General features: G+C 40.8%; 10 protein-coding genes across 23 annotated transcripts; 7 read left to right on the top strand and 3 right to left on the bottom strand.

The window, feature by feature from the left end:
* Window positions 1-63,139: 63,139 nt before the first annotated feature.
* On the top strand, window positions 63,140-127,163 carry slain2 (SLAIN motif family, member 2). Of its 2 annotated transcripts, XM_060824378.1 has the most exons (8): window positions 63,140-63,715; window positions 88,574-88,722; window positions 98,344-98,514; window positions 106,350-106,511; window positions 107,906-108,271; window positions 114,023-114,166; window positions 119,450-119,747; window positions 124,132-127,163. In XM_060824378.1, exons 1-8 carry the CDS (start codon window positions 63,333-63,335, stop codon window positions 124,196-124,198), a joined length of 1,740 nt encoding a protein of 579 aa, XP_060680361.1. In that variant the 5' UTR covers window positions 63,140-63,332; the 3' UTR covers window positions 124,199-127,163. The 2 variants fall into 2 exon arrangements, with proteins under 2 accessions (XP_060680361.1, XP_060680371.1); XM_060824388.1 differs by lacking the exon at window positions 114,023-114,166.
* A 32,571-nt stretch (window positions 127,164-159,734) lies between these two features.
* Window positions 159,735-174,207, top strand: slc10a4 (solute carrier family 10 member 4). The gene is made up of 3 exons (XM_060830920.1): window positions 159,735-159,991; window positions 160,802-161,012; window positions 173,670-174,207. The coding sequence occupies exons 1-3, from the start codon at window positions 159,750-159,752 to the stop codon at window positions 174,192-174,194; spliced, it is 978 nt and encodes a 325-aa protein (XP_060686903.1). The 5' UTR covers window positions 159,735-159,749; the 3' UTR covers window positions 174,195-174,207.
* Window positions 174,208-174,709: 502 nt separating this feature from the next.
* zar1 (zygote arrest 1) lies at window positions 174,710-176,340 on the top strand. The gene is made up of 4 exons (XM_060830906.1): window positions 174,710-175,420; window positions 175,869-175,961; window positions 176,040-176,114; window positions 176,195-176,340. The coding sequence occupies exons 1-4, from the start codon at window positions 174,710-174,712 to the stop codon at window positions 176,336-176,338; spliced, it is 1,023 nt and encodes a 340-aa protein (XP_060686889.1). The 3' UTR covers window positions 176,339-176,340.
* A 2,146-nt stretch (window positions 176,341-178,486) lies between these two features.
* On the bottom strand, window positions 178,487-640,652 carry fryl (furry homolog, like). Of its 8 annotated transcripts, none has more exons than XM_060824340.1 (65): window positions 640,485-640,652; window positions 625,682-625,772; window positions 599,552-599,671; window positions 577,960-578,035; window positions 491,041-491,240; window positions 476,729-476,782; window positions 462,814-462,953; window positions 457,383-457,479; window positions 448,175-448,254; window positions 437,738-437,818; window positions 435,780-435,948; window positions 429,507-429,599; window positions 427,787-427,885; window positions 421,117-421,218; window positions 420,022-420,066; window positions 413,510-413,613; window positions 408,137-408,245; window positions 404,984-405,070; window positions 397,127-397,298; window positions 390,909-391,041; window positions 384,928-385,035; window positions 379,682-379,919; window positions 379,387-379,572; window positions 373,296-373,382; window positions 366,224-366,492; window positions 362,838-363,027; window positions 354,909-355,033; window positions 353,996-354,053; window positions 351,063-351,154; window positions 348,461-348,633; window positions 346,378-346,538; window positions 342,883-342,993; window positions 342,184-342,338; window positions 333,837-333,936; window positions 326,918-327,086; window positions 324,671-324,930; window positions 323,656-323,796; window positions 311,919-312,087; window positions 307,037-307,124; window positions 298,187-298,299; window positions 297,613-297,763; window positions 294,215-294,318; window positions 292,261-292,446; window positions 289,573-289,777; window positions 287,900-288,021; window positions 287,598-287,785; window positions 286,887-286,981; window positions 284,969-285,576; window positions 276,822-276,919; window positions 269,244-269,414; window positions 267,636-267,776; window positions 261,391-261,594; window positions 260,869-261,030; window positions 259,964-260,038; window positions 257,333-257,509; window positions 255,229-255,429; window positions 240,982-241,152; window positions 235,953-236,161; window positions 224,332-224,539; window positions 220,978-221,127; window positions 219,977-220,075; window positions 209,873-209,941; window positions 192,051-192,161; window positions 182,099-182,283; window positions 178,487-180,358 (listed from the first exon to the last, which is right to left on the bottom strand). In XM_060824340.1, the coding sequence occupies exons 4-65, from the start codon at window positions 578,030-578,032 to the stop codon at window positions 180,103-180,105; spliced, it is 9,177 nt and encodes a 3,058-aa protein (XP_060680323.1). In that variant the 5' UTR covers window positions 578,033-578,035; window positions 599,552-599,671; window positions 625,682-625,772; window positions 640,485-640,652; the 3' UTR covers window positions 178,487-180,102. The 8 variants fall into 8 exon arrangements, with proteins under 8 accessions (XP_060680323.1, XP_060680331.1, XP_060680340.1 ...); XM_060824348.1 differs by having other exon boundaries at window positions 640,535-640,652; XM_060824357.1 differs by lacking the exon at window positions 577,960-578,035.
* A 202-nt stretch (window positions 640,653-640,854) lies between these two features.
* On the top strand, window positions 640,855-671,896 carry ociad1 (OCIA domain containing 1). The gene is made up of 8 exons (XM_060830895.1): window positions 640,855-641,320; window positions 654,041-654,125; window positions 655,622-655,675; window positions 655,765-655,812; window positions 656,225-656,354; window positions 662,254-662,438; window positions 666,545-666,703; window positions 670,957-671,896. Exons 1-8 carry the CDS (start codon window positions 641,228-641,230, stop codon window positions 670,995-670,997), a joined length of 795 nt encoding a protein of 264 aa, XP_060686878.1. The 5' UTR covers window positions 640,855-641,227; the 3' UTR covers window positions 670,998-671,896.
* Window positions 671,897-684,348: 12,452 nt separating this feature from the next.
* Window positions 684,349-729,766, bottom strand: ociad2 (OCIA domain containing 2). Of its 3 annotated transcripts, none has more exons than XM_060824282.1 (7): window positions 729,623-729,766; window positions 716,639-716,720; window positions 713,989-714,042; window positions 713,001-713,048; window positions 709,173-709,302; window positions 705,586-705,696; window positions 684,349-689,422 (listed from the first exon to the last, which is right to left on the bottom strand). In XM_060824282.1, exons 1-7 carry the CDS (start codon window positions 729,677-729,679, stop codon window positions 689,407-689,409), a joined length of 498 nt encoding a protein of 165 aa, XP_060680265.1. In that variant the 5' UTR covers window positions 729,680-729,766; the 3' UTR covers window positions 684,349-689,406. The 3 variants fall into 3 exon arrangements, with proteins under 3 accessions (XP_060680265.1, XP_060680260.1, XP_060680273.1); XM_060824277.1 differs by having other exon boundaries at window positions 705,586-705,699; window positions 729,623-729,764; XM_060824290.1 differs by having other exon boundaries at window positions 705,586-705,699; window positions 729,550-729,636.
* Window positions 729,767-755,733: 25,967 nt separating this feature from the next.
* LOC132819390 (PGAP2-interacting protein-like) lies at window positions 755,734-871,763 on the top strand. Of its 2 annotated transcripts, XM_060830876.1 has the most exons (16): window positions 755,734-755,883; window positions 779,153-779,344; window positions 788,352-788,472; window positions 797,536-797,690; window positions 803,345-803,552; window positions 813,209-813,294; window positions 819,330-819,584; window positions 826,917-827,033; window positions 833,345-833,424; window positions 835,323-835,428; window positions 837,194-837,329; window positions 844,760-844,909; window positions 848,344-848,488; window positions 849,555-849,616; window positions 855,195-855,350; window positions 870,408-871,763. In XM_060830876.1, exons 1-16 carry the CDS (start codon window positions 755,841-755,843, stop codon window positions 870,508-870,510), a joined length of 2,115 nt encoding a protein of 704 aa, XP_060686859.1. In that variant the 5' UTR covers window positions 755,734-755,840; the 3' UTR covers window positions 870,511-871,763. The 2 variants fall into 2 exon arrangements, with proteins under 2 accessions (XP_060686859.1, XP_060686867.1); XM_060830884.1 differs by lacking the exon at window positions 779,153-779,344.
* A 13,835-nt stretch (window positions 871,764-885,598) lies between these two features.
* On the top strand, window positions 885,599-955,562 carry dcun1d4 (DCN1, defective in cullin neddylation 1, domain containing 4 (S. cerevisiae)). Of its 2 annotated transcripts, XM_060830858.1 has the most exons (11): window positions 885,599-885,683; window positions 896,000-896,070; window positions 908,620-908,659; window positions 911,644-911,761; window positions 919,718-919,812; window positions 930,070-930,140; window positions 933,804-933,895; window positions 935,298-935,406; window positions 940,879-940,983; window positions 941,711-941,813; window positions 952,063-955,562. In XM_060830858.1, the coding sequence occupies exons 1-11, from the start codon at window positions 885,665-885,667 to the stop codon at window positions 952,116-952,118; spliced, it is 879 nt and encodes a 292-aa protein (XP_060686841.1). In that variant the 5' UTR covers window positions 885,599-885,664; the 3' UTR covers window positions 952,119-955,562. The 2 variants fall into 2 exon arrangements, with proteins under 2 accessions (XP_060686841.1, XP_060686849.1); XM_060830866.1 differs by lacking the exons at window positions 885,599-885,683; window positions 896,000-896,070; window positions 908,620-908,659 and adding an exon at window positions 918,308-918,454 and having other exon boundaries at window positions 911,684-911,761.
* Window positions 955,563-955,973: 411 nt separating this feature from the next.
* Window positions 955,974-988,835, bottom strand: sgcb (sarcoglycan, beta (dystrophin-associated glycoprotein)). Of its 2 annotated transcripts, none has more exons than XM_060824260.1 (6): window positions 988,805-988,835; window positions 987,642-987,848; window positions 974,124-974,309; window positions 966,561-966,752; window positions 960,559-960,690; window positions 955,974-959,703 (listed from the first exon to the last, which is right to left on the bottom strand). In XM_060824260.1, the coding sequence occupies exons 1-6, from the start codon at window positions 988,817-988,819 to the stop codon at window positions 959,500-959,502; spliced, it is 936 nt and encodes a 311-aa protein (XP_060680243.1). In that variant the 5' UTR covers window positions 988,820-988,835; the 3' UTR covers window positions 955,974-959,499. The 2 variants fall into 2 exon arrangements, with proteins under 2 accessions (XP_060680243.1, XP_060680247.1); XM_060824264.1 differs by lacking the exon at window positions 988,805-988,835 and adding an exon at window positions 988,723-988,781.
* A 2,667-nt stretch (window positions 988,836-991,502) lies between these two features.
* spata18 (spermatogenesis associated 18) lies at window positions 991,503-1,053,059 on the top strand. The gene is made up of 14 exons (XM_060824458.1): window positions 991,503-991,590; window positions 997,854-997,959; window positions 1,003,354-1,003,469; window positions 1,007,800-1,007,918; window positions 1,013,233-1,013,328; window positions 1,028,585-1,028,724; window positions 1,029,213-1,029,221; window positions 1,034,523-1,034,725; window positions 1,040,125-1,040,283; window positions 1,042,108-1,042,283; window positions 1,046,723-1,046,846; window positions 1,050,743-1,050,817; window positions 1,052,738-1,052,786; window positions 1,052,935-1,053,059. Exons 1-14 carry the CDS (start codon window positions 991,504-991,506, stop codon window positions 1,053,057-1,053,059), a joined length of 1,584 nt encoding a protein of 527 aa, XP_060680441.1. The 5' UTR covers window position 991,503.
* Window positions 1,053,060-1,061,166: the final 8,107 nt, after the last annotated feature.

The raw sequence follows: 1,061,166 nt of genomic DNA, 5'->3' as shown, positions 1-1,061,166 counted from the left end.
GCCACACTTGGAGTAATGCATACAATTCTGGTCACTGCATTATTGAAAGGATGTGGAAGCTTTGGAAATGGTTCAGAGGAGATTTACTCAGATGTTGAGGACTTGAGGATGTTTTCATTAGAGAGAAGAAGATTGAGAGGTGAGTTAATTGAGACATATAAGATAATCAGAGGGTTAGATAGGTGGACAGTGAGAGCCATTTTCCTCGGATGGCGATGGTTAGCACAACGGGACATAGCTTTAAATTGAGGAGTGATAGATTTGGACAGATGTCAGAGGTAGTTTCTTTACTCAGAGAATAATAGGAGTGAGAGTGACAGCCCTTGACATCAAATTTCCCAAATTAAACTAGTCTCATTTGCCTGCATTTGGTCCTCGAAATCCCTCTAAATCTTTCCTATACCTATCCCAATGTCTTTTAAGTGTTAAAGTTAAAGTTCTAAATTGGAATAAGGCCAATTTCAATGGTATGAAACAGAAACCTTCAAAAGTTGTTTGGGGTAGACCAGTTGCACCTAAAGGCAAGTGGGAGGTATTTAGAGGTGAGATGACAAGAATTCAGAAGCAGTATGCTCCTATTAAAGGGTAAGGCCAGTAGGAGTAGAGAGTACTGGATGAATAGAAATAATGATACTATAGTCAAGAACAGGAAAGAGGCATATGTCAGGTATTGACCACTAGGATCAAGTGAATCTCTTGAAAAGTATAAAGGGAGTTGGGGCATTCTTGACAGGAAGGGCAAAAAAGGAGTTATGAGGTAACCTTGACAGATAAGATTCAGGATAATCCAAAGAGATTCTCAAAGTATATTAAGGGCAAAAGAACAACTAGGAAAAGAATAGGGCTCCTCGAAGGTCAACAAAATCATCTTTGTGTGGAAGCACAACAGATGGGAGTGATACTAAATGAATATTTTGCTTCAATATTTACTGTGGAGAAAGACATGGAAGCTAGGGAACTCAGGGAAATATATACATTAATGACTTGAAAGCAGTCCACATTACAGAAGAGGAGGTCTTAAAATGCATCAAAGTAGATAAATCTCTGGGACCTGATCAAATGTATCGGAAGACATTTTGAGAAGCTATGGAAGAAATTTGGTAACCCCCCAGCAGAGATATTTGTCCCATCTACAGCTGATGCTGCTTGATAACACTATTGATGACATCTTCCATAACTTTACTGCTGACCAAAAGTAGACTGATGGGATGGTAATTGGCTCAGTTGGATATGTCCTGATTTTTTGCAGAGGACATACCTGGGCATTTTCTATATTGTCAGATAGGTGCCAGTGTTGTAACTGTACTAGAAGAGCTTGGCTAAGGGAGTGGCAAGTTCTGGAGCATAAGTCTTCAGTACTTTCACTGGAATGTTGTCAGGGCCTATAGAGTTTGTAGTATCCAGTGCCTCCAACCATTTATTGATATCACGTGGTGTGAACTGAATTGGTTGAAGACTGGTATCTTTAATGCTGGGAACCAACTTGAGGGGGTCGAGATGGATTATCAACTCGGCAGTTCTGGGTAAAGTTTCTTGCAAATGCTTCAGCCTTATCTTTTGCACTGATGTGTTGAGCTTTTCCATCATTGAGGATGGGATATTTGTGGAGCAACTTCCTGCACTTATTTAATTGGTGGTGGGATCATTTATCTATGTCTATCACTTGTTGCTAATGCTGTTTGGCATGCAAGTAGTTCTGTTTGGTACCTTCACCAGGCTGACACCTCATTTTTAGGTATATCTGATGCTGTTCATGGCACATCCTTCTGCACTCTCCATTGAACCAGGGTTGATCACCCGGTTTGATGGTAATGGTTGAGTGGGGGGTATATGCCTGGCCATGAGGTTACAGATCGTGCTGCAGTGCAGTTGTGCTATTTCTGATGACTCACTGCACCTCGTGGATGCTCAGCAAGATAACTCCTCTGCTCTGCCTATTGTTTTTCTCTCTTTACTTTTTTTCTCTCATCTCTATGACTATGACTCTATGACTTTGACGCTCTTTTCAGCACTCCTGGAGCAGTGTGCAGGGAAGCAGTCACTGAGCAGCATAAGGGAGAACCAGTGTCCCGGAACAGCGCAAAGGGGAAGCAAGTCCCAGAATAGCACAACTCTAGGTGCAGCTGAGTGTTGGTGCAGAATGGGCTGGAGCAAATGGAGCAGTTGTTGGACTGGGGCCTGGTGCAGGCAATCAGACATGTTCTCACTGAGCTGCTGCAATGCTGCTGCAACATAATATCTGTTTGAAATTCTTTACCGGACTGTAATGTCACTCCTTTAGCTATGTTATAGCTATCTTATTTCTAACTTATTTTTTAGACACTGTGAGTAATGGTAATACTTTTCCTTTTATTCCTCTTTTGTATCCAAGATTCGTATCTCGGTACTTGTACCTAAGATGGTGCCATTAGAAGGCAGTTATAATAAAAACTTTTCGCTGTTCTTCTGTACTGGAGTACATGTGACAGTAAAGGATATTCTCTTCTTTAGTTGCTAGATCTGTTCAAAGTTTGTCCCATTTAGCATGGTGATCGTGGTCTGCTTTCTCTGGTTTTAGCAAACCATCACTATTTTTATACGCCACTTCATTTGAAATAAAAGCCAACATTTCATTTGCTTCTCCTGTCACCTGCTGAACTTGAAACCTAGTTTGTGTAATTTATACATGAGGACTCCAAATCATTCTGTGCTATAGATTTTTGCAATCTTTCTTCATTTAAATAATAATCGGCTCCTCTAGAATTCCTGCCAAAGTGCATAACCTCACATTGTCCCACATTATATTCTAACTGCCAATTTTTTCCACTTGACCAGATTGTGTATTTCTTAATGTTCTGCTATTACATCTTTTATAAAAGACCCTAGCATTTTCCCAATCACAGATATTAACCTAACTGGCGTATCATCTCTCTTTTTTCTGTCCTTCCCTTTTTGATGAAAGGTGAAAGGGAGGAGGAGCAAGTGCAACAGATTGTGAGAGTGCCCTGACCAGAAGACAAAGGTAAGGATACTGTTGGTAAAGGGCATAGAAGTGCCGGTGTTTGACTAAGGTGGACAAAGTCAGAAGTCACCAGGTCATACTCCAACAGGTTTATTTGAAATCACAAACCTTTGGAGCACTGCTCCTTTGTCAGGTGACATCAGGTGGTAAAGAAGAGATTGATATTTAAAATAGGTGGAAATGTTAGCTACAAAAGGGGAAAAAATGTCCAAAAAATTTAAAGAACTGCAGATGCTGGAAATCTTAAATAAAAATGTGTCCGACCTGTTGACAGCAAAGGCAATAACACATAAAGAAGACATTCAAAGGATGGTGGCTCTTTCTGTTAGTGTACTGGTCTGCATTCTGCACAGAGGCCCTGGTTGTAATATGCATGCATTTGACTGAATCTTGCACCTTGGGAAAGTCAGCTATGAAGGGAAACTTGTTGTGCTTGTATCTCAGTTACTCTGTTGGTTCAAAAGAGATGAAAGTGACCACCCTGGTGAAAAGGCATTGGTAACTATATATATGCATCAGTGTTCTGCTCACCTTCGTTCTCCACAGACTTCATTAGCAGGGTCTTGGATTTAAACACTAGCAAAGTACTTAAGGACAATTCAGTACTGCTGCCAGTATTATCCTCTGGCATTGCCTTGAAGAAGGCAAAGCTCAGCCATAACCACTTGAGATCGATGCTTCTTCCTCATGTCTCTTCCTCATGTCTAAGTTCTCCTGTTACTACAGATCCTTTCTTTGGTCGTTAATGCTTCGCTCTCAGAGACCTCATTCTTGACAAAATTTAGGAACCTGGTCTTTTTGCCCTTGGACCGATCCAGGTGGCACATAAAACAGTTCAGGCTACTTTTGCAAATGCCTCTAAATATTGGAAGCAGGCTAGTGGTGCACACATGAGAATTCAAAGGACTCATTGATAGTCTCAGGCTTTGATGCTGAACAAGAGCCCTGTTGTTGGCAGGTCTGTAGCTGGACAGGGGGTGTGGTCAGTTGACACTCCCCTCTCCGTGGCCAAGAAATACTTTGATGGCAGACAAGAACTGGCTTTTGAAAGATGCTGCACAACTTCACTGCATACTTCCTAACTTGGCAGAAGTTGCTACAACTCAGGAAAGGTGATGTATCTTTTTAAGATTTGCAACAAAAGTTACAGTAGATGAAAACAGCATATAAGAGGGAATACAAAATTGCTGCATCTTTTCTGATGGTGAAGCTGATGCCAGCAGACCCGAATGCAGTGTCAGGTTACAGCGGCAGTGACAGAGTGGAGACAATATTGTCTGAGGGTCAGATCATAGATTGTGATGGTAACTGGCTGTTTTATGTTGTTCACTTGAGTCACTGGCTGACAAACTTTAATCCCTCTCCCTAGTTGCCCTTGAGATGGTGAGATGAGCTGCCTTCTTGAACCACTGCAGTCCACATGCTGCAGACAGATTGCAATGCCTTTACGGAGAGAATTCCAGGATTTTGATCAAGCAACAGCAAAGCAATAGTGATATATTTCCAAGACAGGATGTGCAAGTGGCAGTGTTCCCATATATTTGCTGCCCTTGTCCTTTTAGATGCAAGTGGTCATGGGGTTAGAAGGTGCTGTCCAAGGATTTTTGGTAAATTTCTGCAGTGCATCTTGTAGATAATACATACTGAAGCTGCTGAGCATCACTGGTGAAGGGAGTGGTTGCCTGTGGATGGGGCACGAATCAGGTGAGCTGCTTTATTCCAGATGGTGGAAAGTTTCTTGAGTATTGTTGGAGATGCACCCACCCAGGCAAGTCAGGGGGCATTCTATCACACTCCTGACTTGTGCCTTACAGATTGTGGAGAGGCTTTGAGGAGACAGGTGTTGAGTAAGGTGCTGCAGAATTCCTGCTCTTATAGATATTGTATTTATAGCCCCAAGGATCTTGACCATGCTTTTCCAGCACCACTCTAATTTTGACTTCAAACCCATGGTCTTCAGAATGTAATTACTCTTTTTGTGATATTTTGTCACTGCCTCCACCTACTCATCTACATTTGTTCATTTATTCTGTGACTTCAGTTTTCCTTTAGGCTGATTTCAATAATGATAGAGTATGTTTAGTCATTTCTGAGCCAGATGAGAAATGTGCTGAGTTGTGATTGTTCTATGACTTACAGAATGGGAACATTTTTGCAGTGCTTGTTACTGAGGTATAGTGTTAAGATTTTCGCACTCAAATCAACTGATTCCATGTATCAAAGCAAAGCAGAAATTCACCAAAACTCCCTAAGCAGCACCTTCCCAAGCCACAACCAGTGCTGTCTCAAAGGGCAAGGTTCAGATATTGCTCAGATATAGGCAATAAATACTGGCCTAGCCAGTAAAACCCATGTTTCATGGATTAAATAAAACATAAATAATCTATCACTCTTCATTTATGCCCATAATGTGGATAAATTTGGATTGTCTGCAAGTCTGTCAATGTGAATGATGGAATGATTAGGTTTTATGTTGAAAAGTCAAAAAACTTTAAACATTTGGAAAAATACACAAAGGCAAGTAAGGTACAGCATAAAATTGGAAATGATTAACTAATTAACCTTTATCCAAACAAAAATTTCCACAATCTAATACTTCCCATTGAACAACACAACAGAGCCATTCAAAGTGTGCCCTCCTCAACACTATTGTTACTTGTTTAATCAGAGAATTTTGGCCATAACAGGAACACATAGAGGTTAATTATGTATATTCATTCATAAATCATTTAATGACTAAACTTTTTTAGTAAATTTTCAATGGAACTTGAAACTATTAATGAGGAAGTAAATACATTGAATAATAATGCCTTTGAAACCAGAAGTCCCTTTTACTCCTGCCCACCCAATTTAAATGAGGCAAGAGGAAGGCTAAAACAATAGTTTCATTTTTATTGTAGGATTTTTGACTACCTTCTGCTCATCATCATTTTAACCACATAGTTTTCAGAGACACCTATGTTGGCACCACAGGTTAAGATATTATAAATATTATTAAACTACTGTCCTTTAATTCTATTAGGATATCTTCTCCATTTAGATGAAAAAAATTTGCAGAAGTCTTACAGAGTGCTGAGTTTAATTGTGTAACACAACAGAATGACTCAGAGTTAGCCAAACATTATGTAATGATGTTCTCAACTGTACCTTATTTATTCACAGGAGAATTTCTACCTTACATACTGATGGAGCTGGATTTTTGATGGTGGTGGAAGGTGGAAATGAGGTCAGGAAAATCTTAATTTTCAACATTTTCACATCAAATTTGAAACTCCAGCCCCTTCCTGACTCATGCTGTTGTGTGTGTAGCCCATTTTGCAAGTCAGAAAGGTCTTGGATCATATGAAGCACAGATTATAGTGAAGAAGATTACAGTGAATGGGCCATTGTACCTGCAATAGCTCTGTTACCTAGTGCCAATCTCCAAATCCCTGCACCCCATTACTATCTGAGTAACTATTCAGTGCCTTCTCGGATGCCAGAATGTCTGTATTGAAACTGTCTCTGCCCCATTTCCCAGGATAACTTTGCTTTGAGTTCAGAAATTACCTTTACCCAAGAAATTCTAAGCTCAAAACTAAATATTTATAAAATAAATTCTGCCAGATAAACATGGCTAGTTATTTTAAACAGTGAACCAAACTAAGGATAAATTCATCGCATCAGCCAGAAGACACTGAGAAAGAGAGTAACAGAGAGACAGAGAACTCCTGTCAGATCTTGCACACTGCATGCTGGGTAATACCCAAGTTTCTCTTGTCATGCTGCCCTCCACTTTACCATTAGACCATATTGTTAACAGACTACCTCTCCTCAGATTTCACTTCCAACTTGCATCAGTTCTCAGCATTAAAGTTCATTTGTCATGTGTCCATTTGACTTAACTGCCTAAGTCCTCCTGAAATCTGCTACCATTCTCTTTGCTTTTTGCTGTGAAGTTATGTCCTGTAAACTCAAATCCACCTCATGAAGTCAAATATGAATGGTAAAAAGAGACCAATCCTCAATCCATCCATTAGACCACACCAGTGTGAACCCTTCTCCAATCTGGTAAGTGTCAAATAAAATTTACACCAAATAAATGCCAGGCAATGACGTTTTCCAATAGGACACCATCTAACCACACCCATGACATTCAAAGGGGTTACCATCACTGAATTCCCCAGAAATCAGAGACCTCTGACACTTGTCTGCCCTTCCTGGACCTCTCCATTTCCATCAATGATGTCCAACTCAACACTGACATTTTTTACAAACCCACCAACTCCCACAGCTACCTAGATTACACCTCTTTCCACCCTACCTCCTGCAAAAATGCTATCCCATATTCCCAATTCCTCCACCTCCACCATATCTGCTCCCAGGAGGACCAGTTCCACCACAGAACACACCAGATGGCCGTAAATTCCCCTCCCACATGGTTGATGATGTCCTTCGATGCATCTCATCCACGTCTCACATCTCTGCCCTCAAACCCCACCCCTCCAACCGCAACAAGGACAGAACACCCCTGGTCCTCACCTTCCACCCCACCAACCTCTGCATAAACACATCATCTGCTGACATTTCCGTCACCTACAAACAGACCCCACTACCAGGGATACATTTCCCTCCCCACCCCTATCCACTTTTCACAAAGACCATTCCCTCCGTGACTACCTGGTCAGGTCCATGCTCCCCAACAACCCACCCTCCCCTCCTGGCACCTGCCCCTGCCACCGTAGGAATTGCAAAACCTGTGCCCACACCTGCCCTCTCACCTCCATCCAAGGCCTCAAAGGAGCCTTCCACATCCATCAAAGTTTCACCTGCACATTCACAAATGTCATTTATTGTATCCATTGCTCCCGATGCAATCTCCTCTACATTGGGGAAACTGGACGCCTCCTCACAGAGTGCTTCAGGGAACACCCGCACCAATCAACCCCACTGCCCTGTGACTGAATATTTCAACTCCCCCTCCCACTCTGCCGATGACATGCAGGTCCTGGGCCTCTTCCACTGCCATTCCCTGACCACCCGACGCCTGGAAGAAGAACGCCTCGTCTTCTGCCTCGCAATACTTTAACTCCAGGGCATAATGTGGACTTCACCAGTTTCCTAATTTCCCTTCTCCCCACCTTACCCCAGTTCCAACCTGCCAGCTCAGCACAATCCGCATGACCTGTCCTACTTGCCAATCTTCCTTCCCACCTATCCACTAACACTCCTCTCTGACCTATCACCTTCATCTCCACCTCCACCCAAGTATTGTACTCTTGGCTACCTTTTCCCCTGCCCTACCCCTCTCCCATTTATCTCTCTACCCCAGAAGCTCCCTGCCTCATTCCTAATGAAGGGCTTTTGCCCAAATGTCAAGTTTCCTGCTCCTCGGATGCTGCCTCGCCTGCTGTGTTTTTCCAGCACCACTTTAATCTTGATTTGGAGATGCTGGTGTTGGATTGGGGTGTATAAAGTGAAAAATCACACAACACCAGGTTATAGTCCAACAGGTTTAATTGGAAGCACACTAGCGTTCGGAGCAACGCTCCTTCATCAGGTGATTGTGGAGGGCTCGATCGTAACCTTAAGATCGAGCCCTCCATAATCACTTGAAGGAACGTCGCTCCGAAAGCTAGTGTGCTTCCAATTAAACCTGTTGGACTATAACCTGGTGTTGTGTGATTTTTAACTTTGTACACTAATTTTGACTCTGAAATCCAGCAATGGGAGTCCCCAAGTTCACCATGGGTTTGAATCCTACCATAGCAGATGTTGAAATTTAATTTCAATAAAAATTCTGGAATTAAAAAAAGTAGCCCTAATGACAATTGTCATAAAAACTCATGTTATCTCATGTTCGCTTATGTCCTTCTATAAGGGAACTCTGCCATTCTTACATGGCTTGGCCTCCATGTGACCCCAGGTCCATAGCAATGTGTTTAACTCTAGGCCATTACAGATGGGCAATAAATGCTAGCTTAACCAACAGTATCCACAGCACATGAGTAAATTTTAAAAATGCACACTTTACGAAAAATTTTCAAAAATCTTATTCAACAATGCCAATAATTTGTTAAAGGTTTGCAGAGTTACATTTTGCTACAGGCTATTCTTTCTATCTTCATGTAATTTTTTCTTGATTTTAAACATAGAACATAGAACTTTACAGCGCAGTACAGGCCTTCTGGCCCTCGATGTTGCGCCGCCCTGTCATTCTAATCTAAAATCCATCCCACCTACACTATTCCATGTACGTCCATATACCTGTCAAATGACGACTTAAATGCAGTTAAATTTGGCGAATCTACTACCGTTGTAGGCAAAGCATTCCATACCCTTACTACTCTCTGAGTAAAGAAACTACCTCTGACATCTGTCTTAAACCTATCTCCCCTCACTTTATAGTTGTGTCCCCTCATGTTTGCTGTTCCCATACTTGGAAAAAGGCTCTCCCTGTCCACCTTATCTAACCCTCTGATTATCTTGTAAATCTCTATTAAGTTGCCTCTCAACCTTCTTCTCTCGCACAAAAGCAGCCTCAAGGCCCTCAGCCTTTCCTCGTAAGACATTCCTTCCATACCAGGCAACACTCTAGTAAATCCCCTCTGCACCCTTTCCATAGCTTCCACATTCTTCTTATAATGCGGTGACCAGAACTGTACACATACTCCAAGTGCCCATACCAGAGCTTTGTCCAGCTGCAGCATAACCTCTTGGTTCCAGACCTCAATGCCTCTATTAATAAAAGCCAAAACACTGTATGCCTTCTTAACAACCCTGTCAATCTGGGTGGCAACTTTCAGGGATCTGTGTATAAGGACTCCGAGATCTCTCTGCTCATCTGCACTCTCAAGAATCTTACCATTAGCCCAGTACTTTGCATTCCAATTACCCCGTCCAAAGTGTATCACTCACACTTGTCCACATTAAACTCCATTTGCCACCTCTCAGCCCAGCTCTGCATCCTATCCATGTCTCTCTGCAACCTACTACTTCCTTCGTCACTATCCACAACTCCAACAACCTTAGTGTCGTCCTCAAATTTACTAACCCACCCTTCTAAGCCCTCATCCAGGTCATTTATAAAAATGACAAACAGCAGTGGACACAACACCGACCCTTGCAGTACGCCGCTAGTAACTGGACACCAAGATGAACATGTTCCATCAACTACAACCCTCTGTTTTCTTTCAGCAAGCCAATTACTGATCCAAACTGCTATGTCTCCCACAATCCCATTCCTCCACAATTTGTACACAAGCTACTGTGGGGAACCTTATCGAATGCCTTGCTGAAATCCATATACAGCACAGCAACCGGTTTACTCTCATCTACCTGTTTGGTCACTTTGTCAAAAAAGTCAATAAGATTTGTTAGGCATGACCTACCCTTCACAAAACCGTGCTGACTGTCCATGATCTTTTCTAGATGGTTATAAATCCTATCTCTTATACGAAGGGTATAATTGATAAAAATGCACAGATTATAATTGAATAGTTTTTTGGGGATCATATTTCAAATCAGCAGTGATGAGTTATATTCCATCTGACAACCTTCTGGCATTTTCCCACATAAATGTTGTTTCGGAAAAGTGGTTGAAATCTAGCAGGTGCTTCAAGTTGTTGCAGATCGCTGTTCCTTGTCCCAGTATCCAGACATTCATCCCATCATCAAAAAACAGAGGGGCTGTTTTCACTTTGATTGCAACTCGTTTAGGAGAAGGGCCTTGGAAACTTTCTTTGAAAAAAAATCATAAGAAAGAAAGCACAAATTTACCTCAGATTGTCTCACACTGTAGATGGTTCAAGATTCTTCCATGCAAGATGTGAATTAGGACCTATTGAAAGAACAAAATAGTCACTGCATAATGCTTATGATTAAATATTTTCATAGCATTTCTTCATACCTATGCACCATAATCAAGTTCTCTCTTTTTTTGCTGAAAATGTGTTGCTGAAAAAGCGCAGCAGGTCAGGCAGCATCCAGGTAACAGGAGATTCGGCGTTTCGGGCATAAGCCCTTCTTCAGAAATCTCCTGTTTCCTGGTTGCTGCCTGACCTGCTGCGTTTTTTCAGCAACACATTTTCAGCTCTGATCTCCAGCATCTGCAGACCTCACTTCCTTCTCTCTTTTTTTGCCCACTTTAAATATTGAAGAGTTTGAGCTTTAAATATTTTTCATGGCTCAATTCCTGGGTGTAAGGGGCCACCTAAGCAAAGGAGAGAAGTTAAGTTGGAAAACTCCCAAAAGGAGATTGCTAGTTACAACAATCTGTCACTTTTCAAGATTGTGGTTCCACAATAAGCAGGAGCACTTGTTTTAAATAAATGTTCAGAAAATGAAGGACTGCATAAAAGCCATAGGAAACCTATTTCGGAAATAAGATTAATTTGCATAATTTTACTTTCCCCAATGAATCCCTTACATGCTTGAAAAATAACCTCAGATAATGAAAATTATTTCTTTCTCACAGAATCAAGAGCTGAGTGTTGAGTTCAGTATTGATCAACTACTTTGAACAGGAACCATTTCAAGTAGAAAATTAACTATTAATTGGAACTTTTGGAAACAGCATCTATGATTTTGCATCTATAGTGCATAATGGAAATAACCCCTTAAGCTACCTATAGAGGTAATCTACTTTTAGTGCCTCAATTACTTTCTGGTAATATATCCAATTCAATTAGCATTTACACTTACATTTTATTACTAATGAGCTCTAAGAACTCAACATACTAAAGAAAACAAAGGTTTGATGTATAATCCAGTATTAAAAATTGAGGAATGGAAATTAGATTTTCAAGTTCTTAGCTCCAACATCACTGTTTACTTTAAATATAATCGTTATATTTACACATAATAATATTAAACTTTGTTATGGAGCAAAAACAGACCAGGTCTGCACTAGCTCTCTGAGCATTGTAATTTGATGCCAAACTTCTGTGTTTTTCCATCATCATCCGATGTCCTCTTGAATATTCAATTGAACCTGCCTCCACTACATTTTCAGATGAAACAATCCAAACCTTAGCTACACACTGCATGAAAAGGTTTTCTCTCACCTCATGTGGGCTTCTTTTGCAAAATCCTTTGAAAGTGTGCCTCTGTTTTCTGCCCATTTACAAATGGGAACAGTTTCTCCCTGTCCTCTCTGTCCAGATCTTTCATGATTCTGAAAACTTGTATCAAATCTCCTCTTAGCCTTCTCCACATTGCAGCAGAGTTCAATTTTGTAGTTAAGGTGTTGTAGAGGTCTAAAGCACAGAAATGGCCCTTCAGCCCATTGAGTCTGCCCATCAAAAACAACCACTGAACTATTTTCCAGGAAGAGTTTGTGACCTATTTACACATAGGCTGGAACCAGTTTTCTGTTTGAAGTTTTAGTGCCCTTTGCAGATAAATCGAGCAGATACTGTAGAGAGAAAAAAACTCAGCACAGAGGGAGAAGGAGAAAGAGTCACCATAGAAAGCCTGACCAAGAAAGAGGTATTAGGGAGCACATCTCCTGTTTCCACCTCACCCAGAAGCAATGCCTGAGGTTCCTGAAAGAAGTGATCATTGTGATTCCCTCTCACAGTAATTCCAAAGAAACGTCATATTGGATGAAAAATGTTAACACTGTTTCTCCACAGATGCTGCAAGAGCTGCTGAATTTCTCCAGCACTTTACATTACAATAGGGTGTGGAATGAATTGTACATCTATGTAACTGAATTCATCCAGCGCAGGAGTAGGCAACTTTGCAAACATATCCTAGTTCGCCACTCATTGCTATAACAGAGAGATATGCAAGGAAGAGTGAGTTTGTCATTCTTTCTATGACAGGGTGAGCAAGTATGTTCTTTTTATCTGACTAGCAGGTTTCTCAATATAGCAGGAAGATATTGAGTACAATCACATGGTTCTACAGATCTCATGTTTCAACTGAGAAATTTAAAAGGACTGTAAATGGTTCCAATCAATTCCTGTGCACTTGTTGTGAGGCCATGTACAAGCCATTATGTCTGACCAGCAGCAGTCATGAAGCCTTCATTCTGAGGCAACCTACCATTCCTACTGTCTTTGGGCCACAGTGCAGAACCAGAAGCAATTAGATGCTGGAATGAAGATGCAGTGGTTTGCTCTGAGTAAATAAACAGAGACATTTCTTAAATATATCTATTTAATGGAGATTTTTAAAAAATTTACAAGCAAAGAATGTTACATTTAGTAAATTACCAAAATTATTGTTCTAAACAAAACAAGAAGGTCACGCTGTTATTAAATAGGGTTAGAGTTAGGAGGAAGATATCAGACATATCAACAGAAATTCTAGTTATAAATTCTGTCTCGAGGAACATTTTTGGCCATAGGAGCATAAAAATAAAACAACCTACGATAGACAAAGTCATTGCATACTCTGGTTCTTGTGTGTTAATAATCACACTTTAAATGTGGAAAGAAGCTTTTTGGATTGGTGCCTTGTGAAAGTTGCTCTAGGTCTGTACCTTCTTACACGTCATGTGACCCTGCATTACAGTTATGAAAGTAACCCCCAGAACTCACCTCCCAGAGCATAACAACCCAGAGCATAGTTCCTAACACAATAATATACACAATGTTCTTTCAGTGTTTATTGGTAAAGTGTTACATCATACTGCACTTTGTCTGCTGCCTTCTTGATTATTGTAGCTAAACCTTCAGTTATTTTGCAATTCTGTTGTTAGTTTGTCATGGTGGCTCCACTTCCCACTGCAACCAGTTTGTTTCAGCTCCCTATCTGCTAATACTGGTGGACTATTCCATCTCCATATAACATATTAAACAGGTTTAATTGAAAATTGAATCAGCACAAATCTATTTAAGTCAGTGTGTCATGCTTTAACTGTATTCAATTCCAGGATTGTTTTGGAATACAGCAATAACCCTTAATTTCTCTTCTGTCATGCAAGCGCCTTTTTAAACTCCTCTCCGCTCTATTCTTATCTATAACAATAAGTGCAAGGAACTCACAGACTGTCACACATACTAAGACCTTTTTCTGTATTCCATTCACCAGCCTACCCCCACACCCATGGTCCTCACTAATTCTATTGCAGTTTATAAAATGCATTGTGAATCCCAGTCATGTGTAAAGAAATAAGTCCCAGTCAAAGTCACACAAATGATTGGTGTGTATTTTGAAAAGCACAAGGGTGCACAAGTCAGGTTTTCCCAAGACCGCAAGAAAACCAGCATTGGACATCACTCTTTACTCAGTTATGGATTTATTTATCAGCCAAGCCAAAACAACCTATCATCATGTCAATGGAACTTGAAATCTTAGCTGTCTAGCCCTCAGATAAGGACACTACCACTGCACCGCAAGACCCCCCCAGCAATCTTACTTTATACTTGCACATGTATGAGTGCTCCAATTTGTAACCACTTAACCAGAATTTATACAATTTACAAATGATCTTTCTTTTTAAATAAAGCTTTAAAACTAATATTGATAAATAATATTTCAAAACAAATCTAAGGAAATTAATAATAGATTTTCCTCTATAAAACAGTAAAAGATGTTTTTATTCCAGCTTCCCCAATAATCTTTTGTTGTATGCATTCCTTTTCAAGAAGCAAGCAGAATAATTTATGATTTGATCTCCAATTGATCATGGAGATTTCCTTTTTCCTATATTTTTTTTCCTTATGAATCCTATTGTTCTTCAATTCTATGGTGCAACCCAAAAGAATTGGAAATGCTTGTCCATTTCCAATTTGAAACCAATGAACATATGCAATCTGCTTTTATTGAGATCTGAAGTATTTTGAACAAAACTGACCCCTCTAAAAAGATCCACATCCTTGAAGAGTCATTCAGACCATAACTGTATTTGTTTAGTATCCAAAGTTTCTTTCTTGTTTCACTTGTCTGTGTAGGTGGCATTGTGAATACTTCTCTCTGAAAATGTTAACCCTGCAGAAATGAGCTTCTTTTTTACATCAGTCATAGAAACTGAGGAAAATTACCCTCTAATGGTGTAGTGGTAGTGTCCCTACCCATGGACCAGGAGGCCCAGAATCAAGTCCCGCCTGCTCGAATGATAATGTCTCTGAATAGATTGACTAGAAAAATAGATGAATAAAAAATGTAGAAAGATAGAAAAATGAAGCATGAGTAGGCCATTCAGCCCTTTGAGCTTATTCATCAACTCATTATGATCATGGTTGATCAATCAACTCAACAGTCTGTTCTCACTTCTCCCCAGTATCCTTTGATCGCTTTTACCTCAAGTACTATATCCAAATCCTCTTTGAAATTGTACAAGGTTTTGAACTTGTCTCAGGATCTGCAATGCCTCGTGTAGATGCTACACACTGCTGCTAGTAAGCAACAGTGATAGATGGACTGATGGTTGTGAATGTGGTGCCAATCAAGCAGACTGCTTTGTCTTAGATGGTATTAAGCTTCTTCAGAAGAGTCTTTCATCAACCTCCTGCTTTGTGCCTTGTGGACAGACTTTGAGGAGACAGGAGGTGAGTTACTTACTGCAGTATTCCTCGCATCTGACTTGCTCTTGCAGCCACTGTGTTTAGGCAGTGAGTCCAGTTCAGCTTTTGGTCAATGGTAACCCCAAGAATGTTGTTAGTGGGAGATTCAGTTAGGGTAACACCATTGAATGTCAAGGAGTGGTGGTTTTATTGTCTATTACCAGAGAAGGAAAGAATGGTCTCTCACAGTGTCATGGTGAAGCAGTAGGTATCATGGTGAAGACCCAGTCAGGGTCACAGGTAATGGTGATGCAGTTGGGGTCACAGTGAAGCAGTCTGGGAAGGTAAAGAGACTCACTGGAGCGAGTGAAGGACAGCACCAGCAGCCAAAGCGACATTACAGGAATGCTGTGCTCCTCATTCTGAGGAAGGGTCACTCAACCCAAAGGGTTAACTCTGATTTCTCTACACAAATGCTGCCAGACCTGCCGAGTTTTTCTAGCAATTTCTGTTCTTGTTTCTGATTCAAACATCTGCAGTTCCTTCGGTTTTTAGTAAGCTGCGCTCTGATTGGCTGCCAAGGAACGTACATTAGAGACTAGCTTTAAATAGATGTAGATTCAGAAAAGAGTACAATAAATTAGGGACTACCTGAGAATAATACTTTTTAATAATAAATGAATCCTAATAATTAACTAAATTAGAACTGGCAGTTCAGACTATGTGTTGTTTTTGCTAATGTTTGAGTTGGTGGATCTCATTGTGAGCCACAGTGACCACATCTGCAGTACTTGTCTGCAGTTTGAGGAACTTTGGCTCAGAATTGATGAGCTGGATTCTGAGCTTCAGACGCAGCAATGCAGTTCGAAGGGAGAGAGTTAATTTGACACTGTGTTCTGGGACTCTGCAACTTGTAGTTAAAATATTTGAAATTTGGCCACTGTGCAGGGACCGAGGGGTGTGACAACAAGTGACGCAGTAGAGGAATCCTAAACATAGCATCGGAGGAGACTCAGCTTTTGACTTTGTCCAAAGGGGTAGGCCATACTTGCTCCCTGTGTGGACAAGGTAAGAGTCTGCAGAGAGGATTGTCAAACTGACTACTGTACCATTGAAGCAGGATCAGTGCAAAGAAGAGTGAGAGTGGTGGAGGATTCTATAACTAGGGGAACAGATAACAGTCTATGTGAGCAGGATTGAAAGTTCCACATGGTGTTTTGCCTACTGGTGCAAAGGTAAAGGAGGGGAGGGAGAGGTGGAGGGAGAGGTTCTAGTTGTCATGGTCCATATTGGAGCGAATGACATAGACAAGACGTCCTGTTTGGGAAATATCAAGAATTAGGAACAAAATTTTAAAATTAAGACCTCAAGATTATAATCTCTGGATTATTATCTGAGCAATTTGGAAACTGGCAATAAGATAAGAAGATTAGGGAAGTAAACATGTGGGTAAAGGAGTGGTGTGGGAAAGACAGGTTCTATTTCATGCAAAACTGTCAGAATTGTGACAGGAGGGAACTGTACCATCAGGATGGGCACCACTTAAACCAATCTGGGACCTGAAACCCAGCAAAAAGGCAAATAGGATGATCATATGGACTGCAAACTATTTAAAGGAGGAGATGATTCTGCAGAGATTATTAAAGTTGCCAGGACAAATAATAGGACAGCAAGTCATAAGAGTCATAGATTCATGCAACCCAGAAACAGATTCTTTGATTCAACTTGTTTGTGCTGACTGGATATCCCAATCTGATCTAGTCCCATTTGCCAACTTTTGGCTCATATCCTTTTAAATTTTTCTTAATTAATACACCATCCAATTCCTTTTAAATGTTGTAATTGTATCCATCACTTCCTCTAGCAAATCATTCTATACATGCACCACCCTCTATGTGAAAAAGTTACCTCTCAGGTCATCTTTCCCCTTTCACCTTAAACCTTAAAAGGGGTGACACGGTGGCTCATTGGTTAGCACTGCTGCCTCACAGCACCAGGGTCCCAGGTTCAATTCCAGCCTCAGGTAACTGTCTGTGTGGAATTTGCACATTCTCCCCATGTCTGCGTGGGTTTTCTCCGGGTGCTCCAGTTTCCTCCCACAGTCCAGAGATTTGCAGGTCAGGTGAATTGGCCATGCTAAATTATCCATAGCATTAGGTGAATTAGTCTGAGGGAAATGGGTCTGGATGGGTTACTCTTCGGAGGGTTGGTGTGGACTGGTTGGGCTGAAGGGCCTGTTTCCACACTATCGGGAATCTAATCTTAAACCCATGTCCTCTAACTTTGGGCTCCCGCAGCCTGGGAAAAAGACCTTGATGTTGAAAACTCCCACAGCAATACCTTTCTGACTGACTACCATTGTGTCACTGCCACTTTTGATGTGTCTCGTCTGCTGGGGGGACTGAACATCGCAGAATTGTTGTGGCAGTGCCTGAAGCATTGTCTGTAAATAATGATTCTGTGAGTATGGCAATGTCAGACCTTGCCTGAATTGTTTAAAGGACATGTCTCCCAGTTTTGGCATGAGCAGCAGATGGCAATAGTGAGAATATTGTAGGGTCGATAAGGCTGCTGATTGAGCAATTTTGGTTGATACCAAGTGATCCACCTGGTGTGATTCCTTTGAAGATCAAGACCACATTGTTCTTGATCTGTGTATTATATTTGTTTCAGCATTAGACTGTTACCAAGGAAGAGGTTAGAATCAATGGCCGGGGATTGGAGTTTGTTACAATTAAACAGTTCAAGCCTTTCCGTAAATCATGACTTTGGGAAGACATGGATTATAACCTACTCCTTGCATTGCTGTTGACTATGTGTACTATATGAAAAATTTAAAAGTTTGCTTTCCAAAGCCTTATGGATCATGTTGACATTTTTCCCACATAAAACTCCTTGTCTGCTGTTCGATATCTTAGTGCACTTAATACAACAAACAGTGCAAAGGTGAAAAGTGAAACAATATGAAAATCAAGTTGGGTGGATGCTGGAAACGTGAAACCAAATGGAAATTCGTTCATGAATTCATCGACCTGAAATGTTAACACGGCACCTATGAACAGAGAAATTGTCTCACTTCTGTTTTCTGTTTTTATTTAAGAACACCCTAGTTTGTTTTCATGGGTTTGTAATGTATTTATGCAACTTAAATTATATGTGGTTTTATGAAAGAGGATGATGAAGTATTATATAAAGAATCTTGACATTTTTTAAAAAGAGATTGAAAAAAATCTTTCATTTTTTTTCTAGAAGAGCAGATTGGCAAAAGATAAACAAAATTATATTTTGCATCAATCCTGGATACTTGAATAGCAAGTCAACATAGAGTCATAGAGTCATAGAGATGTACAGTATGGAAACAGACCCTTCAGTCCAACTCATCCATGCTGACCAGATATCCCAACCTAATCTCGTCCCCACCTGCCAGCACTCGCCCCATATCCCTCCAAACCCTTCCTATTCATATACCCATCTAAATACCTCTTAAATGTTGCAATTGTACCAGCCTCCATCACATCCTGTGGCAGCTCATTCTATACACATACCACCCTCTGCGTGAAAAAGTTGCCCCTTAGGTCTCTTTTATGTCTTTCACCTCTCACCCTAAACCTATGCCCTCTAGTTCTGGACTCCCCGACACCAGGCAAAAGACTTTGTCTATTTATCCTACCCATGCCCCTTATAATTTTCCAACAGTGGCCTAACCAATGTCCTGTACAGCTGCAACATGACCTCCTCACTCCTGTACTCAATACTCTGACCAATAAAGGCACGCATCCCAAACGCCTTCTTCACTATCCGATCTACTTGTGACTCCACTTTCAAGGAGCTATGAACCTGCACTCCAAGGTCTCTTTGTTCAGCAGCACTCCCTAGGACCTTACCATTAAGTGTATATGTCCTGCTAAGATTGCTTTCCCAAAATGCAGCACCTCGTACTTATCTAAACTCCATCTGCTACTTCTTAGCCCATTGGCCCAGATCCTGTTGTAATCTGAGGTTAACCCTCTTCACTGTCTGCTACACCTTCAATTTTGGTGTCATCTGCAAACTTACTAACTGTACCTCTTATGCTCGCATCCAAATCATTTATGTAAATGACAAAAAGTAGTGGGCCACCAATGACAAAAGATAAACAAAATGACAAAAAGTAGTGCCACCAATCCTTGTGGCACTCCACTGGTCACAGGCCTCCAGTCTGAAAAATAACCCTCCACCACCACCCTCTGTCTTCTACCTTTGAGCCAGTTCTGTATCCAAATGGCTAGTTCTCCCTGTATTCTATGAGATCTAATCTTGCTAATCAGTCTCCTATGGGGAATCTTGTTGAACGCCCTACTGAAGTCCTTATTGATCACATCTACTACTCTGCCCTCATCAATCTTCTTTGTTACTTCTTCAAAAAATTCAATCAAGTTTTTGGTTTAAATATGAAGACCTGTAGAGAAGGATTCATTTTTCAGATTATTTCAGGTACAGTAGGCCCTTCTGCTCACTGGTGAGACACAACGAGGAGTATGGAAACGCTTACGAATTTAACCTCAGACTCAGCAGGTAAGAAGACAACCATGAAAAGGGTGCGATCAACCCAGCACTGAGAGTGTTGTACTGAAATCACGCAGCACACAGAACAATATAAATGAACTTGTAGCACAGTTTGAAATTGGCGGGTATGATGTTGTGGCTGCAAGGGGATCAGAGTTGGGAACTGAATACTCAAGCATACACATACAGGTGGGCAGAGGAGGCAGAGTTGCCTTGTTGGTAAGGAATTAAATTAAATCAATAGGAAGAAGCAATGTAGCATTGGAAAATATAGAATCAGTGTGAGTAGAATTGAGGAACTGCAAAGGAAAAAGAGATCCTGATGGAAGTTCTGTAGAGGCCTCAAGCAGTAGTCAGGATATGGGGAAGAAAATAATTCAAGAGTTAGAAAAGACACGTAAGAAAGCCACTATTACAGTAATCATGGGGGACTTCAATATGCAGGTGACAGACAGCTGACGATCCACAACCTCATCAGATCTGTGACCCAGACCATCCACAATCTCATCATCCCTGGGGCCCAGACTATCCACAATCTCATCATCCCTGGGGCCCAGACCATCCACAATCTCATCATCCCTGGGGCCCAGACCATCTGCAACCTCATCAGCTCTGGGGCCCAGACCATCCACAACCTCATTACCTCTGGGGATCTTCCATCCACAGCCTCCAACCTCATCTTCCGTTGACCCCACACCATCCGATTCTGCCTTTTACCGAAGATTCACAAATCAGATGCCCCGGTTGACCCATTGTCTCTGCTTGATCCAGTCCCACTGAACTCATCTCTGCATACCTTGACACTGTCTTGTCCCACTTAGTCCAGGAACTCCCCACCTACATTTGGGACACCCACGCCCTTCACCTCCTCCAAGACTTTTGTTTCCCTGGCCCCTTGTACCTTACCTTCGCCATGGACATCCAGTCTCTCTACACATCTATCCACCATAACGAAGGCTTCCAAGCCCTCCTTTTTTCCCCTCTCTTGCCATCTCAAACAGTATCCTTCCACTGACACCCTCATCCGCCTGGCTGAATTGGTCCTCACCCTTAACAAGTTCTCCTTCCAATCCTCCTACTTCCTCGAAACCAAAGGGGTAGTCATGAGCACCCGCATGGGTCCCAGCTATGCCTGCCTCTTTGTCAGGTACACAGAACAGCCCATCTTCCGCAGCTACACCGGCACCATTCCCCACCTTTTCCTCCACTACATCAATGACTGTATCGGTGCTACCTCATGCTCCCACAATGAGGTTGGACAGATCATCAACTTCACTAACACCTTTCACCCCAACCTCAAATTCACCTGGACCATCTCAGGCATCTCCCTCCCCTTCCTGGACCTTGCCATCTCCATCTCCAGCATCTGACTAACCATGGACATCTATTACAAGCTCATGGACTCCCACAGCTACCTGGATTATACTGCCTCCCACTCTGCCTCCTGGAAAAAAGCCATCTCTTATTCCCATTTCCTCTGCCTCCGCCACATCTGTTCTCAGGATGATCAAGTCCACCATAGAAAATCGAGATGGCCTCCTTCTTCAAAGACCGCAAATGGTCAACAATGTCCTCCAGCACATCTCCTCCATTTCATGCTCTGCTGCCCTAGAACCCCACCTCTCCCAATGCAATGAGGACAGAACACCCCGGTCCTCATCTTCTACCCCCACCAAACTCTGTATACATCGCAACATCCTCTGCCACTTTCACCATCTACAAACACAGTCCACCACTAGGAATATATTTCCCTCCCTACCTTTATCATCGTTAAGGAGAGACAATTCCTCTGCAACTCCCTTGTCAGATCTATGCTCCCACCAGCCCTCACCCCACTCCTGGCACCTTCCTCTGTCACCGCAGGAAGTGCAAAACCCGTGCCCATACATCGGGGAGACACGTTGCCAACTTGTGGATCGTTTCAGAGAACAGCTCTGGGACACCCGCACCAACCAACCTCACCACCCATGGCTGAACACTTCAACTCCCCCTACCACTCCACCAAGTTCATACAGATCCTGGGCCTCTTCCATCACCCAACATTAACCTCCGACGCCTGGATGAAGAATGCCTCATCTTCCACTTTGGGACCCTGCAACCACACAGGATCAATGTGGATTTCACCAGTTTCCTCAATTCCCCTCCATCCCACCTTATCCCAGTCCCAAGCCTCCAACTCAGCACCACCCTCTTGACATGTCCATCGTCTTTCCCATCTATCCATTCCACCCTCCTGTCTTACCTATCACCTTCTCGTCCACCTTTATATATCTATTGCATTCTCAGCTACCTTCCCCCTCCCGTTTATCTCTCAGCCCACCAGCCTCAGTCCTGATGAAGAGCTTATGCCTGAAACATTGATTCTCCTTCTCCTCAGATGCTGCCTGATCTGCTGTGCTTTTCCACTACCACACTCTTGACTCTGATCTCCAGTATCTGCAATCCTCACTTTCTCGTCACCTAGGTGACAGGGAAAATCAAGAAAAGGAATTCACAGAATGGAGCAGATTGTGGTATACCCCTTAATGGAACAGGCAATTCTGGTTTTGGTGACTTTTGATAATGCAGACTTGAGTAAGGAGCTGAAGATGAAGGAACAACAGAAATTCATCCCAAGGAAGAAGAAACATACTAGTGGGAGGATGAGGCAACTATGGCTGATGAGAAGTGAGAGACAGCATAAAAGCAAAAGACAAAGCCTCCAATGTGTGAAGATTAGTGGGATGCCAGAGGTTTGAGAAACCTTTAATGGACAGCAAAGGACAAATAAAAATGCAAAAGTTGGAAGAAGATAACAAATGAGAGCAATCTAGCAAGTAGACGAAAGAAGATTGCAAGTTTTTTTCAGATGTATAAAAGGGAAGATAGAGGCAAGAGTGGACATTGAGTTGCTGGTAAATGAGGCTGGAGAAGTAGTAATAGAAACAAAAAATTGCAGAGGAACTGAATCAAGAACTTTGCATCAGTCACCACTAGAAAACACCAGTAGCATATCAGACCTTCAAGAGTGTGGGGGGCAGAGATGAGTGTACTGTACATCATGAAGGAGAAGGTGCTGGGGAAGGTAGATAAATCACTCAGACTGCAGAAATTACACCCTAGTGATCTGAAGGAGACAGCTGAGGAGATTGTGAAGGCATTGGTGGTGATCTTTCAGGAATCACTGGATTCAGGGAGGGTCACAGAGGACTGGAAATAGTTAATGTAACACTCTTGTTTAAGAAGGCAGGGAGGCAGAAGATGAGAAATTATAGGCCAGTTAGCCTGAACTTGGTCATTGATAAAAATTTATAGTCTCTTATAGAGGATAAAATTGTGGAGTAGTTGGAAATGCACAGTAAAATACGGAAGAGTCAGCACGGCTTCATCAAGGGAAGTTTAAAATAATTCAATATATCCTGTCATAGAGTCACCTTGTATTTACACATAAGCAGTCCTTGAATTTAGTACTGGCTCAGTCAGTATCAGCTAACAGAGTGGCAGTATCTCTAACACTCACTCTTTTGTCTGTCAGCCAGGGTCCCTAATTGATCCAGACATTATAGTCCCAACTCATATTCTGTGAGGCTCTGCTGGCTGATCTCAATACAATCACTACAGAGATCATTCCTGACAAATCTATTAGAATTTTTTGAGGAGGTACCAAAAAAGTTAGACAAAGGAGAGCCAATGAATGTGATTAATTTGGATTTCCAGAAGGCCTTTGACAAAGTGCCATACAGGGGGTTGCTCAATAAGAACTCATGGTGTTAGGGGCAAGGTCCTGGCATGGATAGAGGATTGGCTAGCAGGAAGAAGGCAGAGAGTGTGAATAAAGAGGCCTTTTTCAGGATGGAAGCCACTGAGTAGTGGGGTTCCACAGGGGTCATTGTTGGAGCCACAACTATTCATGCTGTACACTAACAATCTGGACAAAGATACAGAGGGCTTTGTTGTTAATGTTTTGCAGATGATACAAAGATGGTTGGAAACAGATAGTATCAAGGAAGTGTGGAGGCTCAGAAGAATTTGAACAGGCTAGGGGATTGGGTAAAGAAGAGGCAGCTAGAATAGAGTATGGGAAAGTGTGAGTTTTGAGGAATGTAGGCAAAGACTATTTTCTAAAATGGGAAGGCTTCAGAAATTTGAAGCACAAGGGGACATTGAAATCCTAGCTCAGAATTCTCTTAAGGTCAACATGCAAGTTCATCTGGCAGTTAGGAAGGCCAATGCAATGTTAGCAATCATTTCAAGAGGACTAAAATACAAGAGCAGAAACGTACTACTGAGGCTGTATCACATTTTGAATATTGTGAGCAGTTTTGGGCCCGTATCTCAGGAAGAATGTGCGGTCCTTGGAGGGGATACAGAGGAGGTTTTTAAGAATGATCCTAGTGATGAACGGCTTATTATATGAGAAGCAGTTGAGGACTTTAGGTCTGTACGCAATGGAGTTTAAAAAGTGTGGGGGGGGGGGGGTGTCATTGAAACTTACAGAATACTGATACAGGAGTTGGGAGGTCATGTTGCAGCTGTGCAAGACATTGGTTCGGCCACTGTTGGAATATTCTGTGCAATTCTGGTCTCCTTCCTATCAGGAAGATGTTGTGAAACTTGAAAGGTTCAGAAGAGATTTACAAGTATGTTGCCAGGGTTGGAGGATCTGAGTTACAGGGAGAGGCTGAACAGGCTGGGGATGTTTTCCCTGGAGTGTTGGAGGCTGAGGGGTGACCTCATAGAGGTTTACAAAATTATGAGGGGCATGGATAGGATAAATAGGCAAAGTCTTTTCCCTGGGGTTGGGGAGTCCAGAACTAGAGGACAAAGATTTAGGGTGAGAGGGGAAAGATATAAAAGAGACCTAAGGGGCAACTTTTTCACGCAGAGGGTGGTACGTGTATGGAATGAGCTGCCAGAGAAAATGGTGGAGACTGGTACAACTGCAATATTTAAGAGTCATTTGGATGGGTATATGAATAGGAAGGGTTTGGAGAGATATGGGCCGGGTGCTGGCAGGTGGGACTAGATTGGGTTGGGATATCTGGTCGGCATGGATGGGTTGGACCGAAGAGTCTGTTTCCATGCTAGACATCTCTCTGACTCTATGCCTAGATGTAGAAAAGATGTTTTCTTTTAAAGGAGACTAGGACCGAAGGGCACAACTTCAGAGTGACAAAATAACCCTTTAGAACTAAAATGAGGAGTGTTGTGAAGATGTGGGTGTACTTTAACAGAGTTCAAAGCAGCAGAACAACCGGACCCAGCACCAAGTGTTCTCAATAAGGCAACAATGTAACACTTGGTCGAACAACTTGATTTAGTTCATTGTCTGGAGACAAAAAAAAAATCTAATTCAGCCAATCAGTTTAAGTTATACCCTGTAAAATATCAAGCTCCAATTCAGTTTGAATTGAGTATATTGACAATCTTAAAAGCCAATGACATAATCCAATGCTTTGGGGGTAAAAGACCGGGCAAAATTGAACAGTTGAGAGGAGAACTGACAAGTCCAGCATGTAAACAGATTGCCTGAAAACTAGCTCTCTTAAAAAGGTACCTTTTTGATCAGTAACCTGTGCCACAGAAATTCCTAAAAAGATGTAAAGGAGACACAGGAAGATCCGAATAGAAGAACGAAAGCTGCCTGGTTTTGAGATAAGAAGTCTTGTTTTGTAAATCTTAATTGTGAGTTTTATCAGACTAGTATTATAGAAGGAAATGTAACAGATAGGTTAGAGTAAGGAGTGGTAAATCGTTGTTAGTTAATTATTCCCTTTTATACTTTAACAAATAAAGTTGTTAATTTTTATTTTAAATAGTCCTTGGCCACTCGAAGTTTTACAGATTACTGCACGGGATAAATCTGTTCTGTGTTGATGGTTTTAAATTAAACAGGAGGGTTTACCCCATGTCGTAACAGGAGGAATTTCTTCAGCTAGAGCATGGCAAATCTGTGGAACCGATTGCTAAAGGAAACTGTTGAGGCCAAATCATTGATTGTATTTAAGACAGGGATAGAAAGGTTCTTGATGAGTAAGAGGATCAAAAGATATGGGGAGAAGGCAGAAGAATGGGGTTGAAAAACATATCAGCCATCATCGAATGGCAAGAGCAGACCCATTGGCCGAATTCTGGATTGGTGGTGCTGGAAGAGCACAGCAGTTGAGGCAGCATCCAAGGAGCATCTTTGATTTCGCTGCTCCTCGGATGCTGCCTGAACTGCTGTGCTCTTCCAGCACCACCAATCCAGAATCTGGTTTCCAGCATCTGCAGTCATTGTTTTTACCCCATTGGCCGAATGGCCTAATTCCATTGTAGTTGATCTTGCTATGCACCTTCTCTAACTGTAACACTACATCCTGCATTCTGTTACATTACCCTGATGTACTTCTGAAAGATATGATTTGCCTGGATAGCACACAATGCAACACTTTGCACTGTATCTCAGTATATATGGCAACAATAAATCAAACCAAATCTCTTATCGTCTTATGGTCAGTGTCTTTTCACTGATTAGTGTGGGCAGAACCTCAGAGTAACTTCAGAGCGACTTTACAGCCACTCAATTTAAATAGGGTATTGGTCAGATCCCAAGGATAAAGGGGGATTGCATCGCTGGGTGGAAATGGGGTTTGGATCCCAAGGGGAAAGGCCCGACTGTGGTCTGCAGCAGGTGCAGGGGGTTTGAATCCAGTGCAAGCAAAGGGCATTTGTGTCCTGGGATGGGAGCAGTGGGGATGTGTCGTGCAGGGTTTAGGATCCAGAGCAGATGGAGTGTTGGGACCTGAGCAATGAAGTCGGGTTGGGTAATCCTTGACTTTTATACTTATTATCAGATTAAGGTTTCTTGTGATGAGTGCTGTTGTTTCAGACTGATCATTAACTTAAGTCTCTGAATTATCTATGTCATGTGTCACTCCAACAATCCTTATGTTCTGTTTTGGGCACTCATTCCATTATTGTTTGAGTCACACCTGAAGCTCCTGTTCACTGCTCCACAGACATTCTTGGGGCTTTTTCGCCTATTATTGTTGCATCATCTGTGGCATCCAAATATGTGAGAAGTGATTTCATCTTCATTCCATCTGTCTGTAACTCTTCCTTTCTGTGCCTGTTTTAAGTATCTGGTTGATGTTAAAGTGCCACAATGATTGAGTACCTGTCGAAACTAGAACATCTCAGTTGTACCATCAATGCTGATGGAAAGACTGATTCCCCAGAAGGTTTATTCAAGGCAGCAGGCAAGAGGAATTTTTTTCTACAAACCAAATGCCAGTTTAAGACCAGGAGCCTATTATTACATAGCACCTTAGCACAATTTAGTAATTAAGAAGTGAGCACTGAACAAGGCACCATTCTTTTCACTTTGTTAAAGTCCATTGTGTATTCTTCATGGAACGTCAATAGGGTTTAGGGGTTCATTTTAACTATAATTGTAAGTCTTAAGTCAATCACACAGGCGTCTCGACTTAGATGAGTGAACACTACCAATGTGCCACAAGAACTCCTCAAGTACAATTATAGTCTCAGTTTCAGAAAGTCAATCTAAAAGTTCTACTCATGCTGTTAAGTTACAAGACCATTCCAAACAAAATAATGTTTTTACAAGTAATGGGCTAGGCCTGTATCCTCTGGAGCTTAGAAGAGTTAGAGGTTACTAAATTAAAACATGTATCTCCTGAGGGCACTTGAGCAGGTGAATGTCAAAAGGATGTCTCCTTATGGGAGAATCACAAACTAGGGGTCATAGTTTAAAAATAAGGAGTCACCATTTAAGACAGAGATGAGGAAACTATTTATTTCCTCTCAAATGGTTGAGAGTCTTTGGAATTCCCTTCATTGAAAGGCAGTGGATACAGAATCTTTAAATATTTTTAAGGCAGATGTAGGTAGATTTTTCATTGCCAAGGGAATGAAAGATTATTGGAGATATGCAGCAACATACAGTTGAGATTGAAATTATGTCAGCCACAATCTCAACTGAACTCCTTTATTAACTCACATTTATCCATAGGACCATCAATTCCACACCAAATTATTGTTTCAAGAATTTCCCTATAACCAAAGTCAAACTGATCATTTCCCTAAATTCCCACATTGTCAATCCAATAAGATTCTTCACTCGTTGCTGCCACATAAGTTATGAAAGACTTCTGATCCTCAATTAGCGAGAATGTAGGTGCCCTTGGAGGATGACTTTGAGCAGCTTTGGGCCCGACATTAAAATGCATCATCACCTGAGTACAATGTCATAAAGTTAACCATTAGCCTCCAAAAATAAAGCTCTTAGTTGGCAATCTAGTTGTAACTGAAGCTGGTGGTGTTGTGATAAGCTCTTCCATTGCCTATCCGACAGTTGGTTGATAGAGGTGACCACTTATTCCAGAATGCAAAAATTGGGTACCAAGGTCTCTGCAAAACCCTGTTCAAAGTTGGAACTGACCACCTCCATGATCTTTGATATTGTTCATAGACCTTTCTGAAAGGTTTTCCAGTTCAACAGGGATTTCTCATATATTTATTGTCAGGCCTTCATCTGACTCCTTTGCCGAATAACTCGTTAGTGACTTCTCCTCCACAGAATTGAAATTTTCATCATTTTTTCACGCTCTATCCTAGCTCTTGTGCATTTGTACCCAATGTCTCACTATCTATAGCTTTGTCCTTTATAGTAGCTTCTAAGTTATATGCTGTAGCAATCTCCGAGCTGATGGAAGATCAAGTCACATTCTCTCTTCATTTTCACTGCATTCTTCCCTTTCTGATTGAGTGTGTTCCAGTTTTTGGGTATCTGAAAGGAAAGAGACAAAGGTTAGGTTATACTTAATGTAGAGCAGGAAATAAGTCGTGTGTGCTTCCACCCTCAGAAGAGAATTTGAGAGATGAAGGAGAAATGAGAAACGAAAAGGAAAATCAGGGATGCAGCTATCCTTATTAATCCTTCCAGTCCTATCAGTGGCCATGCTCTTGATGATGTTTCTTCATACAATTACCACCACACTGTCTCCTCCTGGGAGTTAAAACAGGTATCTCACAAGCTCCTCCAATTCTTTCCTGTTGCACTCTGTTACATTGCAAGGCAGTTTCTCCTCCAAGAGAAAGGGAAGTGTGTCAGCAATTGTCTTGTGAAATGTTTGGATCATGTGATTGTTGTCACTGAATATCAGCCAGTCTGTGAGCTGAGAGCTATGGACATGAAGCTTGCAACAATCCTAAGTGTGGAAGGGTGAGGTAAAGCATGTGAATTGAAAAACTGAGGACTAATTAATCAAGATCAAAATCAGAAATTGCTGGAAAATCTCAGCAGGTCTGGCAGCATCTCTGGAGAGAAATCAGAGTTCATGTTTCAGGTCCAGTGACCTTTCCCCAGAACTTCATTTGATTTTTTATTTACTAATTTATCAAAATTGTTTGTAGGAGAGTGATGGGGACATAATGAACTGAGCTCTCATGCCATAGTTGATTGTGAAACAACTAAGTGACGAGGGATGAATTGACTCACCCTGTTTTCAATCACTTTGATAGACCACAACAACTGATAAAAAATATTTTGTAGCATAAGTCTGTGTCTCTCTAATAAAGAGGGAGTTACTCGATGTCTACTGTATCAGTATGAAACAAATTACATGGTTTCCTTGAGTGAAGGAAAGAGCACTTTTATTATCTGTCAACCTCGAGAAAAATATTAGATTAGATTACTTACAGTGTGGAAACAGGCCCTTCAGCCCAACAAGTCCACACCGACCCGCCGAAGCGCAACCCACCCATTCCCCTACATTTACCCCTTTACCTAACACTAAGTAAAGACACACATCAAGCATTAATGCACAGACACAAAAATTTAAAAAGTTCAAAATGAATATACAGTTTAAAAGCTGTTCTTGAGGCTGGTTCTTGAGTTTTGTATCCTTAGCAGTGGCAAATATTTTACTTGTTCCTTGTGTTCTCAATCTTCAGATATCTCTTGTTAATCAGTTATGTAATTGTGCACTTCTCCTTTTTGAGAGGCTGAGACACTTTCTCTGACTGGTTCCAGTTATGGTCAAAAATCCATTTGTCTACTCTGCCAAAAGCACTTCCCTGAAATACAGGCTGGTATATTTTACAACTGGCTGGAGACAGGACTTCTGTCCCTTACACAGGGGAAGTCCTGAAGAGATGTGCAACTTGTTCCAGCAGCACCAATGCCAGCAGTAACTAGGACTGTGACTACAAGCAGTCTCCAGAGTCCAGAACCAATTATGGACAAAGGAATTACACAGTAGTGAGGACGGTGTGGAGGTGGGGGTGGTGGTGGGGAGGGGGGGGTTTGGGCACGGTGGCTGGCTTTGATGGTGAGGTGGGGGTGAGGAGATGTAGCACCCACAAGTTAATGGAGTGTAACTAGTTTGGAAATTGAACCATTGAGGAGGCACCATGACGCCATCACCCTCTGGCAGAAGGCTGAAGCAGAGTGATTAGTCACATTTTCTGCCTGCCTCTGAATTCCCAATCAACCTCAACATTGAATTATTGGCCACTTAAGAGCAGCATTCAGTCTAATTTACTTTCCGCTGCACTGGCCTCTAAGGTCTCTGTGTGCAGCAGCAACTTCCAGAACTGGAAGTCAATACCACAAGTGCCATGCCAATGTTGATCACCATTCATGGGATGTTGGAGCAGATGAACTTGTGTGCAGCTTAAAACAAATATTACTTATGGGCTTTAGTTGGGGGAAGGACAGGTGGGCTGCAGTAGGACATGCTCACCTCAATTAAAATGTTGCTAAGTCTAAGAGGGATGGGGTCAATGAGCATGATTCATTGGACCTGACTTGAATTGGTTCTTGCTCTACAGGGAAAGTAGGTAGAAAAGCAGTCAAGATCATTGTTTTTATTTTTAAATTTGAACATATTGCACAAAGTGGTGTTAAAAAGTTGATAAAATATATGAAAATAAATGAATAATATAATTAAAACTCACTTAAGGATGGCATGCCAGATGATGAGTCAAGGCTGCACGTGTAAAAGCTTTTGGATCCTGGGCAAATACATCTGCAATACTTATCTGAATTTCGAGTAGATTTGACTGAATTTGAGATCTGAAATTTAGACATTATGGTGCATCAGGGAGGAGAAAGGTTACTTGAATCCTTTGTACCAGGAAAATGTCACACCACTTATGTCAGGATCTTCTGAATTAGCCAGTGATCAGTGATAGGATAATGTGATAGTGAGTGACCAGGTAAGGGCATCCAGAGAGTGGGAGTGTAGGAGTTTTAACTTCTACAACTGTCCAATACCTTTGAGGTTCTTTCTCACCTGTTTGTATAAGAGTGAGGAACTACGTTCCCTCGGAGTTTCCTGCTACTGCACAGACCTCCGTGGTTTGTACACGGCAGCAGTTTCTGGTATGGGAAGTCAATGCGCCTGTTTGCCAAGTGGTGTGTATGAACCCTCCAAGCAGCTTAGAGAGAAAGTTGATGGGGCTGCAGAGTGGATATGCAAACTGACCATGGCAATGTAGTACAAGAAGCCATTCAAGCGGGAGTAGGGTATCAACAAGGAATGTAGTGCACACTAGGGAATAGTATCATGAGAGAAATTTGGCAAAGTGACTCTTTAAGAAACCAGATTTCTGTATTTCTAGCTGGGTGTCAGTATTCAAGACACCTGCTCAGGATTACAAGGAAACTTCCAGTGAGAGGGAGAAGAATCCAATGCTTCTGGTCCATGTGGATACCAGTGGTATAGGTAGAACTAGGAACGAGGTTCTGCATAGACAGTTTGAGAAGCTAGGCACAAAATTTGAAAAATAGATCCTCAAAGGTTATAATCCCTGGATGACTACCATTATGTACAAATGTGCATAGGATACATTAAATTAGAGAAGTGAATACATGGCTCAGAGCCTGGTATGGGAAAAGTGGGTTCTAGTTTGTGGGTCACTGATATTGTACTGTGGAAAGTGATCGCTGGACAACTAGGACAATCTATACCTGAAACATGCTGCGCCCAGGTTTCTTATGAACTGTATGAGTCAGGAAATAGAGGGGGTTTTAAACTAGAGTGGAAGTAATGTAGAAAGATGTGGTATAGCAACATGTAGAGAACAATGAGAGGAAAGTAATAATATGGGAAATGAGGACGAGAGTATGGCAGGAGGAGCAGAAAGAAAATCAATCAAGGAAAAGGCCAACAATTAAGGCTAGATGTTATAAAGATAATTTAAAAAAACTTAATGGCTCTGCTTCTCAATGCATGTTGCATTCATAACAAAAGAAACGGAGTGGTAGTGCACATTGAAATAGATAAATATTATCTGATACCCATTATGGAAATATAGCTTCAAGATGACAAGGAATGCAGTGCACACTAGAGAATAGTATCATGAGAGGAATTTGTCAAAGTGTCTCTGTAAGAATCCAGATTGCTGTATTTCTGGCTTGGTGTCAGTATTCTGGATATTGAGGGTATATAACATCCAGAAAAATTGGAATCTGGATAAATTCGGAGGAGTAGCATTTTTAATCTAGGCATTTTTTTCAATAGTTAAAGATAATATTGGTTCAAGAGGTTAGGAAATGGAAGAGATTGGGTGACTGGTGGGAGTGGTCTACAATCCCCCAAACAGTAAATACAATGTGAGACAAAGTATATTTGGGGAAATATTGGACATTTGTCATGGATAACTTTAATCTACATGTAACTTGGAAAAACTAAAATTGGCAAAAGTAGCCTGGATGAAAACTTCATAGAAGTCTTTCAAGATAATCTTTTTAGAAAAGCATGATCTGTAACCAACCAAAGTGCAGGTTATTTTAGACTTTTTATTGTATAATGTGACAGCAGTAACTAATGATGTTAGAGTAAAGACACCCTACGAGCAGTGACTATGTTTGAATTTTATACCCAGTTCAGAAGGGAGAAGAATGGGTCGAAGACTAGTGTGTTAAACCTAGATGAAAGACAATTGTGATAGATGATTTGATTGAAATGTATCAGATCCTGAAGAGTTTTCACAAGGATGTAGAAAGGATTTATCTTCTAGTCCAGATTTTAAAATTAACAGTCACCCTTTTAGACAGTAATTAAGAGAGTTTGTTTCTCTCAGAGGGTTGTATGACTTTGGAACTTACTGAATCAGAAAGTGCTGAAGATGGGGACATTGAATATTTTTAAGACAGAGGTGAGTAGGTTCTTGTTAGACCAGGGAATCAAAGGTTATTATGGTAGGTCAGAATGTGGAATGCAAAACACAAACAGAACAGCCCTGATCTTATCACATATCCAAGCAGACTTAAAAGGTCTACTTCTGATCCTATTTCCTATGTCTGTATGTTCACCCAGGGAATCTTTTGTATCCTCAACCAGGCAAACATGTCAGTGGGGGAACCATAAAATTATGCACCGTGTTCTTGCAGCTATATTTTTGATATTGCATACTATTGCTAATTCTTTCTACTGTCTCCTCAGCTTATTCCTTGAAGGCCTTGTCCCCACCCTACAGGACTTTTCCCTTCTCTGCTTATCTTGCACCATGCATCTTCTGCAAAGCTTTAATTTTTTTACAATTTAGGTTCAGCCCACAAAGGATTTCATTCAATTCATGCAACCAAATTAACCTCCCATTTACAAGATGCAGTCGTCCTTTAAGAAACCTTCGCCACCTGTGATATTGGGCTCCTCAAGCAGAATGAGCCACCTTTAAGAAGATGAATAATCTATCTGTTCCACAGCCATTGGGCTAATGTGTTTCTATAGGTTGCCAATAATTTTTGGCACATTGAGGGCAGTCGAAGCTTTTGACTTGCTCTAGTTGAACTAAGTGGCTGTTGTTCACTGTCTCTGATCTGGAATTCCTGATCTTCGTTCATGTTATTTCAGTGGGTTTACAGAGAAATCAACCCTCTCAATACAAGTATGCTGCCATCATTTTACCTCAACCTGACTGAGTTACCATGCTGAACTGCTTTACACAGACAGGTCAGTGAAGATCATGATGTTGCATGATGAACCAGTGCCTATCTGACACTTTATGGAAGATTTTCATCTTCTGCAATCATCATTCCAATAGCCACATTACCATGTCTGACCTACCAACTTGACTGAACCAACCCACTATTTTATTTTGAGTGATTTGCAGCATGTTCAGCTGATACTCTCCAGTGGCCGTCTGTTCCTGCTTGGTGTCCTGCTTTACCATTAGACACTTGTGCACAAAATGATTTGGTTTCTTACAGTGAGAACACTGCTATCCTGTTCTCTACAATGTCCTCCACAGTGTTTGCATACCATCCTTCGTCCATGATTGTTCTGCTCTTTAGGTCTGGAGTATCTACCTGTGAAATGAAAGACTTTGTCTGTTCTGCCATGAATGTGCTCTCACTGCTAGTTTGCAACCTTTGTTTCTGCACATGTCAATTGCTTTCCTGAGAGTAAGTTTCTCCTCAGTAGATGTCCTCTCACTGCAAAAATCTCTTATGTCTCCTACTGTCTTTTAGTTGCACAAACTCATAAAATTATGTGAGCTGAGTGAATGTGCCAAATATTGATCAATGGATGATTTCAGCATGACTCTAATATTGAACATTCACTTGGAGTTCAACATATGCCTTCAAGGCTCACAAGGCTGTAATCTGTTTCTTTTTTCTGTTGTTCAGAGAGATTTAGAGTGGAATATGCTCTGAGACAGTCATTTCCTGACAGTGATGTGCACAGCTATTCATAACTGCACTGGCCTGTGAAGCTGATCTGACGTTGGTTAGTCAATTTGCCATTGCATGTGGAAAAACTGCAAGTTTTATTTCAGATCACTTCTCAGTTTGACCAGAGAGAAGATGTTGCACTCATTGTCTGTTACCCAGTGTTTCTGGTGCAGCCTGTTCTTTGTTCTTTTTCAGTTTCTTTCAGTTGCTTGTAACAGTTGCTTTCATAATTCTGAACATTCTGTGACTCTGTCAGATATTGTTCAGTTTTACAGTTCTTCAACACCCAAGCTCAGCTTCATTTCTGACACCATGTTCTGTGTTCACAAAGCAGCAGTCAAATCTGTACTGTATCTTTATTGAAGCCCTTGCAAGAAGGCTTCTCCGGTGTGTGTATACCTCACAATAGAGGTCATATGCCTGGCAAGTGAAGAGGCTCATTAGTGCAGATTGCTTTTTTATCCCAAACATCTTTAATCTAGGAAAACATAGCAACCAAATTTCATAATAAGCTTTCACAAAGAGCAATGGGATCAACGACTAATCAATCTGTTTGGTGAGTTTTGTTTGAGAGAAAACTGGTGGCATGGACATGAGGTGAACTCTCCTGCACTTCTTCAAATAGTACCCGGGACACTTTTATACCAACGTTGTCAGCTGTGGCTCAGTTAGAAGAACTCTTACTTCTGAGGTTCAAAAGGTTTGGGTTCAACACCTACTTTAGGACATAAGCCTAAAAGTCCAGGTTGACACTCCACTGAAATTCTGAGACAAAGCTGAGCTGTCCTTCAGATGAGTTATAATACTATTCCATCTGACTGCTCTGATGGATTTAAAAGATCCCATAGTACTGTTTCATCAAAGATCAGGGGAGTTCTTCCTAGTGTCTGAGCCAATACTTATCCCTTAATTACTACTACATAAGCAAATAATTTGCTCGTTGTCACATTGCTGTTTCTGGGAGCTTGCTGTGTACGAAGTTGGCTCTACCTTTCCTATTTCATAGCAAGGAAAATGCTCAATGAGCTATGAAGGTCTTTGAGACTTTTGAGTTAAACTATTATATAAAAGCCGAGTTTTCTTTACCTGACAGAGGTATGGTTCTACATCACATCCAAAAAACATCTTCCTTGAAGGAACAGTGCTGAAGTTTCAGGCAAGGTGATGTGTTCTGATTTCTGTACTGATATTTAAACCTCTAACCTTTAAGTCAATTCTCTGCCATTTAATGCCCTAGGAAGAGCAAATAAGCTACTAGTTGTGGGAGGATAGTTAGGGGCCCCAGTGCACCTACAATCTGAAAAGCTAATTCAATTCAATTCAAAATTTCCATCGCATGTTAAATTGCAGCAAATAGCACCATCTACTGGTCTAGCTCTGAGGAAAATTAAGCACCTGGTTGTATTTTTAATTCAAAAGAAATGCTATGGGGATCAATGTTCCACATGATAGTTTTTAGGTTCCTCTTATAGGTGGTCCTCAATAGACATAGTAATCATGGTCCTGAAAATCACCACATTAAGCAAAACCAAGTTATTGGAAGCAAGTATTCTGACTGAAACCTTTGTAACAGCAAATATTTGGATTACATTCTGCAACATCGAACAATACGGAATACAAGCACCAAGTTAATATAAAACACAAAAATTGGCATGAAAAGGTTTTTTAAAAGAATGTGTTTTAATATTTATTGCCTCACAAGCAAGTTTCCTTATCTGGAGATGGGAAACTGTGGGTCATCTGACTATCTGCAGATCTGGAACTTGAAGGTTGAGGATCATCAAACTGCTGTTCTGCTGGAGGCGAGCATTGAGTGTTCTTGGGGACAGTTTGTAAAAACTTATTCATCCTACTTGAGGCAAGCAACAGCAAAGATTAGCTGAATAAACAAGAATGTGTGTAGGAATGCTACTTTTCGGCAAGTATTACACCCCTGAACTGCAGGGAGTTCAGTAATAATTTATGTTTTACATTTTCTGAATAGATATAATCTCAGCACGTAATGGAAATGAGTTTATGATTTTGTTCACAGGGCTCTTACCACAATTTCCTCAATCTACAGTGCACCCACTTTCAGAGCTTCCCCAAACTATACTTTGCACAACAGCTTCCTGCCAGAATACTATATCTCATGAAACCAGAATCATAAAGTGGGTCTGAAAATAATTGAGTCTTTCTTTACCAAGAGAATCTTTGGGCCTTAAGAATTTAAGTCTCCAACTTAATTGCAGAAAACATACTCAGAACCGTACTAGAGAAGCAGATGTGCCTTCAATGCACTCCACCTATCCTCTGAATGAGCAAGGATAGAGGAATATTGGGCCAGTAGAGTTCAATGCTCCACTTCTGCATCTTGTCAAAACTTTAGCCTGGCAGCAGGTAGCTTTACTTTATGTTTGAAAGATCCTCATGCTAGACCATTAAGTATTCAATTGCGTATATAAGCCAAACAAAAGTTGTTCCTTGCATAACAGCTTGTATATTATTTTAATTGATGGGCAAAAACCAATCACTTTAGCTAAGAGTTTCCAATCCATGTGACTCATAAATCTATGTAAGTACAATTTTCTGAAAAAGCATCTCCATAAGTACAGCTTTATAATACAAAAAAACCCAGAAATTCTGGATATTTGCTTTCTTCTTCAATGCCTATGGAACATCACAAACCTGCTGAGTGCATTGATGTGGGCCTCATCAATAACCTGGATGAAGCATTCGCATCTACCTAACAATTTGGGAAATTGCCCATGTGTGTCCTCTCCAAAATAGCAATATCAAATCTAATCTGGTCAATTCTACTCAATCCGTGATGAATGCCAAATGTACCAGGAATACTATAGCTGATGAATTGTTTTAAAAAATGCATATTCACACAGTAAGTGTGGATGCCTCTGGTACAAATAGATTTTCTTGTCCCATTTTAAAATATGCTTGAAAAAGTGGCAAGAAGTTTTAAATTGTATTTATAAACCTCTTTGCTGTCTGGAAATTGTTGCCTTCACAGATTGGTTTCTTCTTCAGGATATAACCAATCTTATAACTATTGTTAAAGTAGGCATGAATGAGTTTGTTGCTTTAATTGCAGGTCATTTCTCTCTGATTTGGTGACATCACATGATTTATCACTGGAAGGTACTTCCCGACTTAAATCCTAAAAGGATCCAAACAGTCAGTTCAGATGCATGTAGAATGGAATATCATTTGAAGATATACCGATGAAAGATCTCAGAAACAAAGTCTGATGCTTCACAAGGCTTTGTTGTAGCAATGTAAGTGCCAATTCTTTTGCACTCATTTGGGATGGTCACTACTGACCATCGCTTTGATCTTTGCTGCATTTCCATTCAGCTGATGTTGCTTCTTCAAAGTTTGTGAGAAGATTTGTAGCTCGGGTGCTCGTTGTTGTGGTTCTGTTCGCCAAGCTGTTCGCAATACAAATTCCCAGCTCGGCGAACAGAACCACAACAATGATGTTGCTTCTTTTAAAACCACAACTGAAATGGGCTTCTCTCTTTCTCTCTCTCGATATTTTTCAATCATGTAGCCCAGTTTCAGGAATATCTTTAATGAAGCTGTCATGATCATAACTTAATCCTATGTTGCTGGTCAATGATACTTGGAGGGGTATGACCTGAAATTTAAGAATGGTATGATATTAATTACAGGAGCCCAGGTGGCCACTTGCAGCCCATTCAGCCCTCACATCTAGAGATTGGTAACTATAACAATCCAATATTTATTTCTGATTACCAGTTGGCAAAGACCAAGAGCCATCCACTTAGGTGGCTTTGGAATCAAATTGGCCACCTCATTTACTCCACGTGACTAGAAAATATCTCAAAAGTAATTCATCAGAATATAAATCGTTGAGATATCCTGAGGATGTAATGAAGCAATATATAAATGAATATAAATATATGTTTTCTACACATATCCCAAACAATGCTATGTCTTCTGCATTCTCCTTTGCTTATCTTCACAGTTTCAAATTCATAAATTTGTTATTGTCAGAAAATTCTGGAATTTTTTTTATTCACTTCTTCAAGTCATGTATGGATATGGGGAATAACAATGATTGCACAAATCTTAGCAACTGACACAAGCTTCAATTTGCTACATAACTAACTTATACCACCACCTTTCTGTGTTTCAGTTCTCACACTGCTGTTGTTTGACAGTAGAGAACTTGAGTGTTGCTGGAAAAAAAGACACATTTTGTTGATCTTTTTCATCTTTCACTCATCAGGACATTTGCAAGAGTGTCAATCTAAGATTTTATACCGTGTGAGAAAAAAGTGCTGATTGATTGGCAAGTGAACTCTGAACTGTAGAAGCACAAACAAGCAGAATGCTCCAGTTCCATGATGACTGACACTGAAATGTTGTTCTTCTTTAAATGGATATTCTTGTGAATGTCCCTGATCATTGCAAGAAGAAAGGATTTCACAAAATGTGTCTTTCTATAGCAAAACATAATGGTATTAGAAAATGTAATGGCTAAGTTTCAACTGCAGTGCCATCTATTTCCTGCCTTAAAACTAAGAGCCCATCCACTGAAAGTCCTGTTGTGTGTGCTTGGAATGCAAGCTCAGCCATTCCTATGTCTAAAGCCTGCCTTTATATGGTACTGTGTAGCATTCTTGCTTTAAATAACAAAGTTGTGTTTTCAAGTTCAAACGCAGAGACAAAAGCCAATATCGAGGCTGGCATTTCAGGCATCCCTGCTTAACAACACAACCTACCATTAACTGTGTAAGTCCTGCCCTGGTTTGTCTTACCCAAATGCAACACCTCGCCTTTATTCAAATTAAACTCCAGCTGCCACTCCTCAGTCCAGTGTCTGAAGTGGTAGCAAGTTGATGGCAGGTTGATCCAGAGTTTAAAAAGTGGCACAAACTGCTCAAACTGAAGCTAATGTTGAAGGATTTCCAGAATGCTGTTGTTAAACTGTGGTTTTGATCAAGTTGTGGAGACCTCCTCAGATACCTGCAGATGAAGAGTAGAAGGTGGTTAACCAGCTGGTATCCAGGAAACATTGATAAAATTCCCATGGCTGGGAATCCAGAAAACATTACAGGAATACTTAATGCTTGTAGCTGGTTCTAGCATCCTGATCTGTAGTGTGTCTTGAGGTTCTGTCCTTTTTCAGCCTTTCAGTGTCCCCTTTTGGATTTGGCAGAACCTAAATAGGCTAATTTTCAAGCTGAGAATTTTTCCCCCTTTCTCCAGATGGCCAGCGGTCCAGTCTGGGAGAGGAATCCTAAACAATTTAACCTAAGTATTATATCAAGTCGGTTTGCGAGGTGCATTTTTTTTCCCCATCTGAGGCACTTGCGTGTATCCTGCTATCATAATCGGTCGTGTTCTTCACAACATTTCCCTCTGATAGCAACATAGACAAATTAACATCAGCGGTGATTCCTAACCTACATGTTCCCTGCCATCTTGTGGTGTTTCTGTCTGATTCCTTTGCTGAGTTAATTAGTCCCCTGACAGTTTGGGTTTCCAGATTCACCTGTTTTCTTGTCTTAGTGTAGATTCTACATACTCCTGAGCTATCTGGGCCATACTTTGCATATACCTATTCGCATCATTTTGTCCAGTATGCGGTCTGTGAAAGGACACTGAACAGAAGGTATTCACTGCCCTCCCGGGTAGATAGAAGTTTCCCATCGTGAAGGAGTGGGTGACTTGAATGCAGAAGCTGCCGTTACACATACACACCAACTGACCAAATGTAAATTGTTTCTCATTTCGTATAAAACACCATTGAGTCTGGGGTAACCTGAAACGCCTTAAATTGCTCCTCTGTCGTCAGGACCGGAAACAATATGTGCTATCATTTTTCCATGGCCTTCGAGTTTGGGCGGAACAAGCAATGTAATTTATTGATTCTGAACAACAAGCCCGTGTCCTTAAAAAACAATACTGTTAATTGTGACCCTTCTCGATATACTCGTCTCTCCTTGTATACAGGGCCTGCAGCTGCTGGGGATCAAGAATCGAGAGTGGGGTGCTCAGCAGGTCAGGCAGCATCCGAGGAGCAGGAGAGTCGATGTTTCGGGCAAGAGCCTTTCCTCAGGAATTGAAGGACTGAGAAGGGATCTTAAGGCCTGATGAAGGGCATTTGACCGAAAGGTCGATTCTCCTGCTCCTCGGACGCTGCCTCTCGTTATATAGACCCAGCGCTTCAAACCGGGAGTGGCAAGACAGATAGAATAATTATCAAGAATCCGATTCTCCCTGTCCTACCAGCTCCTGGGCTTCGGTTGCTTCTTGCCGTTCTTCATGTAGTTTTGGGCTTCAACTATAGACCGAAAAAAAATCTGTTCTGGAATTGTTCCAAATCGGATGTCCTTGATATTGGGCCTCACACTTTCGATTAAGTCTCGGGCTAACATGTTGCAAGCCCGGCCTTAGTTTAACACCCTAACGGTCCCTTTTCATTGTACATCTTTAAAAATCACACAACACCAGGTTTGTGTGATTTTTAACTTTGTACACCACAGTCCAACACCGGCATCTCCAAATCATTGCACATCTATTAGCGTTAACACAGATACTGTCCCCTTGCTTCCAAACTGCACTCCCCGAGCTGTCTCGATGGCCACACAGAATACCTCGTTTCTGACAGATGGCATATTCTACGGATCTTTAGCGAATTGGCGTTGCCAAACAACGAAGCGAAATCTCCAGTGGGGTTCCCCTTTCCCTGCGCATCACTCCATGGTGCCTACTTATCCCTGGGGCAACTCTGAACTTTCTCTTGTGTTTCTTCCTAGCTGTTGCTCGGCCCACCCACCGCACGGTCCTTGGAGAGGTATTACATGTAGCATCTAAGATAGGTATCTATCCTGACACATGATGTTACTTCAAAAGTGACCATAGTAACACCATACAATAATGGCTGAGTTTCCCTATCCTCACCATCCCATCTAGCGGACTCGCAGCGTGGAGTTTTGATATCCGCTAAGTATTTAAGGCCATTTTACAGCCTTATACTTGGCAATACGGTCTATCCAGTCATATTTCCAATCATATTGTTACGGAGCATCACAGATGAATTTAGACTGATATTAACCTCAGACACATCTTATCATATGCTCAGTACAATGTCCTTCCATGGATCCCTCCCAAATTCAAATTACTGGCTGAAAATGTAGTTTCGAGATTCCCAGGAGTATATAGAGGAATATTCCACTCCCTATTTAAATCATATATCCACTAATTCTTCTGGTTTTCTGTTTGTATTATTAAAGACAGCCTTCCCACTCCACTCATATCCTGAGTTAATAAATTGGTATCCTCGGTTTAAAAATAATTTAATCCATCTATTATGTCCATGTTACCGCCTGAGTCCAGTGACTAACAGGAGTGATTCAGTCTGATTCCTAAGTACTGGGTTTACTAACCCATTCTCCGGTCCCTCCTCATGGTAAATAGACATACTGTCCCAGATGAAGGCGTTTATTGCGGTTTATATAAATCATCGGGGCTTCGCACTATCTCTCCAATAGTGAGCATTACATTCCAAATTTTTTTTTTAAATAAAGTCGACTTCCGATGTCCAGGTTGCTAAGTGGGAGTTTTTTTTTAGATTAGATTAGACTTACAGTGTGGAAACAGGCCCTTCGGCCCAACAAGTCCACACCGACCCGCCACCCACCCATACATTTACCCCTTACCTAACACTACGGGCAATTTCAATTCACCTGACCCGCACATCTTTGTGACTGTGGGAGGAAACCGGAGCAGCCGGAGGAAACCCACGCAGACACGGGGAGAACGTGCAAACTCCACACAGTCAGTCGCCTGAGTCGGGAATTGAACCCGGGTCTACAGGCGCTATGAGGCAGCAGTGCTAACCACTGTGCCACCGTGCCGCCCACTAAGTTCTCCATATACTTTTAATTGGACTAATGTTTTCTTTCAAATCTGCAAGTGCGCACGTATCACCTGTCATAATTACTTCACATGGTGCGTCTAACTGGGGGAAAGTCCAACTCTGTCGGAGTTAATGTTGACTATTATCCTGTTCCGCACTTGAGGCATTTGTTGTGGCTCCTTTGTTCTGTCCGTTTCTACAGCACTAATTTTTTGTTAGCTTCATTTTGTGCAATTGCTTGTTCATCATCTCTTACGTAATCTATATTTGTTTATTGAGGGGAATCCATCATGCTACGACATCCTTGGGCCACCACATCGCCCTCATTAATTAGAACGGGGTGTACCCTGTCGTTCAGTTTGGGATGGTACTAGGATACTGGTACCTACTACCTGAATCGCTTTGGCTAACGAGGCCTTTAAATTTCTCTTCACCCGCTCCATTATGCAAAGTTTTGAGGGTGGAACGGAATGTGGAATTTCTACCTTTTCCTAAATGTTTACATGTGTCATTGGTGGTAAAATAGGTGCCTAGGTCAGAATCTATTAACGTTATGGACACCCTCTTTTATGGTTGTGTTACCGCCCCGGCAGAGCAGTCTCTAGAAGAGGGATTTGGCTCCACCTATCGGGTACATTGGAGACAGTGAGGACTGCAGATGCTGGAAGTCAATAGATGTGAAACTGGTGAGACACGGCAGGTCAGATAGCATCCGAGCGGCAGGAAAGTCAACGTTTCTGGACAAAACCCTTCGTCAGAGTGAATTGGTTGATTGTAACTGGACAATACTGCTTTCCTCAACACACAGGGATGGCTCCGTTAACGTCAATTTGTATTTGTTGGGACGTGGTTGATGCTGTCGTCAGATCTGATTTTTCAGGGTTGCGTTGGGTGCAAATTATACATCTGACAATTTAGGGCCACCTCCCACCTGACTCCTATCCACTACCTGCAATGAGTTAATTCATCTTTCAGATTATTTCATCCTGTACTCTGACTTCCGTGGTAAATTTTGGGGAGCTATAACATTTCCAATTTTTCTCCATGCTCCATCTGATTCATTCTGTGCTCCCCTTTCTCCCACTCTGGTCACTTGGCGTTGGTCTGTACTTACAGATTACTTACAGTGTGGAAACAGGCCCTTCGGCCCAACAAGTCCACACCAACCCGCAACCCACCCCTACATTTACCCCTTATCTAACACTACAGGCAATTTAGCATGGCCAATTCACATCTTTGGACTGTGGGAGGAAACCGGAGCACCCAGAGGAAACGGGGAGAACGTGCAAACTCCACAGTCAGTCGCCTGAGTCGGGAATTGAACCCGGGTCTCAGGCGCTGTGAGGCAGCAGTGCTAACCACTGTGCCACCGTGCCACCCACAGCGTACCTCAGCACCTCACATACATACCGCCCCCCAACAACCACCCCCACCCCCCATCCCCTGGTCAAATGAACCTCAGGGATGTCTTTTTTGGGCATTGGTCTCTTAATGCTGCCATAAAATAGTCATAGCCATAGAGTCAAATATTCACACTGCATGGAAACAGACCTTTCAATCCAACCAGTCCATACAGAACATAACCCAAAATAAACTAGTCCCACCTGCCTGCTACTGGCCCATGTACCTCCAACCCTTTCTTATTCATGGCCTTACCCAAATGTCTTTTAAACGTTGTAATTGTACCCACATCCACCACTTCCTCAGGAAGTTCATTGCACACACAAACCATCCTCTGTGTAAAAAAATTTCCCCTCATGTCTTTTAAAAATCTTTTTCCTCACACATTAAAAATGTGGTCCATAGTCTTGAAATTCCCCATCTGAAGGAAAAGACAACTGCCATTAATGCTATCAATACCTCTCATTATTTTATAGACTTCTATAAGGTCACCTCTCAACCTCTTAGATTCCAGTGAAAGAAATTCCAGTCTAACCAGCCCTTTCTTTTTAACTCAAACCTTCCAAACCTGGCAACATCCTGGGAAATCTCTTCTGAACCCTCTCCAGCTTAATAATATCCTTCATATAACTGTATGACACTATTCCAAAAGAGGACTCAACAAATACCCTATTCAACCACAACATAATTTTCCAACTCCTATACTTGAAGGACTGAGCAATGAAGACAAGCGTGCCAAATGCCCTTCTAACCATCCTGTCTATATGCAATGCAAACATCGATGAATTATGTACTTGCACCCCTGAATCCCTCTGATCTACAACACTACACAAGACCCTACCATTAATTGTACAAGCCCTACCCTTATTTCTTGTACCAAATGCAATTACTCACATTTATCCAGATTGAACTCCACCGGCCATTTTTCAGCCCATTGACCCAATTGATCAAAATCCCTTTGTAATCTTAGAAAACTTCCTTCACTGTCTACTGTGCCACCAATTTTGGAGCCATCTGCAAACTAATTAACCAAGCCTTCAAATTCTCACCCAAATCATTTATATAGATGACAAATAAAACAGGACCCAAAACTGATCCCTGTGAAACATCGTGGTGACAGATCTCCAGTCCCAAAAGCAACATTCCACCACCACTCTCTATCTCCTGCCTAAGCCACCATGATTCCCATGTGATCTAACTTTACTAATTTGTCTACCATGCAGCATCTTGTAGAAGACTTTACTAAAGTCCAAGTTAACAAAGTCTATTGCTCTGACCTCACCAATCTTTTTGGTAACTTCCTCATTGTCTCCTTCATAGTCCATCATGTCATAGAGTCATAGAGATGTACAGCATGGAAACAGACCCTTCGGTCCAACCTGTCCTCACCGACCAGATATCCCAACCCAATCTAGACCCACCTGCCAGCACCCGACCCATATCCCTCCAAACCCTTCCTATTCATATACCCATCCAAATGCCTTTTAAATGTTGCAATTGTACTAGCCTCCACCACATGTTCTGATAGCTCATTACATACACGTACCACCTTCTGCGTGAAAAGGTTGCCCCTTAGCTCTCTTTTATATCTTTCCCCTCTCACCCTAAACCTATGGCTTCTAGTTCTGGATTCCCCGAACCCAGCAAAAAGACTTTGTCTATTTATCCTATCCATACCTCTCATAATTTTGTAAACCTCTATAAGGTCACCCCTCAGGCTCCGACGCTTCAGGGAAAACAGCCCCAACCTGTTCAGCCTTTCCCTATAGCTCAGATCCTCCAACCCTGGCAACATCCTTATAAATCTTTTCTGAACCCTTTCAAGTTTCACAACATCTTTCCAATAGGAAGGAGACCAGAATTGCACACAATATTCCAACAGTGGCCTAACCAATGTCCTGTACAACTGCACCATAACCTCCCAACTCATGTACTCAATACTCTGACCAATAAGAGGAAAATATACCAAATGCCTTCTTCACTATCCTATCTACCTGCAACTCCATTTTCAAGGAGCTTTGAACCTGCAATCCAAGGTCTCTTTGTTTAGCAACACTCCCTAGGACCTTACCATTAAGTGTATAAGTCCTGCTAAGATTTGCTTTCCCAAAATCCAGCTTTATCTACTCGTGGGCCGAAGGGCCTGTTTCTATTCTGACTATTCCCAAACCGTGTTGATGTGCCTATTTTCCAATGAGTTTTAATTTTGGTTACTGCTACGTCTTAGGTTTTTGTACATCCTCCAATAAACTCTCACTAAGTGTCACATATCGCCTTTCCTCCCCCCTCACATGAATCAGCTAAGTCATCGACCATCCCTAATACGTACCGACTGACAGTTTAGGTCAGTCCTCTGCTGACTTCAAAGACTCAGTTAGTGCGATGAACTCTGTCGCCTGAATCTCCCACTGATAAGCATCCCTGGCTCAGTAGTCTCCCTCCATCTTCTACTACTATATTCACCCAGAGAGGGAAATTCTCTGCCACAGAAAACAGTTAAGACCAAAGTATTGAATATGTTCAAGAACAGGTTACAAATAATTCTTTGTGTTAAAGGGTCGGGGGAGGGAAAGCGGGTGAGGTCAATTGAGTTGTGGTATCAGCTATGATCACACTGAATGACGGAATTAGCTCGAGGGGCCGAATGGTCAACTCCTGCTACAACTTTTATATGTTCCTATGTTACTGCCCTAATATTTGGGCGGGGGCGGTAGAATTCCTTTCACAATTTTCCAGGATCCATCTACACATAATACTACATGGGCTCCCTCACCTGTCCACTTCTGTGTATATCACAGACAGGCTTTGTGCTTTCAATTTTCTTTAACTCGGCAGAGCTGATAACCCTGTCCCTGACTGTCGAAATTAGTTTTCGGAAGTAAGAGACATTCCCATTGTGCCCTTCTTACATCTGAGACCAATGTCCATATTTAACAGCTGAATGAATGCGTGTGGTGTTTATGTGTTCATTACCATCTCTGCCTGTGTTATATAATGGGATCAGTAACTTTCACCGCCCAAACTGTGCGATCTCGTTAAGCCGCTTTCACAGACTTGCTGCATACTAGAATGGTAGGCTAATAGACACAATGTAGGAGCATATTGAGGTAGATACTGAAATCTGTACTGACAAAAGTGTTTAATATCGCAATGGATCAGACAGAATCTGTGCAGTGCCCTCAGAATTGATGTGAGCATAATTCAAAACTCCTGCAGTATTTGACTAGCCCCAAAATTTGTGACACTTCCCGCAATGTCCTCGGTCGTGGTAACAATAAAATGGTCGTCTCCTTTCTGGGTTCGAGGTTCCTGTCTCCTTTTGATATCAAGTATCCTAAATAAACTACAGATTCTCGTTCTAACTGGGTTTCATTGGAGATAATTTTCAGCCCTGATTTCCCCAGGATCTCAAACAGTTGCAGGTATTCCTGTGCATGGTTCGGCTACACTAGCGGGGACGAAGTAGATATTCCAGACATTGTACCCTCCGGTAATGGAAGGGTCAAAACCTTCTATTTTATGCATCAGGTGGTGACGGAATATATTCTGTGGAATCCCTGTGACACTCTTGTCCAAGTGTATTGGATTTCGCTCAGAGTGAAAGCAAACTGTGGATTGTGAGTACTTCATGGAGTGGAATTATTCAGGACCTGTTGGATATGTCAAGCACTGTGAAGATCCGATGACCTGTGCTTTCCATTCAGAATGGTCTTCCGATTGGGTGTGATCGTGGCGTTAGTGAATTTAAGGCCATTGTCTTTGACTGTAAATCATTGTGCCCCATCCGGGTTCTTCAGGGGCCAATTAGGAGAGTTACTGATAGAAAGCCGACTCTATAGCTGCCCCCTGCCATTTTCACTCGCGATTATCCCAGTTGCCGCTTCGAATACCTCCCGCTTTAATCAGGGGCTGTTTACAGGTGTGTCTACTGGCTGTGGAATCACTCTGGGGGTTCACCCTCAAGTTGGTCACAATCCCATTTCTGTTCGGCTTAAATCATCAGAAGCAGTTTCCATGTTCATGTCAAATTCTCCCTTTATTTTCCAATTTACCTGTGTAGCTTTCACTTCCCCCCTCCATCGACACGCAGTGGTGGGATCACTGAGTCAGGAATGTATCTGTTTCTCTTCTCCCCATGGCATTATATGCTCTTGAAGAAATATAACCGCTCTTGATATCCCTAGAGTTTCCATTCTCAGAAATGTTCCCTCTCCATTTGAATATACCCAAAATTGAACTGGAATTTCAATCCCCTCTATTTCCAATTCTACCCAGTGGCTGTGTTCCACTTCTGTTTTCCCGTTATTATTAATCTCTCCTCCGTGGTTGGAATATTTTAATTTGGCTACCAACAATCAACAATGGCCACCCCTTAACTGACAAACATTCAAGGAGTACTGATTCCCCCCTACCTATATTTGATGCAATTGTTTTATCAAGTCTGCTAAACCCTGTTGAGTTAGAGACAAAAAAATGCAGATGCTGGAATCCAAGGTAGACCATCAGGAGGCTGGAAGAACACAGCAAGCCAGGCAGCATCAGGAGGTGGGGAGGTCAACATTCAGACTTCAGGACTGGGCATGAGTGTAAGGGGAGCTGCAGATAAAGGAGGGGTGGTGGTTTGGGAAGGGTTTTGGGTGGGGGTGGGGGTGGGGGAGGGGGGCGGAGTGGTGAGGTAGGGATAGGTGAACACAGGTAGAGGGTACGACCTGGTTGGTTGATGGGAGGAATGAATGCAGTTGGTAGCTGCAAGGAAGGGTTGATCGGAGGAATGGAAGGGAGGGGGAGGGAGGGACTGGGAAGGGAGTTGGGGGACGGGAAGGGATTTGAAAGTGGAGAACTCAATATTAAGTCCTCTGGGTTGTAAATTGTCCAGACGGAGGATGAGGTGTTGTCCCTCCAATGTGCAGTGTGATTCGCTGTGGCAAAGGAGGGGGCCAAGAATGGTCATATCAGAAAGGGAGTGGAAAAGGGAATTAAAATGGACGGTTACTGGGAGATCAGTTTTTTGGGATGGCAATACTAGTAAGGTGTTTGGGTGGTATTTGGGGTGGTAACGAAATGTGCAATTCACCATGGAGTCATAGAGATGTATAGCATGAAAATAGACCCTTCGGTCCAACTCGTCCATGCCGACCAGATATCCCAACCCATTCTAGTCCCGTTTGTCAGCACCCGGCCGGCCCATATCCTTCCAAACCCTTCTTATTCATATACACATCCAGATGCCTTTTAAATGCTGTAATGGTACCAGCCTCCACCACTTCCTCTGGCAGCTCATTCCATTACACGTACCACCCTCTGTGTGAAAAAGTTGCCCCTTAGATCTCTTTTATATCTTTCCCCTCTCACCCTAAACCTATGCCCTCTAGCTCTGGACTTGCCCAACCCAGGGAAAATACCTTGTCTATTTACCCTATCCATGCCCCTCATGATTTTATAAACCTCTATAAGGTCACCCCTCAGCCTCCGACACTGCAGGAAAAACAGCCCTAGTCTATTCAACCTCTCCCTATAGTTCAAATCCTCCAACCCTGGAAACATCCTTGTAAATATTTTCTGCACCCTTTCAAGTTTCGCAACTTCCTTCCAATGGGTAGGAGACCAGAATTGCACGCAATATTCCAAAAGTGGCCTAACTAATGTCCTGTACAGCCACAACATAACCTCCTAACTCCTCTAGTCAATGCTCTGACCAATAAAGGAAAGCATGCCAAATGCCTTCTGCACTCTCATATCCTCTTGCAACTCTATTTTCAAGGAACTATAAACCTGTACTCCAGTGTCTCTTTGTTCAGCAACACTCCCTAGGATCTTATCATTAAATGTGTGGGTCCTGTTCTGATTTGCTTTTCCCAAATGCAGCATTTGTGATTAGATTAGTTAATTTATAGTATGGAAACAGGCCCTTCGACCCAACAAGTCCACACCGACCCTCCGAAGAGCAACGCACCCAGACCCATTCCCCTACATTTACCCCTTCACCTAACACTACAGGCAATTTAGCATGGCCAATTCGCCTAACCTTGCATTTATCTAAATTAAACTCCAACTGTCACTCCTCAGCCCATTGGCTGATCTGATCAAGGTTCCATTGTACTCTGAGGTAACCTTCCTTGCTGGTTGTTAAACCTCCAATTTTGGTCTCATCTGCAAAGTTACTAATTATACCTCCCATGTCCATATCTAAATCATTTATATAAATAACAAAAAGCAATGGACCCAGCACCAATCCTTGTGGCACACCACTAGTCGCAGGCCTCCAGTGTGAAAAGCAACCCTCTACCACCATCCTTTGTCTTCTACCTTCGAGTCAGTTCTGTATACAAACAGCTAATTTACCCTGTATTCCATGAGACCTAACATTGCTAACCAGTCTCCCATGGAGAACCTTGTTGAACACCTCATTGAAGTCCATTTACATCTCATCTATCACTCTGCCCTTATCATTCCTCTTTGATACTTCTTCAAAAAACTCAATCAAGTCTGTGAGACATGATTTCCCACGCACAAAGCCATGCTGACTATTCCTAATCAGTCCTTGCCTTTCTAAATACATGTAAATCCTGTCCCTCAGGATTCTCTCCAATACCTTGCCCACCACCGATGTCAGGCTCACTGGTCTGTAGTTCCCTGACTTGTCCTTACCACCCTTCTTAAACAGTGGCACCATGTTAGCCAACCTCTAGTTTTCAACACCTCACCTGTGACGATCGATGATACAAATATCGCAGCAGGAGGCTCAGCAATTACTTCCTGATCTTCCCACAGAGTTCTAGGGTTTACCTGATCAGATCCTGGGGAGTTACCACTTTTATGCACCTCCTCCTCTGTGATATGTCACCATCTATTTCCCCACATTCTATATCTTCCACGTCCTTCTCCATAGTAAACACTGATGCAAAATACTCATTTAGTACCTCTTCCATCTCCTGTGATTCTGCACATAGGCTGCCTTGCTGGTCTATGAGGGGTCCTATTCTCTCCCTAGTTACCCTTTTGCCCTAAGTATTTATAAAATTAATATAAATTTATAAAATTCTAATTTGGATTCTCCTTAACCCTATTTGCCATAGCTATCTCATGTCCCCTTTTTGCCCTCCTGATTTCCCTCTTAAGTATACTCCTACTTCCTTTATACTCTTTTAAGGATTCACTCGATCTCTCCTGTCTGATCCTGACATACGCTTCCTTCTGTTTCTTAACCAAAACCTCAATTTCTCTCGTCATCCAGCTTTCCCTACACCTACCAGCCTTTTATTTCGCCCTAACAGGATTATATTGTCTCTGGACACTCTCTCTATTTTGAAGGCTTCCCGCTTTCCAGCTGTCCTTTTACTTGTGAACATCTGCCCCCAATCAGCTTTTGATAGTTCTTGCCTAATACCATCAAAATTAGCCTTCTTCCAATTTAGAATTTCAAATTTTAGATCCGGTCTAAAATTTTCCATCCCTATTTTAAAACTAATAGAATTATGGTTGTTGGCCCCAAAGTACACCCCCGCTGACACCTCAGTCGCCTGTCGTGACTTATTTCCCAAGTGTAGGTCAGGTTTTACACCTTCTCTAGTAGGTACATCCACATACTGAATCAGAAAATTGTCTTGTACACATTAGCAAATTCCTCTCCACCTCAACCCTTAACACTACGGCAGTCCCAATCCATCTTTGGAAAGTTAAAATTCCCTTCTATAACACCCTACTATTCTTACAGATAACTGAAATCTCCTTACAAATTTGTTTCTCAATTTCCCGCTGACTATTAGGGGGTCTATAATACAATCCCCATAAGGTGATCCTTCCTTTCTTATTTCTCCGTTCCACACAAATAACTTCCCTGGATGTATTCTCAGGAATACCTCCCCAAGTACAGCTATAATCCTATCTCTTATCAAAAACGCCACTCCCCCCTCTTCTCTTGCCTCCCTTTCTATCCTTTCAATATTATTTGTCTCCTGGAACATTAAGCTGCCAGTCCTGTCCATCCCTGAGCCACATTTCTGTAATTGCTATGATATCCCAGTCCCATGTTCCTAACCATGCCCTGAGTTCACCTGCCTTCCCTGTTTAGCTTCTTGCATTGAAGAAAATGCAGTTTAATTTATCAATCCTAACTTGTTCTCTGCTTTGTTCCTGCCTGCCCTGACTTTGACTCGCTCCTTTTCCCAACTGTGCCAGTCTCAAACTGATCTCTTTCCTCATTATTTCGCTGGGCCCAAAAATGTGAATCTTTTTCCCCTGCACTAGCTCCTCAGCCACACATTCATCTGCTCTATTCTCCTATTCCTACCCTCACTTACTCGCAGCACTGGGAGTAATCCAGATATTACTACTCTCGAGGATCTCTCTTTTAAATTCCTGCCTAACTCTCTATATTCCCCCTTCAGAATCTCATCCTTTTCCTTTCCTATGTCATTAGTTCCAATGTGTACAATGACCTCCTGCTGGTCCCTCTCCCCTCTGTGAACATGCTGCACCTTCTCTGAGATAGCCTTGATCCTGGCACCAGGGAGGAAACATGCCTTTCTGATTTCTCACTGCTGGCTGCAGAAACATCTGTCTATGCCTCTGACTAGAGAGTTCCTTATCACAATCGTAGCTTGGAACCCAATGTGCCCCTCATTACATTAGAGCCAGTCTCAATACCAGAAACTTGGCTGTTCATGCTATATTTCCCTGAGAATCCATCACCCCCTACATTTTCCAAAACTGCATACTTGTTTGAAAATGGGGATAACCACAGAAAACTCCTGCACCAACTGCCTACCTCTCTTACCTTTCCTGGAGTTAACCCATCTACCTGACCATGTCTGCTGCTTTTCTCCCTTCCTATAAATACTATCCATCACACCCCCTAGCTCTTGTAAGTTCCTTATTGCCTCTAACTGCTGCTCTAACTGATCCATGTGAACTGATAGGATTTGCAACCAAAGACATTTCCAGCAACAGTAACATGGAAACTCTCCCTAAACTTCCAAATCTGACAGGAAGAGCATATCACTCTACTCAAAGCCATCTTTACTCCTTCACAATCTACAGATCCAGAAACTAGCACCACCTTTTTGCTCTAAGAAACAGGTTAACTTAGTATTTATGGTTTCTATTTTTGAAATTTAATTAAGAGATAGATCCCAATAAAACAGATAATCAAGAAAGAACCCACTCTACCCACTACAGACCCATAGCAAGGTTACACTTAAAAACTATGCACTTGTCTGTTCCTGTGCTGTGAGCTCTCCCACACAGGTTCCTCCACAGTCAGCTATGAATTTAGCTGTTTGTTAATTTTTCCTAGGCGCACTCTGATATCCAGAGATGCATGAACTCAAACAGCAAAGGCAGTAACTGTGCAGATTTATTGCTGTGTCAGTTATCAGTGTCGGTTTCTTTCTCTCTCTCCCTTACTGACCACGTGGCTGCTGCCTTTGTCTGTCTTTCTTCTTTTAGATTAGATTAGATTCCCTACTGTGTGGAAACAGGCCCTTCGGCCCAACAAGTCCAAACCGACCCTCCGAAGAGCAACCGCCCAGGGCAATTCCCTGACATTCACCCTTGATTAATATACCTAACACTATGGGCAATTTAGCATGGCCAATTCACCTAAGCTGCACATCTTTGAACTGTGGGAGGAAATCAAAGCACCTGGAGAAAACCCACGCAGACATGGGGAGAATGTGCAAATTCCATACAGACAGTTGCCCAAGGCGGGAATTGAACCCAGGTCCCTGGCTCTGTGAGGCTGCAGTGCTAACCACTGAGCCACCGTGCCACCCCAAAAGTGCCATTGTTTTGATCTTTTTCCCCAAAGTTCCAAAACAATGCAACAGCATGTAAAACATTAATTGCTGTTCCTGGAATTCGAAGAAATCACCTCCATCACCTGAAATGGCTCAAAAAAGGAGCAGCTCTTACAACCACAATGTTTTCCTGTCCTCCATCTTGGATTACCCAGAATCCATAGAAGAGGTGATCATTCATCAAGGTAAAGAAAAGACACTGGGTTTCTTATTAAAAACCAGAATTATTTTGATAGTTGCTGAGACTTCTCTGAAGATCAATGATCTATCTTCTTGTTGAAAAATAAATTCATGGACACAAGTTCAATACAAGAAAGGGTTGCTTGACAAAGAGTACAATCAAGAGCTCCTTGGATGCTGCCTGACCGGCTGTGCTTTTCCAGCACCACACCTTTTGACCAAGACTACAACAGACAAAGCTGCAACTAACTGCAGTTGTCAGGGCAGATCCAAACTCTGCTATGCGTGTGGGTGTTGGTGAAAAAGATATCTAAGGGTTACAAGAGGTTCTTGTCAAAAGGAAAAGTATGTCCTTATTTCTCAAATAAAGCAGTTAAACCTGTCATAATACTGAAGGATACAAGAGTCACTTGAACTGATTTTGCTGGATTTTGATGAGCAAGTAGAGACCTCGTTATGGATGTGCAGCCAAAGAATGGATGGTGTTTCCCTGGATCGTGGCACTGCCCAAATATCTCATGTTTTTTGAGGATAGCCAATGAAATTCCTTCGACAAGGTAAGTAGGAATCTGGAAGGCTCAGGCAAGTATAAGCTCACATCTTTACTGGCCAAGTCTTTCCAGGGACATTGTGCAGTTTTGTGAAATATGCCAAATGTGTCGGACTGTAGGAAAACCACAACCTACATTCAAACCAGCCCTTCTCAAACACCTCTGGGACACCCGGACCAACCAACCCAACCACCCTGTGGCTCAACACTTCAACTCCCCCTCCCACTCCACCAAGGACATGCAGGTCCTTGGACTCCTCCATCGCCAGAACATAACAACACGACGGTTGGAGGAAGAGCACCTCATCTTCCGCCTGGGAACCCTCCAACCACAAGGGATGAACTCAGATTTCTCCAGTTTCCTCATTTCCCCTCCCCCCACCTTGTCTCAGTCAAATTCCTCAAACTCAGCACTGCCTTCCTAGCCTGCAATCTTCTTCCTGACCTCTCTGCGCCCACCCCCACTCCGGCCTATCACCCTCACCTTAACCTCCTTCCACCTATCGCATTTCCAATGCCCCTCCCCCAAGTCCCTCCTCCCTACCTTTTATCTTAGCCTGCTGGACATAATTTCCTCAATCTTGAAGAAGGGCTCATGCCCGGAACGTCGATTCTCCTGCTCCTTGGATGCTGCCTGACCTGCTGTGCCTTTCCAGCAACACATTTTCAGCACTTCTCATTCCCATACCAATTTTTGAGGAATCAGTTCATCAGGGGTTTATGGATTTATTGGGATATGTTTTTATTTTGTTGATTTCAAGTAGACTCATGATCACATTTGCAAATTTAGGCAGTCAACAATTTCTTGAGATTTTCAGATAGTTTATTAAGTTTATGAAGAAGCAACAGTTTAGACATGATACATTCTTTATATAACCATGACCACTGGGGATATTTCATTTATGCCAGAGGACAAACAGGTTGTTTGCCTGGAATGTTTCAGTCTTGTTAAATTGATGGGGCCAGCATCCTGCTGTCTAGCTGAGGTATTCGGGAGCACTTTCCTTGGTCTTCCTCTTCTTCTTCTGTCCATCTTCCATCTGCCTGGTTAAGACTGTTGTGTAGGGACCTTTGAATGAGAACTGCTGTCTACCAAGTGTGCTTGATGAAACCGCCTCTGAGAAACTCTGCTCTGCTCGTGGGTCTATTGTATTCTTGGTCCCTGTACAGATCCTCCAGTGTGCATCTTACCTAGCCCCAGCATGGTTACTCCAGCACAGATTCTGGCTGCTCATGCCTCCTATCTTGGATCTCTGTTTTGGAATTGTGTTTTCTGGGAAATGGTTTTTGGCTGCTGCTGATACAGCATGAAGATTTGAAAGCTCTCTGCTGAACACAACTGCTTCTGAAGCACAAGAGTAGAAAGCTGACTGAGAAGCATTGTTGCCTTTGCCTGGGTGAAGTGAGGGAGATGCTGATCAATGTTTTAGAGTCATCGAGTCATAGAGATGTACAGCACAGAAACAGACCCTTCATTCCAAATCATCCATGCCGACCAGCTATCCCAACCCAATCTAGTCCCATTTGCCCACTTGGCCTATATCCCTCCAAACCCTTCCTATTCATATACCCATCCAGATGCCTTTTGAATGTTGCAATTGTACCAGCCTCCACCACATCCTCTGGTAGCTCATTCCATGCATGCACCAACCTTGCGTGAAAAAGTTGCCCCTTGGGTCCTTTGTATATCTATACCCGCTCACCCACCCTCCCATCCTGGCACTTTCCACTGCCACTGCAGGAACTGTAAAACCTGCGCCCACACCTCCTCCCTCACCTCTATGCAAGGCTCTAAAGGAGCCTTTCACATCCATCAAAGTTTAACCAGCACATCCACTAATATCATTTATTGTATCCGTTGCTCCCAATGCGGTCTCCTCTACATTGGGGAGACTGGGCGCCTCCTAGCAGAGCGCTTTAGGGAACATCTCCGGGACTCCTGCACCAATCAACCACACCGCCCCATGGCCCAACATTTTAACTCCCCCTCACACTCTGACGAGGACATGGAGGTCCTGGACCTCCTTCACCGCCGCTCCCTCACCACCAGACGCCTGGAGGAAGAACGCCTCATCTTCCACCTTAGAATACTTCAACCCCAGGGCATCAATGTGGACTTCAACAGTTTCCTCATTTCCTCTTACCCCACCTCGCCCTAGTTCCAAACTTCCAGCTCAGCACTCTCCCCATGACTTGTCCGGACTTGTCCTACCTGCCTATTTCCTTTTCCACCTACCCACTCTTAGAATATTTATTAAATACACAATACCTTCAGCAGAGCAAATATAAAACAACAAGGTATTTAATAAATATTCTAACAGTGGGGCAGGGGGACAGTGAAGAGATTTTTCACGATTTTCACCAACCTTTCCTAGAATCTAGGAGATTTTGAGAAACACTTTAACCAATGTCTCTATGACCTCTGCAGATACTTCTTTCAATTCCTTCAGATCTGGCCTGCCAGTTATATGTATACCTTATCTTTAAGAGCGCTCACCTTAAAGCATCCTGTGCGTTGCATGTATATGATGTTGCAACTCTCCCGAGCAGTTTGGTTGACGTGAGTTTGCAAGCTACAAAAACATTCAGTAATCATTTGGTAATATGTGTTTTATTGTTGTAAGTAAACTAACTCGTGGAATTAATCAATCTCTGTTATTATTCATTTAAAAATTATTATAATTAGAATAACAGGGACTTTATAAGCTTTTTGACTAATTGTTTTCTCAATACTTCCATGGTGGTGATGATTGTTTTAAGTTCATCCCACTCTTCAGAGATTTTCAATTATGTTCAGGTAATGTTCTAAGTTTTCTATAGTGAAGGCAGTTCCAAAATATTTGTTCAAAAAATTCCATGATTTTCTTGCTTTTCATTATTAACTCCTCAGACTCAATCTTTAGAAGTCGAACACTCACCTTAGTTACCCTTTTCTTATTTAAATACTTGCAGAAACTCAAATTATCTATTTTATATTTCTAGCTAGCTTTATTTCACCGTATTACGATTCCAGCTGATGTTATTAGCAGACAAGTCAGATCCCACACTGAAACTTGGCTTCAACGATCATATTTTGATTTGTTTTGGTTTTAACAAAGTGGTCTCTCACTGAAAAAGAATGATACATGCTGCAAATTTTGTTTAATAATAAAATAGAAGTTTATTAATAAAAAAAGAAGATATAATGAAGTATAAACTGAATTATCTACCTATAATACAAATTCAAAAAAATTTAAACAGCAAGTAAAAGTATAACTCCATTGTTCTCAAAACACTTATTTGGAAATTGAAACAACAAAAACACAACTTTTGACTACAGTTCAGCCTTCAACACTATTACCCCCTTGAGACTGATTACTAAACTTAGTAATCTTGGCATAAGCCCCACTCTCTGCAACTGGATCCTCAGTTTCCTGACCCACAGGCCACAATCAGTGAAGATTGGGGACAATATTTCATCCTCACCAACACTCAACACTGGAGCACACACAGGGGTGCGTATTCAGCCGCTACTGTACTCACTGTATACCCATGACTGCAGCCAAATGCCAGATTAATGCCATTTACAAGTTCGCTGATGACACCACCAATAGCAGGTTGAATCTCAAATGGGGACAAAACAGACTACAGATGGAAGGTGGAAGACCTGGAAAAATGGTGCACTGAGAACAACCTAGCTCTCAATGCCAGCAAAACCAAAGAACTCATTATTGACTTTCAGCAAGATATTACTTATGCTCCCCTTCACATCATCAGCACAGAGGTGGAACGAGTAGAGAGTGACAAGCTCCTGGAAGAGGTCATCCACAACAAGCTTTCTTGGACTCCTCATGTGGATGCTGATTACAAAGGCTCAACAACATCTCTTCTTCCTCAGGCAGCTGAAGAAATTTGACATGACAGCAAATACTCTTGCCAACTTTTATAGGTGCATCATCAAGAGCATTCTGTCTGGATGTGTCACTACCTGGTATGGCAAATACCGTTCAAGATCAAAGACAATAACAGAGAGTGGTGAACTCGGCCCAGACAATCACAAATGCCAGCCTCCCATCTATAGAATCCATCTACCAGGCTCGCTGTCAAGGAAAGGCTGCCAGCATTCTCAAAGATCCATCTCACCCTGGCAATGTTTTTCTACAACCTCTACCATCAGGGAGAAGGTACAGAAGCCCAAACACATGCACCAGCTGGTTTCGAAACAGTTTCTACTCTACTGTTGTTAGAATACTGAATGGACTCGCAAACTCTTAGCAATCGCCTATATCTGTGTTTTGATTTTTGCCACTTTTTACCCTATTTAATTATCTATGCTACTTAACCATGTGAGCTGCATGTATTGCTCACAAGACAAATCTTTTCACTGTGCCTCGATACATGTGACAATAAATTCAATTCAATTCAATCAAGTTGTTGGAGGGCTTTATGCATGGGAAATCGTGTTTCACAACTTGATTGAGATTTTTGAAGAAGTAACAAAGAGGATTGATAAGGGCAGAGCAGTAGATGTGATGTAAATGGACTTCAATTAGATGTTCGATAAGGTTCCCCTTGGTGAGCAAGGTTGGATCTCATGAAATACAGGGAGAACTCACCATTTGGATACAGAACTGGCTCAAAGGTAGAAGACAGAGAGTGGTGGTGGACGGTTGTTTTTCAGACAGGAGGACTGTGACCAGTGGAGTGCCACAAGGATCGGTACTGGGTCATCTTCTCTTTGTCATTTACATAAATGATTTGGATACAAGCATAAGAGGTATAAGTTAGTAAGTTTGTAAGTGACACCAAAATTATACGTGTAGTAGACAGCGAAGAAGGTTACCTCAGATTAACAATGGGATCTTGCTCAGGTGGGCCAATGGGCTGAGAAGTGGCAGATGGAGTTTAATTCAGATAAATGTGAAGTGCTGCATTTTGGGAAATCAAATCCTAGCAGGACTTACTTACTTATACACTTAATGGTAAGGTCCTAGGGAGTGTTGCTGAACAAAGAGACCTTGGAGTGTAAGTTCATAGCTCCTTGAAAGTGGAGTTACAAGTAGATCGGATAGTGAAGAAGGCGTTTGGTATGCATTCCTTCATTGTCAGAGTATTGAGTACAGGAGTTGGGAGGTTATGGTACGGCTGTACAGGACGTTGATTAGGCCACTGTTGGAATATTGCGTGCAATTCTGGTCTCCTTCCTATCGGAAAGATGTTGTGAAACTTGAAAGGGTTCAGAAAAGATTTACAAGGATGTTGCCAGGGTTGGAGGATTTGAGCTATAGGGAGAGGTTGAAAAGGCTGGGGCTGTTTTCCCTGGAGCGTTGGAGTCTGAGGGGTGATCTTATAGAGGTTTATAAAATCATGAGGGGCATGGATAGGGTAAATATACAAGGTCTTTTCCATGGGGTGGGGGATTCCAGAACTAGAGGGCATAGGTTTAGGATGAGAGGGGAAAGATATAAAAGAGATCTAAGGGGCAACTTTTTCACATAGAGGGTGGTACGTGTAATGGAATGAGCTGCCAGAGGAAGTGGTGGAGGCTGGTACAATTGCAACATTTAAAAGGCATCTGGACGGGTATATGAATAGGAAGGGTTTGGGGGCCACGAGCTGGCAGGTGGGACTAGAATGGGTTGGGATATCTGGTCGGCATGGACGAGTTGGACCGAAGGGTCTATTTCTGTGCTGTACATCTCTATGACTCTATCTCATTACCCATTTTCCAGCAACAGTATGAATTAACTCGGTATTCATCAACTAGTACGAGCAAAGTAGATTCACTTGTCATTGGGAGAGCTAGCGGTACTCAACATCGCTTCCACATTTGTGAACAATAAAATAGTGATCAGGTGTTAAAACAGCATTTTTTTTCTTTATTTCATGGGGTGTGACTATTATTGTTGTGGTGAGAATTTACCGCCATCCTTGGTTGCCTTGAACTAAATGGGTTACTGGGCCACATTAGGACAGTTATAGTGGGTCTAGCGTTACATTAAGTCATACCAAGTACAATTGTTAGTTTTCCTTTCCTTCAGGGACATTCTTTTTATTATAGTGGTATTTTACAGTCACTATTTTAAATGAATTTAAATTCCACCAGCCACCATGGTGGGATTTAAACTACATCTGCAGCGATTTAGATTACTAGACTGCACTGGCTGAGGTCACCATGAAGGCCCTGCCTTCTCAATCTCACTCCTCGTCTTAAAACTCCTCACCACCGGTAGTGTCTCTCTCTCTCTCTAATGATTGAATGTGGACTACTTAGGTTGGTCCTAATAACATGAGAAGGTGATCATTAATGCAAGCTTCTGTTTCCACCAGGTGTTGTAGTGCCCACCTCACATTACAAAGGCAAGACAAAAAAGCATGTGTGTTTTTAAAAAAAGGAATCAGGTGTGGTCTGTGATTCTTATGAAGTGTTTGAATATGATGGTAAAAATCCCACAACACTAGGTTACAGTCCAACAGGTTTATTTGGAAGCACTAGCTTTCAGAGCGCTACTCCTTCAAGTGGTTATGGAGTATAACATCGTAAGACACAGAATTTATAGCAGAAGATTACAGTGTCATACAGTGATATATTGAACAAACCTGGATTGTTAAGTCTTTCATCTTTTAGAATGGGTTGCAAGTTTCAGTTTATTAATATGTAAATCTCAGAACTTCTTTTAAGTCACCTTCTCGAGATAACTTAAAGTTTCATAACAAAAGGTGACATTTCAGCTCAGACAACCCATTAAAGGTGTGCAACCCAATCTTGAGTCAAACTGGTTCTATTTCCAAAGTGAAATTTACAAAATATTACATGTATTGACTGCCTGCAGATTGTGCATTTTTTGAGCAAATTAGAATTTATCTGCAAATATAATTCTGCAAATACAAATTCACTCCATAGACTTGTGTGTGAGCGTGCATGAGGGAGAGAGTGAGTGTGTGCTTGTATGAATATGAGCGCACATGCTCAAAAAGTGCACAATAGAACCAGTCTGACTCAAGATTGGGTTGCAGACTCTGGCCTCACACCTGAGCTGTCACCTTTTGTTATGAAACCTTAACTTATCTTGAGAAGGTGACTTAAAAGGCGTTCTGGGATTTACATATTAATGAACCAAAACTTGCAACTTGGGGTGGCATGGTTGTTCAGTGGCTAGCACTGCTGCCTCACAGCACCAGGGTCCCAGGTTCAATTCAGGCCTCTAGTGACTGGCTGTGTGGATTTTGCAAATACCCCTGTGTCTGTGTGGGTTTGCTTCAGTCTCCTCCCACAGTCCAAAGCAGGGTGACCTTATAGAGGTTTACAAAATTATGAGGGGCATGAATAAGATAAATAGACAAAGTCTTTTCCCTGGGGTCGGGGAGTCCAGAACGAGAGGGCATAGGTTTAGGGTGAGAGGTGAAAGATATAAAAGAGACCTAAGGGGCAACGTTTTCACGCAGAGGGTGGTACATGTATGGAATGAGCTGCCAGAGGATGTGGTGGAGGCTGGTACAATTGCAACACTTAAGAGGCTTTTGGATGGGTTTATGAATAGGAAGGGTTTGGAGGGATATGGGCTGGGCACAGGCAGATGGGACTTAGATTGGGTTGGGATATCTGGTCGGCATGGACGGGTTGGACCGAAGGGTCTGCTTCCATGCTGTACATCTCTCTGACTTTATGTACAGGTCAGGTGAATTGGCCATGTTAAAATAACCATAGTGTTAGGTGCATTAGTCAGAGGGAAATGGGCCTGGGTGGATTACTCTTCAGAGGGTTGGTGTGGACTTGTTGGGCCAAAGGACCTGTTTCTACACTGTAGGGAATCTAATCTAATCATTATAAATGATGTTACAAATCACACAACACCAGGTCATAATCCAACAGGTTTAATTGGAAGCACTAGCTTTCGGAGCGCCACGACCACCTGATGAAGGAGCAGTGCTCTGAAAGCTAGTGCTTCCAATTAAACCTGTTTGACTATAACCAGGTGTAATGTGATTGTAACTTTGTACACCCCAGTCCAACACCGGCACCTCCAAATCATTCGAAATGATGAAAGACTTAATAATCTAGGTTTGTTCATTATATCACTGTATATTCCTGATGAAGGGCTTTTGCCTGAAACGTCGATTTCGCTGCTCGTTGGATGCTGCCTGAACTGCTGTGCTCTTCCAGCACCACTGATCCAGAATCTGGTTTCCAGCATCTGCAGTCACTGTTTTTACCTACTGTATATATCTGTATGACACTGTAATCTTCTGGTATAAATTCTGTGTCTTACGTTCTTACTCCACAACCACCAGATGAAGGAGCAGCGCTCAGAAAGCTAGTGCTTCCAAATAAGCCTGTTGGACTGTCATCTGGTGTTGTGTGATTTTTAGCTGAAAATGTGTTGCTGGAAAAGCGCAGCAGGTCAGGCAGCATCCAAGGAGCAGGAAATTCGACGTTTCGGGCATAAGCCCTTCATCAGGATTCCTGATTTTTAACCTGGTCAAGCTCAGTCCAACATGAATACGATGTAACATCTCGAAGGCGCATTGTTGGCAGTGAGCGCGTGTTCACAATGTTGCAAGTTGCGCTCGTGACAGAGACTGGAGCCGGGCGCCACGCGTCAGCTGTCTGGTTGAGGGGGGCGTGGCCGGCGCGGTAACGTCATGAATCGAGACGTGTCGGAACCCGGTGACGTCTTGGTCCCCCCCACGGGAGGCAGGAACCCGGTGACGTCACGCGACGGGGTGGAGACCGGCGGCAGGAAGATGGCGGCCGGCAAATGACGGCCGAGCCCGGAGTTGGGCGTGGGAACCCGGCTGCGCCTGTCATGTCGCGGTAGGTGAGGACGACGAAGGGGTCGAGAGTAGATAAAAGATCGGGAGAGAGAGGGGGAAACGCTCGAGAGACGCGTCAGGATGGAGGACGTTAACTCCAACGTCAGCGCCGACCTGGAAGTACGGAAGCTGCAGGAGTTGGTTCGCAAACTCGAGAAACAAAACGAACAACTGAGGACCCGGTCCACCCTCCTGAGCCCCAAGCAGCCGCCTGCCCTCCCCGGGGCCTGCGGCAACGCTTGGCCGTCCGTCAGCGGCTCTAACCCCGGCCCGGCGCTCGCTCAGGATGGGGAGGCTGCGTCCCAGCTGGCGGCCCGGGGCGGAGCCGTGCCTCAGACGCAGGGCTCTGTGTCGGGGGACAGGGAGAGCCCGGTGCTGGGGGAGCGGACGGTGCTGGATGAGGTGGCGGCGCTGGATCTGGAGACAATGGCTTCGGAGGATAAGGAGGCGGAGGAGGACAGCTGGTGAGTGAGGGAGGGAGGGAGGGAGGGCGGGGACAGCGTGATAAATGGCACTCCCCCTGTGTCTGACTCTGGAAACATGTCTGAGCTGACGAATGGTGGCGGCTGCTCCCTCTCCCATAGTCTCTTCCGGTTTGCTGGCGTGATATTTAAAGTTGGTATTTTAATATAGTCAGGTTCCTGGTGCTTTTTTTTGAAAGCTGTAACTTTTTAAAATAAACCTAAGGTACTGTTTAGAGCATGTTATATGTTGTTGCCTCGGGAATTTATTTTCATCTGTCAAATCTGCATGTTAAGATGCAGTAAGTACTTTTTGTTTCGAGGTAAATGACCACCGACCCAATTTGCTTTGTCCCAAGCCACAAAAATGGTGCGGTGGCCAAATAAACACTAAGGCTTTCATATAAATATGAAAAACCCACGTGCAGGTGACGAGCGTTCTTTTAAAAAGATAAGCATGCAAGTAATATTGATACTTGTGGCTGATGTCTAAAGCAATTATAGTGTAAGCCAGTGTGCTCCTTTGCCCCAAACCTGTGAAGATGGTAGAGCCAGTTTTAATAATTGCTGATAAACTGTATGGGATGGATCCAAATATAAAAAACCTTAAGATCATCCTTGCAGTTTGGATTACAGAACCAGGCTGTATTTCATGAGCATTATTTATCATTTGAAGTCTTGTTCCTTGGTCATAGGTTCATTAAGTAATTGTGATGCATTTGGCCTCTGTAGCCCAAATCAACAGCTAATTTTCCAGCAACGTAATCAGTCCTTTTTAATACAATGTGAAGCCAGATGCCTTGGGGGTTGGCAAATGACCTAATATCTGGGTCCCTGGATTATTATCAGTGGTTTATGTTGAATACCACTTGGTGAACACACTGAGTATGACCAGAGTACAGAATGTACTGAGTGAGGTCAATATTCAAAACCAGTGTAGGTCTGAAGCTGCACTACTGATTGGTTGAGTCAATCACTGAAAGACATTGCTGCTATATTGCTTTATGGTAGGTGGTGAGGGAAGAATGTACTTGGCCTCTGTCTCTCACTATCATGGACAGATTAATCTGTATTGGTAAGAGTGATCATCACTCAGTCATTATGGAAACAAAGTCACACCTTCACGTGGAGAATACCTTTTATCATGTTGTGCGGCACTATCATTATGCTAAATGTATTAGACTTTGAAAAGATCTAGCAGTTAAAGTTTGGGCATAGGTAAAGTGAATAGCTGATGTCTTTTCTCTAGAGTGGGGGAGGGTGGTTCAAAACTGGAGGGCATAATTTTAACATGAGATTTAAAAGTGGCCTGAGGAGCAATATTTCCACAGAAGGCGGTTCGTATGTGGAAAGAACTGCCAGAGGAGGTGTTAGGTATGGCTACAGTTAAAACATTTAAAAGATGTTTAGATAGGTACAGGAAAGAGGAAAGGTTTAGAGGGATACTCCTAAACACAGTCAAATGGGACTAGTTTAGTCTGGGAAATTTAGTCTGTATGGGCATGGTGCACCGAAGGGTCAGCTTCTGTGCTCTGATGGTGTAACACATATGCTCCAAAACTTGCCTCACCTCTAGCAAGGCTGTTTTAGTACTGCTACAATACCTGCATCCACCCAGCAATGGGGACAATTTCTCACATATGTCCTGTACAGGGCAAATTCAATCCAATCACAAATTGCATTGTCAATTACTCAGTCAAGTTAGTCGTGATCATCATTTGTTTGATGAAAAATGTAACACCTTATCAACCCCCAGTTTGGGTTCCACTGGGGCCACTCAACTCTTGACCTCATCATAGTTTTGGTTCAAACATGGACAGAAGAGCTGAATTTTAAGTGGTGAGAATGACTGCCCTTGACTTGAAGGTCATGTTTTGGCCAAGTGTGGCATCAAGAAGCCTGAGCAAGACTGGAGATCTAGATAGTATCCAGGCTTGAGTTGACAACTAGCAAATAACATTCGTACCACATAAATACCAGGCAATGACGAAGTCCATCCTGAGAGTATGGAACCATCATCCTTGGACATTCAGTTGCATTACCATGAGTGGATCCCCCTCTGTCAACATCCTAAGGGTTACCGTTTTCTAGAAACAGAACTGTACTAGCCATATAAATACAGTAGCTATAAGGGCAGGTCAGAGGCAATCCGGTGATTAACTCGTGCTGACTCCCAAAATCTATCCATCATCTCAAAGACAAGTCAAGAGTTTGGAATACACTCCAATTGCTGGATGAATAGAGATCCAATAATCAAGCTTGACTGCAGACGCAGCAGTGTGTACTAACTCTACAATGCACTGCAGAAATTCATTAAGGCTTCTTCGACAGCACTTTTCAAACCTGGGACCAATACAGTCTGGAGGGATGAGGGCAACATCACCACCTGTAAGTTCCATTCCAAGCCATGCACCATCCTGACTTGGAACTATATCACCATTCCTTCATGGTTGAATCTAAATGCTGGAACTCCTATCCTCGTGGCATTGTTGGTCTACCTAGACTACATGGATTGCATCGGTTCAGGAAGGTAGCTTATCACTACTGCCACTCCAAGGGCAATTAGGGATGCCAAAAAACCTAGCCCAGCCACTTACACCCACATTCCATAAGTGAATTTAAGAAAAAATAGATTTCTGAATAAAAGGCAACATTTCAAATTACTGCCTCCTTCCTGACGACACACTGTTTTGACGGAAATATCTCTTTTTGAAGTACAAGAAATATTGCCATTAAGTAACAGTTTCACAAAAACAAACTTTCCTGGGAACACCAAATTATTTTGAGGGCTGGGTGCACTCAAGGTTTGGAGAAACAATCATTACTGAAGGTCTCGTGTATCAGTGGACACTGCGTGCACCTTCTGCAGAGACACTGGAGTGTACACATAACCATGGAAGAGTTGTAGACAGTTAGGTCAAATTACTTCTAAGCACCTGCTGTTCATTTGATTATGACCAGAGCCATGACAAGACCTTCCCATATGCTCCGAGCCCAAATGATAATTTTTCAATTTTTCATTTGTCATTTTTCTAATGTTATTACACACGTCTGGAGCAGCTGGGACTAGGGGTAGGATCACTATCACTGTACCACTAGATGGTCCCAAGTGTCTCATTAAACTGAGTGCCTATTAACAATGAACTAATGAAGCAAATGATCTCTTTTAAAGTATAAAGTCTGTCCCTATATTTAATTTAAGCAATTGATTTTTCCGGTGCATCCTTCATTTGAATACATTTCACGTATCATGAGCAGCCCTCCTGCTCTAGTTCCCCCACGCTATCCCCTTACCATTTTAAAAAATATTAATCTTGGCTGCCATCCATCCACTTAAACTGCTCAGATTTTTACACGTGAACTAAATCCTCTTTGCTCCTTGGAGAACACCTTCAGCTTGGGTAACGTAACTATGGAGAAAAAAAATCACTTGTCCCTGGAACCTTCTGGTTCATCCTTTCAAATATGCAGTGACCAAAATTAATTTGATACTCTGAAACTCTGATTAGGACAACTCTAGGGAATGTTTTTGAACAAAGAGATCTTGGAGTGCAGGTTCATAACTCCTTGAACCAAAGGATCTGTTTCCATGCTGTCCATCTCTGTGACTCTTAAGTCAATTTTTAATCCAAGCTGATACTATCTCTCCTAATCCACAAGCCTCAATTTTGTTGATGAGACTTTTAAATAATACTTTATTAAACACTTGCTTAAAATCCATATTGGATCCAATGAATTTCCTTCTTCAAGCTCCTTTTGGTCAAATGTGGATTTTAAATCAATGCTTACCTAACCTCTTGAATTCAGATTTTTTTGTAAGTGATTGGCCAAACTGTACGAGGTTAGGAGCTCTGTGGCTGTGATAGAACCCAAACTGAGCAGTTGTTGCTGAGTGTTCAATAGCACTGTTAATAAACCCTTCCATTGCTTTGCTTATTCTTGTAAAGGTGTTAACACAAAGATCTCTGGCCACCAGATGTCTTTAGAGCAGGGAGATCATTATGTTATATGAGATTCAATTCTGATTTGACTCCACTAATGTCAACCTCTTAAGCTAAATTAGCTAAACAAATAAGTGCAAATAACAATTAAACGGATCATTATCTGCTTAAAATGATCAACTAGCAAAAAAAAATGCTGTGGACGCAATGTACAAGAGTACATCATGTGTCTTATGGCACAACAGTCCCCACCTATGAGTCAGAAGGCCTCAGATCAAAACCCACGTTTCAGAAGTGTGTTGTAATATGCCTGAGTGTTTATTAAAAAATAACAATAGTGTATAGTGTTTTCCAGGGTTTTTAAAGTTGCAAGATTCTAAGGGAGTGCTGTGGCCAGATGAAAGAATCTTGCATTTTGGCAGCATTTTTAAATTTGAAAATATTTTACAGCCATTGAAGTAATTTACAAGTGTTGCTGTTGTAATGTAGAAAAATTGCCATCTTGTTTATAGCAAACTCTACCAGAAACATGATGATGGCCACACAGTCTATTTTTTTAAATGGTTTTTTTTAGGGAAAATATGTTGGCCAGGGCATAAAGAATAATTGACTGGCTCTTCAGAACTATCATGGAATTTTGTATATGTACCTGAAAAGGCAAGTAGGACGTTTGTCTTTCAGAAAGAAGATGAAACCATGTACTACTTTGAAGTGTCAATGCACAAAAGTGAAACTGTTTCTGGTTGGCCTCTGCTTTGGAAAACAACATTCATGAGTGAATGAGGAGATACCACAAACAGCAAGACAAGCTTCTGGAGAAATGGTCTGAGCTGAAGCTTTTTTGATCCGGATACTGTGGAGCAATCCTCTTGAATCGCTTACTCAGGTTCAGGATATTTTATCTGAATTAGAGGAATTTGGTTTGCTGATCCAGTTGTTGGCAACCTCAAGGACTACAATGATGCAGGTAGAAAGAGCAAACAGGCTCTTCTGAGGAAACATTCACTGCAAGAGGATAAATTAAAAAGCAGAGCCAAAAACATGGTCCCTGGATTACTACCTGATCCACAATAAAATTGGCACAGAGTTAACAAGATTAAGGAGGAAAACACATGGCTCAAAAATTGAGAGAAGTGAAACAATTCCTGGGACATGGCATCCGTACTGAGGAAGAAAGGAGTTGTTTCAATGGGACATGCTCCACCTGGATCATGCTGGGACCACAGTCTTTGCGAATTGTGTAACCTAAGGCTGTGGATAGGGTTTTAAACTAAATAGCGGAGGGTCAAGCCCAGCAGGTAAGGGATAACTGAGAAGAGGTGGCAGTCGACACAGGACTGACGGTGTCGTACTTAAATGCACGCCATATAAAAAAAACATGGTAAATGAGCTTGTAGCGCTAATTGAAATTGGCAGTAAAGATGAGTATCACAGCAACATGGTTGCAAGGGGATCAGAGCCGGGAGTTAAATATCTAAGGATGCATGTCCTATTGAAAGGACAGGCAGGTGAGAAAAGGAGGTGGATTGTGTTGTAAGTAAGAAATGAAATTAAATTGATAGCAAGCAGTGATATAGAATCAAAAGTTTGGGTAGAGTTGAGGAACTGCAAAGAAGAAAACAAAAACTTCGGAGTTGTGTATAAGCAATATATAGCAGTAGTCAAGGATGTGGAGAAGAGAATAAATCAGGAGATCGAAAAGGCATGTAGGAACGGTACTTCTATAGTAATCATGGGAAATTTCATAATGCAGGTGGTCTGGGAAAATCAGGTTGGTTGCCACCAAATCCCAAGAAAAGGAATTCATGGAATTTTTTTTAGCAGCTTGCAGTAGAGACCACAAGAGAACAGGCAATTGTGGATTTAGTAATGTGTATGAGGCAGGCTTAATTAGGGAGCTGAAGGTGAATGAACCCAAGGGGAAAGTGACCACAATAAGATAGAATTCACCCTGCACTTTGAGAGGGAGAAGATTGAATCCGATGTCTTGCAACTGAGTAAAAGTAACAACAAAAACATGAGGGAGGAGCTGGCCAGAGTTAACTGTGTAATCTGACTGGGAAGGCAGTGGAGCAGCGATGGCAGAAGTTTCTACTATGCCTTCAAAATTACTCCCAGAAAGTCATTCCAAGGAAGAAGAAACCTACTTAAGGGGAGGACGAGGCTGCAATGACTGAAGGGAAGTCAGGGATAGTATGAAAGCAAAAGTATACAATGTAGTGAAGATTAGTGGGAAGTCGAGGAATTGCGAAACCATTTTTTAAAAAACCAGGCGATTACTGCAAAAGTAATGAAGGGGAGAAGATGAAATATGAGAATGCTGAAAGAAGAAAGCAAGAGGAAGATATCTAAAAGGTAAGAGAGGCAAGAGTGGACATTGGACTGCTGGAAAATAAGTTTGACAAAGTAGTAAAGGGGGAGGAATGCAACGGGTACTTCAATTTTCCCAAGAGCAGCATACCAAACTTCAAGTGTGGACAGAGGTGAGTGTAGTGGCCATCACTAAGGAGAAGATGCTGGGGAAACTGAATCAATCTGAAGGTGGATAAATTATCCAGACTAGATGGACTACACCCCAGGGTTCTGAAGGAGATAGCTGAGGAAATTGTAGAGGCGTTGGTGATCATTCAGGAATCATTGGAATCAGAATGGATCCCAGAGGACTGGAAAATTAAAATCTAACAAACCCTATTTAAGAGGAGAGGGAGGCAGAGGACAGGAAACTATAGGCCAATTAGTCTGATCTTGGTAATTGAGAAGATTTTAGAGTCCATTACTAAGGATGAAATGGAGAGTACTTAGAAGTGCATAGTAAAATAGGGTGAAATTCACATGGCTTAATCAAAGGGAAGTTATACCCGACAAATCTATTACAATTCTTTTGAGGAAGTAACAAGCAAGTTAGACAAAGGAGAGCCAGTGGATGTGATCTTTTTGAATTTGCAGAAGGCCTTCGACAAAGGATTGCACAGGATGCTGATAAATAGATATGAGCTCACTGTTAGGGGCAAGGTACTGGCATGGAGAATTGGCTGGCAACTATCCATGTTAGTTATTAACAATCTGGCCCAAGGAACTGAGGGCATTGTTAAGTTTGCAGATGACAAAGATCAGTTGAAGGGTAGTAGTGTTGCGGAATCAGAGGAGTTGCAGGGCTTGAACAATGAAGGCAAATGTGAGATTATACAGTTTGGTAGGGAGTATAGAGATGTAGACTATTTTCTAAATGGGGAAACCAGAAGCACAAAGTGACTTGGCAGTCCTGGTTCAGGATTCTATTAATCTTAACATGCAGGTTCAGTTGGTAGTTAGGAAGTCCAATGCAATGAAGCATTCATTTCGAGAAGGCTAGAATATAAGAGCAGAGATGTACTACTGAGGCTGTATAAAGCTCTGGTCAGATCATATTTGGAATATTGCGAGCACATTATCTAAGGAAGGCTGCACTGGCATTGGAGCGGGTCTAGGAGGTTTATAAAAATCTTGGAACTGAAGGGCTTATGAGGAATAGTTGGGGAATTTAGGTGTACTTAATGGAGTTTAGAAGAGTGAGGTTGTGTTGGGGGTGGTGTGGTGATCTGATTGAAATTTACAGAATACTAAGAGACCTATGTAAAATTGACATGGAGAAAATGTTTCCATTTTGAGGAGAGACAAGAGCCTGAGGGCATGCCCTCACTGAAGGGGCATCCCTTTAGAACTGAGAAAAGGAGGAATTTCTTCTGCCAGTAAGTTTCAAAAAAATCTGTGGAACTCATTGCGGCAGCATGTTGTGGAGGCCAAATCTAGTATCAATAAGACAGATCTTGATTGGTAGGAGGATTGAGAGTTGAAGGTTGGAGAATAGGGTTGAGAAACATATCAGCCATGATCAAATGGCAGAGCAAACTCAATGGGCTGAATGCCTAATTGTGCTGCTATATCTTGTGGTCTTATGAACTAGTGGGAGAAATGTCTTTATTTAACTGAAGATGATCTCATTGAAATCTGCTGTTTGAGCTAAGTTTCCAACTTTTTCAAAATAAAGACTTTGTTGCCATTAGGAACTTGTCTGCATCTGGCTTCTTCTAGGCTTGAGATGTTAACAACATTTGGTAGCTTGTTATTTCTTGTTTCATAAAACAACTTGCTGAAGCAAAAGTTAATGCTTCATTCCCTTTCCAAAAACTAGCACAAGTGAACTCCAAAGTATTCAGCCTTCCAGCATAAGTTATCATTGACTGGATGGATGTCATATTGTCACATTGTACATCAACATTGCCGTGTACCTGAATTGAAAGGCATTTCACTGCCTCACCATCCAGCTGGTGTGTGACCATAGGAAGCATGTCAAGCAAGCTAGTGCCCACGTCCCTGGCAGCAGTCATAATACTTTCATTCTGTAGTTGCCCATTGGGCCAGTTGCTTTTCAGCCACTGCGTCAAACCAAAGTAGAGCTACTGGACAAAAAGATGGGCCATAACCCTGGTTTACAACCCATGCATATGCGCATGGCATTTATGAAATGACCGCCAGATAAATGTGTTAGGACACACTATTGGTGTACAATGATTCTACCATATTGGACGATTCTGGAGGAAGCCTGTTTAGTTTAAAACAAAAAAAAATCTGTAATTTGCGGTGGCCTACTCAGCAGTGCACGCACTCATTGTGAGCGAATAAACCTTTTAAGCCAGCTGTGAGAAACTATGTGAAGAGGAGGGGAAATGGAACAGACAACCTGCAAATGATTTTTCAGCCTGAGTTGGGATGCAGTAGCAGTAACTGGAATTCCCTGCGGTCTGGCAACTTGACTTGTGTGACTGAGTAATCCATCTTTCTCTTGACTCCAGTGAAAAAATAAATTCCCCCAAAAACTAAGTTTGAAAGTAATTTAAAAATTAAATCACTCCTCAATGCAAATGCAGGTAAACAAATTACCCTTCTGCATCAAAAATAAAGAATTGTGGATCATGGAAATCAGGAACAAAAACAGAAACAGCTGAAGAAACACAGGTCTAGCAGCATCTATGATGAGAATGCAGAGTCAATGTTTCTGGTCCAGTAATCCTCCTTTAGAACTGATTGCTAGGTAAAGATTGTATATATGCTAAAAACCAGGTTTGGGGGAGAGAAGAGTAAACAATATGTGGAGATGGAGCCCAGAGAGAGAACAGCAGTTGGGCAGACAAAGGAATGGACAGTAGTGAGCCAGGGAGCTAATGCTAATGAGAATTGTTAAAGGGTGAAAGTGGGTTGGCTGAGATTAGAGCAGCCCATGTGATGACAAAGCCTAGGGTTTACTGAGGGTAAAGGACATGGAAGAAGGTGCTTAGGCCTAAACGATTTAACTCTAGTATTAAGTCCTGAAAGTCACAGAGTCTGTAAATGAAAAATGAGACGTTCTTCCAACTTGTGCTGAGCCTTCCTTGAGCACTGCAGCAGTCCCAAGATACAGATGTTGAACTTGGTGTGTTAAAGTAGCAGTTAACCAGAGCTGGGGGTCATTTTTGCAGGCAGAATGTGGATGTTCTACAAAGTGGCCACCCAGTTGATATTTCAGCTCCCTGGTGTGGAGGGGACCATGTTGGGAGGAGCAAATGCAGTGGACTAGATTGAAATTGTGCAAGTAAATTGCCTTTTCACCTGAAAGACCTGCTGCCTTGGATAGTGAGGAGAGCGCGAATAATTGGGCAGGTGTTAGACTTTCTACGATTGCTTGGGAATGTGCCATGGGATGCAGAGTAGATTAGGTTGTCCCAAAGGTCCCTGATCAAGGTTCCCTATAGAAAGCTGATAAAGGAAAGGGGCATCTGTGTCTGATCACTGATCCCTGTCAGTGTAAGAGAAAGGTAGAGTGCAGGTAATAGACTGAGTGCAGCTGAAGGCGCTGTCGACCATGGAGGAGGGAAATCCTCTGCTGAGGAAAAAAGTGGACATTTGAGTTCCTTGCAGAAAGTGACATCAGATGTGACAGACAGACTGGGAAAATGGGGTGGAGTCTTGCAGGAATTTGGGTATGAGGGTGTATAGTTGAGGTAACTGTGCAAGTCAGTGGGTTTGTAGTAGATATCAGTAGCCAACATATCCCCAGAAATGGAAACAGATGTTGAGCAGGGGATGAGTCAGAGATGAACCAGGTGAGGGCAGGGTAGAAATTGGAAGAGGAGTTGATTTTTTTTTAGTTTTACAATTCCAACCAAGTGAAGGAAGCAGCGCTGGTGTGCCAGAGCTGGAGTTTTGGAGAGGAACAGGAAATGTTCCACATAGCCCACAAAGAGCCAGGCATAATAGGGAGCAATGTGAATACGTACAGCTACACCTTGGATCTGAAGAAAGGAAAGGAGCTAAAGATGTTCCAAGTGAGGGTGAGCTTAGCCAAGTGGAGGAACGTGGTGGTTGGGGATGGGTTCAGGCTTTTTTCCCAGGAACAAGCGGAGACCCCTAGGATTATCCTGATGGCATTGAATGTGTAAAGGGATTGCTCATCCATGGTGATGTTGCAATTGCTGGTGTCTGCGAGCTAGAAATTTTGAAATTGAGTGTGTCATTAGAATCTCTGGTATAAGTGGCAAAGCACTTGAAGGGGAGCAAAAATAGAGCGAGTAAAAGGAGATGAGCTAGCCGAAACAGTAGGTCTGCCTGGGCAATCCTGTTTCTTCTAAATTTTGGTATGAAGGTAGGAGTGCTTTTACGGGTGGAAGTCATTTGTCTTGGACACAATCACCTGATGTTCACTGGTGAGGTCATGGCCCGGGGAGGCAGGAGGCGGTATTCGTGAGAACCGGTTCTCAGCCTGAGCATTGTAGAAGTCGATAGACCAGACAATGGCACCACCCTTGCTGGCAGGCTTGATTACAAAGTTGAAGTTGGATCTGAGAGCCTGGAGTGCAGTTCGTTCAGAGAGAGATTTGAATAATTGAAGCGGGAACAGAAATTTAAATGACCAATGTCAATTAACTGTTCTTCAGTGAACAGGTGAAGTGCAGGTAAAAGGTCAGAGGAAGGGATCTAGATGGAGGGAGAGTGTTGAAGGGGTCTGTGGGATGGTGAGAGGGCCCTTAAAGAAATGGGCACAGAGGTGAAGAAGATGGAAGAAATGTTTAATGCCATGTGCCTGAAATTCATTGAGGTGTAGGCATTCCTTTTATGCCTATCTTCTGTGTGCTTTACCTGTTGTAATGCTGCAGTGCAGTTTTATTCCAGTGACTGCACTATAGCTAATGAAGATTGCATTTGGCTTTGGAAAGTGATTTTGATCAACTCTGGTGTTGAAGGCTATTTACAATCTCCATGCACCTTCAACATGGATGGCAGAAGCTTTTATTAACTGTCTGAGATTACAGTAAAAACTCAGTCAAGTGGCAAATGTGCCATCCTCCTGTGACATGGCAACAGGTTTGTATTCTGAGCCACTGCTAGCCCACTGGGTTGCTGCCATTACATGCAGAGGCAGAAAACAGGTTGCAATGGCAGAAAGCTACAAATGTATTGTAGCTGATCTTAAATTGTTTCCAGTGTAATTCTTGTCACAGTCCAGATTACCTAATGTGATCTTACAGTTGGAAACAATTTGATTGTGGCTTTACCTTTTTTGAGATTTGCAAGCACGGGCCAGTTGAGTACCATTTGACATAGTGTCCACTGCAGTGGTTGATGGTTCATCGGTCATTAGAATGTACAGTCTATATAACCAGGAACACACTCAGCACAGAAAAGAGGGGAAGGAGTGGCTCAGTGATATTATCACTGGGCTGTTATCCAGTGACCCAGGTAATGTACCTGGACTTGGTTTCAAATCCCTTCACTGTAAATGGTGGAATTTTGAATTCAGTAAAAATATGGAATTAAGAATCTAATGATTCAGTCATCTAATTATGACCATTAATCCATCATCGAATGTTGGGAAAAACAAAGTCTGGTTCACTATTCCCTTTTTGGGAAGGAAACTGCATTACTTGAAGTGGTTGACTCTGAACTGCTCTCTGGGCAATTAGAGATGTGCAATTAATGCTGGCCCAGCCAGTGACACCCTCATTCTGTGAATGAATGAAAAGAACACTTGTTGCATTACTCAGTTGGTAGTCAAAATGTCTTTTTGGCTTGACAGCATCCTGTTTGTGAACTAAATCATTTGTGGTTTTCCTATAAAGTAACATTGTGAGCCAGCAAGCTCTCTACTGGGTTGGAGTGAGTACCGCTCACAAATTTTGGGGACTTAAGCTTCTTCTGAGTTTTTGCCCTGTACAGCAGGCGATTGATTTGATTTGGGCAGCTAGTATTGTGTCTGACATTTTAACACACACACCTTCTCAGCATTAAGCATAAATGGTAAGCAAATGGTTGTGGCTATATTCACAGGTTAGCCAATATGATTGAACTTGTAGCATGATGAACTGTACGAATCAGAAACCATGTCCTGAGCAGTGAACATAGACTTTTAGTCGAGTGTAGAAAACCATTAGCAAATGTTTCAACTAATACCATGAGGAAAAGGAGCTTTCGACCATCTACAAAAGCAAAGCCAGAGATATAATGGAATATTCCCTATGCGTGGACCTTCCAATAACATTTAAACTCGACACTATCCAAGAGAAAGCAGTCTCCTTGATTGGCACTTCATCTACCATTTTAAGCATTCACTCTTCCCACCATCTGCACACAAAGCAAGGCATTCTACAGAATAAAACCAAGAATGTGGATGCTAGAGATCTGAAACAGAAATAGAAATTGCTGGCAAATCAGATCTGGCAGCATCTGTTGGAAAAAGCAGAGTTAATGTTTCATGTCTGGTGACTCTTCTTCAGAACTTAGAGTCATAGAGATGTACAGCACAGAAACAGAACCTTTGGTCCAACTTGTCCATGCCGACCAGATGTTCTAAACTAATCAAGTCCCATTTGCCAGCACTTGACCCATATCCATCTAAGCCCTTCCTATTCACATATTCATCCTGGATGCCTTTTTAAATGTTTTAATTGTACCAGCCACTCCCACTTCCTCTGGTAGCCCATTCCATACATGCATCGCCCTTTGTGAAAATGTCCCTGAGGTCCGTTTTAAATCTATGCCCTCTAGTTCTGCACTTTCCTAACCCAGGGAAAAAATCTTGTCTATTTACCCTATCCATGCACCTCATGATTTTTATAAACTCTAAGGTCAATCCTCAGCCTCCAATGCTGTGGGGAAAGCAACCCCAGCTTATTCAGCCTCTCCCTATAGCGTAAACTCTCCAACCCTGGCAACTTCAAGGTTTCTTTGATAGCACCTTCCAGATTTGACTTCTTAACTCCTTGGATTAAGGCTACAGGTGGAAAGAAGCCACATCATGCAAATTCGCTTCCAAGTCTCTCTCTCGAGTTGGAACTGCATTGCCATTCTCTCGCCATTACTGGCTCCAATTCCTGGAATTACTGAACAGTACTCTGGATGTGGCTATACTAACTGGACTGTATGGTTCAATTGCTCCCATTTCTTGAGGGCAATTTGATATAAACATATCAACAATGCTGGCCTTGATAGCAACATACAACATTGAAACATCTGTTTCAGCTGCAGTGTAACTTTTTTTAAGCCATGTAGGCAAGCTTTAATTGAATTGAATTTATTGTCACATGTACTGAGGCACCGTGAAAAGCTTTGTCTTGTGAGCAATACGGGCAAATCACATAGCTAAATAGCGTAGATAAGTTTTAAAAAATAGGTAAACAGTGGCAAAAACCAAAGCCATAGGTACAGGTGAATGCGAAGAGTTTGAGTCCATTCAGTATTCTAACAACAGTAGGGTAGAAACTGTTTCAAAACCAACTGGTGTGTGTTTCAGGCTTCTGTACCTTCTCCCCGATGGTACAGTTTTTTTTAAGTATTAGTAACCAGTTACCGTCTTGGATCCCTTATTGTTGCATGCAGTATGGAAAATAGAGGATGAAAGCATGGGAAGGGTTAAAGCATGAAAAGCACTGGTGATCTCTGGTCTGTGGAAGGCAGGATGGGATAAAAGTAGTGGAATGCACTTTCAGCCTTAACCCTATTCTGCTAATTGGTGTAAGGTCACTATGGCGAGATGAGAGAACACCAAGTAATAAAGCAAGTTTTTCTGTTAAGTGTTATTATGACAGGATTGGGACCATAAATATTTGGGACATGACATTAAAATATCTAATTAATAATAGAGTCAGCTTGAGACAGGAGACTATTGTAATAGATGGAATAGCTAAATAGCTATCGTGACCAGTTAGTCTGGAATGGAAGATCACTATAGCAGAGTTAGCAATACATATCTAACCGTGACATTAGAATAACATTTAAGTTAAATGTACAACTAAAGAGATAATGGGAACTAACATCACTGGTTTATTGTGTAGCTAGAGTGAGGTACTTTGATTAATATAGTTGGACATGCTGATAAGCTAACAGAGACATGATTTTTTAAAAAATGTAAAAATCCACAGACTGAGGTTCATGGGCATTTGAGAATCTGCTTTCTCAGTGTCACAGTTTTTTAATTGTAAATAAAAGACCTACTTCTTGAAGAACTCTGTCTCCTGGTGATTCTCTATATTATTTCCACAACAGCAGCTAGTGAACAGCATGGTAAGTTTTAGCTGTGCAATGCATTGTGGTAGTGAGCAGGCACTATGAAAAGAAATGTTGTTTGTAATTTGTTCAAAGTACAGTTAACCTGTGCCCACTGAATTATGCCCTGAGAAATGAACAGATTAGCTAGTTTGTTTATTTGGAACAGGTGCAATGCACCTGTATGTTCTTTGTCTGTTCATAAAAGAATGTATTTTAACATACGCCGCTTCCAGTATACTCAAGTGGACAGAGTCCAAAGACTATCCTACATTAGTACAAAAACAATATGTTGGAGAAAACACAACTGTACTGGCAGCTTCTGTGGAGAAAAATGAGTTAGTTATGAGTCTGATATGACACTTTTTTCACAACTGTCTTGCTGAGTTTCTCCAGCACTTGTTTTTATTTTAGATGTGCAGCATGTGCATTATATTAGTTTCACTTGAATCCTAAATGGTTGACAGTGCAATTTTTCACTCATTACCTTGTGCTGGATAATCCTTAAACAATTTATAGAATTGCTTCTAATGCTAGACTTTGTTGGAATTTTCCAAGTACAGGCAGGTTTGGTACGTTCATTATCTTGTTTAAAAACCGACAGCGACAGACATTCTATTTAATACAATCTGCTGGTATTTTAAAATAAAGGGATTCCATACTGACTTGACTTCTACGCTACTTCAGATACTGAAATACTTATTTGTTTAATAGGCTGTATGTCTCAGTGTTATGTTTTGACTAATCATTGTCAAGCTGACAGGTTTAAAGGTTATGGTCTAACGGTTAACTGTGAATCACATTAATAGATGTCTCCTTCTTGGTAACACCCGTACCAATCTCAGTTCATGAAACAGCACTCTCCTCGTGCAGTGTAAGTATTGGTTTTACCCTTTAATTTAATACTCTAGCTATAATCTTGTTCCAAAATATGGTAAACTTTGGAATTTCTTTGATATGTGATTTATCTAACTGAAATCCATGCAAGTTTTTAATCAGGCTAATTCCACGTCTTCCAATGATTTCACATAATTTGCAACATTGAGAGAAACTCTTACAAGTTAGACATCCTGTGCAGTTGGACCTAAGATTTTATGGAAATAATATTTGGGTTATTCAACAGTTTAAGATACGTGACTTCTTATATAAATCAAAGAACAAAAATTCATCTTGAGTTTCTCATACTTCAAATATTGCTTTTTAAATTGCTAGTTTTATCTGTCTTCTGAATTCTTAAATTTACAATTTATAGAAAATATGATGGAACCAATTGAGCAATTTCTTTGTATGCAGAGCTTGAACATCCAACTGAAATATTCAACAATGGTCAAAAGTAAATGCCATTAAGTAAATGTATATTTATCCTCACTTGGCATGTAACTTTTGTGTGCTGTATGTACAGTTTATTAATGTACATGCTTACTCAATGTATCCTGACTTCCATCAACATAAAGAAACACAGTACGTGCCAGCAATTTCTCGAAACATATTAACATGTTGTCCATTCGACCTTCTCAGAAATTGCTTTCCTACTTGACTAACCCAGGAATATTTCACAAAAGGGTCTCGATTTGACGGTCTCTAGATTGGAATAATAAATGCTTTCATTTTACTGTTTTTTTTTATTTCTGCTGTAGTGCTTCAGCATGAAACTGACGAAGGTATCCTAATCAAATATAGGAGCTAGGTCATGTTGCAGCTGTACAGGACATTGGTTAGGTCACTTTTGGAATATTGCATGCAATTCTGGTCCTTGTCCTATTGGAATGATGTGAAACAAGAAAGGGTTCAGAAAAGGTTTACAAGATGTTGCCAGGGTTGGGGAATTTGAGGCATAGGGAGAGGCTGAATAGGCTGGGGCTCTTTTCTCAGCCTCTGATGCTCCAGAGGAGTAACCTTTTTATAAAGGTCTATAAAATCATGAGGGGTGTGGATAAGGTAAATACACAAAGTCTTTTCTCTGAGGTGGGGGAGTCCAGAACTATACGGCATAGATTTAGGGTGAGAGGGGAAAGATATAAAAGAGACCTATGGGGCAACTTTTTCACACAGAGGATGGTACTTGAATAGAATGAGCTGCCAGAGGAAGTAGTGGAGGCTGGGACAATTGCAGCATTTAAGAGGCATTTGGATGGGTATATGAATAGGAAGGGTTGAGAAGGATATGGGCCAAGTGCAGGCAAATGGAACTAGATAAGGTTGGGATATCTGGTCGGTATGAATGAGTTGGACTGAAGGGTCTGTTTCCGTGCTGTACATCTGACTCTAAGTGCACCTCTTCAAACTGATGAATTTGCCTTGATTTGACTGCACTAATATTTGATGAGATGAGTTTGGTTAAATAATATCACCCACCATGTTAGCAGATTTGTACTTAGGGCAAAGTTAATCATTACTCATAAATTGCAGGATCTCTTTATATTATGTCCTGAAATTCCTGCATTTGAAGGAAGTTCTACAATAAGCCATCCCTGTATTTCCTATCTACCTGAGGAGCATTGCTTTTAACTGTGTATGTCATTCAAAGTTAAACTATGAAATTCTGTTAATTTTTTTCTCCCAAATTAATTCGGTTTATCATGTTAAAGGAGTATTATAATTATATTTTACAATTGCCAATATTACTTTTCTGTGCCATTATAATAACAATTATTTCCTCTTTTCTGTTAATATGCTAACACTTATTTTCAGGTTACAACAGACTGTGTTGCACAATAGATGGTTTTAAACGAGATGCATTGATGGGAGGTATGCATCCAGAAGAGAATCTTTTATGAATTGACTTTGCCCAGTAATCATAATAATTACTAGGCAATCAGTTGGATGTTGAATTGAATTCAGTGGTCACGCTTCCAAATCCACCTTTGGGCTTTTGGTGCATAGTGGTGGTGTCCGTGTCTCTTAACCAGGAGGCCAAAGTTCAAATCTCACTTGTTCCAGAGCTGTGTTCTAACATGTCTGAATATGTTTAGAAAATATCCTGTTGTCATAAAGGCACAGGCTGAAACTGTGCATACAAGAATGTATGCCTCTGCAAGTAACAGTTTGTAAGTATTTCAGACTTAGGTCTAATCATCTAATTTTACAACCTGGTGTTCTAAAGTCATTTAATATTGACAATGTGATGCATTTATTTAAGTATTTCGTAAATGCTGTTTTTGTGAAGAACAGTCTTTTTTTTTCTGCTTCATATTGCAGTAATGATTTTATAACTGCAACTGCCTCACTTTACCCAAACCATGTAACACATAGGCCATTAATTACTACTTTTTAAAAAATATTTTTATTGCAAGAGATTTTTTGCAATAAACCAACAACAGCACAACTTAAAAACAAAATGCCAACTGAACAAGATTACACCCAAGTGCATGTTGTTTTGTATGTACAAGGTAAATGAACATAAAAGAAAAACAAATAATGCTCAGCGTAATAACACACAGTAGCTCTTAATCTTTGAGAGTATTAATGCATATACATTCGTATGTTTTGTAATTCTTCCTTTCAGGGTATTAGATTCATTCGACAAGATCATCATGGCTATATAGAAGCCCTTATTAGAATGGTAGATATGTCTGTATCTAGGTAATTCAAAAAAGGCTGCCAAGTCTTAAAATCTTCAGTTATTTGGTGCACCATACTAGTGAGAAAGTCTAAAACGATATGCTACATGACTAGCTCACACCAACCTGATAGACCTAGGGGGTTTTCGGACACCCAACACAACAGAATATTTTTACTCGCAAGAAGTAAAGATATTAAGGACATCCCCGTGAATGTCTAAGTAAGGTACCCTGAGCACAGAAACCATAAGGTCCATCTCCAATTCACTCCCTAAGATCCTCTTCCACATGCCTAATACAGCACTCCAATATGTATGAAGCTACAAGCAGTGAGTAAGGGTGCCCATAGTCATTCTGCATTTGGGGCATATACGCTCACTCTGAATTTTGAGAGACGATCTGTGGCAGAATGGGCCCTATGCATAATCTTCAGCTGTATGGCATGTGTCCTACTACAGATTAAAATCCTTGTATTTTGACAAATGTCCTCCCATATCTCCGAGGGGATCTCAATCCCCAGCACTCTGAAAGTCGCCCAACCTAGTCTGAGGGGCCACTCTCCAACAGATGATAAAGGGTGCTTCTGGAGAGTGTGTTCTTAGCACTGGGCACCCTCTTCACTATATCAGCTCTGTAAGGATCTGTTAAAAGGTTAGTTCTGTTTTGAATAAAGTCCTTGATCTGAAAAAACATGGAAGAGATCTCTACTAAGTAGTCCGTTCTTGAGTTATTTGGTCAAAGGATAGCATAGCTTCTCCCTCCAATAAGTCACCCAAGCAAGACACAGTTTAAACCCAGAATCCATTATCCCCAGTTGGAAACCCGGCATACCAATTATACGGCTAAGAAATTAGGTTTTGGCTATATTACCCTTGATGTGACGCATCGCCTTCAATGCCTTAACAGCATTGATAATTATTGGGTTCAGACAATACTCTGTAACTGCCCTTTTCTTGTCTTAGAACAGCAGCCTAATAAGGGCGACACCTTTCCTGGGAAGCTTCAATATCTATCCATGTTGACACCAAGTCCTCTCGGGCTGAGTCACTAACATAGGATAAAAGAGAACTTCATTGATAGTTTTTAATATCAGGGAGGTCTGCTCTCTCCCCTCCCCCCCCCCCCCCCCCCCCCCCCCCCCCAAATCTATGAGACAGTTGCAATTTGTTTAAGTTGATAAGGGGTCGTTTGTGGTAGATGGAAGAGCTAAACCAGTCATTTAAGTTTCCTGTCTGTCTGTCTGTCTAGTCAAGATCATAGGAAGAATTTGCATGGGTTATAGCAAATGAGGGAGGATGTTCACTTTAGTAAGAGCTATTTGACCTAGCTGGGATAGTGGATGTAACTCCCATATTTGAAGGTCTTGTTTAATTATGTCAACCAAATGAACAAAGTTAGCCCTAACTAAGTGATCCAAGAAAGGAGTAAGGAATATACCTAAAATAAGGCCCCCCCCCCCCCCTCCCAAGCCATTTAAAGGGAAATCAGGATTCACCCTTGACGTTAGATATTTCCCTAAGACTTCCCATAAGCATGGCCTCTGACTTTGTAAAATTGATCTTATGGCCCCAGAAAGGTGTTAAATGAATTGATAAAATGTATCAGGTGAGGTCCCAAAACTGCTGGATTGGACAAAAACGTAAGAACATCATCCACATACAATGTAATCTTATGCGACTTCAAATCTACCCCAAAATTAAGATTATTCAGGACCCTATAGATGGCCTCTGCTCAATCATCAACATAAATAACAATGGCAAAAGGGGGCAGCCTTGTCGACTACCCCTAGAAATATTACAATTACTGGATCGCACACCATTGGTGAGAGCCGAGGCCAGAGGATTGCGATAAAGGACCCTCACGCACTTAATAAAAAGTTCACCTAGACCAAATCGTTCTGAAGTATAGAAGAGGTATGGCTATTCAACCCAAACAAATGACTTTTCTGCATCTAAGGAGATTACTAGTCGCTGAACAGATTGTTGTTGACACAACATATTGAGTAATCTCCTAACATTAGGGGAAGTTCTGTGGCCCTTTATAAAGCCTGTCTGGTCCTCTTTGACAATGGAAGGCAGCACAGTTTCCAGCCTTGATGTAAGGATTTGGACAGGATTTTGAAATCAACATTTAAAGGTGAGATGGGCCGATAAGAAGCATAATCTTCCAAATCTTCCCTTTCCTAAGAATAAGAGAGATACTAGTCTCTCCAGGATGGTGGAAGGCAGTTGTGACTGTACAAGTGGTTGAATATGTTAAGCATGGGCCCTGACAGTATGTTTACAAATTCTTCACAAAATTCACTAGGAAGGCCATCAAGATCGGGCACTTTCTGCTCTGAAGCTGCTTCAGAGCCTCCTGCACTGTCGAGGGGCACTAAGGCAAGACACTTGTTCAGGGGTTATCCCTGGAAGATCCAAGTTCTTGAAAAAAGCCTCTATCTTAACCCATTTATCCTCACAACACTCAGCCTGATATAATTTCGTGTAAAATTTCTGGAATGCTGCATTAATCTTTTTGGAATTGCAGGTAAAAGTCCCAGTCACTTCCCTAATTGAGGTAATGGTTTTGTGGAGTGGGGGCTCTTTTTCCAGGCAGAATATGCTAAATATTTACCCGACTTATCACCATGCTGAAACAGCCTTTGTGGGCCAAAGTGCTGTGATTCTCTGCAGCTTAGCCACCGAAGGTTATCAAAGTATATCCTCTCAGCTGCCCTCAACCATGTCTCGAGTAAGTGTTGCTGTTTTCCTTTCTGCCACTTCCTACTGGCAGAGTAAGAAATAATTATCCCCCTGGCATAAGCCTTAGCAGTTTCCCAAGTAATGGATGGGTTCCTGGCTGAATCTGAATTAATGGCTAAGGAAGATATGAATGCCTTAGAGAAATAATCAATCAACTTACTATCCTTAAGAATAAAGGGATCTATTTACCAGTGTCTCGAACACGTTATAGTGCCCTTAATCTTAACCAGTAAGTACACTGCTGCATGATCAGAAATGGTAATATTCCCAATTGTGCAGGATGCCACCAAATCTAAGGGTATTGTAGGAATAAGGAAAAGGTCCATCCTTGTGTGGCAGTTTTACGGGTTAGAGAAGAAAGTTAAAATCCCTACATAGGGTGGAGCGGCCTCCAGACATCCACCAACCCTAGTTTCATGCACACATATATCCACTAATTGCTTAGATTGCAAAGAAGGCATGGGGGGGCCTTTGTGCATTCTGTATACCGTGGGATCCATAAGACAATTAAAATCTCCCCCTATGATAACGTGTCGTGATGCAAGATTGCTCCATTTGGAAGATGTATCTACCAGGAATTTAAGGGGGTGTGCGGGGGGCACTAAACATTCAAAATACCATATTCTTCCCCCTGTATCAAAGCTGTGAGGATTATGAACCCCTGTGAGAGTCTTTAGTACAATCTAGTAATTTAAATGGAAGATTCTTCCTTACCAGTATGGCCTGTCCCTTACTGCTCATATTAAAAGACGAAAAATCGACCTGATCAAACCCACCTTGCTATAATTTCAAATGTTCCTTGTCATCAAGGTGCATCTCCTGCAATAGGGCAATATTCACCCCCTCCTTTTTTTCATATGGGAAAGTACCTTTTCCTCTTGACTGGTGAGTGGTTCCCTTTAATGTTCCAGGTGCACCATTTAATAACATCATAAACCATAAGATTTGAACTCCAGAGAGGAAGAACTTGAATTGCAAATTGCTGAGTATCAATGAAAAGAGACTCCATGCCTAAAAACTACACTAAATAAAACTGCTACAAATAATCCGTTCTCAAACTTTACAAAACTACATTCATACAAAACCAAAAAACACAATGTCAATGGCGCTCAATAGGGGAATTAACCCCCCACCCACTGGGGGCACTTAGACATCCCAAAATCTTATCTTCTGTCCCACCACCAATATGGCTTCTAGGGCAATTAACTATAAAACCGGGCTTGAACTGTCCTTAGACAGACACTTAGCCATCACAACCATCTTCATAACTCTCTCCAGTTTGAGACGCACCCTTGTCCCAGAAAAGTGAGAAAATAGCAATGTTAATGAAGAAATTAAAAGTGAGTACTCTACCCAACCCTGACTAATTTAACACTGGTTAATATCAGAAAAATCCAACAAACTTTGTTTAAGAAAACAAAGAAACATGGTTATCTATATCCATTAAAACATCCAGCCTACTTTAACGTGTCCACAATGTTTTTTGCTTTCTCTGAAGAGTCAAATGAGTGCATGGATCCATTGAAAGAAATATGGAGCACTGCTGGGTATTTTAACTTATACTGAATCCAGAGTTTCCTTAGTCATCTGATATCATCAAAAGACTTCCTTTTCCAAATCACCACTGCTGAAAAGTCCCAAAAGAATATAATCCTGGAGCCTTCACGAATTCAAGCTGTTGGGTCTATCCCCTGGGTTCTGGAAACTTCCATCATTCTTTTTGTCCTCAACTATGAAATCGCACAAGGACCGGGTGAGTGTGCTGGTTCAAACTTGACCCGTGCGCCTGTAACCCGATGAACTCCTTCAATCTTCTCCCGCCCTACATGAGCTTCTTTGTGAAGGAATCGCGGCAGCCAGTTCTTGGGGGGGGGGGGGAAAAAAACTTCCTAGCTGACCGTCTTCCATTTCCTCCGGCAGATCAATGATAACGAAAATTCTTCCTCTTGCCCCTATTCTCGAGGTCGTCAGCTTGTTCAGTTAAAATACAGACCTGTTTCTCAAGGGCTTGGTTCCACTCCTTAGAAGAATCGATCAGTCTCTGCCATTGCGGTTCAGCACGCAACCTTGTCCATTCTCTTTTCAAGACTTTCAAGTTGCTGCTCATGTTTTTAGAGCACAGCTGAGAGCAGGTCCCAACCTACTGTGAGCCTTTCTTCAATCGTGGCTTCAATTGTTTTTTGCAACTTTGCAAACTCTGCGACCAGAGCCTGGTAAGTGACCGGGTCCATTGAACTAGCAGAGGAGTTCGCAGCTGCAGCTGCGGGTGTACTCTCTTCTTCTGATGAGTGCCCCGCGTGTTTGGACTTAATCCTTTCCCATGTTTTGTCATTTCTACTTGATAAAACAGGATTAGTAAATATTGTATAGCTCTCTTGGTGTTGAATTTTAAATAAATGGCTTAAGTGGGGTGGGTTAGTACACCGCTTTGCCTGTGCTATGATGCAGAGCCACCAAAGCAGATCCTTCGGATCTCTACCATCTTGGATCCCCGACTTTTGCTTTTACGAGTGTTTTGCATAGTATTCCATCATATGCTCAGTTTATTATTTTTTACAGAATGCAAGTATTTTGAAATAAATGACCAGTTGACTCTGAGGGGGAGAAACGTTGAGGTCGTGAAAAAATTACCGCTATTCTGCTTTGCTTTGACAAATTTCATCCGGAGGAGAACACGTGTAATAATGTTGATTTTCTTAAATATGGGATCATCAATTCAGATTATATGCTTAAACTAAGCATTTCTGATCCAGGGCATGACCAGTTTTGACAAACTGACCCTCAAGCTACTTGATGCTGTAATCATGTACTTTTTTTTTGTTTTTCTTCAGTCATTTAAAATACTTGAAAATATTAAGAACATCAATAAGTGAGATCTGCCTAAATGTTCGCAGATGATTTTGAAATTTTTAATTTGTCAAGAAAGCAGTTAATCCTCAGTGTCCCCCAAGCATGTGGCCTGAATGGAGAATCATTCAGGCCTTTTCCAGTCTGCACCAGGATATCCTTTATACACAAATATCAACTCCACATCACTGCCCTTCCTTAATGCTAATCTGATGTCATGCTCAGAATGTGGTTGATTTTAGTTTTGTACTTCTAATAATATCCTTTTTATTAAATGACTGCCACTTTTGTCAGATTGGAAGTTGCATGTCAATATTATGATCCCTTTTTTGTCTGCACAAATGTGCATGCTGCTGAAATAGTAAAATTGCCCTTGTATGGTTCTAGTTCTGCTGCTTGTCTTGATTACTGATCCCTTGATATTGTGATTTTATTCATTACTTCAAAGTTGTTTTTCAAAGCAGTTTAAGAATGGATATCTCAGAACATATGCCATCTAAGAGAATGGGTTTGCAATTGTTGACAAAATATGTTAATGAGCAGTTTGCTTTTGCCTTCTGAGAGATGTCTTCAAATTGCCTCTGTTAAATTGCTGGACAGGTCTGTGTCGAATTGAGAAAGCAGTGATATTTTGTAAGGATGTTTCGCTTTAGCTTTGGTCTGAAGGATAGTGTGGAAACATGCATTTTGACATCATTTCATATCTTTTTAGGCTTCACATCTGGTAGAATTTTTATTTTTTATTTTTTATTTTCTGTTTTGAGTTTTCATTGCAGTGTAGAGGAACTATCCTTATTTTTGGAGAGGGGGAAAAAGGGTTGGAGCATAATATTAACTGCATTTATGCCAATTTAAAACAGTCCATGACGAAGAAATAATGTAGAGTTTTATTTTTTGAAAAAAATATCAGAACAAGCCAATTCACTTCACAGGTTACGAAGTACTTTTCAAATAGTCACTTTTGTAATGTCGCAAAATGCAGCAATCCATTTGTGCATTGAAGAGGAGAGAAGTATTGGATAAGCCCAGTAACTCAAAGGCAACAATTGGGATGTAAGGTTTATTGATTTATCCATCATAGTTGTTTTTAAAATGTTTGAGGGAAAGTAATGAGAAAGATAGTAAAACCAGTGGACCTGATATTATATTAAGTGATTAAGAATAATTCCTAGTCATATAATTAACCCAGGAAATGTTGTTTCTTTTCAACCGTAGGTTGTACACATCACCAAAGAGGTTGCCAACCCCAGTTCAAAAAGCTTTTAGTCCATTGCAATGGTGCAGACAAGTACTGGATCATCCAAATTCAGAAATGGAATCAGCAAAAAAGTCATTGATACATAGGCTTGATCAAACATTAGCAGGTAACTAATCAAGTTCCTTCACTGCTTTAGTGGAAATTTAAATTTGATTGTCTGAAATAATTCTTGATATTATATTAGCAATTTTTTATTCAAATTGGTACTTATCGTTTTTGTCTTTTCAAGTATTTGATTGCTTTCACGTGTGGGTAAAAATGTACATTGCCTAATAATTTCCAATTGGGGAATGTTGAGTTCTAGCCATGTGCAATATAATGGTCAAAACATTTTTCTCAAACGCTTCTCGAGACACTCTGAGGCTACTATTTTGCTTTTTAGAGATGCATTTTTAATTCTCATGATTGCCTTTATTAGGTGATCAGTCATGTAGTAACAATTATTTTTTGTACACGTGTGGAGGCATGGGGTATTTGAATTCTCCGAATTAGAGGAAATTCACAATATCAGTCGTCATCACTGTTTTGCTAAACTTGAAGTCACACTCGCAAGGAAAGCAGAATTTTGAGCCGTAGTATTTAAGTTGGCATTAAGAAACACGTATACATTATTAACAAATGCAACTTTAGAAAAGTAATTGACCGACTAGTTGACCACAGTCATTATCTTAAACAAGCTTCATATGGACAAGTCAGGTTATAGCTAAACAGTTGGATGTTTGTCTCTCACAGTCAGTGCACCTCAAGTCATTAACAACTTGAGGTGCTTTGAGGTGTGGTAATGAAAAATACAAATCCTTATGGGGAATAAACTGTTCAATATTAAATTACCGAGTTGACATGTTCATTACAGTAGTAATGCGCATACAAAGTGCTATTCCTGTGACAGGAGAGAGAGCAGTTTGAAACCTATGCTGCTGCTGCTGTTCCCTCCAATTTGTCCCCATGATTTGACTTTCCTGGATCATTTTGTCACTTCCAAGGGTAATATCCCCCTGCTCCTGTATATTTTGATCATTTGATGCAGTATTTATTCTGTGTCATTACAGCATACAAGGAATATTAACTTGCATGTCACCTCCATTGAAGGATTTGATATTGCATATTCATGCTGCAGTAATCTTCTTTTGATCAGCTTTAAACCTATTTACTACAGTGCAGATTTAGTCCATTATACTTCTAGATCTTGCTGATAACGTGATTGTTGCTAGGAGTTCGTGGGTACAGCATGGCTGTATGCTGTAGATTGGCAAGTAACATTTGCACCACACGAATCCCAGAAAATGGTCATCTCCAATAAAAGGGAATCTATCTATAGTCCACTGGTGTTCAGTTGCATTGATATTGCTCAGTACCCCTCGAGCAACATACTGGGGGTTACTATTGACAAAAAACTGAAATGGGCTAGCCATACAAGTACTGTGACATCAAGAACAGGCCATATGTAACTTCACAATTTGGTTTTTATTATAGGTGCAGATGATGTTGGTGATGTGAAATGAAAACAGTGCGAGAGAAGGTTTAGCGGTGTCTTTGCAGAGGGGTCCAATTGGACTTAATATTAATTCTCTCCACAGATGATATGTTTCTGTAGCACTAGACTGTTTTGATTGTTTTCCTACCTATCCTTGTGTCTTTGCAAATTTGGCAGTCATGCTTATGATCCCTTCATCCGTGTAAATTGTAAAGATTTGAGGTCCAGCATTGTAACATACCACTTGTCTCATCCTGCCAAGAATAAAAAGACTCATTTTTGCCTACTCTGGCTGGCAAGTAGGAAGCGATGCAAATATGCAACCACCTGCAGAGGACCTTTTTTACTTTTTGCAGTACCTTTGATGTGGCACTTCTTCAATGGCTTAAGAAAATCCAACTATAGTACATCCACCAGTTTCCTTTTATCTAAAGCATGTTACTTTCTCAGAGTTGCCCATGATTTCTCATTCACAAAATGATGTTGACTTTGCCTGTATGCATTGACTTTATCCAAGTGCCCTGCTGTAACTCCCTTTTAAAAAATTTCCTCACATAAATGTTACGTTAACTGGCTATATACCTTCCTGCTTTCTGTCTCCCTCACTTTTTGAATAAAGAAATGGCTTGCTAACTTCTGATCTAATGAGACCTTCTTGGAATTTGGGGAATTTTGGAAAACCAAAACCAATCCATCAGCAATGTCACTGGCCACTTACCTTAAAACCCCAGAATGTACTCCATCAGAAACCAGGTATTTGTTAACCTGCAACTCCAGCAATTTACTTAATACCATTTTGCTAGTGACTTGTGATTTTTGAGTTTCTCCCACCCATCCATTTCCTAAATGGTACAAGTAACATCCCATTTCCTGGGATGTTATTTGTATTCTGACACACAATGGTCTGATTTTATACTTAGAAGCTCAGTGTTTTTGGCAAGTGATACACTGGTGTAACAATTTTCAATAATAACTGTTGTACCGTAGCACTGTACATCATATTTGCCTTTTTATTTGACACGTTTAAATAAAACTAAAACTTCAGTAAAGGTGTTGTTACAATGTTATGTTCGACCATCAAATATCATTTACCCCGCCAAACAGTTTTGAGTTCAGTGCTGAATTGAGTGAGCAACATAACATTTATACTTTGGGATATGTGCCAGGTATGTTGCAAGGTTACTATCTTCATATCTATTTCTGATGATCAGTGTAATCAGCCTGTTTTAGGTAATGGTATTCTGACTTTGCATTAAGCAGTGTTCCAAAATAACTGCACATGACTATTTTTCCGTGATTACTGGATCTCATCTTAAGAAAATAAATTTTAGTCATCGAACAATACCGTAGTGCCAGAAGTAGTTAGGTTGGCATCTTCAAAGTGAACTAAGTCATGTCTTTTTCGAGAATGGGCATAAATTTAATTGAAGCTGTGTGTATGTCTCTAAGTTGCACAATTCTGTATTTTGGTCACTATGAATAGGAGAAAGTGGATTTTACCCTACTAGTTGTAGGGCAGCAGGCATGTATTTGTCCTCAAGATGAAAAGGTAATCTGGGTGATGTAGGGTGGGACTTTTTATATGCATACAAGATTTAATGACTAATTAGCCTGGAATTCAGCTTCTGAAAGTGATAACTAGGATCCTCTGTGTATTTGCAGTTTTTGTCCTTAAGGAGGGCCCTAATTAAATTGACACAACTCTTTGTGCTGATGTTTGTGATACCCAAGGTGGTTTGTTTACTTGTTGTGACCAGCATTTTGAAAGCTCTTAAATGTTAGTTTAATTTTAAAAGTAGTTGAATTTTTGTTCTCACTACTGTGTAGCACAGATGTAACCTCGTGGAAATGTATAGAACATTCTTATGTTGGTAGAAGTATATCTGTGCTGCTTCCTGCATACTTTACAAATCCAACATTCAATCTGATACCTATTATTAGCCTCAAAATGAAGTTTAACTCTGGGAGGCTGCAATAAGCAAGTTTTAACTCTAGTCCTATGTTGTAGCAAGAAGGAGGCCTATCATTGCTGTGACAGTTGTTTGATGTCTGTCCAAATAGTTTCATAACCCAGTAAATGATTCATTATCCAGTATTTATTCAAGAATCTGCTGACACCTCCCAAAAAGCTGTCTGTACTTGTGTAAAAGTCACCTGCGCAGTACCCCTTCCAGCACCGTCAGTGACATCATTCTGTCCTGTTTGCTCATATCATCTGTTGTAACTTTTTTTGGGGGGGGGGGGGGGCTGCCTTTTTTTAACTAGTGTTTCACAATGTGAATCTGCTGGGGGTGTCATCAGAGACCCAGCCCTATTCGGTTCCCTTTTCCAAGTTGTTATTGCCATTTGTTTCCAACATTCTTTTGAGACAATGCGTTCACATACCAACACTCGTATTTTATTTCCCCTTTTATTGGTCCAATGACTATATGGTCCTTTGACAATCATTTAATTTTGTCACTCTTGTTACTGTCCCTTCTGAAAGGTTTATCCTTTCAGCTGGATCAAGACGATTTCAATCTTTTGAACTCCTCTTTCAAATCTCTCCTTTAACACTGTACTTTACAGAATATAACCCAGGTTCTCTCATCTCTCTCTGTATAGTTTTCACTGTGGTGTCACTGGAGTAGTTCTCCCCACAGTCTCTGTACAGAACTGGCTGTAATACTCCAGGTGGGTTAAACAGTCTTGCATAAAGATTTAGCTCAACTTCCTTGCTTTTGAAGTCATCCCTGTCTTTGTGAAGCTAAAGTTCCTATATGACTTGTAATAATTGTCTCCGCTTGTCTACATCGAAGGCTTTTGTACTTCATTCCCAGCAATAATAAATTATACTCTATTTCATATTGCCATTCCACACTTTGTATTAAATTGACCTTGGGTAAAACTTTTCTATATTTTATCTAATATATATTTGCTGATTTTGCTATTCTGTTTGTCCTGCAGGAGTCTTACTATTCTGCTAAATAAAAACTGAAAGAGCTGTAAATGATGAACATCAGTAACAAAAACAGAAATTGCTGGAAAAGCTCAGCAGGTCAGGCAGCATATGTGAAGAGAAATCAGAGTTGACGTTTTGGGTTGAGTGACCCTTCCTCAACTGAACTCTGAATAGTTCTGAGGAAGGGTCACTCAACCTAAAATGTTAACTCTGATTTCTCTGCACGTAGCTGCCAGACCTGCTGAGCTTTTCCAGCAACGTGTGTTTTGTTACTATCCTGCTTACTGTTTACTGCATTTCAAAACGAAGTTGTCTGAAAATTTGAAATTGTACTCTAATCATGGTTCTGGACATTGTTTATTTTTGAATCGATCATATCTGCTAATATGTAAATAGCAGCAGCCCCAACACTGACCCTTGGGAGCACCACTGCACACTTCTATATAATTTGTAACCAACAACATAGGAGTTGGTGCAGACCGTTTGGCCCTTTTTTGAGTTTATTCCACCATCCAGTAAGATTGTGGCTGCTCTGTTTGTATTTGATTTCCACATTCCTGTCTACTAAGATAACCCTTGATTCTCCTGCCAGGGTTCTATCCACCTCCATCTTAAAAATATTCAATGATCATTCCAAAATTCTAAATAACCATGGGGACAAAATGCAATTATCACTGGAGAAAAAGTCAAGGAAAAGTAAAGGTGTACAAGACTGAGAGATTTCCTAGATCTGATGTGATACATCTAAGACATTAAAATATGTAGCTAGAGATGGTGGATGCATTCGCAGTTATCATCCAAGAATCCTTAGTTTGTGGACATGTCCCAGAGGGTTGGAAAGCTGCCAGTGTAACAAAGGGCAAGCCTAAGAGGAAGCAAAGCTGCTAACTAGGAGCATGACTAAGTGGAAATGGGTTGGCTGTGCTGAAAGCAGCCCCATGGTGTGACAGGGCCAGGGGTTTGAAGATGGGTTAAGATCAAGTTCTGAAGAATATTAATTCTGCTTTCTCTCCATAAATGTGGCCAATCTCCATGTTGTATCCACCCATGGTCTCTCTGATATACAGCACTCTTTAGACATTTGTTCTCGCTGCATCACTGAGATCCATATTCATTGCCATTCCCTGCCATATGCACACTGTCAACCTCTCTCCAACAGTACCACCACAAACTATCTCAGAGCCCTCCAGTTTCACTTTGTTCTCTGGCTTATGTGATGTTCCAACATGAAACTTCTCTACCTTTTCAAGCATTAAGCAATGCAAGCTGCTAAAACTCATGCCATGCTGAAACCTTCTACCCGACTCTTCCCTCTGTCTTCATCCCTTCTCCTAACCCCACCTCATGTCAAGTGTTTATGATCCCTTCTGATTTTGCAGTGTATGTTGAAGATTTAAGGAGTCAATATTATTTATCTGTGACCCCACCTTGAATGTTGGGTGTCTTCCATTGTTTTTACCTCTGTGTCCACTTCTTTGAATAACAGTCTTCTCCCTGGCCTTTTAAGTATACTTGACCCGTTAGCTGAGAACTGTGACGTGACATTGGTCACCTCAGTTACTCTGCACCTGCCTCCCATTTGAACCAATCTTCCCTCTGAGCTAATTGCCCTCTGTGCTCTCAGATCCAACTTTGACTTTGTAACCAAGCCTGCTGACAAGGGTGGTGCTATTGTTGTCTGGCATACTGACCTCAATTTTGTGGAGGATGACCATCTGCTCTCAGACATGACCACCTGACTTCCCCAAACCATAACTCCACCATCGAATATTAGGCTATTGTATCGACGATTATCTGAGGGTTGTCCTCCCCTGCCCCACAGCCTCCAAGCCTGCAATCCAATATAGCGTAATTCTACCTTCTTCTAAAAATCCACAAACCGGATTGCCCAGGCTGATTCGTTATTCCTGCCTGCTCTTGCCACATGGAACTTTATTTCTTTCTACCTTGACTGGATTTTCTTTCTCTCCTTGACCAGTCCCTCCCCACTTAGATCTGCAATTCTTCTAATGCTTTGTTAGTTTGAAAACTTTCTGTTTGCGGACACCAGCTGCCGACTCTTTGTTATGGATGTGTAGTCCCTGTACACGTCCATCCACAATCAGGATGGTTTTAGGGTCTCCGTTGACTCCCACACCACTTTAAACTCTACACCCTCATATCCTGCTTCCTTTCAGAGCTTCATTTCATTCTCTGTTACCCTGTCTCCATCACATCTGTTCTGATGATGCCACCTTCTCCAAGCGTGCTGCCATCGATGACACCACCAAACACATTCCCATCCTCTCCAGGGCAGTCTTGTCCACTCCTTTACTCCCCATAACAGGTCCACCTGATCCCAACCTTATCACTTTTCTGTGCATTTGCAGCATGTGCAATATCTGTCCATTTACCACCTCACTCCTTGCTACCCAAGTCTCGAGATACACATTCCAGGTGAAGCAGCGATTTACCTGCACCACTCACTCTAGACTGTTGTATTTGCTGCTTGTAATCTGGGCTCTTCTGCACTGGGGAGATGAAACGTAGAGTGGGTGACCATTTTGTGGAAAACCCATTTTCTGTCCATAAAATTTATCCTGCGTTTCCAGTTGTCTGCCACTTCGGACTTTTTTTGTCTTAGTCTGCAGCAGTGCCCTTGTGAGACTCAGCATAAACTCTGGTTCTGAGGCCTTCAGGACTCAATATTAAGTTCAGTAATTTTAGAGACTGAACACCTACCTTCTGTGTTCTTTACCCACTTCTACCATGACATGCGTTGCTCTGTGTAACCAACCTATTTTCATCTATTCATGGTCTCCGATGGTCGCATTTCTTCCTCCTTGGCTTACTAGCTACCATCCTTTTGTTTGTCTAACTTCAGTTCAGAAGAAGGGGCTCAAAATGTTAACTTTTCTTTCTATCACAGATGCTGACAAATTGGCTGAGTTTCCCTAGCAATTTCTGCTTTTGCACAAGGCATTTGTGAGACTTCACCTGCAGTATTACATTCAATTTTCCTCCCTTTACTTAAGGAGGGATGTAGTCGTATTAGAGGCAGTTCAGAGAAGTTTCACTAGATTGATTCCAGAGATGGGAGGTTTGCCTTTTGAAGAGAGATTGAAAGTTCAGGCCTATATTCTCTGGAGTTCAGAAGTGTTAGAGGGGTTCTAATTGCAGTATGTAAGATGCTAAAGAGGATTGACAAAGTTAGACGTAGGCTGTTTCCTCGTGGAGCAATCTAAAACAAGCTATCATCCTTTTAGTATAAGGGGGTGGCAGATTTAAAACAAATAAGGAACAATTATTTTGCTCAAAGGGTTGTGAATCAATAGAATTCATTACCTCCGAGTATGGTGGAGGCTGGGATGTTGGGTAAATTCAAGAGAAGATAAACACATTTTTAATTAGTCGTTGGTTGAAGAATTATGGAGAACAGGCAAGAAAGTGGAGTTTAGGCCAAGATGAGATCAAGCATGAAATGGCAGAACAGGCTCAAGGGGCTGAATTGCCTACTCCTGCTCCTAGGTATATTCTCTTGCTATAATTATCATATTAAATTCCTCTCCCCCTTTTACCCTTGATGAATAACATTTCTAAATGACTTCTATTGTGAAAACTGATGCAAATTTTTTGTTCAACTCCCCTGTCATATCCTAGTTCCTCATTATTAATTCAGCAGTCGGATTCTGAGTCTTATGTTCTTCACTTTGGCCTCTCCCCTCCTCTTTGTGTTTAAAGAGGCTCCTCTTATCAGTTTTTGTCTAGTACTTCAAGCACATCATTGAGTGAAGCCAATCTGTTGCTGGGGACTTGACTGACTCCAGTTTACTCAGCCTGCTTCCCTCACCATTATAATTATTTAAAGTTTGCTCTTTATTTGCTTTGTGGTGGTCTGAAACCTGTTTTCATGTTTTGTTTCAGGGAACGGCTGTTTTATAATCTGCCATTCATGCTGTGAACAAATGTTTTTTGTTTTTTTTTACCATAATCATTACTATTGCCTTTCATTTTTGTTCAATGACATTTTTGTTATTTAATTTCACTTCCCTTCTACCTAGTCCCAGAAGTTGTATTGTCCCTTTTAAAAAGTGTAAAACCTATCCTCACTACCTCCCTAGGATTCTGAAGAAGATTCATTTTGAAACTCCAACACTTTCTCTTTCCACTGATGTCAGGCCTGATGAATATTTCCAACACTTATTAGATTTCTAACATCCACAACATTTTACTTTTGTTTTAGGTGAGGATTCATAAGTGGTCACTTCAAATCTCTGAATTCACAGTGCTCACAATTGCAAAGCCCCACCTCCACCAGTCCAGTCCCAGTTGCCTGTGGGGTACCATAAGACATAGGAGTGGAAGTAAGGCCATTCAGCCTATCGAGTCCACTCCGCCATTCAATCATGGCTGATGGGCATTTCAACTCCACTTACCAGTGTTCTCCCCGTAGCACTTAATTCCTCGAGACAACAAGAATCTATCAATCTCTGCCTTGAAGACATTTAGCGTCCCGGCCTCCACTGCACTCCGTGACAATGAATGCCATAGGCCCACCACCCTCTGGCTGAAGAAATGTCTCCGCATTTCTGTTCTGAATTGACCCCCTCTAATTCTAAGGCTGTGTCCACGGGTCCTAGTCTCCTTGCCTAATGGAAACAATTTCCGAGCGCCCACCCTTTCCAAGCCATGTATTATCTTGTACATCTCTATTAAATCTCCCCTTAATCTTCTAAACTCCAATGAATACAATCCCAGGATCCTCAGCCGTTCCTCGTATGTTAGACCTACCATTCCAGGGATCATCCGTGTGAATCTCCGCTGGACATGTTCCAGTGCCAGTATGTCTTTCCTGAGGTGTGGGGACCAAAATTGGACACAGTACTCCAAATGGGTCCTGTTACTCATTGAACTACGAATGAGGTCCAGTTACTGGCCTCCTACATGTTGAAGTGTATCCTGATTATAAACTACTGTGTAGGAAAACAAGTTTACATGCATCTGTTTAACTTCCCAAATTCTGCTCATCGTGATGCTTTTCCTAATTTCCGTTCTAAAAACTACTTTGCTTCTAACCCACTTTGACTTAATTCCTCATCACACTGAGTTTCATTTGGTGGACTTTGTGAATAGTGATTTGCTTAGGATCCATTATCCATACTGGTTACAAAACTAATTGACATGTTTTCAAATGTTGTCAATATTAATGTTGAATATGCTCTAATGATGCAAGCAAGTAGACATTGTCACAAAATATTTTAGCTAATTTCAGATGTGTTACAGTTTTACCATGTATCACTTTTGGCCAGCGTCACTTCTTTTCCATCTTTCAGAGAGCAAAAGGAGGAGTCTTTTAAGCGGTTCTTATTATCCTACTGCCTACCCAAGTTCATTCACCCCAAGTGGAGGAAGTAGTCCATATGGCAGTGGTTTCAGTTCCCCGTCCTCTACGCCAATCCGATCTACACCACTTGTGAAACAGTTGATCACACCTGGAAGTGCAGGTACAAAGACCTTCAGATGTCACTGATTGTCAAATTGTTTCATTATTGCACACATGCTATTATGTACTAACTTTGCTTAACAAAGGCAACACAAAATTTGAGGTCCTTGCAGGTAAATTTGATTTTAATAATTAGTTACATAAAATCTTTAATATTGTTTACCTGAATGTGCTAGACCTTAGTTTCCATACATCTGCCTCACGTAATTTTACTAATCGCAATAGTAAGATCAAATGAGCAGTATTACAATGTTAGGTGTGCATTTTCCTGTAGAGAAAATGTAATATTTTGCTAATCCCTTCAAATACTAAAAGTAGATTACTGTGGTAACATTAATCTGAGGGGAAAAACATATTTCATAACTGTTGGAAAAGAGGGAAAAAATAATTCCGAATGTTGAAAATATCATAACTCAAGTTGTGTGCCCAGTATGTTTGATCTGGTCACACAACTTGAACTTTATTCTAGTGAGGGAGAGTGAAGAGACTTCTGGACTGCAAACTTCAGTTCCATAGGACTCATAGTTGCTTAGCTACTGGAGATAGTTGACTTTAAGAAGAAGAGGGTTGGTGGGGCTTCATTGCACAATTCTAGGGCAATGAGAGTTGATAGCCATTTGTGACATTGTGATGCTTTGATCTGCATCAGTCTGCTGTTCTAGCCACTTTCAAGTCATCACTTTGAATCAAAGTCTTTCTGCCAAACAGTTACCATTATCTGCTATGCACATAACTAATGACCTGTATCTACACCTCGACCACATGTGGTCAGTGCTTCAATAATCAAAGCTGTATTACAAAAAATATCAGAGCAGATAATTTGCATATTAAAGTAACAGTTCCAAACTATTCAAGGGTCAGATAGTGCTCCAGCACTCCATGATTTGTGATGGTTGGATACCTCAGACCCGTAAAATTAGAAATAAAGAAAAATAGCCTTTGAAACAGGAGGAAGATTTTGAAATTCAATTATCAGATACAATTTTTGAAAAGTTGACTAAGATGAGCAAAGAATAAGGCTGATGTGTTTAGTCTATCTTCAATAGAAATGTGACAAACATATTTTGTATTGAAACAGCTATATTAAATAGAATGCTCAAAGGGAATCTAAAGCAATACTCGAAGGTTTTAAAAAACAAAATATTAATGATACAGTGACAACCTCAAATACCAACTGATGAGACATCTGTAGTGGTCCATCAGCTGTAGTATTATAATGATATTTGACCATGTCACAAAATACCAATGGCAGATCGTGAGTATAAGGGGAACTCGGTTTAAAATATTAAGCCATTTTTATTGGCCAGGCTTAAAAATGGAGTCAAATTCTCTTTCACGTCATACGTATCAGATTTTGGGAAAACACCAACTCTTAATTAAACCTGTAACTTTAATTCCATTGTCAACTTTTAAAGAAGTTCATCAGACTTAACAGATTGTGTAAGGACTTTGCCTAAACGGGCATCTGTTTCTTTTTACGGTTATGAATGTTTCCACAAGATTTCCTGAAACAGTGCATTGAGGAAAACTAGTTCAATTTTTTAAACAAGATATGGATTACTATATGGTTTATATCAGTTTGGCAGGTGGTGAGGGCACAGTGTTAGTTTAATAGGAACACAGTATACTTAAGCGAAGGAACCAAGGCTGAAGGAGTTCAGCAGATTGAGTTGCGAGGGAGTATGGTGAGGCTGGATGGCCTCTAGTTTAATACTAGGAGTATTATAGGTATGACAGATGAGTGAAGGATGTGGATTGACATGGAATTGTGGTGTTACCATCACGGATGTAATTGAGAGAAGGGGAAGACATCAACTCAGTAGTCCGGGTGTAGGATCTTCAGGCAGGATAGGGGAGGGTATGAGAGAAAATGTGGTATTGCATTGCTGGTTAAGTCAGTTATTCCAATAAAATGGGATGATATCTTGAAAGATATCAACTGAGGCTTTGTGGGTAGAGTTTAGTAATAACAGAAAAGGCGATACATTGCAAGGGGTCTATTATAAACCCCCAAAAAGTCAGCGGGGAAGAGAAGAGCAATTATTTGGACAACTTATGTAAAAATATTAATAAGGAATTATTTTGAGGATTTCCACTTGCTAGGCAAATTGAAATGGTCATAATGTAAAGAATTTGGAGGAGGTATATTTCTTCAAATCTATTCAGAAGAGATTTTTGAATTGACGTCTGGAAGATCCTGGGAGGGACAGTGGAGTACTGGACTAATTCAGGGGAATGAAACTGGACAGGTGTTCAAGGTGGCAATGGGGAAGCATTTTAGCGATATTAACCACAACACCGTGTACATTTTACACTTTGTAGTTGAAAAGGGAAAATAAATGTCTGCAAAACAGGACTTTGAATTAGGGAAGATAGTTTCTTTAAAATGAGACAGAATCTGACCAAAGTAGACTGGGAACAGCTAGTTGTGTGTAAATCTACAACAGAACAGTGTAGGGGCAGAGCATGCAAAAAGAAATTAATGTTCAGGCCCAGCATGTTCTCTTTTATAATGAAGTGTGTAAACAACAAACCCAAAGAATCCTGGATCTCGACTATACAGGACTGGACAGGAAGGAAAAGAGATGCTTTTAACAGGTGCAAACGGAGCAAGTCAATATAAACCCGAGACGAGTATTGAAAGTGCAGGGAGGAAGCTCCCAAATAATTGGGGGAGAAAGACAAAATACTGATAAGTAAGACTGGGGAGAATCTCGAGATATTCTGTAAGTATAGCAAGAGAAAGAAGTTAACCAGGGGAAAAGTAGTATCCATTAGGAACCAAGGGAGCATTTTGTTTTTGGAGTCGGAGAACGTTGATAGGGTGTTAAGTACACCTGTCTTCACTTGGGAGGAGGAGGAGGATGTTGGTATGATATTTGGGAAGAGAGCCCTGTGAGATTCTTGAGCCATTTGACATAGAGTGAGAAGGTATTGGAGGTTTGGTGGGTCTTTTGTAGTTTGTATCACATACAGACAAGGGTGATTTTAAATGAAGTGTTTCACACTCTTGCCTTCGTTGCACAATCCTTTTTGAGTATAGATTTGGGAAATTATGTTGAGGTTATACAGGACATTAGTGAGGCATGTTCTGGAGAATTGTCTCCAGTTCTAGTCGCCCATTTATAGGAAGGATGTTATTAAGCTGGTGAGGGTTCAGAGGAGATGTTGTCATGTATGAAATGTTTGATTTATAAAGAGACTCGATAGGCTGAGACCTTATTTACTGCAATGTAAGTATATGAGAGGTGATCTTCTAGAGGTTTATAAAATCCTGAGAGGTATAGATAGGTGTCTTTTCCCTAGCTTGGTGGCACATTTTTAAGGTGAAAGAAGAGACATTTAAAGAAGACGTGAGGGGCAATTTTTTTTAACACAACGGTGGTTCGCATGTGGAATGAACTTGCTCAGGAAGTGATGGATGTGGGCACAATTGCAACATTTAAAAGACATTTGAGCAAGTACATGAATGGGCAAGTTTTGGATGGATATGGACCAGGTGGGGCTTTATTGGTCAGTGTTGAGTACAGGAATTGAGAGGTCATGTTGTGGTTGTACAGGACATTGGTTAGGCCACTGTTGGAATATTGCGTGCAGTTCTGGTCTCCCTCCTATCAGAAGGATGTTGTGAAATTTGAAAGGATTCAGAAAAGATTTTCATGGACGTTGCCAAGGTTGGAGAATTTGAGCTATAGGGAGAGGTTGAATAGGCTAGGGCTGTTTTCCCTGGAATATCAGAGGCTGAGGGGTGACCTTTATAGAGGTTTATAAGATCATGTGGGGCATGGATAGGATAAATAGACAGGATCTTTTCCCTGGGTGGGGGGAACCCAGAACTAGAGGGCATAGGTTTAGGTGAGAGGGGAAAGATATAAAAGGGGGAGGGGGGGGCAAACTTCTCATGCAGAGGATGGTGCATGTGTGGAATGGGCTGCCAGAGGAAGTTGTGGAGGCTAGTACAATTGCAACATTTAAAAAGGCATCTGGATGGGTATATGAATAGGAAGGGTTTGGAGGGATATTGGCTGGGTGCTGGCAGGTGGGACTAGATTGGGTTGGGATATCTGGTCGGCATGGACGAGTTGGACCGAAGGGTCTGTGTCTGTGCTGTACAGCTCTATGACTCTATGGTTCTGACTAATTTAGTTTGAGGTTACATTCATCATGGACTGGTTGGACTGAAGGGTCTGTTTCCATGCTGTATGACTCTTAGGAATAAATCTCAGATCTGGATGACCCCAGGTTGCTGTGGAAGATGAGGAAGGAAATTACAAGGACTGTGACCCACATTTTAAGTTCCAGTCTGGTCACAGGGGAAGTGCCAGGGCACTGGAATACAGCTAATGTTCCACTTTTTTTTAAGGATGCTGGAGATAAACCAGGAAATTGCAGACTAGTGAGTCTTATTGTTGTGGTTCTGTTCGCCGAGCTGGGAATTTGTGTTGCAGACGTTTCGCCCCCTGTCTAGGTGACATCCTCCGTGCTTGGGAGCCTCCTGTGAAGCGCTTCTGTGATATTTCCTCCGGCATTTATAGTGGCTTGAATCTGCCGCTTCCGGTTGTCAGTTCCAGCTGTCTGTTGCAGTGGTCGGTATATTGGGTCCACGTCGATGTGCCTATTGATTGAATCTGTGGATGAGTGCCATGCCTCTAGGAATTCCCTGGCTCTTCTCTGTTTGGCTTGTCCTATAATAGTCGTGTTGTCCCAATCAAATTGATTTTGCTTGTCATCTGCGGGTGTGGCTACTGAGGATAATTGGTCGTGTCGTTTTGTGGCTAGTTGGTGTTCATGGATGCGGGTTGTTAGCTGTCTTCCTGTTTGTCCTATGTAGTGTTTTGTGCAGTCCTTGCATGGGATTTTGCACACTACATTGGTTTTGCTCATGCTGGGAATCGGGTCCTTCGTTCTGGTGAGTTGTTGTCTGAGAGTGGCTGTTGGTTTGTGTGCTGTTATGAGTCCTAGTGGTCGCAGTAGTCTGGCTGTCAGTTCGGAAATGCTCTTGATGTATGGTAGTGTGGCTAGTCCTTTGGGTTGCGGCATGTCCTCGTTCCGTTGTCTTTCCCTTAGGCATCTGTTGATGAAATTGCACGGGTTTCCGTTTTTGGCGAATACATTGTATAGGTGTTCTTCTTCCTCTTCTTGCAGTTCTGGTGTACTGCAGTGTGTTGTGGCCCATCTGAATAGTGTCTTGATGCAACTTCTTTTGTGTGTGTTGGGGTGGTTACTTTCATAGTTTAGGACTTGGTCTGTGTGTGTGTGGCTTTCCTGTATACCTTTGTGCTGAATTCTCCATTCGGTGTACTCTGTACCATCACATCTAGGAATGGGAGTTGGTTGTCCTTTTCTTCCTCTCTCATGAATCGGATTCCTATGAGTGTGGCGTTGATGATCTGGTGTGTGCTCTCTATTTAAAAACATTAAAAACACAGAAATAGAGAAAATGAAATTATGATGGAGATGATAGTCAAAAGGAAAGTGCTCTTGTAATAGTGAAAGAATTGGGACCAAAATAGGAACTGACTAATTGGAGAACAAATCTGAAATAGAAAATTGCAAAGTTAATCTTCCAAAAAGCAATGAAAACATGCATGTCTTAAAAAGTAGCACCATGGTTTACCCTACTGAAAAATAGCACGTTATCTTAAAAAGACTACTGTGGAATTATAAACCAGTTTGTGGAAAATGCCAGGAGAGATGTTTTTAGCTGTTCATGACTTTGTTGAATGGAATGCATTACCTATAAAGAAACACAAGACGTTAGCTCAGATGAGAGAAGAAATGAAGTTTGTGATGGACAGTGATATTATTGAACCAATTCAAAGTAACTGGTGTCCACTTATCAATGTGTTGAAACAGGTTGGGCCAAATATCTAGTTAGTTAATTATCACTAAAGTCAACATGGTAATGCAGGCAATCTCGTTCTATAGCAGGACTTTATTGAATGAATTATACATCCCAGATGTATGTCTCGAGTCAACTTGCTGAAGTGGTATATTGGCGAGCACCTTTAACTGAGAGAATTAAAATAAATTTCAGCTTTTGTAACACTGGGTGAGCTTTCTCAGTGCAAATTCATGCCTTTTGGAATAAAATATGCACCAGCAAAGTTTCAACCAATAAAGTACAGGTGAACTTATGGAAAGATGATTGCTGTGTAACTCGTGCATTTAATGTTAGCATGTCCTTATTGTTTAGCTGACTTAGAATTGGTACTAAGATCATGTCTAATGAACATAATTCCTCTTTAAAGTATATTTTCACTCTCTTTTTTTTGTGGGGAAGTAATTTATATTAATATTCATTCTAATGTTGTACTTTGAATTTTGGTTTAGTAACATAGGTATTTTCCGTGTAGCCATGGTGATCTCTCTTTTAAAAAGTTTGAGGTGGGTACTTTGGCAGTATAATAAGTTTTTGTTTACTTCAGGGTTTTAAGACCTAGCAAGCTTGCTGCTGGAATCTTTAGACGGAGTTTTTTAAACTTCAGGGAAGCATCCATAACTAAGGAGATGTTTGTTGTTTGTTTTACTCTTACTCTGAAATCCTTGCATAGAGATACGCTGGTAAAGCAGTCCTCCCAAGAAGGAGAGATTATTATAAAACCAGATTAATTTAAAATAAGAAATTTGGGATACTCACGGAAGTATTGGGATAAAACCCTGAAGAGGACTTTAAAAGTTGAGTTTAATTTAAACTTAGCTATCAAAATTCCAGTTTGAGTTTAAGTAGCAGTCACTGTAAACGTATTGAGATGTTAGAGAAACAGAATCTGGTGAGTACTGAACAAGTTTCTCTACTATTCCTCACTTCCAGAGCTCTGTCTCATTCTGCTCTTCTATTGAGTGAGCTGCAATCCACTTAACTGTTGTAATAAGGTCTGGTTGGTCTCATTAGGCATAAATGTCAAACCGGCAATGTGTCTTCACATCTTTATGACTCATCAATTGACTTCTCAAATTGCCACAAAGTGTGTAAAGAGCTGGAGATCTGGGCACATTTTAGAATACACTCAATGAAGACTTTATTAAAAACAGATTTTTAAAAAATAGAGAAAATAGAAGTAAACTCATGAGAAATTAGTATTTTTTAAAAATATACTAGAGGAATTAACAGGACTGGCCTTGATTAATCCTCTTGAACCAATGATCAGTATCCCAGAAAGTAGAAGTAATAATGCTTTGCTGATTGATTGTCTTCCTAAACTTTATAGATTGTGGATCAATTCGTGCAAATAGCAAAGTAACAAATGTAATCGTACTATTTTTCAAAAACGGAAAGAGGAAACAGGCCTTGACGTCAGTAGCAGGGGCAATGCTAGAATCTGTTATTATGAATGTGATATTTCAGAAATTAATGCTAGGACTAAGGAAAGTCTATATGGATTTATGAAAGGAAATTATATTTGACAAACCTACATGGTGGAGAAAGCCTGAGGGCCAAATTGCCGACCCATGCTACAACTGGCAGAGCAGCAGAATACTGCACTTGCTGTGTATGTAGTTCATAATCATGTACACTTCATTTGATGCATGGCTAAATGGTCGCAGAGCTTAGGAAGTGGGAACTTGTCCCTTAACCTTCTGTAATCCATGGAATACAGATTTGATTTATTTGATCTCTCCTCATTATCTAACACACTGTGCAGAATTGTAGAAAGGTTATTAGACATTGCTAATTATGTAAGCCTCTTCCTTGCCTGTTTCTGCATTGAATAGTATCATTCCTTCATTGTCGTTAGCAAAAACATTGTAAATATTATCAGCTATAGCAAATATTAAGAATCACAACTATATAGCAAAATCAAATTGGCAACTTCATCCTCTTATCCATATTAGGTCATTTTAAAGGCTCTGCAGACCAGAATCCTCCCATTAGCCCTCCATCATCTGTGGATAGTGAACTAAGTGCTTCAGAAGTAGATGAAGATTCATTGGGATCTGGTTACAAGCTTGCTGATGTCACCGATGTACAAATCCTAGCTCGGATGCAGGAAGAAAGTAAGTATTGAACTAATATTAAATGTAAATTCTGCAAAATTTAAGTTGGTTTAAAAACATTAAATATAACTATGGACTCTATGATGAATATCTTCTAGCACTTTTAATGTAATGAAATCACTCAAAAGATGCTTTTTGTGTAGACATTATATGTAAGAAATGTTAAGGGTAGTTAGAGGTCTGCAGCCTGGAAAAGGCCTATGACTCTGACAAGTGCCTTTGCTTAAAACCTATCTCAGGTTAAATTTAACAGCTGATCCACCATCCATTCGAGAGAATTCCAAACCTCTACCTTTGTGTGAAGAAGTGCTTCCTAACATCTTTGTGAACAGTCCAGGCCTAATTCTCAGACTGCCCTCTAGTTCTGGAATCCCCAACCAGTGGCAATAGTTTCTTTTATCTATCCTGTATTTCCTAATATCTTGAAGACTTTGATCAAATCGCCCCTTAGCCTTCTAAGTTCGAAAGAAAACTGGCCTAATTTGGAGAATCTTTCCTCATGACTAAACCCCTTAAGTCCAGATCTCATTCTTGCAAACTTATGTTGTACTTTCTCCAAGGCCAATATATCCTTCCTGAGGTGTGATGTCCAGATCTGCTCTCAGTACTCCAAACAGGGTCTAACCAGAGTTTTGTATAACTGCAGAATAACTTCTGTGTCCTTTATACTCCAGTCTTCTAGATATGTGGGTGGCACGGTGGCACCGCAGTGGTTAGCACTGCTGCCCCACAGCGCCAGAGACCCGGGTTCAATTCCCACCTCAGGCAACTGTCTGTGTGGAGTTTGCACATTCTCCCCATGTCTACGTGGGTTTCCTCCGGGTGCTCCGGTTTCCTCCCTCAATCCAAAGATGTGCATGTTAGGTGAATTGGCCTGTAGTGAGATGCAGGGGTAAATGGGTCTGGGTGGGTTGCTCTTCGGAGGGTCAGTGTGGAATTGTTGGGCTGAAGGGCCGGTTTCCACACTAAGTAATCTAGTCTAAGAAAATATAAAGGCTAGCATTCCATCAGCTTTCTTGATTATTTTCTGGGCCTGTTCATGGCATTTTTTTTAAAAGGTCTACTCACTTTAATCCTGAAGTCTCTTTGAACATCCACTGTATTTAACTTCATACCATCTAGCAAGTACTCTGATCTATCCTTTATTGGTCGTAAATGGATAACCTCGCACTTGCTGATGTTGAACTCCATCTGTCACAATTTTGCTCGTTCACCTTAGCTACGAATAATGAATTTGAAATAGTGTGTTCTCGTATATTTAAGCAGCGCTTGTATCCTTGCATACCGTTTCATTCTAATTTTCAATTTTCAGAAACATCCAATTAGATGAAGTTTTAGTTTTATTTAATCCTCCTCATGCAATAACTGTTATTCTCTACTTCTGTCATTCTGAGGTCTCAGACAGGAATATGAAGCCAGTACCTCAAGACGTAGTTCAGGTTCTTCCTGCCATTCCCTGAGACGAGGCACATTCAGTGATCAAGAGTTTGACGTTCAAAGTTTAGAAGATGAAGAAGAATGTGTTCCTCACCCACAACAACCTCCCTTGACCCGATTCACTCCATCTCCACGACACACCCCTCGAGCTTCACCAAGACACTCTCCTCGGAATTCGCCACGTTCACGTTCTCCTGCTCGAAGCCTAGATTATGGGAGAGCATCTGTTTCTCCACAGCCTATGATTAGTCGTCTACAGCAGCCTCGTCTTTCCTTGCAAGGCCATGCGACAGACCTTCAGTGTAATATTGTAAAAAATGAAGGTAAGTGACTGGCAGTAGAGTGATACTGAAATTAATCATAAATACCACATAATTTGATATACTTGTATTGATGTATGTTACATCAATAAAATTGAAATTGCATGGTTTTGTTTGGAGATGCACTCAGTTTATTGGCTTTCCATATTCATGTACAATTATAGATAGGTTGATTGTTTTTCTTTTGTGAGATGAATGTTTCACTGGACTGACAAAACCAGCATTTACTGCCAATTTCTAGTTACCCTTGAACTTAGTGAGTAGTTTACTCTGTCATTTCAGAGAACATTTGAGTGTCAATGATATCTTTGCAGTGCAGTCATAAGTAGGCCAGACTAGTTAAGAATTCCTTCTGTGAACCATATTAGTGAGCCAGATAGATTTTTGCAGCAATTAATGACTGTTGTTCTAGGATCATCATAGTACCACTGAAACTTGCTGAATACTCCAAATTTATTAATTGAAGTTGACATGAAGGAACTGAGGGCATTCTGGCTAAGTTTGCGGATGTTACAAGGTGGAGGGGCAAGTAGTATCGAGGAGGCGGGCAGGCTGCAGAAAGATTTTAGACAAGTTAGGAGGGTGGGCAAAAAAGTGGCAGATGAAGTACAACATTGGAAAGTGTGAGGACATGCACTTTAATCGAAAGAATAGCAGGATAGGCTGTTTTATAATTGAGGAGAAAATTCAGAAATCTGAAGTGCAAATGAATTTGGGATGCCTAGTCCAGAATTCTCTTGGGGTAGACTTGAGGGTTGTGTTGGTAGTTGGGAATGCAAATATAATGTTGTCATTCATCTCGAGTACTGCAATATAAAAGCAGGGATGCACTTAGGCTTTATATGGCTCTGGTCAGACCACGTTTAGAGTATTGTGAGCAATTTTGGGCCCCATACCTCAGGAAAGATGTGTTAGCCCTGGAGTGGATCCAGAAGAAGTTCATGAGAATGATCCCAGGAATGAAAGTGTTAGCATATGAAGAACGTTTGAGGGCTCTGGGACCAAACCCGATGGAGTTTAGAAGGATGAGGGGAAATCTGATTGAAATTTATAGAATACTGAACAACCTAGACCAAGTGGACATTGGGAAGATGTCTCCATTGGCAGAACAGACGAGGACCCGAGGGCAAACCTTCAAGTAAAGAGAAGACCCTTTAGAACGGATGTGAGGAGAACCTTCTTCAGCCAGAGAGTGGGGAATCTGTGGAATTCATTGCTACAGAAGGCTGTGGAGTCAAGGTTATTGAGTATATTTAAAACAGCAACAAATAAGTTATTGATTGCCTTGGGGATCAAAGATTACAGGGAGAAAGCCAGAAAATGAGAGAGTTTTCTCAATCAGCCATGATTGAATGGCAGAGCAGACGCGCTGGGTCTCATTTCTGCTCCTGTGTCTTATGGTCTTATAGTCTTAAATACCAGTTACCATGGTAGAATTTGAATTCATGCTCTCAGATCCATTAGCCTGGGCTTCTAATTTATTAGTTCAATGACATTGCCCCTACTAATATAACTTAAATGTCCTGCATTTCAGTACAAAAATGTTGTAGTGGAAACACTAGCCTTTTGTTTCTCAATACTTGCAAAAATCATGAAAAACAACATTTCCTAATACGAGGTTTGACCTTTCCAGGGAAAAAAGATAGTCCATTTAGTCTGTTAAATAGGTTTCTCATTTGCTGAGTGAAATACTCCATCTGATGGAAAGTTGTGGACTATAGTGACAGAGGAAGACTGTTCAGCTCTGTGAGCATGTTCTTCTGGTCAGTTAGGTGATGACTAATCCATATCCCTACTTTCACTTATCTACTTTGGCTCCATTCATCGAAATAGCTCACAAAAGCATCAATTTCACTTTTGCCATCTTCTCAAGTCAACTGAAAAGATCTACATAATGACTTAATCAGTATAATATGACAGTTCTAGCTTTCCCAATATCCTGTATTACAGATACCATTTGATTATTGATTATTTATCATTTAGTCTGCATCTTGGAAAATCAGCTCCCTGGTGAGACCACTATGGTCATTTAATTTGATAGCTATTTAGAACTAGTTGCCTTCCCAGCAATGCCTCGGCTCACTTTAATTTCCGCTGGTAGAAATACAAGAAGTTTTACCACACCAAGCAAGCAAGCATGAAGTCCAACTCAAGACTGTAGCAAGGTGAGGTGCTGAACTCAGAATTTGCATTAATGAGGAAATTTGGTGCTGTGAGGATGGTTATACTGTTCTGATAATATAAGGAGAGGCCTTCAAGAGAAAGCCTAAGATCATGCTTCATGTAAGCTGAAGTATGGAGGCATTAATTAGGTGAGCAGGTAGGTAATTTGCTCCTGAGTTTCAAATTTTTTTATTCTTTTTAAACTCTGCGGTAGTTTAAACTCATTGGAGAGCTGTAAGAGTTGTAATAAATTTATATTATGCAGCTTAGCAATTATATAATTACAAAGAATTATACAAAGAATAGTTTGTTGAGTAATATTTCTAAACTTAACCTAATTAGCTGAATAAACTAGTCAAGGCAACAGACAGGAAGATATGTTGAAGCTGTAGCATGTGGAGACCTATGTAATCTTGAACAATAATGTTTCCATTAAGTCATTGCAGCTGAAGGAGCATCAGCTCTGAGTTGTTGAGCTGAGTTTTAAACTTCAGACACTATGATCCATAAGAATGCAAGAATGTTATCTTGACAATTTACTGTTAAAGACAGTCATATCAGTTGGGTTGGGTAGTTCAGATTAATTCTCGAGTTGCTACAGAGTGATTTGGTATGGGGATCCAGAAGGCAACAATATAGGAACCTTTGCAATTGTCTAAGTGTCTCAGTGTTCTGACAGCTTCTGACAGTTTAGCCAAAAAGGTGTAGAGAGAATGAGCAAATTGACCACAGCACCATGCCACAGGGGGCTGTTCAAATAAGGTTAGTAAATAAATGCAGCTCTAATCTGTAATAGCATAGTCAATAGGAGACCAGAGTAGACTAGAGTATATGTCTGTCACAGAGGTTTAAGGGCATTATACTGAGAGTGGGAGCAACAGCCTGCAGTTTGGTATTCATGTGGACCATGACAATGATAAAGGCAGGAAAAGGAAAGGAATTGTACTCCATGCAATAGGGCAGTTAGAAGCTAAATTTAAAATCAGACCCTCAAAGTTAATAGTCTCTGGATTACTACCCAAGCCATGAACGAATTGGCATTGATTTAAAAAAAGGTCAGTTGCGTTGTGGCTAATACTGGTATGGGAAAAATTCAGTTTTAATTTGTAGGGCACTAGTAACAGTACTGCAGTAAGAGTAAGAGGAAACTGCAAGTTTGGAATGGCATCACCAGAACCTTGTATAATTGGATCCAAGGATAGGGTTTTGAATCTAGTGGCCATGGGAGTTTAGATTAAATTAGATTACTTAAGAGTGTGGAAACACTCAAGTCCTTCGGCCCAACAAGTCCACACCGACCCGCTGAAGCGCAACCCACCCAGACCCATTTCCCCTACATTTACCCCTTCACCTAATACTACGGGCAATTTAGCATGGCCAATTCACCTAACCCGCACATTTTTGGACTGTGGGAGGAAACCGGAGCACCCAGAGGAAACCCACGCAGACACTGGGAGAATGTGCAAACTCCATACAGTCAGTCACCTGAGGTGGAACTGAACCTGGGTCTCTGGCGCTGTGATGCAGCAGTGCGAACCACTGTGGTGCCGCCCACAGAGATTTGGAAAGTTGTAAAGCAAGGATGTAGCAATAGTGCAGGGTAGAAATTAGACTAATAAAAGCCAGTAAGTGACAGGAAAGAAGAGCACACAGGTATAAGAGTGCCCCAACAAATAATGAGGGGGGGTTGAAATGGTAAAAGACAAAACTAAAAATGTTTTGCCTGAATACTTTTTTTTTCTCTTGCTTCAATTTGTTCATGGGCTATGGGTGTCTTGGGCTAGGCCAGCACTTTTATTGACTATCCCCAGTTGTCCTGAAGACAGTCTAGTGAGAAGCAATCCCTCTAGGGACACCCAGAGTGCTGTTAGGAAGGGAGTTCCTGGAGTTTGGCCCAGTGACCGCAAAAAAACAGCACTACAGTTCCAAGTCAAGCTGGACGTATGACTTGGAGGAGAACTTGAAGGCAGTGGTGTTCCCATTTCTCTGCTGTCCTTGTCCATCTCGGAAGAGGACACTGGTTTGCCAAGTGCTGGCCAAGGAACCTCGAGTTATTGAAGCGCATCTGGCAGATGGTACATTACTGAGAGTCAGTAGCAAAAGGAATAATAGTTGAAGGTCATGACCAGGAAACCAACCAAGCAAAATGATTTGCCTTAGGTGGTGTCAAGCCTGTTAAGTGTTGTTGGAACTGCACTATCCAGACTATTGGGGAATTTTCCAGCAAACTCCTGTTTTGCACCTTGTGGATGATGAGCAGGTGCTGGGGAGACAGGGGATGACTGGACACAGAATATTTAGCCTCTAATCTGCTGTTGTTACCACAGTATTGATATGGCTAGTCCAGTTCATTTCTGATTAACACAGTTGTTAATGTAAAGCTGAAATTGAAACCTTAAGTTAAAGGTAACTACAAGGGTACAAAGTCAGAATTGGCTGAAGTTGAATGGTAAAATAAGTTTGAAGTGAGACATTTGAGGAGCAATGACACACATTTAAGATATTCCAACACACAAATGTATATTCCATTGAGAGTGCACCCTTCTCAGTATATTTGTGGCTAACAAGGGAAGTTAAGAATTATATTAAATAGAAAGAAAATACAAACAATGCTATAGAAATTAGATGTAATCCAGAATGAAAATCCACATCAATGACAAACGCAGTGCTCATGTTGTCTAGAGAACGTGTACAGTTTTCATCTCCTTTCTTGAGCATGCTTGCATTGAGAGGAGTTTAGAGAAGGTTCATTAGGTTAATTCTTGGGATGAAAGGATTGTCAAGAAGGAAATGTTCAGCAGGGTCAGCATAAACTCATTGGAGCGTGGAAGAATTGGAGGTGATCGTGAAACATACAGGATTCTAAAAATGCTTGACAGAGTAGGTGATTAGTTGTGTAGAAATCTCTAACTGGAACCACAATTTGAGAATAATGTGTTTCTCATTCAAGCTGGAGATGGGGAATTTCTTCTGTGTCATTTGTCTTTGCTTTCTGTGGCAAAAAATACCAGAAGAGTGTTGTAGATTTATTTTCAAAATTGAGGTATGCTAAAGTCTCCAGGTACTATTTTTATCTGTAATAAATTAATATCGCATTGATTTTTTTTTTGCTAGAACATTGTTCCAAATAGCCACTATGCTAAAGAAGAAAAATTTTTCAACTTGAGTTTATTGTAAATGCTTACTGTTGTTTGGTATCAGTAGTCAGCTTTTAATCAGTTTTGACCCTCTTTCCATTCGTTAACATCCTAAGGTTTGGATTTTGTTCAAGTTTTCTTCTGTAGGAGAAATTTGATCCATGAAATAACAATAAACTTACATTGATAGTGTTTATAGTATGACTGACATTATTTGCTCAATGAAAATTTAGGATAAAAAGATTTGGTGTTTCTTCGCCGTTTTCCACACAATGGAATTACCATTGTTTTATGTTTTTTAAAGTGAGTGCATCTTCTGTGAGCCTTTGGATTACAGATTTTTTTAATTGGTATATTTTTTAAAAAATTCAGTTTCTTTGACATGTTTAGTTTGCAGGATCACTTATACTATAGGTGACTAACCTGTGTCATTTTATCTTTCTTTCTATTGTAGAAAAGTTGAGACGTAGTCTTCCAAATCTATTCAGGACATCTAATATACAGTCAGCAGAGTCTGTTAAAAACAGTAGAAGTTGTGACTCTAATTTACAAGTGCCAAATGGGGGAATACCCCGAATTCAGCAACAAGCATCAGCGAGTAAGTCTAAATTAAAGTCTAAACAAGTTCATGCATGGAGTTTAACAAAGTTCAATAAAGTAAAATCAAATCTTGTAAAATCAAGCAACAAGCAGCTATAAAAGTAAACTGACTAGAATATAGAAAATAGAGACTGGCATTAAAGAGAGACCAGCAGAAAATAGTGATTGATACTACTTTTCATTCATTAAATTGTGGAGTCATCACTGGATAGTCTCTATTGTCTGGAAGCAGTTGAGATGTAACTTTTAGAGCATTTGTTGTTTATTTCTAATTGCCCTTGAACCAACTTACAAGACTGTTAAGCTATTTCAGAGGGCAGTTAAAAGTCAATAACATTGCTAGGGTATGGAGTCATATAGGGTCAGACTGGGTAAGGGCAGCATATTTCCTTCTCCAGCAGATACTAGTGAATATTTTTTGACAGTTGGCAATGGTTACATAGTCACCACAAGGCTAACTACTACTTCAGTTTTTTATATATTAAATTAAAATTTCACATTGGCCGTGGTAGGATTTAAATCCGTGCCCTCAGAACATTAGTCTGGGGTTTTGCATTGCTAGCCTATTGATATTACCACTATGCCATCACCTCCCCACTTGCTGTAATCATTATTGTCACTTCCTAAATTTAGCAAAGGACCACCAATGACCAAGAAATTGATGGAGAATAAACAGTATTAGAGTAAACGAGGAACATAAATGTACACTAAGAGCTTTTCTAACTAAATGAAAAATAAATTAATGAAGATAAATGTGGAATACTTACAGTCAGAAATGGGAGAATTGATCATGGAGAACAAGGAAATGACAAGGCAGCTAAACAAATACTTTAGAACTTTAATTTTGTCTTTGCCTAAGAAAACAAATAATTTCTCAAATGTTAGGAAAACAAGGGTCTATTAAGAAGGAAGAATTGGCTGAAAGTATTTTTTTTTAAATGACGCTGGAGAAATTAAAGGGGCTGAAAGTGATAATTTGATAATCTAAAACCAGGGATACCAGAGCAGACTGTTTGGAGGTAGTAGATGCATTGCTGGCATGTTCCAAAATTCTGGAAGAGTCTTGTCAGATTGCAAAGTGGAAGATCTACTGAATGTTTTGAATAGAAGAAATCAATAAGGGAGCACTGGCAAATGTGTCTTTTGATATTCAGAAAACTTTGATTAAGTCCCATAAAAGTGGTTATTATGCAAAGTCAAAGGACGGGATTAGGGTGATGTACTGGAAAGGATTGAGAATTGGTTAGTAGACAGGAAACAGTAGCAATAAATGGATGTTTTTTAAGAATGGAATGACGACTGGAGGTTTGTTTCAGGGGTCAGTGCTTCGGCCCCAGCTATTCATTATATATACCAACAATTTGGTTGAGGGAATCTGAAATAATATTTCAAAGTTTACTGACAAGGTGGGATTGTGAATGGTGATGAGGCAGTAATGTAGATAAGTTGAGTGAATGGGCAGGTACAGTATGGAGAATTACGGAGTTATCTACTTCAGTAGGAAGAACGGAATGGTAGAACATTATTTAAATGGTGATGGGTTAGGAAAACTTGATGCACAAAGGAACGTGGGTGTTTTTGCACATGTCACAACAATCATGCAGGTGCAACAAACTCTTTGGAAGGCAAATGTTATGTATGTTGTCATTCACAAGAAAATTTGTGTATAGGCGCGAGTGTGACTTTCTGCAGCACGATAAAACATATGTGAGGCCATACCTATGGTGTTGTGTTCTGTTTAAATCAACATGCCTAAGAAAATATATTGTGAACTTTTTATAAACCAGAACGAGTCGAACCAGGGGTGCTGGTTGATCAAATATTCCAAAGGTCCCCATAATTGATGTAAAAACGCACATTAAGTAATAGAAATGTTTTTATATATATCACTGTCATACATTTTTTTAATATCATAAATCGCTTAAATAACTTTGTTTTGAAGTAAAACTTATAGTAAAGAGTCTCCTCACTTGCACTCTAAAATGACTACTTGGATATTGGGAAGATCATGATAGTATAGTAAACCTCACAGTATTTGAAGTATATCATTTTTGCGGGTTTATTGAAAATGCCAGTTCATAATGTGCTGGCTCAAATAAAGTTTACTGTATTGCCATATATGGATGATGCAAAGGTTCACCAGACTGATTCCTGTAATGGCAGGTTTGTCATGTTAGGGGTGATTGGATCATCTGGACTGTACTCGCTAGAGTTTAGAAGAATAAGAGGGGGATCTCACTAAAACAAATAAAATCAGACTTTAGACTGGATGCAGGGACTGTTTCCCCAGCCATGTGATCCAGAACAAGAGGGTCAAGATCTTGGAATACAAAGTGTGCCATTTCAGACTGAGATAGGAGGAACTTCCTCAGTGAAAGTGGTAGACCTACGAAAGTCTCTACTGCAGAAAACTGTGGAGACTATACCACTGTATACGTTTACAAATGAAATCCTTTCCTTCCTGGAAAGGAGGGAGCAGGAATATAGCAGAAGATGAAAGATCAGCTGTGAACTTGTTGAATGGCGGTGAGCTTTATGGGCTGAATGGCCTTCTCATGTTTCCTATGATTATAAATGATTGGGACTCAAGAATCAGAGGACAATATCAAAAGTTGCAGGTGAGGCAAATTGTGGGATATAGTCAATACTGAAGAAAACTGCAATCAGGTACAAAATGATATTAGCTACTTGCAAAATGGGTGTGTAAATGGTAAATTAATTTCAGTATGGTAATGAGAGAATGCGTTTTGGTAAGAAGAGTGAGGCAGCCATCTGCTCCTTTGAAGGTGAGTCTGAAAGAGGCCAAAGTATAAAGTCCAGGGATCTAGATTCACAAGCTGTTCCAACTTGCAGCCAGGTTATCAAAGCCATGATATATTCACAGCCGCAGAAGAATATGTTTCAAAAGCAGGGAAATTGGATTTAATTAAAAAGACTTGGTTATCCACATCACTTTTAGTCTCCATATTATGAAAGAAGTATATAAGCCCAAAGAAGTGCACAAAAAGACTTAGCAGGTTGAAACCAAAACAGACATGGCACATGTATCTGTAGTTAATACTCAGTTTCTTTTCAGTAGAAGAGAGAAGTCTGTGAGGTAACTAATAGTGTTTAAAATTCAAAGTTGTTTGATTAGATGGACAGAGAACCCAAAATTCAGGACCATAAATGTAAGGTAGCTAGAAATACAAACTGCAAATAATTCAAGAGAAATTGCATTATTCAGGAGTAGCGAGAATGTAAACTTTGCAATCATATTAATAAGTTGAGAATAACATCTAACTAAGGGTAGAATAAACAAGAGAGAGAAAAGAACTGAAGGATGTGTGGATGGGATGTGAAGAAGTAGACTGGCAAGACTTGTGTGGAGCAGAAGCATCACCATAGACTTGTTGAGCTAAATGGCCTATTTCTCTGTTAAAATCTATGTAATTGTACTAACAAGGTAATATTCAAGTCTCCTTTTGAGTAATTTAGTGGAAAGTTCTAATTCCTGTTTTCTTTTTAACCTATTCCATTTTAGTTGTATGCATAAGTTTTTCAGTGACTTTGGAAAAAACTTGTTCAAACTAATAACTGACAAGACTGTTTAGTCCTGACATTTAATGACAAGAAGGAAATCTTCCAAATGTACAAGTGCTAAAGGGAGCCATACTGGTAGAAAAGATGAGGCAGTGGAGGGATTATAATCGTAAAGTTTTATAGTACAGAAGGAAGCCATTTGACGCATGGTGACTGTTGCCAAAAGAGGTACCCAGTTAGTCCCATTCTCCAGTCATATCTCTGTAGTCCTCTAAGTTCATAGCTTACCAGTATATATCCTGCTGTCTTTTGAAATCTCCTATGGAATCCACCTTTGCCACTCTCCCAGGCAGCGCCTTCCAAATCCTAACAACCCTGAGTAATTTCTTCTCAACTCACTCCTGGCGCTCTTGCTGACAAGCTTGAAATTGTGACCCTTAGTTGAAAGCCACGTCAATAATTTTTTTCATTGAATGGAGAGTTATCCATGATCTTGTTTGACATTTCTATGGCACAACGATCAATGTAAAGGGAGGCAAGTAAATTCGCCCTTAAGTCCCCAAAACATTCAAGAAATTCAATCATCGAGGCAGCTAAGCCGGGAAAACTCACTTCCACTGATAGAATGGATAGAATCCTTGATGTAGCTTTTCCAATCACAGGCTGCTTATGTCCCACTTATGCTGTGGTTGAAGCAGCATGAAGTACATAAATGGTGACTGGGAGTATGGCTGGAGTCAGTGAGATACTGAGGTCAGAAGCCGTGGGGGATGAGGAAGTGAGGTGGTTGGGTTGTGATGGGGAGGATGGCAGAAGCAATGCAGGTTACTAGCATGAGACCTGAGGGCTAACAAAAAATAGGTTGCAAAAGGGAGGAACAGCTCTCCATTTAGCTTTCAGCCTAATACAATAATTTTCTTGTTCGTGCTTCCCTGAGTTTGCATTCTCACTTAGTCCATGCACACTCCCTCTGTCCAGCACGTTCTGTCCCCGGTGGCCAGCTGGGGCTCCCACTCTGTCCCTGCTGTAAACTGGCTCTGAGGTTTACAAATAGTAAATTAATGAATTCCATTTTCATTTCTGGTTTTGTCTCAACTGAATCTACTCTTTGGTCTCTGATCTCCTGCCAAATTATGGTTGCCTCGTGTTAATTTTTGGTGGTAGAATGTAAAATGGATATTGCTTGTTAATTTGTTTTCACTCTGCTTACTGGATTCTTGAGTATAAAATAGATACTGTGGGCTATTTTGCTTTTTCAACTAAGTTAAAGTTGATGCTTGGTTGTTCAAACCAGTGGAATCTTTTGGCTTTATTCTGTTAATAAGAATTTGGTGTTCCCAGCTGTCTTTTATTTTAGAGAGAAGGGTTCTGGTCCCTGATTTGGAGGGCTGCTTCAGGATACTGTCTGCTCCCCACCCCTCTGGGTCATTTGCTTCAAATTTTTAACTAGAAGTATATCCTAATAGTAGGTCAGTTATTACGCTTGACCACTTTTACCTCTGAATACAGTTACTACAAATGACTTATGGAAACCCACATTGCTATCAGTGCTTCATTTCTGCACTTACACAAGTTGTGGAAGAATTCTGTGGTTGAAAATGTGTGGGTTTGATAAGGTTGTTTTTTCACAAATTTAGGTCTCAAATCCAGAGTGGTAATATAAAATTACATTTAGAAATTTACTGCATCAAAATTGTTGTAGAGTGAATAGTCAAGGAAAATTATCTTCTTCTCTTTAATTTTTTATTTTCTTTTGCAGTACCTTCTCCAAGTAAGCTCAGACTCCCTACAACACCGTCTCCATTAGCACTCCGTCAGCCACTGAAAGCAATGGCTAATCCAGGGCCTGTCTCCACAAATTCTGTATCTAGTCACAACAGTTCTGCATCAGGGCCCTCTGTTCAGAACCTCAGTTCACCAGTTCACACTGCTGCAGGTGGTGTCAATTCTAATAAAGGACAAGTTGCAGGGAGTCGGAGTGGCTTGCCTCGACCTAGTGCCTCTACTGGAGGGGGGATACCAGTGCCTCGGAGTAAGCTAGCACAGCCTGTTCGAAGGTAAGAGTTTAACAACAACAGAATCCTTACATTACATGAAGCAGAATCTTTTACTCTGCTAATCAAGAAACTAGAAGAACTGCTTCAAATAATTATGTAAAAACCAAAAGGTTATAACTTCAAAGAAAATAACTGAATTAATTTTCCTTTAACTTTTGTCTTTTTTTTTGCAGCATCTAAGAGATTTTGGGCTGCTATAGAAATGTAGCTCACTGACACTTAGTTTTTTTTAAAGCCTACTTTTTTTGGAATGAATCTTTATAGATAGTAGGTGCTTTCTGTTGCTATTTTTCAGCTAAACTGTTTTCCTCATTTTCACTTAGTTTAATTGACACCGAATGTACAACTGAGCCACACGGGCCATAAGTTTTCCAGCTTGTGTTTAAGAGACAGCTGAGATGCAGTAATTAGCTCCTCTGTCCTTTTTCTAGAAAAAGTAGAATCTGGCAGGGTTCTGGTTCCTGTTTGTGATTTCTAGTCAAAAGAGACAGTTATCATATCCTAATTGTCAAGTAGCTTAACTATAGTATTGTCTGTCTTCACATGGAAAATTCCCACTTGGTTTGTAACCCCACACAAGAGAAGGTGATCCTTGTAATGTGGATGAAGTTAAAGCAACCTCACAACAATTGTAGATGTTTGGAATTTACCAAGTGATACAAGGTCAAAGCTGCTTACATTTTGCAAAGAATAGACTTTTATTGCATGGGTTTCATTGCACCATTGCTCTGGTGGAGGCAAGATTTGTGTTTGGGTTCCAAGAGACAATAAGTAACTCCTTGACCAACGTAGTGCCTGTTTCCTCTTTAAATTAAGTGTTATTTGTGCATAGAGCTTATTTCATTGAAAATTGCATTCTTGAAGGTTTTCACCTCATTACCCAAGTGCAAAACAAGCTAGAGTTGAGAGGTTCTAAATATCAGAAAAGAGTGAACTGATTGACTTTTGTAATTGAAAGAAAGCAGGGTGAGCCATGACTTTATAGTGGTCTTTTTCAATTATGAAGCATTTTTCTAGGTCTGTGTGTATAGGCAGGAAATTGGAACTTGCTTGTGTAAGGAAGATTACATTGGTGCAAACTAAATTACTACTTAATTAAGAAAGAAAAGAATTACATTCGAAGCAGTGCAGTGAAGATTCATTCATCTGATTCCTAGTTTGAAAGCTTGGCCTTAAAGGAAAAGAATAACAAGTTGAGCTTGTACCATTTGGAGTTGAGAAGAATGAGAAGTGATCGTATTGAGAGACACAAGATCCTGAAAGAATTTGACAGTGTGCTGGAAGGATGTTTCCACTTGTGGGCGAGACTATAACTAAGTGACACGATTTAAAGTTAAGTGGCTTCCCATTTAAGATGGGGGGGGGGGGGGGGGGGGGGGGGGAAAAGAGAGAGAGAGAGAGAGAGAGAGAGAGAATCAGCTTTTTCCCTGAGGGTCGTGAGTCTGGAATTCCTTGTCCGAGAGAGTGGTGGAGGGTGTTGGTTTCATTGAATAGTTTTAAGGCAATGTTGTCAACAAGTACAACGGGCTAGCAGGAAAGTCGAGGTGGGGGCACAGTAGATCAGCCAAAATCTTATTGAATAGAGGAGTGAGTGTGAGGGGCTGAATTTATTTTGCTGTTAATTCATGAGATGTAAGCATCACAGGCTAGACCAAAATTTATTGGCCATCCCTAAGTAAGAGCTGAAAAATGTGTTGCTGGAAAAGTGCAGAAGAAGGGTTTATGCCAGCAACATCAATTCTCCTGCTCCTTGGATGCTGCCTGACCTGCTGCGCTTTTCCAGCAACACATTTTTCAGCTCTGATCTCCAGCATCTGCAGTCCTCACTTTCTCCCATCCCTAAATAAGAACAGAAGAGTTAGCAACCAGGATTAAATTAGTGTATATTGTTCTGTACAATATTAACTTGTATGTTTGATTTTTTTTTGCCCCCTGACTAGCAAGGTCCTACAAAGCCTAATTACAGCTTAAACTCTATTATTGTCACATTGATTTTAATGGGGAAAGCTGACTTGCTTGAAATTTTCACGAATTTGCATGTTACTGGAAGATAAGTGTGTTAAATGAGGAGTTATTGTTTTAGAAAGTTGCATTGCAGAGGATAATTAGGAGACTAGCTAGAGTTGCTTGGGCTGGTGAATTTTAGTTTGAGGAATTAGGAAATACGAATAGGAGTATGCCATTTTGCCCTTCGAGCCTGATAGTCTCAGGTTATTTTCTTTAGACTAGAGAATGTGAGGGGCAACCCTTATCTGAGAGGTCGAAACAAGAGTGAATAAGTTTCCAGTTCCCTTTGATTAAAGAATCCATAGCTGAGGAGTGTTGATCTAGGGTGAAATCTAGAATATTTAGAAGGGGTACAAGGAGAAATTCTTTCAAGATGGTGTAAGATGGTGGGAATTTGGAACTCACGCCTGAATGGGTAATAGAAGCAAAAATTCCTAACACTTGAGAAAGAATTGGTTGTGTATTTGAAGTGCTGGAACTAATAGGCTGATGACCCAACTGTTGGAAAGGGGTTACACTGTCTATTGGCTGGCACAGACATGATGAGCTAAAGTTTCTGATGCTGTAAGTTTCTGATTTTCTAGTTGATATAATGTCTCCATAATCCTACTGGACCATTGGACTGCTCTCTCATTAGAGATAGACAACTGGTGATTATTAAACCAGAATAGCTAGTTGCTTAGTAAATTTTTGAAGCCATGATCAGTTGAGTCTTTCTACTCAAAGTAACAGCTTAATTTTATGAACCTCCTCATAGGTCGAGAAACAGGTGGAAATTGGCACTTGTCGTCATAAGAGTGTTCATTCTTATATAAGAACATGGGAATTAAGAACTGGAGTAGGCAATTCAGCCCTTCAAGCCTGCTCTGTCATTTTAACATGATCATGCCTAATCTTATCCTGGTCTCAGCTCCACTTTCCTGCCTGCTCCCCATAGCCCTTTATCCTGCTTTTCATCAGAAACTTTATCTGTTGGTTGATTTTTCTGCCTCTGCTGCACTCTGGGACAGTGAGTTCCATAGATTCACAGTCCTCTGTTAGAAGTAGTTTGTCCTCTTCTCAATATCGAATGTACCTCCTCACTGTCTATACCTTATTCAACACTTCCACAGGGGGTACATCTGTTCAACATCCACCTTCGCAACCCCTGTGATATTTTATTTCGGACAGATTCCCCCCTCATTCTTCTGAGCTTTAGTGAGTACAAGCCCATGCTATTCAACCACTCCTCCATACTACGGCCTTTACAATCTGGTTCTAGTTGTTCCTTGATGCTTTTTCCCTTTTCTATCTTCAAAGCTTAAAAATTATGTATTTCTATTAAGAGCTTCTATCTTCCCACAGAAGCATCAATCAATCCAACTGCTCTCTGTGGCAAATGTTATCACTGTATCTGAGAGGATCAGCAACCACATCAATTTGCTGTACCTCTTCACATAGTCATAGAGATGTACAGCATGGAAGCAGACCCTTCGGTCCAACCCATCCATGCCGACCAGATATCCCAACCCAATCTAGTCCCACCTGCATGAATGGATTTTTTTTTAAAATGTCCAGAATCACCACTTCAAAAGCATATCAGTTTTTTTTTGGACTCAGTCCTATTTATGCACCACATTTTGGTGAAATCTGCCCACCAATTTTGGGATAGTGTTTGCTAGCAAGCCGTCCAATTGACAAAAACATTATCTTCTGTGGTGCAGATTGTGAATACTAAGTGTTGATTGATTCAATTTGAAACCATTGCCAGGCTATAACAATTTTTTTTAAACTAGTGCAAAAACTCAAATTGCAGTTGAAGGTCCAGAATATTGTGTGCTAATTTGCTCAATTTGGGTCAAAGTGTGCTGGAAGTAACCTGAGGAAACTGTACCTTTGTGTATTCTTTGTATTTCACTTTGAGTAAATGTTACTAATGTAGTTTCCAATTCATTCAGAGCAGTAGATTAACATTTAAACATTTCAGAAGATTTGCAGAGATCTCAAGTTTGACAATTTAGCTCATTGTATTAGACATTAGACAATTTATATTTCTGATGTATTCGTTTGCTTTGAATTTTTTTGGCTGTGGGATTTGTAAAGAGACATTTGCAGTGATATTATCTTAGTATTAAGATCTCTTTGTCAGAAACTAAAACTATATCATGAGTCAAAATAAGAATTTAATCTTAATATATATCAACCAAAGATTTTTTTTAAATCCCTGCTTTACAAGAAGGTTTAAAGCCTTATGCTGTATCGGTTTCCTGTTCTCGATGTCTATTGTGTAACAAAATCAAATGATGTAAAGCTGTCTAACTTTCCTGTTAACTTATATTCAAAGTGCAATTTTGAATTGTCAGTTGTAATTATTCCTCTTCCTATAATTGATTTCCAGGTCATTGCCAACTCCGAAGACATACAGCAGCATTAGAGATGAAAGCTGGAAAGATGGCTGCTATTGATCTGAGTGCGCATGAGTCTGAAGCTTGCTCTGCTACTTTTCCTGAATCAAAAGGACATTTTAATTAGACTGTTCAAAGAGATTTAGTAGGATTTGAGACAATCCAGTTCTCTGCCAGAAATCAGCACAAGTTGGTGGAGATCATGGAGTAGCACTTTACTGACATTAAATATCAAACATTTTGTTACATGTACAATCAGATTTTTTTTCATGACTGTCCATTATTTTAATGCTTTTGAGCAACTTGTCATTCAAAGAATAAAGCAAAGTCTGGACACAATCCCAAAAATGCCAAAGAAAAATCTTACAATAACCATTGGTAGGGGGAAATGGATGACTAATGTTGTTGAAACTTGAATGGTCAACAAAAGACTAGTAGTGAAATCTGTTTTGTACAAATCAGATATTGCTTCAGTTACAAATTTGATGTTCTGTAAGTAAAGCAAGGCACAATTCCATTATCATCAGATAGCAATTATAGCAGTCTGCTGCCCTTTGCTATCTGATTTATTTCAATACAGAAATGAGTAGCATCCCAGCTGTTATATTTATAAATACCTTAAGTGGCAAAAAACAAATTACACATTTTTTTTGAATCTTACTTTTGAAGCTGTCAGGGTTGAGCATAATGGGAGAGGAGGAATATTATTTTAATTCATAGCAATTTATGTTATTACTCCACTTATTATAATCTCTGAAATTTTAGCTTCATTTTAAAACTTTTTAAAAATGTTAATATTGCACCAGTAGTATTCATTATAGAAGCTGAAATATATTTTGAACAAGTTTGACATAATGTTTGACACTTTGCTGGGGATCTCCGGAGTTGTGTCCTGTTGTACTTTGTAACTGACTGAAAGCTTAGTGAGAAAAGGCAAGTTGCAACTTAAATGGTGCTTTGTGCAGACCCATTTCTTTGTGGATAAATGGCTTAAGTTGAAAGTTGCTTGTATATTGTAAGTGAGACACTTTGTTTAACTTGTTGCCCGCACTAAGAAGAAGAAGTTTGGAGGGAAAACCCTTCAGTATCATTTTTTTCTCCAGTTGACTTTTTTTTGTTTAATTGCCAAAGGGCTTAGTGTCAAGTGTGTTTTACACAACTACTTTTGTCAAATTGTAAAGCACTGGCTCAGGAAAGAGTGGCTTTAATGTACATCCAAGTTTTCAATACACCGAGTATAATAGGACACATTTGTTTTGGTTACATAGGTTCCTTTAAAAGTATAAAATGAAAACTTGGTCCATTCAAGTTGTAATCGGATCACACCACAGTGCTTACAAAATATAATGCAACATCATTCTGTCTAAACTATGCACTCGTATCCTGTTATAAAAACACACTTGCTTGGAGCTGTTCAATACATTCTGCAGCCTTGTAGGTACTATATTCAGTAATTACAGTGTTCAGAGATCACTACACTTGTCTATATTCTTATGAACGATTGAGTTTACATTTAAATATATTTGTATACTACAGAAAGTAGTATATTTTAAGTTTTGTTTTGCAATTAATTCCAAAAATAGTTTGAATTGACATTAATGTAGTTAATAACCAGAGGCTAATTGTTTTTAATAAAAAAAATTTTGGATTTGTTTACAGGAATGTACCTTGCAAATTTTAGAACAAAGCCTTCTTTCCAAATGACCTTAATATTAAAGTGCGGGAGCCAATAATTTATGGGGAGATAGGCATGCCAGAAATTATGGGGTAAAGATGGAAGTAGACACAGAGTGAATGAGCTGGATGTGAGAGCTAAGTGAGCAGATAGTAAATAGGGTGACTGTTAAGTGCACAGTGAAGGGAGTGGGTGTGAGTTACAGTTGATTAGGTTTGCAGTTGAAGCATAGAGTAGACATAGTCACCATGTGAACAATTAGTGAATGAGTTGAATGTGATTTTCATTTTTGTTAGATTACCAATCTGAATGGCCAACCGAAGTAAAGTGTCAAGTCATATCTCAATCATGTAAGTTGGATAAATTTGAAAAACGCTGATTCATGAGAGGATAATTGTACGTTGCAAGGAAAGAATTTGTTCAAATGTAATCCTGCACATCCAACTGTTTATTGTCAATATCTTTTATATTTACACCCTTTATGAGTCATTTGTCCAATGTTGAAGCATTGTCTGAGCAAGGAATTTGTATTTATTTTATATTTTACAAATTGTCTTTTGTTACAAAGTAGAACAATGAGCTGTGTAATTCTTCCAATTAAGAATTTGCTTTCATTACAAGTTACAGTATTTGTGGATGTATTTTGTGGAGTTAAGTCTTTTCATAAACTGGAGGTTCAGATTAGTCCTTTCTGCGGGAGGGATATTATGTTTAAGGATGATTCAGAAAGAAGGCAAGAAAAAGCTGTAAACCAGCAAGTTGTGGAAGTGAAGCCCACTCCAAGTTACGAATTCATTTTAGAAATGACTACAAACAATGACTATACCAATAGATGAGATTCTCTCTTGTGTTATTATGGGAAAACTTCATTTTAACTGCATTCATATGTGTATACTTGCACTGCAGTACCAGAAGACGCAATTGGGCAAAACTGAAACCCTATCATAAAAATAAATTGATCCCTAAAGTTAAAAGCATGTTACGTTACAGTGTTTTAATTAACTGCAGAGGTATAAATGACAAATGACACTCAACCAACACTGAACTTAAAATGTGGGCAAAATAAACTTGCTTTCACCCTGACAAGTGTGGAATTCTTAATTTTATATAATAAAAAATAGTGCCTATAATTTAACTTTTAAGGTTTCAATTTTTTGTTGAATGTGAGTTCCTTTTTGTGCGAATAGATTGGAGTAAATGATACTCAATGTAAATAAATGGTCATATTGCTTTCAATATTTATTTTTTTTGCTCTGCTATGTAACTTTTGTAATGTTCATGAACTTGTTTTAATGAAAAGCAGGAATCATCTTAGGGGAAAAATAAACAGTTCTTGACATTGTAAAACTATTTATTTAATATTGTGTTAATGACATTCTCTATTGAACAGAGAAGCATTTTGACTAACTGATTGGAACAGTTCACTAGCATCTAACCAGAGGTATGAGTGATGGAAAAGTGACAGCCAAGCAATATGTTCTTGATCAGCACCATTCGAGATTATTTTATCCACAATTCCTTAGTTGTTCATTATAACTTGATCTGTTTGAAATCTACTTTTTGCCACTTACAAATTAACTGGGAATATTGGACCAATAATCAGACCAGACAAACTGTCCCTGTTGTGTAAATGTTTAATATAAACAATGAAGATGATCAGATGCCTTAACTGTTATTCAGACTAAAAGCAATTCATGCTAAGTTACATCACTAACAGAAAAAAAAACTATTGTAACCAGCTTATTCCTCCCTGCCACGCGTTAAAGAATACAAGATGTAATGTGGTACTGCGACTTAAACTGTATCCATTCAAAACCCGAAGCATGCACACCCATATGCAAATAGACAAACAATTTGACATTAGTTGGTTAAAGGAAAATAAACACTGGAAAAAGAAAATTTTAATGGTCAAATTTCCAAACCTCAAATTGGAAATTTAAATCTATCCATTTTTTAAAACTTTTAGCAGTGATCTGTGGAGCGACTTTCTTTGACTTGGTTTGTTATTTGGATAGACCTAAGTTTTGTCTTGTGTTATAGTTCTTTACCTTGCGTTCTGTCTTTTCATTCATAGGGACAGAGTTGTTTTCTGTTTGCTGTCTCTGGGTATTTCTGGCTGCAATGCTCATAAATGTTTGTAGCCTACTGACTCTCAGCTCCTGAGGGTCTGTCATGCAGTCTTTTTTTTCCTTAAAGACTCCTGGTGTCTCTGTATCTCAATGTAACACACTGCTTCAAAAGCAGCAGAGGCACACACATTTGAAAATGTGTATCACTTAATTTTTCAAGTAGTAAAACTTTCCTATAGGCTAGTTTTTTGTTCCAGAAAGGAAAAGTACATGGTCTTCTACAACTGCTTGTAAAAAAAATTTTTGATGTTTATGCAACAGAAACAATGGGCAAGGGAGGTGGGCGGAAGTTTAAAAGATCAGGCAACTGTTTTCTTTAACTTTCATGTGAGATGGAAGATTTCTCTGTATCATTATGATGAATGTCACTCTAATTTGACTTGCTGTTTCCACCATTACCTCATCTTCTAGCTCAACAACATCTCATCCTCTGCCTAGGAATCTTATAGCTTTCATGACTCAACATGGAGTTTAACAGTTTCAGAATGTGAACTTCTCCAGGTCCCTTACCTATCCCTACATCCCAAGTCCTGTTTTGAAAAGGTTGCTCACAACGCAACCAATCCAACCACCCCACTAAGCACTTCTCTCGTGCTCTCTTTCATATGCAGGTTCTCTGGGCACCATTTCCATGCACACTCCTTCCACCCCCACTGCACCCATATCCTTTCTCCCATTCCACCATCAGTGTAGATACCACCTTTCCCAGCTATTTTCAGTTCTGCCTTAATGATGTTGCCAGACCTGCCAAGTTTCTCCATCATTTTCCATTGATCATTCTGTGTTTAGGTTAAAGTTCAGCGCTCCAAGCCACTAACTGCATTGAAATCCATCCATCGTGGTGTCCTGTAGTAGTAAGTTGAGTTCTCTGATTTCTCGTGAACTGAATTCCAATGTTTTCTAATCGTCTCAAATAAGATTACAACTCCCATTTAGGAATGGAAAATGCATCTGTTCATAATTCCGTTTAATTGAAATAGTTTCTATTTTCCTTCCCACCCGTCTCAGGGAGGGTAAGATAAGACAATGTGGAGGTAGACATTTGACAGCAACAAGTTTAATAACACTGAAAGCCATAATTGTAGATTGACACACAAATAGTCTCGAACCTTGATGCTCAGTGCTGGACTCTTAGGTTTTACAGGATGCTAAAGTCTTAACAGGCTTATTTGGATTTTGAACAGTTTCTCCTCAAAATGTTTCTCATCTAAACTAGGTCAACTTAATTGCCATTGGTAAGCCATCCTAAAAGGAAAAACACCACTCTTTGATAAGTACAACATTAAAAAAAATTATTAAAAGGTGTATTGGAAACACTACAATTGACTAACCATAACTTCACTGCCCTGAGCAGAACTGTGCGAGCTGGAAAGAGTTACTTGATGGAATGTTCCATCTTGATAGCCAAGTAGATGAGGTGCATATTGTTGCTTGAATAGGATTTGCAATGGTATCAGTCTGGAGTTGTATGGTCTTACAGCTGGTATTTAAATGTTGTTGATAGACAACCAGTATTCAGTCATTGCTGTTTATGCATCAATAATAACAAACAAGTGAAATAGAATGATGTAGTTGCTTTAAATCAAAGATTTTAACTAAGTTGGCTCAAACGTTTTTCAGCATTTGCTGATGTAAGCAATCCTTGAAAAATCCATTTTATTGTCCTATTTCATACCTTGAACTCTGCAGTCTTTGGTTTAGGTACACCCAAAGCTGTTGGAGATAATTTTCCTGATTTTGACTAGACAACAGTAATATATTTACAAAATCAAATTGAAGATGTTCTCATGTGCTTACTGTTCTTGGTCATATGTTATAGATTTGGAAGCTGGCTTAACTGTTTTGGAAAGAACATAACACCAGTAGGTAGAAGTAGACCAACATGGCAGTTCTGCTAATTAATCTTACCTACATACCCTTTGATACACTAAGGCCCCAAAGCTATTTATGTAAATTAAAATTTGCTTGCTGACACAGCGTCCATAATCATTTTGCGTTAGAGAATTCCAAGGGTTTACAGCCATTCAAAGAATTATTTTATCATATCAGTACTAAATGATTGACCCCTTATTCCAAGCTAAGGAAACAACCCCTGGTTCTACCCTGTCAAACCTTTCAGAAACTTGTATGTTTCAATGAGTTCACCCCTTAATCTAAACCCAGACAGTGTCAGCCCACTTTACTCAACTTCATCATCAGACAAGCTTCTCCACCCAGGAACTAGACTCGTAAACCTTTGAAGTACCACCTCCAGTGCAAGTATATGTTTCACAATATAAAAAGATGAGAACTGTGCACACTGTTCCAGATCTAATCAAATCCCTGTCCAGTAATTGTAAGGTTTATTTGTTCATGTACCCCAATGCTTAGTGCACAAAAGGCTGACATACCATTTACCTTGCTGTTATTCTTTGTTAATGGTATTCCATCTATACATACACACAAGTCTGTATGAGCATCAATATTTCAAGGATGCAATGGTTTCTTGTGGAGAAAATGTATTCTGCACAAGTTGGTCCATCATTGGATTCTTTGTCTAGACCTACATTAAAATATACTGAATGCATTCTTGATCCAAGGTTGAGTATCTGATTAAGTAATCTAACAACCTAACTTCTATCTACCGTGTGAACTGTAGAATGAGAGCCGTCCGTGCAATGAATAGAGCAGAAGGCTGGAACAATTGCAAGATTGTATATCCCAGGAAATTATACGTAACTTGAGCAAAGAGGGTTTTGCCAGATCTTCAGCATTGAGTGATTAAGTTTAAACAACTGAGGAGGACTGCTTAAGATTGACTAACTAGTAACTTTCTCTAACAGTGACATGCTATATGTACTGTAGTTGAAGCCGAGTCTTTGGCTTGTTTGCTGATGCTTCATCCTGAGCTATTATCTTTTTCGCCCTATCTTGATTTTCCATTGCTTTATACTTATTGCAGCAGTAAAGAATGTAGAACTTAGTGAACCAGAATAACTTAGAATAAAGCCAACAATATGAATTCAAAACCATACAAAAGCTGACTGACTGACTCCAATAATTAACGAGTAATCTTCAAAGAATCTGGTTAGGGAGAAGGGAATTGGAAACCTGGGTTAGGGTTGGTGAGTAGCTGTTGAGTTATTTTTGGTCCTGTTAAGGGAATTACATTTTTTTTTTAGTCATTACTAGCTAAACTTTGATATTATACATGTAGTAAACAGAAACATAGCAGGGTACCTCTGTTCCAAGGCATGTACACCCTGTGGCATTTGGAAACTCCAACATGCATCTTGTTCTCGAGACTGTCACAGGTTTATATGTGGCCTCCTGGAGAAGGTCAAGAGCTCAAAACTTAGTGTTGGAACTTGATCAGCTGGAGTCATCACTATGCATCCACAATGCTGAGAGCTGCATGAATAACATGTTTTTGGAGATAGTTGATCCATAGCTTGTGTGTTTGAACAGATAGGGAATATATGATGGTCACTTGACATGGAGGACTGGGTCAATACTGCCAAAGTTCCTGAGTGCATCTCACTAATCATGGCTTGTTGGGGAAGGAGCTGAAAATGTGTTGCTGGAAAAGCACAGCAGGTCAGGCAGCATCCAAGAAACAGGAGATTCGCTGTTTCGGTCATAAGCCATTCTTCAGGAATGAGGAAAGTGTGTCCAGCAGGCTAAGATAAAAGGTAGGGAGGAGGGACTTGGGGGAGGGGTGTTGGAGATGCGATAGGTGGAAGGAGGTCAAGGTGAGGGTGATAGGCCAGAGTGGGGTGGGGGTGGAGAGGTCAGGAAGAAAATTACAGGTTAGGAAGGTGGTGCTGAGTTCAAGGGATTTGACTGAGACAAGGTGGGGGAGGGGAAATGAGGAAACTGGAGAAATCTAAGTTCATCCCTGTGGTTGGAGGGTTCCTAGGCGGAAGATGAGGCGCTCTTCCTCCAACTGTCGTGTTGTTATAGTCTGGCGATGGAGGAGTCCAAGGACTTGCATGTCCTTGGTGGAGTGGGAGGGGGAGTTAAAGTGTTGAGGCACAGGGTGCTTGGGTTGGTTGGTCCAGGCGTCCCAGAGGTGTTCTCTGAAACGTTCCACAAGTAGGCGGCCTGTCTCCTCAATATAGAGGAGGCCCCATCGGGTGGAGTGGATGCAATAGATGATGTGTATGGAGGTGCAGGTGAATTTGTGGCGGATATGGAAGGATCCCTTGGGGCCTTGGAGAGAAGTAAGGGAGGAGGTGTGGGCGTAAGTTTTGCATTTCTTGTGGTTGCAGGATAAGGTGCCAGGAGTGGAGGTTGGGTTGGTGGGGGGTGTGGTCCTGACGAGGGAGTCACGGAGGGAGTGGTCTTTTCGGAACGCTGATAGGGGAGGGGAGGGAAATATATCCCTGGTGGTGGGGTCAGTTTGGAGGTGGCGGAAATGACGGTGGATGATACGCTGTATGTGGAGGTTGGTGGGGTGGTAGGTGAGAACTAGTGGGGTTCTGTCCTGGTGGTGGTTGGAGGGGCGGGGCTCAAGGGCGGAGGAGCGGGAAGCAGAGGAGATGCAGTGGAGGGCAATGTCAATGACGTCTGGGTGGAAACTGCGGCCCTTGAAGAAGGAGGCCAACTGCGCTGTACGGTATTACAACCGCAAGAAATGCAAAACGTGCGTCCACACCTCCTCCCTTACTTCTCTCTAAGGCCCCAAGGGATGAACTCAGATTTCTCCAGTTTCCTCATTTCCCCTCCCCCCACCTTGTATCAGTCAAATCCCTCGAACTCAGCACCACCTTCCTAACCTGCAATCTTCTTCCTGACCTCTCTGCCCCACCCCACTGCGGCCTATCACCCTCACCTTGACCTCCTTCCACCTATCACATCTCTATTGCCCCTCCCCCAACTCCCTCCTCCTCCCTACCTTTTATCTTAGCCTGCTGGACACACTTTCCTCATTCCTGAAGAAGGGCTTATGCCTGAAATGTCGATTCTCCTGCTCTTTGGATGCTGCCTGACCTGCTGCGCTTTTCCAGCAACACACTTTCAGCTCTGATCTCCAGCATCTGCAGTCCTCACTTTCTCCTCGTTGGGGAAGGAGACTATTACATCCCTCTTTAGCAGCTTTTGATACTGTTGACTGCTACAACTGGCAGTAATTATTTCTGAAAGTAATTTAGTGGGTCAGGAGGATTGGTTTTAACATGGCTTTTCTGGCAAACCTCTGGGTTAGCCAAGTTTGTTAATTATACTGTCATTCAGGTTGGAAAAGGATGATGTGAAAAAGCCAAGACTAGAGAGCAGCAGCTGCAGACAGAAGGAGGGCATCTTGCAGGGAGTTCTGCTTCCACAACCATAAGTGTGCAAAATGAGCCTTCCCTGCTCTGTGAAAAGCTGCTACTCAAATAGAAAGCTCTCCTGGTGCTCAATCTATCACAGTCAGCTGCAGTCCAGCACAAGGTGGCATCCTTGCTCATAGTTATTCCTTATCTCAACAACTGCAGGAAACAGTTGAGCATATGTGCCCATGGGCCTTTGATTTGGGTGGGGGGTGAAGGGGGGTAAATGATTGCTGCTCCACCAGCTTGGGTATTCTGCTGAAAGGAAGTAACTTTGGAGGTGGTAAAGAAAGTGGTGGGTGCATCCTCATTGCAAAGATTATGTACAGAAACCCTCTCCTGAAACTAATTAAGGTGTATGCCCCAGTGATAACGAGTGAGTGGCTGGCCATCCAACAGCAGCTCCCACTGCTGCTGGTAACATCCAGGCTGCTCTGTCTGGTCAGACTTCAACTGCACCATCGATGTGGATGGATGATCTGGAGGGGCCGCCAGCAAACTGGACTTCATGCCCAGATTCCTGACAGAAACTGCTAAAGACACCAAGCTGTGTGATGTCTTTAGCATCCCTACAGACATCGCTGTGTAGATACACCTGGTCGCATCCACATGGGTCTACCTCAAGGATAGATTTCCTGTTTGTGTCCTGAGTGTTAAGATTAGATTCCCGACCATGTGGAAACAGGCCCTTCAGCCCAACAAGTCCACACTGACCTTCCGAAGAGTAACCCACCCAGATCCATTTCCCTCTGATTAATGCACCTAACACTATGGGCAATTTAGAATGGCCAATACACCTAACCTGCACATCTTTGGATTGTGGGAGGAAACCTACGCAGACACCGGGAGAATGTGCAAACTCCACACAGACAGTTGCCTGAGGTGGGAATTGAACCCAGGTCCCTGGCACTGTGAGGCAGCAATGCTAGCCACTGTGCCATCTAAGTCAGGTGTTCTCAGTCAGGTCCACTGATGTCAAGGTGGTATTTTCTCTTGCCACCTACAGGGCGACTAGCTGGTCGGCAAGGGAACAAGGAAGCTTAGTGTGAAACTTTTGACTCCAGAAAAGATTGAGCAACTCGAAAGGCTCTACAAAAGTTGGAGAACTGTGAGAACCCTTTTTGAGTCTGGTGGACTGGTGGGAAACAGTCAAGGGGAACAATAAGGTTCTTTATTCTCAAAGGTGTTCAGAAGGCAAGAGAGAGATGGATAAAATTGCCTAAAGTCCAGAAAAAAATGCACAGCCCATTCTTGCTGCAGCTGATGAGGGTCAATGTCACAGAGGATCTCTGAGGTGAAGAACCAGCAAGCCTCTTGCCTTGGAGGCCTCCAAGATGATGTTTCAGGCTAGGGTCTGCACAGTTGAGCAGGATGAGACGTGCTCACATTTCTTCTTCCAGAAGTTGCACAAGAAGAGCTTCATGGTCAGCAGCCTGAAGGAAGAAGACAGCTCAGTCACATAGACTCAGTCAATCCTTTTATGCCAGACTGTATGGCATGAAGCCGACAGATAGCACAGCCTTCCAGCCATTCCCGACCTCTATCTTGACTGGCTGAGATAACAGCTTGCAGGAGCGGTTGGACTAGCTGTTATCTCTGGATAAGCTGACCAACGCCCTCTTGTCCTTAGAAAGTAATAGCAATTCTGCAGGTGACACCTTCCTGGCCAAATTGTAATCAGCTCTGAGAGATCTGATTGGTCAGGATCTTCTGGATGTATATGACAGTATGCTTCTGGCAGGTAGCATGTGCAAATCCATGAGGAAAGGTATAATAAAATTAGAGCTAGGAGCAGGAGTAGGCCATCTGGCCCCTTGTGCCAACTCTGTCATTCAATAAGATCATGGCTGATGTTTTTGTGGCCTCAGTTCCACTTACCCGCCCTTAGCCAGAAGGAGAAAGGGAGAGTAAATTAGAAATTGGAGACCAATCTCACCGCTGAATACAGATTACAAAAATTCTGTCTTATGTCATTACCAATTGTGGGTTCAATTACAACCTGGGTTTAGAGGGGTATGGTCCAACGCAGGTAAGTCGGATTATTTAGATTGGACTACCTGGTTGTCTTGAACCAGTTGGACCAAAGGACATGTTTCTATGCTGTATGATTCTATAACTCTAGTGTTGTACCAAAGATCTACGCACACTTAATGGGCTGAACTTCTATCTGTCCCCAATATTGCAAAGGATTAGAGTGACCTCATTGCTGCAGAATGCTCTGAATTGTGACTGGTGAAGAAACTGTCACTCATCTCCTACTGGAATATGCCTGAGCAAAGAAGATCTGAAAAGGGATGCAGTGGTTTTTGTTGAGGTTTGTTCTGAGAGAGTCCTGCATCATGAGTCAATGTTCTATGGTCTGTTCCCTGGGACACTCACCGAGACAAATGTTGACTGCGCCTGGAAGACCATCACCTCAGTGAAAGATGCTCTTTCGTCAGCCTGAAACATGTTGGCTTTCCTATGTAAAGAGTTGATCTTGACCAAGTGTTGCAGATTGGCACTAAAGCTTGGGACAGCTACCACCAAGGCTCAGTGGGGAAAACCCCTACCGTCTAGAATTTTTCTGCCAATGTATAACTCTTTTGGCGCCTCAAAATGAACATAAATAGTTTTCTGTACAAGTAGTTTCTGTCTTTGTGTTTTGCAACTATAGAGAAGCTCTGAGAAATATCAACATTTCAACATTTTATTTGTTTTATTCTCCTTGCAAAGACTATACAGAGCTGATTTTGAAACTTTATATGTACTTATAGATTATTTGAATGAATAAAATATATTTTTGAAATACAAAAAAATTAGTTCTGAATTCTTGGCCTGAGTATCTCTGTAGGCTGTATCAAATAGCATTCATAATAATAGCCAATCAGATGTAATGATCTGCTAGGTGGAGTTGTTAACAAAGCCAATGATTAATGTATTCAATACCATGGACAGTGGAGAGAGACAGACTGGGAACTTAGATAAAAACAAAAACTCTAGGAAGACTCAGGAAGTTGGGTAGGTTCTAAAATTGGTGGAAGGTAGATTTAAGGGTGTAGGGTAAATGATCATTTGTCACAATCTGGAGATGGAACATAGTTCAGATCAGCAATTTAGAAGGTGGAATAGAGTGAAGGGAACAGATATGAGGTGGTGAAAGAATGCTCTTTGCTTTGGTGGAGGGAAGGAAGATGATTAATAATGATTTAAGAAAATAGCATGGCGTATTGAGAGAAATTGAAGAAATAATGGCAATAAAATTCTGTGTGTGCCAGTCCCATATTGGAAAACTGCAATAGGCTTCAATATTTCCTCTGTTACATCAGTTGTATCTGGCTACATCTCTAACACAGATGCTTCATATCTCTGTCCATGTTAGAAATCCTGCCATGTAGACTATAACATACTTTTGTTTGATTCTCAAAAGCTGTATGCAACACTCTTGTACAAGTGTGAGGAACAGTTTTGAATAAAATCCCGCACAGGATTTGATAGAGAGAAGATAAGATGTAGAAGTAGAAGTAAGGCCATTCAGGCCATTTCAACTCCACTGACCCCCACTCTCCCCATAGCCCTTAATTCCTTGCAAGGTGAAGAATTTATCAATCTCTGCCTTGAAGACATTTAACGTCCTGGTCTCCACTGCACTCCGTGGCAATGAATTCCACAGGCCCACCACTCTCTGGCTGAAGAAATGTCTCCTCATTTCTGTTCTAAATTTTCTCCCTCCAATTCTAAGGCTGTGCCTCGGTCCTAGACTCCCTGCCTAACGGAAACAACTTCCCAGCATTCATCCTTTCTAAGCCATGCATTATCTTGTAAGTTTCTATTAGATCTCCCCTCAACTTTCTAAACTCTAATGAATACAATCCCAGGATCTTCAGCCATTCATCATATGTTAGGCCTACCATTCCAGGGATCATCCACATGAATCTCCGCTGGACATGCTCCAGTGCCAGTATGTCCATTCTGAGGTGTGGGGCCAAAATTTGGACACAGTATTGTAAATGGGGCCTAACTAGAGCTTTATAAAGTCTCAGAATCATATCGCTGCTTTTATAGTCCAACCCTCTTGAGATAAATGACAACATTACATTTACTTTCTTAATCACAGATTTAACCTGCAAATCAACCATTAGAGAACCCTGGACTAGCACTCCCAGATCCCTTTGTACTTTGGCTTCATGAATTTTCTCACCATTTAAAAAATAGTCCACGTCTGTTTTTTTTCCAAAATGCAAGACTTCGCATTTGCTCACATTGAATTTCATCAACCATTTCCTGGACCACTCTCCTAAACTGTCTAAATCTTTCTGTAGCCTCCCCCCTCCTCAGTACTACCTGCCTGTCCACCTAACTTCGTATCATCGGCGAACTTCGCCAGAATGCCCCCAGTCCCTTCATCCAGATCATTAATATATAAAGTGAACAGCTGCGGCCCCAACACTGAACCCTGCAGGACCCCACTTGTCACCGGCTGCCATTCCAAAAAAGAACCTTTTATCCCAACTCTCTGCCTTCTGTCAGACAGCCGATCCCCAATCAATGCCAGTAACTCACCTCAAACACTATGGGCCCTCACCTTACTCAGCAGCCTCCTGTGATGCACATTATCAAAGGCCTTTTGGAAGTCTAGATTGATAACATCCAATGGTTTCCCTGGTTTAACCTACTTGTTACCTCTTCAAAGTATTCTAACAGGTTTGTCAGGCATGACCTCCCTTTACTAAATCAATGCTGACTTGTTCTAATCCGACCATGCACTTCCAAGAATACAGAAATCTCATCCTAATTGAGGTTAGGCTAAATCGGCCTATAATTTTCCATCCTTTGTCTTGATTCTTTCTTGAACAAGGGGAGTTACAACAGTGATTTCCAGTCATCTGGGACTTTCCTTGATTCCAGTGACTTTTGAAAGATCACAGTCAGCACCTCTGGCTATTTCCTCAGCCACCTTCCTCAGAACTCTAGGATGTAGCCCATCGGGGCCAGGAGATTTATCGATTTTTAGACCTTTTAGCTTTTCTAGCACTTTCTATCTTGTAATGCCTCCCATACTAAACTCTGTCCCCTGACTCTCCTCAATTTTTATGATATTACTCATGTCCTCCACTGTGAAGGCTGACACAAAATACTTAAGTTCCTCAGATATTTCCTTATCTCCCAGCACTAGCCTTCTAGCATCAGTTTGGAGTGACCCAATGTCTATTTCTGTCTCTCGTTTGTTTCTTGTGTATTGAAAGAAACTTTTACTATCATTTCTAATATTACTGCCTAGTTTACCTTCATATTTGATCTTCTTCTTCCTTATTTCTCTCTTTGTTATCCTCTGTTTGTTTTTGTAGTCTTCCCAATCTTCTGATTTCCCAGTGCTCTTGGCACTTTATAGGCTCTCTCTTTTTCTGTGATACATTTCCTGACTTCCTTTGTCACCCATGGCTGTCTAACTCCTCCCCAGATAATCTTTTCTTTGGGATGAACCTCTGTACTGTGTCCTCAATCACATCCAGGAACGCCTGCCATTGTTGCTCTAATGTCTTCCCTGCTAAGCTCTGCTTCCAGTCGATATTCATCAGTTCCTCTCTCATGTCCCTGTAATTACCTTTATTTAACTGTAACACCATTACATCCGATTTTGCATTCTGTCTTTTTAAACTGCAGACTGAACTCTACCATATTATGATGACTGCCTCCTAAGTGTTTCCTTACTTTAAGATCTTTTATAAAATCTGACTCATAACATAGCACTAATTCTAGAATCGCCTGCTCCCTTGTGGGCTCCATCACAAGTTGTTCCAAAAAGCCATCCTGTAAGCATTCCTTGGATTACCTTTCTTTGGATCCCCCGACAACATTATTCACCCAGTCCACCTGATATTGAAGTCCCTCATGATCACCGTGACCTTGCCTTTCTGACATGTCCTGTCTATTTGCTGGTACTTCTTGCGTGCCTGAACCTGACCACTCCTGGGAGATCTGTACCTGATTCCCACTATGGTTCTTTTGCCTTTGTGGTTCCTCAACTCCACCCACACCAATTCCACATCATCTGGCCCTTTGTCATTCAGTGCCATAGATTTAATTTCATTCTTAAATAACAAGGCGACCCCTCTCCCTTTGTCATCTGATGATATTCTTGTCAGAATTTACAATTGAATCAAGAAATAATGGGCTCACACATACTGAAAGGTTTGAGCGTATATCCTTTGACCAGAAATTTAAAGTTTGGTGCCTCTATTTACAAATCCTTGATGGTATAACCCCATTCAATCCAGCAGGCCTTCCAGGCATACACTATATATTCATATCAAAACTTACCAAAGTCACAATAATTTTAGAGACAAAAAAATTGCTGGTGTTGGAATCCAAGGCAGCCAAGCAGAAGGCTGGAAGAACACAGCAAGCCAGGCAGCATTAGGAGGTGGAGATGTTTTGGGTGGAGTCCTTTGAGTTACATGGTGATTTCTCCAACTCCTAATGCTCCCAGGCTTGTTGTGTTCTTCCAGTCTTCTGCTTGTCTACCTCACAATAATTTTAGGCACAGATATAAATTTCATTCTTAACTAACAAGGTGACCCTGCCCCCTCTGCCCAAATGTTGATATTTTTGTCAGAATTTACAATTGAATCAAGAAATAATCAGATTTTCAGATAAATTTATTGTCCTCTCTGGGGCAATAAGTTGCAGAGTATAATAGGATTACATTTGATGCAAGCCAATGTACTACCAGTATATAGAAAGAACTCATATCAAATTTGCCAACTACTACTCATGCTGGCTCGATCTCAAGAATAGAAAAAAACTTAAGAGCTTGGCAAAGCATTGACAATTAATATGAGCATAAGATGTTAAATGAATATAGAAATCTTGTGTTATTTTATGCCAGCTACATAAAATGCTGAAATCCTTTAAAAATCAAAAAAGAGCAGCAATGCAGGTTTTTTATAAGCAGGAAATTATGCATGAATGAAAATCATTAGTTCCATCACGGCCTTTGTTTAATGACTTCATAGAGTGCGTCTCCAGGACATGTAGTTTGTCCCAATTGCCTGTGTCCCTTCAAAGTGTAATTGGATGCCAAAGAGCCTTTCAACAAAGAACACTGAATCAGACTCAGGGCAGCTGTCTGTGCTTTGCTGTTTGGTGTCGTAGCTGCAACAAATCAGAAATTTTATTATACAATCCAACAAGTTTAAAAACAATTGAATTAAATCAGAAATTATATTGAAATTATTTAAAATTATTTAAGTTTGCTGAACTACAAGACAGAACCTTACTGGTCCTCCAGACTTCATGTAATGCCCTTGCTTGACAGATGATAGCAAGTCATGACTCTCCATATAATCGATCTCTATCAGTCCTGATGCAATATCCCTGATGGGCACAAAGAAGCCCTGAAGAACTACCTCAGCCAGGATGGAGATTGAACATATGCTAATAGCATTATTAAATCCATCACCCATCAAAGGTTAGGGGGATAAAGGAAACCAGAATCATCAGATTAGTCATTCAATTAGATCGTGGCTAATCTGATAATCATGAACTCCTCTGTCCTCATAACCCTTGATTTTCTTATTGAGTAAAAATCTGTCTAACTCAGCTATGAATGTACTTAACAACCCAGCCTTGACAGCCCTTTGCAGTAAAGAATTTCACAGATTTAGTACCTTCTAAGAAATTCCTCCTCATCTCTTTTTTAACTGGGCAGTCCCTCTTTTGAATAAACCCCATGTTCTGACTATCTGAACTATCAGCTTCTACTGGTTCACACTGATAGCATTAAAGAAAAAAACGTGTGTGGCATAACACATATTCTATTGAATGGGGTGTTAATTTGGTTATGTAAGATGGAATCTCATAGTTACGCCAATGGATCTTACACATTTTGTGATTATGCATCATCCCTGACACAATCTAAGGCACGCATTTGGCCCTCAGCACAAACATGTTAGAATTCCTGTCCAATAAATAGCAATATTTTATCATTATATTAACTGCAGATTTTGAAACATTAGTGATGAAATACTTAATCACTTTTCTGCTGATATCAAATGAATGGTTGCATTTAAACCAATTTTCTGCAGCAATTTTTGTTGTAAACACACTTTAAGTTGATAAATGAACATTTATCATGTAGGTTGTGATGTATGAGGATATTCAGAATGAGTTCATGAAATGCTGACATTTGCGAGGAGAAAGAAGCTTTTTCATTAGAACTAATCATGTTTTAGTAAGTTCATTGATATAACACAAATAGTTTGGAAGGTAACCAGTCATATTCACTCACTCATAAAGTTTCCTATGATGTTAATCCCAAGACTGACTTTGTTGAATCCTAATGTGTGGTCTCTGACTTTGGTCCATACCTGGCCTTCGTAAATTTTTCCATCTTCACCAATAATGAAACTAATGAGAGGGAAATAAGTTATTTTAAAGAGGCATTTTTTAAAAACAATTCTCTATATATCTAACTTTATAAATTAGAATAATATATAATTGTAGATTTATAAAACATTAGTCACTTTATTCTGCAAATCAACAATATTACGTAACTAAAGTAAGTAAGAGCATAAGAAATAGGAGCAGGAGTAGGCCATCTGGCCCATTGAGCCTGCTCTGCCATTCAATAAGAAAATGGCTGATCTTTTCATGGATTCAGCTCACTTATCCACCTGTTGACCATTCCCTTAATTCATTTACTGTTCGAAAATCTACCCATCTTTGCCTTAAAAACATTCAACAAGGCAGCCCCAACTGTTTTACTGGTCAGAGCAGATGCAATGGAGACAGAGGAATTGTGCAAATGGCATGGAGGTTTTGCAGAATATAGGGTGGGGGGAGGTGTAGTCCAGGTAGCTATGGGAGTCTGTGGGTTTATAGTAAATATTGATCTGTAAACTGTCGCCAGAGATGGAAACGGAGAGGTCAAAAAAGGGGAGGAAGGTGTCCGAGATGATCCAAGTGACTTTGAAGGCGGGGTGGAAGTTGTGGGCAAAGTTAATGAACTGCTCCTGTTCAGCCTGGGTGCAGGATGCAGCACCAATGCAGGCATTGCTGTAATGGCTGATGAGGTGGCGAACAGGTTAGAGCTAATTACGTACTGTTGGACATAACTGACAAAGAGGCAGGCGTAGCTAGGGCCCAAGTGAGTGCCCATGGCTACCCTCTGGATTTGGATAGCAGTCTGACTATTTAGAGCCAGTGGTGGAGTTGGGAGAGTGGTGGTGAGGTAGAGCTTGGTGTCATCATCTTACATATGGAGAGCGTATACTTAGATGATGTTGTTAAGGCAGTCTGAGAGGACAAATAGGAGGAGACCATAGAAAGATCCTGAAAGGACATCAGAGGTATCAGTGCAGAAAGAAATGCTGTAGAAGCAGGAGCATCAATCACATTATTTATAAAATAATGTAAGACATAAACAGCGGTGAAGAAATTGAGAATGAAATTTGTAAATATTTTTGAGTGTTATCAATGGATTTATAATTCCAGATTTTGTAATGAAAGGGGCTGAGCTTTTAAATAATATTCAGAATCGTGTTGTCATTCAAAATGTTGCTATTCTGATAAGAATAGAAATTTGACTAACTTCTATGTAATATTGCAAATAAAACTGTCATCTAAAAGTAAGGGTACATTTGTGAAATAATTACAGTCCATCATTAAGGTCAGAAGAGAGAAAGAGCAATTAGGACAAAGATATTATACACATTATAATGAGATAAAGAGGGATCTTATGCAGATTAAATTGAAAGAAAAATAGCAACTAGAACTGCAGATCAAGGAATTAGAAAGGGTGCCAATGAAATAAATTCCATTAAGTAATTGAAGAATCTGTTTCCAACAGCACTTCAGGCAGTGCAGTCCAGATCCTAATTTTGCCAGCCTCATTTATTTATGCATGTATACTCAAAGGGCATGTGTACCTACATCTCCTTCATCCCCTTGCAGTGTTTGGTTTTTACTGCGTCTCCTCATGCATTTTACCAGAATATGTCACTTAAACTTCTACCTCACCCACAAAGTTTGAAATTTTGCCTGTTACCCAAATCCAGGTAATTAATACTCATCAAAACGAACAACAGTCCTAACACCAATTGCAGGGAAGACACATAGAAAAAAAGTGGAAGCAGGAATAGGCCATTCAGCCCTGAAACCTTCTCCACCATTTTATATAATCATGGCTGATCATCAAATTAATTTCTGCTTTCTCCCCATACCCTTTGATTCCTTTGTCCCTAAGAACTACATCTCACTTCTTCTTGAAAACATTAAATGCTTTGGCCTCAACCATTTTATGTAACAGAGAATTTCAGACTTACCACTCCATGGATGACGAAGTTTCTCCTCAGGTCAGTCCTGAACGGCCTACGCTGTATCCTTAAGCTGTGACTCCTCCGTCATGGGAAAAGCGTTCCTGCATTTATCTGGTCTAGTTCGATTATAATTTTAGAGGTTTCTCTGGGATCACCCCTCTTTCTTATAAATTCCAATGGATGTAATCCTGGTCAATCCAGTTTGTCTTAAATGACAGTCTTGGCATCCCAGGAATCAGTCTGTTAAACCTCAGAGCCAAAACATCCTTCCTTAGATAGGGAGACTGAACACAAATACTGCAAGCCCTGTGTAATTGTAGCAAGACATCCCTGCTCCTGTACTCACACCTCTCACTATGAAGGTCAACATACCAGTTACTTATTCACCAACTGCATTCTTTCAGTGACTGGTATACAAGAACAGCTAGGTTACATTGCATTTGCCCCTTTCCCAATATACCATTATTCATGTTGTGATCTACCTTCTTGTTTATGTTACTGAAATAGATAACCTCACGTTTATCCATATTGCATTTCATCTGTCATGCCTTTGCCTACTCTCAAATTTTCCAAATCACACTGAATCACACATCCTCCTCATAAATCACCCTCACACGCACAACTTGGTATCATCTGCAAACATTTAGTTCCTCATTTAAATCATTATTATATATTGCCAATAGATGGGACCCAAGCACTGATTCCTACGTTACTGCACTAGTCATTGCCTGCCACTCAGAAAAAGGCCCATTTATTGCTACTCTTTGTTTACTGTCTGCCAACCAGTGCTCCATCCATGGAGGCACATAATTCCCAATCCCATACACTTTAATTTTACTTGCTAATCTCTTAAGTGGAATCTTATCAAAAGCCTTCTAAAAGTCCAAGTAAACTGCATCCATTGGTTCCCCTTATCAACTCTGCTGGTTAGATCTTAAGAAGTTCTGTAGATTTATCAAGCATGTTTTCCCTTTCACAAATCCCTGCTGATTCTGTCCAATCCTGCCAATATTTTCCAGGTGCTCAGCCATTTTTTTTCTGTACTCATTCATGGTATGAGGGCATTTCTGGCCAGGCCAGCATTTATTGCCCCTGCAAAACAAGTACACCATTTTGGATACTGTTGGGGCGTTACTTATTAGGGCTATGCAATGGGGTGCAGGTCTCTGGCACAAAGTCTGTCCTGGTTGCATAGAAGGGAAGAAGCGAAAGGAGGAGAGTGTTAGTCACTGGGGACACAATAGTCAGAGGGTCGGATAGAAGGTTTGTTGGGAATGAACGAGACTCACGGTTGGTGTGTTGCCTTCCAGGTGCCAGGGTCCGTGATGTCTTGGATCATGTCTTAGGCATCCTGAAAGGAGAGGGTGACCAGCCCCAAGTCGTGATCCACGTAGGTACCAACGACATAGGTAGAGAGAGGGATAGGGATGTAAGGCAGGATTTCAGGGAGCTGGGGTGGAATCTGAGAGCTAGAACAAACAGAGTTGTTATCTCTGGTTTATTACCCGTGCCATATGATAGCGAGGCAAGGAATAGGGAGAGCTATCAGCTGAACACGTGGCTGCAGGGATGGTGCAGGAGGGAGGGCTTCAGGTACTTGGATAATTGGGACTCATTCTGGGGAAGGTGGGACCTCTACAAACAGGATGGTCTTCACTTGAACCAGAGGGGTACTAATATCCTGGGTGGGAAATTTACTGGTGCTATATGGATGGATTTAAACTAGCTCAGGAGGGGGGATGAGAACCTGAGATGTAGTTCCAGTGCACAGGAGGATGAGAGTAGGGAGGACATGGACAGGATTTCATGGTCACAGAAATGTGCTGGCAGACAGCAAGTTGTATTGAAGTATGTCTACTTCAACGCCAGAAGTATCCGAAATAAGGTAAGTGAGCTTGCAGCCTGGATCGATACCTGGGGCTTTGATGTTGTGGCCATTTTGGAGACATGGATAGAGCAGAGTGAGGAATGGATGTTGCAGGTTCCAGGATTTAGATCTTTCATTAAGAACAGGCAAGGTAGTAAAAGAGGGGGAGGTGTGGCCTTGTTAGTCAAGGACAGTATAATGCTGGCTGAAAGAGCTTTTGACGAGGACTTGTCTACTAAGATAGTATGGGCTGAGGTTAGAAGCAGGAGAGCAGAGGTCACAGCTGGGAGTTTTTTATAGGCCTCCACAGAGTTCCAGGGATATAGACGAGAGGATCGGCAAAACGATTCTGGGTAGGAGTGAAAGGAACAAGGTGGTCATTATGGTGGACTTTAATTTCCCCAACATTGATTGAAAATGTTATAGCTCAATTATGTTGAATGGATCAGTTTTTGTCCAATGTGTACAGGAGGGTTTCCTGAAACAGTATGTCGAAGGGCCGACAAGAGGGGAGGCTACACTGGATCTGGTACTTGGTAATGAACCAGACAGGTGTTTGACTTAGTGATAGGTGAGCACATTGGAGAGAGTGACCATAATTCAGTTATGTTATGTTTAGCAATAGGAACAGCTAGTCACAGGACAAGAGTTATCGATGGGGCAAGGGCAATTATAATGCAAGATTTAGGATGCATAGAATGGGGTAGCAAAATGCAGGGGTTGGTGACAATCAAAATGTGGAGCTGGTTTAAGGAAAAGATTTGCGTGTCCTTGATAGGTATGTCCCTGTCAGGCAGGGAGGAAGTGATATGGTAAGGGAACTGCAGATTATTACAGAAATTGCATCTCTTGTTAAGCAGAAGAAGGAGGCTTATGTGACGATGAGACAGGATGGTTCAGATGAGGCTATGGAGAGTTGCAGATCAGCTAGGAAGGATTTAAAGAAAGAATAAAGAAAAGCAAAGCGAGGACATGAGCAGTCTTTAGCAGGTAGAAAAAGGAGAACCCTAAAACCTTCTATAGGTATGTGATGAACAAAAGGATGACTAGGGAAGGAATAGGGCCACTCAAAGACAGAAGTAGGAAGTTGTGTATGGACTCTGTGGAAATTGGAGAGTTGCTAAATGAATATTTCTCGTTGGTTTTCACTTAGGAAAGGGAAAATACAGTTAAGGAGAAGAATGAGATATGAGATGTTAGACTAGAAAGGATTGAGGTTAGTAAGGAAGAGGTATTATCAATTCTAGAGGGAGGGAAAGTAGACAAGTCCCCTGGGCCAGATGGGATTTATCCAAAGATTCTGTGGGAAGCTAGGAAGGAGGTGTTGGAGATGATCTTTGAGTCATCATGGTCTACAGGTTTAATACCAGAGGACTAGAGGATTGCAAATGTTGTGTCTTTGTTCAAGAAGGGCAGTAGATATGACCCAGGTAATTATAGACCAGTGAGCCTTATATCTGTTGTTGGAAAAGTTTTCGAAAGGATTATAAGAGATAGGTTTTATAATCATCTAGCAAGCAACAATTTGATTTCAGGTAGTCAACATGGTTTTGACAAGGGCAGGTCATGTCTCACAAACCTCACTGAGTTTTTTGAGAAGGTGACCAAGCATGTGGATGAGGGTAGGGCAGTTGATGTGATGTAGATGGAATTCAGTAAAGCCTTTGATAAGGTTCCACATGGTAGGCTGCTGGAGAAAATGCAGAGGCATGGGTTTGAGGGTGATTTAGCAGTTTGGATTAGAAACTGGATATATTGCAGAATTGGGCTGAGAGGTGACAAATGGAGTTCAATGCAAATAAACGTGAGGTGATTCACTTTGGGAAGAATAACAGAGAGTTTGAATACTGGGTCAATGGAAAGATTCTTGGTAGTGTGGATGTGTAGAGAGACCTTGGAGTCCATGTACATAGATCCTTGAAAGTTGCCACCCAGGTTGAGAGTGCTGTTAAGAAGGCATACAATGTGTTAGGTATTATTGGTAGAGGGATTGCGTTCTGGAGCCGTAACATCATGCTGCAACTATACAAAACGCTAGTGATGCTGCACTTGGAATAGTGTGTACAGTTCTGGTCGCCCCTTTACAGGAAGGATGTGGAAGCATTGGAAAAGGTGCAGAGGAGATTTGCCAGGATATTGCTGATCTGGAATGAAGCTCTTATAAGGAAAGGCTGAGAGACTTGGGTCTGTTCTCATTAGAAAGAAGGTGGCTAAGAGGGGATTTGTTAGAGACATACAAGATGATCAGAGGATTGGATAGGGTAGACAGTGAAAGTCTTTTTCCTAGGATGATGATGTCAGCTTGTACAAGGGGGCATAACTACAAATTGAGGGATGATAGATTTAAGACAGATGTCAGAGGCAGGTTCTTTACTCAGAGAGCGGTAAGGGTATGGAATGCCCTGCCTGTCATTGTAGTTAACTCAGCCACATGAGGGAGATTTAAACAATCCTTGGATAAGCACATGGATGATTTGGGATAGTGTAGGGGGATGAGCTTAGATAAGTTCACAGGTCGGTGCAACAGAGGGTCAAAGGGCCTGTTCTGCACTGTATTGTTCTATGTTCTATGAATCACATGTAGCCCAGACCAGGTAAGGGTAGCAGCTTCCTTCCCTCAACAACATTCATGAACCTGATGGGTTTTTCTGACAATCAGCAATGGATTCATAGTCATCATTAGACTTTTAATTCAAAATATTTATACAATACAAATTCCACTGTAGAACATAGAACATAGAACATTACAGCACAGTACAAGCCCTTTGGCCCTCGATGTTGCGCCGACCTGTCATACCAATCTGAAGCCTACACTACATCTAACCTACACTATTCCATGTATGTCCATATGCTAATCGAATGATGACTTAAATGCACTTAAACTTGGCGAATCTACTACCCTTGCAGGCAAAGCATTCCATACCCTTACTACTCTCTGAGTAAAAAACCTACCTCTGACATCTGTCCTATATCTATCACCCCTCAATTTAAAGCTATGCCCCCTCGTGCTCGCCATCACCATACTTGGAAAAAGGCTTTCCCTGTCCACCCTATCTAACCCTCTGATTATCTTGTATGTCTCTATTAAGTCACCTCTCAACCTTCTTCTCTCTAACGAAAACAGCCTCAAGTCCTTCAGCATTTCCTCATATACCTTCCCTCCATACCAGGCAACATCCTAGTAAATCTCCTCTGCACCCTTTCCAAAGCTTCCACATCCTTCTTATAATGCGGTGACCAGAACTGTACACAATACTCCAAGTGCGGCCGCACCAGATTTTTGTACAGCTGTAGCATAACGTCATGGTTCCAGAACTTGATCTCTCTATTAATAAAAGCTAAAACACTGTATGCCTTCTTAATAACCCTGCCAACCTGGGTGGCAACTTTCAATGATCTGTGTACCTGGACACCGAGATCTCTCTGCTCATCTACACTAACAAGAATCTTACCATTAGCCCAGTACTTTGCATTCCGGTTACTCCAATCAAAGTGAATCATCTCACACTTCTCCGATTAAACTCCATTTGCCACCTCTCAGCCCAGCTCTGCAGCTTATCTATGTCTCTCTGTAACCTACAACATCCTTCGTCACTATCCACAACTCCACCGATCTTAGTGTCGTCTGCAAATTTATTAACCCACCCTTCTAAGCCCTCATCCAGGTCATTTATAAAAATGACGAACAGCAGTGGACCCAACACCGACCCTTGCGGTACACCGCTAATAACTGGACTCCAGGATGAACATTTCCCATCAACCACTACCCTCTGTCTTCTTTCAGCAAGACAATTACTGATCCAAACTGCTATGTTTCCCACAATTCCATTCTTCCGCATTTTGTACAATAGCTAACTGTGGGGAATCTTATCGAATGCTTTGGGAAATCCATATACACCACATCAACCGGTTTACTCTCATCTACCTGTTTGGTCACCTTCTCAAAGAACTCAATAAGGTTTGTGAGGCACGACCTACCCTTCACAAAACCGTGCTGACTATCCCTAATCAAATTATTCTTTTCTAGATGATGATAAATCCTATCCCTTATAAACTTTTCCAACACTTTACCAACAACTGAAGTAAGGCTCACTGGTCTATAATTACCAGGATTATATCTACTCCCCTTCTTGAACAGGGGAACCACATTTGCTATCCTCCAGTCTTCTGGCACTATTCCTGTAGACAATGACGATTTAAAGATCAATGCCAAAGGCTCGGCAATCTCCTTCCTGGCTTCCCAGAGGATCCTAGGATAAATCCCATCCAGCCCAGCAGACTTATCTATTTTCACACTCTGCAGGATGTCTAATACCGCTTTCTTGTGAACCTCAATCATACCTCGTCTAGCAGCCTGTATCTCAGTATTCTCCTCAACAACATTGTCGTTTTCTAAAGTGAATACTGTCAAAAAATATTCATTAAGTGCTTCCCCTATCTACTCTGACTCCACACACATCTTCCCACTACTATCCTTGATTGGCCCTAATCTTACTCTCGTCATTTTTTTATTCCTTAAATACCTATGGAAAGCCTTAGGGTTTACCCTGATCCTATCTGCCAACAACTTCTCATGTCTCCTCCTGGCTCTTCTGAGCTCTCTCTTTAGGTCTTTCCTGGCTACCTTGTAACCCTCAAGCACCCTAACTGAGCCTTCACATCTCATCCTAACATAAGCCTTCTTCTTCCTCTTGACCAGAGATTCCACTTCCTTCGTAAACCACGGCTCCCGCGCTCTACAGCTTCCTCTCTGCCTGACAGGTCATACTTAGCTAGGACACACAGGAGCTTTTCCTTGAATAAGCTCACATTTCTAATGTGCCCAGCCCATGCAGTTTCCTTCCCCATCCTATGCTTCCTAAATCTTGCCTAATCGCATTGTAATTGCCTTTCCCCCAGCTGTAACTCTTGCCCAGTGGTATACACCTATCCCTTTATATCACTAAAGTAAACATAACAGAATTGTGATCGCTATCACCAAAGTGCTCACCTACTTCCAAGTCTAACACCTGGCCGGGCTCATTACCCAGTACCAAATCTAATGTGGCTTCGCCCCTTGTTGACCATCTGCCATGGAGAGTATCAAACCCGGCTTCCCAGAACATTATTTAGGTCACTTGGTTAACAGTCCAGCGATAATACCACTAGTCCATTACCTCCTCTAAATTTTTTATAATACCCTCTTGCATTTTCCCCACTATTGATAACCAGTCTCCAAATCCCTGTTTTCTCTCCACCTCCTGCTCTAAATAGAGGGGTTACATTAGTTACCCTCCACTCCAAGGAACTGTTTGAGAGCCAAAAAACTTGAAAAATGACCATCAATGCATTTACTATTTCAAATGCCACTTCCTTAAACACGCTGGGATGTAGATTATTAGAACCTGTGGCTTTATCTGTCTTTAATTCTGTCAATCTTCCCAAAAATATTTTCATACTATTACTGATTTCCTTCAGTTCCTCCCTCCTACTAGATTCTGTGTTCCCTGACTTATTTGGGATGTTATTTGTGTCCTTTGTGAAGATGGAACCAAAAATACAGCTGTACGGGGTGCTGGTGAGGGCGGTGTATTGGCCCTGGAGGGGCTGCAGAGGAGGTTCACTCAGTTGATTCTGGAGTTGAAGGGTTGGCTTATGAGGGGAGACTGAGATTGTATTCATTGGAATTCATAAGAATGAGGGGGGATCTTATAGAAACATATAAAATTATGAAGAGAATCGATAAGATAGAAGTAGAGAGGATGTTTCCACTGGTGGGTAGGACAAGAGGACATAACCTCAAGAATAGAGGGAGCAGATTTAGGACTGAATTATGAAGGCACTTTTTCACCCAGAGGGTTGTAAGTCTTTGGAATTTCCTGCCCAGTGAAGTAGTTGACGGCACTTCAGTCAATGTTTTTAAAACTAAGATAGATTTTTGTTTGAATAATAATGGAATTAAGGGAAACAGTGAGAGGGTGTGTAAGTGGAGCTGAGTCCACAAAAAGATCAGCCACAATCTTATTGAATGGCAGAGCAAGCTTGAAGGGTCAGTTGGCCAACTCCTGCTCCTAGTTATTATGTTTTATGTTCTTTTGTATATTTAATTCGTCTATCATTCCTTTGCTCCCCATTATAACTTCCCCTCTTTCGTCTGTAAGAGACCTTTATTTGTCTTCACTAATCATTTTCTCTTTACATATCTATGGAAGCTTTTACAATTAGTTTGTGTGTTCCCTTGCAATCATACTTCATTTTCTCCCCATCTTAATCATTCAATTTGCCTTCCTTTGCTGAAATCAAAGCTCCCAAATCTCAGGTCTCCTGGTTTTTCTGAACAATTTGTTTGTGCCTTCCTTGGTTCAAAACTATCCTTAATTTCCCTTGTTAGCCAGAGTCAGCCACCTTTCCCATTTTATATTTGAACAGGAATGAACAATTGTTGCAGTTCACCCATGAACTAAGGATCATAGAACCACAGAATCCCTGTGGAAACAGGCCATTCAGCCCGGTGAGTCTACACCAACTTTCTGAACAGCATCCCACCCAGAAACACCACCTTACCCTATCCCTGTAACCCTACATTTCCCATGGCTAATCCACCTAGACTGCACATCCCTGGACACTATAGATAATTTAGCAAGGCCAGTTCTTTAAACGTTTGCCATTGCCTGTCCACCGTTATCCCTTTAAGTAACATTCCCCAATTTATTGTACATGCCTCATATCATTGTAGTTTCTTTTATTTAGATTAGTTAATCATTATATTGTTTCTGTGGGAAATTTACTGTCTCGTGTATATATGGTTTCTTTTGTGGGAGAGGTATAATACTTTCATTATTGGCTTTGCAATGTCAGGAACCTGTTCTGTGATTCCTAGAGAATTCAGGCAAGAATCACGCATTGGATTTTATTCAACAAAGGAAAGCATCGGTATATTCCTTTTCAACATGGACCAATATGGAGATAAATGAAGAGCTCCCAATTTGATTGCATTTTATTAAATGTAATAAACACAGGATACTATTGGGTCATTAATAATTATTTCATTGCACCTAAGCCTTTCTCATAGCTAGATTTAAATGACTCCTTGAATTATGACTCCCAGAGAAAACATTTTTTTCCCCGGCACCTTAGGAATTCCCTTTGACCGATATAGTAAGTGAGCATCCTCTGTAACATGTCAATACAATTAAGCTTCTGAATGTGGATGATAAATTGTATCTGCTTACCTTGGACTACAAGAATGATACCAAAGGAAAAAAAAGAGGACCTTCATTCTCTAAACTAAAAAAAACAAACTCAATGATTAGCCTTATAAAATAAATATTTTTGCCTCTTAAAAACATGACAGTCATAGATTATTTTCCAGGGTTCAGTGTTTTATCGAGTGAAGTTCTTCAGTATCTCATCATAATTCATAAGAATTAATTTAAACTTTGTGTACTAACTCACTGTTTTGTTTCTGTTTGAACCATTTCTTGCACATATTAACACAGATGGCACAGTGGTTAGCACTGCTGCCTCACAGTGCCAGAGACCCAGGTTCAATTCCCACCTCAGGCAACTGACTGTGGAGTTTGCACACTCTGTGTGGGTTTCCTCCAGGTGCTCCGGTCTCCTCCCACAGCCCAAAAAATGTGCAGGTTAGGTGAATTGGCCATGCTCAATTGCCTGTAGTGTTAGGTATAGGGGAATGGGTCTGGGTGGGTTGCGCTTTGGTGGGTTATTGTGGACTTGTTGGACTGAAGGGCCTGTTTCCACACTGTAAGTAATCTAATCTAATAACATACACAAAGGAATTCATGGCTACAATCATTACCTCATGTTGTTAGATGACCGGGAATTGAAAGCATGTTGTTTTTCATATCTTCATGGAATGCAGGTGTCATTTCCTGGCTTTACATTTATTGCCTGTCGCTAACAAAGCACCTTCTTGTGACTCATAATACAGCTACATTAATGTCAGCGTCACTCCAACGATGAAGAAAAAGGAAATGTATTCAATTCCTGTTTACTGTCTTTTTATAGAATTTTACATTTTTATAGAATTTTAATTTTTTCAGTCAATATAAACAAACAATTCAGTGAATATCGTATACATCATGATTTAAACACATGGATACAAATGAGGAAAAACTCATCTTCTTGCTATTCATTTTGTCTACATGTAGTCACTTTGGGGAAATCCCTTAAATAAATCTTGGTATCACTATATGGCACACGCATTGAGTTGACGATAGTCACTATGACACTAAATAAGTCAAACCTAATACACTGAGGACAGTAAGAGGTAAGGAAACTCTCATGTCTACTACTTGTTCTGCTATGTATCTTAGTCATTAAACCGGTTCTGGGGAGTTGCTGTTTGTTCATCAGTAGATATTCAAAATGAATTTGCATCAATGTGAGACGATGTTTAAAAGCTAATGTGTTCAGAAATAAATTTGGAAAATGTTTTGCATCATTGTGATAGTATCAAGTAATAAGGCCTCCGTGACATATGAACTCTGAGCTATCATTATTCTCTTGGAACAGACTTGTTATTTAATATTTGACATCATTTCTAACATATGTGCAAAACACCAATATTCAGCTAGCAGGTAATCAATTAACACAATCTTTATTCGCAAGAAAAAAAACAAGAAGATTGAAATGAAAATAAGAGAAATAAAGAGGGATTATGATAAATGATCAGCAGCTGACACAAAAGTATATATCAAAGTATTATCAGCACTAAAATAGTAAAGTAGATTAGATTCTCTGCAGTGTAGAAACAGGCCATTTTATGGTATTTCAAGTGCTCATCCAAGTCCTTTTTAAAGGCTGTGAAGTTTTCCACCTCAGCTACTGTCCCAGTGCATTTTAGTTTCACCATCCTCTGAGTGAATTTTGTTTTCTTCAAATCCCCTCTAAACCTCTTTCGCCTTTCACCTCAAAATGATGTCCTTTTGTTTTGAGGGGAATAACCAACCAGTCAGTCTAACTTCAGTCGTGGGGAAACTTCTAGAATAAATCATTTTTGATAGAATTTGTTTTATTCACTCGTGAGACATGAGAATCACTGCTGAACGAACATTTATTGCCTGTCCCTCGTTGTCCTTGAGAAGGTGGTGGTACATTGTCTTCTTGAACTGCTACACTCCAGATGCTGTGGGTAGTCCCATAATGCAATTAGGAAGGGAATCCCAGGATTTTCACCCAGCGATAGTTAAGGAATGGCAACATGTTTCCTCGATGGTGAGTGGTTTGGATGAGAATTTGCAGGTGGTGGTGTTCTCATATATGGGTGCCCGTGTTCTTCTAGATGGAAGTGGTCATGGCCTTGAAAGACGGTGCCTAAAGATTTCTGGTTAATTTCTGCAGTGTATTTTATTGTCATATGTGGGATAATTAGGGACAGCCAGCATGGACTTCCAAAAGGGACATCATTTTTGCAGAAATAAGAGAGTGTGTGGATGAAGGTAATGATGTTGATGTGGCATAAAATACATTTGTCATAGTATTATACAACAGATTTGTGGGGAAAGTTATAAGCTATGGAATAATTAGTACAGTAGCAACGTGAAAAATTGGTGGAGTGATAGGAAACAGAGGATAATGGGTAATGCATCTTTTTCAAGTTGGAGGAAGGTTTGTAGTAGAATTGCCCAGGGGTTGATACTGTGAACCCTGCTTTTCCTGACACATATTAATGGTCTTGATGTGTAGGGGCCAATTTTAAAATTTATGGATGATACAAAACTCAGTCGTATTATAAGGTGGACAGTACAGAACTCCAAAAGGACATAGACAAGTTGGAGGAATGGGCAGACTGTTAAAAGATGAAGTTCAATATGGAGAAAGATGAGGTAATGCATTTTAGTAGAAAGAACATGAATAGACAATATAAAAGAAAAGGCATGATTCTAAAGGGAGTGTATGAGCAGAGATGTGTATGTGCACAGGTCATCAAATGAGGCAGGGCACGTGGAGAGATCCTGGGCTTCATTAACAGGGACAAGAGCAAGGAGGTGATGCTGAACTCCCACAAATCACTTGTTAGACCTCAGCTGGAGCAGTGTATACAGTTCTGGGCAAATAAGAAGATGTGAATGCATTGGACAGAATACAGAATGAATTTGCAAAAATGGAGGACAGATAGAAGACGTTGAGGTTATTTAACTTGAAGAATGGTCTGAGGGGACATTAGTTTTCAAAATCACAAAGGGTCTGGATAGATTGGATTGAAGAACTTATTTCCATTTGTAAAAGAATGGTGAATGAGAGGAGACATATTTAAAGTCATTTATAAAATAGCAAATAGAATTAAGGAGGGTTTTTACAAATATATTAAGGACAAAAGGGTAACTAGGGAGAGAATAGGGTCCCTCAAAGATCAGCAAGGCGGCCTTTGTGTGGAGCCACAGAAAATGGGGGAGATACTAAATGAATATTTTGCATCAGCATTTACTGTGGAAAAGGATGTGGAAGATATAGACTGTAGGGAAATAGATGGTGACATCTTGCAAAATGTCAAAATTACAGAGGAGGAAGTGCTGGATGTCTTGAAACGGGTAAAGGTGGATAAATCCCCAGGACCTGATCAGGTGTACCCAAGAACTCTGTGGGAAGCTAGAGAAGTGATTGCTGGGCCTCTTGCTGAGATATTTGTATCATCGATAGTCACAGGTGAGGTGCCGGAAGACTGGAGGTTGGCAAACGTGGTGCTACTGTTTAAGAAGGGCGGTAAAGACAATCCAGGGAACTACAGACCGGTGAACCTGACATCAGTGGTGGGCAAGTTGTTGGAGGGAATCCTGAGGGACAGGATGTACATGTATTTGGAAAGGCAAGGGCTGATTAGGGATAGTCAACATGGCTTTGTGCGTGGGAAGTCATGTCTCAAAAACTTGATTGAGTTTTTTGAAGAAGTAACAAAGAGGATTAATGAGGGCAGAGCAGTAGGTGTGATCTATATGGACTTCAGTAAGGCGTTCAACAAGGTTCCCCATGGGAGTCTGATTAGCAAGGTTAGGTTTCATGGAATACCGGGAGAACTAGCCATTTGTTTACATAACTGGCTCTAAGGTTGAAGACAAAGGGTGGTGGTGGAGGGTTGTTTTTCAGACTGTAGGCCTCATAAGAGGTCCAGTTAGTAAGTTTGCAGATGACACCAAAATTGGAGGTGTAGTGGACAGTGAAGAGGGTTACCTCAGATTACAACAGAATCTGGACCAGATTGGCCAATGGGCTGAGATGTGGCAGATTGAGTTTAATTCAGATAAATGCGAAGTGCCGCATTTTGGGAAAGCAAATCTTAGCAGGATTTATACACTTAATGGTAAGGTCCTAGGGAGTGTTGCTGAACAAAGAGACCTTGGAGTGTGGGTTCATAGGTCCTTGAAAGTGGAGTCGCAGGTAGATAGGATAGTGAAGAAGGTGTTTGGTATGCTTTCCTTTATTGGTCAGAGTATTGAGTACTAGAGTTGGGAGGTCATGTTGCGGCTGTACAGGGCGTTGGTTAGGACACTGTTGGAATATTGCATGCAATTCTGGTCTCCTTCCTATTGGAAAGATGTTGTGAAACTTGAAAGGGTTCAGAGAAGATTTACAAGGTGGCCGGGGTTGGAGGATTTTAGCTATAGGGAGAGGCTGAACAGGCTAGGGCTGTTTTCCCTGGAGCATCGGAGGCTGAGGGGTGACCTTATAGAGGTTTACAAAATTATGAGGGGCATAGATAGGATAAATAGACAAAGTCTTTTCCCTGGAGTCGGGGAGTCCAGAACTAGAGGGCATAGGTTTAGAGTGAGAGGGAAAAGATATAAAAGAGACCTAAGGGGCAACTTTTTCACGCCAAGGGTGGTGCATGTATGGAATGAGTTGCCAGAGGAAGTGGTGGAGGCTGGTACAATTGCAACATTTAAGAGGCATTTGGATGGATACATGAATAGGAAGGGTTTGGAGGGATATGGGGTGGGTGCTGGCAGGTAGGACTAGATTGGGTTGGGATATCTGGTTGGCATGGATGGGTTGGACTGAAGGGTCTGTTACAATGCTGTACATCTCTATGATTCTATGACTCTCTATGATTCAAAAACAACTTTTTTCACACAGCGAGTGGTTCAGAGCTGGAATACGCTACCTGGAAGTGTGGTGGAGGCAGGTTCAATTGGGACATTCAAGAGGGCATTAGATGATGAGCTGAGTAGAAACAATGTGCAAGAGCCCAGGGAAAGATCACCAGGTTATAGTGCTCATTAGGGAGTCAGTACAGATGTTGTGGGCTGAATGGCCTCCACTGTGCTGTGCTTCTGTGACAGTTTTCTGGTTGGGACAGTTTGCTGAAGCGATGTGAACAGAAACTGGAAAGGATTGTTGGGCTGAGGGTCAGGTTTGTGACTTGAGACGCCTGGGTTCACAACTGCCTGACTCGGTGCCAGTGTTAGTGCTGGAACTGAACTGGAGGAAAGGCAGAGTCCCATTCAGACAACGTCCTGGGATGATAGGGGTAGTGCAGAGATAAGTACCATCCAGAGTCCTGGACCCAAGATTCCTCATGGACAAGTGCTCACTGCTACTCCTGGGCTTGACAAGAAGCTGGGTGAGAGGAATTGGAATTGTAACATTTCAACTTGGCATCCTGTAGGGTGCCTTCACTCAGCTGGGGCGAAAACATTCAAGTTGGGACAGAGTACAAGATGGTTTTACATTGTTTTATTGCAAAAATATACTTTATTCACAAAAAAATGTACTTGTATATTTACAATTGTGTACGGTCTTGGCATAAAAGGAAGAACAGAGACTGGAATTTGACATTTAATGGAGTTGTAAAACCAAAGGCATTTCCCACACTTGCAGCACACTCATTACATAGATTGGAGGCAACGTCTTCCTAATCTTCTGTTCAAAGAGGATTCCACATGAATGCACTCTACAGTGGGATCGGACTGTGCCTGCCCTGTTACCAGGGCCTGAGAAGTGAAAGAATATTCTCGCTGTCATTTTAATGAAAGCGCATGATGGCATTTTCTTAAATTTCTGATTCTACCAAACATTTGAATGAAAGTTTTAAATACTGATGTTATTATTTCGGAAGTGAATTTGTATTAATCGAGATAATGACAAGTGTTCCTTGGCTAGACAGGGTCTGTCCTGACGTTAGGATTATTGCCAGGAACTGTCAACACGTGATATTTAAAATAGGATTAAAACTTACCGACATTACAATTTAAAATTTACCAACACTACCATTTAGAAACAGATTTGGAGCTAATCGGAGTCCCTCGCGGTTTTGGAATTGAGGGAGTTTTTGCCTTTTTTTATGGTGTTTCACTCATTCCTGATTTTTACATCCAAAGCAACTACCTTTCTGATGCTTCCGGGGATATGGACAGAGCCTCCAGCAACTTAATTTCGTTCCCTTCAATCCGTGAACCGGGAGACATTGATTTTCCGCACAGTACCTTCCCTCAGAACGAGCGGGGAAATGGAATCTCTCTGTCTCTCTCTCCCTCCCTCCCTCTCTCTGCTGTCCCTCCCTGTTCTGGGGTTTAGGATGAAAGAGCCGGAGAACAAAACGGTTGGCGAATACAATTAAATCAGGACAGTAAAGAATAACTCTCGGGTGAAGGATTCTGTGACTGCTCGGTGTTTGAGTGAGTTGGTGTCCCCTCGGGCAGACTGACACAGTCAGTGGTTAGTGGGGCACACAGAGCATGGGAACATGGCACTGAGAGACTTGTCAAACTCAGCTTCCCCCAATCTGTCCCAGGCGTTCACATCTCAGCGCATATCCTCCCTGTCTTTGTTCAAGACAGAACTTGGTACCAAATCTAATACCTGAGACTCGGTGGCAATTTTGTTGGCTTGTTTTATTTTGCGAAATGAAGCAGAGTAACTCGGGAGCAGCAGGAGGCAGGAGTTGTTGGGCCAGAGGGAGCCTTTTTTTCCCCCCCAAGAAGATGCTAATCACCTTTCTTGGTCCTCACTCCAATTTGATGGAGAGCTCTCGGCTCACCAATAAAATCCCACTGGAAGAAACCATTGCCTGCAGCTTTGCCGGGAGAGGAGATGTGGACTGTGCTCCTATAAATACTGCCGGGAGAGGAGCTGGGAGTGTGTGCACCCTCAGTGAGATGGACAACTACACTTCAGCGGGAAATGTCACCTGGGAAGCTGCAACTTCCTCGGCGGAGTTGAATCTCAGTGACTGGGAGAACAGCACTGCTGGAGACTTCAGTAATGTGACTGGTCTGGAGGTGACCATCGCTTGGAGCCATGCGGCTGCAATCCCGGGTGAGGCTGACGCCGCTCCGGGCTCCCGGGCTGCCTGGGAGCCGCTGCTCAGCCAAGGCATCAATGTGCTGGTGGCGGGGCTCCTGAGCATCACCATGTTGGGGCTGGGTTGTACTGTGCAGCCCTGCCAGCTCGGGCAGCACCTCCGCAGCCCAGTGGCCGTGCTGCTCGGCGCCACCTCCCAGTTTGTGGTCATGCCCTTGCTCGCTTTCCTCTTGGCCTTGGTGTTCTCTCTGGGAGAGGTGGCTGCCACCGCCGTGCTGCTGTGTGGCTGCTGTCCCGGGGGAACCCTCTCCAACATCCTGTCTCTGCTGGTCCACGGAGACATGAACCTCAGGTGAGCAGCCAGGCCCTCCAGCTCACCCTCCCCCCACCCTCACTCCCTCCATCTGCTCAGATCGCCCGGAGCAACGGGAGCTAAAAGCAGGAAAGCTTTCAAACATTCCCAAGTGGCTTGGGATTGGGAGCGGCAATGTCCCCAGTTAGGGCTCACAGCCCGTCAGGAACGGACCACACCGTCTCCCTGTTACTGGGACTGGGTCTCCAGGGCAAAAGAGTGAAATCAGTGGAATTATCAATGAGGAGTGAAGGTGAGGGAGTGGAGGGGAGGGAGAATGACGGAGAGGATGAGTGGAGCTGAGGGAGAATGAGGGAGGGGATGAGTGGAGCTGAGAGAGAATGAGGGAGGGGAGGGAGAATGACGGAGGGGATGAGTGGAGCTGAGGGAGAATGAGGGAGGGGATGAGTGGAGCTGAGAGAGAATGAGGGAGGGGAGGGAGAATGACGGAGGGGATGAGTAGGGCTGAGGGAGAATGAGGGTAGAAATCGGGGAGAGTGAGGGGTGGGAGTGAGGAGAATGAGAAGTGCAGGGGAGAGCGAGCGAGGGACGGGAGTAAGGGGAGATGCAGAACTGAAGGAGCGTGGAGGGATGTGCAGACTGGAAAGGAGGTTAACCAGATGTTGGAGATGAGTTACAGTACAAGGTCTCCTTTGTGACTGAGGCAGTGCTGCTTGGCTCCAGTTGCTGTGAGTGGAGAATGATAGTGCAGACCAAGTGAATAAACTGTGGTGCTGCACACTGACCTGATGCTGTACTCCTAACTGCATTGTTCAGTCTAATTAGTTTTGTCATTTCCCTTTATTTTAGCATAATCATGACTATCTCCTCCACACTTCTGGCCCTGCTGCTGATGCCCTTGTGTCTATGGATTTACAGCCGAGCCTGGATTAATACCCCTGTCGTTCAGCTCATGCCTTTCGGGGCAATAATTCTTACTCTCTGTGGCACTTTAATTCCGATTGGATTGGGGGTCTTCATCAGATACAGATACAATAGAGCAGCAGACTTCCTCCTAAAGGTACAGTGACTGGAAAGGTGTAACCTTCTTGAGATTGTTTGAAACCATCCTTTTTTTATTCATACTGTGCTAAATCTGGTCAAAGATTTTGGCTTCTTCTGAATAACACAGGCGTTGCAGTAAATTGTATGAAATCCAAAAAATGGATCAGAGTCATTAAAGATAATTTGATTATGAACATTGACAAAAACAATAAAATATATATATTTTTAATAAATGCAATTAGTAATGACATTTAAAATTTTGACTTGCAACAGAATTGATGTCACATTGACAATCTCATGCCGAGCAGACTCGATATTCATCCAGTCAGCACAATTACACAGTAATTTTTATACAGGTGTTTTAACTGAATATGTAAATGGTTTTTCTAGGGTTTGTTCACATTTTAAATAATTTTTCTTTTCAAAATATTGCCAGTCAAAATGCACATCATAAGGCTCCAGTCTCTCACAACGTCATTTACAAAACACAAGACAAACAGATCTGACAATAATCGGACTCTTACAGGTCTATAAAAAAAAACTGGGCTTGTGTTGAACAATGAGAATAAAAATGACAAATTAACAGACAATTGATATCAGAAATAAAAATCAAAACCACTATAAACTCCGAGCAGATCATACAGTAAATGCAGATAGAACATGCCAATTTATGTTTAGGGTGTGAACCCTTCAAAAGCAGGTTTGGCCAGTTGCACTCTCAGTCTGCTTGTCTTACTGGGAGGGAATTACACTTGTACATTTGGATAAAAGTGAAATGTTTAACTCAACAGCTGATGTTTAATTTTGGAAAGAGTATACCATATAATTTGTTTTGTAATAAAATTAAAGTATTCTTGTTTTGTAAGGTGTCCAGAGATCGAAAAGACCATTTCAGACATGTCTTCACATTTAACTAGGGGTTTGTACTCACCTTATGTAAAGATTAATTCGTGTGAGAAAGTACTTTAGCAATATTTCTATGACTATAACTATAGTCCTCTATTAACCTCCTTCAAATGAGTGCCATGTAGGGTCTCAATCACAGTTTTCTAATGCAAAAGTCTAATATTTTAAATGAAAATAAAGATTTAAAGATAATAGACAATAGGTGCAGGAGTAGGCCATTCTGCCCTTCGAGCCAGCAGCACCATTCAATATGATCATGGCTGATCATCCTCAATCAGTATCCTGTTCCTGCCTTATCCCCATAACCCTTGATTCCACTATCTTTAAGAGCTCTATCTAACTCTTTCTTGAAAGTATCCAGAGACTTGGCCTCCACAGCCTTCTGGGGCAAAGCATTCCATACACCCACCACTCTCTGGGTGAAGTAGTTTCTCCTCAACTCTGTTCTAAGTGGCTTATCCCTTATTTTTAAACTGTGTCCTCTGGTTCAGGACTCACCCATCAGCGGAAACATGCTTCTTGTCTCCAGAGTGTCCAATCCTTTAATGATTTTATATGTCTCAATCAGATTCCCTCTCAGTCTTCTAAACTCAAGCATATACAAGCCCAGTCACTCCAATCTTTCAGCGTAAGATAGTCCCGCCATTCCGGGGATTGACCTTGTGAACCTACGCTGCACTCCCTCAATAGCCAGAATGTCTTTCCTCAAATTTGGAGATCAAAACTTCACACAATATTCCAGGTGCAGTCTCACCAGGGCCCTGTACATCTGCAGAAGGACCTCTTTGCTTCTATACTCAATTCCTCTTGTTATGAAGGCCAGCATGCTATTAGCTTTCTTCACTGCCTGCTGTACCTGCATGCTTGCTTTCATTGACTGGTGTACAAGAACACCTAGATCTCGTTGTATTGTCCCTTTACCTAACTTGACTCCATTTAGGTAGTAATTTGCCTTCCTGTTCTTGCCATCAAAGTGGATAACCACACATTTATCTACATTAAACTGCACCTGCCATGCATCCGTCCACTCACCTAGCCTGTCCAGGTCACCCTGTATTCTCCTAACATCCTCCTCACATTTCACCCTGCCATCCAGCTTTGAGTCATCAGCAAATTTGCTAATATTACTTTTAATACATTCATCTATATCATTAATGTACATTGTAAAAAGCTGCGGTCCCAGCACTGATCCCTGCGGTACCCCACTGGTCACTGCCTGCCGTTCCAAAATGGAACTACTCTTTGTTTTCTGTCAGCCAACCAATTTTCTCTCCATGTCAGTATTTTGCCCCTAATACCATGTGCCCTAATTTTGCTCACTAACCTCCTATGTGGGACTTTATCAAAGGCTTTCTGAAAGTCTAGGTATACTACTGGATATCCCTTGTCCATCTTCAGAGTTACATCCTCAAAAAATTCCAGATGATTTTTCAAGCGTGATTTCCCTTCATAAATCCATGCTGACTCTGACCTGTCCAGTTACTGCTATAATGTTATTACTTTTCTCACTGCTATGAAATACCAAGAAAACCAATCAATTTTCTGCTAATGAACAGAGTTCCAGTACAGTTGTTACTCTGGCCTCTGACTCAGCTGGCTGTGGGTTCGTAAACAATGATCAGATTGTCTATATAATCTATGCTGACCCTTCAATGCAGTTTTTGCTGTCCTTTAGATTGATTTAGAGAGATATAGTCTATTTCTGTGATTCAAGTGAATTTTAAAATCTCACAACACTTTACTATCTTAATTATTAAGATATATAATTATTGTAAAAGAAAAATATGCACCACAACTCACATGTCTTTGAGGCATGTTCTTTTAGTCTGAGCTTATTGAACGTAAATGGCAAGATATATATTCAAATCAATGCAGTAAAACGGTGGCACAAAACTGCATGTTCTCTTCCTGTGATTGAGAATACTCGGTTGAAATCTTGGTTGGAGATTTCTTTATTTTATTTCCATATAGGATAAACTGAATTTCCACCTTCTGTAAAATATTTCAAATGCAGATTTCAGTTGCATGTTCTGGATGATATTATGAAATGTTTGCTTCATTACATCATTTGTTTTTTTTGATAATTGTCATTCTCTCTTTTTCTATTATATCAAAAGGTTTATGATTTGCCTCAATTTAGTATTGAAAAGTCTGGTAAATGTTGCCATTTGCTTGTTGTGAGTATAAGTTTAAAGAGCAAAAATTAAATGTGGTCCAAGTAAATATTTTACAGACCACAGGATAGAAGCTCTCAAATTTCATTTGGCAATAGAAGTAAAGATTTGTAGATTCAAATTACTTTTAATTAATGATTCTGTCTCCTTGATCAAGGAAGATTATATAGAACCATAGTGAGATCACACCTGGAACACTGTGTGTAGGTTAGTCTTCAGACCTCAGGAAAGATGTACATAATGTGGAGTGAATATATGGTTACAATTCATGAGGTGGATTCCTAAAATGTCCTCTGGGAAGGGGTTTAGTAGATGAGGCCAATATCTTCTAGAATTTAGAAGATTGAGAGAGGATCCCATTGAAACATACAGTATAACATTATTACGAGCCTGACGGGGAAGATTCTGAGAGGTGTTTTCCCTGGTAGGAGAGTCTAGACTGAGGATCACTTTCCCAGAATAAGGGGTCAGTCCCTTATTTGTTTAAGTATTTCACTCATTCTCTTGGAGTCAAAATAGCAGTCATGGTTGTGGGTCTTTAGCATTAATACGGAATCCTATTGAACATTATACTCTGGAGTTTATAAGATCGATCAATATTTTTGTTGTTTGGGAAATGCATTGTTTGGGTCGCCAATCATTGCCAATGTGCCAATGTTCACTTGAATCAGTCCTACACGTTGTCTTCTAACTTGAATTTTGAAGTAAGTTTTATTTGATTGATTCAAGTCTCGCATTAAACAAAGCTTTTCTTCTTTTCACATATTTGTATTACTTTTCAAATAAACGCTGAAAATGTGTTGCTGGAAAAGTGCAGCAGGTCAGGCAGCATCCAAAGAACAGGAAATTCGACGTTTCGGGCATAAGCCCTTCATCAAGAATTTTGCTCCCAATTCTGACCTGATAGGCTTTCACTCATTTCTGAAGTTAGCTTTATCTCATCAGAACAGACTGACGTATGACTTTCTCGTTAGGTTGGATTATGTAATTAATCGCTGAGGTGATTGTTTCACATGTAAACTTTTGCTCAGATTTCTAGCTTTTTCTAAAATAGCGTAAACATCTGATCTTCTGAAATCCAATCCTCTACAATATACCTATATGTTATAATTTTAGATCCACATTCTGAAAGTGCACCCATACAACCACATTTACCATCTCAAACAAATAACTACAGCTAACATTTCTACAGTGTGTTCTGGTTTCACAGATGATAAGGAACATCCCCATAAGGAATATTACCATTTTACAACCAAAATGTATGTGCTACTAATGTCTGTACCTTCACACAACCTCCTTTCTAAGCATTGTGGTAAACCTACATCAAGTTCAAAGGCTAAAATTTGTCATTTTCAGTATTTAAGACCAGGAGTGGACATTTACCCCTCCAGCCTATTCCAACATTCAGTGAGATTGCAGCTGACCTGTGAACTAACTCCATGCCTTTGTCTATATTTGCTAATACCTTTGTTTATATCAATCTCAGATTTAAAATGAACAATTGATCAAACATTAATTTCCATTTGTGAAAGAAAATTCCAAATGTCTGGAACAAGGTTTTCCTCATTTCACTCTTTAAAGGAATGGCTGCCGTTTTAGATTATGTCCCCCTCACTTTCTTTGATTCATTTAATATCTTGAAAACTTCAACTAAGAATGTCTTAATGTAGTAAATTCCAGATATCTTTTCTTTTCATGGGACGTGGATGTCACTGGCTTGGCCAGTTTCTGCTACTTGTCCATCAGAATCATAGAAACACTATAGTGTGGAAGTAGGCTCATCAAGTACACACTGCAACTCTGAAGGGTATCCTAACCAGACCCAACCACCTACCCTATTCCTGTAACCCTGCATTTTCCATGGCCAATCCACTGAACCTGTACATCTTTGGACTGTGAGAGGAAAGCCATGCAGACATGGGGAGAATATACAATCTCCACATACAAGGGTGGAATTAAACCTGGGGTCCCTCCGACTGTGAGGCAAGCAGTGCTAACCACTGAGTCACCATGCCACCCAGAAAGTTGGAGATGAATCACCTTTTTGAACTGTTGCAGTCTATATGCTATTATGAAGGGAGTTCTAAGATTTTAACCCAGCTATGGTAAAGAAATGGTGATATATTTCCAGGTCGTGATGCTGTGTGGCTATGAAGAAAACATCCAATTCCAAGTTTCTGTTGTCCTTGTCCTTCTAGCTAGTAGAGGTCTTGCTTTTGAATGTGTCAATGAAAGGGGCTTGTGTAGATGCTACACATTGCTGCAATTTTACACCAAAGTAGAGAAAATGAATACATAAGATGATGAATGAGGTGTTGATCAAACAGTTGCTTTATTTTTGATTATGTCAAGCCTGATAAGTGTTGTTGGAGCCAGGCAAGTGGAGAATATTCTATCAAACACCTAAATTATGACTTATGGACAGGTTTTGGAGAGTAAGGAAGTGAGTTACTTGCAGAGAATTCCTGTCTTTGACCTACTCTTGCAGCTACAATATTAGTGACTAGTCCAGTTAAGTTTCTGGTCAATAGATGTTAATTGCAGAGGATTCAGCAATGATAACATAATAGCAAGTTAGATTCTTTCTTACTGGAGATGGTAGTTTATTGACTCTTGTGAGTGACAAGTGTGACTTATTAGCTAACCCTAAATGTTTCTGGATCTCATTACATATTGACACAAGCATCTTCAATATATAAAGAACCATGAATGATACTGAACACTGTACATTGACAGAAAATTTTCCCAATTCTGATCTGATGGTGAAGGAAAGGTGAAGCACCTGAAGTTGGTTAAGCTGAGGATATTATGCTGAGAACTTCCTGCAGAGCTATCCTGTAATTCAGTTGATTAGTCTTAAACATTCACAAAGATTTTCTTTGTACCAGGTATTAATCCAACCAGTGGAGTAATACCTGCATTGATTCACTGTCACACTTAGTCAAAAACTGCTTTAATGTCATCACTTTGCTGATTATCAAGAGAAAACTGACTGGGATATGAATGGGCTAGATTGGATTTGACCCATCTCTTACAGACAGGATATACTTGGGTAATTTTTATACATTATCACACATAAATGGTAATGTTGAAGTTTTACTGGAACAGTTTGATAAAGGGTATGGAGTTATGGAGCATAAGTCTTAAGTACTTCAGTTAGGGTATTGTCAGATCCTATAGCCAATGCAGCACCAATGCCTTTTGCTGTGTTTTTGAGATCACATGGAATGAACAGAGTTGGGTGAAGACTGGAACAAACTCAGCGAATACTGAGAAACTCAGGAAATTTGGTACCATCTGCTGAGAGAGAAACAAAGTGAAGACTTTGAGTCTGGTATAAATCTTAGTCATATCAGACTTGAAATGTTTACTGTTTTTCTCTCCACAGCTACTGTCGGATCTGCTGAGTTTCTCCAACAATTTTCATGCTTGTTTCAGATTTCCCGCATCTGCAGTGTTTTGCTTTTATTCTGGGTGAAGCTGAGCATTTGTGATGACTTTTACTTCAGGAGGAAGTCACAAAAGATCAACTGCTTGGCATTTCCAGCTGAAAATCATTGCAAATAATTTGGCCTGGTCTTTTCCCTTTTGCACTTCAATGAGGATGGGGTTACTTGTGAACTCTCCTGGTTAGTTGTTTAACTATCCATTAAACTCATGATTGAATGTTGTAGGATCGTTTTGCTCTATGCATTACATGATACTTTCCCTGTTTAGTATACCTCATTGTGTTGTAGCTTCACCAGTTTGACACCACATTTTTAGGTATGCCTGGTGCATCCTCTAGTTTGCTATCCTATATTCCTCATTGAACTGGAATTGATTCCCTGGTTTTATGGTAATGGCAACATGCTGTTCACAGTGGACCATACGATTATGGATTCTTGACCAACAGTACCTCATTGATGTCCAGTTTTCAGCGACTAGACCTATCCTGAATTTATCCCAATTAGCACAGTGCTAATGCCCCACAGCACAATGGATAGTATCCTCAACATGATGGTGAAATTTTGTCACCACAAAGTACCTCAGGAGGACGCAGAGTTTGATCATCCACTTCCATCATTACTGTCATGAACAGACACATCTGCAACAGGCAGATTGGTGAAGCTGAAGCCAAGTAAGCTTTTTCTTCATTTGGATCCCTCACCAACTACCAAACGCCCAGTGTAGCAGATATGTCACACAGACATAGTGTACAGCTTGGAAACAGATCCTTTGGTTCAACTTGTCCATGCTGACCAGATATCCTAAATTAATCTCGCACCATTAGCCAGCATTTGGCCCATATCCCTCGAAACTCTTTCTATTCATGTACCCATCCAGATGCCTTTTAAATATTGTAATTATTCCAATTTCCACCATTTCCTCTTGCAGCACGTTCCATACACGCACCACTCTCTGCGTGAAAAAGTTGCCCCTTAAATCCTTTTCAAATCTTTCCCCTCTCACCTTGAATCTAAGTCCTCTACGTTTGGACTCCCCTACACTGGGAAAAAGACCTTGACTATTCACCCTATCCATGCCCTTCATGATTTTATAAACCTCTATAAGGTCAGCCCTCAGCCTCCAACACTCCAGGGAAAACATCCAAGCCTATTCAGTCTCTCCCAGAGCACAAAACCTACAATCTAGGCAATATCTTGTAAATCTCTTCTGGAGGCTTTCAAGTTTAACATCTTTCCGAGAGCAGGGAGACCAGAATTGAACATAATGGTCCAAAACTGGACTAACCAGTGTCCTGTACAACTGCAACATGACATCCCAATTCATATACTCAATGCACTGAACAATAAAGGCAAGTGTACTGAATGCATTCTTCACTACTTTGTCTACCTGTGATTCCATCTTCAACGAACCCCTTCAGTCAGTAGTTGTGCTACTGAGCCACTATTAGTAATAGGCAATGGTCTGATGGAACTATATCGCTAATGGGGGTCAGCATTAATTGTCTAACACTAATGTGGCTTGCTGTTGCCACATCAGATGGCAATTATGAGTAAATGTGTTGCTGTGGGTCTGGAGTCACATGTTGACGAGATTGGGAAAGGATGGTAGAGTTTCTTCCTCTAAAGGGCATTTGTGAACCTGATAGATTTTCACTACAATGTTACTTTCATCATCCCATCACTGAGATGGTTTTCGATTCAGATTTATTAAGAGAATTTATATTCCAGCAGCAACAACTTGAAATGACATTGACCAGTTCTGACATTATCACCACATCCCCATCTCTGCTACTTGTGCTCTGGTCAGCTGGTATGTAGGCATTGCTCCATAAAGCTTTGTTGGTTTTATTTTATACCTGTTTCACATTTTAATGATCTGTGTACAAAACTTCAAAATCACATTAAACTCCCACTATTTCTAGCTTTGTACCATTTAGAATGTCTTTCTTCTTTTTAAGTCCAAAGCAGCTGATATCACATTTAGCAAATGGCTGCCTCTCAGTCCCTTTTAAATCATTCCCCTCTCACCTTAAACCTATGGCCTCTCGTTTAGAACTCCCCGATCCTGGGAAAATAACCTTGACTATTCACCCTATCCATGTCCCTCGTGGATTTTATAAACCTCTATAAGATCACCTCTGCCTCTGACGCTCCAGGGAAAACAGCCCCCAACTGTTCAGCCACTCCCTATAGCTCAAATCCTTCAATCCCAGCAATATCCTTATAAATCTTTTCTGTAACCCTTCAAGTTTCACAACATCCTTTTTAATGCAGGAAGACCAGAATTGAACACAATATTCCAAAAGTGGCTTAACCAATGTCCTGTACAGCTGCAAAATGACATCCCAACTCCGAAACTCAATGCACTGACCAATAAAGGCAAGCGTACCAAACACCTTCTTCACTACCCTGTCTACCTGTGATGCCACCATCCAGGAGCCACTTCAGGACTCAGTCAGTAGTTGTGCTACTGAGCCGCGGTTAGTTATAGGCAATGAAGTCCCAACCAGTACTTCTTCCAAGTGGTTTCAACATGGAAGAGAGCACTTACAGAAGGTGTTAGTCAGCAGGAAACTTCTTTGCTCATTACATGGGGTCTCCTCACCCAAATGAATACACTGCCCTGTAACCTTTATCTTTCAGTCCCAATGACAGGGATGGTGATTTGTGGGACAGTGCTTGTGAGTGGAACTATGTCAGGCCATTGCTTGACTAATTTACAGAAAAAGACACACTTTTCCCACATACCCTGAGAGGTTAATAAGGAGGACTTTTGCAGGGTCACCTGGGTAAGGTGTCCTCTTTTAATTTCTGGTGTCTAGGTCAACGCGCAGTGGTTTTATTCTGACTTGATTGTCTATCATGGTTTGACAGAACTATGTGGCTTTGCCAGGCTCAGTCATTTGAAAGAGCAATTAAGGGTCAAGCATAATTTGTACTGCTAGAGTCGGATTTGGGTAGACCAGATAAAACAGTTTGAACTATATTCATGGCAGTTTAGATGAATGAGGGGAATTTGATAGAAATGTATAAAATGCTAAGAGGACCAGGCAAGAAGGACATTTTTGATAACTGAGGAGGCCATAATCAGCAGTCACAGTCTAAGGACATGGGGTAGGCCATTTAGGACTGAGATGTGGAGAGGTGTCTTCACCAGAGAGTGATGAGTCTGTGGAATTCTCTGTCACAGAAGGCGGTTGAGGACAAAACATTGGATGTTTTCAAGAAGGAGCTAGACATAGTTCTTACGGGTGAAGGGATCAAAGGTTATGGGGAGAACAAGATCAGCAGGGTATTGTTGGATGATCAGCCATGATCATATTGAATGCCTGAGGAGACTTGAATTGAATTGAATCGAATTTATTGTCACGTGTAGCGAGGCACAGTGAAAAGCTTTGTCTTGTGAGCAATACAAGCAGCTCTCATGGTTAAGTAGCATAGAAAGGTAAATAAAAGGTAAACAGTGGCAAAATCAAAAATGTAGGTACAGGCAAATGTTAAGAGTTTGTGAGTCCATTCAGTATTCTAACAACAGTAGGTTGGAAACTGTTATAAAACTGGCTGGTGCGTGTGTTCAGGCTTCCGTAACTTCTCCCCGATGACAGAGGTTGTAGAAAAACATTGCCAGGGTGAGATGGATCTTTGAGAATGCTGGCGGTCTTTCCTTGACAGCAGGCCTGGTAGATGGATTCTATAGATGGGAGGTTGGCCTTTGTGATTGTCCAGGCCAAGTTCACCACTCTCTGTAACCATCTCCGATCTTGAATGGTACAGTTGCCATACCAGGTAGTGATACATCCAGACAGAATGCTCTCGATGGCACACTTATAAAAGTTAACAAGGGTATTCACTGTCATCCAAATTTCCTCAGCTGCCTGAGGAAGAAGAAACCTTGTTGGGCCTTTGTAACCAGTGTGTCCACATGAAGAGTCCAAGAAAGCTTGTTGTTGATGACCACGACCAGGAGGTTGACACTCTCCACTTGTTCCACGTCTGTGCTGATTATATGTAGTGGGGTAGAAGTAACAACCTGCCGAAAGCCAATAATGAGTTCTTTGGTTTTGCCAGCATTGAGAGCTAGGTTGTTCGCAGTGCACCATCTTTCCAGGTCTTCCACTTTCCATCTGTAATCTGTTTCGACACTATCTGAGATTCGACTGACTATGTTGGGCGTCATCAGCAAACTTGTAAATGGCATTAGTCTGGTATTTGGCTGCAGTCATGAGTATACAGTGAACGCAGTAGTGGGCTGAATACGCACCCCATGTGGGGGGCTCCAGTATTGAGTGTTAGTGAGGATGAAATATTGTCCCCAATCTTCACTGATTGTAGCCTGTGGGTCAGGAAACTGAGGATCCAGTTGTAGAGAGTGGGGCTTAGTCCAAGATCACTAAGTTTAGTAATCAGTCTCGAGGGGATAATAGTGTTGAAAGCTGCACTGTAGTCAATGAGTAGGCTTGATGGGCTGAATGGCCTTCTTCTACTTTCTAAAAGAGCATCAGTAAACTGGATTGTTTTTCACAATAATCTGATAATTTTGTGGTAACCATTACTAACCAGCTTTAAACTCCAGATTTACGAATTAATTTAAACTTTATCATTTACCACATGCTCCATTAGGCCAGGCCTCTAGATATCTAGTCAAGTAAAACTACCAATATGCCACCCAACATAATAAACCACCCTCAATATAATATCCAGAATCAGTATAGTGCCCCAGTTCAGGTCTGTACAGGGCTAGGCATAGCTGAAACTACTTTTTTCTCTTTTAATCTGTCATGGAATGCAGGCATTGCTGGCTGGGTCAGCATTAATTGCCTCACACTAATGTGGCTTGCTGTTGCCACATCATATGGCAATTATGAGTCAACTGTGTTGCTGTGGGTCTGGAGTCACATGTTGATGAGGTTGGGAAAGGATGGTAGAGTTTCTTCCTCTAAAGGGCATTTGTGAACCTGATAGATTTTCACAACAATGTTACTTTCACCATCCCATCAGAGATGGTTTTCGATTTCAGATTTATTAAGAGAATTTATATTCCAGCAGCAACAACTTGAAATGACATTGACCAGTTCTGACATTATCACCACATCCCCATCTCTGCTACTTGTGCTCTGGTCAGCTGGTATGAAGGCATTGCTCCATAAAGCTTTGTTGGTTTTATTTTATACCTGTTTCACATTTTAATGATCTGTGTACAAAACTTCAAAATCACATTAAACTCCCACTATTTCTAGCTTTGTACCATTTAGAATGTCTTTCTTCTTTTTAAGTCCAAAGCAGCTGATATCACATTTAGCAAATGGCTGCCCCTTAGGTCCCTTTTAAATCATTCCCCTCTCACCTTAAACCCATGGCCTCTCGTTTAGAACTCCCCGACTCTGGGAAAAAGACCTTGACTGTTCACCCCATCCATGCCGCTCATGATTGTATAAACCTCTAAGGTCCCCCTCTGCCTCTGACGCTCCAGGGAAAATGGCCCCAGCCTATTCAGCCTCTCCCTATAGCTCAAACCCTCCAATCGTTCTTGTAAATGTTTTGTGTTTCACAGCATCTTTCCCAAAGCAGGGAGACCAGAGCTGAATGCAATATTCCAAAAGTGGCCTAACCAATGTCCTGTACAGCTGCAACATGACATCCTGACTCCTATACTCAATGCACTAACCGAAAAAAGGCAAGCATGCTGAATGCCTTCTTCGCAACCCTGTCTACCAGTGATTCCACCTTCAAGAAACTTCTTCAGGACTCAGTCAGTAGTTGTGCTACTGAGCCATTGTTAATAACAGGTAATGAAGTCCCAACCAGTGCTTCTTCCAAATGCTTTCAACACGGAGGAGAGCACTTGGGGAGGATGGTAATCAGCAGGAGGCTTCCCTTCTCAATACATGAGCAACCATGGCTCTTCTCACCCACATGAGTATCACTGCCCTGTAACCTCTATCTTTCAGTCCCAATGACAAGACAGACCTAGGCTTCCAAGTCACTTTGAAATCCCATTATTTCTAGGTTTGGACCATTTAGAAAGTCTTTTCTTTTAAAGTGGCTGATATCACGTTTAGAAAACAGCTGTAAAAATGTTTAAATTAATAAGGGATGTAGAATTTGTATAGGGTGCACTTATTTATTTAACTATTCCTTGTCTAGGTTTCTCTATGGTCCTTGATGGTCACTCTGATAATCCTCTTCGTCCTCACTGGCACCTTACTGGGACCTGACCTGCTCGCCACAATCCCGGCTTCTGTGTATTATGTAGCTGTCCTGATGCCCTTCGCTGGCTACGTCGCCGGTTATGGTTTGGGTGCTCTCTTCAACTTGCCTCCTAACTGTAAAAGGACCGTTTCTTTGGGGACTGGTTGTCAAAATGTCCAACTCTGCACAGCCATCCTGAAATTAGCTTTCCCTCCCCAGGTAATTGGCGGTATCTACATGTTCCCGCTACTCTATGCCTTATTCCAAGCGACAGAAGCTGGCCTTTTTGTTCTGGGATATAAAATCTACACAAGGAACGTGACGCCCAGGGAGAAGCCAGCAGAGCTAGATGATGACACGGACATTTCCTACAAGAAACTCAAAGAGGAAGAGGTTATTGACTCATCTTACGGAGCTGTTAGTGAGAGTGAACAACACGCTGTTGTAATGGAACCTACTATCAGCGAGTCGCGAATGTGAAAGGGGACTGAAAGAAAGCGAATAGGAATGGTTGCTGTTTGCTAATCCCTTCAATTGATCGTTAGCTCCAACACTTTCACCTGCTCTGTGCAATCTCGTTTTCCTGTCTTGGGGGAAAATGAGAATAAATTGCTTTAATTTTTAAATTCATTCAATGAGTGCAAATGTCAATTATTTTATTAACTAACTTTAGAGAAACAGTGACATTCTAGGACAACATGTATCCAAATATTTAGCGGGTAAATTCAAACCTGTTGGTGTTTAAATTAAAAACTGTAAGGAGACTCGCAAAGTAATTTGCATTCCCGCTCCAGTAATTGAAGCCACATGAAATTACATTGTTTCTTTCAGATCGCCATGTGTTGTTCGCTCATTGCTAATAAAAGTCCCCGAAAGCCATGCGTGAAGCGTGTTAAATTGATTTAATAAACTCAACTAGTGGGTTTCTTTTTAAATATTCTGACTGGGTGGACCATATAAATAAAGCCACGGGGATATAGCCTAGGCCGAACATTATGGCTACATTGGGTGAAGATGCGTTTGATTATATTTACTCACCATACAATCCATATTCTTACCAATACCTGAGCAGCCGACCGAAAGCTTCCAGCTGGAGACCGAGGGGTTACTTGAACAACTACGGTGACCCTGGGGAATATTTTGATAACTATCAGCGGGCTCAGCTCAAAGCGATATTATCCCAGGTGAACCCAAACCTAACACCGCGAGTGAGAAAGGCCAACACGAAAGATGTTGGAGTGCAGGTTAACCCCAAGGTTGATGCGTCTGTGCAATGTTCCCTGGGCCCCAGGACCCTGCTGACGGTGACCATGAGACCAAGGCGCCGGCCCTCCCAGGCCCAAGTGCAGGGCAGCCCGGCCAGCATGCCCAGGAATGTGCGCTTCCGCAGGACCATGGCCATTTACTCCCCGATTGTCTCCCCCAATCTCAACAGCTTCGTGTCCAGGGGAGAGCCGCGGCAGGCTGCCCGAGAAACCCCCGGGAAGCCAGGGCAGCAAGAGGAAGGCGAGCCTGAGGCAGTGAAACAGGAGGTGCCGGCCCCAGAGCAGGATGTCGGAGCTGGGGAGAGAGGAGGTGAACCCGCGGACAGTCCGGGCCTTTCAGCCGGAGAGCTGCCTGAAACTCCAGCGGAAAATGGCAACAAGCCGGAGGATGCAGACACAGTCCCGAAAACCGGCACAAGCGAGAAACGCCTGAGATTTCAGGTGAGGTTCCCTTTCCCCGGGTTCCAGTCGTTAAGTTAGAGAGCTCTCCTGCAAATACCCACCAGGCCGGGTAGTATCTGCAGGGAACCAGCTCAGCAGCCGAGTAAGGATTCTCTCAGGTCAGGTCACTGTCTAAACCAACACAACCGTCAACTTGGCACAATTAAGAATGACATCTGAAAGATAACTTTTTATTTAAATCGCCAATAGAGTTTGCCTGCATTTTGTAGTGCCCTTTTTAGTAGTAAAATGTCACCAATCGCAAAACCTGTGGGAGATATTGGGACGTTAAGCGATTGTCTTTTTCTCTTTTGGTTGAGGTGAATTTAGCGGGCGCTGAGTTAAATGTATTTCTGGGAAATGTGTTGGTAATTAGCTCGGTACATTGGCTTGCAGTTCTCGGCCTGGTATGTGGTATGCTGATAACTGAATCCTAAACTTTCACTAGTTCCTGGAGCAGAAATACGGATATTTCCACTGCAAAGACTGCAGCGCCCGCTGGGAGAGTGCATACGTGTGGTGTGTACAAGGTACTAACAAGGTAAGGGGTCTTTCGCCAATACTTTATTACATATGGTCTCTTAGATTTCTCTAAATCACCAATCTCTTGGACCGCCAGGTCTACTTTAAGCAATTTTGCAGAACCTGCGAGAAGGCCTACAACCCTTACCGGGTCGAGGACATCACCTGTCAAGTAAGTAGCCCAGGAGGAGCACAGCCTGTGTAGACGCTTTAATGAAGAGTGTCCCAGACTTGTTTTTTCCTGCCCATCAGACCTGCAAACAGACCAGATGCACATGTCCCATCAAAATGCGCCACGTTGACCCGAAGAGACCCCACCGTCAGGATCTCTGTGGGAGATGCAAGGGCAAGCGGCTCTCCTGTGATAGCACTTTCAGCTTCAAATACATCATTTGATTTGGATGGTAGCGTTAATTCCTGCGGGGACTCGAGTTACAGGAACGCAGGAAACTTTATTTTTGTGTTTTTTTGGTTTCGAACATCGCTTAAGAAAATAAAGTGTACAAAAAGCACGCCGGTTTCTCTTGCCTTCACTTCAAATCGAATATTTACTTGTGGTTGATATATTTGAAGATTTAAAATCTCTTCCCCACGGCCTTCCTCTTCCCCCTCCCCCACCACCTTCTGTAAGCCAGTGTTAAAATGCTCTACGGAAACATTCTGGTTTGTGACTGAAGTTTGAATTTTAGGTACTCTTTACTAGTTACTCCAGTGGTAAACCATAGACTGGGACGTCTGGGTTGAGATTTTCTGGAGGACTTCACACGTTAATTAGCAGTTGTCTCAAATTAGGATTCCTCCTCTTTGCCATCTGTTTTGAATATTTCATTTTTGACTTCACCCCAATGCTAAAATGGATTAGAAGCAGGTGTCACTGTACGAACAATAGTGGTGAGTCCACATTAAACCTCTAAATATCACCAGTTAGCACTAAACTAATTTAAATTATACCATAACATCTGGAGTTGGTGCACTGAAACACTACAGTATTTCCAGTTATTAATCCTTTCATATTTACAGCTAGCTGGATTTTAAGTATTTGAATAGTAGGCAAACCTAATCTGAACTTGCAATCTAGACTTTTAGGAACAATAGTTTTGGGTTGTAGCAGCTATGCCTCAAGGCTAGCGTACACTCTTGTCCATTCTAAAAGGAAATCAAGCAGAGTTTGAATTTTTCACTCCATTTTAATGGAATGTATAAGCTTGTGATCCAAACTTGTCAGGATAAATAGTCTTTTACATACTCACCCAGCGTAGTGAGTGTATGGAATGAGCTGCCAGAGGAAGTGGTGGAGGCTAATATAATTGCAACATTTAGTGTTTGGAGGGTTATGGGCTAGGTGCTGGTAAGTAGGACTCAAGTTGGATATCTGGTCAGCACAGATGAGTTGGACTAAAGGGTCTATGCTGTACATTTGACTGTGTTGATTTCAAATGCTAGTTTAGTTTTGTAAGCTAGTTGTTGAGAACTAGAAAATTGTTGGGAATTCCAAGCTAACACTTGAACTGTTTTTGACCAAGACTGGCTCCTGATGCTGCTTTCCCTGTAATGTCAACTGCCTAAACATAATTGCAGCTCTCCCTGCATAGGCTGAGTAGATTTGTCACGAGAAGCTTTTTAAAATTTGTTTTACAAGTTTGACACCGAACTAAATATAGTGAAACATTTTAAAAGATTGCAGGGAAACCTGCTGAACTAATGTGGTAAATTTGACTGCTTTAGTCTGACAAGACAACTGCTTCAGAAGGGGTTAGTGTTGATGTTCAAAAATAGTTTAAAGTTAAGAAACAGCTGGTTACTTTAAAAAAGATGCAATGGGTTGAATTTTAGGTACTCTCTTTACTAGTTACTCCAGTGGTAAACCATAGACTGGGACGTCTGGGTTGAGATTTTCTGGAGGACTTCACACGTTAATTAGCAGTTGTCTCAAATTAGGATTCCTCCTCTTTGCCATCTGTTTTGAATATTTCCCCTAACCATTTTAACTGAAGTTGATTTGTGGTACAGAAACACTAGTCATCAATATAGAGATAGCAAAGACCTTAGTACTTTTCTAGATCAAATGTATAACATTATCCCATTCTTCACATACAAATGCACTTTTGGTAGGGTGGCTTGTTAATCCTTTTGTATAACTGAAGGTTGACACTGGTACAGTTGACTTGTCAAATATAGTGTAGGAATGGGGGATATTAAAACTCAATTTACAATCCATGTAAGAAAGGGAATACATATTAGGGAAAGGACAAAAACAATTTTATTGGAATAAGGGAAAAGGTGGTTTGGAATGAAAAAAGATATACTATAATCTATGAAGTGGAGGTAAAACAAATGTTGAACTAGCTGTCCCTATTTGGAAGGGAAGTCATTATCTATAAAAGGAGATCAGATAAAGGTAACTGTGGTACAGTTGTGCCAAGCTTTAGCTAAAGCTTGGCAAATGTCCCTTGATTATAAACAACATACTTGGATAAACATGTTAAAATATTACCTTTTTCTCCAGTATGTTCACTAAATATTTAAACAGCCAAAATACCAAACTACCAACAAAATAATTTATCATTGAAGAATGATTACAGTGATTTGTTAATTTGCTACGACTGGTTACAGAGCCTTAAATTATGAACTACTGTTTGCAGTCTGATAGCATGCACAGTGCCTTAAACTCATACAATTCATCACAATTATTTCTGGTCTATAATTCACTTTTTCTCAAAAGGCAGATGCTAATAATTAAACAGTACATTCTATGCTCCATGGTATAGAGCCCAAGAAAAATCACAGTGGATAGGACAGATGCATATTATAAGCAGGGTCATTCCCAGCAAACAGAGGCAGGTACACCACCAATGGGTGATTTTACATTCAATTTCTTTCTCCAAAGAAAGCCACTGCTGCAAATAGAATCACAATTATGAAAGCTGGAGGTTTTCAGCATTTCAGTCCTTTTGAGTATATTGAAGGTTGCAGATTCATCCTTGACTTTCTTTCCCAATAATGCGGAAAAAATGGTCCCAAAGTTCACGTGAGTAGACAGAACAGTATCTGCTTTTCAGAATTATCTGTAAATTCACAGACTAGAGAGACAGCAGATAAAGACTCATTACCAGTACTTAGTTTTTGTTTTGTTTTGCATTAGTTTTATACACCTATTCTCACAACAGTGCATTGCACAAATTTACAAGAAAAACAATACTGATTTTACACTATACAGGTCTAAAATATTTACAGAGTAAAATAAGTTAGGTGAGTTGTCCTAAAATTGCTAGGATGAAGTACTTTTTATTTCTGCTGCTGTTCAGTTTGGAGTACCTACAGGCATATTTTTGGTTAAATATCACTGGTATGTATAATGATCACTGATCAAACAGCATCTGATGTACACTGAACAGTAAGCAAAAATAACGTAGAATTACTTTACATTACTGAGTAAAACTCAGTTAAATTTACCTGTCAAGTATCCTAACCTTATGTAAGATTTTCTACAGCATATTATGGATCATATTAGTTCTAATACAAAATAAATTTCCTTAAATTTTTTTTTCAGGCATGCGTTGAGACACTATGAACTATTAACATTTTTATACGCTAAAGCCTGCAGTCAGTCTGTCCTAAATCAAGTCTTACAAATAATATTTTTACCACATGGGAAGTGGTATTAAATGGTTTATGTAAGAGTTTGTCCATAGACACTGTGAAAACAAAGCTGAAATATTCTTGTTTGCCTTGAAGCCTTGCAGGTTATTCAGCCTAAAGCCATTTCCCAGATGAGTTTAGCATCATTCCACCTGCTACAGAGAGCCTGAGTGTCACTACTATACATTATTACAAGGAAGCAGGGTTGTCTTCAGAAAATGAAGAATAACACTTCTTTCTTCATTCCATGCCCTTTACCAGAAAACGGTTACACAGTCAATCCTATATACTTTGTGCACATGGAATGTTTTGCTGTTTAGTTCCATACAGCTATTACCCAGTCAATTTGTTTTAAAATGTCTAACATCGGGTTTCTTCATGTGCGTGACTATATTTCTATAAATAGATACAAGCTAGAGCATGTTCAAAAAACTGAAGCCAATGTGGGGGATGTGATTAATATACATGATGCACCTTCTTCTCAACACTGAAAGGGATGAAATTGGAGCAACAAGTGTATCTTAAAATCCAGCACTTTGAACATCTGAAGCTGATGTCTTTGCCAAAAGCTGGTATGACTGCACTGTTCGAAGAGACTCACGAATCTGCAGATTCAGCTCCATCAGTTTAGAGCAGACTTTGGATAAGTCCTGGTTAGATCCCACTACTGCAAAGCTGCCGGTTTGACCCAATGTCTGATGACGGAAATAAATATGCAGGAGGGTTTGTACTGGATCATCATCACAGTTTCCAAAAATGTCATTGGGCCATATAGATCTGTAGAGGGTAGGGGGTTGGGAAGGGTCCAAATAAAGGAAAATAATGCATTAAGAATTAATTTACAAAAGCGAGGTCTATGCAATCAAATATAAACTATATCAAATCTATACAATGCATTAAACTGATTAATTTTACTTTTTAACCAATCAATAAGATTAGATTAGATTACAGTGTGGAAACAGGCCCTTCGGCCCAACAAGTCCACACCGACCCACAACCCACCCATACCCCTACATTTACCCCTTACCTAACACTATGGGCAATTTAGCATAGCCAATTCACCTGACCCACACATCTTTGGACTGTGGGAGGAAACCGGAGCACCCGGAGGAAACCCACGCAGACACAGGGAGAATGTGCAAACTCCACACAGTCAGTCACCTGAGGTGGGAATTGAACCCAGGTCTCTGGCGCTGTGAGGCAGCAGTGCTAACCACTGTGCCACCCCTAATATTTTCCCTTCCTTAATAATTTATCTAGCATACAAGCCACCCCCATTAACTAACGGGTCTGTAAAGTCTTGGAAGCTGGTACAAATGATAGGAATTCCAGATTGGACACTTTGAACAAACATTTTTCCATGTACCGTATTATAATTATGATGACAATAAAACTGACTCGAACATTTTAAATTTGTGTCTTTACAAGACAGTGAAATGTGCCGAGGCACCCGACAAGAGCATCATCAAACGTCTTTTCACAGCTAAATGAGATGATATAGGGAAATTAACGGAATGTTTGGTCAAAGAAGAAGATTTTAAGGACTGTCCGGAAAGAGGCTGACAAGGGAGGGAAATGCATTTGCTGCTGAAGGCATAGGAACCCAAGAGTAGAGCATTGTGATGTTTAGGAAAATTGCAGTGTAGACATCCTTGAAGATTTTACAGTGAAAGCGATTATAGAGATAGGCAATGTCAAGACAACAGGGATGCAAAAACAAGATTTAATATTTTTAAATTTAGGCATTATTTACCTGGGAGCTAATGTCGATCAGTAAGAGCACAGGGTAATAGGTGTGAATGGAAGTTAATGTGGATAACCTCGAGCTTATGGAGAATCCACTTGGGAGGCTGAATATGAATGCACTGGAGTAGTTCATTCTATACATGTCAAAGGTATAGATAACAATCTTAGAAGCGGATGACATGGTGATCTTGATGAAGGTGTGGATATCTAGTTAGAAGCTTATCTTGAGAATCAAATATAACACCAAAGTTCCTACTAGCTAGTTCAGCTTCAGCATCTTGCTCAGGAAAGGGATGGAGACAGTAGTCAGTAATACAATTTGTATTTGAAACAGGGGAATGACTTTAGTTTTCCCACTATTTAGTTGATGGATTCTTTTGCTCATTCAGGATTGGATGCCTCTCTGCTTGATGATTGATATTAGCTCCTGATTATACAATGCCTCAATTCTTTAATTCTCAACCTGATTTACAAAACCCTTCATGATCTTTCCTGTTCCATTTAGCTGCCAAACATGCATCATAAATACTGCTGCAGTTACTTGGAACAAAACAGTGCAAACTAGACAGCAAATACATTTTAAAAGTTCTTTTTTTAAAGAAAGGAAATAATATGCTTTAGAATAAATTATGCTATTTGTTCAAAAGTACCAGTAAAATGATCCTGCATGTCATCAGAAATGTTTAGAAACAATCCAAATTGCTTAATATGGTCCATTTCTGTTGATATCATTGTTTCATTAAATGACCATTGATTAGTTACATGAATTACCTGAATGCTTTGACCTGAGAAAGTGCAGATGGAAATTCCTTGTTTCTTAAAGTTTCAATGAGAGAGTGAATAGCAGTCTCTGTGCATGTCTGCAGGGCTTCAGAAACTTCAACTTCATTACTGAAACCTTCTGCCTCTTTCAGGCTGGCTTCCAACTGAGCCAGTTCCTCTGACAGATTTATAACCTGAAAATGAATTAAAAATGTGAATTATTAATCCTGAGACCGTTTTAAAATTATTACTACTAGCCTCCCATATGTTACTTAGATTACTCTGTAAACAACTAAAAAATAACACCAACTTACTGTCCCAAATATGGTGTTTCTAATTTCTTACCAGGGATAACCAAATGATCGAGGGAAACTGCATGCATAACTTGTAAATTGGAAATGAAATGTAGATATCCCACCACTGTAATAATTTAGTGAACATTTGCCATTGGACCCGTTGTTAATCTATTCTTTGTCATCTGAATGTTGACTGCCAGGTCAGGAGCATAACCAGCAATTGATACATACTATTCATGTCAGCAGGCAAAAATTAGCTTCTTTCTGATTGATCAGGAAATGGCACTAAATTAGTATCCATTGTATAAAAGAGAAGTTATCAACTGCAAGGAGAAAATTGGGTTTATAAATACCTCTATGTCCTGTTCAAACACCAAGAGTCTGTGTTTCCAGATTTCTTTCAACAGTAGTTATTGCACTGCAATAACTATTTTGACATAGGGACTGCCTATGTCAAAAAAGGGCAGTATCCTAGGACAATGGGGTAAAGTAGCCAAGTGATGGTGGTTACTGGGCTAGCAAGCCAGAAACCATGAGTTTAAACCCCATTTGGCCAAACTGAATTTGTGAACTGCAACGATAAAAGCTGCTGAACTGCTGTAAAAACACAAGTGACACATCACGTCTTTCAGGGAGCGTTGTTTGATATCCTTGTGTGGAATGGCTTACATGTAGCTCCAGTACCACACACCACCCTTCACTCAATGTCCCTTGAATTCATTAAGCAAGCAGTCAGTTGTAAATAATAGCTCTGCAAGTTCAATAACAAATATAGTGATGATTGTGTCATTCTATCAGTGTAAGTTTAAGGGCTCAATCCAGTCAACCTCACAAAGTCTTTCTCCCTAATGTTTGAGGATTGGTGCCCATGTCAGGATAGCCTGACAAAGACATACTGACAAAATTTTATGAATGAAGACCCTATAATGGATTGTGAGGACAGCTGCGGGGAGCATAGAACATAGAACAATACAGCGCAGAACAGACCCTTCAGCCCTCGATGTTGCACCGACCTGTGAACTATTCTCAGCTCGTCCCCCTATACTATCCCAAAATCATCCATGTATTTATCTAAGGATTGTTTAAATCTCCCTAATGTGGCTGAGTTGACTACCTTAGCAGGTAGAGCATTCCACACCCTTACCACACTGAATAAAAAACTTGCCTCTGACATCTGTCTTAAATCTATCACCCCTCAATTTGTAGTTATGCCCCCTCGTACAACTGACGTCATAATCCTAGGAAAAAGTCTTTCTCTGTCTACCCTATCTAATCCTCTGATTATCTTGTATGTCTCTATCAAATCCCCCTTTAGCCGCCTTCTTTCCAATAAGAACAGACCCAAGTCTCTCAGCCTTTCCTCATAAGACCTTCCATCCAGACCAGGCAACATCCTGGTAAATTTACTCTGCACCTTTTCCAATACTTCCACATCCTTCCTGTAATGGGGCGACCAGAACTGTACACAATATTCTAAGTGTGGCCGAACCAGCATTTTGTACAGTTGCAGCATGATATTGCGGTTCCAGAACTCAATCCCTCTACCAATGAAACCTAACACACCGTATGCCTTCTCAATAGCACTATCCACCTGGGTGGCAACTTTCATTGATCTATGCATATGGACTCCAAGATCCCTCTGCACATCCACACTACCAAGAATCTTTCCATTGACCAAGTACTCTGCCATCCTCTTATTCTTCCCAAAGTGCATCACCTCACATTTAGCTGCATTGAACTCCATTTGCCACCTCTCAGCCCAATTCTACAGTTTATCCAAGTCCCCCTGCAACCTGTAACATTCTTCCAAACTGTCCACTACTCCTCCGACTTTATGTCGTCTGCAAATTTACTAATCCATCCTCCTATGCCTGCGCCTGAGAAATTTATAAAAATGACAAACAGCAGTGGTCCCAAGACAGATCCTTGTGGCACACTACTAGTAACTGGACTCCAGACTGAATATTTTCCATCAACTACCACTCATTGCCTTCTTTCAGAAAGCCAGTTTCTAATCCAAACTGCTAAATCACCCTCAATTCCATGCCTCTGCATTTTCTCCATTAGCTTCATCTACATGCTTGGCCATCTTCTCAAAAACCTCTGAGGTTTGAGAGAGACAACCTGCCCTTAACGAAACCATGTTGACTATCTGAAATCAAATTGTTGCTTGCTAGATGATTATAAATCTTATCTCTCATAATCTTTTCCAAAACCTAAACTATAACAGGCTCACTGATCTATAATTTCCTGGGTCATCTCTGCTGCTGTTCTTGAACAAGGGCAAAACATTTGCATTCCTCCAGCCCTCAGGTACTAAACCTGTAGACAATGACGACTCAAATATCAAAGCCAAAGGCTCCTCCCTAGCTCGTCAGAGAATCCTCTGATAAATCCCATCAGGCCCTGGGGACTTGTCTACTTTCACTCCTTCCAGAATTGATAACACCTGTGCGTAACTAACCTCGATCCTTTCTAGACTAATATCTCATACCTCATTCTTCTCCTCTATAATATTCCCCTTTCCCTCAGTGAAAACTGATGAGAAATGTTCATCTAGCACCTCTCCGATCTCTACAGGGTCTACACTCAACTTCCCACTTCTGTCTTTGACTGGCCCTATTTCTACCCTAATCATCCTTTTATTCCTCACATACCTATAGAAAACTTTAGGGTTCTCCTTTATTCTATTTGCTAAAGACTGCTCGTGTCCTCTCTTTGCTCTTCTTAACTCTCTTTTTAAATCCTTCCTAGCTGATCTGTAACTCTCCATCGCCTCATCTGAACCATCTTGCCTCATCAACATATAAGCCTCTTTCTTCTTCGTAACAAGAGATACAATTTCTGTAGTAAACCACGGTTCCCATACCTTGTCACTTCCTCCCTGCCTGCCAGGGACATACCTATCAAGGACACGCAGTATCTGTTCCTTAAACCAACTCCACATTTCCATTGTCTGCATCCCCTGCATTTTGCTACCCCATTCTAAGCATCCTAATTCTTGCTTAATCGCATCATAATTGCCCATGCCCCATCGATAACTCTTGACCTGTGGCATGTACCTATCCTTTTCCATCGCTAAACTAAATATAACTGAATTATGGTCACTCTCTCCAAAGTGCTCACCTACGACTAAATCAAACACCTGGCCTGGTTCATTACCAAGCACCAGATCCCATGTGACCTCCCCACTTGTCGGCCCTTCGACACACTGTCAGGAAACCCTCCTGTACACTATTGGACAAAAATTGATCGATCTGACGTACTCGAGCTATAACATTTCCAATCAATGTTGGGGAAGTTAAAGTCCCCCTTAATGACCACCCTGTTCCTTTCACCCCTACACAGAATAATGTTGCTAATCCTCTCTTCCACCTCCCTGGAACTCTGCTGAGGCCTATAAAAAATTCCAAGTAATGTGACCTCTGCTCTCCTGTTTCTAACCTCAGCCCACACTACATCAGTAGACAAGTCCTCATCAAAAGTTCTTTCAGCCACCATTATACTGTCTTTGACTAACAATCCCACACCTTCCCCTCTTTTACTACCTTGCCGGTTTTTAATGAAAGATCTAAACCCTGGAACCTGCAACATCCATTCCTCACCTTGCTCTATCCATGTCTCCGAAATGGCCACAATATCGAAGTCTCAGGTACTATCCAAAATGCAAGCTCACTTACCTTATTTCGGATACTTCTGGTGATGAAGTAGACACACTTCAAACCACTTCGCTGTCTGCCAGCACATTCCTGTGACCCTGCAATCCTATCCATGTCCTTCCTACTCTTATCCTCCTGTGCACTGCAGCTATACCTCTGTTCCCATCCCCCCTGCTGAGCTAGTTTAAACCCACCCAAATAGCACCAGCAAATTTCCCACCCAGGATATTAATGCCCCTCTGGTTCAAGTGAAGACCGTCCTGTTTGTACAAGTCCCACCTTCCCCAGAATGAGCCCGAATTATCCAAAAACCTGAAACCCTCCCTCCTGCACCATCCTTGCAGCCATGTGTTTAGCTGATATCTCTCCCTATTCCTTGCCTCGCTATCACGTGGCACGGGTAACAATCCAGAGATAACAACTCTGTTTGTTCTAGCTCTCAGCTTCCACCCTGAAATCCTGCCTTACATCCCTATCCCTCTTTCTACCTATGTCGTTGGTACCTACATGGACAACGACTTGAGGCTGGTCACCCTCTCCCTTCAGGACCCCAAAGATATGATTCGAGACATCACGGACCCTGGTACCTGGGAGGCAACACACCAAGTGTGAGTCTCGTTCGTTCCCTACAAGTCTTCTATCTGAGCCTCAAACTACTGACTCCCTGACTAACATCATCGTGGTCTCTCTTCCCTCCATTACAGACATTTACACCACACACTGCTTCCGAAAGACTAACAGCATTGTGGAAGACCTCACACACTTCTCACTCAAACTCTTCTCCCTCCTACAATCTGGCAGAAAATAGCAAAGGACTTGGTCTCTCACAGCCAGACTGTGCAACAGTTTCTTCCCCTGTGCCATCAGGCTCCTGAACACTATGATCAGGAACTCTTTGCACAACTTCAAATTGTTCCTAGAAGCATATTTTATTTATCATCATTCTTTTATTACACTGTAATTTGTACACCACTGTGCCTATTGTCTTGATGTGTCAGGAACTACTGTGCTGCCTTGCACGTTTTGCACTTATGTACTTTATACCACCCTGTGTATGATCATGTAGTTTGTGCTGTCCATGTAGCACCTTGGTCCTGGAGGAATGTTGTTCCATTTACATTGTAGCTTTAACAGTTGTATGTGGTAGAAATGACAAAGCTACTCTTGACTTGACTTAGCTGTTGAATCACCCAAACTTCCACATGTCCTCATCACGTTTCATAAGTACGTCCCATGATACTTGCAGACAGATGGACCAGAAGTTAAAATCCAGGGATAGTCAATATTATCTCAAGTACATCATCTAGGGCAATGAAATCTCACATGCAATTCCACCCAACTGTTGGACTTTTATTCTGTGTTAATTATCACTTCAAAATTCAAAGGTACAGAATGCATGATTGGCAAAGACCATGACTGAACGTGCTGAAATTGTTCTTATCACTTACAAACATTAGCTGAAGATCACAAATGTCAGACTGGAACCGTACCATGTAAAATCAACAGGAGGAAACTTGTTGAATTTGTTGTCACTAATCAACGTGCCACAGATGTATCTGTTCATCATAGCATTGGTAGAAGGACTAACCAGTTCTTGTCAAGTCAAAAACACAACTCCACGAGGATATCCTACATTGTTCAATGTGTCACCACAACAACTCAGTGACATAGAACAAGAACTGATCTAGCAACCCGAAACCGATTCTCTAAAAGGGTATTGGGTATATTAACAAATGTAGTTTTTTACAATTAGAATCTGCACCTTTACTGCCTAACACATGCCATACACTCTGATCATCAAGACAGGAAATAAATTTTGCCTCACTTTACATGTAGAAGGTTGTACTAGAAGTGGTTTCAGGCTACCTGGTAAGAAACATCACAGGTTTACATGCGTGTGAAACACTAACATTGACCAAAGGCAGAGTTTATTTAGTTCAATGGATCAGTAAAATTGTCTGGATTGATATCAGTCAGTCAAGAATGTTGGTTATCATTCAGACAATTGATGGGAAAGCTGGCCTGACAAATAACCAACCATATCCTCAACCAGAGTGGAGCTCAGGATTCTTGCAAATGACAAGGTTGAAGTGTCCACAAGAATCATGAGACAAAATAAATTGGGTGAATATTACACTCTGCCTCTTCTCAAGGATGCCACCATCATAGATGGGTTTTTAATTTTGTTCGTCAATGCAAGGAATAAATGAATGAACTGGAAACATCAAAGATTATGGAACTTGACAACATTCCACATGTTGTGTTGAAAACCTGCCTTACTGGCAGTTCTCCCTAGCCAAGATGTTCTTGGGTCAGCTAGATTTGAGTGTAATAGGTGTAATGTGGAAGATTACCTATATTTTCTTTTGTTTCTATGAAACATATTAATCTCACCCAGTCAATCTCCTGCCAATTCTCAAGTGATAAAGAATCATTACTGTTACCACACAATAATGTAATTCACCAGAACCTGCTCACTGACCCTTAGTATTTGGCCAACTTGAACCTTCGACATAATAAACTTTTAACAGAACCTTGATGGAGACATGCATACAAAAACAAAATATCAATGGCCAGGTGAGCAAAGCTGCTTGGTTATCGAGGTAACACTATCTAACTATGGCACAATTGAGTTCTTACAAAGCTAAATAAGTGAGTCTCAGATTAAAGATCTTCAGCAGCCCCACTGTGATTTAATCATAAGACCAAGTATTAGGATTTGCTGATGATTCTGCAGTATTTACCTCTATTCACAACTATTTCCATAATGATGCTGATGGTAGCAAACGACAGTCTACAAGTAAATTCGGATAACATCAAACTACAGGTTGACAAGCAGCAGAAAATCTTTCCACTATTTAAGTGCTGGGTAATTAGAAATTTCAAACAAAAGGAATCCTGCGATATTTTAATTTACAAAGATAGTACAGTGGGTTTACAAGATTGGTTCCTGAGTTCAGAAGCTGAGTAAATTGGTTCAATAAGTTTAATAAATTTAGAAGAATGAAACATAACCTAATTTAAACGAAACAGGTTCTGAAGAGACATTATAGGGAAGATAGAGAGGTTATTTCCTCTGGCTGGGCAATCTAAAACATGTGGGCACAGTTTCAAGATAAGGGCTGATCATTTAGGATTAAGATGAAAATAATTCTTCATTTAAGGGTTGTGAATCTTTTGAATTATGTGCTCAGAGTTGTTGATGCTCTATTGCTGGATATACTTAAGGCAGAAATAGACAGAATGTTTACAGGGAGGAGGCAGGAAAATTGAGCTGTGATCAAAGATATTATTGAATGGTGGAGTGGGCTTGTAAACTATGCAAGTTACCGTCAACAGCAGCACTACATCCAAGTTGCACTACATCCAAGTTGCACACCATTCACATTTTGGAGGTGACCACTAACTACAAAATGAACTGGACTAGCTATAAAAACATCATGTCTATAAGAACAGGTCAAAGGCTACATATGCTTTCTGATGGATGTTTTCCCCTCTAGTTGTATACTCTATCAGGCAGATATGGCTTCCTTTGAGCTATGCTTCTCTGCTTGACTATTCTCTCTCCATAGAGCAGTAGGCCTGTAAGGAACGGGCAGTTACTGCTCCTGCTGGTGCTGTCGATCCTCTGGTCATCTTGGTCCTCATCCATACTCATGATGGTCACTGTTCCAAAGTGGAGATCAAGCAGACCAGGTTCAAAAGTGATGAAAATAATCTCTCAACATAAACAGCGTCAAACAAGAAATCACCTGAAAGATTTTAGTAATTTTTTTCCAATAATCTGTTGTGTTCATTCCCTCAATTGTTTCTATTTTAACCTTAGTTCCATTAGCAGTCTTGACATTCAAGGTCCAATAGATGATCCACCTCTCTCAAGGTGTATGCTTAGTTGCAGTTACACGCTGCAGGTAAATGCAGAAGTCATACAGTGACAGCTTCATAGAGATGTACACCATGAAAACAGACACTTCGGTCCAACTCATCCATGCCGACCAAATATCCCAACCTAATCTAGTCCCATTTGCCAGCACTTGGCCCATATCCCCCAAACCCTTCCAAATCATATAGCTATCCAGATGCCTTTTAAAAGTTGCAATTGTAACAGCCTTCACCACTTCCTCTGGAAGCTCATTCCACACATGCACCACCATCTGTGTGAAAACGTTGCCCCTTAGGTCCCTTTTGTATCTTTCCCCTCTCACCCTAAACCTATGCACTCTAGTTCTGGACTCAACGACCCCAGGGAAAAGACTTTGTCTATTTACCCTATCCATGCCCTTCATGATTTTATAAACCTCTTTTAGGTCACCCCTCAGCCTCCGACGCTCCAGGGAAAACAGCCCCAGCCTTTTCATCCTCTCCTGTAGCTCAAATCCCCCAACACTGGCAACATCCTTGTAAATCTTTTCTGAACCCTTTCAAGTTTCACATCCTTCCGATAGGAAGGAGACCAGATCGCACACAATATTCCAAAATTGGCCTATCCAATGTCCTGTACAGCTGCAACATGACATCCCAATTCCTGTACTCAATACTATGACCAATAAAAGCAAAGCATACCAAACGCCTTCTTCACTATCCTATCTGTCTACGACTCTACTTTCAATAAGCTATGAACCTGCACTCCAAGGTCTCTTTGTTCAGCAACACTCCCTAGGACCTTACCATTATGTCAGTGGGTTGAAACTGACTACCTAATGCGCTGTCAATTGTCATGATTTTAATCTTAAACCCACATAGCCCTACAAGCTAACACCCTGTTCTGTTACTATTTTGAACAGAGAAGCACTGCTCCATTTAGTTCTGGGCAATTAAGTAGAAAAATAACTGGTATACAAGTATAAAAACTGAGAAATAGCAACCATAATACCAGTAAAGGTGTGAAAAACTGAAAGAAAGGACACATCTTTAAGGATACTGAAATCAAAAAGACAAAATGTTGTGAGATAGAGAAGAGATCCAGTCAATGAAACGGAGCAAAAACATTAGTAAACGGTGCAGCAGTGACAAATATATAAACAGGAGTGAGCACAGTGAAACTAGGATGCATCAAAAAACAGAAATCCACAGATAAACCAAGAAATTAAACTACCTGAAAGGTAATTGGGAGATGAGATCAATCTCAGGCTTACTAAAGATAATCAAGAAGCAGATAAATATAAAAAAGGAAATTAATGCCACCAATTTTGTCAGCATAGATCCATTTGACAAGGTCTGAGATGGGTAAGTATAGCTGAGGGTTGAAATGAGAGATCAGAGATTTGAAAGAGAATGAAGAAAAGGATACCAGATGATTTAAAAGACAATTCTAAGTTATTTTTAAAAACGTCTGAATAAAACAATAATTCCAGAGAAGGTAGGAAGACTCAGGAATAAAAGAATGAATGAAGAGAATGAAATTTATGATATTTTCCACATTAAGATGTAATCAATTATTTTAAATTCTAATAGAAGTCTAAACAAAGGTTTCTTGAGAGGTGGCTGTGGAATAATTAGAGATAGCTGTTGTAAACAAATTGGTTTTCAATGAAATACTGGGCCAGATAGTATTTTACAGACTGGATTATGTGTGATTCCCAAAGCAGCTAAAACCAAGAGAATTTTCCAAGAATTTGAAAATTCCAGGAGTTTCTATTCACCTTGGCCTAATAGTAACCTAGGAAAGGTTAGAAGATTAAAAACCTGTTCTAATTCAAACCGAAACTTCGATTCGCCACTGACCTCTGATTACAGCCCACCCCTAGATCCAGACACTACGCGATAAATGTGGCCCCATCACTTGATCCAATGATATCACCACACATAATGAAACAGGGTTCAGTGCAAAAGTTATTTAAAAGTAAGTGAGACAGAACTCCCAACTCTAACTGGAATTTAGGGGTTACTATTTTTATCAAAATCCAAGGTGGATAAGTCACCAAGTAATGACATTACAGAGAAAAGGGCTTGACACCCAACAGAAAACAGAATACAATTTGTGCTAGAAACAACATTTCAAGTTACCTCAACCTTTTGCTTGATGGTGTCTACTTGACTGATAAGTTTACAGTAGGCTTGATATAACAGCAGGAGTTGAAAATGCAGTTTATACAGTCTTCGACACAGCTCCAACTCCTAAAAAGAGTCAATATAGGTGAATTAGCAAATGCACTAACTTGGAGATTAATTACAGCCAGGTTTCTGCAATCAAATGTTAAAGATGGTTACTTAATATTTGCACAGAGGAAATGCCTGCTTGAAATGAGCTGATACAATGTAAAGCTACAAAAGGTACATGAAAGCTGACCTTTGCACCACAGTCACAATTACAGCTTCAGCGTAGAAAGCAAAAAATCAGCCCAATGGCACATTTGATACAAAGAAGCCAACATTGCTGTGACAGACTGTTATCTAACAGTTAGTGAAAAAAAAATTAAATCAATGTCATTCAGAAATCACAGATAAATCACAGACTCTCTCTCTCAAAAGTGTAACATTTTACCCTGGATTGAGACCTACACCTACATGTTACATTTCTTATGCATGAGACCTTGAAGTCACGATTAGATTAGATTACTTACAGTGTGGAAACAGGCCCTTCGGCCCAACAAGTCCACACCGACCCGTCGAAGCGCAACTCACCCATACCCCTACATTTACCCCTTACCTAACACTACAGGCATTTTGGCATGGCCAATTCACCTGAACTGCACATTTTTGGTCTGTGGGAAGAAACCGGAGCACCCGGAGGAAACCCACGCAGACATGGGGAGAACGTGCAAACTCCACACAGTCAGTCGCCTGAGTCGGGAATTGAACCCGGGTCTCAGGCGCTGTGAGACAGCAGTGCTAACCACTGTGCCACCGTGCCGCCCAAGTCATCTGAAACACAAAGCTAAATCAAATTTATGCGCTTTATTTGGTACTATGATTTCTACATATAACAGAATAATCTGAATGTACTCAATCACTGCCATTATTAACTGTTCCCTTCTCCATGGCAATAGCTCTACCAACTGGCATTTACTTGCCAACCAATCAGTATTCTCTTCTCACACAGTATACATGTTGTTTTTTTTTCTTTATTGGTATTTTTGTGATTTGTCCCATTTAGTGCAAGGCCAAGAGCTTTGACAAAATGTGTTTTTCTTTCAGCAATACTCAAGATTATCAGGTGATGAGAATAATCTGGCTATTGCAGAAACAGTGAAGTACTATTTCTAAACAGCCAATTTGATTCTGAACATGTCAAGTTCAAAATCTAGGCTTATGACTCTCAGCCTTTTGTCAAAATTACTTTCTCACAATATTCTGAGTTTCCAAATTACATACCTCACTGATTTTACAAGTATTTCCACAATCGCTTTGTCCAATCATGTGACAACAATATCTATTCTAAGCCAATGAGATTAATAATTGTGTAGTATTGAGAAAACAGTGTTCTTCAATGTCTTAATGGTCATCCAGTTTAGAACTTTCGTGGTTGATACATCTTCCTCTTATAAACAGAAAGAAAATTGGAACAGGCGGCTCCTTTGCTGTAAAATACTTTTGGTTTAGGCAAAAGGGTATTTTTTCAATACGTTACTAAATTCTAAATAATATTTTAATCAGAGTCAGACATTCCTTAGAATCCTCACTGATCTTTTATTATCTTTATTTCATTCTTTTATTAATTTTGAATTATGAGCTGGAAATCACTGGACTCTGGATCAGAAAACAAATAACTGACCAGGCAAGTTTTGTTTGTTGAGGCAGCCTGTGGGCTACTTGCAGGCTAAGCCTTGATTAAAAAACAGGCAGAGCAATCCCTGGGGAAAAGCATTGTGTTTAAACAGATAGAATTTGGCTATTAAAGACATCAGTACCTTGGAGTTGGTTCACATAGGTCTGGAGGAGATGCTATCTTCAAACACATGGCAATTGTTTAACAGTGACAGGTCTTGGGGAGAGTTGATCGATTTATTAGCACAGAACCAAAATTAAAGTTTTTTAAAACTATTTTTCCGAGAGATGATTCTGGACTACTGCCAAAGCATGAAGATTTGAAAGTTTCCTGCCTAATCTGATACACTAGCTTCCAGAAGCCCAAAAAGAGAAAAGATACATTAGAAATATTGCTGTTTTTGCTAGGGTGAACAGAGAAGGTGACCCTAAACAATGCATTTTGTAGGACATTCAAATAATTTGGCCAGTTTTGTTATGTTCTTTTAGTTATCCCATAACTGTTTGTTTGTTTACCTGTCTTGTGTGTAACTGGAGCTGAAAATAGATATATTGAGTTTAAAGCACAGACATTACTCAGCTTTCTGTGCTGTTTAATTTTCTCCCAGTTAATGTTAGTTTACTTTTAATACATTAAGTCTTTTTATTTAAGATACAATATCAGTGTTTCAAAATTAATTATCCCATGGTTATTCAAATGTCTGGTTAGAAACAATTGAAGTGACTATCTGGGGGTCTTCTACAGTTTAATTTTTACTGTGGTGCAAATCCAGAGGTAGAAAGACTGCCTTGATTCAACTATCTGTCTCTGGGTCCATAACATAAAGAAGCTATTTGGCACATCTCTGTACTGGGTGTTTTGAAAGAACAATTCAATTTGCTGCACTCTCTTACTCTTTCCCCCTTTTTGAAGTACATTACTAATATTAATCTTAACAAATAAGTTATTTGCTATAAACAGTTTTTGCATATATATAAAATCTTGTTCTAGGGGGTTATAATAGATTCAGATAAAATTCAAAGATGAATTAACCACACATTCCAAACAGGTTCCAATGTTATTCCTTCCCCAGTTGTAGATCCTACAGTACCAAGAATTGAGCTCCCTCTATTTTGAAAAATCTCTGAATTTTTCATTACTACGGAAGAAAGTCTAAATGTACTCCTGAAGAGTCTGAAGATTTAATTAAATACATCACCACTTCCATTTGAAAAGTGAAACAGCTGAAAAGAAACATGATTTCAGTCTTCCATTACTGCTAATTTACTTGCACATTGTTTTAAGAAAATGAAGAACTGGCAGACTTGGGCTTGTTATTCGATCCGTACAATTTTGGTCCCCTTTCCATGTTATGGCCATGTGAACAATATAAGGAGCGGCACAGTGGCTAGCACTGCTGCCTCACAGTGGCAGAGACCCGGGTTCAATTCCTACCTCAGACAACTGTCTGTGTGGAGTTTGCACGTTCTCCCTGTGTCTGCGTGGGTTTCCTCCGGGTTCTCCGATTTCCTCCCACAGTCCAAAAAAAATGTGAAGGTTAGGTGAATTGGCCATGCTAAACTGCCCATAGTGTTAGGTGAAGGGGTAAATGTAGAGGAATGGGTCTGAGTGGGTTTCTCTTCGGAGGGTCGGTGTGGACTTGTAGGGTCGAAGGCCCTGTTTCCACACTGTAGGTAATCTAAAATAATTTGTCCATACTTGCTTGAAACATTCAGGAATCAACAGAAATAGAAAGAATGGAGAGCTAGAGCGTTTAGAATTCACTGTCCACTTTGGTGACTGAGACCGATATCCTCAACTCATTTAAAAGGAATCTGAATTTTCCCCTGAAGTGCTATAAATGCGATTGAATAAAAAAAGTAGTAGTTAATTCAGATGGCAGAGATGTGATGGGCAAAATGGCCTCCTTCTCTTTTCTGTGTAACTTTTCAATGTTCCTAATACTGAAAATAAGCTTTCCAGCAAATATAAAAGCAAATAAAGCAGGTAAGATTTCTTGCAGAAAAGCACAGGTAACAAAATTACACCTAAAAAAGAATCCCATCATTCAGTAAAACATGCAACAACACTTTGAAGATTAGTTTTTATAATTTTATATCCATTATATCCATTTGTACTTATAATCTTAAATACATTCTTTCCTTTATTACACAATAAGAACCTGTCCACCAAATTATCATTTGAATATCTTCTCAGAGTGAACTCTACAATTTCTTAAATTAATCTCAAAAAATCTAAGTAGACAAACATAAGAACAAAGCAATTATATTATAATCAATAAGGTTAATAGAGGCATTACACTCCAGGCACTTCATGGAACCAGAGTTACAGCATTTCTTATGTTGAAAATATTTAAAATGTATTTAAGCCTGTGAATAAGTTGACTTTTAACTCATCACTGATGCTGAATGTTTAGCTGTCAACACCCTATTAATTTATTATGAAGTATATATACTTGTTACATTATATCTTCATGATAGGAATTATCTTGTGCAAAAATACATTCATGAGAATCACCAGTTCTCTGATTATACTAGACATTTTAAAAATGTTTTAATAATAAATGGTGTTAATAAATGTGATATTAATTGTTATGCAATAGTTAAACCATTTAATCAACAATAGTTTAATTATAACTTTGAAAAATGTAGAGAAAAACTAACTTTATGATACACTGGCACAACACACTTTCCAGATCAGTCTGCTGTTCAATTGTTACCATGTTTACAAAAAACAGTGCCCAGCCAGGAACAAAAGCTTCCATTTATACAGTATATTTAATGATTTAAAACATACACATGTGTATCAACAAAAAAAACTTGACAAACAGCATGGAAAATGATATCAATTACAAAAGGGATGAATTATTTGAGAAGAATTATGCATTCAGAATTGGGGTAATAGGAGACAGGAAATATTGTGAAGATGTAAAAATCAAAATCACATTAAAATTTAACATTCATAAACATACTAAAAACAATTATTGTATATATTCTTGACTTTACTTGCTAAAATGTTAAGTGTCTACTTAACATCTACTTAAGTGTCTACTTAAAAAAAGATAAAATGACGAAACAGAACTCCGAAGGCTTTGGCTACTGCATTCTTATAATGATATAAGTATTTGGTTTGGTTTCATACCCATTTAATCTGTTATATTTTATTATAAAATTTAAAACCAGAAATATAATAGTTCTTCAGCGAGAATTACTATTTCAACAAAATAATTAAAAGGAATGAATTAAGTACAAAGTTCAAGAACAAGCAGTTGTACATATCTAATGTTACAATATAATTTGTTCACATGGAAGAATTTCCTTTAATGGGTAGGAAACTTCATAAATATTTATTGGCACATAAACCACTGCATGATATAAATTGAAAAAAGATTTTCAACAATAGGATGACTCACTAAATACACTCTACTCAAGATTTTAAAAATTAATATAAAGATTTTATGAAGTTTTACATACTAGAAAATAATCCAGTGTCTAAGATTTTAAAAGATTCATTTCATTGTAAATTTAGAGTAATTATTGCACAGATAAGAGTCTAGCATTCTATATTTTAAAAAAAGAAAAGAATGTTGCTATCTTTCTGCTATGTTAATCAAATCTAAATCAGATTAGATTCCCTACAGTGCGGAAACAGGCCATTCGGCCCAACAAGTCCACACTGACCCTCTGAAGAGTATCCCACCCAGACCCATTTCCCTAACCTATTACCCTACATTCACCCTTGACTAATGGACCGAACACTATGGGCAATTTAGCATGGCCAATTCATCTGATCTGCACATCTTTGGACTATGGGAGGAAACCCGTGCAGACACAGCGAGAATGTGCAACCTCCACACAGACAATGGCTCGAGGCAGGAATTGAACCTGGATCCCTGGTGCCGCCTGAATTATCTAATTATCTTTGATTTTCCATTTCAAATTAAGAATTCCTAAATCTGATGACAGAACACAAATCATGATTCAAATGTGCTTTCCTTTGGACTCGGAATTCCCCATATTTTCAATATATTACTGATTAAAATGAAAAGGGAGTACTTCATATATCTCAGTTATACTACACCTAAATTTGAAACTAAGTAACAAATGTTTATGGCCTGAAGTGGTTGATAGAAAAGGCCTATTTTAAATTATATGTATATTTTACAATCTTTTAGAATATTTAATAGTACAGCATAAACTACAATTTAAGTATCCTAAAAGGACTTTCTCCAAAACAGTGATGGTAAAAATTTTTAAATATCCAGGTTAACATTTCATTTGAGTCATCAAATTTAATTTTTAATGTATGCTGTCAGTACCACTTATGTCTTAATCCTCTGTGCATTAATCAATTTTAACATACTGGTTGTGATTATACATATCATCTGTAGAACCAAAATTTGATACTTACAATGTAATTCAGTACTTTATTATAGTTGGTCAATGAAAGAAAATTATCCTTTTTGTAATTAATTTTGTGGTAGGCTACAAACATGTTGTATAACTGTCAGAAAGGTAGCATGGAAGCAACGCATAGCATTCTTTGGCAGCTGCACAATATCTACACAGATATATGAATGACATCAGACACATTGCAGGGTTACAAATGTAAATGCAGCAAACAAAGGTAAGTTTGCGATTCCAACACTGTTAATATGTCTAGAAGACAAGAACCATCACTTACTGCTAGAACTTCCATTTGCTAAGCAAGAAGATGAAGTCACAAAACAAAGAAAGAGAAAGAGATCAAGAATTAGTGACAGTTAAACCTCACACAAGGTCAAAGATCTCCCAGTATTATCAGAACCAATTACAAACTAACCTATGCTACAGATTGAACCCAAAGCCCTAACAGTGGTTAAACAATGCATTTTCACACGAAAATTTGTAATGGCCAAGTCATTTCATTAAACCTGCTTTTAACTTAAATGCAATTTTAAATGTTTCACATGAAATAGTTTGCAACAGGGTTATGAATTAGTTTAGCAGGGATTTATCTTGCTTGATAGAAAACCCTGTTGTTGCCAAGTTCGTAAAATCTTACATTATCTTAGGTTTTTTCACACTTAGCTTTATTTCCTAAAACCAGTAAATGCCCTTTCTCTTGTTGAGCTTGCTACAAACTGGCCGAGAAGATTCTCCTGAACGCGTTATGTATTTTGCTTCCTCTATGCTTTTGATCCACAGATACCCTAACTACGAGAAGACAAACAGGAAATACTCCATAACTTAAAATGAAAACGCATTCACATTCCCAATTGTGAAGAGTGCAAACTGTAGTCTTTCAAGATGTGAAAATACAACAGCAATATGCCAATTCCAATTTAAACACTGAACACCTCACCAAGGAAACTTTAAACGATATCTCTGGCAATATATAGTTTACAGTGAAATACTGGACTTTTCAACAAATATTGCCTATAAAAAGAAATTAGCTTGTATTCTCTGAAGGCTGCAGTCAGCTCCGGATATATCAGTACACTACAAAAATATCCTCGTCTCAAGATCTGGCTATATGGTTTTCGCTTTCCAGTAAACAAGTTATTTACTCTTTATTAAAGTTTAATAGATGACATAATTAGTTTAAAACTTAACATTGAAGTAATTTAAATGATAGCTTTTACAATTGGTTTTCAATTCATGAACTCCTTGCGTCAAATGTTATTCTGAAGGAAAATGGCACTAAAATCTTTTGCTATTACATTCTCAGTAATCATTTTCTATTGTCACAACTGCCACCAAAAGTAGAAGCAATAATGACATTGATTAGAGCTCTGTATACTCATTATTTCTGAATAGTCATCTTCAGTTTCCTACAAACAATCCATGATTCCCTTTAATTCGAATCATAGATATGTACACAGCATGGAAACAGACCCTTCAGTCCAACTTGTCCACATCAACCGGATATCCTAACCTAATCTAGTCCCATTTGCCTGCACCCAGCCCACATCCCTCCAAACCCTCCCTATTCAAATACCTCTCCAGATGCCTTTTAAATGTTGCAATTGTACCAGCCTCCACCACTTCCTCTGGCAGCTCATTCCATACACATACCATCCTGTGCGCAAAAAGTTGCCCTAAGATTTCTTTTATATCTTTCCCCTCTCACCCTAAACCTATGCCCTCTAGTTGTGGACTCCCCCACCCCAGTGAAGAGAGTTTTTCTATTTATCATATTCATTCCTCTCAAGATTTTATAAACCTGTATAAAGTCACCCCTCAGCTCCCAACGCTCCAAGGAAAACAGCCCCAGCTTATTCAGTCTCTCTCTATAGCTCCAATCCTCCAACTCTGGCAACATCCTTGTAAATGTCTTCTGAACCCTTTCAAGTTTCACAACATCCTTCGGATAGGAAGGAGGCCAGAACTGCACGCAATATTCCAAAAGTGGCCTAACCAATGTCCTGTGCAGGTGCAACATTACTTCCCAACTCCTGTACTCAACAGTCTGACCAAGGAAAGCATACAAAACACCTTCTTCACTATCCTGTTTACCTGCGACTCCACTTTCAAGGAGCTATGAACCCGCACTCCAAGGTCTCTTTGTTCAGCAACACTCCATGGAACCTTACCATTAAATGGGTAAGTCCTGCTAAGATTTGCTTTTCCAAAATACAGCACCTCGCACTTACCTAAATTAAACTCCATCTGTCACTCCTCAGCCCAATGGCCCATCTGATCCCGAGCCCATTGTAATCTGAGGTAACCTTCTTTGCTGTCCACTATACCTTCAATTTTGGTGTCATCTGCAAACTTACTAATTATCCCTCTTATGCTCACATCCAAATCATTTGTAGAAATGACTCTGTTGATGTCAGTCAGTCTGGCCTACAAGTAACTCTCTTTACACAAGCTTATTCTTCACTATTTTTTACAACTCTGAAATGGTTGAAAAAGACAACTGATGGGACTGTGAAGCCATTAACTAACAAGATAAGCTTTACCATAGTGTGAAATAAGAGAGATTTGCATGGCATCATTAGTAGAAATAACATTAACAGTACAATATTCGCACACAAACAAAGTAACAAACTTATCTAATACAAAACACTTTATAGAAAAATAAAAGGTGTGCCAGAAACCAGTGTTCATTCTCATATTGGTATTTTAAAAATTGCACATTACTTTGTGAAAAACTAATTTACTTTCAATCAAATTTAATGGACATTTTCGAAGTAAAATTTTTTAAAATGCTGATCTTTACATTTTATTTATTCACTTATTAAATAAGAATAATTCAATAATAAGTAAATGGAATACCAAATCTATCATAAAGCTGACATTGCTACGATAGTGGTAAACACCGACAATGGAATTTTATCTTTTGTCTTTGGATTGTTAAACTGGAGTTCATTCATGGACTGAAATGTGTTTTGTTTTTACAAAGGAAGGCATAGACTGGAGTGGTCACCTGGTTATAAGGCACGCTTTGAGAAGACCCATGTGGCATACAGAAATTCATTTGCAGTGAAATTATACAGGCAAATCAGACAAATGAGTTGGCTCAAGAAATGTGCATTTTCATTTGAATTCATACATGTAAGATAATGGTCACATAATAGGTAATGAAAGGTCCGCCTGCGGCTTCATCAGCTTTTAGAGACAATGAAGGACTTCAGAGTACACACACAACTAAATTTCAACAAAACTCCTTTACTTTCAAACAAAAAAAACCTTTGATAATGGGCTCATTCATTTTCCAGTGAGTTACAGTTAGTTCTGCTGTAACACATGTTTCTTCAACATGAATTGGCTTTAACGTGATTGAAGAATTTAGACCCTTATCTCAAACGCGAATTTTCCTTGCCTGTATTGGCTATAACACGATTTTCGGGGCCCATTAGTCTAAATGGTGCAGTTATTGCGTGATTTTCTCATAATGCAGGATTGCATGAGAATGGAACTATCGTGTTATATCAGAATCGATGGTATATTTTAAGTAAAATATGTTAACTTTGTGCTAGAAAGGGAAAGAACTTGCTATAACTGACAAAGAAGGGATATTTGTAAACAAGATATTTTTCTCTCAACAATCAATGCTTACACAGTTTTCATTAGTTTTATTTGTCATTCATGGAGACTTCATCCCAGATTTGTACTGAATTCAAATTTCACCAGCTGTATAGTAAGATTTGACTCCACATGGACAGAACATTAGCCTGCGATTCTGGATTACTTGCCTTGTGACATTATCACTACCTCACTGCCTCTTCCAAAGATTCTGCCTTTATTCACTCTTATGAAAGCATTGGTAAAGGCAGGGATTAGATTGAAATCTCTCAGAATTATAATGGAGAAGAACTGGAGTTCAGCTCCTTCAGTCATCTCATTCAGTAGAGTTGACCATATCAAATTACACTTTTCAGGTGGTGTTAGATTTATATTGACTAAAACCTTAAGAAATTTCACATATGCCAAATAAAAATGGCAAGAGGATATAAGGAGTTTTCATTGCATTCAGAATTTCTTTCTTTTCACTGGATAAGATGACTATCAAGAGATAGTCAGTACTGCAACTAATAATGGGAAATGAATCAGAGCAACTAAGAACCTGGGCCTGATGAATGTTGCCTAGGATATTAGAGTCATTGCATCATACAGCACGGAAACAGACCCTTCAGTCCAACTCATCTATGCCGACCAGATTTCCTAAAGTGATCAAGTCCCATTCACCAGCATTCAGACCGTATCCCTCTATACCTTTCTATTCATGTACCCATCTAGATGCCTTTTAAAATGGAAGTATCTACAGTGGTTGCAATAGATTAGATTAGATTCCCTACAGTGTGGAAACAGGCCCTTCAGCCCAACCAGTCCACACCGACCCTCCGAAGAGTAACCTTATCCAGACCCATTTCCCTCCGACTAATTGACCTAACGCTATGGGGTAATTTGGCATGGCCAATTCACCTAACCTGCACATTTTGGACCATGGAATGAAACCGGAGCACCCGGAGGAAACCCACGCAGACACAGGGAGAATGTGCAAACTCCACCCAGTCAGTCACCCAAGGTTGGAATTGAACCTGGGACCCTGGTGCTGTGAGGCAGCAGTACTAACCACTGAGCCTTAGATTCTGAAAAGTCCCAGAAGATTGGAAAACAGCTGATGTAACACTTTTATTCAAAAGAGGGAAGAGACAAAAAAGTGGTAACTAAAATCTTTAACGTAGGTTGCTCTGATGAAGAGTCACTAGACTCAAAACATTAATTCTTTCTTCCCACAGATGCTGCCAGACCTGCTGAATTTTTCCAGCAATTTCTGATCTTGTTTCAGATGACTAGCATCTGTAGTCCTTTTTAAAATTATAATTGGAGGCTAGTTAATGTAAACCCTGTTATTGGGAAAATCTTAGAGTCTATTCTAAAGACTGTGATAACACAGCATTTAGAAATAGATGATATCATCAAGCAGATTCAGCATGGCTTCATGAAGGGGAAATAATGCATGATAAATTTACTACAATTATTTGAGTAAGAAACAGGATAGATAAAAGGGGAAGCAGTTGGTGTAATGTATTTGAATTTTCAAAAAGGCATTTGATAAGATACCACACATTAGGCAGTTAAATAAGACAGAACCACATTGTTGGGGGTAGTATATTAGCATGAATAGAGGACTGGCTAACAAAAAGAAAACAGAGTTGGGACAAGGGGAGAATTTTCAGGATAGCGATGTGTAACTAGAACTAGTGGAGTGACATAGGGATTATATATTTACAACATATATTTATGACCCAGATGAGGAAAGAGAGTGTACATAGCCAAGTTAGCAGATTACATAAAAATAGATGGGCATGGAAATGGTGAGGATGATATAAAAAGTCTGTAGAGAGATATACATAGTTGGGCTTGTGGAAAAAGCTTGGCAAATGGAATATAATCTGGGTTAATATGAGATTGTGCACTTTGGCAGGAAGATTAAAGGAGCTGAGTTTTACTTAAATGGGGAAAGACTATAGAAAGCTACGGAACAGAGGGTTTCGGGAGTCCTTGTTCATGAATCACAAAAAGCTAACAGGCAAGTTCAGCAGTTAATAGGATAGGCCAATAGAATGTTAGTCTTTATTTCAAAGGAAATGGTAGATAAAAGGAGGGAGGTTTATTACAACTGTCTAAGACACTACTAAGACAACATCTGGAATACAGTGGAAAGTTTTAAGTCCCTTTCTTAAGGAAAGATATTGGAAGCATCTGGAGGAGATTCATTCGGCTTCTACCAGGTACAAAGGGACTACCTTATAAGGAAAGGTTGAGTAGACTGGGCCTACATGAGAGGAATTTAGAAGAACAAGAGGTGGCCATGTTGAAACATGCGAGATTCTTAAGTGCTGTGACAGCGTAGTTTGTGGAAAGGTTGTTTCCCCTTGTGGGAAAGTCTAGACCAGAGGGTATAATCTCAGAATAAGGAGTCACACACTTAAAACAGAGATAAGGAGGAATTTCTTCTTTCAAAGGGTAGTGGACCTGTGGAATTCTTTTAATTCTGTTGAGGCTGGATCATTAAATATATATTCAAGACTAAGATAAATAAATTTTTAATTAAGGGAATTAAGGGTTCAAGGACAAGCAGCAGCAAGGTGGAGTTGATTAGCCATAATCTCATTGAATGGCAGAGCAAACTCGATAGGCTAATGATTTACTTCTGCTCCTAAGTATTATGGTTTTCAAAGAAACAGTGATCGATGGATCATGACACAACAAAGTTTAATTTGGATGAGGCTGGGCATGCGGACAGAAGAGATTCATTTTGATGGGGCTGAGAATGTAATTAAGGATGAAATGTTACAAAAATTATGTAAAAGAAAATGGCATTATGAAATACTTAAAATAACTACCAAGAGCTCAGGAGAAATATAATCCACTAAAAACAGGATCACACTTGTCAATAATACGTCATGAATGAGTAAAGAGATTAAACTAAAACAAAAGAAAAACATATCTGTTAAGTACACAGACAAAGGGAAAAAAAGGGAGACAAGAGAGACAATTTATTATGCAAATAAATTTGCAACAGATAAAACACTGGTCTAGATAGACTGCACTCTCACAATTTAAAACAACTTAGTGAAGAGAAAGAGGCACCTAAATATTTCTGATAGTTAAATTTAAAACACGTAATAAATCAAGACCCAGGAATTATTATCTAATTAGTTTAACATATGAGAATGGAATAATAAAAAAGTAGTGAGTGCAGATGTTCTAAAGGAAGGATAAGCTTGGCTAACCTTACTAAATTCTTGAGAAAAATACAGAGAAAAAAGATAACTGCGTGGATATATTTGTATTTAGGTTTTCAAAGAAGCTTCGATAAGGTACGCATAACTAAGGCGGAGGATGAGGAAATTGGGGATAGCAGCAGAATGTAAGTTGTTCACATTACAAAAAAGGACAATGGGTTAATGGTAGATAATCAAATTGACAAAAAGTAGTAAATGGTGCCTTTTGGGGTTTAGGATGGGGAGACTGTTGTCAACATGAATGATTTTGACTTAAGAAAAAACAGAAGTAATAATTTGAAAAGTAGCAGACAACATCAAATTGAGGTCTAATTAATAGGTAGGAAAGACAATTCAAAATCAAAGGCAATTTTAATAACCTTGCAGAATAGGTGTCTAATTGGCAAATTAATTATAAATAAACACGTATGAAGAGATCTATACATGCAGCCACAAAGGCTATAAAAAGGCTGGGTACATTCAAAGTTGGTAAGTCACCAGTACTAGATGGGACTATCTGAAAAAGCTGAAGCAAGTTAGGATGGAAATTCTGGAGAACCAGCCATATTCAGTCTTCCATGCTTTCTTAGATAAAGGGCTGGAGAATTATTCAAAAACAGGAGAAGACTAGCAACTCAAGTCAATTTACCCTCAGTGGTAGAAGATCTTTTAGAAATGATATTCTGGGACAACATTAACAGTCATTTTCGATAAGATTTTGCATTTTGTGTTGGGACCCTGCCATCAAAGTCAAATGGAGTCCCTGACCTGTACTGTGCCCGGACCAGTATTGGCTGTGATTTTCCATGAATGTACAATGAGCTGCCAGAGGACTAGCTGCCTTTCAGTTAAGAATGGCAGATAAGTCAAGGTGAGAATGTCGAATGAGTTTTCAAGCACAAGGAAGAGGCTGCTTCCATCTTAACACATGCCCTAAACAGTTTTGAAAAGTCTAAAGAACTGACCACGGCCATCAGCTCATCTTTATGGAAGGGGAACTCATCAACAAGGTAGCCTGTGACTGCAACTGAGATCATACAGGCAAGAGGGGTATTTCAGGGTGTGCTGGAGTGGAGACTCCAGGTTTTATGCTAGGAAACAAATGGAGGTAGTTGGAATGCTTCCAATGGTGCAGCTACTCACAAACTGAGCGGAAATTTCTAGTTAAGGTCTGGTAATTGGCCTTAGTTGTGTTTTAACTTACCTTAATTAGATTGCACTGCCCTTCTGCCCCTGATCCCACCTCCATGACAATTCTGTTCATGGCCAAGTGTAGATTAATTAAGGAAATGCACCAGGGATTCATAAAATGCAAATCATATCCAGCTGACTTGATTGAACTTTTGACAGATAATAAAGAAGAGTGATGAGGCTAACGCATTTGGCATATTAAATGTGTATTTCCAAATGTCATCCAAACAAGTGGCTTGGTAGTTTCAGCTCATGGAGTAAAAGGCATGGATACATAGGTAGCAGAGTGACACGAAACTAAGTATTCATAAATAGTTGCTTTTTGGACTGAAGTCAAGTATAGAATAAGGTTCCCCCAGAGCCTGATGCTGAGATCACTGCTTTACTGAATTTGTGTATATGTACATAATTATATATACATGTATTAACAAAACTAAATTAAATCTGCAAAAGTCCTCTTTACCAATGCTAAGGATGCAGACTATATTGAGTGGAGGTTAGATTCTCTTTTGTTGGAGATAGTTGCATGATGCCAGTGTTACTTGCCACGGATCAGCCCAAATCTGAATGTTGTCCATGTCTCGCTCCAGTACTGGAGATGTCACAAATGGTGCTGTACGCTATGCAACCAATAAAAAATACTGCCATTTCTCACTTTATGATGGAGTGATGGCTATTGATGAAACACTTGAAGATGGTTGGGCCTAGGATACCACATTGAAAAACTCCTACAGTGATGTCCTCGGGCTGGGATGATCTGCAAAGACTACAACCATCGAGAGTCATAACTGGATTCAAAACTATTTCCTTCTCCACAGGTGTACACCTGCTGGGTTTCTCTCATACTTTCCGTTCTTATTTCAGATTACCAGCATCTGTGATATTCTGCTTTTGCTACAAGGGTCCTTGATGCCACACACAGTCAAATGTCTTGTGGCAAGGACAATCACTCTCACTTCATCGCTAGAGTTCAGCTCATTAGTCCAGATTTGAATGAAGGCTGTATTGCTGTGAGGAACTGTGTGGCCTTAGCAGAAGGACTGGGCCAAATGTAGTGAGCAAGTTATTGCTGAGTAAGTGCCATTTCACAGAACATTTCATAGACATCTTGCAGCATTCACTGATGATTGTGAGTGGTCTGATGGGGCAAGGGAATTGGGGACTGTTTGCAGATGTTACATCTGTGTAATTTTTCACATTGCTGTCTAGATGTCAGTATTGTAGCTGTATTGCAAGTCAAACTTATGGCATGACTAATTCTGCCATATCTTCAACACTATTGCTGGAGTGGTGAAAGGAGCTATAAGCTTTTATTTCAATTCATTCATGGGAATGGACTTTACTGGCCAGACCAGTAATTACCAACCAGCCCTCATTACCCTGGAGAATGCAGCGGCAGACTACCTTCTTGAATCACTGCAGCCCTTAGGGCAAAGGAACACCCAAAGTGCTGTTAGGAAGGGAGATTAAGAATTTTGACCCTGTGATGGTGTTACGGATTCAAATTAAGATGCTTTGTGACTTGAAGGGGAACAAGTAGGTGGTATTTCCATGCACCCACTGCTCTTGTCCTTCTGGATGGTCTTGGATTTGGAAGATACTGTTAAAAGATCATTGGCAAGTTGTTGCAGTGCGCCCTGAGCTCATGCACATTGCTACTATCCACCTTTGGAGAAGGGAGTGATTCTGGAAGGTGGGGTATAGTGTTCTGGATGGTGTCAAGTCTCTTGAGTATTGATTGAGATCCACACATCCAGACAAATGGAGAGTATTCCTTCTCACTTTTGCCTTATAGATGGATAGGCTTTGCAGATGTGAGATATTTGCTGCAGGATGTTTAGTTTCTGACTTTCTTTTGTACCTGCAGTATGGATATGACTGGTACGTTTTAATTTCTGGTCAAGGATAATGCTCAGGAAGCTGATAGTGGGTGATTGTGTAATGATGATGCTCTTAAATGTCAAAGAGCATTAGATTAACTTTCATTGGAGATGTTCACTGCCTGGCTTATGTGGAGTGAAACCTACTTGCCATTGCCAGCCCAAACCTGGATATCCTTTTGAATGTGAACTGCTTTCATATCAAAGGAGTTGTGAATAGTGTTGAAAATTTGCATGAATGACATTGAAATGGTTAATGCAGGTGACTGATGAAGTGATCAACAGCATTTGCATCTTACTACATTGTGAGATCATCCAATTTAGTTCTCAGACTTTGTTGGCAAACGTTCATGTGATAAAGAAAAAGATGATTTGAAGGATGGAAGAGTGTGATGCTCTAAATTGCTAAATAGCTTTTAAATTTGTTACAGTAATGCCAAATTTTAAAAAAAGTAGGAATGGATATTCTTCACAAATTGTTCTGAATGAGCCTAATTATCAACAGACTAACTACTCATTGGTTCTGTGAAACCTGCTTCTCACACAATTCACATCCTGGTAGCCCTCCAGTTTCAGAACATAAGGTGCACATTTCAGCAGGAATAAAAGCATTGCATTCACCCTACAATATCCCCTCCCAGCTCAGCTTCATCATAACAGTCTGAACTCCATTCAGAATTTTTTGTACAAATTCGTGTACAATTCTTCTCCTTCACTTGCCTCAGAAAGTACTTCCATGAACTTCAGATCAGAAATATTTTGGTTAATTCATGTGGAAGAAATGTCAGAGTTGGAGTGAAGTTCATCTGATATAATAAAATACTATTTTCATATTCAATATTTAGAAACCATTTTGGAAATATCTGTTAGCACTAAACAAATCCAAATACTTTAACTTTTTATCCTACTTTGTTTCTAACTGGAGCACTGACATTTTTCTTAAAATTTCAGGTACTTATTGATCAATGCAGGCACACTGCATGATTTACCCTTCATCAAAACTGATAGCGTGTGTAAATGGGAATTCCCGTCTGGAAGTGCTGAACCTGTCCAATATGTAGTTAAAAAATTAATGTGCAATTGTCATCCTGATCACAGCAAAGCAAGGATAAATAGAATATTGTTTACAACCTAATTTTCTAATGGTTGTTTCTTTATTTATACAATGGTAGAAAGTGAAAGAATAACTGAATCAGTTTGTTTTGTTAACTAGTTAGATGACAGACAAACAGATCATTCAGAACATTCACTGGAAGAATGACCTAACTGACCATTGATACCTATTTATTTTAGAATACAAAATAACCCAAGACTGTTCACATGGAGCCTCTTTTGTTTTACTAACATGACCTCAAAAGCAAATTAATTACTCACATGAATATGGAGCAAAGTTAAAGGGCGATAAATAATCTGAAAGCAGGCAAACATAAATATTCTAAAGTTTAGTTTAATTCAAAGATAGTATAGACTACTAGTTACAAATCACGGGATTGCAGGATTCAAGCCTCACATTTAAGATTTTCTGTATATAGTTTCGTTAGGGTAGTCCAATGTTTGTTTTCCATGCTCTCCATAAAGAAAGTGGTAAAGGTTTTGAATTTACAGGAGAACTTCTAGTGCAATTAGCTGGATGTGTCAACATCATGCTCAACGGAGAGAACATTTTTGCATTATTCAGTCCCCAAAATATTACATAAATTGCCAAAATGGGAATTATGTTTTCAAAACAATTAGGTACATTAATGATCCTTCCTCCACTTTCTCCTAAGGCTTTCTCTATACAAGCAAAGTGAAAAAATGAAAAAATAGAAACAAAGAGATCACTCACTTGTGCTTCTCTATTTGTTCTTTGGAGACCATCAACTGTGCCAAATGTTCGTTTACAATTCTCCAACCACTGCATAGAAAGAATAATCAATCATATTTGTAAGTAAGTACTTTAATTGACATAAAAACAATGACAATGACAATCTCATATATATGGAAAGTTATTCATAAATCGCAGATAACCGTTCCCAGATCTTATTCTTACAGCAAAAATATTGCACTACGTAAGTAGTAGCTTTCCATTTTGGGTACCATTTACTGCACACCTTGAGATTTACAGCCACTTTCTTTGTCATTGTGTCAAAGGAGCGGAAATAAGTGGGATAAGGGATAAATACGAGAGGATTTATCTTAACAGAAGACTTATGGGGAGGCAACCAAAGAACTTACAATATAGTTCTAAAAAGTGCACTGGGTCATAAGGACAATGGGTGCACGTGCATTGATCTTTGCAAGTGTCAAGATATTTGAGAACATAACCAATAAAGCATATAAAGTACAGGAGTTGGGAGGTCATGTTGCAGCTGTACTGAACATTGGTGAGGCAACTTTTGGAAAAGTGTGTTCAATTCTGGTCTCCCTCCTATAGGAAGGATGCTGTGAAACTTAAAAAGGTTCAGAAAAGATTTACAAAGATGTTGCCAGGCTTGGAGGATTTGAGCTATAGGGAAAGGCTGAATAGGCTGGGACTGTTTTTCCTGGAGGATCGGAGGCTGAGGGGGGGGGCAGGGGGTGGGTGGGTAGAGGATTATAAAATCATGAGGGGTATGGATTGGGTAAATAGATAAGATCTTTCACCTGGGGTGGGTTAAGTCCAGAATTAGAGGGCATAGGTTTAGGGTGAGAGGGGAAAAATTTAAAAGGAACCTAAGGGGCAACATTTTCACGCAGAGGGTGATGCATGTAAGGAATGAGCTGCAAAAGGTAGTAGTGGAGGCTGGTACAATTTCAGCATTTAAAAAGGTATCTGGATGGGTATATGAATTGGAAGGATTTGGAAGATTATGGGCCGAGAGCTGGCAAATGGGAGTAGGTTAATTTAGGATATCTGGTCAGCATGGATGAGTTGGACCAAAAGGTCTGTTTCCCTGCTGTACATCTCTGTGATTCTGACTCCATATGGGATTTGGACCAGAAGGTCCAGAGAAGATTGAGCTCAACGGATGAGCGGCCTACTCCTGCTCCTAATTTATGTGTTTGTATGTAACTCCACCTTCAATACATATTTTTCAAAGCCTTTGCACAATTAAAAACTGTCCATATTAGTTTTGAAAATTTGAAACCGCGTCTGCAAAGTTTGGGGCAGGAAATTGCTGAATTTCCATTACCCATATTGTGTAGAAATACATCCTGATATATTGCTTGAATTGACCAAGGTTCAGTTTTAAGGTTGTGTCCTTAGATTCTGAATTAACTACTCCCCCCCCCCCCCACACACACACACACAAAGAGGATAGCTCCTCTGTTTCCATTCCCTTTATCACTTTAAACAACTCAATTAGATTAACAGTGTATCTAAGTTCCCAGAGGAAGTCAGATCAGGAGACAACACTTTCCATTTACGCTTCTAAATTAATTTCCTCTTCAATATCTTTACCTAAAACCCAATCTACTTTTAAATTTCCAGAATCCAAAATTACTCTCAACATTTTAAAATCTTGACTTCTGGGCTGCTTGGAAATCTCCTGAAGAAGGTTCACTTTTGAACCATGATTCACTAAAATATAAATTACTTAGCAGACACAAATTAAAGAGAGGTGATACATTTTACAAATATAGGTTTACAGAACATGTATAGTGTGTTCTTGTTAACCACAGATGGTTATTTTGCCCGTTAGAAAACAACATTGTGCACATAAAGGCAGTGAAGGCCACTTCCCAAAATATCTCATTCCAAAGGTCTGTATAACTCTAGTAACAAAGCAGAAAGGCAATTTTTCATTTAATCAATTTAAAAAGAATCACTAAATCAAATTTGATGGCTTATTCAATAATGGATAGAATACTCCAGAGGCTGCAGCATCTGATTCAATCAGTGAATGGATTACAAGTTCCATTTGTAAATCATATTATGCTCATACGTGACCCAATTTAATTGTATTTATAACACAGAGTTTACAATAGAAGATACTTGCAAAACCAAGTAGATCCTCTTGTTCCCATCATTGAAATAGTCAAATATTGAAACAAACGTTTAAAAAGCTGAATATAGCACCATAATAAGGAGAAAGTGAGGACTGCAGATGCTGGAGATCAGAGTCAAAAAGTGTGGTGCTGGAAAACCCAGCAGGTCAGGCAGCATCCAAGGAGCAAGAAAGTCGACGTATAAGCGCTTCATCCTGATGCTCGAATGCTGCCTGACCAGCCATGCTTTTTCATCACCACGCTTTTCGATACTGTACCATTATACACTAAAGTGAGCTTTTGTCTTGGTGTTTTGGGCCAGCTTTTTTTTTTGTGGGGGGTGGGGAGGAAGAATGTGGCTTTCATGATCATGTATACATCTTAATCAAGCTCTTTGCTCACAATTTCTTGCTGCTAAATGTAAGCGGCAAACATAATAGGTGCCTCATCGAGTAGCCTGAATACTTTATATGGAAATAATTATTATAGTTGCGTATGCTTGACCAAACAACTGCATAACAAATAATCTCACTTGCCATGCATAGCCTGGGTTAGAGTGATTGTGTCAAACATTGAGGTCTCATGCTCCTCTGGTGCTGCCTGATCTGCTGTGCTTTTCCAACACCACACTTTTGACTCTAATCTCCAGCATCTGCAGTCCTCACTTTCTCCTTAGAGTAATTGTACGTATGCAGAACACATATGCAAAGGCACATAGAGGATCTGCCTTTCTTTACATCTGTACCCCAAGTGTACTAATGAAGCTTGCAATAAATATTTGATAGAGCATTCATAGTTACTTATTCACTGACAGCACACAAATTCAGTAGCTCCAAATAAAAACAGCTACCCAATTTTATTTCAGTTTGACTGGACATCAACTGGAACTTCAACGTAAATCTCAGACATTCAAAACTCTAGGTCAGTTTTTACTAAATGCACCAGGCGCGCTCTCTCTCAGAATGTTTTATGACCTCAAACAGTTATATTCAAAAAAGACACCTCAAAGAACTCCCTAAGGAAATTGCTGATCATATCACAAGAATATTTAATTCTCCCTGTCTGTGACAGATATGAAGCATTTTATATATTGTGCTTTACAGTAATAACAAAAAATTCTTAAATAGCATCTTCACAAACAATAATCATAACAGTACAAGAATTGAAATTCTATGGCAGATTTAAATTTGTAAATGGCATTTTGGGAAATGACCATAATTCTGAAAGTTTTAAATTACTTATGAATAAGTGTAAGAGTAGTCTGCAGACGAGTACTAAACTGGGGGGGGGGGCGCGCAGGGGAGAGAGTTTACTATCACAATATCAGGTGGGGAATGTAGATTGGGAGGTGGCTGTTTGAGGGTTAATTCACACCAGATATGAGTGTGTCTTTTAAAGCCAGATCAGAGTTCAGGAGCAACATGTTCACGACAATATGAAAGATAAGGATGGCAGGATTTAGGAACCTGGGATGACAAGAAATATTGAGAGTTCAGTCAAAAAGGAAATGGAGGCTTACGCAAGGTTTATGAAATTGCAGACAGAAAGTCTTTGATGAATGCAAAGATGACAGGAAAGAATTCAAACAATGAATTAGGAGGACTAAAAGAAGCCATGTCTTTTGGCAAACAGGATTAAGCAAAATCCTAATGGGTTTCATACATATATAAGGAGCAAGAAGGTAGCTAAGGAAAAGTTAGGTACGCTCAAGGACAAAGGAGGAAGTGGTTGAGGTCCTGAATGAATTCTTTGTTGTGATATTCACAAAGGGGAAGGACATGGTAGATAGTGTTTCTTGGGAGGGATATGGTGATATTCTAGGGTAGGTCAATATAAAAAAAGGTATTGGCTGTTTTGAGAAGTATTAAGGCTGACAAGTCCCAAGGACCCAATGGGATGCATCCCAGATTACCGAGGGAGGCAGGTGTGAAAACTGCTGGGGCCTTGTATGAAATCTTCATATCCTCTTTGGATACAGTAGGTCTTAGGACTGTTCCTTTGTTTAAGAAGGGCAAAAGGGATAATATGGGAAACAAAAGGCTGATGAGCATTAAATCAGTGGTAGGTAAATTACTGAAGATGAATCTTCGGGAATGGATTTACTCTCATTTGAAAAAAATATGGACTTACTAGTGAAAGACAGCATCACTTTATACAGGGATGTCACAAATTTGATTTGAGTTTTTTGAGGAAGTGACAAAGATGGTCGATAAAAGCAAAGCAGAAGATGTTGTCCAAAGGTCTTTGACAAGGTCCCCCTATGGGAGGTGGATACAGAAGGTGAAGTCACATGAGATTTGTATTAAGCTGGTAAGATTGATATAGAACTCTGACCAATAAAGGAAAGCATACCAAACGCCTTCTTCACTATCCGAGCTACCTGCAATTCCACTTTCAAGGAGCTATGAACCTGCACCCCAAGGTTTCTTTGTTCAGCAACACTCCCTAGGACCTTACCATTAAGTCCTATTAAGATTTGCTTTCCTAAAATGCAGCACCTTGCATTTATCTGAATTAAATTCCATCTGCCACTTCTCAGCCCATTCACCCATCTCGTCAAGATCCTGTTGTAATCTGAGGTAACCTTCTTCGTTGTCCACTACACCTCCAATTTTAGTGTCATCCACAAACTTACTAACTGTACCTCTTATGCTCACATCCAAATAATTTCTGTAAATGACAAAAAGTAGAGGACCCAGCACTGATCCTTGTGCCACAAGGAACGGTGCTGGGTCCTCTACTTTTTGTCATTTACATAAATGATTTGGATGTGAGCATAAGAGGTACAGTTAGTAAGTTTGCAAATGACACCAAAATTGGAGGTGTAGTGGACAGCGAAGAGGGTTACCACAGACTACAACAGGATCTTGACCAGTTGGGCCAATGGGCTGAGATGTGGCAGATGGAGTTTAATTCAGATAAATGCGAAGTGCTGCATTTTGGGAAAGCAAATCCTAGCAGGAGTTATACATTTAATGGTAAGGTCCTAGGGAGTGTTGCTGAACAAAGAGACCTTGGAGTGCAGGTTCAAAGTGGAGTCACAGGTAGATTGGATAGTGAAGGTAGTGTTTGGTATGCTTTCCTTTATTGGTCAGAGTATTGAGTACAGGAGTTGGGAGGTCATGTTGCGGCTGTACAGGACATTGGTTAGGCCACTGTTGGAATATTTTGCGCAGTTTTAGTCTCCTTCCTATCGGAAAGATGTTGTGAAACTTGAAAGGGTTCAGAAAAGATTTACAAGGATGTTGCCAGGGTTGGAGGATTTGAGCTACAGGGAGAGGCTTAACAGGCTGGAGCTGTTTTCCCTGGAGTGTCGGAGGCTGAGGGACGACCTTATAGAGGTTTACAAAATTATGAGGGTCATGGTTAGGGTAAATAGGCAAAGTCATTTTCCTGGGGTTGGGGAGTCCAGAACTATAGGGCATATGTTTAGGATGAGAGGGGAAGATATAAAAAAAGAGACCTACGGGGCAACTTTTTCACACACAGTGGTACATGTATGGAATGAGCTGCCATAAGAAGTGGTGGAGTCTGGTACAATTGCAACATTTAAGAGGCATTTGGATGGGGATATGAATAGGAAGGGTTTGGAGGGGTATGGGCCGGGTGCTGGCAGGTGGGACTAGATTGGGTTGGGATATCTGGTCGGCATGGACGGGTTGGACTGAAGGGTCTGTTTCCATGCTGTACATCTCTATGAGGTCGGCAGCAACTGTGGAGAGAAATCAGAGTTAATGTTTCAGGTCAAGTGACCCTCTCTCTGAACAGTTCTGATGCTCCCAGACCTGCTGAGTTTTTCCAGCAATCTCTGTGGTTGTTCCAATGCCTCGGTAATTTGGTGTGCCCAGGCGGCTTAGATGGAATGTTGCTGAATACTGCCATCTCTAAGGCTGGGGACCACATGAGAAGGTTGCATTACTGTTTCTGCCTGAAATTCTTGCAAATGCTTCAGACTTGACTTGCAGTGGGCTCCCAATCCATTTGATTGTTTAACTGACCGTCACCACTGTCACCTGGGGCATAGGCCCTTCCCTTTAGAAGAAATTCCAAAGTCTGTGTAGATAATACAGGAGCGATGGCTTCCTATACTTGATGAGCTCAGGTTGCAGATCGTCATACATAGATCTGCCTAATGCAAATGTTAAGTTACTTTACAGTGGATTGATATCAAACTCTGCCAAGACAGGCAAGTTTTTGAGGATGTCTAGAGTTTTCACAATGCATGTACTTCCTGGAGAACAACTCAAATTGAGTTCCATCGATCTCTCCAACTGTTTATTGGAATTTGTGATGTGTTCACTACCTTTGATTTCGATTGAATTGTTTTCTTTCATGGATTGCTTACCCTTTTGATCCCTCCATCCAAGCCACTAGCATTTCCTGTGTAAAAGGGTACCTGGGATATTCTGACAATACTACAACCAGTCATTGGTGCACTGCCTAGCAATTTATTGGACTTTTGACTTTAACTAGTTCTCGGAGTATTCAAAGTCTTTTTGCTTGGATCTTCCATGTAATTAAGCTTGGCTTTAATCAGAAATTCCATTACAGCACTAGTATTCTCAAACCAATCAGGAATTTTCTGTTGTCACTTCGCACATGTTCAGTATGAAGCTGTTAGATTTAAATCAATGAGTATGAACCAACAGACCTAATCGACCTTCCCAGCTCACTACCTTCCTCTGGAGAAAATGCAATAGAAACTGCCTGGTCATAGTGGGACTCCTGAATCTCAACAGGCAATACCTAATGCAGAGTTGACCACCATGTTGGAAATCATCATCGTATGAGATGCAAGGAAGTTCTGGTGGGACAGTGGCAGGGTATCTAGCTTTGAGACAGGGGGCCTGGGTTCAAATTTCACTTGCTCCAGAGATGTGTAAGAATGTCTCTGAACAGGTTGGTTAGAAAATATTTTTTAAAAATAGGTTGGAAGGCTGTCACAATCAAGGTGCCAGTTGAGGTGCATAGCTTGGAAACCTTACAGAATTTGAGGTGATGGAAAGCTAAGAAAGATGCATTTATAGGGGGATTACCAGATTCACTGCAGAGCCGTCAGCAGTTCTCTCCTTTTTTACATAACTCATTATGTGTCAAGGTTTTCTTCAAAGTACTGAAACAATTTCCTTTCACCAAACCCTGGCAGCTCTGCAAAGAAATATCCCCTGGCAGCTCACTGAACACTTTGCATACAGGTTTTATCGGAGGAACGACCTTGAATTCCATCATCCCTGTCCACTTGAAATAATGCAACAAGAAAGGATTGGATGCAATCCAGTTATCATTTAAATCTCAGTTCGTGTGCCCTCTAGGCACACCATTCTCTGAATTAACTTACTAAGCTTTGGAGCCATCCTGATTGCTGATAAATATAGATTTTGATATTTCACTTGGACCCTCTTTAGAGCCTGGATTTTCTTCAGCTAAACTGAAGCAACGACACAAACAGCAGATGTCCAAGAGCTTTGAATATTCTAAATTATTGGGTTCCTTATTTTATGCTTAATGGTTGCCGTTCCTTCATACTGTTGATGTAGTTTTAATAGATCAGCCACTTGCTGCAGACCTCTTTCCTGATGTACATATGTCAATTGGTTCTCCTGTATAAATGCAATGAATTCAGGCCTGCTCCAGATAGGGTGGCACAGTGGCGAGCACTGCTGCCTCACAGCACCAGGGATGTAGGTTTGATTTCAGCCATTGGAGACTGTGTGGAGTTTGGACCTTATGTCAGTACCTAAATGGTTTTTCTCTGGGTGCTCTGGATTCCTCCCACAGTCCAAAGACATGCAGATTAGGTCAATTGGCCATGCTAAAAATTGTCCAGCAGTGTCCAGGGATGTGCAGATTAGGTGCATTAGTTATAGTAAAAAGCCTATATGGGGTTATGGGATGGGATGCACTTTGCATGCTCCATGGGCCAAATGACCTCTCCCTGCCTGTAGGAATTCTCTATATTCTTAGATTCAGTAATACCAGTATCTTCAGAAACAAAGATGTTCAGACTTCTTGCAAAAGTGCATCTTCAATGCTCTCTATCTATTGTGCATCAGCAGGACACAAGAACATAACACTGAAATATATAATACTAAAATCAGGTTATAATCAAAGTCAAGGACAGTTCGGTTGTGCTCCAAGGAGCCAGTGCCACTCCCCTGGCTGCTGGTGGAAGGATCACTGAATTGCTGTGACAATGCAAGCTCCTTTGCACACTAATTCACATACGGTTATAAATTGTCTAAAATCCCCCTACAACATAAGCGACTGTGTTTGTGCTGCAATGGAGATAGCAAAAGTAGCTTCAGCATGAATGGGTCCACAAACATGTGAATGTAATTAGCACCATAACTTCCATAGAGGCAGGTGCACAAGTCCCCTTCAGCATTGCTTTTGCTGCACAATCTACTTGGATGATGTAGTTTTTGTGATTGAATTATTGGTAGTGTATGCAAGCTGGGAGATGTGGGTGTCAGGTAAGTAGCAGAGTGAATGATGGTAAGGTTGAGTCCTGTCCCCGGCAGACATGGGACAGTGAGTGGTGACTAAAGCTGATGGTTCAGTCATTGATTGACTATGACATTTTAAGACATATTCACTGACCTTGACTACTTGCAGGAGGAGATTTTTAAACTTTCAGCATCACAGTCAAGTGCTTGGGGCTTGCTGCCTCATCATGACTTCCACCTTGGCCATCTGCTCTAATTACCTTTTGACCAATATCTGGAGGACCTCTTAATCCCTGCAGATCACTCCCCCTCTATTAAGAACTTCAATGGAATATCCAAAAGCATTGGAAGCTACTGCCTCCCACATGCTGTGAATTCTCACTGTTTCTGAGAGCTGATTAAATTCATGCACAATTTCCAGCACCTGCTTTGACAACAATGGATCTCCTTTTTAAAAGGTGCAGGCTAGTTTTATGTGAGATTTCGAAATTTTAGATCTGCAGATGTGAGCTGTTAATGAACAGGAAGTAGCAAGCCTGTACATCTTTCTACAGGAGCACTGAATCTTACACAGTTATTCACACACCTGTTTTTATGCATTATCCAACACAGTCACTGTGATACATAAAATGCTACAGAATATTGCACTTGATAAGGACAGCACACTTCCTTCCCTAAAGGACAACAATGAATCAGATCAGTTTTTAACGACAATTGTCAATAGTTACATGGTTGTCATTAAGTTAGCTGTTAATCCAAACTAGTTTTCATTGAAATTAATTTTCACAATCTGTCACAATGGCATTCAAACTCTCGTCACCAGAACAATAGCTAGGTGTTCTAGCTAAGTAGGTTAGTGACACTGCCACTGCATCACTATCTCCCCAGGGTCCTGATCTAAATCTTATTTACCACACTTTTGAGCATGTTAATTATTTTTCCAGCATTTACTTTCACTCAGGACAAATGCTTTGACTCTTTACAATAGTCACCATACACTTTTTCTTTTGATGCATGACAATAGCGTTAATTCTGAACTCCTGTGATCCTAAAGAGGAACTGCACTATCAGGGCAAAAGATATTTGCACCATTTTCAATTGACACTTCCTTTGGATTGGGATTACGAAACAATTGAAACATTAGCTAAGTTTTTCTTTAGTTAGTACAGGCAGAACAAATTTTTATAAATAAAACCAAGACTACTGCTTCTCAAATTTTACATCATTCTAAGTTTTCATTCCACTGCATATTCCCAATAATTTGCATTCTAAAAAGTAGAGAAATTCTTTACAATGATATGATAAACGTACATTGCATTTAGCAATTCCAAGGTGTTCTGGAACATATTTACTAGGTTAACAGTAGAAAGAGATGTGAAAGGAAACTGCTGTATTACGTTTTCTTTTACTTTCAACGTTCCACACTTTTTAAATGTTTCATCTCAACATCAGAGCAAGTGTGACCTCTGTAAAGATCGCCACAATTGCCACTTTGTTTTGACTGATTTAAGCAAAGGATGGTTTCTACAGCTTACCTGCTCAGCTCCCTCTCTTTTGGCATTGTAGGTATCCAAGTGTTCTTGTAGCTCCAATACACTAAACTTTAAAGTCTCTAACAATCCACATGAAACAAGCTGTATGAAACAAACAAAAATTGTTAACTTTATACATTTTGAATATAAATTAAAATTTATATTAAATATATATTAAAATCTAAAATGTACATTTATGCTGGAGAGACTGATAAACAGAATTGCTCAGTGAGTTAACACTGTAATTCTGTGTTTGTAATTTTGGTTCCTTTATTTGTGCTCATAATCAAGAAGAGAGGTAGATTATCTTAGGCAACTCTCCTTGACCAATTCAATGACACTGGTGGTAGACTGGAGGCTGATGTGTGGACTTTCCTATGTTGAGTAATGCATGGACATAATCCTGTCACATTTCTGGATGAGATTAGGGAGAGATAGGGAAGAAAGATTTTTTAAAAATTAAAATAACAAAACAAAGAAACATAAGTGGGATTTTAAAAACAGAATTTGATTTTGCAGATTGCCAGCATTATAATCAAAATGTTACTTTTGCTACCGTAAACAGGCTCCAGCTAACTTTTGGTGGTTTCCAAGGTATACAGTTGCAAAGCATTCTTGTATTTAAACATTATCTGTAGTCATCACTTGATTTAGTGTAAGTGCTAGATTTTCACATCATCATTGGTCAGTTTGATGTTTCCCAATACACGGCCAACCGGTGAAGAGTTAAAGATAAAGAAAGTAACTTGAGAATATTACGTTTGATTTTAGAATTTATGAAATATCAGAAGGCTGCTCATAAAAATGAATAGCAAACTACTTTGAAGCATTACTTTTAAGAATCGCATCATGCATTTCTGGAATACAGCTATATTAATGAATGTGATTAAGTTGTAACTATTCTATAATAAAAATAGCATAGTATTACATGCATAAAATTAGTTTAAACCTTGTTTTTACAATTGTTATTAATCTTATTACAGAAAAAGTCTAAAAAAACTTACAGTTTCGGCATCCACAAATACAGTAGGACAATCTGAACACATCATCATTACTTCTAATGAACTCTTGAACTTTGACCCAATCCTCTGCAGGCTGTCCCCCAGATGACTGACTGAATCATGAGTTATGGCACAGAATTTTTTCTGAATGTTCTGTAGAAAAAAAGAATTAGCTTTCAACAACATTATCACCCAGTGTCAGTCATATTATATTGGAAACACTTTTAGATTTAGGGTTATATATATTGAAGAAAATGTGTGTTTGGCTTCAAAGCAATGTCCGAGTTTAGTAATAAATTTGTTGGTACACAAATCAGACATGTATTAAAAAACTATCAGGTGCTTTTGTACCTCATTCAATGCTAAAAATACTCACTGCTCCAGAATAATCCTGAAGAACAAAGGCAACCTCTCACTTCTACTTTGAACTACCTATTCTTTTCATTAAGTTTCTTACCTTCCACCTTCAACATCAGGAATAATTTGGCACATTCAATTTATTGCCTCTAAGGGAATTCTCCTCCCCATGTTTTCAAATTTCCCCAAATCCTCTGCAGTCTCTGATATGGTCAACACCATCCTTCTCAAATAATATTCTCCCAATGTTCAATGTAACTTGGCTGCCTTCTCTTGGTCCCACTCAAACCTACTGAACATTGTCAGAATATTTCTAGCAAGGGCCCAATTATCTCATCCCACATCTTTTCCAGTGATGTACTGTTGCCCCTCCACATACTGCTCCAAAACAGCCAAAGCATTGTGATCAGCTTACATATGTGCTAATGACATGAGTACTAATTCTTCACCAGTCTTCAAACACTGCCAAGATCCTCATCATCATGACTCTATAGCTCAATTTTCATTAATTGCCTGTCTAAGATTCAGTCTTGTATGTGGCAAACTTGCCTCAATGACATATGATGCACCAGGGAGTGGGAGGTTACCTGGACACTTTCTTCCAGTAGAGTTACACCTCTTAGACTCGTGATAAGGGACAGGAAGGGATGACCGTGTAACACATGTGTAGAGATCCAGAAGGCACCAGAGAAAGAATTTTAACTTCAATAATTGTCTCACAGGTTTGAGGTTCTTGCAGCTAGTGTGGTCTGCAAAGGTGAGCTAACTGAACATGGTGCAGGGAATGTAACAGAAGCAGAATACAGTATAGTTAGAGGGATAGATACTGCTTTCTGCATCAGAAAGTTTAAATCTCAAAAGGTTGTTTTGCTGTCATAGTGTCGGGTAGAATATCCCTTTGTGCGAGGGAACAACTTGGATCCAGTTGTCAAGGTGCAAGTGGGTACCATGTTATAGATAGGAAAAGAAAGAACTTCTGCTGAGGGAGTATGAGCATCTGGAGGTTAAATTAGAAAGAAGACCCACAGAGGTAATCATCTCTGAATTATTACCCGAGTCACAAGAAATTGGCACTTGTTAATACAAATGAAAGCATTAAGTATGTGGCTTAAAGCTGGTGTAGAGAAATGACAATCCATTCATAGGGGAGCAGCACCAATAATTGGAAAGCAGTTATTCCCACTATGATCATAGTTTATTTAAAAACATTGCTGATTATCCCGCCTATGCTTTGAAGGGACCAACGTTCACCTACTCTCTTGTTTTATAAACTTGTAAAAACTCTTAGAATATCTTATTTTACTGGCTCGTTTACTTTCATAACCTTTCTCTCCCCTTGTAATCAATGTTTTGGTGTTCCTTTGCTGATTTCTAAAATACTTATACAACTCAATTTTGTTAGTAATACTTGCATCATTATATGCTTTTTTATTCAATATAATACTATCTGTAACTTCCTTGAAATTGGATCTATCTTCTCTAGAGTTAAGCAGAATAGAGGTGATCACATTGAACGATTCAAGATTAGAAAGGGGGATTGTCAGGATAGACACTAAGAGTTTGTTTCCCTGATTGGCGAATCTAGAAGAGAGGGGCACAGCTTTAGGTCAAGGGGCCAACAATTTGGGAGCGAGGGGTTCAGAAATTTATTGACTTAAACAATATGAATCTTTGAAATTCTTCCCTTCAGAGACTGTGGACTGACAATCAATGAAGTCACTTAAGGCTGAGATAGATATATTTTTGTCTATGAGGGAGTCAAGGGATGTGGGGAACAGATGAGAAATTGGAGCTGAAGCCCAATCACCCATAATTATAGTGAATGATGGAGTAAGGATTCACATTGTTTCTATCTATGTTCCAAAATCACTACCTCTAGCCTTCTATCAATTTCCTCTCATTCACTGTCCGGGGTCTAAGGTTGAACCAGTGTTTTTGCAATCTTGACATCAAAATGACACAAGCTGACTTCCTGACTACATAGATCCTCTTTATGGTGGAGAAATTATGTCCACCTTCAGGACATGACCCTCTTTGCTGCTGAAATCCATAGTGTGCTATTGCCAAATTCAGACTCAACCACACAATGCATTCCTAATTAGACTACGTTCTCTATTCTCCAAACATTTAGCTCATTGCGTAGCGCAGATTACCTATAATTCATAACCTACATTAGCTCTTGATACACCTTTTATTTAATATTCTCACCATCAAGTTTAAATAATTTCATGGTTTAATCTCTCTTTCAAGCCTCCAATTGTATAACTTCTCAGAATACACTACTGCAGCCTTCTGCATATCTCACTCTTTTACCAGCCGTGGTCAGGCCACCCCAAGAATCCTCCCTGTAAGCTTCTTCTTCTTTAAAGTCTTTAAAGCTACCTATGTGCACAAGCTTTTACCATCTCTCCTAATGTCTCCTGATTGGCCTCATTATCCAGATTTTACTTAATTATGATTCAGTGAAGCACCATGGGGCATTGTCCCATATTAAAGGTGCCATATAAATGTAAGTTGCATTAATGTGGGATATTACAAAAGGATCAATGAATACCACACACTGGACTTGCTGCACATGGGTAATCCTGATGAAATTGGCAAGGATATATTGCAACAAGCATACAGTACCGCTGCCACAGAATGAAGAAACAATTTTTTTTTCCACTTATTGTGCAACACATATGTAATGGTGCCTTCTGGCGTTTTCCAAAAATACTGCTCAAAAAGACAGTATTTTATTTTGAAAACAAACAGTTAATTAAATTATATTTGTTCAAGAGGTTCTGACATCCTCAGGTGCATAAATAGTAAAATCCGTTCTCCTGTCAGTAAGATCTTTAAATCACTTTTAGTAATGGAGGACTTAAATGATTTCAGTTAGTGCCTTCCAACTGACAGATTCAGTTTCAACAACTTTGGAACTTTAAAGCAAACAACTTGCTGTGAATCCACCACAACTGTCCTCAAAAAATACTTATCATCTGGCAATAGATCACTGACCTGAAACAGTCTAGAGAACACATGAAAAGTATGGACTGCACAAGATCCATCTGTGTCTGACAGCATTTGGTTGACGTGGCAACGCCAGGCTTCTTCCTCATCCTCATAAGCCACTGGTTGAAAAGCAGACAAGATTGCAGAAAGGAAAGGTGATGGTGGTGGTGAGGCTTGAATCTCAGGAAACTCTTCCTGGTCTCCTTCATCTTGACTGAAAATAGATACAAAGCAGATGCTCAAATCTATTCAGTTTATTAGACAGGTCATTGGGTGTCTAGAAAAAACAATCTCTATGATGCTTTTTTTTATAATCCTGCAATATGCTTTTGTGATCACACAGAAGAACAGTGATGTAATGTTTGATTATATTTTTCAATAGCTCATTTTTGTAATTGATACATTTTCCCTCATTTATATTAAAAGCATGCAGAAGTATACAATGTTTTCTTTACAAATTGCAAAAAGGTTCATATTATTTAAGAGAACATTTTGCTAAAGTTACTACATCGAAATTCAGCACTTGCTGTCCTGATCCTTTGGCTGTTTCTTCAGGATATAAAGTGCACTGCGAGTTTAACTCAAGAAAGGCATACTTTATATTATTCTTGGCAGCTGGTAACTGGATTATCAAATTAAAAGGGGTAATCTATGTGAAACTTGACCTCCGACTGACATTTTAACACAGGAAAAAGGACAGAACTCATTTCATTATTCTGCACATGCCAGGTAGGTTATATTGAGACAGGAAAGGAGTAGTCAGTGTTCTAGGCCTTCTCACTTGTTTGTTTGAAAGATAACAACGCTGTGATTCAGGGCAGCAAGGAGCTGTAAAAAGGATTGAGGAACGAATATATGCAGGATACATTGCTTAAACGATGACAGCGATGTTGCAATTTGCAGAATAGTTAAAAAGGTGATTTTGGATTTTCTTTTGTAACTATTCAATAGGTACACAAAGAATTCCTGTAAAATCATGCTAATTTTACATATTTTACATAAGTAATCATTTAAGATGTGAGAACCACCACTGTCACATGAGAGCATTCTCTGAAAGATTAACATTTTTTGTTTTTGCAGTAATATCCCGGAAATCCTGAAAGACATAGTAGAAAGTGACAATAAAGCTGCAGGCTTAGACAATGTATTTTGACATCGGCTCTTATTAGATGCAACTTTCCTCTATCAGAATAAAGTATTTATATATCAGTTCACAGAACCTTTTCCTTCATACAAAAATCAATACACTGATTAAATTATTTTTTTAAATTCAAATTCACCATTAGGAAGATTTTATGTGAATTTAAAAGACATGAATAAATTTTTTAACCCAATGTGGTTTTTATTCCAGAAAAAGCAAGAAACTGTAGGAAATCTACCCATGATAAAAAAAATTCAGAAATTAAAAAAATACTCACTGTTCAAGTTTACTGAAAATTCTTACAAAACATGCAGAGTAAATATATCTGAGACTGTTCCTACTTAATGCAGGTAACATTTCTATAAATGCACTTTGTTTCAAGTGCAGTCAAACAACATCGGTGCCTTAGCTGGCAGATCAGCTGCATATAGACGCAGTTGAAAGCTGTATTGCACTATTTCAAATATTTTCTTCTGCAAAAGGCACAAGACCTTTTGCTGTTGTAGACAGTATTCTTAATTATCTTAAGTAGGGTCTATTTCAAGAGGTTGATGCATCAAAGGATGTCAATTTACAAGCACAATCAATTTAATGGGTTTCACATTTGTGAAGTTCCTTCACATATCTTGGCCATCTATCTTTTACTGTTAATTGATATATCAATCACTTATTTCCATTATACTCAGAATGAGTTGTTTCACTACACCTGCTCTATGTATGAAGGTCAATCACTTGTTCATTATCTTTCACATTGCATAGACACAATGATGGGATTAAATATTTGGACAGAATAGAAACAATGAATGATCTTAGAACAAAGCAATAAAACTATCAGTTTCTATTGTTTCAGTGACTGCAGAGCTGAATAACTGCTGCATTGAGGAACGGGCAGTTTTGTTTTGGCTTAAACTGGCTGGTTTTTCTATTGAATGTCACAACAAGGAGGCTGACATATGCTGGATGCCAAATTTCAAGATCTTTTAGCGAGCAGTTGCAGAAATTTTTATAATAAATCTTAGTGATACCAAAGTGCAAGACATCAAGGTTGAAAAGGAGGATGCTGAGACAAATCAAGCAGCAGTGTTTAGGTTCAGGCAAGCCAGGGCCTAAAAGTGTAGGAGGAAAGGAATGCTGAGGGAGAGAACTGGTTCCATAGTTTAAGAGTCCTAACAAAATATGCAGTGGAAGAGCAGCAGAGAGTTTGTTTTTTTTTGCAGAGACATTACAGGAATTATAAAAATTTAGATTAGATTACTTACAGTGTGGAAACAGGCCCTTCGGCCAACAAGTCCACACCAACTCTCCGAGCAGCAACCAGACCCTCCACCTAACACTATGGGTAATTTAGCATGGCCAATTCACGTAACCTGCACATTTTTTTTTGGATTGTGGGAGGAAACCAGAGCACCTGGGAGAAACCCACGCAGACACAGGGAGAATGTGCAAACTCCACACAGACAGTTGCCTGGGGTGGGAATTGAACCTGGGTCTCTGGCACTGTGAGGCAACAGTGCTAACTGCTGTGCCACCATGCCACCCTTGCAATTGCTACCTTTGCTATTAGTTTGACTATCCTTAGCTACATGTTACCTGGCACATAGTCCCTCTTTGTGAAAAACTATGGACTCCACAGGAGAGATAGGCCTTTTGTTCAAATGTTCAATAAAGTTGATGAATTAGCAACAAGGAGAGTAAGTAGCAGTCTATCAATAGTATTGTTTTCTATCCTGACCAATCAGGAGTGGAATGCATTCTGAATTTTGTTTTTGCAGTTTCTTAAGAAAGACCAAGAAGTAACTCTAAAAACAGAGGATAAAAGAAAGCCCTTGATATCTTTGACAAAGTTTACAGTGAGACGCTAAAGTTTAGTGCAATTCAGGACCACGTAGATGTGGGGAAGACTTTCTTTACACACAAGTGATGATTACTTTGTAGCTGCTGGGTATGATCATGTTGGTTGTGGAGATGAAGAATAACAAAAAGGACCAATGTTGGAATATGGGAATGGAGCAAGATAATGGGTTTGTTTCCCATGCCTTTCAAGCACTGGTATAGATCCAATGAGTCAAATGACTTTCTCTGTGCTATAATCAAGGGTATCCAAAAATATATTTTTGAGGTTGTAAATGTTCTCAATTTCACAGAGACCAAAGAGATGTTCATTGCATGCTTCTTCAACCAACTCATTTCAAAATGGAAAGTATGGAAATATGTTGAATCCAAAAGACAAACAAATGGAACAAAACCAATTTTCTGTACACTGCAAAAGCTATGCTAATACAAATACAATAATATATGATGAAAGTTTCTACATCATTTTAGTCACTAACTCGAAAAGCAGACTATATCATCTGAAGGAGAAAGTGAGGACAGCAGATTCTGGAGATCAGAGCTAAAATTGTGTTGCTCGAAAAGCGCAGCAGGTCAGGCAGCATCCAAGGAGGAGAATAGATGTTTCGGGCATGAGCGCTTCTTCAGGAATGAGGAAAGTGTGCCAAGCAGGCTAAGATAAAAGGTAGGGAGGAGGGAGTTGGGGGAGGGGCGTTGGAAATGTGATAGGTGAAAGGAGATTAAGGTGAGGGTAATAGGCCGGAGTAGGGGTGGGGGCGGAGAGGTCAGGAAGAAGATTGCAGGTTAGGAAGGTGGTGCTGAGTTGGAGGGTTGGGACTGAGACAAGGTTCCTCTCCCCCCACCTTGTCTCAGTCCCAACCCTGGAACTCAGCACCACCTTCCTAACCTGCAATCTTCTTCCTGACCTCTCCGCCCCACCCCCACTCCGGTCTATCACCCTCACCTTAACCTCCTTCCACCTATCGCATTTCCAACGCCACTCCTCCCTACCTTTTATCTTAGCCTGCTTGGCACACTTTCCTCATTCCTGAAGAAGGGCTCATGCCCGAAACGTCGATTCTACTGCTCCTTGGATGCTGCCTGTCCTGCTGCGCTTTTCCAGCAACACATTTTCAGTATATGATGTCAACCATAGCTAATGCAGGAATACAACTGAGGGTAATATCAACCCAACCAGCAGTGCCCTTGTGCCACAAGTGAACATCAAAAAAAAAGTTTTCAAAAAATCTTTTGGGGTTTAGTCATGGTGGAAATAAGGTAAGTTGGCATCAGGAAGGACAGAGGATAATTGATAGGGGGTTTCAGGAACGCAATATCAGGAGTAAGCCATCTGACCAGTTTAGCATACTAGAACATTTTGAAATTAAAAACCTTTGTCTCTATGCAATCTTTATCTCTCTATTCACTTCCTCTAAAATGGTGCTATTGTATTTGAGTCTTCACGTTCACCTCAGTATAAAAAAAACTTGCCTCCGACATCTCCTGTAAACCTTCCCCCCCTTTTACCATTCAATTAGATCATCACCGATTATCAACCTCAGTGCAAGAAAATGGTATCACCTCCATACTCTTTGATGCCATTAGTCTCCAGCAATCTGTCAACTTTTGTCTTGACATGTTTAACGCTCCAGCTTTCACAGCTCTTTGGAATAGAGAATTCCAAATAGTTACCACCTGCTGAGTGAAGAAATCCCTCAATTCAGCCTTAAATGGCCGGCCCCTCATCCAGTGAATATGTCCATTAATTTTAGCCGAATAAGATACCTTTCCTGCATCTACCCTGTCATGTTCTGTAAAAAAAATTCAACAAGGTGACCCATCAATCTTGAAACTGTGGAATGCAGAGTTGAAAATATGGGGCTGGAAAAGCACAGTAGCTCAGGCAGCATCCGAGGAGCAGGAGAGTCGACATTTCGGGTATAAGCCTTTCATCAGACAACTGAAGCATTCAATTGAGCATTGTATGGATTTTTCGAAGTAGATGTTGAATGCACAAACATATGAGAAAAGATAGGAGAATGGCACTAAGTCATGAAGCTCATTTGAAGAACTGGTGACCACAGTAGCCCAAATGCCACTTCTGTACTGTCACATTTCTGTAATTGTATGTAAAGTTCTTCAGGGGAGATTGAACAGCCAGGGATTGTGGTCCACATCATACTAATATCCTGGTAAAAATCACACACCAGGTTATAGTCCAACAGGTTTAACTGGAAGCACACTAGCTTTCGGAGCAACGCTCCTTCATCACGTGGTAGTGGAGGGCTCAATCCTAACACAGAATTTATAGCAAACATTTACAGAGTGATGTAACTGAAATTATACATTGAAAGTCTGTTAGGCCTTTCATCTGTTAGAATGGAGTGATAGTTTCACTTCTTTCATGTGTAAATCACAAAACCTTTTTTAAAAAGGTGCATTCTCGGGTTAGCTGTTAACAATGATGATAGCTAGACAATATGTTGAAGGTGTTGGCCCCGTGTTCTCTGTCTATGCCATGATGTTTAGATTGATTCTAATCTAAAAAGTGAGATAACAGAGTTTTATGTAAATTCATGCAGTTTTTGAGCAAAGTACAATGTAACTCAGCAAGTACAAATTCACCCCCCAAAATATGTGTGCGTGCATGTGGATCTTTGTCTGTCCGTGTGTCTGTCTGGGTTGGGGGTTGTGAGTGAGAGAAAGTGTGTGTGTGCGCGCGCGTGTGCGTGCGTGCGCATACGCAGTGAGTGCAGAGTGTCTTAAGTCTGTGAGGGGGTGCATGTGAGAGTGTGGGAGTGTGTGTGTCTGTAAGGGTGTGTGTGTGTCTGTGTGCGTGTCAGTGTGTATGTGTCCGTGTGCATAGGAGTGCCTGTGTGTGTGTGTGTAGGTAGGAGTATCTGTGTACGTGTGTATAGTGCAATGATGGTCACCTGTAATGTGGCATGAACCCAAGGTCCCGGTTGAGGCCCTCCCTATGGGTACTGAACTTAGCTATCAGCCTCTGCTCGGCCACTTTTCTCTGCTGCCTGTCCCGAAGTCCACCTTGGAGGATGGTCACCCAAAGGTCCAAGGCTGAATGTCCTGAACCACTGAAGTGTTCCCCAATTGTGAGGGAACCCTCCTGTCTGTTCATTGTTGTGCGGTGCCCAATGGGATATGTTGGTTTAGGTTCTTTAATATGTAAATCCCAAAATTACATTCTCAAGGTGTCATCAGCTTATCTTATAATATGTGTCATCTCAGCTCAGACAATGCATTAAATGTGTGAAGGTAAAGTCTGTACCAATGTTGAGTCAATGCTGTCTCTAAAGTGGCGCTGACAGAATCTTACAGAATTTATACAGTTTTTTGAGCAAAATAAAATGTAATTCTGCAAGTACAAATTCACCCATAAACTTAGATGTATGCACGTGCATGAGAGACAGAGTGTGCAAGTATGTAGGCGTGTGTGTGTGTGGTTTGTCCCAAAATCCTTCTTGGATGATGGTCACCCAGAGGTCTGAGGCTGAATGTCCTGGAATGATGAAGTGTTTCCCGACTGGGAGGGAACAGTCCTGCCTGGTGATGTTGTGTGGTGTCCATTCATCCATTGTCATTGCGTCTGTTCAGGCAACATTGGCCGAGTCACACGAGTACCTATTGCGTATGTGGAGGAAAGTGTCTCCACATGTAATGGTGATACCCAGTGTCCACACTGGACACCTCCAACCATATGCGCGGCAGGTACTCATGTGACTCGGGCAACGTTGCCTATCCCATACGCTGCAGGCAGGGATGTCGTGAGGCTTGGTACATTGGCAGCTGATAAATGGACACCGCGCAATGATCGGTGACAGGACAGTTCTCTCCCAGTCGGGAAACACTTCAGCGCTCCAGGACATTTGGCCTCGGACCTCCGGGTGACCAGCCTTCAAATTGGATTTTGGGACAAGCAACAACGCAAAGTGGCCGAGTAGAGGCTGATAGCCAAGTTGGATACTCATGGGAAAGGCCCCAACCAGGACTTTGGGTTCATGTCACACTACAGATCACCCCACTGCACTATACTCACACACATTCCTACATACTCGCACACTCATGCAAACTCTCTCTCAAACTCTCTCTCATGTGCACCCACCGCGCACACGGTCTCACAGGCTTATAGCCCATCACACTCATACTTGACCAAGCTTACACACACTCATACACACACATTTTCACATGCACTCACACCCAACTGCACATACTGCTGCACGCACATACATCTAAGTTTATGGGGTGAATTTACATTTGCAGAATTACATCTTATTTTGCTCAAAAACTGCATCAATCCATGTAAGATTCTGTAAGCCCCACTTTAGAAATAGAATTGACTCAACATTGGTATAGACTTTACCCTTCACACACTTAATGCATTGTTTGAGCTGAGGTGACACCTATTATTAGATAAGCTGACAATTTACATATTAAAGAATCTAAACCACCTTATCCATTCTAAAAGACAAAAGACTTGATCTGAATTTGTCTAACAACTATAACCTGGTGTTGTGTGATTTTAACTCAAGTTGTTTAATATATCATTACAACTCCATGACACTGTAAACCTTTTGCAATAAATTCTGTGTCATATGGTCATGTTCAGCAACCACCTGAGGTCAGTGCCTTGAAAGCTAGTGATTCCAAATAAACCTGTTGGTCTATAACCTGGCGTTGTGTGACTTTTAACTAACACCATTTATCAGTGTGGCTTCCATTGAATCTGAATTCCATTTTTGGTTCCCTTCCAATACAGTTCACACCTTCCCCAAAAAAACACTAAAACAATTTCCTGTGAGGTTGTTACTCCTAATATACAGCCAGTTCATCTTGTAATATGTCCCAGCTTGCACAAGTGCAGTCTTAGTGAGTCAGAAATCTGATGGCCATCCCTGTACACCAGTTCTGTCAACTCTCTTATTCACCATGAAGAGAGACTGTAAACAATTGTTAAATTACTGCTTTAGAGATCCTGCTTTTCAATTTCCTTCCCAGCATCCTTAAATCTGCTTTCAGGTCTCATCTGCATCCTACTAAGATATTGGTACTGATGTGGACCACAATCTCTGGCTATTCAATCTCCCCTGAAGAACTTTATGTACAATTACAGAAATGTGACACTATAGAGGTGGCATTCGGGCTACTGTGGTCACCAGCTCTTCAAATGAGCTTCATGACTTTTCCCCGTATGCTTGCACATTCAACGTCTACTTGAAAAAAAATCATTGCTCTCTTGAATGCTTCAATGGTCTCTGGTTCACCACACTTTCACGCAATGTATTTCAGTTGTGAAATTGTACAAAATGTTTTATTTCACATTTGGTTCCTTTACAAATCTTTACTCTTTGCCTTTGTTCTTGACTATTTTATGAGCAGGAACAGTTTCTTCTTATCTCTTCTATTCAGCTGTCTCATGATTTTGAAAGCTTCTATTCAATCTCCTTTCAGCCTTTTTCTAAGGAGATCTTTTACCAATAAGGGCAAAATTCCTAACACTAATCTTAGTGGAATTCCACTAAATCCAGCCTGAAAAATATCCTTGGCTATCAACATTCCATTTAATTTTTCTTCATTCCTGTGCGTTGGTCAAGATCCGTGCACTGCACTGGCTACAGAAGTGGGACGCACAAGTCATGCAGCAGCCTGACTATCAAGCTGGTTTCCCAGCTGCTGCACAGGTTAAAGAGAATATTGCTGACCATTACTCACTGTTTCTTATCACTCAGATAAATTTGTATCCATATTTCTGCCATTCTTTTTATTGCATGAGCAATAATTTTCCTCAAAAGTCGATGAGTGATACCATAGTGTAAACCATCTGGAAATCTATGTACGCATCAACAGTGTTACCATCATTAAGCCTGTTACCTCTTCAAAGAATCCAAGCAAGTTAGCTAAATAAGACTTAGAAATCCATTCCGATTCTTCCTAATTAACTTATCTTTTTCCCATGATTACGAATTCTATCTTTAATAACTGTTGAGAAGTTTCCATTCCATTACAGTTAAACTGACTGCTCTGCAGTCAATACCAGAATTTTTTCTCAACAAAGCTGTGATGTTTGTAATTCTCCAGTGGCACCTGCCCTGAATCCAGAGAAGACTAAAAGATTATGGCTAGTTTCCTTGCTCTTTCCATTCTCACTTCCTTTAATACCTTTGAATGCAACTCATCCCAGTCCTTGTCAAGTTCAAGACTACTTAGTCATCAGTTTTGAACCCTTGTAGTGTCAAAGCTTCCTCCTTGGCCATCACAGCCTGGAGAGGATCTACTTCCTTTGTGAAGTTATGTGCAAAGTTTCCATTTAAAACCTCAGACTTGCCACTTGTCTTTGTGCATAAATCCTTATCTCTGGTCCTAATTAACCTTATTCTTTCTTTAACTTCTGTTTTCCTGTTGATATGCCAACTGAAGATTTTGGGTGACCCCTTCATATCATAATTTTTCATAATTCCTGTTTACTTTTCCAGCTGTCCTCTGAAGTTTCAGCATTCCTCTTGATTCTCAATTGTATTTTCTCCACGGCACTCATCATTAACTACTTTTGCTTCTTTCTCATTATTTCTGTCTCCTTTGTCATACAGAGATCTCTGGATTTAGCTTATTCTACTTTTCCTTTTTGAGGAAACACACCTTGACTATACCTGAACCATCTACTCTTTGAAGGTATCCCCATTGCTCAATTAGTTTTTCCAGCCAACCTTTCACTCAAGTCCAACTGCCCAACTCCATTCTCGCCCCACTCAAGTTGACTCTCTGCCAATGGATTTTTTTGTATTCGGAACTGATGACTATTACACTCCACCATCAACTTAAACTATCAGTGTCCTGAATGTACCCCCATTGACACCTGATCTACTTGGCTCATCTCATTTCCAAGAACCAGGGCCTACAGTATACTATTCCTGATGGATTTCATGCATACTGCTGCAGAACATTCTCCTAAATACAATTTAGGAACTAGAGCCTCTTGCAGCCATTTCCAGTACTGAAGTGCCAGTTTAAACTTGAATAATTCATATTCTCATTATAACAATTCTATACTGTTAGCATTTCTCTAAGTACTGTGCAGATTTGTTCTTCCACAACTTTTCCATTAGTTAGTGGTTTCCTGACAATACAAAGCAATGTAGCTACACTAGGACAGTCAAGAGTGTGGTGCTGGAAAAGCACAGCTGGTCAGGCAGCACCTGAGGAGCAGGAAAATTGACATTTCGGGTGTAAGTCCTTCATCAGGAATGTAGCTACACTGTTTTTATTCCTTACCTCCAACTAACTTAATTCTCTTTTTGAACACGGAGACTTCCTCTTTCTCCAGCAATGCTCTCCTTCACCAATACTGCCAACCCGCTTCCTTTCTCTACTTTTCTAGCTTTTCTAAGCACCTTACACCCAGGAATATTTAATCCCCAACTCACCCTTCCATAAGCCAGGTCTTTGTTATTGCCAGAACATCATATTTCCACACAACAGTTTAACTTCCCAATTTATTTACTATGTTGCTGCATTCACATTCATGCTCAGTAACCACAATTTAAATTTAATTCTTTCTTACACTGGTTTCATCTTCTAATTATTGTCTATGCTAATGCTATTTGGTTCTCCAAGTAGTCTGGTATTTTTTAAAACCATTCTTCTGTTCTCACAGCTTTAGTTTAAATTCCTCGAACTACACTAGCAAAACACCCTGCAAGAACTACAAACTTACTATTACTAATCTACCTAACCTGCACATCTCTGGACACTGCGGAGCAATTCAGCATGCCCAAATCGGCTTAGTCTACATGTCTTTGCACTATGGCATGAACTGGAGCATCCACATAGACACAGGGAGAATGTGCAAATGTCACACAGACAGTTACCCAAGATTGGAATTGAATCAAAGTCTCTGGTGCTGTGAGGCAACCATGAACTGCCACTGAACTGCCATGCTGGCAAAAATAAAAGCATCAGCGTTCATCATTTTCACTGTTTGGAACTCTCAGCATTCTCGGGTCCTGTACATGTGTTAGACACAAACTTAGAAGTTGCTGTCAAGCAGTAAGCTTCTCAACCAAGCATGTATGCCTTTTGCATGTAATCAACAGATGCCATGAACTGATGTTAATTTCAACTTTTCATGCAGTGCTCATGTTGTAAAGATAAATCCCTATGTTATATTTTGTTGAATAAGATGCTACTGAACTTTTAAATGACAAATTAAGTCATAATTAATGCTGAACAACCTTCTGACTCTGAAAGACTAATTTTAGATGTTCTACATGTCATTCATTCAATATTTGCAGTTTCATTACTTTTAAAGTGATCTTCAGTTTAATCATATATGTATAAGCTGGTTTACTGTCTGTGAGAATTTTTCAACCTGATTGGCAGATCACCAGGATGCCATAGATTTCTTATTGATGACATCAGATTCAAAATTAAAATGGAATGAGCAAAATTAACACTTAAGAGCCCATTAACATTTTTGTGGTTACCTTTCTCTGTGATAACTGCAAAATCGGGGTTTGTAAGGATGTGGCTGTTATTCTTTCAATTCGAGGCAGCATAAAACATTCCAGCAGAAAGTAGTGCAACAGGTGGGAAAAAGTAACTATAGCTCTATCTTGTCTTTGCTGGTTAATACCGAATTAACTACCTTGAATGCCCTGACAGATCTGCCTCCTCCTCTTCACATCTTTCATCAAGTTCTTTGAGAGCAAGGGTTACATCCTCATCACAGATGGACTCTGGGTAACTCCCAGGAATAAAAGACTCTTCAAACTTTTGGGAATCTTGGTTGGTATCTGAACCAGTATCTTCACCAACAGTGATAATCAGTTCATCCTTCATAACTGCACTGGCATCCTGTAATCAAATGAAGAACTAGAAATATAATGCAAGACACGATATGTTACCGAGGCTTTCATATTTGCATACATCACTTCAACATGAAATATCTTAACATTTTAACATTAGTAATTGGACTTTTGCTATGACTTAGAAATCACGTAATTTCACACTTTCACGGAAAAGCAGTAGTAAAATTTGCTATCAAAATGTTATCTTCATAAATGCTAATTGCCCCACGATTTTAGAAATGTAAATAGGTTCCAACTGATAGCAACCAAAACAAATCACACGTGGCCACTGAGAACCTGAAGACGAGTTGGCCTTTTTACAATTTGAACACAAAAGAAATGAAGATCCATTCAACCAGATGTGGGAGCTTGGCAATGTTCATAATCCCCACTAAACAGGTTAAATGGCATGTTGCAATAGAGATGTACTGAATAAAGGAGGGCTGTGTCTCCAACAAAAAAGCAACAAAGATTGAAAGGACAGTCATCTGAAGAAAACCCTTGTGTATCTTCTTGATTCTGTGACATTAGAGAGAATTGATCATCTCTCAATGACAGAGCATGCATCATCCACAAATAAAACAAATGCTTTCTTTAAAGCTCTATAACAATTCAAAAGTTTTACAAACAAGTGCATATTCTTTTGTAAAGTTATTTCTTTAATATTGTTTATTTTATACGTAGCTTACACTTGTAATGGAATGAAGATTCATAAAATGTTCTTGGGGTTTGGATGCCAGCCTTTATTATCCATCCCGAGTTGCTCTCAAGACAATGATGGTGAGGGCCTTCTTGAGAGACTGCAGTCCATTTGGTGAAGATAACCCTATCATGCTGTTGGGCTGTAAAGTGGGTGTGTGGGTGTAGGTTGTGCATGGAATATTAACTTTTCAGTTAAGGCTTATTTTAGAAGGATGAAGAGTCATTTTGAATATTGAGTTCAAAACAGCATTTATAGAAAGTTGTGATTCCAACTGAATGACCAGCAAACCAGCTGGGAGTTAATTTATTAGGTCTGAGTTGATTTGAGTTTTACAACCATGAGAGAGAGGAGCCAAAGGCAGGCTAATGCAGGGTGAAAGAGGCCCATAGCGGCAAAGATGCTACTATCAATTGTCTACACTCATTTGCTGCTTTGATGAGAAGTTCTGAGATACTTGGAAGCCAAGCTCCAGAAGCAGAAAGCTCTGGAGATATCAGAAAGGAAGACATTGTGTAAGGTTGTTGAAGTCATGAGTTCAGGGAATTTATGTTATGTACTAGTGAGCGAATTAGCAGTTTCTTTTAAGCATCTTGGGAAGAGACATAAACTGAAGAAAACAGCATCTAGTGAATGTGCAGCAATCTGCTGAAAGAAAACTAATTAAAAGCCTTGCAAGTTAAGCAAGAGCTTTAGTGTTGACTCTCTCACTGACTCTTCATTGAGATTTAAATGTCTGTAAGAGACTCTGCGGTAAAAGGGTTAAATCTTCAAAGTTTGGGAGGAGATTTGTAGCTTGGGTGCTCGTTTTTGTGGTTCGCCGAGCTGGGAATTTGTGTTGCAGACGTTTCGTCCCCTGTCTAGGTGACATCCTCAGTGCTTGGGAGCCTCCTGTGAAGCGCTTGTGATGTTTTCTCTGGCATTTATAGTGATTTGTATCTGCTGCTTCCGGTTGTCAGTTCCAGCTGTCCGCTGCAGTGGCCGGTATATTGGGTCCAGGTCGATGTGCTTATTGATTGAATCTGCGGATGAGTGCCATGCCTCTAGGAATTCCCTGGCTGTTCTCTGTTTGGCTTGTCCTATAATAGTAGTGTTGTCCCAGTCATGTTGCTTGTCATTGGAGTGTGTGGCTACTAAGAATAGCTAGTCATGTCGTTTCGTGGCTAGTTGGTGTTCATGGATGCGGATCGTTAGCTGTCTTCCTGTTTGTCCTATGCAGTGTTTTGTGGAGTCCTTGGCATGGGATTTTGTACACTACATTGGTTTTGCTCATGCTGGGTATCGGGTCCTTTGTTCTGGTGAGTTGTTGTCTGAGAGTGGCTGTTGGTTTGTGTGCTGTTATGAGTCCTAGTGATTGCAGTAGTCTGGCTGTCAGTTCAGAAATGTTTTTGATGTATGGTAGTGTGGCTAGTTCTTTGGGTTGCAGAATGTCCTCGTTCCGTTGTCTTTCCCTTAGGCATCTGCTGATGAAATTGCACGGGTATCCGTTTTTGGCGAATACATTGTATAGTGTTCTTAGTCCTCTTTTTGCAGTTCTGGGGTGCTGCAGTGTGTTGTGGCTCTTTTGAATAGTGTCTTGATGCAATAGATGGATGGAGGTGGAGGGAAAGGTGATGGATCAGAGAGGAGGGTGGAGCGGATATGTGGGAGGGAAGATTGACAGGTGGGACAGATCATGAGGACAGTGCTGAGTTGGCAGGTTGGAACTGGGGTAAGATGGGGTGAGGGGAAATGAGGAAACTGGTGAAGTCCACATTGATGCCCTGGGGTTGAAGTGTTCCAAGGAGGAAGATGAGGCATTCTTCCTCCAGGCATCAGGGTGATAAGGGAGTGACGATGGAGGAGGCCCATGGCCTGCAGAGTCGGAGGGGGAGTTGAAATGTTCGGCCACAGGGCAGTGGGTTTGATTGGAATGGGTATTCTGGAGATGTACTCTGAAGCGCTCTGCGAGAAGGCATCCAGTATCCCCAATGTAGAGGAGACCGCACTGGGAGCAACGGGTACAATAAATGACATGTGTGGAAGTGCAGGTGAAACTTTCATGGATGTGGAAGGTTCCTTTGGGCCCTTGGACAGAGATGAGGGGGGAGGTTGTGGATGCAGGTTTTGCAATTCCTGCAGTGGCAGGGGAAGGTGCCAAGAGGAGACAGTTGGTTGCTAGGGGGCATGGACCTGACTAGGTAGTCGCAGAGGGAACTGTCTTTGTGGAAAGTGGATAGGGGTGAGGAGGGAAATATATCCCTAGTGGTGGGATCCGTTTGTAGGTGGTGGAAATGTTGGCGGATGACACGATTTATGTGGAGGTTGGTGGGGTGGAAGTGAGGACCGGGGGGTTCTGTTCCTGTTGGGGTTGGAGGGGTACGGTTCGAGGGCAGAGGGGCGGAACATGAATGAGATGCGTTGGAGAGTATCTTCAACCACGTGGGAGAGGAAATTGCAATCTTTAAAGAAGGAGGTCATCTGGCGTTCTGTGGTGGAACTGGTCCTCCTGGGAGCAGATGTGGCAGAGGCAGAAGAGTTGAGAATACAGGATAGCATTTCTGCAGGAGGTAGGGTGGGAGGAGGTGTAATCCAGGTAGGTGTAGGAGTCAGGGGGTTTGTAGAAAATGTCCGTGTTGGGTCGGTCATCGTTGACTGAGATGCAGAGGTCCAGGAAGGGAGGGAGGTGTCAGCGATGGCCCAGGTGAATTTGAGGTTGGGGTGGAATGTGTTGGTGAAGCTGACGAACTGTTCAACCTCCTTGTGGGCGCCGATGCAGTCATCAATGTAGAGGAGGGAAAGATGGGGAGTGGTGCCAGTGCAACTCCGGAAGATGGACTGTTCTATGTAGCTGACAAAGTGACAGGCATAGCTGGGACCCATGCGGGTGCCCATGGCTACCCCTTTCATCTGGATGAAGTGGGAGGATTTGAAGGATAAATTGTTGAGGGTGAGGACCAGTTTAGCCAAACGAATAAGAGTGTCAGTGGAAGGGTACTGGTGGGGACGTCAGGAGAGGAAGAAACAGAGGGCTAGAGTGGTGCTGGAAAAACACAGCAGGTCAGGTAGCATTCAAGGAGCAGAAAAGTCAATGTTTCGGGCAAAAGCCCTTCATTAGGGATGAGGCTGGGAGCCTCGGGATGGGATGAAGAGGTAAATAAAAAGTCTGGCTGGGTTTTATCCTAAACCACTAGTCTGTTCAAGATCTGAAATAGAAAGAGACTATTCTCCTGCCCCAAACACTACAATGTAGACTTGTTGTGGTATCAGCTCTGCTCCAAATCTCAATGCTCCTCATCAGTTAAGCTATAAAACATGCCATTTTGTTATCCAGTGGATAAAAGTCCATTGATTTAAGTCAATAGAAGCAAAACTGAAAAATATTTAAACATCTCCATTACCTTCTCTCATTTTGAAAATACACCTTCCTTCATAAAAACAGAAAGGTAATCAGTAATTTTAGGTCCAATTCCAAATGCTTAAATAACAGCAATAATTTTGTAACAATTTCAGGTACAGAATTTTTCCACCAAATATAAGCAATTTTAAGTTGTTAGACACGGTTATCAAATTTGTATTAGTATAAGTAGTATATAATTTAAATGTAGTATAAAAGGAATGTTATAATACTTACAAATCAGGTTTAGCCCCCAAAGCTGACACAGGTCTAGACATTATCAGATGATATGCTAACACAGCAAGCCTGAGGTTATCACCCACAATCTCAACCCATAATCATAATGCAATATGCAAAGCCAAGAAAAGATCAACACTGTCAAGCTCATAATTAGATTTCCCAAAATTAGTTGCTTAGGAAAAGCACAAGCACCCTTAAAGACCACACGATTGTAAAGAATGAAAGGTTCTTCATCAAACTGTATCTCTGCAAAGGTCTATTAGGCAAAAGGAAGACTTTTAACCTGTGCAAACAATTTATACATCTAAAGACAACTTTTTGGAGATCTTACAACAGACACATCTTGTTTAAATACCATCACAGGTTAAAATGATTAAACTTCCATATTGTTCAGTGAATTTGCAATGTTTGATCAGCTTCCAGTGCAGAAATGGAAAAGAAATAAACAGCATTAGAAAGATCCCAAATCAGCCATGCACCAACCCATATTTCGACCCATATTGTTTCCCACCTCAGGCAGCTGGTTGTTAGTGCTATCTGGAAGCAGTGTCTCTAAATTTGGGGTCTCAGCTCTGGGCAGTTGTCCTTCTTCGGACAGTTCATTGGTCATTGTTTCTCTTGACTGTTGCAAGGACTCCACATGGTTCGAAGCAGCATCATCTATCATTGAATCACTGTTTAGCTAAGAGAAGGATACAGAAAATTATATGCAGGAGTAAATCCACAAGATTCTTATGATTAGACTATAACAAGGGAAAAAAACCCTCAATATTAACATAATTATGTGAAAATATAAAAATCTAGAAAATAACATGATAAACCAGATAAAAATTTGATGCTCAGTATCTGAGCAGTGTATAACAACAGGGCCTATGATCTAGGCACTTGGGGAAACAGTTGGTTTCCTCTGTCTAAAAATGATATACTATTGCATGCACATATAAATGTGCTAAATGCGAGGAGTTTAAAAGTTCTTATGTCTGAAATCTTTGTTCTACCTGTTCTGATGCAAAAACTCTCACACTGCCTGTATGCAATATGAAAATAGACAGCAAACTATCACAATTAAAAAGTCAGCGAGGCAGTGAGAAACAGCACAGTATAAATTATTCAGAAGCAGCCAGAGATTTTCATAATTTCTGATATTTAATTCAACTTAAGTCTGTGCTCTTATTTGATATTCAATAAAATCAAAATGTAATTTTGCTGCATCATACCAGGTGATAGCTCAACAGGCAATTTGTCAAACTGAAGTTTTTATAAGTAGATCCAGAGGGGAAATAGCATGAATCTTAAGGAGTTCAGGTGAATTACAGAATGTTGTGAGTGAGGGTGTCAAGGAAGACGGTTAAATAATATAAAGTGACATTAGCACAAGGGAATGTGCTGACTGTTGTGTAGCTGGTGAATGTATTTTCTTAGATAGCCTTTAATGATGTTCAATTTATTTCTGCAAACTTGAGTTTGTCTAATAAACAGAAGAATGGCAGGGCACCAGGTCCCTGAGAGATGCACATCTTTCATTACAGAACGGCCAGAAACTTCAGGACACCTGCATGGGTTTTGAAGATTCGGCAGCAGCTGACATTACTGTATGCATTTGGAAGGTTGATAGCTACATAGATTTTAGAGGGGGTCATGAGACAGATTCAGGGGTCCTGGCAGACGGGGAATGGGTGACTCCAAAAAAATGTCAAGTTGGGCCACGCTGTTAGCGCAGGAGACACTTGAATAAACTTTGCTCTGCACTCAATATTTAATTCAGAATTTAGGGAAAGGCAACAGTTTCTCTGGGGAATACAATCAGGCTATGGAGAAGATATTGAAATATATATATGCCAAAAGTGGACCAGAAACAGCTACATAATGCTGCGTAATACCACTGCAAAAGGAAAACAGGGGTAGTGGCACAGGATTCAGAACAAATTATGTTCCCATAAAGAAAAAGAATGAAAACCAAGTTTAAATTCCCCGAATGTTGAAAAGCATACACACTGTTGGATTGTGAAAAACGCTAATGTCAGATGCAACAAGGTTCAGTGATATTACAAATTAAATGATGAAAATAAAGACAGGTCAAGACAAAATACTGGCAAGGAAAATCAGGCAAACTCAAATTAGATTATAAACCCAACGATATTTTAAAAATAAAACAAGAGGATAACGAAGAAAAGGCATTTAAAGGTGAAAAGCTAACTTTTATGTTTAGACAAACGGGAGACCCAGCAACTATGGCAAGGACTGAATGACATCACAGGTTCTAAAAAGAGATAGTGCAAGATAGCAGACAATGACGTATCCCTCCCAAATTGTCTCAACGCCTTTTACGCTCGCTTTGAGCAGAATTTCAGTGGAGAGGCAACACCAATTCTGACAAGTCCTGACGAACCTATCCCAACAGTCACTGCATCAGAGGTCAGATCAGTTTTCCTTCATGTGAATCCAAGAAAAGCAATGGGAACAGACGGAGTACCAGGCCGTGCACTCAGAGCATACGCAGATCAATCGGCAGAGGTCTTCTCAGATATTTTTTTTTTTTTTTTAGATTAGACTTACAGTGTGGAAACAGGCCCTTCGGCCCAACAAGTCCACACCGACCCGCCGAAGCGCAACCCACCCATACCCCTAACCTAACACTACGGGCAATTTAGCTTGGCCAATTCACCTGACCCGCACATCTTTGTGACTGTGGGAGGAAACCGGAGCACCCGGAGGAAACCCACGCAGACACGGGGAGAACGTGCAAACTCCACACAGTCAGTCGCCTGAGTCGGGAATTGAACCCAGGTCTACAGGCGCTGTGAGGCAGCAGTGCTAACCACTGTGCCACCGTGCCGCCTTTTCAATCTCTCCCTGCAGCAGGCCACTTGAAATAGGCAGGGACAGAGGGCCAGCATCACCCCTGTGCCTAAGGCGGCTCATGCAGCAGGTCTGAATGACTACCGCCCAGTGGCCCGAACTCCGGTGGTCATGAAGTGCTTCAAAAGGCTAGTCAGGGCTTCTTCCTTTCCTGCTGTACCAACCAGTATCCTTCCACTGACACCCTCCTTTGACTGACTGAACTGGTCCTCACCCTGAACAACTTCTCTTTCCAATCCCCCCACTTCCTCCAAACCAAAGGAGTACCCCTGGGCACCCAGCTATGCTGCCTCTTCGTAGGATATGTGGAACAGTCCATCTTCCGCAGCTACACTGGCACCACCCCCCACCTCTTCCTCCGCTACATCGATCACTGTATCGGCGCTGCCTCGTGCTCCCACGAGGAGATTGAACAGTTCATCCACTTTACCAACACCTTTCACCCCGACCTCAAATTTACCTGGACCATCTCAGACTCCTCTCTCCCCTTCCTAGACCTTTCCATTTCTATCTCGGGTGACCGAATCAACACGGACATTGACTATAAACCGACTGACTCCCATAGCTACCTAGACTACACCTCCTCCCACCCTGCCCCCTGTAAAAACGCCAATCCATATTCCCAATTCCTTCATCTCTGCCGCATTCTGATCCTCGGAGGACCAGTTCCAATACCGTACAACCCAAATGGCCTCTTTCTTCAAAGGCCGCAATTTCCCCCCAGACGTGATCGACGATGCCCTCCACCGCATCTCCTCCACTTCCCGCTCCTCTGCCCTTGAGCCCCACCCCTCCAACCGCCACCAGGACAGAACCCCACTGGTCCTCACCTACCACCCCACCAACCTCCACATACATTGTATCATCCGTCGTCTTTTCCGCCACCTCCAAATGGACCCCACCACCAGGGATATATTTCCCTCCCCTCCCCTATCAGCATTTCGAAAAGACCACTCTCTCCGTGACTCCCTCGTCAGGTCCACACCCACCACCAACGCAACATCACTCCTGGCACCTTCCCCTGCAACCGCAAGAAATGCAAAACTTGCACCCACACCTCCCCCTTTACTTCCCTCCAAGGCCCCAAGGGATCCTTCCATATCCACCACAAATTCACTTGCACCTCCACACACATCATTTACTGCATCCGCTGCACCCGATGTGGCCTCCTCTGTATTGGGGAGACAGGCCGCCTACTTGCGGAACGTTTCAGGGAACACCTCTGGGACACCCGGACCAACCAACCCAACCACCCAGTGGCTCAATACTTCAACTCCCCCTCCCACTCCACCAAGGACATGCAGGTCCTTGGACTCCTCCATCGCCAGACTATAGCAACATGACGGCTGGAGGAAGAGCGCCTCATCTTCCGCCTAGGAACCCTCCAACCACAAGGGATGAACTTAGATTTCTCCAGTTTCCTCATTTCTCCTCCCCCCACCTTGTCTCAGTCAAATCCCTCGCACTCAGCACCGCCCTCCTAACCTGCAATCTTCTTCCTGACCTCTCCGCCCCCACCCCCACTCCGGCCTATCACCTTCACCTTGACCTCCTTCCACCTATCGCATTTCCAATGCCCCTCCCCCAAGTCCCTCCTCCCTACCTTTCACCTGAGCCTGCTGGACACACTCTCCTCATTCCTGAAGAAGTGCTCACGCCCGAAACATCGACTTTCCTGCTCCTTGGATGCTGCCTGACCTGCTGCGCTTTTCCAGCAACACATTTTCAGCTCTGATATCCAGCATCTGCAGTCCTCACTTTCTCCTAGTCAGGGAATTAATCAACTCCAGTCTTCCCACTACTTTCAACCCACTCCAATTTGCCTATCGGACCAACAGATCCATGTCAGATACTATATCACTTGCCCATCACACCTCCCTCGAACATCTTGACACCAAGAACAACTACGTAAGAATCCTACTCATTGACTACAGTGCAGCCTTCAACTCCATTATCCCCTCGAGCCTGATTACTAAACTTAGTGATCTCAGGCTAAGCTCCATTCTCTGCAACTGGTTCCTCAGTTTTCCGACCCACAGGTTAGAATCAGTGAAGATTGGGAACAACATCTTATCTTCACTAACACTCAACACTGGAGTCCCCTCCTCCGGGGTGCGTATTCAGCCCCTAACTGTACTCACTGTATACCCATGACTGGGTCACCAAATACCAGACTAATGCCATTTACAAGTTTGCTGATGACACCCAACATAGTCAGTCGAATCTCAGATGGCGACGAAACAGACTACAGGTGGAAGACCTGGAAAAATGGTGCACTGAACAACCTAGCTCTCAATGCTGGCAAAACCAAGGAACTCATTATTGACTTTCGGCGGGATGTTACTCATGCCCCCCCGACCCCTTACACATCATCAGCACAGACGTGGAATGAATGGAGTGTCTCTCTATTATGAAAACATGCATAAAGAATTAGTGATTACAAGGGATTTTCTTGAAGTGAATTGAATTTATTGTCACGTGTACTGAGACACCAGTGGTCATCCACAACAAGCTTTCTTGGACTCTTCATGTAGACACACTGGTTTCAAAGGCCCAACAAAGTCTCTTCTGAGGAAATTTGGCATGATGGTGAATATCCTTGCCAACTGTTATAGGTGCACCATCCAGAGCAGCTGTCTAGATGTATCACTACTTGTATGGCAACTGTACCATTCAAAATCGGTGACTGTTACAGAGAGTGGTGAACTCGGCCCGGACAATCACAAAGGCCAAACTCCCATCTATAGAATCCATCTACCAGGCCCGTTGTCAAGGAAAGGCTGCCAGCATTTTCAAAGATCCATCCCACCCTGGCAATGTTTTTCTACAACTTCTACCATCGGGGAGAAGGTACAGAAGCCTGAACACACACCCGCTGGTTTCGAAACAGTTTCTATCCTACTGTTGTTAGAATGCTGAATGGACTTTCAAACCCTTAACATTCGCTTGTACATGTGTTTTTGTTTTTGCTGCTGTTTATCTATTATTTACTTATCTGTGCTACTTAATCATGTGATCTGCCTGTACTGCTCGCAAGACAAAGCTTTTCACTGGTGTCTCAGTACACGTGACAATAAATTCAATTCACTTCAAGAAAATCCCTTGTAATCACTAATTCTTTATGCATGTTTTCATAATAGAGAGGATTGAGGTACAGAAGATATTTAAGGACGGTAAGCATGAAATATTGCATGAGATTAATAGTGAGGTAAGAAATATTAATCTGTTTAATCTCTTGAAAGAAGAGAGATCAGACCCAAATGAAGCATACCCCAGGGAATAAAGTAACATGAAGAAGTAGCAGAAGCGTTGATCATTAGTTCTAGTCAGAGTACTAGAGGCAGTTTGTAATTGCGCTAAAAATCTGTTACCAAGAATAAAGAATTTTGGCTATGAGGAATAATTAGAATATGGTTGTCTTCTACAGAACAGGAGTAGCTGCATGGAGATTTTATTCATGTGTATAAAATTATGAGAGATCTAGATAAGGTCGACGAGAAAGACAAATCCATTATCAAAAAGCTGAATGGCCAAGGAGCATGGATTTAAAATAATTAGGAAGTTGAAGATAATTCTTTCACTCAGAGTGTTGGAGCTCTGAATTCACTGCATGAAAAAGGTAGAAGAGGCGGAAGCCTGCACTGCATTAAAAAAAAACTTGTATGTGCAATTGAGGTGTTGAAGGCTACAGACTAGTGGAATTAGGGTGGAAGGCTCTTTTTGAGCTGGCAGTCAAAATAGGCCAAATAGCCTCCTTCCCTGCTATAAATCTTTTTATGTTAGATACATTTTAGGGAAATCTAGTTGATCAGCTTGTTTGTTGAGACACTGGTTTCTTTCGAATGAGCCTTCAACATCATTCAAGCCTTTTGGACACTGTGCCAAGGAGATTTAACTGGTGCCTGAATAGGGGAATGAATACAAATAAAAACTCTATATAAATAAATTAGTTTCCTTAATTTTTAATAGTAGCTAGTTTTGGTAATCCTGAGCGAAGATCATGAAGAAACACTCCTCGTCTTCTTGCTCAAGCAATATTTCTTTATCATCTTTTGATACTTCGACTGCAAAATTGATCTCTGTGGAGATTTATGTATAAATGTCATGCAAATTTGAAGTGATCACAAATCTGAAATAATGTGAGGAAATGCTTTTTCATGCAATGCACTGTTACAAATTAGGACGATGTGGAAGCAAGTTTGTTATTAAAATTCAAGGGAGAACTTGAGAGAAAGGGGAAAAATAGGGAGAGAGTTGGGATAGATTAACTATTTGGCAGTACCAACTGACTAGCACAAACACCAGGGGCCAAATGCCTCCCTTTGTGATGCCCCCCAATTTATAATTCCGTAAAATCCATTTCGTACTGAGATTCAGAAAATCCAAAGCATTGCAAAACTGTTACATTGACTTCTACATTCTATTATCAAATTCTCCAAATTATCCCCAATCTAAAGAACCACGTCAGACTCAAAATGTTAACTTTATTTTCCTCCACAGAGGCTGCTGGACCTGCTGAGATTCTGCAGTATTCTCTGTTTGTTATTGCTTTTATTCCCTAAATTATATGCTGAGTGTAATCTTTTTTTTTTAGATTAGATTAGATTACTTACAGTGTGGAAACAGGCCCTTCAGCCCAACAAGTCCACACCGACCCGCCGAAGCGCAACCCACCCATACCCCAATATATACCCTTTACCTAACACTACGGGCAATTTAGCATGGCCAATTCACCTGACCCGCACATCTTTGGACTGTGGGAGGAAACCGGAGCACCCGGAGGAAACCCACGCAGACACGGGGAGAACGTGCAAACTCCACACAATCAGTTGCCTGAGGCGGGAATTGAACCCAGGTCCCTGGCGCTGTGAGGCAGCAGTGCTAACCACTGTGCCACCGTGCCGCCCTATTGTAACTTCAGAACTTTGGTGCTGATCAAGTACTCAGCTAATCAAATTTTATGTTTTTTTTTCAGTGTGTAATAATGGAGTAATTCTAACATTGTATCAAGAATGTTACCAGCACAGATGTAACTTTTAATACTTTGATAATTAGAGAATTAAAGTACCTTGGTCCCTGACAGAACAGTAATCAAAGCTCAAGAGAAGAAAATACATTAATTGTTGTCAAAGGAAAGTTACCTGTTAGGTGTAGGCTGATTCTTATAGCTTCTAAGATTACATTACCTTCTTGTGAGATCAGAAACCCAGCTCTGATCTCAAGTGTCAACACAAAACTCTGAATTTAACATATTCTTTTATGAAAGGGTTATTAAACTTGGATAAAGACAATCAAATTGAACAGAGTGAAAATCTAAAGCGATCAACATTACTTTGTATATTGCAATTTGGATTGCTGAAACCATATTTAAGAGATGAACAGGAGAGAAAGGATAAAGAAACGGTGTTAGTTCTAGTACAATGATTGTTCTGAACAACTGAAGAATGCAAATTACTCCACAGGTTTCCAGAAAAATTTGACTGATCTGTATCCAAGGAAAAAATAATTTGTGTTAACAATATTTTAGGTATGAACCTGTGATTTACTTTTTATCCTTATTAATCATTTCCTTTGTGATCCATCCTATAATAATGATTTCTGCCCAAGATTTAAATTAATCCTAGAAGAAAATATGTTAACTCCAGGGTGCTTGATCAGTAGTTGTTGGGTGGGAATTTAACATGAGTTTATTTCTCTTAATTTAGTAAATAGTCTAATAAGTACGATGACAGCAGAGTATCTCAGTGATGGAATACACATCCTGTACCATGAGGGAACTTCATGTTTCTTCTTGTGCCCTGAGCAACCATGTGTATAGGAAGTATCATCAGGTGGAAAAGTTCAATCTCCAGGCTTTCAGTTTTTTTCAGTGCATCTGAGAGATTGAGCGCTACTACGTTTCCCACTTTCAGTAGCGGGAAAACAACAATACATCAGGACAAAATCAATAACTGGAACTACAATGGCAGAGACATGGATTGCACAGGGGCAGGAATGGTTGCTAGATGTTCTCGGCTTTAGATCGATTAAAAAAAACCTAGGAGAGGGGTGAAAAGAGGAATGGGAGTAGCATCGTTAATTAGAGAGTGCATCAAGCTGCAGGAAAGAAGGTTGCTGAGGAGGGTTTGTCTACTGAGTTAGAATGGGTGCAAGTCAGTAACAGGAAAGAAGCAGTCACTTTGCTGGGTGTTTTCTATAGAACCCCCAATAACAGCAGACAGGTGGAAGAACAGATTGGACAGATGATCTTGGAAAGGTGCAGATGTAAGAGTTGTTGTTATGGATGACTTCAACTTCCCCAATATTGATTGGAATTGCCTTAGTGCAGATGGTCCAGATGGAGCCAATTTTTGTCAGGTGGGTCTAAGAGGGATTCCTGACTCAATATGTAGATAGACTGACTTGGACAGGGTGCCATATTGGACTTGGTGCTAGGCAACAAGCCAGGCCAGGTGTCAGATCTCTTGGTGGGAGAGCATTTTGGTGACAGTGGCCACAACTGCCTCACTTTTACCATAGTCAGGGAGAGGGATAGGTGCAGACAGTATGGGAAGGTATTTAATTAGGGGAGGGGAAAATTACATTGCTATTAAACAGAAGTTGTGGAGTATAATTTGGGAGCAATTGTTCTACAGGAAAGGCATAACAAATGTGGAAGCTGTTTAAGGAGCACTTGTCGTGAGTGTTGGATAACTTTGTCCCACTGAGACAGGCAAGGAATGGTAAGGTGGAGGAGCCTTGGATGACAAGAGCAGAGAAGCTGCTCATCAAAAGGAAGAAGGAAGAGTACTTAAGGTTGAGGAGGCAGGTATCTGGCACAACTTTAGAGGATTACAGGGCAGATAGGAAAGAACTCAAAAATGGACTGAGGAGAGCTAGGAGGGGGCACGTAAAAGCCTCGGCAGGAAGGATTAGGGAAAACCCAAAGGCATTCTACATGTACGTGAGGAATAAGAGAATGATCAGAGAGAGTGTAGGGCTGATCAGAGATAGTGGAGGGAACTTGTGCCTGGAGTCTGAACAGGAAAGAGATCCTAAAAGAGTTTTTTTGCTTCAGTATTCATTAGAGAGGGGGACCTTGTTGAAAGTGAGCACACCGTGGACCAGGTTAATAGGCTTGAACAGACTGATATTAAGGATGAAGGAAGCATCAAGATGGATAGGTCTCCAGATGTATCCAAGGTTACTATAGGAAGCGAGGAATGAGATTGCTGCACCTCTGGCGATAATCTTTGCATCCTCATTCTCCACAGGTGTAGTACCAGATGTTTGGAGGGAGACAAATGTTGTTCCTCTGTTCAAGAAAGGGAATAGGGAAATGCTTAAGAATTACAGATCAGTCAGTCTTAGGTCTGTGGTAAGCAAGGTACTAGAAAGGATTCTGAGAGATAGGATTATGACTATTTGGAAAAACGTAGTTTGATTAAAGATAGTCAGCATGGCTTTGTGAGGGGCAGGTCATGCCTCACAAGCCTTAGTCGAGCAGTGGTTGTGGTGTATATGGATTTCAGCAAGGCATCTGATAAGGTTCCCCACAGTAGGCTTGTTCAGGAAGTTAGGAGGTAGGGGATACAGGGAAATCTGGCTGGGCAAAAGACGACAGCAAGTGGTAGTGGATGGAAAGTATTCCGTCTGGAGGTTGGTGACCAGTGGTGTCCGGCAGGGATCTGTTCTTGGGCTTCTGCTCTTTGTAGTTTTCATAAATGACTTGGATGAAGAAGTGGAAGAGTGAGTGAGTTACATTCACTCACTTGATTTGAATAAACAAAGGTCAGTGGTGCTGTAGATACTGTCAAGGGCGGTTGCAGGCTACAACACAATATTGACAGGATGTAGAGCAGGGCTGAGAAGTAGCAAATGGAGTTCAAACTGGATAAATGAGAAGTGATTCATTTTGGAAGGGTGCATGTGAATGCAGAATACAGAGCTAAAGATTCTTAGCAGTGTGGAGGATCTTGGGATCCATGTACAGAGATCCCTCAAAGTTGCCACTTAAGTTGACAAGGTTGTTAAGGCTGCGTATGGTGTTTTGACTTTCATTAACAGGGGTACTGAGTTTAAGAGCTGCGAGGTTTTGCTGCAGTTCTATAAAACCCTAGTTAGACCATACTTGGAATATTGTGCCCCGTTCAGGTCGCATGATTATAGGAAGGATATAGATGCTTTGCTTTAAAGAGGGTGCAGAGGAGATTTACCATGATGCTGCCTGGATTAGAGGGCTTGTCTTATGAAGAGAGGTTGAGTGAGCTTGAACTTTTCACACTGAAGAGAAGGAGGAACAGAGGTGACTTGATTGAGGTGTACAAGGTAAATGAGAGACATAGATACAGTAGATAGCCAGAGACATTTCTCCCCACCCCAGGTCAGAAATGGCTGTCACCAGGGGGCATAATTTTAAGGTGATTGGAAGAAGGTATAGGGGAGATGTCAGAAGTAGGTTCTTTATGGAGAGAGTGATGGGTGTGTGGAATGCACTGCCAGCGTTGGTAGTAGAGACAGAGACATAAGGAACATCTAAGCAAATGCTGGACAAGCATATAGTCAGAAGTAAATCGAGGGGTGTGTAGGTTAGGTTGATCTTAGATTAAGATAAATGCTTGGCACAACATTGTCGGTCTAAGGGCCTATATTGTTCTGTTCTAAAACTAACAGACACTTAGTCAAAACATGCTTTCAGAAAGAAAACCCAGTATGGATTATTTAAAGAAAAATTATGTTCGAGGATTACATTTTTGGTTAGGTAACAAAAGGGAGCAGGAGTTGGCAATTCAGCTCATTCAACCTGGTTCCACCATTCAATAAGATTATGGCTAATCTGGTTGTGGTCTCACCTCCATTTTCTTGTCTTGGGTAAGTTCCTGACTACTTTATGAAGAGGAGAATTCCACATACTCTCTACCTTTTGAATGAAAGAAATTTTTTATCTTCAACTTAAAAAAGGTTTCTTACTTTTAAAATTTCATCCCCTATTTGTGGTCTCCCCATTAAAGGAAATACCCTCCTAGTATCCAACCGATCAAGCCTCAGAATATCTTGTATGTGTGTTTTACCACAGTTGGCTGGATGGCTGGTTTGCATTGCAGAGTAATGCCTATAGCACAGATTCAATTCCCACTCCAGCTGTGATCACCATGAAGGACACTCCCTTTCAACATTTCCCTTCATCTGAGATTTGGCGACCCATAGATTAAAGCACCACCAGTTGTCTCTCTCTCTCCCTGCTAAGGAGAGAGCAAATCTATGACCCTCTGGAAGTTTGGCAACTTTACCTTTTTATTCCACTCAATTCCCTTAGCAATAAATGAAAGCAGTCCGTGGAACTGTCTTCCTCATCACTTGGTCACCAGACTCTAAATGTTAACTAATTTCTTTCCGTAGAAGCTGTCAGTCATGCTGTGTTTCTCCAGCAATTTCAGCTTTTTGTGTTCCTCGCCACTTACTGCATTTGCAGAACGAACTCTGTGATTCATGTAACATAACAGTCAAATCCTTCTGTGCCACCAGGTTCTACCACTTCTCATTTACATCATACTCTGCTTCTCTTCTTTCTCTCAACATGGACAAGTTCACATTCAACCACATTATGCTCCATCTGTCAAATTTTGCCTCTATCCCTATATCTATCTCCTCTGGACAACTTACTTTCTTACTTATCTTGGTGTTAATGATAAACTTAGAGATCAAATTTCGGGTCCCTTCAACCAGGTAATTGATGTAAACTGTAAAAAGATGAGGCCCAACCACTGATTTCTGGTTGGCATTCCTCTAGTTACACCTTGCTAACCTGGAAAAGAATGATTTATCTTTACTCTTTGTTTCCATTAGCTACTTGATCTTTTATCAGTGTTGCTCCGCAATTACCTCGTGTAGTAATGCTTAACGTGGCACCTTACCCAATTTTTTATTTTAGAAATACAAATACAATCCTTTATCTAATTTGATTGTTAGTTGTTCAACAACTATAACAGGAGAAAGTGAGGACTGCAGATGCTGGAGGATCAGAGCTGAAAATGTGTTGCTGGAAAAGTGCAGCAGGTTAGGCAGCTTCCAAAGAGCAGGAGAATCGACGTTTCGGGCATGAGCCCTTCTTCAGGAATTCCTGAAGAAGGGCTCATGCCCTTAACGTCGATTCTCCTGCTCTTTGGATGCTGCCTGACCTGCTGCGCTTTCCAGCAACACATTTTCAGCAACAACTATAACACATTAGGTTTGAACAAAATTTCCCTTTCATAAAGCCATTTTGGTCAGCCTAATTATATTATGACCTCCTGAATAATGGATTCCAACAATTTCCCCATGGCAAATGTTTGACGAGTTTCCTGCTTTTTGTCTTCCTCCTTTCTTGAATAAAGGGTATAAGTAAAATATGGTTCATGTGACATCTATGGGCTACCGGAATATGCTTATAATTGGCATGTCAGCAAAGTTGAAGCCAAGCAATAAAATGGATAACGGCAGCTTGTTATTTGAGTGTGTGTGCCAGGAAACAGGTAAGGATCAAAAGCTATTTTTCAGACTAGAGGAAGGTACACAGGAGGTAGAACGATACACATTTGGCTGTACAGGACACAATTTCAAAATTCGTAAATGACAAAATTTGGAAGCATGAGAACTGCAAGCTAATATACTTCAAATTTTCATGTAGGAAAAATGACATCACAAAATTTGGTAGGAAGAGAAGAGGCAATAATACGCTAATAGGTACAAAAGGGCATGTGCACAGAAGTTTGAAGGTGGCAGGGCTGGGTGAGAAATTGGCTCAAAAGCCATAGAGGATCCTGAGTTTTATAATTAGTAGAATAGAGTATAAAAGCAAAAAAAGCCAAGATAATGCTCTGTTATACTGATTTGGTCTCAATTGGAGTAGTGTGTAAATTTCTAGACATAAGAGTTTGGGAAGAATGTGAATATTAGTGAGGACTCAGGAAAGCTTTATTAGGATGGGTCCAGGATAAGCAACTTCGGGTAAAAGGAAATTTAAGCAACTGAGTTATTTATCTTAAATAGAAGGTTGAGAGGAGATTTGATGGAGGTATTCAAAATGATGAGGGGTCTAGGTATTGAGAACTAGAGTTTTAAGGTAAATGACAGAAGAAGTAAAAGTAACAAGGAAAATCTTTTTTATTCAGTAAGTGGTTAGGATTCAGAATGCACTGTCTAGGAGGGTAGTGGAAGGTGGTGGAGGCAGATTCAATTGTGGCTTTCAAAACGAATTGGAGAGGAGACTAGATTTGTGCAAACTGTTAAGCTGCTATTGCAGAAAGCCAGCATCAACTCGACAAGTTGTGATCTTCCATGTTATGCATATTCTACTGTACATTGATGGTAGTTCTAGACAAATCTCACTCCTAATTAAGCCTAAATGTGAAATAGTCAAGGCATCACTGGGGATTTGAGAGGGGAAAAATACTGCTTGTAAAAAACAAAAGGTAGTTTCCAAATAAACCAATAAGGTGACATCAATTTGTTCAAAAAGGGAGAAAAGGACATAGATTTTTCATTATTATTTAAGCTAATCAATGAGATTTGGGCGTGTACATATTCTTGGGTGTTATTTATTAAACAAAGATTCTGAAACAGACTTTAAACTGTATATTTCATGTCATGTCTTGTGCCAATTGCATAATTCATTTAATTGCTTTTTCAATCCTATTGATGAGGTTAAGAACGTAGATTGCATTCTAAGAAACAAATTTAAAATTGCTTACAATATGAATTATGATCCATGAATAGATAGATTTTGATACAGTAAGATACTTCAGGAAGTCAAAAAAAGCATTGGAATTGACATTAAATCTTGGGAGATTCACAGCCTCCTAAAGTTCAATCGACATATCCATTAACAGAACTTCTGAAATAAAAATATAAATACAAATGAATTGTATAAATAATTACTTACTATCTGCGACTGGGTTAACATCTGACCGTCAGCCAGTACCTCCTCCTCAGATGATTCGTCAGTGTCTTCCTGATTGGTTAAGGTTAAACTGGGTGTGCTTCCTGAATACTGGAACTCCTGGAGCGAGGGTGTATCTCCCTTCTCAATGCTGTCCAATGAACGTCTCCGCACACCCCAATTAAAGTTGTCCATGCTTTCACCCTGCAACAATTTTATTTTTAATGTATTATTTCTTAACAACACAATTTTCTTAAAAACTGCAATTCGAAGAATCACATGAAATGCTGCCAGAGCATTATGGGATTGTACATTACAGATGTGTTGAAAATAGCTTATTATGGGTATGTTGAAAGTAGCTTATTCCATGAACACACTGCAAAATACAGCTCTAAATCCCTAGTGGCTTACTGAAATACCCAGAAGTAATTCAGTTTGCAGCAATACATGAAACATGCAGGCGACCACATTAATAAACATAGTTCATTATCTATAATAGCACTTTCTGCAAGTACGTAACAAATTTACAAAAGTTAAACATATTTTACATTCATTAACTTTAAAAACTACCTTAAGAACATAAGTTAGCTGATGTGTTACATCATTGTGTTGCTTGTTAATTTTGTTTTTAACATTTATTTACAGGCATGTCCTGAAAGGGCCAAACTTTGCACACAAATATAAACACAACAGTATGGCCCTACACAGTAATGCTATTCCATTAACTAACATTCAACATTTATCACACACAAGACTCAACAAAACACCGCACCAGGCTGCAACTTACCTGCAGCTCCTGGTTAGCAATGAGGAAAAGAGATGACCAGCATTAAAAAGTAAGAAAAGAGAAATATTTGGCACGATGTAAGAAACAGGAGTATGCCTTAAACTGAACAAACAGCAATTACATTGAATTACCAGGTGGTTTAGTTAGGGTGTGAAAATTCAAGTAACAAAACACATGCAGGACATACAGATCATCTTTTCAACATTTCACTAGCTGTGTATGCTATTTAAAGATATTACCCAAGTCTCTCAGAGCCACCTGTGACTTTTGAATTCCCTGCCTATCCTCTTCTTTCTAGGGAAATCCTGCTATTTTAAATTTGTTTCATAACAGGAAGCCTGAAGTATATTGGGACAGTATGGGAGCCACGGCAATTCTCTGGCACAGTTTATTTGTACACGATGGCAGTGTACCATACAGACCAATTCTGTTTTTAGTAAGAAAGGCAGGGCAAATGTCAGAAAATAGATTGCAGATAAACATTGACTATAGGTTGTATGGTATAACAATCATTGACATTCTCTGACAGATATAACGTAGGCTAATATGGAAGATAACAATTGCATAAAACTCCAAATTAACACAAGTTAAATGGGCAGTTAATCTATTTTAACAGTGCCGGTTAAGAGCTTTTCCCATCTTCTCTAAATAGAATCATGGTGTTTTTACAACCATTTGATTAAATAGTTGGGGTCTTGGATTATAATCTTAATCAAAAGGAGAAACCTCTAAAAATGAGGTGGTTTCTTGGCACAGACTAAGTATCAACATAATTAAATGCTCAAACTTTGCAGTGTGGCTTAAATCAACACCACTTTGAGTTAGAAGCATCCCCACTATATACCAACTTAACACTTAACTCTTAAAATTCAATCGAAGTATATTAAAAGTGAATCCAGAAAAAGTTCTGCATGCAAAGTGCTGTGACAAATTGCCTTCTGGCACAATCAGCACATTCAAAGCAAAATTAATTGGGAAGTAGATTATTAGTTTATTTATTTTCCCAAACTACAAGAGGATTTAAGTGAAATAAGCTCACCTTTAAAAAACTGCAAGTTTACAAACATTCATTTTACTAAATCTCAAAAAGGAAACCAGAATAATTTACAACTGTCTTCAAAATTGTAGTCTAGAGTAACTCACATTTTATGGACAATGTTTTTCTTGAAGGTAGCACTTGAATAAAGTGGAATTTGAATATAACATTATAATTTCCCTTTTCTGATACTTAACTTTGTTATCATGTCCATGGTGCAATAAAATGTAAAAAAAACGTGCAATTTTAGTTTGCCAACTCAAACCATTGCAGAAGTTTCTTACCTCTGCATCTTCCAATTCAACATCTAAGAAATCAAAATCCTTCAACACTCCAAATTGCTGTTCAGTATTGGCATCCTCTATTGGTACTTCCTCTTCTCTGATCGGCTCTTCAGTTGTGGAGATTAAACTTGTCTGCTGCTCTGTAATATCTAGGTCTTCACTGGATGAAAATACAACCTAAAAAATGTTTTGCAATTATACACAGGTATAACATGCCTTTGAAAAAACACATTTTGAAGTGATGTTTTTTATTCTCCCCATCTTTAAGCCACCTTGTGACACTCCTTGTGTCTGAGGTTGAATATGTGGCCAGCTCCAAGTCTGTGCCAAATATATCTGATACCTGGGTACCAGGAAATAATACCCTTGGGAATAGCATAAGTTGTGTTCCAATTCTTCATGCTTGCTGACCTACAAGTGAATGGAATTGAGGAATATCTTGATTTTAAAATTTTCACTCATGTTTTCAAATCTCTGCTTGATGCAGTCCAAGTTCAAATGCAGCAAGACCTGGGCAATAACCAAGTTTGGGCTGACAAGCAGCAAGTAACATTCGTGCCACACAAGACCCAGGCAATGGCCATCTCCAACAAGAGCAAGATTAACCATCCTCCCTCAACATATAATTGCAATACCATCACGGAATCCCCCATTATCAACTTCCAGGGTGTCACCACTGACCAGAAACTAAGCATTTAAATACCGTAACTGCAAGACTAAGTCAGAGGCTAAGGATGTACATGTCTTTGGAAAGGCAAGGACTGATTAGGGATAGTCAACATGGCTCTGTGTGTGGGAAATCATGTCCCACAAACTTGATTGAGTTTTTTGAAGAAGTAACAAAGAGGACTGATGAGGGCAGAGCGGTGGACATGATCTATATGGACTTCAGTAAGGCTTTCGACAAGGTCCCCCATGGGAGACTGGTTAGCAAGGTTAGATTTCATGGTATACAGGGAGAACTAACCATTTGGATACAGAACTGGCTCAAAAGGTAGAAGCCAGAGGGTGGTGGTGGAGGGTTGTTTTTCGGACTGGAGGCCTGTGACCAGTGGAGTACCACACGGATCAGTGCTGGGTCCTCTACTTTTTGTTATTTACATAAATGATTTGGATGTGAGCATAAGAGGTACAGTTAGTAAGTTTGCAGATGACACCAAAATTGGAGGTGTAGTGGACAGCGAAGAGGGTTACCACAGACTACAACAGGATCTTGACCAGTTGGGCCAATGGGCTGAGACGTGGCAGATGGAGTTTAATTCAGATAAATGCGAGGTGCTGCATTTTGGGAAAGCAAATCTTAGCAGGAGTTATACATTTAATGGTAAGGTCCTAGGGAGTGTTGCTGAACAAAGAGGCCTTGGAGTGCAGCTTCAAAGTGGAGTCACAGGTAAATAAGATAGTGAAGGTAGTGTTTGGTATGCTTTCCTTTATTGGTCAGAGTACAGGAGTTGGGAGGTCATGTTGCAGCTGTACAGGACATTGGTTAGGCCACTGTTGGAATATTTTGAGCAATTTTGGTCTCCTTCCTATCGGAAAGAGTGCCACACGGATCAGTGCTGGGTCCTCTACTTTTTGTTATTTACATAAATGATTTGGATGTGAGCATAAGAGGTACAGTTAGTAAATTTGCAAATGACACTAAAATTGGAGGTGCAGTGGACAATGAAGAGGGTTACATCAGAATACAACAGGATCTTGAGTATATGGGCCAATAGGCTGAGAAGTGGCTGATGGAGTTTAATTCAGATAAATGCAAGGTGCCGCATTTTGGGAAAGCAAATGTTAGCAGGACTTATACACTTAATGGTAAGGACCTAGGGAGTGTTGATGAACAAAGAGACCTTGGAGTGCAGGTAGATAAAATCATGAAAACGGCGTTTGGTATGCTTTTCTTTATTGGTCAGAATATTGTTTATAGCAGTTGAGAGGACATGTTGCGGCTGTACAGGATTGGTTAGGCCACTGTTGGAATAGTGTGTGCAAATCTCGTCTCCTTCCTATTGGAAAGATGTTGTGAAACTTGAAATGGGTTCAGGAAAGATTTATAAGGATGTTGACAGGGTTGGAGGATTTGAGCTATAGGGGGATGTTGAACAGATTAGGGCTGTTTTCACTGGAGCGTCGGAGGCTGAGGGGTGACCTTATGGAGGTTTACAAAATCACAAGGGGCATGGATAGAATAAACAGACAAAGTCATAGGTTTAGGGTGAGAGGGGAAAGATATGAAAGGGACCTAAGGGGCAACGTTTTCACGCAGAGGGTGGTACGTGTATGGAATAAGCTGACAGAGGAAGTGGTGGAGGCTGGTACAATTGCAACATTTGCTTCTGGATAGGTATTCGAATAGGAAGGGTTTGGAGGGATATGGGTCAGGTACTGGCAAGTAGGACTAGATTGGGTTGGGATATCTGGTCGGCACGGACAAGTTGGACCGAAGGTTCTGTCTCCGTGCTGTATGTCTCTGAGTCTATGACTCTAAATACCTATTCAATGCCCACCAAAGACAGAAGACATCACTTTTTAAAGAAGCATGGTAAAGCTATATTAAAATGCAAGGGTTTTCATTTTAAAATAATGTATAATGCTGAAAGTTGAAAATAAACTTTAGACAGAAAACGTTTAACTTACTGATGGGTTCTTTGGGAGACCAACTTCTTGGCCACAAAGTGACAGCACATTCATTAATTTCTCTCTTGTTCTTCTCTAAAATAAAACAACCAAAGGTTTCAAGAAAATAAAAGATTCAGAATATTTTCCAAAAAGCTATTCAATCAAACTAAGCACCATAAGACGTGAATATGAACAGGCTACCTCACAACCTACACTTTAATTATACTTCTGCAAGAAAGTAAAGCCGAGATCAAAGTGTCACATCCTCTAAAAATAACTTTGCATTGTTTCCATCATGGCTCTCTTGAACACAGTGCTATATAGCAATATCAGTTTCTAAGGTTTCCCTTACAGCATTGTAACAAAATACCTTTTGGTTCCATGAAGAAATTGTTTAATACTTCATGAAAATGTTGGATGTGATAAACAGCGTATCACTGAAGTAGTACTGTGGGCTGTTTTTGTACATTATTGCATTGCAGCCAGGTCCAAATAATTTGGAGCACAATATAAACCTGTTTTTGTAATTTTGACTAATATTAACAACTTTCATTGATTCTATGCATTAAAGGTGTGAAAGGTCAAGGAAATATTATTCATATCTGGTGTCAACATCAAACAACTGTGGGGTCAGTTAGGTTGAATGAAAAGTGATGTTCTACCAACTACATGACAATCCCTGAACAGCATTCCACCTACAGCAGCATGACATTCCAGATTTCACATCAGCTTTGAATAAGATTATCAATTAGTGCTGAACTTCAGTGGAATAGAGGTGGTCTGAGTCTTCATTTTCAACGCACTTTATTTGGGAAGACACGATTTATGGGAAGACGTGATTTATTGGAAGACGTGATTTATTGGAAGACGTGATTTATTGGAAGACGTGATTTTGACTTTGGTTTGAATGGAACTCACTGTACCTGGGATAGCTGCGGCCTTTTCCAGCTGACGGGTACTAAGGCGTTTGAGTTGGACCCTGAAGATGTAGAAGAGGTACTGCGAGTGACAGCAATAACTTTTGGCTTTCCATTTCGGCATGCAGCACTATGCTGATCACCGTACTTCTGTCCTATAATTGGCGTCTACATATTCCAAAATAGGATTAAAATAAAATTAGCCAGGTATACTTACAAAAATGGATTCAGTGAAATTTCTTTGCTGTACACACAATACAGACATTCACATGCCCAAGGTAAGCTCTGTAACAGTAGACCAGTAGAATAAAAGGATAAAAGCTTCATCCAGGTTCTTCAATAGCAGCAACATATGTATGACTACAAATCTAAAATACTATAATTGTAACACACAAACAAAACAATAAAAAAACTCAACAAAGGATTTAATTGATCCTTTCCAGAATGTTGACAAATTGTTGCCAATAGGATCACTATTAATGAATTTATTTTCTAAAGGTACAGTTATTTTGAACACCTGACACATACCTCAGAGATATCAAAATGGAAATCTAAAGTCTTTCCAGGCAATTCTTTTGACGCATTGTTCCAAATTTTTGTGAAGGAAATTTCAGGAGATGTACAGGACTCGCCTCCGTAATTTGATCTATGCACTTCATCAGGCACAACAAGGCTGGCTGACCGAGATACCACTAACTTCAAAATATTAAGTGCTTCCTTCCAGTATGGACTCTAAGTAAAATAAATGAAACAATGATTTTACTGCTCAACATATGTTTATTGTACAAAATACCATTGGAGAACTGCAAAGTATGTTGTAATCTGATTATAACATACCATTGCAATGAGACAAGATTATAATCTAAGGGATGCATGACAGAGTCAGCTTTGTGAATTTAAAGCCAAGTAAGGATAAAGAGAACAGATTTATACAAAAGCAGAAAACTGCACTTGGGAATGACAACTTTTCCATTAACTCCCACATCCTATGAACGAATAAAACAGCAGTTAGGATGCCCTCCCTTTAGAAAAATAGCATTTTACTGATTTTTCCTTTGATATGTCATACATTATTAACAGTCTTATTTCTAAATACTGGACAAAACATTTTAAAATCAGCTGATAGTCGGTATTATGAGGGTTACATGGGAATAGCTAATCCTCTGCTTCTCTCAATTCATCCAATGAAAATAGTAGTCCCCTTTGATTCAGCATGACTCCAAGTTAAAGATTCCCTAAACATTGATTTTTAAGCTGCCTGGTTGGGTACTAAGTTGTTCTGATTACTTAATAAACAACCCAACCCATACTCGAATCGATAAACTCCACCCAAGCCATAATCTTAAAAATCAAACACACTCACAAATTTAAGCACAGCTATTTATTATGCTTTTGCTACTGCAACAATGAGTGAGAGTGAATGAATCAAATATGGTCAAGAGCTGAAATCAGTGCGTACTTTCTCTTCTCTTTTCAAAATGAATCATTATTCCAAATTGGTAATTTATATTTTATTTTGTTGAATAACTAAAACTTAAATAAAACACAATGTTCACAATACAAATCAAATGCAACTGATGAAATTATTGCAAGATAATTATGAAACATTTATTAAATCGAAAAAGCAAAGTGAGTGCAACTGAGGGAATCTGATGAATTAATAAAAAATAAGCAATGACAAATGAACTGAACAGCACTGAGAAAATGCAAATAACATCCAAAATATAACCGTGAATCAGAAGGAAAAGCAAGACAGGAACTTAAAACATATACAATCATTAGGAAAATGAAGTAACTTCATAGAGGCCATCACTAAATCACCCTTTATTTACACATGGAAATTCCTTGACACTGACCCAGCTCTCTGAGTCAGCTTTCAGAATGAACAGACACTCCTGTTTATTCTTTTTTTCTCTCTTTTTTTTTACAGTGAAGGGGAGGGCAGGGACTAAATCAAAATAGAGTTGGAGGGGGAAATAATGCACTCCACTCCCTGCGGCGCCCACCTCTCCCTGAACAACTCCAAGGTGTTGGTGGATACTGCGTGCTCCTTCTCCAAGGACACCGGGCTCTAACGTAACATCTCCTGGTTATTTTTTTTTTATTAACCCCCACACTACCACTTAACTGCGGTAGTGCTTATTTTTTTCCTCAGCACCCATGGTGTGTGTGCAAGTGTGAGACGCAGTGAGAGACTTGATCTGTTGGTCAGAGCTCCCTGACTGGATCAGATTAACAGCCCCTATCAGGAAACTAATTTCATGAGGTACACGTGGCTGACGGTGTGATAATTACTGCAGGAAAAGGTACTGAGAAGGTCATTAGAACCAACAGCAGACAATTCCCTGGCCTAACCTAGGGCATTAAAACAAATGAGATAGTAGATGTACCGAATTTCATTTAAAAATTTTTCTAAGTCGTGTCATATTGGAAAAATAGCAAATGTGATTCCTTTTTTCAGAAAGGAGGGAGACAGAACACAAGTAACTACAAGTGGATTAATGTAAAGTTTGTTATAAGGAAAATGCTACTACTTATTATTGAAAAGATTACTGTAGGGCAATAACAAAACCTTAATGCAATCAGGTCATCAGCTTGGTTTTGTGAAAATTAAATCATGATTGACGAACTTGTTAAGAATTTTTCAGAAAGTAACAAGCCGCATTGATAAAGGCAAACCATTGGATCTAGTGTACTTAGATAACCAGAGTTAAAAATCACAACACCAGGTTATAGTCCAATAGGTTTATTTGGAAGCACTACTTCCAATAACCTGATGTTGTGTGATTTTTAACTCTGTACACCTAGTCCACTACCAGCACCTCTAAATCACAGATGTCCAGACGTATTTGTCAAAATGCCTCATCAAAGGTAAATGCATAAAATAAAATCTCATGGTGTCGGGATAAAATATTAACACATGAAGGTTTTCATTAGTTAAGTTAAACTTTTAGTCTGAAATTTTGTCAATAATAATAAATTGGAACTACAAATATGCAAAGGCAGGATAAAGAATGGAAACATGCAGTTGGGCAAGGTCAGGAAAGCAGGAAGTGATAGACAAGAAAGTAGAGGCTACATAATCAGCGAAGATAACGGAGGTCTTCAGTGAAAGAACAGCCAAAGTCTGTTAACTATTGGAAAATCCACATTAGAAAATGAGGTCAATGTATGATGAGAATTGACTGGAAAAGGTATTCGATATGTGACTTGCGCACAAAACCTGAAGACGTGTAAAACTTTCCAGAGTTAGTCTTACACTGATAGATCAGAGTCTCCTTGCTTACATATGAATAAACAGTCGTTGTCCTAAAGCTGTACCTCCTGGCAGATTGTTAGATTGAATGGCAACATACGGGTAAAGAAATTGTTGGCTAATAGGTACCACAGGGTTGGTGCAAATGGGTTGTGTTCAGGTTGGCAGGATGTGACGAGTAGTGTATCACAGAGATCAATGTTGAGGTCTCAGTTATTTGTAAGTTATATTAATAACATGGATGAAAAGACCGAATCTATGGTTGCTAAACTTGTGGAGGTACAAAGATTGGTGGGAACATAAGTTACGAAGAGGATTGTAATGAGTCCGTAAAGGGATATAAATAGATTGATTGAGCGAAGCAAATTTTGACAGATGTAATAAACGAAAATGTAACCTTGTTGACTTTGGCAGGAAGAATAGAAAAGTAACATATTATTTAAATGGCAGGATTGTAGAAAATTGATGCTACAAAGGGATTTGGGTGCTCTAGTACATGAATCACAAAATTAGTCTGCAGCCACAGCGAGTGAATTGACAGACAACTGTAATGTTGTCATTTATTCTAACGGCAATGCAATATAAAAGTAGGCAAGTTTTGCTGTAGTTGCAAATAGCATTGGTGTGGGCACATCTTGAGTGTATGTGCAGTTTTGGTCCCATTATTTCAGAGAGGATGCAAGTGTGTTAGAGTCAATTCAGAGAAGGTTCACTCAACTGAACCTGGGCTAGTAGTTAGTAAAGGGAATAGGTAAGGATCAGAGGAAATAATTCATGCATGAAAAAAGATTGGACAGGCTTGACCTATACCCACTGGAGTTGACAGGAAGTTATCCTGTTGAAACGTACACGATCCTGAGGGGGGAAATGAGTGTGAAATCTGAAAAAGACGTTTGCTTTGTGAGACAGTTTTGGCTTTAGGGCAACAGTTTTAAAGTCAGGAATTCCATTTTTAAGACTGAGACCAGGATTTTTTTTTCTCAGGCGGTTGAAAGTCTTTGGAGCTCTTTTCCCTTTAAAGCAATAAAAATGGAAAAATTTAAGATTTTTAAAGCAGGTGAAGATTGACTTTAGACTAAGAGAGTCAATGGTTATTTTAGTTAGGTGGGAATGTAGAGTTGAGGTTACAATTAGATTAGACATAAGTTTAATCAATGCTGCAGCAGGTTAGAATGGCTGAAGGGCCTATTCCTGCTCCTAATTCATCTCTTCATAAGGATGATAAGATCAGGATAAATAGCACTATTTCTTTAAAACAAAAAAATGTAAAAATGTAACTCTTCGAGTAAAAAGTGAGGTCTGCAGACGCTGGAGATCAGAGCTGAAAATGTGTTGCTGGTTGAAGCACAGCAGGTTAGGCAGCATCCAAGGAACAAGAAATTCGACGTTTCGGGCCAAAGCCTGATGAAGGGCTCTGGCCCGAAACGTCGAATTTCCTGTTCCTTGGATGCTGCCTAACCTGCTGTGCTTTAACCAGCAACACATTTTCAGCTAAAAATGTAACTCCCCAACCTTATGCTCCAGTTCTAAAAGCAGAGCTTGTTTTCTGCATCATCCGTACAGAATATTCCACAAAAATATATTTCCTTCTATGTACGACATACCGTTATCAGGAATATCAAATTCTGCTTCCTCACCCAATCCATTGCATCCAACCAATCTATTACTCACTTTAACAATTGTACATACTCAACTGACAATTGAAATTCCATCAAAACCCTTTCAGAGTTAAATGGTCATGGAGGATAACAGCAAGTCCAAACATTGTCAGCCCAAAATTTATAGCAATCACTGAATTCACAAGATTCTCCATATATCAGATAAATAACTAAGTGCCTTGTTATTAAAATCACTGTCTTAAACATCTGACTTCTCAATCTAATTATTAATTGGGTCTTTTAATAACAATCTAGATATTCGCTTAGTTTTTTGTGTGAGGATCTATTCTAGTGAGGTAAATAAATATAGTTGAAATGGCAAAACATTTCATGAAAAGCTCCTACACTGCACTTCTTGTGGCAGTGCATTCCAAAGGATAACTCTAAAAACAAATCAAAGAAAAAAAAACTTAAATTCCCTTTGAGGTATAGCTTTAATGTTAAAATGCTTGTTGCTTTACACAGTTCCTCAACAGCCATTCATGCTGAATTGAAATCTTCCTGAGGCAATATAATTTGGAGATGCCGGTGTTGGACTGGGGTGTACAAAGTTAAAAATCACAACACCAGGTTATAGTCCAACAGGTTTAATTGGAAGCACACTAGCTTTCGGAGCACTGCTTCTTCATCAGGTGATTGTGACCTGATGAAGGAACGGCGCTCCGAAAGCTAGGAGGCAACATAGGAATTGCGAAAAGCCCTTTACATAATTTAAAAAGTTGTCTTGTTTCATTTTCCAGATATTTTAATCTAGTGTTTTAAGTGCTCACAGGTTAATTTGAAATGTAACAAACCGTGTCTCAAATTTTAAAATTTCTTTGCAACAGAAGATGGCACAAGAGGTTAAATCATTCCATGCATGGCCAATCAATTAAGAATTTCACCTAGGTCTGTGATGAAGTACTCATGTTTTGAATTGCTTCGTTAATGACAGAATGAAGTTGAACATTCCCTGTTTCCTCAGACTATTCTTTTTCCTGGATATAATCATAAAATCTAATTGAAGCTCAGATTTGAATTAACACAATAATTTAAATGATCTCAAAACATTTGCACTTAGATACCAGTGTGAAACTGTACATAATTCACTTGACAAAACTGCAAAGCTTACTGACATTATTTTTAAATGTGTGTCTCACTCAAATCTCATGTCCTCAACATCTAACACTGCACCAGTAAACCTCAGTATAAGCTTAAAGTATATCAGCTTACCTCTTGATTGACCATATAGACTCAACATAGAATACAAACACATAGGATTATTTTCAGATTTCATTACAGATTTGTAGCATCTGCAGGAAAGATTATGGGGTTTTGCGTCTATCCCATGTCATCAACCGCAGGGCCCTGTTCAAACCCCTCAGCACTCGCACAGACAAACGAGATTGCACATTGCTAAGGTTCATACCCTCTACAGACTAAGCAGCAGGCTAATCACCTTAAGTTCAACAAATGAGAAGTCTAGTGCTAGCTCTGGGGATTTGTATTAATTAAATAATAAAATGAAAAACTGCTAATACTGTTGCAAGATGCTTCCCACAGGTGCCAAGTCAACCTGATATAATGTATTTAAATGACTCAATCTCTATGTACAAACTAAAAGTTTTATTCTTCTGGTTTGAACTGTACGTTTGTGTAACAAAGATTGAACTAGATATTGCAGAGATGTTTTATTTGTACAACAGACTGCAGAGACAAATCAAAATATTTATTTTTCAAATATTTCAGTTGGAAGACACTTTCACACCCACCTTAATGAATTAAAACGCAAGAACTTCAAAATATAATTTGCTCCAAGTAATTGTACTGCAGCTCAAAAATGAGATAAGCTTTAGCACAAGAATTATTTTATGACTAACCTGCACATACTTCCCAATGATCTTCATGATTTCCAAATTGAACTGTTTTACTGGAGCTCCAGACAAATCTATATGACTCAGAAGGCTATAGATAATCTGTAGCAATGACTGCTGCATACTAGTTAGGCCCTTTTCTAATAGCTGTTGAGAAAAATAGCACAGAGGTAATACCTATACAGGCATTTCAGTGTAATTTCAAACAAAAAAAAACATGGCATTTTAAAAATGCAACTTGCATTCATTGCTACCAGCAATGCACAAGCAAAGGTGACGTCATAAACATACTGTGGTTTGCTAAATTCTACCCTTGTGTATTTTGCAATTAAAGTTTCAAGGAAATTTACTGGCTCTCCTATGGCCTTGCTCATATCTCATTATGGGAAAACAAATTTCCTTCTGCTTGCATCACAGGTATAAGTATCTGGACTTTCAGAATCTGGAGTTTATGATGTTCCATCCATTGGTAGTGACATACAGTTGTAGATGTAAATATGCGATGACAAAATAGGAGTTTAGGAGATGCATGGCAAATGTAATGTACTACAGACAGCCATTTTTTTTTAAAGTCCAATGCTTCAGTACTCTAATTGGAAAAGTGGAAAGCTTAAGTCAATTGAATTGAAAGAAACAAATATTAAAACTAGGATGATTCAGCCATTGTGATGAAAATTACAAATACCAAGAACGTAAGATCTGAAGGAAATTCTTAAATATAGAATAAAATCATCAGCACAAGACTGTATTGGTGCTGTGTGTTAAATGGAGAAAATAACTGACAAGTTGAGAACCTGGAATGGACACTAAGGTCGGGGAGGAAGCCAGAGAATTAACTCAGAGTGACATGATGAATTCTTCATTTCAATAAAAATGAGGTTAAGTAGTCTTGGTTCTTGTATAACACCGGTCAACAAGAAAAAAATGCAGGTTAATATTTCTTCTATGCTTTTCGCAAGGTTTGTGAAGTTTTGTAGCTCAGGTTGAGGTTTAGGGTGTAGGTTTGCTCGCTGAGCTGTAGGTTTGATATCCAGACGTTTCATTACCTGGCTAGGTAACATCATCAGTGGCGACCTCCAAGTGAAACGAAGCTGGTGTCTCCTGCTTTCTATTTATATCTTTCTCCTGGATGGGGTTCCTGGGGTTTGTGGTGATGTCATTTCCTGTTCATTTTCTGAGGGGTTGATAGATGGCATCTAGATCTATGCACTTGTTTATGGCGATGTGTTGTCCCAGTCGACATCTATCCTGAGACAGGCGAAGCAAAGACATGCCAGAGAATACCTAGAGGCCTGGCACTCCAACCACAACGCCATAAACAAGCACATAGATCTACAGGCCATGTATCAACCCCTCAGAAAACGAACAGGAAATGACATCACCACAAACCCCAGGAACCCCATCCAGGAGAAAGACACAAATAGAAAGCAGGAGACAACAGCTTCGCTTCACTTGGAGGTCGCCACTGATGATGTTCCCAAGCCAGGAAATGAAACGTCTGGTTATCAAACCTACAGCTCAGCGAGCAAACCTACACCCTCTTCTATGCTTTAACACAGACAAACTCTACAAAGAGACATGTTGACTAGATAAACCAAAAAAAAGGAAAATTACCTCAGCTAAGTAAGTGACCAGGTTCAAAGTGATGTCCGAGAATGCATCATGTAGGTATCGACAAACCACATTAATCCAATTTGCACTGTCCCGTGAATAACTGTGTGTGCTATAAAGGCTCATCATGTGAGCCAGGTTCGAAAGCGTGACGGTTTTTTCTTCTGCACAGACCTAAGACAAAAACATGACCGGTACAGACGTTAAAACCTTGAAAACTTTGTTACCTGAATACAATGCCAAGAGTGTCCACGATTTCAGCCTCTGTTTCTTTTTCAGTGGCAATGTGATAAATGGAAATGCCACTTCAAAGATCCTTTAAAAAACTTAGCAACTAGAATGATCTGTGGAGAGAGAATTAGACATTTTTGAGTTGAAAATTACTGTTCTTTGGAACTGGTTCACCTTTTTTCTCTTTGAAAAAAAGCATTGCTTGACTGAATGGGTTTTTCCCATAATAATATTCCAGGGTGGCGGCGGCATAGGGCTCCTCAGTCCATGTCTCATCCACTCCATCTGCTTTCCTTTTCGTTTCTTTTCTTGTTTTCCTTTTTTTTCTTGTACTTACCTCCTGTGAAGACTTAGATCACGGTGACTGAAACCAGGACATACTCGAGTGGGTCCAGGGTGAACTTGTGGCAGAAGATTCTATTAAGACCATGGCAGAGCAGTTGGTGGAAGAGTAAACACAAGACCCGGTGGCTGCGACATTTGTGCTGGTGATGTCGGTGTGATGGGCCCAGCAGCGAAAGATAGTGTCTGATGATTGGTAACTTTGATATTAATTGGGCAGCATCTGCGGTCAGCATCATCTTCAGAGGTATTGGGCTTCAGTCACCATGTGGAAGGTCTGAATTGGTACTGCAGGAATGGGTTGTAATGCAGGGGCACTGGTGGGTCCAGAGCACTTTATGGAGACCCCTCACCCAATGTTGAGCAAAGCTCAAGGTGGGAGGAAGATGACTCTGTTTTTACTTATATTTAAATCTTATATTTTAATTTCAGTTTAATACCTTAATATCTTCTCTAAGTCAAAATGACGGCGGAGCAGAGCGACATATTACACTTTTCACTATTTGATAAATACAAGTGACAATAAATCATTCAATTCAATAATTTATTTTTATTTCAGATTTCCAGTATCCACAACTACGTTGTTTCTACATTAAAAATTCTGTTCTAAGATTATTACTAATAATCCTAAGGTATTTGATTTCCAAAAGGGTATGTGGAGCTTGTAAAAAAATTAAGATTTAGATTTAGACCATAAGACCAAGGAGAAGATGCAGGCCATTCAGCTCATCAAGTCAGCTCCATCTTTCAATTCGATCATGGTTTATTAATACTTAGCTCCACTTTCCAGCCTTTTCCCCATTACCCTCCCTTTCTTTCCTGATTAAAAATCTGTATAACCTACCCTTAAATAAACTCAATCGCTACCTGTGCGGTGAAGAAATCCACAAGTTCGCCACCCTAGAGTAGACATTCCTCCTAGTTTCTGATTTAAAAGGGTGACCTTTTATTCTGAGATTATACTCGCTGGTCCTGGACATTTCCATGAGAAGAACAAGCTTTCCACACCTAACCTGTAAGGTCCTCAAACGGTTTTCTATGTCTCGATGAGATCGCTTGTCAATCTTCTAAACTCCAGTGAGTATAGACTCAATCTCTCCTCATAATACAGTCCCTCCATACCCAGAATTAGCCTATGAAGCTTCTTTGGATTGCCTCCAACACCAGCATATTTATCTTTAGATAAGGGGCCCAAAACTTTGAGCAGTATTCCAAATAAGGTCTGACAAATGCCTTGCATGGTTTTATTAAGACTGCCCTATTTTACACTCCATTCTCTTTGAATTCACGACCAATACTTCTTTTGCCGTTTTTGTTACCTGCTGAATTTATATGCTAGCTTTTTGATATTTCTACATGAGGATTCCAAGATTCTGTAAGATCTGTGCTGTAACTTTCTGCAGTCTTTCTTCAGTTAAATACTATTCAGCTCAACTCTTCCTGCCAGTGTAAAAGTACCATTTTCCCAAGTTAAATTCCATCTGCCACATTTATACACACTTGTTTAACTCATCTATAACCCTGGTAGATGCTTCGTGTCATCTTCACCACTTGTCTTCCCATCTGTTTTTGTGCCACATGCAAACATGGCTACCAAACGTTCTCTTTCCTGATCCAAATCATGAACATTTATTGTAAATAACTGCAGTCACAGCAGTGAACCCTGGGGTATTCCGCAATTACAGACTGCACTCATGAAAATGACCTCTTAGCCCATTACTTGATCTTCAATTAGTTAGGTAATCATCTATCCATGCTAATATATGGTGTGGAGGTGCTGGTGTTGGACTGGGGTGGACAAAGTTAAAAGTCAAACAACACCAGGTTTAAGTCCAACAGCTTTATTTGGAAGTACGATTTCAGTTTAATATCTTAATATCTTCTCTAAGTCAAAATGACTATTTCGGAGTGCTGTTCCTTAGTCAGGTAGCTTGTGCTAATATACTCTAACATCATGGGCTCTTATTTTATTAGACGTACAGTAACTTATCAAATCCGACTGAAACATCAAACACATTGCATCCACTGCTTCCCCTTCATCTAGCTTGCTTGTTACTTCCTCAAAGAACTCTAATAAATTTGTCAGGCATGATTCCCTCTTCTTGAAGCCATGCTGATTGTGGTTGATCATACTACGAATTTCCAATTGCTCTGCTATTACATCCTTTATAATGGACTCTAACATTTTCACACAGGAACAAATATTCTTCTTATTTATTCGTTTGTGGGAGATGGGCATCACTTGCTGGCCAGCATTTATTGCCTGTCCCTATTTGCCCTTGAGAAGGTGGTGCTGGTGAACTGCCTTCTTGAACTGCTGCAGTTGACCCACAATGCCATTAGGGAGGGAATTCCAAGATTTTGACTCGCTGTTCCTTCCCAAGTCAGGATGCTGAGTGGTTTGTAGGGGAACGTGAAGACGGTGGTGTTCCCATGTATCTGCTGCCCTTATCCTTCTAGATGGAAGTGGTCGTGGGTTTGGAAGGTGCTTTCTGAGGATCTTGGGTGCATTCCTGCAGTATATGTTGTAGATAATACACACTGCTGCTACTGAGCATCAGTGGTAGAGGAAGTGGATGCTTGTGAATATAGTGCCAATCAAGCAGGCTGCTTTGTCCTGAATGTTGCTAAGCTGGTGTGCTGTTGGGCTGCACTCAACCAGGCAAGTGCAGAATATTCCATCACACTCCTGACCTGTGCCTTGTAGATCGTGGATAGACTTTGGGGAGTCAAGAGGTGTGCTATGCGCTGTTGTATTCCTAGCCTCTGGCCCGCTCTTGGAGCCACTGTTTTTATGTGGTGAGTCCCTGGTCAATTCCTGATAACTCCTAGGATGTTGACAGTGGGAAATGGAAACATCATAGAATGTCAAGGGGCGGTAGTTAGATTATCTCTATGATGATGGTCATAGCCTGGCATTTGTGTGGTGTAAAGATTAATTGCCACTTGTCAGCCCAAACCTGGATATTGTCCAGATCTTGCTGCATCTGGTCATGGATTGCTTCAGTATCAGAGTTGTAAACAGTACTGAACATGGTGCAATCACTAGTAAATATCCTACTTCTGACCTTATGATGGAGGGGAAGATCATTGATGAAGCAGCTGAAGTTGGTTCAGCCTAGGTCATTATCCTGAGGAACTCCTGCAGAGATGTCCTGGAACTGAGATGACTGACCACCAACTATCACAACCATCTTCCTGTGTGTCAGGTATGACTCGAACCACCAGACAGCTTGCTCCCAGACTCCCAATGATTCCTGTTTTACCAGGGCACTCTGATGCCACATGTAGTTGAATGCAGCCTTGATGTTAAGTAGGTTGTCACTCTCATCTCAGGAATCCCGCTCTTTTGTCCATGCTGGAACCAAGCTCAGGAGCTGAATGACACTGGCAGAACCCAAATTGGGCATCACTAAACAGGTTATTGCTGAGCAGCTGTAGCTTGACACCACTGTTGATGACACTTTCCATCGCTTTACTGATGTGGCAGTAATTGGCAGAGTTGAAGTGGCAAATTCTGGAGCAGAAATCTTCAGTACTGTTGCTGGAATGATGTCAAGGCTTGTAGTCTTGCAGTATCCAGTGCCTTCAACCATTCCTTAATATTAAATGAAGTGAATTAAATTGGCTGAAGATTGGTATCTGTAATGCTGGGGACCACTGGAGGAAGCCGAGATGAATCCACTTGGCACCTCTGGCTGAAGATTGATACAAATGATGCTTCAGCCTTATCTTTTGCACAGATGTGCTGGGCTCTTCCATCATTGAGAACCGGGATATTTGTGGAGCCTCCTCCACCTATGAGTTGTTTAATTGTTCACCATCATTCAGAACTGGATGTGGCAGGATTGCAGAGTTTAGATCTGATCAGTTGGTTGTGGGATTGTTTAGCACCATCACTTGCTGCTTTTGTTGTTTGGCATGCAAGCTATCCTGTTTGGTGGCTTCCCAAGGTTGATACTTCATTCAGGTATGCCAGGTGCTTGCTAGGCCATTTCAGAGGGCAATTGAGAGTCAACCACATTGCTGTGGGTCAGGAGTCACACGTAGGCCAGACCAGATGAAGATGGCAGATTTCCATCCCTGAAGGATATTAATGAACTAGATGGGAAAGTTTCAGCTATTTCATGATCATCAATCAATTCTTAATTCCAGGTTTTTTTAAATTAAATTCCAATTCCACCATCTGCTGCGGCAGGATTTGAACTCAGGTCCGCAGAACACTACCTGGGTCTCTGGATTAATAGTCATCGCCTTCCCTGGTTACCAGCTATTCACAATCTATATCAATCATTTGGATCCAGGATTTAAAATGTACCATTTCCACGTTTGTATATGACATAACACGAGGTGGGAGTGAGAATTATGAGGAAGGTATAAAGACACTTCAAGGGAATTTGGAGACACTAAGTGATAGTATAAAAAGCTGACAGATAAGAATACAGACAGAATTATTAGTGACCTTACAGCATCCTTTGGTAATAGTGATCATATCATTGAATTTCACATTCAGTTTGAGGGTGAGAAAAGTTATTTCAAGACTAGTATTTCAACATTAAAAAACAAGCAATAAAAGGCACGAAAAGGAGAACTAGCTAAAGTGAAATGCCATATTAGGTAAGGGATAGGCCTGCTGAGAGAGGGTTGAGAATCTTTTGAACATTCTTCTTCCAATGGCAGCAGAAGCAGAGTCTAAATATTTTTAACGTAAAGATGGTGGTTCTTGATAAGTCAAGGGGTGAATTGACATAGTTAGTAGGTGGCAATATAAAAGTAATTAGATCAACCATGATGAAAATGACAGAGTAGGGATCAAGGGTCTACTTCTGCTCCCAGTTCATAGGTTTGTATGCTGGAGAGTGAGGTCATCGCTTTGTTGTGGTTCTGTTCGCCGAGCTGGGAATTTGTGTTGCAAACGTTTCGTCCCCTGTCTAGGGAACATCCTCAGTGCTTGGGAGCCTCCAGTGAAGAGCTTCTATGATGTTTCCTCTGGCATTTATAGTGGTTTGTTTCTGCCGCTTCCGGTTGTCAGTTCCAGCTGTCCGCCGCAGTGGCCGGTATATTGGGTCCAGGTCGACGTGTTTGTTGATAGAATCGGTGGGTGAGTGCCATGCCTCTGGGAATTCCGTGGCTGTTCTCTGTTTGGCTTGTCCTATAATAGTAGTGTTGTCCCAATTGAATTCATGTTGCTTGTCATCTGCGTGTGTGGCTATTAAGGATAGCTGGTCATGTCGTTTCATGGATAGTTGGTGTTCATGGATGCGGATCGTTAGCTGTCTTCCTGTTTGTCCTATGTAGTGTTTTGTGCAGTCCTTGCATGGGATTTTGTACACTACATTACCCAGCATGAGCAAAACCAATGTAGTGTACAAAATCCCATGCAAGGACTGCACAAAACACTACATAGGACAAACAGGAAGACAGCTAACGATCCGCATCCATGAACACCAACTATCCATGAAACGACACGACCAGCTATCCTTAGTAGCCACACACTCCGATGACAAGCAACATGAATTCGACTGGGACAACACTACTAATATAGGGCAAGCCAAACAGAGAACAGCCAGGGAATTCCTAGAAGCATGGCACTCATCCACAGATTCTATCAACAAACACGTACCTGGACCCAATATACCAGCCACTGCAATGGACAGCTGGAACTGACAACCGGAAGAGGCAGAGACAAACCACTATAAATGTCGGAGGAAACATCATAGAAGCACTTCACAGGAGGCTCCCAAGCACTAAGGATGTCACCTAGACAGGGGACGAAACGTTTGCAACACAAATTCCCAGCTCGGCAAACAGAACCACAACAAAGAGCACCCGAGCTACAAATCTTCTCCCAAACTTTGAAGGTTATCGCTTTGTTAAGAAAAAAAACAAAAACACAATATCTATCTTAAATAATAAAAGGGCAGGAAATGTTGGACTTGAAAGGAACCTGGAAATCCTTGTTCATGAGTAAGGGAATCTTATAATACAGTTACAGCAAACAATTAAGTTAGCTAATGATATACTAGCCTTAATATAAGAGAATTTGAGTGCAGCCCACAGGAAAGATGTCTTATTGCAACTGAATACAGCCTTGATAAGACCATATCTGAAGCAGTGTGTCCAATTTTGGTCTATTTACCTAAGAAAGGATATACAGAGGAACCGCGATTATCCGTATATTGATTACCCAAATTTCGGAATACCAGATGATTTCGAGGTCCCAAAAAAACGTTACATCAAAGAGGTAAGTGTAATCGATTTACCTGTACTGAAGAACATGTGAAAACGCTGGCAAAAACAAAGAAACACAAGCAGCTCAAGCATCAGCAACTGGATATCTTTTAGGTAAGGGTTGTTACACAGCCCTTTGCAAAAGTAAGTGTTTTACAGTACAGGGTATTCTCGTCACGTTTTTTTTAATAAAGGCAGCGAACATACATGCATGCGTGAGGCGATGCTTCTATCTTTGTATCCAGACTGAATTCCCAGAAACTGACAAGTGCTCGTGCAATCGTGGAAGCGGTTCAGGACCTTGCTTAATGTTGGGATTTGATATACAGTATTTATGTGATGGCAAGTCCTTCTCATTTTAACCTGTAACTTGCAGACTGCAAGTATTAATTGGTTTAAATGGCAGACTCATTAAAATCGTAAATTTAAACAAATTCTCCAATACAGCACAGTGTTAGATTAGTGTGGCTTCCCATGTTTAAGGTAAAATTGATTATCCAAATTATTGGTTATCCCAATGAATAGTGCCCGTCCACCTTGTTTGGATAATCGAGGTTCTCTCTGTATTTGCCATAGATGGAATAAAAAAGGCCTTCAGAAATAGGAACAGGAGTATGAAAGTGTTCCATGAGGGGAAAACATCCTCTCAGCATGTATTCTGTCAAGCCGTTAAGGAGAGAATGTTTAAATTCTCTGCCCTAGAGAGCTGTGGAGGCTCAATTTTCGAATATTTTCAAGATGGATTTATTTTCAGCCTTCCAATATTTATGTACATACCTTTGCTATTCTGTCAGCGGTTTCCTTGCAGAATTGGGTAGGGTTATCAAAATGTTGAACTAAATGAGGTAGCAGGCACAGAATATTTAATGGGAACCCTGAAAAATAAATATAAGTCTGGTCAAATACAGATCATGTCATAATCAGGAATAATAAATAAATGCACATAAATTAAACCACATAGAGGTTAACACTCCACCTATAGAAAATATTAACAAAGTAATTCACATTACTAAATGAACTGAGATTTAAATTGCAACTTGATTGGTGAAACTGGAATTCTTATTTAGATAGATTCTTTTCGAGCTAAGGCAACAAAGCTAGAAAATTCCTCTCCAAAAGTGTATTTACTACTTTTCTTGTAATTATTGAAATTGCCATTAATTCTAATCAGTTTGCAGTGAATCAAATGTTCATGAATCAAGTTACATTAAATTCCTACCAGTATTGTAAAGTGAAGATTGTTGGATAGAAATCAAAGATGTCCATTCAAGTTAGATCGTTTGATTTTGGTCAGAAACTTAAAATTATATTGTTTTAACAAAGCTAGAAGCAGGCATGAACATAACAAATGTAAGATTTCAGGAGCTGGTGATATAGTGGTAACATCACCAGGCCAATAATCCAGACACTCAGGTATTTGCTAGACTCAGTAATGATGATCATGACAACCACAATCGATTATTGGATCAACCTGCATGGTTCACTAAGTTACTTTAGGGAAGGTCTGGCCTACATGTGACTCCAACCGACAGTAATGTGGCTAATCCTCAATTGCCCTTTGACAAGGTCTAACAAGCCACACAGTTCAAAAGGAATAAGGGGTGAGTAGAAATGGTGGCCTTACTGGAAATGCTCAAATCCCATGGAAGAAACTTTAATAAAATAAATATTTTGAACTGTTTTTGCAAATCCTCAACAGAATATATCAAACTATTCTTACAAGGTCTGCTCTATTAATATTTTATGATTAGCTTTCTGTGCAGCTGTTATTGTTCCCAGGCCTATTTATGAATCATGGAACATAAAACGACAGCACCTGACCATCTTTGGCCCACAAGACTTAAGACTACTTCTTCAGCTTGGTTTTGAATCAAAACCAAGCATCCTGCATTTTCTCAATGCTTTTCAAAAATAATTTCAATATTATCCGATTCAGTTGTAAGCAATAACCACATGTGGAAAAGCGTGCATGTTCTAACAGAAACTCATTGCAAAAAATTGAATCATACTTGCCTGTTCGGTGCTGCCGTAATAATCCTGATCCTACAATCTCCAGTAAACTTATTTTATCTTCTCAAGTTTTCCAATTTTTAAAAAGTTTATTCAACCTCTTCTTAATTTCTATCTTAAATCACATAACATCTGTTTCTAAACAAAATTTTCAGCCTTTTCTCACAATCTCTGACTTCTTGTATAATTCTAGTGCTTCCTCACTGCTATTTCCAACGTTCTAATATCTACAATAGGATATTCAAATCAGCAAGCAATATGCCAACAATGGTTAATTGATTAACCAAACTTAAGCATCAATTTAATATTTTTATAACCATTAAATGTGTTTAAGTATAAAACCAGAATACAATTTTCTTTTTTATGGCCTTGCATAACCCCATTACTAGATCCCAATGTCAGATCTCTCTTACAGAACTGAATTTGGAAATGTAGTGTGTAAACGTGGAGTCAGGTTTTCTGAAGACCGGAAATCTCAAATTGCTACTCTGCTTCGTTTTTATGCTATAAGAGAGCTCCACATTTCCAAGTGGAGATTGTGATTTGAGCACCTTCAGAAATGCAGAGCCATACTTCTATTCTGACAGTCCACACAGAGCAGACAGGAAATAATAACTATGCTCACTTTTGCAAAGCTGCTGTATTCCAAAATTTAAAGCTCCAGAATCAAGCTGCTGTCAAGTGAAAAGTATGCAAGATAAATGTGGGCTTAGGGTGCTGGGTGGATATTGTGCCGTGGCTATGGAGTAAGGTGCTAGGTGACAATGGGGCCCTGTAAGTGATGGAATGTTAGTTACATCAGTGTTGGTGGAGGAATCAGGTCACTGAGGACTCTGCAAGGGGCACTGGATCCAGCAGCGGAGGAAAGTGAGGGTGAGATCCCAGCACAGGGGGCGCTGGCATATCGGGTCTGGAGAGAGAGAGGTGGTTGGGGAAGGGGGTTGAGTCCGGGTGAGCTACGTTATAGGAGGTTAGTTGAATACTTTCTCAGGAGTTGGACTGTGTATTTAATAGTCTAACGGTTCTTGGGTAACTATTTAATATCAGTAGAACATTTCAAATTGTCTGATTTAAATGGATATTTTCAGAAAGTCCAATGCATAGCGGAATTGGCCAATGGAATCTTTAAATTTCCCAAGCAATTACATTACAGCTTGCTATGATGGTGGAACTCCATCTGAAATAATTATCAGACCACTGGAGAATCAGATAGTTTTTAAAGCATTTTACAGTACAGAGGCAAAAAAGGCGAGTAACAACATAAATGTCCATATTTTTATTGTGAAAGATTAAGGGTAATAATGGGCTAATCTGTGTATGGTTTTAAAATGGTTACATTTTGAAATAGCTCTTCATCATAGATCACAGCTAAGTATAAAGGAAGGTTCCAAGCTATCCTCATGCATTTTTTTCTTGGATGCAGAGCTAACAAAGATCCCATTATGACCGAGTAGGGAAACACAAAGTTTCGTCTTGTTTTTTTTAAAAATTCGCTCATGGCATGTGGGTGTCCCTGGCTAAGCCAGAATTTATAGCTGTCCCAAGTTGCTCTTAAAAAGTTGGTGGCGAGCTGCCTTCTTGAACTGGTGCAGTCCATGTGCTGTAGGTAGACCGACAATGCTATTTAGGGAGCTAATTCCAGGATTTTGACCCATCAGCACAGAAGGAACACATTATATTTCCAAGTCAGGAAGGTGAGTGGTACTCCCCCAACGTCAACATCCTCACAGTTTTCATTATCTAGACACTGAACTGGACTAGCCATATAAATACAGTGACTACAAGAGCATGACACTGACTAGGAAGAACTGGTCAGTGCAGCAAGTAACTCACCTTCTGACTCCTCATAGCCTGTCCATCATCCACAAGGTACAAGTCAAGAACATGATGGTGAGTGGCTTGGAGGGGAATTTGCAGGTAATGGGATTCCCATGTGTCTGTTGCCCTTGTCCTTCTAGATAGAAGTGGCTATGGATTTCGAAGGATTTTGGTCAATTTCTTCGATGAATATCTGCAGTGCATCTTGTAGATAGTACACAATGCTGTGACTGAGCATTAGAGGTGGAGTGACTGTATCTTTGTGGATGCGGTGCCAATCAAACGGTGTTTTGTTCTGGGTGATGTCAAGCTTTTCGATGCTGTTGGAGCTGCAACTATCCAGGCAAGTGAAGAGTATGCCATCACACTCTTAACTCTTGCCTCTAGATGATGGGCAGGATACATGTAATTAGGAGATAAGTTGCTTGCTGTAAGACTCCTAGCCTCTGACTTATTCTTGTAGCTACTGTATGTATGTGGCGAGTCCAGTTCAGCTTCTAGTCAATGGTAACACCCAAGATGTTGACAACAGGGGAATTACACAAATTACTGAGAAAGCATCCCACTATCAGGAATACATTTCAGGACAAACTGCAAACTGTTTATTGAAAATATGAAATATACCAAAAAGCAAGTTAAGCCAGCATGCAAAAAAGCAATACAGTACTTAACTCTCACTTTAATACTTTAAGCCGAGTCTTTTGATGAGCTTTTTATATTTACTTCTGGACTTTGAGTTCTGACTCACCAAAATCACCTGTAAATACAGTTGCACCGAGTGAACCAAAGAAAAGGAGCAGTTATAACTTTTATGTCAAAGGAGCCTTCCACATCAAGGATGCTAATGTCTTTATTAAGAGGACACCTAATATGCCATTTCAAACAAAGTATCTGTCTCTTGTACTGACGATCATGCAAACTTTGAATAATTAATCAATCCAGTTCTATCCTGATGAGGATCTGTCTAAAATGAATGACGTACAAAATTGGGATGTTCTTTGTTGTTAATATCTAAATTCCTAAGTATATATCTCATGTAAGACGTAGACACGTCTCTTACAAAGTAGTCAATATATGCCAGTTTAAATTTGGCACTAATCTGTCACATCTCCCAATAGTTTTATAATTAACCTGATTACAAGTTATCACAACTAAAAAAAATTCAATGGGAATAGTAGCTGGTCTATGTTTGAAAAGAAAGGAAACAAACTACAAATGTTAGAATTTGTAAAAAGGATTCAATCTCATTCCTTTACAACCACTAAGGCACATGTAATATAAAGACCATTTCACATCTCAAGAATAGGCAGCTTTATTGTACTTTGTTTTTATCAGACCTGTGCTCAACTGTTTAGGCAAGAAAGCTCATCATTCTATTTGCTTTGCTTGCTGCTCTGCAATGATTGAACATGGTTAAAGTGGAGTTAACACTCATTGCTAGGTTTCCTCCAACATTTTCTCCACTGTTTGAAACAATGATCAATACCCTGACTTTATTCTCTCTTGCAACTATTGAGTTGCATTGAAATTCTTTCACTTGACTAGTTGCAACTGTTTCTGCTCGCTTCACCTTCACATTTTATTGGTGGTTTCTTAGCTACTTTAAACTCAACTTGTCATTCTACTTAAACATCTTGTGAATTTGACCAATTTACATTGAATTTCTGAATCAGGTAAATGAGAGCAGGAAAATATAATCTAGTGCATACCACAAAGCACATCTGCTCGGCCTATCATAGAGCTTCACAGTACAGGAGGCCCCTCAGTCCATCACAACAATGCAGGAAATATAAACAGGAATGGACTTACGGTGCATCAAGCCTGCTCCATCAATTAACATACATATTGTTGATTTTAGGCTTCGAATTCAACTTCATGCTGAGTTCCCAGTTCCATTGATTTTGTAAGCGAGCAAAATCTGTTTATTCCAGCCTTAAATATATTCAAAGGAGGAGAACCACACTCCTTGGGATAGGAATCCATATATTTGCAACTCTCATTAAGTTGTTCACACTTCAGTGAATCAGTTCTTTATCCTAAGGCTGTGCTCTTGTGTTTTATAGTCCTCCAACCAACAGAAGTAATCTTTCAGCATCTTCTCTACTAAGCACCACAACCACCTGAAGGAGGAGTGGCACTCCAAAAGCTAGTGTGCTTCCACTTAAACCTGTTGGACTATAACCTGGTGTAGTGTGATTTTTAACCTTCAGAATCTGATATGCCTAAATGAGATCACCTGTTATTCTTCTACATTTTTGAGAATTTAGGCCTAATTTATTCAGCCTCACTTCAGGGAGGTATGTCTTCATCTCAGGTAGCATTTTAGTGAACCTTTACTGCTATGTTTCCAATGCAAACTCAGTCCTTTCTTATATAACACAATAGATCCATTTTGGTGCAATCTTGTGTTCTAAGAAAAATCGCACAATAGCTGCACCATTTAAACTAATGGGGTCAGAATTGCGTTGTGGTGAATACAGGTAAGGAAAGTTCATGTTCTGCAAATAGTGGTCTAAATTTTTCAATCGCATTACAGCCAATTAGCGTTGAAGAGACATATGTTACAGCAGAACGGACTATACATCCTTTCATAAATATAGGAACTAAAATGACACACACCATATTATACAGTTTTTTAAAGTTTTCCTTACTCCTGTAGTCCAAACCCTGGCAATAAAGACCAATATGGCTTTTGCTATGCTTTATTTATTCTTCTGTCAAAAATGAACAACTTCACATTTTACTACATTATACTTTATCTACCATCTTGGTGTATGCTCATTAACCTGCCTATAACTCTTTGCATACTCTGTCCTTGACACAACTTTTCATTCTACCTAATTTTGTATTATCCAGCAAACTCAAATATATTATTCTCCTTGTTTCTACATCCAAATTATTCATAAGAATTGTAAACAGCTGAGGCCCCAGTACTTCAAGCACTCTATTATTCACCATGTGCTGCAAGGATCCACTGTTGTTTGTCATTTATATAAAAGGTTTGGATGAGAATAAAGGGAGGCATGGTGAGTAAGTTTGCAGATGACACAAAATTGTTGGTATAGTGGATAGTGAAGAAGAATATCGAAGAGTAAAACGGGACCTTGATCAGATGGATACTGGGCTGAGGAATGCAGGTGAAGTTTAATTCAGATAAATGTTAGATGTTGCATCTTGGAAAGACAAATCAGGACAAGACTTGCACAGTTAATGGTAGAGCCCCGGGAGTGTTGTTGAACAGAGAGACTTAGGGGTACAAGTACATATTTCCTTGAAAGTGATGTCACAGGTAGACGTGGTGGTGCAAACAGCATTTGGCAAGCTTGCTTTCATCAATCAGATGTAAAAAAAAATCACAATAACAGGTTATAGACCAACAGGTTGATTTGGAAGCTTGTACTTGCAAATAAACCTATTGGACTATTACCTGGGGTTGTGTGATTTTTAACTGTGTCCACTCGGTCCAACATCTGCACCTCCACTTCATCAGTCAGAGCATCGAGTAGAGTTGTTGCTTTATTACAACTGTACAAGATAATGAAATGGTCACATTTGGAGTACTATGTACAATTTTGCCCAATTACAGGAAGGATACTATAAAATTGGCAAGGGTGTAAATAAGATTTACAAGGATGTTACCAAAAGTAGAAGGTTTGAATTTTAAGGAGAGGTTGGATAGACTGAGACTTTTTTCCCCTGGAGTGTCAGAGGCTGAGGTGACCTTATAAAGGTTTATAAAATCGTGAAGGACACAGAAAGGTAAAGATCCAAGGTCTTTTCCCCAGGGTAGGGGAGTCCACGACTAGAGGTCGTAGGTTTAAGGTGAGACGGGAAAGATTTAAAAGGGACCCAAGAGACAATTTTTCACACAGAGGGTGGTATGTATGTGGAACGAGCTGTCAGAGAAAGTGATTGAGGAGGATGCAATGACAACATTTAAAAGATATTTGGACAAGTACATGGATTGGAAGGGTTTAGTGGGATGAGAGACATATGCAGACAAATGGTTCAGTTTAGGAGACCTGGTCAGCATGGGCAAGTTGGATGAAAGGGTCTGTTTCCATGCTGTATGATTCTATGTCTGCCCAATCTCTCATCCAATCCTCTAATACCCAACTCATGAGCACCTTTTAACCAGGAGAAAAAGTGAGGACTACAGATGCTGGAGACCAGAGTTGAAAAATGTGGTGCTGGAAAAACACAGCCAGCCGGCCAGGCAGCATCCGAAGAGTAGGAAAATCGACGTTTCGGGCATAAGCCCTTCTTCAGGAATCCTGAAGAAGGACTTATGCCCGAAACGTCAATTCTTCTACTCCTCGGATGCTGCCTGGCCTGCTGTGTTTTTCCAGCACCACATTTTTCAACACCTTTTAACCGGTTGTACAGCACCTATATGGTGCCTTTTGATAATTCAGGTATAGCACATTTACAGATTCCCTTTATCTACCCAAATAACACTTACAAATTTGTCAAACAGGATTGTTTTTTAGTAGAACCCAAGTTGTCTTAATCATATCATGCTTGTCTAAGCATGTTCTTGAGATGTCCACAGTAACAGATTCTAGCATTTTTCCAATGACTGATATCATGCTAACTGCCCTGTATTTCACTGTTTTGTCACCCTCCTTTCTTGAAAATGAAAGAAACATTTTCAAATTGCCAAGTTGGTGGGATTGCCCTTTTTCAAATATTCATTTCTCTTTTATAAAAGATTATGGATTTTGCTTTGCTCCGCATTCCTATTTCATGCCCACAGAGTTACTCCTCTTATAAAACTGAAGACCTACTATTGTACAGCTTTTATGCCCACCCATTAAAAGGAGTTAAGCATCTGACTATTAGAGATATTAGTGTTTGGAACTGGCTAAGTGAAAAATGTTTATTTTCTAGTCAGCACTATTCATTTAGTTGTGAAAGTCGTGCATGGCTTTTTGCCACGCTGGTCCGGATCTCAGTTTTACAGGAGAAAAAGATGAATAGTTCCTTTACCATTCCCAAACTTTTATTTTAATGTATTAAGGTCTTTTTTTTAGAAATAATTAATGGCAAAGTAAGAATGATGTGAAAAGAAACTTGAAAGTGAAAATAAAACATACCTGCCACCTGAGCTGGATCCACCAGAGTGTGTCTCGAGATGGAAATTAGTTTACTCAGGAGATGAACAGTCATATCCTGAGTGGAAGATGAGGTAAAGCCCTTAAGGAATAACTGCTGGAGGCCAGGAAAACTGTTCCACTTTAGTTTGCTTTGTACTTTTTCAATCTTCTCCCGACTCTCTGCTTTATCCAGAGGCAACTGTGTGAGCAGTTTGTTGAGCAGTTTTAGTGCCAAAAGGTATTCATATTCATAGTCTGACTCTAGTAGGGCTGTAGCTATCCAGAAAATGGTAGCCATCAGGCTACTTGGATCAGTAGTTGGCTGCTGGTCTGGCATTTCTCCCTCTCTAAGAGAGGACAGGCTTCGAGTCCTTGCTAGGTTACCATAGTTCATCCTCCCATCCAAAATATCCAGTGTATTACTTCGACGTCTGTCACACCGTCTGTCTCCCAGTAGACTGGCTCGTAAAGAGTTACTTCTCGTGTGACAACTATGATGAGTCAGGAAACTACTGGTACTGAGTGGGCTTGTGCTTAAGTTTAGTTGTCCAGTGCTTTTCCTGTTAGCTGCCAACTTAGTGCCCATTAAAGAATCAGTTAAATGTGTCCTATAATAAAATGAAGAAAAAATACAAATGCAAACATCAGTTTTTATGTTTAAGGTACATGCAAATTAATATTACTCTGCGTAAATAAAACTCATGTAGAATTTAACAACTTGCTTTCTGTACACTAATTATTTCTTTACGATTTTTGTTTAGTTTCAGCCAGGACTATTATTAAAATCTTAGGGTAATCAATTCATCTTCCGATTACCATCATGCTTAAATTTCTTTGACCAAATCTTAACTTTCCCTTAACAAAGTGTGACATATTACAAAAATTAATTTCTGCCAATGACAAATACAGGATCACATTTATATGCAGAGTGAACTCAGTCATTAGTAGGCTATTATATTCTGAATATATTTGTTCACAGGTTTATCAAAATAGAAGCATATGCAAACTGCTGGCAGTTGATCAGTAAGTTCGAACCTTTTTTTTTGTCTTTCCTGTTTATGGCTCAGTTAAGACCTTTACTTCCTCACAAAGACTCAAGGCCAACAACTAATGCAGCCAATGGTTAGTCACCCATAGCCAAAGTGGTTGCCATAAACAGTTAGTAATAAACAAGCCATGCTATGCCTGGAACAATTTTACATTCTTCTAGCATTTCCCTACACTAAGTGGGTGATCAGAAGCTCAGCTGGGTGTGAGGAGGATTAAAATCACTTCTTTACTCATGTTATTGAAGTGAATTGTACCCTAGTTATCTCATGACATTGCCTAGTTCCCTCTTCCTGGTGAGAGGATTGGCCATCAACAATTACTTGGAACATCAAAGTCTGCTAATGGGGCATTATAATTCACGTTTTTACTGACAATTGCATTTTCAAAACCAAATAGAACCATAAACTTGCAGATAATTTCAAGTGATCTTTTAAAAATAAAAGTGCATTCAAATAGAACTCCTTCGCGTTACTAAAAACATGTACAGATTACAAGAATCTGTTCAGAACAGTGATTTCCTGCATCATGATTCTTTTCATCTCTTGCATTTTACCGAACAATATGCTTGTAAACAAATAACTTAAATTGTCAACTTATATAAAGATATAAACTTCTGGAATTACAAAGATCATGAGTGGATCAATATTATCCCAGGATACAGAAAACCCACATAATCTGTTTGCTTGCTATGTGCTGGAGAACGTTTTGAAGCAAATAGCTAAAGTCTTTTGTTATAGGTAAAAGAATATATAAAAAGAATATATGTTTAGATTAAACTATATAACATTTAAACACAGACACAAAATAAAATAGATAACAACATATTGTCAAATGATCAAAGACCATATATAAAGCCAAAGATACTTACTGAGAAAGTGCAGAAAGCAGATCATACTGTTTTATTGTGTCTGCTAATGTGTCAATGGCAGACTCAAGAGTGAGCAGTAGTTCTATAACAAAACCCTGTTAATGGAAATACTTAGATATAATTTCACAATTCAAAGAATGCAAACACAACAATGTACAAGGTGAACTAATTTTTATGAAGAGGCTGAATGACTGAAAATTAATGAGAATGAATGTTTTCTTCTGTAATGAACTTTCCAGCAAAATCAGCAGCAGTTTGAAATAGCAACTTCAGCTGACTTTCCTCTGATGAGACTGAATTTGCGGAAATCAATTGTTCTACTTCAAACGTGGGTCTAGCTGAAGTAAACAAACTCAGCATACAGATGAAAGCTGGATCCCTCTAAAATACAAACTTAAAGCTAGATGTAGTAGATAGTTCAAATTAATGTCAGATGTACGCTGCAATAGACCAGTTTCATTCACATAATTCAAAAAGCATTATCATTTTTTGTTTATGAATTTATTACTTGAATTGTATTGAAGTAGATATGTAAATGAATCAAACCTGACTAAGGCTTTCAATAATTAATAGTTAGATATCTGTGCCGTCTGGTTCAGAATGTTTTCTTGATTCTGAATATAATAAAGCACTGGCATACAGTCTCAAATGTGACAATAATAGTGATCAGCACAATCATTTTGTAACTTTATTAAAAGTCTTATCACATACCTGAGCCTCTTCCCCTGCATCTCCAACTGTTTCAACCAGTCTTGATAATACATCAGACAGTGTAGTTACAGTCAGTGGCTGTTTTAGGGCTCTGAAGATCTGGAATGATCTTCCAGCATAATGTCTATTAGAACATGAAAGTGCTGTCTGCAAGGCCACTTCACTGAGAAGTTGCTCTAACTGAAAACCTAGTTTAGTTGGAAATAAAAATGTCAGGAAAGAAAACACTGGATTAAAATGTAATGAGTTCAGACTGTAAGATATATACTTGTGAATTTGTAATAACTAGGCATTCCAATTACCTGATCTTTGTTGCTTGAATATAGATATTACATGCTTTAAAAACACAGTTAACTGTTCAGCAGTTTTAATGTTTGGATTCTTAGGAGAGACATCTTCATGGTTCCATAGTGGCCCTCGTTTTCTTTAAGAAAATAAAAGTAGTCTATAAGTCTTGCAATATAAAGAGTTAGTAATTTTCCATTATTTAAAACAAATATAATTAAACATAGATCAGGGTAATCTCCTGTGGGACTGTAATAAGCAAGTTACCTTCAAATTTCTACCCTTTCAGCTAGTGCCCATTGATGCTGAAATACCCTGAGACTCTCACTTACTACAATGGAGTACAAGACAGAATATAAAAGGTAAATGTGACTTGAACAATAGGTGAATGTAACCAATTGGACCACAAAGTATTATGGAGGGATCACGACAAATCCAAGTGTTTTTTTCCCTTTCAGAGTAAGGATGCAAAGTAACTTGCAGAAAGATTTCTGGCCCGAAAGATATTTCAGTAATTGAGCTAGATTACTCGGCTAAGAGATCAAGACTACAACCTGATCAGATGGGCCAATGGGCAGATGGAGTTTAATTTAGATGAATGTGAGGTGCTGCATTTTGGAAAAGCAAATCAGAGCAGGAATTATACACCTAATGGTAAGGTCCTAGGGAGAATTGCTGAACAAAGAGACCTTGGAGTGCAGGTTCATAGCTCCTTGAAAGTGGAGTTGCTCGTAGTTAGGATAGTGAAAGCGGCGTTTGGTATGCTTCCCTTTATTGGTCAGAGCGCCAAGTATAGGACTTGGGAGGTCACATTGCGGCTGTACAGGACATTGGTTAGATCACTTTTGGAATATTGTGCACATTTCTGGTCTCCTTCCTATTGGAAGGATGTTATGAAACTTGAAAGGGTTCAGAAAAGATTTACAAGGATGTTGCCAGGGTTGGAGGATTTGAGCTACAGGGAGAAGCTGAGTAGGTTGAAGATGTTTTCCTTGGATCGATGGAGGCTGAGGAGTAGCCTTACAGACGTTTATACAACATTGAGGGATATGAATACGATAAATAGACAAAGTCTTTTCCCTGGAGTGGGGGAGTCCAGATCTAGAGGGCATAGGTTTAGGGTAAGGGTGGAAAGATATAAAAGGGACCTGAGGGGCAACTTTTTCACACAGAGGGTGCTGTGTGCATGGAATGAGCTGCCAGAGGAAGTGGTGAAAGCTGGTAATATCGCAACATTTAAAAGGCATCTGGATGGCTATATGAATAGGAAGGGTTTAGAGGATATGTGCTAAGTATTGGAGAAATAGAACAAGATTAGGTTGGGTTATCTGGTTGGCATGGACTAGTTGGACCAAAGGGTCTGTTTCCATGCTGTACATCTCTAAGACTGTATATCAGTTAATACTGCCACAAAGGTGGTTTGCTATTTTGTGAATGGCAACATACAATAAAGGGGGAGGTGATATGAACATTTACTTAACTCCTTCTATACCTCAGCCTTCCTACACAGATAGGAGGATGATCCCCAGAAAAATAACAAAATGCCAAATGTTTTTAATGGTCTGAAAAGGAAAGAAGATAAGATACACATAATACTCTCCTTTTCTTACTCAACCATTACACCCTCCTTGAGACTTAAATTGATTGGGTGAAACACTTGAGTGAGTGGTACAATTTTAAATTAACTTACCTTGTAGTTATAAATTCAATGAGTGTTTTCACCTTCTCATCCTGGTCTGCATTAATATCCACCTCACTCAAAATGGTGGGAGTGAGCTGAGGAATGGCAGCACTGGTAGTTCCTAAGCTGATGCTAGAAGAGGTAGAGCTTGAGCTGAGTCCTGAGTCAGTCATTGGCGAGGGCTGGTAATCTGGCACAAATTCATTGCTCCCTGCTAGAAGAATATTTTCAAAATATTAAACGTACAATATCGGCTGCAATTACTTTAAGGCTGTTTATACAATGACAATACAAATCTTAGCCAAAATAGAAGTGATCAGTTAATGACTTCATCAATGATTCCTGATAGCTACGCTGTTGTAAGTGGGATGCATCAAGACGCAGGCAACATTTGGGACTGCGTTAATATGGACAAGTAGCATTTTCACCACTCAAATGTCAGGTAATGGGCATCTCCAATGAAAGAGAATGTAACTGTTATCTCTTGATATTCAGTCTTTATCAACATTCCCACAAATTATATTTTCATCTGCAGGGCACTTCTGAGGTCTGGGCCTAACAATGACTTTCAGAACTTGAAGTCAATGTTGCAAACAGCGTCAGAACATTAATTGCGTGTATGGACCCTTGGAGTGGCTGTTTTGCCAAGTAGCTTAGACAAAACATTGCTCACTATTACTGCTGAATCTTTTACCAACATCATTGAGAGGATTACCATTGGCCAGAAATTGAATTTTATGGTCAAGTCATATAAATACAGCAGATACAAGAGCAGATCAAACACTTTGAATGCTCTGGAAAGTTACTCACCTCCTGAATCCCTAAAGTCTTTCCACTACCAACAGTCAGGACTATGATAGAATACTCCCTGTTGGCCTGGATAAGTGCAGGTCCACCAATACTCATGAAGCTAAAGCCATCTATTTTCCCTCTCAGAAACATACCTCTTCCAAGTGTCCTGGTTTCAGTTAAGAAATAACTTATTTATACCTTCTATGCAGGCTCTGTTTCTTCCTTTATCTTAAACATTCCAATTTAAAACAAATATCAGAGGTGTGCACTTGTGGATAATAAATGCACAGAAAATGACATCACTTATCAGTAACAAAGCTGGGTATAAACAATGTAATGCATGCCATTTCAAACAAAGTAGAGCCATGTGCCAATTAGCAAGGAGCAAATAAGATCAGAGAAAGTAATGTGTGCTTCAAAGACTGAAAGAAATGGATTCCAGTTCCTGGGAGACTGGCAGCAGTACTAGGGAAATTAGAATCTATAATGCTCACATAGTATACCTTAAAAGAAACTAGGACTGGTGTTCTAGCAAGTTGCAAACTAGGGAAGTAGAAATGGTTTTAAAATAAATGAGGGGTAGGGAAATTTATCAAGGGGTAATGTTGAGACAGGGGAAGAAAATATTAATCTGGAAAATTAAGGTGGTAATTGTAGGAATAAGTGGAAAGACAAACAAACCATAAGAGTAAACCTAGCAAAGGCTACATCTTACAAAGGGAACAAAACTACACACAAAAGTCTCTGTACCTGAATATATGCAGCATTCATAACAAAGTAAATTAATTGACAGTGAACATTTAAATAAATAAACTCAATCTGCTAGCCATAGCAGAGTTCATGGCTGCAGGAGGAAAAGGATTGGGTCCTGAATTTGAGGTGTATGTGACAAACAAGAGGAACAGAAAGTTAAGTAAAGATGGAAGGAAGAAGAATAAAAAAGCAGAGTATTACTTCAATGGATAGGGACTCAAGAATTCCCAAGTGCAGAGGGACTTAGACGTTCTTATGCAAAAGTCACAATATGTTACTATGCAGGTATGGAAAGCAATTAAAGTGGCTAATGGGATAGTACACCTGATTTCAAGAAGAAGTGAACATAACAGGAAAAATGTTTTGCTACACATTCACAGGGTATAGGTGAGACGTTTGAATACTGCATGCAGTTTTGGTCCCTTATTTAGGGAAACACATTGGAGATGGTTTACTACAGTGGCAACTGGATTGAACAGATTGTTGTATGAATGAATGTTGGACAAACTGGGCTTGTTTTCAATGGAGTTTAAAGTTGAAGGGTGACTTGATTGAAATATACCATATTCTGAATGCCCTGACAGGATGGACAGAGAGAGGATATTATCTCTTGTCCATGAGTCCAAAATTAGGTGTTGCTGTTTTAGGTAAGAAATTTTGTTTTTCTCACTGAGGGTTGTGTAACTTTGGAACTCTCTGCCTCAGAAAACAATGCAAGTGGTGTCATTGAGATGGAGCAGATTGTTTCCCTTGCCATAGAAGAATCCAAGGTTATTGGGGTAGATAGGAATATGCTATGTGAAAAATACACAGGTTAGTTCTGATTTTACTGAATGGCAGAGCAGGTTTGAGGGTCCAAAAGGGCAACAGCAGCTCCTAATTCGTATGGGATGTGAACATTTTATTTCCCCAAAGCATTATGGCACCTTACATTAGCGTTCATCAAATGCAATCAGCTTCTGTGAATCAGCTTCTGCAAAGTGTCAAAATAGTTGCTATTTAGTTACACTTTACAAAATACTTCAATTTTTAGAAATGTAACACTGTACTTGACTTCTACACTCATCAGCAAGTGGCACCACCTGCTGGAATAAAAAGAAGCAACAAGACCTTTCAAACTTCCATGGAGAAGACATTTAAATAGTCACTAACCTGTAAAACTATATTCCACATGAGTGGCTGGTTTGACAGTAAGCACCTTCGGCTCAGTAAACTCCCTGTTCCTGAGGAGAATGGAGGCCATAGGCTGAACATTGCTGTTATAGGCCATTACTATAAGCAAATGCAACAGTAGTCGCTTACAATGTTCATACACTTCAGGATGCTGGTGATCAAATCCTGTCAAAACAAAAGATAAAGTGGAATATATTTCAATTTATCAATTCATACAATTCGATTTTTTAAAAAGTATATACATTTGAAAAGTATTTTATTTTACCTTAAACTCTAAAACATTTTTGGACCAGTACAATTATATATAAAATTAAAAACAATTATTTGCTGGAGTGTAGGTATCTTTCTCGCATTTTGCTTACAACAACGGCGCAGCTGCAATTCTTGCTCCAGTTTTGGGAATTGCATCCTTAAACTTCCCCTAAAGTGGAAAGCATTGGCAATCCACCGAAAACTACCAAGAAAACAGCTCAGCATGAAGCATCAGTAGGTAATGACATGCATTAAGAGCAAGCATAAATAACTGAATAAATGATTTATTAAATTTGTGAATTTTCAAACCCAAACACAACAGTCTACAATTATGAAAAGGGTTACAGTTTTTGATAGACAGAATCAACCAAAACATATTAAAAATGCAGGAGTAGTGGAACCTGGTATAGTCAGGAAACCACATAACATTTAAGGTGGTAATGGAACAGGTGTTGGAAAATAGGATTAGAATTGTTAGCCATTTGTTTTTGACAGGTATAGACTATATGGGTCCAAGAGCCTTTTGCTGTGCTTGAGATTCTTCGACTCTGTAACCTGGAACTAAGTGCTTAAATTATTGAAGGCGGTAGGGCAGTTGCAACAGGATCTTCCTAGGCTTTATTGATTACTGTACAGAATATTAAAGCAAAGAGTTATGTTAAACTCTTGGGCCCCAACTGGAGCATTCTGTCCAGTTCTAGGTATAACATTTCAAAAGCATTAGAGAGAATGCAGAAAAAGATTGATGAGAATGGTTCCAGGGATGAAGAGTTTCAGTTGTGCAGATAGACCGGAGAAGGTGGGATTGTTTTTCTTGGAGAACTAGAGATTTGATGTAACTATTCAAAATCAGGATGGACCTATACACAGTAGATGAGGAGAAACTGTTCATGCTAAAAGGAAGGATTGAGAATCAGAGGGCACTGATTTGAGGTAATTGGCAAAAGAAACAGCAGGGATATTAGCAATAATATTTTCAAACAGTGAGTTGGTCATGTCAAGTATACACAGCATGACAGTGTGTTGGACTGTTAATCAAAGGAATGAATGGAAAATTGGATTGCCTGAGAAGCAAGAATGCCCAGGTGAGGGGAAGAGTGGGAAAATGGCATTAGCAGAACAGCTCTCTCAGAGAACTGGCATAGACTTAGTGATCTAAATAGCCCGGCTTTGATTATTTTGTGAAAATCTTAACATTGCAGCAATAGCCAGAATGGAAAAATTGTATGTACTGTTTTCACATTATTTGGCTTGTTTCCTCTTCCTTTTACAGAACGCATTAGTAGAAATCGGAGAAAATGAGGACTGCCGTTGTTGGAGATCAGTGGTGAGAGTGGTGCTGGAAAAGCATAGGTCAGGCAGCATCCAAAGAGCAGAGAATCAACATTTCGGGCAAAATCCCTTCAAGAATTTCTGGATGAAGGGCTTTTGTCCGAAATGTCGATTCTTCTGCTCCTTAGTAGAAATAGTATTTGTTATACTTGCATTGAAGGCTTTCCCTGAAGTACTGAACAGATAACATCATCTTACGATTTTTGACTCAAGTCATATGCTCTTTGATGGCCTGTCTGAAATTAGCATGTATTGTAGGGAACAATTGTCCCTTATTGTCTCACTCTGCCACATCAGTCAACAACATTACCCTATGCCGACAATTAAAACATTTTTATTTTCTAATTACCTATAAATATTGCATGAAGCAAAAGATGCATGTAGTTCCCCCATTCCACCTTTACACTGTGATCAACTATTAGATCTGTAAGAAGGATGACTGCAATGTTACACCTAAGAATAAAACAAAATAATTGAATTGTTAGAACTACATGAATGAAATGTAATAAAAAATTAATATTAGCAATAGACTTTGAAAATTGAAACAATTCACCTGAAGTTTTACAGCATATATCTGTTAGAACATAGAACATAGAAGGATACAGCGCAGTACAGGCCCTTCGGCCCTCGATGTTGTGCCGACCGAATCCTACCTAACCTATACTAGCCCAATAACTTCCAAATGCCTATCCAATGCCCGCTTAAATGACCATAAAGAAGGAGAGTTCACCACTGATACAGGCAGGGCATTCCATGAACTCACAACCCGCTGTGTGAAGAATCTACCCCTAACATCTGTCCTATACCTACCACCCCTTAATTTAAAGCTATGTCCCCTAGTAACACCTGACTCCATTAGCGGTAAAAGGTTCTTAGTATCTACCCTATCTAAACCCCTAATCATCTTATACACTTCTATCAGATCTCCCCTAAACCTTCTCTTCTCCAATGAGAACAGCCCCAAGTGCCTCAGCCTTTCCTCATAAGATTTTCCTACCATTCCAGGCAACATCCTGGTAAACCTCCTCTGCACTCGTTCTAAAGCTTCCACATCCTTCCTATAGTATGGCGACCAAAACTGCACACAATACTCCAGATGAGGCCTCACCAGAGTCTTATACAACTGCAACATGACCTCAGGACTCCGGAACTCAATTCCTCTGCCAATAAAGCCCAGTACACCATATGCCTTCCTCACAGCACTATTTACCTGGGTGGCAACTTTCAGAGATCTGTGTACATGGACACCAAGATCCCTCTGCTCATCCACACTACCAAGCAGCCTACCATTAGCCCAGTAATCCATCATCTTGTTATTCCTACCGAAGTGAACGACTTCGCACTTAGCTACATTGAATTCCATTTGCCACATTTCCGCCCAGTTCTGCAACTTATCTATATCCCGCTGTAACCTACCACTTCCTTCCTCACTATCCACAACTCCACCGACTTTTGTGTCATCCGCAAACTTGCTTACCCAGCTTTCAAGTCCTTCCTCTAGATCATTTATAAAGATAACAAAAAGCAATGGTCCCAAAACAGATCCTTGTGGTACACCGCTAGTAACTGCGCTCCAAGATGAACATAATCCATCAACTACTACTCTCTGTCTCCTTCCAGCCAGCCAATTCCTAATCCAAACCTCTAATGTATCCTCAATGCCATACCTCCGAAGTTTTAGCATTAGCCTACCATGGGGAACCTTATTGAACGCCTTACTAAAATCCATATACACAACATCTACTGCTTTACCCTCGTCCACTTCCTTAGTCACCTTCTCAAAGAACTCAATAAGGTTTGTGAGGCACGACCTGCCCTTCACAAAACCATGCTGGCTATCCCTGATCACGTTATTCCTACCCAGATGTTCATAAATCTTATCCCTTACCATTCTCTCTAAGACTTTGCCCACCACTGAAGTCAGACTCACTGGCCTATAGTTACTAGGGCTATCCCTACTCCCTTTCTTGAACAATGGGACCACATTCGCTATCCTCCAGTCCTCTGGTACTATTCCCGTTGACAATGACGACATAAAAATCCAGGCCAATGGCTCTGTTATCTCCTCCCTAGCTTCCCATAGGATCCTGGGGTAAATGCCATCAGGCCCAGGAGACTTATCTATATTCATCCTTTCCAATATTCCCAAAACCTCTTCCCTGCATATTTCCAGGGCATCCATTCTAATTATTTGTGATTCCATATTCACATCAGCAACAGTGTCCTGTTCCTGAGTGAATACTGATGAAAAGTACTGATTTAATGTCTCTCCAATCTCCTCCGCCTCCACACACAACTTCCCACTACTATCCTTGACTGGACCGATACCTACCCTAGTCATCCTTTTATTCTTGACATACCTATAGAAAGCTTTTGGGTTTTCCCTAATCCTACCAGCTAAAGACTTTTCATGTCCCCTTCTCCCTTCTCTTAGCTCCCTCTTTAGCTCCTTCCTGGCTACCTTATAACTCTCAATCGCCCCTACTGAACCTTCACGCCTCATCTTTACATATGCCGCCTTCTTCCCTTTCACAAGGGACTCCAATTCCTTACTGAACCACGGCTGCCTCACAAGGCCCTTTACACCATGCCTGACTGGTACATACCTATCGAGGACACGCAGTAGCTGCTCCTTGAACAATCCCCACATCTCATTAGTGTTCTTCTCTTGAAGCCTGTTTTTCCAATCCACACATCCTAAGTCATGCCTCACTGCATCATAATTTCCCTGCCCCCAGCTATAGCTCTTGCCCTGCGGCGCACGATTATCCCTCTCCATCACTAGAGTAAAAGTCACCGAGTTGTGGTCACTGTCCCCGAAGTGCTCACCTACCTCCAAGTCTAACACCTGGCCTGGTTCATTACCTAGAACCAAATCCAATATAGCCTCCCCTCTTGTTGGCCTGTCGACATATTGTGTCAGGAAACCCTCCTGCACACATTGTACAAATACCGACCCATCTAATGAACTCGAGCTATAGCTCTCCCAGTCAATATCTGGGAGTTGAATGGCAAGACCAGCCTTTATATTACCCGAGTAATTAGGAGTGACATATTAACATGGATTAAGGCAAGCTTACACATAAAGAAAACATGCACTAACTTAAACAAAACATCTTCAACATTTTACCCAGTGGTTCTACAGACAAGTCCAAAATGTCTGTTTTACTCCTTTACAAATTCTTAGAGTCACTGACATGCATCAGTTGTAATCAATGGAACTTCGACAGCTTTGTGAAGTTAGAAGTTAGCTATTATTCAGTCATGATGAAAGTGTAGTTTTCCCATCCCCAGTGCATGAGATTTTAAAAAAAAATTTAACAGATTATTGCACATAATTTAAATAAAATGCTTTGAAGCACATGAACATTACACCAACCAAGGAGAAAGGATGCACTCTACTATTTTACAACAATGTTTACATCAACAGAAATAAAGCACGTGTTATTAAATACACAGAGATATGCAGTACAGAAATAGACTTTTTCTCTCTCATGCATGTGCGTGCACACACAAGTCCATGGTAATGAATTTGTATTTGCAGAAATCCAGCATGGAATATATGGAAACAAGTTGGTTTTCATTCATTCTAGGAATATAACATGTTGCTGAATTCCTCCAAACTAGTCAATCAGCAGTTCAAATGTCATGAATTTTGTTGAACATGTACAGTGTTGGTAAATTTGCATATAGGATTTTGCAGTCATTTTTTAACAGTTTGTAGAAATCATCGATATATTCTCTAACCTCTGCAGGGGTATCCCTGGTGTACCAGTCTCTGGCAAGTAATCAGCCAGTGGTGACCAGCTTCCACCATTGGGAGGAAATGGCAATGGTTCTGCTTTGTTGAGTTCCATCACTTTCAGCCTCCAGTTTGCATAAATTGGCATAGAATCACCTATTTAATATAAAGTATACAATCGATGAATTAGTAAAGGCAGGTGAGATTGATGACTGAATTTTATTTCCAGACACTAAAACAAGTGTCAGCCCTTTGCAGACTGCAAATGTTTCTTGCAGATTATAAATTAGAATTTTTCCTCAGATTTAGACACACAATAGAGAAATAGTAATAACAGATCAGACAGATTGTGCCTGCAGTGTCATAAAGATGTGCTTGCTAACCCATATAATTCTGAAAGTATACCATTTATATAACTTTTTATATTGAAAATTTAATATTTAATCAAATGTTTTAACAAAGCAATTTTCTAGTGGATTTGCAATTCAAATAACACGTAACAAGTAAGTTTGAAAACTTTAAGGGGATACACTAATGTATAAAAAGGTTTACAATATATTTTGTAATTATACTACGCACTCTTCTCCTCTTCGTAGGATCCTCCAGAACTGCTGCTGTAACGAGATTCTAACCGGTGATGCTGCCGGTTCAAGTTACTATTTAGTCCAGCGTAGATATCGAGATGTCCATAACTGCTCAGAGAAAACAAGTAATTAAACTTTTCATTTCTTACAATTTGCTTTGCAAATTATTTTGGGAGTAAGGTTGAGATACCAGTCCATCAATCTATCCTTGAACATCAACCAAGTAAAGGAAAGTGTCATTTACAGTGCCATTAAGTGGCACTTGCTGAGTCACAAGTTGCTCAGCGATGATCAGTTTAGTTTTAACTAGGACACTCATTTCCTGACCTCACTCCAGCTTTGATTGAGCATGGATAACAGAGCTAAACTCAGAAGATGATGCGAGACAGACTGCCCCTGACATCAAAGCAGTACTTGACTGAGTTTAGCATGAAGGAATCCTGGCAAATTGGAAGTCAATGGAAATCAAAGGAATACGATCTATGGTTGGGATCTTCCTCGTGCAAAGCAAGAGGTTTTACCTAGACCAAGATGACATTGCTGTGGGAGTTGCTGAAGATAAGATCCAATACTTAGCCTTGTTTAACTGCTTTAATCGTTAAGGTAAAAATGGAGCTGTCTGCTAAAGATTACAGTACAATGACCAGTCAATATTCATAGAGTCATAAAGCATAGAAACAGCCCTGAGCCCACCACGTCTCTCCCGACATCAAACACCAAATTACACCAATTCCATTCACATGCAATGGGTCCGCAGCCTTTTATTCCCTGGCATTTCAAGTGCTCATCCAGATGCTTCTTAAAATATTGTAAATATATGTGTTCCATCCTCTGAGGGAAAATACTTTCCTCAGATTTTCTGTTTCATCACTTACTCCTCACGTTATACTTAAAGGCGTTTGGTCTTAAATGAGTCTGCCACAGTGAAAAGATTCTCATGATCTATTCTGCCTATGCTTCTCATAATTTTGTATATCTCAATCAAATCCTCTCAGCCTCTGAAAACAAACGCAGCCTATCCAGTCTTTCCTCACAACTGAGACCTTTTGTCCCAGTCAACATTCTGTTCAATCTCAAACTCGAGGGGGTGCTGCCAAAGTACCACCAACACATCTCCTGGTCCACCAGAGGACCGAATATTCTGGACCACTGCTACACAACCATCAAAGACACTAACCCCTGCCCAGACTTCGGAAAATCAGATCAAAACACTGTGCTCCACCTCACAGCTTACCAACAGAAGCTGTAACGGAAGGATCCTTCGCAAAAGTGAGAACAATGCTGGTCTGAGGTTGCGGAAGAGCGTCTCCAGGACTGCTTGTAATCAGTGGACTGGACCATGTTCAAGAACTCAGCAGAAAATCTAGACAGTAACGACTGCAGACGTGGAAGCAAGAGTTAATAAGTATGAAGCTGGAAAAGCACAGCAGGTCAGATAGCATCCCAGCAGCAGGAAAGACATTGTTTTGGGCCAAAACCCTTCGTCATGGCAAACTAGACAAGTACATCACCACTGTACATAGAACACTGCAGTGCAGTACAGTCCCTTCAGCCCTCGATGTTGCGCCGACCTGTGAAACCAATCTAAAGCCCATCTAACCTAGACTATTCCATTATTGTCCATGTGACTATCCAATGACCATTTAAATGCCCCTAATGTTGGCGAGTCTACTACTGTTGTAGGCAGGGCATTCCACACCCTTACTACTCTGAGTAAAGAACCAACCTCTGACATCTATCCTGTATCTATCACTCTACAATTTAAAGCTGTGCCCTTGTGCTAGCCATCACCAGAGGAAAAAGGCTCTCACTGTCCACCCTATCTAATCCTCTGATCATCTTAATTTTCATCTAACGAAAAGAGCCTCAAGTCCCTCAGCCTTTCCTCATAAGACCTTCCCTCCATATCAGGCAACATCCTGCTAAATCCCCTCCACACCCTTTCCAATTCTTCTACATCCTTCCTATAATGTGGCAACCAGAACTGTATGCAATACTCTAAGTGCAGCTGCACCAGAGCTTTGCACTGCTGCAACATGACATCATGGCCCTCCAACTCAATCCCTCTACCAATAAAAGCTAACATACTGTACGCCTTCTTACGAACCCTATCAACCTGGGTGACAACTTTCAGGGATCTAGGCACATGGACACAGATCTCTCTGCTCATCCACACTACCAAGAATCTTACCATGAGCCTAGTACTCAGTATTCCTGTTGCTCCTTCGAAAGTGAATCACCTCACGTTTCTGCATTAAACTCCAATGCCACTTCTCAGCCAAGCTCTGCAGCTTATTTACGTCCCTCAGTAACCTGCAACATCCTTCCGTACTGTCCACAACTCCACCGACACGAGTGTCTTCCGCAAATTTACTAACCCATCCTTCTATGCCCTCATCCAGGTAATTTTTAAAAATGAAAAACAGCAGTGGCACCAAAACAGATCCTTGCAGTACACCATTAGTAAATGAGCTCCATGATGAATTCTTCCCATCAATCACTCCCCCCTCCCCACCCATCTTCTTACAGCTAGCCAATTTCTGATCCAAACCGCAAAACCACCTCCAATTCCATGGTTCTGTATTTTGTGCAATAACCTATTATGGGCAACCTTATCAAACACTTTACTGAAATCCATATACACCACATCAATCACTTTAGCCGTATCCAACTGTTTGGTCACCTTCTCAAAGAACTCAATAAGGTTAGTGAGGCACGACCTACCTAGTCAACAAAACTGTGTTGACTATCCTTAGTCAAATTATACCTTTCTGGATGATTATAAATCCTCTCTCTTATAATCCTTTGCAAAACTTTGTCCACAACAGAAATAAGGCTCACTAGGCTATAATTAACAGGGTTGTCTCTACTCCCCTTCTTGAACAAGGGGACAATATTTGCTATCTTCCAGTCTTCTGGCACTATTCCTGTAGACAATAACAACATAAGATCAAAATCAAAGGCTCTACAATCTCCTACAATTTATCCTAGCTTCCCAGAGAATCCTAGGATAAATTTAATCAGGCCAAGGGACTTACCTACTTTCACACTTTCTAGAATTGCTAACATCTCCTCATTATGAACCTCAATCCTGTCTAGTCTAGTAGCCTGTATCTCAGTATTCTCTTCCATAACACTGGCTTTTTCCCATGTGAATACTAACGAAAAATATTTATTTAGCACCTCTCCTATTTCTTCGGCCTCCATGCACAACTTCCCACTACTGTCCTTGACAGGCCTAATCTTACCGTAGTCATTTTTTTATTTCTGAAATACCTATAGGAAGCTTTAGGATTTTCCTTGATCCTCCCTACCAAATACTTCTCATGTCCCCTCCTGGCTCTTCTTAGCTCTCTCTTAGGTCCTTCCTGGCAAACCTGTAACTCCCAAGTGCCCTAACTGAGCCATCATGTCTCATCTTTAGAGAGAGAAGCCTTTATTTGTCATTTCTACCCTATACCAGCGATACAGTAAAAATCATAGACAGTATTCCTCCAGGACCGAGGGTGGTCCATGGACAGTACTAACAACATAATCGCATAAAGTGCATAACACGCAAGTTACAGTGTAATACAGGAATTATAAATAATAGACATTTTCCTAGCAGCAATTTGAGGTTGTGCAAAGAATTTCAGATGGGAAAGAGTCAGATCATACTGTGGTAAGGAACATGATGGCTTGGGGGAAGAAACTTGCACAGTCTGGCCGTGAGCGACCGAATGCTCCAGTACCTTCTACCAGATAGCAGGAGGGAGAAGAGTCTGAGTGAGGGGTGTGTGGGGTTCCACAATGCTCTTAGCCTTTCAGCTGCAGCATGTGGTGTAAATATCTTCAATGGAGGGAAGAGAGATCCCGATAATCTTCTCAGCTGCCTTCACAATCCATTGTGGGATCTTACGATCAGAGACGTTGCAATTCCCGAACCAGGCAGTGATGCAGCAGCTCGGAGTATTCTCAATGAACCCTCTGTGGAATGTGGTGAGGACGGGGGTGTGGGAGGTGGTTTTTCCTCAGCCTGCACAAAGTAGAGACGCTGCTGGGCTTTCTTGGCTGTGGAGCTGGTGTTGAGGATCCAGGTGAGATTCTCCGCCAGACGTACGCCAAGAAATTTGGTGTTCTTCACAATCTCCACAGGAGAGCCGTCAATGTCCAGTGGAAAATGAGTGCTCTGTGCCCTCCCGAAGGCAACAACCATGTCTTTTGTCTTGTCCATGTTCAGGGACAGGTTCTTGGCTCTGCACCAGACCATGAGCTGCTACACCTAGTCTCTGTACGCAGACTCGTCATTCGTGCTGATGAGGCCCATTACAGTAGTATCATCAGTGAAGTTGATGATGTGATTCGACCTGTGTATTGCTGCACAGTCGTGTGTCAGCAGGGTGAACAGTAGTGGACTGAGCGCACAGCCCTGGGGGGCCCCTGTGCTTAGTGTGATGGTGTTGGGAGATGCTGTTTCCAATCCAGACTGACTAAGATCTCCCAGTCAGGAAGTCCAGGATCCAGTTACAAAGGGAGGGATTCAGGCCCAGCAGTCTCAGCTTTCAAATCAGGTGTTGAGGAACAAATGCAAAACTGAGTCGTCTGACTTAGATGCCCTTCTTCTCCAGGTGGGCGAGGGCCAGATGGTGGGTGGTGGTAATGGCATAATCTGTTGAGCGATTACGTCGATACATGAACTGCAGGGTGTCCAGTGAGGAGAGCAGCAGGGTCTTAATATGCCTCATCACAAGCCTCTCAAAACACTTCATGATGATGGGTATAAGCGCAACACTGTGGTAATCATGAAGGCAGAATGCTGAAGACTTCTTCGGCATGGGGGCGATGGTAGCCGCCTTGAAGCACGTTGCAACTATGGTGCAGCTCAGGGGGATGTTGAAGATGTCCGTGAGAACATCCATCAGTACAACAGAACATTCTCTGAGCACTCTGCCAGAGATTTTATCTGGTCCAACAGCCTTACATTTCTTCCCCTTGACAAGAAATTCAACTTCTTTAGTAAACCACAGCTCCCTCACTCAATCACTTCCTCCCTGCCTGACAGGGACATACTTATCAAGGACACGCAGCAGCTGTTCCTTGAACAAGCTCCACAACTAAATTGAGTCCATCCCCTGCAGTCTCCTTCCCCATCCTATGCATACTAAATCTTGCCTAATTGTATCATAATTGCCTTTCCCCCAGCTATAACTCTTGCCCTGCAGTATATACCTATCCCTTTCCATTACTAAAGTAAACACAATCAAATTGTGGTCACCATTACCAAAGTGCTCACCGACCTCAAACCTAACACCTGACCAGGTTCATTACCGAGTACCAAATCCAATGTGGCCTCACCTCTCATTGGCTTATCTATATACTGTATCAGGAAACCCTGCTGAACACATTGGACAAAAACAAACCCATCTAAGTATTCAAACTATAGCGTTTCCAGCCAATATTTGCAAAGTTAAAGACCCCCATAACAACTACTCTGTCATGGAATTCATTAGTAAATGCGTAGAGGACTCTGTACCAGAGAAGTCAACCCGAAATCCACTCCCTATCAAATCGGATGACCCATACCATTACAGGAAAGCTATCAAGGATGCTAAGAGACAGTACCGGACCAAGTTAGAGGCCCAAACCTACTAAACAGACTCCCGCTGACTATGGAGAGGCCTAAACAACATTACAGGATACAAAATGTAGCAGAGCAAGATAGAAGACAAAGACACATCCCCACCCCGACGTGCTCAATGCTCTCTATGCTCCGTTTGAGCAGAATGCCAGCAGCATGGCGATGCCTGCCTCAACAGTCCCAGACACACCTGTTCCCTTGGTCACTGCTGCAAACATCAGATCAGTCTTCCTGGGAGTCAACCCAAAGAAAGCGACAGGTCTAGACAGTGTTCTTGGCCAGGCACCTAGATGCTGTGCAAACCAACTGGTGGAAGTTGTCACTGACATCTTCAACCTCTCCCTCCTATAGGCCGAAGTCCCTACGTGCTTCAAGAAGACCACCATCATCCTCGTACCAAAGAAAGCATGTGCAAAGTGCCTTAATGACTAGTGCCCAGTGGTTTTGACCTCAATAATCATGAAGTACTTAGAGAGGCTAGTCATGGCCCACATCAACTCCAGTCTCCCAGCCTGCCTTGATCCCCTACACTTTGCACACTGCCATAACAGATCTACAGCAGATGTCACATCCTTAGCTTTACATTAATCCCTAGAACATCTGGACATCAAGGACCCCCAAGGCAGATTTCAGCTCATTGACTAAGCTTTATCTTCAACACCATTATGGTCTCCAGACTGATCTTGAAACACCATGACCTTGGTCTCAGCACCACCCTCTGAAACTGGATCCTCAGTTTTCTGACCAACAGATTGCTACCAATGAAGATACACAACTGCACCTCCTCTACAATAACATTCACCTCTAGAGACCCTCAAGAAGGCGTCCTCAGCACCCTACTGTACACCCTGTACATCTATGACTGTGTCATCAAATTCTAAACAAAGGCCATCGACATGTTCACTAACGACACCACCATAGTGGGACAAATATCTAACAATGAAAAATTAAAATACAGAAGGGAGATAGAGGGCTTGGTGGTGTGGTGCAAAGAGAACAACCTCTCTTTCAAAGTTGACAGAACTAAAGAATGATCATTGACTTTAGAAAGAAAGGAGGAGAACACACCTCCATCTACATCAACAGAACTGTGGTTGAGAAAGGGGAGAGCGTCAAGTTCCTCGGAGTGACAATAACCACCAACCTGTTCTGGACTAGTCACATGGACGTGATGGTCAATGCAGCACAATAACACTCTTTGTCCTCAGGTGGCTTGGGAAATTTGGCATATCCATAAGGACCCTCACGAACTTTTATAGATGCACCACTGAGACCATACTGTCCAAGTACACAATGGACTGGTACAACAACTGCTCTGACCAGGACTACAAGAAACTACATTAGATGGTGCACAGCTCAGACTATCATGGAAGCCAACCTTCCATTTACATGGCTCGCTGCAGTGGGAAGGCTGCCAACATCAAAGACCCAACACACTCCAGTAATGAACGAATACAACCTCTTCCATCAGGCGAAGGTACAAAAGCCTGGACACACACACACCAGCAGACTCAGGAACAGCTGCTTCCCAGCCATTATTAGGCTGATGAATGGACACTCTACCCTCAAATAATGCTAATCTTGATCTTGTCTAGTGCACTCACTGTGAAATGTAACCTGTATGCCTCTAAGTCTTTTTTGACTATACATCCTTGCTTATGTGATCTGCTTGAACTGCTCATCAATCGCCCCTGCACACTCTGTAATGTAGTTGCATCCTTCCAATAGTGTGGTGATCAGAACTGCTGGTTAGAAATTTATTTATTTACTGAGATGTGTATATCTTTACTGAATCACCTAGACAGATATTAAAGGAAGTGGGAAACGTTAAAAAAAAATTAAGTTCCTGGGGAACTAAAGACTGTTATTTATACAGCATTTTTTACAAGCTCAGGTTTTCTCAAAGATGTTCATTAGTCAATGAAGAACCATGGCATTGTAGTTGCTGTCATAACACAGGAAATTAATTTGTCAAATTTGCACAGATTATTATGAAGGTGTAGGGGTACTGTAGCTTTGAGAGAGTTGAAAAACAAGCAAGGACTTACAGAAGCAGAGAGTCTGGAACAAGGTAACAATGTAATATTTGGTTGAAACAGCTGCAGGAGCTGGGTTGCCATGAAACAAAAACTCAAATTTGGCCAATCAATTTAAATTATGCCCCAAGATACCAAACCCCAATTAAGTTTGAATTTAGTATTTTGACAATATTAAAACTTAGGAAACGAGCCAATATTTTGGGGTATAAAACCAAATATTTTTGAACAGTTGAGAGAGAACTGCCAAAAGGCCGACAGATGGTGGCTGCTAGTTTAAGAGGTCTCTGAGAGGTATTTGTCTGTGGAAGAAGTCTGCACAACAGAACACCGACGCCAATCTGGAGAGAGAATCTACAGAGGAAAATATACAGAGGAAACACGGCAAAGCTGACTGGTTTTGAAATGTTATTATTTTTCTGGAAATTGTAATCGGGATTTTTAAAAAATCGGACTAGTATTGTAAAGGAGGGAGGTAAAAGATAGGTTTAAGAGAAAGGAGTTGTAAGTAGTTGTTATTTAATATTCTCTGTTAGACTTAAAATAAAGTTGTTAGTTTTTACTTTAAATAGCGACTTTTGCGATAGTTCTTTGCCTCTCGTTTTTTAACAGATTACAGCATGGGGTGAATCTTATCTGTGTTGCTGGTTAAATTAACAGAGGGGTTTACACCGTGTCATAACACAGTTCAAGCTCTCAAAAACAACAATCAAGTAAATGGCCAGATCATCTAGTTTAGCTAAGTAAAAGCAAAATATTGAAAATGCTGAAAATCTGAAATGAACACAAAGAATGCTGGAGAAACACAGCAGGTCTAGTAGCATCTGTGGAGAGGGGAAGATAGGCAATATTTTGAATCCAGTATGATTTCTTCAGAACTTCCAAAGAAGTCAGATTGGACTTAAAATGCTGCCCCTCTTTCTCGCTCTGAAGATGCTGCCAGACCTACTGAACGTTTTCTTTGTATTTGCATCTATTTTAGGAGTTGGTTGACAAATAAATGTTGATCAGAATGCCAGGTACTGCTTCAAAGACAGAGAGAGAAACAGAAGATGAAAATCTACGAAAAACAGCTTTACAGAGCTATCAAATAAAACAGAAACATAATCAAACATCAGCACCATATATCAGAAACACTACAACCATTTAAAGAAATTATGATATAGTTTTGTTTCGAAACACAAGTACATACTTATCATCAATAGTAGAGTCCTTTGCTGACTTAGTGTCCTGATGACCATCATGTCCTGCTACCATTGTATTGCTGCTGGAAGTGGTACCTATACACAATAGGAATTGATAAGAAATTGATGGAGTCAAATTGCAAATGTGTAACTAAACTATAAAATAAAGAATTACAACTTGAAGAAAAACTTGTCAAGCGTGCAAAACGTCAACCCATTATCGGCAAAATACTTGCTTCTGTCTATAAACAACTTTACAATCAAGTAATCTTCTCAACTTTCCTTTATTCCCTTTGCCTGTTCATTGTTGGAGAATTTCAGCTCACACTTGTATCTTCAGCCATTACACTATCTGCTTTTCCTTGAAACAATTAAAATTAATCTTAAACTGATTTAAATTTACCAGAAGCAGACCTTCTCAATGCTAATATTCAAGCATATATAAAATTTAGATTAACTTAACTTTGATGCGAACCAGTAAAACAGTGGAAGTATACAGCGAATTATAAATGAGATAGAGATACGGACATTGTGAAAAGGCAGAATACTGATTCTTATAACTGAAAGAGATAATTATAAGAAAGAGAACCAGTTTTCAACTGAAGGATCAAGAAACTTGAAGGTACCAATTTAAGATGGTCAATGAAAGAAATGAAATTATACATGTAATGAGGAAACTTTGTAAAAAAAGATGCACTGAGTGGTTAGGATTTGGAATGCCGTCTTCAAAAAGGTAATGGGCGAAATAAAAGTGCAGTGATATGGGGAAAGAGCAGGGGATTGGAACTCCGATCATTCTTCCCAACAGTTGGCACTACAGCAATTCTATGAATTGCTTTTGAAGTCTAATTACTGTTACTTATAAATTAGCTATTAGTTTATGTGCAGCATTGTCCCAGAAGCAGAACATGAATAACTTGTCATTTTGGAGGTGCTGACTGACAGATAAAAGTTGACTAAGGTACTAGGAGAAAACTCCTGTTCTTCTTTGAACATTATTGGACCTTTTTGATCCTACATGCAGAGAGTCAGGAAACATCTTGATTCAAAAGATAATACCCCTTAGATTAGAATCCCTACAGTGTGGAAACAAGCCCTTTGCCCAACAAATCCACACTGACCCTTCGAAGTGTAACCCACCCGGACCCATTCCCGACCCTATATTTACCCCTGACTAATGCACCTAACCTACACATCTCTGAACACTATGGACAATTTAGTGTGGCCAATTCACCTTGACGATGCATTGTTCTCTCAGTAATGTGAAGTATCATCTAGGTTACATATTCAATACCAGCCTTCTGAATTAGAGGCAAGAGTACTACCAACTGAACTAACTGACGCAAAGTATGTCCAGGGCCGAATCATCTGAAAGTTTTGAGGTTAACAGCTACTGATGGATATAAATACAAATACTTAGGCCTTAATCTTAAAAGGACAGTTATCTAGCTTGCATTGTTTGGAAGTGCTAGATCACAATGCTTGTCTTCCCTTCATTCTTCTGAATCAATAGTCTTTAATGTTTCAGATGTTAACCACATAAACACCACCATAGTGCCGCAAGCAACAATTTATTTGACTTTAGATAAATGAGTTGCTACAATTAAAATCCACACATTAGGGCATCAGGTGAGAACAAAGCTTTTTATGTTACATTCAATCATGAAAATATTTTATTTTGTAAACAAAAATGCATCTGTCTTCAAGTTCTTCTAAGCTAACAGCTCCCTAAGCTCTACTTTAAATCAATATGAAAAAGTGAACACAACACCACATTCTGATAATGTAGTAACTCATTCCAGCTACATTAGCTGGATTATACAGCTCAAAAGCTTTGCTCAAACATTCAATGGGAATTGGTGCTTCAACAGAATCAGGGGCAGAGGTGAGTATATTGGTCACCAGTACAGAGGTGCTGTGGAAGGTGAACGGTCTGAAGGTGGAACAGATGGATACCCCAGAGTTCTGTAGAGGCACTGGTGGTGATCTTTCATGGATCATTGCAGTCAGGAAGGGTTCCGGAGGTCTGTAAAATGGCCAATGTAACCGTAAGTCTTAGGAGCAGATATTAGGCCATTAAGCCCATTAAGTCTGCTCCACCATTCAATTATGGCTGATAAATTTCTCAACCCCACTCTCCCACTTGCTCCCTGTAATCCTTGATCCTCAAGGTCCTATCTATCTCTGTCTTAAAATATACTCAACCACCTGGCCTCAACAGCCTTCTGTGGCAATGAATTTCATAGATTCACCACTCTCTGGTTGAACAAGTTTCTCTTTATTTCCGTGCTAAAAGATCTTCCCTTTACTGTAAGGTTATGCCCTTGGGTCTTAAACTCCTCTATTCAAGGAGAGAGGGAGGCAAAACATAGGAAATGATAGGCTGGTAAGCCTGACATTAGTTGTTGGTAAGATTTTGGAGTCTATTATTAAGTATGAGATTGCAGAGTACTTGTCAATACTCCGCAAAATACTAGAGTCAGCACAGCCTTATCAAGGGGATGTTTGACAAATCTGTTGGAATTGAGGAGTTACCAAGCAGCTTAGACAAAGGAGAGTCAATGGATGTGATCCACTTGGATTTCCGAAGGCTTTTGACAAGGTGCCACTTGGAACACTGCTAAATAAAAGAGTCCAGGGTGTTCTGGCAAGGTAATGGAATGGATAGAGGATTGGCTGACTGGCTAAAGGCAGGGTGTAGGAGTAAATGAGTCTTTGTCAGTATGGTAGCTGGTGCCTACTGGAGTTCACAGGAGTCTGTGTTGGAACCACAACTATTCACCTTACACATTAATAATCTAGAAGAAGGAACTGAGGCATTGTTACTAAGCTTGTAGATGACAAAGACGGGTGGAGGGACATATAGTGTTGAAGAAGCAGGGAAGCTGCAGAAGGACTTGGAGAATGGACAAAGAAGTGGCAGATGAAATACAATGTGATAGGAAGAATAATGGCACACACTATTTTCTAAATAAGAAAAGGCTTTGGAAATCTGAAACATGAATTACCTGGGACTCCTAGTTCAAGTTTCTGTTAAGTTTAAAATGCAAGTTAGGAAGACAAATGTAACGTTTGCATTTATTTCAAGAGAGCTAGAATACAAAAGCATTAATGTAATGCTTAGGCTGTTTAAGACTCTAGTCAGAACTGCATTTCAAATATCGTGAACAGTTCTGGGTCCTGTATCTAAAGGATATGCTGGTATTGGAAGGGGTCCAGTGGAGGTTCACAAGAACGATCCCGATCATGAAGGGTTTGTCATATGAGGAGCAGTTGAGCACTCTGCGTCTGTACTTTTATTTATTTTAGAAAGATAAGAGGGGATCTGATTGAAACTTACAGAATACTAAGAGGCCTGGATAGAGTGGCCACAGAGATGTTGTTTCCACTAACAGGTGGGACTGGGACCCCAGGGCACACCCGCAGTGAAAAGACAATCCTTCAGAAAGAAGAATTTTTTTCAGCTAGAATTAGATTAGATTAGATTACTTACAGTGTGGAAACAGGCCCTTCGGCCCAACACGTCCACACTGACCCGCCGAAGCTCAACCCACCCATACCTCTACCTTTACCCCTTCACCTAACACTATGGGCAATTTAGCATGGCCAATTCACCTAACCTGCACATTTTTGGACTGTGGGAGGAAACTGGAGCAGCCGGAGGAAACCCACGCAGACACAGGGAGAATGTGCAAACTCCACACAGTCAATTGCCTGAGTCAGGAATTGAACCCAGGTCTCTGGCGCTGTGAGGCTGCAGTGCTAACCACTGTGCCACCGTGCCATCCACTACGTAGGCAATGTGGTGAATCTGTGGAACCCATTGCCACAGAGGGCTGTAAAGGCCAAGTCATTGAGTGTATTTAAGACAAAATAGATAGGGATCTTGATTGGTAAAGGGATCAAGGATTACAGGAGAAGGCAGGAGAATGGAGTTGAGAAACACATCAGCCATGACCGAACAGTGGAGCAATTTGATGAGCCAAATGATCCAATTTTGCTCCTGTATCTTTTGACCTTTATGGTGCAACTGCAGGCCGGAAGTGAAAGATTCATGTACAAGTACCCGTCTTCCTGATCAAAGGTCCTAATTCTTGATGCACTTTTTCTAACAGGCTGTAGAAAAGACTGGTCATGTTCCACAGCATGACTTGACTAACGTTTTATAAGTATCCTCCTAAAGAGATATATTTCTGAACACAACTGTTTTAAATAAGTGGCTTGAAATACAGAAGTTATTGTATTGAATTGAATTCCAAATTTAACTCATTTTCTCCCCAACCTTGAAGAAAAATGCTACTCATCAAGGTTTGAATCAAACAGCCCTACTGAAGAAAATGGGTTCAGTGAAAAAGAGGGTGCAGGTTTAAGATGAGAGAGGAAAGATGTTAAAGGGTCCTAAGGGACAACTTTTTCCATGCAGAGCGAGATGTGTGTATGGAATGAGCTGTCAGAGGAAGTGGAGGAGGCTAGTACAATCAACTACATTTAAAAGAATAGGAAGAGTTGAGGGGGATATGGGCCAAATGCTGGCAAATGGGATGAGGTTTATTTAGAATATCTGATTGGCATGGACAACTTGGACCAAAGGGTCTGTTTCTGTGCTGTACATCTCTATGATGTCATAAAAAAATTTAAAACTTTTGTTGTATACAAAAAGTGTTCCTTTGCTTATGGTACGGTATTTGGTAACGAAACTGAGAATGTTCATGTAAATTCAGATAGTATAAAAATTCCTGCTTCCTTAACTTTTCCGTACCTGAACTACAGACTCAAAAATAGCTTTGTATGGACTAAACAAGGAAGAAATTATTTATTCGTTTGTATAAGTGATAAAGGCTTGCGACGTAAACAATACGAACTTTGGTATTCTGCTAAATAAACAGTTACCTGAGGTGATGGAGGGGATTTTGTAACTAGAGGTGATACGGTAGTAGGGTGGGTTGTCCATGTGAATGACAGCTGAGCTAACTGGATCAGTCAGTTGCAGTTCTGCTACCAGTTCTTCCAACAACTGCATAGTTTTATCTCTGCCCAGGTATACAACCACTTTTTTGATCTGTATAGGATAAACATAAATTCTTTCAGATTTTCAAATAGGTTTGTCCTATGATTTCTGCAGACTTAAATTTTCCCCTCCTCAATGAATTAATTATTGAAGCCAAGAGGTTATTTTGTAGCAATAACATACACAGTCCGATATGAAATTCTTTTGCATTATTATTCCATATAATCACAATCGATGTAATCATATTGCTGTAAACAGCAATTAAAAATGTTTAAAAACTGAACATTAAATATTTCTGAAAAGGGCATTTGTCAAAGCTTTTCCTTACGCACCATCAGGACAATTCACATTTAATATCAAAATAAAGGGGAACGATATTTTTATATTGCATGAGAAAAGCTATGATTGGTTGGCAAGTCGATTCTGATTGGTAGAGGCAGGCATTGCCATGGAAAATGCACTATTTAGCTGATAAACAAAGTTAGGCAGTTAACTGTCAGTTAAGTTTAAAGAAGGCAATTCAATTCAAATTGTCAAGGCACTGCACTGAGACACAACAGACATGGCCCTGTTCTTTGTCGTCAGTTAGAACATGTGCACTCACCTCTCCCTGTTTCAAATAAGCAAGACAGGTGATAGCCTTTTCTGGTTCATTTGTTGAACAAAGCACTATACAGCCAATAAAGTCTTTTTTTTAGTGCAGTCAACATTGCAATGTGGAAAATGCAGCAGCTAATTTGCATTGATGGTTTCAACATCAGCAATGAGATAATGAGCAGACAATCTGCTTTGGTGATAAATGGTCAACGGGTTATATATTGGTGAGGCTACCAGAATAATGTCCCTATTTTTCTGTTAAAATGTTGAGAGATCTTTTACCTGACAGGGCCTCATTATTACATTCAAATTAAAAAAACAGCACTTCCAACAATGGCACACTGCTTCAGCAATGCACTGAGAATGTTGGTTAGATTCTGTGAATGATTCTCAAAAAGTAAAGAAGAATCATACAAACATGAGTTAGGAGTAGGAGTATTTAGTACTCAATCAGCCGGCATAGCCTGTTCTGCCATTTAATAAGATCATAATCTCAAATCTGTATTCCTGCTGACCCTGATAGCCTATCATCCCCTTGCTTAACAAGAATCGATCTACTTTTGCGTCAACGATATTCAAGGACTCTACTTCCACCACCTTTTCAGGAAGACAGTTCCAAACAGCCCGACCTTCATGACAGAAAGACTGAAATCATTACTTATTTTGAAAGGGGCAATCTCTTTGTTGATCCAGTTCTTCTACAAGAGGTAACACTCTCTCCACATCTACCCTATCAATGGCTTTCAGGATCTTGTATGTTGCAATCAAATCACATCTTACTCTTCTAAACTCCAACAGATATGACCCTAGCCGGTCCAAACTTTCCTCATAATACAAAATCCTTTCATTTCTAATAGTATTCTCTTAAGTCTGCTCTCTGCTGCTTGCAGTACATTTACATCCTTCCTTAAAATAAGGTGACCAATACAGTGTATAGTATTCCAGGTGAAGTCTCAGGAGAGTTCTGTATAACTCAAGCCTAATTTCCCTACTTTTGTACAATTTTCGTGATAAATGATAACATTTTATTCGCTTTCCTAAAGACTTGCATTTTAACCTTTTACGATTCATGCACAAGGATGCCTATATTCCTCTGTATCTCAAAGCTCCCCATTTCTCACCATTTAGATATCTTAGTTTTTATTTTATTACGGAAAATTTCACAATTTCCCACATTATACTCCATTTGCCACATCTGTCGCTCACTTAAAAATTATATATATCTTTTTGGAGCTTACTTGTGTCCTCTGCACAACTTACTAGCCTACCTATCTTTGTCATTGGAAACCATACCAACAGTCTCTTCATTGAAATAGAATATATACATTTTGAACGGTTATCACTGCATTACCAATCCCTGTAACACACTACTCACTGCAAAGAAGCAGCCAAATGCTCTCCTACACCATCATGCAGCTGATTTTAAAGCATCACTGCTAAAAATCTGGGATCGTCAGCCTTCTAAGGAAAATCAAGACACCTGAAACAAGAAAATGACTGCAAGGATATAATTCAAGACGGAGGACGGGAAAAATTTCTGGCTGTAAGAGCTGCTCCTTTTTTTGAAGGTATTTTAGGTGTTGGAGGTGATTTCCTCAAATTCCAGGAGCAGCAGTTACTGTTTTATATGCTGTTGCATTGTTTTGGAACTTTGGAAAAAAAAGTCAAAACAACAGCAGTTTTAAAAGGGAGAAGAGCAGACAAAGGAAGCACATGGTGAGGACAGTGCAGGAGAGAAAGAGAGAACCTGCATAGCTACTGCCTTTGCTGTTTGAAGTCATGTATCGCTGGACATCGGAGTGCATCGTGGAAAATTAACAAACAGAGAAATTCACAACTAATCTTGGAGGAATTGTTGGGCCAAGTTCACAGCACAGAATCAGATAAGTCAATTGTTGTTTTAAGTCTGTTGGAGAGAAAGGCTGTATTAGTGAGTACAGTGGGTTCTTTCTTGATTATATGGTTTTGGAGATAAGTCTCTTGATTAAACTTAAAATATAAGCCATAGCTATTAATTTAACCTGGGGCAGCGTTTGTAGAGGAATAAGACGGTGTTATTTTCTGGGTCTGGAGATTGTGAAGGAGCAAAAATGGCCTTTGCAGTGATATGTACTTCTTGTCAGATGTGGAGGTTTAAAGATAGTTTAAGGATTACTGCAGATTACACCTGCCATATGTGCTGTTGGATGCGAATCTTATCAGAGTGAGTGGATCGGTTGGAGAGACAGAAGCAATGAGGAATTTGCAACAGCGACAGTATGTGATGGATGGCAGTTATAGGAAGGGGGAAAGTCTCAGATACAATCGTATAGATGGGTTAACTCCATGAAGGGTAAGAGAGGTAAGGCAGCTAGTTCAGGAGTCTTTTGTGGATGTACCCATTTCAAAAAAGTATGCTGTTTTTGGAAACATAGGGGATGATGGATTCTCAGGGAAATGTAGCCAAGTTTCTGGTATTGAGACTGGCTCTAATGCAGTGAGGGGTACGTTGGCTTCCAAGAGGTCAATTGTGTTAGGGGATTCCATAGTCCGAGGTAAAGACAGACGTTTCTGTGGCCAGCAGAGAAAAAGCAGAATGGTGTGTTGTTTCCCTGGTGCCAGGATCAAGGATGTCTCAGAGAGGGTGCAGAATGTTCTCACGGGGAAGAGGGGCCAGCAGGAGGTCATTGCACACACTAGAACCAACAACATAGGAAGGGAAAAGGTTGAGATTCTGAAGGGAGATTACAGAGAGTTAGGTAGAAATTTAAAAAGGAGGTCCTCAAGGGTAGTAATATCTGGATTACTCCCAGTGCTATGAGTTAGTGAGGGCAGGAATAGGAGAATAGAGCAGATGAATGCATGGCTGAGGAGCTGGTGTATGGGAGAAGGATTCACATTTTCGGATCATTGGAATCTCATTCGGGGTAGATGTGACCTGTACAAGAAGGATGGATTGCACGTAATTGGAAGGGGACTAATATACTGGCAGGGAAATTTGCTAGAACTGCTTGGGAGGATTTAAACTAGTAAGGTGGAGGGGTGTGACCCAGGGAGATAGTGAGGAAAGAGATCAATCTGAGACGGGTACAGCTGAGAACAGAAGTGAGTCAAACAGTCAGGGCAGGCAGGGACAAGGTACGACTAATAAATTAAACTGCATTTATTTCAGTGCAAGGAGTCTAACAGTGAAGGCAGATGAACTCAGGGCATAGTTAGGAACATGGGACTGGGATATCATAGCAATTACAGAAACATGGCTCAGGGATGGGCAGGACTGGCAGCTTAATGTTTCAGAATACGAGGATAGAAAGAGAGGCAAGAGAGGAGGGGGAGTGGCATTTTTGAAAAGGGATAGCATTATAGCTGTGCTGAGGCAGGATATTCCCGGAAATACATCCAGGGAAGCAATTTGGGTGGAACTGAGAAATAAGAAAGGGATGATCACCTTACTGGGATTGTATTATAGACCCCCCAATAGTTAGAGGCAAATTGAGAAACAAACTTGTAAGGAGATCTCAGCTATCTGTAAGAATAATAGGGTAGTTATGGTAGGGGATTTTAACTTTCCAATCATTGACTGGGACTGCCATAATGTTAAAGGTTTAGATGAAGAGGAATTTCTTAAGAATGTACAAGACAATTTTCTGATTCAGTATGTGGACATAACTACTAGAGAAGGTGCAAAACTTGACCTACTCTTGGAAAATAAGGCAGGACAGGTGACAGAGGTGTCAGTGGGGGAGCATTTTGGGGCCAGCGACCATAATTCTATTCATTTTAAAATAGTGATGGAAAAGGATAGACCAGATCTAAAAGTTAAAGTTCTAAATTGGAGAAAGGCCAATTTTTACAGAATGAGGCAAGAACTTTCGAAAGCTGATTGGAGGCAGATGTTCGCAGGTAAAGGGATGGCTGGAAAATGGGAAGCCTTCAGAATCCAGAGAAAGTATATTCCTGTCAGGGTGAAAGGGAAGGCTGGTAGGTATAGAGAATGCTGGATGACTAAAGAAATTGAGGGTTTGGTTAAGAAAAAGAAGGAAGCATATGTCAGGTATAGAGAGATTGAGTGAATCCTTAGAAGAGTATAAAGGAAGTAAGATTAGATTAGATTAGATTACTTACAGTGTCGAAACAGGCCTTTCGGCCCAACAAGTCCACACCGACCCGCCGAAGCGCAACCCACCCATACCCCTACATATACCCCTTACCGAACACTACAGGCAATTTAGCATGGCCAATTCACCTGACCCGCACATCTTTGGACTGTGGGAGGAAACCGAAGCACCCAGAGGAAACCCACGCAGACACAGGGAGAACGTGCAAACTCCACACAGTCAGTCGCCTGAGGTGGGAATTGAACCCAGGTCCCTGGTGCTGTGAGGCAGCATGCTAACCACTATGCCACCGTGCCGCCCTTTTTTTTTAATACTAAAGAGGGAAATCAGTAGGGCAAAACGGGAACATATGATAGCTTTGGCAAATAGAATTAAGGAGAATCCAAAAGGTGTTTAGAAATATATTAAGGACAAAAGGGTAACTAGGGAGAGAATAGGGCCCCCTCAAAAGATCAGCAAGGCGGCCTTTGTGTGGACCCACAGAAAATGAATGAATATTTTGCATCAGTATTTACTGTGGAAAAGGATATGGAAGACATAGACTGTAGGGAAATAGATGGTGACATCTTGCAAAATGTCCAGATTACAGAGGAGGAAGTGCTGAATGTCTTGAAATGGTTAAAGGTGGATAAATCCCCAGGACCTGATCAGATGTACCCGAGAACTCTGTGGGAAGCTAGAGAAGTGGTTGCTGGGCCTCTTGCTGAGATATTTGTATCATCGATAGTCACAGGTGAGGTGCCGGAAGACTGGAGGTTGGCAAACGTGGTGCCACTGTTGAAGAAGGGCGGTAAAGACAAGCCAGGGAACTACAGACCAGTGAGCCTGACACCAGTGGTGGGCAAGTTGTTGGAGGGAATCCCGAGGGACAGGATGTACATGTATGTGGAAAGGCAAGGACTGATTACGGATGGTCAACACAGCATTGTGCGTGGGAAATCATGTCTCACAAACTTGACTGAATTTTTTGAAGAAGTAACAAAGAAGATTCATGAGGGGCAGAGAGGTAAATGTGATCTATATGGACTTCAGTAAGGCGTTCGACAAGTTTCCCCATGGGAGACTGATTAGCAAGGTTAGATCTCATGGAACACAGGGAGAACTAGCCATTTGGATACAGAACTGGCTCAAAAGGTAGAAGACAGGGGGTGGTGGTGGAAGGTTGTTTTTCAGATTGGAGGCCAATGGAGTGCCACAAGGAGCGGTGCTGGGTCCTCTACTTTTTGGTATGTACATAAATGATTTGGATGCGAGCATAAGAGGTACAGTTAGTACATCAAAATTGGAGGTGCAGTGGACAGCGAAAAGGGTTACCTCAGATTACAACAGGATCTGGACTAGATGGGCCAATGGGCTGAGATGTGGCAGATAGAGTTTAATTCAGATAAATGCGAGGTGCTGCATTTTGGGAAAGCAAATCTTAGCAGGACTTATACACTTAATGGTAAGATCCTAGGGAGTGTTGCTGAACAAAGAGACCTTGGAGTGCAGGTTCATAGCTCGTTAAAGGTTGAGTCACAGGTAGATAGGATAGTGAGGAAGGCGTTTGGTATGCTTTCCAATTGGTCAGAGTATTGTTAACAGGAGTTAGGAGGTCATGTTGTGGCTGTACAGGACATTGGTTAGGCCACTGTTGGAATATTGCGTGCAATTCTGGTCTCCTTCCTATCGGAAAGATGGTGTGAAACTTGAAAGGGTTCAGAAAAGATTTACAAGGATGTTGCCAGGGTTGGAGGATTTGAGTTACAGTGAGAGGCTGAACAGGCTGGAACTGTTTTCCCTGTAGTGTCGGAAGCTGAGGGGTGACCCTATAGAGGTTTACAAAATTATGAGAGGCATGGATAGGATAAATAGACAAAGTGTTTTCCCAGGGGCCGGCGAGTTCAGAACTACAGGGCATAGGTTTAGGGTGAGAGAGGAAAGATATAAAGAGACCGAAGGGGCAACTTTTTCACGTAGAGGGTGGTACGTGTATGGAATGAGCTGCCAGAGCATGTGGTGGAGGCTGGTACAATTGCAACATTTAAAAGGCATCTGGATGGGTATATGAATAGGAAGGGTTTGGAGGGATATGGGCCGGATGCTGGCAGGTAGGACTAGATTGGGTTGGGATATCTGGTGGCATGGATGGGTTGGACCGAAGGGTCTGTTTCCATGCTGTACATCTCCTTGACTCTATGACTCTAAATCAAAGAGACATCGGAGTAGTCAACATCTTGTCCATGATGTACTAAACTTCAAAAAGACAAACATGATAATGGAAATTGATCTTCAAAAAAGGACGAGGTGTTGGACCTAAAGGGCTCCTTCTATTACTGACAATTCTTAATATATTTCTACCAGAATTACCAGCAGATGTTATGTCTGTCGTGATGAAACGAATAAATGAAAACCAGACTTAAAAATGCACAAGGATTTTCCAGATTTTCCACTAGTCAGTTCTTATTCCAGTGTAGAGGCAGGTTGCACAGCGGAACTTCCCAAAACATTTCAATTCTTCTATGTCTGGTGCTGTCAAAAAGACATTATCTAAATTTCTTTTTCAAAATTCACCCACAGGTTGAGGGTATCGCCGGCTGGGCTCGAATTTATTGCCCACCCCAAATTGGAAACTCTGGAGGGTTCTGATGAAATTAAGTAAAAAAACTTACAGTTGAAAAGTTAGCAAAACTGCAGCAGATGGATGTCAATATAAGTGTGAGGTTATTCATTCTGGACTGAAAAAGGATAAATCAGGTTACTTTTTAGATGGCATGAAGTTAAATATGGTGGATGCCCAAAACGACTTGGGGGTTCAGATGCGTAGATTTTTGAAGTGGCACAAACAGACCGGAAAATAATCTAGGCAACTAATGGAATGCTGTCCTTTATATCTAGAGGAGAATTAACGTAGAATAGTACAGGGAGATAGTGAGGACTGCAGATGCTGGAGAGTCAGAGTCAAAAAGGTTGATGCTGGAAAAGCACAGCAGGTCAGGCCGTCTGAATGCTGCCTGACCTGCTGTGCTTTTCCAGGGTCAACCTTTCTGACACAGAATAGTACTGCAGAGGAATGGGCCCATCAGCACACAATGTTATGCTGAACATTATGCCAAATTAAATTAATCCCTTTTGCCTGCCCTTGGTCCATATCACTCCATTTCCTTCCTTAAATGCCTCTATTGTATCTGCCTCCACCACCACCCCTGTTCCATATTCCTACCACTCTCTGTGTTTAAAAAACACTTGTCCCTCATATCCTCACTGAACTTTTCCTCTCTCACCTTAAATGCATTTCCCCTAGTATTACACATTTCAACTACGGGAAAAGGATTTTTACTATCAACGCTATCTGTGCAACTCATCATTTTATAGACTTCTATCAAGTCTCCAATCAGCTTCTACTGCTCCTGAGTTTTTCTAGTCTCTCTTTATAGCTAAATACCCTCTAATCCAGGCAGCACCTTGAAAAACTTGTTCTGCACCCTATGCAAAGCCTTCACATCCTTCCTGTAATGCGCTGACCAGAACTGAATACAATACTCTAAATGTGCCCTAACCAAAGTCTTATAATAAAGCTGCACAGTTCAAGGCCACAGAAGTTATGCTGCAGCCATACGGAAACCCAGCTCGATCTCACTTGGGAGTACTGCGAGGAGATCTGGGCACCACTCTAGCAAAGGTACACTGCCTTGGAATGAGTACTATGTAGGTTTACAAGAATAATACCTGGAATTCAATGAAATTATCCAATGTAGACCAATGTTCTCTTGAATATAGCAGGTTAAATGGCAATCTAATCGAAGTCTTCAAGATATTAACAGGAAAAGACAGGATAGATAAACCATTTCCACTGGTTGGAGATTCTCGATCTAGGGGGTACAGTCTAAACATTAGAGCTAGACCATTCAGGAACAATATTAGTAAACATCTCTACAAAGAGTAGTAGAGGTTTGGAAGTCTCTTCCACAACAGCAGCTCGTGGTAAGTCAATTGTTAATTATAAATTTGAGTTAAGACAAATTTTTGTTAAGCAAAAAATATCAAGTGATATGGGCCAAAGGAAGGTATATGGAGGTAGACTACAAGTCTGCCACAAATGATGGAATAATCGAGGGGCTGAATGGCATACTTCCGTTCTTATTAAATATAAAGTCAACTCCCAACTAACTATTAAATTGACCCATATTTCACATACACACTCCAACCACACCATCCCAAGATCACTCCTGACCCAAACCATCTTACACCACGCCGCCGGACCAATTTCATCCAACTCCAACCTAGCCCAAACAGTACATCGCTTACTTTGCCACATTGCACCCAACCCCCCCTATTCATTTGGCATTCTACCCACATGTCATTCTATCCCTCGCGAACTGCCACCTGACCCAGCAGCCTAACATCCTGCTTAGCTGATGCATTTATGGTTTGACAGCAGCCGTCAACGTGACTGAGAGGACCTTTAATTTCAGAATATGGCTGACTACTGTCAAAAGGAGCTTTGGTTTGCCTTTATCTGACAATCTGCACTACGAAAGAACTATCAGAATGGAATAATGGTGCTGCATTTCTGAAAGAGGCCTGAGTGGAATCTTCTGAGGAAAGTGGAGCTTCCTTCTTTTATAAAAAAGTTCAACCGTAGCAGCAATCTGCATGAGCTTTCCATCCCTCAGAAAACCTGGCTCTCTATTCCCCAATCTGTAATAATAATGTATATTCTCTACTAATATTTCCAGCCTTCTATTTCTCACTTTCCCTTTCATAGAGTCATAGACATGTACAGCACGGGAACAGACCCTTTGTTGCAACTTGTCCACGCCGACCAGATATCCCAACCCAATTTAGTCCCACCTGCCAGCACCCGACCCACGTCCCAAAGCCTTCTTATTCATATACCCATCCAAATGCCTCTTAAATGTTGCAATTGTACCAGCCTCCACCACTTTCTCTGGCAGCTCATTCCATGAAAAGGTTGCCCCTTAGGTCTCTTTTATATCTTTCCCCCTCACCTTAAACCTATGCCCTATAGTTCTGGATTCACCCACTCCAGGGAAGAGACTTGGTCTATTTATCCTATCCATTCACTACATGATTTTATAAACCTCTATAAGGTCACCACTCAGCCTCCGACGCTCCAGGGAAAACAACCCTAGCCTAATCAACCTCTCCCTGGCAAATCCACCAACCCTGGCAACATCTTTGTAAGTCTTTTCTGAACCCTTTCAAGTCTGATAGGAAGGAGACCAGAATTGCATGCAATTTTCCAAAAGTGGCCTAACCAATGTCCTGTACAGCTGCAACATGACCTCCCAACTCCTGTACTCAATACTCTAACCAATAAAGGAAGTCATACCAAGTGCTTTTTCACTGTTTTATCTACCTGCGACTCCACTTTCAGGGAGCTATGAACCTGTACATCAAGAGCTCTTTGCTCAGCATTTTTAAGGAGCTATGAACCTGCATTCCAAAATCCCTTTGCTCAGCAACACTCCCCAGGACCTTACCATTAAGCGTATAAGTCCTGCTAAGATTTGCTTTCCCAACATGCAGCACCTCACATTTATCTAAATTAAACTCCATCTGCCATTTCTCAGTCCATTGGACCATCTGATCGAGATCACGTTGTAATCTGAGGTAACCTCTTTCGCTGTCCACTGCACCTCCCATTTTGGTGTCATCTGCAAACTTATTAACTATACCTATGATGCTCACATCCAAATCATTTATATAAATGATGAAAAGTAGTGGACCCAGCACTGGTCCTTGTGGCACTCTATTGGTCACAGGCTTCCAGTCTGAAAAACAACCCTCCACCACCACCCTCTGTCTTCTACCTTTGAGCCAGTTCTGTATCCAAATGGCTAGTTCTCCCTGTATTCCGAGAGATCTAACCTTGCTAACCAGTCTCCCATGGGGAACCTTGTCAGATATCCATATAGATCACGTCCACTGCTTTGTCCTCTTTGTTACTTCTTCAAAAACCTCAATCAAATTTGTGAGACGTGATTTCTCACTCAAAGCCGTGCAGACTATCCCTAATCAGCTCTTGCCTTTCCAAATCCATTTACATCCTGCCCCTCAGGATTCCTTCCAACAACTTGCCCACCACTGACGTCAGGCTCACTGGTCTATAGTTCCCTGGCTTGTCCTTATCACCCTTCTTAAACAGTAGCATCACATTAGCCAACTTCCAGTCTTCCTGCACCTCACCTGTGACTAGCGATGATACAAATATCTCAGCAAGAGGCCCAGCAATCATTTCCCTAGCGTCCCACAGAGTTCTAGGGTACACTTGATCAGGTCCTGGGGATTTACCCACTTCTATGTGTTTCAAGACATCCAGCACTTCCTCCTCTGTAATATGGACGTTTTTCAAGATGTCACCATCTATTTCCCTATATTCTACACCTTCCATGTCCTTTAACACAGTAAACACTGATGTAAAATACTTGTGTATTTAGTATTTCCCCCATCTCTTCCACACAAAGGCCGTCTTGCTGATCTTTGAGGGACCCTATTCTCTCCCTAGTTACCCTTTTGTTATTAATGGGTTCTCTTTAACCCTATTTGCCAAAGCTATCTCATGACCTCTTTTTACCTTCCTGATTTCCCTTTTAAGTATACTCCTACTTCCTTTATACTTTTCTAAGGTTTCATTTGATTCATCTTGTCTATACCTGACATATGCTTCCTTCTTTTTCTTAACCAAACCCTCAATTTCTTTAGTCATCCAGCATTCCCGACAGCTACCAGCCTTTTCAGTTTCATGCAGACACAAAACTGAAATAGCTTTAAAATCTGTTTTAGCCTATGGGGAAAAACGTAAAGCAGCATTTATTGTTAATCAGCTTCTAACTACATATTTTCAAGTCAGCAAATCAATTACTTTCTATTTATATCTTCAGAAGTGCATAATATGTAAAAGTGAGTAATATTTACTTACATATGGCAGGAGACTAGGCTCACTTGTCACACCACACATACTGATAAGGAAATGCAGAATTATTTTTAGGTTTTTGGGCCAGCTGTCTGCTAGCGTTGTCCATACGTTTTCTATCTCCGACCATGCTAACTCATCGCCATACTGCACAGGGGAAAAAAAACAAACTTCAAGCAGCTTAATGACACGAATTTCTCAACACCTCATTATCTTGAATATTAACTTTGGAAAGATTACCTTCTTTGATTCTGGGAATCAAATGCATTTTCTTTCTTACTCTCAAAACTAGGATTCATTAAAAGGTTTGTATCACAGTGTCAGTTTTTCTTATATCTCAAGAAAATTGCAATGTCAAAAGCCTTCCAGTCATAGAAACATGTCTCATTTAAAATTATGGCCTTTAATTTCAGTTAACAACATGCATTAAAATATTATTTCATGCAAAATCTCTACTGTAGTTTTTAGCATATTTTAATATTCTTACAATTTAAAGAAACTCAAATTCAGCCAGACCTATCCCCTAATATCCATTCTCCAGACTGACAGTTCTAGGTTGACTTCAATGCATTAAAACTTTAAGTGCTTTTACTCTGCGGGACACCTCAGCAAGTGGAATATTTTAAGGGAGTATGAACCACTGTACAATACGCTGATTGCAGGATACCCCCATTGCTGTGTTGGGGATCATATACCATTTTTATTGAAACATAACTGACTTGAAAGTTAACTATTCTGTTCTCTACAGATACCCCCCCTGAATTGGTGAATCTTTCCAGTTTTCCTGTTAATTCAGCTTTGTATTTAACTTTCATATGAAATGGAACTCGGTGATGAAAATTCAAAACTCAGTTTGTAATGTTAGTGAAAACTAGGAATTTTAAAAAAAGAAATGCAGTAAAACTTTGAGAGTACATTTATCTGCTTACAAACTGATTTCCTAATGTGCTATGAAACATTTTTCATGATAACTGCAGAGTTGCTTTGGAGTGAGATCAGATTTGTATGAGAGAACACTTACTTTTGCTGTCATATACATCAGGTTATTTAGCACCATGATAGTAGCCTGTGGAGATCCCCAACCTTCCCCCCTCAGCCAACGTCTGCTGTTTGTCATCATCTCCCTGTCCTTCATATATACTTCATCAGATTCATCCACAGTCTTTGAAGATGACAAGGGTTTGAAATCTACCAATTCAATGTTATTCATCCAGGGCAGAAGGTAGTGCAGCATCACTTGCCGACCAGCAGGGTGAGCTGTTTGGATTCTGTGACTTACTTCTGTAAAGGTTAAAAATGCAATATTATAATATACAGCTACAGGCTCCAAGGTTTCTCTTTGGCTGAAAATTATTTTATGAGGTTTTTTAGAAACAAGTCCAACATTACATTAAAAGGACAAAAAAATACAAGGTGCAGGTTTAAGCATCTGTTTCTGGAGAGACAGTCAATGTTTCAAGTCAAATATGACTTTACTTCAGAACTAAAAGGGGATAAAAAATGGTGGTTTTGAAACTTTGACAGAGGTAGAGTTGTCGTCAGTGGAAGAGATTGTACCTGTGGCCCAATGCAAAGGATAAAAGTGTTGTTTGTTGGGGTGAAAGAAAAAAAACAGATGTAAAATGGATGTAAATTCACGGGTCAAAATGGATCCTCTTGGCTAAGAGCAAAGAAAACAAGGCAGGCCTATGTTTTGTTTTCTGGTGCGGGAAGAGACAGAAGGATGCAAAAAGAAAATGGAGAAGAAATGTCTTGGGACAGGCTGTGAAGTTGTGCAATTCAACATGGTCTCTGGCAGCCCCTACAGCATTTCAACTGTTTCTGTCCTGGCCTGCTGCAATGTTCCAACAAAGCACAACACTTCTCAAGGAACACCAAATTTTCCTCTTGGGTGTTTTACATATTGAATTCCACAACTTCAAAGCTTAACCTCACCCTTCATTTTCCTTATGCTCTTCTCAAGTGCACTCCAAAATGAGCTTGTCCGTTTTTTTAGAAACTGTCAGCTGAGAGGATCTGCTTCCAGCCTTCCACATTTTAATTTCTATATCTAATTTATCTCTCTTTCACCCCAATTAGTAACCCCTTTGACTTTTGTATTGGCCTCCACATGATCTACTTCTATGGCTCCTTATCCATCTCTGTCCAAAGTTTCAAAACCACCCATTTTCCAACCTCTTTCAACCTCTGAAGTCAAATCGGGCTCGAAATATTAACTGTTTCTTTCTCCACAGATGCTCTCCAGACTTGCAAAATTTCTCCAACATTTTGTTTGTTTTAGATTTCCAGAATCCACAGTAATTTGCTTTTGCTACATTTAAAGAGATTGAGTGCAAATAAAATCATATAACAAATAATTAGAAAGTATGATCAGGAAAGAAATTAAGTCACACTTTTTCTGGACAAATAGTACAATAGGTCATAACTCCAAAATCAACCATGTTATATTCATTATCCAGCACAGGCAAAGCAATTGCTTGGTCAGAAGAACAGGTGAAAGAGTGGACTATAGGTGGTGCTGGGAAAGCACAGCAGGTCAGGCAGCATCTCAGGAGCAGGAAAATCGGCATTTTGGGCAAAAGCCTGACAAAGTGCTTTCGCCCGAAACGCCGATTTTCCTGCTCCTCAGATGCTGCCTGACCTGCTATGCTTTCCTAGCACCACTCTGATCAGAACAGTCAAAGCACACTACAGCTGAAATGCACAGAAAACTGTACTTAACAAGAAAGATAACTGCTAAGTACAGTTATAAATCCTTATTTACTTTGCAAATCTATCGAGTAACATGATTCCCTGAAGCCATTGAGACTCCAGTTAGTGCCATTGTAAAACAGACCTTATCAGAGATGTACACCAATTCTTGCAAAGTTAATTAAGAGAAATATCCAAGTCCAAATCAGACTTTGGAGTACACTTTGTATTTGGTCTCTCCTTGATTATCTATGAACATTTAATGATCCAGTTTTTGCCATACTACATATAAGATTAAAATAAGGAAAACAATTCACAACCTAATGAACTCAAACTATTGTTGATGGCTTTTAAGTAAATAGAAGGCCTAATGAAAATAATAGACAGGTCTTCAACTTTTTTAAAAAGTTGTTTTCAAATACTGTATACAACAAAAGGAAAATGAACTACATTATCTTTCAAATGCAACATAAATCACAAAAGGTTTTCTCAGACATACATTATCACATCAATTTGAATGCTTATGTCTACAGAAAATACAACAAAAAGTATCACCCATGAAAATAATGAAATATACCTGAGAAGATTGGGATTGTAAGTTCTGGGTAAGTTCTTGCCAATTCCTCTGACAATTGATAGTAGGAAACAGAATAAAGATGTGGCAGTGGAGAAGGGTGATTTAGTATTCCATCAGTTCGCTGCACTTCCAGCTTGTGCGCATAACGAAATAGCTTGGGCTCCAAGATCTGCAATAAGTAAAACCAACAAACAAAATCTTTCAAGCAGGGAATTTCAAACAGGAGGTTTAAGGTGCCAATGGAGGATTTATCCCAAATGCTTATTGCAAGTACAGGTCGCTCTGCCACACATATTTTGTTAACACAAATTCGCTATAACACAATTGATAAACTGGGAACACCGTTACATTGCCAACAATAAGCACTGTTTCTAAAGCGCAATTTTTCTACAACATGGGATTGCCCAAGAATGCAACCATCGCGTTATAGAAGAGCTACCAGTATGTCAAACAAGCATTATTTCTATAATTTTGCATAAGTTCCATCATTCAGAAATATTATGAAACCACTTTCGTAAAACAAATGTTACAAGATAGAACATAGAACAGGCCCTTTGGTCCACAATGTTGTGCTGAGATTTAATCCTAATGTAAAATATAGTAACAATCTATGCACCCCTCAAATCACTGCTATCCATGTGCATGTCCAGAAGTTGCTTAAATGTCCCCAATGACTCTGCTTCCACCACCACAGCTGGTAACGCATTCCATGCATTCACAACTCTGTGTAAATAACCTACCTCTGACGTCTCCTTTATACCTTCCTCCTAATATCTTCAAACTATGACTCCTCATACCAGTCAATCCTGCCCTGGGGAAAAGTCACTGGCTATTGACTCTATCTATTCCTCTCATTATTTTGTTGACCTCGATCAGGTCTGCTCTCTTCCTCCTTCTCTCCAGAGAGAAAAGTCTGAGCCTATTCAAACTTTCTACATAAGGCGAGCCCTCCAGTCCAGGCAGCATCCTGGTAAACCTTCTTTGCACCCTCTCCAAAGCCTCTGTATCTTTCCTATATTAGGGCAACCAGAACTGGACACAATATTCCAAGTGTGGCCTCACCAGGGACTTGTAGAGCTGCAGCAAAACCTCACGGCTCTTAAACTCTATCCCCCTGTTCATGAAAGCCAAAACACCATATGCTTTCTGAACAACCCTATCCACTTGGGTGACAACTTTGAGGGATCTATGTACTTGCATACCCAGATGCCTCTGTTACTCCACACTGCCAAGAATCCTGTCTTTAATCCAATATTCAGATTCGAGTTCGACTTTCCAAAATGCATCACTTCGCATTTATCCAGGTTGAACTCCACCTGCCATTTCTCATCCCAGCTCTGCATTCTGTCTATGCTGCGCTGCAACCTGCAGTAGCCCTTTATACTATTGACGACACCTCCAACCTTTGTGTCATTTGCAAATTTACTAATCCACCCCTCAACCTCCTCATCCAAGTAATTTATAAAAACTACAAAGAGCAGAGGCCCAAGTACAGAGCCCTGTGGGACCCACTCAACACTGTCCTCCAGGCAGAATACAACCACTCTGTGCCTTCTGTCAGCCAGCCAATTCTGAATCTAGATAGCCACATCTCTCTGTATCCCATACTTTCTGACTTTATGGATGAACCTACCATGGGGAACCCTATCAAATACCTTGCTGAAATCCATTCACACCACATCCAATGCTCGACCGCCGTCGACCTGTCTTGACACCTCCTCAAAGAACTCAATACGATTTGTGAGGCATGATCTGCCGCTCAAAGCCATGCTGACTGCCTTTAATCACGCTATGCTTTGCCAAATAGTCATAAAAAAATGTCACTGCAAACTTCAAGGTTATCATTTCTAACAAGTGCAAGTACAAAACTTATTGCAATCATCAAGCTTATTTTATGATGATTTAGTCAATGCCACCATTTGCTTTTAGCGTCAATATCAATTAATGTTTTTCCAAACTACCTTAAATGTTCTCTTTTTCCCCCTGTTCACAACTCATTTATTACATTTTTATGAAGCTGAAGAAAATTCCTAATTAGTGTGTTGACATTACAGGAGCTTCATAAAGTATGCTGAGTGAAGAGACAATTGATAATTCATTTTTTTTTTCAATTCAGCAATGAAATTTCAGTTTAGATACTGTTCTGGATTTTGCGAAGGCATTTGAAGACAAGCCATCAATGCCTTGTCATTGTCACTTCAAAACTGACTGCAATTTCAGAAATTAAACCATAGGCAAATGAATACAAAAATTCTGACATTACAGTCTGTTACTCACTGACCCAAAAGAATCATACAGTGCCCATCAAATCTGCACTAACAAAACACTACTCTAAATCTACATTAGTCCCACTTTATAACACTTAGCCCATAGCCTGGACTGTTACGACATTTCAGGAGTTCATCCAAGTACTTTTAAAGGTCATGAAGTTTCCAACCTTAACTGTCCTATTCAGCAGTGTATTTCCACGAGCCTCTGGGGGAAAATGTTTCGCATCAAATCTTCTTTCAATCTCCCACCTTCCACATTCAAATTATGCCCCTTTGCTATTGAACCTTCAGCTAAGGAAACAGCTGCTTTCTGTCCACCTTGTCCATGCTCTCTTAATCTTACAGACCTCTATCAGGTCCCCTCACTGCCTTCGCTGCTCCAGAGAAAACACTCTGAATTTATCCAGCCTTCCGTCATTGCTCAACTGCTATATGATATGGAGCAGCCTAGTCAGTCTCCTCTACATCTATTGTAGTCCAGTCAGATCCTTCTGATAGTGCAGTGACTGTAACCGCACACAGCACTCCAGCTGGATCCCAACCATAGTTTCGTACTGCTCCATAATCAATGCCATGGTGGATAAAGCCAACTGTCCTGTGTAGTTTCCCAACTACTCTATTAACTGCTGCCTTCAGGAATCTGTGAAATTGCACATCAAGATGCCATAAATTGAGTATTTCTTTGTCTTGTACATCTTTCAAAGTGTATCATCTCACCCTTATCAGAGTTAAATTCCATCTTCCAATCTGACCAGTCCATCAATTGGAAGGTACCTAATGTAACTTCACTATTTAAAAAGGGAAGGAGAGAGAATTATAGACCAGTGAGACTGACACCAATTGCAAGGAACACGCTGGAATCCATTATCAAGAATTTTCATAGCAAAGCACTTCGGAAACAGTGGTAAAATCAGTCTCAGTCAGCAAGTATTTACAAAATGGAAATCATGCTCAAAAGATCTATTGAAATTCTTCAAGGCTGCAACTAGTAAAAATTGATCAGGGGAGTCAGTGATTATTGTTTCTTTAGACTTTTAAAAGGTCTCTGGTATAGACCCATATAAGAGATGAATGCGTAACACTTAAGTGAATTGAGTTGAGGTATTGTTGAGGTGGATAGAAAATTGGTTAGCAGAATGGAAACAAAGAGCAAAAATAAATAGGTCTTTTTGGGAATGGCAGGCAGTGAACAGTGGGCATCGGTATTAGGACCCCAGCCTTTCACAATACATGTTAATGATTTTAGAGGAGGGAACTAAATGCAGTATCTCTAAATACGTAGACGACACAAAGCTGGATGGAAGGGTGGGCTGTGAGGAGGATGTAAAAATGCGACAATGCAACTTCGAGTGAGTGAGCAAATGCATGGAAGATGCAATATAATGTGGATAGATGGGAGGTTATCAATTTTGGTGTTGTGGTTCTGTTCGCCGAGCTGGGAATTTGTGTTGCAGACGTTTCGTCCCCTGTCTAGGCGACATCCTCAGTACTTGGGAGCCTCCAGTGAAGCCCTTCTGTGATGTTTCCTCCAGCATTTATAGTGATTTGTATCTGCCGCAGAGACATCACAGAAGCGCTACACAAGAGGCTCCCAAGCACTGAGGATGTCACCTAGACAGGGGACGAAACGTCTGCAACACAAATTCCCAGCTCGGCGAACAGAACCACAACAACGAGCACCCGAGCTACAAATCTTCTCACAAACTTTATCAATTTTGGTAGCAAAATTAGAAAGGCAGATTATTGTTTGAATGGTTGTAAATTGACAGTGGAGAATCTTCAATGGGGTCTGGGTGTCCTCATGCACTAGTCAATGAAAGTAAGCATGCAGCTTCAGTAGACAGTAAAGGCCAACTGTATGTTGGCATTCATGAAGATCTCTCATTATGATTGTAGAGACATTGGTGAGACCATGTCCAGATGATTATGTTTCTGCCTCCTTTACTTTAGAGGGAGTGAAGCAAAGGTTTAACTCAGAGAGGAGAATTGACATGAGGAGAGGATGAAGGCCTAAAACTGGAGTTTGGAAGAATGAGGGGTGGGGATCTCATCAAAGTCTATAAAATTATAAAAAACCTGAACAGATTAGCTGCAGTAAATATGTTCCCAATGACCATAAGCTGGGGGTCACCATTTAAGGTTAAGGAGTAAACCTTTTAGGACTGAGATGAGGAGGAACTTCTTCACCCAGAGAGTGGTGAGCCTGTGGATTTCACTAACACAGAAAGTGGTTGAGGCCAAAACATTGATATAGTTTGAAGGAGCTGGCAGATATAGCTTGTGTGGTTAAGGGCATCAAGGGATATTGGGGGAGAGATAGAGAAGGTGAGCGAGATTAGGTTATTGAGTGAATGATCCAGGGTCAAATGGCCTATTCCTGCTCCTTTCTTCAACGTTTAGGTCTAGATGTATGTTTATATCCTGCTGTAACCTAGGTCTTTTTCCTCACATCAACCACCTACACAATTATGTCAAATAATCTTCTCCCTTTCACAGCTCCCCCACCTGCCACACACACACACACACACACACACACACTTCTAGATTATTTACATATCTATTATGAACTATAAAGGACCAGCACTGATCCTTGTGGTATAGCACTGGACACTGGCCTCCATCAATACAAATAGCTTATCACCACCATTCACTGTCCCCAACCATTAAGGCGATTTTGGGTCCACCTTGCCAAATTATGCTGGACCTCATTTCCTTCTACCTTCTTTATCAGTGTCTCATGTAGAACCTCCTCAAAGGCTTCACTGAAATGCATATTTAACCACATCAACTCCACTACTCTCATCCCCACAGCTGATCACCTTAAAAAATACAATTAATTTGCTAGATATGGACTTCCTCTGACAAAGCCAAACGACTATCCTTGATCAAACCTTGCTTCTCCAAATGGAGACTAACTCTCTCCTTCGGAATTTTCTCCAATACTTTCCCAACCACTGATGACAGATTCACTGGCCTGTAATTCCCTGGTTTATCCCAACTAACCTGCTTGATAATATAGCTAGCCTTAATGGTTTCATGAGAGCCACGCAGCTCCTGGCCTCATTACAGCCTTGATTCAAATATGGACAAAAGAGTTGAATTGCATAGGTGAAGTGAGAGTGACAGCCCTTGACATCAAGATCAAATTCAAGTGAAGTGGCATCAAGGATGCCTAGCAAAACTGGAATCAATGGGAATCATACCTGGCACACAGGGTATGCCCTAGGCTCAACATCTTCAGCTGCTTCATCAACGACTTTCCCTCCATCATAAGGTAGATGTTTGCTGATAATTACAAATTGCTCAGCACCGTTCGCTCAGATACTCCTCAGATGCTGAAGCAGTCCACATTCAAATGCAACAAGATCTGGACAATATTCAGGTTTAGGCTGAGAAGTGGCAACTAACAATTACACTAGGCTCTTATCATCTCACATAAGAGAGATCTATCCATCACCCCATGACATTCAATGGTGTTTCCATCATTAAATCCCCCACTATCAACATCTTAGGGGCTATCATTGACTAAGAACTCAACTGGACTCACCACATAAACACAGTGGCTATAAGAGCAGGTCACAGGCTGGACATACTGCAGTGATTAACTCATCTCCTGACTCTCCAAAGCCTGTCCCACCATCGACAAGGTACAAATCAGGAGTGTGATGGAATTCTCCCCACTTGTCTGATTGAGTGCAGTCCCAACAACACTCAAGAAGCTTGACACCATCCAGGACAAAGCAGCCCACTTGACTGGCACTACATGCACAAGCATTCACTCGCTCCGCCACAAACGCTCAGTAGCAGCAGTGTACATTATCCACAAGAGGCACTGCAGAAATTCATCCGAGATCTTTAAACAACACCTTCCAAACCCAGGACCACTTCCATTTAGAAGGACATGGGCAGGGAACCCCATCACCTGCAAGTTCCCCTCCAAGCCAGTCATCATCCTGACTTGGAAATACATCAGTGTTTCTTCACTGGTCAAAAACCTGGGAACTCCTTGCCCAATTGCAATGTTGGCACAGCTACACCAAATGAACTGTTGTGGCTTAGGAAAGTCACTCTTTAACATCTTCTCAAGGGTTAATAGGGAGGGGCAATAAATTTCATACCTCAGGAATGAATGAAACAAAAATTTTGCCAAGATAAAACTCAACTCCCCAGTAGTTTCCCAACCGTTCAATGGGAAACCTAAAAACTAGCATTCTCTCCTTTCTTGAGGGCAGCTTGTAGAACTAGTTAGGGCCATTACTATCTCCAGAGCTGCTGGATCAACAGAACTGCAAGATAATCAGTTTGGCCCACAGCTAGCCTGGGTGTCCCCAAGTGTCATGCTACAAGACTGACCCCAGAGTGGTATTGCTGTGGGCCACCCGTCAGTGAAGTAACTAACACTTTTTGCTTTCTTTTTTGCCTGGGGAAAGAGAGGAGAATAATTCATCCTCCTGTAAAGTCTGTCTCCTTCAGTTGGGAGCAGAATAATTATAACTTTCTATTTCTCCTGTTAAAATATTTTAATTTACAATTAAGTGATTTTCTGCTAGTGTTTAATGGAAAATAAAAGTACATGAAACATTATACAAGACATTCAAATATTCAATTGGTCAAAACATCACTGCTGTCATTTCAAATCATTCACAAACCTGTAGCAGTTGCATGGCAATCTCATAGATATCTCTTGATGAATCGGCTGCTTTGAAAAGTATCAGGTTCAGAAGAGTTACAGTGTCAAACTGGTAATCCCTGTGAGAAAGTTTCAGAAGAAAATATATTATTAATAAAATTACAGTGATAAACTTTTATTTAGTCTTGACTAAAATGCACGGAGTTGCCAGGTTGCGAACAGGTTCTGTTTGGAGTCTGTTCACAAGTCATTTTGCGCAACGTAGGATAGTATAAAATGGCCTTAAGTATGAGGAAGTGTCAGATCTTTGACATTAATACATTGTGCATGAATGCGCATTCGTAAGTACATGTGTTCTTAAATTGGATGTTCAAAAATCAGGAACTCCCTGTACACAACTCAAAAGAAAAAACAAATACCAAATCAAACAGCTTGAAATTAAGAAATACTGTGGCAATGTGTTCACACGCTATATGTACACATTAATTACAGGAGATTAACTTCTGAAGCAACTAAAGATGTTAGCTAACATTACAACTCCTCAGAAGGTTTAATATTTCGCGAGTATACATTTGAGAATTTTGTGAAATTGGGCTTCAGTTAACTGAAAATCACAGGGGTGAACTCAATTCAATAACTCAGCACAACCCAATGGAATTTGAAAGAAAAATTTAAATATCCAACAACTTGACCCATCAAGCCAATTTTACTATTCCGTAAGATCAAGGGTGAGCTAACTATTCCACATTTATGCCTACTCCTGTAAACATTTCACCTTTTGTTCATCAAGAATCTGTCTACCTCCACCATGAAACATTCAAAGACTGCTTCCGCCATCTTTCCACCAAGAGAGTTCCAAAGGCTCCTGACCACAGAGAAATAAAAATTCTCATCTCTGCTTCAAATAGCTGATAAATTATTCTTAACAGCACAATGGGCTCAATAGTTAGCACTGCTGCCTCACAGCAGCAGGGATCCAGGTGCAATTCCAGCCTTGCAGAGTGTCTGCATGGAATTTACACATTCTCCCCGTGTCTGCGTGGGTTTCTGCTCAGTGCTCCCACAGTCCAAAGATGTGCAGGTTAGGTGGATTGGCCATGGCAATTTAGCCCATACAGTGCAGAGATGTGCAGGCTAGATGGGAGAGCCACATAAATGTGGACAAAGTTAAAAATCACACAACAGCAGGTTATAGTCCAATAGTAAGTACTAGCTTTCGGAGCATTGCTCCTTCATCCAGTAGCTGTGGAACAGGATCATAAGTATAGAATGTATATAAAAAAATCAGTGCCATACAACTGAAAAGATATATTGAACAAACCTAGATTGCTGTTAAGTATTTTATCTTTTAGAATGGGTTGCAGGTTTCAGTTCATTGATATGTAAATCCCAGAACTACATTCCCCACACTCACACCCATGCACCTACCCTCTCACAGGCTTATACTCGATTGCACACACACACACAGACACAGACACACACACACACACATTTAGGTCTATGGGTGAATTTGCATTTGCAGATACATTCTAATTTACTCAAAAACCACACAATCTGCAGGCAGTCACTCCATGCAATATTTTATAAATTCCTATTTTGGAAATAGAACCAGTCTGACTCAAGATTGGGATACAGACAGACTCTAACGTCACACCTTTGAATCACTGTCTGAGCTGAGATGGTACTTTTTTTTAATACAACCTTAAGTTACCTTGAGAATGTGACTTAAAAGTAGTTCTGGGATTTAGATATTAATGAACTAAAACCGGCAAGACATTCTAAAAGACAAGAGTCATAACAGCAGTCTAGGTTTGTTCAATATATTGTTTCAGTTGCATGACACTATTCATTTGCGATAAATTTAGTGTCTTATGATCCTGCTCCACAGCTACCTGAAGTAGTAGCAGAGTTCTGAAAGCTAGTACTTACAAATAAACCTGTTGGACTATAATCTGGGGTTGTGTGATTTTTAACTTTGTTCATCCCAGTCCATCACCTTCACATCATATGGGATTGTGGGGACAGAGTAGTGTTTGGCACTGGAAACAGGATGCTCATCTGAGAGGATGAGCATCCTGTAAATCTTTACAGGATTTTATTCATTCTTTATGATTCTAAACCATGATCCTTAATTCTAGATTCTCGCCCAAAAAGACATCTTTCCCACATCTACCCTGTCAAGAACCCCTCTTAAATATCTTACTCTTCCAAACTTCATGGATACAAGCCTAATCTGTCCAAACATTCCTCAGATTCAAAAACACCAGCAACAGTTCTCCTTCAAGATTGTCCGCTCCACGCTTGCAGCAATGCGCCGGCACCTAACCTCTCTACAGTCAGCCCTGCCTCAGCTGAGGGCCAGACTCTCTCAGAATTGCAAAGGACCCACTCTATACTACATCCTCAGGAGAATTCATACTCTCGACAAACAGTATTTCAACTCCATCTCAAACATCAAAAACTCTAAGTACAACAAACTTTTATTTACCCACCTCCATAACCAGCGCTCCTCAAACAATCCAGAAGATTCCCCCGGCCTCTGGAACTGCTTGGATGCCATTAGCCATGCAACTGGTGCAGCTGCCACCCCCACGCTGATTGATGATGTCACTTCTGCCCTCATCATGGCCACTCCCACAACCATTTCCACCCCTCACAATTCCTCATGCGTCACATGTGACATCACTTCCGCCCCCACATCATCACTGATGTCATACGCTCAGTGACTTCCGCCATCCCTACTGCCGTGTCTGCCACCACATCCGCCCCCACCAATGCCACTCACTTGGATTCTGCTGACACGCCCCCCACATATCCCACTGTCACCATTCCCAGCCCCCAGAACCCTGAGGGGAATACCACCTCTTCTCATGACTCCACCCCCATTACCCCCACCATCACACCCCTCCAGTTACTGGCTCCGCCCCCACTCCCAGCTCCACACCCACACCAGATACCAGCTCCCAGCCCTGCAGCAAAGGACTCACCTTCATCCCCCTCCGTCCACACATCAATGAATTTAATACATGCCGTGACGTCGAACACTTCTCCCGCCGCCTCCGCCTCCGAGGTTACTTTCACAATCAGGATTCCCGCCCACCTTCCGAGGATCCCTTCGCCCACCTCCAACACACTGCATCCACCTGGACACCCCGCGCTGGCCTATTACCTGCCCTCGACCTCTTCATTTCCAACTGCCGCCGGGACATTAACCGCATCAACCTGTATCCTCCTCCCCCACTCCAACCTCTCACCCTTACAACGCGCAGTCCGCCAATATCTCTGCTCCAATCCCAACCTCACCATCAAGCCAGCAGATAAAGGGGGTGCATTGGTAGTTTGGAGCACTGACCTCTATACCGCTGAAGCCAAACGTCAACTCGAGAACACCTCTTCCTACTGCCCCTTGACTATGACCCCACCCCCCCATCACCAAACCATCATCTCCCAGACCATACAGAACCTCATCACCTCAGGAGATCTCCCACCCACAGCTTCCAACCTCATAGTCCGGGAACCCCGCACTGCCTGGTTCTACCTCCTTCCCAAGATCCACAAGCCTGACCATCCTGGCCGACCCATTGTCTCAGCATGCTCCTGCCCCACTGAACTCATCTCTACCTACCTCGAGACTGTCCTATCCCCCCAGTCCAGGAACCCCCACATACATTCGAGACACCACCCACGCCCTCCATCTTCTCCAAGACTTACGTTTCCCCGGCCCCTAAAGCCTCATCTTCATCATGGATATCCAATCCCTCTACAGCTCCATCCGCCATGACCAGGGCCTCCAAGCCCTCCGTTTTTTTCCTCTCTCGACGTCCCCAACAGTACCCTTCCACCGACACTTTAATTCGTTTGACCGAACTGGTCCTCACCTTTAACAATTTCTTCTTTGAATCCTCCCACTTCCTCCAGACCAAAGGGGTAGCCAAGGGCACACGGATGGGCCCCAGCTATGCCTGCCTCTTTGTAGAACAGTCGATCTTCCGTAATTACAGTGGGCGGCACGGTGGCACAGTGGTTAGCACTGCTGCCTCACAGCGGCAGAGACCCGGATTCAATTCCTGACTCAGGCGACTGACTGTATGGAGTTTGCACATTCTCCCCGTGTCTGCGTGGGTTTCCTCTGGGTGCTTCGGTTTCCTCCCACAGTCCAAAGATGTGCAGGTTAGGTGAATTGGCCATGCTAAATTGCCCGTAGTGTTAGGTAAAAGGGTAAACGTAGGGGAATGGGTGGGTTGCGCTTCGGCGGATCGGTGTGGACTTGTTGGGCCGAAGGGCCTGTTTCCACACTGTAAGTAATCTAATCTAATCTAATCTAATCTACACCGGCACCACTCCCCACCTCTTCCTCGGCTACATTGATGACTGCATGGGCGCCACCTCGTGCTCCCGCGAGGAGCTTGAGCAATTCATCAACTTCAACACATTCCACCCTGACCTTAAATTTACCTGGACCATCTCTGACACCTCCCTCTCCTTCCTGGATCTCTCCATCTCCATTAATGACGACTGACTTGACACTGACATTTTTTAAAAACTCACCGACTCCCACAGCTACCTGGATTACACCTCTTCCCACCCTACCTCTTGCAAAAATGCCATCCTGTATTTCCAATTCCTCTGCCTCTGCCGTTTCTGCTCCCAGGAGGACCAGTTCCACCACAGAACACACCAGATGGCCTCTTTCTTTAGAGACCGCAATTTCCCTTCCCACGTGGTTAAAGATGAACTCCAATGCATCTCGTCCACATCCCACACCTCCACCCTCAGACCCCACCCCACCAACTGTAACAAGTACAGAACGCCCCGGTGCTCACCTTCCACCCTACCAACCTTCGCATAAACCAAATCATCCGCCGACATTTCCACCACCTCCAAGAAGACCCCACCACCAGGAATATATTTCCCTCCCAACCCCTTTCCGCCTTCCGCAAAGACCGTTCCCTCCGTGACTACCTGGTCAGGTCCACGGCTCCCTACAACCCACCCTCCCATCCTGGCACTTTCCCCTGCCACCGCAGGAACTGCAAAACCTGTGCCCACACCTCTTCCCTCACGTCCATCCAAGGCCCTAACGGAGCCTTCCACATCCAAAGTTTTACCTGCACGTCCACTAATATCATTTATTGTATCCGTTGCTCCAGATGCGGTCTCCTCTACATTGGGGAGACTGGGCACCTCCTAGCAGAGTGCTTTAGGGAACATCTCCAGGACACCCGCACCAATCAACCACACCGCCCTGTGGCCCAACATTTTAACTCACCCTCCCACTCTGCCGCCAACATGGAGGTCCTGGGCCTCCTTCACTGCCTCTCCCGCACCACCAGACGCCTGGAGGAAGAACGCCTCATCTTCCGCCTCGGAACACTTCAACCCCAGGGTATCAATGTGGACTTCACCAGTTTCCTCATTTCCCCTTCCCCCACCTCACCCTAATTCCAAACTTCCAGCTCAGCACTGTCCCCATGACTTGTTCTACCTGCCTATTTTCTTTTCCACCTATCCACTTCATCCTCCTCTCTGACCTATCACCTTCATCCCATCCCCCACTCACCTATTGTACTCTATGCTACTTTCTCCCCACCCCCACCCTCCTCTCATTTATCTCTCCACCCTTCAGGCACTCTGCCTGTATTCCTGATGAAGGGCTTTTGCCCGAAACGTCGATTTTACTGCTCTTTGGATGCTGCCTGAACTGCTGTGCTCTTCCAGCACCACTAATCCAGAATCTGGTTTCCAGCATCTGCAGTCATTGGTTTTACCTCATAAAATAACCTGCCATTCCAGGTATTAATCCAGTAAACCTTCTCTGTATTGTTTCCACTGCATTTATATTGTTCACTAAATAAGGAGAACAATGTACTCCAGATGTGGTCTCACCAAGGCCCAGTATAACCGAACTATAACCTCCCTACCTTTGGACTCAATTCGCCTTTCAATACACAATAACATTCAATTAGCTTTACGAATTACTTGTTGCCTTCATTCTAAACTTGCTTGATTCATGTACTATACACTCAGATGCCTCTGCAAAAGCTTCCTGCCAAAATGGAAACTTCATACTTTCCTACATTATACTCTATTCTGCAGGTTTTTTGCCCACTCACATCTATTGTTATGCCTTTAGAGCGTCATGTCCTCTTTACAACTTATTATCTTTCCTGTCACTGTGTCAGTAGTAAGTTTAACAACCATAGCTCTGTCCCTTCATCTAAGTCATTTTTATTAATTGTAAATAGTTCAAGTTCTAACACTATTCCTGTGGCTCACCACTTGTTACATCTTGCCTCCCCTTCAGAGCAGAGAGGAGTAAGATGTGCTTTATTTGGATTTTCAGAATGCTTTTGACACAAGTGTCAGAGAGCAGGTTAATATGTATCATTAAAACGCTGGAATTAGGGATAGAATACTTCAGATGGATAGAAAACTGGACTGCAAGACAGGGAAACAAGTGGGAATAAGTGGCTTTTTTTTCCCCAAGTGACACGCAGTGACTAGCGGGGTATCACAGGAATCAATACTAGGACCCTAAAGATTCATCATGTATGTTAACGATTTAGATCAGGGAACTAAATTTACCATCTTCAAATTTGTACATGACACAATGTTGGATGTGAAGGATGAGGACATGCTTTGTTTTGATTTAGACTAAAAGAATGGGTGGGCAAATGCATGGCGGATATAGTATAACATTATACATGTGAGGTTATCCACTTTGAGAGCAAAAGTAGGAAGGCATATTATCTGAACGGCTATAAATTGAGGCAGGGAAATTTGTAACAAGACCTGGGTGCCCTGATACACTAGTGACGAAGATAAATGGTATATTGGCCTTTATAGTGAAAAGATTTGAGTACAGCAGCAGGGATGTCTTGCTGCAATCGCACAGAGACCTAGTGAGACTACTACTATAATATTGCATGTAGTTTTACTTACATTATCTGAGGAAGGCTGTTCTTACTAGAGGGATTGCAACAAAGGTTTATTAGACTGATGTATGAGGACAGGCTGTATCAGTAAGAGTTATATTAGTTGGAGTTCAGAAGAATGGGGTTGGGGGGGATTTCACACAAACCTACAACAGGATGAGACAGGGTAGACGCAGGAGGGATGTTGTCAATGACTGTTTGCCGTCTGAAAGGGGCGTTATGATCCCAGACGATGGTACTACTGGCAAGTCAGATTCAAGAATGAAACCTGGCTTCTTAGATTTTGTTTACTTTAACTTGGTAGTCATTCACATGAGACTGGAGTTACTTTGACAACAGAACAGAACATATCACACAAAAGGACTAAAAAAAATTATCGAGTTAAGAACACAGTTGGAAAGATCGTAAAATATGGCAAATCAAAGACTCATCCCGTTTTCCAACATTACCAGTTACACAGCCTCAAATTTGGCGATGTTACTCCTTTATATCAGATCTTTAAGTTCAAATTAATTGATTTTCTCCAGTTCATTCCTGTGAATTGTCTTAAAATAATAGTCTCTAAACGGAGAGATTAGCCTTCCTCAGTTTTTAATATCCTGCAAAATTCCAAACAAAAACTCTTCATTTGGAAGTTTCACAAAACTGCTTTATTTAAAAAAGAAGAGTTAACTGTGCTTTCCCTGAGGCAAAAGCAGAAATTGCTAGAAAAACGCAGCAGCTCTGGCAGCATCTATGGAGAGAATGCAGAGGTAATGTTTAGGGTCTCGTGACCCCACTTCTGAAGAAGGGACACTGGACTTGAAATATTAACTCTGCTTTCTCTTTACAGATGCTTCCAGACCTTAGTTTTTCCAGCAATGTTTGTTTTGTTTCTGATTTCCAATATTCACAATTTTTTGGGGGGGGTTTTTGATTTATGCTTTCCCCGAATTGCCCTAGGATGCCTTCTAAGATATAAATCACTTTTTTTTTAACCTCACTCAGGTCTCTTCCAAACTTCCAAAAAACTTTCTCTTTCTGAACTTTCTAAGCTAAAATCAACTTTTGATTATTTTGAACCAAAAACACGTTAATGGCCTTCAATGTTTACCCCAGCAGTCACAAACCAGGACAGCAAAATCAATTCTTCATTCACATTTCAGGGGTCCTTATTATCTGACACATTCTGAATAAGGTCACTGTTCTGGAAAGACTGTTTGACCTAGTTACTTTTAAACCCTTCAAAAAGTATCCCATAATCCCACTATTTTGAAATCTCAAATCTAAACATGATTTCTTCTGCCAATTTTTATAACATTTTGTGGTTAGCTGAATCAGTAATATGTTAATAATGTGCAATGCTTCTAAAATGTAACTAAGCTACCTCAGTTATAGTTAATTGTATCCATCATTGCCGAACTATCAACATGAGAACAACTTAATCCATACCTGTTTTGAAAAACATTGGCTATCGCCTTGAAACATCCGGCTGCTACTCGTCTTGAACCTGTATAGCATCGATCTACAGCCCAATACATTAGATTACTTTGGTCTGGATTCAACTCTAATAAAAGCATTACAGCTTCACAGCCTAACTGATGAACCTGAATGAAATGTGCAAAATACAAAGTTAATCTTAAAACAACAAGAATAAATTATTTCAAATTAATTGCTGCAGTTAACAATATGATTTTAACGTGAGAACAGATTTAAATCAATTTTACCAAGAAACAAAATTAGTATAATATTAGAAGGTCTTCAAAACAGGAGATGACTAGCTCAGTTGGCTACATAGTTGGTTTGTGATGCAGAATAGTGCAAGTTTCATTCCTGCACTGGTTAAAATCACCACGAAGATCCTGTCTTCTCAATCTGGCCACTTATAACAGACATGATGACTTCAAGTTAAACTTATCACTCAATGTCTCTTTCTAATCAGAGATTATAATAACAGCTCTATGGTTTTCTTGGACTATGACGACTTTACTTACATCAGAATAATGTTGCGAAGGCTGCTATTTTATGTGTTATGCTTTCAAAACACAAAGCCTTCATTCAAGTATATTTTTTAAAACTACTGCTCAAATTACTTTTATACCTGTGACTTTTTGTGTACAGTTATGATTTATTATTCCAGATATTTCTTACCTTTTTTTCTTGGGAATCCAGGATGTTATCCAACCACTTGTACAGATAACCATCTGATGACAAACCTACATTATCAGACACAGGCCCACAACATAACACAGCTGACATAGCCTATGGTGAAAAGGAACAAGATTGATATATAAGCCTTCAGAAAATAATTATGACAATTATCATATGCCAAATCAACAGATTTAATAATAACAATGTTACATTTAGAACAATGTTTGGCATTGGATTATTATTGGTAAAACCTACGGCTCATTCTTATATCAAATATATAAAGGTATTAGTAAAGTCAACTGGCAACACTTATTTGTACCTATCCATAATGCTTATCGCAAAAATCCAATTATTCACCCCCACCTTTCCAAACATGAAGCTCAACTCTTCAACGATGACTATAAATACATATCAACTTAAGCATCAACTTGCATCAAAACTGTAAAAATTTACAATACCTGTTAAAATCAGCACTGATATACAAATTATATGATTGTACATAATTATCACTAAACTTCTTTGACTATTACACAAGGTAGCAATTTCCATGCAAGTCTATGAAAAATACGAAACAGGTGGCTGGAGGAACTGGGACTTGCTGTGCACCAAGAGCAACATGTTCTGGACAGGGATTGCACTTTAACTGCATTGATTTGATTTAGATTGATTTATTGCTGTCACATGAACTGAGACAGTGAAAAAGTGTTTTGTTTGCTATACAGGCAAATCATAACATACAAAGTGCATCAGTAGCAGCACAGAGTGCAGAATACAGTGTGACAGCTGCAGAGAAGGTGTAGGGAGAGAGCGCAGTATTAACATTTGAGAGGTCCAATCAAAAGTCTGATAACAGCAGGGAAGCAGCTATTCTTGAATCTGTTTGTACGTATTCAAACTTTTATATCTTCTATCCGATGGAAGATGGTGGAACAGTATATGACCAGGGTGAGAGGTGTCTACGATTATACTGCTTACTTTCCTGAGGCATCAGGCAGCATAGATGAAGTTAAGGCGGCACAGTGGCTCAGTGATTAGCACTGCTGCCTCGCAGCACCGGTGATCTGGGTTCGATTCCAGCCTCAGGTGACTGACTGTGGGGTTTGCACATTTTCCCCGTGTCTGCATAGGCTTCCTCTGGGTGCTCTGGTTTCCTCCCACAGTCACAAAGATGTGTGGGCCAGGTGAATTGGCCATGCTAAATTGCCCATAGTGATAGGTGCATTAGTAGGGAGTAGGTGAAAGGGTCTGGGTGGGTTGCTCTTCGGAAGGTCAGTGTGGACTTGTTGGGCCGAAGGGCCTACTTTCGCACCGCAGGGAATCTAATCAATGGATGGAAGGTTGATTTGGGAGATCGACTGGGCTGTGCTCACAACTCTCTATCGTTGGTCACTGATTTCAAGAAGCAGAATGGAGGGTATGCCTGTCTGGCATCAATGGTGCTGAGTGGAGATGGTTGAGAGCGTCAAATACCTGGGAGTGATGATTACCAATCTGTCCTGGACCACCCACACTGACAGAATGGTCAGGAAAGCACAAAAATGTCTCTACTTCCTCAACAGGTGAAAGGAAACTCAGCACATCCACAAAGACTCCTACCAATTTTTATAGATGCACCATAGAAAGCATCCTATCCAGATGCATCACAGTGTGGTATGGCAACTACTTTTCCCTTTGGAGGTTAAATAGTGCTGTGGTAGAGGTTTTTAAACAATGTGACAGGGGAATGGGAATCAGAATAAAACATCAGAGATAATAGAAACAATGCAGACAACTGGGAAAGTCAAATAGGGAGAAACTGAAAAAGCTAGCATTCCCTTCCATAAAGCAAACAGGTTTAAGAAAAGATTTAAAAGTTCTCAAACATCTTGAATGGTTTTGAGGTTTAAATAAAGAAACTGTTTCTGGTGGACCAAGTATCAAGAATAAGAGGATAGGTATTTTTGATTGGCATAAGAACTGGAGGAAGAGATCCACCTTTTTTTAAAACGGAGAGTGTTCTTATGATCTGGAATGCACTACTTAAATTTCCATCTACAATGAAGGAAAAAATCTACCATGGAACCAGAGTGTTGTTGGCAAAGCTAGCATCCCTAATTGCCCTTGAACTGAATGACTGGTGAGGGCAATTTAGAGGACAGTTACAAGTCACTCACATTGCTGTGTATTTGGAGTTAAGTAATAACATTTGCCTTCTCAAAAGGCATTAGGGAACCAGATGGATCTTTATCAATCAACAACTGCGTCACGGTCACCATGAGACTAGTTTTATTATTTGAATTCTAGATTTATTAATTGAATTCAAATATATCAGCTGCCATGATGGACTTTGATTCATGTGCCCAAATAATTATGGCATTTAAGATGTGTTTCCAGACACATCTTTAAATGAAAGGAGGGTTTCTGTCTTTGCTACCTTTTCTGGCAGACAGTTCCAAACCAATACTATCATCTCGGCGAGAAATGCCTTTTGCGTCTCGACCTACAATCTTTCTACCAATTCCTTTAAATCTATATCCTCGAAACACTAACCTCTCCATTAAATAGGCTCTTTCTATGCATTCTATCCAGGTCATTCTATCCTCTCACTTCTGTAAAACTCAATCTGTAGACTCCTCTGTTTCAAGGGGAAGAATCCCAGATTATCCATTTTTTTTTCACTGTTGCATTTTTTCACTCGTTATCTCACTTGTACAACCACATGCTGTGACCAGATGTACACACAGTATCCAAGTTGTGGCCTAATTGATGATTTATACAATTCCAGCATAACCTCCATGGACTTATATCCTATACTTCAGCTAATAAAGATCAGGATCCCACAAGCTTCTTAACCACCTTAAATGATCCATCCTGCTACCTTCAGGGATCTATGGACATGCAGCCCAAGGTACCTCACTTACTCTGTACCCCTCCATATTATCACTCTTATTGTGTATTCCTTTGCCTTGTTTGACCTTCCTAAATGCATTACGTCACACTACTCGGTGTTAAATTCCATTTGGCACTTGATGCCTACTTAACCAATCCATTGATAGCTTTCTGCACTGTGTAGCTATCTTCTTCAATATTAGCTATGCAGGAAACGTTTTCAGGCAAAGTTCTTGATTGTGCACCCCATAATTTACATCCAAAATGTTAACGTCTGCAACAAAAAGAAAGGGGGACCTGCAGAGCCCCACTGGAAACAGCCTTCTAATAAAAAAAGTCCATCAACAAATACTTTTTGATTGATATCATTGTACTGTAAATAATGTGCACATACAGTTTCATACAGTGCCAGTCAATGATGCTCATACAATAGAACCAAATAATTGCTTTTCTTCCACTGGTACAAAATTAAATTTGACCTTGCATCCAGAAAACATTAATCAATAATATTTGCCACATGACAGGACACAACTAGTAGGACACAACATAACACTATCACATATAGAATTAGATTTCATAAAATTCTTGGGATATTGTCACAATGAATGAGAAGATCAGTGCTTATACCTTTAATGCAGAATACTGATGCCGGTTAATTTGCATGTTCCTGTCACTGTATCTATCCAGAGGAGTAAACATTATGCTAAATGGGCCAGCCCAGTGACTGAACAACATAAATAGACTGTGGCGTAAACTCTGCTGTGGAAAGATAGCCCTCCGTTGGTGAACTGTAAGGAAAGGCAAACAAGACAAAATGAGTTTCAAAATGTTTTTAATTAGATTAAGCCCTGTAGATTTTATCTCCAGAAGAATTTCAACACAAGTCATTGCACAAGTGTTAGACAATGATATGAGTACTGCTCATTTTATTTGTGGGGTCAGATGGTGGGTCTAGTTAACTCAAGCATCTTGGATGAAGAGTGATCTAGAATATATTCATTTTAAAGTTGCATTACATCTCTTAGCAAAACATATATTGCAACTTTCTGAAGAAAGGTTCTAAATAAATCATAATGGATTCAAAACTTCAACTGTGTTTCTCTCCACAGACGCTGCCAGACCAGACAGCATTCTCAGGGTTTGTTACACACAACTCTGAGACTCACACAAACAATCCTTCCAGAGCACATTTGAGGACATTCAGCAATAAACATTCTGCCTTTATGATTTCAAATCTACAGAATCTTCAGACAATGTTAAGGTAAACCAGTGACAGTTTCATCACAAGCCAATTCTGTAATATATACCTTAAAATAAAGTACAGAGAGGGCAAAATAGTGCAAGATAAGAAATTGGACAATTTACTAGTCAAGACTCTGAAATGGAGTTTCTTTAAATGGGGGAATAAAGACAATACATTAAATTACCTGGATATTATATCAATTGTGGCCTTTGTTGGTGGGATCTAACCAGAAATGAATATTAAACATCAAAATATGCTCATTTTTTGCTCAATTTCCATGGTTTTCTTTTTAACTGTTTTCTATGCTATTGACTATGATCTATTTTGCAGTTGAAATTTTGCATATCACATGTTCCAGTTCATTTAGATTTTGAAAAATTCCTTCCAATCAACTACACCCAACAGTTCTCATACAAGTAAAAACTAGAAAATGATAAAGTATGCTAAGGGTAAATTACTACCAGAGAACTTAGCTCAATTAATCAGAGATCACAAACACACAGATCGGACGGAGAACTGACAAAGATTTATTTAACATACAGCAATATCATGGAAGAGACTTGATACCACAAACAGTCACTGACAAGCCGTTCAGAAGGAGACACAGCTTCTTCCCCAGACAGAGAATTTAGTGGAGTTTCATACCATTGCAACAATGAAGTGTGAGTTATGAGACAATGATGTGAGTTGTATAACAAAGAGAAATAAAGTTCATTCATTGAAAAGATTCAAGGGTCCACAATGAGTTTCTTAACTGACTCAGGAGATTCTGATCCTTGGTTGCAGGTGGTGTTAGTGGGTTTCATGCTGGTATCAATGGGTTTGTATTGTTGAGGGGGCAAACGAAGTACCTTTGGTGCCTCCTTGTCTGGGTACCATTTGTGAAGGCTGGATTCCTAGTGTGAACAGCTGTGTCCTAAGGACATCAGAGGTGCGGGGCTGTTGTGAAGTGGGAGGCTTATTATCACTTAATCAGAAGTATATTGGTCTGGGGCTGGATGATTCATGTCCAGAGGTATGCGTGATGTCTGGAGCAGCTGGTTTGGCCAATTTGAGGCATTGAAGGTAGGCTCAGTAGCTAAGTGCAGACATTTTGTGTTGTCTGTTTTGTGGCCATGTCATGAGGAGCTGGGACCCGTATTTTCTCCCACAATTACACTAAAGAAATTTAATTAAACTCGTCCAGTGTAACTGTAGAGTTAAGGCTTGACATAACATCGGACTAATAGGATTTATATTACTAGTACAATAGTAAAGTAGTTGTTAGATAAATGCACCCTAAAACTGAACTAGGTCATAATAAACTGACCTCTTTTTCTTGTAAATATTCTAAATCAATAAACACTCCTGGCCCCAATTAATTATAAGTTAGATTATGCACTTGTTAGACACATTTACACTTTCAATACATATTAGATTTTTTAAAAAATCATCACAGTAACTAAATGCTTACGGAATTATGCATACCTGGGACATTTTGAATGATATTTGCCACCAAGGCACTGAAATGGCATCGGATATCCTTTAACGTGTCAGAATCCTTGTCATTCTCAGCTTCAAGCAGCTGCCTTGTTAGATCAACATACTCCAACAAAGTGTTATTGAGGGAATGTGTTTCATTATCAAGGCCTCCACTTCCACTAGTATTTGAAAACAAACAATAGGTAAGAAAACCAAAACACAAAAAACCAAATCAACATCAAATAAAATCTATGCACTTGTTATAACAGGATATTTGCGATTAATTTATGACACGAAATTAGACTAAAATTTCAAGTAATGAACAGATAAATTGCACTTCAATTTCATTTGTTCTTTCTCAAATCAGAAACACCAATTAGAATGTTCAATAGCAGAATGGCATGTTGTCTCCAGGTCAGAATAAGATTAGCATTCCATCTCCAAAGCCGTGCACACCTTTCATGCCACAATGTGAATTGAATTTACACTATCTCCTTATTTTCAGTACAAGTTTTCCCAAACTTCCTGAAAGCCCATCAGATGTCAGAACAGAAGTAGGTCTTTTCAGCCAAACAAGTCTGCTCTGCTTTCTAATGATTTTATGGTTGATCAGAAAGTTCTCAACTCTACTTTCCTGCCTTTTCCTAAAAAATCTTCATTCCCCTACTGATAATAAATCTGTCTCAGCCTTGAACATATTTAATGACACAGCCTTAACAGCTTTCTGCAGTAAAGAATTCCACAAATTCACTATTCTGAGACAAAATTTCTCATCTGCCTTAAATAGATGACCTCTGAAATTATGCATTCTGGTCTTTGACTCTCCCACAAGGGAAATCAATCTTTCCACATCAATCCTGTCAAGACCCCAAGGAATTCCGTAGGTTTCCACAAGATTACCTCTCATTCTTTTATACAATAACGAGCATGAGCACAACTGACTCAACCTCTGATTGTAAGACAGTCTCTCCATACCCGAGATAACCCTAGTTCTTTCGACTGCCTCCAATGCCAGTACATATATAACTTTAGATAAATTGAGACAGAACATAGGAGGCAAGGCTACTGAGTCTGCGAAAGACAGTAAAATTGGTGATATAGTGGACACTGAAAAAGGTTATCTAAGAATACAACGGGATATCGAACAGCTGGGCCAAGGAGTGGCAAACGGAGTTTAATTTAAAGAGATATGAGATGTTGCATTTTGGCAAGGTCAAACTAGGGCAGTATGTACAATTAAAGGTCGGGCCCTGAGGAGCATGTACAAAGAATGAGCCTTAGAGGTTCAGGTACACAGTTCCTCGAAAGTTGCGTCACAGATAGACAGGATGACATTTGGTGTGGTTGACCTCATTGGTCAGAGCATCGAGTATAGGAGTTGGGATGTCATGTTGCGGCTGTACAAGATATTGGTGAGGCCACTCCTGGAGTACTGCATACAGTACTGGTCACCCTGTTATAGGAAGGATATCATTAAACTGGATAGAGTCCAAAAAAGATTTACAAGAAATATTACCAAGACTGGGGAGTTTGAGATATAGGGAGAAACTGGATAGGCTGGGACGTTTTTCCTTGGATCATTGGAGGCAGAGGGGTGAACTTAGAGGTTTATAAAAATCATGCGAAGCATAGCTAAGATGAAATGGCAACATGCACAACTTAAGGGGAGTGTGGAAAAAAATTTAAAATGGACCTGACGGGCAACTTTTTCCACACAAAAGGTGGTGCATATGTGGAACAAACTACCAGAAGACGTGGTAGAGATGAGAGCAATTACAACATTTAAAAGACATTTGGACAGGCACATGAATAGGAAAGGTTTAGACGGATATGGGACAAAAGCAGACAAATGGGACTAGTTTGGTTTAGGAAACCTGTTGCGACATGGATGAGCTGGATTGAAGGGTTTGTTTCTATGCTGTCTGACTCTCTGACTCATATGTAGACTTGAGGATCCTAAAAGAGGTCCAAAACGGTTAACAGTATTCCAGATATGGTCCGACTAACACCTTGTACAGTTTTAGAAAAGCTTCTCTACTTTTACACTCCATTGAAATAAAGGCCAACATTCTACTTGCCTTCCATATCACCTGAGTGTGAATGCTAAACTTGTGAGATTAATAAACGAGTATTCCCAAATCTGTAGCATTTTGCAGTCTTCCTCACTTAAATAATATTCAACTCCTGCCAAGGTGCCTAACTTTACAATTGTCCACATTATATTCAATCTGACAAGGTTTTGTCCAGTTGCTTAACCTGTCTACATCCCTCTATAGATTGCTCATGTCATTCTTATCATTTACCGTCTCATCAATTTTTGGGTCGTCAGCAAACTTGGTGACATTACATTCACTTTCCTCATCCAAGTCATGAATATTTTTTGTAAATAATTGCGGCCCCAGCACTGATCCATCTGATACTCGACTATTTACAGCTGGCCATCCTAAAAGTACTTTCCTAACCCAACTCTGACTTCTACTGATTAGCCCCAAACCTTTAACCATGCTAAAATAATACCTCCAACACCATGGACTTTTATTTTTAAGTTCATAACTTTTCAGTTGCAATTCGTTGAGAGTTGAAACCTAATTTCATGTTTGTTATTTACCTGTGACTAATTACACCAGCATCTGCTAGTAGCTCAAAGATCCTCACGAGTTGTACCCGCAAAATATCTCGACGCCTGCGTCGTTTCATATTCTGCATTACAGATGCAAATATCACTTATTTCCTGCATTTTGAATTTCCACAATGCATCCAAACTGATAAAAATCAAACCACTTAAGTAACAATTGCAAATACAAATTATAGTAATTGTGTAAATATAGCCATTAAATTTCCAAAGTTGCAGATAGTATAGCTAGTCAAATTATTATATTAATGATACCATACAAAAGCACATTTTAAACCATTTGCATATAAACAATACTTAGCAGCTTTCAAAATATATCAATATCATATAATCTTGAAGAAATGGTGTCTCTAAATTTTCAAATTATTGGAATTAGCAATTGACAAATCAAACATTTGGCTGTACAGTAGTTTACTATTGTTTTTCACTAGCTTATTTCTGATTGCACAGCCACACTTCAGCTCTCATGGGCTGGGTTTGGTTACAAAATACCATACATGTTGATGAAACAATAAAACATAACCGTTCCCATACAAAAGCAAAGTCAAATATGTGGAATCACTGAAAAGTGGCAAATACTACATGCTCCAAAATCTCCAAATATAATGAGTGACCCATAATCTTTCACTGAAATAATGAATGGAGCTGCAAAGTTCTTCCATGATGCCATATATTAAGATGGGTCTACAGTTTAGCATTTCCTTTGTGTACAAAAGGAACGTCTTTTAAACTACAGCTGTCAATTGTATTGAGTAAATATAAATAAAACAAGAATTATATAATAAAACAAAAGATTGTGGAAGAAGGGTATTTTCTGGCTGGAGGTCTGTGACTCGTGGTGTTCTGCAGCGATCTGTACGGGGACTTCTGCTGTTTGTGATATACATAAACAACTTGGATGAAAACATAAATGCGTGGGTTAGTAAACTTGCAGACAATACAAAGATCGGTAGAAGGTTCTCAAAGGATACAGCCAGATATAAATCAGTTGCAGATATGGGCAGAGAAATGGCAGAGTTAATCCGGACAAGTGTGAGGTGCTGCACTTTGGGAGGTCAAATGTTAAGGAAAAGTATTGAGTTAATGGCAGGACCGTGAACAGCCTTGATGTACAGAGGGATCTTGGGGTTCAATCCACAGCTCCCTGAAAGTGGCCACGTAAGTAGATAGGGTACTAAAGAAGGCATTTGGCATTCTTGTCTTTACTGGTCCAGGAATGGAGTACGAAAGTCAGGATGTCATGTTGCAGCTTTATAAGACTTGAGTTAGGCCACACATACAGTATTGCATTCAATTCTGGTCACCACTTTACAGAAAGGATGTGGTGGCTTTCGAGAGGGTGAAGAAGAGGTTTACCAGGATGCTGTCTGGATTAGACCGTATGACCTATAAGGGGAGGCTACAAATACTTGGGCAGTTTTCGCTGGAGTAGCAGAGGCTAAGGAGAGACTTAATAGAAGTCTATAAAACTATGAGATGCATAGATAGGGTTCACACTTGGAATCTTCTTCCCAAAATTGAAATGTTTAATACTAGGAGGCATGCATTTAAGGTGAGGAGAGAAAGTTGAAAGGTGATGTGAGGGGCAAGAGTTTTACACAGAGTAGGAGGAGTCTGGAGTACAATGCAAGGGATGGTGGAAGCAGATACAATAGGGGTGTTTAGGGAAAGCTTCTGTGGCAACAATAATAATGGTATCAGGCAAGTGCAGTCCCATCCATAGAAAGACAGTGTGAATGATCACTTCAAACAAAGCAGACAAGTGAAGAGTCACAGGAAGGGTTTGTTTTACACAGGATTTCATTTGAAACTTTGAGAAGAGCTGTTTTGCTATTTGGTCAAGGATGAAATCCTGAATGGAAGAACACAGAGCACTCCAGAGAAAATGGACACAAATTCAGGTAGCAACCACATGTTGAAGAATTTTTGAGAAGAAAGGATGGTTGGTAATAACATGATAATTTACAAGGATAAAGGGGTCAGTGTTGTGATGAATTCAATAGGAGGGCAACAGTATCAGAGTTGAAAACAAACATTAATAGGATGAGCATGGAAAAAGCTACTTTGCTGCAAACAGGCTGAGGGATCAAGAGCTGGGTCTTGCAGGTAAGATGAGCTTGAAAAAGGTATGCATCAGAAAAAGGGGAGTGACTTGACAAAGATGAGGGCTTGGAATCGGACAGAGGAGAATCTTAGAAGAAAACTGGTCTGGTATAAGAGAGTAGTAGTGGAGGCAGCTTATTGGATGATTGAAATCTTACTAACAAAAATCTTTCTGCATTTTTATTGGCGACAAGGATATAAAAAAAAGGAGTAGAAGGGTTTGAAAAGGACAAATTTAGCACAGAAATCAGAGGTTATCTTTGCATTCCAGAACATTCCTGGAATAGTGAGCAATTTCAACAGACAACATCATGCTTTATGTGATCCAACCAGATCTTATGGTGAATAGTTTAGCAAGTTACTTGCTCTATCCTTTGAATTCTATACCCTTCCCACTTAAGGAAGTAGAATGAGGAATGTATCTGGCAAACGGGATGAGAGACAGTAATAGTTTTCAGGAGGACTAGGGCATGGAGGGTGTGAATGTTGAGCAAATCAGGAGCTGCACCAACATCATTGAGATGGATGGTCAAAAGCTAAAAAGAGTTAGGAACCTGAAAAAGCAGTTGATAGTGAATTGGGCACTGACTTTATATGAAACATTCTTTGCTCAAATTCAGTTTTCAAGCTGAAGAAAAAAAACTTCAGAATTTCTAAGTTAGACACCTGACTGCCAGTTTCTTTTAACTTTTGAAAATCTGATATAGAAAACCCTTCACAACAGATCCACACACATACAATTAAACATTCTAATGCAGATCACCTTATGCTTTTTCATTAAGAGTCCAGTTTCAATTTTTGTTTACCTCTGGCCTTCTTTCAAGTGCTTCTTTTATAATGGGATGAAGTTCTTCTATCAACTCTCTGCAAAAAAAAAGCGACTGAAAATGAGCTGCTTACCATTTAGCTTTCATTGGCCAGAAGGACATGGATGCTTTGGAGAGGGTTGCAGAGAAAGTTAAGCAGATGTTACCTGGTCTTAAGGGTTTTAATTATGAGCAGAGGTTTGATAAACTCAAGATTGTTTTCACTGAAAAGACAGAGGCTGAGAGGCACCCAAATAAAGGACGACAAAATTATGAAAGGCACAAATAGGGTGAATTGTCATAAACTTTTTCCCAGAGTGGAAAGATCAACTATTACAACAGAGCACAGGTTCAAGGTGAGAGGGAAAATGTTTAATGGAGAACTGTGGGGAACATCTCTTACACAGAAAATGACAGGTGCCTGGATTGCATTGCCAGTGGAGGTGATGGGAGCAGGCATGTTAGCAATTAATAAGACAAATTTTGATAGACAAAATATTTACTATATTTAATTTGCAAATTGAGCACAAAATCTTTGTTCAATGTGTAAAAAACATAGCTGTTAGATAAAGTTTATTTTTTTGTTGAAAAAATTGCAAAATGAATTTTCTTCAATCCAGTTTGAAACTAAGCTCAGCTTTCTAATTCTACTTTTGAGTCAAAAAGCATCGAGTGAACAATGTGATTTGAAGCACAAAGCAATCCAATCTCTTTTGGAGGACAAAAGCAGCTAAAGTTGTGAATAAATACAACTAACTGGCTCTCAAAAATTGTAGATATTTGGGCAATCCTGGAGGGAACATCTTGCTCTTCAAATATCTTAAAGAGAAATTCAAATTAAATACATCTTAACATGCTTTGCTGGTTCAGACATAAAAAAAAGGTAAAACTTGTGCAATGAAATGCCTTTTACCTAAATGCTACAGGATTGGTCCTGCCAAGCCCCAGCACCAGAGATTCTGTAATTTCCATGCTCTCAGAGCGCATCATTGGAACTATAAACTTGAATAGCGAAGAGGGGGATGGAATGCCAATTATCTGAAATTACAAAGTATTCACCTTAACATAAAATTCATATCTTCATAATCTCATGTCACCTATTCTGGTTATTACTGTAAATGTCAAATTGATTAGTAGTTGGTAGCATTTTTGATTGAGAAAAACATATTATGTCTTCACACTTTACTATGATCATAATTTCAGCTGACATTTAATAACAGTATGAAAGAATACTCTTGTTAAAGGTGGTGTCTTCTAGATTAGATGTTAAACTAAGTCCCCAAATGCCTGTTTCATTAAGCATAAAAAGACACAAGCACATCAAAGATGACCACTGCACTTTTCTGATGTTCAAGCTAACATTCCTCTAAAAATGCAGACAGAGAGAAGTCACATGACACCTGGTTATGGTCCAACAGGTTTATTTGAAATCATACGCTTTCACAGCACTGCTCCTTCAAATGAAGTGGCTTCACTTGAAAGCTTGTGATTTCAAATAAGCCTGTTGGATCTTAACGAGCTGTCATGTAACTTTTGACTTAGTCCATCACAATCCAACATCGGCACCTCACATCATTAAAAATACATATTTATTGTCTCTAGGATCACCTTGTACCTAAATCAACTGCTATGTTTCATAAGATAATTATGGATAAGGAAAAGCCTTGTCGATTTTAATTCAGCTTTCTAGAAGGAAGCCAGATCTCTCAAACCTGCTTTTCTTCAATAAAGTACAGAACTTTTGCTAGCACGATTCTACACAGAAGACAATGCCAGATTACGACTACCCTGATTGCTGTCCTAAATGTATGTTAAATATGCGGTTCCTTGTCCTATCCACAGTTTGAATCTTCTGGATTTAACTGCTCATTTTTTGTAGCTGACATAACCAAAGCTGCACTTGAAATAATGACAATTAAATTTCTTATTTGTCTATAAATATGGCCCAGTGGGTCAATATCCAAAGTCAGAAAACCATCCTTCGCATTTGAAGGGAAAAAAAATTATATTTGCTTGCTTTTTAGGTTCATTGTTTGCGAGGTCTGTTTAATAGAATAAATTGAACCCAGAATGGGGAGTCCTGCATAAAACAGAGTAACATCCAGGAAAATCTCAAAGTTCATTGGTTAGTAATACAGGTCGCTCTGTGAGAATGCACGATTTGTTGATGTGAATTCGCTGTAACACGACTGATGAAATGTTTCGAAAGCGCATTGGCTGGAATGCAATTATATTGCCAAATTTTAGAAACAGCGCTTAAAGTTGTGATTTTTATATAATGCCTGCTTACACAAGAACACAACCACCAGGTTATCGAAGAACTACCTGTAACTGCTAATTTATTAATAATATTTTAGTATTTATTTTATCTATTATACATTTCTTTAAGTTCAAGAGAAAAGTAGAGAAATATATCTAGATTAAAAACTAAAAAAAAGGGGTAATTTAAAAAACAAATGAAGAACTAAACAAATAAAATAGGAGGTGCAGGGTCACACGATGTGTTGAAACTGCATAATATGGGAGCTGGTGGACTCCATTATAGTTCATAGTGAACACATTTGTGGCAAATATTGGTGTTCAGGTGCATAGAAAATGATAAAATCAAAAGGTAAAGGAGAATATAGGATTGCAGGTTAGTGATGGTGCTCATTCTTACCAAAAAAAAGGGAAAGGCAGGACATATGAATGCCATATTATTCCAAGGAACCATAAAAGTGAAAAGATCCCCTGGAATGTAGTGATCATAAATTTAATGTTCAGTTCAAGTGAGAAACTTCAGTCAGAAGTACCTGTGCTTAACTTAAAAAAATTACAATGAACTGAGGATAGAGTTAGCTAAAGTGAACTCGACGGACAGATTAGCAGGAAAGTTAGTAAGGAAGCAGTGGCAGGCATTGCAGGAGGTATTTTAATGACCCACAGCAAAACTGCACCCCAATAAGGAGGAGACATTCTAAGGAGGGATAAGCTAACCATGGTTAATCGAGTTCAAAGTAAAAACATGTAAGGAGACCAAAGTTCATGAAGCCTCAAATACAGAGATAAATTCAGAATCCAGCAAAAGAGGCTGCAAAGATAACAAAATCAGAAAATAAATGAGGGCAAATTAGCTAGGAATATAAAAACAGACAATAAGAACTTCTTTAAATATATAAATGGAAAGAGCGAGATCAAAGTGAACATCGACTCCTTAGAAAATCAATCTGGAGAGATGGTGTTAGGAAATAAGGGAATTGCAGAGAAATTAAATGGATATTTTGCATCAGTCTTTGTAGTGGAAGAAACTTCAAACATCCCTTTAATACTAAGGAGCATGGAGGGAAAAATTAAGTACCATCACTAAAGTAGTAGTAATCAACAAACTAATGGATCTAAAGATAAAGTTCCCTGGTCTGGATGGTTTGCATCCACGGAACTTAAAGGAGGTGGCTACAGAGATATTAATGGTAATTTTCCAAAAGCCATTGGATTCCGAAGAATCACAGAACCCCTACAGTACAGATACAGGCCACTTGGCCCATGGATCGGCACCATCACATCCTCTCTACATAACCCTGCATTAACTATTGCTAATCCCCCTGCACACATCCCTGGACACTATGAGGCAACTTAGCACAGCAAATCCATTTTGCCTACACATCTTTGGAGCGTCAGAGAAAACCAGAGCAGCCCGAGGAAGCCCACACAGGCACAGGAAGAATGTCTGTGTGGAGTGTGCACAGTCACCTGAGGCTGGAATTAAACTCAGATCCCTGGTGCCATGAAGCAGTAGTGCTAGCCATGGTGCCGCCCATTAGAGATGTGCGAAGCATTAGACTGGAATGGAAAACTGCTAATGTGGCACCTTTATTCAAAGATTGATTAACCTAATATCTACTGTTGGAAAAATATTGGTATTAAGGTTAAGTAAGTAATTGCAGAACATTTAGAAAATCAAAATTTAATCAAACTGATTCTTGGAAGGGAAAGAGTGTCTGGCTAATGTATTACACTTTTTCAAGGAAGCCTCAACCAGACTGGACAAAGAAAAAAGTAGATGTGTTGTATTTGGACTTCCAGAACATGTTTGACAAAGTACCTCTCAAAATTTGGCAATGCCGGTGTTGGACTGGGGTGTACAAAGTTAACAATCACATAACACCAGGTTATAGTCCAACAGGTTTAATTGGAAGCACACTAACTTTCAGAGCAACGCTCCTTCACAATCACCTGATGAAGGAGCGTCGCTCCGAAAGCTAGTGTGCTTCCAATTAAACCTGTTGGATTATAACCTGATTTGTGTGATTTTTACATCTCAAAAGGTTAAGTCATTAGATAAGAGCTCACCTGTTGGGGATAATATATTGTCATGGATAGAGAATAGGTTAATGGGCAGGAAGCAGTGAATGAGGATAACAGGTTCTTTCTCAAACTGGCGACTGATGACCTGTGGGATTTCACAAGGATTGATGCAGGGATGGCACCATTTACAATACACATTAATGACTTGGAGGAAAGGAATTAATGTACTGCAGCCAAATGTATAGAACCCACAAAAATAGGTAAAAAGGAAGGTTGTGAGGGGGATACAGTTAATAGACATGGTTAGATTTAGTGAATAGGCCATGAGTTAGAAAATGGAGTATAATGTGTGAAAATGCAAAGATATTCATTTGGGAAGAAAGAACAAAAGATCAGAATATTATTTAAATGGAGAGAAACTGAGAAAGGTGCAAATCAAATGAACTTGGGGATAATAGTGCAGTTAGCAAACAGCTGCACTAAGTAATCAAGAAGACTAATGACATGTTGGCCCCTATTTCAAGGAGAGTTGGAATACAGGAGTAAGGAAATCTTTCTGCAACTGTCCAAGGTGTTGGTGGGACCATATCTAGAGTGCTGTTTGGTCCCGTTATTTAAGGAAAAATATAATTTTATTGGAGGCGGTTCAGAGAAGGTTCACAAAGATGATCCCTGGCATGGAGGGATTACCTTATGAGCAAAGGCTCATTAGGTTAGTAGTTGATTCATTGGACTTTAGAAGACTGAGAAGTGATCTCATTGAAACATATAGTATTCTTAAGGAGTAAATGCTGAGAGGATGTTTCCCCTCATGGGACAGTTTAGGTCTGAGAGTCAGAATAAAGGGGCACCAATTTAAGACTCAGATGAGGAGTAATTTCTTCTTTCAGAGAGCTGAGTGTGTTTAGAACTCCTTGCCATAGAGAGCTGTGAGAGCTGAGATCTTGTGCATATTTAAGGCTGAGATAGAATGATTCTTGATCAGCAGGGGAATGAAGAGTTACTGAGAAAAGGCAGGAGAGTGGGCCTGAGGCATGTCGAATTAGCCATGATCTTATTGAATGGTGGGGCAGGCTCAAAGGCCCAAATGGCCTTCTGGGATAAACGGGCCATCTTAATGGAGAAGCTCAGAATACCAATTTCAAAGGAAAAAAAACACAATGTGGCAATAATTATTGGTAAATCAGAGGACAGGGTAAGTTTTAAAGCAACAAAAAGATGACCAAATAAATAACAAAATGGGAGAAAATAAACTGAGGGTAACCTAGTAAGTAACAAAAGTATACAGCAAGAATTTGTGTGAACATTTAAAAGCAGAGAGAAGCAACAGGGAGTATTTGCATCTTAAACACTGAAGCGGGGAAATTATGTGGAACCAAGAAATGTCAGAGATGGTGAATATAAATACTTTGTATCGCTCTTCACAACAGAAGACACGAAAAGCATCCAGAAAAGAATGAAAGGATTGTGGTGGTGGTGGTTGCAAAGAGACAGAGCGAGAGAGAGTACGAGCGAGAGTGAAATAAACGTAACTATCAAAATAGAAAAAAAATTTTGAAATTAATGGGGCTAAAGGCTGGTAAGACTCCTGGACCTGATGGTTTGCATCCTAGGGTTTTAAATAAAGTACCAGAGATATGGATGCACTGGTCATTACCTTCCAAGAATGCTCAGGTATTGGAAACACCTCAGAGGATTGGAAAAATGCTCATTTTAACAACCTTGTTCAAAAAGGGATAGAAACAAAAAATAGGTAACTATACCTAGAGGAGTGCCACTGGCAATCACAATCGTTTGCAATATGTATTAATGACTTAGATGACGGAAGTGAATGTACTATTACCAAGTTTGCAGACAACACAAAAATAGGTGGGAAGGTAAGTGATGAGGATGACAAAGCAATCTACAAAGAAACAAACAGGTTGAGTAAGTGGGCAAAAACGTGAGAGATGCAAGGTCGGATTGAAAATGTGAGGTTATGCACTTTGGCAGGAAGAGAGAAGGTGAGTGCTATTTAATTCGGAACAGACTGCAGGAATAGACGGATTTAGGAATACTAGCACATGAATCACTAAAAGCTCGCATTCAAGTTTGGTGGTTCACAGGGAAGACAACTGGAATGGCTTCCTTTAGTTTAGAAGGAAAGGATTTAAATTATGTTAAATGTATCCAAGACAATAGTCAAATCACAGCTGGAATACTGTGAACTGTTTTGGTCCCTTATCTGAGGTACGTTGTACTGATATTGGAGGCAATCTAGAGAAGGTTCCCGAGGCTTTTTTGGATCGATTGATTTATTTGTTGTCATGTGTACAGAAGTACAGTGGAAAAACTTGGTTTATGAGCAGTACAGTCAGGTCATAGTAAGCAAGGATGTACAGAACAAAAGATTTAAACAGGAGTCACAGGTAACATTGTGCAGGAGAGATCAACGTTAGCAAGATCAGCATTATTTGAGCCGAGAGTCCATTCAATAGGCCAATAACAATTGGGAAGCTGCCCCTGAACCTACTGGTGTGCATGCATTCAGGCCTCTAAATCTTCTCTCTGACAGAAGAGGTTATAGGAGATCATTACTGGGGTGCAAAGAGTCTTTGATGATGTTGGCAGCCTTTCTGTGGCAGCGAGCTGTGTAAATGGAGTCCATGGATGGAAGCTGATGGAAGGAAGGCTCATGCCCGAAATGTCGATTTTCCTGCTCCTTGGATGCTGCCTGACCTGCTGCACTTTTCCAGCAACACATTTTCAGCTCTGATCTCTAGCATCTGCAGTCCTCACTTTCTCCATGGATGGAATGTTGGCCTCCAGTGATGGGCTGGGTTGTGCACACCACCCTTTGTAGCTTCTGGGCAGAGCAGTTTCCATATCAGGCTGTTACGCACTCAGACAATGTGCTTTCAATTGTGCATCTGTAAGAAGTTGGTAAGGGTGTTTATGGACATGCATATCCTTGGTGTGTGGTGGCACCGTGGCTCAGTGGTTAGCACTGCTGCCTCATAGTGCCACTGACCTTGGTTTGATTCCAGCCTTGGGTGACTGTGCGGAGTTTGCACATTCCCGCCGTGTCTGCGTGGGTTTCCTCTGGGTGCTCCAGTTTCCTCCCACAATCCAAAGATATGCAGGTTAGCTGAATTGGCTATGCTAAATTGCCCACAATGTTTCAGGAATGTGTATCGGTCGGGGTAAATATAGGATAATTTGGTAGGGAAATGGGTCTAGGCAGGTTACTCTTCGGAGGGTCCGTGTGGACTTGTTAAGCCAAAGGGCCTGTTTCCACACTGTAGGGATTCTATGATTCTATGACTTTTTTTCCTTCTCATTGGCTCTATGGAACTATTTACTACGGAAGTCTGATGAAGCTGGTTCATGAAATATTCAAGGCTGAGACAAATTTTTAATCAATGAGGAAGTCAATAGTTAATGGGAAAAGCAGGAAAGTGAAATTGAAAATTACAAGATCAGCCACAATCTCATTGAGTATGTTCCACCGTTCGAAGGACCAAATGGCCTCATTCTGCTCCTAACTTTCGTGACAGACCTGAATTTACACGGATCTAGTTAACCACATTTAAGCCTAAATTTGGATCTATCAGATACTGAACACCGACATTATTTTAGTGAATTCAAACTGCATGCATTGTGGTGATGACAACGCTGATACAAACAGTAATGATTTGCTGACAGCTGGCAAAGCAGTCAGTCTGATGGAATTTAGAACAATTTTAGAGAATTCACAATGGAAACAATATTCAAACGTGGCTTGCTTATGAGAGAGAAAAAAATTGGGTAAGGTTAAAGTAAACATTCTGTAATGGCTTTTAGATATTTAGTACATAAATACCTAACAATTGCATAAATGCCTAACAATCACACAATGCTGGTTCTGACAAGGATGTACAACAAAGCCTTACAGGTGGATGTGGGAGCAATTTTGACTACACATACAAAAGAATGATCAAGTTAAATGAATACAACTTCACAAAAGTACCTTAATTAGTACCTCAGGAAGTTGTCTAAATGCCTCATGGGACGGCAAAAGGATAAAATGCTCCAGAAGCCATGCACAGAAACCAAACATTTCTATCACCTTCACCACTTTGAAGCATGAACCTGACAAGGCGTCCACATTATCAATTACTTTTACAGACAGGTAAGGCACAATCTCAGAATTAATTTCCTTATCTATTCAAGCATATCCTATTTTTACCAATTATTGAATAATACACACAAGAAACAGGAACAGAAATAGACCAAAAGACATTTCAAACCTGTTTTGCCATTCAAAAGACCATGCTTAATCTTAGACTTCAATCAGCTTTCAAGCCTGCTCTCTGGACCTTTGGAGTCTCTAAGTAATGTAAAATTTCTGTGTTCAACAACAGAGGCGCTAAGATGTTTTGAGAATTCCAAAGATTCATAACCCTTTCTCCTCATTTCGTTCTTAAATGATTGGACCCTTATCCAAAGTCTGTGATCCTGCATGTTAAATTCTGTGACTAGCAGAAACAATCTCAACATCCACCTTATCAAGTTGATAGAAATTTCAAGAAGTACCTACCTTAGAATCCAGACTATATCCACTATCAGGAGTAGACGCCAGCGTCTCTGGAGGTGAGCACCTTAGTGACCCTGAAGGAGCCGTACTACATGTTGCTGCACTGCAGCAAAGGATAAGGTAGTTTCTCCAAAGCCCGATGTAGGAATCATTGCCGATTGTGGTGCTCACTTTTTTGGCATTTATAGGACTACTATTTGGAAAAGAGGATTAGAATAAAATACATCAATTTGAAAAACTATTCAAAACTATAGTGCTAAAATGTTTGGCAATGTTTGTTATTGAATCACAGAATAATTACCTTTATTAGGTTCACTGTGACACGACCAGTTCGCTACACGAACAACTCTGCCATTTCTATACACTTACTCTTTCCTGTCTTGTATTCCATACACCTGTTAGTGAAACCTGGGATACTGCATGTTCTATTGATATCTAATCTGTCATAAATAATGACATCTGCACATACACAATAGGTTTCTATGCTTCTGCATATCCTTTAAAATAATACCCTGTATTTTATACTGTTTCTCAATGATTTTCTTACCAAAATGCATCACCTCACACTTCTTAAAAGTCATCGGTCACCTACCTGCTCAGTCTATCAACTTCAGTGTCCTTTTAAGGTTCCAGGCAGTTTTCACAGTTTACAACGTTGCCTTGCCGTGTCTCATTTACAAACTTTGAAATTGTCTCCACAATACACATCAGGAAAAGCATAATCCTAATACCTACCCTGGGAAATGAATTCCAATATAAATATTCCTCTACCTTTAAAATACCAGTGAATTATTACTCTGTTTTCTGTCCCTCACAGAGTTTTGAATCCACATTACTACCAAACCTTTTATTCTGAGAGCTACAACTTTTCTCACAAGTCTACTGTGTGGCACTGTATTGAATGCCTTTTAGAAGTCCATGTACACTGAATACACATTGCCCTTTGGCACCTCTTCAAAAAATAACTCCAGCAAGTTACACATCATTCTTCCTTAACAAATCCAAGTTGGCTTTTCCAAACTAACGTACTTTTCCAAGCGTCTATTCATCTTTCCACAAATAATTATTTCGACATATTTCCCCACCAAAGTTAAACTGACTGATCGGTAAAAGATAGGCTTACATCAACAACTGTTTTGAACAACAGCATAACATTTTCAATTCTCTAGTCCTCTGGTACCACACTGGATCCCAGGGAAGACTGGTTATCATTAGTGCCTCAAGAATTTCCACTCTCACCTCCCTCAATGTCCTCGGATGCATCTCATCTGGTTCCAGTGCCTCATCTGCTTAGTATGACGGGTCATCCAAAACCAATTCCTGATCAACATTAAACCCCTCTGGTGACCAAACATTGTCCTCTATCACTATAGCTTCAGCAGCGTCCATCTTGGGAGGTGAAGACAAATGTCAAGTATGCATTTAACCCCTTTGTCATACCTCTTGCCTCCTGGGTCCAAAGAGGCTCTACTCCTCCTTTTACCACACATATACTACTAATGAGCTTACAGAAGACTTTGGAATTTAATATAGTCCTTCGCCACTTCTCACTTTCTTTTTTACCACCCTCTGAACCTTTTGTTCTACCTGACACTTTTATAGACACACTTCTTCAATATTTTAATTTCCATTCTTCCGTGATTTGTTTGTCCTACATTTTCCTGCTGAGGGAACATACTTTGACAGTGTGTGATCCATCTCCACTTTGAAGCTGTTTTCTGCCATCAACCTTTAGTTTCAGTCTGTAGATCTGGGCTAGCTCTGATCTTGTCTCATTCAAGTCAACTCTCTGTCAGTTCATATTCTTCCTTCAGATTATTCATAGTTATTTTCCAATGATACAACAATCAGTTTCAATTAACTGCATCAGAGTCTTGGGTTCGATTCCAGCCTTAGGTGACCACGTGTGGAATCTGCACCTTTTCACAGTGTCTGTACAGGGTTTCCGCCAGGTGCTCCAGTTTCCTCCTCCAGTCCAAAGATGCGCAGGTTAGATGGATTGCCCATAATGTCCAGGGCTGTGCAGACTAGGTGGGTTAACCATGGTAAATGTGGGGTTATGGATAGAGTCTGGGTAAGATGCACTTCAGAGAGTTGGTGCAGCCGACCCCTGAAAGTCCAACATCTATAAGGTACAAATTAGGAGTGTAATAGAATACTCTCCACCTGTCTGGATGAGTGCAACTCCAGTAACACTCAAGAACACTCAACATCACAATCCAGGACTAAGCAGCTTGATTAGTATCTCATTCACCACAATAAATTCACCCATTTTTCTACCACCAATGCACAGTTGCAAAAGTTGCAGTCCGTAAGATGTATATTTTTGACTCACCCAAAACTCCTTCAACAGCACCCCTCCAAGTCACGCAACTTCCTGACTTAGAACAATAGCATCATTCATTCACTATCAAATAAGCTAAAGTCCTGGAAATCCATTCTAAAAGCACCTAGGGTACACTCAAGCCAGAAAACAGTTCGAGGGTAAGGACCAGCGGGTAACTCACCCTCTGATTTCTTCAAGTTTGTCCACAATCGCAAGGTACCAGAGGTATGACGGAATAGTCTCCATTTGTTTGTGCAGTATACCTCTACGGCTCGGAGTGCAGAACACTCAAGAAGCATCATCCAGGACAATCAGCCTGCTTGATTGGCAGCTTATCCAGCACTTTCAACATGCACTGTATACTATCTATAAGATGGCCTGCAATGACTCAGATCAAGGCTTCCAATTCAACACTTACCAGTGACCTCGATCATCTAGAACAAGAGCAGCAGATACATGAGAATACCATTACATTCGCCTTCAAGCCCAAAGCATCTTGAGTTCAAACGTTCACTGTTTCTTTAGTGTCTTTGGGTCAAAGTGCTGGAACTCCCTTACCCAAGACACTATGGATACACCTATCCCATGTACTGCAGCAATTCAAGAAGGCAACTTACCACCTTTTTAAAGGCAGTTAGGGGTGAACAATAAATGCTGGTTTAGCCACCAATACTCCAGTCTTGTGAATAAAAATAAAATGTATACCACTTCATCTTTCTCTACTTTTAATTTAATTTGCCATGTTTACTGATTTCACCAGATTTCATTGATTTACTTAAATTCTGCACTATCCTTATCTCAGTTTTCAAAAACTTCTAAGTTGTGCTATCACCCAAAATTTTTGACATTTTGCCTTACACTCCTAAATCTAGGTTAAAATAAATCTAATTAACATAATTTAACATGTTTATAATCAACATTGGTCATCAAAATTCACCTTTTTACAATCGAATTCTAAATTAACCAATTAATGAACCGAAAAGTGGAGAAAGGGGATCATTTGTGTACATGACCGATAGCAAAGGCAAGCAATAGGCTTGAAAAAAAGTTCAGGAAGACTTACTTTATGTCCACTTGTGGAGAAAGCATCTGTAGGCGAGTGTATGAAAACATCCAAGCATAACTCACTGCTGATGGACAGTGTTTGGGCAAATTTTCTTGCTTGAGGAAGCTTGATAAACTAATTACCCAAGGGTCCAGGCCCTGTGTCACATGTGCAAATATCCAAATGTGTGAAGGACTGACCACATCAAATTGATGGCTGATGGGAGAGGAACTCCATTCTGCAAGCGTCTGGAGGTCTATCCCAGTGGGGCAATACAGCAAGTTCGTCTATTTAAAGGCAAAAAGAAAACAATCTTAGTTTTGTTCTTAATATGCACTATAAGAAGTTATGTTCAACAAAAGGCAGTCCCAAAGACTGGTAGATAGGACAGTAATGTCCCAGCTGATGGTACTAGCCAAGTCAGATCCCAGAATGAAATACAAACCAAGCTCTATCAATGAGCATGAGCTTAATTAAACCATGAAAACAAAGTTTCAAACTGTTTCTCAATACCCTCCATTACAAACTCCAATCCACAGAAACACTCCATCTCAACTGTTTGTTTTATGAAGAGTTTAGTTAAGTAGAAAACTTGTCAGTTCCAAGAACTTGCAGATTTCTAACCAAATTTTACTGACATGGAAGATGCACAAACCAGAACACTTCTGTTGGAGTATCTAGCTTTCTTTGAACTGAAGTAAACATTTCTAGCTTTGAGTAAAATTCAACTTGCTTCTGCACTCAACTCTGAAGTTATCTGAACTGAAAAACATGTTTCATCCCTTCTGAACTGAAAGCACAAGATCTTAAATGTTTATCCAACCTCTTCTACATTCAATAGGGTATTCATCTTCCCATTATTACCATATAGGTTTGCAGTTATCTGCTTTCTGACACATGCTGGATTTAGGTCACTGTCCAGACTGACTTGCTGACAATTGTTTTTTAAGAAGTATAGTAATAGGTCCACAGCCAGCTTCTTTTAGTAACAACCCAAATTCCTAAAATGACTCATCACATACTTCTCATTATAGGGCTTTAAACTAACTAGTTGAGAAGTGGGTTCAGTTGCAAGGAAACTACAAAATCAAAACGTAAAGGAGAAGTGATGGGATTGATTACCAGAAAATAAGAGGAAGGGACAGAATGTACAAACACCATATTGTACCAACAACCATAAAGTGTAGGGAAACTCAATAATAGAGCAAATTTAAACGCTTTGTATCCTAATGCACAAAGCATTCAGCCTCAGGTAAATGAACTGAAGACCCAAGTCGAGGTATTTGAATATGATCTCACAGCCATTATGGAAACATGGTTACAAGGAGATCAAAACTGAGAACTTAATACTCAGGGCTATGTGATTTTTCAGACAGACACAAGGGATGGAAAAGGCGGCAGCTGAGCACTGTTAGTAAGAAATGAAATGAGCACAGTTGTGAGAGATGACCTAGGCGCTGATGATGTTGAGTCTATTTGGGCAGAGACAAAAAAAACAGCAAAAGAAGGAAGACATTAGTAGGATTAATGTACAGATCTCAAACAGTAGCCACTGTCTGCAAAATGCTATAAATCAACAAATAAAGGTGCATGTAAAAAGAACAGAGCAATAATAAATAGATGACTTTAACCATTATATTTTTTGGGTTAATCAAATTGGAAAACTATGACAATAAATTCATAGACTGCATTAGGGACCATGTCCCAGAGCAAAGTGTTTCGGAGCCAACTATGGAGCAGGTTATCTGGTAATTGGTAATGAGGCAGGTTTAATAAACAAGTAAAAGGTTCCCTCGGAAGTAGCGATCACAATGTGTTAAGTCTGAGACTAAGAAACTAGGGTTTGAAGCAATGGTGATTAACTTAAAAAAAGGAATTACAATGAAATGAGAATAGAACTAGCTAAAGTGAACTGAGCAGAAAAATAAGACAGTAAGCAAGCAGTGGCAGACATTTCAGGAGGTAATTCATGACCCACAGCAAAAGTGCATCCCAGTAAGGAGGAAGGATTCTGAGAGAGGGATAAACCAACCAAAATTTGTAGATGAGTTAGTAAATTTGTGGATGACACCAAGGTTGGTGGAGTTGTGGACAATGCGGAAGGATGTTCCAGGTTATAGAGGGACATAGATAAGCTGCAGAACTGGACTGAGAGGTGGCAAATGGAGTTTAATGTAGAAAAGTGTGAGGTTATTCACTTTTGAAGGAGTAACAGGAATACAGAGTACTGGGCTAATGGTAAGATTCTTGGTACAGTGGATGAGCAGTGAGATCTCAGTGTCCATGTACATAGATCCTTGAAAGTTGCCACACAGTTTGAACGAGTTGTCAAGAAGAATGCCATGTGTTAGCTTTTATTGGTACAAGGAGTGAGTTTTGGAGCTGCAAATTCATCTTGTAGCTGTACAAAACTCTGGTGCAGCTGCACTTGGAGTATTGCACACAGTTCTGGTCGCCACATCACAGGAAGAATGTGGAAGCTTTGGAAGGGATGCAGAGGAGATTTACGAAGATGCTGCCTGGTATGGAGGGAAGGTCTTATGAGGCAAAGTTGGAGACTTGAGGATGTTTTCATTAGAGAGGTGACTTCATTGAGACTCACAAGATGATCAGAGGATTAGACAGGGTGGACAGCGAGAGCCTTTTTTCCCTCAAATGGTGATGGTTAGCACGAGAGGGCATAGCTTTAAATTGAGGGATGATAGATGTAGACAGATGTCAGAGGTAGGTTCTTTACCCAAAGAGTAATAAAGATGTGGAATGCCCTGCTTGTAATAGTAGTAGACTCACCAGCATTAATGGCATTTAAATGGTCATTGGATAGTCATATGGATGATAAAGGGATAGTCCAGGTTAGATGGGCTTCAGATTGGTTTCACAGGTCAGCACAACAGAGGGCCAAAGGGCCTGTACTGCACTGAAATGTTCTGTGTTCTACGTAACCATGGCTAACCAGGATGTTAAGAAGAGTATGAAGTTGAAAGAAAAAGCATATACAGGAGACCAAAGGCAGTGAAATCTCAAAAACAGAGATAAATTCAAAATATAGCATATACAGGACTGAAAAGAAAACAAACAAACAATAATCTATAATGGTAAATTAGCGAGGAACATAAAAACTGTCAAAAAGGAGGACAGGAGACAAAGTTAACACAGTCTCCATAGAAAATGAATCAGGGAGACAGTTTTGGCAAATATTTTTCATTAGTCTTTAGGGTGGAAGTTACTTCAAATGGTCCATTAATACTAAGGCATATGGGGGAACAATTAAGTACCATCGCCATCACTAAACAAGTAACATTAAGCAAATTAATGGGAGTGAGTTTCGAGAAGATTTGTAGCTCAGGTTGAGGTTCTGGGTATAGGTTTGCTCGCTGAGCTGGAAGGTTTGTTTTCAATCTCTTGTTGAAAACAAACTTCCAGCAGTGAGCCAACCTGCCTCTAAACTCATGGAACTAAAGGCAGATAAGTGCCTGGTCCTGATGGCTTACATTCTAGAATCCTAAGAGAGGCAACTGGAGAGAGCGGATAATTTTCAAAAAGTTGTTGGATTGTAGAGAAATATTACAGGATTGGAAAACAGTTATTGTGACACTAGCAGAAAGTGAGGACTGCAGATGCTGGAGATCAGAGCTGAAAAATATGTTGCTGGAAAAGCGCAGCAGATCAGGCAGCATCAAAGGAATTCCTGAAGGGCTTATGCCCGAAACGTCGATTCTCCTGCTCCTTTGATGCTGCCTGACCTGCTGCGCTTTTCCAGCAACACATTTTTTAGCTATTGCGACACCCCTATTCAAAAAGGAAAGGAGGAAAAAAGCAGGTAACTGTAGGTCGATAAGCTTAATGCCTATTGTTGGAAAAATATTGGCATTAGTTGTCAAGGATGTAAAAGCAGGATATTTGGAAAATCATAATCTAATAAAGCAGAGTCAACGTGAATTCAAAGGGAAATTGTGTCTATTGAGTTTTTTGAGGGAAAACAAGAGTGGAAAGAGGGGAACCAGTATATGTGCTACATTTGAACTTTCAGAAAGTGTTTGACAAGGTATCTATCAGAAGTTTAAGTAATAAGATAAGATCCCACAGTGTTGGAGATAATATATTGGCATGAACAGAAAACTGGTACATGGACAGGAAGCAGTGACGAGGTATATTGGCTTCTTCTTCAGGTTGGCACTCTATGACCAGTGGGGTTCCATAGGGAAAAGTGGTCCACAACTGTTAACAATATATATTAATGACAAGGAGGAAGTAAATAAATATGTTTCAGCCAGAGGTGCAGATGTCACAGAAATTGGTAGAAAGGCAGGTCACAAGAGGGACACAAATAGTTGACAGAGACATCATGATAATTTAAGTAAACAGTCAAATATTTGGAAAATGGAATACAATTTGGGAAAATGCACATTTACAAAATTTAGAAGGGAGAAAAAAATCCAGGATATTGTCTAAATGGAGAGAAACTGCAGAAAGCTGCAACACAAACAGTCTTGGGGGTACTTGTACATGAAACACAGAAAGCTAACACATAGATGCAGCAAGTAATCAGGATGGCTAAAGGAATGTTAGCTCTTATTTCCAAGGTGTTTTGAGTATCAGTGTAGGGAAGTCTCACTACAACCATATAAGAGACCACATTTGGAATAGAGTGAACAATTTTGGACCCCTTATTCCAGAAATTATATAACTTCACTGGATGCAGTTCAGCGAAGGTTCACTAAAATGATTCTTGGTATGTTTTATGGAGGGATTGTCTTATAAGCAAAAGCTGAACAGGTTGAGACTCTACTAAACAGAATTTAGAAGAATAAGAGATCGCATTGAAACGCGTTTCATTCTTCAGGATATGCTGATAATTTCCCTTGGAGAATTTCTGGGACCAGAAGGCATAATCTCAGAATAAAGCTGTGCTAATTTAATGGCTGCGATGAGGAGGATTTCTTTTTCCAGAAGGTTGAGTTTATTTGAAATTCCTTTTACAGACAGCTGTGAAGACAGAGTCCTTGTGTATTTTAATTCTTGCTATTTAGGTGAATAGAGGGTTACAGGAAAAGGCCAAGAAAGCGGACATGGGTAAAGTCGATCAGCCATGACCCTACTGAATCATGAAGCAAGTTTTAGGGACGAATGGCCTGCTCCTGTTCCTGTACCTTATGTCAGCATCAAACAACATGCCTCTTCAGCTGTTCGCAACACAGTTAGGGATTGTACCAAACAAGGCCTTGCTTGTAAACTTAGAACATACTGAACATAATATCTAATGCTAAGTGTGATATAATATTTGTAATATCAATAATAAATATAATCTAAGTGTAATAAATGTGACAGTGTGTGAGAGAAGAATTACACCAATGATCAATTTTGGATTGACAGTTGGACTTGCAGTATGGCGCACTTATAAATACTGTAATAACAAAAGTTACAGACAGGAAGAGTACATGCACTCTCTGTGCCTGTTTCAACACAAAATATGTTACCGCCACTCTTTGATTCACTTCTCAGGACAATGCCTTCAAGTAATCAGTCAACGAGCCTGCTGTGAAATTAAAGCAAAGCTTGGCAGTTAACTGTCCTTCATTACTTAATGGTTCATTCCCCATGACTGTGTTTCTATCAGAGTCCATTTGCCAAACAACCAGTACTCTTCTGTTATACAACACCAATACTGCTTTCCCTTTCATTTGGTATCCCTTGTAAATTGCCCAGATGTGTACAAAACAAAAAGCTTTGCCAAAATGGGTCATTTTGAAAAATACTCAAGTTCTGTGCTAGTAGATACACCTGTAATTAAGTTCAGGAGAGTTATCGAAGTCAATTATTAACAGATGATGGAGGCATTCAGAGGAGAAATTTGTTATGTTTGAATTAGGGCTCAGGAAATGACCTGGAACCTGAAAGACTCAGAAGGTGTGCAATTGTGAGTGAATGAAGCCCATAAGCAATGTTCATTTTATGCAGCTCACCAAGATTACAAAAATATAGATGCACTATTAGCGTGGTGAAGTTAGCTGTCTGTGAAACGCTAAAATCATACTTCTGAGTAGGTGCTGGAGTACAGTTTCCATAATTCAAGGGTACCCAATTTCTAATCAGGAGATTGGACTCTAAGAATGTGAGCAGTCGCTGAGACTGTATGTGACAGAGCAAGTTTTGAGGAAGTTCTGTTGTCAAGATGTGAAGGGGTTTTTTGGGGGGGGGGGGGGGGGGGGGGGGAAGTTTGATTTCTGAGAAACCCATGGGATTTCTCAACTGCATCTGCTTTTTATGCATACTGTGGGTTGTTTGACCACAGTGTGCCATTTACCTACATTTTCCTCAGTCTAACTTTCACCGCTGCTCCCTCACCACCAGACGCCTGGAGGAAGAACGCCCCACAACACTTCAACCCCAGGGCATCAATGTGGACTTCAACAGTTTCCTCATTTCCCCTTCCCCCACCTCACCCTAGTTCCAAACTTCCAGCTCAGCACTGTCACCATGACTTGTCCGACCTGCCTATCTTCTTTTCCACTCCACCCTCTCCTCCCTGACCTATCACCTTCATCCCCTCCCCCACTTACCTATTGTACTCTATGCTACTTTCTCCCCATCCCCACCCTCCTCTAGCTTATCGCTCCATGCTTCAGGCTCTCTGCCTTTATTCCTGATGAAGGGCTGTTGCCCGAAACGTTGATTTCGCTGCTCCTTGGATGCTGCCTGAACTGCTGTGCTCTTCTAGCACCACTAATCCAGAATCTGGTTTCCAGCATCTGCAGTCATTGTTTTTACCTTGTTAAACATCCAAGTTTGACATGTACTGCAGATTGTATTACTGTTCTGACTTTGATGATCCTGCTCCACAGCTATCTGATGAAGAAACAGCTCTGAAAACTAGTACTTCAAATAAACCTGTTAGACTATAACCTGGTGTTGTGTGATTTTTAACCTTGTTCTAACTTTGTCTAATAAAGATTATTACTTCTTTTTTCAACAGAACCGATGTTGAGATGCCTGGACAAAAAAAAATTGAATACATAAGTGAAATTCACAAAATGTCTGTTAATATTTCAAAATTATGAAGTATCAAACAATTTCCAGCTCACTGGTCTACCTGGTCTGCTCCAGTAAGGTGTATGAAGCTTTCCAAGATTGAAGGGCTTAATCGATCCATGACATCGATCGCCAGCTCTTCATCTCCCTGAAACAGAAGAGAAGTTCTAAGCTGTACTATTTTGCTGATTAATGTTTTTGAACTACAGCATGACAAAAACAATAGGTATACATTGCTGTCTATTAGGCAAATTGGCAGGAACATCACCAATGTAAGTGGTTGGAATTCTGACAAAATACAGTCAACATTTCCACCTGACATGATGGCGGGCATCCTAAAGATTTCAGATGCATTGATTTAGGAGGCAGAGGGATGCATTGGTTGAGATCTTCTCAAATTCTTTACATTCTAAAGTGTCTTAATGGGTTAGAAGGCAGAATATTTAAGCCAATAATCAAAAAAGTTCCTAGACATAGGAAAACATGCAGGCAATTCAATGAGATCATGACTGATCTGATAACCCTCAACTCCACTTTGCTACCTTTTACCCACAACCCTTAATTCCCTTACTGATTAAAAATCTGCCTATCTTAGCCTTGAATACAGAGTGATCCAGCCTCAACAGCCCTCTGCGGTAAAGAATTCCATTAGGTAGACTACCCTCAGCCCAGCGACAAAGATGTTGCCGGAGGATAGGCAACTTGGTTATTAGATGGGACTGGTGTAGATGGTGGTGGCGGAGGGATGGCAACACAGGTGTCATTGACTGTGATGAACAGGTTCAGGACTGATGGGCTTTCTTCAAACTATATCTTTTTTTCTTATTCTTAAATTATTCAAACAGGCACTGTTTCCTGGTGACAAATGAAAGCTTTTCACTGTATTTTACAGTAAGAATACAAATACATGTGACAATAAAATCTAAATCATCCTCAAAGAACGAATTCCTCCTTCTTCTTAAACGTGTGACCCCTTATTCTGAAATAATAGTCACAGTCCTTGATGCTCCCACAAGGGGAAACAACTTTTGCACATCTGCCCTGTCAATTCTCCAAATAATCTTTTATGTTTTGATATGAGAAAGAGAGAACAATGAACTATATGCCACTTAGTCTGACATTAGTGTTTGGGAAATGTTAGAATCTATTATGGGATATAGCAGCAGAGCAATGGATAAGCATAGAATGATTATAGAGAGTCAAGATCGACATACAACAGGCAAATCATGTTTGACAAATTTATTATGAGGACTTAATTCAAAGGGAAATTAGTTGATTAGTGTTGTGCTAAGACAGCTGGTTTGAAGATGACCTTGTTTTCCTGGGTTTTTAGTGAAAGGCATTTCACATGTTTGGAGAAGGAATCGATAATGACCTGGACCTTGGGTTCTCAATACACACACATCTCAGTGTCATTTGCACACTTAAGACTGAGGTTGAAGTGACCTAGTTTTGGATTGAAGGTGGCGTAGAGTTAACAGATTCCTGTTTGTTTTGTTATTTGTCTGCATGCCTGTAGGTATTTTGCTGCAGTTGCGTTTTCTTTCCTTTGTTCTTCATGGGAAGTAGGGATTATTGCTAAGGCCAACATTTATTGCCCATCCCAATTGGTCCTGAATAAGATCAGTTAACAGTAACGACGTTATTCTGGGACTGTAGTCACACGCAGACCAGACAGATTTCTTTCCCTAAGGGACATTAGGGAACCAGATTTTTTTAAAATCAAAAACAGAGAGGAATTTTCAGTTTAATTCACTGAATTTAAATTCCAACAAGTGCAATATTAGGATACAAATTTACATCTCCAGCCTGTTCCGCTGGATTACTGGTCTAGTGAGATCACATCTATGCCGCCATCTCATTTGTGTGTAGCAAGTGAAATGCAGACAAATGTTGCTACGATGACACAACATTGTTTAACCCTTGTTTTCAAATAACTGGCCTCTGTGGCAGTTCTGTGCATGATGATTACAGCTTGCAATCCATTGGACGAGATGAAGGAGTGTAACAATTTCTGAAGGGCAACCAAAGTTGCGGAGGATACTTGGTAAGACTGTGATCAACTGAGTCAAAGGCTTTACACGGTCGGTGTTCCTTGCATGGGTCCCCTCAGGAAGATATGGGCTCATGGTGTTAGAGGCAAGGTGCTAGCATGGATAGAAGCTTGGCTGTCTGACAGAAAGCAGAGAGTGGGGATAAAAAGGTCCTTCTCAGGATGGCAGCCGTTGACAAGTGGTGTTCCGAAAAGCTCAGTGTTGGGACCACAACTTTTCACTTCAGACATTCGTAATCTAGATGAAGGAACAGAGGGCAATCTAGCTACATTTGCAGACAACATAAAGATAGGTAAGTGGACAGGTAGCATTGAGGAGGCTGGCAAGTTACAGAAGGATTTGACAGTTTAGGAGAGTGGGCAATAATGTGGCAGATGGAGTACAATGTGGGAAAGTGTCAGGTCATGCACTTTGGTAGGAAGAATAGGGGCACAGACTATTTTCTAAATGGGGAGAAAGGTAGAAGTTTGAAGTGCAATGAGACCTGGGAGTTCTAGTCCAGGATTCTCTCAAAATAAACTTGTAGGTTGACTCAGTAATTAGGAAGGCAAATGCAATGATGGCATTTACTTTTGAGACGACTTGAATATAAAAGCAGGGATGTACTTCTGAGGCTATATAATGCTTTGGTCAGACCAGATTTGGAGTATTGTGTGCAGCTTTGGGCTTCATATCTGGAAAAATGTACTGGCCTTGGAGCATGTTCAAAGGAGGTTCATGAGAATGGGCACAGGAATGAAAAGCTTAACCTATGAGGAACATTTGAGGATGTTTAGAAGGATGAAGGGGAGGATCTAATTGAAACATACAGAATACTGAATGGCCTGGACAGAGTAGATGTTGGGAAGACGTTTCCATTGGTACGAGAGACTAGAACCTGAGGGCATAGCCTTAGAGTAAAGGGAAGACCTTTTCGCACAGAGATAAGGAGAAACATTTTCAGCTAGAGAGTGGTGAATCTATGGAATTCACTGTCACAGAAGGCTGTGGAGGCCAGGTCATTGAGTATATTTAAGACTAAGATAGATAGATTGTTCAGTATCAAAGGGCTAAAGGGTTACCTGGAGAGAAAGCGGGAGAATGGGGTTGAGAAACTTATCAGCCATGATTGAATGGCAGAGAAGACTCAACGGGCTGAATGACCTAATTTCTGCTCCACTGCCTTATGGTCTTAAAAACAACATGGAATAATGAGGATCAGGTTGATGGTGGCACAGTAGGTAGTGTTTGAGCTAGTCAGAGCCCTTCTGCTCCAGGCCAGCGACATCCTTTTATATACTTTTATTTTCTTTTCTTCCTTCATCTTCATAGCTGGATGGAGGCAGGGCAGTGACTGCAGCATCAGCAGTATAGATTGGGACTTCTGCCAGCGACAGCGGTACCTGAAGCAGGTTCTTCTGGTGGTAGTAGACCTGGACTCTGGACAGAGTTGGAAGGCAGCAGAGCCAGGATCTCCTGGGGCACCAGTGTCATCATTGCCCTTCCCAGAGCGGGACTTCTTGATGACCGGAATACCTTCCGGAGACCTTGCAGAAGTCTTATGACCCAATTTGAACAGAAGATTACTTAAATAAGAGTTAATTTCATTTTATTCTTTTTATAGAACATAGAAAGCAAAGCACAAAACAGGCTGTTTGGCCCTCTATGTTGTGTCATGGATCACTCCTAATCTAAAATAAAATAACCTAACCTATTCACCCCTCAATTCACTGCTGTCCACATGCATGTCTGGAAGTCACTTAAATGTCCTGAATGACTCTGCTACCACCATCACCGCTGGCAACGTATTCCATGCATTCGCAACACTCTGCGTCAAGAACACTGACAGATCTTAAAACTATGACCTCTCGTGCCAGTCAATCCTGCCCTGGGGAAGAGTCTCTGACTCTATCCATGTCTCTATTATTTTATAGCTCAAAATGGCACCGGATTGTGGCAACAAAACACTTTTCACATACATCTTGAAGATACAGTCAATAAAATCACTAATTCATTTTCCTTAACATGGAAGCCTCATCTTAATGACCGTGGACAATGATGGTATAATTCTCCACTGTCCAAATTTTACTAGTCAGCCTTTGACCTGATGAGAAAAAGAATATTTGAGAACTGGGATCTGAAGTTCAATTTATGTCTGTTTTATCTGATATTTTGAATCCTATCCTCTGCATTATACTTGCTCACCCTTAATGCAGAACCATCATACTATTCATTCAAACTCACATCAGTCAGCTATGTTTTTTAGACTGCTGAAAGTGGTGAGACTGAGAAGTTTTTATAGAATGAAGAGTGAAAACTATTTAGAAGGTTTATTAGAAATGCTCCTTCGTGAGAAAAAGGATTAGGAAAACACTTTTATCGGTCACATTTTGGGAAGGGGAGACACTTTTGCCCAAGGAATGATTGCTGAAGAAACCACTGCTTTTATTTGAAATGCAGTCAATTCATTTTGATGAGGACGTGCCGGCGTTAGACTGGGATGGACGAAGTTAAAACCATACACCACCAGGTTGTAGCCCAACAGGTTTATTTGGAAGTATTAGCTTTCAGAGTACTGCTCCTTCGTCAGGTAGCTAATGGGATAGGATCATAAGACACAGATTTGTAGCAAAAGATCTCAGTGTCATGCAACTGGAATGAAATATCAAACAAATCTAGATTCTTCTTAAGTTTTTCATCTTTTAGAATGGGTTGCACGTTTCAGTTCATTGATATGTAAATCCTAGAACTACTTTCCAGTCACATTCTCATGGTAACTTAAGGTTTTATTAAAAAAAAGGTGTCATCTCAGCTCAGACAATGCATTAAAAGTGTGAGGTGAGAGTCTGTCTGTATCCCAATCTTGAGTCAGACTGTTCTGTTTCCAAAGTAGGAATTTATAAAATGTCACATGGACTGACTGCTTGCACTGACGGCTTTTCGAAAAAAATAGAATGTATTTGCAATTACAATTCTGCAAATGCAAATTACACACACACAAATCTATGTGGTGGTGTGTCTGCATATGAAGGAGAGAGAGCGCGCGCACACACACACACACAAATCTATGTCGTGAATTCGCATTTGCAGAATTGTAATTGCAAATACATTCTATTTTTTTCGAAAAGCCATCAGTGCAAGCAGTCAGTCCATGTGACATTTTATAAATTCCTATTTTGGAAATAGAACCAGTCTGACTCAAGATTGGGATAGAGACAGACTCTCACCTCACACTTTTAATGCATTGTCTGAACTGAGATGTCACCTTTTTTTTTTAAAAAGAAAACCTTAAGTTACTTCAAGAATGTGACTGGAAAGAAGTTCTGGGGTTTACATATCAATGAACCGAAAAGTGTAACTCATTTTAAAATGTAACAATCTAGGTTTGTTTGATACATTACAGTCGCATAACTCAAGAGATCTTTTGCTACAAACTCTGCGTCTTAAGATCCTGCTCCACAGCTATCTGAAAGAGAAGCGCTCCGAAAGCCAGTACTTCCAAAATAAAACAGTTGGATCACAACCTCGCATTGTGTGATTTGTAACTAAATACATTTTGAATATGCTCAAGGCCACATTGGACAGATTTCTGGTCTACATTGGAGTCAAGGGTTATGGAGAGCAAGCAATTAAGTATAGCTTAGTTACCCCTGACCTTAGTAAATGGTAGTGTAAGTTTGAGGAACCAAATGGTATACCCTGCTCCTATTTTGTATGATCTTGTACCGAGGAACAGATGAGTAAATATTTGAAGTAAAGGAAGACAGTAGTATGGCCAGACCAATCGATTTAGCTTTGGACAAACAGGTTGGGACACATATTTTTATGCCATTTTGATTTGCAAACTTCTATAGTTCTAACTGAATACAATACTAAGCTACGATCCCAAGTAACAACACAAGTATTTTCAGTTAAACAATTTCTGAAATAACAATCCACGGATGATCTATGTTATAAATGCTGCTGGTCAAAATAATCTTCATAATCAAATGTTCCTGATATTGGAAATACAGATCAATTTTTTCTTTGAAACAGTTAACACTGAGCAATAAATAGTAACAAAAATTAGTCTGCATTACAACTGTTAATAATCTACAGAAATCTATAGGTAGCACTGACCTTTGAAACACCCAAAGCTGTAAACAAAGTTCTAATCTCTCTTAGAATGTTGACAGCAAGCCTCCTGGTGGCTGGCCGACAGCTGCAGAGAACCACTAAGGCAAAACCTTCTGCTGCATGGAAGACTGATGAATAAGGGCTCCGTTCCACTGGTAGTGTGTGGGCAGCTCCATTTGGAACTCCACGCTGTGGATTGTAAATCAGTTACCAAATAGGAAATGTTAGGTCACAAAACAAATTAGTGGCTGAACTGTGTAATAAAGTAGTGCAAGCTCAATGTAAATTTCATCATTACCTGGAAATCATGACCTTTCATTTGAGACTGAACTGCTTGTTTCCAATGGTTTATTAATTGGACTAACATCTTGACAGAGTTATCTAGAAGTGTTGGATGCACATCGTTCACTTCTCTGACAATGAATGACACAAACCCTGACAAAACATCCTCCCTCCAGTCTGGAAAGTCAACCATCAAAGCTTGGAGAGTAGTGAATGCCAAACCACGAAGCTCTTCATCCATGTGAATAGTGAGTCTGTAAAGCAAAGTAAATATTATGTCTAATTACTACAAATACAAATTCATTATATATTCCTCTCCTGAGCTATAAAGCCATACGTTATTAACAGTCGTAAATTAAAACAAAGGAAAATCCAAAAGCATTTGTGGAGAAGGAAACGGAGTTAATGCTTCAACTCATCAACTTTTTGTCTAAGGCTTATGCAGGAAGTCATTTTCCAACATTAAGTCGTTTCCTTCTTTGAAAATAAAGTTCTGCTCTCAATTTCAAGAACAGCAATTTTACAAAGGTGTCCTGGCAGCACAGGAGTTCATTATTGCTAAATATTTTTTTCTTGCGCTCATCTGGATAAATACAAAATTGTCAATTTTCTAATGATCACAATATAAACAAATGGGAGCCTATTGATTGCCGAATCAAAAGATTCCTGAAGAAGGGCTCATGCCCGAAATGTCGATTCTCCTGCTCCTTGGATGCTGCCTGACCTGCTGCGCTTTTCCAGCAACACATTATCAGCGCGAATCAACTCTGACCAAGCATTGCCATGTAAACACAGCACTGGGACTACAGGCTCCCCAAACTCCTGCGCAATCCAGGTTATGGTGCAACGCTTGAGTCCATACCTTTTATACAAAATTTGTAGCTCAGGTTGAGGTTTAGGGTGCAGGTTTGCTCGCTGAGCTGTAGGTTTGATATCCAGATGTTTTGTTACCTGGCTAGGTAACATCATCAGTGGCGACCTCCAAGTGAGGCGAAGCTGTTGTCTCCTGCTTTCTATTTATATCTTTCTCCTGGATGGGGTTCCTGGGGTTTGTGGTGATGTCATTTCCTGTTCGTTTTCTGAGGGGTTGATAGATGGCATTTAGATCTAGTGTTGGTTTATGGCGTTATGGTTGGAGTGCCAGGCCTCTAAGAATTCTCTGGCATGTCTTTGCTTAGCCTGTCCCAGGATAGATGTGTTGTCCCAGTCGAGATGGGGATTTTTTTCATCCATGTGTAGGGCTATGAGGGAGAGAAGGTTGTGTCTTTTTGTGGCTAGCTGGTGTTCGTGTATCCTGGTAGCTAACTTTCTTCCTGTTTCTCCTACGTAGTGTTTGTGGCAGTCCTTGCATGGAATTTTGTAGAGGACGTTGGTTTTGTCCATGGGTTGTACTGGGTCTTTTAAGTTTGTTATTTTTTGTTTGAGAGTATTGGTGGGTTTGTGTGCTACTAGGATTCAGAGGGGCCTTAGTAGTCTGGCTGTTATTTCTGAAACTTCTTTGATGTATGGTAAGGTGGTTAGGGTTTCTGGCTGTGTTTGGTCTGCTTGTCATGGTTTGTTCTTCAGGAATCTGCGCACGGTATTTTTTGAGTATCCGTTCTTCTTGAATACGTTGTATAGGTGGCTCTCCTCTGTTTTCCGAAGTTCATCTGTGCTGCAGTGTGTGGTGACTCATTGCAATAGCGTTCTGATACAGCTTCGTCTGTGTGTGTTGGGATGGTTGCTGGTGTAGTTAAGTATTTGGTCAGTGTTTGTCGGTTTTCTGTATATGCAGGTTTGTAGTTCTCCGTTGTCCTTTCTTTCGACTGTGACGTCCAGGAATGTGAGTTTATTGTTGGTTTCTTCCTCCTTGGTGAACTTTATGCCTGTGAGGGTGTTGTTGATGTTAAATGTGTCATCTACGTCGCGGACCCAGATTTTTGGTTTGATGGTTGGTAGGGCTGTTTGTTCTAGTCTTTGCATTGCCGCGTCTGCTATGAATCCTGATAGCCAAGATCCCATGAGTGTGCCGTTGGTTTGTTTGTAGATTATGTTGTTGAAGGTGAAGTGGGTGGTGAGGCACAGGTCCACTCACATTCCTGGACGTCACAGTCGAAAGAAGAACGGATACTCAAAAAAATACAGTGCACGGATTCCTTAAGAACAAACCAGAACAAGCAGACCAAGCACAGCCAGAAACCCTAACCACCTTACCATACATCAAAGAAGTTTCAGAAATGACAGCCAGACTACTGAGACCCCTCTGAATCCTAGTAGCACACAAACCCACAAACCCACCAACACTGTCAAAACAAAAACTAACAAACTTAAAAGACCCAGTACAAGCCATGGTCAAAACAATGTCGTCTACAAAATTCCATGCAAGGACTGCCACAAATACTACGTAGGACAAACACGAAGAAAGTTAGCCACCAGGATACACGAATACCAGCTAGCCACAAAAAGACACGACCCTCTCTCCCTCGTAGCCCTACACACGGATGAAAAAAAAAACCATTTCGACTGGGACAACACATCTATCCTGGGACAGACTAAGTAAAGACATGCCAGAGAATTCCTAGAGGCCTGGCACTCCAACCACAACGCCATAAACCAACACTAGATCTCGATGCCATCTATCAACCCCTCCAAAAACGAACAGGAAATAACATCACCACAAACCCCAGGAACCCCATCCAGGAGAAAGATATAAATAGAAAGCAGGAGACAACAGCTTTGCTTCACTTGGAGGTCGCCACTGATGATGTTATCGTGCCAGGTAATGAAACATCTGGATATCAAACCTACAGCTCAGTGAGCAAACCTACACCCTTTACCTTTTATATACAGCGAATGGGTCCCTGCTTACGAACATAGGTCACTAGCAGCAAAATGTAAAGTAGCCATAGTATGAGCTCAGGTAGTATGAGCTCAACTGATCTTAAATGGTTTGTTAGTGTAGCTATTGTGTATATAGTATAGCAATGGTGCCGCAGTTGCATCACACCATTCCCCACATTTTCTTCTGCTACATCGATGACTGTATCGTCGCCACCTCATGCTCTTACGAGGAGGTTGAACAGTTCATCAACTTCACTAACATATTCCACCTCCCAACCTTAAGTCCACCTGGACCATCTCGGACACCTCCCTTCCCTTCCTGGACCTCACTACCTCTATTTCCGGTGACCAACTCAACACTACTACAAACCCACCAACTCCTACAGCTCCCTGGATGAGACCTCCTCCCATTCTGCCTCCTGTAACTACGTTACCCCTTATTCCCAATTTCTCAGCCTCCGCCGCATTGGTTCCCAGGAGGACTAATTCCAACATAACATACCAGATGGCCTCCTCTTTCAAGGATCACAATTTCCCTCCCACGTGATCGATGACCCCCTGCAGCGCACCTTATCCACTTCTTGCACCTCCGCCCTTGAACTCCAGCCCTCCAACCATAACAAGGACAGAATTCCCCTGGTCCTCACCATCCACCCACCAACCTCCGGATACATTGCATTATTTTCTGGCATTTCCATCACCTACAAACAGACCCCACCCCATTAGGGATATATTTCCCTCCCCACCCCTATCGGCGTTCCGTAAAGACCATTCCCTCTGCAATCCCCTTGTCAGATCCACGCTCCTCCACCAACCCACCATCTCCTCCCTGCACCTTCCTCTGCCATGCAAAAACTGCAAAACCTGCACCCATACCTCCCCCCTTACCTCTGTCCAAGATGCCAAAGGAACCTTCCACAGAGCTTTACCTGCACCTTCAAACAGACTGTACTGCAACTACACTGGGGAGACAGGACGCCTACTTCCGGAATGTTTCAGAGAACATCTCCGGGACACACACACACGATACAACCTGTGGCCAAACAGTTTAACTCCCCCTCTCACTTCACCAAGGAGATGCAGGTCCTGGGTTGCCTCCAGTGCCAAACCCTTACCATCTGACGCCAGGAGGAAGAGTCTTCCACCTCGGGACCCTCCAACCACACTGAATCAATGTGGATTTCACCAGTTTCCTCATTTCCCCTCCCCTCAACTTATCCTATATTCAGCCTTCCAACTTGGCACCATCCTCTTGACCTGTCCATTTTCCTTCCCACCTATCTGCTCCAGCCTCCTCTCGACCTATCACCTTCACCCCAATCTTCATCTACCTATCACATCCTCAGCTACCTTCCCCCCAGCAGTGCCCTCCCCCCTCCCATTTATCTCCCAGCTCTCTCGGGGCAACCCCTCACTTCTGATGAAGAGCTTATGCTCAAAATGCTTTCGGATGCTGCCTGACTGGCTGTGCTTTTCCAGCACCACACTCTTCCACTCTGATCTCCAGCATCTGCAGTCCTCACTTTCTCCTAGTGTAGCTATTTGCATTTTCAAGATAGTTTAGCAAGTCCTGCCCAATCTTAGAATCATATCTAAGAGTAAACTTATTGTTTTATTTTTTGGTGTTCATTATGAACAAATAAAAAGGAACCTACTGATTAAATCAAATCAATCAGCTAATCATTGGGAAGAGTTAAGAGTTAAGAGTGTGGTGCTGGAAAAGCACAGCAGGTCAGGCAGCAGCTGAAGAACAGGAAAATTGACATTTCAGGCAAAAAAACCATTCCTGATGAAGGGCTTTTGCCCCAAAGGTTGATTTTCCTGCTCCTCAGATGCTGCCTGATCTGCTGTGCTTTTCCAGCACCACACTCTTGTCTCTAATCTCCAGCATCTGCAGTCCTCACTTTTGCCTAAATCATTGGGAAACACAGTCCATGTGCCTGATATTCCTCTAGCAGTGAAATTAATACACAACATTGTACAATTTAGGATAAACATATGTCTGTTTGGACCAACAACAGCATTTTGTTAATGGAAAATACTATGAGCACAATCACTAAATAGTGGCAACATACATGACTTACTTCACTTGTTTATTAACAGTGTAATTGGAGGTACAGAAGACAATTCTCGGGTCTGAAAGTGTTTGGGCATTTGCAAGTTTGAACAATACACAGTGAATAATCATCTGATCAGGCAAGCTCATAATGTGACTTATTTCTGCTTGTTATTTAGCAACATGCATTCGTAGGCAACTCATTCTCTGCGAGTAAAAACGTTGGTTCAAACCTTGCTTTTTTTTGAATGACCTGGGATTTCTGTTTTTGTCCCTCACACCTTGCTATTCTAAAGAAATCTTAAGATTCAATTGCTGTGCAATTCAGCACGTAAAATCTAACATGCATTATCAGTAATTTTTTTCTAATAAAGTAAGTGCATCACCTTGCCAAGAGTTCAACAAGTTCTGCCCTACTCATGCCATCAGGAATCAACCTAGGAATAGCAGCCACACACGTCCGGAAGAGATCAATCTTAGGTTTTCGTTCACCCCTATTAAAAACATGAAAATAATAAACACATTAAACATACAAACAGAGAAATTAGCAGTGTTAACACATTCAGTGTCTTGCGACTGCGCCAACATTGACAAAATCACGCCTAATCTGATTGTGGGCTCAAATCCACTTTTCTGCCTACACCCATACCCTTAACCGCTTTGTTAATCAGGAAGCTATCACTGCCTTGAAAGTATCCAGAAGTCACACGACACCAGGTTATAGTTCAGCAGGTTTATTTGAAATCATAAGCTTTAGAGCTGAGCCCCTACTCCAATTCAACACTGGCACCTCAACATCATGGCTTAAAAATATTCAATGAAAAGCTCCAGAGATTCACAAACCTCTTTTTGTATTCATTCATTCATGGGATGTGGGTGTTGCTGGTTAGTCCATCATTTACCAGCCATCTCTAATTGCTCAGAGAGCAGTTGAAAGTCAACCACAGTGCTGAGGGTCTGGAGTCACATGTAAGCCCGACGATGTAAGGATGCAGTTTCCTTCCCTCAAAGACATTAATGAAGCAGATGGGCTTCTGCCGCATCAAATCGACAATAGTTTCATGGTCATCATTAGACTTTCAATTCCAGATGTGTATTTAATTCAAATTGTACCATCTGCCATTGTGGGACTCGAACTGCTTGGGCGCCTGGATTAATAGTCTAAAGATTAACAACATTAGGCCACCGCCTCTCCCTTAGAGCAAAGCTATGTCCTCACCACCATCTTAAATGAGAGAGGCCTTATTTTGAAAATTTTTCCTCCACTTCCTGTCTCTTCCACGAGGGGAAACAAGCATCCACAACAACAAATACCACAGATGCTGGAAACCTGAAACAAAAACAGAAATTGCTGGAGAAACTCAACAGGTCTAAAACTGAGTCACTGCACCTAAAACATTCACTCTGCTTTTTCTCCACAGATGTTGCTAGACCTGCTGTGTTTCTCCAGTAATTTGCATTTTTGTTTCAGCATCCAGTATTATTTCAAGGACTGTCACTGATCTCCCCTGGAGAGCTCCCCTCCGCAGCCTCTTCCCTGCAGTCTCTCAATTTCGCACAGCCTGCTTCTACCTCCTTTCCAAAATGCACTAGCAGATGCCTGAGCAGACCTATCTTTTCAGCAAATTCCTACTTCAATGGTCTTATTTCTTCCTGTCTTAGCTATATTTTTATATGTTGCTCAGTTGTCATTATTCTGATGTTTTATGTTGGGTCCACAACTTTCAGCCACCTCCACTTCACTTCACCATGGATGTGTAATCCTTCAATATGTCCATTTCCCACCAGGACAGTCTGAAGACAGTCTGCTTTTTCCATGAAGAGAGGCCTACGTAGTCCTCCATTCACCACCACCTTCCTTTGCTTGGCTGAGCTTGTTCACCTAACCCGCACATCTTTGGACTGTGGGAGGAAACCGGAGCACCCGGAGGAAACCCACGCAGACACGGGGAGAACGTGCAAACTCCACACAGTCAGTCGCCTGAGTCGGGAATTGAACCCGGGTCTCAGGTGCTGTGAGACAGCAGTGCTAACCACTGTGCCACCGTGCCGCCCATCTACTGGGTGTTCTGGTTTCCCCCCACAGTCCAATGATGTGTAGGTTAGATGGATTAGCCATGGGAAATGCAGGGTTACAGAAATAGAGTAGAGGGATGAGTCTGGGTGGGATGCTTGTGGACTTGTTAGGTTGACTGGCCTGTTTCCACACTAGGGATTCAATGAAATTCTTGCTAACTTTCTCTCATACACCACTTCCACCCTCACTTTTCTTCGTCATTCTTTTCTGATTTTCAAAGGAAGTTGCTGAAATTATTTTTTTTCATATATTGGTCTGCTAATAGTAAGATATGCTCACCTGGCTTTACACTGGAATATTTAACTGCCTTTTGAAAGTTTGCTCCGTCTATTGCTATCACACGTACAGGGTATACAGTCCAGGCCATAAAACAACTGCTCATTCCACCCACCCTGGACATTTTTTGTGCCAATTATCTTTATTCTATTTCCTCTGGTCATGTTCCTTGTGGCAACAGTTCCTCCTATCTATTTTTTAAAATCTTTTGAATACCTCCATCAAATTTCTCCTGAACCTATCTGCCATAAGGAAACAATGTCAAGATTAGAGTAGTGCTGAAGAAGAATAGCAGGTCAGGCAGCATCCGAGGAGCAGGAAAATCGATGTTTCGGGCAAAAGCCCTTCATCACAGAATGCTTTATGCTCAGTCTTCTTTCATAAAATCATGAACTCGAACAAATTAGGTACAATATAAAAGCCTGATGAAGGGCTTTAACCTGAAACGTCGATTTTCCTGCTCCTCGGATGTTGCCTGACCTACTGTGCTTTTCCAGCACTACTCTAATCTTGACTCTAATCTCCAGCACCTCCTTCTGCTCTGTAAGGAAACAATCCCAGCCTTATATTGCCACATAAGTGAAGCTTTTGTGTTATGATGGCAAATTTCATCTGCAGTAGCCTATAATCATAAATACTTACAATACATTTACATGACATTTGCAGTTCACAACTGAACACAATGTAACTTACTTACAATACAACTCAGCTTATGACTGCAACAGGTTAAAAATTAAAGACTTAAATTTTATTTAGCAGATATTCCTCAAAGAACTTAGAGCCAACAGTTCAACTCCAGCTGAACTGAAACAAAGGTGGAAGCATTCACTAAGCCACGCTATAATTCTTCATTAAATAGAAGCAAATCAAACATACAGCTTAAGACAGCAAAGGATATTGGGAATTTCAGTGGCCTAGAATAAATACATTGCTGAAGGTTTCCTAACTGAAGACAGACATGGAAGCTTTGAAGGCAACAGAATGCTTTATGATTAGCCTTCTTTCATAGAAGCATGGAAGAACAATCAACTCAAACAAATTAGATACAATCTAAAAACCTGATTCTGCACACACTGATGCAAAAGGCATTCTTGATCATATCAAATTGCCTCAACTTATACACCTGGCTGCAAACAAAAACCAATCTGCATTAGACCCTTCAGTGAACATGGAAAATAACTCAAAGTTATCATGGATTGTTAAAAGAAAACTGTGTGTTTGGCTCTTCTTGGATTGAATTAGTTGATGAAATAGACTTTCAACAGGCTTTTAATTAAGTACCACATAAGAAAGTTGTTGACAAAATTCAAGTACATGGAGTTAAAGGCACACTGTCAAGGTGATATAAAGTTAACAAACGGACAGAAAACCTGAGTAGTGAATGTGGCTTTGCAGACTGAAAGGAAGTATAATGCCCTGGTAATACCAGATTGTGACAACCCTCCCCACCCCCAGGGAGGAACAGATCAGCTATCTCACTTCTGCGAAGGTAGTTGCCTATACCATGGGCTGCAGGAACACCGCCCAGTGACAAGACTGCAGGAAAACTGATATTGGACAAAGTGATAATCTTAAAGATGGTCAAAAATGGGTTTGAAAATTGCCAGTGACAATGTGTGTAGCATAACACCCACTACATGATGTCATAGAAAAACTCCGAATCACTCTTGACTGAGCTTTCCAACATCAAAGCAGTCTCTTTACAGTCAGCCCTGCCCCAGCTCAGGGCCTGCCTCTCCGAGACCTGCAACAGACCTCTACTATTCTTCACCCACAACCAATGCTTTTTCCTCAAGCTTATCAGACATCAAGGAACATAAATAAGCTAAACTCGTTCGCACTTATCTCCAAACCCGGACCTCCTCAACTACTCCAGAATCCATTGGACACCATTAACCATGCAGCTGCTTCAGCTGCCACTACGGCCACAGTCAATGATGCCACTCCAGTGGTCAGTGCAGATCATGCCACTCTTGTGGCCGCCGCCAATGTCAAATTGACATTGTTGCCACCACCGCCAATCCCACCCCTGCTGCCACCGCCGGTGTCAATTCCGCCTCCGCTGCCGTCACCAACATTCAGTCCATCCCTGCTGCCGGTGTCAAGTCCACCCCTGCCACCAACGCCATCACTTCTGTTGATGCCATCATCCATGATGCATCCATGGACACTGCCGGTCGCGTGATTGCTGATGTCACCACCGATTACAAGACCGCTCCCATGCATTCCCACTCCAGTGACAGTCTCCATCCCACTCCAGCTCAACACCCGACCCCAGCCCCAAGTCTGCTGGGTATTTACCACCTCCTCATACCTCCTCCTCACTGAGGGCAAACATCTGTCCTCAGCGAAGGACTTAGCTTCATTCCTCTAGTCCCCATGTCAATGAATTCTGCACATGCAATGTTGAACTCTTTTTTTTTTCTCCCCATCGCCTGCATGCTTGACTCCCACCCACCTTTCTCCCTACTCCAACAAACTCCATCTTCTTGGACACCCTATACTGGCCTCTTCCTCTCCCTCGACCACTTCAGCTCCAACTGCCACTGTGACATTAACTGCCTCAATCTCTCTACCCTTCTCACCCACTCCAACGTCCACCCCCACTCGCAATACGCAACACTCCATTCCCTTTGTTCTAACCCCAACCTCACCATCAAGCCAGCTGACAAGTGAGGCACAGTAATAATATGGAGCACTGACCTCTACATCACTGAGGCCAGACACCAACTCACTGACATCTCCAACTACAGCCCCCTCAAACAAGCCATTACATCCAAGACCAGACCATCCACAACCTCATCACCTCAGGTGATCTCCCACCTATAGCCTCCAACCACCATGGTCCCCAACCCCACATTGCCCAGTTCAATCTTTTACCCAAAAATTCACAAACCTGACCATCCCAAATTGATGGTTTCCACCTGCTCCGACCGCACCAAACGTATTTCCACTTATCATGACTCCAACCTGTCACCCTCGGTCCAGGAACTCCCCACATATGTTTGACACTCCACCTACACCCTCTACCTCCTGCATGACTTTTGATTCCCCAGCCCCCAGCACTTCATCTTCATTCAGTCTCTCTACACCTGTATCTCCCATGAGGAAGGCCTAAAAGCCCTGTTTTTTCTTCTCCTGCCAACAAAAACAGTTCGCCTTCACCAACACTCTCAATTGGTGGAAGTGGTGCTCACCCTTAAGAACTTCTCCTTTGAATCTTCCCACTTCCTACCTGCATGGGTCCCCACTCATCTTTCTTTTTGTAGGAACATGGAACAGTCCCTCTTCCACCGCTACACTGGCACCATCTCCCACCTTTTCCTTTGCTGCATGGATGACTGTATTGGCAATGCCTCATGCTCCCACGAGGAGCTGAAACAGTTCATCAACTGCACCAACACCTTCCACCCTGACCTCAAATTCACCTGAACTATCTCTGACACCAACCTCTCCTTCCTGGACCCCTCTGTCTCCAGCGACCGACTCAACACCGACATTTATTTCAAACCCACAGACTCCCACAGCTACCTTGATGAAACCTCCCCTCTCCCCATCTCATCCCAGATCCAATCCTCTGATTCTTGAGCAGACCTACCTGTGCATCTTCCTTCCCACCTATCTGCTCCAACCTTCCCACCAACCTGTCACATTCACCACCTACCTGCATCACACCCATCTTTTCCCCATCCTCACCTCCTCCTCCCCCTATTTATTTCTCAGCCCTCTTCCCGCTCCCCAGTCGTGATGAAGGGTCCTGCCTGAAACATCGAATCTCTTGCTTTGTCCAGCGCATCACTTTATCAACTCTGACTCTTCAGCATCTGCAATCCTCACTATTTCCACTATGTTGTATTATTCCATGATTCCACATGAAAGCATTTCATCAAAAAGATTTCTGGCCATGCTAAAACTATAACTGAAAGTATGTTAGTTGCTATTACTGTTCACATTTCCAAAAATGTTTAACCTATGGAATTTCTTTAAAAACGAGTTCATGTTTCCAGTCCTTACGTGATCATATCTTCAGGCTCTTTGTTGGACATTTGTACATTAGTCATACTCATCGATCTTCCCACCTCCTTGTCCAAATGTCTGAGAATGCAATCAAGAGCCTTTCTCACTTGTGGATAGTAAAGTGACATCCCTATGGAGAAAGATGATTTAGCACTGTTACTATAGTACTTTGTTCAAATTTTTAACAACAAAAAGCATGAAGCAAAGGAGAAATGTTTCGAAGGAAATCTGCTTGAAACTATATTACAAGTGACAGATAGAGCAGATAGCATTTAAACTGAAAATAAAAAAGTGACTTTTTGAAGATGGATGTATCGGTAATTATTAAAAACGTTATATGTATGAGAAATTACTTAAAAATATGTTACTCTGGCTTCTACACTTGAAAAATATAAAGGTCTGAATTTTGCAGTAGTAATTACGGACTGTCTGCATTCCACAGACACCAATAGCAACTTTGGTACTCTGCAAATTCACAGCTTAAAAATGAAAACTTTGTCAGTAATTCTGTTAAAGACACACACAGCATACAATAAATTTGCTGATTTCTAATGGGGGTTTTCTATAGACATCCCACTAGCAACAGAGACACAGAGGAGCAGATTGGGAGACAGATTTTGGAAAGGTGCAAAAGCAACAGAGTTGTTGTCATGGGTGACTTCAACTTTCCTAATATTGACTGGAACCTCCTTAGTGTAAATTGGATGGAGCAGATTTTATCAGGTTTGTCCAGGAAGGATTCCTAGTTCAATATGTAGATAGGTTGACTAGAGGGGAGAGCATGGTGGATTTGGTGCTTGGCAATGAAACAGGTCAGGTGTTAGTTCTCTTGGTGGGAGAGCATTTCAGTGATAGTGATCACAACTCCCTGACCTTTGCTACATTCATGGTTAGGGATTGGAGCAGACGGTGTGGGAAAGTATTTAATTTAGGGAGTGGGAATTACAACACCATTAGGCAGGAACTGAGGAGGATAAATTGGGAACAGATATTCTCAGGGAAATGCACAAAACAAATGTGGAGGTTGTTCAGGGAGCACTTGCTCTGAATGTTGGATAGGTTTGTCCCACTGAGGCAAGGAAGGGATGGTAGGGTGAAGGAACCTTAGATAACAAGAGATGTGGAACATCTAGTCAAGAGGAAGAAGGAAGCAAGGATCAGACAAGGCTCTAGAGGTTTACAAGGGAGCCAGGAACAAACTGAAGAATAGATTTAGGAGAGCCAGAACGGGGCATGAAAAAGCCTTGGTGGGTAGGATTAAGGAAAAACCCAAGGCATTCTACCTTTATGTGAGGAACAAGAGGACGGCTAGAGTGAGAGTAGGGCTGATCAGGGATAATAGAGGGAACTTGAGCCTGAAGTCAGTGGAGGTAGGGGAGGTGCTTAATGAATACTTTGCTTCAGTATTCACAACTGAGAGGGACCTTGTCATTTGTGAGGATTGTGTGAAACAGCTGATACACTCAAAGAGGAAGATGTGCTGGAAACTTTGAAAAAAATTTGAGGATAGATAAGTGCCCAGGCCAAATGGGATATATCCAAGGTTACTACAGGAAGCGAGGGAAGAGATTGTTGCGCCTTTGTTGATGATCTTTGTGTCCTCACTGTCCACTGGTGTAGGACCAGATGATTGGAGGGTGGCAAATGTTATTCCTTGGTTCAAGAAAGGGAATAGGGATGACCCTGGGAATTACAGAACAGTCAGTCTTACATCGGTGGTGACAAATTATTGGAGAAGATTCTGAGATACAGGATTTATGATTATTTGCAAAAGCATAGTTTGATTAGAGATAGTTAGCATGGCTTTGTGAGAGGCAGGTTATGCCTCACAAACCTTACTGAATTCTTTGAGGATCTGACAAAACACATTGATGAAGGTAAAGCAGTGGATGTATATGGATTTTAGCAAGGTGTTTGATAAGGTTCCCCATGGTAAGCTCATACACAAAGTAAGGAGGCATTAGATACAGGGAAATTTGGTTGTCTGGATACAGAATTGGCTGGCCCATAGGAGACACAGGGTGGTAGCAGATGGGAAGTATTAAGCCTGGAGCTCAGTGACTAGTGCTTTTCTGCAGGGAACTGTTCCAGGACCTCTGCTCTTTGTGATTTTTATAAATAACTTTGATGACGAAGTGGAAGGGTAGGTAAGTTTGCCGATGACATGAAGGTTGGTGGAATAGTGTGGAGGGCTGTTATAGGTTGCAATGGGACATTGACAGAATGCAGAGCTGGGCTGAGAAGTGGCGGATGAAATTCAACCTGGAAAACTGTAAAGTGATTCATTGTGGAAGGTCAAATTTGAATGCAGATTACAGGATTAAAGGCAGGATTCTTGGTAGTATGGAGGAACAGGAGGATCTTGAGGTACATGTCCACAGATCCCCCAAAGTTGCCACCCAAGTTGATAGGTTTGTTAAGAATGTGTATGATGTGTTGACTTTCATTAGCAAGGGGACTGAGTTTAATAGCAACGAGGTTATACTGCAGCTCTATAAAGCCCTGGTTACACCACAGTTGGAATATGGTGATCAGTTCTAGTTACCTTATTGTAGAATGTGGAAGCTTTAGAGAGGATTCAGAGCGGATTTACCAGGATGCTGTTTGGATTGGAGGGCATGTCTTATGAAGAAAGGTTGAGGGAGCTAAGGCTTTTCTCATTGGAGTGAAGAAAGATGAGAGGTGACTTCATAGAGGTATACAAGATGATGAGAAGCATAGTTTAAGAGGATAGCCAAATATGTTTTCCCAGGGCACAGATGGCTATCACGACAGGGCATAATTTTAAGGCAATTGGAGAAAGGTTTAGGGGAAATATCAGAGATAGGTTCTTTACACAAAGTGGTGAGTGTGTGGAATGCACAGCCAGCAGCGGCAGTTTTGGGTCCAGTGATCCTTCTTCAAAATTGTTCTGACCTGCTGACATTTTCCAGAAATTTCTTTTGTTTTCATTGAAGGAACTGTAAGATAGTTTATAATGACATACTAACTTTGTCATGACAGCTGACATAATGAATGGCTTTGAAATGCTATCCTTATATTTGTAGAACTTGGGCTTTAGAGGCATAGTGATAATGTCCTTAACTCAGAAGGCCTGAGGTTCAAGGCCCACCTGCTCCAGGAGGTGTGTCATAACACATGTAAACAGGTTGATTAAAATACATGTATTCATGTAATATCAAATTTCTCCATGATTAAAAATCCACAAATGTCAGAAATTATTGTTTACAAAATCTTAGCTTCAATCTTAAATCTAATTTGCTGCCCGAAAACTTCAATAAAGAGCGAATAATTCAGTGTTTTAGCTTGCTGGTTTGCTGTAAAGATGCTTCAGTTTGATAACCTGGTTTGCTGACTTCATTGCTATACACACAAAGCAATCCTCTTGAATTGATGCCAGATGTAAACAATGTCAGAAAATGGAAAGCCTCTGCTAAAAGTATTATAAGATTTTATTGGAGGAGAAAGTGAGGTCTGCAGATGCTGGAGATCAGAGCTGAAAATGTGTTGCTGGAAAAGCGCAACAGGTCAGGCAGCATCCAAGGAACAGGAGATTCGACGTTTCGGGCATAAGCCCTGAAGAAGAAGGGCTTATGCCCGAAACGTCCAATCTCCTGTTTTCTTGAAGAAGGGCTTATGCCCGAAACATCAAATCTCCTGTTCCTTGGATGCTGCCTGACCTGCTGCGCTTTTCCAGCAACACATTTTGAGCGTATAAGATTTTATTGGGCAACTTTTTGCAAAGTCAGAAATGTTCCAGGTATAATGATGAAAACTGATATGCAGGTCAAAATTTGTTTCTAGTCAAGCTATTCCAATGCAGCTACAACACTAGCACATGTCTCACCATGTAAAAAAATTGCTGAGGTAGTTCACAAAAAGCAAAATCTGGTCAATTGCTGCCTTATTGGTCGATATCCTCAAAGGGACAGAAGATATCAATGGCACTTATTCACCAGCCCTCAAGCTGTGTTCCAACAGGACCGCTCAGCTCTAACCCAAATTCCAACCATTCTCTAAATATGAGGAAAATAACTGAATTTCAGAGGTGAAGTGAAATTGACTGTCTTTGACATAAAGACAGCCTGACGAGGTGCAGTATCAAGGAGCCCTCGTAAAATTGAAAGGAAAACCCTCCACTGACAGGAGTCTTATGCAGTATGTAGCCATCAGATTGCAAAACAAAAGGAAAAACTTGCATTTACATAGTACTGTTCATAACTGCCCAAATGTCAAAAAATACTTTATAGCTAATGAAGCCTTGTTCTGCTCGTTTTGCTGTGTAATCATGAAGAATTAGGAATTATCACGATAATTCATTTTGGCTAATTTATGGTTTAATGATTATCCGAGTTCTGCTGGATGTACTGTGTTCAATTTGCATATGCATGCAGTTTTTTTTCACTGTCACTGCTGGTTGCCTGATCATTCCCATGTAACTCCCACGTTGGGCCTGAGGGAACTTCAGTGGAGTGCAAGGAGTCTTGGAAGGGAGTTTAGATTAGATTAGATTACTTACAGTGTGGAAACAGGCCCTTCGGCCTAACAAGTCCACACCGACCCGCCGAAGCGCAACCCACCCATACCTCTACATTTACCCCTTTACCTAACACTACAGGCAATTTATCCTGGCCAATTCACCTAACCTGCACAACTTTGGACTGTGGGAGGAAACCGGAGCACCCGGAGGAAACCCATGCAGACACGAGGAGAACGTGCAAACTCCACACAGTCAGTCGCCTGAGTCGGGAATTGAACCCGGGTCTCCGGTGCTGTGAGGCAGCAGTGCTAACCACTGTGCCACCGTGCCGCCCACCAGCTAAAACCCACTATTTAGCATTACACCATTAATTGGTTCCTGAAAACCTGATGTTAAGTAAGGTCATCCTGCACTATGAAAGGGAGGAAGGGAAAGTAGCATGGCAGAAGGGAATGAAGAGGGGTGGGAGGGAAGAGTTTGACAGCAGAAAAGACCTCCAAGAATGGTGAAGGAGGGATACTTCTCCCTTTCTTGTCCCCACTTTGTACTCGTGCCTGGCTATCTCCCCAACTCAACCTCATAACCCTCCTCCTGATCAGAAAAAGAGCTGATTATCTGGTTGTTATCATATTTCTATTTGTGGATTACACACAGGTTACCATGTTTCCTACAGGACAAAAGTGACTGCTCATCAAAAGATTTCATTTATTCAACAAGCATCTCCCTGCAGCTTGCCACACGTGTTCCTTGGTGTCAGCAAAAACAGCCATAAGAGCCAGGACATTGGAGTTAGATCATCCACTTATGTCCAAAAGTGTCATGCTATCTTTTGCACCCACAAGTGCAGGTAATTGGAGCCTGATGTTGAAACCTGCCTAAAAGTGGTCAGCACTTCCGTCATTGCAGACCTCTCATCACTTTGCACTGGTATGTCACATTTGTTCTCAAGTTCAGAAGTGCAAATGAACAAGATAAACAAATACAATTGATTACAGGAAATCCATGATTAACACCATCTTGGAATCTTGTTTGAATTGTAAACTAACAAAATAAGTAAAAAACCAAAACAAATGTTGATGCTGTAAATCAGAAACAAAAGCAAAAATTGCTGGAAAAACTCAAAATCTGTCGAGAGAAATCAGGGAGTTAATGTTTTGGTGCTGGTGACCCTTCCTCAGAACAAGTAATTGGTCAAATGTTCTTACACCAGCACAAATGGCGCAATACCACCAATTTCATCTCGTAACTAGTTTTACAAGAGATGACTATTTTGAATGAAGTGATTGGTGTCTTAGCACAACAGTTCAGTGAAACATATGCTTAACTAGATATTGGAATACCTCACACTTTAAATTTCAGTCTGAATACCTTCAGACAACTCTGCCCAGGTCATTAAAGTAACCAATGGACACTTGGCCCTGTTGTTGTGTTTTTGGTGCTGTTTACTTATCAATTAATTACTTTAATCCATATGGTAGAAGCAGTACTGTTTCAGGGATTAACTACATCTTCATACAAGACATCTCGACCAGCAAATCCTGTTCAAGCTACAGCTCATTATTTCAGAACTGGGCAATTAAAATACATGCAGTGATAGACCAACAGCTCATTTACGACAATTGCGTGCACATGAAACAGAGGAGCATATTTCAAACAAAAATACAAAAAAAGTCTTCACCCAGACAAAAAGAAAGACGAACATACACAAAACATATGTCCAAGTATATAAACCAACCTATCACTTTAGCTTCTTCATCTGTGAGGGTTTTGTTCAGGAAGATTTTCTTTACTCGCAATGTACTTCCTGATGGAAGGACAACTCCTGTTGTTGGCATTGGAGGCTCTCCATCCTTTTGTTGCAAACTATCTGCAATTACTAGAAATGCTCTCAAACCTATGTTCATTCTCTGCAACAGAAATATGTAACAAGGAGAAATGGTCAGTTCTTTCAAATTTAATCATAGTCAAACCTGACTCAACTTGTGGCAGAATTGAATTGGATCTTTTATCATATGAACAAAATGATTGCTTCAAATAGTAGTACACGCATAGAGCCATAGAGATGTGCAGCACAGAAACAAACCCTTTGGTCCAACCTGTCCATGCCGGCCAGATACCCTAAATCATCTAGTCTTGTTTGGCAGTACTTAGTCTATATCCTTCGAAATTCTCCTTTTCATCTACCCATCCAGATGCCTTTAAATGCTGTATCTTCAATTTATTGAACAACATACACCAAATCACCACTATGCCTAATATTCCTCGAAAAAAACGGGACTTCGTTACAACATTTCATGTGAAATCTGACAGAAGACTTCACTAGTTTTGAATGAATAGTTTAAAAACTATTTCAATCAAATAACAATGAAAGAGTGTTAAACTACTGACTGGACAGTTCAATAAAATCAAGATAGCAGCTTTGCTCCAGTTTCGAGATTATTTCCTTGCCCAAAGAGCAAGTGTTCATGAATGAAAGATTCAAATTTTCCAGTTTTGTTTTTATTTCATCTTTTAACTAAATATCAACACAATATCACTGCACTTCTGGGAATATAACTATGGCACACAATTGATTCTTCTATATAAAAGCATTTGATAAAAACAGGTTTGCACCTACAATTAGTGTGCAGACGTGTATCGTGGCATGGAAAAACATTTGATTTAAACAAAGTTTTCGATGACACATGTTTCACTAATTTATTCCTCTAATTGGTTTACACTCACTATATTTCCATAGGCAACACTCAATGTGCCAGCTGAGGCAAAAACAACAAATGTGTAATGCCTGAAATTACTCTGCAACAATCATTGTTGACAACAGTGATCTAGAAGCAAACAATGCAAACGGTTTATGCTCGGACATAGAAAGGTAGCAAAATAGTAAAATTAAAGGTGCCTTATCTGAATATATATATGGGGTGTATAATAAAATGGCAAATTAATGGCACAATGAGAGAGGAATTACTTTGATGTAAAAGCCAAGGTTGGGATCTAAATATTCCACAGTATTTGACATTTTGAAAAGACAAAGTGGGAACGTATTGGGGCAAACGGGTGAGGTTAGATTGCCAAATGCACAGCAGCAAGCAAAGATGAACGTAAAGTACTGTGGATACTGGATATCTGGATACTGTATTTTAAAACTAAGTGCTACATAAAGCATGCAGGTCTGGGCCACATCTGTGGTGAGAGAAAGAATTTTGAGCCCAAAAGACAATCATTGGGAAGAATATGTTAAACAATGGATGAAAACTTGTACCAGGCCTGGTGGCAAGTTTGGTAGTGGAGAGTCATTTAATCAGATGGAAAGGTGAAGGGTGAGGATTTGGTTAGCCTAGCACCCACTTAAGAACCTCGTCCCACCATGCAGTCCCACCACAGTGGCAAGCAGAAAGCTCACCATGCAGGGGGCACAATAAGCAAACAACATATTTACCATAGAGGTATTGTAGAGAGTTCACTCAGCTGATACTTGGCATGACCAATAAGGAGAAATTAGTTCAACAGGGCCTGTATTCACTGGAGTTGAGAAGGAATGACAGAGAACCAGATTGAAGCATATAAAATTCTATCAAGGCTGGACAGACAAGATGCAGGGAAGACAATTTCTGTGATTTGGGAACCGAGAATCAGGGGACAGAGTCTCAGGATGAGGAAAAGATTCTTTACTCAAAAATAGTGCACCTGTGGATCTCTCTATCACGGAAAGTTGCAAAGGCTAAGTCACCGAACATATTCAAGAAAGAGATAAAGTTTTAGATTTTAATGGAATCAAGGGGTATGAGAAGAAAGTGGGCATATGGCAATGAGATAGAAAATCAACCATGATCCTAATGAATGTCACAGCCGGCTGAAAGGCCTATTTCTAGTTTTTATGTCTCGAGCTAACTGTTCAAGTTACTTTCGAGGCTTGCTGGGGCTGTTTTCAACAGTGAATGTCTTATGTAAGTTCTTGTTTTATGTAGCTCAGTTGGAGGATAGTTTGTTTAGAACTAACGAAGTTGGAGCTAGGTGTGCCTAGAACAAATTGCCCATCTGATCTCTCCCATCACAGACAAAAGAAAACCCTTGTGTGGTTTAGGATGATACTTGTTTTTTTTTGCAAGTGTGATTGAAGGAACATCTCAAGGTTGTATTTCCTGAGAAAGCTGTGTCTCTAAGACTTTAGAGACAGCAGTGCATGACCACAAGTGCAGAACATCAGAGCTGCTGACTCTGGAACATTCTAGATTTGATCCTTCTAACTTTGAGAATAACCTGTTTAAGTGCTTTTGTTCAGGAAGCAAATCTCTGTCAAGAAATCTTTCCTTTTCTATTCCTGAAGAACCTGCACTTTTGTCTTTGCGATATTTAGAGGGATAAGTATTCCATCTTCTTCCATCGTCTTCAAATCCATGCCCATTTCTTTGGGCAAGAGTCCTCTCCCCGTCCCACAGATTCCTTCGCCCAGTTCCAACATTTTCCCTTCATTTGGACCCCTTCCTCTGGCCTTTTAGAACATAGAACATTACAGCGCAGTACAGGTCCTTTGGCCCTTGATGTTGCGCCGACTTGTGAAAATAATCTGATGCCCATCTAACTTACACCATTCCACTATTATCCATATGTATGTCCAATGCCCATTTAAATGCCCTTAACATCAGCGAGTCTACTTCTGTTGCAGTCAGGCCATTCCACGCCCCTACTGAGTGAAGAAACTACTCCTAATATTTGTCCTAAATGTAACACCCACCAATTTAAAGCTATGTCCCCTCGTTAGCCTTCACTATCCAAGGAAAAAGGCTCTCACTGTCCACTCTATCTAACCCTCTGATTTATCTTATACATCTCGATTAAGTCGCCTCTCAACCTTCTTCTCTCCAAAGAAAACAGCCTCAGTTCCTTCAAACTTTCCTCCTAAGACCTCCCATCCATACCAGGCAACATCCTAGCAAATCTCCTCTGAACCATTTCCAAAGCTTCCACATCATTCCTATAACACAGTGACTAGAACAGTATGCAATATTCTAGGTGCGGCTTCAGCAATATTTGTACAGCTGAAGCATGACCTCATGGCTCCGAACCTCAATCCCCCTAACAATAAACGCCAGCACACCATATGCCTTCTTAACAACCCTATCAACCTGGTTGGCAACTTTCAGGGATTTATGCACCCGGACACAGATCTCGGTGTTCATCTACACTGCCAAGAATTTGCCTAGTACTCTGCATTCCTGTTATTTCTTCTGAAGTGAACTACCTCACATTTTTCCGCGTTAAACTCCATTTGCTATCTCTCAGCCCAACTCTGCAGCTTATCTACGTCCCTCTGCAATCCACATCAACCTTCGGCACTATCCACAACTCTGCCTATCTTCATGCCATCCACAAATTTACTGACCCATCCTTCTACGCCCACATCCAGATGATTTATAAAAAAAACGACTAACAGCAGTGGCCCCACTGGTAACTGAACTCCAGGATGAACACTTCCTATCAACCAACAAACTTTGTCTTCTTTCAGCGAGCAATTTCTGATTCAAACTGCTAATTCACCTTCAATCCCGAAACTTCATATTTTGTGCAATAGCCTACTGTGTAGAACCTGATCAAATGCCTAACTGAAATCCATATGCACCACATCAACCGCTTTATCTTCATCCAGCTGTTTGGTCACCTTCTCAAAGAACTCAATAAAGGTTAGTGAGGCACAATCTATCCTTCACAAAACTGTGTTGACTATCTCTAATCAAATTATTCCTCTCCAGATGATTATGAATCCTCTCTCTTTTAACCTTTCCAACACCTTACCCACAACCAAAGTAAGGTTCACTGGCCTATAATTACCAGGGTTGACCCAATTCCCTTTCTTAAACAAGGGAACAACATTTGTTACCCCCCCAGTCTTCTGGCACTACTCCTGTCGACGAGGACGACATAAAGATCAAAGCCAAAGGCTATGTAATCTCCTCCTTGGTTTTGCAGAGCAACCGAAGATAAATCCCATCCAGCCCAGGGGTCTTATTTCTTTTTATGTCCTCCAGAATTTTTAAAACCGCCTCTTTGTCAACCTCAATCCCATCTAGTCTTGTAGCATGGATCTCCACTTTCTCACTAACATTGCCCTTTTCCAATGTGAACACTGATGAAAAGTATTCATTAAGCGCTTTCCCATGACCTCAGATTCCACACACAACTTCTCACTACTATCTTTGATTGGCCCTAATCTTACGCTAGCCATTCTTTTATTTCTGAAATACCTAGTGAAGGCCTTGGGGTTTTCCATGATCCTTTCCGCCAACAACCTCACATGTCCCCTTCTGGCTCTTCTTAGCCCTCTCTTTTGATCTTTTCTGGCAAACTTAGAGCACTCAAGCCCACTATCTGAGTGTTCACACCTCATCCTCGCATAAGCCTTCTTCCTCTTGACAAGAGCTTCAACTTCTTTAGTAAATCATGGCTCCTTCTCTCAACACTACCTCCCTGCCTGATAAGTATATAATTGTTCCTTGAATGAGCTGCACATTTCAAGTGTGTCCATCCCTGCAGTTTTCTTCCTATGCATCCTAAATCTTGCTGAATTGCATCATAATTGCCTTTCCCCCATTACTCTTGTAAACGTAACTAATTATGGTCACTACCACCAAAGTGCTCACATTTTACCTGCCTCCATCTGTTCAATGAGAATTGTTGACCTAACATCGGTCGCCGCAATTTCTCTGGCCCCAACCCAATCCACCTTATCTCCGTCTGAACTGACTGCATGCAGTGTGCTTAGATTGAACCCCAACTTTGTTATTAAACCTGCCAATAGGGGTGGTGCTGTCATAATTTGGTGGAATGACCTCTACATTGCAGAGGAGAAAGTGAGGACTGCAGATGCTGGAGATTAGAGCTGAAAATGTGTTGCTGGAAAAGCGCAGCAGGTCAGGCAGCATCCAAGGAGCAGGAGAATCGACGTATCGGGCATGAGCCCTTCCTGAAGAGGATGAGTGCCAGCACTCAGATACCTCCTCCTCTCTCCTCTGGACCATGACCTCACCATGGCACATCAGTCTGTTGTATCAACCATGGTCACTGACTTCATTTCATTTGGCGATGTCCACCCACCCCTCACCCACTGCCTCCAAACTGATAGCCCCCCAAGGCTGTCACAGCTCGCTTCTACCTCCTTCTGGAAATCCACAAACAGGACCCATTGTTTCAGCATGCTCGTGCCCCACACAACTCATCTTTTCTTACCCACATACAGTGATTCCTCAGATGCTTAACGCCAGTTCTGGAATTTCCTGTTTGCGGGTTCCAGCTGCCTTCTCTTTACTGTGGAAATGCAATCCCTTTGTATGTCCATCCCACCAGGACAGTCTCTGGGCTCTCTGCTTCTTTCCAGAGCAAAGGCCTAAACTATCTCCACCCCCATCCTCCTCTGCTTGGATGAGTTTGTTCTCGTGCTCAAAAACTCCTCTGTTTCTTCAGGTCAGATGGGGTAGCAATGGACACTCGTGTGGGCCCCAGTTATGCCAGCCTCTTTGTGGGTATGTGGTACATTCTGGCCCTCACATACAACTCTTTCTCCAATACATTGGTGATATCACTTCGCCCCCCCCACCCCCGCCCAATCTGGATTTGCAAAAATTCATTGATTTTGCTTCCAATTTCCACAACAACCTCAACTTTGCCTCATCTATCTCCGACTCTTTCTTTCCCTTCCCCAACATTTCTGTATCTATTTCTGGGGATAGACTGGCCACTAATATCCACGATAAATCCAGCAACTCCAACAGCTACCTTGTACTTGGTTTCCTGTAAAGGCTCCATTCCATTCTCCCAGTTCCTGTGACTCTGTCATGTGTGTTCCAATGAGGCCAACTTTCACAAGGGAGCCTCCAAAATGTCCACCTTCTTCCTCAACCAAGGATTCCCCAGCATCATTGTTGAAAGGGCCCTCAACCAGGTCCTACCCATCTCCCGCATTTCCGTCTTCATTCCCTCCCTTCTGTCCCGCAACAGTGATGGGTTCCCCTTGTCCTTACCTACTATCCTACCAGTATTCACATGCAGAGGACCATCAGCTACCATTTCCACCACTTTCAGTGAGATGCCACCACCGGACACATATTCCTCTCACTACTCTTGTCTGCCTTCTGCAGGGAGTGCTGTTTCTGGGACACCCTGGTCAACTTTTCCTTCACTCCCAACATCACCCCCCCCAACTTCTCAAGGCACCTTCCCCTGCAACCACCAAAAGCGCAACACCTGCCCATTTACCTCCTCCTGCCTCAGTATCCAAGGGCCCAAACATACCTTCCAAGTAAAGCAGCACTTTACGTGCACTTCTCACAATTCATCTACTATATTCACTGCTCATAATGTGGTCCCCTCTACATCGGGAAACAAAGTGTAGACTGGGTGGCCACTACACAGAACATCTACGATTGTCCGCAAAAAAGATCCTGAACTTCCAGTTGGCTTGCGCTTCCTGATGAAGGGCTTTTGCCCGAAACGTCGATTTCGCTGCACTTTGGATGCTGCCTGAACTGCTGTGCTCTTCCAGAATCTGGTTTCCAGCATCTGCAGTCATTGTTTTTAACTTGCACTTCAATACACCACCCTGTTCCCTGGCCAACATCTGTGTCTCAGGTTTGCTGCAGTGCTCCAACAAAGCTCAGCATAAGCCAAAAGAACAACACCTCACTTTCCGCTTCGGCACCCTGTAGCCCTATAAACGAACATTTTCCTAGCTACCATCAGTTCTGAGCAAGGGTCACCGGATTAACTCTGATTTCTCTCCACAGATGCTGCCATACCTGCTGAGCTTCTGTTTTTGTTTCCGAATTACAACATCCTCAGTTCTTTTGGTTTTTTAATAAGCATTTATACTTTGATATTACTGTCATTCTGTAAACTAACTGTTAAATTTTCATTGAATGAACTTAGTTTTGATAATAATAATTGTGCTTGTTAAGAAACCTGGTTGATAGATTTTGTTGTTTATAATCTGATATGGAGAAGGCATTTAATTGATCACCTTGGTAACTGGAAAAAGCATTTTTAATTTATGTTGTGATACAAGTAATAGTGGGGCTTGAGCAACAATGTATTGTTCCAGCATTGGTCACAGCATCTACCAGTTGGATTTTCATTTCATTGGGAAGATGTCACAAAACGTTAGTACAATTTATCGTAACACAATGGCCCATAATTGGCGGCACGGTGGCACAGTGGTTAGCACTGCTGCCTCACAGCGCCAGAGACCCGGGTTCAGTTCCAGCCTCAGACAACTGACTGCGTGGAGTTTGCACATTCTCCCCGTGTCTGTGTGGGTTTTCTCCGGGTGCTCCGGTTCCCTCCCACAGTCCAAAAATGTGCAGGTTAGGTGAATTGGCCATGCTAAATTGCCCGTAGTGTGAGGTGCAGGGGTAAATATAGGGGAATGGGTCTGAATGGGTGCGCTTCGGCTGGTCGGTGTGGACTTGTTGGGCCGAAGGGCTTGTTTCCACACTGTAAGTAATCTAATAATATCCCAAACAACTATGTGTTCTCTCAACTGATATACTTATATCTTCATTTGCCAAACGTCATTGGAAAAATCCAAAGTATATCGTAGTCTTACCTCTGGATTAATAGCAAATGTTTTTGATGGCTTTCCGACACAAAGTAGATCAAATATGATTTCTTTCATTGCAAAATCGAGCCGTTCCTGTTGTTAAAACAAAAACAATGTAGCTGAACCTCTAAGTATTTGTATACAATACAATTCAGTTTTAAGGTTTATTGTTATATGGTTGTATCGTATTTATGTCACTGAAACTAGCTACACAATCAATATGCCCACACCAGCATTTAAACTCCAAGTGAGGTTCCTACTTCAAATAACTGGCAAAATAGCCACCTGCGCTTTATTTCTTCAGATTGTTTTTAGCTTCCCGTGAAAAAGATCAAAATTGGTTGCCTAATCTATACCTTGGGGTAGCAAAATTCCACGTTCAGCTCACTCTCTCGGTAAAGACATTCCTTCTGATTTCTTGGTGACCATTGTACATTGATGACCATCATACATACGATGACCATCACAGCCATTAGTGCAACTCTTCCCTATAAAAGGTCACACTGTCTCTTTAGATCCGCCAGCAAAACTTTTTTTTACTTTTAAAGATCTTCCCTCAGTTTTATTTTTTCCAAGAAAAAAAAGAGATCCAGTTTATTAACCCATCAGTGACATGCATATCCACACGTTTCTTGTAAGATCTGTGGGCCATCTTCAGTTCCTCTATATACTCTAGTATGCACAGTATTCTAAAGGTGGTCTAAAAATAGTTCAATACAGATTTAGCGTAACTTGGTCATTTTTCAATTCTGTCCCATTAAAACTAAAGCCCAAATGATTGTTTTGCATGTTATGTCCTTAATGCTAAACTGAGGTTAACCAAAAGATTCCTTTCTTCTTCTAACCTCACTAGACTTGCACCTTCCAAAAAAAAGTTCCGTATTCTTCCTATCAAATATAGTAGCTCACATTTGTGTTCTGAACTTGATTTGCCATTTATAAACCTTTTCTGCAAGTTTACTAATATTCTCCTGTAATGAAATATAGTCACCCTCAATACTGATTATCCATTCAATTTGGCTTATACTCAATTTGAAGGATGTATTTTTGTTTCCTACGTCCAAACTGTAAATCCAAATTTTGAACTTATCCTTGTCCTAATATTAGTGGAACATAATTTCCCATTGCTGCCACTCTGAATTTGACACCCAGTTAGTTCCCCCTTCAATTTGAAGCCAGAAACAAATCAATTTTGCCACCTCTAATCTTTATGATTCATCAGTCTATCATGTGGCACTTCGAGGCATTTGAAAATATGATGAATTGTATCCATTGCATCCTCTCTACTCTTTCCACTATAAAATTCTCAAACTTCAATGCGATTGGTTAAGCAAGATGCTGCCTTTAGAAGGATATACATTATTATATTTTGTGTTTATATGTTCTCTTACTTAGTAAATACAGGAATTACATGAGTTGTTTTCCAGCCATCTGGCAGTTATGCCTTTTATATTAAATTAAATTGTCAACATTGTCTTCGCTGTCACTTCCCGGGACCCTTTTCCATACAGCATTACTTATTCTCCACTGCCCCCTGTGGGTTAGTTATCCTAATACTTGCACTGCTGACTTACATCTGAGGGAGTGCCTGTGGATAGTTTGAGGCAGAAGCTGGAAATAACTCTTGAAAGTTTGTTCCAAAGAATCCTGACCTCATTAGGTCTATATGCCCAAACAATCAACATGTAAACAAATCTCCTAAACTCAAACAATGAAGTTAACATAGATCCTTTCAACTAGAAAATGCACCACGCAGAGTTAGTTAAGAAAATATACTGAAAGCATAAACAAAAGGATTTATTTTTATGGGACTTTCAAAGCATGCATAGAACATTAGTGAAGGAGGGAGCGCAGGTAACAGGGAGAAATAAAAGGGTGAAACAGATGCATATGAAGACACAGGAAAGCACTGAAGACTACAGTCTGCAACGTAGGGACATGCAGAGTTTGCAGTAATACATAAAGAGGAAGGAATGATTTAATAATCGAGACAGACAGACAGATTGGGTGGGGGTGGTAGCAGGAAAACTATGGAAAGAGCGAGAGAGAAAGAAAAGACTGTGTGTGTGGAGTGAGAGAGAGAGCGTGCACACACGAGAGAGACAGACAAACAGTGTGAGACAGACAGAGAGCACATATGAGAGAGAGACAGACAGACAGAGAACACATGCGAGAGTGATACAGAAAAGAGAGATTCAGAAAAGAGAGTGAGAGACTGACAGAGACAGAAAGCCCATTAATTCTGAAAGTCATCATCCTACGCTTTAAAAGGACTGGCTGCTGTGTTTGTAAACACACCTATTTTAAAAGCAGCCCATGATAAACAAAGTGGTTCCAAAAATCAAAACATAGCCCTTTAAAGAATATTCTGACAAATTTCAGTGTGCTATATACAAACTATACAAGAACAGGTATTCCACTAAAAACTGTGGTCAATTAGCCGGCTGTTTCCAATAAACTCAAATTTGTTAATACAGGTAGTTCTCCTATAATGCAGTTGTTGAGTTTCCATGTGACACCGCATTATAGAAAGCCATGCAAGATAAATGATGAGGCTGATGGGAAAAACCGGTTTGCGGTGCACCACCAAAAATATCAATAAAAATCAAAACAAAAATACTAGCTGTCTAACACAAACGATAGCACAGTCTGAGTAAATCTTTATATCATAAATTTTCGTGAAATAATACAGTAAACTTAACAGTTTTAACACTCAAATCACTAACTACAGCATTGTAACTTTCACGAATCTCTTCACCAGAAAGTGCGCAAGCCAACTGGCCACGCGATGTTAACGTGGAAATCCAGTCCTTCTCAAGATTCTCCTCCGGTTTAAAATAAAAATTCCTTCTGAAAGTAGACTACAATTCCCAATTTCAAGCTAAGTTTCAAGGCCTGCGGAGCTGATTGCTTTCCTGTTTTAGCTGAACACACTAAATTTGCATTTTGCGGACAGAGGATCCTGAAGCCAGGTTTTGGTGTTCAGCTAGTGCTGGGGATGGAATTGTGCAACAGCAAATAGGAGTTTGCTTTATCAAAAGTAAATCCACAATTCACAAATCACTTTACAACCAAATAGTGTTTAACAAACACGTGTTAAAGAAGAACTACCTTTAATAAAACATAACTACACCGAAAATATTACTACTTAATTCATACCTGAGCAATAAATTGGATAATCTTCACAAATATGTTCAGAGGTGTGTCACGGGGAACCACACTGCGGGAGCCTTTGGGGAAAAGTGCTGATACAATGCTTAAAAGGCGACTGTTTAAAGAATCAGAATAGAAAAAAGGTAGATTAAAACGGGATCAGTATAGACAAAATGTATGAAATCCCTGATTTACAACAGATTAAAAACACAGCAAAACTCAAGGTATTACTGAAATTTTTCATAATTCAAAGCTTAATTTATGTACAAAGAATGCCAAGACAATCTATCAGATATCCAATGATGTCTAAGAATATTGCAAGGAGAAAGTGAGGGCTGCAGATTCTGGAGATCAGAGCTGAAAATGTGTTGCTGGAAAAGCGCAGCAGGTCAGGCAGCATCCAAGGAACAGGAAATTCGACGTTTCGGGCATAAGCGTGATGAAGGGCTTATGCCCAAAACGTCGAATTTCCTATTCCTTGGATGCTGCCTGGCCTGCTGCGCTTTTCCAGCAACACATTTTCAGCTAAGAATATTGCAATCAAGGCAATTTGAGATATCATAACTTCACAATCAAAAAATTGATTAGGGATAGTTCACACGGTTGTGTGTGAGGAAAATCATGCCTCACAAACTGGATTGAGTTTTTTTGAGAATTGACAAGGGCAGAGCCATAGACATTGTTTATTTGGACTTTAATAAAGCCTTCTCCAAGGTTCTACATAGTCAACTAACTAGTAAAGTTAGATCATGTGGGATTCAGGATGAACTTGCCAATTGGATACATAATTGACCTAACAGGAGACAGAGCGGTGGTGAAGAGTTTATTTTTGGACTGGAGTCCTGTCACCAGTAGCGTTCCATAGGGATCAATTCTGGATCCTCTTTTCTTTATCATTTATATAAATGATTTGGATGAAAATATAGAAGGCTGAGTTAGTAAGTTTGCTGACATCACAAAAATTGGTGGAATAGTCGACAGTGAAGGTTTTCTAATATTACAAGGAGATCTTGATCAAATAGGTCGATGGAAAATGGCATATGGAATTCAATCTGGATAAATGTGAGATGTTGCATTTTGGTACAATAAGCAAGGGTAGGACTTGTACAATTAATGCTAAGGACTTGGGTAGTGTTGTAGAGCAGAGGGATCGAAGGGTTCAGGTATATAATTCTTTGAAGTTCGCGTCACATGTAGACAGGACAGTTAAAAAGGCATTTAGCAAAGAAGGCAAATAGGAGATGGGAAGTCATGTTGAAGTGTACAGAACATTGGTGACATTGCTGGATATGCTAAGTTTGAGTTATAAAGAAAAGGTGGATAATCTGGGAGTTTATTCATTGAGGTATAGGAGGTGAGAGGTGATCAGAAATAAGTTCATAAATAATGAAGGGTAAAGATAGAAGTAATGGTAGTTGTCTTTTCCCTAGAAGTGCGGATTTCAGGATTAGGGGCCACATTCTTAAGGCGAGGGGAAAAAGATTTTTTAAAAAAAGGGCAAATTTTTCAAGGGTGGCTCAAATGAGAGTGTGGAATGAACTTCCTGAGGAAGTTGTGTACGTGGGTACAATTATAAGGCTTAAAAGACATTTGGATAAGTACATGAATAGGAAACATGAGGAGGGATATGGGCCAGGAGCAGGCAGGTGAGACTAATTTAGTTTGGGATGATGTTCAGCATGGACCTGTTAAACCAAAAGGGTCTGTTTCCGTGCTGTACGACTCTATGATTCTATGACTTTATAAAGAAAAATTGATAAACAATCTTCTTTAAAAATATGGAACTGATTTTTATGTGACTGAATTAGATAGAAGGGGTTACTATAGTATTTCATCTTTCGTCACTACGCATAACCCCGCCCCCACGCCATCTCCCGTCGCTTCACGTAACCCCGCCCCCACGCTTATTTCCGTCACGACGCATGACCCCGCCCCCACGTCGAGCAACGTCACCACGTCTAACTCCACCCCTACTTCGATCTCTGTCCCCGCCCCTAACCCCGCCCCCAGCTCCAGCTCCAGCTCCAGTCCCACACCAGGTCCTAGCTCCCAGCCTTGCCGGATTTTCACTATCCCTCCAGATCTCCCCCTCTCTGAGGATGAAAGATCAGTCCTCAGCAGGGGCCTCACCTTCGTTCCCCTACGCCCTCGGATTAATGAGTTCAACACGCGGCGAGATATTGAACAATTCTTCCGCCGCCTTCGCCTCCGTGCCTACTTTCACAACCAAGACTCCCGCCCACCCTCTGACGACCCCTTCTCCCGCCTCCAACACACCCCATCCACCTGGACACCCCGTGCTGGCCTCCTACCCGCCCTCGACCTCTTTATAGCCAACTGCCGCCGTGACATCAACCGACTCAACCTGTCCACCCCTCTCACCCACTCCAACCTCTCACCCTCAGAACGTGCAGCCCTCCACTCCCTCCGCTCCAATCCCAACCTCACCATCAAACCCGCAGACAAGGGAGGCGCGGTGGTAGTTTGGCGCACTGACCTGTACACCGCTGAAGCCAAACGCCAGCTCGCGGACGCCTCCTCTTATCGCCCCCTTGACCACGACCCCACCTCCCACCACCAAACCATCATCTCCCAGACCATCCAGGACCTCATCACCTCAGGGGATCTCCCATCCACCGCCTCCAACCTCATAGTCCCACAACCCCGCACCGCCCATTTCTACCTCCTGCCCAAAATCCACAAACCTGCCTGCCCCGGCCGACCCATTGTCTCAGCCTGCTCCTGCCCCACCGAACTCATCTCCCAATACCTCGACACGGTCCTGTCCCCTTTAGTCCAAGAACTCCCCACCTACGTTCGGGACACCACCCACGCCCTCCACCTCCTCCAGGATTTTCACTTCCCCGGTCCCCAACGCCTTATTTTCACTATGGACATCCAGTCCCTGTACACCTCCATCCCCCATCACGAAGGACTCAAAGCCCTCCGCTTCTTCCTTTCCCGCCGCACCAACCAGTACCCTTCCACTGACACCCTCCTTCGACTGACTGAACTGGTCCTCACCCTGAATAACTTCTCTTTTCAATCCTCCCACTTCCTCCAAACTAAAGGAGTTGCCATGGGCACCCGCATGGGCCCCAGCTATGCCTGCCTCTTCGTAGGATATGTGGAACAGTCCATCTTCCGCAAGTACACTGGCACCACCCCCCACCTTTTCCTCCGCTACATCGATGACTGTATCGGCGCTGCCTCGTGCTCCCATGAGGAGGTTGAACAGTTCATCAACTTTACTAACACCTTCCATCCCGACCTGAAATTCACCTGGACTGTCTCAGACTCCTCCCTCCCCTTCCTAGACCTTTCCATTTCTATCTCGGGCGACCGACTCAACACAGACATCTATTATAAACCGACTGACTCCCACAGCTACCTGGACTACACCTCCTCCCACCCTGCCCCCTGTAAAAACGCCATCCCATATTCCCAATTCCTTCGTCTCCGCCGCATCTACTCCCAGGGGGACCAATTCCAACACCGCACAGCCCAGATGGCCTCCTTCTTCAAGGACCGCAGATTCCCCCCAGACGTGATCGACGATGCCCTCCACCGCATCTCCTCCACTTCCCGCTCCTCCGCCCTTGAGCCCCGCTCCTCCAACCGCCACCAAGACAGAACCCCACTGGTTCTCACCTACCACCCCACCAACCTGCGCATACAACGTATTATCCGCCGCCATTTCCGCCACCTCCAAACGGACCCCACCACCAAGGATATATTTCCCTCCCCTCCCCTATCAGCGTTCCGCAAGGACCACTCCCTTCGTGACTCCCTTGTCAGATCCACACCCCCCACCAACCCAACCTCCACCCCCGGCACCTTCCCCTGCAACCGCAGGAAATGTAAAACTTGCGCCCACACCTCCACACTCACTTCCCTCCAAGGCCCCAAGGGATCCTTCCATATCCGCCACAAGTTCACCTGTACCTCCACACACATCATCTATTGCATCCGCTGCACCCGATGTGGCCTCCTCTATATTGGTGAGACAGGCCGCTTACTTGCGGAACGCTTCAGAGAACACCTCTGGGCCGCCCGAACCAACCAACCCAATCACCCCGTGGCTCAACACTTTAACTCCCCCTCCCACTCCACCGAGGACATGCAGGTCCTTGGACTCCTCCACCGGCAGAACACAACTACACGACGGCTGGAGGAGGAGCGCCTCATCTTCCGCCTGGGAACCCTCCAACCACAAGGTATGAATTCAGATTTCTCCAGCTTCCTCATTTCCCCTCCCCCCACCTTGTCTCAGTCAGTTCCCTCAACTCAGCACCGCCCTCCTAACCTGCAATCCTCTTCCTGACCTCTCCGCCCCCACCCCACTCCGGCCTATCACCCTCACCTTGACCTCCTTCCACCTATCCCACCTCCATCGCCCCTCCCCCTAGTCCCTCCTCCCTACCTTTTATCTCAGCCTGCTTGGCTCTCTCTCTTATTCCTGATGAAGGGCTTATGCTCGAAACGTCGAATTCTCTATTCCTGAGATGCTGCCTAACCTGCTGTGCTTTGACCAGCAACACATTTGCAGCTGTGATCTCCAGCATCTGCAGACCTCATTTGTTACTATAGTATGTACAACATTTTTAAGCAAGTGTTGCTGTTTTCAAAAATATTATCTTTTGACTGTCACTAGCTTTGATTAATAAGCAAAACAAAACTCAAAACTTGTACTGTTTCAAAATGTACAGAGTAAAATATTGATTGTCCTAGTGTACACTAACTCTTAAATATGTGGCAACAACTGATGTTTTGCAAGAAGCAGAGCAGATTGTTTAGGTCAAGTGCCTGTAGCATTTCCATGATGGACATAACCAAAGTGTTTGAAGTAAGTTTGTGCACCATGATCTTCAAAACGTAGTTGCACTTGAAAATTCTCCTGTTTTTACATTTGGTTGGCATAAATCTAAACAAAGGATAGTCTGATATTAAACGTACCACCCTTTGTTTAGATTTATGCCAACCAAATGTAAAAACAGGAGACTTTTCAAGTGCAACTACGTTTTGAAGATCAGGATGCACAAACTTACTTCAAACATTTTGGTTATGTCCATCATGGAAATGTTACAGGCACTTGACCTAAACAATCTGCTCTGTGGAAATATTTCAAGCATGAGCTAAAATCACTGGCCTGTTTTAAAAAGGACATTACATTTATTTTAATGAAATGTTTTAGTCAAGCAAATGCTTTATAAATGGGAGAATATTTCAAGGACCACTGCTGCTTTAAATATTTTGTTTTAATGAGGATAATCTTTGTCATACCTAATACTAACTATTGTTATGATGGCATCTGCAATATTTCATTATGCTTACCAATTGATTGATGTGTGTAAAATATACATAAATTTTTGTACTCACCTTTGTGTTACAGTGTTGCTTTCACATTTTATTCTGATTACATAAACCCATAGCAATCTATACAGCGATTCCAGTGCAACCCGCGACATTTTGGGGTCTTTGTTCTATAAAGAAATAAAAAGGAAATGTTCCAATAGTTAAAAGACTATAAATAACTAGGACCACAAATATGCACTTTCCATTCAAAAATACAACTAACACCAGTGCAGAAAAAGGACAGATATACAAAATATATCAAATAAATATATGAGGAAGTGTTTACATTATATGGGAAGCAATCCGCTTCTCTGCAATTGATCGATTCTAAATCAAAATTTTGATCCCAATACTGATATTTGTGGAATACCATTGCCTACTGCCACCACTCTGAATTTGACACCCAGATCGCCCCCCCCTCCACACCGCCTTTAATTTTAAGCCAGAAAGAAATGCATTTGTCACCTGTTTTCTGACTCCACGTTCTCTAATTTTTATGATTCATCAATCTATCATGTGGCACTTTATTGAGGCATTTCAAAATCCAGATAAATTGTATCTACTGCATTGCTGTCTACTCTTCCCAGTATAAAGACCTCAAAATTCAATATGACCGGTTAAGTAAGAGTCTGTCTTTAGAAGGCTATACATTATATGTTGTGTTTATATGTTATTCTACTTTGTAAATACAGGAATTACATGAGTTGTTTTCCAGCCATCTGGCAGTATGTCTTTTATACTAAATTAAGTGTGTGCAACATTGCCTTCACTGCTCTTTCCCCAAATTCTTTTTCATATGATGTTACTTATTCACCACTGTCCCCTGTGAACATTATTATAGTTACCATTGTCTGTTCTATTACTCAAAAATTGATTCCCTGACAATCAGGACGTTATTTATATATTCAACTCTAAAGTATTTGTTTCCATGCTTACAAGTGACAGCATGGCAAGCATGAAGTAATTATTTGACAGTCAGCAACAACTTGCGCTTATACTGCACATATAACATAATATAATTGGCCTAAGACAGTGATAATCGAATACCTAGAATCTGAATGGACAACAACTGAGCAGGTGCCGCATCCTTTTGAAGGCAATCACTGTTTCTTTTCAGCACATGTGAAGAAGGGAACAGGAAACAATCTTATGCATTCTTTTTCCTAGGTCCAAGTGTTAAACTGAAGTTTTTTATAAGCAACTGAACAGCAAAGTGCAGGTTGAGAGGCGTGGAGAATTAAACAGAAGACTGGCCTTAGACAGACTACTGCTGCTTCACAGCAACACTATACAATACATTTTGACATGGAGCCACAAAAGAGGTTCAAAGAGGTAATTTTTAAGGGACAAGGTAAGAAAGAAATTAAAGATACAGAGGCAGAGAGATTTAGAGTGGAAACTTTAGAGCACTTTACAGCCTTGGTAGCTGAAAGAATGGCAACCAATTGTGGACCAATTAAGATTGGGATGTTCAAGAGTGCAGATTTCTTAGAGAATTCTATAGTAAGAGGAGATTACAGAGATATGAAGGGCTGAGAACATGCAGGATTTGAAAATAAGGATTAAAATGTTAAGAGATGCTCTGCTTAACCAGAAGCTAATGCAAACCAATGCGATGACAGTTATGACACAGGTAACAAACTTCTAGATGACCTGCCAAAAACAGAACAGATTGCTTTCAAATAAACTGTGTTTAGGGATAAGGAAATTCAAGATTGCAGAGTAACAAGGAAAGGTCATGGACTCAGTGTGCTTGTTTGGCAAGTTTAATTGAAAAGCTTATTAGAGCAAAGTAGAGTTCAATTCACCCTTGGAAGAAGGGTCAGCAGGTGTAATTGAGCACTAAATGGGCTTGACCCAAAACTGATGCCAGCAGCACTTTCATTTCTATAGACTGTTCATGATTATGCGCAGATTGCCTACTGTGGTACAGGAGAAATATCAGGGTTCACATAATTCAAAGACAGTTATTGCCTGTGAAGTTCATATCTTCCAGAGCCACTCTTTCTCTAATGGTATCATGGAGGCCTTGAGGAGAAGTGGACCAGAATGAAAATGGTCCTCTTTGCCTAAGAGGGATGCAGAGTTAGCCAACAGTAAGCAGACCCTGCCAAATATTTAATGCTGTGAGCATTGCACCAAGCAATGTCAGGTATAAAGATATGACCAGAACTGCAAAGACACAAATTTGACTTGATAGAAGTTTATAAAATCATGAAGGACATGGGTAGGATAAACAGACAATGTCTTCTGCCTGGGATGAAGGGGTCCAGAACTAGAGGGCATAATTTAGAGTGAGAGGAAAGATATTTCGGGACCTACGGGGCAATTTTTTCACATGCATGTGGTGCATGCATGGAATGAGCTGCAGAGGAAGTGGTGGAGGCTGGTACAATTATAGCATTTAAAAGGCATCTGGATGGGTATATGAATAGGAATGGTTTAGGGGGATATGGACCAAGTGCTGGCAAAAGGGACTGGATTAGATTAGGATATCTGGTCAGCATGGATGAGTTTGACCAAAGGACCTGTTTCCGCGCTGTACATCTCTATGACTCCAAGCTGCACAATCCTGCATGCACTAATGCAGCCTGAGCATTAGTGAAATTTGTCTCTTTTCTAATCACAATTAATTCATAGATTTTTGATTATTAACAGGATCAAGGATAATGGGGAGAAAACAGAAGAATGGGATGAGAAACAGATCAGCCATGATTGAATGGCCAAGCAGACTCAATGGGCTGAATGACCTAATTCTACTCTAATATCTTATTGTCTAATGGAATCCTTGATTGAGTTGTCATCTTCTGAGGAAAGATTGGGATGAAATCATTAGAATTTAAAAGACTGAGAGCTGATCTTATTGAGGCGGCTGGAAGGAGTGGATGCTGTGAACAGAGAACCCAGAACTATCATCATAGAATCCCAATAGCGTGTGTGGGAGAAAATACAGGTCCCAGCCTTCCCATGACATGGCCACAAAACAGACAACACAAAATGTCTGCACTTAGCCACTGAGCCTACCCATATAGGCCAAACCAGCCGCCCCAGACATCACACATGCCTTATCCAGGCCAAGAGAATATACTTCTTCTGATTAAGTGATAATGAGCCTCCTACTTCACAACAGCCCAGCACCTGTGATGTCCTTAGGGCACAGCTGCTCCCAATAGGAGTCAAGCCTTCACAAAGGATACCCACACAACGAGGCACCAAAGGTATTTTGCTTGCCCCCTCAACAATACGAACACATTGATACCAGAATGAAACCCACTAACACTACTCCAGCCAAGGATCAGAATCTCCTGAGTCAATTCAGAAACTCAGTGTCAGACAACAGACACTTGAATCTTTTCAATGCATCAACGTTATTCCTCTTTGTCTCATAACTCACACTTCATTTTTGTAAGAGTATAAAACTCTCCTGTTTTCTCTGTTCGGGGAAGAAGCTGTATTTCCTTCTGAACAGCCTGTCAGTGACTGTCTCAGTGGGGTCAAGTGTCTTCCATAATATCGCTGTTTGTTAAATAAATCCTTATCAGTTCTCAGTTTGATCTGCGTGGTTGTAATCTCTGATTAATTGAGCTAAATTCTCCGACAGTGTGGAAGGATGTCTTTTGGCCCATCGGGTCCACACCGACCTTCCCAAGAACATTCCACACAGACCCACCCCCTACCCTATCCCTGTAACCCTGCATTTCCCATGGATAATCCAGCTGACCTGCACATTACTGGACACAATGGGCAATTTAGCATGGCTAACTCACCTAACCTGCACATCTTTGGACCGTGGGAGGAAATCCACGCAGACACCGAGAGAATGTAAAAACTCCACACAGTCGCCAGACAGTGAAATTGAACCCAGGTCCTTAAACCACCATGCCACCTTGGGGGTCTGGTTTCAAAATATTTAATCTACCACTGAAGAGTGAAATTACAAGGTAGGTGTTCTCTCAGAGGGTCATGAATGCACAGAATTCTGTACTGCAGAGAGGAATATGGGTTCGGTATTGGATGTATTCAAGGATGAGTCCAATTGATTTTTAGTCTACAGGGGACTCAAAGATTTGGGTAAGTGAAGTTAAGGCCACAATCAGATTCACTCATGCTTTTCATGAATGGTGGGGTGAACTTGATGGATCAAATAGGCCTATCCCTTTTTTTTGTTGTTCAGTGATTCAATGTATCTACTTCTACTTCCAGTTTATAATCTATTCCTTTTATATTTAGCAGTCTCCTAAATATTGTAGCTTCAATTCTCAGGGAATTCTGCAGCAGGTGACTCATTTCCTGGCCCCCAAAAGTCTGTCGACTATCTTTAGGCACAAGTCAGAAGTCTGATGGAATATTCCTCATGTGCCAGGATGAATGCAGCTTCAAAACACTTAAAGCTTGACTCCATCCAAGATGGAAGTAACTTGGTTGATGAACATCTCATTCATTCCTTCAAACACTGCTGCTGAAGAAAGCAGTATATACCATCCACAGAATGCAAAAGCTTCCTCAACAAGCACTTTGCTGTAATCCTTCTTAGCTGGAAGGAGGACAACAGCTGGACTGAAACACCTCCATTTGCAAGTTTCCCTCCAAGACTCAGGGTAGCTGGACTGTGAACTATTATCGCCATTTTCACTGCTGCTAGACCAAAATCTTGGAATTCCCTTCCTAACTGCACGACTTAAGAAATCAATGAGGATAGAGCTTTTACTTTTTTCTTTACTCTCAAAATATGAGCATTGATGGTAGGCAAGCATTTACTACCATCCTCAAATGTTCATAAATCAGCTACACAACATAGTTGTAGGATATGACAGAAGGCCAGGTTTAAAATGTTATAATATATCTACTAAAAATAATCAAGCTCAAGTGTTTTAGTTCTTTCATGGGTTGTCATACCATCATCAAAAAGACAGACGGCATTGTAGAGTGTAGATTACATCATAAGATTACAAAGGGATGTTGAGAAGACTAAGTGAATGAGCAAAACTGTGGCAGAAGGAGTTCAAAGTAAAGTGTGAGGTTATCCATTTTGAACTGAAAAAAATACAAAAGGATACTTTCTAGATGGTTTGGAGTTAAATACAGTGGATATCCAAAGAAAATTGCTGCTCAGATGCATTGATCTTTAAAATGTCACAAACAGGTACAGAAGTTAATCAAGAAAGCTAATGAATGCTGACCCTTATATCTAGAGGATTGGTACACAAGGATAAAGAGGTTAGGCTACAGATAAACAGAACTGCTATAGGAAAGATGTTGTGAAACTTGAAAGGTTTTAGAAAAGATTTAGAAAGGATATTACCAGGGTTGGAGGGTTTGAGCCATAGGGAGATGCTGAATAGGATGGGGCTGTTTTCCCTGGAGCATTGGAGGCTGAGGGGCGGCCTTAGAGGTTTACAAAATCATGAGGGACATAGAGAGGCTGAACAGCCAGCGTCTTTTCCCCAGAGTAGGGGAGCTCAAAACTAGAGAGCATTTGTTGAAGGTGAGAGGGTAAAAAGTTAAAAGGGACTTAAGGGGCAGGGGGTGGTGCATGCATGGAATGAGCTGCCAGAGGTGGAGGTGGAGGCTAGTACAATTACAACATTTAAAAGGCATCTAGATGGGTACATAAAAAAAGAGTTTAGAGGGATATGGGCAAATGCTGGCAAATGGGACTGGATTAATCTGGCCAGCTTGGACAGGTTGGACCAAAGTGTCTGTTTCCAAGCTGTACATCTCTAAGACTCTATGACTCGAACCATGGCTAGATCCCACTTGAAGTACTATTTGCATCCCCCTTGGAGGGAGTACAATGTAAGTTAACAAGAATTATAACTGGACTTCAGGCCCGCTTTCCCTAGAATTAGAAGGTTAAAGGATGATCTGATTAAAGTATAGAAGGAATCAAAAGGAAAAAAACAGGGTATATAAGAATTTCCACTGGTTGGAAATTCTAGGGGCATAATCTGAAAATTGAAGCCAGAACATTCAAAAGAAATGTTAGGAAGCACTTCTTCACATAATGGTGGTAAATGGTTGGAACTCTCTTCCATAAAATGGCATTGGATGGTGATTCAGTTGTTAATTTTTAATCTGAGATAGATAAATTTGTCTCAAGCAATTAAGGGATATGGGCCAAAGGCAGGTGTATGGACTTAAAACACAGATCATCCAAGATCTCACAATGGTGGAATAGGCTTGAGGGGCAAAATGGCCTACTCCTGTTCCCATGTAAACTGGTTCACTCCAGTTTATCAAAAATCTTTGTTTTAAATGACATATGATTGAACCACTGATGCCATTTTATTCAATATCACTAATTTTTGCCAGTGATTGTTGAAATGAAGAGTTTAGTCAGGTCACTGCACAGCATTATATATAAAGCTATACTCATTGACGGATTAACAAGTGTAATGCAACAACTACAATTTACTGACTGCTATGCTTCAGGTGAGCACTGAAAGTGCCACCTATATAAAAGACTCATTTTAGATCACCTACTTGTCATTAAATTTCTAGATTATATACATATTTTAAGAACTTGGCACACATACCTGCAAAGTTTCTATTTGCTTTCTGATACTGTTGTTAGATGGCATCTGAATAAAGCAATGTAAGACAGCAAAACATGAACAAGCATGAGAATGGGATGTCCATGCATGTTAGATGGGGAACAAAGCACAAACTTAAAATTCTTAAAAAGCATTTGATGAACAACAGCACATACAACAAACAGCAGTATGAAGAGCTTTTGTTAGATGTAACAAAAACGCTGCAATGCACTTAACTTGGAGTTAAACTGAATGTTTAAAATAATATTTTTGGAAAATGACAAACAATAAAACATGCCATTATATCATAAGCATTTGTCTCTGCCACGAGGGTTTTGAGATGCTGTATACAGAGTTAAACTAACATAAAACTGAGTTAGTAGTGAGTTCAACAAGACAAAACAAGACAACATACACACATACAGCCACGTGGAACAATATGAATAAATGAAATGATAAGCATGCAGAAAAACATTTTCCTAGGAAAGAAATGCTTGGAATTCAAGATAAAAGTCATTTCTCGCCATCCAAAGTGCAGAGATAATTATTATTGAAGGCAACTAACACTTAAATCCAAATCATGTTTATTTGTTCTATTGCCACTAAAATAAAGATGATATATCAAGGTGGAACTAAACATTACTGACAGAGGCCAAAATTCAGCCTAATTGCTTATCTATCGGTGATACTTCTTTCTGTGAGCAGTTCAACGTGAGACGGATAAACAGCAAATCGAAGGTGGGGAAATTACCTCAGTTCTTTTTCCCTGTTATTTGCACTTCATTCGACAAGTAAATTAAGAGTTGGACTGCAAAACTACCATGTTTAGGTAAACAAAGCAAAAAGACAAACAAAATCAAGGTAGGAAACAGGTTCTGACAATACAACTGTGTGAAAAATTACACATTCCTTATTTCACTATTTGGACCAGACACATATAGCCAAAGAGCAGACTATATATGTGAGCACTCTTCCATCAATCCAAATAACATTGCGCTGTTAATGAAATAATTTTATTTTACAAATAACTTGTGCAGGAATCAACACTTGGCATAATTTTTTTAATCCAATTATTTTTGTTCATTGTGCATTACTTACCTTTAAATGAGACAGACAATTCTGAAGGAATATATGCCAGTTATTGAGAAAGAACTGTTTTTGACTGACGCACAGAAGGCAGGTAACCAATGGGTACAGGGCCTGAGAAGGCAAACAGAAATTAGAAACACCAGTTAGCAGTAGCATCAACAGTTAAAAAATAATCCCAGCAGAAAACCAGTTGTGTTCTAAAGAAATAGAAATGTGTAGCTTTGGTAGTGAATTACAATGTATTTGGCTATGCCAACTTTCACAAATTGATCAGAAAACTCAAAATATCTGGATAAAGTTGTGCCTCTCTGGCAACTTTGTGAGATGTCTCCAAAATGTGATGCTTCTGCTGGACACCATCATTGAAAGGTCAGGAGGTACACAAGCAAGATGGGAAGTTGTTTGTAGCTGTGTACAACAGCTTGCAACTGCAGGTAAGAAAGAGCATGCACATAGGCAAGAAAAAGTGAGCACAGAGGTCAGTAACAACTGATAAGCAGTTTTGTATTTTTTGGGGTGGAGAGAGAATTGGCTGTGTCTCTGCTTTCTATCTATTCTGAGTTCACTTCTTCCTCTTTAGATGACAATGCTCCACTCGATAATGAGTTTGAGTGCTGGCATATTTCTGACATCGTGCCCAAGAGTGCATGCTACTTGTGTCAGCTATATATCGAGTATAACTGGACACTTGATATGATGTCCATCATAACAAAGTTGTGTGGTTTTAATCAACAGATGCAGTCAGAAGAGTCAGAGAGATAAACAGTACGGAAACAGACCCTTTGGTCGAACACATCCATGCCGACCTAATCTAGGTATCCCAACCTAATCTAGCCCCATTTGCTAGCACTTGGCCCACATCCATCTAAACCTTTCCTATTCATTCACCCTTCCAGATGGCTTTTAAATGCAATAATTGTACCATCCTCCACCATTTCCTCTGGCAGATAATTCCATACACACACCACACTCTAGGTGAAAAGGTTTCCCCTTAGGTCTCTTTATATCTTTCTCTAAACCTAGGCCGTCTAGTTTCCAGAGAAAAGATTTTGTCTATTTACCCTATCCATGCCCCTCAGAATCATAGCGATGTACAGCATGGAAACAGATCCTTCGGTCCAACCCATCCATGCCACCAGATATCCCAACCCAATCTAGTCCCACCTGCCAGCACCTGGCCCATATCCCTCCAAACCCTTCCTATTCATAGACACATCCAAATGCTTCTTAAATGTTGCAATTGTACCAGCCTCCACCACTTCTTCTGGCAGCTCATTCCATACACGTACCACCCTTTGCGTGAAAAAGTTGCCCCTTAGGTCTCTTTTATATCTTTCCCCTCTCACCCTAAACCTATGCCCTCTCGTTCTGGACTCCCGGACCCCAGGGAATAGACTTTGTCTATTTATCCTATCCATGCTCCTCAATTTTGTAAACCTCGATAAGGTCACCCCTCAGCTTCCGACGCTCCAGGGAAAACAGCCCAAGGCTGTTCAGCCTCTCCCTATAGCTCAAATCCTCCAACCCTGGCAACATCCTTGTAAATCTTTTCTGAACCCTTTCAAGTTTCACAACATATTTCCGATAGAAAGGAGACCAGAATTGCACACAATATTCCAACAGTGGCCTAACCAATGTCCTGTACAGCCGCAACATGACCTCCCAACTCCTGTACTCAATACTCTGACCAATAAAGGAAAGCATAACAAATGCCCTTCTTCACTGTCCTATCTACCTGCACTCCACTGCACTCCATGGTCTCTTTGTTCAGCAACGCTCCTTAGGACTTTACCATTAAATGTATAAGTCCTGACCTGATTTGCCTTTCCAAAGTGCAACATTTCTCTAAATTAAGCTCCATCTGCCACTTTTCGGCCCATTGGCCCATCTGATCAAGATCCCATTGTGCTTTGAGGTAACCTTCTTCGCTGTCCACTTCATTTCCAACTTTGGTGTCATCTGCAAACTTACTAACTATACCTCTTGTGCTCACATCCAAATCATTTATATAAAATGATGAAAAGCAGTGGACCTCGCACTGATCCTTGTAGCTTTCTACTGGTCAATGGTTTCCAGTCTGAAAAGCAACCCTTCACTATCACCCTGTCTTCTACCTTCAAGCCAGTTCTGTATCCAAATGGCTAGTTCTCCCTGTATTCCATGAGATCTAACCTTGCTATCCAGTGTCCCATGAGGAACCTTGTTGAACGCCTTACTGAAGTCCACATGTATCGTGTCCACCACTCTGCCCTCATCAATCTTCTTTGTTACTTCTTCAAAAACCTCAATCAAGTTTGTGATACATGATTTCCCACACACAAAGCCATGTTCACTATCCCTAATCAGTCCTGCCTTTCCAAATACATGTACATCCTGTCTCTCAGGATTCCCTCCAAAAACTTGCCCACCACCACCAACGGGCTCACTGGTCTATAGTTCTCTGGCTTGTCCTTATCACCCTTCTTAAACAGTGGCACCACATTAGCCAACCTCCAGTCTTCTGGCACCTCACCTATCAATGATACAAATATTTCAGTAAGAGGCCCAGCAATCACTTCCCTAGCTTCCCACAGAGTTCTAGGGTACACCCAATCAGGCCCTGGGGATTTATTCACCTTTGCACATTTCAAGACATCCAACACTTCCTCCTCTTTAATTTGGATATTTTTCAAGATGTCACCATCTATTTCCCTATATTCTATATCGCCCATTTCCTTCTCCACAGCAAGCACTGATGCAAAATACTTGTTTAGTATCTCCATCTCCTATGGTTCCATACAAAGGCTGCCTTGCTGATCTTTGAGAGGCCATATTCTCTCCCTAGTTATCCTTTTGTCCTTAATGAATTTATAAAATTCCCTTGGATTCTCCTTAACCCGATTTGCCAAAATATTTTCATGTCCTCTTTTTGCCCTCCTGATTTCTGTCTTAAGTACAGTATACTCCTACTACCTTTATACTCGAAGGATTCATTCGATTTCTCCTGTCTATAACTGACATATACTTCCTTCTTTTTCTTAACCAAACCCTCAATTTCTTTTGTCATCCAGCATTCCCAACACCTACCAGCCTTTCCTTTCATCCTAACAGGAATATACTGTCGCTGGACTCTCATCATCTCATTTCTGAAGGCTTCCCATTTTCCAGCCATCTGTTTATCTGCAAACAGCTGCCACAGTCAGCTTTTCAAAGTTCTTGCTTAATACCGTCAAAATTAGCCTTCCTCTAATTTAGAACTTCAACGTTTAGATCTGGTCTATCCTTTCCCATCACTATTTTAAAGTTAATAGAATTATGGTCGTTGGCCCCAAAGTGCTCCCCCACTAACACTTATTTTGAGAGATGTAGTTATGGGGTAACACTTTGCAACCATGGGACAAAGTGAAGCAAATAATCTCTTCGAACTATTACCAAACCAGTTTAGTTTGGTGCTCTAACTGCTTTGGACCAAGGTGACAATCCCTAGACTTGGGATTTTTACGACCAGCATTTACAACATTGAGATTTTGAATTTCTACAAATGCATTTTTTATAAGGCCTGTAACATCAGTGCAAGTCCTCTACAGTGGTGGGGAAAGGTCAAGAAAGCAGAAAGAAATGAAGGTATCAGCCACAAGGTAATGTGTGTCAAGGGAGATGACCAAAAGTTTCATTAAATACCCTAATTTCAAAACAGTGCCCTTTTGTTCTGGACAGGCCCACAGGTTGTACGGAATGTTAGTTAGGCTACTTTTGGAATATTGCGTACAATTCTGGTCTCCTTCCTACTGGAACAATGTTGTGAAATTTGAAAGGGTTCAGAAAAGATTTACAAGGACGTTGCTAGGGTTGAAGGATTTGAGATAAAGGGACGGGCTGGATAAGCCGGGGCTGTTTTCCCTGGACCTTCGGAGGCTGAGAGGTGACCTTATAGAAGTTTGTATAATCATGAGGGATAGGGGAGTCTAGAACTAGAGCGCATAGGTTTAGGGTGAAAGGGGAAAGATATAAAAGGGACCTAATGGGCAGCTTTATCTCACAGAGGGTGGCGTGTGGATGCAATGAGCTGCCAGAGGATATGGTGGAGGCTAGTACAATTACAATATTAAAAAGGCATCTGGTTGGGTATATGAATAGGAAGTGTTCAGAGGGATATGGGCCAAACGCTGGCAAATGGGACGAGATTAGGTTAGGATATCTGGTTGGCATGATGAGTTGTTTCTGTGCTGTACGTCTCTATGACTCTATAAGAGGAAATATTCCTTCCGTATCCACCTTTGAAAAGCATGGTGCTGGAAAAGCAAAGCAGGTCAGGCAGCATCTGAGGAAGAAAAGCAACGTTTTGGACATTAGCCCTTCATCAGCAGTGTTCCCTATCGACCTTGTCAGGATCTTATACATTTCCTAGCAAATGACTCCTACTCTTCTCAATTCCAGTAGAAACAAGATATGAGCAAGGGACAAGAGTAGGCTACTCAGCCATTCGAGCCTGCTCTGCCTTTCAACAAGATCATTGCTGATCTGATTTTAACCTTAACTCTATTTCTGCATTCCCTAATAATCTTTCATCCCCTTGGAAATCAAGAATCTATTCACCTATGCCATAAAAATTATGTAAAGATTCTGCACCCATTGCCTTTTGAGGAAGGGAATTCAAAAGACACAACCTTCAAAACAAAAAAAATCCATCTGGCGTACCCTTACTTTTAAACCATAACTCCTAGTCTGAAATCCTCCCCCAAGAGAAAACACTCTTCCAACATCCATCCAGCCAAGTCTAGTCAGAATCTTATATGTTTCAATTAAGTCATCTGACTCTTCTAAACTCCAGAGGGATACAGGCCTAGCCTCTCTAGCTTTTCTTCATAAAGCAATCCATTCTTCCAGGATTGGTCGAGTAAACCTTCTCTTAACTGCTTCCAATGCATTTACCTCCTTCTGTAAGTACAATGACCAGTACTGCCCACAGAACTTCAGATGTAGTCTCACCACTACCCTATATAACTAAAGTATAACTTCCCTATTCTTCCATTTAATTCCCCTCACAATAAACTTTAATGTTCCATTGGCTTTCCTGATTCCATGCTGCGCATTCATATTGATCTTCTGCAATTCATGCACTAAGATACCCAGATCTCTCTCTGTCTCCATCTCAGAGCTCAGCAGCCTTTCACCATTTAGATAGTGTGCCTTTTTTATTCTTGCTGCCAAAATGGACAATTTCACACTGTTTCACATTGTACTCCAGGTCTTTGCCCATTCACTTAACCCATCAATATCCCTTCACAGGTTCCTTATGTCCTCCTCACAACTCACTTTCCTACCTATTTTTGTGTCATCAACAAATTTAACTACCACGCCTTAAATTCCTCCATCTAAATTATTTATAAACATTGCAAAAAAACTGAGGCCCTGTCACTTGTGGCACACCATTCATGACATAGTGCCAGCCTGAAAAGAATCCACTCATTCCAAATCTGTTTCCTGTTAGTCAGCCAGCCAATCTTTTACACATATCAATATGTTACCCTTGCAATCATGAGTTTTTTCCACAATAGTCTTTAATGTGGCACCTTATCAAATGCCTCTTGGAAAATTAAACACATCCATGGCTTCCCTTTATCTACAGCATACTCATTTAGAGTCATAGAGATGTACAGCATGGAAACAGACCCTTCGGTCCAACCCGTCCATGCCGACCAGATATCCGAACACAATCTAGTCCCATCTGCCAGCACCCGGCCCATATCCCTCCAAACCCTTCCTCTTCAATAAATTAATTAAGTATGATTTTGCTTTGACAAAACCATGTTGGCTCTGTCTCATTACCTTGAACTTATCCAATTGCTCTGTTATAACATTCCTTATAATTGATTCAAACATTTTCCTTAAAAACAGGTGTTAAGCTAAGTGCATGGTACCCTGCTTTCTGCCTCCCTCCCTTCTGAATGATTGGAAACGAATGTCGCACAATCTAAAGGAATCTTCCCCTGAATGTAAAGAGTTTTGGGAATTAAAACAACATCAACTATCTCCCTGGCTACTCCTTTTAAAACCTTAACATGAAGTTCATCTGGACCTAGATGCTCGTTAGCCACAGCCTCATTATTTGATTAGTACCCCTGTCTTCCTGAATATAATTTTATTTGGTTGCTCTCAAACTTCTACCTCTTAAGAGACTTAGAGTTAAAGTTGAACAGCACAGAAACAGACCCTTCGGTCCAACTCATCCATGCCAAGTAGATATCCTAAATTAATCTAGTGCCATTTGCCAGCATTTCACCAAATCCCACAAAACCCTTCCTATTCATATACCTATCCAGGTGTTTTTTAAATGTTGTAACTGCTGAGTGGCAGAAGCTGGCAGCTCATTCCATACATATACCACCAACTGCGTGAAAATGTTGTCCCTTAGATCTCTGAAGTCTTTAAATCAGAGCAAATAGTTTATTTAATTTAAAATGCGAACTAAGGCCCAAGTAATATTATTGAATGTTTATCAAATTTAGCCATCCAGCAGTTCCACCTAGTGAGGTTCGGATTTAGCCTGTGCTGAGGTACCTTTTATTCGAGTTGCCACATTTTGTTCATAAAATAAAATTCCAAGATATACTTTGAAATAAGGAGGGTAAAACTAATGGAACAATGCAAAAATGCAAGATTCACATTGACCACAAACCGAACTATTTTACAAACTTACCAATGAATGTTTCTTCCTTGATGAAAGGTCAAAGGTGGTCTGATAGAGCATCTCTACAAAATTCTTCAGACATGGCACATTCACTTCATTTTTAACAGCCTGAAAAACCAAGTTTGGTACGATTAGTGCAATCTCCAAATACAAGATTCAATGAAAACAAAAGCTATTCTTCCCTTTTTATTCTTTATTGGGATGCAGTTATCACTAGCAAGGCCAGCATTTGTTGCCCATCCTAACTGCCCTTGAGAAAGTGATGAGCTGTTTTCTTTCCCTTATATTACATTGAAGATCCTTTTCAACATCTGAATGCGTGTAAAAACTTCCACATTACAACTTCCTAGTGTGCTGTCCTAGAAATCCATGGTGATTCAGTAACTGATGTCAAGCAGCAAAAGGTGTAACATTACCAGCACTTTAAGCAGATTCATCCCATCACTGCTGTTTTTCATATCTACCAGTTTTGTTCATACCACATCTGCACACACTCAGAATATAGAAAGTTGTGGGATTAAAATAAGTCCAGATATTTTATATTCTGCTTGCAACTGCAGCTTTTCAAAAGTGTAGTTCTCAGGATGTAGTCAACTTTGGGAAAGCTAAGTTGAATGGTGATTCCTAGTTTCTCATAAAAGGTGCTGCTGCGCATTCTGTTTGAAACTTCATAATAATTGTTGTGGAGGCAAGAATCTATTTAAGCTTTTCATGCTGCATCAATCTCTGGATATAGAGACAACTGGCTGTAGTGGAAGCCCAAAGTAGAGGTGGTGACAACATAATTGGCAAGTCAGTCTTAGGTTGACAGGTCAGATTGAACAACAGGAAGTAACCCAAACTTTGTATTTACTTGCTAATAAAGATGTCACACTACATTTAATTGTCAAAGCCAATGCTTTACAAACAAAAATAGTTCTTTAAATCAACTTTTATAAAAAGTAAAATTTTAAGATCTGTAATTTTCTGATGATAACAAAATAGTAATATTCAGAGAATGTACAGTTACTGCACTGAATGATTATTCCCTATCCAGTTTAAGTGAATTTCACTTCATAAGTGAAAATTTCTGTTATTTTTGAACAAAGTGGCACCAATTCTTTACTGATAAGCTGCAGTAATTTTATCATGGGTTTTTAACTCTGCTGTTGAACTTTGCAGAATGACAGATTTCTTACAGTCCACTAATATCAGCTCTCTCCCTCAAAAATATTTTCCAAAATTTACTTGTGTGCTTGGTTTCCAATCATGCCCATTCTTTATATCCAGTTACAATGAACAAGTTCTTTAATTACACTGTAGACAAGTTGGCATCTCCTTATTTATTTATTATTCAATTATCACTGACAGTAGAATGACACTCTTTAAAGGATTTGAATACTACCGATTAAATTATTGCATACAAATCATATACTATCTTGTAAATTGGCAATTACAACTACAGCAACAGATTATGTCTGATACAATTGAAAATGGAGTTAGCAGTAGTTAGCTGTGTTGAGGTTGAGAGTATGAGAGCCAGGAAACTACAACTGGTTAAACAGAGTTTGAAGTTAATCATTTATATGTCAATTCCATGTCACTATTTTCACACTTTTGCCTCAAAAATTACCAAAGCTCTTTACTACAAGTAAAAAGAGGAATGTAGCCAAAGATTAACTTTTAGAAAAACTGTGCAGAACAATTATAGTTGTTCATGCGTTTCTCTAGCAGAATAGAAAATACTTACAGCAGCCACAGGAATCAGAATTTCCACAAAGAGTCCAGCAAGTGCATGTTTTATGTCTTTATCTTTCACTTCATGGAAATATTGTGCACATTCCTAGAAAAAATAAAATCCAGTTAAATATTTCTGATTCCCCTATTAAAAATCAAAAATTAAAAGAAGTGTAACTTTCAAAAGAGCTTTAAACCAGAAGTCCCATGTAATGACCCATCGCAGTATCCTAGAGACCCTTGACATCACAGATGCCAGTACTCAGCCAATTCATTTCACTGCATGGTATCATGAGCTGGCTGAAGGCACTGAACACATTATCAGCCAAGCTGCTTCAGCATTGTTACAAAGTAGGAATCTACCATCCAATGTGCTCTATTGCCAATTTATGTTTTGCCCACAAAGAGAGGACAAATTTAAATTCAATTAATTCTCCATTAGCACACTAATGATCAAAAAATGATCATCATGAGTGTCATTAGTGTAATAGAGCAGCACTTACACAATAATAACCAGCTCACTACTACTCCGCTTGATTCTGCCAGAGCCATTCAGCTCCTGGCCTCATTCCAGGCTTGGTCAAAAAATGGACAAAACAGCTAAACTCCAGAGGTGAAGACTCTGCCCTTGACATCAAGGCAACATTTGACAAGAATAGCATGCCACAGAGCTTGAGCAGAACTCAAGTAAAAAGTAATCTCCATTGATTAGAGTTATACTTAACACAAAGGAATATGGCTGTGGCTGGTGGTGGTCAATCATCTAATCCAGAGGACATTGACGCAGAAGTTTCTCAGGGGTAGGTACTTCATCAATGATCTGCCCACAATCACAAGGTCAGAAGTAAGGAAGATAATTGATGATTGCACAACATTTAGCACCACTCAAGACTCCTCAGATACTGAAGCAGTCTTTGTCCAAATGCAGCAAGATCTAGGATTGGGATGACAAATGGCAAGTAACATTTGTGGCACATAAGTGCCAGACAATGGCAATCTCCAATAAGAGAGTAAACCATCAACCCTCTACCAACATCCCAGAACTGCCATTGAAAGCAACTGAACTGGACTTGCCATTTAAATATATGACCACAAGAACAAGTCAGAGAGTAGGAATACTGCATACTAATTTCCTGACACCCAAAGCCTGCTCACTATCAAGAGTTTGGTGGAATACACTGAATAGGTGCAGTTGGATGGGTATAATTCCAAAAATACTCAAAATACTTGACATCATCCAGGACAAAGAAGCCCACTTGATTTGTATCTCTTTCACCACCTTCAGTCAATCCCTTCATCAGTAAACAAGTGGTACCAACATGTACCATCTACAATTTGCAGTAATTCACCAAGACTTCTTTACAAACACTTTCTAAACCTGTGATCTCTACCACCTAGCAGGTCAAGGGCAGCAAATACTTACAAACACCATCTGCAGGTTCCCCTCCAAGCTGACATGGAACTATATTGTTATAACCACATTTGCTGGGATAAAACCCTGAATCTGCCTTGTTACTGTTGGTTTACTAAGGAGCTAGCTCACTACTATCTTGGAGGCGTGATGAAGGTAGGGATGTGCACCTAGTGATCGATGAACAAATTCATTCCATGAATGAATGCCAAAAAATCAATCAAGAGCCCTACTAGAGTAAAATGCATTACTGTGCCATGTGTAATGTGGTCATGAAACTTTATATAGCTTAACAGTACAATGTACAAATGCATTTGTTTTAGATGGACAAGAAACCGAAGCTTGGAAGGCTGTGAAATCGTGAACAGAAATAAAGTTACAGAATTTCAAAATGTCACCAGGTAGCAAATCTTGGTACAGTTTCAATATGCATTGCCAAAGTAACTAGAAAGCAAGTTATTTTTCCAACCTGGATTACGTTAGCCACACTGTGTGGGGCTCTTTATCATGAGCACAGAAAAATGACAGGGTGCAACATCATTATCTTGAATGCCTGGTATATTACAGTACAGAAAATAAGCCCTTCATCTGAGTTTATTTCACACTTTTTTTTTCATGAATGACATTACCTAATCCTACTTTGTAAAGAAAAACCCACACCCAAATCCTTAAGCATTTCTCTTTTTGTCAGCAACTACGGACTTTTGTTTGAAACATACTTTGCAATCTGCTTCCACAATGCCAAGTGAAGGAGAATTCCATGCCCTAAATACCACTCAAATATAATTAGGTTAATTTATATTCTCTCAGTTTTTTCCGATTTAATATGGGCAGTTTCGTTACTGCATGGCTTAATATCTGGATCACTGTTTCAAGAAGTCACACGGAGTGGCAATCCTAGTCAGATTTACGCTTGGTTAACAATTTTTTTAAAAAAATCATGAAGCTTCACACTTCTAGCCAGGAAATCAGATCTTGACTCCTTCAGAAATGAGGAAACTATCTAAAAGCAACACAGTTCTCCCTTAGCAAAAGATGGTCAGAATCAAGCTATACAACCCCTTTTGCATCAGTGTGCTATGTTCCAAGATTTAAATTTACACCAGCACAGACAGCACTTTGACAGCTACAAGGAAGGGGTAAATCTGTAATCTGAGAGGTTATGGGGAGCATTCTATTAAGGAATTAGGATACCAGGTAGGTAAGGTGTTTGCATGCAGTTATGTGTCTTTGCTGGGATGGCAAATCTGAAGCAGGGAACTGTGCAACAGAATCTCCAACATTAGGTAATGATGGTGAATAATGGTGCTAGAGCAATTGGATGTTCCTCACTAGAGAGGGATGGCTATCTCTGGTATAAAGAGGCCTCAGGGACAGTCGGATTAGACTACAGAATTTTCTCAACCAAGTGTAAAACATAAACTTAATACCATATTCTTCCTTGTTTTACCTTAATTTTCCTGTAAGGTTGTAGTGATCTGATTCAATGGAATAACAATTATGCAATTCATGATCTCTGGGCTGTCTGTGTGTTGAAATCTACATTAATTTCAGGGGACCTGGGGTAGAATTGCTTTGCGTTGGAAATGGAAGTCTGATGGTGCAAAAGGTTAGGGGAGGTGTAATTGTAGGTGTGTTGGGTAAGTTGAGAATTCAGCCAGAAGTTAGACTAGGTATTTTTATTGTCTAACTTTCCTGGTTGGCTATTAACTTGACAGAAGCAAAACCCTTCAAGTTCTCTGATGTTGAGGTTTTCTTTATTCAGAGGATTCCAGATGCCGAGGAATTGCTTATCATTTCCAGGGCAATTCCCAAAAAGTGTGCTGCATCTTGAATTCCACAGCATCCTGAATCTCAAATCCATTCTGCACTGCTCTAAAAACTATCTTGGGATATTTGAATATCCGCACCAATATACCACCTACTTATTTGATTGGTTTGAAGATTTTTGTGGGCTGGTGAACCTTGATGTTATGTGTCAAACGCAATGCATTGAAGTTCAGCAGCTGGCTAAACTGCAAAGAGGGAGTCACACGTGCAAATCTCTCCCACCAGAAAACTGTAGCTATGGGTCAGAATATTATGTCTGTCAGCCATCAGACTCAGCAACAAACCACAGGAAGCAATCAGTAAATTGGATCTAATGTCAAGTGTTACGGAGCAAACCAGACCCTCTCAAAACATTTCAAGTAGACTGGGCCCTAACTTTGCTAGTTATTTTAAGCTGGTGTCGAGTGGATATTCCAGGAGTGATGCAGTGGCCCAACCACTTCGTATTAAACAAAACAGAATTTATTTGCAAGATTACCAAATGAGACAAGAACAAAAGAGAACAGAATACAGAATAACTTAACCAATCTGAAAACCCAACAGACTATCCCAAAATGGCAAAGAGATTCAACATGGAACACCTTCTTACATGTAGCTGCTTCTTGGACCAGCAGCCTCCAAACTGACTGCTTGCTAAAACCAAAACAAACAAGAGAAAAGCTGAGCTGGGAGAACTGGCTGCTCTCCTTTCATTGAACAAGTGTTGTTTTTAAAACTTGAAAGCTTTTTGCCTGAGGCAGTATCTGGTAGCTGTAATCAAACTGGCCTTAAACCCCTTGCGTCTTCACAACTGCTCTGAAAACAAAACCAAGGACAATATAACCTTGTTAAAGGGAGCATCATCATCACACAAGGCATAGATGCCTATATTCAAGAACAATACACGTATTGACCAGACAGTCACTACTTCTGGCAAGCTAACATAACAACCATGAGACATAAAAAAATCACCTACAGAAGCAGTTGTTTACTTACAAATTGAGCATTCCCAACACATGCTCAGGTAATAAAGATGGGAAAACATAAACCTACCAGTAACAGAGGCTCAATGAATTCCACCTGCAAAATCTGTGATGAATCTTTAGCATCACATGGAAAAATGTCACCAATATGGCAGTTATTTTAAAAAAAAGGATAAATATCCTAGAATTAATCAAGCAAAGGTAGCTTTGTTTGCTGGGCACAGGCACAGGACAGAATATTGCCATATACACATGGACATGTGACATTGGCAGAGAACCTGCACTATGAGACCAGTAAGGCATCCATACCTCCAATTCAAGGCTGCTGTAAAGAGGCATGAAAGCCTCAGCATCAATCATGACAAGGGGGAAATGCCACCTGATGATGAATGCAAATATTGATAAGGACTGAGAGCAAGTGTTCACCACCATGACATGTGGTTCCAGATCAGATGCCAGTCCTGCTAACAAGTGCCAGCAGAGAGCATCCTGCACCACTAGCAAGATACAATTTCACATTTGACACTTGTGATAGTCTCTGCCTTTCAAAATCAGCTGTGTAGCCACCAAGAGCAGCGCAGAACTGAACCCAACTGACTTGAAGTGCTTATACTGCATTCCTACAATGTCTCCTAAGTGGGAGAAGTGAAGATTGTGACCTGTGTAGTCATTCTAATTTAATAAGGAAAATACTAATTTCTCAAATTTTATCCGAGCTTTTCAATGATAAAAAAAACACACGTAACAACATGACTGTCATTACAGGGTGTTCAAATCTGTAAAGTATTCCTGCTGTGGCCAAAACTGATCTACAGTTTCAATTATCCTAATTACGCTTTAAATTTATCTAACCTGACCACTGGAAATGGCTGAGGTGATGACCCATTATTTTGGGCACATGTGAGTACATACCATTAAATTAAGTAAATAATGTTCAAGTTGTTTTTAAAATTTGTTTCTCAATATAAAAGCTTTGCAAAACTAACCTCTCTTCCTTTTTATATCTTTGCTTCATTTTGTTCTCTTCAATGGCATATTTTTATTCCCCAACATTTTCTTTCAGCATATTGGCATGGTGGCTCAGTGGTTAGCACTGCTGCCTCACAGTGCCAAGGACCCAGGTTTGATTCCGCCCTCAGGTGACTGTCTGTGTGGAGTTTACACATGCGCCCTGTGTGTGCATGGGTTCCTTCTGGGTGCTCCAGTTTCCTCTCTCAGTCCAAAGATGTGCAGGTTAAGTAAAGTGTAGATCAGAATGGTGCTGGAAAAGCACAGCAGGTCAGGCAGCATCCAAGGAGCAGGAAAATCGATGTTTTGGGAAAAGCCCTTCATCAGGATTCCTAATGAAGGGCTTTTGCCTGAAACGTCGATTTTCCTGCTCTGCGAATGCTGCCTGACCTGCTGTGCATTTCCAGCACCACTATGATCTAAACTCTGGTTTCCAGAATCTGCAGTCCTCACTTTTGCCTAAGTTAAGTAAAGTGGCCATGTTAAAATGTCCATAATCCAGGGATGTGCAGGCTGGATGGATTAGCCATTGGAAATGTAGGATTAGTGTGGACTCGATGAATTGAATGACCTGCTTCCACACTGCACGGATTCCTTGCTTCTGTACTGGCTACATTCTGCTCTTCTTTAGCTCCTTTCATTTTTTAACAGGTTTTGATTCTCTAGCATTAGACAAAATGTTTACTGGTCAAAGCAAGGCAAATGAACTTTTCTTGGTCTGTAGTGATATTCTTCAGTTGGATACAGTAATATATGCAAGTCCAAACTCAGGGTCAATGATTTATCAACTTTCTTGCCCCCAAAGAAGGGCAAGTCCATCTTGATATACTTTATGCCTCTACATATTCCAGAATAGCAAGAATCACCCAGAGTTATTTTCTAAGTCTCCAAGGTTGTGTACAATACACCATGTTACAGCAACATGTTGTGTACCCTCACTACATTTTCTTCATTTGTAACATACGTAGCTTGGAAAAATGCAGATATTCTTGAAGTTTGAGGCATGAAGAAATAACAAATTTTAAAGTCAATTAAAAACTTATGCAAATTGCTAAAGTAAAAATGTCCACATTACCTGCATAAACTGAAATGAAGCTTCAAAATCCTCCACAGGATACATTTTGACCCTGAAGAACTTCATTCCCATAATTAAACTGATAATACTTTGCACAACATGAGGGCTCTGCTCCTTCTGACGTAGTTCCTTCAGTTCAGTCATAAACTTCTTTCTTACTGCCTGAAATCTAAAAATAAATGAATTTATGCTTGCAACTCATTAGAATTGAAAATATACAAGTCTGCCCTGTGGAAGTTAATTACTTCTCACACAACATACTCCAGTATAAAAAACAAATTATGTAAAAGACTCAAATAAAACCACCTTGCAATTTATTTCGGTCATATTGCAAATAAAAGTTTCTCAATTACTTCTGCTTTCATTTGTTCCAGAAACACACCGTAATAACTTCACAGATGAATAAAAAACAAAAAAAAATGTCAGCAGCAATCCAAAAACTAACTCAGGTAAAACTCAGAGATAGTATGTACATACAGCAGGAGAAGAACACATTCAAATATTAAAAGAAAAAAAATGAAGTAAATAAGCATCTGGCTTTCTATTCTCGATTTTTATTGAATCAAATATACGATTTGGCACGTTGTCAACAGAACACTAACTTGGGCCTCTGCATCATTACTCCAGTTACTACATTACCATTACAATACAGACAGTCTTCCTAACTTAGTGTTACCATCAACATTCTGGGGATTATTGTTGACAAGAAATGTAACTGTACAAATCAAACAACCACTATGACTACTACAAAAGTAGTAAGTAACTCACTTCCTAACTCTTCAAAACTTGTCCACCATCTACACCAACTTCCCTGGAAGGGTACAATTCCAACGATAAGCAAGAAGCTAGCAACATCTAGAACAAACCACCTGTTTAATTCAGCACTCATCCGCTACCTTATGTTTCCTCCATCAATGGTACAGTGACAGTAGTGTGCACCATTGACAAAATACACAGCAGCAACTTGCCTCGCCTCTTTTGATCACCCCTTTCGACACTGCAAACTCTGTCTAAGGGGAAAAGGACACCAATACATTCCTTCTCCTTTACTATCGTTGGTTCAAAACTGGAAAAGTGGCTCATAAGGCATATAGGATCTGAGGTTTTACACAGCATAGAATGTAAAAACAAACAAACAGATTAAAATGAACCTTTATACAATACTGACTCTACTTCAAAAGGAGCAGGAGAAAATGAGGACTGCAGATGCTGGAGATCAGAGTCGAGAGTGGGGCGCTGGAAAAGCACAGCAGGTTAGGCAGCATCCGAGGAGCAGGAGAATCGACGTTTCGGGCATAAGCTCTTCATCAGGACTTATGCTGCCTGACCTGCTGTGCTTTTCCATCACCACACTCTCGACTTCAACAGGAGCACCTTGCCCAATTCTGGGTCCTACACTTTAGGATAGGAAGCACATTAGTGCATCAGACAGGATGCAGAAACAATTCCCAAGAATGATTCCAGGGATAAGGAATTTCAGTTACATGGACAGATCAGAGAAACTTAGGATATTCTCCTTCAGAGAAAGAATGTTGAGAGGAGATTTGATAGTTATCCAAACTCTTTACAGCATGAATGCAGATGGGGAAAAAACTGTTCTTACTCGGGGAAACGTCAGGACTGTACAGCACCAAATTAAGGTGAATGGTAAGAAAAAAACTACAGATGTCATGAGGAAAAATGTTTTTGCACAACTGGTTAGAATCTGAAAATGTACAGAAAGCAGGTTAATTAGTTGTTTTGAAAGGAATGGAATAGAAAAAAAACCTGCAGACTGAAAAGGAAAACGAAGGGAAATGAAATAAGCTGTGCTGTGCTCTTGTATTGTGCTGAATAGCCTCTTTCTGTCCTGCAACAATTCTGTGATTCTGCTGGAGAGTTATCTTGGAGAATTTGAGATTAGTACCTGGAAAAGTGCAAAAGAAATTACATATTGACAAAATAATTAATCTCCTTACTTTGATTGTGCAAGAACACCAATCACCTCTGCATATAAATCTGCAATAATGTGCATATTCCCAGTGTTGGGTCCTGAATACCTGCAAAAAAAAAGGGAGACAAAAAAAAAATCAGAGAAAATTATTTTTAAAAAAGCATCAGATGTCAAATTTAAACCTCAACAAAATTAATCCACATCGGAATCTTATAAAGTGAACTGAAAATACGATAATACGATGCACTTGCATTGGATAAGAATATGCTACTTGAATTGAGCAAGTCACTTAAACAGTGCTGCTGCACCCAGCAAAGTGAGAATTGTAGCTGTACATGATGCAATTCAATTATCTTATCCAATGCAAAGCAAAATTTTGTTAGAAAACGATAATCCAATTTTTATTGGGTTTTATGCAGAAATTTAACTGAGCAAAATATATCACCAGTCCAAATTTCATGAGTAGTTTTTGTTAAAGGAAGCAAAGCAGAAAATCATAACTCTGAAACAAAGTAGTCACTTGTTTTTGTTTTTAAACCATAAATACACTTCCTTCACGTGAACTGAAGAAAAATATCCAAAACATTACAGTACTGTTACAGTCATGAGCTTAGCATGACTATAACACAACTAATTTGCATGATATTCATAAATTTTGTTCTTTTACTTTTTTTTAAACTAAACAGATGGACAAATCTGAAATCTCAATGCCCTTGTTACAATCCCTACATTCAATGGTGCACTGCAAGCTTCGAATCACCTTAGCAGGACTGACATTTTAAAAAGTTATTTTGGGTTCTCTTCTCTTACCAAAATTATTAGGTTGAATGTATTTTGGTGCAATATGTTCCATACAATTACATTTCATTGCTTGTGGAATACAGCCAAGCTTCTACAATACATTAGATATAGTACAACAGATATAAAGAACAACATCCAATATGAATTTGCAAAATGTCTCTGCCAACACACCCTTCAATTCCTTTTCTGATTTTGTTGACTTTGTGACCTTTCATTACAATTCCACAGCCCAATTAAAGTCTACTCCTGTTAACACATCAAAAAATTTCCCATCTTCCTGAAAAATTCAGTAATTTTTCAAATTCATAATTGCTTTGCCTCATATCTGGCAAGTTAAAACCTCACCACTTATTTTATCTCACCAGTATTTGCTTTTTAAATCTTTTAGGAACAGAGGATTTACGAGAAATCTGTCATTTGAACCTCTGAGCCAGTCGGTTCCACCATTCAATAAGGTCACTGAAATCCAGTAGCAACAATGGTGTACAAGGTGTTCTGCAGCTTAATAATAAATATGCCCCAGAGAAATTTACTTTGTGCCCCGGCTTTATTTGTCTTTTTAAATCATCCCTGTAAGCAAAGTATTCTTTTCTCAATTTCAACTTTGACATAGTCTAAATTAAATTAGACTAAATATTAACAGAACTACAGCTTTCAGTACATTCCCTTTTTTACTTCATGAGAAAGTTGATTTATACCTTTTTCCATTGCTGAGCTATAACTCTACTTTTAACTTTCTAATCTGGTCTTACCAACTTGCTCTATGTGCATCTTTCAAATAAAGTACTTACCCTCGATTTGTATTTTTCTTTACTAAGCTTAAACTGAAATTTGTTGTGGTCATTGCTTTCCAAATGTCTCCCAATTTTTCAGGTGTGATCTACTCCATAGCTGAACTAAAAACCGGTAAAGCAATGCTACTTTGTTGGAGCAACAACATATTGACTGAAAAAACGCTGATCATCATACAAAATTGAACTCCATTTTCTTGATTTCCTACTCCAGTGCATCAATTGTCCATGTGGTAGATTGCCTGAGGCCCCAGCAGTGGCCACTGCTCTGATAAGTCCCCCACTTTCAATGCCTTGCAGGACAGCATTAGCCAGAAACTGAACTGGTCCAGCTCCAGGACTCAGGCTGCGTTACACCACTCACGTCACATTGCTACCTCAATCACAGACTAATTCCCCTTCAACATTCACTGCTGGTGAGCTTCCCAGCAGCAAATGCGGGAGAGAAATGGCCGCTGATTGAGATGCAGCTCCTGTGAAATTGTCCAGTCTGAATTTTCAACAATGGCTTAAGGGCCACACAGAACCTCTCAACAAGCCTGAATACCTGTAACTTAACATTAATAAATTTAGATGAGAAAATTACTTTATGTCTCTGGCTTTCTTCATTTTTTTAATCACCCCTGCAAGCACCAACTTTTTTTCATCTTTGAGATAATCTAATTTAGTTTCCTTAATTATCAACAGAATTGCATCATTTAGTAAACTCACTCTCTTGCCTGCTGACAAATTGTTAACATAAGAAAAACAAAGCAGAGCTAGGGAGCTGCTGGTCGCCTGCTTGGTCAGTTGTCAGAGGGAGAACCTGTTCCGAGTTACAGTGAACTCTGCTCTGAGCCATTTAGCGGGCAAAATCCATAAAATCAGCTCAGATCAACCCAGTCAAGCAGGTCACAAGCATGTCTACTTCCTCAGGAGGCGAAGAATATTCAGCATGTCCACAAGGACTCTTAGCAATTTTTAGTGATGCACCATACAAAGCATGCTACCTGGATGCCTCATAGCTTGACATGGCGACTGTCCTTCCCAAGACTAAGAAATTACATAGTCGTGAACAAAACCACAGTCCATCATGCAAACCAGCCTTCCATCCACTGACTTGCTCTAGGATTCCAGCTGCCTCAGGAAAACAACCAATATAATTAGAGACTCTTCCCACCCATTATGTTCTCTTTCACCCTCTTCTGTCAGGCAAAAGATAGAATAGTTTGAATGCATATGTGAATAGATTCAAGAACAGCTTCTTCTCTGCTGTTATCAAAACAGATCTCTCAAATGTTAATTCTGATCTCTCTCTCTCTCCCTCTCTGCAGGTGGAACACCGTACTCTGCACTCTGTTGTGCTACCCTGATGAACTTTGGTATGATTTCCCTGTGTAGCATACAAAACCAAGCTTTTCACTGTATCTTGCTACAGGTAACACAATAAATTAATTTTAACAAAGTTCTATTTTAATCAATCAGCCTAATGCCACTTTTTATTTTCTCAAATTCTGTGCAGAGTCAGAGTTGTACAGCATGGAAACAGACCCTTCAGTCCAACTCATTCCTACCGACCACATATTCCAAGTTAATCTAGTCCCAACATGCCAGCGTTCGGCCTATATCCTTCTAAGTCCTCCCAATTCATGTACCCAGCTAGATGCCTTTTAAAAGTCATTACTGTACCAGTTTCTACCATTTCCTCTGGCAACTCATTCCATACACGCACCATTCTCTGTATGCCCCTTAGGTCTCATTTAAATCTTTCTCTTCTCACCTTAAACTATGCCCTTTAATTTGGACTCCCATACCCTGAGGAAAAGCCCTTGGCTCTTAACCCTAGTCATGCCCCCATCATTTCATAAATTTCTATAAAAATCACCTCTTCTACTCCAATGCACCAGGGAAAACAACCCCAGCCTATTCAGCCTCTCCCAATAGCTCAGACCCTCCAAGATGCTTGTAAATCTTTTCTGCACCCTTTCAGGTTTCACAACATCTTTTATATTTTATCGAGACCAGAACTGCATGCAGTACTCTAAAGTGGCCTCACCAATGTCCCATACAGCCACAACATGTCACAACCCTTACGCTCAATATGCTGACCAATAAAAGTGTACCAAAATGCCTTCTTCACTAGCTTGTCTACCTGTGACTTCACCTTCAAGGGTCTCTGAACTTGCACCCCAAGCTCTCTGTTCGGTTACACTCCCCAAGACTTTACCATTACAGGTACAAGTCCTCCATGATTTGCCTTACCAAAATGCAACAACTCATATCTATCGGGATTAAACTCCATCCACGACTCCTCAGTCCATCGGTTCACCTGATCAAGGTCCCGCTGCACTGAGAACCTCCTTCATTGTCCACTACGCTACTATTTTGGTGTCATCTGCAAGCTTACTAACCATTCCTCCGATATTCACATCCAAATCATTTATATAATTGACAAACAGCAGCAGACCCAGCACGATCCTTATGGCACACAGCTGGTCACAGGCTTCCAGTCCCAAAAATAACCCTCCACCACCACCCTCTGTCTCCTACCTTCAAGCCAATTTTATATCAAAATGACTAGTTCTCCCTGGATTCCATGTGATTTCACGTTACTAACCAGTTTCCTATGCAAAATCGAGTCAAATGTCTTGCTGAATTCCATAAAGACAACATCTACTGCTCTGCTTTCATCAATTTTTTTCACCACTTATTTAAAAAACTCAATTAAGTTAGTGAGACATGATTTCCCAAGCACAAAACCATTCTGCCCATCCCTAATCAGTCTTGCTTTTCCAAATACATGTAAATCCTGTTCCTCAGAATCCTGTCCAACAACATATCCAACACTGATATCAATTTCATTGCTTTATAGCCTTGGTTTTTCCCTTACCATCTTTCTTGAATTATGGCACATTAGCCACCCCCCGGTCTTCAGATACCTTGCATATGGCTATTAATGATATAGCTATGTCAGCAGTCATTTCCTTAGCTTCCCACAAAGTTCTGGGATACACCTGAAGAGATGCTGGGGAATTATCCATCTTTATCTGCTTCAGGACGTCCAGTACAGCTTCTTCTGAAATATAGACAGACTTCAAGATAACGAGTCGAAGAGTGTGGTGCCGGAAAAGCACAGCCGACCAGGCAACATCTGAGGAGCAGGAGAATCAATGTTTCGAACATAACCTTCAAGATATTGCTGTTTATTCCTCCAAGTTCTATAGCTTCCATATCCTTCTCCACAGAAAATTCTGTTGGGATATACTCTAATATCTCATGCATCTTCTGCAGTTACACACATATGTGGCCTTGTTAATCTTTAAGGGTCTTTATTCTCTCCCCAGTTACTCCTTTGCCCTTAAAGTGTTTGTAGAATCACTTCAAATTCTTCCTAACCCTATTTGTCAAAGCCTAGGTATTTTAGTTTGGTTACTCTTGAGGCACTTATGGCCATCCTTAGGGCAACTAAGAGTCAACCACATTACTGTGGGTCTGCAGTCCCACGTAGCCTGGACTAGATAAGGATGATAATTTCTTTACCTAAAGAGCATTAGCGAACCAGATGTAATTTTCTGACAATGGACAACGGCTTCATGGTTATCATTCTACCTTTAATTCCAGATTTTATTTGATTTACTGAATTCAGGATTTGAACCCAGATACCCAGAACATTAGCTGGGCTTCTGGATAAACAGCCCAGTAATAATATCACATCGCCATTCACTACCCTTTTCATTCCTTTTGTTCCTTTTTTTTCTTTCCACATATGATGGGATAAATTTGACAAAAAAAAACCTTTATCATCTATGTTATTCTTACTTTCATTTAATGTGTATTCTATCTTATCATGAATCTAGCACAACAGTTCCAGTTAACTTCCCCATAATGCAATCTGTCCCAGTCATCAGTCAGGGTAAATTGCAGCACTAATATAGCTTGCTCCTCCGCAGAGAAAGGTTTATAGATTTGAGGATTCATTATTTGCAGTTAACTTTTTATAAATACGCACTAGAAGCCTGGAGTTTGTTGCCCTCAAGAAGCTAGAGATTAGCCTTTCACATAAACAATTATGGAGTCCATTTGCCAACTGAGTTCATGTTCAGAACCAGTTCCTCTTGCGTAAGACCAAAAGACATAGGAGCAGAAGGAGGTCATTTAGCCCATCAAGTCTGCACCATCATTCAATGATATAACTATTAATCTGATAAGGGTTATGGGGAAAACATAGGAATTTAAAGTTGGGGCTTAAAACTCTGTCTGTGCCTTGAATATGCTTTGTGACACAGCCCTAACACCCCCTTCTGAAGAAGGGTAACTGTACTCAAAGTATAAACTCTGCTTTCTCTTCAGAGATTCTGACTGACCAGCTAAATTTCTCCAGCATCCACATTATTCTTTGTTTTAATTTGCTTCTAAGAAGCCTGTTTGTTTATATAAGGTTGCCTCTAATTTGTCTGTATTCCAACAAGTACAGCCCAATCTACTCAAACACTTCTCATTAGTCAGCCCCTACCATACCTGGCATGAGCCCACTGAATCTTTTCTGAACTGCATCCAATGCCATTATATCTTTCCTTAGATAACGGGACCAAAACTGTTTACAGTAGTCGTCTGACTACTGCCTTGTATACTTTTAACAAACCTCCCTATTCTACTCCATTCCTTTGATAAATAAGCCAAAATTCCATGTGTCTTCCCTAATCTTGCTGAATGTGGATGGATGGCTTTTTGTGATTCAAGGACAAGGACTCCCAAACCATTATGTTCCATAGCTTTCTACAGTTTTTCTCCACCTAAATAATACACATCTCCTCTAACATTTCTGTCAAAGTGCACAGCCTCTCATTTTCTCACATTGTATTAAATCTGCCAAAGGTTTTACCCACTCACTTAACTTATCTTTATTTCTCTGCAGATCCTCACCACTTGCCTTCCTACTTATCTTTGTGTCATTGGTAAACTTAGCGATAATACATTCGTGTTTCTCATCTAAGTCATTAAAATATTTTTGTAATTAATTGTCGCACTCAGTATCATTCCCCATGTCGCACCACTGGTTACCCGTTGCCAAACTGAAAATTTAGTTGCCTAGCTCTCCGCCTTTCATTAGTTAAGCATGTCTTTAATCATAAGGTTATCTCCGTAGTGGCTTCAGGGTAGTGTCTTTTGTGTAATGACTGGATTTACTGCACTGCCTTATACTCCTTTCAGAAATGTTACCATAAAAACTTTGAGAAATAGGAACAGGAGTAGGCTGCTCACCTACTCAAGCCTGGTCTGCCATTCAATAGGATTACGGCTGATCCTACATCCTCACATCCTGTTCCTCACATCCACTCTCCTGCCCTTTTCAAAAAAAAATCCATCTCAGCCTTAAAAAAACACACAAAATTTCTGCCGCCATAGCTTTCTATGGAAAGGAGTTCAAAATACTCAATGCTGGGAGAAGAAATACCTCCTCATGTCAGTATTAAATTGCCTCCCTTTATGCTGTGATTGTGCCCTCTGGTTCGAGACCCTCCCATGACAGGAAACATCCTCACACCATTTAATTGTCTCAAGCCCTTTTCAGAATCCCAAAATGTTTCAATTAGATCACTTCTCGTTCTTCTAAACTTCAGTGAGTAGAGCCGCAAACTCTTCCACATCAGGGATCTTCTTAGCAAACCTCTGAACTGCTGCCAATGAAATGACATTTTTCCTGAAATAAGGGAACCAAAACTGCTCACAGTACTCCAGATATGGTTTCACCAGCACCTTGTATATTTGCAGTAAGAATCCCCTACTCTTACATTCCATTCTGAAGTCTGCAATTGCCACAGCATTTAACAAATACAGTAGAATCCAAGCTGAAAGTCATTGTAATTTGGGTGGTCAATTAGCAACCAAAAAGGTTCGGGTGGGTTAGTTGCTTGCAAAGCGCAAATATCAGTATTGCATTATGCAGAACAACCTTCTTTGACTCTTTAGCATGAGCTGGTCGAGAGATTTCAGAGTCTTGAATTCACCAATTCTAGGGCCAGACTCAGTCACTCTAACAGACAGAGAACAAACCTCACCCTGCTAAATATAGCTTCTGTAGCTCTGAATGTCTTTTATTTAACTTAAGAGAAAACACAAACAAGGTGACCAGCAGCTATGTAGAAAATAAGATTCGCTGGCAGTGTGCGCCAAATGAGCACTGCTGTCCAAGCTGATAGTGGATTGATTGACTGACAGGAAGCAAAGAATGGGGATATATGAGTGCTATTCTGGTTGTGGTGTCCCTCAGGGATCAATGTTGGGACCACAATTATTTACAATTTATAAAATTGATTTGGAGTTGGGGACCATGAGCACGGTGTCACAATTTAACCGATGACACTAAGATGATGGCAGAGTAAAGTTTGTAGAGGACCACAGATACATTGAGTAAGTGGGCAAAGGTCTGGCAGATGGAATACAATGTTAGCGAATGTGATGTCATACATTTTGGTAGGAGTAACAGCAAAATAGATTATTACTTGAACTGTAAAAAGTTTGAGCATTCTGATTTGCAGAGGGACCTGGGTATCCTTATGCATGAATCACCGAAGATTGGTCTGCACGTACAACAACTAATTAGGAAGGGGTTGAGTTTCAAAGCAGAGAGGTAATGTTACAGCTGTACAAGATGCTAGTGAGGCCACACCTGTCGCACTGTGTGCAGATTTAAGAAAGGACATACTGGCACTGGAAGGGATGCAGAGGAGGTTCACGAGGTTGTTTCTGGAGTTGAGGGGGTTAGCTTATGAGAGGCTGAGTAGATTGGGATTATATTAATTAGACTTCAGAATAATGAGGAGAGGGTCTTGTAGAGACATATAAAATTATGAAAGGAATCTATAAAATAGAAAATAGATAGGATGTTTCCACTGGTTGGTGAGACTAGGACTAGAAGGATGGCCTCAAGATTAGAGGAAGCAGGTTTGGAACTGAACTGAGAAGGAACTTCTTCACCGAGAGGGTTGTTAATTTGTAGAATTCCTTGCCCAGGAAAGTAGTTAACACTACTTCAGTAATTGCTTTCAGAGCAAAGGTAGATACTTTTTTGAAAAATAAGGGAGATGGTGAAAACGTGGGTGAGTGGAGCTGAGTCGACGAAAAGATTAGCCATGATCCTATTGAGTGGTGGAGCAGGCTTGAAGGGCCGGACAGCATACTCCTGCTCCTAATTCTTATGTGCTTACGTCCAGACTGTAGAAATGAGGACAGCGTGCATGGTGCTTCATTTTCACAGATTTCAAAGTGCAAATGTGTAGCTCAGTTATACCCAACAGAACAGGTACAATAGTTTTCAGATGTAAAATTGCACTGGGTTAACCAATATCAGAATAGATCCTTAATGTATTTTTGAAATATTACTGTTTGATAATAAGAACAAGTCCTTTAATCATGATCTGGCAACCTTACAACCTTCAAATGCTTCAACAGTAGTATCAAAAGCTAATAACCTAGAGGAAAGTCTTACTTCATCATTAGCCACAAAAGACTCTTCATGCAAAATTATAGGCACATAGAGTATAACCAATTGGCAAGACAAACCGAGGTAGCATTTCAGGTCAAATGACCTTGCATCAGTATATTGGGATGACAGGTCAACTTGAAACATTAACTTAATTTTCTCACCACAGATGTTGTTGCACAGATGAGTAATTAAATAGAAAAAATAAGTAATGTTTTACGGGGAAAAAGCAAGAGATTGAGACCAAGTTAAAATGGTCAGAGTAATTACAGACAAAATGGACTGAAAGCTCTGAGAGTTTCTCAGGGTTTTTAAACAACAGCTTTTAATTTCAAATTCTCAACACCTACAGAATTTTGCTTTTGAAGAAAATAGGTCACAAAGATTCATCAATGAATTACAATTGCAGCAGGAGAAATCTGCTCTTGCTGATGTCATGGACCAGACCAGACCTCATCAAAATATTTGAAAGTAGCCTAGCAATCGTAACCCCAAATTCTATCATCACTATATTAAGAAAAGTGAGATTAACTGATAATGAAATTTTTTTTTTAGATTAGACTTACAGTGTGGAAACAGGCCCTTCGGCCCAACAAGTCCACACCGACCCGCCGAAGCGCAACCCACCCATACCCCTACATTTACCCCTTACCTAACACTACGGGCAATTTAGCTTGGCCAATTCACCTGACCCGCACATCTTTGGACTGTGGGAAGAAACCGGAGCACCCGGAGGAAACCCATGCAGACACGGGGAGAACGTGCAAACTCCACACAGTCAGTCGCCTGAGTCGGGAACTGAACCCGGGTCTACAGGCCCTGTGAGGCAGCAGTGCTAACCACTGTGCCACCGTGCCGCCCACTATGTTCGTGGATGATACTGCATAAAAATAGGATTCACATCACACTGTTCAACACTTGACTGAAAAATGGAACTTTTGCTCTTGACACGAAAATTTCGTTACTGCTGATCTCATACACTTTTCCCAGTTTCTTTCCATATCGTGCGGTGCTGAGGGTGATTCTGCTCCCTGTTTCTTCTATAATTGGCCCCTTTCTTTGAACGGCTAGGAAACAGTAAATGCCATTAAACAAACAAGGGCTTCTTCAAAGCAATATGTTTAGATGTGTATTTACAAATCTCCTTGTCCATCACATTCTGAAGTGGACTTTAAACTAGACCTACTGACACAGAGGTAGAGGCACTACTGCTGTGCCACAATATCTTGGGGAATATTCTTCACTGCTGAATTCCACAGCTCAATTAAAGAATAACTAACCTTGTTTCGGTGACATGTTTCAGAAAACATAGACAAAGGATTTCATTTCAGCAAGCAACCACAAAATTACATGTATGCATAAAGCACTTCATGAAGGAATGCATGAAAAAGGCAAAGAGCCGACTTACCCTTCCCGGTGTTTAAAGTGCTTAAAAGCCAAGTTCAGAACATCGTGAACTGAAGCATCTGGCACTGGATGAAGAGGAATCTGTAAAGCAATTAACACATAAGCATAGTCATAGATGATATATTTTACAAGTACAGGTAATCTTGGCAGTGGTATTCTGTTCTAAGCAATTGGCAAAAATGTGCATTCCCCATACAAATCATTATGTCTAATTTCAATGAGTTTGAGATTAAGATTACAGAACAAAAAAGTACTCCTTAAGTCTGCCAGGAACAGGTAACAGGATATATTTTCCACCCCTTCTGAACATCAGCATTTTATTCCTTTCTATTGCAAATGCACAAAGTGAAGGTCACTTCTGTCTGCAAAACATATTGAACTAAGGGGTTCAGGATTAAAACACTGTGCACATTTTTGGAAAATATGAGATATCAATACTCTGAGAAACACATGACTGGAAAGGATGCATCTCATTTTCATAACCGTAAGCTTCCTTTGCAATGTGACATCAAAAGTGCTCACATTAAATTGACTAGGTCATTTACCATTTTGATTAGTAACAGTATTTTTAAAAAAGATTTTCATATTAATAACATCAAAATTATTTGAATAAAAAATTAAAACAGCCGTACTAATTCCTTAGGTTGGTAGCCATTTCTAATCTTGTTAAAATAAAATGCCATAAGTTTTACAAGAAACAAGACTAAATATGTTTAGCAAGATTAATATAATTACATAATACCTTTATGACAGAAATAACAAAATTCTTCAGAGAAACAAAAATGATATCAACAAAACATATTCTGAGTGTTAATTAAATTCTTCAGTGATTTGAAACAGTCTTAGAGGAGGGGATGAAAATGGTAAAGCAGAGTTTTAGGAAGTAAATTCCAGCATTTAGAACCAAGACAGAAGATGGAGTAGGATTTAGTGCAAGATATAAGCAACTGAATTATGGATAAATGGAAGAGTATTAGGGATAATGGAAAATCATCAGGGAAATATTATCACATTCAATCTAAGCAATTCCAAAAGGCGCAGATAACACATTTGGTAGGAAATCATCCTAGTTGGGACAAAGGGGTTGGTTTTACAGAGCAGGTTGTCCTTGTGAAGGGCTAAGTGGTCAACTGGACAGAATGTTGCCTTTGTATCAAGAAAGGAAGAAAGAAATTGATTTATAAAGCAATTTTCACAATGACTAGAGGTCTTGAAGCACTTGAGAGATGATGAACTAATTCTGAAGTACAGTCACTGTTGTAATGTTGTAAAGTTTTACATCTACTGTTTAACTCGGTTTTTCTACCCATTCTTTGAGCTACAATTAGAGCTGAAGGAAGTGGAGAATTGATTTAAGAATTGGTGAATGCACAAAACAAATTCTTCATCATTTGAATGTTGGTTGATGGTGTGGTCATGAAAATGAACATACATCAATAGGGGTTTTCATATTGGTTGGTAGATCGCAGCAATTGTATTGTAACAATTTGGTTAGAAGCATGGCCAGTTCTTTATTTGTTCATGGGATGTGGGCATGATTGACAAGTCAGGATTTATTAGTCATCCTTAATTAACCTGGAGGTGGTTGTTGTGACTTTACTATAGAACCATTGCAGTGCCATGGGTATGGAAAGACTCAAAATGCTGTTAGGAGGGGAGTTCCAAGATCTTGAGCCAGTGGCAGTGAAAGAATGGCAATATTTTTCTAAGTCAGGATAGTGATGGCTTACAGTTGGTGGCATTCTCAAGCATCACCACCATTTTCTCAAGGCCAAGTAGGGAAGGGAAATAAATGTTTACCAATCCACAAAACTCTCATCCCCAAATGAGTTTTTAACAAGTTACAATGGTATGCAAGTCGATGGGGAACTTGCCAGTGTTAGTGTTTTCAAGATCTACAGGCTTAAACCTTCCAATGGGCAAGATCCCCTTTGATCTACTCTGCTGGTTATATCCTCAAAGAACTTGAGGTTTTAGTTAAAAAAAATGAGGAAGCATGGGTCAGGTATAGACAGCAGAGATTGAGTGAATCCTCAGAAAAATATAAATGCAGGAGGAGTATACTTTAAAAGGGAAATCAAGAGACCAAAAAGAGGACATGAGATAGCTTTGGCAATTAATTTTAAGGAGAATCAAAAGGGCAAAAGGGTATCTAGGGAAAGAATAGGACCCTCAAAGATCAGCAAGGCAGACTATGTGTGGAACCGCAGGAGATGGGGGAAGATACTAAATGTGTAGTCTGCATCAGTGTTTACTATGGAGGAGGACATTGAAGATATAGAATGTGGGGAAATAGATGGTGATGCCTTGAAAAATGTCCATATTGCAGAGGAGGAAGTGTTGCATGTCTTCAAATGCATAAAGGTGGATAAATCCCCGCAACCTGATCAGGTGTATCTTAGGACTCTGTGGGAAGCTTGGGAAGTAATTGCTGAGCCAATTGCTGAGATATATAGAGCATCAATAGTCGCAGGTGAGGTGCCTGAAGACTGGAGATTGGCTAACATGGTGCCACCATTTATGAAAGGTGGTATGGAAAAGCAAGGGAACTGTAGACTGTGGAACCTGACATCGGCGGTGGGCAAGTTGTTACAAGAAATCGTGAGGGACAGGATTTACATGTAATGGATAGGCAGGGTGTCACAAAACTGGTCCTTTTTTTAAAATCTGTTCCTTTTCTCAAGGATGTTGTGACATTGATTTTTTTTCAGAGGGGTCCTTAAAAAATTTGGGCTCTGAATCAGGTGGATTGTAATAGAGATGAACAGGGCATTGGGAGGCCTTTTTGTTTATACGTAAACAGATGAGACTTTAGGCCCCAGCCTTCCTATTTAGAAGTAACCTGTATAATGAAAGGGGAGTGGTCAGTCCTGGAAGCTGAATTCTTGTTGTTAGTCAGTTCAGTTCAGCAGTGGGCTGTGTGGAGACAGGCTGCTAGACACACTCTCCTTCTGCTCTTCTAACTTCGACCTGTAAGCTTTTGTTTCAGTTTTACTCTATGTTTAAGGAGTTTGTTTCTTGGGACTGTTGTGTATTTTCAGAACAGCATAATTAAGTCTAGCTTGGGTAGACTGAGTTGGGTATTCTATATTCTGTTCTTTATGTTTCATTCCATAATTTTTGTCTGTTATAAAACCTGGTAGTCAACCTAGCTAACTCAATCCAGGTAATTTTCACTGTACACTTACTAAAACAAATAGCAAAATTCTGGTCTCAGCTGCCTGCTTAAGAATGTTTTGAGGGGGCTGGCCTAGTCCATAACAAAGGACTGATTAGGGATAGTCAACATGGCTTTGTGCATGGGAAATCACATCTAACTAACTTGGTTTGAGCTTTATGAAGAAGTAATGAAGAGGATTGACAAGGGCAGAGCGGTAAATGTGATCTGTGAACTTCAGTAATGCATTTGACAAGGTTCCTCATGGTAGACTGGTTAGCAATGTTAGATCACATGGACTACTGGGAAAACTAGTCATTTAGATACAAAACTAGCTCGAAGGTAGAAGACAGAGGGTGATGGAGAGTTGCTTTTCAGACGAGAGTCCTCTGACTAGCGGTGATTGGGGCTGGGTCCACTACTTTTCATCAGTTATATGTAATGATTTGGATGTGAACATATGAGGTATAGTTAGTAAGTTTGCAGATGACCCCAAAATTGGAGATGAGGTAGTCAGCGAAGGTTACCTCACAGCACAATGGAATCTTGGTCAGATGGGCCAAAACGTAGCAGATGCAGCTTAATTTAGAGTAATGTGAGATGCTGCATTTTGGAAAGGCAAATCAAGTCAGGGCTTATACACTTAATGGAAAGCTCCTGGTGAGTGTTGCTGAACAAAGAGACCTTGGAGTGCAGGTTCATAGCTCCTTGAAAGTGGAGTTGCAGGTAGATAGGACAGTGAAGATGGTGTTTGGTATGCTTTCCTTTATTGGTCAGAGCATTGCGTATAGGAGGTGAGAGGTCATGTTTTGGTTGTACAGGACATTGGTTAGGCCACTTAAGAGTCAGAGATGTACAGCATGGAAACAGACCCTTGGGTCCAACCCATCCATGCTGACCAGATATCCCAACCCAATCTAGTTCCACCTGCCAACATCTGGCCCAGATCCCTCCAAACCCTTCCTATTCATGTACCCATCCAAATGCCTCTTAAATGTTGCAATTCTACAGCCTCCACCATATCCTCTGGCAGCTCATTCCATACACGTACCAGCCTCTGCATGAAAACGTTGCCCTTAGGTCTCTTTCATATCTTTCCCCTCTCACCCTAAACCTATGCCCTCTAGTTCTGGACTCCCCAACCCTAGGGAAAAGATTTATCTATTTATCCTATCCATGCCCCTCATAATTTTGTAAACCTCTATAAGGTCACCCCTCAGCCTCCGACGCTCCAGGGAAAACAGTCCCAGCCTGTTCAGACTCTCCCTGTAGCTCAAATCCTCCAACCCTAGCAACATCTTTGTAAATCTTTTCTGAACCTTTTCATGTTTCACAACATCTTTCCGATAGAAATGAGACCAGAATTGCACACAATGTTCCAACAGTGGCCTAACCAATGTCCTGTACATCCGCAACATGACCTCCCAACTCCTGTACTCAATACTCTGACTAATGAAGGAAAGCATACCAAACGCCTTCTTCACTATCCTATCTACCTGCGACTCCACTTTCAAGGAGCTATGAACCTGCACCTCAAGGTCTCTTTGTTCAGCAACACTCCCTAGGACCTTACCATTAAGTCTATAAGTCCTGCTAAGATTTGCTTTCTCAAAATGCAGCACCTCGCATTTGTCTGAATTAAACTCCATCTGCCACTTCTCAGCCCATTGGCCCATCTGGTCAAGATCCTGTCATAATCTGAGGTAACCCTCTTCACTGTTCACTACACCTCCAATTTTGATATAACCTGCAAACTTACTAACTGTGGCTCTTATGATCACATCCAAATCATTTATGTAAATGACAAAAAGTAGAGGGCCCAGCACCGATCATTTTGGCACTCCACTGGTCACAGGCCTCCAGTCTGAAAAACAACCCTGCACCACCACCCTCTGTCTTCTACCTTTGAGCCAGTTCTGTATCCAAATGGCTAGTTCTCTCTGTACTCCACGAGATCTAACTTTGCTAATCAGTCTTCCATGGGGAACCTTGTCAAACATCTTACTGAAATCCATATAGATCACATCTACTGCGCTGCCCTCATCAATCTTCATTGTTACTTCTTCAAAAAACTCAATCAAGTTTGTGGGACATGATTTCCCACGCAGAAAGCCATGTTAACTATCCCGAATCAGTCCTTGCCTTTCCAAATACATGTACATCCTGTCCCTCGGGATTCCCTCCAACAACTTGCCCACCACTGAGGTCAGGCTCACTGGTCTATAGCTCCCTGGCTTGTCTTTACTGCCCTTCTTAAACAGTGGCATCACGATTGCCAACCTCCAGTCTTCTGGCATCTCACCTGTGACTATCGATGATACAAATATCTCAGCAAGAGGCCCAGCAATCACTTCTCTAGCTTCCCACAGAGTTCTCGGGTACACCTGCTTAGGTCCTGGGGATTTATCCACCTTTAACCGTTTCAAGACATCCAGCACTTCCTCTTCTGTAATCTGGACATTTTGCAAGATGTCACCATCTATTTCCCTACAGTCTATATCTTCCATATCCTTTTCCAGAGTAAATACTAATGCAAAACATTCATTTGGTATCTCTCCCATTTTCTGTGACTCCACACAAAGACCGTCTTGCTGATCTTTGAGGGGACCTATTCTCTCCCTCGTAACCCTTTTGTCCTTAATATATTTGTAAAACCCCTTTGGATTCTCCTTAATTCTATTTGCCAAAGCTATCACATGTCCCCGTTTTGCCCTCCTGATTTCCTTCTTAAGTATACTCCTACTTCCTTTATACTCTTCTAAGGATTCACTCGATCTATACTATCTGTACCTGACATATGCTTCCTTCTTTTTCTTAACCAAACCCTCAATTTCTTTAGTCATCCAGCCTTCCCTATACCTATCAGCCTTCCCTTTCACCCTGACAGGAATATACTTTCTCTGGATTCTTGTTATCTCATTTCTGAAGGCTTCCCATTTTCCAGCCGTCCCTTTACTTGCAAACATCTGCCTCCAATCAGCTTTTGAAAATTCTTGCCTAATACCCTCAAAATTGGGCCTTTCTCCAATTTAGAACTTTAACTTTTAGATCTGGTCTATCCTTTTCCATCACAATTTTAAAATGAATAGAATTATGGTCGCTGGCCCCAAAGTGCTCCCCCACTGACACCTCAGTCACCTGCCCTGCCTTATTTCCCAAGAGTAGGTTAAGTTTTGCACCTTCTCTAGTAGGTACATCCACATACTGAATCAGAAAATTGTCTTGTACACACTTAACAAATTCCTCCCCATCTAAACCTTTAACACTATGGCAGTCCCAGTCGATGACTGGAAAGTTAAAATCCCCGACCATAACCACCTTATTATTCTTACAGATAGCTGAAATCTCCTTACAAGTTTGTTTCTCAATTTCCCTCCTGACTATTGGGGGGGGGGGGGGGGGGTCTATAATACAATTCCAATAAGGTGATCATCCCTTTCTTATTTCTCAGTTCCACCCAAATAACTTCCCTGGATGCATTTCCGGGAATATCCTCCCTCAGCACAGCTGTAATGCTATCCCTTTTCAAAAATGCCACTCCCCCTCCTCTCTTGCCTCCCTTTCTATCCTTCCTGTAGCATTTGTATCAGCTGCCAATCCTGCCCATCCCTGAGCCATGTTTCCGTAATTGCTATGATATCCCAATCCCATGTTCCGAACCATGCCCTGAGTTCATCTGCCTTCCGTTAGGCCCCTTGCATTGAAATAACTGCAGTTTAATTTATTAGTCCTACCTTGTCCCTGCCTGTTTGACTCACTTCTGTTCTCAACTGTACCCATCTCAGATTGATCTCTTTCCTCACTATCTCCCTGGGTCACACCCCTCCACCTTACTAGTTTACATCCTCCCAAGCAGTTCTCGCAAATTTCCCTGCCAGTATATTAGTCCCCTTCCAATTTAGGTGCAGTCCGTCCTTCTTGTACAGGTCACTTCTACCCCAAACGAGATTCCAATGATCCGAAAATGTGAATCCTTCTCCCATATACCAGCTCCTTAGCCATGCATTCATCTGCTCTATCCTTCTATTCCTGCTCTCACTATCTCGTAGCATGGAGTAATCCAGATATTACTACCCTTGAGGACCTCCTTTTTAAATGTCTGCCTAACTCTCCGTAATCTCCCTTCAGGGTCTCAACCTTTTCCATTCCAATGTCATTGGTTCCAATGTGGACAATGACCTCCTGCTGGCCCCTCTCCTCAGTGAGAACATTCTACACCCTCTCTGAGACATCCTTGATCCTGGCACTTTTGGAATACTGTGCGCAATTCTGGTCTCCCTGTTACAGGAAGGATGCTGTGAAACTTGAAAGGGTTCAGAAAAGGCTAACAAGGAGGTTGCAGGGGTTTGAGCTATAGAGAGGCTGATACGCTGGAGCTGTTTTCCCTGGAGCATCGTAGGCGAAGGGGTGACCTTATACAGGTTTATAAAATCATGAGGGGCATGGATAGGATAAATAGACAAAGACTTTTTCCCTGGGGTGGAGGAGTCCAGAACTAAAGGGTATAGGTTTAGGGTGATGGGGAAAGATTTAAAAGGGACCTAAGGGGCTACGTTTTCACAAAGAGTGATGCATGTATGAAATGCGCTGCCAGAGGAAGTGGTGGAAGCTGGTATAATTACAACATTTTCAAGGTCTGGATGGGGCTATGGACACGAAGAGTTCAGAGGGATATGGGCCAAGTGCTGGTAAATGGGACGAGATTAGGTTAAGATATCTGGTTGGCATGGAAGAATTGGAACAAAGGGTCTATTTCTATGCTGTACATCTCTATCACTCTATAACTCAAGCAAATTGTCAAACATGATTTCCCTTTTGCAAAACCATATTGACTGTCTATTTGTGTTAAGCTTTTCTAAATATCCTCATTCTTACTTAATAATGGACCCTAGTATTTTCCCAACAAAAAATGTTAGGCTAACTGGTCTATTGCAATCTTCTTTCTGTATTGAACAGGGATGCCTCATGAGCAGCATGCTCCCCAATGAACCATGACTGCTCAATACTCTAGATGAAAATGGAGGGTTAAGGATGTGCTGGGCCATGTGATTAGAACAGGGGAAAGCAATTCCATTGTTGTGATACATCATACTAGCTGGATACCCAGTTTGAAGCTACTCTTAATTTATCCTGGCAAGAATAGTAGCAAGGTTATTCAGCTAAACGTTTAAAAGCACAGATGTCAATGAATGGGGAAAGAGTTTATTTCAGGATGGACAAAGGAATTGGAGTGAGAAAGTAATACAGGATGTGGAAGATGCAATTAAGTGGGTAAACATTTTTATACGAATTGGTTATGGAATCTGGATTTTTTTTTACAAGACCAGAATTTACTTGTTTTCCCCACATTCCTGTAAGATGTCAATGGTGATCTGGTGACAACTGGCAGTTTAACCAGAGTGCTACCACACCTTGAGCAATGGGACACGTTGAGAAGGACAGTCCCTCATAGTAACTTCATGTGATGTGGGAATGGTAAATTAATTTGAGTCAAAACAACCTTGTGCATCTGTAACTTTCTACGTCAGGTATACTGGAGTTCTTAAGTTGCTGGTTTTGAAACACCTCAAGATCAGAGAATCAGAAGCTAAGCATGTGCAAGATCATGTGATCAGACAGAGTAACTAATATGATAATAAAATTAGATTCAGTAAAGATAAGTATTGAAAATAATTTTGCAAAAAATACAAATGCAAAATATACAATAGTAAATTGATGAAATGGAAGTTGCTACTAAAAGTTCATTACTTAAAATACATCTTACTCCTTTGAATTCTGTAGCAGTGGAAGCTTTTAAAAATATCTATTTAAAGTATGTGGCCATTCATGACTAGTATTTATTTGAATACTATCTTGCACACTCAATGGTACAGGAAGTTACTTTGCCCACTGCTTTTGTGCACAGCAGATTGTGCTCTAAATTATTTTCATGTCTAAGACTCTTTTTACTCTTTTGATTGGCTTAAGTGACCTAAGGTGAGGTGAAGGCAGGAACAAGAATACTTAATCCACTATAAATATCAGCTGGGTGTGCAAAACAAAGCTAGCTCACCTGTTTTAAAACTTCTATTAAAACTAAACAGAAAATGAAATCGATAGCTAAATCTCTTCGTTCAAGCAGATAATCTCTATCACGATGTTGTTCATCCCTGAAAAAGAGAACAAATTGGTAGCAGTTTATCATTTTTCAGTATCTAGCTTTATGGAACTTGAAAGTAACACTGCACTTAGTATTTCTCACGATTTTGCATACGGAATTAACTAACCATTTCCAATTTAATCTCAATGAATAAGGAAAAGTAAGCTACTATTAGTAAAAAGCGTAGCAGAAATGCTTTGATAGTTTGGCAGACACAGCCTAAGGTCAGCAGCACGTGCATACATTCTCCTTCCCAGCCTGGCTTCCTGCTGTGCACATCACTTTGGAAAATAAAAATCAACCCATAAATATCACTTTCAAAAACCCAATTATATATTATTCTTTCTACATTATCATCTCCACCTTTGATCATATTCTCTCTGACAAACCATTATTCAGACTCATTTTGACATGGCCATCCATTTGTCAATTCCATCAGCATGGTCCAAGTTCAGCAGGTAATAGGGAAGGCAAATGGAATGTTAGCTTTTATTTCAAAGGGACCGGAATATAAAAGAAGAGAGTCTTTACTAAAATTATACAAGGTACAAGTCAGACTACAACTGCAATACTGCGAACAATTCTGGGACACTTATCTAAGCAAAGGAGTACTGGTATTGCAGGCAGTCCAGAGAAGCTTCACTTGGTTGGTACCAGGGATGAGTGGACTGTATTATTACAAGATGCTGAGTAGATTAAACATATACTCTTTGTTATGAATAATAAGGGAGCAATCTTATTGAAACAGAGACATTCTTTGGGAGCTTGACAGTGTTGATGCAGGAAGGTTGCTTTCCCCTGTGAGAATGCCTCAGATACAATTCAGAGTCGCATATTTAAGACAGAGATGAGGGTGAAATTCCTCTCATGGATAGTAGTGAATGTGGAATTTTTTTACCACAAAAAGTTGTAGAATCTGGGTAGTTGAATTTTTCAAGTCTGAGACAGACAGAATCTTCATCAGTAAGGGAATCAAGGATTATGGGAGAAATGCAGTCTTGTATAATTTTAGCACTATTTTTATGCTTCATTCCCTTTGAAATGAAGGCCAACACTATTTCATTCTTTATTACTGTACCTTGTATGCAAAAAACAAAAACAAAATTCACTTTGTTCCTGGTGTATGTTTGTACATCATGTAGTAATGAGTTAAGATAGTTTTCTGTTGAGTGTCTAGTTAGTTGAGTGCCAAATGCCACATTACTTGGCGGAGAAAACAATAAGTTCAGAAATAAATTGATATCCTTGAGAGTTTGTCTACATTGAACAATTAGTAATGGTCTGATACTATTTTCAGAATACACCTCCTAATCACAGCTTCCCCAACCAGTGGAAATAGCTTATCTTCATCTACTTGTCTTTTGAGACATGCTACACAATCTGGTTATCAGAACCCCTTCTCAATTTTCAGTGTTCTTTTGATATAATTTTTAGTTTGGAGCTGTGAACTGAGAGCTCAGAGCTATAGGTCACCTTTGAACTGAGAGGAGCTGCTAGTTTCTCTTTAAAAGAGAGCAAACAAACTAATATTTGCTTATCAGGCTAAGGCTGGAAGTTGGAAGTTAGTTGCAGTTTGATTCTTGTTCAAAGAGTACTCCAGATGTTTCAGTTCTGAAGATGCATTATGGTCAAACTGATGACACATGTTTGAAAGTTGACAGGGAGGCAACTAATTTGAGAGAGAGAAACCACAGCTTGAACTAGTTTTTGAACTTCAATTAAATCAGTCATGACTGTGCCTGTTGAAAGCTACAGGATAGAGGATTTGATTGCTGTATGGTTATCAGTACCAATACCAATATCAATAACAATGTATTAAAACCTTGGAGAATAGAACCTTAATTATCAGTGAATCATCCTCAGAAATTATCAGAAGCTATTTGCATACATTGGTGTCATCACAAACCAAGCCAGATATAATCCCATGTGCCTGTGATGTTACAAATCATGGAGTCTGCCAAAGTGAACTGGCCAGTTACAGCTCATTTACTTTTTATAGAGTCATACAGCACAGAAACAGATACCTTGGTTCAGTTAATGCCGAATATAATTGCGAACTAAACTAATCCCACCTGCCTGTTCTCCTGGCCCATAACCCTCCAAACGTTTCTGACTCATGTACTTTCAAGAAGCACCTGGATGAATACATGAATAGGAAGGGAATAGAGGGATACAGACCCTGTAAATGAAGAGTGTATTAGCATGGAAAGGCAAAATGTGTCAGTGCAGGCTGGGAGGGCCGAAGAGCTTGTTCCTGTGCTGCATTGTTCTTTGTTCCACTTATCGAAGTTCATTTTAAACAGTGTACCTGCATCCATCACTTCTTCGATGTTCATTCCACATGCAAACCAGCCTCTCCATACAAAATTTGTCCCGCATACCTCTTTCAAATTTCTCCCCTCTCACCTTAAACATGTGGCCCCTACTCTTGAAAACCCTCATCCTAGGAAAAAGACAATGACCACTAATTTTACCTATACCCTTCATGATTTTATAAACCTCTGTCAGGTTAACTCTCAACCTCCTATGCTTCAGTGAATAAAGCTCTAGTGTATCTTTATAATGCAAACCTTCCATACCCAGCAATATCCTGGTAATTCTCTGCTGAACCCTCTCCAACTAAATGATATCTCTCTTGTAACAGGGCAACCAAGACTGGACAGAATACTCCTCACCAATGTCCTGTAAAATCTCATCATGATTTCCCAACTCTTATACTCAAAAAGGACTAAGCAATGAAGGCAAGTGTGCTTAAGAAAGCGAATGCAATGTTGTCACTTATCTCAAGAGGGTTGGAATATAAAAGCACCATTGTGCTACTGAGACTTTATAAAGCTCTGGTTAGGCCCCATTTGGAGTACTGTGTCCAGTTTTGGTCCCCACACCTCAGGAAGGACATGCTGGCACTGGAACGTGTCCAGCGGAGATTCACACAGAGGATCCCTGGAATGGTTGGTCTAACATACGAGGAACGGCTGAGGATCCTGGGATTGTATTTATTGGAGTTTAGAAGATTAAAAGGAGACTTAATAGAAACTTACAAGATAATACATGGCTTGGAAAGGGTGGACGCTAGGAAATATTTTCCATTAGGTGAGGAGACTAGGACCCGTGGACACAGCCTTAAAATTAGAGGGGGTCAATTCAGAACAGAAATGCGGAGACATTTCTTCAGCCAGAGAATGGTGGGCCTCTAGAATTCATTGCCGCAGAGTGCAGTGGAGGCCGGGACGCTAAATGTCTTCAAGGCAGAGATTGATAATTCCTCGAAACATCAAGAACCTAAGGGCTACGGGGAGAATGCGAGTAAGTGGAGTTGAAATGCCCATCAGCCATGATTGAATGGCGGAGTGGACTCGATGGGCCAAATGGCCTTACTTCCACTCCTATGTCTTATGGTCTTAAATGACTTTTTAATTACCTTGACTATGTGTGATGCAAACTTCAAAGAATTATGTACCTGAACCCCAAGATCCAATTGTAATCTTAGAAAACTAAGATTCACTGTCTACTATGCCAGCAATTTTGGTGTCATTGCAAATTTACAAACCATGCTTTTTATATTCTCATCTCAATCATTCATATAAATGTTGAACAACAGTGGACCCAGAGCCGATCCCTATGCAACACTGTTGGTGACAGGCCTCCAGTTTATAAAACAACACATATCATCACTCTGTTTCCTGCTGCTAAACCAATTATGTATTCATTTGACAAGCTCACCCTGAATCCCAGATGATCTAACTTTACTAATTAGTCTACCATGTGGAATCTTGGCTTTGCTAAAATCCAAATAAACAACATCTACTGCTCTGCACCCTCTTGGTACCCTTAAATGTGTGTTTATCTGTCTTTGAAAGAGTGGGAGGCTAAAATCAAAAAAGATTGGGTTTAAATCCTAGATCTGAATAGATTACCTTGTAGTTTAACTTGCCCTGTCAAACCATTAACAATAAATTATTAACTGCTTTGTTTAAGCTACAAGCATGATACCTGATATTGACTGTTCACAAAGTTTAGTGCTCGTTGTTCAAAAAGTCTGGTAAGGAATCATTAGGGTGAATTTTGGAAGTCACTGAATGCTTTAATTTTACTGTTGCAGGGATAGGGAGGCTGATTTGATTTAGCTGTCTGCCTGTGTGGCATAGGAAGCAGAAATTCAAACAGAAATCCTAATGAATTCAACTGACAGTTCTCACACTTTTAAACAATCATTGAAAGGGGAAGGTGCATTTTGAGTCAGAAAGAGAGAGATAGTTGCTCTGCTGAAGGAGGAGAAGAACATTGTCCTGTAAATAACTAGGTAGACTGCTTTAGATAGTTGGTTTTCTATTTGAAAGGATTGGAATAGAACTACCGAGATGTTTGGAGATTGATGCAACAAAATGGACCTCAGATTTGGTGGAAATCAGATCAGGACTGGAATGACCTATGAAATTCTTTATCACAGAAGGTTGTTGAATGGGTCATTACATATGTCCAAGGCTGAGACTGATATATTTTTAAACAGTAAGGGAAGAGGAAAAGGAAGAAAAATGAAGTTGAGGACTATCAAATCCACTATTGATCTAATTGAAAGTCGAAAAAGACTTCATATGCTGATTTGCTCCTATGTTTTATGGTCTTATCAGTTTTTGAAGAACATTAGAAATTTTGAGTTGCTTTAGATTTGTTATTGATTAACCTCTGCATTGTAGACTCTGATTGGTCGAGGCCATGAGAATGTACCAGTTATTCATCGTTGACAGTTAATCTGTTTAAATTTTACACCAGGCAGATTGACTTTAATTGGTCAACACATGGCCCCGCAAAATGAACGAGAGAGAATGGCCGTCCATCTTTTGAGTTGAGTTGAAACGGGTACAGAATATATACTTGTTCTTTCTGTCCGAAAGGAATAGGGTCCTGTTTAGCTTACAGTACACACAATGACCCATACTGACAATCTTAAATCGGTTACCATTGTAACTCTTCAAGATCATTTAGAAAATATTGTCCAATCACAGAATCACATCGAAAGTTGGACACAGTATTCAGAGTTTTGCAAGTCCAGATTTAAGTTGGGTATAGTCAGCACCTTGCTTCATGCAAACAGCTGAAAGGATAGCTGTTTACTATAATCCACTGATTTTCAGGATGTATGGCCTACAAGCCTAGTATCATACTGACACTGACTCATTTGTGAGATAAGCAGAACACCTTCTATGCTTAACAATAGCATCCTGTTAGTGGAGAATACCATTTGTGTTGTTACAACACTGTACATGCTTCACCCTAAATTTCAGTAGCAATGAGCTTTTATAAAATGTTTGCTAGTTATTGAAAAGAAAGAAGATTAAGTTACCCCTTTGATTTTGTACTTGACCGTGGCCTATATTCATAGGATTCATCTTCTGTTCCATTCTGTCGTCTGTACCAGTCAAACAAGGTGCGAAGTAGGGAGGGAAGGCAGTGTTCTGCTACTGAGCTCATCGAGCTAATCACCTGTAAAACACAAAACAGCACAGAAATAAACCAACTCTTAGCATGGAAAGTACCCTAATGTTTATTCATATAATGCTTATGCATACTTCAACCGAGCAAACCCTGCCACAAACCCATCACTGCTGCTTATGAGGCTGGTACCCAGAAATCTTCACACTGTCCATGCTCCCTCACACAAAATGTTTTAACACACTAAAATCCAACTGGCTCATCAATGTCCTTTAGGAAAGGGAAGCTGCAGTTCTTTTGCAATCAGGCTTGTATGTCATTCTAATTCAATGCCAACACTGTTGACTGTAAACTGTCTTCCAAGGTGGCTTACTAAATCTTGAATTTATTAGGGATAGGAAATAGATATCTTTATTTAGCAATAAATCTCTCTAAAGTGTCAATGTCAATTACTTTCAGCGTACAATAAGAACACGATAAAGGAGAAGAATTAGGCTATTTGGCCCATCAAGTCTGCTCCACCATTTGATCATGGCTGATACATGTCTCAACTTCATTCTCCTACCTTCTCACTGTACAGTGCGATTTTCGAATATATCCCAACCTAAAAAGTGACATTTATATGGTGAGACTGAATAAAATAAATACATGAATGACTTTGGAAAATAAGTCTTCTTGCAGTACATACTGATTCTACATCAGCTGTAAGCTACACAGGGGTCAGTGTTGGACCCCCAAATTTTTTTATAATTTATATCAATGACTTAGGTGAGGGTTTCAAAGGCATGTCATCTTCAAATTTAGTTCTGAGTTTTTAATGAAGTAGATACAATAAGAATACAATTTCAAAGACGAGTTAAGCAAGTCTGGAAGATGGACTATAATATGGGAAAACGTGAACTTGTTCACTTTGGCAGGAAAAATAAAAAGGTGGAGTATTATTATTGGTTAATAACTCCTGAATTCCCAGGTACAGAAGAAGTTAAGTGCTCAAATGTATGAGTCATAAAAAAGTTACTATTTATGTGCAGCAAGTGACTAAGGTGGTTAATGGAATGCTATCCTTTATTATTGTTTCGCTTCAAATACGCAATGCACCTCAAAAACTTTGTTCTATTTTGATCTCCTTATTGAAGGCAGGACGTAAATGTTTTGGATGTAGCCCAGAGGAGGTTTACTAGATTGGTGCCTGGAATGAACAGGTTGTGTTATGAGGAAAACTTGGACAGGTTGGGCTGGTTTTCTATCACGTTATCATGAGGGGTGATTTATTTGAACTTTGTAAGATTCTTAAAGGACTTGACAAAGTGGACACAGAAAGGATGTTTCCTCTTGTGGGTCACTCCAGAACTGGATGACACGGTTTCAAAATTAGGGATAGCCATTTTAGGACGAAGATGAGACTAATTCCTTCATTCTTGAATAAAGTTAAAAATCACACAATACCATGTTGTAGTCCAACAGGTTTAATTGGAAGTACTAGCTGTCTGTGTAAGGCACAGAATTTATAGCAAAAGTTTACAGCATGATGTAATTCTGTGTCTTACAATCTTATACTCCACAACCTCCTGATGAAGGAGCAGCACTCCGAAGGCTAGTGCTTCCAATTAAACCTGTTGGACTACGACCTGATGTTGTGTGATTTTTAAACTTCATACACCCCAGCATCTCCAAATCATTCCTTCTTGGAAGTTTGCACCACTCTGGACCTCTGCCTCAGAAAGAGTGGAAGTGGGGTAACTAAATATTTTCAAAACAGAGATGAATAACTTTTTGTTAAGCAAGGGAACTGAAGGTGATCAGGGGAGATATGATTGTGGAATTCACAATCCAAGTAGTTCAGGCATGATGTTATTGAAGGCACAGCAGGTTTGGAAGACCTTCTGCTCAGAATTCTTATGTACTTACATCAATTGGGTGGGTTATGGTAATATACACCAATGCCAAGTTTTTTTGTCCAGTTTTTTTAAAAAAATCGACTTTAAACCTTCAAATCCCACAGCAGGATTTACATTGTCAAATACTAGAGCAGGTCTCTTGATGATGAGCATTGTCACACAATCATTAGTAGTGCAAATCAAAAGCGAATAACTTCAAGTGGGTGAAGTTAAATAGGGCAAAAAAGTACTACAAAACAAAGTATAATTCAGAATCCTCATATAGTCTATGTGATCTGCTGATCTCTCCATCAAAATTTGAGAGATATATATGTCAAGAGTTTAAATTTTAATTTGCATTGTAAGCAAACACATGTTGAACTACGCAATCCTCCATTTGACACCCTTTTCTATACATTGCACCATTAGGGGTTTGCAAACACAACAGATGCTAATAAATCCAGCAATTTTTAAGGTTCTTGATCAAGGGAAATAGAGAAAAAAAGAACATTTTTAACAAGTGCTACATTTCTGTCAGAAATGTTGGGAGACTTTGCATTCAATTAATTTTGTAGACCTGCATAAACTTGAATCCAGGCAGTTCAAATCTCTTTACTGATACAAATTGACATTTCAAACAGCGCAAAAAGAATCAGAAAAATAACAGGGGGAACAGAAACTTGTCATACTCAACAATCAATGCAATGTTTTACTTTGTTTGATCAGTTCCTCTGGATTTCAACATATGGTGATCAGTCAGTGGAATGAAAACGTCAACTCTGCTATCTCCACATAGATGCTGTCAGACTTGCTGAGTTTGACTAGAAATTTCTGTTTTTGTTTCAAATCTCCAACATCCGCAGTTATTTGCTTTATTCCAACATAGGTAGAACTGTTTGCACTTATCTCTGAAGTAGTACGATTGTATTTTGAAGGTGGGCAAAAATTTACACTTCAGTCTCTCGGAAGACTTCGCGACGGCTGGTGGGTAAGTTTGGTCGTTTATTTAATAGTTAAAAATTTAAAGTTTTCTTTCAAAAAAAGCGGTAGCAGACCCGGAAGGCGCGCTAGGTTACTTGGGTAAGGTTCTTTTTTCTCCCCTTATTTAAACGCGGGCTCCGAGTTTTAGGCCTCAGTCTCTCGGAAGACTTCGCGACGGCTGGTGGGTAAGTTTGGTCGTTTATTTAATAGTTAAAAATTTAAAGTTTTCTTTCAAAAAAAGCGGTAGCAGACCCGGAAGGCGCGCTAGGTTACTTGCGTAAGGTTCTTTTTTCTCCCCTTATTTAAACGCGTAGGCGAGTCACCCGAGGCACTACACGAGTAGTGCCTCCCACCCTTCCACCTCCTCTAACCTAATAATAAGACCAATTGTGACTAGCGGGTAAGTGCTGCATTTTCCTTGTTTGTTTCTTTAGATTTAGTTGGTTTTGTTGTTGTTTTTTAAGGAAAGCTTACTTTTAGAGGGATGGCAGTGCAGAGGGCGCAATGTTCCTCTTGCAACATGTATGAGGTGAGGGAAGCCATTAGCGTCCCTGCTGAGTACACTTGCAAGAAGTGCACCCATCTCCAGCTCCTCCAAACCCGTGTTAGGGAACTGGAGCTGGAGTTGGATGAACTGCGGATCATTCGGGAGGCAGAGGAGGTCATAGATCGGAGCTTTAGGCAAGTAGTTACTCCGAAAGTTCAAGATAGATGGGTGACAGTGAGGGGGAGTGGGAGGAAGCAGCCAGTGCAGGGACCCCCTGCGGTCATTCCCCTCAAGAACAAGTATACCGTTTTGGATACTTGTGGGGGGGATGACTTACCAGGGGCAAGCAACGAGGTTCAGGCCTCTGGCACGGAGTCTGGCCCCGTTGCTCAGAAGGGTAGGGTGGAGAAAGGTAGAGCAATAGTTCTTGGGGACTCGATAGTGAGGGGTACAGACAGACGGTTTTGTGGGGGCGACAGGGACTCACGTTTGGTATGTTGCCTCCCAGGTGCAAGGGTACGTGATGTCGCTGATCGTGTTTTCCGGGTCCTTAAGGGGGAGGGGGAGCAGCCCCAGATCGTGGTCCACGTTGGCACCAACGATATAGGTAGGAAGAAGGGTGAGGATGTCAGACAGGCTTTCAGGGAGCTAGGTTGGAAGCTCAGAGTTAGAACAAACAGAGTTGTAGTCTCTGGTTTGTTACCCGTGCCACGTGATAGAGAGTCGAGGAATAGGGAGAGAGAGCAGTTAAATGCGTGGCTACAGGGATGGTGCAGGAGGGAGGGATTCCGGTTTCTGGACAACTGGGGTCCTTTCTGGGGAAGGTGGGACCTCTATAAAAAGGATGGGCTACACCTGAACCTGAGGGGCACCAGTATCCTTGGGGGGAGGTTTGCTAGTGCTCTTTGGGAGGGTTTAAACTAACTCCGCGGGGGCATGGGAACCAGGACTGTAGCTTTAGGGTACAGGACCTTGAGTGTAGGGAGGTTAGGAATAATGCAGCGATCTCTAAGGAGGGTGCCTGTAACCAGAAGGGTGGATTGAAGTGTGTATACTTCAATGCCAGAAGTATGAGGAATAAGGTAGGTGAACTTGCAGCGTGGGTTGGTACCTGGGACTTCGATGTTGTGGCCATTACAGAGACGTGGGTAGAACAGGGACAAGAATGGCTGTTGCACGTTCCAGGGTTCAAATGTTTTAGTAGGATCAGACATGGGGGTAAAAAAGGGGGAGGCGTGGCATTACTTGTCAAAGATAGTATCACAGCAGTGGAATGGACGATGGAAGAGGACTTGCCATCTGAGGTAGTTTGGGCTGAGGTTAGAAATAGGAAAGGTGAGGTCACCCTGTTAGGTGTTTTCTACAGGCCTCCTAATAGTCCTAGAGAAGTACAGGATAATATTGCGAGGATGATTCAGGAAAAGAGTGAAGGTAGCAGGGTGGTTGTTATGGGGGACTTTAACTTCCCAGATATTGACTGGGAGAGCTATAGCTCGAGTTCATTAGATGGGTCGGTGTTTGTACAATGTGTGCAGGAGGGTTTCCTGACACAATATGTCGACAGGCCAACAAGAGGGGAGGCTATATTGGATTTGGTTCTAGGTAATGAACCAGGCCAGGTGTTAGACTTGGAGGTAGATGAGCACTTCGGGGACAGTGACCACAACTCGGTGACTTTTACTTTAGTGATGGAGAGGGATAATCGTGCGCCGCAGGGCAAGAGCTATAGCTGGGGGCAGGGAAATTATGATGTAGTGAGGCATGACTTAGGATGTGTGGATTGGAAAAACAGGCTTCAAGAGAAGAACACTAATGAGATGTGGGGATTGTTCAAGGAGCAGCTACTGCGTGTCCTCGATAGGTATGTACCAGTCAGGCATGGTGTAAAGGGCCTTGTGAGGCAGCTGTGGTTTAGTAAGGAATTGGAGTCCCTTGTGAAAGGGAAGAAGGCGGCATATGTAAAGATGAGGCGTGAAGGTTCAGTAGGCACGATTGAGAGTTATAAGGTAGCCAGGAAGGAGCTAAAGAGGGAGCTAAGAGAAGCGAGAAGGGGACATGAAAAGTCTTTAGCTGGTAGGATTAGGGAAAACCCAAAGGCTTTCTATAGGTATGTCAAGAATAAAAGGATGACTAGGGTAGGTATCGGTCCAGTCAAGGATAGTAGTGGGAAGTTGTGTGTGGAGGCGGAGGAGATTGGAGAGACATTAAATCAGTACTTTTCATCAGTATTCACTCAGGAACAGGACACTGTTGCTGATGTGAATATGGAATCACAAATAATTAGAATGGATGCCCTGGAAATATGCAGGGAAGAGGTTTTGGGAATATTGGAAAGGATGAATATAGATAAGTCTTCTGGGCCTGATGGCATTTACCCCAGGATCCTATGGGAAGCTAGGGAGGAGATAACAGAGCCATTGGCCTGGATTTTTATGTCGTCATTGTCAACGGGAATAGTACCAGAGGACTGGAGGATAGCGAATGTGGTCCCATTGTTCAAGAAAGGGAGTAGGGATAGCCCTAGTAACTATAGGCCAGTGAGTCTGACTTCAGTGGTGGGCAAAGTCTTAGAGAGAATGGTAAGGGATAAGATTTATGAACATCTGGGTAGGAATAACGTGATCAGGGATAGCCAGCATGGTTTTGTGAAGGGCAGGTCGTGCCTCACAAACCTTATTGAGTTCTTTGAGAAGGTGACTAAGGAAGTGGACGAGGGTAAAGCAGTAGATTTTGTGTATATGGATTTTAGTAAGGCGTTCAATAAGGTTCCCCATGGTAGGCTAATGCTAAAACTACGGAGGTATGGCATTGAGGATACATTAGAGGTTTGGATTAGGAATTGGCTGGCTGGAAGGAGACAGAGGGTAGTAGTTGATGGATTATGTTCATCTTGGAGCGCAGTTACTAGCAGTGTACCACAAGGATCTGTTTTGGGACCATTGCTTTTTGTTATCTTTATAAATGATCTAGAGGAAGGACTTGAAAGCTGGGTAAGCAAGTTTGCGGATGACACAAAAGTCGGTGGAGTTGTGGATAGTGAGGAAGGAAGTGGTAGGTTACAGAGGGATATAGATAAGTTGCAGAGCTGGGCGGAAATGTGGCAAATGGAATTCAATGTAGCTAAGTGCGAAGTCGTTCACTTTGGTAGGAATAACAAGATGATGGATTACTGGGCTAATGGTAGGCTACTTGGTAGCGTGGATGAGCAGAGGGATCTTGGCGTCCATGTACACAGATCTCTGAAAGTTGCCACCCAGGTAAATAGTGCTGTGAGGAAGGCATATGGTGTACTGGGCTTTATTGGCAGAGGAATTGAGTTCCGGAGTCCTGAGGTCATGTTGCAGTTGTATAAGACTCTGGTGAGGCCTCATCTGGAGTATTGTGTGCAGTTTTGGTCGCCATACTATAGGAAGGATGTGGAAGCTTTAGAACGAGTGCAGAGGAGGTTTACCAGGATGTTGCCTGGAATGGTAGGAAAATCTTATGAGGAAAGGCTGAGGCACTTGGGGCTGTTCTCATTGGAGAAGAGAAGGTTTAGGGGAGATCTGATAGAAGTGTATAAGATGATTAGGGGTTTAGATAGGGTAGATACTAAGAACCTTTTACCGCTAATGGAGTCAGGTGTTACTAGGGGACATAGCTTTAAATTAAGGGGAGGTAGGTATAGGACAGATGTTAGGGGTAGATTCTTCACACAGCGGGTTGTGAGTTCATGGAATGCCCTGCCCGTATCAGTGGTGAACTCTCCTTCTTTATGGTCATTTAAGCGGGCATTGGATAGGCATTTGGAAGTTATTGGGCTAGTATAGGTTATGTAGGATTCGGTCGGCGCAACATCGAGGGCCGAAGGGCCTGTACTGCGCTGTATCCTTCTATGTTCTATGTATGTTCTAAAATGCGAGCTGGTGTTTTCACTCTTCTGTGGTCACGTTCATTCACTTCAAAATTGATCATTGACTCAATTTCCAAACCCTGGCCATAGCCACCTCCTGCCTTAATCTTCAACCCAGTCTTGACCATCTAGAAGTTCTTTGTAGTTTGACAATTAATACTAAGTCTGGCAGCAATCCTCACACGACTTTGTGTCAATTTTTATCACAGAGAATTTATCTATAATTGCTTAATTATTGTCAAGCTGTTTGAGAAAACCCATAGTCGGGAAACATAAATGCAAGCTCTTGCTTTCTGAAGATATTTTCCAATCATTGGGAAAAGGCCATGTAAAATGAGCATTCAGCCTTATTTTGAATTGTTCAGGTTTGCTAAGTCACCATTCAGTGAATAATTTTAAAAACCCCTCTTGCACCATCCGAGTGGCAGTCCAGTTACACCCTGAACAATAATGTGTGCCTTATTCTACCCTCTGTTCTTTCTCCTCCTGCTGCAACATGCATTCCTTCTACACTGTTTTTTCATTGTGTTTCAATTTGTCTGGGCATCCATCTTGTGAAATCTCCCATGAGAATATTGCAAACAAATATGAACAGCAAGTTAATATTCTCTTTACAAAATTGCTCAGATTATGTTTTGTCCACAAATCCAAATTGATCATAGAAGCCTACAGTGTAGAAGCAGGCCATTTGGCTCATTAAGTCCACACGAACCCTCAGAAGAGCTCCACACCCAGACACACTCACCTCTCCCCACACCCACAATTCCCACTGCTGACCCACATAGCCTGAACATCCCTGGACACGACTGGACTAGCTAAATGACCCATCCATCTAACCTGCACATCTTTGGACCATGGGAGGAAACTGAGACATATGGAGGAACCCATATCCACACCAGAAGAATGTACCAATTTCAACCAGACGGTTGCCCAAGGCTGGAATTGAACCCGGGTCCCTGCAGCTGCGAGGCAGGAGTGTTGACCATTGAGCTACCATACCACCTGTGGCCGATTATCATCCCAGTAATTTATGCTCAATCATCAAAAGAGTAAAAGGAGGTGTCATCGACAGTGCTTTCAAGTGGCAGGTACATGATAAACACCTGTTCACTGATTTCCAGGTTTGAGTGCCACTAAGATTACTCAGCTCCTGATCTCATTACAGCCTTGGTCTAAACATGGACACCGGGGCTGAATTCCAGAGGTGGTAGTGACCTCAGTAAGTTTCAAACCAAGTGCAACAGTGGGCCAATGCCAACCACCTTCAGCTGCTTTCTCAACGACTTTCTTCCAACCCAAGATCAGAATTAGAATGTGTTCTAATGACTAGTGTTCTAAACCATATGCAACTCTACAGCTACTGAAGCAGTACAAACTCATGGACAGCAACTCCTGGATAGCATTCATGCTGGGGCTAATAAGTGGCCTGTTTCATTCACACCACACAATTTCGAAGAAATTACCATCTCCACCAAGACAGTATTTAACCCATCTCACCTTGACATTCAATAGGTGATTGCTGAATAACCTACCAACAACACTTCATGGATTACTAATGATGAGAAACTTAACTGGATCAACCTTTTGGAACTAACTTATCTTTCAACTTTCTAAAACAAGCCTTTCAAATGATCTACAAAAACATGTCAGAAGTATAATGGCACTGCACGTAGCCAAACATGTTCAAATGACCATTAAAATGCTTGACACGTTATGAAACAAAGTAGGTTACTTGAGCGAGACATCATCAAACAATGTTAACATTGAGTCCTTCTATCAGTGAGATACAGCAGCAGTTGTATCTTCTACAAGATGAACTACAACAAACTGCCAGGGCTTCTTTTACAACACCTTTCAAATTGATACACTTAAATATTGGTTTAGAGGTTAAATACAAGTTAAAAGTAGAAAAGTTAAAAATCCACCAATATCACTCCCCCCAATGCATGCATATCCTAACACTTCCAAATATTCCACGGTTTTACCGACAGTATCTAATTTCCATGTTTTTCAATGTTTCCTCCAATGCAAGTGCCTAATTTACCATGTGTAATATTTATGGGTAATAATTTGTTCTTATAAACAACGATTACAATTGTAGCTCCGTAGTAGATCACCAGACTGCTTTGGATGCAGTACGTTTGTCACCAATGAAGGAAAATGTTCTCGAGATATGACTATTGCTGACTAGATCACATTTCTTGGCCATTGCTCATTGTCTGCGATTGTGATGTGGGCCTTTTGCTTGAACTATTGCATTTCTTGAAATGCTACATTCAATGTTCATTAATGTGTACAGTTCTGCGCACCACAATTTAGAAAGGACAGTCCACATTGGAGTAAGTGCAGAAGAGGTTTATGAGAATGGTTCCAGGAATAAAGGGAGACTGACAAAATTTGGACTGTTTTTCTTGAAGAGAAGATGATTAAGAGGAGATTTGACAAAGGTGTTAAGGGAGGGTTGGCTTAGCTGCCAAGGTAACAAAGGTAGTTGAATGGGTTATCTTAAAACAAAAATGTCTAAAAGCTCCTTGTCTGCTTCAAAACAACAGGATACAAGAATCAAATGCTTGATTATAGTGTAATAAGAATTTAAGGAGGAGTTAGAATCGAGCATGGAAAACATTTTGCGAAGACTTAAGGAGACCATTGCAGTGCTAAAGTGTGTCTGGGGCTGAGGGTTTGCCTACCAGAGTGAGACTGAAGCAGTGGGTGGTTTTGGTAGAAAACAGTGGCCCAATATTATGGCCTTGTGCTTCCTACAGGTGTGCCAAAAGAAAGAACGGATAATATCAAAGTTGTTGAGCTTGCTTGCTTCAAAGTAACAGGATTCAAGAAGCACCAAATGTTTGATTATGGTGTAAGAAGAATTTAAGGATAAGCTTCAACAACAAATTCTTATCTGAAACATTAATGTATTATTCAAACATAATCTAATTCTAGAAGTTACATATATTAATATTCTATGAAGCAATCTGAATGAATGGGTTGTGTAATACCTCTTATCTTTGTCAATTTCTTTCAGTTGGCTACTTTATACTGTCAAGCTTTTAAATATTTCAAGGCAATAATACAATTTTCCAAATTCTGTGTGTTGAAAGCTTTCAAGTTTGCTTGAACAAATAAAAGAGTATTAAGATAAACCCTTGGTTTATAATTAAAAATTCCTATCGGGATGGCTTCAGGTCAGTTCTTTTCTACACTGAGTTAATAACTCTCAGTTGAGTGATAATAAATGGTTTCAGCATTTCTGAAATACAAAGGAATGGAAGACGACATCAGTCAACTCCTGTTTCGAAACATCTCAGTGATTTCACGTGATCATAAAAAGCAAGTGATGCTTTTCAGCCAATGATAATGAACAAATGAAATCAGAATAAGTTACAGCACAAAACTAAGTCTGGGAGAAAGACACACAAAACACAAAAGCACATTTAAATTAAAATTCCTCCCTAAACACACAAGACCTCAGTGCATGCTGACACATTCCCTTTCCACTCCACATTAGTTATTGGAGCAATATGCAGATATAACTGTGACATTTCCTATATACTACACAGAAGACTGCATCATTCTCATTCAAGTCAATATACTACTATAACTGCAGCTTGAATACAGATTGGATTTAAAGAGAAAAATAATTTTGGGCAGTAATGCAACTATCAGAATTAATTGCAAAAGTAAGTATGCATATATGATCATACATAATAAACAATAACAAATTGTGGGCTCTGACAGAATGAATATTATGTCATAAAACATAGTAGCTGAAAATGTGTTGCTGGAAAAACGCAGCAGGTCAGGCAGCCTCCAAGGAGCAGGAGAATCAACGTTTCGGGCATGAGCCCTTCTTCAGGAATGAGGAAAGTGTGTCAAGCAGGCTAAGATAAAAGGTAGGGAGGAGGGACTTGGGAGAGGGGCGTTGGAAAAGCGATAGATGGGAGGAGGTTAAGGTGAGGGTGATAGGCCAGAGTGGGGGTGGGGGCGGAGAGGTCTGGAAGAAGATTGCAAGTTAGGAAGGTGGTGCTGAGTTCAAGGGTTTGGACTGAGACCAGGTGGGGGAGGGGAAGTGAGGAAACTGGAGAAATCTGAGTTCATCCCTTGTGGTTGGGGGGTTCCTAGGAGGAAGATGTAGCACTCTTCCACCAGCTGTCGTGTTGCTATGGTCTGGCGATGGTGGAGTCCAAGGACCTGCATGTCCTTGGTGGAGTGGGAGGGGGAGTTGAAGTGTTGAGCCACAGGGCGGTTGGGTTGGTTGGTCCAGGTGTCCCAGCGGTGTTTGCTGAAACGTTCCGCAAGTAGACAACCTGTCTCCCCAATATAGAGGAGGCCACATTGGTGCAGCGGATGCAGTAAATGATGTGTGTGGAGGTGCAGGTGGATTTGTGGCAGATATGGAAGGATCCCTTGGCGCCTTGGAGGGAAGTAAGGGAGGAGGTGTGGGCGCAACTTTTGCATTTCTTGCAGTTGCAGGGGAAGGTGCCGGGAGTGGAGGTTGGGTTGGTGGGGGGTGTGGACCCGATGAGGGAGTGACGGAGAGAGTAGTCCTTTCGGAACACTGATAGGGGAGAGGACAGAAATATATCCCTGGTGGTGGGGTCCGTTTGGAGGTGGCGGAAATGACGGCGGATGATACGATGTATATAGAGGTTGGTGGGGTGATAGGTGAGGACCAGTGGGGTTCTGTCCTGGTGGTGATTGGAGGGGCGGGGCTCAAGGGCAGAGGAGCGGGAAGTGGAGGAGATGCGGTCGAGAGTGTCGTCAATCACGTCGGGGGGGAAATTGCGGTCTTTGAAGGAGGCCATCTGGGTTGTACAGTATTGGAACTGGTCCTTCTGGGAGCAGATGCAGCCGAGACGAAGGAGTTAGGAATATGGGATGGCGTTTTTACAGGGCGCAGGGTGGTAGGAGGTGTAGTCCAGGTAGCTGTGGGAGTCAGTCGGTTTACAGTAAATGTCTGTGTTGATTCGGTCACCCGAGATAGAAATAGAAAGGTCTAGGAAGGGGAGGGAGGAGTCTGAGACGGTCCAGATAAATTTGAGGTCGGGGTAGAAGGTGTTAGTAAAGTGGATGAACCGTTCAACCTCCTCGAGGAAGCACGAGGCAGCGCCGATACAGTCATCGATGTCGTGGAGAAAAAGGTGAGGGGTGGTGCCAGTGTAGCTGCAGAAGATGGACTGTTCCACATATCCTACAAAGAGGCAGGCACAGCTGGGGCCCATGCGGGTGCCCATGGCTACTCCTTTGGTTTGGAGGAAGTGGGAGGATTGGAAAGAGAAGTTGTTCAGAGTGAGGACCAGTTCAGTCAGTCGAAGGAGGGTGTCAGTGGAAGGGTACTGGTTGATGCGGCGGGAAAGGAAGAAGTGGAGGGTATTGAGTCCTTCGTGATGGGGGATGAAGGTGTACAGGAACTGGATATCCATGGTGAAGATAAGGCATTGGGGAGCGGGGAAGTAAATCATGGAGGTGGTGGAGGGCGTGGGTGGTGTCCCGAACGTAGGTGGGGAGGTCTTGGGCTAAGGGGGACAGGACCGTGTCAAGGTATGCAGAGATGAGTTCGGTGGGGCAGGAGCAGGCTGAGACAATGGGTCGGCCAGGGCAATCAGGTTTGTGGATTTTGGACAGGAGGTAGAAACAGTCTCATCTACCATCCCACCAACCTCCATGTATATCGTATCATCCGTCGTCATTTCCGCCACCTCCAAACAGACATCACCTCCAGGGATATATTTCCCTCCCCTCCCCTATCAGCATTCCGAAAAGACCACTCCCTCCGTGACTCCCTTTTCAGGTCCACACCCCCCAGCAACCCAACCTCCATTTCCAGCACCTTCGCCTGCAATCGCAAGAAATGCAAAACGTGCGCCCACACCTTCCCCCCTTACTTCCTTCCATATCCGCCACAAGTTCACCTGCATCTCCACACACATCATTTACTGCATCCGCTGCACCCAATGTGGCCTCCTCTATATTGGGGAGACAGGTCGCCTACCTGCGGAACATTTCAGAGAACACCTCTGGGACACCCGGACCAACCAACCCAACCACTTCGTGGCTCAACACTTCAACTCCCCCTCCCACTCCACCAGGGACATGCAGGTCCTTGGACTCCTCCATCGCCAGACCATAGCAACACGACTGCTGGAGGAAGAGTGCCTCATCTTCCGCCTGGGAACCCTCCAACCACAAGGGATGAACTCAGCTTTCTCCAGTTTCCTCATTTTCCCACCCCCCACCTGGTCTCAGTCCCAACCCTCGAACTCAGCACAACCTTCCTAACCTGCAATCTTCTTCCTGACCTCTCTGCTCCCCCCACCCCACTTCGGCCTATCACCCTCACCTTAACCTCCTTCCACCTATCACATTTCCAACGCCCCTCCCCCAAGACCCTCCTCCCTACCTTTTATCTTAGCCTGCTTGGCACACTTTCCTCATTCCTGAAGAAGGGCTCATGCCGGAAACGTCAATTCTCCTGTTCCTTGGTTGCTGCCTGACCTGCTGCGCTTTTCCAGCAACACATTTTCTGCTCTGATCTCCAGCATCTGCAGTCCTCACTTTCTCATAAAACATAGCAGGCCAATTTTCTTACCTGATCAAACTGTAAATCTTCACCTCTTTGCAATGACCTGGACAATGGTTTCTCCTAAAACATAAATAATTAGAAAAAGAAAATTGTGACTAACATCATCATTCAAATAGTATAGATAATTCTCAACCAACAGTAGTTAAAACTGTAAGCTTAAACTACAAACCTGGAGCCATTCACTGCAGATATTGGAAGCTGTACTGAAAACAACAAATCCTAGGTCAGGCAGTATCCATGCTGAGAATGAGAGCAAGCTAACATTATGAATTCAGATGACTCTTCATCTGAGCTGATGTGGGGCTGGTGCCTGTGTGCACATGCACATGCGGGAAGGAGAAGGGAGATTAATAGTTCAAATTAACTGATCGGAATGTGACAATGACAGAACAATGGTGTGTCTAACTGCCAGACTGGAAAGAACAGATCATGACCTCACATCCGAATATCGAGGCATTGTTGCCAGGACTGTCACCAACTTTTTTACCTCATATCTTCCTGACTCCTCACTGCCTCCAACCTTACAGTCTTAATTCTAGACTGCCCACTTCTACCTCCTTTCCAAAATGCACAAACTGAACAAGGAGGACTTGATCACACAGTTGTGAGCAAAGAGAAGGGGCAAGGGCAAAAGCATGGTTGATAACTCTGATACAGTTGAGGGCCCTATCAACCACAGTAGGACGGGAAACCACAGTTATGGAAGAAGGAAGCCACCTCAGCAGCGCTGTTTTGGAAAGTGGCATCAGTCAACCAGACACGACATAGGCGAAAGAATGGAAGAATGGGATGAATTCTTACAGGATATGGAGTGTGAAGAGCTGTAGTGAAGGTAGCTATGGGAGTCAGTGATTTTGTAGTGGATGGCAGTGGACAGTTTATTCCTTGAAATGGAGACAGAGAGGTGAAGGAAGGGAAGGGGAGGGTTGGAAATGGATAATTTGAAAGTTATAGAGGGGTAGAAATTGGAGGCAAATGAACAAATTTTTCAAGTTCCAGGTGGGAGCATGGAACTGCACTGAAACAGACATCAATGTACTGAAAAGGAGAGTTGAGAGAGGGCTGCAAATGTGTTGCTGGTCAAAGCACAGCAGGCCAGGCAGCATCTCAGGAATAGAGAATTCGACGTTTCGAGCATAAGCCCTTCATCAGGATGCTGCCTGGCCTGCTGTGCTTTGACCAGCAACACATTTGCAGCGGTGATCTCCAGCATCTGCAGACCTCATTTTTTACACTTAGTTGAGAGAGGGGGCCAGTATAGGACTAGAACAAGGATTGTTCCATGTTCCTCATAACGATGCAGGCAAAACTGGGACCCATGTGGGTGCCCATAGTTACTCCTTTGACTTGGCAGAGGTGAGATGAATTAAAGAAATTGTTCAGTGACAGAACAAGTTCAGCCAAGCAGAGGAGAACGGTGGTGGAGGGGGATTATTCAAGCCTCTGGTCGAGAAAGAAACCAAGAGCTGTCAGCTTCATTCCTCAACAGGATGGTATGAGAGGATTTTGACAACCACAGTGAACAGGAGGCAGTTAGAGTCAGGGAACTGGAAATTGTAAATATGGCAGAGGGCATCAGAGGAATTGTGGATGTAGGTGGGCAGGGTCTGGACAAGCAGAAAGATGATGGAATCAAGATAGGACGAATGAGCTTGGTGGGTCAGGAACTGGCTGAGTCTATCAGGGCAGTCTAGTTTGTGAACTTTGAGAAGGACGTGGAAGTGGGCTATCCAGGGATGGCAAACTATAAGGTTGGAGGCAGTGTGGGGTTGGGAAGATCTCTAGAGGTAATGAGGTCGGTGACACCCCTGACACAGCTCGATGTTTACATGTTGCGTCATACTTAGTTCTTTCCAATCCGGCAGCTAAAAACAGCATTGTTCTGCCATTCTCACATTCCAATCACTTAATCTTAACTATCAACATCCTTTCTCCCAAGCACTCCAGCCCCCTCTCTCCATTATTGCATAAATGATGCCACCTCCACACTTCAGGTCAGCTCCAGCTCAACTCAAAACATCAGCTTGTTTTCTCTCCATGGATGCTGCCTCACTGCTTGATCATCAGCACTTTTTGTTTTCAAAACTGGAAGTCATCCCACGCTGCTCATCATTAGCAGTTCTCACAAAGGTTATTCAAGACATAATATCCATAAGCTTTTAAAAGACATAATGAGGAAATGCAGTCGAGGAAGATACAACAGATAAATTTTTGGGTCAATGACCTTTCATTAGGACTGAAAAAAGTTAGAAGTTTACGAGATTTTAAATATATGTAAGTGGAAAAAGTGGAAAGAGAGTGATCAAGCTCTTCCACCATTCACCCTCTCTCAGACTCTTTCTTTTGCTCTCTCCCCCCATCATCTCACCTTGGTAAAACCTATCAAATTTCTAACTTTTCCAAATTCTGATAAAAGGGTCATTAACCATGGCAGTGCAAAGCCAGGAGGACACTGCTTTTTTTTCCTCATATTCTGTTGTTCTGCCTTACAGAACTGGGAAAATGGTGTGCTTAGCTGACACTACACTGGCTGAACTACCAATTATATATCTCCTAATCGAAAGATCAATCAAATGGAAACAAATGAATTCCCAATCAGGATGTGTTTACAATGATATCCAATAGATTTTGTTCAATAACCTGGGAGGTGTGGCAAATTGTGGAGCAAACTTAGTGCAAAAGGGCAAAAGATGGATTGGCAGTATAGGCAGTCAAGTGACAGATGGATTTTAGTGCAAACAACTCTGGATGATGAATTTTTTGCAGAAGAATGAGGTGAATATAAAATAAACAATGTAGCTGTAAAAGTAGAGGGATATCGAGAAAGTAGGCAGCACAGCAAATAGAAGACTGATGAAAGGTGTTATGTACAAAAGCAGGGAAGTTATGTCAAACATTTACGAAGTTCTAGTTAGAAGACCGCATTACATTCAACATGGCTATCAGGAAGCATGTGAGGGTCCTTAAGAGGGTGCACAGATTAGGAAATTTAGCTATAAAGTTAAATTAAAGATGCTGGGATGATCTCCTTTGAGAAAAGGAGACTGAAACAATTTTCAAAACAATATAACGTAGAAGCAAAAGTAGGCCATTCAGGTTCTGTTTTGCCATTCAATGAGATCATGGCTGATCTGATAATCCTCAACTCTATTGCGTTTCCCCAAGACCCCCGATTTCCTTACTGATTGAAATTCTGTCCCTCTCAGCCTTGAATATAAATAATGACCCAACCTCTTCACACCTCTGTGGTAAAGATATCCACAGATTCAGCTAGCTCAGTTGGCTGGACAGTTGGGGTTGCTATGTAGTGAGATGCCAACAATTCTCACAATAGTTGCTGTTACCACGAGTATCCCCCTTTCTCAACCTCACCTTTCACCTGAGCAATGGTGATCCTCACATTAAACCATTAGTCACTCATCTCTCTACAAAACAGCCCTACTGTTCTCTAAGGCCTAACCAACGTCTTGTACAGTCGCAACATGACCTCCCAATTCCTATATTCAATGCACTGACCAATAAAGGCAAGTAAAATAAATGCCTTCTTCACTATCCTGTCTACCTGTGACTCTGCTTTGAACAAACTATAGACCTGGACCTTGTGGTCTCTTTGTTCGGCAACACTGTTGAAGACCTTAGCATTAAGTTTCTCAGTCCTACCCTGATTCGCCTTACCAAAACTCAGCACCTCAAATTTATCTAAATTAAACCCATCTGTCACTCCTTCACCCATTTGCCCATCTGATCAAAGACCCGTTGTACTGAGGTAGTCTTTGTTGCTGTCCACTATACCACTAACTTTGGTGTTATCTGTAAACCTACGAACCACACCTTCTGTACTCACATCCAAATCATTTATATAAATGATTAAAAGCAGTGGATCCACCACTAATCCTTGTGGCACACTGCTGGTCACAGGACTCCAGTCCAAAAAGCAACCTTCCATCACCACCCTCTGTCTGTTTAATTGAAACAAAGAATATAGAAGCATACAAGTGTATTACACAAAATGAAAAACACAAACTGTATCACACTATATAAGAACTACCTCAGCAAATTTCATTACAAACATCACAAAGATGGATGCCCTTTAGCCCAACGATACCCATAAAGACACACAAACCTCTGGAGGAGTTACCCTTATCTCCACATTAAAACAAATCAATTCTCAGCTTACTATTATTTAACATGGGCTACCCAAACATTCGTCTTGTTCTCAGGCAGTCCCAAATGTTTTGTTATTTTCTCACAGATTTCCAAGCATAAATTTCTAAGCTGGGGACTTCTACCAAGTGCTGATTTCATGGCAACTGCACCAATAGCACCCTCCATTGTTATGGCTATTCCCACAATATGAACCTGCTGCTCTCCCTCTCCCTGCCCCCTCAACTAATTCAACGTTCAAAATTACTACCTGATCTTCAAGGTTAGATTTGCCCAGAACTGAAAACCAAAATCCATTTTCCAACATATATTATATTATGTATTATATTTATATTATATATTATAATTCTTCACTACAAAGAGGTGGGGGCCAGGAGTCTGTGAACTGACTGAATTTTAGAAAATGCAACGAGGGGTACGTTGGGTTCCAAGCGATCAATTGTGTCAGGTGATTCTCTAGTTCAAGGTACAGATAGACATTTCTGTGGCCAGCAGCGAAAAAGCAGAATGGTGTGTGGCTTCCCTGGTGCCAGGATCAAGGATGTGGGCGGCACGGTGGCACAGTGGTTAGCACTACTGCCTCACAGCGCCTGAGACCCGGGTTCAATTCCTGCCTCAGGCGACTGCGTGGAGTTTGCACGTTCTCCCCGTGTCTGCGTGGGTTTCCTCCAAAGATGTGAACTGGCCATGCTAAATTGCCCGTAGTGTTAGGTAAGGGGTAAATGTAGGGGTATGGGTGGGTTGCGCTTCGGCGGGTCGGTGTGGACTTGTTGGGCCGAAGGGCCTGTTACCACACTGTAATGTAATGTAATCTAATCTAATCTACATGCTCCTGATGTCTCAGAGATGGTGCAGAATGTTCCCACGGGGGAGAAAGGCCAGCAAGAAGTCACTGTCCACATTGGAACCAATGACGTAGGAAGGGAAAAGATTGAGATTCTGAAGGGAGATTACAGAGTGTAGGTAGAAATTTAAAATTTAAAAAGGAGGTCCTCAAGAGTAATAATATCTGGATTACTCCCAGTGCTACAAGCTAGTGAGGGCAGGAATAGGAGGATAGAGCAGATGAATGCATGGCTGAGGAGCTGACATATGGCGGAAGAATTCACATTCTTGGATCATTGGAATCTCTTTTGGGGTAGAAGTGACCTGTACAAGAAGGACGGATTGCACTTAAATTGGAAGGAGACTAATATACTGGCAGGAAGATTTGCTAGAGTTGCTCAGGAAGATTTAAACTAGTAAGGTTGGGGGGCGGGGGAAAGAGAGGTGGGACCCAGGGAGATAGTGAGGAAAGAGATCAATCTGAGACTGGTACAGCTGAGAACAGAGGCAAGTCAAACAGTCTGGACCGGCAAGGACAAGGTGGGACTAATAAGTTAAACTGCAGTTATTTCAATGCAAGGGGCCTAACAGGGAAGGCAGATGAACTCAGGGCATGGGTAGGAACATGGGACCGGGATATCATAGCAATAACAGAAACATGGCTCAGGAATGGGCAGGACAGGCAGCTTAATGTTGCAGGATACAAATACTACAGGAAGAATAGAAAGTGAGGCGTGGGTGGGGGGTGGCATTTTTGATAAGTGATAGCACTACAGCTGTGCTGAGGGAGGATATTCCGGAAATACATCCAAGGAAGTTACTTGGGTGGAACTGAGAAATAGGAAAGGGATGATCACCTCACTGGGATTGTATTATAGGCCCCCTAACAGTTAGAGGGAAATTGAGAAACAAACTTGTAAGGAGATCTCAGCTATCTGTAAGAAAAAAAATGGGGGTTATGATAGGGGATTTTAACTTTCCAAACGTAGACTGGGACTGCCACAGTCTTAACGGTTGAGATAGAGAGAAATTTGATTCAGTAAGTGGATGTACCTACTAGAGAAGGTGCAAAACTTGACTTACTCTTGGGAAAGAAGGCAGGGCAGGTGAATGAGATGTCAGTGGGGAAGCACTTTGGGGCCAGCAACCATTACTCTATGAGATTTAAAATAGTGATGGAAAAGGATAGTCCAGATCTAAAAATTGAAGTTCTAAACTGGAGAAAGGCAAATTTTGATGGAATTAGGCAAGAACTTCGGAAAGCTGATTGGGGGCAAATGTTCGCAGGTAAAGGGATGGCTGGAAAATGGAAAGCCTTCAGAAATGAGATAATGAGAATCCAGAGAAAGTATATTGCTGCCAGGGTGAAAGGAAAGGCTGAGAGGTATAGGGAATGCTGGATGATTAAAGAAATTGAGGGTTTGGTTAAGAAAAAGAAGGAAGCATATGTAAGGTATAGACAAGATAGATCGAGTGAATCCTTCAAAGAGTACAAAGGAAATAGGAGTATACTTAAGAGGGAAATCAGGAGGGCAAAACGGGGACATGAGATAGCTTTGGCAAATAGAATTAAGGAGAATCCAAAGACTGTTTACAAATACATTAAGGACAAATGGGTAACAATGGAGAGAACAGGGCCCCTCAAAAATCACCAAGGTGGCCTTTGTGTGGAGCCACAGAAAATGGGGGTGATGCTAAATGAGTATTTTGCATCAGCATTTACTATGGAAAGGGATATGGAAGATATAGACTGTAGGGAAATAGATGGTGACATCTTGCAAAATGTCCATATTACAGAGGAGGAAGTACTGGATGTTTTGAAATGCATAAAAGTGGATAAATCCCCAGGACCTGATCAGGTGTACCTGAGAACTCTGTGGGAAGCTAGAGAAGTGATTGCTGGGCCTCTTGCTGAGATATTTGTATCATCGATAATCACAAGGGAGGTAACGGAAGACTGGAGGTAAGGTAACATGGTGCCACTGTTTAAGAAGGGTGGTAAGGACAAGCCAGGCAACTATAGACCGGTGAGCCTGACATTGGTGGTGGGCAAGGTGTTGGAGGGAATCCTGAGGGACAGGATGTACATGTATTTGGAAAGTCAAGGACTGATTAGGAATAGTCAGCATGGCTTTGTGCGTGGAAAGTCATGTCTCACAAAATTGAGTTTTTTTGAGGAATAACAAAGAGGACTGATGACGGCACATCGGTAGATGTGATCTATATGGATTTCAGTAAGGCGTTCAACAACGTTCCCCATGGGAGACTGATTAGCAAGGTTAGATCTCTCGGGATATAGGGAGAACCAGCCATTTGAATACAGAACTAGCTCAAAGGTAGAAGACAGAGGGTAGTGGTGGAGGGCTGTTTTTCAGATTGGAGGCCTGTGACCAGTGGAGTGCCACAAGGATCGGTGCTGGCAGGTGGGGCTAGATTCCGTTGGGATATCTGGTTGGCATGGACGGGTTGGACTGAAGGGTCTTTCACCATGCTGAACATCTCTATGACTCTAAGATCAGAAAGCAAGTAATTGGTTCATGAGCATTCTCCTTGTTTATCTGTTGACACTTGAGTAATTTGCTAGTGTGTATTCTCAAAGTAAGCTTAAAGCATGGCAGGGCAGCTTGACCGAGTGGAATTCTCATCCAGTAGCATGTAGCGAACTATGGATGCTTCATATGGACTAAACAAATATACAACCTGAAAGCACCACGAGCTGCAGAAACTTGAGCTCTGGGTTTCAGAACTTGGCTAATGTCAGGAGTTGTTGTCATGCTGAACTGAGAACTATATTCCGGGGCAGATGGGAAATGTCCAAGGAGGACTGCTTGCATCTTAATAGGAGCATTAATTATATCTCCAATGGGAGACTGGCTAGTGCTATTGGGAAGGGTTTAAACTCACGTGGCAGAGAATGAAAATCTGAGAGGGATTTCAGATAGGATAAACAAATGCTTGAAGCACTTGTAAAGTCATGGCACAAAACAGAAATAAACAGGTATGATATAATTGCTATCACAGGAGTTTTGGTGCAAAATGTCCAACTAAAGCAAAATCTGAACAATATCCAGATTTGGGTTGACTATCTCCAATAGTGGAGAATGTAAACAATCACCCCCTGACATTTAAAGGCATTACAATTGTGAAGTACCTTCTCAACATCCTGAGGGTTACCATTCATTAGAAACTAACTGGATTAGCCATATTAATACTGAGGCTACAAGAAACAGAAATAATTATAATGGGGTAGAGGGAAATATCAGGCAAGGTAAATAATGACTTTGCATCAGTATTAAGTTAAAACAAACAAGCAAATTCATGGTGGGGAAAGTTTCCAGATCTTCAGGCTCAATAATTTACATTGTTGGTAGATGTCGATAAGTGTGTAACTAAGTGTTAATAGGGTGGGAGAGCCTCGGTATTAGCCTGGGGAACCTTTGTGCACATCTTTGGTGACATCAATATCCTTTCGTAGCTCGTGAAACTAAAACTTTATGCAATACTGCAGATGTCATCTCACCAAGACTGTATTATGAGTGCAGTAAGATATCCCTTCTTCTAAACATTTTCTGAAAGTCAATGATTTCATGGTCATCTATAAATTCCCTATTCCAGACTTCTTTTAGTGAATTCAATGCTACCATCTGCCATAGCAGGATTTGACCCCAGGTTCCCAGAACAATAACTCAGTTCCTGGATTAATAATCTAGTGATAATAGACTACCGTAGGCCATTTTCCACCACCACCACCACCATCTCCAAACAACCCTCCCCCCACCCTCTCCAATACTGCATTTGGAACGTTGTATTTGACACCTATCATCCAATCAGTTTAAAAATACCCTGAATAACTAGGGCCCACACACACATTTTTGCAATCTCCCATTTGTCACTGCCTGCCACTTAGTAAAAGATCCATTTATTCCCATTCAGTTTCCTGTTGATGGAGGAGTAGAACAGGATCACAGAGGAATTCATCCCTTCAGAATGTTAAGATGGGAACAGATGGTGTGTTTAGGTGGCATCACTCTAGAGATAGCAGAATTAGCAAAGGACAATACTTTAAATATAGAAGCTGGTGGGGTGGAAAGGGAGGACAAACAAACCCATCTGAGAGGGAGGGAACGAATGGAATAGAATAGAATCATGAGCAATGGGTCAGTCACAGTTGAGCGCTCTGTCAGTTATAGTCAAGAGGGAATATTCAGTCGAAGGAAAAGGAAGACATACGAGAAGTGCTGTTGTATTCTGAAAAAGTCTTATGTTGAACTTGAAATATTTTTTCTCTCTCTCTTTCTCTCTACATTGATGCTGCCATACTGATGAGTTTCTTCAGCACTGTGTTTTTACTTCAAGTCTCCAGCATCTTACTTTGCCTTTAACCTTATTTTACACGACATGTGGCCTAGCAAGGATATGGAATACCACAACATCTCAGGCTTAGCGTCAGATACACTTGTTTAGGCAGTTTTTACAGAACTTTGAAAAGAACTGTTTCCAGTTCAGAAAATACTGAACATACATTGTACTTACCCTGCAAGCATATGAAATTGTTACACATTAAGGCAATACAACTCAAGTAGTGCCCTAAGCTAGCATTCTAAATACTTTCTTCGACAAACTATTATTGAACATTAAATGTAAATTTAATGTAAGTGGTTAATGAAAATGATTGTAGGTCAGTGAAAAATGCTGCTTATTATTTGTGCTGCAGGAATATTACATGTCTAATATATAAGCTATTTTAAGCAGTTCCTTGTTTAAGTCATAGGGATGTACAGCATGGAAACAGACCCTTCGGTCCAACTCGTCCATGCTGACCAGATATCCCAACCCAATCTAGTTCCTGCACCTGGCCCATATCTCTCCAAGCTCCTCCTATTCATATACCCATCCAGGTACCTTCTTGAAATAAATTTTCAAAACATCTTCAAAAAAGTGATCTGCTGCTATGACAGCTCTATATACACCAACCTGTCCATTGAGATTGAAGCCCAACCTCTCAGCTCAAATGTCCTGACACCAAAACATTTCTTTTTCTTTCTTTACAATCCCAAAGCACATTGTCTATCAGACAATGAATCATTAATTTCTTTGTGAAGAAGCAGTGTACACAGGATTGAGACACATTTTAGGGTATATTTAACAAAAGGAATTCACGTAAAGTTACAAAGAAATGACAAAGGTTGAACTAGCAGATGCAGTCAGTGGCCAGTCTTTTCATAATCTGCTTCCCAATTTCTAAATTAACAAAATAAAACAAGAGCAAATTGGTAAGCAACTGAGATGGGAACAGATATGAATAGTAATTCTAACATGGATAAACAAAGATTTGACCATTGGAATTAGGATTTAATGAAATGTAGAAGTATTATAGTACTTAATTAATAGACAATAGGTGAAGGAGTAGGCCATTCAGCTTTTCGAGCCTGCACCGCCATTCAACACGATCATGGCTGATCATTCCTAATCAGTATCCGCTTCCTGCCTTATCTCCATAACCCTTGATTCCACTATCTTTGAGGGCTCTATCCAACTCTTTCTTAAATGAATCCAGAGACTGGGCCTCCACTGCCCTCTGGGGCAGAGCATTCCACACAGCCACCACTCTCTGGGTGAAGAAGTTTCTCCTCATCTCTGTCCTAAATGGTCTATCCCGTATTTTTAAGCTGTGTCCTCTGGTTCGGCACTTACCCATCAGCGGAAACATGTTTCCTGATGCCAGAGTGTCCAATCCTTTCATAATCTTATATGTCTCAATCATATCCCCTCTCAGTCTTCTAAACTCAAGGGTATACAAGCCCGGTCACTTCAGTCTTTCAGTGTAAGGTAATCCCTCCATTCCAGGAATTGACCTCGTGAACCTACGCTGCACTCCCTCAATAGCCAGAATGTCTTTCCTCAAATATAGTCAATTCCAGTCGATCCAGCCCAGCTCCATTCTTACACCATTGAAGTCAGCTTTTCCTGGATTATTTTTCCTTTTTAACCACTTTTTATCATTGTAAATTTTATGATAATGATCACTTTGGCTAAATGCTCCCTCATTGAGGGTCAGTTTATTTGGCCTGAACCATTCCAAAGAAAATACCTAGTAATGTCTCTTTTCTTGTTGGAGTGGACACATGGAGCCGTACAAAATTCCTGAACACATCTAGCCGTGCTTGTTCCTCATTGCTCTTTACACTACTGTCTTAATTTCTATTCAGGTATTTAAAGTTCCTCATTATAACAATTCTGTGATGCTTGTACCTCTCTGTAATTTCCTTGCAAAATTGTTCTTCCACATTCTTCCCACTGGCTGGTAGGCTACAACAAGATGTATAATTGCACTCTTTTCATTTTGTAGTCGAGTAATATTGACTGTCCTTGATCCTTCTGATACATCCTTGTTCTGTAGAACTATACATTTTTCTTAACTATTATTGTCCCCTCTCCTCCAGTTCTGCCTTTCCTATCTTTTCTGAACACATTATAACCAGTATTACGCAACATCCTTCATTGAGCCATGTCTCTGTTATAGCCACAATATCATAATCCCACATGAAAATCTGCACCTATAACTCTCAGTCTTATTGGCTAAACTCCACGCATTCATGCACATGCAATTAACCCTAATTTATACTCCAGTTCTTTTACCTTCTGCAAGTTCACCAATTAACTTACTTTCTTCTATGTTAATGTTATCTGTCCCTCTCAGTATTTTGTATATGTTCATCTTAATCATTAATATAGTCTCCTGGTTCCTATAACCCAGCCAAGTTAGTTTGGACAGAGTAGATGGGGTGAAACTGTGTACACTTGTGAAGGGCTCAAGAACAAAAGAGCACAGGTTTGAAGTATTTCATAAAGAAGGAATAAATAAAAGAAAAAATACCTACTACACTAGTAGTTAAGAGCTGGAATGCACTGTGTTTGAAGGTAGATTCAATTGAAACATGCAAAAGGAAATTAGACAGTTATCTGAAAAGAAACAATGTGCAGTGGTATGGAGAGAAGGGCAGAAGAAAGATCACAAGGAACTGTTCAGTTGGAGAGCTGGTCCAGACATGGATGGCTGAATGGCCTCATTCTGAACTGTAGCATTGTGTGCCATGTTTTTGGAAAAGTGATGTTAGTTCATAAGTAGCAGCAAGTCATTTAGAATATTATTATATAATCAAGTAGAATCAACATGGCTTCATGAAAAATAAATTGCACTTAAAGTTGGTAATGTTGAGGATTTAACAAGCAGAGTGGAAAGAGGAAACCAATAGATGTAACGTGTTTCGGTATCCAAAAGGTATTCAATAAAGGTACTATAAGAAAGGTTACTGGTCAAAACGGGAGTTCAGTGTCAGTTGTCTTATATTAGTATCGATAAGGGATTAGCTACACAAGAGACAAAGAGTTGGGATAAAAGGCTCATTTTCAGGTTAGCAAACTAAAATCAGTAAGTCACCACAGATGGAAGTGCTGGAGACTCAATATGTACAATCTACTTTTATGCTTTGGATGATAAGACAAGGGAAGGTATGAAAGCTTGTTATGAGAACACAACTTATGCAGGCTTCAGGCAGCATAGCAGTGACCAATTACTTCTCGTCACTGGTGAATTGAAAGAGAAGGTGCAAATTTAGAATCACCTACATTTCTAGATTTTTATGTAAATACTTTGTCAAGGTCGGAAACACTAGGAGACCTTATCCAAGTCCAAGGTAAATATAGCTAAATCCAGAGCTAAATGGAAAACTTTGTCACAGTGCTACATCGTATTGAAGTGTAGTGCATGTCACCACTTGATCTTGTTTTCAGCAGATAACATAGATGTATCACTTATTAGAAAACACATTTGGTTATAAACTAACACATGCATGTTGTAAACTACTTAAATAATTGTCGAATATTAAACCAAGTAAATGAAAACATAAAAGTAGTTAAACACACACACATACTTATGAAACCATAGCCTTTTACAATGACATGCACATGCAATATCAGAGATTATTTGATCCAGCTATTCGTTTCTACAGGGTTCATAAATTCCTTGAAAATGGAAGTTAATGCTTGCCCGAAAAATGACAATGGCAAAGGCATAATGCAGAAAGCAGAAGAATAAGATCGGATTAAGTGGATAAAATGTAGAAAACCAGCTTCTACACTTTGATAATTTGCTTTACTGGAATGAAGTTCAAGATTCAGCAAGAGTCCTAAAGTAATCCTTCCTTAAAATATTCAGTAGTGAATACTCTGTATTGCTATGAAAACAATTGTTGCAGGTTAAGGACTTGATGTTAACTACATGTGGTTAGTGTGTGTGCGTGTGTGTGTGCGTGCATGCGCGCGTGTGTGTGCGTGCGTGCGCGTGCGAGTGTGCGTGCGTGCGCGTGCGAGTGAGAGAGAGAGAATACAAGAATATAGAATCCCTACAGTATGGAAACAGGCCCTTCGGCCCAACAAGTCTACACCAACCTTCCAAACAGTCACCCACCTAGGCCTATTTTCCTACCCTATCACTCCACATTTACCCCTGATTTGCGCACCCCACCTACACATCCCTGAATACTATGGGCAATTCATCTATCCTGCATACCTTTGGACTGTGGAAGGAAACTGGAGCTCCAGGAGAAAACCAATGCAGACATGGAGAGAATGTGCAAACCCCACACAGACAGTTGTCTGAGGCTGGAATTTGGCCCAGGTCTTTGGCATTGAGAGACAACAATGCTAACCACAGAGCCACTGTGTCACCCCTTTTACTTGACCATTTACTTCCTTTCTTCTCAGTATCCAAGGGTCCAGACACATCTTCCAGGTTTAAAAAAAAGCACTTTATCTGCACTTTATACAATCTAGTCAACTGCATTTGCAACTCACAATGTGGTCTCCTCTACATTGGGGAAACAAAGTGTAGACTGGGTGACCATTTCGCAGAACATCTATGTTCTGTCTGCAAAAAGAAAAAGAAAGACCCTGAGTTTCCAGTTGCCTGCCACTAACACACCACCTTGTTCCCTAACCAAGATCTATCTCAGGCTTGCTGCAATGCTCCAGCGAAGCTCAGCATAAGATTAAAGACATGGCATTGAAAAAGTTTTAAGAGCAATGCCTGCAGTTGGCCAGCAGAGATGGGAAGGGTAATAAGCAACAGGATCAGCTGCCCAAGGGCACTCCAACATAATCAGACATAGAGTAGTGTTAATGGCGAGATTTCTACAACGATAATTCATGGTCAGGAAGGGTACAAGATGACTGCTCAAAGTGCAGTTTGACAAGAGGATGGTAGTGAACATGATAGGAAGCCAACCCTCTTCTTTTAAGTTTTTTCTTAAAAGCAAAATTATACATACCAATGGTTCAGCCATTACAACTTCAATCTTTTTTTCAGCCTGAACTGTGAATTCAGCGAAGAGGCTCTTAATAACATATTCCCCAGGTTTGATGTCCGGGTCAATGGCAATGTTTGACATTGTGACACTCTTCTTCTCCCAGGTGGGATTGCTGCCTGGAGAAATACGCCGCCTGGTTACGGTGCTAACAGGTGCTGATGCTGCATGAAAACATTTAAGAACATAAATATTAATGATGGTTGGTTAGCTTGAAACATGAAATGCAGAATTGTAAACAGCTTAAACCAGAATTATAAAAGATTATACCAAATTAACAAAATAACAATTTACATTTTGACAGCATTCCTAACAAGAAACAACAAGGAACAACATCTCAGAGAAATTTAAAAGAAAAGAAAAAGGTAGATATTTCAATCCAAGTATGGACTTGTCTAGTAATAACATCAGCTGGGATAATAACAATTCATACAAGATAAAAAAAAGCATTTAGCAGCATAGGGTATGAAGGCACAATTAAACAAAATACAATTTTTAGGCGCATTTCACAGCACAAAGTGAATAGATCTTGAAAATAAATTCCAGAAATAAATACAAAGTGCCTTTGGGAACAGCATAGATAGTGGAATGCAAGGGACAGGGGATCAAAATGGTGGTGAGTAGGATGCTCCAACCAGAGCTCCTCTGCTCCTTCTGCTTATTTCATGTCTCTTTCTCCTCTTGGAGTTCTCTCATGAGATGGAGAGGAGCGGGGACAGCCAGCGGGCAGGAGGCTTACACAGAGCAGGGACAGCCAGCGGGCTGGAGGCTCATGCAGAGCGGGGACAGCCAGCAGGCTTAAGGCTTACACAGAGTGGGGATAGCCAGCAGGCTGGAGGCATATGCAGAGCAGGGACAGCCAGCGGGCTGGAGGTGTACGCAGAGCGGGGGGACAGCCAGCGGACTGAAGGCCTGAGCAATGTGGAGCTGGAAGCTTGAGCAGAGTGGGAATGGCCAGTAGGCTGGAAGCTTGAGTGGAATGGTACAGCTGTACTAATGGGGACCAATGTGAGCAGTAAACAGTTTGCAAGCCTGGCAGACCATTTGTGGAAGCCCCCTGATCTACTGAAAGGCTTACCTTTTCAATGTTGTTCTCATTTTACTAACTTATTAGGAGCAACCATAACTAAAGTAGCTTTGCTTTCCTTTCTTTTTCCCTTTATTTCCATATTTTGCATTGAAGATCTGTACCTAGGTACTTTGTACCTAAGTTGGCACCATATGGGGTGACACTCAACTTTTCATTGTACTCCTGTACTTGATATAGAATCCGACAACAAGGATAGAGGCTGTTTTGGCCCAAACTGGCCCATGCTGACCAAATGTCCATCCACGCTGACCTCATTTCCCTGCACTTGGCCCATACCCTTCTAAACCTTTCCCACCCATGTATTTGTCCAAATGCCTTTTAAATGTTGGTATTGTACTCACCTCAACCACTTCCGCTGGCAACTCATTCCATATGCATACTACCCTGTGTGTAAAACGTTGCCCCTCAAGTCCCCTTTTATTCTTCCCTCTCTCACCTTAAACTTGATTCCCCAGCCCTGGGAAAACGACAGAGTGCATTCACCCTATCCATGCGTCTCATGATCAACAATAGGGTAAAAAAACAAATTAATAGTCCAACGTGAATGGAGTGGTAAAATGCAGAATTGATGTTTATCAATTAGGCAAAAGACAGAATAAGTTGAACAGATTTTATGAACATGAAGGTCTTAAATAATTTGCTGAGTAAGGCTGATAGTTAAGGATAGAAGTCACTTGTGTGCAAGTCTTTATAGGGAGAATATAGGCTGCTGAATGCTGACCAAGTTGCATTGGTGGAGTCAGGGATGACAGAAAGGAGATAATTAAAAATAGTCAAGGTTTGACATATTAGACAAACTGCATTTGACAGTGACAGACAGTGAAGGCAGAAAATGTTCCAGAGATGAAAAAAGCAATCTTGATAAAAGATTAACATGAGAAAAGAAGCTCAACTTGGATTATATAAAACAAAGTTAATTAAACCAAGAATTACCATTATCATGGAGAAAATACCAGATGAGATCATGGCATCTTAGGTGGGTGGTTTCAGTTTGGATAGAAACAAATTCAGAATGTTTCTCATTTTGCACTAACAGTGGGAAGAAAGGATGTGGAAGCATACGTTCAGGACAAACAGTGTGAATTGGAGGAAACAAATTTTGTTGTTATTTGTGCCCTCTAGAGCAAAGTTGTAGTAGTGTGAAGAACGTATGGGGCAATCTAACTATTCAAAGTTAAACCTCGCATGAGTTAAGCTGGTTATGGAAAGCTTATATTCTACAATTTCATGAACTTGTCCCTAATCGCACCATATTGACAATCAGCGAGCAACAAGAATCAGGTAAGAATAAGGGAGTAGAAAATGAAAAAAAAATCAGCAGTTCAACAGTTAACATTGCAACATCGATACAGGGACAGGAGAATAAGAAAATTTGCGGAAGCAAAAGAAAATAACAGGAGAAAAACATGCAGGTTATCAGAAGAATGTGTCAAAGGAGGACACGGGAGAATATCCGACCTATCAGAGATCTTCAAAGAAAGGTTGGGAAAGACAAGAATGTTAAGGAAATAAAGTATAAGAGGATGATTTGATGCCAAATTTATAAATGCCAAGGATGGCAGCTGGTTAGGGCAAAAACTGAGGAAAGGCAGGAGAACCAGGAAATGCAAGTTCAGTATCCAAAAATATACATTAAAAAATAAATTCGAAGTGAGTTGCACCCACAATATATTTACTATTGCTGCTACCTTCTTTTCCACTTCTCTATTTTACACATCATAACATCCACATCCATCCCAGCTATTAGTGTTTCATTTAATACTGAAGTACCTGAAGTCAGGAATGCATCAAAAGAACCTATGATAAGTCTCACTAATTAACTGTTGGAGAAGTACAGTCTTTGGCCATGAAGTGGCTAACAGCTGTGCCCATAGAATGACTTCAGGGGGCCAAACCAACATCCTGACTATGCTCAAATTACTAGGTAAATTTCTCATTCATTAAACAGCATTCTGCTACTCTAGTAAAAAAAATTCACAGAAGCTTGTTTTAAGACATTTAATAGTATGGTAGATTGTCAATTCAAATTATTTTAGAAATAACTATTCTCTTGAGAAACAAGTGCCTCAGCAATACATCCATCATGGTGGAAAGACAGCTAACAGGATTAAATACATTTTCCACCACCCAAATTGTGAGATTTCATTGTTACTTCTATTGCAACGAGGTTGTCAGCACGCACTTTTACTGGTGTGAAACGGACAGAAATTAAAAGTAACTGAAGATGCACATTTAAACTGTAAAATCAAAAGACCATCAGGGACACTGTGCTCTCCTAGAAATTTTGCTACAACAATATTTAATCAAAATAGCCAACATTAAAATACATGCAAAGAGATTAAGCTAGCGTTCTTACTTGATAGTTACACATTAAATACACCCACATAAAGTTAGGCTTTATCCATCCCACTCTAAGCTAATCTTTATCATTGCAGTAAATCTTTATTACTGCCAAAAGACCTCCATAGCACTAAAAATTGACTTTTCTTAATGTGTAATGTTATTCCTTCAGGTTTAAATTATTATTGCAAATTTTAAAAATTAAGCACTTTGTCTAAAACTTATTTCTAGCTTTAAGTTCATCTTGAGCTGTTTTACTTTCTCTGCATGATTTGACATCAAATAAATTATTCTAACTTCCATTTCCTGGTTCAGACGAGATGCCTTTATTAAGATCATTTGATCTGATCAAGTAGAAAATCAGTGATTTTGCCTGTTCACAAATTCCCTCATTCCATCTGGAGGGCACTACGCTGTTTTGGACTACAAGGTATAGTACAAATGTCTTCAGGCAACTGTAACAAATGGAAGAGGAGCAGGACTAAATAATAGGGCCCACCACGACTGTGCCCCCATTCATTGCAGTATTTGCTGATGCCGAGTTTCAACTCCTCTTTCCTGTCAGTTCCCCATGTACCTGAATCCAGAGGTATCAAAAATCTACCCATCCCAGTCTGAAGTGCATTCCATTCACATTCTGAAAGGAAGCATCATTCATTCACTGTCAACCATTAACTCTGCCAGCTGTAAAGGTCTTGTGCTCCTCACTTCCAGGTATTCATCACTCAAGACATGATAGAGCTGTAAAGCACAAGTGTATTAAATGTCCACTACTTAGACGGTAAATTGGTTTAGCATCAATGCACTATAGTGAGTGGTGGAAATTACATTTTTAAAACATTTAAAGACAATTGATTCCTTTAAAATATTACACTTTCGTGTAAAAATATGCAGTTAACTTTGGTTTATTCATTTTATATTTCATTTTACAGTTAATCATAAAAGTCACCATCATGACACAAGAGGAGATTGTTCAGCCATTCTAGCACATGCCAGATTTCACATGGAAGCCCCACCAATCATATTTCCCTGGTCTCCTCCCATAGCCCTCCAACCTCTTTTAAAAGTCACCAGTTGTCACCAATTCTAACACCTTGTCTAAGATCACTACCACTCAAAAAATTAAAAAGAAAATTCTTCCTCACATCCCCAGCATTAAAATGTAGTCTTTTAACATCAGCTTTACTTTGTCTACTAGTATTATAAACTTGTATACCTGTTGAATCTTCCCTTGACCTCTTTTGCTCCAAGGAGAACCATCCTAATTTCAACAATATAAAAATAAATTCATGCATTCCTAGAAAAGTGCCATACAGTGCACAATTTAAAATGTTCAAGATTAAGGGAAATTTGAGTCTACTTCTCTTTGTTCATGCATTAAGCTTGCTAAATTACCCGAAATTAGTTTTTCAAATTCACTATTGAAAAGAAAAGTACAAAAGAAAACTGGCACCTGACTAACATACAAAACTGTGAGACAATTTTCAATCATAAATTTAGTGCAGCAGGAAATGTGTGCCCAGTGATTAGATTGTTGCTAGGAGCAGCATAATGTTTTGGCAAATTAATGGAATGGTAAAACAACATAACTGGCTCATCAGCAGTTCAGGAGTTCAAAAGGCAATGCTTTCAGTACCACAGGAGGTTAACAGATTCTCACACCCTCAGGCGGTACCAGGCTACTCATTACGCAGTGTGTTAACCCTTTCTTCCCAAAGCAAACTCAACAATAGTTAGAAATCTTACATAGATCTTGTCATTTAAATTCTACCATTTTCACATGGTCGCACAGAATTTCATTAGCAGCTATCCAATATATAGACACATTTAATATAAAATGCAAGAAAATGAAGGAGAAAGGAAGAGAAGGTTATGCTGATAGGAAATGTTGTTGTAAGATGGGAAGAGAGTCATATGCAACAAACACGTGAATGATGAGTTGGGCTAAATGGCCTGTTTGTGTGCTGTCATTTCTATTCAATTTTGAAGATTGCTTTCAACTTTTCCAAATTGTCTTGGAGTCTGCAGGAATGGATATGCTAGAAATCCAGAAAAAAATACTTTACAGCTGTAGGTCATGCCTGTGTACCGATATATTAAGTTCTCATGCTACAGCATCCTGTGCCCTGTCTTCCAAGAACTCCAGCCTTCGCAGATACAACTGTCCATGTTTTCTTGGCAAACACAAAGTCTGTCTTCAATTTCAACATACAACACAAAAGTTCCTCATCCATGGTTCCACCTAGCTATTGTAACATTTGCAAAGGCACCTCTTGTTACTTTGGAGGAGATGGTTGTATTCATAACACGATTCAGTTTAATACTGAATTTGATAGTGAGGTGAACTTATTCAATTTTAAGATGGCATCAAATTAGAGCTCCCAAACCAGAGCTCGTCTGCTCTGACAGGTTTTTTTTTGTTGTTTTTCCTCTCTCTATACTTTTATCTGCCTCTTGCCCTGAACTCAAATGGTATTGACTGTGTCCAGCGCAGACATCACTGCAGATCTAGAGTGGGCCCAGCACGGAGGATTGCAAGCCCAGCACGGAAAAGAATTGGCCCTCACTTTTCTGCACAGGACGTGGCACGATAATTGGCAGCTGCTACATCATCCGAAATTGCAGTCAACAAGGTAACGTCAGCAGTGAAAGATGGTGTCCAAGGATGGTCCAATTTGTCCTCTGTTGGGTCTAGTGCTGGTAGCAGTGAAGTGGTAGCAGAAAGGTATCACAGCAACGTTGACAGCGTGGGTTCAGTGCCGAGACACAGAACTCCTACATTGGTTGGACCGGTGGTGAAGTATCAGCCCAGCAGGAAAAGATGGTGTGCAAACATTGGGACTTTGATATTGTAGATGGCGGTGAAGCCAAGGAGGGTGATGGCAGCATCAGTGTCGTAAATGGTGATAAGCTGGTTCAGGACTGATGGAGTCTCGGTGCTTTTTTTTTTCGCCCTTTTTCTAAAATTATTCAACATAGCATCATATTGTGGCAACAAATAAAAGTTTTCACTGTATTTATTGTATGCTTACTGTAAAATACACACAATAAAAATCATTTATTTATTCATTACAGACATTTCCAAAATCATGTGGGACACAGATAAGGAGGAAATAGTAGAGGCAGGTACACTTACAACATTCAAAAGACATTTAAAAGACAAAGGCATATGAAGAGGAAGAGTTCAGAGAGATATGGGCCAAACGCAGGCAAATTGGACTAGTTTAATTTGGGAAACTTGGTCAACATGGACGAGTTGGAGCAAAGGGTCTGCTTCCATGCTGTGTGACTCTTACTCTCTGCTAGTAACATCACTGGACTGGCAATCGAAAGGCTGAGGATAATGCTGTTTCAAATCCACCAATTGTAGCTAGTAGAATTTAAATTTAATTCATAAAATCTGGAATTGAAAGTTTGTCTTCAAAATGGTGACCATGATCATTACAGTCACTTGCTGTAATAACTCATCTGGTTCACAGGGAAGGAAATCCGTCATCTTCACCTGTATGACTACATGTAACCCCAAAATTACAGCAATGAGGTTCTCTGAAATGGCACAGCAAACATTTGTCTGCATTTGGCCCTTTTCCCTCTAAACCTTTCTGATTTATGCACCTGTCCAAATGCCTTTTGAATGTTCTAACTGTACCGACATCTATCACTCAACCACAATTAGAGGATGAGCAATAAATGTTGGTCTTGCCAGCGATGCCAACATGCCATGATAAAGAAAACATTTAACAGCCACTATTCAACAGATGGAGCAACACCAGCAAATTCCAGACTTAATACATCAAGAATTTTAATTGTTTAATCAAACGTGGATGATATAAAACTGACAAAGTATGGATGTTTTCTTATTTGATGTCACTATTGGTTTTCTTGTCAAAAAAAAAGCTGCATTCCAAATTAATGCATCCAATAAGTAATACATATTGACTGGCTGTGTTATAACTGCAACAGTTTTAAGCAGGGCAAGTCTGGAGAGGAGAAAACTACAAAAGGAAAGATTATGACAAAAGAAATGGCGCAAAACAAAAGGAGATGGTGCAGTGGAGTAAATAAAGGATGTTCTTATGGGAATATTCATGGATCCGACCTGTGCCTGCCTTTTGAGATATAATTTTTATTCCAATTATAGTTAGGTAGCCTCCCTCACCTCTTTTGTTTATAGTACGTAGATGGCCACATCAGTGATGTTTCCTGCTCTTATCCAGCTCAAAAATGTCATAGACTTTGCTTTCCATTTCCCCCTCATGCTTAGCCTCAGATTCTCCCCTTGCGCAACCTCCCTCTCTCCATTTCTATTCAGCAATATCCAACTCAAACTACTGAATGCACTTCCACGCTCCCCCTGTTTAATGTAACAATTCTAGTCCATTATTCCCATTTGTCTAACTCAGACAATAGATTCAATAGTTAAAGGAACAGACAGGACTCCCGGAAAGTATATTGCCTCCCAGGTACCAGGGTCCAGGATGTCTCTGATCGAATCTACAAGATCCTGAAGGGGGGGGGGGGGGGGGGGGGGGGAAAGAGATGAGCAGCTAGAAGTCGTGATGCTCATTGGCACCAATGACATAGCCTGGAAAAGGAAGTCTAAAAATTGATTTTAGGGAGGTGGTTGGAAGCTAAAAAGCAGGACGAGCAGAGTAGTAATCTCAGGTTTACTACTGGTACCACGTGCTATTGAGGTGCGGAACAGGGAACAAATGCAGCTGAACATATGGCTACAGGGCTGGTGCAGGAAAAAGGGCTTCAAATACGTAGATGATTGGGGTGTCTTCTGGGTAAGGTGGGACCTGTACAAGATTGGGTTACACTTCAACTGGAGGAACACCAATCTCCTGGGTGGGAGATTTTCTAGAGCACTTCAGGAGGGTTTAAACTAGTTTGGCAGGGGAATGAGAACAAGAACGACAGATCAGAGGAGAGGGTAACTGTTGAACAGGCAGAAATGCAATGCAGAGGGGCTGTCAGGAAGGATACACAGTTGATAGGGCAAAGGAATGGATTAAAATGTGTCTGGTTCAATGCAAGGAGTGTCAGGAATAAGAGAGATGAACTTAGAGCATGGATCAGTACTTGGAATTACGATGCTATGGCCATAACAGAAACATGGATTGTTAAGATCTTTTTAAAAGAACAGGGAGAAGGGTAAAAAAGGAGGGGGAGTAACATTGTTAATTAGAGAGTGCACCACAGGTGCAGAAAAGAAGGTTGTTGAGGAGGGTTTGTCTACTGAGTCAGTATGGGTGGAAGTCAGTAACAGGAAAGCAGCCACCCACTTTATTGGGTGGTTTCTAAAGACCCCGTAATAGCAGCAGATAGAACAGATTGGACAGCAGATCTTGGAAAGGTGCAGATGTAACAGAGTTGTTGTTATGGGTGACTTCAAATTCCCCAGTACTGATTGGAACCTCCTTAGTATAGATGGTCTGGACGGAGCCAATTTGGTCAGGTGTGTCCAGAAGGGATTCCTGACTCAACACATAGTTGGGTGGAATGGGGGAGGCCATATTGGATTTGGTATTAAGCAACAAGCCAGGCCAGCTATCAGATCTCTTGGTGGGAGAGCATGTCATTGACAGTGGCCGCAACTGCCTCACCTTTCCCATAGCCATGGAGAGGGGAAGGAACAGATAATATGGGAAGGTATTTAATCAGGGGAGGGGAATTTATACTGCTATTAGACAGGAGCTGTTGAGTGTAAATTGGGAACAGTTGTTCTACGGGAAAGGCACAACAGAATTGTGGAGGCTGTTGAAGGAGCACTTGTTGGGAGAGTCCCACTGAGACAGGCAAGGAATGCTAAGGTGAAGGAGCCTTGGATGACAAGAGCAGAGGAGCTTCTCATCAAACAGAAGGAGGAAGCTTACTTAAGGTTGAGGAAGCAAGTATCTGGCACAGCTTTAGAGGATTACAGGGTAGCTTGGAAAGAACTCAAAAATGAACGCAGGAGGGCTAGGAAGGGGCACAAAAAAGCCTTTGTGGGAAGGATTTGGGAAAACCCAAAGGTGTTCTACACGGACGTGAGAAACTAGAGAATGATTAAAGAGAAGGTAGGGCCGATCAGGGATAGTGGAGGGAACTTACGCCTGGAATTTGAAGATGGAGAGAAGGCCCTAAATGGTTTTTTTGCTTCAGTATTCACTAGAGAGAGGGACCTTGTTGAAACAGAGAACGTTGTTTATAGGTTTGAACAGATTGATATTAAGGAAGTGGATGTGCTTGAAATTCTGGGAAGCACCAGGGTAGATATATCGCCAAACTGGACCAGATATATCCAAAGTTACTACGGGAAGCGAGGAATGAGATTGCTGTGCTCCTGGTGATGATTTTTGCATCCTCACTCTCCACGGGAGTAGTACCGGATGATTGGAGGGAGGCAAATGTTGTTCCTCTGGTCAAGAAAGGGAACAGGGAAATCCCTGGGAATTACAGACCAGTCAGTCTTACATCTGTACTAAGCAAGGTATTGGAAAGGATTCTGAGAGATAAGATTCATGACAATTTGGAAAAAATAGTTTTATTAAAGATAGTCAGCATGGCTTTGTGAGGGACAGGTCATGCCTCACAAGCTTACTAAGTTCTCGGAGGATGTGACGATACAAGTTGACAAAGTTCGAGCAGTGGATGTAATGTATATGGATTTCAGTAAGGCATTTGACAAGGATCCCCCGGAAGGCTCAGGAAGTTAGGAAGTACGGGATACAGGGAAATCTGGCTGTCTGGATACAGAATTTGCTCGCAAAAGAAGTCAGCGGGTACTGGATGGAAAGTATTCGCTTGGAGGTCGGTGACCAGTGGTGTCCCACAGGATCGGTTGTTGGATCGCTGCTCTTTGTACTTTTTATAAATAACTTGGATGAAAACGTGGAAGGGCGGGTTAGTAAGTTTGCCGATGACACAAAGGTTAGTGGTGCTGCAGATAGTGTTGAGAACTGTTGCAAGCTTCAACATGACAATTGACAAGATACAGAGCTGGGCTGAGAAATGGCAGATGGAGTTCAACCTGTACGAACGTGAAGTGATTTATCTTGGAAGATTAAATTTGAATTTAAAGACAGGATTCCTGTAGAGGAACAGCGGGATATTGGGGTCCCCATGTACACAGATCCCTCAAAGTTGCCACCCAAGTCGATAGGGTTGTTAAAACGCATATGGTGTTTTGGTTTTCATTAACAGGGGGATCGAGTTTAAGAGCCGCGAGGTTTTGCTGCAGCTCTATAAAGCCCTGGTTAGAACACACTTGGAATACTGCATCCAGTTCTTCTTGTCTCATTACAGGAAGGATGTAGATGCTTCAGAGAAGGTACAGAAGCATGATGCAGAGCTTCTGATCTCATTCTTTCAATGCATATTCTCACTCTGACCTCCCATTTTTTCTACATGATTCCAACAAAACTCAGCAGAAGCTTAAAGAACATCACATGAGTTGAACAATGTCATATCACAACTAGTGCCATTTTTTCCTATCACACAACAATGGTTCATAACAATTCAGTCATTCACATGAAACCATCTTTTGGACAGCTTGTGACACAATGTCCCAACATCTGGGTCAGAGGTCTGAGTTCAAGCTCGACCTGTTTCAGACATGTGTCATAATATATCTGACCAGGTGACTAAAAATATCTACACAAATCTTTTGTTTCTTTACTTGAGTAATTACCCTCCCTTTTGCTTTGCCTCATTATCACTTTTTTTCCCAGTTAATTTGACTTGCCTTCTGCACTATCAAAGATGTTTACTTTGCTCTCCTCCCCCGTTTCCTACCATATCTTACTTAAAGCCTGTTACATCTATTTGTCCTGGTTATCAACCTGCAACATTAGCTTTGCTTTCTTTGCCACAGATACTGCATAAGTAGTTCCATTATTTTCTGTTTAAAAACATTCGCAGAAACTATTTTTTGAGAATGTGCAACTACAAATCAACAAGTATACAAAGTAGCTCTCTGTAGTTTATGCAAATTTATAGTTGCGTATGGATTGATTACCACATACTGTGTCCTGGAACAACACAAATCTACAAAATGAGTCAAAACATTACTGTCCAAGTTTGGCATCTAATTTCAAAAACATTCTTGGGGACTATGACTTAGCTATACAAAATGCTTGTACTAAAGACACTTCACGGAGGTAAACAGAATAAAATTTACAAACATTGGATAAACATCATGCGATGAAACTTTAAGAAGAAAAAACAAAACCGTGTCTGATCTGAGTAGCCATTTTGAATGTGAGCCAGGACAGTAAATGTCGTAGGTTGTAGACTGAGGATGCAGCACAGCTTCATCAAATACTACATTCATCTGACAACTATCATGTACAAATCTAGAGATCTACAGATCTACATTAGTATTCACTACCCAAGCTGCACGTACTTCTTGCAGACCTATGAAATATATTTTCTGTCAAGTCAGCACTGGAATTGGTTCCAAGTCCCATGACACTAATATGAATGCTTTTATTGCAAGTCGTGATTTGAGATATGTGACTGAAGGAAATGAGTGACTGAAACTATAGGACTGCTTAACAGTGCCTGCAAAATGCATATGAAAAAACCATGGCTCCTCACTCCCTCAACTCAACTCTTTCCTCATTTCTCACCCACCCAAAGGAAGGAAATTTACTTAACTAGGGACAAGAGCATAATGCATCTCTAAGCAGGAATTTGAAGAGATATTCATAGATTCATCAACTGGCATCAGGGACCAAGGGCAATGTTGCTAAGTTTGTGGATGATCCAAAGATAGGTGGAGGGGCAGGTGGTGTGGAGGATGTGGGGAGGCTGCAAAAAGACTTGGATAGACTAGGAGTACAAGTAAAGTAGCAGCAGATAGAATACAATGTAGGAAAGTGTGATGTTATGCACTTTTAAAGGAAGAATACAGAAGTAGACTATTTTCTAAATGGGAAATCTGAAACATAAAGGAACTTGGGAAACTTAGTTCAGGGGATGAAAGGATTATGACATGAGGAGCAGTTGAGAATGCTGGGTTGGTACTTGGAGTTTAGGGGAAAATCTTATTATTCACTTTATTCTGTAAGTTATATAGAGAATATGTTTCCACCAGCAGGAGACATTAGGACCCACAGGCACAGCCTCAAAGAGAAGGGACGATTCTTTAGAATCGAGATGAGGAGGTATTTCTTCAGTCAGAAAGTGGTTAATATTTGCAACTCAACATTATTGTACTGCTTCTCCTGGAGCAGATGCGGCAGAGGCAGAGGAATTGGGAGCAAGAAATCTCATCTCTTACGGTGGAGGGGGATGGGGAGGAACCTGTGGGAGTCGGCAGGTTTGAAATAGATGGCAGTGTTGAGTCAATTGCTGGAGCTGGAGAAGGAGAGGCCCAGGAAGGGTAGGGAGGTGATGGTCCAGGTGAACTTGAGGTCAGGGTGGAAGGTGTTAGTGAAGGTGGTGAACTGTTCAACCTCCTCATGGGAGCATGAGGAAGCACTGATATAGTCATCAACATAGCAGAGGAAGAGGTTGAAGATGAACTGTTCCACGCATCCTATAAAAAGGCAGGTATAGCTGAGGCCCATGCAGGTGCTCACGGCTACCACTTTGGTCCGAAAGAAGTGGGAGGATTCGAAGAAGTTCTTGAGGTTGAAGACCAGTTCCGCCCATCAAATTAGTGTGACACTAGAGGGGTATTGGTTCAGCCGGTGGGCACAAAAGAAACGGACGACTTGGAGACCTTTGCCATGGTAGATGGACGTGTATAGGGACCGGATGTCATGGTGAAGATGAGGCATTGGGGACCGGGGAAACAAAAGTCATAGAGGTGGCGGAGGGCATGGGTGGTTTCCTGAATGTGTGTAAGGAGCTCCTAGACCAAGGGGGACAGGACAGTGTCGAGGTGCGAGGAGATAAGTTCGGTGGGGCAGGAGCAGGTGAAGACAACAGGTCGACCGAAGTAGTCAAGTTGTGGATTTTGGGTAAGAGGTAGAACTGGATGGTGCAGGGTTGAAGTTCGAGGCCGTATATGGGAGATCCCTGAGGTGATGAGGATGTGGATGTGGATGGCCTGGGAGATGATGGTTTGGTGATGGGAGGTGAGGCTGTGGTCGAGGGAGCACTCAGAGGAGGTGCCCAGCAATGTAGATTAGATTAGATTCCCTACAGTGTGGAAACAGGCCCTCCGGCCCAACAAGTCCACACCGACCCTCCGAAGAGCAACCCACCCAGACCCATTCCCCTACATTTACCCCTGACTAATCCACCTAACACTACGGGCAATTTAGCATGGCCAACTCACCTAATCTGCACATTTTTGGACTGAGAGGGGAAACCATAGCAGCCGGAGGAAACCCACGCAGACATGGGGAGAATGTGCAAACTGCACACAGACAGTTGCCCAAGGCGGGAATTGAACCCGGTCAGTGCGCCAAGTTACTATTGCGCCCCCTTGTCCACTGGCATAATGGAGTGGGGGGCGAGGGTGGAGGGCTGTGCTTTGCAAGGGTGAGAGGTTGGAGTGGGTGAAGGGGAGAACAGGTTGAGGTGGTCCATGTCATGGCAGCCAATGTCACACTGGCAGTTGGAGATGAAGAGACCAGGACAGGATATCCAAGAGGATGGAGGAGGAAAAAGTGGCCCTCGCAATGTGGGTGGGCATTACGACTGAAAAAGCGAGCACGGAAGCAGCAAAAGGAAAAAGTTTGATGTCACAACATGTATGGAATTCATTGACTTGGAAGCGCAGTGGGATGAAGACGAGGCCTCCACGAGGATCTCAGTGAGTCTCTCTCCCACTGCACCCCCCAGGTCATCTCCTCTGAAAAACCACCCTCCCCACTGACCTATCACAATCACTCCCCACCTACATTCACCTATCGCCTTCCCAGATACCTACCCCCCAGCCCCACATCCATCTTCCTATTTATCTCTCAGCCCCCTCCTTCCAACAGTCCTGATGGAGGACTTTTGCCCAAAACGTCAACTCTCCTTCTCAGTGGATGCTGCCTGACCAGCTGTCCTTTTCCAGCGTCACACATTTCAATTGACACTCCAGGATCTGCAGTCCTCATCTTCTCCTACGTGTCTTACACAAGTTCAGCCTCAGCTCCTTGTTCCTATTCTCCATGTCCCTGTGAATTAATTAATTACAATTCATCCCATTTGCTTCATTAACTGCTCTCTCCAACTGTCCTGCTACCTTCAATGATCACTAATGAACACAGTCTTCTAAACGGAGTGCAGGAATAGAAAGAATCCTATCATTTATTTTATATTGTCTATGTTCTTTGTATTAAAATGCATTCCTTCAGACTTTTGCCACCTATCTTTCTGCTCCAGCAATCAATCTATGTCCTAAAGGGGTCGTATTATCCTTAAGTTTTGCATCATAAAGCAAAATTTGAAATTATTTCCTCATCTGCATTTAGATACAGATTTTTTATATTATGTCAGGAAAAACAAAGGTCATAAAACGAACATCTAAGACACGTATAATTAAATATTCATCTTTCATCCAATGTATTCAACACCATTCAGAGTATAGTTTGACCACTGCCCCAATAGTTTATATTATGTACAGACATAATCTACAAACTTACACCACCACTAGATAACCATCCACACCAAACTCACCCTAACCTGACCTGTATATAATTGCTGCTTTTCCTGCATCATAATAATGCTGGAAATCCCCATGCACCATTGCACATAAAAGCATTCTAAGGGCAAGGCAAAAGAGTAAGATGGGAAACGTGACAGCCAGCGATCAAGAAACAGCATAAAAGTACAAACCAGATTTGCAGTAACCAAAATCATATCATAGTGATTGGCCAGAATTCAAAATTGTGCGCATCTTTACCGATACAATTAGCCAGAATATTGGTGGATAAATTTACATCCATATTTAAAATGGCAGCTTTCAGCACATCATCATATTTTGGTTTTTTTTTTAAAGATTTAATTTATTTCACAAAACAAAGAAGAACCACATAAAATTTAAATGTAATCATATCAAATGATACACAGGTAAGTGACAATTTCAAATAACCGTTCATTATATTATGAAGTAAACTTATGTCTAAATCTTTGGCACTTTCAACACTATCATATCTTGGGATGCTTTAAATTGGCTAATGTTCAACAGTAAATAAATTAGGAGCACTTTCCACTGATTTTTATTCAGTAACACAAGATTCTCATTTCAGCAAAATCAAACAAATACAAAGGTTCCATTTTAAACTTTCACTTCTGAAAGCATTTCCAATAATATTCATATTCATTTCCTATAGTTAAAAGTGTGAATATAAAACGGAAATATCACGTCTCCACCCTTGTAACAGGGAAATGCAGTGTCATCATTTGTGTATTATATTGTGAATCTGTACCATACAGTTGACAAGCAGAATTCACAAAGTAATCTTGAACCAAATTTGAGTTTATATTTTAATATTTCATTAATATTTTATATACAGTAATTTAGATTAGCCCAGACTTTACACATATTCTTTTGTACTCATTTATGTATCTGGGTCCAACTGGTGAGGCCAACATTTAATGACTGCCAGCTTTGACAAAGGGTCAGTTAGACTCGAAACGTCAGCTCTTTTCTCTCCTTAGATGTAGCCAGACCTGCTGAGACTTTCCAGCATTTTCTCTTTTGGTTTCAGATTCCAGCATCCGCAGTAATTTGCTTTTATTTAATGACTGTCCCTGATTAAAATTGAGCTGGTGGTGATGAGTTGCCTTCTTGAAATGCTGTAGTCCATTTGGTGTAGGATCCACAATTTAAGATTTTGACCCTGCAACAGTGAAGGGATGGCAATTTGTTTCCAAGTCAGGATAGTGTGTAGCTTGGGGAGGAGCTTGCAGATGCCCTTGGCCTTCGAGATGGCAGTGGTTGTGGGTTTGGAAGGTGCTGTCTAAGAAGTTCTGATGTATTTCTGTTGGGCATCACATAGATACTATAAGCTGCTGCTACTAAGTAGCAGTAGTGGATGGAGTGAATGTTGGTATAATGCCGCCATTAAGTAGGCTGTTTTATACTGGATTGTGTCAAGCTCCTGGAGTTTGGAACGCATCTGCAAGCAGAAGTATTCCATCACACTCATGACTAGTATCTTGTCGATGGTGCACAGGCCTTAGGGAGTCAGCAGGTGAGTTACTGACTGTTGGATCCCCAGCTTCTAACCGGTTATTGTAGCCAAAATAATTTTATGACTAGTCCAGTTCAATTTCAGGTAATTGGTAACTCCCAGGAAGTTGAGTGTGAGATATTCAGCATTGGTAATGCAAGTGAATATCAAGGCATCATGGTTAGATTTTCTCTTCTTAGAAATGACATTGCCTGACACATGTGTGGCATAAATGTTACATACCTCTTCACTGAGATCTGAGTGCATTTTACAATGTACTAAATGATGATAGAATTCTTAGTGTGGAAATTAATTATAATGAAGGCTATTTGACTTTGATAATTTCAGTTGAAATTTCAGTTTTAATCCAAAGTAATTAATACTTTATATTAATAATACTACCGATTTCACAAACGATCCTTTATGTTTGATGAGGTCTTCAAATTTACCACAATTATGCACTTATACAGCTCATATAATATATGCAATGGGCTTCATTAGAACATTGTGGTCTCCTTTACATTTGTGAGAGAAAACGCAAACTGAGTAACTATTTTGCAGAACACCTCCTTTCTGTCCATACGAAACACCCTAACCCAAGTTGCTAGCAATTTCAATAAACCACCTTGCTCTCATGATAACAAAAAACAAAGAATTGCAGATATTGGAAATCAGAAACAAAATCAGAAATTGCTGGAAAAACTCAGCAGATTTGAACAGATCTGCGAAGAGAAAGAAAGCAGAGTTAATGTTTCACGTCCAAAGACCCTTCTTTAGAACACACTGCGAAGAAGGGTCACTGGACCTGAAATGTTAAATCTCTTTTTTCTTACAGACGGCGCCGAACCTGCTAAGTTTCTCCAGCAATTTCTGATTGTTTGCTCTCCTGATACCATTTCCGTCCTAGGTCTGCTGCAATGTTCCAGTGAAGCAAACGCAGGATCAAGGAACACCACCTCGTTTTCTGCGAAACGTTGCAGTTTTAAGATACCAACATTAAATTCAATGACTTCAGAAACTAATGGCTTTGCATCACTGTCCATTCTTCTTACATCCCTTCTCTCACAGCTGTGCCATGTTTACTTGCACTTAGTAGCAAGGACCAACTCTCTCCCTTTCACACCCAATGTACATCTGTTTCTTTCTCTACCATTAACAATCCATTTATCTGTTGAATTGTGCCTCTAAACTGTCTCCCCATTTGCTCCACTTGTGCCTGTCAAAAGTATTAAAAAAAACCTAGCTTCCAACACCGTTCAGCTCTGAACGGTCTCCTAACAGAAGAGTACTTCCACATTCGGGAAACCTTGTCCAATAGACAAGTCAAAGATAGTCATACTCAGACATCGTATCTTAATGTCCCATTACCAGCATCGCACTCCAGATGGACGTGTGCGCGCGCGCGTGGCCATGAATGACTCACGAGTATCACTGCTGAGCATCCAACCTTGAACAAGGTGCTCAGATTGGAACACAATACTCTACATATTATCTGAACAATAGTGTGCAAATGTTTAGCTTCATTTCCTTGCTTTTACACTCCATACCTCCATTTATAAACCGACAGATCCTATTAATCCTAACAGCTGTATCAATTTTTGCCTGACCACTTTCAGAGAATCATACACATAAACCCAGCGTGTCTCTCTGCTTGTGTATTCTCCACAAAAGGTGTAGCATTGAGCCTGCATAATCTCTCCATGGCCAGCATTCTATTGCCCATCTCTAGTTACCCTTCAGAAGGTGGTGGCGAGCTGCTTTCTTGAACTGCCACAGTTCACCTGCTGAGGGTTGACCCATAATGGCATTAGGGAGGAAATTCAAGGATTTTGAACAAGCGACAATGAAATAGCAGTGATATATTTTCAAATGAGGACGGTGAGTGGTTTGAAGAGAAACTTACAGTTGGTAATATTCCCATGTGCTTGTTAGCCTTCTTCTTCTAGATGGAAGAGGTTGTAGGTTGGGAATGTGCAGTCTGAGGATCTTTGTTGAATTTCTGTAGAATATCTTGTATCCGCCACTGAGAATCAATGGAGAAGGGAGCAGGTGTTTGTAGATATGGTGCCAATCAAGCAGGCTGCTTTGTCCTGGATGGCATCTAGCTTCAAGTGTTGTTGGGAGTTGCACCTATCCAGGCAACTGTGGAGAAATTCCATCACTTTGCCTTACAGACAAAAGACGGGCTCTGGAGTCAGGAGGTGAGTTACTTGCACATTATTCCTAGCCTCAGACTTGCTTTTGTAACCAGTATTTATGTGGAGAGTCCAGTTGCGTTTTAGGTCAATGGTGAGCCCCAGGACTTTGCTACTGGGGGATTCAGCAATGATATCACCACTGAATTTCAAGAGGCAGTGGTTAGATGGTCTCTTACTGGTAATGGTCATAGCCTAGTATTTGTCTGGCATGAGTGTAACTTGCCACTTATCAGCCCAAGCCAGGACATTGGACAGATCTTGTTGCATTTGAACATTGAATGCTTCAGTATCTGAGGAGTCGCTAATGGTGCTGAGTGTTGATCAATCAGGAGACAATGAATGCCCCTACCAACAATACAGTTTGCACCTTTGCCAACTTCAGTACTCCTCCCATTGTTGTTCCACATGGAGCAGAGTTGATTTACCAGCTAAGGGAGGGCAGTACTAAACAGTTGTTCATGTTTAACCTGAAGCCATGAGATTTCAAGGAGTCCAGAGTCAACGTTGACTTTCAGGGCAACTCCTTCCTGACTATATATCACATGCCGCCAACTCTGCTGAGTCTGATCTGCCAGTGGGACAGGACATATCCAAGGATAGTGAGAGTGGTGTCTGGGACATTGTCAGTAAGGTATGATTGTGAGAGCATAATTATGTCAGGCTATTGCTTGACTGTTTGTGAGACAACTCTCCCAATTTGCCCAACTTAATTTCTGAGCAATGACAATCTCCAACAAAGAGGGAAATCTAACTTCTGATCCTTGACATTTAATGCTATTACCATCATACCATCACCAACATCCTAGTATTTATCATTGACCATGAACTCAATTGGACTCACCATATAAATAGAGTGGCTATAAGAGCAGGTGAGAGACGATGAATCCTACCACAAGTAAATCACTTGACTCTCCAAAGCTTGCCCACCATAACAATGCACAACTTAGAAATGTGATGGAATATTTCCCACTTGAATCGAAGAGCTTCTTGCAGTTTCAGAAACAGTCAAAAAGCTCGACTACAACCAAAACAAAGCATTAGCACCAGATCCAACATTCACCCTCTATACCACCTAACACTGTGTGGCAGCAGTGTACTATATACAAGATGGCCTACAGAAATTCATCCTAGGTTACATTACCGAATACATGCCAAACAATGACTATTACCATCTGAAAATTGAGAACAGCAGATAACCACCTACAACCTCCCCGCCAAGGTGCTCAGCATCTTAACTTACAAATATATAGTCAATACTAATAAATGTGGGCAATAAATTCTGAGGCCCACATACAATTAAAAATAACTCAGCTTTCCAGCATCCCTTGTATTTTGCTTTTGTATGGTATCTAAATATTAGATTGACAACAGATGCATCATATATTAGCTCAATCTTAACTGAGTTAGAAAGGCCTGATGCTAGACAACAAAACTAAGCAGAAATCAGGACTGGGTCTGAATGGAGAATAAAAGATTGATATTGACAACCATAGTTATTGTTTGGGAGTTTATAGACCTGAACTGAAATTAACAGAACCAAACTAAAATGCAGAATTAATTCTTCAGCTTATATCCATCTCTATCATTCCCCCATCTCGTGATTGAGTTTTTATGTTAACCTCTCCCACGTCAGCACAAAAAAGTTGGGTACACAGAAGAGGGGATCCAGACGAGGTTTACAAGAATTATCGTGGGAATGAAGGGCTTATCACATGAGGAGCGGCTGAGAATTCAGGTCTGTACTCAATAGAGTTTAGAAGGATGAGGAGGGGTCTGTTTGAACCTTACAAAATACTGACTGTCCCGGTCAGAGTTAGCATGGAAGAGACCTTCCCTCTAGTAGGACAAACTAGGACCTAGTGTAAAATCTCCAAGTGAAGAGATGACCCATTATAATTAAGATGAGAAGGAATCTCTTCAGCCAGAGGGTGATGTGTCGAACTCATTGCTGCGGACGGCTGTGGAGGCCAAGCCACTTATTTAATTTGATTTTTATTCTCACATATGCCAAGCTACAGTAAAAAGTATTGTTTTGCATGCTATCTGGACAAATCATATCTTACTTAAGTACATCAGGGTAGCAGAACAGATTGCAAACTATAGTGTTACAACTACAGAGAAGGTGCATAGAAAGATCACCTTCGATACGAGAGGTCTGTTTATAAGTCTGATAATAGCAGGGAAGAGACTGTTCTTAAATCTGTTGGCACGTCATCAAACCTTTGTATCTCCTCCCCGATGGAAGAGAGAGTACAAGAGACCAGTACCAGAGTGCAAGGAGTCTATGATAATGTTGGCTGCTTTCCCGAGGCAGCAGCCGAGTGTAGAAGTAAGAATCAGTGGAAGGAGGGCTGGTTTTCATGATGAATTTGGTTGCGTTCATAATTCTTTGTAATGTCTTGCAGTCTTGGTCACAGCAGTTACCATACCAAGCTGTAATACATCTGGATAGGATGCTATGATTCATATAAAAATTGGTAAGAGTCCTTGTGGATATGCCGAATTTCCTTAGCCTTCTGAGGAAGTAGAGGCATTGCTGTGCTTTCTTGACTGTAGCATCCACATGAATGGACTAGGATAGATTGTTGGTTTATTTACTCCGAGGCTCTCAACCACATCCACCTCAGCACCAGAAACAGACAAGGACGTGTCCTTCACTCTGCTTCCTGAAGTCGATGCTTGGTCCTTTGTTTTGTTGACATTGAGGGACAAATTGTTGTCTTTACATTATGCCACTAAACTGTCTTTCCTGTACTCTGTCTCATTGTTGTTTGAGATCCAACTCACCATGGTGGTATCATCAGCAAATTTGTGAATGGAGTTAGAGCTGAATTTGGCCACAGAGTCACGAGTGTAAAAAGGAGTATAGGCAAACGCTGAGTACGCAGCCTTTCGGGTCACTGGTGTTGAGGATTATGGTAGAGGTGCGATCGCATATCGTTACTGATAACAGACTGCGGGTTAGGAAGTCAAGGATCCAGTTGCGGAGGGCGGGGGGGGGGGGGGGAGCAGAGTCTTACATCTCAGAGTTTGGAGATGTGTTTTGTTGGAATTATGGTGTTGAAGGCAGAGCTAAAGTCAATAAATAGGAATCTGATGTAGCTGTATTGTTACCCAGATGTTCCCAGGGATGAGCGTACAGCCAGGGAAATGGACCTATTCCTTGGACCTATTCCAACAGTAGGCATTTGTAAATCAAGGCAATCTGAGAGGCTGGAACTATGTGCCATTGTTGACCTTTCGAAGCATTTTGTAACAATGGATATTGGAGCCACTGGCAGTAGTCATTAAGGCACGTTGCTTGATTTTTCTTTTGCAGCGGGATGTTAGCAGTCTTCTCGGAGGAGTTGAATAACCTCTCCTTACTACATTATGAGGTTAAAACACCTGTCAACACTCCTGCCAAACAGTTCGTTCAGGATCTGAGTGCACGGCCAAAAAGTCTATCCGGGTTAGCTGCTTTCTAAGGGTTCACCCTCAGAAGGCATCTGCGGTGGTGACCGTGAGTACAGATCCACGGTCACGAGGCTGGCCATACATTGAGCTCATCATGCAGGGATGCATTATTGGTGGTGAGTCTACGAGACTTTGTAATAGGAGTGGCATAAACGTTTAGGTTGGCCACTGAATTCTTGAGTATGGACCAGTCTGCTAATCATGAGTCATTAGCCACTTCAGACCAGCACTATACAATTTTCTATACCGGATCCTCATGCTTCAGTTACTACTTGTAAGCTGGGAGAACAGAATAGAATACCTACGGTGTGGAAACAGGCCATTTGGCCCAACAACTACACACCGACCCTCCAAACAGTATTCCAACCAGACCATCACGTTATGCGATAACCCTTCATTTTCCCATGACTAATACACCTAATGTACACATCCCAGAACACTACTGACAATTTAGCATGGCCAATTCATCTAACCTGCACATAGAGTCATAGAGATGTATAGCATGGAAACAGACCCTTCGGTCCAACCCATCCATGCCAACCAGATATCCCAACCCAATCTAGTCCCACCTGCCAGCACCCATATCCCTCCAAACCCTTCCTATTCATATACACATCCAAATGCCTCTTAAATGTTGCAATTTTACCAGCCTCCACCACATCTTCCGGCAGCTCATTCAATACACGTACCAACCTTTGCGTGAAAGAGTTGCCCCTTAGGTCTCTTTTATATCTTTCCCCTCTCACCCTAAACCTATGCCCTCTAGTTCTGAACTCCCCGACCCCAGGGAAAAGACTTTGCCTATTTATCCTATCCATGCCCCTCATAATTTTGTAAACCTCTACAAGGTCACCCCTCAGCCTCCGATGCTCCAGGGAAAACAGCCCCAGCCTGTTCAGCCTCTCCCTGTAGCTAAAATCCTCCAACCCTGGCCACCTTATAAATCTTTTCTGAACCCTTTCAAGTTTCACAACATCTTTCCGATAGGAAGGAGACCAGAATTGCATGCATTATTCCAACAGTGGCCTAACCAATGCCTTGTACAGCTGCAACATGACCTCCCAACTCCTGTACTCAATACTCTGGCCAATAAAGGAAAGCATACCAAATGCCTTCTTCACTATCCTATCTACCTGTGACTCCACTTTCAAGGAGCTATGAACCCACATTCCAAGGTCTCTTTGTTCAGCAACACTCCCTAAGACCTTACCATTAAGTGTATAAGTCCTGCTAAGATTTGCTTTCCCAAAATGCAGCACTTCGCATTTATCTGAATTAAACTCCATCTACCACCTCTCAGCTCATTGGCCCATCTGATCAAGATCCTGTTGTAATCTGAGGTAATCCTCTCTGCTGCCCACTACACCTCCAATTTTGGTGTCATCTGCAAACTTACTAACTGTACCTCTTATGCTCACATCCAAATCATTTATGTAAATGACAAAAAGTAGAGGGCCTAGCACTGACCCTTGTGGCATTCCACTGGTCATAGGCCTCTAGTCTGAAAAACAACCTTCCACCACCACTCTGTCTTCTACCTTTGAGCCAGTTCTGTATCCAAATGGCTAGTTCTCCCTGTATTCCATGAGATCTAAACTTGCTAATCAGTCTCCCATGGGGAACCTTGTCGAATGTCTAACTGAAGTCCATATAGATCACATCTACTGCGCTGCCCTCATCAATCTTCATGGTTACTTCTTCAAAAAACTCAATCAAGTTGGTGAGACATGATTTCCCACACACAAAGCCATGTTGACTATCCCGAATCAGTCCTTGCCTTTCCAAATACATGTACATCCTGTTCCTCAGGATTTCCTCCAACAACTTGCCCACCACTAAGTTCAGGCTCACCGGTCTATAGTTCCCTGGATTGTCTTTACCGCCCTTGTTAAACAGTGGCACCACGCTTGCCAACCGTGAGATGTCTTCCGGCACTTCACCTGTGATTATCGATGATACAAATATCTCAGCAAGAGGCCCAGCAATCACTTCTCTAGCTTCCCACAGAGTTCTCGGTACCTGATTAGGTCATGGGGATTTATCCACTTTTAACCATGTCAAGACCTCCAGCACTTCCTCCTCTGTAATCTGGATGTTTTGCAAGATGTCACCATCTATTTCCCTATAGCCTATATCTTCCATATCCTTTTCCAGAGTAAATACTGATGCAAAATATTCATTTAGTATCTCCCCCATTTTCTGTGGCTCCACACAAAAGGTCGCCTTGCTGATCTTTGAGGGGCCCTATTCTCTCCCTAGTTACCCTTTTGTTCTTAATATATTTGTAAAACCCTTTGGATTCTCCTTAATTCTATTTGCCAAAGCTATCTCATGTCCACTTTTGCACTCCTGATTTCCCTCTTAAGTATACTCCTACTTCCTTTAAACTCCAAGGATTCACTCAATCTATCCTGTTCACACCTGACATATGCTTCCTTCTTTTTATTAACCAAACTCTCAATTTCTTTAGTCATCCAGCATTCCCGAAACCTACCAGCCTTCCCTTTCACCCTGGTGTGTGGGAGGAAACAGGAGAAGCCACAAGAAACCCACGCAGACACAGACAGAACGTGGAAACTCCATACAGACAGTTCATGCGAGGCGCAGCCTTACGGTCTGATTTACTAAAATGCAGGTGGGGAAAGGAGCAGTAGGCACCTTTGATGGTGGCGTAGCAATGAATGCATTTAAGACAGAGGTAGACAGGTAATTGATTGGTAAATGGGAAAACAGGTGAATGCAGTTGAAAAACATATCAGCCATGATCAAGTGATGCCGCAGTCAGAATCAATGGGCTGAATGGCCTAATCCAGCTCCATTTCTTATGATCTATGATCTTACATGGAGTATCAGTGGTCACTGAGCCACCGATTTATAAAAACTGTTTCACCAATACTTCCCGTAAAGTGACTGCACAATATTTGCATAAAATGCTGAATAATTTAACCACCTCAGGAAAAAAAATTTACCTCAATATTACAGCAAAACTGCTTCCTTACATTTTATACGTATACAAATTTTATAATCTTCAACTCAATGGGCTTGAAAAACAGCAATATAAAAGTGATTGGGAACAAATAGTGTGCATGTCTTATACATTACAGTGAGATATCTGTTGTGCAAGACACTTCAAATCAATTATGCATTTTTAACTTAAAAACATTTGTAGAATTTGTTCTGAATATTAGTTTTAATTACAATAATGCATATCAAGGTTTTAACATAACAATAAAGATAAAAGTGCCAGAAAATAGCTGTATTAGTACATAATAAAGTATTTCTAGCAACTGGTAGTTTATTCAACTGTTAAACTGCAGGCCATGGGCTTGCCAGTTATATTGCGTAACAGTCCACAGGGAATTTCTACTGCTTCCTGTAATTCATCAGAAAACTAACATCACGATGCCTTCGCTTTTAAGATATAGTATTTGTCCTGTACTCAATTTACAGGATTGAATGGCCTCTGCTGACATCTCTCATGTAACCACAACTACAGCAATTAATAGAATAATTACAAACAGAATGCTTAGTACTCACCTCAAAAATTTAAAACTGCTTCATATAAGCTGCTTTTGAAACAGTAACTAATGTTCAAAGGTAGCCATTCTCTGCCAGTTCTCTTCGGAACTGCACCTTGTATAATGCAAAACCTTTAGCACCGCAGATGCACATTAGGCTAGGTTAAATGTTCAGCAACAGGTGAAAGGCCCAAACAAAGACCTTAGCACAAAGACAGTGTTACTCACTGAGCTAAGTGACAAACTTTTAAAGATTTAACTGCAATTAAAGTAAAGGTTACTAATGCTTCTTACTGGCTCTAAACTGCCCTTGATCTAATGCAAATAATTTAAGAAAATAAAAATTAATTATAGTCAAGAACTGACTTAAAACATCCCATCAATTCATATTAGCCTAAATCTCTGCTCCCTAAAACAACTTTATTTCTATATAGTTTTATATATGAACTATACTCAAGTAAACTCAGTAGCCTATTAAAAAATGTTCAAGGATTATATCATCCTAACATTGTTTTATTTCTCTCCCTCCTTATGTTTTATTTGAACATTTTGCTTAAAGAGTTCCCCAGACTTAACTGAACTGCTGGTCAACAACTATTAAATCAGATAATAAAAGTACAGTCATACCCAAAAATGCTTCAAGACTTGCTTTTAAATAAATTGATCCTTTTTCATTGTGCAGTTGGACTCCACAGTTTTCAATATTCGTTACCCAAAAGAGGTAACCAATCCATTTCCAGAATGATTCAATTCTAAGTTCACATTGAGTAATGGAGTCATTTGCAACAGGTATGTTCCAGAATCATACACTTCACTGAGCTGAAGACCACCCATCATGTTAATTTCCTTATTTAAAACGAAGAGGCTATGGGCTATATCTATCAGCCTAAGACACATGGGTGTCAGTTTTAGATGCAGCAAACAAATCAGTTCAGCCAATTACATGTCAGAGCTTCATGTAGAGGGACTGGTATAAAGCGGTATTGCTAAATTGGACAGGGTTTAATTACTGGAGTTTAGAAGGATGAGAATTGATCTCATTGAATAACCTAAAGTTCTGAAGGGGCTTGATTGCACAGAAGCTGAGAAATTATTTCCACTTGTCAGTAAATCTAAAATACAAGGGTACAATTTTAGGATAAAAGATCAATCATTTACAGTTGAGGTGACGTGAACTTACTTAGTTTTGAATCAATGGAATTCTCTACCCTAAAAAGGATAAGGATACTCCATTGTTGAATATATTTTAGAAATGAAATAATGTTTCTATACAATTTTTAAGGGGATCAAAGGATGAGAGACATGAGCAGAAGGTGGAATGAAAACTCAAAAATCAGCAATGATCATATTAAATGACAAAGCATATTCAATGACCAAATGGTGCAGCTCCTATTTTTTGTGTTATTGCATATTCCACCTTTAATTAGGAAAATATTAGAAACTATTTTAAGAAATGTAGTAACAGAACATTTAGAAATACATAATGATCAAGCAGAGTCAGCATGGTTTTATGAAGTAGTAGTCATGGCAATAAATTTACTTGAATTCTTTGATTGAGAAAAAGCAGATTAAGTAAATGGGAAGCAGTGGATGTAATATTTAGATTTTCAGAAAATGTTCGATAAGATACCAGACATTAGGCTCCTTAAGACAGGAACCCATGTTGTTGTAGGCAATACATTAGCACGGATAGAAAACTGGCTAACTAATAGAAGACAAATGTGGGATAAGGTGATCTTTTCAGTTTGGAGAAAGTGAGGATTGCAGATGCTGGAGATCAGAGCTGAAAATGTGTTGCTGGAAAAGCGCAGCAGGTCAGGCAGCATCCAAGGAGCAGGAGAATCGATGTTTCAGACATGAGCCCTTCTTCAGGAATCTTTTCAGTTTGGCAATCTGTAATTAGCGGATTGCTGCATGGATCAATGCTGGGGCTGAGTATACATGAATGCCTTGGGTGAGGCAAGTGAATGCAATGTAGCCAAGTTTGCGGATGACATAAAAATAGTTGGAAAGGTAAGTGGTGAGGGTGACACAGAGTTTGTACAGGGATAAGTGAAGGGCAAAAAAAACGTATACAGGTTGTTCTGCTATAACGCATGTTTCATTAGCCCAAATTCACTAATGCAACTTACGATTTGGGGACACGGTTTCTAAAGGTGAACTTTTAAAATGTATGTTGGCTGTAATGCGATTACATCGTCAATAAATTAAGCACTGTTTTTAAAATGTGATTTTTTTATAATGTAGGGTAGCACAAAAATGTAACAAAAGTGCTACAGAAGAACTACCTGTATAAGACACCATGGGAAAATGTGAGATTACATACTTTGGTAGGAAAAAAAGAGCTGAACATTAATTATTTAGAGAAAGACTGCAGATAGGTGCAGAACAGAGGGATTTAGAAGTCCACATCCATGAATTACAAGTAGTTAGTATCCAAGATCGCTGGGTAATACAGAAGCCAACTTAGGACATTGGCTTTTATTTTAACGAGAATGAAGTATAACGGTAGGGGATTTTGCTAAAACTATACAAGGCACTAGTCAGACCACAGTTGAATACTCCAAACAGTTTTGGCACTCTTATCTGAGGAACGATACACTGATTTTTGAAGCAGTCCGGAGAAAATTTGCGAATCTTAAACAAGGTTTGGAAAGAATGCCCTATAAGGAGAGATCAAGTTCCTTGGGGCCTGTATTCACTAGAGATTAAATGAATGTGAGGCGATCTTATTCAAACATATAAGATCCTTAGGGTACATGATAGGATAGATGCAGAAATGTTGTTCCCCTTGAGAATACATAAAGGGTATAAGCAGGTAGGGAAAATTCTGAGTTTTGTGAAACAAGAAGTTCAGCTGAGCATGACTCAGATCAGATAAGAACTTACAGTTAACAATGGGGTGCTGGAGGCAAGGGTAATGGGTTAACAAGATGGAAAAGCAGTCATTATGTAGAGCCATTTAACAATATTGGAAGCATTCAGTATGCAAGGTCAGCTAATAAGGGGAAGTATCTATTGCATGAATCCATATAACAAGGTTAAGAACATTCATTATATAACAGTAAAGGGCTTGGTCTCTGCTATTGACACTTGCTAATTGTAACAGTCACCCAATCAATATGTATATTGCCTTATCTGGATGCTCCTCCCTGTAAATAACTATATAATTAATTAAGAAATTAATTAAGAGAAGACCATGAGCTCATGTCTCTGTGCACATGGGCAATCATTCACTCTCCCTTGAGGGCCCAGAATAAAAACGGAGGTGGTAAAACTATACTGTGTTGCTGAGCATTTTGCTTCAAATGAGATGGGGTAGCGGGACGACACCCTTGTAAAAGTGTCTAGGATAGATGACAATCTCAGAAGTAGTTGCAAATTCAAGAACGCGATGAGGTGGAATTTCTTCTCTCAGAGTAGTGAAAGAGGGCTGTTGAAGCTGTGTTGTTCAGTACATTCATGGTCAAAGGAAACAAATTTTTAATCAATAAGGGAACCAAAGGTTATGGGAAATAGACAAAAAAGTGAAACTGTGAATCAGATCAGCCATGATCTTAGTGGATGGTGGAACGGACTCAAAAGGGCTAAATGGCCCACTTCTGCTCCTGTCTTATGTGTATATTTCCATTTTTAAAAAATTTCTTCATGGAATGTAGACACCACTGGTAAGGACGGCATTTCCTGTCCAAGCCAAATTGCCCATGAGCTGCATGGCTTACCATGCCATTTGAGAGATCAGGTAAAAGTCCTTCACATTGTTGGGCACATTGAAGACAGACCTGGTATCGCAGATCATCTTCTCTAAAGAACATTAATGAACAAGATTTTTGTTTCATAACAGTCAAAGGTGGCTTCATGGTCACCATTATACAGACCAACTGAAAACTTACCAGCGGCATTTAAATTGCATCAACTGCTATGATGGGATTTGAACTCATGTCCCCATGGCTTTAGCTTGGGCCTCTGGATTACTGGGCCATTAATAATTCAGAACCATCTGTCCTGTTTCAGTCAATTTATATTAATACAACTATTTGTTTGTGCACCACATGCTGCTTACATTTGTATGGAGTGTCATTTAAAACAAAGATCAAGGGGACCAACAGCAGAGTCATAGAAAGGAGGGAGCTGAAGTAACTATGGGAGTAGAAACATAAATAATGGGATCTTTAACCTCCAATTACATTGTAAAGAAGAAGGGATCAACACACTATTAAATACAAGTCAACATTACCATCATGGAGTGGTTGGATCAAATAATGTTTTCCTATTCCTTTATATACAATGCACAAACGAGATTTCTATTCTATATGGCCCATTTTGGATTGATAGCTCGGAAAGTTCTTGGGAATGTACCCTCAAACAGTGACACTAAACCAAACCAAAGACAATGGCTTCAAATTTATATATTAAACTGAAAATAAAGGACAGTTCCACAAGCACCCCTCCTGAGAAGTAAACTTTAACAGACTGGCCAGATTTACAACCCTTGGAGGGACAAAAACAAGTTCTTCCTCATCTCTGTCCCAACAGGCAACCCTTACTCTTGAGGTTGTTCCCTCTTTCTGTATATATGCTGTCAAGTCCCCTTAACTTTGTATGTTTCAATAAAACCATCGCTCACTTTTCTAAGCTCCAATGAGTCATGCCAGGCCAGCCAAAAAATTTGCTTACTTTCAAATATGAATTCAGAATTCAACAAAAATCTAAGGCAGTCACATCCATCAAAAATATAATTTTCAAGTTCCACAGCAACAAGTTTAAATTCTAATCTTACTTCTTTAAATGTTAGTCTAAGTTTACACTAATCTCAGGAAAAATTACTACACGGAGTGGTAATTTGGATATTACAAGGTAAGAAAAATATACATTTACAGTTTAGCGTTCTGAGTTGTTCTTGTACAGCCACTGTAATTTTGCCAAAAACGTAGTGGAAACTCCATTTAGAAACAGAACAGGTTTTCATCACATATTTGATAAGGGCAGGACAGCAAAGCTGCAGTAACAGAAAGGAAACCCAGCCCATCATCAAGACACTCCGTGACAGAGCATAAAACTTAATGTCCTGAACTGGGAGAAAATTGAATGGAGAAGTGCGGGGAAAATAGTTCACACAGAGGGTGGTGGTGCCTGGAACACACTGCCAGTGGTGGTGGTGAGGAAGCAGGCACATTAGCAACATATAAGGCACATTTCGATAAGACACATGAATATGAGATGAACAGATGGATCGACAACTTATGGGCAATATGTAGTGGGTCTAAATAAGGAATAGAAATCAGTGCAGTCTTGGTGGGCCTGTTCCCATACTGTACTATACAGTGTTGTATTGTAAAGTATGGATTTTTCTGTGAAAAATAACACTTAATAAAGGAAACTAGCCTTCAATAATTTAATAGTGTAGCGTTTGTTTTGAAGTATAGTAGTGTACAATGTCAGTTATTAACTTCAACACATTTTGTTGTGAGAAGCACGAACTGAACAACTTGGGAAACAAAAGGTCAGCATTCTTCATTTGACAGCACAACAAGATATTGTACACTTTTTGGCAGTAACATTCTAAGACCACATGCAAGTCTATTTTTGTAGTAAACATGTCTGCAACAATAGGTAATTGTAATGAAGTACCACAAAGTGAAATGATATCTGACTCTAATCCATTGGACATATACTGATTTCAACAGTAATTTATTATTCCTGCTAAAGACCACCTGATAACCTCATGTCCTGCATCCTCAGATCCAGCTTAACACTGAAAATAACATTAATCCACCTTACTGGATAGTGTATAATGCATTTTCTCTTCTTGTGTACACAGTATTTTGCTATCCATTTTTTTCCTGACTTTGATGACAATACTGAAGGAAGTAGGAACTGCGTACAGAGTTGGATGACCAACCATGATCATTTTGAAAGGCGGAAAGGCTCGAAGGGCGGAATGGCTGACACCTGTTCTTATTTCCTATATTTCTAGCCGTCTTGCTGCAAGTTCCCCATGATAGTTCTGGAAAAATAATTTAATCGCAAACTGATAATCAATGCTAAAGAATGTTACACCTTTTTATGACAGAACTAAAGCACAATATTGTCAATAACACAGAGAAAGGGTCCACAAGTATGGATGTAACTTATTTATTTGTGGGTTGTGGCACATCCTTGGCTGGCCAGCATTTATTGCTCATCCTCAGTCACTTTTGACAGGGTGGCAGTGAACTGTTTTCTTGAATTGCTGCAGTCCACGGGCTGTGGGTTCACCGACAATGCCATTAGGGAGGGAATTCCAGGATTTTGACCTGAGTGTGAACAAATGGTGATATATTTCCAAGTCAGGATGGTGTGTGACTTGCACAGGGCAGTGTTTCCATGTATCCACTGCCATTGTCCCTGTAGATGGAAGTGGGTTTGGAAAGTACTCAGGATTTTTGCAGAAACTCACCAGTGCATCTTGTAAATAGTACACACTGCTGCGACATAGCATCAATAGTCAAAGGAGTGGATGCTTGTGGATATGCTACCAATCAAGCATGCTCCTTGGTCTTGGACGGTGTCAAGCTTCTGGATTTGTTGAAGCTGCACTCATTCTGACTTTTGCCTTGTAGATGGTGGACAGGCATTGGGGAGTCTGGAGGTCAGTTATTCACTGCAGTATTCCCAGCCACTGACTTGCTCTTGTAGCCAGTATGTTAATGCAGCAAATCTAGTTGGGTTTGTGGTCAATGGTAACCCCAAAGATGTTGGTCGGGGGGAATTCAGTTATGGTAATACCACTGAGAGTCAAGAGGCAGTATTAGATTGTCTCTTATTGGAGATAGCCATTGCCTGGCATTTGAGTGGTGCAAATGTTACAAATTTGCATATAGCAAAGCTAGGTAGGAAAGTAAGTTGTCAGACACAAGTGGTTAAAGCAGCAAATGGAATATTGTGCCTTAAGTCAATGGGTATGAACCATAAAAGGAGGAAATGGTGAGACAGCTATACAGGGGCTTGGTGAGATCAGACTGCATCGAGAGTATCGTGTAGTTTTGGTCTCTTTTGTTAAAGGAGGATATAACTGCATTTCGGAAGATTCATTTCACTAATTCTTGAAATTAAGCAGTGATCATACAGCCTGAGTGGTTTGTGGCCAATGCCAACCGGAATCTTAAAAAACACAAATTTGGGTGACATGGTGACTCAGTGTTTAGCATAGCTGCCTCACAACACCTAGGAGAAAGCGAGGACTGCAGATGCTGGAGATCAGTTTTTTTTTGCAGAGGCTGAAGGGCTTATGCCCGAAACGTCGATTCTCCTGCTCCTTGGATGCTGCCTGACCTGCTGCGCTTTTCCAGCAAAACATTTTTCAGCTCACAACACCTGGGACCCAGTTTTAATTCCACCCTTGAGCGACATTCTCCCCATGTCTGCGTGGGTTTGCTCCCACAGTCCAATATGCAGGTTAGCTGAATTGGCCATGCTAAATTGCTCATAGTGTGCAGGCTATGTGGATTGGCCATGGGAAATGCAGGGTTACATGGTGGTACAGGTTAGGTCTGCGTCTGAGTGGGATTCTCTTCAGAGGGTCAGTGGAGACTCATTGGACCAAATGACCTGCTTTCACGTGGAGAGGATTCTATTTTAGTCAAACATACAAAATCCTGAGTGAACTTGAATGGTGGAGACCAAGAAGATGATTCCCTTTGTGAGGAAATCTAAAACTAGTGGACAGTGTTTAAAAATTAGGCGTCTCTAAGACAGAGATGATGTGGAATTTACTTCCTCAGTGAGTTAGTCTGGAATTTTTTTTTCAGGAGAATAGGGGAGTCTGGGTCACAGATTAGATTTCATATGTAGTATATACTTACATAGATTTTTGATTGATCAAAACCAAAGAAGTGCAGAATTGGCCATGCTGAACTGCCAACAGAGTCCAGGCTATGTGGATTACCCATGGGAACTGCAGGGTTACAGAGATGGGGTGGGCCTGCTGGGATGCTGTTCAGAGGATCAGTATGGACTCGGAGTTGAATGGCCTGCTTCCACACTATGATTCCCGTTCTATGAAATCTATAAAGGTTTCAGGGGGCAGATGGGACAGAAGAATTCATATCTGTCAGTTCAGCCATGACCTTCGCAAATGATAAAACATATTCAAGTTTCAATCTCCCACTTTTGGGTTTGCAAATTTTCATATGTACATGAAGTGAAGAAAAATCTCATTTTATTTAACGATTTCTACAAAACAAGTTATATCATTAATGTAAAGTTCCTGTTTACGATGTTGAAATTCAGCATAATGTTTTATGTCCATGAATCATAAGAATACCGGGTTCCTTGAGCCTGCTCCATCATTTGGAAATCATGGCTGATCTGATTACAATCTCAAACCTCTCACCTACCTCTGATATCCTTTCACCCACTTCCTGAATCCATCCACCTATGACTTAAACATATTCAAGGACTCTGCTTCTCATGCCTGCTCAGCTCTCCAATTCAGCCTTATCCCTGCTTTAAATGGGCAACCTTTTATGGTGAACAATTACCCCTTATTCTGGACTCTCGCATAAGAGGTAACACCCTCTCCACATCCACTCTGTCAACACCACTCAGAATAAATATGTTCTGATCAAGTCACCTCATACCCTTCCAACAATCAGTGAATACAAGCCAAATCTGTTCGAACTTTCTTCATAACACAAACCACCCATTCAATGCCCACATCTAAATTTTTTTTTCTGAACTACTCCCGAAACAATTACAGTCTTAAATAAGGTAACCAATACTGTACAGTGCTCCAGATGTGGCCTTGTAAGTGCCATATGTAAATGAAACATTACCTCCATACTTTTGCATTCAACTTTCCTCAAAATAATTAATTAAATTCTATTAACTTGCTAAAGTATTTGTTAATACATACTAGCCTTTTGAAGTCATGCTGTCACTCAGATCTTTTTGCATCTGAACTCTGCAATCTCTCATCAATACTTTTGCCCTTCCTCCTGCGGAAATGGACAATTTGACATTTTGACCATGTTATACTCTGTTTGTCAGATTGCTGCCCATTCATTTAATGGATCTAACTTTTTGCAGCCTTTCCATATCCACTTCACAACTTACTCCCCTGCATATCTATCTGCCATCAGCCAATATATAACCATTTATTGTTCCTTCATCCACATCATGTTTATAAACCTAAATACAGGACATCCTTTGGTCCCTCTATCCACAGTATATGCCATTTCCTCAAAGACCTCAATAGATCAGTTAAACATGACCTTTCTTATACCAAATTATGCTGACTCTGCCCAATTATGTTGAAATGATCTATAACTTCTTTAATAATATGTTCTAACATTTTCCCTAGATATTTAGGTAAAAAATGAGGTCTGCAGATGCTGGAGATCACAGCTGAAAATGTGTTGCTGGTTAAAGCACAGCAGGTTAGGCAGCATCCAAGGAACAGGAAATTCGACGTTTCGGGCACAAGCCCTTCATAAGGGCTTGTGCCCGAAACGTCGAATTTCCTGTTCCTTGGATGCTGCCTAACCTGCTGTGCTTTAACCAGCAACACATTTTCAGCTCCCTAGGTATTTAACTGACTCACTTGTGAGTTACATTTGTTCTCTTCCATGCTAATACAACATTCCAATTCAACCTTGCATTGAATCTAAGATTCTGGGAAATTAAAATTACTCTATCAACCATCTCAGTGGCCACATTTATTAAAACACTAAGATGAAACCCATTAGGTTTGTTAGTCCACTTGTTAGTCCACAATCCAACAATTTACTCTGGACCACTTCTCTGGGTGATTCTAGTTTTCCAGGTTCCTTCTTCCATTCCAGTTCCCAATCCAGAGGTGCATCTGGGAATGTATTTGCATCCTTGATATTGAAGATTGATGCAAAATACTTGTTCAATCATCTGCCATCTCTACATTTTGTATATCAGTTGATCATATTCACCTTCTTTCACATCAAAGCTCACAGCTAAACATTTAAAAAACACAACGGTAACAGAAATTCTTACTATCTTGTGTTCTATTTCTGGCTAGCTTTCTCTCTCATTCCAATTTTTTCCACTGTACCAATTTTTAAGAAATTTTGTGCAGCATATTTGGTCCAATCTTCTGACCTACCAGGCGGAAGCGAGTACTGCAAATGCTGGAGATTAGAGTCAAGATTAGACTGGTGCTGAAAAAGCACAACAGGTCAAGCAGCATCCGAGGAGCAGGAAAATCAATGTTTCGGGCAAGAGCCCTTCATCAGGAGATCTAACATACCACCTGACTGCATAACTGTACTCTAAATTCATTACTTGGTGTTTGCCTTTTACAATTAAACTCAGATAGTTATCTTGCCCTTATGGTTTCTTCCTCACTGGAATGCATTTATTTTGTGCATTCTGAAATACACAATTCAATACCTGCCGCTGCTTCTCTGCTGACATAGCCTTTAAGTTTTCCAATTTACATTTACCAGCTCTGCTTTCATGTCTTCACAACTGTCTTTAAGTTTTCAAAATACGTGTGGAGTGGGACTGAGACCGACTCCTCTCTCCTTCAAACAATGTAAAATTCAATCATGTGATGGTCATTGCTGCCCAGGGGCACCTTCACCATGAGATCATGAACTATTACCAGTACAGTCTATTCTCTAGTCAGCTCCAAAACTTGCTGTTCCAATAAATTATCTGAAAACATTTCATAAACTCGTTTGAGATTACATTTGCCCATCTGACTCTCCCAGTTTATATGTTCGTTATAATCATCCACGAATACGGTTGTACTTTTCTGACAAGCTCCCATTATTTCTTCAATTTGGTCCACCCTATTGTGCAGTTACTGTGAGGGAGTTTATACATCATTTCTTACTTCTAACGAAACTATTTCCTGAATTTATGTCATCCCTTTCTATTGATTTCATACAATTATTATCTAAGAAAGCCATCACCTCAACTTTTCCTGAATTCTTGTCCTTCTTGAATGTTACGTACCTTCATTATTCAATTCATGTCATCTTGAAACCATGTCTCTGCAATGGCTACCAGATTATTTGTACTCTTAATTCATCAGTTTTGTTTGAATGCTACATGCATTCAAATATAATTTCTTTTAAAAATAATTTTTGTAACCTTATCTGTCGATTTAAACTTAGATTTGCAATCTCTATCCCTTTCCACCCTGATCTACTTATTTCCAAGGCTAATACATTTCTCCTTTGCCTCACTATGGTTATGGCTCACTACATCTTTCCCTTGACATCAAGGCTGCTTTTGATCAAAGTTAAAAATCACACAACACCAGGTTATAGTCCAACAGGTAAAATTGGAAGCACACTAGCTTTCAGAGCGACGCTCCTTCATCAGGTCACTCCGAAAGCTAGGGCTTCCAATTAAACCTGTTGGACTATAACCTGGTGTTGTGCGATTTTTAACTCTGTACACCCCAGTCCAACACCGGCATCTCCAAATCATGACTGCTTTTGATCAAGAGTAACACTCAGGTACCTTAGTAAAACAGGAGTCAATGAGAATCGGGGCAAAAACTCTCCACTGGTTGAAGGCATTTTTGTCACATAGAAAGGTGGTTGCAGTTATCGGAGGTCAGTCACTTCAGCTTCAGAACAGGGGCTACTGGGCTTTTTCAATGACCTTCCCTCCACCAGGAAATCAGAAGTAGGGATGCGCTAACAATAGCAGTGTTCAGTGCCATTCACAACTCCTCAGATACTAAAGATACTCCTCAGACAATATCCAGGCTTAGGCTGAAAAGTGGAAAGTAACATTCAAGCCACACAAATATCAGGCAATAATTATCCCCAGTAGAAAACAATCAAAACATTGCCCCTTGTCACCAACAAGAAAATCTAACTACCTCTTACTGAAATTCAACATCAATACCATCAGTGAATACCCCATAATCGACGATCTACAGCCATTTTAAGATGGAAATAACAGTTGATCAGTGACTGGGAATTCTGCAGTAATTCACCTCTTTACCAGAATCGCTTGCTCTCCCATTCTTAAGTCTGCTCACAATTTACAAGTCAGATGTAATGTGAGGTAATGTAGTGGTAAAGTATGCCCTATTTGCCAGAATGATTCCCACAGCTACCTGGACTACACCTCCTCCCACCCAGCCCCCTGTAAAAACTCCATCCCATATTCCCAATTCCTTCGTCTCCGCCGCATCTGCTCCGAGGAGGACCAATTCCAATACCGTACAGCCCAGATGGCCTCCTTCTTCAAGGACCGCAGATTCCCCCCAGACGTGATCGATGATGCCCTCCACCGCATCTCCTCCACTTCCCGCTCCTCCGCCCTTGAGCCCCACCCCTCCAACTGCCACCAAGACAGAACCCCTACCACCCCACCAACCTCCGTATACAGCGTATCATCCGCCGTCATTTCCGCCAACTCCAAACCGACCCCACCACCAGGGATATATTTCCCTCCCCTCCCCTATCAGCGTTCCGCAAAGACCACTCCCTTCGTGACTCCCTCATCAGGTCCACACCCCCCACCAACCCAACCTCCACTCCCGGCACCTTCCCCTGCAACCGCAGGAAATGCAAAACTTGCGCCCACACCTCCTCCCTTACTTCTCTCCAAGGCCCCAAGGGATCCTTCCATATCCGCCACAACTTCACCTGCACCTCCACACACATCATCTATTGCATCCGCTGCACCCAATGTGGCCTCCTCTATATTGGGGAGACGGGCCGCCTACTTGCAGAACGCTTCAGGGAACACCTCTGGGACGCCCGGACCAACCAACCCAACCACCCCATGGCTCAACACTTTAACTCTCCCTCCCACTCCACCGAGGACATGCAGGTCCTTGGACTCCTCCATCGCCAGAACATAACAACACGACGGTTGGAGGAAGAGCGCCTCATCTTCCGCCTGGGAACCCTCCAACCACAAGGGTTGAACTCAGCTTTCTCCAGTTTCCTCATTTCCCCTCCCCCCACTTCAGTCGATTCCCTTAAACTCAGCACCGCCCTCCTAACCTGCAATCCTCTTCCTGACCTCTCCGCCCCACCCCACTCCGGCCTATCACCCTCACCTTGACCTCCTTCCACCTATCACATCTCCATCGCCCCTCCCCCAAGTCCCTCCTCCCTACCTTTTATCTTAGCCTGCCTGGCACCCTCTCCTCATTCCTGATGAAGGGCTCTGGCCCGAAACGTCAAATTTCCTGTTCCTTGGATGCTGCCTAACCTGCTGTGCTTTAACCAGCAACACATTTTCAGCTCTGATCTCCAGCATCTGCAGACCTCACTTTTTACTGAATGACTTCAGGTCCAACAAAACTCTAGAAGCTTGACACCATCCAGGACAAACTGGCTCTCCTGATCCAATGACTATGTTAAATATTCAATCCCAAAACAAATAACAGAGAGGTAGCCTCAAATACCATCACGAGATGTATGCAGCAGGTTGCCAAAAGGTCCTACAACAGCACCTTCCAACCCTAAAACCTCAATTACCTAGAAGGACAAAAACAGTGGATGCATAGGAACACCATCACCTGTAAGGTTTCCCTCCAAGTTACCCACCTTAGAACTAAACCACTTTCTTCAGTCATTGTCAAATTTTAAATCCTTTTTATTCAAGGATCCATTGTTGAAAATGTTTTCAATTCCACTGCACGACACCCAGTTAGAGACAAGCTAAGAATACCAACAAGAGCTCTGGAGATAATAAAAGCAATCACATAATGAAGAACGCAACAGCCATAGGAAGTGCTGGAATCCAAAGAACTTTTCTGAAATGGTTCACAACACGAACAGCTACTCCCTAAATCTCAATGTGAATTCAGACTATTAAGAGGCACAATTGACATGATTTTCAGTTTGCCAACTCCACAAAAAGTGTCATAATTAACTCAATACACAGCAATCTTTTGACGAAAACCTTCAAATCTATAAATCACAGAAGTATTCTAGAACATTTGGCTGAACTATCAACGATCTCAAAAAAAATCACCATGATGATATGCATATTAAACAACAGACCTATTAGACACATTTGAGACAAAGACAGAAATCAAAAGGAGATTGCGCACATCACTCCAACTCGGACAGCACAATGGCTCAGTACTACTGTCTTACAGCTTCAGGGAGCAGAGTTCAATTTCAGTCTTGAAAGACCGTCTGTGGAGTTTGCGCATTCTTCCCATGTGTGCATGGGTTTTCTCTGGGTGCTCCGGTTTCCTCCCACAGACAAAGGGTCTGCAGGTTAGGTGGATTGGCAATGCTAAATTGACCATATTGTCCAGGGATGTGCAGGCTGGTGGGTTAGCCATCAGGAGTGCAGGGTAACAGGGGGTTGGTCTGGCTGGGAAGCTCCTCAGAGGGTCGATATAGATTGAAGGGCTGTAGGAATTCTATGATTCCTAGCTGCATGCTCCATTTGGCTCAAACTAAATCAATATGAACAGACATCAAATGGTGCAATTTTGAAGCAGTTCAGGACAAAGGTATTTGATATGTGAATATGTCAAGACAATGTAAAGACTATTTAAAAATGCACATGAAATTCTGGGCTTTGCATAATAAATGCACTGAACAAAATCAAAAAAAGTAATGCCCGTCTTTAAAAAGATAATATACCACATTATCTTTAGGTATAATGTGCCCAATTCTAGGCAGCATGCTATAGGAATGATGTAAAGGAGGAGGCTTATTAGAGTGAGGTACAAGAATATGTAAAGAGAAGACAGACGACAGGATTGTTCTTTTCAAAGCTAAAAATGTTTGAGCTAATAAAAAATGTCACAAAATTAAGGGTGTAATGGAGTTGATGGGGGAAGAACTGATTCCAATGGCAGGCGGATTAAAAATCAGAAAATACACATTTAAAATAAATAGTAAAAGAACTAATTGTGTAAATAATCTTTGTGATGCAGCAAGTAAAGATTTGGAATGCACCATCTGAAAAGATGATGGAAACAGTTTTAATAATAATTTCCTAAAGGGAATTAGACATGTGCTTTATGATCCAGGTTGATGTTAATTCTGGACAAGAGAGATTCCAGAGTGAAACCCAGCTGGATAGACCCTAGATTTTATTTTGGCACTTTTGTTATCGTGCTGGTCAGTCACTGAACATATCCATACAAGGCTGTCAATATACTTTTAAACAAAAATATTAATTTATTGTACAAAAGGAAACTAAGCAATTTGACAACTTGGAAAGATTTTATTTTGAATTTCAAGGTTTTTTTGTAAAAAAAAAATCATTTGCCGACACTCATTCCAGTGAAATTCCACTCCTTACTCTTTAATTTCATACTCAAAATGCTTGCAACCTCATTGGTTTTCAGTTTTTCTGCTTATTCACCTCATGATTCCCTTCGTTAAAATCTCTCCCTGAGATACACAGAGACTGGATAATTCAGGGATTATTTCAGACTGAACTTTGAGAAAAGTCCTGTCTGCTCAAATTTCGAAAACAGTTGGGCACTGCCTTCTAGATTGGAGGCAAGTACCATGGTGGTATTGAAGGGTAAGTACCAAAAATAGCTTTGAAAGAGAAACCAAGATATGAGGATAGAATAGAAGACTACCTACATGCTCAGCATCAAATGCAGCAGATTTCACATCAACAAATTAATGTGAAGATTTTGAGATCCATCACTTTCAGTGCAGAACGTTAGCGGACAGCAGAGCAGTCAACAAGAACTGCAGTTCAAGAAATAACAACTTTGCATGTTAACTTGGAATAGACAACAAATGCAGCTTTGTCAGTGTGGCACATATCTTATGAGCCTCATATTTTTAAAACTGACAAGCAATACCACAGAACAAGGACAAACGTGCGATGCCAAAGAGTTAAACAGAAGGATTGTAGATGCTCTTGTTTGAGAATTCTCCCTCCCACCCCGTTCCTTTTTAGATACAAAATGAAAATAGTTGGCTCAGCTGCTTTTTGCCATCTTTTACTTTTATCCTATTACTAGCTACAATAATGTGCGCAAGTCCAACCACTATTTATTCTGTGTTGAGTACCTAACCTCTGCTTATTATTCAGTCTCTCTGTCCCAGCAGATTAGAAAGTTGCTGCATGAATAAATAAAATCCTATTTTCTACTAGTGTCTGAATTCTCCTAGGAAAGCCAAAATCGTTTGGAAAATAAAGGAAAGGTGAGAAGTTTTACTAACTCCCTCAGTAACACCATATATATTAACTAAGGAAATTATTAAAACACCTGCTGAGATTTTCAACCACAGCAGACTCCTAATCAAAGTATAAGTGAACTCATGTAATATACAAACTTAGCCAAAATTGAAATTTGCAATTTTACTTTCATGTCCATAAAATACTAATTAAAAGTTGAGGTAGGAAACCTCACAACTATGAAAAGCTACTTAGGTGAGCACTTGAGTGTCATAACATGCAATGCTATGGGTCTAGTGCAGCAAAGCGAGACTAATGCAGCTAGTATATTTTTGGTTGTACAGACTCAATGGGCCACATGGCCATTTCTGTGTTGTATGATTCTAAGAACATGCAAACATGAATTAAGCAGCAGCCATTTGGCTCCTAAAGCCCTTTTCCTACCTATACCCAATACCCTTTCACTACCTCCTTAGTCAAATAATCTACCTCTGCATTAAATATATTCAATTGCTCCGTCTCCAATGCACACTGGGAAAGGGTGTTCCACAGACTGATGAATCAAGTTCTCTCATGAACATTCATGATCACCTTCCGTACCACCACTCAGCCAAGAGTTAAATTTGCAGCATAATAAATCTATAATTATTCCATAATTTGACTTAAGGAACTTATGCACACTAAATTTCTACTAAAATGCTTAGATCGGGCCTACTTTTTTTTGAGTGCAGCACTGAAGTATTAACCACTGGTAAAGGTTTAAATTTTAAATACTTTCTGTAGATAAGACCAAATGGTTAAGATTAAGTTTCCAAATGGAAAAGGTAGCTTCCATTAAGGGTGGCAGATCATTAATCATACAACTTTCATTGATAACTTTTTTTGGAGAGGTGGTCAGCATGTTGCTAATTTAATTTCCTGTTGCCAAATCTAGTCCCTAAGTTGTTCCTGGCTGGGTGCTGTTAGCTATTTCTGATGTCTGAACACTACAGAACTCAGGCCTCAACATGGAGTTGCCTTGCAGTTTCACATAAATTCCAGGCAGGGGATAGGGGCGTAAACTTTTGAGAGTGGGATTTTTTTTTAGAAAAACTCTTTGAAAATACAAGAGCAAGACAGCTGTTTCACATAATGTGCCTGGCAAAAATATGAACTATCAGCAATCAAAATGTTGGCAGAAAGTGTGCGTGCCAAAAGCCAGCCATATTAACGTCATATCATTGTTGCTACTGAATACAGAAAGCTACAGTACAGTCAAACAGCAGCTTGTTATTTACATTCTGTACACTAAACCAGCACATAACATTGTAATGATACAGCTCTGTAATGGATTGTGAAAGAGAACTTAGCGGTACAAAATGATATGTAAACATTTCATAAGATAGCCTACTGGTGAGTAAGCTATGCTGCATCATCTTAATAACACTAATAAGAAGCATTTTCCCTGAAAAAAAATTAGTCGGTACACGAATATCTACTGATTACTATGAGACTGTTTAAAATTTAAGGTTGCATTCTAAATCAGGTCAATATGATTGTCATAGAAACAGAACCAAATCACTGCCCACATATTGTTCAGAGTAGCAACATAACGAAAACAATGTATTTGATACAAGTAAGAAATGAATGCAGTGACTCTGTAGACCTAATCATATTAGCTTATCTAAAGCAAAAAGGGAATGACACAGAAGATCCAGCATGAATACAAAAGGGAACTGAAAGGTTTCACGTGAAGGATAAGCTCCAGTCATTTTCACACAGCTCTTAATGCACTCAAACATCAAAACCTTACATGATACGATCACATATTATTTGCATATATAGATAATTAATTTTTACTTACAGCTACTACTCCAAGACTTCAGCAGAGACTTGATGCTGATTTCAAAAAACACAGAATCCTGCAGGCTTAACATTATGCCTTTCGATGAGCAACAGCAGCTAGCGAATTTATTAAAACAGTTTGCCAGGCTGCGTATTTATTTTGTCTCAAATTGTTGTCCTCGACTCCTATCAAAGAGCAGTTCTGGTCTCAAGTGTCCCTTTCTCATTATCATGCAGTCTTTTTATGTGACGCACATTTTGAGTTCCAGCAATGCTGAATGCAGATGAACTCGCCAGTCAGAAAAACTTACTCTACATTCAGTGTAGTTTGAAGGGCAATTTCACCTTTCACGGAGCATAATAACATACATCTTCCGCAAAGACTGAACCGTATGATTTACACAAAGGGTAGTCTGTAATAGCTATGTCGAACAACTGTTACCAGCTGCTTCCTATGGTGTTGGTAAATACAGTACAGAAGGGTGGAGCTCAGAACTATTGAAAACAAGTGCTTAGTTCTAGCTTCCAGAGAAATACATCAGCACAGAGTGAAACCACCACAGCACCTCTCCTCGCATTGCCTTGCACAATGGACATTTCACAAAATCACCAATGATGTACATTCTTTGCTGCGGCTGGCTGCTGAAATGCCTAGCTCGAGTGTCTCTTCACAGCAGCACATTACTTCCTACAGCACTGCCCACCCAGTCAATAAACAGCGACTTCTCAGCATGCTTGTGATGACGCATGATACAGCGTCCCACTTAATCCACCAAAGTAATGCGAGTGCCTGGTTTTTATTTGGGGGGAGGGGAGGACGATGGTGATGGGTGATGCAATCAATACTGTGGTTTTCCAGCCTATCGTGCAGCTTTTCGGCTTACCTCGAATTTTTCTTCTTCCCTAACAGCTTATACAAAAATTCTCACTTCATAGTTTCAGAAGAACAGAAAAGGTTACAATGTTAAATCCATCTTAAAAACATTTTCACTTCGACAATTATACAAGTCAAACACTACTTAATTATTTATGACTCAACAATTAAATCTTAAATAAACATTTCACTTATTCAACACAGAGGTAGTTTATTTTTAACCAAATATTGTCCAAATAAGAAGCAGATAGTCCCCACCCTAACAAAGTACATTACTGGAGGAAAACATCCTAAGGCACTTCCTTCACAGGGCCATGGTAGGACACAAAGTGACACCAAGACAAGTAAGGAGATAATAGGACAGTGGCCAAAAGTGTGGTCAAATAGCTGGATTTTCAGGAGGGATTTAAAGGCAGAGACAGCAGTAGAAAGGCAAGGGAAGCAATGATTCAGCAAAGGCAATTTCAGAATGTGGGCCTAGATGGCTAAATGTAAAGGTGTCAACGGCGCAGCAAAGTGATTTGGAAAAGCATAAAGTCATCGGATGGTCTGAGGACTGGATGACATTACTGAGACAAGAACATAAGAAATAAGAGTAAACCATGTGCTCATCAGACCTACACTGTCATTCAATACAGTCATGGCTGATCTTCACTTTTAATGTACTTTCTGCCTGTTCTACATCCAATGAGTCCCTGCAAAAGCAAAGACCTAACTATCTCAGCCTGAAACACCGTCAACAATGGTGCATCGCCAACTCTCGGGTAGACAAATTCCAAAATTCACATTCCTTTGGGCTAAAAAAATTTTGCTCACGTTAGTCCTAAATGTAACATCAAATCCCAAATTTGTGATGCCTTGTTCTATAGCCCTCAAACACAGAAAATAAAAGTTCTATCAAAGCCTTGCAAATCTTCAATATTTAACTGAGATCACCTGCCATTCTTACAGTCATAGAGTCAAAGAGTCCTACAGCACAGAGACAGGCTCTTTGACACAAACTGACCAAAATGTCCATCCATGCTTATCCCATCTCCCAGCAGTTGGTCCATGTCCTTCTAAACATTTCTTATCTATGTATTTGTCCAAACGTCTTTTAATTGTTGTTAATTTACCCGCCTCATCTACTTCTGCTGGCAGCTCATTCCATATGCGTACTAGCCTCTGTGTAAATAAAAATGTTGCCCCTCAGGTTCGCATGGATAGGGTGAATGCACTCAGTTTTTTTTCCCAGGTTTGGGTGATATATTTCAAAAGCTATAAGCTTAATTTCCTCATCTTTTGGAAAAGAACAACCCACAGAGCCCAATGCAGTGAACATACATGGTCTTTCTTAAAGAGAACAAAACCACACACCCTTTTCCAGATGAGATCTCACCAAGTTCTGTACACATACAGCAAGACTTTATTAGCATACTCATTGTGATAAAGGTCAACATGCTTTCCTATATGCTTGCTTTTGCTGCATGTCAACATTGTGTTTCTTGTATAAAAACAAAGTTCCTATGAACATTAGCATTAAACAAGTTTCATACCTTTGGGAAAAAGAAAAGACTTTTGGTTCTGACCAGCCAAGTGAATAATTCCACACATACCCACTTTAAAGTCACGTGCTACCTTCTTGAATGTATGCTAAACTGGTCTGTCAGGACACTTCTATTATGCAGTCAGGACTATTAGGGAGGGAACTCCAGGATTTTCACCCAGCAATATGAATGAACAGCAATATCTTTCCAAATTAGGATGATGTGTGACTTGGAAATAAACTTGCATTATTGTGGTGTTCCAGCTTATCCACTCCCTATCTTTCTACATGGTAGCGACCATGGGGTTGATAGCTGTCTAAGGACCTTTGGTGAATTTCAGTAATGCATCCTGCATATAGAACACATTGCTAATGCTGAGCATTGGTGATGGAGGAAGTAGCTGTTTGGGGATGTGGTTTCGATCAAGGGGCCTGCTTTGTCCTGAATGCTGTAAAGTTTCTTGAATGTTGTTAGAGCTGCATGCTTCCAGGCAAGTGAGGAGTGTCCCCACTCCTGAGTTGTGCCTTGTAGATACTGGACAGGCTTTGGAGAGTCAGAAGTTATCCATTTCTAGTGAGAAATATTTCTAGCTTTACTCAGAATCCCAGAGAGTATTTCCTGCTTTTGTAGCCAGTGTTCATTTGGCAAGCCCAGTTGAGTTTCTGGTCAATGGTAACCCCCCCAAGAGTGTTAATAGGAGAGGATTCAGTGATGGTAACACAATTGAATGTCAAGGGGTAGTGGTTTGATTGTCTCTTACTGAAGATGGTCTTGGAGGTGATTGATTTCTGCCAAACATAGTCAGTTTCCGGTCTGTTTAACAAGTCTTGCACCAGTGGAATGTTTCCTCCTGATTCCCACCCACTTCAGATTTGATAGCATTCTGAATCAAGGCCACAATGAGGTCAGGAGCCCCACAGGAAACCAAACGGAGTGTGAACAAGCAGTTTACTGCTGATTAAGTGCAGCTTGATATCTTTGTCAATGACACCTTCCATCACTTCAGTGATGCTCAAGTACACTGGTAGTAATTGCCTGGATTGGATTTGCCCATCTTGTTGAGAACAAGATTACTCAGGAAAGGACGCAAGAACAGCCAGGGAACTACATTCTGTTGAGCCTAATGTCAGTAGTTAGCAAGTTGTTGAAGGGGATTCTGAGACACAGGATCTACATGCATTTGGAAAGACAAAGACTGATTAGGCATAGTCAGCATATCTGTGGTGGGAAATCATGTCTCATAAATTTGATTGTGCTTTTTAGAGAAGGACCAAAAAGATAGATGAAGGCAGAGCAGTAGATGCTGTCTACATGGATTTTAGCAAGGCCTTCAACCAGGTTCCGCATGGTAGGCTGGTTAGTAAGGTTACATCACAAGATCCAAGGACAGTTCACCAAATGGATAATAAATTGGCTTGACGATAGGAGATTTTCAAATAAGGAATGTGATGATGCTGTGGCTTTAGGTGTATTTTTGTCATGGTTTCTTTTGAGAGAGATTAAATGTGAGGCGCTGAGCAGATTGCAATAAAGTAAACAGCTTGGGAGGCCTTGAATTTTTATTTTATAAAGGTGGAACAAGAAAAACAGCCTGAATGGGAATAGCCAGGTCTCACAGCCCTCAATTATCTAGGTTTTTAAGTATGGCTTTTAGATTTAGCTTTAAGCAGTTGCTGGTGCAAGCTTGAAGAAGTGGAAGCTATTTCTCTGTCTCTCGATTACAACCAAAAGCGGTTGGATTGCATGAGACAAAATCAGTTTTCTGAATTTTGCCTTTTGCCAAAGAATCTGTTTGTAGAATGTTGTTATATTTAACAGTTAATAATAATGACTGTATTTATTATTACATTAAGTTTTCTAAATTCCTCCGTCTTTGGTTGTATTTTAACTGTAGTGTTTACATAAATTGTGTTTAGCTTAACGCAGAGTAGTTTGACCAATCCAAAAGCATCTGAAACACAGCATGTTACATTCACCTTGAAAATAAGAAAAAAGTTAGGGTGCAGGCCAATTTAAAATATGGTCTAATCCATAACAGGGAGTCAAAACCTGCACTCCAGATGTCATCTAACCAAGGCCCTGTACGACTGTGGTTAAACCTTCCTTTACTGAATATTCTATTCCTTTGGACACAGTGAATGGAATACTGTCATTTATTGCAAAGTTAAAAATAACATCAGATTATAGTCCAACAAGTTTATTTGGAAGCACTAGCTTTCGGAGTATATGAGAGAGAGCTACATGAAAAAAGAGGGTCCTGCATGAGTGTATGGGTCTGTCGAAGAGAGAGAGGGGTAGGGGGAGAGATGGAGTGTGTGTGAGTGAGAGTGAGAGAGTGAGTCAGACAGACAGTGTAGTGTCACATGAACCGAAGGTCCCAGTTGAGGCCATCCCCATGAGTACCGAACTTGGCTGTCAGCCTCTACTCGGCCACTTTGCGTTGATGCTTGTCCTGAGGTCTGCCTTGGAAGATTGTCCGAAGTCAAATGTCCCGGACCGAACTGTTCTCTGACTGGGAGGGAACACTCCTGTCTGTTGATAGTTGTGCTGTGTCTATTCATTCGTTACCCTAGCCTTTGCTCATCGATCTACCATGCCTCAGGGATTCTTTGCCGCAGCGAGATAGACAACGTTGTCCAAGTCACATGAGTACCTGCCACGTACATGGTGGGAGGTGGTCCACATGTAATGGTGGTACCAGTGTCAACACTGACACGTCTTGCAGCGTCTACAGTGAAAAGGTCGTATGGTGTTGTCCTGAAAGCCGGGCAGTTTGCTGCAAACAATGATCTGTTTGAGGTTTGGTCGTTGTTTAAAGGCGAGAAGTGGAGGCTTGTGGAAGGTCTTGGAGAAAAGGTCTTCTTGTTCATCCTCATTGATAATGTGTTGCAGGCTGCAAAGAACATAGCGTAGTTTTCGGCTCCTGTCTCCTCAGGAGACAGACACAAGCTGCAACCAACAGGGTGTCCTTCATTGTCCAGTACTTCCCAGGATCTGAAAAACTACACCAAGTTCTTCACAGATTGCAACACATGATCAATTGAGGATGTGCACCTCGCCAAGACCTTCCCCACGTCTCCACTTCTCGCATTTAAAACAACCACCAAACCTCAAACAGATCATTGTTAGCAGCAAGCTGTCCACCTTTCAGGATACCATACAACCTTGTCACGGTAAACATTGCAAGACGCGTCAGAGTGTAGACACCTCCCACCATATACATGGCAGGTACTCATGTGATTCAGCTAACATGGTCTATTTCATACACTGCAGGCAAGGATGCCGTGAGGCATGGTAGTTTGGTGAGACCAAGCAGAGACTATGGCAACGGATGAATGAACACCGCACAACAATCAACAGATAGCAATGTTCCCTCCCAGTCAGAGAACACTTTGGTGTTCTGGGACATTCGGCCTTGGATGGTCAGGTGGTCAGCCTCCAAAACGGACTTCAGGCCAGGCAACAATGTAAAGTGGCCGAGCAGAGTCATGGAGGCATAGAGTCACAGAGATGTACAGCATGAAAACAGATCCTTCGGTCCAACTTGTCCATGCCGATCAGATATCCCAATCCAATGTAGTCCCACCTGCCAGGACCCAGTCCTTATCCCTTAAAAGGGGGTTGAGAGTGTGGTGCTGGAAAAACACATCAGGTCAGGCGGCATCAGAAGAGCAGGAAAATCGACATTTCAGGCTGGAGCCCTTCATCATGTTGGTGCATGCCTCCAAACCTTTCCTACCTATATATCCATCCAGATGGCTTTTAAATGTTGTAATTGTACCAGTCTCCGCCACTTCCTCTGGCAACTCATTCCATATGTGCACCACCCTCTGCGTGAAAATGTTGCCCCTTAGGTCCCTTTTATATCTTTCCCCTCTCACCCTAAACCTATGCCCACTAATTCTCCCACCCCAGGGAAAAGACTATCTATTTATCCTATCATGATTTTATAAACCTCTATAAAGGACACCCCTCAGCCTCTAACGCTCCAGCCTACTGAGAGATTAAAGGTATTCAAAAGCATAATAAGTCCAGACAATATAGATACTGAAAAATAATTCCCTTTGCTGGAGGAGTCAAGGAAGACATGGCACAGATTTCAGGTGAATGGAAATCCACTCAAAGACGACAGGAATAAATGTGTTTATTTGTATCGAGTGGTTCAGATTTGGAATATATTGCCTGAAAGTATGTTGCAGGCATCAATTGTTGCTTTCATAAAGGGATTGGTTAAGTGTTTATTCAATTTTTTTTAATGGGATACAGGCATCATTATATAGGCCAGTATTTATTATCCATCCTCAATTACCATGAAGGAGTTGACGGAGAGCTACCTTCATGAACCACAACCATCCTTGAAATGCAGGGACAGAAGGGCCCAGTGTCATTGCAGTTTCAATGCAGGATGGTGTGCAGCTTAAAGGAGAGCTTGCAGACCATAGGTGGTAGACCATAGGATAATACAGCACAGAAGAGGTCTGTGTGGTCTGTCCAGTCCTTGTGAATCCAAAGACACCCAATGTTGTCATGCACCTGAAAATAAATTTGCAGAGTAGGGAAATGGGTCTGGCTGACTTGCTGCTTGATATGTTAAATAGCTTCCATTCTGAGCCTATAACTCATACACTGTCATATCCAGCAGTAGTTGGGTTTAGACCTATGCACTCTGCTGGATTTAAGATGTCTAGCACATCTTTTTGGAAAGGTGATAAATTGTCCAATAATATCCCATCCACATTAAAAAGCAGAAAAAAATCTAACCTAATCTGACCAATCACCATCCCACTGTCTGTTCTGAGTCAACTGCAAAGGGATATCAGTAGTCATAAACAGTGATTTCAATTTTTCAACTGCATTTATTTGCTGATAGATATTTTCTAATCAACCTATTTAGGAATGGCAGAATACATCTCTGGAGCAAGTGGGACTTAAACCAGAGCGTCCTAGATGAGGTAGGGAAACTACGACTGCACCTCAAGCGTCCTATGTTTATTGCAATTGCGTTTTCTGCCAGAATCATTAAAGATCATAGAACTGGTAAGCACAGAAGAAAGCCATTCAGCCATCTTGACAACTGATTCTATTATCTAAAGCCAGTCTCCTGCCTTTTCCCCATATACTTGCAACACTTGGTTCTATACTTCATTCGACCCTTGACTCAAATATGAATACATAAGCTGATTTCTAGATGCATGGTAAGACTGAGTGCTCTTGACATCAAGAGAAAATTTGACCTGAGTATGGCAGCAAGGAACCCCCACAAAAAACTGATCAGTGGAGATTGGAGGAAATTCCTTTCAGCAGCTACAGTTACAACTGGCATGAAAAGAATTAGGCCATTTTCTCCAGGTTGCCTTAGTGTTTGTACTCCATCCAACTCTCCTCTTGTGTTATCTTTCTCAATTCAACATTTCAGCTCTTAAATCCCTTTGTCTCTACTTATCAGGTTTTCTTCAGAAAACATCTAAGCTTTAACCACTTCCTATAGTGGTTAAATAGTAACCAGTGAGTAAAGATTTTTTCCTGTATTTCTGTAACCAATTATTAAGGAACTGCTTTGTATTTATGGACCCTTGCTTTGCACTCTCCTTCAAGTGAAAACATTGTCTCCTGAACTATGCTAATCAATCCATTGAAAAGTTTAAAGATGGTCAAAGTACCTTCAAGTTTAGATTAGATTACTTACAGTGTGGAAACAGGCCCTTCGGCCTAACAAGTCCACACCGACCCGCCGAAGCGCAACCCATCCATACCCCTACATATACCCCTTACCTAACACTACGGGCAATTTAGCATGGCCAATTCACCTGACCCGCACATCTTTGGACTATGGGAGGAAACCGGAGCACCCGGAGGAAACCCACGCAGACACGGGGAGAACGTGCAAACTCCACACAGTCAGTCGCCTGAGGCGGGAATTGAACCAAGGTCCCTGGCGCTGTGAGGCAGCAGTGCTAACCACTGTGCCACCGTGCCGCCCCTATTTTTTTCCTATTTTTCCTATTTTAAAATGAAGATCCACCTTGACCAATCTTGCACATGAGCTATATTCTCTGTTCTTTTGTCATCTTTGATACACATTCTCTAGAGCTTCTATATCTTTTTTTCTGGGAGTGGAGGGAACTATTAATTTTACATAGTACACAAGTAGCTGTGTCCTTACAAGAGCCCCTAATATAATGCAAGAGTCTCATTCATGTGCAATCTCGTGTTTTAAGAAAATTGCACAATAGCAACATCATTCAAACTAACTGAGCTGGAGTTGCATTTAATCAATACAGGTAAGGAAGGTTCACATTTTACAACTACTGGTCTAACTTCTTCAATCGCGTTAAAACCAATTTGCATTGAAGAAACATGTGTTACAGCAGAAGTGACTGTACAGTCATTAGGAAGCATGGAATCAAACCCTTCAGTCCAATTAGTTTGTGCCAAAAAGGCATCCCAATCTGACCTAGACCCATGTGCCTGCATTTGGCCTCTATTCCCCTAAACTCTTCCTCTAAGCATGTCAACTATCCCTAATGAGTCCTTGCCTTTCCAACTACATGTAGATCCTCTCAGGATCCCCTCTTACCCAACACCGATGTTAGATTCACTGGTCTGTAGTTCCTTGGCTTTTCCTTGCAGTAATGGTAAAATATTAGCCACCCTCCAGTTTCCGACACCTTAGCCACAGTGGTCAATGATACAAATAATTCTGCTAAGGGCTTCTCAATTTCATCCCTAGATTTGTGTCATATCCTGGGATGCATCTGATTAGGTCCCATGGATTTTACTACCTTGAAACATTTTAAGACCTACAACACCACCTTTTTCTGCAATGTGCAACTCTTTTCAAGAATCACTATTTATTTCCCTGATTTTTCTAGCTTCCATGTCCTTTTCCACGGTAAATACAGACAATAAATATTCTTTTAGTATCTCATCCATCAGGTGAACAAACAATTCCAGAGATTTCTTTGCTACCCTGTTTATCCATACCTTTTCTGCATAGGTCATACATCAAGTCATATATTAGGTTTTCCTCTCACACTGCAAAATCACAGATTTTTCCATTTACTCTGCTATATGTTATTAAACGGAAGTGATTCATTTACTATTTTACACGATTGTAATGTCATAATGAACCTAAAATAATCTTGTTTCAACATTGTTTTTACTTGCAAGTCTTAACCCAGTCATCTCGGTGTTTCAAGATGTTGTACATACGATGCATTGCTTTGAGGCTATTAATTCTGAACATGTAGGATAAAAATGCCAGCCATTTTTGCATATAATAGATTAACTCTTGAGAGAGAATTGTGTAGTGTAACACTCAGGTAAATCTGAATAATGTGGGATTTTTAACATCTCTCTGAAATACTGGAACAGGAAACATAATGCTAAAGCATAAAGTGAAACAGAGGGAAATTCAGCACTTAAGTCCCGTTGTGGGCTTGAAGCTGCAACTTAATAAGCTCAAAGCAAAAATGCTATCAATGCCAAGGTGAATACCTGTGGTTCTCTGAATTTGAAATTTAAATCACTGTACATGCTTATTTATGCTTATTTCCTGTGAACTAATGGTCAGGGCATTGGACTTCGAACTTGCTGAGCCACATGGTGAAAGGCTATGGGATTGCAGCCTCAATTCATGCATGATTGGTGATAGATTGTATTTTTGGGATATGCTCCTGACTGGTAGTGATCCTCTGAAATAAGAGGAGTAAATAAATACAAAGAGTCTTTCCATTCCTCACTGCTATCATTCTTTATTTTTTTATTTAATTGTTCTATTCAAAGAGGTAGTGGTGAAATTGTATATGTTGCTCTTTCCTTTTTGTTATTTGAAACAATCTATCCTTACAGGCATTGTTAGTGTTATCTGTGAACACAAGCACAGTGAATTTAGAAAAATATGTGTGGAGTATCTTTCAACACTTTCTGTTGCTTATATATCTGCTTCTAAGCACCATTTAATTCGCAAGAACAAAAAGCCTTTACTGACAATTTCTTGCAGACAAAATAAAGTTTAGCTTTTAGTTATATATGCAATATGGTGCTCTGAAATCATTTCTGCCTGTATCATCCCGCACCATTATTGCAAATAGCATTCTTTACTTGCCCAGGGAAGAAAAGATACAACCAATAAATTATAATGTACATTGTAATATTTTAAATTTCAAATATATGGTTTTCACGAACGAGGAACTATGAATTTATTCAGTATGTTAAATCATCTCAATATGAAGATAGTTATACTCAGAATGTGTATTAGGTATGAGGAGGTAGAGAAAGAGTTAGGTTTTGAGTTTTGTGAAACAAAGGTTCAGCTAAGCATGACTCAGGTCAGATAAGAACTTGCAGGAAACAATGAAGTAATAGAAGCAAGAGTAGTGGCTTAACAAGGTGAAAAAGCATTCATTATGGGTAGAGCCATTTAACAAGATGAAGGTGCATTCAATATATAATGTCAGTTAACAAGGTGAAAAACATTCATTATGTGAAGCCACTTATTCATTGTATAACAGTAGATAGCTTAATTTTTTTACTATTGACACTCACTGATTGTAACCGTCACCCAACCAATATATATGTTACCTTATCTGGTTGCTCCTCCCTGTAAATGACTATATAATTCATTAAGAAACTGCTTTTCAAGAGAAGACCGAGAACTCGTGTCTCTGTGCACATGGGCGATCGCTCTCTCTCCCTCCAGGGCCCGGAATAAAGATGAAGGAGAGAAAACCATATTGTGTCTCTGAGCATTTTGCTCTGACTGATAGGGGGATAGGGAAGTGGAATGACAATACTTCCTTCCTGAAATAGTGACCTGTTTAGTTCAGAGTATCTTCATCTGGTATTTAGATATTTTAAAATTACAGACATGGAACCAGGAGGCAGTGAATCTACAAACTGTTAACTTTAATCTTCTTCATGAAGTTTGATTTTGCTTAACTTGTTTGTTTTATTTATTCACTATTTACAGTAATAGATTTTTTTTGGGTTTGAAATTCAAATCACCTCTTTTTATATCTTTTTTCTTCAGGTTGTAGTGAATCGGAGATTTTAGCAGTTGCTGCATAACATACAGCATATCGGAATGTGTCAGTGACTGGCAGACTGTGACTCAGCTATATTTAAGACCCAAATACAACACAGTGTATTTGTGCATCAGCTGCTGTCATTATGCGTTACTACTGTTTCAGAAAGTTGCTTTAGTACTTGGGCATCACTCTATACAAAACTAAGAGTGTAGAACTCAGGATGTTTACATAACCGTGACTGAAGGCTAAATTAATGGAAAACCATTTTTGTTGCAAAGCCTATACTGTTCCTTTTTGCATGATTATGTTGTCATTTTGTTTTGATAATAGCTAAAGCTCTACATTTTTTACAGATCAGAATTATTATTTCAATTGTTGTCTTTTTAAAAAACATTCTTCAAGATGCTTATGGTGCCGCACTAATTGTTTTCAGTTGGCTGGAATTTGGCATCAATCTTGCCAAACATTCCTACTCAGCAGAATGCACGTGAGTGCTATTAACCGATTCACCTATCTGGATATGGATGCTACCAGTTCTTGCATTTGCCAGAAACAGTTATAAAGATAAATTAATACGAAAGAAGAAACAGAGTAGTAAACAAGCAATGTGGAAGAAAAATGTTAAATATAAATGCATACATTTTTCGTTACCATGAAACAAGCTTTCATGATATTAAACTTAAAATACATTCAAAATCATAAGAAATAAAATGCCAGAATTTAATAGATGACAATTTTACACAATCTATTTCAACAGAAACTTTGAATATATTTGAACCAAATTGAACATTTATTATTCTTAGCTGCTGCTGAATTTCCTAAGTGTTGTTTGTTAGGCTTCTGGTCTTCCTCATGTCCCTGATCGAGCCACTCTGATTAACTTTGCCTCCCATTCTGGCACTCCCTTTTATCACCTCAGATCTATTGAATTTCCTGTGATGTAATGTTCCTGTCATTTCTTTTGCTTTATAAAAAAGTAGTGTGTTTATCAGTAATAGAAGGTGGGACTGTACACTGATTTGTTTTATTTCCTTTCGAGGTCTCACAGGTAGCTCCTCTCCAGCTAAAAGTTACCTGGTCATGCAAACACAATACTGTGCAATCTGCAAATCAAAGAGAGAACTTGAAAATCATCTGTGTAAAAACAAATAAATGCTTCATTATTGAAATAAATGAATAAGAGAACATTTAACTCTTTTTTTTTCTCTCTTCTGCTTCAATAGCAAACACACAAGAATTTTATATAGCAAGAAGAGACTTGTGTCTGTGTGTGGTGGGGTTGGGGGGTGGAATAGATACAATTTATCAAGGTTTTGTTCCTCTCTTCTTGAACTCTGGCTGCAAAGCGCAATTCTCAATACTGGGAGAAATATCTGCAGCTGCTTAAAATGTGTTGCTGGAAAAGCGCAGCAGGTCAGGCAGCATCCAAACAGCAGGAGAATCGACGTTTCGGGCATGAGCCCTTCTTCAGGAAGAAGGGCTCATGCCCGAAACAGCGATTCTCCTTCTCTTTGGATGCTGCCTGACCTGCTGCGCTTTACAAGCAACACATTTTCAGCTCTGATCTCCAGCATCTGCAGTCCTCACTTTCTCCTCGAAAAAATATCTGCAGATATTAATCACCTGAATGCTTACAAAGAAGGAACACTTGGTAAGATAACCATTACCATATTCTAACATACACCAAGTATAGAGAGGGACTGCAGAGATTAGTACAGAAATTAATCAAGTAGTTTGATCAAACTATACCAGATTTTACTTCTCTTGACTAGAAAAATTGGAGGGACAAGTTATATGACTTTTCACAACTATGAAACATTTAGATCATTTGAATTAAAGTAAGTTTTATAGCAGTACAAAACTTAAGCACTTGGGGTCATATTTATAAACGAAAGGCAAGCAGAAAAAAAAAGGATATTTTGAACTGAAAAGACAGCAAATGCGTAAGCATAATAATGAAACCAGTACTAGATCGGAGAAACTTTAAATGGGTTCCATGAAGTAACTAGATAAGGTTAACCAACAATGGGATCCTGAGTTATTGAAAATGCAATAAAAAACTTTCCATTTGTATAAAAGTAAAATACTGTTGATGCTGGAGGTCTGAGACAAGAACAGGAAATACTGGAGAAGCTTAACAGGTATGGCAGCTTTTATGGAAAGAGAAACAAGATTAACTTTTCAAGTCCAACGATTCTTCTTTGGAACACAAAGAAATTATATTGGACTTAAGGTTAACCCTGTTTTTGTCTCTCCATAGCTACTGAGTTTCAAAAGCATTTTGTTTTTATTCTATTTATATTGCATAATAAAACACCCCCAATGGATATGAAACACATTCAAGTGATTAGAGGATTAGATAGGGTAGACAGTGAAAGACTTTTTCCTAGGATGATGACGTCAGCCTTTACAAGAGGGCATAACTACAAATTGAGGGGTGATAGATTTAAGACAGATTTCAGAGGCATGTTCTTTATGCAGAGAGGGGTAAAGGCGTGGAATGCCCTACCTACTAATGTAGTCAACTCAGCCACATTAGGAAGATTTAAGCAATCCTTAGACAAGCACATGGATGATTTTGGGATAGTGTAGGGGGACGAGCTGAGAATAGCTCACAGGTTGGCGCAACATCGAGGGCCAAAGGGCCTGTTCTGTGCTGTATTGTTCTATGTCCTATGTCCTAATAGAAGATTCTTACAGGGCTCAAAAGAGTAGGATGCAGGAATGAGGTTTCCTCTGGCTGGGGATTGTGGAATTAGGGGACAGCGTCTCAAAATAAGGTGTGAGGCATTTAGGGCAAAGAGGAGGAGGAGGAGGTTTTTCATTCAGCTGGTGGCAGCTTTTCAGAATTCTCTACTCGAGGGAACTGAGGAGACTCAATCAATGGAGTACATTAAAGACAAGATTGAAGATTTAAATACATTAAGCAGCTTGAAGATAGATCAGGCATCTAGTTAAATGGTGAAGCAGACTTAAAGGACCAAAGGCCTTCTCCAGGTCTTATTTCAAAGGTTGCAAACAGTTTGGTTTTATCTCAAACAGTTCACAAGGAGATGAGTGAAATCAAGAGCTGGGGAATCAAGTTTAGAAAATGAACTACAAACAATGGTTTCTGTCTTCCCAGAATTTAATTGGAGGAAGTTACTGCTCACCAAATAAACAGCTTAATAAGTTAGCACCATGGAAGATTCAAAGAGTTTTAAAGCAGAATCCGGTGTTGTCAGCATACACTATTATAGTTCAACAGAGCTCAAGTTGGAAGTTTAATTGTTGTGTGTATATGGGTCTCATGTACTGCTTTGAACTTGGGGAAGTAAAAATATTTGTCATTCAGTTGTTTTCTTAATTTAGGCAAGCAAACGTGATACTCAAAGAATCACACTGGGGATTAATGTTTTCTGCACTTGGAAGATCCAAAAGCTTTTGTTATGTTGGAGCTTTAGAAAAACTTATCTGGATATTTTGTGAATTTTCTTCATTATCTCCATTCTCTTCTGAACCTAGAAACGGTCACTATCAGGACAGAACTTTGATCTATCTAACCCATCTCCTCCTAGTTTAAGCGGTCCTCTCTATTGTGACTGGAACGAGGTCAACTGGATAGGACCTCACTGAATGAGTTCCCTGATTGGACTAGGTTAACAGCCTGAATCACGGAGCCCAGGCTGATAGATATAAACATGAGTGTCAGGGTTCTGCTCACTCTACGAGTTAGTACAGTGCTAGCTGGACCAGTACTATATCAAGTACTCTGCATGTGTACATGAAGAGAGACTTGGTGACAGGATACCGGCCTTTGTGGAGTTATTTCACTCTCTCATTCTTGTTTACGTATAAGTCCAAGGCCTCACTCCTCAACCCTCCGAGATATTGGTGCTCCTGCAATGTGAGCTCTTGACCATCCCTGATCTTAATCACTCCACCACTGATGGCCATACCTTCAGCTGTCAGTGTCCAAGCTCTGGAGTTCTCTCCCTAAACATATCTAATGTTCTCTCCTTCTTTGAGACCATAAGATACAACAGCAAAATTAGGCCATTCGACCCATCGAGTCTGCTCTGACATTCGATCATGACTGAAATATTTCTCAATCCCATTCTTTGGCCTGACCTTCTGTAACCCTTGATCTCCTCATCAATCAAGACCCTATCGCTGTCTTAAATATACTTAATGATTTGGCCTCCAAAACCTCCTGCGGCAAAGAATTTCACAGTTTAAGCACCCTCTGGCTTAAGAATTTCCTTCTCATCTGAGTTGTCAAGAGTCATCTCTTCACATTGAGGCTCTCCCCTTGGGTCCCATCTCTCCTAGTGGGAGGAAACATCTTCCCCATGCCCACTCTTGAAATGAATCCTAACATTGGATTTGCCTAACTACCAAGTGAACCTTCACATTAACCTTAAGAGAATCCTGAACTAAGACTCACTAGTCAGTCTGTGGCTCAGATTTCCAAACCCTTTCCCATTTAGAAAATAGCCAACACCTCTATTCTTCCAATCAAAGTGCCTAATATCACAATTTTCCACATTGGATTCCTTCTGCCACTTCTTTTCCAACTCCAACACGTAGTGAGTTGAATCTCAAACAATGATGTGACAAATTACAAAAAGGAGATGGACAGCTTCGTGCATGGTGCAAAGACAACAATCACTCCCTCTATGTCAGCAAAACAAAGGAGCTAGTCATCAACTTCAGAAAGCAGAGTGGAGGATACACACCTGTCTGTCAATGGTGCTGAGGTGGAGGTAATTAAGAGCTTCAAGTTCTGAGGAGTAAATATCACCAACAATCTAGCCTGGTCCATCCACGTCAACACTACAGTCAAGAAACCACACCAACATCTCTGTTTCCTTGGAAGGCTAGGGAAATGTGGCATTTCCAACTTTCATAGATGCACCATAGAAAACTATCTGGATGCATCACAGCTTAGTGTGGCAACTGCTGTGTCCAAGAATGCAAGAAATCAGAGTTGTGAACCCAGACCTATCCTTCCATTGACTCTGCACTTTCCACTGCCTCGGGTAATTAGCCAACACAATCAAAGATGCTTCCCATTCCAATTATACTCTCTTCCATCATGCAGAAGATAAACATTTGAAAACACATATCAATAGATTTGAGAGCAACTTCTTCCCCACTTTGATCAGACATTTGAATGTACCTCTCATTAATGTAGATCTTTCTCTGCACCTTCTCCAGAGCTCTAACACTATATTCTGCATTCTGTTACATAAGTACATCAAGGTACTGCAAGGTAGGATTAGTCTGGAGAGCACACAAAACAATACTTTTCACTATATCTCAGTCCATGTGACTATAATAAATCAAATCAAGTCTATCCAAGTCTTTCTGCGACCTTCGCACTTCCTGTTCACTACCTATCCTTCAGCATATCTTTGTATTGCCTGCAAACTTGTCCTCAGTCCCTTTGTCCAAATTGTTAAAGTATAACTTGAATAGTTATAATCCCAACACGGACCCCTGCAGAATTCTACTAGTCACTGGCTACCATCCTGAAAAAGACACCTTGATTTCTGCCAGTTGGCCTCTATCCATGCCAATACCTTGCCCTCAACACTATAGATGTTATTTTTTAATTAGCAGCCTCCTGTGCAACAGCTTGTCAAAGGCCTTCTCAAAATCCAAACACGCTATGTTCACTGGCTTTCCTTTGCTTAACCTGCTCATTAATTTCTCAACAATGCTAACAACTTTGTCAGGCATGATCTCTCCTTGACATTGCATGCTGACTCAGCCTTCTTTTACCATGCACTTATGGGTATTCTGCAATCTCATCCTTAACAATGGAGTTAACAATGGCCTATAGTTTCCTGTCTTCTGCCTCCCTCCCTTCTTAAACAAGGGTGTTACATTAGCCATTTTCCAGTCCTCCTTGACTCCAGTGATACTGGAAAGATCACCATCATAGCCTCTACAATCTCCTCCACTATATCCCTCAGAACTCTGTAGTGTAGTCCATTTAATTCGAGTGATTTATCCATGTTCAGATCTTTCAGCTTTCCCAGCACCTTCTCCTTTGTGATGGTCACGACACCTGCCTCTGCTCGGATTCTTTTCTTTTATTACGAACAAGGTAATCCCACTTGCGTCCTTGGATATTTAGTTCCCAATCCTGATCCCCTTGCAGCCACACCCTTGTGGTACCCAAGACACCTGACACAGCTGGTGCCTTCTGCTGTGAAAATTGATACCAATTGCTTGTTTAGTTCCTCCACCAGTTCTTTGCTCTCAATTACTACTTCTTAGCCTCATTTTCCAGTGATTCAACGTACACTCTTCCCTCTCTCTTACCACTTAGATATCTAAAAAATAGTGCAATTTTCTTTTATGTTACCAGCCAGTGTACTCTTACTTTCATCTTCTCCCTATCATGTTTTTAAACTTTCCTGTGATGGTTTTTAAAAGACTTCCTAAACCTCTGACTTGCCTCTAATTTTCACCACATAATGCTTGTCCTTTGGTTTTTATGCTGTCCCTGACTTCCTTGTCAGCTACGGTTGCCTCATTGTCTCCTTAGTATGTTGCTTCTTTCATGGGATGAATTTCTATTCGGCTTTCCAAATTAACTCCAGAAACTCCTGCAATTGTTGCTCCCCTGTCTTGCCTATCAGGCTCCACTTCCAATCAACTCCAGCCAGCTCCTCCCTTATGCCTTTGTAGTTAACTTTACGCAACGTAATACCATTAGATCTGATTCAATCTTCTCCCTCTCAAACTGCAGGGTGTATTTTATCATATTATAATCACTTACTTTAAGGGGCTCCTTCACCTTAAGCTCACTAAATCAAGCCGACTTCATACCACTAATTGCCTGTTCCCACAAGCTGCTCCAAACATAATCTTGCACATATTCCACAAATTCCTTTTCTTGAAATCCATTACTAAAACTAATTTTCCCAGTCCACCTACATATTGGAGAGCCCCATGATTACTGTATTTCTTACATGCCTTTTCTGTCCGATTTATTTTATTCCCACGTCCTGACTACCATTAGAAGACCTGTACACAACTCCCATCAGGGTCTTCCTTCCTTTGCAGTTTCCCAACTCTACCTTACAGGTTCTATGCCTTCCAATTCTATATCACTTGCTTTTGATTTAACTTCATTTCTTACTAATAAGGTAAGCCCGTTATGTGTCCTTGAATATTCAGTTCCCAGCCCGGATCCCCTTGCAGCCACATCCTTGTGATACCCACATCAACCCTGTCAATTTCAATATGCACACCACTAGCTCCTTTACTTTGTTTTATAGGTTATAAAATGTAACTATTTTATCTCATTGATAAAAATGGAACAAAATAGTATGGGTACCATTTCACATGACACTATACACAGTATATTGGCTAAGACTAAAACTATTTTCATGAAATACTTCAGGGTCAACATCTTTGCAAATATTTATCCTGGAAGATATTTGTCAATGATGAGCAGTGTACAGTTTTCTCTCCCTTCCTTAGCCAACATTCAAATAATTGCCAAACTGACCATTTTATTTGCTGTACCTGTCAGATGGTTCTTCCCAGAAACTATAATGAAATAACATCCAATGCATTTTATAGTTTAAATACATCAAATGATGTTACATATGAAGTTGAAATTTAGTTGGAATTAACTTGTTCGAGACAGACTCCCAACCATTTGTAATAGCTTATGTTAACTTAACAGGAGAGGTAGTACCAGAATGGCAATGTCACTCTTCTGGTAGCCATGATGCAGGGGTGCCAGTGTTGAATGGGAGTAGACAAAGTTAAGCACTCTGAAAGCTAGTACTTCCAAATAAACCTGTTGGATTATAACCTGGGGTTATGCGATTTTTAACACAGATCTGTTAATCCAGAGCACTAGGCAATTACCCTGGAAACGTAACCCAAACCCCACTATCATAGATGGTGAAATTTAAATTCAATATACTCTGGCTACTTTTAAAAAAAGATATAATGGTGTCTACGTAACCACTGGTGAACCAGATAGCCTTTTGCTGAAACATACATTTTATTGAAACAAACAAGATTCTTAGAGGAATGACAAGCTAAATGGGAAAAGGTCGTTTTCCTCATGGGACAGACTAGGACCAGATGGCATCATCTCGGAATAAGGGGTTGCACACTATGACACAGCTGAGGAGGAATTTCTGGTCTGTGAATTGGTAGAATTGTTTAGCATAGAAAGCTTTTGAGATTGAATAATTAAAAATATTCAAGATTGAGTACATTTTTAATCAGTAAGGGAATCGCAGGTTGTGGGGAAAAGGCAGAAATGTGGAGCTCAGATTTATCAGATTACCCATTATTTCACTGAATGGCAGAGAAGACAAGATGGACTGTATGACCCATTTCTAGTCCTATGTCAGATGGTCTTATTTACACAATCGACAATGTCTTTTAGGTGGGATATTTGCCATCCTAACCCACCCTGGCCTATTTGTGATTGGAGACCCACAAAATGCGACTAACTCTGAACTGCCACCCAAAATAACCCAACCAGAGCCAGACTCGCTGCTCACAACACCCATCTTCAAGACTCATGGCATGGAATCCAAGGGATGATCCTTTGTCTCAAGAACGTCATACTAGCAGCAGCACCATCTCTCTTGTGGTCCGACTGTTCATTAGAGCTGGTGACCTTTATTTAGCCAGCAGCTCTCAGAGTAAAGGACAGCTCATCCAAAAAAAATCAGTTAGGACAGACCTGTCCCTATCTAGTTAATTCTGCAGGCTTCTCCAGAAAGACATGACAAGGGGATCTTGCCAATCGTCCAACTAGCACACTACTCAACCCCTCTCCCTCGCCCAAAATACTGCCCACAATCCTAAACCAGTTTCTGAGTAAGGCATCTGAGTAAAACTCAGCTGCTTTGTTTCATTACTGCAATTATGCTATTTTACTGGCACAAAGAAAATGTTGATTTCATTTTACAAGAACATGAAAGCTCAGATTGTACGTATCCGCACCTTCAAAATTATCACAATTCATCTGCGAAAGTAGTAAGGCCAACTCTTCTTTGTCCTGTTCCTCACATTACTACTGGACGGTAACTGCTTAGTTTGTAGTTAAATGAATAAATATTTCATACCATTGCTCAAATACTAAAATAGACACAAGCAGATCATTTTAAAGAAAGAGGATTCAGTTGTCATTTGCTCTTGCAATTGCTTTCTCCCATGGAACTTATTCTGAGCCACAGTTTTTCAACATTACGTGTAGCAAACAGTATACAAAAATAATGGTTACTTTTTGGTAATGTTTTTAACAAATATATCTCTAACAATCATTAGTGGTCACGGTAAACATTAATTTGCATTTGTGATATATTATTGCCATGACTAGTATCCAATTTAAATTCTAATTATTTATCTAGAGTGTATGATCTCATACCTCCTGACAGTAAACACAACAGTTCGGTCCACTTACTGAGTCAATATGCCTTTTAAAAAAAACGCTTCACCCATCCTCACAGCATACTACGTCTCCTAATGGGGAGCAATTTGCAAACTTGGGATATATAACTGAAGACAGGGTTGTGCCCAATCTGAAGAGGCTGCAGCATTGTTCATGTGTGTCAGAAATAATTTAATACCATCGAGTTTAAGAATACGATCATTCGTTGGGGCATGGTGGCATAGTGGTTAGCACTGCCACCTCACAGCACCAGGGACCCAAGTCCAGCCTCAGGCTCCTGTCTGTGTAGAGGTTGCACATTCTCCCCATGTCTGCATGGGTTTCCTCCAGGTGTTCCGCTTTCTTCCCACAGTCCAAAGATGTGCAGGTTAAGAGGATTAGCCATACTAAATTGTTCATAATTTCCAGGCATGTGCAGGCTAGGTGGGTTAGCCACGGGAATTGCAGGGTTACAGAGACAGGGCGAGTCTAAAATGTGGAATGCTCTTTGGTGGGTCAGCATGAACTCAATGGGTTACACATCTTGCTTCCACACTGCAGGGATTCTATTTAAATAATTCTATATTCCTCAAAACTGAATGGCAAAGTCACCTTAAAAGCGCCAAATAGCCTTCTTCTGGTCTCATTGTATCAAAACAGAGTAGAAGAAATATTTAACCAGACTGTCAGAAATAGGTGGTGCTGTGTTTGCTGTGGCTACTGCTGTACACAATTTTCAAAACAAATCTGGACTCAGACTTATATATTAAATCAAATTAGGGGTTTAAGAACGCGGAAAAAGACTTCAACAAAACATGACTACCTCAGTATTTTGGGTAAAAGTAACTGGTTTGAGAATAAACCTGTCTAGTTTAATTTTCTCAAGGGTTACTTTTTGATCATCAAATGACCCTTTTTATTTTTACTGTCACCTTTATTAGGCATTTTAGGATGTTGTTTCCTCAAGTGGAATGGTGAAGCGGAGATGAAGAAGGGAATAAATTTACAGTTATTCAACTGCTAATTGGAAAAGAATCTAACCCAAAAACATCACACCCTAATCTACTTTTAAACAGATGATGTAGTAAAGGAGAGAGCACCTACCCGCAAACAGAGGAAAAACTCTGAAGACTGAAGCAGCCTATGCCAGGACGCCCAGTTTTTTTATGTTTGTTCTAGGGTAGCCCAAATCCATTTCCAAAATGAAAAAATAGACAGGGATATGAAAAGGTCATACCTTAAACATCGCACTGAGAATAAAATTGGAAGGCAAAGGAAGTAAGGTAACCCACTCTGGACAGTACCATATGCCCTCCTCTTCCCCTTTGAAAAATTGTGACAACCTCCACTAAAGTAAAAGTGAAGTACTGTGGATATTTGAAATCCAAAATAAAACAAACTTAGCAGGTTTACCAGCATCCGTGAAGATAGAAACAAAATTAACTTATCAAATCCAGTATGATTCTTCTTTGGAACTTCGGATTGTTCCAAAGAATCATATCAGACTCAAAACGTCAACACTACCAGCACATGTGAAGAGAGAAACAAAGTTACTGAATTTCTCCAGCAATTTCTGTTTTTATTTCCCCTCTACTGAGCTAGTTCTACCTTTCCTCTTCTTGTTCCCACTGTCATTCTCTCCCTTTCTTCTCCATTCACATCCATTCCCTAATACAACTTGCCCACTCTTTGAGAAGGCCATAAGACACAGGAGCAAAAGTAGGCCATTCAGCCTATTGAGTCTGCTCTGCCATTCTGATAACCCACAATGCCACATTCCTGTCCTTTGCCCATAATCTTTGATTTTCTTACTGATGAATAATTTGTATGTTCAAAACGGAGATAGACAGACAGAATGATCCAGCAGCCTCCTTTGGTAAAAGCAATTCCACAAAATCACAGCTCTCAGAAGAAATTTCCCACCTTTGGCATAACCATGTGACCACTTATTCTGAGGTTATGTCCTCTGGTCCTAGACTGTCCCACAAGAAGAAACAATCTCTCCACATCTACCCTGTCAAGCTCTCTAAGAATCTTGTGTGTTGCAACAGGTCGCTTCTCATTCTTCAAGTCCAATGAGTACAAGCTGAATCTAATCTACATCTCCTCAAGAAAATCCCTCTACACCTGAACCCTCACCAAACTGTCTCCAATGCCAGTATAACATTCCCAAAGTGCAAGGCCCAAAGCTGTTGGTTCATTCTTCCTTTCTATTCCTCTTGTTTCTCATGTGTGTTTCCTCACTGTTTCTTTAGTCCAGAGATTCCCCTACCTGTAACAGCAGAGTCTGGCCTTGTATGCAAGTTATAATGAAGAACAAGTAGCGTGTTAGATCACAAGTGGAAATGATAGAACCAAGATAGTTTTGAATGTGGATAAAATCAGATGGAGCTACAGAAGACAGATGAAGTACATAACCTGACCTGATCTGTACTCTGCAACTCATGGCTAGGTTTCCAACTGCTTCCTCTCGTCATCCAGTGGTTAATTGATGTGGCAGTTGAGAGTATCCTGTATGGCAGCAACACAACTGTCCAAAATAACTACTCCTCGACCTCCACTCATAGGTCCCCTCTCTCCTGTGTTGCTGCTTCTCCAATCATTGATTCTGAAGGAGCAATGACGGAGGAAGGGAGAGAATCTGACTCTGGAAGAACGGAAGCAGAGAACATGGAAGAGTCAGAATCTGAGACTGGAGAAGCCACTCCTCAGGTATTTTGTCACTCCCATGCTTGCTACTCTTCTAAATTGAAATTTATGGGGATGACCTTTCCTTTGGTACTGTGAAATTTTTGCCACCATCTTTAACTCTGTACTGGCTAATTGAGAGGTCAACAGAAAGTTTACTCAGTGATGCCTTGGATTTTGAAATTTGGTTGAATAAACCTGGCTGAATAGCAAAATAATTGAGAGGTGGGTGTGCTTGACAGGATGAAGAGAAAATATAATATTCCTTGGAAAAGAGGGGTCTAAATGTGGAGAGGAAACAATCTGGAACTCCTTCCTAACAATACTGTTAATTTGCCTATAGCACATAGTCTATAATGATTTAAGAGGGTGGTTTGCCACCACCTTATGAAATTTATTCAGGAACGGGCAATCCAATCTTATTGAGCCAAAAACACCCACACTAAATGAACATACAAATTTGAAAAATAAAATTAGGTCTAGAAGTGCATAATCAAAGATCAATAAAGGCTGCACAGATTGCACAAGACAATAATAAATTCAGAGTGCACAAGTTCATTTTAAAGGAATAGAACTGAGCAGTAGAGAAGCCATAATAAATTTATATGGAACATTGTGGTCATTGATGCACTGTAACCGAAGTTCTCATCTCATCTCAAATAGGATAGAGGCACTGGAAAAGGTGCAAAAAATGAATGATAATACCAGAACCGAGATGGCACAACTATCAGAAATTGAGGTGAAATATAGGAGCAGAGCAGTGGTGCCACTAATCTAAAGGCATGGATTAATGATCCAAAGACTCAAGCTCCAGTCCCATTACAGCAGCTTGGCAATTTAAAACCAGCTTTTGAAATACATTGACTGAAAGTAATGCTGATCATGAAACCACCTGTTTACCACAAAAACACATTTGGTCCTCTAATACTCTAAAGGGAAGGAAATCTGCTCTTCGATTAAAATTTGTGTTATTGGTGGCTGCAAATCCAAAGCAATATGGTTGACTCTTAATTGCTTTTGAAATGACATAGCAAACTATTGAGTTGTACCAAATGACTACAAAATGTAAGAACAAAATAGGATTGACCATTAGGCATTGACAGGTGAGAATAAGTCATACAGTCACAATGAAAAGACTTTGTCAGAGTGAGGCAGAGGTAGAGGCAGAGACAGAACCTGGGAATTCTGGGCAAACAGGGGAAAAAAAATGTTTTAATTGAGGCTTACTCCAAGACACAAAATCTCTACAGCAAGAGGTGAGCAGGAAAGGATCAAGAGGCTTATCTGTACTAAGACCAATGGCAGCATATCATCACGATTGCAGGGGAAACAGCTGGTTGGTGAGTAGACTTGGTCAGTATTGCCAATCTTTAAAGCAAAAGCTGGATGTTGTGTTTTGTGTTCAACTGTATGGCTTATTCTCATCTGTCAATGCCTGATGGTCAATCCTGTTTTGTTCTTATATTTTGTAGTTATTTGCTTCCACTGAGTAGCTTGCTGTCATTTTAAATGCAATTATGAGGCAACCATTTTGCTTTGAATTTGCAGCAAATACAATCCAGAAGAGGAGTAGATTTCCTTTCCTTTAGGACGTTAAAGGACCAAATGGGTTCTTCTACTCTTTTCCGGAGGGTCATTGCAAGTCCACACATATTAAAAGAGTAGCAGTTACTTTTTTTTTTAAGAAAGGACCAAACGGGGTGTACACCTTGTGTTACATGCGAAGTCATGGACATACTACTTGCCCCAGACAAACACATCTTGAAATAGCATTACTGGCTGCAGAAATTTGAGGTCCAGATCTTGAGCCAAAGCTGGAGATACTGTATTCATCCGTGAGGCAGAGAAGTACGTGTAACACAGATGATCATACCAGAGTTTGGAAGTGTGCAGTTAGAGAGAGAAAATAGGTGTCTAACAGGTGGTTAGTGCAGGAGCCTCCTGAGACTTCATGCTTGCTAATCAGAATTCTATTTTGGAAAATGGCAAGGGTGATGATTTCTCAGCCAAATGCAGACAGATCCAAGCATTACAGTCAAATCAGTTAGACGGGGGGAGGGGGGGGTTAAACCAATGGAAAGCAATATTTATAGAGGACTCTATAGTCAGGGGATGAGATGGTCGTTTATGTAGCAGTAAACATGACCCCAAGCTAGTGTGGCAGCCAGTGACTAATGGAGTACTGCAGGGAACACTACTTGGGCCCTAACTATACACAATATATATTTATGATTTATATTTAATTCCCTCATCTAATATTTAGTTTGCAGATAACACAAAGCTGGATGGAAGGGTGAACTGTGAGGAAGATGCAGAGATGCTTCAGTGAGATTTGGAAAAATAGTGAATGGGAAAATGCAGATAGATGAAGTATAATCAGGATAAATGTGAGGCTATTCACTTGGGTACAAATGAATGGTGATAGATTATTTCCCAAACAGCAAGGGTAAAGAAGAAGAATGGTTCACTGGCTTTCACAGCAAGAGGATTTGAGCAGAGGAACAGGGATACAATATGCAAGGCCTTAGTGAGACCACATTTGGAATACGGAGAGCAGTTTTGGTCTCCTTATCCAAGGAAGAATGTTCTAGCTTTGGAGGGAGTGCAACAAAGGTTTGCCAGACTAATTCCTGGGATAATAGGAGTAAATATGAAGAGAGAATGGATAAGTTAAGATTATATTCACTAGGTGTTTAGAAGAATGGGGGGAATGCATAGAAAGCTATAAAATTCTAACATCACTAGACAGGGAAAATGTAAGAAAGATGGTACTGATGACCAGGGAGTGCAGAACCAGGGATCACAGTTAAAGGATACAGTGTAGGCCAATCAGGACTGAGATGAGGAAGAATTTCTATACCCAGAGAGTGGTGAGCCAGTGGAATTCTGTTACAGGAAGTGGCTTAGGCCAAAATATTGAATGTTTTCAAGGAGATGTAGTTCTTAGAGCTAAAGGTATCAAAGGATATGGGGTGAACGCAGAAATGGCAGAACAAGCTTGAGGGACAACTGTTCCTGTTTTCTGTGATTCTATGTGTTGTCGTCTCTCGGTGCTAAAGTCAAGGAGTGGCTGCAGGGCACCCTTCTCAGGAAGGGTATCAATCAGAAGTCACGCTCCACTTCAGCACCAATGAGTTAGGAAGGAAGGGGGATGGGATCTTGAAAGCAAATTTTAGACAGTTAGTAAGGAAAGTAAAAAGCAGGGCCTCAAGCAGTATCTTCAGGATTACTCCAACTTTCACATGGTAGTGAGAATAAGAACGGAAGGACTGATTGATTGAAAACATTATAGGAGAATGGGTCTAGGAGGACATCAGATCTCTGAGGAATTGGGTCTGACTTGGGGGAAGGTGGAACCTGCATAAATTGGAGGGTTACACCTCATGGGACTGGAACCATTCTGCTTGCAGGGAGATTTATTGGTGGTTTTAAACTAGCTTGTCAAGGGGACTGGAACCTGAGGGGTAACCCAAAACTGGAAGGAGGTAAAGTTCATCAAGTTGAAAAGATGCTCAAGACACTAAAAGAAACAAAAAACAAAATCAATCACCAAGTATGCCTCAAAAGTGGAATACTGTTAAAAAGGTATTATACCTAAATGCTGTAGTGACAAGGACTGGGAACAGAACATTTAAGGATATTCAACCTTTAGCGAGGACAGACAAGAAGGAAAAGGAGATGGAGTTGTGGTGATAATAAAAAATGGAATAGTGCATTAGTATGGAAGGATCTTACAGTGGAGAAACAATGCGTGCCATCCATTTGGGTGGAACTAAGAAACAGCAAGGGACACCAGTTATTTATATGCCAGCAAACTGCAGTGGTAATATGGGGGCATGGCATTAATCAGGAAATGAGAGAAGCACATAGGACGAGCAACACAGTTATCATTGGTGATTTCAATCTGCAAACAGACTGAGTAAACGAACAGCACACCAAAGCCACAGAGGACGGGTTGCTAGAGGTGGTTTCTATTGGAGCATATTAAGGAGCCAAGAGGAGGACATGCTATTTTAGATCTAAGTATCATGCAGTGATTAGGGGTTAATTTACACTCTTGCTATTAAAAAATCTTTAAGATAATTGACCACAGTATGCTAGAACTCTAGATTAATGTTTTAAAGTGAGATAGTTTATTTGAAAACAAAGCAATTAAATTTGAATAGTGGAAATTCCAAAGGCCTGAAGCAGATTGGGAAAATACATTAAATGATAATACTGTACATAAACAGTGGATTGCCTTTAAAAGAACCATGGCATGACTTAGAGCAACTATACATTCCTTCAAGGTTCAAAAGTTCAAAAAAGTTAGTCAACTGTGGCAAATGAAGCAAATTCAGGATTGCATAAGATTTTAAAAAGGCCTATAAAGTTGGCAGAAATTATAGTAATGCTGACGATTAAGTGGTTTATAAAAACAAAGAAAGATCACAAAATGATGAGGGAAGGGAGAACTGAATATGAATTCTATCTAGGAAACAAAATGAACTATAAAAGCTTCAATAGGTACATAAAAGGAAAGTATAGAAATAAATGGGTCATTCTTGCATTGACAAACTGTGACAAGTGCAAGGTTGGTACTTGGACCCCAAAAATGTAATATTTTTCAAATCTTAATCAATCCCTTTCTCCTCCTTTGCTGAACTCGAAACTGTCCCCAATCCTCAGGTCTGTTGTTTTTTTTTTGGCCAATTTGAATGCCCCTTCCTTGGATCTAAAACTATCAATAATTTCCCTTGTTAGCTACAGTTGGGCCACCTTTCCTATTTTTGTGCCAGACAGAAATAAACAATTATTGCATTTCTTCCGTGCACTCTTTAAATATTTGCTCTTGCCTATCCACTGACATCCCTTTAAATAACATTGCCCAATTAATCTCAGCCAGCTCAAGTCTCACATGATCCTAGTTTTCTTTATTTAGATTCAGGACCCAAATCTCAATGAAGTGAAAAATTATTATGTTATGTTATGGTGACTCTTTTACCAAATATTCCTTTCTCATTACACAATGCCCAGCATAGGATGGTGTGTTCTCTTGTTAGTTCCTCAACATATGGATCCAAAAAAAGCCATTTCATATATTCCAGGATTTACTGATTTCGTTTACCCAACCTAAATACGGATTAAAAGTTGCCCTCAATTACAGTTAATTTCTTGTGTTTCTAATTTCATAATTAATGCGTTCCCCAACTTTACGACTACAGCTTGGGGGTTTATTTACAACCCCCACTATCTTTTCTGCCCCACGACATTTCTATGCTCTACCCATACAAATTCCGCTTCACCAGAGCTAATATCCTTCCTCACTAGTGCACTAATGTCCACCTTAACCAGCAGTGCCACGCCACCTCCTTTTCCTCTTTGACTTCCAAGGAACTGAATCCTCATGGATATTCAGTTCTCATCAGTCACCTTGCAGCCATGCCTCCATAATCCTAAGTACATAATACCTATTTATATCTATTTACATGATGAATTCATCTACTTTATTGCAAATGATCCATATATTAAAACATAAGGCTTGAAGACCAATCTTAACATTATTAATTAACATTTTTAGCCATGTTCACATTATTTTGCACAGTAGCCCAGCTTAATTCTTGAATTCTGTAATTTTTCTGATTTCTTATTCTTTTATTTTTGCCCTTGCTTCTCCTGCCATTTTAGTTGAAACTCCCAATTGCACTAGCAAATACATAGTGTCTACTGCTGACACAGTAAGAAATAGGAGCAGTAGGCCATTTTGCCCATCAATCCAACTGCATCATTCAATAAGATCATGGTTAATCGGGCAAATGCCTGAAGTGTGCCTTCCTACCAATTGAATTATCCTTGACTCACTTGTAGACCAAAAATATGTCTAAATCAACCGTGAATGCATTCAATAACTCAACCTCCACTGCTCTCTGCAGTGGAGAATTCCAAAATGTAATAACCCTTAGAGTTCTCTACTGCCTCAACCAAGGCATCGTTTGCCATGTGTAAACAGTTAAAACTTAGATTATTTAATCATGGAGTATATGATGATTAAGGGCAGTCACATTCTCATCCAATATCACCAAACTTACATGAAAGCAAAAGTACTACAGATACGAGGAAGTTGAAATAAAAACAGAAAATGATGGAAATACCGTATCACATTATATGTACGGAAATATAAACAGAATTAACCTTTTTGATCTGTGACCTTATATCAACACAGTAAAGCTAAAAATGTAAAAAGGCAACTTGCAAGGCACCTTAAACTGAAAATCTTCCTTTCACCTAATTAATCGGTCAATTCAAAAAAAATTCAAAACGTTCAGACAACTTTTCCAAAAAAAAATCTATGTTGCCTTGCCCTTGATCAATACATGCATTTTAATGAAGGTTGTAATGTTGCTGACTCCAGTGCTATGGAATCTAACCCACAATATAAATAGGACAGTTTCCATTGCAATAGGACGGAAGACAGACCACATCGACTTGAATTAGTTGCGTCTAGCAGAAATTCCCACCTACCATGAGGATCAATCATAATCTGCAACCTTTCAAAATTTTACAAATGAGCATTAAAAGCAAAATATATGTCAGGAAACATGAAGAAATCACACTTTGATTCAATTGTGACTACACATTCACAAATCTCTTATTTAGCATTATGGTATGGAAACACTAGACCTTCTAAATGTATCACCTATTTTGCCCAAAAACTATTAATTCATTCTCAGGATCGAGATGTTGCTGACAAAATAGGCACTTATGATCCATTCATTGTTGCCCTATAATGTGACAATGGATTTTTTTCAGGACACACTTGAGGAGCTTGCTATAAAATTTCAGAATGTAGTTAACAACCAACAGAATTGGCTTAGGACTGGAGCCTCAAAGGATAAACTGCATGAAAGCAGATTGCTCTTCCTGAATGGAGACAAGTCAACCAGTTTGATTTTTCTAACACTCCAACAGATTCATGGGCAAAAACTGAAACCTTTTAATCTGCAAACACTATAAAATTCACTGAGCGCCATGGCAGGATTTTAAATTATTTTCTTTGAATAATTAATCCAATTCTCTTCCAGTTCAGTAGAATTATATGTTCACACATCAGTGAAACACAGTCAAACTTTTATCCAGGCATGGACAAAATTCTAATCATAAAAACGTAGATGGTCAAAAGTTAGCTTTACTTTTGCAGACTGCATCCAACAAAAGAAATAGTAAACCACTTCAACGCAGTCAATCTTTAATTTTATAAAATGCTCAGTAATAGTAGCGAGTGTTTTATTTCCCCTTTATTAAAACATCTAAGTGCCTTCAAGATTGTGGATGTTCAACTCATTCACTATATTATTGGAGTACAGTCTTGCAACTGAAAATAAATAACGAATTATAGAACTGCCTGCCAACTGTTGTCTGGAAAATTACTGGGAGACTATAATTAACCTAAGTTTATCTAACGTATTATTGTAATTTAACCATTGGAATCCAAGATCATTCATGCAAATCTACACTGCCCAGTCCCTCCAAGATCAATACATTCAACCTAAGTTATGGAGTCATGGTAATCAGATGACTAGACATTTTAAAAATTTTCAGTAGAGCAGGGAGCCAGAATGGATTTACAATCGTGCTTGATGAACCCAAATAAATTTTTAAATCAATGATTGAAAACGGGGAATTTCTATGGATGTTATTTAAATCAATCTGGAAGTTAATAAAATTGTCCAAATGGGACTGTTAGCCGAAGTTCAATTTTCCGGGATTCAAAGTAAACTATTGACCTGATTGGGAAACGGCTGAGTGGCAGGAGGCAGAGTCGGGTAATTTGCAGGAGATAACCGATGATGCTCACTCAGGTCTGTGTTGGAGTCTTAATTATTCATTGTGTGTACTAATGACTTAGGTGATGGATACCAAGCCACATTTAAAGTTTGCTGACAACACAAATGCAGACATCATTATACACAATACTAATGGAAGTGTAAATGACAAAAGAATTAGTTAAATAAGTAAGTGAGAAGAATTGTGGCAAAGAGACGATTTCACTTTTGCCTGCAGTTATCAACTTTGGGCACAAAAAAAACAGTACTTGTCATATCACAACATGCTACAAGCAATGGAGGTGCAAAGACGCTGGTGTCCTGTTGCACATATCGCCAAAATATAATTGTAAAACAGGAAATCAAAAGGTAAATGGAAAGCATATCTTTATATCTGGAACACAGGGTGGTAGAAGTCATGTTTCAGCTATATAATGCCTAGTTGGAATTGTTCAGCAGTCTGTGCAGCACAGCTCAGGAAGAATCTATTCATCTTGGACAGAACGTAGAATATATTTTTTAGAATAATATCCAGAATCCAAGGGGGAAATTACAAGGACAGATTGCACAGATGATGAATACATTTCCTATAATTTAGATAGCTAAGATGCGATTTAATCCAAATTTCAAGATGCTGAGGTGAACATATAAAGGAGTTAGAAAGAAAGCTTTTCCGCTAGGGAGTTGACACTAGAACGTCAGAGCTTAAAAATTAAAGCCAAGACTTATAAAACTGATGTTAAGAAATAATTCCATACACAAATAAAAAAGCTTGGAACTCCACTCCACAAATAGTTTACCTTCAAACTGAAATGAATAAATTTTCTTAACCAAAAGTATAAAGGATATAGGGCACAGATCAGCCATGACTTTGCTAAATGGAAGAATGGTCTAGAGAGTCGAAATCGATTTTTCCTGCTCCCACATTCTTATGGGACAACATGCACAGAATCATTTCTATAGATCGGATCAATTTGCACCATTTTATAAAACAAACTCATCTTTAAATGTTGCTCAAATGAAAAAGGACTTGCAGTCAAACAATAAATCAGACAACAGCAGACAAGGGTCACAATGCGGGAGGAAATGCAAAGATACTTTCAGCAGCTAACATCATCTGTAGAGTTTCTCCACACAGGTAAAGCACGCCTTCGGAACACCACCCACCCCTCCACAACCTGATCTAACAGATTCAATCAGCTCCCAGTCACAAGCACAAAGCGGGAAGTAGTTAACAGTGAAGAGGAGGTCGGTATGCTTTTTGTCAGTGGCCTTCCTACGGCCATTGTCTTTCGAGCAAGGGATACGAAGGTTCAGTGATCAAGCTAACACCACAACAGCCAGTTGGCTTTGTTACATTTGACAGCGGAGTGGGAGCAGAAGCAGCAAAGAATGCTGCATTCACCTAGCCTGCATTTGCAGCTGCTGTACTTCACACTCACGATGCACTGGTACCCTTCACCTGAAGCATCTCCAGAAGGATGGAAGTCTCGTCAGTTTTGTTAAGTGTTTAACTGCCATTATCCAAAATTTCAGATTTCTCCACGGAGTGACACACAAGGACAAACTGAATATTGTTTTCAGGTTGGACTTTACTGAAGGAAAGTTTGGAGAACTGGCTCATTTCCATTTGATTTTGAGGGGATGGAGTGGTCACTAAAGACTGTGGACTTAAGAACATCAATGGTTAATTTTTTTTTCAAATGGGAGGATCCTTCAAATTCTATTTACTGTAATAGACTACTAATACTTTATATGCTGTGCATCAATACCTTGCTTAAATACTAGCTGTCAGAGTCTTACGAAAGCTGGTAGTGCCATCTTGGTGGTTATCATGAAATGATAAAAGGAGCGAATGAGAATGTGTAAAGGGTATGAGCAGGTAGGGAAAGAGTTGAATTCTGAGTTTTGAGAAACAAGAGGTTCAGCTAAGCGTGACTCAGATCAGATAAGAACGTACAGTTAACAATGGAGTGCTGGAGACAAGGGTAATGGGTTAACAAGGTAGAAAAACACTCATCATGTCGAGCCATTTAACAATATTGCAAGGAGAAAGTGAGGACTGCAGATGCTGGAGATCATAGCTGAAAACGTGTTGCTGGAAAAGCGCAGGTCAGGCAGCACCCAACGAGCAGGAGAATCGACGTTTCGGGTATGAGCCCTTCTACAGGAATGAGGAAAGTGTGCCAAGCAGGCTAAGATAAAAGATGGGGAGGAGGGACTTGGGGAGGGGCGTTGGAAATGCAATAGGTGGAAGGAGGTCAAGGTGAGGGTGATAGGCCGGAGTGGTGGTGGAGGCGGAGAGGTCAGGAAGAAGATTGCAGGTTAGGAAGGCGGTGCTGAGTTCGAGGGTTGGGACTGAGACAAGGTGGGGGGAGGGGAAATGAGGAAACTGGAGAAATCTGAGTTCATCCCTTGTGGTTGGAGGGTTCCTAGGCGGAAGATGAGGCGCGCTTCCTCCAGCCGTCATGTTGCTATGGTCTGGCGATGGAGGAGTCCAAGGACCGGCTCCATCTTTTATCTTAGCCTACTTGGCACACTTTCCTCATTCCTGAAGAAGGGTTCATGCCCGAAACGTCAATTCTCCTGCTCGTTGGATGCTACCTGACCTGCTGTGCTTTTCCAGCAACACATTTTCAACAATATTGCAAGATCAACTAACAAGGGAAAAAGTATCCAATGTACAAATCCAGTTAACAAGGTTAAGAACATTCAATGTATAACAGCAAAGAGGCTTGGTCTCTGCTATTGACACTCGCTGATTGTAACAGTCACCCAATCAATATGTATGTTGTCTTATCTGGATGATTCTCCCTGTAAAATGACTATGTAATTAATTATGAAACTGCTACTCCAGAGAAGACCATGAACTCATGTCCCTGTACACACGGGTGATCATTCTCACTTCCTCCAAGACCTGGAATAAAGATGAAGGAGGTAAAACAATACTGTCTCTCTGAGTGTTTTGCTTTGACTGAGGGGGGAAATGGAATGACAATACAAGCAATGACATAAATTTAAATCAATTATTGCATATTTTCTACTTGCCTGGACATGTGCAAATCCAACATTCATGAAGCTTGACACCAAACAGGATAAAGAAGTCTGCTTGATTTGGTACCAGATCCAGACATTCACTCTCTCCACCATTTCTAAGTGGCAGCAAGATGCACTGCAGAAATATCCCTAGGCTCCTTACAAATTCACAATCACTGCCATCTAAAAGGACAAGGCAGTAGATACAGGGGAACACCTCTGCGTACAAGTTCCTCTTCAAGCAACTCATCATTTGAACTTGAAAATATATCACTGTTCCTTCAGTGTCACTGGGTCAAATCCTGGAACTCAGCTTTGTGATGATTCTACACCACATGGACTGCAACAGTTCAAGGCGGCAGCTCACTACCTCCTTCTCAAGGGCAACCAGGGACAGGTGATAGATGCTGGCCAGCAAGCAAAGTTCACATTGATGAATTAATTTTAAAAAGTGACAATGACTCTATTGATAAGCTTGTATAAATTGATAAAAGTCAACAAAAATTAGGTAACCATACCTTCTAATACAAGACGTATAAAGAGAAACAAATTTTAGCAACACTGTGATGCTGGACGGTAGGTCAATTGAGCTAGGTTTATAGCATGAAGATGCATCATTATAATGTGAAGAAATATTTGCTTAATTTTTCCATCTCGCAGTCATCAATTAAACATCCAATTATCCTAGAGTACAGGGGAGGAATCACATACCATTGCCTCTGCCAGAGAAATAGTATTACACAAAATAATGAGGCCAAAGACAGATGTGCCTTCTAGCCCTGATGGCTTGCATCTTAGGATCTGAAAAGTGGCAGCTACAGAGATAGTGGATGCATTGGTTATAATTTGCCAAAACTCCTTGGATTCTGCACAAGTACCTGAGGTTTGAAAAGGGAAAGAAGGACATGGACAACTATAGTTTTAACCTGTTCAACCTTTCCTCGTAACACCCTCATCCCAGGTATCACTTAACTGAACCTCTTCTGGTCTACTTCTAACATAATCATATTATTTCTTTAATAAGGAGACCAAAACTGGACAGCAACACTCCAGATATAATCTCAGTGAACTGCACAATACTGGCAAAACATCTCAGGTGATGGTGTGTACAATTACAACATTTAAAAAGCATCTGGATGGGTATATGAATAAGAAGGATTTAAAGGAATGTGGGCCAAATTCTGACAAATGGGACTAGATCAGATGGAGATGGCTGGTCAACGTGGACGAGTTGGACAATGCTATGTGTCTCTATCTTAACTTTTATAATCCATTTCCCATGCAAAAACCAACAATCTTCCAATTCCTTGACTAATCACTTGCTGGGTTTGCATAACATCTCTATGTGATTCATACATAATGAGAGATTGGTCCTTCTGTTCATAAATTTTGAAATCTCTCCCCATTTAAATAATATTCAACTTTTCTATTTTTCATGTTAAATTGGTTCACACTTGCCTACTACCTTTCCTATTATGAGTAAGAGTGCATGATCAGCATGAGGAAATCTGTGCCGGAGTGAGACAGATGCTGAGAGATTATATCCAAGAATTTGACACAGAGGGGGGTCAGTACTGCTTTAAATAGGTTTTAAAGCAATTAGCAAAGTGGCTAAGTGGGGAGCTTGATAAAAGAGGCAAGAGGTACTTTTTTCTCCTTCTTTCACATTACGTTCATTGGTTGGTAAATAATCTGCTATCAGGGACCATCTTTAAATTGCCATTAAATAGAAAAAATAATGCCCTTCTAAGAAGTAGTTATACTTGGATTTAATGGAGGAACACCAGATCATATATTAGCATAAGCAATCCAAAGCAGAATTAAGTTAACATAGGAGGAGGAAATTTAAAGAGAGTAAAATGTATGGCCTGTATAATGAGAGAAGTTATGGGCACAACTGGTTTCCTAGGCAACCATATTTGTAGAAAGTGCTGACAGTTGCAGAAATTTGAACTCTGAGTTCCAGAGCTCGAGTGGCAGCAGGGATCACTGTGGCACATCCATTAGGCTCTGAATTATATGGATAGCATGTTCAGAGAGGTTGTCTCACTGTAGCCGGAGAGCCTTGAGGCAGAAAGGAAATGGGTTACCACCCAAAAGAAACAGGCAGATGGTGCAGGAGTCTTCTGGGATCTTGCTCACAAATCGTTTTTCCATCGTCAAAGCTGATGCGAGCACTCGCTCCTCAAGGGAGTGCAGTCAAAAGCCACATTTGTGGCACAACAAGCAATTTCATTGTACAGAAGGGGAGCAAGAAGAAAAAACAGCAATGCTGACAGAGGATTCATTAGTTAGGGGTAGAGAGGGGTTTCTGTGGCCATATATGTGACTCCATGATGATGTTACAAGGGTTAGGCTTGGGAAGGATACCACAGAGCAGCTGCAGGACATTCCTCTGAGGGAGCATGAACAGCCAAAGTCATGGCCCCTGTTTGTACCAGAGACATGTGATCCTAAGAATTTAGAGAGCAAGATAGAAAATTAGTAAACAGGACCTCAATTGTAATCCCTGGTACTCCTAGTACCACTTGCAAATGAGAACCGCAATAGAAGGATAAGGCACATAAATGAGTGTTTGGGAAGAGGATGCAGGAGGGAGGGCAAGAGATTCCTGGGAAACAGATTGGCTCTGGTGAAGATGGCACCTATACAAACTAGATGGATTGCATCTGAACTGTGCAAATTAAGGAAAAAGCAATCAAGTCTAAATCAAAGTCACTGACCACGTAAATGCATGGTATATCGTAAAGATGGGGAAACCACAGGCAAAATTGTTATATTGAAATATGATATTGTAGCAATAACAGAAACCTGGTTCAAGGAGGGTAGGATTGGGTGTTAAATGTTCCTGGGCTTCAGGTGTTCAGAAAAGTAAGGGAAGGAGGAGGGGTTAACTGCAGACTGTATACCTCAGAACATCCATTGACAAAATCAGTACAAATAGAGTGCATTTACAATACTCAGTGTAGTGTATAGGCCACCAAGTGGGAAGGATGTGGAAGAACAAATCTGCAGTGAAATTACAGAATGATATCAACATTAAGTTGCAGTTATAATGGGGGATCTTACCAAAATGCAAACTGGAAAGTATCAGGGGTTGCAAGGAGAAAGTGATTCTAAATTGTGTTCAGGAGAATTTCCCACACAGAAGAGTCCAGCCCACAAGAAAAGATGAACTACTGGAGTTTTTTTCGTGAAAATGAATTAAGTGTCAGTCAGAAAACGTTTTGGAGATAGTGTTCATTGTATCATTAAAATTTAGGGGTGATGGTGGAGAAAGACAATGGTCAATCCATAGAAAGAAAAATCAATTGGTGGGGAGTTGATTTCAAATGGGTCAAGGATGGAGCAGGGCAGAATAGACTGGAGCAAAAGATTGGTGGAAAAAACTGTCATTGAGCAACGAGCTCCCTTAAAAGAGGAGATGGTTTGGGTACAGTCACAGTGTACTTCCTCAAAAGGGAAGATAGGACAAATAAATCCAGAGTTCCCTGGATGACAAAGATATAAATTAAGAGAAAGAAAAAGTGGGTATCAGGTAGTGAATAACTGAGAACCAAAAAGGATATTGAGATTCAGAGGGGAAGATGAGAAACTATATCCAAAAAAGATAAAGGAATTAAGATAAAAGAGTGGTAGCCAACATAAAAGGATATGACAAAGTGTTCATAGGCATTTAAATAGTAACAGTGGTAAAAGGAGCCATAGGGCTGATTAAAGAACATAGAAAAACGGATTTACGTATGGAATATGTTACTTCAAAAGACTTGTTAATCAAAGATATTGGAGGCAGAGGATGTCAGGAAAAGTTATTTGGTACTATCCCCTTCTCTGCAAATCTTGTATTCCTTTGTCCCTGCAAACAAATCACAATACCACCATTTCCTAAAACTCTCAACCTAATATATAGAACCCTACAGTGTGGAAACAGGCCCTTTGGCCCAACAAGTCAATACTGACTCTCCAAAAAGTAACCCGCCCAGACCCATTCCCCTATCCTGTTACTCTACATTTACCCTTACTAATGCATGTAACCAATACATCCCTGAATACTATGGACAATTTAGCTTGGCCAATTCACCTAACCTGCACATCTTTGGTTTGTGGGAGAAAACCAGAGCACCCGGAGGAAGCCCTCGCAGACAGGGGGAGAACGTGCAAACTCCACACAGACATTTACCAGAGGCTGAAATCAAACCTGGGAGGCAGCAGTGCTTACCACTAACCACCGTGCTGCACATAAATGCAAATAAATGCCATCTCAGTTTTTCCCACTTATCCATTACACCTATATTTTTGTTTTGTGTGTCTATGGCATGTAGGAGGAGTTTTATGAGGATGAGACTTTTAACTAGAAGAGCTGTATGTTGACAGTCCATAATTGCTTAATTATTAATAAAAACTGCTTGTCTGTAATAAATAGCAATTCCCATCAAGTGCAGAAACCTGGTCTGTGCTTTCTGTCAACCTGGATCGAATGGACAACTAAATTGGGATATTTTGTTTACTTTAACTTCTGTAATGGCTCTGAGAAAAGTGAGACTCAATTTCTAATGGGGCATGTCAGATTTCTACCCTGCCACAGCATTGAAGTAACCTTTATCAAAGTTCCAAGTGGCATCCTATTTGATAGTGATCATGATGCTCTGTGAAAACATGGTCGCAGACACCGTTCCCCTCTAACGCCTCACTGTTGCTCAGCTGAGTGAAGTTCCTTTTATTTGTTCCACCATTATTTATCGAGTTATAATTTTTTTAGTTCCTGCAAAAGTTCTTCTTCTCTCCAGAGTTCTTTAAGGACCTGTACTAGACACTCAGCAATAACATTCAAGAAGCAAACTACCTTTACCTTACAATAACCACCAGTTCCTTTGCTATCTCCAATTTGTCTGACATCTAGTATTGTATGAACATAACCCTCCTCCAACTCAGCATATGGAGACTAAAATCATGATTTTCAGTCCCGTCACAAATTCTGTAAAAGACTACTATCTCCCACCACATCAACTATCCAAAATTAAACCAATTTGCTCATAATCTTATATTCTGATCTGACCTTCCATCCTTATATCCTGTCCATCACAGCGACTGCTAATTGCTTTTCTTCTCACCAATCACTCCACTCCCTCAATCTGTTCTCACAAATATGCAATAATTCCTAATCCAACAACTCCGCAATTTTAGAATTTCCATCCATTCTAAGTAGAATATTGTCCTTCATTGTTAGGGGTGTTTAGAAACAAGGAAGTTATGCTGCAGCTGTTTAAGGTCCTGGTGAGGTCACACCTGAAGTACCGTGTATAGCTTTGGTCTCCATACCAGACGCTGAGTTGGAGGAGGGTTATGTTCATGCAATACTAAATGTCAGATAAATTGGAGATAGCAAAGGAAGTGGTGGTTATTGTAAGGTAAAGGTAGTTTGCTTCTTGAATGTTATTGCTGAGTGTCTAGTATCACTACCAGTGTGGTGCGTGGTGAGCGTGTGGAGGAGGTTCATTCAGTTGATTCAGAGTTAAGAGGGTTGTCTTATGAGGAGAGATTGATTATACTGGGACTAACTCACAGGAATTTAGAAGAATAGGGGAGGGATTGCCTTACAAAAACAAATAAAATTATGAAGGGAATAAATAGGATAGAAGCAGAGAGGTTGTTTCCACTGGCAGGTGAAACTAGAACGAGGGACCAAAGCCTCAAAATAAGGAGGAGCAAATTTAAGAGGAACTTCTTCACTCAAAAGGGTTGTGAATCTGTGATATTCTCTGCCCAGTGAGGCATTTAAGGCAATTTCATTCAATGTTTTTAAGGCAAAGATGGTTAGATGTTTGAACAGTAAAGGAATTAAGGGTATGGTAAATGGGGGTGTAAGTGGAGCTGTGAGATATCAAAGAGTTAATTTGCTCTGCTGATCTATAGGAAACTGGATATCTGAGGCTAGGGTAGCATGCCTTTGACTTACAGGTAGACTGTAAGGAATTTACATTCCCATTCTTTTTTTTCAGAGCCATTTGCATAGCCACTTACTAGTTATTCAGAATAAAAGAATTGCATCATCATCCTATTCAAAAATCAATAAGAACATTGCAGTTGGAATTTTGACTACTCTTTGCAGTTAAAAAAAGAATCACAACAGATTTGACTATTAAGGGATGATTTACACTGTATTGTTTTTAGATTAGATTAGATTAGATTAGATTACTTACAGTGTAGAAACAGGACCTTCAGCCCAACAAGTCTACGCCAACCCTCCAAACAGCAACCCACCCAGACCCATTCTCCTACATTTACCCCTTCACCTAACACTACGGGCAATTTAGCATGGCCAATTCACCTCACCTGCACATTTTTGGACTGTGGGAGGAAACCAGAGCACCCGGAGGAAACCCGGGTTTCCTCACAGACACGGGGAGAAGGTCATATCACTGCAGTGTGCGTTGTGTCTGCTGTCTCTTTGTTCAGAGAGACCCCTTGACATGGCTTTGCAAGCATTGCAAAGCACATGAATAAAGGGTTCCTCCAGAAAGCTTGTTCTGTACTTTGGTGAACAACAACATTTTATTAGGCAAAGTAGACATTTGCAGTTGCATCAAGTGCGTAAGAATTCCAAGAAAGAGGAACGTAACAGCTGAATCCACAAAAAGATCAGCCATGACCTTATGGAATGACAGAGCAGATTTGAGAGGCTAGATGCTATTTCTTACGTTCTTCATGTTCTTATTTTTCCAACTACCTGCAAGACATCACTCCTGTAATCCCTTCCAATGCTACAACCATTCAAAAACAGTGTGCCTCCAATACCACCCTCATATGTATCCCTATTTTCTTTCACTCTACCACAGTTGGCTTGCCTACAGATGTCTAGGTCCGAATGTTAAAAACTCAAATCCTAACCTTCTGCACCTTTTCATCTCCTTTAAGATGATCCTTTGATCCTTGTCTTAGATCAAGCTTTTGATCACCTTACTTGGCTTAGTGTTACATTTTATCAGATATCTCTCCTTTGAACATGCATTGGGGCATGCGATCACATTAAAGGCAAAGGATGAATGCAAATTATTGTTGTTAATAGAAGGATGGAGGTGCCTTGTTAAAGGCTCCTGATACAAGCTCACAGGGCACCTTAATCAAAATTCTCCAAATTTCTATTTGAGTGATTTCTCAGAGATCAACACCACACACCTGGATATTTAGACAGTTACTACTGTGATCCCACATCCTACTGACTCCATCTGATTTATAGTGACAAGAATGTTTTTTTTCTGAGCTTAAAGCTTCAGGTTGTGGAATCCAGACATCCTCATTGTCGAAGTGAACTGTAAGTTCAAGTTTGAAACAAGACTCATTCACAGAAGAGGAGGAAAAAGCAAAAAAAAAAAATCAGGAAGGATCACACCTATGGAATGCAAATAATAAAGCCAGAAACTAGAATCTACTAGCATGTTGAGAACTAAATTATATTACACAGGTAAACTTAAAAATACCTCGCAAGATTATTTAGCAGGAAACTTTAATGGGTGATACTATCATAAAATCAGTATCAAAGTCCTTGAATACAATTCGCTTTTCCTGACTTGATAATATTTGACTCTTCATTTAAAAAACACAATTGTTTACAACAAGCCGAGAAACCCAATATCCCTGCTATTTCTGTCTGTACTTACATCAGGGAGGCAGGTCGCTCTGTTGCTGGACTGCTGGTTTGTGATACAGAGTAATACCATCACTATGGGTTCAATTCCTACACCAACTGAGGTTACCATGAAGGACTCTCCTTCTCAATATTATCCCTTATATGAGGCATGGTGGCACTCAGGTAAAACCACCATCTAATTGGAGAACAACCTTTGGTCCATTAAGGCTATGGCAACATTACTTTGAGAGGAGAGGCTGTTCGGTTGGCTGGATTGGTGGTTTGAGATGCAGAGAGGCAGCATCAGCATGATTCAATTCCCAGGCCAGTTGAGGTTACCAAGATTCTCCCTTGACAACCTCTCTTCTTGCCAGAGGCATGTTGACCTTTATCACCAGTCATATAGCTCTGATGAAAGCTCTATGGTCTGTTAAGACAATGGCAACTTTACTTTTACTTACAACATAGAAAGTGGTTCAGGCCAAAACATTATGCGGTTTCAAGGAACTAGGTGCAGCTCTTGCAATAGGGATCAAAGGATATGGGTGGAGGGTGAGATTAGGGCAACGAACTCTATGATCAGGCATGATCACACTGAATGGCAGAGCAGGTGTGAGGTGTCAAGTGACCTCCTCCTGCTCCTATATTTTAAATTTCTATGTTTCTCCAAGTCAAATAAAAGTCTATGCAATCCTTACTAAACATCCTGGCCAACACCTGTTTTAAATCATAAGACTAACGAAAAAGCAAACATACCCCTCCCATTCTTGTGTACGAAAGTAATTAACTCAGATTATGAGCTTATACACACCTATGCGTAACACAGGAAAATCAATTTTTTTAAAGATTTCTTAATCAACAATCCGGATCATTGTCAAATTTCTAGCTGTAAAATGTACATTTAAAATCCTACATTTCTCAATTCCTTTGCCTTGTGTAATTATTGCTGCAGAAATGCTTGATCAGTTTCGGGGGCAGGGGTTGGGGGGGGGCGCGGGGAGGAGTCTTGCTACTCCTCTTGATATTACAAAATCAAATAGTTCTTCCAGGTCAATTCATTTCATCAAGTTGTTAAAAATTCTTTTGGAAAATAAGTGCAGAAGGAGGACTGCACAGAAGTCTCTACAATTGGCAACAGCAAACATACAATTATCTAAATTCTGAACATTCTAGGACATATTACACTGCTGCCACCCTGATTACATAACCACTTACAAGTAGACCACCCACACTTTCAAGTGACAAAGAAATCAACTCTTAGGTACCTTTTGATGGTTCCAGTTCACATGGTTGAATTCCAGGATTCAACCAAACATTTTCATCAAGTTCTTCTTCCATTGTCTGTCCTATAGAAAGCAAACTCAAACGTCTCATTTTTAAAAGTTTGGGGACGCTGTCACAATCAGCAGCCCCAACATCCAAAACAACATCCCCTGTTATTACAGCAGGTACCACTCGCTTCAGAAAATCCATGTTTCAACTTTTAAAGAAAGCAGCAACCATAAAATAAAGCAGCTTAGCTGCATTAACACACACAAAAGCATTCATGCAAACTTCCTTAATACATAAAGGTGGAATATTTGCTGTGGATTTCAGTGATGTCATGCAAAAATTGGGTGGTGCCTTAAAGTTGCAGGTCAACTTGCTATCATCAAACAACTTTTGGGATCCGCGCCTTCCCTGACAAGCTGATAAACATGCAGAATGCAGGGGCGACAAAGGTCTCAAGCTACAAGATATAACTGTTAATGAGTGCAGCAGTATCTACATTAGCTGCAGATCAATAGCTGTGAAATTTCTTTAAATATCAGGTATTAAAGCTTTTACAGAAACACGAATGGTTTCTATTTACGAAATTGCTTTATTCTGTCATTCAAACTTATTCATAGTGGGTGGAACCTCATATCTCCAACAGTAAAAGCTGTTTTCCAAAGATAATATGTATAATTTTAAAACTATGTAAACACAGTACATCTAAATTTACAGTCCTAACTACACACTTTCATACAAAATTAGAACATTTTATCCAACATAAAATAATATCAAAACAAGTTCAAGCCACAATTAAGATTTCTTAAAACACTCCTTTGGTGACAATTATATTTTTAAAAACTGTACTGTTCGGCTACAATGACTTTATCAAATACCTTTAATTCAGTAACAGCGTGTGCTTCAGAGGAGAAACTGATGAACAAAGAAATAGAAATGATTAAAAAGTATAGTTAAAAAGGGTTTGATGAACCTTTATAAATGAAGAAAAGCAATATGGCGGAGGCGAAAGTGTAGATGGTCAAAAGAACAGAAATGCAGTATCAAAAGAACATTATAACTTGCTTGTTTGATTGTTCATGTATCTATTAGGAGATTAACTGAGGTGTGTTTTTTTTAAAAAGTCATTCACGTGAGATACAATTAAATTTCATTATATTTATCATATAAATGTTATGACCTATAATAGGCGGCACAGTGGCTCAGTGGTTAGCACTGCTGCCTCACAGACCCAGGTTCAATTCTAGCCTCGGGCGAATGTCTGTGTGGAGTTTGCACATTCTCCCATGTCTGTGTGGGTTTCCTCCAGACGCGTCAGATTCCTCCCACAGTCCAAAGACGTGCAGGTTAGGTGAATTGGCCAAGTTTTCGGGGATGTCTAGGTTAGGAATAAATGTAGAAAATGGGGAACAGGTTTGGGTGGGGTACTCTTCGGAGAGTCAGTGTGGACTTGTAGGGCCAAAGGACTGTAAGGATTCTACGATTCTAATGCAACACAGACCTCCCTCCAACGGTATCTAAATCCGACTGCAAACCTATTTTCTTGTTCAACATTTAATACCAGCACAATTTGGCAAATGGATTTAAAACCAGAGATCAGAGAGGCGATGAACTTCGTGAGGCCAAGTGCAAGTCAAAATAAACAATAAATAGGAAAATACCAAGAGGAAGTGAATATTCACAGCTCCGTAAAGGTAGCATGACAGTTAATAAGATAATTAAGAACCTATATGGAATTGTTTCCTTTACGAGCCAAGATAAGGACTATAAGAGCGGGGAGGTTATGTGGGAACTGTATAAATCATTAGTTGGAAAAATACTTGAATACTATGTGCAATTTTGGCCACCTCATAACAGAAAGCAAACAAGTACACTATAAGTTACAAAGCAGATTTATGAGGATGTTGTCAGGACTAGAAAAAGCACATATGTGGACAGGTTAGAGTTGTTCTCCTTAGAACAGAGGAGGCGGAGGAGAAATTTGATCAAGATACCAAAATTTTGGTAGCCTGGATAAAGTCGATGGGAAGGGCACATTTCGCTTAGCTGTCAGATCATGATCTGCGACGTAAAGTGTGGCGCTGGAAAAGCACAGCAGGTCAGGCAGCATCCAAGGAGAAGGGGAAATCGACATTTCGGACATAAGCCCTGGCTCCTCAATGCTCTTTGACCTGCTGTGCTTTTCCAGTGCCACACTTTTCGAGTCTGATCTCCAGCATCTGCAGTTCTCACTTTCTCCTAGATCAGTAACTGGGTGGGTATGTTTAAAAAATTATTTGTAGAAGCATAAGAGGAAGACAGCAAAAATGGTTTCACTCAAGTGGTAGGAGTCTGGTACTAAGTACATGAAAGGGTCTTACAGGCAGAAACCCTCATCTCATTTGGAACGATGTGGAGGTGCCAATGTTGGACTAGGATAGACAAAGTCAGAAGTTACACAACACCAAGTTATACTCCAACACAAGCTTTCAGAATGTAGCCCTTTGTCAGGTGAAGTGAGACAGAAGCACACAGGCACAGAATTTATAAGCAGAGAGATCAAGGACAGACAGATCAAAAGATCGTACAAACGGTGTGAGTTTAGTGTTAAACAGTAACTCTCTGGAGGTGATCAAAAGTGTCAGATGGTGTGAGTAAAAAGTGTCAGCAGCTCAATAATATGCAAAGGGATGACCTATACTTTGTAATTGCCCCATTTCCTCATTTAATCAAAAAAACTAAAATAAGGTGGTGCTGGAGGCAAACCAAATGACTGGAATAACATGAAAGCGACTCTTTGACTCTATATGAGAGCTGTATGCCAACAGTCTAATCAAAGTAATAAGTAATCCAAAACTGTAAAACTAATTAAGGTGAGAGTGTCAAAACAGGACAATAACAAAGATTTTACAGAAACAGAAGTATGCTGGGGGTCCCATGTAGCACAACATAAATCCAAGATCACAGTTGAGGCAGTCTTCACGGGTACGGCACTTGACTATCAGTTTCCGCTCAGCGATTCTGCATTGTTGTGCATCTCAAAGACCTCCTTGGAGGATGCTTACCCAAAGATCAGAGGCGAATGCCCTTGACCGCTGAAGTTTTCCCCAACTGGGAGGTAACATTCCTGTCTGGTGATTGTTGTGTGGTGTCCACATTCTACACCATGTTCTTCGTACCCTTCAACATGTCATCAATAGCCATGAGCATTTAACCATGATCATCCTTACACCTCCAATTCTCACCTTTAAACAGCCACCAAACCTTAAATAGACCGTCGTTCACAGCAAACTACCCAGCCTTCAGTACAACATCGACCACAACTCTGCCATGGCAACCTCTGCAAGACTCATCAGATCACCGACATAGATATTACCATCACATGGGGAACACCACCCACCATGTACACAGCAGATACTATACCTTTGAGACTCGGCCAACATTGTCTGTCTCATACGTTACAGGCAAGGATGCCCAAAGGCATAGTGTATTGGCGAGACCATGCAGACATACAACAACGGATGAAGGGACACCACGCAATAATTGCCAGACAGGAGTGTACCCTACTAGTCTGAAAGCTTGTGATGTCAAATAAACCTACTGGACTATAACCTGGCGTTGTGCGATTTCTGACTTCATTTCGCAGCAAAAAATTAGGACAAAGCTATTGAGCACCTCAAGCGTGTTCTGTGTTCAGTGAGATCATGGCAGAACTGTTGCCCATCTCCATATAAGTGTCTTTAGTCCGTATTACTTCATACCATTGCTTAACAAAAATTTATCTCAGATTTAAAGTCAGCAACTGATATAGCATCAACTGCCGATTGTACAAGAGTGTTCCAAATATTTACCACTTTTTGTCTAGAAACTCTTGCTAATTTGTCTCCTGAATTTGTTTCCTAATTCTAGAATTTCCAATCAATGGAAATAGTTTATTTTTATCTGCCCTGTCTTTTCCTTTCAACAACTTGAATATATCAATCAGATCACTCCTTAACTTTCTAAATTCTAGAGAAACAGGCCTAATTTGTACAAGTGCTTCTCATTACTTAAAACCTGAAATCCAGGTATATTTCTTGTAAACCTACACTTTACTCCTGCCACATCAATACATTCTTCCTGAAATGTGATGCCCAGCTTGGCTCTCAGACCTTCAAGTGGGGTTGAGCCAAATTTTATATAATTTTAGCAAACCTTCTCTGTCCTTACAGCCCAGACTTCTTAGAAATAAAGGCAACCATTAGCTTCCCTGATTATTTTCTGTAGCTGTTTGCGGCATTTTAAAAAGATCTATGCATCTGCGCCCCAGAGTCTCTTTGGACATCCAGAGCTTCTAATTTCATGCTATCCATAAAGCATCATGAATTATCCTTTAATCAATCCAAAATGGATAACCTCATTCTTGCTCATGTTAAAATCCACCTGCCACAGATTTGGCCATTCATCTAGTCGTTCAATATTTCTTTATAATTTAGCACAAACCTCTACACAGTCTACAATGCTACCTAACTCAATGTCATCAGCAAATTTGGATGTATGACTTTCTATGCCATTATCCAAGTCATTAATACATGTGAATAATTGAGATTGCAACACAGATCCTTGGGGAACATCACCGGTCATTTTCTGCCATTGAGTAAATAACAATGATCCCAACTTTGTCATCTGCCACTCAACCAATTTGCCAGCCATGTCAGTAATTTTCTCTAGGTCTTAGTCAACAGTCTCTTATGCAGGACTTGATAAAATGCCTTCTGAAAATCTCTACAAACAACATCTGCCCACTATCCAGGTCACCACTTCAAAGAATTCAATGAGGTTTGTCAGGCAGGATCTACCTATCATGAATTCATGATGTTGCAACCTGATAAATTGAATACTTGAGGTGTTAGTTACACCGTGCTTGATTGTAGACTCCAACAATTTTCCCACCAAAGATGTAGGCTAATTTTAGTACATATCTGGATATGCACCTCAAGTGGGACAATCTGCAAGGCCTCAGACCAGATGTTGTAAAGTGGGATGAGACTGAAGGGCCTGCCATTTGGCTGGCACAAATACAATGAGCCAAGTAGCCTTTATCTACACTGCAAACGCTTTATAATCACAGCAAGTAATGGAAGATGAGAAGGTTGTTGCTTGCCCAATGCAAGATTTCAGGAGGTATGTCCAGGGCTTGAGAGAACTTTACAATTGAAGGAGTGAGGAACCAGGTAGTATGACGCACGTACAAAATGCATAGGCAAGACAATGAAAGGAGCCTTGCACATTAAGAAACAGGAGCTAGGCACCAAATTAAGCAGATGCTCAAAGGTAATTGTCTTGGGTGGCAGTGGTGGTAGAGAGGTTAAAAACTAAATAGTGGAGCGAGGGGACCAAATTTAGGAAAATATGGTAGATCAAAGAATAGAGACAAGGCAAGGGAGGAAGCCTTTTAATAGGAAATGATAAACAGACTGAGACAGAAAGGAAACATGAGTACAGATCTAGGAGTAAATCAACAAATAAGGCGAGAGATTACAAAAATAAGAAAAAGGACAAAACTAAAGGCTATGATTCAGAACACAGTGTAAGAAACAAAACAGATGAATTGATCATGCAAGTTAGAATAAATACGATCAAACTGATAGCCATTTACAGGTAGGATGAAATAGGCTGGAAGTTGAATACTGAACGGTACATGGTACTTACATGAACAAGAAGCTAGGAAAAGATTAATAGTGGATCAGTTCTCAATTATGATATTGGCACATGGAGGAGAACACAAAGTTCAAGAAACCAGATCATAAAAACAACTTGGGTGAAAATTAAAATTTAAAAAGACAAGTTAACGTCTCTTCTTCCTCAGGCAGCTGAGGAAATTTGGCAGGATGGTGAATACCCTTGCCAACTTTGAGAGGTGAGTCATCAAGAGCATTCTGTCTGGATGTATCGCTACCTGGTATGGCAACTGTACCATTCAAGATTGGAGACAGTTACAGAGAGTGGTGAACTCTGCCCAGACAATCACAAAGGCCAACCTCCCAACTATAGAATACATTTACCACCCCTGTTGTCAAGGAAAGGATGCCAGCATTCTCAAAGGTCTATCCCACCCTGGCAATGTTTTTCTACAACCACTACTGTTGGGGAGAAGATACAGAAGCCTGAACATACGCACCAGCCGATTTCGAAACAGCTTCTACCCTATTGTTAGAATACTGAATGGACTCTCAAACTCTTAGCATTCGCCTGTAGCTGTGTTTTTGTTTTTGCTGCTGTTTACCTATTATTTATTCATCTATGCTACTTAACTCTGATCTGCATGTATTGCTCGCAGTGCCTTGGTACACCTGACAATAAATTCAATTCAGTGACCACATATCAGGACTAAGAGTAAAGAAAAAATAATGGGAGATTATCAGAAAAGATACAGCCAAAATCAAGTGGCATTTTAATCTATATAGACTGACAAGAAGATCACAAAATGTAGAACAGATGTCAGCCTTCAGTCAAGTGAGCCTCCCTACCATTCCCTCAGCCTCAATTCCTTTAATGATCAGAGATCTTTCTGTCTGAGCTGTGAATACAGGTTGTTCTGCCTTAATGCAACAGTTGCGTTCCTCTGCAGCCTCGTGCAATAGGAAATCACGCTATGGAAAACCACTATAGAAGATCACGCTATGAAAGATCACTAATAGAAAATCACTATACCCATTTAGTAGAAACTTCGCATTATCCAAATAATGTCCACAATTCGTCAATCGCGTTACAGCTAATTCACGCTGACAAAATGCACATTCTAGCAGAGCAACCTGTATACTTAATGAATTAGCCTTAACAGTTCTCTGCAGCAAAGAATTCCACAAATGTACTACTCTCAGAGAAAGAACACCTCATTTGTGTGTCAAATGGGCAAATCTTTATTCTGAAAGTTTGCCCTCTGGTCCTAGATTTTCTGACAAGAGGAAATTATCTTTCAACATTTGCCTTGTCAGTCTTCCATTCTTGTGCACCCTCAAGTAACAGAAAAATCACGCTTTAGAAACAGTGCTTAAAGTGCTGCCAATGTAATCGCATTACAGCCACGACACGTTTTAAAAGTTTGTGTTTTCAGAAACAACGTCCCCAATTCCTCAAGCATGTTACAGCGAATTTGCATTGATGAAACGTGTATTACAGCAGAACAAGTTGTACCAAAAGAATCTTAGAATGTTACAATATTATCTCCTCTAATTATTCTAACCACCAATGAGTACAAGCCCAACCCACTCAACTCCTCCTGGTAAGAAAATCCCCCCCAAACCCAGCGTCAATATAGTGAATGGTGGAGAGATCAGATAGGTAAAAGTAACCTGAATGAGTTGTTCAGAGAATGTTTCTTAGAACAGCATATTCCTGAGACAACCAAAAAGCAGATCATAATAGGCCAGATATCATGTAACAAAATGTAACAAGATTGGTCTCATTGTGAATGCACCCCTACCAGTAATCAGGTTATGATGAAATTTTACATGTAGTTTGAGGGATCCAAGATTTGCATTTTAAACTTTAATAAAGGCACAGTGGCTAGCACTGCAGCCTCACAGCGCCAGGGACCTGGGTTTGATTCTCGCCTCGGGTGACTGTGTGGAGTTTGCACATTCTCCCCATGTCTGCGTGGGTTTCCTCAGAGTGCTCCAGTTTCCTCCCACAATCCAAAGATGTGCAGGTTAGGTGAATTGGCCATGCTAAATTACCCATAGTCAGGGGTAAATATAGGGTAAGGGAATGGGTCTGGATGGGTTATTCTTTGGAGGGTCAGTATGGATTTGTTGAGCCGAAGGACCAGTTTCCATACTGTAGTGAATCTAATCTAATCTAAAATTACAAGAACATGAAAGCAAAGCTAGCCAATGTGAACTGGCAAAATTAGGTTAAGGCTAAGCCAAGAGATAATGTAGTAGCCTGATACAAAGTGGATCTCTATGAAAAACTGCTACCATTAAGAACAAATCCCACTATCTTCAAAAATAAATCCCTTCTACATCTTAGATCTGGTCTCTAGTTTTCATAGCCTACTGGATGACACCTCAAAAAAAAAGGATTTTTTTAAAATTCCAAAATGTACTACATAAAGTAGACTACTTTTGTTCAGCAACCTAACAACCTCAAAAAAATTCAACCATGTTATTCAGTTATTAGATCACAACAGTTACTAAACAAAAGAAAGAAAACTCTTCCAGTTCACCTTTGTGGCAGCTACATATTAATAATATAATCGTTGGTTATTCATGGCAATGAACTGTTATCAATTAGGCTGGAACAGACCCAAACATAAAATGAGAAATGCTCTAGTCATGAGAAGGTTTGAAACTATTGGTCAAAAGTACTGATTCTGAATTACCAGAAGTAGGCGGAATGCTATATAACACAAGTCATGTCAAATTATTTACATGCAGTAAAAATATAAATCGACTAAATGCTTGGTCAAAATAAAGTGAATTTAAAGAACACCTTAAAGGATACAAATATACACCTGCACTGGCAACCTCAGGACTTACCTTGTGCCGAACATTGGATATTGCTAGGAAAGACAGAGTCAGATAAAGGATCATTTGGATCACTCAAAGCAATGAAAACGTCAGGCACAAAAACACCGTAACTAACCACATGCCACCACACCAATACCTCACTCGACAAGCTGTTAGATTAATTTGAAAAACGAATAATTATTCAAATTCATGCTCAACTTAAAAAACTCATCACTGAGTAAAGACCCATCTCTTAAATTACTTATCTTACCCTTGCAAATTTTTAGTTTGGGTTTCATGACAAATGAAAATGCCCAAGGTTATTGGGGGACATCGCAATATTCTCTTTTTCAGAGAAAAGATCCTTAATCTACTGTATACAATTTATATAGTAGATTAAAAGTATATGTAGGCCCTTTATGCGTTTTGCAGACGTGCTTTGAATATAGATATTTCAGGCAGAGGTTGTGTCCTCTAACTCTACTATTCTGGACAAAGTGAAATATCTTATTCTGCAGAAGTCACATTAAAAAATGTTAATACCTGCACATCTAGACACAGAGCATCTTTAACAATCTTTTCTCATTTCAAACAGAAATTGAAGTACTGGGATTGTAACTCAATAAATCTCTGAAACATAATGTCAGTCCTTGGAATATTAAAAGCGGTCAGAAAGAGAGAGTCCTTTGCTATGTTTTTTACAATTTTCATTCATCTGCAAACAATGATACCTGACTAGCAATTAGTTTAAAAAAAAGCCTTTGTTCAAGACAAATAAACTAGTTAAGTATAACTTAGTTAATTCAACACCATAGTTGAGCAAAATTTTAAATTCTGAGTTAGAATTAAAGAATTAGAAATGCATAGTTTAAGCAAGAGTCCCAGCAAGGAATGATTAAATGAAGACTGTGCAGTGCATATCAATTTTCTAGTGATAAGCAGTGAGGTGTCTTTTTAGAAATACATATTTATTTGATGGAAAAGAAAATGCAACAAAGATTTGAAAGCCAAATAGCACTAAATTGGGTTGAATTGAAGTGGACTGGAACCAATACCATACATATTGTATATGTGGAAAAATCTGTCAAATTGACTTTAAAAAAACATTTTTGATTGGTAAAATGCATATAAAAGCAAATTACAGGAGGTGCTATAAGACTGAAATAAAACTTGATACCATTCTGACAAAAGAGGTCACCAACCTGAAAGATAAACTCTTGTCTCTACACACGCTGCTTATTCTAGTGAGGATTTCCTATATTTTTCATTTTTAAAAGCAATGCATAATCATACACAAAATTGGTGATCCAGGCACCACATTTATTTTAAAAATCCCCAAACTAAAACCCTCCTCTTAATTTAAGAAAATTGATATTCATAAGCTAAAATTTAGGTCAACCAATTGTACTTAAAATTCATACTATTGTCCCTTATTTTCTCAATGGACATTTTCTTTTAAAAGGGGCATTCTGAACAGTTGTACCACACTTCAGAGACACAAATACTATTTCAACACTCAGACAACCTTTAAATCTAGTTTGCAAAATCCACTGCAGCTGACAAAGGTTCCAGCTGCTAAGTTTAATTTAAACATTCATAAATTCAATAGGTCAGTGGTCAGCTTATTCCTAAACTTTAATTTGTCAAGGGCGGCTGCATTTTTTTTCTATTACACCCTCAGTGTTTGAGCTATGACAAACAGTACATCAGGCAATGATTGAATTCAATAAAATACTGTACCTTCCCGAACAGTCTGGAGACTATTTTCACAACCACCACTAGATGGCAATTTAAAACGTGATTTATTCCAAATCTCCAAGCATCAATTTTTTGAAAGTACATGGAACAATACAGTGCAGAATAGGCCTTTCGGCTCTCGATGTTGCGCTGGCCTGTGAACTATTCTCAGCTCGTCCCGCTACACTATCCCAAAATCACCCATGTGCTTATCGAAGGATTGTTTAAATCTCCCTAATGTGGCTGCGAAAGTATGGGAAAAAAAGTTTCGATTAATACATGGAGGTTCACTATAAAGTTATAATGGTACAGAGGAACATTGATTATCCTTGAATATCAATTATCCGAATTTCAGATTATCCAAAGAAGATCTCAAGGTCCCGCAAAAACGTGACATCAAAGAAGTAAGTGCACTAGATTTATCTGTACTGAAGAACATGTGAAAATGCTGACAAAAGCAAAGAAACACAAGCACCTCAAGCATCAACGTTTGGATACTTTTTTTAGGTAAGGGTTACTACACAGCCCTTTGCCAAACTAAGCGTTTTACAGTATTCCTGTCACTTTATGGGGCCGTTCGTGACAAAAAGTGCAAAGAACATAAACGCATGCGCAAGTTTGTGCTTCTGTCTTTCTATTACTACACCGAGTTCCTGGAAACTGACATACGGTCTTGTGTTCGTAGAAGTTGTTCGGGATCTTGTTTAATGCTGGGATTTCATATACCAGTATTTAATATGATGGTAAGGGTTTAGTCCTTCTCGTAATTTGCAGAATGCAAAGATTAGTCTTTTTATAGCAGACTCATTAAACAAATTCTCTGGTAGAGCATAGTGTTAGATCAGTATAGCTTCCCTTGTTTAAAATAAAATCGATTATCCAAACAAAATAGTGTCCACCCAGCTCATTTGGATAATCAAGGTTCCTCTGTATTTGGAAAATTTCCTGAGGTGTGCAAATTTTTTTTTTTAAAAGTCTTGCACCGTAAATACTAATAGCGTTGATTAGTCAGCTCTTTACTGCTAAAAAAAAAGATTACTGTGCAAAGTATAGCAGGCACTAAACATTATTCCCAATGGAAGTGATGACATCATGATTCACAATGTTTAGAATCCTCGACCCTAGGGACTACGGATGCTCAGTTATTGAGCATATTCAAGGCAGACATTGACAGATATTGCAACTCTAAGGGAATCCGGGGACTTGAGGATCAGGCAGAAAAGTAAAACTGAAACGAAAGATTAGACACAATCGTAATGACAGGTATGGTAAACTAGACTATTCCTGCATCTCCTGCCCTTGTATAATGAAGAAAAACAGTAGTTAGATCTATAATGTCAGTCTCTTCCTATTTATGTACATTCAATGCTTATATGAACACCTGGCAGTTGTTTGGCATCAGAGGCACTAATTTTTTTTATTATTTATTCACCCGTAGCATGTGGGTATTGCTGACAAAGCAAGTATTTATTGTCCGAGGAGGATGATCTCCTCCTTGAACCCAGTAGTCCTTGTTATATAGCTACACCCATAGTGCTGTCAGATACAGACTTCCACAATTCTGGTGCAACAATGAAAAAAACCGCAATGTATTTCTAAGAAATGACCCTTGTTCAACTTGGATAGGAATTTGCAGACATCAACTTTCACATGCATCTGTCACAGTTATTCATCTGGGTAATCTAGGTTATGACATTTGGAGGATTCTGTCAAAGTCCACTCATGAATACTGCAGTGGTGTCCTCACATGGTGGTAAGACCACTGTTTTGAGACATAAATGCAGTGAACATTGGAATACAGTGGAACATTTCCCAATTTGCTTGGAGATGTAGCAAGAAACAAAAAAAACTAATCAACAGCAACAGGATATGTAAAGACTAGTAGAACAGGTCGACAAGTGACAGATGAAATTTAATACAAAGGAGTGCAAAGTGATGCATTTTAACAGAAGGATCAAAAAGAGTAGTTACGATCAGGACCTGGACATCATAAATAAGTTGGTGCATGTAGGGAAGTATTTTGTACTTTTATAAACTTCTGGGTATGTGATAGCAAAAGAATGCAACATACAGCACGAAAGAGCGGGAGAGAGAGCATGAGAGGAGAACAGAAAGTACGCACCAGGAAGCAAAAAAGGCAATCTCACTTATTTTCCTGGAAGACTGGAACCAACAAACAAATCCATTCATTCCCAACAGTGGACAAAAAGAAAAAAAATTCTTTTATTGATAACAAAAGGACTAGAGGACACAAATTAAAGCTCTTAGGATATGAGGATGTGAAGAAGATCGTTTTTATATAGCAAGCAACAGTGAGCTAGAGCATGCTGCCTTCAAAGATGATTGCAAAACAAGTAGATAGACACTTGAATGACTATGGGAATGAAGCAGGAAAATGTCACAAATTGAATTGTTCCACAGAAAACTTGCATAAATATGTCGGAGAGGAGGAATTCTTGTGTCAATTGCAATTTTGTGACTTTAGTATTTGTTAAAATCATTTATACTAGAGTCATAGATATGTACAGCACGGAAACAGACTCTTCGGTCCAATTCATCCATGCCGACCAGATATCCAAACCCAATCTAGTCCCAACTGCCAGCACTTGCCCCAAATTCCTTCAAACCATATACCGATCCAGATGCCGCTTAAATGTTGCAAATGTACCAGCCTCCACCACTTCCTCTGGCAGCTCATTCCATACACATACCACCCTCTAAGTGAAAAAGTTGCCCCTTAGGTCTCTTTTATATCTTTCCCCCTCGCACTCTAAACCGATGCCCTCTAGTTTACTCATCCCAGGGAAAAATCTTTGTCTATTTATCTTATCCATGCCCCTCATGATTTTGTAAACCTCTATAAGGTCACCCTTCAGCCTCCAACATTCCAGGGAAAACAGCCTCAGCCTATTCAGCCTCTCCCTATAGCTCAAATCCTCCAACCCTGGCAACATCCTTGTAAATCTTTTATGAACCCTTTCAACCCTTCTACTTTTCAACCCTTTATGGGCAGCACGGTGGCACAATGGTTAGCACTACTGCCTCACAGCGCCAGAAACCCAGGTTCAATTCCTGCTTCAGGCAGCTGACTGTGTGGAGTTTGTACATTCTCCCCGTGTCTGTGTGAGTTTCCTCAGGGTGCTCCGGTTTCCTCCCACACTCCAAAGATGTGCGGGTTAGGTAAACTGGCTGTGCTAAATTCTCCGTAGTGTTAGGTAAAGGGGTACATGTAGGGGAATGGGTCTGGGTGGGTTATGCTTTGGCGGGTCGGTGTGAACTTGTTGGGCCAAAGGGCCTGTTTCCACACTAAGTAATCTAATCTAATCAAGTTTCACAACATTTTTCCAATAGGAAGGAGACCAGAGTGCACAAAAAACTGCATCTGCTGGAATCCAAGGTAGACAAGCAGGAGGCTGGAAGAGCAAAGCAAGCCAGGCAGTAGCATGAGGTAGAGAAATCAACTGCTGAGTCCTGAAGAAAGGTTACACCTGAAACGCTGACTTCTCTATCTCTTGATGCTGCCTGGTTTGCTGTGTTCTTCCAGCCTCCTCCTTGTTTACCTTTTGAGTAACAAGGACTCACTGATAGCAACTCCTGAATTTTCTTATTATTCTGTGGTATGTTCAAACTTTAAAAGGCATGACAACTTCATAGGCGTGACCACCACAAAGCCCAGATGAACATTTAAATTTGGATCTGTTCCCAAGTTTTCCTGAGAAAATTACAATTACATTTTTTAAGGAGCCATGTTTTTAACTCTAGAAGCTCATTGGGTGATGTTCCAAAATGTTTTATAAACGTACAGAGGACTACAAACTACTTTCTGTCATAGAATCTTTCATATAACAGGTCACAACGATATGCTCCATTCTAGAATGTTCTTTGGCTTTTTCTTTTCTTAGCAAACAAACCTATTTTTAAGATTCAGAATAAAAAACCTTGGCCAGAAAATTGTGCTGCCAGCTATAACAAAAAAAGCCCCAAAATAGCCTCAAAAACAAAACAGTTTCCAGGTTTTTAAATCCAAAAAAAAACTTTATATGCTGGTAATTTCTCTCTTGATTACAAAGGGTGGAGCTTACAAACAGTAAATGCTAGATGCCAACGTCCATTTGATGTAAAAGAGAACTTTCTCAAACCGAGATGATGCCATGCCTGACGCAGACTGCCCAGTCATTTACAAAAGTAGTGAAAAAAAACACAAGTAATTCAAATTTACCCGTCTTGGTTAATCATCTGGAAAAATAATAAATCAGCAGATATATTTGACCATTTCATTCATATTCTGTATAAGCAGTCAAGCTAGATTTGAAATTAAACAATTTGTCAACCTGTCTACATTTCTCCAAAGTAAATGTAAGCAGGTTAAAACAAAGTAAATAATTGAAAATCAATAATTGTCTTGAACCATTTTAAAAGTAATTTGAACTCACTAAGATTCATAAATGTAGGGAAAAAAAACAAAATCAATAAATCCTGTTACTAGAAGAGAATATAGAGGAAGTGGTAGAGGCAGATGCAATTACAATGTTTAAAAGACATTTGGACAGATACATGGGTATGAAAGGTTTAGAGAGATATGGACCAAATGTAGACAAATGGAACTAATTCAATTCAGGAAACCTGATTGGCCTGAATTCTGTGCTGTATGACTCTATATGGCATTCTACTGAGAGAATCTCAAGATGCATACTTGAAAATTATGCTCAATGTAAATACCATAAAATTTTCAGCAAGAATAAGTGTGACAAGGAGCAAATGCACACAATCACAGAATGGTTAAAGCGCAAAAGGCAACCATCCAATCTGGGAAACTGCCAAAGCCTATGCCGGGGTTAGTTATCTCCTACTCTGCCAGTAGAACCGGCAGAAGGGCAAGCAGCAACGTCTCCTCTGAGCACGGTTGAAGGCAGCCAAGAAGGCTCACTCTGACAGGCCCTCGTTGGTCAAGCTACAGAGGATTACAGTCTGCATTGAATTCCGTGCTCACACAGATGGCAAAGAAGGAGCTTACTTTTGCAAAACAAAGGTTGCATGAGCATGGTGACAAACCAGGCAAGTACCTAGCGTATCTTGCCAGGAAAAGGAGTGCCTCTCAAACCATTACGTCGATTGGGGAATGATCTGGGAACCTAACATGTGATTCCAAAAAGATTAACGTGGTATTCCAGACATTTTACTCTGAATTATACCAATCTGAGGGTTGAGAGGAGGGAGATGGAGTCCTTTTTCAAGGATCTGGAGCTCCCGGGTGTGACCCCCAAACAGGAGCCTTTTCTCAATGCCCCCTTATCAGAGCAAGAGGTGCAGGAGGCTGTGAAGCAGCTTCAGATTAGAAAGGCGCCTGGTCCTGATGGACTTCACAGTGAATTCTATAAGGACTTCCATAAGCAGATTGTCAGGCCTGATGCTCAACATGTTCAATGACTCGCATAGTCATTATTTTCTCCTGCCATCTCTAAGAGAGGCCAATATTTTGCTTATACTTTGAAAAGGGACAGTCCTGGCGGACTGTGCTTCTTGCAGGCCCATTTCACTCTTAAATACGGACTTTAAAATCCTCTCTAAGACTCGTGCGTTAAGGCTGGAAACTGTTACCTTCTATTGTTAAAGAGAACAAGACAGGCTTCATAAAGGGCTACAGATCCTCCAATAATGTTGTGAGGCTGTTTAATATAATTCAAACGTATTGACAACAGTCAATACAGAGATTGGTGATTTCTCTAGATGCAGACAAGGCATTTGACAGAGTTTGAGTAGCCGTACCTTTTGTATACTCTTCAGCAGTTTGGTGTGGGCAAAGCCTTTATAAGATGGGTAAAGGCTCTCTACAGTGACCCTCTCACTGCGATCATCACCAGTGGGGTACGATCAAACAATTTTAGTATTCTTAGGGGCAGCCGACAGGGCTGTCCCGTTTCGCCATTGTTTCTTACACTGGCGATTGAACTGTTGGCAGAGGCCATTTGTAGGGACCCCAATATATCAGCTCCAGAAGTGGGGTCAAAACTACACAAGATTTCATTTTATATAGATGGTGTCTTCGTTTCTTTGTCAAATCCAGCAGTTTTGATGCCTTGCCTGATACAATGCATCAGCTCATTAAGCACCTTTTCATGGTACAAGATGAATTTTGCCAAGTGATAGGCTATGTCTATCGGTGGTCTCATGAAGGTGCTACGTCTTGAGGGTGAATCTCAATTCCCATTTAAGTGGTCACAGGGGGATTTTATGATCAGTTGTTTAAAACTGATTTTCGTCATTTATTCAACGAAAGCAAACAAGACTTTCAAAGATGGGATGCGCTTCCAGTCTCATGGTTAGGTCGGATCGTTCTGATTAAAAGATGAATATTCTCCCCTGTTTGTTGTACCTGATAAGGATGCTCCCCATGATTTTCGATAAGCAAAGGTTCAGGAGACTGAATGGGTGGTTTAGCTCTTTAATTTGGCATTGTAAGTGGCCCCTTATTAAATTAGTTAAATTGCAATTGTCTCATAGACTGGGGGGAGGTGGATCTCCCGGACATTAAAAACGATCAACTAAGCTCGCTTTTATCTTATGTGAGTGAATGGGCTTGTGGGGACCCTTTTTCAAAATAGTTAGATATCGAAACCTCTCAGGCAAAGTGCCCCTTTATTAGTTTGCTGTTTTTGAACAAAATGAGGACACTTAAGGAATATTGCCATAACCCAATAGTTATCAATACTGTTAAAGCATGGAGGGCAATTCGACAGAGGGAAGGCAATATTGACAAAACATCTTTTCTTACACCTATAGTGGGTATGCTGGGTTTTCAACCAGAGAAGATGGATTCAAACATTGGACAGCTAGGGGTGATTTATTTGAGGGAGACACAATGACATCTTTTGATCAGTTAGCTCGGAAGTAGGAGCTAGTTAGGGATTTTATTATAAAAAAAACTTTTGACTGATCCCCATAACTCTGACCTAGAGAGGAGGAGGGTGCTCAGTGCTAAGAGTGCACTTTCTGTCAGTATCCTGTATCATCAGCTGGGGGCCACTCAGATGAAGTTGATCAACTCTGCAGTGTGTGGGAGAGAGAGCTAGGCATTGAGGTCTCCTCAGAGGCCTGGAAAGGTATTTGGGAAAACATAAAGATATCAATGTGCAATAGTACCCATGCTTTGCAGTTGAAGATTCTCCTCAGGATCCACTTGGCTTCGGATCGTTCGTCAAAATTTAAACCAGGGATATCTTCAACATGCAGTAAAAAGTGAAGTCTGCAGATGCTGGAGATCAGAGCTGAAAATGTGTTGCTGGTTAAAGCACAGCAGGTCAGGCAGCATCCAAGGAATAGGAAATTCGACGTTTCGGGCCAGAGCCCTTCATCAGGAGTTTCCTGATGAAGGGCTCTGGCCCGAAACATTGAATTTCCTGTTCTTTGGATGCTGCCTGACGTGCTGTGCTTTAACCAGCAACACATTTTCATATCTTCAACATGCCCCAAGTGTAAAGTTAGTACGGGCACTCTTACCCATTGTCTCTGGTCCTGTGGTACACTTCAAACATACTGGAGCACTGTGGCAGGTGCAATGGAGGGGACTTTGGGTGTAAGGGTGGAGAAGGACTAGATTTCTCTTCTTCTTGGCCTGCCCAGTGTAATCCCTGTAAATGTGCATACGAAAAAAACTTTTCAACATCCTCACTTTCTGTGCAAGAAGGAATATCATGTTAGGTTGGGTGTCCGAAAACCTCCCCCCCCCAGGCCTGTCGGGTTGGGGAAGGTTGTTATGGAGCATATCCCCATGGATGTTCTCAAGTATGGTACACCTCAAAACTGAGAATTTCTATAAGACATGGCGGCCCTTTTTTGGAATACCTGGACCACAGATTTATCTGCACACTAATAATGGCTTTTATATTGTGCTTTACGAGTTCAATATCCAGACGGGGGAACTGCAAACATATGAATATGAGAACAGTGATGCTCTCGATATTCAAGAAATATGTTTTATTTTGCTGAGCTGTATTATTATTGCTTATTAGTTTGTTGTTAATTATTATTTATTTAGGTATAGAGTCATAGAGATGTACAGCATGGAAGCAGACCCTTTGGTCCCACCTGTCCATGCTGACCTGATATCCCAACTCAATCTAGTCCCACCTGTCAGGACCTGGCCCATATCCCTCCAAACCCTTCCTATTTATATACACATCCAAATGCCTCTTACATGTTGCAATTGTACCAGCCTCCAGCACTTCCCCGGCAGCTCATTCCATACACATACCACCCTCTGTGTGAAAACGTTGCTCCATTGGTCTCTTTTATATCTTTCCCCTCTCACCCCTTCAGCCTGCGACGCTCCAGGGAAAACAGCCACAGCCTGTTCAGCCTTTCCCTGTAGCTCAAATCCTCCAACGCTGGCAACGTCCTTGTAAATCTTCTCTGAACCCTTTCAAGTTTCACATCTTTCCGATAGGCAGGAGACCAGAATTGCACGCAATATTCCAATAGTGGCCTAACCAATGTCCTGTACAGCATCAACATGACCTCCCAACTTCTGTACTCAATACTCTGACCAATAAAGGAAAGCAACCAAATACCTTCTTCACTATCCTATCTACCTGCGACTCCACTTTCAAGGAGCTTTGAACCTGCACTCCAAGAGCTCTTTGTTCAGCAACACTCCCGATGACCTTACTACTATTAAGTGTATAAGTCCTGCTAAGATTTGTTTTCCCAAAATACAGCACCTCGCATTTATCTGGATTAGACTCCACCTGACACTTCTCAGCCCATTGGCCCATCTGGTCAAGGAAATAGTTAGTTGGGGGATTTTCTTCTATACATATTTATACATTTGTACATGAGGGCAGTCTGTGTTTTTAAATTTTTTTTGGTGTTCTTTCTTTGTATTGTTTTGTACTTGTTGTAATATTAAAAATCTATTTGTTAATAAAAAATGTATTTAAAAATATATTTTTTTAAAAAGGGACTATACAGGTAAATGTTTCACGCAGAGGGCGGTGCATGTATGGAACAAACTGCCAGAGGGAGTGCTGGGGATGGGAACAATTAATTACAACATTTTGAAGACATCTGGGTGGGAACATGAATAGTGAGGGTTTAGAGGGATATGGGCCAACTGCTGGTAAATGGGACTAGATCACTTTACAATATCTAGATGACATGATTAGATTAGATTCCCTACAGCGTGGAAACAGGCCCTCCGGCCCAACAAGTCCAAGCCGAACCTCCGAAGAGTAACCCACCCCCCCCTCTGACTAATGCTCCTAACAGCTATGGACAGTTTAGCATGGCCAATTCACCTGACCAGCACAGCTTTGGACTGGGGGAGGAAACTGGAGTACCTTGCGGAAACCCACGCAGACACAGGGAGAATGTGCAACCTCCACACAGGCAGTCGCCAGAGGGTGGAATCGAACCTGGGACCCTGGCACTGTGAGGCAGCAGTGCTAACCACTGAGCCACTGTGCTGCCAATGTACAATTGCAGCAAGATATACCTGCTCCCGTCACTCCAGCATACTCCCATGATCAAAGTTGGAGGGGCAGGTAATGTGAGAAAGTGGGGAGGCTTAGAGAGTGGGCAAAGAAGTAGCTGATGGAATACAATGTGGGAAAGCGTGAAGTTACACACTTTGGTGGGAAGAGTAGAGGCATAAATCATTTTCTAAATAGGGAAAGGCTTTCAAAATCTGAAGCACAAAGGGACTTGGGAATACTAGTTCAGGATTCTGTTAAGGTTAACATGCAGGCTCAGTTGACAGTTAGGAAGGCAAATGCATGAGTGCTAGAATACAAGAGCAAGGGTGTACTACTGAGGCTGTACAAGGTTCATCAGACGACATTTGGAACATTCTGAGCAGTTTCAGGCCCCATATATGAATATAGATATGCTGGCATTGGAGTCCAGAAGAGGTTTACAAGAACAGTTCTGGAGAAGGAGTCAAGAGATGTGGGGAAATCTAGTTGAAATGTAATGAATTGAGATGCCTGGATAGAGTAGGTAGAGAAGATGTTTCCACAAGTAGGAAGGATCAGGACCCAAAACGCACAGCCTCAGAGTGGATGGCACACCAGTTAGAAGTGGGATTGTGAAGAAATTGCTCAGCCAGAGGGTTTCAATTCATGAACTCATTGCCACAGACAGCTGTGGGGGCCAAATCATTGAGTATTTAAGACAGAAATAGATAGGTTCTTGATTGGCGAGGGGAATCAAGGGCTTTGGGAAAAGGCAGGAGAATGAGGTTTAGAAACATATCAGCCACAATCAAATGGTTGAGCAAATGTGATGGGACAAATGGCTTAATTCTGCTGCTATGTCCATGGTCTGATGATGGGCAACATGCTTTCTGCAGCACCTGCTGCACCTGCATGCTTACTTTCAGCAATAGGTATACTCAGTCTTTCTTGGCTACTGCCTTCCTTTGATTTAGAAAACCCAGGAACAATCAGTCTCGACTCCTGCATCGAACTTTGTACATTTTGTTTTATTCTGTCTTTCTTCATTCTCACTATCAAAATATATCACTTTGTATTGCTCTGCATTTCATCCAGCATTCAGTTGTGCAATGCATCAACCTATATGTAGTCTCTCAAAGTCTATCAGCATCTTTCTTGCGTTTCATGATATTTGCATATTTTATGTCGTCATCTGCAAGTTTTTTTTTTAAACTGTGCCCTGTACACCCAAAGCAGAGTCATTCATACAGATCAATAAAAGCAGTCATCCACATACTGACTAGTGGGAGCACAACTGTACATCTTCCTCAGTTCTGTAGAATAACCATTCCCCAGTACTGTGCGCTTCACGCTCAATGTCACTGCTGTCTCTTTTATTCTACATGCCTTAAATTTGTTTTCAAACATTATGTGGAAATGATCTTTGAGAAACCCATATGCAAACAACTAACTTACTGTCATCAACCTTATGTTAAGGTAACATAAAATGCAGTCTCAATCAAGTTAGTTAAAGCTATTTGTCTTTAACAAATCTGAAACGGCTTTCCATAATTAAGCGTAAAGAAAACTAACAAATGTGTTATTGCCAGGGTTATCATAATGTTCTTTTTTGAAAGTAGAGTGTTAAATTACCAATACATCAGTCCTCTTGGACTATTCCTAACCACATGGGGATTCAAAGATGATGGCAAGGACAACCACAAATTTTAAGTTGACTTTCCTCAATATCCTTAATGCAACTCGACTGATCCAGGGGACTTAGCATTCCCAGTACAATGAGCCATTCCATCAAATTCTAGACCATCTTAATTATTTCCTCCTTCACTCCGACTATGGCAATAGATTATTTTTAAACAGTGTGACCTCCTTTTGTACTGTAGTTTCATGAGGTCTTCTTACGTAAAGGATGATGATTTGATTTTTGTACCTACCTAAATACTTTGCAAAGACCAGTTTCACCTAAATTCCATCTGAAGACGAGTTTCGCTTAAATTCCATAGAGAGGGGCAGTGTCTTCCTCAAATGGCAAAATCACAAAGGGAGAAGAAAATCTGCAACAAAATAATTATTGTAATTACTTAGGGTTAAATTTTTAAAAAAACATTTAATAGGGCTGATGCATCTGAGTGATCAGACATTCGATGAAAATGGATTTTCTCACTTGAAGTTATGAGTTTTAAGAAATATCACCAGCACCCTAGTGTGCACATTTACAGGGTCTTCAGTTTTTTTCATCTATCAATCTGCATCAAAACTTTTGATTTGGGTCAGCAGACAGCATCCTTACAGGAAAAATGAGCAGCATGAAAAGTATTCAACCCGTGTAAACTTCTCAGCCATTTAGAATCATAGATTCTTCGAGATACACAGCACAGAAACTTATGTCCAACTCATCCATGCCGACCAGGTATCCTAATTAAATCTAGTCCCATTTGCCAGCATTTGGCCCATAGCACTCTAAACCCTTCCAAATCATACACCCATCCATATGCCTTGTCAATGTTGTAATTGTACCATTTCCTCTGGCAGCTTATTCCATACATGCACCATCCTCTGCGTGAAAATGGTGTCCCTTAGGTCCCTTTTAAATCTTTCCCTTCTCATCTTAAATCTATGCCTTCTGGTTTGGGACGCCCACACCCCAAGGGTGCCCCTCGTGATTTTATAAACCTCAATAAGGTCACTCCTCAGCCTCCAATGGTGGCTGAATACTGTGCTAGGGAAAATAGCACAGTCTATTCAGCTTCTCCCTACAATTCAAATCCTCCAACCCCGGCAACATCCTTGTAAATCCTTTCTGATCCCTCTCAAGTTTCACAACACCTTTCTAAAGTAGGGAGACCAGAATTGCACACTGTATTCCAAAAGTGGCCTAGCCAATGTCTTGTACAGTCACAACATGACTTCCCAAAGCATTGTACTCAATGCTCTGACCAATAAAGGCAAGTATATCAAACGCTGCCTTCACTATCCTATCTACCTGCGACCCCACTTTCATGGAACTATGAACCTAACCCCTAAGGTCCCTTTGTTCAGCAACACTCCCCAGGAGCTTACCATTAAGTGTATAAGTCCTGCTCCAATTTGCCAGTCTAAAATGCAGAAACTCACATTTATCAGTTAAACACCATCTGCCACTCCTCAATCCATTGGCCCATCTGATCAAGATCCCATTGTACTCTAAGGTAATCTTATTTGCTGTCCACAACACCTCCAACTTTGGTGTCCTCTGCAGACTTACTAACTATACCTCATAGATTCACATCCAAACCATTTATAAAAGTTACAAAAAGCACTGCTGGTCACAGGCCTCCAGTTTGAAAAGCAACCCACCTGTCTTCTATCTTCTAGCCAGTTGTGTATCCAAATAGCTAATTCTCCCAGTATTCCATGTGATCTAACATTGCTAATCAGTCTACCAAGAGGAACCTTGTCAAATGAATTACTGAAGTCCATATAGATCACATCCACCGCACTGCCCACATCAATCCTCTTTATTACTCATCTAAAAAACTCTCTTGATTGGAGATTCAAACATAGTGCTCAGTTTCTACACATACCAAGATAATAACAAAAGCACATTGGCGCATAGATCAGAAATCTCACATGAACATTCCCTCACGGACTTAAAAAGTGACATAATCAAATTTAAAAAAAAGATTAAGCTGTGTTCTCTAACAAATCACAGGTTCATACAGTTCAGAAGAGGCTATTCAGCCCATCAGGTCTGCACTGATAAAATTACTCTAAATCCACACAAATTTTGAACACTTAGCCTACAACCTTGAATGTTATGAAATTTCAAGTGCTCATCCAAATAAGTTTTAAATATTAAGAGATTCTCCACCTCAACTAATCACCCAGACAATGCATTCCAGATTCCCACCCTGTAGATTTAAATCTTTTTCTTCAAATCCTCTCTTGACCACCTACTTTCACTATAAAACTATGACCCATAAGTATGATCATTCAACTAGGGGGAATGGTTGCTCTTTGTTCATGCCCCTCAGCTTCTTAAAACACAGCCTTCTTTCAGCCTTCTCTTCTCCAAAGAAAATAACCTGAGCGCATCCAGGCTCTCTTCATAGCTAACCTGCTCCCACCCAGGCAACATCCAGGTGAATGTTCTCTGCACCCTCTTCAGTGCAATCGTATCTTTCCTATAGTGCAGTGACCAGAACTCCACACAGTACTCCTGTTGTGACCTAAATCAAGTCCTGTCCACCTCCAACATAACTTCCCTGCTCTTGTACGCTGTACCATGACTGATAAAGGCAAGTCTCCTAGCCTTATCTACCCCATTAATCTGCCCTATTACTTTCAGGGATCTGTGGACAAGCACCTCAAGATCCTTCTGTTTCTGAGGTCCCTAATGTCCTTATATTCATTCAGCAATCCCTTGACTCACTATTTCTTCCAAAGGTGCATCACCTCAAACTTATCAGGGTTAAATTCCATCTGTTACTATTCTGCGCATCTGACCAAGCTACCTATATTGTTCTGTAATTTAAGTTCTTCTTCTTCACTGTCAACTTCCTGTCATCTTAAAATTCGCTTATCATCTCCCCCATACTCTCACCTACATTGTTTATATACATCACAAACAATAAAAGGACTCAGCACTGGTATGCCACTGGCTATAGGCTGCCAATCACTACCCCCGGTCTCCTGTCATTAAGCCAATTTTGGAGCCAACTAGTAAAGTTACCAAAGATCCCATGTGCTTTAACCTTCTTTATGTGGGACTTTATCAAAGGTTTTACAGAAATCTATATAAACTACATCAACTGTGTTAACCTCATTTACACACCTGATCACCTCTTCAAACAATAATCAATAAAATTGGTCAGGTATGACCTCTCTCTGGAAATGCCATGCTGACTATCCCATAAAACCTTACCTCTCTAAGTGGATACTAATTCTCTCTAGAATTTTTTCCAATTGTTTCCTTACTGTTGGTGTGAGACTCACTAGTTCATAGTTCCCTGATGTATCTCTACCACCCTCGGTGAAAAGTGGAACCATACTAGCAGCCGCCAGTCCTCTGACACCTCCCCTGTGGGCAGAGTGAAATTAAATATTTTAGGTCACAGCTGCTGAACTCCCTCCCACATCTCTCACAGCAGCAGGATACAACTTATTCCAATCTAGAGATCTGTCTAATTTTAAAACCCCTAATACCTCTTCACTCTTAAACTGCTCAAGAACCTCACAGTACCCCCTTCCTGAATTCTATGCCTATATCCTCCTATTCCAAAAAGTGATACCAGCTGTGAAGTTCTGGTTTGACACCCTACCAACGTTTTAGGCTCCATGCACAGACTGCAGTTAATGAACAGTCATCTGTACCACCTGGACAGAAATAAAAAAAACCTGGAGAAGAGAGGTTGAAGAACAGAAAATCCTATCAAGAAAAAGAATCCTGTGGACTGGATCAGTGAACTGCTTTCACAGCTATCTTTTCTCCCTTCTCCCATTTGAGGGAACAGCACTTCTTTTTTCAGGGGGGGGGGGGGGGGGGGTGCGCCAGGGATAGGAAGCACTGTTTATAAACGGGTTAGACTTTTAACTCGTGAAGTTATGCATCATCATTATTTTTAGGCTCCATGTATTTTATTTGTAATAAATTCTTTGTTCTTATTAAGCACAGGAACTGCCTGTATTTTTCCCTATTAGCCTGGGTCTATCTGACAAATGCACTGGGAACCTTGCATCCCTTGAAAACATTTTTAATTTCTGTGATGACTCCATGATTTTTCAGCTTGCTATTCCCATGAGACATGATACCACCAAATAACCATTCTCTATTCCTGCTGTTACCTCCCAAATACTTCCCAAAATATTTGACACTATCTAGGACAATCCACATCAGTAGCAGTGTTGCATCAAAGATGCTTTTTTTTGAAGAAATGCTGAAAAATAAATACAAGCTGCCTACTTGGGTGAATATAAAAGACTCGATGGCACTATTTTGAGGAACAACAGGAAAGATATTCTGGAGTTCTGACCAATATCTATTCTTCAAGTACCTTTTCTCAAAGATCAGCAAGGCAGCCTGTGTGGAACCGCAGAAGATGGGGAGACACTAAACGAGTATTTGCATCAGTGTTTACTCTGAAGGACATGGAAGATACAGAATGTGGGGAAATAGGTGGCAACATCTTGAAAAATGCCCATATTAAAGAGGTGGTGGTGCTGGATGTCTTAAAATGTATAAAGGTGGATAAATCCGCAGGACCTGATCAGGTATACCCTCAATCTCTGTGGGAATCTAGAGAAGTGATTGCTGGGCCCCTTGCTGAGATTTGGATCATCGATAGTCACAGGCAAGGTGCCGGAAGACTATTGTTTAGAGGGAGTATATTAGCATGGATAAAGAATTGGTTAGCTAACATAAGACTGATGCAATTTTGATCTTAACCAACTGGCCAAGTGGGCTGGTGATTGGCAGATGGAGTTCAGTGCTGATAAATACAAGGTGTTTCAGTTTGGTAAGACAAACCAGAGCAGAACTTTTATACATAGGGCCCTGCAGTCTGTTGTCAAGCAAAGAGACCTAAGGATTCAGGCAAATAACTTCTTAAAAGTGGTGTCACAGGTAGACAAGGCAGTGAAGGCAGCATTTGGCAAGCTTGTCTTCACCAATCAGAACATTGAGTACAAGAATTGAAACATCACGTTACAGCTGTACAAGACATTGGTGAGGCCACATTTGGATTACTCAGTACAATTCTACTCATCCTGCTATAAGAAAGATGTTATTAAACTGGAAAGGGTGCAAAAAATATTTATAAGGACTGGAAGGTTTGAACTACAGAGAGAGGTTGGATGAGGTAGGAATGTAGGAGGCCAAAGGGTGACCTTACAGAGGTTTACAACATCATGAAAGGCACAGATAAGGTGGAACAGCTAAAATCTTTCCCCAGGGGCAGGGGAGTCAAAAACCGGAGGGCATAGGTGAGAGGGAAAAGATTTGAAAGGGATCTGAGGAGTAACTTTTTCCACACAGAGGGTGGTGCATATAAGTCAAGGATGAGATAGGCAGATTTTTAAACAGTAAGTGAATCAAGACTTCGATGGATCTGGCAAGAAAGTTGACGATTATCATGGTCTCATTGAAGGCAGAGTTGACTTGATGGGCTGAATACTCATACATCTAATGGTACTTCACAGGCTGTCAACTGCTTTGACCAAAAGTGGTGACAATCAGCATTACAGATGGAAACTTTTCATTTTTTCCCCTTTCCCCACTTTTTGCATCCATCAGCTCACAGTCCCTTTAAATCCCAAGACCTTTGGTTCTGCAAATCCTATGGTATTTTAGTATGCAATCCAATATCGACGTCCTCTCTCAGACCAATATCACCTGCAGTGAGGCACTAGTTACTGTCAAATCGGTTACATTGAGTCACATTGTCCACATTCCTGACATGAATCTGCAGACAAGCTCTCCACTCTCAACTCCATCACAATAAGCGATTATAAAGCGGGCAGAGAAAATCCTCTCAGGCTATCCTGAAAGCTTCTCTGAAAAAGTATATTAACTCCAGACTTGTGGAAATCTCTTACCCAAAATGGAGAGAAAATATCTGCAAAGTTGCCAAGTAACTCAAGCATCTCTAATAGGCCAAGCACAAAAAGCAGAAGAATGTGAAAACCTGAGTATCCTATCCACCTGCCTAAACAACACTACATGTCCCATTTATGGCAGTGTGTGTGGATCCAGAATTAAATGGTTCCGTCACCGCAGGACCAAAAACTACAAAGTAGAAGAAAGTCATCCTAAGTCATGAGGGACTACCAAAGAAGAAAAACTTAATCAAGTGCTTTTTTAAAAGGTCCATATGTACAACATCAGTGACACTTGTTAAAAGCTTGATATAGGTATCCACAGTTAAGATTTACAGAAGAAATCTGTATACCCAGTAATTAACTGACTGAACATTTTAAAACAATAACAAAGCAAACACCATTAACACAAGTTTATATTTATTTAGGCTATGAATTCAAGTCTAATTTTTATTTCCTCACCAACAATACATTACAACAAACTTGAAGATGCATTCACTTCTCTAGAGCTCAACCCAAATATGCCACAATCCTCCAGAATTTACTTTAATTCTGCAGTGTGTTTCAGTTTTCTCCCAGGTGCAACATTTATTGCATTAGCTTTTGGCTAGTCTAACCTACAATTTTATTTAAATGCATGTTACTGTACTCTCTGCAGCTCCTTGCCCTGGCTTTAGACTTAGGCAGACTACACTTGCCTACACTTTCTGTCCAGCTCTTTTCAAGCCAAGTATTTAAGCTGTCTGCTTTCTACCACAAAGTTCTGCAAGGGCCATGATAGAGTCCTTCTTCTAATTTTAAACTACGCAAATTATTCCAATTACTTTGCCACAAACTCCAAACTAAGCTTCAACATTACACCCACATTCTTCAAAGAACAATAAAGGCAATATTTTTTCTCTCACAATCAGGTCTGACTAACATTCACCTCTTTCGGGTCCCTCCACTCACCGAGTTGTACACAGGACCATTGCCATTGTATCTCTGTTCTCTCCGTTGCATACTTGATTCAGAGAGCAAGTATACAGATAAATTAAGGAAAACAAACTTTCTAGTCCAGATTATATAGGATCACTTAATTTGTCACAATACAATATATTTTGCAATGATTCAAACAAAATGCAAACAAATTTTTACCCCCAACACAACTGGAGAGAAAGAAAACTGCAGGTTACATGTTGCCGTCTAATTTACATTAACATTGAACTTGGTCAATAATTTTGAAAAGCCAATGAACAGAAATTGAAGTAAAGAGATTCTCCTACTGAATGACAGTGATGCTTGCAGTAAAATTGAGTATATTGCAGTCTCACTGCTCAATTTGAAATAAATTACTAGCATCACAGTACCAGAAAAAAAACACAAACTTTTGGAAAGGCTAATGTTTATTACTAGATGCTTTGGTGAAGACATTAAGTGACAAAGACAAATCAACTGTTAAATGCAATCACATATTTTGAAATTTATAAATTGTTTTAATTTACTTTAATAAAACTCTTACATTGGAAAACTTCAGCAACTAAAGAGAAAAATTTGTTTTTTTTGAGAAAACCTTGTGCAAATTGTGGCGTAAAATAGGAGAATAGTGACAGCTAGTGGACATAGCTTAGACTCACATAGAGACAAGAGTGATTTGGCCTCCCATATTCTATCCTCCAAGACCTATAGTCATCCAATATTTTGCCCCTCACCTTCTTAATCATGGTAAATCATTTTCATTCCATCATTCCAGGGCTTAATGACCTATGTTGGCTCTCAGTTAAACAACATCTCAATTTTTAAAAATTATTATTTTCAAATGTTTCTGTAGCCAGCTTGCCTATCTTGACACCCTCCTTCAAGCTCTATCACAGTTGAAATATCTGCAATAATTTCATTCTGGCCTCTGGTCATCCCAGATTTTAATTCATAGTAAACAAAATAAAATGTATTCAAGTTTTGTGTCTTTATTGAATTACTCGGGACTCCACAGTTCCCTGTTGCTTCCTCCATGGCAATAAATCAGCTAATCAGTATCGTTCTCTCCTACAACATAGGCTGAGATAGTTTGACATTTGGCACTCGTGTTTGTCCCATTGAATGCAAAAGAAAAACTTAAGAGTTGCATTTCTTTACAGCAATATTCAGATTACAATTGCTCGATTGTCAATGGCCTTGAGCTACCCGGACCACAGCTATAGAATACACTCCAATAGTCCATGCCCTTTCTGCACTCCTGATCTTCTCTTTGACCATGCTTTTAACCATTTCCCTAACATTTCTCTTGTTGCTAAACGTCAAATGTACTAGATAACACTCTCATGACAACTGTATTACATTAACAATGTTGTAGAGATACAAGTCATTAAATGACATAAAATCAGAAGTTGGAAAGTGCAAAGCTCCTATTCTGTCCCGGGAATGAAGGAAGGAAAAATACCTATTTTTTGTACTGTTAATGAATTTGCCAGTGTAAACAATCTAAAAAAGCAGAAATGACCTGAAACTTTTCACTTTATTTTCAAGCCAATGAAATAACAATCCCAGTTTGCATATAAATATATTCTTACAAGGATCATCTGTCTAAACAGTTCATGACTTTCATAAGAATAGTTCTTTTCAGTTATTGCTCCTTCAAATAATGCTTTGATCATTAAATCTGATTTTTAAAAAAAAAATCACCACTAAAAGTGAAAACTCTTTGAAATCCATACAGGAGGAGTGTACAAACATTTCTATCATCAAGCTCTGACATATAATGGAAATTTCTATCAATGACACAGATACACAATGTTGAGAAATCGTTCAAACTCTACATGCTTAAAATCTCTCAGTTGTGATTTGAAGCGATCTCAAAATTTTGAGTTGAAAATATCCTCAACTTCTCTTAAAGGGGCAGGATTCTGAGATAGGCTGATGTCCTGAACTTAAAATTTCAATTCAGGAAAAGCTTTGGAGTGAAGGGTGAGAGGGTGTCTCAGGGGACAGGTGATATAAATGTTGATGGGGGCTTAAAGAACAGTGGGTTCTGGAACTCAAAGACTTTAAGGAAGCTATACTTGAAGGATTTTATCAATTGGCTGAAAGAGCAGTACATAATGACTAGGAATGCCAGATGACAAGGTCATACATTTCACAAAAGGAACAACAGTCTGGAACTCCTTTGTGTTCAACTGATAGTGGTCTTTAAAGTTTGAGAGAGCAGGCAAGACCAATGTTTCCACTTATATCAAAGACCGAAACTAGAGGCAATCAATAAAGGATAGTCACCATGAAATCAAAACAGGGAATTCAGAAGAAACTTGCTATCACATGAACAAATTTTTGTGGCAAATGAAATACAAGAAATTAGAGCAGGAGAAGGGCAAACAGCCCTTCAAAAGCACTTTGCCATTCAAAGTGACATTTTTTTTGTCAGTAATACAGTTTTTTAACAATCAATATCTTTTAGAATAGAGTGTTTGGTCTCTTGGTTCTGAAACATGGTTTGTGCTGTTGGTGCTAAATTGTGTGTGGGAGAGTGAACTTGACTTTGAAATTATGGAGCTGCTTAATTGCAGGTTGACGACACTTGCTTGATGCAGTTTCCTCTATTTTAAAAATCTGAATAGAATAAGCATCAGTATGATAGCGAGCTCCCATATCACGGTACCATTGAGTAACAGTGAGAATGTGTATAAGGTATAAGCAGGCAGGGAAAACGTTAGTTTCTGAGTTTCGTGAAACAAGACATTCAGCTGATTGAGAGTCCGATCAGATAAGAACTTCCAGTTAACAATGGGGTGCTGGAGGCAAAGGTAATAGGTTAACATGGTTAAAAATCAATCATTACGTAGAGCCATTTAACAATATTGAAAGCATTCAGTAGGCAAGGTCAGCTAACAGGGGGAAAAAGTTTCCATTGTAGGAGTCCAGTTAACAAGGTTAAGAACACCCATTGTATAACAATAAAAGAGTTTGGCCTCTGCTATCAATACTCGTTGATTGTAATGGTCACCCACAATAGCATCAGCCGTGGTCAGGTCTGCATACTCCCTGTTCATATTATGGGTTCTACTGGGGCAGTGTAAATGTAACCAGATGCCAATATTCTTGACTTCTGATGATAATTTCTCATAAACCAGTCCACAATAGACAATTTCACCAACAGACCTCTTCAGCTTGTTCATCAGTCAAATCAAATACAAGAATCTAGGTTTGATTTTGTGCATCAACTCCACTTAGCCCTCAACATCCTGAGCAAACAAACATGAATCTCAGTCTCAAGTATATTCAAAAATGGTGCACTTAAAATCTCTGGAATAGAGAATTACAATGACTCAACCTTTGAGTAAAGATATTTCTAATCTCAGTCCGAAGTGATCAATCCCTTATTATAAAATCACTTGTTTTGATTCCCCTGACAGCAGAATCAACATCTCAGTATCTACCCTGTCAAATCCATTCATAATCTTGGTAATTTCAATGGGAGCACCTCTCTTTCTTCTAAATTCCTGGGAATACAAATCTAATTTACTCAGCCTCCCATAAGAGAATCTTCTCTTCCCAGGGGCCAACCAAGTGAACATCTACTGCACTGCTTCCAATGAAAATATGCTCTTCCCCAAATAGAGAGATCAAAATTGCACAGAATATTCCAGGTCCTGTCTCACCAAAAGTCTCATTCAACTGTAAGACAAATGCCTTGCTCTTGTACTCCAAGCATCTTTCAATATCGGCTAATATGCCATTGTTCTCTTAATTGCCTACTTAATTACAGTCAGGCTAACCACCCTATAGTTTCCTGTCTTTTGCCTTCCTCCCTTCTTAAATATAAGTGTTACATTAGCCATTTTCCAGTCCTTTGGGACTCTCCCTAACTCCAGTAATTCCTGAAAGATCTTCACCAATGCCCCTATAATCTCCTCAGCTATTTCCTTCACAACTCTGGGGTGTAGTCCATCTGGTCCAAGTGAGTTATTCACCTTCAGACTTTTCAGCTTCCCCAGGATCATCACCTTATTGATGGTCACTTCATTCAACTCTGCCCCCAGACTCTCACAGAGTTCTGTTCTGCCACCATGAAAACTGATGCAAAGTATCTATTCAGTTCCTCTGCCATTTCTTTGTTCCCCTTTACTACTTGTCCAGCCTCATCTTACACCAGTCTAATGTACATTCTTGCTTCTCTCTTACTTTGTAGATATCGAAAAAGTCTTTTTTCATATTATGAGCAAGGTTAAACTCATATTTCATCTTCTCTTTCCTTATCTGTTAGTTCTTAAAAAGCTTCCTAGCTCTAGCTTCCCATTAATTTTCACCACATTATATGCTTTTCCTTTTGCTTTTATGTTAACCTTGTGGGCGGCACGGTGGCACAGTGGTTAGCATTGCTGCCTCACAGCGCCTGAGACCCGGGTTCAATTCCCGACTCAGGTGACTGACTGTGTGGAGTTTGCACGTTCTCCCCGTGTCTGCGTGGGTTTCCTCCAGGTGCTCCGGTTTCCTCCCACAGTCCAAATGTGTGTGGGTCAGGTAAATTGGCCATGCTAAATTTCCCGTAGTGTGAGGTAAGGGGTAAGTGTAGGGGTATGGGTGGGTTGCGCTTCGGCGGGTCAGTGTGGACTTGTTGGGCCGAAGGGCCTGTTTCCACACTGTAAGTAACCTAATCTAATCTAATCTTCCTGGTCAGCTCTGGTTGCCTTAATATGTTTCTTCTTCCTTGGGATGACTTTCTGCTGTGCCTAATAACCCCCAGAAACTCCTGCCAGTGCTGCTTCACTGTCTTCCCTGCCCAGCTCCACTTCCAATCAACTCTGGCCAGTTCCTGCCTCATGTCTTTGTAATTATCTTTACTCAATAGCAATATCATTACATCTGATTTAATCTTCTCCCTCTCAAACTGCATTCTTAAATGTTATGGTTACTGCCCTTAGGGACTCCTTCAAGTCTGCCTCAATACCAAATCCAGAATTGCTTCTTAAGTGGCTCTACCACAAGCTGTACAAAACTAGCCATCTCTTGGACATTTCATGAATTCCTTTTCTTGAGATTCACTCCCAAGCTGATATTCTCAGTCCACCTGCATTTTGAAGTCATCTGTGATTACTGTAATAGCAAAAACACTACCTCCAGATTTTTTTCATATTCTGACTACTGGGAGGCCTGTACCCAACTTCCATCACATGTAGTTTCTCAACCCTACCCATACAGATTCAGTGCCTTCTGACTCTATATCACTTCTTGCTATCAACTTAATTTCATTTTTTTTACTAACAAGGCAACCCTGTTCCCTCTGCCTATCTGCTTGTCTTTTCAATGGATATTTCGTTCACAGCCTTGATGCCATTGCAGCCATCTGTGAAACCCACAACATAAGAAGCAAGAGGGTAACTACAGAAAGGGTTGGTCCACTAAAGTATAAGGAATAAGGTTGTGTGTCAAACCTGAGAAAATGGGCGAGATTCTCAATGATTACTTTGTGCCAGTGTGCACTGAGGAGATAAATGTGATGAATGCTGAGATTAGAGATAGAAGTTTGTTTACTCTGGATCATGTTGACAAAAGGAGGGAAGATGTGTTGCGTAGGCTAAAGGATATTAAGGTGGACAAATCCCCAGGACCGGATGGGATCTATCCCAGGTTGCTGAGGGAGGCGAGAGAGGAAATAGCTAGGGCCCTGACAGATATCTTTGTAGCATCTTTAAACACAGGTGGTGAAGTGCCGGAGGACTGGAGGGTTGGTCATGTTGTCTCCCTGTACAAGAAGGGTAGTGGAGATATTTCAGGTAACTACAGACCAATGAGCCTGGTGTCAGTGGTGGGAAGGTTGGTGGAAAAGGTATCGAGGGATAATATCTATTTATATTTGCAAATGAATGGGCTTATTTGTGAAAGGCAACATGGTTTCGTGTGGAGGAGATCGTGCCTTACCAGAGTTCTTTGAGGAAATGACCAAGTTGATAGATGAAGGAAGGGCTGTAGATGTTATTTACATTGACTTTAGTAAGGCATTTGATAAGGCTCCCCATGCAGAACATGAAGTCACATGGTGTGCAGGGTGTTCTAGCTAGGTGGATAAAGAACTGGTTGAGCAACAGGAGACAGAGAGCAGTCGTTGAAGGGAGTTTCTCGAAATGGAGAAAGGTGACCAGTGGTCAGTATTGGGACCACTGTTGTTTGTGATATACATAATATACATATACATAAATGATCTGGAAGAGGGCATTGTTGGTCTGATCAGTAAGTTTGCAGGTGACACAAAGATTGGTGGAGTATCAGAAAGCATAGGGCACTGTCGGAGAATACATTTAAACTGGAGAGTTGAGCAGAGAAGTGACAGATAGAGTTCAACCCAGGCAAATATGAGGTGATGCATTTTAGGAGGTCTAATTCTAGAGCAAACTATATTGTCAACAGATTGGGAAAAGCTGATGAGCAGAAAGATCTGGGAATGGAGATCCACTGTACCTTGAAAGTGGCTGCACAGGAGGATAGAGTAGTCAAGGTGGCATATGGTATGGCTTACCTTCATTGGACGGGGTATTGAGTATAAGAGCTGGCAGCTCATGTTAAAATTGTACAAGACTTTGGTTCAGCTGCATTTAGAATAGTATGTTCAGTTCTGGTCACCACATTACCAAAAGGATGGAAAGGGTGCAGAGAAGGTTTACGAGGAAGCTGCTAGCTATGAAGAGAGGTTGAGTAGGTTAGGACTGTTTTCATTAGAAGAAAAAAAGGAGATTGAGGGGGGAATCTGACTGAGGTTTACAAAATCATGAAGGGTATAGACAGGGTGGATAGCGATAAGCTTTTTCCCAGGGTGAGGGATTCAATAACAAGAGATCACATGTTCAAGGTGATGGGTGAAAAGTTTAAGGGGGATACACGTGGAAAATACTTTACACAGAGGGTGGCGTGTGCCTGGAATGCATTGCCAGCAGAGGTAGTAGAGGCAGGCACAATAGATTCATTTAAGGTGCATCTGGACAGATGCATGAGTAGGTGGGGAGCAGAGGGATACAGATCCTTAGGAATTGGGTGACAGATTTAGACAGTGGATTTGGATCGGCTCAGGCTTGGAGGGCTGAAGGGCCTATTCCTGTGATATAAATTTCCTTTGTTCTAACATCCTATCTGCTTTACAAACTCATTTACCTTGTATTCATTCATGCATTCTGATCCTTTCTACACTGTCACATGACTTATCCCCCCATTCCCTCCCTTCAGACTTTTAAGGGACATTCATGAAAACACGGAATAGCATCAACTTTTTTTTTTGAAAAGCATACTATCGTGCAAAAATGGCTGGTAGGTCAAAAGATGGCATAAAATTTTTAAAAAGACAAAAAAAGGCTAAAAAAGGTGAATAAAAATTAGATTACGAGAAAGTATATATTTTTATATTTCTGGTAAGCGAAGAGGTTTTAATGAATGTTTTAAGACATGTTAAAGTGAGTATTGTTCCTATAGAAAAATTATGAAAAATAAGGAGATTACAGATGAACTCGTCATTATATAGGAAACTGGTAGCATCCCAGAAATAATTAAAAATCAGGAGGTGAAAGGGAGGGAAGGTAGAATTCAAGAAAATTACAACACCTCAGATCCAAAATTATTTTCATCCTAAGACCTTCAAAAGAAGTGGCTCGTGACATCATTGATATGTTGACTTTAATTCTCTCAAATTGCCTAATTTCGGGTATTTTCCCCCCAATTGGAAAATAATGAATGTCAAAAAGGGAAGAAAAGGGAAATTCTTTCAGAAAGAAGTTGTGAGCAACTATTATGAAAGACTTTACAGCGATGCTTTGAACGTTTCTACATGCAATCAGGCAGAAAGGGGAATCATATTTTACCAAATCTGTTGAAGTTCCCGTGGAAATAAATGTTGTGAATGGAAGTAACCAAATCAATATAATGTACTTAGATTTCCAGACGACACAAAGATTATTGCTGAAAGTAAAAAGCTCAAATTGTAGGGGGTAACATACTGGCATGGATAAAAGATTAGCTAGCTAACTCGAAACAATGTATAAATGGCTCTTTTTCTCGTTGGCAAGATACAGTGAGTGGTTTGCCACACGGATCAGTGCTAAGGCCTCATTTTATTTTACAATTTGAATGTAACAGTATGGTTGGTAAATTTACTGTTGACTCTAAGATAGATAACAAAGATAGTTGTGAAGACATATAAAGAAGCTACAAAAATATATAGCTTCAGTGAGCAGGTAAAAGATCTGGCAAATAGAGGAAAATTTAAGAAAAATGTGAAATTGTCCATTTTGGCAGGAAGAATGAAAAAATACATTATCCAAATGGTGAAAAACTACAGAGCTCCAAGATGTAGAGGGATCAGGATGTCCTATGCAATGAATTGCAAGAAGTCAGTATCCAGGTACAGCAATTAAGAGAGCTAATAGAATGTTATTCATATAGAGCATTGTTAAGACCATATCTGGACTACCATCTACAAGGCTGGTCTTGTTATTTAAGGATATCATTGTTTCAACAGTTCAGAAAATGTTTACCAGACCAATCACAGAAATAAGTGGAATATTTTGAGGAAAGGTTCAGTAGACTAGGCTTAGGGGTTGTCCATTTAAGGCAATGAGGTGATTTGTTTTCACTCAGACTCCTCTGAACTCTTCCTCAAAAGGCATTGGAAGAGGAATCTTTGAATTTTTTTTAATGACAGAGATGTCATGAGGCAAGAAGTTAAAATGTTATCAGCAAAGTATAATGTGGAGTTGCAGTAACAATCTGATAAGCCACGACTTTTTAAATGACGTAGCAGGCTCAAGAAACTAAATGGTCAACTACTATCCCCAGACCTTCATGTATAATTTATAATATAAAATAAAAACAAAGTGCTAGAAATGCTCAGCAGATCTAACAATATCTGTGGAGAGATAAACTAAGTTAATATTCAGTCTGATATGACTGCCAAATATCTCTTTCCCTGATACTGTTGCCAAAGCTCTTTGAATCAAAACCCATTTTCCTAATCCAATCTTCGCGCAATACATTCAACTCTGATTTTATTTGCTCAATTCCAAGTTGCTTGTGACTCATAGTAATCCAGCTATTATTACCTTCGTTACTCTGGTTTTTTAAATTAGCCTAATGAATGTCATTCATTCATTCATTCAAAAGGACCTCTTTCTTGGTCACATCAATGTCTCTGGATTAAAGTCTCAAATGACAACAGGACCCTCCCTTCCTGTTCAAATTTTTTCTGCAGCCCCCAGGAGACATTATTAACCCTGCTATCAAAAGAACTTTCTTGAATGTAGAGAACAATGCTCATCTTCCTCACTGTACTGTCCCTTTCAACAACTACATTTCTGTTTCATACCATCACTTGGACCCTAACACACAGTCAAAATTTAGAAATATCTGTTGCCAAGTACCAAGTGAAATTAACATCCCCAAGTTTATATATTTTAAAATCTTTAATGCAATTAGCTAATGCAAATACAAACCCAGTATCAAAAACATACACACACTATAGCAAAATATCACGCTAATACCAGATACTGTCTATTAAAATGTCAGTATGCTAGTCTATGATAATTTCCTTTGGTCTCAGTCATGCTGAAAGTGGAGACAGAAAAGGGAACATTGTGTCAGGCTTGGATCCAAACTTTTTTTGTGCTTATAAGCTTGCTCCACACACAAAATACTTAAATCATAATATTCAGCCAAGTCCAACAAATAGAATAGTTTTGATTAGGTATCACAGTAATTGTCTAAACATAAAGTACATCATCCACCATTTTGTAAAAGGTTGAACATGCAAGATAAGCTCTGATATGATGACCATAAATCCCATTGTTTTCATTAAAAATTAGTTGCCCACCTAATAAGTCTTTGCATCTTCTAGCAGATTCATGCCAACACTAAGCCAGAGTCTGAACGAACAAATTACACATTACCAGAAGTATGTATCAAAAATCAAAGACAAAAGTGGTGCACGAGGGAATCTGATGAGGTAGTCACTGCACAAAAGAGAAGGGCACAGATATTGAAGAACAGCTTAGCTTTAATCCTGGCATTATGTTATTATTATATTTAAACTATTCACCATAAAAAATTTTTGTTGCTTCAGATCTCAGAGGATTAGCAGAGTCATGTGTCATTAAACTATGTCAATATTTTCAGTGACATCAAAACAACCTATATTTGTGGTTCTTGGAATAGATGGGGTAGTCAAACTGCAATTATCCAAAAAGTAATACTTACCAATCTGAACCTCTTAAGAAATCCCCCCAAATCCAGTGACAAACAGTTATGTCCAATATTGTAAATGCTTAATAATAACATAAATAGGAGCAAGGGTCAGCCATCTGGCCCTTTGAGCCTGCTCCACCATTCAGTAAGATCATGGCTAATCTTCTGGTGGACTCAGCTCCACTTACCCATCCACTCTCCATAACCCTTAATTCCTTTACTGTTCACAAAATGTGTATCTTAACTTTAAAAACATTTACTGAGGAAACCTCAACCACTTTTCTGGGCAAGGAATTCCATAGATTCACAAACCTCTCGGTGAAGAAGTTCTTTCTCAATTCAATCCTAAATCTGCTTCGCCCTAATTTTGAAACAATGCCCTCTTGTCCTCATTTCTCCTGCCAGTGGAAACATCCCCTTCATAATTTTATCATATTTCTAAGATCCCCACCTCATCCTTCAAAATTCCAAAAACTATAATCCCAGTCTACTCAGTCTCTCCACATAAGCCAACCCCCTCAACTCCAGAATCAATCTGGTGAACCTTCTCTGCACCTCTTCTAGCACTAATACATCCTTTCTCAAGTAAGGAGACCAAATGTGCACGCAGTATTCCAGGTATGGCCTCATCAGCACCCTGTTCAGCTGCAACATACCAGTTTTTAAAAATTTAATCCCTTAAGCAATGAAGGACAAAATTCTATTTGCCTTTGTAAACCTGTGGCACCTGCAGACCAATCTCCTGTGATTAACACACAAGGACACCCAGGTCCTCGACACAGCCGTGTACTGCAAAGTTCTTACCATTCAATTAATAGTCCTTTTTCCTGTTATTCCTACCAAAATGGATGACTTCACATTCATTTAAAAATCACACAACACCAGGTTATAATCCAAAAGGTTTCACATTTATTAACATTGTACTCCATCTGCCAGACCTTCGCCCACTAACTTAAAACTATCTAGTCCCTTTGCAATGTTTCACAGTCCTTTGCACACTTTGCTTTACCATTCATCTTAAGTGTCATCCACACTACACGTGGTCCCCAATTCTCAATCATCTATGTAAATTGTGAATAATTGCTGTCCCAACATAGATGCCTGAGGCATACCACTTGTCACTGATTGTCAACCAGAATAGCACTCCTTTACTCCCACACTTTGCTTCCTGTTGGTTAACCAATCCTCTATTCATGTTAATATATTGCCCATAACGCCTTGCAACTTTATCTTAACCAGCAGCCTTCTGTGCGGTACCTTGTTGAATGCCTTTTGGAAGTCTATATACACTACATCTATTGGGTCCCCATTTTCCAAGTTCATAATGTCTTCATAGAATTCCAAAAGATTAGCTATGCTTGACCTGCCCTTCATGAACTCATGTTGTATCTGCCCAAGGGGACAATTTCTATCTAGATGCCTTGCTGTTTCTTCCTTGATAAGAGACTCAAGCATTTTCTCCACCACAGAAGTTAAGCTAACCGGTCTATAATTCTTCATCTTTTGTCTCCCTCCCTTTTTAATCTGTGGCGTCACATTGGATGCTTTCCAATCTGTTGCAACTGGCCCAGAGTCCAGTAAATTTTGGAAAATTACCACACATGCATTTGACATTTCTCCTGCCATCTCTTTTAGTGCCCTGGCACACATTCCATCTGGGCCAGGAGACTTAGCTACCCTTAGCTCCATGAGCTTACTCATCACTACCTCTCATGATAATGATCATTTCCAGGTCCTCACCTACCTTCATCTTTTGTCAATTGCGGGCATGTTGTTAGCATCCTCCACTATGAAGACCGATAAAATGATTCAATGCCTCAGCCATTTCCTCATAACTAATTACTAAATCCCCCTTCTCATCCTCTAAAGGGGCTGTTTACTTTAGCCACACTTTTGTTTTATAAATTTATAGGAACTTTTGCAGGCCATAATGTGTAGCCAACATCTTAGCATTATTCTTTTATGACTGTTGTTTAGCTACTCACTGTCAGGAAGTGGTTGAGATAGATTCTAAAATTAATTCTAATTATTAGAATTTTTTAGCTCGCAGCTGGTAATTCCCTTCCATGTTATCTCTATCGTCTCTTCAGGAAGGCCCAAAGTATAAAAGATGATCATGAATTTACAGACATTTGAAATTGCTTGAAACATCAAATTGCAGCTGATCAAAGTTTAACTTTCACATTCATACTGATAGATCATCCATTAATATTGTTTGTGTTCCACGGATTCTGACAGTGATGCCGTCAGAGTTCTCAACTACTCGCTTCAGGACCACCCTTGGAGGGGAGGAACCAGACAGACAAAGTCAATCTAAAGCAAGTACTCAAATGGCAATCGAGGCAGAAGATACTCATGCATCATTTTTTCAACAGCAGAGAGATCCCCAGTCAATAAGGTTTCCTTGCCACTGGAACCGGATCTAGCTTCTGTCGAAGACCATGTGTCTGATGTGCAACAGCACTCCCACGTTCAAAGATGTCTGACACAAGATGTCTACCTTGAGGAATTTACGACCCACAAACACAACACAAACCCTGTGGCAATCGACAAGAGGTGACAGAGGTCTCAAAGTCCCGAGCTTCAGACTGCAGGTAGAGGGGTGGAGTTGGCTCAGTTGATTTGCTCTTAGAAGAGGAACAGGAGTGTGGTTCAGCAACTTTCTCCATATTTTAGCAGGCCTCACTCTGCTCATGTTATGTGGGGAAGGGGAGAGTAAAGTTGCTCTAAACATACGTGCGCTTCATTGTCAACCTGGCTAGAAAACCACATTCAGTGGGCGCTTCTCCCTGCATTCTGAAAACCAATCTTGGAAACTGGAATATACAAACCACATAGATAACACACAAACAATTATCCAGAACAAAGAATTGTCTTTGTTACATGTGAATTTTAGGCACTTCAACACTGATTTCATTGGCCTGCAAAAGACTTGAAAAGCAGGCGACAGGCAGCTGAGGGAAGGTGGTGTGGTTGCACCTTCTTCTCATGCAAAAAATCCAAGGATCAACCCAGGATGCATGGAATTGGATTCACTATCAAGAGCACACTTGCCAACTGACTCTCCCAGTTCCCTATTGGCATTATCAATCACCTCATGACTCTCTATCTACAACTTGCAATAGTCGTGATTGCCTATGCGCCAATCCTTGATGCCACCAATGAGACCAAGGCGGCTTTTACGCCATCCGAGACACCAACTCACAAACATCTCCAGGAAATATAAAATTAATCTCCTTGGAGACTTGAAAGCCAGGGTTAGAAAGGGGCCTGACTCTGGAAAGGAACCATTGGGAAGGATCTTCCTGCTCACCAATTGTATGCAACACCAATTGTGCATCATCAACACACTATTTTGCCAAAAACATTAATTCACATCCACAATCAAAACACTGGTACATAACCAATTATATCATCATCTGAGACCTATAGGATGTCTTCAGTACCAAAGCAATGACCATTGCAGATGGATTGCTGGACAGGCCACTGTCTCATCTGTACCTCAATGCCCATCACGCTATCAGAAGCAGCTGAAGACAAATAAACATTTCAGAAAAATGTTCAACATTGAGTGGTTTGAAGAGCCAAGCAGACCAGTGAATATACAAAGTCTTCATCAAAATTTCCAAAAAGTAGTAATTTTATTCAAGTAGAGGGAACCTAAAAGGAGATGAAGACACCCTCATCTCAATGTGAAGAAACCATTGGTTACAAGGCCAGGAAACAATAAAAGATTTGTTTAAAGAGAATAATCATATCATTCAAGACCTTACCCATAGGAAGAGGAAAGCTCTCCATGCCTGGCAAAACAATATCGCCAGTGAGGTGAAGAGAACTCAAACAGCAGAGTTAAAGAACAACTAGAGAAATCAAGAACCAATGGTGGATTGAGAAAGCTAAGGAGCTGCAACCCCTTGCTGCCACGCACCACATCTGGAGTTTCTTCAGTGTCACCAAGGTAACATACAGACCCAATACCCTTGGTCTCAAATTGGTGTACAGTAAGGATGGCACCTAACGTGACAGAGAGAACATCAATCTCCAATGGAGGGAACACTTTAAAGAACTCCTAAAACATGAGACAATCATTGATGAGGACATATCTGAGGAAATCCCCCAACTTCTCAAAGAATATCTTAAATTCCCATCGACTGTGGCCAAAGTTGATGCCTCTATTATACATGTGAAGAGTGGGAAAAGCAGACAGGATTCCAGGAGAGATTTACAGAAGAGCAGAGCTTAGTCATGTCCAACTGTTTCTGGGAACCTAGTACAAAGAAGAAGAAGTCCCTGCCAATCTCAGGGATGCTGCAATCACCACAATCTTCAAGAAAGGAGACAAAATGGATTGCCGGATACTCAGAAATCCTCCTACTCTCCATCACTGGGAATATTCCTAGACATTCATGGTTCACCGGGCTCGTTGCTCCTATATTTCTCCCGAAAGTTCACAGGTTGGGCCTGTACTCCCACCCAGTAACTTTTTGAATGACTCTGACTGTCGGGCTGTAGATTTACCCTCAAGTAGCTTTTCCCAGTCTATTTTGATAAAATATTTTTTTCCTACCTTATTTTAATAAAATCTGCCTTACTCGAATCTGCCCCATCCAAACCCTTTATACTAAGACTATTCCAAAAGATATTGAGGTAGTCAAAATCCCCTAATCCCCTATTCGTATTTTATCAATGTATAATTACATCAATTAAAGCCAAAATGTTGGCAAATGGGATAGGTAGAGAATATGTTTTGGTTTCAGATATAGCTGAGAAGCATAGCAATGGTAGGAGTGACCATAAAAAGTCCTTCTGAAGCCAAATTCAAATATTTATATTAAAAATACTCTATCATATTATGTGGCACTACAAAATGCAGAAAGGCATTTGAGAAGTTGCCACAAAGGCTGTGAAAGATAAAAGCTAGTAGTGTACGTAGGGTACGTTGCTACAAGCAACTTCTGTGTGCCTAGATTCTTTGCCAGGCCAAGTACCCTTTACTGAAATCAGACATAGGCATATTCTCTGCTCAGAGCTGAAAATGTGTTGCTGGTTAAAGCGCAGCAGGTCAGGCAGCATCCAAGGAACAGGAAATTCGATGTTTCGGGCAAAAGCCCTTCATCAGGAATATTCTCTGCTCAGGCTGCCAAGGACCACATTAGCAGAGCTTCTTCAACTACAGGATTCTCATCCTGTTCCTTGCGAGAGAAAATATTTGCTTGTTGAACAGTTCACTGTGTTGTAATGTTAGACAACCTCACCAATGGAATCTCCCACTGCCTTGCAATTCCCAATGATTTGCAATGCCCACTTTCTACTTCACACCAATTCTCCACTCAATGCATTAACTTCATATTCTCGCTGATTGACAGCATTTCAAATTTCTCAAAGGTTTAGTCATAATTGAAGGCTTTAAATGTCTTTACATACAAGGGTGTTAACGTCAAATGACGGTTTATGAAACACTGATTTTGTACTCCTTTCCGGTCTAGCCTCACTCTGATTGGCAAATTAAATGATGAAGGGCTTTTGCCCGAAATGTCGATTTTGCTGCTCCTCGGATACTGCCTGACCTGCTGTGATCTTCCAGCACCACCAATCCAAAAACTCAAATGACAAGCTTGGTCAAGTCCAGCTCATCTGGAGTTACCACGTGAAAATTCAGTTTACTACAGATATCGTTCTGAAATTTGCTATTCTGCTGGACTAAAATTTTCCATCGTCACAAATTTCACGTTTTGTAAAACAGAATTAAAGACAATAGCAATAAATTTACTTTTGTTTTTACAGTGGTCCTTTTTTGTTGCTGAGCTGTGTAAAACATTGAGAGAGTGAACTGTTAATCTTTTCACTAAAAAAAATGTACAGCTTAGACCACTATCATGAAATAAATAATCAATAAGTAGAGCATTTCATCAGTTGGCCCTATTTCAAATATTAGCCTATAGAAAGACAGTAGCATACAAATGTCCTTGAGAAATGATTTTGAGTGTATGATACTCAGAAACATTCCAATTCAAATGACTCCAAGTTCTGAACTGTCAAGAAACTGTTTTCAGTTGAAATTTACCAATGCTAATTGCAAGGAAACAAGTAAAAAGGACATTATCCATTCAGAAAAGTGTACAGTTTAAATGAAGACTGCAACAAGTGGATGCTGCAGCTGGGGCTATTCCATAGCAATGACAAAAGGAGACAGTCAGTCAATATAAAAAGAATGAGTTCCAGTGAATCTTCCACAGAAGAAAAATCACAGTTCACGTAGGTCCCAAGGCAAAGATAATAACAGTATCCTGCATCAATCCAATGATTTGCAATGCCCACTTTCTACTTCACACCAAATCTTCACTCAATGTATTAACTTCAAATTCCCTCGGATTGACAGCATTTTAAATTTCTCAAACGTTTAGTCATAATTGAAGGCTTTAAATATCTTTACACATGAGGATGTTAACGTCAAATGACGGTTTATGAAACACTGATTTTGTACTCCTCTCCGGTCTAGCTTCACTCTGATTGGCAATCAAATGACAAGCTTGGTCAAGTTCGGCTAATCTGGAGTTACCACGTGGAAATTCAGTTTTCTACAGATATCGTTCTGAAATTTGCTCTTCTGCTGGACTAAAATTTTCCGTCATCATAAATTTCACGTTTTATAAAACAGAATTAAAGACAATAGCAATAAATTTACTTTTGTTTTTACAGAGGTGAGAGCTGTGTAAAACATTGAGAGGTGGCTATATAGTGCAGTGTTCTCTGTTATAGATCAGGTCAGACTCACTCAAACTATTTCATGAAAGTAGCCTGGACCCTAACTTTTCTCGCTGTTTTAAGCAGGTGTAATGTGGCTATTCCAGGAGTGATGCAGCTAGCCCACCCACTGAGTTCTAAACAAAACAGAACGTATTTGCAAGATTATCAAATACAACACAAACAAAAGAGAACAGAATATAGAAGAAGTTAACCTATCCGAAAACTAGATTATTCCAATTTAATGATGCTGTTTCAAATTCTTGCAACAACCCCCATAAATACCCCTGGGCAAAAAAGGTAAAATCAAGCACAGGATCTTACAGGAGAGAGCGAGAGCGAGAGATTAGAGATTCAGCATGGAACACCTTCGTCCATATAGCTGTTTAGAGTCATAGAGATGTATAGCATGGATCTATGCCGACAAGATACCCAAACGCAATCTAGTCCCACCTGCCAAGCACCTGACCCATATCCCTCCAAACCCTTCCTATTCATATACCCATCCAAATGCCTCTTAAATGTTGCAATTGTACCAGCCTTCACCACTTCCTCTGGCACCTCATTCCATACACGCACCACCCTGTGTGTGTGAAAATGTTGCCCTTGGGTCTCTTTTACATCTTTCTCCTCTCACCCTAAACCTATGCCCTCTAGTTCTGGATTCCCCAACCCCAGGGAAAGGACTTTGTCTATTTATCCTATCCATGCCCCCATAATTTTGTAAACCTCTATAAGGTCACCCCTCAGCATCCGACTCTCTCCAGGGAAAACAGCCCCAGCTATTCAACCTCTCCCTATAGCTCAAATCATCCAACCCTGGCAACATCCTTGTAAATCTTTTCTGAACCCTTTCAAGTTTCACAACATCTTTCCGATATGAAGGAGACCAGAACTACACGCAATATTCCAACAGTGGCCTAACCTGTGTCCTGTACAGCTGCAACATGACCTCCTAACTCCTGTACTCAATACTCTGACCAATAAAGGAAAGCATACCAAACGCCTCCTTCACTATCCTATCTACCTGTGACCCCACTTTCAAGGAGCTATGAACCTGCACTCCAAGGTCTCTTTGATCAGCAACATTCCCTAGGATATTACCATTAAGTGTATATGTTCAGCTAAAATATCGATTTCCCATAATGCAGCACCTCACATTTATCTAAATTAAACTCCATCTGCCACTTCTCAGTCCATTGGCCCATCTGATCAAGATCCTGTTGTAATCTGAGGTAATCTTCTTCACTGCCCACTACACCTCCAATTTTGGTGTCATCTGCAAACTTACTAACTGTACCTCTTATGCTCACATCCAAATCATTTATATGAAATGATGAAAAGTAGTGGACCTAGTACCGATCTTTATGGCACTTTACCGGTCACAGGCGTCCAGTCTGAAAAACAACCCTCCACCACCACCCTCTGTCTTCTACCTTTGAGCCAGTTCTGTGTCCAAATGGCGAGTTCTCCCTGTATTCTGAGAGATCTAACCTTGCTAAGTATCCCATGGGGAACCTTGTCAAACGCCTTACTGAAGTCCATATAGATCACGTCTACCACTCCAAACTCATCAATCCTCTTTGTTACCTCTTCAAAAATCTCAAGCAAGTTTGTGAGACATGATTTCCCACGCATAAAACCATGCTGACTATCCCTCATCAGTCTTTGCCTTTCCAAATACATGTACATCCTGTCCCTCAGGATTCCCTCCAACAACTTGCTCACCACCGACGTCAGGCTCACTGGTCTACAGTTCCCTAGCTTGTCCTTACCACCTTTCCAAAACAGTGGCACCACGTTAGCCAACCTCCAGTCTTCCGGCAACTCACCTGTGACTATTGATAATATAAATATCTCAGTAAGAAACCCAACAATCACATAAGTAGATTCCCACAGAGTTCTAGGGTACTCCTGATCTTTGATCAGTGGCCTCAAAATCTGACTAACTGCTTTCTTTGAACAGCCAGATTGTTAAAGTGCAAACCAAACCAGAGGAAAACTGAGCTGGGAGAACTGGCCACTACCCTTTCATGAGACAGGTGCATTTTATAAAATGTGAAAGCCTTTTGTCGGAGGCAATATCTGTTAGCTATAATCAAATTGGCCCTAACCCCCATCAAACTAGACTTCCCAGAGTTTCTGCATTTATGACCTCACTGGGGAAAAAAAACAAGGACAACATAACCTTGATAAAGGAGCAGCATAGTCACAGCTCCCACTCCAGTGCCTTTGCTGGAACTTCAAGACTATAATAAATTAAGATTAAATTGATTTTCTCAAAGAAATGTATATTTAAATTAGAGCAAATGTTTTAACTGGCATCTTATGAACTGGCCATCTTTATAAGCTGGCAAAAGTGATATACTTCAAATACCGTAAGGTTTACTGTATTATCACGTAATCAGTTAAGGGCGCAAATGAGAAGGCTCTTTGCCAGTAAGTTTTATTTAGGCAAAGTTGCATTATTATTTAAATGATTTGTTCTGTAATTAAAGTAGAACAGTGATGTGCATTCCCTTGCATTATGTTTCTATTACTGTAATATATGTTCGTACCTTGATTATGTGGATCTCTCGATTCTCCAGAATATTTGATCAACCAGCACAGTCCTGGTCCAACTTGGGTTCCGAGCGATTATCAGGTTTGCTGTATATATTTAGAAATTTGGTATATATCACTTAACCAACATAAGGGAATGAATATATCATTGATCTAAACATGGTTATGGTTTGAAAATAGTCTCAACTTTAAACCATACAGACTTGTAATTGTGGCTCTTTTATGGAATAAAACACATAGTAATCATGAAATGATACAGCAACTTTGATCAAAGCTGATTACATCTAATAATTGATGTATCAAAATGAGATTCCAAGTAACACTGCTTCATTCAGTGAAACATGGTTTTATGGAATTCACTTCCATGGTTCCTAGTCGAGGCAAAACCATGTCTGCATTCAAGATTACATAAGTTACATAATATTTAAAAGGCATTTGCATGGGTATATGAATAGTAAGGGTTGAGAAGAATATGGACCAAGTGCTGGCAAATGGGACTAGACTAAGTAAATATCTGGTCAGTATGAAGGAATTGGACCGAAGGGTCTGTTGCCATGTTGTGAATCTCTATGACTCTATACCATAAACAAAGGGAAGGGAACTAAAAGATATGGAAACAAATGAAGTAAATGAAATTGAAACCATTTGCTTGCATGGAAAGTAAATACTAACAGTGGTTGAACAGAGCATGCTTCCATGTTGCAACCTCTGTATAGATTCAGAACAGTAAATCCTGAGTTTTCCAAGTAACAACGAGATATTAATTTCCAGTTATTGCTCTTGCATGGTGACATTTCAAACTATTACAATGTGAAATAGTTTGGTATTTATTTTTTGGTCATGCTTCCAACAGCATTAGACTAAGACTGGGGAGCAGAACTATTTAAGAAAGTTGGTAAGGAAAAGCAAAGGAGCTATAGACCGTGGAGCCTGACATCAATGAGAGGCAAATTGTTGGACGGAATCTAGAGGGACAGGATTTACATGTATTTGGAAAGGCAAGGACTGATTAGGGATAGTCAGCATGGCTTTATGCATGGGAAATCATTTCTCACAAACTTTATTGAGTTTTTTGAAGTAGTAATGAATTGATGAGGGCAAAGGAGTAGATGTGATCCATATGAACTTCAGTAAGGCGTTCAACAAAGTTCCCCATGGGAGACTGGTGAGCAAGGTTAGGTCTCATGGAATACAGGGCGAACTAGCCATTTGGATACAGACTGGCTCAAAGGTAGAAGACAGAGAGTGGTGGTGGAGGGTTAGCAAGATTAAATCACATGGAAGAGAGGGAGAACTAGTTACTTGGATACAGAACTGGCTTGATGGTAGAAGACAAAGGGTGGTGATGCAGGGTGGCTTTTCAGACTGTAAACCAGCAGAGTGCAAAGAGGATCAGTGGTGGATCCACTGTTTATGTAAAGGATTTGCATGTGAACATAGGAGCTTTGGTAAGTAAGTTTGCATATGACACCAAAATTGAAGGTGTGGTGGACAGCAAAGAAGGTTACCTCTGATTACAATGGGGTCTTGATCAGATGAGCCAATGGATCAAGAGCGGCAGATGGAGTTTAATTTAGACAAATGTGAGTTGCTGCATTTTAGAAAGGCAAATCAGAACATGACTTACACACTTAACAGTAAAGTCCTGAGGAGTGTTGTTAAACAAAGAAACCTTAGAATGCAGGTCATAGTTCCTTGAAAGTGGAGTCGTAGGTACGACAGGGTGGTGAAGATGGTGTTTGGTATGCTTGCCTTTATTGGTCAGTGCATTCAGTACAGGAGTAGGGAGGTCATGTTGCTGCACAGGATATTGGTTAGGTCACTTTTGGAATACTGTGTGCAATTCTGGTCTCCCTCCTACTGGAAGAATGTTGTGAAACTTGAAAGAGTTCAGAGAAGATCGACAAGGATGTTGGCAGAATTGGAGAGTTTGAGCTTTGGGGAAAGGCTGAATAGGCTGGGGTTATCTTCCCGAGAGCATCGGAGGCTGAGGGGTATGGATAGGGTAAAGAGACAAAATCATTTCCCCAGGGTAGCGAAGTCCAAAACATAAGTGTATAGGTTTAAGGTGAGAGGGGAAAGATTTAAAAAGGGACCATAGGGGCAACATTTTCATGCAAAGGTGTGCGTGTATGAAATGAGTTGCCAGAGGAAATGGTGGAGGCTGATATAATTACAACATTTAAAAGACATTTGGATGTCTATATAAATAGGGAGGGTTCAGAGGGGATATGGGTCAAATGCTGGCAAATGGGTCTAGACTAATTTAGGTTATCATGGCCGAATTGGACTGAAGGCTCTGTTTCCACACCGTATAATTCTATGACACTAAGTCAGCCATTCCATCCACTGAGTCTGTTCTACCATTCAAAGTCGGATCTGATAATCCTCAACTTCACTTTCCTGAGTTACCCCAATTATTGGTTATGTTGCTGATTAAAAAATTGTCTCTCACAGCCTTGTATATGTTTAATGATCTAGCCTCGACAGCTCTCTGCAGTCAAGAAGTCGACAGATTCACCACAGGTTTAAAAAAGTATTCCTCCTCATCTTGGTCTTTAAATGGGTGACCCCTTACTGAGTTACACCCTCTGGCCCGAGACTCTTTCACAAAGGAAAACAACCTTTCCCAAATCAAGCCCCCAAAGAATCTTATACATTTCAAGTTGCTAAAGGTCCACATTCTCACATTTGAACACACATGGGTCAAGCACTCAGTCTGTGCTTTACATAGTTATGAAGCACTTTACAACTTCTGCCAGTAATGATCTCAAGCACTACGTGGGATGAGTGTCCTGTCAAATTAAATAAGTTAAAGACTTAACTTTAAGCTAAATGGGAGGGAAGGAGAGCTTGGGAGAAGGGAAACAAAGTGAGGATATAACAGCATTACAGATCAGCTCTTTAAATAACTAGTCCCAGAGTGAGAAAGGAAGACACAGAGTGCGCAACATAGAAAAACAACAGTGCTGAGATGGTATGGGGGGGGGGGGGGGGGGGAATATGCTAACAAGCAAAATGAATGGCTCTTTACTTGAATAACAAAATAAATTAATGGCATAAATATATATAATTGGTTATGGTCTAATAGCAAATACAGAGATTCGGTTACAAAGAGATCTAAAGAGAGCTCAATATTCAGGGACATATGACCTTTGGAAAAAACAAACAGGGAAAAATGGGAGATGGAGTGGTATTGTTAAGAACGGATGAAGGATGAAATAGAGCCAGAAAATATTTGAATCAGAACACTAGAACCCATATGCGTGGAGTTTAAAAAGTAACAAGTGGATGGCAACACAGGAAAGTGTGTTCTATAGGTCCTTTCACAATAACCGTTCTGTTAGAATTAGTATAAATCAAGAGCTAACAAAGGAATGTGAAAATAATGTAGTGCATTATTCACATGTGACTTCAATCTTCATGTTGATTGGGGCAGCTAGATTGACAGAGGTAGGCACAAGGAAGAATTAGGGTCAGTTTCCAAGAACAATAACAAAGCAAGTTACAGCACAGGAACAGGCCCTATGGCTCTCCAGCTTCCACCAATTCAGATCCTCGATCTAAACGTGTCACCTATTTTCTAAGGATCAATATCCCTCTGCTCACTGCTCATTCATGTATTTGTCTATAAACATCTGAAATGACAGTATCGTTCTTGCCTCTACCACCTCCGCTGGCAACGCGGTCCAGGCACCCACCACCCTCTGTGTAAAGAACTTTCCACGCATATCGCCTTTAAACTTTTCCCTCTCACCTTTAACTCATGACTTCTCGTAATTGAGTCCGCCACTCTGGGAAAAAGCTTCTAGCTATCCACCCTGTCTATACCTCTCATGATTTTGTTGACCCCTATCAGGTCCCCCTCAATCTCTGTCTTTGGAAAGAAAATAATCCTAATCTACTCAACCTCTCTTCATAGCTAGTGCCCTCCATACCAGGCAACATCTTGGTGAACCTCCTCTGCACCCTCTCCAAAGAGTCCACATCCTTTGGTAATGTGGCAACCAGAACTGTATGCAGTATTCCAAACGTGGCCGAACCAAAGTCCGATACAATTGTAACAAGACCTGCAAACTCTTGTACTCAATACCACGTCCAATGAAGGAAAGCATGCCGTATGTCATCCTGACCACTCTTTCAACTTGCGTTGCCACCTTCAGGGTGCAGTCGGTCTGAACACCCTGATCTCTCTGTATATCAATTTTCCCTTGGGCTTTTCCATTTACCATACAGTCCGCTTTGAATTGGATCTTCCAAAATGCATCACTTCACATTTGACCAGACTGAACTCCATCTGCCATTTTTCCACCCAACTCTCCAGTCTATATTCTGCTGCATTCTCCAACAGGCCTCTTCACTATTTGCTTCTCCACCAATCTTAGCGTCACCTGCAAACTTGTAATCAGACCACCTATACCTTCTTCCACATCATTTATGTATATCACAAAATGACAGTGATCCCAACACAGATCCCTGTGAAACACCACTGGTCACAGTTCTCCATTTCGAGAAACTCTCTTCCACTACTATTCTCTATTTCCTGCTGCCCAGCCAGTTCTCTAACCACCTAGCTAGTACACCCAGAACCCAATGCAACTTCACTTTCTCCATCAGCCTACCACGGGGAGCTTTATCAAAAGCCTTGTTGAAGTCCATGTATATGACATCTACAGCCCTTCCCCCAATCAATCAACTTGGTCACTTAGAGTCATAGAGATGTACAACATGGAAACAGACCCTTCGATCCAACCTGTCCATGCCGACCAGATTTCCCAACCCAATCTAGTCCCACCTGCCAGCACCCAGCCCATATCCCTCCAAACCCTTCCTATTCATATACCTGTCCAAATGCCTCTTAAAATGTTGCAATTGTACCAGCCTTCACCACTTCCTCTGGTAGCTCATTCCATACACGTACCACCCTCTGCGTGAAAAAGTTGCCACAAGGTCTCTTTTATATCTTTCTCACCCTAAACCTATGCCCTCTAGTTCTGGATTCCCCAACCCCAGGGAAAGGACTTTGCCTATTTACCCTATTCAACCTCTTATAATTTTGTAAACCTCTAAGGTCACCCCTCAACCTCCGACACTCCGGGGAAAACAGCCCCAGCCTGTTCAGCCTCTCCCTAAAGCTCAAATCCTCCAACCCTGGCCAGATCCTTGAAAATCTTTTCTGAACCCTTTCAAGTTTCACAACATCTTTCCGATAGGAAGGAGACCAGAATTGCACATAATATTCCAACAGTGGCCTAACCAATGCCCTGTACAGCCGCAACATGACCTCCCAACTCCTGTACTCAATACTCTGACCAATAAAGGAAAGCCTACCAAACGCCTTCTTCACTATCATATCTACCTGCAACTCCACTTTCAAGGAGCTATGAACCTGCACTCCAAGGTCTCTTTGTTCAGCTACACTCCCTAGGATATTACCATTAAGTGTATGAGTCCTAAGGTTTGCTTTCCCAAAATGCAGCACCTCACATTTATCTGAATTAAATTCCATCTGCCACTTCTCAGCCCATAGGCCCATCTGGTCAAGATCCTGTTGTAATCTGAGGTAACCCTTTTCGCTGTCCACTAAACCTCCAATTTTGGTGTCATCTGCAATCTTACTAACTGTACCTCTTATGCTCGCATCCAAATCATTTATGTAAATGACAAAAAGTAATGGACCCAGCACCAAGCCTTGTGGCACTCCATGGGTCACAGGCCTCCAGTCTCAAAAACAACCCTCCACCACCACCCCCTGTTTTCTACCTTTGAGCCAGTTCTGTATCCAAATGGCTAGTTCTCCCTGTATTCCACGAGATCTAAACTTGCTAACCAGTCTCCCATGGGAACCTTGTCCAACGCCTTACTGAAGTCCATATAGATCACATCTACCTCTCTGCCCTCATCAATCCTCTTTGTTACCACTTCAAAAAACTCAAATCAAGTTTGTGCGACATGATTTCCCATGCACAAAGCCATGTTGACTCTCCCTAATCAATCCTTGCCTTTCCAAATACATGTACATCCTGTCCCTCAGGAATCCCGCCAACAACTTGCCCACCACCGAGGTCAGGCTCACTGGTCTATAGTTCCTTGGCTTGTCCTTACCACCCTTCTTAAACAGTGGCACCACGTTTGCCAACCTCCAGTCTTCTGACACCTCACCTGTGACTATTGATGATATAAATATCTCAGCAAGAGGCCCAGCAATCACTTCCCTAGCTTCCCACAGAGTTCTTGGGTACACCTGATTAGGTCTGGGGATTTATCCACCTTTACCCATTTCAAGACATCCAGCACTTCCCCCTCTGTAATCTGGACATTTTGCAAGAAGTCACCATCTATTTCCCTACAGTCTATATCTTCCATATCCTTTTCCACAGTAAATACTGATGCAAAATATTCATTTAGTATCTCCCCTGTTTTCTGTGGCTCCACACAAAGGCCGCCTTGCTGATCTGTGAGGGGCCTATTCTCTCCCTAGTTACCCTTTTGTCCTTAATGTATTTGTAAAAACCCTTTGGATTCTCCTTAATTCTATTTGCCAAAGCTATCTCATGTCCCCGTTTTGCCCTCCTGATTTCCCTCTTAAGTATACTCCTATTTCCTTTATACTCTTCTGAGGATTCACTCGATCTAACTGTCTATATCTGACATATGCTTCCTTCTTTTCTTAACCAAACCCTCAATTTCTTTAGTCATCCAGCATTCTCTATACCTCTCAGCCTTTCCTTTCACCCTGACAGGAATATACTTTCTCTGGATTCTCGTTATCTCATTTCTGAAGGCTTCCCATTTTCAGTTGTCAATTTACCTGCGAACATCTGCCCCCAATCAGTTTTCAAAAGTTCTTGCCAAATACTATCAAAATTGGCCTTTCTCCAATTTAGAACTTCAACTTTTAGATCTGTTCTATCCTTTTCCATCACTATTTTAAATCTAATCAAATTATGGTCGCTGGCCCCAAAGTGCTCCCCTACTGACACCTCAGTCACCTGCCCTGCCTTATTTCCAAAGAGTAGGTCGAGACACTACCCATGCCCTCCACCTCCTCCAAGACTTCCCTTTCCCTCGGCCCCAATGCCTCATCTTCACCATGGATATCCAATCCCTCTACACCTCCATCCGCCATGACCAGGGCATCCAAGCCCTCCGTTTCTTCCTCTCCCGACGGCCCCAACAGTACCCTTCCACCAACACACTCAGTCATTTGGCTGAACTGGTCCTCACCCTCAACAATTTCTCCTTCAAATCTTCCCACTTCCTCCAGACCAAAGGGGTAGCCATGGGCACCAGTATGGGTCCCAGCTATGCCTGTCTCTTTGTCAGCTACGTAGAACAGTCCATCTTCCATCATTACACTAGCACCACTCCCACCTCTTCCTCCGCTACACTGATGACTGCACTGGTGCCACCTCGTGCTTCCACGAGGAGGTTGAGCAATTCATCAATTTCACTGACACCGGTGCTCACCTTCCACCCTACCAACCTTCACATAAACCAAGTCATCCGACTACATTTCCACCACTTCCGAATGGATCCCACCACCAGGGACATGTTTCCCTCCCCACCCATTTCCACCTTCCGCAAAGACCATCCCTCCGTGACTACCTAGTCAGGTCCACGCTCCCCAACAACCCACTCTCCCATCCTGGCACCTTCTCCTGCCACCACAGGAATTGCAAAACCTGCGCCCACACCTCCTCCCTCACCTCCATCCAAGGCCCCAAAGGAGCCTTCCACATCCAAAGTTTTACCTGCACATCCACCAATATCATTTATTGTATCCGTTGCTCCCGATGCAGTCTCCTCTACATTGGGGAGACTGGATGTCTCCTAGCAGAGCACTTTAGGGACACACTCTGGGATACCCGCACCAATCAACCACACCGCCCTGTGGCCCAATATTTCAACTCCCCCTCCCACTCAACGAGAACAAAAGGTCCTGGACCTCCTTCACCGCCACTCCCTCACCAGACGCCTGGAGGAAGAACGCCTCATCTTCCGCCTCGGAACACTTCAAGCCCTGGGCATTAATGTGGACTTCACCAGTTTCCTCATCCCCCCTGCCCCCCACCTCACCTCAGTTCCAAACTTCCAGCTCAGCACTGTCCCCAGGACTTGTCCTACCTGCCTATTTTCCTTTCCAACTATCCACTCCTCCCTGACCTATTACCTCCATCCTCACCCCCACTCATCTATTGTACTCTATGCTACTTTCGCCCCCGCCCCCACCCTCTTCACATTTATCTCTCCACCCTGCAGGCACTCTGCCTCTATTCTTGATGAAGGGCTTTTGCCCGAAACGTCGATTTTCCTGCTCCTTGGATGCTGCCTGAACTGCTGTGCTTTTCCAGCACCACTCCAATCTAGAATCTGGTTTCCAGCATCTGCAGTCCTTGTTTTTACCTATTTCTCAGTTCCACCCAAATAATTTCCCTGGATGTACTTCCAGGAACATCTTCCCACAGCACAGCTGTAATGCTATCCCTTATCAAAAGTGCCACTCCCCCTCCTCTCTTGCCTCCCTTTCTATCCTTCCTGCAGCATTTGTATCCTGGAACATTAAGCTGCCAGTCCTACCCATCCCTGAGCCATGTTTCTGTAATTGCTATGATATCCTAGTCCCATGTCCCTAACCATGCCCTGAGTTCATCTGCCTTCCCTGTTAGGCCCCTTGTATTAAAATAAGTGCAATTTAATTTATTAGTCCTACCTTGTCCCTGCTTGCCCTGTCTGTTTGACTCGCTTCTGTTCTCAACTGTACCAGTCTCAAATTAATCTCTTTCCTCACTATCTCCTTGGGTCCCACCACCCCTCCCCCACCACCCCCCAAACCCCATCTTACTCGTTTAAATCTTCCTGAGCAGCTCTAGAAAATCTCCCTCCCACTACAATAGTCCCCTTCCAATTTAGGTGCAATCCATCCTTCTTGTACAGGTCACTTCTACCCCAAAAAAGAGATTCAAATAATCCAAAAATGTGAATCCTTCTCCCATACACCAGCTCCTCAGCAATACATTCATCTGCTCTATCCTCCTATTCCTGCCCTCATTAGCACTTTGCAGAGGGAGTAATCCAGATATTACTACTCTCGAGGATCACCTTTTTAAATTTCAGCCTAACTCTCTGTCATCTCCCTTCAGAATCTCAACCTTTTCCCTTCCAATGTCATTGGTTTCAATGTAGACAATGACCTCTTGCTGGCCCCTCTCTCCCATGAGAACATTCTGCACCCTCCCCAAGACATCCTTGATCCTGGTACCAGGGAAGCAACACATCATTCTGCTTTTTCTCTGCTGACCACAGAAACTTCTGTCTGTACCGCAGACTACAGAATCCCCTAACCCAATTGATCTCTTGGAAGCCGACGTACCCCTCATTGCATTAGAGCCAGTCTCAATACCAGAAACTTGGCTGCTCGGGCTACCTTCCCCTGAGAATCCATCACCCCCTACATTTTCCAAAACAGCAAACCTATTTGAAATGGGTATATCCACAAAAGATTCCTGCCCTAGGTGCCAACCTCACTCACCCTTCCTGGAGTTAACCCATCTATGTGACTGTATCTGAGACTTCCCTCCTTCCTTTCTATAACTGCCATCCATCACATACTATTGCTGTTGCAAATTCCTCATTGCTTCTAACTATCTCTCCAACCGATCCATCCAATCTAATAAGATTTGCAATCTACTGCATTTATGGCAGATATAATCCACAGTAACCCTTAAATTCTCTTTAAACTCCCACATCTGACAAGAAGTACATATCACTGTACTGAAGGCCACTTTCGCTCCTTCACAATCTACAGACCCAGAAATTCCTCTACAAAACACTGCCCCAGGTTAAATTAATAATTATGGCTTAAAATTAAGTTTAATCAAGAGACATATCTCCAAAAACATATAATCAAGAAAGAACCCACTCTAAATCACTACTGCAACCTTTCTCTTGAACACACTGAAAACAACGATTAACTTGGCTGATTCTGTGCTGTGAACTTCACCCAAACAGGTTCCTCCCAAGATCAGTTGCGAATTTCACCGTTTGTTAATTTTCCCAGATGCACTCTGATATCCAATGATACATGAATTCAAACAGCAAAGGCAGTAGTTGTGCAGGTTCTCTCTCTCTCTCTTGCACTGACTTCACCATGTGCTTCCTTTGTCTGTTCTTTTCCCTTTTAAAACTGCTGTTGTTTTGACTTTTTTCCCCAAAGTTCCAAAACAATGCAACAGCATATAAAACAGTAATTACTTCCTCAAAGAATTCTATTAAGTTGGTAAGACATAACCTTCCCTGCACAAAACCGTGTTACCTATCACTGATAAGCTCATTTCTTCCAAACATACATAGATCCTATCCCTCAGTATCTTCTACAGCAGCTTCCCTACAACTGACGTCAGGCTCACCGGTCAAATATTACCTGGATTATCCCTGCTACCTTCCTTAAACAAGAGGACAACATTAGCATTTCTCCAGTCCTCCGAAACCTCACCCTTGTTCATTTATGCTGCAAATATATCTGTTAAGGCCTCAACTATTTCCTCTCTCGCTTCCCTCAATAACCTGGGATAGATCCCATCCGGACCTGGGATAGATCCCATCCGGACATAGCGACTTGTCCATCTTAATGCCTTTTAGAATACTCAACATGTCCTCCCTCTTTATGCTGACTTGATTTAGCATAATCAAACATCTATCCCTAACCTCAACATCTATTGTGCCCCTCTCCTTGGTAAATACCGACTGATAGAATCGCACCCATTTTCTCTGACTCCACGCATAGCTTTCCTTCTTTGTCCCTGAGTGGGCCAACCCTTTCTCTGGTTACCCTCCTGTTCCTTATATACAAATAAAAGACTTTGGGATTTTCCTTCACAGTGTTTACTAAAGATATGTCATGACCCCTTTTAGCCCTCTAAAGTCTTTTCAGATTGATCCTACTTTCCTAATATTCATCCAAAGCTTAGCCTGTTTTCAGTTGCCTAGACCTTATGTATGCTTCCTTTATCCTCTTAGCTAGTCTCACAATTTCATCGGTGATCCATGGTTCCCTAATCTTGCCATTTTTATCCCTCATTTTCACAGGGACATGTCTGCTTTGCACTCTAATCAACTTCTCTTTAAAAGCCTCAGACATATTAATGCTGATTACCTTCAATCACCTGCTCCCAATCCACATTCCCCAGCTCCTGCTGAGTTTTGCTATTGTTGGCCTTTCCTCAATTTAGCACTCTTCCTTTAGGACCACCCGTCTTTGTCCATGAGTATTCTAAAACTTAGGGAATTGTGAACACTATTCCCAAAGTTACCCCCGACTGAAACTTCAACCACCTGGCCAGGCTCATTCTTCAACACCAGGCCCAGTATAGACCCTTCAGAGTTGGACTATTTACATACTACTCGAAAAAACCCTCCTAACATGCTGTGGATCTAACTAGAAAATCAGGCCAACTTTGGATCTGATGATATGTAGTGAGACAGGTTTAATCAATAATGTCAGATTAAAAGAACATCTAGGGAACAGTGACCATAACAAAAGACGAAAGAAGTGTGGCTGCTATAAATAAGGAATAAAATAGAAATTGTTGGAAAAGCCTCAGCAAGTGTGGCAGCATCTGTGGAGAGAAATCAGAGTTAACGTTTTAAGTCAAGTGACCCTTCCTCAGAACTGGTCATAATAAAGTAGAATTTAGCATTCAATTTGAGGGAGAAAAACAACTGTGCTAACTTGAATAAGAGTAATTACAAAGCAATGAGGGTTGAATTAGCTGGATAGGACTCAAAAGGATTTTGGCAAAAAAAATGTGCAGGTTAGTTGAATCGGCCATGCTAAATTGCCCGTAGTGTTAGGTGAAGGGGTAAATGTAGGGGAATGGGTCTGGGTGGGTTGTGCTTCGGCGGGTCGGTGTGGACTTGTTGGGCCGAAGGGCCTGTTTCCACACTGTAAGTAATCTAATCTAATTTAAAAAAAGGTTGAGGAACAACAGCAGAAGTTTAAGAAACTATTTTAGTGGCGCACAGCAAAGACAAAGAAAGAAAGGTTATGAGAAGGTGAGAAGCCAACCATGGTGAACCAGCGAGGTTAAGGCTAGTGTCAAATTGAAAGAAAAACACGCAATGTGCTGAAGATTAGTAGCTGGTAAAATGATTGGGAAAGTTCTAAAACCAACTAAAGACAATCTAAAAGATAATGATGCGGCAAAATATAAACTTTGAACGTGAACTGCCAATAGTTTTGGAAAGATACACTGGCCTTGGAGGCAGTCCACAGAAGGTTCATTAGGCTGAACTCTTGTTTGGAAGAACTGCTTTCTGAAGAGAGGTTGAATACATTGGGCCTGTACTCACTTGAATTGAGAAGAACAAAGTACAACCTTATTGGAACAGATTCAAGTCTTGGGAATTTGACAGGTTAGATACAGAACATATTTCTAGGAACAGAGCGGATAATCTCAGACTAAGGGATCACCCTTTTAAGATAGGGATGAGGGAGATTTTTTCCTCTCAGAGAATGGTAATTTGTATGATTCTTTACCACAGATGACTGTGAGGCTATGCCATTAAGTATATTCAAGGCTGAAACAGACAATTTTTTTAATCAGTAAGGGAATCAAAGGTTTTGAGAATTAAAGCAGGAAAGTGGAGTTGAGGATTTTAACATCAGTTATGATCAAAGAAGCTTCTGCTTCTTTGCATAACGGGGGTCAATGTACATATAACCATTAAAGTAAACAAAATTTTCATATTCAAGTTGCTCTGTCCTACAAGCTGCACCCTATTGTATAAATTAGACATATTCAGCAATAAGGGAACTGAATAACTTTTGAACTGCTTTCAACACAATACAGCATTTCTCTGAAACACAGTAGAAAGCCACGTCATTAGGACGCATATCAGACTCGAGATGAGTGCAAACTGTAACATACAATGCCAACATATTTAAAATGCGTAAATGTTGATTTTCACATCCAATACAACTAAAAAAAACTGATTTTAAAAAAGAGAGTGATTATTATGATCCTAGAAAGTTCTCAAAGCATTTTGCAACCAATTAAATAGTTTTGAAGTGCAGCTGTATAAAAATGTAGGAAATGTAAACCTGGAACTCAGACTGTTTATATTAAAGGAGCTATTTCCAACAGTTGCACAATACAAATCAAATCAAATTGTCGAATATACCTCTTATTTCAAAGGCTGATCATTCAAACATTTTAGCACAAAATTTCTACTTTTGCAATTTATTTGCGTAAGCTGGTAAAAATTATTTGGTGGTTAAAATTTTTAATTCTAAAAATATCTGAGTTATCAGGGCTATGTACTATGGATTTTTCTTTTCTTTGAGGGTGTCTCAGTGGCATTAAACCAAAGTACAAAGCCAACATGCTCCTTTCAGAAGGATACAAATAAAAGGAACTCAGATCATGAAGGGCAAAGAAAACTTAGCAAATTCTATCAAAAACTAAAATGCCATATCACCTTTAACCCCTGAAGTCCCAATAGTCACAGAAAGCCTCAAGTATACAATTATGGCTGACTGAGAGGGGATATGATTGAAATGTATAAAATTATAAGAAGCACAGATAAGCATATGAAGAAACTTTTTCTGCTTGATGGAGAATCAATGACCTGGGGCATGGATTTAAGACAGAAGCTTTAAAGGAAATGACGAAAAACTTTATTACTGACAGCACAGTGGGAATCTGGAACTCAATGCTTGAGGGGGCTATTTAAGAAATATTCAGGTATGCATTTGCGATGGATCAAGTGCTGGGATAAGAATAGTTAGGCGGATGGGCCGAAGAGCCTTTCTCTGTGCTGTAGATCTCTTTGACTCTACAATAATTGACTCAACATCCCTTTCTCCTGGGCGACCTGAATACGGAGGATGTCAGTAGAATGCACTTTTGACGAACAAATTTTATTGTCAATGGATCACGCAATTGCTAAAAGGGAGAACAATAGAAAAGTGGAAACTGAAACTAAAAAAGGCAACAGTGCCTCCAAACTACAACTGTCTCACCATTTCTCTCCAATAGTAAAACACAAATAAAAGCAAAACATGCCGGAAACACGCAGGATTTGTATGCGAAAAGTAGAGTTAATATTTTAAGTCCACAACCATTTGTTATACCACGTTGTATTTCCGATATTATCTTACCATAACATAAAACCGTCTCATACACAATCAGACCGAGGACAGTAAATTCTTGAGACTCACAAATCAACCAAGTATTCAGAATCACACGTACCACAATCAGGAACAGAGCAACCCAAGGACCTGCCGGCAGTCAGGACGGCAATTATTTGCATTTACATGGCAAGAAATCGTCTCAAGTTAGTTCACAGGGCTTTATCAGTCAAGATATGACGGCAGAAATTTGACTTAAAGAAGTCGGTTTAAAGCGCGATTAGAGAAGACGAGAAAGGTTGAGGAGGGGGAATCCAGAGTTGAGATTCGCACACTCCCATCAAAGCCAGATGAACTCTCCCACTCACTTCCCATAAACGGTTTAACCTATGGTCAGGCAATCTTTCTCACACACGCAGACGCACAGAGAGAGAGAGAGTGAACCACACGTTCAGCATTCACAACGAGTAGCTTTGTTCACTCCGGGCCCCAGCACAATCCAGCTCGGCCTCACGCTCACTCTCACGCTCACTCTCACTCTCAGGCGCTTTGTTCACCCTCTTTCCAATAGCGCCTGTGGAGTTCCTCTATGAAGCCAATGGGCAAGACCCGGCCTGCCGCAGACTCTCCCTGGGAACCAACTGAAGTCGGATCCCCGCCTCCCCTACCTGTGGAGCCGCGGTGCTGGTGTCTATCCGAAAGAATGGTACCTGCTCACTCTCTCGAGCTAATCTCTGTGCGACTCTCACTCTGAATCCGCAAGCCCCTGACCGCTGCGTCGCCGCCCGTTTACCCGCCGCTCGCGTTTTTTTTTCCTCCGTGACAACCGGACTCGCTCTCCCGTTAGTCCCGCCCCGGCCTCACGGGATTGGTGCAATGACGTTAAGTCGAACGGCTCGTTGCCGTGAGACCGGCCGCCTATTGGTCAATAATGTTGTCAATAACTCAACGTCACGGAGCCAGCCTGCCATATTCATTTCCGGTCTGTCATTAGTTTACAGGCAAACGAGGAAGTATAGATATAAAACTGAAATAAAAGTGTGAGGTGGAGTCTTTATTTTATAAATAGTTTCTTATTTTCACCTCTGCTGCGTTGTTTGATATGTATTTCCTGATTCTGGCTGTGGTACGAAAGTGTGCAATTCAAAGTGGTTCCATATCTGATCAGATAAATCAGTCGGTGAGAGCATCATCACCTCGGAGCCAGTGTGAATGAGGAGGACTGTGGTCGGCTTAGATATTTCTTCCGACTTGACGGTGCGGACATGTGACCTCAGGTTCTGTCCCCGCTTTTCGTTTCCGGGATCATGGTCGATTTCACAGAAATGTTTCCGGGCCCTGCGCGCGGGGCGATTGTTCGGTAGAAGGTGGCATCGTGCTGTGACCGTTAACGGCGCGAGCTCCCGCGGGGATGGAGGAGGAGGAGGAGGAGCAGCAGCAGCCGCCGCCCGGCCCTGGACACGGACAAGACCCCGGTCCCACAACCCGGCTCGGCTCAATTCAGGTATTCGCTAAAGGACGGGGGGTGGGGGGTGACATTGTGAATCAGTGGAGGCCGTCTGCAGACCGAGATCGGAGAGTCACGTTGTTACTGCCGAGAGCGATCAGCTGCTTCCTCCTGGACGGTGGTGTTTCTCCTGTTCCACCCCCAACACACCGGGGCAAGAGGAGAGGCCCAACCTGATCAGCCGCTGCTGGTACCCCAGTCCTCAGCACCCTGGCATGGCCACCCTCTGTCACCCTGCATGAGGCGCTGGATGTCTCGTCAAACCTCCTACCACTGTTCCAGGCTTCATTCCCCAGAGAGCAGGCCTTTGCTTGTAGTTTCCGCTGCTAATTATTTAGAAACTGGATGGCGATAGAAGTGTGAAGGGAGAGGGGGATCCCCAGCCACTAGCACCCGCTGCGCTAGGGAGGCACCAAAATACTGCTTTTTCTTCTCTTTCTGCCGAAATGGGCAACTACAATATACTACTGACACCAAGTGTTTTTTTTCTTTCGCTTAACCTGCCTTGACAGTGATCCTGCCTTACCTTCCTTCTGATTTAACCTGATCAAGTTTCCCATCTATACGTTCTGTCTCTTTTCATTCAAGTCATTAGGTTTCAGATGAGCTTAGAGCCTGAATCAGTACGTGGGACTATGATGTTGTGTCCATAACAGAGAGTTGGCTGAGAGGGCGACCGCACTGGCTGTTGACATTCCAGGATTTCATTATTTTAAGCAAGACAGAGGGGAAAGTAGAAGAGGTGGAGTTGCATTACTAGTTAGGGAGAATGTTATACTGTCAGAGATCTACAACATGGGGACACACCCTTCAGTCCAACTTGTCCATGCTGACCAGATGTCCTAAATTAATCTAGTCCCATTTGCCGGCACTTGACCCATATCCCTCTCAATCCTTCCTATTCATATACCCATCCAGATGCCTTTTAAATGGTCAATTGTACCAGCCTCCACCATTTCCTCTGGCAGCTCACTCAATCCGTGCACCACCCTTTGCATGACAAAGTTGCCCCTATGGTCCCTTTTAGTTCTTTCCCCTCTCATCGTAAACCTATGCCCTCTAGTTCTGGCCTTCCCCACCACAGGGAAAAGACCTTGTGTATGTACCCAATCCATTGCCTCTCAAGATTTTCTAAACCTCTATAAGGTCACCCCTCAGCCTCTACTGCAGGGAAAACAGCCACCAGCCTGTCCAGCCTCTTCCTGTAGGTCAAACCCTTCAACCCTGGCAACATATTTGTAAATCTTTTCTAACTGTTTTAAATTTCACAACGTCCCTACGAGGGAGGGAAACCAGAATTGCACACAATATTCAAAAGTGGCCTAACCAATGTTAGATGCAACAGCTGTACTCTGACAGGACATACTGGAGGCCCCATCCACTGAGACGATATGGGTGTAGCTCAAAAATAAGATGGTTCAATCACTCTGATAGAATTATGCTACAAAGGAACCTTGATTATCCAGCATTTGGTTATCTGAATGTCGTATTGTCTAGACAAGATTGCAAGATCCCAATGCTTGGCTAAACTGTGTTATCTGGTATTCAATTATCCAAACATTCAATTATCCAAAATACTCCCCGCCCGAGGCATTTGGATAATCGAGGCTCCTCTGTATAGGTTTCCCCCCCCCCCCCCCAACAGCCAACGCGACATTGAGGAACATGGAATGATGCAATAAAAACAGAGTTGTCATTGTGGGTGACTTTAAGTTCCCCAATATTGACTGGGCCTCTCTTACAACAAGAGGCTTAGAAGGGGCAGAAATTAAATGTACCCAAGTGGGTTACTTGGAACATTATGTGAATAGTCCAACTAGATGAGGACCATACCAGACCTTGTACTGGCTAATACGTCTGGCCAGATGACTGGTCTTTCAGTGGGAGAGCATTTTGGAAACGGTGATCACAACTTCCATAAGTTTTAAAATAGCTATGAATAAGGATAAGTCAGGAGTTTGTGGCAAGGTAATAATTTGGGTGAGGGGCAAGTTCCATGAGTATTGGGAAGGAGCTGGGTAGTGTTAATGGGAGGAGTTGTTAACAAGTCCATATTTGACAGGTGGGAATTGTTTAAAGATCTGCTGATGAGTTCAGGACCAGCATATCCTAGTATGGAAGGACAAGGATGGCTAAGTAAGGGACCCTTTGATAATGAGGGTGATTATGAATTTAGTCAAAAGGGAAAAAAGCATATGTAAGATTTAAGTTAAAATCGGACAGGGCCCATGAGGAATATAAAGAAAGCAGGAAGGAACTCGATCAGGGAATTAGGAGAGCAAGAAGAGACATGAAATGACCTTGGCAAGTAGAATTAAAAATAAGGTAAGACCACTCAAGGATAAAGGAGGGAACTTGTGTTTGGAGGCAGAGGATGTGGGCAAGATCCTAAATGAGTACTTTGGATATGGTGGATAGTGAGATTTGTGTGGAGCATGCTAAAATGCTGGGGCATTGTGAGATCCAGAAAGAAATGGTGTTGGGTTTCTTGAAGAGCATTAAGTTGGATAGGTCCCAGGGCCAGATGGTATCTACCTCAGGTTGTTGATTTAGGCAAGAGAAGAGATTGCTGGGGCCTTGACCAAGATCTTTCAATCATCTTTTGCCACTGGAGAGGTCCCAGAGGGCTGGCGAGTAGCTAATGTTGTTCCTCTGTTTAAGAAGGGAAATAGGGATAATTCAGTCATCTACAAACCTGTGAGTCTCACATCAGTGGTTGGGTAGCTATTAGAGAGAATTCTTGTAATAGGATTTACTCGTATTTGAAAAAGAATGGCCTAATTAGGGACCGTCAGCATGGTTCAGTGCAGGGCCTGTCATATCTTAATTGATCATCTTTGTCACCTTGAACTTCAATCAGTGTAGAGCAGTGGATGTTATCTACGTGGATTTTAGTAAGGTTTTTGACAAGGTCCCTCATGGAGGCTCATCCAGAAGATTAAGATGTGTGGGATCCACGGTGACTTGGCTATGTGAATTCAGAATTGGCTTGCCCTTAGAAGGCAGAAGGTAGTGGTGGACAGTTGTTTTCAGCCTGGCAGTCTGTGACTAGTGGTGTTCTGCAGGGATTCATAGCAGGCCCTCTGCTGTTTAAGCAGTTTGAGTTCAAATGTTAAGGAAAAGTATACAGTTAATGACATATCCCTGAACAGCATTGTTGTACAGGGGGAGCTTGGGGTTCAAGTCCATAGTGGCCATGTAAGTAGATAGGATGCTAAAGAAGGCGTATAGCATGATTGCCTTTAATGGTTGGGGAATTGAGTACAATAGTCAGGATATCATGTTGTAGTTTTATAAGATTTTGGTTAGGCCATACTTGGAGAATTGTGTTCTGTTCTGGTCGCCACTTTACAGAAAGGACGTGGAGGCTTTGGAAAGGGCGCAGAAGAGGTTCACCAGGATCTGCCTAGATTAGAGGGTATGAACTATAAAGAGAGGCTAGAAAACCTTGGGTTGATTTCTCTGGAGCGGTGGAAGCTGAGAGGAGACCTGAAATCTGTAAAATGATGAGATGCATAGATAGGGTTGAAGGTCAGAACTTTTTTCCCAGAGGTGAAATGCCTAAAACTAGGAGCCATGCTTTTAAAGTTGGGGGAGGGAGGCGGGGGGAAAAGAGTTCAAAGGAGATGTGAAGGACGTCTTTTTTTTCCCACAGAGTGGTAGGAGTGTGGACCAGGGGTAGTGGTGAAGGCAGATAAGATAGGGCGTTCAAGGGACTTCTTGGCTAAGCAAATGAATATTCAAGGAATGGGGTGATGTCAACAGATGGCACTAGTTTAATATGGTGTCATGTTCGGCACAACATCATGGACTGAAGAGTCTGTTCCTATGCTGTTCTGTTGTGTGTTTAACAAAAACTACATTAGTCCACTTTCCAGCACTTTGCCCATAGCTTTGAATGTTACGTTATTTGGAATGCTCGTCAATAGTCTTTTTAAAGATTGTGAAATTTCCCACCTCAACTGCCCTTTAAAGGCAGTATTCTGGTGGTTACAGTGGTTACAGCTTGCCAACCTGAAATAACCCATTTATCCATATTCTCCACTTCCTGTTAGTTAAACAACCTTTTATTAGTGCTAATGTTTCTTCACATGCCATGTGATCTTTTCTTGTTTAGTAACCTTTTGATATGACACCTTATCAAATGTCTTTTGGAAATTGAAGTGTACCAGAACTACAGGATACTCTTTTATCTGTCTTACTTGTTACTTGCACTCAAAATATAGTCAGTCTAATTACGTAGTTAAACACAATTTGTGTTTTTTTTAACAAAACCTGCCTCTGCCTGATTACATTGTTTTTCTCTGTATCCTTCCATAATCTCCTTAATAATGGATTCTGGCAACATTCCCATGTTACAAATAGCGTATAGTTTATCACTTTCTACCTTCTTTCTTGCATGGAGAAGTTAGATAATTTCTCAAACTGCTGAGGCCTCCAAAATCTAAAGTTTCAGAAGACCATAGCCAATGCATCCACTGTCTGTAACCCCGCATCGTTTCTCATTGGCAATAGTGAAAGATCCTCCCTCCTGTTGACCTCATGATCTTCAAATACTTTTGGTAAGTTTTCAGTAGTGAAGGCAGGCCCATAACATTTGTTTGTTTCCATGTTTACCATCATCAATTCCCCACAATCTCTCAGACGAATGCTAACTATAGCTCCTGTTTTCTTATTAAATACTTGCCGGGGCTCTGTCTGTTTCTGCATTGCTGGTTAGCTTTCTCTCATACTCTGCTTTCACCTTCAGTTTTAAGTCATTCTTTGCTTGTTCTTATAATCTGACTAATTTTTTGACCTGCCACTATTCCTTGTCAGGCTTTCTTTCCATTTGAAGTGATCTTATATCCTCCTCATTCAGCTGTGGATGATGAATATTTCTCAAACAATCCTTCTTATTGGAATAGAAGGTTTTTTTTAAAGGAGTTATTAAATATATCTTTAAAGTTCTGCCACGCACTGTCCTGCCTTTTAACTTAGTCTCTCAGTAGTATAGCTAGCACTAGAATCATAACCTTGTCCTACTCGCTAAACCTTTAGTCAGGTTTAGGACAAGTGTGTTGACCCCACACTTAACCTTTCAAACTAACATAAAATTCTATCATGTTGTGATCGCTGTCATCTAGTGGCTCCTTTCCTTTGAGATTACTGATTAATCTTGTCTTAGACTTCTTTACCAGGCCGAGAATTGTCTGCTCACTGTTCTAGAATGTACTGCTTTCAGCTTGTCCCAAATACACTGTACAAGCACATTTTCTTGACTACGTTTTGCCAGTCTGATTTGCATTATGTGTGGATTCTGGTCACGTGATTATTACAGTACCTTTCTGAAATATTCCATTTTATTTATTTCTGCATAGATTGTAATGCAATGTTACTATGTTAAGAGCTTATAAACTAATCTAACAAGTAATATCCTATTTTTCCTTTTTTTAATCTTCAACCAAACTCATTTGATATCTTGCTCTTTTGACCTAAGGTCATCTCTCAATACTGTATTAATGACATTCTTGATTAACAAAGCTACCCCACCACCTTTTTAAATAGGAATATACAACAGTAGAAGGCATTCAGCTGCACAAGCCTGCTCTACCATTCAGTGAGATTGTGGCTGATCTGTGGCCTAACATGAGGAAAAAGATGATTATGTCAAGGTTTATATATACCTATTACAAAATATCTAGTATTCAGTCAGTTACTACGTGTAGTAATGTGGTACTTAAGTTGCTGGGCTCATCATTCAGAAGCCTCCATTAGTAATTCTGTTCTGATCAGGCAAGGAGGAGAATCAGCTTCCCTCTTTTTAGCACACTCTTTGTCAGTTTTCACAACATTTCTTATTTCAATTGCCATATATCATCACACAATTAAATGTAGTTACTAGACCAGAATGAAGGAAATGATTTTAAGGATTTTTTGAAAGAGGAATTTTACTTGTATTAACCTTGAGGCAAAAACAGCAACATCAAGCAATGCAAAATGGGTAATCCACCTGTCTATTACAGAAGAGGAGTAAAGATTGTGTAGTTTAAAAGTCCTTGGAGACTTTGAAGTGTTATAACTGACGAGGACAATTGTTTAATTGTTGGAAGTAATCTTAGCAGTGGCAAAAAATGTAGATATTCTTGAATTCTTAGTACATGACCATTTCCCCGGTTTACTCGTTGACCAGGTGCTTTCTTCCTCGATGATGAGAGAAGCAGGCAGAGTGAGCCTTCCAGTTCTTATAAATCTATTTTCTTATTCTTTTGCTTCTTAAATGTAACTTTTGAAATGTGACTGTCAGCGTGACTTCAGGATGATATGTTGCCTCTCTGGTGCCAAGATCGAGAATGTCACAGGCACCTGCAAAATGTTTTAGGGAAAGGTGAACAGCCAGATGTCATGGTCCATGTTGTTACCAATGATTTGGGTAGGTGGGGGCTGCTGCTGAAATCCTAATTTAGGGAGCTACATAGGAAGTTAGCAAGTAGGACCTCAAATGTAATAATCTCTAGATTACTGCAAGTGCCACATTTGAATACAGAAATTGGTGGATAAAAGTTCATAAGTACGTGGCTGGAAAAATGGCATAGGAGGTAGGGCTTTCTCGGACACTGGCTTTTGGGAAACTGGCAACTGTTTCAGCCAAATGTGTTGCAGCTAAACATTGGGACTGAATTCCTTGTGAAGCATTTTGCTGATGCTGTTGGCAGGACCTTAAACAAATTTTAAACTTGGCAGCAATGTGGGAATCAAGTGAGAATAGGAGGCCAATACTGTATTCACAAAGTGCTTAAGAGATGCACTGACAGAAGGATAGAGAATAGCAATTCAGTTGGTGTAAGGGATAAAGAAATGAAATCTAAATCAGTGTTTAAAAACAAAATCCTAGAAATCTGAAACAAGTGCAATGCTAGAATAACTCTGGTCTGACAGTTTGAGAAGAGAAATAAAATTAATATTTTAAGTATGGTAAGTCTCCTGTTCAGAAGTTACAAGGTTTAACTCTGGCGGATAGATATTTGGTACCTAAAGTTGACACGGCACTGGGATCAGATGAGATGCACCTAAGGATTTTGAATGGAAATTGCAAAGGCACTGGCCATAATCTTTCAGTCTTTCGAAAGTTGGGAGAGGTGCGAGGAGACTGAACAATTGCAAATGTTACAGCCTTGTTCAAGAAAGGTAAGAATAAGCCCACTAATTACAGACTAGTCAGTTTAACTTCAGCATAGGGAGACTTTGAGGCAATTTATTTGGAAAGAATTTGTAGCCAAATGGAAAAAGATGATTGATTGTGCAGAGTCAGCATGAACCTCTAAAGGAGAAATCATGTTTAACTTGCTGGAGAATTTTGAAGAGGTGACTGATTCAGTGAGGGTAATGCTGTTGTGGTGGATATGGACTTTCAGAAGATGTTTGATACAATACAATAAAACACACTTGTGGCAAGTGTTTTATGCTCCTGGAATATAAGGGTTAATTGTAACATGGATACAAAATTTTGAATGATACAAAACAGTCATCAGTGGATGTTTTCTAGGGTGGAGGAAAGTTTATAGTGGCGTTCCCCAGGAATCAGTATTGAGACTCTTGCTTTTACTATATATGTAATATATAAATGATCTTGATCTTTATGCAGGGGATAATTTCAAACTATGCAGATGACATGAAACTTGAAGATTTGTAAAAAGGAGAGGATAGCCAAATGAACATAGCCAAATTGGTTGAGGAGATGGATAGTTATAGGGCGGCACTGTGGCTCAGTGGTTAGCACTGCTGTCTTACAGTGCCAGGGACCCGGGTTCGATTCCAGTCTTGCGGTCTGTCTGTGCGGAGTTTGTAAATTCTCTCCGGATCTGCTTGGGTTACCTCCCACAGTCCAAAGATGTGCAGGTTAGGTGAATTAGACATGCTAAATTGCTCATAGTGTTCAGGGATGTGTAGGTTAGGTGCATTACTCAGGGGTAAATATTGTGTAATAGGGTAGAGGAATGCCTCTGGGTGGGTTACTCTTCAGAGGGTCAGTGTGGGCTTGTTAGCTGAAGGGCCTGTTTCCACGCTAAAGGGATTCTATAACAGTTATCAGATGAGCTTCAGTACAGAGAAGTGAGATGGTGCATTTTGGTAAGAGATTTGAAAGACAATATAAAATAGGTGTGGGGGAATATAATTCTGAAGGGGATGCAGAAGCTGAGGGACTTTGGTGTATATGAGCACAGATTGTAGAAGGGCAGGACAGAGCAGTAAATAAAGCACATAGTATTCTGCTTTAATACATAGAGAGAGAGAGGAATTCCTTCTGAGGTTAGCAAACTTGTGGAGTTCTTTCCCATGGATGGCTTTCAGAGTTAGGTTGTGAAGTATATTGCAGGTTGAGATAGAGTTTTAATCAATAAGGGAATCAAATGAAGAGGCAGGTAAGTAGAGTTGAGATTTATTGCATCAGCACACTCAATGGGCTGCATGGCTTCTGTCTCCTTCTAGGTCTTATGATCTTCATAAGGGTGTAGAGTACAAGAATAAGGAGGTGATGTTGAACTTTAGTAAGACACTTGTTAGACCTTGGAGAAAGTGAGGACTGCAGATGCTGGAGATCAGAGCTGAAAAACGTGTTGCTGGAAAAGCGCAGCAGCACCCAAGGAGCAGGAGGATCAACGTTTCGGGCATAAGCCCTTCTTCAGGAATGAGGAGGGTGTGCCAAGCAGGCTAAGATAAAAGGTGGGGAGGAGGGACTTGGGGGAGGAACGTTGGAAATGCGATAGGTGGAGGGAGGTTAAGGTGACGAAGAAGGGCTTATGCCCGAAACGTCAATACACTTGTTAGACCTTAGCTGGAATATTGTGTACAGTTCTGTGCATCATGTTTTAGGAAGGATATGCATGCATAGGAAAGACTGGAGAATTGATCTAAAAGAATATTGTGGATGTTCATAATCTGACACCCTGGTCTACTTTTCCATCACTCCTAACATTTCCTCAGTCATGACCCCTTCCCGTCCAATCTCAGTGTAACACGTGGCCATTAAACTCCTCCTCACTGTCTGAGGTACCAAACGTACCTTACACTTCCAGCAGCATTTAACTTGTACTGCTTCAATCTCATCCTGCATTTGTGAGACCAAATGCTTTACGGAACACCATCACTCTGTCATTAGGAACGATTCCGACCTTTCAGCTGCTATCCACTTCAATGAACCCCATTCCACTTACGTTAACGTTTCTGTTTTGGACTTGCTGCATTAGATTAGATTACTTACAGTGCGGAAACAGGCCCTTCGGCCCAACAAGTCCACACCAACCCGCCAAAGCGCAACCTACCCAGACCTGTTCTCCTACATTTGTCCCTTCACCTAACACTACAGGCAATTTAGCATTGAGGATCGACGTTTCGGGCATAAGCCCTTCTTCAGGAACAGCTTATGCCCGAAATATCGATTCTCCCACTCCTCGGATGCTGCCTGGCCTGCTGTGTTTTTCCAGCACCACATTTTTCAACTCTGGTCTCCAGCATCTGCAGTCCTCACTTTCTCCCGGGCAATTTAGCATGGCCAATTCACCTGGCCTGCACATTTTTGGACTGTGGGAGGAAACCGGAGCATCCAGAGGAAACCCACGCAGACACTGGGAGAATGTGCAAACTCCACACAGTCGCCTGAGGCGGGAATTGAACCGGGGGCTCTGGCGCTGTGAGACAGCAGTGCTAACCACTGTGCCACCGTGCTGCCCATTTGACTGAATACAATAGCATGTATTTTTGATAAATGATATTTTAAGCTTTTTTGAGTGCTACAACTTTAAAGAACACACGCATGCCAGTTTTATTCTGTTAAACCGAAAGAAAAAATCAAATCCATATATAAATATAAAAATGCCTACTCCCCACCTACATGCATGTGCATAAGATATATTCTAAAGGTGTGAAATGCACAGAGTTTACTAGAAAGATGAAACAGCAAAAAGGGCATTTTACACAATCCTTAAGTGGCAATTGGAGTTGCAAGCCCAATGTCCGTTCCTAAGGACAAATGGAAGTTGGAAGTTTCGAGCTTCTTAGTTGAAATTGTGGCCAGGCCTCTTTAGTGAAGAGATTTAATGTTGCAAGTACAAATATTGCCTCTTTGCTGCCTGTGAAGATTTTCTGTTCAAGACCGGAGTCTCCCCTTTTGCTGAGTGAATTCTCTCCATCGCAATTCCTGGTGCCAGACTTCCACTGAGCCGCTAATGTGGATTAGTAAGGTGTTAGTTCTCTTCCCCAGCCAGTTTCAATCATACATTATCAATTTACTTCACTTTCCACATAGTAGTACAATTAGTAATACTAACACTAAGGCAATTACCATCAACCTGCTGATCATGGCATTGAGACCTGGTTCCAGAAACTACTGCCATGCATGGACTTTTAGAGACCCATGCAACTAGAAAGAAAATTAGAGGGAATGTTGCTTGCAGGGCTATGGTGAGTGGACTTGAATAGGACTGACTTCATCATTTCGTAGAGAGCTGGCATGTAGACTCCTGATGGTAGAAGTGACCTTCCTCTGTACAATCTCTCATTTGCAGAATTTTGATCTGACATAATCTCTTAATTGTGTCTATAGGAATTGGTTCTATTCGTTATCATGCACATAGACTTTGTAGTTTCACCAGGTTAGTCCCTTATTTTCAGGTACCTCTTGCTTCTAGCATGCTCTTCTACACTCATTTAACCAATGCTGGTTCCTTGGCCTAATAGGAATGGTGGAAAGCAGATAATGCCAGATCATTTAGTTACAGATTGTGGTTGAATACAATTCTGCTGCTAATGATCCCCAGTGTCTCATTCTTGAATGCACTTCTGTTCTGAAATTGTTCTATTTTGCAGGTTGGTAATGCAACATAACACTAGAGGGTGTCCTCGGCAAATAACAATGGAGCTTGAACTTGTATCATGGTCAGTTCTATTAGTTCTGTCATGGTGGATAGACTAATGAGAATGAAGGCATCTATATTCTTTCCCTTGTTTTGGTTCTTGCACCACTAGATGAAAGCCTGTTCTGGCAGCCTTCAAGACCTGATGCTGCTGCTCTTCATACCAAGATGTTGAAGTTCCCTATTCTGTGCATTTTGTGTCCTCACTGTCCTTGGCCTTTCTTACAAATAGTGTTTAGCATAGGAGCATTGCCCCATCAACTGAGGGAATATAGTTGGTTGGAGTCAGTGGATGATTTTCTTGGTCAAGTTTAATTTTGTACCACGTTGGTATGGTGGTCACGCTGTTTCCCATTTATTGGACTGGTCTCCCAATTTTGGCATAAGTTCCCAGACATTAGTATGAAAGATTTTGCAGGTTGAATTGAGCTAGGTCTGCCTTTGCATTGCAAGGTAGTCCAACTGTGGTTCATTCCTTTACTGTTGTAGTGATTCAGTTGACTGATTGGCTTGTCAGGCTGTTTCAGAGCCCAGTTACAAGTTAACCATGTTACTGATTCCCTGCCCCTTTACTCTTTTTTTTCTCTCTCCTGAAGGACAGGTGAAGTTTTTTAAGATGTATGGCATAATTACTGACATTAGCTGCTGATGCCATGTTTTCGTTGAATTAACTGAATTTAAACTCAGCTGCATGATAATCTTAGAACTCATGTCTCTAAGTCGTTAGTCCATGCCTTTGGACTAGCTGTGCTGTGAGCATCAGCTATACTATCATATACTTGGCAGAACTGTCAAAGAGCGCTTATTGCCAATGGATACAAGTACAACAGAACAACGTATTGAAATCAGATCAAAGGACAGATGTCAGGAATATAATTGAATTCATTTCCCTAAATCCCATAAATTTAAATGTTCAGTGAAAAACACTGGGAGAGAAGTAGGGACCAGTATGGTGCACAAATTGCTTGATTCGATATTGGACTCTAAACCATTCATCTATTAACAACTGGGATGACATGGTCGAAAACCAAAAACATGAGTTTCCCCATGATTCTGGAATTATTGCAAACTATACAAAACTACAAATAAGTATTTAATAGTGAATGAATGGGCATAACTGCAACCAATGAATTTTAATGAAGGTCATACATTTGGGCCTAAGAATAGAGCAATGAAATAGAAACATCCCACAGTATGTAAAGTCCTGGTTGGGCTGCATCTAGAATACTGAGTGGTTTTATGCACCGTACCTTCTAAAAAAGGAATGAGTAAAATGTAGATTTATCCAAATGATGTCTACACCCTGTATTCTTAATCTTTAATCCAGTACTCCATTTATCTTGATTATTACCAGTTCGTGATCTATGTACAGTAACAGCAACTCCTACCAACTAAATCTTTTCACACCTTTATTTGTAGCTTTTCACCATTGAGAAAGTAGTTTTCCTTAACAAGCTTCAGAAGTAATTATATTTAAGCCTGCCTGTCTGTGAAGATTTTATTTTATTGAACTGTATTTACAGGATGATTGAGTCCCCTCTATTTTAGATCTTTTAGTCTGTTGAATAGATTAGAAATTTTATAACCTCCAACTGGATTCCATGTTTTAGCTGAATTATGTCAGATATTTCCTCCTCAAGCTTGTTTACAGGGAAGTGGCCTCACATTACTGATAATTAGGTACACAGATTCTTAATTGATCCTGTGACATACTTGGTATGAACACTTAGTTGCACACTCAGCAGTGCATTTAAAAAAATAAATTTGGTTGTTAAATTTTACTTAGTTGGATGAAGAATTAATCCTAACTTTTCTCACTATCTAGAGTCCATTGGGTACTTCATACATCCCTACAGAAGATGAAAGAAGGGTCTTCAGGGAATGCAATCAGGAAAGCTTCTATTATAGATGTACGTATACCTTTTTGGTCAATTGCTAATCACTTGCAGCTGGTCTGACATTTCAAATTTTTTATTTTAGTAGAATTTTATTTATTTCTGTAAAAGCAATGCCAAATTTAGATGTGTTATTGAAACATTTTATTCCAATTTAAAATAACTTCAAGGTGTACTGAATTATGCTTTGGGAGTATTTCTCTGCAGTGACTAGATGAGAGATGCTTTGTAGGTATAAAATATTCCTCGAAGTATAAAAGGTTTGCAGGTACGCATGATTGATATTCAACATATATGTTTTTGCTTCCATCGTGACACTATTGTTAATTAAAACAATTTAACAATGCATTTATCACCAATATTGAATGTTATCATGTACAATTATTCCATCACACCATATCTTTACTGTTTAATTTCAAGGCAACCGAAGATTTTTTTAAAAAACTGTTTTCAGTCTAAACCCTTAAACTGTAATTAACTCTGCTCAATTTACGGTATTCATTTTTCATCCACTTTCTCCTCTTCCGTCCTCTACCTATTTGAATTTAAAGTTAGGTAATAATTTCTGTACTAATTAATAGGAATTGGGAAAAGTTCAATCTGCAAACTGGTGAATCCATGTCTACCCCTCAGTAGTATTTCAGTTTTGGAGGACAAATGTCAGTTTTTGCACAATGATTGTTACACAGCTTTTGAATCAGGTTCTAGGTTTCTGCCCCATACCAGAACCTACAGGACAAGTTGAGAGTGACAATGTAGCACCATACTGAGGAAGCACTCTTGAATACAATCAAAGCTGTGTTGTTCAGAAGAGGTGCTAAACCTAACCCATATTTTCCCTTTCAGAAAACTGTAAAAGACGCGATGACAGTGGATTTCTTCCTGCTGTTCTCGTTCCTTTCTTCACCTCCCCTCTTTTTCCCACCTCCAACCACCAGAGCACATACTCTCGCCATTCCTCATACTGCCCCTCAACCTATATCCTGAGAAAAGTTTATCATGTCATTATTTGTGAAATTTTGCTGCGTATAAATTAGCTACCACACTTTCCTTCATTACAGCAGTGGCTACAATACATCTTAAAAGTTGTCTGTGACGCATTTTGGAACATGTAGAACTTGAGAGACACACTGTACATTTTTTTCTTTCTTTTTGAATCATCTTTTATTAACTTTTCACCTCAAGCTATCCCTAGAACTTTAATGTTTAAAAACAACAGATTCAGACAATACAGTACAAGGGGAAGAATTTCATTTCATTTTAAGATGATCAAGACCAAGTGAACTTTGAACAAATCTTGGTTGCCCAAAACTTTACACTTTTTTTAAAAGCCGTCCTCGAGAAGTAACATTTTCTTTAAATTAATTCATCCAGCCTTGTGTAGAAATGTCTTTAGAAATTTTATTACAGATTTTTTTCATCACTAGAAAGATTTGTAATGTTTCAGAATCACTATTTAATAGTCCTGTAATTCAGATCATTTACTGATTTTGTTCAAATGGTCTTTACAGCATTGCCTTTTTCTGGGATGAGTATGCTAGTAACTCAAGTCCTAATCTCCAGAGGTAACCTTCTAAAGTAATTAATTTTTTTTTTTGATTAGCATTACTGTATTCATTTTATAAGTTACGTAGTTTCTGTACTTCTCTTTTAGGAATCCTTTCGACTTCAACTAGATTTGGATCAATACCTAAGGTTGCATGTAAGTGAATTATTCATTCCTCGAGGAGCAGATAAAAGTAATTTTGAAGTTAATTCGTGTTATTGACTTTTTAATTTCCCTAGTAAAGGCATTTTTCCAACTCTGGTAGAAATAGTTTCTCAGAATGAATCTGTACCCAGTGCTGGAAAGTCTTCAAATATTTGATTTCAGTTTTGCATATATGAATATCAAGCAGTTTCAAATTAAGCATGGACATTGAATTGGCAATGTGACAAAATAAAATGCCTGATACTCCAATAATTAGCTTATGTAATTCTAACTCTATAACACTACAGCCAGTCTAAGTCCATGGTTGTGTAGTGGATACATTATTTGAAATGCTTTTCTCATTTTGGGAACTAAAATAATTAAATTGGAAATCTTCTGTGACTTTTTGGCCCTTCTTTCTCAGTTGCTGGTTTTTGTGGTTACCTGATTGGAAAGATTTCCTACATGAGGACATGCCAAGAGAAGTTCATGAGATTAGAGAATTCGCCACTCGGAGATGCTCTACGGCAAGGACATAGAAGATTCCCACATCCGTCAGTTGCCATTTTAAAATTTTTTCTGCATTTTAGTGAAACTTATTTGTTAGAAAAATATTGCAATTTCTCTCCAGAAAAAGTAGAGATGTACATTAGTATTTTTAGATCACTATTGAATTCCATTGCAAAGTAATGCAAGACAGCTTCTTTATTCGTGGGTAAGAGCATACTGCTTGTTATTTCTGATAACGGCAAGGTACTTCAGTTGCATACAGCCAAACCTTTCTATAATAGGAGCTGACTTTTCCATTTATAGAGTCATAGAGATGTACAGCATGGAAACAGACCCTTCGGTCCAACCCGTCCATGCCAACCAGATATCCCAACCCAGCCTAGTCTCACCTGCCAGCACCTGGCCCAAATCCCTCCAAACCCTTCCTATTCATATACCCATCCAAATGCCTCTTGCATGTTGCAATTGTATCAGCCTCCACCACATCCTCTGGCAGCTTATTCCATACATGTACCACCTTCTGCGTGAAAACGTTGCCCCTTAGGTCCCTTTTAAATCTTTCCCCTCTCACCCTAAACCTATGCCCTCTAGTTCTGGACTCCCCAACCCCAGGGAGGTCCACTTATCCTATCCATGCCCCTCATAATTATGTAAACCTCTATAAGGTTACCCCTCTGCCTCTGGCGCTCCAGGGAAAACAGCCCCAGCACGTTCAGCCTCTGCCCATAGTTCAAATTCTCCAACTCTGGCAACATCCTTGTAAATCTTTTCTGAACCCTTTCAAGTTTCACAACATCTTTCCGATGAAGGAGACCAGAATTGCACATAATATTCCAACAGTGGCCTAACCAATGACCTGTACATCCGCAACATGACCTCCCAACTCCTGTACTCAATACTCTGACCAATAAAAGAAAGCATGCCATACGCCGCCTTTACTATCCTATCTACCTGCGACTCCGCTTTCAGGGAGCTATTAACCTTCACTCCGAGATCTCTTTGTTCAGCAGCACTCCCGAGGACCTTACCATTAAGTTTATAAGTCCTGCTAAGATTTGCTTTCCCAAAATGCAGCACCTCTCATTTATCTGAATTAAACTCCATCTGCCACTTCTCGGCCCATTGGCCCTTCTGATCAAGATCCTGTTGTAATCTGAGATAACTTTCTTCACTGTCCACTACACCTCCAATTTTGGTGTCATCTGCAAACTTACTAACTGTACCTCTTATGCTCGCATCCAAATCATTTATGTAAATGACAAAAAGTAGAAGACCCAGCACCGATCCTTGTGGCACCCCACTGATCACAGGCCTCCAGCCTGAAAAACAACCCTCCACCACCACCCTCTGTCTTCTACCTTTGAGCCAGTTCTGTATCCAAATGGTTAGTTCTCCCTGTATTCCGTGAGATCTAAATTTGCTAACCTTGTTGAATGCCTAACTGAAGTCCATATAGATCACATCTACTGCTCCGACCTCATCAGTCCTCTTTGTTACTTCTTCAGAAAACTCAATCAAGTTTGTGAGACATGATTTCCCGCACACAAAGCCATGTTGACTATCCCTAATTAGCCCTTGCCTTTCCAAATACATGTACATCCTGTCCCTCAGGATACCCTCCAACAATTTGCCCACCACCGAAGTCAGGCTCACTGGTCTATAGTTCCCTGGCTTGTCCTTGCCACCCTTCTTAAACAGTGGCACCACATTAGCCAAACTCCAGTCTTCCGGCACCTCGCCTGTGACTATCAATGATACAAATATCTCAGCAAGAGGCCCAGCAATCACTGCTCTAGCTTCCCACAGAGTTCTCGGATACACCTGATCAGGTCCTGGGGATTTATCCACCTTTATGCATTTCAAGATATCCAGCACTTCCTCCTCTGTAATTTGGACATTTTGCAAGGCGTCACCATCTATGTCGCTACTTACTATATCTTCCATATCCTTTACTGTGACATCTTGCAAAATGTCCATATTACAGAGGAGGAAGTGCTGGATGTCTTGAAACGCATAAAGGTGGATAAATCCCCAGGTCCTGATCAGGTGTACCCCAGAACTCTGTGGGAAGCTAAAGATTGCTGGGCCTCTTGCTGAGATATTTGTTCAATTGGGATGAAAATAGGATAACCTGTAACTACATAGCAATTAGAATATCTAAATTCTGCTTGGTTAAGGATACATGTTTACACTGTTGACAAGTGTTTCTGAGGGTTAATGTGAAACAAAAGTGAAAATTAAGTTTGCATGGTGCCCATACAAGTTCAAGTGATGGGCCACATAAAATCATTAATAAACAGCAAATAACCAATTCATCCAAAGGAAATAATAACATGCATCTTAGAATGGAGACTGTTACTGTACAGTATCCATATCTAGGTTGGATGTAGAACTGATGTAATATTTGTAGATCCAATTAACCTTTACTACCTAATTCTTTTTAGCACTTAATGTATGTGACATCCAATGTATTTACAAAGAAACCATACATAAATTAGCTCATGTATAAAAACTATGCTGTACAATGATCTTAAATGAGAACAATGCCCAAATAGTTTCAATCCTATGAGGGCAATTACGCTGTGCATTTGCATTTCCCTAAACGTGTTCCTGGCTTTACACTATTGCCAATTATATAAAACATTCAAGCCAAACCAACAGCCATAACTTTGGTATTTGATTCACTTTTGGGAAACTTCTGTCAACTGCAGTGTGAGATTTTTAACAACTGTCATGAATGAGCTGAATGCATAATTCTTCACTAATAAATTCCATTACTTATCAATTTTATTCAATTGTACATGTATAGAGATCTCTTTCAACCTCTGAAAACATGGGTGAGAATTTTCTGCCTTGTGCTAGAATTCTGATTTTTCTATTATCCTGCCCTTGGCACCATTGGTCTGACCTCTATATCCTGTTCTCCTTAGTGCTTTGATTTGCTTCACATGTATACAATCCAGCATAGTTTAAATTAAGATTAAAAAATTTCTGGACTTTGATGTGATAGATTTGTTACCTACCTGAGTAGGAATGTGGTGAGTACTTATTTACCCCATAAAAAGAAACATATGTTAATACTTTCAAAGTTTGAGCATTCCTCACTTGCCATGCGTCTATTTAATTTTCTTCTTCATCTTTCTTAAAACCAACCTCTATCTTTTTTAAAACCAAGCAAACTTGTAATCATTTCTTGCTTTGCATTGGTGTCAGTTTTTGTCTGTGCATCCATACAGCACATTTTTCCACATTAGAAGACTAGATGGAAGTTATATCTTCACCCCTGTGTATCACCTTTTACTGTTTTCATCCTGCTCTTAAACTGTGCACCCTCGAAATGTCGTCTACTTGTTAGCCAAAAAATGAAGACTAGTTTAAAGTGAAACCTTCTTGACCCACTTTTGACCATGGAGGTTCAAGTAAAATGATCGCAATCCTCATTTGTAAGATTAGCTTAATCTGACGACCCAACTTCATGACAGAAGTGCCAAGCAGTGACCTTCTCTAATAAGAGACAAGTCTGACCATCATCCCTTGATGGTATTGCCATCATTGAATCTCCCACTAGCAACATAATGGGGTGGGGGGGGGAACCAGAAACTCAATTTGACATAAGTTTTGCTGCTAAAATCGAGGTGGATTATTAGGAAATACAAGAATAAAGTTGGAATTAAATGTTGCTGCTGAATTAATTTACATTTTGAATATTAAAATGTGTTTTTTCATTGTGTCATTGAGTCTAATTCCGTGGATACAATATGACATACAATCATGCAAGTGAAGAAGAACTACTTCACCTTTTAAATTGAATTATGCTGTTGAATGTAGGCCAGACCACTCAAAACATTCTTAAGCAGGCAGCCCATACCATAACTTTGCAATTTGTTTCAGTAAGTGTACAGTGAAAATTACCTGGATTAAGTTAGCGAGGTTGGCTACCAGATTTAAAACAGACAGAAAATTTATTCCCTTAATTACACAATGAAACACAAAGAACAGAATAAAGAACCCCTGCAGAGGGTGGCATGGTGGCTCAGTGGTTAGCACTGCTGTCTCTCAGCACCAGGGTCCCAGGTTGGATTCCAGCCTTGGGCGACTGTCTGTGTAGAGTTTGTACATTCTCCCCGTATCTGTGTGGGTTTCCTCCGGGTGCTCCGTTTTCCTCCCATAGTCCAAAGATGTGCAGGTCAGGTGAATTGGCTATGCTAAATTGCCCATAGTGTTATGTGCATCAGTCAGAGGGAAATGGGTCTGGGTGGGTTACTCTTCAGTGGGTTGGTGTGGACTTGTTGGGCCAAAGGGCCTGTTTTCACACTGTAAGGAATCTAATCTAATCTGAACTCAACCTATCCGGATTAGACTTAAGTATGCTGTTCTGAATATACACAACGGTCCCAATAAGCAAATTCCCTTTAAAAATCTGTAGAAATGGAACAGATGCTTACAGGTTGAAGTTGAGGGCCGGAAAGAGAGAGAGAGAGTTTCTGCACAGCTCACTGTTGAACTTCTCACCAGTTCAGGACTGAACTAAACTGCTCAGCTAGAGATCTGACCACTCCCATTTCATTATACAGATCCTTGCAAGGTTTGTAGCTCAGGTTGAGGTTCAGGATGTAGGTTTGCTCGCTGAGCTGTAGGTTTGATTTCCAGACGTTTCATTACCTGGCTTGGTAACATCATCAGTGGCGACCTCCAAGTAAAGTGAAGCGAAGCTGTTGTCTCCTGCTTTCTATTTATATCTTTCTCCTGGATGGGGTTCCTGGGTTTTGTGGTGATGTCATTTCCTGTTCGTTTTCTGAGGGGTTGATAGATGGCATCTAGATCTATGTGCTTGTTTATGGCGTTGTGGTTGGAGTGCCAGGCCTCTAGGAAATCTCTGACATGTCTTTGCTTAGCCTGTCCCAGGATAGATGTGTTGTCCCAGTCGAAATGATTTTTTTTCATCCGTGTGTAGGGCTACGAGGGAGAGAGGGTCGTGTCTTTTTGTGGCTAGCTGGTGTTTGTGTATCCTGGTGGCTAACTTTCTTCCTGTTTGTCCTACGTAATGTTTGTGGCAGTCCTTGCATGGAATTTTGTAGATGACGTTGGTTTTGTCCATGGGTTGTACTGGGTCATCTACAAAATTCCATGCAAGGACTGCCACAAACACTACGCAGGACAAACAGGAAGAAAGTTAGCCACCAGGATACACGAACACCAGCTAGCCACAAAAAAACACGACCCTCTCTCCCTCGTAGCCCTACACACGGATGAAAAAAAAACCATTTCGACTGGGACAACACATCTATCCTGGGACAGGCTAAGCAAAGACATGTCAGAGAATTCCTAGAGGCCTGGCACTCCAACCACAATGCCATTAACCAACACATAGATCTAGATGCCATCTATCAACCCCTCAGAAAACAAACAGGAAATAACATCACCACAAACTCTAGGAACCCCATCCAGGAGAAAGGTATAAATAGAAAGCAGGAGACAACAGCTTCGCTTCACTTGGAGGTCGCCACTGATGATGTTACCTAGCCAGGTAATGAAACGTCTGGATATCAAACCTACAGCTCAGCGAGCAAACCTACACCCTATTATACAGGTCACTGTTTCATCTGTTTACAAAAGGCCTCTCAAAATCCTTTTCATCTCTGTACCAAACCAGACTGATCGGAGCCCGGCCCGGTTTATTACCCCTCTGAAAAAAAAATCAGGAACAGTGTATCCTTGAGCCAAGGAACAACTTTTAGAGAAAGAAATGGGGCTAGCTTTGAAAAGGGTTTAAAGGAGAATTATCAATCCTGTGATGGTAAGTAAATATATGATTGCAAGTTATGTCATGACAATATATATGTTATTTCTTAATATTGCCATCTTGCAACTTTGTTTCTCTACATCCCACTCCTTCGTCAACCTTAACCACCTAGAGGTAATATTGCTAATTTTGTATTGCAGACATTCGTATCAAAAGTCTGAATTTTCTGACAGTACTGTAGAACATCTACAACCCGAAGTGAACAGCCCTAGCACCTACTCCGATGATTATAGCTCCAGTGTCTCTGATTCAAATTATGAGCCTGTTCCATTCAGTTCTACACTCAGCGAATCAGCTCCTACAGGGGTTGTTGACACTACAGAAGGTATTTTGTGTCCTTTTGTGCTTTGTAACAGTTTAATTACAGTAAGTAACACAATTATATTTAATAAACAGTATCAATTATATGCATTCTTTTGAAGAAAATTGCAATGGATTGTTAAAGACAGATAGGTTTAACAGTAGTTCAGATTTTTTTTTGTCAACTATTTAAGTCCTTGTGCAGTATTAACCTTTGAAACATTGTTATCCATCTTATGGTTGTTTTGTACTGAAGAATTATACGGGCATCAGTGCCAGTGTTTAAATTACAAAAGGTTAAAATCTTAAAATAAAAAGCTGACCAAAAATAAAAGGCAATCATTGCAAAGTAAATAAGAAATTGAGAACATAAGAACCAAAAGAACTGTGGACACTGTAAATCAGAGACAAAATGGAAATTGCTGGAAAAGCTCGGCAGGTCTGGCAGCATCTAAGGAGAGAAATCTGAGTTCACATTTTGGATCAAGTGACCTTCCTCAGAGTTCCTCAGAACTCAGTTAACCTGCTGAGCTTTTCCAGCAAATTCTATTTTAGTCCATGAGAACATAAGAAATGGGAGCACAAGGAGACAGCTAAACCTGCTTTGCCATTCAATGGAATGGTGGCTGATCCTAGGTATCAGTTCCACTTGCCCATCTGCTCTTCATGTTCTTTAATTTCCTGAGAAACAAAACATCTGCCTTTTTTACCTTGAATATGTTCCTCATTAGAGCATCAACAATCCTCTGGGACAGAGAATTCCAAAGATTATCAGTTCTTTGAGTGGAATAAAGGTTCTTTCCATCTCAGTTTTTTGAGATCCTGTCCCCATATTCTAGAAACATGTTAACTTTTTTAAAATGTCTTTACAGTGATCATTTCTCATTCTAATTCCAAGAATATAGACCGAATTTTCTAAGCCTGTTATCATAGGCCAGCCCCATTCCGTAAATATATAGTGAACCTTCACTTCCCCTGTGTTTGAGAGTGGGGTCTGCAAAGAGGAATGACTGTGGTACAGGGAGCTATAGAATTGGTGTAGGGGAGATAGAAGTGTAGGAAATAGTATGTTTAGGAGAATAAATACTTTTGTTCCTAGCCATGAACACAAGTCCAGTGGTGCCTTTGTGGTGCTATGGTTAAGGGTATCTCCTTGGGCTGGAGAAGAACTTGGAGTGGAAGAGGAGGAAGTCAGTTGCTGTCATCTGTGCCAATGACATTTGTTAGGACTGGATAGGGGGTTCTGCTGAACAGTGAGCTAAAGAAATTAGCAGGTTATAATCTTTGGATTGCTACCTGAGCCACGGGTGAACTTGCAGAGAGTAAATACAGTCAAGGACTTAAATGTGTGGCTTAAAGATTGTTGCGGAAGCAATGGCTTTCATTTCATGGGGCCCTAGCAGCACTATTAGGCTAGAAGGGAGCTCTTTCAGTGCAACGGATTTCACTTAAACTGTGCTGGGACCAGTTTGAATAATTGGGGCTGCAGAGAGGGCTTTCAACTAAACTGGAAAGGGGCAGGGTTCAAGAGAGGGAATATGTAGACTTGCAAAGCAATAAGATAATGGCAGCACTGCAGGTAACTATATTGTTGGTAATACCCAGAGTAGGACAAGAGGTGACAAGGTGAAATTATGTTTGGGCCATGCAAGTGCGAGGCAGTGACTTTCTCCAATAAGAGCTAAGTCTGACCATCATCCCTTGATGGTATTGCCATCATTGAATCTCCCACTATCAACATACTGGGGGGTTACCACTGACCAGAAACTCAATTTGCCATATGAATACAGTGGCTACAAGAACAGGTTAGAGGCTGGAAATACTGTAATGACTCACTCACCTCAACTCTCCAAAGCCTGTTCTTCATTTACAAGGCGCAAATCAGGAGTAATGTAGAATATTCCCTGCTTGCCTGGTTTGGTGCAGCTCCAACAATACTCAAGAAACTTGCCACCATCCAGGAAAAAGCATCCTGCTTTATTAACATCACAACGATTCTCTCCATCACTGATGCTCAGTAGCAGCAGCATGTGCCGTCTACAAGATGCACTACAAAAATTCACCAAAGATCCTTAGACAGCACCTTCCCAACTCATGGCTACTTCCATCTAGAAGAACAAAGGCAGCAGGTACATGGTACATATACCAAACACCACCAACTTCATCAGCAAGGACAGTATCATCAAGCTAGTGGACCTATGCCTTACCACACACTTCATCTTCAACAACAAAACCTACAGACAAACCAATGGAACACCTTTGGGATCTCCAACATCTGGATTCTCAGCAGAAACAGTAATGCAGAGACTCAAACAAATAGCTCTGCCAACCATCCAACCTAAGTTTTGGGTCCGCTATGTGAATGACACCTTTGTCATTACTAAATGAAACAAATTAGAGGAAACCTTCAAGACCATCAATAATACCCTTACTGGCATAAAATTCAGTAAAGAGGAGGAAAACAACAACCAACTGCCATTCCTAGATGTCACAGTAGAGCGAACAGCCAATGGGGAACTTCAAACCAGCGTCTACAGGAAAACAACACATATGGACCAAACATTGAACTACAGAAGCAATCATCCCAACATCCACAAAACGAAGCTGCATCAGAACATTATTTCAATGAGCCATCGCCCACTGCAGCACAGAGGAACTACACAGAGCAGACGAAAATCACCTAGTACAGGGTATTTTGAAAGAATGGGTACCCAATGGACACAGTCCGCCGATTTCTCAGCAACAAACTCAAACAAGTAGACAAAACATGTCCAGAAACCCTAGCCATTCTCCCTACATCAGAGACATCTCGGAAATGACTGCCAGAGTACTCAGACCCCTTGGCATCATGGTAGCCCACAAACACACTAAAACAGCAATTAATGAATTTGAAAGACCCTATACAGACAAGCAAACTAATGTAGTTTACAAAATGCTGTGTAAGAATTGCAACAAACACTACATTGGACAAACAGGCAGAAAACTAGCCACGAGGATACATGAACATCAACTACAAAACAACATGACCCCTCTCATTAGTATCTTTACATGCAGATAAGGAAGGAAACCACTTTGATTGGGACAACACATCCATCCTAGGACAAGCCAAACAGAGACATGCACGAGAATTCCTAAAAGCATGGCATTTCAACTGGAACACTATCAAATAACACGTTGACTTGGACCCCATTTACCACTCCCTGAGAAAAAGAACAGGAAATTACATCACCACTGGAAATGACATCACCGACCCAAGGAAACCCAAACATAGAAAGCAGGAAACACCAGCAGTGCTTCGTCCGGAGGCTCACTGAAGATGTTACCGCGTATGGTGATGAAATGTCTGAAAATGAATCTTGCAGCTCCGCGAGCAAACCTACATCCGGAATCTCCCCGAGCTACAAATCTTCTCAAAATTTGCTAGAAAAATATTCACCTTGAATATGATTGAATGCAGCTTTTACATGGTTCATTTTATTTTTACAGTTAATATAATCTATTTTCATCAGAATGAAAGTCTTTGTGCTTTGTTTAGGGCAGAATTTTAGTCTTGGCTTTAAAAAAAATTGTTTGAATGTAAATAAGATTACAGATTTAAGTAAACTTCAAATCATTTTTCATCTTATCTAAAACAGAATGGCTGTTGTACCCACTAAAGATTTAACCATGTAATTTTATTTTCTGTTAACCTTGGAAACCTTTTTGGGAATTTCTCTTCCTAAATCAACAGTGGAGACTGAATTGTTTCACCAATGTTTGTGTGTAATAGCATTTTTTTTTCAAATCTAATCTATTATCTGATTGTCAGCACTGTTATAGAATGTGCAAATTGCAGTGACAATACTAAAGCTTATTTAATTTGAGACCTGCATCATTCTTGGAACAGAGTTGCAATTTTAGGAGCACAGTGCAAGGATGTCTGATTGACAGAAGCAGTCTAGACCAGGTCGACCCAGGTTCTCTTCAGCCTTCATTCAATCAACACTGCCAGACCCAAGCTTTTTGCAAAATTTTGTCACCTTCTGTAAAATAGCACTTGTCTGTTTTGAATTGTATTTGTATCTCAATCACTATACCATGCAGAGGTTTTATAATCTCTTCTAAAATAAGTTTATTTGCTTCTGACCACAGCACCTAGTCCAGAGATAGAAGAATCAAAGCCTCAAAGGAAATCAATGACATATGACGAACTAAGAAACAAAAATAGGGAACTATACGAAGTGACAGTGGCACAAAAGGCAGATTCGCTTCACAAACCAACTCCACAGCGATTACCTGACAACAAAGGAGGTCAAATATGGATTTTATTTTTAATTAATGTTCTTGAACTGCTGCAGTTATTCTGGTGGTGTCACCATAATGTTAGATTAGGAATGATAGAATTCTCAGTGAAAGGCATATGTAAGAAATGCAATTATTTATCTAATTTGGAAGAGAGGCTTGCCAAAGTTTGTGAATTCAGCTTTTTTTAAACTGATATTAAATCATTTCAGGCTGAATTCTATTTTTCTGATGTTGCGTCGGCCACATGGTGTATTTTAACTCATATCTAGCGAAGAAACCACGAGTCGAGTCTTTAATAGTAATAAATGATATTTATTTAACGCAATAATATAATAACAAAATACACTACAAACTAATAATTTACACTATAAGTCTAATCAATTATTTTGTGCTTTAACTTAACTCTGGATGATCAAATACCACCAGACTAGATCTTGGCCTTGGTCCACGTGGCGATTATTGTCTGTAGCTGCAGTCTGTCTGGAATTTGCAGCTTGTTTATTTCAGAGTTGATGAGTACAGTCACTTGGACCAAGGCTTGTCTCAATTTTCCAGCATGCCTCATTTACTGTCCCTTTTTTGATACGTCTTCTAGATGTTGTAACTCTACTTGCATCCACCGTTTCCTCTGCAAGTTCATTCCGCGCATGAACTACTCGGTGTAAACAAGTCGTCCCTTGTGTCTTTTGCCTCTCACCTTAAAAACATGCCCTGTAGTCTTGAAATGCCCCACCCAATGGAAAAGATACCTGCCATTCACCGTATCTGTATCCTTCATGATTTTTATAAACCTCTATGTGGTCACCCTTCAACCTCCTAGGTTCTTGTCTAATACCATTAAAATTTGTCTTACTCCTATTTAAAAACTTTAATTTTTATGGAAATCACCCTTTCTAGTACAGGTGAAAGCCATCCTTTTTCTACAAGTCTTTTCTGACCCAAAAGAGGTCCCAATGATCCACAAACTTGAATCCCTGAACAGTACACCACCTCCTCAGCCATTGAATGATCTACTTTATCTTTTTATTCTTTCCCTCATTTGAATTTGGCACGAGAAGTAAACCAGAGATTACTACTTTTAAGGTTCTGTTTTTTCATCTTCTACCTAACCTCTTATGTTCACTCTGTAAAGCCTTAATCTTTTCCTTATGTTATTTCTACCAATGTATACAATAAGTTCCAGTTTTCCATGCTCCCCTGTAACAATATGCTTTAAAAATTTTGAGACATCCTTAATCCTGGCACTAGAAAAGCAACATATTATTCAAGATTCACGCTCACTGCTGCAAAATCTCCTGTCTGTGCCCTTGACAGGAGAGTCCCCTATAACAATTTTCTCTTAAATGTTGTTGAACCCCACATAACATCGGATTCATTCTTTGTTTGTTGAATGTTGTACACTTTGAAATTCTGCCTCCATATTTAACAGCCATACCTTTAACTAGTTCTGAAAAGCCCTTAAAAAAATTCTTATTTTGATCTTGACCTACTTCTCAAAATGTATGTATTGAATCAAATTTTCACTACAATGTTTAATCAAATTTGTTACTGAAGTGTTGATTTTTATCTAATTAGTCCCACTGCTGTTTGCACAGGTGTATGTTTCAACATGAACATGCTTTATAAATGTAAATAATTTTTAATAGGATGAATAAATGCCAGTTTGTTCCTCTGCTGGAGTAGTCCATGATGAAGTTATTGATAAAATTCTCATTTTAAGTAAGAGGAGGGATCAGGAGAAATTTATTTAATTGGTTGTTGTATCATGAATCAGTTGAGGAATTTTCTCAAGAGGACAGTAGATCATTATTTGATGTTATGGGAATAGTGACGCAATTCAATTCCGCCTGGATTGTTAATGCAAAGAACTAGCCTTGGCATGATATGACCTCCTCCTACAGTTTTTAGTTACTGTATAGAAACATTTAAGTTAGATATTTCATGGACATAGGTTTGTTTGTACATCTGTAGTAGTACATCTGTACATCTAGTAGTAAACATTTTAGAATGAAAATGAAATGTACATTTTTATTTTAACCCATTGTCTATTTTCAAGCTAAAAAGTGCATGCATCTATGGTTTCACTCCAGCCTGAACAGCTGCAAATGTGTTGCTGGTCAAAGCACAGCAGGTTAGGCAGCATCTCAGGAATAGAGAATTCGACGTTTCGAGCATAAGCCCTTCATCAGGAATAAGAGAGAGAGAGCCAAGCCGGCTAAGATAAAAGGTAGGGAGGAGGGACTAGGGGGAGGGGCGATGGAGGTGGGATAGGTGGAAGGAGGTCAAGGTGAGGGTGATAGGCCGGAGTGGGGTGGGGGCGGAGAGGTCAGGAAGAGGATTGCAGGTTAGGAGGGCGGTGCTGAGTTGAGGGAACCGACTGAGACAAGGTGGGGGGAGGGGAAATGAGGAAGCTGGAGAAATCTGAATTCATACCTTGTGGTTGGAGGGTTCCCAGGCGGAAGATGAGGCGCTCCTCCTCCAGCCGTCGTGTAGTTGTGTTCTGCCGGTGGAGGAGTCCAAGGACCTGCATGTCCTCGGTGGAGTGGGAGGGGGAGTTAAAGTGTTGAGCCACGGGGTGATTGGGTTGGTTGGTTCGGGCGGCCCAGAGGTGTTCTCTGAAGCGTTCCGCAAGTAAGCGGCCTGTCTCACCAATATAGAGGAGGCCACATCGGGTGCAGCGGATGCAATAGATGATGTGTGTGGAGGTACAGGTGAACTTGTGGCGGATATGGAAGGATCCCTTGGGGCCTTGGAGGGAAGTGAGTGTGGAGGTGTGGGCGCAAGTTTTACATTTCCTGCGGTTGCAGGGGAAGGTGCCGGGGGTGGAGGTTGGGTTGGTGGGGGGTGTGGATCTGACAAGGGAGTCACGAAGGGAGTGGTCCTTGCGGAACGCTGATAGGGGAGGGGAGGGAAATATATCCTTGGTGGTGGGGTCCGTTTGGAGGTGGCGGAAATGGCGGCGGATAATACGTTGTATGCGCAGGTTGGTGGGGTGGTAGGTGAGAACCAGTGGGGTTCTGTCTTGGTGGCGGTTGGAGGAGCGGGGCTCAAGGGCGGAGGAGCGGGAAGTGGAGGAGATGCGGTGGAGGGCATCGTCGATCACGTCTGGGGGGAATCTGCGGTCCTTGAAGAAGGAGGCCATCTGGGTTGTGCGGTGTTGGAATTGGTCCTCCTGGGAGCAGATGCGGTTGGAATTGGTCCTCCTGGGAGCAGATGCGGTTGGAATCCAGCCTGAACAGTACAACACAGGCCTTGTTCCATGATAATTGAGGGACCACATATAGAAAGAGTTAGCTATGCATAAAGTTGCATTTTGAAGGATTCATTGCTGAGAATATATTTAAAAATCAGTGAGTAAGAACAAATGAATACATATTGATCTGGATTTTTCAGCCTTCGTCTGCAGGAAAATTGGTTTATTTCAAAGAAAGTTAAGGAAATTTTTGAATAGATTATTTTTTTAACGTATCCTTTTGACACTATTAGGGTCTCATTTGTTCATTAGTGTACAGTGGATGAATTGACATGGAAAGAGCATAAGCAGGGCCTCCTGAACTTAATTTGCAAAGGTTTGACATGCAGATTATGGCCCATGACAACTCTGAGACATTGCAAACAACCACTACTTGTAAAGCTGGGCTGACTCCATTGAAAACAAGAAAGGACTAGGACATACCTATCTGTGCAATGGAGCTGGTCTGCTCATGATCCAGGATGCTGGCTTGCAACCTGAAGCAGCTTGAATCCTTAAAAGATGCTGTTGAAAATTGGAAGCCACAGAAATAATATCAAGACCTTCCCACGATTTTTAAGAGTTTCCATGATGGAAATCTAGGCCAATTTATCATAATGTAAAAATAAAGTGTTGCAGATGGAATCTGAAAAGTAAAATGGAAAATACTAAAAATACTCAAGTTCTGGCAGCATCTACGGAACGATTAAGAGAGCTGATGTTTCAGGCTGATGACCCAGCAGCAGTTTTGAAAGGTTATAAACCTGTAACATTGGTACTGTCAGAGCTTCAGACTGTTTTCAGAATTTTTTTTGTTTTTACCAAAATATTGTATGATTTTTCTGTTCTGAAGAAGGGTCACTACACCTGAAACGTTGGTTCTGCTTTATCTACAAAGATGCTCCCAGACCTGCTGAGTTTCTGTAGTTGCTTCTGCTTTTGTTATAGTTTGGTTTTGTTTTACATTTATTGAGCTAATGCTTCCCACATGTTAACACTATCTCTCCTGGTCTAATTATTTTTCCAGTTGCAAAAACAAACAAGTATGGAGATACCTGGGAAGAATAAGGATACTCGTGGACAAGTAGATGGATCCAGAACGTTAGAGCTATTCATATATAATATCCTTCACAGAAATATTTAATCTGAAAGCCTGAAGAATTTTTTTTAAAGTTGATCCCAATCTGATTATACCATAAAGATTTATGATCTACTTTTTAATGGAATCCAATTGACTTGTTTACATTCCTTTCCATCAAAGACTTGTTTGTTCCATTTCTTAGCATAAAAATTATGATTGATTCAAAAACACTGCAGAAGGTTTCTTGCTGGTACTTGTATTCCTTTCTAAATGTAACGATTTATGACAGGGAAGGTATGCAAAGTAAAATATTACTTTAGTTTAAAGCTGTATTAGACAGCCTCAACATGGATGATTGTGTATTCTTAATTCTGAGCTGTGTTTTTGCTGTTAATCAAATTTAAACCAAAGTGATGGATGGACTGTATTTAAGTAATACCATGTATATTCACTTTTCAACCATGAAGCTATTGATGCAAGTATAAATTTGAAAATGAACATTACTAGATGTAAATTGTATTATTATTACATTTTTATAAAAGCTAGCCCATAATTTGCTTACTGAACAATTTTTTAAAAATCTTTTTGAACAGTTTCAATGCTTGGGGAATCCAGTTATTGGGAACTCTCAAATTTGCATAAATGTAAATCAAATTATGTTGATTGGGTGGCACCAAAGGACTTTGTAATCCTAGCAGGATGAGTCACTAGTTTGGTAACGGTGAGCTATTTTTCTAGTTTTATGTTTTACTTTTAGCCAATCAAAATTTTCAGTCGTATTACCAATTCAACAAAACCAATTCAAATGTTTTATTTCAGTACTTCGTGTTTTCCACCAATTCTTTCCCTGCAACATTGATAATAAAGTGTATAAACATGAACCAAATAGGTGGTTGGTCTTGCATAAATGGGTGTTGGGGTGAACCATGAATTGATTTGAATGTGAGAATAAGAATTTAAAATGCGTGATTTATCAGAATCCGTTGAATTGAGTGGATGAGCAAGTGTCCAGAAAAGGACTGGTTGAATCAAAAGCTGGCAAAGGTATGGTTTAAGAAGTTGACAATTTGAGGATTTCGTGCAGGAATAAGGAAGTCGGTGTCACGGGTGAAATTATAATCCCCAACATAAAGACTATGATTAGACACACTGATCAAAGTCTAGTAGTATGCAAAGGTTGTAAACATTCAGTCTGTCACATACTGAGACAGTGGGCGGTAAGGATATAATTGCAATGTTGAACTGGAGGAAATTGTGGCAATGTACAGTTTTGGTATAATGGCAGCTATTCTAATCAGCACAAAGAGACTAGTGGTGATCCTTAAGAGCTGAATTGGGGCTCAACTATTCAGCATGTTTGTTTATGACAAATAATGAGATAGCAAGTCACAGATTTGAACTTGCTGGTGGATACAAAGTTCCATCATGATGGAAACAAAATGTTACAGGAGGATTGAGTGAACAGGGAAAAACAACTTCATTTCAAAGTAACCAAATATGAGAACATTCTCTGTGGAGTAAAAAGGGATAGAACACCTTAATGGTGAGAAGTGAGAAACTGTGGAAGTCCAAAGAAGCTTGAGTGTTTATATGTAATTCATTAAAATGATCAGGTACAGAAAATAAAAGACTAGTGGAATCTTTGCCTTTTAGAATGTGAGGGGGCAAAGTCATACTTCAAATATCAAAGCTTTCCTTAGTCTATGTTCAGTAAACCATGTATAGTCTGAGGCACCATTTCTTAGGAAATATATATATGGATTGCGCACAAAATACAGTGTAGATTTATGAAAATGACACCTCGACTCAGTGTTAAAATATGAGGAGAGATTGCCACAATTTCCTGGAATTTGAAAGTTCACTGAATTGACATTTTCAAGGTACAACCTTGAACCTCTTCTTTCTCATTTTCCTGTTTAATTCCCTTCCTGTCTACCCTTCACCAAAAGTAAAATTCTCCCCATTCCAACTATATGTGCTTGTCCTCACCAAATCATTGGTAGTTCATGTTCATTAGTGTAGACAACATGCCCCTGAGTTATCTACATCAACACATTTGCCACTCCCTTTTCTTCTGTCTCCCTTCAAGTCCTTAAAAGTGAGCTCTTTGGCCAAGCTCTTTGCTCAAGCTAATGATCATAATTCTTCATCTGTCCAATGGTGTGTCTATTCTGCGTTTGTATCTCTGTGAAATATCTTAGATTTTCTTTACATTGAAAATATGTAAATGTAAGATGCTTGCTTTTATATCTACAGTCTTTGTTTTAAGCTGAAGAGTAATGGGCTAATTAGATTTTTATGGTTCTTCCAACTAATCCCAGTAATTAGCCTTTTTACTTTCTGATAAAAGGACAATTTAAGGATTTCTTCAGGGGAATTTTAGTTTTATTTAAAATTGCTTTCATTTATTTGTATCTCAGAGCAAAATTGATTCTCTTTTTGTTACATGAATACGTTGGTATAATCTGCACCAAGATCTCTATCATCATCAGATGTGAGTTGATCTTGCATAGATTTAAAACCAAGTCATTACAAAACTCACTTGTAAGCTCTATAGGGAACATATTGTAATTTGGTTCTGTGATAGAATAACTTATGACTTTAAAATACAGTATTTGTAGCTATATAATGGAAAATCTAATTTATGCTACTATTTGCTTCTTCCGCCAAAACATAAGCTTGTGAGCAATATGTAAACATGAAACAAAAGGGGTAGCAGCAGAAACATAAAATTGATGAAAAGATGGAGCAAGATTATGGTGAATTTTTGTTTTGGACTGGAACTACAAGAAGAGCTGAATAGATTGGGACTATTTTTCCCTGAAACATAGGAGGCAGAGGGGTGACCTTTTATAGAGATTTGTAAAAACATGAGGGGTGTGGATAGGGTAAATATGAGGTATTTTCCCCAGGGAGGGGGATGTCCAAAACTAGAGGGCATAAGTTTAAGGTCAAAGGGGAAAGATTTAAAAGGGACCTAAGGGGCAATGTTTCCATGCAGAGAGTGGTGCAGGTGTCTGAGAAATGAGCTGCCAGAGGAGGTGGTGGAGACTGGTATAATTACGACATTTAACAGGCATCTGGATGGGTATACAAGGGATTTAGAGGAAAATGGGCCAAGTGCTGGCAAATGGAAATAGATATATTTAGGATATCTGTTTAGCCTGAAGGAGTTGGATCAAAAGGTCTGTTTTCGTGCTGTAAAGGTCTGCTTTCAACTGGAGAAATGTGAACAGTGCTGTTCACCAGGGTTCGGTACTAGAACTACTATTTTTATATGTGCTTTTAAATTTTGGGACTTGGAGATACAGGGAGCAATTTTAAAATTTGTATTGATGTAAAACTGGAAAGTATAATGAACAGTAAGGAAAATAGTAATTGCTATGTAAATACTGTAGCAACAAAAGCAGGCCAGAGCTGGTGAAGTCTGCATTGAGTAACCCCTCACCTGACTCTTCAAAGCATGTTTACCATTTACAAAGCACAAGTAGTGTGATGAAATACTTCTCACTTTCCTGTATAAGTACAACTTCAATAATACTCAAGAAGCTTGACTCCATCCAGGGCAAAGCAGCCTGGTTGATTTGAGCACCATCTATTCTCACTACCACTGATACACAGTGTTGTCAATGTGTTGCCTACAAAATGCACTGAAATAACCCACATATGTTCCTTTGATAATGTTGTCTAACCCTGTGACCTCTAACACAAATAGGGTCAAGAGCTGTAAATGCATAGGAGTACAAAAAGCTATAGGTTCCTCCCCTCAACTGCACAACATCCTGACTTGGAATATAAAGCCATCGTGGGCACACAATCCTGGCAGCTGTTCCTAATAGTACTGTGAGTGGATCTATACTGTGTGACTGTAGCAGTTCATGAAGGTAGCTTGCCACCATCATCTCAAGCAATGAAGCTTACATTCTGTACACTATTAAGAAACCACCAATGCCATTTTCTCATGAAGAGAATATTAAAAGGAGATTAGATCATGGTGTTCACAGTGCCAAGTCTGGCCAGACTGGTTAGGGAGAAACATCAGCTTGGTAGAGGTATCTGAAGTTGGGAACACTGCTCTAAACTGAAAATGCGTTGCTGGAAAAGCGCAGCAGGTCAGGCAGCATCCAAGGAACAGGAGAATCGATGTTTCGGGCATGAGCCTTTCTTCAGGCTCATGCCCGAAACATTGATTCTCCTGTTCCTTGGATGCTGCCTGACCTGCTGCACTTTTCCAATAACACATTTTCAGCTCTGATCTCCAGCATCTGCAGTCTTCACTTTCTCCTAGAAGACACTGCTTTAAGGTAATATTCAACAATTGATTCATGAGATGTGTGTGACACTGGTTGAGCCAGCATTAATTGCCCATTTTTAATTGTCCCTGAGAAGATGGTGGTGAGCTACCTTATTGAACCAGTGCAGTCAAATTTGCTGTTAGGGAGCAAGTCGCAGGATTTTGAAACAATAACACAGTAGAAAATGCAATATATTTCCAAATCTGGATCTTGGTGGGGAACTTGCAGGTGATGGTGGTGTTCCCATCTATCTGCTGCCCTTGTCCTAGATGGTAGAGTTCATGCCTTTAGAAGGTGGTGTCTCAGGAATCTTGGTGAATTTCTGCAGTGTCTCTTGTAGGTGGTACACATTGCTGCTACTGAGTGTTGGTGTTAAAGGGAGTGGATGTTTGTGGATATGGTGCTAATCAAGTGGATTGTTTTTTTTCCCTGGATAGTGTCAAGTTTCTTGAGAGCTGTCAGAGCTGCACTCCTATGCAAGTGAGAATTGCTCCACCACACTCCTGACTTGTGCCTTGAAGAGGTGAACAGGCTTTTAGAATCAGGAGATGAGTCACTCTGCTGCAGGATTGTTTGTCCCTGACCTGTTCTTGTAGTCACAGTATTTATATGACTAGTCCAGTTCAGATTATGGCCAATGACAACTGATAGAGATGGCCACTAATACTTGTGTACCATGATAGACAAAAGAAATGATGCCATGAGAAAAACCTTTTTTGACAGTGAATTGCTACAATCTGGAATATAGTTTTTGCGAGGTGGTGGGAGCAGTTTCAGTTCTGGCTTGGAAAATGAATTGGAGTGCCATGAGAAGACGGCATTGAGTGGGACTAAGTGAATTGGACAGATATAGCTCATAGACCTGTTCTTTGTGTTTCATAGTGTAATTTTGTCAATAAATTTTTCTCTGTTTTAAAATCTAGTAGTGAACTGAATCTGGGTAATTTTCACTGTACACTTACCAAAACAAATTTCAAAGTTATAGTCTGGGGCTGCCTGCTTAAGAATGTTTTGAGTGGTCTGGCATAGTCCATAACAGATTAGGACTCTTTGCAGGATTTTAAATAGCAAGTGGTAGGTGCTAGTGTCTTTATTTCAGGTGTTGGTTTGGTTGGGTAGATAAAGCTTGGGATAGTAATACCCAAAAGTTTTCTGGATGTGGATGCGGTGACTTTGGTTAAAGTTTCGCAAGAAGTGAATAAGACCAAGTTGCAAGAATTAGCATAGAAGCTGGAATTGGACCTGCCTACTTCTGTGAGGAAAGATAATTACAGCAGTAGCTCAGCATTTAAACTTGCTGGAGTAACCATCAGAACCTAGAGATGTCAAGAATTCATTTGCAAGTGAAGCAGCAAGAGATAAGGAAAGAGCAGCAGAAATTAAACCCTTTGAGTTACGATTAAAAGCAGAAGAGAGAAAAAGAGCAGCAAAACAGAGAGGAAAAAGAGAGAGCTTTTTGAACTTCAAAACTGACGCTTAAAAAGGGACATCAGCTTAAAAGGCTGGAGATAAAGGCTGAGGGTAGGCTTAGTGAGGAAGAGCAAGCCCCTGGTAGTCAGAAGCCTACTGAGAAACTGTTTAAGTATGTTCAAGCATTGCCAAAATTTGGTGAGAAGAATGTGGAAGCCTTTTTATCTTATTTGAATAGGTAGCTAAACAAATGCAGTGCTCATTGGCAATGAGAGTTTTATTGATCCAAAAGAAACTTATAGGTAGGGCTAGTGAGGTATTCGCATCCCAATCAGAGGAGGTATCTGGGAAGTATGAGGAGGTGAAAACAACCATTTTAAGTGCATATGAGTTTGTATCTAAGGAAGGACCCAGGTCAAACCTATAATGATTTGAAAGGATCAAACAAAGTAATTTCGATAGATGAATAAGAGCTTTAAAAATTGAGTAAACCTGTGATGCCCTTAGAGAGGTAATTATTTTGGAGGAATTCAAAGATTCAGTACCTGAAGTTGTGCGAATACATGTGGAAGAGCAGAGAGTTAAAACAGCAAGGTTAGCAGCTAAAGTGACTGATGACTATGAGCTGGTCCATAAAACATGGTTTGGCTTCCAGAGTCCATTTCAGTCCATGGGGGATAGAAACTAGGGCAAAGAGAAATCCTCACATGAAAAGGAAAGGGTAGGTCTCAGTGAAGATCATAAGGATAACTTATCACAGGGTAAAAAAGAAACCCTTGAGAGGGACAAAGAAGTTAAAAAGCTCCAGTGTTTTCATTGTAATAAAGTGGGCCACACAAAATCACAGTGTTGGTGGGCTAGAAGAAAGCTTAATGTGGGAAAACTGGGCAAACCTGGGAGTTTTGTTGGACTGCTAACAAAAAGCACAAGGGAAGTTAGACAACTGCCTCAGAGTGTACAAGATGATCAGAGGTTGATTAAGGAGGAAGTGCCAGACCTGCTTAAAATATATACATCCAAGGATAAAGTTTATTCGCATAGGGCAGGAGTAATAATTCAGGAGGTTACAATATTAGGGGACACAGGATCCTCTCCGTCTGTAATACTGAGTGATGAGGAGACATGCACTCCTAAGGAATTATTGCCCGAAAAGGTACTGGTAACAGGAATTCATGGTAAGACAAAAAGTGCTCAATTATGTAAAGTGAGGATAGAGAGCCCAGAGCAGAGTGGAGAATTTGTAGGAGTACTGGATAAACTCTCAGCTCCAGGAATGCAATGTCTTCTTGCAAATGATATGGCTAATTCACCAGTAGGCATGCTGCCAGTCTAGTTGGAAAGCCACTGGAGACATGGAGAATGTTTAACCAGGAATTTTCCTTGATTGTGTGATCACAGAGGCACAAGTTGAAGCAGGAGAGATCAAAAGGCACAGATAAGGAAGCTGACATAGAGTTATCCAAAACTTAATTTGATCATATAAGTGGAGCAGAGAAGGAGCAAATAGGTAAATACCAGTATTTTTAGCTCTACTAAGCTGATTGAATTACAGCAGAAAGATAAGGAGTTAAAACAGTTATGTCAAAAGACATTTACTGAGAAAGAAAGTGAATGCATTCCTGTGTTATTACTTAACAAATGATGTCTTAATGAGGAAATGGAGACCATCATACATTCAAGTAGACGAGAAATGGGCAGAGATCCATCAAATTGTTTTGCCAGTAGGGTTTGAAAGGAGGTGCTGTGAGTGGCACATGAGCTATCACTTGGAGGTCATTTAGCAGTGAGGAAAACACAGGCTAAAATACAAAGACATTTTTACTGGCCTGGACTACACAAAGATGTGGTTGAATTTTGCCAGACATGTCAGCCAATTGGAAAACCAGTAGTAATAAAACCTGCACCTTTACTATCTATTTCAGCATTTGGGGTACCTTTCACAAGAGTCTTAATTGATTGTGTAGGTCTCCTACCTCAAACAAAAAGTGGGAATAAGTATTTGTTAACAATAATGTATGTGTGGACTAGATTTTCAGAGGCAATCTCATTACTCAACAGCACAGCTAAAAGGATTGTAAAAGAGCTATTCAAATTTTTTATTAGATACGGACTACCAATAGAGATCCAGTCAGGCCTAGAATCAAACTTCAAATCCAAACTATTTAAGGAGGTTATGGATAACTTGGGAATAAAGCAATTCAAATTACTGCATGCCATGCAAAATCGCAGTGAGCACTAGAAAGATGGCATCAAACACTGAAGACAATTGAGGGCTTATGGTCAGGATATGCAGATGATTGGGATAAGGGAGTTCTGTTTGTACTTTTTGCGATCAGTGATGCACCAAATGAATTGACCAAATTCAGTCCATTTTTGGGCATGAAATAAAAGGACCGTTAAAACTGATTAAGGAGAAGTTAATAAGTCAGGATTCAGAGAACATCCATTTGGTCTATTTGTCAAATTTTAGAGAATGATTAAATAGAGCTGCAGAGTTGGCTAGACAGCATTTAAAATTTTACAGCATACAATGAAACAGGAAGTGGATAAGAAATCACAAATACTCAATTTTGCAACTGGGGATATGGTATTGGTGTTATTTCTGGAAACAGGTGAGCCTTTAAAAGCAAGGTTTAGTGGAACGTATCAAATTGAGATGAAATTGAGTGAGGTGAATTACTTGATAAGGACTCCAGACAGGAATAAATCTCACATAATGTGTCATGTGAATATGCTGAAAAGGTATTTTGATAGGGAAGGAAAGCAAGAGGAGGTGCTGTTCCGATTAAGCAACATCCTTATAGGCATAGCTCTCTAAAGTTGGCACAGGTTCAGAAGGAGATAGAATGCATGCTCCAAGATGGCATAATCGAAGTGAGTTACAGTGACTGAGCTCACCATTGTCACGGTGCCAAAACCAGGTGGTACCCAACAGTTATGTGTGGACTATCACGAAGTCAACACTATTACAAAGACTGATGCATATCCAATTCCACGGTTGGAGGACTGTGTCGAAAAAGAGGGACAAACAACTTACATTTCTAAGTTGGACTTACTCGGAGGCTACTGTCAAGTACCTCTGTCGAGAGCAAAGGCAATTTCAGCTTTCATAACGCCAAATGGACTATATCAGTTCAAAGTCATGCCATTTGGTATGAAAAATGCTCCAGCCACATTTCAGAGAGTGACTAATAAGGTCATTGCCGGATTCCCCAACTGTGTGGTGTATATTGATGACCTGGTGATTTTTAGTCACTCATGGAAGGAACATTTACAGCATTTATTGCACTTGTTCGATCAACTTGGTGGTAAACCTAGCTGAAACTGAATTTGCCAAAGCCCAAGTCACCTTCCTGGGACATGAACAAATGGCCCCATGGGATGTGAAAATGAAAATAATTTGGGGATTTCCCATACCATCAATGACAAAAGCAGTACTATGGCTCTGGAGTTGAGTGGACTTTACTGAAAGTTTGTGCCAAACTTTAGCAGTTTTATTGTTTCACTCACCAAATTGTTTAAAAAGGACAAGAAGTTTCAGTGGACAGTGGACTGTCAAAAGGCATTTGACAGCCTAAAAACTGTGTTAACCACTGCCCCAATATTAACCACACTGGATTACATGAAGCCTTTCAAGGTGGCTATCGATGCCTGTGATGTGGGTGTTGGTGGGGTGCTCCCGCAGAAGGATGCTGAAGGGAAAGAAAGACCCATCGAGTATTTTTCCAGGAAGTTGAGCATTCATCAACAGAAATATTCAACGGTGAAGAAAGAGACTTTAAGCTTGGTGTTGGCATTACAACATTTCAGTATTTATATTACCAGCAACGCATCAGAGACAATCGTATACACTGATCACAACCCATTGACATTTGTGGAAAGATTTAAGGACAAAAATGCCAGAGTGTTTAGATGGAGCTTGTTGTTGCAGCCATTCACTTTGACAATTGTGCATGTGGCAGGTCGCAAAAACGTGATTGCTGATGGGTTATCAATGAGATACGGAGGTGTCCGGTGGTGGCCTGAATTTGCATGTGGTTGTGCATGTTTGCGTGTGTATAGTTAGTATAGTGTATGTGTGTTTAGACAACTAACTGAGTTTTGAAGGGTTAAAAATGAAGCCATCTTTTGGTATTGATGGGTTTTTTTTAAAAGGGGGGAGATGTCACAAAGCTGGTCCCTTTTATTTAAAAGCTGTTCTTTGCCTCAAGGAGACTCTGTCCTTGATTTTCTTTTCAGAGGGGCAATAAACCAGGCTGGGCTCCGATCAGTCTGGTTTGGTACAGAGATGAAAAGGATTTTGAGAGGCCTGTTGTTTATATGTAAACAGATGAGACTTCAGGCCTAAGTGGTCATGTCTTAGAAGTGACCTGAATGATGAAAGGGAAGTGGTCAGCTCTTTAGCTGAGTTGAAAAATGTGTTGCTGGTTAAAGCACAGCAGGCTGAGCTGAGCAGTTTTAGTTCAGTCTTGAACTGAAATGTTCAACACGGAATTGTGTGGAAACTCTCTCTCTTTTCTGCCCTTCAACTTCAATTGTAAGTATCTGTTCTATTTATACTGAGTTTTAAAGAGAGTTTGCTTATTGGGACTATTGTGTATATTCGGAACAGCATAATCAAGTCTATCTGGTTGAGTCTGTAGGGATTCTTTTTTCTGTTCTTTGTGTTTCATTGTGTAATTTTGTGAATAATTTTTTGACTCTTTTAAAATCTAGTAATCAACCTAACTAATTGAATCCGAGTAATTTTCACTGTACACTTATCAAAACAAATTGCAAAGTTATGCTCAGGGGCTGCCTGCTTAAGAATATTTTGAGAGTGGTCTGGCTTAGTCCATAACAACATTTGCAAAGAGTCACTATAGTCATAAGTTGGCATTCTCTCTTCCAACTTTGGGTAGTAACCACACACAGATATATTTTCTCTATTTTCTACACTTCTGTTCAAATGTCTGTATTGTTGAATTCAAGTGTTAGAATACATCTTGCAATCCCCAATTTATTCTGACGAAAACAAGGATGGGTTGGACTGAAGAATCTGTTTCTGTGCTGTATATATCTATGACTCCATAACTGTCTAACTTCATACTTTTCACCTGCTTCTCAGGGTTCAAAGATTTTATATCTCCTTTCAAAAACTTGTTTAAGACAAGCAAGCTAATACAGTAAAACTTTTAACACTTAATGAAAAAAATACATGCGCTGATCCAACAAATTGAGTTACATGGATCAACTTGAAGACAGAATTGAACTAAACAGATTGATCTTAGAAACATAAATGTGACATTGGGTGTGTGATTTATATAATTTGAATATTTAACTAATTTAAAATCCAAACTCTAAAATAGCAGTACAATAGGTTTAGGTCTGTGTCTATCAAGGGTTTAATGGTTAACTTATAAGTATTTTTGTAGCCATGGTGATTTTCAGAACATAGTGTAAGAGACAGACTTCCTGAAGAGTAAATGGAGTTTTGTTGTCCTTGATGAGTTTTATTGGTGAACAAAATAAACAGTTGTATACTAAATTTAAGGTAGAAAATCCAGAATTTTTTTGGCTTAGGGGAAACATCCACATCTTGAAGGATGTCTTTTGATTTCAGTTTGCTAAGATCTTAGCAGAAACTGGATTTGTTATACAGTTGTTCCTGAAGAAGGGAGATAATTAAGAACTCATTTTAAAAATGGATTAGGTACATAGGAATTAGAAATGGAAGTAGGCAATTCCACACTTTGAGTCTGCTCCACCATTTAAAGTGATCATGGCTGATCTTATCCTGGGAGAAAGTGAGGACTGCAGATGCTGGAGATCAGAGCTGAAACGCTCCCGGATTAACGATTTCAACACGCGGTGAGATATCGAACAATTCTTCTGCTGCTTTCGTCTCCGCACCTACTTCTTCAGCCAGGATTCTCACCCACCCTCTGACGACCCCTTCTCCCGCCTCCAATACACCCCATCCACTTGGACACCCCGTGCTGGCCTCTTACCCGCCCTCGATCTCTTCATAGCCAACTGCCGCCACGACATTAACCGCCCTCAACCTGTCCACCCTTCTTACCCACTCCAACCTCTCACCCTCGCAATGTGCAGCCCTCCCTCCGCTCCAACCCCAACCTCACTATCTAACCGGCAGACAAGGGAGGCACGGTGGTAGTTTGGCGCACCGATCTTTATATTGCTGAGGCTAAACGCCAGCTCGCAGACACCTCCTCCTACTGCCCCCTTGACCATGACCCCACCTTTCACCACCAAACTATCATCTCCCAGACCATCCATAACCTCATCACCTCAGGGGATCTCCCATTCACCGCATCCAACCTCATCGTCCCACAACCCCGCACCGCCCGTTTCTACCTCCTGCCCAAAATCCACAAACCGGACTCCCCGGCCAAAAAAAGATTCTCCTGCTCCTTGGATGCTGCCAAAAAATTTCAGCTCTGATCTTATCCTGGTCTCAACTCTATTTTCCTGCCTGCTCCCCATCATCCTTTATCCTGCTTTTCATCAGAAACATGCCTATTTCTTTCTTGAATATGTTGATTTGATTCTTCCTTCACTGCACTGTGGGACAGTGAGTTCCACAGATTCACAACCCTCTGAGAGAAGTCTTTTCTCCTCATCTCAGTTTTGAATTTACCTCTCTTCACTTTATATCTATGACCTCTTGTTTGAGAAAGTCCCACAAGTGGGAACATCTGCTCAATGTCTACCTTATCAAGTCCCTGTAGCATTTTATATATCTCCATCAGATAGCCCCCTCATTCTTCTGAACTCCAGTGAGTACAAGCTCAAGTTATTCAACCGCTTCTCATATGACAGCTCTTTCATCCCTGGAGTCAACCTGGTGAACCTCCTCTTAACAGCTTCCAGTACCACCATATCCTTTCTCAAGTAAGGAGACCAAAAGTGGACACAGTATTTACAGATGTGGTCTCACCGATGCCTTTTATAATTGTAACAACACTTCGTTTATAGTCCAGCCCTTTTTCACTAAATGCCAGGATTCCATTTGCCTTTCTAATTCTATGCTACACCTGCATACCACTTTCTGTGATTCGTACACAAAAATGTCATCTATACTGAATCAATTTGAGACTGCTTCCCATTTAAATAAAAATTTGCCTTCAATGTCAGTAGTTTGAAAGTTTCAGACCAGAAGATTTGTTTAAAATTCTGGCGAGGTTATTTGAAACTGAGATAGTCTAACCTCAGTTGGATTAAAATTCAAGGAAGAAACTATCAGATTTTCAAGGCTGGGAATTGAAGCTATGATTAGGTCAAGCCTTACAGATGTGGGAGAGAAGGAAATCCTCTCTGGTGAGCATATAAAGTGTTTGAAATTATTACATTTATATTTATATGTAAATATTTTGGTTTATTCCATCTAATCTTCATTTCTTATGTGTAATAAACTTGTTTTATTGTTGAAACTGAATCTGCAGGATTGTGTGTTGAGTTTCAGTGAAAGACCACTTCATTAATACCAATAAAACAAAATATGATTTATCAAACCAGATTTTAGTCTGGGATCTGACTTTTCCAGTAATAATACCAACCATGACCCAAATACAAAACACCAAATTGTACAACAATTCATGTCAAAATTAAATCTGATAGATAACAAAAATGCTTAAAATAATAATACGTTATTTCTGTTTTATTTATACAATAAAACGTCATTTCTTAAAGCCAAGAGTCAAAATACGCCAGACTGTAAAACATTTCCCAAATGCTAAAACCAAACTGTTTGCACACTGCCTGAGTTCAGTAGATGATGATTCTTAACCATGGTCTTTCACTAAGTCTTTGTGTGTCTCATTAAACCAGGAATCTGTCACTTCACCAAACCCATACTAATGTTAATAGTGGCATATTATTAAAAATTTGAAGTTATTATTTAAAACCTGTGCAAACCTGCATGCTGGAAGGCAGGTGGAAAATTTTGTCTAGTATGAATATAATTATTAATTCCAGAAACCAAGTACAATGAGTCATTGTGTTTAAATGCAAAGAAACAATCAGCCTGTTCAAAACCAACCAGAGTCTACATCATCTGTAACAGCATGTCCTGCATTCTTAAAAAATGGCACAAGTACAAGAGGTTGATTCATGGACTCCCCTCCACCCAAAAAACCTTTCCATGATACTTTCCAAAGCTCAGATGCTTTTCCTTAACTTTAACTTTTATGGTCACAAAATCACCATTGACTATTCAAGCATTGAGATATCATATATGTTATTCTACGCAAGATGGATAAATACATAAACCTGGAAGTTTTAAAATTGTAAAATTTGAGGTTTTATGTTCCAATGCACACAATTGACAGGCCTTTTCAAGTGTTTTAGTGCAATCTTCTCATTTTTCCAACCTTTTTAGCCTCTATACGAAGCCATTGTTCTGTAAGTGCTATGTAACTGGTAACTATTTCCACAGTAGCATCATCAACGCAATTACTGCCACTCTGAAGTAGGGGAGGGTGTAAAAGATATATCAGAAAAAGCATGATTCACAAGTGAGGAAAAGTTAGTGAAAGGGAGCAGGAGGTGAATGCAGTAACTACCAGACCACATCATATTCCAATAACGTGGCTGACCTTTAAAGGTCTCCAGTGAATAATGGAAGCAGACTTTTGCATAATAGTGCAACTTGTCACTTTGACAGCCACTGGGATAGGATGGCCACCTACCCCTTTGGATACAAGTACTATTCCAACAGATGACACCATCTGGTGGTGGTGACCTGGGACAGTCTCAGTGTGTGGTGCCAAGGCCCCTTAATCATCTGGAGGAAATGACAATAGACTGTGGGCTAGGTGAACCTTCTTTGCATCATGAAGGGGAGTTTCTGTTGCGGCTTCTCCATGTAGAGACAGTTTAGCAGGCACTAGATGTTGTTGCAGGATTCAGTGATGTAGATACAATTACTTCAGCCCATAAAATGTTTAGTGCCTGATAATTGCCCATTGAAGGTCCTCCCTTCACTCACAAGTAGATCCTGGTCCCTCAGACAGAAAAAAGACACCTATTCCACCCATTCAAGATTTGGTGACAGTCGCTTCTCATTTCCATTGCATACTTGCAATTCAGATAAAGATGGAAGATATCATGGGGGAATCTCAGACTCAACTTCTCAATCTTGGTGACCCTTGTGTTCCTTGCATTTCCTGTCAACGTCATCAAATCTGAGTTTCCATACGTTCCCACTCATCTCTTTTATTTAAGATTTAATCTCTCCAATTTATCCCCGAGACCAGATTTACATTTTAGTTATATCAATTTTCATGATGCAATAAGGCCCCTATCAAAACCAATAGTGACCCTCAATGATTCCCTCCTATCAGGCTCTTTTGAAGGGTCACAGGACTCGAAATGTTAACTCTTGTGTGTCTCTCAATAGATGCGGCCAATCCTGCTGAGTTTCTCCAGCACTTTCTGTTTTGGATTAAGAATAGTAAGCAGGCTACTAGCTGGCCAGGAAACCAAAGATTATTTTCAAAAGGAAAGTATTTCGAACATGAGTATGCAACATTTATAACAGTTCCAATACTGACCAGTATTGCAGAAATATGGATCAGCATTTCAGCTGAGAAACAGCTCATTATTCACACATCCCAGTTGTGTATTTTGGTATCACAGAATCCAGAGCCTTTGTTGTGCCATTTTTGGCCACTGCTGCTCTGCTTTAGAGCAATAATTTGGAATCCTACCCTTCATAAACATACTGGTTTCCTAACTCATGATAATTCCTATCCTCCCATCATTTGTGTTCACTTACCACATCTTGATTTTACAATTCTCACTTTGTTTTCAATTCCTTTGATGACCTTGTCCTATTTTTTTGTGTTCAAATTCTTCCTGTCCCAGAATGTTACAAGCTACTTGTGTTTCTCCATTTCTTGTCTCTTGTGCATTAAGTCTAATTATACAAGTGATTGTAATCAAGTTTTTAAAAAATCAAATACTCTGCTAGTTTACAAGACATTGGTGAAACCACTCTGAATTACTGTGCCTGGTATTGGTCTTCTATTTAGAGTATTAAGGAGAAGATGTCAGTGTCTTGCAAGCAATTCAGAGAAAGGTCTACTAGACTAATACCCAGAATGGACAAGTTGTATTGTGAGGAAAAGGTGGACAGGCTAGGCTTCTGTCTACTGGAGTTTATAAGTGTAAAGCAACTTGACTGAAACATCCAAGATCCTGAGGGGATGTGGGGCGAACATCAAAAGGAAGTTTCCTTTGATGGAAGACTGCAAAACTGGTGGTCACTGTCTTAAGTTAGGGGTCATCCACTTAAGTCAGAGTTAAGTTTCTTTCAGAGGGTTGAAAGTCTTTGGAGTTCTTTTCAAAAGGCAGAGAAGGCAGAGGGGGATAGATTCTTGATTAGCAAACGAGTGAAAGGTTATCAGGAATATCAAGGAGTGTAGAATTAAGGTCAAAATCAGATTAGCTGTGACTCCATTATCTTCTCAAATATGGAGTGGGCTCAAACAGATGAGTAACTGACTAATTTCTGTGTTTGTTCATATCTCCAATTTCAATCAGTCATCACTGGCAGTCATGTTTTCCACTGCTAGTGTTATAGGCTTTGAAATTCACTCGGAGCCACTCCTTTCTCTCTTACTTATTTAGGAAAGGTCTTAAGATGAATTTGGTCACCTCTTGTTATCTTCAATATGTCCAGTATTAAATTTTGTTAATGCTCATGTGAAAAGACTTGGGATGTTTTACTACATTAAAGGAGCTATATGAATCTAAGTTGTTGTTAAAGCCTGAGAGTCATGAATATCCTACTGTGCCTTCAAATAGTGGATGAAATGAAGACAGCTGAAGAATGAAGGAATCACAGATGACCTGAACAGCATACAATCAAATTCAGGATGATTTGTGCTTGTGATCTGATACCATTTCACAACCGATGAAAGTTCTTCCTACAATTTGCTGATTTAGTTGTGATACGCAAATCAGTTGTTCAGCTTTGAATCCCTGAATTATTGTGAAAACATCTTCCACCTTGTTGCTGATGTTTCCTTTTCATTGGAAAAGAGCATAGGATTCTCATGTACAGACGTAAGATTTTCTTTGATGCACACAATAACTTTACACTGTGGCAGCTTTTCACAGCAGACACAAGGAAATATTCATATAAACATCCACACCCTGAAGCCCAAGAAAAGCATTGTCAATCCATAAATCAGCCAACCAATTATGACTGGTTTTTGTCACACCGCCTCCACATCAGAGGGCTCAGCTGATAAAATGACTGACATGGTGTTTAGCTTGAAGGCTGGGGCTAACCATAACTTGATCGTCCTCATTCGGATACATTAGGAAAGGAGTTGGTCGGACCAGTCCATTCTTCAGTGTTCCTAGGTGCCACTTCCCCACCAGCTGTTCGAAAAGCATAGATTTTTAGACTCTAAGGGTTAAATTATCCTTCTGTACTAGAAGTAGAAGGCAGATTTCAACTTTGTCTGGAGTGGTGCTTATGCACCTGAAAGTCCATAGGCTTCTGTATAAACAGGAGACAATGTTAAGAATAGCTTTGGAGAAAACAGTCTCGGACAGGGGACAACATCCAGAACCAGACTGATTGTTTACTCCCTGGTTGCATGATGGAAAATTTAATACATTAACCTTTGACATTATTTGCTGTGTGTGCAGGAACACTGAAATGTGAATGAGAGGATGGAAGAGTATGATGCTTTTTAGAACTTTGCTTCAGCACAGTAATTAAGGCAAATCTCTCCTCGCACTACTGAGATAAAACAAGTCTAAAAAACTATACTCAGTTTCCAACCATCGATTATTTAAAACAAGACAACACAGCTGCACAAAGAAATGAAAATACTGAGTAGTGGAGGGGTAGAAATTTGAAATGAAATTCATTTCAGTAACTTTCAAGTGATTTTGAGAATTTCCAAACAGGTAAGTGTTGCTTCTACCTATCCACGTTGCAGCTGTTACCATAGTTTGTTTGGGGCTGGATGGCAGTATCTTGGACATCACAGGAAATCCCAAATATCATGTCTTCCTTGTTATAAACAGGTGTGTACATTACAAATAGGTAGTCACCAAATTCCCAAATGATCATAGGGTTGCTCTCTCCTTAAAGAGAGAAGACTGGTGGTGATTTTATACTGAGGGTCACCCCATCCAACTGAGTTAACCAATCCCCTGACATTGCAGACACAGAAACACCATTGGTGCCATTGTTAAGAAGGGCCCAGGGTTGACAATTTTGATATAGTTTAACCAACAATAGCTGTTTGATATTTGCAACCACCTTTAACCTGACTGATGAATATATTAACATAAACAGGTAGCATTCCGACTACAACATTTCTTAATTAATACATGAGAACACCAAGGACTGGCCCCCTTCAAAGACAAGATAATGGATAAAAAGTCCCAGTTTATTATGGGAAACTGTAAAGAGCATTAGAAATACAAATTAGCCCATTGATTACTGTACATGGAAAAGTAAAATAGCTAATGAATTCAAATCACACTTTTTATAGCATTTGTAGTTTGTAAATCACCATGAAGAAAACATGCAACACATTATTTATACCCATTATTTAGAGTAATGCAACATTTTAAATGCTAAAAGCAGGATAGTTTAGAATATAGGAGAGCTACACCACAGAATTTCTCCACCAAGTTGCAGGCACGACGATGTATTAATTCTTTATGAATCCTGTGAACTGTAAAAAAAAAGCATTTTTCAAAAGTCAAATACTTAATAATTCTGCAGTTCATAGAAACCAAACAGGCTGATATACACATAATTAACTGTGTTCGTAGATACCAAACAGTATGATATACCCACAATTAAATGTAAAAAAAAATCCATACAAAGCAACAATGGAGATGAAGTGATAGCTTTATTTTAAAGACCATAAGAAATATAGCAGAATTGTAAGGCTACTGGAGTTCTTTCTGCCATTCAATATGATAGTTATCTTTCCAGCTCTATTTTTCCACCTTCTGCTCATGTTCTTTGATTCTCTGAATGTCCTAATATCTATCAGTCTCAGCCTAAAGTTGAAGCATCCATAGCTCTCTTGGGCAGACAATTTCCAAAGATTCAGTCATTTGAGTGAATAAATTTGTCATCTGAATACTTTATCCCGAGTCCATACCCTTATGTTCTCTATTTCATTCAGGAAAAACCTCATCAATCACTGCAGAATCTTGTATGCTTCAAAGAAATACTTCTAAACTCCAGAGAGCATAGGCAGAATTTCATCATAGCACAACCCTCTTATCCATGATTTGGAGATGCCGGTGTTGGACTGGGAGTACAAAGTTAAAAATCACACAACACCAGGTTTTAGTCCAACAGGTTTATTTGGAAGCACTAGCTTTCATAGCGCTGCTCCTTCATCAGGTGGTTGTGGAGTATAAGATTGTAAGACACAGAATTTATCACAAAAGTTTACAGTGTGATGCAACCAAAGTGATATATTGAAAAAGTCCTGGGTTATTTGTTAAGTCTCTCATCTTTTAGAATGACCATGTTGGTTTCAGTTCTTTCATATGTAAATGTCAGAACTTTTTTTGAAGTTACATTCTCAAGTGAACTTTAACAATAGGTGCCATGTTGGCTAGATAATGCACTGAAGGTGTGAGGTTAAAATCTGTCTGTCTGTGCCCCAGTGTTGAAACTGATTCAATTTCTAATAAAGGAATTCACAGAATCTGACATGAATTCATGCAGTTTTTGAGCAAAATAAAAAGTAATTTGCAAGTGCAAATTTACCCCACAAGCTTGTGTGTGTGTGTGTGTGTGTGCGCGCAGGGTGGGGGGGTTGCAAGTGTCTGTGAGAGAGTATGTTTATGTATGTGAGTGTAAAAGGGTATAGGTCTGTGAAGGGTTCATGTATGGGTGTGAGTGTGGGGGCAGTTTGTATGTGTGAGCCTATAAAAGAGAGTTTGTGTATGAGAGAGGGTCTGTATGGATGTATGTGTCTGAGAGTATATGGGTCTGTAGTGGGTGCGTGCGCATGTGTGTGACACAGTGTTTAGTGCAGTGGGGTCACCTGTAGTGTGATATGAACCCAAGGTCCCAAGGTCCCAGTTGAGGCCATCACCATACTTGACTATCAGCCTCTGCTAGGCCACTTTATGTTGTTGCCCGTCACGATCTCCGCCATGGAGGATGGTCACCCAAAGGTCCAAGGCTGAATGTCACAGACCGCTGAAGCGATCCCCAGATGGGAGGGAATACTCCTGGCTGGTGATTGTTGTGCTGTGTCCATTCATCCAGTGTTGGACCTCTGCTCAGTCTCACCGAGGTACCATACCTTAGAGCATCCTTGCCTTCACCCTATACACTGCAGGCAAGTATGCTCTGAGGTATGGTACATTGGCGAGACTGAGCAGAGGCTATCCCAACTAAACTGGCCTACGTGACCCACACCCATAGCAATGTGGTTGATTCTTAACAGCCCTCTGGGCCATTAGGGAGAAGCAATAAATGTTGGTCTACCCACTGACACCCATAACTATGAACAAATAAACAAAACTGCATATTAATTTCTTGTGTTTCTACACAATATTTACAAGTTTTACACTTTTCAAAAAATTTTTTTCTATTTATATTAACAAAATGGATAACTTCATATTTTCAAACATTATACTGCTTTTGCTATTTTGTTGTTAATTCAGTGAATATGTCTTCATATTTTTGATGCCTCTTTGTATCCTCATCACAGCTGGGAGCAGGTTTGAACTTGTGTGGAGTCGCTTTGATGGGTAAGGCACAATTTTGGTTACAGTCCCAGAACACCTTTGGAGGAGCTCAAGTGCCCTTCACATAGATACGAATATGTGCACAAAATGTATAAACTTACGGACACCATCAAACTGATTGAAATTATGAAGAAAGTACTCAATAAGTTACACCAAAATTGTTAAAGGAAACTGTCAAAAGGAACTGTTAATGGTAACTGCAAAAGCATTTGAAAATTGCTATTTAAGTATTTTTAAAACTGTCTTGGATATTAAAAATGCTTGTTTTCTCACTCTATCTTGTGCTTTCTCATGTTATATGAGAGTTGCTTGACTGATTTAACAAAACTTTCATTATTACAGCAGTTTGCCTGTCACTTCATAGTTTGATTGACAGTTAGAAGTGGTGAATAGGAATTCCAAAGCTTGTTTTCATAAAGGATCGAATAAAGTTAAAGGTAGTAAATAACTTTTTTTAATCAATGAGAGGTTTTTGTTGATATTGTGAATTCGTCAATAAAATAATTTTATTTCATCTCAGCATGGGTACTGAGGTTTGACCATGGAAGATACTGGATAAGTTGGCATGTTAATTTTGTATTAATAAGTTGGCATAAGGGCCATAAAGGTCTTTGGGTGTTAGTGAAGAAACACTGGTTTGCATAGAGGATATGATGAAACATGGGCAATGGGGAGAAGGAAATTGTTAACGTGGATTGGCATGGAAGGGATTTTTGAATGTATTAAGGTGAGGGGATGGGGAGGATGAGTTTTTTTTCTGTTCTTTTATTGCTTTGTAAAAAAATCTGACATTAAGAACCTTCTACTGCGTCTGCCTCCACACCCAGCAGAAGACGCCCTGTTTTCAAAGTTACCCACCATGCCTTAGTTCTCTCCTCCCACCATACAGGACCAGAATTTTAATGTTCTTGGGAAACACAATTTTTTCCCAGACTGGATTTGTAGTGCTGCAAAATAAAAAATCCCAGGACTGAAAAGTCAAGCATTTGTCTGTTAAATTATTTCAAAACCCTTTCTCTGTCAATACTAATTTCCCTAAATTCCTCAACCTTAACCCCAGGTTATCACTTATTGCTAGCATATAATTTATGGTATGCAACTTTGAAGGATGACATAAAATATTTTTAATTTCTCCACATTTCCACAATCCTCTTAATTTGACCGATAAATGCCTGTAAAGGACAAACCTTTGCTTTAGCTATTCACTTTTATAGATAATTGTAACATTTATATAATTTGTTTTCATGCTCCAGCCTAATTTAATCACATTCTATTTTTCCCCTCTATCAACTTTTTGGTCACCCTTTGACATTTTCAAAAATGCCTCAAATTCTTAGGATTACCATTTTTGTTTCTAATGCATAAAGGTTTTACTTTTAATCTAATACTATCCTTGATTTCTCTTGTAAAACATTAATGATCGTTCCAATTATTGTTTATTTAGAGTCATAGAGATGTACAGCATGGAAACAGACCCTTCTGTCCAACCTGTCCATGTCGACCAGATATCCCAACCCAATCTAGTCCCACCTGCCAACACCTGGCCTATATCCCTCCAAACCCTCCCTATTCATATACCCATCCAAATGCCTCTTAAGTGTTGCAATTGTACCAGCCTCCACCACTTCCTCTGGCAACTCATGTCATATATGTACCACCCTCTGTGTGAAAAAGTTGCCCCGTAGGTCTCTTTTATATCTTTTCCCTCTCACCCTAAACCTATGCCCTCTAGTTCTGGACTTCCCCCATCCCAGGAAAAGACTTTGTCTATTCACCCTATCCATGCCCCTCATAATTATGTAAACCTCTATAAGGTCACCCCTCAGCCTACGACACTCCAGGAAAACAGCACCAGCCTGTTCAGCCTCTCTGTACAGCTCAAATCCTCAAACCTGGCAACAACCTTGTAAATCTTTTCTGAACCCTTCAAGTTTCACAACATCTTTCCGATAGGAAGGAGACCAGAATTGCACGCAATAATCCAAAAGTGGCCTAACCAATGTCCTGTACAGCTGCAATATGACATCCCAACACTCTGACCAATAAAGGAAAACATACCAAATGCCTTCTTCACTATCCTATCTACCTGCGACTCCACTTTCAAGCTATGAACCTGCACGCCAAGGTCTCTTTGTTCAGCAACACTCCCTAGGACCTTATCATGAAGTGTATAAGTCCTGCTAAGATTTGTTTTCCCAAAATGCAGCACCTCGCATTGAGCTGAATTAATCTCCATCTGACAGTTCTCAGCCCATTGGTCCATCTGGTCAAGATCGTCTTGTAATCTGCAGTATCCCTCTTCGTTGTCCACTACACCTCCAATTTTGGTGTCATCTGCAAACTTACTAACTGTGCATCTTATGCTCACATCCAAATCATTTATGTAAATGACAAAAAGTAGAGGACCCAGCACTGATCCGTGTGGCACTCCACTGGTCACAGGTCTCCAGTCTGAAAAACAACCCTCCACCACCACCCTCTGTCTTCTATCTTTGAGCCAGTTCTGTATCCAAATGTCCAGTTCTCCCTGTATTCCATGAGATCTAACCTTGCTAATCAGTCTCCCATGGGGAACCTTGTCGAATGCCTTATTGAAGTCCATATAGATCACATCTACTGCTCTGCCCTCATCAATCCTCTTTGTTACTTCAAAAAACTCAATCAAGTTTGTGAGACATGATTTCCCACACACGAAGCCATGTTGACTATCCCTAATCAGTCCTTGTCTTTCCAAATACATGTACATCCTATCCATCAGGATTCCCTCCAACATCTTATCCACCACCGACGTCCCAGTTAAACAAATGCCCTAGTTAAGAAAACTGACAAATCTGTTTCCAAATAACTCAAGTAGGGCTGCCATGTATTATAAAAAAGGTCTGTTGCGTGGTGCACCGTGTTTGTAAAAAAGTCCAATGCTCCATAATTAATTTCTGCTATCCCAGCAAGCCCAGCGGGTTCTCAGACCGCCCAATTCATCAGAATATTCTTCTGTGCACAGTACGCAAGAATATTAAATAGTTTCTTCCCCTGCCCATCTAAAGATGGTAAATTGGGTAGACCTAAGAGGAGAGATATCGGGTCGACTTTGACTTCAGTCCTCAATACCCTCCCTGTCTCTCCCACCACAGCGCTCCAATAAACACGGAGCCTGTGGCATGTCCAGAAGCAATGGGTCAGAGTACCTACACTTATTTTACATTTGGGGCACACTGAAAATGCCCCTTTTTCAAACTTCACCAGACGGTCTGGTGCCAGATGAGCCCTGTGCAGAACGTTTAACTGCGTAGTGCATGTCCTATTACAGATTGAGATCTTTTGAGTATTCTCCCATATGTTCTCCCATGTTTCAGAAGAGATCTCCACCCCTAGCTCTTGCTCCCAGACCTCACATAACCGGTTAATATCCTGCCAGGCCCTGCAACCCAGCAGGCGATAGAGGGCACTAACCGAAATGGTGCTTGTGGAACATAGTAATAACCTCTCTGTATCGGGTTTATAGGGCTCAGTGAGAAGGGTCGTCTTCTTCTGGATGAAATCCCTAACCTGAAAAAAACCGAAAAGATCTCTACTGGCCAACCCGTATTTGCTGCTCAGTTGCTCAAAAGACATAATAACCTCTCCCACAAACAAGTCTGCCAAACTAGAAACTCCTCTCTCTGCCCTTAGTTTGAACCCTGAGTCCATCATCCCTGGTCTGAACCCTGGCATGCCAACTATAGGTGTAAGTGGCGAAGTCTTGGATAAACAACCCTCACTCTGACACATCGCCCTCCAAGCCCTGACTGTACTCATGCCAATGGGGTTCCGGCAATGGTCCATAACTGTTCTCATCTTATCCATGAACAACAGGTTAATAAGAGGGCACTTTGCTTGGGAGGCGTCAATATCCAGCCGTATGGAGTTTGGATTGTTACCTACCCAATTGCAGACAAAGGGCAGCAGGGAACTCAATTGATATCTCTTGATGTCTGGGAAATCAGCTCCTCCCCCTCTTTGAGGCAACTGCAATTTACTAAGTTTGATGAGGGGCCGCTTACGATGCCAGACAAAGGAACCAAACCATCCCATAAGCTTTCGCAGTATTGACCTGGGAAACATTATAGGGAGCATACGTATGGGATAAAGCAAACAAGGAAGAACATTCATGTTAATGACAGATATTCGGCCCAGCCATGAAATTGGAAGAGCCTCCCACCTCTGGAGATCTCGCTTAATTTTGTCAAGCAAGTGAGCAAAGTTAGTCCGAAATAACAGAGCTGAAAATATGTTGCTGGAAAGGCGCAGCAGGTGAGGCAGCACCCAAGGAGCAGGAGAATTGATGTTTCGGGCATGGGCCCTTATTCAGGAAAGTTTCATGCCCGAAACGTCGATTCTCCTGCTCCTTGGATGCTGCCTGACCTGCTGCGCCTTTCCAGCAACACATTTTCAGCTCTGATCTCCAGCATCTGCAGTCCTCACTTTCTCCCCGAAATAACAGATCAAACTTGGGGGTAATAAAAATGCCAAGGTACCGGAACCCTGCCCGTGACCACTTAAAAGGGAACTTAGAGCCACCTTCAACTTCTGGCCACATCCTTAAGGTTCCCCAAAGGCATAGCCTCCGATTCTGCAAAGTTAATGTTATATCTTGAAATAGCCCCAAATGAATTGATACATTGTATCAAATGGGATACAGAGGACATCAGGTTCGATAAAAACAGAAGGACATCATCTACATACAGTGTAATCTTGTGTGCCCTCGATCTCACTTCCGGAGTGGTTATGTGGACGTCCTGACGAATGGCCTCTGCCTGCGTCTCTATCACCAACGTGAACAACAATGGTGAGCAGGGACAGCCTTGCCGACGAACCCTACCAATCCTAAAATTCACAGACTTCACCCCGTTGGTGATGACTGCAGCCAGAGGGTGGCAATATAAAACCTCACCCACTTAGCAAAAACCCCGTCCAACCCAAACTGTTCTAAGACATAAAAAAGATACGGCCATTCCACCCAGTCAAATGTTTTCTCTGCATCTAAGGAAACCATCAACCCCTGAATCGATCATTGCTGACAAATGTGGACCACATTCAGCCACCTTCTAATATTATTAGAGGACCCACAGCCCCTTATAAAGCCTATCTGGTCCTCTTTAACAATATGGGACAACATCCTTTCCAATCTCAGCGCCGGGATCTTGGACAGAATCTTGAAATCTGAATTTAATAGAGAGATGGGCCTGTATGAGCATAATCCTCAGGAACCTTCCCCTTCTTAAGAATTAGGGAAATATTAGCTTCTCTCCAAGATGGTGGTAGGCATTTATGCAAATAGGAGTGATTGTACATCTCCAACATCAGCCCTGACAGAATCCCGATAAACTCCATATAAAACTCACCCGGGAGACCATCAGGGCCAGGTGCTTTCCCACTCTGAAGTTGCCTAGCTGCCTCCTGTATTTCCTGAACTGTCAAGGGGACGTTAAGGAGAAAGGCCTGTTCCAAGGTTACCCCTGGAAGGTCAAGGTTCTTAAAAAAGGTCTCCATTTAAGCCCTCTTGTCTTCACAACCTTCAGACCAATACAGAGTAAAAGTTCCGAAAAGCCTCATTAATCTTTTTAGCATCGTATGTAAGGACCCCGGCGCTGATTGCAGTAATGGATTGGGGAGCATGCTTTTCCTAGTCAGGTACGCTAAATACTTCCCTGGCCTATCCCCATATTCGAACAACCTCTGTCTTGCAAAAGCAAGCTCTTTCCTTGCGTTTTATGTCAGTATTGAATTCAAGTAGCCCGGAAGGCCGTGATCCGCTGTAGCTTAGTCACTGAAAGCTCCGCAAAATGTGGCGTCTCAAGTAGACGCTGCTGTTCCTCCTTCTGTCGTTTCCGGCTAGCCGAATAGCTAATCCCCTAACAAAGGCCTTAGTGGTCTCCCATAGCATAGATGGACTACTAGCCATGCCTGAGTTGATAGTCAAGAATTCCTGAAACTCCTTCAAAACGTATTCCACAAATTTGGAACCCTTAAGAAGAAAAGGATCCAAACGCCAGTGCTGCAAACCTAGCCCTTCACTCTTGGCCTTAGCCTCCAAATTTACTGCCGCGTGATCAGAGATAGCTATATTCCCAACTTTATAACCCATACTCGAATCCAGAAGGGCCGAGGGAGCCAGAAAGAGGTCAATCCTCATGTGACATTTATGTAGATTTGAAAAAAAGGTGAAGTCCCTGCCGGTAGGGTGAAGACATTTCCAAATATCCACCAGCCCCAACTCCTCACAAAAGTCAGCCACCTGCTTGGCCTGTGAAGAAATAGTTGGGGGCCCACAAGGCATCCTGTCCACTGTCAGATCCAAAAGACAATTAAAATCCCCCCCCCGCCCCACCATAATAATGCGCTGTGTTCCAAAAGCACTCAACTTAGAGAAAGCACTAATCAAAAATTTAAGGGGATGCGCCGGAGGACAGTAGACGTTTAAGATGCCATATTCCTCCCCATGTATCAGGGCTTTAAATATCACAAACCGTCCCTGCTCAAATAATGTGAACAGAAGATTTTTCTGAATAAGTACCGCCACTCCCCTGCTTTTAGTAGTAAAGGATGAAAAGAATACCCGGTCATAACCCCCCTGTTGGAATTGTAGGTGTTCCCCATCATCAAGATGAGTTTCCTGCAACAAAGCGATATCAAACCTTTCCCTCTTTAGGCTAGAAAGCATTTTTTTCCTTTTAACAGGCGAATGGCTTCCCTCAATGTTCCAGGTGCACCATTTAATAAGACACTTAGCCATATCCTCTTTCTGAGACCCTTGAACCCCTCAGAGGGAGAACCCTGCTTACAAAGTGCTGAGCATAAGTAAATAAAGACTCATAGCATCGAAAAACTATATATACAAAAACTACTCAATCATAACTGTAAACAAACTATTACTACCAAAAAACTACAAAGAAAACCAACTACAGAACCTTGAATAGAAGACTCTTCCCCCTGCCCATAGGGGGCACTCACCCTATCCATCCCCTCCTTCACAGCTCCTTCAATCCAGACTGTGCCCCAGCCTTAGGCCAGAAAAAAAAACAAGGAGATGATCCTTAACTCAACAGAAAAAAAAAGACAAAGTCCGGATGAGCGCTCCATCCATCCTTGGCTTCATGTCACCCCTACTTGTGACTAAAAGAGAAGCAGAACAAACAAGAGAAAAGGGGGAGAGACAACAAAGAACATTCACAAAATTTCCCATCAGGAAATCCAGTTCTTAAAAGAAAGGAACAACTTATTCCAAAGTCTTTCCTCCCCTTTCCAAAAAGGAAATTATTAGGGAGAAAGAAAGGAATTTAAAAAAGGAAGGGAAAACATGGGGAAAGATAGAAAAGAGCACAAACATTAATCATACTCTACGGGCCAATCCGTCTATTTTAAAGTGTCCACAAAGCTTTTAGCCTTATCCGCCAAGGCAAATGTATAAACTGAATCCTCGGGGCTAAAATGGAGCACTGCGGGGTATCTCATGGAGTGCTGGATACTCAGATTCCTCAGCCTCTTTTTAATTTCATTGAAGGACTTCCTCTTTTGAATTACAGCTGCTGAAAAATCATGGAAAAACATGATTTTTGACCCCTTGTACAGCAGTGCCAGTGGATCTTTTCGCAGGGATCTGGAAACTTCTATGACTCTTTGCTGTTCCTTATATGAATGGAAGTGCACTAGGACTGAGTGGGGGTGCTACACTGGGCCTGACCTGTGCACTGTAAACCGATAAAGCCCTTTCAATCTGCAGCCTGCTGGACTCGATGTGAAGACCCAAAAACTTCGGCAGCCAGCTTTCAAAGAAGCTGACTGGCTGCTCACCTTCCTTACCTTCAGGGAGCCCGACAATTCGGAGATTTATCCTCTGATCTCAATTTTCGAGGTCATCGATATAGTCTCGCAAGGCCCGCACCTCTCGCTCCAGCACCTGGATCTGACTGGATGAGGACTCCATCGCAGCTTACGAGACCTTAGTTCGACCCTTCACCTTCTCCAGCCTCTCCCCGAGGCCCTGGATCTACTTCTCATGCTTCTGCAGCATGGATGCAATAGGTTGGACCTGGCCATGAATCTCCCCACGGATCTCCTCAATCACAGCCGCAACTTTCAAGGTAAGTCTCTTCATTGCCGCAGCCAATTCCTGTGAGTCTGTCGGGTCCCCAGGGGCTTCAGGAGAGGCTACTGCTGCTGTCTCTGGTGTGGAAGGTGCGGAGGGGAGTGTCCTGCTGTTTGCTCGCTGGTTTTCCCTTTGGCATCCTTACCACTCCCAAATATTAGCAAATATGTGTTCTGTAAGGTTTTAAACTAATAATTCCACAACATAAGTTGGCCAGGGATGGCAAAAAAACACCAGTATGCCTTGGCTGTTAGGCAGAGCTGTTCACAGCAGTTCTACAGAATCGCCGCCATCTTGCCAATTCCCCTTCTTGAACACACTTAACAAATTCCTCTCCATCTCAACCCTTAACACTATGGCAGTCCCAGTCTATGTTTGGAAAGTTAAAATCCCCTACCCTAACCACCCTATTATTCTTACAGATAGCTGAGATCACCTTACAAGTTTGTTTCTCAATTTCCCTCTGACTATTAGGAGGTCTATAATACAATCCCAATACGATGATCATCCCTTTCTTATTTCTCAGTTCTACCCAAATAATTTCCCTGGATGTATTTCCAGGAATATTCTCCCTCACCACAGCTGTAATGTTATCCCTTATCAAGAACGCCACTTCCACTCCTCACTTGCCTCCCTTTCTATCCTTCCTGTAGCATTTGTATCCTGGAACATTAAGCTGCCTGTCCTGCTCAATCCTGAGCCATGTTTCTGTAATTGCTATGATTTCCCAGTCACATGTTCCTAACCATGTCCTGAGTTCATCTGCCTTCCCCGTTAGGCCCCTTGCATTGAAATAATTTATTAGTCCTACCTTGTCTCTGCCTGCCCTGACTGTTTGACTCGCTTCTGTTCTCAACTGTACCAGTCTCAGATTGATCTCTTTCCTCACTATCTCCCTGGGTCATTACGCCCACACCCCTCCACCCCCACCTGACTAGTTTACATCCTCCTGAGCAGCTCCAGCAAATTTCCCTGCCAGTATATTAGTCCCCTTCCAATTTAGGTGCAATCTGTCCTTCTTGTACAGGTCACTTCTACCCCAAAAGAGATTTCAATGATCCAAAAATGTGAATCCTTCTCCCATTCATCTGCTCTATCCTCCTATTCCTGCCTTCACTAGCACATCGCACCAGGAATAATCCAGATATTACTACTCTCGAGGACCTCCTTTTTAAATTCCTGCCTAACTCTCTGTATTTTCCATTCAGAATCTCAACCTTTTCCCTTCCTATGTCATTGGTTCCAATGTGAACAATGACCTTTTGCTGGCCCGTCTCCCTGTGAGAACATTCTACACCCTCTCTGAGACATCCTTGATCCTGGCACCAGGGAAGCAACGCACCATTCTGATTTTTCGCTGTTGCCACAGAAACGTCTGTCTGTACCTCGGACTAGAGAATCCCCTAACACAATTGATTGCTTGGAAACCGATGTACCTCTCGTTGTATTAGAGCCAGTCCCAATACCAGAAACTTGGCTGTTTGTGCTACACTCCCCTGAGAATCCATAACCCCTACATTTTCCAAAACAGCATACCTGTTTGAAATGGGTATAGCCACAAAAGACTCCTGCATTAGCTGCCTATCTCTCTTACCTTTCCTGAAGTTAACCCATCCATGTGACTGTATCTGAGACTTCCCCCCTTCCTGTAACTGCCATCCATCACATACTGTTGCTGTTGCAAATTCCTCATTGCTTCTAACTGTCTGTCCAACCAATCCACTCAATCTGATAAGATTCGCGAACAACAGCATTTATGACAGATATAATCCGCAGTAACCCTTAAACTCTCTTTATACTCCTATAAGAAGCACATATCAGTCTACTAAATGCCACGTTTGCTCCTTCACAATCTACAGACCCAGAAAATATCACCGTCTTATTCCTCAACAAACACTGCCCCAGGTTAAATTCATAGTTATGGCTTATATTTTAAGTTTAATCAAGAGACATATCTTCAAAAACATATAATCAAGAAAAATCCCACTCTATTCACTACTGCAGACTTTCTGTAGTCCACTTAAAACAATTAACTTATCTGATTCTGTGCTGTGAACTTCACCCAAACAGGTTCCTCCAAGATCAATTGCGAATTTCACTGTTTGTTAATTTTCCCAGATGTACTCTGATGTCCAGCGATACATGAATTCAAACAGCAAAGGCAGTAACTGTGCAGTTTCACTGCTGTGTCAGTTTGTTTGTTTGTTTGTTTCTTTCTTTCTTTCTTTCTCTCTCTCTCTCTCTCTCTCCTGCACTGACCTCACCATGTACTTCCTTTGTCTGTTCTTCTCCCTTTTAAACTGCTGTTGTTCTGACTTTTTTTTCCCAAAGTTCCAAAACAATGCAACAGCATATAAAACAGTAATTGCTGCTTCTGGAATTCAAGGAAATCACCTTCAGCACCTAAATTACCTCAAAAAAAGGAGCAGCTGTTACAGCCAGAAATTTTTCCATCCTCCATCTTGGATTACCCAGACTCCATTTAATGCAATATATTTTGTTTGAACATTTTAAATTACTTCTTTCAACATTTCCCACCCTTTTCTGCTACTTTTTTAGTCAAGGTGATAAATCACTCTTAAACAGCCTCCCCCTTATATCTGTGAAATTAGCATTGCTCAAGCTTAGCTTTGTGCTTGCAAGTGCAGTTTGATGCTCTTAACCTTGGAATGGAATTCGTATTGTATTATGGTTGCTTTTTCCCAGTGGGTCTCTTACTGTGAGTTTATTAAATAAAGGTGCTTTATTAACCAATATTACACGTAAAATCGTAGTGCCTGTTTGGTTCAACGATATATTGTTCTAGGAAACTGCTGTAAAAGATTCTATTAAGGTTTCTTTGATTGATCTAGTCCAAGCAAAGATTAAACTTTACTTTGTTACAAGTTCAAATTATTTGTCACATACTACTCTGTGTAATGGTGAAACTACTGTTAGCAGATCTATTAATATCGCCCATCAACGTTTTCTGACTCCTGCTATTCCTAATCTCCACCTTTATTCGTCCTCTTTCTCACAACCATCTTATGGCATAATTTATTATCAGGGCTGCTCTTATTTCTTGTCCATTCTGCCCATTATTTGAAATGTTGTGTATGGTCAAATAATATTTTCCAGCATTGGTCACCTTGGAACCATGATCCACAATAACTGAATTAACACAGATTAGATAGAAGTACACAATCATAAATCAATGTATTTTCAACACAAAAAAAACAATAAAATAAAGTCAGATTTTGTTGCAAGTTAATTTGTCTTCTATTAATATAGCAAGCTTTAACCAAGCCACATTACCAGTAGGGTGTGGAGGCTTTGGAAAACCAGGATGTTGTCTGGCTTGGAGGGTATTAGCTATGAGGAGAGATTGGACAAACTTGGATTGTTTTCACTTGAATGTCAGAGTCTGAGTGTCGACCTCATTGAGGTTTACAACATTATGAGAGGCATAAATAGGATGGATAGTCAGAGTCTTTTTCCCAGGGTAGAAATGTCAATTACTAGGGGACAGACGTTAAAGGTCAAGTTGGGGGATTGGGGAGGGGGTTAAGTTTAAAGGAGATATTTTTTCACATAAAGGGTGGTAACTGTCTGGATGCACTGCCAGAAGAGGTGGTCCAAGCAAATACTATAGCAACACTTCAGAGGCAACTTGACAGATACATGAATAGGCAGGGAATAGACAGATATTGACTATGAAGAGGCAATACATTTTTTGTTTAGAAAGGTGTCATGTGTCAGCTTAGGTTTGGTGGGCCTGGGCTATATTGGACTCAGTTCTTAAGTTACACTAGGAAATTCAAATAATGAAGGAAAACACAGGAGAATGGAGGAAATAATCAACAAAACTTCTTATTTGTTTCAAACTTTGACCATTTCTAATGCATCTGGGTACTTTTTACTTTACACAGTGCCCAAAATTAGTAGCTAGCTCAACCCTCGAATGCACTTTGATTTTCAGTTGTTGAAGAAACAGCTCACTGAACTTGTGTCCCTCAGGTTCTCCGTTAGAACACCAAACAGTGGGCTGGTCTGTTTTCAAACATGATAGAGAGAAACTTTGGAATTTGGAACAAATGTTAGTGTGCTTCTTGGAATGATCAAGGCCAGAAAGCATACGTGGTATTGATTCTGTGGGCTTTGGAATCTCACAGAAAGGTGAAAGCAGCCCCATGCAAATTCATTTACAAACCACATCTACTCTGACACAGTCAAAGTAGACACCAGTAGATCAAGTCCGTAGACACATGATACCAGGTTATAGTCCAACAGATAGCTCCTTCGTCAGGTGAAGTCAGTTGGCATTGTGTGACTTCTGACTTTGTCCACCCTAGTCCAACCCAGTAGATTAAGCATCCTTTCTCACCAAAACAATCCAGTACAAGCTTAATTCCTGGACAGGATGGAAAGTCAATTCCTGGAAATTTCTTGCAACTGTTTATAGCCTGGTTCAACCAATTTTAGTAACAAATTTAGATTTGTTTTTAGAGCCACATTTTTTATGTGTAGTGTTATCAATGTTGACCAAAATAAAATGCACAATCTCATTCATTTTGTTTTAATCCATTCAGGGGCTGTGGCTTCGTGGACTGGGCCAGCATCTATTGCCCATCCCTTTGAGGTGGTGGTGGTGAGCTGTCTTCTTGAACCACTGTATTCCGTTAAGTGTCGGTCGACCCATAATGCCATTATGAAGGAAGTTCCAGGATTTTGATCCGGCAATGCATGAAGGAAACGTGACATATTTCCAACTCAGAATGGTTGAGTAATTTGAAAGGAAACTTACAGGTATGCTATTCTCATGTATCTGCTGCCCTTGTCCTCTAGATGGCAGTGGCTGTGGGTTCAGAAGGTGCTATCCAAGAAGCTGTGGTGAATACCTATTGTGCATCTTGTAGGTGATACACACTGCTATTACTGCGTGCTGCTGGTGGAAGGAGTGAATGCAAATCAAGCTGGCTGTTTTATCCCAGATGGTGTTGAAGAGGGTTAAGTTAGTTAAGAGTTAACATTTTGGCTATATAGTTAGAAATAAGTGAAACTAGAACTCAGAAAAAAGGCATTAAACTGTCAAATTTAGTAGCCATCAAACGCTTTGGTTGAGGAACAGATGATGCCTACAAAAACTGTGGGAAAAAATTGATAATATGGGACAACACATGGATGTTCAAGTGTAGGAATTATAATTGCAAAATGCATCCTGTAATCGGCATAATGTGTAAAGGTGTTCTGTAAGTCAGTGAGCTTTGATCTCTTTTAAAGTTCTCTATGCATGCACAAAATAAATGATCTTTATCTGTTCTTGTGGAGTCATCTATCAATTTGTCCAATGCCCCTACTGCAGTCAAGCTTATGTTGGAGCTGCATTCATTCAGGGAAGTGAGGAGTATTCCAGCATTCTCCTGTTTGGTGTCTTGGAGGTAGTGAACAGTTTGGGGAATTCAGGAGGTGAGCAACTCAACTGAAGTTTCCTAGCATTTGTCTTGGTAATGAAGCCACAGTTTGACTATTCCAATTCAGTTTCTGGGTCAAAATCCTGGAATTCCTTCCCTAATTGCATTGTGGGTCAACCCACAGCATATGGACTGCAGCAGTTCCATACCACCTTCTCAAGAGTATCCAGGGACGGGCAATAAATGTCGGCCAGCGAGCGACATCCACAAACCACAAGAGAATGAAACAAAGAAGTAGAGAGCAGAAAAAGACAATGGAATGTGGAATTGAAGAGAATGAAAATGTAAATGGAGATAAAAAGGGAACTAGAGCTAAAAAGAGCCGAGCTTGAAGAGAAAGAGCGAGAATGGGCATTGTAGGAGCGAGATATGGAATGCCAGCTTAAAATTATAAATAAAAAAAAGAGATATCAGGTGACTGAGCTCACAGTGAAAATTTGTTTCAGTAAAGCAGATGACATACTGTTAGTATTATTTATTTCGGGTTACGGTAGCAAATAGACTGCACTGATTTTGCAAATGTCAAGAAGTAATGTACCTGATGTCAGCGGGGTTTGTGGGTGGGGTTGTCTGTTGAGATTTCTTGCAATGGTTTGGGCATCCATGAGGTCTATCTTTGTCGTGATGATGGTCACAGCCATGATGGGGCCTTCTGGAAGACATAATCTTGTAAGTTATTACAAAATATCAAGCATGTTCCCAAATGCAAAATCACTGGAGACAGTTCGCTGAAATTAAACAATGGGTTGTACTTTACAACCTCCCAAACCAGTGAATTTGGAGGTGGTTAAGCATGTAAAATAAAGCAAGTGATCAGCCCACCATCCTTCTACCCAGCTCCATTCTGTCCCCCATATTATACAGGGGTGGTTAAAGTGCCAGGCAGCCCATCCTTAGGCGTACCGAGAATTGGCAGTGAACTGTTAACTATCTCTTAGAGTCACATTCCACTTCCACCACAAGTTTTCAACCAGACCTAGGGTCTCTAATCTCTGCCTACCCACTTACCTTCAAATCCAAGAAAGCTGTCTTCCTGGTGACTATCTGTGCTCCCAACAGTGGCTGCCACTCTCCTTCAGGACTGCTGTGACTACAGAATGCCTGTCAGTCCTATTATACAGGAGCTATCTGCAGTCTGGAGGGAAGGAGTTAATTTTATCCCAATTGGGGGTGTATGTTTCATCCTGCAGTAATTAGGGCCATCTGGGGTGCCTGGATTGATGGTTGGTACAGTGTTGACCAGCACTTATCCCCATAATGACTTGCCAATAATTCACTCATTAATTTTGCTTCTCACTCTACAGGAATTTCCTGAATCATTCTAATATTTTCCATTATTGTAATATCAAGGATGGGAGGAAGCCATTTGGCTCATTAAGTGTCCAATAGTTCTTTCAAAGAGAGAAATCTGATTGATCCCCTTTCTTGGGCAGAATCTTCCATTATGGTGTCAAATTTTGATGGTTCTTGTCAGGCTGAGCATGGCTTCTGCTTGGAGATGGATCAGTTTTTGTTGCACATTAATGTAATTCCCACCTCATTATACCCCCACCATTGTTCCACCAAGGGATCAAAGATCCTGGTGCCATTCATTGCCCACAAGCCAAGAGCATCTCCTGGGCTCTTAGAGTGGACATGTGCAGCTAAGCATTCCTGTCTTTCCACACGTTCCTGGTCAACCAGCCTCCAACGGCCGAAAAGACATTAGCCCAAGATAAATTCAATGGAGTGTGCCTATTAAATTCCAATCTTGCACCTTCATTTATCTTCTGTACTCAGTGCGATTTAGATTATCATCACGCGAGATTAAAACATCCAATATCAACTGGGGCATGGTACAGCCAAAAGCTTCCCCCAAAGAGAACAAATGAGCAGATTTTCCCTCCAGGAGCAGTAACCTCCCTGTTGCATGCTTTTTATAGGCAGTCAGAAATCAGAAGGCTGATATTGCACACTCATAGAAAAGTTATTTGGGAAGGGGGAACTTAATTTTAGTGAGCTGGCCATTGGATGAGCATTTATGATTGGCAAATAATTGCAAAATATTGCAATTCCTGACATTCACCACTGGGCAGGTCTCTGATAAGTATATTTGCTGCAGACTGAAAGTTTGCCAGGTGGTTGACAGTGAGGAGAAAGGTGTCAGGTTACAGGAGGATACAGATGGATTGGTCAAATGGGCAGATCAGCGGCAGATGGCATTTAACCTTGAGGAAGGTGTGAGGTGTTGCACTTTGGAAGTTGGAACAAGATCAGGGAGTATTCAGTGAATTGTAGAACACGAGGAAGTTCAGAGGAACAAAGGAATTGTGCAGTGCTTGTCCATAGATTCTTAAAGGCAGTGGGACTGGTTAATAAAGGAATCAAGCATATGGGATACTTATAATCCATATCATGACTGATTAAGATAAGATCAGGGACATCATGATGGACCTACATAGGATTTGGTTAGCCCACAGCTGGAGTTCAGCTCACTACACTATAGGAAGGATGTGATTGTCGTGAAAGAGATATAGAGGATGTTCACCAAGAGGTTAGCCATGATGGAGCATTTTAGTTATGAAGAGAGGCTGGGTAAGCTCAGGTTGTTTTCGAGAAGAGAGGGTTGAGAGGTGACCTGATTTTTAAGATGTTTAAGATTATGAAGGGCACGGACAGCATAAATAGAAAGCAGCTGTTCCGCCCAGTCAAAAAGTCAATAACAAGGGGGCACAATGTTAAGGTGAAAGGTTTAACGTTTAGAAAGATTTGAGGAAATTTGTTTTACCCAGAGGGTAGTTGGAACCTGGAATGCAGTGTCTGGGAGGATATTTGAGACGGGTAACCTCACAACCTTTAAAATTGGGTCAGAACTTGTACTATTCAAGACTATGGGCCAAGTGCTGGAAAGTGGGACTCGTGTAGATTTAGAATAATTTTTGCCGGTGCAGACACAACAGACGAAAGGGCCTCTTCTGCACCAGATGGTTTTATGCTTGTCTACCCATTTTTAAGATCTCGAGAACTCAATAATCATCATTTACTCTCTCATCAGGATTTTGATTTAAGGACTGTCATACAATTAAGTCCAGCTGTCCACCTTGCTTCCCACTTCCTCTCCTTTCCCACCAATTTTGTTCTTTATCAAATATTCATCCAATTCCCTCCTGAAGGTTACCATTGTATCCACCTTCTAACAAGCTAGTCAGTAAGGAAGGTCCGAGATCCTACAGAACAAAGAAGAAGCAGCATAAAGACATAGTGTCATACAGTACAGAAACAGACCCTTTGGCCCAACTCGTCCATGCAGTATCCTACTGACTTTATATTGGACCAAGAAGTAGCCAAAAATCAAAAAAAGAGAGAGCAGCAATTGGGGCAGTAGTTATTTCCAAAGATTGAGCCAAAGCAGAAGACTCAGGGAGAAAAGCATTTAAATAGCAAAATATACAAATAACTAAAATAACCATTTCAGAAAAGAACAGAAATTTCTCAAGGAAGGTAAAATTGGCAGAAAGGTTGGACAATCACAATATAGATGACAGAAGGTTCTGTGGAAGGGTCACCAGATCCAAAACATTAACTCTGATTTCTCTTCACAGATGCTGCCAGACCTGCTCAGCTTTTCTAGTGACATAAGTTTTTGTTTCATTTTGTTTTCAGTTGGTTATTTTCTATTTTTGTTATACATCAAAGAAAATACTCAAATGTTTCCTGCCAATTTTAATTTTACTCCAGTCATACATCATTGAGAAACACATAATTAGTCCAACAGTTTCTTCATTTCCTTAAGTTTCTCATGTGTGTCAGGAACATTTAAGAACAAGAAGAAAATAGGAAAGATCCATAAAGGAAAACAAATGGCAAGGATGGACATACAGAAGAGTAGCAAATAGAAGTTGAAAAAGAAAATGAAAGTATTTAAGTGAAAACATAAAAACAGTAAAGCATCACAGGAAACAAATTATGCAGATTTTAAAAATCTGAACATGGCAGGACAGCAAATCACAACTTGTGAAGCCAAGATATCTGAACAGCTTGATAACAAAAGCTCTAAGTATCGATCCGATGGCATTACTGAAAGGTTATAATTAAATTTGCTAAAATGCTTTATGTATGTAGATAAACTTATGGAACGTTACTTACCCAAAAGGGAAGTTTCTAAATCCATAAGGAAATGCAGTTCCAAAAGGGGGAAAGCCTGCATTTTGAAACTTTTGACGACAAGCTCCCACATAAGAGATTTTTCCAACCACAAAACCAAGAACTCCAGCAACTGCCAAACAAAATACAAAGGCACTCTTAGTCAGGCACAGTTACTAGCATCTTAGTGATCTGGTGTAGGTACACCTACTCCCTCCACAAGCAAGAATAGAGCTCCTTGTTTCCACCCATAAGTCCAGAAGACCATGAGAAATAGGAATTGGACTAGGCTGTTTGGCCCCTCAAGCCTGCTCAGCTATTCAAATGGATCATGGCTGATCCGACATTCCCCACATCCACTTTCCTGCCCTTTCAAAGTAACCCAGGATTCCCCTAATGATCAGGGATGTATCCATCTCAGCTTTAAATATACACAAAGATTCTGTGGGCTGACTGTGGCAAGGAGTTCCAAACACTCACAACCCTCTGAGAGAAAAAAATTGTCCTTATCTCAGTCTCAAATTAACACCTCCTTTATTCTGAGACTATACTTTCTAGTCCTAGACTCTCCCATGAAGGGAAACATTCTCTAAGAATTTACCCTGTCAAGCCCCTTAAAAATGGTCCAATATGCATTTCAATGAGATCACCTCTCATTCTTCTAAATTCCAGTCAGTAGAGTCCCAATCTGTTTAATTTCTGCTATAAGACAATCTCTCCATACCAGTGATTATTCTAATAAACATTCTCTTAATCCACACAGTGTCTGACATTATTAGAAAGAGCCGGGTCACTGTAACATGAATATCAAATCCTTCAGAACTGTTACCTTACACAATGCTGGGAAGTGGCAGTCTGATATATGCTCATTGACTGAGAGGACTTAAACTGAATAAAACTGTTCATCACCTTGATGTTGTGTTTGAGAGATGAATTCCCAATCTCTTAACTGCACCATTGCAAACTATAACAATGACAGCTTAACATTTATACATCGATTTTACTATTTGCCGAGGTGGTTAACAGGAATGACAGCAAGAATAAAGAACAATACAGCACAGGAACAGGCTCTTCACCCCTCCAACCCTATGCCGCTACGTTTTGCCCTTCCATACTAAAATTGTCTTCACTTCCAGAATCCACATCCCTCTAGTCCCTTTCTTTTCATGTATTCATCCAGGTGCTTCCTGAATGCTGCTATTGTGTCTGCTTCCACCACCTTCTCTGGCAGCATGTTCCAGGCATTCACCATCCTTTGTGTGAAAAACGTGTCTCGCACATCTCTTTTAAACACATACACCACCACCCCCCACCCCCCCCGCCTCCGCACCTTGAACCTGTCCCCAATTAACTAACTCCTCCTCCCCGGGGAAAAAGCACCATACTTTCCACTCTATCTATGCCATTCACAATGTTATAAACATCTATGAGTTTGCCCTTCCACCTCCTGTGTTCCAGTGAAAACTAACTCAGTCTAGCCAACCTTTCTTCATAGCTAAAATCTCTCATACCAGGCAACACCTGGTAAACCTTTTCTGTACCCACTCCAAAACATCCGAATCCTTCTGGTAGTGTGATGACCAGAACTGTATGCAATGTTCCAAGTGTGGTCTAACTAAAGTTCTATAAAGCTGCAGCATAACTTGTCTATCCTTATACTCAATACTATTCTTCCAATGAAAGGAAGCATGCCAGAAGCCTTTTTAACTATCTTTTCTACCTGCACTGCCACCCTCAGTAATCTGTGGACCTGCACACTCGGCTCCCTCTGAATATCAATATTCCTATGGGTTCTGCCATTCACTGTATAATTTCCACCTGTACCTGACTTTCCAAAATGCAACACCTCATATTTATCCTGATTAAACTCCATCTGCCACTTTTTTCTGCCCATGCTTCCAATTGATTTATATCCTGCTGTATCCTCTGACAATCCTCCTCATGTTCTGCAACTCCATTAATCTTTGTGTTGTCCGACAACTCACTAATTAGACCAGCTACATTTTCCCCAAAATCGTTTATATAGATCATGAACAACAGAGGTCCCACCACTGCTCCCTGTGGAACCCTCCATTCTGAAAAACATCCTTCCACTGCCACCCTCTGTCTCCTATGACTAAGCCAGTTCTGTATCCATTTTGCTAGCTCACCCCTGATACCATGTGATGTCACCAGGGACCCTATCAAAGGCATTACTGAAGTCCATGTAGACAACATCAACTGGTTTTTCCCTCATCAATCATCTTCGTCACCTCCTCAAAAAACTCAATCTAGTTAATGAAACATGCCCTCCTGTGCAAAAAACCATACTGTCTATCACTAATAAGTTTTTGCTCCTGAATGGGTATAGATCTTGTCCCTGAGAATCTTTTTCAACAATTTGCCTACCACCAATGTGAGACTTAATTAATCCTATAATTCCCAGAATTATACCCCAGGAGTATCACAGGTCACTGATGGATAAAGGTACCTTTAAGGGAGCTATTTTTCAGGCTGTCTGTACATGCTGGTAGTTTGTTACTTCTCCCTCAACTGTTCAAATTTTCCCAGTCTTATACCCCATAGCATCAGATTGTGTCATTAGTTTTTAATATTCTCAATGCGTTAAATTCAAGCTTGATTGGAGTTTTTTTTAAGGGGTATTATTTAAACTGATTGTCCCAATCCGAATTTGTTTTTGTCTCTTGGCAACCATCCACACTAGCTGCTGGACCAAAAGGTTGTATTATATCTTGTTCAGAACACTTGGTGTTGTCAGGTAGTTATGCTAGCTTTTAACTCTCTTAAAGGTACAGGATACCCACATCTTCATGACATCAGTAATTTGTTGCCTTGCCTCCCTCAATATTCTGGAACAGATCCCATCAGGACCCTTAGACTTATCTACCGGAATATTTTTTAAGATGCACAATGCCGCTTTCTTTTTAATAGCAACTTGGCTTAGAAACTCGACACACCCTTCCCTGAGATCATCTCCACCAATTCCTTCTTTTTAGTGAATACCAACACAAAGTGTTTGTTTACGACCTCACCTACCTTGCTACCTAACGATTCTGTACCAAGCTGCAAACAGAGATATCTGGACAGCTGACCAAAAGCTTAGTCAAAGAGTTAGTTTTAAGGAGAATTTTGAAAGTAGACAGTCAGCTAACAAGGCATTACGCTTCAGGAAATAAATGCCGGTTGTTGAAAACACAGCTGACAATGGTGTAGTAATTAAAATTGAAAATGTATCGAGGACCAGAAATGGAAGAGTGTAGACATCATGAACATTTACCTAGTTGAAGGATGTTACAGTGATAGTGAGGAGGGATGTATTCTCTCCTGCTAACCACGAGATAAGCTCTAAACCAAAACAAAGACAAGGTGGATTGGTAGCAGCATACTACCTCATACTGGTAGAGGTGGCCAGTACCACAAAGTACTTGGAGTGGTCATCTTTGAAAATACCATACCCACGGTTCACCATCACCTTCTCCAGGGGTGCTCAACAAGGCAGTAAACAGAAAGAAAGAACATGGAGCACAATTCCCAGCTGCTAATTCGTTCAACTAACTGGGAACAGCAGGCAATGGAGGTTCTAGAATGGCTGAGGTGAAAGAAACAATGTAGATGAAAGGCTGCTACCTACATTTTTCCCAGTTTAATTTGCCAAGACCATAGAGGAAATCTCACACATAGATTGTAACCTACTCAATATAATGCTGTATTGGGGCTACACAAATTAAAATCATTTGAATTTTCTGACATACTTTTCTATGTTTTGCAGTTTCAAGCACTACTATGTACAGTTCACTACTATGTATACAGTAAAACAAGTCATTAACTTACGTGCGACTTTAGGAATCGACCCAAATCTCTTTGAAGGTGAAAGAATCCCTATATAGGGTACAGAAAAAATTATTCCAATTTAATCCACCAATTATTGTCTTTTATTTGGCAGAAGAGTATATTAGCTTTAAGTTTTGAAAGTAGCTTCCTCAAACTATAGGGAAACTGAAAATTTTCAGTCTAAAAAATAAAGAACTTTCCTTAACAAATGTTTACACTCCCATCCCATTAGGGGCAGCACGGTGGCACAGTGGTTAGCACTGCTGCCTCACAGCACCAGGGACCTGGGTTCAATTCCCGCCTCAGGCGACTGACTGTGTGGAGTTTGCACGTTCTCCCCGTGTCTGCGTGGGTTTCCTCCGGGTGCTCCGGTTTCCTCCCACAGACCAAAAGATGTGCGGGTCAGGTGAATTGGCCATGTTAAATTGTCCGTAGTGTTAGGTAAGGGGTAAATGTAGGGGTATGGGTGGGTTGCGCTTCGGCGGGTCGGTGTGGACTTGTTGGGCCGAAGGGCCTGTTTCCACACTGTAAGTCTAATCCCTTAAAAGGAGAAAACCTCTCTCTTCTTTGAGCTTGCTAACTGTTTTTAATGCTTATTAATGTAATGGTAAATTTTTTGCCCTCTATATACCTCAGTGATGATTCTTCAATCTGCCTACTTGAACAGCCATTGTGTAACGTACCCTGCTCATTCACACGACAAATTTCCGAATGAGATTGACACATCAGCCCAGACACCAAAAGTTATAGCTAAGCTGATTTAAAAACCATTAAAGGTCAATGAACTGTTGTAAGTTAAGTAATATTAAAGTGGTGTTCATCAAGAGTGAAAACAAAATCTACATCCATTTCCTTGGAATTTCTATGGATCATCTGCCAGAAATACAGTGGTTAAGCCAAAACAACACATTGGAGATTCAACTCAACTTTATTCAACTGATTAAGTTAAGTAGAACATTATGAACTGATAACTTCTTTGTAATATTACCTTTGTACACCAATCCTTGAGTAGCAAGCATACTTGCAATAGATAATGGCAAAGCTGAAAACAAGAAAATTCATAACAGTGAAATTCCATTCTGTCAAAACCAACATCAATCAAGGATAATCATCCCAAATACAATGCGTGCAGGGAGCTAATGTTTCATGGCTGAGGGAAAGAGCTTGAAGGAAATTTCCTGTATTATCTTCAGATTTCTTCCTTACATCAGAAGGGGGGTTATGGGCAATGTAGTGTCCTTGCTTCTAAACCAGAACTTCAAGATTCAAGTGACTGCTCAGGACGTGATAACCAGACAACCTGTGCCATAATGCAGCCAAGCAGCTTGATTAACAATCAGGAAGCACTTCAAATGTTCCAATGGCAAAGGGTGAGTACAAGGGAGATTGACGGCCTGTTCAGAATCATGAGGTAATTACAATGCAACAGCCTGTCTATGTTAAAAGACTCCAGAGGCAGAGTCCTGGCATGTTCAAGTATTATCCTTATTCTGAGGGACGATCACTCTTACACTTGATTTATTTTAACTCACGTAGAACAGAACTCAAATGGGCTGGAAGACAGCTGTAACTGGAAGTAACACATGAACTGCAGCAGTTTAAGAACTAAGTTCACCATCACCTGCTTAAGGGCAACTATGGACAGGCAATAAATGTTGGCCCAGCTAGCGACTCCCAGATCCCATGAGTGAAATTTTAAAAGAAAAACTGAGAGGGGGTGCGCATTGGTGAGTAGGTCAGCTGGGTTGGGGGTGAATGAGCAAAAAGTTCTGATAGTGTCAGGGAATCATCTCTTAGTTGTAACCTTCTAAGTTTTACTCAGTATAATTAAGTGATTATAGCCACCCTGCTCTCACAGAGGCGAGTTAACAGTTTAAATTTATCACATAACTAGTCTCTGAAAGTAAGAATGCAGATGAAGCAAGCAAGTGGTATGTTGGTTTTCAAAGTGATAGAATTGAAGTACAGAAGCAGGGATGTCTTACTGCCTTGGTGAGAATTGTGTGCAGTATTGGTCTCCTTATCTGAGGCAGGATGTTCTGGCTATGAAGAGAGTGCAACCAATGTTTACCAGACTGATTCCTGTTATGGTAGATGATTGACATATGTAGAGAGACTGGACAGGACTGTATTCACTGGAGTTTGGCAGAATATTGCAGGAGCTCAAAGTAACCTATAAAATTTGAACATGACCAGACAGGTTAAATGCAGGAAGGATGTTCCTGAAGAGCAAGGGGTCCAGAGCCAAAGGTCTCAGTCAAGGTTTATTAGGGTAGACCATTTAGGATTGAAATGAGGAGAAAGGTCCTCACACAGAGAGTGGTGAATCTGTGGAATGCCCTGCTGCAGAAAGCAGTTGAGGCCAAAATGTTGCATGTTTTCAAGAAGGAGTAAGGCATAGTTTAGATTACATTACTTACAGTGTGGAAACAGGCCCTTCGGCCCAACAAGTCCACACTGACCCGCCGAAGCGCAACCCACCCATTCCCCTACATTTACCCCTTTACTAAGACTACGGGCAATTTAGCATGGCCAATTCACCTGACCCGCACATCTTTGGACTGTGGGAGAAAACTGGAGCACCCGGAGGAAACCCACGCAGACACGGGGAGAATGTGCAAACTCCACACAGTCAGACACCTGAGTCGGGAACTGAACCCAGGTCTCTGGAGGCAGCAGTGTTAACCACTGTGCCACCATGCCGTCTCTTAGGACTAAAGAGACTAAACTGTATGTGAAGAAAGCAGGAATTGGATACCTGAGTTGGATATTCTGATATGGCCATATTGAATAGATGAGCAGGCTCAAAGGGTCGGATGGCCTATTCCTCCTCTTACTTCCTATGTTTCTATAATGTTGAAATCTTGAGATTTGATCCTGCAAAGCAAATTATCTGGTTGGGTAGCTTTCTTTGCTAATGTCGGTAAGTGAAGAAGAGGGTCAGAAGCACTCTTTGTGAAACATGAAGAGCAAAAGGATTACTAACTGGCACCACATCCATTCCCAAATCATTCATGATCAGAATTTCAACAACTCCCAAATCCTATTTAGCAGCAGAATTCCTCATCCCAGAGTAAGGAATTGCATCCTGTGCAGGTTCAAATACCTTCCCCTGCTCTGGGAATTAGATCCTTCTTTTCATCAAAATCTGCTAGCCCCTTTCACAAAGTCAGAGATTGGATCCAATTCGTCCTGCAACCTCTTCTCCAGTATTCCTGTCCATCTGGAAGCCAGTCAGACTGACACTTGGGCAGGAAAACTGCCATTGATGTACAAAACACATAGTGGCCCAGGGCCCAGAGTTCCCAACTGTTAACCAGAGAACCCACCTCCACTTTTGACAAGTCACAAAACTAAACTTTCCTCCTATATCTCCACAATTATTGTCAGAGATCAGTGGATTATGTAAATATGACAGGGTGCAAGGTCAATAATGTAAAGTCCAGAGAATCACAGTAAGAATAATTGCATGAAACAGATCTACACAGTAATCCCAACCAGGAGTGTACATTCTTATCTGGTTATTCACAGAATCATAGTTACTTTGACCTGCTTAGACTTGCAGAAAACAGGACAAAAGTGAAAAAGATCAACAAAGGGTGTGACAAATTATCAGAAAATAAGCAAATAAAACTTGCCTCTGTACCAGAAGCTTTCACTCTTGCATTCCATTATAATCTTGCCAACTTTCTCAAAATTAGGTCTGTTCACATATCCATCCTGTGTATACAAAGTCAGTTACTTAATCAGTCATAATTCTGTTGATGATTGAACTGTTTTACAATTACAGCTATCAATAAGAGGATAATAAAAAAAGAACAAAGAGAAGTTACAGCCCAGGAACAGGCCCTTTGGCCCTCCAAGCCTGAGCCAATCCAAATCCATTGTATAAACCTATCGCCAATTCCTAAGGATCTGTATCCCTTTGCTCCCCACCTACTCATGCATCTGTCCGGATGCATCTTAAATGAATCTACCGTGCCTGTCTCTACTACCTCTGGTGGCAACGCGTTCCAAGCACCTACCACCCTCTGTGAAAAATACTTGCCATGTGTATCCCCCTTAAACTTTTCACCTCTCACCTTGAAAGCGTGATCTCTCATTATTGAATCCTTCACCCTGGGAAAAAGCTTATCTCTATCTACCCTGTCTACAAAATTAACTAAATCATTTCTCTGATAATATTTCCATATCCTGTAGTACTTGGTCATCAGTTTCAATACTCATTAGTCAGCTTATTCTTAATTAGGGCTCCAAACCAATACAGATCTACACCCACTTCTGTCCAGCTTTTGGAGAACATTTTATTGCATTCCTTACTGTGCACTTATCCGACATCTATTGAAATTGTGGGAGAACTTCCTCGTTCTCCATCCTGTTGGAACTGTGATTTCCCCACCATCCGGTAGTATTTTTGGGCAGTGTTAATAATTCAAATTTATTTTTAAAAGTGCATATTTTCTGATGAAAGAAGGGGACATTGCAATTAATTTTGGATTTCCCCAGAAAAGTAAATTCATGGACCTATTGTTGTTAGGTTCTTTGCCCGAGGTTTTACACACGAGGTGCAAATTGCTCACACCAACTTCTGCAAACAGTTAAAGTTTATTAAAGTCTGTACAAGCTAGGTGACCCCCCCCCCCAGTGACCCTCTTCACTGGCGTGCAAAGTCGAGTCAAAAGAGTCGATCAAAGAAAACACATCCCCTTTAGATTAGATTAGACTTACAGTGTGGAAACAGGCCCTTCGACCCAACAAGTCCACACCGACCCGCCGAAGCGAAACCCACCCATACCCCTACATTACCCCTTACCTAACACTACGGGCAATTTAGCATGGCCAATTCACCTGACCCGCACATCTTTGGACTGTGGGAGGAAACCGGAGCACCCGGAGGAAACCCACGCAGACACGTGGGTGTCTGTTGGTAAAGGTCAGTTGGTAATGCTTACAGGTACTCTGGCCATTCTCCCTCCGCCTCCATAACCACATGTTACCCAGGCATAATGGAAGAATGAGAGCATCCTCAGAGATGTAAATGCCATAATCCCGAGGAATTGTTATGCAAACGATTTCCTGACTCCATGATTCCCCAAGATAATGTAGGTGTGATTTGCCCTAGTTTTGGGGGATGGCTATGAAAACATTTCTGAATGGAAGGGCCTGAATGAGAGTTTAATTTGAGAATAACAGGAGAGTAGTAGTAAATGGCTGGCCAAATGAAGTGTGAATCATCCACGTTTCCGCATGAATGTCGACCCCCCCCCCCACACACAAAGATAGTACAGTTTAACCCTTTAACATTACAGTAATGTCCAGAGAGATAGTACAATTTATTTCTTTTTAGAAATATTTTTATTAGAAACCTTTTTAAATCTTTTACAAAACATCTATAAACAAAAAAAGAATAATAGCAAAAAACAGAAAAATAGAAACAGTACAACAAAGTAATATCACGATATTATTAGCAGTGAACGACCTACTATTCCAACTTAAACTAAACTACAAACAAATTAAATAAAAATTAAATTAAACTGAATTCAAATTAAATTAAATTATAGCTCCTATTTTATTCTATTTCAGTCATCACACCTCCATTGAAACTCCCAACCTGGGAGCACCCAACATTGTACCCTTATTCTTTCTCCACCAGCCTCCCCCTCCCAGCACACCCCGGGCACCCATACCGAGTCCAACAGCTATACCATGGCCCTAGTTAATACTGCTGATAGGTCTGCGTCAATATAATTTAGAAAGGGCCACCACATCTTGTAAAACTGCTCTGTTTTGTGGTGCACCATATTTGTGAGGTAGTCTTGGGGGAGATGTTCCATCACCAGCCTACGCCATTCCATAAGACCTGGTGGTTTTTCTGACGTCCACTTCACTAAAATGTTCTTCCTCACACAGTGGATAAGAATGTTACACAGTCTCTTCCCGTCTTCCCCCAGAGAGGGAAAATTTGGCAACCCCAGAACAAAAAATATCAGATCCACGTTTACTTCTATTCTTTAGCTCCCCTACTATAGCACTCCAGTATCTGTGGATCATACAACGTGACCAGTAGCAGTGTGTGACAGTGCCTATACTAACTTTACATTTGGAACACCCTGATGATACTCCTCTCTTGAACTTAGCTAGCCACTCTGGCGCCATAAGAGTCCTGTATAAGATCTTCAATTGCATGGTCTGTGCTCTGTTGCATACTGAAATTTTCCTTACATTTTTCCATATTTCTTCCCATACCTCCGATGAGATATCCTCTCCTAGCACTCGATTCCACATCCTACAGAGTCCTTCCACACCCCCTAAGGCACGACCTTTCTGTAAATGATACAAGAGGTTGGCTAATGTGGTGCCACTGTTTAAGAAGGGTGGTAAGGACATGTCAGGGAACTGTAGATCAGTGAGCCTGATGTTGGTACTGGGCAAGTTGTTGGAGGGAATTCTGAGGGACAGGATATACATGTATTTGGAAAGGCAAGGACTGATTAGGGATAGTCAACATGGCTTTGTGTGTGGGAAATCATGTCTCACAAACTTGATTGAGATTTTTGAAGAAGTAACAAAGAGGATTGATGAGGGCAGAGCGGGAGATGTAATCTACATGGACTTCAGTAAGGCAGTCAACAAGGATCCCCATGGGAGATTGGTTAGCAAGGTTAGATCTCATGGAATACAGGGAAAACTATCCATTTGGATACAGAACTGGCTCAAAGGTAGAAGACAGAGGGTGGTGGTGGAGAGTTGTTTTTCAGACTGGAGGCCTGTGACCAGTGGAGTGCCAGAAGGATTGGTGCTTGGGTCCACTACTTTTTGTCATTTATGTAAATGATTTGGATGTGAACATAAGAGGCACAGTTAGTAAGTTTGCAGATGACACCAAAATTGGAGGTGTAGTGGACAGTGAAGAAGGTTACCTCAGATTACAACAGGGTCTTGATCAGATGGGCCAATAGGCTGAGAAGTGGCAGACGGAGTTTAATTTAGATAAATGTGAGGTGCTGCATTTTGGGAAAGCTATATTTTAGCAGGACTTATACATTTAATGGTAAGATGCTCAGGAGTGTTGCTGAACAAAGAGACCTTGGAGTTGTTGGGGTAGTTGTACTAGTGGGGTGGGCACACTAGATCTAGGGAGGGAAAAAACTATAACTGTAACAAGTGCTTCTAATACCGGGCCTGAAATGGTTAAACTATCATGATTACTGAACTGGAAACTGCTGGCCTGGCCTCCTAATCTGATCAGAGGCTAGCTGATAGACAGCCTGTTAATTGTACCTCTGGAATTTGTAACCGGTAGACATTGCTAATTGGATTAGTTGAGCTGTCGATTGAACCATCGAAACTACTCACTTAAATGGTAATGAACTATTGTTTCTGGTAAACCACTAATTAAATAAGCAGGACCAGTGGCCCCACAATGTCTACGGGACTGGTCGCTCCGAGGCAAACGGACAGACAGTTCAAACCATCCAACCAGAGAGCGGAACGCTTTGCCCGGGAACGAGTAGCCAACAGGAAGGCCAGACGTGGACACCTGACATGGAGCACTGGCCAGCGAGGAGTATAACTGGGGCGAAGTTGAGCAGAGGGGCAGAACGCCTTCTCCAACGAATTGTATGCTGTAGAATTCATTGTATAGTTTGCCAGTTATGATTCTGTAAAATAAACGGTGCTCTGCTCCAAACTAAAGAAGCTGGTGCGATCTCTCCTTCCAAAGAACTCGCAAAGACTGGAATCCCGAGGTTCCGGCCTAACAGAGTGCAGGTTCATAGCTCCTTGAAAGTGGGGTTGCAGGTTGACAGGATAGTAAAGAAGGTGTTTGGTATGCTTTCTTTTATTGGTCAGAGTATTGCTTACAGAGGTTAGGACGTCATATTGCAGCTGTACAGGACATTGGTTAGGCCACTGTTGGAATATTGTGTGCAATTCTGGTCTCCTGCTTATTGGAAAGATGTTGTGAAGCTTGAAAGGGTTCAGAAAAGATTTACAAGGATGTTGCCAGGGTTGGAGGATTTGAGCTATAGGTAGAGGCTGAACAGACTGGGGCTGTTTTCCCTGGAGTGTTGGAGGCTGAGGGGTGACCTTATCGAGGTTTACAAAATCTTGAGGGGCATGGATTGGATAAATAGACAAAGTCTTTTCCCTGGGATCGAGGAGTCCAGAACGAGAAGACATAGGTTTAGGGTGAGAGGGGAAGATATAAAAGAGACCTAAGGGGCAACGTTTTCACACAGAGGGTGGTATGTGCATGGAATGAGCTGCCAGAGGATGTGGTGGAGGCTGGTTCAATTGCAACATTTAAAAGGCATTTGGATAGGTATATGAATAGGAAGGGTTTGGAGGGATATAGCCCGGGTGCTGGCAGGTGGGACTAGTTTGGGTTGGGATATCTGGTCAGCATGGACGGGTTGGACTGAAGGGTCTGTTTCCATGCTGTGTATCTCTATGGCTCTATGACTATGACTATAACTATACTGACTCAAAGAGCACCTGTACACTTTTTTCCACGTCTGACTTGTAACAGTGAGCCAGGAGCTTGGTCTTCCTGTATAGATAATCCCTTATCTTAAAGTACCAGAAAAGGTCCCTATTAGACAATCCATATTTCTGACTTAACTGGCTAAATGACATCCAGACTTCCCCCTAGAACAAATTTCCCAGGCAAGAGATTCCCTTATTCTCCTATAACTTAAAGACAGTGTTCATTGCCACTGGTTTAAACCCTTGGACTCCCACCAACGGGGTAAACAGTGAGATCTAAGACCAATTCACCTCATCTTGCTTCATTATCCCCCAGGCTTTCACTGTATTTAAAATGACTGGATTCTTACACTGCTCTGTCACAGATTTCATCTTATCCATAAATAATAGATTAACTAGGGGACTTCTCAACTGCAAAGCTTCAACATCAAGCCAAATCGACTCCAAATCCCTCTGTACCCAGCATTAACATATGCTAACAAAGCGCTTATTTGATATTTCTTCAAGTCAGGAAGATCCACCCCTCTCTCAACTGCAAAAGCTGCAATTTGGTAAATTTAATTACAGGGTGCCAGTACACCAAATATTAGACCCTAACCAGCCACTGAACCTACATAACACTCATCTGGATAGTAACAACAGGAGCATTCTCGCGGGGTACAGCAGGCGGGGGAAGAATATTCATTTTAATCAGGGCTACTGGGCCCAACCATGATATCAGTAACCCCTCCCACCGCTGCAAATCCTGTTTTATCCTCTCGGATAGTTGTACATAGTTAGCTTTACAGCTGGTGGAAGGAAGGGGTAATGAAAATTCCCAAATACAATAAACCTTTCGACGACCATCTAAACAGGAACTGCATTCCATCCTTCAGATTAGGCACCTCCACTAATCCCCCCACCAGCATGGCTTCCGATTTTGTAAAGTTAATCCTGTAGCCCAAGAAAATGCCAAATAAATTAATTGTTTAAATCAGTCGAGGAATGGACTTCCCCGGATTGGCCAAGAACAAAAGGACACCGTCAGCGTATAGGGTGATCTTATGCTGTCGCATTCCCTCTCTTGGCGCCACTATTTCAGGATCCCTCCTGATAGCCTTGGCTAACAGCTCAATTGCCAAGGTGAATAACAGCGGTGAGAGGGCATCGCTGTCAACTACCTCTCCCAATATTAACAGTACCTGACTTAGTGCCATTAGTAATGACTGCCGTCTTAGGATCATTTTACAATACTGCCACCCATCAGGCAAAGGATCCCCCCAGACCAAAGCACGCTAGGACCCCAAACAGATACGGCCATTCTATCCGGTCAAACTCCTTTTCTGCGTCTAGGGAGACCATGAGACCCGGGATCAATCTTTGCTGGCATACCTGCACTATGTTCAGTACCCTCCTGATACTGTTGGAGGAGCAATGGTCCTTAACAAAACCCGTCTGATCTTCTTTTATAATACGGGGCAGGATCTTTTCCAACCTCAGAGCCAGCATCTTGGATAGGATTTTAAAATCTACGTTCAACATTGAAATTGGTCTGTATGAGGCACATTCTTCAGGGTCTTTCCCCTTCTTTAAAATGAGGGCGATATTAGCCTCCCATAGAGAAGGCGGCAGACAATACTGTGTATATGAATAGCTATACATCCCCAGAAGTGGCTCCACCAATACATTTATGAATTCCTTATAGAATTTACTTGGGAATCTCTCTGGCCCCGGTGCTTTGCCACCCTGGAGATGCCTTATTGCTTCCGGCACTCCCTGTACCATCATAGGCACATTCAACAGGGAAGTCTGTTCTGGGTTTATACTGGGGGAGGTCCAGATTCTCGAAAAAGGACTACATTCTCGCTGCACCCATGTTCATCTCCCTCTGACTGATATAGCTCTGCAAAGAATTCCCTAAATCTAACACGGATCTTCTTCAACTCAATGGTAATCGTGCCAGCCTTCTCTCTAACAGATGTAATAGACTGGGAAGCTTTTTTTCCTCCTAGCCAGATATCTACGTAGCTTACCTACAAATGCAAACAGTCTTTGTTTAGCAAAGGAGACGTCCTTTTTTTTGCCACTTGTGTGTGCGATGAGTCAAGAGCTGCCCGGAGGGCCGTGACCTGGTACAGCTTGACCAAAGAGGGCCTATTAATAATATGCTTCCTCAGCAATCTGCAGCCAGGTCTCCAGCGTCCATTGTTGCTCCTCCCTCTGTCTCCTTCAAGTCGCTGAATATGAAATGATCAGGCCTCGTAAATATGCCTTAGTGGCCTCCCAAAGTATTGCTGGATTACAACCTGAGTTGATATCCGAGAAGGCCCTGAACTCTCTTCTGATGTACTCAACAAATTTGCTATCCCTTAATAGGAATAGGTCCATGCGCCAGTGCCCTGCATCCATTCCACCACCTTTGATTTTAACATCTAAATACACTGGTGCATGGTCCAAGACAGCTATATTCCCAACTTTGCACACCAATGTTCTGTCCAAACCATCAATTGGCATTAAAATACATGTCAATTCGCGTATGGCACTTGTGTAGATTGGAGTATAAAATAAAGTCTCCTCCATTAGGGTGGAGATGCCTCCACACATCCACTAGTCCCAACTCCTCACACATGTCCACCAACTGCTTAGACTGCACAGGTTTACCTGCTGGGCCCCTTGGCACCCTGTCAACCTCAGGATCTATTAGGCAATTAAAATCCCCCTCCTATGATTGTGAGGCACACCCCAAGATTCATTAATTAATCAACTGCATCAATTAGAAATTTAAGAGGGTGCGACGGGGGACTATACACATTCAAGTTGCCATACTCAATGTATTAGAGCTTTAAGAATGATGAATGTCCATGTTCGTCCTTAATTTGCTCAGTTACCTGAAAAGGGAGGTTCCTTCTTACCAGTTTAGCCACTCCTCTCCTCTTACAGCTGGAGGAGGAGAAGAATACCCTGTCATAGCCCCCCCGCTGCAGTTTCAGATGTTCCTTGTCAGTTAAATGTGCCTCTTGCAGTAGGGCGATATCCACCCTTTTCTTCCTGAGGCTTGGCAGCACTTTTTTTTTAATGGGACAGTGGCTCTCTTTTATATTTCAGGTGCACCACCTGAATAAATCACTAGCCATGTTCGTCCAGGGCAGCCCACAGTTTCTCAAGAGGAGGAGGCTTATCTGAGGTGTTACCAGAGACAAAGACATTAATTCTATGAAGTCAAAAAACTATTCCTATAAAAACTACTACAACTTAAAAACTAATCACTACATTTAACTGAAGCAAACACCCAAATAATCCCTAATTCACTAGAGATCTTCCCCCTTGCCCATAGCAGGCACCTCTCCCAATTCTTGTTACCATCCCAACTCCGTCTCGCTGAGACCATGCCCTAGGCCCAGGCAATTCACAGATGAAGAAAACCTGTTAATTACATTCAGAGAGTTAACAATGGATGCCCATCCCCCCTCCCTCTCATCTTAACCATAGATATATCCATGCCCAATTCAAAAACAAAAGGACAGCAGTAAACAAACAGGCCCCAGATAATACCCAACCGATCAATATATGAAAGAATTCCGGTTTTACATCAAGGTGGTGCATATAAAGCTAATGACCACAAAAAAGGGGGGAGACAAGAGATAAAAAGGGGTAATAAAGAAATTTCAAAAAACCCATACAATTATCCGTAATGATGCCCCTCCCCTCCCATCCCGACTCGACTCCTTTAATTCAGAGAATTCACAAAGTGCTTCGCCTTTTCTGCAGCATCAAAATTATATACCGTTCCTCCATAAGCGAAACGCAACACAGTTGCATACCTCAAGGAATATTGAATTTGCAGGTTCCTTAATTCTTTCTTAACTCCATCAAATGCCCTTCTCTTCTTAATTAGGGCTCCCAAGAAGTCCTGAAAAAATATTATTCTTGAGCCTTTGTACATTAAAGCCTGTGAATTTCTTCCCACTCTTCTTGCTGTTCAATTACTAACTGTTTTTCTTTATAATACAGGAATTGCACTAGGACCGGGTGAGGGCCCGGGCCTGACTCCGACCTGCACATTGTGATCCAGTGGGCCCACTCTATGATCAACAGGCCTGACTCCAACTCCAGCCCTAAGGACTTCGGGAGCCACTTCTCCAGGAAGCTGACAAGGTCCTCGCCTTCCTCGAGTTCCTGAAGACCCACAAACTGTAAATTTTTCTTCTATTTTTATTGTCCAGGTCATTGACTTGTTCTTGAAGGATCCAAACCTGGTCTTCCAGTGCTCGGATCCTACCTCCCGATACCTCCGCCACAGTCTCAATGTCGCAGTCCTCTTCTCTACTGCCTCTACTGTTCAGGTCCAACAATTGAGTTTCCTGCTCATGCTTTTTTCAGCATGGTAGATAATGATTCTACTGCTGCTTCAATCTTCTCTCAGAGTTTGCCAAACTTCGAGAGTAAATGCTGCTGTCCCATTAGATCCAAAGCGGCTGCCACAGAAGTTTGAGCACTGGCTGCAGGCACCCCTGACTTAGTTGGGGAGTGCCCTATTTGCTGTATTCCTTTAGGCCCCTTCCCTTTATTCAATTTCATTCTGGCCTTAAAGCTGTCACACCACAGTTTTAGCAGCTCCAGACATTCAGCAAGTTTAAATTAGCTGTTTTTGTCTCCTGGGGGTGGTTGGTGAGGGGGGAGGGGTAAAGGTCCACCTTGCCTGGGGGCATGGCACAGAACCCAGCACCGCAGACCACTCAGACCACTGCCTCTTGGATCTCCAACAATTTAATTTTTTAACATTACATGGTCTCCTGTCTTGTAACTTGGAAGTATACGGAGAAATTACACCAAGGAGCAAACCATTGGTGTCAATGATTTCAATGGAATATTATGTTGTCTGTACTCTATCTTTACTGTCTATAAAATGCCAGTGAAGTGAATGCCTCATGGTAGGAGTCACATATCTGTGACAACCCAAGAGCGACAGTATTTCATTTCTAGCCCAGCCATTCCCCATCTCATAAAAGAAAAACTAAAATAGAATTGATTATTCATTTACACTGTGAGTTGCCCAGGTTACAATTGTTCTCATGTACTAGCAGTTTGTTAATCTCATTGGTCTCAGCATTTGCATTGTACACATGGCTTTTAAATTATGCCAGTCTCTTAAAAGGTATGTGATGTCATTGACAGTTCATCAGGATGATGTCCTTCTCTGCAACCTGTCACTTCCATGTCACTTATTGCCACAGTAACAACTGTTGTTCCATTTCTGTTGATGAGGTGCCATGGAACTCTGGGTTTGATGGTTGATCCATCGTCTGTGCAGGTGGAGAATTCACAACTTCCTGATTGCCGCTTACATTGAAGGACCATGTTCTTCAGTTCGGTTTATACACCTGTGTTGAAGTTGTATGTCTGGCTGTTCACATCTGCTGTGTACAAATAACAACTACCTATTGCAGATCCTAAGTTACCACTTGGACTGACTCTTGCTGACAGCATTTAATGTCTATACCCTGATTGACACTCCAATGCTCAATTCTGATAACGGCTTGGCAGTTTATCAAAATGAAATTTGGCTTTCTGCTGTTTCACCTTGATTTTTGTCATTCTTGCCTGTTACTACTTTAGACAGCAATCATTTTGGTTGCTATTGGAAAAACAGTGTATGTGTAACATGATCCTAGCCTTTAGTCTGGATGATTTTCCATGCTGTCAGTGTTTCTTCACTTGAGGATTGTTTTGTATTTGGCTGTGCTGTATTTGTATAATTTCATTATGACCCCTTTGTCATTGTCACTGCCACCTCAGCCTTTCCATTTGATTAAGGATAGTGTGGAGCTGACATGTGGTGTTGAAATTCCTAATCTATTGTGAAACAATTGAACTCTTCACTTGTGAATTGCAAGCCACAGGATCTCATCACAATGTGTAGAACATTAGAAGTGTGAACACGTGTGTTTTTTGGCATCAACAATCGCACTGCTAGTCATTGAACTGAGCTGGTCCATGTGAAAGTATGAACTGGAAGTGCCAATGTTGGACCGGGGTGGACAAAGTCAGAAGTCACATGACACTCATACTTCAGCTAATGACAATAAACCTGTTGGACCATAACCTGGTGTTGTGTGACTTCTGGTGTTGTCTATGTGCAAGTAGTCAGTATATTAGTCTATGATGATAAGATCTTCGAGTAAAAAATGAGGTCTGCAGATGCTGGAGATCACAGCTGCAAATGTGTTGCTGGTCAAAGCACAGCAGGCCAGGCAGCATCTCAGGAATAGAGAATTCGACGTTTCGAACATAAGCCCTTCATCAGGAATTCATTCCTGATGAAGGGCTTATGCTCGAAACGTCGAATTCTCTATTCCTGAGATGCTGCCTGGCCTGCTGTGCTTTGACCAGCAACACATTTGCAGCTATGATGATAAGATACTCAGTTCCTTTGAAAAGGTTTACTCCCAGCTTCATCCATGATCTGTTTGGGATGTTATATGTCATCAATAGTTCTCTGGCCTGCTTAGCAAGTGAAGAGGTGTAATCTGGCTAAGTTCATGAGCTGGGTGTATGTCTCTGATTGCAAAGTGGGAATATTAAGATGAGGCCAAATATCTGGTGTCAGAAAGACAATATAGGGTCGAGTAAGTAATTAATATGTGAGTTTGGTGAGATAGGATGAGGTGAAAAGGCAAAGTCATTCAGACTTAACCAAAAAAAGTAAGATTCTGCCCAATATTACAAATTCAATGGAGTACCATGTAGTCTGTATTTTATTAGAGCTGATGGTAACTACCTGCAATGAATGCCTCATGGTAGATGGCTAATGATTAAGGAAATACATTACTACAGCTTTTCAATCCTAAATAAGTTTGCCCATTCAGCTGACTTCAGCTTCTACTCTTTGCGTGAACAGATAAGTCCAATTATGTTCACCTGACATATTCTCTTATTATTTCATCAATAATTGCTTTGCCCAACTCTAAAGTCCGAGGTTGAATGTTGCGACAATTTTAGTCCCTCCCAGCTTAAACCTTTATGGTGCTATGTGAATAAATAGTTAAAATTCTCAGTAATGTAGAACCTGAGTGGTAATTCCTGCATATCTAGCATGATGCAATGGCTAAGGATACATACACAGAGCTGCAATCGTGAAATTTGAGCTGTGAAGTGGAAAACTTTAAAAATTATTTCTTTTGATTAAGATCCTTACTTCATGCTGCAGCAGATGCGTTGACATTCATGTTTTGATTTTTAAAAATCAGTTTTACAGTTCCTTATAAACACAACGAGCTGACTGTGCACTGAGTTAGCCCAGGTTAGTTGTCAGTACCTTCGCCTTGGCCTTGCTCAGTTTCGCAGTCCCGAGCCCAGAATACCATCGCGCCACTGACGATGAACCTGATCCAGCCGCTTCTTGCCGTTTGTCCGTCCCGTCTCCATCAGTTTGGTCACTGTTCGCTTTTCCTCAGGGCTAATCCCAGCCAGGTGCAAGGCAGGGTGCCACCAGATGCCCGACCCTGGCTCTGCCTTTGACAGTGCAGTAAGGAACCCTCCCCCCCCCCCACCACCACCCACCTTTTAGCAGAGAGCAGGCGGCACCATAACCAGTCCCCCCTGGATCGACCGTCTCCAGCTGAGGTTTCTTACTCTCTCCTCCAGCGGTGAGAGTGTTCACTCCTGCTCCGACTAACAGCAACTGCTTCTTCTCCAGCCTGCTCTCGGGCCGGTATTTATGGAGCAGCCTGAAGAGCTGTGTGTCCAGGTCCTGTGTGAACTGCTTCATTGCTGGGGGCACCTTCAGATGCTGGGACACAGTGGCCCCCTTTTAACACTGAAGCCGCACACACCGAGGCCATTTCACCGACTACCCCAGGTCCCTCTTGTACTGGATACCCTGACCAATTCCGAGGGGCTTGCTCCCTCTTTTTCACCTCGTGTTTCTCCCAGAAGCGGGGGGGACCACCTTCTTGCCCTTGACTTGCTTTCCTTTCGGCATGGCGGAGAGATTGATCTGTCACCCATCTTGTTCAATGTTTTTAAAAACGCCACTCGTTCTCGTGAAATAAATAGTATGAAATTCTGCTGCAGTTACACTTACCTCTGAGTAGACTTCACAAGCAATTTCAGACCTGTGCTTTACTCGATGCGATATTAGTCATCTCTTTACTTACTTGCTGCGGAGTTGGTGCAGGTTCTTGGTTTAGAGGAGTTGAAGTTTTGTTTGACATTGTTGTTCTGTCTCAGCAGCTTTCACTCAGCCAATGCTAAACTGCAGAAAGCTAGGCGGCAACGTTCTCTTCCTGCTTTCATTTCCGACTTCAACACTCGGCTCCACCTCTTTCATAACTCCAACTTCAATTCTTTTTTCACCCAATGTAAAATTAATGTGTCATAGAGATGTACAGCATGGAAACAGACCCCTTGGTCCCATTTGTCCATGTCAACCAGGTAACCTAAATTAATCTAGTCGCATTTGGCCCATATTCCCCATAACCCTTCCTATTCACATACCCTTGTAAATGTTAGAATTGTACTAGCCTTCCTCTGACAGCTCATTCCATATAAGCACCACTCTCTGCGTGAAAAAGCTACCCTTTAGGTCTCTTTTAAACCTTTCCCCTCTCACCTCTATGCCCTCCAGTTTTGGACTCCCTCACCTGAGGAAAAGACCATGGCTATTCAACCTTAATATACCTGTCATGATTTTCTGAACCTCTATAAGGTCACCCCTCAGCCTCCAGTGCTCTAGGGGAAACATCCCCAGCCTACTCAGCCTATACCTAGAGCTCAAACCCTCCAGTCCCAGCAACATCCTTGTAAATCATTTTTGAACCCTTTCAAGTTTCACAACATCCTTAATATAGCTGGGAGACCAGAACTGAATGCAATATTCCAAAAGTGGATTAACCAGTGTGCTGAACAGTCGCAACATGACCTCCCAACTCCTATACTCAATGCACTGTCATTCATGTTTCAGTGAAGTTGAGACAACAAGAAGTTCAGCGTTTTCTTAATACAGCTCAAACAAATGTTGATGCTGTTTATAATAGCTTTTAAATGAAGTCAAAATAAATATTTTCACTGAGGTATTTTACTCAGAGGGTTTAACAGTATTAAAGTTTGCAAAGGTAAATGTGATCTTCCATCACGTTATACTGACACAATCCTCCAGAAAAAAAGCCTCCAATGCCTTTTGTGAGAATTACAAACTTCTGACTGTGACTTATAAGGTAAATTAGAGCTATGACTGTGAATCTTAAAGGCAAAAGTTTCTGATCTTGCTCCACTGTATTGCCAGTATACCCAATAAGATGAGATGTACTGACAATAATAAAATATTTATACGGGACATTTAGTAGAAATATCAAGATGCTTAAACAGATACAAACAGATCAAAATCATATTTTAATGAAGAAATCAAAGCAGAGGGAATTCAGACATGCTGAGTTTCAAGAAAGTAAGGTAAGGTTGAATGGTTGCTACTTTAATGCTAGGAGTATTATAGATGACGCAGATGAATAAAGGACATGGACTGACTTGTGGAATTACAATGTTGCTGTCATCACAGAGACATAATTGAGGGAGGGGCAGGGCTGGCAACTCAACATTCCAGGGTATAGGGTCTTCAGGTAGAATAAGGAAAGATGTGAAAAAGAAGGTGGTGTCACATAAGTAATTAACAAGACAGTTACTACAATAAGGAGGGATGATGCCTTGGAAAGGTGTTCTTCTTAGTCAAAAAGAAAAGAGAGGTAAGTATAAGCTTTAGGAAACTGAAGGAATATAAATGATACAGGATTTAGGCTAAGAGCACTCTCTATCATTTGTTGGATGGAGGTTCCTCGGGTGATAATGAGCGATTATGGGAGGTTTGGGAGAGACAGTTAGATTAGATTCCCTAAAGTGTGGAAACAGGCTGTTTGGCCCAACCAGTCCACACCAACCCTCTGAAGAGTAACCCACCCAGACCCATTTCCCTCTGACTAATGTACCTAACACTACAGGCAATTCACCTGACCTGCACATCTTTGTGTGCTGTGGGAGGAAACCCACGCAGACACAGGGAGAACGTGCAAACTCCACACAGTTACCCGAGGCTGGAATTGAACCTGGGACCCTGGTGCTGTGAGGCAGCAGTGCTAACCACTGAGCCACCGCCACCCCTAGGGGTGCAGATCACTCTGACAACTTGGGAGGACATTTGTAAAAATGCGAGGAAGTTTTCAATATGTAATAGGACCCGTGCTATGCAGCCCTTCATAGGCTCATCTGGCCCCAAATCGTCTTGCAAAATTTAAGCGAGGTGTGTCATCAATGTGCCCCAAATGTAAAATGAATACGGGTACCCTCACTCATTGTCTGTGGTCCTGCCACAGGCTCCGTACATACTAGAGCGCTGTGGCAGGAGTAATAGAGAGGGTCTTAGGGATCAAAGTCAAGGTGGACCCAGTTTCTCTTCTCCTGGGTTTGCCGAATTTATCTCCCTTAGATGTACATTGGCAAAAGCTTTTCAGCATCCTTAATTTTTGTGAGGAAGAACATTCTGATGCGCTGCATTTCTGAGAACACCCCTGTCTCCCCCTTCCCCTACCCCTCAGGTCTATCGGGTGGCATAACTTAATTTTGGAACACATTCCTTTGAACTTTCTTGCAAACATGGTGCACCACAAAACTGACAATTTTATAAAACATGGCAGCCCTTTTTGAATTATTTGGAAGCAGATCTGTCTGCCATTTAATTAGGGCTTTTGTCAAGCCATGGTGGTTTGGTTTAATAAGCCTAATTTCCTGAGAGGAATAATTTTGAGCAAAAGTGAGTTTAATAATTGATGCTCTCGAAGGTTGAGAACTGAGGTCTTGTTATGCTGAGCGACATTATTTGTTTACTTATTTATTTATTGATCTGTAATAAGTATAGTAGTGAGTTCTTTTGTAGAATAGTATATAGTTGGTTTATTGATTATTGTTGTTTTTGTTGTTATAATATTTTCATATTTTGTAGGTGTTCCACAGGGAACGGTACTGAACCTCTGTTGGTTGTAATTTTTATAAATGATTTGGAGGCGAATGTAGGTGGTCTGATTAGTAAGTTTGCAGATAACATTGAAGTTGGTGGAGTTGTAGAGTTGGAAAGTTTGTTAGAGAAATGGCAGATGGAGTTTAATCCAGACAGGTATGAAGTGATGTGTTTCAAATGCAAGGCAAAAGTATACAGTAAATGGCAGGACCCTTAGGAACATGGATATACAGAGGGATCTTGGAATGGAAATCCATAGCTCTCTGAAAGTGGAAACACAATTCGATAAGGTGGTAAAGAAGACACATGGCATGTTTGCCATCATTGGTCAAGGCATTGAGTATAAACGTTGGCAAGTCATGTTGAAGTTTTAGTTATAAACTTTAGTTAGTTAGGCCACATTTGGAGGATAGTGTGCAGTCTAGTTGCCACACTTTTGGAAAGATGTAGAGGCTTTGGACAAAGTGCAGAAGAGGTTTACCAACATGTTGCCTGGATTGGAGTCAAATAGATCAGGAAAGGTTGGACAAACTTGATTGTTTCCACTAGAGCAAGGATCAGTGCTGGGTCCTTTATTATTTGAGATTGACCTATGCATTTTAGCTATGAAAGGAGGCTGATAACCTCAGGTTATTTTCTTTGGATGGGGCATCGAGGATAAAAATTGGCTTGTAATGTTGCAGCTGTATAGACATTTAGTTGGGTCAAATTTGAAATAAAGTGTACAGTTCTGGTTGCCACATTACCAGAAGGATGTGGAGGTTTTGGAGAGAATGCAGAAATTGCTGACCCGGATGGTGTTTGGTTTGGAGAGCATAAGCTAAGGAAACAGATTGACAAACTTGGTTTGCTTTCACTTGAACTTCGGAGGCTGAAAGGCAATCTGAAAGAAGTTTACACAGTTATGTAAGGCATAAGTAAAATGGATAGTCAAAGTATTTTTCCAAGGGTAGAAATATAGCAGGTTACTGGGTTAGTGTAGGGGTTTGAATCTGGGTGGAATGCTCTTCAGCAGTGAATTGATGGGCTCATTGTCCTCTTTCAGCACTGTAGGAATTCTATGATTCTATGATAAAACATCAATTACTGGGGACATAGGTTCAAGGTAACAGAGGGTAAATTTAAAAGAGATGTGAGAAGTGAGTTTTATTTTTACTCAGAGAGTGTTAAATGCCTGGAATGCAGTGCCAGAGGAGGTCATAGAAGCAGATGTGAGAGCAACATTTAAAAGACATTTTGACAGATACATGAATAGGGAAGGAAAAGAGGGATACAGCCCTTGTAGAGACATAACGCTTCTAGTTTAGAAAAACACCACGTGTGTTGGTGTGGGCTCGGTCGGCTGAAGGGACTTTGCTGTGCTGTACTGATTCTTGTTCTTTGTACATCTCTGGACTCGTAATCCAGAGGCTCAGGCTATTACTCCATGAACAGGATGCCAGGATTGAAAGAAGTCAGCATCACTCAAGATATCCAGAGACTGAATCACCATTGTGACGAGGTGCCAATCAAGCAGGCTGCTTTGTCCAGCTTTGTTAAGCTTCTTGAGCATTGTTGGAATTGCACTCATCCAGGCAAGTGGGAAATATTCATTAACACATATGATGTGTACATAGTGGACAGGCTCTGGGCAATCAGGAGGGGAGTGACTTGCTGCAGTATTCCTAATGTCTGACATGATCCTGTAGCCTCAGTATTTAAATGGCCACTCCAGTTCAGTTTCTGATCAACGGTAAACCCCAGGATTTTGATAGTGGGGGATTCAGTAATGGTCATGGCATTGAATGCCAAGAAGTGATGGTTAGATTCTCTGCTGTTGCTGATGGTCATTGCCTGGCACATGTATGGTGCAAATGTTACTTGCCATTTGTCAGCCCAAGCCCGGATTTTGCCCGGGTCAGAGTCAGAGATGTACAGTGTAGAAACTATTTCATTCTCTGGGGTGTTGCTGATGGTGCTGAACATTGTACAATCATCAACAAACATTCCCAATTTTGACCTGATGATGGAGTGAAGGCCATTAGTGAGGCAGTTGAGATGGTTGGACCTCATACACAACCTTGAGAAACTCCTGCAGTGATGTCCTGGAGCTGAGGTTACTAACTTTCAACAACTCTAACCAACCTCCTTTTAAGTAAGCATGATTTCAACCAGCAGAAGTTTACCCTCTTTGACTCCAGCATTGTTCTGGTGCCTAAATGCCAATGGTTTGTTATATCGGATAATGAAATTTCAATGATTATTTTCATTACAGTATTGTAAAAAAATAGGAGCATGAGTAATCCATGCTACCTTTAAACATTTATATTTCAAAATTTATTGATCTGCATTGAACTGACTTCCAATAGTTAACAAAATCACTTAGAAAATCTGGGAAAGCTGCCATCATCAAGGAAGAACTTTTATAAGGAATAGAGATTGACAGTGGAATGGTTAAGAAATGAGTGGGGCGATGATTGGTTGGATAGGTGAATGAGATGATTTAAAAAAAGGTTTAGAGACACAGAAGATAAGTGTTACGAACAGAACATAAGCAGTGGGGAGATAGGAGGTGGTTTGGAAGCAATAGAAATTGTGGAAAAGAGGTAGAGAAGATAATAACAGATAAACCTTAAGCCTGTTATTTAATTTTAAAGTTGCGAAGTGTGAGAGGAAAAGCACCACATATCATGTGCAACCCAGAAATAAACCATTCAACATAACCATACCATGATGAAATTATCCACACATTTCCCATCTCTCCTCATCTACATCTATCATCATAATTCTATATTCCCTTCTCCACCATAGGCTTGCCTTTTCCTTCATTGCACAGGAAATTGTTAATTATGGAGGAAAGGAACCTTCTTGATCTTGAATTTCTGAAGGATTTTGAAAGCGAAGTACCACAAACTATGTGTTTGATAATTTGACTTAAGTGTAAATTAGTCAATTTTCAATGTCATTAGTTTTATGGGTAACAAATGGACAACTTATTTCAATGTGCTGGCTGATCTTTTTCTCTCATAATTTTGCAGATCATGGAATGCCAAGCAAAAATAATTCATAGGTCAGTGAGGGAGAGCCCACCATAAAGTAGATTGGACATAATCTTTTAGAAGGATCATGTTTAATGGAAGATGTTTCCACTCTCCCTCGTTGCTTTGAATGTTGTTTCTCGGTTGTTGATCTGATATCGTCGTGGCTTTCAAGCCCGTTGGCAACATCCAAATCAAAACTATTTAAAATAAATGTCTGGTTAAATGGTCAAACAGTTCTAATGGAGAGCGATACTGGCATAGCTGTTTCAGTGATCACAGAACTAATCTTAAATGAAATTTGCTCTGGACTCCAACGCTTGAGTTTGCACAAGACTTCAGCTACATTGAGTACCCTATACTGGGGATCCTTTACAGATTAAGGGTACAACTTTGATTCCAGTCTCTTATGAGAAGCAGCTGGTTCAGTTACCATTGGTTGTAGTAAAAACCATGGGCTCAAGCCTGATGGGATGAAATTGGTTGAGAAAGATTCATTGGTTGGTTCAAAACATTTTCCGATAAGAAAATGGCTGCCTGAGTGAATTCCAAATTAAACATCTGGAAGTTTTTCAGGAAAGTCTAGGAACTGCCAAAGGAACCAAATCCACCTTGCATGTTGACCAGGAAGCAATTCCATGATTCTGCAAGGCTGGCTCAGTGCCATTTGCCTTACAGGCAAAAGTAGAGGCAGAATTCAGGAGGCTGGAAACCAAAGAAATCATCACACCAATCCAGTTTGTGCAATGGGCAGCACCGATCATAACGATTGTGAAGTCTGATGAGTCAGTTCACCGTTGTGGGGATTTTAAACAACTGGTAAAGCACTTTTCACAGCTGGATAAATACCCAGTCAGTGAGAAGGGAGGTTGTTCTTCACACAGCTGGACATGAGCCTTGCATACGTACAGTTGCGGTTAGATGAGAATTCCTAGAAATATTCTATAATTAATTCTCAATAGGGTTTGTACCACATACAAAACTGCCATTTGGGGGATCATCAGCCTGTGCAATTTTTCAGCTGACGATGGAGAACATTTTGCAAGTTCTACCCCAGGCCATCATTTATTTAGATGAAGTGCTAATAATGGGAAGACCAATAAGGAGTACAGTACTTAAAGAATTTAGATATAGTCTTTAGATGTTTCACCCAGGCAGATATACACCTTAGAAGGAAAAAAATGTGTTTCAGGCACCCCAAATGACTTGGGCTACAGAGTTGACAAAACTAGATTACACCAGTTGGGAAATAAAGTGAGGACAATCCCATGATATGAAGCTTAGATCTTTCCTTGGGCTAGTGAATTATTTCGGAAAGTTCATACATAACCTGGCCTCCATTCTGGCACATTTACATTAACTCTTAAAAATGGGCCAGACTTGGAAATGGTTGTGTAGCCAAACCATGGCTTTCAGAGAAGTGAAGGAACAACTGTGGAGATGCTAGTGTTGGACTGGGGTCAACAAAGTCAAAATCTCATGACACCAGGTTAGAGTCCAACAGAGTTGCTGAGTTGAGCTGTACCTCAATAAGTTTGGTACCATTCTGTGATGTAGTTTTCTGTAGTTGGTATGTGATGAGAAGAGCTGAAGTTTCTAACATCTTGGCCTGTGATCACTGTGAGGTGGACTAGTTTACTGAGGAGCTTGTTACGAGTTTTTTCTGCAGTCTTCAAGAGTTTCTGTATCTACAGGAGAGTATTGTCAAGATGATGCAGTGTTATGGATCGGACCACACCTCCTTCAAATATATCAAGGAGATAGCCTAGACCATAACTTATTTCAAGGCAAATGTAAGGTACTGTGTTCTAGATGTAATTTAATTGGTTATACTACTTGGATTTAAGCAAAACACACTTTATCCTCACACCCATTTAAAATACAAACAAAAGAAAGAAAGAAGAATTGACCGAACTTTAACTCTTTTGGAAAAGTTAACTGTATAACAGTTTATTTAACTACTAAACAGCAACTGTTCCAATATGGTAACATCCCATAAACAAGCCCATGGCAAAGACAAATTCAGTAAAACAAATAGTCTTATATGTGATTCTGGCAGCAGGACAAGAATGCAAGTTTTTAGCTGTAACAGAGACAGAGGTAGTTACTCCCACCTTCAGCTTCAAGACCTCAGCAACGACTGAAAGTTAAGCTAAAATCTTGGTTCTGTGGGAGCCTGACTCCATCTATTCATACTGCTTCTACTACTCCAGTGTTCAAAGAAAAACCCAAGCCTTCACAAGCTGTTCATTTTATTGGCTTGGAACACACCGTTCTCCATCTCTGCCTCAACCTCTCCATAAAAACAACCAGGATAAAATACACCATTTAAAGCCTGAAGAAGGGCTTATGCCCGAAACGCCGAATTTCCTGTTCCTTGGATGCTGCCTGACCTGCTGCGCTTTTCCAGCAACACATTTTCATCTCTGCATCTCAAAGCTGCTGACTTGCTCTCTTAGCATTTGTTCACTTCATGCCAATGGCAAGTTTACAGTTTCTATAGACTTCTTTGTTGTCCAATTAGCACAGTTGCACAACCAGGCAGCTTGCTTTGCTGGTCAACAGTCCTTAGATGTGTTGCTGTATAGCAGCAGGCTACATCAAACTCACACCTGCACCATGTGCTAACTGTTTATGTGGCAAACACACTCCATGTGCAAGTAAGCAGCCATGTCTCAACATCTCAGGGGAGTAATCCTCACTGAAGTCCATGGAGGCACCCATGAATCAAGAGTCCAAAACACATTAAGTCAAGAGCAGCTTCTGATACCAGTCCACGGAATTGGCCATGGTCAGGCATCCAGTCAGGGTGATCTCAGTGAGGAGTCACTACCTCTGTAATCTATGGTGTGGGTCACAGTAAGTTCCATCACTCCATGATGTCTAGTCTCAGGGATAAGGCTAACCCAGTCAGGGAAACATACAGCCAGCAGTCAGAGGTTTGGGCGTGTTTTATCCAGGGCTGCTCAAGGATATGATTGACTCTGGCCACAGAAACTAAGCAGAAGTAGGTAGCGGGGGAAGGATGCAATGAGCAATTGTCGCCGTGACTTTGAGATCTGGCAAGTGAGTCATCAGGAATGGAGGCTGGTGGCTGGGGGGAGATGGGTGGATGACAATTTTGAAGGGGCAACAGTATCAGAAATGGGCAGGATAGGAATGCTGTAAAGTATGGATGGGCAGAGGGTCATGCCAAAGATGAGCTCACCAACAGTCAGGAGCACCCCTGCTTCAAGGGTGGTGGGTGGAAATGGTCACCTCAAATGTCAGGTTTAATGGAAAAGGTAGGCTGGCATAGGCACATATGCTGAGGTCCTGGAGGTGTGACGACTGTATGGGCCCTGAATACTTAGCTGGAGACCACAGGGACTCTGGAGTCTAAGTGAGCCAGATATGGCAAGTTATCATCTTGCCAGAGGCAGATTGGCTGTCCTTGGTGAGAAGTTTTAAGGTTTGAAGTGGAGATTGAGGGCCCACCCATCTCCAGAATGTTCTGAGAGAAGATTTCTGAGGGGCCTGTGTCAGGTTCCTCCTCCAGCTGAGTGCCTCCTGGCGCTGCCCTGTCTTCCTGTGAGGAAGAATCATCAGAGCATTTGCCAAATTCCCTGCCCTCCTGTCTTGAGGACCAATGTGTCCAGCTGACCCAAAGGGTACTAGGTCTGTCTCTCCATGGTAGCCACAAACCTGTCCATGGAAACAGACAGATAGTTGAATGAATTACCACAGTTTCTGGGAAATGAGGTCTATTGCTCCCCAAATTCCTCTCTGTGAATGTGCACAAAGACCCAGATTGCCAATACCACTGGGTCCTTCCCTGTCTGGGGCTGAGCAGCTGTTTGGTCTCCAGGCAGTGTTCTGGGTGCCTGCAGCCTAGGACATTTCTTTCCCGACTGCAGAGCTGTGACAGTGAGGTAGGTGCTCACTAGATTGTGGTGGCACACTTTCTAAGCCAAGCCTTCCTACCGAGGTGTGAGTATCTGAGCTGACAGTGGTGTAGGAGGCAGACTTGGCTGATGCTTCCCCTGAGTTCTAGGTGTTTTTGTCTTCAGGAAGTAGCTTTGGGAGAAGCTGGGCAAGGTTCTGCAGAAGTCATCAAGGTGTTGGTGATATTTGCAAAACACAAGGGAAAAAAAGGTGCTCAGGCAGTGGCATGCCATGTTCTGCATGTTAGACTGACTAGTAAAGTTAGATTACATGGGACTCAGGGAAAGCCCATCAACTGGATACAAAATTGGCTTGATGTTAGGAGACAGAGAGTGGTGGTGGCGGGTTCTTTGGAGGCCTGTGACCAGCTGTGTTCCACAGGTGTCCACTATTGTTTGTCATTTAGATAAATGATTTTAATGAGAATTTAGGATGCATAGCTAGTAGGTTTGCAGACATCAACAAAATTGGTGGTATAGTCAACACTGAAGGATTATCTAGGATTACAAAGAATCTTGATCATCAAAATTGGACCAATGGGCTAAGGAGTGGCAGTCAGAATCTAATTTGGACAAATGCGAGATGTTGCATTTTGGTGACACGAACAAGGACAAGACTTGCCCAATTAATGGTAGGGCTCTGGATGGTGTTGCCTTACAGAAAGACCTAGCAGTTCAGGTACATAGTTCTTTGAAAGTTGCATCATAGAGAGACAAGCTGGTTATGAAGGCATTTAATATGCTTGTTGTCACTGCTCAGACCACTGAGTATCACAGTTGGGATGTCATTTTGAAGTTGTACGGGACGTTGGTGAGGACACTTTTGGAATACTGGGTATAGTTCTGCTCACCCTCTATCGAACGGATATTATTAATTTGGAGAAGGTTTAGAAAAGATTTACCAGTGTGTTACTCGGACTGGAGGGTTTCAGTTATAAGGAGAGCCTGGATAGGCTGGGACTTGATTCACTAGAACTTAGGAGGTTGAGGGATGACCTTATAGAGGTTTATAAAATCATAAGGGCCATAAATAAGGTAAATAGCAAGGGTCTTTACCCTAGGGTGAGAGAGTTCAAACTAGTGTGCAGATTTTTAAGGTGAGGGGAGAAAGATTTAAAAGGGACCCAATGGGCAACATTTTCACACAGAGGGTAGTTCGTATGTGGAATGGACTGCCAGAGGAAGAGGTCAATGCAGGTATAGTTACAACATTCAAAAGACATTTCGATATTTCTATGGATGCTGCCTGAACTGCAAAGTTTAGAGGGATATGGGTCAAACACAGAAAAGTGGGACTAGTTTAGTTGAATGAGTTGGACTGAAGGGTCAGTTTCCATTCTGTCTGACTCTGTGACTCTATGAGAGTGACAACAGCATCAATGTGAGAGTTGCAGTAGTATAAGGAATATAATTTACTCAGTTGGTGGGACATGGATGTTTCTGCATCCCTACAGGGGCAGTGGCAGTCTTTCCACATGAGAACAAACAGTCTCTCTTTGTAGGGTTGGAGGAGTCCAACGTTGACCATCCCTCCACTTGGACAAGCTCACTGAGGTCAAAAGATGGTGAGGTTTTCTGAGGGAGTGAAGATGCACCACAGAGGTAGTGATGTGAGAGTTTTATCATAGGTGAGTGTAAGTGAGGGAAGATGTTGCATGCAATAGTGAAAGTGGTGTAGCATGAGGCTTGGCAGGAGGTGGATGCAGCAGAAGTGATAGGCTGAATGGGTGGAAGGAGAAGAGTACGGCATTTATGCCTGTAAAATGACCTCCTGTCATTGGTCATTGACCTTTTTATGTCACTGCTGATCATCCATCCACACTGTGGAAGCAGCACTCGCCCAGATGGTGACCTCACGCCAGGTTGTCAGGGTCAGCTGGCCTAGCCTCCTGCGAAAAAGGATGGCCTTCCTTCAAACTCTCGCTAGCACCCAGGCCCCTTCACGTCCCTGATTGAGAATCATAGTGCCATCTTCCACTTCTCTGACATGTTTAGATCTTGTCCTTCAACAGACAAGGCAGTTTTGGAAGAATGGAGGGATGTATCTGGTTATCTGCTAACAGATTGCATGGCAAAATGGAGCTGGAAGCGGTTATGAGAAATGCGTAGGGAAGGTGTTGGTCGTTAAAGAGGCAATTTTTGTCAGATATGGTGAGAGAACTCATTAAATCTTGCAGTGAAAATCACTCCAAAAATCTTGATACAACTTGGACTTAGTCAAAAGAAAATCATAAGATTCAGCCCATAGGAACATCACCACTTGCCACTTATCATCTGGACATGGAAATATATCACCGTTCCTTCATTATCAAAATCCTGGAACTCCATTCTTAACAGCCTTTCATGTCTATTTACAGCAAAAGGACTATAGAAGTTCAAGACGGTAGCTCATTACCACCTTCTCAAGGGCAAAACATATTGGCTAAGTTAGCAATACCTGCATCCCATGAAGATTTTTTAAAAATTCAATTTCTCATGATTTCCTATTGGTGCCAACATTCTCAAGTTTGTAATGTTTTGATCTGCATGACTGGGGAAACGTTATAAACTGAGATCAAAGTTAAGAAACTAGTCACTGGTCATGGAATAGGAATTCTGTTGGGGTGGCAGGGTGGCTAAAAGGTTAGCACTGCTACCTTACAGCACCAGGAACCTGGGTTTGGGCAACTGTCTGTGTGGAGTTTGCACAGTTTCCCTGTGTCTGCATGAGTTTCCTTTGGGTGTTCTAGTTTTTCCCACAGTGCAAAAATGTGCAGGTTAGGTGATTTGGTAAATGCTAAATTGCCCAGAGTGTTCAAGGATGTGTAGGTTAAGGGCATTAGTAGGGGAATAGGTCTGTGTGGGTTACTCTTTCAAGGGTTGGTGTTGACTTATTGGGCCAAAGGGCCAGTTTCCACACTGTAGGAATTCTATATCTTCAGCTGATGCAGAGTAAATAGTTGTGTTGCCAATGGTAAAGGGTCTGTCAGGGCAGAAGTTCAGTATGGGGTTTATGTTTTGAGTTGGGAGTGCCATAGTCAGATTTTAAGTTATTCCTCTTGATTGACTTGTGCAACAAGTGGCCACATTTTTCCTGCCCTGTCCTTAAAAGTAGTTGAAGCTGGTCTAGATTTCCCTTTGAAGATGAAACCTGTGGCTTTGCTACTCGGGTCAGTTGTCAGGTTGTGGTTAGTGATCTTTTGCAGGCAACCTGAAAGTATGACTTCAGGTGTTGAGGTTATCATCGGTTTGTAGGGTGTGGAGTGTATTTCACTTGGGATGACAGTATATCAGATAGTGCATGGGTTGTTTCTGAGGACCTGTCTCAACAGGAATATTTTTGTAAGTATTGGCTGGTTGTGTTCCTTGAGAAGGATGTTTAGTTTGCAGACAACACAAGGTGAAATATGTTTTGATAGGAAGCCATTCCAGCTGTATGAATGTTTTTATTCCAAAAATATACTTTATCCATAAAAAATCTTTATGTATACACACAGTTACTAAATCAGTTTTATACAGGTGCAATGGGGAAAGATCACTGTCTGTAATCTTTCTGCAATGTACAAAAGAACGAATATGTAATGGTAATAAATTACCTCGTGTTGCTGTGCAGCGGGACCTGGGTGTCCTTGTGCATGAATCACAAAAGGTTGGTCTGCAGGTGCAACTGATAATTAACAAGGTAAATGGACTTTTGTCCTTCCTTGCTAAAGGGATAAAGTTTAAAAGCAGAGAGGTTATGTTGCAGCTGTATAGGGTGCTGGTGAGGCCACACCTGGAGTATGGCATGCAGTTTTGGTCTCCTTACTTGAAAAAGGATGTACTGGCACTAGAGGGGGTACAGAGGAGGTTCACTAGGTTGATTCCAGAGTTGAGAATGTCAGCTTACGAGGAGAGGCTGAGTAGACTGGGATTATATTCATTGGAATTTAGAAGAATGAGGGGAATCTTATTGAAACATATAAAATTATGAAGGGAATAGATAAGATAGAGATAGAGAGGATGTTTCCATGCTGGGTGAAACTAGGACATGAGGGCATAGCCTCAAAATTTAGAACTGAATTGAGAAGAAACTTCTTCACCCAGAGGGTTGTGAATCTGTGGAATTCCCTGCCCAGTGAAGTAGTTGAGGCTTTCACAGTAGATATTTTAAAGCTAAGATAGATAATTTTTTGAACAGTAAAGGAATTAAGGGTTATGGTGAGAGGGCAGATAAGTGAAGCTGAGGCCACGAAAAGATCAGCCATGATCTTATCGCTTGAAGGGCCAAATGGCCTACTCCTGCTCCTAGATCTTACGTTCTTATGTTATATTCAGTTATTAGACCCTTTCAGTGTCTCAAACATATGTAAATATTGTCCTGCAAAAGTAAGAAATGCCTTGGCATTTTTGCATCTGCAGGGAGTGCCAAATTCCAATGTTTTGTTTGTTGTTCATGGGCAAAGACAATACAGAACTGCTTAACAAATCTTTTTACTTTTGGTTATTTTGGATTGTGGGCCAAAATTGGATAAGGTCTGTTTTAAACGAAGGACTGGGGAAGGAGTTGCTGTACTTTTCAGGATAAGTTACTGGAACTTATTATGAGTTATGTTTATACTGTTAGATTTGTTCAAGCAGTGGGCGAATATATTTGAGATGCAATGGCACAATGGCTATGTGTTCAGAGAAAGCTTTGCCCAGAGGCAGACAGCTTATTGAATTTTCAGTTAGAATCAGTGTGGAGACCAGGCGTCATCAGCATGACAACAACTCTGTGATTGGCTCCTGGGCAGGTGCTGGAAATGTGTTGCTGGAAAAGCGCAGCAGGTCAGGCAGCATCCAAGGAACAGGAAATTCGACGTTTCGGGCATAAGCCCTTCTTCTGGAAGAATTTCCTGTTCCTTGGATACTGCCTGACCTGCTGCGCTTTTCCAGCAACACATTTTCAGCTCTGATCTCCAGCATCTGCAGACCTCACTTTCTCCTCCTGGGCAGGTGGACAGCTTTGATGTGAAACAATACAGGGCAGTAGGTCTGCAGACTGCAAGTGACAGTATCTTTCCTTTTCTCTTTCTGTGGTGAGCAAACCAAAAACTGGAAGAATGTCTCCCCACAATTTGATATAAACTGTTGCCTCTATCCAGAGACTGAGAAACTGATCAATTAATGTGTTAACCAGCCCCGAGCTCCATTTATTCAGGAAAGAGCTCCATTACTTAACAACTTGGTTTCTTGCCTTCATACTTAGTCTTTTGAAAATCTAATTTTTCCAGGCTCTTTTTTTTATCATAACAGATATTTCAAAGGCTGAAAATAGAGTACATTTTCAAGACACCCAACAATTTTAATTTTGGGCGAGGACCATGTAAAATTAGGCACGGTCAGCATAACACATTTGAGGATAAGCATTAGTAATTCACTGCTTGAATAAGGAGGCTCAGTCAGAAAGGGTACTCTACTCTGAGCAGTGAAATAATTCTTTTGTTATATTTAAAAACTTGGTCATGTACAAGAATGCAGGATAAGTTAAGAACTCCCTTGCTCAGCTTTAATATTAGCATTGTAGTTACTCTGTGAAAGTAATGACATTATGTTTCAAACAGTATCATGAGCACATATCTACAAAGAGCTTGATTAACCTTTGTTCGAACTGATGTAACCAAAATGTTAGGGAGAGAAAACTCACCAGTTGGACCTACTTTTCTCAACCATTTGTCCATTAGAGGGAGCAAGTTACCAACACATTGTTTATGACTTGATTATGATTCAGTGGCATGGTGCAACAGAAGAATAAATTGCATTTATTTCAATGCAAGGGTCCTAACAGGGAAGGCAGATGAATTCAGGGCATGGTTAGGAACATGGGACTGGGATATCATAGCAATTACAGAAACATGGCTCAGGGATGGGTAGGACTGGCAGCTTAATGTTCCAGGATACAAATGCTACAGGAAGGATAGAAAGGGAGGCAAGAGAGGAGGGGGAGTGGCATTTTTGATAAGGGATAGCATTACAGCTGTGCTGAGGGAGGATATTCCTGGAAATACATCCAGGGAAGTTATTTGGGTGGAACTGAGAAATAAGAAAGGGATTATAACTTTATTGGGATTGTATTATAGACCCCCCCAATAGTCAGAGGGAAATTGAGAAACAAACTTGTAAGGAGATCTCAGCTATCTGTAAGATTAATAGGGGATTTTAACTTTCCAAACATAGACTGGGACTGCCATAGTATTAAGGGTTTAGATGGAGAGGAATTTGTTAAGTGTGTACAAGACAATGTTTTGATTCAGTTTGTGAATGTACCTACTAGAGAAGGTGCAAAACTTGACTTACTCTTGACAAATAAGGCAGGGCAGGTGACTGAGGTGTCAGTGGAGGAGCACTTTGGGGCCAGCGACCATAATTCAATTAGATTTAAAATAATGGTCTAAAAGTTGAAATTCTAAACTGGAGAAAGGCCAATTTTGATGGTATTAGGCAAGAACTTTTGAAAGCTGATTGGGGACGGCTGGAAAATGGGAAGCTTCAGAAATGAAATAATGAGAATCCAGAGAAAGTACATTCCTGTTGGGGTGAAAGGAAAGACTGGTAGGTATAGGGAATGCTGGATGACTAAAGAAATTGAGGGTTTGGTTAAGAAAAAGAAGGAAGCATATGTCAGGTATAGACAGGATAGATCAAGTGAATCCTTAAAAAAAATAAAGGAAGTAGGAGTATACTTAAGAGGGAAATCAGGAGGGCAAAACGGGGACATGGGATAGCTTTGGCAAATAGAATTAAGGAGAATTCAAAGAGTTTTTACCAATACACAAAGGCCAAAAGGGTACCTAGGGAGAGAATAGTGCCCCTCACAGATCAGCAAGGTGGCCTTTGTGTGGAGCCGCAGAAAATGGAGCAGATATTTTACATCAATATTTACTGTGGAAAAGGATATGGAAGATATAAACTGTAGGGAAATGGATGGTGACAACTTGCAAAATGTCCATATTACAGAGGAGGAAGTGTTGGATGTCATGAAACGGGTAAAAATGGATAAATCCCCAGGACCTGATGAGGTGTACCCGAGAACTCTGTGGGAAGTTAGAGAAGTGATAGCTGGGCCTGTTGCTGAGATATTTGTATCATTGATAGTCACAGGTGAGGTGCTGGAAAACTGGAGGTTGGCTAACATGGTGCCAATGTTTAAGAAGGGTGGAAAGGATAAGCCAAAGAACTATGGACCAGTGAGCCTGACGTCGGTGGTGGGCAGGTCGTTGGAGAGAATCCTGAGGGACAGGATGTATGTGTATTTGGAAAGACAAGGACTGATTAGGGATAGTCAACATGGCTTTGTGCATGGAAAATCATGTCTCACAAACTTGACTGAGGTTTTGAAGAAGTAACGAAGAAGATTGATGAGGGAGGAGTGGTAGATGTGATCTGTATGGACTTCAGTAAGGCGTTCGACAAGGTTCCCCATGGGAGACTGATTAGCAAGGTTAGATCTCATGGAATACAGAGAGAACTAGCCATTTGGATACAGAACTGGCTCAAAGGTAGAAAACAGGGGGTGATGGTGGAGGGTTGTTTTTCAGACTGGAGGCCTGTGACCAGTGGAGTGCCACAAGGCTTGGTGCTGGGTCCATTACTTTTTGTCATTTACATAAATGATTTGGATGCGAGCATAAGAGGTACAGTTAGTAAGATTGCAGATGACACCAAAATTGGAGGTGTAGTGGACAGCAAAAAGGGTTACCTCAGATTACAACAGGATCTTGACCAGATGGGCCAATGGGCTGAGAAGTGGCAGATGAAATTTAATTCAGATAAATGTGAGGTGCTGCATGTTGGGAAAGCAAATCTTAGCAGGACTTATACACTGAATGGTAAGGTCCTAGGGAGTGTTGCTGAACAAAGAGACCTTGGAGTGCAGGTTCATAGCTCCTTAAAAGTCAGGTAGATATGATAGTGAAGGCGGTGTTGGCATGTTTTGCTTTATTGGTCAGAGTATTGAGTACAGAAGTTGGGAGGTCATGTTGCTGCTGTAAGGGACATTGGTTAGGCCACTGTCAGACTATTATGTGCAGTTGTGAAACTTGAAAGTGTTCAGAAAAGATTTACAAGGATGTTGCCAGAGTTGGAGGATTTGAGCTATAGGGAGAGGCTGAACAGGCTGGGGCTGTTTTCCCTGGAGCGTCAGAGGCTGAGAGGTGACCTTATAGAGGTTTACAAAATTATGAGGGGCATGGATAGGGTAAATAGTCAAAGTCTTTTCCCTGTGGTTGGGGAGTCCAGAACTAGAGGAAATAGGTTTAGGGTGAGAGGGGAAAGAGACCTACGGGGCGATATTTTCACATAGAGGATGGTACGTGTATGGAATGAGCTGCCAGAGGAAGTGGGAGGAGGCTGGTTAAATTGCAACATTTGAAAGGCATTTGGATGGGTATATGAATAGGAAGGGTTTGGAGCGATATTGGCCAAGTGCTGGCAGGTGGAACTAGATAGGGTTGGGATATCTGGTCGGCATGGACAGGTTAGACCGAAGTGTCTTTTTCTATGCTGTACATCTCTATGACTCTAAATAGACATTTATCTATAGACACAGGCCCTTCGGTGCAACCCGTCCATGCTGATTAGATATCCTAAATTAATCTTGACCCATTTGCCAGCATTTGGCCCATATCCCTTTAAACGTTTCTTATTAATATACCCATCCAGATGCCTTGTAAATGTTGTAATTGTACAAACCTCCACCACTTCCTCTGGCAGCACATTCCATACGCCACACTGTGCACAAAAAAAATTGCCCCTTAGGTCCCATTTAAATCTTTCCCCTCTAACCTTAAACCTTTGTCCTGTAGTTTTGGACTCCCCAACCCCAGGGAAAAGACCTTGTCTATTCACCTTATCCATGCCCCTCATGATTTGTTAAACTGCTGTAATGTCAACCTTCAGTCTCCAATGCTCCATGGGAAATACCCCCAACCTATTCAGCCTCCTCCTATAGCTCAAACCCTCCAAACCTGGCAAAATCCTTATAAATCCTTTCTGAAGCCTTTCAAGTTTCATAACATCCTTCCTATGGCAAGAAGACCAGAATTGCGCACAATATTCCAAAGTGGCTGAACCAATGTCCTGTGCAACCGCAACATGACCTCTCAACTCCTACACTCAATACACTGACCAATAAAGGCAAACATACCAAATGCTACATTCACTATCCTATCTATCAGCAACTCCATTTTCAAGGAACTATTAATCTACATTCTAAGGTCTCTTTGTTTAGTAACTCTCTCCATGACCTTACCATTAAGTGTAAAAGTCCTGCTCTGATTTGCCTTTCCAAAAAGCAGCACCTCACATTTATCAAAATTAAATTCCATCTGCCACTCCTAGGTCCATTGGCCCACCTGATCAAGATCCTGTTGTATTCTAAGGTAACCTTCTTGTAGTCCACTACACCTTCAATTTTAGTGTCATCTGCAAACTTACTAACTATACCTCCTATGTTCACATCCAAATTATTTATACAAATGATGAAAATCAGTAGACCCAGAACCAATCCTTGTGGCACACCACTGCTCACAGGCCTCCAGTCTGAAAAACAACCATCCACCACCACCCTCTTTCTTCTCCTTTTGAGCCTGTGCTGTATCCAAATGGCTAATTCTCCTTGTATTCCATGTGATCTAATCTTGCTAACCAGTCTACCATGAGGAACCTTGTCGAACATCTTATTGAAGTCTATGTAAATCAGGTCCACTGTTCTGCCCTCATCAATCCTCTGTGTCACTTCTTCAAAAAAACTCAATCAAGTTCATGAGACGCATGAAGCCATGTTGACTATTCTTAATCAGTCCTTGCCCTTCAAAATACATGTACATCCTGTCCCTCAGGACTCCTTCCAACAACTTGCCCACCACCAATGTCAGGCTCACCTATCTATAGTTCCCTTGCTTTTCCTTACCACCTTTCTTAAATAATGGCACCAAGTTAGGCAATCTCCAGTCTTCCGGCATCTCACCTGTGGCTTTCAATGATACAAATATCTCAGCAAAGGACCCGTCAACCACTTCCCCAGCTTCCCACAGAGTTTGAGGGTACACCTGATCAGGTCCCGGCAATTTATTTTCCTTTATGTGTTTTTAAGCCATTCTGCAATTCCTCCTCTGTAATATGGAAATTTTTCAAAATGCCACAATTTAGTTCTCTACCTTCCCTATCCTTCTCCATAGTAAACACTGATGCAAAATACTCATTTATTATCTCCTCCATCTCCTGCATTTTCACACATTGGTGGCCTTGCTGATCTTTGAGGGGCCCTATTCTCTCTCTAGTTACCCTCTTATCCTTAATGTATTTGTAGAACACTTTTGGATTCTCCTTAACCCTTTTGGCCAATGTTATTTCATGTCCCCTTTTTGCCCTCCTGATCTCTCTTTGAAGTAGACTCCTACTGCCTTTATAGTCTTCTAGGAATTCACTCGATCCCTGCTGTCTATACCTGACATATGCTTCCTTCTTTTTCTTGACCAAAACCTCAATTTCTCCAGTCATCCAACATTCCCTATTCATACCAGCCTTGCTGTCACCCAAATAGGAACATACTATCCCTGGAATCTCGTTATCTCATTTTTGAAGGCTTCCCATTTTTCAGCCATCCCTTTACCTGCAAACATCTGTCCCAATCACTTTTGAAAGCTCTTGCCTAATATCACCAAAATTGGTCTTCCTCCAATTTAGAACTTTTTTTTCTATCACTATTTTAAAACCAGTAGAATTATGGGCACTGCCCCAAGGTGCTCCCCTAACAACGACTGTAAATTTGAACAATTTTTCTTTACTTCTTTAGTTTTCTGCTTTTAAATTCAATGTTTTGGTTTATGTTTCTGTATTTTAAGATGGTGCTGGAGAATGGTGCCAAAACATACACGTGAGAATAAACAAATAAAATCAAATAATTTCAAAGCTTGTGTTCAGGAGTAGGAATTTTACCTGTGTTATGAAGATGTGGGAGTACCGTACCTTTAAGAGAGTTAAAAGCAACAGAACTACCTGACAGCACCAAGTGTTCTGAGAAAAAGATATAACGTAACCTTTTGATCCAGCAGTTACGGTAGCTGGTTAACTGGAGACAAAAACAGATTCAAATTAGGCCAATCAGTTTAAATTATATTGCAAAAAAAAACTCCAATCCAGTTTGAATTGAGTATATTGACAATCTTAAAAGCCAATGACACAATTTGATGCTTTGGGAGTATAAGACCGGGGAAAATTAAGCAGTTGAGAGAAGAACTGTCAAATAATGGCATATAAAGACAGCATGTAAAAAAGCTCTCATAAAGGTACCTTTATTGATCAGTAACCTGTGAAGCAAAATCCCCAAGAAGACGAAAAGAAGACAGGAATACAGAGAACTGAAAGTTGTCTGGTTTTGAGATAAGAAGTTTTGTTTTATAAATTGTAATTGGCATTTTGTAGTAATCAGCAGGATGTAGCAGCCCAAGAAAAATTTACAAAATTGCAAATGGAAAATCCTGAGATTTCACATCTGGTGATAAGTTTATCATATTTTGAACAGAATCAAAACACCGGGCATATGACTAAATTAAGCTCTTTGCATTTAAGACCATAAGACATAGGAGTAGAAATTTGGCCATTCAGCCCATTGAATCTGCTCTGCCATTCAATCATGGTTGGTAAGTTTCTCAACCCCATTCTCCCAATTTCTCCCTGTAACTCTTGATCCCCTTGATACTCAAGAACCTTTCTATCTTAGTCTTAAAAATACTCAAAGACTTGGCCTCCACAGCTTTCTGTGGCAATGCATTCCGTAGGTTCACCACTCTTGAGCTGAAGAAGTTTCTCCTTATTGCTGTTCTAAAAGATCTTCCCCTTACTCTAGGGTCCTAGTCTCTCCTACCTATGGAAACATCTTCCCAACATCTACGCTGTCCAGGCCATTCAGTATTCGGCATGTTTTATTTACATCCCCCACTCATCTAAACTCCATTGACTATAAACTCAGAGTCCTCAAACGTTCCTCCAATGTTAAGCTTTTCATTCCCGTGAACCGCTTCTGAACATGCTCCAGGGCCAGTATATCCTTCCTAAGATATGGGGCCCAAAACTCCACACAATACTCCAAATCAGGTCTGACCAGAGCCTTCTTGAGCCTCAGAAGTGCATCCCTGCTTTTGTATTCAAGTTCTCTCAAAATAAATGTCATCATTGCATTTGCTTTCTTAACTATTGACTGAACCTACAACCTTGAGAGGATCCTGGACTAGAGCCCACAAGTCTCTTTGACTTCAGACTTCTGGATTTTCTCCTCATTTAGAATATAGTCCATGACTCTATTCCTCCTTCCAAAGTGCATGACCTTAAACTTCCCCACATTGTACTCCATGTGCCACTTCTGGGGTGGCATGGTGGCTCAGTGGTTAGCACTGTTGCCTCACAGTGCCAGGGAACTGGGTTTGATTCCTGCCTCGGGCAACTGTCTGTGTGTAGTTTGCATGTTCTCACTGTATCTGCGTGGGTTTCTTCTGGGTGCTCCGGTTTCCTCCCACAATCCAAAGATGTGCAGGCCAGCTGAATTGTCCATGCTAAATTGCCCAGTGTTAGGTGCATTAGCCAGGAGTAAATATAGGTAAGGGGAATGGTTCTGGGTGAGTAAATCTTTGGAGGGTCGGTGTGGACTTGTTGGGCCAAAAGGCCTGTTTCCACACTTTAGGGAATCTAATCTAATTTTCTTTGCCCACTCTCCTTAGCTGTACAAATCATTCTGCAACCTCCTCTCCTCCTCAATGCTACCTGTCCCATTATCTATCTTTGTACTTAAAGTTTGGGAGAAGATTTGTAGCTCGGGTGCTTGTTGTTGTGCTGTTTTTGTTGTGCTGTTCGCCAAGCTGGGAATTTGTGTTGCAGAAGTTTCGTCCCCTGTCTCGGTGACATCCTCAGTGGTTGGGAGCCTCCTGTGAAGCGCTTCTGTGATCTTTCCTCCGCCATTTGTAGTGGTTTGAATCTGCCGCTTCCGGTTGTCAGTTTCAGCTGTCCGCTGCAGTGGCCGGTATATTGGGTCCAGGTCGATGTGCTTATTGATTGAATCTGTGGTTGACTGCCATGCCTCTAGGAATTGCCTGGCTGTTCTCTGTTTGGCTTGTCCTATAATAGTAGTGTCGTCTCAGTCGAATTCATGTTGCTTGTCATCTGCGTGTGTGGCTACTAAGGATAGCTGGTCGTGTTGTTTTGTGGCTAGTTGGTGTTCATGGATGCGGATCGTTAGTTATCTTCCCGTTTGTCCTATGTAGTGTTTTGTGCAGTCCTTGCATGGGATTTTGTACACTACATTGGTTTTGCTCATGCTGGGTATCGGGTCCTTTGTCCTGGTGAGTTGTTGTCTGAGAGTGGCTGTTGGTTTGTGAGGAATGGGAAGAAGTGGGAGGGAGCATTGGATTGCATGAAGTAGTGAATTGGAGCAGCTTAGGGACCTGGAAAGTGTGAGTGGAGGAGCAGGAGGAAGTTCAGACAGTATCATTTGTCCTTTTCTGTCTTTGTTTGACCTGACCCATCTTCAATACACACAGCTGCCTGGGACTTTGCAACAGTGATGACACAGACACTGACAATCTATGTGAAGGCAGTGCACTGTTTGTAATTGCTACATCAACAAACGCAGTCTGGTAGTGCAAAGGACAATGTTGATAAGGGTCATCCATGTGGTGCACCTCTCTACAACCCAGTTAGTGCACAGAATAGCTTAAACATATAGATAAAGATCAGATCTATGTCATAAAAATCTTTTTCACAGTGATGTTTCAGCAGGGATATCTTATGGTTATAATTAGTGCCTTCTAAATCTGAAAGCTAAATTGGAGGCATTAGGGAGAATGAGCAGGAAAGCCCAAAGGTTAAAGAATTAAATGGTGGAGTATGTATAGTAATATGTAAATTTAAAATAGGTAATGTGATGCACAGGGAGCAGAAAAGTTTGGTCAATGCTGAAGTGTTCAAATCCTTAAGGAGTCTATTTTATAATTAGATATATGAGTCAGGGCATAATATTTATTGATATTTATCCAAACATTTTTTTTAAAAATCTGAAAGTTGAAATTGAGCAGAAACGGAAAATTGCATACACGTACGCACATGCACACCTTTGTATAGGAATACAGATATACATAAATGCATGTACATTCCAAATGTACAGAAAACAAAAGTTTCCCATTTGTCTGTGTCACATTATCTTGATTCGGGTTAGAGGGTGTGACACAGAATCACAGACTTGTTACAGCGCAGGAGGGGGCCATTCAGCTTATTGCTCTGGTTTTATTATCTAGTGCCAACCTCCTGCCTTTTCACCATATTCTTGCGCACTATTTATATTCAAATAATCATCCAATGTCCTCTTAAATGCCTCAAATGAACCTGGCCCTACTATATTTTCAGATGGTGTATTCCATAACCTAACAACTCCAAGGAGAGCAGTCCTATTTCTTCAATCTATCATCATAAACTGAAGTTTCTCATTCCTAGAACCGTTGTTGGAAGTCACTCTGCACTCTCTTCAAAGCATTCACAACCTTCCTATAATGTGCCATCCGCAACTATATACAATATTCCAGCTGAGGGCCAATAAGTGTCTTGCACAAGTTCAACATTGCCTTTGTGAGCTTATACTCTATACATGTATTAATGAAACCAAAAACATTGTATGTTTTATTAACTACCTTCCCCACCTGTCCTGCCACCAGGATGTGCACATGTCCATCCAGATTTCTCTCGTCTTGCATCCTCTTCAGAATTGTACCCCATATTTTTTATTGTCTTTCAATGTTCTTCTGACCAAAGTGCATCACTTCACACTCCTTTGCATTGAACCTCATCTGCCACCTAACTGCAGAATTCAGTAACACTGCACCCCATTCCCATCCCATTTTAAGTAAAGGCATTAACTGATGTTACAGGAATAATATAACGATGGGTTTTGAAGGAGGGATATCAGAAATTGCAATATGGTTCTTGCAAAATATATGCAGAAAGAGCAGTTTACAAGTTGAGCAAGACTGATAGCAATACAACACCAGCAGGGCAAAGCGTATTTGGATAAGATACGTCAACAGCCAAATGCAGGTGTAACTGCAAACACAGCAAAACGACCTATCGTGGAAGTGGTGTCACTGTTAGGCAACCACAGAATTTGTGCATGTAGTGTGATTTTATAATATGCTCATGTTTAACCACACACTACGTGCGTATATTGTCATGATATAATGTAAAAAGTAAAGTTGCCATAATCCCAGAGGACCACTGGCTTGGTCTCTCATTAGAGAGAGAAAATGGTGGTTTAACTTGAGGGTCACCTCACATCAAGCAAGGGGTGAAATTAAGAAGGCTGGACCTTCCTCAGCCAGTGCAGGAATATTGCATACTTATGTGTGATCAAAGTATGTATCTGTATTGTGATCGTTTATTCTGCTTTTATGTAGGTGTCCAAGAAATGGAGGAAATTGTGATTTGTGTGGTCACTCGTGATTAGTGAAACTACCCGAAAATATTAGCAATATGAAAGACCATGAATACAAGATACCAGTGGGGAAATCTCTTGGCGTGACCAGCAGAGGTTGATTTCCCACCAGTGAAAATAAAAACTACTTAAACTTTGACAGTGACCTCAGGTGTGATTATTTCGTCATTCCACCCTTTAATATTGTAGCAAAGTTTCAAAAGCACATATTTGATAAAACGTGTAATAAATGTAATCTGGATTAGTTTGTCAATCAGAGATGTAGCACGGCTCATAATGTCCCTGCTCATTTTTTAACTACATGCTACTTCAGGCAATCGAGGGGTGGATTTCACTGGTTAACACTTGTATCAAATTTGTAAGCACCCGTTTGAATTTAACAACGTTTGTGCCCTTGGAACAGAACCTTCCGAACCGGAGCAATTCGAAGTGGGTTTGCACCAACTGCCTTCCACTAAAATGATTCTTTTTTGCAGTGAAAATTTTTTGTATCATGCTAATTGAAATCAGCGACTGAAGTACTTATGGCATTCCCAGAAACTTTGGTTTTTCCTTTCGTGCACCTTTCCATCATTTTCACATTTGTTTCTTGAATTTAAACTTGCCCACGGGTTTAGGTGCAGTAGAAAGAAAAGTGTCAGGACAACTTGAGTGACACCTGATAAGGGAGCAGTATGCAAATAAAGTCGTTTGTGTAAAAATAAATTAGCTGCAAAGGAAAGTTTTCCCACTTGCTTTGCAGCAGCAGCATTATTCCTGCCCGCGTGATGTAGACTTCCCAGGCCTCTCGCGCGGATCCCGGCAGGTGAGGCCCCGCCCTCCTGGCCTCAGGTGGCTCAGTGAGTGAGCAGGAGCAGCAGCAGCACAGTCTCCTGTTCACTGCTCCAACTCCTTAAATATAAACCTCAATCCACAAAATACACTGCCACTCTTCTTATTGCCTGCTGCATTTGGGACACGATGCCTACCGTGCACAGGGACTTATTGATGGAAGTTTGTTTGGGTAAGTTTTTGTCATTTCTTACCCTTTATAGGTAATTTCATTCGTTGAAGACTAGGCGAGAAATAAATACTTCGTTATGTTATTTATTATGAGGCTGTAAAGCACATCTAGAAGTACTATAATCTTTCTGCATATAATACTTTATGAAAACATTATCTGGGACAGAACTTAGTCTTGGAAACCATATGCATTATTAATTGTATTACAGTACATATGATTGGGAGTACTGAAAACAAAACAATATAAAACATTTTCCTTTTGCAGTCATTATTGTTGTTATTCTCACAACTAATAAAACAATTTGTTTAAATTAGTAAATTATTTTTTTTAAAAAGAAATTTGATAATTTGATCTGAGTTAAGGAGTGAACTCGTGACTTTTATAGTACAGGGTCATTATAACACAAAATGTTTTATTCTTGAGTCAGATATGACTTAACAACCACTTGCATAAGTTTTTTTCATTTTTGATTAATTTAAACTGGATGAGGTTATTGTGCTTAATAAAGTGGAGCTTACTAAGATCAATTTGGTACATGTAGTGATAATGTTCTGGTTAGCTCAGCGAGTGTGTGGACTGGGTTAATGCCTTGAGCCTGTGATTGAATCCTTGTTCCAGTTAAGATAGACTTGGGACCTGTGTCTTTGCCCCACTAGTTGTACGAAAAAAACGTTGCCACTTGGCCATGGTACAGCAAACAATCATTATGGATCTGCTTTCTGACAACAAATTCAGGAAGAATAGTTAAGTCACTAGATCAATAATGGAGAGACCTAAGTTAATAATTCAGACAATGTTCATTCAAATTTTTAAACTATAATTTTTATAATTTCAAAAAATATTGCTATCAATTTATTGCTTTATTAAGAAAGCTTTTAAAGCTTAGAATAGATGTATTATTTTAATTAATTTGGAAGCATCAATTTCTTAGCATCACTGAAGTTTGCCAGACCAGGCACCCCAATTCTCTGCTTCTGTGCTTGCTGCTGAAAATGTTGTGTGACAATTTTTTCAGTTTTGATTAAAAATTTGAATTGATAACGGTTTCTTTTTCCACAGGTGCTGCCTGACCTGCTGAGCTTTTTCCATCATTTTCTGTTTCTACCGTGTTTCAGTTTTCCAGTATTTGTAGTATATTGACCTGTGTGCTATAATTGAATTTATGCAAAAAGGAAAAACTACATTTTCTCTATTTTACCCATGTCAGATTACTATGACATTTTGTTTTATAATTGTATACTATTTAGAGATGTTGGCTATAAAATTCAGTTCTGCATTGATACTCGTTCTGAAACTGCAGAAGCCCAAAAGTGAACAAATAGCACTTGGCATGTTTCCAGGCACCTCTGGTACGTTCTATGTGTCACAGCCTGACTGATGGGGTTGCAGCCCAGGGATGCCATCTGTGCACTGGAAACATGCAGAGTGGGAAATCATGATGTCAACCAAGTTTTAACATGAATTTTATGCAAGGTTTGCCCTGTCACTTTGCACCATCCAGGCCCAGAGATGATTTCATTGAAACATTTAACATGATGTCAACCAAGTTTTAACATGAATTTTATGCAAGGTTTGCCCTGTCACTTTGCACCATCCAGGCCCAGAGATGATTTCATTGAAACATTTAAAGGTTGTGAAGAACTGGACAGGGTAGAAACAGAAAGGTTGTTTTCACTGGCTGAGGAATCTGGAACAAGGGCTGACCAATTAGGACTAAGATGAGGAGAAATCACATCTACTCAAAAGGTTGTGAATCTTTAAGATATCCAGCTCAGCGGTTTGCAATTGTTCCAAGTTTATAAAGCTGGCCCAGTTTTGTTTTGAGACTGAGGGAATTCAGAAATATGGGGGACATGAAGGAAATAAGTTAAAATCAGCCACAATCACATTGAATGTTTCAATTGATCGTAAGCCCCTTTTTCTCCTGCTATTCTTTAATATTCCTATATCCTGTTAAACCATACTTAATTATGCATAATTAATTACTTCTAACTAACAAGTGACTAACTCGATGAGGAACCCTACCACATCCCAGATGATGATGCAGCACTTGGTGATCTTCCTAGACCTGAAAATGAGCCTAAATTTTTTTTTGCCATAATGTCTTTGAAATAAATCAGAAATTGTATGTCTTCTCTTTGTCTTACCAGTTTGAAATTTAGTTTCCTGCCACTTTATACAGCGGTGGCATACTGCCCTTGTTTGTGGACTTTGATTTTATAGTGACCTCAATAACATTGTTGGAATATTAAACCTGAAATACTGTCTATTACACACACATTGATGCAGGATGTTAACGGAGGAGGGAGGGGTGAATATTTCACAACACAGACACACTTAGAATCATACAAGACCAGTTTATTAATATCCTTGCTTTTAAGGTGTAGTCTAAAAGTACAAAACTGGTATTAGCAGGTAGGAATTTGTTTTGTGGGTGTGGTTTATTTGTTAGGCAGCAGTTCAGGAGTCATATGCATTTTCTTTTTAAAATTCTTTTGAAGATTGATTTAAGAAATATTGCTGAATAGAACTTCTTCCATGTTTTAAACTTGGAAACATAAAGAAAGAGTAGGTCATTCAACTCTTCGAGCCCTCCGCCATTTATTGTGATCATGACTGATCGTCCCAATTCAGTAGCTTGTTCCTGTTTTTTTTCCCCCCCGCCCCATATAGTTTGATCTTTTTAAACCCAAATTTTGATGAAACAAAGATATTATTTGCATAGAGTACAAAGCACAGGTTGTTGACATTTTTTGTAGTCCAGAGCTAGAGGCTTTTATCTTGTGATATTAAAGAGTTAATTTGTTCTGCTGACCTGCAAGAAATTGAATGCCCCAGGAGCAGGGTGGTGTATCTTTGTCTTGTAGGTGAAATATGGAAGGTTTCCATTCCCATCCCTTGCCATTCAGAACCATTTGCTGCATCATCGCCGATTTCAGAAGTCAGTTGGAACATTACAAAATATTGCAATTGAAATTCTGACTGCACCGTTTTTTTTTTACCAAAAAAGTACAGTTCACACCAGAGCTGACCATTAAGGGGTGATTTGTGTTACATTGTTTCTGGAGTTGAGGTGGTCACTGCATTGTGTCTTGACTGGTATGTGACTGTGAGGGTGTGGCTGGGTGGGGGGGAGCGAGTTGTCTTGAGTGGCATGTGACTGTGAATGAGTGACCAGAGTACCAGTAAGCATGACCAACCGAGCTGTATAAAGGTGATGTGTTTTCTTTGTTCAGGTTCTTTGGTTCGACTTTGTGTGCCTGTGAAGAGGGTCTCGGGAGGTGGCGGGTCACCTAGCTTGTACAGATTTTAATAAACCTTAACTGTTTGCAGAAGTTGTTGTGCGCGAATTGCATCTCGTGTGTGAAAACTTGGGAAAAGAACCTAACAAGTAGATGTTATAAAAGTCACATTGACCCTTAACTGACTAATTTCTCAAAATTGTATGGTTAAAGGCAGTTAGATTCAGCACTGTAAATCATGTATCCAAGGGGAGGTGGGGAGGAATACAGCTACCATTGAGACAAATGGTTGCATTGCAGATATCCAATTGCCTGTGGCCCATCTTGGATATTACGTTGAGCCGTTAGTGCATCTTGCAGTGTAGTGAAAACTCTACTCTTTTGTATAAAGATCTTCCTTGAAGCCACTCTGCCTCTGTAGTCAGCATTCCACTTGCATCAAGACGTATATGAGGTGCTGATTGTCCGGCTGGCTTTGACTTCTGAAAAGCTTCTGGAGATTTTTCTTGATAGTTATTGTAATGTCACTGGACCTATTTGCTGGGTTGCTTAAAGTGCTTTTTATTTCAAAACTGTCAAATATATATGTATTGCCTGCGGGAATGTGGGCCCTTGTCTTTCACACTTATCTGCTCGGTTTGGGAACTTCATTCTGAACAGTAGGACTCTGGCCATGTTTTGGCTGTGTCTCCCTCAATTTCTGCTACTTCTGTCCTGACTCTCATTTAACTTGGCAGAGTGAGGCTTCCCTCCTACTCACCTGCTCATTGTTATGGAAACCTTTTTTGAGTTACATTTAATGGCCTGCCAGTTCAGGCTTGCTACCTTCAAATCTTAATTTCTCTGGCCTTTCCATGATTCCTGATACATTTTTTGTCTGTATTTACCCCTTTGAGTTTATATCTGTTACATCTCAACCTTTGGATACCACTACCCTCCGCAGAGCCACTGAACCTTGTCTAGCTTTATGCACCTTTTTTAAAACCTATCTGAAGTGGCTTATTTTCAGGTGCCCCTTCCTTTTCTTGGGAGCCCAACAGAATCTGTTATACTTAACGTGTCTCGTCTTGCCTCATTTATTTCCTCTGGGGTCCTTTCTTGACTCAATTTTTACTTTGGCACCTTCCAGCTTGCCCTTCCTTGATTCCCATGGCTGCTCATTCTCTTGCTTGTTCTTGACTAGATCTAACTTTTTTGGGATTACTACAACTTGATTGCTAACGGAGTAGGAAATCTGTCCCTGCTAACATTAAAAATCACAGGTTATAGTCCAACAGGTTATTTGGAGGCTCTAGCTTTCGGAGCGATGCTTCTTCCGTCAGGTGGTTGTGAAGCGGAATCATAAGGCACAGAATTTATAGCAAAAGAGTACAGTGTTATGCCGCTGAAATGATATATTGAACAACCTGGATTAAGTCTTTCATCTTTTAGAATGGATTGCTAGTTTCAGTTCATTAATATGTAAATCCCAAATCTCTTTTTAAATCACATTCTCAAGATAAGAAGGTTTTATAAGAAAAGGTGTCACTCAGTTTATGCACTGCATTGCAGCTGTGAGGCCAGAGTCTGTCTGTATCCCTATCTTGAGTCAGACTGGTTCTGTTTCCAAAGTGGAATTTACAAAATATTACATGGATTGACTGCCTGTGGGTTATGCATTTTTTGAGCAAAATAGAATGTTTCTGCAAATATAATTCTGCAAGTATAAATTCATTCCTTAAATCTGTGTGCATGCAGGAGAGAGACAGTGAATGTGTGCATGTGAATGCACGTGAGAGAGTGTGTGCTTGCATGTGTGCAAGCTTGGTAAAGTGAGTGTGTGATGGAGTATAAGCCTGTGAGAAGGTACATGCGTTGAGTTGTGTGAGAGTGTAAAGTGCAGTGGGGTCACCTGTAGTGTGTAATTGAGGCCATCCCCATGGGTACAGGATTTGCCTCTGCTGGGCCACTTTGCGTTGTTTGCTGTCCCGAAGTCCATCTTGTAGGGTGGTCACCCGAAGATCCGAGGCCAAATGTCCCTGACCGCTGATGTGTTCCCCTGCTGGAAGGGAGCACTCCTGCTTGGTGATTGTTGTGTGGTGTCCATTCATCCATTGTTGTATTGTCTGCTTGGTCTCGCCAACATACCATGCCTCAGGACATCGTTGCTTGCGGAGTATGAAATGGACACTGCTGGCCAAGTCACATGAGTACCTGCTGTGTACACGGTGGGTGTTGTCCCCATGTGTAATGGTGGTATCCGTGTTGACACTCTGACATGTCTTCCAGCGGTTGCCATGACAGGGTTTATGGTGTTGTGGTTGATGTTGTCCTGAAAGCTGGGCCATTTGCTGCAAACATTGATCTGTTTGAGGTTTGGTGGTTGTTTTAGGTGAGAAGTGGAGGCGTGGTGAAGGTCTTGACGAGATGCTCATCCTCATCAATAATGTGTTGCAAGCTGCAAAGAACATGGTGCAGATTTTGGGCTCCCGGGAAGTACTGGACAATGAAGGGTACCCTATCAGTTGCAACCAGTGTATGTCTCCTGAAGAGGTCATTACGGTTTCTCGCTGTAGCATATCAGAACTGGCAATCGATGAGTTGAGCATCATACCCTGTTCTTTTGAGGGCATCCTTGAGCATCTTCTTCCATTAGCTCTGACAATTTCTACTGTCACTGGGCCTGAGACTAAACTACATTGTGTGGAGGGGGATCAGATATATACACTTCACCCACTTTCCTGACCTGAGCCAAATTCTGGATGAGGTTTTAGAGTCTTCCCTGATATTAGGGATTGATAGTCCCAGTGTTCTTGATTTTAAAAAAAGAAGAGTTGCTTGCTTTCAGGACAGTGTACTAGGACACTTGCACGAGTTTAAAACTCCTACAGCTTTCGGGGAGATTACGTGGGGAGGCTACACATAGGGCACGTTATCCCAAGTGGCTAGATTCTACAGCAAAGATCCCTATGGGTTCTGCTGCACCCTCTGGGATATCTTCCTCAGAACTTACCAAATCAGTGTGCACTATTTTTGCTGGCTTCTCTTTAAATGTCTTTGATCTGGCCAGCAATGCACCACTTTATTGTAGTGGGAATGTGTTGGTCTTTGGGTGTTCTCCTTATGTGCGTGGGGAATGCCTTTACTCACACGCATTTATGCTCAACTTTTAACAGATTCAAAACTTAGTTGCAGACAAAGGACATTTAACTTGTTACTGTGTGGAGATGAGTTTTCTTTAGCAGCTTCTATCTATCTTCAGGTCTCTCTGAGCCTGTAACTCAAATTCTAACTTCCAGAGATGGAACAGCCTCACTCCCCCACCCCTAACTCTCTTTATTTCCTCTCTCTTTCCTTCTCCTAAAGTCTTTCTTACCCTGTCTTTCTCTCTCCATAAACTCTAGTTGCATTTAAACCTTTTCCAGCTCCCTGTCATGTGACAAGACATTGATTGATTTCCAGTTCTAATTCCTCATCAGTCTGGTCTGATTGTGAACAGTGTCTTTGCTCAGATAACAATTCATTCCATTTTCCCTTGTTGGGCAGTTCCACATTTAATTTGTTGACTTAAACCTTTAATTGGATGTGCCCAGGGCAGGTAACATTTCAGCAGTTAACTATCCTGTTCCACAATCATTCCTGAATCAGAAAGTATGATTGTCTAGTGTTAGAATAGAAGATTTCAGTGTAGATGTTGTTTTTATTTTAAAAATCATTTCACCTATCGAGTTTCCCCTTTTGACTTTCAATCAGTTTATTTTGACTTGTTTCTTACATTTGGAATTTTGTCAGATTTCATGGTTCAGTATCATGGGTTTATTTTGGAATTAAGGCCCCAATTTCTGTTGCAAACACATTACCAATTTTTAATATGATTCTGTTCACACACCTTCATAAGCAGAATTCTCAACAGTGATGACGTGTTTCCCCCATTCCTCTGTCCGTGGACTCTGACTTTGTAAACACTGTTATGAAGTTAAACAAGAAGAATGGTTTAGATGAATGGGGGATGGGAAAATACTTCACCATACAGATGGTCATCAGAATCATACAAGATGAGATTGAATTGAAAACTGATAGAGATTTTTTTTTCAGTGGGTACAACAGGAAGGTTTGGTGCAATAGGCTCAACTTGTCACAGGCTAGCTGCAAGTGAAACAACTCCATCGAGGCGGGTATTCCATTACCAAGTAACCCGTTATTTCTATGTCGAGATCCTTGACACTGATCTAGATAAAAGGGATTATTCAGTTGATTAAAAACTTAACCTAATATCCCTCAGTTGTTTTTAATTATCATTGACCTTCTCATTAAGATGAGACCAAAGCTTGACTTAGCAATTGGGAATTCTTTTATGGAGGCTCTTGATTGGCTAGCTGTCAGTTCAGGAGATGTAGACAGTTTCTTTATGTTAAAATTCTCTTTAAAATTTTGTGAATTGCTTGACATGCTCAGAACCCTTGTTAATTTTTCTCAGATTTCAACTAGTTCCAAACTTGTGCTTTGTCAATCTCCTCTTGAATTTTGAAAATCCAATATTTGACACAAATTGAGCAATTTTCTGAATAAAATGTTAACTATTCTGCTATTAGTAGATAACTTGCTAAATGATTTACTAAATTGAAAGTGTGTTTATTTAAGGTGCATTGATAGTCAAGCTTAATGTTTTACTTGATGGTGTTGTCTTTAGTGATTTTGCTCAAGAAGCCCCAACAAACAGTGGGGAGCACTTTGGGACCATTGACCATAGTTCTCTCAATTTTAAAATAGTTATGGAGAGGGACAAAACTAGTCCACAGGTTCAAGTTCTAAATTGGGGCAAGGTGAATTTTGATGGAATTAGATAGGAGCTTGCAGGAGTTGATTGGAGTAGTTTGTTTGCAGGAAAAGGGACCTCTGGCAATTGGAAGGCCTTTAGAAGTTAGATAGCTAGCTAGAGTTCGAGATCTGTATGTTCCTGTGAGGGTGAAGGGCAAAGTTGGCAGGAACGGGAACCCTGGATGACCAGAGGTATTGAGACTCTGAACAGAAAAAAGAAGGAAGCATGGCTCAAGTACAGGCAGCTGAGATCTAGGGAATCTGTGGAGTTATATAAGAGATACAAAAGTTTACTGAAAAAATCAGGAGAGCAAAAAGGGGACACAAAATAGCCTGGCTAAGAAGATTAGGGTGAATCCCAAGAGGTAGTTTAAGCATTTAAAGGAAAAAGAATAACTGGTGAGAGAATAGGACCAAAATGGACATGTATGCGTGGAATTGCAGGAGATGGGTGAGGTCCTCCATGAATATTTTTCCTGTGTTTACCATGTAGAAAGACATGAAGACGAGGGAAACTTGGGAGGTTAGTGGTGATCTCTTGAGGACAGTCCATATCAGAGTAGAGGAGCTTTGGTTGTATTAGAATGTATGAAGGTGGATAAATCTGGTCCTGACCAGATATATCCAAGAACACTGGAAGAGGCTTGAGAAGAAATTGCAGGGGCCCTGGCTGATATATTTGTATCATCGTTAGCCACAGGTGAGGCTCTGGAAGATTGGAGGGTAATGAACATTGTGCCCTTATACAGGAAGGGCTGTGAAAAGAAACCTGGGAACTGTAGACCAGTAGGCTTAACATCTGTGGTAGGTAAGTTACTTGAGAAGATTGTGGGATAAGGTATATATACATGCAATTAGAAAGACAGGGTTTGATTAGGAATAGTCAGCATGGCTTTGCGCATGGAAAATCCTGCATCATAAATTTGTTAGAATTCTTTGAAGTGATAGGAAGGTTGATGAGGGCAGGGCAGTAGGCATCATCTGTATATGGATTTCAGTGAGGCCTTTGATAAGTAAGTGTTCCATGTGGTGGGCTGCTCAGAAGGTTAGATCGCATAAAATCTGGGGGAGCTGGCAAATTGGATATAAAATTGGCTTGATAGTAGGAAGCAGAGGGTAATAGTGGAAGAACGCTTTGTCAGGCTTGAGGCCTGTGACTTGTCGTGTGCCTCAGGGGTCGGTGCTGGGCCCATTGTTATTTGTTATCTATATCAACAATTTGGACGAGAATGTACAAGGTATGATTAGTAAGTTTGTAGATGACACTAAAATAGGCGGTATCATGGACCTTGAGGAAGGATTTCAGAAATTGCAGCAGGACCTTGATCCACTGGGGAAGTAGTCTGAAAAACGGTAAATGGTGTTTAATATCGATAAATGTGAGGTGTTCCATTTTACAAAGCCAAATCAAGGTAGGAGTTTCATGGTGAATGGTCGGACCTTGAGGAATGTAGTTGAACGGAGGGACCTTTGACTTCAGGTGCATTGTTCTATGAAAGTGGAGTCACCGGTAGATAGGGCAGTGAAGAGGGCTTTTGGCACACTGGCCTTCATCAGTCAGGGCATTGAGTATAAGAAATTGGGAAGCCATGTTGCAGTTGTACGGTTTGTTGGTGAGGCTGCACTTGGAGTTTTGTATTCAGTTTTGGTCACCTTGCTATAGGAAGGAAGTTGTTAAACTAGAAAGAGTGCAGAAGAAATTTACAAGGATCTGGCCAAGACTCAACGGTTTGAATACTAGGGAGAGGTTGGACAAGCTTTGTTTTTAGATATTAATTAGATAGGACATGCAGAAATAATTCTGTCTCTATCTTATTTAGAATGGGAGGATTTCTTTATTATTTCTAGCACTTTTGCTATGCTGCAACGTGTATGAAACATTTTGTGACAAAAATTCAGTGAAGCCATTTCTGCCTAATGTCAACATTTTACATAACTTTCTTCAAATGTTTTCATGTTCTTCAAGATTGCTCTTGATCTGTCAATGAATCCCAATTCAACTCACTTCATAGAATCATTAGAATCCCCTGCAGTGCAGAAAAAGGCTTTTTAGACCTGTAGTATCTGCACCAACCCTCCAAAGAGCATCCCACCTAGACCCACACCCTCATTCTATACCCATAATCCCGCATTTACCATGACTAACCCACGTAGCGTGCAGGTCCTATCACACTACGGTCAATTTAGCATGGTCAGTCCACCTACCCGCACATCTTTGGACTGTGGTAGGAAACTAGGGCACTTGGCAGAATCCCATGCACACACTTAAGACTGTCAGAATGTGACAAAACAGAAAAATATAGGATGTATAATCCCGACCAAGTTGATTATTTAGAATATCTCAAGATCATAAGACAGAGATATTGAAGCTGGACATTCAGCCCATCGAGTCTGCTCTGTAATTCAATGAGATTGTAGCTGATCTGGTAATCCTCAAATCTGCTTTCCTGCCTTTTCCCCATGTTTGATTCACTGACTGATTAAACATCTGTCTGTCTCTGCCTTGAATGTACTTAACAACCCAGCCCTCTGCAGTAACTAATTCAACAGATTCACTACCCTCACAGAATAAACTTCTCCTCATCTGACTTAAGTGTGTGACCTCATAATCGGAGGTCACGTCCTCTGGTCCTTAACTCTACTACAAGGGGCACAAGTCCTTCTGTATCAGTCAAGTCCCTAAGAAGTTTGTCTGTTTCGATAAGGTTGCCTCTCATTGTAAGTTTCAATGAGTATTGGCCCAACCTATTCAACATCTCTGCAAAAGAAAATCCCTTCATACGTGGTATCAGCCTGGGGAACCCTCTTTGGACTGCCTCCAAGTTAATATTATCTTAGATAAGCAGCCGAAACTGTTCATAACATTGCAGATGTGTTCAGACCAGTGTCTTGTATTTTAGCAAAACCTCCCTATTTTTTACATTCCATCCCTTTTGAAATAAAGGTCAGCATTTCATTTGCCTTCCCTATTACCCTAGCTTTTTGTGATTCATGGACGAGGATTCCCAAATCCCTCTGTTACGTTGCTCTCTGCTGCTGCAGCTGAATTCTGCAAATAATAAGAGCATATAAAAAGATATAGAACAATAATTATGGCTGACTTTAATCTTCATGCTGATTGAGTTAGTCAAATTGGTAAGGGTAGCTACGACAATGAATTTGTAGAATGCATTATGGATTGTTCCCTAAAGCAATATGTCATGGAGCCAACCAGACATTAGACTATTTTGGGAAATGGGTAATGAGACAGGTTTAAGGAATTATCTGAGTAAAAGGTACCCAAGAAATAGTGATCATAACATGGTACAATTTGATATTCAGTTCGAGTGTGCCGATCTTGGGTCAGAAATAACTGTGCCTTTTTTTTAAAAGTTAAACAATTTTAAAATGAAATAAGGATAAAAGTTAGCTAAAGTGAACTGGGCAAATAGATTAGCAACAATGGCAGTAAGCAAGCAGAGGCAGACATTTAAAGGGAGTGATTCATGACTCAGCGAAAACGCATGCCTTTAAGAATGAAAGATTCTGAGAGAGATAAACCAACCCATGACTAACCAAGAAAGTTAAGAGTATTAAATTGAAAGAGACAGGCATGTTAGGAGGCCAAAGTCAGTGATAACCCTGGAGACTGGGATGAATTCAGAGTCCAACCAACATAGGACTAAAAATATAACAAAAAATGAGAAAATAAACTGAAGGCAAACCAGCAAGGATTTAAAAAACTGACAATAAGAGATTATTTAAGTATATGAAAAGGAAAAGAGAGTTCAAAGTGAGCATAGGTCCCTTAGAAAATGAATCTGCGAAATAGTTTGGGGGAACAAGGGAATGGCAGAGGAGTTTAAAAGATAGTTTGCATCAGGCTTTATCGTGGAAGATACCTCAAACATCCTATCAATACGAAGAATGTGGAGGAGGAATTAAGTACCATCACTATCACTAAAGAAGTAGTATTAGATAAACCAATGGGGATAAAGTTTGATTTGATTCTGGGTGACTGTAGATTTTGCATATTCTCTCCATGTCTGTGGTTTTCCTCCCACAGTCCAAAGATGTGCGGGTTTAGCTGTATTGGCCATGATGAAGACAAGGCTATAGGGATTGGGGGGATGCCCTTGGAGAATTGCTGTAGACTCATGCGAAATGGCCTCTTTGTGCACTGTAGGGATTTTATGATCCTACTTTCCTCAGTGATGCCTGTGGCCCAGGAATTGAAACTCATTTCATCCACACACCAAGTGAGCCATGCCTTCATCTCTCTAAATTTATTTATCAATTTATTTACCAAAGATTGCTGTATTACGCATGGAGTAAGAAAGACAAGAGTTGTAGTCCAAGGCAGATCTGTGGTCTTACTGAGCAAATGGTTTTGGTTGTAGTGTCTCTACCTCTGTCTCGGGGTCTTCTAAAGGGCTAAGTAGCCATTTCTCCGAGGATGATTTGTGGGTGAAATGAAGAGCTGTTGCACCCTGAATTGATGAAGGAGACTTGGCAACAGTCAGAAATGCGAGAATACATATGCAGAATGCAGTTGTGTTCGCAGGTGTTCCCTCTGAGCAATGCATGCTGATCAGTGTGCTGCCACCTTTCCCAGTTTTGACTTCCAGTTTCAAATGCTGCTGCCATATACAGACATCTGAGTTCTGTTCAGAAGAACAAAATTGTTGGTTCACAGACCATCTGGATCTTTAGGGAACAGAAGCTGTTCCTGTTGATGAATATGTGATTGACTGCTCACTTAGAGCCTCAGTGATGATATTAGTGCAGTTGATAATATACTGTACTGCAATTGGGGACCTAGTGTGGGAGGAGAAGCCCATTGTTCCTTGTCTTTCAGGATCACAACAGTGTGTACTGTTGGATTCTTGGAAACATACCATGATTTTGCAAGTTACTGATGTTATGCAGTGGTTTACAAGACATCACCAAAGTCCACCTCCCCTCTGATCCTTGGAAAAAGCCAAAGGTTCAAAGCCACTCTGACTTTGACAGCAACTGGCAGGGTATGATGATCAGTGTTGTCAGGGGAGAGGTTTGCTAAAACAAGGGCCTAAATCTCTGATTATCTGCCCAAAGATCTATCAATTTATGCCAGAATCTGCTGGTTCTCTGACCGTTTTCTCCAGTTATCTCAGTTTCTCTGCAATGAGGCTATGATTTCTGTTGCTTTCTGCCTTTCGGTTCTCTTGATGCTCATTGCTCTGCCTCTTCTGCTGAGAATGTCGCTCAGCGTTGCCAGTGTTGTGCTCCCACCACTAGTTGCTGCTATCTAGTAGGTAAAAACAAGGACTACAGATGCTGGAAACCAGAGTCTACATTAGAGTGGTGCTGGAAAAGCACAGCAGGTCAGGCAGCATCAGAGGAGCAGGAAAATCGTCATTTCGGGCAAAAGCCCTTCATTGGGAATAGAAGCAGTGTGCCTGCAGAGTGGAGAGAGAAATGAGAGGGAGGTGGGGGTGGGGAGAAAGTAGCATAGAGTACAATGGGTGAATGGGGGTGTGTGTGTGGATGAAGGTGATAGGTGAGAGAGGAGGGTGGAGTGGATAAGTGGAAAGGAAGATAGGCAGGTAGGACAGGTCATGAGGGCGGTGCTGAGCTGGAAGGTTGGAGCTGGGGTGAGGTGGAGGAAGGGGACATGAGGAAACTGGTGAAATCCACATTGGTGCCATGGGGGTTGAAGTGTTTCGAGGCGGAAGATGAGACATTCTTCCTCCAGGCGTCGGGTGGTGAGGGAGTGGCGGTGGAGGAGGCCAAGGACCTGCATGTTGTCAGCAGAGTGGGAGGGGGGAGTTGAAATGTTGGGCCTCAGGGAAGTGGGGTTGATTGGTGCGGGTGTCCCGGAGATGTTCCCTCAAGTGCTCTGCTAGGAGGCATCCAGTCTCCCCAATGTAGAGGAGACCACATTGGGAGCAATGGATACAATAAATGATATTGGTGGATGTGCAGGTAAAACGGATGTGGAAGGCTCCTTTGGGGGCTTGGGAGGAGGTGTGGGCGCAGGTTTTGCAATTCCTGCGGTGGTAGGGGAGAGTGCAAGGATGGGAGGGTGGGTTGTTTTTGGGGGGGGGGGGGGGGGGGGTTGTGGACCTGACCAGGTTGTCACGGAGAGAAAGGTCTCCGCAGAAAGTGGAAATGGGTGGGGAGGGAAATATATCCCTGGTGGTGGGGTTCGTTTGGAGGTGTCGGGAATGTCGTCAGATGATGTGGTTTATGTGAAGGTTGGTAGGGTGGAAGGTGAGCGCAGGGGTGTTCTGTTCTTGTTACAGTTGGAGGGGTGGGGTTTGGGGGCGGAGGGATGGGGACGAGATGCGTTGGAGGGCATCTTTAACCACGTGGGAAGGGAAATTGCGGTCTCTAAAGAAGGAGGCAATCTGGTGTGTTCTGTAGTGGAACTGGTCCTCCTAGGAGCAGATACAGCGGAGGCGGAGGAATTGGGAATACGGGATGGCATTTTTGCAGGAGGTAGGGTGGGAAGAGGTGCAATCCAGGTAGCTGTGGGAGTCGACTGGTTTGTAAAAAATGTCAGTGTCAAGTCATTCGTCATTAATGGAGATGGAGAGATTCAGGAAGGGGAGGGAGGTATCAGAGATGGTCCAGGTAAATTTCTGGTCAGGGTGGAATGTGGTGAAGTTGATGAATTGTTCAACCTCCTTGCAGGAGCATGAGGTGGCGTCAATGCAGTCATCGAGGTGGGGAGTGGTGCTGGTGTAACTACGGAAGATGGACTGTTCTATGGAGCCAACAAGAAAGACCAGCATAGCTGGGACCCATACGGGTGCCCATGGCTACCCCTTTTGTCTGGAGGAAGTGAGAGGATTCGAAGGAAAAATTGTCAAGGGTGAGGACCAGTTCAGCCAAACACATGAGATTGTCAGTGGAAGGGTACTGTTGGGGACGTTAGGAGAGGAAGAAACTGAGGGCTTGGAGGCCCTGGTCATGGTGGATGGAGGTATAGAGGGTTTGGATATCCATGGTGAAGATGAGGCGCTGGGGGCCAGGGAAACTGAAGTCTTGGAGGAGGTGGAGGGCGTCGGTGGTATCTCAAATGTGTGTGGGGAGTTCATGGACTTGGGGGGGAGAGGACAGTATTAAGGTAGGTGGGGATGAGTTCGGTGGGGCAGGAACAGGCTGAGACAATGGGTCGGCCAGGGTGGTCAGGCTTGTAGATCTTGGGAAGGAGGTAGAATCGGGCGGTGTGGGGTTCCTGGACTATGAGGTCGGAAGCTGTGGATGGGAGATCTCCTGAGGTGATGAGGTTCTGTTTGGTCTGGGAGATGACGGTTTGGTGACTTTTGGGGGGGGGGACCCGAGGAGGCGGAGGTGTCTTCGAGTTGGCGTCTGGCTTCAGCGGTGTAGTATGAAGCGAAGTATGAACTTAGTTCTTTAACCAATTCTTTGTTCCCCATTATAAATTCCCCTTTTCTGACTGTAAGAGATCGACCTCTATTTTTAAGCAATATTTTCTCGCTTTACATATCTATAAAAGACTTTACAGTAAGTTTCTGTGTTCCCTGCAAGCTTAACTGTCATACTTTAGTTTTCTTAATCAATCCCTGGTCCATCCTTGCTGATTTCTAAACTGTTCCAAATCTTGTTTGTCCTTGCTAATTTGTATACCTCTCTTCCATCCAATGCTATTTCTAACTTCTCTCCTAGGCCATTGTTTGGTCACTACTCTCTTTGTGCTCCTGCACAAGACATGAATAAGAACTTTTTTGAGTTACCCATTTGCTCTTTGAATGTTTGCCATTGCCATTCATTTCGAGAACATTTCCTGATCCATCGTAGCCAGCTCAGGCCTATTGTATTTCCCTGACTGAGATTCAGGACCCTCCACTCAGAATCAAATTCTCTATACTTTGGTGAAGAATTCTATATTTTAATGTTGGCACACATAACCAGGACATTAGCCCACAGCAGGAATGCCAGGACTTGATGATTTACTAGCCTGAACTCCCTTCTAGAACGTGGAAATCTTTTCAATAAACTTGAAAAGGCACTTGCATCAATTTGGAGTGGGAATGATATGCAGGAAATTGCAAGGATACAACCTTATGTGTAAAAGAAATGAGCCATGAAGAATGTTTGGGGCAGCATGGTGATTCAGAGATTAGCACTGCTGCCTCACAGTGCCATGGATCTGGGTTAGATTCCACCCAGATCTGTGTGGGTGGAGTTTGTCTGTGTGGAGTTTGTCTGTGTGGAGTTTGTCTGTGTGGAGTTTGTCTGTGTGGAGTTTGTCTGTGTGGAGTTTGTCTGTGTGGAGTTTGTCTGTGTGGAGTTTGTCTGTGTGGAGTTTGTCTGTGTGGAGTTTGTCTGTGTGGAGTTTGTCTGTGTGGAGTTTGTCTGTGTGGAGTTTGTCTGTGTGGAGTTTGTCTGTGTGGAGTTTGTCTGTGTGGAGTTTGTCTGTGTGGAGTTTGTCTGTGTGGAGTTTGTCTGTGTGGAGTTTGTCTATTCTCCCCATGTCTGTGGGTTTTCTCCAGGTGCTCCAGTTTCCTCCAATAGTCCAAAGATGTGCAGGTTAGGTGGACAGGTCATGCTAAATTGCCCATAGTGTCCAGGGATATGTAAGTTAGTGGATTAGCCATGGGAAATGCAGGGTAACAGGATAGAGTCTGGGTGGAATGCTGTTCGGAGAGTTGGTGTGGAATTGTTGGTACAAATGGCCTATTTCCACATTGTAGGGATTCTATGAAAAGAAGTGTTGATGGTGTGTCATTACTGTTAATAGTGCTAAATTGTATAGGTGGTTACTTGATAAGTCAGACCAGTCAATTAAAAGATCGATTCAAGAGTTTGAATTGGACTGGACTGCAGTGGATTAGGCTGATGTGCTAGTGAGGTTGGATAGCTGGGGGAGGGCCTGTGAGCAATATATCTCCTGTCCCTGCTAAATGTGGATGCCCCTGATATTTAGCAGGACAGAATTTACAGGTCAGCAACGTCTTCATTCCTGACTTGATGTACATTGAGTAGCTGGGCTCTATACCCAGTATGACATGTCCTAACTGTCCCACCATGGCCCTGCCTGGGTTTCCATGGTAGATATTCAACCAGTACTCCACCAATAAATTCTGGCCTTTTCTGTGCCTTTGATACCAACCTTTTTTGGCTGGTGATGCTGGCAACACTTTGAACAGCTGCCAGATCTTAATTTCCTACCACCTCACTTTGTACTGAGAGGTGTCTAATAATTGTCCATAGCAATATGTTAATGAAGGAACCTCGCTTTAACCTTGGATAGTCTTCTGTGGACAGTTGTGGAGTTGTTTGGCGCATGCTTATCTACTCCTACTATATGGAGTAGATGCCGATAAGTTTGAAACCTCTAAGTGTAATAAATGTTTGGAATAATCCTTCAGGCTGGGTACTCAAATTCAAACTGCTAATCAAAAGCAAGTTGTTTGCTAGTTTGGGTGACTCAGCGATGAAATCAAGAAGTACTCAGTAGGTCAGGCAGCAGCTATGAGGAGAAACTGTGTCAATGGGTGGAATCTTAACAAGGGCCTGAATGATGTGGGCTATGGTGAGATTGATGGAGAATTACATGAGAAGCCCAGCGAAGCCTATGTTCACATTGAGCAAATTGCTGCATCTACCTGGTGGCAAAGGCCACTTCCATTTTAGGCAGCTGCAATTTGCCAATTTGGAAAGGATTATTGGTTTTAACACCTTTAACTGCACAACTTAGATAGTAAATGGAATATTAATTATATTACTAAACTTACCGAATAAATCAATAGGTATGCAAGGCCTTCAGATCATTGCTGGCTGCAAGAAACCTCCATGTTACTCAGTACAAGATAGCATCTCAGGCCATGATCCAAGGTATCAGATGCGCATCCCTTGTTGATGGACATTCACATCCAACACTTACAAACTCTTCAGGATCCTCATTGTCACCTGTCCGATCCACCTGCAGGATGCTAAAGAGCCAGTGGCTTGCATTGCAGGGAGCACCAGCAACTGGCAGTGAAAGACTGCTGCAAGGTCACTTCATGTAACGAGACAGCACCCAGCACATGGAGTCACCAAGTTACATCTTGTGGCTGTTGCTTGTTCTCTTCGTGTTCACTTACTTAGCGCTTCTCTGCATGCTGGTAGCATCTATGATATACACTGTAGCAAGGGTGTCGATGGAGGAGAGATGACACCAAGAAGTGGCAATTATTGTTCCAGTGGCAAAGAGGTCTTGTGTCTGGCCACCAGGCCAATAGTGGAGCACTTGACAAGGACTGTAAAGTTGAATGCTTTTTTTTTCTTTATTTTTTTTCCTTTTTATATTATAGTTTTTTAAGATGGTGATACCCTGTACAACACTTTTTTTGTATTTTGTAGCAAAATACATGACAATAAATAACGCAAATCAAATCAAACCGTGACGTTAGGGCATTGGGAGTTTCAGCTAGAGGCAAAGGATATTAACACTGTTGGACTGATATGCTCTTTTGCGCAGGCACCTGCATATAACAAGTTATACTTGTCATGTTAATCAGCATGAATCTGTCCAGTGGAGGGGGATGTCTTATTGTATGAACCACTTAGATATCAACATATCATCTACAGCGTCTTCACACAGTCCTGGGATTTGGTCATGGGCATTCATCCTCTTGGGACTGTTATAATCAGGACATTGTTCGACTGCAGTCTGGGGAGTGGGCAACAGTCAATATTGTAGGCCAGTCATAAGCAAACAAGGGAATCGTATATTGTCAGTTGAGGAAATGCAAACACAATAGTTGGGGCTTGTTCAGTCATGCCTTGGGGATCCATCTTGGCTTCCTGTAGAGGTCCCCAGGATCTCCGAAACTAGTCTTTAGCCAGTTTGATTCACTGTACATGATATCAACAAACGGAGGCACTGGATACTGCAAAGGCTACAGACCTTGACAACATTCCGGCAATAGTACTTAAGACGTACTCCAGAACTTACTGCTCCCTTAGCCCCACTCTTTCAGTACAGTTACAACACTAGAGTCTACCTGACCCTGTGGAAAATTTCCCAGATATGTCTATGCATAAAAAGCAGGACAAATCCAACTTGGTCAATTACTGCCCCATCACCGTCATCAGTAAGGGAAAGGGAGTCATCAACATTGCAATCAAGCAGCACCTGCTCAGCAACAACCTGTTCACTAACACCTGGTTTGGGTTCTGCCAGAGTCCATTACAACCTTGGTTTCAGCATGGATGAAAGAGCAGAATTCCATAAGTGAGGTGAAAGCTATTGCCCTTGACATCAAAGCCACAATTGACTGAGTATGACATCAAGAAGCTTTAGCAAAATGCGACAGTGGGAATCAGGAAAAGTCTCCATTGTTTGGAGTCATACCTGACATTAAAGAAGATGGTTGTGGTTGTTGGAGGTCGTTTGTTTCAGCTGTGGGACATCTCTCTAGGAGCTTCTCAGTAGTGTCCTCGGTTCAACCATTTTCAGTTGCTTCATCAATGACCTTCCATCCATCATAAGGTCGGAAGGAGGGATTTTTGTTGGTCATTGCACAACATTCAATATGATTCATGACTCAGATATTGAAGTAGTTCATATCCAAATACAGCAAGACCTGAATGATATCCAGGCTTGGGCTGACAAATGGCAAGTAACATTCTCGTCATACAGATGCCAGACAATGATTGTTTCTTACTGGAGATAATCAACCCACTGCTGGTTGACAATTAATGGTGTTAGCATTACTAAATTCCCCCACTATCAACATCCTGGGGTTAACACTGACAAGAAACTCAGCTGGACTAGCCATGTAAGTTCTTGGGAGAGAAAAGCGCATCAGAGGCTAGCAATACTGTGGCATGTAATTCATCTCCTGACTTCCCAAGGCCTGTGCATTATCTAAAAGCCTCAAATGAAGAATGTAATACAATACTCCCCACTTCCCTGGAGAGTGCAGCTTGACACCATCCAGGACAAAGCAGCCTGTTTGATTGGCACCACATTGACAAACATCCAATCTCCACCATCGGCACCGAGTGGCAGTAATATGTACCATGTATAAGATACACTGCAGCAATTCACCAAGGTTCCATAGACTCTATGGCCATTCAATCTAGAAGGACAAGGGTATTCAAGTAACTTAAAAACAACAAATGCTGGAGATCATAGCGGTAGCATCCATGGTGAAGATGAGGCATTGGGGGCCGAGGAAACGGAAGTCTTGGAGGAGGTGGAGGAGTCGAGATGATTCTTCATCAGAGATACAGTTCAGTGACTCAATGATCTGGCAACTCTTATTACACATTATATATATATATATAGAGTAGGGTATCAGAAAACTGCTTCTTGTAGAGTTGCTGCTAGTGTAAATGTAAATGTAGCATTGGATTAACATACTGTAATTGGTTCAGTTGCTAACCTAGGTTCCATGTTGTAGAAGCCAAAAAGGTATCTTTTGGACAAACCTCAACTTGAAACATTTCATGTGACAGAGATATCAATAAAATGAATGCACAGGATGTCAAACTTTAGTATGACAATTTAGAGATGCATAACACCTTTAAAATACGAGCAAACTCTTCACACACATTTTGTATATCAAAATTTGACTCTAAGCTGCATAATCAGATGTTAAGGCATTTGACCAGAAGCTTGGTCAAAGAGCTAGTTACTAAGTAGTGTCTCAAAATAGGAAACACGTAGAAAAATTTAGGGGACAATTTTTAAGGCTCAGGCAATTTCATGACCTTAGTTTGGAAGCTGGTGCGTGTTAAGGCCATATGGTTGTAAGCTCCTGAGGTGAAAAATGAGGTGTTCTTCCTCCCATTTGTGTTTGGCTGTGTGTTAATGGTGGAGGAGGCCCAGGATGGACATGTAGTTGAAGGAGTTGAAATGGCTGGCAGCCAGAATGTGGCGTTGATTGGAGTGTATGGACATAGGAACCAGCTCAGGGAACACTTAAGTCTGCACTCAGTCTTTCTGATCAAGAGGAGACCACGTCGGGAGCAACAGATGCAGTAAATCAGGTTAGAGGAAATACATGTGAATCTCTGCCAGGCCTTGATTCTCTGGGGCCTTGGACAGATGTGAGTGGGAGTAGATTTTCCATCTCCTGTGGCTGTGTGTAGGAGGGGTTGGTGGGGAGATTAGACCAAACATGGGAGGACATGGTCCTTGCTAAAAGTGGATGGGTTTGGGGAGGAAAATATCATTTTGATGGTGGGATCCATCAAAGTGGTGGAGGATGATGCGTTGGAACAAAATGGTTTCTAACCTGTAGCCAGTGCAGTCTAGTGAGCACAAGGATGCTGGGTGAGCAGTCCTTAGTGCAAGAACAGGTGCAGGTAGTTGATTTTGGGATGACCTCAAGTTTATGGAAGGTAGAATATTAAAATGCATTCTTAGCCAGCCTCACACATTCTAATATTTGAGCCTATAAGGAATAAAGGCATGGGTGAAGGTTTCAGCAGTGGATCTCTTGAAGTAGGAGTGTTGTTAGGCAGTGTTATGTTTGTAGAGATAGCCTTGCTGTCATTAAGTCCAATGTAGTCAGAGGTTTGTCTTGGATCAATTATGACAGTGAGGTTGTGGTGCTCCTGGGAAGAGGGGTGGACTCTGTGTATCATTTTGCACAGTAACTCTGGAATTTAGATCCAATGAAAAAAACAATGCTATATTTTCTTTCAGCTTTTCTCCTGCTTTGTATTAAATTTGCTGGAAGCTTGATGGAAACTCTCTATTTACTTAAGTCTAACATATGAGGAACATTTGAGGACTCCGGGTCTATACTCGATGGAGTTTAGAAGGACGTGAGGGGGATCTAATTGAAACTTACAGAATACTGACTGGCCTGGGCAGAATGGATGTTGGGAAAATATTTCTGTTGGTAGGAGAGACTAGGAGCTGAGGGCAGAGTCTTAGAGTAAGGGGAAGATCTTTTAGAACAGAAATTAGGAGAACTTCTTCAGCCAGAAAGTGAATCTATGGAATTCAGTGCCACAGAAGGCTGTGGAAGCCAGGTCACTGAATATATTTAAGACTGAGATAGATAGGTTCTTGATTGTGAAGGGGATCAAGGGTTATGGGGGAAAAAGCAGGAGAATGGCGTTGAGAAATTTATTAGCTATGAATGAAGGGCAGAGCAGATTTGATGGGCTGAATGGCCTAATTTCTGCTCCAATGTCTTATGATCTTATTGTGATATGCTTGCAGAGGGGCAGAAACAAAAATAACTTTGACTAAAGTTGTGCTGGTATTATGTAAGAAAATCACCTGAAACTAAACATGTGTGGTGTCTGTCTGGCATGGAGTTGCCTTAAAATAAATCTTCTGAATTTAACATATAGTTACTCATTTTCCATGATATTCAAATCATGTGGAGTTTTTGAGTATAAACAATCTATAATCTAGTTTGGAGCTGACTCAGTTTTCTGGGTGGCTTTTTCTTATTCTACACTGTCCTTTTTTTTGTGCTTGTATGGTTATTGCCTTGAGTTGCTGAATTGTCCAAAATTAATATTGCACCCTCAGTGTAGAACTATCTGATCACTTTAAAATCTAAACCTTTTACCGCTTTAATCCTCCTTGTTCATAAATGTTCAAACTGTCCCTGGACTTTGTTAAGGGGAAAGTGACAAAATATTTGAACCCTTACGAACGCAGTGATTCTAAAGATTTACATGGTTTCACGGTAACAAACCTAATAATGAAACAAATGAAGAGAAGACCATTTGGCCCTTTGGGCCTGTTCTGTTCATCAGGATGACCATGCCTGATTTTGGTCTTTTAACTCCAATTTCCAGGCTGCATTCCATATTCCTTGATGCACCCAAAACCTTAGTTTTTAATATATTTAGTGATGGGGATCTACAACCGTGTGAGATAGTTACTTCTAAAGACATACACTCCCCACCTCCAAGCACTAAAGAAATCCTTTCGGTTCTGCAGAAGACTCAAAACCTTACCTCTGTTTCCCTCTTCTCACAGTGGCTGCCAGATCTGCTGTGTTTTCCCCTCATTCTCTTTTTTTTTTTGCTAACTTCCAAATTAATCTTACTGGGGGGTGGCAGGGGTTGGTGGGGGCTTTTAATCATGAGTGTTGCTAACATAGTAGAAGTGTTTTATGATAAGATAAACATTAAAATGTACAATCTTGAAGTTTCCAACGAAGGATAAGGTTTAGCTGGAGAGACCAACTAAAGTATTAATTTTGTTCTCTTGCAATTTGATATGCAAATCAAAGTTTTCTGTATTTTTTATTTCCTTCTTAAATTCATTTCAGGTTACATTTCCTGCTCCCTTTACCATGGCTTGGCACCAATGCTTTGGTACTTTCCACTTCAGGTTTTGGGACTCACCGGCTATGAAATCTTTGCTGCTGCTTATGTCTCTCCCTTAATATTAAACATCACTGCAATCTGGAATTTGGTGAACAACAAATATATCCTTGCACTTCTCAGGCTAATTAGTTTAGGTAAGTGAGTTCTTTGTTTTTTGATAACTGATAAACATGTAACCTCTCATTTACAGCATGTGCACCTGCTGTATTGTAAACTATTGCAGGTAATACCCGAGGCAAATGTGAGTCAACCTACAAAGATTTCATCGCAGAACAAGCTGCTAAAATAACAAATCCCTATAGCACTACATGTGCACAAACTCAAAAACATCATACTCAAGATACATTATGTGATAGGCCATGCATCAATTAACACTGTTCCGTGTCTTGTCATAGATTACACGAGGGACATCATGAGGTACAAAATTAGTAGAGAAACAGGCCCCAATTCATTCTTCCGAATGAGTTACAAGTCCTCTGATACCTCAGTTCAATGTCCGTACTTCCTATCTGAGCTTAGGTTGTAATATTTGACAAATTTGTTTGACTGTGGATGCTTTTGAATCCTGTATTATTGGTGAGTCCAATCTTGCTTGATAGAGGGACATATGGAATTAATCCCAGCAATTATATAATTACTGAATATTTTAAAAATCATTAGACAAATACACTCGTTAGATTTATAATGAATAATATGAAATTGTTTAGTTTTAAAAACACAACGGATTAAATTAAGTACTTAAGTTAAAAGCATCTTTTACTTTAAGAAAATTTTCAAGGGACAGACCCAGGATCTGTAGTTGACTATGCAGAAAAAAGATGTTAACATTTTTAAAGAAAAAGCATATCTATTCAAAGACAGGTGGAAGGTAACAAGCTCAGAAAATAAAAAAACGGCAATGAATGATTTAAAAACAAAATAGGTCACCAGAATCACAGGTGCTAATTCAATTCAGTTCTTGTAATATCAAGATTGTCCTGGATACTGAAAAGGCTGTGGACCACAACATTCCATCAATTGTACTGAAGACTACCTCCAAGGTATACTGCGGAATATCTCTAAAGATCCTTAGACGGCAGTTTCCAAGACCATTGCCATATAGAAGAACCAGGGCAGCAGAAACAGTGAAACATGACCACCTGTAAATTTCCCTCCAAGTTACTCATCATCCTGACTTTAAAAAAAATCACAATTCCTTCACGGTTGCTGGGTTAAGATCATAGAATTCCCTCTAATGGCATTGTGGGTGAACCTACAGGACATAGACTACAATAATTCAAGCAGGCAGCTCACCAGCGCCGTCTCAAGATCATCTAGGATCAGGCAATGAATGCTGACCATGTCTATGAGTGAATGTCAAAGAAACATGCCCAGATCCACAGCAATATCCAGCAGATGTTGAACAGCTCCCACATGAAGATGATGCAACTGAAGGTCCTTATTAGATTTCAGGGGGCAATCATCCTTGATGCTGTTTACTCCAGATGAGCAATATCCAGTGACACTTCTGATTCTCAGACTGAGGATGTGTTTGGACAATGTCACAGTAGTATGCCAACTGCTCGAAAAGGACCTGGATTATGAAGAAATGGGCAGGACCTTTTTGGTCCCTAGCCAGGCAGTAGGCTTTGACAACACAGCTGGTTTTCTTCAGGTGCAGGGAGTAGGACACATCACATTGAAAACATCATATTGTAATGTGGCTGAGTTCATCAATAGAAAAATGGTCTGTTCAAGTCATCTGTGACTGTTGGTACCAAATTCTGAAGCCTGTGCCAGGTACCATGGAACTACTACGATGATTATATCTTTGAGAATTCTCATGTTCCTCATTCACTTAAATGGCCAGATACTTTACAAAGATGGTTACTTGAGGGCAGGTGCTATCCTCTGCCACCAAAGTTGCTGATTCCATTATGCAATCCCCTCCCTGAGGCCAAGATTAGATGCAGCACAGCCCACAGAGCCATGGTGGAGCAGACAGTATGCCTCCTGAAGATGAGATTCCAATATTTCAATTGGTCTGGGGTAGTGGGGTCTTGCTGTAGTCAGAGTGTGCTACATAATCCTAACATGCTGTGCTCTGCACAATTTGAAGGTGGAGTCACAGATAGACAGGGTAGTGAAGAAGGCGTTTGGTACGTTTCCCCTTATTGGTCAGTGCAGCGAGTATAGGAGTTGGGATGTCATGTTGCTGCTGTACAGATCATTGGTTAGGACACTTTTGGAATACTGTTGTCAATTCTGATCCATCTTGCTCTAGGAAAGATGTTAAGCTTGAAAGGGTGCAGAAAATATTTACAAGAATGTTGCCATGGTTGGAGAGTTTGAGCTATAGGGAGAGGCTGAATAGTCTAGGGCTATCTTTCCTGGAACATCAGAGGCTGAGGGGTGACTTTATAGAGATTTATAAAATTTGAGGGGCATGGATGGGGTGAATAGTCAATGCTTTGTTTATCCACACTAAGGAAGTCCAAACCTAGAGAGCATAGGTTTAAGGCAAGAGGGGAAAGATGTAAAAGGGACCTGAGAAGGTAGTGGAAGCTGGTACAATTACAACATTCAAAAGACATCTGGATGGTTACATGAATAGGAAGGGTTCAGAAGGAGATATGCCCAAATGCTGGCAAACGCGACTAGATTAATTTAGAATATCTAGTCGGCACGGACAAGTTGGTGTGAAGGGTCTGTTTCTATGCTGTACACCTCTATGACTCTATAGCTTGAGTAGGTGAAGAGTTGATGTGATGGACTGTGAAGAATTTGGACAGTGGCAGCATTCTTCGGAGGAGGAAGATGAAAATATTGAGCAGGAAGAACATCTCTTTCTGTACAATAAAGCACAGCAATATCAGATGCAATAAGCTAAACAGAACTTAGCTGACACTTCATTCCAGTGGATCAGAGCTAGGTTCAATAATCACTCGTTGATTGTAACCTTGATGTTTGATGAAAAGCGAGCGGTCTTGTCTGTTCCCAGAAGCATATCCAGCTTCTGTTTGTTTGTTTATTGTTTGCTTTTGCTGAATAAAAGAAAAATTTGAAAGATTTGAAAATTTCTGGTATTTGATGATCCCATATAAATAATAAAATGTTAGGCAATGCTGGGCATTGGGCTAAGAGTAGCACTACCTTAAACAGGGTTGAAAGATGGGATGAGGAGTGAACTCTGTATCTCGGTTCTTGTGTAGCAATAGATGTATGAATCTGCATTTGTATATGCAAGGAAGTGCCAGCTATGCCATCTATGAGCTCTGACAAACATTTGGTTTTTTTGGGTCCCCTCCCACTATGTGCATTGTGAAGGGCAGCTCTGGACTGCCTTTGTTTGATTTCATGGACAGCTGGTATTTTAAGATGACACTAGCACCAGGAATCCTGGATGACCTAGCAGTGGCAATACTTCTGAGGATGACAAGTGAGAGAATGCAACAAGCAGAGCACCATTGGGGCATGGGTAATGAGGTGTGTTTGGGAAGACAACCTGACAAAACATGCTAACTCTATGAAACTCCCAAACATTGACACTTAGCCTGGTAAGCCACTTCGCCTTTCTGGTAAAATTTGAGCTTTGTTATTTTTATGATGGACGTAATATAATCAAGGAGGAAATTTATAAAGGAGAGAGGCTTGTAGGTATGTGAATGTATTCCGAGATATATATGAAATTGTTAGGCTTTAGGCTGTAGAGTTTGCTTGAACCTTTTAAGTAGTCATTTGATTGTACAGGACTTGAGTATTCCTTGAAGAAAGGTATTTTGTTGAAGCTCTTCTCCATGCACTCATCGGGACAGTTTACATGAAATAACAATTTTAAGGGGAAGAACATTTTTATATGTGCAGATTGGTTGGCAAGTGGTCTGTAGTTACAACAATGTTGTGGCGAATTCATCAGTAAGATGATGCCTGACAGTTATGAGCTTTGTCAAAATTTAGACCAGGCCAATTTTCTTCAGTCAAACAAACATGGTGTGCACAGTTTTCTCTGCCTCCAAATAATAGCACCCAGTGTATATGTGAGTTGTTGTGCAAGGGTAACAGACTACAAGCATGACTGACAATTTTAAATTAATTGTCAGCATAATTCTCAGCACACAGAATGATTTATCAAATGTCCAATCACAGAATCACAATCACACATAATATTGTACGCTGTTTAGAGTTTTGTAAGTGTGGCCTTACAGTACAGTATCTATCTTTTTGCAAAGTTGAAGAGGCATGCTCTTGATACAACCCTTCAATCTTTGGGATTAATGGCCTACATATCTTGCATCACACTGGCATTGAATCAGGTGAAGCTAGCAATTACATTTGCTATTATGCAGTAGCAATGTGAGTGGTCTTTGTCACGACTAGGCTTTTGATGTCGAATCAAAAAGGTGTTACGCCCTATACACAAATGAGTAATATAGTATATGAATTGTAGTGCCAGTGTAAAGCTAGATATGTGGATTGTGAGGCCCACAATCTGGTAGATTTTGTTAAGCAGCATGTCTGCTTGGCTTTTTGTAACAGGCAGAGATATTAAATGTACCTAACCAGCCCATGCAAACCATCTGTAAACACAGTATCACACATTAGATGTAATTCAATGATTGCCCAACGTTTGCTAAAAACCCCTAAGAATTGGGGTAATTCTTAGCACAAACTACTTAAGATTCTCAGTCAGGCTCACAGTGGGGCACACCAATGTATGCTGGAGGCGATGTGTATTAATCAATTGGACCCTATTCTTTACAGACAGAACATTTTACAGTATTCAGTTTTAACTCAATAAAATAGTGACATCCATTCTCTCGTTCATCCCTTCGGAAAATATCTGACCAATCAAAGTCAGCCCAACTGGCAACCATCAGCCGGTGAGTTCTCTATGGCAATACCTCTACCAATCACAGATCAGTAGCCAGCCATTCTGCTTGATCTTGTCATACAGTATGAAAATTTGGTTCTTTTTACATCGATTTTCTTGTGAATTGTCCTAATGAATGCAATGTGAAAATCCTTTTCAGCAATACTATTGTATCTATTGAAGGTGAATTTTGAGACCCTAATTAACCACTAATTTTCACTATTCTTTAGGGAGTTCTAACTCATTAAGGTAGATAATCAATGTTCCATTTTAAATGTCATTGAAGTGAGTTAAAGCTTGCAGAATGCTTTATCTATTATTCTACTGGAATGCAAATTTATAATGATAGAAACATAGAAAATAGGAACAGGATTAGACAATTTGATCCCTTGAGCCTTCTGCACCAGTCACTGTGATCATAGCTAATCATTAAGGTCAATAGCCACCCCATATCACTTGATTCCATTTGGCCATGAGCTATATCTACCTCCTTCTTGAAAACATAATATTTTGGCTTCAAACCCTTTTCTGTGGCAGTGAATTCCACAGGTTCACCACTCTCTGGGTGAAGAAATTTCTCCTCCTCTCAGTCCTAAAAGGTGAACCCCTTTATCCTTGAGCTCTGACTCCTGCTTCTGGATTCCCCGGTTGTTAGGAACACCTTTCCTGTGTTTACCTTTTCTAATCCGGTTAGAATTTTATAGGTTTTAATGCAATCCTTCTTCATTCTTCTAAACTCCAGTGAATATAAGCCTAACCAACTCAAGTTCTCCTCATATGTCACTCCTGCCATTCGTGGAATTGATTCTGTAAACTTTCACCTGCATTCCCTCTGTAGCAAGAACATCCTTCCTCAGATAAAGAGACCAAAACCACAAACAGTATTCCCAGTGTGGCCTCACTAAGTCTTGTATAACTGCAGCAAGACATCCTTGTTACTGTATACAAATCTCTCTGTGAAGGTCAACACAGTGTGCCGCCTTTACTGCTCCTGCACCCTGCATGCTTACTCTCAACGACTGGTACATGAGGACACCCAGGTCTCATTGAACATTCCCCTCAATTTATAGCAATTCAAATAATAATCTGCCCTCTTACTTTTGCTTTCAAAGTGAATAAACTCACATTGCACGAAATATGGAGTTTCAGGATTGAAGGTGATTTGGCGAATTGGATCAGAAATTGGCTAGCTGAAAGAAGGCAAAGGGTGGTGGTTGATGGGAAATGTTCATCCTGGAGCTCAGTTACCAGCAGTGTGCCGCAAAGATCTGTTCTAGTGCCATTGCTGTTTGTCATTTTTATAAGTGATTTAGAAGTGAGTGTAGAAGGATGGGTTAGTGAATTTATGGATGACACTAAGGTAGGCAGAGTTGTGGATAGTGCCGAAGGGTGATGTGGGTTACAGAGGGACACAGATAAGACTCCGAGCTGGGTTGAGAAGTGGCAAATAGAGTTTAATGCGGAAAAGTGTGAGGTAGTTCACTTTGGAAGAAATAACAGAAATGCAGAGTACTGGGCTAATTGTAAAATTCTTGGCAGTGTAGATGAACAGAGAGATCTGTGTCCAAGTGCATAAATCCCTGAAAGTTGTCACCAAGGTTGATAGGGTTGTTAAGAAGGCATATGGTGTTTTGGCATTTATTGTTAGGGGGATTGAGTTTCGGAGCCACGAGGTCATGCTTCAGCTGTGCAAAACTCTGATAAGGCCGCACCTGGAATATTGCGTACAGTTCCAGTCACTGCATTATAGGAAGGATGTGGAAGCTTTGGAAAGGGTTCTTAGGAGATTTACTAGGGTGTTGCCTGATATGGAAGGAAGGTCTTACGAGGAAAGGCTGAGAACTGAGGCTGTTTTCGTTGGAGGGAAGCAGTTTGAAAGGTGACTTTATTGAGACGTATAAGGTAATCAGAAAGTTAGAGAGGGTGGATAGTGAGAGCCTTTTTCCTCGGATGGTGAAGGCTAACATGAGGAGACATAGATTTAAGTTGAGGGGTGATATATTTAGGATAGATATTAGGGGTAGTTCTCTTACTCAGAGTAGTAAAGACGTGGAATGTCCTGCCTGCAACAGTAGTAGACTTGCCGACGTTAAGGGCATTTTAAATTGGCATTGAACATACATATGGATAATAATGGAATAGTGTAGGTTAGATGGGCATCAGATTAACTTCACAGGTTGGCACAGCATCAAGGGCCTGTACTGCATTGTAATATTGTATGTTCTATGTTCTATCTTGTTCACATTATACTGCATTTGCCATAGATTTGCTCATTCACTGCCTGTCCAAATCGCACTGCAACATCTCCGTATCCTCCTCATACCCACTTTTCCACCTGGCTTTGTCATCTGCCACTTTTGTGATGTTACATTTAGTTCACTTCTTTGACATAAATTGTCAATAACTGGGGGTTGTAGTACCGATCCCTGCAGTACCCAACCAGTCACTACCTACTCTTCAGAAAAAGATTCTTTTATTCTTAATTTTTGTTTCTTTTCTGCCAATCAATTTTCTATCCATCTCAATACACTACCCTCATTTCCATGAGCTTTAATTTTACAAATGTTTTGCAATATTAGTCCCTAGAGAAGATGACAATGCATATAAAGCACAAAAATAGGCCATTTGCTCCATTCAATCCATTGTTGGTGTTTATGCTTAACTCCGCTGCTCCCATCTTTTGCAAGCTTTAATATGAGCATGTGCTTGTCCATAGAACTCTCTTTACTGGAAGATCATCAAATTTTGACAGACCAGAGAGCTGCTTATATGATGTTTTATGATCCTGAAGCAGCAGTTGATCTTTATCTTGGTGAATGGCTCTGGGATTGGCTCATGGAGGACAGAGTTTTGTGTTACAGAGCTGCTTCGGGTGAATCTTGAAAGAAAACCAGTAAGACATTTTTTCAAACTTTATTGGCAATGGTGCATTCTGGAAACAGTAAGACAGTGGGCATGTAGGAATGATCCTCCTGGGGGAAGGGCCTTTTATCAGCTGAGCTACCTTTTTAGTGCTTTTTGGAAAGTTCTGCTGATGAGACAATCTGAAAAGTGACTTTGGCAGTCTGCTCAGGGAACCATCTGGCAAGATTCACCATCTCCTTTTTCTCACAGGACCTAAAGGATGTTGTGTGTAGACCATTGTCTAATGAACTTGTAATCAAAGGTTTTTCTGTTTAAAAACAAAATGTTCATGATGTTGAATTGGAATAGTTTGGCTTGCTTTAATAATTCCTGATGAAGGGCTTATGCTGAAACATTGATTTTCCTGCTCCTCAGATGCTGCCTGACCCGCTGTGCTTTTCCAACGCCACACTTTTCAACTCACTTTAATAAAAGTTTTGTGATAATGAGGTCACACCCATCTTTCACAAAATCCAGGACAATTAGAACCCCAGCACCAGAGTGACTCATACCAAGTTTGTGTTATGTGGAGGGTCTGTGCGCATTTTGATACAGCCACCACCCCGCCTATTGTCCTGCATGAAAACTGTTGCCATGATGACAACTGTGTGTACATTTTTCCATCTTTAGATTCGTACATGTTATTCCTGCAGTTACTATCCATTTTCAATCTCCAGGTAAAGGTGAAAAATGGCTCAGATGACCACTGACCTGTAAGAGTGGACACTGATCAGGCCTGAAATTATGTACAGCAACACAAAGCCACCCTGTACGTGATCTTTGGGTTTTCACCTACAAAAGGGAGGGAACATGCGTATACCTCATTCACTTGGCAAATAGTCTGATGCAACACAAGCAAAACAGAGGAGCTGACTCAACTCAGTATAGAAGAAATAGTTGTCAAGCCTGAATTCGTGCTACTTGCTTCCTGGGCTGATATTCTAGGGAAGCAGTTCAGATCTCTGTGTAAAGAATATATTAAAATAAATCTTTTCACAATGAGCAAGATTATTTGATTCAAATGTGTACACTGCAAAAAATGTAAATGCATCTTAAAAAAAAAACTCACTATTCCGGAGTCATGTTGAAATTTAATAAAAACAGAAAATGTATCTCTACACATTAACGCTGTTTCTCTCCCCATAGGTTCTGCCTGACTTGTTTATTATTTCCTGTTTTATTTCAGATTTCCAGCATCTGCAGTCATTTTGTTTTTTGATGGCAATAAACTATTTGTGTGATGAATAAGATATTTCATTACTGCCGAATGTATCTGCCTAATAGATATAAAGATTAGTTCACTGATTTTGTAAAAATAAAAAATAGTATCCTTTCTTGTATGCTATTGCAGGAAAAAGTTATGTTGTAAAATGTTACTTACATTGCAGGGAGCATTGCTTCATATCAGGCCTCTGCCCCTGTCAGCCGGCTGCTTTTGCTGGCTTTTGGTGTGTCTTCTGCCCTACTTGTTCAAGCCATAACTTGGTGGTCAGGAAGCAGTCAGCAAAGGTATTTGTTTTCTTTTTAGTCCATTATACTATCTTGTGTGTTTTGTGCCTTTTGGTGCAGACAAATTGCTTTACTTTTGTTTAAATTCAATGAAACTCAGGGGCATTTAATTGTCTTTCGATTCCTCGTGTGACACCTGGAGGAAAAACTATATTGGTTTATTACCATGCTTGATCAATAAACAACACATGATGTCTCCATTAATATGTATGTGATCATTTGTCTGACTCATTCACTTATTAAAGCAGAGATTTTTGCAAACATTCAATATGCCTGTTTGTAATCTGTGAGGGTATCCCAAAGGTCACTAGCAAGTTGTCCTACAGTGCCAACACTTATATAATGGAATTCTATTCAAAAAATATAAACTTAATTCATTTTCTCAATTTAGGACCAATATTTTTCCTCTCATCTAATTGAGGAATGGATGTCTTTAAGAGCAAGACAGCCTCCACCCTCTAACATTTCTTCTCCTGTGGCTCTGTCAAAATCCTGGAATTTCATTTCTCCCAGCACAGTTGGATGTACCTATACCACCAGGATTGCAGTAATCTGAGAAAGCATCTCACCACCACATTCTCCAGAGCGATTTAGGGACGGGCAGTAAAAGCAGGACTAAATCAACTCCACCCACAGACAACTTCTTAACTACCCTGACTACCACCTGTCTACACAAGCCACAATCAATTGTGCTTTGTACAGTGGAACCAGAAAATCACTCCCCATGTCCTATTTACTAACACCTTTTCAGTTTCATTGAACTCTCTGGAGGGAGAACTAAATTGTTTTACAGCAGTATTTTGAGTAGACCCTATATGTATTAGTACAATTGAGTTTTGGATGCTTTCTTTTGAAGGAGAAAGTGAGGACTGCAGATGCTTGAGAGTCAGAGTCAAAGTGTGGCGCTGGAAAAGCACAACAGGTTGGGCAGCATCTGAGGAGTAGAGAGTCAACAATGAAGGGCTTATGCCCAAAACGGATGCTGCCTGGCCTACCGTGCTTTTGCAATGCCACACTTTACAACATTGCTTCCTTTGAAGGAAAAAGGATTATTTCCTCCTTGAGTTAAAAATCATTTTTATCTCTCATTGTCTCTTTGTATTTATGTGTTCACAGCTGTGTCTACCATCAGTCTCTTAGTTGTTGTTAAAGCTACAATCTGGTCGGTGATATTATTTTCCTTTGAGTTTCTTTTTTGGATTCACTTTTACAAGCTCCAAAAAGTCACATTGGATTCCCTGGCAACATTCAGCGTGCTGAAAAATGTGCTCAGTCTTATTACAATGGACACCATTTGGCTTCTAATTTTGACCTCCACCCTCTGATCTGAGGAGGAAACCTAGGAGCAGCTATCCATTCTTTACTTTGGCTACTAGTCTTCCTTTCAGAGAAACATAGAAAATAGAAGCAGGAATAGTCCATTCAGCTTTTTGAGCCAGTTCCACCATTCTATATGATCATGGCTCATCATCCAACTCTGTACCCAACTCCTGCTTTCTCCTGATACCATCTAATCTCTTGGGTCACATGAGCTTGCCAATTGGGTGCATAATTGGCTTAATGGCAGGAGACAGAGTAATGGTGGTAAAAGGTTGCTTTTCGGACTGGAGGCCTGTCACCAGCTGTGTTCCACAGGGATCGGTTCTGGGTCCTCTTTTTTTTTGTTTGTCAGTTATGTAAATGATTTGGATGAAAATATAGAAGGCATGGTTAGTAAGTTTGCAGACGACACCAAAATTGGTGGAATAGTAGACAGTGAAGAAAGTTTTCTAAGATTACAAAAGGATCTTGAGCAAATGATCCAAGATGGAGAACAGGAAAAATTTCTGTCTGTAAGAGCTGCTCCTTTTTTTTTGAGGTATTTTAGGTGTTGGAGGCGATTTCCTCGAATTCCAGCAGCAGCAATTACTGTTTTATATGCTGTTGCATTGTTTTGGGACTTGGGGGAAAAAAAAAGTCAAAACAACAGCAGTTTAAAAAGGAGAAGAGCAGACAAAGGAAGCACATGGCGAGGATAGTGCAGGAGAGAGAGAGAGAGAGACAGCACAGTTACCGCCTTTGCTGTTTGAATTCATATATCGCTGGACATCGGAGTGCAGCTGGGAAAATTAACAAACAGTGAAATTGACAACTAATCTTGGAGGCCAGGATTAGAGGATCTGAGCTATGGGGACAGGCTGAACAGGCAGGGGCTGTTTTCCCTGGAGCGTTGGAGGCTCAGGAGTGATCTTGTCAAGGTTTACAAAATTATGAGGGGCATGGGTAGGATAAATAGGCAAAGTCTTTTCCCTGGGGTCAGGGAGTCCAGAACTAGAGGGCATAGGTTAGGGTGAGAGGGGGAAAGATATAAAAGAGACCTAAGGGGCAGCTTTTTCACGCAGAGGGTGGTACGTGTATGCAATGAGCTGCCAGAGGATGTGGTGGAGGCTGGTACAATTGCAACATGTAAGAGGCATTTGAATAGGTATATGAATAGGAAGGGTTTGGAGGGATATGGGCCGGGTGCTGGCAGGTGGGACTAGATTGGTTTGGGATATCTGATCGGCATGGACGGGTTGGACCGAAGAGTCTGTTTCCATGCTGTACATCTCTATGACTCTATGACTTGAAATGGATCAATGAGCCGAAAAGTGGAAGATGGAGGTATAAAATAAGAGGACAAATGAGGTATTGCATTTTGGTACAAATAGTGAGGGTATGGCTTATACAGTTAATGGTAGGGCCTTGGGTAGTGTTACGGAACAGAGGGATCTGGGGTTCAAGCACATAATTCTTTGAAGTTTGTATCACATATAGACAGGGTGGTTAAAAAGGCAATTGGTATGCTTGTTTCATTGCTCCATCCTTTTGAGTATCAGAGTTAGAGTCAGATGTACAGCATAGAAACAGGCCCTTCGGTCCAACTCGTCCATGCTGATCAGATATCCCAACTCAATCTAGTCCCACCTGCCAGCACCCAGCCCATATCCCTCCAAACCTTTCCTATTCACATACTTATCCAGATGCCTTTTAAATGTTGCAATTGTACCAGCCTCCACCACTTCCTCTGGCAGCTCATTCCATACACGTGCCACCCTCTGTGTGAAAAAAGCTGCCCCTTAGCTCTCTTTTATATCTTTTTCTCCCTCTCACCCTAAACCTATGCCCTCTAGTTCTGGACTCCCCCACCTCCAGGGAAAAGACTTTGTCTATTTATCCTATCCATGCCCCTCATGATTTTATAAACCTCTGTAAGGTCACCCCTCAGCCTCCAACTGTCCAGGGAAAATAGCCCTAGCCTATTCAACCTCTCCCTATAGCTCAAATCCTTCAAAAATGGCAACATCCTTGTAGATCTTTTCTGAATCCTTTCATGTTTCACGACATCTTTCCGATAGGAAGGAGACCAGAATTGCACGCAATATTCCAACAGTGTCCTAACCAGTGTCCCGTACAGCTGCAACATGACCTCCCAATTCCTGTACTCCATACTCTGACCAATAAAGGAAAGCATACCAAATGCCTTCTTCACTATCCTATCTACCTGCGACTCCACTTTCAAGGAGCTATGAACCTGCACTCCAAGGTCTCTTTCTTCAGCAACACTCCTGAGGACCTTACTATTAAGTATATAAGTCCTGCTAAGATTTACTTTCGCAAAATGCATTTGGGAAGTCATGTGAATGTACAAGACATTGGTGAGGCCTCTTCTGGAATACTGTGTCCACTTCTGGTCATCCAGTTTTAGGAAGGATACCATTATGCTGGAGACTGTTCCGAAGAGATTTAACAGGATGTTACCAGGAATGGAGGGTTTGAGTTCTAAGGAGAGGCTGAATAGGCTGGGAGAGAGCTAATAAGAGAGCAGTCCTACGGTCTGGTAAGACTATAGTGACTTTACCCTTTTTAGTTCTATTTGAATTTTATAGATTTCTATGATATTCCACAATATTCTTCTAAACTCCAATGAATATAAAAAATACTGTCTCTCTTTCCACAAGTCAGTCCTGCCATTTCAGGGATCTGCCTGGTAGACCTTTTTGTTATACTCTGGCTGCAGCCAGAGCATCTTCCCCCAGAGAAGGAAACCAAACTGCACATAATATTCCAGGTGTGGTCTTATCAAGATCCTTTACAGTTGCAGAAAGGCATCCCTGCTTCTGTGCTTGAATCCTCTTTGAAGTCCAAAGACTATTTGCCATCTTTACTACCTGCTGCATCTGCATGCTTACTTTCATCAACTCAGGTCTCACTGCATATTCTCGTCCCTCAGTTCGTAGCCATTCAGTTAAAAATCCACCCTACTGTTTTTTTTTCTCCCAAATTGGATAACCTCACATCTATCCACATGATACTGCATCTGCAATGCATTTGCCCATTCACTCTGGATCAAATCACAGTGAAACCTGTCTGCATCCTCCTCACAGCTCACTATCTGACCCAGCATTGTGTTTCCTGAAAAATCGGAAATATTACATTTAATTCCCTCACATAAATCATTAATGTATAATGGAAATAGTTGAGTTCAAAGTTCTAATTTTCATCATACCTTACTAGTCATTGCTTGCCACTCAGAAAGACCTGTTTATTCCTACTGTTCCTGTCTGCCAACCAGTTTTCCACCATATCCGTTCACTTCCCCAAATCACACGTACTTTAACTTTACATGCTGATCCCTTGTGTGGAATTTTATTGTAAACCTTCTGAAGGTCCAAATGAACCACATCCACTGGCTACCCTGATCTACGAATCACATCCTTGCAAAATTCCAGTGGTTTTGTGAAGCATAATTTCCCTTTCATAAATCTGTGCTTACTCTATCCAATCCTGTCACTGTTTTCCAAGTCCTCTGCTATTAAATCTAGCATTTTCCCTACTACTGATGTCAGACTCACCAGTCCTTTATTCCCTGTTTTCTCACTATTTCATTTCTTTAATACTGAGATTACATTAGTTACTGTCAAATCCATAGGAACTGTTCCACTCTCCCTTTTTTCTTTTCCTTTTCACATTGATGTGGTTGAAAGAAGAATAGTTTAATTTTTATGGATTAGCTCATAACTGTCAGCCATTATTGTTGCCTGTCTTGTGGTTGTAACTCTTTGGTCTTCAGCATGAATTCTTATTATGGAAGGTAATGTGTTTTTAAACTTTTCTCAGAGAATAATCTCTCAAAGAGCTTCATGCATGGTTTCAGCTTTCAATGCTTATATCCCGCTGTCAAAATTACTTTGCTTAACATTTTTAAATTCAATATATGCTTGTGCAAGCTATTGCCTTAAATTCTGGACCTTTGCCTTTATGCTTTAGGCACTAACTCAAATGCAGCCAATATAAGTTTCTTCACAGTATTATAAGCCCAAGAAATCTCTCTGACAGTTGAAGCATAAATTTCATGTGCTTTTCCTGTCCACTTACTCTGCCTGGTATAGCCAGCCTCTAAATTTCCTGTAAATTCAAATGCCACACTAGTACTTTAATAATCTCTGCCTTCATAGCTCTGCCCGGCAGTGCCACCTCCAGTTTATCTAGCAAATTAATCAAATCTGGTCTCTGAAATTACACTTAAGATTATTATGAATAGTCACCTGAAGGAAATTCTTCACTGTTTCCAGTGCCTTCTTTTGATTGCAGTATGGAACCTAATTGTTTTCCTTTACCTGTTACGTACTGATATCACACCCAAATCATTGTTGCCTCAGTTTCAATTGATCCTGAATAAGCTTCCAAAATTGATTTCACTCACTAGGATATCCCACTGGAAATCAAGCTCTGTGATTCATGGAGGCATGACAAAAGTTTAAGTTTCTTAGGAAGCACGCAAAATTAGCCAATTTCCCTGTCTTTAAGACACATTAACAGAAGGGTTAGACCAAGTTTCTATAATTTCCAAAAAAATAGCAGCACCAGGGACCCGGGTTCAATTCCCGCCTCAGGTGACTGTGTGGAGTTTGCACACTCTCCCCGTGTGTGTGTGGATTTCCTCCGGGTGCTCCGGTTTCCTCCCAAAGTTCAAAAATGTGCAGGTTAGGTGAATTGGCCATGCTAAATTGCCCGTAGTGTTAGGTGAAGGGGTAAATGTAGGGTATTGGGTCTGGATGGGTTGCGCTTCGGTGGGTTGATGTGGACTTGTTGGGCTGAAGGGCCTGTTTCCACGCTGTAGGGAATCTAATCTAATGTAATCAGACTCTGGCTATGGATTATGAACCATTGGCATTTATCTCCACCAATAAAAACTCTAATCCTTTTATAAATTGACACAGACACACACACGTCCGTTATGGAGAGTGTGAAAGACAAGGAGGGCAATTCAGTGGTTCCTTTCACCAGGTTGCTGAGATGCATCTGACAGATTTTTTCTTGTTGGCCAGAATATAGCTTCTTGGTCTTCCTTCTTCAAACACATTCACGGGGGCACAGGGGACCAGTTCACACTCATATAAAAGGTCCCTAATCTATTAATTAAACATCACAGCTTATAGCAACTTCAGGCTTCATGTAGCTTTTTCTTCCTGCAGAGCTTGAGCTGGTGGAGGTATCAATGCTTTTTTTTTAGATTACTTAGTGTGGAAACAGGCCCTTCGCCCCAACAAGTGCACGCCAACCCTCTGAAGAGCAGTCCATCCAGACCCATTCCCCTATGTTTACCCCTTCACTTCAATTCACCTGACCTGCACACCTTTGTTCCTTTAGGAGGAAACCGGAGCACTCCACACAGACAGTCACCTGAGGTGGGAATTGAACCTGGGTCTCTGGCGCTGTGAGACAGCAGCGCTAACTACTGTATCACCCATATGCCATACTCTCTATGACAGATAGGCTCAGTCTGGAACCTCCTCTGTTCTTAAGACCTTATGCACTGCCTGCGCACCTACATTTCCCCTTTGCACATTCCATTTCCAACCCACCCCACCTGCATCACTCCACAATTGGAGCTGGCAAGCTTTTCACTAACTTGCACATAGCCCCTAGCTGTTCAGTTACCTGAGAGCTAATCACTTAGTTGTTGGAAGGCAGAATATCATCAAACTTGGTCACTAGTCCACAAAACAAGCAGTTGCTTTTTGCAGACTGAATCTCTATATCATGGCTCCAGCTCGTCTGCAAACTATATTCCTTCAGCAATCAGTTTAAACCAGTCCTTTTCCAATTTCAGTCCATGATTAAAATACAGAAAAATAAAAACACACTGTCTTTACACTTCCCAGAATTTTAATTCTGAGGAGGCAGGAAGTGGGTGTGTTTCTTCGTTGTGCCAATCTGTTAATTATTTGCCGTTACCATGATGTTCCCCGTCGCATCCAGGAGAGGAATACACAGTAATTCCTAGCCAGGTTGCTGTGAAGGATGACTTAGGTGGTTAATGGAGTCCAATTTTTGGGAGTGAGCTTGGAGTGAGAATCATGGAAGAATCTAAGAATGTATAAAATTGGAACAAGAGGAAACCACAGAACCAGCTCTCCCAATCAATAGGATTGTAGCTGACTTTGAGCTTCAACTCTAATTGACCACATGGCCAATATCCATTGATTCTCTGATATACCAAGCACTTTCATATCACTCACACTTTCATATCACTCACACTTTCACACTTTTCTTACATGAAACTCATCTTCCCAACCTGTTGTTCATCTGTTTAACCTGTCATTTTTTTTTTGTTTTGCAACCTTGTATATCCTCCTTTCTGCATGAATTTACATGTAACTTTGTATCATCAGAAAACTTAGGTAAATTATGCCCTGCCTATACTTTTGTATCTTAAAATAGATTATAAATGGCTGATACCCCACCACTGATCTTTGCAGCGCGCCATCTTGAAAACAGTTATCCATATTCATTGTTTCCTGTGTGTTAACCAATTCTTTATCCATATGAAAACGTCTCCCAATTCTCAACCTGATGCGCTCTTAAGCTTGTCTGGTAAACATGTGTGTGGTGTCTTTTAGAAATCCAAATATACTGCATCCTCTCATCCCCTTATATTTAGTTTGCTAATTACATCCTGCAAAAAACTCACCCATTTATCAAGCAGGATTTTCGTTCTGTAAAACCACTTAGCTTTTCTAACTGTGATGTTTAGACTTCCTTAATAGACTTCCTATATTTCCCTTACGATTGATCCAAGACTAACTGGCCTGTAGTTCCCTATTTTCTCTCTCCCTTTTCTCCTGAACGACAGCATTATATTTGTCAACTTACAATCTACTCAGACTATTCTAAGGAATTGCAGAAACTTATCGCCTGCACCATCAGACCATAAGACATAGGAGTGGAAGTAAGGCCATTCGGCCCATCGAGTCCACTCTGCCATTCAATCATGGCTGATGGGCATTTCAATTCCACTTACCAGCATTCTCCCCATAGCCCTTAATTCCTCGTGACATCAAGAATCTATCAATCTCTGCCTTGAAGACATTTAGCGTCCCGGCCTCCACTGCACTCTGTGGCAATGAATTCCACAGACCCACCACTCTCTGGCTGAAGAAATGTCTCCGCATTTCTGTTCTGAATTGAACCCCTCTAATTCTAAGGCACATACAGCTTTTCTGAGGGTGAAGGTCATCAGATTCTGGGGATTTGTCAGATTGTTGTCCATTGTGTTTCTCTAATGCTTTCTTTTCTGCTTATATTTAACCTTTATTTCCTAACTCTTATTGGCCTTCAGGTAACCTTCCATTTCTGGTATATAACTTGTGTCTTACGTTGTTAAGGCAGACACAAAGTATTTGATCAATTTCTTTATTTTTTTCTTTCTCCTCTTATGAAATAAATTTCCTCTGTTAAGCATAACCTTTGGTAGATAACATGGAATCCTATCAATTTGCAGAAGGAATCCTTCCACCCATATCAAAACACAGTCAGCTGAATGGTGTGAAAAGCAGTGAAAAAGGACAAGCTAGAGTTAAGTTGAAGTAAGAAGTTGAAATTAAAATTGTAGAAAAAAGAAATCATTGAAAATTCAAATGTAAGAAATTTGACAAATGAATAGCACTTCAGGAGTGACTCTGTGGGTAAACTCAAATGTGGTTTCTTGTCACAAAAGATAACCAGAAACTAACATTTTATTGATTTTCATGTCTGTAGGCTCTGCAGGATCTGGGGTTTCATTTTGGGTCACTTTCTGCTGCTTGTACTAAGGATCTGGTATACCTCATTGAATCCAGTGTGGGCATGCAACACATTCAACACTTTAACATTGTCCCTGGGTGCCATAGTGACACTGGACAGAATATATTCAGGTAAGGAAAACTGTTAAGCAATGCAGTCTGCTGTTAAATTCAAAAAGGTTACAATGTAATGCTGGCTGAGTAAATTATACTACTTATTATTGCTTTCTTATAGGCCCTTAAGATTATTTTAAATGTGACAAGCATATTTTTCTAATAATTACTATTTACTACGTAAAATCTTTTGCTCATCATTTGGCTTTTTAAAAATCAGACAATATTGGGAATATACTAAAAATGTTGGGTCTTAAATAATTAGAAGAATGAAGGTCCTGGCATGATACTTTTTTTTGTCTCATGAGATGTAAGACCAGCATATTTTATCCATCTCTAATTGCTCTTGAACTGATAGGCCTGGCACATCATTTTAGAGGGCAATTAAGAGGCAGCCACATTGCTATGTGGTTTGAAGTCATATATGGCCCAAACTAGATAAGGATGACAGGTTTCCATCCCTAAGAAATATTAGTGGATAAGATTTATTTTTACCATGATCAAGGGTCATTTCCTGGTCACCATTAGGGAGATAAATTTCAGATGGATTATTGAATTTCAATTCCACCAGCTGCCATGATGGGGTGGATTTGAATTCATTTCTCCAGGGCATTAGTCTGGGGCTTTGGATTACTAGTCCAATAACATTGTCATGTGCCACCCTAGAGGATTCAAGAATTGAAAGGGATATACAGAAGCCAACTGTGTTTTCCCAGTAGTTGATGGATTGAAAGTGAAGGACCACTGAAGTGTGAACCATGGAAATTCCTTCACTAAGAGCTGTGAGATTGTGGAATTCACACCCTGGGTTAGTGGGTGGGCAGAATCTCTTCAAGAACAGGACCAACATGATTAGAGGAAACGTGATTGAAGGGTTACGTGAACAGGATAGGTAAATGTGTTTAAAACCATTTAGGGCAGCATGGTGGCTCACTGTTAGCACTGCTGCCTCACAGCACTAGGGACCTGAGTTCAATTCCAGCCTTGGGTGACTGTCTGTGTGGAGTTTGCACATTCTCCCTGTTTCTGCGTGGGTTTCCTCTGAGGCTCCTGTTTCCTCCCACAATCCAAAGATGTGCAGGTCAGGTGAATTGGCCATGCTAAATTGGCCATTGTATGTCTAGGTTAGGTACAATCGTCAGGGATAAATGCAGAGTAATGGGTTTGGGTGAGATTCTCTTCGGAATGTTGATGTGGACTTGTTCGGTCAAAGGGCCTGTTTCCACAATATAGGGATTCTGTTTGCTCATCTGGAGGATAAATGCTGTGGTTGCTGGAAATCTGGCAATATACCTGACTGACCATGTCAACCTCCACATCCCCCCACCCCCAACGGCTGGAATTGGACACGCTCTCAATGATTGTGGGGGCACCTCCTGACTGTCCTTAGTCTCCTTTAATTCAATTAAGGACTGGTCCTCTTTGACTTTCAGACATGGCCATTTTGGTTGTCGGACATGCAGTGTGTTTGCTGCATAAGCAACGGGCACATAGTGTAATTGTGACATTGATATAGCATGGTGTTGTACAACAATCAGTCCATTCCCCTGGCTGTGCAATCCTAACGGTGACAAATTGACTGCCTCTCCCTATCCACCGAAAAGCAATGAACTGATTTCTTTCATGATCAGCATTTTCCCAACTTTCTCATCACTGCCCACTCTGCTGAAGGCAGTGAAAAATTCCACTTGGTAATTTAATTTATGTGCATAAATTATTTATTGATGTCTGTGAACACTGTGATCAACAGTTAATATTAAATATTTATATGATCCAGGACCGAGTGAAACTCATATACATAGTATGTTCCTCAACAGGGTCAGGTGCTGAGCACAGACCAGATCTTACAACATTCTTGAATACTTATAGGATCTAAATACACAATTTTTCACTGTTTCTTATTAGTTTCCCATGGAAATTAGAAATCAAAGCCAAGTGCTGTGTTCAAATTGGATACGGGGACTAACTGGACCGCAGCAGGATAGTGGGCAAGGAGATGGGAGTGAGGAAAATAGGAGCAATGGAGGAAAGTAACAAGAAGAGAGGGAGAAGAGGATGGCAAGGAAAGGAGGCAGAAGAGGGAAAGGAATGGAGGGGGGAGTGATTGGACAGAGTTGAAAAGGGAAATGGGGTGAAAAAACTTGTGATACCATCCACCAGAAAATTCCTTTCTCGATGGGGGTCATTTTAGTGGTAGACCCCTGGATGTACTGGGCCTTAAAATCATTTTAGCAGTTGGATAGATTGGAGTAAGATATCCTTATACCCTGAGTATAGGAATGGCATTTGAGTAGTTGGGAGTGAATGTGATTGTAGGAGAGTCTGTTAAAGCAGAAGATTAATGTTGCTTTTTCTTGTAATGGCTGAGAAAATAAGGCAGTAGATGCCAATGTTTCATGGATTACTGGAGATCATGGATGAGATCGAGAAGTTGAGAGATTGATGATGGAAAAATACAAAAACAGTTATAAAAAAGATACATGGTGGGGAAGAGATGTTTAGGAACAGCAAAGGAAAAATGCTTTTTGTTTCATTAAATGTTACAGTTTTAACTCTTCGATAATGGAAGATTTTAGAATGATATTGATGTTGATATTCTACACAAGATTTAAATAGATTTAAAGCAAAGTTTTGCAGAACTGGAGATCTGAAATAAAAACAATATGCTGCAGAACCTTCTGTTTTTAGTACAACTAGATTAGTCACGTTTGCTGTCCTGTTCTACGAGAATTAGGCTGAATACTTGGAGACTAGTTTTTAACAATAGTGAATCACATAAATATTTAATGATAAAGGTGTGGATTGCAGAGAGCTCATAGACATTACTAAACAAAAGATGCATGCAAATCTGTTTGCATTTTATTTTATGCAGATAATCCTCTTTGTTCAATAAAATTTAACCAATCTAGTGCTCGAAAATGCCTCAATGCTTTTGAATGGAAATGGTTGGGGTGGCCCACCATCAGTTTGCAGGAGGTTCTCTTGTTTCTAGAACCTGATCTTGTGTAACTACTTTACATGGCCTTTCACAGTACCATCTACACATGCAAGTTCATTTGAACACTTTTAAAATGGGTTTTCTGAAAGTGTACTTAAAGCTTTTTGAAATGTAATCTGGAAACATACCCAAGGTTGTTGATATATAATGGGTGGTTGCTTTGTTTAGTATTAATTCTCAGTCAGGGAGGTCGTGCCTGACAAACCTGTTAGAATTCTTTGAAGAGGTGACAAGTAGGTTAGACTAGGGAAACCCAGTGGATGTGGTCTACCTAGACTTCCAAAAGGCCTTTGATAAGGTGCCACACGGGAGGCTGCTGAGTAAGGTGAGGGCCCATGGTGTTTGAGGTGAGCTACTGGCATGGATTGAGGATTGGCTGTCTGACGGAAGGCAGAGGGTTGGGATAAAAGGTTCTTTTTCAGAATGGGACCCGGTGACAAGCAGTGTCCTGCAGGGTTCGGTGTTGGGGCCGCAGCTGTTCACGTTATATATTAATGATCTGGATGAAGGGACTGGGGGCATTCTAGCGAAGTTTGCCGATGATACAAAGTTAGGCGGACAGGCAGGTAGTACTGAGGAAGTGGGGAGGCTGCAGATGGATCTAGACAGTTTGGGAGAGTAGTCCAGGAAATGGCTGATGAAATTCAAAGTGAGCAAATGTGAGGTCTTGCACTTTGGAAAAAACAATACAAGCATGGACTACTTTCTAAACGGTGAGAAAATTCATAAAGCCAAAGTACAAAGGGATCTGGGAGTGCCCGTCAAGGATTCTCTAAAGGTAAACATGCAGGTTGAATCCGTGATTAAGAAAGCGAATGCAGTGTTGTCATTTATCTCAAGAGGGTTGGAATATAAAAGCAGCAATGTGCTACTGAGCCTTTATAAAGCTCTGGTTAGGCCCCATTTGGAGTACTGTGTCCAGTTTTGGGCCCCACACCTCAGGAGGGACATACTGGCACTGGAGCATGTCCAGTGGAGATTCACACAGATGATCCCTGGAATGGCAGGTCTAACATACGAGGAATGGCTGAGGATCCTGGGATTGTATTCATTGGAGTTTAGAAGGTTAAGGGGAGATCTAATAGAAACTTACAAGATAATGCATGGTTTGGAAAGGGTGGATGCTAAGAAATTGTTTCCGTTAGGCGAAGAGACTAGGACCTGTGGGCACAGCTTTAGAATTAGAGGGGGTAAATTCAGAACAGAAATGTGGAAACATTTCTTCAGCCAGAGAGTGGTGGGCCTGTGGAATTCATTGCTGCGGAGTGCAGTGGAGGACGGGACGCTAAATGGCTTCGGCAGAGATTGATAAATTCTTGATGTCACAAGGAATTAAGGGCCACGGGGAGAATACTGGTAAGTGGAGTTGAAATGCCCATTAGCCATGATTAAATGGTGGAGTGGACTCGATGGGCTGAATGGCCTTACTTCCACTCCTGTGTCTTATGGTCTTATGGTCTTCTTTGGCTGCAATTAGGAGATCATGGGATCAATTACTGCATTGGAGATTTGAGTACATAACCCAGGCTGCCTCTGCAGTACTGTTGGTGACTACATTGTCAAATGTGTTTTTTGGATAGGATCATAAACAGATGTCTGCCTTGTATGAGTCGGAAAATGTGGCACTGGAAAAGCACAGCAGGTCTGGCAGCATCTGAGGAACAGGAGAATCGACGTTTCAGGCATAAGCCCTTCATCGTGAATGGCTTCATCACATTCCTGATGAAGGGCCAATGCCCAAAATGTCGATTCTCCTGCTCCTCGGATGCTGCCTGACCTGCTGTGCTTTTCCAGCGCCACACTTCTCGACTCTGACTTTCCAGCGTCTGCAGTAATCATTTTCTCTCCATCTACCTTGTATGGGAAAGTAAAAAAGAACAGTGAGGCCAAGGGTATCTTCCATTGCCCTGGCCAATATTTATTCCTCATTCAACATAATTCAAATGTTTTTAAGGACTATCTCACTGTTGTTTGTGGAAATGAGTGCACACAGATTGGCTACTGTGGTTCCTACAATGCAACAGTAATTACACTTCAAAAATATCCAATTGGTTGTGGAATATTTTGGTTTGTCTCGTAAATGTTGAAGATGCAATATAAAAGCAATATTTGTAATTATTTTTAATTCTTTCTATGGTGCATCCATGCACAATCCTTGACTGAAAAGGCAGAAAGGTCTTCTAATTCCTGAAATTAGCAACAACAAAAGCCGAGTCACTCAGCGTCCTCATGTGTGAGAAACCACCTGACCTCAGTTTGTCGCAGCTAAAAATCAGAACTAGGCCACAGCTGACCATAACTACTTTCCTGCTTAACTATTTGCATTATGTTAATGGATTACTTCAAGGACATCTAAGAAGTGTTGTTTGAGCAGATTTGTTAAGTATATCTTTCACAACTTTATTTATTAAAATGATGAGATTGTCCTCATTTGTAAATAAGCTTGCCACTTACCATTAGATTGATCAAATGCATTTCCCCGTACACTTCCCCCCCCCATCCTGCCTTTTATTGCTTGTGTTTGTCAATGTACTCAGATGACTAGATCTCCTTTGCTTAAGTTGTTCTGGGACCTCTGAGGGTACTGATAAGTCTGAATAACTAATTGTGACCTGTTCTGATGGTCATTGCAATCAATGACTGCAAAAAAAATCAACTCTGTAATTTCTGTCAGATGTTCAGAGGCTTCCACAGGAAAAGGAAGAAATGAAATCTGCAGATGAGAAGAAGGAGCCTGGTGCTCAGCGCAGTTGGTTTGTCAGTGGAGCTGCATTTGGGAGTTTGTTGTTCCTCACACACTGGATATTTGGAGAAGTCTCGCTAGTCTCTCGATGGGCTGTGAGTGGTCACCCAAATACTGGACCAGATCCTAATCCTTATGGGTAAGTAACATTGTAAATGGAAATTTAGGTCTTGTGATTTAAATAGTGTCAGCAAAAATGGCATTTTTTTCTGGCAAGGACAATATCCTATTAATATATCGAGTTGGTTCTGATTAATTTACCAAATTTGTGGATTATTTGACACAATCATATTCTACTCATCACCATTTTAGGTGGAAATTGACTTTAAGCCCTGAAAGCAGTCAAACGTCATATTTTGTTTGCATCATATTAATTCATGTATTCACTTTTTGTCCCTGGTCCTAAATGGAGCGATACAAATATTTGGAATCAATCTTCTTGACACTTGAACCAATTAGCTGTGGAAGCTAATTCCAGAGCCTTGAAATTGATGTGTATCACCATTAGCAGTTGTTGGTTTAATCCTATAAAGGCACCAGGATGGGAGAGACCACAAGTGAGCAAGGAAGAATTCTAATGAGAGGAGAGCAATTGAAACAGAGGATAACGTTGGCCAGGAATAGGGAGTTTTGTGGCATTGGTGGCCAAGAGAGATCTAGTTTGTGATCAGTGGAGTGGGCACACTGTGGCTTCCAGAATCTTAATTAGGCATTTGACAGGGCTCCACATTACTGCACAAAGGAGTAACATACTAGCTTGGATAGAAGGTTGGTTGGCTGGCAGAAGACATAGAGTATGTGTAAATGGGTCTGTTTCAGATTGGCAGCTTCTGATGAATGGGACCCTCAACTTTTTACAGTTTGTAGCCAAGACTTATATATTGGGATTGAAAGGCTGGTGGCTAAGTTTGGAATGAACACAAAGACAGATGGTAAAGTTTGCTGTGCAGTTGACAGACTAAGCATGTCAACCAATATAGATAGGTTGATTGAGTGGGCAAAAATATGGCAGATAGCGTGTAATATGGGAAAGTATGAAGTTCACTTTGACAGGAAGAAAAATAACAAAATATTACTTAAATGGACAACAAACGCATAATTCTGAGATGCAGAAGGATTTAGGTGTTCTAGGTATGTGCATCACAAAAGTTAGTAGGCAGCTACAACACATAATCAGGAAAGGTAATGAAATGTGAGCCTCTATCCTGAAAGAAATTAAAGTTAAACGTAATGATGTTGTACTTCAGTGATACAGGGCATTGGTGAGACCACATTTCAAATACACTGCAGTTTTGCTCTCCGCATTTGAGGAGGAATGTGAATGCATTGGAGGCTATTCAGAAAAGGTTTATTAGATTGATGGAAGTGGTGGGTTGTCTTATGAGTTCAGGAGATTAAGGTTGATGTGATTGAACTTTGTAAGATCCTGAATAGTCTTGACAAGGTAAATGTGGAAAGGATGTTTACTGTTGTGGGTGAGTGCATAAGAAGGGGACATTGCTTTAAAATTAGGGATTGCTCATTTGGGACAGAGGTGAGGTTTTTTTTCTCTCAGAGGGTCGTGTGACTTTGGAACTCTCTGCCTCAAATGGCAGCAGAGACAGTGTGACTGAATATATTTAAGGTGGAGATAGAAGAATTCTTGTTAAGCAGGGAATCAAAGGTTATCGGTGATAGATAGGAATGTGTCATTGTCACTCAGACAGCGCAGCCTAGATCTTACTGAAAGGTGGTGCAAGCTTGGAGGGCCACATGGCCTGTTATCTTAATTAATATGTTGTTCCATCTAGCATTTGCTGCTTCAGGTCAAACCAATATTATTGTAGGGTCCTCAAACGCAATAGGTCTTTTATTTTATTTTTGTGTGTGCAGGCCCAGAATGAATTTTATCTTGCCAATGCCACAGGGAAGGCAAATGCTTTCAACTCATAATAAGCATGTGCTTCTGGGCTGTCATATTGGTGACAGAGTGTGGATTAGCAGTTGAGAAAAGGGTGTGACATAATTACTTTTTTGGATCTAATTTTTAGTATTGCACGCCATAGAATTAGAAAATGTGAATCTAGAAATAAAAATAAATTTTGGAAATTTATAGAAGACCATAAGACCGAGGAGTGGAAGTGAGGCCATTCGGCCCATCGAGTCCACTCCGCCATTTAATCATGGCTGATGGGCGCTTCAATTCCACTTACTCACACTCTCCCCATAGCCCTTAATTCCTTGCGAGATCAAGAATTTATCAATTTCTACCTTGAAGACACCCAACGCATCAGCTTCCACTGCGCTCCGTGGCAATGAATTCCACAGGCACTCCACTCTCAGACTGAAGAAATGTCTCCTCATTTCCGTTCTAAATTGACCCCCTCTAATTTTAAGGCTGTGCCCACGGGTCCTATTCCCCCCGCCTAATGGAAACAATTTCCCAGCATCCACCCTTTCTAAGCCATGCATTATCTTGTAAGTTTCTATTAGACCTCCCCTCAACCTTCTAAACTCTAATGAATACAATCCCAGGATCCTCAGCCAATCATCGTATGTTAGGCCTACCATTCCAGGGATCATCCGTGTGAATCGCCATTGGACATGCTCCAGTGCCAGTATGTCCTTCCTGAGGTATGGGGTCCAAAATTGGTTACAGTATTCTAAATAGGGCCTAACTAGAGCTTTATAAAGTCTCCAGAAGCACGCCGCTGCTTTTATATTCCAACCCGCTTGAGATACATGACAACATTACATTTACTTTCTTAATCATGGGCTCAACCTGCAAATCAATCTTTAGAGAATCCTGGACTAGCACTCCCAGATCCCTTTGTACTTTAGCTTTATGAATTTTCTCACCATTTAAAAAATAGTCCATGGCTGTATTCTTTTTTCCAAAGTGCAAGACCTCACACTTGCTCACGTTGAATTTCATCAGCCATTTCCTCGACCATTTTCCTAATCTGTCTAAATCTTTCTGTAGCCTCCCCCTCCTCAGTACTACTTGCCTGTCCATTTAACTTCATGTCATCAGCGAACTTTGCCAGAATGCCCCCAGTCCCTTCATCCAGATTATTAATATATAAAGTGAACAGCTGCGGCCCCAACACTGAACCCTGCAGGACCCCACTTGTCACCAACTGCCAGTTTGAAAAAGAACCTTTTATCCTAACTCTCTGCCTTCTGTCAGACAGCCAATCCCCAATCAATGCCAATAGCTCACATTGAACACCATGGGCTCTCACCTTACTCAGTAGCCTCCTGTGAGGCACCTTATCAATAGCTTTTTGGAAGTCTAGATAGATAACTGTGTTTCCCTGGTTACATCTTCAAAGAATTCTAACACGTTTGTCAGACACCACCTCCCCTTATTAAATCCATGCTGACTTGTTCTAATCCGACCCTGCACTTCCAAGAATATAGAAATCTCATCCTTAATGATGGATTCTTAAATTTTATCTACAACTGAGGTTAAGCTAATTGGCCTATAATTTTCCATCTTTTGTCTTGATCGTTTCTTGAACAAGGGGGTTACAACAGCGATTTTCCAATCATATGGGACTTTCCCTGACTCCAGTGACTTTTGAAAAATCACAGTCAGTGCCTCTGGCTATTTCCTCAGCCACCTCCCTCAGACCTCTAGGATGTAGCCCATCGGGGCCAGGAGATTTATCTATTTTTAGACCTTTTACTTTTCTAGCACTTACTCTTGAGTAATGGCTACCATACTCAACTCTGCTCCCTGACTTTTCTTAATTGTTGGGATATTACTCATGTCTTCCAATGTGAAGACTGACACAAAGTATTTATTAAGTTCTTCAGCTATTTCTTTATCTCCTTTCACTAGCCTTCCAGCATCAATTTGGAACGGCACAATTTCTACTTTTGCTTCTTGTTTGGTTCTTATGTATTGAAATAAACTTTTACTATCATTTCTAATATTACTGGCTAGCCTACCCTCATATTTGATTCGCTCCTTCCTTATTTCTCTCTTTGTTATCCTCTGTTTGTTTTTGTAGTCTTCCCAATCTTCTGATTTCCCATTGCTCTTGGCTACTTTATAGGCTCTCTCTTTTTCTTTGATACATTTCCTCACTTCCTTTCTCAGCCATTGCTGTCTAACCACTCCCCAGATAATCTTTCTTTTCTTTGGGATGAACTTCTGTACTGTGTCCTCAATTACACACAGGAACTCCTGCCATTGTTGCTCTACTGTCTTCCCCACTAGGCTCTGCTTCCAGTTGATATTCATTCGTTCCTCTCTCATGCCCCTGTAATTACCTTTATTTTACTGTAACACCATTACATCCAATTTTGCCTTCTCTCTTTCAATCTGCAGACTGAACTCTACATATTATGATTGCTGCCTCCTCAGTGTTCCCTTACTTTAAGATCTTTTATAAAGTCTGGCTTATTACATAGAACTAAGTCCAGAATAGCCTGCGCCCTTGTGGGCTCCAATACAGGCTGTTCAAAAAAGCCATCCTGTAAGCATTCCATAAATTCCCTTTATTTAGATCCACCGGCAACATTATTCACCCAGTCCACCTGCATATTGAAGTTCCCCATGATCCCTGTGACCTTGCCTTTCTGACATGCCCTATCTATTTCCTGGTACATTTTGCGCCCCTGGTCCTGACCACTGCTGGGAGGTCTGTACATAACTCCCATTATGGTTTTTTTGCCACTGTGGTTCTTCAACTCTACCCACACAGACTCCACATCATTTGACCCTATGTCATTCAGTGCCATAGATTTAACTTCATTCTTAACTAACAAGGCAATCCCGCCCCCTCTGCCCGTCTCCCTGTTTTTTTGATAAGTTGTGGATTCTTGGATGTTTAACTGCCAGTAGTGAACTCCCTGCAACCACGTCTCTGTGATGCCTACCACATCGTAATCATTCACGAAGATTTGTGCCGTTAATTTATCTTCTTTGTTACGAATACTACGACCATTTAGATAAAGCGCCTTAATGCAGTAATCCAGAAATTATGACCCTCGAGGACTTAAGTCTTCAATTTCCTTCCAAGTGCTTGATCTTTTCCCTCCCACTCCAATATCCTTCAAACTAGTCGGAGATATCCTGCACCCTGGCACTGGGCAGACAACACACTATGTGGGTCTCCCAATCCGGCTCACAAAGATTCTGTCTCCCTAATTATAGAATCCCCTATAACCACTACTTGTCTTTTTGCTCCTCCCCCTCTCTTGAATGGCCTTCTGCACCATGGTGCCATGGTCAGCTGGCTCATCCTGTCCATAGTCCTTTTCCTCATCCATACAGGGAACAAAAATCTCATACCCATTGGACAAGGTCAAGGGTTGAGACTCCTCCACTCCTGAACTCAGAATTCCCCCTACCTGCCTCACTTCCAGTCACACCCTGTTGTCCCTGATCATTAACTGAGTTTGAATTACTTACTCTACCGGGTTTAACTGCCTCCTGAAACAAAGTTTCCAGATAACTCTCCCCCTCCTGGATGTGCCGCAGTGTTTGAAGTTCAGATTCCAGCTCATCAATTCTGATCTGGATCTCTTCCAGCAACCAACACTTGCAGATGTGGTCACTGCTGTTCACAATGGGATCAGCCAGCTCCCACATCGTACAACTACAGCACATCATCTGTCCAGCCACCACTACTTATTTAATTAATTTATACAAATTTATGAGTTAAGTAATTTCTATTATTTCTCTATGGTCTTATTCAACCAACCATGGATGTTATGTGCCTGAAATAGATGTCAACATTTTGTTTGTAATCTATTCTGATGTTCCACAAATCATATTAATTTCTTTTTTAAACAACTTTGATGTACTTTTTCAAAATTTGTAACCCTGTATTCTTTTTCTATATCATGGGTGCTATGCTCAAGTGATAGTTCCTTGGAGGTTTCCTCATCCTTGATTCTGAGACACTGTTTCTTGTCAGTGGGTAATTTGACATTGATTTACACTCTCAGGAACAGGGTGAAGAAGCAGGTCTCAAACTCTCGTTGTACTGTTAATCTGAACTACAAACTAGACATCTAGCAAATTGAACTAACTTGCCTCCATGATGTTACTCTGCAAAAAATGCATTGTTGCAATTCTGAATTTCCTTTCTTGTTCAGGCAGCCTGGCTATTGTCATCATTTTAATTGTGTCACCAACATGATAGATTTGTGGAAGTTCCATGTAAATGATATAAAAAAAATCATGAATGAAAGTTCTCAATAAAATGTAGTCTGGAATATAGAAATTTAAATAATAGACCTACTTTTCTTACCCAGGTGCATGGGCGTTTTGGATTTGCAAAATGTGCTCTAGTGATATGAGCGTTGCTGGCTGGACCTGCATTTATTGGCATCCCTAATTGCCTTTGCTTGGTAGTGTTCTGCCTTCTTGAACAGTTGCGCTCCATGTGGTGTAGGGTAATTCACAGTCTTCATCAGAAGGAAGTTCCAGGATTCTGACCCAAAGGCATTGAACGAACAGCAATATAGATCCAATTCAGGATAGTGTGTATCTTGGAGGGGGACTTCCAGGCAGTGATGTTCCCATGTATCTGCTGCCTTTGGTTTCCCAGATGTCCAGCTTACACGTTTGGAAATTGTTGTTTTAAGGAATTTTGGTGGGTTGTTGTAGTGCATCTTGTTGATGCTGCAAGCTGCTTCTACTGTGTACTAATAGTGAATAGAAAAAACATTTAAGGTGTTAGAAGAGGTGCAAATAAAGACAACTGCTTGTCTTGGATGTTGTTAGACTTCTTGATTGTAGTTTAAGCTGTACTTGTCAGAATTTCAAAGATTGACATGGTATGTGAAGGGGGAAAGAGTGATCAGTGTAAGTAGGAACTAACCTTGCTGAGGGATTTGCTCAGTTGGGGGTCCATCAGGTATCCAGACTCCAGAGGTGCAGGTAAGCTGTTTTCAGATTGGGGGCGGAGCTGCTGTATCAGATAAGGGTTGGTGCTATGGTGAGGTAAAGGGTGGGTTTGTTGTGCAAATCAGTGAGATGGGGGCTCAGGCCAGAAGCGGCAATGGGATGCATGATTTCTGTCCCAGGTGTAAGGGACCATGTATGATGGGCAGAGTATATTAGGTTACATCTGTTGGTATGGGAGAACACAGGGAGTGTGTGGGGTGAGGGGTGAATGCTGAAGAATTGCTTTGTTTCTCACCTTTTGAAGAGGTAAGATCTGATCTGATCTGATCCTGGGACACCTTTGGGAGACATTTGGCATCCTTTGGAATTGTAAATAGGAATACCTGTGAATAGAATGTTCATAAACTTATTGAGACTTGCATTGTTGTCAAAAGACTATCCGAAAGTGTGCAGTTGAAAAAACATACTGCTAGTTATTTGAGTGGGCCTGTTTCTACAAAACATGCATGACTGATTTCCCAAACTATAAATTTCACAACAGGGATTATGGGGTGCTACTGGTGAACAGTTCCAACTGATCTTGAATGAAAGCTTTTGTTGATTCAATGTTTTTAATACTTGAGAAAATGCCTGTTGATGTGAAGTATTAGCCACAAACAAAATGGTGGTTTTGATAAGTTAGTCAACACTGAAGTAAAATGTTTGTTTTTATGAGGAATTTGTTCTTGCAATTTCACTACATTGGCTGTATTATATGTTTATTTTGTATCAATGAGAGTGTGTTTTTATAGTTAGATATGATATTGTGTGACATATTATACTGGTAACTTTATTTTCTGTCCTGATGTCTCTTGGTTAATGCACCTGCGAAAAGGTAAGTTGGCTTGAAAAGGGAAGGGCAAAGGATGTTGGGTAGGACATAATTTGGTTTATGAACTACGAAGTGCAAGGGACAAGACTGAAGCATACTGTATATGAGGGACCATGATATATAGGCATTGATTGGCATAGGGTTAAAAAGCGAGATGAATGGCAACCTTTGTTGATTATTGCAAAAACCCATCTGGTTCACTAATGTACTTCAGTGAAGATAATCTGTCATCCTTGCCCAATCTGGTCTACGTATGACCTCAGACCAACGTAGTTGACACTTAACTGCCCTCTGAAATGAGAGCCAATCAGTAAAAAGACAATTCAGTGTGGGCAACAAATGGTAGCCTATCCAAGTGATGATCATATCCCTTATAGGAATAGAGTAAATTCTGTGTGATAGGGCATAAGAGATGGGTACAGGGACATCAGTTGACATTGATGAAGATATATATGACAGATCAAGGGGATGGGCATATGGTGGCACAAAATTATAAGGAGCTGAAGGGATGGCTGCAGGAACATAGGTTGGCACAGAGAACAAAGGGGGTGTTTTCTGTTTTCATCGTTACTTTTTAACCTTTGCATGCAATGCCTCCTCGTCCTTAAGCCAGCTTTTCATCCAGCCCACCTTGGGAACAAGGCAGCCTCTTAGTCTTATCCCAGTTGCACAATCCAATCTGCCTGCTCAGAACAAAAATCCAAAGTGTTCAGCCATATTTAAATTTTGGTATCATGGAACCAGGATTTCTCCCACCTCAACAAAAGGGAATGAAAATCAGGACCATTATTAGTGTAAGAGTGTTTGCAAAGGTGGTGGTGGAGAGTTGTTTTTCAGACTGGAGCCTATAACCAGTGGAGTGCCACAAGGATCGGTGCTGGGTCCACCACTTTTCATTATTTATATAGATGATTTGGATATTAACATAGCCAGTATAGTTAGTAAGTTTGCAGAAGACACCAAAATTGGAGATGTAGTGGACAGCAAAGAGGGTTACCTCACATTACAACAGGATCTTGGTCAGATCAACCAATAGGCTGAGGAGTGGCAGGTGGAGTTTAATTTGGATAAAAGCAAGATGCTGCACTTTGGGAAAGCAAATCTTAGCAGGAATTATACACTTAATGGTAAGGTCATAGGAAGTGTGGCTGAACAAAGAGACCTTGGAGTACAGGTTCATAGCTCCTTGAAAGTGGAGTCGCAGGTTAATGGGATAGTGAAGAAGGTGTTTGGTATGCTTTCCTTTATGGTCAGAGTATTGAGTACAAGGGTTGGGAGGTCATATTGCGTCTGTACAGGACATTGATTAGGCCAATGTTGGAATATTTTGCGCAGTTCTGGTCTCCTTCCTATCGGAAAGATGTTGTGAAACTTGAACGGGTTGAGAAAAGATTTACAAGGATGTTCCAGGGTTGGAGGATTTGAGCTACAGGGAGAGGCTGGGCTGTTTTCCCTGGCACATCAGAGGCTGAGAGGTGACCTTATAGAGGTTTATAAAATCATGAGGAACGTGGATAGGATAAATAGACAAAGTCTTTTCCTTGGGTGATGGAGTCCTAAACCAGAGGGCATAGTTTTAGGGTGAGAGGGGAAAGATATAAAAGAGACCTAAGGGGCAACTTTTTTGTGCAGAGTGTGGTATGTGTATGGAATGAGCTGCCAGAGCATTGGTGAAGGCTGGTACAATTGCAACATTTAAAAGGCATCTGGATAGGTGTATAAATAGAAAGTTCTTAGAGCGATATGGGCCAAGGGTTGGCAAATGGGACTAGATTAGATATTAGATTCCATGCAGTGTGGAAACAGGCCCTTGCCCAACATGTCCACACTGACCCTCCGAAGGGAAACCCACCCACACCCATTCCTCTACCCTATATTTACCCCTGACTAATGCACCTAACGCTATGGGCAACTTAGCATGGCCAGTTCACCTGACCTGCACATCTTTTGGATTGTTGGGATATCTGGTCGGCATGGACGAGTTGGACTGAAGGGTCTGTTTCTGTGCTGTACATCTCTATGAAACTGTGGATTCAGAGTTGTACAAATTAATAAAAAAAACTTTTTCCTTTTGCAGAGGTCTGATTTTGATTGCCATGGCACTCGGTGTGATGTTATCCTTTTGGCCTTCTGTGGTTAACAGCGTTGCTTTTTGGCTAATAGGTATGGGATTCACAGAGCTTGATAATAATATTTTGTACAATTACAAAAACATGGATATTTTCCCCCCTCATGCTGTCTTCCTCTGTTAAAGACTCATGTTGGTGTGTCGATGTATGTTACGTAAGTTAACAACTGTTCATGTGGGCTAATCAGTAATTCATCAGGTGGTGGTAGTGATGGTCTCTAGTTGTCAATTCTCGACCTGGAAAATACGTGAACTCTTTTATAATTGCCTCCAGCTGATGTTGATTAAATCAGTATAGGTAAGAGATTAAAACTGAGACATGTGAACAACAAATAAAAGTAAGTCCGTCTGCCCTTCAATCCTGCTCTGCTATTCAATGAGATAATGGCTGATCTGATTTTAATTATATCTCCACATTTCTACATGTCTTGATAATCTTTCATCCCTTTAATAACTAACAATCTTAGCTACTTCTACCTTAAACGCATTTAAAATATCCACTACTTTAAGCAAGGGAATTCCAAAGACTCTCATTGCTCTTCGAGGATCCCTCATCTCTGTCTTAATTGGACAGTTCTTACTTTTAAAGTATGACCCCTTCAGTTGTACAGCTTATTTCTGGTAAATAGCATTAGAAATCCACTCTCATTAACTTGTATTTCTCTGCAATCTATTTGATCAAATCCATTTTAATTCACTATAAATGGTAATGAGCAGGAAACAACAAGAGAGATTTTGTTGCCAAAACCTTTAATGCTGGTAGAACTGACAAAGCATGGACTAAAAAATAAGATAAAGATTTCTAGCTCCTTATTTCATTCCTGTAGCATACATGATTTCAGACTAGGTTTTCTGCCAGGAATATTTTCTGATAGCTTCACAAGGCTACAAAACTTTATTCAAATCAGGATATAACGAGGAACTCCAGAATTTCCATTTTTCCCAACTCATTCCCACTCAGTGCTAAGCTTGACCATCCAATATGTACATTAAAAACCAGTGCGGTTCTCTTGCTTCTCAGGCATTAATCCATTAAAGTTGCATTATCATTTATAACCCCTGCCATCATTGAAAGAGTTAGAGTTTGCTTTCAGTCACTCCCTATCACAGAGTCACATGCAAGAGGATGAAGAACAAAGGCAGATAAGATGGCATCAAAGCCAGATGCCCTGTGATGAAAGTTCTACCACCAACCAACAAGCTCAGGCCCAAATCTGGAACTCAGAACAGATTTGCTTATGTAAGTTCAAATTGATAAGTTGGATGGTGGTCGAGTTTTCAATCTGGTGCAAGGTTATCTATTCAAATGCACAACATCAAAGTGATATAGCCTTTAGTGCTTAAGACACCTCAACTTTAATGCTGCGGACTCCTTCCAGACTAATAAAGGGAATGTCTGCAGTTAATAACTGCTGTAGCATCATTGGCAACCAAACATTGCAACCCATTGTAAGTTACACTATCATTTCCTTTCACAAACATGTTAATCAGAATATGGCAGAAAGCCCACAAGTCAGGAAGATGGTAATGTGGTGAGAAGAAGATGTAATAAAGGACAGTTTTAAAAAGAATTAAATATCAATCCATAGTTTCTGTTTTCCCAACTCTTTCCCACTCAGTCCTAAGCTTGGTAATTCATAATTAGAAAAAACAGTCTATACAGTTTAAGTGTGGAATTCTCCATCACTAAATATTTTGGAAAGAACATCTATAAAATTGTTTGTAAAGACAATTAGTTGCTTTAAAAATAGATGTATTAAAGGGTACGGAGAGTGAGATCAGAGTTAAAATCAGGTGTTTGAGAAAAAGCAATGGCACAGAATGCCCAAATTTCCTGGTTCTGTACTCCTTTCCTTTCATCCTTCCTTACATATATACCATTTGTCCTTGTGTGGTTGAGTGACAGCCATATATTCCACCTTCCATATAATTTGAAGGAAAAATCTGGAATATGTCGTGCACTTCCCATCTGTCATAAGACCACATTGTTGAGTAGATTCAACACTGGATCGGCTGCAACAATTCAGCTTTCAACAAACTATGGCAATGACTGTTTGACAATAGAGATCATTTTAAGTCAATAAAAGTCCAAATATACAGAGCAGTTGTCATCACCACATTCCTGTACTGCAATGACACATAAAAGATCTTGAGAAATTCTGCCCCAACCTCTAATTCGAAGGAAGGACCATAAAATAAATTTGTTCTTTTTGAAATCAGCTTCACAAGCGTTTGTCTAATAATCACCTTTGATGGATTGTCATTATGTCCAAATGGCTACAAAGCAACTCCCCCCCCCCCCCCCCCCCCCAGGTCCTGTTTTCTCAACATGAAGGTTGACAGTGAGGAGGCAGGCCTTAGGTTACAGGAGAATATAAATGGAATGGTCAGATGGGCAGATCAGCAGTACATGTAATTTAACCCTGATAATACTTGTTGTCATTTATATACACGATTTGGATGTGAATAAAGGAAGTATGGTTAGTAAGTTTGTAGATGACACCAAAATTAGTGGTGTAGTGGACAGAGTATAATGGGACCTTGATCCAATGAACCGAGAAGTGGCAGCTACAGTTAGAAAAATGTGGAGTGCTGTATTTTGGTCAGGCAAATCAGGGCAGGATGAATAAACTTAATGGTAAGGTCCTGGGGAGTGTTGCCAAACAAAGAGGCTGTGAAGTGCAGGTTTGTAATCTGAATATGGAGTCAAATAGTGAAGAAGGCATTTGTACATTTGCCTTTATTGGTCAATGCATTAAGTATAGGAGTTGGGAGGTCATGTTGTGGCTATATAAGACATTGGTTAGGCCACTTTTGGAATATTGAGTTCAATTATGGTCTTCCAGATATAGGAATGATATTATGAAACTTGGGAGCATTCAGAAAAGATTTACAAACATGTTGCCAGGGTTGGAGGGTTTAAGCCAAAGGGAGAGGCTGAATAGGCTAGGGCTATTTTCCCTGGAGCATCGGAGGTCAAGGGGTGACCTTATAGAAGTTTATAATGTCATGAGGGGCATGGATAGGGTGAACAGCCAAGCCCTGGTAGTGGTGTCCAGAATTAGAGGGCATGGGTTTAAGGTGAAAGGAAAGATATAACAGGGACCCAAGGGGCAACTTTTCCATACACAGAGAGTGGTCATAAAAAGAGCAAGCTCCCAGAGGAAGTGGTGGAAGCTGGTACAGTTACAACATCTAAAAGACAACTCTAGGAAACATAAATAGGAAGGATTTAGAGGGATATGGGCTAAATGCTGGCAAATGGAACTAGATTAATTTCGGATATTTGGTTGGCATGGACGAGTTAGACCCAAAGGTCTGTTTCCATGCTGTACATCTCTGTTACTCTTAAGTGGGAGGTGGAAGAAGTAACAAGACAAGGGAGTACTCAGTCAATTGTAAGCCAAAGGAAGCTCAGAGGAACAGAGAGATCATGGGATACTTGTTCACACGGGTAATTAATAAGGCATCCACAATGTTTGACTTTATCAGTTGAAACATAGTTTATAAGAGGAGGAAAGTCATGTTGAAGCTGTACATAACTTTGGTTCACCCATAGTACTGGTCACCATACTATATGAAAAGTGTGATAGCACAGGAGGGGGTGATGAGGAGATTCATAAGGATGTTGCCTAGGTTCGAGTTTTTCAGGTTTGAAGGAAGTCTGTTGAGCTCAGGTTATTTTTGGGGCAGAAATAGTTGAGGCAGGGCCTGATAGAGGCGCGTAAGTTAATTATAGACAGGAAGAAAGGTCACTGGTTGTGAAACGTTAACTCTGCTTTCTCTTCACAGATGCTGCCGGACCTGCTTAGTTCTTCTCGCAATTTCTGTTTTTGTTTCAGATTTCCGACATTCACGGTTGTTCAAAGCTCAGCAAGTCTGGCAGCATCAGTGGAGAGAAATCAGACTTTTCTTCATTCTGAGGAAGGCTCACAGGACGCAAAATATTAACTTTGATTTCTCTCCATAGATGCTACCAGACCTGCTGAGCTTTTCCAGTATCTTCTGTTTTTGTTTGATTTCCAGTATCCACAGTTCTTTGTTTTATTTTAGTCCATAGAAAGTAGCTGTTCATGTTAGTTGAAGGGTCGAGAACAAGGGGACACACTTTTAAAGTGAAAGGCAGGAAGTTTAGAGGGAATTTGAGGAAAAGGTTTTTCACCCAGAGGGCTGTGAAGGTTTGGAGCACCCTGCCTGGAAGGATAGTTGAAGTGGGTAACCTCGTAACTTGTAAAAAGTATTTGGATGAACACTTGAAGTGACATAGCAAGCAAGGGTATGGGTCTAGTATGGGACTAGTATAGGTTGTTGTGAATTTTTGGCAGTACAGACTCAATAGGCTGAACTACCACTTCTGTACTTCATGATTGTATGACACTCAAATGACCAGCGGAGAACGAAGTAAACAATTCAAAGTCAGTCTGAAATTGAAGCCTAGCAGTGTTCATATTGTCTCAGCTTCGTACCAATCATTGAAAGTGTGAAACTGTCACTTTCCAACTCTTTAATGCTTAGGCAGATAGGTGGGAGAGAAGAAAAGATAAGCAAATTCTGCAGTCCATCGCCAACTCTTTAATGGAATACCCTAACTGAAGTGCTTAAATATTTCCAAGTTGAGAATTGACCTGTTCAATCGTGAATAGATTCACAGTAAAAACACACGACACTGGGTAGACATTATCTTTGAATCGAGGGACAATCAATGAATGGAATGAAACCCATTGCAGTTCCTGTGCCTTTCTCTCTGTTCACATGTGATCATGAAGTCAGATGGATGTTGTTGTTGGCTATCTGTACCAATGGGAATCCTATTACCATACTGAAGTCACTTGTACACTAATTCTACTTTCTTCTGTTTATAGAAAAAATGAGTTATCTTGCTTTTTCTTGCAGACAGAGACTCTCATCAGTCCCTGGTTGCAACTATGAATATACAATTGGAAATTCTTTTCTATGTTTTGCACCTGGAAGAATCAGATCATGTAAAAGTTTAGAGCCAAGGTGATTCTGATGTCTACTGGCAATGCTGTCCCCTCCCGACTGCCAGGTGTTAAGTCCAGTTTTCTGAGGTGGCACAATTCTGTGACCATGTCTTTGGTGAAACCCAGTGGTGTAGTTGTTGCTGCTGGTTGAAGTGAAGGTAGGTGAAGTGCTCCCTCAAAACGCATAATGGGTTATGCTTACTGTGAGAGCTGTCCTCCTCCCTCTATGCAAAGCATTCCCCTCTTTCCAGAGTTTCACGTCAGCTACATCTGATCCATTTGTCTATCATGTTGCAGTCCCAGAGGCATAATAGGTCAAAAATGTCCTGTCTTTTCATATATGACGGTGCAACAAAATTCTGTAAAGCCAATAACACATCACATCACTATTCAGGAAATAACCCAAATTATGAATAACTTAAAAACAGAAGTAAATCAAAAGCTCCTCACCTTCATGTACCTTAAATGTTACTGGGGTCTTCAGCTGTGAATGATTAGCACAAGTGTATAAGTTTCGAAACGTGCCTCAAAACAGTTGGAAAAATCTTAATTTGTGTTGCTGATGTCAAGAATGTTTGATCGGAGAAGGTTCAGAAAGATTTACCAGAATGTTGTCAGGAATGGAAGGTTTGACTTATAAAAATAGGCTAGATAGGCTTGGGACTTCTCACTAGAACATAAGAGATTTGGGGGGTGACTTTTATAGAGGTTTACAAAATAACGAGGGATATAAATAAGGTGAATAGCACGGTTCTTTTTCCCTAAGGTTCAAAACTAGGGACATATTTTAAGGTAAGAGGAGAAAGATTTCAAAAGGACATGAGAGGCAATTGTTTTTACACTAAGTGGTTTGTGTGTGGAATGAACTGTCAGGGGAAGTGATGGAATAGGGTCCAGTTAGAACGTTTAAAAGACATTTAGATAAGTATATGATAAGGAAAGGTTTGGATTAATATGAACAAAGCTCAGGCAAGTGGGATTAGTTTAGTTTGGGAACATGAAATTTATATACACACACACAACTGTATAGAATGGGGACATCAAATAAATTTCTGTATTGTTAATAGATTTCTTTCCTATTGTTACAGGAGTTGCATCAGCAATTGGTATCTTTTACCTTCGAAGGGAAGGAGCATTCGCTGCAGGAACTGTCTTGGCTGTTTATACTATGGCTCTTTGGCCTCACTTGATCAACTGCCTCATCAACTCAGGATATCCAGGGAAGGCCTTAGGCACAGCAATGTTGGTGTACATGCTGGAGATGTTTGGTATAGTCTGGTGTACAGCTTATAATTTTGTTCCTGGAGGTTCCATTACTCGAGAACAGACCATGGCGGTTTTAGGTATGTGGTGTAAAATAGAATAAGTTTTACATTAACAATTTGTTAGAAGCATATTCTTCTAATTTTGAAAACAATGTCAAGAAAAACCTGCAAACAATTTTTTATATTAATGTCAGTGGTTTAAATTAACAACCTATCATCTCTCTGGTTTCAGTAGAGAGTAATAATTGGTTCACAAATTTAGCAAATCTTTACATTTTATTTACAGTGCTGTCCACTTATACTCAATAATGTACTTTACTGTGGGCTAAAGCAAAAACTTATTCACACATTTAAAACCGAAACTTTTTTTTGGTGTGTATCATCATGAAGATTTTTGTTGGATTTAATAGTATATTGTTTTCCTGTTTGAAATGATAACAATCTGTGTGAAAATTTGCAGCTTTCAGAATATCACCGTTTCTGTGTTAGTGCAAATTAATCAATCCATATTTTGATTAAATGAGATTGATGATTTAGTTTTGAATTAGTGGCTGGGTTTATTCTGAGGACTTGTGCCATAATGTACACAAGTATCAGAAATGCCTTACTAGCAGCTAAAGTTTAGGCACAAGCATTTGACATCACTGTACAAAATACCTGTGTCACTCTGCTAATTTTATACTGGTTGTAAATAAACCTCTGTTTTCACTATTGTCTTGGTACATATCCCTGGTGAATCTATGAAGTTTGTCAGTTGTGTGATTTGGCATATTGCAAAAACTTACAATCCTCACTGAACCAAAGTAGTATTCTTCAAATGTGCATTTTTTTTGGCTAAGTGCAAGTTGCATCGACTTCGTCGGAGGGACACTTCCTGTGAGGCAGAGCAAATTTTCTTGCCAAATCTTAACAAATCCACCACATTAATTGCTATATCACATCCCATTTCTGCCCTAACTTAACATGCACCGCTCTAATAACAACTTGGCATTCAATGCTTGGAATTGACCAATATCCCTCGAACAGGCATCATCTTTAAAAGGCCACTGTACACTTGGAAAGACAGTGCGGTTGGTCAGAGGGTGGATGGCCTGTCACCTTGCAGGCAGGTTCTTGGAGCTCAAGCTGGATGGCATAGTGGAGAGCATGATTTCCTATTTCCATCAGACCTGCAATGCAGGCCACAACACCAGAGCATGACAGCCTGATCTGAGATACTCACCCAGATTAAAGCAGTCAGAGCCACCTGGAAGAATGCTCCAGTGTTGTGGTCTTCACTGCACCAGTGTGAGGACTGTTATCTTCTCTTTGATATTTTGCACTCACTCTATTTCTACTACTGTATCCGCCTCCCAGCAAGGCTCACGCTCTACCACTCTCATTCCCAGCTCAATTACTTTTAGAATAGAATATCTGTCTTGTCACATATATTCAATGTAAAATACAGTGAGAAATGTGTGCCATTGCAGATTAACTTTGAATAAAATTTTTAAGAAGTTAACTTAAAGAGAGTCCAACTTCTCCTCGCTCTGCTACAGCATGTCGCTACCAGAATCCCGCCAGGTTTTCCAGGCCATGCTGCCAAATGTCCTGCTCCGGGCTTCCCAGCATATGCCATGCCCCCAAGAGTGTCCTGCTCCAAGCTTCCCAGTTTAACGCCATGCCCCCAAGAGTGTCCTGCTCCAGGCTTCCCAGCTTCTGCCATGCCACTGCCAGGACCCACTCCATGCCGAAGCAAGCGTCCCGTTCCAGGTTTCACAGGCTGGCTGACCAACTCTGTAGTGACGCTTTGGAGTCCATTGAGACGCCTCCAGCATTCTGGTAAGTTCTCAGGTAGGTTTGAGAAATAAGAAGGAAAAAGAAGAAGAAAAAAATGCAAGTGAAGAGGACAAGCCCGGCACACGAGCCCTTAGGTTGCCTACTCTGCCGCCGCCATCTTGGCCAAGGTGGTCCATTCTAACCCCTGACACTACTAACCCTGCATACCCTCTACCCTTCTACTCCTTCACTCAGCACTCCTTCCCACCTGTACTAACAGTAATACAGTCTTTTCTGCTATTATGTGTGTTTTGTCAACGCGAATTGGCTAAACACGATTGATGAATAGATGAATGCTGTTTGCAAAGTGCAAACTTTTCAGTAAGTATTTTGGCTATTACACGATTCTGCCCCTAATACTTTAAATGTCTCCGCGTGCAGAGTAATAAAATGTTTATGCCAGAGTGTCTGTGTCGATGTCACATGTTCAGTTGACTGGCATTCTTTGTTGTGAAGTGCTTTTTGAGAGATACTCCGTAATTTTGGTTCTTTGATTGTGCAAATTTTGCTGTGTTACCCATAAATATTGGAGGACAATATTTATGGAGGAGAATGTTTCTCAGAAGCATCCTGGTGATAAAATTGCCAGTTGTGAACATAAAAGAAAAGCCATAGCACTTGAAGGGAAGCGAGATGTTACTGTATTATTTCATTATTGGATTTGAATTTAACATTTATTTAAACTGTGCTATCCTTTGTGTTAGGCTAACTACTATATTTATTTCAATTTTGAGTAAATTTTTGGTGGTCTGCCCCAACCCTATTTTTTCCAAAAGCCCTGTTATTTTTACAGTCAGTTCAGCTGTAACATGATAGTCCTATTCTTGGCAAGCCCTTTATGTAAAAAAAATTGCGTAATAGCATCACCATTTAAATTAATGGGGCCGGAATGATGTTATAACCCATACACGCTTTAAAGGTTGGTGCTTTAGAAACAGTATCCTCAATTTGTCAACCATGTTATAGCAAATTTGCGTTAATGAAATGTGCATTTTTGCAGGATGACTGGTATTGCGCTATTTTCTAAATAGCATTATAGCAGAAAGACTGTTTCTATGCCACCCATCTTTGTCACTTCTCCCTCATTCTACGAGGAAAAGTGCCCTCAGGGCAGAAAGAGTCAAGGCAGGTATTGTCCTGAAGGTCGTTCAGCTACTCACCCTTTTATGAGGAGAATATCGTAACTCTGACTGCCCTGAACAGGTCCTGGACTGGCATCGGAGGCTGCTTTGACTTAATGCGTCATGACACCTGAGCGAAGGAGATTCACTTTTGGCCTGTTTTAGATTAGATTAGATTCACTACAGTGTGGAATCAGGCACTTTGGCCCAACAAGTCCACACAGACCCTTCAAAGAATAACCCACCCAGTCCCATTCCCTACTAATGCACCGATTACTATGGGCAATTTAGCATAGCCAATTCACCTGACCTGCACAGGCGCACCCAGAGGAAACCCACGCAGACACGGGGAGAACATGCAAACTCCATGCAGACAGATGCCTGAGGCTGGAATCGAACCTGGGTCCCTGCACTGCGAGGCAGTAGTGCTAACCACTGAGCCCCTGTGCCACCCTTGACAACCCTGACAAGCATTCTGCCTTTGTGTTTGAGCTAAATGAACAGCCAGACTGAGGCTGGTATATCTAACTGAGGCAACAAAGCGCCAAAGGGCTATGCATCAAAAGGCAGGGATGTTGTAGGCTCAGAATGAGTGAGTGCTATGACAGGAATCAAAGAACCTGGAAATGCAGCTTGACTGTGTGCTTCCCTCAGCGCAGTGTCCTTGCAACAGCATTATAAAGTGCAACCTCAGGTGCAGCATTAAAGTGTAGAAGCATCCTGTAAATTGATCAGATGTGTCCTGAGGATACTTCGAGACGGGAACATTTCAGATGTCAGTATCTGTGAATGTGGGGTGTATGTGGCCAGTACCCATGGAGCATGCCCTGAGATGTTGTTATTTAGTGTCCAAGATGAGGTCATTTGGAGCAAGGGGCAATCTTAACCAAGTAGGAGATAGTGAGGTGTGCAGATGCTGGAGATCAGAGTCGAGATTGTGTTGCTGGAAAAGTGCAGCAGGTCAGGCAGCATCCAAGGAGCAGGAGAATCAACATTTCGGATCAGAGCCCTTCATCAGGAAGGCTGATGAAGGGCTTTGGCCTGAAACGTCGATTCTCCCAATCTCAATCAAGTGCCAAGTACCAACTATGGTTTCCATGTTGCATTTTCCTGATGTCTAGTTTGTTGACAAGTTTGAAGTAATAAGGAAATAAATATTCTAGAAATAAGGCAGACAATTTGTCCACAAACAGCATTGGGATAAATAGCCAAAAAATGTATAGTAGTAATGCTGGCCAAAGGTGAAATTCTAGCCAAAGAAACTTTTCTTCAAATAGTGACATCAGATCTTTTACATTCTTTGAGACAGCAGGTATGGCTTTGTGTTCCTAAGGCTTTGGAGAATTATTTGAATCCATGATCCTCAGAACAGTTCAGATTGATTGGGGTGGAGATACAGGCTTCTATGATTAGTATATTGGCATTTCAAAGGAAATGTATGTCATAATTACTTTGGTTTGGGCTGTATGGTAAAAATCTATGGGACTTTGGAGTGTGAGAACCAGAGTTTTGAGGCAGGTACTTCAAATTAGGAAATTTTCTGGCTTGCACAGCCACCTCGAGAATGGCAATTTTGCTCTGGGATAGGGGTTGTGGGTGTGGGATCGAATTGGGCCTATTGCTCCAAATAGTAATCAGAGGTAGCCATGGAAGCCACCAAGTCATGAGGCAGTCTGTTTAGTAGCCCCATCTAGGTTCTCTGGGGTGTCAGTCAATCAGACATTTAAAGTATCAATAACAAATGCTATTAACACTTGACAAATCTTTATCGTGCATAAACAATGATTGAGCCAATGACAAAATAGGCTGCTGAAAAGAGATTGTATCATTGCAGGCTTTCATTTCATTTGAATTATTTCTATAGATGCCACTGGCCCTCTACAAACGGTATACTGGATAAATAGTCAAGGATTTGCCTTGAGTTGGTATGGAGGGTATGAAGAACCAGTGAGGGAGAATAAGAAACACGAGATGTAATAGGAGTATGCACGTTATGAAATTATCCTTCAGAATTACCCAAAATATTTGGCAAGGTTAATGCAAACTCTCTGTCACTAGAGCGGACACACGGAACACATATAAGCTACATCCAGGCAGTTCATGATTTGAGGGACTGTGAACCATGAGACTTTCAGAAGCTGCCCTGATTGTTGCACAGAAAACAACTGTGTAGTGGAGCCAGCCGTAGAAACCAATAATATAACATTTTCAGTCTTTAAAATTTCAGTTGACCTATTGCGACATTTTTTTGGGTGGAACACATTCCACATTCTGTCTAAATTGTTTGGGGTCATTCCATCAGGGAGCATGGCCTTTACTTTGGAAAATTTTAATTGCAAGCTCAACTTTTCCAAATTTGTTGATCTTTGAAAGATGGCTGGGCGAGTGGGGTGTTCATGGTGGTTACTTACAGTTTGTCGTCTGATTACAGAGATATTTTTATGTTAATTCCTGTTGAAGTAATTTGTGATATTTTGTTATGTCATAATTTAATTCACAAAAGCAGCTACTCAAGACAGCTTCTAAAAGTGAGCATTAACCACTTAGAGAATATTATGTCATATTTAGATGGAAAAGGCATGAGAATGTTACAGAATTTTGTGTTTAGTTTGTCATTTATTCAAGGGGAAACATTTCATGAAAATGGTTGACAATTTATTTTTGTTTGTGCACACAGTTTGTTTCTTATAACTTTGAATTATAATATTCTACCAAAGAAAAATGGCATCCAGCCTCATGACTTCATAATTTTCTCTTGTCACAAATAAAATAAAATGTCAAATAGATCTTGCATGAAGATATTATCTTGTTTATGTGGGAAGCAGGAACAATGTAAATGATATCAACTGGATGCAACATTTGAATTTCCCAGAGTGTAACAATGATTCTTTAGAATGTTTTTCAGAGGGATGTCACGTTGCCCTTTGAGATAAACTTTTCCATTTTAATTTCTGCCTGTTGTGGAATCTGCATGGTCTGTATTCCATCTCCTAAAATGGACAATGCATTTCTCTTTCTCCAGCTACATTAAAGACTGCCCTAAAATACTGCAGGTTTTACATAGCTTGCACTTCGAAGTTGCATTCGTGTCTGCTCTATTGACAGACTTTAGTTTAAGCATGCCAGTTAATTTCATGATTTGGAGATGCCGGTGTTAATTTCAGTTTAGGTTAATGCAGGTGAGAGTCAAGGCTCATTGTTGCAATCCAGATATGTGTGCACTCAAATTAATTAGATCTCCCTGGTAACATTTCACACAGACACTGAACTTGGTACATAGGCAATATTTTCCTTTCTTGGTCCCACTCTACCTGCACTTCAGCACCATGATCCACTGGGGAAATTTATTATGTGGTACAATACTGAGTCAACAGGTAGAAAATGCAGACTTGGTTCCTGTCTGTGCTGAGCTAACCAACTTCAGCTGGGTAGAAGTAGGACACTACATTTAACTGAGGCTTGGGATAGGAATGTGTGACATACATTTCTGTCCCCATTCTTTATTGATATCTGTGACTCCTGTCGGGCTGTACCATATATAGATCAGGGTTAGTTGGGTTTGGTCAGGTCATCTGCTTATAGAGGTAAGACTCATACGTACAGAATATTCGTCACTTGACCGAGCTATTGGAATTCTTGATATACTCTGGTACAAAAAAAACAATTGGAGCATTTTTTTCAGCAAAAGGAAATAAAATTGCAGGTCAAAAATAAATATTATCTATATGTAAATTATTGCTTTACAGCCTCCATAAATGATTATTTAATGATGTGGAGGTGCCAGTGTTGGACTGAGGGGAATAAGGTCATAAGTCATACTATACCAGGTTATAGTCCAACAGCTTTCACAAGCTTTCAGCACGCTGCTCCTTCATCAGGTAAAGCTCCGAAAGATTGTGATTTCAAATAAACCTATTGGACTATAACCTGGTGTTGTGTGACAATAATTCAATGAACGAAGCTACTGTCTTTGTGCCTATAGGCCTCTAAATATCTATTTACGCTTTTCAAATTTGTCTACATTCTTTATCTATGATACATTTTATTGGAACAAATTTTATTTCATCATAAAATTTTAATTCAATATAAGACCATCTATTTATTTATCCTGTTTTTAATTTCACCTACTCCTGTCAAATGTCAGAAATACTTCTGGATCTTAATTCTTTGTAAGCTTTGTCAAACAATAACTTTGATTATCCCTTTACTGTTACAACTAATCAATGTCTTGCTCTGTTACAATTTTTATTTCAACAGATTGGCTATATGTTTGAAAATACTTGAGGAAGAAGTTGTAAATCAAATAATGATGAACATTTAATTTTCACTCTAATGTTCAGAAATGTTTAATTGATGTCACATGACAATTCCTGTAATTTATCTGCTTTTTTTTATTTAAAAACTACATTTTAACAGTGATAGAATGTTTATGAATCAACTTCTCAATTTCTACTTTCCCCTCATTTTCCAGCTGTGCTCATGCATTTGATTGGATTGGGATTATTCTTTGGCGAACAGTCCAAATGTTTCCCAACAGAAACTGTTTACGTCATTCTTTTCAAAATCTTGGCAAAGTATGTCAAACTATGTAAGTAGAATAATATTGTTACATTGTGGAAATATAATTGCCTTATCACTTGACTGACATTTGTGTATGTAAATAATTCTGTTAATGACCCATATCAATGGGAGATGTATATAATGGGAGACCTAAAATTCTACTTTTGATGAATTGAATTGAAAAGATCTGCACAATAGAACTTTGAGAAATATCAAAATTAATATTCCTTGAATAATCTGAGAGATGTTACACCTGACTTAAACTGTTTAATAATTTTTAAAGAATTATCAAATATATTTTACAGTAAATCTTTTAAAAATGCATGACTGAAATATGGATTACATTGTGTAATGCTGTTTTTTAAATGCAAAATCATACCTTACAAGCAATGTTCCAGACTCTCCCATCACTGTCCATTGGGTTTTCCCAGCCCACCAAAAGGACAGACTACTAGAGGTGGGAGCACAGTGGTGTATACAGTTGAGAGGGAGTTCTGTGGGAGTCCTCAACATTGAGTGTGCTTCTGGAACTGATGAACTCTCATGGCATCACTTTAAACCTGGGCAAGGAAGTCTAATGCTGATTGCAACCGCCGTCCCTCAGCTGATGGATCAACTTTCCTCCATCTCAAATGCCAGCTGGTGGGTGCATGGAATGAACACTGGGTGGGTGATTTCAATGTTTATTACCATGAAATGCTGGTAGTACCACGACTGATTGTGCTGGCAGTATTAGAAAGGGCATAGTTGCTAGACCTGATCTGCTTCAGGTGGTGAGAAACCAACAAATGGAAATTCATACTTGATCCTCAATCTCATTATATCTGTAGTAGATGGAGTGACTACCACACAATCATCGTGAAAACAAAGTCCAACCTTCATATGGAGGATACCCTCCATTATAGGTAGTGCTACCACTGCGCTGAATAGGAAGTTTTGAAGAGATATAGAAATTCAAGATTGATAGCCAAGTGGCACAGTGGCACAACATCAATAATAGTATTGTATATGACCGTATTCTGTGACCTCATGACTTGATATATCCCTCAATCTACCATTACCACTGAGTCAGGGACTCAGTCCTGAATTGTTGAAAAGGCATGATAACTAAACAGCTCACTGGAGGAGGAGGGTTCACAAACATTCACAAACATCCAGTGATGAGGGTGTTCAGCACATCAGCGTAAATGATAAAACTGAAGTGTCTGCAAAACTCTCCATCCAAATGGGCTGAGTGGATGATACACCATGGCTCTGTCCTGAGGTTCGCAGCATTATTGGCACCTGTTTTCAGCTAATTAAATTCATTTCACGTGATATCAAGAAATGGCTGAAGGTATTGGATACTGCAAAGGCTCTGGGTCTTGACAACATCCCAGCAATAGGTTATGCTACAACCAGGAAAGCCGTTAAAATACAGATACAAACCTGACATCTACTGGAAATGCGGAGAATTGCTAGATATTATTATCTCAGTTTATATTATTTCTGCACAAGTCAGGTTGCAGACTGACGAAAAACCGAAAGAACTGTAGATGCTGTAAGTCAGAAACAAAAACATAAGTTGCTGGAAAAGCTCGGCAGGTCTGGCAGCATGTGCGCAGAGAAATCAGAGTTAATATTTCAGGTCTGGTAACCCTTCCTCGGTTCTGCCATCAGGACAGCTCTCACTTTCTCAAAGGGCCTCTGCTGTTCTTCATGTTCAGTATAATCCACACTGTCAACCAATGCTTTTTCTCTACCCTATCGTATATCAAAGAGCGTAAGTACGCCAAACTCTCTCTCACTTACCTCCAGACCTAGACCTCTTTGACCAGCCCAGATTCTATCCCCAAACTCCTCCTGGATTCACCGGATGCCATTAACCATGCGGATTCTCCAGCCGCCTCCACTGCCGAAGACAATGACGTCACTTCTGCAGAGGCTGCCGCCACTTCTGCTGATGTCATGGACCATGCCGCTCCCGCAGCCTCCTCTGACAAACACGCTTCTTCTGCTGATGTTGCTGCCTCCAGGACCGTCAACGAGCACACTGCCTCTGCTGACGCTGCCAACCACGCTGCCCCCCTGACCACCACTGACTCTGTTGTTTCCGTAGCCGACATCGCTTCTGGGACCATCACCGAGCGTATCACTCCACTGCTACCCCTGCCAACTTCATCGCTCCCGCAACTGCATCTGACAACATTGCTTCTGCTGCTGCCGATCGTGTGGCCGCTGACATCACCTGATCACATGATCATTCCCATACACATACCAACCCCCACTCCCAGCTCCAGCTGAACACTAGGTTCCAGCCCCAAGTCCTGCTGGATATTTACTATCCCTCCCAGACCTCCCTCTCACTGAGGATGAACGGTCAGTCCTCAGCAAAGGATGTATCTTCATTTCACTACGCTCATATGTCAATGAATATTGCACAAGTCAGCTCAGGACCACTTCATTAAATCAAACCAAAACAAAATGTGACAAGTCAAACTTCAGTCTGCAATCTGAAACAAAAACAGAAGTTGCTGGAAAAGCTCAACATGTCTGGCAGGTCCTGATAAAAGGTTCCATCCTGAAATGTTGATTACTCTACTCCTCTGATGTTGTTTGACCAGCTCCACTCTTTATCCACTTTAATGAAATGATCTCCTGCTGCAATGTAGGCCTGCAATGCTGATGGTTTAAGAATATTAAAACAAAATTTATTCTCAAAAGAAAATATAAAACAGAATAAACCAAACTATCCACATTTGATTCAAATTCAAAGATTTTTGAATACAGAGGAAAAGTATAATCCCTTCAATACCAAAGCCACCTTTTTATAAGCTGAAAAGAAAAACGAACAGTTTTTGTATAGTATCCAAAGCACAAATCTGGCACTGTACCCAAAAACACTTCTTGTGGAACATGCAAAAACACCCCAGTGTCCCTAGCTCTAACACCTCAATAGATTAAGTTACTGTGGCTATAACTTGTAGATTTGAACTGCAGCTAACTTCTTTCTGGAGCTACTCCGGCACTAATTCATACAGGCTGAAATATACTTAGCTACACAACCTTTTCAGCTTTTATCTCAGCACTTTAGGTCTGAGACTAGCTCTTTATTGAAGCTAACCTAGTCTCATTATATGCACCACTTTTCACTATTCAAGCATCTTCATTGAGGGACTTCATAGAACTCAATGTCAAAGTAAAGCTAAACTTTCTGTCTAAACTGTGGGGGTTTCCCATGGGCTTAAAAATTCCTTTCCTGATCTTCTAAACTGGAATAAAAGTAAAATGCTGCAGATGCTGGAAATCTGAAACAAACACAGAATGATGGAAAAAAGTAATAGGTCTAGCAGCATTTAGAGTCATAGAGTCACAGAGATGTACAGCATGGAAACAATTCCTGGCGTGACTTTTCAATGTTCTGCCCACAAGTCCATACAGTCATGATTACAGGTCATAACTCTGGACCACCTATGCCCATACTGAACTCTACTTCCAACATGTAATTTTTAAAAAGAACTGATACCTCCAAAACGACTGAAGATGCAGATTCAGACGAAGTATTTAGTTACGCCATTCAGTGCTATCTCCACATTGATGTAACTCTTTTAACATGTACAAATTGTTTCCTACCCTTCAGTCAGCTTTTTATCTATTCTGAATCTTCACAACTTCTAACTTAGCTGAAAAGCCTGTGAAAGTTGAGCAACACCATGTTGAGGTTTTTTACAGTCAGCTCTATTATAATGTGTCTTTTGTTCACGCAAATTGGCTGGAACATACTGATGAATTCGGGGTACTGTTACTAAAACGCAAACTTGTAAAACGCTTATTGGCTATAACGTGTTTAGATTGCCAATATTTTAAGTGTTATTTTTATCACATGATTTTTGGATAGCGTGGGGTTGCACAGGAACGGAGCAATTGTGTTATAGAAGAAAGGACAGCATTACATTTCACTTGGCTGTCATAGAAGTGTACAGCACGGAAACAGACCCTTCGGTCCAACTTGTCCATACCAACCAGATACACGAACCTAATCTAATCCCATTTACCAGCACTTGGCCCACATCTCTCTCCAACCTTGCTATTCATATACCCATCCAGATGTCTTTTAAATGCTGTAGTTGTATCAGCTTCCATCACTTCCTCTGGCAGCTCATTCTATTCATGTACCACCCTCTGTGTGAAAACGTTGCCCCTTAGGTCTCTTTTATATCTTTCCCCTCTCACCCTAAACCTGTGCTCTCTAGTTCTGAACTCCCCAACCCCAGGAAAAAAGACTTTGTCTATTTATCCTATCCATGTCCCTCATGATTTTATAAACCTCTATGAGGTCACCCCTCAGCATCCGACATTTGTTCAGCAACACTCCCCAGGACCTTACCACTCCAGGGAAAACAGCCCCAGCCTATTCAGCCTCCCCCTACAGCTCAACTCCTCCAACTCTGGCAACATTCTTGTAAATATTTTCTGAATCTATAATACAATCCCAATAAGGTGATCGTCCGTTTCGTATTTCTCAGTTCCACCCAAATAACCTCCCTGGCTGTATTCCCAGGAATATCCTCCCTATGTATAGCAGTAACGCTATCCCTTACCAAAAATGCCACACACCCCTCTTTTCTTGCCCCCCTTTCTATTCTTCCTGTAGCATTTGTATCCTGGAACATTGTGCTGCCAGTCCTGAGCCCCATTTATGATATCCCAGTCCCATGTTCCTAACCATGCCCTGAATTCATCTGCCTTCCCTGTTAGGCCTCTTGCGTTGAAGAAAATGCAGTTTAACTTATCAGTCCTACTGTGTTCTCTCCTTTGTTCCTGCCTACCCTGACTGTTTGACTTGCTCCTTTTCCCAAATGTACAGTCTCAGATTGATCTCTTTCTTCACTATTCCCTTGAGTTCCCTCCTGCCCCCGACTAGTTTAAATCCTCTTGAGCAGCTCTAGCAAATCTCCCTGCCAGTATATTCATCCCCTTCCAATTTAGGTCCAATCTGTTCTGTTTGTTCAGGTCACTTCTACCCAGAAGAGATTCCAATGATCCAAAAATGTGAACCCTTCTCCTCTGCACCAGCTCCTCAGCCAGACATTAATTTCATCTGTTCTATCTCCTGTTCCTACCCTTACTAGCTCGTAGCATCGGGCGTAATCCAGATATTACTACTCTTGAGGACCTCCTTTTAAATTCCTGCCTTACTTTCTACATTCTCCCTTCAGAATCTCATCCTTTTCTATCCTATGTCATTAGTTCCAATGTATATAGTGACCTCCTGCTGGTTCCTCTCCCCTTTGAGAACATTCTGTACCCTCTCTGAGACACCTTGATCCTGGCACCAGGGAGGCAACACACCATTCTGATTTTTCACTGCTGGCTGCAGAAACGTCTGTCTGTGCCACTGACTAGAGTGTCCCCTGTCACAATCGATCGCTTGGAACCTGACGTACCCCTCATTACATTCAATACCAGAACCTTGGCTGTTCGTGCTACATTCCCTGACAGTCCATCACCCTCTACGTTTTCCAAAACAGCATATTGTTTGAGATGGGGATAGCCACTGAAGACTCCTGCACCACCTGCCTATCCCTCCTACCTTTCCTGGAGTTAACCCATCTACCTGACGGTATCTGCGGCTTCTATGACCATGCTGTCTCATTTTTCAATTCACTTTTCTATTACTTCTGGGGTACCAGTGCTTCAAAAGTCATCCACATCAGTCCCAGTGATAACACTTAGTAGTGTACTGTGAATTACAGAATGCCAAAATGAATGAAAACTACTTGCAATCTCGTTTAATGATTATTCAACAGAAGGCAGGGAATTCATGGGGTGGCGTCAAGAACATTCATGAGGCAGGGTGATTTTTTTTCCATTTGATTATTATTAAATCGTTATAATTTTACCCCTGATAATTAGTTCCATGTGTTTGAAGTAATAATAAGAGGTCAGAGTTTTTCCGTCTTTTTATCACTTCTTTTGAATGTGCTCATTACATTGGCCTGTTCTCGACCTCTTCCTACCTCACAGTGAACTCTGTTTCTCTCATTATAATTGTCAGTGATTTACAAATCTCTTCCAACATACTGGAATAAACACATTCTATCCAAGGATAAGGTTGGAAATTAATGCATAATAAGATTATATGATCCGATTGCATTCTTGTTAGAAAATTTATTGTAAAAATTCACAATTATGTACTGTACTGACTACTTGAATGTCTGAATCTTGTATACTTAATGTCACTTTCAAAGTGTCTGTACCTTTTATAGCATTTTGTTTGATGTTCATAATTGTTCAAATGAAAACTCATTTTTAATCTGAAACATTTTTTCTTTCAAATTATGCATTGTTCCTACTTAGTGCTTTGGCTATTTGTCGGTTTGGGTCTTTTAGGAATAGGACATCGATTCACGTTGTATCAGAAGAAATTACAGAATCTGGTGAGCATCCTCATCTTTATTCTTACTTTCATTTTACAAAGTCTGTGAATGTATATTATTTTAATCAGAAGTTTTACAAGAACACGCAACTGATCTGGAAATAGAAACCAAAACCACTTATGGGCATTGCCCCAATTTAATGCAATTACATAAAATGTACAGCGCAGTATCATCTCTTTCAGCCCATCCAATTAGTTTTGATATTTTTGCACCATGAAAGTCTCCTATCTTTCTTCCTCATTTAATTTTATCAGTGTAACTCTGGAATCCCATCTTTCTTATATAATTACACTTTGGTATTTAGGATAAAGTTATTTGTCTTAGCCATTCCCTTCAGTAGCAAGCTCCATATTCTATGCTGTTCCTAGGTAAAGATGTTTATTTTGAATTGCCTGCATAAATTCTTGGTGAATCTGGTATATGATGTAGTCTAGTTATTTTGTTTCACCTTAGTGGAAATATTCTGTGATTACATTCGCAAACCATTTCATATTTTAGAGGCTTGTATTAGATCACCATTCAGCCTTTTCTTTATAAGAGAGCTGGATACCAACTCAACTGCCTTGCGTCTTTGTTCTTCACTGGCATTGCTATTGCAGAACTTCCCCACGAACAAAATCTTGGGGATTACCATTGAGTGGAAATTGAACTGAACTAGTCATACACATGCAGCAGCTACAAGAACAGGTCAGAAGCTAGGAATCCTGCTACAAATAACTCATCTTTGGATATCAAAGCCTGATTACCATCAATAAGGTCTAAATGAGGAATGTGGGGGAATACTCCACTTGTCTGGACGAATGCAGTTCCAACAACACTCGAAGCTTGATACCATCCAGGGCAAAGCAAACCACTTGATTGGCAACATGTCCACAAACACTCACTTATACACAGTAGTAGCAGTGCTTACAATCTACATGCTGCACTGCAGAATTCATCAAAATTCCTTAGAAAACACCTTCCAAGCCCATGAGCTCTTCTTTCTATTAGCAGAAACGCAGATTACCACCACCTGCAAGGTCCCCGAGAAGCCATTCACCATCCAGACTTCGCTGGATCAAAATTCTGGAACTCCCTCGAACAGCACTCTGGTTGTAACAATATTATTACAGTGATTCAAGAAGGCAGCTGATCGTCACCTTCACAAGAGTAATTATTCATGGGCAGTAAATATTAGACCAACCAGCGATGTCCATGTCCCAAAGCGAATAAAAAAATCACCTCTGTCAAGGTCTTGTCCTTTGTGAATCTACATAGTTGACCAAGGTTTTGGTGACCTATTCAATCCTAAATATCTTGGGTTGAATCATTCAAAGTGTTATGGATCTCCAAACCCCACCACCCACAAACAACTAGATAGTTGGAGGAGTCTGCCCTGGCAAGATGCCTGTTCCTGTAGCTGGAGAAGAGTTTTATGGTACAGAGGAACTGGAAATCCCACATCAGAGACTGTCAGCCAAAGTACCAAAAATACCAGCACAAACATGCATTCAATGAAAGGTCAGAACTTGACAATAGTTTGAGGGTCAGGCAGGAGGGGGATCAGGGAGTGAAATAAGGGATGGGGTTTGAAAGGCAATGGAGAAGGAAAACCTAAGAAATGTTACACCAAGAATGGGTCCTTCAATCAGTCCAGAGCACCAGTTAAGAAGAGCCGTCCCATTCTGTTCATGAAGAATAGAAGTGGGTGTTTCTGCAAAATGAATGAATTATAAAACTAGATTCAAACTAAAACGATGATATTTGCCAACTCGTCAAATAACTGTTGAGGTAAAGAAATTCAGAGTTGGTGGAAAACTGGATCAAAGTTATTTTAAGCTTCAAGGTTATCTTAAATGCCATGATATCCAAATATTTTATTAATTTTTTTCCACATTGTCTTCATCTTTTGTAACCAGTCTGCAAAGAAAGACATTTCTGCCATGATATGGTCATACAGATTTGGATATGACAATCAAGGTTGGCCAAGCTTAGAAAGATCAGCTGAGCTTATTGAACAGACAGGTATGTATTTAGTTTCAAATGAAGTGACTTAATTAGAGCACATACAAACACAGGTATAGCAGGGAAACATTACCACTTTTGATGATTTATTTTCTCAGGTTGGGACCAAACTAGGAATTTGCGTATCACTTGGAAAATAAGATTGCAAGTGGGAACAAAGACAGCTGGAAGTATAAATACACAGACCATTGAAAGCAGAAATAAAATCATTTTTAAAAATTTGAATTGAGCACTTGGTTTTATTTTCAGAAGGTTAAGACATGTAACTCGATAACTTCTGCTTAACTATGAGACTGGAGGATTGATAATTTGATTTCTTTAAGAATCAAAGAATATAGGGAGTGGGCAGGAAAGTGGAGTTCAGATGAAGTATCAACTGTGATCTTATTGAATTTTGGGTCAGGCTTGGAGGCTGAATGATCTATTCCTGTGCATGTTTGTTATATTTTTGCGTGAACTTCCTTTAGACCACATTAAGTCACTGTGTGCAGTCCTAGTCACTGTATTAGAAAATGAATATAGAGTTTCCAAAGAAAATGCAAAGAAAAAGCAAAAACGACACACTAGAAATTTGAGATTAGAGCTATGAAAGGGATGGGTATCTTCACTCTTGGAAGTAAAGTTGAGTGGCCTAACAGAAGTCTTTAAAATTATGAAGAGTTTTGAAGGGGATATCATAGAAAGAGTACTTCTACTCTTGAGAAAAAAAAATTGGTATGCTGCAGAGATTTGAGGAGAGTGATATGAATAGAGGAGGAGAAACTTATATTTCCTGGCCACAGGCAGTGCAGAGGTGAGCAGAGTGTGAAGAGAGATAATAGGCAGAATACAAGGGTTTTGTGTGGCACCATTCATTTGCCATACAGTTTGTGGGAACCATGTTGCTGCCATGTTGAGGAACCCAACAAAACTACATTCTAATATGACATTTACCTCGTGTGATGTTCCTGCCTCTAAAAGATGTCAGACAATTGAGAACTGACTACCCTTCAAACCCAGCAGCATTACTGCTGGTACTTGAGGAGCCCATGAGGAGGATCAGTCATTAGAGGTCCCAGACAAGAGTTGAGAGGGACAGCTTCACTGAGGGAACATAGAGCGTGTCAGGATAGAAGGCTGGAATGACCCTTTCAGGTGCCTCAATGGGGAAATCCTTGCCCTCCCAATCATAACTTCAGCAAGTAGAATTCCAACAATGGCAAGGTTAGGCTCTTGTGCCCCTTAATTGTGTACTTCACGGTCTTCGTTAACCTGAGGTACAAAGTATGACCTTCACCTTCTTCGCCGTGGACTTCATCAAGTGAGGTTGGGAAGGTGATAAGTTCTCCACTACGCATCTTCCCACCCAATCAGGGGACATTAAGTTCCTACCAGTGAGTTAAATGATTTGATTTGTGAGGACATTTAATTTTCTTTCCAGCATATTGGCAGTCAGGTGCTGTGAAGAATACTTTTTTTGTGAAGAATACTTTTAGCATTCCCCTGTTCAGCCATCTTTGACTGTCATTGTCAATCAGCCTCAGCAACTGCTGCCTACTCTCCTTGTTAAGGTTTTACCTTTAAATGGTATTAACAATGTGCCATTGATACATCATGAGTTTTAAGTTTTACCTGGGCTTTTAGTAAAACTGGATTTATTTCGGCACTTGAAGATTTGATTTCCCGGGAGTCAGTTAAGGAATGGTTTAGTATCTTTTTGTCTCAAAGATTGTCCCATTTTCCAATTGCGCCTTTACTTTGACAAACTGCACTCTACTATTCATAGGTGCTGATTTAATTACCATCTTGGAAAGTGATGCCTCCAAACCATTTCTGGGAAATAATGATCTCACCATGTGGCTGGGAGAGAAACTGGGTTTTTACATGGACTTTGGACCAAGTACAAAAGACCACACTTGGGGGTAAGTCTTTGATGATAGCCATAGAGAAACTACGGTAGTCATTACCCACCTTGGTAATCTTATGCTTAGTGGTCTCAAGCTTCAGTTACATTGGACAGACCTCTGGCACTATTGGTGTTTTACTTCTTTCTTATTTTTCATATTTACATTTGTTGAATTACTGTAGAATTTTCTTCTACTTTTATTTGCACCATTGACCATTCCCATCAGATTAAAACTATGCCTATTTTGTCACGGAAAAGTTACATTTCTGTTAATAGATGATGCAATATTTATCTTTAACTGTGAACAATTGTGTTGTGTGGTGGCTGAGGTGTGCTCTAATCTATTGTAAATGTTGCTTCAATTCTGTAAACTGGGAGGAGTAGTGTTGGCAACATTGTCTGTGGTGATTACACTGATTACCCCAGTATTTACTCTTAAAATAATGGTGAATTAAATCTGCACGTCATTTGTAATGTTTGGGGAAATAAAGACCTCAGCTGAGTCTATGTAGTTTTAACTAAGTCCAGGTTTTGCTGAGTTTTTTGGAGGGTTCTCAATCATGAGGATAACAAGTTGTCTCACCATATCTGACCCAAGTCACTGCATTAATTACCTACTTCTACTCTGTCCTTCATGTCTGATTCTCTCCCAATCTTACTATGCACTGTTCCCAAAATAAAACTCAGCACTTAGCAGATCGCTACCAAAAGGTTGGCATCCCTTGCGCTTGCACCATGTTTATAGGACTGGTCTACTCCTGGACAAGTGTCAGCAATCAGCATTGTCCCTCATCGGCAATGTTATGGCACAGCAGCCACAAAGGCACTCTGGTCACAACATTGAGTTGGCATAGCTGATACTCCCTCATACATACATAAAAAGCTATTCTTTCATTCTAGTTGCACTCTGACCACCACACCAAACACTTTATCTTTGCATGACTGCACCCCGTATGTCAGTGCTACTCTGTCCCCAGTGCTCATCATTTAGACCGGCAGCTTGCAATAAGGGAATATCACATTCAGTCAAGGTATCAGAACAAATGCATACATGAGCTTTCATTCACATCAGCGAAAGAAAACACAAATAAAACCGATTGAAGCTGAACTGAGTTCTGAGAATTGGCATCATGACCAAATAATATTCTATAATCCACAGTTCTCTGCTGCACCTAGCTCTCTCTTGGGAGGAGTTGTAGTCTAGGTAGCTGTGAGAGTTGGTCGATTAATAGTTTTTACCCCCCTGCCCCCTTTAAAAACGCCATCCCATACTCCCAATTCCTTTGTCTCCGCCGAATCTGCTCCAGGAGGCACTTCCTTACGAGAAGAGGTTGAGTAGGTTGAGTCTGTACTCACTTGAACTTAGGAGGAGAGGAGACTGTATTGAAACATGTAATGTTCTTAGGGGACTTGAAGGTAGATGGTGCTGTGTTAAACCTATGACATCGCAAATCAGTTTCCAGTCTGATAGTGGGTCTGCTTCCCGACCTGGCAAACTGGGGTGACAGGAATGGAGACTTAAGGGACTGGTGGGGAAATGCTGGATCATGGTTAATCTGATAATCCTCAACTTTACTTTCCTGCCTTTTTCTGTTAGCCTTTGATTTCTTTATTGATTAAAGGTCTGTCCATCTCAACTTTAAATATACTTACTTCCTCAGCCTGGTCAGTCCTCTGTGACAAAGAATTCTACAGATTCACTACCCTCTGAGAGAAACAAAAATCCTCTTTATCTTAAATTGGTGACTCTTCACTCTAAAATTACACCCTCTGGCTCTAGACTTTCCTAAAAGGACAAACAATTTCTCTGTATCTACCTTCAAGTCCCCTAAGAATATTACATGTTTCAATACAGTCTCCTCTCCTCCTAAGCTCAAGTGAGTACAGACTCAACCTATTCAACCTCTCCTTGTAAACAAGTCCCTCCATACCTGGGATCAACCTAGTGAACATTTTCTTGGATAAATGGACCAGAACTGTTCACAGTTTTAAAGCTATGGTTTGACTGGTGCCTAATACAGCTTCAGCAAGACTTCCCTAATTTCATACTCTATTCCCTTCAAAATAAAGGCCAATGCTCCATTTGCCTTCCTTCACCTCTGCTGAACTTGGAAGTCTTTTTGTGATTCATGCTCGAGGACTTCCACATCTCTCTGTGCGGTAGCTTTCTGAGATCTTTTCCATTTAAGTAATACTGATCTCATCTGTTCTTCCTGCCAAGGTCATAGAATCATAGAGATGTACATCACGGAAACAAACCCTTCGGTCCAACCCGTCCATGCCGACCAGATATCCCAACCCAATCTAGTGCCATTTGCCAGCACCCGAACCATTTCCCTCCAAATCCTTCCTATTCATTTTCCCATCCAGATGCCTTTTAAATGTTGCAATTGTACCAGCCTCCACCACTTCGTCTGGCAGCTCATTCCATACACGTACCACCCTTTGCATAAAAAAGTTGCCCCTTGGGTCTCTTTTATATCTTTCCCCTCTCACCCTACACCTATGCCCTCTAGTTCTGGACTCCCTCATCCCAGGAAAAGACTTTGTCTTTTTATCCTATCCATGCTCCTCATGACCTCTAGAAGGTCACCCCTCAGCCTCTGATGCTCCAGGGAAAACATCCCCAGCCTATTCAGCCTCTCCCTATAACTCCAATCCTCCAACCCTGGCAACATCCTTGTAAATCTTTTCTGAACCCTTTCAAGTTTCACGACATCGTTCCGATAGGAAGGACATCAGAATTGCATGCAATATTCCAACATTGGTCTAAGCAATGTCCTGTACAGCCCCAACATGACCTCCCGACTCCTGTACTCAGTACTCTGACCGATAAAAGAAAGTATACCAAACACTTTCTTCATTATCCTATTGACCTGTGACTCCACATTCAAGGTGCTATGAACCTGCACTCTAAGGCCTTTTTGATCAGCAACACTCCCTAGGACCTTACCATTAAGTGTGTAAGTCCTGCTTAAGATTTGCTTTTCCAAAATGCAGCACCTCGCATTTATCTGAATTAAGCTCCATTTGCCACTCCTCAGCCCATTGGCCCATCTGATCAAGATCCTGTTGTAATCTGAGGTAACCTTCTTTGCTGTCCACTACACCTTCAATTTTGGTGTCACCTGCAAACTTATGCTCACATCTAAATCATTTATATAAATGACGAAAAGCAGTGGACCCAGCACCAATCCTTGTAGTACTCCACTGGTCACAGGCCTCCAGTTTAAAAAACAACCCTCCACCACCACCCTCTGTCTTCTACCTTTGAGCCAGTTCTGTATCCATATGGCTAGTTCTCCCTGTATTCCGTGAGATCTAACCTTGCTTACCAATCTCCCATGGGGAACCTTGTTGAACGTCTTACTGAAGTTCATATAGATCACATCCACCACTCTACCCTCATCAATCCTCTTTGTTACTGAGACATGATTTCCCACACACAAAGCCATGTTGACTATCTCTAATCAGTCCTTGCCTTTCCAAATACATGTACATCATATCCCTCAAGATTCCCTCCAACAACTTGCCCACCACTGACATCAGGCTCACTGGTTCCCTGGCTTGTCCTTACCACCATTCTTAAAGAGTGGCACCACATTAGCCAACCTCCAGTCTTCTAGCACCTTACCTGTGACTATTGATGATACGAGATGATGTTGAGAAGCCCAGCAATCACTTCCCTTGCTTCCCACAGAGTTCTGGGGTACACCTGGTCAGCTCCTGGGGATTTATCCATCTTCATGCGTTTCAAGACATCCAGCACTTCCTCCTCTGTAATAAGGACATTTTTCAAGATGTCACCATCTATTTCCCTACATTCTATATCGTCCATGTCCTTTTCCACAGTAAATGATGCAAAATACTCGTTTAGTATCTCCCCCATTTTCTGTGGCTCCACACAAAGGCCGCCTTGCTGATCTTTGAGGGACCCTATTCTCTCCCTAGTTACCTTTTTGTCCTCAATGTATTTGTAAAAAAAAACCTTTTGGAGTTTACTTAATTCTATTTGCCAAAGCTATCTCATGTCCCCTTTTTCCCTCCCAATTTCCCTCTTAAGTATACACCTACTGCCTTTATACTCTCGTAAGAATCACTTGATCTATCCTGTCTATACCTGACATATGCTTCCTTCTTTTTCTTAACCAAACCCTCAAATTCTTTAGTCATCCAACATTCCCTATACCTACAGCCTTTCCTTTCACCTAAACAGGGATATACTTTCTCTGGATTCTCATTATCTCATTTCTGAAGGCTTCCCATTTTCCAGCCATACATTTACCTGCAAACATCTGCCCCCAATCAGCTTTTGAAAGTTCTTGCCTAATACCGTCAAAATTGATCTTTCTGCAAATTAGAACTTCAACTTTTAGATCTGGTCTATCCTTTTCCATCACTATTTTAAATCTAATAGAATTATGGTCGCTGGCCCTAAAGTGCTCCCCCACTGACGCCTCAGTCACCTGCCCTGCCTTATTTCTCAAGAGTAGGTCAAGTTTTGCACCTTCTCTGGTAGGTACATCCGCATACTGAATCAGAAAATTGTCTTGTACACATTTAACAAATTCCTCTCCACCTAAACCCTTAACACTGTGGCAGTCCCAGTTTATGTTTGGAAAGTTAAAATCCCGTACCATAACCACCCTATTATTCTTACAGATAGCTGAGATTAGTATAGATTACTTAGTGTGGAAACAGGCCCTTTGGCCCAACAAGTCCACACTGACCCTCCGAAGAGCAAATCACCCAGATCCATTCCCCTACATTTACCCCTTCACCTAACACTATGGGCAAATTAGCATGGCCAATTCACCTAACTTGCACATTTTTTTGGACTGTGGGAGGAAACCCACGCAGACATGGGGAGAATGTGCAAACTCCACATAGACAGTTGCCTGAGGCGTGAATTGAACCCAGGTCTTTGGCGTTGTGATGCAGCAGTGCTAACCACTGTGCCACCGTGCCGCTCACTAAGAGATTTTACAAATTTGCTTCTCAATTCCTCTCTGACTATTAGGGGGTCTATAATACAATCCCAATAAGGTGATCATCCCTTTCTTATTTCTCAGTTCCACCCAAATAACTTCCCTGGATGTATTTCTGGAAATACCCTCCCTCAGTACAGTTGCTGTAATACCCTCCCTTTCTATCCTACCTGTAGTACTTATTTTCTGGAACGCTAAGCTGCCAGTCCTGCCCATCAACTGTACCAGTCCAGATTGATCTCTTTCCTCACTATCTCTCTGGTCCCACCCTCCCACCTTACTAGTTTAAATCCTCCTGAGCAGCTCCAGAAAATCTCCCTGCTAGTATATTAGTCCCCTTCCAATTTAGGTGCAATCTGTCCTTCTTGTACAGGTCACTTCTACCCCAAAAGAGATTCCAGTGATTCAAAAAAATGTGAATATTTGTCCCGTACACCAGCTTCTCAGCCATGCATTCATCTATTCCTGCCCTCACTAGATCGTAGCACTGGGAGTAATCCAGATACTACTACTCTTGAGGATCTCCTTTTTAAATTCCTGCCTAATTCTCTATATTCTCCCTTCAGAATCTCAACCTTTTCCCTCCCTATGTCGTTGGTTCCATTGTGGACAATGACCTCTTGCTGGCCCCTCTCCCCCGTGAGAACATTCTGCACCCTCTCTGAGACATCCTTGATCCTGGCACCAGGGAAGCAACGCACCAGGGAAGCAACACACCATTCTGATTTTTCGCCGCTGGCCACAGAAACTAGTTCCCTAACATAATTGATCTCTTGGAACCCGATGTGACCCTCATTGCATGAGAGCCTGTCTCGATACCAGAAACTTGGCTATTCATGCTATATTCCCCTGAGAATCCATCACCCCCTACATTTTGCAAAGCAGCATAATTGTTTGAAGTGGGGATAGCCACAGAAGACTGCTGCTCTAATTCCTACTTCTCATACCTTTCCTGGAGTTAACCCATCTATGTGACTGTATCTGAGACTTTGCCCTCTTCCTATAACTGCCATCCATCACATACCGTTGCTGCTGCAAATTCCTCATTGCCTCTAACTGTCTCTCCACCTGGTCTATTCAATCTGATAGGTTGCACAACCAACAGCATTTATTACAGATATAATCCACAGTAACTTGTAAATTCTCCTTAAACTCCCACGTCTGACAAGAAACACATATCACTCTACTAAAGGCCATTTTTGCTCCTTCACAGTCTACAGACCCAGAAAATAATACCATCTTATTCCTCTACAAAACACTGCTCCAGGTTAAAACTATTCACTTACCTGTTTCTGTGCGGTGACTTCGCCCAAACAGTTCCTCCAAGATCAGTAGTGAATTTCACTGTTTGTTGATTTTCCCAGACGTACTCCGATGTCCAGTGAATTCAAACAGCAAAGGCAGTAACTGTGAAGGTTCACTGTGGTGTCAGTTTCTTTCTCTCTCTCTCTCTCTCTCTCCTGCCCTAACCTCACCACGTTTCCTTTGTCTGTACCACTCGCTTTTTAAAACTGCTGTTGTTTTGATTTTTTTTCCCAAAGTTCCAAAACAATGCAACGGCATATAAAAGAGTAATTGCTACTCATGGAATTCAAGGAAATCACATAAACACCTAAAATACCTCAAAAAAAGGAGCAGCTGTTACAGCCAAAAAATTTTCCCATCCTCCATCTTGGATTACCCAGAATCCTCATAGTCCTTACATTATAATCTGTCTGCCAAATGTTTCCTTCACACATTTCAACTTGTTTGTGTCCCTCTTCCTTATGTAATCTTTACTAGTTGCCTTCCCACCTTCATGTCAATTGCAAACTCGGATATAGTCCATTAATTTTTTTCATCCAAGTCATTAATATATATTGCAAATAATTGTGGGTCCAGCACTAATCTCTGTGGCACTTCATGTTGTCATTCCTGAAAATCCTGCCTTTATTTCAATTGTTTGTTTTCTATTAGCTAGCTGATCCTTGATTGATACTAATATATTACCCTAAACCTCATAGGGTCTTATTTAAGTAGCCTTATGTGAAAGGCTTTATTGAAAGGCTAGGTTTTTATTTCAGAATTTAATTCAATTCAGATTACCCTGTCTGCCATGGTTGGTTTTGAATCCATGTTCCCAGAACATTAGCCTGGGACTCTGGATTACTAATCTAGTGACATTATCATCACACCACTGCTTTCCTCTCTACTGCTCTCCAATAATGATGACAAGCTTACTGTACACTTGCACTATTTCAGGGTTATTTCAAATTTCTGGTCTGAATGTCTTCTTATTTTCATTGCTATTTTTTGAAGATGTGAGTGTTTTTGAAACTGCTTGTTTCTTCTACATGTACAGCAATGGCAACATTTGCATTAATTTAAAATAATTGATTCATTAGTTAGCAATGTACTAGTCACAATTAATGTACATTTGCCTACTTCAACTTAGACCTTTTGTATTTTTTTTGTTTAGGACTATGGTTTTGTCGAGGTACCCAATAGTTCAGTCCATTCACCATCTCCTTCCATCCCCACAAGGAGAGCTAGCTCCTGCCATTTCAATGACAGTCAATGTTTCAGGGAATCTCGTGGACTTTGTTGTTGCTCACTTTGGTAATGATGAGTAAGTGAATCTTATGTTTATTTAACAATGTAAGGGTTCTTCTCCCTTTTGTCAGGGTCTTGCTATATAGAACCAAAAGAACTGTGGATGCTGTAAATCAGAAACTGTGTTATTGAGAGTTATAGAAATGTACAGCATAGAAACAGACCCTTTGGTCCAACCCATCCGTGCCAACTAGATAACCTAAATGAATCTAGTCCCATTTGCCAGCACTTGGGCCCATATCCCTATAAACTTTCTTGTTCATATACCCATCCAAATACTAGAAACTACTGAAAAGGCTCAGCAGGTCTGGCAGCATCTGAAGCAAAATTAGAGTTAATGTTTCAGATTCAGAGACCTTTGCTCAGAACTGATGGTAGCTAGGAAAATGTCAGTTTATATGTAGAAGATTGGATGGATTTGGGGCAGTGTGGAGCGGGGTAGGGGGTGGTAAAGAGTAAACATTAGGTGGTGCTTCATCCCAAAGAGATAGAAGAACAGTTGGACTAAGGATTGGATACTGTCTTTTAGGAGGGTGAATAGCTGTTAATACGGACTGTTCGTGGCTAACGATAGGTAGTGTGGAATAGCAGACTGTGTAATACCAAGGCCTAATGTGTAGGGGTTCGGGTCAGGACGTGGGAGAGCTCAGGCCCTAATGTTGTTGAACTTGAGATTGAGTCCAGAACACTGCAGGGGCCCCTAAGCAGAAAGTGAGGTGCTGTTTTTCCAGCTTGTGCTGAACTTCTCTGGAGCACTTCAGCAAGCATGAGGCGGAGATGCTGGCCAGGGAACTCGGTGATGTGTTGAAGTGGCAGGCAACTGGAAACTCTGGGTCTTCTTAGCCAGACAGAACATAGGTGTCCTGCAAAGCGGTCACCCAGTCTACGCTTTGTTTCCCCACTGGAGAGTAGGTCACATTGTGAGCAGTGAATGCAGTACACTAGATTGTGGGAAGTGCAGGTAAAACGCTGCTTCGCCTGTTGTGTTTGGGCCCTTGGATACTGAGGAGAGAGGAAGTAAGCGAACAGGTGTTACTTCTTTTGCAGTTGCAGGGGAAGGTGCCATGAGGCTGTTGCAGGTATCAGGAATGAAGGAAGAGTGGACCTGGGTGTTCCAGAGAAAAGGGTCTCTGCAGAAAGCTGACAAACCCTCTCAGCTTGCTTCTACCTCCTTCCTAAAATCCAAAAAACAGGATTGCTTGGGCAGACCCATTGTTTCTACCTGCGCCAGCCCTACAGAGCTCATCTCTTTCTCCCCCCCTCCACCCTTGACTCGGTGTTTTATCCCTTGGTTCAGTCCCTGCCCATATACATCCATGTTTTACATCAGTTTCAAAATTTCCAGGTTTGCTGGTTCCAGCCACCTCCTTTTTACCATGGACATGCAATCATGTCCATGCCCCCACCAGGATGTTCTCAAGCTCTCTGCTTGTTCCTGAAACAAAAGCCTGAACCACCCTTATCCATCACCAGCCTCCTCTGCCTGGCTGGGCTCATCCTCATCCTGAAGAACTTTTCTTATAACTCTGGTCATTTTCTTCAGGTCAGAGGAGTGGCTATAGTTACCTGCATGGACCCCAGTTATGCCTGTCTCTTTGTGGTGTTGGAACATTCCTTGTTAAGTCCTATTCTGGCACCATCCACAACTCTTTCTCCTATATATCGATGATATCATTGGTGCTGCTTCCATCTCTCATCTGAAAGCTTTATCGATTTCACTTCCAATTTCCACCCCATTCTCACCTTGAAATTAATGATCCGCAAGAGATCAGGTGCTGTGTATTTGGTTTAGAAAAGTTACTTGATAAAAATACTACATAAAAGATGTCAACAGAAGACAACAGCTTGAAATGTTGGGGATGATGCATTAGGAGAACTAGTCAACCAGGTGACAGGCCAACCAATACAGAATCAGAATAAATGAATCTTTTTCAGATTGGCAAACAAGTAGTCTGCTGTAGGGATCATTGCTGCGGTCTCAATTATTTGTGATCAATATTAATGACTTGGATGAAAGTACTGACTGTTTTATATGCAGTTTGACGGATGATACAAATATGTGTTGAAAAGCAAGTTGAGAGGAGAATACAAGGTGCTGGAAAAGGAATGTAAATAAGTTGTGAGTGGTGAATAATATGGCACATGTGAGACAATATTAGGTTGACCACTTTGGAATAAAGACTTGAAAAGGAGTTTATTATTTAAGTGGAAAGAGATTAGGAGTCCTACAGTATGACAGCATCTTTGTGTCCTTGCACGTGAAATGAAAATGCATGCGAGCAACTTGGAAGGCAAACAGAATGATAGGCTTTATTACAAGGAGAAACGGAGCATAAAAGCAAGACCACAAATAGAGAACTGTATTCAGTGTTGGTTACCTTATTTAAGGAGGAACATGCTGAGATTAGAAGCAGGTCAGAGAAGGTTCACTAGGCTGAACCCGGAGAGGAGGGGTTTGTCTTATGGAGAATGATTGGGCCTGGGGTCATTTGAGTTGAAAAGAACAAGAATTTTGTTTATTTTCTTATGGGATTTGGATGCTTGACTGGGCCCTTGAACTGAGCAGCTTGTTAGGCCATTTCAAAGAGGCTGTAAGAATCAACTACTTGCTGTGGATCTGAAGTCAAATGTATTCACAGATCAGGTAAGGATGGCAGATTTCCCGATTTAAAAGACGTTAGTGAATCAAATGGGTTTTTACAACAAGCAGCAATAGTTACGTGCTCACGAGACTGATGATTAATTCCAGATTTTTATTGCATTCAGATTGCATTATCTGCCATGGTATGATTCAAAACCATGTCTCCAGACCATTAGATTGAGACACTGGATTACTAGTCTAGGAACATTGCTACTACACCTCTCCTTCAATGACCTCATTGGAACATATTGAATTTGGGTTGGCTTGACAGGGTATGAGGATGTTTCCTTTCATGGGAGAATCTAGAGGACACTATTCAGAAATAAGACAGATCTGAGGAGAAATTTTGTCTATTAGGGGTTAATTAATCTTTTAACGTCTCTATCCTAGGGAGTAGTAGAGGCTAGGTCATGAAATATATTCAAGGCAGAGTTAGAAACTTTGTGATTGACAAGGGAGTCATATTATGGGGACAGTCAGGAAAGTGGATTTAAGGCCATAGTCAGATCATCAATGATCTCATTGAATATGAGAGCAAGTTGAATATCCTTTTCCTGCTCTTATTTCTCATGTTCTTATGTTATTTTAATATGAGAGACTAAATCGTGGGTGTCAACAAATTGGGGCCATCACAGGCTGATCCTTAACCTGACCTCATCATCGATACAAGCAAGCATTTTGCTGTAGGTTAGGAGGATCAAGGACTATCGTCTCTTTATGAAAATTCAAAAATCTAGTATTGTTGCATATTTCAATAGTTTACATACACTTGATTTACAGGCTTTCCTCAACTTATTTGCTTTTCTCAGGGATGATTTAGACAGGAAGTTACAAGCACAATACATTTCTAACTTATTGAAGGAAATCCCACATCCTGTTATATTTCTGGGTTACATTACTTCTGCACCAGGCTCCAGAGACTACATGCAAATTAGGAAATTTGGAAATGTAAAGGTAAGAGCATATTTAAAGAAGTGAACTGACTGTAGAAGCATTATATTGCTTTTAGTATTGTGTTTGTTTTAATTTTAATTTTTAAGTTGTTATCTCCAATTTCTACGGTCATTATTCACTTGGATTTGTTGTCCATCCCTAATTATTCTTGAGAAGGTGTTGGGTTAAAAATGAGTTCAGTGTTAGAAAACTGTTTGCAAAGTACTGCCATAGTCATAAAGTCTTACAGAATAGAAACAGGCCCTTCAGCCCACCATGTCTCAACAAATACCAAACTACACTAATCACATTTAGTTGTACTTTGTCCATGGCTATAATGCCCTGGTATTTTAAGTATAGGCTGTCCTGCTACAGTGCGAGTTTCGTTAGTGTGAATTAGCTATAACATGATTGACGACTTGGGGACACTGTTCCTAAAGCTCAAACTTTTAAACGTGCATTGATTGTAAAGTGATTATATCACCAACACTTTAAGCACTATTTCTAAAGTGCAATTTTTTTTATAATGCGGGGTTGCCACAACCATTGTATTGTAGAAGAACTATCTGTACTTATCCATTTGCTTCTTCAATGTTGCAACAGTAACCACTCTCTCAGGCAGAACATTCCATATATCTACCACCCTCTGGGTGCAAAAATGTTTCCCCAGATCTCCTCTAAACTAATTACACTTCACCTTAAAAACTTATGCCCTTTGGTCTTAGACACATATTCCATGGGGAAGATTCTCACAATCCTTTGCCTATCTTTACATATATATAATCCAGCAAGGTCAAGTTGTGTTGTTAGTGTGGACAACGTTCGAGATTACATGCATTAGTTGTATTGAATGCTGAAATGCTCAGGTCACTTTACTGATTTTATATGAATGTATTATTCCATAGTTTTGATGGTAATGGAAAACAAAGGGAAGTCTAATGTTTCAAACTCCTTGAAGTCTAAATTCAGTTTGAAGTGGCCTAGAAGCATTTGCGTTGACTACAGATCTTAAAAATACTATAACGACTTAACTACATTAAACACTTCTGCAAAAACATTTTCCTTGATTTTTTAATTTCTTCTTTAGGATATAGATCAGAGTGATTCACATAGATGGTGTGAGTACATTATGTACCGTGGACTAATAAGGTCAGTTGCAATACTTTAGCTTAATTGTTGTGACCAGTTTCCCATTTAGAAAAAATGCTTTGCTCATGAATGTGTAGTCATCAACATGGTTTTAATAAATATTTCTACAACTGTCTGCCCAGACTATTGAGTGTATCTGTTGCAAATGTGTCAATTTTGCAATTTGTTTTTGTCTATTGAGAAAGAAAATTTGTAAGATTAGGAATGAAATTACAAAATACAAACATGACCCAAAATATTTTATGCAATTCAATTAATGCTTAAGCATTTGTGAAATAAAGACAGAATTAAGATAGTAATGATTTATATGTTACTGATGATCTGGGATTCTATGACAACAGGAAGTCAAGTTTGGTGAACTTTGCTGACCTTCCCTGTAGTTCCAGAATTATAATATTTTGTTCCAGCACGATTTCTTTTTTCATGAAGTGCACCTGTGAATTTACAAAGGATGGAAAGAATTGTAAAATCAGCACTCTATTTACATTTACTGTTATTGAGTCAGCAATCAAGAGATTCCTGCTTTGCTATCAGGGCAAAAATACTACAAGACACAAGTCAGGGGTGTTATGGAAAACTCCTCACTTGCCTGAATGACCCCAGATCCAGGAATACTCAAGAAACTTGATACTATCAAGGACAAAACAGCCCACTTGATTAGCCAGCACCTTCAAAAACCACAATCATTACCATCTAGGACAATAGCAGCAGGTACATTGGAAGTTCCCCTCCAAGCCACTTACCACCTCACTTTGAAATGTATCACCATTCCTTCAGTGTTGTTGGGTGAAAATCCTGAAATTTCCTCCCTAGCAACATAATGGGTCTACATATGGCACATGGAACCGCAACTAGATAAGAGTCAGCCATCCACACCCAGATCTCCTCAGTGAATAAAACAAAACTTCCAGACTTCCAAGATCTATTTAGAGGGAGGGTCCAAGATATCAGGTTATTCCCCTTTCAATTTCCTGGGCAATTACAAAGTAGGCAGTACTTCTCAGAGGTCCTAATGTGCAGCTGTGATGTATGTCCAGTTTCTCCCTATCATCAGACCAGAAAATCTGGGTCAATGTACCATACAAGTTGGAGGTGGGGGGTGGGGGGTGATGGAATGGTTCAGGGGGAGACATCTTCATAAGCTTGCTGAACTCTTCTAACAGACCCTTTCCTCTCTTCTGATGGTTGGTCAACTATTTATTTTCCTCTGTCACTGTACCCTATTTTACATGTACATTTTCTGTACAATCTGTATTCGTGGGAAATGTCTACAGTTGTTGTTCCAGCTGTGATTTTGAGATGCAGGGTGACATCCTTGAAATACTTGTTGGAACTAATAAAAACAGAATATACAAAACTCTATGATCTGCAAAATGAAAGAAGGTTAAGAACGTTCCAACCAAAATATTGACCTATCTTTCCTCATTTTCTGAAGCAAGAATATAAAAAACACTTGGTGAAAGTGTAATTCTGTTTCATCAAGAATCAGAGTCTATTTAACTATTTCCGTGCACAATGACTCTATATCAACATAGCTATCATGACGGACAACAAAGCCTTGAGACTTGGGTTGCTCCACAACTGCATACAGACACAAACAATTACTGAAATCTCTCTTTAAAGCATTTTCCTGCTGCTGACAGCTTCCCTCGAGGTGCCTCACTGAATGGTCCATTGCCTCGTGCCCCAGATTTGGAAAACTGCTACCCTTAATCTGGTTACTTTTGAACATGTGACTTTCAAAGGCTGGTTATGCTGCTTCATTTATTATGACCATGGGTGATCACCTAACTCTGTTGTCACTTCCCCTGCTGCTCCATGCCAAAATCCTTTGATCCTTTCACCCCAATTCCTTGAAATCATGATGTGGAGGTGCCAGTGTTGGACTGTGGTGGGTAAAGTCAGAAGTCACACAACACCAGGTTATCGACCAACAGGTTCATTTGAAATTGTCAGGTGATGAAGGAGCAGTGCTCTGAAAGCTTGTGATTTCAAATAAACCTGTTGGAACTTAACTTGGTGTCATGTGACTTCTGTTCTTGAAATCATACAGTGATTTTGACCTTGACTGCTTTCTGTGGTAGTGAATTCCACAGGCTGAACACTGGGTGAATTCCTCCTTAATTCAATCCTCAATGGTGTACTCAGTATCCTTAGACTGTGACCCCTAGTTCTGGACTTCCATGCCATCAGAAATATCCTTCCTAAATGAATCCTGTCTAGTCCTGTTTGGATTTTACAGGTTTCTAGGAAACTGTCCCCGATTCTTCTGAACTCCAGCAAATATAATCCTAAACAATTCAACCTCTCTCTTACATCAGTCTCACCATCCCTGGAATCAGTCTGGCAAGCTTGCACTGTACTCTCACTATGGGAACTACATACTTCCTCAGATAAGGAAGCCAAAACGGCACACAGTATTCCAGGTGTGGCCTCACCTAGACCACAAGACATCTCTGTTCTTGTACTTAAATTGGCTTGCTATGAAGAGCAACATATCATTCACCTCTTTACCACCTGTTGCACCTGCATGCTTATCTTCAGTGACTGCTGTACAAGGACACCTACGTCTCACTGCATTTTCCTCTCTCTCAATTTATAGCCATTCAGATAATAATCCACCTTCGGTTTTTGATCCAAAAGTGGACAATCTCAAATTTATCTACATTATTCTGCGTCTTTCATGCATTTGCCCCTTCCCATAACTTGACCAAATCACACTGAAACATCTCTGCATCCTCCTCACAGTTCACCCTCCCAAACTTTTTTGTCACTTGCAAACTTGGAGATATTATGTTTAATTACCTCTGTCATTAGATATAATGTGAATAGTTGGGGCCCCAGCATTGATCCCTGCTGTACCCCAGTAGTCACTGCCTGCCCTTTCAAAAAAGAACTGTTTATTCCTACTTTTTGTTTCAGATCTGCCATTCAGTTTTCTATTCATCTCAATGCACTATTCCTAACCCCATGCCGTCTAATGTGGAAGTCCAAATAAACCACATTCACTGGTTCCCCCCAGATAAACTCTACTAGTTATATCCTTGAGGAATTCCAGTACATTTATCAAGCTGATGAGCGGATGGTTAGCTGGCTTTTGGTAACGATAGGTTGACTGAATTTTGTTCCATCTTCGCTTCTAAATATAAATTTGACTGTTGTGTGGTGCTGGATGGCTTTTGATGGTGGATTGAATGTTAGCTTTCTTTCTAATGGTAGCAGACTATGGTACTCCAGGAAATCCCATTCTCACTCCTAAATTCCAGTCAACGACCAGAGCCTGAGTCAATAATGAGACACATACATGGATTGCCAACACAAGTATAGCCTTCCTCAACTTGTACACATTCGGCTTTTGGGAACAAAACAAGTCTGCTTATCAACCTTAAAGTCCAAAGAGCACCAGTCTTGCCTATTTTGCTCTTGCAATGTAAGACATCGACTGTGTATCAGCATTCTGCTAAAAAAAAAGCTCAACCACTTTGACTTGAGCTGTCTTGAAAGCTTTTGAAGATTAGATAGCAAAACAAAATACCTGAGCTAACGTGCCAATCATCTACAACAGGTTGACAGTCACATCTGAGTTATGCTAGTCATGCTGACAGAATACTCGCCATTCAGTCACCAAAGTGAATCTTCTCAAAGCAGCTTGGGTCTGAGGTGTGCCCTTATGGCAGTCACATGAAGTACTTCAAGGACACTCTGAGGAATTCAATGAGGAGAAGCTGACCCAGGATTGCAACACCTGGCACCTAAAATGGTGCAGCCTCCTTAAAAGTGAATACATATCAGAAGCAGAGCAAAAGCACAAGAAGAAATTGTGAGCCAGGAACTTGTCCAAAACACACACAGTATGTTTTAGAAGAAGGTTTTAGCAGTTTGTACCCCTCACTCAGCATCGCCAATTCATTGTGGGTATCTTGGCAAGCTTGTTATATATTGGAATCTGGAAATGGTTGCAAATCTGTGAAAGGACTCAACAGCAAATTGTACATCACAGAAGGCCATTCAACTCATTGTGTCTGTACTGGCTCCCAAAGAGCTAGCTGCTCAGTAAGATTGTGCCAGTACCTCCTGAGTGAAGTCTACCCCTCTTGACTTGATTAAGGTTTGCTGACAAGTATGACAAGCTTCCTTCCTTTATACCAATTCTAAATATCAAGGCAAGCTTTAAGTGATATTAGCCTCGTATTTCTGGTTGAGGAGTTGGACTGGAAAGAGGCAAAGCAAGGCAGGGATGCTATGAACATGCAGGTAAGCACAGAGTGAGTGTGTTCTATGTCAAAGAACCCGGAAATGCAGCAATGATCCAGTATACTAGCTAAGTATATATCCCTGATCGCACAGTGTCCGAGCTGCAGCATTGCAATGATCATTGCCAGTGCTGACTTACATCTTTTAAGTGATTTGCAGAGCATCATGCGTGTTCTCAGAGGCCAGCACCTTTCTGTAACCAGTGCCTGTGGACATGAGATGTAAATGGCTGATAATAATAGATTGTGCCCTGAAATATTGGTGCTCAATGTCCAAAATGATGGTCCTTTGGTGAGCTGAGTTCACTGGGTATCCACTTTGTGTTCCTCGTTAAGTTTTCTCTATGTTTAGCTCGTCTTGGAGGATAGAAGGCTGAATATCAGGAGAAAAATTGGGTTGTCAATGAGGTGTTCAACAAGAAATAACTCTCAATTGGCAACTCAATGCTTCCTACTAAGGAACTCACTACTCTGCTTGTGAAAAGCATAAAATATGCAGCAAGATGCTCCTGATGTCACGATTGGCATTGCTGGTCTTCTCATTGAATTCTGCCACAAATTTCACAAGCCCATGTCACTCAGAACATATTCTACACTTCATCCATTTCATATTGTTGTAGACTAACAAGCAAGTAGAACTGACTAGCTCCTCCAGGGGCAGATATTTATATTATCATTTCAACGCTTGAATTAATCCTTTCAGACCAAATTCCTTATACAAAATATACTACTTTCAATACCACATATTCATGTATCCTATGACACCACAGCCAGGTGTGAGAGTTAAAACTCTCAAACTTTCAAAATGCATAATAAATTTTACAATCCTTCCAAATTTTGGCACTAAAAGCGTAGTTCCCAAAATGTAAGTATGTTAGTAACTTTGTTAACCTTTAAAAGATGATAATAGTGAATATCAAGATGAACATATAATTATTTATTTACATATGATGATGATCAAATGCAGGATTCCTTTTTTTTTGAAAATGTTATTGTAATAATTCTCTATTGAATTAGTATTTCTAAACTTGTGAAAAGCTTAAATAAACAATTTTCGAAGTGATTTAATTGGGTCCTGCTGTTTCAGGATCCATATATTGTTATCCATGTTTGTGCTTTTGCTAAGAGTCGAGATATTTTCTTGTCCTAACTTGAGACTAGTTATAGCATTGATTTTGCAATTCAGATAAATACAGTTGAAGCATTGATACTTTCTTTTTAAGAAAAAAATTTCCACTGCATTTATTTGCCTGCTGAGATGACTGCTGTAGTAATGCACAAGTATTCTTGGTTTATCCACCAATAAATATTTACCTCTCATTTAGGTTGGGCTATGCCCGCATTTCTCATGGCGGTCTGAGTGATACGGAAGTCCAGTTGGCAAAGTTTCGGATTCCTGATGACAAAAATCATTATGAAGATAATGGTAGAATTGAAACTGATCCTAAAAATGTGCCTGAAGAAATACATTTTAACCCCAGGTTAGTAGCAGGCAACATTGCATTATTGCAAGGGACTGGCAGAGAAAGAGAAAGGTGTGACTTAGGAGCAGGGGTGGGTCATTTGGTCCTTTGAGCCTGCTCTGCCATTCAGTAAGATCGTGCTGATCTGATTCTGGTCTCAACTCCAGTCTCCCATCTCTATTTCATAATTCTGGTCGATCAAAAATCTGGGAAGTTTAGCCTTGAATATATTCAATGATCCAGTCTCCACCACATTCTCAGGAAGAGAATTCACAGAGTTACAAGAGAAATCATCTCATCTCCATCTTAAAACTGAGATATTTTGTTCTTCAATGTATCCCCTAGTTCTCTTTCTCTTCTTCAAGAGGATCATCCATTCAGATCCACCTCAGGGTGGTGAGCTTTGAGAAGATTTGGAGGTCAGGTTGAGGTTTTGGATATAAGTTTGCTCGCTGAGCTGGAAGGTTCATTTCCAGATGTTTTGTTACCCTACTAGGTAACATCTTCAGTGGGCCTCAGGCGAAGCACTGCTGGTAATTCCTGCTTTCTATTTATATGTTTGGGTTTCTTTGGGTGGGTGATGTCATTTCCTGTGGTGATGTTCTTTACTGTGGTGTCCTTCCAGGTTTTCTGCCTGTTTATCCAATGTAATATTGTGCAAGAACTGTAACAAACACTACATTGGACAAAGAGGCAGAAAATTAGCCACAAAAAGACATGACCCTCTCTCACTAGTATCCTTACATGCTGATGAGGAAGGACACCATTTTGACTGGGACAACACATCCATCCTAGGACAGGCCAAACAAAGACATGCACAAGAATTCTTAGAAGCATGGCATTCCAACCGGAACTCTACCAACAAACACATTGAGTTAGACCCCATCTACCACCCCCTGAGAAAAGGAACAGGAAGTGACTTCACCACAGGAAAGACATCACCACAGCAAATGACATCACCAACCCAAAGAAACATCCACCTCAGGATCTCATATGTTTCACTAGAATGACCGCTAACTTCAAAAAACCAGTGGATAAAGGCTCAAACTGTTCATTTTGTTTTCAAACGAATAACCTATCACTCTAAGTATGAGTCAAGTGAACCATCTCTGAACTGCTTCTAATGCTTTTTCCAAATGAGGACACTGAAACTGCACACAACGCTCCCAGATGTGGTCTGACCAAGACCGTGCACAGTTGAAAAAGAATGTCCATACTCTCATACTCCCATATAGAAGTACCACTATTCTGAATTGAACTGAATTAAATTGAATTTATTGTCACGTGTACCGAGGCACAGAGAAAAGCTTTGTCTTGCGAGCAATACAGGCAGATCATATAGTTAAATAGCATAGATAAGTAAATAATAGGTAAACAGTGGCAAAACAAAAACATAGGTACAGGCAAATGCTAAGAGTTTGTGAGTCCATTCAGTATTCTAACAACAGTAGAATAGAAACTGTTTCAAAACCGGATGGTGTGTATGTTCAGGCTTCTGTACCTTCTCCCCGATGGGATAGGTTATAGAAAAGCAATGCCAGGGTGGGATGGATACTTGGTGTACCTGCAAATTAGCCTTGTTGTGATTCGTATACCAGGGCATGCACATGCGTTTGAACTACTGAGTCCTGCAATCACTCTCCACTTAAATACTATGTTGTTTATCTAATCTTCTTGTGATAGATCAGACCAGACCCCCTCAAAGTTATTTTAAGAAGGTAGCCTAGACCCTAGCTTTTTCTTACTTTAAAGGCACATGCAAAGTGTCTCAGATGCAATGCGAATGGTCAAACTACTCGAAGTTAAGCCAAACAGAATTTATTTAAAAACTATAGTTAAAATACAGCCAAAGAAAGAGGAATTTAGAACTCTGTTGGAAACTTAACAGAATACTAGATGCGGTAACTATTAACTGTTCCAATGTTGTAATTTACCACAGACACACCCCTTGGTAACAAAAAAGGAAAAATTCTTACACAGACTCTCACATGCAGTTCTCCAATCCAGGAGGAAAACATCAAGAGAAAATTCAGGAAAAATAGTGACCATGAGACAGTCACTAAAGTTTCCAACTCTTTTGAGACTGCAACAGCTTCTGCTTAAAGCTAAACATAAAAACTAAAAAAATTCAAAAAAACCTGGTCTGTAAGAGCTGCCCACGCCCAGGCTGCTTCCATTGTTCCAATTTTTAAAAAACCATGGCATCACTTCCTTAGAGACAATTCAGTCTTACAGCTTCTCTTCAAAAGCAAAAACAGGACAAAATACTCCCTTGAAACCCACAGCATCGTCACATTCTGTACAAGTTTATTTTTTCCCATATAGTGCTCTGTCAACTATTTTGTCCACTCACCTACCTATGAAGATGCCTCTACGGATTCTCTACATTCCTTTGTCAAATTATTCTCTTATCTATTTTAGTGTCATTAGCAAATGTAGCTACCATATATTCAGTCTCCATATTCACATTATTGATAGGGATTATAATAGTTCAGGTCCCAGCTCAGATTCTTGTGGCTCTTCATCTGTTACAAAGAACAATGAAAGAACAAGGACAATTTACAGCCCAGGAACAGGCCCTTCGGCCCTCCAAGCCTGTGCCGATCCAAATCCACTGTCTAAACCTATTGCCCAATTCCTAAGCATCTGTGTCCCTCTGCTCTCCACCTACTCATGTATCTGTACAGACGCACTTTAGATGAATCTACCGTGCCTGCCTCTATTTTCTCTGCTCAACACATTCCAGGCACCTACCACCCTCTGTGTGAAGTACTTGCCACGTGTAATCCCCTTAAACTTTTCACCTCTCACCTTGAATGCGTGACCTCTTGTTATTGAATCCCTCACTCTGAGAAAAAAGCTTATCTCTGTCTATATCCTTCATGATTTTGTAGACCACAATCAGGACTCCCTCAATCTCCTTTTTTCTAATGAAAACAATCCTAACCTACTCAACTTCTCTTCATAGCTAGCACTTTCCATACCAGGCAACATGCTCGTAAACCTTCTCTGTACCCTCTCCAAAGTGTCCACATCCTTTTGTGTAATGTGGTGACCAGAGCTGTAAACAGTATTTTAAACGCAGCCAAACCAAAGTCTCGTATAATTTTATCATGACCTGCTAGCTCTGATACTCAAAATCCCCTCTGATGAAGGCAAGCATAACAAATGCCTTCTTGACCACTCTATCCACCTTGCAGCCAGTTTCAGGGTACAATTGGACCTGAACTGCCAGATCTCTCTGCTCATCAGCTTTTCCCAAGGCTCTTCCATTTACTGTATAGCTCACTATAGAATTAGACTTCCCAAAATGCATCACCTCACATTTGCCCGGATTGAACTCCACTCTGCCACTTCTCTGCTCAACTCTCCAGTTTATCTATATTCTCCTGTATATTATAACTGTCTCCTATGCTTTCTGCTACTCCACCAATCTTTGTGTCATCTGCAAACTTACTGATCAGACCAACAATGCCCTCTTCCAGATCATTTATGTATATCACAAACAAGTGGCCCCAGCACCGATTTCTGTGGAACACCACTGATCATCTTTCTCCAATTCAAGAAAGTCCCTTCAACTACTACTGTTTGTCTCCTGTTGCTAAACCAGTTCTTTATCCACCTAGCTAGAACACCGTGTGACTTCACTTTCTCCATTAGTTTGCCATGGGGAACCTTATCAAATGCCTTACTAAAGTCCATGTATATGACATCTACAACCCTTCCTTCATCTATCAACTTGGTCACTTCCTCAAAGAACTCTATTAAGTTGGTAAGGCACAATCTCCTCCACACAAAACCACGTTGCTTCTCACTGATAAGCCCATTCTTTATCCCTCAATACCTTCTCCAGCAACTTTCCCACCAATGACATCAAGCTCACTGGTCTGTAGCTACCTGGAATATCCCTACTATCTTTGTTGTACAGGGGGACATCATTAGCAACCCTCCAGTCTTCTGGCACTTCAGCTGTGTTTAAGGATGCTACAAAACTATCTGTCAGGGCCCCAGCTATTTCCTTTCTTGCCTCCCTCAGCAACCTGGGATAGATCCCATCTGGTCCTGGAGAATTGTCCACCTTAATGTCCTTTACCCAACACATCCTCCCTCCTAATGTTAATGTGATCCAGAGCAAACAAACTTCTATCTCTAATCTCAACATTAATCATGTCCGTCTCCTCAGTGAACACTGATACAAAGTAATCCATTGAGAATCTCACCCAGTTACTTTGGTTCGACACACAACCTTTATTCCTTATCCGTTAGTGGACCAACTCTTTCTCTAATTACCCTCTTGCTTCTTATATATCAATAAAAGGCCTTGGGATTCTCCTTAATTCTGCTCGCTAAAGTTCTTTCATGACTCCTTTTACCCCACTTGATTCCTCGTTTAAGACTGATCCTACTCTCCCGATATTCCTCCAAGGCCCATTCTGTTCTTCACTGCCTGGACCTTATGTTCACTTCCCTTTTCCTCTTGGCTAGTCACACAATTTCTCCTGTCATCCATGGTTCATGAATATTGCCTTTCCTATCCCTTGTTTTCAAAGGGACATGCGTATTCTGGACAATTTTAAAATCCTCCCAATATCAAATGTGGACTTCCTTTCAAATAGCTGCTTCCAATCCACATTTCCCAGCTCCTGCTGAATTTTGACATTATTTGTCTTGGCCCAGTTTAGTACTCTTCCCTTAGGACCACTCTCACTTTGCCAATCAATTTTGCCTACTGTCTCCTGCTAGCTAATTAATCCTTTAGCCAATCTAATATGTTACACTTTACAACCGTGTGCACGTATTTTATCATCAAAAAAGCCAAGTACACCATATCCAAAGGTTCCTCTTTAACCACCTTACTCGTTACTTCCTCAAGAAATCGAAAACTTGGTCGATTTTCAAAATGTCCTGTTATATCTCCCTAACAATGGAATCTAGCAATTTCCCCATGGTAGAATGCTAGTCTGTCAGGTCTATAGTTTCCTGCTTTTAGTCCCTCATTGCTTGAAACAAAGGTATTATATTTGCTGTTTTTAGATTATTTTCTTTCGTCATGGGATATCCATATCACTGGCTAAGCCAGCATTTATTGCCCATTCTAATTACCCAGAGGAAGTTATAAGTCAACCATGTTGCTGGGGTCACATGTAGTCCAGACCTGATAATGATTTCAGATTTCCTTCCCTAAAGGCCATGGGTAAACTAGATGGATTTTATGACAATTGACAGTAATTACACCATCACTGTGAGACTAGCTTTTTATTCCAGAATTTTACTGAATTTAAATTTCAAATATGCCATGGTAGGAGTTGAATCCTACCATTGAACATTGAATCCCATTGTTCTGGATTACTAGTCCAGTGACATTTCAGCTGTGTCAGTGTAATTCTTAAGAACAGCATGAAGGGCTGTGTGGTTGGTCTCGCTATTGTAGAGGAGATGGTTTTGTGAACAGTTGAGTACAGTAGACTAGATTGAAAGAAGTACAACATGATGTCTTTGGGGCTTGGACGGTGAGGAAGGAGGCAGCAAAAGGGCTTCTTTGATTGCAAACTAGCTGCTGGAAAACCTCAGTATAAAAACCAGAACAGCCTTTTGGCGTGTTCAGCTTGATGCTGGCTCTACAAGACCCCACCATGTTGGAGTCAAGAGTGTGGTGCTGTAAAAGCACAGCAGGTCAGGCAGCATCTGAGGAGCAGGAAAATCGACGTTTTGGGCAAAAGCCCATGATTCCTGATGAAGGGCTTTCGCCCAAAATGTCAATTTTCCTGCTCCTCGGATGCTACCTGACCTGCTGTGCTTTTACAGCACCACACTCTTGACTCTAATCTTCAGCATCTGCAGTCCTCACTTTCGCCCTCCATGTTGGATACTGGGCATTAACATCTCTGGGGCACTCTCCATACAAACTGGTCACACACCCGTCACATGGATATTGGATGACGTATGCCATCTACCTTCATGCCACATCTCTGATGACATGACACTTCTACAATTCAATGCTACATCTCAAGCTGCACCAGCAAATACCACTGTGATGCTACAGCAAGGGCACTTTGTGTTCATGGATTGGACTAGGCTATATCTCTGAGCTGTTTACTCAATATCATTGTGCTCACTTGCTTTGAGCTTGTCTGGATCCTGCCTTGCATTGCGTTTTTGTACATTGTCCCCTTATCCATAGATACCTAGCTTATATTACCAAGCCATCCTGATACAATAAATGAAGGACTGTCAAATACACCAATCCAGAGTCAGAAACTCGTTCATAAGGGATAATGAACCAAATGCTGGATAGCACACTACCTGTCTTGACTCCTTCTGCCCCATTATGGGCTAGCTTGTTTCTGGATTAAGAAGTTGCAGGTATTATGGAAGATAAAAATGGGTGGCACAGCTGTTACTTTTTGTGCAGATATAGAAGTGATTGAGTAGGCATCACAGAATGCATGTTTAGTGAGTGTTGTGATATAGGGTAGATGAGGTTGAGTGAGGGAGATGTTGCCTGCATTATTGAGTTGTAGAGCATAAGCTTTAGTGAGAAGTCAGTGCTGTAGCAGGAATAGAATAAGTATGACGTATCAGAGAGAAGATGATGACACTTAATGCGACAAATCACAGAACAACGGGTTATAGTCCAACAGGTTTATTTGGAAGCACTAGCTTTCAGAGCACTGCTCCTTCTTTGGGTGGTTATGTAGGAGGACCGTATGACATAATTTATAGCAAAAGATTATAGTGTCATGCAAGTAAACTGATATATTTAACAAACGTGGATTGCTGTTATATCTTTCATCTGTTAGAATGGGTTATAGGTTTTGGTTCATTAATATGTAAATCTCAGAACTTATTTTAAGTCACATTCTCAAGATAAGTCATGGTTTTATAAAGAAAAAGGTTGACATCTCAGCTCAGACAATGCATTAAAGGTGTGAGGTCAGAGTCTGTCTGTATCCCAATCTTGACTCAGACTGGTTCTGTTTCCAAAGTGGAATTTACAAAATATTATATGGATTGACTATCTGCATTGATTGCCTACCGGATGTGTATTTTTTGTACAGAATACAATGTATCTGTCAATATAATTCTGCTATACAAATTCACCCCATAGACATAAATGTGTGTGCGCATGCAGGAGGGAATGAGAGAGAAAGAGAGGGTGTTTGTGAATGTGAATGTGAGAGTGAGAGTGTGAGTGCATGTGAGTATGTGTGTTTATGTGCAAGTTTGGTAAAATGTGTGTATGTGAGTGTGAGAGGCATAAGCCTGTGAGAGGGTGCGTGTGTGGGGTGTGTATGCGTAAGTGTATGAGAGAGAATCTGCGTGAGTGTGTATGTGAGAGTGTGTGTGTGTGTGTGTAGTGGGGTCACCTGTAGTGTGACATGAATCCAAGGTCCCGATTGATGCCATTCTCTTGGGTACCGAGTTCAGTTATCAGCCTCTGCTTGGCCACTTTGCATTGTTGCCTGTCCTGAAGTCCGCCTTGGAGGATGGTCACCCGAAGGTCAGAGGGCGAAAGTGGGAACACCGCCCACCATGTATGTGGCAGGTACATTATCTACCTCATAGGCTGTGGGCAAGGTTGTCCTGAGTCATGGTACTTGGCGAGACCAAGCAGACGCTATGAAAAAAGATGAATGGTCGGTGCACAACAATCATCAGACAGGGGTGTTGTCTCCCAGCCGGGGAACACTTCAGCGGTCAGGCATATTCGGCCTCGGATCTTCGGGTGACCATCCTCCAAGGTGGACTTCGGGAGAGGAAACAATGCAAAATGGCCGAGTAGAAGCTGATAGCCAAGTTCAGTACCTGTGAGGATGGCCTTAATCGGGACCTTGGATTCAAGTCACACTACAGGTGACCCCACTACACTGTGTATATACACAGACACTCTTATATACTCATACACCCACGCAGACCCTCTCTCATACATGCACACATAGATCCACCATACTCACATGCTTTCTGTCACACTCACACTTTACCAAGCTTGCACACAAACACGTGCTTTCTCACATGCACCCACACACGCATACACTCACATTCATACATTCACTCAGTCACACACTCTCCCTCTCTCTCTCTCTTCCCCCCCCCCCACCATCTCCTGCACACACGCACACGTTTCACCCCATCTCCTGCACATGTACACACGTATTAGTTTATGGGGTGAATTTGTATTTGCAGAATTATATTTAGAGATACATTCTATTTTTCTCAAAAAATACACAACCGGTAGGCAGTCAATGCAGATAGTAATATTTTGTAAATTCCACTTTGGAAATAAAACCAGTCTGGATCAAGATGGGATACAGACAGACTCTGACCTCTCACCTTTAATGCACCTTTGAGCTGAGATGTCACCTTTTTTTATATAAAACCTTAACTTATCTTGAGAATGTGACTTGAAATAAGTTCTGGGATTTACATAGTTATGAATCGAAACCTGTAACCCATTCTAAAAGATGAAAGACATGACAGCAATCGAGGTTTGTTAAATATATCTGTTTACTTGCATGGCACTGTAATCTTTTGCTATAAATTTTGTGATTTATGCTACACAACCTCCTGAAGGAGGAGCAGCGCTCTGAAAGCTAATGCTTCCAAACAAACCTGTTGGACTATAACCTTGTGTTGTGTGCTTTGTAACTTTGTCCACCCCAGTCCAACACCAGCTCCACCAGTTCACACTTAGTGCTGGTGTTGTGAAGAAGGACACTGTCCTTCTTTTAACAGTGTGGCGCATTCCTCCAGATGGCAGACTCCACTGACCCAGCTGTCATTTTGGAACAGGCTGACATCCTCTGTTTTCCTTGGGGAAAAGGAAGACCATGTGTACCATCTTGTCCAGCAGGGGCTTCAGAACCATGTTCTCAAAGCAAGGCATTGATTTTCCTCTGTCTGAGGCAAATGTCAGGAACTGTATAAGGCAGCTCCAGACTGATAGTGGTTGTCCATGTGCACAACAGCCTTTTAAATATAGCAGTGATGGTGTGGATATTCATCAATTCCCAGATACCCAGTGGATGGTGTGTTGCTCTAGGAACTACATATGGTAAGATGAGGTAGAGATCAGACGTGATACTCGCTGTAAGGGCTGACGTGAGAATTAATGCAATGAGGTTGGTAAATACAGCAAGAAAACCTTTTAGCCGCGTGGAGAGGATCACTCCACCAAACCCAGTAGCAACTCATACTTAGGTAAAAAAAAATCAAGTTTAAGCCCAGTGTAATGAAGTGAAAGGTTTCTCACTTTGACAGAAAAATTCAGAAAGATAGAATATTTCTTAAATGGTAACAGGTTAGGAATGTGAGTGTCCATTCCTGTTGAAGGGCTTATGCCCGAAACATCGAATTTCCTATTCCTTGGATGCTGCCTGACCTGCTGTGCTTTAACCAGCAACACATTTTCAACTGTGATCTCCAGCATCTGCAGACCTCATTTTTTACCTGAAGATTTTAACCTACTGCGAATCCTCTTGCAAGGATGCCTTCCTTGAAGAAGCTCTCTTCCTCCCTCTACAAGGATTTCAGTGAGTCTCTCTCTCACTGCACCCCCCAGGTCATCTCCTCTGCACAGAAACTCTTCAGCCACGTTCTCAAACAGACTCGCTACCACAGCCACATCTCCTTCCTCAGCACCTGCCTACGGAACCAACTGATCCCACACGGACTCCGAACTACATTCCAACCAACAAAATTTGGACCCAACCATTCCTGATGAGGGGCTTATGCCCGAAACGTCGAATTTCCTATTCCTTGGATGCTGCCTGACCTGCTGTGCTTTAACCAGCAACACATTTTCAAATGTGAGTGTCCAAACTGTTCTGGATGTCCTTTATCCATAAGGGAATAAAAGCTAGTATGCAGATGTGTTTGACTTAATTGAGTTGTTTGGAGAAGTAATGATGAAGATTGAAGAAGGCAGAGTGGTGGACATTATCAATATGGACTTCAGTAACATGTTTTTAAGGGTTCTGCATGGTAGACTGGTTAGCAAGATTAGATCACAGAATACAGGGAGAACTAGCCATTTGGATACAGAACTGGCTTGAAGGTAAGAGACAGAGGGTGGTGATAGAGGATTGGTTTACAGACTGGCAGTGTGCCAAAAGGATTTGTGCTTGGGCCAAATTTTTTTGCCATTTATGTAAATGATTTAGATATGAACCTAGGAGGTATGGTTAGTAAATTCACAGATGACACCAAAATTGGCAGTGTAGTGGACAGCGTAGAAGTTTACCTCAGAGTACAATGGGATCTTGATCAGATGGGCCATTGTGCCGAGGAGTGGCAGATGGAGTTTAATTTAGATAAATGTGAGATGCTACATTTTGAAAAGGCAAATCAAGGCAGGACTTATACACTTAATGGTAAGGTCCTGGGGAGTGTTGCGGAACAAGGAGATCTTGGAGTGCAGGTTCATAGTTCTTTGAAAGTAGAGTAACAGATACAGGGGAACCTCTATTATCCGAACGTGATGGGCGGGCATTATTTCGTTAGGATAATTGATTATTCGGTTAATCGATTAAATGTCTTTCCTCTGGAGTTTTTAAAGTCTGCTCCTCTTTCAGGAGACTGCAGCAGCACACAGCATGTGAGGCCCTGCCCCTAACCCTGTTCAACACCACCCCCCCGTCCCCAATCCCGTGCAAAACTGCCTCCGTCCCCACCCCGTGCAACATCGCCCCCAACCCTCAACCCTGTGCAATACGTCCCCCCGCCCCCAATCCCGTCTCCTGCCCCCAACCCCGTGCAACACCATCCCCCCACGTCCAACACCCCACCCCCAACCCCCTGCAACATGGCCCCCCACCCCCATCCAACCCCGTACACCCCCGCCCCCTCTCTGGGATAGGCAGACTGGACACCAACAATAACACTGCTGCTGCCTTTGTGGGGTAAATTTCCAAATAGCGCACACGCACACAGCCACAAACACACAACTTTTTTACTGCAACATTTTGATAGGTTCCATCTTTGCCCTGTACAAGACAATGTTGGAGAGATTATCTGGGGAAGGGGCAGTTTAGGGGTATACTCCAGTGTAGAACTCCAGGGAAAGTGTGGGGAGGGGGAGAGAGAGCGGGCGGGCAGTCAGTCATTTGGAGGTGGTGCTTGTTTAATCACTTTGGAAACACATCTTTTGATGTAATGTTTCCATCGGGACCTGGAGATCTCCTGTGGATAATCCGATTTTCGGATAATTGGTATTTGGATAATCGAGGTTCCTCTGTAGACAGGACAGTTTGGTATGCTTGCCTTTATTGGTCAGTGCATTGAGTATAGGAATTGGGAGGTCATATTGTGGATAGAGGACATTGGTTAGATCACTTTTGGAATATTGTGCGTGATTCTGGTCTCCCTCCTACCAGAAGGATGTTGTGAAACTTTATAAACAGTTCAGAAAAGACTTAGACAGATGTTGCCAGGGTTGGAGAATTTGAGCTATACGGAGAGGCTGAATAGGCTGTGGCTAATTTTCCTACATTGGAGACTGAGAGGTGATCTTATCGGAGTTTATAAAGCCACGAGGGGCATAGATAGCATAATAACCAAGGCCTTTTCTTGAAGATACCAGAGCCCAGAACCAGAGGGCATAGTTTGAAGGTGAAACAATTGAAAGGGACCTAAGGGGCAACCTTTACATGCAGAGAGTGATATGTATATGAAATGAGCTGCCAGAAAAGTGGTGGAGACTGGTACTAATACATTTAAAAGGCATCTGGATGGGTATGTAAATCGGAGAAGTTTACAGGGATATGGACCTAGTGTTGGCAAATAAAACTAGATTAATTTAGGATATCTGTCAACATGGATAAATTGAAGCGAAGAGTCTGTTTCCATACTGTACAGCTCTATGACTGTATGTACTGAGCAATCAAAGAGGCAAATGGTATGTTGATAATCATTCCAAGGTGATTGAATGCAGGCTAAAGATATCTTGGTGGTGTTGTATAGTGACTTGAGGAGGCATCAACTGGAGCATTGTATAAAGTTTCAGTCCCCTTATCTAAAGGAAGGAAATACTGTATCTCCTGACTCCTGAGAGCTCCCCAAATCAGGATCTCTGGAGTTGTGAGACAGCAGTGCTAACCCCTGAACCATCTCTATCACACTTCTTGAAAAGCTAAACCACATGAGCTGTCCTACAGTCCTCTTACACCTCTCCTGTGGCCAGAGAGCAATTAAAAATTTGGGCCTGGGCCCTTGTGATTTCCTCTTGTCTCCCACAGCAGTCTGGGATACAACTTGCCAAAACCTGGGGTTTTGTCCACTTTTAAATCCACTTACTCCAATACCTCCTTACTCCCTATATCAAATTGCTCAAGAACCTCAGAGTCCATCACTTTCTCAAATTCTGTACCTATATCCTCCTCCTCCTGAATAAAGAGAGATCTGAAGTACTCATTTAAACACTATCAGCATCCTTCAGCTCCACAAAGATTTACCCTTTTGTCCCCCTCACGCCCTACACTTTCTCTGGTTATTCTCTTTCCCTTGATTTACTTGTAGAGTATCTTGGGATTCTGTCTAATCTTTCTTAATGCCCCTTTTTTGTTCTCCTAATTGCTTTCTTAAGTTTCCCTTGCATTTTCAGTACTCCAGGGTGTCTATGGTTTTGCTCCCTTTGCATCTCATATGTCACCGTTTTCCTTTTTATCCCATGCTGAATTTTGGTTATCTTGGCTTTTTACTCCTATATTTCACCCTAAAAGGATTGATTGGGCCTGTTCTCTCCCCAATACCCTTTTGAACACCTCCCACCATTCTGCAGTAAATTTACCCTCAGGTCTTTGGGTATATCCTGCCTTAGTTTGTTAAAAATTGCCTTCTGCCAATCCAAAACTTGTTTTTGAAATAGACCATCATCTTCCATTTCCAGAATAAATTTAAAATGGATGGTGTCATGTCTCAATCATTAATATGCTTGCCCACTGCTACTTCAAAAACCTGTCTAGCTTTGTTCCCCAGAACTGGGTACAGCATTGCACTGCTCCTTGTTCAAACCATCTACATAAAAGGCTTTCCTGTATAATTTATAAAACCTGTCTATTCTACACTTTTTAAAGTATTATTATCTAAATTAATATTGGGGTAGTTGAAATATTGGATCTGGGTCCACTGCTTTTGGTCATTTATATAAATGATTTGGATGTGAACCTAAGAGGTATGATTAGTAAGTTTGCAGAAGACACCAAAATTAGTGGTGTCGTGGACAGTGAAGAAAGTTACCTCGGAGAACAATGACCTCTTGATCAATGGGCCAAGGAGTGGCAGATGGTGTTCAACTTCGATAAAAGTGAGTTGCTGCATTTTAGAAAGGCAAATCAGGGCAGGACTGATACACTTAATGGTAAGGTCCTGGGGAGTGCTGCTGAACTGAGACCTTGGAGTGCAGGTTCACAGTTCCTTGAAAGTAGGGTCGCAGGCAGATAGGATAGTGAAGAAGGTATTAGATATTCTGCCTTTATTGGTCAGTGCATTGAATGTAGGAGTTGAGAGGTCATGTTGCAGTTGTATAAGACATTGGTTAGGTCACTTTTGGAATATTGTGATCAATTCTGGTCACAGGGTGTTGCCAGGGTTGGAGGGTTTGAGCTATAGCGAGGGTTGAATCGGCTGGGGCTCTTTTCCCTGGAGCATCAGAGATTGAGGGGTGATCTTATAATAGTTCATAAAATCATGAGGGGATTCGATAAAGTGAACAGCGTAGGTCTTTTCCCTGGGATGGGGCAAGTCCAGAACTAAAGGTCATTGGTTTAAGATAATAGGGGGAGGATTTAAACAGGACGTAAGGGGCATTTTTTTTTACATAGAGGGTGGTGTGTGTGGAATGAGCTGCTGGAGGAGGAGGTGGAGACTGGTACAATAATAACATTTAAAAGGCATCTGGATGGGTATATGAACAGAAGGGTTTAAAGGGATATGGGCAAATGCTAGCAAATGGACGAGACTAATTTAGGATATCTGGTCGGCATGGACAAGTTGGCTGGAAGGGTGTGTTTCCATGCTGTACAACAGTGTGACTCTAATTACTTGAGGTCCCCGTAATATGAACATTAATATGAACACAATACCATATGGTATAATTTTAAATAACTGACATACAAATACTTTCTGTACTTAATAAACAGATGCTTTATGTTGTGCTGTATTGTGATCCAAATTGCAAAAAAATCAGCATGCGACAGACTCAGGAGCAGAACCCATCTGAAACCTGGGGACTGCCCGTACCCTATTACTATCTTTATATACCTCAGCGAATTGACTATGTATTTGCTCCTCAATTGCCTGCTGTTGGGGGCCTACAATACACTCCTAACAGTGTGACTGCCCCTATTTTGTTCCTAAGCTCTACCCATAAGGCTTCATTTAACATCCTCCATATTGCAGAAACTGACTCCTTAATTAATAAAGCAGCACCACCTTCTCATTTACATCCACTTCTATTTCACCTGAAGTTCCTACTCCAGAATGTTGAATTGTCAGTCCCATCCCTCCTTCAACCATGACTCTGTGATATTAACAATATGTAATCCCACGTGCAGTGCATGCCCTTAACCCATTTGCTTTACTCTGAACATTAAAAGTGAGGCTCTCCACCTTTGCCTTACTCCTTGAGACACAGTATGGTCACATATCGTGATGTGATGTGATCTTCCTCGGCCTCGGTTCCTTTTCTAAGGCATGTTGTGTTCCCTCCTCTGACAACTCTTTTAAACTCCTCCCAATATTCCACCAGGATATTGGTCTCATTCTGGTTCAGTTTCATGAGATCCCACCTTTACAGGTCCTACCTTCCCCGGAAACAATCAGATGGAAATGACCACTTACTCATTGGGAAGGAAGTATCTAATGGGATTGAAATGAAAAGGGGACGAAGTACAGATATGCAATTCAATCAATTAACAAACAAAATAAAGCAAAGAGAATATTTGGTAACTTATCATATCTGTTAATGAGATATTCAAGTATGAATGTAGCCTATTAAAACAGTGGCCACCTCGTGACAGACGTTTGGATGGTTTCTGAGACAATATGCTGAAATAATATTTTTGTTACTTTTGTTTCCAGTTTTGGATCGTTTATGATTGGACACAACAGCAAACACATTCACCACTTCCACATGAATACACCAAAGTATTTCCTCCAGCATAATAAAGAAGAAAAAAATTAAAATATGATTTCAGTAATAGCAATATTCTGATGTTATACATATCGTAGTACATATTATTTGAAACTATGGACTATTACTGCAAGATGTGTTTTGACTTTATTAAGGATGCTATTGTATGGTGGCTAAAACATTAGAAAGCGTATGACCAGAAAAGACCTACATCATCAATTCTACAATACCTATTACAAATTTGTGCAAATTTTAAAAAACTGGGATAACTTTAGGGTCTTTATGGATTCTTCTTTGTTCCTTTTCTGGATAGGACTTTACGATCCCAGCAACTTAGAAATGATTAAGTTGCATTTAACTTCCAATTGTCTATTTTTAAAACCCTCAAATTTAATGCTAATGAGATACACACCAACCACTTGTTGGAAATTTATTCACTTTACTGAAGGCAGAAGTTCAGTCTAGTTTGATATTCATATTTCATTGAAAGCAGATTGTATAATGCAAAGTAATGGCAGTGGTTGAAATTATTCCTTAAATATAATGTTGTGATGATCAATTACATCAAGAATGCTGGCTACTGATCTTCTCAAGTGAAGTGAATTCATAAGTACAAGTAAAAATAGGATTTAGACTTGCCTACAGCAGAATTATTATTCACGTCAAGTCCTCTTGTGGTACTGTTCATTGACCATTGGACTAGCTTGAACCCTGCAATTCAATAAGTGTGAGTGCATCTCTGACATGAAAAAGAAATTATAAAACTTGGGGATGACAGAACATCAAGTAAGTTATATGTTTTCCCCATTCATACTTGTTTTCTTAGACAATTTCCATTTGCTAGCTGATGTAATGAACAGACATGTTTTCTGGCAACTGACAATGATTCAATGACTGGTTTAAAACCTTTGGGTTAGGAATAGATTGGTGAACAATGTATTACAAGATAAATACATAAATACAGAAGGAATTAGGTCAATGTAATGATAGCTGTTTGCTAGCACAGAACTTCAGTACTGCTGAAAAGACACATTAGAGCAATTTGCAAAAAATGTAAGAAGTTATAAGGTGTCACACAGTGAGTTTTGAAAAGATTTGTAGCTCAGGTTGAGGTTCTGGATATAGGTTTGTTCAGTGAGTGGAAAGGGTCATTTTCAGACATTTCGTCACCACACTAGGTAACATCATCAGTGAGCCTCTGGACGAAGCACTAGTGGTATGGCCCGCTTTCTATTTATGTGTTTAGGTTTCCTTGGGTTGGTGATACCATTTCTTGTGGTGACATCATTTCATTTCCTGTTCTTTTTCTCAGGGGGTGGTAAATGAGATCCAAGTCAATGTGTTTGTTGATAGAGTTCCAGTTGGAATTGCCATGCTTCTAGGAATTCTCATGTGTGTCTCTGTTTGGCCTGTCCTAGGATGGATGTGTTGTTCCAGTTGAAGTGGTGCCGTCCTCATCTGTATGTCAGGATACTAGTTAGAATGGAACATGTCTTTTTGTGGCTAGTTAATGTTCATGTATCCTGGTGGCTAGTTTTCTGCCTGTTTGTCCAATGCAGTGTTTGTTACAATTCTTGCAAGGTATTTTGAAATGACATTAGTTTTGCTTGTTGTCTTTTTAGGGTCTTTCAAGTTCATTAGCTGCTGTTTCAGTGCGTTGGTGGCTTTGTGGGCTACCATGATGCCAAGAGATCTGAATAGTCTGGCAGTCATTTGCAAGATGTCTTTGATGTAGGAGAGTGTGGCTAGGGCTTCTGGATGTGTTTTGTCTGCTTGTTTGGGTTTGTTGCCTAGAAATCGGCAGAGTATGTTCATTGGGTACACGTTCTTTTTGAATAGACTGTATAGGTGATTTTCCTCTGCTGTGCTCGGTTCCTCTGTGTTGCAGTGTTTGGTGGCTCGTTGAAATAATGTTCTAATACAGCTTTGATTGTGGATGTTGGGACGATTGCTTCTTTAGTTCAGTATTTAGTCTGTATATGTTGTTTTCCTGTAGACGCTGGTTTGAAGTTCCCCACTGGCTGGTTGCTCTACTGTGACATCAAGGAACGGTAGTTTGTTGTTGTTTTTCTCCTCTTTAGTGAATTTTATGCCAGCATTGTTGATGATCTTGAAGGTTTCCTCTAATTTGTTTCATTTAGTGATGACAAAGATGTCATCCACGTAGCAGAGCTTTTCGTTTGAGTCTCTATATTACTGCCTCTGCTAAGGAGAATTTCAAATTAACGTCTACAGGAAAACAATACATACAAACCAAATATTGAACTAAAGAAGCAATCATCTCAACACCCATAAACGAAGCTGCATTCGAACATTATTTCAATGAGCCACCACACACTGCAGCACATTGGGACTATGCAGAGGTGAGGAAAATCACCTATTCAGTATATTCAAAAGGAACAGGTACCCAGTGAACACAGTCCGCCGATTTCTCAGCAACAATCCCAAAGAAGCACACAAAACATGTCCAGAAGCCCTAGCCACTCTCTCCTACATCAAAGATATCTTGGAAATGACTGCCAGACTACTCAGACCTCTTGGCATAATGGTAGGCCACAAACCCACCAACACACTAAAACAGTGACTAATAAACATGAAAGACCCTATACAGACAACAAGCAAAACTAATGTCATTTACAAAATACCTTGCAAGAAATATAACAAACACTAAATTGGATAAACAGGCAGAAAACTAGCCACCAGGATACATGAACATTAACTAGCCACAAAAAGATATGATCCACCACATCCATCCCATGACAAGCCAAAACGAGAAATACACGGGAAATCCGAGAACATGGCATTCCAACCAGAACTCTGTCAACAAACACATTGACTTGGATCTCATTTACCACCTCCCGAGAAAAAATATGGGAAATGAAATGACATCACCACAGGAAATGGCATTACCAATCCAAGGAAACCTAAAAGTGTAAATAGAAAGCGGGCCATACCACCAGTGCTTCATCCGGAGGCTCACTGATGATGTTTGGAATGCCCTGTCAGTAGCAGTGGTGAACTCTCCCTCTTTATGGTCATTTAAGCGGGCATTGGATAGGCATTTGGAAGTTATTGGGCTAGTGTAGGTTAGGTAGGATTCGGTCGGCGCAACATTGAGGGCCGAAGGGCCTGTACTGCGCTGTATTTTTCTATGTTCTATGTTACCTAGTATGGTGATGAAATATCTAAAAACAAACCTTCCAGCTCAGCAAGCAAACCTACATCCAGAAGTATCACATAGCGTTTCCCCTTTGAGTTTGCAACAAGCGTGATAGCCAATCTGCCTGTATTTGCAAAATTCACATCAGTATCCAACGTTATATGCGATACTGCAATTTGTTAAATAATCCTGAGTGTGCAAAGAATTACACTGACAACCAATTTAGGACTGTTAATCTGGTTCGCAGTACAGTACATGTATGTAACGGAAGCTACATATATTAAAACATAGAATTCTGTTCTTGAAGACAGAAAGACCATGTGCACATTGCTTGTTTCAACTCAACAAAATAGGTGATTGCACTGAGAAATGAACCAGAAAATGGCTATATGTTGAGTAATCAGAAAATTTAAACACAGTATGACAGTCACCATCATACAGAATAAATGTTGTTTGCCTTTTATTTTGTACTTCCCACAAATTTTATCTTATTGAATGAATGATGAAAATTTTTAAGTATAATAATGCATTAAAAAGCCTGCCTCCCAAATCACATGAAACAACAACCCTATGTCCTCTCTGATGGACATCTTTATCCAGATTTTTAGAGATGAAACATTGCTTATGGTTTTGGTTTCCTTACTTCATTGAAGAACACAGAACATTGCACTTAGGGTGCACTTTTTGTGCACTCCCAAAGATTGTGTTTTGTCCTCTCAGGGAATCTTTGGAAAATCCAAAAGGAAAAGGATAGTGCGATTGATCAGTGAATTGGTGTTAAAAGGTGTAATGCCTTAACGTGTTATTACCCAAATAAAATGAAGCTAAAGAACTTTTTTTAAAAAATGGTAAATGGCTCTTAAAGCATGAGATTAACTAATGTGAATTATACAATTATTTCTTCATGTAGAATAGCGAAACAGATTCTGGGGTAAGATATTTCCGCATATTTTATGTATCACATGATAAACTAGCACTTTTCAATAAGCTTCCAATTCTGTTGAAACTAAAATCAGTATGTTTGAGAACACAACTGAATAGAAATTTAATACTCATCCAGAGGGATGTTTTTGATAAATAAAAAAAATTGAGATCTAAACTGCAGTTTTACAAGTACAAATATTGCATATAAGGAATACAAGAGAGTTCTGAATATAGAGTTCATTTTTTCAAAATTTATTTTGGAAAGATTACAACAAAGTTTAAGTAGGAATAATGCTCGGAGGAGAGCGTGCAGTTGTTTCAGACAAGGAAGCAAGTGGTGGTGAAGTAGAAAATGTTCAATAAGTTGAAGGTAAATAGTGAAAAGTTAATTGCATTGATCAGTATTGGTAGAAGTTTAAAGTCAGAGCTAGCATTAAAATCAAGTGAGACATCTTGATTGTTTAAAGTAATGAGCTATCAGAAAATGTTGTGCAGTTGTCATGTCTCTACCTCTGGACCAAAAGATCTGGGTTCAACTCCCATCTGTTCCAGAGGTGTGTCCAAATACATCTGAACAGATGTATTAGAAAATGGGGTCCATGAAGATAAATTACCACTGAACAAAATTCAGTTATGATGTCCAAGAGGCAATTAAGTAAACAAAGGCAAATATTAGAAGACAATGGGAAAAAAGGCTATGAACTGGGTTGATTTTAGTGGCCTTAGTGGAGTACTAACCAGCTGAAATGTGTTATGCTGAATAGGCTTTTTTGTACAAAACTTTCTCAAGTCTTTTAATAAAATTATTTGAAGTTTATTATACTGACATGAATGCTTTATTGAAATGTTTATGTGTATGTTACTTTTCCAAAATAGAGTTTTGAGAAATAAATGTTTTTCTCAGTGGAAATAAAGCAGCATTATTGGTCACAAAGACAAATCAGACAAGAGAACTTCTAGCAGGCTATTTCTATACAAACATAGGAATTAGGCCGTTCAGCTTTTCATGACTACCACATTCAACAAGATAATGGCAGATCTTATTATTTAAGAAATATTCTGCACTTACCAATGTGAATAACCTCAATTTTTCAATATATATTTAGATATTCCATTTGCCATATTCTTGCCTAATCACCAAGCCTGTCCAAATCCTCCCGAAAATGCGTTATATCATTATCACAACATAGCTTTGTAGTTATTTTAATCAACCTGATTGGACCTGATATGACATACCTCCAAGGGAGACTGAACACCTCCTAGCAGAGCGCTTTAGGAAACATCTCTGGGACACCCGCACCAATCAACCCCTCTGCTGTGACCCAACATTTCAACTCCCCCTCCCACTCTGCCGAGGACATGCAGGTCCTTGGCCTGCTTCATTGCCGTTCCCTCACCACCCGATGCCTGGAGGAAGAATGCCTCATCTTCTGCCTGGGAACACTTCAACCCCATGGAATCAATGTGCATTTCACCAGTTTCCTTATTTCCCCTTCACCCCAGCTCCAGCCTTCCAGCTCAGCACCACCTTCATGACCTGTCCTACCTGCCTATCTTCCTTTCCACCTATCCACTCCACCCTCCTTTCTGACCTATCACCTTCATCGCCACCCTCATTCACCTATTGCACTCTTTGCTACCTCCCCTCACTCTCCTCTCTGACCTATCACCTCCATCCCCACCCCCATTCACTTATTGTACTCTATGCTACTTTCTCCCCACCCCCACCTCATTTATCTCTCCACTCTGCAGACACCCTACCTCTATTCCTGATGAAGGGCTTTTGTCCTGTGAGAAATGAAGCTCACTCACTTCAATAATTTCAGTCCAAGACAAGATCTGAAGCAGTAGTATCATTTATTACGCTCTTTCAAGAGGGGTGTGGTGTTTACTATTTACAAGATAGTCACACACACACACCGGGTTTACCGAGTACACAATATTTATGTAATTCGTTTCTTTTCCCTCCTCCAATTGCTCCTTCCCTGTTTACATTTTCCACTACTCTAAGCCTGATGCCCACTACTCTTGTTTATCTCTGAACTCATTCGGCCTTGTCCATGACAAAATGTTAATCTCTGGCCTCACAAGGCCATTTGACCACCTCCCTCTGTGGTCTTATTGCTATGTATCCTTCTTCACTGCCATCTGTTTCCATGTTTCCCAAAGCATTATTTCCTTTCATTCTTTATTTACACTGAGCCTTATGCCTCTTGATTGTGTTTTGTTTTGCTAAAGCAGGAAACAGATGCTTGTAACTGTTTGTACAGGCATATCTAGCTTAACACCACCCCCCCCCCTCCCCAGCACCTTATCTATTTGTGTGTAACATCTCCCATTGTTTGCAGGCACATTTCATTCTTGTATGCACATTTTAGCTAATACAAAAACAATTATATATTTCCTTCACATAGTTTTCATTCTTGTTAACTCAGCTCTTGGCTGAAACAATTATACACTGGTGTGAGTTCATTTACCTTGCATAAGTAATTATGGTTGCAGAAGTAACACTGCTTTACCTATATCCCTTTTTCTTTAATTATCATATGTTATCTTCTACATTTTTCTTTTAAGCATTGCCCCAAAATTTGCAAGCATCGTTTCAGAGATTTCATCCATCTTGGTCACAGTCATTCCTTCATTATTTGATAGATAAAGTTCTCCTGCCTGATTCCCTTTTAGGAGCATCTGTTTCATTAAGGCTGTCTCAATCAGTTCTTTGGATGTGCCTGCGTATACAGGGTATGATGCAACAGCCATTGGCTACCAATACCCTGGCTACTACTATTAGGGAAGTAAGGATGGAAGCCACTACCCCCTTCCGTTTTCCAAAGCATGATTCAAGCCATCCCGTGAGAGATGTATCTACTTCTGAATTCTCAGCCAGTTCCTCTGCTAAGGTAGTCAATCCCCTTGAGGCCTGAGTAATTGAACCATCAGGTGTAGTGTTATTAGGAATAAAGGTACAACAGCTTCCTCCTAACATCACACACATACCCACTTTGTCCGCTAAAATCATATCAAGGGCCATTCTGTTTTCCCATGCCATCCTACTTATCGCATCAAGCTGTTCTGATATTCCTTTAACCGCATCTCTTGTATAATTTATAAATCGCTGCTGATGATAGAAAATGTAATTTATCCAATCTACATTTTTATTAATCATTACCCACCAGACGAGAGCTGACTCAAAGCCTGCTGCAACCTGGTTGCGAGCCTTGAGCTCATCCGATACCCCTCTTGGAACTCCTATAGAGTCTAGATAAATCCTGTCATCAAAAGAGGTGTCTAATAATGATCTTTTACTTCTTCCCTTTATCTCTACTATCTTTCTCAAATGCCAGGGTAAATGGAATTGCCAAATGTACAATTGCGCGTATCCCTCTCCAATCCAGAGGTAGGGTGCGTCTCAATATTTTGCCTTCATGGTACCACCATAGTTCTGCTCGGGGAATCTTTAGTGTTGAGTAGTTCCCTCCCAAGTCCATTTCGGTGACATTCTTAATCTCTGTACATAATTTCAGCTCCCCCAAATCTCTAGACCAATTTGTACCTTGTCTACGCACACACAACGTGTGATTTCCGACTGCGGCTGAGAATATAGGGGAAGCTTTTAAATCTTTCTTCTCCAAGGGAGGGAATATCAGAGATAGGGAGGTACAGTTCCTATCATTCCATGCAGTCTTATCCTGATACAGGGCTATCATACATTTCATGCCCTTCCAGTCTCGCTCCCACCCGAGCGGAAAAAGGGACCACCTGGGCCACTGGCCTACTAGAGGCACATGCGTAGCAATTGCTCTTATTCAAACTTTTTACAGTATACTTTACCCATTCAACCCAGGCATTTGCATCCCCATAACCAGTTTCTATTTTGATGGTCTGTTTCAAGTCCTTCACCTCTATAATTTAGGGTCATCAGGAGGGGGGAAAGGTTGAATCTTATTATCCGGTAGTTCTAGGAGAAAGTGAGGACTGCAGATGCTGGTGATCAGAGCTGAAAATGTGTTGCTGGAAAAGCGCAGCAGGTCGGCAGCATCCAAAGAGCAGGAGAAGAAAGGCTCATGTTCCTGATGATGGACTCATGCCCGAAACGTCGATTCTCCTGCTCCTTGGATGCTGCCTGACCTGCTGCGCTTTTCCAGCAACACATTTTCAGCTCAGTATCCGGTAGTTCTGCCCATTTTCCCTTTTCTAAGCTAATTCGAAAACAACAGCCCGAGAAATCATTCCCATTTGTTTTCATTCTGTCCCAAATGTTTAATTTAATTGTATCTCATAGGAATTCCCCCCCCCCCCAGAATAGCTTTGTGCCTTGTGGTTTTCTTTATCGTTAGGTATATTGGGTTACGCTCTTTATCGGGACAGTCGAGAGCTGGTCAGAAGGGGGCCCGGTGTGCTGTGATGAGACCATTATACCAAGTACCATCCCCAAGGCCATCCTCGTAGGACTTAAGATGTATCTCTGAGCTGTGGTACTGCCTATGATTATCTACATCCCCATAATTTACTAAGCTGCATGCATTGCCGTCTATTACCTGCGGATTATCAGTCTCAGGAACCATTAATAACACATGAAAATAATGTTTGACAAAATCCCAATACTAAGAGAGCTAGTCTCATAACCCTAAGCATCCCAGCATTCTAAAAATCATGCTGAAGCACCAAAAGACTTAATATACAATCCTACAGAAATAACCCTGCGCTCGCGTCGCCACTGTATAACCGGTTACTCAAAGTCTCTTTAGCCTGAGTTTCAGTGGTTCTTCTGTTGATTCGGCTGTCCAGACTTCTTCTTCAACTGGAGATTCCACTGGCCCTTTGATCCAAGCGTCGTGAGTCCAGTCTTTTTCTGCCGTTCTTATCGCTGTTTCAGTGGTCAAAAGAACCTGATACGGCCCTTCCCAGTCTGGTTGCATTTTAGTCTCTGTCCATGATTTTACTAAGACCCCATCTCCCGGTCGAGTCGGATGAACAGCGAATTCAAGAGGCAAGTCTGTGCCAATAAACCCTGTTTCCTGAGGAAAGACAAAGAGGAGGACAAGCCCAGTATATAGTACTTTAAGAACAAATCTTTAGTTTCTGGTCGTAGTAACTCTACTTTCGCCCCTAAATAGGGTAGTCCGAATAATATCTCATCAGGGGATAGCCCAAATCTTTCAATTCTTTTTCCTCTCTTTCAGTAAATATTGGAGCTTCCTGAGGACCGAGGACAGTAAGTATTAAGGAATAAACCACTGCTTCTTTAGTTACCTCATCAGCCAGTAATGTAGCTTTCCATTCTTTAATTAACAACAAATAATACAGTCCTGTTTTAAATTAACCATGAATCAACATGACAGGTCACTGAGAATGTGTGAAGGGATCCTGCCAATTAACATTGATTCAGGCTAACACAGTCGATTTATTATAAATATTAATTATTCATTATATATTATATAAATATAAAAATCATTATCTGTAATTCAGGGTGGAAACGCAACAAGTGACTAAAACATTTTTTATCTGTAATTGCACAGTTCTGTTTGTTTACTAGTCACTTGTGACTTCTCATTCTGTTTCTGTAATTGTTTTGCTCGAGCACATTAATTATTAAGAACCTCAACATATTTCATAGCACCATTTGCAGTTAATTTTAGTGGCAGTATCTTGTCATGAGCGCAAAACTGATTCTTTGTGCCTCTCATCACAAAACTGTTGCATAATCCAATTCATTCTTTTGTTCCCACTGCCTTGGGCTTAAAATTTAAGGATGCCCTTACTGCCCCTATATCGACTAGAAAAATTACGTCCTCTTTATAAAGTTCCACCTTTAAATTTATCAAGGGTTCCTGGTGGGTCCCCGGGGGCAGGAACCCCTGACACCCCTAAGGTTCATAAACGGTACTGCCTTTGCTTCCTTTTTCAGATCTGGACACTCTCTCCTAAAGTGACCTGTCTTTCCACAGTAATAACATCCCGCCTGTGGGGATTTCCACTTCGATCCTTGCTCCTGTCCACCAGACCCCTTTTAGATTTGTCCTTTTCTTTATTATCTCATCAACCGTGGCTATCATTAGTTTTGCCTTTTGTTTCTACATCTAATGTTACGTTGCCAGATCAATTGCTGATCCGATTTACAATTGAACAGCTTTAGGGCCACCTAATGGCCATTCTTCATCACCCAATGTTTTGTTTTGTCCTTGAAATTCTTTTTTAAGAAATATTGCAATATTTCTTGGTCCCCATAACTTCAAATACCAATTCATCAATTTATGCTTGTCTAACTTTAAAGCCTGTTCCTAACTTGTAAATATGTATTTATATATTACAAATTCATCTATTCAGTACATAGAACATAGAAAAATACAGCGCAGTACAGGTCCTTTGGCCCTCGATGTTGCGCTGATCCAAGCCCACCTAACGTACACTAGCCCACTATCCTCCATATGCCTATCCAATGCCCGTTTAAATGCCCATAAAGAGGGAGAGTCCACCACTGCTACTGGCAGGGCATTCCATGAACTCACAACTCGCTGAGTAAAGAATCTACCCCTAATATCTATCCTATACCTACCACCCCTTAATTTAAAGCTATGCCCCCTCGTAATAGCTGACTCCATACATGGAAAAAGGTTCTCATTGTCAACCCTATCTGAACCCCTTATCATCTTGTACACCTCTATCAAGTCACCCCTAAACCTTCTTTTCTCCAATGAAAACAGCCCCAAGTGCCTCAGCCTTTCCTTATACGATCTTCCTACTGTACCAGGCAACATCCTGGTAAACGTCCTCTGCACCTGTTCCAGTGCCTCCACATCCTTCCTATATGGCGACCAAAACTGCACACAATACTCCAGATGCAGCCGCACCAGAGTCTAATATTTAATATTTAAAATGTAAAATGCATACAGTTCCCAACTTTGAAATCCACTATAATTACCCTGTTTTAGTCCCTTAATTTAAATCCAAAATTATGTTTCTTAAGTAGTCCTGACCAATCATTGCTCAATTACAATGCTATAAGTCGTGCAATAACCGGAGATGCCTTAAAAGAATTTGTCTATTCAAGTTAGAAAAAAAAACTTCTAATGCAAGAAGAATGGCCAAATCCAAGGTCACAGATATTAATCATAGGATTTTTTAATATTACAATTTAATGTTAAACTGAAACTTCAACTGTCCTCCATAAATCGCTTTTATCTAAGGATAAAAGAGATTAGTTAGAAACTGACAGTAAGGCAATCATGACCTGTAAAAGGAACAGGAGTGAACATTTTATTTCATAATCACTGTAAAATCCTTAACCTTAAAAGAAATCATGTTAAGTTTCCATAATAGAGGTCAGATTCAAAACAGTCTTGGCTCTCAAGCTCTAGGGAACAAAGCGCAAACATTCAATCACCAACAAACAAATGTGCATTCAAACCGAATCACAAAGGGTTAAACTTTCCATTAGCTGTACAGCTCTTTTCTCTCTCTCTCTCACACACTCACACACCGTATCTCACAGGCACTTTCTGAGCTTTCTGCTACAACACCTCTAGGTGCTCCTTGCTTCACTCCTCTATCTTTTGAATTTTTTTTTCTGGATATCTGGCCATGATTTAATTACAAAATGTACACTCAGTAGCCCTTCAGCTACTCGCCCTTCCGACTTGAAGCATAATCAGATTCCTCCTGACTGTAAGGCTGTTTTCCATTGACATATAAATTCAAATATTTACAAACCCAGTCTTTGACCGACCCGTACTTTGGCCAGAAGACGGCAGGACAAAGAATGGATTCCTTAGTCCATACAAAGCAACAATATTTAATCATCTTTTTCCAAGTCCACAACATCCTGCCCAAGGGACTTTCTGGAGGCATGTTGTAAGGGACCCCGCCTCCATTTCCATTGCCTTTTTTCTTTTATTTTCCCGGAGGCTTTTTCCTTATCCACAGCAGAGCCCATACTGAGTTACTTTGTTAATCCCTTATTAACGACTAAAACTCAATCCCGGCCACCAAGGCAGTACTTAAAAGTCAATTTTTTTTATCTTGGTCTTTGCCCAGAGTTGCCTCGCCCCTTTTTGCCATATTTTCTAGCGATGTCCTTTCACTGTCTGATTTAGATGTCTCTGTTGTGGGATTCGTACCAGTCACCTAAGGGAGTGGACCAAACCAGGCCATGAGACCGCTCCTCAATCGGGAATGGGACGCGTCTTCCCAGTGTCCAGGGCCAGCCACTCCCCCCGGCGATGGAAGAATATCCCGGACAAGCCCCCAGTTGTGAGAAACGAAGCTCATTCATTTCAATAATTTCAGTCCAAGACAAGATCTGAAGCAGTAGTATCATTTATTACGCTCTTTCAAGAGGGGTGTGGTGTACTATTTACAAGATAGTCACACACACACTGGGTTTACCGAGTACACAATATTTATGTAATTCATTTCTCTTCCCTCCTCCAATTGCTCCTTCCCTGTTTACATTTCCCACTACTCTAAGCCTGACGCCCACTACTCTTGTTTATCTCTGAACTCATCTGGCCTTGTCCATGACAAAATGTTAATCTCTGGCCTCACAAGGCCATTTGACCACCTCCCTCTGTGGTCTTATTGTTATGTATCCTTCTTCACTGCCATCTGTTTCCGTGTTTTCCAAAGCATTATTTCCTTTTATTCTTTATTTACACTGAGCCTTATGCCTCTTGATTGTGTTTTGTTTTGCTAAAGCGGGAAACAGATGCTTGTAACTGTTTGTACAGGCATATCTAGCTTAACACCACCCCCCCTTTCCCCAGCACCTTATCTATTTGTGTGTAACATCTCCCATTGTTTGCAGGCACATTTCATTCTTGTATGCACATTTTAGCTAATACAAAAACAATTATATATTTCCTTCACATAGTTTTCATTCTTGTTAACTCAGCTCTTGGCTGAAACAATTATACACTGGTGTGAGTTCATTTGCCTTGCATAAGTAATTATGGTTGCAGAAGTAACACTGCTTTACCTATATGCCACAGCCTGAAAGGTCAATTTTCCTGCTCCTCAGATGCTGCCTGACCTGCTGTGCTTTTCAAGCACCATTCTAATCGGAACTTGAACTAGGACCTCTGGACTCAAAATAAGGATACTATCACTTGCAATACAAGAGCCTTCCACATAGCTTTGTATCAATAAATGAGAATAATATTTTTATTTCCAGTCTCTGTTTCCAATGAGAAATTGAGGACTGCAGATGCTGGAGTCAGGCGCTGGAAAAGCTTTGCAGGTCAGGCAGCACCCCTCCCCCAGCTAGCTCTCAGCCCTCTTTCCCCTCTCCCTTACTCAGTCCTGAGGAAAGATCCTGCCCGAAACATAAACAGAGTTGGTTTTCTGAAAACCTTAATCTATGCAAATACATACATGTGCTTTGATTTTGCTAAAGTTAAAAATCACACAACACCAGGTTATTCTACTTCTTAATAAACCTGTTGGACGATAACCTGGTGAACTTTGTCCACCCCAGTCCAACACGGCACCGCCACATCTAGATTCTGCTAAACAAGCTTCTGAAAATTGAAGTAGGCTATATCCATTCACTTCCCATAATCAATTTTGTGACGAATAGCCCCTTGACCTCCAAGTTACAAATCTAGTTATTTTGCCTTAGCTTTCTTTTAATCCAAGCATCTATTGATCACAGTTAAAAATCACACAACACCAGGTTATAGTCCAACAGGTTTAACTGGAAGCACTAACTTTCGGAGCACCGCTCCTTCATCACCACCCGATGAAGGAGCAGCGCTCCGAAAGCTAGGGCTTCCAACTAAACCTGTTGGACTATAACATGGTGTTGTGTGATTTTTAACTTTGTACACTCCAGTCCAACACCGGCATCTCCAAATCATGTCAATTGATCACATCCTTTATGATCCTTTTCCCCCGTCCACTAGTGAAAAGTAATAAGTCTGTAGTCCCCTGTTTTCTCTCACTTCCTTATTAAATAGTATTATGACATTTTTTGTTGCTTCCAATTTGCAAGAATCACTCCACAATCTATTATTTGGAAGCAGATCACCCAATGCATCCAGCCACGTCTTTAAACCATACGGGATGTTCGGGTCCTGGAGACCAACTTTCAGCCCCACTTTTTCTCCAGTACACTGCTTTGTATCAATATTAATTTCCTAAACTCGTTCTCTCAGGTCACTTGGCTTTTTTGGTTCTTGGGAATAGCTTCCTCGGTGAAAACAGACACAAACGTACCTACCATACCATTTCTCTTATTCCTCATCATGACTTCTCGTGACTCTGCCTGAAAAGACACTACATTCGCCTTAGCCAAACCTCGCCATTGTAAAGGCTGATTTACATGGAGGTGTAAATTCTTTCTTCCCAATAGTGAGCACAATTCTTACTGCGGACGAGAAGTGTTCAACGGGAGCGAGAGTTTGCAAATGGGTTTTAACGCATTAAACTCGTTCGAGCGTGGCGAGTGTCAAAACAAGCAATTTTTTTTTAGAAAAGGCGGTGACTACTGATGAACGGAACTTGGCAAATCATCGCCGAGTCAGTGTAAATCTAAAATGCAGAAAAATGTAACCATAGCCACGACCCCAACGGCACAATCCCGATGAAGTGGTTCACTTCTCCCCTCCCCCAATAACCAGTACCATAGGCCCCGGGCCGGCACTCTGATTGGTCCACGGCCCCTCTGTTGCTAGGATAGGGACTCATTCCTATTATTTACTGTCACGACGAGGTGGCGACTTCATTAGAAAGCAGTATAAGTTAGCCGGGGGTGGGGGGGGCGGGGGATAAATAACGCCAGGACACCATTCAACATCCCTCATCTTAGGAGTATGTCTCTCAATTTGCTTTAAACGTGCACACCGCAACGAATGGGTGACAAATAACCTGCACCAAACAGCGACCGTTCTCCCCGAGGCTGAAGGGCGGAGCCGAGCCGAACCACCAGCCCCTCCCACCGGTGCGGCCACTGTGATTGACATTCCATCAGCCAGTCGAACGCGGCCCTGCGAATTACGCGAGGTGGGCGGGCTGGAGAGCCAATCGCGGAGGGGAGAAGGCGGGACTTCCGTTGTTACTGGCTGGTTTCACCGGCACGAGCGGGAGCGGTTGTCCGGCGCGTTCTAAACCATCCTCGCCCTGAAAATGCACGCGGATGCAGTCAGTAAGTATTAAAGACTCGTCGCTCTAGCTATCGCCTATGGTGCATATACATGGCTTTGCTATTTCTAGAGTCAGCATTACAGGGTTCGTTTATTTTTGTTTACGTTTAGTGCTGGGTATTCTTGTTTTACCTGTCTCTCTCTAATGGGGATGATTCGTGTGTCACAAAAAAAGAGGTGACGCAGTTTCCTTGCAGTATCTCTCATGGTAATGTCCTGATTAACAAATTGCATTCTTTTTCTCCTCATCGATCGGCTCACTGGTTGAAGGTGGAGATCAGTAGATTGGTATATTTTATCGAGGTTGTGTCGCTGGAGAAAGCAGGGGATGAGTATTCTCTTTCTCTCCTCCCCCCTCCCCCAGTGCGGAAAGCCTTGTTAACTCTGCTGAGAAGCTGTCTGGAGTTGCTTACATTTCAGATGTTGGGGAGGGAACAAGAATGAGGGATGTGTACGTCAACGGGCGGGCGCAATGTTCGTGATGTTTTGTGGGAATTGTAGTTCTGTGACCACACATTCTGCGATGACATGCCTAGTGGCGTCACAAGGGAACTGCAATCCCCAGACTGCCTAATGCGGTGTAACCAAGGGAAGCGTTTAGTCAGGGCTCACCTCCTCCACTCTGATTGGCAGATTGGTCTCAATGCAATACTTTCTGCTTAGGTTGTTTTCATCCTTGGCCATAGTGTCCGTTAGCAAAATACATCTCTTTCTATGCATATTAGTTTACTTTAAATTGATTTTACTTTTTTTTTGGGTTAGGTTACATTGTCCATCTTTGCAAATTCACCCTATGGCGTGGTCATGCAAGATATGGTGATGATTCTGTATTCCGGTCAGTTGATTTCTAATGTAGTTAACAATGTGATCCAGTTTTCTTTAATTATAGAAAGCTGAGGACGAATATCATGTCTGCTGGACGCATTCTGATTGAAAATGCTTATAGTTGCACAAACTGCTTGGATTTGATCTAGGTGGCTAAACCAGCTTTCACACCTCGAAGCAAATTCTTCGGTTTGCTATTTGTTAGTGAAATTACATGTTTATCTGTACTAAGAATAGATGAGGTTTCAGTTTATTTAAAAAAAACTGAAGATATGACACCTGTTAGTACAGTCATGACATGGTTTTGATTTATTGTCATGTGTATTTTCTAACAAAGTACAGTGAAGTATTGTACAGTTTCCACTCTCTCTAGTAGCATCTTAAAACACAAAAATAAACCAAAACTAAAGAATTTAAAGGCAAAAAATGAAGAAATAAAGTGTTCAATTTACAGTCCTTTTAGGGATTTAGGGCAAGTAAGTTCATTCAGGGTGGCACGGTGGCTCAGTGGTTAGCACTGCTGCATCATAACACCAGGGTCCCAAGTTCGATTCCAGCCTCTGGCACTGTGCAAACTTCACACACACATTTTCCCCGTCTCTACAGTCAAAAGATGTGCGGGTCGGGTGAATTGGCCATGCTAAATTGCCTATAGTGCTAGGTGCATTAGTTAGAAGGAAATGGGAGTGGGTGGGTTACTCTTCGGAGGATCAATGTTGACTTGTTGGGCTGAAGGGCCTGTTTCCCCACGAAGGAATCTAATGTAAAGTGTTCCATCTTGGGCCTAGTGGCCAGGACTGTGTCCCTTCTGCACAATCACCACTGGAATGAAAGTCATCTCTACTCAGTACCATTTTGCCACTGAGTCTAGATGGACAGCAGGCACTACTGACGGTGCGCGATACCACACCAGCCCAAACTTGACTGTGCCTCCACGAGTTAGCTTCAGATCTACCTCACCAATGCGGCCGCTGCTGATGGCGCCAGGTCTCGTACTGGGCTCAAACTCACCGTTACCTCCATGAATCAAAGCTGAGCTTCGATTTGAATGTTGGTTGGAATATGATTACCATTACTAATTTCTCTTCAGTGCCCCGGTGTCATAGAACTTTCTGAATGAAGATGTATCAACTTCTGTCCCAGTTTTCAGCTGTGGAAGTTTGTTGTTTGTGCTGGACTTATACTGTCTTTTGCAATACATTAAATTTCAATCTCCGTTTGAAAGTGAAATTTGACCTGTTAAATTGAGATAAATCAAAATTGCATTTTAAATCACTTATAATTATAATAGACCAATTTTATTGTGATAGTTGTTTTTGAAACTCTTGGATCAAAATGAAGAAAAGAAAGCTTAATAATGTGGTTCAATACAAATTGTATTTGCACACTTCTGTTTAAATCCAAATGTAAATGGGTGCTTTTATATTTCAGTAATAAGCAAAGTGTTAGAACTAGAATAGAAAATGCACTGAATGATTCACAGCTGTTGTTTGCAGGCTGTTCAAGAAGTTCATCTAAGTGTGAAAATCTAACATTTGAGATATGGAAGATGTTTTGGTTTCTTTATGTATTGACCTCTGCACTGCTGAGTGTGAAACTGGGAGGTACAGGATATTCTGGGCTGAGAGTTTAGAACTAAGTGTAGATAAGTGAGCTATTAAGGTATCATTCATCAATCAATTGCATTTTGAGATTATTCCTACTTTTAATTTGCAAACAGTGAGTTTTAAATTTGCATTCTTGTATGTCGATACATGTACTTAAATGATTTATAAGGAAAGAGAAAAATTGCACTTCACTGAAAAGTTGTTTTTGATATAAATTTATGCTTAGTAGTTTAGTTTTAATTATCACATCTATTAAATGAGCATGTCATGTTTAAAGGCAAGTCAAATATGCTTAGTGGTTAAAAGTTTCCTTTTGAGGAGTATGGTAATAGTCATCGTGATGGAACAGCATGGACACAGACTGTTCGATCCAACTCATCCATACCAAACAGATCCTAAATTAAGAGTCCCATTTGTCAACACTTGACCCTTCCTGTTCGTATACCCATCCAAATGCCTTTTAAATGTTGTAATTGTACCCACCTCTTCCATTTCCTCTGGCAGCTAATTCCATACATGCGTCACCCTCTGCATGGAAAAGTTGCCTCTTAGATTCCTTCTAAATCTTTCCCCTCTCACTCTAAACCTATGCCCTCTAGTTCTGGGCTTCCTCCATGCCAGGGAAAAGACCCTGTCCATGCATCTCTTGATTTTATAAAACTTTTTTATAAGGTCATCCGTCAGCCTCCAATGCTCCAGGGAAAATTGCCTAGCCTATTCAGCCTCTTGCCTATAGCTCAAAGCGCCCAACCCTGGCAACATCCTTGTAAATCTTTTCTAAACCATTATTAAGTTTCACAACATCCTTCCAATAGGGTGTTGCACACAATATTCTAAAGGTGCTCTAACCAATGTGACCACCCAAGCCCTATACTCAGTGCTGTGACCAATAAAGACAAGAATACCAAATGTTGCCCTCACTATCCTATCTGCCTGTAACAGTCAGTCGCCTGAGTCGGGAATTGAACCCGGGTCTCAGACGCTGTGAGGCAGCAGTGCTAACCACTGTGCCACCGTGCTGCCAACAGGGTTCTTTGACTCTGCGCTCCAGTATTTCGACAGCACTCCCCAGGACCTAACCATTACATGTATGATAACTGCCCTGGTTTGCCTTTCCAAAATGCAGTGCCTCACATTTATCTAAATTAAACTCCATCTACCACTCGGCCCATTGTCCCATCTGATGAAGATCCCGTCGTAATCTGAGGTGATGCTATCCACTACACTTCCAATCTCTGTCATCTGCAAACTTACTGTATTCCATGTGATTTAACCTTGTTAACCAGTCTACCATGAGGACCCCAAGCAAAAACCTTCCTGAAGTCCATATAGATCATGTCCACTGCTCTGTCCTCATCAATTGTTTTTATTACCAAATATACTCGAGTAAGAATTGGTCTCATGTAAAAGTCAACCCCCTATTTTTGTTCAAATAATCTGGAAATTTCACTATCTCGTAAAGGTTGGCCGTAGTTCTTCACAGATAACAGATCAATGTTTGTGTTAGTATGCTGGTTGTAACGTTCTGCTCCAGCTTTCCAGACTGCCAATTGTTCCACTCTGCTCCCAGTCTTCCTGTCTGCTGTTTTCCGGTTTTCAGAATTACCATAATTCATTGTTTTTCTTCATTTTGTTTGGAGAACATTTGGACTTATGCTAATGAAACAGAATGAATTTTGACAGGTGTGAATTTCAGCCCCTCAAATTTAGTATCAATGTAATAGTCAACCCCATAAATTTGACCTTTCTTAAAAAGTAGTCAAATTTGACTATTACTAGAATATGTACGGTGGTACTTCAGAAAACTCAATCAAGTTAGTGAGACATGATTTCAGATGCACAAAGCCATGTTGACTATCCCTAATCAGCCCTTGCTTTTCCAAATCCTATACCTCCGGATTCCCCTAACTTGCCCACCACCGATGTCAGGCTCACCAGCCTGTAGTTCCCTGGCTTTTCCTTACCACTCTTCTGTCACCTCACCTTTTGACTATCAGTGATCCAAATAGCTCAGCAAGGGGCCCAGCAATCACTTCCCTAGTTTCCCACAGCGTACACCTGATCAAGTCCCGGTGATTTATCCATCTTTGTGTTTAAAGTTGTCCAGCACCACTACCTCTGTAGTATGGATATTTTTTTCAAGATGTCACCATCTATTTCCCCATGTTCTGTATCTTCTGTGTCCTCCTTCACAATAAAAACTAATGCAAAATACTTGTTTAGTATCTTCTCCTCTTTCCCCCCCCCCCCCATTCTCTCCCTAGTTACCCTTTTGTCCTTAATGCGTTTATAAATGGATTCTCCTTAACCCTATTTGCCAAAGCCATCTCATGTTCCCTTTTTGCCTTCCTGATTTCCCTCTTAAGTCTACTCCTATTGCCTTTATACTCTTCTAAGGATTCACTCAATGTCTGCTGTCCAAACCTGACACATGCTTCCTTCCTTTTCTTGACCAAAACCTCAATTTCTCTGGTCGTCCTACACCTGCTAGCTTGCCTTTCACCCTAACATAATTGTCTCTGAAGGCTTCCCATTTTCTAGCCATCTTTTTACCTGCAAGCATCCATTTCCCCCCCAACCTCCACAATCAACTTTTGGAAGTTTTTGCCCAAAACCATAAAAATTAGCTTTCCTCTGATTTCAGATCTGGTCTATTCTTTTCCATCAGTTATTTAAAACTAATAGAGTTATTGTCACTGGCCCCCAAAGTTGTCCTCCACTGACAGCTCAGTACTTCCTCTGCCTTATTTACCAAGAGTAGGTCAACTTTTGCACCTTCTGCAGGAGGTACATCCACGTACTGAATCAGAAAATTTTCTACACCTAACAAATACCTCTCCATCTAAACACTTAACACCATGGCAGTCCCAGTCTTTGTTTGAGAAGTTAAAATCCCCTACCACAATCACCCTCTTATTCTTACAGGTAATGGAGATCCCCTACAAATTTGTTTCTTAATTTCCTACTGACTATTAGGGTGTCTATGGTACAATCCCAACAATGTAATCATCCCTCTCTCATTTTTCATTCCACCCAAAGAACATCTCTGGACCTATTCCCAGGAATATCCTCCCTAAGTACAGCCATAAAATTATCCCTTGTCAAAAACATCACTCTCCCTCCTTTCTTGCAACCTGTTTTATCCTTCCTATAGCATTTATATCCTGGAACATTAAGCTACTAGGCTTGTCTATCCCTGGGCCTCATCTCTAATTGCTATAATATCCTAGTCCCATGTTCCTCACCATGCCCTGAGTTCATCTGCCTTCCCTGTTAGGTCTCTTGCATTGAAATAAATGCAGTTTAACTTACCTTGTTCTCTGCTTGTTCCTGCTCGCCTTGACTGTTCAACTTGCTCCTTTTCCCAACTGTACCAGTCTCAGACTGCCTCTTGTCTCATGATCTCCCTGGACCCCATCCTCCTGAGCAGCTCAAGCAAATCTCCCTGCCAATATATTAGTCCCCTTCTGATTCAGATGCATTTCATTCTACGTATACACATCACTTCTACCCCAGAAGAGGTTCCAATGATCCAAAAATGTGAACCCTTCTCCCCTGCACCAATTCCTCAGCCAAGCATTCATCTGCTCTATCCTCTGATTCCTACCGTCACTCGTTCTTAGCGCCAGGAGTAGTCCAGATATTACAACTGTCAAGGACCTCCATTTTTAAATTCCTGCCCTACTTTCTATATACTCCCTTTAGAATCTCGATCTTTTCTCTTCCAACGTGCGCAATGACCTCCTGCTGGTCTTTTTCTCTTCTTTGAGAAATCCTTGATCCTGGTGCCAGGGAAGCAACACACCATTCTGAATTCTTGCTGTTGGCTGCAAAAACGTATGTCGGTGCTTCTGATTAGAGTCGTCCTACCACAATTGATCACTTGGAACCCAATCTACATCTCGTTACATTACAGGCAGTTTCAATACCAGGAGAATGTAGCACGACCAGGCAAGTTTTTCTAAGAGTCCATCTTCCCCTCCATTTGCCAAAAAGGCATACTTGTTTGAAATGGTGATAGCAACAAGAGACCCTTGCACTGCTTGCCTCCCTCTCTTGCCTTTCCTGGCGGTAACCTGACTGTGTATCTGTGATTTTTCTCCCTTCCTATAACTACCATCCATCACATCCGCTAGCTCCTGTAAATTCCAAACTGCTTCTAACTGCTGCTCCAACCCATCCATGCAATCTGATCGGATTTGCAAACAAAGACACTTCCTGTAGACATAATCATCATTAACATGGAAACTCTCCCTAATCTCCTGCATTTGACAGGAAGAGTGCATCATTCTGCTAAAGTCCGTCTTCGCTCCTTAACAATCTACAGACTCAAGTAGCACAGCTTACTGTTCTTAAAAAAAAGCACTGCTCCAGGCTAACTTAGTGCGTATGTTTTTATATTTTTAAAACTTAATCGTGACAGATCTCTATAAAACATACAATCAAAAAAATACCCTTGCTATTGTAGATTTACAGCAAAGTTACACTTAAATTATGCATTTAGCTTCTCCTGTGCTGTGAACTCTCCCACACCGGTTCTTGTAAAGTCAACTGTGAATTTCGCTGTTTGTTAATCTTTCTTAGATGCACTCCAATGTTCAGAGATACTTGAACTCCAACAGTAAAGGCAGTAGCTGTGCAAATTCACTGCTGTGTCAGATAACAGTAGATTTCTTTGATGTGGTTCATCATTTTTTAAGTTGAGTAAAATACTTCATATTAAATCTATTCTTTTTATAGTTCATTTGAGATAATGATAAATGAGTGAATTATAATTTAATAAACTGATTAAGGGGTCTTAATGATTTTCTGAACTCTAGTAAAGCTTGAGCAGTGGTTAACTGAAGACTGAAAGTAGACATTCACCGGGAGGTATTTGTTTTTTGCACAACAGTGAAGTTTATGATTTATCATCCTTGTTGTCAATGTTTCCATTGCAAGGTAATTACTTCTAAATCATGAAATTGCAGAAAAATGCACCACTCTTTGTGGATTATTTAAACATTTCTAAAATCTGTATTTAGTACACTAATATTTTTAAATGATCCTTTAGTTCACAAACATCTATGTCTAAAACTTTTGTACCTTCTCTGTCAAAGCTGCTCCAAATATCCAGAGTGTAATAGAATGAAGGGTTTTTGAAATTTGGTAGATATTTTTTCCTAGTTAATATTTGTTCTTCATATCTTCCTATAAAAAAAGTTATTTTGTTAGTGCTTTGTAATGGAAGATTGTGTAACTTCTAATTGTGCATTAAGTTGAAAGTTCTAACAAAATCCAGAGACTTTTGTTTCTGTAGATTAATTGTTAGGGATTGTTTTCTGTAACAACTTAATGATTATTGTATCAGCTGACTGCTCAGATGTTGGAAGGTAATATAGATGGACCTTGTATATTTTAACATGTACCAGTTCCCGTGACCAACAGTATGGTCATTCTGATGAAACTCTGATTTCAGAGCGCGTTTTGACAAATGTAACAATGTGACAAATGTGTTTGGGTCAACCTGATAAGTTTTAAAATAGTCTGGTATTGTTAACTTCTAACCTGTTATAGTTTTCTTGTTCTCTCCTTGCATGTATTTGGAAAGTTTTTTATGTTTGATGTCTTGCCCTATGTTTCCTAATACTTGTAGCCAAAGGATTTTTGATCTTTTTCCTTCATTCCAGCTCTTACCCTGTTCATTGTGGTTTTATTTTGTCCGTTCATGATTCTTATTTCACATACTAAGCCCTCTCTTCTAGTTCTTTGTGTCTGTAGTGGTTTTAGAGTGTCATGAGTAAATCACTATCTTAATGAAAATGAAACATTTTTGCAGTTCGTTAGCCCATGAATTCTGTTACTAAAATTGCATCTAAAGGATTTGAATTTTTATTTTTTGAGCTAGAGTTTTTGTTCAGCACCACCCTCTGTTAAAAGCCAAGATTTGAATGCTAGAAGGCACATTCATACTCTGAACAGAATATGAAAATTGTTTCTCATGTAAGAGAACAACTCATTTTTGGTTTCCACCCTCTAGTGAGTGTTTGCTTTGTTCCTCCTCCATCTCTGCTTATCCATTCCCTTTTTGTATTTCCTTTTCTCTTATTTTTAACTCGAAATTGAAATTCCATGGTTTTTCTTTTTCTGTCTTTGTAAATCTATTTTCAAAATATGTGGAAAATACTTGATTTACGTCTCCTTTTTCTATTTCCAAATTTGGCCATTCTTAGTGATGCCTTGGACTTGTGCCTGGTTTTGCAACATGAAAAACAACTTTTTGTGTTGAATTCATAACCTTCACCAAAAATAGTGATATGGGGTAAAGCTGAAACTTCCTAAATTGTCATTTTAAACTGATGTAGCAAACTTTAAATGTGAACAATTGTTGTAGGATGGTAAGTATGTAAGTTAGCTCGTTGAGCTACAAGTTTTCAGATGTTTCATCACCATACTGGGTAACGTCATCAGAGAGTGTCTCTGGTAAAGTGTGGTGGTATGTCAAGCCTCTCTAATTATAGGTCTTGGTCTTTTAAGGTGGGTGATGTTGTAGGGTGAAGTAAGTTCATGAGGCATGAATGGGAATGCCTTTTGGAGGTATTTAGTATGCAATGAAGTCAGTTTTTTAAAAACTAAAGTAATAGCACCATCTTATTCCAACAGGTTGTGAACTTGTATTATGTCAAAGAGAATTTATGAAATTGAGGTGCCGACTTCTAAGATAAACTTTAAGTTTAGGTGGGATGAAGTCCATTTTCTTTCTAATTGTAACTCCTGACACTCAAAGAAAGAAGTCAGGAACAGTTGTGTATGCATCAGTTGTCATTGTACGACCTCAATACATGTGCTGAACTGTTCCTGACTCTCAATATCAACTGGTGTGTGCACAACTGTTCCTGATGCATTTCAGTCAATGGCAGAAGCACTGAAATATTTTCAAGTATTGTAATTATAAATATCTTAGAATTGCATGAATGCCTCGTTAAAAGACAATCGCACTAATTTTTATTGGACCTATCCTGTAAAAATTCACTGGAGTTTTTATATTAAAGTGGTGGCTAAAGCTGGACATAAGACCACTTTTTTAGTTGTGTTCACAGAAGTTAAGCATTCACAAGAATAAAGGTAATTTGTGAGCAAATTTCCTTAACGGAATCGAACCATTCTAGCTGGTTTACTTAGGAGTTGAAATTTATTAGGCATTGAGAAAGATCTGTATAATTTGTGTAATACATGCTCAATCTTAATTAGTTTGACAGTTATTTGGGTTATTCTCCACTTGATTCAAAATAGTTTTCATTTTTAGATTGCTTTATAGAAGCTAGTTAAGTTGATTCTTTATGGAGCTTTGGCTTTGAATTAATAAGATTAGTAGTAAATTACAAATGAACAGATTTAAGTATTCAATCCTATTTGTTAATGGCCAGGGTGCATTTAAGTGCAGCAAACTTTTTAATTAAGCAGCTCCTATGTGACTAGGAATGTGCTATCGGTCAAATATTTTGGTTGATCAAAAGATCCACATAATCAATAAAACATGCCAAATTGTAGAAACGTAATGCAGGGGATATGCACATCATTTCTTTTTATTTATTTACAACATAAATCACTTGAATAATAATGCAGTTTTCCCTGGAACAAAACTTAATGGCAGAGGACCTGCTTACTCTCAACTTCACCTGACTACTTGGATATTGCAGAGTTTGTGATAATACATTAAATCTCCAGCATTTCTCTGTTTATCCAGAGTGCTAGTTCGTAAAGTGCCAATTTAAAATGCAGTTTGCTGTACTAAGTTTTACATTGTAAAAACAAAGAATTGGAGGAAATTTTGCATGTTTGTCTTCTAATGTTTATTTATTTCTTATCTTCCAATGTTAACTTTAAACTTTTTCACTTTCTCCTAGATTTTCCGCTAACTTCTCACCTGTCTACACTGGCCAATATTCACAAGATTTACCACACCTTAAACAAACTGGTAACTTCAATTTTCTTAATACTTAGTGCAGAGTAATTTGCTGCAAAGTATTTTTTCACTGGCCACATAAATGCAAACTTAAAAAGAAATGGCTTAAATACAAAATGACAACAAACAAGTCGTCATGTAATTTTCTGTACCCTGAAGTCTTTAGTTATCCTTCTGGGTTTTAGTCTACTAAATAGTTTGGTTTGAGTTGTTTAAAAAGTACATTACTTTAATCAAAAACTTTGCTGTGAATAGCAAACTTGGGTCAGAAACACAAATGGGAAACAGACTAATCAAATACAGCAGAACATAGATGGACTGGCAAGCCTGGCTGATAGATGACAGATGACTTTTAATGTGGAAAAATGTTATGGTTGGGCAAGTGTAATAAGTAGAAACTATGTAAGCTATAGATATTGTTCTGTAGCCTGTGATAAGCAAGAGCTATCTTGGGACTTGGTGGACACTTTAATGAAGGCATCAAGGACCTCCTGTTGCGTGAGGAAGAACGACAAGGATGACAAGATAAAGGGGCTTTTGGGGAGTCAGGGAGGTTGTGTATTTAGTCAAAAGGCAAAAGAAACATTATGTAAGCTTTAGGAAGGTAAAATTGGACAGGGTCCATGAGGAATATAAAGCAGAAAAGAACTCTGGCAGGAAATTAGGAAAGCAAGAAGGGGCTGTGAAATGACCTCAGCAAATAGGTGAAAGAGAATCCCAAGCATACGTTAAAAACAAGAGGATCACGAGGGAGAAGGTAGGATTAAGGAGGGAACTTGTGAATGAAGGCAGAGGATTTGGGCGAGATCCTAAAATGAGTACTGGACATCAGTATATGCGTGTGGAATATGCTAATATGTTCGGGTCTTTTCAGATCAAGAAAGTAGTAATGTTGGCTCTCTTGAGTGTTATGCTGGTATCTACCTCAGGTTATTGAGAGAGCCAAGAGAGGAGATTTCTGGGGCCTTGACCAAGATAGGAGTATCCTCACTAGCCACCGGAGAGGTCCCAGAGACTGGCAAGTAACTAGCATCCTTCCGTTCAAGAAGGGAAGTGGGGATACAGTCGGTTCTGATACGTGGCAGTTCTGTTTTCATGTGACCGCTCATCATAAAATTGTGCAATAGCCGTGCCATTTAAACAAATGGGCCAGAGTTGCATTATAGCCAATACAGATAAGGAAAGTTCGCATTCTACAAATAACTGTCTAAATTCTTCAATCTCATTACAGCTAATTTGCAATGAATAAGCACTCATAGTAGCAGTATAGTCTGTAATCCAGAAAACTATAGACCTGTGAGTCTCTTGTTGATGGTTGGGAAGCTGTTAGAGAGAATTCTTAGGGATGGGAGTTACATGCATTTAGAAAAGAATGGCCTAATTTGAGACAGTCGGCATGGCTTTATGTGAGGCAAGACATGTCTTACTGTCTTGATTAACTTTTTTCAAGGAGGTGAAAGTGATCAATGAGGGTAGAGCAGTGGATATTGTCTACCTGGATTTTAGTAAGGTTTACAACAAGGTCCCTCGTAGTAAACTTATCCAGAAGATTAAGATGCATGCGATCCACGGTTACCTGGGTGCATGGATTCAGAATTGGCTTTTGCGTAGAAGGCAGAGAGTAATGGTGGAAAGGTGTTTCCAGACTCGAGGTCCATGACTAGTGATGTTCTGCAGGGATCCATGTTGGGACCTTGGCTGTTTTGTAATGAAAATGTGGGTTACATGTGTGCAGACAGTATTAACATCGGAGTTGCAGATAGTGTAGAAGGTTGTTAAAGGATACAGAGGGATATAGATCAATTGCAGAGACGGGCAGAGAAATGGCAGGTGGAGTTTAATCCAGGTAAGTGAGATGAGGCACTTTGGGAGTTCAAATGTTCAGGAAAAGTTTACAGTTAATGGCAGGATCCTGAACAGCATTGATGTGCAGAGGGATCTTGGGATTCAAGTCCAAAGCTCCCTGTGACCGCTCAAGTAGATAGGGTGCTAAAGAAGGTGTATGGCATACTTGCCTTCACTGGTTGGGGAATTGAGTACAAGGGCCAGGGTGTCATGTTGCAGCTTTATAAGACTTTGGATAGGCCACGCTTGGAGTGTTGCATTCAATTCTGCTCACCCCATTACAGGAAGGATGTGGAGGCTTTGGAGAAGGTGTAGAAGAGGTTTATCAGTATGCTGCCTGGATTAGAGTCTGAGCTAGAAGAAGAGGCTTGAAAAACTCAGGTTGTTTTCTCTGTAATGGCAGAGGCTGAGGGGAGACTAGATAGAAATCTATAAAATGATGAGAAGCATAGATAGTCACACCTTTTTATCTCAGAGTTGAAATATCTAATGCTAGGGGGAATGCATTTAAGGTGAGCGAGGGAAAGCTCAATGGAGATGTGAAGGAGGTTTTTACGCCGTCTGAAATACTGCTGCTACAGATGGTGATGAGGTAGATAGGGACATTTAAGGGACTTTTTAGGTAAGCACATGAATATGCAAGGAAGGATATGGACTAAGGGCACGCAGAAGTGATTAGTTTAATTTGATGTAATGTTCGACAACAATATGGGCCAGAGGGTCTGTTCCTGTGCTGTACAGTTCTATATAGTAGTAAGGCATTGAGAAGACAGATGGTGAGTTAATCAGCGCAGTTTCTTGCCTCTGATCTTCTGTTGTAGCCACAGTATTTATATGGTCCAGTTCTGATTCTGGTTGATGGCAATCCCAAGATGTTAGTGGGGGATTCAGCAATGATAAAATCATTAAAAGTCAAGGGGCACTGGTTAGATTCTTCTTCTTCTTTGGAAGTGATCAATGTCTGGTGTTGCATGTCTGGATATTGTTCAATTCTTGCTGCATGTGGGCACAGGCTGTTTCAGTATCTGAGGTGTCGTGAATGATTTTGAACATTGTTCAACCACCCTAGGCAGCATGTTCCAGACTCCTCCCACTTTTTAAAAAAAACTTGCTTTTCACATCATTGGTGACCATCCCCACTTCTAACCTTTATGGGGGAGGGACGTCATTGACAGCAGCAGGAGCTGATTAGACCCAGGACACTGCCTTGAGGAACTCCTGGTACTGTGTTCTTGGTCCAAGAACGGTCAGTTTCCAATAACCATAGCCATTTTTCCGTGTAAAAATTTCCCCCCTGACTCCTACTGATTTTCAGCTTTTCTCTGACTCCTTTGATACCACATTTGGTCAAATAGTGTCATGACTTTGAGGACGTTCAGTCTCACCTTGCCTTTGGAATTCAGTTCCTTTGTTTGTATTTGGGGAGGGCTATAATGAGATCTGTAGGTGAATGTACTTAACACCTGAAATTGTGCATTGATGACCAGGTTCTTGGGGAGTGAGTGTTGCTTGATAACACACTCAATTACTCCCTCCATTACTTTGATAACAATTAAGATTAAACTAGGTTAGGAACTGGTCAGATCTATTTCTCTGCTTTTTGAATGCTGCTTATACCTGCTTGAATAATTTTCCACACTTTTGGGTTAAAATAAATGATAGTGATTCAGGCCAGTTCTGGAGCCTCCAATTCTATAGCCTGGATAGTGTGCAGATTCATGGGCTTTGTGGTATCTAGTGATTTAAATTGGCTGAAAGTTGATATCCATGATGGGAATTTTGGGAAATGATGGATTTTCTGCTCTAATTTTGACTGAAATCGGTGCAAATATTTTCAGCTTTTCTGTAGTGATTTTGATATAGCTAAGTGGCTTCTTGAGCAAAAAAGAGGACCACATGACTGAAGTTTGATTCCTCACAAACAGCAAATAGCAGATTCCTTCCCAGGAGGGCTCTAGTGAGCCACACGAGATATGTTGTATTTTATTATAAGCAGATACAAGGCATTGATTGGGATTTCACTTAAACAGATCGTAAGCTTAGTAAAACAGAGTTGGTGGTTGAAGTTGCAATGTATAAATTTAGGTCAACCTGTTCAAACATGTTATAATATGTCTCTCTGGGGCAACTGAGACTTGAAGCCATATGTTACGACCCAGTACTACATTACCAATGCTAAATGCTCAAATTAGAGCTGTATTATTGCAGTATTTCACTAAATGTTTGTCTAAGAAAAGATTGGCTTCACTATCACTATATAAAACAAAACTCAGTTTAGCACAGCAACCAGTCCTTGAGCCCAACCAGACTATGCTGACAACTGATGCCTTTCTGAACAAAAACCTTTTGCCTCTGTGCTGTTGTATTCCTCTATTCCCTGCCTGTTCATATATCTATTTAAGATGCCTCTTAAACGTTGCAATTTTATCCTTCTCCTCTACTCCAGCAGCGCATTCCAGGCACTTAGCACTGTCTGTTCTTAAAAAAAAACTGGTCTCGCATCTCCTTTTTTAAACTTGCCCCCTTTTACCTTTAAACCTATACCGCTGAGTAATTAACATTTCTATCCTGGGTGAGAAAGACTCCCAATTATCCATGTGCCTCATAATTTTGTAAACTTCTATCAGATCACCTCTCATCCTTCGATGTTCAAGTGAAAATAGGCCAAGATGGTCCAATCTCTCTTCATAGCTTATCCCCTACAAGCCAAGCTATTTCCCGGTTAACTGTTCCTGTACCTTCTCCAAAGCCTCCGTTTTTCTGGTAGTGTGGCGACTGTAACTGTACACAGTATTCCAAATGTGACCTAACTAAAGTTCCATACAGTTGCAATATGACTTGCCAATTCTTCTTCTCTGCACTGACTGACAAAGACAAGAATGTCATCTGCCTTAAGACCATCTTATCCAAATGTTGTTATATTCAGGTAACCGTGGACTTGTATGCTTAGATCCCTATGGATGTTAATGCTTCTAAGGGTTCTGCCATTTACTGTTTTCTTTTTCTCCTGCATTGCAGCTCCCAAAATGCATCAACTTGCATTTGTCTGGATCAAACTCTATCTGTCATTTCTCCAGCCTATCTATATCCTGCTATCTTCATTTTTCACTTTGCAGCACCCCCCTCACCCCCAAATCTTTGTGTCATCTATAAACTTATGAATCAGGCTGCCTATGTTCTCCTCCAAATCATTCATTATGATTTGGAGGAGAATAGGAAAATATATGTATGGTCCAAGCATTGATCGCTGCAGAATACCATAACAGGTTTCCAATTGGAAAAACACCTTTCAATCACTACTGTTTTCTGTGCCTAAGCCATTTCCACATCCATCAATTCAGCCTGCAGCAGATCCCATGTGACTTCACCTTTTTGTATCAGCTTGCCATACGGAACCTTATCAAGGCCTTGCTGAAGTCCACATAGATAACATTCACTGCTCTTTTCTCCTCAATCATCTTTGTCGTTTCCTCAAAAAACCTCAATCAAGTTTGAGAGATAACAACCTTCTTCACACACAGCCATGCTGCCTGTCACTAATGAGTCCATGTTTTTCCAACTGTGAGTGAGTCTGATCCCCCAAAATTTTCTCCAATAATTTCCCTACCACTGATGTATGGCTCACTGGCCTGTGATTTCTCAGATTATCCCTGTTGACCTGAAGATTATCCAGTCTTTCTGGAATCCTCCCTATGGCTAAAGTGGACACAGAGATTTCCTTCAAGTCCCCAGCAATTTACTCAGCACTCTGGGATAAATCTAGTGAGATCCTGTGGACTTGTCTACATTAAAGCTTTACATACGCCTCAAATTTTTTTTTATGTTGACATGCCCCAGAATATGGAAGTGGGCCCTTTGGCCAAACAAGTCCACACGGGTCCTCCGAAAAGTAACCCACCCATTCTCCCATCCTGTATTTACCCCTGACTAATGCGCTTAACACTATGGGCAGTTTAGCATGGCCAATTCACTTAATCTGCACATCTTTGGACTGTGGGAGAAAACCCACGCAGGCACAGGGAGAATATGCAAACTCCACAGAGATAGTCGTCCTAGGCTGGAATTGAACCCGGGTCCCTGGCCCTGAGGCAGCAGTGCTAACCACTGAGCCACCATACCACCCCTCACATAATTCACCATCTACCATGTCTCTCTCCTTTGAATACTGATGCAAAGTACTCGTTATGGACCTCACCCACTTCCACATATACGTTCCTTCCCTTGTCCTTGAGTGGACCTAACCTTCCCAGCTATGCTCTTGCTCCTTTTTTATGTCTAAACCGCTATGGAATTTTCCTTTAATCCTGTTTGCCATAGACATTCCATGGTGCCTTTTAGTCCTAACTCCTTGTTTGACCTGTTTCCTTCTTTCTTTGTCTTGTCTGAGGCTCTGCCTGTCTTCAATATCCTTAGCCTTCTATTTGCCTCCTTTTTTCTTTTTGACAAAGCTCTCAATTTCTTGTCATCCAATCTTGCTATTCTTGTCTTTCATTTTCACAGGAACGTGCTAGTCTAATCAACTGACTTTAAAAGATTCCCACATGATAGATGTGGATTTACCCTCAAACAGCTGTCACCAATCAGTGTTCCCCAGTATCAGCCTAATATTGTTTGTTAACCTGCCTACAATTTGATATTTTCACCTGAGGATTATTCTTGTCCTTATCCAGAAGTAACTTAAACTTACAAATTATGGTCAATGTTCCTGAAATGCTTTGCCACTGAAACATCAATCACTTGGCCAGGGTCATTCTCCAATAGGTCCCGTATAGCCCACCCTTAGCTGGAGTATTTACACATTGTTTCAAAAAACCATCATGGAGATAGATAACAAATTTCCCCCGACCCTGTCCAAGCCCCTGCACTAAGCAAGTTCCAGTCAGTATAGAGAAGGTACATCGCTCACCACAACAATCCTTTTTTTTGTACATTTTATCATAATCTGTCAACATATCTGTTCCTCTATCTCCCTGCCTGTTGGGAGACCTGTAGTACAAGCCCATCAAAGCATTGCACTCTTTCTATTCTTGTACCCATAACAGCCTCCTTTTTGCCACTTGCCCCACCAGCCCACGATGAGCCTTCCAAGGTGTCCTCCCTCCGTATAGCTGCAAAATTCTCTTTTTATCTGAAAAGTAACTCCCTCGCCTCTTAATTTCTGCTCTACCTTGCCTGAAACATCTAAATCCTGGGATGTTAAGCTGCTGGTCTTGTGCCTCAACCAAGACTCTGTAGTAACTACAACATTATAGTTACATGTATCAATTCAAGCTCTAAGTTCATCTAACTTAGTGTCATACTCCTCCACATTAAAACAAATACTCATCAGATCACCAGTCCTGCTGTGTTCAGTAGACTTCTCTTATCTATTCTTCTAATCTTACCGACCATAGTCTTTGACTACTGGTTGGTTATTTTACTTGCTGACCTATTGCTATTTCTTGAGAGGCCACGCTTTCAAGATTTCATGTTTGATGTTACGTCACTGGGTAAACCCTTCTGCTGATTTGAACCAGACCCACAGAAAAGCTCCCGTCACTTCGTAATCTGTTAAAGCATGAGTGACCAAAGACTACAAAAATCCTTCTATTTTAAGAAAAATGTTTTAATAGTTGTTCTTTAAGAAACACAAGAACATTTAAACACCAGCTATCTACACTGTAATCCTCCTTTGACTTATCTACCTCCAACACTATAATAATATACTGAACCAATAACTCTTTCTTTCCCCCCCCACCCCCTCCCAGTTAAAGTTTACAAACAAAATCAAATTTTCAAAACCAGCCAGTTGTCGCTGTTCCCTTGATAGCTTCATCTGTACTTTCCTGGGTCTCTTCGGTCTTCTGCTTCGCAACTTTCATATGAAAAGGTACCTTTCAGAGAGCAGTTCTGCAGGCCATTTGTTTGTTGGTGCTCTTTGCCTCTCTGGCTAACTGTTCAAAATGTCTGATTTTTATAAATCCCGAAACATCGGACTGTCTCATTGGTTTGATGTCTTTGAAACATTCAATTTAACATTAGATTGGATTTTGGTATCTTGGGGCATAACTTACATTTACTGGCCAAATTTGAATTTGTTGTGTATTGTAGCAGCACAGCTCTAGCTATTTGTTTCACAGCCAAATGTTACATTTTTAATTTTTTCAGCACACTTTAGGTCATGCCAGTTTCCATTCTCCCTTAAAAGTACAGTACACAGACATTTCGTACCCTGTCTAGGTGACATCCTCAGTGCTTGGGAGCCCCCTGTGAAGCGCTTCTGTGATCTTTCCTCCGCCATTTGTAGTGGTTTGAACCTGCCGCTTCCGGTTGTCAGTTCCAGCTGTCAGTTGCAGTGGTCAGTATATTGGGTCCAGGTCGATGTGCTTATTGATCGAATCTGTGGATGAGTGCCATGCCTCTAGGAATTCCCTGGGTGTTCTCTGTTTGGCTTGTCCTATAAAGTAGTGTTGTCCCAATCGAATTCATGTTGCTTGTCATCTGCGTGTGTGGCTACTAAGGATAGCTGGTTGTGTCGTTTCGTGGCTCGTTGGTGTTCGTGGATGCGGATCGTTAGTGGTCTTCCTGTTTGTCCTATGTAGTGTTTTGTGCAGTCCTTGCATGGGATGTTGTACACTACATTGGTTTTGTTCATGCTGGGTATCAGGTCCTTTTTTCTGGTGAGTTGTTGTCTGAGAATGGCTGTTGGTTTGTGTGCTGTTATGAGTCCTAGTGGTCGCAGTAGTCTGGCTGTCAGTTCGGAAATGCTCTTGATGTATGGTAGTGTGGCTAGTCCTTTGAGTTGCAGCATGTCCTCGTTCCGTTGTCTTTCCCTTTAGGCATCTGTTGATGAAATTGCGCGGGTATCCGTTTTTGGCGAATACATTGTATAGGTGTTCTTCTTCCTCTTTTTGCAGTTCTGGTGTACTGCAGTGTGTTGTGGCCCTTTTGAACAGTGTCTTGATGCAACTTCTTTTGTGTGTGTTGGGGTGGTTGCTTTCATCGTTCAAAGCTTGGTCTGTGTGTGTGGCTTTCCTGTATACCTTTGTGGTAAATTCTCCGTTAGGTGTTCTCTGTACCATCTAGGAATAGCCAGACTACTGCGACCACTAGGACTCATAACAGCACACAAACCAACAGCCACTCTCAGACAACAACTCATCAGAACGAAGGACCCGATACCCAGCATGAGCAAAACCAATGTAGTGTACAAAATCCCATGCAAGGACTGCACAAAACACTACATAGGACAAACAGGATGCTAACGATCCGCATCCATGAACACCAACTAGCCATGAAATGATACGACCAGCTATCCTTAGTAGCCACACACGCAGATGACAAGCAACATGAATTCGATTGGGGCAACACGACTATGATAGGACAAGCCAAACAGAGAACAGCCAGGGAATTCCTAGAGGCATGGCACTCATCCACAGATTCAATCAATAAGCACATCGACCTGGACCCAATATACCGACCACTGCAACTGACAACCGAAAGCGGCAGATTCAAACCACTACAAATGACGGAGGAAAGATCACAGAAGCGCTTCACAGGAGGCTCCCAAGCACTGAGGATGTCACCTAGACGGGGGACGAAACGTCTGCAACACAAATTCCCAGCTTGGTGAACAGAACCACAACAACGAGCACCCAAGCTACAAATCTTCTCCCAAACTTTGAGTACAGTACACACTTACACTTTCATAACAGTATTGTGACAGTTCTTATCCAGATGGTCATGGAGATGTACAGCACAGAAACAGACCGTTTGGTCCAATTCATCCATGCCAATCAGATATTCCAAATTAATCCAGTCCATTTGCCAGCACTTGGTCCATACTCCCTCTGAACCCTTCCCATTCATATGCCTTTTAAATATTCTAATTATAGCAGCCTCTACCACTTCATTTGGCAGTTCATTCCATACATACACCACCCTTTGTGAAAAAGTTGCCCGTTAGGTGCCTTTTTAAATCTTTTTTCCTGTCACCCGAAACCTATGCTCTCTAGTTCTGGACTCACCCCATTTTTATGCCTCTTATTTTGTAAACCTCTGAGGTCACCCCTCGACGTCTGATGCTTCAAGGAAAATATTCAGCCTCTACCTTATAACTCAAATCCTCCAACCCTGATTTTTTAAAAAAATCAATTTGACTTTTGTAGCTATCTGCTTGAATAAGTACCTTTTTTTTTCTATACAAATTATTGCAGCTGGAAAGAATGTTTTGAGAAAAGGTGGTGGTATCTTGTGATGTAACAGTAGAAGAATACATAAAAATTACAGAATTTATATACAACTGGGGAAGTAGCAAATTTACAATAGTCTACAAATGTACACTTTATTAAACTTCATTCAAAAGTTCATAATTGTCTACAAAATGATATAAAATTGAAGCATGAGACAAATCAAATTATGGTTAGGGCATTAACTTCTCATGTTGGATAAGTGTGAAGCTATGTATTTGGCATTCTGTATAGAGGCTGAATTAAGGTAGAATGGAGAAGTGCAATTGCAGGAATTGTTTTCCTTTTTGTTTGCTGACCAGTTCCACATGAATTACTTGAGTAATTCTACATGCCAGCCTTCTAGAGCAACTGTTGAAGGTAGTAAGTAGAAATGGGTGTTCTGAAAGAATCCAACTTTCAAAGTAATGTTTTGACATATGTTTGCAATTCATATTACGTATTGGCAATTACAAAGTCAAAAAGTAGATTTGAGGTGGTTGAAGAGCTTGCAACTGGAGTAAGTGTGTCTCCCACAAAATATTTACTCTTTCTGTAATTATCAACACTGCCTTCCTTATATTTCCTTTTGTTTTGATGGGATCTGTCCTTGAAACTGAAATTAACCTGAATATCTTGTAATTATTTTTCAGATTTACTGTTAATGTAGCACTTGACTTTTTTTTTGAGTACAAAAACTTTAATTGTACAGCACCTTGCGTAACCGGAGGACCACAGCTAATGAAGTGCTTTTGTAATTTATTTATTCATTGTTGTAACGTAGAATAATGTGACTGTCAATCTGTGCATAGCTATCTTCCAAAATAGTGATAGGATACTAACTAGAAGCAATCCGTTTTATAAAACAATGTTGGTTGAGAAATATTGGCCTGGCTGCTGGGAAGAGCTCTTTGTGCTTCTGTTTAAGTGGTGTGGTGATTCTTATGCATCTCTCTGAGGGTTTATGGAGCCTTGGTTTAATTTCTTATGGAAAGACTGGAGCTCTGACAATGCAGTTTTCTGACTTGAGTTTTTTCAATGAGCCATGAAGTTGCTTATGTTTTTACAATAAACTATTAATGATAAATGCATCATGTTGGCCTTTGATATTAAGAGCTGCACATTATAGCATATCTTGGAAGAATTCAGAAGAAAAACTTAGGGCATGAAGTGTTTTCCAAAAACATTGGCTAAAGTTGCAATCCAATTCTATGGCACTGATCAGTCTGTATTAAAGTGTGGCTCATTGCTGGCTGAAGCTTAGGCTACGTGGTACCTGCATAATAAATCTATAAAATTTGGTTTTGTATGTAGAAAACAATTTTTCTACGACAAATTGAATGCATTGCTTCATAAACCGGGCATTGAAAAGCTTCACAACATTCCCTCCACATTTTCATATCACAATTTTCTTTGAAAACTATCAGTTTGTCAAATAGGCTGTAATTGGATTGCAGCTGTTTTAACTGCTCTAGAACATACTTTAAACAGTTGAGTAAAATATTTTGCAGAAAACTAAGTTGTTTTTGAAAATGGAATAAAACAACACAATTTGGGATCTTTTTGCAGACTGTGCCACTAATAGTTTCACGATCCTGATGAGTTATGATTACTTGCAGTAATCAGCATTAGAAATAACATTTTGTATCTGCATGTTGCACAGCATGTTTTTAACACTAGGTAAAGCAGCCAAGATATTTATTTACCAATTAAAATACAGTACGAACATATTTAATCAACACAGTATTTTGATGTAAATGCAATTTATTTGTGTAACTTTATCAGGTGAGCAACAAAAATTGTTCCCAATCATCAGGCGGCACAGTATTACAGTGGTTAGCACTGCTGCCTCACAACGCCAGGGGCATCGTTCACTTTGCCCTCTGGTTACTGTGCTGGACTTTGCACAGTCATCCTCAGGATGCTCCAGTTTCCACCCATAGTTCAGGTTAGTTGGATTGGCCACTCAATTGCCCATAGTGTCCAGGGATGTCCAGGTTAGGTGGGTTAGCTATGGGCAATGCAGGTTACAGGGATGGTATAGGGTGGTGCATCTGGATAGGATGCTGTTTGGAGGGTCACTGTGGACCCGATGAGCTGAATGGCCTGCTTTCACATTGTTGGGGTTCTATGATTCTGTGATCTGTTGTTAGCAAGTGTGCAACCACTTGCAATTCATTACAGCAATTAGACTTTTGTAAACCCCTCATTTGTAAAAGCAATTGTAGTTAATATTGCATGCTAACTGCAACAGTAGTTAATGCTCTGTTGTGACCACCAGTATGAAACAGCTTTTCCTCTGAAAATCACTCCTGAAGATACGGTGAAGAGGAGGGAGAGGTTGCTCTGCAAGATAATGTTTGGAAAACCTCCACTTTAAAAGTGAAGATTAACTGTGTTGTAATGAGTGTTATATGGTGAATTGTATTACAAAGTGCGGTGCTAGAAACTTGATGATTTGCACAGTTTTTTTCCTTTCTTCCTTTTCTCTTCCCCTTTTATATTACAGAATTTGACAGAAGACGTTGGCCAAGACGATCAGCAATCAGGTTTGTGATTTTCTCTTTCGTTATTCCTCCCCCCCCCCCCCCCCCCAACCTCTCCTGTGCTAGTGGGATCGGCAGTGAAAATGCAGTTTTACCAACTGATGTGATGTTGACTTTGAATGGATCAACTACTGGAGTTGATTAGCTTTTTGTTTTTAATGCAGTATACTCAGTATGGGTGTGCAAATATTTGTCCAGTTGAATGCAGGACCTTTTCAATTGATTGAAATACTTTACATTTTGTAATGTATCTTTAGAATGCTGAAAGATAACATATAGCTTGGGAAATAATGTACCAGTGGCCTTTTTTATGAAAGAATAAAGAAACAAAAAGGAGGCAAGGTTTGACTAACCAAAACAAGAATTGCCTCGAGGGTGTAAGATATGGCAGAAGTACTTTGCTTACTACGAAAGACAATATGTTCAAAAGGGTGCAATGTTTCTGAAGCCATAGTGAGAAAAGAAATAGTGATACTGGATAAATATTAATAAATTGAGGATATTAAAAAATAACATTGGTTATATTTAAAACTTGGTAAGAGATCATCAAGATTGTTACAGGATACAGAATGAAGGGTTCTCTTATGATGCTGTGTCCCTACCTCCTCGGTTGGAAGGTCAATGTTCAAGTGCCATTTGCCCCAGACATGATGACATAATGTGTCTGATCATGTTGATTTAAAATGTCTGAGGGCTATTGTAAGTGCTCTGGCCATCGAATTTTGAATTTCTGTCTGGTCACAGGAGAGGTGCCAGATGGCTAACAATATAGTACAGTACTATTATTTAAGAAGGGAGCCAGGAAACCACAGGCCACTCAGTCTGACTGCTGTGGTGGGAAATGAATTGGAAGCAATTCTGAAAGACCGAATTAATCTATATCTGGAGAATCGGAGATTAATCAAGAACAGTCAACATGGTTTTGTCAAGGGCAGATCATTTCTGACCAACTTGATTTAATTTTAATTTTTGAAGAGGTGGCTAGGTATATGAGGGCAATACTCTTGGTGTGATCTAGTTGGGCATCAACAAGACTTTTGATAAGGTCCTGCATGAGAAACTGATAGTAAAGGTAAGTGCTCATGGGGTTCAAGGAAATTTAGCTAATTGAATCCCCAGCTGGCTGGCTGACTGACGGTGATGGTCAGAGTGTGTCGTTTTGACTGGAAGCCTGTGTCAAGGACAGGTTCTGCAGTGATCAGTTTTAGGGACCTCACTGTTTGTGGTATATATAAATGACTTTGACTCGACTGCAGGAGAATTATGAAAATTAGTGGGGTAGTAAATAGTGAGAAGGATTTGGATTACAGGATGGTATAGGTGAGCTGGTCAAATGGCCTAATAAATGGAATTCAATCCAGGTAAGTGTGAAGTGATGCACTTAGACAAGGCAAGCAAAGCCAGGGTTTGCATGTTGAACGGCAGCCCCATGGGAAGCACCAAGGATTAGAGGGACCTTGGTGTGCATAGCCACATTGTGGGTCTAGTCTTAAGGTAGTGGGACAGGTAAATAAAATGGGTAAGGAAGCATATGGGGCACTTGCCTTTTATTAACCGAGATGGAAAGTTTAAGCATTGGGAGGTTACGCTAGAATTTTACAAAACTAAATTACTTGAGCTAGTGTAGATTAAGTAGGAGAGCCTGCATAGATTTTGTAAAACAAATAACTTGATTTTTTTTAGGGTAATGTGGTTGATGTCATATAGGCGGACATATTATTATGATGTTTGAAATGTAATGAACAACGAAGTTGTGTTGACGAAGAATGGAGTGGTGGTGAACCTTTTCAGATTAGGGGAAGGTACATAGTGGAGCTTCTGGGGCTAAATGGGCTAAATTGATTTTCCTGATGATCTAAGTTGGCAGTATTGTAACTTTCAATTGCGAATTTTAAAGTGTGCACATGAAGTTTAATGCAGTGGTACATTTTAATAGCAAGGTCAAGGTGTGTGTGTGTGTGATGGGCAGGTGCAATTGAAAATACATTTGAAAACCTAACGGGTAGAAAATCATGCTCTGTTGAGCACAGAAGTGGAAAGCTGAATCTTCACTGCAAAGAGTTGTACCTGCATATGGAAGGAATTTAATGTCTGCGACTAATTTGCTGCACTGTACAATTTTGTAAGAGGAAGAGGCCACCAATCCACTACATGAGCCTCATCGTCATTCACTCTCAGATCCTGATTGATTTGTGCATCAACTCAACTTGATCCACAGATAAGGACGAGTATTTAATTTTCAGGTTATGGTGTCCATATCTGAAACAGAAGATTGGGTTCACATCCTAGTTCAGCCATTTGAGCACCAAGTCTGACTACTTGATGCAGCACTAAGGGAGTGCAGTGTTTTTTTTAATATAGCTGAAATGTTTAACCATGGTCTTGTCCGTCCTGTCACATGTCTGCAAGAAGTGCAAAACAGCCAAAGCTCAATCCCTGTCTGGCCCAGTATTTATCTGTTAACCCCAGGTTTAGCGTTATCTGTATTTCTGATAGCCGAAGTAATCAAATGGCCTTCTGTGCTGATTTATTCTATGCTTCTTGGATTTCACTGCTGTTCCTGAGATCTTATTATATGCACATTGGCTGCTGTGATTCCCTGTGTTAGAACAGTGACTTTAATTCTAGCCACTTTTAATTAGTTATAAAGCACTTTAAGATATCTCAAAGTTTGCAGCCATTTATTATTACAGGATTTTTTTGGGGCACTTTTACAACAAGGTGAAATTACTCTTGCATGGAACTAATGCTTTAAGGAAAAAGAATTATTATTTAAATGTACATCTAAAAGTGAAAAACTTTCAATTTAATGCAAATATAAATGTTCACCTTGTAATGTTATGCAGTTTGTGTGGAAGAATCGTTTGCTAGAAATTAACTGTTAGACTCCATGTGTAAAATGTTACTCTTGGTGCTATTGTATTCTTTTAAATATTGGTATAAATAAATTCATGGTCGCTGTTAGTTTATAATTTTGTCTTTTGCAGGAAATCTTCGATCTTGCAGTTGCCCCTCCGACTGCTGTAACAAGGGAATGCCACCCAGGAAAAAGAGGAGACCGACGGTTGCAGATGATCTGACAGCTAAAAAAAGCAGGCATGATGGGTACGTTTTACTGTTTTTTAAGAGAAAAGGCTGCACGTTCATAGCAGTTCAGTGTAAAACTTTTAAGCAATTATTTTGCTGTCAAATTCATAGTTATTGGAAGAAAGTCTCATTCAGAGTATATGTTGCAATGGCCCCTTACTTCTCCTTTTTAGGAGTAGGCCACTCAGCCCTTTGAGCCTGTTCCACCGTTCAATGAGATCATTGGCTAGCTCCATGATCTTTGGTCCATATCCCTTAATACTCCTGCTTATTGAGAGTTTATCTATCTCAGCATTAAATTAACAACCAATACTGCATCCACTGCTGTTTGGAAGAGAGTTCCAAACATCTACGATGTCTTGTATGTAAAAGTGCTTCCTAACATTTCTCCTTGAGAATCTGGCCAGAATTCTCAGACTATGCACCGGTTCTAGAATCTCCAACCAGTGGAAATAGTGATCTTTATTTGCCCTGTCTTTTCCTGTTAACTTCTTGATGACTTAGATCAGATCATCCCTTAATACTAAATTCTAAGGAACCCCAAGGAGGCTGTGGCCATATGGTAGAATTCACATGCAGTTAGTAACATAAAATCCCAACTATGTGGGACTAGGTCATATGGCTCACTGAGTCCACAGTGATCCCTCTGATGAGCATCCCATCCAGACGCACCCACCTACCCTATCTCTATAACCCTGCATTTCCCATGGCTACTCCATCTAGCCTACACATCCCCCTGGACACTATTGGGCAATTTAGCATGGCCAACCCAACTAACCTGCACATCTCTGGACTGTGGGAGGAAACCAGTGCTCCCAGAAAAAATCTTTGCAGACATGGTGAGAAGGCGCAAACTCTATACACCATACCAAGGATGGAATCAAATCTGGGTCCCTGGTGCTGTGAAGCAGCAGTGCTAACCACTGAGCCACCATCCTGCCAGTTTGAAAGGGAGAAGCTGGAATCAGATGTAACTGTAGTTACCTCTACAGTTACCAAGACGAGGGAGGACCTGTCCAGAGTTGTTTAGAAGGGTAGTCAGACAGGGAAGATTGTGGAGCAGTAATAGTAGGAGTTCCTGGGGTAATTCAGGAGGCATAACACAGCAGAAGTACACCCCAAGGAAGCAGGAAACATTAAGAAGGTGAGGCAACCATGGCTGACTAGGGTAGTCAGACAGCATTAAAGAAAAAGTATACAATGTGGTGAAGTTTAGTGGGAAGCCTTTAAAAACCAGAGAATATCTGAAAAAGCAAAAAGGGGAAGAGAAGATGAAATATGAGTAAGCTAGCTAGTAATATAAAACAAGGTTGCAAGAGATTTTTTTAAAGCTCTTTTTTAAAGGTAAGAGAGGAAAGAGTGTACATTGGACTGCTAGAAAATTAGGCTGGAGAAGTAGTAATGGAGAGCAGAGAAACTGAAGAGGTACTTTGTCAGTTTTCACAGTTGGAAGACACCAGTAACAAAGCAGAACGTACAACTGTACAGCACAGGAATGAGCCCTTTGGCCCATGACGTTGTGCTGAACATGATGCCAAATTAAACTAATCCCTTTGCCTGCCCTTGGTCCATGCCCCTCTATTCCTTGCATATCCATATGCTTATCTAAAAGTCCCTTAAATGCCCCTATTATATCTCCTCTGTCACAACCTGTGGCAATGTGTTTCAGATACCTACTATCCTGGTAAACCTCTTCTGCACCCTAGCCTCCACATCGTGCAAGACAACTTCGAGAGTTGGGGCAGAGGTGAGTGTAGTGGCTGTCAGTAAAAAGAAGGTGCTGAACAGTCTGACGGCGGATAAATTACTCTGACCAGATGGTGTAAAGTTCTGAAGGAGATAGCTGAGGAGATTGGAGAGGCAATGGTGGTGATCTTCCAGGAATCGCCGGAGCCAGAGAGGGTCACAGAGGATTGGAATGTGGTTACTGTAATACTCCTGTTTAAGAAGGGAGGGAAACATGAAGGCCAGTTAGCCTGATATCAGTTAATAGTAAGATTTTAGAGTCTGTTATTAAAAACGAGATTGTGGAGTACTTGTAAATGTATGGTAAAATTGTGCTTAGCACAGATTAGTGAAGGGGAAGTCATGCGTGAAAAATCTTAGAATTGTTTTGAGGTGGTAATGAGCAAGTTAAACAAAGGAAAACCAGTGGATGTGATATATTGAGATTTTCAGCAGGCCTTTGACAAGGTGCTGCACAGGCTGCTAAATAAGAGTCTATGGTATTTGGAGTAAGATACTGGCATGGATAGAAGATTGGCTGACTGGCAGAAGGCAGAGATCAGGGATAACGGAGTTCCTTTCAGGATGGTAGCCAGTAACTAGTAGAATTCCGCAGTAGTCAATAAGACCACAATTTCTCACATTGTACATTAATGATCTGGATGGAGAAACTTGTTGATAAATTTATATGATGCAAAGGTAGATGGAGGGACAAGTAGTTTTGAGGAAGTTGGAAGGCTGCAGAAGGACTTGAACTTGCTAGGTGAGTGGGAAAAGAAGTGATGGATGGAATACGTATATTTTGGTAAGACTCGAGGTGTAAACTCTTCTAAATGGAGAAAGGGTTTGGAAATCTGAAGCACAAAGGAGCTTAGGAGTTCTAGTTCAGGAGTCTCTTAAGATTAACAAGCCGGTTTAATTAAAGCCCAGGAACGTAAATGCAATGTTGGTATTTATTTCAACAGCTACAGACACCAAGCGCAGAGATGTGCAGCCTCAGCAGTAAGAGGCTCTGGTTAGTCCACATTTGGAATATTATGAGCAGTTTTGGGTCCTGCATCGAAAGAAAGATGTGTTGCTGTTGGAGGGGGTCTGTAGGAAGATTGCAAGAATGATTCCAGGATTGAAGGCTTTTCATATGAGGCGTTTTTAAGGACTTTGGTTCTGTACTCAATGGAGTTTTTAGAAGGGTGATCGGGGTATGGGAGGGGATCTGATTGAAATTTTTAATACTGAGGTCTGGATAGAGTGAATGTGAAGATGAGGTTTTTAACTAGTAGAAATGGCTAGTAGTTGGAGAGAGAGCCTCAGAGTGAATGGGTGACCTTTGAGAACTGGAGATAAGGAAGCGTTTCTTACCCAAGAGTGGTGAATTTGTGGAATTGATTGCCACAGAGGGCTTGAGAGGCCACGTCATTCATTGTATTTAAAGCATAGGTCCTCAGTAAGGGGATCAGGATTAGAAGGAAAATAGGGTTGAGCAACATATCAGAGTTGAAAATGTGTTGCTGGAAAAGCGCAGCAGGTCAGGCAGCATCCAAGGAACAGGAGATTCGACGTTTCGGGCATAAGCCCTTCCGTCAAATCTCCTGTTCCTTGAATGCTGCCTGACCTGCTGCGCTTTTCCAGCAACACATTTTCAGCTCTGATCTCCAGCATCTGCAGACCTCACTTTCTCCTTGAGCAACATATCAGCCTTGATCAAATGGTGGAACAGACTTGATGGGCTAAATGACTTGATTCTGCTTCTCTGGTCTAAATCCATGGAAAAGAGCCCACTTTGTATAGTCGCTCCTCAAATCTAACTCCTGAAGTCCATGTGTCATCCTTTGTAAACCTGTATTTTACCCTCAAATTTCAATATATCCTTCCTAAGGTGTGGTGCCCAGATCTGCTCATAGTACATAGGGCTTTGTATAACTAAAGCTTAACTTCTCCATCTTTGTAATCTGTATTTTAAATATTGCTCTTATTATCAAATGTTGTCTTGAATTTACATGAATTTCTATTCTCATAAATCAGCGATGGTGGTTGAATGTTTTAACACTCTGAAAAAAATGCGAAGAAAGTTAATGGTTTATGTCTGCCATCAAAAACTGGACTGTAGAGACGAGTGGAAAAATTAAAATTGAAGAGTTTGGTTCAGTTATGTTGGGAAATGTGAGCACCATTTAACCCCAGAAGACTAATGTCTTGTTGCAGAATTCTGCAATGATTGATCCTTTATTATACTTTTAGGAATAAATTGAAGTATAGAATCAAACAATGCTGGATGTTTTTGAACAATCAGTTAATACATCTTGCATGTTTTCTTTGTCAAGAAAGGACATTTGCTACTCAAATGGAGTATTAGAAAGCTGTGTTTAAAGCATAGATTGAAAAGCTTCCCTGTAGCAGAAGTATTAACTTATTGTTTCTTAAGATTGTGCTTTTTAAAAAGCAAATGGTATGATCATTTTTCTTTTATTCATGAACAATTTCATGACATACTTAATGGTTTTGACTGGTAAGATTTTTCTTTCTTTTTCGAGAAAGAAAATCCTGTATTTCATTAAATAGATTTCAGCTAGAAAATAGTTTACCGTTCTCACTAGTGGAATACATTGAGTATTAATTTTGCCTTGTACTAGATTTTGTGATAACTTTTTACTTCCTTTCAACCATGTATGCCCAACAACACAATGAGATCCTAATTTTTTTTTTAGGCAGCTATAATTTAATTTAAATGCATTTTTTTAAAATAAAGGCTCTTGCTTGATTTCAAAATTCTGCTATTAAACGCAATGGGCACATTGGCTGCTCTGGAAATTTTGAACAGTTACCAGGACAAAATTAAACTCCTCACTTCTTGGGATGTTGCGCTCCTTGAATTATGAATTTTCAGCCAAACCAACAAAAGGGAATGGTCTACCTCAGCTAGTTCATAACAAAGGAAGCAGTCAAACCAATTTCAATGTCTTGGTGCAAATGACTCCACAATTATCTGTTGCAAAGCAATGGTTTCTGCCAAGTGGACATCAAATACACCTCATTAACTGAGTGCCTCAACCTGAAACTTCATTGACATGATTCAAGCTGCTGGTTTGTTTGAATAGTCTTTAATTTACAGTTTTTGACCTCTTTAATGAGTTTGCTTGTAATAGCAGAAGCACAAGCAGCTCCACATATAGCTCATGCTTGCCTCTTATGTCAGTGTCGCAAAATTTTGGAATGAATTCTGTATTTTGCCTGCAGAGTGAACTAATTCCCTCTGCACTTACAACTCTGTACTTTGATCAGCAATTTGACTGCATTGTTGAAGTTGTGGATGTAGTTGCTTCCTGTGCTGAAAACATCTGAGTCTCTGTGCATCTGCACTCCTGTGGAATGGACTTTTGTGCATTGCCAACTGAGATACTGCATTGGCACTGACTTACTGGATTCTCTAATTCATGTGAATTAATTCTGGTATCTTTGATTATAAATAATTTTTAATCCATCTATCCTTTTCTCTTTCTGCATCTTTCTTGGATGCAAGTATGTGTGAAAGCAAGGTGTAAAATATTCCTCCTCAAATTTTGAATGCAGTAATAAACTGTATTTACTTTAACCCCAAAGAAATTGCTGTGGGTTATTTTTAAATTGGACTTCACAAAATGATTGTGGTATGTTTTCCTGAAGCCCTATTTCAAAAGGAAAATAAATAGTCTAAGAAACTTTAAAAATAGAATGTTTTGCAGATAGGAAAACTGTTTTTATTAGAAAATTAAATTCTCCCATTTATCTGTGACCTTGGTCTGTAATAAACACTTCAAACCATTCTGAGGAATGGTGACTTGACCTATAATGTTAACTCTGATTTCTCTTCACAGATGCTGCCAGACCTGCTGAGCTTTTCCAGCAATTTGTTTTTACTTCAAAGCTCTTGCCTTTCATTTGAAGCAAATGTCCAGTCAGACGTTGTGCAAGTTATCTGGAGGTTTTTCACCAGAACATTGAGCTTGTAGCATAGCTACCTTGGAAAACGTAGAAGCAGAATGCTATAGCCTAAACACATTCAAATGGATTGGATGATAGAAGCTGACTAATTGAATTATCTACCAAATGGACAAACGTGCTGGCTATATTAGTTTTCTGTTCTTAAATATTTTTGTTCTTCCTGATGTAATTGCTTGTTTTTGTTTGGATGATGGCTTATGTTAAAGATGCTGCATTTGACACGACCATCAAATTTACCCGAGGCTTGTATGAAGCCCTTATCAAAGTCAATTGAACAGCTATTCCATTTTGCTCATTTCTCTGCTCATGGGCCATTGTTTAACTGATTTGAAAATTGTAGCCTGGACTTTTAGCTGATAACTTATTCGTCCATTTCAGAAAATTCTGTCCTTTGTGTCCAAAAGTCAGATAATTGTACCTATTTAAGGGAATAGTGTGGCATTGTGCATTTGAATCTTTGATTCAAATATGACTATTACAGGCTAATTTTGAGATCGTTTCAGGTATGCTTTGTAAACCCAGTGGGTGAATCTGGGACAAACCCTTGTTGCTCCCTACAGTTTGACTCCAAAGCTTCGTTTGGATTCTGTGCATGGACTTGTGGTTTGAGACCTTGTGACTTTATTTTTTTGGACTATCTTTAGATACAGTGGTCGTGTTTTTTTTAACTTCTGTTTATGAAACAAGACGTGATTCTTGTGTACAAATCTATACAGAAACTCTAATTCAACCAGCAGTTTCGTAACATCAAGATTTGGTTCTTGATGCTCTATGTGTAGCGTGCAATCATTTATGCACACTGACAAAGGAGGTTATAGGATGTCATATGACCAAGAATATTGCTTTTATCTCTTTCTACAGACTTGGGGATTGTCATTTGAAGAGGGAATTACTTGATGGATCCATGCTGAAGAATGAACAAATGATGTGCAATGAAGATGCCAATTGATGCCTCCTTTCCTTAGGGCTAATGACTACAGTGCTTAATCTACAGAAACAAAATACTAGGTTTTTTTTACTTGATTTAACACTCGCTTCAGCTTTGATTATGTTGCACTTTTGTTAGTACAACAAGTATAGCATTTTAGACTTTCATTTCCCATTGGTTGGCTGTAAGGTAACTTGCAGTTGTCATGGGTTGGTTTGATTAACTTTTCCAAAATACTAAATTTAAAGTTGTGCCTCTACTTTGCTACCTTTTTGCAACTGGCTACCTGATCCTCTCAGTCTTTCAACAGTATGCAAGGCACATGTTAGGAGTGTGACTGCAGATCTTGTGTCTCCGCTGTGGGTACAGCTGCAACCATGATCAAGAGGCTTAGCACCATCCAGGATAACATTGCAGCAATGTACTAAGTTTATCTTTGCATCACCTCCTTCTCATGTGGCCTCAAAACACTTTGAAGAGCATAAGAAGTAACTGCTTACATTACACCATAATGGGCAATATAAATATGAATGCATTTGTGATGTGAGTAACATGAAAGAAAGCAGAAATTTTATAACTGAAGGCATTGGCTAAAAGTTATTTTAATGATGCTTAAGAATGTTGAGAGAATTGTATCATAGCAGAGCATTTAAGGCACAATTTTAGAGTGTAGTAGGATCAAGATAGCTGAAAGATCTAATGATTACAGATTGAAGTGGGAAAGGGAAGAGACAAAGCAAGTGTCCAGAGGTGTAGTGAATATTTGAAGATGTTTTAATGACTAAAATATAAAAGTAAGTTGTAAATGAGAACGATTTTTGGATGGAAGTGGATGTCTAGTATGAATAAGGGGACGAACGTTGATTTGAACAGGATGATAAGGTTTAGTCAAGTTTAAATTTTCCTTATAGCCTAGGCCTTTCAGTGATGAAATTTAAATTGCCAGTTATCTTCGCACATATTCAGTTGGAGATGTCATGGGGAAGCCATTGAAATGTCAGGCTAAATAGTTTTCCGAATTTTTGTATAACATTTTAATTTCAGGAGGTTGCCTCTTGGACTTTGATCAGAATTTAATGTCTCCTGACTTTCTTTCTCAGAAGGTATTATCCTAGATAGATGGTAATTACAATGTCTACAAAGGAGTGTCTTATTTATGTGAGGAGAGATCTGCTGGAGAAAGTGTTTTATTGTTAGTACTGAAGTACTGTTCATGCCCAGAAAACCCCTCTTGTTTAAAGGCATATGCTTCCAAATGCTACAGTTAATGGGTAATATCAGGTAACTAGTATCAGAGAATTTAAGATAAACTCTTTACATGGTATATTTTGTCTTTTCTATAGCACCATGTACAAGAAGCAAGACTCAAACAGGATGAAGCCTGAAGAGGAGGGGTTCTCCACTAAGCGATGCTTGGAGTGGTTCTATGAGTATGCAGGTATGTGTAAATGCTAGCGTTCAGTGCTAATTAATTAATATGCCCTTAAGATGATGGCTGTCAACTTGGAATCCACAGGACTATCTAAGAGTTTTCACAAAATGTGCTGAGTGATAGAGACAAATGTATGGGAGGGAAAGGGAAGGAAGAATTTCTTTTGCTAAAAAAAAAACTTACCACCTTTCATAAGTTACTGGTAGTTGGTATTTAGTCCCAAATGAATAATTGATGCGACGCTTGCTACCAAAGCTCCTGAGTATTCTGCCTTCTTTGTGCAGCCAGCATGGGTTACAACAGTTAATGTCAAGTTTCGGGTGGCATAGTGGCTCAGTGGTTAGTGTTGCTGCCTCACAGCACCAGGGACCTGGGTTCAGTTTCAGCCTCTGGTGATTGTGGGGAGTTTGCACGTTCTCCCCCTGTCTGCGAGGGTTTCCTCGGGTGCTCTGGTTTTCTCCCACAATCCAAAGATCTGCAGGTTAGGTGAATTGGCCATGCTAAATTGTCCATAGTATTCATGTGTTAGGTGTGTTAGTCTGGGGTAAATGTGGAATAATAGGGTAGAGAAATGGGTCTGAGTGGGATACACCCCTTCGGAGGTGTTGACTTGCTGGGCTGAAGGGCTGTTTCCACATTGTAGGGATTCTATGATTATTAAGTTTGCTTTCTTAGTTGGGGAGGTTTTATAAGACTTGCTATTTCTAAAGTTTATACTTAAAACTGCAAATCTTCTCAAAACTCGCTAAAACTAGCATGTTGCAGTTATATCAGTTAGTTGCATGGTTAAATAACACTTAATAAACTGGTGGGTTTATTTTGCATAGTTATAGTCATATAGTCATATAGTCATACAACCTGGAAACAGAAACCCTTTGGTTCAACTAGTCCACACTGACCATGTTCCAAGACTAAACTAGTTGTACCTGCCTGTGTTTGACTCATATCCTTCAAAACATTTCTTCTTATTCATGTACTTGTCCAAGTGTCCTGCATCCATCACAAGGTGGTTAAGAAGACATTTAGCATGTTGATCTTCCTTTGCTCAGACCTTTTGAGTATAGGAGTTGGGAATTAAATTGAGGTTGTATAGAACATTAGTGAGGCTTCTTCTGATGTACTCTGCTCCTTGCCCAGTTATAGGAAGGATATTATTAAGCTGAAGAAGCTTCAGAAGAGATTTACCAGAATCTTGCCAGGTATGGAAGGTTTGAGTTAGCAAGAGATGCTGGGACTTTAGTGGTGGGTAGGAGGTTGAGAGGCAACCTTCTAGAAATTTATAAAATAATGAGGGGTATAGCTGGAATTAATGGTAGTTGTTTTCTCCCTAGGGTGGAGGATTTTGAGACTAGAGGGAACGTTTTTAAGGTGAGAGGAGATTTTAAGAAAGACAGGAGGGGGAAAAGTTTATGAACTGAGGATGGATTGTGTGGGATGAACTTCCAGAGGCAGTAGTGGATGTGGGTATAGTTACAACATTTAAAAAGCATTTTGATAAGTACATGAATAGAAAAGCTTTGGAGGGACGAGCCAGGAGCAGGCAGGCAGGTGGAACTAGTTTAGTTTTGGGATTATGTTCAGCATAGACTGGTTGAACTGAAGGGTCCATTTCCATGCTGTACAATGCTGACAGTATCTCTCTTAGATGGGCAACCCCTCATCTTTAAATGATGTTCCCTACTCCTAGATTCTCCCACAAGTGTATGCATCATTTTGATATCTACCTGGCCGAGACTCCCCTAAACTCCACAGCACAGGCCTGGCCTGCCTAACCTTTCCTCATAGGACATGATTTTCCCTTTGTGAAGCAGCAAATGAAATGTACTCCTAAAAACATTGTCAAAGACCCCTCCCACCCTGGTAATGCTCTCCTATAACCTCCTGTCAGACAAAATGTATGCCAGCATGTTCAAGAACAGCTTATTTCCTGTTTTTATTAAGCTAATGAATGGGCTCACTAACTTCAAATAATGTTAATCGTGTTAATGTTGATCTTGCCTTGTGCACCCCCTGTGCTTTGTAATCTATGCGCCTCACTCTGTTTAAGCATCCTATGCTTTGTATGTCCTTGCTTACTATGATCTACCTGTGCTGCCTGACAGCGAAGCTTTTTGCTGTACTGAGGCAAATCAATAAAACAAACCAAAATGTGAAGTGATGCACTTTGGGAGGCTAACTAGGCAAGGGAGAACAGTAGGAAGGAGACCGGGTCAAAAGGACCACGTGTTTATATCCATAGGTCCTTGCAGGCAGCAGGACCAGAGTGGATAAGGTGGTTGAAATGCATGTGGAATACTTGCCTTTGTTAGTGAAGGCACTGAATATAAAGCCTGTGTGGTTGTGATGAGAACTTGAGTTTTGAAGAAGGGTTATTGAATCTGAAGCGTTGAATCTGCTTTCACTCCGCATATGCTCAGTTTTTCCAGAATATCTGTTTTTATTTCTGACTTCCAGCATCTGCAATTCTTTGGGTGGTTGTATGAAGGCTGGAGTTGTTTTCCTTCGAGTAAAGGAGGTGGGAGTGGGGAATTTCTGCTTGTATGCCTCAAAGTCCTGACCAGCACAGACAGGTTAGATGATGGGAAGGGATGGCTTCTCCCTTTAATAGAGGACATACCTTTTTAACCTGAGGGTGGGGTGTTGAATCGGAAAACATTGCCTGAAATGTTGGTGGAGGCATGCCTGTTTTTAAACTGTCTTAACTGCCTAAACTACCCAGTGACTGATCACTGCCCTGGCTGCATAGTTGGAAGTATCATGTGCTAATTTCAGGTTACGATTTCATGTAGTGAACAAATAAATTACTGGCCAAGCTTCTCTTGCATGCATATTGAGCATTGTGTTTTGGATCATTCAACCATCTGTCCTCAAGGACCTCATGGTGGCACTAATACTGTTGCCTGCTAAGGCTAAAAGTCATGAGAAATATCCAATTATGTCTACAAACAACACTGTTGACACCTGTTTTGCCTCCATCATCTTTTCAGTGGCTGTGTCTCTTTTTTGTTTGTCTTGATTTTTCAGGACATAGTATTTTGCTTCAGATTACAGTAAAGTTCACTTGCTTGTCTTCAACTTCATTAAGTCATTAAACTCTTGAAGATGCTTTTCTCTAACGCAGTTGCAGGAGACACATCATCTGGATTGCACAAACAATTATGAAACCTTCTCAAATCTTCCAAGCTACAAAGGATCAGTTTCCCTGCCACAGGGCAGCCTTATTTAAAAATAAATGCTGTTATTGTGTTTGTAAGATACAGTTGGCCCTCTTGATCACCGTTTAAGCATAATAAAATTTTGGACGTATCTAACTATAGAACAACCTTGGTTGTCTGAATATCGATTATCCGGATTTCAGATAATCTGAACAAGATCCAAGTTATTGGAGCGTTTTTCTTATTGGAATAAGATACTCCCCACCTGTGATGTTTGGATAATAGAGGTTGTCCTATACTTAGGTTTTAGTGACTGGGGATCTATTTCCTCTAATTCAACTCGGAGGGGCCATACAGGACCTAGTACTGGCTATTGAGCCTGACCAGGTGAATGACCTTTCAGTGGGAGAGCATTTTGGAAGCAGTGATGGCAACTGCCTAAGTTTTCAGGTTGCTATGAAATGATTGCTGGACCTCTTGCTGAGATATTTGTATCATTGATGAGGTGCCAGAACACTGGAGGTTGGCTACCATGGTGCCACTATTTAAGAAAGTGGTAAGGATAAGCCCCCAGGAACTATAAACCAGTGAGCCTGATGTCGGTGGTGGGCAAGTTGTTGGAGGGGATCCTGAGGGACAGGATGTACGTGTATTTGGAAAGACAAGGACTGATTAGGGATAGTCAACATGGCTTTGTGTGTGGGAAATCATGTCTCACAAACTTGATTGAGTTTTTTGAAGAGGTAACAAAGAGGATTGATGAGGGCAGAGCAGTAAGGTGTTTGACAAGGTCCCCCATGGGAGACTGGTTAGCAAGGTTAGATCTCACGGAATGCAGGGAGAACTAGCCATGTGGATACAGAACTGGCTTAAAGGTAGAAGACAGAGTGGTGGTGGAGGGTTGTTTTTCAGACTGGAGGCCTGTGACAGTGGAGTGCTACAAGGAACGGTGCTGGGTCTACTACTTTTCGTCATTTATGTAAATGATTTGATGTGAGCATAAGAGGTATAGTAAGTTTGCAGGCAACACCAAAATTGGAGGTGTAGTGGATAGCGAAGAATGTTATCTCGGATTACAACAGGATCTTGACCATCTAGTTCTGGACTCCCTGACCCCAGGGAAAAGAATTTGCCTATTTACCCTCAGAAGGATGTTGTAAAACTTGAAATGGCTCAGAAAAGATTTACAAAGGTGTTGCCAGGATTGGAGGATTTGAGCTATTGGGAGTGGTTGAATAGACTGGGGCTGTTTTCCCTGGAGTTTCGGAGGCTGAGGGGTGACCTTTATAGAGGTTTATAAAATCATGAGGGGCATGGATAGGATAAATAAATAAGGCCTTTTCCCTGGGGTAGGGGAGTCCAGAACTAGAGGGCAGGTTTAGGGTGAGAGGGGAAAGATATAAAAGAGATCAAAGGGGCAACATTTTCATGCAGAGGCTAGTACAATTGCAACATGTCAGAGACATTTGGATGGGTATATGAATAGGAAGGGTTTGGAGGGATATGGGTCGGGTGCTGGCAGGTGGGGCTAGATTGGGTTGGGATATCTGGTCGGCATGGACGGGTTGGACCAAAAGGTCTGTTTCTGTGCTGTACGTCTCTCTGACTATAATAAGGATAAGTCAGGACTTTACAGGAAGGTACTAAATTGAGAGAGGGCAGTATTAGGCAGGAACAATGGCGTGTTAATTAGGGGGAGCCATTATCGAACAAGTCCACATTTGATATATGGGAGTTGTTTAACATCTCCTGATCAAAGTTCAAGTCCAGATATGTTCCAATAAGGAGTAAAAGCAAGGATGGCAAGGGAAGGGATCCTTTGAAGAGGAAAGATTTTATGAATTTGGTCAAAAGGTAAAATGAAGTGCATATAAGCTTTAGGTAGTTAAAATCAGTCCAGGCCTGTGAGGAATATAAAGAAAACAAGAACTGAGGAACCATGAAATGGACTTGGTAAGTGGGGTTAAAGAGAATCCCAAGGCAATCTACAGATATATTAAAAACAAGTGGATAGGACCACTCAAGGATTAGGGAGGGAACTTGTGCATGGAGGAAGAAGCTGTGGGTGAGATCCTAAGTGAGTACTTGGCTTCATTATTCACCCAGGATTAGGATATGGAGGATAGTGAGATGTATGGAGCATGCTAATATGCCAGGGCATTTTGAGATAAAGAAAGTGGTATTGGGTCTCTTGGTGAATATTAGTGTCAGAGATATACAGCACGAAGACAGACCCTTCGGTCCAACAAGTCCATGCTGACAAGGTAACCTAAATAAATCTAGTCCCATTTGGCAGTAATTGGCCCATATCGCCCTCAACCCTTCCTGTTCATATATTCATCCAGGTGCCTTTTAAATGTTGTAATTGTACCAGCCTCCACCACGTCCTCTGGCAGCTCATTCCATACGCGTACCACCTTCTGCATGAAAACATTGCCCCTTGGATCAGTTTTTAATCTTTCCCCCTCACCTTTGGACTCCCCCACACTAAGAAAGATCTTGTCTATTTACTTTTTCCCTACACCTCGTTTTATAAAACCTCTAAGGTTACCCCTCAGACTCCAGTCCTTCAGGAAAAATAGCCCAAGTCTCTTCACCTTCTCCCTATGGCTCAACTCTGACAACATCCTTGTAAATCTTCTCTGAATCCTTTCAAGTTTCACAACATCCTTCCTATAGAAGGGAGACCAGAACTGCATGTAATATTCCAAAAGTGGCCTAACTAATCTCCTGTACAGCTGCAACAAGCATACCTATCTACCTGTGACTGGATAAGTCCACGAGGTGTAATGGTACCTATTCTAGGTTATTGAGACGGCAAGAGAGGAGATTGCTGGTGCCTTAACCAAGATATTTATCCTTGCTAGCTGCTGAAGAGGTCCTGGAGGACTGGTGAGTAACAAATGTTATTCCTTTGTTCACAAGGGAAATAGGGATAATCCAGGGACCCATAGACTGGTGAGTTTAGTGAGAGGGAAGAACTGAGGGAGACCAGTATTAGTGAAGAAATAGTGCTGGTAAGATTGAGGGGATTGAAGGCGGATAAATCACCAGAGCCTGAAAATCCCAGAGTACTTAAAGTGGCTCTAGAAATAGTGAATGCATTGGTCATTTTGCAGGATTCTAAAGACTGTGGAATAATCCCTGCAGATTAGCTACCCTCCAATGTCGCTCCCAATATTCAAAAAGGGAGGTAGAGAGAAACCAGTGAATTATAGACCAGTAAGCCTATCATGGGGAAAATTCTTGAATCCATTATTGAGGACTTTATAGAGGAGCATTTAAAAAGCAGTGGCAGAATCAGAGTGTCGTCAGGGGTTTATGAAGGGGAAATCATGCTTGACAAATCTGTTGGAATTCTCTGAAGATGTAATTAGTAGAGTTGACTAGAGGAAGCCAGTCAACTTGATATATTTGAACTTTCAGAAAGTGTTTGACAAAATCTGACAAATTATCGTGCAATATTAGAGTGCATGGATTGGGGGAAGTATACCAAGTTGGATAGAAAACTGGTTGGCAGAGTGGAAGCAAGGAGCAAGAACTAATGGGTCATTTTCAAATTGGCAGGCAGTAACTAGTGGAGTGCCACAATGATCAGCGCTGGTACTCCTATTCGCAATATTAATGATTTTAGATGAGGGAACAAAATGTAAAATCCCAAAGTTTGCAGATGATCAAGTTGGGTGGGAGGGTGAACTGTGACGTGGTTACAGAGGTCCTTCAAGTATGATCCAGACAGATTGGGTGAGTGGGCAATTTATTGGTAAATGCAGTATAATTTGGATAAATGTGCGATTATTCACTTTGGAAGCAAAAGCAAGAAGGCAGATTACGATCTCAATGGCTGTAAATTGGGAGAGGGGAGTGTGCAGCGGAATCTGGGTGTCCTTGAGCACCAATTGCTGAAGGCAAGCATGCAGGTGCAGCAGGTGGTAAAGAAGGCAAATGGTATGCTGGCCTTTATTGTGAGAGGTTTGGAACATGGATGTGTTGCTGTGGTTATACAGGGCCTTGGTGAGACCACATCTAGAATATTGTGTGCAGTTTTGGTCTCTTTCTCTGAGGAAGGAAGCAGAGAAGGTTTACTGGGCTGATTCTAGGGATGGCGGGACTGACGTATGAAGAGAGATATTGTTTTTGCTGGAGTTCAGACAAGTGAGGGGGTGATGTAACAAATTTAAAAAATTCTAACAGGACTAGATGGGGTAGATACAGGGAGGATGTTCCTGATGATGGGTGCATCCAGAACCACTGGTCATATTCTGAGATTTAAGGGTGGACTGTTGAGGTCTCAAAGTGATGAGCCTGTGGAATTCATTACCACAGGAGGTAGTTGATGCCAAAACATTGAATGGATTCAAGAGATAGTTAGATCGAGTACTTGGGGCAAATGGGATCAAAGGTTATGGTGATAAAGCAGGATTAGGCTATTGAGTTGGACGATTGTGATGGATGTTGGAACAGGCTTGAAGGGCTGAATGCCACTTTCTGCTCCTATCTTCTATGTTTCTATGAGTCTCACCAGTGGTTGGGAAGCTCCTGGAGAAAATTCTCATGGTTAGGAATTAGGTGCATTTGGAAAAGCATGACCTAATTAGGGACGGTCAGCATGGCTTTGTGCGGGGCAAGTCATGTCTTACTAGATTTGAATTTTTCGAGGTGGTGATAAATGAGGGTCAAGCAGTGGATGCCAGTAAGGCTTTTGACAATGTCCCATATCCAGGTTGGCTCTTCCAGAAGATTTAAGATGCATAGGACTCAAGTTGACTTGGCAGTCTTGGATTTTGAATTGGCTTGCCCATAAGGCACAAGTAGTGGTGGAAGAGCATGTGTTTGTTTGTTTTTAAGGCTGAATGTCCTTGACTCGGTGTTCTGCAGGGATCTGTACTAGGACCTCTGCTGTTTGTGATAAATATGAATGACTTGGATGAAAATGTAGATGGGTGGGTTAATAAGTTTACAGATGATATGAAAATTGGTAGAGTTGTGGATAGTGCAGAAAGTTAAGGGATACAGTGGGGTATAGATCGGTTGCAGATATGGTTAGCGAAGTGGCTGTAGAGTTTAATCATGTAAATGTGAGATGCTGCACTTTGGGAGATGAAATATTCAGGAAAGGTTTCCAGTTAATGGCAGGACCCCTGAACAGCATTGATGTACAGAGGGATGTTCCCAGTCAACTTCAGTTAGGAAAACCAATCCATACACATTAAAACTGGTTTGTGATCTAGCTTGCTGACTACAGTGGGAAACCTGAGGAACTTGTTTTAGGTATAACACTCCACTTGACTGTTTTTAACCTCCCATCTGTGTAGGCTTTCAATTGAACAATGCTGTCAGTTGAGGTAAGTCACTGAATTGGCTCTTTTCTGCATATCTGCCCCGGTTTGATAATACCAGTGTAACACCTTTGTGTGTTCCAGATAATGGTGAGTCTTCTGACTAATTACTAATTGAAGGAAATGTGCTTGTATGGATTGAGAATTGATTAACAAACAGAAAACCGTAGGAGTAAATTAATCATTCTTGCCGTGGCAGGCTGGTGCGAATTGGGTGTCACCAGGATCAGTGCTACAACCATGCTTTTCACAATCGGTATCAATTTGGATTTAAAAACATGATGATCTGCATTGCTCTTAACTGGTTTTGTAAAGTAATGAATTGGAAAACACTAGTTATTTACTGGTGGTGGGTTAATAAATCCGAAATGGACAGCATGATGGTTGTGGTTAGCATTGCTGCCTCACAGCGCCAGGAATCTGGGTTCAATTCCACCCTTGGCCGTTGTCTGTGTGGAGTTTGCACATTCTCTCCATGTGTGGGCTTCCTGCCACAGTCCAAAGATGTTCAGGTTAAGTTGATTAACCATGCTGAATTACCCATCTCCAGGGATGTGCAGGTTAGGTGGGTTAGCCAATGGAAATGAGGTTACAGGGATAGGATGGGTTTCCGTTCGAAGGATCCGATGGGCTGAAAGAATCTCTATAGTATGTAGAGGTTAATGATTTGGTAGGAAAAAATCTTTAGTTATGTATAAAGAGCATTTGTGTAAGTGTAGGTCAGTGATTTTGTGGCACAGTAACAGTTTCCCTACCTCGCAGCCAGGAGGCCCGGGTTCAGTGCTGCCTGTTCACGTAGTGTGCAATAAATCACTGAACAGGTTGATTAGAAAATATGAAGCGCAATTGAATTGCGGTGCAATAGATGTGGAGATCGTGCTCTTGTAGTGCAGTAGTGGTTTTCCTACCTCTGAGCAAGAAGTCTGGATTCCAGTCCAGTTGGCTCCAGAGATGTGCCATAACACCCTGAGCAGGTGTCTCTCGTGGTGCTATGATAGTGCGTTGGAGTATTGTTTACTGTTTTGGCTACTTTCCTGAAGAGGGTTACACTTCTCATGGGGAGAATGTGACCCTCCATTGCACTATCTCTAGGGTTGTATAATATTTTGGAGACCAAATCTTATTCCCTAGTATCTCAAAGAATGAGTTCACTTCTTAAAAGCCATGTCAGAATGAATGTTGATATTTATCCTTGCAAGTGAGCTTAAAACCATGAGACATCGTTTCAGGTTAAAGAATAGACCATTTAATACAGAGATGAGGAAAATTTTCATCTCTTACTGGATCGTAAATCTTTGCAGTTTTCTAATTCAATGAGATGTGACAGCTCAATCATTGAGCATGGTAATGACAGAAGTACATAGATTTCTGGAGACTAATGATGATAAGAGTGGTAGGTGAGCAGCCATGATCTAATTGTATGGTGGAGTGGGATATGTTGTTTAATTTTCCAATGTATGAAGTTAACCATTTTAAACTCCATACTTCACTGTGGAGGTTGGGTAGAGTGTTTTATACTTATGCTAAGGAATGCCCATGAAAATAACTCCAGTTTTAACATAGATTCCGGTTAGATTTTCAGCAATGTATTCCTGACTATGTGAGACTACCTATATTTTGGAACTGCTGCTCCAAATTAAATTAAATGATGTAACTGTAAGGGTATTTGTTGCCATCAGAAATTTGTTTGCAGAGATAGATCATCACTGTCTGGCATTACTCTGGGAAAGTATTGCAACAAAATATCAAAGTAATGTGCTATGTTGCAGGTAGTGATGATGTTATAGGCCCTGAAGACATGGAGAAATTCTGTGAAGATATTGGAGTTGAACCTGAAAATGTAAGTGCTCGTCTGTAAGACATAGAACAATGGAAAAAGGCTAACATAGACTTTTCAAAATTTTGTTTTAAGCATTAATGTTAAACTGCTTTTGTATTGTGTATTTGAGAAAGCTAGGCTGAACCTTTCTTCTGTGTTTATGATGTGTAGAGATTTTCAGGATTCTGGAACAGTTTATGTTTTGGCACTTTAAGGAATTGAACATAAAGTAGTGGTCACAAACTATAAGACAGATATACAATTTTACAGCTTTTCAGAAGACTTGACAATCTATGCAGATGATGACAAACCATCGCCCTGAAAGTGAAAAGTCATGTCCTTTTCGTGAGCTAGAAATAGATCTTTCTGCTGACTAATTGCAATTCAATTTTTTAAGAATTGCAGAATTTTAGCTTTTGCTTGAGGGAGAAATTTGCAACTGTCAAAAGATGTTTGTGTCAGTTATTTAAATGAGCATAAGTAATGTGTAGCTTTTGCAAGAAAACTGCATTAAAAATGGTTAATATATTTGGTGCTAACATTTGAGCAAATTAGCACGCACTTAAAACAGCAGATAGCATGGAAATGGATAGTTGTAACACCATGGAAATAGAGCATTCAACCAAAACAAAATGCTTATCCTGCACATAGGCAATCGTACTAATCTTTTGTATCTGTCTTGTTTCTAATTCCCCTTTTTTATTCTGCCTTTTCCATCTAATACAATTTAAGTATACCAAGTCTCTCTCTCAATTGTAGAATTAGTGTTTTTAAGAGACTAGTTCAAACCAGAAATGAATATTCAAGAGTACAAGTGATTCTATACTAACAGTTGAAATATGTCATTTTCTTTTCCATTTCTCCAACGTTTTCCTCACTAATTTCCTTTACAATAAAGTTGTTTTTTAAAAAAATTGATATTTGAAAATTCAAATGGAATACAGTGAGGGCTAATTGGAGACCTAGCTATAAATCGTTGTTGAGTCAGTCTACAATAGCATTTAAAGATAAATGTTTTTGTTGCAGAAGTTTAATTAATAACAGCAATTGCACTATTCACGATTAATTTATATTTTTAACATACCTTAACAAAAATGGACTGTAGGAATAAGGGTTTTTTAAAAACTTATTCCAAACCTAATTGGTCCTGCTGAAATTTAGGATTTATCCTGCTTGTGAAGATTCCATTGATCCTGGGTTCTTGGGTTCTCTGCCGTGCCCTTCTGGAAAAGTGTGTTACTTTTGATGCACACACCAAAAACCAGGATCAGACTCATTAGAATGCAGTGAACTGATATTATCCCTTTTATTTTCTGCAATAGTGCACTAAAGTATTCACCAATTCCCCCACAAGTTCACATTGTGTGCAAGTGCTATTTTGATTGAAATAACCAAACAGCTTTTAAAATATTTTTGGAATTGAAAGCATTGCACTGTCAGACGTATACTACTTGACAGTTTGGACTTTTATGCTGTTTTTGTAAACTATGATTTCAAAAATGCGAGTTCAAGTTCATTAATGTCCATTAAGGAAAGAAAGTTCTGCTCTCCTCACCTGCTTTGGCCTCATGACACTGATTCAAAGCCAACAGCAATCTTAAATGGCCTCGCAAGCCACTCATTGTATATAAACAGCTTAAAGTCAGACAAAAGGAGTGAAACTGAATAGATCAACTGGCACTGACCAACTCATCAGGAATGACTAGATGTGCATACATAGCAAAGTTCTCTTTAGTAACATCTAGGGTAAGTGTCAAAATTTGAGGTCTGCCCCATAGACTAATCAAGAAAAGCCTGAAAGAGACTCACCTTCCAAACAGTGTCCCAAATTTAGCCATCTTGGGATATATCCTATTCCACTGACAGACCCACTAGATGTAATAGTACAATGATAAATAGAGAGTTGAAGTAGGAGGCCTCAACATCGATTCCATGAAGGCTGGTGTCAGGACAAATGTGGACAAGAAAAACTACTGATTAATGCCTCTCTTCTCTCTCTTGCTAACCCACCCCCCCACCTCCTGCACCCACAATTGTCTTGCTTTTTGCCTCTTTATCTTACTCTGTTTGTGTCTGTCTGTTTCTATCACCACCTCCAAGAAAAGGGAAGAAAAGCTGATGAATTAGTTCTCCATGTTGAAAACCACTTAGATGTGCCTTTAGAGTGACCATTTCCAAGATTGGCTTTGTGGCACCATAACAGATTTGAACTGATCAATTCCTAAAGGGTATAACTCTACAACAGGTGATGAGGGAACCAACTTGACCACCTCCTCAACAGCCCACATGTTGCAGACACATCTGTCCATTACAATATCGTTAGGAGTTCTTGTGAAGATGAGATCTTGCCTTCACATTGCAGAGTCCATCCAGCATGTGTGGCCCTACTACTGTGCTGAATGGGATAGATTTCAGACAGCTTGAAGACATTAGTGAACCCAGATAGGTTTTTCTGATTATTGGTGATTTCATGCTCACATTTAGGTTCCTCAGTCCAGATTTCTTTATTGAATTCAAATTCCACAAACTGCCAAGACAGGACTCAAATTTAGGTCCCCAGAACATTATCTGGATCTCTAAATTAATAATCTATTGATGATAATACATTAGGCCATCATCTCACTGCTTCAATGATGCCCCTTGTTGGGACAGAGGTCAAGCTCTGCTTTAAGTGAACAGTGGTCATCATTTCTGACTCCTTAGAGTTCATGTTTGAGCTGATGAGCAACATTTGTGGTGCGAGTGCCAGGCAATGGCCTGCTTCAACAGAAGAGAATCTAATTGTTGCTGCTTGATGTTCAATGGCATTTCCATCTCTGAATCATCACTTTGAATGTTATGGGGGTTAGCATTGACCAGCAACTGAAGTAGACCAGCCATGTAAAAATTGTGCCTACCAGAGGAAGTCAGAGACGAGGAGTTCTGTATGAAATAACTCATCACCTCTCTTCCCCTGTTGCCTGTCCATTACCTACAAGGCACATTGGGAAGAAATGAAATATTCTCCCTTTGCTTGGATAGGTAGAATGCCTGCAACACTCAAAGCTGAACACCATCCAGAATAAAGCAGCCTGCTTGATTGACACCCCATCTAACAATTTCAATATTCATACTGTACCACCTGTGTATAGTGGCAGCCATGTGTGCCATCTAAATGCAGCAACTTATGTAGTCAGCTCGCTAACATTGAGGGCAGCAGATGCATTGAACGCCACCTCCAAGTTCCCGTCCAAGTCTCACTCCATCCTAACTTTGAATATATTGCTGTTCCATCATTGAGATAAAAGCCTGATCTTAATTCTCTAACAGCACTAAAGGACTGCTGAGATTCAAAAAGGCAGCTCTGCACCACTTTGTCCAGGGGAATTGAGTTTACCGATAAATGCTGACCTAGCCTGTAGTGCCCATATTCTGAGTGGTTTTTCAAACTTCAATCATTTTGTGGTGGTACAGAAGAAGTTAAAGGAGGTTGGAACTATTAAAATGCTTTATGGGGTGGTTTTCTCTTTTTAATGGTTTGGTGGGTTAAGCTGGCCACTACATGTAACTGATCTTAATTATGGCAATACTCAATGATATTGGTTTAGTAACAGAACTATTGAATATGTTCTTTGAATTCTGATTGCAGAAATCTTAAAACACTTATTAATGTATGCTGTTATTGATCTCTTTCACTTATTGTAGGTGGTAATGTTAGTGCTTGCCTGGAAGTTGGATGCCCAGAGCATGGGTTACTTCACTCTACAAGAATGGTTGAAGGGAATGACCTTATTACAGTATGAAATGTTTTTGATTTAGTGTTTGTTTGAAATAGTTGCCAGTTAACTTAAGTTTCAAATGTTAAAGTAATGTTTCACTTTTAAAAGTGTAGAATTCACCTATTCTATTTCTTACTTTGCAATTCTGCAATACAAAAAAATGGCCATTTCAATTCCTTAAATGTTATACTGCTGGATTCACACTGCTGTTCTATCTGTTGATGGAGTCTTGGGTAGCATCTCATTCAATTTCTAGTGAATATTGACCTTCATGCAATTGTTCCTAATCCTGCTTTAATTGGCAATCTCATTCCAATAGTGTAGGATTGCTTTTGTGGGAAGTCAAGAAATATTGCCACAAATGTGATTAGCAGTGCCTTTTCACAGTTTGGGCTGAGCTGCTGGAGGCTCATCAACAGTGTTGTGAACCAGGGTAATTGAATTAAGAATACATAATTTAGGCAACTCATATTGGTTAAAAGAAGAGTTCTTTCTACAACAATAACCTTATTTCTGTAAAATGCATGTAATTTGTTTAAGCTTGCCCTGAACTTGGAAGTGACACTTGACTGTTTAGCTCTTCAGACCTGTTCTGCCCCTGAATTCGTATAGAGTCACAGATGTACAACATGGAAACAGACCCTTTGGTCCAACCCGTCCATGCCGACCAGATATCCCAACTCAATCTAGTTCCACCTGCCAACACCTGGCCCATTTCCCTCCAAACCCTTCCTATTCATATATCCATCCAAATGCCTCTTGAATGTTGCAATAGTATCAGCCTCCTCCACTTCCTCTGGCGGCTCATTCCATACACGTACTACCCTCTGTGTGAAAAAGTTGCTCCTTAGGTCTCTTTTATATCTTTCCCCTCTCACCCTAAACCTATGCCCTCCAGTTCTGGACTCCCCGACCCCAGGGAAAAGACTTTGCCTATTTACCCTACCCATGCCCCTCCTAATTTTGTAAACCTCGATAAGCTCACCCTTTAGCCTCTGACCCTCTGGGGAAAACAGCTCCAGCCTGTTCAGCTTCCCCCTGTAGCTCATGTCAGCCTTTTTTTTCCTATATTTCTTAACCAGGTATTATTAATCAATAAGTTTTGTAATTTCAGCTTCACTCTTAATTGTCATTTGTGGGAGAGAATTCCAAATTTCTTCCTATGCTTGGAATGTAAGAATATTTCTTAACTTTGCTTTTGAAGTCTTGTCTTTAAATATTAGACAGTCTTAGTCAGGAATAGTTGTTTTATTGTTTATTGACTTTAGGGGGCAAGGGTTCTTCTTGCCATCCCCAAAAGCTGCTCCTTGTCATCATTCACTAAATATTCACCAATGAATGTGTTATGCATATGGTGTGATAACCTAATGTGATTTTGGCTGTAAAAAAAACTTTCATTTTTTTGTATTTCACTTTTAAGATGTGACACAACCGAGAAACTGAGAAATTCATTAGATTACTTGAGATCATTGTTGAATGAACCCACAAATTTTAAACTTGTGTACAGATACGCCTTTGATTTTGCACGGGTAAGTGACTCTATTGAAAAATGTAAATGAGTGAAATTTGAAAACTTGTCATAAGACAAAGACTAATAGACATTCACAATGTAAAAAAAGTACTGTTCTCTTGTCTCATTGAAAAATATAATGACTTTGGGACTTTTTTTAATTTGATACATTCACATCTTTGCCAAACCACTAAAATTGCCCCCATCCCATTCATTAAAAGTTATGATAAAAGTATGTAACTTGTTATCAGTTGGGAATTTACAGGGAGGCTGTTTCCACAGGTGGGCGAAACTAGAGCTCTGGGGGCATAGCCTCAAAGGGGAGGAGATTTGGTACTGAGTTGAGGAGGAACTTCACCCAAAGGATTGTGAAGCTGCCCGGTGAAGCAGTTGAGGCTACCTTGTTGAATGTTTTTAAGGCAAGGATAGATTTTTGAAGGATTATAGTGAGCGGGTGGGTAATCAGAACTGATCTTATTGAATGGCAGAGCAGGCCTCAGGGGCTGGATGGCCTACCCCTGCTCCTGTTTCTTATGTTGATGTAATGTAAAATTGAGGCTGAAAATGTGTTGCTGGTCAAAGCACAGCAGGCCAGGCAGCATCTCAGGAATAGGGAATTCGACGTTTCGAGCATAAGCCCTTCATCAGGAATGAGAGAGTAGCCAAATTTTGGTTTCAGTTTAGTGCTATTGACTTTTAGTTTGTAAAAGATGTTGAAAAGTCATTTGGAAAAGTGACTCAATCATATTTTCAAGAAATGTTTTACAATTCAATTATAATACAATTCTTTGCAGCACAAGAACAGGCCCTTTAGTCCACCCAGCCTGTACAATTTCTTTTTCTTATTTTAGATCCATTTAATTGCTGGGCCCAAATTTTCAAAATGTGACTTCATAAGTGCTCAGCCAGATACGTCATGTTTAAGTGTTTTCACTGTTGAGCCTAAACTTAGGAAAACAAATGATATGGGGACGCTGGTAGTTTAGCTTTCAGTTCAGAAAAAATTGTTTTGGTTTTGGGCTGGCAGAAGAGTATTTTCTTAGATTAGAGGTGAAAATTAGAGGAAGAAGTTTGCGGGTTAGGAAGGTGGTGCTGAGTTCAAGGGTTGGGACTGAGATAAGGTGGGGGGAGGGGAAATGAGGAAACTGGAGAAATCGGAGTTCATCCCTTGTAGTTGGAGGGTTCCTAGGCGGAAGATGAAGCGCTTTTCCTCCAGCCGTCGTGTTGCTATGGTCTGGCGATGGAGGATTCCAAGGACCTGCATGTCCCTGGTGGAGTGGGAGGGGGAGTTGAAGTGTTGAGCCACGGGGTGGTTGGGTTGGTTGGTCCGGGTGTCCCAGAGGTGTTCTCTGAAACGTTCCGCAAGTAGGCGGCCTGTCTCCCCAATATCGAGGAGGCCACATCGGGTGCAGCGGATGCCGTAAATGATGTGTGTGGAGGTGCAGCTGAATTTGTGGCAGATATGGAAGGATCCCTTGGGGCCTTGGAGGGAAGTAAGGGGGAGGTGTGGGCGCAAATTTTGCATTTCCCACGGTTGCAGGGGAAGGTGCCGGGAGTGGAGGTTGGGTTGGTGGGGGGTGTGGACCTGACGAGGGAGTCGCGGAACACTGATAGGGGAGGGAAATATATCCCTGGTGGTGGGGTCCGTTTGGAGGTGGTGGAAATGACGATGGATGATATGATGTATCTGGAGGTTTGTGGGGTGGTAGGTGAGGACCAGTGGGGTTCTGTCCTGGTGGCGATTGGAGGGATGGGGCTCAAGGGCGGAGGAGCGGGAAGTGGAGGAGATGCAGTGGAGAGTATTGTCAATCACGTCTGCGGGGAATATTGCGGCCTTTGAAGGAGGCCATCTGGGTTGTTCGGTATTGAAACTGGTCCTCCTGGGAGCAGATGTGGCGGAGACGAAGGAATTGGGAATATGGGATGACGTTTTTACAGGGGGCAGGGTGGGAGGAGGTGTAGTCTAGGTAGCTGTGGGAGTTGGTCGGTTTATAGTAAATGTCTGTTGATTCGGTCGCCCGAGATAGAAATGGAGAGGTCTGGGGAGGGGAGGGAGGAGTCTGAGACGGTCCAGGTAAATTTGAGGTCGGGGTGGAAGGTGTGAGTAAAGTGGATGAACTGTTCAACCTCCTCGTGGGAGCACGAGGCAACGCTGATACAGTCATTGACGTAGCAGAGGAAAAGATGTGGGGTGGTACCAGTGTAGCTGTGGAAGATGGACTCTTCCACATATTCTACGAAGAGGCAGGCATAGCTGGGGCCTGTGCGGGTGCCCATGGCCACTCCTTTGGTTTGGAGGAAGTGGGGAGGATTGGAAAGAGAAGTTGTTCAGAGTGAGGACCAGTTCAGTCAGTCGAAGGGGGGTGTCAGTGGAAGGATACTGGTTGGTACGGCGGGAAAGGAAGAAGCGGAGGGCTTTGAGTCCTTCATGATGGGGGATGGAGGTGTTAGATTAGTACAATCTTCAGGTTGTGAAAGTCTGTAGAATCTGTCAGAACTGAAAAGGAATCCAGGTCAGCAGAACTGACTTGAGTAGCAGTCCAATAAGAGAAACTGTGAACAGACTTTCATGTCATTTAATTAAATTATAAGATAAGAACAACAGTTCTCTGGGATAGAGTTTCTGAAAAGGATATTGCTGAGAAAAATTTTCTTATTTTTGTTTGTATTAATATCTTCTCAAACTGATTGGCATACAATGTAACTTTGCATTTTTTCTTTGTATAATAAGCTTGGGTTAAAAGAACATTCGACGTTTCAGGCATAAGCCCTTCATCAGGAATGAAGGGCTTATGCCCGAAATGTCGAGTTTCCTGTTCCTTGGATGCTGCCTGACCTGCTGCGCTTTTCCAGCAACACATTTTCAGCTCTAATCTCCAGCATCTGCAGACCTCACTTTCTCCTTAAAAGAACATTGGCAGCTCTTATGAATGGGTTCAGATACTGACTGTCATAGGCATATAAACAGAATGTGGTTAGAGGAGACGTAGGGCCAATCGGAGACCAAAAAGGGAATTTACACAGAGCAGTAAGGGGCTTGGCTGAGGTATTTATTGAATGTTTTACATTTGTTTTTAGAGGACGATAATACCCAAGTCATAGTGACCGAGGAGGAAACACTGCTAATAGGGTTCAGAGTTAATAAGGAATAAGTCTTTGGTAGCTTGTTTGCACTGAAAGTTGACAAGACAGCAAACCTGGATGGGATGCATTCAAGGATTTTGAAGGAAGTGAACCTAAAAATTATAAATGCACTGGCCGTGATCTTTCACCCTTCATTGGACTTGAGAAGTGCCAGAAGACCGGAAAATTGAAAGTATAACAACCTTGTTTGAGAAAGGTATTAAGGATAATCCCAGCAAACTAAGTATTAGTTAGGACATAGATTACAGGTGCAAGGAGGTGATGTTGAACTTACACCAGCTAAAAAGTTTCTGATACATTGTACACAGTTACGGGTACTACATTATAGAAAAGGAATGAATGCATTGAAGAGAGTGCAAAAGAAATTTACAAAAATGATTCCAGCAATAAGAAACTTCAGTTAAAAGGACAAATGGAAGAAATTGAGACTTTTTTTCCCTTGGAGTGAAGAGCTTCTCTTGCATTCTGTCATTTCCTCTGCTAAAACCAGTTGCACAGCTAATTTTTGTAGTTTTTGGTTTGTTTGCCATTTCAACCAATAGTGTCAGGTTTTTTAAAAAATTTAAAATGGTGTGCACAGGAGAGCATAAAAGAATATGGAAGTGACCACACATTATGGTAGTTCTGGCCAACCTAAAAGTGGTGGGTTTGAAGCATGAACCAAGTGTGAAGCCGAGATATTGTGATAAAATAAATCTGTGACTGGAGAATAGCAATTTGGGCCGCATTTTGGCTCCGTAGCTAATACTGCTGCCTTGCAGCAGCAGGGACCTGGGTTTGTTTCCATCCTCGGGTGAACTATGTCTGTATGGCGTTTTCACGTTCTCTCCATGTCTGCGTCGGTTTCCTGAGTGCTCCGGTTTCCTCCCACTGTCCAGAGATGTGCAGGTTAGGTGGATTGGCCATGCTAATTTGCCCTTAGTCTCCAGGGATGTGCAGACTAGGGAGTTAGCCATGGGAAATGTGGGCTTATAGAGATGGTGGGATGCTCTTCAGAGTGTCAGTGCAGAAATGGGCAGTATGGTCTGCTTTCACACTGTAGGGCTTCTATGAAATTGCTTATTACTTTTGCCCCATCAACTCTTTCAAAATTGGCAGCTGCAGCATATTTTCCTTTGTGATGTGTGAGCCACTGGCAAGGCTGACATCTGTTGCCAATTCCTAATTACCCTTGGACTTAATAGCTAGACCACCTTAGATGGCATTTGGGTTAACCATGTGATTGTGGTTGAGTTGCATGGAGGTCAGACCAGGTAAGGACAGCAGATTTCCTTTCCTAAAGGAAACCCATGAGCCAGATGCATGTTTACTGCAATTGATGGTAGTTTTGTGGACCATTACTGAGACCCATATGCATTCATGTTCATGACTTATTAATTGAATTTAATTTCCCTTAAATTCCTTGGTGGAATTTGAACCTGTGTCCCCATAGAATTAGATCACTGCATCACTGCCTCCAAGGGCTGGAGAAATGAATCTTCTCTTTTCCCCCCAACTCTTGAGTTTTGACTGGCATCTCTTGGTTATTTTGGTTCTATACTAGTCAATGACTAAACAAGAGAAAGAGCCCTCGATAGTAATAAACTGAAGCCCAAAAGACAAAAATAAACTGACTTTGTGGTTTAGTAGGGCTCCAGAATTAGATATAATCTAAGCGAAGTCATTTTTAAGAAAGAACATGAGAGAGGGTAGAACCAATTCTGGATTATTTAACTCATCAACCTCATTAACATAGCAAATATTTTCAAAACAATACTTAGAAATAAGTCTTGTGTTCTAAATTTCAAGTTTTGCCATAAGATTTCAACTGATGACCCAGCCTTTTAACAACAGAATGGCTGTTGAAAAGCAAACTACTGCTGAAAGAACACAAAAGCCATCGCTGGTTTATCGCGAAAATCAAATCCAAGCATATAGCTTTCAGGTCACCTTGAGACCTGAAAAAGGTTTTTCTTAATTTGTTACATTTCTGTTTCTAATTTTTTTTAAAGAGACATTTGTACCTTGTGTGTAGCTTTTACAACTGGAGGAGAAATTTCTTTACCTAGCATTGCTGCAGCATTCTTCACTGAAATCATTGAAGTACTCCAAATTGTTACGCCCATGATATTGCACACTCCTAGGGAATGGATTAGTCTGGAAGCTGCATGAGTTAACTTGATTTCTCTAAATATTGAAATAATGTTGTACCAAAAATTCAGCACTTAAAACAAATAATGCAAATATTTAAAAGGGCTCATTAATGTAGTATTGCAAAGAAAACGCTAAATCATCAGACTACTTTTTGAATTGAAGTGATTTATTGACTTGTGCATGACCCTGTATTTTGTTTACATTGTCTAAACAGGAAAAAGACCAGCGTAGTTTGGAGATTAGCACTGCTAAATGCATGTTGGGACTACTTCTAGGAAAAACCTGGCCACTTTTTCCAGCCTTCCATCAGTTCCTTGAGGTATTAAAATGTGAACTGTCTTTCAATTGTTTTAGTTCTGCCACCACTATTGTTACATTCAAATTAAATATGTAAATAATCTTGTGATTTGGGATTTTATTTAATCGGTCCAAAAACCTTCTAATATTTAGAAATATTAAATGAGATGCAATTACTTTTATTTCCGAAACTGTGGTTGGAAACAGCAGCTACCTATAATTAAAATATCAGGATCTATTTTCGGTCATTTAAATATATGCATGTAAAGCATATTTACCTGCATTTATGTGACTGTTAAGGTGGCTTCTCCTAAAATTAATGCATGTGGCTAAAACTGTTAATGTACTAGGCATAACTACAACCAATCACCCATTTCTACTGATCAACACTTATGAGAACACCCAGATTGTTGTACTATTGGCTTACTATAATGTTGCATGCCAACATCAAATAATTGATTGTTTCATACAAATTGAGCAATGCGAAAACAGTGGAAGTTATATTGTTTGAGAATATTTTGGTTTAAATATCAAATGTTATCCTTTGGGTAAAACCTGGATATCACATGTTTGTACTTTTTACTGAATGGCGCTATTAGATTTGAGGGGTTTCAACAAAATGTGACTGGTGAGGAATGTGCTAACTTGTAGTTCTGCATTATGTAAGCAAAGTTTACAATTTGTTTTTCAGCATCATCAAGGCATGTGAAATAATCTATGGTGTTCTTAAAATTTTATGTTCCACACAGCAATCTAAGTATAAAGTGATCAACAAGGACCAGTGGTGCAATGTGCTCGAATTTAGCAGAACAATTAACCTTGATCTTAGCAACTATGATGAAGATGGGGCTTGTAAGTACATCAATTGAATCTCTTTTTAACCATCTTTGTTTTTCTCCTTTTGTCTTTTTCCCTTCCGCATCCATGGCTGAGGGAGTGAAAAACGACTGACTGCTGAAAAAGATGTTTTGAGTTCTCATGCTGGAAGGTTTACAGACCAAGAATCGAAAGGGTTTTTACAAATTATATTAAGGACAAAAGCATAACTAGGGAGAGAATAGTGCCCCTCAAAGATCAGCAAAGCGGCCTTTGTGTGGAGCTGCAGAAACTGGGGGAGATACTAAACGAGTATTTTGCATCAGTATTTACTGTGGAAAAGGATATGGAAGATGCAGAATGTAGGGAAATAGATGGTGGCACCTTGTAAAATGTCCATACTACAGAGGAGGAATTGCTGGATGTCTTGAAATGCATAAAGGTGGATAAATCCCCAGGACCTGATCAGGTGTACCCTAGAACTCTTTGGGAAGCTAGAGAAGTGATTGCTGGGCCTCTTGCTGAGATATTTGTATCATTGATAGTCGCAGGGGAGGTGTCGGAAGACTGGAGGCTGGCTGACGTGGTGCCACTGTTTTAAGAAGGGTAGTAAGGACAAGCCTGGGAACTGTAGGCCAGTGAGCCTGATGTCGGTGGTGGGCAAGTTATAGACTCATAGAGATGTACAGCATGGAAACAGACCCTTCGGTCCAACCCATCCATGCTGACCAGATATCCCAACCCAAACTAGTCCCACCTGCCAGCACCCGGCCCATATCCCTCCAAACCCTTCCTATTCATGTACCCATCCAATTGCCTCTTAAATGTTACAATTGTACCAGCCTCCACCACTTCCTCTGGCAGCTCATTCCATACACGTACCAACCTCTGCGTGAAAAAGTTGCCGCTTGGGTCTCTTTTTTTTTATATATATCTTCCCCCTCGCGCTCTAAACCTATGCCCTCTAGTTCTGGACTCCCCGATCCCAGGGATAAGACTTTGTCTATTTATCCTATCCATGCTCCTCATAATTTTGTAAACCTCTATAAGGTCACCCCTCAGCCTCCAACATTCCAGGGAAATCAGATCCAGCCTGTTCAGTGCCTCTCTGTAGCTCAGATCCTCCAACCCTGGCAACATCTTTGTAAATCTTTTCTGAACCCTTTCAAGTTTCGCAACATCTTTCCGATAGAAAAGGAGACCAGAATTGCACACAATATTCCAACAGTGGCCTAACCAATGTCCTGTACAGCCGGAACATGACCTCCCAACTCCTGTACTCAATACTCTGACCAATAAAGGAAAGCATACCAAACGCCGCCTTCACTATCCTATCTATCTGCAACTCTACTTTCAAGGAGCTACGAACCTGCACTCCAAGGTCTCTCTGCTCAGCAACACACTCGAGGACCTTTATCATTAAGTGTATAAGCCCTGCTAAGATTTGCTTTCCCAAAATGCAGCACCTCACATTTATCTGAATTAAACTCCATCTACCAATTCTCAGCCCATTGGCACATCTGGTCCAGATCCTTTTTGTAATCGAAGGTAACCCTCTTTGCTGTCGACTACACCTCCAATTTTGGTGTCATCTGCACCCTTACTAACTGTACCTCTTATGCTCGTGTCCAAATCATTTATGTAAATGACAAAAAGTAGAGGGCCCAGCACCGATCCTTGTGGCACTCCACTGGTCACAGGCCTCCAGTCTGAAAAACAACCCTTCATCACCACCCTGTCTTCTACTTTTGAGCTAGTTCTGTATCCAAATGGCTAGTTCCTGTATTCCATGAGATCTAACCTTGCTAAGCAGTCTCCTATGGGGAACGCCTTATTGAAATCCATATAGATCACATCTACTGCTCTGCCCTTATCAATCTTCTTTGTTACTTCTTGAAAAAACTCAATCAAGTTTGTGAGACATGATTTCCCACGAACAAAGCCATGTTGACTATCCCTAATCAGTCCTTGTCTTTCCAAATACATGTACATCCTGTCCCTCAGTATTCCCTCCAAGAACTTGCCCACCACCAAGGTCAGGCTCACTGGTCTATAGTTTCCTGGCTTGTCTTTCCTACCCTTCTTAAACAGTGGCATCATGTTTGCCAACCTCCAGTCTTCTGGCACCTCACCTGTGACTATCGATGATACAAATATCTCAGCAAGAGGCCCAGCAATCACTTCTCTAGCTTCCCACAGAGTTCTTGATCAGGTCCTGGGGATTTATCCACCTTTTAACCGTTTCAAGACATCCAGCACTTCCTTCTCTGTAATCTGGACATTTTGCAAGATGTCACCATCTATTTCCCTACAGTCTATATCTTCCATATCCTTTGCCACAGTAAATACTGATGCAAAATATTCATTTAGTATCTCCCCCATTTTCAGTGGCTCCACACAAAGGCCGTCTCACTGATCTTTTGAGGGGCCCTATTCTCTCCCTAGTTACCCTTTTGTCCTTAATATATTTGTAAAAACCCTTTGGATTCTCCTTAATTCTATTTGCCAAAGCTATCTCATGTCCCCGTTTTGTCCTCTTGATTTCCTTCTTAAGTATACTCCTACTTTCTTTGTACTCTTTTAAGGATTCACTTGATCTACCCTGTCTATACATTACATATGCTTCCTTATTGTTCTTAACCAAACCCTCAATTTCTTTAGTCATCCTGCATTCCCTATACCTACCAGCCTTCCCTTTCACCCTGACAGGAATGTACTTTCTCAGGATTCTTGTTATCTCATTTCTGAAGGCTTCCCATTTTCCAGCTGTCCCTTTACCTGCGAACATCTGCCTCCAATCAGCTTTCAAAAGTTCTTGCCTAATACTGTTAAAATTGGCCTTATTCCAATGGAAAACTTCAACTTTTAGATCTGGTCTATTCTTTTTCATCACTGTTTTAAAACTAATAGGCTTATGGTCGCTGGCCCCAAAGTGCTCCCCCACTGACACCTCAGTCACCTGCCCTGCCTTATTTCCCAAGAGTAGGTCAAGTTTTGCACCTTCTCTAGTAGGTACATCCACATACTGAATCAGAAAAGTGTCTTGTACACACTTTAACAAATTCCTCTCCATCTAAACCTTTAACACTATGGCAATCCTAGTCAATGTTTGGAAAGTTAAAATCTCCTACCGTAACTACCCTATTAATCTTGCAGATAGCTGAGATCTCCTTACAAGTTTGTTTCTCAATTTCCCTCTGACTATTGGGGGGTCTATAATACAATCCCAATAAGGTGATCATCCCTTTATTATTTTTCAGTTCCACCCAAATAACTTCCTTGGATGTATCCTCCCTCAGCACAGCTGTAATGCTATCCCTTATCAAAAATGCCACTCCCTCTTTCTATCCTTCCTGTAGCATTTGTATCCTGAAACATTAAGCTGCCAGTCCTGCCCATCCCTGACCCATGTTTCTGTAATTGCTATGATATCCCAGTCCCATGTTCCTAACCATGCCCTGAGTTCATCTGCCTTCCCTGTTAGGCCCCTTGCATTGAAATAACTGCAGTTTAATTTATTAGTCCTACCTTGTCCCCGCCTGCCCTGACTGTTTGACTCACTTCTGTTCTCAGCTCTACCTGTCTCAGGTTGATCTCTCCTTACTATCTTCCTGGGTCCCACCCCTCCTACCTTACTAATTTAAATTCTCCCAAGCAGTTCTAGCGAATTTCCCTGCCAGTATGTTAGACCCCTTCCAATTTAGGTGCAATCTGTCCTTCTTGTACAGGTCACTTCTACCCCAAAAGAGATTCCAGTGATCCAAAAATGTGAATCCTTCTCCCATACACCAGCTCCTCAGCCATGCATTCATCTGCTCTATCCTCCTATTCCTGCTCTCACTAGCTCGTAGCACTGGGAGTAATCCAGATATTACTACCCTTGCGCACCTTTTTAAATTTCTGCCTAACTCTCTGTAATCTCCCTTCAGAATCTCCAACCTTTTCCCTTCCTATGTCGTTCGTTCCAATGTGGAGTTGGAGGGAATCCTGAGGGACAGGATGTACATTTATTTGGAAAGGCGAGGACTGATTAGGGACAGTCAACACAGCATTATGCATGGGAAATCATGTCTCAAAGCTTGATTTGAGTTTTTTGAAGTAGTAGCAAATAGGATTGAGGGCAGAGCAGTTGATGTGGTCTGTATGGACTTCAGTAAGGCATTTGACAAGGTTCCCCATGGGAGACTGGTTGGCAAGATTAGATCTCTCGGAATTAAGGGTGAACTAGCCATTTGGATACAGAACTGGCTCAACGGTGGAAGACAGAGGGTGGTGGTGGAGGGTTGTTTTTCAGACTGGAGGCTTGTGACCAGTGGAGTGCCACAAGGATTGGTGCTGGGTCCACTACTTTTTGTCATTTACGCAAATGATTTGGATGTGAATAAGAGCTACAGTTAGTAAGTTTGCAGATTACACCAAAATTGGTCAGAGAAGAGGGTTACCTCCGATTACAACAGGATCTTGATCAGATGGGCCAATGGACTGAGAAGTGGCAGACTGAGTTTAGTTCAGATAAATGTGAGGTGCTGCGTTTTTGGAAAGCAAATCTTAGCAGGACTTACGCACTTAATGGTAAGGTCCTCAGGAGTGTTGCTGAACAAAGACCTTGGAATGCAGGTTCATAGTTCCTTGAAAGGGGAGTCACAGGTAGATAGTGAAGAAGGCGTTTGGTATGCTTTCCTTTATTGGCCAGAGTATTGAGTACAGGAGTTGGGAGGTCATGTTGCGGCTGTACAGAACATTAGTTAGGCCACTGTTGGAATATTGCGTGCATTTCTGGTCTCCTTCCTATCGGAAAGATGTTGTGAAACTTGAAAGGGTTCAGAAAAAAATTACAAGGATGTTGCCAGGGTTGGAGGGTTTGAGCTATAGGGAGAGGCTGAACAGGCTGGGGCTGTTTTCCTTGGAGTGTCAGAGGCTGAGGCGTGACCTTATAGAGGTTTACAAAATCATGACGGGCATGGATAGGATAAATAGGCAAAGTCTTTTCCCTGGAGTGGGGAGTCCAGAACTAGAGGGCATAGGTTTAGAGTGCGAGATGAAAGATATAAAAGAGACCTCAGGGGCAACATTTTCACAGTGAGGGTGGTACGTGTATGGAATGAGCTGCCAGAGGAAGTGGTGGAGGCTAGTATAATTGCAACATGCAAGAGGATTTGGATGGGTATATGAATAGGAAGGGTTTGGAGGGATATGGGCCAGGTGCTGGCAGGTGGGACTGGGTTGGGTTAGGTTGGGATATCTGGTCGGCATGGACGTGTTGGACCGAAAGGTCTGTTTCCATGCTGTACATCTCTGACTCTGACTTTTTCTAAAATTTTCCCCTTCCTTCAGGGAAGCAAAGTCGATTGCTCACCTTCTCTTCATAGTAGTGAAAATGGAGATTGGGAACTTCATGTGAATGCATTCTAACATTTTGTTCACCATGACTTTATTTTGGTAATGATTCAACTGAGAGTTAGGATAATATGTGTCATTGAATTAATTCCATTGCAGTCTTGATGTGTATTTTTAATTTGTCACTTTGTAACAATGAGAGACAATGAAAAGGGGATAAGAATAATGGAGTTGAGAGGAACTTAATGTAAAAATTATTATAACATAAAATTATTCAATGGGATAGCGATTGTTGTCGGTCACTCAGAATCTAGTGTCCTAAATATAAACGCAGGAAACAATAAAACTGAAATTGAGGGGTGATTAATTTAGGTACATTCAGTAAAATTAATTTACGTACGTTCAGTACGTTTAGTAAAAGCATGGCAGATGCAATATGACATGGATAGACAAGTCCACTTCAGTCAGAAAAGCAATGGCAGAGTATTATTTAAATAGTGATGGACTTGGAAATGTTGTTAATATCCAGAGTCCTAGGTGGCATTGAGACGTACAGCACGGAAACAGACCCTTTTGGTCCAACTCCTCCATGCTGATCAAATATCCTAAATAAATCTCATCCCATTTGCTAGCACTTGGCCCATATCCCTCCTAAACCCTTCGTAATCATATGCCCATCCAGATGCCTTTTTAAATGCTGTAATTGTACCAGCCTCCATCACTTATTCTGGCAGTTCATTCCATACGTGCATCACCCTTGGTGAAAACGTTGCCCCTTAGGTCTCTTTTTTTATATCTTTTCCCCTCGCACCCTTAACCTATGCCCTCTAGTTCTGGACTCCCACAACCCAGGGAAAAGACCTTGTCTATTATCCTGTCCGTGCCCACATGATTTTATAAACATCTACGGTCACCTCTCAGCCTCCACTCCAGGGAAAACAGCCCCAACTTCTTCAGCCTCTCCCTGTAGCTCAAATCCTCCAACCCTGGCAACATCCTTGTAAATCTTTTCTGCGCCCTTTCATGTTTCACAGCATTCTTCCAATAGGAAGGAAACCATAATTACATGCAATATTCCAACAGTGGCCTAACCAATGTCCTGTACAGCTGCAACATGACCTCACAAGCATACCAAATGCCACCTTCGCTATCCTCCTTGTTAGTATGTCACTGAAGGCAAGCATGCAAGTGCAAAACTTGGGTATGTTTGCCTGTAATACAAGAGTGTTTGAATATAAGGCTTTGGTGGGGCCAAATGTTCTCCTCATTACAAGTGCACAGTTTCCAAAGCAAGGAGGTTATGATTAACCTTTTACGGAATACCAGTTTGGCATTAGTAAGAGTGTTGTATTCAGTTCTAGATACCGCGTTTCAGGAAAGATGTGAAAGCTTTAAAAAGGGTGTAAAAACATTTTGGGAATGATTCCAGGGGTGTGGTGATTGTGGCTTGGATTGAAGAACCTGGTTTTGTTCCCTTTAGAGAGGAGATTGTCAACGTATCTCATGATTGTAATTGAAACAAAGTAGATAAACTTCCCATTGGCAGAAAAGTCAAGAATCTGAGGATAGCGATATCCGGTGAATGGCGAAAGAAGTAACAGCAACCTACAATGTGGCAAGTAAAAATTACCTATAGCAAGAAAGTTAGGAGTGAGATGAAAAATGTCGAGTCAGAGTTGTTAGGATTTGGAAGGCATTACCTGGGAGACTGGTGGAGGCAGATTCCATAGGAGGTTTCAAAAGAGAGCGGAGGATATAATTAAGTCATTTACTTTCGAAGGCTACAGATATAGGCGAAAGTGAGGACTGCAGATGCTGGGGATCAGAAAGTGTGTGGTCCTGCAAAAACTCAGCAGGTCAAGCAGCATCTGAGGAGCAGGAGAGTAGACATTTCTGGCAAAAGCCCTTCAGGAATGAGTCTGAGAGCTAATGCGGTGGTGAGATAAATGGGAGGGGGGTCGGTAGCTGAGAGTGCACCATGCAAATCCCAGAATTTGTTTCAAGCCGCTGTCCTGAGACAACTTAAGGCGTTATCGATATAAAGCAGGTGACCACTCCAGTCAGACAATGTATTTTGGACATGAGGGTCTTGTTTGGAGTCTGTCTTTTATTTCCAGAGTTTGAGTATTAGGAGTTTATAAAATGCCACATTAACTGCCTACAAATTGTGTTCTTTTTGAACAAAATAGTGGATCTGCAAATTCACCTCTCAGATTTGAGTGTGCGTGTATGTAAGGGGGGAGGGGGAAGAATGTGTTTGTGAGTGTACGCGCAATTGAGAGAATCTATGCATTAGAGTGTGTGTGTGTGAGAGAGAATGTGTTGGAGAGAAGGTCTGGTGGGTCACCTGTAGTGCAACATGAACCCAAGAATCTGGTTGAGGCTGTCCTCATGGGTACTGAACTTGGCTATCAGCCTTTGCTTAGAGATTCTGCATTGTTATGTACCCCAGAGTCCTCTGAGGACATTTGTCTGAAGACCTGAAGCCAAATGTCCGTGACCACTGAAGTATTTTCCCCCACCAGGAGGAAATGTTCCTGACATGGTGTTTATTTGTCTGTTTTGTTTTGCCAATATACTATGCATCAGGGCATCCTTGCCTGCTGTGTATGAGAGATACAATGTTGGTGAATCACGAGTATTTGCTGTGCATGTAGTGGGTGGTGTACTCATTTGTAATGGTAGTATCCATGTCAATGCTGTGATACATCTTATAGAGGTTACCCTGACAAGGTGGTATGGTGTATTGGTTGATATCCTGAAGACTGGGTAGTTTGATGTTAACAATCGTCTGTTTTAAAGTTCAGTAGTTGTTTAAAGGAATGAAGTGGAGGAGGAAAGATCTTGGTGATGGGCTCATGCAACATTTGTGTTGCAACCTGTGAAGAACATGGCATAGTTTCTCTGCTCCCAGGAAGTACTGAACGACAAATGGTACTCCATCAGTCGTGTTCTGCGTCTACCTTCTGAGGAGATCCTTACGGTTTCTCACAATGGAACTGGTAACTGATGAGTTGAACTTCATATTCTGTTCTTACGAGGGTGTCTTTCAATATGTTTCAGCTGCTCATTGTGTTCCTCCTCATCTGAACAGATTCTGGCTTGTCCATAGGGGATGTCTGTTTTGATATGTCTAGGTTAGAAGCTGGAAAAGTGCAGCATCATAACGTTATCCATAGGCTTGCACTGGAGTGATGTATTGAGGTGTCTGTCCTTGATGGAGATGTGTCCAAGAATGAGACTGATTCCAAAGAGTAAACCATGGTAAGGCTGATAGTGGAGCAAAACTTGTTGATATCACAATATAATTTTGTGATTCTTTGCTAAACATCCAAAAGAAGAAAGTGTTGTCAATGTACCTGGTGTACAGCATTGGTTGGAAATCCTGTGCAGCAAAGAATTCTTGTTCAAACTTGTGCATGAAAATGTTGGCATATTGCGGTGCAAATTTGGTCCCCATGGCTGTTTCTTGTGTCTGGATGAAGATCTAGTTGTCAACGGTGAGACATTATGGTTGAGAATGAAGTGGATGAGTTGTCAGATGGTGCCTGGAGATTGACAGTTTTGTTATGGAGTACTGAGGATGTTGCAGCAATACCGTTATCATGGGGAATGCTGGTGTAAAGTGATAAAGCGTCCATTGTGACGAAAAATGTTCCTGGTTCAACTGGTCCATGGGTGCTGAGTTTCTGTCAGAAATCTGTAATATAGTGACAGAAGCTGGGGGTTCCCTGTCCAATGGGTTTCAAGATGCCCTCAACATAGCCAGAGAAGTTCTCCCATAGGGTTCCATTGCTTGATACGATGGGATGTCCAGGTGTATTGGCTTTGTGTATCTTCAGAAGGCAGTAGAAGTCCCCTGTGTGAGAAGTACGTGGGATGAGAGTGTGCAGGGTACTCCAAAGAACTGGATCAAAAGTCTTGATCAGTTCATGGGTGTGTTTTTTGGTCTGATCAGCCAGTAGTTGCCTATACTGTTCCTGGTTGTTCAGTTGTCGGTATACTTCCTTTCTATTCTGTATGACAATGGCTCCTCCTTTTTTGTCTGGCTTGATGGCAATGTTGCAATTTGGTCTTGAGAGCATGGATGGTGTTGCGTTGTGCTCACATGACGTTTTGTGTTATCTTGTGCAGCTGATGAATCTGGCACTCATTTCTTGACAGTTTGAGTATACATGTCAAATCTCTGGAGAGGTCCAATTCGACTCTTTTGGCTGCTGCACTGTGAATCTCTGTTCCACTTCATTGGGCTCACTGCTGATCTCTTCCAGGCCTTTATTCATCTGATGAATTCCTTTGTGTCTGCCACCAGACCAGTGTAGTCCGTTTTGGTGGTGGGGCAGAAATCGAGCACTCGGCTGAGGACTTCGATTTTGTCTGGTTGAAGGGTGTGGTCAGATAAGTTGACAATCCCATTGCTGTCATGTGATTTTTGACTTTGTTCAATCCAATCCAACAATGGCATCTCTACATCGTCAGAGGTTCTGTTCACTGAACTGGGATGAACGAAGCCAGACTAGTGCTTGTGTAAATAAAGGGTGACTTGGTGACTGGTTACCGGCCTGTGTAGATGCACTGTCAAAAATTGTTTCAAATAATAATCCAGGAATGAGAGATCAAAAATCCTGAGGTCTAATTTGTCAGTCCCGTTTTAGAATCTTTCATTTCCTGGCTTCCTTGTCACTCCCTGTATTTGTTTTTGTTTTGTGTGGTCCTTATGAAGTCTGAACCCCATTGCACCGTAATAACCAAAATTGAATGCTGTTTTTCACTTTGGGTCCAAACCAATGCTGCATATGATCTTATTGTCGCCTTTTTACATATCTATAACACCATGTGAAAGTTTCCTAAATTTCAGGTTTAAAAATTGCACAATGAGTTTAATATATTTAATGTGGTATATTTTATAACAATATGGATTACAAGTTGTAATATTGGTTTCTTTCAGGGCCAGTCTTATTGGATGAATTTGTGGAATGGTTTAAAGACAGACAGATGTCCTAGCACTTATGATTCAGAAACAGCAGTACAACATCCATTTCAACATTAGCCATAAAAAAAACCTAGGAAAACAGATTTGGAATGCATTTTGTTTTTGTCTCTCCCCTCCACCCCCCCTTTCAAATCCCACCCAAAAAAAATTGAGTTGCTGAAAGCATTAAATATCTACAAGCACTGTGCTACAAACATTGAAGTCTGGTATCAGAATTTCTTCCGAGCTTGCTTTGCTTTTTTTTTAATAGGACAACAATTATGGTACCACAGGCCACAATGTGATATCTTGCTGTTGACATTGTGAATTCTATGTTGTAAGCTGTTTCATGCAGAAACCTCCATTTTCCGAGGGATTGTGAATCACAATGAAAAATGTATTAAATGGTTAAAAGTCTTAGATGAATGTTTGTTGAAAAGATTTCTTAATCTTATGTATGTATGCGAGTAAAACTGTTCTGTATAACTTACCTGATGAAATGCAATTAGGTTTTTTTAAGTGTAAACTGTTGGGCAATAGTATAACTTTGTTTTGATTCACTGCACCTAGCTGTTATCTGTTGAAATGACTAATGCACCACGTGGGTTGTAACCCTAATTTTTGCATTGTATTTTCTGGCTAATCAGCATTTTTTTTTTGTTTTGCTTTTGTGTAACTAGCAACTAGCTATAAACATTAAATTGTCCTTTAAGTGGACACATAGTTTAATAATGTTACCAAGTTTTGCACGTTCTAAGATAAATAGAATATTTGAATGTCTGTTGTGGAGATCAACTAGTATTCAGATATGTGTTTAAAATCATGTGTATGTTTTTTTTCATAGTATCACTTACTGATAAGGAAAGTGCTGACATATTCTTATCAGACTGTTTAAGTCTGGTGTTACAAGTCAACTGAACTAATGTAACTTAGCTGGCTTGACTTTGATCAAGATATTGGATTAAGATCAAGTATCCTGTATTATAGTATGACAATGCTATTAAAGGTACCTTTTGACCATGTCAGTAAGTGGAAGTCTGTATCTAAAGCAAATGAATCTTCAACTGTTGCATTTTTCTACTGTTTTAGACAAATTAGGCAATACCACGGTCTTTTGCAGATCTCCCTGTACATGAGTGACATCTGGGCACTTTACATATACCAATATAACTTAATTATATGCCCCAGTTTCTGATTTTCATTAATGTGATTCATAAATTCCCATTAATTTATAATCAAACTTTTATCTGAAATGATATTTCAGTGAGAACAAGTTATCTTTTATTTTTGACCGTAAGATACATTCAATAATACTGGAAATCACATACAATTAAGGTGGGTATAATTTAAAGTTGATCTATATAAGAAACAACGATTCCAATGTAAGCTTTCTTTATTAACACTTGGAAATTGTACCCTGCTAAAATACAAGCTATGGATAAGGCCGTTTGGGTATAGCAGTACATTTATTTTCAGTATGGCATTAGCAAGATAATATTGTCCATTGCACTTTCATTATTTTAAACCCCTGCTGTACAGGCAGTACATGGTATTGCTGATTCATGTCCTCATTACTCACTTCTTGCTGATCTAGTTTAACATTAGTTATTTTTTAGCCACGTGAAGAGGACAGTATTTCATAATTGCTGTGAAAACATCTTTTTTATGATTTAAAACTCATGGAATTGTTTATTGAAATGTGGTCTTTATGGAACTTTTTAAAATCCTCTGCATAATTATTGCATCTTTTTTTCTGACAAAGGAACAAAATATTTTATTTACTGTTCGATGTCTGTAATATCAATCATAAATTCATCATCCTCTGCATTTCCAATAAGCTGCTTGTTTCAAAATCTATTTTAAGCACTTTTGTTTCAACATGGAAAATGAAAATTTTCCTTTCTTCCCAATTTGCCTTCTGCTCCTTTCCATTACATTGATGCACTTTGCATATGTTTTTATATTTTTCAACAGTCTTTCATTCCAACACTGGACCTGAATTTCAACCAATCATCCACTGCATTGGAATATGATATTATTGATGTATTTTAATTTGACTGTTCAGTGAGAGTATGTTGAAGATTAATCAAGACCATTCCCATGTTTTTGCTAATTTTAGTCTTGAGCTTTTTTGAAAAGCCATCTCAGTTGCTTGTTTGCATTTGTTCCCTACTGTTCCTTTTTGTGTATTTAAAAAAGACTAGTAGTTTAGTCGTTCAAGGTTGTTCAAATGATATACATTTCTGGACAGCAGGTACTCGACTTTAATACTATAGTTAAATTTGCTTTGACTTGATTTTTATATTCTGCTTTGGTAAAAATTGACATGATTTTTATTTTAAATTTGAAGCTTTCTGGTGGAATGTTTGCACAATGATGAGTACATAAAGACAATAGTCCCACCTGTGGCACTTTGTTGTGAATGGTGTTGGATAGCTTGTGTTTTATTCACGTTCAGCAATTGCAGACTTGAAAACCCCTTAACTCATCTTCCACAAGACCCATCTGAATACATTTATGGTGTGTTTGGATTTTTTTTGCATATAATGTTGAGTTTAAAATATTCAGAAATGTTTATTTTGATCAATTAGACAAATTGGATATTGCTTATGCCCACCCAGGAACAGTAAAACATTTGGAAACCTGCACTTTATGGGACCAAATATAGGAGGATTCCACAATTGTATAAATAAGAACCTCTGAATTACTACTACTACTAAATACAGATGAATGGTTTCCTACATCTGTGTTCCTGTTTCACTGTCATTGACAAAGTATCAGGTAATTTATAATGTTCACTTGTAAATGAGATCTGCTTGCTCATGATTGAAGTGGTATCTATGTTATTATGTAGATAATCATAGTTCCACTAATATGCTATGGGTTTTAATAATCTTTACAAATTCATTGAATATCACTTGTAGTAACTCTTGTGTAAACCCAGAGCATGCACCCTTTATATGGCTTCCTGAAACTATTTTAGAAAGATGCTTCTGTTTTGATTTGAAAATACAGCAGTTTTCAATTAATTCCCCAGTTACTCCATATTAAAAATGAAAAACTAAACTTCAGGTTGACCTACAAGATATCTTTTTGCTTTGGTTCTTATGTTTTATCAATTTTGTTTTGTACGAATTATTGTACTGCTGCTATTTAAAAGGTATATGTTTGAGGGTTCATTTCTTTGGAATGATCGAGTAATTGCCAACTGTTAAAATCATGAAATATAATTGTCTGCACAATTTAATCTCTCAATCAACGTAAAGCAGACCATGTGCACAGCAACAGCTTTTCAAAGAAGTGGTGCTCCCATTCTTGAAAATGTTTCATAATTCTAAAGTCTGTCTTCCTTCAGTTGTAAAATGACTTATTAGCTAGGTGCATTTGTTTCAAATGTTGAGCTAAGCTTGTTCCTGTTTTATTAGCATACAGTATCTGTACTGCCTTTGTGTCATTAAATAATGGCTTAATTAAAACATGGATTGTTTTTGTTTCATTTTAGCTTTAATTTTGATAAAATTGCTGACCATACATTCTTACATTATACAGCCTATTTTGAAAGAAATGACAATGAATTATCTGACTATATTAGCATTTTAATTCCTAATATTATGCAACTTTGTGGCTTTTGCTGTGAATCCATTTTGGAAAAAAAATCAAATGACATAAAATAATGTTTGTCAAGTAACTAGGGTATCATTAGCCTGTATGTTTTGCAAATGTGAATTCCTCAAATGGCAAAAATCAAAGTTTGTTTACTATAATTAAATACTACTTCATAAAGTCAAGAAAATTAAGTAGAATCCTATATAACTGGCCAAAAAAGGCAATAACCAACCTCACTGTTATTCAACCAAGCAGTATTTATTAAATAAAACACAACAGCATTAAGTACATTCATAAAAGGTCGTAAAGACCGAGAAGGAACAGCAGTCAAACAAATTTGCCTTAGTGGATGACATTGAAAACTTGTAGTTCAGCATGCTTAAAAATCAGCAAACTTCAAAAATGTATTATTGTTTTACAAGCATTTGAAAAAGGGTGATGCAGAAATATGAATAAAATAAACATTTTGCTTAATTAATTAGTCATTCAATTCAGCTCCCAACATCTTGAGAAAAAGGAGGAAAGGTCAAGTTAAAAACTATTTCAAAAGACTGAAGAGGCAGTGATGTTCAAACTTTGTCTTAACTTCTGAAAAAATATTGCTGTATTTGCAGAAAAAGTTGGGTATGTGGTAAATTTAAGCACTAACTGCAATCCATCTGTCACTGTTTAAAATTGAATTCCTTGCATCATGCAACATTTAATGTCACTTTTAAGTTGGATACATAAATAGCTGGAAGTATGATCAAACATTTGATCTATTAAGTCTTAACTTTTTATAATAATCAGCTACTTTTGAGCACTTGGTATCAATAACAGAAGTTACAGCTGATTATTATTCTACTAGTTTCTGAATATGACCATGTTCAGTGTAAAACTGGTCTATGAGAGGGGAATAGTAAAGAAGCACCATTAAAGCTATATTTATTTAATACATATGCAATACTGAAGAGGAGATACTCTGGAATATAGTCAGTAGCACATGAATTGAATACTGCTTAAAGGAATGGTGACAGCCTACTGGTGTTATCACCAGACTGTGAATCCAGAGAATCTAGGGTAATGATGTAGGGACACTCATCTGAATCCCACCAGGGCAAATGGTGGAATTTGAATTCAATAAAAATCTGGAAGTTAGAGTCTAATGATGACTATGAGTTGACTATCAGAAAAAAAGCCCTCAAAATATCCTTTAGGGTTAGCTTGCTTTTCTCTCCATGTATGCTGCCTGATCCACTGATCTCCAGCATTGTTTTGTTTCAGTTCAGATTTCAGCATCAGCAGTAATTTACTCCTTAGCTATCATCTTGACCTGGTCTGTGTCTCCAGACCAACAGCAAAGCAGCTGACTCTTACTTATCCCTAACTGTCTAGAGGGTAATTAATAAATGCTGATTTAGCCAGAGGTACCCACATTCCATGAATGAATTAAATAAAAGTGACTTACTGTTGAAGTTTTTAATCTTGCACTCCAGACAAATGCAAGAATGTCCAATTTAAAGTGGTCACAATTCATACCAGAAACAGCATGTTGACAATACATTCAATATGTAGGCTACAAATTCCAGTGATTGGGTCAAATGATACAGCATATTTTCAACTATCCAATATGCACCCAAGGACTGTAATCTTCCTAAACCCAAAACAAAGTATCTACTTCATAATAATTACACTTAAGCAGCTGTAGTAGTGTGCCAACCAATCAGCATCTTTTTACCCCAGTAATACAAACCGTTGATACTGTTTCATGTCTTGGTCTTGAGTGGAAGATGAAGCGCTTTGGTAACCGGTCTCTTTTGTTCAGCAATGCTCAGGAGTGATTCCTAAATCGTAACTCTTTACTACATTAGCTGTCTAATCAACAAGCAAGCTCAAAGCCTAAAATACATTTGCTTAAAACAAAATGCAAACTTGAGTTTAGTGACTTAATTTTTTTTGTTAAAAATGGACACTTGTTGAGACTCGGCCATAGGGACACTAATCTGTTTTGTGACTTTTTCCAAAAAAATTACATCTACTCTGAAAATAACACTTTCATTGTGCAGGTGCATAAACAAAATTTGATCAGCATATAGTTCCCATTTTGCCATTCTTGCTTGTTCATATTGGTTAGGTGTAACTTCAAGTTCCCAGCTTGAATGCAGTATGAATTAAGTCATTTACACAGATGAGGTCCAACATGGACACCAGGATGACACTATTCCAAAATATCTTGACCAACTTCTTAAGCCTGTGTCCTTTAGTAACAATAGCACTAAATCTCATCCTTCAATTTGATTTTGCTAGTTTTCATTTTCCACTGTTTTTACAAAAAAACTAACTTCAATAAATAAAATATCACTGTTAGATGGTGCAGTGAAGTTTAATTACCTTTGTATTCACACTATAAGTAACTAGCTATTAATGAACAGTCTCTCCAAATGCCAGTTTTAGTCACAAATGTTACTCTTTCAAAATGTCTCAAGCAAGCCTTATTTTGAATTTTAATTTGGAAAGCCATCAAAAAAAATTTAACTTGGCATCTAAACTGTTTGTCATTTTCTTTGCTAACAAAATATTTTGTAGTTGGTGAAATACAAAGATAAACCAAAAGTCAAAAGTGTGCTTTAAAGGTTAGACATTTGTTTAGCTCAACTTAAAATATGCCCCAAAAATGCAAAATAACAACCACATTCAAGCTTTCAACTAGTTGAGTTTTCCAATCACTTAAAATAAACGTCAGAAACATGTTAAAAAGAGATCACTGTTTACAAAGCGTAAAAGTAATTGAAAAGAAATTAGAATGTAGTTCGAAAACCATTTTTACTCAATTTTGTTCACATTTTCAAAGGAATTATTGTCAACCTTCCCCAAAATTGAGTCAAATGTCAATTTTTTTTTTTGTTCACTGTATTCCTCTTTTGCTTCCAGAATTAAATGTGTGAAAATAAGTGTTCACAATTTTCTGCTGTGCAATTGCAAGCTTGTGATTCTCCTTTGTTAAAATGAATAGGACTAGAATCATAGGTCTCCTCAATTATAACCCTAATGTTGTACCCTGGGATTTGTGATAGTGATCGTAAAGTACATTGAAAACTAGCAAAATTAGATGCATAATATATACTCCCTTCCAGATAGGATGATAAAATTAGATTCCCTATAGATTTACCATTTGATCGAGAGGTACTGATGCATAGGTTTTTGACAATGTTTACTACGTATTAAAGATAAGTTCACTTCTAACCTTTCAAAGCAATGGTATTGCTCACTTACATGTCTTGGAAAAGGGTAAATCCTAGTCCAATTCCACAATTATTATAAACTACTTACTTTATTATGGATTTTATAAAGTCAATGCATGATGCTCGTTTCCAAACTTTAAAAATATGAAGTGGAGCTAGTTTTATATTTTGAAAGCATTGTCAATATTAATGTATTTAAATTTTTGTTGACTGACAATGGTATAAGAATGTTTTGAGTTGGAGTAGAACTTTTAATGGTTCTCAACCATAATTAATTTTATGCAATGTTATTTTTCTCAACTCTATCTACTGTACTATGGACTTTTCCTGCCAGTTTGATTATTTCCTGAATATTTCTTGTTTGTAACAAAAGGCCATTGTTCAAACTGCTGCTAAACTATGCAACTCTTGTATCTTTTTGTAATGGGTAAAATAAATCAGGCACTTTGGTTACAAGGGACAGTAACTAAAATAAATGAATACTGACTATTTTATATTAAACTGGCTTCAAATTTTCTTTGAGAGATGAATGTTAGTATACTATCATCAATCCCTTCATTTCTCAGTACATGGTATGCTTTCATCTTCAGTGAATGATTCCACAGGGATTGTTAGATGTTTGACAACCTGTATTTCTGTTTTTCACCAGGACTCTGAAGAGTGTTCCATCTGCACACATACAGAGTTTATAGCGCTCCCACCCATCATCTACTAGGAATTCTCCTGTTGATGGACTTGGAAGCCGTGATGTATTAATCATCACTGTGCCATTAAGAATAATACTGTTTACCTAAGGGTAAAAACATAAGAAAAATGAATCATTATTACCATCTTTTGAAACAAAACATTAGGTAGGCACATTATGTACAATGAGAAATGAAAAGAGAATTGGAAGTTGAAAAACTCCACTGCACTAAGTCTACGTTCAAAATCTGGACTTTTGCTCTTAAAAGTTATTTTAAGCTTTACATTTCTTATGGGTAATCACCCAGACTACATTATTTCAGAACTCTACAGGTCCACTTCCAAAATTTTCACAAAGCAATGGATCATTAAGGCCCATCTATTATTTATTTTTCTTCCCACCATTTTCTTCATTTGTTCAAAATTTATCACACAGATGCTGTATGATCTGTTGATTATTTCTAGAACTACTTTTTTATTTTATTTCCAACACTATGGTATTAACTGAGCCATAGTTTCTCTTTTTGCCCCTTCTTTCCTGATTAATGGGATTATGTTTGTTCCTTCCAAACTATAGGACCATTTAAAATTTAGATCTTCCAGAATTCCCTATCAGTGGATCCACTATCTATTGACCTCAAGCCCTAGGATATAGGCATCATGGCCAGAAATTTGTTGTTTTTTAGTCACATTAATGGATTTAAATTTAAACTAGTGGTAACACTCTTACCAGTCCCTGACTACTTTTGGAAGATTTGAGTTTTCAATGAAAACATACAAAATATTAGTCTAATTCCTCTCAATTAGAGGAAGAATTCTTCTTACAATATTTCTTGTTTGTCAGGGCAATTCAAAAATATTATTTTTAATTGGAACAAAGGAACAGATAGTCATCTATTGATGAGAAGCGATGACCACTACTCCCTCACCAAACAAAGCTATCAAAGACTTCTGCACTCACAGCCTTGAGATCCATATCACCTCTCATGCGAAATTCAATGGTTTTGCCCATGATAAAGACTCCTTCATTCCCACGCACAATCACACGGTCACCAGCACGAATCTGAAGATCTGTGCTATGATTGCTTGTTACCTGAAAGAATGATCTAATTTAGGTCAGTCACTGATATTGAATATGTCAGTACAAATAAATTTTCAAAACACAAAATGGAATTTCCACAAAATGTTCTCATGGTATTAGTTTCCAGCATCTATTTTATAGATATGTTTTACAGTATCAGTAACATTTATTGTTGTAAGTATAGGGAAATTGTTTAACGCATTTAAGGCAATACTCTAACTACTAAACTTACCAATACAGCTGAATCCTCTTTCTCTCTCTTCTGGAAATCCCATAAATATGATACTCATGGAACAGACCATGCCTTGTGAATGATAAATGTCATGTGAAAATAAATAGCATGCAGACCCATCTAAAAATACACATTATTAGAATACCAATGCAATGGACACATGCATGAGTGAAATGTAGGGATGTGAGAGAAACATGAGTATCAGGACAGCCACAGAAATAGACCTACAACACATTAGAAAACTGAACTGATTTCCAAACCAAAAAAATCATAATAGCAAAGTCATTAAAAGAATTTTAAAAATCTATTGATCAGTACTTAATAGTAATCATCAATTTCTAACTAGGATATTTTCATTATTTACAGAATTTCTTTCAAGAATAAATAGTGTTACTAAGACTGGAAAAGGATTGGGGTTGGTGTGCTATTGGGGGTCAGTGCTGTTCCACATTTACAGTACATTCACTGATAAACAGTGAAGAAGCAGCTCTGGAGCAATCAGAAATGATGAACATAAGTTAGTTTAGGAAAACGGATTGTTTGATAGAGAGGCTGATGCAATTTTACATGGGTGGGTATGAGGTAATACATATTGGAAGGAAGAATTGAGTATATATTCATTATGTTTGCTGAGGTACCTAGATGATAAGGAAAAACTTTAGGAGTTCAAATATATAATGGGAATTCAGGTAGATAAACACATTTTTAAAGGGCCCAGTAGTATGGCCTTGAATTGAAAAACAAGAGATTGTGGATGCCCTTATTGAATGTACATTACAATCAAAGAACTCATTTGCATAGATTTACCAGGCTAATGCCTGAAATGGAAACTATGAGTTGAATTGTATAAGGTATGAGGTGTATACTGGCTGCCCTGCAACCATTTGTAGGCCGTGGTCATTAAGAAACTGGAGCTAGGAGTTCCATCTGTCAAGGGCAAAATCTCATCAAAGACTGGTGCCAGCCAAAGAGATACTGGAAGCTCTCTAAAACTAGGAAAACAATAGACAATAGGTGCAGGAGTAGGCCATTCTGCCCTTTGAGCCTGCACCACCATTCAATATGATCATGGCTGATCATCCTTAATCAGTATCCTGTTCCTGCCTTATCTCCATAACCCTTGATTCCACTATCCTTGAGAGCTCTATCCAACCCTTTAAGTGAATCCAGAGACTGGGCCTCCACTGCCCTCTGGTGCAGAGCATTCCACACAGCCCCACTCTCTAGGTGAAGAGGTTTCTCCTCATCTCTGTCCTAAATGGTCTACCCCGTATTTTTATGCTGTGTCCTCTGGTTCAGCACTCACCCATCAGCGGAAACATGTTTCCTGCCTCCAGAGTGTCCAATCCTTTAATAATCTTCTATGTCTCAATCAGATCCCCTCTCAGTCTTCTAAACTCAAGGGTATACAAGCACAGTCGCTCCAGTCTTTCAGTGTAAGGTAGTCCCGCCATTCCAGGAATTGACCTCATGAACCTATGCTGTACTCCCTCAATAGCCAGAATGTCTTTCCTCAAATTTGGAGACCAGAACTGCACACAATACTCCAGGTGTGGTCTCACCAGGGCCCTGTACAGCTGCAGAAGAACCTCTGCTTCTATACTCAATCCCTCTTGTTATGAAGGCCAGCATGCTATTAGCCTTCACTATCTGCTGTACCTGCATGCTTACCTTCATTGACTGGTGTACAAGAACACCCAGATCTCTCTGTACTGTCCCTTTACCAAAGTTGGTTCCATTTAAGTAGTAATCTGCCTTCCTGTTCTTGCCACCAAAGTGGATAACCATACATTTATACCATACATTTATCCATATTAAACTGCATCTGCCATGCATCTGACCACTCACCTAACCTGTCCAGGTCACCCTGTAATCTCCTAACATCCTCCTCACATTTCATCCTGCCACCCAGCTTAGTATCATCAGCAAATTTGGTAATGTTATTACTAATACATCTTCTACATCATTAACATATACTGTAAAAAGCTGCGGTCCCAGCACTGATCTCTGCGGTAATGGAGCCATTTATCACTACTCTTTGTTTCCTGTCAGCCAACCAACCTTCAATCCAAATTAGTACTTTGTCCCCAATATCATGCGCCCTAATTTTGCTCACTTAACCTATGTGGGACTTTATCAAAAGCTTTCTGAAAGTCCAGGTACACTACATCTACTGGATCTCCCTCGTCCATCTTCAGAGTTACGTCCTCAAAAAATTCCAAAAGATTAGTCAAGCATGATTTCCCCTTCATAAATCCATGCTGACTCTGACCTATCCTGTTACTACTATCGATGTGTGTCATAATTTCATCCTTTATAATAGACTCCAGCATCTTTCCCACACTGAAGTCAGACTAACTGGTCTATAATTTCCTGCTTTCTCTCTCCCACCTTTCTTGAAAAGTGGTACAACATTATCCACCCTCCAATCCACAAGAATTGATTCTGAATCTATCGAACTCTGGAAAATAATCACCAACGCATCCACGATTTCTTGAGCCACCTCCTTCAGTACCCTGGGATGTAGACCATCAGGCCCCAGGAACTTATCAACCTTCAGAACCAAGTCTCTCCAACACCAATTCCTGGCAAATATAAATTCCCTTAAGTTCAGGTCCTTCAGTCACTGTTACCTCAGGGAGATTGCTTGTGTCTTCCCCAGTGAACACAGATCTGAAGTACCAATTCAATTCTTCTGCCATTTCTTTGTTCCCTGTAATATATTCCCTTGTCTTCAAAGGCTCAATTTTAGTCTTGACCCTTTTTTGTTGCCTTTAACATACCTAAAAAAGCTTTTATTATCCTCCTTTATATTTTCGGCCGGTTTACCTTCGTACCTCATTTTTTTCTCTGCATATTTCCTTCTTAGTAATCCTCTGTTCTTTAAAAGCTTCCCAGTCCTCCGTTTTCCCACTTATCTTTGCTATGTTATACTTTTTCTCTTTTAACTTTATATGTTTCTTAACTTCCCTCGTCAGCCATGGCCACCCTAGGATCTTTCTTCCTTTTTGGAATGAACTGATCCTGCATCTTCTGCATTATACACAAATATTTGCCATTGTTCCTCCACTGTCATCCCTGTTAAGGGATGAACTTTGGCCAGCTCCTCCCTCATAGCTCCATAGTTCCCTTTATTCAACAGAAATATTCAACAGAGTGGGATCGATCAGCAGCAAAACTTGATGAGAAAAAAACTCAAGTGTGATGTCTCAGAATAACTGATGGGTGAGTATTTTGCTCATTTATCATTCAGGACTGAATTAATTTATTAAATAAACTTTGTGAAGTCATCCATTTTGGTAGGAACAACAGTAAAAAGGGCTACTACTTGAATGGAAACAATTGCAGCATGTTGCTGTGCAGAGGGACCTGGGTGTCCTTGTGCAGGAATCACAGATGGTTGGTCTGCAGGTGCAACAAGGAATTAAGAAGGCAAGTGGAATTTTGTCCTTCATTGCTTAAGGGATTGAGTTTACAAACAGGGAGTTTATGTTGCAGCTCTGTAGGGTACTGATGAGGCCACACCTGGAGTACTGCATGCAGTTTTGGTCTCCTTCTTGAGAAAGGATGTACTGGCACTGGAGGGGGTACAGAGGAGGATCACTAGGTTGATTCTGATGTTGAGGGGGGGTTGGCTTATGAGGACAGACTGAGATTATATTCATTGGAATGTAGAAAAATTAAGGGGTGGGGATCTTACAGAAACATATGAAGGGAATAGATAAGATAGAAGTAGAGAGGATGTTTCCACTGGCAGGTGAGGCTAGGACAAGAGGGCATTGGCTCAGGGTTAGAAGGAGCAGATTTAGGACTGAATTGAGAAGGAACTTCTTCACTTGGAAGGGTGTGAATCTACAATTCCCTGCCCAGTAAAACAATTGAGAGTTCCTCAGGAGATGTTTTTAAAGCTAAGACGGATAAATTTTTGAATAGTTAAGGAATTAAGGATTATGCTGAGAGGGTGGGTAAGTGGAGCTGAGGCCATGAAAGCATCAACCGTGATCTTACTGAATGGCGGAGCCAGCTCTAAGTGCCAGATGGTATACCCTGCTCCTCGTTCTTTTGTTTTAAATGTCAGGTTTTATAAATATTAGTATTTATAAAAGATTTATTAAAGCTTATCGGGAGGTGTAGGGTTTATTGATCATACTTAAGTTTTAATTCATAAAGATTTAATTTAATTCATAAAGATGGCAAGGCAGACATTGTGTGGGAAGTGGGAGCTTTTGGAGTCTACTCCACATGATTCAAGGTAAACATATATGCAGTACGATTTCCAGATTAGTCTAGATTTGGTTCAATGACTGAGCAGACACTGCAATATGTTAGGAAGGTGGGATGTTATCTGGATGCTTTGTTTCAGGCAGTCTCATCCCTTAGAATAGGGTCTTCTGATTTGGACATGGTCAGGACATCAGGGTGTAACTGTAAGTGAAGTAGGTAAGGGGCATCAAAATGTTAGAATTGCAGGAGCCTCAGCCTTTGAAGTTGCCCAACAGATTTGAGGTTATTGTATAGATGAAAACAAGCACTGCAGGGTGGGTGGATGAATGAACTGACCATCGCATCATTATATAAAGGAGGAGTTGACAGGAATGTAGTGGTAGGAGGGGCCAGCACTGGGAATTAGATACAGTTTTCTGCAACTGAGAGAGAGGGAGAGCCCAGATGATTGTGTTGGCTGCTTGGTTTCAGTGTTTGGGATATCTCCTTTCAACTGAAAAGGAATTTGCAGCAGAGGATTATATTATGGTTCATGGTAGATACCAACATCGACAGAACTAGAAAAAAGATCTCGCTAAGGGAATATGAGCAGATTGGGGCTAAACAGAAACTCAAGGGTAATCTCTGCATTATTACTTTAACCAGGTGCAATTTGCATGCGAGGAGCAGGAGGGTCGACATTTTGGGCATATCATTCCTGATGAAGGGCTTATGCCCAAAACGTCGACTATCCTGCTCTTTGGATGCTGCCTGATCTGCTGCGCTTTTCCAGCACCACATTTTGACTCTGACTCCAGCATCTGCAGTCCTCACTTTCTCCACGAGCAATTTGGCAAAGGTTACCAAAAGTTAGAAATGAATGCATGGACTGGTGTGGGTTTCAATTGTCTGGGGCACGGATACCAGTACTGGGAAAGTGTGGACCGTTAGGATGGCCATCACCTGGATCTGCTCAGACCAGGCTTCTGGCATGTTGAATTACTGGGGTGGTGGACAGGCATTAGGTTTGGAAGAATCCTACAAAACACGACAGAGAAGACAGGAGAGCAAGTTAGTAATAAGGGAAATGATGATAGAAAAGGACTGAGTGGAGAAACCTAAAAGTGTAACAGTAGACAGGGCTAGAAGTTAGAAAAAAAATCTTCAGACAAAACTGATTACAATGTGACTGAATTTCACAGTTTGAGGGAGATGAGCAGATCTAAGATTAGAATTTTAAGCTGAAACAAGGGCATATATGAGAGAATGAAAACAGCTGGCAAAAGTAATCTGGAAAACATAGGTTGGTAGAAATACCATACCAGACATTTTAAGGAGATGTTTCAGAACATCCAAAAATATACCAAGTAAAGTTGTAAGGAAAGGATATGTGTGAAATAGCATAAAGTATTAAACATCAAAGAAATCAAACATGATGAATACTAACCCTCTCTGTGGATGCCTTTTGTACGTTCAGTGTCTTCACACCTTTGGGTAAATGAAACTCATGAGTATCATAGTCAGTGCTAAACACAGTCTTCTGGGTCCGGGGATCAACAAACGACATTCCAATATCACTAGTGATGGAGGTTTTATCTTTGTCTACACGGAGCTTGGTTGTTCCCTGCTGAAACACCACCTAGAAAGGGCATAGGATCAAAAGTTGCAATTATAAATCCATAAACAAATTAATTCAGACCACAAAAAAGAACTGCACAGGAACTCATTTAAGTTCATTTGTCTTTGTCATATTGTAAGTTTGTGAATAAATAACATAACTAACAGTTTGGCTGGTTTTCAGAGGTTGTGGGTCTCAGGGTTGCACCCACAGCACTTGCTTTGGCATGGAGAGGCAGTATATGTAAGGCAGTCATTTCCCCACACACTTCATGATGTTCTCAAAAACAATAGAAAAAGATAAAGGTAGGTGAACTAACTTGTACGCTCTCCTTCAAAAGAGGAGGAACTGTATGGTGGGAAAAGCCTAAAAAGGAAATTAAAGTTGTCCAACTTCTAGAATATGCTGCCATATGAAAATACTAACAAGTGTTCTGCATTATGACTTATCTGATTTTAAATTATACAGCATTACACAAATTACAAATGACTTGTTTTTTTTAATTATAATTTTGAATTTAAAGGTATTTGCATCTAACATCTTTGCAGCACAGATTTACTCATTTTAATAATGGAGGTTTGTTTTTATATCGACTCCAGTTAAACATTTGGTGCTGTTAAATTAGAAAGGACCAATATGTTCACTCATTCTGTGGTGTATTAGTTGTAGAAATTCAAGGGACAAATGCCACATTTCCAATATTACTCTCCTCCATGGCTTTGCTTAGTGCTTCAGGGCCAAGCAACATTTGGCTCTGCCCTTGCCCTGCACCCCCCCCTTCAGTCTCACAGTAGGTTGGTTGGAGATCCAACCATTATCAACAGTATAAACAACAAGTTTGACAGGTGAATCATTGATTTTTTCCTCCCCATTTCATCCTCCTCCACTGACAATAACACAGATGGTCTGGTGCCCAGGATTTTTCTTCTTAAGACCAGTTTAAAAAGTTTGGAGTTTCTGTTGCTTGTTCCATGTGCATTAAAGAATTGGAAGGTGAATTAACAATTGATTTGAAAAACTTAACTGAAAACTAACGGAGATTCAATTCTTACATATGTGGACTGAGACAATGCATGCAGAGAATTGGTGGGTAAATTGAATCGACAAAAGAATCTATGAATGAACAAGCAAATAAGGAAAATGACCCTTTACAGGTGCTGTATAAGGAATTGGTTCTGAAAGAATTAACACTGAAATTCCATTAGCCCTACCTAGTTTGATAATGCCGCAGAGGCAACCGAGTTCTGCACGCGTATGCAAAGGGAATAGATGCATTCTGCACAGCTGACAGTCCTTAGTACTGATGCCTGACTAGTAATGTAAACTGTATTTACTGCTGTCATGCAATAAACCACCTTGTTAATTACTACTGAAAATTGAAAAAGCCCGAGCATAGGAGGCTTGGTGACAGTGAGCTCTCTCAACCACTCCTAGCCCAGTGTCACTTAGTAGTGGCAAATATCAGAACAGCCTAATTGCAGGTCATGACATTAAATAATCCCTATTCACATTCCTGATTAAAAATACTGCATATGAAAGGCTGGATGTTGGCATTAACTGTGCACCACATTCACTTGTTCTGAAGATATACTTTTCTTCTCAAAAGAGAAAATCAATTGATGGTAGAAACATCTCCATTTGACCTGTTAAAAAGGTAATTATTTTTTCCCTACAAGCTCTGAACTTGACTTTCAGATTGTCTTTGTCTCCACATTTGGGGTTACCATGCTCAGCTTGCTGTTAAGTACAGCTTTAGTATTTGTGAACCTTGTTTGCAAACATGTATGACCAAACAAGCAAACCTGAGCGTTATCTAAATCAGATAAATAAAGAACTGTGGATGTTGGAGATCTGAGACAAAATCAGATATTGCTGGTGAAACTCAGCAGGTATGCTCACATCTGTGGGAAGAGACCACAGTGTTAATGGTCTCAAAACATTGAATCGGCAATTTTTCAATGCGAGGTATGCAGCATGATGCAAGAACCTTTGGTGTTAGGAATTCTGTCCTGACACGTGACCTTACAAAGAACTCAGACAGCAAGGACAGAATACTTCTAATTATTTTACAATGTTGCCCATCGGTTGTCCAAGCCTCACACCCATAAACAAGTGATGTAAGAAACGCTGCCTGGTGAGTAGACTTCAATCTTTCTTCTGAGACAGACTTTGGCAAGAGGAACTGGCTTTTTGCCAGGTGATCGCTGATTTTGTTTTCCACGTAGTGTTATTGAAGGTCATACTCAAGATAGCTACATTACAGTGAACAGAGGGATGTGTTGTATTAATAGTGACTATGGGATCTGCGAGTACATGATAATGGGACTGGTTGATACAAGATATGTGTCTACTGCGGACACTTTTAGGTAGTGTTCTAAGGCAAGGGCTAAGCAATCAACAAGTGGCCGAACATCCTCCAGTGTACGTGCTTTGAGAATAGTTATTTGTGGTTGAGTCTCCTCAGTAACTGTTTATTGACCTTTATGTAAGTCTCAACATCCCTTGCAAATTGAAGAGGTTGTTGTCTGTCCTGAATTCCATGTGGGGTTGGAGGAGTCACCTTGCTAATTAATAACTGGTCTATTTTGAAAGAGGACAGCAAAACTTCCAGTTTTCCTCCAAGTATCAGTTACTCTGGTGGAGAATGAAGGAATAAACTTTGAGAATTGCAAATTTTAACCAAAATTTGTAAAAAAAACATGCAATTCATAATAGGTAAGTGCTAATAGGTACAGAAGGAGAATGGGATTGATGAATCAGCTGAAACCTAATCAGGCTTTCAGAGTTGCTGTACTTCACCATTATCTACCACAGGCACACACATGATTATACACACACTGGGGCACGCTGCAGGGTGGGGGGGAATACACTGCTTGCTTGCCTGAAACCTACAGTACTTTAAAAACATATTTTTATATTCATATCATGCATTGCCGATCTACAAAATGCATACATTAAAATTAATATGCTTCTAATGTTAGTAACTCTAGAATGTTACTGGACTGGTTTATTGCTGTTTTATTTTTGTTGGCATTTGTGAGCACATCAAATTTCAAGTATTAAAATGGGGTTACATTGGAAAATAGTCTGGAAGCAGTGTCATACAGAGATTTGAATGATCGGAATTTTAGATTTGAGCTATTGCTGGATTGGGAACAAATGTGGGACAGGAAAGTTAGAGGTGATGGGTAAGCGTGACCTGGTGTGATTTTGGATAATTGTAGCAGAGTGTTGTATGAGATTTTCTTTTTGAAAGGAGGATGAAAGATAGAAATCAATCAGGAGAACTCTAGTTTATCAATTCAACCATCAAATCTAGAAGGACAAAAATATGAATATGACATTTAGCAGGACAGATTGTTGCAGGGGTGGAGATGGGTAACAACAGAGATTTAAGGAGGCAATCTTGGTATTGGGAAAGGTTACTTGGTAGTTGGCAAGGGTTTGGGGAAAGGGGAGGGGGAAGAGAACAAGTCAGATGTTCAATGCTGGATTAGGATTCTATTATGTAAACAATCTGGCACAGCTTCAAATCATGGCCAGAGAAGGGGATGGAATATTTGGCTTAGAAACAAAATTAGGGGTGGCGAAGAGAATAGCTTCCAAATATTTAACTGGAGCTGCAAATGTGTTGCTGGTCAAAGCACAGCAGGTTAGGCAGCATCTCAGGAATAGAGAATTCGACGTTTCGAGCATAAGCCCTTCATCAGGAATAAGAGAGAGAGAGCCAAGCCGGCTGAGATAAAAGGTAGGGAGGAGGGACTAGGGGGAGGGGCGATGGAGGTGGGATAGGTGGAAGGAGGTCAAGGTGAGGGTGATAGGCCGGAGTGGGGTGGGGGCGGAGAGGTCAGGAAGAGGATTGCAGGTTAGGAGGGCGGTGCTGAGTTGAGGGAACCGACTGAGACAAGGTGGGGGGAGGGGAAATGAGGAAGCTGGAGAAATCTGAATTCATACCTTGTGGTTGGAGGGTTCCCAGGCGGAAGATGAGGCGCTCCTCCTCCAGCCGTCGTGTAGTTGTGTTCTGCCGGTGGAGGAGTCCAAGGACCTGCATGTCCTCGGTGGAGTGGGAGGGGGAGTTAAAGTGTTGAGCCACGGGGTGATTGGGTTGGTTGGTTCGGGCGGCCCAGAGGTGTTCTCTGAAGCGTTCCGCAAGTAAGCGGCCTGTCTCACCAATATAGAGGAGGCCACATCGGGTGCAGCGGATGCAATAGATGATGTGTGTGGAGGTACAGGTGAACTTGTGGCGGATATGGAAGGATCCCTTGGGGCCTTGGAGGGAAGTGAGTGTGGAGGTGTGGGCGCAAGTTTTACATTTCCTGCGGTTGCAGGGGAAGGTGCCGGGGGTGGAGGTTGGGTTGGTGGGGGGTGTGGATCTGACAAGGGAGTCACGAAGGGAGTGGTCCTTGCGGAACGCTGATAGGGGAGGGGAGGGAAATATATCCTTGGTGGTGGGGTCCGTTTGGAGGTGGCGGAAATGGCGGCGGATAATACGTTGTATGCGCAGGTTGGTGGGGTGGTAGGTGAGAACCAGTGGGGTTCTGTCTTGGTGGCGGTTGGAGGAGCGGGGCTCAAGGGCGGAGGAGCGGGAAGTGGAGGAGATGCGGTGGAGGGCATCGTCGATCACGTCTGGGGGGAATCTGCGGTCCTTGAAGAAGGAGGCCATCTGGGTTGTGCGGTGTTGGAATTGGTCCTCCTGGGAGCAGATGCGGCGGAGACGAAGGAATTGGGAATATGGGATGGCGTTTTTACAGGGGGCAGGGTGGGAGGAGGTGTAGTCCAGGTAGCTGTGGGAGTCAGTCGGTTTATAATAGATGTCTGTGTTGAGTCGGTCGCCCGAGATAGAAATGGAAAGGTCTAGGAAGGGGAGGGAGGAGTCTGAGACAGTCCAGGTGAATTTCAGGTCGGGATGGAAGGTGTTAGTAAAGTTGATGAACTGTTCAACCTCCTCGTGGGAGCACGAGGCAGCGCCGATACAGTCATCGATGTAGCGGAGGAAAAGGTGGGGGGTGGTGCCAGTGTAGTTGCGGAAGATGGACAGTCCATCTTCCGCAACTACACTGGCACCACCCCCCACCTTTTCCTCCGCTACATCGATGACTGTATCGGCGCTGCCTCGTGCTCCCACGAGGAGGTTGAACAGTTCATCAACTTTACTAACACCTTCCATCCCGACCTGAAATTCACCTGGACTGTCTCAGACTCCTCCCTCCCCTTCCTAGACCTTTCCATTTCTATCTCGGGCGACCGACTCAACACAGACATCTATTATAAACCGACTGACTCCCACAGCTACCTGGACTACACCTCCTCCCACCCTGCCCCCTGTAAAAACGCCATCCCATATTCCCAATTCCTTCGTCTCCGCCGCATCTGCTCCCAGGAGGACCAATTCCAACACCGCACAACCCAGATGGCCTCCTTCTTCAAGGACCGCAGATTCCCCCCAGACGTGATCGACGATGCCCTCCACCGCATCTCCTCCACTTCCCGCTCCTCCGCCCTTGAGCCCCGCTCCTCCAACCGCCACCAAGACAGAACCCCACTGGTTCTCACCTACCACCCCACCAACCTGCGCATACAACGTATTATCCGCCGCCATTTCCGCCACCTCCAAACGGACCCCACCACCAAGGATATATTTCCCTCCCCTCCCCTATCAGCGTTCCGCAAGGACCACTCCCTTCGTGACTCCCTTGTCAGATCCACACCCCCCACCAACCCAACCTCCACCCCCGGCACCTTCCCCTGCAACCGCAGGAAATGTAAAACTTGCGCCCACACCTCCACACTCACTTCCCTCCAAGGCCCCAAGGGATCCTTCCATATCCGCCACAAGTTCACCTGTACCTCCACACACATCATCTATTGCATCCGCTGCACCCGATGTGGCCTCCTCTATATTGGTGAGACAGGCCGCTTACTTGCGGAACGCTTCAGAGAACACCTCTGGGCCGCCCGAACCAACCAACCCAATCACCCCGTGGCTCAACACTTTAACTCCCCCTCCCACTCCACCGAGGACATGCAGGTCCTTGGACTCCTCCACCGGCAGAACACAACTACACGACGGCTGGAGGAGGAGCGCCTCATCTTCCGCCTGGGAACCCTCCAACCACAAGGTATGAATTCAGATTTCTCCAGCTTCCTCATTTCCCCTCCCCCCACCTTGTCTCAGTCGGTTCCCTCAACTCAGCACCGCCCTCCTAACCTGCAATCCTCTTCCTGACCTCTCCGCCCCCACCCCACTCCGGCCTATCACCCTCACCTTGACCTCCTTCCACCTATCCCACCTCCATCGCCCCTCCCCCTAGTCCCTCCTCCCTACCTTTTATCTCAGCCGGCTTGGCTCTCTCTCTCTTATTCCTGATGAAGGGCTTATGCTCGAAACGTCGAATTCTCTATTCCTGAGATGCTGCCTAACCTGCTGTGCTTTGACCAGCAACACATTTGCAGCTGTGATCTCCAGCATCTGCAGACCTCATTTTTTACTCAAATATTTAACTGGAAGAAATTTTGTTACCAATATTAGTTGTCAGACATGCAACGTGACAAATTAAATGCAATGGAGGTCACTAATTTTCAAGGGAAATCTTGCTTTGTTTCTGATGTTAGGGTTCAGAAAAGATTTACAAGGATGTTGCCAAGGTTGGAGGATTTGAGCTATAGGGAGAAGTTGAACAGGCTGGGGGTGTTTTCTCTGGAGCCTCGGAGGCGGAGGGATGACCTTATAGAGGTTTACAAAATTAGGAGGGGTATGGATAGGGTAAATAGGCAAAGTCTTTTCCCTGGGGTCAGGAAGTCCAGAACTAGAGAACATAGGTTTAGGGTGTGAGAGGAAAGATATAAAAGAGACCTAAGGGGCAACTTTTTCCACACAGAGGGTGGTACAGGTATGGAATGAGCTGCCAGAGGATGTGGTGGAGGCTGGTACAATTGCAACATTTAAGAGACATTGGATGGGTATATGAATAGGAAGGGTTTGGAGGGATATGGGCTAGGGGCTGGCAGGTGGGACTACATTGGGTTGGGATATCTGGTCGGCATGGACAGGTTGGACCGAAGGGTCTATTTCCATGCTGTACATCTCTATGAGTCTGTATCATTGAGGAGCTGCATGCAGATAAGAAATAGGATGTCAAGGGTAGATATTTGGAGAACTATAGATGAATACTTTTACATTTCTAGCCTGACATGGAAACTCAGCTATTTTGAAGGGATATTAACGGTTTATCCACTATGTTATATTTGTTAGTGCTATGACATAGATCAACTCGTTATGTCAACTCTCTATATGTTCAGCTTTGAAAACCTTAACATTTTTTCTACAATCAACTCATTTTTGCAAGCATTGTAAAGCATGCACACTTAAATTAATAAAGGGGATGGACTTACTGGTTGATTATTGCCAGTGATCAACAAGTCTTCATCTCTTCTGCCTCCTACAGTACTCTTGTGCATGGGATATACCACTCCCATGTCAGATTCCTGTTTGAACCGTAGCAACCCTTCCTCGTGAAACTCCATACTATCACAGCCATTGGGCCCAATGCGAATTACTGCCCAGATAACAAGTGTAATCTGAAATAGTAACAATCATCTTACACAATGGTAAAATTTGAAGAATGTCCATTGTGACATGTCGCATAACCAGAAAGTCAGCTGATAAATCAAAATTAAAAGCACAACTGACTTGAGCTAATTAACCTACTCCTGCAAACTTTGTTTTAACCACCATTCTCGATAAACCAGCAGAAATCATCTACCTCAAACACTACAATGTCAGAGTGTTTATAGGCAAACAAAGTATAATAGTGATGTTTATACCCCCACATTAAGTTTCTGTTACTATGTTTCTAATGGTTTTAGGAGGTGTGTCGATGTTTTCACGAAGAGTTTTTCTCAGGATGTTCATGTCTTGAAGCTTTACTTGGGTTTACTGCAGTTATGTTACCTCTTGATTATGAAGAGCATTTGATCAACCAGTGGACTCCTGGTCCCATTGGTGCCAGTTGAAGGTTTTCTATATTTTAATATACTCTTCTTTCCACTATGTCACGCAAGGAGGAAGTGGTCAAATGGGGAGCCGTGGTTTACTAAAGAAGTTGAATCTCTTGACAAAAGGAAGAAGGCTTATGTTAGGGTGAGATGTGATGGCTCAGTTAAGGCGCTTGAGAGTTACGTTAGCCAGGAAAGACCTAAAGAGAGAGTTAAGAAGAGCCAGGAGGGGACATGAGAAGTCACTGGCAGATAGGATCAAGGAAGACCCTAAAGCTTCCTATAGATATAATCAGGAATAAAAGAATGACTAAAGAAAGATTATGGCCAATCAAAGAAAGTAGTGGGAAGTTGCACGTGGAGTCAGAGGAGATAGGGGAAGTGCTAAATGATTTTTTTTCATTAGTACTCACACTGGAAAAACAATGTTGTCGAGGAGAACACTGAGATACAGACTACTAGACCAGATAGGATTGCGGTTCACAAGAAGGATGTGTTAGCAATTCTGAAAAGTGTGAAAATAGATAAGTCCCCTGGGCCGGATGGGATTTATCCTAGGATTCTTTGGGAAGCCAGGGAGGAGATTGCAGAGCCTTTAATCTTTATGTCACTGTTGTCTACTAGAATTGCACCAGAAGACTGGAGGATAGCAAATGTTGTCCCCTTGATCAAGAAGGGGAGTAGAGACAGCCCTGTGAGCTGTGAAGTGAGCCTTATTTCAGTTGTGGGTAAAGTGTTGGAATAGGTTATAAGAGATAGGATTTATAATCATCTAGAGAGGAATAATTTGGTTAGGGATAGTCAACACGGTTTTGTGAAGGGTAGGTTGTGCCTCTCAAACCTTATTGAGTTCTTTGAGAAGGTGACCAAACAAGTGGATGAGGGTAAAGCGGTTGATGTGGTGTATATGGATTTCAGTAAGGCGTTCAATAAGGTTCCCCACAGGATGCTACTGCAAAAAGTACGAGGTTTGTGATTGAGGGTGATTTAGCAGTTTGGATCAGAAATTAGCCAGCTGAAAGAAGTTGGTGGGGGGGCAGTTGATGGGAAATGTTCATCCTTGAATTCAGTTGATAGTAGTGTACTGCAAGGATCCGTTTTAGTGCCACTGCTGTTTGACATTTTAATAAATGACCTGGATGAGGCAGTAGAAGGATGGTTTAGTAAATTTGCGGATGACACTAAGGTGGAGTTGTTGATAGTGCTGAAGGATGTTGTAGATTACAGAAGAACATAGATAAGCTGCAAATCTGGGCTGAGAAGAAGCAAATGGAGTTTAATGCGGAAAAATGAGAGGTGATTCACTTTGGAAGTAGCAACAGTAATAAAGAGTACTGGGCTAATGGTAAGATTCTTGGTGGTGTTGATAGCAGAGAGTTCTCAGTGTCCATGTAAATAGATCCCTAAAAGTTCCCACCCAGGTTGATAGGGTTGTTAAGAAGGCATATGCTGTGTTAGCTTTTATCGGTTGAGGGATTGAGTTTCAGAGCCACAAAGTCATGCTGCAGCTATACAAAGCTCGGCCGCATTTGGAGTATTATGTACCTTTCTGGTCACTGCATTATAGGAAGGATGTGGAAGCTTTGGAAAGGGTGCAGAGGAGATTTACTAGGATGTTGCCTGGTATGGAGGGAAGGCCTTATGAGGAAAGGCTGAGCGACATGAGAGAGAAGAAGGTTGAGAGGTGACTTAATTGAGACATATAAGATAATCAGAGGGTTAGATGGGTTGAACAGTGACAGCCTTTGTCTTCTAATGGCGATGGCAACCACAAGGGGACATAGCTTTAAACTGAGGAGAGATAGATATTGGACAGATATCAGAGGTAGTTTCTTTACTTAGAGTAGGAGGGGCGTGGAATGTCCTGCCTGCAACAGTAGTAGACTCGCCAACGTTAAGGGCATTTAAATGGTCATTGGATAAACATATGGACGAAAATTGAGTAGTGTAGGAGAGATAGGCTTCAGATTGGTTCCACAGGTTGGCGCAATATCAAGGGCCGAAGGGCCTGTTCTGCGTTGTAATGTTGTGTGTTCTATTTGCCATAATCATTACACGTAATTAAGAGCATTTTATTTCTGCCAACACCACTACAATTCATACTACACGGTGGCAGTCATCATCAACTGTCCTTGATTTGAGAACAATGTCCACTCAGGACCATGAATTTCTGCTATGGTTTTCAAGACCTGCAGACTTTTAAGCATTGAGGCAGGATGTCTCATGAGATATTGGGTTCTAGAGTGCAAGGATTGCTTCCTTTTCTTTCCTTCTCAACTACCAGTCTGCCTTTGGCCCGATTCATCATAAAGATGTTACAACTCAGAGCAGCTTGATGGACAGGTTTTGTTGCTATTTTGAATAATAGGTAGCAGGGTCCTCTCAGTTATTAATGTCAAAACTGCCATGTTCCACAGAAAGACTCAAAAATCGAGTTCTGTTAGGTATATGAAAGGTAAGAGAAAGGCACAAGTGGATATTGGACTGCTGCAAAGCCAGGATGGAGAAGTAGTAAAGGAGAACAAAAGAAATGGTGAAGGAACTGAATAGGTACTTTGCATCAGTTTTCATGGTGGAAGACACCAGCAACTTACCAAAACATCAACAGAGTCAGGGGGGCAGAGAACAGTGCAGTGGCCATCACTAAGGAGATGTTCTGGGGATTGTGAAAGGTCTGAAGGTGGATAAATGATCTGGACCTGATGGACTACACCCCAGAGTTCTGTAAAAAGATAGCAGAGGAGATGATGAGGGTATTGGTGATCTTTCAGGCATCACTGGAGTCTGGCCAGATCCTAGAGGACTGGAAATGACTGATGTAACACCCTTGTTTTAGAAAGGAGTGAGGCAGAAGCTGATTAGCCTGACCTCAGTCATTGGCAAGATTTTAGAAACCATTAAGGATGAGATTGCGGAGTAGATAGAAGTGCATAGTAAAACAGGGCTGTGTCAGCACAATTTCGTCAAGGGGATGACATGCCTGACAAATCTGTTAGAATTCTTTGAAGAGCCAATAAACAAGCTAGACAAAGAAAAGTCAATGGACGTGATCAGTTTGGATTTCCAGAAGGCTTCTGACAAGGTGCTGCCCAGGTGGAAGCTAAATAACAATCTTGACAAAGGAACTGGGGGCAATGTTCGTAAGTATCATAGAAATCCCGACAGTGTGGAAGCAGGCCATTCGGCCCATTGAATCCAAATTATCTGGGTTGGTCAGTTTTCAGGGCCACTCACCTATACCCTGTAAACGGTTTCCCATGGCTAATCCACCTAGCCTGTACATCCCTGGACACTATAGGCAATTTAATATGGCCAATCCATCTAACCTGCACAGCTTTGGAATGTGGGAGGAAACCCACACAGACACTGAGAAAACGTGCAAAGTCCACACAGTCATCAATGGGTAGAATTAAACCCAGATCCCTGGCGCTGTGAGGCAGCAGTGTTTGTCATCTGCAAACTCAGTAGCTAAGATAGATGGAGGGACAGATAGTGTTGAGGCAGCAGGGAGGCTGCAGAAGGACTTTGACAGGCTAGGAGAATAGGCAAAGAAGTGACAAATGGAATACAAAGTTACAAAATATGATATGCATTTCGGTAGAAAGAATAGGCGCATAGACTATTTTCTCAAAGGAGAAAGGAAGGGACTTCAGAGCCTTAGTTAATGATTCTCTTAAAATTAGATGCAGGTTCAGTTGGTAGATAGGAGGGCAGATATAATTTAGAATTTATTTAGAGAGAGCCAGATTGCAAGAGTGGGGATGCACTACTGAAGTATATAAAGTTCTGGGCAGACTACATTTAGAATATTGAGAGCAGTTTTGGGCCTGTATCTAAGGATGTGCTGGCCTTGGAGGAGGTTCACAAGAATGATCTCAGAAATGAAGGGCTTGCCCTATGGGGAGCATTTCAGGGTTCTGTGTCTGTACTTGATGGAGTTTAGAAGGATAAGGTGAGATATCACTGAAACTTGCAGAATGCTAAACAGCCTGGGTAGAGCGGATGTGGAGATGTTTCTACCAGTAGGAGAGACTAGCACCTGAGGGCATAGCCTCAAAATAAAGGGACGACCCTTTAGAATTGAGATGAGCAAGAATTTCTTCAGTCAGAAGATGGTTAATCTGTGTAACATATTACCACAGAAGGCTGTAGTAGCCAAGTCGTTGAGTGCATTCAAGACAGATGGATAAAAGATCTTGATTAGTAAGGGGATCAGCCATGATCGAATGCTGAAGCAGACTCATTGGGCTGAATGGCCTAATTCTACTCCAAGATTTTTGTCCTTCCCTGGAACCTTGGCCATTTGAGAGTTGAAAACATGACCTGACACGGGAGACACATTTTAGTCATCCAGACGCAGTATCCTGCTCACCAAAGTTGATTTTGCAGGAATGTTGCTTTTTTTTTTAAGATTAGATTAGACTTACAGTGTGGAAACAGGCCCTTCGGCCCAACAAGTCCACACCGACCCGCCGAAGCGCAACCCATCCATACCCCTACATTTACCCCTACCTAACACTATGGGCAATTTAGCTTGGCCAATTCACCTGACCCGCACATCTTTAGATGATGGAAGGAAACCGGAGCACCCGGAGGAAACCCACGCTGACACGGGGAGAACGTGCAAACTCCACACAGTCAGTCGCCTGAGTCGGGAATTGAACCCGGGTCTCAGGCGCTGTGAGGCAGCAGTGCTAACCACTGTGCCACCCGTGTCTGACTTCAATAAATACATTAACATTAGTACAGGCACTACTGACGGAACTGCTCAAGTATAGTCCAGTCTCACTGCTCTGAACATTAAGATGTTTCTGACTTGCACAGGAGGTCTGTGTTGTCGAACACTCATTGCTATAGTTTGTAGGAGGTTGAACTAGCACAGAGCTGAAAATGTGTTGCTGGTTAAAGCGCAGCAGGTCAGGCAGCATCCAAGGAGCAGGAGATTCGACGTTTCGGGCCAGAGCCCTTCATCAGGAATGAGGAGTGTGCGCCAGGCAGGCTAAGATAAAAGGTAGGGAGGAGGGACTTGGGGGAGGGGCGATGGAGACGCGATAGGTGGAAGGAGGTCAAGGTGAGGGTGATAGGCTGGAGTGGGGTGGGGGCGGAGAGGTCAGGAAGAAGATTGCAGGTTAGGAGGGTGGTGCTGAGTTCGAGGGAACCGACTGAGACAAGGTGGGGGAGGGGAAATGAGGAAACTGGAGAAATCTGAGTTCATCCCTTGTGGTTGGACGGTTCCCAGGCGGAAGATGAGGTGCTCTTCCTCCAGCAGTCGTGTTGTTATGTTCTGCAGATGGAGGAGTCCAAGGACCTGCATGTCCTCGGTGGAGTGGGAGGGAGAGTTAAAGTGTTGAGCCACGGGGTGGTTGGGTTGGTTGGTCCGGGCGTCCCAGAGGTGTTCCCTGAAGCGTTCCGCAAGTAGGCGGGCCGTCTCCCCAATATAGAGGAGGCCAGCGGATGCAATAGATGATGTGTGTGGAGGTGCAGGTGAATTCGTGGCAGATATGGAAGGATCCCTTGGGGCCTTGGAGAGAAGTAAGGGAGGAGGTGTGGGCGCAAGTTTTACATTTCCTGCGGTTGCAGGGAGTGGAGGTTGGGTTGGTGGGGGGTGTGGACCTGACGAGGGAGTCACGAAGGGAGTGGTCTTTGCGGAACGCTGATAGGGGAGGGAAGGGAAATATATCCCTGGTGGTGGGGTCCGTTTGGAGTTGGCGGAAATGATGACGGATGATACGCTGTATACGGAGGTTGGTGGGGTGGTAGGTGAGCACCAGTGGGGTTCTGTCTTGGTGGCGGTTGGAGGGGCGGGGCTCAAGGGTGGAGGAGCGGGAAGTGGAGGAGATGCGGTGGAGGGCATCATCGATCACGTCTGGGGGAATCTGCGGTCCTTGAAGGAGGCGGCCATCTGGGCTGTACGGTATTGATCTGCGGTCCTTGAAGAAGGAGGCCATCTGGGCTGTACGGTATTGTGGTCCTTGAAGAACTGGCGCAGTTGATTGGATATTGGATCTCCTCAATGGATGTTCCAGGAAACATAACTGTCAAGGTATGAGAAGTGCTCAATGTGTTCCAGAGTCTCTCTACACATGGGAGGTGGGACATTTGGCTGACTAGTACATAAATGTTACCAAAACAAAACTCATCTAAGGACAAGCCATGTTGTTGTATGCAGTACCAAAATCAATTAAAGAGTGCTTTGCAAGTCCGCTACTGATAATGAATGACTGCAGTGTCATTGCCCAAACTCTAAACCATGCACATCTAGGTGATCAGCTTAGTTTTGGCATACAGGTGACTAAAGAGTTTTCCATTTCATCAAGATTTAATGCTGACACCAGAGGGTGATTCAGCAAAACACAGGTAAGGATTTCCATTATTATGGACAAAAGGGAATATTTAAATCATTCTATGAAAACTATTTATCTCCCTTCACAAAAATAGTTATGATTGTGACAAAATCCTGAATTTAGAGTAGTAGGAGCTCTTTTTCTTCTCCAAGCCCTAGAAGTACATGGAGCTTTGAAGACCTCCGTTGAAACACCATGAATGTCAATGTTTTTTTACACCCCCCACCCTATCTGCATTATTGTTTGTTGCAGTTCTCTCATTGGAAGTGATTCACCTTTGGATTCTACCATAGGGTAGTGGGGATAGTGCAGAAAGTATCAACTCAGATGTATTTCAAGATGTTCTTTCTAACATCAATGGATAACACTGTCATTCTCAAAAAGAGAAGTTTTATCCGGAGAGCGATGAAAAGCTTGTCCATTTCACCGTGGCACATTGATGACACGGGTAGCGTTAAAGTGGCTCCCAATGTCATTGGATGTTGCTGGATTTCTTGGGTTTTTCTTCCTATCCAGTATCTGGAGCTGCTGGAATGCTAACTTGACTTGTGACCTTCAGCTGTTCTGCCAGGCAATAAAGGATTATTGGCCTGATTTAAAGATGTCATCTATTTCATCGCTGTTTTAACTTAAGTAGACCTGGTAATGATGCTGCTCAAATCCAGTGGCCTTGGCACACTCAGCTAGCAGAGCGGACTGTTTAATCCAACTTTTAAGCACAAAGATGGTCAACATGGTATGCTACCTAATCCAAGTGGTGGTGCAACAACCTATTTTTAGACGGATGTTTATAGACCCCATTCATTTGGGGTGACCAAAGTATCCGGAAGAGAACTGTTCAGTCACAGATACTGCTGCCCTGTCCCACCACAGACGTCCAATGATCATCATATACCACACATGTATGTTTGCAGATTCTTAGCTTGGCATTTCTAACTGATAATGGTAAGGTCCAAGGGAGTGTTGCTGAACAAAAACACCTTGGAGTGCAGGTTCGTACCTCCTCGAAAGTGGAGTTGCAGGTGGATAGGATAGTGAAGGCGGCGTTTGGTATGCTTTCCTTTATTGGTCAGAGTATTGAGTACAGGAGTTGGGAGGTCATGTTACGGCTGTACAGGACATTGGTTAGGCCACTGTTGGAATATTGCGTGCAATTCTGGTCTCCTCCCTATCAGAAAGATGCTGTGAAAGTTGAAAGTAGAAATACAAGGATATTGCAAGGGCTGGATGACTTCAGCTAAAGGGAGAGGCTGAACAGGCTGGGGCGATTTTCCCTGGAGTGTTGGAGGTTGAGGGGTGACCTTGTAGAGGTTTACAAAATTAGGAGGGGCATGGATAGGGTAAATAGGCAAAGTCTTTTCCCTGGGGTCGGAGAGACCAGAATTAGAGGGCATAGGTTTAGGGTGAGAGGGAAAAGATTTAAGAGAGACCTAAAGGGCAACTTTTTCCACACAGAGGGTGGTACTTGTATGGAATGAGCTGCCAGAGGAAGTGGTGGAGGCTAGTACAATTGCAACATTCAAGAGGCATTTGGATGGGTATATGAATAGGAAGGGTTTGGAGGAATATAGGCCAGGTGCTGGCAGGTGGGACTAGATTGGGTTGGGATATCTGGTCGGCATGGAAGAGTCTGTTTCCATGCTGTACATCTCTATGACTATGACAACCTTGTCCACAACACCAAGGTTTGGTATGATTTTGTTTAACATGGGAATTTGGAACACTACCACCGTCCACATAAGTTTGATAGACTGGTGGTCACATTTCAGGGACATGTGAAATAATGACAGATTACCTCATTGCTACAGCCTTCTTTCAACCTTTGCAATCACAGATGTATAATCGTTCTCTGTTTGTTCTGCCATTGAAGACGTTATGTACTGATTCTGGGTAATCCAAGATGGAGGATGGGAAAACTTTCTGGCTGTAATAGCTGCTCCTTTATTGAGGTATTTTAGGTGTTGGAGGCGATTTCCTCGAATTCCAGGAGCAGCAATTACTGTTTTATATGCTGTTGCATTGTTTTGCAACTTTGAGAAAAAAAAGGCAAACCAACAACAGTTTTAAAAGGGAGAAGAACAGACAAGGAAGCACATGGTGAGGTCAGTGAAGGAGAGAGAGAGAAAGAAACTGGCACAGCAGTGAACCTGCACAGTTACTGCCTTTGCTGTTTGAAGTCATGTGTCGCTGGACATCGGAAAATTAACAAAGTGAAATTCACAACTGATCTTGGAGGAATTGTTTGAGCGTAGTTCACAGCTTGTAGGAAGGAGTGCTACAAGTGCTCCTTCATGTAGCACTTGTATCCTGGAACATTAACATGGGCAGCTTAATGTTCCAGGATACAAGTGCTACAGGAAGGATAAGCACAGCAGGTCAGGCAGCATCAAAGGAACAGGAGAATCGACGTTTCGGGCATAAGCCCTTCTTCAGGAATGAGGAAGGTGTGCCAAGCAGGCTAAGATAAAAAGGTAGGGAGGAGAGACTTGGGGGAGGGGCGTTGGGAATACGATAGGTGGAAGGAGGTTAAGGTGAGGGTGATAGGCCAAAGAGGGGGTGGGGGTGGAGAGGTCGGGAAGATGATTGTAGGTCAAGAAGGCAGTGCTGAGTCTGAGGGTTGGGACTGAGAAAAGGTCCCAAGGGATGAAAGCAGATTTTTCCAGCTTTCTCATTTCCCCATCCCCCACTTTTTGTCAGTCCCAACCCTCAGACTCAGCACTGCCTCTTGACCTGCAGTCTTCTTCCCAACCTCTCCGCCCCCACCCCCTCTCCTGCCTATCACCCTCACCTTAAGCTCCTCCCACCTATCGTATTCCCAACACCCCTCCCCCAAGTCCCTTCTCCCTACCTTTTATCCTAGCCTGCTTGGCACACCCTCCTCATTCCTGAAGAAGGGCTTATGCCCAAAACATCAGTTCTCAAGTTCTTTTGATGCTGCCTGACTTGCTGCACTTTTCCAGCAACACATTTTTAAGGTCTGATCTCCAGCATCTGCGGTCCTCACTTTCTCTTACAGGAAGGATAGAAAGGGAGGAAAGAGAGGAGGGGGAGTGACATTTATGATAAGGGAAAGCACCTACAGCTATGCTGAGGGAGGATATTCCTGGAAATACATCCAGGGAAGTTATTTGGGTGGAACTGAGAAATAAGAAAGGAATGATAATCTTATTGGGATTGTAGTATAGACCCCCCCCCAATAGTCAGAGGGAAATTGAGAAACAAACATGTAAAGAGATCTCAGCTATCTGTAAGAATAATAGGGTGGTTACAGTTGGGGATTTTAATTTTCCAAACATAGACTGGGATTGTCATAGTGTTAAGGGTTTAGATGGAGAGGAATTTGTTAAGTGTGTACAAGACAACTTTCTGATTCAATATGTGGATGCACCTACTAGAGAAGGCGCAAAACGTGGCCTACTCTTGGGACATAAGGCAGGGCAGGTGACTGAGGTGTCGGGGGGAGCATTTTGGGGCCAGCGACCATAATTCTATTTGTTTCAAAATAGTGATGATAGACCAGAAAAAGGATAGACCAGATCTAAAAGTTGAAGTTCTAAATTGGAGAAAGGCCAATTTTGACGGTATGAGGCAAGAGCTTTTGAAAGCTGATTGGGGGCAGATGTTCGCGGGTAAAGGGACGGCTGGAAAATGGGAAGCCTTCAGAAATGAGATAACAAGAATCCAGAGAAAGTATATTCCTGTCAGGGTGAAAGGAAAGCCTGGTCGGTATAGGGAATGCTGGATGACAAAAGAAATTGAGGGTTTGGTTAAGAAAAAGAAAGCATATCTAAGGTATAGACAGGATAGATCGAGTGAATCCTTAGAAGAGTATACTTGAGAGAGTATACTTAAGAGGAGTATGCTTAAGAGGGAAATCAGGAGGGCAAAAAGGAGACACGAGATAGCTTTGGCAAACAAAGTTAAGGAGAACACAAAGGGTTTTTATAAATACATTAAGGACAAAAGGATAACTAGGGAGAGAATAGGACATCTAAAAGATTGGCAAGGCAGCCTTTATGTGGAGCCGCAGAAAATGGGGGAGATACTAAATGAGTATTTTGCATCAGTATTTACTGTGGAAAAGGATATGGAAGATATAGAAAGTAGCAAAATAGATGGTGACACCTTGCAAAATGTTCATATTACAGAGGAGAAAGTGCTGGATGTCTTGAAACGCATAAAGGTGAATAAATACCCAGGACGTGATCAGGTGTACCCTAGAACTCTGTGGGAAGCTAGAGAAGTGATTGCTGGGCCTCTTGCTGAGATATTTGTACCATCGATAATCACAGGTGAGGTGCCGGAAGACTGGAGGTTGGCTAACATGGTGCCACTTTTAAGAAGGGTGGTAAGGACAAGCCAGGGAACTATAGACCAGTGAGCCTGACATTGGTGGTGGGCAAGGTGTTGGAGGGAATCCTGAGGGACAGGATGTACATATATTTGGAAAGGCAAGGACTGATTAGGGATAGTCAGCATTGCTTTGTGCGTGGGAAATCATGTCCCACAAACTTGATTGAGTTTTTTTGAAGAAGTAACAAAGAGGATTGATGAGGGCAGAGCAGTAGATGTGATCTATATAGACTTCAGTAAGGCGTTCGACAAGATTCCCCATGGGAGACTGGTTAGCAAGGTTAGATCTCATGGAATAAAGGGAGAACTAGCCATTTGGATATAGAACTGGCTCAATGGTAGGAGACGGAGGATGATGGTGGAGGGTTGTTTTTCAGACTGGAGGCCTGTGACCAGTGGTGTACCACAACGATCGATGCTGGGTCCTCTACTTTTTGTCATTTAAATAAATGATTTGGATGTGAGCACAAGAGGTACAGTTAGTAAGTTTGCAGATGACACAAAAATTGGAGGTGTAGTGGACAGCGAAGAAGGTTACCTCAGATTACAACAGGATCTGGATCAGATGGGCCATTGGGCCGAGAAGTGGCAGATGGAGTTTAATTCAGAAAAATACGAGATGCTGCATTTTGGGAAAGCAAATCTTAGCAGGACTTATACACCTAATGGTAAGGTCCTTGGAAGTGTTGCTGAACAAAGAGACCTTGGAGTGCAGGTTCATAGCTCCTTGAAAGTGGAGTGGCAGGTAGATAGCATAGTGAAGGCGGCGTTTGGTATGCTTTTATTGGTCAGAGTATTGAGTACAGGAGTTGGGAGGTCATGTTGCGAATGCATAGGACATTGGTTAAGCCACTGTTTGAATATTGAAAAATTCTGGTCTCCTTCCTATCGGAAAGTTGTGAAACTTGAAAGGGTTCATAAAAGATTTACAAGGATGTTGCCAGGGTTGGAGGATTTGAGCTATAGGGAGAGGCTGAACAGGTTGGGGTTGTTTTCCCTAGATATTGGAGGCTGAGGGGTGACCTTATAGAGGTTTACAAAATTATGAGGGGCATGGATAGGATAAATAGACAAAGTCTTTTCCCTGGGTTGGGAAGTCCAGAACTAGAGGGCATAGGTTTAGGGTGAGTAGGGAAAGTTATAAAAGGGACCTAACGGGCAGCATTTTCATGCAGAGGCTGGTACGTGTACGGAATGAACTGCCAGAGTATGTGGTGGAGGCCGGTACAATTGCAACATTTAAAAGGCATTTGGATGGGTAGATGAATAGGAAGGGTTTGAAGGGATATGGGCCGGGTGCTGGTAGGTGGGATTAGGTTGGGTTGGGATATCTGGTCAGCATGGACGTGTTGGACCAAAGTGTCTGTTTCCATGCTGTACATCTCTATGACTCTAAACTTACCACTGGGGGGAGAAGTGAATTGCAAGCACCTTTGTTCAAAATACACAAACTCCAACAGGACAAGGTTTGATCGACAGAAACAGCATCCCATACATAAATGTAGCACTAACATAGAACAATTTAAAAGGGAACAATCCATAAGAGCAAACCAATAAAATAAAGCAGTATTAACAATTCTTTATCGTTAGCTGATACAGCTTTCATTAATGACCTCCAACATAAAAGCAGCAAGGATCAAATGGAAAACACAGAAGATTAACACACATTTGTACTGGCAACACTGCTATTACACCGATAACGTATATGAACCAGTCACATAAATATATATGAAATCAATGTTTTGGAATTAGAATGTAACCAGAATAGATACTACGCTTGTGAAAAAACATTTTGTGTAGTTATGCAAGGCTTCCTTGTAACTTTAGCCATTGGTACATTGATTCACCTGAATATGACTTTTAAGATTCTGCAACTGGATTTTTCATATGATTCTCAGAATCTGGAATCACATAGCCAAAACTGAGAAGGAATGACAGCTTTTATTCCTCAAAAGGACATTAATGAAATAGACAGACTATCATGCTGATTTATTGGTTTCCTGAACACCATTGCTAATACAGCTTTTAATTCCAGATTTATTTATTGATTTTTTTAAATTCACCAGCTACTATGGTGAGATTTAAACCTCCTGTCTCTGATTAATAGCCCAGAATGGACTACTAATCTAGCAAAATAACTGCTACTATTAAAAGTACATCAAATTCACATAATTATTCATTCAATTTTGTTAGCATACTGACAAAAGATGGTACTCACAATTAAATTAATCACTGCGAGGATAAACATAAGGACAATTACACAAATGGCCAAATTGCCTTTACGACCTCTCAATCCTGTCCTATGCAGTCTCTCTTCATCAATAGGAACATATCCAGCCTTGAAGTTGCTGTTGTGCTCCTTGTTTATATTTCTACGATCAACTGCTTTCTCATGCATGGAACGTCGGACTGGACCATTTGAACTCTGTCAAAAGAAAAGTTAGTATAGCAAATAATGTGCAATTGCTCTGCAGCTGTTCCCTTTTTAAATGTCACTCAGGTCTTACTATGAACCAATTTAGATATTTACTAAATACAATGATGAAAAAATATTTTGCAATGAAAAGGTGTTTAAAGTAGATGTTATAGAGACACACTGGTCTTTGAAATTACACATTCCAAAGTTTTACATTTTAAGATAGATAAATAACCATAAACTATTATCGTCATAAAGTCAAAATCTTGAAATTCCTTCCCAAATTTTATTGTCGGTCTATTAACAGCACCCAGAGCACTGTGGTTCAAGAAGGCAGCTCACTGCCAACTTTTCAAAGACAAGTAGGGATGGGCATTAAATGCTGACCTAGCCAGCGACACCCAGTGAATAAAATACACTATCCCATTACTTCATGACTTTAAATACCACCACGTTAATCCCTAAACCTCCCTGCACTAATGAAAACAAGCCCAATCAGTATTTCATCTTTGAACCCCTAACCCCTACTTGTCCTGGTAATTCTTTGTTGGATTGTTTTTGTTTGTGTTTTTACTGCATGGGGCTGAATGAAAGCCCAATTTTCTAATCTCTCTCATATTCTGAACTGAGTCGCCATGAGATCTCTTCGTAAACTCTCCATCTTTACGTTCAACGCCAATATGTTGTAAGTGCACCATGGCATACAGTGTTCCGTTAGTTGCTGATTTGTGACTAAGGTTAATGGGAAGATTGTTACTAAACACCGCCCACTCCTCCCCGAAATGTAATTACTTTCGGGATTTTATACAAATACATTTATTTACGCTAACCGATTTTCATCATGCCACTTTTTAATCAGTGCTCCCTAACGACAAACACTAACAGGCTGTTCTCATTTCCCAGTTTATTTCCAGCAGACAGACCGCGGCCCGCTCCCTGTCTGCGTCTCCGTCTCCGTCTCCCACCTGCTCCGCCGCCATCTTGTCTCCACACTGTGACCCCGCCCCCTCCTGGACTCAACGATCAGAGCAGGGGCCGAGGGGGGGTCCGGACTCAACCACCAGGATAAGGGTGGGAGGGGAGAGGGATAGACTTGGAGAATGGAGAGAGATCCAGTCGGATGGGGAAGCGGGGGTCGGAGAGAAGGGGAAAAGGGGAGGGAAAAGAATGTGTGGGAGGGAAGGGGCGGGGGTGGGCCGAGTAAAGGTGATGGGAGGGTAAGGAAGGGAGTGGGGGGATGGGGAGGGGAAGGAAGGGAGGGGCGAGGAGGGAGAGATGGAGGGGCAGGGAGATGGAGGGGAGGAGAAGGGAAGTACAGGGAGGGACGGGGTAAGGGAGCGGAGGGGGAGGAAGGTGAGGAGAGGGGTTGGAGGTGGGTGAATGATGAAGGAAAAGAAGAAGAGGGGGCAGGTGGGAAGGGGAGGAGGAAGAAGATGGGAGGGTAGGGGAAAGTAGAAGAGGGGGAAAGAAGAAGAGGGCAGGGAAGGGAGGAAAGGGAGAAGAAGGTGAGAAGAGGGAGGAAAGATGAAGGGGAGGAGAGGAGAAGAGAGGGAAGATGAAAGGGGGAGGAGAGGAGAGGGAAGAAGAAGGGGGAAGGAGAGGAGAGGGAAGACGAAGGGGGGAGGAGAGAAGAGAGGGAAAATGAAGGGGGAGGAGAGGAGAAGAGAGGGAAGACAAAGGGGGGAGGAGAGGCAGGGAAGAAGAAGGGGGGAAGCAGAAGTGGAAGGGGAGAAGAGGGTGAGGGAAGAAGGAGGTGAAGGGGAGGGGGAAGAATGGTGGAAGAAGGGGGGAGGGGAGGGGAGGGGAGAGGAGGGAAGAATGAGGGGAGGGGTGAAGAACAGTGCAAGAAGAAGGAGGAGAGGGGGAAGGATCTAGGGACTTGTGTTCAAATCCTGCCATGGTAAATTTGAAGAAGTCTGGATTGAAGAGTGTAATAATGGCCCATCTGGTTCAGTAAAGCCCTTTAGTAAATGAAACTATCACCTTGACTTTTGTCTGGTCTACATATGACTTCACACAATGTAGTTTACTCAATTGGCAAGTAGGGATGGGCCTGGCCATTGGCATCCACCTCTTGTTAATGAATGTTTTAAAACTACAGGCAACCTGGTAAGGCTGGACTATTTAGAATCCTTATAGTATAGTAAAATTCACCTTTAGAAATATGTTGATATGAATGACGAGCAGTATTACAATGAATGAGACTAAATCGGTGTGACCCTACATAATAGATTGCAAATTGTGTACAATCCCCAATTTATGAATGTCTGACTTATCCCGTATTGATAGTTTTTCATACTGACAAATGACAACTTTATGTACTATATTGTGTTTGGACTTGTGGACTTATACACATCTTCAAGAAAGGAACCCATTTGTAACCAAGGGACTGCCTGTATAACTATTCTGTGAAAGATGCATTATTGCTTTCAAATGTACTCTCTGCAATAGGCCATAAACCTTTGATTAAATGTACTACATAACTTTGTCTTAATGATAACTTTTGCCCTCCCCAAGGAAACAATCACATGACTGAAACCAATTGCCTTTTTACCATTTTACAATGTTGTAATAGCAGTTAGCTAAGTGGTCAAAGCTGTTTGATGTAACATCTACTGATGATATCAAAACCCTCGCTGCAGGCTGTAAAAGTAAAGCATCTGGCATGTAAATACAAGTCATGAATGTGATGAAATACTCTCCACTTGCCTAGATGATGGCAGTCCCAATACACTCACGAAACTTGGCACCATTCAGAACAAAGTAGCACGCCTGATTGGCACAAGATCCACAAGCATGCACTCCTTCCACCACCAAAGCTTAGTAGCATCAGTGTGTCCTATCTGTAGGATGCACTGCAGAAATTCACCAAAGATCCTCAGACAGCACCTTCCATCTAGAAGGACAAGCGCACCAGATATATGGAACACCGCCACCTTCAAGTTCCCCGCTAAGCCATCAGGGCTACCTGCAGAAGTCTTTTGTGCGGAGAAGGCTGATAGGAAGTGGAAGCAGACAGACAAGGCAACTCCTTAACCAATGTAACCCACACAGAAGTTCCATATACATGTGTAAATACATTCCTAATTTATTATTAATTTCCCTTCCTGCTTGTAATGACCTGGTGCCAGTGGAATTAAAAACTCCTTGCTTCATGGTCCTTGGGCCTTCTGTGTGTTCCAAATCTCATTTTACACAAATAAAATTTATTTTATTCTACTTTTCTATAACGTCAAGTAAAGGTTTTTTTAGGAAATAGCAAAAGCACATAGAAAAGACAGTGCAAACACTTGCACTTTTAAGATTAAGTTTGAAAAAGAATAGGCTGCAAGTGTAGTTATCAATGTTAATGTTACGGTTTAAGCTTATTGGAAAGTCGTACAATATTTTGGGTCTGTATCATATATTTATGGATGCTGCAGAACAATACAAACTGATGGCATCTCTACAAGATTGCCAACAGCGAAGGAAATAGCGTTGCTACAACTAAAAATCAGCGGTGGGAGCACAGCGCAAGCGTAGCGTCCCTAACACCAAAAGCACATAGCAATCCCTCTAGCCATTGTATAAATACTGCAGAGAGCTCTCTGTTTTAGGTGACTGTGGTTTGACAGGGTGTCAGTGTGGGCGAATCCAAGGAACTACGAGCGTTCGCACCGCAGCTATGGCTGACACCTTACGAAGGTTGGTCAATACAACGACCTATAAACTGCTGCAGAATAAACTTGAATCCTGGTACAGAGAATATCACGTGAGTTTTTTTTCCTCATTTGAAAAGTTCTGGTGACTATACCAGGAAGGCACCGGAAGCGCTCTCTGCAGTATTTATTGCTGAATCTGGCAGCATCTTCTTTGCGATCCAAAAATCAAGTTACATCAGTTACAAAATAATTACAACGTTTGCAGAAATAAACTATTTGAAAACACATGTCTGATCTCAGCAACAACGAGAATCGTGTTAACATGTGATTTACAGTGGTCTCCCATGATTGATAAGCGGTCAAATCTTGGTTTCGATAAATTACTTGTTATTTGCAATTTAATGTGGTAAATAGAACCGCAAATATAAAGGTTTTGGTTTAGACTCAACACTCAGATGTTTAGTCTTGAAGCTGTTCTTGTTGAAATTTTGCAAGTAAACGTGGAAATTTCCCGGGAGTTTGGTAACTAAGGACGCTCGTTGCTATGGCAATGTGGAAAGCAGCCCTGGTAAAAATGCAACACATATTGTACTTGCAGCTGCGCCAAACAATACATTTTTTACTCCTTCAGTCAAACTCATTTTAGCACACTGAGCTCTATGTTAGAGCAGAACTAGTTAACGTTATTGCACACTTGTTTATACACAAAAGTTCATTCTGAACTAATTTCTAAATTTTCAAGAGTAGCGAATGTTTTCAGGTAGCAACTTTTCAGGTAATCTCAAGTAAAACTAGAGTAGCAACTTGAGTTAATTTCGTTTTATTGTCTTTGATTTCTACACAGGAACGAGTTTCAGAAAAACCTAGTAATTGCATAAATCAGTAGCTGTCAATGTGTGTATGTCAATTTAAGTGGATGAGCTAAGACAGTAAACATTTTGAAATTTGAATGGTCAATTGTTATCAGAAAAGAAAATAAGAACTGATTTCAGGAAGTGGTCATACACCGACAACAATAGCGGGAAAAGAGCCTGTCAGAAAATAAATTCAAGTCAGTTATTAAAAACAAGCTCATGCTGGCGCTCAACCGTAATTGCAATAGCTAAAATATTTAAAACTATTTAATGTTACAAATGTTGCAAAAGGATACAAATCTAGTTATTCCACACTACCAGTCATTCATTCTTTTCATACACCCCTTGAACAGTAAAGAAAGATGGTAGCTAAAAAGCAATTATTGTCAGATTTATGCTTTATAGCTCTTGTATTTTCAGTATTGTTTTAAAGAAGATAATTTTATTACTTTTCATGCTTTCAAATTCACCTCCAGCATGCCATTATTCTGAAATGGATCCATAACAGTTGCCAAATAGGATTAACATTTCAGGCAAAGGATTTTTATCAGAACAATTTACTCCCACTGCCCTTTGGGCCATGTTAAGTTCAAAACGTTAGCTTATAAACATCAAAAATCAAATATTCTTATAAAATATTAACCTTGTTTAACTGCACAAGTGCTGTCTACTTTGCCGAATATTTCAGCACTTAATGTTTTCTTTACAAACTTATAAGATATAGCCAGACTCGTTATTCTGTTCTAGATTGACATGTATTCAGATTTATTTTTGACCATCTTTCTACAGAACTTGGAGAAAGAATTACAGTGCTTTTAACATTTGCAGCTTTAGAAGCATTGATTGTGCTTTCTGTTCTCAAATGCTGCCGCTTTTCCACATCCACCAGAATTAAGACATAAGTGGGAAGGTCCATTGTTGGATTACTAACTGAGGCCTTTAAATGGGTAACGAATGACAAGAAAACCCACAAAGAATGGGAAAACCGTCAAAATATATATATGTTTTGACACCTAAAATGACCTCCATACTGATAAGTATATTGGCAATACTGGCTGTGACAGTCCCTCATACACTATTGGAGAGTAGAACAACTTTCAGTTCTACTTGTGAAAGACTATGATGCAGTCATATTTTGGCAGAGCATAACCTGAAATTCAATAGGCGTTCTTGTGAGTTCCCACTCATGACACATGGGGGTTGCTGGCTGGCAGTATTTTATTGCTTGTCCCTTGTTGCCCTTGAGAAGGTGGTGGAGAGCTGCCTTCTTGAACCACTGCAGTGGATATGCTATGGATTAACCTAAAATGTTCTTAGGGAGGGAATTCCAGAATTTTGACCCAGCAACAATTAGGATGGTGAGTGGCTTGGAAGGGAACTTGTAGATGTCGGTACATCTGCTGCCCTTGTCCTTCTAGATTAAGTGGCTTTGGGTTTGGAAGGTGCTGTCTAAGGATCTTTGGTGAATTTCTGCAGTGCATCTTGTAGATAGTACACGCTGCTGCTGCTGCTGAGGTTGTGGTGGAGGGAGTAGATGCTTGTGGATGCAGTGCCAATCAAACGGGCTGCTTTGACCTGGATGGTGTCAAGCCTCGTTGAGTGTTATTGGAGCTGCACCCATCCATCCAAGTGAGGAGTATTCATCACATGCCTGGCTTGTCCTTGTAGATGGTGGACAGGTTTTGGGAAGTCAGGAGGTGAGTTACCTGCTGCAGTATTCCTAGCCTCTGACCTGCTCTAGCAGGCACTGTGTTAATGTGATGAGTCCAGTCGAGATGAGTCCAGTTGTGCTTAATGGTAACCTCCAGGATGTTGATAGTGCGAGATTCAGTGATGGTAACAACCATTGAATGGATATCAAGCCTAGAGGTAAAAGTGCCAATCATGCAACTGCTCTCTTGTGGATTGTATCAGATTTCTTGAATGTTGTGTTTGGTCCATCAATTCAAGTGAGTGTTCAGTATTTAATGATAACCTTGATAAATAGTGGTTAGGTTTCAAGAGATCAGGAAATTAAACCATTGGTGTTGTGTGTGCAGCTTAGCTCTCTGCCTGTAGTCAGTGTTGATACCACTGGTTCAGTGAGGCTTCTAATCAGTATCCCCAAGGATGTTGATCTTTGTGGGAAGTCCAGTATGGGGATGCTATTAAAGTTTGAGGAAATTGCTGGGCTTTCGCTTTTGCCCAGATGTTCAGTTTTGCACATGGATGTATTTATCAACCCAACAGGCTTGCCATCCAGTTTTTACCAAAGGTTTGCATCAACTGCTTCATTATTGGAGGAATTCCAAATAGGTTAAACTCCTGCAGTACCTCCCGACACTGGTATCTGACTAGCACAGCCATCTTTCTCTGTGTCAGCTGGTTTTCCCTTTGATTCCCACTGACCACAGTTTTGTTTAGGCTCCTTATAACTGTAGTGGTTTGAGAGTTGCCTTGATGTTAAGGACAGCTACACTCCGGTTTTCTTTTGACATTCAGCTCTTGCATTTGTAAATTTCTGATCCGCAGCCCAAGTGCATGTTGTTAATTCTTGGTGTTAAACTTGAATTTATTCTATGCTGAATATTGCTATCACTCTGTACTTCTATGCCCTATTGATCTATTCTCTCCAGTCTCTTGCACATCTTTTGACAAGATTACACTGTTTTACACGCCCCTATCAAAAATTATCACCACCCCTCTCACTTCCTAATCTCTCACCACCTCTGAGCATCAGATTTCTCCCCCAAGTGTAGTTCTGGCCTGAATATTTAAAGGAGACATACTTACATTGGAGACAGCACAGCAATGATTCACTAGCGGGTGAATGTGAATATTGTCTTTATAATGAAAGCCTGAGTAAATTGGGCAGATATTCCCTGAGGTTCAGAATGGTAGGCAATCTTATGGAAACATTCAAGATTCTGAGGGGGCTTGACAGGACAGACAGCGAAAGATTGTTTCTGCTGGCTAGGGAATCGGGAATGTGGGGGCACACTCTCAGGATGACTCGATAATTTAGGAATGAGGTATGTTAAATTAATTCACTGAAAGGGTTGTGAATCTTTGGAGGTGTGCACCTCGAGAGAGTTGTGGATATTCCATCATTCGTTATTATCTGGAGCAGGTATAGAATCATCATAGAATCCCTAGGATGTGGAAACAGGCCACTTGGTTCAACTAATCCACACCAGCTCTCCAAAGAGTAACTCAACAGGACCCACTCCCCTACCCCTATTACTCTACATTTATTCCTGACGAATGTACCTAGCCTCCACATCCCTGAACTCCATGCACAGTTTAGTACAGCCAATTCACCTAACCTGCACATCTTTGGACTGTGGAGGAAGCCAGAGCACCTGGAGGAAACCCACGCAGACACAGGGACAATGTGCAAACTCCACACAGTCAGTCGCCTGAGGCTGGAATCGAACTCTGGGGTGTGAAAAAATGCTGAGGCAGGCAGGTTAGAAGGCCAACATTGTTCCCTGGTCCATTGATCAAGTTCTGTACATTTGTGTTAGATACCCTAGATGCCATCCTTCATTGCTAAAGTTCACTCACCCAATATCCACCATGTTAGAACTCATGACCCCTAAAGTAACAATGAGAAGATTTGAAATGCACAAGAAACAGATAAAATAAAGAAACGGCTATCAAAAAAACACTTTTAAAAAATCTTAGCTAATAAAACAATTAATCTACACATAGCTTATTGTCACATTTTAATAGCTGTATCACCAACCTTTGTTTAGATTACTTACAGTGTGGAAACAGGCCCTTCGGCCCAACAAGTCCACACCGACCCGCCAAAGCATAACCCACCCAGACCCATTCCCCTACATTTACTCCTTCACCTAACACTGCAGGCAATTTAGCATGGCTAATTCACCTAACCTGCAATTTTTGGATTGTGGGAAGAAACCGTAGCACCCAGAGGAAACCCACGCAGACGCAGGGAGAATGTGCAAACTCCACACAGTCTGTTGCCTGAGGCAGGAATTGAACCCGGGTCTCTGGCACTGTGAGGCAGCAGTGCTAGCCATTGTGCCACTGTGCCGCCCACTAGTTGAATTTATTAGTGGGGCTGGGGTTGCAACCACATAACCTCACACTTCTCTGAATTGAATGTCAATTGGCATTTTTCTGTGCACTTAGCCAAACCATTGTTACTTTTTATTCAATGATCATCCTCTTCCTTAGAAACTACCTGGCCAATTTTTGTATAATTTACAAATTCCTCAATCATTACTTCCTACATTTCACTTTAAAGCATTTAACATATGCCTTAAATGGTTCACTAATGTCCTTTAGGGAAGGAAGCTGCCATCTTTACCTGGTCTGGTCTACATGTGCATCCAGACCCATAGCCATGTGGTTGACTCTTAATTGGGCAATTAGGAATGGGAAATAAATGGTGTCCATGTCCCATAAATTACTAAAAAAAACAGCAAGGGACTCAACAATGAATTCTATGAAACAATACTGGGAATTACTTTCCATTCTCAGAAAGATCTGTTGACCATTGTCCTCTGTTCCTGTCATCTCAGCAAACTTTGGATTCAACTTGCCAGATTCCCCTCCATCCCATGGACTTTATTTTTTCTGAATGACCTGCAATATGGGACCTTGTCAAATGCCTTCCTAAGATCCATGTAGACAACATCCACTGCATTGTCATTTTCAGTCTTCCTTGCTATTTCCTGCAAAAAATCAATTAAGTTAATAAGACGCGACCTTTCCTGAACAAAACCATGCCGGCCATCCCTGATTAATCCAGTGCCTTTTCAAGTAACACCTAATCCTATCCCTCAACACTGATTCCAGTAATTTTTGCATCACTGAGGTCAGATTAACTTGCATATCCATTGTACCTTTTTTGAATACATATTTCCATATTTAAGACTCCTGAAACTTTAGCTCATACAAAGTCCCGCTCCCCTTTCCTTTCACTCATCATGCTGCTCCCATTACCCATGTCTTATTTGACTTATGTTGGATTCTGGTTCTCCAAAGCCACAGTTATCAAGTTCCCATGTTTATGTTCACATCTCTTCATACTTGAACCATCTCTGTAACCTTCTGTAATCTTATCATCCACTGAATGTGCATTCTCTAATTTTTGTTTCTTGCGTGTTGCTCATTGTGTTTGCCTCATCACTGGATACTGTATCTTCAGCTACCAACAGCCTAAGTGCCAAAAGTCACTCACTTAACCTTTCTCTCTCCCTCATTTTAGACCATGTCTTGAACAAATGTGTAGTGACTCTGTAGACCTCTTCAAGCTTGTATAACTATATTTGTCAATTATGTTTCTTTGGACTACCTTGTGACATTTTCTACATTAAGGTCATTATATCGGAATTCAGTTTCGTTTGTTGAGCATAGAAATCTGGATTAGTTAGGTCTCTGGAATTGACATAAATTCCAATTCGTTGAAAGATTACATCTGAAAAGTAGAGTTTGTAGCAAACCTTTTCTACTGCTGGATAACATGAAGGATTCTTCAATTTCTGTTTCCTTTTTTTGATTCACAGATTAACTCGTGTGATCAGAACTTGAATCGCTGTTGTGAACTTATTGAACTGACCTCGAAAGTTCAAGGAGAATTATTCACCATTCTTAGTCTCACAGCAAGTGAAGGTATAGCATTTTAAACATGAAGACTCATCTCTGCATTCCTCTTTCAGTCCTCTATGTTTTTGGAACAAAATTCAATTCAGATCTCGTTACCTTTGTTACTTGGATCGCAGGCACCAATTTCCACTCTATTTTGGCTATCAATAAGAAGGATTTATTTTTGTGGGTCAGTGGGTGAGAACTGAATTCACACACCAGCTTTTTCTATGTATTGAAAAAAATGACTTCATTAAAGCTAGCTGAGGAATACTTTCAGTAGATTCCAGGATTACCAGGCTTTTGTGAAAGAAGACGTTTGAATATGCATTCTCTTTTTGTTTGCATCGTTCTCTACTTTTAGTCCAGATGTTTTGCTTTAAGTTCCTGGCAGAGAGGTGGAGAAGGCTACATTATTAAAGTTGGGAAAGGAAATGTCCTATCATTTTTTCGCAAATGTTTCAGGGTCATTAAAGCTTATGGAGTTGAGGGCTAAACTTTTGTTTATTCTTCCTAACCTGCCATCAGAACACAACATTGGCTGAATTAAGCAGTAAATTAATAGCCTCTAGGACCCCTGATCAATTAAGAACAGAATTAGGGTTCTGACATTGGACAGCCAATAGGAAGCTCCCATCCCATCAATGGGCGCTAACAATGTAAATAGATGAAGGTGCAAGGTGGAGGTGCCCTCTGAGAAAGCTTTAAAAACTTTAAAGTGATTTGAGGCCACAGTTGCCAAGGTTGTTTTGGAGAGGCTCTATTGTAGTCAACTTGCACTCCCTGCCATAGGGTAGGGATAATAATTATAAATGAAGCGTTATTCCTCAATTCCCCTAACAAACTGTAACCATTCATCAGCTAGGACTTTAGGTTTGGTGGGAAGAGGGGACTAATGAGGAAAAGCTCCAGTTGGTGTTTGCACAATGCCCTTAATTGGTTTATTTAGGAGCATAATTGGCTGCCTCAAACATATAGCTATCCAACCTCCATAACTGATCTCCCATTCCCCAAAAAGGTTAGATCAACCATTTGAGTCAAATCTCCTCAGTTTTTGGCTCATTGGACTGCAGATTTGTATTTGCTGTAAGTTACAGCCAAGATGAAAAGGGTGTGAATATGATTTATTCATATTCACTATGTATTTGTCAATGAATGCTTTAATGGATGGCAGAGCGAGGTATAGCAAACCAAGAGATCAATATTTTATCCATTAATTTGATAAGGTAGGTTATTTTATAGGTGTGTAATTCCTACCTAATTTTCCTGTATTTACTGCAACCCCTCATTCCAGCACAACATAGGAATTCAGGTGTAGAAATAGGCCATTCAGCCCCTCAAACTTGTTCTGCTATTCAATGCGATCATGACTGATCTGTTACCTGCCAGGCAAATCTATACTACAATCACTATGAGATAATATTAGCATTTTAATGATTCAGATATTGATGTACCAGACAATTTCCAAGTTTCTGGATGACAATAAATTTGGAAGTATTGCAAACTCTGAGAATGTCAGTGAATATTTTTGAGTGGATGTAGCTGATAAAATTTGGTGCATGATAAAGTGAAGTGATCCATTTTGGTGGAAAGAACAAAGAGAGAGTTTATACATTTAAAAGTTACTATTTTTAAAAAGGGTGAAGGAATAAAAGACTGGACATCTCTGGGCACAAGTTGTATCTGGCAGGGCAGATTGGCAAAATGATCAATAAACAAATGTGTTCCTAGGATTTATAAATAAAGGTGAAGTACAAATAACAAGGAGGTTATGATGAACCTTTGGAAAACGTTTCTTCAGCCTCAACTGAAATTTTGTCTAGTTCTGGACACCACACTTTAAGAGGGATGTGAAGTCATTAATGGGGGTGCAGAAAAATAACCTGAGAATAACTTCAGTTATGATGGGTATCTGTGGTGAGGATAGATTGGAGAAACCAGATTTTACACTTTTTGAATAGAGGGTTGAGAGGAGATTTAATTGAGATATTCAAAATCATGAGGACTTCAGAAAGAGTAGAAAAGATAGAGGGTTTAAAAGCTAGTGTACACTGATTTTAAGGTTATTAGCAAAACCAAAGGCAGCATGAGGAATACATTTTGATAAGATTTCTGGATCAGGAATGCACTGAAAGGGGAGTGGAGTTAGATGCAATGCTTTCACAAAGAAAGTAGCTAATTACCTGAAGTTGGATAGGGTAAATAGGCAGTCTTTTCCCTGGGGTCGGGGAGTCCAGAACTAGAGGGCAAAGGTTTAGGGTGAGAGGGGAAAGATATAAAAGAGACCTGAGGTGCAATTTTTTCACACACAGGGTGGTACGGGTATGGAATGAGTTGCCACAGGAAGTGGTGGAGGCTGGTACAATTACAACATTTAAGAGGCATTTGGATGAGTATATGAATAGGAAGGTTTGGAGGGATATGGGCTGGGTGCTGACAGGTGGGACTAGATTGGGTTGGGATATCTGGTCGGCATGGACGGGTTGGACCGGAGGGTCTGTTTCCATGCTGTACATCTCTATAATTCTATTTGTAGAGATATAGGGGAAATGACGGTGGAGTGGGACTAGCTGAATTGTTTTTCCAGAGAGCTGGCATGGGGTGGCACGGTGGCTCAGTGGTTAGCATTGCTGCCGCACAGCTCCATGGTCCCAGGTTTGATTCCAGCCTTGGGTAACTGCCTGTGTGGAGTTTGCACATTCTCCCCATGTCTGCATGGGTTTCCTCCGGGTGCTCCAGTTTCCTCCCACAGTCCAAAAAAGTGCATGTCAGGTGAATTAGCCATGCTAAATTGCCCCATAGTGTTAGGTGCATTAGTCAGAGGGAAACAAGTCTGGGTGGGTTACTCTTCGGAGGGTCGGTGTGGACTGGTTGGACCGAAGGGCCTGTTTCCACACTGTATGGAATCTAATCTAATGTGTGGAATAGATCAAATAATCTCCTGTTGTGTAACTGTTCTACTGAGGCAGAATATAGTTATCAGGTCCAATTTGAAGGCATGGTCAGGGAAATCAAAGTTGGAGGAACCTCAAATGGTACCATGCCACATAGATATTTTCCGATGAACCTGTTCAGATATGTTATTATACACCTCTGAAGCAAGTGGGATTTGAACCCGGACCTCCTGGCCCAAAGGTAGGGACACTACCGCTATGCTATGAAAAGCTTATGGTCCCCATAGTTGCGTTCTCAAAAGTATTAAAGATCAAGTCATGTTAAAATGCAGGTCCATTCTGTATGTTGTCAATGTAGTAACAGCATGGATAATGCACTTCTGCTTTTCACCAAGGGAGGCACTTCATAATTGTTATATTGGAAGCTTAGCACTTGATATGATTTGGAGATGCTGGTGTTGGATTGGGGTGTACAAAGTTAAAAATCACACAACACCAGGTTATAGTCCAACAGGTTTAGTTGGAAGCCCTAGCTTTCGGAGCGCCGTTCCTTCATCTGAAAGTTAGTGCTTCCAATTAAACCTGTTGGTCTATAACCTGGTGTTGTGTGATTTTTAACTGTGATCAATAGATGCTTGGATTAAAAGAAAGCTAAGGCAAAATAACTGGATTTGTGAATTGGAGGTCAAGGGGCTATTCGTCACAAAATTGGAGACATGGATATTTAGTGGCAGCCACTTTCTTTGCTGTAACCCAACCTTAGCAAGCACTAGCCCTTTGATATGGGAGCAGACTGGTTTCAGAGCACTGCTCCTTCATCAGGTGATTGTGGAGTATAAGATGGTAAGACACAGAATTTGTTCCAAAAGTTATGAAATGATATATATTAAAAAAGACCTGGATTGTTTGTCAGGACTCTCATCTTTTAGAATGACCATGTTGGTTTCAGTTCTTTCATATGTAAATCACAAAACATTTTTTAAAGTGACATTCTGAAGTGAACTTTAACAATTGGTGTCATGTCGGCCCAGATAATGCAGTTAAGGTGTAAGGTGCCCTGTGTGAGGCTGTCAATGCCACAATGGGCAGACTGTTTCTAATCTAAAAAATGGATTTGCAGAATCTTACATGGATTCATGCAGTTTTTCAGCAAAGTAAAATGTAATTCTGGAAGTAACTTGCAGAGGGCGCACACAGAGAGCAGCTCATACCTTAAATACATTATCTGGGCTGACATGACACCAACTGTTAAAGTTAAAAATCACACAACACCAGGTTATAGTCCAACAGGTTTAACTGGAAGCAGTTGGCTCAAAAACTGCATGATTTATGTAAAACTCTGTTATCTCACTTTTTAGATTAGAATCAATCTAAACATCAGGTCATAGACAGAGAACACAGGGGGCTAACACCTTCAACATATTGTCTAGCTATCACCATTGTTAACAGCTAACCCGAGAATGCAACTTTTAAAGAAAGGTTATAGTCCAACAAGTTTAATTGGAAGCACACTAGCTTTCGGAGCGACGCTCCGAAAGCTAGTGTGCTTCCAATTAAGCTTGTTGGACTATAACCTGGTGTTGTGTGATTTTTAACTTAGCACTTGATAAATGGCCATAGTGCAAGAGGATTTTAGAGCTGTCTCTCACTGAAATTTTCAAGGAATGACTTAATGATGATTTTAAGCCCAGTGGAATTCCATCTGTAGCATTAACTTCCATGGGGATAAGTATGTGGGGTACAGTCTAATTGAGAGTGGGACATGTTATCAGTGATGTGTGAAATTTCAAACTGTCCTAGTGGATATAAATCTCTTTTTGGTGTTATTAGATTTTGACCATGAGGTGATTGATTGAGCAACTAAAATAACGTACATCTATATATGTTTCATCAGGAACCATGGCATTTGCATTATTTGTTTCTGTCACATGAGATGTGGGTATCGGTGGTTACACCAGCATTTACTGCCCTTCCCCGAATGTCCTGGAGGGTCATAGTGAGCCTGCTCCTTGAACTGTTGGAGTGTCAATGCACTAAGGCAAGGAGTTCCAGGACATTAAATGGTGCTTTCTAATGATATAAACTGAATCTTGGTAGTTTTCACTCTTTTTCCCCTTTTTTGTCCGTCAATGGTCATTCATGGACAAATGAAGAAAACATTTCCTAATTATTCAACCATGGCTTTTCTGCTTCCAGAATAGGAGCTGCCAATCAAAAATCAAGAAACTGTATATGTAATGTTTATTTTTTTTCTTGTTTTAATAACAGATGAAAGGAGAAGTGAGGGTGCTGGAAATCTGCAACAAAAAAATTCCAAAGTAACAGGGCTCTAGAGCCTTATTTTACAGATGCTGCCAGACCTGCTGCGTTACTCTACCACATTCTGTTTTGGTTTCAGACAAAATAAGATGTTTCAAATCAAATTGTAAACACTGCAATGTCATTAAACACCCCAAAGATTGACAAATGAGTATTTAAACACTTAGTTTGATCTTCTTTATTTTACTTTATTCCTCTTTTTTTAAAGGTGGTGTTTATTCTGGTGTTGATACGATCAAATCCCGCTTCCTGCCCTGGCTTGGGTCCAGCTTTACAGTCCTTACGTCAGGGGTGACATCCGATACTAGCCTTACACTCATGAAGGTATATGAATAAATATACAATCTGACTGAGGCTTGCTCTTGTGATTGAAAATCTTTGATCATGTGGCCTGGAACTTAATTTTCTGTCTTTGACTGACAGGTAAAAATGTGCTGTAGCAGATATCTGAAGTTTCTTGCTGTGAATGCGATTCAACCCCTAACACTTCAGCTTGAAACCTTTTTGCCCACCACACTGCTGTGTGAGTTGATGATGGCACAGGCAGGGAAACAATACCTGGGTGAACAGCAATAGAGAGGCTATTTCCTAGCCAATCTGCTTTGAGATAGAAATAGTGAAAGGACTAAGAAGGAATGAAAACTCGATAGAGGAATTCACCATGAGATTGAATAAACAAAAAGAAATAGAGAGGCTAAGAAAATTTTGACAGAATATTAAGAACAAATAAAAGCAGTTTTACATAATTTTGGATTTTGAGAACATCTTAAAATTACAAATGCGAATGAACACTTAATAATTCATTTTTAGAAAAGGAATCTTTGGTTATATATAATAGTAGTCACATTGTTGAAAAGTTGCTTACACCCATTATTGGCTCTGATTACCTACTACAGCACTTTGGTATCTAACCAAATCCTGCACAAATGCAACAACATCATGCCTTTCAATGTCTAATTCAAAGGTGAGGTAGACACTTAGAATGGGTTGCAGATTTTGATTCATTAACATATAAATCCCAGAACTTCTTTCAAGTCACATTCCTGAGATAATTTAAGGTTTTATTTAAAAAAGGTGGAAGCGGTTTGTTCAATACATTGCATCAGTTGTATGACACTTTGATCTTTTACCATAAATTGTGTGTCCTATAATCCTGCCCCACTAGCTACCTGATGAAGGCACAGTGCTCCAAAAGCTTGTACTTCCAAATAAACCTGTTGGACTATATTCTGGTGTTATGTGATTTTTAACTTTGTCCATCCCAATCCAACACCGACACCTCTACATCATACTTAAGGAGGGTAAGTAACAGACATTCTGCATAGAACCATTTCAGCACTCATGCCAAGATATTCCCTTCTGTAGATTTTTGATCACAGTATTTATTGCCCTGAACATTTAATTAATTCAAAATAAATACAAAATTTTCCAATACATCATCCGTTATATCATAGAGTAATAGAGATATACAGCAAGGAAACAGACCTCTTGGTCCAACTTGTCCATGCCGACCGGATATCCTTAATAAATCTAGTCCCATTTGCCAGCATTTGGTCCATAACCCTCTAAACCCTTCCTATTCATAAACCCTTTTAAATGTTGTAATTGTACCAGCCTCCACCTTTTCCTCTGGCAGCCCATCCCATACATACACCACCTTCTGCATGAAAAAGTTGCTCTTTAGACCCTTTTTAAATCTTTCTCCTCTCACCTGAAACCTATGCCCTCTCGTTTTGGACTCCCCCACCCTGGGGAAAATACCTTGTCTATTCACCCTATCCATGCCCTCATGATTTTATAAACCTCTATAACGTCACCCCTCAGCATCTGACACTGCAGGGAAAACAGCCTCAGTCTATTCAGCCTCTCATGAGTTGATTCACAAACTTTCACCACAACATGTGTCTACTTTTTGACAGCTTGTATCCGTTTTATGCTGCACTCTCGTGCCTTATAGAACTCTTTTTTTGTGCCTTGTTGAGTTAGCTTTTCTACAGTTTGCTATTTTGGGCCAATGTTCATCTCCAAGGGGGGGAGGAATGTGGGGAGAGGTTAACAGGAGTCATGGGATTATTCCTGGCATGGTCTGACTACCTTGGGAGTAAGTGTCCAAAAGGATGAGATTTTCATGGCTGTTGTTGGAGGTAAGGTAGGGATGGGGTGGCAATGTAAGGGGCTGGATGTGGTGAGCTGTATTTGGATTGCCTCCAAACAAAACTTAGAGGTGGTCACAGCAACTGCTGGTTGCCAGGGCAGTTTGTTTAAAGGTTTCATGTCAGTGTTTGGGACTGCAATGAAAATAGCTAACAAGGAAACAGAAAGGCCCTCACACACCAACTTGTACCCCCTTCAGCCCTGCACCAAGACACGAGCACTCAACAACTTCAATTGCAAGGTGTTCCATGGGCTTCAGTGATCATGCAAACTACTAGATTTCTAACCTCACAGCCACAACTACGTAATGAGTTTTAACATCAATTCATTCAACAAATTCCAATAGTAAACATGTTTGGGAGGAAAACAAAAGGACCTTATCTTAAACTACAGAATGTGGAGATGCCACTATCATTTTTTTCCATCCTAATTACTAAGAGGCAGATGAAAAAGAAATTAAATGGTTATACAGGTTTTGTTCCCTTTCCTGATATCCCCCCCACCCCATCCAACCCCTAATATGAGTGCAGTGCAAGTATTGATGAAGCAACCCGCATGCAAGTACACGCCAATGCAAGGTTAGCAAGGCTAGGATGGAGAAAGTGAGGACTGCAGATGCTGGAGATCAGAGCTGAAAATGTGTTGCTGGAAAAGTGCAGCAGGTCAGGCAGCATCCAAGGAGCAGGAGAGTCGACGTTTCGGGCATGAGCCTGAAGAAGCTCCTTGGATGCTGCCTGACATGCTGTGCTTTTCCAGCAACACATTTTCAAGGGTAGGATGGAGCCCTGCATCAGAGCAGAAGTAATAGAGTAACTCGTAATTCAACATTTTGTTTCACATGGAAAACATTTTGAGGTAGTTACTGTCTTGGATATACATGGGTTTATTCCAAGCACCTCAGCACAGTTCAAAAATAGAAATATTAAGAAAAAAGACAATGTCCAACTGTCTTTATAGGGGGAGATGGAATACTGATTATCTTGTTTTCAGTGAAGACTGGTCTGTTGCTGGATTCACACCACCTGAAGTAACTTTGTTGTGTTGAAGGTTGTGATGATGAATCTGCTGGTGTCAATATGGTTAACCTAGTTCAAATGGAATTTCACACTGTGCGGAGTTCACCGGGGGCAATTAGAGTGAGGAATCCTCCGAAATTGGCCTCAAACTGCTTCCAGTATCTTCAAAATACAACCTCTGATCTATCACTGCTACACAGTAACATTCTCTAGCAAGTATGGGAGTGAATATCAAGCAAGGAGGGGGATTAGATTTTGTCATGATGCTTTTCACTGTCAAAGTTCAACTGCATTGGCTGGTTGAACAAGTCAGGGATATATAGGTGCATTAGTTGGGGTTAAATGGAGGGGAATGGGTCTGGGTGTGTTACTCTTCGGAGGATTGGTGTGGACTTGTTGGGCCGAAGGGCCTGTTTCCACACTGTAAGGATTCTATGATTCTAACTGACAACTCAGAGATCTATTGACTATTGACACACCTGAGCCCCTACTCAGGTTCTTTGGTCTTGGCTGTCAACTTCATGATGTCTTTCTGTACAAAGTTCAGATTTTGAGTGCTTGCAGTTATTGACAGTTGAAAGGATCAAAATTATTAGGTTACACTTTTTGTTAGGTTATAGTGCAAATTAGTTTTTTTTCCCCCCAAGGAAGTGTAAAGCCATTGTGGCAAACTTTTAAAGCTGTTTTTAAAAAAACGCATCATACAATAACTTTGTTCACTGGGTGAATGGGCTTAGAGTGCCATAGCTTGGCATGAGGGGCCACAAATGCTATTCATTGTTGAATAATCTTGGAACAGTTATGTCAGCTATGTATGTCTGCAAGTGAAAATGAAGAGTGAGTCACCTGCTGAAATGTCATCTTGTATTATTGATGATGGTGTGTGTGAGATTGAACAACAACTTGTATTTCTAAAGTAATGTAAAAAAAAGTCCCAAGGAGCTGCACAGGAACATTAAAAAGCAAATTTTAATGCTGAATCATATAGGTCAGATGACCAAAAACTTAATCAGTGGGCATCTTAAACAACCTGGACGGGTGGAAAGATTTAGAGAGAGAATTCCATAGCTCACGGCATTGCTAGGGTAATTAAAATCAGAGATGTACATGAGGCCAGAACTGGAGATGACAGAGACCCTGAAGGATTTTTCAGCTGGTCAAAATGAGAGAAATGGAGGGACTAGGTTATTGACGTGATTTGAAGATGAGACGAGGATTTTAAAATGGAGGAGTTGTTTTGCTGGGACTGAGCTTAATCAAAGTTTGAACCAATCTACTGTGTAAGGTTATTGTTTCGAAGTAAAATTAGTGGAAACAAATTAACTTTAATAGTCATTTAAAAGTTGTATCTGTCAGAATAAACATCCAATCTACCTTTTTTATACTTCAGTTTCTTGTTTTGTTTTGCAATTCCTTTAGATTTTTGATTGCAGATGTTTTGCATAACTGCACACGCATGCTAATATTTGTGGTTCACTTTCCAGGAATCTGCTGAAAAGGATCAGAAACTGAGGGAACAGGCAACAGTCCATGAGAAAGAAATGATAGAACTGGAGACTGAATTAAACTCAACACGCCGCCAACTTGGAACCGTCAAACAGGAGTAAGAAAGCTAAGCTGAGATTCAGGAGTCTCTCCAATATAGGGTTGATAATTGAAGATTAATATTGATGAGATATATTTTTTAAAGAAGACTTCTTGTAGTTTAAAGGCAACAACACAGTAGTTGGTACGATAAACATTTAGAAGGCTTCCATACACCAGAAACCCAGCAACAATGAGGTACCGTAGGCCAGAGGTGAATGAGGGATGGTTTGCTTTTTAGTGAATATCAGCAGTCAGGACATGACCTTAAGTGGGCATTAATTGTCTTAGTCGGGTTTCAAGCAGGGAGGTTGTCCATGAACCCTGGACTTAATCAGTTGGAGGCAGAATCCGCACAATGCACCTCTCATCCGTCTCATCCAATTATGTGTTCCCACACTCCAAACCCTCTACAGGGGATATTAAATTCTGCCATTAGCATCAGCTTTGCTCTCTCTCATAATCTATTCCCTCCAATGAATGGGTTCACATTTTGGTTCACATTTGATTATGGAAAATTCAAACGTGATCCTGAGAGTGGTAGAACTGCATCCCCAAAAAATACCGACTGCCTCTAGGACTGGTGAAACTTGGTGAGAGAGATTTATTTTGAAAATTCCTGATTTTTTTTAAAGATAGTAATATAGTCTTTGTATAATAATGAAACCTGATTGCTACTTTACTTTAGGCTGCTGTTGACAATTTTGCAAAATTGTGCCAAACCAAAATCTGCCCAGTGTACACATAACAAACAGAACTATATTGGCAAAATAAATGAAATTGAACAAAACCATATGTTTGGATGCATTATTATTGCTTATAATGAAAGGTGAAAAATGCTGTTTTTATACTTTAAATTTTTTAAAAAAACTTGCTTTGAATTCATTGCAGATACATCCCCTTTGCAACAGATGTAATCAATATAAAACTTTTCATTGATATAGACGATTCAATTAAATAGATGAATATTCAAAAAATTATTCTTTTATATACACATAACAGAAATCAGAAAATATGTTAGATCATGTCTGTTATAACTGAAAACAAGATGCATTTCAGTGCAGCTTGAAACTGTGCTAATTAAGCTGGACTGTTGAGTCTTCCAATTCACTGTCAAAATCCCAAATCTTCTCCACTTCTCTACACAAGACTATGAGCTATGTTACCCCAAGACACCACCATTCCTCCATTCTCAGAATTAATATGATCCCATAACATGTTCCTCAATTATCCCAAAGCTTTTCACACATAATGGATTACTTGAAGTATGTATCTAAGTGTCCATTTTTCACACATGAAGTTTGTGCAAATTACAAAGCAGAAAATGACCATTTATTCAGTTTGGTTTAGGAGTTGACCAGGGCACTTGAACTTCCCAACTTCTGGAATCTTAAAAATCCACCACCCTATGGACAAAGGAGACATCGGTTTGAAGTTATGCAAATAGCAGAACTCCAATAGCTGTATGGAAGTGTCTCTAGAGTCATAGAAATGTACAGCATGGAAACAGACCTTTCGGTCCAACTCTTCCACGCTGTCCAGATATCCCAACCTAATCTAGTCCCACCTGCCAGCACCGGACCATATCCCTCCAAACCCTTCCTATTCATATACATATCCAAATGCCTCTTAAATATTGAAAATGTATCAGCCTCCACCACTTCCTCTGGCAGCTCATTCCATACACATGCCACCCTCTGTGTGAAAAAAGTTGCCCCTTAGATCTCTTTTATATCTTTCCCCTCTCACCTTAAACCTATGCCCTCTAGTTCTGGACTCCCCCATCCCAGAGAAAAGACTTTGTCTATTTATCCTATCCATGCCACTCATAATTTTGTAATCCTCTATAAGGTCACCCCTCAGCCTCTGACGCTCCAGGGAAAACAGCCCCAGCCTGTTCAGTCTCTCCCTATAGCTCAAATCCTCCGACTCTGGCAACATCCTTGTAAATCATTTCTGAACCCTTTCAAGTTTCACAACACTTTCTGATAGGAAGGAGACCAGAATTTCATGCAATACTCCAACAGTGGTCTTACCAATGTCCCGTACAGCTGCAACATGACCTCCCAACTCCTGAATTCAGTATTCTGACCAATAAAAGAAAGCATACCAAACGCCTTCTTCACTATCCTATCTACCTGCGACTCCACTTTCAAAGAGCTGTGAACCTGCACTCCAAGGTCTCTTTGTTTAGCAACACTCTCTAGGACCTTACCATAAAGTGTATAAGTCCTGCTAAGATTTGCTTTCCCAAAATGTAGCAATCCATTTCTTCTGATTTGGAGATGCAAACCTGCTAGTGCATATTGCCAATACGTTCCCTCAAAAAACAATTCTTTCTTTTGTGGCTTTTATCTCTTCACTTTTTGTGCATTAACAATCATATTCAAAATCTGGCATAGAATCTGTGGAAATGTATATACATCCTTGGAAAGCAAGATGGTGTTTTTGAATAGAGTTTTTGAGTTAGGAGATTACAGGGTGACCTGGACAGGTTAGGTGAGTGGTCATTTGCATGGCAGATGCAGTTTAATATGGATAAATGTATGGTTATCCACTTTGGTGGCAAGAACAGGAAGTCAGATTACTACTTAAATGGAATCATTTTAGGTAAAAGGGCAGTACAGAGAGATCTGGGTGTTCTTGTACACCAGTCAATGAAGGTAAGCATGCAGGTACAGCAGATAGGGAAGAAGGCTAATAGCATGCTGGACTTCACAACAAGAGGGATTGAAGCAAAAAGGTTCTTCTGCAGCTGTACAGGGCCCTGGTGAGACCACACCTGGAGTATTGTGTGCAGTTCTGGTCTCCAAATTTGGGGAGAGACATTCTGGTTATTGAGGGAGTGCAGCGTAGGTTCATGATATCAATTCCTGGAATGGCGGGACTACCTTACACTGAAAGACTGGAGCGACTGTGCTTGTATACCCTTGAATTTAGAAGACTGAGAGGGGATCTGATTGAGACATATAAGACTATTAAAGGGTTGGACACTCTGGAGGCAAGAAACATGTTTCCGCTGATGGGTGAGTGCCGAACCAGAGGACACAGCTTAAAAATATGGGGAAGACCATTTCGGACAGAGATGAGGAGATACGTCTTCACCCAGAGAGTGGTGGCTGTGTGGAATGCTCTGCACCAGATGGAAGTGGAGGCCCAGTCTCTGGATTCATTTAAGAAAGAGTTGGATAGAGCTCTCAAGGATAGTGGAATCAAGGCTTATGGAGATAAGGCAAGAACAGGATACTGATTAAGGATGATCAGCCATGATCATATTGAATGGTAGTGCAGGCTCGAAGGGCAGAATGGCCTACTCCTGCACCTATTATCTATTGTCTATTGGACAAATATGTCAATTTGCACGCAATGTCCTATTCAGTGGGATGTGCATAATAGGATGTTTCTATTATTTTAACTTTGAATATTAGCTTTGCCAACAGCCTTTTCAAAATCTATTCAGAAATGATATAGCATTTTTATATAATACAGCTTGATGTAAGAAATAACTTGCACTTATAAAGTAATTTTACAATATAAATGAACTCAAAAATATTACTGTATGTTCTTACTGTCCTCTGCATCTTCCCTTTCATCAAATCTAGACACATTGGACATTCTCCTCATTTATCACCTTTTTATATAACATGAAAGTGATGATGCTTATAATCTTGCTCAGTTTATAATTTCAGCCATGATCAAAACACCCATAATAAATGTTACTTACTTTGTAACTGGGGAGACCATGCATCTGCCAGCAATTGAATTTGATCTGCCCTCTTCAGTCCAGTTTTTGCCCACCCATATGTTCAAAGTGTGAGCTGATAATGAAACAGTGAAGAAAACAGGACAAGCAACAGAGTATTCCTTTGACCAGTTTGATTTAGAGATACTGGAGGAACGACAATGGATTGAAGAGTGGGAGAGGGGTGATCCATTCAATGGCAAATCAGTAGAGAAAGGGAGGAAAATGAAAATTTGATTGAGACAAAAAGAAAAATGTTACATTTAAACAATGAAATTTTAAAAATCTCCTTAAGATCAAAACCTGAAGGAATGAGGCATTGCAGAAGCAATTGAATTTCAATATGAGAGAGGTGAATTGGCAGATAATGAAACTTACACCTAGAATGATAAACTTTAAACTTTCAATGTCCATCCCCAAAAATGCAAAAGTTGGGATGCCAAGGGTAAAATTCTATTTATGCAAAAGCTATGGTGAAACAGCTTAACTTGGGAAGCAGATTTTTGATGTCTGTTTTTAACTGTGCATCAGCTCCTTCCTCCCTTACATAACAGCTGCAGTATTAGCCTCATTGCTGTTTTGTCAGCAAATTCTGCTCCATGCTTTTTCTCCGACTCTTTTTAAATTTGACATTCATCTTTTGGGTCTTGTTTTTTCAGCTAAGGTGTTGGAGCTACAGGGAGTGAACCAAGAACAGCATGTTCGCACTCACAGTGTATATGGCTACACGTAACTTGCTGCTTGCAAATTTGATAAAAACCTGTTGAAATTATGCTTTGCATAGTAAAATTTCAAAAAATGTCTGAGAGGCTGTATGACTATCTTGCCTTCTTGAAGAAAGATTTCTTGTTTTACTCTCTTTTTTGAGATGAAAATATAATGTAAATATTACAATCCTTGCACTTTTTGATTTTCCATGGGCTTACTGACTAGGCTTATATTTGTTTCCTGTTCCTAATTGCCTGAGAAGCTGGGGTATGAACCATCTTAAACCACTGCAATCCACCTGATCTAGGTGCACCTATAGTGCACTTCACTCCCCCTTTTCTCTTTATTCTTTTATGGGATATAGATATCATTTGTAAGGTCAGTATTTTTTGTTTTATCCAATTGTCTTATTAGACAATTTAAGAGGGCAGTTAAAAATGATGCACAGCGCTATGGGTTTGGAGTCACATTTAAGCCAGGCCACGCAAGGATGGCAGATTTTCTAGTTGTGTTTTTAAACAATAATTAATTAACGTTTTCATGGTCAACATTATTGAGACTAACTTTCAATTCCATATTATTATTGAAGTTAAATTCTGCCAGCAGACATGGGATTTGAACCATACCCGCAAGCATTTGCTGGTACCTCTGGATTATTTGTCCAATGATATCACCAACTCGGCTACCAACTCCTGTGATTATAAGCTGGTAGAATTCGAACTAGCAACCTCTGTCCCTTAAAAATGTAGTTAAGGAAGACTTGTGAATTTGTGCCAAAAATAAACCATGGGAAGGTCAGTTCAGAAGTTGCTGGCTGGTCCTATTGACATTTTGATCCTTTATGTTATTAAACTGAGTCATTGTTGGTCTCTCTCTGTTGTAGGTTGGCAGAAGTTCATATGGAGTTGGATGATACTCAGAACAAATCTGCTGCAACATTCCTAGCAACAGAGGATGAAATAATCCAACTGAGGGCAGAGTAAGCTTGAATTCCTTAAATTAATCTTGGCTATCTTCTTACATCCAAATGCATGTTATGTTGAAATATAGAGGGTCAACTATAGATACATATTGGTAGTTCAGATCCTGTTCAGTACCAACTTCAGGTTGAAATAATCCTTTCCATGCTGAGAAGGAATGAAGACCTTTTTGTTCTTTTTCTTCACCTTTCTTCAAACATTACAACACCCGCATGCATATAGAGTCATACAGTACAGAAACAGACCTTTTGGTCCAACTGGTCCTTGCCAACCATAATCCTAAAACTAAACTAGTCCCGCCTGTCTGCACTTGCTCGATAACCCTCCAAACATTTCTTATTCATGTACTTATCTAAATGTCTTTTAAACATTGTTACTGTAACCAAATCTACCACTTCCTCTGGATGTTCATTCTACACAAGAACCTGTGCAAAAAAGGTTGCACCTCTTTGACTTTTATAAATCTTTCTCCTCTCACCTTAAAAATATGCCCCCTAGTCTTGAAATATCTTGCCCTCGGGAAAAGACACCCGCCATTCTCCTTATCTACACTCCTCATTATTTTACAAACCGCCATAATGTCACTTTTCAACTTCTTTTGCTCCAGTGAAAAAAAAATCTAGCTTCTCCTTACAACTCAAACCCTCCATTCCTGGCAGCATCCTGGTAAATCTCTTCTGACACTCCTCCAGCTTAATAATATCCTTCCTGTAACAAAGTTAAAATTCACAACACCAGGTTATAGTCCAACAGGTTTATTTGGAAGTACTAGCTTTCAGAGTGCTGCTGCTTCATTAAGTAGCTGTGGAACAGGATCATAAGACACCAAATTTATAGCAAAAGATCAGAGTGTCATTCATGCTACCGGTATGATTTATTGTTCAATATATCATATCAGTTGCATGTAGGACACTATGATGATACGTGATGCAAACTTCAAAGAATTATGTACCTGATCCCCTAGGTGTCTATGAATAGTTCTTGTTTTTGGTTCGGAATGCTTATTGTGGAACAGAAATTTTAGCTCATGAACAAAAAATTAATTTATGGCAAATGGGAAAACAGTTATAGGGAGGGAGGACTTTGCTCTACCCTGATCATAAAGCAAATATCTTTGCCAAAGTATCTTTCTCTTGATCAAACTACTATGATGGATAGATTTCCTGTATGGCATTAGAGTTTATGTTTTGTACATCAATGTTGTCACCAAATGGCAATTAATGTGGAAGTACAGACTGTACTAAAGTTTAGATTAGATTAGGTTCACTACAGTATGGAAACAGGCCCTTCGCCCAACAAGTCCACACCGACCCTCCGAAGAACAACCCAGCCAGACCCATTCCCCTACATTCACCCCTGACTAATGCACCTAACACCACGGGCAATTTAGCAAGGCCAATTCACCTAACCTGCACATCTTTGGACTGTGGGAGGAAACCAGAGCACCCAGAGGAAACCCACGCACACATGGGATTTTGGATAAAATCATAGAATCTCTTCAATACAGATAAAGACCATTTGTCTCATGGAATCTGCATCAACTCACCAAAGAGCATACCACCCAGACCCAGCCCTGTTCAACTATCTATGTACCCTGCATCTCCAATGGCTAATCCACATAACCTGCATATCTTTGGGCTGTAGGAGGAAATCAGAGCACCCAGAAGATATCCATGCAGACATTTGGAGAATGTGCAAACTCTACATAGACAATTGCAAGGTTTGTGAAGGTTTGTAGCTCAGGTTGAGGTTTAGGGTGTAGGTTTGCTCGCTGAGCTGTAGGTTTGATATCCAGACGTTTCATTACCTGGCTAGATAACATCATCAATGGCGACCTCCAAGTGAAGCAAAGCTGTTGCCTCCTGCTTTCTATTTATATGTTTGTCCTGGAAGGAGTTCCTGGGGTCTGTGGTGATGTCATTTCCTGTTCGTTTTCGGAGGGGTTGATAGATGGTATCTAGATCTATGTGTTTGTTTATGGCGTTGTGGTTGGAATGCCAGGCCTCTAGGGATTCGCTGTCATGTCTTTGCTTAGTCTGTCCCAGGATAGATGTGTTGTCCCAGTCGAATTGATGGTTTATTTCAGCCATGTGTAGGGCTACGAGGGAGAGACTTTTTGTGGCCAGCTGGTGTTAGAGTATGCTGGTGGCTAACTTTCTTCCTATTTGTCCTACGTAATGTTTGTGGCAGTCTTTGCATGGAACTTTGTAGATGACGTTGGTTTTGTCCATGGGTTGTACTGGGTCTTTTAAGTTTTAGTTTTTGTTTGAGAGTGTTGGTGGGTTTGTGTGCTACTAGGATTCCGTGGGGACTTAGTAGTCTGGCTGTCATTTCTGAAACTTCTTTGATGTATGGTAAGGTGGTTAGGGTTTCTGGCTGTGTTTGGTCTGCTTGTCGTGGTTTGTTCTTAGGAATCTGTGCACTGTATTTTTTGAGTATCCGTTCTTCTTGAATACGTTGTATAGGTGGCTCTCCTCTGTTTTCCAAAGTTCATCTGTGCTGCATTGTGATGTGGCTCGTTGGGATAGTGTTCTGACACAGCTTCGTCTGTGTGTGTTGGGATGGTTGCTGGGTAGTTAAGTATTCGGTCAGTGTTTGTTGGTTTTCTGTATATGCAGGTTTGTAGTTCTCCGTTGTCCTTTCTTTCGACTGTGACGTCCAGGAATGTGAGTTTGTTGTAGGTTTCTTCCTCCTTGGTGAATTTTATGCCTGTGAGGGTGTTGTTGATGATGTTAAATGTTTCTTCTATCTTGTTTCGTTTTGTGATGACAAAGATGTCATCTACGTAGCGGACCCAGATTTTTGGTTTGATGGTTGGTAGGGCTGTTTGTTCTAGTCTTTGCATTACCGCTTCTGCTATGAATCCTGATAGTGGAGATCCCATGGGTGTGCCATTGGTTTGTTTGTAGATTATGTTGTTGAAGGTGAAGTGCGTGGTGAGGCACAGGTCCACTAGCTTCATGATGTTTTTGTTGGTAATGTGATTGATGGTGGTTGGGGGGTGTGTGATGGTCTGTTCTAAAAGTGTGGCGAGTGTTTCCTTTGCCAGGTTGATGTTGTTGGAGGTGAACAGCGCTGTTACGTCGAATGAGATCATTGTTTCGTCTTCCTCTATTTTCGTGTTTTTGATGATTTTTAGGAATTCCTGGGGGGAGTGGATGGAATGCTGTGACTCTTCTACCAGGTATTTCAGTCTTGCTGTAGTTCTTTGGCCAGTCTGTAAGTTGGTGTTCCAGGTAGTGAGACTATGGGTCTGAGGGGGGCTCCTGGTTTATGGATTTTTGGTAGTCTATAGAATCGTGGGGTGTTGGTCCCATCTGGTTGCATTTTCTGGAATTCCGTCTTGTTTAATTGTCCGGAATTGCGTAATTTTCTTTGGAGATATGTAATTTTGTTTCCTAGTTGTGGGGTCGGGTCTAGCGGGTAGATGTTAGTGTCTGCAAGTAGTGCATTGGCTTTCTCTATGTAGTCCCTTTTGTTCAGGATAACTGTGAGCCTGCAGGTAATATAATGATGTTTTTGTCTTTTTTGAGGTTTTCTAGGGCTTTCTTGTGTGTTCAGTTTGTTTCCTTCCCTCTTTCGGCTCAGAGTATGTGCAACTGTCTGTCTGATCGTTTGTTGTGTTTCTTCCGTGAGATTGTTGTCCTTCAATGTGGTTTCTAATGCCGCTAGGAAATCCTTCTTGTCAGCGTCTCGGTAATTGAAATTTAATCATTTGACTAGTACCGCTTTTTCTGTGTCTGATAGAGTTTGGTCTGATAAGTTCTTTATCCATGCCCCTGTGTTATCGGTTTTGTCTTTGTTTGTGAGTTTGTCAAGTTTTTCTTCAGGTCCCGATTTTTCTTTATCTGTGTTTGTCGTTGTTTGGTGTTTATGGCTCGTTCTACCGCGTCTGTCCATTCTTGATTTGTTGCTTGTTTGAATAATGGCTTTTGGCGCGCAATTTCCCTGTTGTATTTTCGGATCTGTGGTGGGCTTCATTGGTTAGTTCTCAGAGCATTCTGCGGCCATTTTGTTTGGTTAAACTTCTGGCTTGAGGTGTTTTTATTGGCGGTTTGTATGGGCGACATTTTGGCGATCATGGCAAGCAGACCAAATGCAGCCAGAAACCCTAACCACCTTACCATACATCAAAGAAGTTTCAGAAATGACAGCCAGATACTAAGACCCCTCAGAATCCTAGTAGCACACAAACCCACCAACACTCTCAAACAAAAACTAACAAACTTAAAAGACCCAGTACAACCCATGGACAAAACCAACGTCATCTACAAAATTCCATGCAAGGACTGCCACAAACACTACGAAGGACAAACAGGAAGCAAGTTAGCCACCAGGATACATGATCACCAGCTAGCCACAAAAAGACATGACCCTCTTTCTCTTGTAGCCCTACACATGGATGAAAACAAAACCATCAATTCGACTGGGGCAACACATCTATCCTGGGACAAGCTAAGCAATGACATGTCAGAGAATTCCTAGAGGCCTGGCACTCCAACCACAACGCCATAATCCAATACATAGATCTAGATGCCATCTATCAACCCCTCCGAAAACGAACAGGAAATGACATCACCACAAACCCCAGGAACCCCATCCAGGAGAAAGATATAAATAGAAAGCAGGAGACAACAGCTTTGCTTCACTTGGAGGTCGCCACTGATGATGTTACCTAGCCAGGTAATGAAACGTCTGGATATCAAACCTATAGCTCAGCGAGCAAACCTACACCCTAAACATAGACAGTTGCCCAGGGCTGAAATTAAACCCAGGTCCCTGGTGCTGTGAGGCAGCAGTTCTAACCACTCTGCCATCATGTCCACCTGGATGACAACTATTGAAAGACTTTATCTGGAGGATGTGAAACAAATGATTTGGAGACGCTGGTGTTGGACTGAGGTGTGCAAAGTTAAAAATCACACAACACCAGGCTAAAGTCCAACAGGTTTATTTGGAAGCACTAGTTTTTGGAGCCCTGCTCCTTCATCAGGTGGTTGTGGAGTATAAGATTGTAAGACACAGAATTTATAGCAAAAGTTTAAAGTGTGATGTAACTGAAATTATATATTGAAAAAGACCTGGATTGTTTGTTAAGTCTCTAATTTTTTAGAATGACAGTGTTGGTTTCAGTTCCTTCATATGTAAATCACAAAACTTTTTTGAAAGTTACATTCTCAAGTGAACTTTAACAATTGGTCATGATTTGAAGATGCCAGTGTTGGACTGGGGTGTACAAAGTTAAAAATCACACAACACCAGGTTATAGTCCAACAGGTTTAATTGGAAGCACACTAGCTTTCGGAGCGACGCTCCTTCATCAGGTGATTGTGGAGGGCTCGATCGTAACACAGAATTTATAGCAAAAATTTGCAGTGTGATGTAACTGAAATTATACATTGAAAAATTGATTGTCTGTTAAACCTTTCATCTGTTAGAATACAGTGATAGTTTCACTTCTTTCATGTGTAAATCACAAAATCCTTTTTTTTAAAAGTTGCATTCTTGGGTTAGCTGTTAACAATGGTGATAGCTAGACCATATGTTGAAGGTGTTAGCCCCCTGTGTTCTCTGTCTATGACCTGATGTTTAGATTGATTCTAATCTAAAAAGTGAGAAAACAGAGTTTTACATAAATTCATGCAGTTTTTGAGCTCAGAGTTCTACATGAATGTATGCAGTTTTTGAGCAAAGTGCTATGTAACTCTGCAAGTACAAATTCACCCCACAAAATATATGTGTGCATGTGGGTCTTTGTCTGTGTGTGTGTGTGTGTGTGTGTGTGTGTGTGTGTGTGTGTGTGTGTGTGTGTGTGTGTGTGTGTGTGTGTGTGTGTGTGTCTGGGGTGGGGGTTGTGAGTGTGAGAATGTGTGTGTGTGTGTAGTGGGTGCAGAGTGTCTTAAGTCTGTGAGGGGGTGCATGTGTGAGTGTGGGAGTGTGTGTGTCTGTAAGGGTGTGTGTGGGTGTCTTTGTGCGCGTCTGTGTGTACCTGTGTCCATGTGTACGTGAGAGTGTGTGTGTAGGAATATCTGTGTGTGTGTGTGTAGTGCAATGGCGATCACCTGTAATGTGACATGAACCCAAGGTCCCAGTTGAGGCCCTCCCTATGGGTACCGAACTTAGCTATCAGCCCCTGCTTGGCCACTTTCTTCTGCTGCCTGTCCTGAAGTCCATCTTGGAGGATGGTCACCCGAAGGTCCGAGGCTGAATGTCCTGAACCACTGAAGTGTTCCCCAACTGGGGGGGACCGTGTGATTTACACATGAAAGAAGTGAAACTATCATTGTATTCTAAAAGATGAAAGGCTTAACAGACAATCAATTTTCAATGTATAATTTCAGTTACATCACACTGCAAATTTTTGCTATCAATTCTGTGTTACAATCGAGCCCTCCACAATTACCTGATGAAGGAGCATCGCTCTGAAAGCTAGTGTGCTTCCAATTAAACCTGTTGGACTATAACCTGGTGTTGTGAGATTTTTAACTTTAACAGTTGGTGTCATGTCAGCCCAGATAATGTATTTAAGGTGTGAGCTGCTCTCTGTGTGCGCCCTCTGCAAGTTACTTCCAGAATTACATTTTACTTTGCTGAAAAACTGCATGAATCCATGTAAGATTCTGTAAATCCGTTTATTGGATTAGAAACAGTCTGCCCATTGTGGCATTGACAGTCTCACACAGGGCACCTTACACCTTAACTGCATTATCTGGGCCAAAATGACACCAATTATTAAAGTTCACTTCAGAATGTCACTTTAAAAAATGTTTTGTGATTTACATATGAAAGAACTGAAACCAACATGGTCATTCTAAAAGATGAGAGACCTGACAGAGGTCTTTTTTAATATATAATTTCAGTAACATCACACTCTAAACTTTTGGAACAAATTCTGTGTCTTACGATCTTAAACTCCACAATCACCTGATGAAGGAGCAGTGCTCTGAAACCAGTCTGCTCCCATATCAAAGGGCTGGTGCTTGTTAAGGTTGGGTTACAGCAAAGAAAGTGGCTCCACTAAATGTCCATGTCTCCAATTGTTGTAACCCACTATTCAGCAGAGTCTGGCATGTTATGATCAAGAAAATGGTGACAGTGCACTTAAGTCTTATGAATTGTGCTGCTCACTTTAGACTTGAGAGGAGCTCTTGATTTTGTTGCTCACCTAATGGGGGCTCAAAACCATACTAGTTAGTTAACCAACTCCTTAGTATCCTCTTTGCTAGTGAAAGTAAATAAGTTCTCTATATAGTTGAGTTTGCTTCAAGATGGCACATCTGATGATGGAAGATTGCAATTGACTCCTTCATAACTAGCCCTGTGATCCAAAAGCAGTGTCCTATTTGTTACTGATTAGCCTATTCAGGACCTTGAAATTGACATGTCACCAGGGCTACCAATTCTTTCCACTGGGCTTCACAGACTTTTGCAACCAGTGCTTTTATAAAAACCAAATGTTGCAATGCTGGACATCTGAAATAAAATCAGCAAATGATGGAATTACTCACCAAGCCAGGAAACATCTGTCAGGTCTGTCACTGTTTACTGGAAATATCATTTCAGTTCTGTTAATAAATATTAGACACCCTAGCCCTCACATCGCATCCTCCATTATCCACCAGGCACACTCCACACTTACTCAAACAGTACTTCTATGTCCAATACCCAAAAGTGCTATAAAAGTACTGGAAGTCTTTAGAATTCTATAAAATTGACAAAAAAAAGAAGCAGCTGAAAATGTGTTGCTGGTCAAAGCACAGCAGGCCAGGCAGCATCTCAGGAATAGAGAATTCGACGTTTCGAGCATAAGCCCTTCATCAGGAAGGGCTTATGCTCGAAACGTCGAATTCTCTATTCCTGAGATGCTGCCTGGCCTGCTGTGCTTTGACCAACAACACATTTTCAGCTGTGATCTCCAGCATCTGCAGACCTCACTTTTTTACTCAAAAAAAAAGAAGCATTCATTCAAAACCTTCCTTGGGGCAGAACAAAGCTTAATACTATTAAATACACAGAGAACTATCAAAATAAACAAACAAGCATTTTTAAAGCCACTTCAAAAAACACAATTTTCTCAGCAGCTTTTAAAACTCTCCATTAAATGTAGGGTGTCCTTTGTAGTTATGTGAAATAACCCCTGCAGAGCTGAATCCATTTGCTGGTTTTGGAGCTCAGACAAACATTCCATAATGGAATTTCATCTCACAGCTGTGCCAGATTAATCCCTTTGACAACGTTGAAACAGTATGAACAAACAGCCACCTGACTCTACATAATAGGAGTTATCATTTCATAAGAGGGAGCTTGAAAGAATATTTGTTTACTTTGACAGTTCCATGTATGTATTATTATAGGGTCTATGAATTTTGCCATTGGTGACATATGAAGAATTTTTCAAAAGCTCAGCAGATCTTCGGACTTTAAACAATAGATAAGTGAAAGCATTGTGTCCAAATGTTATATTTCAGTCAGTTTCTCAGTACTGTTGAATATATGGAATCTTTAACGTTCAATAAAATACTCTAATGCCCCTGCACTTTTACATAATTCTGGTCAATTTAATGGTTGCTTAATTTTCAAACTAAAAGCCAATGATTAATCACTACATTAAAACCTCATTTAACTTCTCATCAGCATTATTAAAGTTGGGAAGAGCTTTTAAACTCAACTGTCAAAAAGTGCTCTGCTTCAGCTTGGAGCCCTAAGGTAAGTGCCTACAGAGGTAGTGGATGTATAAGTTATAATCTTTAACAATCCCTCAAATTCTGGAAATATCCCAACAGAATGGAAAATTCTAAATTTAACACTAGAATTCAAAAAAAGGAGGAAGAATTTGGGAAACTATATGATAATTAATCTCATGTCTATGATTAGGCAAATGTTAGAATCAATTATTAAGGAAATAGTAAAACAATCTTTTGAAATTGTAATTTATTCAGGGAGAACTAGCATAAATTTGTGGAAGAGAATTGATGTTTGACAAAGTTATGAGAATTCTTTGAGGATGTAACAAGCAGGGTGGATAAAAGGAAACCAGTAGATGTTTGATTTGATTTATTGATTGGATTTATTGTCATACGTACCTAAGTACAGTGAAAAGTTTTATTTTGCAAGCAGTACAGTCAGATCATGACAAACAAGGACATACAGATCATAGGGTGCTTAGACACAGCAAGGTGTACAAGGTTACAACTGTGCAGGATGTGCACAAAAGTAAGGTCAAATTAGATTTGAAATTATAGAGGTCCATTTAGTAGTCTCATAACAGCAAGGAAGAAGCTGTCCTTGAACCTGTTTGTGCGTGTGTTCAAGCTTTTGTATCTTCTGCCTGATGGAAGAGGTTGGAAGAGAGTATCATCAGGTTGGGAGGCATCTTTGACAATGTTGGCAGCCTATCCATGGCAAGGAGAAGTGTAAATAGTGTCCCATGGATGGAGCTGAAAATGTGTTGCTGGAAAAGCGCAGCAGGTCAGGCAGCATCCAAGGAACAGGAGATTCGACGTTTCGGGCATAAGCCCTTCTTCAGGAAAGGGCTTATTCCTGAAGAAGGGCTTATGCCCAAAACGTCGAATCTCCTGTTCCTTGGATGCTGCCTCACCTGCTGCGCTTTTCCAGCAACACATTTTCAGCTCTGATCTCCAGCATCTGCAGACCTCACTTTCCTATGGATGGCGGGCTTGTTTCCATGATGGTCTGGGCTGTGCGCACAACCTTCTGTAGTCTCTTAAGGTCCTGGGCAGAGCAGTTGCCGTACCAGGCCATTATACATCCAGATAGAATGCTTTCTATAGTGCAGCTGTAAAAGTTGTGAGGGTCTTTATGGACATGCTGAATTTCCTTAGCCTTCTGAGCAAGAAGAGGCTTTGCTGTGCCTTCCATTCTATTCATTCTACAAGGGAGGTCCAGAACAGACTATTGGTTATCATCACTCCTAGGAGCTTGGTGCTTTCAGCCCTCTCTGCCTCAGCTCCATTGATGTCAATAGGAACGTGTCCTCCTCCTTTCTTCCTGAAGCCAATGATCAAGTTTTTTTTGTTTTGCTGACATAGAGAGAGAAATTGTTATCTTTGCATCACAACATCAAACATCCTATCTACTTCCAGTATTCTGACTCATCATTGTTTGATATCCAGCCTACAACAGTGGTGGTGTCAGCAAACTTGTAGATGGCGTTCACATGAAATTTGGCTACACAGCTGTGAGTGTACAGGGAGTACATTGGGGGCTGAATACGCATCCTTGCAGGGTGGCGGTATTGAGCATTGTTGTGGAGGAGGTGCTGCAGAGCCGAGACCTAGATCTCGGAGTTTTGAGATTAGTTTGGTAGGGATTATAGTGTTGAAGACGGAGCTGTAGTCAATAAATAGGAGCCTGACATAGGTGTCCTTGCTATCCAGATGCTCCAAGGATGAGCGTAGGGCTAGGGAAATGGCATCCACCGTGGACATGTTTCGCCAGCAAATAGCCAGGAATCGAGACAGGCTGGGATATGATGTAGCCCATGACTAAACTCTCAAAGTACTTCATGATTAAGGAAGTCAGAGCCAATGGGTGGTAGTCATTGGGGCATGTTGCATGTAGTACCTTCTTGATGGTGGTCTTCTTGAAACAAGTGGAGACTTCAGATTGTAGCAAGGAAAGGTTAAAGTTGTCAACGAATACTTCCCCCAGCTGGTCCATACAGGATCTGAGTAGATTGCCGGGGACTCTGTCTGGGGCAGTCACTTTCTTTGGGTTTACTCTCAAGAAGGCCAATCTGATGTTTGCAGCGGTGATAGAGGGTATAGGTGCGTCCAGAGCTGTTGGGACAGGTGACACCACGCCACTGGCATTCTGCTTGAACCAAGCAAAGAAAACATGGCAGACATCGGGGAGGGATGTGTTTTTGTCCACTATTTTGTTTTGCTTTATTTTGTAACCCGTTATGTCGCGTAGGCCTTGCCGCAGGTGGCTGCGCATTTGGATTTCCAAAATGTGTTCAGTGTGGTGCCAAGGAAAAGGTTATTGCACATGCAAAGAGCTCATGGTCTCAAAATGAAAATGAGCTTGTATACAGGATTAGCTCACCAACATGAAACAGGGAGTCAGATAAATGGCTCATTTTCAGTTTGGCGGACTGTTAGCAATGAGTGCAGTCGGGGTCAGTGATAAGGTCTCGACTATTTACAATATATGTTAATGAAGGTTCAGAAAAGGTTTATCAGAATGTCGTGGGGAATGGAGGGTTTGAGTTTAAAAAATAGGCTGGAAGTAGGCTGGGACATTTTCACTGGAGCCTTGGAGGGGTGACCTTATAGAGGTTTATAAAATCACGAGGGGCAAGTATGAGGTGAACAGCAAATGACTTTTCCCTAGAGTGGGAGTCAAAACTAGGGGACATATTTATAAGGTGAGAGGAGAAAGTTTTAAAAAGGACATGGGGAACAACGTTTTACACAGTGGTTTGTGTGTGGAATGAACTGCCTGAGGATGTTCAGGGGGGCATGGTGGCTCAGTGGTTAGCACTGCTGCCTCACAGTGCCAGGGACCTGGCATCGATTCCACCCTCATGAGACTGTCTATGTGGAGTTTGCACATTCTGCGTGGGTTTTCTCCACGTGCTTCGGTTTCCTCCCACAGTGCAAAAGATGTGCAGGTTAGGTGGATTGACCAGGCTAAATTGCCCATGGTGTCCAGGGATGGGCAGGCTAGCCATGGGAAATGTGGGGTTACAGGGTAGGGCTGAAAATGTGTTGCTAGTTAAAGCGCAGCAGGTCAGGCAGCATCCAAGGAACAGGAAATTCGACGTTTCGGGCATAAGCCCTTCATCAGGAATGAAAATTTGGACCCAACCAGGACAACCTGTACCTACAACATATCTGAAGCCTCCAGCAACAGACCTCCCTCCGGATCCTCCGCTCCACCCTCGCAGCCATGCGTCGCTACCTACATTCCTGATGAAGGGCTTATGCCCGAAACGTCGAATCTCCTGTTCCTTGGATGCTGCCTGACCTGCTGCGCTTTAACCAGCAACACATTTTCAGCTCTGATCTCCAGCATCTGCAGTCCTCACTTTTTACAGGGTAGAGTTTGGAATGCTGCTCAGAGGGTTGTTGTTTGGAGTTACTGGAGTAAATGGTTTGCTTTCACACTGTAGGGATTCTGTGAAGTGGTGAATGCAGGTACAGTTACAATGTTTAAAAGTCATTTGGGTAGGTACCTGAAAAGGCGAGGGTTGGAGGAATATGGGCCAAAGGCAGACAAGTGGGACTAGTTTTGTTTGGGAACATGGTCAGCATGAACTAGCTGTATGACTCTATGACTTTGACAGAGGGCCTACATATATTGCAGCTAAATTTTCTAACAGGAATATGTGTAGGTTATTTGGCCCATCAAGTTCAGTAAGATCAATGCTGATCTTAGCTCCACATTCCTATCAGCATCCACCAAAGTCCCTATCCAACTTGTAATGAATAAAGTCAATAACTCTGCTTCCACTGCTCCTGCGAAGAGAGTTCTACAGATGAACATCCGTTTGAGAGAAAAATTTTCTCCTCATCTTTGTATTTAAAGGGAATTGTTATTTTTATTGTTATTGTGCCCCCTAATTCTAGTCTCTCTCAATAAGAGAAAATATTCTCTTGGTATCCACCCTATCAAGTCCACTCAGAATCCTACATTTCAATAAAATCACCTCTCATTCTTCTACACTGCCATAGGTAATGATGCAGTAATTTGACCTTTCTTCATAAGATAAACCCTTCATCCCAGGAATGACTCGAATGAACCTTCTCTGAACCACTTCTGAATACAATTATATCCTTTTTCAAATAAGGAGATCAAAACTGCACACAGAGCATTGTGAGAATATAAATGTTACGCAAAGGATACAGGATGTGAGTGGAGAAATAATTGACAAAAATGTATAATGTGGGAAAATGTGTGATTGTCCACTAAGGCAAGAAGAACAGAAAAGCATCATATTATTGAAATGTAAACAGACTGTAGAATAAGAGCTGAAAATGTGTTGCTGGAAAAGCGCAGCAGGTCAGGCAGCATCCATGGAACAGGAAATTCAACGTTTCGGGCATAAGCCCTTCATCAGAATGTTGCCTGACCTGCTGTGCTTTTCCAGCAACACATTTTCAGCTCTGATCTCCAGCATCTGCAGACCTCACTTTCTCCTCGAAGACTGTAGAATAATGCTATTGAGTGGGCCGAATAGCCTTACTTCCACTCCTGTGTCTTATGGTCTTATAGGAATTAAGGGCGACGGGGAGAACGCTGGTAAGTGGAGTTGAAATGCCCATCAGCCATGATTGAATGGCGGAGTGGACTCGATGGGCTGAATGGCCTTACTTCCACTCCTATGTCTTACGGTCTGATGGAGTGGGATCTAGGTGTTTTGCTACATGAATTACATAAAGGTATCATGCAGGTAAATGGAAGTCAAATGAAGTGTTAATCTTTATCACAAGCACAGAGATCTTACTTCAGTTTACAGGATGTGGAGGTGCCGGTGTTGAACTGGGATTGATAGAGATAAAAACACATAACAGCAGTGCTTTTGTTTAAAAACTACACAATCTGTAGGCAGTGAGTCCATGTGACAGTTTATGAATTCCTACTTTGGAAATAGAACCAGTCTGACTCAAGGTTGGGATACAGACAGACTCTGACCTCACGCCTTTATACATTGTCTGAGCTGAGATGTCACCTTTTTTTTGTAAACCTTAAGTTATCTCAGGAATGTAACTTGAAAGAAGTTCTGGGACTTCCATATTAATCAATCGAAACCAATATCTCCATTCTAAGTGATTAAAGACTTAACAGCAATCTAGGTTTGTTCAATACATTGCTTCAATTGTATGACACTTTGACCTTTTACTATTAATTCTATGTCCTATGATCCTGCCCCACTAGCTACCTGACAAAGGAGCAGTGCTCCGAAAGCTTGTACTTCCAAAATAAACCTGTTGGACTATAACCTGGTGTTGTGTGATTTTTAACTTCAGTTTATAGGGCATTTGTGAGGCAGCACCTGGAATACTGTGTATAATGTTGATTTCCTTTCTTACGGAAAGATATACCTGCATTGGAGGCAGTTAAAGGAAGGGACAATACGTTGCTTTCTGGGATAAAATGATTGTCTTGTGAGGAAAAGTTGAGCAGGGTAGACCAATACTCATAGGAATCTCAAAGAAGCAGAGATGATCTTTTTGAAATATAACCTTACAGTGAGGCCTGATAGGTAGAGGGGAGGTTTCCTCTCATAGAAGAGTCTGGAATTAGGGGATACAGTTTAAATATAAAGGCTTGCCATTTAAAACAGAGATGACAAAGATTTTTTGCTCATTCTGTATACCACATCCATGTCAACTTCTGCCCCCCCCTTTGCCATGCTATGCCCATCTGTCATGGGCTGTCATAACCCATAGTCCCATTCATCTTCTGACTCTTCATAGTCCCCAGGCCTATGAAGTACCAGTGCACATATCCCAGCCCCTGCTTTTTGCCCCTCCTTCTTCATGTCAATTCATCTATTATCCAGCATGGCATTTTTCAGGAAGCAGTAAAGGAGTATTTTTGGAGCTGCATTTATCTAGGCAAATGGGGAATAATCTGTTACATTCCTGACTTGTACCTTGCAGATGGTGGATAGGCTTTGTGGAGTTAGGAGTCGAGTTACTCAGCCACTGATCTACTCTTGTAGCTACAGGACTTATGAATAGCTCAGTTCAGTGGTAACTCCTATATTTTGATAACTCTTGACAGTTGTTGACACGTCTCGACAGATTGCACAGTTCCAAGGGGTTTATGCACCATTTACATTAAATCTTCTTCACAATTAACAGTCCCAAAGAGCACATGATCAAACTATCCCCCACTCTCAAAGCATCCTGGGGCCATCTGTTGAGATACCTCAACTCTCCAAAGGGGTAACCTAACTATTCAAAAGAAATGCACTGGGAACAGACCTGCTCTTCGTAACCTCCTGTGCGAGGAGATATGTATCTTGAGGAAAATGAAATGGGGGTGTACAATTATAGATCTCTAAAGCAAAATATGCACTTTTACATTTCTATCATTTGCAGTATTTTACTTTTAAGACCTTGACCATTTTCTTGTTATTCTCTGAAAGACCATAACTGAATGCATATGAGCATTTGGCAGGTTAAATTGACCCTATTATATGTAAATGTTACCATAAAATCCGATGAATTTTCCTGTGACTTTCTTTGTGTTTTAGAATAAGCCGTGTCCTGTATTCTCCAGGTTAAGAGCAGTTCGGGACCAAGTGAGATTTTATAAACAAAAGGTGGACATACTGGAGGACTATGAGCGACAGATCAGACAACTAAAAGATGAAGTTGCCTTCCTATCTGCAGAGAAGTCCTTGCTGCAGGAAAGGTATAGTCACTTTGATCATACCTACAGCTCCCAGACCTCATCTGACTTTAAAAGATTTTCTTCTTAAAGAAACATACTGTTTTGGTTTCCATGGAACACAAGGATTCTTTTTGCAACAACTATTACACACGCAATTTTACAACTCACATATTTCATCAACCAGGAACAGGTAATTTGAAGGAATTTGCTAGTCTCCTCTCTTCTAAGATTGCACGTGCTGAGGACTAATTTCTTCCATGAGTTTAAATTTCTAAAATTGCCTATTGACAATGGAAACAAAATGAACACAATGAATTTTTGCCATTTTAAGTTTCGGACAGAAATACTACAGGTCAAAAGATACTCAAAAATATGCATCACAGCTGACTACGTAACCACGACACACACACACACACACACACGTTTGTTAAATGTGTTCAAGAATTTTTTTTATCAACATTTGAATGTTCCTGCTAGAGAAGGAGCAAAACCTGACCTTCTCCTGTATCATAAGGCAGGGCAAGTGACTGAAGTAATAGTAGGAAAACATTTTGGATCTAGTGATCATAATTCTATTAGTTTGAAAATAGTTATGGAAAAGGATAAGCCTTCCATAAAAGTTGAAGTTTATAATTGAAGTAAAGCAAATGTTAATGATAAGAGATAAGATCTTTGAAAAGTAGACAGGTAAAAAGACAACTGCTAAATGGGAGACGTTCAAAACTGTGATATATAGAGTTCACAGTTATTATTTTCCTTTTAGAGTGAAAGGTAAGGTTGGGAACAATGGATGAATAAAGATATTGAGATTCTAGTCAAGAATAAAGAAGAATCAAAAATTAGATTTAGACAACTGGGTTCAAATGAACAGTATAAAGAGTGTAAGGGAACTCTTAAGGGGGAGATCAAGAAGGCAAAGGGGAGATTTGAGATAGCCTTGGCAGATAAGGTTAAGGATAATCCAAAGAGATTCTACAAGTACATTAAGAGCAAGAGAGCATTAGAGAGAGAGAGAGTGTAGGGCCCCATCTTTGTGTTGAGTCTCAGGAGATGGGAGCAATATTAAATTAATATTTCATGTCAGTTTTTACTGTGGAGAAAAAAATGGAGGCTCAAAAACTCGGAGAAATAAATATTGACATTTTGAAAACAGTTTACAATACAGAAGAGGAATTGCTGGAGGTCTGAGAAAATATAAAGGGGATACCAGGACATTGTAAGAAGTTAGGGTTGAAATTGCGGGACCCTTGCAGAAATATTTATATTGCCAATAACTATGGGTGCTGGATGACTGGAGAGTGGCTAATGTTGTGCCTTTGTTTAAGAAGGGATGTATTAAGAAGCCTGGGAACTATAGACCTGTGAGTCTAAGTTTGGTGGTGGGTAAGTTGTTTGAGGTGATTCTGAAAGATAGGATTTATATACATTTCGATTGTCAGTATGGTTTTGTGTGAGGGAAGTAATGTCTCACAAACTTGATTCAATTTTTTGAGGAAGTAACCAAGAAGATTGATGAGGGAAGAGCAGTTGACATTGTTTACTTGGACTTTAGGAAAGCCTTTGACAAAGTTCTGCCTGGTAGATTAATTAGTAAAGTTAACTCAGGGATTCAGTGTGAGCTTGTCAGTCAAATACATAATAGGCTTAACCTGGAAAGGCAGTGGCTTAGTGGTATTATTGTTGGACTGTTTATCCAGAGATCCAGGTAAAGTTCTGGGGACCTCGGTTTGAATCCTGTAAATTCAATAAAAATCTGGAATTAAGAGTCTAATAACCATGAACCCATTGTCAATTGTCAGAAAAACCCATCTAGTTTACTAATTTAGGGAAGGAAACTGCCATCTTCACCTACATGTGACTCCAGACCCTCTGTGTGTGGTTGACTCTTAACTACCTTCTGGGCAGTTAGGGCTGGAGAATAAATGCTAGCCTAGCCAATGATGCAGTTACCCTGTGAATAAATTTTTAAAAATTAACAGCAGCAGAGAGTGGAGGTGGAGGGTTGTTTTTTGGATTGGTGACCTGTTACCAGCAGTGTTCCACAGGGTTCAGTGCTGGGTCCATTTTTGTTTGTCATTTATATAAATAATTTAGATGAGAATATAAAAGACGTGGTTGGTAAATTTGCAGATGACATTAAAATTGGTGGTGTCATGGACAGTGAAGAACGTTATCCAAGATTACAGAGAAATCTTGATCAGTTGGGTCAATGGGCTAAAGAGTGGCAGATGTAGTTTAAATTGGATAAAGGTGTGATATTGCATCTTGGTAAAACAAACAAAGGGCAGGACTCATAATTAAAAGTAGGGCCTTTGGTAGTGTAGCACAGAGAGACCTAGGGGTTCAGCTACATAATTCTTTGAGGTTTGCATCACATATGGAAGGGTGGTTAAGAAGGCATTTAGCATGCTTTGCTTTCACTGCTCAGATCTTTGAGTATAGGAGTTGGGCCATTATATTGAGATTGTAAAGGACATTGTTAAAAATCACACAACACCAGGTTATAGTCCAACAGGTTTAATTGGAAGCACACTAGCTTTTGGAGAGACGCTCCTTCATCAGGTGATAGTGGAAGGCTCGATCGTAACACAGAATTGTAACTCCTCAGTACAGGACATTGTGAGACATCTTCTAGAATACAGTTCTGGGGTTGCCCTGTGTAGGAAGGATATTATTAAGCGAGAAGGTGTTCAGAGAAGATTTACCAGGACATTGCCAGGAATGGAAGGTTGGAATGGCTGGAAAGGCTGGCTCATTTTTCTATGGACCATAAGGTGGCCTTATAAAGGTTTATAAAATAGTAAGGGGTATAAGGTGAATGGCAGGTATAAAGGGTATTATGTGAATTGGGTGGGAGATTTCAAGACCGGGTTGCATATTTTTATGGTGAGAGGAGAAAAATTTAAACAAGATACAAGGGACAACATTTTTACAGAGGGAGTGATTCATGTGTTGAATGAATTTCCTGAGAAAGTTGTGAATACGGCTACTGTTACAACATTTAAAAGACATTTGAATAAATACATGAATAAGAAATGTTTGGAAGGATGTGGGCCAAGTGCAGGCAGGTGGGTCTAGGTTTGTTTGGGGATTATGCTTGGCATGGACTGGTTGGACTGAAGGGTCTGTTTCTATGCTGTATGTCTCAACGACTCTAAAACAGACACACACACGCGCTCATGTACAGACACACTGAGGAACATATACCAACACACAGACACACACATAGACACCCTCGCGCAAGCGCACACACAGATTCACACACAAACACCTACATGCACAGGCATGCAGACATGTACACACACACACACATGCACGCACAATATATGCACACACAGACGCACAAACCCACATACACACACATAGACAAACAAGTCATAGAATTTGTATAAAACAGTTGGGAGAGGGAATCAAGATCTTATTTTCCTTTCTCCAACTTAGAGATTCAGTGTGTGGTCAATGTTTTAGATGAAAACAACTAACAATGTTTACACCAGAATTAAAGTTGGGGCTAACTTTGTCTATGCGGCTTAAGCGAAGGTGAATAAAATAACTCCACAGAGGCTGAAGGCCAGTATCCTGTCACCAGGTCACCGTTTATGTGCATGTGCGTCGTACTTGACACTAGTGGCTTCTTGAGAGCCCGTTCTCAGAATGAACAGAACCTCTTACACTCCTGTTTATATCAGTCAGTCAGGGCTCCCTGATTGGACCAGGTTTACGGCCCCACTCAGGGAACCATATTCTATAAGGCCCACCTGGCTGGCCTTGTTACAAATACTACATTGAAGTTCTCAGGATTTCTAGATAAATATTAACCAGCTTCTATTTTGTTTGATGAAACCTAATCCTTGGCAAAGTAACTATGGTGAAGGAGGAGAGGGGCTAATATTTTCTTGGGTACGTGTTAACAGTAGACAGCTTTGCTTACTGGTGGAGTATATCAGACAATTGGAGACATTGCTATGCTACCTGGATTGTATGGAATACATCAGTAGACCTTCTTATACATAAATATTGCCTCCAAGGTTCCCTCATTTAACTTTGGAATAGCTTCATCTACTTTAAAGATGTTTTGCCTGTGGAAAGTGTTTTTGAACACTTAGGTTCACAGCCATGGTCCTGATCTCCAGCTGCTGTAGCAATTATATTATTGTGTGATCGCATTGTACAATAGCAAAAGGTGGGTCTTGCAAATTTTTTCTTTTGTTTTAGTAAATGTTTCAAATAAAAGAAAAACTAATCTATAAATAGGACACCAAGCACTCCCATTACCTTTTTGCATTGGACCTGAGAATTTATTACACACCGTAATGTTGCAAGCCCCTTCATTCTTTTTTAAAATCTGTTATTTACTCATGCAATGGTAGGATGTTTTTAGGTCCATGCTATACAGAAGGAGACTTTTTAGCCCAATGGTGATGATCTGCTTTTTTCAAGCAATCAAATTAATTCCATTCGCTTGCCGTTCCCCAAGAGTCCTGTTTCTTTCCCTTCATTACTACTTCCCATTTTGAAAAGAAGGAACTGTGGTTAGGTTGCAGATCACCCATTGATTTAATTAAATGGCCCATTCATGATTCAGTGTTTTTATTGTTCTGACCTATTGATTTTATTTCTTCAGGCAGGATATTCCAGGTCATGACAATTCAAGTAAAGAGGTCCTTCGAATTACCCCCTCCAACACCCACCTCACCCAACTTTTTTACCACGTACCTTAGACTTGTGTCCTCTTCCTGTGACTTTGAATGAGCTGAGATTTGCTTGTCATTTAATGGCATGAATTCTGAGTTGTCTTATTCTCAGTTGGCCCAGTTATAATATTAGACATGAGTGCTGAGACACTCAAACTGAGATGTACAAATGAAAGCCAAGGTTAACGTTCAATGACATATTTAGTAAAACTATTTAAAAGTGATAATGTACTCAAGTATTAAATAAGCTGTGTGGTTTTCCAATCAATTTTTAAAACATTTAAAAGTGGAATACCTTCCTCTCCTTTCTTGTCCATTATGTTTCAAGGTGAATGGTGCATGACCATGGGCAAGGAGGTTATCTGATGACATGGGCATCATAGCTGATTGTATAATCACCCTATTCTTGAGTGCACTTCCAGCAAGGTTGGATAGGAGTCAGAAGCAAGAATCCTGTCAAATTGCCTTCTCCTTATCCCGGTTACTATCATTATGAACATGAGTCGCTTTTTATGGAGGCTGGCTGGATGAGATCCAAAAGACAATTGTGTATATTGCAACATTACTAGTTTCAAAGCAATTGATAACTAAAAAAAAGTCAAAGGCACTGCAAGTCTAATCATTGAGGCATAATTTTTTCCATTGTCTATTTGAGGCCAAATTGTAAATGTAAGAATGGTGTTTATGTTTTTGTTATAAATAATGATAATAAGAAATTGTGGCCCTCTGAATCAAGCAAAGGACAAGGTGGAAAAGTTTGCTTTCTGCTCTTTGCGTATCAGAAGTATAAACCTGTTTTGTATAATCAGTTTATTCACAGATGCTGAAGAAATAGCCCCACAGAATAAGGCAACAGAGAAAAATGAAAGCAGCAAGGTTTCAAATCTAAAATGTATTTTAAAAATGCCACAATATTTATGTTGAAAATTCTGACCATGAGAAAGGATAGAGAGAATCATTGTGAAGTGCCCAAATTTGGTTTGTTTTCTTGCACCCCACCTTCAAGAAATAGCAATTGCCTGGAAAATGATGTAAACAGGCTATTTATAATTGCAATTCTGAGTGCTGTTCCATTTTTACCTTGGGACATGTGTAATTCCAGTGATTTATTTTCCCTTCTAGAATCTTAGGACGTCGTTCTCCCATCTCTTTTTCCTCTCTGATCAGTCACTCACCGACCAGTAGCAAACTGACTAGTGCCTCTCGTCATGCTCGATTGGTTTCCCGCTTCAATGATCTTTATGCCAATGAACGTCTGAATGCACAAAATCTCCTCAGACGATATGTTGATGATCTAGAGATGGTGCAAAAAATAATATTCATTGCCACAACAGTAAGTAGAAAATCCTGACTTCGATATTGCAATAAGGATACAGAGTTGCTGAGGAAATGGGGCAGCAAGGTGGCTCAGTGGTTATCACTGCAGCCTCACAGTGCTAGGCCTGGGTTCGATTCCAGTTGTGGATGACTGTGTGGAGCTTACACATTCTCCACATGTTTGCATGGTTTTCCTCTGGGTGCTCCAGTTTCCTCCCACAGTCTAATGATGTGCAGGCTAGGTGGATTAGCCATGGATATGCATGGGTATAAGATGGGGGCTGAGTCTGTGTGGAATGCGCTACAGAGGGGCAGTACCGACTCTAAAGGCTGAATGGCCTCTTTCCATGTTGTATGGATTCTATTGAACATGCTTCAATTTGGTAGAATAGTACATGTACTGAGTGGGTACAAGTCTCAAGAAAAACTTAATAAGGAAAGGAAAGATGACCAGATAGAGGTCTAAATTATTCAATAGGATACCGAGAGGGAAGAGGTTTCTACTATGGACAAGTGATAAGGAGAAATCATAAAATTCAAGTGAATCACAAATATATCCAATCAGAATGCAGAGGAAATGTCTTTACTCAGGGTAATGAGAATACGGAATTTGTTATAATAGGGAGTTGAATAAAATTGCGTCAATGTTTGAGGTTGTGTTAGAGAAGTATGTGTGGGAGAAAGCAATAAAAAGATATGCTCATTGCATGAGGTGAAAGGAAATTGGAGGAGGCTGATGTGAGCAGAGACAGTTCAGGCTGAATGATGATTCTGAATTTTGTAATTTACATCATCTTATTTGACCTTTGACAAGTGCTGGACAGGAGGCTGCTAAATAAGATAAGATGCCGTGTGCTTAGGGGCAAAGTACTGGCATTGATAGAAGATTGGCTGACTAGCAGAAAACACAGCGTAGGGATAAAAAGGTCTTTTTAAGGAAGGCAACTGGTAACAAGTGGAGTTCTGCAGAAAACCATGTTAGTACAACAGCTATTCATGTTATACATTAACAATCTGGATCAAGGACAGAGGACATTGTTGTTAAGTTTGCAGATGACATAAAGATAAGTGGAGGACCAAATGTTGAGGAGACAGGGAGGCCGCAGAAGGACTGGACATTCTAGGAGAGTGGGCAAAGAAATTGCAGATGGAATACAATGTGAGAATGTCTGAGGTTGTGCACTTTAGTGGGAAGAATAGATGCATAGGCTATTTTCCAAATGGGGAAAAGCTTCAGAAATCTGAAGCGCAAAGGGACTTGGAGTCCTAATACAGGATTCCCTTAAGTTTAACATGAAGGTTCAGTTGACAGTTAGGAAGGCAAATGCAACGTTAGTGCTCATTTCAAGAGCAGAAAGGTACTGCTGAGGTTGTATAACGCTCTGGTCAGATTGCACTTGGAATATTGTGAGCAATTTTGGGTCCAGTATCCAAGGAAGGACACTTGGTGGGAGTCCAGTGGATCCTTTCAAGAATGATCTGGAGAACTAATAGCTTGTCATCTGAGGAGCGGTTGAGGACTCTGGGTCTGTACTCATGGAGTTTAGAAGGATCGGGGGATCCAAGAGTCCTGAATAGACTGGATGTGGAGATGATGTTTCCATTACTAGGAAAGACTAGGACCTACGTGCAAAGCCTCAGAGTGAAGAGATGACCCTCTCAAACTGGGATGAGGAGGAATATTTTTCAGCCAGAGGGTTGGTGCATCTGTGGAACTCATTGCCACAGAGGGCTATGGAGGCCAAGTCATTAAGTGCATTTAAGACAGAGATAGATAGGTTCTTAATTGGTAATAGGTTCAAGAGCTACATTAGATGAGTGCTTCACCTCCCAAACATGTGCCCATCCCTCCAGGAATTATGTGAATGAATCTCTCCCGTCAGGTTTGTGGGATTGTGTTCAAATAGCGACTGAAATCAAAGAGTGGTGAGTAAAGCCTCCTTCATTCAACAATCGCAAGTAGCACAAGTTTGAGGCAGCAAAAGAATCCCGAAGTACAATTCTTACTTTGGCCTATTTATACACAGCTCTTACATATATTAAAATTCCATTACTATGGTGTTACATTACTTTAACTATAATGCAAAAGTTTGAGGGGCTTCTGTCCTGGGAGTCAGGAGATGGGTTAAAATGTGCTAAGTGTTGGCTGATACTTCTGATGAGATTAAGAGTATTTGTCTGATCTGCTTGCATTATTAAGAGGTGTTAGTCCTTTTGTTTTTTAAATTAATAAATGTTAGTAAAAATATTCTCGGCCTGTATGCTATAAATAAGTTAGAAATTGTACCTGTACTTAATAACAGAATGCAGGATACTAAACTGATTACTGCAGATGAGTTGTGAGATTTGTTGAGTGTTTGCCGGTGTGAGTTTCATTCATTCATGCAATTTCACATGAGCGCTGTACTGACAGTTAGTTTCTTAAAGGGATAAAGGCCCAATTAAAAGGTATTTAACAAGTGTATATTAATTGGGGAAACTGTCTGGCGTTCTTCAATCTATTTAGGTCTGGGAGATAGTTGGTAAGAACTGATTAATGTTATAAGCTTTTGAGGAGACATGTTGGTGGGGATGGTACAGTACTGTATGCTACACTTATTCAGAAGTAGCAAGGGCTGATAAGGTGTGAAAATGCAGTAATGGGTTTAAAAGAGTTGTTTTGATTAGAAAGGGTTGTTTTAAATTTGGATTATCTTATGATAGTAAAATATACTACAGAACTGTGGTTTTATGAATGAATAAATAAAACTGTATTATAGTCGAAAGTTATGAATGAATGAAGTGGGAACACTGTTCGCTTGTGAGTGGGCTAGTAAAGGAGTTATGGGCGAGTAAACATAAAGCATTTGTGAGTGAGTTAATGAAGGGACCCAGAATATAATATCTCTCAGGTTGCTATCCCTACCTTAGCTCTGAACTGGCTTGACCATAATTGCAAATTATGTGCTTTGATAACTGATCGGAAATATTATTCTGTATCTCACTGCTCACATGTCGTGCCTGACCTGTCGAGTGTTTCCAACATTTTCTTTGGTCACAGTTGATATCCTGTGCATTATGACCACATCACCCTCCTCCAAAGCTGTTCTTCTATTGGCACACCCACAGGGGTTTACTTTGCTTGGTTCCAATCTGACTTATTCAAAGATAGCCAGATTATCTGCAATAATGGCCTCTCTGCAAGTTCTCATACTGTTACCTCTATAAAACTTTAAAGATCTGTCCATAATCCCCTCCTCTTCCTTAACTACATGCATCCCCTCAGCAGTATCACCCATAGATATTTTTTCAGTTTACATGTGACAACAATTTGCCCTCTTTCTCATTGCATTTCTGCATCTTTGTTCTCAGAAGTATGAGAGGAAACTTATCCTGGGGATTAACAGATACTTTGAGAGAGGTGTTAAAACTTATTGAAGAATGGGCAGAAATAGAAAAGACAATCTCCAGTGCTTGAACAGTCCAGAACAAGAGGACATTGATATAAAACTAAAAGAAAAATGCTCAGTATGCTTTGAAGTTGTAGGTGGTTGCAGTTGTAGAATGCACTCCTAGATTTTGCAAATAAAGCAGAGAACATGACAACTTTTACGAATAGTTTGAATAGGTGTTTGAAGGAAGGGGGAATAAAGGAATTTGGCTGCACATGATTAGGTTCACTCTTTTTGTGGAGGATAAAAAAGCAATATGGACAGGTTAGGCTGAATTGAACGTTTGTGTTGTAATTTCTTGTAATTTTAGATTTGCAGGTAATTTGGGCCTGGAAAAGGGCCAGTGTAAATGTGCCTAATATCATACATCACGTGGATATGCTACAATAGTTTTGTGAGGCAAGTAACTGTATCATTGTTGATAAGGTGGAGAAAAGTCCTTTTCCAACGACTATGAAACTTTTAAGGTCATTCTAATATTTGATGCAGTAACACATGTTAGCACCGGGTGGCAGTGCAGACAGCAGTATTTCTGCAGCTGGTTCTGGTTTTATTCAGAGTGTGGACAACGTTCATTTTCACTTCTCCATCATCAAGGGAGTGGGGAGATGTTCAAGGTTGGAGACTGGGAAAAGAGCTAGTACATAAGTGACAGCCGGACTACTTAAGGCAAAAAGTCAGAGGGTAATGAAGAAAGGAAAGTACCAATTGTTGTAACGAAGCAATTCAAGGTGTTTAAGTCAAAATGAGAAAATGCTGTGTATTGGTAGGGTCTCAAATTTTGAGACAAAAGTTCAAGTCCTATTTGGTGCAGAGCTGAGTAATAAGATCCAATTATGAATATCTATAATACAAAAGTTGGAACATGGTAATACAATGAGGTGTTGTAGAAAATGTGAGGCTTTGTTTTGTTGTTCCATTAAAAATTGGTGCTGTACAGTTCACAGATTCCTGTCTTAACTTTTCAATGAATCTGGTCATTGACTGCTGGGAATTATTGTGAATTGGAACCTGGATGTTATGAATGCCACAATTTATGAATAATGAAAGGCAGTACAGACCTTGCAGCTCCTGATTGGCAGGATCCCTCATGGGAGGGATACATCTTTCCTGTACCAATTCTATCCGATGCAAGCAATTTTTTTCCCAATTTGAGGCAGCATTTTCATTGCTGGGTATATCCTAGACAATATTCAAACTGGGTAGACAACTTGCTTTCAAATGCTTTCAGAACTGACATGCACCAGCCATTAATTCCAGGATGTCAACTCAAAGCAATAGTTGAGGGGGGTGTGGCATTCATGGTGTGGTGTCAGGGAGACATAACAAAGAATAACTGACTACACAGTTGTTGTATCTTTAAATGTAGCATTTTTTAAATGGGTTAGTTTAGGCCTTCTGCTTTGTAGAAGCGCTGTGATTACTGGAAAATATCTTTTTAACATAAGATAATTTCACAGCCTTTCAATAAGAGGGCAAGGAACCATTGAAATAGAACAGTTTACTTATAATGAACCGAACCATTTTCTCTCTCTAGTAGTGGTAACTCTCCAGATATAGCTATTTTAGCCTTCTAGTACTTCACCTTAGTACAATTCTTCCTGTGTAAGTCTAGGCAATGAATATCTGCGGACTGCACACTGTGAAAGCCATCCCATCCACCTGAAGTAGCCATATTACACCACGTACACAGCAAAACACTCCTACTTAGCACAGAGGGAATAAGCAGAAAAATGTATTTATTATTCTATTATGGCAGTGGTATAAAGATTATTTTCATCCTTCAAATGAAATGCAATTTAATTTTATATTATTTCTTATGAGGAATATAGCACACAAATGGGCACACATACCAGATTGAACTGCAGGCTTAAGTCAGTAAAATGCAATATTAAGAAAAGTATGAAAACATCTTAATAAAAACACACACACAAAAATGTACAGGTTCTTGTTTCTAATTTGAATCTTGTTTCCATTAACATAGGAGGCATTCCAAGCAGCCAAAATGGCCTTCCGACAATTTAAACTGCGGGTACGGAAAACACTTTCTCCTTCTCACCACAGACCAGAGTCACTGGATGAAGCTGTAATCGATTATATCATTCGTAACCAGGATCTCTATGATGTTCAGTCCAGTATTGATGTATGTATGAAGGAAAACAAACAAAAACGTGTATCAAGTGTCACATTTGTATAATTTATTCCATCATACTGTTAAAGATAAACCAACGTTTGCAATACATTTTATTTCCAAAACATAAGAAACCCTACATATTGTCACAGAATAAGATAAAAGTCCATTGTGTTAAGGGTTGTATTATAGCACGGATAGCAGATTGGCTAACTAAAAGAAGACAAAGATTTTGGGTAAAGGGACATTTTTCAGGGCAGCAACCTGTAGCCAATGGAGTGCCAAGGGGACGAGTAATGGGGCTAGAAATATAATAACTTGGATGATGGAAATGAATTTACAATCGCCAAGTTTGCAAACAACTCAAAAGCAGATGGGCAGGAAGTGGTGAAGATGTCGTAGAGTTTACAGTTTACATAGGAGATATGGACATGCTGAGTAAATGGGCAAGAACTTGGCAGATAGAACTTAATATGGGAAAGGTGAGGTTGTTCGTTTGGGCAGGAAAAATAGAAGAGCTGAATATTATTTAAATAGGGAAAGACAACAGAATGGTACAGCACACAGGGAATTGGGAGGCTTGTGCATGAATCACAAAAGGTTAACATTCCAGTTCCGTGGGTAATAGGGAATGCAAATGGAATGTTGCCCTTTATTTCAAAGGGAATGAAGTATAAAAGTAAGGAAGTATTCCTCTTGCGTCCACAGCATTTATATGGTTAGTTCAGTTCAAATTCTGGTCAACCGTAACCTCCTGATGGTGGAGCATTCAGCAATGGTAATTCCATTTAACACCAAGGCATAATGGTTAGATTTTGTCTTGTTAGAGATGGACGTAGCTGTGACTTGGGTGGTGCAAATGTTATTTGTTACTTAACAGCCTCAAGTTTTCCTTTGAAGAGATACATTCAGTGAGAGAAAGCAGATAATGAGCCCAGAATGGTTGGGATGAACTTTACATAGGATGAGAAGTAGGCCATTAACATGTTAAATTGGTTCTGTTTATATAAACTAGCTCTCTCATAATCTCTCTTAATGCATAGAAAAGCAGGTTTAGAGAAAACTGTTTGTCACCCAAGTACTGTATGTCAGTATGCCAGTTGCCTTGACATAATCTAATATCCATGAAAATACACACACCTACCAATTTATCCCCAGTGTAAATTCAGCAGGAGTCCACTTAGGGCTCAGAATCTGGGCAGATAGCTTGGTATGATAAGGAAGGTGATGGTCTAGTGATGTTATCATTAATCTATTAATCCAGAGAGCCAGGAAATGTTCTGTTCATGGCAGGTGGTGGGAATTTGAATTCAATAAAACTCTGGAATTAAGAGTCAATGGATGACCATGAAATCACCATCAATGTCAGAAAAACCCATTTGGTTCACTAATGTCCTTTAGGAAAGGAAAGTGCCATCCTTATCTGGAATGGTCTACATGTGACTCCAGACCACAGCAATGTGGTTAACTCTTAACTGACCACTGGGCAATTAGGATAGGTAATAAATGCTGGCCTAGCCATGAACATGCACATCCCATTAATGGAGAAAGAAAAGTTTTGAGAATATTCACTAGGATGATCCCAGGTACTAAGTGGAATTGTCTTATGAGCAAAGCTTAAAAGTGTTAGGAATCTACCCACTGAAAGTCTAGCCTGTTTTGGCGAAGTTTTCTAAAATTGCAGAGCGATCACTGGTTGCACCCACCTTAAAGATCGTGCTGTGATGTTGGAGCTGGAACCCACATTGTAATCAATTATCTGGAATATTTGTAGTGGACTTACAGACATGTGTAAATATAGAATAACCTGTTTAAAAAACCCCTGTATTTCAACAGGATGTGATCCGCAGCATGAGCATCAATCCAAAGATTTCCCTTCCATCTGAGGTCGACTTCATATTGATCAGCAGTTTTATCCGTGATGTGTGTCGTGTAGCCTTTGCCATGCAGACACTGGAGCCTCCACTTGGTATTGCCTTCACAGCAGATGGTGAACTCTTCAATGAGAAAAAGTGAGAGTCGCCTTCTAGTTATGAAAATGAACTAAACCTTAGTGTTTCCAGTCAGCAAGTAGCCTCTGACATATCTCGAGAAAGCATGAGCAAAGTAATGCATCATTGTGCAAAGTTGCTGCGCCATTTCCCGAAATCACAGCAGTAGCTACACTCAAGAAGCACCAACTTGCTGTAAAATACTTTAACGTTTTCTGAATGTCTAAGATACTTGACAAAAGCATGTCTTTTAGGGAACCAATTTTCATGTCAGAGATATTACATTCATAAGAAGACTATGCATGTCAAAAGTTCATGAATGGTATCCTAGTTGAAGAAGGACTGTCCCCATTTTGGAGAAGGAAAGAGTCTTAATAGATTAATATAATTTTTACATTTTAATTTTAATTACAAAAGCTTCAGAGTAACCAATGGGATAGTTTTGAGATACTTTAAGCTGAAGTTAAAGCATATGGATCATGGAGGGAATACATTGGCATGTGTTGAGAATTGGTTAACAAGCAGGAAGCAGAATGGGAATAAATGGATTCTTTTCTGAGTGGCAGGCAGTGACTAGTGGGGTACTGCAAGGATCAGTGCTTAGACTAAGCTATTCGCAACATATGTCAATGACTTGGATGAGGGAACCAAATGCAACGTTTCCACATTTACTGATGACACAAAACTGGGTGAGATTTTGGATGAAGCGAAGGTTGCAAGAGATTTCGGGGTAATTTAGATAAGTTGAGTGAGTGGGCAAATACATGGCAGGTGTGGTACAATTGACTGAATATGAAGGTGCACACTAGTGTGAAAAACAGAAAGGAAGGATATTATTTATATACTGGTGTATCAGGAAATATGGATGTACAATGGCTGGTGTGAAGGACACTCAGATCCTATTCAAATAGACACACAGGCCTGCAAGCAATCGAGATGGCAAATGGTATATTGGCCTTCAGTGCAAGGCAATTTAAATTCTGAAGTAAGATGTCTTGTTGCAGTTATACAGTGCCTTGGTGAGACCTACCTGGTGTATTGCATGCAGTTTTGGTCTCCCTGTCAAGAAATGATACACTTACCATAAAGGGAGTGCAGTGAAAATCCTCAAGGTTTACACTGTAAATATGTCAATGTTTATCTACTTAGATGGCTAACAATTGTTTCTAGACTCTAAGTTTTCTTTTTAAGGGGGAAACAATGCATTAATCTAATTTTTACTTTCTCTGCAATAAAGTAGTCATCATAGTCCAACTGGACCATAGGAGTGTGCTCTCATTAGACAGAGAGAGAGAGAGAGAAGCAGACAGGCAGACAGAGACAACTAGTAGTGGTTTATCTTGAGGGTCGCCATGCCTCAGATGAGCGGAGAGGTTGAGAAGGAGAATCCATCATGATAATTTCAACTGGTGTGTCTGTTGGCATCACTCTGCATCACAAACCAGCCATCCAGCCAACTGAGGTAACCCAAGCCGCAAATTGGAGTAACAACACCTCATCTTCAACCTGGGCAGCCTGCATTGAGTTCTCCAATTCTAAATAGCCTCCCTTCCCTCCCCTGACTCCTTTCTCAGCCCCTCACCCTCCCCTCTACTACTCCCTGCCATCAACTGGATTCATTCCTCCCATTGACCAACCAGGTCATGCCCTCTACCTGTCTCCACTTATCCCCACTTCACCACCTTGCCCCCACTCCCCCCTTTATCTGCAGCTCCCCCCAACACCCACCCCCAGTCCTGAAGAAGGGTTACACCCAAAATGTCGACTTTTCCACCTCCTAATGCTGCCTGGCTTGCTGTGTTCTTCCAGCCTCCTGCCTGTCTAATTGAGTTAACTGACCCCTTTTTAGTTTTTCTGCAGTAAAAGTAAAATTAAAAGGAAGCAATTCTGGAAAGCTGATGTTAATCATGCATTGCTAATGAAATGAAGCTATTGGGCTTCTGAATTACTGTAGACTCATGATGTGTCACTTAGATGATCTCTTTTTTTTCAGTATTATTTTAATTATTTTGCATTTTGAGCAGGAATTTCTTTCTGTCAGAGGGCAGTGAATCTGGAATTCTTTCTACCATGGAGCGCTGTAGAGGCAGCTTGGTTAAATTGATTCAGGGCTGAGAAAATAATTTTTTGATTTATTTAGTTATTCTCACTCCTCCCTGTGAGGTGAGTGACCCTTTGCCCTGAAATTTGCCTTCTGGTACTAGACTGTCCTATAAGAGGGACAACCTGTTTGCATCCACCCTGTCAAGCCCACTAAAAATCTTATAGGTTTCAGTAATGTATCCTCTCTAAGCTTCAATGAGCCAGTGAGTACAATCCCAACTCCCTTCCTTATAAGACAGATTCAACCTCGCCAACCTTCCCTGACCTCCATTCAATGCCATTATATCTTTCCTTTACTATAGGATCAAAACTGTTTACAGGATTCTGAGTAAGATCTAACTGGTGACTTGTTTAGTTTTAGCATGACCTCTCTATTTTTACACATCATTCCATTTGAAATAAATGTCAGTTTTCCATTTGTCTTCCCTATGACCCGCTGAGTTTGGATGCTAGCTTTTTTGTGATTCATGCATGGACACCCCCAGATTCCTCTGTGCTGTGACGTTTTGCATTGTTTCTTCATTTAAATAATTTTCAGCTCCCCTGTTCTACTGGCCAAAGTGCGCAACCTCACATTTCCTCATACTATATTCTATCTGCCAGGTTTTTGTCTCCTTACTTAATGTGTCTATATTCTTCATAGACACTTCATGTTGTCCTCACCACTTGTCTTCCCATTATTTTAGACCAGACATTAAGTACGTTAAGGAGATACCATAGATCCTAAATTTTATTTTTGTTTAAAGACCAGTGTAAGGCCCTATGTTCCAGATATAATTTGATTGCTTCACCACTAAGCTTTAATCACCACCCGTTATTCCTATGAGACAGTTAACATGCAGCAAAAGAAACCATTGGCATAACTTTATAGAAGTTATGATTATCACGTGCCATGTTTCTCCAGTCCAGAAGAAAGAAACAATCTGGCTCTTTTGATTTTTAAGAGGAATCCTCACTGTCTAAGATGTCAACTTTAGCTGCCAGCAGAAAGCTTCTCCTAAATGAAGGTAAAACTAAAATACTTCCTGGCTCTATGTAAGCCCTGACCCTGCCCACTCATTATTTAAAGAAAACCTAAGAAGAACTCAAAAGCTGTTTACCAACTGCCTGGCTGTAGGAGACATTTTGAAACCTTTTGTGATAACATCTGTCTGCAAGAGAAACAGCACAGAACAACTCTCTTAAAGGCACATTGCCATCAAAGCATCTACTTTAGTGTCATCTGTAAACTTAGTGACAGGATATCATGCAAATCATTAATATTCTTTTGTAAGTAATTGTGGCCCAGGACTGATCTTTGCAATTCTCTTTTCAGCATTAAAGTGCATCAAAACCTTGGGTTCCTACCTTAATCTGTTTTGATATTGAACAAAATAATTGACATCTTTAACTTTAAATTGATTGTTTTTAATAGCTCAGAAATGAATGGAAAGTTATGGAATTTAACAAAGAATGTGTTGGCATTTTTTTGCAAGGGACAGTCGGTAAATTACCACTTGCGTGAAGAAATTGTGAAACATAAGGAATTAAAATTAAAATTTTAATTAATTTTAATTAAATTAAGTGAAGGACATGGTGAAATGTCATCTTATTGGGGAGGCTTTTAACTTTAAAAATCACTCAGGTCAGTACACAGAACTCATCTGCTCACTTAACGTTTTCCCCAAATGCAATTATATATTTCAGTTTGTCTCTCCATTCTTAACAGTGTTGTTATAGCCACAAACAGTTAGGAAGTAAAAGAAAGAATTGTTCTTTCACAAACTCAGGACAAGCCAAAATGCTCCAACAACCAATGAAGTAACTTTGAACTTTGCTGACATATGAGGTGTAATGTAAGGAAATATACCACACAGTTTTAACACAGCAATCTGTTTTAGTGGTGATGTCTGAGGGATAGATAACAGCCAGAACACAAGCAGTGGCAGAAGGTTATGAGGAATGTGGCTGCCCTGCTGTTTTTCAAATCATGCTATGGTAGTTCTAAAATCTCATTAGCACAAGAAATCGGGATTCCGAACAGCATAAGCTGCATTTAATATGTCACTGGAGTGTCAGTGTAGGTTTCATTCTCCAGTTTCTGAGCTGTAGCTTGTTTGAATGGACAACTGCCTGACCCAGAGGTGATAGAGCCACAACTGAATCAAGATTGACAATTAAACTAGTAAAACATTCAACACATAGCATTTTAATGGAAACAAGAGAGAAAATGAAAATATTTACACAAGAATACCATACATTCGCAAGTGTTTATTATGCAGATTTATTGTAAGGTGGGTTTTTTTTGCACAATTCAGACTGCACCTTCTGTGAATGTAGCATTTTAAAGTAAATAACCATTTTTTCCATCCCTCCAGGTATCGCCGCAGCTATGACTCAGATTTCACTGCACCGCTGGTGGTTTATCACATCTGGCCAGCCCTGATGGAAAATGACACTATCATTGCTAAGGGAGAAGCATTCACAAAAAGAGGCGCTCTGGTGAGCTGGCTAAGCTGTTGAGGAACAGCTAAAAGTAGACAGTTAAAACAGACCAACAGATTGTAGGTTATAAATCTGACTCTTACATTTCAAATTGCTCTATGGCTTTACCCCCCAACCCCACCCCACCACTCCCAGCTCCCCTTCGACCAGCAACCCTACCAAGACCTTTGCACTGATTGTCAAGTCCTGTACTGCTGCAGTTCTGAACAAGAGTCACACTTGAAACATTTACTCTTTTTCTCTCTCCACAGGACCTACTGAATTTCTCCATCATTTTCTGTGTTTGTCCCAGATTTACAGCATCCACAGTGTTTTGCTTTTCAATATAACTTGTACCTATCAGGAGAATACATAAGTTCTTCACAATCAACAGTTCTAACTCTTGAACATGAATGTTGACCTCAGGCTTCTTCGGAGGACAGAAGGGAAGAAAAGACAGGCATGCCACAAATATTGAAGGAGCAACCAGTCAGGGAACAACAGGTCAAAGAAATGTTTGGTTTGGAGACAACCAGTGGAAGGTTTCATGGAGCTGCCTGGAGATCGCCAAAAAAGAAGGCAGAATCCATTGGGATTATTTATGCTGGCTTCAGAGAATTGTTTAATACTGATAACAGCTTGGAAACCTGTGACTATACAGGGCCTACTGAAATATTTTTCACTCCTTTCTGCATTGAAGGTCTTAATGCTGACCTGATGTTAGCCCCTCTATTATTGCAATGGAGGTCCTGGATTCAAAGCAGCTCTCCATGCTTGAGTTTTTGAGACAATGAGACCCATTTCATTTATAACTACCATATACACATAGAGATGTACAGCACGGAAACAGACCCTTCGATCCAACTCCTCCATGCCGACCAGATATCCCACTTGCCAACATCCGGTCCATATCCCTCCAACCCTTCCTGTTCATATACCCCATGGTAAACTAATAAACTAATAGAGAAAGTGAAGTCACATGGTGCACAGGGTGTTCTAGCTAGGTGGATAAAGAATTGGTTGAGCAACAGGAGACAGAGAGCAGTAGTTGAAGGTAGTTTCTCGAAATGGAGAAAGGTGACCAGTGGTGTTCCACAGGGATCAGTGCTGGGGCCACTGTTGTTTGTGATATACATAAATGATCTGGAAGAGGGCATTGTTGGTATGATCAACATGTTTTCAGATGACAGGAGGACTGGTGGAGTAGGAGAAAGCATAAGGGACTGTCAAAGAATACAGGAGATTATAGATAGACTGGAGAATTGGGCGGAGAAGTGGCAGATGGAATTCAATCCAGACAAATGTGAGGTGATGCATTTAGGCAAGTCTAATTCTAGAGCGAATTATATAGTGAATGGAAGAGCCTTGGAAAAAGTTGATGAGCAGAGCGATCTGGGAGTGCAGGTCCATTGTACTCTTGAAGGGGTATAGGTAGATAGAGTGGTCAAGAAGGCATATGGTATGCTTGCCTTTATCGGAAGGGGTATTGAGTATAAGAGCTGGCAGGTCATGTTGAAATTATATAAGACTTTAGTTCGGCTGCATTTAGAATACTGTGTACAGTTCTGGTCACCACATTACCAAAAGGATGTGGATGCTTTGGAGAGGGTGCAGAGAAGGCTTACGAGGATGTTGCCTAGTATGGAAGGTGCTAGCTATGAAGAGAAGTTGATTACGTTAGGGTTGGTTTCATTAGAAAAAAGGAGATTGAGGGGGCCCTGATTGAGGTTTACAAAATCTTGAAGGGTATGGACAGGGTGGATAGAGATAAGCTTTTTCCCAGGGTGAAGGATTCAATAACGAGAGGTCATGCTTTCAAGGTGAGAGGTGAAAAGTTTAAGGGGGATACATGCGGCAAGTATTTTACACAGAGGGTGGTGGGTGTCTGGAACGTGTTGCCAGCAGAGGTGGAAGAGGTAGACATGGTAAATTCATTTAAGATGGGTCTGGACAGATACATGAGTAGGGGGGAGCAGAGAGATACAGGTGCTTAGGAATTGGGCAACCGGTTTAGACATTAGAAGTGGATTGGCTCAGGCTTGGAGGGCCGAAGGGTCAGTTCGTGGGCTGTAACTTTTCTTTATTCTTTGTTCTTTGTACCCATTCAGATGCCTTTTAAATGTTGCAATTGTACCAGCCTCCACCACTTCCTCTGGCAACTCAGTCCATACATGCACCACCCTCTGCATGAAAAAGTTGCCCCTTAGGTCTCTTATATCTTTCCCCTCTCCCTTAAACCTATGCCCTTTAGTTCTGGACTCCACCACTCCAGGGAAAAGACCTTGTCTATTTACCCTTTCCATGCCCCTCATGACCTCCAAAAGGTACCCCTCAACCTCTGATGCTCCAGGGAAAACTGCCCCAGCCTATTCAGCCTCTCCCTATAGCTCAAATCCTCCAACCCTGGCAACATCCTTGTAAATCTTTCTTGAACCCTTTCAAGTTTCACAACATCTTTCCGATAGGAAGGAGACCAGAATTGCACACAATATTCCAACAGTGGCCTAACCAATATTCTGTACAGTCGCAACATGACCTCCCAACTCCTGTACTCTGACCAATAAAGGAAAGCATATCAAATGCCTTCTTCACTATTCTTATCTACCTGTGACTGTACTTTCAAGGAGCTATGAACCTGCACTCCGAGGTCTCTTTGTTCAGCAATACTCCCTAGGATCTTACCATTAAGTGTATAAGTCCTGCTAAGATTTACTTTCCCAAAGTGCAGCACCTTGCATTTATCTAAATCAAACTCCATCTGACACTCTTCAGCCCATTGGCCCATCTAATCAAGATCTCATTGTAACCTGAGGTAACCTTCTTTGCTGTCCACTACACCTCCAATTTTGGTGTCATCTACAAACTTGCTAACTCTACATCTTATGCTCATATCCAAATCATTTATATAAATGACAAAAAGTAGAGGACACAGCATTGATCCTTGTGGTACTCCACTGGTCACATGCCTCCAGTCTGAAAAACAACCATCCACCACCACCCTCTGTCTTCTACCTTTGAGCCAGTTCTGTATCCAAATGGCTAGTTCTCCCTGTATTCCATGAGATCTAACCTTGCTAACCAGTTACCTATGGGGAACCTTGTCGAATGCCTTACTGAAGTCCATATAGATCACATCTACCACTCTGCCCTCATCAATCCTCTTTGTTACTTCTTCAAAAAACTCAATTAAGTTTGTGAGACATGATTTCCCACACACATGTTGACTATCCCAAATCAGTCCTTGCCTTTCCAAGTACATGTACATCCTGTCCCTCAGGGTTCCTTCCAACAACTTGCCCATCACCAATGCCAGGCTCACCGGTATATAATTCCCTGGCTTATCCTTACCACCTTTCTTAAATAGTGGCCCCACATTAGCCAACCTCCAGATCAGGTCTTGGGGATTTATCCACTTTTATGTGTTTCAAGTCATCCAGCACTTCTTCCTCTGTATTATGGACATTTTTCAAGATGTCACCATCTATTTCCCTACACTCTATATCTTCCATGTGCTTTTCCACGTAAACATATCCTTGTTATATTGCTTTCCATAAAATTGGTGACTACATTACAAAGAAGTATTTCCTGAAATCATACAATTAAAAAGCGATTCCATTTGGCAGTGAATATTTTCTGGCAGCTTTCACAAAATTGTACTCCATTTCCACAAAACAATAGAATTGTTCAGACCTTATAGTAAAAGCAGCATTCTCTCTCATTTTTTGTTGTTCCTGCACAGACACCTGAGTATTGTGTGTGGTATGTCTGAACCAGCTCGGAAATCATTCGGTAGAGCATGATTAAATGTATATGGGGTTTCTCGAATGTTGCATGGCTGCGTGCATATGCACCTTATGCACCAAAGAGTAAATGTCTCCAATTTTATTGGTAACCTTTGCAATTTCATTTATCAGTGGTCGCCAAGTAAAGGCCAAAGCAGAAGTTCCAGTCCAACCCGCTCTCGCTCTACCAGTCCAGCCCGTGCACTGGTAGGTTATTTTGAAATGATGATTGCTATGACTCATACACTCTACAGCGATGGTCTTTAATTATCAGACATTGTTAATGTAGATTTAATTGTGTTTTTCAAATCTAGTTTCTTAAATTTACCTCAGCTGGGAGTGTCGGTAGTTGCAAGGATGGTTTGGACTCCTGCTTTTGACTGGGATTATAAATCATGTTATATGGGAGAAACATGACTAACCCCAACCCAGACTTCTGCAAACTGAAACCAAATACTTTCCAAGGCATGAATCTTTTCCCTGAGCAAACCAAAAGCAATTCCTGACTCTTATATCCTGAAAGCAAGCTAATACTCCTCAATGTTTACTCTGTTCGAGCATAAAACTGTCTCAGTGCAAACAAACCTCCATTATCAACCCGGGGCTCCCAGTCTCAAAATGGTTTAAAAAGAAATCTTGGCTCCAGAAATATTGATGAGTTAATCAGTAAACCCATTTCAATACACAGACAATCCCCATTTGCCACTTTTAAAATGCAAACATTTAAAATGCAAATTGCTACAGTGCTGTTATCAGCCACGTACAGGTAGTTCTTCCAAAACCCGATTGTTTTGATCCGGTGAAAACCCACATTACAGAAAAGTTGTGCTTAGAAACAGCACTTAAAGTGTTGGTGATGTAATTACGATACAGCCAGCATACATTTTAGAAGTTTGCGCTTTAGAAACAGTGTCCCCAATTCATCCATCGCATTGTATCGTACTCACCTTAATGAAATGCATTTTACTGCTGAACAACCTGTATCCCTCTGACACTAATAGCATGGTGAACTGCGAGCCTTTGACTGGCCCACAGTTCCTGATAGTTCGGACATACCCCAGGCAGGGATCTGAACCTTGAGGAAGGTCAGATGGTGACTGTTTATGTGTCTGAAAGACACTTTATTCCATTGGGTGTTTCTCAGAGAACAGACGGGGTTTCTCAACTGGTTCTCTGACTGTTTGGAGAGATCCCATTGACCTGACAGAATCCCAATCAATATATCAGTAAGATGTCACGTGTTATCTATGAGCTATCCAATATTTCATTCAGAGCAAGCACATTTATACAAAGTTGTCGCAGAAGATGACAGGAAGAATATATTGGTTTTGAAGGAGTACTGTGCAGATTCACTAAAAATCTTTAAAGACTTAAATTGTGAGGGGAAAGTATATAAATTTAATTTGTATACCCTTGAGTTTATGATTTTGAAGGGTGATTGAACTGAGATCTTTAAAATCTTTAAGGGAACCTTACTGATGCCAGAGTTGGCCACCAGCAAAGTTGCTAAGAAGCTGGTAATCTCATGATCTGCAAAACATTATGTATGTAATTTTGTGACCTGTACTTGCTTGGCTCTATGCCTCCAGGAAAAGAAACCCTCTTAAAATCAAGACCATTGTGTTGAAGAAACAGAGAATTCCACCTTGGGAGTAGAATACCCACAGGGGATGAGCATTAATGCAGATTACCTGGACCATGGCCTATTCGACAGTTTTTCGGGCTTTAATTTGCATTGCTGATACAATTCTTGAGGTAACCATTTCAGGAAAATGATGGATCCAGAGAACACTCCTGCCTCTACTATTTTGCTGGAAGTTGTAGTAATGACACATCAAGTATGTTTTAGCTGTCAGTCCCATCTATTAATAATGGTCATTGATTTTGAGTTAACATGTTATTGTGGTTTGCCTAATGTCTGCGAGGAGGCTCCACTGAGGATCAGTGAGAATTGGAATAAGTCCTTTGCCTTGATCTTGAGCTGCACTGGGTAGGTTTGATGATTGCGCCTTCTTGACTGTGCTCCTTGCATTTTCTTAAAACATTTCTTGTTTCATGCAGTGAAAATGAACAGTTATTTCACAGCTGTAAGATTGAGAGCTTACAATTTATCTTGTGTTTTTACAGACTTCTCGAAGCCGTAGTCCTTCCCCCATCAGACGGAGCATTAGTCCCAGTAAGTAAGAAAGCATTTTAATGCAACAGTATGAAGCAGTTGAGAGGTTTGTTTGTGAATACATGGTATATTTCTCAAAGCAGTGTAATGGTTTTATTTATGTGGTTGGTTCATGAGTTTCTGTACTTGATGCATTACATCAATGCAGGTTACAAACTGAGGTATCATTGCATTGATATACGCTTAACGGGGGAAAATGCTCGAGTTTGGGACTTTCCAAGGAGGATCTGTGACGGCTCTCTGAGGAAGTATGACAAGGAGCTTGACAATTGAAGTCTTTTTGTCAGAAGTTTCTAAAATGATTGCAGAATATTGGTGATGAGAGAGGAAGTGGGCAATTAGATGATTAGATGAATTAGTTTGTCCTAAGTTTCAAAAGTTTACTTCCATTTGTTTTTTTGAGGATCATGATTAATTCCTATTTGTCAATTTAATCTATTTGAGGGTGTGGTTAAAGTGTGTGTTTGATAATGCTCACTATAAAAGCAGTTAACCAAACTGCATTAGATGTCCTGTATCCGTTGGGTGTATCTGAGTCATATAAGATGTAAAGATCTTTTTTAACTAGATAGATTGACCTTGTATATTTTTAGCAAATGAACACTTGAGCAAAGACAACAAACAAGTGATTTGATACAAATATATCTGAGGTGCTTGCAGAGGAAGAATTAACCAGGTATTGGGGGATGGGGTAGGGGTAGGGAGCATTTGTATAGATGGATGGAACATTTGCTAAAGATTTTGTGTCCCATCTACCTGGGATATATCACTCTGATGCCCTCCTAGCTGCATGAACTTTGGAATAATAATCCTTTGTAAAATGTGTTTTTGAAAGGAGGTGATAAAATGAATGCAAACTAACTGTCTATTTTTCTGAAAATACTCCTGCTTTGTGACATAGGTCACTCTATGTTGGGAGCATCTGACTCCATGCAATGAAATCATACACTTATAATAGCAGTGTATTTGTAAGGTTGCTGGATAATAATATCAGTGTATTTGTAAGGTTGCTAGATTAAAAAGTGAAAAGTAACAGTGATGACAATGGTGCCTATATTTATTAAGCACTACATTGCTGCCAGAATTGTGGGATTATAGTTGCTACCCTGGGTTGATTTCATGTCAAATGCCATGGTAATATGGACATCCAACGTCACTTACAGTGCTCCCTGTCTGTGGGAATGTAGGAATGTTGGAACCAAAGAGGGTGTCTCCTGGTCAAGGAGTGAATATCTCCCATGCTGTGACTGTCAGTAAGCCAGTGGTAGGACCATATGGTATTAAAAGTGTGAGCTGGGATACTATCAGCTGACAACCAGCAGGGATATTGAGGAATGTTCTTCTGTCAGCCCTGGCTCTTTTTGCAAAGTCAGGAATGCATAATGCCCCTTTCAACTGTTTGATTATTGGTGGAAGGGAAAGATTGGAGCCCTGGCAAAGCTCCCCCCTCCCCTAACCATCCACCTGAGATATGTCACTCTGATGCCCTCCTAGCTGCATGAACTTTGGAATAATAATCCTTTGTAAAATGTGTTTTTGAAAGGAGGTGATAAAATGAATGCAAACTAACTCTCTATTTTTCTGAAAATACTCCTGCTTCGTGCAGCACGCTGTATTTTTCTTACTGTTACAATAAGTCTAATTCCAGACAGAATCTTACTATAATGTTGCAGCTTTAAGACATTATGTGGGCAGACATAAGCCCCACACAGTGCAAGTGGAGACCAAAGCAATTCAAACTGTCTTTTGTGTGGTACCACAAAGTTCTAATGAAACATTTTGATTGAGATAATTGCCAGTGTCTCATAGTTTCAAGCAGAACATGAGGTAGAACATGACATATGCCATTCCAGTGGGTTTGCAATTTATTTATTGGTTAGTATTTTGTCACGACATTGTCAAATACAGATGGACTGGCTCTTGCTATCGGAATGCCTGTTAAGGTGAGCTTATCAGAGGTAGTTCCTAGAGTGGTACTTCCAGTGACAAAACTGACTGACAGCATCCAGTACTCCCAGCACAGCCATGACAGATTCATAGTGAGAAACTTCCAGTCATCATTTAGAGCCAAGACAAATTAGTGCCATCTGAAGAAAACACAAAATCCATTGCTGGACAGAGAGTTCAATTTCTTACACCTTGTTTTATAATATTCTCAAATCTTGTCAGGAGAATGTACAGGAGGCTCGGAGTCCATTTTCTTTGATGCTATTGCTTTCAGAAAACTGACGTGTATTGTTGCTTCAGGCTGAAGATATGCTGGGACACTGTCACAGAGTGTGTATTTCATTGGACCCAGACCTGCGACCTGAAGGGTCATCATGCCCTGGGCTGTCAAAGTGACAGCTGCTCCAGATTTTGCATGCAGTTGGCTGCTTCCAACTGGGAACCTGTGTGGGATCCCCTCAATCCTCTACCTATAAACATATTGAGGCTGTTATAGTCGCAGTTTGTGCCACTTCCTCTCACATTCCTGTGACAAGGTCCATGTTACATACTGAGTTGTAGGCTTTGGCCAATATAGCTGGCCTCCCCCAGATGCAGGGAGCTGTAGACTGTACAGATATTACACTGAGAGCACCATTTCATAATGCAGATGATTTCATTAACAGAATAGGTTTCCATTTCATCAACATACAACTCACTTGTGATCATCAATACTATAAGAGCATAAGATAGAGGAGCAGAATGGGCCATTTGGCCCATTGAGTCTGCTCTGCCATTTGAACATGGCATCTGTTTTTCAGAGTCGAAAAGTGTGGTGCTGGAAGAGCACAGCCAGTCAGGCAGCATCCGAGGAGCAAGAGAGTCGACATTTCGGGCATAAGGTCTTCATAACATTCCTGATGAAGGGCTTACGTTCGAAACATCAACTCTCCTGCTCCTCGGGTGCTGCCTGATCTGCTGTTCTTTTCCAGTGCCACACTTTTCGACTCTGATCTCCAGCATCTGCAGTCCTCACTTTCTTGCATATGTTTATCAGCCCCATTCTCTTGCCTTCTCCCTGTAATCTTTGATCCCCTTACTAATCAAGAATCTACCCAACTCTGTCTTAAGTATGCTCGATGACTCCACAGCCCTCTGCAGCAAAACATTCCGCAGATTCACCACCCTCTGGCTGAAGAAACTTCTCATCTCAGTTCTAAAGGGCTGTCCTTTCACTCTAAGGCAATGTCTTGGGTCCTAGACTCTCTTGCTACTGAAAACATGTTTTCCATGTCAACTCTATTCAGGCCTCTCAGTATTCTGTAAGTTTCAATGAGATCCCCCCCTCCACCTTCTAAACTCCATCGAGTACAGCGCTTCATAGAAAAGCCCTTCATCCTTGGGCTCATTCTTATGAACCTCTCTGAACCCCTCCAATGCCAGTATATCCTTCCTTACATACGGAGCTCAGCCCTGCTTACAAAAGATGTTACTTGGACTGGATGATTTGAATTATAAGGAGAGGCTAGACAGGCTGGGAGATTTTTCCCTGGAACATCAGAGGCTGAGGGGTGACCTGTAGAATCATGACAGGCATAGATAAGGCCAAGAGCCAAGGTATCTTTTCAAAGGTGAGGGAATCCAAAACTAGAGGGCATAGGTTTAGGATGAGAAGGGGAAGGTTACAAAGGACCTGAGGAGTAACTTTTTCATGCAGACGGTGGTGCAATTGTGGAATGAGCTGCCAGAGGAAGTTGCAGAGGCAGGTACAAATACCACATTTAACAGATATTTGGACAGCTACATAAATTAAAAAAAGGTTTAGAAAGATATGGGTCAAACCCAAGCAAATGGAACTAGTTCAGTTCAGGAAACCTGATTGGCATGGGTGAGTTGGACTGAAAGGTCTGTTTCCATGTTGTATGTCACTATGACTCTATCGTATTCTAAATGTGGTCAGACCATAGCCTTATACAATCCCAGCTATACATCCCTGTTCTTGTATTCTAGCTCCCTTGAAGAGAATGCTAACATTGCATATACCTTCCTAACCTGAATGCTATGTTAACCATAAGAAAATCCTGAACTAGATCTTGTCCACTGGCTCTGCAGTGTCTACCTTGCTCATTGCCTCCTCAAAGAATTCTAACAGACCGATCCGGCATGATCTCTGCCTTTACCAAGCCGTGCTGATTCCGACCTATTTTACCATGCACGTCCAAGTACTCTGCAATTTAGTCCTTAATAATGAACTCTAAAATATTACCAAGGACTGAGGTCAGGCGAACAGGCCTATAGTCTCCTGTCTTCTGTCTCCCTCCCTTTGTAAACAGAATTGTAATGCTAGCCACATTTCCATCCTCTGGGATTCTCCCTGACTCTAGTTATTCCTGAAAGATCACCAACAATGCCTCTCCAATCTCCCCAGCTATCTCCTTCAGACCCTGGGGGTAGTCCTTCCAGTCCAGGTGATTTATCCACCTTCTGACCATTCAGCTTTCCCAGTACTTCTCCTTAATGACAGCTGCTGAACTCACATCTGCCCCTGACTCTGGTATGCTGCTGGTGTCTTCCGTGTGAAAGCCTGATGTAAAGTACCTATTCAGTTCCTCTGCCATTCCTTTTGTCCCCATTACTACTTCTCCAGCCTCATTTTTCAAGATCCAATGTCCACTCCTGCCTCTCTCTTACCTTTCATATATCGACAAAAGCTCTTGAAATGGTCTTTTACATGACTAGTTAGCTTATCCTCATATTTCAACTTCTGTCCTCTTATTATGTTTTTAGTTGATCTTTGTTGGTTTTTTAAAGGCTTCCCAATCCTCTGGCTCACCACTAATCTTCACCATATTGTTTGCTATTCTTTTGTTATTATCTTATCCCTGCCTTCCCTTGTCAGCCTTGTCATCCCCTTAGTATGCCTCTTCCTTGAGATGAATTTCTGCTCTGGCTCCTGAATTAACCCCAGTTACTCCTATCATTGCTGCTCCACCATCTTCCCTGCTCGGCTTCCCTTCCAAACAACTCTGGCCAGTTCCTCCCTTGTGTCTTCGTTGTTACCTTTACATCTGATACCATTACATCTGATTCCAGCTTCTCCCTCTCAAACTGCAGGGTGAATTCTATCATGTTGTAATCATTGTCCCCCGAAGGATTCCCTCATCTTAAGTTCCCTAATCAAGTCTGCCCCATTACACGCTGCCAAATCCTGTATTGCCTGTTTCCTAATGTGTTCCACCACAAGCTGCTGCAAAATAAAAACCATCTCATAGATATTCAACGACTTCCTTTTCTTGAGGTTTGCTACCAACCTGATTTTCCCAGTCCACTTACATATTGGAGTCCCCCAGGATTATTATAATAGTCCCTTTCTAACATGCTTTTATATCTCCTGATTTATTTGCTGCCGCACACCCTGACTAATGCGAGGAGGCTTGTACACAACTCCCCACAGAGTCTTTTTTTCCTTTGTGGTTCCTCAATTCTACCTGTGCAGGTTCTATGCCTTTGACCCGACATTGCTTCTTGCTATTGTTTTTATTCATTTCTTTTTAAGAAGGTGACCACTTCCCCTCTGCCCATTTATGGGTTCTTTTGATTGAGCGCATAACCTTGGATATTTAGTTCTGCCCAAAACCCATTTGCAGCCATGTCTCTGATACTCACAACATTGAATCTGCCAATTTCAATCTGCGCTATAAGCTCATTTACCTTGTTTTATATATTGAGTGATTTAAGTACAAAACCCGTTGTGCTGCATTGACTGCTTCCCTTCTCATTGCTATCCCTTTATCAAACATGCCTGAATTTTGATTCCTGAGCCTTTCCATACACTGTGTTTTCAGTCATTCTGGAAACTTTAATAAACTCTTCTGAGTTCTTCTGCCAATTTATAGTCTTCTGACCACCTATTTAGCCGTTCAGCTAGGATCCTGGACCCAGATTGGTTCAGATGGAGCTCATCCCAATGGTTCAGTTCCTTCTAGGCCCAGTACTGTTGCCAGTGCCCATGAAATGGAACCCCTCTTGCCCACACTAGAGTGTTAGTCTCCTGTTTACTTCCCTAATTATCTTATTTCTGTGTCAATTTGCATGTGGCTTGGACAATAATCCAGAGATTATAACCCTTGAAAGTTCTTTCATTTCTTTAATGCTTTCTTTAATTTTGTTACTAATTTCTGATATTCTCCAAACATGACCTCTTGTCTCTCTTATTGGTGGCCTCCTGGACCACAATGCAGTAGTGAGTTTTCCCATCCTCCCTATAGCCTTTCTCCTCATTCATACAGGGAGTACATACCATTTACCTGATAGACAAGGCCAAAACTGAGTCTCTTGCAATACTAAATTCAGGATCCCTCTACCTGCCTCACTTGTAGTGGATAGTCAGAAGCTTTTTCTCAGAGTGGAAAGCTCAACTATAAAGAAGGTGCAGGTTCAAGGTAAGAGGGGGAAAGTTTAGTGGAGAGGTGCAGGGACAGTTTTTCACTCAGGGACTGGTGCTTCAGGTGCAATCCCTTGGACTTGTACAGGTCCCACCTTCCCACCTCCACTGATCCAGTATTCTAAAGCCCTCCCTTATGTTTCAAATCTTCAGTCATACATAGATTTCTTCTGTCTCCCTATTCCTAGACTAACCAGTGCATGGCACAGGAGTAATCCAGAGAATCCAACCTCTGGGGTACTGTTTTTTAATCTGCTATGCCTCCTCCCTCTTTCTATCTAAGTTGTTGGTCCGAATATGAACCACAACCTCTGACTGTTCACCATCTCCCTTCAGAATACCCTGTAGCCAAACAGGGTATCTGGCCCCATGCAACATACCATCATGGAGTCATATCTGTGGCTACAGAAATGCCTATGTATACTCTCTCCATTGAATCTTCTACCACCATAGTTTAGCACCTCTTACTGCACTCCTTACATGCAGCTGGATTCTAACTGCATTCCTCAAAGGAGCCATCACTCTCACCATTTTCTAATACAGAAAATTTGTTCTTGAGCGAGAAGAACTCTGGGGCTTTCCTGATTATCTGCTTGCTATCTTTTTTCTGATTAATGGTTGACCATTCCTAATATAGCTCACTCTTCACAGAATGCCTCACTGCTGAACACAGGGCACTCTTACCAGAATTTTTTAAATTGAAAAAATATACTTTATTCATACACAGAATGCCTCATCACCAGAACTTTCCAATGAGCACCAAGACATTACTTGACTGATGGTGAGAAGGGCACTGACCGTCGGATCCATCATGTATGCCCAGTTGGTATGTGCCACCACATGCTGCCCTTGAAGCAGCTGTGAGATGGTAGAGACTGTCACAGAGTTCCTGATGGAATGTGCCCTTGCAAAGGAAATCTGAAGAGAGATGCAGTGGTTCTTGTCTGGGCTTGTCCAAGAAGCTCTATCACATAGGACTCTGTGTTCAGGTCTATACAGTCTTTGCATATGAAAAGAAAAAGCAAACATTGAGTTTGACTTTCTCAATAGTTACAACAAACTCAAAAGCTTTGGTGTGTCCCTCAGCACATATTCCTGGATCTTGGAATGTATCTGTAACACTTGGTTGAAATCAATTTTTTTCCACTGGAAGACCAATTTGTTTTGGGCAGACCAAGGAGAATCTTTCAGCAAGTTAAGGTCCTCCAGATGCAGTGTGCATCCTGGGAACAGCCCATACAGCCCCCAGCCCTGGATGATGGAGCTGCTTGGAGCAAGCCTTGATAAGAACCACTGCATCTATCTTCAGACTTCCTTTACAAAGGCACGTTCCAGAAGGAGATCCCCTTGGAACCGCTTCAAGGGCAGCGGACAGTGGCACTGACTGACTGGGTGTATATGAAGGATTTGATGGGCAATGCCCTCCTCACCACCAGCCAAGCAATGCTTGTGGAAATGTTCTGATGATGAGACATTCTGCTAATGACTTTGACAGTCTGCTCAGGGAACCACCTGATAAGATCCACCTCTCCTTTTCCTGCAAGGTCTCGAGGATGCAACATGCTGATAACTTCCTGATGGACGTGTGGTCAAAGATGTGGTTCTTTGCAAATTTATTCATAAAAGACAGGTGATACGGAATGGTCCAACCTCTTGGAGCGTTCCGCAGCAACGAGACCAGTCCCATCCTTTGCAACACTGGGGACAGGAAAATCACACTATGTAGTGACATTTGGTGTTTGCATACTGAGGTTCTATGCAATGCCTCACTGTGATGCTGAGAGCAAGATTCGATGTCTGTACTGCTTCACTGTGATGCTGACTGCAGGACACTACCTAGATGATGAACATCTTTGTAGCCGTGTACCATAACAATTCTGTGAGTCTGTAACTTAATCAAAGCATATAGTTTGATTAGTCCAGCACAATCTGCCTTTACATATATGTACTTCTTATGCTCATGTAACTTGAGCCTCTCCAAATGCCTGTTGATTTTTTTTTCTTCATTAT

The sequence above is a fragment of the Hemiscyllium ocellatum genome, chromosome 1 (genome assembly GCF_020745735.1).
Source record: "Hemiscyllium ocellatum isolate sHemOce1 chromosome 1, sHemOce1.pat.X.cur, whole genome shotgun sequence".
Classification (NCBI taxonomy): Eukaryota; Metazoa; Chordata; class Chondrichthyes; order Orectolobiformes; family Hemiscylliidae; genus Hemiscyllium; species Hemiscyllium ocellatum.
Note: the sequence above shows the minus strand (reverse complement) of the source record. Positions and strands in the feature narration are given on the sequence as shown.

Bases quoted from the DNA above. Each gene is read 5' to 3' on its own strand.
- sgcb (XM_060824260.1), bottom strand. The intron at 966,753-974,123 runs GTAAGTCCATCC...TGCCCTTTCTAG, and splicing joins TCACTGGCAATAATCAACCA to GTGGTGTTTCAGCAGGGAAC. The intron at 960,691-966,560 runs GTTAGTATTCAT...TCATTCTTTCAG, and splicing joins AAAAGGCATCCACAGAGAGG to GTAACAAGCAATCATAGCAC.
- zar1 (XM_060830906.1), top strand. From the start codon at position 174,710: ATGGCTACATTGGGTGAAGATGCGTTTGATTATATTTACTCACCATAC. The intron at 175,421-175,868 runs GTGAGGTTCCCT...AACTTTCACTAG, and splicing joins AGAAACGCCTGAGATTTCAG to TTCCTGGAGCAGAAATACGG. The intron at 176,115-176,194 runs GTAAGTAGCCCA...CCTGCCCATCAG, and splicing joins TCGAGGACATCACCTGTCAA to ACCTGCAAACAGACCAGATG.
- slain2 (XM_060824378.1), top strand. From the start codon at position 63,333: ATGGAGGACGTTAACTCCAACGTCAGCGCCGACCTGGAAGTACGGAAG. The intron at 98,515-106,349 runs GTACAAAGACCT...TATCCATATTAG, and splicing joins GATCACACCTGGAAGTGCAG to GTCATTTTAAAGGCTCTGCA. The intron at 114,167-119,449 runs GTAAGTCTAAAT...TTTCTTTTGCAG, and splicing joins TCAGCAACAAGCATCAGCGA to TACCTTCTCCAAGTAAGCTC.
- ociad1 (XM_060830895.1), top strand. From the start codon at position 641,228: ATGGAGGAGGAGGAGGAGGAGCAGCAGCAGCCGCCGCCCGGCCCTGGA. The intron at 655,676-655,764 runs GTAACCTTCTAA...CTTCTCTTTTAG, and splicing joins TCAAGTCCTAATCTCCAGAG to GAATCCTTTCGACTTCAACT. The intron at 655,813-656,224 runs GTAAGTGAATTA...CTTCTTTCTCAG, and splicing joins ATCAATACCTAAGGTTGCAT to TTGCTGGTTTTTGTGGTTAC.
- spata18 (XM_060824458.1), top strand. From the start codon at position 991,504: ATGGCTGACACCTTACGAAGGTTGGTCAATACAACGACCTATAAACTG. The intron at 1,013,329-1,028,584 runs GTAAGCTTGAAT...TGTATTCTCCAG, and splicing joins ATAATCCAACTGAGGGCAGA to GTTAAGAGCAGTTCGGGACC. The intron at 1,046,847-1,050,742 runs GTGAGCTGGCTA...TTCATTTATCAG, and splicing joins TCACAAAAAGAGGCGCTCTG to TGGTCGCCAAGTAAAGGCCA.
- dcun1d4 (XM_060830858.1), top strand. The intron at 908,660-911,643 runs GTTTGTGATTTT...TGTCTTTTGCAG, and splicing joins CCAAGACGATCAGCAATCAG to GAAATCTTCGATCTTGCAGT. The intron at 935,407-940,878 runs GTAAGTGACTCT...TTGTCTAAACAG, and splicing joins ACGCCTTTGATTTTGCACGG to GAAAAAGACCAGCGTAGTTT.
- ociad2 (XM_060824277.1), bottom strand. From the start codon at position 729,679: ATGTCAAACAAAACTTCAACTCCTCTAAACCAAGAACCTGCACCAACT. The intron at 713,049-713,988 runs GTAATATTACAA...TACCCTATATAG, and splicing joins TCAAGGATTGGTGTACAAAG to GGATTCTTTCACCTTCAAAG. The intron at 705,700-709,172 runs GTAAGTAACGTT...TATGTCTTCCAG, and splicing joins TTTAGAAACTTCCCTTTTGG to AAGGCCCCATCATGGCTGTG.
- slc10a4 (XM_060830920.1), top strand. From the start codon at position 159,750: ATGTTGGGGCTGGGTTGTACTGTGCAGCCCTGCCAGCTCGGGCAGCAC. The intron at 159,992-160,801 runs GTGAGCAGCCAG...CCTTTATTTTAG, and splicing joins CACGGAGACATGAACCTCAG to CATAATCATGACTATCTCCT. The intron at 161,013-173,669 runs GTACAGTGACTG...TTCCTTGTCTAG, and splicing joins CAGCAGACTTCCTCCTAAAG to GTTTCTCTATGGTCCTTGAT.
- fryl (XM_060824302.1), bottom strand. From the start codon at position 578,068: ATGAGACGTTTGAGTTTGCTTTCTATAGGACAGACAATGGAAGAAGAA. The intron at 391,042-397,126 runs GTTGGTTTATAT...CTTTCTCCATAG, and splicing joins TGAAGAAGCTAAAGTGATAG to GGATGTCACTTTACTATCCA. The intron at 379,573-379,681 runs GTAATGATGAAA...TACAATCCACAG, and splicing joins TGAAAGGTCATGATTTCCAG to CGTGGAGTTCCAAATGGAGC.
- LOC132819390 (XM_060830876.1), top strand. From the start codon at position 755,841: ATGCCTACCGTGCACAGGGACTTATTGATGGAAGTTTGTTTGG. The intron at 755,884-779,152 runs GTAAGTTTTTGT...AATTCATTTCAG, and splicing joins ATTGATGGAAGTTTGTTTGG to GTTACATTTCCTGCTCCCTT. The intron at 844,910-848,343 runs GTAAGTGAATCT...TGCTTTTCTCAG, and splicing joins GCTCACTTTGGTAATGATGA to GGATGATTTAGACAGGAAGT.